We start from the raw sequence: 908,675 nt of genomic DNA on the forward strand, positions 1-908,675 counted from the left end.
ATTCTCATGGTGAACCTCTCCTACTTAGAAACCTTCAGTGGCTTCTGAATGCTCTACAATAAAATCCAACTTTCTTATCATGATCTACAATGTGTGTGATCTGTCTCCTGCCTTCCCCTCAGATCTTATAAAACAATTCCTAATTCAGAAAACTTTGAGTCTCAACTATCTGTCTTTTGGTTCCTCAAACTAGCTTAATGCTTTTTGGTCTTCCCTCAAACTCTATGTAGTCTGCTTTTTATTCTTTTGGCCTCTGGTCAAATGGTATCTTCTTGTAAAAGCTTTCAGTTCTCACTCTGTGTGAAGCACTTGTTCTACAAGATACTTTCTATAGCATCGCCCAGATAATTTATTTAATCCTCTTTAGTTATTGTTTGACTCAGTTACTATCTCTCTACCCTCTCCTGGATATAAACTCCTTGAGTTGAACTATCTTGACTATTTTATTCATCACTCTTTCTTTGGGCCTGGCACATATTAAGTATTCAATAAAAGTTAGCTTTTATCATTGCTATTTTAAGACAAATTATTTATTTATTGGCCAGAATGTTCTGGTTCCTTTAATTGTATTCTCTTTTCAATCTTCGTAACAAACTTATGAGATAGAAGTATTCTGATCCATATATCCATATGGTTATATGGATTCATGTGTCCATATCCATATATCACTATAGCTACATCCATATATAATTTTTTTGTTATGGGAGCTGAATTCTTTCCAGGCTTATATTAACTAATAAGTAAAGATGATATGAAGCCAGGATTAAAACCAAAAGAGTCTGTGGCCAAGGCTCATCAGTCTATTTTCAGTTGTCTCTTGAAAAATTCTATATTAGTTATTCCTATATCAATTCCTGGTAAGAAATTAAAACCAATACTGTACTGATAGAATTTTGGTAGCTAACTGTTAATACTAGGAAAAATTGTTATTATATATGTGTAATATGTGTATGTATATATATATATACACACATATATATACATATGTGTAAAATACTACTAAAAAATTCCAACCCTTTAAGTAATTCATAGTATTTATTATAGAAATAAAAGTTGAAATAAAGAGAAATAAAAAATGTTCAGCAATTTTCTCTTGTATGCATACCCTTTTATTAGATTTCTACTCAAGGGATTATTAGAGAGACATGAAATTTTTATTAAAATTGGAAACTTGTTCAATAATATTTTTTTGAGCGGGAAAATTTGCATCATGAGTGATTTATACAATTGTCAACAATTATCACATACATTAATGTCCTATAATAGGGATTATTAATATATTTAAAGAATTAGGTAATGATTATTGTTTTCATGGAGAATTTGGGACAATTAAATGTGAATAATAACAATTGATGTTTAGCTATGAAATGCTCTTGGATGTTCTTATAGTACTTTCATCAACTTGTCAGTATCTTGAATAATTGTCTATGAGTTTCCTCACAAATCTGTGAGAGTTACAAAAAATACAGTTTCAACAGAAATGTATCTGATGAATATGTATCAAACCCAAACTCATTTTCCAAAGTTCATGCTAGCTGTTTATTTCATAAACAAAAGGTCAAAAGAAAATTATGTTAGAATATGAGCAAGAAAAATCCCAAAGAATGTAACAAAATTTGAATGCCCATTAATTTAGCTACAGTCTAAACAAATATCTGTGTTCATTTGAATAAATAAAGAATATTTTAAGGGTCAAAGAACAAATACGTATGGCATGGCTTTTGAAATGTCTACCAGCATTCATCCTAATCTAAAGAAAATTATTACCAACAACCCTTGGGCTTCCCCACATATTCTATTTAGTAGGTATTACCCAACTTCTCTGAACCTCAGTGACACACACATATACTATTGGGTTAATCTCAGTCAAGATGAGTTGGACTTATAACTGAAATGAGGTAATGTTTCAAACAGGCTTTGTGAAATACAGCATTTCATGCAAATGTAAGGTGTTATAATCAACCTGATTTCACCAAACTTTATCCATTCCATTTATTGTGCAACTGGAATTACAAGCAAAATATATTAAATGATTGCTCTAGACTTTAATTTTGACTCTGTTACTTGGGAAATTATGCCTCATTTTGTCACCAGTGATTAGGGTGCTGAAGACTATATTTGAACCAAAGAGCCTTACATTGGGGTCAAATGAGTGAGTGTCTATGAAGTTCTAGGAGCAGCAACATTTCAAACAAAAAAATCTGGATGTAACTTCATTCTGGTTCTATTAACTTATCTAAGTTGAAATAAATCGTTAAAGAAAAAGTCAAGCCAAGGGAAAAAGAGGCGAATAGAGCTTGGTCTGCAGAAAAACCTACAAAAAACAGAGGTGATTAAGACCACACATGGTGTTCTTGCTGGCTGTTCTGGGAGGAAGTTCTGACGTGTAAACGTTGCCATTACCAACCCCTGTGGCTGGCAGACCCTTTAAAGGGAAATGACCAATCACGATACCTTAGTTTGATACAATTATCCATTAAAATATGAAAATAAAGCCCCAGTTTGAAGTCAATTTTCATCAGGTGAAAAGCAATGTAAAAATAATGTTATGTCCCATACAAAAGTTGTGATGCTTCACCCAGCAGTTATATTTCTTATTGTAATAAATAATACATCAAATAAACATACAGAGAGAGAGAGACACACATACACACCTCTGAATTTTGTAACTATGAGTCAACTTCTAAGCCTATCCACTTGGCAAATGTCTTTTGAAGTCTGTACAAACTGAAGACAAGCCCTGGACTTAGTGACAAACAAGGCTGCCCTGAGTGACATACTAAATTATATATGCAGAATGTAGACAGAATAACATAACACAGCTACACATAATAATATAGAGAAGAGTAGTGATCTTTACTCCAATTTTAGGTGAAGATCTTTCCAGGAACGTAACTATGTTTCAAACTTTGACCTTGAGCATTTTGATATGACTATGCTAAGTATAATAAGTTAATACAGTAAATGAATTACACACCTACATGGACTGGTACTGACCTGAATGCTAGAAATAAAATGGTAAATAAAACTTTGAAACAGTAACTGTACTCAACCCTGAAATTGGTATTCAATTATTGAATGCTACCCTGTGTAGACTACCAAACTTACTTCACAACCGATAGGAAGATGTCAGGGAGTTTTGAACAATTCTAAATGCATGTATAAGCTAAACGTTCAGCAACAACTTAAACAGTACAGTAATGAGAAGTAATGTGTTATTGTTGGGGAGAAGTAGGTTACAGAATTGTTAAATGCTTATTTACCATGAGGATGTTGAATTTGCTCAATTTAGTCCTTGCTTAGAGCTACCCACACATCACAAAGGCATTTCTTCCTCAACAACTCAAGGCTAATTAACTGCAGTAAGTACTTAGGATGCAATGATCCCCACTATTGCTTTTATTGGACCCATTTATATACCATTACTGCAGTGAATAATTGTTCTTTACTTCCTTTTAATTCAATTAAGAAATGTTTGCCCAGCTGTTCAAATATTTTATAAGTTGTAACTAGAATGTGGGCTCATAAATTACTTTCTTTTTCAAACTGAACTAGTGATTATTTTAATAGGCTAATTCAAATATTCTGATGTGCTTAAACTACTGCCATCTCACAGATGGGAGCAGATAAAATAATGCCTATGAAATGGCCTCTGAGCTTTGCCACAGCCTTAGAGTTCTCCACAACTTTATATTAAAGATGACCCTGAAAAAAAATGTGATGGGACTTCTGTCTTCTTGCAGAGATGGGCAAGATAATGATATGGGGCAGTTCTATACCTATATCTAGAGAATAATCTGGAATCACTGAGTGAGTGTGGCAGCGAATGCAGCATGCATTCTTGCGTAGATATTTAATTGCATATGAAAACTACAGATCTGAGATTCAACCAGTGTGTGAAATCACAGATAAATTTAATATTTACCTGGAAAGCCCTACAACTTTTGATTAAAGATAGTCAATGATATTTTACCAGGTTCCCCTCCCTACGCACTTGTGGAAGTCACTGAGAAAATTGAATATGTTCCAAAATGCATTCTGGTTGTCATTTGCCAGCTCAGCCAGCCTCCTGTCTGCAGTCACTTGATCTGCTCTGCTGCAGAATCTCTCAAATCTCCTGTCACCCAGGACCTGCTTTGTCAAGCTATAGCTGCCTCTCCTATATCACTTTTCCACAGTTCTCATGTAATATTACTGATTGATTACTGCCTGCAATCCTATTATGTATTTTTCTAGTTTTCCACTCTTGAATACATGACTTTCCACATCCTCTTTCTTTACCATTAACTGATAATCTTGTCTCACATTTCATTGATGGGAACACTCTCATTTCTCTCATGAATCTATAAACATCTTCATCTATACCCATCTTCTTCCTTCTTATTACAACAGAGTACATGTTATTCAAAGACCAATTGCTTCATATGTGTTCAGAATCTCATTTCTTTTTAACTGTAAATAACTTCCTTTTTTCTCTCAATCTGACTGCTACTTTTCTGAAAGTAGTCTCTCTCTTTTTTAGTACGACTGCTTTTAGGATTTTCTATTTGTCTTTTTCCCTACAGTTTAGTTGTGATGTGTCTAGGTATAGAATTTCTTATCAATCTGGATTAGCATCTTTGTTTTTGTTTTTTTCAGCTGCTTGAAGTAGTGAATTACAGCTTTTCATCATTTCTAGAAAACTCTCAGCAACTAACACTTTGAATATTGCCCCATTCAAATCTATCTTCTCTCCTTTCAGGATCCTGATTGAATTTATATTATACTTTTCCATTATATCCTCTATTTCACTTATCTGTTCCTCAGCATATGTACCGAATTTTTCAAAATAGTTCTAATTTATTTTTATCCTTGTACGTTTTTCAGCTCCTTCTTAATAATTCCATGTCAATTTATTTTACTGCTTCCAGCAGGTATCTTCAAGACTGTCTGTTGCTTCTTTAAACATAGTTAGCACAATCGTTTTATAGTTTGAATCTGATCATTCTAATTTCTTCAGCATGTGAAGAGCTGTTTCTGCTGCTGCTGCTATTGTGCTTGCTGAGATCTCAGACATTTCTCATCTCTGAGATCTACCTACACTTGGGGCCATTTTTCTGGTTTTGTACTTTAAAAAATTTTAAAGAAATCATTTGAAGACTACAATGTTGTAAATAAGATACTTCCCTCATTTGCTTCTGGCACGTATGTGAGGTCATGATCAGTTTATGACTACCTCCAACTAAGGCCACACATTTCCTCGGCCAGAGATTTTTTTTTTTAACCAGACTGTAATTTTGTGTCATATGTTTTATCCCTGGTTTGTTGTAATTTTTAAGGTACCATATTTATAAGAAGTTCTTCTCTTAAGTCTGCACAATCCATTATGGTTGTCCTGAGTCACTTGTGATTTATTTAGATATGACGTTAAGTAATCTACTTAATACTACAATACTTACTTTACATTATTAAGCCATATAAAACAGTTAATTTTAAAAAACTAAAGCTATAACTATTTTGTTTAATTCAAATAATATACAGTTCCATTAAAGAAGGGAATTCTATTGTAATACTTTAAAACTTGAACAATGAATATGCTAATACCCTAAATCCTACTGACAATGCACATCCTGGTAAATGTAGTTTATTTTTTAAAATCCATTTATAAAATCTAGATAGCCATCTGTCTGCATTTTTATTTTTTTGAAGAATAGAAGATGATAGGCATATCACAAAAGCACTGGAACTGCAAATATTGCCTACTGTTCTGAAGCAAATACCTCCTGGGAGTTGCTGTGATCCTACTTTCAATTTTAAGTTTAAAAATCAGAGAGAAAAGTTTAGTATTGATACTAAAAGGTATTGTTCACTTAAACAATTTATAACCTTGATACAATTTAACAAGCAGTGAAAAGTAACAAGGTGTTTTATCAAGCTTTGAACTTTAGATGATGTTTTCTAAAATAGGTTCCTAGAGAGTGGATAGACAGGAGAAAGGGAAAGATGCTGTGTTTAGAAAGATGGGAACTAATCAGTGAGTATGTCTGCTCCAAGAGGATGCACCAGGAATCATCATTAAATCTGTCTATTCCCATTTGAGTCCTAATACCAGTGTATTTCTTTAAATAAGGTGAAGATTTCAAAACAAGATTTGACCAGAACTAGGATACCTTTAAATTCATCCTTTTAACCATCTGGGCAGTAATACAAATACAGAAGAATGTCACAAGGTCTTGCTATTTATATTGTGGTTCATGGCTCATGGAACTTATTAGAAATGCATATTCTTGGGCTCTGCCCCAGATCTACTGATTCAGAATCTGACCTTTAACGAGAATTCCCAATTTAGTCATGTCCAAAATAAAGTTTTAGAAGCACTTGCCTAAGGGAATTCAATATTACCTAGTGAAGCTTGTAATATAGATATTATATTAATAAATATTATCTTAGCTTAAATAGCATAAAACATTTCCATTTGCTTAACCCTACTGGTCATTTCACTAACTGCTAAAAAAGTATGAATAGAGAAATAAGATGTACAAATGCTTACAAAATGTATATCAAGGAAATTTTTATTGGTGGGCCCCTTAACCTCATAAAATAAAAAGATGTTCACAAGGCAGGCATGTGTACAAAAGTAAAGAGATGGGAGAAATAATAAATAACTATAAATATAGTCCTGGCTTGGAAAGTGTATTGTACTTTTTAAAAGTTATATAAGAATCATTTGATCTGCTAATTATGCTTCCTACTTTTTTAAAGTTATGTAAGAATCATTTGATCTGCTAATTCTGCTTCCTAGAAATTTTTCATAAGAAAAATATCCAAAGTTAGACATTGTAGCATTTTTTATAATCTCAAACAATTAGAGACAAGTAATCGAAGTAAAGAAGCAATAAATTGTAAGATGTCAGTAATATGGAACACAGAATTAGAAATGTAGAAACAGAAAATGTTCATCATACAATATCAAGAAAAATAATCAGACTACAAATCTTGTTATTATCGTATTATATAAAATGCATTTATATGAATGAGGACTAGAAGGGCATTTAGAAAAAAATGCAATATCACTTGTTAGTGTCATGAAATGGTAGTATTATTTTCCCATTTGCAATGATAAAATTTGCAAGATAGAGGACTAACTCCTGGAAAAGCAAAGTAAAGACTTCTGAAAATTCACTCTTGAATAAAAGCAATGATAACACTGGCAAACACTGTCCAAATGAACATTTTCAGAATTCTGGAAATTAACTAAAGTCAGGCAACAATCTGAGGAGCATTTACTCTAGAAAAACAATTGAATCTTAGCATGAACCGTGAGCTTTATGGCATTTAATGTGTCTTTTACGTGCCCCTTTCCCCTGCTCTGCAGTAGCCTTGGAAACCAAAAGTCTTACAACTACAGCAGTTAAAACCAGCAGCCTAGCAAGCCCTAGGAGAGGCCAACTGGTCTGCAGTATCCCCAAGCCCCACCCTCAAAAACCTGTCATTCTTTGACCTATATGGCAGCTTGCCAAGAAGCTCCATCCTCAGGGGCTTCTTTTCATTTGACCTGAATCAGAGATCCCTTCTCATGAACAGCACTCTTTTCAGGACATTAGTACAAAACACTAAGTGATAATTATTTGGAAAAGCAGGAATTGAACGTCCGTAGAGGGCTATGAAAAGCTCAGACGTTCCTGGAAATTTAGAAGTCCACATGGACACTCAGTGCTGTGCCTATGACCAAGAAAGACAGAAGACAGCCCAAATCTCTTGCCTCTGATTGACCTTGAGGTTCTGTGCAAGTTGGAAGTGAAGACTGAGAAGGAGTTGTAAATTGCCTTCAGGAGCATTGAAAACATACTATTACTGGAAAGGGGTCCCCATCCAGGCCCCAAGAGAGGGTTCTTGGATCTTGCGCAAAAAAGAATTCAGGGAAAGTCCATAAAGTGAAAGCAAGATTATTAAGAAAGTAAAGGAATAAAAGAATGGCTACTCCATAGGTGGAGCAGCAGCCTAAGCTGCTGCTTATTTCTTGATTATATGCTAAACAAGGGGTAAATTATTCATGAGTTTCCCGATGGGCAATTCCCAGAACTGTGGGCTCCTCCCCACTTTAGACCATATAGGGTAACTTCCTAACATTGCCATGGCATCTGTAAACTATCATGGCGCTAGTGGGAGTGTCTTTTAGCATGCTAATGCGTTATAACTAGTGTAAAATGAGCAGTAAGGATGACCAGAGGTCTCTCTCATCACCATCTTGGTACTAGTGGCTTTTAGCCAGCTTCTTTACTGTAACCTGTTTTATCAGCAAGGTCTTTATGACCTGTATGTTGTACCAACCTCCTATTTCATCCTGTGACTAAGAATGCCTAACCTACTGGGAATGCAGCCCATCAGGTCTCAGCCTTATTTTACCCAGCTCCTATTCAAGATGGAGTTGCTCTGGTTAAAATACCTCTGACAATACCCCAACAAACACACACACACACACACACACACACACACACACACACACAGCCCTCTCAGCAAGAGCTGAGAGACTTACTTATTCAAAGCATTCCGGGGAATCTCTGTTCAACCATTACTGACCACAAAACTTAACAGAGCAGAGACTTCAGTGGCCACACATAATAAAGAATACAGACTTTAAAGAATTAGTTCCAGAAATCCACCACAATAAGAAACAGCAAAAATAATAAACCTGAAGAAATATCTAAATTATACAGTTGGCGCATTATATTATTTAACTTTCTAGTTTTTAACAAAATAATTAGGAGACATGCAAAGAATCAGGAAAGCATGGCCTCTACACCAGGAAAAAGCAGCCAATAGATACTGTCTCTGAGGAAGCCCTAGACATTAGACTTTCTAGATAACCTTAAACCATTTTTTGTAAATATGCTCACAGAATACAGGACAACTCATATAAATGCATTTTAATATTCTTTCAATTAGAGAAGAGCACAACTTATTAACAAAGCACTGACATTTTAGGAGATTTTTTAACTTAATAATATTTAATAGCTAGACATGTTAAATGAAGAAGAATATTAGAAAACAATATTCTTATTTCAGGTAATTACACGAAACTGGATCAGAGACTTGAGTCCAGGAGATTGAGGCTGCAGACCCCATTTTTTTAAGAAAACAAATATCTTCCTGGTGTTGCTATAAATACATCTCTGTAGCGGGTAGAGTTCACCTGTAAGTGCTACTTTGTATTTTGAAAAAGATACTAGGGAAAACCAGGTAAGTAACAATGCTAGAGAATGATTAATTTCTAGACTAAAAAATTCATGTAGGTAAGGACATTGCTATTCGCTACTGGATCCTGAATACTTTGCCAAGAAATTGTCTGGAATATGTGACAACATTTGTTATAAATGAGTACACATGCATTTAATGAATGAGTGATATATCACATTGTCATAATCAGGTATTCTATAAAAAACCTGAGATCAAATTGGATTTATTCAGCAACAACAAACTATGAACATTAAAACATGGATTGGGATGTCATGTAAAGCAGACCACTCATTACGGGTAGTGACCAAGCAGAATATGGATAGCCATTTGTCAAGTGTTGCTTTAGGAAGGATTCAGGTTGTGAGGAAGATTCATAACTTCTTTTCCAAGATGACGAAAGAACCTTGGGCTCACCAAGTCAAACCTCAAATAACAGAAGCTTATTTTCCCTAATTTACAAGGCCTCGCTCATTGTTATGCAAATAAGAAAGTACACTTTACCCAGATATTAATACGGGATATTTCCAAGAATATTCTACAAGAATGTTTGAAAAAAGTTAGAAATATAATGGGAGTATATAATTAATGGGAGTGTTATTAGGAGATTAGAAAATAAATTTGTGTAGTTTTTCTTTAAGTTATCTATGGATGGACCCCCAATAAGGGCTAAAATTTTAAAAAGAGTGACAATATTAAATGCTGATGAGGTTGTAGAACTACACAAACACTCACATATTGTTAGTGGGAGAGTTAAATGGCACAACTTCTTTGAAACATGATCTGGCTTTTTTGTATAAAATTAATTTATATATGCCTTATACTCCAGGAATGAAAACATATATTTATAAAAAGAGGTTTTTTTTCTTTTACATATGGGGTCTCAGTCTGTTGTCTAGGTTGGAGTGCCGTAGTGTGATCATACCTCACTGTAGCCTGGAACTCCTGACTTCAAGCGATCTTCCCATCCTAACCTCCCAAGTAGCTGGAATTTCTAGTGTCAGTCCTACAAAAAGCCTTGTACAGGAATGTTCATGACATTTTTATTCATCATAGAAAAAAACTGGACACAGCCAAAGCATCCATTGTTAGAATGAATAAACAAATTGTGCTGTATCTACAATGGAATGTTACACAGCAATAAATGATTAATATACAACAAGAATGAATCTCAAAAATATTATGCTCAGTTTTTTTTTTTAAAAAAACCTCACACAAAAGCCACAAACAATTCCATGTGTATAAAGAATGCATGAATGATTCCATTTATGTGAAGCTCTAGAACAGGTAAAACTAAGTTATAGCAGAAAAAAAATTACAATGTTCTTTAACTCACAAAGGATGGGGAGGAAATCGATTAGAAAGAGGCATCAGAGAACTTTCTAGGGTGACGTTACTCTTAAGATTGAATATTTCGTTGTACGTAAATTATGTTACAGAAGACATTGACTAGTCTACTTCTGCTGTACACCAGTATATCCTTGAAGCTGGGCATTCTGGGTGGTAACTTATAGTATGGAACTAGTAGTCATATGAAGGAAAGAATGAATAAATGAATTTAGAACAGTCAATACAAACTTTATATCTCAGTTTTGACACCCAGTAACTGATGGCTTTAGATAGCTATCTTCCTTTCTTGAAGTATATCAGTTTTATAAAACAATGTGTATACAGAAACATGGAGATAGAATCGATTTCACATAGCTTTTAGCTGATGAAGGCAAGATGGCATTTAATTAGATATTTCCTCTTGCGTATTTGAAGTTTTGTTAAAGTATATTTCATACAGTGAATAGTTACAAAAATGGAGATTTTAATTTTGGAAAGGTATAACATTTCAGTTTAATTTGTCTTTCTCCTCCATCATCCTGAAAAACGGAACAATCATCATCATCAGCTTTGTGATTGCAGCCTCACAATGTATGATGACTCAACACTTCTTCTCTTCACTTAGAATCTCATCTCACTTCCAGCCATCCTCCTTTTAAGAACGCAACCAATCCAAAGATGCATCCTGCTTCTGACATCTTGCCCTAGGAACTCCAGAGCCAATGCATAAGCAAAACAATTTGCTCTCACTTCCCCTAATAAGCTGCTGTTTAGAAATTGTCAGTGCAGTGTTCTTCTTTGAGGCATTCCTTGTGGCACACACTGTTATCAGAAAAGAGGTCCCGATCCGGACCATGAGAGAGGGTTCTTGGATTTCACACAAGAAAGAATTTGAGGCGAATCTGTCAGAAGTATTCAAACCAGAGCAACTCCGTCTTGAATAGGGGATGGGTAAGATAAGGCTGAGACCTACTGGGCTGCATTCCCAGAAGTTAGGCATTCTAAGTCACAGGATGAGTGAGATAGTAGGTCGGCACAAGGTACGGGTTACAAAGACCTTGCTGATAAAAGGATTGGTAAAGAAGTCCAAAACCCACCAAAACCAAGATGGTGACAAAAGTGACCTCATCCTCACTCCTCATTATATGCTCATTATAATGGATTAGCCTGCTAAAAGACACTCTCATCAGCACCGTGACAGTTTGCAAATGCCACGGCAACTTCAGGAAGTTATTCTATATGATCTAAAATGGGGAGGAACCCTCAGTTCCAGGATTGCCCACCCCTTTTCCTGGAAAACTCATGAATAATCCACCCCTTGTTTACCATGTAATTAAGAAATAACCATAAAAATAGCCAAAGAGCAGCCCATGTTGCTGCTCTGCCTATGAAGTAGCAATTCTTTTATTCCTTTACTTTCTTAATAATCTTGTTTTCACTTTACTGTATGGATTCGCCCCAAATTCTTTCTTGTAAGAAGTCCAAGAACCCTCTCTTTGGGTCTAGATTGGGACTCCTTTCCAGTAACAAAAGTGAAAGCAAGTTTATTAGGAAAGTAAAAGAATAAATAATAGCTACTCCATATGCAGAGCAGCAGCCTGAGCTGCTGGTTGATCATCTTTATGGTTATTTCTTGATTACATGAAACAAGGTGTGGATAATTCCTGAGTTTTCTAGGAAAGGGGTGGGCAATTCCTGGGGAACTGAAAGTTCCTCCCTTTTTTAGACCATATAAGGTAACTTCCATGAAGTTGCCATGGCATTTGTAAACTGTCATGGCACTGGTGGAAGTGTCTTTTAGCGTGCCAATGCATTATAATTAACGTATAATGAACAGTGAGGACAACCAGAAGTCAGTTTTGTCACTATCTTGGTGGGTTTTGGTTGGCTTCTTTATCGCAAACTGTTTATCAGCAAGGTCTTTGTGACCTGTACCTTGTGCCCACCTCCTACCTCATCTTGTGACTAAGAATGCCTTAACCTTCTGGGAATTCAGCCCGGTAAGTCTCAGCCTTACTTTACCCAACCGCTATTCAAGACGGAGTCAGTCTGGTTCAAATGCCTCTGACAACACTGTCATTAAAACTCAGTTTGTTTATATAGTAACATATTATTTTATTGTAAAGGGCTTTCCACACATTTTATTATGATGAAACTGGAAGAAGCTTTCCTTAAGTAAAGGAAACATTAGAAGAAACTCATCACGGGGCCAGGTGCGGTGGCTCACGCCTGTAATCCCAGCACTTTGGGAGGCCGAGGTGGGCGGATCACGAGGTCAGGAGATCGAGACCATCCTGGCTAACATGGTGAAACCTCCTCTCTACTAAAAATACAATTATCCGGGCGTGGTGGCGGGCACCTGTAGTCCCAGCTACTCGGGAGGCTGAGGCAGGAGAATGGCGTGAACCCGGGAGGCGGAGCTTGCAGTGAGCCGAGATGGCGCCACTGCACTCCAGCCTGGGCGACAGAGTGAGATTCTGTCTCAAAAATAAATAAATAAATAAATAAATAAATAAATAAATAAATAAATAAATAAGAAGAAACTCGTCACATAAGTAAATGATCCTTCCAAAACGTACATCATTTTGGAGTAGAGCCTAGTAGGGGATTCTCTTTTAGTAAAATAACATCTAAATTATGTTAGAAGTGAAATAGTAATCTCATAGTTCATGTAGGCCACCTGAGGCCTTCATCTGGAAAATAATTCTGTAAGTCCGAGATATTTCTACATTTTAAGTACTTGAACAAAAAAAGTAATGGTAACCTGAAGGTGTGTGAAACCCAGAGTCATTTGTCTGTCTTTCCGGGTACCTCAATATCATCCATCTTACTTCCCAGTGACAGAAACAGCTCACTGCAACTTAGAAGGAGAATTTTTTGAATCACAGAAGGGAATCTAGGACTCATTGATTTTAGTGGGAGGGTTAAACGGTACTTAGAAAATCCTTGTGGTTTGAAAGTGAAAGAGACTGTAAAGGTGAGACTCTCACCTGTGAGACCCTGCCAAGTTTAGAACAGTGCTTCTCAGTTTAACGTGCATATGATCTACCTGGAGATCTTGTTAAAGTGCAGATTGTCATCCCCAAGGTCTTGAGTGTCACCTGAGATTTTGTATTTCAAACAAGCTCCCAAATAATGCTCATAATTTTGGTCCTTCATCCACAATTCTCCTAGCAAAGGCCCCATGGAATATCTGCAATACCCTGAAGCCCATGATGTTCAGCAGCAACAAGGAAGTGCCACAAGAAAGCATAACCATTGATCATTGACTAAATGACTTGGCTCTCTCTGGATTTATGTAAGAAATCCTTTTGTAAGGATCTTTGCAAATTTTCCTTGGTAAGACCAAGATTTCTAGTACTAGCAAGTATCAAGGAGGCATATTTAAGGTTTTGTTTTCTCCATATGTATATGAAAATGTCAATTGTTTTTATCCTTTTGTGCTCAAAGTAGTTTTTATCTAAAAATATGATCCTAGTGAGAAATTTAAATTTGATGAAGAAAAGAAGTGTTCTTGTATATTAAGTCAAGACTTCTTGAATCTTTTCAATTTAGCTTTGTCAATCTTTTCCTGTGTGCTGCCCTAATCTCCATAGAGGCTTGAGGCTAAAGTTGTGACTAACAAAGTACTTAACAGAATGATTAAGCAGTGAAAGTCATCTGGTTCCCCTAAAGCATAATGTAAGTTCATCCCTAGTGGAAATCATGGCTTTCAATCTCAAAATACCTTGTGAATTCATAAATCAACATCTCTGGCATGTCAATATTTGAACCAATTTAGGGAGTATTTCTCATAATGACCAACCTATAACTAAGAAATAAGTTATTTTTCTTAATAACCAAGAAATATATTTAATTTTTAATGTTTAACATGGCATTTTTAATGTTTAAAACTTAAGTTTTTGTTTTCATGTTTCTGATATATTTTATAAAAAGCTCTTTAAAAATTAGTGCATCCATTTAACTATAATTTTCAATGGGGGTTCTTCAGAAAGCATGATTGAAATCAAACCTAATATAATAAGGAAAAATACACCCAATAGTTCAGTTCACCCTAGACCCAAAGCTAAAGCATATGTTACTCCTGAATAAAACAAGAGTTACCTTTTTAATTCAACTTCCATTTTCCTATGCTGGAGCAGAGGGTTCTCGTTATCATTGACTTTATCATCTTCTCTTGAGTCACAGATGACAAACTTTCCCCCAAAATTTGCATTTCACACCCAGCATCCCTGTAGAACTCTTACAATGGTTAGCATTTGCTTTACTTCAGGGAAAAATCTGCTAGAAACCATGTAAAAAATGAACTCATCCTTCGAAATAGTTTTTTTTTTTTCTTTTTTTTGAGACAGAGTCTCACTCTGTCACCCAGGCTAGAGTGCAGTGGTGTGATCAAGACTCATTGTAGCCTCAACCTCTAGGGCTCAAGCTATCCTCACACCTCAGCCTTTGGAGTAGCTGGGAACATAGGCATGTACCATCATACCTGGCTAGTTTTTAAATTTTTTACAGAGATGGGGGTCTCATTATATTGCCCAGGCTGGTCTCAACTCCTAGGCTCAGGCGGTCCTCCTGCCTTGGCCTCCCAAAGTGCTGGGATTACAAGCATGAAACACTGTACTCAGCCTAAGTAATTTTTTAAATTACTATGTGTTTTTCAGCTAACAGTTCTGGATGATGTACAGTGAGACTAAACATTTGATTTTAAATAATTCTCTCTATAGAGCTGGGTATCTCGAATCTTGCCATTTTACCATGACAAAGTGACTGTTTTTGTAACTACACTTTGAAAGCATATCTGATAATGTTTATATAATATGTCATTATATGGATGTTTTGTGTTTAGATTGGACAGTTATAATATTTTTTCTATTTTTTTGCTTGCTAGCAATAACTTGTTTCTTCTTGATCCTATGGTTTCTTCGAAGAGACATTTATATGTTTTGTTTTTCTTTACTCTTCTACTCTATTACTAGGTCAGTTCTTAACAACATTATTTTACTTGCTCAACCACTGAAATTTTCTGTTTTTAGCACTTTGTTTTAGAGTTATTAACTGTGTCTTTTAAAGCAATCTAAAGATTTCCTTCTTGTTCTATTCATGTATTTTAAAAGGTTAGTTAACTTTATTATCATGCCCTTTTTTGTTTCAAGGACAGACTATATCTGATGTATTTCAAAAGATATATGGAACTTTGCATTTTTATTCTAATTACCCTTTTTAACGATGCTTAATGTTGTCACACACAGTGAGACCATAAAACACTATACACTGAGGATGCTGCTGTTAATGACTGCTTCAAAAGAGCGTAGTTTAGGGAATGTGCAGTATTGCAGATAGGAATTATTTTTTCCTATCTCTAAAGGGATTTTCAATGCAGCAGTACTCAGTGGAACTGCATCTATGATTTTGCTGAGTTTACCTCAAAGACATTTTCTGTTTTATTCTTTTTTTATTTGCCAGGCAGCCTTCAAGCAACAAATTTACATAAGAAAACCATAGTGTGCTGACTTTTAATTAAAACTTCACACTCAAAATGCATTGGGATTTAATTTAAATATTTAATTGACACAATTTTTAAATGAAAAAAGAATATGAGACTAAGTTATGGCATGGCTAAAAGATACTCTGATTTAAACATGACAAGTACACTGATGGTTCGCTAATGGGTTTTCCTGACCTGCAGACCACTCAGTTTTTCTTGTTAATGAATAGAATTAATAGAATGAATACCCTCTTATGTATTTTGTAGTACCTAAGACTAAAGTCAACCAATATTGAAATCATTATCCCTTCATTCTCTTGTATTTTCCATTGTGATGAATGACAATGACATCCACCTATTTGCCCAAACTTGAAGTTTTGCTTTCTCCTACTCCCTCTCTCTCCTTGTCTAAGAATAATCTAGTATCTTTCATAAAGATGGCTTAGCATAAAGCTCTGCTTACACAGGTGCAACACTAATTTGCTGAGTTAATCAGAATTTCTTTTTCCACAGCTTAACCAAGGAATTTAGAAGAACAGAAAAAGTAGTGTAGTCAAATAAATTCCAGAACATGAGTAGTAGACATTGTAGAATCAGAAATAGTAGAGATTAATACCTTTCCTCTCCATCATGAGGGGTATGGCCAACACTCATAACAAAATGAGAGCAGCAGGAGGTAGACAAACGCCTAAGTAGACAGGGGAAGGTCCCCAGTGAAACCCCACCTTCAATCCAAAATCAGCCCAAGACTTGCAACCTGGACTGAGATCTTCTATTCCTGTTTGCCTGCTCTTTCCCAGTTGGTTCTTTCTGAATAATGCTTTTAAACTAACCAAATGTTACCTTTTCCAATGCTACATACATCCCACCCCTCCCCATCCTGTGCTTGTAAAAACCCTAGACTCATCCACACTGGGGGAGAAATCACCTGACTTCAGGTGGGGAAGCACTCCTGTGTCCCCTCTCCACTGAGAGCTGTTCTGTCACTCAATAAAATTTTTCTCCACCCTCCTCACCCTTCAATTGTCAGCATATCCTCATTCTTCTAGGACACAGGACAAGAACTCAGGAATCACCAAACCCATAGTATGAGCTATAACACAGATGGGCTGGGGCACACCTGGCCCAGCTGCGGGCTGAGCCAGTGTGCAAGCCAGGCACAGCCTGGGTGGGCTGAGTGGGTGGGCCATCTCCTGCAGCAAGTAGCATGGCCAAGCAAGGCCCAGGCGGGGGCGTCACTGGCCGGCGGTTCCCAGCTGGCAAAGTGACTGAGAAAAATCCTGCATCAAAAAGACACGTTAACAAGAAAAAAGCACGCCAGTTTATTCAAAATTCTCTGTGACACTAAAGCCTTCAGAAATGAAGACTCAAAGACTCAGGGAAAAGTGTCTATTTTTATGCTTAGGTTTGGTGAGGCATGAACAGCTGTGTAGCAATGTGATTGGACAAAAGAGGAAGACCTAAACATAATAGACTGAGTAGGGAAACTCAGCAAAGCCATCCAGATTCCTCTTGGGCTCTCTGTGGTATAATTTCTTCCTTCTTGATATGGGGCAGGACCCATCTGGATTGAGGGTCTTATGACCTAGTATTAAAGAGAGGTAGGTCAGAGAATTTCTTTATAGTCAGCTGCTAGAGAAAAAGGTGGAGGAAGGTTAGAGCAATATTTCTAGGTTTTATGACTTGCTATGGGGCAAAGGGATTCTAGTTTCTATGACCCACTTTGGGGAAGAGGAATTCTGGTTTTCATGATTCACTTCAGGAGAGAATGAGGGGTGTGAGATAGGAGGGCAGGAGAAGGTCAGTGAGACCTTGGTTCTGAGACTGCTACTTAAGCCTTCCAATGTTCTTTAAAGTACTCAGCATACAAAAGCACCATATTTTGAGATATCATTTTTCTGAACCCCAAGAAGATCAGTGAACATTTTCTGTAGAGGGGGAATAAGATCACATGAGAACAAGAGTTGCACTGAATTCAGAATGGTGTTGCAGTACCTTATAAAGTATGGTTTTAGCAATTCTCATCTGTTCACTGACAGTTGCGGGTGCGGCTTTTCTGGGACTCAATGAGACCTGGCTGCATAATATAATTCCTGTTTTCTTATGTAGTTTTCTTATGTAGTTCAGGAAACCTGAGCAAGTCTCTCCAGGTAACAATCAAAAGAGCCCATCCAATGCACAGATAATTCTAAACCATAAATATTAAAGCTATATTACGTAGGTAGCGGTATCAAAAGGACATTGAGTCCTGATTCTGACACTTACTGCTGTATGACCCTAGACAGATTACTTAATCTCTCTGCATTTCAGTTTTCTTATGTATAAAATGATGCTAATGAGGAAGAAAATCTAATAATCCAATTAAAAATTAGGCAAAGATTTGAATAGACATTTCTCAAAAGAAGACATACAAAATGGCAAACAGACATATGAAAAGGTGCTCAACATCATCGGTCATCAGAAAAATGCAAATCAAAAGTACAGTGAGATATCATCTCACCCCAGTGAAAGTGGCTTATATCCAAACGACAGGAAATAACAAATGCCAGTGAGGATGTATAGAAAAGGAAATCCTTGTACACTATTGGTGGGAATGTAATTTAGTACAACTGCTATGGAGAACAACTTAGAGGTTCTTCAAAAAACTGAAAATTGAGCTACCATATGATCCAGCAATCTCACTGCTGGGCATATACCCAAAAGAAATGAAATCAGCATATCGAAGAGATAATCTGCACTCCCATGTTCGTTGCAGCTTTTTTGGAAGCAATCTAAATATCCATCAACAGATGAGTGAATAAAGATGTGGTACATATGCAAAATGGAGTACTATTCAGCCATAAAAAAGAATGAGATTCAGTCATTTGCAACAACATGGATGGAACTGGAGGTAAAATTTCAACTAAATCTTTTGAGAAATCTGAATGGAATATTTATAAAGCTTTATATTGTAGGTTGTACTCAGCAATTTCAATTTCAGGAAAAGTAGATTTTCATCCAAGAAAAAAAAAAAGAATGATCTCTAAAAGGATATACACAGCAAAAAGAATTATTATGGCAAATACACAATTCAAAAAACATTTGCTGCTAATCCTCACAAACTGCCTTTGAGATAATGATTAGGTCGTCTTACTCTGATAGCAGTACTCGGGTGTTCACAGAAAAACTTAGACATATTTCCCTTTAGTTTATGTTTCATAGGGAACATTCTGATAAGTAAAAAATAAACATAATGGATTAAGATAAATGCAATTCATACAACTTTTTAGGATTCTCTTCATATCTACAGAATCCTCCAAATAGCTTTCCCAAATGTGAAGTAAGAAGCGGACTTGTTAATCCCTTTTAGAATTTCCATATGTGAGCTGGTAGTATTTAGGACAATAACATCAATTAAAAAGCAGAAATTCTCGTAAAAAGCTGGATAATAAGTTTTATCCACATAAGATAGAACATCCATCTGTGCAAATTATGGTTTTAAAGAGGTCCTATTAGCCTAGTTCACGTATATTCGTTTTAATAATCACTATGTATGATGCATTTTTCTAGGTGTTCTTGGAGTGGTAAGACATGACTACAGATAGCAACAACAAATGCTTATAATCAATTTCCAAACTGAAATGATGAGGAGCCAGTGAGTACATCTTAAGTGTTAACCCCAAGCAAGAACATTCGGCTTATACCAGACTCCAAAATGTTTAGGAGGTTGCTAGAGAAGAAAAGGCTGAAGTAATTAAAAAGAGTAATAATGTGATACATCGTACTGTATATTTTGGAGAGAGAAGAAAGTGGAGCCTAGAGTGTGAAGCTTCATTGACTTCATTGTTTTTGGTATTTGCATTCACTTGCTAATATTTTATTATATTTAACACTTGTTTTGGTATCCCACTAACTGTAGAATCCATTTTCTTATGTATTTTGTGATAAAACATGTTATTAATCTGGGATAAACCAGGCCTCTCAACTTCCTACACTTCACTGAGTCAAAACTACTTCCCATTTCTTGCAGCAAATACGCTCTTCAGAGAAAACAATATTTGGTGCTGTTTCCTTTTTTTTTTTTTTTTTTTTGAGATGGAGACTCGCTCTGTAGTCCAGGCTGGAGTGCAGTGGCGCGACCTCGGCTCACTGCAAGCTCCGCCTCCCGGGTTCACGCCATTCTCCTGCCTCAGCCTCCGGAATAGCTGGGACTACAGGCCCCCGCCACCACGCCCGGCTAATTTTTTTTTTTTCTTTTTGTATTTTTAGTAGAGACAGGGTTTCACCGTGTTAGCCAGGATGGTCTCGATCTCCTGACCTCGTGATCCGCCCACTTCGGCCTCCCAAAGTGCTGGGATTACAGGCGTGAGCCACTGTGCCGGGCTGCTGTTTCCTTTTTAACTTAATTCTTTCCTTTTCTCCACCTGAAAAAAAAAGCCTCTGCTTGTCCTACAGGACTTGCTCAGCCTAAATATCAGCTCTATGTCAAACTTTTTTTAACCCTTCCAGGTCCACGTGTATTTCTTAACATTTTGTAAAAAAAAAAAAAAAAAAAAAAAAAAAAAAAAAAAAAAAAAACCTCTATGAAAAAAATCACATTTTTGAATTTTTGGCATGTATGCATTTCTATATCCTCTACTAGTAATTGAGCACTTCCAGGATAGAAGCTCATCTTTCTCTCACTCTTGGCCTAATATTTAGTACTTAAAATATTCATTCAGTAGATAAAAAATTTGGAGAACCAAGAAATACTCTATCAGTCAATCAAGCTATACTTTTTAAGGGAGGCGCTTGATAATATATAATAAGAGCTAATATTTATTCAGTGCTTACAATGTGACATTCCGTGTCCCAAGCTCTTTACTTCTCATTCCATCTTCATAACAACCCTGTGATACAGGGAAACTGAGAGTTAAATCAAGTATTTAACTCAAGTATTCAGCTAACAAGCAGTGAAGCTGTCACTGGAAGCCAGGAAGTTGACTACACAGCTGAGTGAGTAACCTGATGTCGTTTTTTCATTTTGTTGGTAATAAATATAAAAGTTATTAATGGATATGTAGCAAACATCTACATAAAATCACAAGTATATACCTATGTATCTACAGCTTTGTGAATTACTTTCTCTTTTGTGTTATCTATTTATCCCTAGCATTATTTCCCTTAAGAACAGACTTATTTTGATGTACTAATAAAACGCTGCCTAGTCTAAGTGTAATGATTACATTTTACCAATTTACAGTGATTGATTGCTTGTGACATCAAATTTACTTTTCTGTTTAGACACTCATTTTATTCCAATGGCTTTGTAAGGTCCCTGACTTCAAGATACATGCTTTAAAAGAACAATGATGAGGCTTTACCTCACATTCACCTTCTTACCTCTATAGCATTCATTCACTCAATCATTTATTCATTCATTCAATATGACTGATTAAAATACTAGTTAGGTTTTTAAATGGTGGTCTAAACATTAAAAACTCAGAAATCATTGACCAAAGTCTATTTTTTTGTAAAAGTATACGTATGTAGTTAAGAATAAATGTTTATTCCTGAAGAACTGTAATATGAATGTATTACATGGAAGTCATATTGTGAAGAAGTGTTCTCCTCTTAATAGATCCTAACCTAGACTTGACACCTAATCTCGTGAACTGACATTGACTCAAAATTTTAGTTACGTTTGTTTGTAAATTTTTTGTATTTGGCAATATTTACAGTTCAGAATGATCCATGCAAACTCTTTATTTCTGTTTTCTCTTCTAAAAATCAGATCTGCCACACTGGGCTTATCTGTTTGCAAGGCACCAATTTGTTCCTCCTGAGTAGTACCAGCCCTTTAGACCATGAATATAATCTCCTTTCCCTCCATCCTCCCCAACTCATTTTGTCCTATTTAGCCCATTTCACTTGTTACATAGTCTGCCCCATTCCTACAGACATTTAATTTTGCACCCCATATTCCAAACTGACTTTATTTTATATAGGCACTACTAAATATCATTTATAATTTATCATTTACAATTATTAACCATAACTGTCATTATTTAAAACTCTTTCTTTGCTTTTCATTTCCTAAGCTTTAAAATAAGTGGCACAGAAGAGGCCAAAAGAGCTAAGCTGTTTTGACAAGCACTGTAATATCTTTGGATTTTCATACCCAGGTCATAGTGCTTAATGAAAGTGACTAGTCATCCTTGACATGCTAAGAACCGCAGAGGAATGCAAAGAAAAAATTACATGGCCTTCAGCTTGACAGCATCAATGTATCTTAAAGTTATAACTTTATAACTTCAATTTCTATTTTCAAGTGCAACAAAGAACATGAAATTATGCATGAAAACTTTTAGGACGACAATAACAAAAGTAGTTTTCTTCATTAAAGAAAATCTGAAAATGAGATACAACTATTAAAGAAAAATGTAGTCTTGGAAGATAATTTCTATTATTAAAAGATATTTTTAGCATACTGAGTTGAAGTCACATTTTCATTAATATTTTAAGTATAGTGTTAAATAGCTCATAGAGGAAAAGATAGTTATTATGAAGTTATCTTTGTATGGCACATACCACTTACTTGTGAATGCATTCCGTTTACAAATATTGAATATCTACTATGTGTACTACTGCAGGAATATCATGCTCAGGTAGTTAACAGTCAAGTAGAAGAAATGGACACATCAACCAAAAAAATGCGATGAAAAGTAACAAGTATTATTAGAAGGAAATTATACTGGTCGTTTATATTGGTAAAGATCCAGTTGCAGAGAATATGTTATAGTAAAATTAAATCTCTGTTTTATCTTTATAGGATAATTTGGAAAGCTGAAGATGCAGGCTTTAACTTGAACTTTTAGAAAGAATTCCCAAAGCTACAACACAAAACCAAGACACTAAGGGAGCAATTGTCTCCCCTGTTGAACAGGGATGCTGCCACCGTAGCAGCCAGCTCCAGCACCATGACACTACAGCCAGGATTGAGAGGGATGAAATAATATTTTAAAGAGCAATACTTGAAAGAACTGGGTAGGCATCTAAATGTAACAAGCAAGGAAAAGAGAGGAGAAGTAGATTTGGAGAAGAAATGTTTAATTTTAAGGAGATCTGGAGAGAGAATGTTCATTTCTGAAGCAGATTTGGAGAGTCGGATTTGTTCAGTTTTGATTGTGTGAAATTTCAGGAACCTGTGAGGCCTCTGTACTGGACTGAATATTTCTATCTCCCCAAAATTAATACGTTGAATATGTTAAAATCTCACTCCCCAGTGTCATGGTATTAGGAGATGGGACCTTTGGGAGGCCATTAGGATTAGATGAGGTTATAAGAATGAAGCCTTCATGAATGAGATTAGTGTCCTTATGAGTCCCAAGCTTCCTCTCTCTGCTCTCTGCCATGTGAGAATATAAGAAGTCAGCAGTCTGCAACCCAGAAGAGCCCTCACAAGAACTCGGCCATGCTGATATCTTGATCTCAGATTTTCAGCCTCCAAAACTGTAAGAAATAAATTTCTGTTGTCTATAAGCCACCAAGTCTATAGTATTTGGTTATAGTAGAGTACTAAGATAGCATCTAATAAGAATGAACTGACCAAGACAGGATCTAACATGAATGTCACTGAGGTAGTTGAATATATGAGCTCCAGAAATGAGAGAAGTTAGATTTCAAGATATAGATTGGAAAATTGTGAGGTTAAAGGTGGTAGCAGAGGTTGTGAAGCTAGTTAAGTATGCTTGAGGAGAAAGGAAAGAAAAGGAAAGGAGAAGAGAGCTCTAGCAAGGGCTACATTTATATAGTGGGTAGTAATGGAAAAGTCTAGTAAGAAATGAAACTCCAGGATGCAGCAGGAGACTTAGCAACACAGGAAAAATGAAAAAAAAAAAAATTAAGTTGGGAAATATGAGAAAGGGGCAAAATTTTTGCTACTACAGAAAAGTCAATAAAAATATGAAAGAAGATTGTCAGTTGTTTTTTAATATTGGCAAGTCATGAGTGCTTTGACTTGAGTGGTCTCTTGGGTATGAGATAAAGGCAGAAAATAGATTGCAGTGGACTGAAAAGAGAGTGGTAGGTAATAAGTCAGAGTCAGGAAGCAAAAATACACTCATTCAAAATGCTTACCCCGTAACATAAGGAGTAATGTACTCTGATAGCCAGAAGTAAAGAAGATCAATGCAAGAGAGTTTCCTTTTCTCTTTAAAACTTATTTTAAAAGAGGAGAAAATAAATATATGCAGAAAAGAGAAGGATCAAGAAGAAAGAGAAAAGTTGAAGAAGGAGGAGAATCATGGAATGCTTGATAAAACAACTTCTTCAATACTTACGAGTCGTGAGCCTTAGAAGGAGCCTTCCCCATAAAACCAGGAGAAAGAGTAAATAAGTGTCAGATCGAGGTATATTGCTATAGGGAAAAAAGGCTGAGGAAGCTCACATGTTAAAGCCTCAGATCTTTTAGAAGGAGGATACTGAGAATTACTGAATGGCTCTGGCTTGCAGTCATTAGGGGAAGCATAGCAAAGGCTGGACCAGCCTACAGAATCTCCATCTCACCACTCTCAAGGTGTATATCAGCAACTTGGAGCAGAGAGTGCTACTTACCACACTGCCCTGATCATGGGAGGTCAGTTTCACAAAAAAAACTTAACTGGTTCAAATCTCTCTTCATCTTGTAAGATCTTTCACAGTGTCTTTCATTTACCTCCTCACCCATCTTTGTAAGAACCAGCATTTAAAGATAAGAACTGTGGGCCAACGTCAGGAGAATCTAAATAAGTAAGCTATTTGTTTTTAATCTCAAGAACTCATCTGGTTGTGCTAATGTAATCTTTGAATTCTTTCTATGGTTAAATACCCACTAGAAAAAAAAAATCTAAATTGGCCTTCTGCAAAATTCTTACAATATAAACTCTCATTAAAAACCATAATTGTACTTCTTGAAATTTAATATCCATGGGTAAAAAATGAACCAACACTAACTTGTATAAAGCCTAATAGCAACTACTGTACATTAAAAAAAATCCTAACTTTATTCCTTTATAGAAAAAACGACAATAAAATTTACAGAGATAAATGAAATATAGGATGTTAGATGATATGGCGAAGCATATTTGAGACATTCAGTGTCAGATCCTGAGGTAAATCATCATATAGACTTCATCTAACCTCTCCCCATCCCACCCTAGCTTTAAATTCTCTTGATGGAAACTTGCTCATATTTCAAGAAAAAAAAAAAAAGGAAAGTGTTAATACAGGTTTTGAGAAGTAGAATGGCCATTTAGGAAAGCTGATGTGGGAAATAAGAATGGATAGGTGTAGTAGCCAAGGTGCAGCATTGAGGAAAGGGCTGAGGAAAGGTGCAACTCTCCTATAATTTCTCCACCATCTTACAATATCACTACAACCTGGACAATTAACCTTTTAAAATACTTGAAGGCAAGGTTGATTACATATATTAAGTGGAATTAGATTTACAATGTACTATGAAGAATTACGTTTTGAAACTCTATTTCCAAAATATCAATCAGGTTTTGAGTTAGCCAATAATCCATTGATTGTTTTGAAAATATTGATTATTGGGACCGTGCATGTTAACAGGTTATTATTACCTTTATAATTAGTGTATTGACCATGTATACATTCAAAAAGAGCACGTAGATCTAGTGATTCCTCAATAACATACATTTAGAGGTTCACAAATATTTTAAGAAATAGTGGATGAGAGCAGAAAAACTGACGGAAACCAAGAAACCAAGATATATTTATCCACAAGCTGTTAGAGGATCATTTCCTTCTTTTTAGCAATTTGTTCTCTCCATAGCTACCTTATGTTTAACACAATTTGGTACAAACCACATACTCTCACTTAAAACAATTCTTGGGAATGGTTTTACCTTTAAAAACATACTTGCATTGGTGTGTGTGTATTTATATTTAAAATATTGATTTATTTCTTTCTCAAAATAAAGAATAAAATATAAAATGGCCCCGAATCTTACCCATCTCTGTAAGAACCAGTCAAGTAGGTATACTCGACTGCTGTGACAAATACTAATAATAATGTAAATCATTATATAATGTTAAAAAACTATATAACCTAAAATATTGTAAAATACTTATCACCTGTTCCTTTCCATTCATATATTAACCACTACATTAAAGCACCCACTGTTAACAGTTTCTTGTGATTCCTTTCCATCACCAAAATGTACATTGAACCACAAATATGTAACCAGTTTTACATTTATTTTCTCAAAAGAGATCTTAACATATTACCCTAAATCTTTTTTTCAATTAAAATAGATTTTAGAGATCTCATCATATTAGCACATATATCTACATTTCATTATTATTGTGGTAGAATATACCATCATATTAATACAGGGTAATATATTAATCTATGCTCTCAGTGAACAACATTTGGGTTGTTTTCAGCATTTGTTCTTACAAAAATTTCTATAGTGAATACCCTTGTATATAAATGTTGACAAACTTTTTATAAGTACATTGATAAACTGAACTTTTATCAATGGGCAGAGGATAAAAGTATCTTAAATTTTGATAGATATTGCCAAATTGTCCTACAGAAAGGACGTAGCAATTTTTGCTCTCAACAACAACGTATGAGACAGCTCATTTACCCACATCCTGGACAACACTGGGAAAATCAAACTATTCTAATTTTTTGACAGTTTAATAGGAGAAAAATCCAATTTTTTTCTTTTATTTGCATTTCTTCAGTTGTTACTGAGATTGAACATAATTTCTTACAATATATTGTCATTCCTAGGTTTTGGAGAATGCCTTCTTGCTCTTTTAAAAAATTGGTTAGTTCATCTTTTCTTATTGATTTACATGAACTTTTTGTAAATTAAAAATTACCATTTTGTTATATGCATAAAGTTTTGTTTCAAATTGTTATTAATTTTTCAAATTTGTCTTTGGAATTTATTCACTGTCATCCAGAATTTTTGTTGTTAATTTTATAGGTCAAAATTTTCAAGCTTTTAAATTAATGGCTAATTTAAAAGTCTTTCCATGTTCTAATATTATGAGTATATTAATTCACACTTAACTTGGTTTTATTTATGGCCTCGTTTTTTAATATCTTATACCATTGAGATATTTGGAACTTTTTTAAATTGTTTCTTTCAATCAGTAGCAGTTTCCATACCACTTATTGAATAATACATTTATACCCCCAAATTTGATATGCCACAGTTATTATCAATCTAATTCCCCTAGGTCTACATAAAAATCTTTTTTTCTGGACCTGACAGGGTAGCTTGCACCTGTAATCCCAGCTACTTAGGAGGCTGAGGAGAGAGGGTAGCTTGATCCAGGAGTTTCAGACCGGCCTAGGTAATGTAGGAAGACCACATCTCTAAAAAAAAAGTTTAATTAGCTGGGCATGGTGGTTTTATTAGTCAAGGTTCTCCAGAGGGATGGAACTAGTAGGGTATATGCATATATGAAAGGAAGTTTATTAAGGAGAATTGACTCACACCATCACAAGGTGAAGTCCCACGATAGGCCGTCTGCAAGCTGAGGAGCAAGGAAGCCAGTAGTGGCTCAGTCCGAATCTCAGAGCCTCGAAAGTAGAGAAACCGACAGTGCAGCTTTCAGTCTGCAGAAGGCCCGAGATCCCCAGCAAAGCACTGGTGTAAGTTCAAGAGCCCAAAGCTGAGGAACCTGGAATCTGATGTTCAAGGGCAGGAAGCATCCAGCATAGGAGAAAGATGAAAGCCGAAAGATTCAGCAAGTCAGCTCATTCCACCTTCTTCCAACTGCATTGTGCGAGCCAGATCAGCAGCCAATTGGAGGGTGCCCACCCACATAGAGGGTGGGTCTTCCTCTCCCAGTCCACTGACTCTAGTGTTGATCTCCTCTGGCAACACCCTCACAGACACACCCAGAAACAATACTTTACCAGCTATCTAGGCATCCTTCAATCGAATCAAGTTAACACATAATATTAACCGAAACAGTGGTGCACGCCTGTAGTCTTAGCTACTCTGGAGGCTGAGGCAGGAGGATTGCTTGAGCCCAGGAGTTTGAGGCTTCTGTGAGCTATGACTGTGCCACTGTACTCCAGCCTGGATGACAGAGGGAAACTTCATCTCAAAAAAAAAAGAAAGAAAGAGAGAGAGAGGAAGGAAGGGAGGGAGGGAGGGAGGGAGGGAAAGAAAAAAATCTCTTTTCTTTTCTTTGTTTCTATATTTTATTGCCTTAAGTGTTCTCAATAAAAATAGAAACATTTTACTGGGTGACTTTGACTTGAAACACTCTTTTTACTTTTTCATTTATTTGGTTCATTTTATGATTATAACTCCTTAAAGGTGAGAAAAGTTGGGGAATACCTGACATTCACTGATGCCCCTGCATATGCAATCTCACCAAATTAATTTATTCCTAATTATAATACTTCTATGCAGGTGTTCATTCGCTAATATTGCATATAAAACAATAAACTTCAAAGAGGTCAAGTACTTTGTGCAAAGTCATGTAACTAACAAATGGCAGCACTGAGATTCAAACCATTATATGTCTGACCCTAAAGCATATGCTTTTCCCACAACCCTGCAGTTTCAACATCCTGTGTTAGATACAGGAAGCTACTTAACCTGGGTAAAAGACAAACCATGACAATGTCATTCTCTAGCATTAAGCAGCACACAACTGAGCTGAAATTTAAAGTAGAATGCTACATATTATAAGGGTGACAGGGATAACAGCCATGGAACTCCTAAATCTCATGTAGAGGACAGAGAATGGCTTATTTAGGTTAGTGTATGAGGTACATAAAGGAACGTAGGAGGAATAAAATGCTGAGAATGGGGTCTGAGTCAGATGGCAGGGAGTTTTTATAACCCACTAGAGTTTGTGGAGTACTTAGGTCTCATTAGAGGGAAGGTTTTTTCTTTCTGTGCAATTTTTTTTTTTTTTTTTTTATTATACTTTAGGGTTTTAGGGTACATGTGCACAATGTGCAGATTTGTTACATATGTATCCATGTGCCATGTTGATTTCCTGCACCCATTAACTCGTCATTTAGCATTAGGTGTATCTCCTAATGCTGTCCCTCCCCCCTCCCCCACCCCATGCTGCTATAAAGACACATGCACACGTATGTTTATTGCGGCACTATTCACAATAGCAAAGAGTTGGAACCAACCCAAATGTCCAACAACGATAGACTAGATTAAGAAAATGTGGCACATATACACCATGGAATACTATGCAGCCATAAAAAATGATGAGTTCGTGTCCTTTGTAGGGACATGGATGAAACTGGAAAACATCATTCTCAGTAAACTATCGCAAGGACAAAAAACCAAACACCGCATGTTCTCACTCATAGGTGGGAATTGAACAATGAGAACTCATGGACACAGGAAGGGGAACTTTCTGTGCAATTTTGATTGCTCTTTTGATTTAATCAGGGCAAGGGTCAGCCAAGTACATACTTCCTGCAGGGCAAGTTCGACTAGCCACTTTTTAGCATGTAAATAAATTTAATGGGAACACAGCCACCCCTATTTGTTCACATATGTCTGTGGCTGTTTTTGTGCTATCATAGAATTGAGTGGTTGCATATGATTCTCAAAACCTAAAAATATGTCCTTTACAGGAAAAGCTTGACAGCATTTGTACTATTTTCTCAAAACCTCACTATATTTAGCCTGCATAAACTGATCAATTTTGTTTATATAAACAAAGTGTCAGGCAAGGATTTCCAACACTGATTCAACATTGATTATTTGATTGTTCAAACTATGTCACCATCTAAAGCTGCTACAGCCAGGTTTATGTTAAAATTTGTACTTAATTTTGTTGTTATAAGATGATACCACTTAAATAACTTAATATGATTCAAAAAAGAAAATGAAAGATCGGAACATAAACTGATCAGTGAAGTTGGCCAAAATATGTCATAAATTTTCTCTTAAATCTTTCAGTGAAATGAGACATTTTAGAAATAATCAAAGGGATATATCAAGGAAAAAAAGTGTCTAACATAATAAAGAAATAATCCTGCCTATACTATGCAAATTAAGCTAGTTTTCTTCAACAAGAAGAGACAGAATGGCCATTAATGGTACCGATTATTTACTTGAATTTTCATTATTAAAACACTAGACTCATTAGCTAATTAATATAAAGTGCATTTGCAGAGATGTGGGAGAGCAAAATGTTGCTAGAGTGCATCAGAAAGTGATTTGGTTCCAAAAGCCAACCGAGCTCTCAGCAGCTTCCGCCTCTTCTGCTCCGTGACTGGCGACCACATCCTGGGGAGCTCAAAGCCTCTCCTCCAAATGTCACCTTCCTGCTGAATGACATCATCCTTCTAAATCTGAATGAAGCTTGCACTGTATCTAAATAAACAGTGGATAATTTTTAGAAATATAGAAACACATCAAAAGTTTGGGGGTGTTTTAAATTGATATGAAGTAAAAATTAACGAGGTAGAAATGTCTTTCAATCAGGGTAGAAAATGTCTTCCTATAATTACTTAAGAATAAAGTCTCATATTTAAAGGTGACCTAAATACTTTATCCCATTCCCTACCTCGGGGTTTTTCAACCGTGATGCTATTGACGTTTTGGTCTAGATAAGCCTTGGTTGTGGGGCTGTCCTGTAAATCCTAGGATGTTTTGCAGCATACCTGGCCTCTACCTGCTAGATGGCAGTAACAACCAACCTCCCACCACCACCCGCAAGTAGTGACAACAGAAATGTCTCTATACATTGCCAAATGTCTCTTGCAGGGCAAAATTGGCCCTGATTGAAAACAACAGCCTTACACAAAGATTTGTGACAGATTGTGAGAGCATGTGTACTTTATCATCTACCAAAACCATGGCTTCAAGAGGCAGCCTGCTGCTATTAGTTCTGCTCTTTTTCTTGGGAATTATATTTATTTAGTAAATCTTTTATGGCAAAGCAGTATGAAAACCCAAATATTTAATCTTCAAATTAAACTGTCTCTATCACTAAGCTCTGCCATTTACTAGCTGTATGACTTGATAAATTACTGCCCTTTAGCAGTCTCGAGTGCCTTGTAATGGCAATAATTCCTGTGAAGTACTTCCACTATGCCTGTTACATAATAAGTGATTAATGAGTTTTGGGTTATTATGGATAATTATATTAAGTTGTATTGTGATTTAGAATATCTGTTGTCCTTCCCTGTAGAAATATTTTGTATTTCTTTTTATCTTCTATGATTCACTTTGGCCAATAAATTGTAAGTGAAATTAGACACTTTCAAAAAGAAGCTTTAAGAACCTTTCTGTGGTTTGACGATGTCTCCCCTTGCTCTCTCTTGAGTCAAGCAGTGTCTCATACAGGGACTGTTTCCTCCGCCTGGAACTTGGAATGATAATGACATGGGGCAGAACCACATCTGACCTGTGATAGGCATGTACTTGAGCTAGAAATAAGCCTTGGTTGTTCAGAACCACTGAATGATAAGTTTTATTTTTGTTTCAACTGCAGCCTAACTTGGTCTAAACTAACTGTTGAAATAATTTATCAAACACTAATTGAGCATGTATCACATCAGACATTACATTATTGATAACAAGAACTGCAAAACCCTCCATGCTGATTTGGAACATAGATTCTAGTGACAGAGAAGGAAAAAACGTAACTGAACATAATACAATCCGATGGAGGCCATCACTAAGCGGGAAAAGGATGTGCCTCTTTGAGTTGTAACCTGAAGCATTATTACTAGTTTACTAGTACAAAAGGGCAGAAGAAGAATCAGCCTAAGGTATAGCAGGGAAGTTTGGGAGCAGGGGCCGTCTTCCTTGAATGGTGAAGAGTTAGGAGAGGGGAGGGCATACCGTGTGCGGGCACTGGAAAAGAAAATGCCACGAACAGTTTAGAGTTCATGGTAACATCTATTGTATCCATGTTCTGGGATGTAAGATTTATCTCTTTAGCCAAAGGAAAACCATCAGATATTTCTCTCTTTTTTTGACATTTGCGATTTATTTCTTTTCAATTGACACATAATAATTGTACATATTTATGTACATATTTATGGGGTACAATGTGATGTTTTGATATAGGTATCATTGTGTAATGATTATGTTAGAGTAAGTAGCAAATCTGTAACCTCAAACATTTATCATTTCTTTGTGGTGAAAATGTTCAGAATCCTTTCTTCTAGCTATTTTGAAATATATGGTACATTATTTTATGGTGCAATAGATTCTCATTGATTCTCATAAGAATAGATTATGAGAATAGATTCTCTTAAGATTCTCACCAGAACTTATTCCTCCTATCTAACTATAACTTCATACCAACTTTTCTTTATCTTCTCCTCCCCCTCAAGTGTATTGTGAGCTTTGTGAATCAGCTTTGGAATCCCTTGGCAGCCCTGACTGACAAGGTAAACATAACTTTATATATATACTATATAAATTTTATTTCTTCCATGCCAAACCACACATTTTTCACATTCTCGCATTTCTGAAATCAGATTATATGTGCAGCTCTTTTCCTTACCTTCCAAAAAATCTTTAATAAAGCAAAAGTCCTTCTTACAGTTGGGACTCTGCTTCTCTTGCAAGCTTCTGGATGATACTAATCCTGCTGGTCTTCAAATCCCACGTTGAGTACTAGAGGTCTGGAGGAAATGTAGTGTTTCTTGGGAAAGTCAGGAAATTATAAATTGAAGACCAACTATAATATATTTTTTTTAAAAAAGATAAGGCTCAAAAATAACATTGGGCCAGTGGCAGTGGCTCATGCCAGTAATCCCAGCACTTTGGGAGGCCAAGGAAGGTGGATTACCTGAGGTCAGGAGTTCGAGACCAGCCTATCCAATATGGTGAAAACCCAGCTCTACTAAAAATACAAAAATTAGCTGGGCATGGTGGCACACACCTGTAATCCCAGCTAGTTGGGAGGCTGAGGCATGAGAATCACTTGAACCTAGGAGGTGGAGGTTGCAGTGGGCCGAGATCATGCCTCTGCACTACAGCCTGGGTGACAGAGCAAGACTCCATCTCAAAATAAATAAATAAATAAAAATAACATTGGACCACTGTGATTTTAAAAACCTTTATAAAAGCATGGGAATTTTGATTTTGTAAGTACCTACTACATGGTCCATAGTAGGGTCTTATAAAATATTTAGTGAATAAATTAAAAAGAAAGAAAGCTATTTTGGGGAAAGATAAGTTCAAGGGGTGGGAGAAAGAGAGGCAGAAGGAGAGGAGAGGAAAAGGAAGAAATCAAACCAAAAAATAAAAAGGAAGGAATAAACCTGAAATGACTGCCACAACTGTAAGTTATGATCCAATAAAATTGTTAAATGTGAACTCTTTCTTAAGGAGAGGGAAAGTTTTGCACAATTTTGTAGTTTTCCTGTATCATTTAGGAATGTCTTCTATTACATAAACAAAAAAAATCAACTATCGTGGCTTCATTTCTCTAACTTAACAACAACAGAGATAGTCAATCCAAGGCTGGTACAGTAACTCAGCAATGTCATCCAGCCCTGGGGCTCTTTCCACTCCACCATTGTAGAATATCTATTGCCATCCGTATGTGTGTTGTCTCCTGGTCACAAGTCCTCCTGGCATCCTATCCACATGTGAGGTAACAAGAAGATGAACTGATTACAGCAAACTCCCTCTTAAATCTCTGTGTCAGGATGCCTCTTGTCAACTCAGGGGTATTCCCTGACCCCTTGTACATTCTCTTCTGCATCATAGTGGAGAAGCCCACAGCTGTATCTCTCTGAATCTCTCCAAAAGGATTCTGGCTTAGATTCTGCCACCGAGGGACAGTGCAAGCTGGCAATGTGAAGAGCCGAGGTGGAGTAGCACTTATTCTCTGATGGTAGCTGTAAGTAGCAGCTGAGATAATTGGAGATAATTTCCCTTGACTCTGGGAGTTCACTTGAGAATCATCCCACCACAGGGAGTCAGTGGGATCTTTAGCAAGCACTTCCTTGGCTTTTGCAATCTGAGATGTATCCAGCATGGTGTGCAGGCAGGAGGATACATAGGTGACAGCTTCCCTGCCATCCTTTATGGATTTCCTGAAAGCTGTTTCTTGCTCCAGAGCACACTCCTAACTGATAAATTATGACCCTCAACCCTTCTAACAAGACAAGTGTTTAGCCATTATATTATTCTTATTCTTTTACTCTTATTAAGTCTTACTATTCTATCTCACGTGGTTCTGCTTCTGCGACCACACTCTGACAGATAGTCTCATCAGTCATAACCGTGAAACACAAAACATGATCACTATTAATTGCAAAGGGATACTGAGAAAACGAGTTTTTAATTTTATGACCTCTATAGCCACTTTGTCCATTTTTGTAGCCATAAGCTACATGAGACTATTTATATGTAAATATAAATTAATTAAAATTAAAGCAAATTAAAATTTAGTTTCTTGGCTTCAATAGGCACATTTAAAGTGCTCAAAGCCACATGTGCCTAGGAGCTATCATATGGGACAGTGTAGCAGAAAAGGAACATTTCCATCATCACAGAACCTGCTGGAAAGTGCTGCTCTATAATAAAGACACACAGGAAGGAAGAGGTTCTTCCAAACTTCCATAATGCCTTCGCAGTGTCTAACATAGGGAAGAGCCTGAGTACTTTAAAAGAATGAATTCCATGTTTAAGAGTCCTTTTGAAAGGTTACTTATCTATTTTTTGGTAGCCCAAACACTTTAACTACTCATTGATTAACATATTGTTATATTTAGAATGGAAAAGATAAAAATGAATTAATTGAAAAATAGTGACATTACTTGAAATTTGTCTGAAATTCATTGAAACCACCTACAAATTTTGATTCTCTACTGCTACAACAAAATTCAAGTAAAAGCATGAATAAACAAGACAGCAGTCTTTCAGAGATTTAATGCCACTTTGTATGCCAGCCATTCTATAAAATATTAATGAGGACATTTGTGGTAATAAATGTTATTACATTCTTTTGATCATGTGAACACTGGCAAAGATTCTTTATCATGACATTCAGTAGTAGAAAGAGTTTATTAAAACTATATATTAATTTTCAAAAAGTTAAAAATAGTACCTAAGTTTATAACTGCAGTTTTTAATAGTTTTGGAAGGGGATAATATTTTGCAGTAGAAAGTGTTTTAAACCAGGAATGAAAATACTCATTCATAATGTAGCTGAATCTTGCAGCTTCTGTTCATGATAACATTGCTAGGGTCAGAAAAAGTAACAAGCATCTTATGGGCCTTCCAAACACAACTGGGAAACATACTGATTCATCCCATGTTACTGTATAGACATGATTTGAAATAAAGTGTCACTCAACACGTGGAATTCAGAGACAGTTCAAGAAAGTCTCTGATATACTAAATGTCAACTCTGGTTTGCATGTATACCAAAAAGAAATCCCCATTTGATAAATAATTGAATGGATATTCTCTTTTCCCTTCCCTTCATCTAGAAACTATTACCTATGTTACTTATGTGATACTTGTTAGACCACAAACAAATGAGCGTATGATTTTGAAATTTATTTTTAACCAATCTGTGAATCATATAACTGCTAACATGTGTATAACAGTTATTATTTTTTCCAAATATCAATTAAATTTGCAAGGTCAACAATTTTTATTTGATACTTCTATTTATGATAATATGAAGGTAAAATTATCTTTTTGGAAATTAGGCAGTAAAAGTAGAGAGAAATGCTACCTAGTAAACCAGAGTAACATTCAAAATTCCAAACAGGTGATTCCTGTGAAGTTGCAAAAGCATGACAAGCAGGTTATTGTTAAGGCCTCTGCTTTATATAGTGCAACTCATTTATTCAGCAAATGTTTATGGAACACCTTCCTCATGCAAATCTTTGTACTACATACAAAGTCAAGGAGTCAAAGAAAAGTTAAAAACAAAAGAATAATCCAAAGGTTGGCTTGTAGCTGATAAGGTTCAGAACAAGTTATCCCAAAGTATTTAAGCTGAAGGAATTTGAGAACACCACAAAAGCAGGCAGGTCAATCTCACCTCCCCCTTCTTCTCCCATGAAGCAGGTCATAAAACCTAGGAAGAATTTTCTGACCATCCCCTGAAGTAGCTCATAAGACCTTCATTCAACAGGTACACTCTCCATACACAGAGGAAGGGAAGATATGGGGACACAGAAAAGAACCTTAACAAACACATCTTATTAAGTTTTCTCTGTTTGTTACCATTTGATCATACTCTTGTCTAATTCTGCTTCTCCACAACTGCCCACGCTTCACCAAACCTAGCATTAAAATACACAAGTTTAGCCATTTCTTTGGGTCTTCATTTGTTCTTGAAAGATTCCATATCATGTAAAACATATATTAAATAAATTTGTACCCTTGTCTTTTGTTAATCTGCCTTCTGCTGTAGTAGCCACAGCCATGAACCTGTGAAAAGGCACAGGAAAGGTATTTTTCCTTCCCTTGAAGCGTGGTTTCATTCCGGTAGCATGTTGAAATCATCTGAAAGCTGTTAGGGACTTAATGTTTGTGTTTTCTCAAAATGAATATGTTGAAACCCTAACTCTCAGTGTGAAGACAGGGCCTTTGGGAGGTAATTAGGGTTGAATGAGGTCAGAAAAGCGGGATCCTCATGGTGGGATTATTGCCCTTGTAAGACAAGACACCAAAGAGCTAGCTTTGTCTCCCTGAACTCTCAAAGAAGAGATCATATGAGCACAGAGGGAGATGGCAGACACCTACAAGCCAAGGGACGAGACCTCACAATTAAACCTATCTTGCTGGCACTTCGACTTTGGACTTCCTAGCCTCTGGAACTGTGAGAAAATAAATTTGTGTTGTTTAAATTACTTAGTCTATGACACTTTGTTATGGCAGCCCAAGCTGACTAATGTAGAAGCTAAAGAATAAAAATAAATAAATAAAGCAAACAAAAACTCAAGCTCAATAACACTTCTAGATATTCTTATTTTTTGAAAACTCTTCAGATGATTCTACTCTGCAGCCTGGTTTGAAAACTCCGGTCCTAAAAGATAAATTCTCATTTTCCCCCCCACACATCCACTCCTAAAGGTTAAAATCCTCTTAACAGAGTTACTGCATGTGAGCAGATGTATGGGGTGCAGCTTGTGAAGCTTTAACAAGACTCTCTAAGCTAATGTGTCTTCTTCCTTCCTTCCCTACTCTCATTGAGAGTCACTATGTAAGACAAAGAGCTGTTAAGGCAGAAAATGAACATTTTCTTCATTAGAAGATTTTTTTCGAGACAAGAATTGCAGCTTTGGTGTCACATGATTTAAAAAAAAAAAATCCCAGTGTTTAATGAGAGGCCAACCTACATATTCTGGCTTCACTTCATCCCCTCTGCTAACTTCTAGCTGGAAGAGGGCTCTCTCTTTCCCACACTTTTGACAAACCACAGGCTCACTCAAAAGAGCCTGGCTCGAGTGATGTGCCTATCTTTGAGCCAGTCACTGTCGTCAGTAAATGAATGTGTATATTAGTTAGCCTAGATCTTATGACCATCTCTCCAACTGGAGAGGGGTCAGACCACCCTGTCTACATCCTCTTCTCTCAAGAGAAAGTGAAAAAAAAAATCACGACTCTACAACAAAAATATGAGAAGAGAATAACAACAACAAATATTTACTATAATTGCCTAAAGGTCACCCAGTATCCGTGGCAGAGTGAGACCTCACAGTGAAATCTGTTTGACTTGGAAAACCATGGTCTTAAGCACTCCAAAATACTACTTCTTGAAATTTCACTACATATCCAGCAATGTGCTAGGTTCTAGAAATGTAAAGCTGTATCAGATATAGTCCTACTCTGAGGAGCTCTATTTAGTGGTGATGACAGGTGTAAAGAGAAGATGACATGCAGTGATTAAGGTGCTTAGATAGAAGCAAGAGGGGCTCATTAATAGCGATTAGAAGTACTTTTTCTAGGATCACTAGTTCCCACTTTGTAAGTCCAAGATCTTCACCCTTCCCTTTGCCAAGAGAATATATTAACACGAAAGATTTACTGCCTAGGAGAAGAAGAAATTGTCCTTAGTTATTCTAATTTGGCTAGAGAAAAAAATCTATGTTGATGGTCAGTGTTAGAGAAGTTACTGCAGGGCTTGGTGTGGTGGCTCACGCCTATAAGCCCAGCACTTTGGGAAGCCAAGGTGCGAAGATCACATGAGGCCAGGAGTTTGAGACCAACTTGGGCAACATAGTGAGACCCTATCTCCACACACACACCCACATACAAAGAAAATAGAGAAATTACTGTAATACATGACAAAAATAAGGAAAAAAGCAAATAAAATATAAGGAAATTAAACATGCTACATGGATGTGTTGGAATAGATATTCTCCAAATATGGTTATCTTGATCTTGAAGCTACACATTTTTAAAAACTTTTTTTAATGCTTCAAAGAGAGCTTAAGTTCATTCACAAAGGATAAAAAAAGATCCATTTTTCTTTGGCACTGACGGGTGAAATTGTTCATTTAAAGTAAAAATGACACATTGGGCAAAACCAGCACCATCTGGATAAACTAGAGAGCTGACAGTGAAGCTACACTGAGCTCCAATCAGAGCTCCGCACTTGGCATTCAAATGCTCTGCTTGGCTTGCAAGGCACAATGACCGGACTATAGTAGACAAGACAGAATTTTCATTCATTTCAAGCAAATTTTGTGAATTTATAATGAAAAATAAACACAATATACATGGCACACAGCATTCCCTAGCTAAATTTATGAGATGAAGGGAAGAATGTAATTGTAATGCTACTAGTCTGCTTTGGAGTTAAATGAAGATTCTGGTACAAAGACAGAGACGAAAACTATTCTGGCATTTTGATGGAATTTTAGCTGTGAGAGGTATGTTATAAACTCTGAGGCTGTTAGAGTTGTTAAACTGTTCCTAGTGGACTGGTTTAGCTGCTATTCCAGTCTGGCAATTCTTTAGGGAGAGCAGCACTCCTCAGCTCAATAGCATCCACCTATCAATGGTCTCATTTTACAAAATCTGTCATGGACATCTGCTAAGGAAAACTTTTTACTAAAAAAAAAAAAAAAGCATTCAGAACTCAACTGATTATGCAAAGAAGAATGCAAGAAATAAAATGTGAAAAACCAATGCCATAAACTTGATCATAAACAGTACCAAGTGTACTTTTCATTTAGTATTGAGCTACAAACAGAGTAAGGCTTAGCATTTGACCAAATTGGCTGATATATCTAATTAAGTGACTGATGTGGCTGGTTGTGTCCCCACTCAAATCTCATCTTGAATTGTAGTTCCCATAATCCCCATGTGTCATGGGAGGGATCTGGTGGGACATGATTAGATCATGGGGTCAGTTTCCCCCATGCTATTCTCATGATAGTGAGTGAGGTCTCACAAGATCTGACGGTTTTATAAGCATCTGGCATTTCCCCTGCTGGCATTCATTCTCTTTCCTGCCACCCTGTGAAGAGGAGGCCTCCCCAGCCATGAGGAACTGTGAGTCAATTAAATCTCTCTCTCTCTTTTTTTTTTTATAAATTACCCAGTGTTGGATATTTCTTCATAGCAACATGAGAACAAACTAATACAGTGGCTGATTATTTTTGTGGAATAATTGGCTTCACTATACTAACACCTTGGATGTAGATAGATGTTATGGGCTAAATGTTTGCGTCTGCCTGCAGCCCCCTCCCTTCCTGACAATGCCCAGATTCATATGTTGAAAATCTAACTGCCAGTGTGGCTGTATTTGAAGTAAGGAATTAATTAAGGCTAAATGAAGCTATAAAGTTGCAGCCCTAATCCAACAGGATTAGTGTCCTTTTAAGAAAAAACACCAGAGAGCTTGCTTGATCTTGAACCTGCCAGCCTCCGGAAATGTAAGGAAATAAATCTCTGTTTAAACTGTCATCAGTGGTATTTTCTTATGACAACCCAAGTAGACTAATACAATAGATAAGGCCATTTTGTGTGTGTATATATATATAGTTCTTATACCTGCCTGTTTATATATTAATAAAGAGATATAGATCTTATTAAATATTTATTACCGAAATGATTTATCAACAGTGATCATTGTTTTCTCAAATTTCCATTTTGTTAGCCATCATAATAAAAATAAATGAGATTTACCTAGCTAAATTGTTCTCACTATTTCTACTTCAAGATTCTGCCATTTTCTACCCTGTCATAATATCTAGCAATGAACTACTTACAACTCCTAGCATGCATTGATTTTATATGTTCATATGGTTAAGCATAATATTCTCCATACTTAGAATACATCCTGCCTCTTGTAGAACTAGCAGACTTCTAATCTTTCAGTATTCAAAGTATGTGTTATATTCACATTCTTTGTGAAGTCTCACCTTAATAGGCAGAATAATCCTCTTTCCTCTGAGCACCAGTGTATCTTGTACATAGTTTAATTAATGCATTGAGACAATATACATAAGACATATAAAAGGACAGAGGGCTGGAAAAACAAGATATTGTTAGAGTTAACACTAATATGTAATATTTGTGAGATATAATTATAAAGATATATTTAAGGAAGAAAGTGTTTATAAAATACAGAATTTCTGGGTGATGCCCGTTCATACTGAAAATGAAATTGTATTTTAATGATTAATTGACAGACCTTCCTAGGCCAACTAGACTGTGAGCTTCTTAGGGAAAGGAACATGGTCTTTTAAAATCTTGATATCTTTTTGAATCTTGATGCCTTGTTCAGTATCTGTCATAGAGTAGATACTTAGTAAAATGTATAGAATAAATAAATATGCCAGCCTGTAAGTTATTACTCTAGAAATCATACATCTGCTTAAAAGGGGAGATGATCCAGTTGTGACTTCTTTTATTCTATTTATTTATTACTAGAATTCTTTTAGCCTATCCATCTGGCCAGGCAGATGTCCTCCTTTACCCCCAGTTACTTATTTCATATACATAATTTCCAGAACTTTAAATCAATAGAAAAGCTGATAAGGGCAGAATATTATGAATGTTTATATTAAAATTAAATATCATAATCATTCATTGGGAATTACCTATATATCACTTTCTATCAAAAATAATTATTTACAGTGCATTTTTCTTAGGAGACATTTAATAATTAGTTTTTAAATGAGCAGTAAAAAAGTATTTCAATATTCACAACTTTTGACTATAGTTCAGTACTTGAGCTATATTCAGTATTTGAGGTGTGATTAAATGAAATGACAAAAATAATTAATTCCATTAAAGCATAGGTAATAAAAATATTATATAACAAATGGGTAATTTATACCTAATATGTTAAATGGAGACCATCTTTCTTCAATCTATGATTCTATTAATTCATTTCATTTAATGAATTACCTATAAATAAGATAACTAAAATGCAAACTTCCATTGGGATTTACTCAGCCGTTTTTTGCTATGCTTAGTTTAATAAACTTCATAAACTAAAGGGGCATGCTTTCATTTTTTTTTTCTGCACAGATGAAGCTTTAAAATAAACTTTCCCACCTTCTGTTAAGCTTTCAGGAGGCATCTGTGCCTCTGTAACTAAGCAGCTAAGAGGCTAAGCCACATATTTTTCAGCTGCTAAGTCCAATATGGATTCCTCCACTGTCTCATTTCCTATGTGAGATTATGGCAGCCCTGGCAACTCTGCTCTGATGATGGAGGATGGTGAAAGAGAAGTTTGTAGACAAGTCTCAAGTCTAAGTTGGTCTTGGGCCAGACTATTGTTGGCTGTTCATGCATTTCCTGTAATGTATGATTTTGTGAGATGTTGGCCTACCAACAACAGGGAAAATCGTTTTTCTCAGGAGGAAGTAACTTAAGAGAGGTTAGAGAATGAACACTGACATGCAAAATCACAAATGAAGTGCTGAGGATATCTCTACGGAATAGCATAGAATTCTTATATTGTCATTATGCATTCCTAAGAATAAACATAATGTTATAGAGAAATCACTAAAAAATTCGATGAAATTGAATAGAAAAATGACCTATGGGATGATGTTGATTAATTCAAAAACTGCTTCTTGGCTCAAGTATATCTTAACACAGGCAACAAAGGTTCAATTTAAGCAATTATTTCAACTACCATTTTCAAACAATTAATATTAAATGCATCAATTGAATTTGCTCTTTAAGAAATAACTACGGGAATTGCTTGTGAAAAGTCAATTATTTTGTGAGGCATATATTTGGATCCTCACTTATCTGAATAGAAATGTAGATTTTCACATCAAGCACTAAGGCTACTTCAAGTGATATCTAGAGACTATTTTGGCCACTTGGTCCATTTAAACTGATATGAAGGCAAATATAGTATTTTTATGACATGACCACTTTCTTATCCATCTAGTCTTTTAGCTGCTAAGACTTGGAAAATAAATGAAGTGTATTTTATTCCCAGGGCAGACCTCTCAGCAATACCACTCCAGAACACTACATTATAGCAATAAACTGAAGACAAAATAGTCTAATCTGTGTCCATTTTGTAAGACATTTTTCTTCATAGCAACTTTTGATTAATGCAATGACTCTTTTGAGGAGCCATATATATTGAAGAAGGTAAGATCTGAAAGTAAAACAAGGCCCAAGTTTCAGCCCCAGAAATGTCTCAATTTTTAAATAAGTTATGACTGATACCATAGTGTATGCTTTTGCTTTTTAACTATTTCATAATAAATATATTCATATTTTAGATGTGGTACTTACTGAGGGACCACACTTGTGTTGCATCATATTAAGGTACTGGAATTATGGAACCATCTTCTTAAATTATTTCATGCACCTTTATTCATAAAGCTGAATTTGATTATTTTTATTTAACACATAGATATTCAGGAATGCAATTTTCAAATGGCAAAAAAACTTAATTAGCACAGCTACATGTTATTTATTAAAAGGTTTGAAGTCAGCTCAGTGACATCATAACTCAGTGAACCGTCATAACTGTTGAGTCGTTGGCATATACTGTGCTTATTGTACTGTAATTGTGACAGCATTAGGGGATTATCATTTTGAGCTTGTTCTTGCTAAATTGCTATGTATAAAGTAGGGCCTTAAAGTTGCAAACCTTTTATTCCCTATATGCTAGTTTCATGATCTTTACTGCAAGTATTATATCATCAAACATCTGAACTTGTATATAATTCATCAGGAAGATATTTTATTATTTTCATCAAATAGTACCCCAATTTTGTAATGAAAAGCATGGTGCTTACCTCACAAGCGTTCACTTTACAGGCAGCCAGATAAAGATGCCCATGGGTTTAGTTTTGGCCTCTGGAAAAATGAGGCGTATGACAACTACCTGATACAGGACAGACAAAAATTTAACTGTTTTAAGTCTGTATTACAAACTTTTGTGAATCCTCCAAATTTACAAATATACAACACAAATAACATAAAGACTTGAAAATGTTCTTAGCCAAGGCCTCATGCCCAGAAGAAAAGGAACAGGTAGTTTCGTTTCTTCACATACACTTTTTTCTTTATTTCCTTTTATGGGTTTTATAAACTTTATTCAAAGCATAAATCTGAGGAAATGTTAGGGCTGGCATTCTTCTCTGTAATTTGTGCAAAACTTTGATTTGCCCAGTTGTGGCTTCTTAGATTTATTGTTTTCTATTACTAGCAATGGCTTGCACACACACACACAATTTGTATCTCATTATAAGGCTTATTAGGTAAACTTGATAAATTAGAAACCAACACATCAAAATCAAAATTAGAAATGTGCACTTGACTAGCCTCAATGTAGTAAGTTAATTGATTCTAAATCAAATTTCAGCAAGATTATAAATTACTATATGCAATGAGTTTTCCAGATAACTCATATACTTGAAACTATAATTATTCAATGTTTGAATATCAAAGATCTATTGTCATTGAAAAATAGACTACAAGAGTGACTACTCTCAACCCGTATGCCCAAAAACATGAAAATCTATTTTACTTAAGGAAAAAAAATCCTCTGTGTTAGCTAATGTTGAATAGTTTTGCTAATTTAAAACTTTTTAACTTGCAAAACTAAACATTTCAAAGGTAAATTGTGATATGTAAGTGTCTTGCTCTGTGTAGGCTCCTAATTTCCCTGACCAAATGCAACTAAAGTTATCTCAGACAGTCTATGCCAATACCAACTGATATGTGAGTACAGGTATATTACATTATATACACACATACCTTCTATAGTTGTTCCTTTTTCCCTCATCTTAAGATCTTCTAATTTCTATAGTTTTAATACATACATCCTCTTCTGTACCTTATTTTTTTTAGATTTTTAAAAAATGTATCTTGGAAATAACTTTATATTCTTATTTTATTCTTTTCATCAGCCGCACTGTGTTTCATTGTATTGGCACATAGTTTTTTACACCAGTCCATATGTCATTAGGTATTGCTTTCTCTAGTCTTTCATTAATATAAAAATGCAGTAATGGGTATTTTTACTCATTTATTATAATGCACCTGACAGAGTAATTTCAATATAACTTCCTAAAAATTGAGTTGCTGTGGCAAAGAATGGGTACATTGTTATTATTGATGATTATTATCAAATTTCTTTCCAAAGAGTTTCCCACATCCCTCTTTGTTGAGCAAAGCAAGAATGTCAAAGTCACATACTCCTGCTACACTGGTTTCAAATATTATCCCTTTCAATCGTACGGGGGAAAATGTCCCCACATTATTATCATTTTGATTTACATTTCCTTAATTATAAGCGAGGTTGAGCATCTTTTCATAGGCTTGTGCAGTGAATTGACTGTTCGTATACTTTATTTTACATTGTTTGCCAGTAGTTTTATTGATTTTTCAAGAGCTTTTAATAGGTTACAAAACTCCATCATGCTTTTTGTTAAATATAATGCCTTTTGTAAAACATATGATAAACATGTCCTTTGCTTACAATATACATTACATGCAGACATTAAAAAACTTAAGTGGTCAAATTTATTAATAATTCTGCAATATTTTCAAGGTTTGGAATAACACTTAGAACTTTGTACTCACAATTATTTTTTAAAATTAATCTTTTAAAAACATGTTTAAAGTTTTATACTTTTTACAGTTAAATCTTTGATTCTTCTGGAATTTACAAATGATAACATATATCTTCCTGTAATTTTTTTATTCTTAAGATTTATTAAACTTCTTGGATCTATAGATTTTAAATTTCCTTCAAAATCTGAAAATTTTAGCAATTATTTTTCCATTCTTTTTTTCTGTGTGCTGTCCCCTCCCTCTTTTCCTAGTACTCCAATTTTGTGACATTAAACTGCCTGATGTTTTGTCACAGGTCATAGATGCTCTTCATTATTTTTTGATCTTTTTCGTCTCTGTGCTCTCAGAAGCTCAGCTGAGTTAAAGAAAGCAAGCTGAGCTACCAGGTGCTATAGTAGATAATTAAAGCAACAAGCCAAAAATAAATAAAAATAAGACTTTAATCACTTATGCAGTAGTATAGGCAAGGGCCCCAAACTGGAGAAAGCACTGCCCCCCTTCCCTGCCTCCCCGCTTCCCCCAGGAACATAGAGAGTCTGCTGGGTCAGCATGTAGGTGGGAGTCATCTCACCATTGAGAGAGCCACAGACAAAAGGCTGGGGCAGTTCTGTGGACTCTGGGTGGCTTACGGGAAGGTGGGGGACAGAGCCAGGAGTAGAAAGTAAAATTCTGGGTACTGATTTAGAGTGGAGGAAAAACACCTTCAAGATTTCTCCTTCCTTCTCTGCCTAGCCTCTTTTCCCAGAAAGAGGGAAATTCTAAATTCTACTTGAGCCTTTTGAATAATATCTTCCATTTCTCTCACCATATTTATGTTTTCTTCTACTTTCTTAAACACAGAAAACACAGAATAGCTACATAATGTGTAATAGCTGTTTAAATATCTGCCGGTCTATGTTTGACACTTCCATCATCTCTGTCCTTTCGTGGTTGGCTTCTCTCTCTCTCTCTTTTTTTTTTTTTTTGTCCCAGACAATCTTTTTATTGTTCACTGAAAAATGCAGGTCTGCAAAGAGTCAATTGCATTGTATATTGAATGCAAGGTCTGATATTGCAAGTATATGTGTCATAGTATAACATATAAAATATTACATATTTTACATAGTGACAGTACCCACCTCTTCTAAACACTAAAATGTAATAGATTAAAGTAAAAAGCCTCTTATTAAATGAGAAACAAACATTGCAATCATAAACAAAATACACTAAGCAAAGTACTTTAAAATTGTTTTGTGTGACGTCTATCTTGTCTACCTGCAGTTAGGAATGGTGGAGCCCAGAAAAAAACTTAGCTAACAAAAACAGCCAACGCCCTTAAGGAACTCTTCCCAGGAAGCAGGCTGCTGATGCCCGCCACAGGCTGCCACCCTGTCTGGTGGCCCAGTCAGGCTTCAGGACTGCCCAAGGGCCCACACTGAATGCTAATGCCTGTCTGGGGCTGCTTTGAGGTGAGTGGGAGGAGGACCAGGCAGGAAGAAGCTCCTGGCACAACTGTTTATTCTGCATCCACTCTATGGATATGAACACCTAGTGTTTTTCGTGCGAATCTGCCACTCTCCACAAACACTGAAATGTGATTGAGAAGACAATGTTAACACTGTGAACAAAAGCCATTTTCTATGCAGTCTGCAGATATCATCACTAATTCCTTTCAGCCATGTTTTCATTAAGATGCTCTAAAAGAGTCTGCTGCTATTATACTGCCAGTTAGGAAGGCCAGGATAAAGGTAACAAAACTTCTCCAGTTATAACTACTAATTAAAATGAATTAAAAATAAATATAGCTTATACTAGAGAGCAACACAGTCTCTACTATTCACATGGTAATATATTTAGAAATTGCAACAATATTCATAATTCTCCAAGGTCAACTTTAACTATATCCACATTTCCCACCAAACAGAAAATCCTGAATGGAAAAGAGTGTATAACCTCAATATCTCCTGTTCATCTCACATATTATCAGGGCTCAGAGAGCTCATTATAGATAACAAATGCAAAAAAAATAAAAAGAGCATTTCAATATATACTCAGCAACAGAGGAAGACTGGGCCCTCCCTCTGGGCTTCCTTGGCATAAGGCAAACCATGGCTATTTGCAACAACAGTGCCTAAGCTGACTCTGGAAAAGCTTATGTTTCAGGAGAAATCAGAATTACAAAGTTCCTTCATTAATAGGTAACAAAGGATTATTAAATAATTTCTTGAACTAAGACAACAGTTTCACCATCAATGAAAATTTTCTCTTCATCTGAGTTTTTATAAACGAGATTTTACGATATCCAGCTTTTTTAGTTAATATGAAACTATCAGCATACAGAGAACATCCTCAAAACTCAAGATGAGTAAAGCTAACATTCTCAGATTTTCCATATGCTACAGATCAACAAATATTTTATCAGAATATCCATTAAACAGAGTTTTAAGTCCATAATAACCAACTATGTAATTTTCTTATTCAAAAAACACCATGTTAAGAATAATCCCAGTTTGATGAGTATCTTATTCCCTTTGATGGTGCACAGTAAATGTCACTGTTCAGTCTTTATATCCTTGACTCTTCCAGTCAAAGGAAAATCTTGTATAAAGCTGGAAAACTGCAAATTCCAGTGGAAGCTCTGGTGTTAGAGATGAAGTAAACTTTAGGGGAATAACCACAATTGCCTATCAGACTATGTACAGCATTGCTGGAAGCCCTACTCTTTTTTTTTTTTATCTCTATTATCTCTACTTTATCTCTAAACATTCTAATATTTTAAACACAGGGGTTCACTGATATCAGTAAAGGTCTAGTTCATGAGTAAGGTTTTGGTCTCTGGAATGATGTGTGGGTAGCCCAAAACACTGGCCATGTTTGTTTTAAACATGTTAGTTTTTCTTCCCACCACAAAGTGTCAAACCCACCCATCTGTCCTGCCACTGTCACTCCCCTGGCCCCTCAGCATTGCTGTTCCTCTCTTTTGAATGTTCTGCTGCATGTATGGTATTCACTGAGACATCACTTTAATGTATAGGTCTGTTGCATTTCACGCTACCAGCTCCCCAAAAGACATCAACTGGGAACGATTTCTAATAGTAAAGGCACAACTTGCTGGCATTTTCCCTTGAAATCAAAGGAGTTGTCTGGAAGCTGAAAGAACACTTTGGGTATTCCTGTAAAGGGAATGCCGCATCTGCTACAAAAACCCAGAAACATTGACTAGATCTAAAGATCATATGGATTGTACAGTAGTGTGAGATTTGGCAGTTTAAGATCTATTTCCAATTTTACATTAAACCATTTTAAACCATGTTGCGGGAAGTCAGGGACCCCAAATGGAGGGACTGGCTGAAGCCATGGCAGAAGAAAGTGGATTGTGAAGATTTCATGGACATTTATTAGTTCCCCAAATTAATACTTTTATAATTTCTTATGCCTGTCTTTACTGCAATCTCTAAACATAAATTGTGAAGATTTCATGGACACTTATCACTTCTCCAATCAATACCCTTGTGATTTCCTAGGCCTGTCTTTACTTTAGTCTCTTAATCCTGTCATCTCGTAAGCTGAGGAGGATGTATGTCACCTCAGGACCATGTGATAATTGTGTTAACTGCACAAATTGTAGAGCACGTGTATTTGAACAATATGAAATCTGGGCACCTTGAAAAAAGAACAGGATAAGAGCAATTGTTCAGGGAGTAAGAGAGATAACCTTAAACTCTGACCGCCGGTGAGCCGGGTGGAACAGAGTCATATTTCTTTTCTTTCAAAAGCAAATGGGAGAAATATCACTGAATTCTTTTTCTCAGCAAGGAACATCCCTGGGAAAGAGAATACGCGCCTGGGGGTAGGTCTATAGACAACCCCCCGGGTGTGGCTGTCTTTTATGGTCTGTAGACTGTAGTGGTGAAATAGACCCCAGTCTCCCATAGCGCTCCCAGGCTTATTAGGAAGAAGAAATTCCCGCCTAATAAATTTTGGTCAGACCAGTTGCTCTCAAAACCCTGTCTCCTGATAAGATGTTATCAATGGAAATTGTGCCCGAAACTTCATTAGCAATTTTAATTTTGCCCCAGTCCTGTGGTCTTGTGATCTCACCCTGCCTCCATTTGCCTTGTGATATTCTATTACCTTGTGAAGTACTTGATGTCTGTGACCCACACCCTATTCGTACACTCCCTCCCCTTAATAAAAACTTGCTGGTTTTGCGGCTTGGGGGGCATCACGGAACCTACTGACATGTGACGTCTCCCCTGGACGCCCAGCTTTAAAATTTCTCTCTTTTGTACTCTGTCCCTTTATTTCTCAAACCAGACACCACTTAGGGAAAATAGAAAAGAACCTACATGACTATCGGGGCAGGTTCCCCGATACATTTAGGTGAAAGTGTTAATATCACAGGAGCAAATGAAAGTGTCAACAACACCCTTTTGGTTCATTTCCTCATGCTTCTGTTTATACTTCCACCAGCTCCAGTGAAGCCTGTCCCAGGACACATCACTCAGCTCCCCGCACAACTGCTCAGAGATAAAACAATGCGCTTCACCTCAACTAGCCCAGCAACTGGCACTCAGGTGGTGAATGCTGCAGCCAACGGCCTTGGGGCAGAGCCCATGGAAGGCTTTAAACAGGGGAAGGACTTATAGACATTGCATAAAAATTCTTGATTTTAGTATACCTTCCCCAGGAAGTTGGAAAACAATAATTTTTAGTTAATAAAATGTAATCTATACTCAAAAACAATGTAATGCTTCAGGAAGCAAAACCTGGAATGGAAGAACTTCAGAAAAATACAACTTAACCAGTATCTTACTTTAGCTAAATTATCATAGTTGGTCAGTGTAATTTATTATTGCATTTAGAAGCCCAGCCTACCGTGCTCTAAAATGGTACTAGTGAAGTACACGAAAACAGTTAACAGAGGCCATAGCCCTTTAGCCTTTAGTGACTTCAGAACTACAAAGATAAAAGTTAACCACGATTTGACATTCAGATACTTAACTTGCTCAGCACAAATTGGATTAGGAGACAGTTAAACACCAGATTGTCATTCACTTATTGTGTTCTCAGGGAACTCCTATTTGGATAACAAACCAGTGGTTCTCTGCCTGGCTGCATATCAGAATCACCTGGGAAGCTTTTAAAACTCACCACGTGCCCAGGCCAATCAACTCTGGAGGGTGGAGCCCAGAATCAGTAGGCTTTACATTGCCCCAGGTGATTCCCGTGCAGCCAGGACGCACACCACTGAGGCATCCCTTTCGGAGAGCGGTTGTGTGAAAGCCAAGTGAAAGTAACTCGTATCTGGATAGTTTTGTTTTTTTTTCTCAATTCCACCAGAAAAAAAGGGATTTTTTAGAAAGAGGCACAATTGTGCTTCCTCTAAACATGTAGTCTGCAGTTTGGGAAGTGCTGGTTCCCACAGGTTATCTGGAGCGCTGGTTGTAAAGAAGAAAGTCCTTGTCTTGGCAGATTAGGCAGAATTTGAGGCTTCAGCAGCTGCCTCCAGCAACAAATACCCAGATGCCCATGAGCACCAGGATTATAAATGCTGACACCAGATTTATTCCATAATGAGGACTTATGAAGATGTGGGCTGACACCAGCAGATGGGTCCGGAGAACTGTAAGAAGGATGTACCACTTTTTCTTCTCGCAGCCATCAAAAAATACAAAGTCCCAGAACACAACACGTGCAGCAAGATGATGACTAGCGTGCAACGGCTCAGTGGCGATGGTGAAGACACAGAGGGCGAGCGCAGGCCCGAAGGCAGTGAAGGCGCAGCCGAAGAACACAGCCACCATCATAGAGACTGCGGAAGGCGACCCAGGGGCCAGTAGGAGACGCCAGAAGCTCTGGTTGGTTTCCATTACTAACTTCTCTCCTAATTATGGAATATATTTTCTTACTTCTTTGTCTACCTGGTGATTTTTTATTGGATGCCAGATATTGTTATTTTTACATGGTTAATTGTTGGATTTTGTTGTATTTCTTAAGGTAGTTTTGGGTTTTGTTTTGGTAGGCATTTAATTAAAATAGGTAAAAACATTTCGAGGCTTGCTTTAAACCTTCAGAGGGCAGGTCCAGAGCAGCCATTATTCTAGGGGTTGATTTGGCCCCACTCCTAATGCGATGCCGGGCTGAAGATTCTACCCGATGCCCATGTATTAGAAGGTGTTTCTACCATGGAGCACAAACTATGCCTAGGTCTGTGTGGGCAGATTAATATTTAGCTAAATATTCAGAAAGACCGCTGCAAATATCCACAGCTCTGCTGCAATAATTTACCCTCGGTACTGTACCCCGTAAAATCCAGCTCTCTTAGCCTCCCTGAACTCTGATGTCTGTCTCCTTAATTCAGGGAGACTGCAGCCAACTGTTTAAATTTTTTCTTCCCTGTACTGCAGCCTAGATACTGACTCTAGGCAGAAAGCTGGTAAAATTACAATGCTCATTTTATTTCTCTTATTGTAGGAATCACATTCCTGTGTATCGCTTGTTGTCCAGGCAGTTAAACTATTTCATATATTTTGTCTGGTTTTCCAGTTATTTGAAGTGTGTATTAGTTTCTATTCTTGTGTAGTAAGTTATCACAAAGTTAGTAGCTTAAAACAACACATACATGTATTATCTCACAGTTTCCATGGGCCAAGAGTCCAGGTATGGCATAATAGGATTATGTGGTCAAGGTCTCACAAGCTTGAAGTCAAGGTGTTGGCAGAACTGAGTTCTCTTCTGGAACTGGGTATCTTCTTTGCAGCTCATGTGGTTGTTGACGGAATTCAATTCCTTGCAGCTGTAGGGCTGAGATCCCCATTTTCTTCCATCTCTCATCCAATGGCTGCTCTCAGCTCCTAGAAGTAACCTGCAGTTCCTTGCTATGAGTTCCTCTTGCAACACTACTTGTCGGGCAACTTTATAAAGTCAAGCCCAGCCATGACAATCTCCTTTTTGATTGACTCAGACTTAACTGATTTGGAACCTTAACTCAATCTGTAAAATCCCTTTATATTTCCCACGTTCTATTCACTTGAAGCAGGTCACAGGTCCAGTATGGACTCAAGGGGAGGAAAATTATATGATTTATTGGGAGTGAACCTAGGGTGTGTCCATCACAAGACAACAGAGTAAATCTGGTCTTTATTACTTCCTTTTAGTCAAAAGTAGAATCTTCCTTTCAAATTTTAATTGTTTCATCTTTTCAAATTGTACCTGCAAGTACAGCCATAAAAATATTAAATATTACACATTCTTCTCTTGTTGCCAATTGTAAGAAAAATGTTTCCAATATTTTAATCACTAAATATTTGCCATGATGTATTAAGAAATTATCTATAGATTTACATGTTATTAAGAATGCAAATCATTTGAATGTTAGGAAAGTCCTTGTATATTATGAATTTTCTCTATTGGTCCATTAGTAAATTGAATTGTTAACATTCAACCACATTTGCATCTCAACAATTAACCTTGCTTGATTATATTACATGTGATTTTTTTTTCTGGTATTTTAATTAGCATTGTTTTCATTAACAGACATAAATGAAATTACCCTAGTTTTTGTTTTATTCTATTTTTGTGATGTTTATATAATATATATATATATATATTTCATTAAAATAATCTGGAAGTTTTTCTTTTTTTATGTTTTGGGATGGTTTAAACAGCCTAGGATTTTTTTTTCCTTTAATATTTTATACAATTCATCATGCCTGGCATTTTGAGGGAGATTGCAATTATTTGATTTTCCTCAATTCCTTTTATAATAACTAGTTTCCTTTTATGATAATATTTAATAACATATATTTATAACATAATATGTTATAATAATTTATAACAATTCCTTTTATAATAATAGTTCTCAATTCCTTTTATAATAACTAGTTTGAAATAGTTCTCAATTACTTTTATAATAACTAGTTTGAAATAGTTCTCAATTACTTTTATAATAACTAGTTTGAAATAGTTCTCAATTCCTTTTATAATAACTAGTTTGATTAGAATTTCTAACTGTTCTGAAGTTAGTTTTAATATTTTGCTAGAAAATCATTCTACTTGTTTTCAAATAGATATATATATTTTTTTATTATACTTTAAGTTTTAGGGTCCATGTGTACAACACACAGGTTTGTTACATATGTTAACATGTGCCATGTTGGTGTGCTGCACCCATTAACTCATCATTTAGCATTAGGTATATCTCCTAATGCTATCCCTCCCCCTCCCCCCACCCCACAACAGGTATGTGATGTTCCCCTTCCTGTGTCCATGTGTTCTCATTGTTCAATTCCCACCTGTGAGTGAGAACATGCGGTGTTTGTTTTTTTGTCCTTGCGATAGTTTGCTGAGAATGATGGTTTCCAGCTTCATCCATGTCCCTACAAAGGACACGAACTCATCATTTTTTATGGCTGCATAGTATTCCATGGTGTATATATGCCACATTTCCTTAACCCAGTCTATCATTGTTGGACATTTGGCTTGGTTCCAAGCCTTTGCTATTGTGAATAGTGCCACAATAAACATACGTGTGCATGTGTCTTTAGAGCAGCATGATTTATAATCCTTTGGGTATATACCCAGTAATGGGATGGCTGGGTCAAATGGTATTTCTAGTTCTAGATCCCTGAGGAATCGCCACACTGACTTCCACAATGGTTGAACTAGTTTACAGTCCCACCAACAGTGTAAAAGTGTTCCTGTTTCTCCACATCCTCTCCAGCACCTGTTGTTTCCTGACTTTTTAATGATGGCCATTCTAACTGGTGTGAGATGGTATCTCATTGTGGTTTTGATTTGCATTTCTCTGATGACCAGTGATGATGAGCATTTTTTCATGTGTCTTTTGGCTGCATAAATGTCTTCTTTTGAGAAGTGTCTGTTCATGTCCTTCGACCACTTGTTGATGGGGTTGTTTGTTTTTTTCTTGTAAATTTGTTTGAATTCATTGTAGATTCTGGACATTAGCCCTTTGTCAAATGAGTAGGTTGTGAAAATTTTCTCCCATTTTGTAGGTTGCCTGTTCACTTTGATGGTAGTTTCTTTTGCTGTGCAGAAGCTCTTTAGTTTAATTAGATCCCATTTATCAATTTTGGCTTTTGTTGCCATTGCTTTTGGTGTTTTAGACATGAAGTCCTTGTCCATGCCTATGTCGTAAATGGTGTTGCCTGGGTTTTCTTCTAGGGTTTTTATGGTTTCAGGTCTAACATGTAAGTCTTTAATCCATCTTGAATTAATTTTTGTATAAGGTGTAAGGAAGGGATCCAGTTTCAGCTTTCTACATATGGCTAGCCAGTTTTCCCAGCACCATTTATTAAATAGGAAATCCTTTCCCCATTTCTTGTTTTTGTCAGGTTTGTCAAAGATCAGATAGTTGTAGATATGTGGTGTTATTTCTGAGGGCTCTGTTCTGTTCCATTGGTCTATATCTCCGTTTTGGTACCAGTACCATGCTGTTTTGGTTACTGTAGCCTTGTAGTATAGTTTGAAGTCAGGTAGCGTGATGCCTCCAGCTTTGTTCTTTTGACTTAGAATTGACTTGACGATGCGGGCTCTTTTTTGGTTCCATATGAACTTTAAAGTAGTTTTTTCCAATTCTGTGAAGAAAGTCATTGGTAGCTTGATGGGGATGGCATTGAATCTATAAATTACCTTGGGCAGTATGGCCATTTTCACGATATTGATTCTTCCTACCCATGAGCATGGAATGTTCTTCCATTTGTTTGTATGCTCTTTTATTTCATTGAGCAGTGGTTTGTAGTTCTCCTTGAAGAGGTCCTTCACGCCGCTTGTAAGTTGGATTCCTAGGTATTTTATTCTTTGAAGTAATTGTGAATGGGAATTCATTCATGATTTGGCTCTCTGTCTGTTATTTGTGTATAAGAATGCTTGTGACTTTTGCACATTGATTTTGTATCCTAAGACTTTGCTGAAGTTGCTTATCAGCTTAAGGAGATTTTGGGCTGAGACGATGTGGTTTTCTAGATATACAGTCATGTCATCTGCAAACAGGGACAATTTGACTTCCTCTTTTCCTAATTGAATACCCTTTATTTCCTTCTCCTGCCTGATTGCTCTGGCCAGAACTTCCAGCACTACGTTGAATAGGAGCGGTGAGAGAGGGCATCCCTGTCTTGTGCCAGTTTTCAAAGGGAATGCTTCCAGTTTTTGCCCATTCAGTATGATATTGGCTGTGGGTTTGTCATAGATAGCTCTTAGTATTTTGACATACGTCCCATCAATACCTAATTTATTGAGAGTTTTTAGCATGAAGTGTTGAATTTTGTCAAAGGCCTTTTCTGCATCTATTGAGATAATCATGAGGTTTTTTTCGTTGGTTCTGTTTATATGCTGGATTATGTTTACTGATTTGCATATGTTGAACCAGCCTTGCATCCCAGGGATGAAGCCCACTTGATCATGGTGGATAAGCTTTTTGATGTGCCGCTGGATTCGGTTTGCCAGTATTTTATTGAGGATTTTTGCATTGATGTTCATCAGGGATATTGGTCTAAAATTCTCTTTTTTGTGTGTGTCTCTGCCAGGCTTTGGTATCAGGATGATGCTGGCCTCATAAAATGAGTTAGGGAGGACTCCCTCTTTTTCTATTGATTGGAATAGTTTCAGAAGGAATGGTACCAGCTCCTCCTTGTACCTCTGGTAGAATTCAGCTGTGAATCCATCTGGTCCTGGACTTTTTTTGGTTGGTAAGCTATTAATTATTGCCTCAATTTCAGAGCCTGTTATTGGTCAATTCAGAGATTCAGTTTCTTCCTGGTTTAGTCTTGGGAGGGTGTATGTGTCAAGGAATTTATCCATTTCTTCTAGATTTTGTAGTTTATTTGCATAGAGGTGTTTATACTGTTCTCTGATGGTAGTTCATATTTCTGTGGGATCGGTGGTGAAATCCCCTTTATCATTTTTTGTTGCATCTATTTGATTCTTCTCTCTTTTCTTCTTTATTAGTCTTGCTAGCGGTCTATCAATTTTGTTACGTTTTCAGAAAACCAGCTCCTGGATTCACTGATTTTTTTTTTTGAAGGGTTTTTTGTGTCTCTATCTCCTTCAGTTCTGCTCTGATCTTAGCTATTTCTTGCCTTCTGCTAGCTTTTGAATGTGTTTGCTCTGGCTTCTCTAGTTCTTTTAATTGTGATTTTAGGGTGTCAATTTTAGATCTTTCCTGCTTTCTCTTGTGGGCATTTAGTGCTATAAATTTCCCTCTACACACTGCTTTGAATGTGTCCCAGAGATTCTGGTATGTTGTGTCTTTGTTCTCGTTGGTTTCAAAGAGCATCTTTATTTCTGCCTTCATTTTGTTATGTACCCAGTAGTCATTTGGGAGCAGGTTGTTCAGTTTCCATGCAGTTAAGCGCTTTTGAGTGAGTTTCTTAATCCTGAGTTCTAGTTTGATTACACTGTGGTCTGAGAGACAGTTTGTTATAATTTCTGTTCTTTTACATTTGCTGAGGAGTGCCTTACTTCCAACTATGTGGTCAATTTTGGAATAGGTGTGGTGTGGTGCTGAAAAGAATGTACATTCTGTTGATTTGAGGTGGAGAGTTCTGTAGATGTCTATTAAGTCTGCTTGGTGCAGAGCTGATTTCAATTCCTGGATATCCTTTTTAACTTTCTGTCTCATTGATCTGTCTAACGTTGACAGTGGGGTGTTAAAGTCTCCCATTATTATTGTGTGGGAGTCTAAGTCTCTTTGTAGGTCTCTAAGGACTTGCTTTATGAATCTTGGTGCTCTTTTATTGGGTGCATATATATTTAGGATAGTTAGCTCTTCTTGTTGAATTGATCCCTTTACCATTATGTAATGGCCTTCTTTGCCTCTTTTGATCTTTGTTGGTTTAAAGTTTGTTTTATCAGAGACTAGGATTGCAATCCCTGCCTTTTTTTGTTTTCCATTTGCTTGGTAGATCTTCCTCCATCCCTTTATTTTGAGCCTATGTGTGTCTCTGCACATAGATGGGTTTCCTGAATACAGCACACTGATGGGTCTTGACTGTTTATCCAATTTGCCAGTCTGTGTCTTTTAACTGGAGCATTTAGCCCATTTACATTTAAGGTTAATATTGTTATGTGTGAATCTGATCCTGTAATTATGATGTTAGCTGGTTATTTTGCTCGTTAGTTGATGCAGTTTCTTCCTAGCCTCGATGGTCTTTACAATTTGGCATGTTTTTGCAATGGCTGGTACTGGTTGTTCCTTTCCATGTTTAGTGCTTCCTTCAGGAGCTCTTTTAGGGCAGGCCTGGTGGTGACAAAATCTCTCAGCATTTGCTTGTCTGTAAAGGACTTTATTTCTCCTTCACTTATGAAGCTTAGTTTGGCTGGATATGAAATTCTGGGTTGAAAATTCTTTTCTTTAAGAATGTTGAATATTGGCCCCCACCCTCTTCTGGCTTGTAGGGTTTCTGCCGAGAGATCAGCTGTTAGTCTGAAGGGCTTCCCTTTGTGGGTAACCCGACCTTTCTCTCTGGCTGCCCTTAACATTTTTTCCTTCATTTCAACCTTGGTGAATCTGACAATTATGTGTCTTGGAGTTGCACTTCTCGAGGAGTATCTTTGTGGCATTCTCTGTATTTCCTGAATTTGAATGTTGGCCTGCCTTGCTAGATTGGGGAAGTTCTCCTGGATAATATCCTGCAGAGTGTTTTCCAACTTGGTTCCATTCTCCCTGTCACTTTCAGGTACACCAATAAAATGTAGATTTGGTCTTTTCACATAGTCCCATATTTCTTGGAGGCTTTGTTCATTTCTTTTTATTCTTTTTTCTCTAAACTTCTCTTCTCACTTCATTTCATTCATTTGATCTTCCATCGCTGATACACTTTCCTCCAGTTGATTGAATAGGCTACTGAGGCTTGTGCATTCATCACGTAGTTCTTGTGCCATGGTTTTGAACTCCATCAGGTCCTTTAAGGACTTCTGTGCTTTGGTTATTTTAGTTAGCCATTCATCTAATCTTTTTTCAAGGTTTTTAACTTCTTTGCCATGGGTTCAAACTTCCTCCTTTAGCTCAGAGTAGTTTGATCATCTGAAGCCTTCTTCTCTCAACTCATCAAAGTCATTCTCCATCCAGCTTTGTTCCATTGCTGGTGAGGAGCTGTGTTCCTTTGGAGGAGGAGAGGTGCTCTGATTTTTAGAGTTTCCAGTTTTTCTGCTCTGTTTTTTCCCCATCTTTGTGGTTTTATCTACCTTTGGTCTTTGATGATGGTGACATACAGTTGGGGTTTTGATGTGGATGTCCTTTCTGTTTGTTAGTTTTCCTTCTAACAGCCAGGACCCTCAGCTGCAGGTTTGTTGGAGTTTGTCGGAGGTCCACTCCAGACCCTGTTTGCCTGGGTATCAGCAGCGGTGGCTGCAGAACAACAGATATTTGTGAACAGCAAATGTTGCTGCCTGATCATTCCTCTGGAAGTTTTGTCTCAGAGGAGTACCCAGCCGTGTGAGATGTCAGTCTGCCCCTACTGGGGGGTGCCTCCCAGTTAGGCTACTCAGAGGTCAGGGAGCCACTTGAGGAGGCAGTCTGTCCTTTCTCAGATCTCCTGCTGCCTGCTGGGAGAACCACTACTCTCTTTAAAGTTATCAGGGACATTTAAGTCTGCAGAGGTTTCTGCTGCCTTTTGTTTGGCTATGCCCTGCCCCCAGAGGTGGAGTCTACAGAGGCAGGCAGGCCTCCTTGAGCTGCGGTGGGCTCCACCCAGTTCCAGCTTCCCGGCCGCTTTGTTTACCTACTCAAACCTCAGCAATGGCGGGTGCCCCTCCCCCAGCCTCACTGCTGCGTTGCAGTTTGATCTCAGACTGATGGGCTAGGAATGACTGAGGCTCTGTGGGTGTAGGACCCTCCAAGCCAGGCGCAGAATATAATCTCCTGGTGTGCTGTTTGCTAAGACTGTTGGAAAAGCGCCGTATTAGGGTGGGAGTGACTTGATTTTCCAAGTGCTGTCTGTCACCCCTTTCTTTGACTAGGAAAGGGAATTCCCTGACCCCTTGCGCTTCCCGGATGAGATGATACCTCGCCCTGCTTCGGCTCACGCTTGGGGCACTGCACCCACTGTCCTGCACCCACTGTCCGACAGTCCCCAGTGAAATGAACCTAGTACCTCAGTTGGAATTGCAGAAATCGCCCATCTTCTGCCTCACTCACACTGGGAGCTGTAGACTGGAGCTGTTCCTATTTGGCCATCTTGGCTCCACCCCCCCGTCAAATATATTTTTATAGATTTTAGAAACCAAGCTTTCATAGTTCAATTTCCACTGTACTGTTTATCTTCTATTTTGTATCTTATTTTGTGTATTTGTATCCTTTATTTTTACATAGGTTTTCAAATAATTTCTTTTACTATTCATTCATGAAAAGAAACTTCTTTTGGTTTGTTTAATAGTTGGTTTAATGATCTAATTTTTTATCTTTACTGATTCCATCCTTTTCTTACTTTAACCAATGTTCACTTTATTTTCTTTCTAGAGTTGAATATTTTCTTATCTAGTATTTTTTCATTAATTAAGTGACATTTAGCCTGTTTCATATATGCAGGGATTATTATTTTCTAAAAAATTTGTAATTTTAGGTGTTATTGCCTCTTTGACACAATATTATGGAGATAGTTATTAATATTAATATTTTCACATTAAAAGGGCAGAAATTTTCTGTTAGTTTTTATATTTTCTTTTTTAAATTCCTAGTTTCATATCAAATGTGATAAAAGATGTTATCTTTACAATTTGTAGGTCTTCTAATAATATATTGATGTTCATATTATGGCCAAATACAGGATCAGTGTATATATAAATGTGCTATCAGCTCTTGCAAACAGACACATTTTTATGCATGCAACGTTCTTTCACTCAGGCTTAGTTTTTGAAAACTACAAATATGTTCAATGTGATGCATAGAACTTTTTAAATATACATTTTGATATATGTAAGTTCAGGAATTATGGTCCACTGTTCTTTCTTTAGACCTTGACGTAGCCTATATTATACACTCAGAAACAGCACAAGTTCACATTCCCTTATCCACAACATTAATATTCAAAGGAGGTGTGAAAACTGAAACTGTTTTCTTTATTCATCCAACTGCAAACCTTGACCAGAAAAAAAGGGAGAAAGACTGTTAAGTTTTTATTTATAGTACTTATTTCAAGTCTTAACATTTCACTTAAGAAATGTTAACATGCTTGATTATGGAATGCTGCTCCAGGCCCCTTTTGAGGTGTTAGGTAATACTAGGTATCATCAATATTCTATCTTTTCAAAATCCGAACTATATTATATTCTAAAATACATCTGGCCCCCAGCATATTTGATAAGAGATTGTGGATTGTCTTCACTTTTGTGCAGACATTTCTTCCTAGAAAAAAATGCATATGATATTTTGGCTTCTTATCTTTAATAGAAGTAAGACTAAGTTATAATCTTATTTAGTCTATTAGTTTTTTTTTTATTATATTTTAAGTTCTGGGATACATGTGCAGAATGTGCAGATTTGTTACATAGGTATACCCATGCCATGGCGGTTTGCTGCACCCATCAACTCGTGATCTACATTAGGTATTTCCCCTAGTGCTATCCCTCCCCTAGCCCGCCACCCCCTGGTAGGCCCCAGTGTGTGATGTTCCCCTCCCTGTGTCCATGTATTCTCATTGTTCACCTCCCACTTATGAGTGAGAACATGCGATGTTTGGTTTTCTATTCTTGTGTTAGTTTGCTGAGAATGGTGGTTTCCAGCATCATCCATGTCCCTGCAAAGGACATGAACTCATCCTTTCTTATAGCTGCATAGTATTCCATGGTGTATATGTGCCAGATTTTCTTTATCCAGTCTATCATTGATGGGCATTTGGGTTGGTTCCAAGTCGTTGCTATTGTGAACAGTGCTGCAATAAACATACGTGTGCATGTGTCTTTATAGTAGAATGATCTATAATCCTTTGGGTATATATCCAGTAATGGGATGGCTGAGTCAAATGGTGTTTCTAGTTCTAGATCCTTGAGGAATCACCACACTGTCTTCCACAATGGGTGAACTAATTTACACTCCCATCAACAGTGTAAAAGCATTCTTATTTCTCCACACCCTATCCAGCATCTGTTGTTTCCTGCACATTTTAATGATTGCCATTCTAACTGGCATGAGATGGTATCTCATTGTTATTTTGATTTGCATTTCACTAATGACCAATGATGATGAGCTTTTTTCCATATATTTGTTGGCTGCATAAATGTCTTCTTTTGAGAAGTGTCTGTTCATATCATTCACCCACTTTTTGATGGGGTTGTTTTTTTTTCTTGTAAATTTAAGTTCCTTGTAGATTCTGGATATTAGCCCTTTGTCAGATGGATAGATTGCAAAAATTTTCTCCCATTCTGTAGGTTGCTGGTTCACTTTGATGATAGTTTCTTTTGCTGTGCAGAAGCTCTTTAGTTTAATTAGATACCGTTTGTCTATTTTGGCTTTTGTTGCCATTGCTTTTGGTGTTTTAGTCATGAAGTCTTTGCCCATGTCTATGTCCTGAATAGTATTGCCTAGGTTTTCTTCTAGGATTTTTATGGTTTTAGTTCTTACATTTAAGTCTTTAATCCATCTTGAGTTAATTTTTGTATAAAGTGTAAGGAAGGGATCCAGTTTCAGCTTTCTGCATATGACTAGCCAACACCATTTATTAAATAGGGAATCCTTGCCCCATTGCTTGTTTTTGTCAGATTTATCGAAGATTAGACGGTTGTAGATGTATGGCATTATTTCTGAGGCTTCTGTTCTGTTCCATTGGTTTATATATCTTTTTTGGTACTGGTACCATGCTGTATTTGTTACTGTAGCCTTGTAGTATAGTTTGAAGTCAGGTAGCATGATGCCTCCAGCTTTGTTCTTTCTGCTTAGGATTGTCTTGGCTATATGGGCTCTTTTTTGGTTCCATATGAAATTTAAAGTAGTTTTTTCTAATTCTGTGAAGAGAGTCAACAGTAGCTTGATTGTGATAGCATTGAATCTATAAATTACTCTGGGCACTATGTCAATTTTCATGATATTGATTCTTCCTATCCATGAGCATGGAATGTTTTACCATTTGTGTCCTCTCTTATTTCCTTGAGCCGTGGTTTGTAGTTCTCCTTGAAGAGGTTCTTCACATTCCTTGTAAGTTGTATTCCTAGGTATTTTATTCTCTTTACAGCAATTGTGAATGGGAGTTCATTCATAATTTGGCTCTGTTTGTCCATTATTGATGTATAGGAATGTTTGTGATTTTTGCACATTGATTTTGTATTCTGAGACTTTGCTGAAGTTGTTTATCAGCTTAAGGAGATTTGGGGCTGACATGATAAGGTTTTCTAAATATACAATCATGTCATCTGCAAACAGAGACAATTTGACTCCCTCTTTTTCTGTTTGAATACGCTTTACTGCTTTCTCTTGCCTCATTGCCCTGGCCCAAACTTCTAAAACTATGTTGAATAGGAGTGGTGAGAGAGGGCATCCTTGTCTTGTGCTGGTTTTCAAAGGGAATGCTTCCAGCTTTTGCCCATTCGGTATGATATTGGCTGTGGGTTTGTCATAAATAGCTCTTATTATTTTGAAATATGTTCCTTCAATACCTAGTTTATTGAGAGTTTTTAGCATGAAGGTCTGTTGAATTTTGTTGAAGGCCTTTTCTGCATCTATTGAGATAATCATGTGATTTTTGTCATTGATTCTGTTTATGTGATGGATTACGTTTGTTGATTTGCATATGTTGAACCAGTCTTGCATCCCTGGGATGAAGCAAACTTGATCACGTTGGATAAGCTTTTTGATGTGCTGCTGGATTCAGTTTGTCAGTATTCTATTTAGGATTTTTGCATCGATGTTCATCAGGGATATTGGCCTGAAATCTTTTTTTGTTTTGTCTGCAAGGTTTTGGTGTTCGGATGATGCTGGTCTCATAAAATGAGTTAGAGAGGATTCCCTCTTTTTCTATTGTTTGGAATACTTTCAGAAGGAATGGTGTGTCTGGAATTTGTTCCTTCCAGTGGGTTCTTGGTCTCGCTGACTTAAAGAATGAAGCCGCGGACCCTCGCGGTGAGTGTTGCAGTTCTTAAAGATGATGTGTCTGGAGTTTGTTCCTTCAGATGTTCAGATGTGTACAGAGTTTATTCCTTCTGGTGGGTTCGTGGTTTCACTTGACTTCAGGAATGAAGCCACAGACCTTCACAGTGAGTGTTACAGCTCTTAAAGGTGTTGCATCTGGAGTTGTTTTTTCCTTCTGGTGAGTTCGTGCTCTCACTGACTTCAGGAGTGAAGCTGCAGACCTTTGCAGTGAGTGTTCAGCTCATAAAGGTAGTGTGGACCCAAAGAGTGAGCAGCAGCAAGATTTATTGTGAAGAGCAAAAGAACAAAACTTCCACAGCATGGAAGGGGACCCGAGCGGGTTGCCACTGCTGGCTTGGGTGGCCAGCTTTTATTCCCTTATTTGGCCCCACTCACATTCTGCTGATTGGTCCATTTTAGAGAGCTCCAATTGCTCCATTTTACAGAGTGCTGATTGGTCCGTTTTTACAGAGTGCTGATTGGTGTGTTTACAAACTTTAGCTAGACACAGAGTGCTGATTGGTGCATTTTTACAGAGTGCTGATTGGTGTGTTTACAAACCTTTAGCTAGACAGAAAAATTCTCCAAGTCCCCACTCAACCCAGGAAGTCCAACTGGCTTCACCTCTCAGTCTCCCCTCTAAATAGGACACCCCAACTGCTGTTGGGAATTGGGCGATGACAGCTCTAGCTACTTCCTGCTGGATAGGGGCAAAGAAGGGGCCCTGCAGCTGTAGTGTCCTCCAGAGGGGAATTCTTCAGGCCAGTGAAAGGGCCAGAAGGTCAGTCCAGGGGTCCTTTGTAGAAGTTGTTAGTTGAGCTCATTTGGGGTTCCATTTGCAGTTTGTATTTGAGCTCATTTGGGGTTCCAAGTTGTAGTTGAGCTCATTTGGGGTTCCATCTGTAGCTTGATGGCCTCAATCCAGAGGAAACAAATTTGACAAGGAGGTTAAAAATACAGGGCTCAAAGGCGAGTAATAGCAAGATGGCTGTCACAGGACCTAGAAAGGGGAGAAGCCATGTTGCCCAACTCCAGAGGTTGGTATAGAGTTTGAAAGGCATTGTCTGACTTCAGAAGCCTTTTCCTGTAAACTCCGAGTGGCATCTCATACTATCCCTGACTGGTTAGTGTAAAAACACTCTTCCCCTAAGAAGGTGCAGAGTCCTCCTTTCTTAGCAGTGAGGAAGTCTAGGCCTCAGCGGTTTGGGAGAGTCACTGCTGCCAAAGAGTCTATTTGGGATTGTAGAGTAAGGATAGATTTCGTTATTTCTTGCAAACTGTCCGAGAAATCATTTGAGAGTGTGTGGTAGTAGGATAATGAAGTAGACAAACTGGCTATTCCAGTTCCTGTAGCTGTAGCCATTCCTAGCCCTATAAGTAAGGGTATTTGTTGTATGGCTCTGCACTGACGGACTTGAGCTTTGAGGGATACTGATATGGTCTGGTTTCCTGGGGCAATGTTACTGTTGGGACTTAGAAAGGCTAAGATTCAGGTGGCTGTCTAGTTAGTGGGGAGGCAGATATAGGTCGATGTTCCACATAAGAAGAATATACCTTGTCTGGGTGGACAGAACTGGTTGTGTATGTTAAAATGGTGTGTGAGTTTATTGTTTTCATTTTCCCATACTCCTAGAGTACTTGCCAAGGTAGCTCCGGTGAGTGGCTGGAAAGGGGTGTTGGGAGCAAACTGAGTGGCTCCCTGTGTTCTATTTTCCCATTGGAGAAAAAACTGTTTTGTATCTACTAGGAACCATTCGAGACAGTGATTGAAATAGGGGATGAGAAGGTATTCACTAGTGGTAGGGGCACTGCTGCAGGGGGTCCAGGGGTGAATGGTCATGCAGGGAGTATGTTTGCCATTACAAAACCTGGACTGTTTGTTAAGCAGGGAGGAGGTGATGATTTTTGGAGGCCCTGAGAAGCGGACAAGCCATCTGAGTGGAGCTGTTTGAATGACTTGGAAGTTACTATGATCAGTTGGGGCTTCAAGTTGCAGGGTGTAATTATACTGATGTGGTAGTACGTGCCCCAGGGGCAGGCCTGATAACAGGTTGCACTGGATGCGTTAAGGGGCTTCAAAAGTTAAGATAGTATTCGTAGTCACAGGGCCATGTATGGGCTTTTCATTGCTTGTGCAATAGGTGAGGTTGGAAATGTAAGAATGTAAAAGTTGGATTGCACATCCTGTTAGGGTACTCTTGGTCCTATCAGAGATGGGGAAGTTGGCTAATGATTGAATATTTAGAAGTCCAGAAAGGGTCTTTTACTTCTTAACAAGGGTGGTAGGTTAAGTTGGTAAAGACCCAGTTTTTTGTAGGAATGGGAGTGGCAACGTATGCAGAGGTTGATAGAGAGATACAAAGCCAATAGTCATTTGCCAGGGAAGGATTGGACTGGCTTAACAGGGAGTGGGTTGAGAGTCTTACAGAGGTAATTAGGAGGTAGTGGAAGGGGAGGGGCAATTGTATGAGGTATCCAAGGAAGTAGGAGGGATAGATAGGCAAAGAGTAAATAGGAAGGTAAAGAGGGTGCTCTGGAAGACAAAGATCATTTTATCCAGTCTGAGTTAAAGGTAGGAGTAAATTGCCATCAGAAGGAAGGAAGATAAAAAGAAATTTGATGTGATTAGGATTTTTGTCCCAGCAGTAGCTACAGTATATAGTCCTATCTCAAAGAGTATGGTTAGTATGCTGCTTAATAATATGATGAAATGTAAAAAGATTCCATTAAAGAGGCAAGGAGAGGTGTTAAAGATTATGTAGGTTTTCACTTATCTTTTTTAAGCAGGAAAGGGTTTTTCTTCAGGATCAGTGGTAGGAGCCTTTTAATCTGGGATGTTTCCTTCCAAAATAGGAGGTGCAAGTTCTCCAACGGTTTGCAGGTCTGGTCTGGCTGATCTTGGGACTCCTGAGCTGATGGTCCCACAGGTTCCTCAGGGGGTGTCCAAAATTTAACTTGGGTGTGGTGAATCCAAGATTCCACTCCTGCCACCTTAACTGCAGTGGGGATAGAGAGGATTACCGAGTATGGTCCTTCCCACAAAGAGTTCATAGATGGGGAGGTAGAGGGGAGAAATTTGACCAACACTAGATCCCCTGGTTGAAACAACTCTGTTCCCTTTTCTCTGTGACATCCCTCAGGTAGGCTTTTAAGGTTTTGTTGATATTTTGCCAAAGAAGTTATATCTTTGACCAAGTTGGCCATTTCCTGATCAAGTGGGAGGTCATTTGTAAGAAAAGGTCGTCCATACAGCATTTCATATGGACTAAGCCCCATTTTGTGAGGAGAATTTCGGATTCTCAACAGGGCCATGAGCAAAAAAAGTAGGCCATGGGAGATGAGTTTCTTGTGTTAGTTTCCTTAAATGCCTCTTGAGTGTTTCATTTGCCTTCTCGACCTTCCCTGAGAACTGTGGCCTCCAGGTGCAGTGATATTGTATTCCTGGTGCCTTGGAAATTCCCTGAGTTATCATGGCTTAAAAGCCGGACTGTTGTCGCTCTGTAAGCATTGGGGAAGCCCAAATCTAGGAATTATTTCATGAATTAGAACTTTAATCACTTCCTGAGCCTTCTCAGTCTTGCAGGGGAAAGCTTCTGTCCAATTTGTAAAGGTATCAACGGAGACCAACAAGTGTTGGAATCCCTTTGACTTAGGCATATGGGTGAAGTCTAACTGCCAGTCCCCTCCAGGATAATGACCTATTCTTTGTTCCCCCAAAGGGGCCTTACAATGGACCAAGGGATTATTCCTTTGGCACATCTCACAGGCTTTGACTACCTGTCGGATGGTCCAGAGGAAATTTGGCCCTGTACATAGGGATTTGGCCATTTGATGAGTGTTTTCAATACCCATATGAAAAGTTTGGTGGAGGATTTTAAGTATTTTCCACTGGCTGGCTTCAGGTATAAGTACCTTTCCTTCTTCTTTCATTAACCACCCTGAGGGGAGAAAACTATGCCCCCGTGAAAGTTCCCATTCTGTTTCAGTTGGGGAATACTGGGGCTTAATCTCTCGGAGGGGTTGCTCCATACCAAGGGTCCTTCTGCAGGTATTTCTAATGGGAGGTTCCGCCTGGCAGCAACTTTGGCTTCAACATCTGCTGGATGGTTTCCTTCTGCCTTTTCTCCTTCACCTTTCTGATGGCTTTAGCAGTGTAAGACTGCCACCTCCTTGGGTGTTTGCACTGCGTGCAATAACTCCATAATTTACTTGTAGTATTTAATGGGGGTTCCCCCAGAAGTTAGGAACTCCCTTTCTTTCCATATTGCAGCATGGGCATGTAGGATTAGATAAGCATACTTGCTATCTGTATACACATTTATTCATTTATTCCTTTTCCCTTTCCCAGTTCTAAGGCTCAGGTAAGTGCCACTAATTCTGCTAACTGGGCGCTTGTCCCTGGGGGAAAAGGCTTACTTTCAAGTATGGTTACATCACTAACTGTGGCATGACCTGCCCTTTGTATCCCATTCTCCACAAATGAACTTCCATCAGTATGCAGGTTAAGGTCAGGATTAGCTAAGGGGACTTCTAAGAGATCATCTTGGTGGCATAAGTCTGGACTATAATTTGTTGGAAGTCATGCTTGATTGGTTCCCCATCCTCTGAGAGAAAAGTGGCAGGGTTGAGGGTCGCACACATGCATATTTGAAGCACTGGTCCCTCAAGGAGTAGCACCTGGTATCTAAGCAGGCAGCTGTATGATAGCCATAAACTTCCTTTGGCCCCTAGTATGCCATTTACATCATGAGTAGTCCAGACGGTGAGATCCTTTCCTTGTATTATTTTGACAGCCTCTGATACTAAGACAGCCACTGCCACAACTACCCATAAACAGTGAGGCCAGCCTTTTGCTACTATATCAATTTCCTTACTTAGGTATGCCACTGGTTATGGGGTTGTCCCACGAGTCTGAGTAAGAACCCCAAGAGCTATTTCTGCTCTCTCTGTGATGTATACAGAAAAGCTTCATCCTCTGGGAAGGCTTAAGGCTGGAGCTTGAGTTTGTTCCTTCCAATGCCCGGACTTCAGGGTCGATTCCCTCCTCAAGCAGGGGACAACAAATGGGTAACTTGTTCATGTAGATAATAGCTCCAGGTTTGGCTAATATATCCCTCCCTAATAAGGGTATGGGACTTTCAGGCATAACAAGAAAGGCATGTGAAAAGAGCAAAGTCTCCCAATTACAACTGACAAGGTGGGAGAAATACCTGGTTACAGGCTGTCCCAGGATTCCTTAGATGGTAGCGGACCTTGAGGACAGTTGTCTGGGACAGGAGATTAACACTGAGAAGGCCACGCCAGTGTCCAGGAGGAAGTCAATTTCCTGGCCCTCAATGCTTAAACATACCCGGAGCTCAGTGAGGGTGATGACATGAGCTGGCGCTTACCCCGGGCACCCTCAGTCCCGTTGTTGGATCATCTGGTTGGGGGCTTCTGGACCAGAAAACCTTTGTCCTCTGGGGCAGTGCACCTTCCAGTGATTGCCTTGGCATAGTGGACATGGGCGAGGGGGCAGCTTGTTTCTCATTGGACAATCATTTTTAAAGTGTCCTTGTAAACCACACTGGTAACAAGCCCACCAGGTTACTGGCCTGCTCCATTTTCTGTCCTCTTTGAACCACCAAGGTTTGTTTGTCTAAGGGCCATGACTAAGGCTGCGCCCTTTCTCTGATCCTGCTTTTCCTTTTCAGCCTGTTCCTCTTGGTCCCTATTATAGAACACCAAGGTTGCCAGGTTTAATAATGCCTCCAGATTTTGTTCAGGGCCCAGGGCTCACTTTTGGAGCTTTCTCCTCATATCTGTGGCTGATTGGGTAATAAACTTATCTTTTAGGATCAATTGGCCCTCAAGTGAGTCTGGTGATGGGAGTATATTTTCTTAAGTCCTCCAATAGCTGCTTGAGGAAGGCAAAAGGATTTTCTTCCTCTCCCTGAGTTATGGTGGACATCATTGAATAATTCATGGGCTTTTTCCTAATTCTCCTTAGTCCTTCTAGAACATAGGTCAACAGATGTTTGTGACTGCAGTCCCCATGATCTGAGTCAAGGCCCCAGTGGGGATCCATACTGGGGATGGCTTGCTGACCAGTAGGGAATTTGTCTCTTTCTTTTGCTGTCATTCTATCATTTACTTGACTAAGACACCAAGTATCTCCAAACTCTAGGGCTGCAGCTAAAGCCACATTCTTTTCTTTAAAGGCAAGGATTAGATCTATCAATAGCATGACATCCCTCCAAGTGAGATCGAAGGTTTGCCCTAGACCCTGTAGGACATCTATGTACCTATCAGGACCATCTGAAAACTTCCCCAGGTCTGCCTTGATCTGCTTTAAATCAGAGAGGGAGAAGGGGACATGTACCCAGGTTGGGCCAAATTCCCCTCCCCCTACAGCTTGAAGGGGACATAACCAATAGCCCTGGGGTTTCTGTAGTCCTTTAGAGATTTCTTTGCTTGTTTCCTTCTGGATGAGGGAGATTAGAAGAGGCTTATCATTAATAGAAATGGGAGTTAGGATATGGAGGTAAGCTGAGAGATCCTCCCGTGGGCTGTAAATTGCAAGCTTTGCATAGTTATGTATTCTCCTTCAGTGAAAAGAAAGCTTGGACAGAAGGTATTTCACTCCATTTGCCTTCCCTCTTACAGAAAAGATCAAGCTGCAGGATAGTATTGTAATTTATACGTCCCTCAGGTGGCCATTTTTCCCCATCAGAGAGAGAATATTGGGGCCAAGCTATAGTGCACAAAAAATCAAGCCTCCTCTTTTTCAGGATTTGTGGGTCAAATTGGTCCCAATGGCTTAGGATGCATTTCAAGGGTGAGCCTGTTGATGCCTGAATGTTTCCCATCTGAAAGACAAAACCGACCATGGTTTTGGTTTGTTTCTCCGCCTGCCCAAGAACCTGCAACAGTCCCTGGACCCTGGTGATTGGAATAGTTGTGCTCACTGACACAACAGCAGAAACAACCCCTGCCCAAGAACCCTCAACAGTCCCTGGACCCTACTGATCAGAATAGTTGCGCTCACTGATGCAGCAGCAGAAACACTAGTTTTCCTCCTAGACCACAAGGAGGACTGAGGAATGTCAGATTTAGTGGCCCTTACCAACACATTCTCAAAAACCTGCACCCTTGCCTGTCCTCCTAGACCACAAAGAGGACCAAGAAAAATTGGATTTAGTGGCTCTTACTGACACATTCTCGAAAACCTGTTAGAGTCTTAAGCATTCTCCTGTTAGTATTGAGAACTTACCCCTGTCCTATAAAGATGTTATGCCCCAAAAATGAAGTGGAGGGCCATACCCTGAGGGAGGGAAGGGATCTCCAGGGCTGGAAGAGTGATGCCTTTTGTCCTCACTTACATGAATAGGAAAGATACCATTTCTGAAGCTCCCCATATCCTAGCTTCAGGAATAGCTTTTGTTAGGCCTGCTAGTCTGAGGAGGGATCCTAAAATTCCAGATAGTCCCCCGCTCCAATGGGGCTTTGGACAAAAATTACACCTTTCTGATTGGTGAGCCCAGGTGCCTAAAGAAGGTAACAGAGTCCTGAAGTTTATACTAGAAATCATTCTTACAGTAGAAACTAGAAAAGCACCAGAGACAGGGAGTGGTTTTTGGAAGCAGGACTAGCCTCGGAGAAGAGAGGCAGGAAGAAGTTTGTCTGACAGACGTTAGGACCCAGGAGGCAAGGGTCAGGATAAATAGGATAGATGGGCGAGTCTCGCTTGGGTGACGTGACTTTAAGAGTACTGCTCATGGCCACAGGGTCAACCAGCTTCTCGGGACTCCAGAGCTGAATGGCTTTCCTCTGTGTTGACCCTCGGCTCAGGCCAGAAGTACAGGAAAAGGAGAAGCTGGTTCCAGGCAAACCAACACTCCCAACTCCAAAGAGTCAGGGGTTGTTAGCCCTTTCCTAGAAAGCCTGACACCGGTGTCTTTAGTCCAGTGGCCGTGCTAGTCACTTTTAACTGGCCAACAGGTACCCAGTATTTAGCCCCCGAATTCTAAGGAAAAATATGACAGAATAGCAAGTGAAAGGGGTCTGATGGTACTCACAGCTTGGTGATAGTCCCTTCCTGGTCACCAAAATGTGTCCAGAATTTATTCCTTCCAGTGGGTTCTTGGTCTCACTGACTTCAAGAATGAAGCCACAGACCCTTGCAGTGAGTGTTACAGTCCTTAAAGATGGTGTGTCCAGAGTTTATTCCTTCAGATGTTCAGATGTGTCTAGAGTTTCTTCCTTCCGGTGGGTTCATGGTCTCGCTTGACTTCAGGAGTGAAGCCGCAGACCTTCTCAGTGAGTGTTACAGCTCTTAAAAGTGGTGCGTCCGGAGTTGTTTGTTCCTCCTGGTGGGTTCGTGGTCTCACTGACTTCAGGAGTGAAGCCGCAGACCTTCACAGTGAGTGTTAACAGCTCATAAAGGTAGTGCAGACCCAAAGAGTGAGCAGCAGCAAGATTTATTTGAAGAGTGAAAGAACAAAGCTTCCACAGCATGGAAGGGGACCCAAGCAAGTTGTCACTGCTGGCTCGGGTGGTCAGCTTTTATTGCCTTATTTGGCCCTGCCCACACCCTGCTGATTGGTCCATTTTACAGAGCACTGATTGCTCCATTTTACAGAGTGCTGATTTGTCCGTTTTTACAGAGTGTTGATTCGTGAGTTTACAAACCTTTAGCTAGACACAGAGCACTAATTGGTGTGTTTTTACAGAGTGCTGATTGGTGCATTTATAAACCTTTAGCTAGACACAGAGTGCTGATTCATGCATTTTTATAGAGTGCTGATTGGTGCGTTTACAAACCTTTAGGTAGACAGAAAAGTTCTCCAAGTCCCCACTCGACCCAGGAAGTCCAGCTGGCTTCACCTCTCAATGGTACCAGCTTATCTTTGTACCTGTGGTAGAATTCAGCTGTGAATCCATCTGGTCCTGGGCTTTTTTTGGTTGGTAGGCTATTAATTACTGCCTCAATTTCAGAACTTGTTATTGGTCTATTCAGGGATTTGACTTCTTCCTGGTTTAGTCTTTGGGGGGTGTATGTGTCCAGGAACTTATCCATTTCTTCTAGATTTTCTAGTTTATTTGCATAGAGGTGTTTATAGTATTCTCTGATGGTCATTTGTATTTCTGTGGGATCAGTGGTGATGTCCCCTTTATCACTTTTATTGCATCTATTTGATTCGTCTCTCTTTTCCTTTTTATTAGTCTGGCTAGTGGTCTATTTTGTTGATCTTTTCAAAAAACCAACTTCTGGATTTTTTTTTTGAAGGGTTTTCTCTGTCTTTATCTCTTTCCGTTCTGCTCTGATCTTCTTTCTTGCCTTTTGCTAGCTTTTGAATGTGTTTGCTCTTGCTTCTCTAGTTCTTTTAATTGTGATGTTAGGGTGCCAATTTTAGATCTTTCCTGCTTTCTTTTGTGGGCATTTAGTGCTATAAATTTCCCTCTACACACTGCTTTCAATGTGTCCCAGAGATTCTGGTACGTTGGTTCCTTGTTCTCATTGTCTTTGTGTCACATCTTTATTTCCGCCTTCATTTCATTATTACCCAGTAGTCTTCAGGAGCAGATTGTTCAGTTTGCATGTAGTTATGAGGTTTTGAGTCAGTTTCTTAATCCAGGGTTCTAATTTGATTGCACTGTGGTTGAGAGTCTGTTATTGTTTTTGTTCTTTTGCATTTGCTGAGGAGTGTTTTACTTCCAATTATGTGGTCAATTTTAGAATAAATGTGATGTGGTGTTGAGAAGAATGTATATTCTGTTGATTTGGGGTGGAGAGTTCTGTAGATGTCTATTAGGTTTGCTTGGTCCAGAGTTGAGTTCAATCCTGTATATCCGTGTTAATTTTCTGTCTTGTTGTTCTAATATTGACAGTGGAGTGTTAAAGTCTCCCATTATTATTGTGTGGGAGTCTAAGTCTTCTTGTAGTTCTCTAAGAACTTGCTTTATGAATCTGGGTGCTCCTGTATTGCATGCATATATATTTAGGATAGTTAGCTCTTCTTGTTGCATTGATCCCTTTGCCATTATGTAATGCCCTTCTTTGTCTCTTTTGATCTTTGTTGGTTTAAAGCTGTTTTATCAGGGGCTAGGATTGCAACCCCTGCTTTTTTTTTTGCTTTCCTTTTGCTTGGTAAATATTCCTCCATCCCTTTATTTTGAGCCTATATGAGTCTTTGCACATGAGATGGGTCTCCTGAATACAGCACACCGATGAGTCTTGACTCTTTATCCAATTTGCCAGTCTGTGTCTTTTAATTGGGGCATTTAGCCTGTTTACATTTAAGGTTAATATTGTTATGTGTGAATTTGATCCTGTCATTATGATGCTAGCTGGTTATTTTGCCCATTAGTTGATGCAGTTTCTTCATAGCTTCCATGGTCTTTACAATTTGGCATGTTTTTGCAGTGGCTGGTACCAGTTGTTCCTTTCCATGTTTAGTGCTTCCTTCAGAAGCTCTTGTAAGGCAAGCCTGGTGGTGACAAAATCTCTCAGCATTTGCTTGTCTGTAAAGGGTTTTATTTCTCCTTCATTTATGAAGCTTAACTCGGCTGGATATGAAATTCTAGGTTGAAAATTCTTTTCTTTAAGAATGTTAAATATTGGCCCCCACTGTCTTCTGGCTTGTAGAGTTTCTGCTGAGAGTCCACTGTTAGTCTGATGGGCATCCCTTTGTGAGTAAACTGACCTTTCTCTCTGGCTGCCCTTAATACTTTTTCCTTCATTTCAATCTTGGTGAATCTGATGATTATGTGTCTTGGGGTTGCTCTTCTCGAGGAGTATCTTCGTGGTGTTCTCTGTATTTCCTGAATCTGAATGTTGGCCTGCCTTGCTAGGTTGAGGAAGTTCTCCTGGATAATATCCTGAAGAGTGTTTTCCAACTTGGTTTCATTCTCCCTGTCACTTTCAGATACACCAATCAAACGTAGATTTGGTCTTTTCACATAGTCCCATATTTCTTGGAGGCTTTTTTCATTTCTTTTCATTCTTTTTTCTCTAATTTTGTCTTCTCGCTTTGTTTCACTAAGTTGATTTTCAATCTCTGTTACCCTTTCTTCTGCTTGACTGATTTTGCTATTGATACTTGTGTATGCTTCACGAAGTTCTCTTGCTGTGTTTTTCAGCTCCATCAGGTCATTTATGTTCTTCTCTAAACTGGTTATTCTAGTTAAGAATTTGTCTAACCTTTTTTCAAGGTTCTTAGCTTCCTTGCATTGGGTTAGAACATGCTCCTTTAGCTCAGAGGAGTTTGTTATTACCCACCTTCTGAAGCCTACTTCTGTCAATTCGTCAAAGACACTCTCCATCCAGTTTTGTTCCCTTGCTGGTGAGGAGATGTGATCCTTTGGAGGAGAAGAGACATTCAAGTTTTTTGGAATTTTCAGCCTGTTTGTGCTGGTTTCTCCCCATCTTTGTGGATTTATCTACCTTTGGTCTCTGAAGTTGGTGACCTTTGGCTGGGGTCTCTGAGTGGACATCCTTTTTAATGTTGATACTATTCCTTTCTATCTGCTAGTTTTCCTTCTAACAGTCAGGCCCCTCTGCTGCAGGTCTGCTGGATTTTGCTGGAGGTCCACTCCAGACCCTGTTTGCCTAGGTATCACTGGCGGAGCCTGCAGAACAGCAAAGATTGCTGCCTTTTCCTTCCTCTGGAAGCTTCATCTCAGAGGGGCACCTGCCAGATGCCAACTAGAGCTCTTCTGTATGAGGTGTCTGTCAGCCCCTACTGGGAGGTGTCTCCCAGTCAGGATACACAGGGGTCAGGGACCCACTTGAGGAGGCAGTCTGTCCCTTAGAAGAGCTCGAACGCTGTGCTGGTAGATCTGCTGCTGTCTTCATAGCTGCCAGGCAGGGATGTTTAAGTCTGCTGAAACTGTGCCCACAACCACCCCTTCCCCCAGGTGCTCTGTCCCAGGGAGGTGGAGGTTTTATCTATAAGTCCCTGACTGGGGCTGCTGCCTTTTTCTCAGAGATGGCCCTGGGAATCTAAGAGAGGCATTCTGGCAGCAGTGGCCTTGCTGAGCTGCAGTGGGCTCCACCCAGTTCAAACTTCCAAGTGGCTTTGTTTACACTGAGAGGGTAAAACCGCCTACTCAAGCCTCAGCAATGGTGGATGCCCCTCCTCTACCAAGCTCTAGCATCCCAGGTTGAGCTCAGACTGCTGTACTAGCAGCGAGAATTTCAAGCCTGTTGATCTTAGCCTGCTGGGCTCCATGGGGGTGGGACCCACAGACCCAGACCACTTGGCTCCCTGGCTTCAGCCCTCTTTCCAGGGGAGTGAATAGTTCTGTCTCGCTGGTGTTCCAGGTGCCACTGGGGTATGAATAAAAAACTTCTGGGGCTAGCTCAGTGTCTGCCCAAATGGCTGTCCAGTTTTGTGCTGGAAACCCAGGGCCCTGGTGGCGCTTGCACCAGCGGGAATCTCCTGGTCTGCAGGTTGCAAAGACTGTGGGAAATGCACAGTATCTGGGCCAGAGTGCACAGTACAGTCCCTAATGGTTTCCCTGGGCTGGGAGATGGAGTTTCCTGACCCCTTGCCCTTCCCAAGTGAGGCGATGCCTCACCCTGCTTCGGCTTGCCCTCCTTGGGCTGCACCCACTTTCCAACCAGTCCCAGTGAGATGAACTGGGTACCTCAGTTGAAAATGCAGAAATCACCCACCTTCTGTGTTGATCTCGCTGGGAGCTGCAGACCAGAGCTCTTTCTCTTCGTCCATCTTGCCAGCAATATCTAGTCTATTGGTCTTACTAGTGTAAAGTATGATGTATTTTCCAGAGGTTTACAAAGCATCTTATTCATCCAGCGTTGAAGTGAGCTGTTGTAAAATGTAACTACAGTAAAGATAATTATTTTTTATCAAAAATTAAAGAACCAAATTTTCTCTTACAGGGAATTAAAGTGTTTTATATTTTTATCTTTGTACATAGTTTTTAAATCATGGAAAATGGTGTCAAAATGCCCTGGAGCTCAGGTTGATACAATGGCATTTCCTTATAAAATGAAAAGGATTTTATAATAATAAGATCTTTAGTATTTTCCAACAAATAGACTTTTGTGAATGGGATCTGAAATAGGCTTATTATTGGCCCTCTGTAATTTTTTCTGTCCTGCCCAGGACTTGTACACTTAGCACTACAGATATTTCCAAAGAAACTGTCACTTCTATCCTAACATTCACTACTCAAAATGTGTGTAATTAGTTCGATTATTCACATCTGCTGTTAACAGTCCACAAATATTCCCCCAGGTGCTGAATTCCTGGCGAAAGGGAGAGAGGAACACAAAACATACTGCAATATCACCACTTGTAGATGGCATAATGGGAGTTAGAAAATGCTTTGAGAACACATGAATAAGAAATTAATTTGCCCAAAATATGAAGAAAGATGGAGACAAGAAAAATTTTGGAAAGATATAGATATGGAACTTGGAAATCGGTAGAAATGTTCTAGTCAATCACAGGAAAAATGTTAATTGAACAGGAAGTAGCAATGGTGAGGCACAGAGGTATTTAGGGAGAAAAAGCTGAAGATAGGCAGAAAGGAAGTTTACAAAAAGATTTTTGGAGATTGTGTGTCTCACTAGAGACTTTTGGCTCTCTTTCCATGACCATGTTTCTGAATGAGGACTGACTCATCTTCTCCCCCTCCCATGCCTTGCTGCAGATTCCAAGACATTTTTATACTGAATGTGTTTTGTAAATCATAAACAATAATACAAATGTTAAGTATTAGCGCCAATGCATTCCAAGATAGATCTATAGACTTAAATATGTTACATAATTATCCTAGCTTTTCAAATTGCAATGTCCTAAAAGTGATCATTGAATAAAATGAATAGAATGCTGATGGTAGTTATTTTAAATAGATGTGATAGTAGTGAAGCATTTTGGAAAGAAAGAAAATTGTGCAGAAAGAAATTATTTTAATCTAATGTCACAAAAGACTTGGCAGTTTTATAATAGAGAAGAGATTATTAATCATTTGCAGTTTTTAATTGTATATAGTCATTTTGCATTTCATGTTTTACTAAATGGTTCGTTTGACATTATCCTTTAAAATCTAATGCTTTATATCTCAGCACCTTTATGCTCATTTAATCATTTCAGCTCATCTTAACAGTATGTGCTTTATTTGCTTTGCAATAATGCCTAAAAAGAAAAAGTTCTTGGATTATATTTTGTCAGATAATGGGAACTACTTAGTAACAATTTATTTATAGCAGGAAAAAGATGAAGACCAGCAAATTGTTTTTTGCCTCCCTTTGCTTTCCTATACCCAACAGATTGCAAACTGTTTGAAAGTAATGACTTTCTTCTAAACTTTAAATTCTTAGTGTCAAGCAGTATCTGGCAAAGAATAAGAATCAATAAGTATTGTTGAATAAATCAATACATAAAAGAAGTTATAAAAGAGAAAATATTGGTGATTAATAAACAAATAGTTTAAACTCATAAATATAAAGGAAAAGCCAACTAACTCAATGAGTTAATGTATTCTTCCAGCACATTAACATAATAAAGATGAAACCAAAGGCACAGAGAAATTGGTATATTCAAACACTGCTTATGAAAATTAAATTGAACCAGACTTTGATAAAAACTTTCATCACTAAAAACTATTTTTATCTTTCTAAACTAACTTACTCTTCTAACTAACAGCACTCTGTTTTTACTCTACACTTGGAAGTTGACTGTATTAGCAGCTTAGCATGATGGAAGACACTAGAGTTAGAATCAAAAGACTAGTCGATGAGTCTCTGCTCTACTGCTTCTCAAAATGAGACCCTGGATAAATCTCTTCAATTCTCTGTTTCAATTCCTTATTTGTTTATCAATGATAATAAATATATATTTTAAGATATATATATAGAGAGATAAATTAGGAACTGAAACAGAATGTAAGATTTATGAATGATAATATATATTTTCAGAGATATATGTAGAGACAAATCTCTTAAATTCTATTTCAATTCCTTATTGATCAATGATAATAAATATACATTTTAAGATTTATATAGAAAAGGAGAGACAAATCTCTTAAACTCTGTTTCAATTCCTTATTAGTGATAATAAATATATATTTTAAGATATATAGAGAGACAAATATCTTACATTCTGTTTCAAATCCTTGTTTATCAATGATAATAAGTATATATTTTAAGATATATATATATATACACATAGAAGGAGAGACAGAGAGAAATCAACCTATCATCTGCAACCATTCTAGCCTTTCCAGATTATGCGTTCTGTCACTAATCAGGCTGCAGTGACGAAAGTAGTGAAATAATAGAGTTAAAGTCTTTCATCTGTGAAGGTAAAGGAAAAATTAGAAGGGGATTTCATAAACTTTTCCAAAAAATTAGAAAAAAGTAAGAGGAGAAAATTTAAAAATAGAGTAATTTACGTTTCCACTAAATTATGAAAATATGTAAATTCCAAATACTTTAACTTTGTTATGGTCTCCTGGTACATTATCCAGACTTGTAATACTACACCATCTTGGAATTTTTTTTAACCTCCACCTTTCTTTTCTCAGTCATTGCAAATGTCTTGGATTATCTCATATGCTTCTTTCATTTAAAAGTGGTGCAATGTTATTAAAATGAAGACCATAATGAATCATCAGCAGTGCCTAAGTGCCCTTTAATAAGCCATAAAGCAGATACTCTACACTCGGAAATTGACTGTATTAGCAACTTAGTATGATGTAAAACACTAGAATGAAAATCAAAAGATTAGTTAATGCGTCAGTCTCTTCTCTACTGTTTCTCAAAATAAGACCCCAGATGAATCTCTAAAATTCTGTTTTAATTCCTTACTTGTTTATCAATGTTAATAAATATTATCTTTACTTATCTACCCCTCTATGTCATTAGTTTATTGTAAAGATCAAATAAGAAATGTAAATGAAAACATTTCTACATTAAAGTGATGTAGATATATTAATCATCAGAAGTAGTACTACTGATAACATCAAGACACCATATCTCATTTATCACCAAAATGTCTTCACCTGAAATAAAAGGCCAAAGAATATTTCAGCATTCTTTCTACTAAATATCTTCTACCACCTCTAAAATTCTTAAACACTGTAGTTAAAGCAACTGTTGAAGAACTTCAACAGTTAAGAAGAATGACATATAAATTGGCTGTGCTGCAAACAAGTTTAACTCACATAAGGAAAAAATATTCACATGTCATTCACTTTTACAACTGTGATCCTGATTATGTGATAAATTTTATACTTTTATTTTGGCAAATTTTCTACTTTTATGTTGACAGTTTGTTATAAAAAGTGGAATAATTGGATGCTGATGGAGAAATTGTCTAAAAATTATTCTTAATTTTCAAAAGTATTCCAAATTTCATGAATGGTCTCTTGTGTCTTGAGAGCATCTTTACTATTTACAATTTTTTTCACTTAAAATTATTTTATTTTCTATTTAAAATAAATTAGTAATCATTGCTATTAAGTAGGGTTTCTAATTAAACAACTTTTAATTTTATTATATGAAAGAAAATTGAGCTTTCAAGAAAGACAACTTTTCTTTTTGTGTTGTCTACTAAAAGAGTATAACTCCTACATAGACTAAGAAAGCACTAAGTGGTACAGCAATAGTTAATGACATTTATCACTGCAGAAGGTCTGCATTTAGCGTGGTGAGGGATTTGGATTTATCAGTGAATCTCTATGGGTAAAAAGCAATTTCTGTATGGCACATCTAATATTTATAGCATATGAATTGGCATAAAAGTTCTATGCAATCATCTTGAAAAATCTATTGATTCATGCATCCCTGATATAAATTTTTCACTCCAGTAAACACATCATTCTTCCCCTTTATAACTTTTAGATGGGAAGAAGACTAGAAGTCCAGTCATGTGTTTGTGTATATGTGTGTTTTTACATACATATATATATATTCATGTAACTAATGTTGCTTCTACTTGATTACAGAAACGGTATTTCAGGAGAAATGAAAATATATGGAAACAACCAGATCCCACCATTCTTCTGTCCTGCTTTCTCACTATCCCTTCCCCAAGACAAACACACACACACACACACACACACACATTTACCTTAATTTCATTTACTTAAAGAAGTTACTGAATGATTCCCAGCCCTTACCTAGTGATGGAGTTCAGGATATGTTACCCAAAAATGGCATTTGAGAAAACAGCAGAGGCAGGAAGTTCGCTCTCACCTTCCCTTTGCCTTTCTCCCCTGAAGCATGACGTAAAACCTAAGAAGGATTTTTAAATTTTTCCCTGAAGCAAGTCAAAAGACCCTCATATGAGAGGTGCCACCCTATACCCAGAAGAAAGGGATGTCCTTGTGTCTGAAGACATAGGGATACAAAAAGAATCTGAACAAATGGGCCTTGCTGTGTTTCCCCCAGTTTATTAACATTAGATCATACCATACCATTTTGCCTTCTGATCATGTTTCTCTGTGACTGTTTATTCTTCATCAAACCTACTATGAAACATACACAGTTTAACTGCTTCTTCAGGTCTTCCTTTCCTTATAAAGGCTGCCATGTGAAGTACAACTTACATTAAATAAATGTGTGTGCTTTTCTCTTGTTAATCTGTCTTTTGTTGTTAGGCTTTCAGCCATGAGCCTAGGAGGGGAAAGGAAAATATTTTTTTTTCCCTTTACCCCAGTCATATATAACCAATTTGCATTAAATATTTGTCAGTTGCTTTAATTATTTTAGTCCTTAGAAATGATGAAAAATAGAACTCACAGAAGGGTTTGAAAAGAGTTTAGAACTAGTAAGTTTTAAAAATTTTTCCCACCTAATTTAAACAGGTTTTTAACTCATTCAAAAAGCTCTGTTTATACCTCATTAATGTACAATGTTTATTTTTAATATATAATAGATTATATATGAAAAATTAAAATTATATATAATTTATATTATAGATTTGGGGCACACAAGCCCAGTTTTGTTACGTGGAGATATATATATATATATATTTTTTTTTCTTTTTTCTTGAGACAGTATCTCACTCTGTCAGCCAGGCTGGAGTGGAGTGGCATGATCTTGGCTCACTGCAACCTCCGCCTCCCGAGTTCTAGCGATTCTCCTGCCTTAGCTTCCTGAGTAGCTGGGATTACAAGCATGTGTCACCACGCCCGGCTAATTTTTGTATTTTTAGTAGAGATGGGGTTTCACCATGTTGGCCAGGCTGGTCTCAAACTCCTGACCTCAGGTAATCCGCTCACCTTGGCCTCCCAAAGTGCTGGGATTACAGGCTTGAGCCACCGCGCCAGGCATGTGGATATATTATCAAATGGTGAAGTCTGTGTTTTAGTGTAAACATCACCCAAATAGTGTACATTATACCCGTTAGGTAATTTTTTCATCCCTCACTTCCCCCCATTCTCCCTTCATGATAACATTTTGATAATGGAATCCTTTTTGTAAGGTGGTATTATATAAATATTGTAAATATCAATAACCGTGAAATAACATCTGAATCAGTTGTTCAATAAGCACCCACTAACATTCACAAATGCTTCATGTGACCTTTAGAGAAAAAAGCAGAGGCAAGCTAATTGCAAAATGATGAACACTTTCAATATTCAACACACTTCGAATGCAGACCAAGTTTGGCATATTTGATTTATAGGCTTCATACAAAACTACCCATATTAATAAAATATTGCCCACTGTGCAATGCAGACAGTCCTTTTATCTGTGTACCTACAATAAAAAGGTAGCACTTCCAGGCAGCTAGCTGCGTTGTTTGTTTCCAGATTAATAGCCAATCTACTTGGAAGTTAATTCTTCATTTACACTGGGGTGCATGTATTGTCTATTTCTGGTGGAATGGGTTTTGCTCTGATCAATAAGTGTATCAGCCTAGTTGTTCATCTTGTTGGAGAGGTCAAAGCAATGACAGAGGTACATCTGTTTTTATGTCAAATAATGTCTGAGGTAATGAATCCTCTCCAAGGAACTAAACAACATTCTTGCAGTCGTCCTTCGGTCTCCAGCTATGGGGTTGATCATGATTAATCTGAAGCACTTGGGAAATTGAAAGTGTTGGCACTTCCTAAAACATTTTTAATCTAAAATTTATATTCATCTACGTGGTATTTTCAGCTCTTGAATAGTGACCCCATTGCATAATATACATCTAAGATGAGGCTTATATAAATGTATTTGCATATGTGGGAAAATGTAGCAGAAATATTGTTCTAAAACGCAGCCAATAAAAATTGCTTTCAGTTACCTACATAACAATAAATGTATTTGCAAGAGTAAATGTTACACTTATTGTGCTAATAATTAATAAAAATGCGTAATGAATACAAAATACATGTAAATGCATATTAACCTATATATTACATTAACACTTGGTGAATGAAATCCCAATATTTCCACTTAAATGACAAAATGAGGGCCACTACAAGCTTATAGAAAAGTAAAACATGAAGAGATGTTTAGGCACATACAAAAAGTTTCTACAAGAAAGTTATTTTGAAAGAAAAAATATGAAGGTGACATCTTGCTTGATGGATAGGGCAGGTTGTTTCTGGGTGGATTAAGTTATTGTATTTCGTCAAGCCTATTTCCTGTAACAGAATTGGATGTGATAGATAGACTCAGCCACTCTGATTTGTAGGCACTTGCTGAATTGCTACCATTCGTGCTAGCTCCCACTTTGGCATTGATTGACCATGTAGTCCTGTCACTTGAAGCAAATCACTTAAGTCTTATAGTCATCAGTGTTTAGATTGGTAAAATATGGAAAATAACTCCTCACCAAACAGCCATCCTTGGGGATGGTGCACTCTTCAGGCTATGGGACAAAGAGCAGTTTTACAAATGGACTTGGGACTCAATTAGCAGAATAATTAGCAACAAGTGGAACTGGACCGGCCATCAGTGTCTGTGAGGACTATAATGAGCTAACTGCAGTTATCCAGAACTGTCCTTCCCCCTTTTCATGACTTTGGGATTTTATGCTCTAGTAAAATCACAAAACTTTAGGCAAACATTATTTTCAACTTATTTTTCAACTAAAGACTTAAATACCAGCATTATTTCACAAAGTAAAGGGCATTTCAACCTCAAAAATGGGAAGGACATCACAACTAATATATACATATATATTATGCTTATATATAATAATATATACTAATATAATTATATATATTAATATAATAATATATACTAATCTAATAATATATAATATATGCAAATATATTAAATATTATATATTATATAAATATATAAAAATACATACTTATATATTATAATAATATGTATACTTATATATATAGCATTGGTGTATACATATATGTGTAACAATGATTTTTCACTATACTTTTCTGAATTGTCTTATTACAGAAAACTTGATCATTTACCGGACCCAGAGGATAGATAGCATTTGCAGGGCATCATTTCAGAACACTAGCAAGACGCTGCAGTAGAGATTCTGGCATTGGCCAGACTGTGGAGGTCCAGGAAAACAGGCCAGAATGCAGTGTCCAAGGTCCAAACTAGGCAGCAGTGCCTTGGTTTCAAGCCTGGGGCTCGTAGACAGCCTCTGATCTTGAGAGAAGCACCCTGGCCTTAGAGAAAATAGGAGCTGGCCAGATTACTGAGGTCAGCCTCAGATTTGAAGGACAATATATTGAAGCCAAATCTGTAGGTCAAAGGTAAAAAGTCTTAGTAATAATAATGTATCCCAGCTAATAGACTGGCATAAGAGGAGGAATAAAACAGAAGCTTAACCCTGAGTCACCTTGATTTCTCCTAAAGATTAGTAATACTCTTTAAATTACTGGGAATGGAAAGAGCCTTGATTTTCATCATGTGGCCAGAGCTGAAGCTTTATGTAGTAGTCATATTATTCCCAACTAAGCAGACAGGGAGTTTTGTGGTCAGGGCTCCTTGCAGCTCATTACATTGATGGGTGACATGGGTGATCCACATCATGGGAAGTCTTTCTATATTATTTTTCTTCTTTGTCTAGAGAAACATGATGAAATATTTACAAATAATTTTCTGTGTAATGGTTTTAGAACTGTTTATGAATCATGAAAAGGAGTCAGAGAATCAATAGCTCAACTCTTAATCTTGAGGGAAAACTAGGTAGCATTATTATCATAATTCATCTGCAGACAAGTCCTCTTTGATTTGCCGACAATCACTTCTGACTTACTGGAGAGGTAATCAAGCATGAAGTTTATAAGCAGTACAACAGATAGACCACAATTTTTCAGACATATCTACAGCTATAGGATTGGGTTTCATTACTGTTATATTTCATTAAGTCACATAACTAAAATTAAAATTTTTCAACATCCTCAACCATTTTTAAAATGTCCAAATTTTGCTGAAGCAGACTTTAACTCAGGCAGTGACAAACTATAGCCCACGGACCACATCTGGCTTACTGTCTCAGTTTGTATGACTCTCAAGCTAAGAATGTTTTTTATAAATGAACATTTGCAACCAGTTTAATGATAGGGAACACTAACTTTGAATATTATTTACGGAAAATATCATGCCTCCAAAAACGAATTTAAGTATTTTCATTAGTTGACCAATACTACAAAAAATCATACTCAAATATTGTATTTTTAATTTTGTCAATAAAAATTGTGAAAATGTTTTCTTTCATCATATGAAAAACTATGTAATATCCTCAAGTTTTTCTTTTGTCCACAAAGCCTGAAACCGTTGCCATCTGGATTTACAGAAAAACTTAACCCCTGTTCGAAATCATCAAAGAATGTTTATCTTCTGCTCATTATATATTTAGATACAGGATAATTTATTTTTAGTCTTTAAAATAATATTTGGTATATACGGCAAATTTGATTAATCAATATTTCTATACATAAGAACATCAATGATAAAGGCACTTCAATTTGATGGATTCTGCCCCACTAAAAAAGTAGAAGCACATCTACATTGATGAAAAAAATTTTATGTCACAATCTAAAATAAATTTACATAAGAAAACTCAGCAAAATAAAGTAAATTCTGGATACTGTGCTAAATATATTTGTAGGTATTTTAAATAATATAAAATGATTAAAAATGAGATAATGCATAAGGATTATAGAGTGAGAAGATGAAATATATCACATCAAAATGAAAATAAATTATATTTAAAAAGAAAAAATTTATAAATGCTCTCAAAAGAATAAAAATAAATAAAAGCAATAAGATCCATAGAAAGAAAAGCTTTTTGTCAAAATATGATGCATAACTTTTTTAATTTATCCACTAATAGCCACACTAATCCATTAATAGATATAAAGTAGATATAAAGTGATGTAAAATGTTACAGAATAGCCAATAGATCAAAATTATTAAAGGTACCTTGCCAAGAATTAAAGATGAAAAAAGTAATGCTTCTTGTCTTTTGTTATTAAGTACTATGTATCTATGCTGCATATGTCATTTCTAAAAAGAATTTAGTGACATGAAGAAAAATATTGAGTGATATGAAGATAATCATATTGAGAACCCAACGACTAAAACTAACTCTAATAATTAAAATATATATACAAACATATATATACAAACACTCTTCCCAAAGGCAAGACCAAATCAAGACCATGAATCTATCTTTAAGCTAGAATTACAAAATTATATATCAAATAAAAGGACTGCACCCTGTTATTTCTTTCTTTTAAATAAGGGCTATATGCTCATTGTACCTTATAAGTAAACTATTAAGATGGGAATATGTAAATAAAATTTGATGTCCTTATTAATTAAAATTTTAAAGATGCCAAGATAGACAAATGTCACCTACTTTATATTATTTTGCCTAGTTATATTGATGTTTCATTCCACTGCCTGGTCTAAGAAACTGCAGAGATAAGATGGTTAAGTGCATTAAGATGGTTAAAGCCAATGACAGGCTCACTGCCAGTAAGTGGCAAAGCCTAGATTCTAATTTAGCCTGCTTGAAATCGTAGGGCTAAAAGGTGAACTATTCATCACTGTTCCTTATTTTAAAGTTGAAGAACCTAATATATAAGAAGCAGTATTTTTTCCCAGATTGCCTATATTATAATTTGGTCATGCTCTGATAAATAATCCTAAAATGTAGAAATATACTTACGTTATACCTAGAAATTTTCATATTAAACTTTTATTCTAATATGTATCTTCACATAATTTTTTATGCCAGTATGATTAATTAGTGAGTCAATAACATTAATCTCATTTCAATAGAGAATAATATTTGAATGTCATAAGAAATTTATTTCAGTATTGCTACTGGACCATGACCTGATAAGAGCTGTCCAAAACCAGACATAGAATTCTCCTTCCTAAGCTTTTTCCTTCATATTTAACAATCCTTTTAAGCTTTTTAATCCATATCCAAAAATTCAACTATCGACTTTATAAAAGGTTGATAACTTTAATATTTCTCCCTCACTCATTCCTGTCAGTTCTCTACAGAGGTCAAACACGTATATATGCCTTTTTAATAAAAACGTCCTTTTGAATTGTTTAACGGTAAAACTCAACATGTCCTAAATGAAACCCATTTTTCAACCATTAATACCTGTACCCCAAACCTGTCTATCTGCTTGTAGCTACAACCACTGATTTAGGCTGTTTTCTGCTGCTATAGAAGACTACCTGAGACTGGAGTAATTTTTTAAGAGATTTATTTGGCACATGAGTCTGGAGGCTGAGAAGTCTAAAAGCATGTTACTGACATCTGTCAGTGACCTTCGTGCTGATTTACTCCGTGGCAGCAGGACAAGAAAGCTTGTGTGGAAGACAGCTTGCTTTTATAACAAACCACTCTGGCAATAGCTAACCCATTCTCACAAAACTTAATCCACTCCTGCCATAAGAGCATTAATCTGTTAATGAGGGCAGAGCCCTCATGATCTATCACCACTTAAAGGTCCCACTTGTTAATAGCATCACAATGGAAGTTAAAATTCAACAAGAGTTTTGGAGGGGATATGGAAACCAAAGCATTCCATCCCTGGCCCCCCAAAACTCATATCCTTCTCACACGCAAAATACATTCATTCTATCCCAATAGCCTCCAAAGTCTTAATTTATTCCAGCATCAACGCAATAGTTCAAAGTCCAGTGTCTCATCTGAATCAGACATGGGTGAGTCCCAAGGCACAATTCTTCGTGATGCAAACTCACTCCAACTGTGCGTATGAACTCAAAACAAGTTATCTACCTCCAAAATACAATGGTGAGACAGATATAGGATAGACATTCCTATTCCAAAAGGGAAAAATGGGTAACAATAAAGGGGTTACTTTTCCCAAGTAAGTCCAAAATTCAACAGGGAAAAAACAGTAAGTCTTAAAATGCTAGAATAACCTCCTTTGACTCCATGTCTCACATCCTGGGCACACTGGTGTAGGGATTGGACTCCCAAGGCCTCAGGCAGCCCCATCCCTATGGCTTTGCAGGGTGCAGGTCATGTGGTTGCTCTCATGGGTGGGAGGTGGGTGCCTGTAGCTTTCCAACGCTGGCACATCTACAGTTCTGGGGTATCGATCATGATCCCACTTCCCATGCAATACCTCAATCACAGTCCCAGTTCCCATGCACTACCCTAGTAGGGACTCACTGCAGTGCCTCCACCCCTGCAACAAGTCTCTGCCTGGGTCTCCAGGCTGTTGGATACATTCTTTGAAATCTAGGTGGAGATCACTATGCCTCCAGAGTGCGTGCGTTCTGTAAGCCTGCAGATGTGGATGCTGCCAAGCTTAAGCCTTGTACCTTCCGTAGCAGTATCCCAAGCTACTCCGGGCCTGCTTGAGCCACAGTCGGGGTGGCTGAGGAGCACTGCACCAGAATACAGGGAACAGAGTCCAGAGGCAGCTCTAGGCAGCAAGATTTTGGAAGGTGCTCCAGGTCCTTCCCCAGAGACCATTCTGCCCTCCTAGAGCTCTGGGCTTATGATGGGAGGGGCAGCCATGAGGATCTTAAATTTTAGATTTTCCCCCATTTTCCTGATAAAGAGCATTTAGTTCTCTTCTATTGGTACTAATCTCTCCTGAAGATGCCTTTTCACTCTTTACATGACCAGGATGCAATGTTTTTAAATCTTTTTGCTCTGCTTCCCTTTAGTTATAAATTTTATCTTTAAATAATTCCTTTCTCTTCTGATCTTACTGTAAGTAGCCAAAAATAGCCACATGACTCCCTCAATATTTTGTTCTGAAAATTCTTCTGCCAGATATCCTAGTTCATCACCCTTAAATTCCACCTTATATTAAGCCCCGAGCATGGACACAATGCAACCAAGTTCTTTGCCACAATTTAACAAGGATAATCTTTACTCCAGTTTTCAATTTCTTGTTCTTCAATTCTGTCTGAGACCTCATCAGAATAGACTTTACTGCCAGTATTTCTGTCAGCATTCTGAACGCTTCCTCTTAGATAATAACTACTCCTTACAGCTTTTTTCTTAGGAGCTTTCACTAGAATTGCCTTTAATGTTCTGTTTATTGCAAGCTGTCCTTTCTCTAGCCTGCTCCTCAAAGTTCTTGCAGCCTGCACCCCTTGTCTAGTTTTAAAGTCATTTTCATGTTTTCAGATAATTTTTTTTCTTTGAGGAGTCTTGCTCCCTCACCAGGCTGGAGTGCAGTGGCATTACCTTGGCTCACTGCAACCTCTGCCTCCCGGGTTGAAGCGATTCTTCTGCCTCAGCCTCCTGAGTAGCTGAGGTACAAGCCACCACACTCAGCTAATTTTTGTATTTTTAGTAGAGACGGAGTTTCACCATGTTGGCCAGGATGGTCTCAATCTCTGGACCTCATGATCTGTCCCCCTCGGCCTCCCAAAGTTCTGGGATTACAGGCATGAGCCACCACGCCCAGCCAGATAATTGTTATAGCCACCACCACACTTCTTGGTATCAATTTTCTTACTCGGTTTTCTGTTGCTGTAACAGAATACCTGAGATTAGATATTTTAATTTTTATTTTTTTAAAGGGGTTTATTTGGTTTGTGATTCTATGGGGGTGGGAAGCCCAAGAGCATAGCACCATTATCTGGCAAGGGCCTCCTTGCTGCATCATTCCATGGCAGAAGGGCAAGAGTGCTCACTTTCATAACAAGCCACTCAGGCAACAACTAATCCACTCCTGAGATAACAGCACTGGCAGAGGCTTCATAATCTAATCACCTTCTCAAACTCCCATCTCTTAATATTGTCACAATGGCAATTAAATTTCAACATGAGTTTTAGAGGGGCACATTCAAGCCATAGCAACCACCATCCCATTAGGTACCCAAATCTGAATCCAGTAGTCAGTTTAGATATGGACTTCGCCATCATATTTCATCTTCATTCAATCATTGTACTTCTAAACTATTTTTCTTTATCATCCCGAATCTTTATCCTCATGAAAATCATTTTATTTTACAGCTTCAACATTTTAAAAATCTGTTGCAATAGCCTCTTATCACCCTAATTTCGGACTCTTTACACTGGAATTTCTTCTCCATACCACTTTCAGAATACACACACACACACATACACATACACAATCTGACTTATGACACTTGATACTTGTCTATTTAAAACTCTTTAATATAGCTCAGTATCTGCAGAATAAAGTTTAGATTTCTAAGCATGGTAACAAGCTCTCCATGATCTGCCTTCCTTCCTCCTATAATCATCACCTTTTCCTTACCATATATTCTAATCTTTGGGTAGTTTGTTCTTTATACATGAATTTAGTTATGTTACCTTTTGCTACTGTCCCTTTTTAACTTAGAATTCCTTTATATCTCCTTCTCTCTTTACTTGTTCTTTACATCTAGATGTTCTCCATGAAGCATTTCTGGATCTGTCTGTCCTGTCTCCATATAAAGTTAATTAACTCTTCTTTTACACTTTCATAACACTTGATAGAATGTGCAGTGTTTTATTACAAATTTTATCTTTCTGAATCCCTGCTAGATTGTGCATAGCTAGATGTCAAAGGCTGAGTGATGCTCATCTTTTTATCCTCAATACCTAAGGCAAAGCTTATTACTTAGTAGTAGCTCAAATATATTACAAAACTAATACATAAGAATGAATAAGAATGGATGAAAACAATCTCACTTCTGTTTGCCAAAAAAAATCATGTCCTAACTTCTAATCATAGCATCAAATTCTTTCACCATATAACCTAAACCTACTCTAGAGAAGAATTGTGCCTCCTTTGACAAAATGCCCTACTAAATTCATGCTATGAACAAACCATGTAAACAATATATCTATATTGAGTGCAATATATGTCTCTAATTAACTTATGTTTAGAAACTTCAACAATGAATATGATATGTGTATTATGTAAGAAAGAATATTTTGCATTTGTAAACACTTCTACAATTATAGTACTCTTCAGTATAAATTAATTTGATATGTTGTAAAAGCTTTATATTTGGCAAAACATATATTATCTCTATCTTGTGAAAAATGAAACTGAGCTTCATTAAATTGCCAAAATAATTATTCAAGGTCACAAAGTAAGAGATGAACTGGGATATCACATATGAATTCTGTTTCCCAATGCAATCACATGCAGAAAAACAAAAAGGGGAAAACACATAACAACGTAATCTATACTTTGCCACCTCCATTTATAAATGTATATGAAGAAATATGAAAATAGATTCATTTCTAGTTGTGTGTTTAGCTACTGGAAAGTTCCGGCACTGAAAAGTTGAAGGAGATGACAAAGGTAATTACATTGCTTGTACACAGTCCTTTCATTTTAAATTCTTCTTGAACTTAGCGCTACTGAAATTTTTCCATTCAGCAACCTCTTGTGACTGTTTACCCCCTTAGCTGTCAAGATTATATCCTAATATAAGGGAGAAATTTTGTATCTTAAATTTTCTCTAAGAATAAGCGCAGTGAAATGGAGCCATCAAGTTCACTCTGTCCCTAGCAGTCCTTGGTGAATATGTATCTCCCTGACATCCTAGCAGAGCAAGGGTTGAGGTCTTTTCTGGCAAACTGACAGTTGCTCAACTGAGGACAGGAAGGGGGAAAGGAGTAGCTGAATCTCTGATTGATGTCTTTTAAGCAGACAGTGTTCTTCTACTAAGTTTAACCTCTTCAAGAGAAGATACTTCCTAAAGTAGCAGGGCCTTTCTTTCACAATATCTATGTGTTAAAGAAAATATCTAAAATGACAGGCATTTTTCTATTTTATTTAAAAGCTGTGGCATTTGAATTTGCAGATGATGGCTAGAACATTTGTACTTTTCAATAAAAACAGTCTTAAAATATTCTAGCCAGCATAGAGTTTAGGTAGAACAGATATACAATTTTTTACCTAAACCTCAGTAACCTAGAAATGACTCCTACTCAATGATGGAAGAATCAAACCCATTCTCTTAGAATTTATCAATATTAATTCAATCCATTTATTCTTGAAAGAAAATTATTTATCTTCTGTGTATCAATCATTATAATCGGCACAAATATCACATCCAGGCCAAAATGAGTAATGAGATGAGTATGTGAGGGAGAACTTTCTGAAAGATCCAGTGTTTTTGCACATCTCTAAAAGAGAAGATAAAAAATTGGTTCAAGCAGAAGAACTAGTATGTGATTAGAACTAAAGGCAGGAGAATAATTGGTACCTGTGTAAATAACTATAAAAAGTTTGGTAATACCAGAACTAAGTGACAATCAGCAGAGATGGAGAAAAGGAAGCTGATTGTAAAGAGGTAGAACCAATAGGATTCAGTGATTATGTGTTGGCAGTAAATCAGAGACATGTAATGTTTAGCTTTCTAACTTGGGTGACTGGCTGAATAATGGTGCTATTTCGTGCATGGAAAAACACAGTGGGTGGAGGTTCAGGAGAAGGAAGAAACATGCCTAGGGAATAAGGAACTAAGAACTATCTATGAAATACTGAATGGAGATACCAAAAAAAAGGCAGTAAGCATATATATTCAGAGAAATGTTGGGACACTGCCTAGTAGAGCAGTGAGAAGAGGGCCACCATCCTCCAGACCCCAGAATGGTAGATCCACTGACAGCTTGCACTGTGTGTCCGGAAAAGCCACAGGCACTCAACAACCAGCCTTTGAAAGCAGCTAAGGGGGCTTGACCCTGCGGCGCCACAGGGGCGGAGCTGCCCAAGGCCTTGGGAACCCACCCCTTGCAACAGTGTGGCCTGGATGTGAGACATGGAGTCAAAGGAGATTATTTAGGAGCTTTAAAATTTAATGAGTGCCCTGCTGGATTTCAGACTTGCATAGGGCATGAAGCCCCTTTATTTTGGCGGATTTGTCCCTTTTGGAATGGGAGTATTTGGGCAATGCTTATACCGCCATTGTATCTTGGTGTAACTAACTTGTTTTTGATTTTACAGGTTCATAGGTGGAAGGGACTTGCCTTAGCTAGTATGAGACTTTGGACTTGGAATTTTGAGCTAATGCTGCATTGAGTTAAGACTTTGGGGGACTGTTGGGAAAGCATAATTGTGTTTTGAAATGCTAGAAGGACATGAGATTTGGGAGGGGCCAGGGGCGAAATGATATGGTTTGGCTGTGTGTCCCCATCCAAATCTCATCTAGAGTTGTGACCCTCAGTGTTGGAGGAGGGGCCCAGTGGGAGGTGATTGACTCATGGGGATGGACTTCCCCCTCTCTTGATAGTGAGTGAGTTCTCATGAGATCTGGTGGTTTACAAGTGTGTGGCACTTCCCCTTTTGCTCTCTCTTCCTCCTGCTCCAGCAATGAAGGACCTGCTGGTTTCCACTTTGTCTTCTGCCATGATTGTCAGTTTCCTGAGGGTCCCCACACCAGCCATGCTTCCTGTACAGGCTGTGGAACTGTGAGCCAATTAAACCTCTTTTCTTTATGAATTACCCAGTCTCCAGTAATTTTCTTTGTAAATTTCCCAGTGTATTTATAGCAATGGAAGAACAGACTAATACAAAATTCTGCTTTTCAATATATTTTTTAATTTGCTATTTTTCAACCATTTGATATAAATATATGTTCTTAGCTTAAAAAGTCTAAATTTTTATGCCAAACAGTAGTGTCCTGTCTCACCTCTACCTGTTTTCTGGTTTCATTCTCAGAAACAAATTCCTCTAACTCTGAAGCTTCTTCTCTTAGTCATGTCCATATCCTTAAGAGCACACTATAACCATTTTTTTTTTTTTTTTTTTTTTGCTTTTCCCAGGTTTAGGTCTTATTATTTACTTCCTATTATGGAAGGTGAGATTGACCTCTTTCTCATTTTCCCAGACCTTCTTCTAAATAGAGTTACATCACAATTTTAATTGGAAAAATAACCAGGGTTTTTATTACTGTAACTATGTAAATATTATTTATAGATAAGCCATATCATAGCTATGCTTGTATTTCCTTTCTTGTACAACTCTTTGTTCTCTATGGAGTAAATTACTGCCAAATTCTTAATTTGCTAAGTTTCCTATATATCTCTAATTCCTCCTCAACTATCTGCCAGAAGAGTAAATATTTTCTTGATCTTTTCACAATTCAGATAAATCTGAAAGTTTTTGTTTTTCTTGTTGCTATCACTGTGGGAATCCTCCATCTTCCTGCTTCAACTCGGACTGCTGTTTCTCTGGCCTGCCTGCTGCAGCTGTCATCCTGGGAATTTCACTAAAGCTTCATTCCTGGGAATTATGCTTCTTTACTACCCCTTTTTCTTATACCCCTGTCATGGACTGGATTGTGCTCCCCCAAAATTGATATTTTGAAACCCTAATTGCTAGTACCTCAGAATGTGACCAAATTTAAAGAACTGGCCTTTAAAGAGGTAATTAAATTAAAATGAAGTCATTAATATATGCCCAAATCCAACCGGACTAGGGTCCTTCTAAGAAGAGGAGATTAAGACATGCAGAGAGACACCAGGGGCAGTATGCAAAGAAGGACAACCTCATGAAGAGATAGCAAATGCGCAGCCATCTGTAACCCAAAGAGCAAGGCCTCAGAGGAAACCAACTCTGCCCCAACCTTGACCTTGGACTTCTAGACTCTAGCATATAAAAAATATATTCCTTACAAGTCATTCTATTATAAAGATATATGCATGCATATGTTCATTGCAGCACAATTCACAATAGCAAAGATAAAGAATCAACCCAAATGCCCATCAATGTTAGGCTGGCTAAAGAAAATATGGCACACATACACCATGGAATACTATCCAGCCATGAAAAGGAATGAGATCACATCCTTTGCAGGGACGTGGATGGAGCTCAAAGCCATTATCTTCAGCAAACTAATGCAGGAACAGAAAACCAAACACCACATTATCTGACTTGTAAGTGGTAGCTGACTGATGAGAATACATGGACACAGGGAGGGGAACACATAGGCACACTGGGGCATGTAGTGGGGGTTTTTGGGGAGGGAGAGTGTCAGGATACATAGTTAATGTATCCATGACTTAATACCTAGGTGACGGGTTGATAGGTGCAGCCAACCACCATGGCACACGTTTACCTATGTAACAAACCTGCATGTCCTGCACAGGTATTCCAGAACTTTAAAAGTTTAAAACTTTTCTCTTAAAAAAATAAAGACAAATTTGTAAAATTTAACAAAAAGGAAAAGAAAATATATTCCTGTAGTTTAAGCCACCCAATCTGTTGTAGATTGTTAGGGCAGCCCTAGAAAATGAATATGACTCCACTTATTGTTCTTGCTTCCCTGCCTCCCCACTTCACTATTATTTTGGCAGAGCATATTCTCCAGATGTTTTCTGAAAAAGAGGAATTAGGAATATTTGGGCGGGGTTGAATATCTGAAAATACCTTTATGAAAAATTGTCCGGATATACAATTCTAGGGTGATTATTTCCTATCATCCTTCCTATCCTCTTTCCTACTACGTTTTACACCGTGTAGCCATTATTTCAGTGGTCACCCACAAACATAGCTTCCATTTGAGGATAATCACTACCATTTCCCTTTCCATATGGTACTTTAACCACACTCCTTTTAAACTTAGGTTATTGTCATCACATAATTTTATCCTCTTTTAATTCATTAGGACATTATTTTATTATTGTATACTGTCTATGTGTTCAAATCACCGGTATATTTCCTGTGCCTTCTTTTTCATTTCTTCTTCATTCCTAAACATTTTATGAAATGGGGCCATTTGTCTTCTGCCTATAGACAATGCTTGAAGCTTAAGATTCATCAACTCTGCAAATTTATATATTTTATGAAATGTTTTGGTTTAATTTGTAGCTTCTATTTCTCTGCTGAGAGGTATTCATTTTTTATTAGTGTATGTCTGTTCTTGAGCATAGGTATAATAGCTACATTAAAATCCTTTTCCTAACATCTAACATCTATGTCATATTATGGTTGGTTTCCATTGGTTGTGTTTTCTCTTGCGTATGGATCATATTTTCTGTTTTACCATTTCTTTATGTGGCTAGTAATTTTAAATCACATCCTCAACACTGTAAATAATATATGATTCTGCCATGTTTCTCAATAAAATATTGATCTGTTGTTTTAGCACGTAGTCAATTTGATCAGACGTAAACTCCAAACTACCTTCTATGAAGTTGATGGCAGTTGAATTCTTATTCTAGTTCTTCTATATCTAGGTAGATTTTTATAGTTTATGCCAGACATATGTTTTTCACAGGTCAGTGGAGTTTGGGTGCAGATTTTATGGACACAATTTTCTGATTTCAGAGCTATACAAAGACTGCAGCTTTGCATTCACGTTTCAGCTCAAGGATGGGCTAGGCAAAGAGTCATTAATAAATGGGAACTTACCCAGTGTCATTTTCTTTTGTTAATGTGTGCCTGTGTTTGGCCATTCTCTAGTTCTTTTAAGTAATTAACTTTTACATTTTGCCAGAATTCACAGGGCACTTTGGGTGTGGGTGGAGAAAGAGGGACAGGAGGTTTTTTGATAAGGTCTAATCTATCCTCATGGAAAGAGGAACCCCAAATTTTCTGTTTTCGTTAGCCTGAAAAAAAAAAAAAGAAAAAACTTCATTCTTGTACTCAAAAATGATTTCCAGTGGATTCTAGGCCTACAGTTATTTTCTTACATCATTTTGAAGAGGTAATACAACTATCCTCTAACTTCTATTTTTACAGTTAAGAAGATAGCTTTTACTTTAGCTGCCATCAGAGAAGTTGTCTTATATTTCCTGGCCACACACAGCTCCCCAATCCCCTCCACTCAGAGCCAACGCCTATTCTGGTTTCTATCAATTCAGCTTAGTTTTGTCTATTCTAGAACTTCATATTAATGGAATCATGCACTATGTGCTCTTTTTCTCTCCGGCTTCTTTGGCCCAAAAGTGTGTTTGAGATTTGTTTATATGTTGCATGTGTTAGCAGAGTATACTTTTCTTTTCATTGCTGAGCAGTATTCCATTCTATGACTATACCATAAATTGTTCATTCATTTAGTTGTTGATAGACATTTTGAAAGTTGGAACAATTATAAATCAAACTACTATGAAAATTCTTGTGTATTTTGTTTGTTTTTGTTTGTTTTACATGTGTTGTCATTTCTGTTGGATAAATAGCTAGAGTAGAATTGCTAACATTTCGGATCAATATATGCTGAAATTTGTAAGAAACTGCAGACATGATGGTTCACGTTTGTAATCCCAACACTTCGGGAGGCTTGAGGCCAGGAGTTTGAGACCAGCCTGGGCAAAAGAGCCAGACCTTATCTCTAAAAAAATACAAAAATTAGCCGGGTGTGGTGGCACTCTCCTGTACTCCCAGATACTTGGGAGGCTGAGGCAGGAACATTGCTTGAGCCTAGAAGCTTGAGGCTGTGGTGAGCTATTAAAGTGCCATCCAGGAGAATGGCGTGAACCCAGGAGGCAGAGCTTGCAGTGAGCCGAGATCGTGCTACTGCACTCCAGCCTGGGCAACAGAGCGAGACTCTGTCTCAAAAAAAAAAAAAAAAACTGTCATCATACTTCAGCCTGCGCGACAGAGTGAGATCCTATCTCTAAAAGAAAAAGAAAAAAAGAAAGTGACAATTTTCCAAACTGACTGTGCTATTTGACACTTCTACCAGCAATGTATGAGAGTTTCAATTATTATACATTCTTATCAAATCTTGGTCTTACCAATTTTTGTGATTTTAGCAATTCTCATAAAGTTTATTCCATTATTACTTCACTGGAGTGGTAGTTTTATAGGTGTACACATTCCTCAAAACATATTAAACAGTATACTCGAAATCTCTTTTATTGCATGTAAATTATATGTCAGTAAAAATAAATCTACAATATTAAAATTATTAGAAAATATTATCTCTTACAGAAACGGCCATATCTAGATTTCAGAGCTATAGAATGCCATTTTTATCTTGCACCTGTTTCAAAGAAAGCTGTGGTAATAAATAATCATAATACTGAACAGTATGTGGTATATGGCAAGCTTTTAGTGATTATTTGTGGAATGAATGAATTAAGTTAGTGTTTTGTTGTTGTTGTTTTTGTTTTTTGAGACAGAGTCCTGCTCTTGTTGCCCAGGCTGGAGTGCAATGGTGTGATCTTGGCTCACTGCAACCTCTGACTCCTGAATTCAAGCAACTCTCCTGCCTCAGCCCCTTGAGTGGCTGGGACTACAGGCATATGCACCACGCCTGGCTAATTTTTGTATTTTTAGTAGAGATGGGGTTTTGCCTTATTGGTCAGGCTGGTCTTGAACCCCTGAACTTAAGTGATCCACTCACCTCAGCCTCCCAAAGTGATGGGATTACAGGTGTGAGCCACTGCGCCTAGCTGAATGAATTATTGTCCAAAAGTAATAAAAAAGGATAAAATACAAAAGGAAAATAAGATAATTATGTATCTGCAAGTGTCGAAGCCAAAAGCAACTAAATAAAAACGTCTTCCAGTTAATATTTGTCCACAAGGAGAAAAAAAACATTGATTATACAATTGTATGACAGTGGTAATATTTCTGAATATTTATGCTCTTACTCTTAACATTGCAGATTCTCTTGATTCTAGATATATCAGATTTAATTCAGGGCAGTTCAAAGTTAAGACAGATTGCTTAAAAGTTAGTGGTATAATGGTTGATCATATTCATATTTGTTTAGCAAGGATTATTAGAATTTTATATTTCATAAGCTTTTTATGGACATAAAATGTATCCTTCTGTTTAAATGAATACTAGGGAAATAAAGAAATTTGTTCTTCAGGACATTCTGGGCAAAGTCAAACTGACATTTGTCATCTTTACCTTTTAGGCCATCTCAAAATTTAGTTCATCACATTCAAGAAAATATTTTAACAACCAACTACAACCTATTACTACTAATAGGAAAAACAACTCAGTTCGTAATACTGGTGGTGAATTATTAATCAAGTCATGATTATGAATACATGGATCATCTTTTTAAAAAAACTTTACAAAAGCTATAAATAATTCATATTAATGGAATATTTAAAAAATAGGTACATTTAAGAAGAGGAATATATCTGTTATGATAGGCTATGTTATGCTACAGTAAAGAACCACCTCAAATCTCTATGGCTTAAAACTGCAAAGGTAGCCAGGCACCGTGGCTCACACCTGTAATCCCACCACTTTGGGAGGCAGAGGCAGGAGGATCACAAGGTCGAGATCAAGACCATCCTGGCCAACATGGTGAAACCCCGTCTCTACTAATAAATACAGACAAAAAAAAAAATAGCTGGGCATGGTGGCCCATGCCTGTCATCCCAGCTACTTGGGAGGCTGAGGCAGGAAAATCGCTTGAACCCAGGAGGTGGAGGTTGCAGTGAGCCGAGATCATGCCACTGCACTCCAGCCTGGCAATAGAACGAGACTCTGTCTCAAAATCCTGCAAAGGTTTAAGTTCTCATTCATGCTGTATTTCAGCTACAGGTCATTTGGGGTCTCTACACTGCATTATTTTCTTCCTGGGACACAGAGTAGCCTCCATCTGGAATATTCTTGTCATCACGAAAGAGGGAGAGAAAGGCAAATAATTGGCTTCTAAATTTTACCCCCAGTGTAAAATGTATAGTTTCACTCGCCTTTCATTGGCTAAAACAAGCTGCATAGCTACCGTGTAATTCACAGGAGGACAGTACAATTCTACCATGTGCTCAGGAAGAGAACTGGAAATACTTGGTGAACAGCATTAATACAAACTATAAGGAACAATATGAAGAATGCAAGAAAAATCAGAATAACAAGAACTTAGCATTGAATTTGAGATAACTGATGAAACCATTTCCTCAGGTAAATAAGTTTCTAATAAACTGTTAACTGCAAAATATAGGAGGAATGACAAATTCTGCATTTTCTCCTCAATCTAGTTTTTTCATTACCATTCACAGTGAATCAAACTTTGATTTTTTTTTAAATAAGAAAAGCACAATAGAATATTCTCAACCTACAGCAGGACAGTGCCTATTTTGAATAAGAAACCAATTTAAAATGATGATGGCCTTACCTAGGGCAATCTAGGCCAGATTTGGACACCAAGTACAACCTATTTTATCATCGTTTACCCACATTGCACAACAGTAACCTGAAAATATGGCATCAAGCCCTAAATTGAATCTGTTGTGCTCTCTGAATAGGAGATAACTAACAATATGGAAACAGCATAAGGATTATTAAGACTATCACAAAGGAGGTAGTGATGTAGAGCTTATTCTTAACACATGTATTCTGGGGATTTCTATATTAGCATATTTTCTCACAGATCTTTGGAGGTTTATTCACATTCAAAGTACCAAAGACAAAGGTGAATATCAACGTAGCTGTAATAATCCATGTGTACGCTAAGGGGCGCCAGCACCTAATGTTTAACACCACATTTTTAGGAAGAAATTCTCAAACCTCAAGTACCCTTTATTATGACACTAAATGGGAGCCATTATTGTTTAGTAAATGTTTCCCCCAAACCAAGATTCATAGCAGTTCTTGAGGGCCCAGCTGAACCATACAAAAAAATTAATGTCTTTTATTAATATCATTAAAGTGCTTTACATAAATTAACTCACAGAGCAACATCTTATTAAACGTCAATAAATTTAGACAAGCAGCATCTTAGTAAACGTCAATAAATTTATTTTATTTTTTTGAGACAGAGTCTCGCTCTGTCGCCCAGGCTGGAGTGCAGTGACGCAATCTCGGCTCACTGCAAGCTCCGACTCCCGGGTTCACACCATTCTCCTGCCTCAGCCTCCCAAGTAGCTGGGACTACAGGCGCCCGCCACTACGCCCGGCTAATTTTTGTATTTTTAGTAGAGACGGGGTTTCACTGTGTTAGCCAGGATGGTCTCGACCTCCTGACCTCGTGATCCGCCCGCCTCAACCTCCCAAAGTGCTGGGATTACAGGCATGAGCCACCGCAGCCGGCCAAACGTCAATAAATTTAGACAAGAAATTATTAATCTAAATTTTGAAAAGATTAAATGAGATAATGAAAACATTTTATTATTCTTATATGTTCAAGGCTTTATCTTGAACATATAAGCCATATATATTAGCCCAAACAATCCCATGTGACTTTTCCACTCTGTTTAATATTTCCATAAATTAAAAGTCCGATTCAAAGTCACAAGAAGATGCCCAGCGTGGTGGCTCATGCATGAAATCCCAGCACTTTGGGAGGCCGAGGCGGGCGGATCACCCAAGGTCAGGAGTTCGAGACCAGCCTGGCCAACATGGCAAAACGCCGTCTCTACTAAAAATACAAAAATTAGCCACGCATGGTGGTGCATGCCTGTAATCCCAACTCCTTGGGAGGCTGAGGCAGGATAATCGCTTGAACCCTGAAGGCATAGTTTGCAGTGAGCCGAGATTGCACCATTGCACTCCAGCCCGGGCAACAAGAATGAAACTCTGTCTCAAAAAAACAAAACAAAACAAAATTCACATCAAGAGATTGTCTGTAAGAGAGAGAGTAGCTATCACCTGAGATCTATCTGGAGCTCTCATAACCCTCTTCCACTACTACCACTTGTAGTCCCTGTAATAAGCTTCCAAAAATGCCAGATCTTGGGGACTTTCACAGTTCACTACACTCGAGGGAAAAAATTTTACCTATAATGATACGTTACTCTAAGCAGGGAAGAAGGACTTTATAGAATCATATAATACATTCATAAATAATAAGTATTTAATAACTTCCATAGATGGCAAGTGCTAGCCTTGTTCACTGTCATTTTAAATGTTATTTCATGGAATCCTCGCAGTAAGTCTAAGAGGCAGATGTTGTTATTTCTGTTTTGAAAGTAAAGTTTACAAAGATGAGGTAAACTTGCCCTGAGTCATAGAGCCAGTAGGTGCTGGAGCCAGAATTTTAATTAAAATCTATTTGATCCCAGTTTTCTACTTCTGATATGTAATTCACACATTATTTGTTGCCAAACTGGTATACTAAGAAAGATTTTTCTACATTTACGTCTACATTTATAGTGGTAATAATCTTACCAAATCAGTTTTTCTTTAGAAATGGTACAAAAGCACATTGCTGCAGAGGAAACCTTTTAAAAGTTAGATTTACTCTGAATTTACGTGAGATCTCTTTAAACTGATAACAGCAATTAGATGCTATCATATAACGACATCGTCTCTTTAAAAAGAGCCTGTTGCCCAGGCTTAAATTCAGTGGGGTTATCATAGGTTACGGTAGCCTCGAACTCCTGGGCTCAAGCAATCCTTCTGTCTGAGCTTCCCAAGTAGCTGGGACTATAGGCAGATGCCACCATGCTCAGCTAATTTATTTTATTTTATTGTATTTTATTTTATTTTATTTTATTTTATTATTTTATTTTATTTTTATAGAGACAGGGTCTTGCCACATTGCCCCAAGCAGTTTCAAATTTGATCATTAGAGCAATCAAATAATACTAATGATAATGTTGATCATAATGAAGATGACAACTGGTACACATTGAGTCTACAAAAGGTATGGGCATATAATATTCAAAAGAGAAGTTATAAAGTTTGTGGAAACAGAATGGTCAAACAAAACTAAGGTAAATAGGATATGACTAGTTTTTACACTCATTATAATATGTAGTTTAGTGGACCATTCATTTTTATGGGTATAGTGCTTTTATATGTCAGTTTTAGAAATACACATATAAATATGTTTCAATCTGTTTAATGCAAGCCTAAATATAAAGAACAATGAGTAAATCAAATAGTGCAGGGGAAATAGTCACTACACCAAGAACAGGAAGAACTAATACTGGTGGTCACAAAAAATAACCAACTATAAGGAGAGTCAAGAAAGTGATGATGGGTAGAAAGGTATTGTGTATTAATAAATAATGATCATTACTAGTAATAAAGTTCTTACTAATACCATAATAGTAGCAAATTACTATGTTCTCATTCTTTATGCATGCTAATGCATTCAATCCTTCTAATAACTGTGTGAGTTAGATTTTGTTATTATCCTCATTTCACAGATGAAAACTGAGACACAGAGGTTGTATAATGTGCTCATGATCACACAATTAACAGGATGCACAGCTGGGATTTAACTCTAGGTAGTTTGGCTCTAGGGACAGTGCACTTAACCACTATACTACCAAACATTGTACAGCAGCGGTCCCCAACATTTTTGCACCAGGGACTGGTTTCTGGGAAGATAATTTTTTCATGGAGCGGGGTTGGGGTGGGGGATACTTTCAGGATGATTCAAGTGCATTACATTTATTGTGCACTTTATTTGTATTATTATTACATTATACTATACAATGAAATAATTATACAACTCACCATAATGTAGAATCAGTGGCAGCCCTGAGCTTGTTTTCCTGCAACTTGAGAGTTCCATCTGGGGGTGATGGGAGACAGTGACAGATAATCAGGCATTAGATTCTCATAAGGAGTGCACAACCTGGATCCGTTTCATGCACAATTCACAATAGGGTTTGTGCTGCTATAAGAATCTAATGCTGCTGCTGATCTGATGGGAGGTGGAGCTCAGGTGGTAATGCCAGTGATGAGAAGCAGCTGTAAATACCGATGAAGCTTCACTTGCTTGCTCCCTGCTCACCTTCTACTGTGCACCCCCATTCCTAACAGGCCCCAAATAGGTATGAGTTCGTGGCCTGGAGGTTGGGGACCCCTGTTCTACAGGTATCTTCCTTTGAGCCTCTCTACTCAGATTCCTTCCTGATTTCCCAGAAGGTCAAACCTTTGATGATCCTATGAATTGAAATCCTCTAAGGAATTATAACTACATGCCATACAGTGGCCAAATAAGACTTTCAAAAAATCATTTTGGTGGGAAAGATACCAGGCTCAAAATTATAAAACATATGAAAGGTGTAGACTTAAAAATCCATATTGACAGAACTAGCCAAAATTTGGCTAGTAAAAGGAAGTTACATGATAATTAGTGCCTAGATTTTGAATCCCCTTGGGAGACACAACCAAGAATTGATTGGCTATTTTTTTCATAGTTCTATTGAGATATAATTCACCAATTTAAAGTATACATTTCAATGGTTTTCCGTATGTTCACAAAATTGTGCAATCATCACCACAAACTCATTCTTGTCACTCCAAAAGAATCTATTGATCTTATACTAAGTCTCTACAACCTCAGAGGGTCTGAGAAAGTATTATTTGTGTGATGGGGCTCTGCATGCATCACTGAAATCATCAGAAGAAATCAAGATGATATCATTGAATCCCTAAGAGGTTTTCAAAATAAGAGCGGCAGTGATACCAGAAAAATACAAAAACAGTACTGGAAAAAGTAAGAAATGTAATAAGCCCATTGTGCTGATTTTTAAAGAAGGGGCATATACATACACTTAATAAGTTTTACAAATCATTTTTGTTTATCTGCTGTCTAAGGGGTTTGAAGACTTAATCATAGCAACTTATAATTGTTCAATGAATACAATCAAATTTAAAATAAATGTTTACATGCTCAAGAAAAAATTATTTTTTACAATTTTATTTCAGAGCAATAAATGTAGTATTAAAACTGTACAAATAACACTGTATACTCCTTTCTACAAACTCCCCCTAATACATTAAAATTTCTATGAACATTTGCAATCTCATGAGGAACATTGTCATGAAGGCATCATTTTATAAAGTGTATGTGGAGTGCCTATTTTCGGGTTCTCCTAATTCAGGCCCCTGTCTATAACATTATGTAAAAGAAGTTGCTCTTGAACGTTTAGTTATCCAAAAGGAATTTACTAAAAGTGACTGAAGGGCTCTATGAGATGAAAAACACTTAATCATTTAAGCAGTTAACATAAGCAGTGTGTGTGTTTATGTGTGTAAATACAGATGAAGCAAACCAGAAATATATCATAGAATGGTTACAGTATTAATTTATGAAAGGTTTGTACTGAGGGTTCAGTGAAAACACATAGCCCTTTATGATATTCCTACTCAGATTTCAACCTTCTTTCATCTTTTAGCTCTGCACCACCTACTGGCCTCTTCTAAGTCCCTGGAGGATCATCTTCTGCTCTGTCTGCATAAGAATACTTGCTTTTTATGCCATGGCATTTACTGTCAGTTGGAGAGACAATTGCTTGCAGTCTGGACTGCGTATACAGAACTTTTGTCTGTTTCGTCTCTAGCTATGCATAGGTCTCTGCACTGCCAGAATTTAAGTAAGCTTGCATTCCTTCAATAAGGACCATAAGCTTTCTATAGCTGTTTATTATCAAGGAAACTATATATTCTGTACGTAGGTTTTTTTTAGCCCCGCAAACACTTACTTCCGCTTTGTCCTCTATGGAATTAAAGAGTGTTTTATACAACACCGGGGTTTTAGTAGAAAAATGGCAGCTCCTGGGAATACGTTGATTTGTATTTATATAGTATGTAATGTGTTTCAGGCACTGTTCTAAGTGCATTGCAAACATTGATTGATTTTATCTTTCTAACAGCCCAATAAGGAAAGCATTATCATTATCTCCATTTTACAAGTTAGAGAGCTGGGGGATATAGAGAAATTAAAGAAAAGTCTGCCCTGGAGCTAGATTTTCACAGAAGTTATTAAGATTTAATTGGTGAGAAAAGTCTCCTGAGTAGAGATGCATAATCAGATCAATCCTAAGGAGTCACATTTACAAGGACATTATCCACTATGACAGCATCTCTAGTGTAACAATGGATCTTTTGTGACTTGCCCAAAGTCACATAGCCAATAAATGACAGAGATGGCATTTGAGCCCAGCAGTCTCTCTCCAAAGCCCATGCACTTAATATAACGTGGAAAGAGTGCCTCTTTTCCCAGGAATCTTTGAACTTTATGATCCTTATTACCTACAACAATTAGCCCCCTAGTCTCACTGCCCAGGTTCCCAAATGCCCCTTATACTTGTAGTCTATTCCATGCCCATGCCTGTGTATGCTTTATTATCCCCTCATTTGCAGTTACATAAGTTTAAACTCAATAAATACTTGATGATGGAGATAGGGATTAATATTGCACTAGAGGGGATAAACGTTATTGTAATTAAAATCTGCAGAAAATATGTGGTGAGTCTACTTTCTACATCAATACTCTGCCCAGTTACATAGTACTAGGGTTTGTGCAAATCTAGGAAACAAAACCAGTCAGTAAAAGACACCTGTTCTGGGCCAGGCGCGGTGGCTCATGCCTGTAATCCTAGCACTTTGGGAGGCCGAGGTGGGCGGATAGTGAGGTCAGGAGATTGAGACCATCCTGGCTAACATGGTGAAACCCCATCTCTACTAAAAATACAAAAACATTAGCCAGGCGTGGTGGCGGGTGCCTGTAGTCCCAGCTACTCGGGAGGCTGAGGCAGGAGAATGGTGTGAACCTGGGAGTCAGAGCTTGCAGTGAGCCGAGATTGCACCACTGCACTCCAGTCTAGGTGACAGAGCCAGAGTCTGTCTCAAAAAATAAATAAATAAAATAAATAAATAAATAAAGACACCTATTCCCTTTGTAGCAAGTTATACTTGCTGGGGTTTGGCAAAATATTTTGGATCAAAGTTTTTTAAAAAGCAATTGCTGTAATAAGCATTTCTCTCTAGAATACTTAATAGATGATGACTCATTTTAAACTATTGCATTCTGACTGAACTTTGGTGGCCCTGAAACAAGATTCTCACATAGGTTATTGGGATTTAAGTGGTGAAACAATTTCCTGAGTAGAAATGTCACAATCAGATCAAGCCTAAGGAGTCACATTTAAGAGGATATTATTCAGCAGGAACATTTCTCTAGTTTGTCAGGATTAATATTATGTAAAGAATAAATTGATGTATTTTTACTTCCTTCATTAAAAAAAGGTTCTATTTGTGGTCTCCCATCTCTAAAGCCAGGCTGAAGGACCGTCACTCAAGGGCAAAGGGGCTGGAGAAATGGGTAAAAATGTATCTTCTGGCCAGGGCACGGTAGCTCACGCCTGTAATCCTAGCACTTTGGGAGGCTGAGGCAGGTGGATCGCTTGAGGTCAGGAGTTCAAGACCAGCCTGGCCAAGATGACGAAACCTCGTCTGTACAAAATATACAAAAATTGGCAGGCACGGTGGCGGGCGCCTGTAATCCCAGCTACTTGAGAGACTGAGGCAGGAGAATCGCTTGAACCCGGGAGGCGGAGGTTGCAGTGAGCTGACATCGTGCCTCTGCATTCCAGCCTGGGTGACAGAGCGAGACTCTGTCTCAAAAAACAAACAAACAAACAAACAAACAAAAAACACTTTTTTTCCAAGATAGTAGTCTGCCTGGTTTTTGAATAAGGTGGTTTACTAAATAAATCGGAAGATCCAGCACCGAGGATTCCTCCACAGTCCTCTCCCAGTACCTCAGGCACACAGCTGACTTCTCCATGTTACAGGAGATTCTTTCAGGGAAGAGTAATAACGTCTGTCTCTTCCGCTTCTGGGCTTCTGGGGAATCGTGGGAGGAGGAAGGAAACAGCAGCGTAAAGGAGGAAGTTCAGGTATGTTTTCACCTCCCCTTACATAGATTCCAACTGCGAACAGGTGCACCAGATAAAGTGAGGGAAACTCAAAGTGCAATGGGAGTTCCTGCGTATAACCTCTATCCAAAAAGCCTGAACAGACCGCAAAGAGTCCACGCCGCGGAGGTGAAATGACCATCCTCTCAAAGATCAAGACTTTGCGGCTTACACATAAGCCGCAGCTCCCCATCAGGATCCCACGGATCACTGTCATTGCTTAAAAACTAACAAGTTGCATTAGTATAGCACGTGCAGGTCAGAGGGTTTTTCTGACCTCCCTATTTAAAAGCTCTCCTCATCCACTGCTCATTCCACTTCCAACAATGGTGGGCATGACATGGCAACTAACTCCACGAGTGGTAGCTGGGATGCCGTGCCACTGTGCAGAACTCTTGGCTGCCCCACAGGGCTGGGGAAGAAAAATTGGAGTTCAAGACTTGAGACTTTTTTTCCAGAACCTGAAAGCGCTCCTAGTCTTTCAGTAGCACTGGAATGAAAACAGACTAGCTGTCACTGGATTATAATCAGAGCCTCAAATTATTTAAACAACTCCTCATATGTAATCTGGCATTCAATCCAAAATAATCCTGCATTTAGGAAGGTAGAACTTGACAGAAAACATGAGGAAAAAAATGGACACTAGAAGCAACTCCCCCCGCCACATGCAAAAGCTCACTTTCTATCACCTTTATCTAGTTTATTTCTATTATCACCTTTCAATTCTATATTTATGTATTTGCTTTATGATCTGTCTCACTCGTTACAATGAAAGTTTCATTAAGAAATAAGAAATAGGTTTTCTTTTTCTTTTTCTTTCTTCTTTTTTTTGAGACAGAGTCTGACTCTGTCACCCAAGCTGGAGTGCAGTGGTGCGATCTCAGTTTGCTGCAACCTTCACCTCCTGGATTCGACCAATTCTCCTCCCTCAGCCTCCCAAGCAGCTGGGACAGCAGGTGTGCACCACCATGCCTGGCTGATGTTTGCATTTTTAGTAGAGATAGAGTTTCACCATGTTTACCAGGCTGGTCTTGAACTCCTGACCTCAAGTGATACACCTGTCTCGGCCTCCCAAAGTGCTGGGATTATAAGGCGTGAGCCACTGCACCTGGCTGAAGACATGGATATGTTTCTATTTATTCACTGTTGTATTTGCAGTATTTAGAAAAGTGTCTGACACATAATAGGGCTCAAGAAATCTTGTTTAATCAAAGAATGATCAAATTAACTTACCAAATAGTTGCTATGACAGTTTAGATATGGAGCTATTTCTTCAGGTTGATGACATAAAAACTTCATGGATGATATTGAGGAAAGGAAAGGCTATCTTAGATGAAAACATGAGAATAAAAAGAGCAGAAAGTCATGGAGAAGAAGGAGCATATATATATAGAATTTAGGACACAAGCACGGTAAATCCGTTTGTTTCAATGTTTATTAGTGTTGGAAAATGAAAAATACATGTTACACATTAGGAAAAATGGAAAAGAGAATAGGGAGTAGAGGGTTGTGAATTCCAAGTAAACATTACGACATTTTATCTAGTCGCATGACTGTCATCTATATTAATACATTTGAGAAATAAACAGAACAATATAAGAAAAACCAAACAATATAATGATAATAACACAGAAGAATTTTTATATATTTTGATGAGCTAACTGAATCCAAGTCAGTAATATTATACATACAGTTTTTCAATGACATGAAAGTGGAAAAGTTTGTGAGATAAGGATGAAATGAATTAGAGAACATTTCATATTCAAACTGATTGAACCCTTAATGAAATTGATTTCAGTTTCTTACCTAAGAAAGAATTTAAAACCTTAAATGTGTTGCAAAAGTCAAAATAAAAGAATTTGAAAAATGAGACTCAACAAAAAGACTTTTTAAAAAAGTTTCTTTGGGGAAGGAAACTTTTTAAAAATATATAGAATATGTTAGCTGTGACTACAATTATTCTTAATGTACAAATGATAAAAATTTATTAAGATTACTGAGGAAAGTTGTAGAATCATCCTTTGTATTTTAGAACAAGAATCATAAGTGGGTTTTGTATCTCCATTTTCTAATAATTTGATTTCACTATTTATACAATCATGTATTTATATGCTGTTTGTATTAGTCTGTTCTCACACTGCTATAAAGAAATATCCGAGACTGGGTAATTGGTAAAGGAAATAGGTTTAATTGACTCACAGCTCTGCGTGGCTGGGGAGGCCTCAGGAAACTCACAATCATGCTGAAGGGGAAGCAAGACAACTTCTTCACAAGGCAGCAGGAAAGACAGAGAGAAGAGTGAAGGAGGAACTTGCCAAACACTTATAAAACCATCAGATCTTGTGAGAACTCACTATCACAAGAATAGCATGGGGGAAACCGCCCCCATAATCCAATCACCTCCCATCAGGTTCCTCCCTCAACTCCTGGGGATTACAGTTCAAGATAAGATTTGGGTGGAGACACAAAGCCAAACTATGTCACTGTTTCCCAGTTTAAAAAAAAAAAAAATTCCTAGAATGTATCCATCAAATAAAAATTTTAAATTTTATAAAAGCAGACAATAGCTACATATTTTTACAATCTAATGTATCATAGGTGCTAAGTGGTTACTGAATCATAGTAAAATAATAAAATCCAAACTGTTCAAGCTACAATACAAGTTTCCTGAGGTACTGAAGTGATAAAAAAGAGGTTTGAACAAGGAAAGTGTATTAGGGATTATACTTAGATAACTAACTGAGTTTTTAATGACAAATCTCACATGAATATAGACAACCTAAAATTGCAAGGAAAATAGAATATGTAACAATTCGCATTTTACAAATCATAAGTTGTATTCTAGGAAGGTTTTGACAGTACTCAATGACCATAGAAAATTGACATGGACTCCAATTAATTATTCATCTGGAAAAAACCCCTGGGATAAATCAACAAGAATCAAACTGCAGACACATAGAAGAATACGGTCTAAGGCCAAAGATAATCTAGGCTTAGGCTGTCAGAACTGTCTGACTTCCTCTTAGGAGAAAAAATTAAATTTGATAGATGTGAGGCTTACAACCCACTACAATATCTTGGCTTTTTTTTTTTTTTTTTTTTGGTGGGGTTGGGGGTCATTGTTTTCTAAATTTGTCCTCTTTTTCTGCATACAAAACTACTCCAGAAGATTTATTCTATTTTTAAGTAAAATGCATAAAACTATAGTTAAAGTAAATATAGGAGGGGTTGTACATAATTGCCTCTATTTATTGGGCTTTCAGTGGCTGAATCTGAAATCTTCCCACAGTCCTACCCTTCAGTCTGTTTTGTTCCTCACCTGGAACCCTTGCTCTTAAGACCTAAAAATAACCTGACTGGTTTAGCAAGAAGAGTGATCCTGAAGGAATTGTTATAAGTGAAGTCCCCCAAGGCTGTCCTGATATTGAAAGCTTTGTGCAAGAGGGATCCAGTGGAGTTGATGAAACAAAAACCAGGCGGCTTTCTATACGTTCAGTTTCACAGAGAACAGAAAAGCACAGCAGGGATCTTCACACATTGTTGGTTCTCCTCTCTTGCTTCTGAGCAGGGATTTTTTTTCCTTTCACTCTGGTTTGAGCACTGTTGTTTCAGGCAGTCAATATATACCCTATAGCTCACTTCCTGAAGGAAAAAATACTCCATCAGCTTTTAAATGTGGGCTCTCTGTGCTAGCCATGTAGGAGCACTACAGAGATGGAAGGATTTTAATTAGTTCTCTTCCTCAAAATTCATTAGCGGCACCTCCATATTAGGCCTCACCTTCTATGTTTAATATCTAAAATTAAACTCTTAGCCATCCAGCTCAAATCTGGAGATATTGTGTCAGATTATATCTTCCTGTGTAGTTTTCTCTATTTACCCAGCCAGCTTCATTTTGTTAAGCATTCCTTAAAAAAACCCCTCTGTATGTTAAAAATAAACTACCACGAAAAAACTGGTTCAAATGTCCACAATGGCATGAGAGACTACTAGGGTTATTGTCTGTACATTTAAACACGCACAAATGTGTTTGTTTAAACAAACACACATACACACACACAGAGGCATATACACACAGGCTTGTAATTTGGAACATGGCCATTCTATTTTTTGGAAAACATATCTTTTAAATAAATGTATCACTTAATATCTGATTTATTCAGCACTAGTTTTCTCTCTTCTGGAGCTTACAAATTAGTGAAAAAAAAAAAAAAAAGTAAACCAAAAAGCTCTAATGATACAGTTTCCATCGTGTACGCACATACGTGAACCTAGGCATTAACCTGGGATTTCACTCCGGTCTACGAGTAGTCATTAGTCACTGCAACACCTGAAGGTTCCATATGCTCGTGACAATCTCTCAAGATAAATGTGGTCTATTATTTAAGATTTATGGTTCTGCCCATGAATCATCACTATATATAATTCAAAAACTGGCATTTGCCCTTGTGCTCTTACATTTTATTTTCCCATTCTATCAATGTCTACATCTTATTTTTAGAAGCTAAAATTAGTTTGTCTTAATAAAATAGATAATGATATATGTTAATGGGCCTAATGTTTTTGAATTACTTAGAATTTTAATTTGTTAATTAGGAGAAATATTGATTATCTCACAGAAATAAATTATTTTATAAATATTAAATATGTACTCTTACAATATAATTATTAAATAATTTAATTTTTTTAATTATTTGAGTAGATGTTTGGATAAATAGAAAAGATTTGGTTTCTAGAGGCTAAAAAATTTTGAACTTGGAAGTTAAACTGGAGAAGAAAGTTTATTGGTTTGAATGACTAAATGGCCTTTAGATTAACGAAAGTTCTGTTCCACATGAATAGTCTGCTTCTAAGAATCAAGACAAAAACTGTGGAACAAATTATTGGTATCTGAACTGAAGCAAGTTTGTGTTTAACACACAAAGTAGGTGGGTGGCTCTATAAAGTGATTAAAAACATGGAAGATGCATCCTTATCTTGTAAACAGATATAACAGGGCTAAGATTACCCGTCAGAGAGTCACTTCACAACTTTATTTTTTCCCCATTGCTCTCTAGTGCTTAAAGGATGGAATTTCTGTTTCATCCTGTCATAAATTATCTCTCAGAATCCATCTTGACCTTCTTCCCAAATTTGGTCTCTCTTCTCCCATACAGCAAATTTTTAATTGACTCCCAGGAAACATCTACGACTTTATAAAATTCTATTTTCTCAGAATTTTATTCCCATTTCTCTCAAGATAAAGCAAAATAAAACCGACAAAAAGTAATCTTAGATGTCGTTCAGGGCTGGAGAAAAATACACCGCTCCTCCTTAGGTTTCCTCTATTTTTCCAGGCAGAGCAATTGACTCCCTCCTCTGTTACCCGGGGACTTTCAGTATGTGTCTACTTGAGTTCTTATCGCAGCATACAATAAGTGTATGCTTACAGGTATTTATCGCCTCCTAGACTTTAGAAGAATTTAAAGTCTATGCAGACCCCACAAATCTGAATACATGCAAGAGGGCAGACAGGTAATGGAACTGGGCTTTTGGAAAACAACAACACAAGTTGTGACAACAAATGGCAGCTCACCCAGAGAGGTGATGGAGAGTAGGGAGTGGTGGATATTGTGAATAACTGCAAAATGCATGCTGCATCTAAGGGAGGTTAGCTGCTTCTCCTCTTTGGCCACCTGTGGTTCAGTTAGAATACCAGATCAATATGGTCATAGCTTCTGGTTTTCAAGAGAAGCTAGGAACATGGAATTTTATGTGGAATCTCCCATTACATAAATGCTACCAAGAGTTAATCAAGGGTAGCTCCTGAGCCTCCTTCTCATTGTATATTTTTTCCCCTGATCAATCTCATTTAACACATGAAGATTCATTTTCTTCTGTATGCACATAACTCAAATTTATATTTCTAATTCAAGACACATCTAACTGCCTACTTGCCATCTCCTCTTGGATTGCTGATAACACTTACGTACATTTAGACATTCAAAACCAAACTTATGACAATCGTATTCCCCCTTTTTAGTGTAACATATTTTAACATGCATAACTGTCCATCTAAGTAGCAGTTATCTTCGACCATTTTTTTTCCCTCACCACCCTTTCCAATTCACCAGCAAAGTCAATTTTTCCCTACTAATACTAACCTCTTAATTCCAGTCATTTCTTTGTTTCTCCACCGTAATAACCCTGGTCAAAAATACCATCATCTCTCCCATGAACTACTTCTCCCATAAACTCTTCAGTGTCTCTCCAGTATTCCCAAAAGTGCAGTTAAGTGATCTCCTCAAAATACAAGTCAAGCAATGTTTCTGCATTGCCTACTGCCTCAATGTTTTTCCATTATTATATGGGATCAAGAGGAAAACAGTTGGACAAAAACCTTGAAAAACAATGTAGCTAGTAAGGCCCTGTCTGGTTTGAAGTCTCCCAACCTTTTTATCCTCATTGTCTGCCACACTTCTTGCGCTGCTTCAGCCTTGCTGTTCTCATACCTCTAACCTTTTCACCACACAGCTTTTTACGTGCTTGTCTTATCTCTTTCCCTTACTAACTTCCATTCATCTCAGTTCTACTTCAGATTCCTCAACCAAACCACCAAACACCTCTGTACTATTAATCACAATATAACATGGGTTATGATTAAGTGATAATCACAACATCTGTCTCCCTATATAGATTCTAAGTTCCATGAAGACAGGGATTCTCTGTTTCTCCTTATTGTATCACCAGAAATAAGCATAGTATCAGGCAGGAGAAAATAAGAAATATTTGTTAAATAAATGAATTCATGAATAAATAATACTAAAAATATTATTAAATTAAAAATTTAAAGTGGATGGATGAATGGAGATGGGGAAGTCCTGAAAGTCCTGTTTTTCTAGTTTCACTATAAGAGAATGGATCCGGGAAAAAGGAGACAAAACTGTTTAAGATCTTTTTTTTTTATGTAACTACATAACAATGATAGGAAATTAATATTGGTACTATAATTTTTTTATCTTTCTTTATATCTTTATAAGCTTTTTTTTTTATTATTGTACTTTAAGTTTTAGGGTACATGTGCACAGTGTGCAGGTTTGTTACATATGTATCCATGTGCCATGTTGGTGTGCTGCACCCATTAACTCGTCATTTAGCATTAGGTGTATCTCCTAATGCTATCCCTCCCCTCTCCCCTCACCCCACAACAGTCCCCTGAGTGTGATGTTCCCCTTCCTGTGTCTATGTGTTCTCATTGTTCAATTCCCACCTATGAGTGAGAACATGCGGTGTTTGGTTTTTTGACCTTGCGATAGTTTACTGAGAATGATGGTTTCCAGTTTCATCCATGTCCCTACAAAGGACACGAACTCATCATTTTTTATGCCTGCATAGTATTCCATGGTGTATATATGCCACATTTCCTTAATCCAGTCTATCGTTGTTGGACATTTGGGTTGGTTCCAACTCTTTGCTATTGTGAATAGTGCCACAATAAACATACGTGTGCATGTGTCTTTATAGCAGCATGATTTATAGTCCTTTGGGTATATAGCCAGTAATGGGATGGCTGGGTCAAATGGTATTTCTAGTTCTAGATCCCTGAGGAATCGCCACACTGACTTCCACAATGGTTGAACTAGTTTACAGTCCCACCAACAATGTAAAAGTGTTCCTATTTCTCCACATCCTCTCCAGCACCGGTTGTTTCCTGATTTTTTAATAATGGCCATTCTAACTGGTGTGAGATGGTATCTCATTGTAGTTTTGATTTGCATTCCTCTGATGGCCAGTGATGATGAGCATTTTTGCATGTGTTTTTTGGCTGCATAAATGTCTTCTTTTGAGAAGTGTCTGTTCATGTCCTTTGCCCACTTGTTGATGGGGTTGTTTGTTTTTTTCTTGTAAATTTGTTTGAATTCATTGTAGATTCTGGATATTAGCCCTTTGTCAGATGAGTAGGTTGTGAAAATTTTCTCCCATTGTGTAGGTTGCCTGTTCACTCTGATGGTAGTTTCTTTTGCTGTGCAGAAGCTCTTTAGTTTAATTAGATCCCGTTCATCAATTTTGGCTTTTGTTGCCATTGCTTTTGGTGTTTTAGACATGAAGTCCTTGCCCATGCCTATGTCCTGAATGGTAATGCCTAGGTTTTCTTCTAGGGTTTTTATGGTTTTAGGTATAACATGTAAGTCTTTAATCCATCTTGAATTAATTTTTGTGTAAGGTGTAAGGAAGGGATCCAGTTTCACCTTTCTACATATGGCTAGCCAGTTTTCCCAGCACCATTTATTAAATAGGGAATCCTTTCCCCATTGCTTGTTTTTGTCAGGTTTGTCAAAGATCAGATAGTTGTAGATATGTGGCGTTATTTCTGCGGGCTTTGTTCTGTTCCATTGATCTATATCTCTGTTTTGGTACCAGTACCATGCTGTTTTGGTTACTGTAGGCTTGTAGTATAGTTTGAAGTCAGGTAGCATGATGCCTCCAGCTTTGTTCTTTTGGCTTAGGATTGACTTGGTGATGCGGGCTCCTTTTTGGTTCCATATGAACTTTAAAGTAGTTTTTTCCAATTCTGTGAAGAAAGTCATTGGTAGCTTGATGAGGATGGCATTGAATCTATAAATTACCTTGGGCAGTATGGCCATTTTCACGATATTGATTCTTCCAACCCATAAGCATAGAATGTTCTTCCATTTGTTTGTATCCTCTTTTATTTCATTGATCAGTGGTTTGTAGTTCTCCTTGAAGAGGTCCTTCACGTCCCTTGTAAGTTGGATTCCTAGGTATTTTGTTCTCTTTGAAGTAATTGTGAATGGGAATTCATTCATGATTTGGCTCTCTGTTTGTCTGTTATTTGTGTATAAGATGTTATTTGTGTATAAGAAAGCTTGTGATTTTTGTACATTGATTTTGTATCCTGAGACTTTGCTGAAGTTGCTTATCAGCTTAAGGAGATTTTGGGCTGAGACAATGGGGTTTTCTAGATATACAATCATGTCATCTGCAAACAGGGACAATTTGACTTCCTCTTTTCCTAATCGAATACCCTTTATTTCCTTCTCCTGCCTAATTGCCCTGGCCAGAACTTCCAACACTATGTTGAATAGGAGTGGTGAAAGAGGGCATCCCTGTCTTGTGCCAGTTTTCAAAGGGAATGCTTCCAGTTTTTGCCCATTCAGTATGATATTGGCTGTGGGTTTGTCATAGATAGCTCTTATTATTTTGAGATATGTCCCATCAATACCTAATTTATTGAGAGTTTTTAGCACAAAGGGTTGTTGAATTTTGTCAAAGGCCTTTTCTGCATCTATTGAGATAATCGTGTGGTTTTTGTCTTTGGTTCTGTTTATATGCTGGATTACATTTATTGATTTGCGTATGTTGAACCAGCCTTGCCTCCCAGGGATGAAGCCCACTTGATCATGGCGGATAAGCTTTTTGATGTGCTGCTGGATTCGGTTTGCCAGTATTTTATTGAGGATTTTTGCATCAATGTTCATCAAGGATATCGGTCTAAAATTCTCTTTTTTGGTTGTGTCTCTGCCCAGCTTTGGTATCAGGATGATGCTGGCCTCATAAAATGAGTTAGGGAGGATTCCCTCTTTTTCTATTGATTGGAATGGTTTCAGAAGGAATGGTAACAGTTCCTCCTTGTACCTCTGGTAGAATTCGGCTGTGAATCCATCAGGTCCTGGACTTTTTTTGGTTGGTAAGCTATTGATTATTGCCACAATTTCAGAGCCTATTATTGGTCTATTCAGAGATTCAACTTCTTCGTGGTTTAGTCTTGGGAGGGTGTATGTGTCGAGGAATTTATCCATTTCTTCTAGATTTTCTAGTTTATTTGTGTAAAGGTGTTTGTAGTATTCTCTGATGGTAGATTGTATTTCTGTGGGATCGGTGATGATATCCCCTTTTTCATTTTTTATTGCATCTATTTGATTCTTCTCTCTTTTCTTCTTTATTAGTCTTGCTAGTGGTCTATCAATTTTGTTGATCTTTTCAAAAAACCAGCTTCTGGATTCATTAATTTTTTGAAGGGTTTTCTGTGTCTCTATTTCCTTCAGTTCTGCTCAGATTTTAGTTATTTCTTGCCTTCTGCTAGCTTTTGAATGTGTTTGCTCTTGCTTTTCTAGTTCTTTTAATTGTGATGTTAGGGTGTCAATTTTGGATCTTTCCTTCTTTCTCTTGTGGGCATTTAGTGCTATAAATTTCCCTCTACACACTGCTTTGAATGTGTCCCAGAGATTCTGGTATGTTGTGTCTTTGTTCTCGTTGGTTTCAAAGAACATCTTTATTTCTGCCTTCATTTCGTTATGTACCCGGTAGTTATTCAGGAGCAGGTTGTTCAGTTTCCATGTAGTTCAGCAGTTTTAAGTTAGTTTCTTAATCCTGAGTTCTAGTTTGATTGCACTGTGGTCTGAGAGACAGTTTGTTATAATTTGTGTTCTTTTACATTTGCTGAGGAGAGCTTTACTTCCAACTATGTGGTCAATTTTGGAATAGGTATGGTGTGGTGCTGAAAAAAAACGTACATTCTGTTGATTTGGGGTGGAGAGTTCTGTAGATGTCTATTAGGTCAACTTGGTGCAGAGCTGAGTTCAATTCCTGGGTATCCTTGTTAACTTTCTGTCTGGTTGATCTGTCTAATGTTGACAGTGGGCTGTTAAAGTCTCCCATTATTATTGTTTGGGAGTCTAAGTCTCTTTGTAGGTCTCTAAGGACTTGCTTTATAAATCTTGGTGCTCCTGTATTGAATGCATATATGTTTAGGATAGTTAGCTCTTCTTGTTGAATTGATCCCTTTACCATTATGTAATGGCCTTCTTTGTCTCTTTTGATCTTTGTTGGTTTAAAGTCTGTTTTATCAGAGACTAGGATTGCAACCCCTGCCTTTTTTTGTTTTCCATTTGCTTGGTAGATCTTCTTCCATCTTTTTATTTTGAGCCTATGTGTGTGTCTGCACGTGAGATGGGTTTCCTGAATACAGCACACTGATGGGTCTTGACTCTTTATCCAATTTGCCAGTCTCTGTCTTTTAATTGGAGCATTTAGTCCATTTACATTTAAAGTTAATATTGTTATGTGTGAATTTGATCCTGTCATTATGATGTTAGCTGGTTATTTTGCTCGTTAGTTGATGCAGTTTCTTCCTAGCCTTGATGGTCTTTACAATTTGGCATGATTTTGCAGTGGCTGGTACTGGTTGTTCCTTTCCATGTTTAGTGCTTCCTTCAGGAGCTCTTTTAGGGCAGGCCTGGTGGTGACAAAATCTCTCAGCATTTGCTTGTCTGTAAAGTATTTTATTTCTCTTTCACTTATGAAGCTTAGTTTGGCTGGATATGAAATTCTGGATTGAAAGTTCTTTTCTTTAAGAATGTTGAAGGCCGGGTGCAGTGGCTCACGCTTGTAATCCCAGCACTTTGGGAGGCCAAAGCGGGCAGATCACGAGGTCAGGAGATCGAGACCATGGTGAAAACCTGTCTCTACTAAAAATACAAAAAAATTAGCCAGGCGTGGTGGCCGGCGCATATAGTCCCAGCTACTCGGAGAGGCTGAGGCAGGAGAATGGCATGAACCCGGGAGGTGGAGCTTGCAGTGAGTCGAGATTGCGCCACTGCACTCCAGCCTGGGCGACAGAGCGAGACTCCGTCTCAAAAAAAAAAAAAAAAAAAAAAAAAAAAAGAATGTTGAATATTGGCCCCCACTCTCTTCTGGCTTGTAGAGTTTCTGCCGAGAGATCTGCTGTTAGTCTGATGGGCTTCCCTTTGTGGGTAACCCAACCTTTCTCTCTGGCTGCTCTTAACATTTTTTCCTTCATTTCAACTTTGGTGAATCTGACAATTATGTGTCTTGGAGTTGCTCTTCTTGAGGAGTATCTTTGTGGTGTTCTCTGTATTTCCTGAATCTGAATGTTGGCCTGCCTTGCTAGATTGGGGAAGTTCTCTTGGATAATATCCTGTAGAGTGTTTTCCAACTTGGTTCCATTCTCCCTGTCACTTTCAGGTACACCAATCAGACATAGATTTGGTCTTTTCACATAGTCCCATATTTCTTGGAGGCTTTGTTCATTTCTTTTTATTCTTTTTTCTCTAGACTTCCCTTCTTGCTTTATTTCATCTTCATCGCTGATACCCCTTCTTCCAGTTGATCGCATCTGCTCCTGAGCCTTCTGCATTCTTCACATAGTTCTCGAGCTTTGGCTTTCAGCTCCATCAGCTCCTTTAAGCACTTCTCTGTATTGGTTATTCTAGTTATACATTCGTCTAATTCTTTTTCAAAGTTTTTAACTTCTTTGCCTTTGGCTTGAATTTCCTCCTATGGCTCAGAGTAGTTTGATCGTCTGAAGCCTTCTTCTCTCAACTCGTCAAAGTCATTCTCCTTCCAGCTTTGTTCCGTTGCTGGTGAGGAACTGCATTCCTTCAGAGGAGGAGAGGCACTCTACTTTTTAGAGTTTCCAGTTTTGCTGCTCTGTTTTTTCCCCATCTTTGTGGTTTTATCTACTTTTGTTCTTTGATTATGGTGATGTACAGATGGGTTTTTGGTGTGGATGTCCTTTCTGTTTGTTAGTTTTCCTTCTAACAGAAAGGACCCTCAGCTGCAGGTCTGTTAGAGTTTGCTAGAGGTCCACTCCAGACCCTGTTTGCCTGGGTGTCAGCAGTGGTGGCTGCAGAACAGTGGATTTTTTGTGAACCACAAATGCTGCTGCCTGATCATTCCTCTGGAAGTTTTGTCTCAGAGGAGTACCTGGCCGTGTGAGGTGTCAGTCTGCCCCTACTTGGGGGTGCCTCCCAGTTAGGCTGCTCGGGGGTCAGGGACCCACTTGAGGAGGCAGTCTGCCTGTTCTCAGATCTCCAGCTGTGTGCTGGGAGAACCACCACTCTCTTCAAAGCTGTCAGACAGGGACATTTTCTATTTAAGATCTTATTACACCATTAAATTATGCATTGAATCAATATTCCAATAGCAAGGAAGTATTAAAGTAACTTATCTGTATATTATATGTGCCTATGTTTACTAATGTAGATATACATAATTTGATTTGAAATACATAGCAAGTACTTTAAAAAAGTTCTTTTTCGACTTCATTAGTGATGGAGAATAGATAGCTTAGGGTGAAAACATAACCTTTAGCTCTCAGAGAGGCACCTCTGTTTCTACTGCCAGATATTTTTCTGCTAAGGTTTCACTACATCGTTCTATTATAGACTGATCTTTCCCCTTTTGTGCTTAACTCTGGAAAAAAAAAATGAGATTTCACCAAGTAAGATTTTAACCTGAAAATGCAAAAATCCATATATAAGAATAAACATTTCCACCACAATATAGGGAATAAAAATCAGTAATGACCAAGAAAATATTTGTAACTACTAAAATACAAGAAAGAGAATAAAAATACTTTGAAGATCTGATAGAAAATTACACAATAGTCCTCCTGGTGAGGTCACCGCCTGGGCTATGGCTGCCACTTCCTCATGTCAGCGCTGCTCCCTCTGCCCTCACCCCTTCCACCTCGGGGCAGTTCAAAATGAAGCTGTTGTCATTTCTGGAAGGAAACTGGCCCAGCAGATCAAGCAGGAAGTGTGGCAGGAGGTGGAGGAGTGGGTGGCCTCAGGTAACAAATGGCCACACCTGAGCATGATCCTGGTCAGCGAGAATCCTGCAAGTAACTCATGTCCTCAACAAAACCAGAGTAGCTGTAGATGTGGGAATCAACGGTGAGACGATTATGAAACCAGCTTCAATTTCAGAGGAAAATTGTTGAATTTAATCAACAAACTGAATAATAATGTAGATGGTCTTATTCAGCTGCCTCTTCCAGAGCATATTGATGATAGAAAGACCTGTAATGCCTTTCTCCAGACAAGGATGTCGATGACTTTCATGTAATTAATGTAGGGCGAATGTGTTTGAACCAGTATTCCACGTTACTGGCTACCCCATGGGGTGTGTGGGAAATAATTAAGCAAATTGGCATTCCCACCCTAGGGAAGAATATGGTTGTGGCTGGAAGGTCAAAAAATGTTGAAATGCCAATTGCAATGTTACTGCACACAGATGGGGAGCATGAAGGTCCCAGAGGTGATGCTACTGTTACAATATCTCATGGATACACTCCCAAAGAGCAGCTGAAGAAACATACCATTCTTGCAGATATTGTAATATCTGCTGCAGGCATTCCAAATCTCATCACAGCAGATATGATCAAGGAAGGAGCAGCCATCGTTAATGTGGGAATAAATAGAGTTCAAGATCCCGTAACTGCAAACCCAAGTTAGTTGGAGATGTGGATTTTGAAGGAGTCAGACAAAAAGCTGGTTATATCACTCCAGTTCCTGGAGGTGTTGGCCCCATAACAGTGGTGATGCTAATGAAGAACCATTATTACCGCAAAAAAAGTGCTGAGGCATGAAGAACGAGAAGTGTTGAAGTCTAAAGAGCTTGGAGTTGCCACTAATTAACTATTGTGTCTTCTATGTCACAAACAGCACTCCAAGCCAGCTCAAGAAGCAAAGCAGGCCAATAGAAATGCATTATTTTTAATTTATTCTACTGCAGTGGTTTAAAACAATGCTTTCTATTTATTGAATGCTTAAATGAGTAGGTGTTTGTGCACATAGCTCTGCAGTACCTCACCAGGGAGCATTACAGTATTATGCAGGGTCATGTAATCTAGCCAAGAGCAGCCATTAACCTAGTGATTAACATGGGAGACATTGTCATGTTGAGAATGGATGCTTAACTTTATGTCAAGCACCTCGGTTAAACATTTGCGTTTTCTAGAATGGCATTTCCCAGGTGCTATTCCAATAAGAGTTGATACTCATTTTAGGTACTAAACTGTTTGAGTTGAACTGGTCAAACCAAAGGAAAAGTGTTACTAGAGAAAATCAGGGAAAGGTGAAAAAGAAAAAAATGGTAGTAATTGAGTAGAAAAAAAATTAATTTATATATGTCTTGATTGGTAGCCAGATTTATCTAAGTAGAACTGAATTGGCTAGGAAAAAAGGAAAACTACATGTTAATCATTTTCTAAGCTGTCTTCTGAAGCTTAGTCAATCATTGGGAAAATGTTTAGAATTTTTCCTTGCTATTAGGTGTTATTTTATGTATGTTACACTTCAGTAAGTTCTTCCCATTTTAGTTTTCTAGGATTTAAAGGCTTATTTTAAACATTATTTATGTGTATTGTCATATTGTTAAATTTTTGTATTGTATAGTTTCTTTGATATATCTTAAAACCTATTTTTGAAAAACAAAAGTGGCTTGATAATCATTTGGGCAGCTTGGGTAAGTATGCAACTTACTTTTCCACCAAAGAATTGTCAGCAGCTGCCTGCTTTTCTGTGATGTACCCTTTTGACTGTTCCAGAAAATTTTTGAGTTTGAGTTAATATTGAATTTAATCAGACTTTCTGATTAAAGGATATTATTTTGTTTCTTTTTAAATAAAACACGTGTCTGGTATGGTTAAAAAAAAGAAAAAATTACAGAATAAAAGAGTCTCATTGCTTTCAACATTTAAGTTTGAAAAAATTTGTTCCTCAGCAAAATCTTTAAATGATACTAATTGAAATCCTTTTGGCAGGAATAAGTTTTGCTAAAAAACACATCTTAGATTGTGTTTATTTTGAAATATGTATGTTGATAACTATGTGAGGTAATGCATGTTAGCCAAATGTAGTAATGTATATATACTTCAAAACATCATATTGTATATGGTAAATATATATAATTTTATCTGTAGATGTAAAAAATAAAATAAATTCTCATGATATCAAAACCAGACAAGCACATAACAAAAATAGCAAACTACAGGACAATATCCCTGACGAACATCAACAAACTACTAACAAAGTGAATTCAACAGCACATCAAAAAGATCACCCATTAGGTTAAAGAGGAATTTATCCTAGGGATGCAAAGATGGCTCAACATACGCAAATCAATAAACATTGATTTGCATTACATTACATTAATAAAATGAAGTACAAAAATTATGTGATCATCTCCATAGACACAGGAAAAGCATTCAATAAAATTTAACATGACTTCATGGTAAAAATCCTTAACAAATTATATGTAGAAGGAATGTATCTCAACACAATAAAGGCCATGTATGACAAACTCAAAGTTAACATACTGAACAGGGAAAAGTTAAAAGCTTTTTCTTTAAAATTGGGAAGAAGACAAGGTTGCCTACTTTTACCACTTCTTTTTAATATAGTACTGGAGCTCGTAGACAGAGCAGTTAGGCAAGAGAAGAAAATAAAGGGTATCAAAATTGAAAAGGAGAAAGTAAAAGTGTTCCTGTTTGCAGATGACATTATCTTCTGTATAGAAAACCCTACAGACTCCACCAAGAGACTGTTAGAACTAATGAACAAATTCACTATGGTTGCAGAATACAAAATCGTACAAAAATCAGTAGTATTTCTATATACAACAGTAAAATATATGAAAAAGAAATCCCATTTACAATAGCTACAACAAAACAAAATAACCAGGAATAAATTTAACCAAAGAAATGAAGCATCTCTATAATGAAAACTATGAAACATTGATAAAGGAAATTGAAGAATATATTAATAAATGGAAAGATATCCTGTGCTCATGGATTAGAAGAATTAATATTGTTAAAATGTCTATACTACCTAAGCAATCTGCAGATACAGTACAATCCCTATCAAAATCCCAATGACATTCTTCACAGAAAAGCAATCCTAAACTTTTGGGGGAAAAAAAGACATTTTGAGTATTATATTATTCAGATTATTCAGAAATAGATATAACGCAAATATATTATCTCTGGTATATTGTCTAGGTTGGTCTATTTTTCTGAAATTTCATTAATGAGTATCATCTGTGAAGTTTGACATTAACATATCATGTATTAAAATTATTTTAAAATATATTCCTTATCTTGTGTGTATGTATATATTACTTTTACATTTTTGCTTTTGATTCTAAGACAAATTTATTTTTCCTCAGTCATATAAATTAGTAGATGACAAAATAATCTCAAAAACTAACAATATTATTATAAATGAACCTTTTAACATTACCGAAGAATAAGTACCAATTTTGTGCTATGAAGATTACTATCCATCAGATTATTCTGTTATCTCTGCTATGACTGAGACTTCAATAATTACACCTTCTGAAAATTAGATTTGCAGGGGAATGTAACAGGTTTCAGGATTTTTTATTTAACATTTAACCTTAAACTGAACATTTAACCTTAAGAAAAATTAGATCTCAGAACTTTATCTCACTTGAAATCACCTCAAATAAAAAGATATAAGAATAAAGAGACAAAGCAAAAATGAGCTGCTGATACAGGGAAAATTTTGCTGCCAGGAAATCAGTTCCACGGGATCAATCTGCCTGAGGCTCATCTTGACTTCATTCATAACAAAGGTGTGTAAATCAATGCTTATTTTAATGCTTTATTAGTCTATATTTTATACATTATGTTTTTTATTTAATAGAGAATTATGAATGCTTTTCTTATAATTATGAATGAATATAGTGTCTTAGATTTGTTTAGTGTTGATAAGTATGTTGCTATGTTGCATCAGCATTTCTTAACCTTTTGGGGGAACCATTCCAGAAACTTAGAGCAATGAACTCTTTCTTCCAGTAAAACACATGTACACAAATTAACACAAAGTTTGCATAGGGTTTTGAGGTGTTACTAACACCCTTATGCTCCTTTAGGGAAATCCTTTTTTAGAATTCAGTACAGGACCTGTTTAAAACCATGCTGCTTCTACATTTTTTGCATAATGACAAAGGAATCTGTAAGAGTGTGGCAAGATTATTTTTCTACAAGGCATATCTATAACAGAAATGCTGTTCATTATGCTGATGTTCTTGCCAGCAAAATGATGTTGGTGATATTTACTCATTCATTCTTGATGAATATATATATTTACATATAACTATATCTTTTTACTATAGTTCAGTTCATTCTTACCATTCCAAATTAATGAAGTTAGTAATTCGTAATTATCCAAAATAATACATTATCCACAAAGCACATATTCCTAATCATATTTTAATTATTTTTTATATTCCATAACATGCATTTATCAGCATCTATTACTCTGAAAAGATAAAAACCCAGAAATGTATTGAATGATGGAAAAAATGTCTCATACATAATAGAATGATGAGTGCAAATTTTTTGCTTTCTAGAATTAGTGATTAGAACTCAAAGCTGTGAACAAAGAGCTTCTAAGCACCCACTTTCTAAAGAGATACCCCAAAAATGGAGGTCACAAGCCTCCCTGCAAGATTTATTAAGCAGGGTCATAATCAGTCCTAGAAAGCAACAGAGTGGTTAATAGCACAAGTACTGTATTGAACCAGCCTGGTTCAAATGCTGTTCTGGCCACAGTAGCTATGTAACCATGAACAAGTCAATTCATCTCCCTGTCCCTCAGTAAAATGAGAATAATAACTATTAAAAGTGTTTATAACAGTTATATTTAATCCATGGTAAATGTTCAATGGTGCTTATATCAGGATTTTGTAAGTCTTGGTATTTTCTGTGCTTTTTTTTTTTTAAAAATATGCTCCATAGGGTGATTGTGCAGATTAAATGCCAACATAGATGTAAATAAATAGAAATGTGCCTGGGCCCTGGTATGTATTCAATAAATGTATTATATTTCGTTGTTATTTTGCTCATAGTTAATCCAATCATCCTCTCAAATCTGTGTGTATGTGTGTGTATAGAAAACTGGGGACTAGAAGAGACACGCTCAAAGGGATGGGTGTGGTGAGCCCCTATGGAAAGGAAAGTGTGTTTTTTGATGAGGGTAATTCCCTATTCCCAAGGTGCTTCCTCCATCTCCTAAGTAAAGTGAGGAGGAAATTCCATTAGAATGTGTCAGCTACTAATGCTCCCTGTAAGAAGGAGCAGGGGCTCCATTCCCTTACTAGTTGCCAGTTTGGCAACAGACATGCTGACACACCATGTCACCAGTATTCCTCCCCATCACATTTAATGTCAGTTCATCCTTTAGATATCATCTCAAGTGTCACTTCTATAGCTAACTTTCCTTAACCCCCAAAACAGAAAAATTCTCCTGTAAGAGCATAACACATGCTTCTCTTTATGAAACTGATCAGTTGAGATTTTTATAGTTATTTAGGGTTGATTTGTTTAATGATTACTTAAATCCTACTAAGATATAAGGTTCATTAAGACAAAGATTTTGTTTTTATACTTCACTCCAGTGCCTAGCACAATGATTGGCCCATGGTTCGGTACTCAATATATATTCTGAGTACTGGCATATCACTGGGTTCAGTACTCAATGATGCAAATTGTGGGAGAGAGTCATCAATGTTCAGTTGAAATTGAATAGTGTTGAAGAGGTTCGCATGATACTAAAGAAACAGAAATGCTAGATTAAGTGAGAAAGAGATCAATTCTTGTTGGAGAATCATAGGAGTTTTATCATATTAGAGGAGAATAAGAATGAGAATTTGAAGGAAGATAAATTTTAATAAACAAGTTAGGAGAGAAATGTAAGAAAACGTATGTGTGCTGCTAAATATACAGGATTAAGAGTAAATGAATTTGAGGAAAGCTGAATGAGTTTATGGAAAAATAAAGGATGCTTCTATAATTGTAAGGTATTTATTGTTATATAGATCCATTAATATCATGCTAATTATTTGGATACTTTCCACAAACAGTGGATAAGGATTGAAGATTTTAAGTAGAGAAGGACATGAGATACACATCAGACAAGGTTTAGTACAGAAAACTAAAACTACTTTAGGTATTTTGGCCAGAAAGTGATTTATAACATTAGGTAATTTAAAAAATGGTTGCAACAAGGAAGCTAAGAACCTTGATAAAAGTTTACAGGAACTGCTAACTAGAACAACCAGCTTAGAGAAGAACACAAGGACTATGTGAAAATACCAGAACTACAATTGATTGGTGTACCTGAAAGTGACAGGGAGAATGGAACCAAACTGGAAAACACACTTCAGGATATTATCTTGGAGAACTTACCCAACCTAGCAAGACAGGCCAACATTCAAATTTAGGAAATACAGAGAACACCACTAAGATGTTCCTCAAGAAGAGCAACCCCAAGACACATAATCATCAGATTCACCAAGGTAGAAACGAATGAAAAGAATGTTAAGGGCAGCCAGAGAGAAAGGTCAGGTTACCCACAAAGGGAAGCCCATCAGACTAACAATGGATCTCTCTGCAGAAACCCTACATTCCAGAAGAGTGGGGACCAATCTGCAATATTCTTAAGAATTGTCAACCCAGAATTTCATATCCAGCCAAACTATGCTTCTTAAGCAAAGGAGAAATAAAATCCTTTACAGGCAAGCAAATGCTGAGGGATTTTTGTCACCACGAGGCCTGCCTTAAAAGAGCTCCTGAAGGAAACACTAAATATGGAAAGGAAAAACTGGTACCAGCCACTGCAAAAACATACCAAAATATAAAGACCAATGACACTATGAAGAAACTGCATTCAACTAATGTGCAAAATAACCAGCTAGCATCATGATGACAGGATCAAATTCACACATAAGAATATTAACCTTAAATGTAAATAGGCTAAATGCCCCAATTAAAAGACACAGACTGGCAAATTGGATAAAGAGTCAAGACCCATCAGTGTGCTGTATTCAGGAGAACCATCTCACGTGCAAAGACACACATAGGCTCAAAATAAAGGGATGGAAGGATATTTACCAAGCAAATGGAAAGAAAAATTAAAAAACCAGGGGTTGCAATCCTAGTCTCTGATAAAACAGACTTTAAACCAACAAAGAACAAAAAAGACAAAGAAGGGCATTACATAATGGTAAAGGGATCAATGCAACAAGAAGAGCTAACTATCCTAAATGTATATGCACTCAATACAGGAGCATGCAGATTCATAAAGCAAGTTCTTAGAGACCTACAAAGAGACTTAGGTTCCCACACAATAATAGTGGGAGACTTCAGCACCCAATCGTCAATATTAGATCAACGAGACAGAAAATTAACAGGATATTCAGGACTTGAACTCAGTGCTGAACGAAGCATACCTAATAGACATCTACAGAACTCTCCACCCCAGATCAACAGAATATACATTCTTCTCAGTACTGCATAGCACTTATTCTAAAATTGACCACATAATTAGAAGTAAAACATTCCTCAGTAAATGTAAAAGAACAGAAATCATAAAAAGAGTTTCTCAGACCACAGTGCAATCAAATTAGAACTCAGGATTAAGAAACTCACTCAAAACCACACAACTACATGGAAACTGAACAACCTGCTCCTGAATGACTACTGGGTAAATAATAAAATTAAGGCATAAATAATTTCTTCAAAACTAATGAGAAAAAAGACAGAACATACTAGAATCTCTGGGACACATTTAAAGCAATTTGTAGAGGGAAATTTATAGCACTAAATGCCCACAGGAGAAAGCAGGAAAGATCTAAAATCGACTCCCTAACATCACAATTAAAAGAACTAGAGAAGCAAGAGCAAATAAATTCAAAAGCTAGCAGAAAACAAGAAATAAGATCAGAGCAGAACTGAAGGAGATAGGGACATGAAAAACCCTTCAAAAAAATCAATGAATCCAAGAGCTGGTTTTTTGAAAAGATTAACAAAATAGACTGCTAAGAGACTTGCCAGGGCAATCAGGCAAGAGAAAGAAATAAAAGGTATTCAAATGGGACGACACGAAGTCAAATCGTCTCTGGTTGCAGATGACATGATTGTATATTTAGAAAACCCTGTTGTCTCAATCCAAAAACTCCTTAAGCTGATAAGCAACTTCAGCAAAGTCTCAGGTTACAAAATCAATGTGCAAAAATCACAAGCATTCCTATACACCAATAATAGACAGAGATCCAAATCATGAGTGAACTCCCATTCACAATTGCTTCAAAGAGAATAAAATACCTAGGAATCCAGCTTACAAGGGATGTGAAGGACCTCTTCAAGGATAACGACAAACCACTGCTCAACAAAATAGAGGAGGACAAATAAATGGAAAAACATTCCATGCTCATGGATAGGAAAAATCAATATCCTGAAAATGGCCATACTGCCCAGAGTAATATATAGATTTAATGCTGTTCCCATCAAGCTACCATTGAGTTTCTTCACAGAATTGGAAAAAACTTCTTTAAATTTCATATGGAACCAAAAAAGAGCCCACATTGCCAAGACAATCCTAAGCCAAAAGAACAAAGCTGGAGGCATCATGCTACCTGACTTCAAAGTATACTACAAGGCTACGGTAACCAAAACCACATGCTACTGGTACCAAAACAGATATATAATAGACCAATGGAACAGAACAGAGGCCTCAGGAATAACACCAGACATCTACACCATCTGATCTTTGACAAACCTGAAAAAAACAAGCAATGGGGAAAGGATCCTTATTTAATAAATGGTGTTGGGAAAACTGGCTAGCCATATGCAGAAAACTGAAACTGGACACCTTCCTTACACCTTATACATAAATTAACTCAAGTTGGATTAAAGACTTAAATGTAAGACCTAAAACCATAAAAACCCTAGAAGAAATCCTAGGCAATACCATTCGGGACATAGGCACGGGCAAAAACTTCCTGACTAAAACACCAAAAGCAATGGCAACAAAAGCCAAAAGGGATCTGATTAAAGAGCTTCTGCACAGCAAAAGAAACTGTCATCAGAGTGAACAAGCAACCTACAGAATGGAAGAAAATTTTTGCAATCTATCCATCTGACAAAGGGCTAATATCCAGAATCTACAAAGAACTTAAACAAATTTACAAGAAAAAAACCCTATCAAAAAGTGGGCAAAGTATATGAGCAGACACTTCTCAAAAGAAGACATTTATGCAGCCAACAGACACATGCAAAAAAGCTCATCATCATTGGTTATTACAGAAATGCAGATCAAAACCACAATGAGATACCATCTCAGGCCAGTTAGAATGGCGATCATTAAAAAGTCAAGAAACAACAGATGCTGGAGAGGATGTGGAGAAATAGGAATACTTTTACACTGTTGGTGGGACTGAAACTAGTTCAACCATTGTGGAAGACAGTGTGGTGATTCCTCAAGGATCTAGAACCAGAAATACCATTTGACCCGGCAATCCCATTACTGGGTATCTACCCAAACTATTATAAATCACTCTATAAAGACACATGCACATGCATGCTTATTGCAGCACTATTCACAGTAGCAAAGACTTGGAACCAACCCAAATGTCCATCAAGGATAGGCTGGATGAAGAAAATGTGGCACATATGCACCATGGAATACTGTGTAGCCATAAAAAAAGATGAACTCGTGTCCTTTGCAGGAATATGGATGAAGCTGGAAACCATCATTCTCAGCAAACTGACACAGGAACAGAACACCAAACACCGCATATTCTCACTCATAAGTGGGAGTTGATCAGTGAGAACTCATGGACACAGGGAGGGTAACATCACACACTGGGGCCTGTTGGCAGGTAGGGGCAAGAGGAGGGATAGCATTAGGAGAAATACCTAATGTAGATGACAGGTTGATGGGTGAAGCAAAACACCATGGCACATGTATACCTATGTAACAAACCTGCAGGTTCTACACATGTATCCCAGAACTTAAGGTAAAATAAATAAATAACTAAATAATTAAATAGTTGCAACAGTTGGAGAAATGAGCTCCAGGCTGGGCCTGAGTTGTAGCTATAAAATGCTTCTCAAAACCCAAGAAGCTAGAAAATAGATACTAAAACTCTGCTGCGGATAAACTTCTCATCAATATGACTTTATCACAGACAACAAATTTATATCAAACATACAAAATGTCTCCATATTACTTGTGCCTTTCAAATATCGCTTTGTGCATTGCATATCATTGGAAAAACCTAATTTGTATCAAGAAATTCAGCAGCAAAGAAATCTAAGAAATGTAGTCTCAGTCTCTCTCTCTCTCTCTTTCTCTCGACTCTGTAGCACATAAATGCACCACACTATAGGGAGGAGGATGTGGAGTTTGATAGGCTCAATTCATTGCATTCTTCACAAGGAGTTTATTGTTGTTGTTGTTTTAATTAATTTGGTAACAATGTGCTAGTTGGCTTGGAGTTAGAGATTCACTGAATAAAGTTGGCAAGAGAGAAAAAATCACCACCAATTCCCTCTGGCTCACGTGTCTGAATGCATGTGGTGCGTTCCAATTTAGCAGTCCTAACAAATGACTTTTTATTTTCAGGGTTAGTATGTAATCATTTATTTCCTTTATGATATATATTTCAATGTTTAAAAAAATTCTTTAGCAGCCAAGCTTATACCATGGCAACATTTCAATTCTTCTTTGGTGGAGAGACCAAAAGCTCAGTATGCCTTTGAATTATTTTCCATCAAAAGAAAGGAAAGGAAGATAAAATGGGCAAAAAAAAAAAAAAAGCCACAAAATCACAATTTTTGAAAGCATACAATGATAGGACTTAGCTTTTCAAAGAAAACCAAAATATTTGACGTAATCACTAAAATTTCATAAATTTTTGCATATCATTAAGGAAATATTCCCTATGAGTATTACATTAACAAGAATAGCATACACATTTGGTTAATCATCAATAATCCATTCATCCAGTTTATGTATAGCCATCGCCAGTCTACTGCCCACATCCCAGCCTACATTTTGCTTTTTACAGTCCATCCATTTGGAAATGAAAGTCAGGATCCTTGCCAATAACAACCACCTCCAGTGTTTTCAATATTGCTACCATCACCCTGGCAACACAGAAGACAGGACATAAATAGTTGCTTTGCCAAACATATCTATTGCCTTGTTATTCTTGTGGGAGTTAGTGTTGTCAAGGGAAGTTTATACCAAAGTTAAAAGTAAATTTTGACTTATCAATGGCAAGATTTTCTAAAAATTGCATTCATGCTTTATTTATTTAGACAATTAAGTGGAAGTGTAAATAAAATATAAACTCCATGAGGGCTGAGAAAATACTTGTCTTATTCCTCAGCACCGAGCTCCAGTAGATGCTCAGTAAATATTTATTAAATGGGTGAATTTCTTCAATGCAAGTATGGGTTTCTCAAGTTAAAGCATTAAATTTGACATTGTTTATATCAGCACATTGGTAGCACTTAAAATATATTTTTAAGTCCAGAATAATTTTTAAATGGTAGAATTGTTAATGGGTGCAGAGATTACATAATCTAGTTTCAGTTGCTATCTGGTATACCTACCAGATTATATGTATAGCCAGATGTAAGAAGAAAAAAACAACTGTTTTTATTTTCCCTCCACTCTCACACAGCCACTCAATCAACACTTCTAATCCCAGATGTGGGTTTTTCCCCACAAACCAAGCAATTTTCCAGCAGACACCAGCTTAGTGTCCTCTAAGTCAATTCTGACATTATCTACCTGGACATAGCATCAGATTTCACAGATTAAGGGCTCAATCTCACAACACTGTGCCCACTTCACATGCAAATTGCAAGTCTCAGATTGTGACCTGAACTTCTGACTGGCTATAATTTGGGGTTCCCATGATCCCCTACTTGGTTTCAATTAGTTTGCTCAGGTGGCTCATACAACTCAGGGAAACACTTTACTAACATCTACCCATTTATCATAGAGGATATTACAAAGGATACACATGAACAGCCAGGTGGAAGAGATGCATAGGGTGAGGTATGACAGAAGAGATGCAGAGCTTCCAGGCCCTCTCGGAGGGCACCATCCTCAGGAACCTCCACACGTTCAGCTATCCTGAAGCTCCCCATACCTAGTCTTTTAGAGGTTTTATGGAAGCCTCATAATGTTGGCACGACTGATTAAATCATTGGCCATTGGTGATCAGTTTAATCTTCAGTCCTCCTCCCTACCTCAGAGGCCAGGGGACGGAACCTAAAGTTCCAAACTTCTAATCACATGGTTGGTTCCCCTGGCAGCCAACCCCATCCAGAGGCCATCCAGGAGCCTACTGAGAGTCACTTCATTAGAACAAAAGATGTTCTTGTCACCCAAAAATTCCAGGGGATTTAGGAACCGTGTCAGTTGTTCCTATCATTAAAGAAATTATAAAGGTCTTAGGAACTCTGTCAGCAGCTGGGGTCAAAACTCAAATATCAGAACAAAAGATTCTTCTAGAGCCCCTATCTATGAGAGTTTTGTGCAAGGAACCAGGGGGCAGACACCAAATACATTTCTTATACCACAGTATCACACCAGACATGTTATTAGATATTATCAACACTCTTGACATTGAATTTGGTGCTTTTTATACATTTATGGCATTTTAACCTCCCCCTTGCCACATGTAAATCAGAAAACCTAGACTCTAAGAGGTCAGCAAAGTTGAGCATGTTTACTCAGCTTGTCAGAGGAGAGGGAGCAGGGTGTGAACCCAGGTTCATCTGGCTTCAAAGCCAGTGCCCCTTCTGGTCACAAAACTGCCTCTTTTGGTGTCTCTCTTCATTCTCTAGAGCTCTTTGGGCTTTTCTGGAGTTAGAAAGCTAATCTGGAAGTCATATCACAGTGCCAACCCAGTCTCACTTCCTTCGAATCCCTGCCATCCCCTCTTTGTGGTGGTGATCTTGGCACCTTTTCCCTAATTTGGAAACTCCTCACTTTCGATGGAGAAGGACTGTGTTAAGTACAGCAGTAGCAATTTCCCACATGTTTATTGGAAGTCTCTTTTTGAAAGTAGAATTGGCTTTTTTTTTTTTTTGGAAATGGCTTAAGGTAAACCATGGGTAGACTGGGCATGGTTGCTCACTCCTGTAATCCGAGGACTTTGGGAGGCTGAAGCAGGAGGATTACTTGAGGTCAGGACTTGGAGACCAGCCTGGGCAACATAGTGAGACCCCATATCTACTGAAAATAAAAATAAATTAGCCAGGCATGGTGGCACAAGCCTGTATCCCAGCTACTGAAGAGGGAGACTGAGGCCAGAGGATCATTTGAGCCCAGGAGACTGGAGGCTGCAGTAAGCTATGATTGCACCCCTGCACTCCAGCCTGGGTGATAGAGGGAGACCCTGTCTCTAAAAAACAATAATAACAATAAAGATAAACCACATGTACAATACATTTTACATCATTTTATAAAGAGAACAGTCTGGCATTTAAAAAGTCATTAAATGATAGACTAATAGGGGGAAAAATAGATATATCCCTGATATCCCAAATAAGGAAACACTGTGGCATGGTAGGAAGACCATGAAATTTAGAATCAGAGATCTTAAGTTTTAATCTTAGCTCCACCACATACCAAATTTTCTCCCTTGTACAAATTACTTAAAGCTTATTTCTCTTATTTCTAAAATGATTAATTACAATCTTTGGCTTTCAAGGATATTGAGTTTAATTGCTAACATACAGAAGTCTTTGGTAAATAGTAAAATGCTACACAAATATAAGTTACTGGTGATAATGATATTGCCATTATTGTGTTAATTCTAGGACAGAACATAATCCAATATTCCAATTCTACAAATGAGAAAACTGAAGTATAGAAAGATGAGGTGAAATAAAGATTCCCAATAAAGGTGAAATAAAAAGAAATTTGAAAATTGACAAAAACCAGTGTCAGGATCAGTATATTTCAGTATATTAAATCTGACTATACTATGTGCTGTACAAAAATGTCAGTCCTTGCTTTCTATATTCGTGATATATCTAAAGTTTTCTTAAAAACTGGAAAAAAAGAAAAATAATGATTGCAAGTGCTGTTGTTCTGACTAGAAAGGTAAGTCCAATTCGTAAAATAATATTTGCGGAAGAGTTTGTAGTGTTTTTATAGAGTGAGGTCAAAAGAGGATGATTACAACCATCATTTTCATTAAAGGAATGGTGGAGGTAGGAAGAGCTTTTCCAAATACTGAAGACAGGAATTATTTGAAGAAGAAATTAAAAAGTTGGAGACATGAAGAACATATGATGTAGGCCAACACTTTAGAAATCTGAGAAAGCATAGAGTGGATATTAGTGAGCTACACCAATGCCATAGACTGGGTGGCTTGAACAGCAAACATTTGTTTCTCACAGTTCTGAAGGCTAGTGATATGGTTTGGCTGTGTCCCCACCCAAAATCTCATCTTGAATTGTAATCTCCATGTGTCAAGGGTGGGACCAGGTGGAGGTAATTGGATCATGGGAGCGGTTTCCCCCATGCTGTTCTCTTGATAGTGAGGGAGTCTCACGAGATCTGATGGTTTTATAAGCATCTGGCATTTCCCCTGGTTGCACTTATTCTCTCTGCCGACACCCTGTGAAGGATGCCTACCACCACGATTGTAAGTTTCCTGAGGCCTCCCCAGCCATGGGAAACTGTGAGTCAATTAAACCTCTTTTCTTTATAAATTACCCAGTCTTGGGCAGTTCTTTATGACAACATGAGAACAGGCTAATACAGTATATTAATACTGGGTAGTGGGGTGCTGCTGTAAAGATACCTGAAAATGTGGAAGCGACTTGGGAACTGGGTAACAGGCAGAGGTTGGAACAGTTTGGAGGGCTCAAAAAAAAGACAGTAAGATGTGGGAAAGTTTGAAACTTCCTAGAGACTTGTTGAATGGCTTTGACCAAAATGCTGATAGTAATATGGACAATGAGTCCAGGCTGAGGTGGTCTCAGACAGAGATGAGGAACTTGTGGGGAACTGAAATAAAGGTGACTCTTGCTATGTTTTAGCAAAGAGACTGGCAGCATTTTGCCCCTGCCCTAGAGAACTGTGGAACTTGGAACTTCAGCAAGATGATTTAGGGTATCTAGTGGAAGAAATTTCTAAGCAGTGAAGCATTCAAGATGTGACTTGGGTGCTATTAAAAGCATTCAGTTTTATGTATTCACAAAGATAAAACATGGAATTGAAACTTACATTTAAAAGGGAAGCAGAGCATAAAAGTTTGGAAAATGTGCAAAATCCATTTTGAATTTAGACTTGCATAGGGCCTGTAGCCCTTTCGTTTTGGCCAATTTCTCCCATTTGCAAAGGGTGTATTTACCCAATGCCTGTATCCCCATTGTGACTAGGAAGTAACCAATTTGCTTTTGATTTTACAGGCTCATAGGCGGAAGGACTTGCCTTGTCTCAGATGAGACTTTAGACTTGGACTTTTGGGTTAATGCTGGAATGAGCTAAGACTCTGAGGGACATTGGAAAGGCATTATTGTGTTTTGAAATGTGAGGACATGAGATTTGGGAGGGGTCAGGGGTGGGATGATACGGTTTGGCTGTGTCCACACCCAAAATCTCATCTTGAATTGAAGTCCCCATGTGTCAAGGGCAGGACTAGGTGGACGTAATTGGATCATGGGGGCAGTTTCCCCCATGCTGTTCTCATGATAATGAGTGAGTCTCATGAGATCTGATGGTTTTATAAGCATCTGGCATTTCCCCTGCTTGCATGCGTTCTCCCTCCTCCCATCTTGGGAAGAAGTTGCCTGTTTCTCCTTTGCCTTTTGCCATGATTGTAAGTTTCCTGAGGCCTTCCAAGCCATGCAGAACGGTGAGTCAATTAAACTTCTTACCTTTATAAATTACCCAGACTCAGGCAGTTCTTCATAGCAGTGTGAGAAAGGACTAATATAGGCAGGAAGCCCAAGAGCAGGGTGCCAGCCTCCACCCGGCTTCAAAGCATGCTCAGGTGCTGGTGAGGGCCCTCTTCTGGCCTCGTAGATGGCTGCCTTCTCACAGTGTCCTCACATTCAGTCCATAACTGAGAAATGCCATTATTGGTTATTCAAACAGAAGGAGTTGCATACATTCACCTATTAAAGAGGGAACAAATGGCTGGTGGGGCCATGGCTCACACCTGTAATCCCAGCACTTTGAAAGGCCAAGGCAGGTGGATTGCTTGAGGTCAGGAGTTCCAGACCAGCCTGACCAACATGGTGAAACCGTCTCTCCTAAAAATACAAAAATTAGCCTGGCATGGTGGTGTGCGCCTGTAATCCCAGCTACTCAGGAGGCTGAGGCAGGAGAATCGCTTAAACCCAGGAGTCGAAGGTTGCAGTAAGCCGAGATCGTGCCACTATACTCCAGCCTGGGCAACAGAGACTCCGTCTTAAATAAATAAATAAATAAATAAGGGAACAAACTCCCTAACAAGATGACTGCCTAAGCAAATATATTTACCTCTCTTCCTTCTCCAAATCTCTTTGAAAAGATCACAGAAATGTACAAATAAAACTAAATTCAATTTACCGGTAGAAACCTATAAAAAATACAAACTATATAAATAATAAAACAAAATCCAAACCACCACTCCACCAGCAGCCAAAAGCAGTGAAGAGATTCTGGAAGTTCTGAAGCAAACACTGCTGTGTATAATGAAGAAATACTAAGCTGAGGAACTTGCGACAATTACAGAAAAAAAAGAATGAACCATAAAAAGGGGCTGGGTACCCAGTAGAACCTTAAACAAAAGCCCCAGACAGAGACAATGGAAACTGGAAGACTGGTCAGCTAGGAAATTAATCAAGAGAAGAAAAAATCTATCTGCCTCTGCAAGAGTAGATAACTCCAGCATTGACCTCCAGCCTTAATTCAGGTTGAGTCAACCAATACTTTATGGATGGGCATACATTCAGTAAATGCTGTGATAACACCAATTTGGATATAATGTGAATGGGAATTGGCTGCTGCACTCCTCCCATCCTCCACCTGAAAAAGTGGGAGAAATAGTGGATCCCTTCATCTGCAATATTCTCCTGGGTCAGACTCTCCTGCTGGAGAGTCTGGGGAGATGAAACAATTGTAAACTAACTAGGAAGTTTCAAAATCGCTAACGCTATCCTGGAAGTCCTTGGCATCCAGACACAGGAACCAAAATCAACTGCTTGCTTTTTAAACCAGAGCCTAACTTCCACCAGATGGCGCCAAACCACAGCAGGGACTGAACGGAATGGGGTTAGATGCTGCAGTGAAACCGCCGGAAGATAGACTTTAATTAACATTGCAAGAAGCTCTGAACGTTCAACCTTCCCTCTACAGCTATTAGGAGTCTACTTCTTAGGGCTTTGTCTACATAAGGCAAACACTCCCCAAAGCAAATCACTGTTCTCTTCTGGCCTCATTTCAATAGAAAAAGCAGGGGCCATGAAAGTCCTAGTGGCCTGCTCTTGTTTAAGCAATATCTGTTGAAAATAATGGAAGATCTCACCTTAAAACTTAAATACCTCTGTGATGGTCTTCACTACCACCCTACTAACATGATAGAAATCCAAAATGTATTTCTAAAACCTCTTTATATTTTTAATATTTTATTGTAAAATTGATTCCTGAGACTCCAACTGGAATAAAATATTACTGGTGTATAATTATACATTTGAAGCAAACATTTATAAAATATTTTTTAAATGCTGCACTGGAAGTTTTCTTAGAAAAAAATAAATCAAAGGCACTAATTTTTTTTTTATTTTTTATTTTATTTATTTATTTTTTTCCTTGAGATGAGAGTTTTGCTCTGTTGCCCAGGCTGGAGTGCAGTGGTGCAATATCAGCTCACTGCAACCTCCACCTCCTGGGTCGAAGCAATTCTCCTGCCCCAGCCTCCCAAGTAGCAGGTGCCCGCCACCACACCCGGCTACTTTTTGTAGTTTTAGCAGAGATGGGGTTTCACCATGTTGACCAGGCTAGTCTGGAACTCCTGACCTCAAGTGATCTGCCTGCCTCAGCCTCCCAAACTATTGGGATTACAGGCATGAGCTGCAGCACCCAGCCAAAAACATTAATTTTAAAACTGAGAAATCTGTTATATAGAAAGAGATTGTTGAAAAATTATACCAAATTAGTGAAAGAGGAAGAATTAGAAGTTAATGTTTGTGCTTATCTCCTTATGCCTGTGTCTTATATCAACAATTTAACAGCTTAACAGGAGACCTTAGGGAGAGTGAGGAGTTACCTAGTGCTAGGTGGAAAAAATCCCTCTGATAAGTTTCATCATTGCCTGAATCTGGGTTTAAATTAATCTGATTCCCATTTTGTGGAGGCTCTTATCAGAGAGATGACCGTTTTGTTGGTAGAAAGTAAAGTGGCCAATATCACAGCCACTGAAATCAGACAAATCTCACTTTGAATTCAAGCTCCCTGATTTACTTGGGTAATCTTAGACAAATTATTTAATCTCTTATCTGCTTCTCAGTTTCCTTATCTTTAAAAGGGTGAAGCAATAGTATCTCTTTCATGAGACTAGTCTGCGTATTGTATGCATTTATGGTAGAGTCTGATGCATAGGAAATCTACAATAGTGTGTGTTACTGTCACTGTCATCATTGCTATACCAATCATCCCTGTGATGTTCATTCTAGTGTAAGTAATTCCAAATGCACTTATAACCATTTATTATATCAGTAGAAGGTCAATACAAAATCTTCAAATGCAATTGAAGATCTCAAGAATTAGGCTTCTAAACCCTCACTAAAGTATATCAAACGAAACTAATGGAGAAGAAAAGATGAGCACGATGAAGACATCACATATAACACTTACTATAGACTAATCATGTCAATGGGGAAGAGTGAATAGCAAGTTTATAAGTCATGGCACTATTTAACTCCATTTGAAGAAAGCATTTTTTGAAGCGTGGTAGAACTTTATTATTGTTACGTTCATTAGAACTAAGAAACTAAGAAACTATTTAGTATTAAAATAGAAACTTCAAAAAATCACCTTAAATTCCACTCTCTGAAGAGAGCCAAATTAAGTATATATGTGTGTGTATTCTATAAACTTTAAGGATAAAACATTGATATATAATCTTTCATACTCCTTTCTATACATCTATAAAGACTTGAAGAGAACAAGGGAATAGGCCATATGGCTAACACAGGAAATAGTGTTCAAGGCAGAGAAAATAGTAAGTACAAAAGTCCTAAACTGGGAACATGCCTAGTGTATTCTAGGAACATTGAGGTGGGGACTGTAGCTGAAGTAGATGGAGGAAAAGAAAGAGTAGACTAAAAAAGGGTAACTAGTTGGAAGTCTAAAGGTGAAGGTAGCTTAGTTCAGAATGGTAGCTGCAGTGGAATTGGGGGAATGTGATTTGATCTGGATATATTTTTAAATTATAGCCAAAAAGATACATTGGTGAACTGGAAATGCGGTTTGCTTAAAGGGAGTCATCAAGAGTGACTCCAAGTTCTGTGTATGGATAATCAGAAGATTGGAGTTGTCACGTACTAAATTTGGAAAGAACAAAGGAGGGTCAGATTTGTAGGGAGTGGGGAGTATCAGGGGTTCTATTTTGTACATATTAAGTTTGAGATGTATGGTACACTTCCAAGCGGAGACATGAAGTGGGCAGTTGTATATATTAATCTGGAATTCGTAGAGAAATCTGGACTGGAGGTATAAATTCGAGAGCCATCAGCACATACATGATTTTTGTTGTTGTTGTTGTTTATTGTTTTTTGTTGAGAAGGAGTCTCGCTCTGTCACCCACGCTGGAGTGCAGTGGCGTGATCTCGGCTCACTGCAAGCTCCGCCTCCCGGGTTCCCGCCATTCTCCTGCCTCAGCCTCCCAAGTATCTGGGACTACAGGCGCCCGCCACCATGCCCAGCTAATTTTTTGTATTTTTAGTAGAGACAGGGTTTCATAGTGTTAGCCAGGGTGGTCTCAATCTCCTGACCTCGTGATCCACCCGCCTCGGCCTCCCAAAGTGCTGGGATTACAGGTATGAGCCACCAAGCCTGGCCGCACATACATGATTTTTAAAGTCATAAAAATTGGTAGGATCATCTAGGGAGTGTAGGTTGAAAGAGTTTCAGATTTCCAGCTGGGGGGCACTTCAACTTACGGAGTTTGGGGAGATGCTACAAAACCAGCAAAAGAGGATGAGAAGGTCAAAAAATTGGAAAAAGAAAAAAAGTATGTGAAGAAAGTATTCTAAAAAGGAGAGTGTAAAGAACTATGTCAAATGCCATATCTGTCATTCGAATTTCCAGAGAAATGGCCAGTGGATTTAGCAATGTGGAAGTCATTCGCTGCTCTCCCACTCTTATTAGAAACTTCTTTTTCTTACTTTCATATTTCTTACTTTATATTTCTTTCTTTACTTTCGTATTTCATTCTTTCATATTTTCAATTTCAAGCACCTCCTTATTCTCAGTAATGACCTGCTACTTATTTCAATGTGAAAACAAAAACAATCAGAGGAGGAATTACATGATCCCACCTGTGTCTCTGCCCTTAGTGTAGCCTCTTTCCTACAAGGAGAAACTCTCTGTACTCTTAACCAAGGAAATTCCGTCCATCTGTGCAAGATCCCGTTTCCTCTTGACTTCTCATGAACATCACTTCAGCAGTACTTCCTTCCATTATAATTGTTTTCTCCTATTTTAGTATTCTCATCAGCATACAAATTTCTAGGAGAAGATTTATTGGACAGATGAGCATGCCCTCCTTAAGAAGTTTCACAGAATCATTTTTTACCTGAGTTATTCAATAACAATTATTGCTCTTCATTTCTTTCATAAAAATCTCTGGTCTCCAATCATTCTTTTAGTCAGTATCACAGCCCACCTATGTTGAGATTTAACTTTCTTTTAAATGTGGCAAAAGGTACTGTCTTAACTCTGAGTTAAGTAAAAGTTTACACCCAAGTATAAGTATAGGGCCTTGGTTTCTAAGTCTGCAACACTATCTGGTGATTAACAAAGATTCTGATTCCATATTCCTGGACTGGAAGTGCCATGGTTTTCTGTTTTGGGGAAGAGCTGCTTTATAACATTAGATCTAATTCCACGATCTCATGGGCCTGGAATGGCCCTGATGCTCTCTGTTATGTGTCTCCTTCAGGCAAAATATCTTGGATATGCTCTATCAGGAGTAGAGTTTATTTTCAGTTTTAGGCATTGGGCTGCGTAGTAGTTAAAACCGTGAATACTATCCAGTTTCTTTCCCCGATAATTTAAATTCTGGTCAAAATACCAACATGCAAACAACTCATTACAGTGCAGGATGATTTTTTTTTAGTAAGGTATTATGGGGACATATAGAAGGGACATGTAGCCCACCTAGAAGAATAAGGAAATTTGATCTAAAGAGCACTTACGTGGAAGGAGTGAGGAAGACAGAGAAAGAGACAGCAGAAAGGACTTGGGGGAAAACCAGAGGATTCTGATGTCATGGAAACAAAGGCACATTAATGTAATTCTGGGCAGCAGAGTGAAGAAACAGAAGCAGAAGTTAGAAATGGGAGGATTAAATCGACAGGTCAGATTTATAGAAAAAACACAAACCAAATTCCACAACAGAAATTGGCAAATTCACCACAGAGGTCACAGAGAAGCTAATTTTTAAAAAGCATCTTATTACTCTGCATGGAGCACTGATGTATAGCAGTTGCTCATTACACATTTGTTAAATAGGAGTAAATGAAATTGAAAGGGGGCAAGCCAAATAAAAACAGAAGCACACACAGCACCCTAAAAAAGCGTATCTAGAAAAGGAAGTAAAATCTTTCAGTCTTCTCGTGGTCCAGTTTCCAAGACAAAAGTGTCCAAGTCTTAAGGTCACAGTGCCATTTCTGGCAGTTGGTAGAGCTAAAACTGGCTTGTCTGCATGATGTCCCAGCAACATGTTTAAATGTGAAAGAAATTAGCCAATAACCACAATATTTAATCCTCATAATGTCAAATAATCAAGGCTTTCACTGAATTGAAGGACTGTTCTGGCACTCACAATCCATCCCATCTATAACCACCCAAATAATTGATTTTGAATCAAAGTACTGTAGGCAGATTATGACATTGGGAGTTACATTGAGTGCTCTGAGATGCCAGAATGTGACTTCTTGAGAAGCCAGTGTTTTAGAGCTCTGACTAGGGCCCAGCCTTGGCAGCTGTGATCAGTGGGCTGTGTGCCCAGTGCTTCACCTCTCTGTGCCCATTTACTTGTTCCTTGGCTTCTTTTACCTCTCGTCCCATCAAAACTTTTTTTTTTCGCCAGAGAGGATCTCATGTCAACCAATTATATCTTAATGACTCTAGAGAAGTATCTTCTTTTGTCCAGAGTAATTTGCATTTTAAGTCTTCACATAAATGTTATGTACACTCTTAAAAGAATTTCAGAAATAACAGGCAGGCAGCTTTTTGCAATGAGAGAAGATCCTTCCAGGGCCTCTGAATGTGCCATCTCACAGATTTCAAATCTAGTTGAACATAGGCTCCCACAAAAGGAGTCTCAAAGAGGCGTGGAATGGTTATCCTTTAACCATGGTGACATCTGTTGTTGTTAGCCTGCTCCACATCCGTTTTCCCTTTCCTGATAACAAGCTCCCTGCTTTTTCTTTCAGGGATTACTAATCCCCCACTCTATCTGCGTGGTTTGTGCAAGGTTAACTCCAACTTCTCAAAATGAGCATATGAGTTAGGTCTAATTAACTTGAGCATCAAATTTCTCTGCACTCAGTGATGACTTCTTTGGTAAGCAAACCGGAAGACTGTGATATCAGGGCAGCAAAGCCAATTAACACCATTCTGGACAGGGCAAGCCAGAGACAAGGAAATTCAATCTTGGGACTCTGCATGGATCTACAGAGGGAAGAATGGTCTCTCTTTCCTTGAATTACCAAACAGAATGCACATAAGATGGAACTAGTTGCTGTGAAAAGGAAGAGTATATCTGAGGTTGAAGCCTAGAAAGAAAAGCAGAGTTAAGAAAGAGGAGAAAGTGGCCAGACACAGTGGCTCATACCGGTAATCCCAGCATTTTGGGAGGCCAAGGCAGGTGGATCACTTGAGATCAGCAGTTCAAGACCAGCCTGGGCAACATGGCAAAAGCCTGTCTCTACTAAAAATACGAAAACTAGCCAAGTGTGGTGTTATGCACCTGTAATTCCAGCTACTTGGGAGGCTGAGGCACAGGAATTGCTTGAATCCAGGAGGCAGAGGTTGCAGTGAACTGAGATCCTGTCACTTCACTCCGGCCTGGGTGACAGAGTGAGACTCTGTCTCAAAAAAAAAAAAAAAAAAAAAAAAAAAAGGAGAAAATGTCTTCAAACCATGAGGCCTCATTTGAGCCACTGGTCTTTTCAGTTATGTGCATCAACAATTTTTAGTCAGTTTTGTTTCGGTCATTCACAACTACATAAATCATCAAATATTGCAACAATTTCTGTTTGATTGGACTTTTTGATCGAGCCCAAGCTAAACCATTAATAATGTTCTGACTGTTGTGAGAGCTCTCAGGACTTCAGACTACTAAACCTACTCCCTTACCACCCTAAAATGGGTTTCCCCTTTACTCCAAGGCCTGATTTGTTTTTTACATTTAACAGACATTTACACAGTTATTACTATTGTTGAATTATTCTACAAATATTAACTCATGTTATTAATTTAGCAATCCCCTGAGAGAGTTACAGTTTCATCCACGTTTTATAAAGGAGGAAAATTGGCCAAATCACACAGCTAGTATAAGGGAGAGAGAGAAAGGAAGGAGGAAGCTGAGTTTCTACCACTGAGAGGTTTAATCCTTATTGAAACATTTACATCAATGTTTCTCAACCCTGGCTTGAAATAAGCATCTGAGGAGTTGAAAATTACTGTATCTGGGGTCCCAGTCCTAGAGGAGATGTTTAATTGATCTGGATTGGAGTCTAGACATCAGTATATTTTCAAAAGTTTTATAGGTGATGCCAGTATGTAATTCATACTGAAGAAAATACCTGTTTATGTAAAAGGTCAACAATTATCTTCTCCTAGGTCTGGGCATCCCTGGAGCAACTCACTCCAAAAGTCTCATTGGCTTCTATATAATGTTCGCTAGAAAGCAATTAAGACTTTTAAAATATTTCTTAAGACAATCCATTTTGATATATGTTTAAGTTATAAATGATACTTGCTGAAACTAGAGTTCACACCATGGCGCACAAAACTGTGAATATTCATAATGTGAGAAAGGGAAGGCAGCATTGGCCAGACGCGGTGGCTCACGCCTGTAATCCCAGCACTTTGGGAGGCCGAGGCGGGCGGATCACGAGGTCAGGAGATCGAGACCATCCTGGCTAACACAGTGAAACCCCGTCTCTACTAAAAATACAAAAAATTGGCCGGGCGAGGTGGCGGGCGGCTGTAGTCCCAGCTGCTCCGGAGGCTGAGGTAGGAGAATGGCGTGAACCCCAGGGGGCGGAGCCTGCAGTGACCCGAGATCGCGCCACTGCACTCCAGCCTGGGCGACAGCGAGACTGTCTCAAAAAAAAAAAAAAAAAAAAAAGAAATGGAGGGCAGCATTAGCAAAGTTATTTAAATTTAAATAACTAAAAATGACTCCATTTTAGCTTCTTATTCTTGCGAAACAAAGAATAAAATTGGATCTTTTTCCATACATAACTTTTACCTGGCCCAGATAAACTTAATAGTAGTAGAATGCTATTCATTTACATATTGTTCGTCTCCAAGGAATATAAACTGTTTCAAGATTGGTTCTCTCCTTTGTGTCTAGACTCTAAAATGAAGAAAGAAATTATGTCTACCTTTTCATTCTGCTTCCTGCTCTCTTATCCTCACGTCTAATCCCTCAACTTTTGTCCAGTTCTTTGGGGTCCTAGATCTGTTATGGTTTTAGAGAAATATATGTGTAAAATGTAGGAGTTAAGTTGTGAAGACATCTTAAACAATATAAAGAAAATATTTTGTTTTTAAAAAATCTCCAGTTGCATTGTTTCTGATGAATTAAATCTCCTTTATATTTTGGATAGCTTATGTAGCATAATTAATACCCTCTAGTCCTCCTCCCATTCCCACTTCCGAATGTCTTTAAATGTTACTATTCCAGTTAAATATAAATTCAGAGATTTGCATGCTCAAGGTTGAGAGAATAAATACTTAAGCCTGCTTGATTTCTAATTTCTCTTTTCTTAGGGGAAATAAAAAGACATTTTCCTGAAATATCAAAATTTAAGTTTCGTTAAAAAATAAGAACTAATCTATGATCAGTAATTATGTTCATATTTTTGATAAATATAATCCTAATGCCTAAATGTTTCCATTTATTTTTTTTCTGTGGTTTTGTTACTGGGTTTTTTTCATTGAGTGTTTTTAAATAAGAGCTTTTTCCTAAATAAAATCGGCAAATACTTATGAAAGTTTCGCTAAGCTCACGTCAGCCTAATGACACCCTGCCATCACTACTCCTTCTTCAGGCCCTCCAAAAATTATTTTGTCTTTTACATAAATACATTGCAATCCTTAGCAGAACATTGATTTATTAATTAAAATGGAAGACATAGAAAATAAAATCTTTCCACATTCTCATTGTTTAAAGTTAGCAAGAATATTTGTTTTATTAATTATTATTTATTATTAATAATTATTTATTAATTATACTCTAATTTGAGAAATTGTCACTGATTTGATAATCAGTAAAGTGACATTCACTCCTTTAAACGAGCAATATGTAAATATAGAATTAATGCTTAAAGTTTATAACCTATCAAGGGGAATGAACCGAGTTGTCTCTACATAGTTGAAAGCAATTCAAAGCTTTTTTGGTATTTTTGACTTGTGAAAGACAGCAGGTATATATCAATATGTGGTTTTGATTGAGAGAAAAACTTAGAAAAACTATATTCTTACTTACTGAAAGATAATGCAGTGTAACAAATAGCATTGAGCAATCTTTCTGACATAGCACCAGATTCTGAATGAACTGTTTGATTGATTGTTGAGGCATTTGTTGTTTGTGTGTGATGAAAGAGAATTTGTGAACTAGTGGTATCCAATGATTTTCTGATTTACACCTCCAGGGGCATAGTCAACAATTAGATTGCCCTCTACAAAGTAGTTCTCAATTCAGTAATGACTCATTGTTTATGCTTTCTCTGAAGAAGTAAAGGTATTCAATTTTCTTTTCTTTTTTCAACCACAGAAATTCCTAACATTGCTATCGAATGTCTCAGCGGCCCATTCATTTCTTTCTGTGACCTGTTCTCCTGAGTTGACAATCTCTTCTGGCTCTGGGATTTGTATCATGTATCTGATTATAAATACCAAGGATGTTAATAGTTTCGAAAATACAGCAATAAGGTGGGAAATCTGCCCAAACTTTATCTACTGAGTGGACTGGCTAGTCCCACATTGAACTGATGAAATAGGCCATTTGTCCTCATATGAAGTTGACCTCTTCACCAGACTCCTATGTAGTTCAATAAACACGTATTGACTTTTTACTATATGCAAGGCACTGTGCTAAGTGGTTAAAGCTCAAAGATGGATGAGTCACTGTTATTACAGAGTCTGTTTTTCTGTAAGCGCAGATAGTTCTTCACTAAATAGGGTCTCTAAATTCAGTGACTATATTCCCCAGTTTTCTCTGAACAGTCCCCATTTACTTGTGTTGTACCAATATTTCTAAGTCCACATTTTACTCTCAAAGAATCTGATTTGATCTATATGTATATGTTTTCCTTTTGCCCTTTGTACTTAGTGACATCAGACACCATCACAGAAAAAAGATGTTGATGTTAATAAGAGCCTAAAATGTGACTCTTAGTAGTTATTTGTTTGTTTATTGTTGTTTAAGGGACAAGTATCACTCTGTTGCTCAAGCTGGAGTGCAGAAGCGTGATCATAGCTCACTGGCCTTGAACTGCTGGGCTCAAGCAATCTTTCTGCTTAACCTCCCAAGTAGCTGGGACTACAGGCATAAGCCACCATTTCCAGCTAACTTTGCTTTTATTTTTTGTAGACACAGTGTCTCAATATGTTGCCCAGGCAGGTCTCCAACTTCTGGCCTCAAGCAATCCTCCTGCCTTAGCCTCCCAAAGGGCTGGGATTACAGCTGTGAGCCACTGCACCTGGCTCTTAGTAGATATCAACTTACATTCAACAATGGCTTGATGCTGATAAATAAATTTTAATTTTTTAAGTTTTTATTTTGAAATTATTCAGACGTATAAAAAAATTACAAAAATAGTTCAAAAAAGTCCTATTTTCACCTGCAACCACACTCCCCAAATGTTAACATTTTATATAACCACAGTAAAGTGATAGAAACCAGAAGGTTAATATTGAGACAATAATTTTTAATCTGTAGATTATATTTAAATTTTTCCAGCTGTTTCACTGATGTCCTTTTCCTGGTCAAGGATCTAAAAAGGATTGCAGTGTCTTTACTTATAAATTCCTCAGTCTCCGTTAGTCCAGAAAAGCTCCTCAAACTTTGTTTTCTTTCAAGCTTTTGACACTTGAAGAGTACTGACAAGTTATTTTGTAGAATATTCCTCAATTTCAGATTGTCTGATATTTTTAATGATTTCATTGGATTGTGTATTTTTAGCAATAATATCATAAAAGAGATATAGTATACTCACTGCATCATATCAGGATATGTTAATAGAACTCCTTAAATTATACCACTAAGGCAAATTTTTACTTTTCTGTTTTCTAGTGATATATGTAAACATATTATTTTTTAAAGTTTATGTAATAAAACTATGACACTACTCTTATTTTTGTTAGTTTTATAAATCAAAGATTCATACTTCCCTTCTAGGAGGAGTTGACTTTGAGGACAGCTAATCCACTTACAAATTAAATATACCTGCATAAACTACAGTGGTGAGATCTGATGTTAGAAATCTCTTTGCAAGGACTGCTTTATCTAAAAATTTGCCTGAACAAATATCCAGAGAAGTACTTCCTGCACTTGCTCTCAATACATACATGACACTGATGAGTTAATGAAGTAAAGCAGTTTTGGAAAACTAGTCAAAAATTTATTTAGCATTTAAATCTGTGTTAAGGATAAATAAGACTGGAGGCTTTTTTTCCCAGAGTCCAATAATATGCCTAATGGATAAACATTGCCCTCTTAAAAAAAAAAAAAAAAAAAAAAAAAAAAAAAAGGTTTTTTCTTTCCTTAGGGATTTACTCTTGAAAGTCAACTTTTTGGAATATTCAATTCTTCATGTGCATAAATGACTCATTTATTAGACTCATTTACATCCTTAAAAAGATTATGAAAGAAACACTGTCTAGAATATCTGCAACTTTTTATTTGTTTACCCAATAAGAATAATTTAATATACCACTCAACATTAAATTAACTCAATGCTATATCACAAAATAAGTTATATATTCAATTGTTGGGATGGAAGTATTTTTATCTTCTTAAAGACCTGTAACACTTCATTCAAAAAAATGTGATAACTTATAAAATGTTATTTAGGTAACAAGTTTTTAAAGCTTTAAAGGGAAAATAAGTTATTTTTCATCTTAAGTTTCATAGAAAATATTATGACTACTGAACAACATCTGTGGAGATTTTATTTAAACATGGTTTTAAAAGAAAATATACTTTTTTACTAAAAAATAATCAAAATGATAAAACTCTACTTCATGTATTTTTATAGCAAGCTGCTTTATTATTACTGAGTTTCCATTTATTGTAAATTAAGGGAAAAGCTTGGCACACAGTTAGCAAAGCATGGGCATATGTGCAGTTGTGAGAGAGGAGATGGATTAATCTGTGTGATTATATAGTCTCCCTTTGTACTTCGGTTCTCATACCCCATGTGTGCATAGTATGATGAACTGGAGAAGAAAAATCTTGTATACACATTGCCTTAAAAAACTGTTAAAGCTTCTTGTAAAATACAAATATTATAAATTTTAAAATAAACATTAAAGCAATTTTTATTTTACCAAAACACAAATAGATAATTCTAATTACTTTATTCAACTTAATTTGTACCAAAAGAAACATTAAAATTGGGGCCATATGTTCATGGCATGGGATAATCAGTTAAGAATAAAGTAGTAGGAGGTTCTGATTTGTCACAACTTAATTATATGTTCTTGTGACTACAGAGATTCAGAATTTCCAGTCCTGCTTTTTTTGATATTTTTAAATTAACAACAACAGGCTAAATTACTCAAACTTTTGGTTATATTAAATTCAAGCATGATCCTATAGAAACAGCATAAGGAACATAGTTTTATACTGACATGGCTACCAGTTGCTAGTAGTAACAGTTATTACATTACACATATTCTTTCTTGTAATCTGTTAAACATTCCATCTTTGATTTCTACCTAAATTTGCATACTAAATAATAGTGAAAACTACATTTATAATTGTAAATAATTTAAATTCCCTGAAACTCAGTGTCTCATCTTCTAAAGTAGACATAGAAATATTTAGAAATTTATTTGAAAAATTAAATGAAATAATGTAAAAGCACCTCTCACTTTGTGTCATATATTATAGAAGTTTCTTTGCTTTTTTCTTTTTTTAGTTACAGTGTATCAGTAATATTTCATCTTCGTTGTCTTTTTCTGATAATTTCACTGGATCCAAATTCATATTCATTATAACAGTCTGGAATATCTTTGACCTTTATCATTCAGGCTATTTTATTTCTGTTTATTAGAGAGCTCTACAAACTATTATTCACAAATCATTATTTCTGACACTATTCTCTGAGGTGTGAGCATCTGCTAGCTGCTAACAGAGGGTGCAGCTGTTGTTCAGAGACTGTCTGTGTTGTGTTGCCAAGCAACTGCTGCAAACCAAATCCCGGGGCAGGTTGCTTGCCCGGGCGCACCTGCCTGCCGACCCAGCTATTTATTTAATTAAAAATCTGTTCCTGCACAACAGCTTGGCCAGAAAGGCAACAGCAGCAATCGATTACAACTATATTAAATGACCTACCCATATTGTTTCATTGACTATTCATTGCAAACCAAAGGTGTCTCTGACCACCCTGACTTATTCTTAATGACTTTGCAAAAAGTGTGTAAGAGCAAAGTATAGATGGATTCTATTTGCATGTCAGAGAAACTGAAAGCAATCTGTCAGGAGCATTGTTTCATGTAATAAAATGTGCCAAAAAAATGTTTCAGCAACAAACAAGCTTCTAACAAGAGGACACTGCATTTTTTATGTACAACAGAAAAAAGAGTTTAAAATATATATTTATTATTAATTGGGAATTTGAAATATCAGCATTTTATAGTATAAGTTGCTTTCTTTTCCTTCTTTTAATTAAGAAAAACAGATTACCACTTCGGGTGCATCAGAGTTCACTCATAATATTACACTGGTTTTCTATTCCCATTCTGTTCTGCCCATTTTAAAAACTGACAGAGGTTCTTTTATGTCAACCAGATGATATTAGAAATAAAACTGTCAAGAATTAATACCAGTCATTGAAATTTCTTTTGAAAGCCAGGGGGAGACTATACAATGCTTATATACATGTCAACAGTGCTCTGTCCTTTGAAGCTCATTTCAGCTTCTTTTCCCTCTTAGAAACAACCAGATCTAATAACAATTTCAAGGAAAAAAAAATAAAAATTCTCAGTCGTGATTACATGACAGTTTTATTTTTAATATCTTGAGGTAAAGACTTTAAAGTCGGACTCCAGTAACAGAAGTATTTCTATTTTTTATGACAACTATTAGATTCAATAAATGTTTGTTATATCACCAAGAACAGCATAAATTATTATTTAAAAGCCTAGAATTAATTTTGTTTGCATGATGTATCAAATTACCCATACAAAAGTATCTTGTTCGCAGCAATGGTACTAAATAAAATACAAACATGATACTAAGGGGAGCTCACATTTTAAAAATATAATAAAATGTTTTTTAACATTATGTATGCATGTCTGTGCGTATGATTTTAAACTGAGAATGTTTTAAAGTTAAAATTGGGATTAAAAAATTCTGCCAGAATATCAGTGTTCTTCCTGCTTTAATGCATTTTTTATTTCACTCACTTACACAACTCACAGGCTTCTGTTTTCAGAAAGAAAACATGCAGCCGGGTGCGGTGGCTCACGCCTGTAATCCCAGCACTTTGGGAGGCCGAGACGGGCAGATCGCGAGGTCAGGAGATCAAGACCATCCTGGCTAACATGGTGAAACCCCGTCTCTACTAAAAATACAAAAAAATTAGTCAGTCATGGTGGCAGGCGCCTGTAGTCCCAGCTACTGGGGAGGCTGAGCCAGGAGAATGGTGTGAACTCTGGAGGCGGAGCTTGCAGTGAGCCGAGATAGCGCCACTGCACTCCAGACTGGGAGAGAGCGAGACTCCGTTTCAAAAAAAAAAAAAATATGCTGCTTGCCCATGCCATATTCTATTAATATTTTCATTGTTGAGATAAATATTATATCTATTGATTATAGACAATGCTTAATCTTAATAGGTATCTCATCACGATAAGGCATTGAAATTTCACAATATCTACTTCAAATGAAAATTTCAAAGGAAGATTTGCTACAAACCTACATGGTTTAATCTTCATTTATTTTTACAAATTGTTGTACTAGTCAATGATCTATTTTTGTGGATGCTAACATCAACCAGTTATAGACAGTCCTCTATATTATGCCTAATTATAGTATTTCTTGCTTTTTTCTCTGCATTCCTTTTCCTTATAATGAAACAACATGTACTAGTCTCTGAGGATCTTTTTTATTTCTGTGGGATTATTGTAATGTCACCTTTGTTATTTCTGATTGTGCTTTTTGGATCTTTTCTCTTTTTCTTTTTTCCTATTTTTTTTAATCCATCTTGTTCATCCTTTCAAAAAACCAACTTTTGGTTTGATGATTCTTTGTATGGATTTTGGGGTCTCAGTTTCATTCGCTTCTGCTCGGATTTTGTTTATGTCTTTTCTTTTTTTTTTTTTTTTTTGAGATGGAGTCTCTCTCTGTAGCCCAGGCTGGAGTGCAGTGGCACGATCTCGGCTCACTGCAAGCTCCGCCTCCCAGGTTCATGCCATTCTCCTGCCTCAGCCTCCCGAGTAGCTGGAACCACAGGCGCCTGGCACCATGACCCACTAATTTTTTGTATTTTTAGTAGAGACGGGGTTTCACTGTGTTAGCCAGGATGGTCTCAATCTCCTGACCTCGTGATCCGCCCATCTCGGCCTCCCAAAGTGCTGGGATTACAGGCGTGAGCCACCGCACCGGCCTCATTTATGTCTTTTCTATTGCAAATGCTAGGGTTAGTTTGTTCTTGTTTTTCTGGTTCCTCTAGGTGTTACAGTAGATTGTTAATTTGAGAACTTTCTAACTTCTTGAGCTGGGTGTTCAGTGCTATAAAATTTCCTCTCAACATTACTTTTTTAGCCTCCCAGAGATTTTGATATGTTGTGTGTGTCTCTGTTTTCTTTTCTCTCCTTTTTTTAACATTTATTTTAGGTTCCAGGGTGCATGTGCAGGTTTGTTATATAGGTAAACTTGTGTCGTGGAGTTTTGTTGTACAGATAATCTCATCAGCTAAGTATTACGCCTAATACCCATTAGGCATTTTTCCAGATCCTCTCCCTTCTCTCACCTTCCAATAGTCCTTAGTGTCTGTTGTTCCCCTTTATGTGTCCATGTGTTCTCATCATTTAGCTCTCACTTATAAGTAAGAACATGCAATATTTGTTTTTTTGTTCCTGTATTAGTATGCTAAGGATAATGGGCTCCAGTTCCATACATGTTTTTGAAAAGGACATGATCTTGTTCTTTTTCATGGCTGCATAGTATTCCATAGTGTCTATGTACTACATTTTCTTTATCCAGTCTACCATTGATGGGCATTTAAGTTTATTCCATGTCTTTGCTATTGTGAATAGTGCTGCAATGAACATACATGTGCATGTGTCTTTATGATAGAACAATGTATATTCCTTTGAGCATATAGCCAGTAATGGGATTGCTGGGTTGAATGGTAGTTCTGTTTTTAGATTTTTGGGGAATCTCCACACTGTTTTCCACAATAATTGAGCTAATTTACTCTCTGGCCAACAGTGTATAAGCATTCCTTTTTCTCTGCAACACCTGTTTTTTGTTTTTTTTTTTCACAGACGGAGTCTCGCTCTGTCGCCCAGGCTGGAGTGCAGTGGCACAATCTCGGCTCACTGCAAGCTCCACCTCCCGGGTTTGTGCCATTCTCCTGCCTCAGCCTCCCTAGTAGCTAGGACTGCAGGCACCCGCCACCACGCCTGGCTAATTTTTGTATTTTTTTTTTTTTTTTAGTAGAGACGGGGTTTCACTGCGTTAGCCAGGATGGTCTTGATCTCCTGACCTCGTGATCTGCCCGCCTCGGCCTCCCAAAGTGCTGGGATTACAGACGTGAGCCACCGTGCCTGGCCTAACACCTGTTTTTTGTTGTGGTTGTTGTTTCTGTTTTCATTTATTTTAAAAAACTTTTTTATTTCTGCTTTTATTTCCTTGTTTACCCAAAAGTCATTCAGGAGCAAATTGTTTAATTTCCATGTAATTGTGGATTTTGAGAGATCTTTTTGGTATTAATTTCTACTTTTTTTTCATTGTGGTCTGAGACTATGGTTAGTAAGATTTCAATTTTTTTTTTTAGCTTATTTAAACTTGCTTTATGGCCAGGCCTTAGTTGATCTCAGAGTATGTTCCATGTGCAGATGAGAAGAAATTACATTCTGTGGTTGACAGGTGGAATATTGTATAGATGTCTACTAGATCCAATTGGTCAAGTGTCAAATTTAAGTCCAGAATTTTTGTTAGTTTTCTGCCTAGATGATCTAACACTATCAGTGGGGTGTTGAACTCTTCCCCTATTATTGTGTGGCTAAGTCTTTTTATAGGTCTAGAAGAACTTGGTTTATGAATCTGGGTGCTCCAATGTTGAATGCATACATATTTATGATAGTTAAGTCTTCTTGTTGAATTGAATCCTTTATTATTGTATAATATACTTCTTTGGCCTTTTTCACTGTTGTTGGTTTGAAGTCTATTTTATCTGATTTAAGAATAGTGACCCCTGCTCATTTTTTATTTCCATTTGTGTGACAGATCTTTCTCCAACCCTTTATTTTGAGTCTGTGGATGCTGTTACTTGTGAAATGGGTCTCTTGAAGACAGCAGAAGGATGGGTCTTGTTGTTTTATCAAACTTGCTACTCTGTGTCTTTTGTTTTTTGGTTTTCTTTTTTGTTTTTTGAAACAGGTTGTCAATGTCACCCAGGCTAAAGTGCAGTGGTACAATCATAGCTCACTGTAGTCTCAATCTCATGGGTGAAAGCAATCCTCCTGCCTCAGTCTTCCAAGTAGCTGTGATAACAGTTATGTGCCCCCATGCCTGGCTCTTTTTTAAACTTTTGGTAGAGATGATGAGGATTCATTATTTTGCTCAGGCTGGTCTTGAACTCCTGAGCTCAAGTGATCCTCCCACCTCGGCCTCCCAAAGTGTTGGGTTTGCAGGCATGAGCCACCACAGCTAGACTCTGTGTCTTTTGGAGTGGGGGTAGGGGCATTTATACCATTTATATTCAAGATGAATATTGATATGTGAGGTTTTGATCCTATTGTCAAGTTACTAAGGGTTGCTTTGCAGTTCCTATTGTGAGGTTGCTTTATGGAATCTGTGGGATATGTATTTATATGTGTTTTTGTGATAGCAGGTATCATTCTGTTATTTCCATGCTTAGAACTCCCTTAAGGATCTCTTATAAGGCTGGTCTAGTGGTAAAAAATTCCCTTAGCACTTGCTTGTCTGGAAAAGTTTGTATTTCTCCTTCACTCATGAAGCTTAAATTGGCAGAATGTAAAATTTGTGGTTGGACTTTCCTTTCTTTAATAATGCTGAAAACAGGTCCAATCTCTCCTGGCTTGTAAGGTTTCTACTGAGAAATCCACTGTTACGTGATAGAGTTCTCTTTGTACATGATCTAACCTTTTTCCTGTAGCTGCCTTTAAGATTTTTTTTTGTTATCATTGACCTTGGACAGTCTGGTGACTGTATGTCACGGTGATACTCATTTTGTATAGTATCTTGCAGGTGTTCTCTGATTTCTTGTATCTGGATGTCTACTCCTGCAGCAAAATTAGGGAAATTTTCTTGAATGATTCTCTCAAATGTTTTCCAGATTATTTACTTCTCTGCACAAAAACTAGAAAATCTAGAGGGAATGGAAAACTCCTGGAAACACACGATGTACAAAGATTAAAACAGGAAGAAATTGCAACCCAAAAGAGACCAATATCAAGTTCCCAACTTGAATCGGAAAAAAAAACAACCAAAAAACAGCCCTGGGGCAAATGGATTCACAGCCAAATTCTACTGGGCATACAAAGAAGAGCTAGAACCAATTATAATGAAGCTATTCCAAAAATTCTAGGAAGAAGGACTTCTCCTTAATTCATCCTATGAATCCAGCATCACCCTGATACCAAAACCTGGTAATGACACAAGGGAAAAAGAAAATGACATGCTAATATCCCTGATTAACATAAACACAAAAATCCCCAACAAAATACCAGCAAACCAAATTCAGCAGCACATCAGAGTTGATTCATTATCAACAAATAGGCTTTATTCTTAGGATATAAGGTTGTTTCAACATACGCAAATCAATAAATGTGATTCACCACGTAAACAGTTAAAAACAAAAACTATATGATCATCTCAATAGATACGGAAAAGTTTTTGAAAAAATATCATGTATCCTTTCATGATAGAAACCCTGAAGAAACTAGACATCAAAGGAACATACCTCAACAAAATAAGAGCTATCTGTGAAAAGCCCACAGCCAACATTATACTGAACAGGCAGAAGGTGAAAATATTCCATTTAAGAATAAGAACAAGGCCGGGCGCAGTGGCTCACGCCTGTAATCCCAGCACTTTGGGAGGCTGAGGCAGGTGGATCACAAGGTCAGGAGATCGAGACCATCCTGGCTAACACAGTGAAACCCCCCTCTCTACTAAAAATACAAAAAAAAAAAAAAAATTAGCTGGGCGTGGTGGTGTATGCCTGTAGTACCAGCTACTTGGGAGGCTGAGGCAGGATGGAATGAACCCAGGAGGCAGAGCTTACAGTGAGCCGAGATCGTGCCACTGCACTCCAGCCTGGGTGACAGAGTGAGACTCTGTCTCAAAAAAAAAAAAAAAGGAACAAGACAAGAATTCCCATTCTCACCACTCCTATTTATTCAACATAGTACTAAAAGTCTTAGCCAGAGAAATCAGGCAATAGAAAGAAATAAAAGACATCTAAATAGGAAAAGAAGAAGTCAAATCTCTCTTCGTGGACAATATGATTCTATACCTAGAAAACCCTAAAGATGCCACCAAACGGCTTGTAGAACTGATAGACAACTTCAGTAAAGTTTCAGGATACAAAATAAATGTACAAAACTCAGTAGCATTTCTATACACCAATAACGTTCAAGATGAGAGCCACATCAAGAACACAATCTCATTTACAATAGCCACAATAAAATAATAAAATAAAATAATATACCTAGGAAGACATCTAACTAAGGAGGTGAAAGATCTCTATGAGAATTATGAAATGCTACTGAAAGAAATCAGAGATGACACAAAAAAACTGGAAAAATATCCCATGCTATGGACTGGAAGAATCAGTATTGTTAAAATGGCCATACTGCCCAAAGGAATCTACAGATTCAGCACTATTCCTATCAAACTATCAATGTCATTTCTCACAGAATTACAAAGAGACTATTCTAAAGTTCCTATGGAACCAAAGAAGAGCCTAAATAGTCAAAGCAATCCTAAGAAAAAAGAACAACACTAGAGGCATCACTTTGCTTGACTTCAAATTATACTGTAAGGCTATGGTAACCAAAACAGCATAGTACAGCTACAAAAACAGACATATAGACCAATAAAACAGAATAGAGAACCCGGAAATAAAGCCACACACCTACGGTCATCTGATCTTTGACAAAGTTAACAAAAAAATCAATGGAGAAAGGACTCCCTATTCAATAAATGGGATCGCTGGCTAGCCATATAAAAGAGAATGAAACTGGATTCCAACCTTTCACCATATGCAAAAATTAACCAAGAGGAATTAAAGATTTAAATGTAAGACCTCAAAGTGTGAGAATCCTAGAAGAACACCTAGGAAACACCATACTGGACATCAGCTTTGGCAAAGAATTTTTGACTAGAAATTGACAAGTGAGGCCCAATTAAACTAAAGAGCTTCTGCAAAGCAAAAGAAACTATTAACAGAATAAACAGACAAACTATAGAATGGAAGAAAATGTTTGCAAACTATGCATCTGACAAAGGTTTAATACACAAAATCTACAAAGAATTTAAGCAACTCAACAAGCAAAAGCCAAATAACCCCATTTAAAAATTGGCGAAAGACATGAACAGATACTTCCCTAAAGAAGACATATAAGCAGCCAACAAACATGTGAAAAAAATTCTCAACATCACTAATTATCAGAGAAATGAAAATCAAAGCTACAATGAGATACCATCTCACATCAGTCAGACGGGCTATTATTAAAAAGTCAAAAAACAGCAGATGCTGGTGAGGCTGCAGAGAAAAGCGAATGCTTATACTCTGTTGATGAGAACATAAATGGGTGAAGTCCCTTTGGAGATTTCTTGAAGAGCTTACATCAGAACTACCCTTCAACCCAGCAATCCCTTATTGGTGACATAGCCAAAGGAAAATAAATTGTTCTACCAAAAAGACAAATGGACTCATATGTTTATTGTAGCACTATTCACAACAGTAAAGGCATGGAATCAATTTAGGTGTGCAGCAACTGTGATTGGACAAAGAAAATGAGGTATATATACACCATGGAATACTATGCAGTCATAAGAAAATAAAATCACATCCTTTGCAGCAACATCGATGCGGCTGGAGGCCATTATCCTAAGCGAGTTACTGCAGGAACAGAAAGCCAAATACTACATATTCTCACTTATAAGTGGGAGCTCAATACTGGGTACACATGGACATAAAGATGGCAACAATAGACACTGGGGACTACTAGAAAGAGGAAGAAGGGAGGGGGCCAAGGGTTTCAAAACTACCTATTGGGTACTATGCTCTGTATCTAGGTGACAGGATCAATTGTTCCCCAAACCTCAGCATCTTACAGTATACCCATGTAACAAACCGGCACATGTACCCCTAAATCTAAAATACAAGTTGGAATTATTTAAAAACAAACACACACAAACCATGAATCTTCTATCGAATGTAATTTGGGACCCAGAAGTAATTTTAAATCTATAGCAGTTACATTTTTCTTTAATCCAGATTGGTGATTCTTAGTAGTACACAGAAATAATATTTGATCAGATTTTTTTTTCCTTTTTAACATGAACAGACCAGTAATAGAACTGTAATATTCATGTAAAATTTTTGTTCTCATGTCAAGTTTCCAAGCTTTAATATTTTTTTTTTTATACTTTAGGGTTTTAGGGTACATGTGCACAATGTGCAGGTTTGTTACATATGTATCCATGTGCCATGTTGATTTCCTGCACCCATTAACTCGTCATTTAGCATTAGGTGTATCTCCTAATGCTGTCCCTCCCCCCTCCCCCCACCCCACAACAGTCCCCGGAGTGTGATGTTCCCCTTCCTGTGTCCATGAGTTCTCATTGTTCAATTCCCACCTATGAGTGAGAACATGCGGTGTTTGGTTTTTTGTCCTTGCGATAGTTTACTGAGAATGATGTTTTCCAGTTTCATCCATGTCCCTACAAAGGACACGAACTCATCATTTTTTATGGCTGCATAGTATTCCATGGTGTATATGTGCCACATTTTCTTAATCCAGTCTATTGTTGTTGGAACTTTGGGTTGGTTCCAACTCTTTGCTATTGTGAATAGTGCCACAATAAACATATGTGTGCATGTGTCTTTATAGCAGCATGATTTATAGTCCTTTGGGTATATACCCAGTAATGGGATGGCTGGGTCAAATGGTATTTCTAGTTCGAGATCCCTGAGGAATCGCCACACTGACTTCCACAATGGTTGAACTAGTTTACAGTCCCACCAACAGTGTAAAAGTGTTCCTGTTTCTCCATATCCTCTCCAGCACCTGTTGTTTCCTGATTTTTTAATGATGGCCATTCTAACTGGTGTGAGATGGTATCTCACTGTGGTTTTGATTTGCATTTCTCTGATGGCCAGTGATGATGAGCATTTCTTCATGTGTTTTTTTGGCTGCATAAATGTCTTCTTTTGAGAAGTGTCTGTTCATGTCCTTTGCCCACTTTTTGATGGGGTTGTTTGTTTTTTTCTTGTAAATTTGTTTGAGTTCATTGTAGATTCTGGATATTAGCCCTTTGTCAGATGAGTAGGTTGCAAAAATTTTCTCCCATTCTGTACGTTGCCTGTTCACTCTGATGGTAGTTTCTTTTGCTGTGCAGAAGCTCTTTAGTTTAATTAGATCCCATTTGTCAATTTTGGCTTTTGTTGCCATTGCTTTTGGTGTTTTAGACATGAAGTCCTTGCCCACGCCTATGTCCTGAATGGTATTGCCTAGGTTTTCTTGTAGGATTTTAATGGTTTTAGGTCTAACATTTAAGTCTTTAATCCATCTTGAATTAATTTTTGTATAAGGTGTAAGGAAGGGATCCAGTTTCAGCTTTCTACATATGGCTAGCCAGTTTTCCCAGCACCATTTATTAAATAGGGAATCTTTTCCCCATTTCTTGTTTTTGTCAGGTTTGTCAAAGATCAGATAGTTGTAGCTATGCGGCATCATTTCTGAGGGCTCTGTTCTGTTCCATTGATCTATGTCTCTGTTGTGGTACCAGTACCATGCTGTTTTGGTTCCTGTAGCCTTGTAGTATAGTTTAAAGTCAGGTAGCATGATGCCTCCAGCTTTGTTCTTTTGGCTTAGGATTGACTTGGCGATGTGGGCTCTTTTTTGGTTCCATATGAACTTAAAAGTAGTTTTTTCCAATTCTGTGAAGAAAGTCATTGGTAGCTTGATGGGGATGGTATTGAATCTATAAATTACCTTGGGCAGTATGGCCATTTTCACGATATTGATTCTTCCAACCCATGAGCATGGAATGTTCTTCCATTTGTTTGTATCCTCTTTTATTTCATTGAGCAGTGATTTGTAGTTCTCCTTGAAGAGGTCCTTCACATCCCTTGTAAGTTGGATTCCTAGGTATTTTATTGTCTTTGAAGCAATTGTGAATGGGAGTTCACTCATGATTTGGCTCTCTGTTTGTCTCCTATTGGTGTACAAGAATGCTTGTGATTTTTGTACATTAATTTTGTATCCTGAGACTTTGCTGAAGTTGCTAATCAGCTTAAGGAGATTTTGGGCTGAGACAATGGGGTTTTCTAGATATACAATCATGTCATCTGCAAACAGGGACAATTTGATTTCCTCTTTTCCTAATTGAATACCCTTTATTTCCTTCTCCTGCCTGATTGCTCTGGCCAGAACTTCCAGCACTATGTTGAATAGGAGCGGTGAGAGAGGGCATCCCTGTCTTGTGCCAGTTTTCAAAGGGAATGCTTCCAGTTTTTGCCCATTCAGTATGATATTGGCTGTGGGTTTGTCATAGATAGCTCTTATTATTTTGAGATACGTCCCATCAATACCTAATTTATTGAGAGTTTTTAGCATGAAGCGTTGTTGAATTTTGTCAAAGGCCTTTTCTGCATCTATTGAGATAATCATGTGGTTTTTGTCTTTGGTTCTGTTTATATGCTGGATTACATTTATTGATTTGCATATGTTGAACCAGCCTTGCATCCCAGGGGTGAAGCCCACTTGATTATGGTGGATAAGCTTTTTGATGTGCTGCTGGATTCAGTTTGCCAGTATTTTATTGAGGATTTTTGCATCAATGTTCATCAAGGATATTGGTCTGAAATTCTCTTTTTTGGTTATGTCTCTGCCAGGCTTTGGTATCAGGACGATGCTGGCTTCGTAAAATGTGTTAGGGAGGATTCCCTCTTTTTCTATCGATTGGAATAGTTTCAGAAGGAATGGTACGAGTTCCTCCTTGTACCTCTGGTAGAATTCAGCTGTGAATCCATCAGGTCCTGGACTCTTTTTGGTTGGTAAGCTATTGATTATTGCCACAATTTCAGAGCCTGTTATTGGCCTATTCAGAGATTCAACTTCTTCCTGGTTTAGTCTTGGGAGGGTGTATTTGTCGAGGAATTTATCCATTTCTTCTAGATTTTCTAGTTTATTTGCATAGAGGTGTTTGTAGTATTCTCTGATGGTAGATTGTATTTCTGTGGGATTGGTGGTGATATCCCCTTTTTCGTTTTTTATTGTATCTATTTGATTCTTCTCTCTTTTCTTCTTTATTAGTCTTGCTAGCGGTCTATCAGTTTTGTTGATCTTTTCAAAAAACCAGCTCCTGGATTCATTAATTTTTTGAAGGGTTTTTTGTGTCTCTATTTCCTTCAGTTCTGCTCTGATTTTAGTTATTTCTAGCCTTCTGCTAGCTTTTGAATGTGTTTGCTCTTGCTTTTCTAGTTCTTTTAATTGTCATGTTAGGGTGTCAATTTTGGATCTTTCCTGCTTTCTCTTGTGGGCACTTAGTGCTATAAATTTCCCTCTACACACTGCTTTGAACATGTCCCAGAGATTCTGGTACATTGTGTCTTTGTTCTCATTGGTTTGAAAGAACATCTTTATTTCTGCCTTCATTTCATTATGTACCCAGTAGTCATTCAGGAGCAGGTTGTTCAGTTTCCATGTAGTTGAGCGGTTTTGAGTGAGTTTCTTAATCCTGAGTTCTAGTTTGATTGCACTGTGGTCTGAGAGACAGTTTGTTATAATTTCTGTTCTTTTACATTTGCTGAGGAGAGCTTTACTTCCAACTATGTGGTCAATTTTGGAATAGGTGTGGTGTGGTGCTGAAAAAAATGTATATTCTGTTGACTTGGGGTGGAGAGTTCTGTAGATGTCTATTAGGTCCACTTTATGTAGAGCTGAGTTCAATTCCTGGATATCCTTGTTAACTTTCTGTCTCTTTGATCTGTCTAATGTTGACAGTGGGGTATTAAAATCTCCCATTATTATTGTGTGGGAGTTTAAGTCCCTTTGTATGTCACTCAGGACTTGCTTTATGAATCTGGGTGCTCCTGTGTTGGGTGCATATATATTTAGGATAGTTAGCTCTTCTTGTTGAATTGATCCCTTTACCATTATGTAATGGCCTTCTTTGTCTCTTTTGATCTTTGTTGGTTTAAAGTCTATTTTATCCGAGACTAGGATTGCAACCCCTGCCTTTTTTTGTTTTCCATTTGCTTGATAGATCTTCCTCCATCCCTTTATTTTGAGTCTATGTGTGTCTCTGCACGTGAGATGGGTTTCCTGAATACAGCACACTGATGGGTCCTGACTCCTTATCCAGTTTGCCAGTCTGTGTCTTTTGATTGGAGCATTTAGCCCATTTACATTTAATGTTAATATTGTTATGTGTGAATCTGATCCTGTCATTATGATGTTAGTTGGTTATTTTGCTCGTTAGTTGCTATAGTTTCTTCCTAGCCTCGATGGTCTTTACAATTTGGCGTGTTTTTGCAGTGGCTGTTACCAGTTGTTCCTTTCCATGTTTAGTGCTTCCTTCAGGAGCTCTTTTAGGGCAGGCCTGGTGGTGACAAAATCACTCAGCGTTTGCTTGTCTGTGAAGTATTTTATTTCTCCTTCACTTATGAAGCTTAGTTTGGCGGGATAGGAAATTCTGGGTTGAAAATTCTTTTCTTTAAGAATGTTGAATATCGGCCCCCACTCTCTTCTGCCTTGTAGAGTTTCTGCTGAGAGATCAGCTGTTAGTCTGATGGGCTTCCCTTTGTGGGTAACCCGACCTTTCTCTCTGGCTGCCCTTAACATTTTTTCCTTCATTTCAACTTTGGTGAATCTGACAATTATGTGTCTTGGAGTTGCTCTTCTCGAGGAGTATCTTTGTGGCGTTCTCTGTATTTCCTGAATCTGAATGCTGGCCTGCCTTGCTAGATTGGGGAAGTTCTCCTGGATAATATCTTGCAGAGTGTTTTCCAACTTGGTTCCATTCTCCCCATCATTTTCAGGTACACCAATCAGACGTAGGTTTGGTCTTTTCACATAGTCCCAAATTTCTTGGAGGCTTTGTTCATTTCTTTTTATTCTTTTTTCTCTAAACTTCCCTTCTCTCTTCATTTCATTCATTTCATCTTCCATCAGCGATACCCTTTCTTCCAGTTGATCGCATCTGCTACTGAGGCTTCTGCAATCTTCGCGTAGTTCTCGAAACTTGGCTTTCAGCTCCATCAGCTCCTTTAAGCCCTTCTTTCCATTGGTTATTCTAGTTATCCATTCTTCTAATTTTTTTTCAAAGTTTTTAACTTCTTTGCTATTGTTTTGAATTTCCTCTCGTAGCTCAGAGTAGTTTGATCGTCTGAAGCCTTCTTCTCTCAACTCATCAAAGTCATCCTCCATCCAGCTTTGTTCCGTTGCTGGTGAGGAACTGCGTTCCTTTGGAGGAGGAGAGGTGCTCTGTTTTTTAGAGTTTCCAGTTTTTTTGCTCTGTTTTTTCCCCACCTTTGTGGTTTTACCTACTTTTTATCTTTGATGATGGTGATGTACAGATGGGTTTTTGGTGTGGATGTCCTTTCTGTTTGTTAGTTTTCCTTCTACCAGACAGGACCCTCAGCTGCAGGTCTGTTGGAGTTTACTAGAGGTCCACTCCAGACCCTGTTTGGCTGGGTGTTAGCAGCGGTGGCTGCAGAACAGCGGATTTTCATGAGACCACAAATTCAGCTGTCTGATAGTTCCTCTGAAAGTTTTGTCTCAGAGGAGTACCCGGCTGAATGAGGTGTCAGTCTGTCCCTACTGGGGGGGTGCCTCCCAGTTAGGCTGCTCAGGGGTGAGGGACCCACTTTAGGAGGCAGTCTGTCCATTCTCAGATCTCCAGCTGCGTGCTGGGAGAACCACTACTCTCTTCAAAGCTGTCAGTCAGACAGGGACATTTAAGTCTGTGGAGGTTCTTGCTGAGTTTTTGTTTGTCTGTGCCCTGCCCCCAGAGGTGGAGCCTACAGAGGCAGGCAGGCCTCCTTGAGCTGTGGTGGGCTCCACCCAGTTTGAGCTTCCTGGCTGCTTTGTTTACCTAAGCAAGCCTGGGCAATGGCGGGCGCCCCTCCCCCAGCCTGGCTGCTGCCTTGCAGCTTGATCTCAGACTGCTGTGCTAGCAATCAGCGAGACTCCGTGGGCATAGGACCCTCCGAGCCAGGTGCGGGACACAATCTCCTAGTGTGCCGTTTTCCAGGCCCGTTGGAAAAGCGCAGTATTAGGATGGGACTGACCCGATATTCCAGGTGCCATCTGTTTCCCCTTTCTTTGACTAGGAAAGGGAACTCCCTGACCCCTTGCACTTCCCGAGTGAGGCAATGCCTCGCCCTGCTTCGGCTCGCGCACAGTGTGCTTCACCGACTGTCCTGCACCCACTGTTAGGCACTCCCTAGTGAGATGAAACCGGTACCTCAAGCAGAAATGCAGAAATCACCCGTCTTCTGTGTCGCTGGGGCTGGGAGCTGGAGACCGGAGCTGTTCCTATTCGGCCATCTTGGCTCCACCCTCCCAAGCTTTAATATTTTTTTCTGCTTCAGTATGCCCATTTCAGAACCAACTTATTGTTCAAAGCCCAACTAAATATTATCTCATTTATCAAATCATAACTTCTCTTGTATGTTGTGATTGTCCCCCTCCACCTAGTATTTAACGTTTATATTCATATATCTTGATTCCTTGAAAGTGTTGATTAATTACTGATTAAAAATTATACTACAGAGTCATACATTCAACCAGGATAACTATAAGCCAGGATTGTGTTGAAAATAAATGGTAGATTTCTTCGTAACATCAAAGATTTTAAAACTATAACAGGAATTATTTGTTAATTTGGGATAGGGAGAGAAAAAATAATAGTAGAAATTACAAAAAATAAGGAGGTTACATTTTGTGTCTGGAAGTATTACTGTGCTACTAACTATATTTCTAAAATCTGTATGTCTTCTGGACAAATTGTCCTAAGTGATTTAGAAGTCCTTCAAATTTAAAACAACAAAACTGAATGTGAAATCTGTCTCCAGACCTGCTCCTCTATGATCAGCCTCAAGTTTAGCACCCTACGCCTAGATACGTATTCCAGAATATCTGGAAATTATTTTTATCACTTTTGTCCTACAGGTTGTATTTATATATATAAAAAAGTTACTGCCCCTCATTAACACCTGCTGTCCATCTTTATTATCAAATAATTATAATTGCCTCCTAGCAGTCTCCCTGTTTACAGTCTTGACCATCTCCACTGACTGTACTGTTGCTAGACAGATGTCTCTAAAACACACATCTGGTCAAGTTACTTGCCTGCCTGCACTTCCAATGGAGTTTTACTCTTATTGCCCAGGCTGGAGTGCAATGGCAAGGATCTCAGCTCACCACAACCTCTGCCTCCCGGGTTCAAGCGATTCTCCTGCCTCGGCATCCCGAGTAGCTGGGATTACAGACATGCACCACCATGCCCAGCTAGTTTTGTATTTTTAGTAGAGACTGGGTTTCTCCATGTTGGTCAGACTGGTCTCGAACTCCTGACCTCAGATGATCCGCCCACCTCAACCTCCCAAAGTGCTGTGATTACAGGCGTGAGCCACCATGCCTGGGCTTCCAATGGCTTCTTATTCCCTACATATGAAGTGGAAAGGGCTTATCATGTAAAGGATTAATATTTTATAAGAATGTGGAAATTTACTTTATCTCCTACTTCCACCTCCCACATTCTGGAGCTTGACATACACAAACACTAATATAAAAGGCTTGACATACACAAACACTAATATAAAAGGCAGCCTTGTGTAAGACCTTGGCTAGCTATGGGCAACCTTTTCACATAATTTACAAAACATATATTAACAGGAGATTAATCTTCTCAGTGTGAATAGTATGATTTTATTTTTTTATATGTCATCTAGAGCCTTAACAACCACAGGGGTTTCTGTTCCTTCAGACCTCATCCTGAGGAACCGTAACCCCATGGGCACCATTCCCTTGTCATTCTTCCCAGGGAACTGAATCAAGTAGTGATTTATTGCCAACCCAGGCTGAAGGCAGAGTATTAGATTTATAGGGTGAGGAAGAGGCAAGAAAGAAAGCAGTTGGAATATGGAACTCTCTGCCTTTTGCAGGTTCTCTTTCCAGCAGGGATCAGTTTGATATCGTAGCAAAAGCTGCTCTCAAATCTCCAACATTTTGGATTCAATAAGGTTTGAATTACATTTTTTGCACCTAAAGTTAAAAAGGAAAATAAATTTTTTAAAAACCCTGATTTTTGCATTCTTCAGTATTTTTATTATGTGCTTATTGAGTTAACAATAAGATGTTTTCCTTATAAAGTGTGCCAGCTATTTCTTACACAGTAGGATTGTAGCGTCAGAGAGATATATAATGATGGAGGGTGCTTGTAAGTATATATCATAATCTCTTTTCTACAGCTAAGCTCTGTGATAGACTGCAGGGTCAAAGATTTATAACAACTGATCGCCACTCTTAAGGAATTCACAGCCTGAGAGATGTTATTTTAGAAAACAAACAATTACAATGCCCTGTGATAATTGTTATGGTGGAGACTGGAGGGACACAAAAGGCTGATGTTTGATCTGAGACTTCAGTGAAAGGATGTACAGGAGTTTTTCTGATGGATGAAAATGTTAAGGCTGTTTCTACCAATAGAAGTTGAGTTCAAGAAGACATGGAGGTGTTAAATAATGTGGTTTATGAGAAGCGAGTAGGAGGCATTATCTATGGCACTGAGTGTGAGAATATAGGCTTGAGATCATGTAGAGATTGGACTCCTTGCTTCTGCTACCTATGGTGACTCTGAAAACTTCACTTTTTCTTTCTAAGCTTCTGTTTTATCTGCAGGAAAACAAAGATTAAATAATAATATCTCTTTCATGGAGTTGTGTGAATTTTCTTATTATGTGTGTAAAGTTCTTAGCACAGTACCTAGCAGTGTTTATCAAAGTACCATTTACTAAATAATAATAGTAGTTCAGTATGATTGAATGACAGGAAATATAGAAATAAGTGATGGAATATGTCTGAATTTTTACATGGCTAGATCAAAAGTGGCTCTATGCTGTGCCTAAAAGTAACCACTGGGTTCTTAAATCATACTAAAATATTTTTGTACTTTTGTCTTACAATGGAATATCGTTGATTTTGAGAATTTCCCCTGATATCTAAAAGAAACAAATACCTGAAAGAAAATAAGCCTCAAAGAAAAACCTGAAAAAAGACATCTTTTATACAACATAGTAAAGCACATTTATACAAATGACTCAGAGAAATGTGTTTGTAAGGAAAGTCTGTACTATAAAGAGAGCTTAGGGGAAGTAAACAAGAAAACGATAATATAACAATCCCCCTTTCACCATGTGTTATTCTGTGCCTAACATAAAAATGAATAAGAAAGGAACACATGCAACTTTATAGCCTTCATGTGATATGCTATTGATGTTGATTTTAAAATTCAGAGCAACACATGAACGGAAAGTGTCACTTACTTATATATCATTACTACTATCCATCAGGACAGAAAGTACACCAGTCTCTGTCATTTCAATATGTGACCCTCTATTTCATGTGACATACAATTCACTTTCAAATTTCAAACATTGGACTTTTTGTTACATTTACGTGAGGATTTTTTTGTCCTTCCACTTCCTGTTGCTTTTCTTTGTATTTAATCTATTCCCCCTGGCCCCCACCTCAAGATGCATGAATATTATTAACAAACTTAAATAAATTTAGCAGATTACATCTTTTTCTTCAGAAATATATATGAGAATTGCTACTTGTTTGGAGATTCTTGAAGTGTATTACTATAGGAAATGAATGATTTTTATTTCCAGTTTGGCCATTAAATGACATTAAGCAACCATTTAGGCCATATTGGTTTGTTTCCACTTCAAGAAAATAGATCAGTTAAATAATCCATCCCAGGGCTAAGGGTTTTTGCATGTCATGATTTTATTCATAAGGAGGCAAATATGTTCTGGTAAAGCACAGGGTGTAACTTAACACCATTGAAAAACCAACAGAAGTATCAATATTCTTTGAAAGAGATACATCAGTTATATCTCTTTTATATCAGAATTATTTCATTAATTCTAAGTAAACTTAGAACTTCTGTATAATTCCTAAGCAATTTTAGAATTAATTGGATACACAACAAATTGTACAGAAACTTCTTTGAGGGATGCATCATGATATTATTTTGGTTACTCTGAATGACACTAAAAGGCAAGCTCTTGCTTAGCCAGAAGTTTGTAAATCCTAATATTTCAAGACAAGTGAAGAGCTCGAATGATTCAGAACAACTCTGGAATGAACATTTAAGGTTTTTCAGCCTCTCATTTTTAAGTTTTCCCATCTTTAGTAACCATATCCTAATTTTTCTCTGGGAAACACCCTGTTCTCTACACTCAGTCCAAATGTTTCTCAAAGAAGTAATCTCTAATCTTCTGTCAAAACACCACCATATTCCACTGGTCCTTGGGATCCGACCTACACAATCAAATCAGAGTAAATTCAGGACCTTTATTAAAACAATGGAAAAAAATGCCACTTCTTGTCCATAGGACAGGGGCAGGGGCATTGAATAACAAGGAGCAGAAGCTGCCAAAGACACCCACCCTGTGTCTGAGAATGGCATTCACTCAGAGGAAACAGAACCCAAGACAGATCGCAAATGTGAGCTCTTCAACCCCACATGAAGCTTTACTTATGAACATTGCAGTCATGTAAGCCAATTTTTCTTTTTTCCGTAAGTCAATTTGAACTGGGGCTTCTGTCACTTTCTTTTTTTTTTTTTTTTGAGATGGATTCTCACTCTGTCGCCCAGGCTGGAGTACAGTGGCGTGATGTCGGCTCACTGCAAGCTCCGCCTCCAGGGTTCACGCCATTCTCCTGCCTCAGCCTCCCCAGTAGCTGGGACTACAGGCACCCACCACCACGCCGAGCTAATTTTTTGTATTTTTAGTAGAGACAGGGTTTCACCGTGTTAGCTGGGATGGTCTAGATCTCTTGACCTCGTGATCCGCCTGCTTTGGCCTCCCAAAGTGCTGGGATTACAGGTGTGAACCACCGCGCCCGGCCTCTGTCACTTTCAAGCAAAAAATTCGTAATTATCACAAACTCAGAACATATGTCAACTACTTAGTGTTCAGTTTTAGGTGGAAGAGCTACCATTATGGTACATTTGGTAACTTCAGCCAATATAAGGTTTGCTAAGAGTGTGCTACTGATATTTGCATTCATTCGGATGAGTAGTTTAATAAGCTTTCTTACATATTCTGAAAGAATAAAGTACCACCAAAGGAAATAACTTAGGAATTTATTTTACCTCTTTACAAAGTGAGTATGTAATAAAAGAGTCCAGAATCACTAACTGATCTGTCAAAAAGTTCCTCAGTTCTATAAGAAAATTGAAAAACAAATATATGATAAATGTATTTTATTTATTTCCTTATTTATATATTTTATCCATTTTACATTTTTAAATATCCACAGAGTTTTATGTTGCAGTCAATTCAATACAAGATGCCATTATTTACACCAGCACTGTCCAGTACAGTAGCACATATGGCTATTGAAATTTAAATTGATTTCCTTCAATTTAAACAAAATCAATTTAAAAAATTAAAAATTTACTTCTTCAGTCTCACTAGCCACATTTCAAAGGCTCAATGGCCACATATGGCTAGTATTTACCATATGAACAGTACATATCAAAGAAATGTTCATTGTGTGCCACTAGCCTAAACAACAGAGTTCAATGAAAAGCTAAACAAAATTATTCTTTTTTCCCAAGAAAGGTATATGGAGTAGGCTATTCACTAATGGATTTGCAGTTATAATAGAGGATGATAAAATTATTGGAAGTAGGCAGCATGAGAACATAATCTGAATTGTCAAAAAATGGCTTTCCTAAGGAAAGGGTATGGTATCCAAGTCAAAAGATACAAAAGGACTATCTAGAAGAAGAATATTTTAATGTGTTAGATGTATTATTATATTTTAAGGAAGTCGAGAGTAAAATGGAGAGAAAAAATATCAAGAAAAATGTATGGGTTGATTGCTTTTCCATTTTTTTAACTTTTGTAATGGAATATTTGAAAGATAATAGAAATGTGACAAATGGACAACATAAAATATAAGAAGAAAACAAAACACTCGTGTAAAAACACAGACAAAATGTAATTTGAATATTATCAAGAATCAGTTTCAAGCTCCAGCTTTCCCACAAAAGATATCACTTTAAAAATTTTTTAAAGATTCCTTTGTTTTGCATTATAGATTTACTAAGAATGTAAATATTTCTTTAAAAATTTTTTTAATTTATAGTTTATCTTCTGCGATTTTTTATTCAAAATGTTCTAAAATTCATTAATATTGAGATATATAGTTATAGTTTATTCATTGTCACTGTTTTAGACTCCCAGTATAAACATACCCAATTTTATTAATCTATTTTTTTTCAGTAAACGTTTGTATTCTTTTCAGGTTTTTGTTGTTACAAACAATGCTTCTGTGAACAGTTTTATACCTGTGCCTGAGTTCCTCTATGGTGCATACTTCTGAGTGAAGTTCATAGGCTATAAACATGTTCAATTAATATGATAACACCAAATTATCTTGCAAAGTTGTTTCACCAGTTTACTCTTCCATCAGCAGTGTATGAGATGTCCTGTTGTTTTGAATTTTTGCCAGTCTAGCATGGTATAAATAATACATCATTGTCTAATTACTGAGATTGTCCATTAATCAACCTGTTTTTGGTAGTTCTTGTTTTCTCTTCTAGAAAATGTCTGTCCACTTCTTTTGCCCATTTTCTATTGAGTTATATTTTTCTTTATAGATTTGTAGGCATTTTATTCATTCTGAATATTAACTTTTATCAATTTGTGCATAGAAAATATATTCTATATTTTGGCTTATAATTTCATTCTCTTTACGTTGTTACATACTATATGCCAACTTTATTGCATAGTTTACATACAATAACTGGCACCCATTTTTAAGTGTTTTTGATTCCCTACACACTCCTGTTGTCAGTATCACAATCAAGATATGGGATATTACATCACCCCCAAAGTTTTCCTTGTCCAGTTTTGAAGTCAATCCTTTACACCTGGCCCCAACTAAGGTGATGTTTTCTGCTCTATAGGTTGGTTTTGTCTGTTCCAGAATTTCATATAATGGAATCATATGGTATATAATCTTCTGTGTCTGTCTTTTTTTCAATTATCACAATGGTATTCAGATGTATTTATGTTGTTGTGTGTAACAGTAGTTTATGCTTTTTTATCACCAAGTAGTATTTTATTGCTTGGATGTACCACAGTTTATCCATTCACATACTGAGGGATGTTTGCATTCTTTCCAGTTTGCGGCTTTTATGAATAAGGTGATATGAATAGTTCCATGAAAGTATTTGTGTGAACATATGTTTTCGTTTCTCTTGAATAAATATATACTAGTATAATTGCTGGATTGTATGTTAAAATTATGTTCATGTATACAAAAAATCCTAAATTGTTTTTCAAATTGGTCACCATTTTGCATTCCCAGCAACAGTGTTTGAAAGATGCATTCCAACCAACAATGTATGAGATTTCCAGTCTCTATATATTCTTGCCATCTCTTAGTATTTTCAGTCATTTTAACTTTAGCTGTTTTTGTAGGTGTGCACTGGTATGTCTTCATTGTTTTAATTTGTTTTCTCTGATTATTGATATTAAATATCTTTTCATGTGCCTATTTAGCGATTTTTGTGTCTTCTCTTTTGAAATGTCTTTATATCTCTTGTCTAATGTTTTTTTATTGTTTGCCTTCTTAATAATGAACTGTAAGAGTTCTTTGTATATTCTATATCTTCTAATTGCCAATCTTTCACCAGATACATATACTATAAATATTTCCTTCCACTCTGTGGCTCACATTTTACTATGCTTTTTTCTTTTTCTTTCAGAGATAAGTTCCCATTATGTTGTCCAGGCTGGAAAGCACTAGCTGTTCACAGGCATGATCTCATGCAGTACAGCCTTGAACTCCTGGACTCAAGTGATCCTCCTGCCTCAGCCTCAGAGAAATCACAAGGTATTTTTATTGAAAAGTTTTACTCAATATGAATTTTTAATTAATTAATGACTTTCTTTGGCTACAAAATGTTTTACAAATGAGCAATAAGAATCAGGCTGCGCTAATGTATATAATAGAATTATGAGAATGTAGCTAATTATTTTAATATAAAAGTGGCTTGTCCAACGGGAGCTATCTAGCCCTGGTATTCATTTTTCTAATTCATTCTTAATTCATTCCATGTTGCTCAAGTATTTAGAAAAAAATATTGCCTTATCAACTGCATAAACATTTCTTAGATATAGTGGTCAAAAATTCTGTTTCCATACTCTATTCACTGTCTTAATTAACTTGCTTTTAAGGACAGAAAATCTAAGATCTTGTCTGCCCAGAGTAAAATAATACAACATAGTTCTTTTAAATACAGTGAATCTCCTCCTAAGCAGTTAACTATCTGATTAAAACCCTCTGTATGAAGAAAGTGGACATTAAGAATTAGTCTGAGTATTTATAGCAAAAGTTGAAATTAAAAAGAGATAGAGGCAGAACAAGTCTTGAATCTATGACCATACTACATTCAAAAGAATTCATTTAGAGGTCCTCATACGGTAATTATGGCACTCCAATAGAAATGGCAAATGGTAAAATCATTCATTTTGGGATAGCTCCTATATAGCTGAGAGTGCTGGGGTTTTTTTGTTTTATTGTTTTTGGGTATGCCAAGATTATCTTATCTTCTAACAAAACAGAGAAACTTTACAAGAAAAGAAGAGTCCTAAGTCTGTCAAATACTTCCAGCCAATAAACCGACATAAGAACTGAAAAGTGCTCATTTGGTTTACTGATGTGGAAATTGCTGATTTCTTTGGCAACTGTAATTTCAATGGAATTGTTGGTGGGAAGAAGCCAGATTGCAATGGGTTGAGAAGTGAGTAGGAGGTAAAAAAGAATTCATGATGAGTGTAGAAAACTTCTTCAAACTGTTTTGCTATGAATCAGAATGAAAGAGATAGCTGGAGAAGGTTGAGGGACTAAAAGGGAGTTCTTTGATCATTTTTTAAATGAGAGCATGTTAAAATGCTAATGAGGTAAAAGCAGAAAAAAAAAATAGGTTGACCTAGAAGAGAGAAATCAATGAAATAATTCCCCTGAGAAGGAAGAGATGAGTCTTATATAGGAAAAACTATTCTACTTACAATTTTAACAAAAGCACAGGTGTTTATCGGGGCAGATTTATTAACTCACTGGTAGGATGTTGAGGAATTTTTGTCAATCGGTTTTCATTTGAAGTAGCACAACAGTTATCTGTTGAACATGAAAAAATAGATGAGGTAGCATGTTACTGTTAGGGCCTCAAACAATAAATTTTTAAAGTAGAAAACTGGGGGTAAAATGAAGATTTTTTTAATAGAGCTTTTGGGCAATGTTACTGACAAGCCAATATTGGCATTTCAGCCCAAAAGAAAGTCAAATATTAATCTAATTAAGTCACTAGATCTAACTAACTGTCAGCTCTCAGGAGATATGAGGGATAGAAAGACGTGTTAAATGACACAAAGAAGATGCAATAATCAGCCAAATTCCATGGGAGACATGATTCCGTTGCTTCAACAAATAAGTGGCATTTTAAAAGGGTAATGGAACTGTGTACTTTTCTTGTTTATATAAATGTAAGGGGTATGAGTGTATTTTTTATTTTTTTTGAGACAAATTCTTGCTATGTCACCCAGGCTGGAGTGCAGTGGCACGATCTCGGCTCACTGCAACCTCTGCCTCCTGGGTTCAAGCGATTCTTCTGCCTCAGCCTCCTGAGTAGCTGGGATTACAGGCACGCACCACCACACCCAGCTAATTTTTGTATTTTTAGTAGAGACAGGGTTTCACCATGTTGGTCAGGGTGGTCTGAAACTCCTGACCTCATGATCCGTCCACCTCAGCCTCCCAAAGTGCTGGGATAACAGGCGTGAGCCACCGCACCCAGCCAAGTGTTATTTTTTTACATGTATAGATTGTGCAGTGGTGAAGACAGGTCTCTTAGGGTCTCCATCACCCAAATAACGTACATCAGAACACTATATTTTTAAGACAATTAAGAAATATTGAATTAATTGCATATTAGCTCATTCAGGATTACTGTTATTTTGGTGTGGTAATAATATTGTAGTTATTTTTAAATGGCTTTACTGGGGGGACACATATGAAGTATTTATGAACAAACAGATATGATGTCTGATGTCTGTTTTGAAACCTCTCCGAAGAAAAAGTGAGTCAGAATTAAGAGAAGTAAAAACAGCAAAATGCTAATAATAAATGATGATAAATGATATGGAGTTAGGCACAGTGGCTCATGCCTGTAATTCTAGCACTTCGAAAGGCCCAGATGGACAGATAACTCGAGCCCAGGAGTTGGAGACCAGCCTGGGCAACATGGCAAAACCACATCTCTACAAAAAATACAGAAATTAGCTGGGCATTGTGATGTGTGCACCTGTAGTTCCAGCTACTCAGGAGGCTGACATGGGAGGATCATGTGAGCCCTGGAGAAGGAGGTTGCAGTGAGCCATGATGATGCCGCTGCACTGCAGCCTGGGCAATGTAGTGAGACCCTGTCTCAAAATAAATAAATGAATAAATAATTAATTAAATTACATTAAATAATTTTTTTAAAATGATGTGGAGACAGTAACCATAGGAAGACGTTTTGTTATGAAGAGGAGTAAAGGTGAGGCAATTGGAGAGGATGAGTCTCAGAGGGGTTTACTTGTTTTAAGTGATACTAAAACATGTTTGTATGCTGAGAGAAATAGCACAATAGATAGGAAGAAACTGATGATGGCAGGAAGAGAGTAATTATAGAAACAAAGTTGCTGAGGTGGTAAGAGGGGATGGGTTCCAGAACTAAAGCAGGGCAGTTAAAGTCAGTCTTTGATAAATGCGGGGAGACTTAATCCATAATAGTGGAAAAGGCAGGGTGGTTATGTACAGATGTAGATATGTTCTTATTTAGGAAGGAAGGAATTCAGAGTTCCTAAATGACTATTTCCCACTGGAAAAATCAAATATAATGCAAGATAATAAATAAGATTAAGGAAACAGTAAGGGCCTGAAAGAAGTTTGAAAAGAAAAGAGAAACAGGAAATAGTGCTTGGAACGTAGAAAATGCTTTACAGTGGGATCATCTAACAGGCTCAATTAAAGCATCTGTTGATATACAAGTGAAGCTGTCATGTGGTCATAGGACAATGATTACATGTTTCTTAGATTATTTTTCCTATGAAATCATTTTAATTCATTCTGACTTTTAACAGAATATGAGTATTGGACAATTCTCAGTAATAGACTAATAAAACCACTTGCAGGTAATGAAATGAAGACACAGTGTGCTTTTGCCTCTCAATTCAGTCTTCAAAACTGCATCGGCTGTTCAAACAGTGCAATTCCACCTGGGTTTATATAGAGAACAGTACTTTAGATTTAATGTCTTTCTTTACTTCCTTTGAAGATATATGCTTTTATAATCACTGCCAAAGAAGGAGAGGAATGCGATTAAAGGGAATACATGGATGGCACAATGAACTTCGTTAGCAGATCTGAAACTAGGCTGTGTTCGCTGAGTGCCACATAGCACATATCATGTGAAATAATAATAGACTAACACATCATCCTGGTGGAAGTGGGAGTTTGAAGGCCAATTAGACAGAACCATTTTTTTCCTAATGTGTCAAAATAATGAAAGTGGCTTTGCTAAATAAATTCATGCTGACATACTACTGTGCAAATTGAATGGTTAGTACTCTACAGTATTGCTTCTGCTTAGTTTAAAACACAGTAGACTAATGATTAAATATCCACAACAATATATTTCTGTATGGATGTTACAAATTCCTTTTTAATTACCTGCTTTCTTTTGTGTCATATATACCCCCAGATTATGCTTTTGTTCATTCTGCAATTTCACATCAAACCTCAGGCTGTAAATTTGAAATGAGGTAAGCTTTAAAATTATAACTTAACATACCTTTCCTGTGTGGAAATGGTTACTAATAAATTCAGCATTCCTGAACTACACATGAAAGTTTGGACCAAAATAATGTAGAGTCTTATATTTCTTTGTTTGTACTTGTAGTGCTTGCTCCATAATGACTCTGAAATAAACGGAATTCTAAGAAGAAAAAAAGAATGAAAAATACTGTATTCATGTCAAAAAGGATAGTGTTTTGTCATGGCTATTTATGGTTTGAAGTCACTGTAAAAAAAAAAAGGAATTGTTACTTGGGTTTTTCTGTTAATTTTACAGTGATTATAGTGATTTCTGTTAATTTTTTAGTGATTATATAGATAAATATGTATGCTGAAATTTTTTACAGTGAGTTTGTTAACATATTAACTTTTTTCTCTTTGAGGATTCAATGAAATTATGAAGGAAAAGAATAAATATTACCTCTTCAGTTACCTCACCAATTATCTGCCTCATCTAGACACGTTTAGTTTTCTTTGAGCAGATTTTCTCAATATGAAATATAAGTTGATTTTTTAAAATTGTGGCTGAAGTTTTATAAAATGTTCTATCTTACATCTTTTGAATTGAGTATGTGTACATAATTCAATGTTTTTATCATCCATTCATTACAAGAAAATAATGTGAAATAAGACTACAAACAAAACTAGACAGTCATCTTTGCTAATCTCCCTGCTATGGTTTGAATGTGTTTCCCCAAAAGCATGTAATAGAAATAATCTTCAGTGCAACACTGCTAGGGTGTGGCGCCTAATAAGAGGTGGTGATTAGGTCATGAGGGCTCCACCCTCATGAATTGATCAATGTCATTCTCTTGAGAGATAATACTTGTTATCTCAAGAGTGGATTCTTTTCTTTTTTATTCTTTTCTTTTGAGACAGAGTTTCGCTCTTGTTGCCCAGGCTGGAGTGCTATGGCGCAATCTCAGCTCACCGCAACCTCTGCCTCCTGGGTTCAAGTGATTCTCCTACCCCAGCCTCCCAAGTAGCTGGGATTACAGGCACGCAACACCATGCCTGACTAATTTTGTATTTTTAGTAGAGATGGGGTTTCTCCATGTTGGTGAGGCTGGTCTCGAACTCCCGACCTCAGGTGATCCACCCGCCTCAGCCTCCCAAAGTGCTGAGATTACAGGCATGAGCCACCGCGCCCAGCCATAAGAGTGGGTTCTTTATAAAAGGATAAGTTTGCTACCCTCTGCTTTATTTTTTCCTCTCTCTCTCTCTCTCTCTCTCCCCCACCCCCTTCCCCTCTGTCTTCTGCCATGGAATGACCCACAAAAAGGCCCTTCCCAGATGCCAGTGCCTTGATCATGGACTTCTCAGCCTCCAAAATCATGAGCCGATAAATTTCTATTAATTATAAATCAACCAGTCTCACGTATTCTGTTATAGCAGCACAAAACAGACTATGACACTCCTGTAGGTGGGCAATCTGCAGTGAACCAGCATATGGATTAACAGTCTCATTTTTAAATTATTATGTAAAACTAGAGTTTTAAAATGACAAATAAATATTATGCAAACTGAAGATAATGGCATTTTATTTAGCATTTTTAACAAAATGACATAATGAACTAGACATTGTAGTTACTAGAATTGTAAAGCCCCTGAAGCCAAGACAAGTTCACTCAGAACATTGCAAGATAAGAATACTGTCAATTGTATACTGACATAAGATATCCCTCATCCAAAATTCTGGGGACTAGAAGTGTTTCAGGTTTCACATTATTTTCAGATTTTGGATTATTTGCATTGTATTTACTGGATGAGCATCCTCAATCTGAAAATCCAAAATTCAAAATGCAAATTTCCTTTGAGCATCCTATCAGTGCTCAAGAAGTTTCATATTTTGGTGCATTTTGGATTTCAGATTTTCATATTTGGGATGCTAAACTTGTACCCTTCTTCCTTTCGTAATTTTAAATTGCAAAATCTTTATACTATACACCAAACAGGTATGCATAAAAATCCAAACATTTCAAGATCTCCTATGGCACATTCTTTTTATTTAGAAATTCTGCTATAGGCTGGATCCTTCAATAAGAGCAATCAATTTAGAGCTCCGTTCCTGTGAAAACACATAATCTACAGGGACAAATTTTGTAATTTGCCAAAATTTGCATATCAACAAGTTAACTACTTAATTTCTTCATATTTTTTAATTTTAAGTTTTCTTCCCTATAATTTGATTATATAATAGCATTTTAGAAGATGATGGCTATTATCACAGCCACAGCAAAAACAAACAAAAGGCATACAAAAGACAAGTGAATAACAATATGGTGAATGTGGGACAGACCCATGGAAGCAATCCATTTGACTCAGTAATTTAGTCCTTTTAACAATTAACACAAATCTATATATTTAATTAAGTAGTATTGATTAGTATTGAGCAAAAATTCAGAAAAAAATGCATGTTTATTTCTAGTGTCTTTTAGCTGCTATATTAGTCCTTTTCATACCGCTACAAAGAATACCTGGGGCTGGGTGTGGTGGCTCACACCTGTAATCCCAGTACTTTGGGAGGCCGAGGCGGGCAGATCAGGAAGTCAAGAGATTGAGACCATCCTAGCCAACATGGTGAAACCCCATCTCTACTAAAAACACAAAAATTAGCTGGGTGTGGTGGCTCATGCCTGTAGTCCCAGCTACTTGGAAGGCTGAGGCAGGAGAATCACTTGAATCCAGGAGGTGGAGGTTGCAGTGAGCCGAGATCATGCCACTGCACTCCATCCTAGCAATTGAGCAATACTCTGTCTCAAAACAAAACAAAACAAAAAAAACCTGAGACTGGGTAATTTATAAAGAAAAAAATGTAATTGACTCACAGTTCTGAATGGCTGGGGAGGCCTCAGAAAACTTACAATCATGGCTGAAGGCAAAAGGGAAGCAAAGCATGTTTTCTCATGGCAGCAGGAAAGAGTACGCATGCAGGGGAAGTGCCAGACACATCAAACAACCAGATCTCATGAGAACTCACTCACCTAAGACTGGGTAATTTATAAAGAAAAGAGGTTTAGGCCGGGCGCAGTGACTCACACCTGTAATCCCAGCACTTTGGGAGGCCGAGGCGGGTGGATCATGAGGTCAGGAGATCCAGACCATCCTGGCTAACACAGTGAAACCCCATCTCTACTAAAAATACAAAAAATTAGCCGGGTGTGGTGGCGGGCGCCTGTAGTCCCAGCTACTCGGGAGGCTGAGGCAGGAGAAGGGTATGAACCCGGGAGGCGGAGCTTGGGGTGAGCTGAGATCGTGCCACTGCACTCCAGCCTGGGCGACAGAGCGAGACTCCATCTCAAAAAAAAAAAGAAAAGAAGTTTAACTGACTCACAGTTCCCCATGGCTGGGGAGGCCTCATGAAACTTACAATCATGGCAGAAGGGAACGAGACATGTCTTACATGGTGGCAGGTGAGAGAGAGCAAACAAAAGAAGGGGGAAGAGCCCCTTGTAAAACTATCAGATCTTGTGAGAACTCACTTTCATAAGAACAGCATGGGGGAAACCAACCCTATGATCCAATCACCTCCCGCCAGATCTCTCCCTCTACATGTGGAGATTACAATTCGAGATGAGATTTGGATGGGGACACAGAGCCAAACCATATCAACTGCCATATATATTTAGTGTTAGCTTAATTGCTCTAGGTATATTTCAAGGAAGCTAAAAATAGGGCATTTTTCTGAGTAAAGACATTAGGAATTCTTATTCTTATTGCTATATATGATGAAACCATTTCTCAAATCAACTTGAAATGCATTCTAGCTTTATAGTTAGAATTTACAGTACTTTCCTAAATAGTATTCTGAAGATTTTAGTTTCTGAAAAAATTAAAAGTCTAAATATATAATTTTTTATATGATATACTCAAAATCAGGATAGTATTAAAGTAAGACTTTTGTGTTTACTAAAGTTTTTTGAAAATAGGAGAAAATTTTGTACCAGTAGTTGTAATAGTGGTAATGTAATGCATTCATGTTATATATTATTAGAAGCAGATTGATAATCCTACTGATCTTCCACGTAATTCTACTCTTAAGTCAAAACGGTCAAAAACATACAGATTTTTTCACAGAATGTTTATTAAGCTCTAGTTAATATGGCAAAGAAATATTTTGGCCTGGTAAATTGGCGATAGAACTACCAGATATTAGACATTTAAAGGAGATTATGAATTAACTATTTTCCCCTCTCCATCAGAGATTAGTCAATAATGTAGATTCAACCATTTAGAGATAGCATCAGGTCTAAGATGCTAACCATGTGACTCAGTGAAACTTATTACTTTTTTCTTTTTATCAATTATCTATCTCCAATTTTTATTAAAAATAATTTCGATGTAATTTTTTTTTTTGAGAATGAGTCTCGCTCTGTCACCCAGCCTGCAATGCAGTGGCGCGATCTCGGCTCACTGCAATCTCCGCCTCCCGAGTTCACGCCATTCTCCTGCCTCAGCCTCCCAAGTAGCTGGGACTACAGGTGCCCACCACCACGCCTGGCTAATTTTTTGTATTTTTAGTAGAGATGGGGTTTCACCGTGTTAGCCAGGATGGTCTCGATCTCCTGACCTCGTGATCCGCCCGCCTTGGCCTCCCAAAGTGCTGGGATTACAGGTGTGAGCCACCGTGCCAGGCTGGCTGTAAATTTTTATTATACAAAATGTGTGACATTCAAAAAAATATTAATAAGACTGTGAAAATCACCTGCAATCCCAGCCTTCTTAGGTAAATACTTACCGGTTTGTTATATTTTCTTCCAATCTTTTTACCATCTAAATATAAATATATATGCATATATATGTATTTAATGAGATTATACTAGATAAAAAGTTGCATAATCAGTTTCATTTACGTACTGTTTGTATTCTACTAAGTATATTAGTTCTCTATTGTTTAATAAGTTAACACAAAATTAGCAGCTTAAAATAACATACATTTCATTGATTCCACGGATCAAGAGACAAGGCATGACAAAACTGGATCCTCTGCTCAGTCTCATGAGGTTGCAATGAGTCAGCCAGGCTACGTTTTCATCTGGAGGCTTAACATGGAAAAAATATGATTGCCAGCTTATTCAGGCTTTTGGCAGAATTCATTTCCTTGTAGCTGTAAGACTGAAGGCCACAGCTTTTTCACCAGCTGTCTGTCTGTGCAGGATGCCCTCAGGTGCTATAGGCCACGTGCATTTCCTAGAAGTTACTTAGAGTTCCTAGAAGCTGCCCTGCAGTTCCCTGCCATGTGATCTTCTCCAGCATGGCCACTTCCTTCATCATGTCACCTCAGGGAGGGCCTTGTCCTTTTTTTTTTTTTTGAGACAGAGTCTTGCTCTTGCCCAGGCTGGAGTGCAATGGCATAATCTCAGCTCACTGCGACCTCTGCTTCCTGGGTTCAATCAATTCACCTGTCTCAGCCTCCCAAGTAGCTGGGATTACAGGTGCCCACCACCCTGCCCAGCTAATTTTTGTATTTTTAGTAGAAACGGGGTTTCACCATGTTGGCCAGGCTGCTCTTGAACTCCTGACCTCAGGTGATCTGCCCACCTCGGCCTCCCAAAGTGCTGGGATTACAGGCATGAGCCACCGCAGCAGCCAGGCCTTGTCCTTCTTTTAAAAGTCTTCACCTAATTAAGTCAGGCCCACTCAAATGATCTTCTTTTTGATTAATTGAAAACAAGTGATTTAGGACCTTAGCAACATCTACAGAATGTCTTCATGTTTGCCACATTCTATTGGTTAGTAGCAAGTTATAGCGGAGGGAATTATATAGGGTGAAGCACAAGCTACAAGAATCATGGGGCCACATTAAGGTCCATCCAGCCTATGCCAAATCATTTAATTTCTTAAAAAATGTAATTCTCAAGGCAAGTATTTGTACAATTTTGCATGCTTTTAGTTGCCATGTCAAGAAACTATTATCAGATTAGTTTATAATATGAACAAATAGGTTTGCAGGGGAAGAAAAGAAAACCAGCTACTAAAGATTGAAGGAATGATAGAGCTAAAAAAACCAGTTTTCCAACTGTATTACAATCATTGATACAAAAAGAATTCTCAATGAATTATTAAACCATTGAGCAAAAGGTTTTAGAAAATACATTATTTAGAACATTTCAAAGTGTAACTACAGAGATTCTTTTTTTTAATATTTTTTCTTTTTTGAGGCAGAGTCTTGCTCTGTCACCCAGGCTGGAGTGCAGTAGTGTGACCTCGACTCACTACAACCTCTATCTCCAGGGTTCAAGAAATTCTCGTGCCGGCCGGGCGCGGTGGCTCACGCTTGTAATCCCAGCACTTTGGGAGGCCGAGGCGGGCGGATCACGAGGTCAGGAGATCGAGACGACGGTGAAACCCCGTCTCTACTAAAAATACAAAAAATTAGCCAGGCGTGGTGGCGGACGCCTGTAGTCCTAGCTACTCGGAGAGGCTGAGGCAGGAGAATGGTGTGAACCTGGAAGGCGGAGCTTGCAGTAAGCCGAGATCGCGCCACTGCACTCCAGCCTGGGTGACAGAGCGAGACTCCGTCTCAAAAAAAAAAAAAAAAAAAAAAAGAAATTCTCGTGCCTCAGCCTCCCAAGTAGCTGGAACTACAGGCACGTGCCACCATGCCTGGCTGATTTTTTTTTTTTTTTTTTTGTATTTTTAGTTGAGACAGGGTTTCACCATGTTGGCCAGGCTGCTCTCAAATTCCTGACCTCAAGTGATCCACCCACTTTGGCCTCCCAAAGTGCTGGGATTACAGACGTGAGTCACCATGCCCAGCCAACTTCAGAGATTATTAATTACAAAGTAAGATAACAAATTTTCAATGGAAAACTCTAGTAGATATTAACACTAACCAATTATTGAATTTAATAAAACCACTAATAATGAAAGTGCTATTATATGGCTCTATACCTTGCTGGTATAGATAGGCTGTATCACCTATTTATTACGTTGAATCATAAGAATTTGTTTCTGTAGGTCAAAAGTGACCAAATGTCAGCAATTTATATAGTCTGGGGAAATTCGGAGAGGAAGGTGACATTCCGAAAAACAACTGGCCGGGACTCTTTCAAAATGATAATACTATGAAAGACAAAAAATAAAGGTGAGAAATTATCATTAATTAAAATAGACTAAAGTGACATAAATCTTTGAAATGTGAAATTCTTAATTGGGTTCCAGATTTTAAAAAACTCTAAATGGGAAAAGGGAAATTTGAAGATGTATCAAGTTAAATTTTTTGAATCAAGTAATTGTACTGCGATAATGAAAGAAAACAATCGAATTCTTAGATCACATTTGCCAAAGTACTGAAGGATGATTTTTTATGTAGTATCATTAGTATCTTGATGTCCAAAAATAAGTCTTACCATATATATATGTCTGTGTATGTGTATTTGTGTGTGTGTAAATATATATACATAATTGGGCATGTGTGTGTGTGGAGAGAGAGAGAGAGACTGTTGTATCAAAACACCAAACGTAGCATTGACTTTGAAACTGAGTGGTAGGCAGAAGTTGGAAGAACCTTGAGAAGACAGTTTGTAAAGGTTTGAAAATGTTAGTATAAGATGGAGAGATGGGGATCCTTGTGGCAGAATAAGAAAAGTTTGGTAGTACTGGTACCTGCAATAAAAAGAAAATAGAAAGGGTAACTAGTAAGCTTGCCAATCTAGCTGGGAAGATTTCCAGGAGGAATTTTAGACGCAGAAACTGTCTTCTTCTAGTTTGCCTGTTTTAGGTTGAATTGTGTCCCCTAAGAAAATAATGTTGAAGTCTTAGCCCTCAGGTACCTGTAAATTTAACAGTATTTGAAAAAAAAAAAAAGTATCTGTCCAAATGTAATAAAGTTAAGATGAGATCATTAAGGTGAGCCATAGTCCTATATGATTTGTGTCCTTATAAGGAAGAGAAGAGACATCAACACATGGAAAGACAGAGGAAGAATGCCATGTTACAATAGAGGCAAAGATTGCAGAGATGTGTCTAATAACCAAGGAACACACCAGGGATTTTTGGTAACACCGGAAGCTAAGAGAATAGAAGAGGTTCTCCCTTAGAATCTCCAGCGAGGGGACGACCCTATCAACACTTGATTTTGGACTTCCAGCCTCCAGAACTGTGAGAGAACAAATTTCCGTTGTTTTAAATCAATCAGTTTGTGGTAGCTTGTTATGGCAGCACTTGAAAACTAATACACTCTCTATGATAAAATACCATGAAGGAAAAAAACTGTTTCCAGCCTTTCCCATAAAAAAAAAAAAAAAAAAAAAAAAACACAAAACAAGACATGAATTTGGGGCAGAGATCAATCCTGGGTACTTCTGTAGAACCCTTTGTTTCTATAAGACAGAAAGATCTAATTGACTATTCCAGTTAAACAAAAAACTTTCTAAGGAACTGAAGAATGTTCTTTGTAGTCCCTCTGTATTAAACAGCAGGCTTCGAGGAACCCTTAGGGCACTGTGCCACAGAAGCTTCACACTGAGCTCAGGATAGAGGAGAGTCTGTCTAAAGAGATCTGTGGGTCTGGTGTCTAGATAATGGTGAGAACCCCAATATGATTCACAGAAAACTGTGGGGCAGAGGCAGCACAACATAAAAATAGGCCTGTGGTTCCCCAACCTTCTAAGGGCAGGGAGAAAGCTGAGAAATCTATTCGGTTGCACATATAGGAAATTTCTTATCCAAAAGGGAGGATGACTCAGGCAATAGAATTAAGAGTCTGGATGATAGAGTCAGGAACATCAAAGAATTATTCCCATTGAATAGGAATAGGCCCTAATTAACAGCAACAGGCTCTCAGCTGGATTTCAGAATTGCTAATAAGCCAGTGACTATTATATGACTCCATTTCTCATTCTCTCCTCCCCTTCCAAGGGAATATCTATCTTGATTATTCAATCTCAGCTTCACTATCGTATGTTGGGTCTGTGAACAGCAAATAACTTCTGTCTTTAGTGGCAAAGTATTTAGATGGAAAGCAGTTATACTCAACAAGCAACATCCAAGGATGTTCACTGCACCTAGACCCAAGGAATCATGTTCAAGTAACTTCATCTGCATCTGGACCTGAATTCAGTGACAAGCTCCTAGACTGATGCTTTAATAGTTATGAGATATTGGGATCTTAGAAATGAGAAAAGGTTGGGCCGGGCGTGGTGGCTCACGCTTGTAATCCCAGCACTTTGGGAGGCCGAGGCGGGCAGATCACGAGGTCAGGAGATCGAGACCACGGTGAAACCCCGTCTCTACTAAAAATACAAAAAATTAGCCGGGCGTGGTGGTGGGTGCCTGTAGTCCCAGCTACTCGGGCGGCTGAGGCAGGAGAATGGTGTGAACCCGGGAGGCGGAGCTTGCAGTGAGCCGAGATCCCGCCACTGCACTCCAGCCTGGGCGACACAGCGAGACTCTATCTCAAAAAAAAAAAAAAAAAAAAAAACAAAGGAGAAAAGGTTGAATAAATTTCACATATAGGAGCCATAGAAATAATTTGCGGACTTAAGATAAACTATAGCAGACTAAGGATGGCCACAAATTCTTTGACATTTATTCCAATAAAAGGTGGGGTCCATGTACCCCGCCCTTAAATGGCACAGGCTCTGTGACTGCTTTGACCAATAGAATGTGATAGAAGGGTGCTGTGCCAGTTTCTGGGCCCAAGCATTAAGAGATTGGAAGCTTCTACGTCCTATGGACATTCACCATACTGTGAGAAGGCTAAGCCACATAGAAAGTTGTTTTTAAATGTGGGTTTTATTATTATTTAGGTATAGTGAGGCTGACAAATCAAGAAATGACTACCATTCAAAGTAGTTTGTCACTCACAGATCCCAAGAGGAGAGGCATGCATGAAGGGAATCACCAGAGTCATTCAGGAGAGACAAGTGGGGAGGGGGAAACATGGACAGGAGACTTTCTTGTGGTTTTTATGTGAAAGGCAAGGCAGGATAAGCAGGCTGAGGATTGACTAGTTTGAATAACTTCAGCAGGCTCTGTGGTCTAGGGCTTATCACTGCTTGCCTGGTAACTGGCTTTAAGATGATTAGGAAATAGGAATATTGTCTACTGGGACGTAAGAGCCAGCTAGAGGTAGTTGTTCAGAGTATGGGCTCTGAATTGCTTAATTTGCATATTAAGGCACCCTGCTGGCCACGTTGTTTGCTGTCTCTAATAATTGGCTAGCCTACGAGGGGCATTATCTCCCCAGGCAGCAAAACACCAGATTCCAGAGCATCAAAAATAAAGAAAACATGAAAATACAGTTAATACAGGAGGCCACTCTGGTCAACAGATGATAGCAGTGTGAGTGGACCATCTTAGGTGTTCAGTTAACTGAAACAAATAGCCAACCTTAGTGACAGCCATTACTAAATATATATCACATGACAGACCCCAAGCAAAAACCACCTACCTAATCCCAATCAGCCCAGAAAAACATGAAAGGCAATAATAAATTGCATTTTAAGCCACTAGGTGTGAGGGTGTACAAATTCCAGCAGTAGATAACTAAAACAAAATTTGTGTCTATGTTTGTGTATGTATCCACACAGAGGAGAGTAGGAAGAGAGATAGAGCAAATGTGGCAAAATATTATTAACAATGGAATCAATCTAGGTCAAATATTTATGGGTGTTCTTTGCAATATTCTTTCAACATTCTGTAGATTTGAATTTTTAATTAGAAGTTTGAGAAGGGAAAAAAATACAGAAATACAGAAAAACAATCTTATGTGTAAAATGGACATGAATTCAAGCTGTATTCTGTAAGCCAGAAGACATAGCTAAGGCTTTTTGTTAGGTTGATGATTATATGGGGAGAAAACTATTCCCATTGTGGGTAAAGCCTGGATAATTAGAGGCCTTCTCCTCTAAACTATAAGAAGGGAGAAAAGAAACTCTGTAAATAAAAGAAATGTGAAAATATCGCCAAGACTAAAAATATTCTCACATTAGGCTCCTTCCAGAGATCTGGGAATTATTGTTATTTTCTCCCAGCAAAATTTTGAAAAAAAAAAAAAAAAAAAGGTATTCTTACATTTTTATATTTGCAAAATAAAAATTCCTCTAGCTTTCAGAAAAAAATGGCTCTTTATTGGCTCATATAACTGAGAAGTCCAGAGACAGGTGAGGCTTCATATAGCCAACCGTAGTTTCTCAATATAGCAACAAGGACCAATTTTCATTTTTTTTTTTTTTTTCACTGCCTTTCTCAATGCCAGATTTATCCTAAGCCTAATCCCAGTATGGCAGCAAATGGACCCTAAGGCTACCTTGTATTCTCATTCTTTCAGGAAAGAGCAAATGTCTTTAAAAAAACCTGAGATTTTCTGAGACCAAACTATGCTTGCAAGGCCCCAGGCCATAGCTATGTCCTGAAGATGGAATGTTATCATCAACTGTGCTTTGGTTATATGGTTTCCTCCACAAGTCAGGAGTGATATCAGCATCTCTGATATCACCAAAAGGAAATATAGATATGCTGGGAATTTTGAAAGATAAAACAGATACTGCATGGGCAACCAACCAAAAACCACTTCTGTGTACATTCTCCCTCCAGTTCTCATCTATTTCTTTTTGTACATTGCTTCTTTTTTCTCTTAAGCTGCAAAATGACCACTAGCCAATTCTGACTTTAAAACACTTTCAAGAAAATAGCAAGAATTATATTGGAAATTCCTTGTCCCAAGGCAAATTTATAGAAAAGAAAGACTGCTTGGCCTAGTCTGAGTCATGTGACCAAAAAATGTGATCATGATCTTCAGTCAGTTTCTATAAACAGCAGGTATCTGGTGCACCCATTTGGTTTGTGGTGAGTGGATGTCACTAAAATAGGGGGTTTTGTGGGGATAGTAATGTAGTTAACCAACAGTTGTCCATTCCAAGTTTCAGCATAGATGAGGCAGTGGCTATTGGTTTAAGATAGGGTGATAGCCAGGCTCCAAGACGACCCCCAGTGATCCACAATTCTTGTTATTCACCCCCTTGTATAATACCGTTCCACACTGAAACAGGTCTGCTCTATGCGAGTACTGTGGAAGTGATGGAATGACATCCTAGGCTAATGTAACAAAAGGCACTGTAGCCTCTGCCTTGCTCTCTTGGATTGCTCGTTCTATGGGAAGCCAGGTACCATGACATTCAAACAGCCCTTAACAAGCTCACATGGAAGGAAAACGCAGGACTTCCTCCCAACTGCTAGTTTCATCTTACTAATTGTGAGGTTTAGCAACATTGGAAATAGAACCTTGAGCCCCAGTTTAGCCTTTAGATGACTACAACTTCAACCAACACATAATTTGTTATGTAGCAATATATGACTTACACAGATTGATATTCTCTAATTTGTTAAAGATTAAATCACTTTAGTGCTAGTTATGTGTATATGTGTATGTGCATGAATTCTGAAACCATCCCTGTAAACTTTATAAAATAATCAGGGAAGAAGTGGGGCAGGGGGTGAGAAATGAAAATAAGCCAGGCTTGCAACACAGTCAGCATTAATCATTAGGTCAGCTTGCTCTCTGACCTGCCTCCTCATAGTTTGGTGCCTACTGCCCTGGAATCATGTAGACCCTGTTACAAGATTATAGTTTCCCTTAACTGCTCTATAGATAATGACTTGAACATAAAACATCAAGTTTTCCCTTTGAGATATTTCCTCAGATCCTGCATACCAGTGAAACTACCAGCATCAGCTGGTCTGAAGGACCCCACAAGAAGCTGACTCACCAAAGAATTCAGTTTCCATGTCGCAAGGATTTCATTCCCCTTACCCCAACCAATCAGCAACTCCAATTTTCCAGCCCCCCACTCTCCATAATTCCCTTAAAAAAACTCCAGCCCAGAACTCTTAGAGGAGATGAATTTGAGGGTATCCTTCCATTTCCTTGCTCAGCATCCTTTGACCATTAAATGCTTTCTCTGCTGCATTGTTGCTGTCTCGATGTATTGGTCTGTTACTGCACAGCAGCCATATAAACCTACTGGTCCTCTAACCATTCTGTCCTGGATTAGGTATTATAATTTATGAAGTTCTTTTCTAGAATCAAAGGAGGCTACTCTAATTTTTCTGATTAGGTAAATAGATAATTACTGATGAATCTTCTACTTTTAGTAATAATTAGCACCTATATATATGTATATTTCAATTATTTCCTCCACCTATATGAAGTAGGTTAATAAGAAAGAAACTGAAGTGTAATGAGAACAGAGAGCTTATCTAAGTTCACCCAGCTAGTGACAGCTCAAGGATTCAAGATCACATGTATTTTACCTCAGATCCCATGCTTTTAATCATTACATTTTAAATAGATTTATTGCTGGTCTTCACCCCAATTGCTCATGATTTACTAGGGAATTAAGAATGATGGTATTTTATTTAGGATACGTTATAGTCACAGAAGTGATTACTTTCTATAGCACATATACAAATTTTGGCATTTGGGAGTCACAATGATAATAACTTCCTATACCATGTTGAAATGGTATTCCTCTTTGTCTAGATTCTAAGCCATTTTATAAATATAATATTTTTCTTTTTTTTTTTTTCTGAGATGGGGTCTCGCTCTGTCGCCCAGGTTGGGGTGCAGTGGCACGATCTCATCTCACTGCAAGCTCCGCCTCCCAGGTTCATGACATTCTCCTGCCTCAGCCTCCCGAGTAGCTGGGATTACAGGTGCCCGCCACCATGCCCGGCTAATTTTTTGTATTTTTAGTGGAAACGGGGTTTCACCGTGTTAGCCGGGATTGTCTCGATCTCCTGACCTTGTGATTTGCCCGCCTTGGCCTCCCAAAGTTCTGGGATTACAGGCATGAGCCACCGCGCCGGGCCTAAAGATAATATTTTTCTATAAAATATGAGATAATTTATTTCAAAAATGTAAAATCAAATGACCTGGTTTCAGAATTATTTTGAGATATTTTGTCAATATAAATTTTGGGGATTTTTATTTTTTATCTTGAAATAACCAAAAATTTACAGAAAAGAAAGATCTTTTAAATGAATTATTTGAAAGCTAATTTGCCAAATAGATATCCCATTCCTTTCAAATACTAAAGCTTATTGTGTAGTTCCCATAAATAAGGACTTTCCTTCTATGTAACCACAGTATGACCATCAAAATTAGAAAAGTAGCATTGATACATTTTTTCCATCTTATTCTCAGAATCCATTCATGTATTGCTACTTGTTTTAAAAATGTCTTTTCTGCAGAATGATTTCATTTATAATAATATTAACCAACATCATCAGTTTATAATTACATCAAGCAACATCATGACTAAAATATAATTTATGTAGCAGTATGTGGCTCATGCAGATTTATATTTTCTATTTTGTTAAAGAAAAAAAGACTGGATGAGGTGGCTCATGCCTGTAATCTCAGCACTTTTAGAGGCTGACGTGGTATTCGAGACCAACTGGGCAACATGGTGAAAACATATCTCTACAAAAAGTACAAAAATTAGCTGGGTGTGGTGGCACACACCTGTAGTCCCAGCTCCTCGAGAGGCTAAGGTGGGAAAATCACCTGAGCCTGGGAGTTCGAGGCTACAGTGAACTGTGATGGCGCCACTGCACTCCAGCCTGGGTGACAGAGTGAGACTCTGTATCCAAAAAAAAAAAAGGAAAAGAAAAACTTTCATATATGTTTATTCTCCTTTAGTATGGACGAGTTCCTTGATCTTCCCTTGATTTTCATGAGCTTTGGATTACTGTAGTTGGTAATAATTTTGTAGAATGCCTCTTAGTTTGTGCATGTCTGATGTTTCCTCATGATTAGATTCAGATTATGTATCTTTGGTAGGAATATGACAGCAGTGGATGTATCCTCCTCTTTGCATCCTTTCAGGTGACACATGATTTCAGCTTTTTCCATCATTAATGATGGCTCACTTTGACCACTTGATTAAGATAATGTCTACTCAGATTGCCTACTGTAAAGTTACTTTTTTTTTTTTTTGGAAATTAGTAAATATTTTGTGTAAAGAGATTTCAAAGCCATGTAAATATCCTATTCCTTATTACAGTTTCAATTCATTAATTTATTTATTTTGGTATAGATTCATGGTTCCCATTTGATTCAATAAGCTATAATCCATTACTATCATTATTGTCTTGTTCATATTGTTTCTTAGTTGACTAATGGGACCCATTTTAAGCTGGCTTTTGTGTTCTTTTGATATATCCCCTTTATTCTTTAAGCATTTCTTTGTTTCTGGCACAAGATATTCTAGGTTCATCTCATAATTTTCTTGCTCCAGACATGATATTATCATTTCTACCAGGAGCCCTGATTACTTTTAGTGGAAATGGTTTTGAGAAGCCAAGTTTTGAACTCTAAGTTTGCTTGTATTATTGAGATGTTACTGATCCGATCCCAGATAGTTAACAGACCTAGGGAATGTGTGTGTGTACACATGCAACATAACACAATATACATCTGTATTTATTGCCTTATGTGTTGGTCTGTTAGAAACCTTTAGTTCACACTTACCCATCCAGCTCCCATTCAATGCCACAGGGTTCAGTTTAGTTTCCTTCCTTTCATATTTCTGTCTCCCTTCTATGATATTGAGGAATCTGGCTGTCATGATGATTAACATATTTACTTCTTTTGTCAATCTCCTTTGTTACCAATCTCCAATTTTCTCTATAGATGCATTTTCCTTTTCATGTAGATGCATTCCTCTTCCTTCTTGGATCTGACTCTTCACAATGGCTGAGGTAGGAGAATCGCTTCAACCCAGGAGGTAGATGTTGCAGTAAGCTGAGATCATGCCACTGCACTTCAGCCTGGGCGGCAGTGAGTAGGTCTCCGTCTCAAAAAAAAAAGAATTTCATGAGGGCAGCCATCTAGGGAAGCCCATAATCACTCAATGACTAACTGATAGAGAATATGAAAGTCCAACCCCCTCATCTCAAGGTAAAATAAATTACAGGTGCAATTAGCATCTCCTTCCCCATCATGTTATGTGGAACTGGCTCAGCCCCTTCCTCATCCCTATCCGAAGCGCTTACTCCCTACCTTCCTTAGGTTTCTTCCCTCTGAAAAGCACTCCCTCAATAAATGACAGGCATCCAAATTTCTGTCTCATGCTCTACTTCTAGAGATCCCAAACTAAGATAACGTTTTATAATGAGTTTATACATGCTTCATGGATGCTTTAACAAGAATGTATATGTAATTTGTACATATGTGCCTATGTATTTATACACACATATTACATTGATCATATTTTGAAATAGTAACACATGTTCCCTTTCCCCAGTATATGCTTGTTTTCATTTCTTAGCTCAGTTTAGACAGGAACAATAGCTTTCTATATTCTCTGCTACAGGGAAAAGACTAATACAGCTTAGAATTAGGAGTCAAATTATGGTTGTGCTTTTCCAAATGAGCTCCTGAAACTCACAGCAGAGGAAATAATCTTCAAAGCAAAGGTGTTCACTGCTAAGAACCACCCTATTTTTTCCTCATCTCAATAAATGCCAGCACCATTTACCCAGTTGTTAAAATGAAAATCTTGAAGTTATGCTTGATCGATCCTGCTCTTTCACATTGAACATCTGGTTCTCTAGCAAATTCTATCAGCTCTACATTCAAAATATAACCCAAATCAAATATTTTCTCAACACTTCCACTGCTATATCTATTCTGTCTCTCTCTCTCTCTCTCTCTCTTTTTTTTTTTTACAAACCACGCAAGACTATAATAAACAATCAGAAGATGCTGTGCTTGATGTCTGGAGGTTCCCTATATTAACATTTTTTATTTTTAATTTTCGTGGGTATGTAATAGGTGTATACATTTATGGAGTGCATGAGATGTTTTGATAGAGGCATGCAATATGTAATAATTACATCATACTATATCTAGTCTCACCTGGATGACTATCATTAACTCCTAATTTATCTTGTTTCCCCTCTTGAGTCCACCCTCACAATCTTCTTCCCACAACAGGCCAAACCTTTTCAAATGTAAATCAGATCCCCTTGTTCCTCTCCAGAAATCTCTATGAACCTCCCATCCCACTTAGAATAAAGTACAAAATCTGCATAATCTGGCATCCAACTCCTCTTCCAACTTCTCTTTTCACATTGTCTCTTACTCACTCTTACTTCCTTCATACTAATGCACAGTACTGCTTCAAGAAAATTTATGCTTTCTAGAACAACTTTTTAAATATGTATCTCATATCTCAGTAACTCCCTACTTAATTCATATCTCTGCTTAAAGGTCATTTCCTCAAGGAACACTTTCCAATCTCTTAATTTTTTTCTTTCTTTATTTTATTATTATTTATTATTATTATTATTATTTTGAGACAAGGTCTTGCTCTCTCATCCATGCTGGAGTGCTGGAGTACAGTGGTGCTGTCACAGCTCACTGCTGCCTCGACTTACCAGGCTCAGGTGAGCCTCCCTCCTCAACCTCCCAAGTAGCTCAGACTACAGAAGTGTACCACCATGCTTGGCTGATTTTTGTCTTTTTATTTTTGTTTTTTTTTTATATAATTTTTTTTTTTTTTTTTTTGAGACAGAGTCTCGCTCTGTCACCCAGGCTGGAGTGCAGTGGCATGATCTCAGCTCACTGCAACCTTCGCCTCCTGGGTTCAGAAGATTCTCCTGCCTCAGCCTCCTGAATAGCTGGGATTACAGGCATGTGCCACGACACCTGGCTAATTTTTGTATTTTTGGGGTTTCGCCATGTTGGCCAGGCCAGTCTTGAACTCCTGACCTCAAGTGATCCCCCCCACCTCTACCTCCCAAAGTGCCGGGATTACAGGTGTGCACCACCACACATGGTCTCAAGCATCATTTTTAAAAGTGTTCTTCACTACTCTCTGTTTTCTGACTGTATCTTGTTTACTGCAATGTACTTTTACCTGCACTATATTTATATCTCTTATTTGTTTATCATCCACTTTCTTCATGTAATGAAAGCTTATAAAAGACTTATCTATTTTGTCTACTATTATTTCTTCCACATATCCAATAGTGTCTGATACATAATAGCAGTTCATTGCTATACAAATGGATGAATTAAGAATGGTTACGTGAATGAACGACGCAAACTCATGCCAGGCGTTGGTTTTATCCAACTGAAACTATTTACTTCGTTAGATCATGCATATTTTATACAGTTTGGTAGTTAGTTTTTGCCTAAAGTTTATGACATCCCTTTTTTTCTCTCTGTCAAGTTTATGACAACCCTTTTGTGTAAAAGCTATGTTTGCTTACCTCACAGTATCTTCAGTATCTTTAATATGAATCATGCCATTTAGTCCTTAATTTTAATCTTAGTTTCATTCCTTAATTTTATTCTTCTTGAACCCCACAGACTTTTGGCTCTAATTTGGACTTATGTCTGTACAAACCACACATTCTTGCACAGATATTTCATTGACCCTTACATTTCTGAGGGCCTTTCTTATTCCCTTGGGTGGTTAAAATGAAAATCTTGGACTTATACTTGACCTTGCTCTTTTGTTCACATTAACCATCCAATCTTCTAGCAAATCTGATCAGTTTTAACTTCAAAATCTAACCCAAATCCAGTATTTTCTCAAGTCGTCCACTATCATGCTTATTTCTCAGCTGGATCACTGCCATCACCTTTTTCGTATCCTCAATTTATTCCAGCTTGGCAACCACACTGTCTTTGTTTTGAACTTTATTTCCCCCTAGAAATACCTTCCAGGAACCTTCCATCCTGCTCTGATTTGGACAGATTGTTCTCCAGGCCTGCTTTAGAACTGTCATGTTGGGACTTCTCTTTATTTCTATTTTGGTTTAAATTCACCTTTTACTGGATCCAATGTCTTAATCATTCTTAGTTAATCCATCATTTTGCCAAAGTATATCCTCAAATCAATCTGTCTCACTGACATGCTCTCACATGTGTGTACACCAATCTCAATTTCTAAAATCTTCTCTTTATCCTTAGATCTTTTTAAATTCCTCTGCATCAGCCCTCCATGGGAATTCTCAATCTGAACACTTGTTTGCCCCTCTTCTATTTTTTTTGTTGTTGTTGTTTTTTTGAGACTGAATCTTGCTCTGTCACCCAGGCTGGAGTGCAGTAGGCCAATCTCAGCTCACTGCAACCTCTGTCTCCTAGGTTCAAGCAATTCTCCTGCCTCAGCCTCCCTAGTAGCTGGGACTACAGGCACGTGCCACCATGCCTGGCTAATTTTTGCATTTTTAGTAGAGACAGGGTTTCACCACGTTGGCCAGGCTGGTCTCCTGACCTCAGGTGATCCACTCGCCTCGGCCTCCGAAGGTGCTGGGATTACAGGCGTGAACCACTGCGCCTGGACTATTTTTTCTTTGATAATTCCTCTTATATTCACCCATTTTCTGCAATTTAGTCTCTATTTGAACTCCACCGAGTCATATTAGGACCCTTAGGTTAATCATTTATATCTAAGATTTTTCCTTTATTTTTTTTACTCTATATTATTTTGTTCTATATCCCAGGATATTTTATTTACTCTTCCAAAGTTCATAGGCAATTTAGTTTGTTAATTATACATTTTCATTTTCAGTAGCTTTTTTTATTGCTACTTTTACATAGCATGTAATTATTTTTCATAGATGCAATATCTTAGTGAATGTCTATGAAGACAGTAAACAATTTCTTGAATGTTATCTTTGTTCTGCAAATTGCCTTGATTTCCTCTTGGTACTATCTTTTTATTTTTTATATTTGTCTTCTACTTTCAAACATTTTAATTATCCATAATGATAATATGAGCAATATCTTGGGTTATTGGTCTATAAATAATAGGAAAAAAAGTGCTCTTTTTACATTAACAGAGTATGTTGACTGATTCTTAAGGGTAATGTGTCAGACACCTGGCTTTTATTTCCGGTATGCCTTACATTCTAGAATTAAAGGAGATTTAAACTGGGGTGCCAACATCCAAATTCGCCTCTTTACTTCTTGCCAGAGGGCTCTATTGAGTCACTTAGAGAACCATACTCTGTTGGAGGTTTCACTGGGTGCATGCCGGCAGCAGGCTGTTCTGCATGTGGAGGTTTGAGGAGGGGGTGTCAAGTGCCTGGTGCTCAGTAATATATGACATTTCCATGTTCAAATTTGGACTCCCCCCTCTTCATTTCCTCTGTGGGGATTGTACAATGGATTCCCACAGCCTGCTCTATCTGTTGGCATTCTTCAATCCACTTTCTGTCTTCCAGACATTTGATAAAATCTCTTGCCTGCTGATACCACACCTTTTTGTTCTCTTTGTGGGTGTAGTAGTTTTAAAAAATTCTATCAACCTCACTGGGGAGAGAGAGAAGAGAAGCTAAGTTTCCAGTCTACCCTCCAGACTCACAACCATTAATGGACTATTGCTGCCTTTTAAAAAAAAAAAAAGCACGTAACCAAATATTTGATTGAAGTGTTCTTCTCCCTCTAATAAGAAACAAAAGTCCATCATAAGATCTGTCTTATTGTCATTTCTGACCCTCACAGGAGATCTTGGCCACTGAATATTTGTGGCCCTCAAACTACATATCAGTAAAATTGAGAGATTTCTAAATGGCTCTCACCTCTAAAATTACAGCTCTAAATCTATAGTAAAACATTTATTAATATGTTTACAAATATTTTTCTGGTTATCATAGAATGCTTATTGATGTATGTTCTAGAATGACAAAGCAAGAATTAGAAGGCTTAGAGTTATTGAACAAGAAAAAAATTATTCTCCAAAAAGAGAATTATTTTTCCATTAAGGTTATATTCTGATGAGGAAAACCCAGCTGTCATTAAAATAGTAATGTTTTATTTATAGGAAAAAAAAAGAATGACAGCTCAATTCACTTTAAAGACAAGTCACACCAAAATCTCATAAGAAAAGATTCTTTCCTTTGCAAATGTTTGTATTGCTTCCTGAATCTTTTTCCCATTATGAGAACCAGAGAGCATGTTGTATACAGTGATGTATTGGCTTTTATTCACAGCATGTTCACAACAATGCTATGGATTTTGGGTCAACGGGCTGCAAATGAGATCTTAGATTTCGACTTATAAAAGATTGTGGCTTGTGTGTGTGTGTGTGTGTGTGTGTGTGTGTGTGTGCTCATGAGATACAGGGACACAAAAAGGCAGCTGTAATTTTTTTTTTTTTTTTGAGACGGAGTCTCACTCTGTCGTCCAGGCTGGAGTGCAGTGGCACAATCTCTGCTCACTGCAAGCTCCGCCTCCCAGGTTCACGCCATTCTCCTGCCTCAGCCTCCCGAGTAGCTGGGACTACAGGCGCCCGCCAACACGCCCGGCTAATTTTTTTGTATTTTTAGTAGAGATGGGGTTTCACCATGTTAGCCATGATGGTCTTGATCTCCTGACCTCGTGATCCACCTGCCTCGGCCTCCCAAAGTTCTGGGATTACAGGCGTGAGCCACCGCGCCCGGCCTAATTTTTTTTAAAGAATAAAATTGTATCATCAACTGAAAATATTTACTTTTATTGGCTCTTACCTTGAAGAGTCTGGCTCAATCTGAGTCAGTAGCCTGCTCTCTAACATGTCTGTAAATTTAACATTATTTGAAAAGCTAATGAAGCACATTTTAGTTTCCACTTCTTTTTTGGGTGTACAGTTCTGTTGATGGATGAAGCAATATTTGGAATACATATTAGTAAATTCTGACACATACATGTGCAGAGTTTTATGTATGCATGTAGAAGAATTGCAAGGGTCATGAATGCATCACAAAACATAATTGGCTCTGTTATAATTGGACCCCGGAGGAAAACTGTCCTGCTGCAGCTCGAGGCTTTTCTTCTGGGAATTAAAAAAAAAAAAAAAATCGCTTTTTTCTTAGCAGTTTCATTTCTATACATCTTTAGCATCAATTTAAACTGCAGAAATAATAGTACTAAAATATTTATTAGAAAAAAAGTTAAACATCATGGAAAGAGTATCTTCATAAATCAGATTCTATTTCATGAAGTTGTATTTTTTTTGCCAAGTTGTTTTCATTTTATTGAGTCATTGAATTTATTTTTAAATTATTTTTAAATATTTATAAAGCAATTTTAGGCCTGTGGTAAGAGAAATAAGATGATTTTCAATTATAAAATATTAATCTGAGATTATTTACAAGAGAAGGTAAATTAAGATGGAATCACCAGATTCAAGGAATCTATATCTTTCAAAAAGAATTTGTTGCTTTTTTTGGGGGTGACAAGATGTCCTTAGTTTTACGTTATCCCTAACGGGAATGTTCATAAACTTGTTTTAAGTATCAATTCTCATATTCATTATATGAATAATAAACAAGCTTGTGTCAGAATTTTGTTTTAATAATCTTTGTTTATAACTTAGTCTCTTTTTAATTGCTCAGTCTTCTGTAGTCCCAAATCCCTTTGCTCCTCAGCTTCACATGGGCCTCATCACATTTGTCTTTTTTTCTGTTTTGTGCATGTGGCGTGTTTTTTTTTTTTTTTTTCACATCCTGTGAGATTCCTAATGATGGAGATCAAATTCTATTAGTTTTTGTTGCTCCACAGCTTAGGTTGGTATTTGCTAAGGGTTAGACAGAGTGTTGTTAAATTTATTATTGAACTATCTATGTTTTTAAAAATGCCATTTCTTTTTAGCCATTTTCTCTCTCCTCTAAATTCATAGAGTAGTGTAAAAATAATAAAAGAATATTACACTTTAACCAAGCTTCTGAAAAGTAGGAAATAGAATGAAATAATTAGTAACTTTTTACAAATAAGTTGAATCAACCTAGATTTTGACAAATCTAGGCAATAACGAAGACTTTTAATAATCATAGAAAGAAATTTTGTTTTTTTACGAGAGGGCTTATGAACAACAAATTACCATTGCAAAGCACTTTAAACACAAAGGTGTCTAAAGATTCTAGGTAAATGTACTAAAGCTTACAACCTGGATTATTAAGTGTTTCAATAATCTCCAAAAGCCTGAAGTACGGGGACCACCCTGTGTCCTAATGAACACACTCATCATTTCCTTAAATAATTCCCTTACTTTTATAACTTATAATTTCACTCCCACTTTCTTCAAATTTGTTGTGGGGCAGCTTCCTTAAAGGACACAGTCTCTGAGATGCAACCATTTGAAACTAATAATTATCAGGTCATGACTACAGAAAAGAAATTATTTAGTCAATGCATTATTTTAAAAACAGCTAAACATTGGTCTGCTCACACTTCCTCCTACCTTCCTCCACCTTCCTCTCTTTGTCCATAATCTGGTTTCTGTTAAAGAGTCTTTTCTTATACTGTTTGAACCTCGTCTTTCACCCACATACATCCTGCTGCTTTGCAGGTAACCATGACAATATTTCACAGTACTGAGGTTAGGTGCCATATAAAATGCAGCCATGCTTTCTTAAATTCATTAGCAAGCACACCTTTCCCAAAATACACACACACACACACACACACAAATATCATATTAAAACTGCATGACATTTGGGAACTCTTAAAAGACCGAGTGTGCAATCAAATGATTTAATGAGTGGGGGAAGATCATGATTCTTTTGCTGGGAACAAATAAAAGCATATGAATCCTTGCTAATACAAAAACAGTATCTTAATTTTTTCTACATTATTATCCCAAGTACTTTCACTTCTTCAATATCTGCCTCCTCAAGATTTACATTAATTAGAAACATTTGCTAACTAATAATCACAACAAGGTTGAAGGTAGATATATTTTCTGGCTTGTAGCTTAAAAGAAAAATATTGTTAATAATTATTAGTCATTTAGTATTTCTAATCAGACAGCTGTGGTATAACATGAACACACTGGTCAAGGAGTAAGAAGTTTGAGATTCAGATTGTGGGCAATGATAGCAATTGCTGGATCATCCAGAGTTTTTCCCTTATGGACTATATCCTAAAGTTTTGTTTACTCACATTTACTAATTCAGTTATCATCTCTTTACTGGCAATTCAAGTATCTCTGATTCTTGCCTCTCTACAGAGCTTTAGTTCATTATGGAGTTGAAATAAAAGCATAAAACCCATCCAAAATAAATCTTTTTTGAGCATTAGTGGAAACACTCTCCTAGACACTGAGGCTCAAAGAAAGATACTAGATGTTATCCCAGAACTTGGAGACATAAGTCACATCTTATTTAGCCTTTTCTCTAAATGGTTTCTTTCCTTGTTAAACTAGTATATATTTCATAATCAATACTGTCACACTCTCTCTTAGGTGGGCCCCAAAAATGAGTAATACAGGGGCCCAGCACTCAGGAAGTTCATACTCTATCCATCCCATTATTTCTTCTTCCACTATATTTCTTTTTTTTTTTGAGACGGAGTCTCACTCTGTCGCCCAGGCTGGAGTGCCCTGGCGCAATCTCGGCTCACTGTAAGCTCCGCCTCCCAGGTTCACGCCATTCTCCTGCCTCAGCCTCCCAAGTAGCTGGGACTATAGGCAGCCGCCACCACGCCCGGCTAATGTTTTGTATTTTTTAGTAGAGACGTGGTTTCACTGTGTTAGCCAGGATGGTCTCGACCTCCTGACCTCGTGATTCGCCCCCCTCGGCCTCCCAAAGTGCTGGGATTACAGGTGTGAGCCACCGCGCCTGAACTTCTTCCACTATATTTCTTTAATTCTTGCTTTTATCTCAGTGTTAGAGTCAGTGTCTTTTTCTTGAACTTTGCCCCCTGTCAATTACCCATCAGATTAAATTCTTGAAAACAAAGCTTCCAACATATCACTATCTCTAAAGATTTCCAACTGCATAAAGTTTGTCATTGAAGGATCTCCAAAACCCACTTCTCAGCAAACCTTGTGTTATTCCATTACCATATTTTTGCCAACATTTTTCCTTCCACCAGGCACTTCCCACTGTTTTTATTTATCAGTATTTCAAGACCAAGTTAGACTATAACTGCTCTTTGAAGCCTTCTCAGACATTCAAAATGATATCATTAATAATAAATAAAAACAGCAATAATAATAATACCTAATAGTTGGAGACTAGGTCTATGTTCCAGTTATGCACCACAGTAATCGCCTTACATGCATTATCTCAATCTCTGCATTAATTTTCTACTGCTGCTGTAACAAATTAATACAAACTTACTGGCTTAAAACATAAATTGGTTCTGAAGGTTAAAAGTCAAATAAATTCCATTGCCTAAAATCACAGTGCTGGCAGGGCTGTATTTCCTTCTAAAGGATAAAGGGAGAATCCATCTCCTTGCTTTTCCAGCTTCTAGAGGGCACTTGCATTCCTTGGCCTTGAACCCCTTCCTTTATCATCAAAGCCAGCAACATTGGACTGAGTTCTTATGTTTCTCTGCTTCTCTGACATCTGGCTCTTGAATCTGGCTCCCCACTTCCTTTTTTTAAGGATCCTTGTGATTACAGTGGGCCACCCGGATAATTCAGAATAATCACTTCATCTCAAGGTCTTTAACTTAATCACATCTGCAAATTCTTTTTTGTCATGTAAGATAACATATTTATTATCTCTCATAATAAACACTTATTTTTTCACAAGAAAATCTTTTTGGGTGAGACGAGAACTATATATCATATGGGCAATGTATGTATTTTCCTCCATGGGAAGTAACAAAGAACTGAGAGAGTGTGGAGCCACTGTATCACCTCAGCTGTCGACGAGTGGGGAGGGGGTAGGATATAGGAGACTAGTGGTTAAAAACATGATCTCTGTATCAGAAAGTCTGCATTGGAATAACCTGACACCTCTATTCACATTGTGTGACCTTGAGAAGTTGCCTTTAAAAACTTTGTGCTTTAGTTTCCTCTTCAAAACAAGGACAATAATGATCCCTATCTCATGGGGCCATTTTGAGGATTAAATGAGCTCATCTATGTAAGTACTTCCAAAAGCTATTGGGATGTAAAAGTGTTCAAGAAATGTCAGCACTTACTGTTATTATTATCATTATTAGACAAAGCTGTAGAGATACCTATGCTATCACTATCAGTCAGAAAGTGGGCAGCATGACTCTGGTGAATTAAAGAGCAGAGCAGAATATGGATGAGAGATTGCTATTAATAAGAAAAAGCAGGCCGGGCGCGGTGGCTCACGCTTGTAATCCCAGCACTTTGGGAGGCCGAGGCGGGCGGATCAGGAGGTCAGGAGATCGAGACCACGGTGAAACCCCGTCTCTACTAAAAATACAAAAAAAATTAGCCAGGCGTGGTAGCGGGCGCCTGTAGTCCCAGCTACTCAGAGAGGCTGAGGCAGGAGAATGGCGTGAACCCAGGAGGCAGAGCTTGCAGTGAGCCGAGATCGCGCCACCGCACTCCAGCCTGGGCGACAGAGCGAGACTCCATCTCAAAAAAAAAATAAAATAAAAATAAAATAAGAAAAAGCAAAAGACTTTTTTATTTTTTTTTTTTGAGACGGAATCTCGCTCTTTTGCCCAGGCTGGAGTGCGGTGGCGCTATCTCGGCTCACTGCAAGCTCCGCCTCCTGGGTTCATGCCATTTTTCTGCCTCAGCCTCCCGAGTAGCTGGGACTACAGGCGCCTGCCACCACGCTTGGCTAATTTTTTTTTGTATTTTTAGTAGAGACGGGGTTTCACTGTGTTAGCCAGGATGGTCCTGATCTCCTGACCTCGTGATCCACCTGCCTCAGCCTCCCAAAGTGCTGGGATTACAGGTGTGACCCACCGTGCCTGGCCACAAAAGACATTTTTAATACCTTGCAAGACTATGGATAATTGGAGATTAGAAATAATATCCATAAAATATGTTTTTAGAATGTTTCTATGTGGTGAATGATACAGAGCCTGTAATGATAATGATAATGACCAAATGATACATTTGGTCCAGAGCCTGTAAAAATAAACTTCTCTGATGATGTTTATTTGCCTTCAAAACTACTAGGATTTATTTCTATATTTCTTTTTGTCGTAGGTTGGGCTTCCTGGAAATTAATCCTGAGATTAGGATTCTTGTTTAAGTGATTTCTTACGGAAAGGGAAGCAGTAGGAGCAGAACAGATCAGAGAGGTGGTTTCAGAGGCTAGTTTCATCCTGAGACCACGGTGGGGTACTCTTGAGTGGAAATTAGACAAATAAGTTAGTTCCATGTTGGACAAAGGACCCAGCCAGTCAGCACAGGTCTGAGTGAGAAATAGCCTTCTAGGTGAGACAGCTTCAGTTTTGCAAGTCTTGGGAGAAGGGGGTGGTTGTGAGTTGATATCAGCTGATGCACATAGCGACTGATACATGGGTGCACTAGGCAGTAAAAGGGATCTGAGGATACCAATACCATCCACTGTATGTATTTGAGTTCTTCTCTTTGTATTAGGGTCTTCTTATTCAGATTGCCCTCTTTCTTTCTAGACTGTGCATATGAACCCAAAGAAGAAAAAGCCTTCTGCTGCTATACTAGGCTTCTTCTGCTATGTATTAAGGTCATACTTATACATAATACTATGTAATCTGATGTTCTCCCTGGTTCCACTAATCTGAAGGATACAAAAAGGAAACTGTGGCATTAACAACAAAAAAAAACCTCCCTTGCTCAACACCAGCAGAGTGTCTATAAAACTTGTTCCCAACCCCTCCTTCCTGGGTCTAGGATACCTCATGCTGAGGAAGCATAACTTCTCTCTTCTTCTACCTTGATGTGCCCAACATTTCTTCCTATACTATTTCTGTTTTCCTATTGGCAGCCTGACTCAGGTCATTTCTACCACTTCTTTCTGATCTTAGTGTGGCTGTTACTACACTTACCTGTTTCTCTTAACAGGCATTAACCAAACTGGGTGGAAATATCTCCTAGGCATACATTCTATAAAAGATTTTATTCATACAATTATGATGAAATGCTACCCTGTGTCATTGGTCTCCCTGAAAGACTGTATGGCTCTGAGCAGCTAACATTTATTGAGCTCTTACTAAGTGCAAGGCATGGAGTTACCACTTTTAAGGATAATCTCATTTATTTCACACAAGAACCCAATAAGATAAGCATTCTCATAACATTCATTGTCTAGCTGAGGAAATGAAAAGATCATAGAGAGACAGAGAGGGAGAGATAATTAATTAAGACAAAATAGCTTGGAAGTATAAAAGCTGAGATTCAAACTTGAGGATTGTCTCTCTCAGAATCCACCTTAAAAGAATCTAAAAAATATACACTGCCTCTTTTTTTTCTTTTTCTTTTCTTTTCTTTTTTTATTTTATTACAGGCTTTTCCTCCTCTGTGCTCATGCATAAATTGTAGAGGGTAGAAAGCAATCTGAATGGAATAATTGTACTTAAAACACAACATGCCAATCTAAAAGACTGTCATTGGACCAACTCCCCTTATGGTTCAAAGTCAATTTCTTCCCAATTTTAAGCTTCATCTAAAAGTTTTAAAGTTGACTCATTATTGGATTGTTAAAGAGTCTTAAACCTGCAAGCCAGTTGTCAGCCTGAAGAAATAAGAAGCTCTTTTATAAACAGGCCCCTGTTTGACCTTCCTTCCAATTCTTCAAATTTAATACTTCCCAACTCACTTGTCTTCTGTATCCCTGCTATATTTCATATCATTATTATTTTTTTTGAGACAGAGTCTTGCTCTGTTGGCCAGGCTGGAGTGCACTGGCATGATCTCAGCTCACTGCAACCTCCTTCTCCTGGGCTCAAGCAATTCTCCTGCCTCAGCCTCCTGAGTAACTGAGATTACAGGCATGTGCCACCACGCCCAGCTAATTTTTGTATTTTTAGTAGAGACGGGGTTTCACCATGTTGTCCAGGCTGGTCTCAAACTCCTGACCTCAGGTAATCCACTTGCCTCGGCCTCCCAACGTGCTGGGATTACAGGCGTGAGCCACTGTGCCCAGCCCATATTCATTTCTTAACATGTACTTTTAAGTCAGTAATTGTGTCAGTAATTATTTCAAAGATATGCTATAAGGATCTGCTCATAGAAAAATGATCCAACAAGGCAGCACAGAGATATAGCAGAAGTGAAAAACAATGAAAAGACGACATAATAAACATAAATCTGCATAAACATTGACTTTATAAAACAATATAAACAATGTTTTATGATGTTAAAAATACTTTTTGGGCTGGGCGCGGTGGCTCACGCCTATAATCCTAGCACTTTGGGAGGCCGAGATGGGCGGATCACGAGGTCAGGAGATCGAGACCATCTTGGCTAACACAGTGAAACCCCGTTTCTACTAAAAATACAAAAAATTAGCCGAGCGTGTTGGCGGGTGCCTGTAGTCCCAGCTACTCGGGATGCTGAGGCAGGAGAATGGCGTAAGCCGAGATCGCGCCACTGCACTCCAACCTGGGGGACACAGCGAGACTCCGTCTCAAAAAAAAAAAATACTTTTTAATAATAACACAAAAAGCAGGAATGGTATAAATCATGTTAATATGTTCCAATGTGTTTGCATTGTCTAAGAAATGCTGAGTATTAGTTTTTATTAGACTCTAATAAGTCAGCAATGTAACCATTAGAGTAACCACTAAAAGAATAATATATAATTATCAGTCTAACAAGGCAGAGAATATAAATAATAAGAAAATAATCTGAGAGAAGGCAAGAAAAGAAAAAAGGAGCACAGCAGAGATGGATAAATAGAATGCGGAGAGTAATGTGGCAGATTTGAACTCAAATATAATGGTACTTACAGTAAATGTAAATAGACCGAAAACTCTAACAAAGATTTTCAGACTGGATTTAAAAAAAAATTTGAAAACCTATGCTGCTTACAAAAGACATTTCTTAAGTTGAAATAAAAGACCAAAAGTAAAAGGATGAAAAAAATAGTATTCAAAAACTAAAAGAAAGCTCATGTAGTTATACTAATAGTGGCAAGAAGCATTACTACCAATAAAAAGGAATATTTCATAATTAAAGCTTTGATTCACTAGAATGACATGGCAATTCTAGACTTTTATGTACCTACTAACATTGTCTTTCTCTATGTAAAACAAAAACACATAAAACACAAATTCACAGCCATAATTGGAGATTTTAACACCTCTCTTTGTAACTAATAAAACAGATTAAAAATCAATAAAGATATAGAAGATTAGAACATTACTAACAAAGTTGATCTAACAGATTAATAAACTTACATCTAAATTGTAGAATTCACATTCTTTTCAAGTTCACATAGAACGTTTAACACAATTGATCATATGCTGGGCCAGGCAAGTCTTCACATTCTTCAAAGTACTAAAATAATATAACAGCAGAAAGAAAACCAGAAAATCCTCATAGATTTGGAAATTAAGTAATAATCTTCTTTAAAAAACTTATATCTCAAAGAAGAAATCACAGTAGCAATTTAGAAAATGTTTTAAAGTGAGTGTAATGAAATACTTTATTTCAAAACTTTGGGGATGTAGCCAATCCCACACTTACAAGAAAATTGATAGAGAAGAAAAAAGACTGAAAAATCAATAACCTAATTGCATCAATAACTCATTGTATCTCAAGAGCAATGAGTGCATATGGTAACCAGATCTTGGCTTCTAAATTCCATTCCTCATGAAAGGGACCAGAGCTCCCTCTTCTTATAAAAGTGCTTGATTGCAGGTTTGCGACAGGACAAGGTGAATCTGGGATATTCTATTATGTCTGAAAGCGAAGAAATTCTCTAAAACTAGTGGGATTCAAAAGACCAGAGTTGTTCTTGAAGAGGCTTATGGGTTATAAACAGTCATAAAAATGTCCTAAGTAATCTGATTGAGAGAGCGACAGAGAGAGAGAGAGAGAGAGAGAGAGAGAGAGAAGCAGTAACAGGAAAATAGAAAAGATACAGTTGGCCCTCCATATCTGTGGGTTCCACATTTGTAGATTCAACCAGCTACAGATCAAAAAAGGTTCCCAAAGTCCCAAAAGGCAAAACTTGATTTTACTATGAAGTAAATTCACAAATAAAGTGATGTGATGTATTGGGAATTCTAAGCAATCTAGCGATAATTTAAAGTGTATGGGATGATGTGCATAGGTTATATGCAAATACTATGTCATTTTACATAAGGGACTTGAGCATCCTCTGATTGGTTCCTAGAACCAATCCCCCATGTATACCATGGAGATGACTGTGTTTACAAAATATACTGCTTCATAAGTATAGAAAAAAATCACAGAATGAGAAAAATAACTTATCTTTCAATTGCAATGTAATAACAAATGCAGGCAAGAATCATCAATCAATGGTAAAGCCATTAGGTGAAAAGTTGTTGGAGAACAAGATATTTGAAACTCTCAAAATATTAGTCTACAGATGACATCAGTTACAAAGCCATAGCTTTTACAATAAAATAATCACAGTCATCTTCTAAAACAAGTGATCAAATTTAGACTCACCAGAAGTTGGACAACCTGATAAGGGCCTCAAGCTTTGAAGCAATAAAAAGTGCACATCATTGCCTATGACGTATCCTTGCCAAGAAATTATCTAAGTTGAATCTAATCATGTGAAAAGCACTCAGACAAATCCAAAATAAGGGACATTCTATAAGACAGCCAGCCTGAACTCTTAAATAGAACAGTCAATGTCAGGACAAACAAAGGGAAGGCTACTGTTCTAGATTAAGAGAGACTAAAGAGACCAAAAACCAAATGTAAGGTGTAAACTTCACTGGATCCTCGATTTGGGGGAAAAAATCTATAAAAGACTTTTTTAGAGACAATTAGAAGAGATTTTATCTGGATTGTATATTGATTATATAGAATTAACTGTTAATTTTCTTACAGATAAAAATAGTTGTATTTGTTTTCTATTGGTGCTATTACAGATCGCCCCAAACTTGGTTTAAAACAACACAAATTTATTTTATAGTTCTGTAGGTTGGAAATTTGACATAGGTCACACTGAGCTAATATCAAAGTATTGACAGGGCTGTCTTACTTTCTAAGAGCTCACAGAGAGAATTCATCTCCTTGCCTCTTTGAGCTTTCAAGTGCCACAACATTACGGCTTTGGGGCTCTGTTTATCCGTCTTCTTAGTTAGCAATGTTGCATCTCTCTAATCATTCTTCTGAAGTCACATCTCCCTCTGGCCACATCAGAGAGAGGTCTTCTACTTTAAAGAAACCATGTAATTAGATTGGGTCCACCTGGTTTCAGGATGTCAAGGGTTGCTTTTCTCTTGCCCAACTGATTTTTCCCCCCATCTCAGGGTACTTAATTTAGTTACATCTGCAAAGTTCCTTTTACCATATAGGGTAACTATTCAGACGCTCTGGGTATTAGATTGTAAAATCTTTGAGGGAGAAGACAAACTACAAAGGTATTGTGGTTATTTAGAAAATTGTTTTTATTTATAGAACATGCATGTTTAATGATTTAGGGGTAAATCTGCAACTTAAATATATATGTGTGTGCATATATATGTGTTATATATGTTAAACACACACATATACACATACAGACAACCCGATGTAGCAAAATCCTAACAACAGTTGAATCTAGAAAGAGGGTTTATGGTTGTTTTTGTTCTGTTCTTTCAACTTTTCTGTGGGTTTAAAATTTTTCTAAAGAGGAAAGGAGGTATGTTGTTGAACTTCTTTAGTTCCCAGACAATACAGGAAACATAGGCTTTCAAGTGTGTATTAATGGCAGCAGTGGCCCATCTAGAGCGGCCACTGCCAAGACACCGGCTGCAAAGGGGAGGCGCGGCCAGGGCACTCCATGGAGCCGGCAGAAGTCCGGCCACCCACCCCCAACTCCATGGAGCAGGCAGGAGCCCCTCCCTCCCTGGGTGCTGCTGGAGCCACTCTGCCACGGCTCTGGACCCTGGCGTCTCTGCGCTCTTGGGGGCCCAGGAAGGCCCCCTTGCCCCCTGCAGGCTCAGAAGTGCCTGCTCCCGCTGCCTGGCTTCTCGCCGTTGGCGCCCACAACGATCTCAGAGGTGAGGCTGGGACTGCACACTCCACGGAACCACCTGGAGCAGGGGACAAGCAGGAGCCCCGCCCCTTCCGAGCTGGTACGGCAAGACCTTCCCAGGTGCAGCTGCTCCCGCCCTCTTAGGCACAGGACTGGGGCATCTCTGTAGTCTGCACCTTTGGGGGCCCAGGAAGGACCCCTGTCCCCGCAGGCTCGGGGGTATCCGTTCCCTCTGCCTGACCTCTTCCTGCTTAGGACACCTGCTCCCATCTCAGAGTGGGGCGGAGCCTGGACACTGTCACAGTCCGGCCAGGTGTGCCCACGCTTAGGGCAATGCTGACACCCCACCCCCCTGTCACCTTCTCCCCCTCCAGACTTTGGGCACTCGAAAGTGTGAAAGGGGAAGCCTAGAGGAAGCTGAGGGTGGTTCTGGAGCTGGCCTGCAGGTGCCCGCAGCCTGGGTACCATGAATAGCCGCAGGAAGCAGTCTCCTGGGTGGAAGAGGGCGGGTCCCTGGTGATGCCCCACCTTCGGGCAAGGGAGGGCCTGAAGGCTGGGGCCATGCTGTCAGTCCTGCAGACAGGAATGGGAGCTTGTGGTACATTTTCCAGGCCCACCCATGGCACCCCATGAACCCATCAGCATACGCTTCCTCCCCCTCTGAGGCCCATAAAAGTTCCAATCTCAGCCAGAGCCAAGAAGAGGACACAGAGATGCTGGAATGACCAGGTACACACAGGAGCTACCCTCCCTACTGAAAGCTGCAGACGACCTGCCTGCCAAGTGGAGCCGCCCACTCTAGTGCCTCCTCTCTGCTGAGAGCTGCAGACAACAAGATGACCAACAACAGAGAGGAGCTGCCTTCTCTGCTGATAGCTGAACACTTGTGGGAACGACCTGCCTACAGAGAGGAGCTACCCTTTCTGGCAGGAGCTTAACACCCTGGCTGCGGAGAGGAGCTGCCCCCAGCAGGTCTTCTCTGAGCTATTCTATTGCTCAATAAATCTCCTGTTTGTCTTGCTCACCCTCCACTTTCTTCCTGGTCGCAGGACAGTAACTCAGGACCCACTGAATGGTGAGGCTAAAAGAGCTGCTGTGAAACAACAGGGCTGAAACATGTCCCTTGCTCACCGCGTTGTGGATGAAGAGAAGGAAAGAAGAGCTATGGCCCTCCGGTAAGCCCAGACCTGGGAGCTCCCTGAGACAGAGCTCTGACTCCTTTTGGTGCCCTGCAGTTCTTGGCCTCTCCAAATTTACAGGCGCCACCCCATTCCTGGTGCCAGCCAGGGAGGCTGCTTGCAGTGTACCTGGTTCAGCCACAGCCTCACGGAGAGCTGGCGCCCGTGCCGGCACCTGGAGCTGCCCACCCCATGGCAGTAGCCAGCATGTCTGCGCAATGCCCGGACCTCACACTCGCTCACACACCCCTCTCACTGCTCCACGCCTGACTCATCCCTTGGAGGCGTGGGATCCAGGCCAGTACCACGAGCTAAGCGCAGCCTGCCAGGCCGAGTGGGTGGAACGAGCCCAGCTGGCCCGAGCAAAACTCGGGCAAAGGCGCCACCAGCCACAGGTTTCCAGCCAGAAAGGTGACACCCCAAAGATCCCCATAACAGTACCTCAATAAATTTTAGAGAAATAGAGAAAGCAACTAAAATGAAAATAAAGCTGTAATTGATTTTTTAAAAAGCAGTCATTTGTATTTGCTTATATTTACTGGGAAATGGGGGTGTTTGGTAGTTTGTGGGTGACACAGTGACCTTTTTGTCTGTTTAGATAAAATTGTGAAGAGACCTTGTTTTGCCACACTTTATCATGGTCTCAGAGTAAAATTCTTTGATGTTGATAATCTGAGAATGTTTACATTCAACAGAACAGCAGCACAGCCTAGCTGTGAGCACCAGGTCAGCTTCTGACAAGAGTTCTTGTGGTGAGTGGCACACTGGTTTCACGACGTCAAGGGTTGCTTTTTGCTTTCCCAATTGTGTGTGTTTTTTTTTAATCAAGACTCAAAATATAGTAATCAGTGAGTTATTTCTAAATTCAATAGTAAATGTTAAAGCAGAATATAGTCCTGAAAAATGGTAGCTGAACCTGGGACAAATATTTTAAGGAAAATAAACATCATTCACACTCATGCATTCATTTGACAAATATATTGAATGTCTGGTAAATATAGAGTTCTATAAGTAGCCCTGAGGGAAATATAGAGATGAGTGAAGGATAGTGATTGTCTTTAAAAAACATACACTTTAGTCATATATATGATAGATATTTCCAACTTCCACCATTTATTATAAATAAAGAATGACTATCAGCATATTTATTAACTAATTATTTGTTTAAAGCTGAACTCTAGGGCTGAGCACAGTGGCTCATGCCTAATCTCAGCGCTTTGGGAGGCCGAGGCAGGCAGATCACTTGAGTCCAGGAGTTCAAGACCAGCCTGGGCAACATGGTGAAACCCCATCTCTACAAAAATTTAGCTAGGTATGGTGGTGTGTGCCTGTCGTCCCAGCTATTCGGGAGGCTGAGATGGGAGGATCACCTAACTCCAGGAGGTCAAGACTGCAGTGAGCTGTGAGCCCACCTCTGCACTCCAACCTGGGCAATGGAGTGAGACCCTGTCAAAAAAAAAAAAAAATGCTGAATTATAAATAACCACATGTGGTAACCTAACCTTGAGAATATTGTCAGAGAAGCTTTGAGGAATTTTTTAGCTTCATATATACATATTGTGAAACTCAAATACTTATTTCCCATAGACTCTTAAGGCTGCTATACAGAGTTGCCAGTAGAAATAAATATATGGCTGAATCTAACCGAAGAAGTCAGGGTTAAATAAAACATTACTAATCGCTACTCCCCATAAGTATTACCCAGCCATGTAGGTATTAGTAACGGTGTGCATTTACATTGATGGATGGATGGTATAAAACCAGAATTGTGCCATGCAATCTTGGAAATTCATGTATAAAATAAATATGTCTTGGTAAATTTTTCCCCATTAAGTCATATCAAGGTGTGATGGTTGGAACCACTGTTCTTTTTGCTATTGTCATCAGCCTTTTATATTCAATAAATACGATCCTCCTCTGAAAGGAAATCATTCCCAGGGAAAACACACCATTTAGATGTATTGTTAACAGAAGTAATTGTTATGCAGAAAAATAGCCATTTGCATCACAAGCACATTCTCCTTGTTAGTTGCTCCATGGAGGTACAATTCACTGAGTAAATTTTCTATAAGCTCGAAAAATTCCAATTAACCCGAATAAGTTAAAGAGTTCTTTCTGGTTTATGGTCATTCTGTTTCCAATAGTCAGGGCATTAAACTTCCTGAAGTTTACCTTAATTTAGCCTTCATGCCGTTTGTTCATTTTCAAATTGCTTTGTTTTGTTTTGTTGCATCTTCAGAGTTTCATATTATTCTAGGTACCTATACTAGTTTCAGTCATCATATTGTTGAGTACTTTCACAGTCCTGCCCTCTCTGTACACTCCTTCCTGGAGAGTGATGATAGGAATGTTAGCTCTTTTATTATTGCCCCACAGGTCCCTGCAGTCTTGTCAATTTTTAAAAAATCTATTTTCTCTCTGTTGTTTCCATTCTGCTGTTGAATCTACTCACTGAGTTTTTGTTGCAGTTATTGCATGCTTGAGTTCTGGAATTTCCCTTTGATTCTTTTTTTTCTTGTATTTTGTTGCCGTCATATTCTATTTCTTTTCTGAGACTTTCTATTTTCATTTGGTTCAAGCATATTTGTAATGCTTGTTAAAACATGTTTTAAATTTCTGCTTTAAAATATTGGTCAGATATTCCTAACATGTTTGTCATCTCAATGTTTGTATGTATTGATTTTTCCTTTTTATTCAAATTGTGGTTTTCCTTTTTCTAGGAATGATAACATAATATTTTTAATTAAAACCTGGATATTTCATGGGTCACGTTGTGAGACTCTGGATTTTATGTAAATCTCTTATAGCTGGCTTTCTCTGACACTGCTGCAGCAGAGGAAGAGAGGGGTGCCACCTTGTTACTGCCAGGTAGGGGTGGAAGTCCAAGTTCTCTCTCAGCCTTCATTGAGATTAAAGAAGACACATTTTTTTGCTCTGCCAGATACAGGTGGAATTCTGGCTCCCTTCTACTGATACCATGATGCATGATCCCTCTGCTGATACCACAGTGACTGGGAGGAGTAGGAGTGCTTTCTTACTGTTGGTCAGGGTAGGAGTTCTGCCCACCACTGACAGCAGAGCAGGAGTGGCCTCATTATCTCTGGTGTCAGGGAATGTCCTGATTCTTCATTCGTCCTCCTATGACCCCACCCTGGTGAAGAGGGGAAAGGCCACCTAGTCACTGCATGGGGTGGAAGACCATGCACCCCACTTGGTTTCCCCTGACACTGTGAGAATGGGCACCTCTTATTGCCCAGTGGGGAAGAACATCCCAGCTCCCTACTTGGCCTTCTCTGACACTGTCCAGGAAGGTGGGTAAGGAACAGCATAATTCTAGGCTTCCCACTTAGCCTTTGCTGTCAAGGAGGGCAGGATTGGGGCCACAGTTACTTCTCTTGTGTTTAGCCAGAGTAGAGCAGTTATTTATTGTGTAAAATGTTTCCTTCTTGCTAAACCTCCCATTTCCTGATCAATTGGCTACAGAGGATAGGCTTTCATTGGGTTTATTTTTGTCTGCCCCTATTTATATTTCCAGTTTGTCACTTTTCCAGCATTTTTTCTGGGATACATGAGGCCAAAAGAAAACTCGGAATTTACTATCATGTTTTTTCTCTGGTTTCAGCATCTCTAAGTTGTCTGCCTTCTTTTCTCTACCTTTCAGAGTCTTATTATGTTTATTTTATATATAATGTCTAGAATTTTTAGCTGTAATTAGTGGAAGAAATATATTTTAAAAATCTGCTCCATTTTACTAGAAGCAGAAGTCCAAACACAAATTTATTTTATGTGTTCTAATGTGTAACTTGTATTTACTATAAAATTGTATCCATGAGGACAGTGAGACTCTGATGAGAAGATGGAAGTCTCATTGAAACCAACTCAGTAATCCCATAGACAGTTTTTTTTTTTTTATAAATATAGAAATTGACCTTTCTGGTTTTAAAGCTTGAAACTTACATTTGTGTTATCTGAGTTTCTTCCTCAGGAAACGACCTTCGGAGTTCTCAAAATGTATCAAAGAACTGCAAGGCACCAGATTGCTGCATCTAGACAATGAGATGCCAGACCCCTCATTAGTCGTGGTTACTTTCTTACTCTTCCCTAATTTCTCCTTTCCTAACTGACCACCTGCTTTGTGTTAACCAACTCCTCTTCCTTACCCTTGCTAGCTCCAGTTTTCCCATACATAATTACATTTTTTCCCCTGCTATAGAAACCCCCAATTTTAATTGGTCAGGGAGATGGGTTTGAGGTGATCTCATTAAAGCCTTTTTCCCTGACAATACTTGTTGTGTTAGTTATTGGCTTTCTGTGCAGTGAGCAGCAGGACCTGGGTCGAACCCCTGGTGTTTTGGTAACAATATAACCTTTAGCATCCAGTTTGTTTTAGTAGTTTTTTCAGCATTGCATTGGGAAAATTCTGCTTGACATAAATAACAGTTTCCACCATATCCTTTTTTATTGGCCTATCACCCATAAGCCAGATCCTACCTGCTGCTTATTTTGGTAAACAAAGTTATAGTGAATTATAATCACACCTGTTTATTTACATGTTGCTTATGGCTACTTTTCCAGTGCAATGACATAGTTGAATAGTTGTGACAGAGAATTTATGGCTCATAAAGCTGAAAGTACTTACTGTCTACTCTTTTACAAAAAAAAAAAAAGTTTTGAATGTTTCACCTTATCATCTCATGACACTATTGTGATAATTCAATCCAGCAGTTGAAATAAGAAATATTTTATCTCAAAGATAAATTAGTTTTAATAATGTGTTATTTTAGTCAATAATTGGGTGCATGGCCATTTATAGGTTCATTAATTGGTGAAAAAAGATTTCAGACTCTTTCTTCTTTTTTTTTTTTTTTTTGAGACGGAGTCTTGCTCTTGCTCAGGCTGGAGTGCAGTGGCGCAATCTTGGCTCACTGCAAGCTCTGCCTCCCGGGTTCACGCCATTCTCCTGCCTCAGCCTCTCTGAGTAGCTGGGGCTACGGGCACCCGCCACCACGCCCGGCTAATTTTTGTATTTTTAGTAGAGACGAGGTTTCACCGTGGTCTCGATTGCCTGACCTCGTGATCTGCCCGCCTCGGCCTCCCAAAGTGCTGGGATTACAAGCATGAGCCACCGTGCCCAGCCCAGACTCTTTCTTCTTAATCTGACACATTTAATACTGTCAATTAAGGAAAACAATAGATGTCTAACTCCAATTTCAGGGATGACTCATGATTGCTGATTTAAACTATCTAGGGACCTACTATTAAACTTTTAGTGGAAGGAAGGGCTGAAGGTTGAATTCAATCATGTGGTCAACAATTCAATTATCCATGCCTATTCTGAAACCCCAGTAAAAACTCTGGACACCAAAACTCAGGTGAGTTTCCCTGGTTGACAATATTCTGTACATATTTTTACTCATTGATGTGCTAGGAAGGTGACATGTACTGACTCACAGGGATAAGACATAGGAAGCTTTAATCTGGGATCCTCCTAGATCTTACCCTATCTGTCTTTTCTTTTGGCTGGTCCAATTTATATTATTTTTGCCATCATAACACTGCAATTGGAAGTACAGTCCTTTCCTGAATATCTTCCAGTAAATTATGAAGCCTGAAACGGTAGTGTAGGAACCCTCAAATGTGTTGCTAGTTGGTCAGAAGTGAGGGTGAACCTAAGAACCTCTGAGCATGTGGCTAGTGTCTGAAATAACAAAAGTCTTGTGGAAAACTCGGCCCTGAGCCTGTAAAATTTGGCCTAACTGCAGGTAGTGTCAGGAGCCACTGCAGGTGGTAGCAGTAGAGATCATGTTAAGGAGCAGATTCCAGAAATATTTTTTAGCTAGAGATGAATAATTTACTGAGGAGTAGGCTTAGCAATGTGAAATAAATAGAGACATGAAGAATAATTCCAATGTTTTTAAACTACTTAATTTTGCTCAATAAAACATACAAAGGTTTTATTCTCTTTTTACAATGAAATATAAAAAGTGTATATATTTCTATAGTTATATGGCTTTCTCTATATATTTTATATGTATATATGTGTCCAGAATTGGTGGGTTCTTGGTCTCACTGACTTCAAGAATGAAACCACGGACCCTCGTGGTGAGTGTTACAGTTCTTAAAGGCGGCGTGCCCGGAGTTTGCTCCTTCTGATGTTCGGATGTGTTTGGAGTTTCTTCCTTCTGGTGGGTTCGTGTTCTCGCTGGCTCAGGAGTGAAGCTGCAGACCTTCTCGGTGAGTGTTACAGCTTTTAAGGTGGCATGTCTGGAGTTGTTCGTTCCTCCCAGTGGGTTCCTGGTCTCGCTGGCTTCAGGAGTGAAGCTGCAGACCTTCATGGTGAGGGTTGCAGCTCATAAAGGCAGTGTGGACCCAAAGAGTGAGCAGCAGTGAGATTTATTGCAAAGAGTGAAAAAACAAAGCTTCCACAGTGTAGAAGGTGATCTGCTGGCGCAGGCAGCCTGCTTTTATTCTCTTATGTGGCCCCACCCACATCCTGCTGATTCGTCCATTTTACAGAGAGCCGGTTGGTCTGTTTTACAGAGAGCTGATTGGTCTGTTTTGACAGGGTGCTGATTGGTGCATTTACAAACCCTGAGCTAGACACAGAGTGCTGATTGGTGCATTTACAAACCTTGAGCTACATACAGAGTGCCGATTGGTGCATTCACGATCCCTTAGCTAGACATAAAGATTCTCCAAGTCCCCACCAAATTAACTAGATACAGAGTGCTGATTGGTGCATTCACAAACCCTGAGCTAGACACAGAGTGCTGATTGGTGTGTTTACAAACCTTGAGCTAGATACAGAGTGCTGACTGGTGTATTTGCAATCCCTGAGCTAGACATAAAGGTTCTCCAAGTCCCCACTAGACTCAGAAGCCCAGCTGGTTTCACCCAGTGGGTCCCACACCAGGGCTGCAGGTGGAGTTGCCTGCCAGTCCTGCGCCGTGTGCCCACACTCCTCAGCCCTTGGGCGGTCAGTGGGACTGGGCGCCGTGGAGCAGGGTGCGGCACTCGTCAGGGAGGCTCGGGCTGTGCAGGAGCCCACGGCAGGTGGGGGGAGGCTCAGGCATGGCAGGCTGCAGGTCCGGAGCCCTGCCCTGCAGGGGGGCAGCTAAGGTCCAGCGAGAAATCAAGCACGGCAGCTTCTGGCCCAGGTGCTAAGCCCCTCACTGCCTGGGGCTTGTGGGCTGGCTGGCCACTCCGAGTGTGGGGCCCGCTGAGCCCATGCCCACCCGGAACTCGCGCTGGCCCGCAAGCGCCATGCATCACCCCGGTTCCCACCCGCGTCTCTCCCTCCACACCTCCCCACAAACTGAGGGAGCCGGCTCCGGCCTTGGCCATCCCAGAAAAGGGCTCCCACAATGCAGCGGCGGGCTGAAGGGCTCCTCAAGCAGGCCAGAGTGGGCGCCAAGGCTTAGGAGGCACCGAGAGCGAGTGAGGGCTGCCAGCACGCTGTCACCTCTCAATACATATATAATTATAACAATTATATAATTTACCGTATAACTTGTATAATATAAATTTGTATAACATCAATATAATTAAATATAAATTTATATCACATATACATATTAAAATATTTTTATAATTTGTGTATATTTTATGTATATAATTATATGTAATTTTTCTAACATAAAAGGAAAATGCCCATACCAAATTATAACCATTTTGATTTCTTCTTTTTGAATTACCTTACATAAATGCTTTTTTTCTGTTAATCACAAATCATAAATTTCATATATTGCTTTCAGTATGTTCAATAACTACTTGAAGGTTGAGATAACATAGTGTAATATGACTTATCTTGAGGTTAATATTTAACTATACACATTGTTATATTTTCTGCATTTTTCTTTCTTTCTTTTTTTTTTTTTTTTTTTTTTTGAGACGGACTCCCACTCTGTCTCCCAGGCTGCAGTACAGTGGTGCCATCTTGGCTCACTGCAACCTCCACCTCCTGGGTTCAAGCAATTCTGTCTCAGCCTCCTGAGTAGCTGGGACTACAGGAGCGTGCCACCACGCCCGGCTAATTTTTTGTATTTTTAGTAGAGACGGGGTTTTGCCATGTTGGCCAGACTGGTCTTGAACTCCTGGCCTCAGGTGATACACCCACCTTGGTTTCCTGAAGTGCTGGGATTACAGGCGTGAGCCACAGCGCCAAGCCTGCGTTTTTCTATTCTTAATATAGAGCGTGTATTTATAGGTAATTTTTTCAACATCACCAAAAAGCATGAATAGAAAAAAGAAAAAGAACTCTCTTTATAGCAAACAATAGGCAAGTTCTTTCTGCCTTATGAAAAATATGGCATAGTTTAAATAGGGGCAATTTCTATTTCCTATTTGAGGTAAAGAACCCCTTTGGGCATTAAAACCAAGATCCACCAAGAGTATGTTTGAGAAGGAATGAACAAAGTAAAGAGGGAACTACTTCTCTGCCAAGAAAGTAAGAGAAATTGTTTAATTATAACTCAAGGGACTGAGGGTGTCCAGCTGAGGATATTTGAAATAGAATCAGGGGAGTACAGCGATGAGGAGAAAACAGACAAAAGCCCCAGGCACACAGCAGAAGGCTGTGGGTAGACAGAGGTCCAAGACCTATAAGAAATTACATACAAAGAACTGATTAAGTATCCAAAAATAATGAAGTCTAGCATTGCATTTGAAGTTTTTGCTTTTTTGTGTTTGTGTTCCAACCAGGTTTCTGATTGCCAATCTATATCAGCAAGACTTTAGTAAAATTATTTACAAGACAATTTTTTTAAGCAGTGCTTTGGAGAAATAAAGAACTGAAGTAGTATTCAGCCTGGGGCAAAGTGGGTAGAGCAAGATAAGAGACCCAAAAAATGGTGGAGCAGGTGAAGTGAAGCCCAAAGTTAAGGTATAAAATAAAAGTAACCTAATTCCTATCCATTCTCCCCTGAAATACTGGAATGCTGGTCATAATACGAGAGATCAGACTCATTCTGCTGTTCTATAAGTATTAAAATTAATGCTGATCCCAGAAAGCAGAAGGATTTGGGATTTGTCCAATCAGAAGAAAATACGAGTATAGATGTCATATGAGATTCCCTCCAAATGACAGTTAACACTGAAAATAAACAAAGTATCAAATCATGAAGATATGCACTTATTAAATGCAGTCAAAATTGTCTGGAGTACTGTCATGAGAATAAGCCTTGGGCAAATGTACCCACAACTTGCCTGGCGTGGATGGTGCCTCCTTATGTGATTTTACATGAGTAAAAGTGCACCGTGTCTGAATTATTTTTTAAAAACCATGCAAAGGAGCTGGGCGTGGTCGCTCATACCTGTAATCCCAGCAACCCTAGGAGGCTGAGGCAAAAGGGTAGCTTGAGGGCAGGAGATCAAGACTAGCCCGGGCAACATACCGGGACACTGTCTCTACCAAAAAATAAAAAAATAGCCATGAGTGATGGCACCTGCCTGTAATCCTCACTGCTTGGGAGGCTGAGGCGGCAGCATCACTTGAGCCTAGCAGCACCCATTATATATATGATTGGCTTCCACTTTTGTTCCAATTGGACCTGTTTTTAGTTTTATTTTATAACTGTAATGCATTTGTGTGCAAGTTTAAATATATTCAAAGTGAAATATACATCAAGAATTTGTGAATAATAGAGCATTCCACAAAACAGTTTGGAAACCCCTATGCTAGGTGATGCCTCTCCTGGAGGACCCCTATGCTAAAGAGTAAAAGGATCTACTGGTAAAAAGTTGATGAAGCAAGTATGGATGGGTGATAAATTCCAATTATATGGGAAAACTTATTTTCTTTTACATGCCATAAACTTTGCATCATCTTCAGCCATGGTGTAGTGGAAATTTTCACACATGGGTGTGATGATTTCAAAATGACTTGCCTTTGCTTTCTTGCCCACTGTTCTTGCTTAGTGACACAGTGTGTTATGGACTGAATTGTTCCCCTCCTACCCCTACTCCCCCAAATTTTTATATGTTGAAGCCCTCATTCCTAGTACCTCAAAATAAGACTAGATTTGGAAATAATCCCTTTAAAGAGGTAAAGATTAAGTGAGTTCATTGAGGTGAGTCCTAATCTAACATCACTGAGGCCTCAGGTAAATCCACATCTGCCAACACCTTGATCTTGAACTTCCAGCCTCCAGAACTGTGAGAAAATAAATTTCTGGCTGGGTGTGGTGGCTCACGCCTGTAATCCCAGCACTTTGGGAGGCGGAGGCGGGTGGATCACGAGGTCAGGAGATCAAGACCATCCTGGCTAACACAGTGAAACCCCATACTAAAAAACATAAAAAATTAGCCAGGTATGGTGGCGAGCACCTGTAGTCCCAGCCACTCGGGAGGCTGAGGCAGGAGAATGGCATGAACCCCAGAGGTGGAGATTGCAGTGAGCCAAGATCGTGCCACCGCACTCTAGCCTGGGTGACAGAGCAAGACTCCATCTCAAAAAAAAAAAAACATTAAATAAATAAATTTCTTCGGTTTGAGCCACCCCGTCTGTGGCACTTTGTTATTACAGCCCTACCAACTAATACAATATGTAAACATCAAGTCCATTTGGAAGTGTGTTTGTTGGTTTGGAACTGAACAAGACTGTCTGGCACATGCTTATCAAATCCATGATTTACTGTTATTACTGTAATGCCATAACCAATTATACTGTCACAGAGATGTGTGCAGACAGGTATCATGAAAGGAGAGCAATGGCCACTTGGACAAACTTCGGGAGACTTAGCAAGGATACTGTCATATTTAGAGAGTGCTATAGTTTAAATATCCCCTTCAAAACTCATGTTGAAATGTAGTTCCCACTGTGACAATATTAAGAAGTGGGATCACTCAGAGGCAATTAGCCTCATGCATAGATCAATTTTGTTATACCAGGAGTGGGTCCCTGATAAAAATGAGTTCTGAGGCCTCTTCTCTTGGTCTCTCTTGTGCTCTCTCACCCTCTCTCCCTCCACCATAGGTTGATACAGCAAGAAGGCCCTCACCAGATGCTAGCACTTTAATAGTGGACTTCTCAGCCTTCAGAACTAAGAGAAATAAATGTATTTGCTTTGTAAATTATCTAGTCTGTAGTATTCTCTTATAGCAACACGAAATGAACCAAGACAGAGAGTTATATTTAATTTTGATATTATAATGCTTTTTTCCCTTAAAATAAGACATTATATTTGAGAGTTTGTTGATCATGAAAAAAAAATAAACACAGATCTTTATAACATGTTTGTGGATACAGAAACTTTCTACAATGTATTAATATTTACACTTAATAAATACTGGGGTAGTTACAGTATGATCCTGGCCACATTTGGCATTATGGTACGTTGGACTTTTAAAGCATATTTATTTGCTTTTATAGAAGACTAAATGAACACTATGCTTTCAATAACTACATTGTCACTTAAATTCAGAGAATTGGGTGCAGTCCTGACCTGACAATGCCACAGCTTGGAACAGTTTCATGTGTATATGTCAATTCACAAAGAGCTATGCTTATATGAAGTGATTGGTTAGACTAGATGTTCAAATAAGTGCAAACAGCTTCAAAAAATCTATAGATCTTAATTTAGACAGAAAAATTATAAACTTCAACTGAAAAATTCTTGAAGGGATGGGAATGGCATGTGTAAACAAACACTAGTCACTAGTGATAAAAACTTAAAGAATTTTTAATTTCATTTTAAAGTTACTACTGTAAAGATTTGGACTTACCAATTAAGAGCAAAAGACAAGTGGTGACCTATATATTTTTTTAAAGCCAGCTTAGTTAAATCCTTTAACAGTGTGTGTTTAATAGTTTTTCCGGCACAAAACAACTCCATTACAGGTGACAGAAATCAGTAAGTATAAAACTATAATACCATCTTTTAGCAAAAATCATAGAACATGAGGCTAACATGGCAGTAATTATATGAGTGAATTTGGGAGAGCAATAGATGTTTTTAGTAAAGGAATTGTATGTTGCTGTTGAATTTTTTTCAAACTCTTTCAAAGATTTATATAAAACCAGCCAAAAGCTTGATGATGTGTCAGCAAGTCTATATTGTACGAAAATCAGGACCAGAATACAGAGTTTAATATAAAGGAACTAAAGGAATGTGTTATTTCGTATTATGTTTAATGTAAACATTGAAATTAATTGAATGATACCAATGTATGAATTTTCAAGATTTGTAATTGTTTAAATTACCATCACTCTAGTTTTCAGGTCATAAAAGGACATTTAATTACATCAACTAGAGTCATGCAAGAAGAGTGCACTCATTTTGAATTTATAAATGGATATGAGCTAATTGGTCTAACTGGCTAAGATCCCAATGCTATTTAAAGGTGTGGAAACTTTCTTGAATAAACATATTACAGATAGTAAGAAAGTTATTTTTAACATTTTTTTTAAAGCAGAGGACATAGCAATTATTTGGGTTTATCTGTAGAAGTTGGCCATTGCTACTTAAAACTTAGACTCATATTCAATTAACAAATCTCAAGGCACACTGCTATGGATATAAAAAATTATGGTAAATAATTTCTGCTTCTTAAGAAGTGTATGATATTGTTGGAAGTATAAGACATATCCACATGAAATACAATTTATGCAAAACAGTGAAATTGCCAGGAAGAGTTACAACATAAGATAGATATTTCTGACCTATGAAAGCAAGATAAATTTGTTCACTGTAAGTATAAGATGCGCTGGCCCTTGAAGGATATGTCACAATTGAAGATGATAAGGAGAAGATGGTTTTGACAAAGGCAAACGATCAAGAAATCATTTTGGGGCCAGGCACGGTGGCTCATGCTTGTAATCCCAACACTTTGGGAAGCTGAGGTGGGTGGATCACGAAAACATTGTGGATGTTTGGAATTGATGAGTAGATATATTTCCCAGGATATCTGAGTAGGTGTGATAGAGCTGGAAAAATAGGATTGGGTTTAGTTGTGGAGAATATTAAATGCCAGATTGAGAAGTATGGATCTTAAACATTGTTTTAATATTGTCATGTGTTTCCTCAGTTACTACATCTACAAATCCAAACAGAAACAAGATGTGGAGGAGTTAAAAGTGGATGAACTTGGTTACCTGAAAAGAGCAGTTGTTCATTATATGCCTCTTTACTTTTACCTGAGGATTTTGTGAAAGTAAGTTGAGTAGAAATTTTAAACAATTGGTTAAAATGATAATATAAAATTTTTCCTATGTCTTAAGAATGAACTCAAGTCTCTAAAAGAGGATTTCTCAACTGTACTGCATCATGCATGTCAGTTGAAACCTCCCCTGAGATAAGTCCTCAATATTACCTGACAGTAGGTGGTGAACTTTTGTGGTTTTCCTGCCCAGCAACCTTTCCTTCTGCCTCAATTCTGTTTCACTTTTCCCATTGTATATCATTTGGCAGAATTGCCAATTAAAGTGCTTGACCTTCCCTATCATTAAGAGGAACACTTGGCCAGGTGTGGTGGCTCAAGCCTGTAATCCCAGCAGTTTAGGAGGCCGAGGTGGGCGGATCACTAGGTCAGGATTGTAGACCAGCCTGGCCAACATGGTGAAACCCTGTCTCTACTAAAAATAAAAAAATTAGCCAGGCATGATGGCAGGTGCCTGTAATCCCAGCTACTTGGGAGGCTGAGACAGGAGGATCATTTGAACCCAGGAGGTGGAGGTTGCAGTGAGCCGAGATCACACGCCACTGCACTCCAGCCTGGGTGACAGGGTGAGACTCCATCTAAAAAAAAAAAAAAAAAAAAAAGGACACTGGCAACATGGCTGAATAGGAACAGCTCCAGTCTCTGCAGCTCACAGCAAGATTGATGCAGAAGATGAGTGATTTCTGCATTTCCAACTGAGGTACCTGGTTCGTCTCATAGGGACTGGTTTGGACAGTGGGTGCAGACCATGGAGGACGAGTCACAGCAGGGTGGGGCATCGCCTTACCTGGGAAGCGCAAGTGGTCAGGGATTTCATTCCCCCAGCCAAGGGAAGCCGTGAGAAACTGCACCAGGAGAAAGGGTGAACTCCGGCCCAGATACTGTACTTTTCCCACAGTCTTCGCAACGGATAGACCAGGAGATTCCCTCCAGTGCCTACACCACCAGGGCCATGGGTTTCAAGTACAAAACTGGGTGGCCCTTTGGGCTGTTTTTCCATACCCCAGTGATACCTGGAACGCCAGCAAAACAGAACCCTTCACTACCCTGGAAAGGGGGCCAAAGCCAGGGAGCCAAGTGGTCAGGCTTGATGGGTCCCACCCCCACAGAACCCAGCAAACTAAGATCGACTGAGTTGAAATTCTCGCTGCCAGCACAGCAGCAGTCTGAGATCGACCTGGGACCCTCGACTTTGGTTGATGGAGGGGCGTCCACCATTGCTGAGGTTTGAGTAGGCGGTTTTATCCTCTCAGTGTAAACAAAGCCACCAGGAATTTCTAACTGGGCAGAGCCCACCGCAGCTCAGCATGGCCACTGTGGCCAGACTACCAGATTTCTCCTCTCTGGGCAGGCCATCTCTGAAAAACAGGCAGCAGCCCCAGTAAGGTACTTATAGATAAAACCCCCATCTCCCTGGGACTGAGCACTTAGGGGAAGGGGCAGCTGTGGTTGCAGCTTCAGCAGAATTAAACGTCCCTGTCTGACAGTTCTTAAAAGTGCAGTGGACCTCCCAGATCAGCGTTCGAGCTTCGCTAAGGGTCAGATTGCCTCCTCAAGTTGGTCCCTGACCCCTGTGTATCCTAACTGGGAGGCACCTCCCAGTAGGGGCTGACAGACACCTCATACAGGAGAGTTCTGGTTGGCATCTGGCAGGTGCCCCTCTGGGACGAAGCTTCCAGAGGAAGGAACAGGCAGGAATCTTTGCTGTTCTGCAGCCTCCGCTGGTGATACCCAGGCCAACAGGTTCTAGAGTGGACCTCCAGCAAACTCCAGCAGACCTGCAGCAGAGGGGCCTGACTGCCAGAAGGAAAACTAACAAACAGAAAGGAATAGCACATCCACTCAGAGACCCCATCCGAAGGTCACCAACATCAAAGACCAAAGGTAGATAAATCCACAAAGATGGGGAGAAACCAGTGCAAAAAGGCTGAAAATTTGGAAAACCACCATGCCTCTTCCCCTCCAAAGGATCATAACTCCTCGCCATCAAGGGAACAAAACTGGACGGAGAATGAGTTTGATGAATTGACAGAAGTAGGCTTCAGATGGTGGGTAATAACAAACTCCTCTGAGCAGAAGGAGCAAGTTCTAACCCAATGCAGGGAAGCTAACAACCTTGAAAAAAGTTTAGATGAATTGCTAACTAGAATAACCAGTTTAGAGAAGAACATAAATGATCTGATGGAGCTGAAAAACACAGCACAAGAACTTCGTGAAGCATACAGAAGTATCAATAGCTGAATTGCTTAAGTGGAAGAAAGGGTATCAGAGATTGAAAATCAACTTAATGAAATAAAGGGAGAAGACAAGATTAGAGAAAAAAAAAATACAAAGCAATGAAAAAGCCACCAAGAAATACGGGACTTTGTGAAAAGACCAAATATACTTTTGACTGGTATACCTGAAAGTGACAGGGAGAATGGAACCAAGTCAGAAAACACTCTTCAGGATATTATTCAGGAGAACTTCCCCAACCTAGCAAGACAGGCCAACATTCAAATTCAGGAAATACAAAGAACACCACAAAGATACTCTTCAAGAAGAGCAACCCCAAGATGCATAATCGTCAGATTCACCAAGGTTAAAATGAAAGAAAAAATGTTAAGGGCAGCCAGAGAGAGAGGTCAGGTTACCCACAAAGGGAAGCCCATCAGACTAACGGTGGATCTCTCAGCAGAAACCCTACAAGCCAGAAGAGAAAGGGGGCCAATATTCAACATTCTTAAAGAAAAGAATTTTCAGCCCAGAATTTCATATCCAGCCAAACTAAGCTTCATAAGTGAAGGAGAAATAAAATTCTTTACAGACAAGCAAATGCCATGAAATTTTGTCACGACCAGGCCTGCCTTACAAAAGCTCCTGAAGCAAACACTAAACACAGAAGGAACAACCGGTACCAGCCACTGCAAAAACATACGAAATTGTAAAGACCTTCAACACTATGAAGAAACTGCATCAAATAACAGGCAAAATAATCAGCTAGCATCATAATGAAAAGGTCAAATTCACACATAACAATATTAACGTTACATGTAAATGGGCTAAATACCCCATTTAAAAGACACAGACTGGCAAATTGGATAAAGAGTCAAGACCCATCAGTGTGCTGTATTCAGGAGACCCATCTCACATGCAAAGACACACGTAGGCTCAAAATAAAGGGATGGAGGAATATTTACCAAGCAAATGGAAAGCAAAAAAGAGCAGGAGTTGCAATCCTAATTTCTGATAAAGCAGACTTTAAACTAATAAAGATCAAAAGAGACAAAGAAGGGCATTACATAATGGTAAAGTGATAAGTGCATCAAGAAGAGCTAACTATCCTAAATATATAGGCACCCAATACAGGAGCACCCAGATTCATAAAGCAAGTTCTTAGAGAATTACAAAGAGACTTAGACTCCTACACAATAATAGTGAAGACTTTAACACCCCACTGTCAATATTAGACAGATCAATGAGACAAAAAGTTAACAAGGATATTCAGGACTTGAACTCAGCTCTGGACCAAGTAGACCTAAAAGACATCTACAGAACTCTTCACCCAAAATCAACAAAATATACACTCTTCAAGACACCTCATCTCACTTATTCTAAAATTGACCACATAATTGGAAGTAAAACACTCCTCAGCAAATGCAAAAGAACAGAAATCATAGCACTCTCTCAGACTACAGTGCAATCAAATCAGAACTCAAGATTAAGAAACTCACTCAAAACTGCACAACTACATGGAAACTGAACAACCTGCTCCTGAATGACTACTGGGTAAATAACAAAATGAAGGCAGAAATAAAGATGTTCTTTGAAACCAATGAGAACAAAGACACAATGTACCAGAATCTCTGGGACACATTCAAAGCAGTGTGTAGAGGGAAATTTATGGCACTAAATGCCCACAAGAGAAAGTAGGAAAGATCTAAAATTGACGCCCTAACATCAAAATTAAAAGAACTAGAGAAGCAAGAACAAACAAATTCAAAAGCTAGCACAAGGCAAGAAATAACTAAGATCAGAGCAGAACTGAAGGAGATAGAGATATGAAAAACCCTTCAAAAAATAAATGAATCCAGGAGTTGGTGTTTTGAAAAGATCAACAAAATAGGTAGACTGTTAGCCAGAATAAAAAAGAAGAAAAAAGAGAAGAATCAAATAGACGCAATGAAAAAATGATATAGGGGATATCACCACTGATCTCACAGAAATACAAACTACCATCAGAGAATACTATATACACCTCTACACAAATAAACTAGAAAATCTAGAAGAAATGGATAAATTCCTGGACACATACACCCTCCTAAGTCTAAAGCACAAAGAGGTCAAATCCCTGAATAGAGCAATAACAAGTTCTGAAATTGAGGCAGTAATTAATAGACTACCAGCCAAAAAAAAGTCCAGAACTAGATGGATTCACAGTTGAATTCTACCAGTGGTACAAAGAGGAGCTGGTACCATTCCTTCTGAAACTATTCCAAACAATAGAAAAAGAGGGAATCCTCCCTAACTCATTTAATGAGGCCAGCATCATCCTGATACCAAAACCTGGCAGAGACACAACAACAACAAAAAATTTTTAGACCAATATATCTGATGAACATCGATGCAAAAATCCTCAATAAAATACTGGCAAACCAAATCCAGCAACGCATCAGAATGCTTGTCCACCATGATCAAGTCAACGACATCCCTGAGATGCAAGGCTCATTCAACATATGCAAATAAATAAACATAATCCATCACATAAACAGAACCAATGACAAAAACCACATGATTATCTCAATAGATGCAGGAAAGCCCTTTGACAAAATTCAACAGCCCTTCGTGCTAAAAACTTTCAATAAACTAGGTATTGATGGAATGTATCTCAAAATAATAAGAACTATTTATGACAAACCCACAGCCAATATCATACTGAATGGGCAAAAACTGGAAGCATTCCCTTTGAAAACCAGCACAATAGCCGGGCATGGTGGCTCACGCCTGTAATCCCAGCACTTTGGGAGGCTGAGGCAGGTGGATCACAAGGTCAGGAGATCAAGACCATCCTGAAAAAAAAAAGAAAAGAAAAGAAATTGGCTAAGGGAGAGTTTCTTGATATGAGGGTTCTTTCCCATGGTAGCAAACTCTTGACAAGGACCTGTGAGATAGTGCTAACCTGCTGTCATGTTAGCCTGGGAAGCTTGAAAAGCGATGACCTACTTTTGTTGAAGTAGAAATGCAGAATGAACTTTTTGTTTAACTAGAATTGTCCTTTTCCAACCTAATTGACAAAGTCCAACTCATCCTTTAAGATCAAGATCCAAATGTGTTCCATTATTCATTATACCAAATAAAATCAACCACTCCATTACAATCTTACTCACTATTATGGGAATTACTTACATTCTTCTCTCTACCTGTATATGACAAAAAAATAAAAAGTATAAAAAATGGCTAAAAAAAAAAAGAAAACCCATCTCTATTAAAATAAAAAAATTAGCCGGGCATGGTGGCGGGTGCCTGTAGTCCCAGCTACTTGAGGAGGCAGGAGAATGGCATGAACCCAGGAGGCAGAGCTTGCAGTGAGCCAAGATCACACCACTGCACTCCAGCCTGGGCAACAGAGCGAGACTCTCAAAAAAAAAAAAAAAAAAAGTAAAGAAAAGAAAACTGGCAGAAGACAAGGATGCCCTCTCTCACCACTCCTATTCAACATGGTATTGGAGGTTTCTGGCCAGGGCAATCAGGCAAGAGAAAGAAATAAAGGGTATTCAACAACGAAAAGAGAAAGTCAAATTGTCTCTTTTTGCAGATGACATGATTGTATATTTAGAAAACCCCATCATCTCAGCCCAAAATCTCCTTAAGCTGATTAGCAACTTCAGCAGTCTCAGGATACAAAATCAATGTGCAAAATCACAAGCATTTCTATACACCAGTAACAGACAGAGAGCCAAGTTATGAGTGAACTCCCACTCACAACTGCTACAAAGAGAATAAAATACCTAGGAATACAACTTACAAGGAGTGTGAAGGACCTCTTCAAAGAGAACTACAAACCACTGCTCAAGGAAATAAGAGAGGACACAAACAAATGGAAAAACTTTCCATGCTCATGGATAGGAAGAATCAATATCTTGAAAATGGCCATACTGCCCAAAATAATATATAGATTTAATGCTATTCCCATCAAGCTACCATTGACTTTCTTCCCAGGATTGGAAAAAACTACTTTAAACTTCATATGGAACCAAGAAAGAGCCTGTATAGCCAAGACAATCCTAAGCAAAAAGGACAAAGCTGGAGGCATCATGCTACCAGACCTCAAACTATACTACAAAGCTACAGTAACCAAAACAGCATGGTCCTGGTACCAAAACAGATATATAGACCAATGGAACAGAACAGAGGCCTCAGAAATAACACCACACATCTACAACCATCTGATCTTTGACAAATATGACAAAAACAAGCAATAGGCAAGGGACTCTCTATTTAATAAATGGTGTTGGGAAAACTGGCTAGCCATAGGCAGAAACTGAAACTGGGCCCCTTCCTTACACTTTATACAAAAATTATCTCAAGATGTATTAAAGACTTAAACATAAGACCTAAAACCATAAAAAGCCTAGAAGAAAACCTAGGCAATACCATTCAGGACATAGACATGGGAAAAGACTTCATGTCTAAAAACACCAAAAGCAATGGTAACAAAAGACAAAATTGAAAAATGGGATCTAATTAAACTAAAGAGCTTCTGCACAGCAAAAGAAACTATCATCAGAGTGAACAGGCAACATACAGAATGGGAGAAAATTTTTGCAATCTACCCATCTGACTAAGGGGTAATATCCAGAATCTACAAAGAACTTAAACAAATTTACAAGAAAAAAACAACTCCATCAAAAAGTGGACAAAGGATATGAACAGACACTTCTCAAAAGAAGACATTTATGCAGCCAACAGATATATGAAAAAAAAGCTCATCATCACTGGTCATTAGAGAAATACAAATCAAAACCACAATGAGATACCATCTCACACCAGTTAGAATGATGATCATTAAAAAGTCAGGAAACAACAGATGCTGGAGAGGATGTGTGGAAATAGGAATGCTTTTACACTGTTGTTAGGAGTGTAAATTAGTTCAACCACTGTGGAAGATAGTGTGGCAATTCCTCAAGGATCTAGAGGTAGAAATACCAATTGACCCAGCAATTCCATTACTGTGTATATACCCAAAGGATTATAACTCATTCTACTATAAAGACACATGCACACATATATTTATTGTGGCACTATTCACAATAGCAAAGACTTGGAACCAACCCAAATGTCCATCAGTGATAGACTGGGTTAAGAAAATGTGGCACCTAAGCCGGGCACGGTGGCTCAAGCCTGTAATCCCAGCACTTTGGGAGGCCGAGGCGGGCGGATCACGAGGTCAAGAGATCGAGACCATCCTGGCTAACACAGTGAAACCCCATCTCTACTAAAAATACAAAAAATTAGCTGGGCGTGGTGGCGGGTGCCTGTGGTCCCAGCTACTCGGGAGGCTGAGGCAGGAGAATGGCGTGAACCCAGGAGGCGGAGCTTGCAGTGAGCCGAGATCGTGCCACTGCACTCCAGCCTGGGGGACAGAGCAAGACTCCGTCTCAAAAAAAAAAAAAAAAAAAAGAAAATGTGGCACATATATGCCATGGAATACTATGCAGCCATAAAAAAGGATGAGTTCATGTCCTTTTCAGGGAGATGGATGAAGCTGGAAACCATGATTCTCAGCCAACTAACACAAGAGCAGGAAACCAAACACCGCACGTTCTCACTCATAAGTGGGAGTTGAACAATGAGAACACATGGACACGGGGAGTGGAAGAGCATACTCCAAGGCCTGTTGGGGGTGGGGGGCTAGGGGAGGGATAGCATTAGGAGAAATACCTAATGCAGGTGATGGTTTGACGGGTGCAGCGAACCACCTTGGCATATGTATAACTGTGTAACAAAACTACACGTTCTGCATATGTACCCCAGAACTTATAGTAAAATAAATAAATAAATAAGAAAAAAAGGAACACGTGACCCAAGACCAATCAGATGCCCTGTCTTTAAATTTGATACCTTAGCAGAATGTCACAAACAAACTCTGAGGCAAAATGTCTCAATTCATGGCACCCTAAATAGGCCGTTCAACAGTTTCTCTTAGCTCATCTCCAGGAGCTGTTATAGTTTTGGTGCACAGGGACACTAGTTCTTCAGTTTTCTCTGCATACAGCAAGTTGTCCCATATGCCTCCAAGAAATTCATTTTTTGCTTATGTTTTCCTCAGAGATTTTCCAAGTCTTGCAACTAGGAATTCTGTCTGGTACTGGGCAACTTCTAGTAGTGGTTAGGTGGTTTCAGTATGACATGCTATTGTTGATGGATTATACTGAAGATATAATAGGCAAAATGACAATGTAATTTATTGTCTTAAACTGGAACACTTTTGAAAGTCAAAGTGAATATCATTAAAAATTAAGCTATGACAACAGGTGTAAAATAAGACCAGGACATAGGTTTTACTCTTACTCATAGTGTATCTTGTATAAAGGATCAGATAAACAAGCTCTTGTTTATATTTTGATTTCTTTATTTTTAAGAGGTGAGAAGGAATGGGCTGGTCACTGAGCAATCATCTGCTTCTAAAAAATTTTGAGGATGTCACTCCTAAGATTCCAGGATGGTGATTTGCCATCTTGGGAATTTACCTGGCATTATAGTTCAAGTCTTACAGGGAAGTGTTAAAAAATAATAGCTGAGGTTGTTACTTTAGCCAAATGTATTAGCCAGGGTTCTCTAGAGGGACAGAACTAATAGGATAGATGTATATATAAAGGGGAGTTTATTAAAGAGTACTATATCTCACACAATCACAAGTTCCCACAATAGGCTGTCTGCAAGCTAAGGAGCAAGGAAGCCAGTCCAAGTCCCAAAGCTGAAGAACTTGGAGCCCAGTGTTTGAGGGCAGGAAGCATCCAGCATGGGAGAAAGATGTAGGCTGGAAGGCTAAGCCGGTCTAGTCTTTTCACCTTCTTCTGCCTCCTTTTATTCTGGTCGCACCTGCAGCTGATTAGATGGTGCCCACCCATATTAAGGGTCTGTCTGCCTTTCCCAGCCCACTGACTCAAATGTTAATCTCCTTTGGCAACACCCTCACAGACACACCCAGGATCAATACTTTGCATCCTTCAATCCCGTCAAATTGACACTCAGTATTAACCATCACACCAGGTAATAAAGATATAGGCATTTCTTTACATTTTTACTGAATCATTAATGTCCTATACTTTAATAGTGAGCAGAGGGGAAAAAATAAACAAAAAAACCCAACAAAAAGAAAAATTCCAGATTAATGCTCTGGACAATCTAGAGCACAATCTAGGCTCAGAGGGCAACTCATCTCTCTAATCCCAGTCCTTTGGAGGACAAGGCAGGAACGTCACCACTCGAAGCGAAGCATTTGAGATCAGCCTAAGCAATGTAATGAGACTCCCATCTCTACCAAGAATCTAAAATGTACCTGGGAGTAGTGGAACATGCCCAGAGTCCTAGCTACTGGGAAGCCTGAGGTGGGAGTAGTGCTTGAGCCCAAGAGTACAAGGTTACAGTGAACTGTGATTGCGCCATTGCATTCGACCCTGGCTGACAGAGCGAGACCCTGTCAAAAAAAAAAAAAAAAAAAACTGCTATCTATAAGATGTTGCCTTGGCCAGCGTGGTGGTTCACACCTGTAATCCCAGCACTTTAGGAGGCCAAGGCAGGCAGATCCCTTGAGCCCAGAAGTTGGAGACCAGCCTGGGCAACATGGTGAAACCCCGTCTCTACAAAAAATACAGAAATTAGCCAGGCATGGTGTCACACACTTATAGTCCCAGCTACTTGAGAGGCTGAGGTGGGAAGATAGATTGAGCCTAGGAGTTCAAGGTGGCAGTAAGCCATGGTTTGGGCTACTGCACTTCAGCCTGGACAACAGAGCTGTCCTGTCTCAAAAACAGAAAAAAAAGAAAAGAGAGAGAGAGAGAGAAGCCTACTGCTGAGTTCCTTTTGAATGTTATTATATGCAAAATAGGTCAATACCACTCATTCTTTTTCTAAGGAATAAAAAAATTGTTGAAATCATTCTTAGAGTACTTAGCCATGCCTATTCCATATATATTTATATATACATAGATGTGTGCTGATCTTAATTTTCATTTACTGAGATACCCAATTCACACAGGTATTTATTATGAATAAATAATTTGATAATAACAAGTTTTTCCGTAGACCAAAAAATGCCCAAAGGAAAATAACCAGAATATAAGTATAGTTTTGTAGTATACAGAATTATAGTAAATGCCACTTGGTAATTCACTTTTTAGCTGTTTTCTACCTTAGAATTTTTAAGCATACAGTTCTGCTGCCTGGGAATCTTGTTCCCAACTTTCCATATGGCTAACTCTGAATTATCTTTCAGGTTTCAGCTTAAATATTATTTCCTCAGCAAAGTCTTTCCTACATGCCAAAATCTAAATCACATACTCCTGTTCTGATCTTCATTATATTCTTATTTTTTCTTCACTGAAGATATTTGTAGCCGTATATTTATGTGTATTATTATTTATTTTATATCTTTCTAGAAGACTAGAAAGAAGATTCCTGGGGGCAAAGGTCTTATCTGTTTTAACTCTTATTAAATATACATCCAGGCCGGGCGCAGTGGCTCACACCTGTAATCCCAGCACTTTGGGAGGCCGAGGCAGGCGGATCACGATGTCAAGAGATCGAGACCATTCTGGCCAACATAGTGAAACCCCGTCTCTACTAAAAGTACAAAAATTAGCTGGGTGTGGTCGTGCTCACCTGTAGTCCCAGCTACTTGGGAGGCTGAGGAGAATTGCTTGAACCCGGGAGGCAGAGATTGCAGTGAGCCGAGATCACACCACTGCACTCCAGCCTGGTGACAGAGCAAGACTCTGTCTCAAAAAAATAAAAATAAAAATAAATAAATAAATAAACATCCAAATGAATGAAAAATCCAATTAATTTCAAAAATTGTATATTTTTTTCTTGGCCATATGTTAATTCTGTGGCACATAAACAAACATGGAATAATACATATAGTCTTCTATGTGATTAAATTTGCTTCGAAAATACGTGTAGTTTCCACGTATTATCATTGTGCAGTAACTGTACAATCTGTAGGCAATATTTAATTTTCCTTCAATCAGAATAGCAAACACATCATGAGAAAACCAAGAAAACCTCAAACCTATCACTTATCATCTGATAACTGAAGACAGGGCAAACTTTAGTCTTACTGGGAAAATAACAAATATATGTATGCATGATAGAAGATAAAGTGACCCAAAAATGTAGTTATCAATGATGCTACCAAATAGTAAATGTGACCAGGTGCAGTGGCTCATGCCTGTAATCCCAGCACTTTGGGAGGCTGAGGCAGACGAATCACTTTAACCCAGGTGTTCAAGGCTACAGTGAGCTATGATGGTGCCACTGCACTCCAACCTGGGTGACAGAGCAAGACCCTGTCTCTAAAATGAATAAATAACAAATAGTAAATGCTTAAGTTCAGACTTCCCAAAATATTATTGGAGAAAAACGTGTTACTTGCAAAATAAAAAATTTTCTTACAGACTGATATTCTCCTTAAAGGGTCTTAGTGAAAAGTTACTTGTGTAGTTGTTTGCAAACCTTTACAAGTATTCATTGCTCTTGTCAGGGATCCATGTAATTCAGGTAAGACTATTTTATTGTTTGCTTACCTCACATTTTGGTGAAAAATATGCAGTATCATATCAACACATATAATTGAGCTTTAGAACAAAATTTTTAAAAAAACAAAAATAGCATGTTTTTCCTCTTTCACCATCTTATAGAAATCTGATATATATTTCAAGCTTCCAGATAGGATTAGTAAAATGTGTAAGTTTATCCTTCTTTTGTCAGGTCCATAATCTTTTACCACTTTATTATGATTTTTAAATTGGTTTACAGATGAGGGAAGAGTATAAATCAGTGAGATTCTGAAGACTGTCAATTACTTTTTCCCTCCATGAGGATTTTTAGAGCGTATTTTGGAGATATCGAACATTTAACCAAAGTACCTTAATAGAAAAGAGTAAGTAGATGACAGGACGTGTGACTTGAGTCTATTAACATCATGAAGACAATAAAATAAACCCATTATTCTCTATCGTTTTAAGAGCAGTATTTTAGCACAGACTCAACAACAGCAATGCATTAATATAGAGATGTGATTAAGTCATTTAGCACTCAGCTGTAAAACAAGTGTTAACCAAAGAAAGTAGAACCAACTATGAAATGACTAAAAAGGGAAAACGCAGTATTGTCATAAGACCACTAGAGGGTGAAATGAGAAACACAGCCACAATTTCATGTGAAAATATTTCTGCAAAAGACTTCATTTAATGAATATATGACAATTTATTACATTTAAAACCGTTATTTATCTTCACAGAATTTTGCTATAAGAAAAATAGCCATACTTATACTTGAGCAATTTATAAACAGAGATGAGTTGATGATTTGATTTCAGCCAACTAACCAGAAATCACAGCTCTTCTACATCTTTAATGTGGCAACCATTTTGCTACCTACTTTTAAAGCAAGTTATCTGAAAATAACCCAAAAGCCAAAACTATATTATGTTTCAGTTAATGTGATTATTATTACTTAGATAAATCTAATAGATTTAATTTTAAAAATACTTATTTTAAATGTATGATGTCTGTTAATTTAAGCATAACCAGGACCAGGTGTGGCGGCTCATGCCTGTAATCCCAGCATTTTGGAAGGCCGAGGAGGGTGGATCACCTTAGGTCAGGAGTTCGAGACCAGTCTGGCCAACATGGTGAAACCCCGTCTCTACAAAAAAATACAAAAATTAGCCAGGTGTGGTGGCATCCACCTGTAATCCCAGCTACTCGGGAGGCTGAGGCAGGGAGAATTGCTTGAACTCAGGAGGCGGAGGTTGCAGTGAGCCACGATTGCACCACTGCACTCTTCCTGGGTGACAGAGCAAACTCCGTCTCAAAAAAATTTTTAAGCAGAACCACACACTTGGTGACAGAATAGAAATTTTCTGGCAATTCACTTATGAAGAATGTTTAAGTTGATTATAATTCATAATAAATCCCAAGTTCACTGTTGTAAGTGTCACAAATGCTCATTGACTTCTTTGGTATCTCCATTTTAGCCTTATAGCTAATTTATATCAGATTTATTTAAACCGACTTAATTAAACTGATGCAGCTAGATATCCCTTGGTTCTTTTACTTTTAACCTGAAACTGCTGTCGGAAAATGTATACTATTCCATGAATAGGCTTCCTTTCCAAATTTTACAAGTATTTACTTCATAGAGTCTTTATTATTGTTTTCAGTGATGAACGTATTGATGATGATGATGGTGATGGCTAACATTATTGAACCAGGTACTGTTCAGAGTACATAACATAAATGAACTCCTTAAATGTGTCCAGAACTATTTTGAGTGTATAACATGAATAAAATCATCTAATCCTCAAAACAAGTCTATGAGGTAAGTTCTATTATTATCTTAATTCTATAGATAAGGAGACTGAGGAATAGAAAGGTTTAGTAACTTGCTCAAGATCTCATGCCAATAAGTGGTGCAGCCAGGATTTCAAGTCTTGCAGTATAGACACAATCATCCCTTGGTATCTGCAGGGGATTAGTTCCAGGACCCCCACAGAGTTCAAAATCCATGGATGCTCCAGTTTCTCATATAAAATTGCCTAGTAGACTCAGCCCTCCGTATCTACGGATATGGAAACTCCCGCTACAGAGGGTCTGCTATACTGGCAGAGTTTTTACTTCAGTTATTTAGAAGTAGTTTAATTCTGCTACCTGGAAACAACAGATAGTTTAATGTTATCAAGCTCTCATCTACTAAGATGCAATCTTGGGGCCGGGCAAGGTTGCTCAAGTCTGTAATCCCAGCGCTCTGGAGTTGGAGACCAGCCTGGGCGACATAGTGAGACTCCATCTCTATAAAAAATATATGTATATAAATTAGTGGGGTGTGGTGGCATGCGCCTGTAGTCTCAGCTTCTTGAGAGGCCGAGGCGGGAGAAATGTTTGAGCCCAGGAGGTAGAGGCTGCAGTGAACTGTGATTATTCCATTATGCTCTAGGCTGGGTGACAAAGCTAGACCCTGTCTCAAAAAAAAATGCAATCTTGCAATTTATACCCATTTTTGGTTACTATTATTCATTTCTAGATACTATCTCAGATTCATACAATCTTAAAATTCCCTAATGATATGACATGTATGAATATCCTTTTTCCTAAACTATTACAACATATCACAATATTTTCAATTTTTTATCATGTCTAAATGGTATATATAATATTGTCCCAGGTACCAAAAGAATTGACTTATATATTTTATCACAGTTTTCATATTTGCTTTTTCTATTTTGTAAAAGTTATTAATATAGTTATTATATAATTATTATTTAATGATTTAATAATATTTAGTATTTATGTAATAACTAGCATTATAGTTTTATTGTTTGCTTTTCTTTCCTTTTTATGTAATAACAATAATATTGATGTTGCTGAATGATAACATGATATTGAAGCAGCTTGGTAATATGAAAAAATCCAAAGCCACTGGAAACCAAACCCACTGGACTAAATATCAGAAGATGGAGATTCTATTTCTGACTTTGCCACTTATGTCATATCAAGTAAGTGACAACTTTCTTATCTCAGAATTCAAAATTTCGCAGTCAGTAATCAAAAAATATGTATCAAATTAAAAAGGACTGTGTGATACCTTATAAGTCCATAACATTGTCAAAAAATTTAAAAGTTACTACTAAATAAGATGAATTATAATTAAAATAGTTAAATGTATTTTTGTCTAAAAAAACAAAGAAATATCATACAATTTAATTCTGCTAAGTGTTACAATCCATGAACGCATATAGAGAGGGATAAGTTTTGCAAAGAAGGTTGTATCCAGAATGTGAAGTGTTCTAATAGCTGTTTATCCTTGGTCTAAAGGAAAATTGGGGCCCACTGAATGTTTTGCAAGAGAATAATGATATAAGACCTGCAATTTAAGAAAATTATTTTTACAGCTCTGTTGAGGACAGACTATTAAGTGAGAATTGAAGGGAAGAAGGCCATTTATAACAGGATAGGTAACAGAAATAGAATGTCTGCATGCAAATTATATATTGTAATGATAAATTGCTTTACATTTGAGAAGAAATTCATATTGGTGAGTAAATTCAAATAAAATAGGTAAATGTGATTTTTGTCTATAGTTTATTGCAAATAATTTAAACTATGTTTATAAAGCAAGTTGTTGAGGACAGTATATCTATTAAAAGGTCCTGCTAAATTATAAACAGGTTTACTAAGATAACTTCGCAACCCCCACTTTAGTGAATTCCTTTGATCATTTAATTTTGAAAAAGCACTTACATAAATTTCCATAAGTGAATAACGATGTTTTGATTAAGTGCTATATATTTATCTATTTATTAACATTTTAGTAATATGATTAGCCATAATTTAACAATCCAATACCCTTCTTGACTTCAATGTAACAACAGCAAGTAATATCAAGAAATATAAAAATAGAAATACAAATACACAATATCACTTAGTGATAACGCTGTCACAATTTTTTTAATGGTACTATAATGGTATAAAGCCAATATGAGTGAACCACAGCAGCTGAGAGGGGAGTAAGGATATAAAAACTGAAGCAGTGAGTCAAAAATTTCCCTAAATAGAATCAGAAGAACAATATTATGGCATTTTCACTTGTATTCAGTAACAAATAACAAACAAACAAGACTACATTGGAGAGAGGCACCAAAATACAATCATAAAAGCAGGAGACATTACAAGACCAATAATAGAATGAACAAGCCTTTGAATTAAGCTCACAGTGGTCACAAAACAGAACACTGTACTTTTTGTCACAGCTTTTAAGATATAAAGATAATGTATAGTAACCTTACAGAGATTCATTTTAATGGACTACCTCTTCATGAGAAGTCCATTTTGGCATGTTTGCCTCTTCATAAATACATGGGATTCAGTTTAGCTAAATATAGCTGTGCCATGAAACTGAATCCCACATATTAAATAATAACTGGCATCTATTGGCATATTTAGGAAAAAGCATGTTAATATACTCAGTTTCAGTTACAGGCAACGTGACAATTTTTTCTGCGTATTTTTAAAAGATAAACTGTTTATGCAAATGAGGATGAGTTTAAGTATATGTTGGTTTCAATAAAAAAGGTTTTTTTTGTTTGCCAATGATTTCTCAACTACACAAATTTAAGTCCATGTAAAAGTCTTATAACCCTCCAGAACACCAGAAGTGGCTTAACCAGCACTAGGACATAATGCTGAGGCTAATTTAAAGGAAAAAAATGTCTCTGTCTTAACAGCGATTAACTGCTGTGCTCAGACTCGCCACGCTGTTGCTTCTCATTTAACCATAAAAATGATTGATGTAGTAAAAATAATTCTCACCACTTAGATGGCAGTGAATAAACTTCCCAGTTACCAGCTAAATATCAAGAACTTGTTAGATATAAATCCTGTTGCTGATTAGACAGTGCAGCTTTATAGCCCTTAAGTAAGAGGAAAATCAGAAGCTCATTGGAGTTGATTTAAACAAAATTCTCAAGGTTGGCTGGAGATAGAGAATCAATCATTCTTAAAATCGAGTGGGCTCAACAAACATAGAGTTGTAAACAAGATTACACATAAAAGGAAAAAATGAAATGGAGGTTTGTTCACTTTTTAATAGGCTCAAAAGAAGAAATATAATCAATCTTAGACCATTAAATAAACAAATAAGATTGTTACTCTGTATAAGATATAAATTTTAAATTTGTACCTTCTCTGCAGGGAAAATTAAACATACACAAACTGGATGAAATCTAAAATTGATTTATAATCTGTTAAGTATTGCTGTATGTCTAGTTGCAGGATTCTTATTCTATGTATGTAATGCCTAAAAATATATTGCAAAGGAAAAAACTATATATATATATATAAATAATCAAACTCCTGAGCTTTTGTCCTACTTAATGAAAAATGACTCATGTGATTTATTCTTTCAGTTGACCTGCCTGGGGAATTTATTAAAGGAATAAATGGATGTTGAAATTGTGTCTGGCATTGCGAATTTGTTGATGGCTTGCTCATAACAATTTCTCTGAATTTCTACTCAATGGGATTTTTTTTAAGTGATCAGATTTAGAAATTCCAGTTTGGGTTGTTCATTTGTTTTTAGTAGAATTTGCTGGCAATAGCTGGCCATTGGTGACTGAGGAGCCTCAGCTATAAACTTGACCCTTTTTGTCTCATTTATCTGCCACATTATTTCTCTTGCCACTATACATTGTTTTTCAGAACATTCCTCCTTCTTCGCACTAAGGGATTAACAGAGGACAGAGGTCAGAGGGAATAAGTATACAAAACACCGTGACGGAAAAATTAGCTGACAATCAGAAGTCTAAATTCAATCCTGGTAATATAACTAACTAAGCAACTAATGCTTCAGTTTTCCTTTCTTCATATGTAAAAGTAGGCATTAGAAATCATGCTCTCTGAGATTCTTCTAGCTCTGTAATTTATTATTCTGAGTGTGTGAAGGAGAAAATAAACTATGATGTATTACAGAATCAATATTTGTTACAACACAATGGCAGTACTTATTTTTTTCTTTTTCACAGAAACTAGTGTATCAATTTCAAAGCATCATAATTCCATTTCTAGTTCTAGTTACAAAAAAGTAGAATATGAGCTGTAAAGTTTGATAGAAACTGTGGAGATCTTTAGATATATTATTCACTCTATGTCTGTTCAAGATACTTCTTTATACCAAATGTCCACAAGGAACAGCTCCTTTCCTAGTGGAAATAGCAGCCAAAGTCATATAGGTAAGGCTTGAAAGTGTACAATGTTTTAAGTTGTCATAGGGAAAAAAAAAACAAAAACTATATAATGGAATAATTCTGGAGACTAAATATTATAAACTGAAAATAAATAATTGTTTTCATTAGCTTAGATCACTGAGATACATTTATGTGTCAAGTACTGCCAAGGATGGGAAATTTTATTGTACTTGCAAGCTATCATGTTGGCTTGCCACAATTTTTGGTTGCTAACGGAAGACATGAGACCCCTAGGTCCAAAAAAAAGAATTTTATTACTCACTGTATTAGCTGATACCAGAGTATTATCATTTTAGACCTATACTGCAATTCCCACAGGCAGATTAGAAAAGGGACAGATGGGCTGGGTGCCAGTGGGTCATGCCTGTAATCCCAGCACTTTGGGAGGCCGAGGTGGGCGGATCACGAGCTCAAGAAATCGAGACCATCCTGGCCAACATTGTGAAACCCCGTCTCTATTAAAAATACAAAATTTAGCTGGGCATGGTGGTGCGCAGCTGTAATCCCAGCTACTCGAGAGGCTGAGGCAGGAGAATCGCTTGAACCCGGGAGGCGGAGGTTGCAGTGAGCCGAGATGGTGCCACTGCACTCCAGCCTCCGCAACAGTGTGAGACTGTCTCAAAAAAAAAAAAAAAAAAAAAAAAGATGAAGAAAAAAGAAAAAAGGAAAAGAAAAAAAAGAAAAGGGATAGATGCTATCTATACATGTAGTAGGTTACATTATTGGAGAGGAATTCTGAGTTTAGGAAACAAATCCTTTCTAATGGACAATAAGCATGACTGGCCTTTCCGCCATACATAGAATACATCATATGTATTTATACACAACAATAAACAAGCAAGTTTTTGCTCCAGAAGAAGACACCATCTTCATCTTTCAGGGTTGTTCCCTATACAAACATTTTTAGGAAGAGTTCAGAACAAAGGCTATAAGTTCCTCCACTAGCAAGATGTACAGAAATCTAAGAGACCTTTGGAGAATTATGCCCAACAATATGTTAAATCAATTCTTTTTAAGAATGGCTAATCATCAAGGCCACATTAAAGCAAAATATGTATTATGCTGTATTAAAAATGTTTATATTTTAGATATTTATCATAATTGGAATTTGGGACAGTGGTGAGATAAAAAAATAAGACAGACCAGAATAGCGTTTTAACTCAACAACTATTTACACAGAGTTCACTAAGTTAAAGGCTATTATCTAAGTCTTCAACAACTTCCATTTTCCAAAGCCTATGTCTTTCTCTCACTCTATCACTCGAGCAGCACTGACCTGTTGACTACCTCTCAATCGTATAACACTTCCTTCTCTTGATTTCCAAGATGCTCCAGTATCCTGGCTTTTCTCTTACTGTATTGGTAGTTCCTCCTTAGGATGCTTTGCTAATCTTGATTCATAGGACAAAACTGTAAATTTTAGTATGTCCTCAGATGAAATTCTTCTCCATCTCCCTTTTTCTAGATGATCTCATCTAGTCCCACAAATTAAAATCTAATCCATATTATAATTACCCAAATTGCCTCTGGCTGAAAACCCTGTCCAGATCGCTGGCCAATTCTGTATTCATATTTCTCCTAGGATGTAATCAGAATGTCAAACTCAACATGTCCAAAACAGAATTATTGATTTTCTTCAGCCCAACAAAATCAGTTTCTCCTCAAGAACTTTCCATTTCAGTTAATGGTGCAAATATCAACTCAATTGCTCAGGCTCTAAACCCAAAAGTTATGTTTTATTTCTGTCTCTTTTCATATCCTTGACAAACAAACCATTGGTAGATCATGTCAGCAATACCCCATAATATAACTGGCATCTCCTTGCCATCTTTAATACAGTGTTTTTGCACTAGCTATAATGATTTTTTGCCTGTTTTACTATATTGTTTCTTAAATGTTTTTACTTTTGCCTCACTGTGGCTCATTCCTACGTGGCAACCAAAGTGACTGTTTTTAAATGGCTTAACATTTTTTCAGGCTTGGATGGGCATGGTGGCTCATGCCTGTAATACCAGCCATTTGAGAGGCTGAAACAGGTGGATTGCTTGAGCCCGGGAGTTCAAGGCTGCAGTGAGCTATGATTTCATTACTGCACTTCAGTCTGGGTAACAGTGAGATTCTGTTTCAAAAAAAAAGATCTCCAGCTTAAAAATTTTCCAATGACTTCTAAGTTTCAACAGAATAAAACTCAGCATCCTACAGTGGCTCACAAGACTGTGTAGATTGAGCTAGCACTTGCTTCTGGGTCCTTTTTTTTTTTTTTTAATTCCACTTTCCCAAATATTCTCTGAACTTCATCCACACTGTCTTTTTTATTTCCTCAAGCACATCAAACTTTTCCCCATCTTGGATCCATTTCATTTGCTCTTCACTTTGCCTGGAATATTCTTCCCCCAGATTGCTGTATGGCTGTGTCTTTCTCATCAGTTAGATCTTGGTTCAATTTTATCTCAGAGAGATTTCTCAGATCTCCCACTCCTTCCAATTCAACCCCTCACTGTAGCAAAGACTTTTCGTTGCTTATTCTACAGCCACTCTTTTATGATAGGACCTTGATATTATTCACATCCCCTAGAAGAACAAGATCTTCAAGGGAGACTGGACCCTTTCTAACCCCAAACCAAGGCGCTTGATGTTTGTTGTTGTTGTTGTTGTTGGTTTAGACTGAGTCTTGCTCTGTCACCAAGTTGGAGTACAGTGGCGTGATTTCAGCTCACTGCAACCCCCTACTTCCCGGGTTCAAGCGATTCTCCTGCTTCTGCCTCCTGAGTAGCTGGGACTACAAACAAGTGCTACCATGACCGGCTAATTTTCCTATTTTTAGTAGAGATGGGGTTTCATCATGTTGGCCAGGCTGGTCTCCGACTCCCAACCTCAAGTGACTCACCTGCTTCGGCCACCCAAAGTGCTGGGACTACAGTCATGAGCCACCCATGCCCGGCCAAGATACTTGATTATTTTAAGGCATTCATCATTGTCTAAGACTATTAACAATAGATTGGTTTAGAAATAAACATGTTATATAATACAGAGGATGCTTTGAGTGGGGGCCAGGGTATTGCACTTCTGGAAAAATGTATCTCACTGCTTAAAAAGAATGCTGCCTATCCTATCACCAGGATATCATTGTCTGAAAATGACCCCTGAGACTCTGCTATTTTGGAGCCCTCAGGATATGCAGTCAAAAATGACTGGCCAACATGTTGGAAATGGCAAAGCAGAAAGAATTTCTGTAAATGATGAAGTAAATGAGTTCTTGAATTACTTATCCTGGAACTCTTCTAATCCCTAACTTTATGCTGTATGAGATAATCAATATCCTTATTGACTAAAATTTTTGTTATTTTTTTTCTATAACTTGAGAAAGGAAGCATCCTTACTGCTCTATTCAATATCCCATTATCTTATTTTTTCTTCTTAGCACTTTTTTCTTTGAGGCCAGGGACCTTATCTGTCTTGTCTATCACTATATATACAGCACTCAGAACATAGCACTTGGGCCTAGTAGGCACTCAGTAGATATTTTTATTTTTATTTATTTATTTATTTTTCTTTGGGATGGAGTTTCACTCTTGTCACCCAGGCTGGAGTACAGTGACATGATCTCAGTTCACTGAAACCTCTGCCTCCTGGGTTCAAGCAATTCTCCTGCCTCAGCCTCCTGAGTAGTTGGTATTATAGGTGCCCATGACCATGCCCAGCTAATTTTTTGTTTGTTTGTTTTTTGTTGCTTTTTTTTTGTATTTTTTGTAGAGATGGTCTCGAACTCCTGACCTCTGGCGATCCGCCAGCCTCAGCCTCCGGAAGTGCTGGGATCACATGCATGAGCCACCGCACCTGGCCTGTAGATATTTTTAAATCAATGAATAAATGAGACAAAAATCAATGTTCAAAGAAGCCTACAGTGTATTTAAAAGAATTTAATTTTTTCACACATCCTTGCACATGCAATAGGTAAAATAATCCTTTAAACTATATTAATATACTTTTCTCCTTCATTTTCTATGCTGTACAATCTTCTCTCAATCAACTATTTTCTTTGTAGGGGCTTAGGGTTGTTAAAGAAAGAGAAAGAAGTACCTGCTCAGAAGTGTCCTACAAAACAAAAGCAGGATATTTTTTAGTGTCTTGTGAGACAATTGTCTAAACTCCAGGTAATTTTGAAAAAGAAAAGACTTTTCTAAATTCTTTAAACTGTCATTAGCATACTAAGATCCCAGTGTTCCCACCTGGAGTGCTGCTCAGATGTGCAGGAAGGTAAAGAAAGGGTTTACCTTTAACAGGAGAACTTGAAAGTTGATCAGAGCCAAGCAATAGGTTGCAAACATGATGAGATGCTATCATAGGTGTCCAGCTCCCAGGGTACTGGATTCTACTGTCAAAAGGCAGGTTGCCATAGGAATTTAAAAAGCAAAATGACATTGAGAAAAAGCAAGAAGACAGTGAATAAAAACAACATGACAGTCCTAGAAGTACCAGGGTACCACGGCAAGAATATGATAATGACTCTCCAACCCAGAAAGAGGGCTCTGCTGCACCGACCTGATCACAGCATTGCTTTAGTCTTCAATAGGAGCTCGTCATCTATGACATAAAGTTCATATGATCCTGGCAAAGAAGACCCTTCGTGACTTGGCCCCAGTGTTGCTGTTTTGTTTCATTTCCTACTACTACCACAAATATTCTCATCTTCATCCTAAAGGAGCGATCTCAAATTTTCCGTTGCCTTGCTCATTTATAACTTTAAGCTTTACCTGGGAAACCCTCTCTCCTTCCCAATCCTATTAATCCTTCTCACAAACTCCCATTCATTCTTCAAGTCCTGGGTAAACTTTTTACCTGCTTTCCTAACCCCAGCATCCTTGATTCTCCATATTCCCATTGCATCTTGAACGTCAATCCATTATATATAATTAGTTGCTATATCTATTGCACATATCTTCCTATATTGGACTTATTTCAGCACCTTAAAGTGGCACATATTGTTTGCTTGGTCTGGAAAACTGCCTTTTTCTCTCTGGTGCTTCTTTATTGTGCAAATGTAACTCCTATTTCTCAATTAATCCTTGGCCTAAAATTCTTCTGAAAAACTTTTCTAGTCTCGTAAGATTAGCTAGTGTCCCTGTAAACAGCCCCTCAACACACTTTGATTGAGTACTTATTTGCATGCCATTTGCCTCGCTCTGAAAGAGTGAATGAATATCATTTATCTGCTGGACCTGTGCTGTCCAACGTAGCGGTCACTAACCACATGTGGGTAATGAGCACTTGCAAGGAACACATCCAAACTGAGATGTGCTATAACTGTAAAATATGAAAAGGATTTCTAAAACAGTGCCAGAAAGAAAGAACATAGAGCATCACAATAACAATTTTTATATTGGTTCCATGTTGAAATGATAGAATCTTGGATATATTGAGATAAATAAAGTACACTCAGTCTTCTATATTCATGGGTTCTGCATCCATGGATTTAATGAAATGTGGATCTAAAATATCTGTACTGAACACATCCAAACCTTTTTTCCTTAACATTATTATTTAAACAACACAGTATAGCAACTATTTACATAGCATTTACATTGTGTTAGGTATTATAAGTAACTAGAGATAATTTAAAGTGTATAGGAGGAGGCTGGGCATAATGGCTCAGGCTTGTAATCTCAGCACTTTGAGAGGTGAAGGTGGGCAGATCACTTGAGGCCAAGAGTTCAAGACCACCCTGGTGAATATGGTGAAATCCCGTCTCTATTAAAAATACAAAAATTAGCCAGATGTGGTGGTACATGCCTGTAATCCCAGCTACTTGGGTGGCTGAGGCAGGACAATCACTTGAGCCCAGGTGGTAGAGGCTGCAGTGAGCCGAAATCGCACCACTGCACTCTAGCCTGGATGACAGAGCAAGATTCTGTCAAACAAAACAAACAACCAAAAAAAAAATAAATAAAGTATATAGGAGGATATGCATAGGTTATATGCAAATACTTCGGGACTTGAGCATCTGTGGATTTTGGGGAAGTCCTGGAATTAAACTCCCGTGGATACTGAGGGACAACTAACTGTATATTAGTAAAATTAATTTTACTTTTTCCTGTTTACTCTTTTTAACCTGACATTAGAAAATTAAATGTTTCATATGTGCCACATATCATATTTTTATTAGACAGCACTGCACTAGGTCATGGTCTTCAGGAGTAGTGCGAACATATTGTATTGATTCTCTAACTAATACTTTATGGTCTCAAAAATGTGTACTAGATGAATAAATTAATAAATGGCAAGTAATCAGTAGAAAAATAGCTGCATCATTTAATTAGCAGCAAGTGAAGAAACTTACAGAGGTTGTATGTTACTAATTTATCAAAGTGATTTTAGATCTGTCATAAAAATATCCTCTATTTGTATGCTTATAATGTAGAAGAAATCAGGAAAAAATAAACCAGACTGAAAACCTTATAATTGTAAAGCTTTGACTCTAAAAACATATATATATATTCTGACTCTGCTTTAATAAATCTTTTGGATTTTCATTTGAATCTGTTTGGGGGGCAATTCTGAATGTGCCTGTCATAGGCAGATGCTTCTGTTCTCTAAGACTAGAGACATAGGATTCAGTAGGTGGTGGTGCAGATGGCAAAGAGAGGGTGGGGTGACATTTCAAACTGTGGGCGGGACTAATGCAAATTTGGCAGCCCAAATGGAATTTCTGTGGGCCTGACAATTTTTGCAAGACTTCTTGCTTCCCAAGCAATCTACATCTATCTACCCCCCCACATTTTTATATATATATTTATTTATATGTGTGTGTGTATATATGTATATATACACTTATATATGTATGTATATACGTATATATACTTACATATGTGTATATATATACTTATACTAGTATATATATATACTTATATATAAGTATTATAATACTTATATATATAACTATTATAATACTTATATATAAGTATTATATATATATTATATTATTTTATATATAAGTATTATAATACTTATATAATACTTATATATAATATATATATTATATATATAATACTTATATATAATATATATATTATATATATAAAATACTTATATATAATACTTATATATATAATACTTATATATAAGTATTATATATACTTATATATAAGTATTATAATATATATAAGTATTATAATACTTACATATATGTATTATATATATAAGTATTATAATACTTACATATATAAGTATTATAATATACTGTATACTATATATATACTTATATATAAGTATATATAATACTTATATACATACTTATATATAAGTATATATAATACTTATATACATACTTATATATAAGTATATATAATACTTATATACATACTTATATATACTTATATATAAGTATACATATACTTATATATAAGTATACATATAATACTTATATATATACAAGTATTATATATAAGTATATATATAAGTATTATATAAACTTGTATATATATAAGTATTATATAATACATATATGTATTATATGTAAGTATTATATAATATATATATACTTATATATAAGTATATATATATAAGTGTATTATATAATATATATATACTTATATATAAGTATATATATATAAGTGTATTATATATATATACTTATATATAAGTATTATATATATAAGTATTTTATATACTTATATATAAGTATATTATATACTTATATATAAGTATATATAATACTTATATATATACTTATATATATAAGTATTATATAATACTTATATATAATACATATACAAGTTTATATAATACTTATATATACACAAGTTTATATAATACTTATATATACTTATATATACACTTATATATAAGTATTATATTATATATATGTATATATATAAGTATTATAATACTTATATATATACGTATATATAAGTATTATATAATACTTATATAAGTATTATATAATACTTATATAAGTATATATAAAATACTTATATAAGTATATATAATACTTATATATATACTTATATAAGTATACATATACTAGTGTAGATATATAAGTATATATATACTAGCATATATATACTTGTGTGTACATATATAAATATATGTAATATATATATATAATATGTATATATAGAAAGATAGAAAGGAGAGAGAGAAAGACTTTAACCCTCTCCATTGGGAATTTTGTATATTGCAATTATCAAAGACCAAAAGAGTCTCTCTCAAAATTTTGCTTATGGAATCAAACTATATTTCTAACATAGAAAACTAAGGGAATTTCTGTCAAAAGTGATCTTAAATATAGTGAAATACATTTGTTTTTCATTGTGCATTTAATTTTTAGAAACATATAAGTATATACGTATAGTTTTTTAAAAAAGAAAGTGCAAATTATTTAATCTGATTTTTTTTAGCTTTTGCCATTGGAATTGCACAGCCATAGAACACGAACTGCCTGAGACAAGTCAGCCTCCACACCAAGCTCTGCCAGCATGACTCAATACTATTCCCAAGATATCAAGGTGGGGGAATTTAATCTCTGTATCCTTGGTCTCTAACATTCCCGAAGAGAATGTCTTTCAGCTTGTCAACATCTTCATGGAGTAATCAGGTCAACAGAGATGATATGTTTTCAATCATTTAGCTATAATAGCCCACTGTGTTATAACTTTTTTTTAAGGTGTTCAGCATGTAAGGGCCAATTATGTTGCTGGAACTTTTTTCAAATTATTACTTTCAATATTCTCATCTACTAAACTTGTAATAAGATTGGAAGCTTTAAAGAAGAAACTGTTCACTGAGTATGATAAAAAAAATAAAACAAACAAAACCCAAAAATCAATGTTTTCAGGACCAGCAAAATGTTATAGGCCCTTATGTCCTGAATTCCAAGTAGATTTCATTTTAAGTTTTTGCTAGGCAGAAAAAAAAAGAGAGTTACTATTTAGTGCAAATGAGTCTCTGGAGTAACCAAATTCATATACATTGCTAGTTGGGATGTAGAGCATGATAGTTACCACAGAAAATAGTCTAATGATATTAATATTTAGTAAAGTTGAGAATGTTCAACTATCCAACAATTCATTCATAGGATTGTATCCTAAGGAAAATCTCAAACATGCAAACCAACAAATAGGTATAAGAATGTTCACAGAAATACTGTTGATGACAGCATAGAATTAGGGACTACACAAAGACCTGTTAGCAATAAAATTGATAAAAAGAAATGTGGTGAATTTATATGTTGGAATCCTAGTAAGCAACAAAAATGAATGAGCTACAGCTAAAATTGGCATGGATCTACCTTGGAATCACAAGATAGAGGTGAAAGTGTGACATGGAAGACTATAAACAAGAAAAATTTTACGTACATAAAGTTTTAAGACATGCAACATTGAACAATCCATTGATTAAGAATACAGACATAGGAGATAAAAATGTTTATATATTTTAAAAATACTGATAATGAGCAAGTTCAAGATATAAGTGAATTTATGGGAAATGAAGGGAGACGACGGAACCAGGACAAGGCAAGCAGGGGCTTCCAAGTTGTGCTGGTGATGCTTTATTTCCTCATCTGTGTGGTAGATATGGGAGTGGTTGATTTATGACTATTTATTATACCTTATAATCTATTATAAGTATTATTTTATATGCATCAAATATTACACTTAAAATAATTAAAAACAGAGTTATAAAGAAGAGAAAGGAAGGAAGGGAAGGAGAAAGAAAGGAAAAACATGGAAAAATAAAAAGGGAAAATAATGACTAAGAAAGACAAAATGAAATAAGTAGTCTGAGCAAAATGGACATCTCAAAGACAAAGTTGCAGAAAACAGAGAAATGTTGATCATAAAGATACATTAACCATAACATTAAAATGATGATGATGATGATGGTGGTGGTGGTGGTGGTGGTGGTGATGTCACAGTGTCTAACAATTATGGAGTGGTTGTTATTTTCCAGATAATATTTTTAGTTTACATCTATTAACTCATTTAAGCATTACAATAACTTCATGGGATAGATTTCACCACTATTTTTATTTTTTATGTTACTAAACTGAAGCATATAAAATTCCAATAAACTTGAAAATGTTACACATTTGGTAGGTAGCAGGGCAGAAATATTAATTCCATTCCAGGCAGGCTGATTGCTTAACACCATGCTATCTAAAGTGTCCGAGAATCATGGTCCCCAGATAATGAGTGGTTGATTTTTCTGACCCTATCTCTCAAAGCCTCCATGAACCACCCTCAGTCTTTCCTAGAGTACAACTACATTGTTTATGGGGATTTTGCTGTTGTTTCAGGAGCTATATAATTAAAAATCTATCTGATTCTCTACTTTCTCTACTTTTACTTTTTAAGAAATTCTGCAGTTTTCTGCTTCTTCTCAAGAGTAGTCATCCTTTATGAGATACTGAGCTTGGAACCTGTAGCAGAGGTATTGGGTCACTTTTATTAAATGCGTTTTCATGCATTACTGTTCTTCAGTTCCTTCATATTCTTTCCAAAGAAACAATAAGTCTTATGTGATGCATAGGATTTTCCATGCATCATGTAATATTTCATTAAAGAATAAAATTGGGTAATACCGTGTTCCATATTTTTCAGCTCAGTCTTAACTGAAAACTGATGGGGGGCAGTGCCAAGGTTAGATATTTGTACACAGAGACAATTACATACTTACAAAGAAAAATTTTAAGAAACTATACGTTTCTCCAAAATGTCATTATATATTGCAACTATCTCTTTTTTCTCATATCATTCTGATGATCTTATTCTATGGAATTGTATATGCTTATTAATATTTTATGGTTCTAGTTAATAGAAGTCATCATAAAACAAAGTTATATATGACTCACCAAGTTGGGAAAAAAAAGATCAGAATAATCATTGAAACTGAGTTGCCTTCCTTTTATTACTCTGCCCCTTGATCCCACTTCCTGGGACAGTACTGGTTACTTCCTTCCCTGCTCAACTTTTTGTAGAACCGAAATCCTTACCTGAAAGTGTGAGTGATGATGTAAAAAGATCTAAAGGGTTTTGCAGAGCAAGGCTATAGTGGAAGCATCACAGACTTCAAAGTCAGTGAACACGGTTTATTTCCAGCTGCCATTTGGTAGCTGTGCCTTCCTAAACAAGTTTCTTAACTACTCTTTCACTCTCATCAAATTACTTAAATTTAGCTTCAATTTTCTCACTTGTATAAAGGGAATAAGACTGCTTTACAAGGTCATTGTGACAATTCAATGAGATGGAATATATAAAACATACAATACAGTGCCTGACACTAGTAAGTGCTTGGCAAATCTTAGTTTCCTTGTCTTTCATGACAGCAGTTAGAATTTTTATCCCTATTATGACTATATGCAGCATCAACATCTCTAAAATTATCTGGATGAAAACACAGCAAAGAACAAAATATTGTTTCAGTGTAGATGAGCAGTATCAAATTCCCAGATCCTCACCTTGGCAAACTTTAGGTATCCACAGATTTGATAACTGAAGGCTGGGTGTGGTGGCTCATACCTGTAATCTCAGCACTTTGGAAGGTTAAGGTGGGATAATCACTTGAGCCTATGAGTTCCAGACCAGCCTAGGCAATATAGCAAGACCTGATCTCTACAATCAAAAAAATTAGCCGGGAGAGGTGGTGCATGCCTACAGTCCCAGCTACTCAGGAGGCCGTGGCAGGAGGATCACTTGAGCCCAGGAGTTCAAGGCTGCACTGAGCTATAATTGTGCCAGTGCATTCCAGCCTGGGCAGTAGAGTGGAGACTCTAGATTTGACCACCGATCATTGGACCCCATCCAGTAATTTCAGTCTTGTCTATATTCCAACAATCATTGGTTGGAGGTATTATATTTTACAAGGTCTCACTCAACACGTAGAGACCAAGTATTAAATCAGCCTTGCTTGTGGTTGTTCTCTAAACTTGAGTCATAGTTATGCCAAATGTTCTTCTGTTTGTTTTATTACCTTTTACTCCTAGTTATGGTGACCAGATTCCTGGTCTCCCACTCTTTTTCTTCCCCCATCCCCATCCATTCTCCTCAGAACTGCAAAGGTAAGCTTTTAATTATACATATTTCATCATGTCATTCCCCTAGTAAGTCTTCCAAAGGTTTTTATTACCTGAGGATAAAATCTAAAATCCTACATATTGTCTCCAAGATTCTGAATAACTTTGCCTGTTTCTTCCTTTTGCAGCTTGGTTTTGAATCATTCCTCTTATTATTATAATTATCTTTTTTTTATTAACTAAAGTCTAAGAACACTGATTTTTAAATATGTTTTTCTGGAATTTGACAAATTCTTACTTGTCTGGCTCTTTTTTTTTTTCATGGGACTGTTTTCACAATTGCCTCATTGTCTCTGGTATTTAGCAGTTAATTATAATGGGCTTAATTTGATCATATCATTATGGTTTACTTTTTATTTATACTGAATTTTACTGTACTTCCCAAATTTCTGACCTGGCCTCTTTCATCAGTTTAGAAATTCTCAACCATTCTCTCCACTACTGCGCCATTCTCTCTCATCTCCTTTCAAGACACCAATTACACGTATGTTAGAGCTTTTCATTCTTTCCAACAGGTTTATCACACACTTTTCTGTAATTTTCTTTTTTTCTCTCATTAGTATAGTATAGTATGTTTCCCATTGACCTATATCCAAATTCCCTACTCTTTTGCAAGGAAAATCTGCTGTTAAATATAGCTATTTCTTTAGCCCTAAAAGTTCTATTAGATTTTTAAAAATAGTTTTCTACTGTCTGGCTAAATTTTCCACCTTTTTAATTTTTTTGTCCATATCTTTATCTCTTTTCTTGAACATCTTAATTATAATTATTTTGATGTCCTTATCTGCTGTTTCCACTAATTGCATTTCTGTAAGTCCATTTTTGATTTCTTATGTTTTCTAAATGTTTGATCATATAATTCTGTTTTTTGGCATGTTTAGAATATGTGACTAACTGCTAGATATTAGGCATAAAAATCAATAGAAGTTTCAAATTATATTATCCTCCCCTTTCTTTCTCAAGGAAGATATACTGAGGCTTGTGTCCTTAATATGATCAGTGACTTCTGGGTTAAGGTTTTGATAATATTTAGTCTACTTCTGGATTTCTTTTTTGCTGAGGGCATAACGAAGAATGAAATCTGGAAGCAGGGAACCTAAGGACGATTCATTCTGACTTCCTAGAACTAAATCAAAAGGAAAACCCCAACTTTCCACACCCAAGGAACAAAAGAGCAGAGGGTACTCCCTTTGCAGGCCTCTCCTTTCTGCAGGGCAGATGAGAAATGGAAAGCACCTCTCACTGGTCCCCTCCCACAACCAATCAGTCTGGTCAGGGGCCTAGTGTTTATTTGCATAGGGGTGTAACTTTGTAACTTCACTTCAGCCTCTGATTGGATGCCTTCCACAACCAATCAGACTGGTTGTGGGGCCACTCCTTCATTTACACAGGGTGTAAACCAAGTAACCAATGGGAAACCTCTAGAGCATATTTAAGCCCCAGAAAATTCTGTAACCAGTGCTCTTGAGCCTCTTGCTCAAGCCAACTCGTACTCTGTGGAGTGTTCTTTTGTTTAAATAAATCTGTGCTTTCATTGTTTTATTCTGTCATTGCTTTGTTTGTGCATTTTGTCCAATTCTTTGTTCAAAATGCCAAGAACCTAGACAACTCCTAGTAAGACCCCCACTCCACCCCCACTGGTAACGCTAGGGCCTTTTTTTGTTTGTTTGTTTTTTGAGACAGAGTCTCGCTCTGTCGCCCAGGCTGGACTGCAGTGGCGTGATCTTGGCTCATGGCAAGCTCCACTTCCTGGGTTCAGCCCATTCTCCTGCCTCACCCTCTGGAGTAGCTGGGATTGCAGGCGCCCGCCACCATGCCCGGCTAATTTTTTTTTGTATTTTTAGTAGAGACCCGGTTTCACCGTGTTAGCCAGGATGGTCTCGATTTCCTAACCTCGTGATCTGCCCACCTTGGCCTCCCAAAGTGCTGGGATTACAGGTGTGAGCCACTGCGCCAGGCCAACACTAGGGCTTTTAAAAGTATGTCTTAGCCCTTTTCATGAAAGGTCTAGAACTTTAATCTTTGTACACCCCAGCATGGTAGCAAAGGTAGCACTTTGAACTGAGTGCTACCAGAACAAAAACTTTGCTATGCTTTTCAGAAACTTTCTTCATAACCTGTTAAACTGACCATGTGTCCGGTACAATTCTCCAGGTCTTCTTCTCTCAGGATCTTTGTCCCACAGTTTCTTTATTTTGCTTTTTTCTTTAACTTCAGCCTTGCAAGACCACTGAAATCTCTCCAGATATCTCTTTCCTCCAGCAGTGATCTTTTTGCCCAGGCAAAGCCATATTCTCAGACTTTTGCTTAGGAATGTTATTGCACTTCTTTATAGTTCTTTCTCCAAACCTCTGGACCCTTTACCCTGATTGATTTAACAGAACTTTGATGCCTTTTAATATTTTATGTAACTTTTCTAGTTGTTCTCAAAATAAACTTTGGTCTGCTACAAGCTAACTCATTCGATCATAATAAAAAATCTGCTTCAGCTTCACATTTTTCTTTCTTTTTTCTTTTTCTTTTTTTTCTCTTTTTCTTTTTCTTTTTTTTTTTTTTTTTTTTTTGAGACGGAGTCTCACTCTGTCGCCCAGCCTGGAGTGCAGTGGCGTGATCTCGGCCACTGCAAGCTCTGCCTTCAGGTTTCACGCCATGCTCCTGCCTCAGCCTCCTGAGTAGCTGGGACTACAGGCACCTGCCACCACAGCTGGATAATTTTTTTTTTTTTTTTGTATTTTTAGTAGAGACAGGGTTTCACCATGTTAGCCAGGATAGTCTCGATCTCCTGACCTCGTGATCCACCCGCCTCAGCCTCCCAAAGTGCTGGGATTACAGGCATGAGCCACAGTGCCCAGCTGATTTTTCTTTTATTGCAATGTTTTTTACCGCACTCTTCACCTCGCTGTTATTCCTCTTCTGGATATCTTCATTCAAGAAACTATTTAGTAATTCTTTAATCAATATTAAGTTTTGCTGTTTAACTGTTTCCTAGTACCTTATACTTTTCATCTGTAGCACTTCTCAATTTCTATACTTAATTGGGTTATTTGCTTAATCCTTTTCCTCAACCAAATTTTAAAGTCCTTGAAGATAGGGAACGTTGTACTAGGTGTACATGTTCATGTGCATGTGTGTGCTTGTGTGTGTGTCTGTGTGTGTGTGCTACTTCCTAGGGTCTGTTGCAGATCTTGGTAAATGGTAGGTTTGTGATCCTGATCTTTATCTTGGTCACGTATTCAAGCACTCAGTTCTCTAATCAACATTTTGTGCTTGATACTCCACCTGCCAGGATGTAGCATCTTACCTCAAAAGCACTGGTTTCCTATCTTGGTTGAGGATATAGTTCTAGTGAGCAAATCCTTTATAAGTAAGAAAAATTTAAAAACATTCTTTCCCATATATGATAAGTATGTATTATCAGCAAAGACAGCTAACTGTTGAACAAGAGAAGTGTAGCTCTCTTCCCATAGTATAGAATTGACTTTGGCAAACCCATGCAAACAGAGAGCACCATGGGATTAGTTCCTCCATTGAAATGTGAGCAAAAATTCTGTGAGTTGCTTTTATACAAAGAAGGCATTTCTTCTCTTCTCTGCCCTCTTCTGCAGATCACTGAGATTCAGGGAGCTTAGGGCCACAGGATTGATGGAATCTTTTTTCCATGAGCAGTGACTTCTGGGTTAAGGTTTTGGTAATATTTTGTCTATTTCTGGATTTCCCCTTTGCTGAGGGCATACACTGTAGGGCTTTTATTTTATTTTATTTTTTGAGACAGTCTCATTATATTGTCCATGTTTCAGTGCAGTGGCATGATCTCGGCTCACTGCAATCTCTGCCTCCTGGGTTCATGTGATTCTTGTGCCTCAGTCTCCCAAGTAGCTGGGACTACAGGCGCATGCCACCAAGCCTGGCTAATCTTTGTATTTTTAGAAAAGACAGTGTTCAGCTATGTCGGCCAAACTGGTCTCAAACTCCTGGTGTCCAGTGATCCACCCTCCTCAGTCTCTCAAATTGCTGGGATTACAGGCGTGAGCCACTACGCTCGGACACTCCAGGGCTCTTAAAGGTATGTCTTTCATGAAAGTTCTAGAACTCTACTCCTTGTCCCTGCAGCATGGAGAAAGAATTGAAAATTTTGCTATGGTTTTAGCATAACAAACATCTGGATGAATCTCCACATCGTACTATTAATAGAGTGAGAAGTAAACGCCCATTTTGTTGAGCCATTGAAACACATTGGTTTATTTGTAACAACAGTTAACATTCTCAAACTAATACAGAAATTAATTCTTTGAACTGAGTGCTACCAGAACAAAAACCTAAGGTATGTGGTACTGGTTCAATGGTTAGTAGACTGTCTGCAAATAAGTTGATGTAACAGACTAGAAAGTTAGAGACGCATGTTATGGAGTGTCAAAACATTTGGTCAAATTGTCACCAGCAGAACCTAATAAGCCAACTACATCACTACCAAACCTATAACTCTGTCTAAAGAAAGAGATATTAAAAAAAATCTATAATGAAGATACTGTGAGTTGCTTCATTCTTGTTTGACTTAATGAAATGTTACAAGACAAGGGCTCATGTAAGAATGGGATGAAAAGTTCAGCCCTATGATAAACATTAGTTTAAGAGGGTTTCATTCCCAAATAAGCTTATACTTTCAGATGGTTCTAAAGCAGCTAATATTAAAGAGAGAGAGAGAGAGGATTGTAAGAAAAAAATCCTGAAGCCAAGTTGAATATTATGTCTAGGAAAGAACTTTTGAGTATAGTTATTGTAAGTTGGTACTGACAAAAGTAATTAGAAGCCTCTAAATCAAGCTTGTTCAACCTATGGCCCATGGGCTGCATGTGGCTCAGGATGGCTTTGAATGCAGCCTAACACAAATGAATAAACTTTTTAAAAACATTATGAGTTTTTTTGTGATTTTTTGTTTTGGCTCATCAGCTATTGTTACTGTTAGTGTATTTTATCTGTGGCCCAAGAAGACAATTCTTCTTCTTCCAATGTGGCCCAGGGAAGCCAAAAGATTGGACATCCCTGCTTTAAATTTTAAGATAATCCTATTGTTAAGAACTAAACAAAACATGAGCCTTCCCTTAAAAAAAAGACTACAACTATTATATATATATATACACACACACATACACACACAAACACACACACACATATATATGTCTCTATCCCCACAAATTTGCAATAATAGAGATTATAATCCAAAAATCTGTGTAGCTTCCAAGGAGGTTGCATTAGTTTCCTATTGCTGCTGCTATTATAAATCACCAAAAATATAGTGACTTAAAACAACTCAAATGTATTATCTTTTATTTCCAGAGGTCAGAAATCCAAAATAAGTCCCACTGAGCTAAAATCAAAATGTCAGCAGGGCTGCATACCTTCTGGAGGCTCTAGGAGAGAATCTGTTTCCTTGCTTTTCACAGCATCTAGACAACACTGCATTTCTTAGCTTGTGACCTTTTCGTCTTAGAAGCCAGAGATGGAGGTCCAGTCTTTTTCAAGCTGCATCATTCTACACTGACTTTCCTGCCTCTCTTTTCCACCTGCTGATTATATCAGCCTCCTACCCCAGCCAGATAATCCAGAATAATATTCCCATCTCAAGGTCAGATAGCAACCTTAATTCCATCTACAATCCTAATTTTCCCTTGCTATATAATGACACATTCACCGGTACTAAGGATTCGGATGTGAACTTTTATGAGGGAACTACCGTTCTGCCCACTAGAGTAGGAATATTCTTCACTGTCCACTTTAGAAGCAGTCACAGAGGATAATAGACAAAGACAAACCTCCCATAAATTGGAACCAGAGGCCATCAAAAATAATAGATAAGAAAGTTAATCTCAGAGAGATAAATCAAGGTTTTGTAGAACTTCTTCAAAGTTAAGTTTTCGTCATCACATCTGAACAGCAAAATTTTGTCATTGCTGAGAAACAGTAAATTTTGTATTTATATACCATTGGTTCTTTTGCAAATGAGAATTGTGGCAGCAATCCTTACACTGTCCAAATTTTATACTACAGGTGTGTAGTAAGGGGATGGGCAGGAAACTTGTTCTTTAGATATCACAGGATCATGCGGGGCCCTATGTGGATGAAGTAGAGAGAACTGTGCATTGTGTAGAGATCCTGGACACGGAGCTGGATAAAATGATGGTGATAGGGTTTGGCTCTATGTCCCCACTCAAACTGAATTATAAATCATGTCGAATTATAATTACCAGTTTTGGGGGAGGGGCTTGGTGGGAGGTGATTGGATCATGGGGGTAGATTTCCCCCTGGCTGTTCTTGAGATAGTGAATGAGTTCTCACAAGATCTGTTTTGTTTTTTTTTGAGACGGAGTCTCGCTCTGTCACCCAGGCTGGAGTGCAGTGGCCCGATCTTGGCTCACTGCAATCCCTGCCTCCCGGGTTCAAGCAATTCTTCTGCCTCAGCCTCTCGAGTAGCTGGGACTACAGGCGCCCAACACGATGTCCGGCTAATTTTTTGTATGTTAGTAGAGACAGAGTTTCACCGCGTTGCCCAGGCTGGTCTCAAACTCCTAAGCTCAGACAATCTTCCTGCCTCAGCCTCCCAAAGTGCTGGGATTGTATAGCACTTTGGTAAGACGTGCTTGCTTCCCCTTCACCTTCCACCATGATTATAAGTTTCATGAGCCTTCTCAGCCATGCTTCCTGTACACCCTGTGGAACTGCAAGTCAATTAGACCTTTCTTCTTTATAAATTACCCTGTCTCGGGTAGTTCTTTATAGCAATATGAGAATGGACTAACATAATACAGATGGGATAGGAACTTAGCTTAGAAGGGAGAATGTTCTATGTGTGGGAAGAAAGAAGCACCAACATTTGGTTGTCAGGGGATAGTCTGTGGCAGAGTCATCAAATTTATGGGAAGTTACTGCCTAGGCAGGGACTTCATTTGTCAACCTCTATTTGCATCTAGGTGAGGCTATATGACTGAGTAGTTTACCTCTAGAGAATGAGAGTAGAAGTGATAGGTTTCAAGCCATTAAGAAGTTAGGCATGGCATTGGGAGATGTACCTAGTGTGGATGACGAGTTGATGGGTGCAGCACACTGGTGTAGCATATGTACACATATGTAGGAAGCCTGTACGTTGTGCACATGTGCCCTAAAACTTAAAAGTATAATAATAATAAAAAAGTGGATATTCCTTTCCAGTCCCCCATTCTCCTTTTATCTGGATGCAAAGAACACTAAGGCCCTAGAGACAGAGGAGCCAGAAGGAGGAAAGAGCCTGGGTCCTCGAATTACCACTAGGAGAAATCTGCCTGCTGTCAAGCAAGCCTGCATTGGACTACGTTATAGTAAGCAAAACCTGTTTTTTTTTCTGTGTTAAACCATTCATGTTTAAGGGTTTATTTGTCAAATAAATGAATGCTAACCTAATAAAGAATTACTTATATAATCAGAAAAAAATCTCAATCTTAAAAAAAAAATTTAATCCTTTAGAATGTGTTCATTTTCCCCCTATTAAGATACCAAAATTATAAAAAACATAGCGTGAATGCATATAATTCATTCTGAGACTATATTAATCAGTGCTAAAATTTGTAGTTATTTAGGTACAGAAATATTATTTGCCTATTTTGTTCAGCAGTTTGTTGAATATTCCTTTAAAGGTAAGTACTAGGTAAAATCCATTGTTAGATATAATTTAGCATGATCCTCAAATCCATTTTTATTTTTAAAGGTCTTGGTTACATTAAGGCATGTGTGAATTTAATCTTGTCAAATTACCTCAAGAATGGAACTATTTTTGTATTAATGAGAAAAAATGTAAAAACATATGACTGTTTGCAACAGTTTTATATAAGAGTGGTATAATTAGAACCAAATTCTATGGGTGATAACACTTGAAAATATTGAGCATATGATGACAAGAATTAACCTATTTCATTTCATAATTACTAAAGTAGGTATGTCATTTCAGAGGCTTGATTTCCTTAACAGTATCAAGGTAGTTTAATAATGTTGATTATACTTTAATTTAAACCCAATAATTGGCTTGCCAGTTCACATAATCTGATTCTGAAAGTTAACAGAGAATTATCTAATATTTACAGTCATGATGCAATGTTCCTTGTAAAGTAAAATATTGCATATATGTGGCTTTGGAAATGGTTTTCAAAAGTCATTACATTTACAAAATTCTAATTGGAAATCACAAATGTTACAGTAACCCAATTCATGTATTTACCAGTGGCAGTCTTTGCACTAGTGCTCCTATCCATTTGTGCATATTAGTTGACATAACAGAAATAAAGAATTAAAGCATCTGTCTCCAGACGATACAGATTTCCTTGGGAAATTTAGAGAGTTAAAAGAAGAAGAAGGGCTAAGTGCAGTGGCTCATGCCTGTAATCCCAGCACTCTGGGAGGCTGAGGCTGGTGGATCTCTTGCGCTAAGGAGTTTGAGACTAGCCTGAACAAAATGGCGAAACGCTGTCTCTACTAAAAAAAAATACCCCAAAATTAGCCAGGCATGGTGCTGCGCACTTGTAGTCTCAGCTGCTTGAGGGGCTGAGGCCGGAGGATCCCTTGAGCACAGGAGGTTGAGGCTGCAATGAACTGTGTTGGTGACACTGCACTCCAATCTGGGCAACACAGGGAGACCCTATGGCAAAAAAAAAAAAAAAAAAAAAAAAGTAAAAAATAAAAAGAAGAGGAAGACTGAATTACAATTCTACACTTTCTGTATTGAATTATTTTTCTTTCCATACCACATTTTCTTTGGAGTATGTAGATTACTTTTCTGCCCAAAAAGCCCTAAAACCATTTCCTATTTTTAACTAAAATAGTTTTGCTTATTTTTTGCTTTTGTTCCCGGAAAGGATTCTGCAACCCATATGAAGCTCAGTCTTACTGGAAATCATCAGAATGGATGAAATTGTCTTTTAACGTCACATAAAGTAGACTTGGAAATATCTAAGACTGTTTTTAAAGTACTCATAATATTTTCTTGCTGATTATTTTTCTTGCTAAATGATTTGCATGGTAAGTTAAATAAAATATCTTGATCATTCCATTTTAAAGTGAAATATTTGCATTAAATCAAATCTATACTGATTTTCTTACCCAAACCAAAATAACTTTTGGCTTAATAGAGCCTGGAAATCTCCTTCCCAGGTGATAAACTGATACTTGATAATGGCAAATGGATATTTATATTTATGGGAGAGATGCTTCTGCCCAGATGGTTTGTGCATTTGAATACACCCAATAAAATAAAGTTGATAATAGAGTAACATAATATTCAACATAATAAGATTACGAACCCAACATGATAACATTGATAATAGAGTTTTAAACCAAGTGGGGAAGAAGATGGCCTTGACGGTACATGTCTTGGGAAGAATGTGGTCTTTGACACCCTGATTCTAACACTGTAAGAGTGGACTTCCAACTTGGCTTCCCATGTTGCTGGAGCTATTTTTGGCAAATGTCAGCATCAGTGGCCTTTATACATGAAAGTGAGCAGCAGACCTGACGGGATTTAACTCAGAAAGTGGTGTTAACGGGAACACCTGATGCTAAAGCTCACTTCACTGAATCCCCATTCTCACCATGTGCCAAGATGATCCGCACTGTTAGAAGCTTTGCTCTGAGTTTGTTTATTGAATTACAAATTTGTTTTCAGTGTATTATTTCCTTTTATATATTTTTCTCCTTTTTTCTAGCTCACCTCCCATCATATCCCATTCGTAAACATTTATTTTATTAATAACATACATGTATGCAAGTGGTTCTTAAAGTGTAGTCCGTTTACCAGCAGAATCGGTATCACTTTCAAATATATCAGACATGTAAATTCTTGGGCCCCACCCAGACCTACTGAAGCAGGGATTCAGGGTTCAGGCACTAGTCACCTGTGTTTTCACAGGTCTTCCAGGTGTTTATGGTGCATGTTCAAGCTGGAGAACCACGAATATGTATGAGTGGGACTGCAGCTTCAAAGTTACAACTAAAGCCTTTTCCTGTCATGTTCTACCAGCAGCACTCAGTCCAGCCTCTGTCTCATTTTCCTGGTGCTGAATATGTCCTTTGAAACTGCGTAGAAGAAGACAAGCCCCCATCTCTACAAATCTACCCCTCCCGGGAATCAATCTTGGCTCTTAGGAGGATAATTAGAATTCATTTGAGTTATATTGAGTTTACTTTAAACAGATCCAATAGCAAATTTTGGTTAATTTTTCTCGTGTGTAACGCTTCTGGCTTGTTTACTTACCTTTTTTCTTTCATTATATATTTATTGTGTGCCTACTATGGCCCAGATACTTGAATAAAGGCAACATTGTCTAGATTTGCAGTCTAGTAATTGCACTATGCATTTAAAGTGTATGATTCAATGGCTTTTAGCATATTTACAAAGTTGTGCAACCATCACCACTATCAATCTTAGAACATATTATTACTCCCAAAAGAAACCCCATATCTATTAGCACTTACTCCCCATTTCCCCTAACACTTTCCTCCCATCCTAGGCAAACATTCATTGACTTTCTTCTCCATGGATTTGCCTAATTTGGATATTTCATATAAATAGAATTATACAATATGTGATCTTTCATGAGTGGCTTCTTTCACTTGACGTGTTTCAAAGGTTTATTCATGTTGTAGCATGCATCAGTAACTTATTCATTTTTATTGACAAATAATATTCCATTGAATGAATACACCAATTTTATTTATCTCCTCATCAGTTGATGAACATTTGGCCTGTTTCTACTATTATGAATATTGCCACTATTAACATTTCATGTACATGTTTTTGTGTAAACCCGTGTTTTTCTCTTTCCTGGGTCAATATTGGGGAGGTGAGTTGCTGAGTCAAATGATAACTCTACATTTAAGCTATTCCAAAGCAGCTATCCCATTTTACATTCTCCCAAGCAATGTAACTTACAAGAGTTCTTAACTTGGAATTCTGGACACAAGTTTCAAGTTTAAAACATTTTTTTTTAAATAGCAAAGGGCATCACATCCTAAGACTGGAAAATAAGTTGTCTCATATAAACATTTATATATAACATACAAACACACACATGTAACCCAATTTGTGGGTAGCAAGTACAAATATATATATAACTTTATGAAGCACATGATTCCTATCATAATGTTTGGCTCTCAGTAAGTTAGCAACAAATGACTATATAATTAATCCAAAGTGAATAGGTGGCTGACTGAAAGAGTAAATGTATAAATGAATGAATAAAGATACACAACGAAGGCCCAGCATGGTGGCTTACGCCTATAGTCCCAGCAATTTGGGATACCAAGATGGGTGGATCACTTGAGGCCAGGAGTTCAAGACCAGCCTGGCCAACATGGCAGAACCCTGTTTCTACTAAAAATGCAAAAATTAGCTGAGTGTGGTGGCAGGTAACTGTAAAACCAGCTACTTGGGAGGCTGAGGTGGGAGAACTGCTTGAACCCGCGGGAGGCAGAGGTTGCAGTGAGCCAAAATCATGCCATGGCACTCCAACCTGGGCAATAGAGCAAGATTCTGTCTCAAAAAAAAAAAAAAGAAGACGATACACGACTAAATTTCTAGTTTGCATCAGGCAATATGATGAGTTCTTTAGGTTTCCACTATGCATTTACAAATGTGCTACATGTGTGAAACAGAGACTTTGGCTTTTTTTTCTTAGTGAAATACGGTAAATCACCCTTATGCTATTAATGAAAATAAATGACCGTCAGACCACATCAATCAAGTGATATTTCCAAGGTTATTAATTTACATATTATTTGAAGTCCACTAGACACCATGACTACAGGTGGTGATTCTAGAACCAGTGACTGAAACTAAGTAGAAATTTAAATGCATGCTCAGGTTCCTAATTAAAATCTACATGAGAAAATACATCCTATGTCTCAAAACACAGATATAAAAATAGTCATTTGAAACAGATCTTATAAGTTGTCGATTGCCTGTGGATTACTGTTACTATTGTAGTTTTTAAAATTTATTTTACTTAAATTTTAAAGAATTCTCTTAAGAGAAAGCACAAAAATCAGGTAGTTGTTTTAATATCTCATTGAGAAATAAAATGACACATTCTTCACATATCTGTACATGTGAGGATCTAATAGAAAATGCCACAATGAAATGTATTTAGTTATAGATTTTATTGATTTGATTTTCCTGGTATTTCCATATTTAGATTTTTAAAGCTTATTTACTTGATCAAGGTAACAATATTTTATTTCTATAAAATGTTTCTGTTTTTCTGATCTACACTAAAAGGGAAAAACAGTCAGTAGATGAAGGTGTCCTACTGAGGTACTGCTGTTTATGGAAGAACAGTACACGAAGCAATAAATAGCTCTAGCCAGTGATTAAATGTAGAAACACAGTCGATGTATCTTATGAATGCAAATGCCATTTACAGCTTCACATTCTTCAATGTCATAAATACTATTTTCATTGCACAAGTAAAAAGATGACAACATAAACTGCATATGTAGACATAAATGATACAAATGGCACAAATAAAAACATAGGTACATGTGCCAATCTAAATTATAATTTTATGTTTTATGAATCTATCATGTGAGATCTGATGATTAGTATTTTTTTATGTAAGTTTAAATACAAGTTTTTTAATAGTGATTACATGCTCAAGATGAACAATGTGGAGAAGAGAGACTAAGGTTTTATATATGGAAAAACCCTGTCATTAGGAATTAGTAAGACTTAAGGGTCAAAGTCGTTAAAGTTTGTCTAACATTAATGTTAAATTGAATTTCTATTTGGCACATGTCTACACAGCCAATATATGTAGGTCTCATCAAATCCAATTCCAGTTCAAATATTTAATGGTTGATCTTTTTAAATAGGAGTGAAAATCTTTCTATAATATTAAAAGGCATTAGAATGTACACTTTAAGTGGGTGAATTGATATATAATATATTAATTATATATAAAAAACAATAAAGCTGTTAAAAAGAACAAACTAAGAAAACTGTATCACAGCATTGTTCCCATTTTAAAAAAATTAAAAACTGAGGCTCAGGAAGACTGAGTAACTCTGCCTAAATGTCTGAACTACTAAATATTCAGAGCAGAAAGACCATATGGCACAGAGGTTAACAGGCCAGCCAAGGAAGTGTGCCTGGGCTCACATCCTAGGTCTGCTCTTTGATAAATACCATAGCTAAGAGATATGCCTGAGTCTAACACACCACTGTATGTTAACACAGTTATCCTTAGTTACGGAGGAGTTGTGTAATGATTAATTTTAAGAGCCAAGAGAAAATCTGGGATCAGTAATTTGAGTATTTGACACAAGCCTAATATATGAATAAGTTCAAGTTTTCTTATTAAGAACAAACTGATAGAAGACGTGGGAAGGAGCCCAAGACAGATGACACAGTCCGGGGATCCTGAACATTTTTTAAATGTGAACAGTTTTTCAGGTGAGAACAAAATCACTGAAGTAGCTAAGTCACTGTTGTCCTTTCCTGTAATCCCATTTACACTTTCTTATTGTTTGTGAATTTTTCTGAAAAAGGTATAGGGAGAAAAAAGTGATTCTGAAAGTTGAAAATTTTAAAAATGTAGGTTAAAGTTCACGAGCAATTTACTAAAAAAAATTGTTATATACAAATCAGCACTTGATATGTAATAGAGTATGATGTTTTTCCTAGTTCATATAAATATTCTACATGTCAAGTGATTAGATTTACAACTATTTGCAACTAACATTGAATGCATAGGGAATTTGCAAACTTATGTTACAGTAGTTGGATCTATGTAATGCTTTAAATATCATTTACTTTTTTACTTAAAAAAGTGCTTAAAGGCCAGGCATGGTGGCTCACACCTGTAATCCTAGCACTTTGGGAGACCAAGGCAGGTGGATCACCTGAAGCCTGGAGTTTGAGACCAGCCTGGCCAGCATGGCAAAACCCAGTCTCTACAAAACAAACTAAAACTTAGCTGGGCATAGTGGTGTGTGCCTGTAGTCTCAGCTACTCGAGAGGTTGAGGTGAGGGGATCGCCTGAGCACAGGAGGTGAAGGCTGCAGTGTGCCTAGATCATGCCACACACACACACACACACACACACACAAAGGGGGTGTGTTAAATTTCAACATCATGTAACCTGTTTTACTTTTAAATTAGAACAAAAAGCTTGAATGATTATTTGTATTTCTTGTAAAATCATGAGATTTGAAGATTATGTATTTGCTTAGCAACAAAAATTTCAGTTGATTGAATATTGAAGTAAATTGAGTTGCCCTACTCTTTTGTCTCATTTATGCTTCCAGTTTCTTTCAAGCAGTTTTGGCCTTGACATTTCCATCTCTGGTTTCTTTCTTCTTTGCATTGTGTTTGTCTGTGTTATATGAACAAAGTCATCCTTTGTTTCATATTGTTCCCTCCTTCATGTTTCCATTTTTCTCTCCTCTAGATAATTTCTCTTTGCTTTCCCTACTTTTCTACTTCCTTTTCTCTTTACTATTTAAAAAAAAAAAAAAAGAAGCAGTCTCTTCTATGGTAATATGTTAAAGACAATCAACTATTGCCTGTAGAAGAAGAAAACGATCAAAAGAAGGGGTGGAGAAGGGGCGGAGTGAGTTGGCTGGTTAACTGGGAAGAAAAGGAGAAACAGCAGAACTGGGTTCTGTTCCTGAACATTGATGTCAAGGCTTGAATTGAGGTGTGGATATGGTGTTGTAACTAGGTTTACTGTGACAGCTCATTTTTGATAAGTGTTATTGTTGCTGAAAGGGGAAAGTTTTATATATTTTGAGAAATATGAAATTTAAAGGAAATGTATATTTAATCCAAACATATGAAATCTGAAAGTACTCAACTCATTTGGAAAGCATTAGGTCTTGAATATGAGGAATTTTCTGATACTAACAGAGAAAAACACAAAAGGTGACTGAATATACACACAGTCTTCCCAACCAAAAGATGCTTGCCCTTGTTACAAATAATGACTGCTAATCACATGTGAAATGATACAATTAAAGTTAAGATCATTATTAATGACAGCTAAATGATTAAATGTTATTCAATATTATAAATATCCTCTCCTTGGAGTTAGGTGATATTTTAAAGTTATGCATTTGGTTGTTTGGTTTAAACTAACTGAATATTAATCTGCCAGTATCTTGATAGTATAAAATATATCCACAAAAATGAACATCTTGGCAAAAGATAGATTAATCTCTGTGTAACAGAAAGGCTTGTAGCAACACCCACGTAATAAAAACACTCCACTTGAAACTCAAGACCCAGTTTACTGTTTTTGTTTGGACCATCTTTACCCAGGTTGGCAAATTTATTAAATCAATTCTTTTTTTCTAGATAGCTATGGACATTCTCAGAGAACCATATTATTAAAGAATGGGTCACCCTAGAGTAAAATTTCAAGAACTGTGGATAAGAAAAAGAAAATCAATATATATGAATTCCAACTATACAACACAAGCTATCCTTAGAACAAAATGGTTTAAAATCCCTGTCCTTAGTTTTAAAGGCATGAAATGTTGAAATACTATTGATTATAAAAACGTGATAAAGCATTAGATAGATAACAATATTCTTCAGCTGATTAGGTATCACAGTATTTTTTTTTTCCCCTAAATTACTAGGAATCCTTAGGAATTATACTCCACTACCTTCTACATCTGGAAGAAAATACTATGACTGGATAATATTTGCTCTATGTTGATTGTCAAATATTCCCAAATGCAAAACTTAAAAAGTTTATATGTCCCATGTGTGACAGACAACGTGATCTCTATTTTATTCATCTGCTAAAAGAATATAGTATTTTAATTGTAAGTTCACTAGTATGTCCATCCAGATAGTCACGTATTCTTTGTGATAATGGTAGGCATTTAAATTCTATCAATCTGAAATACGTGGCTACTAAAATGCTGTCTTTTCTTTTTTTTGAGACGGAGTCTGGCTCTGTCGCCCAGGCTGGAGTGCAGTGGCGTGATCTCAGCTCACTGCAAGCTCCGCCTTCCGGGTTCATGCCATTCTCCTGCCTCAGCCTCCCGAGTACTGGGACTACAGGCACCCGCCACCACGCCCAGCTAATTTTTTGTATTTTTAGTAGAGACAGGGTTTCACCATGGTCTGGATCTCCTCACCTCGTGATCCATCCGCCTCGGTCTCCCAAAGTGCTGGGCTTGCAGGGATGAGCCACTGCGCCCGGCCGACTGCTGTCTTATTTTCTCTCCCATGCTCATTACTTCGGAGGGAGAAACCCCTAGCAACATCATATTGTGGTGCTTCTATGGACACCCATCTAATATACTATGTTATCTGTAGCCTACTATAATGAGTTATATTATTCAGGAAGTCAGTTTGATCCAAAACATATCCAAATTTTATAGAAAAGTGCTAGCTTACAAAGGTGTTTTACTGTGTTTAAAGAATATAAAAAACCTAGTATTGGCTGGGTGTGGTGGCTTACGCCTGTAATCCCAGCACTTTAGGAGGCTGAGGTGGGAGGATCACTTGAGGTCAGGAGTTCGAGACCAGCCTGACCAACATGGTGAAACCCCGTCTCTACTAAAAATACCAAAAAAAATTAATAATAATAATTAGCTGAGTGTTATGGCAGGCACCTGTAATCCCAGCTACTTGGGAGGCTGAGGCATGAGAATCACTTGAACCCGGAAGGCAGAGGTTGCAGTGAGCAGAGATCATGCCATTGCACTCTAGCCTGGGTGACAGAGTGAGACCCTGTCTAAAAAAACAAAACAAACGAAACAAAATAAAAACCCTAGTATCAGAAGAATAATATAAATAGATCTTTCTCTTCCCCTCTCATGGCAGGCTGCATCCATAAAATTGAAAAAACTGTAAAGGGTTATTAGTTTTTCCTATTTCAGTTTTTACCATCTACTGCTTATTAATTACTTCCCATTGCATTTTCATTGTTAGTGAATATTTGGATAAATAACTGAATTCTCTACTTCCCTTAGTCTATGTAGGCCTACATAAATGGATTCCATATACTTTTGTGCTGTCACAGTCAAAAACCAACAACAAAAACACACGACTCCAACTCTATGGAGTGAAGAAAGATCTTGCTATGAAATTCAGATTTTAGAGATGAATACAGTTTTGTTTAAATAGGAAGTCATGTTGTAGGCCCTGATTTTTTCTGAATGTGTTTGTTTAATGGAGGAAATGGGAGAGAAAGAGTAAAATAAAACAAGAAAAAGAAATTGAATGAAAAATTCTATGATTAGAGATTCAAAATAAAATAATATTGAAGTTATTGCTTGAAGACATGATGGTATTTTAAAATATAACAGCTACTTTTTTCAAAATACTTAAACTAGCATAAGTTTGCCAATATGGGGACTCTGATGGACAAACAATAAACCTCCAATAAATACTTGTTTAATGTTACTTTGAGTCTCTAGAAAAGGTATTTCTTTCATCAGAAATTCAATGCCCTATCATTTCAATAGCTGTATTACTTGGGTCAAGGAAAATTTTTTTCTAAATAGTTGTCTTGTTTGTAGAAAATATTTGACCTTGTTTCTTAGTTTAGGATAGTTCCTTTTCTATGCTTTATTTTTTATTTTTTATGAAGGCTTCAATGTGCCACTTTACTTTAAAAATGCCGAATATAAACTCTTGTCTTAAAAATCACTACACACTCTTTTAACCATTCTCCTGGGCATTGATACTTCTGAATTGCTTTCTTTCTTATTCCTGTCTCTTGAAAGTATTCCCCAAAGAGGTAAGATTGTTGAAGCTTTCTGTCCATGTCTTTAATATTCGCTTTCTCTGGCACACATCTTTGTGTGCATGGAAGCATAGTACCATCTCAAATCACAAGTTTTTCTGATTATGACTCTTAACAGTATGTCTATCTCAGAGATGAGTCATATACACCTATATGTATACAAGCAAATAAGGCCCTTTGTCAAGGTTTTCACCTTAGTTTTCTCAAGATGTGGAAAATAATATGAAAGTTAATTATTTCCTTTAAAATGTTTTTGGCTAAGGATAATTATTTTCCTTTTCAGTGTTTGGGTTTGCCTGTTTGTACATGAGAACAAAAAAGAGAGAGAAAGATTAAATAATTTCAATTAGGTTACCCTGTCTCGATTTTTTGGGCAAAATGTTGAAGAAATTAGATTTGATTTACTGAAAAAAAATCACAGAAAAATGTTTCTATATACATACACTCATATAAAAACTACAATAAAAACATCATTTTATGCTGCCAATATTCATAGTATCACCTAAAAAAGGAAGAATAAACATTTCATGGTAATCAAGTTTTTATTGTTCTTTATTTTTAGTTACTAAAAAATGAAATGTATATGAACAAATTAAACATATGAATTAACAACTGAGATTTAGCCAAAAGGTGCCAATCGCAAGTTTGTTGTAGGTAAAGGTCAGTGATTTGCATGAATTAAATCTCTTTAAACTTTGTTCTAGAAATGATTAAATGCAAAAATCTCCTGCGATACTTCACTAACTTACTTTCTAATTAAAATATTTGTTCTTAAATGAATAGTAGATACTGATTTGCGACTTCTTGCTCATTTATAACCTGTAATATATTTACTGTATTCACTGCACATTTACATCATTTACTATAACAGCTTAACTACAATCCTTACGATTTGTCAACATGTTATGTCGAATAGCAAATTTATCGTGATTAAGCAAAATTTTATTAAGATTAACGGGATATAATCTGATTTTAAGGGGATTTTCCAAAATAACAGAACTGAGCTGAAAAAAATGCATTGTTATGGGTATAGTTAATCCAACAGAAACGTAATGCTATGTTATGGAAATGGTCTCCTTTTAGCTGTCATACATTTAAAAAAAAACACATTTTGAATATCCTCAATAAGAGGGTTTAGATTGGTAAAAAGCAATTAATAGCAAACCTCGCAACAGAGTATTAAACAATGATTTAGGCTCACAGTTGATAACCAACCCTTTCAGTAAGAATTGTAGAAGCAGTATCTTTCCTCAACAGCTTCACATATTGGAGAACACAGTGCTTCATCAGAGTGATCCAAAGAAATTGAGATTTGGCTCAAAGGCCAACAAAGTTAATAATAAAGGCTGACTTACCTTATCTACAAGCTTATTACATTCTTTAATTCTTTAAGCCCTTTCTCCTAAGGATACAAAATTGGAAACAGTGTACCTTAGTGGGAAGTCTGGAGTTGATGTTGAAATAATTGACAGAATACATAATAATGGTATTTTTAGGTAGTGAGGCTATTATGATACCAACATATCACATAGACAATAATGGGCATCTAATTCTGCTCTTCTTAATCCTCATGCTGGGGAAGAAAGTCTGCTTTTGAATTATTAAAAATGGAAGAAATGATGGATTTGACTATTTACTTATCTAATTTTGGAGTGGAATGCTATCTTCAGTTATATAAAATATCCCTCCTGAGCTGTGGTTCTCAGTCCCATTACATCCCACTTCATCCCTCATTTGCGCAGCTCCTGCTGCCACAGTATCCATGCCTAGCATAAAAGAAACTAAGTTAAGTCACGGTGGGGTGCCTTTTGTGAGGCCACTCAGAGTAGAAAGAAAGAAACAAAGAGCAAGACAGAGATGCAGAGAACATAAAGAAAACAAAACAAAAAAAAAGCATAAAAAAGGAGAGATAAGTGGGAAGGAAAAAAAATTCACCAGGCTAAGCATCATAAAATCACACACGCTCTTAAAATTTGGCCAGTAATTAATAGTATTATTATTATTATTAGTCTTTGTTTTGGGAGATTGCCTTCAGAGAGCTGGAAAATCCATTTCGAATTAATAAGGGTCTTTTTCTTTCAGAAGCTTCTCCTAAAAATAAGAACGGGCTAATTAAAAATCTGACAGCCACCCCGATACTTACAGAATTTTTGCTTATGCAGGATAGTCACCACAAATTGTATTCTCTGCACGTCATGTCAAAAGTATTCTCATACACTACTAGAGGGAGCTTAAGAATTTAAGGTGTGCAAGGATATATTTCTATCTTTGGCCCACCAGGGCCCTCTTGATAGGAGGCCTGTGTTGGGCGGGAGAGGCCTAGTCGCAGACCCTGTTTTTTCAAGGAGAAAGCCCGCCACTGCTTCTTCTGAGTCTGGAGGTAAAACCAGTCCGGCATTGCTACTCCCTAGCTCTCTCCCCCTCCCTTAATTCCTCCTCTACATTTCAGGCGCATTTCGCAGAGTGCCACCTGTTCCTGCTGCTTACCCTCTTCATGTCTTCGCATTGACAAAAGTGAGCTCACCCTGCGGTAACCTTGTCAGGCAGGGCAGGCCAGTGGCCAGAGCAGGGCGTTAGGACTCTTTTGGAGGCAGTCCCAACTGGGATGCTGCAAAGCGCTTCTCTTACTACTGTCCTCCCTAGATGCAGAATTCGTCCCTCCACCCCTCTGTCCAATGGAACCACAGGGCTGGGAAGATTTTACAGCGTCAGTACTTCTCTGTCCGTCCACAGCCCGGTCCCCGAGGCTCTGTCCTCGCCAGGTGAGCCGAGCAGTACCTGGGCGTGGGACCGCTGGCACAAAGGGCACCCAGCCCCGCCAGAGGCTCTAACCTATGGCACACGCGGGCATATAGTGCCACCTGGTACAGAGTCAACAGTGGTGCTTTAAAATGCAATACAAACCCCTCCTACATTTGTTGTCAAATCACTTCACGATTCCTAGGCAGGCAGTGGATTCTGCGCCTGGGAGTAAGGCTGGGGGGGAACGCTGCCTGCATGTGCAAAAATAACCCCCGAAGACGCGAGCCAAGTCCTGGGCTGGAGCCTCTGCAGCCTGTGGATGCCCGCTGGGCGGCTGGCCGTCCCCCGGGAGCCCCGCGGGGCTGGTCCGCTCCCCCTGCGCACGCCGGGCGGCGGGAGCGAGCCGGCGCCGACTTTGGGAGTTCCTGGCTGCCTTGTATGGAGGGTTGCTCCCGGCCCGTCTCCGCCCGACTGCTCTGACGCCCAGCCCTCCCGCTGCCCACCCCCAGCCGCCTCCCTCTGACTTGCCTAAGAAGCCAGACGGAGCCTCTCGTTTCCACAAGTCTCTCTGCCTGCCATTCCCCATTCCTGCAGCTACCCCCACCCTCCAGCGCCGTCACCCCTCCTCCGCCCCCGCCCCCGCCTCCGCCTTCGCCTCGGCAATCGGGGGAATAAATCAGGGAGGAAACCGAGAGGGAGAGCGAGAGCGCGCGAGCGCCGGCGGGCTCGCCGAGGTCTGTTTCCAAAGTCGCCCTTGATGGCGGCGGAGGCAAGCCGGCCGCGGCGCGGAGCAGCCGACGCACGCTAGTGGGTCCGCCCGCCACCGCCCCTTCCCCGGCGCCCGCTCCCGCCCTCGCCGTCCCCCGCGCGGCTCCGCGCCTCGGGCCCCGGGCGCAGCCGGCCCTCCAGACGCCCGCGGTCCCGGCGGCGTGTGCTGCTCTTCCTCCGCCCGCGGTTTCCAGCGCCGCTCCTTCCCCCGCTTGGGCAGGGAGGGGGCATTGATCTTCGATCGCGAAGATGGCTGCTGGCTGCCTGCTGGCCTTGACTCTGACACTTTTCCAATCTTTGCTCATCCGCCCCTCGTCGGAGGAGCCGTTCCCTTCGGCCGTCACGTAAGTCGGCGGGCCGGGCAGGGAGTGCTGGCCGAGGGGCGCCGCGGGAGTTGGGGGTGGGGGTCGGTTCCCGAGTCGCGGGGCTTTACCGCCCGTGGGGGTGGGGAGCGAGCGGCCGGGGAGCCAGGCTCGGATGCGGAGACGCCGGCCAGGCGGTGCCCGCCGCTCGCCGCTGGAATGCGCCCCGAACCGGCGTCTCGGGCGCCTCCGCGGGGCCGGGCACGGGGGCCCGGCTGTCCCGGGAAGCGCCCGCCGACGACTCGCGGCGTCTCAGCCCGTCTCTGACGGGATTCTCTAGACTTCAGAGTGCAGCCGTACTGGGGAAAAAAGTTTCCAGCCAGCTCACCCGCTCTGATTCAACCCAGTTCAATAAAAAGTTATGTTTTGATTGGGTAATTTACAAATAGGTAATTTCAGGCTTGCCGAGGTAGCGTGGACTTCTCCCGCACTTGGCCTCCGAGATGCTCTTTAATTGCTGTAGTGCCCAAACTCGTTTTATCCCACATTACTGGATGCACTTGACAGCCTTCCGATTAGACGCGTGCTGGCTCCCCGCGGCCAAGCGTGCTGTCCACGCAGGGGCCTCGCAGGTACTGGGACCACGCGATCCAACCTCCCCAACCCGTTATTTGAAACATCTAAGTGTCGGCAGACACGCGGTCCCTGTTCTTCAAATGAATAGAGCCTATTCTTTGAAGGAGGGACTATTTTCAGTCTCCTACAATTTTCTTTTATTTTTACCATTTCTAAAATAACTTTTAAAAACCTCGCTGCTGTTCTGGAAATAGAGGGCTTATAGGTAGCTATAGTCACACCACAGGAAGGGAATGAAAAATAATAATTCTCTCCTCTCTTAGCAAAATAGAATCAAACTCAATGGCACATATAAATATATACATATTTTTTAATGCACCGAATTGCCTATCCGGCATTCTGGGAAAGCATTTATTTTGGTTCTTGAAGCTTCTTTAAAGCTTCTAAGGGTAGGTAATCTTAAGTGGATGAGTCACTTTAATGCATTTTACATAACAAAAACAAAGCCCAAGGTAGCTTTCCCGGTATTTATGCTGCTGGGAATTATTTGCTGTCCTTTGTTGGCTGAGTGCTGAATACAGGAGTTTTTGGTGGAAAGTAACAGTGAATCTTTAGCGGTTGAAACCTTGCGGCTATTATTTAAGATTCAGTTTTAAGTATTTATTACGTTAGGTGTCAGTGCAAGAATCTGGAGAATGCACATTCTATCCTGGAGAAGGGGAGTGTCTAATTTTTGTTGTCATCGATTTACAGTGATGTTCCTCTTTAGATAATCTTCCATAAAACTGATTGCAGATCCTTTTTGTTATGAAGCAAAAGGGTAAATGCCATCTGGAGATCTTCGGTTAATTGGCAGGATGTTCCAGTCAGATATTTTTAAACATAAAAAGAGTAAGAATCACCCTAAGGATGCTTCAGAATTATTTACTCTTATTAAGGCATCACACTTCCATTTAATTTTTTAAGTCTTTTTGTTGCTTGGCCTGTAAAGTGAGAACTCAAGTGAGTCGCTTGCATTCTGTGTCAAATAAATAAGTGGCTCTTTAAAAAACAATCACTTTCTAAATGTGTTCCGATTAGTCATTTTTACAGTGTTGTTTTTAACTGACAATTTATCAATATTTTTATCATGGGAGGGGATACATCATCATACCATTGGGGAAAACTACAACAAAATACAACCTTTTATTCCTCAACATACTATGGTAAAATATTAATGTAAAAATCCTTATTGTAAGAAGAACATCTGCAATAATGCTTTCCTAAAATTATAAGTAAATCAATTTTCATGGTCAGAAATTTACTAGACACAAGAAAGAGTATAAATAGTGGGTTAAAATGGGAAGTGGGACACCACAATTTCTTTTCTTTGAAAGGATCTGAAATTTTTTTTAACAATGAAAATTCAAGATATTTTCAAATTATATAAGACATTGATTATTTCATGAATGAAATACTTAATAAAAGGTTTTGTGGAGCGAAGTCAATCTCCTGTAGGTAATCTTAACAATATTTTTGGAAGCCTTCTGCATCTTCAGTTTTTCATTTGAAAAGTTAGTAACACTGTCTTCTGAGGAAAGAACTGATGGTTAACATTTGTACTTCATGTTAGATTTCTGAATAAACTTTATGAAATTAAAAAAATGCAATATTTTTCATAAAGATATGGTGCCATTTGCTTTTCTTTCGAGAAAAGAATTCATATGCACTGTTTAATCAGGACAAATCTCAAATCTTTGGGGAAAATTTCAAATTTATAAAAACTGAGTACAAAGATTGTAGTGTCACTAAAGGTAAATTATTATGCTTCTGTATATAAATTTCTCTGGGAATCAGTAAATATTTTTTTTTTTTTTTTGCCAATTTCATTTCTCAGAGAAAAAGTAATATATGAAGTTTTTATTATCTGAAGAGGAAGAGCATGCCATCACACACTATACAATTAATTATGCACTAATTGGAGTTGGACTTCAGTTAGAATTCTTAATTCAAAGTTGTTTTTTATTAAATATAGAGTGTTTACATTTGTATGAAGGGCTTAAATTCTATTATGGTAAAACAAATGATGTGTGAGTTAAGTATCTTCTTTCATTTTTTGCTCTCCGGTTTAACATACATTCTAATATAAATTTTTTTTCAGATTAAAGTAGTAGTTAACCTGTTCTAAGAGTTAACACTAAAATAGTTGTTTTTCAGACAAGGAAATTTTGATACAATTATTTCTTTGGGTTAGGTGTTTCTTTTGGAAATGTTTGTCTCCCTAAGGTGTGAAACATAAATACGTGATATGGTAGCAGCCACATAATGTGTATTGGTTGATATATAAATGGAAAATATATCATTTTTATGCTATAGTATGCACATGTTGTATTGGTATTTTTAAAATGTAGCTTTCAAAAAGGGTAGTTGTCCCTTTTTCTAGAAATAATTTCTTGCCACATGTTAAAAGACTTCTATTTTAAAATTTAGAATTACATGTGTGATAGCCAGTATTATAATGTTAATTTAAATTTGTCCTTAATTTTAGAATCTATTTACAAATGCAATTAAAAAATATATAGTTATAACTATTAATATCAAACTTTTATCTCAGTCACATCAAAATGCCAGTCAGTCTACAATAATTGGCTGAGAGCCTATTGGTATACGGGGATTTTAATATAAAGTGTACAATGGTATAAATATAAAACTAAGAATTATGGATATCCACAGGAAATAAACATAAACTCTCATAGAAGTATAGTACTTTTGGCTTTAATTACTTAGGATATAATTTTTTTTCCTGTTATTAGACAAATTTGTATTTAAGGCTATAAAGGAGAAATTTTGTATGTCAGGATATTGTAATGGATATCTGTTCCATGCATTAGAAGTGACATAATTATTCTCACTTGAGGTCAGCAGTTTCTGTTTACATTTTACATACACAAGGAAATGTGCCATATGATCAATTATGAGATAAAATATTAAATGTAAAATAAAACCTGAAACAGTGAACATTAATAAATTTTTCTCAGGTCTTTAATTTTGTTCTCATCAGCTTAACCATATAACATTTATTATTCCACAGATATACATTTTAAAATATGCAACAATAGATATATTTTCCACAGAAGTAGTAATATTATATTAAATTTATTAATGTTACACACAGCTACACAGATATGTATAGCTATTTGGATTGGCATTTGAATGAAAATTAAGCAGACTGAAATGGATATAATTTTTGAAAAAATGGAAGAAAATACAAGAATCTAAGCATATTATGGTTTATTAAAGGGATATAAAATGTGCCTTTATTATCTTCCCCCCATGGCTTTCATTAATTTAATTTAATAAATATACATACAATTTGAATATAAAGTAGGTGGTTTATTTTGACAATAGATAAGAGCTTTACAGTTGTTTTCTTCACAGCAACCTGACTGTGTAGATATCTTTCTGTTATTTCTCCAACATTGATAAAACTAACAATAAAATACTCTTCTTTCTAGGGTTTCCACATAGTAAATTTTTACAAAAACATAACATGGAAATTATTATTGTGTTAAAATTTAGTATATATATTTAGGAGTATATATTCATAATAATGCATTGAGAAATTTTACAAATAATTTTTACAATAGTGCTCATAACAAACTATATAATTTACATATTCTCTGGAGTATCATTATATAAAGCACCTCTTAAGGTTTCTCTCGATTTCCCTATTTTTCAATATAGATGCAAGTTTCCAAGAATTTCCTAGCACATGTCTTCAGGCTATTTATAACTTTAAATTGGAGATTTAAATGGTAAAATGAAACATATCTTAGACAAATCATGCAATTTGTTGATCTCATTTAGTGTCTTATATGTATGGACATAAGCATTTCTAACATAAGTATACATAGCATTTTGGGAAAAAAATCAGAATTTCATTATTTCAAAAAAGTAACGTTTTATTGTTATTAAAATGACAATGTTCCATTATTTCTATTAAAACAGCTGTCTGTGGTAGTGTTTCAAAGAGCAGGTCAGCTGCTTTCCATGGGGAACAAACTTTGTTCTATTATATCGCCTCCACTTTTACTTAAGGCTTACGGTGTGCATCAAGCACTGTGTCACTAAGTGTGCCAACCAGTCTTTTTCATGAACTATCTGTGAGCAGTACCATACCACGACTGTTCTCAAGGCTTTCATACACTTGCTTTCTGGTAAACTGGGAATGGGCTGTGATGGCCAACCATGTAGCTTACACATGATTCATTTTTTTGTGTGTGCACTGAAACATGTAAATGATTGCATCGTGTTGTTTACAGAGAAAAAGGCAATTGACCTCAATGTCGATTAAGTAAAAGTGGCAGCACTTTGTGAAAAAATACTATGTTACTACCTTTTCCTTGAGAGTCCAAAATATTAACATCGTATAATTAGATAACTTTCCTAGTTTGTGTACATAGTATTCGATTTAATAGATAGTATTTTATGTGTATGCAAATACACATATATACCTGTGTATGTCCACACATATTTTTAAAACTTTAAGTGGATTGACAGAGTAGAAAAACCTCAGTAAGGTAAGTTTATTAACAAGTGTGCATACCTTAGGTCTTCTGTCAGTCCTCAACTGTTTTCAGGGATTAAATCTAACTTAATAATACCAGCATTTAAGAATAATTTGCCAAGACAATTAAATGAGATATTGCATACACAAGCAGCCTGAAAATGCTCAAGTCCTATAGAGACGGGTTACTAACATAATTGACAAGTAATTAAAAAAGTGATTCTAGAGACAGTTTTGCTGTCTTTTAAACAAGTGTGAGAAAGAAACTATACCATTTGAAATGTTGGCACCTATTAAAAGTTCTTTACATACTAAGCAGCTTTATTTCTTTAATTTAGATAAGATATGCTTTGAAATTTAGAATTAAACATATTTGGTGGTGTGATATTTTAGGAATGAAGGCAAATGTGCACAGGTTTACAATTTTTATTTGTAAAATATAAGCTCTTAAATATCCCTTCTTTGTAGGCTTTACATCTTTTGTAGTAATTCAGTACATAGAATCAGCTACTCTTAGCAGTTTTTAAAAATCAGTAAAGAAAGCGGTCATTGCTCCTTTATATTTTGCCACTTGTTTGTACAGGTTATGAACGAGGAAAAAATTGACTTTGTGGCCTCAACAAACCGGCACACTTTTTATAGTTAATTTCAATAATTCAGAATTAGGCTGTTATATATAAAGCAATATTTGAAGTTCTCTTTGAATATGAATGTGGGATATTTCTGGCTAAATGTTATTTTAACATTTGCTTCTGCTGATTTTTTTTTAACCATATGCTCTGTGGATTTAAAAAATTAGGATACATTTAAAATTCTATATCATAAATGGAAGAACAACTTAAACTAGAACTGGTGGCAGTAGAAAATAATGGTGTTGGCCATTTTAAATGCTTCAGATTTGGGGATAATCTTACTGTCTATTCGAAGCTCTTTTTTTCTGAGGAATTAAAAATACGCTATGGTGGTCTCCTGGCAAATGATGAAAAGTAATTCCAATGTTATTTTATTCAAATAATAAATTCTGGTTTCTCTCTCTTTCATACACACACATGCATACAATTACTATTAACCATAACATTATTATTTGTATATAACATCAAATCAAATGAAAAATTTTAAAATGGGTTTCTCTTAAGTTACCTGTGATCAGACCTCAATTTCAGGTCATTTTCACTTAAATCTGCGCTCACTGTTTCAGATTACCTGTTATCACCAGACATTTCTCTCTAAGAGAAATTGTTGAGGGATTTTGATATACAGATAAACCTGTAATACATAATCAACACATACCAAAATTGTCAAACAAGTCTAGAGAATTGTTTCTTTTGATATTCACCCAATACCTTAGGGATAATTAGGGAAAAGAGGGGAAAGAGCTAATAAAATTTTTCTAAGGTGCATACTGTCAAACTATGTGAAGGGATGGTTAAATATTAATAATGCCATATTTTGAGAGTTACAAGAGGGATGGTGCAGTGAAATAAATGGGCTCAGGCAGACTGCAAAAATCTCTTGTTTTTAAAAAGTGATCAACAGGCATTGTGGTGAAAATACTCTGAGGAATGATGGATGTGTAAGTGGGGCAGAGAGAAGAGCCCTCAGATTTATGAGGTGCAAAATTACATTAAAGATACTAAAGGTAGCAGTTGGGTATTTTTCTTAATTCTTCTGTTTTCTTCATTTCCCATATGAACTTGGTTATATTGGAAATGCTGCTTTCTAAACATAATAATCATTTTTAGAGACTTAAACATTCACGTTTGGAAATTCACCTTAGAGACCAAAGACAATAAAATTATCTAGATCTCAAAACATAAGTACTTAAAAATTCTTAGTTTTTATGAAATTCTGGGAAACGATTTATTGGATAAGAAACACTAGTATAACATTTAATTAAGAGCTTAAGTGCTAATCGACAAGAAAGAAATTCCGTTAGAAATTTTTTTTTCATTAGATTACAAGAAAGAAAGAACTTGCAGGTAAGCAGCCTTCTAGGTAGTATACTTAAAACTAGGCTTCTAAATAAATAGTACATTTTATTTTTGAAGTTGTTTTAATTTATACTGCCTTTTAAAATATTTCTTGTTTCAAATATTTTTTAACACCAAATATAATTTAATTCAACAATTAATGCGATTATTATTATTCAGTGCAAATTACGTACTGCGCTGAGCTACATGTTGAGAATACAAACTGAGGGAAGAGAGTCCCTAAGGAAGACATTAGCAACTCCAAGCTGACTACGGAACACTGGGATACATCAGAGCATGACCAAGGGAAAAGTACATTGCATACTGAAGGGGCATGGTCTAAAGAAACGTGGTCTGTTCTTTGTTAGGCATTGGACTTGTCTATGGGAAGTGATGTTGGTAGCTATTGGCTTAAGTCTGGTTATAAATTTCTTGAATCCTGACCCAAGGAGGGGATGAGCAGTGCTCACATCAACATTTGCAATAGCCCTGTTTTATTTACCATCACAAATTTGGTCTTTGATCCTGTGTTGCTGTTGAGATTTTTAAATTAAAAAAAAAAAGTCATAGGTTTGAATCATAATATGTAGAAGATGGATTAAGGAGGGCCAGTATAGGAGGCAGAGGCAATGAGACTAGTTAGTATACCATTGCAGCATTCACTGAACCAGAGATGATGCCCGAGGTTTCAAAAAGATTAGTGGCAGTGAGAAGGTGAAGCAGGTATGAAGTAGAAGTACAATTTCAGGACTTGGTGGTTGTGAGATTTGGGGAATCAGGAAGGGAAGAATAATTGGAGATGACTTTTAGATCTCTAACATGTAGATCGTGTGTCATTAAATTTTGTAGGCTAGAGAACACAGGAGGAATGCAGGTTGATGTTGTGAGAGTGGGAGTAGGTTGATTGTTGGACATTTGGAGTTTTCAGTGTCTTATAGATGTCTGTTAGGCCCTCAGAAATATGTATCTGGGGCCGGGCGCGGTGGCTCATGCTTGTAATCCCAGCACTTTGGGAGGCCGAGGCGGGCAGATCACGAGGTCAGGAGATCGAGACCACGGTGAAACCCCGTCTCTACCAAAAATACAAAAAAAATTAGCCAGGCGTGGTGGCGGGTGCCTGTAGTCCCAGCTACTCGGAGAGGCTGAGGCAGGAGAATGGCGTGAACCCGGAGGCGGAGCTTGCAGTGAGCCGAGATCGCGCCACTGCACTCCAGCCTGGGCGACAGAGCGAGACTCCGTCTCAAAAAAAAAAAAAAAAAAAAAGAAAGAAATATGTATCTGGGCCGGGCACGGTGGCTCACACCTGTAATCCCAGCACTTTGGGAGGCCGAGGTGGCCGGATCATGAGGTCAGGAGAGATCCAGACAATCCTGGCTAACATGGTAAAAACCCATCTCTACTAAAAATACAAAAAATTAGCCGGGTGTGATGGCATGCGCCTGTAGTCCCAGCTACTGAGGAGGCTGAGGCAGGGGAATCGATTGAACCTGGGAGGCAGATGTTGCAGTGAGCCAAGATTGTGCCACTGCACTCCAGCCTGGGTGACAGAGTGAGACTCCGTCTCAAAAAAAAACAAAAAACAAAAAAAGTATCTGAAGAGAGTTTGGAGGCAAATTCAGAGAGCAATATCTTTGAAGGCAGAAGAAGGATTTTTTTTCATTTATTTAACTCATATTTATCTATAATCTACTAAGATAGACACTGAGTTTCAAAAGAAGGGCCTTGATTTACAGTTTCATTTTGCGGAGAGGTCAAACTAGATGACCCCTTTAAGGAAGTCATCAGGCCGCTGATGAAAGAGAGAAGTCTCAGTAGTGCGTCAGGGACAGAAGCATGGTTTCAGTGGCTTGAGGAGTTGGTCAAGTTGAGAATATGGAGACAAGTGCAGATTGTTCCTTCCAGAAATTCGGTGACGTGAGAAAAGTGAGAGATAATAGAGTAAATTCAGAGGAAGACATTATCCTTAGCAAACTAACACAGGAACAGGAAACCAAATACTGCATGTTCTCACTTATAAAGGGGAGCAACATAATGAGAACACATGGACACACAGAGGGGATCAACACACACTGAGACCTTTCAGAGGGTGGAGAGTGGGAGGAGGGAGAGGATCAGAAAAAATAACTAATGAGTACTAGGCTTAATGCCTGGCCGATGAAATCATCTGTACAGCAAACCCCTATGACACAAGTTTACCTATGTTACATACCTCCACTTGTACCCCTCAACTTAAAAATAAAAGTTAAGAAAAAATAATAAATAGTAAGTTAATATTAGGACATTTGGGATTGTAAACTGTACAAAACCATGGGACTATCTTAAACCAACAAGAGAAATATTTTTAAATGGTAGTGGAACTGGATTATCCATCATGGGAGTTCAGGTCAAGGATGTTCCAACAACTGCATAAAAAGGTGAGACTGCTATCATGATAATCTCTCAAGTCATTTTCTGCCTTTCTTTGTGTCACTTCTTTTTTCTCTTTATAAATTGGGATTATCTGCCTCCAGTGCTTATGGTGTTGAATGGTTGCGAGGGATTCTGTTTTCTCCTTTGAAGCCTTGAACCAGCTTGAGTGTAGAGTTCTAGTCCTAAAGATAACCTCTCAAAGAAGATGTGTTGACAGTCTGAATATGGGCCAGATGGCCACTTACAGCCCATTTAATTGTGATCAGGAGATGGGATTTGGAAAAGAGACTCTGGTTGCCTGAGCTTGAGTTAGTTCACCATATCTGATCCAATCTTATTAGGAGGTATTACATTGTAAAAGGCCAGTTGCTGTTACCATGGATAGGGGAAGAGCCGATTCTCAGAAAAAGGCTCTGGTGGGAAGGGTGGGGAAGGTGGGGAAGGCTGCACAGACAACTAAATAGTGTTACCAGAAGGGAGATTCCAGTGTCTGAGAGGGAGAAGACCAAATGTCAGAGAGATGAAAGCAATGAGATGCCATGATTGAGGGATGAATGTTCTGATAGAGGCAGGTGAGGAAGGGATCAAGACTAAACACAATGTCTTACAAAGTAACTTTTGAAATATGAAACAGCCTTGAGAATTAAAGCAGATGGTTGGAATACAGGATAGATATAATTTTAATTTACTGGTGATGTTTTTAGAGGAATGATTTAAATTACATACTCCATTCTCGAGAAGGAATGATGTAATTCAGAAATGTAATACATACACATTAGTAATACTCAAATTTGAGAGGAATGGACTGGAGTTTTTCTTTCAGTGGTAGTAACAAGACTCCAGTTTGCCCCACTATATTACCTTTGGACACAGCAACATTTGGTTCTCACTTGTCTTTATTTTTCGTTTACTTCTTTCCTAAGAGAGCTTATTATCTTAAAGATTCATGTAGTTTTATAACATGTCATTAGAATTTTTTTTTTTTTTTTTTTGAGATGGAGTCTCACTGTGTCACTCAGGCTGGAGTGTAGTGGTGTGATCTCAGCTCACTGCAATCTCTGCTTCCCGGCTTCGAGCGATTCTCCTGTCTCAGCCTCCTGAGTAGCTGGGACTACAGGCGCACACCACCACGCCCGGCTAATTTTTGTATTTTTAGTAGAGATGGGGTTTCACCATATTGGTCAGGCTGGTCTCGAACTCCTGACCTCAAGCGATCCACCTGCCTTGGCCTCCCAAAGTGCTGAGATTACAGGCGTGAGCCACGACACCCAGCCGATGTCATTAGATTTTAAAAGTGTGTGGTGCTTGTGGTAGAAAGATCTTCCAATAATATCATTGAAAAAGAAACAGATAAAAGAACAAATAGTTCTTTCCTTTGGCAATTGAGCATTACTTATTTATCAATTTTGAGCAGATAGTAGTGGTTTCCTGCCCCACTCTATTGGTGTTTCCTGTCCCCAGTAGAAGGGAGAAGTTTTGGTTCAAAGAGATCCTTGTCAAGAAAACAAAATAGTAAACTCTAGAAAATAAAAAAAAAACACTGAAAGTTGGGCGAGGGCTCGCTTGTAGGCTCAGCTATTGGAGAGGCTGAGGCAGGAAGATTGCTAGAGCCTAGGAGTTCAAATCTTGCCTGGGCAACATAGGGAGGCGTGTCTCTAAACAAATAAACAAACAAAAAACTGACAGAATATCCCTGCAAAGCATATCCTTGGTTAACCCTCACTGTGGCATCTCAGGTCTCCTGAAGGTCTGGAAATTACTGGCAGTTGCCATCACAGCAGTTCCCTGAGTTTCCAAGATGAATGAATGAATGGTTAGGATTGCAAATGCCAGTGGATCTGAGAATCAATCTTCATCTGATTGGTGCCATTGCAGTGTGGAAAAACCACTCTTGTGGTTTGTGGCAAGAGATGAGAAGAGTTAGGGTGGGCTATTTATTTCCCTTTTGTGACTTTGCTCTTTTTTCTCTCCCATAGATATTCACAGTTTGAACTAATTTTGGTATCTCTACCTGCAGTATCTGAACAGTAATAATTACTAACAATCATCCTTCAATTACAATAATGCTGTTTTCTGACATTTTTGAGCACCTTCTGTATCCCAGGCACCATTAATTAGTACTCTCCAATTTTTTTTTTTTTTTTTTTTTTTTTTGACAGAGTCTTGCTCTGTCGCCCAGGCTGGAGTGGAGTGGCATGATCTTGGCTCACTGCAACCTCCGCCTCCCGGGTTCAAGTGATTCTCCTGCCTCAGCCTCCCTAGTAGCTGGAATTACAGGTGCGTGCCACCACACCCGGCTGATTTTTGTATTTTTAGTAGATACAGGGTTTCACCATGTTGGCCAGGCTGGTCTCCAACACCTGACCTCAGTAATCCACCCACCTCAGCCTCCCAAAGTGCTGGGATTACACGCGTGAGCCACCGTGCCTGGCCTCATGTTTTTTTTTTTTAATGTATTTTTTGTTTTATTTTTTGAGACAGATCTTGCTGTATCACCCAAGCCTAGAGTGCAGTGGTGCAAACACGGCTCACTGCAGACTCAGTCTCCTGCCTCAGCCTCCCATCTAGCTGAGACCACAGGCACATGCTCCATGCCCCCAAAGGACTATAAATCATGCTGCTATAAAGACACACGCACACGTATGTTTATTGCGGCACTATTCACAATAGCAAAGAGTTGGAACCAACCCAAATGTCCAACAACGATAGACTGGATTAAGAAAATGTGGCCTCATGTTTTTTAATCCATCTAACCTTCAAGCCAATCCTCCGAGATAAGTATTATTATTATCTCTGTTTTGTAAATGCGGGAACAAGTTTAGGGTATGAAGAACTTTTCTGAATTTCCTTAGAAGTTCAAATTTGATCTCAAGCAGCTCAATTCTAGATTCCTACACTTACCTGCTGAACTTTGCTGCCCTTTGCAGGAGCTTTGAGGTCTTAGCATCTATTATCTCGCCTGGCTGCATATTCCAGCAATAAGTTTGAGGGAGAGGAGTCATGTAAAGTAGAACAGAACTAACTCTAAGCCTTGATTTCTCCATCTGTAGAACAAAGATAGTATTTTTGCTTTCTGCATCCAGTGTTATCATGAGGATTAAATGAAAGAATGCGTGGGGAACTTTGAAGGACTGTTTATTTAATAGCCAGGCTACATTGTGTGTGCCTTGTGTGGTTTTTCTGCCTTTAAGAGATCATGAATTGATGACTATGGATTAGTGAGCTAGATTATTGTGCTAATATATAACCATTTGGGCCATGAGAAAAGCTTAAAATGAATGGAAAAAGGGATGCTTAGCAGGTCTTAAAAATGTCTCTTCCTAAAACCTGTGCAGCCTTTCATCATAAAAGGGAAAGGGAAAGAGATGCAGTGGAGTGTAAGTGGAATAGGGTGGGTGAACTGTTCCATCCCTAGGTTAAGGACAAAACCAGTGTCCTAAAAGAGACCATGAAGAAAGCAGAACCACAAAGCATTTGATGTGCTTTGTTGTGACATTTCAGCCAGCACCTGTTGTAGGAGAACTGTGCCACAGAGAGTGAATCTATTTTTAAAAGTCATAGCTTTACCACCAATCTTCTCTCATTGTTAAAGATGTGAGTTTTTAGCCTCAAAACAGAATATCTGAAAGTTAATAATGCAATCTATCCAGGATGTTTATAGAAATGATTCCAGACTACTCCACAAATTGAGTGAGTGCAGGATAGTAAAATCAAGACCAGTTGGGTTTTTCGCAACCAATACAGAAGTTGGCAAATATCTGCCAAGAGCGTACTGAAAAAGGCCAGCTTTTACTTGACTCATCCAACTGATGGTTAGTTACACTCATCTAACTCCAGCCCTTCACTTTGCAATATAAATGGAGTTGAGCCTCTCATAAACACTGTTCTCTTGTTGGTGGAAATCAAACAGTGAAATAAAATTTCTGGTGCAAATTTGGAATTGATTTATGGATAAAATAGATGTTTTAGATTAACCAATACATTAGTACCATGACTAATGATTAATGATTACAACTTGATGATAACCATTGAAGCAGCAAGTTTTTGATGCCAGGAATCTGGTTGTTTTTTTTTTTGAGACGGAGTTTCTCTCTATCACCCAGGTTGGAGTGCAACTGCCTGATCTCAGCTCACTGCAACCTCTGCCTCCTGGGTTCAAGCAATTCTCCTGCCTCAGCCTCCTGAGTAGCTGGGATTACAGGTGCCAACCACCATGGCTGGCTAATTTTTTTATATTCTGAGTAGAGACGGGGTTCACCATATTGGCCAGGCTGGTCTTGGACTCCTGACCTCAGGTGATCTGCCTGCCTCAGCTTCCCAAAGTGTTAGGATTACAGGTGTGAGCCACCATGCCCAGGCAACATGGCCTTTTTATAGCAGTCATTTTGACATTTGCCACAGAAAAGAATGTGTAAAATTTTTATGAAGTTTGTCACTTTAAAAATACCACCCTGTCTTTGTCATGACATTTTATTAGAATTGACTTAAATTTACATCTGCAAAAATGTTGGGGGACTTAAACAAATGGGCCATATGAAGCCTCAGGAAGATGGGCACAATGGAGGCTGTGCAGACTGCTCTAAATTAAACGTATTAGCTGCTTGGCTGTCAGTCCAAACACGTGATTTTCCTGTCGATATAAGTGTAGAAAGTGGCATTAATTTTTATGAGGCAAAATTTTATTGTGCATGGGTAGCCTAGTTCCCAGAGGATTGATACATGGGTGTCAAGGTCTACTGGTGAGTAATTGTTTAAAATTTATATTTTTCCTCGATGGTAATGAATAAACATAGGGGAATGGTAACTCATCACAGACCAAACCATGCATGATAATTATATGAGGTCATTCATCTCCTTAAATTATCAGATGTGACACAACCTGTCTGTGTGGCATCTAAAGGCCAGCTGAGTCCCGGCTGTACATGACTGTGACAGAGGAGCCATTTGAAAGTTGCAAGTCTTGGATTTGGTCCTACCCCTTTTGGGTTTTTGCACATGTGAAGTAAATTGGCTCCTGGATTCTATTCTTGTAATATGCACAGGGAGCCAAAACCTGGGGTCAGCAGGCTACTCAGAATCGATTTTTTTTCCTTCTTCCTTCTGTTGCCTCTATGTATCTACCCTAATTGCAGAGAAACACATACATCAGTCACATACACAGATATGTACATATTTATATGATGTGTGTGTACATATAATAAATATTACACAATATATAAACATCAAATATATATTATAATGATTTATATCAAGTGAAAGTTATAAGATATGAAGAAAATATACATGCAAATTCAGATATGCTACATGTATGTAGAATATATACATTTACAAAACATTATAAAACCTGAAAATGCTTTGTAGTATCCAGAAATGCCATCATCCATGGGAAAGATTGTAAATTTATTAGGAGTAACTGAAACATCAAAGTGGATGTGATATATAACTGCTGATTATTGTTTTACTTTTTTGTCCAGTCTGAATCCTGTGATCCTACTCTTTCACATCTTCAAACCCACAGTGCTTCTGTATTGGTCTACTAACTCCCGAAAGTTGCTAAGTTGATAGATACTTAAGTAAAGCCAGAACCATATGAGTCTATGCTATGGTAGTTCAGAGGACTCAAGGTGGGCAATCTGGTATGGTGGGAATATTCAGGATTTTGGGTCAGAGAATCCCAAGGTTGAACCCTGCTTCTGGTATAGCCTGTGTGATCTTGGAAAGTTAACTTTCTTTCAATTTCATTTCATATTCTGTAAAAGAGTATCACATACCATACCTTTTGGGGGAAATTGTAAGGCTTAAATGAGAGGCCATCAAGTACTTGGCTATGTATATTCCACTGAATTTATTGAGCAAAGAGTGAAAAGTGTTAGTCCTTTTATCTTTTCTTATTCTAATGTGGAGCCATTAGAACTAGACATTTTTCTTGATTTTCTAATCTACTCCTGGAGGCATCTGTGGAGATTAGTAAAGATTACTATTTTCTCTTATGCTTTTCACATTTATCTGATTAGAATACCAGGGGAATATCTCTGGAATGGGAGTGGGAAAGGGAGGTCCAAATCAAAAAATAAATAAAAAAAAGCAACAGATCGTTCCTCGCTTATTGTCCTGAGGTTATGTTTAAGATTTTTTTATGCTGGCCGGGCGCGGTGGCTCAAGCCTGTAATCCCAGCACTTTGGGAGGCCGAGGCGGGCGGATCACGAGGTCAGGAGATGGAGACCATCCTGGCTAACATGGTGAAACCCCGTCTCTACTAAAAAATACAAAAAATTAGCCGGGCGTGTTGGCGGGTGCCTGTGGTCCCAGCTACTCGGGAGGGAGGCTGAGGCAGGAGAATGGCATGAACTCAGGAGGTGGAGGTTGCGGTGAGCCGAGATCGCGCCACTGCACTCCAGCCTGGGGGACAGAGAAAGACTCCGTCTCAAAAAAAAAAAAAAAAGATTTTTTATGCTATGTGTTATGGCTTTTGTCTGAAGCTGAAGATGGCAGTTTGCTCCATATCCTTTCTGTTTATTAAATCAGTACAGATTCCTGCCAAGTTACACAGGTCTCCGATAATTTAAATGGATTTAGATGTTGGATCTATGCTGAGTATCATTAAAGCTTCATTCTTGTATGTGACTTTCAAGTAATTACAGCTCTAAAAAGTGATCATATATGGTGTGGTTGCTGCCTTTCTGTTTTTTGTTTGTTTGTTTGGTTGTGTTTTTTTTTTTTTTTTTTTTTTTTTTTTTTTTTTTTAGACAAGTTCTTGCTCTGTTGTCCATGCCTAGCTAGTTTTAAAAAAATATTTTGGAGAGATGGAGTCTTGCTATTTCACTATGTTGCCCAGGCTCGTCTCAAACTCCTGACCTCAGGTGATCCTCGTGATTCAGCCTCCCAAAGTGCTGGGATTACAGGCATGAGCCATTGCATCTGGCCTTGGGTTGCCGCCTTTCTAATCAGGTTTCCTCATCTGAAACAGAGGACAGATATTCATTTGAGTGACTTTTTAATTCTCCTCAAAATGATTCATAACTAGTACCATATTAATGGCATAGAAGAGAAGTCATTGCATTAAAAATTGATGCTTTTGAACATTAGAGTTTAATTATTTCATGGAACTTGCATGGTTGGTTAAAAGTGCAGATTCAAAGCTCAGCTCTACAATTAGCTGGGTAACTTGAACAAGTCAACCTTCCCATTGATAAAACTTCATAGGGTTCTTGTAAGGATTAAAAGTATTCATGTAAAACGCTGCATGTAGAAAGCACTGAACAAATATACTCTGATTAGAAGCAGGATAACAGTCTAATCAGGTGACATGGGTTCCTGTTTGCTTCCACCATTAACTAGATGTAAGACCTACCTTGGTAACATCTTGTAAGGAAGAATTTCTGGCTTTAGCACTATCCAACACATAATTGCTCACCTCCTATTTCTTAAAAACTTGGTTTTAGTTGTTACATAATTGTCATTCATGTATCTATTGACCATAAATTAGATCTTTCTTGGTACTTGAGCACTCCCATGCCTGAGGTTATGCTCCTGAAAAGTTTATTTTCCTACTGTTTTAAGTTTCTTCTTTCTGAAAGCAAAAATGGTGAAGTTTGATGTTTTCCTCTCTTTTAAACATTTTGCTACCACCCAAATTGTGCTAAAGCATAGTATGGTACCAAGCTTCTTTTTGTATCTGATTGAAGGACTTATCAAGTACAGATAAGTTCCCCCTTACCCACTAGGGACACATTTCCAGACCCCCAGTGGATGCCTGAAACTGCATATATTACTGATTAAAAATATATACTATGTTTTTGCCTATGTATACGTTACCTATGATAAAGTTTATAAATTAGGCACAGAAAGGAGATTAAAACAACTAATAAAATGGAACAGTTATAACAATACACTGTAATAAAAGTTGTGTGGAGGTGGTCTCTCTCCCTCTCTGTCTAATTCGGTAACACTTTTGGACTTTGGTTGACTGCGGGTAACTGAAACCCCAGAAAGAGAGAGAGCAAAACCTTGAATAAGGGTGGGAGGGGGGTATATTGTAGTATATAATGAGGTCATTGACCTTGCAGAAAAATTGACCTCGTGTGCAGAAAAATAATTTTAGTGGCCCATTGTCCCTGATGATTTTAGTTCTGTGAAAGAGGCCCTAGGTGTTCTCCCTTGACAATATTAGTTCTAGTAATCTTTGCAAACGGAAAATTGTAACGTTAAAGATACATAAGCAATAATTACCATACTACCTGTAATATAGAATGGCGCTTTTTTTTTCTGCTAAGATGAACAACACACATATCATCATGGTTTACCTTGAGTAATAAATGTATATTATGAAATATTTTCAGAAAAGAGTAAAAATCAATTACATTATGCTGTTTAAAGTATCAATTCTAATTTTTCAAGAAGTTGTATCCGAGCTCATAAGGCATTTTAATGTATAGAAGAGGGGTGTGTGCAGTCTTTTATGTGCGGCCCTTTATTGTGCCAGTTGATGAGTTTTCCTCCTAGTGTAGAGGCATGAATAAATGAGAAGAGTTAGAAATACATGTTAGATCCTCAACATGTATACAAAAAAGATGTGAATCAGATTATACAGAGGAAATCAAAGACTGATGACTAATTTAAGGTTCAGTGAATCTAAACAAGCCAAATAGAATTAATTAATTAATTAATTAATTTGTTTGTTTATGAGGCAGAGTCTCGCTTTGTCACCCAGGCTGGAGTGCAGTGGTGCAATCTTGGCTCATTGCAACCTCCGCCTTCCGGGTTGAATGGATTCTCGTGCCTCAGCCTCCCTAGTAGCTGGGATTACAGGCATGTGCCACCATGCTCGGCTAATTTTTGTATTTTTAGTAAGAGACGGGGTTTCGCCATCTTGGCTAGGCTGGTTTTGAACTCCCGACCTCAGGTGATTCACCTGCCTTGGCCTCCCAAGTTGCAGGGATTACAGGAGTGAGCCACCACGCCCAGCCCCAAATAGAATCTTCATAAAGGCATTTTATGCAAAGATAAAATGAATCCTGGGCTGGGCGTGGTGGCTTACACTTGTAATCCCAGCAATTTGAGAGGCTGAGGCGGGAGGATCAGTTGAGCCCAGGAGTTTGAGACCAGCCTGGGCAACACAGCAAGACCTCACTTTGTTGAAAATTAAATAATTGTCTGGGTGTGGTGGCATGCACCTATTAGTCCCAGCTATGCGGGTGAGAGGATCACTTGAGCCTGAATGTCGGGGCTGCAGTAAGCTATGATCCAGCAGCCGCACTCCAGCCTCGGCAACAGAGCAAGACTCTGTCTCTTAAAAAAAAAAAAAAAAAAATTGAATCTCATGTTTAAAATTTGGTAATGTAAATGTATTTATTTATTTATTTTGGTTTGGTATTTTCTGTTCTGTGTAGCATACTACCACAAACTGAATGGTTTAAAACAATATACGTTTATTATCTAACAGTTTCAGTGCTGAGGAGTTGTGGTGGCCCTTTGTTCAGTCTCACAAGGCTGCAGTAAAGGTGTTGCCTGGACTGCATTCCCGTATGGGGCTACTTCCTGCTCCTCTTTCAAAATCGTGTGGTTGTTGAGGCCCTATTAAAGGTCCTCTCACAACATGGCAGTTTATTTCTTGTAGACTAGAGGGAAACTCTCTTCATTCAGAAAGGGGGCTCAGTCCCCCTTTGAAGGGCGTTCAGCTGATTAAGTTAGATAATCCATTACACTCCCTTTTTTGATTCATTCAAAATCAAGTGATGTGAGATCTGAATTCCATCTGCAGAATCGTGTCACCTTTACCACATAACGTCACATAATTAAGGGAGTGACATCCCTTCATATCACGGGCCCCACTCACACGCAAGGAAAATGGGTTCTGTAGGAGTGGGAATTATGAGAATCATCTCAGAATCCTGCCTACCATAAGTGTGTTATATTAGACAGCAATCACAAATACATCAAAAACTAAAAGATGTGAATGCTCATTTCTTTCCTACTTTATGTGCTCACAGATTTGGGAAATGCCGTGAAGCATCAGATGACCTATCACTCTTTTGCCTTCAGGCAAACTGTGTTGGGTCACATTAGTTCTGATCCATCCTGTAAGGAAAGTAAACTCCAGTAGCTCATTAACTAGTCATTAAGGGTGCTGTCATCATTAGTTAGCTGAACTTTTCACTTTCTGCAAAGAAGAATTCTCTTTGCTATGGTTTAAGCCAGTTTATACCATTATTGTCAATATGTAGAAAAATTATAAAACAATTCTTTTGAAATGTAAAGGATTATGATCCTTCCAAATTAAGGTTTATACTTGGGTCTCTCCTGAAAAATATCCATTTATTTGCCTGCATAAACTAGCCAATACTCTACAATCCTAAACAGCATCTGATTTTTCATTTGTATCAGTATGTAATGGTAATGTCCTCTAACGCCCCAGTTATAAAGTATTAATGATTTCTTCATTTCAGTGAGTAGATTTAGGTGAATAGCTATGAGTTCTGTTTTTCAAAGAAAAAAACAATGATGACATGCTTTTTAATACTGCTTATGTACTGGGTGCTCAGTAAATTTCCTTTAAAAAGTAGGTCCTTCATATACTCCATACAGGTGCTTCCCTGCTCAGCCTGTGCACGTCCTAAGTCATTTTATTTTCAGAGTGCTGCTGGTTGTCTGATTTGTTCAGGATTTTTCTTGTTATAACTCTAGCAATAATTAATTTGCTAGCACGAGGGAATGCTGGTCAGAGTAATTGTCTAATTCAGTGCTTTTCCCACTAACCGTACTAAAGGGGTAGGGCTGATTTATTTATTTTGTAAATTTTATATCCATTGCAAAGGTATATTTTTGTGAAATGGAATGAAAATCAATTAATAGAAAAGTGAAATTTAAAAAGATATACATATTATAAACCTTCTTTTACTTAACTAAATTCCACAGCCATAAAATTACTCTTTCCAACCTGTTTTAAAAGTGTGTAGACACTCCCAATTTGTGCACTTTTCTTGTGGACTGGTAGACACAGTTCCCAGATTGGCAGCCTCTGAGTAACATAATCTGAATAGCTCCAGTTTACTTTATTTGAGTATTTGGACATAACTAAATTAACGTTTTCAGTTTGAAAATGGCATTACAAAAACTATAATAGAAGATTTTCACATTAAATGATTTTACATGAAAGTGATAGGCTCTACTTTAACACTTACTTTCTATTTTAGCTATGGATCGCAATGGCCTTTTCCTCAAAGTAATCGTTAATGCTTTGGTTTGAAGGAAGCCTGATATTTGACAAGGAACTACAAGCTGTAGTTCCTTGCCAGAATTTTGTTGCTCATAAGCAAATTTGGCTTTTAATGTGTTCTCTTTAGAACATTTACTATTTGCCATGAATTCAAACACTTGCTGTCAGCAAACCAACTATTTTGATACTGCAGTGAAAAGGAGGACTGCATACTCTTTGTTCATAGTTTCAGTAAATCAGCTAATCTGAAGGTAGCTATTCCCTTTTGATGGCTTCTGCGATTATTTGTGTATAGTCAAGAAGCAGATGTATGCAAAATTGTTAATCCACAAAGATTTTATTTCCAAGAATGAAGATAAAAGCATTAATGCATGCCTGGGGCGGGTTGAGTTCTCTCTACATTAAAAAAAGTGTATATATATGTATATATATATATATATATATATATCTGTTTAAAATATATTTGGCCTGTGGGGATGAGGCTATATAAAAGTCTCTCCATTGATAACTCAGATCTCAGAGTGTCTGCGAAAGTGTAAAAGTATAAATAATTCTCCCTGTATTGAAACACATCCAGAATTAAACAATATATTCTTGCAAAAGGCAATTAAAAGTTTTCAAGGAATGGAATGTGTCATTTGAGTTTGGTTCAGATGTTCAGTTAGCAAGTAGTGAGAATTGCAGAGCTTTTTCATCTTGTGGACTTCAGTTTCTTTCCAGGCATCTGTGCACACTGGAATTAAAATGCACGGAAATTTTTTTTTTTTTTTTTGACAAAGCATCTTTTGCTTATTTTCTGTTCTACTGGAGATTTTTCTGACAGCCTGTTGCCAATGATGTTCTATGTTGCACGTAGGATTTTACCTAATGAAACCAAGGCATAAATTATATCAAAAGACTAGTACAAGGTTATCTATTTTTTTTAAATGCCTTTCCATGCAGTCCTTACTACATTATATCTGTCACTATACACTTCTTCCTGAACAGCTGTCTCAAGAACTTTTATGGAGTTTTTCCAGACTGTTGAGATAAACTAGTTTCCTAGAAAATCAGAGTTATGTGTTTTTAAGACTCTCTTGAGGAGTCCTTATTCTGTTTTCCAGTAGGTCACTTAAAACGAATTGAATTAAACTAGATCTTTTTACAAAGATGCTGCATCTCCCAGATAATAGTTACAATGTCAGGTCAAGAAGAATACCAGTATAAATAGTGCTAGACATACTCTCACTAAACTTCCTAGAGTAGCTTTTCCCTTTTAAGTGATTTTCTGGATAAAGCTCACAACAAATAGTTATTGATAAATTTCCTCATAAATAACATCATGGAGGTTATTCATCAAGGATGAAAATCTTCAAGAAAGAGAATTCAGAGGCCATGACTCTAAGAGATATCTGCTGAAATCTTACCAATAGAAATTGTCCAACACCTCGGTGACCATTATAGTTAATTATTGCAGTAAAATATTAATTATTATTACATTTTATGTGCACATCATTTAAAGTATCTTGGCAAGATGACCCTTAAACACGAATATTTTAATTACTTTATTTGCAATTTGGCTAAAAATATGGATGGGCATTTAAAGCCAGATGTTGCCTCATAAACCTCACATCTAAAAATTAAGTATTCTCTTCTTTGTGAACAGCTTCACTTAGGGGATGGTTAGGCCTTTTCTCAAGGATCCATGGAATAAAAGACAAAGTATGTTTAAGGAATATAAATGGATGAAGCCACCAAAACATTTACTGCATCATGGGAAGTTTTTGGAGACCAGAATTGTTGATTCCAAATTATCTGTAAAATCATTCTGTAGACTTCAGATAGTCCTGAAATAAGATTTTTTGTATTTTTCTTTATCTTCCCTGACCATCCTCATGTGCAATGAGATGGTGAATTAAGGCACATATATGCATCTGTGGTCTGATGAGTTCTGAGCAAGCCCTGTGTGGAGGTAAGCACCTTGAAAGGGATATAGGCATTCTTAGTAGTGCAGGAGGCAATCATCAACTGTGATGAAATTTGGCTTTGTGTTCATCTGCCTCTCTTTCCCTGGCCTTCTCCCATGATATTTGTCCTTTTTTGGAGTATCAGTGCCCAAATGCTCTTCCTTGATTGATCAAATTCAAATTCTTGTTTTTATGTTTCACCCATGATTTGAGGCCTCTCCCCTCTAAAATTCAAAGGAACCCTTGTGTCTCAAACCGTTGGATAAGCAGAATCTTCCTAGTGATGTCATTTTTAAAGAGAGTTTATTAGCACAGATAAATCTCTGCTGTGTAGACCATTTAAATGCAGACTGTATTTTTTAAGAGGTAATTATTTTGTAGTTCTGTTCTGACTTGTGATTGCTACTGCCAAATACTGTTTCAGAAGAGGAGCTTCTGGGATATCTCTTCTGAAAGTTTGCTTACCAATGTCTTGGCATAAAGTCATGGAGTAGGTTTTGAAAGAATGCTTCCTGAAGTTTTCCCCTTTTTCACATCAGATACTGTCTCCTTAGAACATTAGATTCTGTTCTAAAACAAAATCATCATTTTAAATAGAGATCAGTGGTGCATAATAAAGTAGTTCTGATAAGCTGAGCATGGCCAGGAAAAAACTGCCCTGTATGTTGTATTTTGTAATAATAAAGCACAAGGGCTTTTTAATAAAAGTATAGATACCTGAATACCCGTGTGGTAGATTGAGGGACGGAACATCAGGATAAGAAGAATAAAGATGTTTTGAAGGATATGGACTTGAAGAAGTGTAAAAGATAGTTGCATGTTATCCATAAAGGACTAAATAACAACCAACGTTAGAGAAAAGTGTGGCCTTATTTTTTCTTTCCTGCTCGCTATGATTTTTCTATTTTTTGTCATTCTGAATTGAAGGTCAAAAATTTGATCCACATAAAACATAATACAAATTTATCACAGGCAAGTACTCTGCAAAGTTGTTGTTTATAAATAATGAGGCAAGGACTTCAAAATATTTAAAGCAATTATTCCTTTTAAAGTATATCACAGAGAAGATTTCTAGCATTTTTTAAGAGACAGAACTGGATTTCCATCTTATGTCTAGTTAAGTACATTTGTGAATACTTTTCTCGTGCTTTTATCTGACAGTGAGAGTGGTTCTGTTTCTGACCTTGGTAATGTGGTAGGTTAAAAGCAGTGCAAGTTTCATATTTAAGGGGGGAAAAGAAAACAATCATGAGTTGGTAATGGATGAAAACTGGAAATTAAGAGATCTTTGGAATCCTCAATTAACATTACATGTAATTTAGTTTTGCATTTTGTAGATGCCAGGAAAATATCAGGAATGCTGGCCATTTATATTTCTGACCAGTCCTTCATCTCTCCTAAATTCAGACACAGCATGATGAATGTTAGACTATTTTATTTTAATTTTATAGAACTTGTTTGTACTTCATTGTGTAGTATTTGGTGACAATTCATAATTTTGACAAGGTAGGAGAATCGTATCAGAGAAACTTGACTGAAAATAACTATTAATGTCTATTAAAATGCATCTGTGGAACATAGTATTAACACACAGAATTAATGCAAAACCACGAATTTTTCTCACATAACCTAAGGCAGAATTTCTCAACCTCAGGACTATTGACATTTTGGATCAGACAGTTCTTTGAAGTGGGAAGGCGGGGGGCACTGTCCTTTGCAATGTAGGATTTTAGCAGCATCCTTGGCCTCTACATAGTAAATGCCAGTAAGCAATCCCTCCTCAAGTCATGACAATAAAAAATGTCTCCAGATATCATCAGATGTCTCCTGAGGCGCAAAATCACCCCGGGTTGAAAACCACTGATCTAAGCTTTTACTTTAATGCAGATATCTAGTTGAATCTGCATAGTAAATTGACCCATGATACATGTTTCTGTGGCCAGTGGTGTCCAATTCTGGCTGACTCTCATAATCCTGATGTGGTGTTTGCGTTTTGCTAAAGTTTTATCACATCAGTGAGTTTTATTCATTAATTCCTGATAACGAGTATGCTATTAAAACAGGTAAATTGGGTAGTTCAAATGATTTTCTAAATTAAGCTGTTAAATTTAGTGCTTGGTAAAGCAGAGCAGGATGTGTGATTATGTAATGTACAGTCAAATGTCCAGGGGTAAATTTCCCTTTTTCCTGGAGATGTGTGAATTTCCTGAAGGAAAATTTTGCAGTGAAACATGTCTTTAGCAGAAAGGTACTAGTGTCTGTTCTTTCCTGCTGGGTCTGGAGCGGAAATTAGGCAATCTATCCTGCCCATGTGCATACTGCATAAAATGCTTTGTAGATATCAGGAAGGCTGGACAGTTGCCAGGGTGGCCTGTGGGCAAGCTGTAATTACCATGGACACACATTCTTGCTAAGGGTATTTGTTTCGCCTGGGAAAGCTGCATAGTAAACTAATGAAGATTTTTTTTCTTGGCTGAAAGTGCTTGGCTTTTTTCAGAGAGGTACAATTACAGAGTCCCCGAAACAATAAAAGCACTTTGGGGACAGGCTCATGACAGTGTGATGCTTTACTTGTAGGCATATAATGTTTAGTCTTGTATATGGCTCTGAAATTTTATAGGGCTGGCCTGAACTCTGATACACCAAAAATGTGTTGGTGAGTATGAAAAGAATACCAGGTGTTTCTGCTCGTCTACTTTTTCTTTTTCTTTTTTTTTTTTTTTTGAGACGGAGTCTCGCTCTGTCGCCCAGGCTGGAGTGCAGTGGCGCGATCTCGGCTCACTGCAAGCTCCGCCTCCCGGGTTCACGCCATTCTCCTGCCTCAGCCTCTCCGAGTAGCTGGGACTACAGGCGCCCGCCACCACGCCCGGCTAATTTTTTTATATTTTTAGTAGAGACGGGGTTTCACCGTGGTCTGGATCTCCTGACCTCGTGATCCGCCTGCCTCGGCCTCCCAAAGTGCTGGGATTACAAGCGTGAGCCACGGCGCCCGTCCTGCTCGTCTACTTTTTCTGTAAATGGATAATGCTTGTTGTCTTATAGGACAGTGCACTTACAAGAATGACACCACAAAGTGGTGTATTATAGAAACAGAGAAATCCCAGTGATCACTGTCTACATTGGTTAGGAGTGAATGCTATTACATGAGGGAAAATGGAAGCCCAGAATCTCTGTTACTTTTTTTTTTTTTTTCTGCTTTATTCTATCTAAAAGTAATATCTTTTGCTTTATTCTAGCAAAAAGTAATATCTCTGCTTCTTTTTCTTCTTTCTACAAAGAAGAAATAATACAATATTTCACTTCTTTAGTTGATTGGCATTAATGGGGCTCCTAAACATTTCAGATACATTCTACTCTTATTGTCTGATATGGTTTGGCTGTGTCCCCACCCAAACCTCATCTTGAATTGTAGTTCCCATAATCCCCATGTGTCATGGTAGGGGGGACCAGGTGGAGACAATTGAATCAGGGGGCCGGTTTCTCGCACATGGTAGGGGGGACCAGGTGGAGACAATTGAATCAGGGGGCCGGTTTCTCGTATCCTATTCTCATGATACTGAGTTCGTTCTCACAAGATCTGATGGTTTTTTAAGGGCCTTCCTCCTTTGCTGGGCACTCATTTCTCTCTCCTGCTGCCATGTGAAGAAGGATGTGTTTGATTCCATTTCCACCATGATTGTAAGTTTTCTGAGGCCTCCTAGCCCTGTGGAACTGTGAGTTAATTAAACCTCTTTCCTTTATAAATTACCCAGTCCCAGGCAGTTCTTTATAGCAGCTTGAGAACAGTCTTAATACATTGTCTTAGGAAAGACGAGAAAGACCCATGTTGATGTGGTTAGTGTCTCCTTTTAATATTGTCTTTTCCATAACACTTTTTTGTATGTCATTTTATTTACAAAACATAGATATGTTACATTCTCATTATATGCAAAATCTAATGCATTTTTCACACACTGATCTCCCCCCTTTTTTAGGTACTCAATATTTATAAATGAGCAGAAGGATCACTGTCTTTCCCTTTCCTACTACAGACAAATTTGGTAAAAGTCTATTCTATACCTACTATCATTTTATTTGAATTCGGCTCTTCCCCTTTGTTTACTGTCATGTTGGATATGACTAGGACCCTCTGGTTTTTGCCTGTAGTCTAGCCTAATTGTTAATAGTGCCCTTTCACTCTCAAAAGTGTTCAGGTCAGACAACAGATTTTATGGTGGCCCTATGCTGAGGCTATCTCACTAATACATCTGCCATATGGTGTGATCTTTAGGAAATTTGGATTATATATTACTAATGTGTATATGTAACATGTAGTGAAACTATATATTTATCAACTTCTATACATATATGTAGATTGTAGATACATTAACTTGAATAAACCACAATGACTGAGAAACACTTCTTGCCTCTTCATATGCTGGATCACTCTTTCCTTTACATGCCTTAAGAAATGGGATAATTACTATGTATTATATTCCACAATAGCAGTTTAAGGGCTTTAAACCGCTGCAAGTAGCCAAGTTATGCAAACCGTTAATATCAAGAACAATCCTAATTTAGGCATTACATATGAGACTGCTGTCAAGTACCTACATGGGTTGACTTGTGTTCCCCCAAAATTCCTGTGTTGAATTTCTAACCCCCAATACTTCAGAATGCGACCTTATTTTGAAATTGGGTCTTTGCAGATGTAACTACTTAGGATCAGATCATATTAGAGTAGGGTGGCCCCTTAATTCAATATGATGCATGTCCTTATAAAAAGGAAGAATTTGGACACAGACGTGTACACACGATCAGTGCTATAAATGGAGAGTGCATGTGAAGGCTGGAGTTATGCTGCCACACACCAAAGAACTACTAGTAGCAAGGGGAGAGAACTTGAAAAGATCTTCCCTGAGAGCTCTCAGAGGGAGCATGACCCTGCTGACACCTTAATTTCAGACTTTTAGTGTCCTGAACCCTGAGACAATACATTTATGTTGTTTTAAGCCACCCAGTTGACAATATTTTGTTATGATATCCTGAACAAACTCATCCAGACATCGTTACCTTCTTTTTGATGCTCTGTTGGGATGCTCATGACATCACTATTCAGTCATTTAAGGACTGGTGGATCATACTGTCATATACCACAATTATTACAATGATTACATTTTAAATGAGATTTTTAAATTCTGTATTAATTTTTTTTTTTTTTTTTTGAGACAGAGTCTCACGCTGTTGCCCAGGTTGGAGTGCAGTGGCATGATCTCAGCTAACTGCAACCTCTGCCTCCCAGGTTGAAGTGATTCTCCTACCTCACCCTCCTGAGTAGCTGGGATTACAGGTGCCCGCCATCACGCTCAGCTAATTTTTGTATTTTTAGTAGAGACGAGGTTTCACCATGTTGGTCAGGCTGGTCTTGAATTCCTGACCTCAAGCAATCCACCCGTCTTGGCCTCTCAAAGAACTGGGATTACAGGTGTGAGCCACCTCACACCTGTAATTCTAAAGGAATTCTAAAATAATCCTTTTGAGTATTTAGTATTCAATCTTTCCTGTGTTTGGATTCCAAAATATGATCTTTTGCTGGCTATGTGTACACATACTGATCTACACACACTGATTCATCCATCTTGCTTTTCTTCTGGGCATTTTTTTCTGTTATAAGAAAATATACATTAATTAAATTAAGATTAATCTAAATCTAAAGCAGTAAGCCTGATTAAAGAAAAAAAAAGATGCAGTGCATTAAGCTAAAGACAAAATTCAGTCTTATGTAGCACACAGCCTATGACTGGGTAAGAGTAATACATAATCTACCTGACCAGAATGAGAATACATGCAGTGTTGCCTGTTTATTAGGTCCTACAGACCAAAATTTCAGGTTTTTTGTTTGTTTGTTTTGAGATGGAGTTTCACTCTTGTCGCCCAGGCTAGAGTGCAATGGCGTGATCTCAGCTCATTGCAATGCCTCCTGGGTTCAAGTGATTCTCCTGCCCCAGTCTCCTGAGTAGCGGGGCCACAGGTGCCCACCACCATGCCCAGCTGATTTTTGTATTTTTAGTAGAGACGGGGGTTTCATCATGTTGGCCAGGCTGGTCTCGAACTCCTGACCTCAGGTGATCCGCCCGTCTCGGCCTCCCAAAGTGCTGGGATTACAGATGTGAGCCACCGCACCAGGCCAATTTCAGGTATTTTTATGCAACTTGCAGACTTCATGCCTAGGGATTTTTTCTAGGATTCTTGGACAAAGAGATTTGTATCTGATGTGTCTTCCTGTACTCTTCTGTGGTGCAATCACAGGGGATCTGCTCCAGGTTTGGAAAATATGTGATGGATGAATGGGATGATTCTTTCCAGACAGATTTCCCAAGAAATAAAGAGAAACGTTAGGCTTTTAAAGACTTGTTTAATAAAAAAGGGAGCTAATTTAGTAAGTTGTTTTTCTTCTTCCTCTAAATAAGGTAATGTAAGAATAGTACCTTCTATTTTGGGGCATTTTAAGATAATATGAATTTGTTAATATATGCATTGTCAGAATGATAATGATGTGATTATAAATATGAATGAGTAGCTATAACCAGTGCACTAAACAGTCAGTTTTACAGAGGTGTCCACTTCTAGGGTGTATGGACATGTAGAATCAAAGTCCAGGCTCACTTTGAGCTGTTAATGCTGGCTGTTGAGTGTTAAGTTCAACTTCTTGAGGAAGATATTTTTACAATAAACATTCTGGACACATACACCTCCTTCGAATGGATCAGAATCACTTGTAGCCTGAATCAATATGGTGTGTCTTCTCTTTCAGGACTTGACACTCTATTCACCCTGGCCTCCCTGGATGGAATGCTTTTATACATGCTTTTAATACTCATTGCTGCTCTTGCTTCCCACAAATTAGTATGCAATAGATTATTGTCCATAGTTACGTTTAGTAGGTCTTCCCACTATTTATTTCTTTTGCCATGTTTGTTTCATATTTCCTTAACCAGTTCTGTAATACGTGTGTGGGGTCAGATGTGATTGTGGCATTTCATACTAGCCAGGGGTCCTTGGGTACAGCAATAAACATTTCTGAGTCTCCATTCCTCATCAGTAAAATGCATTCAAATTCACTCTCTTCTCTAGCACCATGTGTTGTTGTGACTTTCAAATGAGGCGGTGTATATGTGAATACTTTGAAGACTGTAAAGCACAATGTTTACATGTGATATCAGGCTCTTCATCTTTTTCAGTAAGCCATCATGTTGGATTTGTGTACCATTAATCTTGCCTTTAGGTTGGTGAATGGGCTGCTTGAGGACTGCTTTTTCTGAGCTCATCTTGTAGTTGAAATGAAGTTTGGATATCATTAGAAGTGATGAAGTGCAGACACCAGTAATTGCATGCTATGATTTTGCTCCATAAATAGCCTCCAGATTTATTTGTTGACCAACTAAATAAAATTTTGACTGTATTATTATTACCTCTCAGATTATTATTCTAGTACTTCATTAGTTAAACTTTTATTCAGGATAGTATATCATTAATAAAATAATTCAAGGTATATTTTCATTATATATATATTATATTCTGTATTAGTGAGTATATATATGTATGTGTGTATATATAGTAATCAAATAATTTAATAAGCATTTCCCATCATAGTTCAAGCAGTGTTTAGTCTCTGAAGAAACAAAGCCAATAGAACAAGATTGTTTCTTAGATCACTTATAGGCTCATTTTAACAACAATTAACACATTAAGTATTTACATCTACCACCTTAAAAGCTTTATATTTTTCCTAAATTATTTTGTCTTTACAAAGGATTTGACTGCAATTAAGACTCATTGTTTACAATGGAGCCGTTTGGGAAAGAATGGTAATATCTCAACAAATGTTTTTCTGCCAAGTATGAATAATAGAACAAGTCCATTTATTTTCCTAAGGAATGATGGGGCTTGAGAGCCAAACCCAATGTCAGCCATTGTCCTGGGGCTCCCCAGGGAGATGTGGGTCATGAGGGTGAAGCTCTGCAGCCAAGCAGAGGTGGGAAGACTCTGAAGAGGCACTTCACAGCCCTGGCCTGAAAATGCAGACACAACAATTCTTTGGCAGAGAAACCAGGGCATGAGTAGAAATAAACTTGCTGATGACCCATTTTCCTTGGGTAAATGTTAAATATTAGAGATGAAAAATTAATAAATTAATATGAAGTTTCTTTTGCACAGATATAAAAATTGTTCCTCAGACAAAATATAAAAGATTAAAAGCGATTGACTAAGAAATGTTCAATTACGAACTACTTGGAAATGTTATGTAAGAAATACTGAGGTAGTCTATCAAAATCTGTTCGACATGAAAACATAGAAATAATATATAGATATGGGACTAATTCAAATAATAGTACTTCTCTAATTTTTAAGATTAAATTATTACAGTTAAGAGAATTTAGCAAACTAAATATTTCACTTTTAACAAACCGTTAATGCTTATTTGAGTGGCTTATAAACACTTTAGAGCTTTCTCCTTTTGTCATTTGAGAAAAATGACGAGAAATCTTTCTGTTATTAATTCTGAATTAATTCTGAATTTAACACAATGTTTTGATAATTTCAAGGGAGATGTATAATGTTCACTCTAAATAGACTTTTTGAATATCAAGTACTTTTTAACATAGATTTCTGCATAATTTTACCCACTTACACCAATAATTGTTGATTTTCTGATCAGATCGTGATATTTTCTGATTAGAAAATAATCAATTCTTGGTATATCTTTCAGAAATAAACCGAGTAGTTACCAAGAGACTAACAAATGATTTCCACGTTCTTTGAGAACCAAATCAGAGAAAATGGTTTAAATAGTTACAAGCACTAGGCCGGGCACAGTGGCTCACGCCCGTGGTCCCAGAACTTTGGGAGGCTGAGGCGGGCAGATTACTTGAGGTCAGGAGTTGGAGACCAGACTGGCCAACATGGTGAAACCACATCTCTACTAAAGATACAAAAAATTGGATGGGCTAGTGGCCTGTGCTTGTAATCTCAGCTACTCGGGAGGCTGAAGGAGGAGAATTGCTTGAACCCTGGAGGCGAAGGTTGCAGTGAGCTGAGGTTGTGTCTTTGCACTCCAGCCTTGGTGACAAAGCAAGGCTCTGTCTCAAAATAAATAAATAAATAAATAAATAAATAAAAGTTACAAGCACTGATAGCTTTGAACACAGTTAAAAATTTGTAAGTGAAGCCCTGAACAGTTTCTGGAAGACTGATCAAGTGTCTAGATACAAATACCTGTGAGATATGGCCTGTTTTGTTTTTGTGTTTTTAATGCGCAGATAACATTGTATATATTTATTATGTACATGATGTTTTGAAGTATATATACAGGCCTGGTGTCTTCATCAAAGTTTGTATTTAAAAATGACTTGTCATGTGTTTGGTGACACCTCATGTGGATGAGCTGTCATGTGGATGGCAGCTCAGCAGTACCATTTGAGATTTAGGTAAAGTGGTAATGATTAACTATGAAAGAGGGTTTTTTGGGGATTTGCAAATCCAGATAATGGGGAGTGTGTGTGTGTGTGTGTGTGTGTGTGTGTGTGTGTGTGTGATTTAGTTTTCGTTTGGCTTGAGGTAAGGAGTTTAACATCTTGAGGTACTCTCAATTGCTGTGAAATTTTTTCTCAGCAAATTTAGACATGTCCTGTGCATGCCTGTTGTGAGAAATGCATTAAAATGCAGAAGTGTCTCCAGTGAAGACTACTACTTAGGAAAAATTCCCCAAGATATTTTTCTACTTCTAGCTCTTCTGCTCCATATACCAGAAAGAATGGGAAGAGGCAAGGTGTCCACATACCTGTATGGAGAATAGGCTTTGAGGTTTTAGATTCTTGGATGTACATATAGGTGCTTATTTTAAAATGTCAGCAACATATTTTAAATAATATTACTTCTTTATCTTTTGAATCATCAGCTGTTTATTTGGTTACAAATTTGTTGTTAGCAATAATAATAATTGGTGGCATCTATTGAGTACTAGATACCAAGCAGTATGGTAGTGTTTTGCTTATATTATTTAATTCTGGTCTCAATTCTATAAAACAGGGAAAGACATTATTTTCTTTTTTATAAATGAAGACACTGAAGTATTGAGCAGTTAAATCACCTGTTCTGGACTATATAGACAGTAATAGTGGGGCAGGGCTGTAACTCAGGTCTATCTGATTTCAAACTTTCTCTCAACCACTACATTGCATTCCCCTCTCACGCAGAGCTGCTCAGGCACCAGATTATTTAAAATAACATTTATAATAAATATGGCCTTACTTGGAGGGCCATTAAAAGATGTTGCTAACAAGTTCATACTTTCACTTTCTCTAGACTAGTGATTGTTACCTGGAAGACACTCTCTAGATAAAGGAATGGCTTTTTAAAACTCTTGCTTCTCTCAAAGAATATATAAAGTATTAAAGGAATAAACATTTTGTTTTCCAGAATAATACATGTGAAAAAAAATCTTCAAAGTGAAATAGGCAAATGAATATCAAAGAAGCTTATTTTAGAATGTAATCCTATGAGGGAGAGGGCAGTCTCAAAAGATTAAAAAAGATTCTTTTTATGATTATGAATTTGAAACAGCTGGAATGAATGCAGTCATGAGGATCATTTCTGAAAGTGAGGGATACAGAAAGTTAAAAGACTCATCGCTTGGTACTGAGATCACCTGCTTCGTAACAGACAGAAATAGAAGAGTACAAGTGTTAAGAATTCATTCTGCCTTCCCCGTGCTTTTGTCGCTTTATTTTTAGAGCTCTGCTAGCAGCAGTTGGGAGCAGGGTTTGCCCTTACGCGCCTGCTCAGTCAGACTCGCCTTCTCTCTTGCAGTCTGCCTCCCTTGACAGGTGTGAGGGACTTCCTAAGTGTCGCAAGCCAGCCACCTGGCATCAGCCACCCCTGATGTAGCGTGCACCTTCAGACCACTGAGCTCATGAAAGAGGTAATTTTTCTACTGCCTGTTAACATGCGTTAGTTTTTTTCTTAAGGCTAAGCCAATCAGAATGAAAGATGTTGGATAGATAGCAGTACAGAAGTGATAAACAATATTTAATAAAAATGGATTAGGTAAACCGCTATGATGGATTGATTCATAAGGAAAGGATGAAAAGGTATATTTTAGGGCCTCCCTTACACAACCTAAGCAGATATCATAAAAGTCTCAAATCACACAGACACACCTTTTCTTGTAATAAAGTAGAGCATCTTTTTTTCTACTAAAATTGTGCATGTGTGTTTATGTTTCTGAAGAAACTAGAGGAACTATTACTTAGAAATTTATCTAAAGCATGCTACTCAGGAGAAAAGTAAGTGTAATAGTTTAAGAGGTAAAGAATCACAGTTTCAAATACATGCACGAAAATAATGACATTTTGTTCAATGATGGGCCACATATATGGCAGTGGTCCCATGAGATTATAATACTATATTTTTCTGTAGCTTTCTATGTTGACATATGTTTAAATATACAGACACTTACCATTGTGTTACAGTTGCCTACACTATTCAGTACCGTAGCATGTTGTTTGTAGCCTAGGAGCAATAGGCTATACCATATAACTTAGATGTGTAGTAGGCTATACTATCTAAGTTTGTATAAGTACACTCTATGACATTTGCACAATGACAAAATCGCCTAACAATGCATATCTCAGAATGTATCCCTATCATTCAGTGTTGCATGACTGTGTTTAAAACCCAGAAAACGATAGTGGGCGGAAGAGACCTTAGGCAATGATTTTCTCAGGAACGCTTAGCAATCACATTGTACATTGGAATTACGAGAGGTACAGTGGCTTTATACCAGAGATACACATTTGAATCACCTGGGGAATTTAAAAAAGTTACCAGCGCCTTGGCCCTACCCTAGAGATTAGGATAATTGGCCTGGCATTGGTATTTTTAAGAATTTACCCAGATGATTTTAATGTGTAGCCAAAGTTGAGAACCACTGAATAGGAGAACCTAACAGCAACTAGTTTCTGCTTTTGCCAGTACTTGCATCATGTTGGGTACCACACTTTATTTCTTCATATTTCAGTTTCCTGTATTAAGAGGCTACCAGAAGAAATAGACCTTTAAAAAATTGGGGAACTCTGTAAGGTGCATTCAGAATTATTTACATCCACTTATATTTGGCTTGCATGACTTGCAGAAAACAACATTTTAAAATGTACTAACATAATTGAAAAAAAGTCACAAGACTTTCAGTATCTGATAATCTACAAGTAATAGTCACTCAAACGTTTGTTGAATACCTACTATGTAGAAGGCACTGATGGAGAGACTATGGATTTGGCCTTTTATTTGTTCTCAGGTAATTACAAGCTGGGGAACTAATAGATATAGCCAAAGAAATAATATTTCAAAGCTGTGTGTGCCTCACAGCTATGTACAATAGTTCAATAATGAATGCAAAAAAAGAGTAACAACTCTGGGCTCATGAAGTCACAGAGCCTTCACAGAAGCTATGACATTTATGAAGTTAACCATGTTGTTGGTTTGCCATCCTCCCCATCACGTCTTTACTCTTAAAGCTGTAGTATCTTTGAAGCTTTGTTGGTAGCTTAAAAGTGCCTTAAATTGTCTTCTCTGTGTACATAAAATTTCTTGGGACCATCTGTAATTAGTTGACTACGCTGTGTTTACAACTGCCTGGTACTTGAATATGGCTCTTATCTAAAATGGTAGCTTTTGATTTGACTTACAGAATGGAATAGGATTTAGGTCCAAGTACAATAGGGTGGATTTTCCAGTCCGAGGTTAGAAGGAAGAAAACACTAAACAAAAGTAGAAAGTGTACAACTTGATTGAAAAAAGAGAGAAAGTTATCTCAACAGTATCAGAGTACAAGCCCAGGATCTGTTCTGTGCCATATGTGCTAAGTGCATCTTTATTATTATGTTTAAACTTCCCCCAGGTATTAATTACCTTTATGTAATAAAAAGAGAAGTTCAAAGAGTTTCATATATTCAAATGTCATACAAAGTATCATATATTAGTAAATCAGGTTTCGTGTGCTGTCTCAGCAGCCATTCTGAGCTCAAAAGCATTGTTCTTCTCACTCTGCTGTGCTGCCTTGTGTAAAGGGATATGAGAAGAGATAAAAGAAAGTCAAAGGAAAGGCCAGGCACTGAGGCACACGCCTGTAATCCCAGCAGTTTGGGAGGCTGAGATGGCAGACCACTTGAGGTCAGGAGTTCGAGACTAACCTGGCCAACATGGTGAAACCCCGCCTCTACTAAAAATAAAAAAAATTAGCTGGGCATGGTGGCGGGCACCTGTAATCCCAACTACTCAGAAGGCTGAGGCACAAGAATCGCTTGAACCTGGGAGGCAGAGGTTGCAGTGAGCCGAGATCGTGCTACTGCACTCCAGCCTGGGCAACAAAGTGAGACTCAGTCTCAAAAAAAAAAAAAAAAAAAAAAAAGTACAAGTTGGGTTGTGGAGTCCTTTTAATGCAAAGAATGTATTTTATTCTGGTGGAAGTTGGGAGCCACTGAAGATTATTGGAGGAGGAATATCTTCTAGGTGTTTTAGAAGGCTAATCTATCAGGGATAGATGGGCTATATCAGTTCAATAGAAATGATTATTTGTTCAAAAATGATTTATTGAACAAATACTGTGTTCTACAGTGTCTAGTCCCCAGGAATAGAGTTGCATTAATTACCACTTATCTAGAGAACTCTTGTTTAATACACTATAATATGTAAAGTGCAGATGCTGTGTCTTATTTATCTTCTTACCACCTAAATTGTCTTCTAATAATTTTTGCAATTTTCTAACTGTATGTCAATGCTGTTGTTACTAATAAATTGTATTTGGAAATCTTCATGAATTTATAATAGCATAAATCAGTATCATCGTTAAAAGGAATCTTCATTCAAAAATTTTAGCAAGCATTGCTCTTACTAGACATTTTTGTGACCAATGTGCAGACCATCAAGAAAAAAATTAATAAATAACAATAGTAGTCTTTCAATATTTGAGAGATAGAGGATTACATTTTATAGAAGTAAAGAAATATTATGAGTCATTTGGTGTACTTATATCTTACTTTGCTTATTTAGTGATACGAGAAGTTCTAACCCAAGGAAAGGTGCTCAAATATCGTTGTCAAATTCATTTTCCGCTTCCTCTTTGGATTTCAAAGCATTTTCATAGTCTAGCAGAGTGAGCTCACACACCTTATATGTGTGCTCTCTGGTAAGCAGATGTCACAGAATTCACTTGAGCAGAGTTGAAGACACCTGTCAGGCAGTTGTTAATTTCAGCTGTGCTGCAATTCTTTGTCTATTATCAATCACATTCTTTGGTGGGACAGAAAACTTCTATCATTAACAGATCTGCCAGTAAGGCCTCTTTATCGTATTTGTAGAGGGGTAGTAAGTAGGGTAATTAATTGTTATGATAGTGTTTATATATGTGGACCTATCATTTGAAATTACTAAAACATACATTGATTTATTATAGTTATTGAATATTTTTTGGGAGGAATTACCTGGATAAAGTTGAAAAGAAAGTGGAAAGCATAAAATTAACAAATTAATGAGACAAAAAAAACTTCTAAGATTGAAACAGGTAAAGACTTGCCCCCAAAACTAATATCCAGAATGTACAAAGAACTTAAACAAATTTACAAGAAAAAATCAATCCCACCAAAAAGTGGGAGAAGGATGTGAACAGACACTTCTTAAAAAAAGACATTTATGCAGCCAACAGACACATGAAAAAATGCTCATCATCACTGGCCATCAGAGAAATGCAAATCAAAACCACAATGAGATACTATCTCACACCTGTTAGAATGGCGATCATTAAAAAGTCAGGAAACAACAGGTACTGGAGAGGATGTGGAGAAATAGGAACACTTTTGTTGGTGGGACTGTAACTAGTTCAACCATTGTGGAAGACAGTGTAGCGATTCCTCAAGGATCTGGAACTAGAAATACCATTTGACCCAGCCATCCCATTACTGGGTATATACCCAAAGGATTATAAATCATGCTGCTATAAAGACACATGCACACGTATGTTTATTGTGGCACTATTCACAATAGCAAAGACTTGGAACCAACCCAAATGTCCAACAACGATAGACTGGATTAAGAAAATGTGGCACATATACACCATGGAATACTATGCAGCCATAAAAAAGGATGAGTTCATGTCCTTTGTAGGGACATGGATGAAGCTGGAAACCATCATTCTGAGCAAACTGTCGCAAGGACAGAAAACCAAACACTGCATGTTCTCACTCATAGGTGGGAGTTGAACAATGAGAACACTTGGACACAGGGTTGGGAACACCACACACCGGGGCCTGTCATGGGGTGGGGGGAGGTGGGAGGGATAGCATTAGGAGATATACCTAATGTAAAATGATGAGTTAATGGGTGCAGCACACCAACATGGCACATGTATACATATGTAACAAAGCTGCACATTGTGTACATGTACCCTAAAACTTAAAGTATAAAAAAAGACTTGCCCCTCAAAAGCAGTAAAATGAACACCAAAGCTATGATTTCTGAGCCAGGGCTTCTCAAAAATACATTCTTCTCTTTTTATATATAGCACAGGCATCCAAACTATAAACCCAAAGGTGGAAAGAATGAGGATGTGACACACTTTGATGATGGGTTGGAGAATGTATTCCACCAGACACCACTCAAACTATAATCCCCACACTTGAAAAGTAGTTCCAATTGTACAGTCATGATAATTTGCATTTTGTAATATGTAAGTACATATATTACGTATACTTGTCATTCCTCGGAATCTCCTTCTAATTTTCACAGATGTATTTCTGTTAATCATTCAGCCACAGTATGATTTCCTAGACTTTGTCATTCATTTTCCTACTCAGTAGCCTCCTGTAACATCAATGTTAATTTTTCCCAGGGATATTGCAATGTCTTTACTTAGAAGTAAAGTAATTTCTCCCAGATTTGTAAATGTGATCCCATTTGTATAAATTTAGCTCATTTGAATGCCTTAATTTAGTTAGGTATCTACATTTTAAAACCTTAATTTTATGTCCTTTTATTAGTAAAAGACCATTCTAAGGCTATTAATAGATTTGATACATACATTTAAAAAGAAAGTGTGTTAACCGTCTATTTTTATGTTACTACTATTGTCTAATTAGGCATACGTCTTCACTTGTAAATTGGGAGCATTTGTTGTCCTTCACCACTGACCATGTTTTATGTCCAGAAATCCCAAGAACAATGACTTCCAAATGACTAATTAGATAATTTAAAAAATGATAAATAGAATATCAGTATTACTTGCTAACTCATTTTACCTCAACAAAAGTTATCATAGTACCAAAAAAAAGTTGTATTTAACCATTTTTGAAACATTCTAGCTCAATGAGAGTAACTCTCAAAATCAGCTAAATCAGGAAAGTGTCTTACATGCTTTAGATTCTGCTATTCAAACTCTACGCACTGCCCCAACTAAATATAAATTTAGTACTTGAATGACAGCAACAAATGCTGAAACCTAACCCTAAATTCTTAGTACTCTAATATCTGGCAAATCACTTCTCTCTCTGGACTCACTGATCCAGCAAATATCTTTTTTGTTGACTACAGAATGACACTGCATGAGACACGGTGCGGTTTTATGATTTTCTTTTCTGCAGTTGTAAAATTAGTAGTATTGACTGGGGTCTGAAATAATGAGTTAGTTTTAAAAAGTTACCAAATGGTGCCAAGTGTGGAATTAGAGTTTTGCTTTAAACAAAATTCTGTAATGCATTACAAAAGCAAGTGTGCAAGAAATATAACTAAATTTATTCCCCCACAATTGAGCTTCATTTCCACCTTGACCCCTTCTTAACCATCTTAGAAGAAAACTTAAGCTAGTTAACAATTCACCTAAACTCATTTAAGGATTCTTCCCTAACTCATTTGAACCAGGGGTGTCAATTAAGATCTGGGGAAGGCCTAAGCAGTTCTAGGCTTCGGAAAGGAAGAGTTCATCTAGCATCCTTTGAAATGAAGCTAATCTGTTCTGACCTTTGTCCCTACTACAGATCCTTCGCTCTCCATGTTCCTGCCGTGCCCTCTTGGATGCCCATATCACTCTGTGTCCTCATTGCAACCACGAATTTCCTTCAGGTGACAGGCCTTTATCAGCTCTTTCCCTGTCTCTTTGGGCCAGAGTTTCCAGAACTTATTTAGAACTCCCATCCAAGATTTCGACTCTTCAGTCTGTGTTCCTTGGTGTTGTCCTTTTGCTACTGAGTTGCTGTAGGGATTGGGGTGAAAGGCAGATAGAGGAAGAGGAAAGTGAATTCTTAGTTAACACTGCTAGATTTTCTTCGTTCACATTTATGAAAACTATTCAGTATTTACATTTTAAATATAGTTTCTCATATAGCCTGAATATTTACTTTGTCATTACCTCTGATAAGGAAGTGTAGTTGGATTTGGATGATATTGGAAGCTCAATCCTAAAAAGTTGGTCCATCTTAGAAAAATACTTTTTTCTTTCAGATGTGACTTCATAAAAACTTCGTACTGCTAGGTAGTGGAACAATTAGCCACTGTCAGCCTTGGAAGGAGATTGAGAAGGACACTGGGATTGCTTCCCCCATGATGTAGTATCCATATAGTTTGGGGTAGGGGTACTGATTCTATATTAATCAGTGAAATCTCTTCAACCTTGACAGTGGTGGGTGTGACACCCAAGTTCTTCTAGAAAGATGCCTAGCACTATTGTTCAGTAAGTAGCAAAGAGAATATTTCTTTTCTGGATTTTGTGGGATGCAGATATAAAATTGGGGATTGCTACAGGATTTTGCTACCCTAAGTGAAACCATGATGATATGATACAAGGAAGAAAAGTTGAAAAAAATTGGAGACAAAGAACTGGAGTCCTAACTAAACTAAACTTGAAAGTCCACCTTACTTTAAGAGACTTTACAACCAGCCTAAAAGAATTTACATTACTTGTATAAGCAATTTGAGTTTTTTGTCTTTTGCCACCAAAAAAATTCTAACTAATACAAAGATATACTTGCTAACAATTCTCAAATGTATTAACTCCAAAATCTTTCTCTAATCAGTCTGGTCATCATTTCAGGCCCACTGGGTATCTTGACTTCAGTATCACCAAGATGTATTTAAGAAGTTCAAACTTAGACCCCTTTTTATCTCCGTCCTCTCTTCTCCCAATCTTTTCCCCTTGCCTTTTTTTTCTTTGCTAATAGTGTCACCTTCTAGATGTTCTAAGTTAGAACATTTAGAATTTGCTGAATACTCCCCTCTTTATGCCCTTCCATTCCCCTTCCATCCCCAAATTTAGTTGGCTACCAGGTTTTTCTTATCCTACTTTTAATTTTTCCACTGTTATTGGCTAAGATCAAGCCTTTGCCACATTTTAACTAAATTATAGCCTTTCATTATTATAAATAATAATCTATTATCATTCTGCCTCCCAACCCCAATGATCTGTTCTCCACACTGCAGTCTACAATTTAAAAATCCTGTAACTTCTGATCATGTCACTTCTTTATTTTAAAACATTCAGTTGACTTGTTTAAAGGATAATATTCAAACTGTTTAACCTCAACCTATTTTTCTTTTTTTTTTTTTTTTTTTGAGACAGAGTCTCGCTCTGTTGCCCTGGCTGAAGTGCAGTGATCTGGGCTCACTGCAACCTCTGCCTCCTGAGTTCAAGTGATTCTCCTGCCTCAGCCTCCCAAGTAGCTGGGACTATAGCCCGCCATCACGTCTGGCTAATTTTTGTATTTTTAGTAGAGATGGGGTTTCACCATGTTAGCCAGGATGGTCTTGGTCTCCTGATCTTGTGATCCACCCACCTCGGCCTCCCAAAGTGCTGGGATTACAGGCGTGGGCCACTGCACCTGGCCCACCTCAACCTATTTTTTAAGTCTCTCCTTCTATCTTCATTCTGGTCTTGCTATTATTTTAAAAATAGGAATACTATTAATAAGCCCACAGATTTACTGTGAGGGTTAATAAAGATGATGTGTGAAAGTATCTGGAACATGGTACATTCTGAATTCAATGGTAATTGCTACTATCTGCTGATAAATAGCAATTATTCACCAAATGCCGCCTCTCTGACTTTGCACATTCTGTTCCTTTGCCTATTCTTTCCCAGCCTCCTTGTGAATGTCATCTTCTGTTTCAGAATTCAGATGATTTCTTCCCTCTGTGATTTCTCCAACAATCAGTAGCTCTTTCTGTTATGTAATCTTCGCATTTTGTCAATCACTTAGTAGCATTTATCACATTGTATTGCCATAGTTTTTAGGAAAAGTTTGCCTTTCTTTACTGAGTTCTGTGAAAAAAGAAACTAAACCCTGTCTACCTCTCTAAAATTACAACTCTGCTTTTGCAGAGTTGCTTTCATTTTTCTCTTATGCATGTAAATACTTAACACTCTATGGTTTACCTATTTTTCACATTTTCTGTCTTCGCCATTAAATTGTGTGTTTTACTAGGATGGAAACTTTTGCCTTTTTATTCGCTGATGTGGTTCCAGTCTCTAGAAGTCAGCATTTTGAGGGAATAAATGAATGTCTTATTTATCTTTTTATTTCTAATGCCTAATGAAGTAGCTTGCTTATGGTAGGTGCTAAACAAATTTGGCTGAATAAATGAATGAGTGATGCTACAAACCTGGAAATCTGGAAGAATTTAAATTAGCGACTGAAGTGTAGAAGATTTCCTATTAAGGCGCCTTTAATGTAGTGAAGGTAGGGGTCAGTTGCAGTGATATCTCCCAAGTGCCCCATTTTGAACTGTTTAGTTTTTTTTTCTGGAATGGAAGGTATAAAATTGAAAGAATGAAGGTGTGTGTGTGGGGGGGGGGGAGCGGGGAGTGGGAGGGAGATGGAATCTTCTGATTAGTTTTTATCTGTTTATAAAAAGGAAATGATTTAAAACTGTAAATAAAAGATTCACCAGTCTCCCTGTCTGCCTGTTTATAAATGGGAAATGTAAACAATGTTTTATCATTGTTTTATCGTTAAGAACTTTTTTCATAAATTATTTTACTATCTTGTGAAAATAGTTGAATTTCTACATAGCTATTTAAAACAGAGTTGTTTTTTTTTTTTTTTTTTTGAGATGGAGTCTTGCTCTGTTGCCCAGGCTGGAGTGCAGTGGAGCAGTCTTGGCTCACTGCAGCCTCTGCCTCCCGGGTTCAAGTGATTCTCCTGCCTGAGCCTCTCGAGTAGCTGGGATTACAGTCACCCCCCGCCATGCCCAGCTAATATTTGTATTTTTTGTAGAGACAGGGTTTTGCCATATGGGCCAGGCTAGTCTTGAACTCCTGACCTCAGGTGACGCGCCCACCTTGGCCTCCCAATAAAACAGAGTTTTTGTTAAGTTACAATACAGAAATAGATTGAGTGGAAACAAGAGTTCCTTTCAGGCCGGGCGCGGTGGCTCACACTTGTAATCCCAGCACTTTGGGAGGCCGAGGCGGGTGGATCACGAGGTCAGGAGATCGAGACCACGGTGAAACCCCGTCTCTACTAAAAATACAAAAAAATTAGCCGGGCGTGGTGGCAGGCGCCTGTAGTCCCAGCTACTCAGAGAGGCTGAGGCAGGAGAATGGCGTGAACTCGGGAAGCGGAGCTTGCAGTGAGCCGAGATTGTGCCACTGCACTCCAGCCTAGGCGACAGAGCGAGACTCCGTCTCAAAAAAAAAAAAAAAAAAAAGAGTTCCTTTCAGTGCTGATTCTGATTTTTATGAGACTTTAAACTTCATTTCATACTAATCACAAACCAGCCAGATTTTGGTGCCTGTGTTGATCTGCTTTGAATTGGTGATTCAAATGTAGAAGGTTCTCTGTTCCATTATAAAAATACCTCAGCTTATAATTAAAAGAAAGAATGAAAGAGTAAAAGGAATATCAAAAGGAAAGAAGGATGGAAGGAAGGAAAAAAGGGTAGAAGGAAGGAAAAAAAAAAAGGGAGAATGGGGCTGGGTGTGGTGGCTCATGCCTGTAATCCTAGCAGTTTAGGAGGGTGAGGCAGGAGAATCTCTTGAGGTCGGGAATTTGACACCAGCCTAGGCAACATGTTGAGACCCCCATCTCTACAAAAAATTTAAAAAATTAGCCAGCGTGGTGGTGCACGCCTGTAGTCCCAGCTACTCAGGAGGCTGAAGTGGGAGGGCCCCTTGAGAAAAGGGGTTTGAGGCTGCAATGAGCTATGATTATGCCATTGCACTTCAGCCTGGGCAACTGAGCAAGACCCTATCTGAGAAAAAAAAGGAGAAAGAAAAGAAACTGAAGTGGTAGTGTAGTGAGACCTCACTCAGAAATGAACAAAGCATCTGTAAAGTGATACTTATTTTTAGTTGTGTCTAACAACAGCATTTCAATTCTGTGGAAATGTTGAGTATACACATACACACATATATATTTACTCACCACATAATTAAGAATTTCAAAGATAAAACTCATTATTTTTTCTGACTTGAGAATTCTGTTGCTACACATTCCTGAATGGAATGATGTTTGTCTTCACTGTGGCAAAGACTGTTAAATTATAGGGAGTAGTAAATTTGTTGATTTGCTGCAATAAAAATCATGAAGAAATAAAGATCTTTCTCTTCCAGCTGTGTTCTTTCTTCCTTACTTTTTTAGTCTCTCCCCTAAATGTTAGGACTGGGGCTCTAAGGCTATTAAGCCCTTCCTTCTTTAATAGTTGTAGTTTAATCTTAGCATCATACAGTCTAAATGTTTAAGGAATGACTTCATCTTTAGATATTCAGGTGAATGAGTAGTTGGACACAGCCTGCCTATGAAGCCTCATTCTTAGCCACTCTCTTCATCTGTCTAATCCTGTCCCACTGGTATCTCTCACCAGGTTCTTAATATACTCATGACTGTTGGCTGTTGGCCATTCTGTTCCAGCACCTGGTTTGCCCTTTTCCCCTTTTATCATCTAATAAAAGCCATTCAGTCTTTCAGAGTTTTATCTAATAATTCTTATCTAACAAGCAGTGTGAATGTTGACTCTGCTACGGTGTTAGCTCTGTTTTTTGGCCTCTCTGTGTCTCATCATTATAACAGTGCCTATCACAGAGCATGGTAATAATGATTAAATGGGTCATATGTGCTTAGCACATTCGTTAATATGGCAATATATGCTCAATACGTTTGGCTGTTAGAAGGAATCAGTTGCTACCTTCTATACTAATATTGCTCCTTGTGCAGATACCTCATGAAAATCCTTATTGCATTACATTTTAATCACTGATTTGCCTTTGTATTTCTTCATTCTTTTGTGTGCTCTGTCAGCATAGACTTCTGTATTTTTAAATGCTCAATTCTAGGCAAAATGAATATTGTTAAGAATAATCACTTGCAATATAAAAATACTTTCATAAACACAAATATATGTTAGATAAGTATATTCAAAGAAAAAAAATTTTTATTTATTTATTTATTCAAAAGAATGTCAAAAGAATAAAGAGCTAAGGGAAGACTGAAATATACGAAGTATAGGTATATTAAAATAAAAATATATTTTTAGATTCATATAAGAATATTCAATTTTTTTATTTTAAGTACAAATGCAATGATACAGATTATACATGTGAGGGCAGGGAGCTTGTTAGTTGGAGAGATACCAAGTGCTGATGATAAACGAGAGCCAAAATCCTTTTGGGGAAAGTGAGTTATTGATTAAAGCCTCCTCTATCTGAATTTTGGTTCCAAGACCAAATGATTTTGGTTGGTACTCAGTGTGGAATGGAGGCGGGGTGGAGAGGACCATGCAACTTTTATGAAAAACCTAGAAACAGGTGAAAGACATGAAGAAATCCATGCATAAGTTCAAAAAGAAACGCATTTCAATTCACATGTCAGAAATTGGTTGGAAAAATGTGACTGGACTTTAATCTCTAGTTTGGAATTCTGTTAGGCTTTTGTTTTCAGTTAAGGAATATGAATGGAAAAGAACCTTAGTTCTTTTCAGTGAGGAGGTAGCAAACTTTTGTTGTCTACATATACTTGATTTCTTCCATGCTTATTATGTTGCCAATGTGGGTCCAGACACTTTAATATTTTGAGTAGTAATTTAGGCCTTGGTTTCATTATAGTTAGATTTCCTTCATTATTTGGATATAGGAGGTAGCAGGACTACTGCCAGGAAAGCCAAGCTTCAAGATAATAATGAGCTTCATGTAAAAGGGTACAGACAGTGAATAGAAGTGAGGGGCAGTATTACAAATTGAGCAATAGCTATTTAGACGTAAAGAAGTAGCTAGTACAAGGAGTCCCCAGGGCAGACATATATTGTGTAGCCACAGAGTGGTGAATTAACCTTGACAAATACTAATATTAAGAAACCTTAGGTGATTTAAGACTATCCAAATATTCTCATTCATTTTTAAAGAGCCAGATTATGGAACTATATAATTATACCTGGAATTCCAGATTGCTTGAAATTACACAAAACCTGGATTTGGAAAGAGAAATTTTATTTATGTATTTTTTAATTTTTTATTTCTTATAGAGATGGGGTCTCGCTGTGTTGCCCAGGCTAGTCTCAAACTCCTGGGCTCAGGCGATCCTCCTGCCTCAGCCTCCCAAAGTGCTGGGATTACAGGTGTGAAATACTGCACCCAGCCTGGAAAGAGAAAGCTTAGAGAATAAAAGGCCTCTATGAAAACTGAAAAGGTAATTTCAACTCAGAAAAAGTGGCTACTAAACCTTGAGGTTGGTTTAAGGAGTTAAGGGCAAATTATTTTTATCTTGAGTTATACATAGGAACATTTTAACTGGTAATTACTAAAAGTAATAAAATATATTAGAAAGTCCAAACAATTCTGTAATTCTGAAAAGAGAAAATTATAAAGGACGCTGCATTCTGTAGTCTGCATAGGATTTTCACATATATCATCTCCCTTAAGCCTATCAAACAAATGTTGGGAATGTGTCTTATGCCCATTTTATTTTTTTTATACCAATGATTGGGACTCAAAGTAGTTAAATGAGTTGTCTACTTGATTCCAATTATTGTGTTCTTTGTGCTAGAAAATATTTCTAGCATATAGGCTGAGAAAATACATACTTACTATAATACTAAACATTGACCATGGTCTGAAGTGTTGTATTATAAATGCAGATAGGCATGCCTGTTAGTCCAACTTCCTTCAGACTATTAATTGTACCCAAATAGACTATTAATTGTGCTCAGCTATTGTTCATATCCATGAACAGCATAATATTCAATTCAGTTTCTCAGTCACTTTTAGAATACACATTTTATCAATGAATTTAAATGAAATAATTATAGTAATTGAAGTGCCTTACATGCTTATATGAGACATGCGCTTAGAAGGTTTTTAAATATGTAACTACATTACATTGAATTACTACTAATATAATATGAAGTGTTGAAATTAAAATCTGAAAAGCAGAATGCCATGGATAACCCCTGGCAAGTATGCATTAGCTTCCATAGCAGCAAAGCACATGGTGTAAGGGAAGCTGTCCTGGAATCAGACTGCTTGACACTGACCTTGTCACTTACTTGGTGTGCAATACCAGGAAAATATCTTTTACTTCTCTCTAGCTCAGTTTACTCCATCATATCATACATTCCATCAGAGTTGGAGTTTTTTTGTGTTTTTTTATTTGATGTTGTGTTTTTAATGTCTAGAATAGTACTCAACATATAACAGGTGTTCAATACATTTTTTTGAACAGATCTGCAAAGTAGAATGACTATATTATCTACCCATAGGATGCTTCAAAAGTACACTGCTTACCAGAATTCTTAGCAAATATAGGAGATAGTAGCAACTAACAAATATGGGAAATGCTAATTTTTACTATTGAAATTGTCATTAGGTTTTATTATTATGGCTGAAGGTGAAAGAAGTATTAAAAAAAAATGAAGCTGGTGTTTTAGAGAAAGTCCCTCCATCTGGGGCAGCACATTTGTATCTAAGAGTTGGTTCACTTCAGTCAAATCCAGAGGGGAGAGCTATGGCTTTATGTACATTCTCACTAATAAAAGTTTGAAGTTGCCTTGAACCTGTTTCTTCTTCTGTTCTCCTTCACTTCCCTTTGTCTCACAGAAAATCAGTTGATTCTTTTACTTCTAATGGTGGAATTCATCCTAAATTTGATAAATCTTTATGAAACAAGATTCTGGGAAAACACACAAGCAAACAAACAAAACCAAAAAAGCCCCTAAAAACTCACCCGAAATAAACCACCTGCTTATTGCTGCTTCAGGAACGATTCATTTTTCTGTGTCTCTCAAATACAAGGTACAACTCTCAAAATGTCTTTGAAGCAAACTGATAATGCTCTTGGCTGTTGATAACATGGCTATATCTATCCATCTCCATCTGTCTGTCTGTCTAGCTAGCTATCATCTATAATGATAGATTTCATTTAATACAGAGAAAATTTGGTTTTACTTTTCCTTCCTTTCTCCCTTGTTTCTTTTCTTCCTATTTTTCCTTTGTTTCCTCTTTTCTTTCTCCCATTTTCCCTTCTTCCCTCCCTTCATCTAGATCTCTCTCTTCTTCTTCTTTTTCCTTTTTGTCATTTTTCTTCTGAGCTCTATAAGATTTATAAAGAAGAATGAGGAATAAGATAAAAATCACTGGATTGTGATTTAAAATGCAGGTAGACATATCAAGAAATGTGTCTTTTGGAGCCCTCCTTGACCCCTCCCCCTCCATTTTCAACCTAGAGTTAATAAAACCCTCCTTTGAGTCCCATTCTACCTTTTACTTGCCTCTATTGGTGAACTTAATATGCTTTATTTATTTGCATTGCATATTCTCAGCACAGTCTCAATAAAGTTTTGTTTATTTCTCAACTTGACCTTTGGCAAATTTTTTTTTGCCTCTTCTCACTCCACCTTTCTGTTGCTCCCTAATTCTCATTTCAACGAAGTGTTGTTGCTGCTAGTTTCTCACTGATGCTACACTAGAAGTCTATGAGGTGTCTATTTATCTGTAAATAAAACAATGTATGCAAATTATACATATCAGTAACTCAAATGTTATTATTTTACACATTTATTTGATGATTTTAAATTTTAGAATGTTAGGAATGATTTTTTTTTACAGTGTTTTAAAAGTTTTTATCCTGTCTTCTTTATATCATAAAGATGCAAATGAAAGCTTTAGTATAAATACAGTGCAGCATTTAGTAGCCACACCCGAGAGCTTAGTCACTGGTAGGGACAGATATTTGTATAGGTGGATTTTAGTTGTTGGAAGCATATTTTCAATTCTCAGTGTTTGTTATATTAAAATATAAGAATGCAGAGAAACTGCATATTTTATATCTGCTATTACGTTGAAATAAAACAGCCAAGGGCTTAAATTTTATTTTTAATCCCATTTTCTAATTTCAATATATATCTTATTAGCTCTTATTTTTGTTTATATTTTTGTTAACATGGATACAGTAGTGGTATTTGAGCTGTTGCATAACTTGCACAGACCTCTGTAGCTTCTAGCATGGATCATATATTCATTACGTTCAAGAGCATGCTTACTGCTATTCTTTGTATAAGAGGTCAGCGTTTCCCTATTGCAAGATGAAATTCATTTCTGTTACTTCATTAAACTCCTGCATGTTTGTATATAGCTACAATTTTTATATGCAAGTGCTGTTTCAAGGCAATTAAAGTGTTATTGCCCGTCCCTCCCTGCCTCCCTCCCTTCCTGCCTCCCTCCCTTCCTGCCTCCTTCCCTGCCTGCCTGCCTGCCTGCCTGCCTGCCTCCCTCCCTCCCTTCCTCCCTTCCTCCCTTCCTCCCTCCCTCCCTCCCTCCCTCCCTCCCTCCCTTCCTTCCTTCCTTCCTTCCTTCCTTCCTTCCTTCCTCTCTCTGTCTCTTTATTATTGTATTTGAATTTTTTAGGACTGAGTTAGAAGACTGATTACCTATAACCTCTGTGCAAAATTAAATTTGGAATATTAGGTAGGAAAGGGATAACTGTATCTTTCAAGGTTAGGGCTAATACATTTATTTCTTGTCTCTCTTTTTTCCCAATGCCTTATAGAGGCACTCAAACATTTAAATCCAAAGCAACATATTTCTAATTGGAATTGTTGTATTGATATGGGAAAAGACCCAATGATTTTCTTTTCCCCAAGGTACCTAGTGTTCATATACTATCTATTCTCCAATGATGTTAATACATTCATTCATTCTAAACTGTTAATGATTGAACATGTTGATGCAGGATTTTTCGTGGCCACTTTGCCAGTCAGGGACTTCTGTGGCCAGCAATGCCCCCGCCTAGGCCTTGCTTGGCCCCAGGCCTGCCATAGGAGGTGTTACACTCACTCAGCCCACTGGGCCATGCCTGGCTTGCATACCAGCTCAGCCCATGGCTGGGCTGAGTGTGTCCCATCCCCCCTGCATTATGGCTTGTATCCATGTTCGATGATTCTCGAGTTCTTGTCCCACGTCCGAGAAAAATGAGGTTACGCTGACAACTGAAGGCTGAGTGTGTCAGAGAAGAATTTTACTGAGCAACAGAACAGCTATCAGCAGAGAGGGGACATGAGGGTGGCCCCCCACCTGAAGTTGGGTGGTCGTGAGGGTGGCCCCCCACCTGAAGTTGGGTGGTCTGTCTTTCTCAGTGTGGCTGGGTCTGGGCCTTTTATGAGCTCAGAATGGGGGAGCACATGCTGATTGGTTTGTGAGTATGCAAGAGGCTAAAACAAAGACATCATTCAAAGGTTGGCAGGACAGCATGAAAAACCAATTAGGGAAGGGTAGGTTTATGTAAAATAGGTGAAGGGTGAGGATCAATCAGAGGAAAGTGTGCCACATGGGAAGAGAGGGTTTCAATCCAGTCCATGGATTTAACCTGTAGCTTGGCTTTTAAGCTTTAAAGTGTCTTTGGCTTGAAGGTCTGGTTTCACCAGGGACCTGCCCATGTCTGCCTAGGGATTCGTCTGCTTCCTGCCACTATCGGTGTCACTCTTCACAGGAATATTTTCAAATGAAGGAATATTTAATGAAATAGGAACGTTTATGTCAAACTCAGAAAGACTAGTTAAAGTTGGGAAGGATCTCTGGAACTATACACATCCACAGTAATGTTCAATAAATCACTTTTCTAGAAGAAGCATTTTGCATTCTTGCTACTAATTTTGCACTAGCTTCCTTGCTAATTGACTTTTCTGGTTGATGTTTTAGTTCTTAAGATCTCCCTTAAGGAATCCCCTTTCCAGTCCCCTTTAAATTCCATCACATGGGACTATCAATTGTACCTCTGCAAACAACTCCTGCTTTCTGCTTCCTTTGAATCTGTGCAAAGAAACAAAACATAAAAGACAAAAAAAAAAATATATTGTTGGAAAACATTTAAGGTATTTATTAATAAAACCAGTGTAACATTTTTGGGCTATATGCTGTCTAAGTGTGCCACAACATCGGTATCCTTTTATAACATGAATAATTAAAATTCACTGATTTGAATTTAAGCAGCTTAATCTGGTAATCTGAGCTTCTGATTTAGATGAGTGGGCAAAAAGGTGAATCAGAGGGAGAAGTGGAGACTGCACTGCATGGTTTGCCAGTCATAATCAATCTACTGTTAGAAATTATGAGGAATTTCCTTTGACACATAAAGCATGCAAAGTACATAACTTGTTTCCATCTAATTATATACTTGTGTGGTGAATGTGTTGTCAGATTCTAAAACCATCTTTGAATTTGCTTTTTTTTCCCACCTTGGTACTCTGTGCTTTCTGAGATTTTATATGGTCACATGAACTGTGAGTGATGCTCAATATTGACAAGTACAGTGCAAACAGCAGATGGTAAGATATTGATGGAGACATTTGTTAATGGGCCAGTTGTCTTGCCTAGATGTACAGCTTTTTGGCAGAGTTTTGGCCTTTTTTTCTGCCTTTCCACACTGTCTACCTTAGAAGGAGGAAAAAACCCAAATCTCTTTTATGTTTTTCATGGGAAAAAAAAGGAGGTGAATGTCAAGATAGTATGAGCCTTAAATAAAACTACCCTTAGTAAATGGAGCTACTATATCATGAAAAAAAAAATTTCCCTAAAAATAATGTAATTTCTTTGAAAATATTAAAAAAACCTTTTTTCATTTTTATAACCCTGTTAGTCTCTTCAGTAATTCATGTTTTCTCTATTGGATACACAGCTTTGTACATTTTTATGTGTGTGAGGGTGGTGCTGTTCCATAACCAATGGTAAACACCGCAAGGAAAAAATACATCACATGAGTCGTTTGAATAGGTGGTATGGGGGCTGGGCTTCCTAGGATCTCTGGAACCATACATATCCACAGTAATGGCTCCATAAACCACTTTTCTAGAAGTAGCATTTTGCATTCTTGCTACTCATTTTGCATTAGCTTCTTCGATAATTGACTTTTCTTGTTGATGTTTTAGTTCTTAGTATCTGCTTTAAGGAATCCCTAAAGAGTTTCTCAAGCTTCAACCCTATTTCAACTCCAGGTTTGCTCAATTACCTGAGAGCAGGGAGAATACCAACTTTCCCAAGAGACTTTTCTCTCTTTTTAAAAAAATTTTTAAATAGACATATAATAATTATACATATTGCTTGGGTACATATGATATTTTGATACATGTACACAGTGTATAATGATCACGTCAGAGGTTTTTCATTTTACTCCAAATAAATACAAAGGTTTGAACACAGATACATGTTACTGACTCCACTTCCTGCTAGAGGAAGGTTAAGACCTTAGAAAGGAATTGCTGTCTCCAAATTTATTCCTACAGCTAGTTTCACTGACTTTGAGTAGAGTGTCCTACTGATTATCATTCAAATGAGCCACACCTAACATTGCCCTTTCTGTAAACCTTTGCAGATTTCTGGAATATGAGCTCATCTTTATTTTGCTTCCTCTGTCCTATTCCCTGAAGACCTTAGAGAAACTTCCACAGACTCAAAGTGTCTTCTCCTCTGAGCTCCTGTTGCATGTGCAATTTTAAAAACTTAAGTAACAACACAAAGAACACGTGAGATGTATTTAACTTATCAATAAATTATAACATATGGAGACTTTAAACAAACACATCAGAATTTTAACTTCAAAACAATTACATCTATTTATGTGAATGTATTGTGTATAAGGCACTCTGCTCAGTTATTTTAAGTTTATTAAGGATATATACCTTAGTTCATATTATTCTCCCCATAACCCAGGAAATTAAATACAGTTAACTGTGTTTTAAAGATGGGGAAACAGAGACTGGGGGTTTCTAATAGAGACTGGGAATTTCTATGGTCATACATCAAGTAAGAATGAGGCATCAAATCTGTATATCAGCTAAGTGGGCCAGCTTCCTGATTAGAAAGGTCAGGGGGGCAGGGAGACTAGGAGTTCAGTTCAGTAGAGATAACACCTCATACTATTTAGCATTCTGTACTTCTAAATGCTGTGTTATTAACAGAATGTGTATTTAAGAATGGAAGTGAAGAACTCAGGACATCTTTATGAAAATCAGAGCATGCGTAATATATAAATGAATATTGGGATCAAAGTGTTTGTTAAATACTACCAACATGAGCATTCAAAGTTTGTTAATCTTGAGCATGCATTAAGAGGTTTGCAGGGTGGCAGAGATAACCGTCAAAATAATAACTTTTTATAAAAGAAAATTGTCTATTTAGAAACTTCTAAGAAACAAAAGGGACTAAAAAAAACCTCCCATCCTTGTTTTCTTGTTTACCTTTACATACATACATATACCTTTACATATATACACATATGTGTGTGTGTGTGTATATATATATATAAATTATTATTGTTATTTTGAGATGGAGTCTCTTGCTGTTGCCCAGGCTGGAGTGCAGTGGTGGGGTCTCAGCTCACTGCAACCTCCACCTCCCAGGTTAAAGTGATTCTCCTGCCTCAGCCTCACGAGTAGCTGGGATTACAGGTGTGTGCCACCATGCCCAGCTAATTTTTGTGTTTTTAGTAGAGACAGGGTTTTGCCATGTTGGCTAGGCTGGTCCCAACCTCTCTGCCTCCAGTCATCCGCCAGCCTCGGCCTCCCAAAGTGCTGGGATTACAGGCGTGAGCCACCATGCCTGGCCTACCTTAATATATGTGTTTTAATTGCAGGGTTTCTTTTCATTTTGTTCTGGAAATAAAAGTTTAGAGGATAAAATCTTAAGGAGAGATCTTAAACATACTGCTGTTACAGTAAACTTAAGCATTCTCTTCTCGTCTACAGAAGGTGCACACTGTACAGGACCTCATATTAACTTGAAGCAAAGTTTTTCCCCTCACATGAAATCAAAATCCCACTCTGGGGAAGCAAGTGGAGCCGCGAGTTTGGTGATCCTTGTTGCACCTGGGTTGCCCTTTGCCCCCTTGATTATATTCTCCTGCCACTCTCATGTACCCTAAAGCTGCTAACAGCAGAGATACTATGACCTTCCTGGATCTTATCTGAAATGGAAAATAATATGAAAAACGAAAAATCAACCTGAATTTATTTTCACACTTTTGTGAGTTTTGCTCTCAGAAAAGAGCGGTGGTCAAAACATCTGGATTTTATTTTCTTATCCGTCTGTTCTGTAGTTTGTCACACGTCCATTTAGCTGCTAGTAAAATAACCAGACCAAACAAAAATAAACCATGACCTCCTTTGATTGTGAAATATAATAAAATTTCTAGAATATTTACTAATTTGTAGCATTCAAGTGAATTTGTAAATAGCAAGTCAGTACTTCTTTTCTGTTTTTCTATAAGAAGAAGCCAACCCTGCCAGTAGGAAGATCTGGAAATGGAGAGATTAGGTCAGATATAATTTGTTGTTGTTTTTTTTTTTTTTTTTTTTTTTTTTTTGGAGACAGTGTCTCACTTTGTCACCTAGGCTGGAGTGCAATAGCTCGAACCTCATGGGCTTAAGCGATCTTCCCTTCTCAGCTCCCCCAAGTAGCTGGGACCACAGGCCCATGCCACCATGACTAGCTAAATTTTTAATTAGAATATGCAGTACTATAGTACCGAATGCACTTACTGCAGTGGCTATTGTCATTTCAACCGGCAAAATTGCTGCTTACTTAATGGTAGCTGGTGGTCTCCAGGGCACTTTGCAGATTCTAAGAATGCATAGTCATTCCAAGAACCAAAAATATTTTGAAATTACCTGAAAAAAATTCTAGTTCAGTCATTTCTAATGTGTTTACAACTCTAAACCTAAATATTAATGCTAGAATGTAGCTCATATTATATAATAAAAATAGGCTGTAATCCTATCAATTTGGGAGGCCGAGGCAGGTGGATCACTTGAGGTCAGGAGTTGGAGACCAGGGTGGCCAACATGGTGAAACCCCGTCTCTACTAAAAATACAAAAATTAGTTGGGCATGGTGGCAGGTTCTTGTAATCCCAGTTATTTGGGAGGCTGAGGCAGGAGAATTGTTTGAACCTGGGAGATGGATGTCGCAGTGAGCCGAGATTGCACCACTATACTCTAGCCTGGGCGACAGAGAGAGATTGTCTCAAAAACCAAGAAACAACAGAACAAAACAAAACAAAACAACCAAAAAACCCCTTAAATATGATGTCTGAAAGTGTACTTGTGTAAGTGGTATCTGGCTGTAGTGTTCCAAAAATATATTTGCAAAAATGCTTGGGAAAACAGACAATATGTTAGCGTTAAAACAACAGGTTCCCACACCAGTTTGTAGAGCTAATTTAACCCATATTGTACTACATAGGGTTACAATGGACTATTTCAACTATATTTTATCACCAGACTTTTGTGTTCATTTGTCATCATGAGCATCAGTGGAAGACATTTGTAAGCATCAGGGAAAGAGGATGGAGGTGGAGATGTGGGGGAAAAGGTATGTATGAGAAAGTTTTTTTCTCTAAATAACTAATAATTCCTTCTGTAGTAAGTTATGATCCATTTCAATTTGAGATTCTGAACTTTCTTATTCCAGCAGTGGGAGTGAAGATTCCAGCCTCTTTGGATGGCCAGTAGCAGGGACAGAAAGGGACAGACGAGCAAAGCATAAGCTGAGCAACATACAATCCTGCTCCTCCAGGAGCTTGCAATCCAGTGGGAAGGCTGGAGTTTAGGTTCATTGTCTTGTGCAATGGTGAAGTTTCATAAAAGATGTTGGAACAAGGAAGGGGAGGGAGTCATTAATGCCTACAGAGGAGAAAGCTTTTATATTGGGCCTGTGTTTTAGTAGGGGCTAAAGTGTACAAGAGCATTGCAATACATTCATGTGATTTATGCTCCATTTATGTGCATTAATTGATTCTTACATCATGCCCCAAAGTTTTCCCTTGTGTCTTGCATCAACATTCAGTAAAAAAGAACTCCATCTCTGCCGTTTTTGGCAGTGAGATATATTTTTTGTTGATTTCTGTCCTAACGTCTACTGATCTCAAATTATATGAAAAGTGCCATTTTTGTCATTTATATACAAGACAAACAAGCTTTACATTTCTTTTATCCTTAGCATTTAAAAAAAGTTTATTTCACATTGTAAAACAAATTCTTTCCAGACAAAAGTTTTTTCTTTTTTTCCTCCCTCTTCTTCACTTCACTTTTCCTCCCTCTTCTTCTTCACTTCTCCTTCGCCAGTGATTTTTTTTTTCATTTCAAAATATTTTACAACTCTGCTCAGGCTGCTATAACAAAAACCATAGACTGCATGGCTTAAATGAAAGACATTTATTTTTCACAGTTCTGGGGGCTGGAAGTCCAAGAACAAGGTGCCGACTCATTCGAGTTTTGGTGAGAGCTCTCTTTCTGGCTTGCAGATAACTGCCTCCATGCTGTGTCCTCACATGCTGGAGAAGGAACAATCTTTCTTTCCCTCTTCTTATACAGCTGCTAAATGCATTATGAGGGCCTCATACTCGTGATCTCATCTAACCCTAATTGCCTGGCAAAGGCCCCTTCTCCAAATATGGACACACTGGGGTTTAGGGCTTCAACATACACATTTTTGGGGGGACACAATTCAGTCTACAGCATTCAAACCAAAACCAAAATACCCCTGGTGACCTCTTCAGCTGCCACCTTAATTCTCTTGGTTTTAGTCAAACTTTCATTTAAGTATATACTATAACTGAAAAGGAGGTAGTTTTTCTGTATCTCTCACAATTTCTTATTTTCAACAGCCTCTTTACTATACATGGTGGAAATGTACCTCATATAGACTCGCATATTTTTGCAGCAGCTGCTTTGGCTTGTTTATTTTAAATAATTATTTGGTTTTTTCAAATATGTAAAATTTTGATAATCTACATGTTTTAGTGTGAAGAGGTACTTTATAAATGTTCGCTACTGTCAATATTGGAAATCTTAATTTATGTGGAAAGAACTTTGAACAAAATAGTTACCTAGCATGTGTATGTTAGTAAATAAGCATTGGTATCAAATATACTTAATTCCTAATAGGAGAATATAGGTAAAGTGATAAAAGTTCCTATGGAGGTTAGTGCCTGGCAGAGCTCAGGTGATAAACCAAAAGTATTAAAAATACTGTGCTCGTTCCTACTCTGAGAGGATCAGGTAATTCAGCATTTCGCTGAACTGTGTACCTTTTTGAGCGTATTTGCCACTGTTTCATTTTGTATGTATGAAGACCAAGGATACTGTCCATTTTTATTGGAATTCCTGAGTCTGTTCTATCACCTATTTTAAATAACATCATTCTTCTGTGATTCCCTTTTCCCATGTAACTATTTCAAATCTTCTTCCTACTTTCTATGTCTACATTTTTGCTGCTCTATTTCTCTTTAGTGCTTTCTCTCCCCTAGAAGGGCTGAATATGAATAATTGAATGGCAAGTAGTTTTTAGTTCAGAGTGGCAGTGGTACCGCTGGCAGTCTTGCCTACAAGCATCCTTGGGAGGGAAAAGTTGAGCCTCAGGGCCAGTTTTTTTCTCTTTTGGAACAGATTAGTGGCCCAAAAATCTCAATAAAAGAAACTGAAGAACAATTTTTGTAAGCTTGTCTAGTGGAGACAAATACCCAACATGAATTATGATCTGTTTTTCTTGTTCAAGGCTGTGTTCTAAATGGCAAATGTGTAAATATACCTAGTAGGTTTATTTTAAAATTTCTGCTGACTTTTAGGTTACTAGATAAAATATAAGTGTGAGTCCTTCTTTTACAACTGTGGAGCTGAAGATTTAGAAGAAATCACAATACCATTTCAACAGAAGTATTGAATGGCTGAATCTCAAACCTTAGTGAGAAACTTAGTAAGTGTTCTGTAAATCCCTTGTTACCATGATATATTTCATGCAGAAATGTCTCCAAATACATTTACATTCTTGTTTTTGGAACAAACAGTAAATGTTTTTGAACACCAGTTTTATAATAGATTTTATGCCCTGTCTAGATATCTAAACGTGTCACTTAATTAGTTTTAAATACCAATAATTCGTCTAATCTTTTCAGAAACACCATTTTAGGCCATGTAACATTTACCGTATCACAAAGCGCATTATGGAGGAGGTGGTCCCCTTACACTTACTTAGACAACTAATAACAAATAAAAGGTCATTCTCTGATTTAAGGGGTCACTTTCCTTTTTTCTCTGGAGGACTGCCATCCCGCCCACTCCCCTCCCCTAGCTGTTCTCTGAATAGTCTCTGTGAATGGGCCAGCACGCCTCTGTTTAGGCCTCAGCTACTCTTGGTGCAGTACTTGAAAAGAGCAGGTGCAGGTCAGAAGTGAATGGGACAGCCCAAGATCACTGCTGGGAAACATGCTCAAGCAAGTCACAAACTAATCTGGGAATGACTTCAGACAAAGAAAACAAAAGAATGCTTTACAGTCAAAATCACCCACTTGACAGAGAACTCCAGGATGAGAAGTCTTGGGAAGGACTAGTTGCTTCTGTCTCGCTTTCATTTTAGTTCTAGTAAATTTCAGAGGTAAAGGACAAAACTCTGGCCGTCAGAAAATCAGGAAATGTCCTTAAATTGAAAAGAATTCCTATATGCAGTTATTTATCATAATCCTTTCTTACTGGAACTCTGTACAGTCTATAACCCTGCTTCAATTTGAACTTTATTTCTCTTACTTTGGGGTTCACAGTATCTTTGTTGAGGATGCTTCCTTCAAGTCACGAAGATTCACGTCCTCCCTGATATGTTTTTTTCTTAATAGTCTCATATGTCGGTGGGTAAAATAGGTCTATAAGGAAATATGGAGTATCTATAAATATTTTTGTATTTATTTATACACTTCTATGAATATAAAACTATAGAAAATAAAATCTGTACAAAAGTAAAGACTGGAAAAAGGTAAATGCAAATAAGAGGCCGGGGTTGTTTGAATGCAAATATGTAGACCATGGATGTTACATAGCTATTAAAAATTGACCTGAGATTTTTATTCTTGAGTTTTCTACCAGCCAAAGTAAGAAGGGAATAAATCTGATGTACAATTTATATATGGAAATAGTGTACTAATTGCGTAAGGGAGCTCAAGTATTTTTTCCTGGTGCTTAAGATGAGAAAGAAAGCCTTGCCATAAATTTTCAATACATGAGTTATTGAAGATTAATAACTGCAGGGTTGAATTTTGTAAACTTCTTCCCATAAGAGCTAAGGGTAAAATAATAAAGCCAAACTTAGTAAAAGTAATTTTGCAGGGTTTTGAGACATTGTGGTCCAAGAACATGGCTTTATCTGTATATAATGTATAGACAAGAGGAATGTCTTTTAAACTGTCTTTCATAAATATCATTTCTCTTCACCAAGCTAATGATAAAGATAGTCACAAATAATTTGAGAATATATTCTTTATAGGACCATGGAATCTAGATAGCTTTGTTGCTGTCAAGGACTTTTTTTTTTTTTTTTTTTGAGACAGAGTCTTGCTCTGTCGCCCAGGCTGGAGTGCAGTGGTGCAATCTCGGCTCACTGCAAGCTCCACCTCCTGGGTTCATGCCATTCTCCTGCCTCAGCCTCCTGAGTAGCTGGGACTACAGGCGCCTGCCACCACGCCCGGCTAATTTTTTTTTGCATTTTTAGTAGAGACGGGGTTTCACCGTGTCAGCCAGGATGGTCTCAATCTCCTGACCTCGTGATCTGCCCGCCTAGGCCTCCCAAAGTGCTGGGATTACAGGCGTGAGCCACTGTGCCTGGCCGTCAAGGACATATTTATACACATTAATAATAAATGTGGCCGGGCGTGGTGGCTCATGCCTGTAATCCCAGCACTTTGAGAGGCTGAGGCAGGCAGATCACTTGAGACCAAAAGTTCAAGATCAGCCTGGCCAACATGGTGTAACCTCGTCTTGACTAAAAATACAAAAATTAGCCGGGTGTGGTGGCATGCACCTGTGGTCCCAGCTTCTCGGTAGGCTGAGGCATGAAAATCGCTTGAACCTGGCAGGCAGAGGTTACAGTGAGCCGAGATTATGCCACCGCACACCAGTGTGGGCGACAGAGCAAGACTCTGTCTCAAAACAAACACACACACATACACACACACACGCACATACACAATAAATGAGTAGTTGGGAGGTTATAAAGTTTTGTGAAAATTGAATTACTTAATCAAAATGCTTATCGAATGGAGGCCCTTCCCTCTCACTTGCCACCTGTCTCTATAAAAATATGTTCTAGCAGAATGTCTAGAGTTAGAGCAGACTTTTTATTATGTAATAGTTTGGAATCACTCACATGAAAAATTGAATGATCAATTCTCCAAACGTATAAAACATGATCATAGGATATTTTTACCTATCAATCATAGGATTTTTTCCTCTATGTCTAGACTCTGGTATAAAGGAAGTATTGACATAAAGTTGATATTATGAATTACATGAAAGCACAGGCTTCTGTTGTTGTACGTGTTTTGGATGTTTTCTACCTTTCCAGTCGGTCACAAAACTAATTTTCCTACTTTAATTTTATCATCTTCTTTGGAGGTGAGAAAATTTGAGATTTGAAATGAACCATGCTTTAATGCCAAAACTTTCTGCTTCATGGATACTGTGATAGGAGACAATTATAGGTAGAGAATAGAATGTAAATGTAATAAACTTGACAATTTAAAAGTAATGCTATAGTGGAGAGAAGCTGGGTTATGGGATGATGAAGGGATGTGGCAGGGCACTAATTTATTTTACTTTTCATACTTAGGGAGTAAAAAATATTGCCTAAAGCCTATGGATAGTCCAATAAGTAACATCTTATTACTTATTTTTAATGGATAAAGTATAAAAATTAAAAATAAATTATAACAAAGTTTGGAGGAAGGGTAAGAGAAAGAAAGATGGATATATGTAGAAAGAGAGGACAGTAGTACAGGAGATAATTTCCATAGATTTCATAGAAGGAATGAGTTGGCACTCTTAACAGTGAAAGAGTCAAGAAACAGAGGTGAAAACAAATTATTTCCAGTTCTTACCATAGTTAAAACAAAAAATGTCAACAGAACTTTGTATTTTTAAAAAGTTAGTGAGTGGTTCAAGATATATATTAATTTTGAAATTTTAGACAGTTGTCTGAGTAGTCAATAATCTTTGAATGCATCCCAGGACAAGTATAGACACACAGACCACGTTTTCTTAAATGTCCTTTTCAGAGAAGTTCAGATAAGTTTGTTAGATAAACATAATCATTTTTTCTAAAAAAAAAGTGCATAAATTGTTACAAGTGATAATGAAGAAATATGTTTGTATTTGTTAAAGTACTTCTCAAATTTTAAATGGTAAAAAATAATTAGATGCTTCTATGATTTATCAAGATTGTCTTTGAAACATTTTTCTAGGGAGAAGTGTTTAAAAACTTTATGTGAAAAAAGATTATAAATTATGTTTCCATGGATTCTTGTGATCTGTGCTTTGAAATTCGTCAGTCAGTAGACATGGAGTTGCATCAGACAATCTGTAATTTTTAAAGCTTACAAATGAACTATAATGCTAATGGTTGGGGAAACATTTGAGAAACTGAATTAAAAAACTACTACAGGCCACACACTAAAAGGCACCACTTCTTTTCCCAGTCCCCTCCCCAACCCCTGTTTAAAAAACAATTTAACAGAGACAGATATAATTTTAGATTAAATTTAAAATCTATAATACAGAGTTGAGGAGAACTGGCTTAGATGCAGCTCCCGAGTGTAACACACACACACACACAGATGCAGCTCCTGAGTGTAACGCACGTGCGTGTGCGCGCGCACACACACACACGCACACACACAGAGTCAACCCCTGCACACATACGTTAGCAACAGCAGCAGCAGCAAGAACAATATAACTTAAAACCTAGGAAGTGAAATCGAATATGAATATGAAATTGCCATCCTGACAGATACAGAACTTCATTCTGGCCAGAGGACATCTTCAACGGTGGCTTCAGGTCTCAGAGTCAAATTCTATTTAACGAGTTTATTGGCAAATTAGGTTATTTTTAAGGAGATGACTAGGATGCTACTGTATTAAGAAATCACAGTCTAGGAAGAGTAATTAGTAATTTGGTGTTTTTAACAAGTCTGGAGAATTCATGACAAAATTAAGCATGTAATGAAAGCATCAGAAATGTAGAGATAGCTGTAATGCACAAAAATTATAAGGAGACAGAGTATGGTTCGAAAGAAATTCTATCATTAAAAAACAATAACAAAATATAATTTTTAAGAAACTGAGCTGGTAATCACTCATAATGTTTAATATAGTTGTAATTGCTCTTGAGCACTTCTGTAGTAAATATTTTTAAATTTTATTTATTTATTTTTTTGCAGAGATAGGGTCTTGCTCTGCCACCCAGGCTGGAGTGCAGTGGCACTAACACGGTTCACTGCAATCTGGACTTCCTGGGCTCCAATGATCCTCCTGCCTCAGCCTTCTTAGTAGCTAGGACTACAGGCCTGTGCCACCATGCCCAGCTAATTAAAAAATTTTTTTGTAGAGACAGGTCCTCACAGTGTTGCCCAGGATGGTCTTGAACTCCTGGGCTCAAGCAATCCTCTTGCCTTGTCCTCCCAAAGTGCTGGGATTACAAGCATGCGCCACCACACCCAGCCTTAATATTCTTAAACCCATTTAATCCATTATTTTATTTACTTCTCACAGCATTCCTAAGAGAAAGGTAATGCTAAGTAGCTATATTTTACAGGAAAGAAAATACAAATTTAAGGAGACAAAGCGTCCTGCCCAGGATCATACAGGCCATACATGATAGAAATCTCAATTCTGACTCTGAAGACCTGAACTCCCAAGTGAGAAGATAAAGCCAAAATGTAACATATTTAGACTACATCCTTTGGATGAAGGTTTGAGTTAGATGACCTTCAATTTGTTTTGTTTTTAACATCAACCATAGAAAGAAAAAGCTAGGTTCATAAGGGGACTTGGGCTTTCCTCTCTATGCAAATTCTTTGGACCAGGAAGAGAAAGAGATTGGGAATGTTTCAGTCCAGGCCTTATGATCACGTGGCAAGGGGCAGAAAGTGCAAGAAAAAGATCTCTCTTTTAAAGTGTTCCTAACCTCTAACCACGATGACTTGATGATTAGTATTCATGGGCCAATCAATATTTCAGGTGTCAAGGAGTAAGATATCAAATCCTTCCATTATGTAGGGGAAGGTGAGGGAGCATACCTTGACCCAGAAAGAAGGAGGCAAATATTTCAATTTAGGGAGAAAAAGCCAAAATAATTCCTCTCATAATTTTTGTTGGATTTTTCTGCCTGCATTCTTGATAGAATTACTAAGAGTTATAGTGGCTATACTAGCTCTGAAAATAAAATAGGGTACAAGACATGCCAGCATAGAGAGTTGAATCCTACAGATGGTTACAATTGCATTGATCCAATATAACAATTCTGATCTAAATAGAAAAGAAAATCTAATACCTTCCAAAGCAACTCTGAAGCTTTAATCAATAACTGGAATGTTAGTTTTTTTGGCAAAAAAAGAGATGTTAGATTTTAAAAGCTGACTGTATGACCCCAATAAAAATGAATCAATTTTTATTAGGAATGGAACCTGGCAGTTTTACACAATTCATCCAGATTTTCTTGACAAAATTTGAATAATGGATTAGCTCTAGTGGAAATTAGGTAATTTTTTGTGCCTTTAACATGATGCACAAGAAGCTTCCATCAATAATCCTTGCATTAGAGAACAGTTTTGAAGTAGGCAAACAGCATGTATTATACAGTGTCATGTGTATATAATTATCTCAGCATGCTGAAGGGTGGAAAACAATCTTCAAGTGGCAGAGAATTAATAACCCTCCATTTCATTGTTCAGCATTTTATTCTAAAGTAGTGTTGGTTTTGTTTCTGTTTTCCTCCATCGCCTAAAAGATTTTCTTAAAAGCATAAAGCCGACATTGCTCAGTACAGCTCACTTTCATCAACGGTGAGCTGAAATGCTGTTCACAGCCAAATATTTTATTTGCTAGTCTCTGAGAAAGCTAGTAGCAGGGGAAAATTTAATCAAGCTTGGTACTATATGGAAATTCTATACATACACAGATCCAGGCTTCTAACCCACATGAATTTTTATAAGTTATATACAGAGATGTATATTCGGAAAAGAAGTGTGAAACTGTTCTTTTCAGATGAGAAGAGTTTAACCATTGCTGACCCTACTGAATTAATAAGATGCCTGCTGTTTTGGAATATCTATTGTTTACTTACTGTGAGAAAAATACACAGTTTATATTCAAAGGTTGTATTTTATCTCATGGTTGTTTCCCTTTAAAGAGAATATTAGCCTCCTATTTGGGAAGTAAAGCAAGGACAATATCTAAAATCATGAGTGTTAGGTTGTCATTGTCAGGTTCCCAGCCGTTTTGTAATTTTAACAATAGAGTGAAATGTATGATTGGTGCTGTGTGCATTAAAGCTTGTTTCATTTCTAGTGTGTGAGTGACAGATATTTGTTGATCTGCTTAGTCATATAACAAGATGGATAAATACCCATTAAAAGCTCCTAGTAATTTAAAAATTTGTTTTTAAAGGATTTAGCCATGTTTGGGATCTAACTACATTTCTTAACCATCTCCCAGGCTGATGAATTGGACAACAGGCAGATTTTTTTTTGGTATGTTTTTGAGAAAAGAAGCACAGATTTCTCATATTTCACAAGAGGTAGGGGGCTTAAGGCCCTGAAGATGCCCTTTGTGACACCTATTTTCTATCCCCCAGCTTTAGCTGACACAGAAACACAGTGACACGTGGTCTTGTTTTACTGATGGACAGCCAGTGTGTTTTCAGTCATTAAGCTTCCTCCTGGAGTCAGGAGAGCCCAAGGCGATCACCAGTAACTGATTTTCACCCCAGAGACCTCGAAGACATGCTGTTTGGGGCTGTCGGCAATTAAGACAGTCTACAATGAAATCAATAATATTTGGGGGGCATTGAATATATTTACTAAGCACTGTGCTAAATACAAAGAAATACAGGTCATGCCTTACCCTTAAAAATATACTTCTTTATGGAGGAGAAAATACACACAGAAAGCTCGTTAACTTTGTAATTAAAAAAAATACAGAATTGTAAGAAGTGTTGAAAGCAGTGCCTGATTAAGTGGTCCAGTGAGTGGTGTAGATAATATGTACTCCAAGAAAAGAGGAGAAAAGAGGCGCCATGGGGCTGGGGCAACCAACTGGGAACATTTTGTATGAGAAGAGGTTAGAACTGGACACACACTCCCCATTTCTACACCCCCATACTCTTGTGATCAGGGTGGCTGGAAATTTGATCTTGGCACCTGCAGTTCTAACAGGAGGGATTTGATGATGTGGCTGGGAAATCTGTGGCACTGAAAAAGCCCAGGAGTAAGCCATGACAATGTCATCTCTAGAACCTGAAATGCAAGCAGCCACCAGTGACTACATTCTCCACTGGCCTGAGGGTGATGGGGTTAGACAGATAGAAAAGTGATAGACCTCAGTGTTTCAGTGTGTGTGCATGTGTGTGTATGTTGGTGGGGGCATGTGAGAGTGGGACATTCAGTTTGAAAGTTGTGTTTCTGTATTGTTTCTGCTCATCATTTTTTCTTCTATCTCTCTGACTCCAGGAGGGAATGCCAATTTTTCGTTTGAAATTCAGATCCAATATGATATTTTTGGGAGTAAATCTCTTATATTCCTTCGCATTAGTGCCCTTAGCTTGTTGGGGATTAGAAAACTGGAATCTGTTTTCTGAATTCTAAATACAGCTACGTACTTAATCCTTTAGAGAGATCCCTTATTTTCTACTTTCAAAATGATTTTGTTGAGATAGGTTTTAATAAGGGAAAACTGAGCCGCGTAGTCAGCAGATACAATCTACATGTCCAAGAGGGGTGTTGCCACGGGAAAGAATTCTTTTGTAGTCTTTTTTTTTTTTTTTTTTTTTTTTGGCACTTTTGTTTGTTTAGTGTGCTCTTTTTTTAAATTTTCAAAGCAGGTACGTGCTTTGTTTTTACTAACAAAATTTAAGCAACGACATTGTGCAAAGCACTGCTGTATAAAAAGCTTTTATTATTAAGGTGTTGCTAAATCTGAATGCTGGTACCTTTCATTCAGCTTTATTTATTTTTCCATTTATTTAATTGATATTCTAGTACTGATTGTAGCCACCATAAATTCTCATTTGCAAAGATGGATGTAACAGTGACAAAAGCATGGATCAAAGCTTAGGGGGAGCGCATGTGTTTGTCTGTGGGGTGTGTGTGTGTGGATGTGTGAGATGTCTTGATCCATTTGTACATTTCTCTGGGGAATTCTCAGGCAATTAAGTCAACCTATTACAAATAGAGCCCTGTCTGTACACTATGATTTGATAGGAGAATGGGTGATTCCTGTTAATGACTAGTACATCTGTTCAATTATATTATTTTGTATTAATGCTTAATTAGGTGTCAAGTTGGTGGAGGGGGAGATGGTGAAAGCATGATTCCCTTTTAAATGTCAGAGACTCTTCCTAAACTACCTGTCTTTTTAACATACATGAAACACTTTGACAGGCATTGTGTTCTTCTGACCTTAAAACATTTACACTGTCTTGGAAAGGAAGTGTAATGTTCCCTGGCAAGTAAGCTATATTGGAACTGGTTTGCCTTGAATGTTGCTCATGTCTAGTTTCGTGCGGACTGACCCTTGTCACCCTTTAGCTGGCAACAGAAGAAAGCATTCCCATGGGTGATACAACTTTTGTTAAATAGCCTTCCATTCTCAGGATGGTTTTCTTTAGAAAATACTGCCCTGATTGTATTGTTCGAAACTATAATTTACTTTTTTCGTACATGTGTCTAGATAGAAGCAAGTGAAACACCAATTGCATATTTTGTTTTAAAATGTATGATCACACTGAACTTATTTGGAGATACACTAATGCATAGATTTATTCTGTGAATAACTATTTATACATTCAACCCTTGAAAACACAATAGGAAAATATTTGTAACAGAATGGAGAGTGCCTAAGGAGCTCAGTGTTCTGTACATTAGCTAGGGAGTTACTGGTGCCACAGTCTAAAAGCCCTTTTAGCCAGAGTGTAGGCATAATTTTTATTTTTTATTGAAGTCAGTGGGTGGGTGGAGGTCAAAGATTATTACATTTTACTTGACAACTTATGCTATGTCACAAGGCAGTACGATGTGTTTTAATATAATTATGCATTTTGTATGAGATCCTGTAACAATTAAAAAGGGGGAATTGACAGCACAGAAAATTAAGTTCTTAAAAATGAATTATAAAGGTTGAGGCTTGCTTGAGGAACAGACGGGAGCTAGTTTAATCAACTAGCCTATAAGTGTGTGGAGTGTTTTTGTGGACCGTGTGGTTTTTCTTAAAGGATGAGAAACATATTACTGTTATTAAAAAAAGAATAAAGAATTGTTGATTTTAGTAACCACAATTAGAAGCTTCTTTCCAACACTAAATGAGTTAAATGGATAAAGGCAGTCTAGGTAGAAACTGATAATTCTAAAATGTGTTCAATACTCAATTTTTTTTTTTTTTTTTTTGAGACAGTGTCTCACTCTGTCACCCTGGCTGGAGTGCAGTGGCATGATCTTGGTTCACTGCAACCTTTGCCTCCTGGGTTCAAGCGATTCTCGTGCCTCAGCCTCCTGAGTAGCTGGGACTACAGGCATGTGCCACCATGCCCAGGTAATTTTGTATTTTTAGTAGAGATGGGGTTTCACCATGTTGGCCAGGCCGGTCTCCAACTCCTGACGTCCAGTGATCCACCTGCCTTGGCTTCCCAAAGTGCTGGGATTACAGGCATGAGCCACCACACCTGGCCTGATATTGTGTTTATTCGTATTATTAATCATTTTAACCTTAAGATAGTAAAATATAAGAATATTTAGAGGAAACTGTAAGCCATTCTCTTGATTCTATACATAGTAATACTTAATCATCCATTGTTGTAGATCCTTTGTGAGTCCTTCAAAAAACAGGATGATATCATATATTTTGAAAATTGAAGATTTTATAAGCAATTATCAAGATTTTTCTCTGCCAACCCTATTCTAAATTTGAATAAAATTATTCTCTTTTATGTCTTAGGTAAGATTAGAAAATAAAAATCTGCTTCATAACAATATATTGCAAAATTTTATACAATATTAGATTTTGCCTCGTTGAATTTATTTCTGCTTTCTTTGTCTACTCAATTTTGTAAGTGACTTATTAGAGAACTAATTCATTCCTATCTTAAATGCAATGAGGAATCTCATACTGATTTCCAGAGGATTGAACAGATTTTTGGAGGAATATTTATGTTAAAAATACCTGGTAATTTTGGAAATGCTATAGTAAAACCGCACAATATTTTAAAATTTATAGCTTATTTTTGAGCTAATATTTTTGTTTGCTATATTTTTAATTTTGGGGATGTTGCCTTGGAACAGAATTTATATGTAAGTTAATTAAGCATGTAGTTGAGCGTGCTTTCTGTATTATACAAAAATACATATCAAAGATAATATCCAAATCCAATAATCTACAGTTTTTAAGCTTCAAATTGTATTAGTTTGTTCAGCATACGAAATTGAAGTTTAGTTAATTTCATTTTCCTTTTCTAATAACAGAATGTTTATTAAATATAGAAAAAATACTGAAGGGAATTAAAAGCATGAAAATGACAAACAGTTGTACAACATACCAGGCCTATAGTCTTTTAAAGAAATTGCACGTTAAACATTTCATAGAATTTCATTAAAGTGAAAAGTTTTTTTAAAGTCTCATCTAGAATAAATGATTTTTTGGTAGAGTTTTATATCAAGAGCACAGCTGTTCTAATGGAAATAATTATTGGTTCTTAAAAAAATTAAGGCTGGCTTGGCACAGTGGCTCACACCTATAATCCCAGCACTTTGCAGGCAGATCACCTGAGGTCAGGTGTTCGAGACCAGCCTCGTCAACATGGTGAAACCCTATCTCTACTAAAAATACAAAAAATAGCCGGGGGTGGTGGTGTGCGCCTATAGTCCCAGCTACTCGGGAGTCTGAGGCAGGGGAATCGCTTGAGCCTGGGAGGTTACAGTGAGCCGAGATTGTGCCATTGCACTCTGGCCTGGGCAACGAGAGAAGCTCTGTTGCAAAAAAAAAAAAAAAAAAAAAAAAAAAAGATTTAGGGCTGTAGATTAGCAATACTTTTATTTGTCAGCCTTAAGCTTGAACTCTTAGCATTTTAGACTTTGTAGTGCAACCACAGAAACTTAGTAAATATTTATTATGTACCATACATTGCTTTAAACATTTTCTATATAAGATCTTTTTTAATCCTTAAAAAACGTTGTGAATTACGTGCCATTACTAGCCTAATTTTTTAAATGATGATGTAACTGTCTCACATCATCTCATAAACAGCCACATCGGAATTAAAACCCAAGTCTAGCCCAGAGCACATGAACTTTACCCATCACTTTGCTATAACCTTACTAAATGAGAAATACTCTAAATCGTGTTAATTAGTACACTCTTTCTTTCTGTGACTAGGTGTGAATTACCCTTTAACATTTCTATTTTCATTACATTACTATGCATTATTTTGCAAAACATGCAAGCAGCTAATAAGTTATATACAAAATAAACTAGAGAGGACACCCCTTATAACCCATCCCCTGCTTACACTACCCATTTTATTATTAACAGTTTGGATGTGTCTTTTCCGTAGTGTTCACTGCTTACAGTGCTCCTTGTGTGACTGCATATAAAATCAAATATTTATTTTTTTACATATACATTTGGGTAAGTCTATTATTATGACTTGCTTTTTCACTAAAGTTCTTGAGATCTTTTCATTAATTATTTTTAAATCCTTTATTTTTAATTCAATGTTTGAACTACTGCATATTTCATGCAATTGATGTACCATAAACTGTTTAAGGAGTTCCCTTAGATGGTAATATTTGGGTTTCTTCCGTTTGTTTTCTATTACAAGTAATGTTTCAGTGAACACTCTTGAGCATTTTCTTGTGATAGAAACCTAGAGATAAATTGAGATAGGTATTTTTCACTTTGAAAATATTTGAACAATATTTCCTGATTTGCTTTCAAAGAGTATGTATATCTACTTATATCTATTTCTGTATCTATATCTGTATATCTCTATTTCTATCCATCCATCCACCCATCCATCCATTCATCCATCCATCCATTTACCTATCTCTTCCAGTTTCATCAATATTTTAAAATTTTTGTTTATCTGATTTGTAATAAAATATTTTTGTGTATTTTAATTGTTTAATTGGTTATTAATGAGGCTGAGTTTCTTATCACTAATTTTAATCATTTTTTTCCTGATAATTTCTAGTTCTCTGTATACTGCTTCACTTATTTCTTTACGGTTCTCATATTGATTTTCCAAAATTTCATAATTAACCATGGGTTAATTTAGTAATTCATCAGTTTTATTTAGATTATGTAGACAGTCATATTGCTACATAATAAAAGTTTTTGTTCTTTTCTTTCCCAAAGCTTATACCTTGTATTTCTTTTCTTGTCCTAGTACATTAACTATAAGTTCTGTAACAGCATTAATGGACTAATGAGAGTGAACATTCTTCCTTTTGTCTTTAAGTGGAATATTTTAAAGATTTTAACATTAAGTATTTTTTTCACATATCTCTATGGTAGATGATGTGTAAGTTAAAGAACTTTCTAACACCCTAATTTTTTAGCAAGAATAAAAATGGAATATTAATAAAAAGATTTTGGAGGACACTTATTGAAATGATTAGGCCATTTTTGCCATCATCTGTTAATTTACAGGATTACATTACAAGTTGAAAATAATAAAATATTAATCATAGTTGTTTATTTAGTATCTTCCAGGCATTGCTCTGAATGGTTTTCTTTTTGTTTTAATTGATTTGAGTTTCTCAAACCTATAAAAGCAGACTCAGAGAAGTTATTTAAATTGTTGATGATCACACTTAATTTATGGAGGAACTGGGCTATTCTAAGGTGAAATATCTATATCTTCCTAAAACAACTATTCCTTGGTCATGATATACTATTTTTGAAAATGTCTGTCTGATTTGACTTATCAGTATTTTATATAGGATTTTGCTTATGGTCATAGGTGAAATCAGCTTATTTTCTGTCTTTTTTCTTGGCCTATTTTAGTAGTAGAATAACTTTTTACTATTTCTTGTGATGTAATGAATATACACATTAATTTTACATTCAGAAAAGTAATGTTGATGCTACTGCAAACTATCATCCATTAATATTTACTCTGAAAAAAGAGCTGTTGAAGTACTGGAGGCAGAGGAAGCCAGAATCAGACTGACCAGTTAGCTGGAAACTGCAGTAGTCCATATACTAGATGAAAAAGTCCCTACAAGCAGTGGCAGCGTAAAATGAAAGGAGAAAGAGGTGGCAAAGATAGTTATTAATGTAATAGAATTAACATTAATTCATTAAACACTTAATGAATTCCTACTATGTATTAAGCATTAGTCACCGTCACTGTCTGCATGAAGCTTAAAGTTTAATGGAGAGTTTGACAAATAAATAATCACTATGAAATGCAAAACTCTTTTTGATAATTGTATGTAAATTTTATAGCATCCTAAAGGGATTTACAGAGAAGAAACTATTAAATTTAACCTTAAAAGATGACTGGAAATTTTCTAGAAAGGAGATTTCAAGGAAGAGACATTCCCAGCAGAAAAAAATAGAAAATGAAGTGTCTGCAAATTGGGAAAATGGAAAGTATGTGATTAGTAACATTGTCTACTTAAAATATTTCAAACTTTTTCATTTTATACAGAATGATCTAAGATGAACTTAGGTTATTCTGGAATGAGAATGATACAAGAGTCATTGTTATGTATAGCAAAAGAAAAAATACTGATAGAAGAAAACATTGGAAGTATAGGAGGATTAGTTTATGGAGGCTTCTTATGGAATAATTGAAATGTAAATAACTATGACTGTGATGTATCTGGAAATTTCTGAAAAAGGAGGAATATGATAGGCTGTAGCTATTACAAATAACAAGTTCCTATGGCTTTAATTTATTTTAATTTTTACTTTTATTTTTTGTTCAATAATAGAATTCTAGTCTCTTAGCAACTCTGGGAAATTGAGGTTAGATTAAAACATGCATAAAAGATATGAAATAATACATTTCTTGGAACCAATAGTCTCAAAAATCTAAAGTAAAATAAAATAGTACATGGATTTGTTTAAAGTCTAAAAATGCAGATACTCTATTTTCCTTTCCATTTAGGAATCTACTTATGATTTTGAATGAGAGATCAGCTATGGTGTCATTACTTTCCTGCTTCACAGAACTTAATGAGCTTTTAAAAGTAATTTTAGCAATTGGCAAAGCCATATAATGTTAAATAGTACCCTCTGTATATTTCCACACAATTTGTTTGGCTGCTTTTCTCTGAAGAATCTAAACATTTATTCTAGTGCCAATACTTGAATTTCATACGGAAATACTTCTACAATCCTTTGGGTTGAAGTTTCTGCTTGCTACCAGGAGCATTCCCATAACCAAAGCAGATGCTGGCAGTTGAAGATGTAGGTAGCTGAGCAAACTGGCAGTGGTGGCAGTGCCTCTTTTAAGAATGTTGCTGGATCAAAGCTGGTGTCGGGGGACAGAGCCCAGAAATCATTACTCTTGATTACATTGAGGTTGCTAATGCGATGGCTTCACCCTTCTTGAATTTTGAAATTTTATAAGGAAACAGTGATCCTTTTATTTTTTTTTCTCACTCCATATGAAACAGTTTTGTGGACATTTTATATACAAATTCAGATATTGCAAATAGACATTTTTTTTGCACATAATTTTAAAAGAAACTTTATGGTCTCTGTGTCAGCTAAGATTATTTTTACCCATATCCTCTCCATTCTACTAGTTAAGAAAAAAAGAGAAATTATTGTATTAAAAAGTCCAAGCTTTTCCAATAGAAACCTTGTTCATCACACCTTGCTAATATACCAGTTTGACTACTCTGCTTGCTTCCCTCAAAGAGTCATCTATTTTTTTATTCATTTAATATTTATCTGGGCAACTATTTTATCTCAGTGCAAAGATAAGTGCTTTTGACTTCTGGTGAAAAACATCTTCTCTTGGGCTGTTTACATTCTGGAGAAAAGAGGCTGAAAAGTAAATAGACAAATATAATAATTGCATGGTTGTGAGTGTCTAGAGAAACAATGGGAACCTGATGTGAAGGACAGAAAGCAGGGAAAAGTGATGAATTTATGTAGTATGGTCAAGAATCCCTCTGTGAGGTGGTGACATTTGACCTGGTGCTTTAAGGAATGAGAAAAGATACAAAGGCATGGAGAGAAAGCATGGTAGGGAGAGAAAAGAGCAGACACTGTTAGGAACAGCTCTTCTAGCCACCATGCATACAAAAAAAAAAAGCTCCACATCACTAATCATCAGAGAAATGCAAATCAAAACCACAATGAGATACCATCTCACAGCAGTCAGAATGGATATTTAAAAAGTCAAAAATCAGCCAGACATGGTGGCTTATGCCTGTAATCCTACCCCTTTGGGAGGCTGAGGTGGAAAGACTGCTTGAGCCCAGGAGTTTGAGACCAGCCTGGGCAACATGGTGAGGCCCTGTCACCACAAAAAATTAAAAAACAAATAGCCTGGCATGGTGGTGCATATCTGTAGTCCCAGCTACTTGGGAGGCTGAGGCAGGAGAATTGTTTGAGCCCAGAAGGTCGAGGCTGCAGTAAGCCCTTTTCATGCCACTGCACTCCAGCCTCGGTGACAGAGCAAGACCCCGTCAAACAAACAAACAAACAAACAAAAAAGTTCAAAACCAGTGGATGCTGGCAGGGCTGTGGAGGAAAGGGGCCGCTTATACATTATTGGTGGGAATGGTAATTAGTTCCATAATTGCCCCTGTGGAAAGCAGTTTGGAGATTTCTCAAAGAACTTAAAACAGAACTACCATTCAACCCAGCCATCCCATTACTGGATATACATACCCAAAGGAAACTAAATCATTCTGCCAAAGAGACAAATACACTCATATGTTCATTGCAGTGCTATTCACAATAGCAAAGACATAGAATCAACCTAGGTGCCCATCAACAGTGGATTGGATAGAGAAATGTGATACACACCTGCCATGAAATACTTCACAGCCATATAAAAGAACACATAATTATCTTTTGCAGCAACATGGATGCAACTGGAGGTCAGTATCCTAAGAGAATTAATGCAGGAACAGAAGTGCAAATACCACATCCTCTCATTGATATAAGTGGGAGGTGAACATTGGGTGCACATGGTTATAAAGATTGAAATAATAGACAAAGATTACTAGAGTTGGGATAGAGAGGGGGTCAAGGACTGCAAAACCACCTATTGGGTATTATGTTCACTACTTGGGTGATGGAATCATTTGTACCCTAGACTTCAGCATTACACTATATACCCATATAACAAACCTGCATATACACTCCCCAAATCTAGAACAAAAGTTGACATTATATTAGAATAAAAGGAGCTGCTTTTCAATGACGGTGTCAAATACTACAGAGACACAAGTTCAAGATCAAAATTTCATTCTGTTCCCCAAAGTGAAAGTGAGTATATGGGCCTATATATCTGTGCTGTAGCAACGAGTGGTCTAGGAGGAGAGTTGGCTTTGGTATTATTTGCCATTTGGTTCCTTTTCCCTTTTGAGGCTCTCAGTGCTAACGTTTCCCCATTCACTGGCTAAGAGAGTAGGGAGTAAAGAAGCCCCCTGTCAGAATGATAGAGAACAACGAAGACCTCCTCCCAGTAGTAGCTTGAGTACCCAATATTCTTGTCTGTCATCTGTGTTCAGGAGAAAATAACTAGGAGGGTCATGCAAATTGTGCAATATAAGTTCAGGCTGTCTTCAGACCTCTCCAATTAGCCACCTGTAACACTTCAGGACAATGTGAAAGATGACTACCTAATATTTAGAAGTAACATATAGCTCTTCAGTATTTAGAGAAGTGAAATAATTAATATTGTGTCTTTCATGGAAAAGCTCAAATAAAAGTGTAGCTAAAAATGTAGAGATGCACAATTATGAACCTCATTTCTCTGTATGTAGCTAACCCAATGACTGCTATAAACAAAACACTATTTATTCATTGATCTGTCATTGGTCTACACCACAGAAATCAGTGTTATTTGAATCCCTTGCTCACAATGAAAGGATGTATTCTTGAGCAATGAAAATCAGTGAACATTATTTTTCTGAGAATAAATTGAATGTAAACAAAAATACTTTCTTCTGAATAAAAATAGTCTTATAGGAGAGTTGTCTTCACAATTCCATGCAAAATAAACCAAAGTAATCATGTGTTTCATCATGTATGTGTTAAAGGTTATGTCATTTTAGTGTAGAGGACTGAAAATTGTATACCTTAAAAGTTGCAATGAATATTTGAACAGTAGTGCATTAGATAGTGCATTGTTTACAGTTTTTGGTGGAAGACCAATTTTTTTTAATGTACAAAAGTAAATTTTCTTTTTTTAAGGGAAACCCCACATCCTTTTTCTAAAATGTGCGTTCCTTTCTAGTCTCCTTTTTCTACTGTCTTCCCCACTTCTCCCAACTTCCAGATGTCCTTGTCCCTTATGCCTTCTCTCAATCTATTTTCCTTTGGGTTATCTGAATCTCTTTCAATTCCTTGTTTTATTTTCTCTTTTTTAGTCTTATCTAGTGCCAGGTGGCTGTGTTATAAATTGAGGGAGAATTGGTCAATCAGGAATGTGTTATTTCCCCTGGGTTTCCTCGCTTGATGCCCTCCCTGAATGTCTCTACTGAAGAGGAAAGACATTGTAATGAACACAACAGAGTCTCTTGCATTAATCCTATTGTCTGCCCATTCATTCCATAAACTTTCCCTTCTGTCCCATCAGAAAACTGAACACAGGGAACAAGACCAGCTTGGATGGCAATTAGAAACCTTTTCCCACAGTCCTGACAGAGATGTTTTCTTTAGATGGAAAGTATATACACTGTGCTTGAATTTATCCAAGGTGATTTCCATGTGCTTTTTGAAAAATCTAGCAGGAAGAATCTGATTGGGAGTGTCAAGAATATGATTCTAATTCGAGCCCTGGCATTAACATAAAAGAAGTATATTATGCACCTCTTAGATAGCAGTTTTATTACAGAAATAAGAAAAACCAAATTAATTTCTCATTTTAGCGGCATTTAGCATGGTGCAGTTTGGTACCCCAGAGCAAGACACTATATACAGAGTGGAGATCTTTAAACAAAACTTTTTGACCATTTCTCTTAACCAGTCAGGGCTTTTACCTTTATATCCACAGGTGGACAACAATGCAGGGACTCTATAAATAGGTCCTTAATCATGTTATGAACTTCTTGAGCTAGATCCACACTTCTGAATTGATTTGCTCTATCTTTGACATTTGCTATGTTCTTGTCTCCAGTTGCAGTGCCCTAGCCAGAGCCCTGCAATCTTTCTGCCAAACTTTTTTTTCTTTTTGACACAGGTCTCTATCAGCCAGGCTGGAGTGCAATGACGTGATCTCTGCTCACTGCAGCCTTTGCCACCTGGGTTCAAGCGATCTTGTGTTCCAGCCTCCTGAGTAGCTGGCATGAGCCACCATGCCCAGCTATTTTCTTTTTTTCTACGTATAGGCAGGGTTTTGTCATGTTGGCCAGGCTGGTCTTGAACTCCTGGCCTCAAGCAATCTGTCCACCTCGGCCTCCCAGAGTGCTGGGATTACAGGCGTGAGCCCCTGGGCCCTGCCTTCACCCAACCTTTTTGAATCATTATTCCTTTGGGCTACTTGTTTGGTTCTTGGCTTCAGCTTTGTCCTTAGACACTGGCTATTGATCCTCCTTAAATCTATAGTCTGAAGAACCTGGCTGGAGAATCAGACCCAGTCCATCCATTAACTCCAAGCCTAGGTCCTAGAATTTAGTATGTCTAGGGCTGCCTGACCACCACCTGGTCAGAAAGTATTTATCCAAAACATAGGTAGGATGTTTATTAATCATTACTACTTAGTTTGCCCTTAGTTGCTGATTTGCTTTTCTTTTAACAGGGTCAAGATAAAAAGTCTCACCTTGCACTTTACATACATGTACTTTTGTCCACTCCTTTCATTCTGGTTAAATCTAAGGATAAAGACAAACAGGTGGGGCGTGGTGGCTCACGCCTGTAATCCCAGCACTTTGGGAGGCCGAGGCGGGTGGATCACGAGGTCAGGAGATCGAAACCATCCTGGTTAACACAGTGAAACCCCATTTCTACTAAAAACTACAAAAAATTAGCCAGAAGTGGTGGCAGGTGCCTGTAGTCCCAGCTACTGGGGAGGCTGAGGCAGGAGAATAGCATGAACCCGAGAGGCGGAGCTTGCAGTGAGCAGAGATGGCACCACTGCACTCCAGCTGGGCAACAGAGTGAGACTCCGTCTCAAAAAAAAAAAACAAAAAACAAACAAACAAATAAAACTATGGTAGTCAGATGTCCACATATAACTAAGTCAGCTGCATAAATTATAAAGGAGACTATTTTATGTGTTCTTTTGGTAGGCATTAGAAATTGGATGCCTGAGGACACTTAATTTCTTTTCTGAAACTTTTATAACTTAGACATTTCAAAGTGATAATAATCATTGAAAAATTAAGCAATATAGAAGTATATGTAAAGAGTAGGTCTTATTTTAGGGGGTTGCCTGACAATTCATATGACAATTATACCATAATTTCTTTTGCAGCTAGCAGAACTTTCTGACAGTTTTGCGCCTAAATAAAAAGGTTTTTAGTAGGGTAATGAATGCCCATTGCAGGAAGTATTCGAGAGAATTACCATGATAATTTTTCATGTGTAATGTATAAAGGAGGCTTCCATTTATTAAGAACTGGACTAAGAGACCATGATGTTTTCTTCTGCAGTTTCTGGAGGTATTTGAAAATATTATTTATTACTTGCATTAATTGGAGAAATAATCTCAGTTCAAGGTTCACTTACAAGATGTCCAAAGGTAATATAAATGCCTATGAGGCCACTATTTCCCTGATATGATCAAGAGACATGAGAGGATAAACCAGAGCTTTGGGAAAATACATATAGGGTAGTTGAAAAGACAGTTCTGCAGACAGCAGGAGATGCACTGAAGGGCCTTTTTTCCTCCATTACTGCAGGTGACCTAAAACAGGTAGTGTGAATTCTAATGGATTGCATGTGCTCAAGTCCTTTTGTATTTCCTGAATAGTGATAAAGGAGTCCATTCAGCCTCTCTTCTACAGAAGGAACATTTTGAGAGAGAATATAAGAGTTGTCAGGCCTGTGGGAGGCTGCTGAATCACATATGATTCACAGATCTAGCCTCAGAAATCTTTAGACTTTAGCATTACAATACAGGGTGGTCCATTTTAAAACTGCTTGTTGAAATCCACATTGGGATGTGCTCTAAATGGAGCACTAGGAACAGTGACAGAATGACTAATAATGAAAAAAAAATTAGGAGACTGCAACAATTCATTTGGAATGTTGATGTTTAATTCATGTTACTGGCTGCTTCATGATTCTTTCGTATTTCATAAAGATGATGAGTTACATGGGCATGCCATCTTACAGCAGGGACCTCAAGCTAAGATACCGTTCTTTTTTCACCGGGGCTTGTTAAATGCTTCTTACCTGTATCTAAGATGATTGCATATGATTCAGTTTTCAAGTCTTTGCTTCTAATTATGGAATAATTATTTGAAATATGAAAGATAAAAACATCAACACAAATGAGGCTTTTTATGAGATCAACTATTGTGTTTTAAAGTGTTTATTTCACATTTTATGTTAATAATTTAAATTCCAGTAACCGTCTTGACATTTGCTACCCCATAAGAGAAAATATAGCTAACACTGTGATTTTTTTCTTTTGTTAGTATTAGCAAATTATATAATATTAAATATTTAACTAGAAAATGTTTAAAAAAGCCTTCTCCAATAACTGTAGATACATTAATCATGTCTTAAAGCATGTTTTTAATCTACCAAGAGTATGATATGAAAGCTTCTATTGGATTTAGTTTTACAAAGTGCTTTTTCTCCCTAATATTTTAATATTTTTAAAAATTTAATTGCCTAGATTTTGACCTGCTTTTCAACATATAATACATAAAAGATCATAATTATATAATATTATTTTTTAAACATTAGCAAATGTTTCATAATTTGAAACATTGAACAGTTCAAATTAAAAAATAGTTGAAAGCATGACCAAGAAATTAAAAATGATTTCTTTTTCTGTATTACTTGGACATTTATATAAACTTTGCACTAATGGTTCACAGTTTTTGAAAGGGGTTATTGGATAGCGCTAAAAATTGTAACTTTTTTGCCATTTGATAAACATTATTTTTAAACACAATTCTCATTGTTATTTTTACTACATTAATGGGGAAAAACAGTTTGATAAAAAACATAGTTTAGGTTTTCATTTATATTGAGCAGGTTAGGAAAGGGAGCTGGCTCTAATTCCTATCTAAGAAACAATCTTCTGTGTAGAATGTTCACTGTGCTCAGACCAACAGAGGGGAACGTAAGGGCAATATATATGCTGCTCAGGCAAAGAGGTCAAAGAGAACCATGTTCTATGAGGACAAAAAGGTTGAAAGCAATTAAATTGCAATATATTTTCTGAGCTAGAAAGATGTTTACCATCTCATATTTGAAGGCTTCATTCCTGTTTCTCTAGAATCATTTACTTAATGTTAAAAAAACAAAAAAGTTGAAGACGGACTAACCTGGCAATATTCTTTTCTGATGGTTCTCAGAAAGAGAGTTATTGTCTTTCTAATTTGCAAGTTAATATATTTGCTTTGACAGCTTTTTGATTGTTAAATAAACTCCTGTCTTAGAAGAGCTGTCAGCAAATTACACTATGGGCTGTATTTAAAAGAAGTGCCACATGAGTCAATTTGGGTCCTGGTTTTATATTCATATTTGTTTGTATATCTGAACCTGCATCATAAAAAACAATGAAGGCCAGCTGAAATAGTCATATTTTCTATGCATATTGAAGGACTTAATGTTGCTTTTAGAATACTTTATGTTTATAAACATATCAGGGCTGTCTCTACACTTAACCTGCTGTTGTATGTCAAGTCTTTTTGCATGTTATAAATAATATCAGAATCAATTGCTGTGGACCTAATGCGTAATACTGAGGATGCCTTGTTATGTTAATGAAGTAGTACAACTTCTAGTTGTAAGTAAAATAAATAGTACTTGTTTAATTTGAAAATACTGATGAAAACTTAAAAATTTAATGTGAGGAAAAATTATAGCGGTTAAGTAATTATTAATATGCATGCATTTCCACTGAGATGTCTTAAGGAAGAACCTACTTAGGTATTATTGTTTTTAAATCTTTATTTTCTAACTGTAACAGCCTTTTTTCTTGCCATGTAAAGAAAGACTTCTGCAAATGTTATTTTCTTTCTATCAATGAAACAGACTTTGAACCTAGGGCTATGACAGTCTATAAACTAGAAAACAAGAGGTATCTCCAAGTTCTGATGAGAGGAGAGTTGAGGGCTACTATCTGGTGGTTTAACAATGAAAACCAAACCATGAATCAGATCATGGCACCAGTTAGCATTTATTAATGGAGTTATACGTTATTGGCTTCTCAGGGCAAACTGCTCTGCCACTTACTAATTTTATGTCCTTCAGTAAGTAACTTAACCACTCTATGCCTCAGTTTCCTCATCTGTAAAGTAGGACTAATAACGGTATCTACCTCAATAGATTTTTGTGAGAATTAAAGAGTATGTTCACATAACATGTTTAGAACAGTTCCTGACATATAGGTGCTCAATAGATATTACCTGTTGTTTCTTAAGTAGCCACTGTATGCTCAGAACTGTGCTAGATAGTTTCAGAACACGATAAGCTATGGCCCATCCATTCAAGGAAATTAAATATTATTGGAGAAATAACACTGATATAAAACAGTATGTCTGTATGTGTAACATTTTGTAGGACAGGCTGTACATATTTTAGATACTTAAAAGAAAAAATTATGAGACTTTGAGGACTTGAATTGGCCAGAAGAGGGACCTGAAGCCCAGACTTGGGTGATTTTCAGGAGCTGAAGATGATTAGAGAGGTGATTGCAGTTTAGTAGAAAGAAAACATATTTAAAGAGCATGACAAAACTGACATTTGTAGAACAGTTCAACGGGCTGGACTGGAGATACTGATCTATATGGGGAAGTGGATTCGCCATTTAGGTTAGAATCCAAATGTAATAAGCATTTAAGGATTTTATAGTATTGGAAATATTATGAATGATCAGCTAATAATTCATAGAAATAAAGAAAATAAGGAAATTTTTACCATGACATTCAATAATGTCATGGTGATTAAATAATAATTAAATACATGCTTGAATTAGGCTAAAGTAAATTTTGTGAACAATTTTCAGTGACTGAGAAAAATCACAGATAAACAATAAAGGGAAAGATCTTCAATAAAATGAATGAAGATTTTGTAATGAGCAATTAGAATTTTAGCTCATTTGGTTCATAGAAACACCAGCAGCAGATTGTGTGGCCATGTGGGACACCTCGACTGGCATCAGGCTACCCGGCACTATGCTAGAAGTTGTAACTTATTGTGATGTGGAAGGATAAAAAACAAAGCCCTCAAGGCTTCAGGGAACAAATCTCATGTATGAGAACCCTCCCCCCAGCTAATCCATGGAACTATGTTACTATCAACCCCAAAGTATAATTTTTATTTGTTGTCTTGGAAGCTGGAAGCAAACTGCTGCAGCTGAGAAAGAAAATAAAGAAAAGATGGGAAAAAAATACTTGGATAAAACAAAAATCAATCCAAGATAGTGGAAAAGAAGATCTCATGAAAGTAAATTTAGATCTCATGAGAAGAAGATCTTATGAACAAAAGTAGATCTCATGGCCTTTGAGATCTATGAATATGAAATTTGTAATGTGGATTAACTACACACTCACACAGATGCACGCACACAAACACGAGCAGAAAAAAAAAAAACAGAAAATGAAGGCAGAGAAACATGAACAGCTTAGGAATCAGAGTTTAGTGATAGTCTTTTTTCCTACTCTCAAGTACTTTACCTTTCCACTGATTAGCATGAGCACATCCTTTTCTGCATTTCTTACAGGATTACTCTAGTCAAAAATGGAATACTAAAGCATTTCACAAGTTGAAACAGCTTTCTAAAAACAGAGCAGCAGTGTTATTGAAAATGGTTTAAATTGAGAATAATTTCAGGAACTAACTAACATTCCTGGCATGACACCCATCTCACAAACAATCCTACGATTTAATGTAGATAACAAGCACTCCCTTTATACCAAAAAAATTAATTGTATACTTATCCATGTTATAAGAAATGCATATTTAGCGAAATTTCATGTCTAGGTTATCTAAATCTTTGGCTTACTTATGTTATTTTTACCCAACTACAGGAACACTGTGGGTGGTTTATTATATAACAAAAATAGGAACAGTTTGGCATTGGTAGAGTATTTATAGCAAGTGGAACACTAGACTTTTGAAATATATGAACTTATTACTTCAGATTTATGATAAGCTATTTATGCATCAACACAATTGAAGTGGTCAGTTTGTTAGATCTTTTGATATTTAAATTTTTCCCCAGCTCCACAGGGCATAACTATGTCTCTTATTTGCTTAGGTTAAAAATAAACGATTTTTTAAAAATAGTGGCAAAAAGCAGAGAACTGCCTTAGAATAGGGCTCTGAGTGGTACAGACATCTCACTTTCCCACTACCCCTCCTATGAATCCCTTACTGTAACAAGCCCTCTTTTTTTATTTATTTATTTTTTATTATTATACTTTAAGTTTTAGGGTACATGTGCACAACGTGCAGGTTTGTTACATATATATACATGTGCCATGTTGGTATGCTGCACCCATTAACTGGTCATTTAGCATTAGGTGTATCTCCTAATGCTATCCCTTCCCCCTCCCCCCACCCCACAACAAGCCCTCTTCCTTTCCATTTTCTCTGTGGTGTAGTTCCCATTCCCTCTTTGTCTCTGTGACAATTGCTAGTGGAATAAATTGGGAAGGGCATGAAAAAAAAGGTCTGTTTGGATATTCTTTCCTTACAAATCTGGTTACACACATTATTCTTTTTTCCAGAGGACTTATCCACATCAAATATAGGAAGGAAAGACAGTTTAATCTTGGATAGGACCTATTATAACAATTCTTAGCTATCATTTTGGCTGCATTGTTCTAACCAGGCAAATTCTCTCTTTAGCTTAGGATTTAAAACAATTAAATAGATAACTATGCACACTTGACACTTTGTACTCAACTTTATACTTTTACAGTAGATTACACAAAGTGTAATTTGTGTTTTTCTGAACTTGTTGTTTTGCACATGTACACAAAATGAAACGGATTACCATATTTTTTTCGTTTTGAAAATAAAGAGTTTACCGAACTATGCACTGCACTACTCTTTTGGAAGCCACATTACAGACAAATCCAACCTCAAAAGGAACGATATTAATTGAATGGCAAGTTTTTTCTCTCATTCTTAATGAAAATCTGCGTATTCTATATGTTTGCTTTTAGAATTTGGGCTGTTTCTGTACAATAAAGTGAAGTAGAGGATATAAAAGATTTTTTTCAATTATTCAATAAAACATTTGCCTCAATTTTAAGAGATATTTTAGTGACTGCTTCAAATTTTATTGAATTTGTAGACACCAAACATTTAGAAACCTTGTACTGCTAGTCAACTCTGTAATGAGTTATTGTAGGGACAGAGAAGGATTATAAGACTTTTTTTTCTATGACAATTAATACACAAAAAATATTTGGAATTTTAAGGCATGCACTCTAGAGGTTTAGTCATTTCTTTAAAGTATTAAGTCTAAATTGTGATAATCTGCTACTTGTTGAAAAGTGGATGCTATTTACGGATGCATGGGTCCAGCAGTTCATTTTTTTTTTTTTTCTGATGTGGATTATAGAGAGAAGATATGCATTAAAGCATTAAATAAAGATACCTATTTAAAAAAAAAAATGGTAGTGCAATTGCATTTCATTTCAATTTACTTTTCTATTCAACAAATACTTATGTGTCTGCTATATTCAAAGCACTGTCATAAAAACTTTGGAAATGCATTGATAAATGAGAATAAATGTATATTCATCTAATTATGAAAGTATAAGGAAATAAGCGCACAGCACAATTAAAGGACTTTTGAAGTTTAGTGGAGAGACGAGAATATTTTTAGTTTGGGAAGTTGTGAAAGGTGATACTAGAATATTAGTGTGATTTATCCATTCACGATGGAAGTGGGTGATTAATTCCAGGTAGAGGTTATATACAGAGCAAAGGCAGAATGTGGAAAAGGACAGTCAACATGCATGGAAATGTGTGAGATTGGTTGGATTAAAAGGTCTTTGAAAGGAAAAAGCTAGCGGGGCTGTGTTGCTTACCTTTTCTAAATTTTCTTCATCTCTTAGTTTTTCTTATCAGTGAAAGATGAACACTAGTTTTTATGATGACTAATTGAGAGAATGCATATTAAATACTTTAGCATAGAGATGGTATAAAATAAGGTCTCAATGCATTTGGCTATTAGCTCTGTGTTGGAAAAATGCTGAGATACTATTATTAAACAAAGGACTGGAGGAGGGATAAGATGAAGAAATTGATGGTATGGACCCTGATGACTGGGGAGATGATTTTCCAACAACAAGGAGGGACATAGAGGGTTTATAGTATAGTATGGGGAAGATACTGAGTTCAATTTTATGCATATTTGAAAGGAATGGTAGGACATCTAGATGAAATGATCAAATGGTAGTTAAGGTAGAACTGGAGCTCAGATTTAGAGATTATATATGGAGATTTTGAGGGAGTAGAAAAAAGAGAAGGAAGGAAGGAGAATGGCAGGTAAAATCAAAGACAGATGCTGAGAAATGACTATATTTGGCTTTGGGAAAATGAAAAGGAGTCAGATGATAATAATATAAAAGAAGAGAGACCAGGGAATACAGTCATAGGAGCCATAGGAACACGGGTTTCAAGAGGGCAGTGGAGCAGTGGTGAACACTGGGTAGGAAAAGGATAAGAAATAGTCCTGTTGCATATGTACCTTGACTGCATATGGAAACTCTGGAGCTTCTCATCGTTTTCTTTCACAAGTACCATCCATTGTTCTTACTCTTCTGACTAGCTATCGTGTTCAAGTCCTGTCTTTATAACACTGAAACTTCTGTTACTATCGGAGACTTGAAGCCAGGGAATATACATTTCTAACAAGCAGTGTTAAGTGTGTTCTTGCCACTGCATATTTGAAAAATTCCAGGTATTTTCTCATGGAAACAGTGTACGTATTAGTCAAGGTCTATTATACCTGTACAACCAGATATACATGAGTTGCCATGCACTTTCTTGAGCTGGCCAAAGATTGTATATATTTATTTCTAAGAGAAAGATTTTCAAACTATTAAACTTTCTTAGAGCAATTTGATTTCACAATGATTTTAGGATTTTGTTCTTTTAAAAATGCACATGTCAGGTGATTTAAAGTGTGATGTGTATACTCAGCCCACCTCATTTAGTCTCTGCAGCATATTCATAAGTTATCAGGCAAAAAATGCAAAAAATAAAAATTTGAAATCTGGTAATAGGGTATTTTCAGTTTCTTATAAATATTATGATAAAATTCTTGGTTCCATAGAAAAAGGGTTAAAGAGATAAGCCTTGTTTATGAATACAGTATAATAACATTTTAGCAAATATTTTAGTAGTCCTTGTTAATTTAGAATGTGTGGAGATCTTGAAATTGTCAGGACCTTCAACTTGCCTTTCCTTGTTTTTCTTTCTCACCTGCTGGCATCTGCCCCACATTCATCTGAATGTCTTTTTCCTCTGAACTTGCTCTCTTCAGACTAGTACTAGTAAGAATTTCACACAGCCATACTGACTAGTACCAATGGAAACTGATGACCTCTGGTATAGTGCCAAGTCCTTAAATACTCTCCAGCTATCCTTTTTAAGCCTCCAATTTTTCTTTTCAACTATCTGCCTTAATACCTGCTTCTTGTCCCTTAACAGATAACTGGTCCTCCTTCATTACAAAAGAAATAGAGAGCAGTAAGTAAAACTGTCTCAACTTTTGTTCTAGTTATTCCAGTTATTTCCATTTACCTCAAATCTGCATTCTCTTTCCATTCTCCGGAGAAGAAGTATCCTCTCTTCTAGCCATGGATTAGATTTCTCTTTGATTCTACTTATCTCTCAATTCATCCCCCACTTTAACATTCTCATGTTGGAATAGAGGGGTAAACTAGAAAACATATCTGGAGCCTTTTAAAGGACAGTTGTAGGGGAGAAAAGATTTCTTACCTATTGCAAGATTCACAGCTGAGATCTCCTATAAAATAAAAGACAGCAAGAGAAAAGCATATGAATTAAGTTGTATGTGACACAAGAGCCTTCAGAAAATGACCCAAAGACCTATGGAAAACTATATGTTTTTATGGACAGTATTGCAGAAGTATGACTAGAAGATGAAAGGGTATGATCTACTAATAAACTAGGGGAACTTAGCAAGACTTGTTTATTCAGTACTTCTTGGAGTCTCTGTGTGATGTTCCTTCCCTTTGGTATAGGGCAGGACACTCGCCACATGAGAGTCTTCAGTGGAGAAGGGAGAAAGAAGGTCAGACAGCGACCTTCCTAGGCTTTACTGTCTGCTTGGTGGGAGAAGGTCAGAAAGACCTTCCTGCTTTTGCTGTTTTCTTAAATGCTCAGGTGCCCTGTTTGGGGGTGGCATTTCCTGTACCCCATCATTGTCAATAAATTACATGTTCTCTCCTGAATCTTTGATATTTCCTTCTCTACTTGCCTTTCTCTTTTTGCATAGCAATAGGCTCACTTCTATTAAAAACCAAAAGGAGCACTGATTCCTCATTCTCCATGTTTCATTCTCTTCAAAGATAAAGTGGATAAATTTCTCACCTTATTTGATGACTGTGTACTTCTTTATTCTCTTTGGAAACTTCTCCCTTCTTTGGCTTTTGCGATACCATTGTTCTTGGATTCCTTTTTCTAGTTACTACTTGGGTTCCTCTATTTGTTCTTTAAATGTACCTTTCCAGAGTTGTAACTACTGTTTATTTCCTTCCTTTTGCTGTACACTCTCCTTTGGGAGTTATACATTGATCTTTAATTGCTATGGAGATTTCTCTTTCAAGAGCTTTAAACCCATGCCATTCAATTGCCTAGTGTATATTTATACTTGAGCCTCCCCCAAACACCTCTAATTGAACCAATAAAAATGAACCCGTCAATGTCCCTTTAAACTGTTATTTCTCCTATGCTTACTTTCTATGCCACAATTTCCCATCATCCTCTACCTGAGAAACTCCCTATCATCCCATATTCTTCCTCTCATTCACTTTCTATATCCAGCAGTGCATGAAGTCTTACTGTCCATCCTTCAGAATTTCTGTTGAGCTAGTTGCTTCTACTTGGCCTCCGCTTCTTTTCCCTTTATCCCTTTTACCACCACTGAATTAGTCTGAGTCCATCTCATTTCTTAACTCTTAACTAGGCTTTCTCTTTGTGATTTCTGTTCTCCCTCTAAGCTACCATCCACTCAGTGTCAGGGAAATTATTTAATCGTGTTTATATACATTTACATGATCTTTTTATTGTCTGACTTCTCATTTTCTATTATCTCTCCATTATTTTGAGAATATAACCTAAATGTTTCAGAATTGTATTTAAGACCCTTGGCCTGGCCCATCACTCTTCCCTATCACTCCTGCCCTCATTCCATACCTTTTGCTGAACCAAGCTTGGACTCAGTCATTTGAATCTCTTAAAGTTCCTGAACATGTCATGTTTTACATTCTCTTTGCCTTGATTGTTACTTCCCTCTCTGCTCAATTTTGTCAAGTTCCACTTGTCTTTCAAATATGACTTCAAGTAGCTACTACTCCAGAAAGCCTCTTCTATCAACCTATACCACTACTTACTAAGCACTATACCACTACTTACTAAGCATTGGCTCTCTTCTGCTTCCTCAAACATTTCCCATCAATATTCTTGTTGTTGTTTTCTCTCTTCCTCCCAGACCCAGGTTTAAACCCAGCCTGCATCTCCATCTTTTAATATCTTTTCCAGCAGTTACTAGTACTTGTTGAATGGATTAACAAAGAACAACAATGAATTCTTCCTAATGGAGTGCTATGTTAGTTTCTTATTACGTGAAAAAGCTGTATCCTCTGTAATTTCCCCCAAATTTTATAGTGTCTTCTGGATAAATTTAATAAAACAGTGCTTAGCGATTACATATTTGTGCTTGACAATTTACCAAGAAAGAGAAAGATTGATAAAAAATTTTTGCTCATATGAGTGTTTTCCCGTGAGTAATTTTTTACTTTCGTGATGAATGTGACCTTTCCTTATTTTCTATTTTTTATGACCTTTTAATTCCAGGTTGAAAGGCAGAGTACCTAAGTATTTCAGAAAACCAGGTTAACACCTCATATTTATAAAAAATAATCCTTGCTCCTATAAAGTGTTCCTAACAGCTTGTCAGTGGGGTAGGGAAGACTGGATGGATTCTGAATTGCTTTCCAGCCAAAACAGATTCACCTAAATGAACATTGGAAGTGACAGTGCACTTGTGTCAAGTTAGAATACAGGTTTTGGGTCAGTTTAGTATAAATCAGAATTCAGGGATGAGTTAAGTTCACTTCTTTACATATGTATCAGTTTCGAGCTAAAGGGATGTATAACCTGTCTTATTATTTGTCAGTGTTGGAAATTATATTTGAGGAGAGATGACTCATTTTCTCTGGGTTCTAGGACTTATTCAGCACCTGCTTAGAGAAATGAGATAGTCTCATCTAAATTAGGAAATTACTGTATCAATGGTTTTTGCTCCTACCTGTACCCTACTGTAATTTTTTGTATTTAATTAAAAAATTTAATATAAAAAATTTTGTAAATAATATAAAAATATAGCACAACTATATTTACTAAGAATGTTTACTTATATTTTTCAAATATAGGCACCAGCTAATAAGTAGCACTAGTTAAAATATTATTATAATAATTTTTCTCTATTTTATACCTTATTCTCTTTTGTTTTTTGTTTCTTGATATTCATTTACCTTTTTCTATCCTGTTCATACAGCATGGTTCAATAAGTATTCTTCCTTATTTTCATATGTGCTAAAGTATTCCTAGTTTTAATGTATTTCATTTAGTAACTGGTTTGTTTCATATGTAAGTCAAGCCTCTGTGTTTTCCTCTAAGGCATTTCATCCTTTTTTGTAACTGGCTTTCCATTTTTTTCTTTCTTTTATCAGCTCATCATTCTTTTAAATGCTCTCTTACATGTCATTTAGATCTCTTTTCCATGTTATATTTTTATTCCATATTTATTTTGTTATATTTAAATTTATCTGAAAAAATATATATTTATACTACTTACATTTATATTTAAAAAATTTATATTTATACTACTGGAATTCTTCCCTAAGGAAGAGAGGACATACACAGTTAAATCTCCATTATTGAAATTATATATAGATATGTAGAGAAAACTTCAAATTCAAATATAAATCATCTAGCATTCTTACTAGCTTACTAATGTTTCTTTATATTTTCTTTGGCAAAAAGGAATACATAGTTTAGGTCTACAACCTGAGGAAGAATAAGTGAAATACATGGAGGAATACAAGTTAAATGATTTTAATATGAATGGGGAAGTTTGTGTGGTTCTATTTGGTAATATCTCTCATACCAGGAAAAAGTGAGATAGAACATAGATTTAGGGTCTTCTAAAATATCCTGACATCCATAGCTCATATTTTAAGATGTCCACTGCATACCTGAAAAAGATTTGAACTTCAATCCTTCAATCATAATTGTAATGATCAAAACTATTGCTTTAAAATTTGGATCCAGTAATTCCAGTAATTATTTGGATCTAGTAATTCCAAATCTAATTGGATCTAGTAATTCCAAATCTAAGAGTCTAGCTAAGGAAATAATTTTTTTGTGGTTGTTTGGTTTTTTGTTTTTTTGAGACAGAGTCTCGCTCTGTCACCCAAGCTGGAGTGCAGTGGCACGATCTCAGCTCACTGCAAGCTCCGCCTCTTGGGTTCACGCCATTCTCCTGCCTCAGCCTCCAGAGTAGCTGGGACTACAGGCGACCGCCACCACGCCTGGCTAATTTTTTGTATTTTTAGTAGAGATGGGGTTTCACCGTGTTAGCCAGGATGGTCTCAATCTCCTGACCTCGTGATCCGCCTGCCTCAGCCTCCCAAAGTGCTGGGATTACAGGCGTGAGCCACCGCGTCTGGCCCGGAAATAAAATATTCTTAAGCTTCATGCTCTAAGATATTTGTGGTGGTGTAGTATGTAGTGGTTAAAAGCTGATGATATCTTAAATTTCTCTTTAAAAAGGAGGATGGTCAAGTATATTATGGAATATAGAGATAATGGAATATTAAGTGGCCATTAAAAATAAAATGTTTACAAAATGTAATGTCATGGGAAAGTACGTATAATATGATATAAAGCTGAAAGATATATACATTTTATGTAACATACTTTCAACTATGTGAAAGAATTTTAAAAGACTAGAAGGGAATGCATCAAATTGTTGAATGTTCCACCTGGCTGGTGGAATTATTCTTGCATTTTACAAATGGTCTGCATTTAGTATAATCTTGCTATTATATTCGGAAGACTTGTAAGCTAAAAGATAAAGTTTGTAGTTTAGAATGTTTAATAGCTATTTAATGTAATTTTAATTCAAAATAAGCAAATTGTTTACTCTCGTTGGACAAGACATCAATGTCATTTTTCTCTTTTGATTTGGAGGCATTTCAGCATCCTGAAAGCCTGCACACTAAGGATTCAGTGCTTTTGCAATTTAAAACTGGAGTGGAAGGGTGGACACAGTCGGTGCTAGGAGGGAGAGGAATAATTTAAGGGCATTTTAGTGAATTATCTGTAGCATGGATATAAAATATCAGCATGTGACTTTTATTTGCCAGAGATCTGATAGAACATAATCTTTTCTGATTTCTGCAGTATCAAATCATGGGTGGATAAGATGCAAGAAGACCTTGTCACACTGGCAAAAACAGCAAGTGGAGTCAATCAGCTTGTTGATGTGAGTAAAATCCACCAAAGAGATTTCTTAATCTTTTCATTAATTCAAATGCAGTTCTATCTTCTAGGAAACTGTGTCTCTATATTACAAATGGGATATGATTTCTTATGTGGATCTGGTGGTGAAATTCTGAGAGAAACCATTGGTACTCCTAGTTACTGTGAACAAGAAATGCCATCCTTAAAAATTAAGGAAACTTTCTCAGCACACTTTGCAGTTGATACGTAGGTCTCACTTAAGTGAGTCTGCGTGTTATGTATACTCTCCGTAAATTTAAATAGGGAAGTCATGTACTTACTATTACAATGTTTCCATTCTTCAGAATATATTTAATAATCCCTCATACAGTGGTGACTTGAACTCCTGCGATGGATTCTTTTGAATATCCTCAGTGAAAACATATATTCATTCTTTGAGGGTAAAAATTATTTGAAAAGTGTTTACAGGCATGTCTAGAGATCAGAGATAGTCATTGAGATGAGTAATAACGGTTCTGGTGCAAGATAAGGAGACTCTATAAAAGACGATTTTTCTTGTGACTTATGAATTAGCTATGAAAGTCACTCTAAAATGATTTTTGAGTGACAGCAATATAAATATTTGTATGGCATCTTAACTAGATTATTTTCCATGGGTAAGAGCATTTACATGTACAGGTTCTGTAAGATTTATTAAAAATTAAATGTCACTTTTTAAGGGCCCCACTACTTTCGTTTCAATGTAAATAATACATTTGAAAATATTCTCATTTTGTGTTGTTAGTGATGCAGTGAGGCCTTTTATTTTCCAAGAATGTGATAAGTCAATGAGATAAAGTGGTATAAAAGCAGCTTCATGTATAGTATGACTTTTTATCATGCAAATATATATGAGAAACTGTAATGTGTGGTTACTTTATGTATTAATAGAAATTCTTAAGGAAACCAAATACATACATACTTCAAAAAATTATACCAGAATCTCTTTATAAAACAACTGTAGAGTGTGTTGAACAAACCTCAGTGTCTGTGAGACAAGGAATACATTTGGAAATGAAAGGTGTTCCCTGCGAATAACAATGATCAGATTTAATTCTAGTCAGTGTATTATGTTGAGCACGTAATATGTCCCAGACACTGTGCAGGCTGCCAAGGATAAACAAAGAAACAGTATTCCTCTCCTCAGAGAACTGACACTCTGTTGATAAAAAAAATTCTCGACTACTGATAGTGCAAAGAAACTTGAAAGTTATCGTGTGCTGATGCTCGGGATCTGCAATGATTCACTGTGGGAAACTATATTAGAATATGAAAGTGTGTAGGTAGTAAGTGAGCCTCTATGAAAGTCATGGAGTTTATGGAAGTACCACCAAATCTTCTTTGTTAATTTTCATTTAGACACTATTTAAATTGAGAGCAAATGTTTTATTTAATCATAATGAGAAAAGAAAGTGCAGGTTCTGGTGAGAAGTTATATGACTGTCTTTATCGACAGATGGAGATTAAAAGTACGCTGCTCTTGGGAGCATCTCCCTTACTCTGTGAGTGCTTCCCCAGCCTTAAAAAACAACTTGCTTGGCTGGCCTCATTGTTCCTTTTGGTGTTAATATGTGAAACTTTTCTTTCTGAATCTGCTTTTTTGCAATGAATCATTAACCAAAAAGAAGGCTCACCTGGTTTCTATTATGCTTTATGAAGGATAGATTACTAAGAAGAGTATAGATATTGATGAATTAATCAATGACTCTGTCTGAATTAACGTAACAAAATAGAATGGAAAAGATGAAAGAAAATCTCTCTAATTTTCTGTTTATGGAATACATACCTCATTATGGTGACAGAAAAATTCCAAATTAATGAATAATGTGTTAGGTAACCGGGGTGGTGGGAGGAGTATTAGAGCATAATTCATTATTGGAAAAAGAATTTAAGTACTAGGGCACACAAAGAGTGTCATCTTACACAGACAAATGATTGTGTATTGCCTCATTCCTTTTGCTGAAGGATGTCAGAGTTTAGAGTGAACTTTGAGCTGAGATTGGGGGTAGTGGACACGTGGTGAGGACCAGAAGTTGAATAAATACAGGAGCTTAGCAGGGCTCCAGTTTGAAATTTATTTTTGTAGAAATGAAAGTTCTTCAAATTACAAATTACATTCATTTTTATTGGATTCACAGGGTACAATTAGCTTTTTACATGAAGGCCAAGAACCAACACAGGCACCACAGCTAAAGTAATATATTTTTGGTGATCATGCCACTGCACTGCAGCCGGGGCTTCAGAGTGAGACCCTGTCTCAAAAATAAAATAAAATAAAATAGTAATATATTTTTGCAATTTTGTGAAAATTGCTTTATTGTATCCTAAAATAGTAGTCCATGGAAAGTTGCTAATATTATTGAATACATTCAGTGCTTCAACTTTACAAATGTGAGATTTTTCCCAGGTTACCTGCCTGTCTTCTCTTAAAGATCAAGAGTGAGTAGGTTTGCTTAGGACTACTGTCCCTGATGCATTAGACTTTTAAGATGTCTCTTATTGGATTATTCCATTACTGAACCATTTGGAGAATACATATGTCCATCACTTGTATATGCTCATCCACAAGGTGGGTAAAATAATTGAGAGAAGGTTACTCAACTCTTGTTCTAGGTTACACAACTCTTAAATTGGATGCAACTCTGAAATTTGAAACACCTTCTTGTATGCTTTAGAACATATGTTAATAGCATTTTTTTATCCTTATTTCTACCTTGAAAACATAAGCAAATCCCCACATAAACAAGATGAGTATATCAGATTACACTAATGCTCTTTTTATAAAAGATATAAATTAGAAGAAGCTAAAGCTCTGCCACCGACAATGATCTACTCGTGAATATTTCCATTTGATTTTTTTTTTCAAAAAGAAAAGAGTGGAAGGAAATTTCAGCATGTAATATACATGCACAATTTAAAACCTCCCATTTCTGTTGATAGCACAGAAATGGTTTGTTTGTATTTCCATTGAAATAATTGCTAACAATGGTACAGAAAGTAAATTGTCACTTTTTTTCTTCATGGTCTGCTAACTGAAGAAAACCCATAATACTTTAAATGGAGTATTGTAGCATATCCCTCTGAAAAATCCCTAAGGCTATTATACCTTGGTTCTGCCAATGGCCACCTTTAGGATCTGGCCAAGTTATTTAATCTCATAGAGTTGTTGGGATTAACGATACAATCCATATAAAATATTTATTGACATATAGTGAGAGCTCAGCAAATGTCATTCATTTGTCATATTACTTGGTGACATTGTATAAGTTGGGGTACAGGCTGGGCCAGTATGACAAAGATACAAGCTAAACATGTATTTTTCTGCCACATAGCAGTTGAGAGGTAAGCCATCTAGGGCTGGCACAGTGACTCTGCCATCCTTAGCGTGTGGCTTCCATGCCTGGGTGCAAAATGATTCTTCCAGTTGCTTTTCTTTCCCAGCTGTCATGTAAAGGGAAAGAGATTTGGAGAGAAGATATCCAGTCATTTAAGAGTAAGACATTTTGCTCACATTCCAGTGATTAGAACTTAGTCACATCTAACTCAGAAGATGTCGAAGAAGTGGAGGCTTTTTCTGAGCAGCCATGTGCCCCACTAAAATTCTGTCACAATGGAAGGGGACCGACCAATAGTGGAGGACAAGAGCAGTTTTCACTTGTATGTATTATTATCCAAATATATAAAAATGTATTAAAGCTATATTAACATAGATGGAAGCTGTATTTACACATTTAAAACATTATGGACAGAAAAATAGGAAAACAATCCCCAAATTTAGAAAAATATATATGTATCTTTAATAATCTGAATTATAGAATATTTTGAAATATATTTTATTATTTCTAAACACACACACACACACACACACACACACACCTTTAGCTACTGCCCCAGCAAATGGCAAGGCTGATCATCACATATTTATGAATAGATAACATTTTTAAAAATTAAATAGTCTTAATATTCCTGAAAACAATGTTTTAAAGTTAATGAAATGTTTACCATTGCCATTTGAAATGATGCATGTCACGTTGTTATGAAGCTTTCTTCTTAAAGGTAAACTGTCTGAATTTCTAAAATTTTAGGGTAGCATCTGCAAATATATTTAGAATAATGTGTGGATTAAATTTTTCCTGGAAGCTTATTTTTGAAGGTAGGCCCATTCTATAGTGACATTGCCATAGAACTTCCTGGCTTTTGATTCATTGTTAATGATTTATTAAGTGAAAGTTTCAAAACCAATACCTTTACATTTTAGTATGCTACTCAAAGATGTAAATATGAAATGTGTATAAATATTGAGCATTCAACACTCTCAATTAAGGTAGGATTTACATAAGCGTTCTGAGTGAAGAATTTCTTTTCATTAGTAATTCAGACTAATGCTTACTCTTTGACATTGTGGTCATGTCATCTCATGTAAATAGAATATTCTTTTTCTAGGTGGCGGAGAGTTTAATATATTTACAAAGGGAGATACTCAAAAACAGAGCACAATTAATCATTGGTGATCCTGACTAGGGAATCAGCAAGACGTGCAGGCAACAAGAAAAATTGGAAATCTTCAAGTCCGGGAGTGCTGAAAGAAGCCATATTAGAATATCAGATATTAGAATTCCCTTTACACAATTGTTTTGAGGGTAAAAGGCAATATAAAATTTTTAAAAAGTTATGTGCTTTCTTACTTTAAACAAATACAGCTATTTATTATTAATTCCATATGTTTTGCTTTTATTCAGAATTGCCTTACTTCCCTCAACAATTAAGTGCTGTAACTAAATCAGCACCATAATGATGTAGGCAGTTTAAAATTATCTTATACTCCTGGATTTGCTCTTTTTGTCCTAAGTAGAAAGAAATCTATTTTGACTGCAGAATATAGCACTATAAAGAATGCAGAGAGTATGAATTCCCTTCACCGTCATCCTCCCCTCGCCTTCCTGCTGCACTGGAGATTTTTAAGTAAGAAGCTATTTTTGTTTAAACAGTGGTTAATTACATTCATTTTCAAAGACACAGAATAAACTCAGGGGATTTCTAATTTTAGGGTGACTTTCAATATTTTCTCAACAGATATTAAAATGTTTTTTCTTTTACCTTACCATTCTCTTCCAGCCATTAATTAACATTTTCTGAAGTTATGCTAGTACTTGAGGGATATGTTATTATTGATTGTTTCTCTAAATGTATATTTAGTGTAATGGTTCTCAGCCAGGGACTGTTTTGTGCCCTGGCATACATTTGGCAATCTTTGGAAATACTTGTGATTATCATAACTCAGGGCATGGGTTGGTATGGAAATACTTGTGATTATCATAACTGGGGGAATGGTGTGGTTGCTACCTGCATACTCTTGGCATAGAGGCCAATGGGGCTTTTTTTTTTTTTTTTTTTTCGAGAGGGAGTCTTGCTCTGTCGCCCAGGCTAGAGTGCAGTGGCGCAGTCTCAGCTCACTGCAAGCTCCGCCTCCCAGGTTCACGCCATTCTCCTGCCTCAGCCTTTCCGAGTAGCTGGGACTACAGGTGCCCGCCACCACGCCCGGCTAATTTTTTGTATTTTTAATAGAGACGGGGTTTCACTGTGGTCTCGATCTCCTGACCTCGTGATCCGCCCGCCTTGGCCTCCCAAAGTGCTGGGATTACAAGCGTGAGCCACCGCGCCCGGCCTAGGGCTTTTAAACATCCTACAATGCATGAGACATCCCTTCACAACAGAGAATTATCTGTAAAATGTCAATTGTACTAAGGTTGAAAAACTGCTCAAGAAGAACCGAAGAATCTCAGTGTATGAAATTCTTTAAATGAATATAAATTTGTAAAATTGTATATCAGCATTGGTAGGTATCAGTTTTGCTTTAGAAAAGCCATTTGTTAATAAGATATGACAGTTATGGGCAAATTAAACTGCGCTGCTTTTAAAAATTGTTTTATTGGCAGTGAAATATATTTAGGTCGTTTGGGGTTAGAGACATTAAACAGGCAGCTCACTCAGCCTATGGTTAATTATTTTTAAATTTAGTTTTAATGAATTTAGTATGATCTTTTTCACTTTTAATTGCATATGAATGTTCTGGCCAAAATATATATTCAAATTTATATCTAGCTTCAGATATGGAAAAAGAGAGGCTAGGTTAATAAATTATCTCCGGAATTAAACAACAACAATAACAAAGAAACAGAGTTTCTGTTATTTATGTATGTTAATATTTTCCTTGTTTTGAATCTAAGTATTCTTAAACATGAACTTAAAATTTACTTTTTGTGTCAAATACCTTTATCTTGAAAACTGAAAAATTCTTTAGTCTTTGTTATAGTTTAGTTTTTCTGTTCTAGGAACAACGTGCATTTCTGGTTAAATATAATCACCGGTTCCTATGTATAATATGGAGAAAATTAAGTGGCCTGTTTGCGATTGTCACTTGTTCTTTCTTCCGTCTTTAATATATTGCTCGGAAGCATCACCATCATGTTCTTGTTAATAGGAGCTAGGGCAAGTAGCGGTGTGTGCTGCAGAATGCTCACCAATTGTGACTTCATTCTTCCTAAATATCCTTCTAAAGACGATGCTCCGTTTGAAATGTTATAGTCCTAGCTAAGAAGCTATATCACAGCAAATAGAAAGAATAGAGTAACTAGGGAGACTCGTGAGTTTGGTATTAGAATGCCAGTTTGATAAGTTATCATTGGAAAAGTATGCACTATAAATTTGAGGATATGACCAAATTATGTATTTATATGTGTGTGTATATGTATGTGGTATGTATATAATTGCATGTGTGTGTGTATATATATGTTTGGATTGTGTTTGTAGTAAACAAATTTATAATTCAGATTCTTCCTATGCGCTAATTGCTGTGATAGCCACTAGAAGTTCTGAGCTAGGTAGTTTACTAGTCTAAAATAGGTTGGGTAGACTAGAGAATAAGATATAAACCAATATCCTTTTACCATCCTTCATAATTATGTCTCAATTTGCCTTTCACTGTTTATTTTCCCATAACTCCTTGTATTACGCACATTCTGATCTCTTTCATCCCTTGCTGAATCACGTTTCCTCCAAAATGTGGCTGTAGTTTCATTTATGTGACTATTGCAGCCTATGTGATCTTAATTTCCTCTGAATTCTGACAGCACACATTTCTGTATCTCTTCATTGGAACAGCCATATTCTTCCTCACACTGATCATTACCTTATTTTGTGTATTTATTCTGTTGTTGGAATTTAATTATTATATCGGTGTTGTATTTGTAGTCTATTATATAACTGCATAGCATCTTACTTAGTCATGTTTTTTTAGGTTTAAAATAAATATTGATTTTAAAATACAGGGAAGAAGTTGTTATAAATCATTATTCACATTCCCAGCAAAGCCTGACACAGAATCAGTATCCATTGACTAATTCTTGCAATTGGTATTGATTGTGCCAGGCACTGTGCTATGTATGCGCTGGTTATGGACCAGTGAACAAAACAGACAAAAACCTTTGTCTTCTTGAAATTTACCTTCTGGCGAAGGGGAATAGAAAATACACAATAAACATCGCACATATATAAATTATATATGTGTGATGTTTGCATATGCTTAAAAGTAGCAAAATAGAAATATCAAGTCATAAAAAATTTCGAAGATAGTGTCCCAATTCAAAAAGCTAGGTTATAGGAAAAAGAAAAAAAAGGCCATAATTTACTTAGAGTGAAGATGCAGAGAATCAGTGATTTTTTTTTTTTTTTTTTTTTTTTGAGATGGAGTCTCGTTCTGTTGCCCAGGCTGGAGTGCAGTGGCGCCATCTCGGCTCACTGCAAGCTCCGCCTTCCAGGTTCACGCCATTCTCCTGCCTCAGACTCTCAAGTAGCTGGGACTACAGGCACCCGCCACCACGCCTGGCTAATTTTTTTTGTATTTTTAGTAGAGACGGGGTTTCATCGTGTTAGCCAGAATGGTCTACCTCGTGATCCACCCGCCTCGGCCTCCCAAAGTGCTAGGATTACAGGCGTGAGCCAACCGCGCTCAAATGTACTTTTTAAAAATGACATTAATACAGTGTCATGCATCTTGTAAAATGATTACCTCTGGTTTCATAAATGCACACACTAAGTTGAATTAATGTATTTTAGCAGTTGGTGTTTGCATTAGTTCTTTACCCAGCAGCCTTAAACACAATTGACAGTATGCTAAAGGGTAAGACATTTTAAAAGCTTGACTTTTATTTAGTAGATTACATCATTTATTTTTTTAATCAAAGGGAAGGAAGAGGTTGAAGAGATCAGGACTAATTAGAAATGATTACATAATTTTTATGGCAAAATTCATTTTGTTAAAACTCAGCTAATTTTCATAGGAGAAAAGGAGGTTTTGTTTGTATTGTCTTTGTTGTTGTTAAAGTACCTTCTAACATCAATTCAGATCTACAGTCACTAGTTACTCTTTAGCTTAGGTGAAGGAATCTTCACATTTCTCAACATTTCTATGTGATGACCAGCTTAGATGATGAGGAGACTTATGATAAATAAAGGAAGAAGAGACTTAGATATATAAAAATACTACATTAGTATTTGTTTAGTTAAGGGAACTTTGATCCTCGAAAGTGACCAAGAAAGTACATTATATCATTCTTTTGTGTTAATACACCTTTTAGAAAGAAGGCATTCTTAGTTGCTAGGGAACAAGTAGTTCAAAAGCCCAAGGAATGCTTAATAAGGGAAAAGAAAAAAAGTATAACCCACAGACAAACCATCCCACGTTGAAAAATTCGACTAAAATTAAGTGAAATTGATTTTGTGGGTATCTGAAGCAGCAGAGGTAACAATGAATCTCTTTTCTTGCCTTCATTAGTATTGAAGATATTGAGTTTACTCCTGTTATCCAATAGAGAGTGGAATTAGAATGATGGTGGGAAATATAATGTAACACTTTCTTTTAATCCCACTTCTCATTATTTTGAGGTAGGATGATATTTATTTATCCAGTTTGTCTAGTTTTACACAATGTATGTATGTATGTATGTATGTTCATTTCGATATTTTTAGCTTTGCTGTCATCTTTCTTCTTAGAACCTCGCACAATTGTGAAGGTAATAATTGGTATCCTTGAACTAATTTCATTATTTCCTGATGCCTAATGGAAATTGTATGTTGCTCACAATGGAGCTCATCTTTCATATTCATCAGAATTTAATGATAAGTGAAATGAAAATGCAAACTTACAATAAATAAGTAATGTTAATCACAACTTCAGACATGGGGTTCTGTTAGAATTTTTCATTATTAGGAACAGTGAATCACTCAGGAAGTTTATTATTGACCTACTTATTAAAAAAAAATAGACTGGGTGCCATGGCTCACGCCTGTAATCCCAGCACTTTGGGAGGCTGAGGAAGGAGGATTGCTTGAGCCCGAGAGTTCAAGACCAGCCTGAACAACATAGTGAGATCCTATTAAAAAAAAAACCTAGCAAAATTAAGCAAACTCAGGAGGATCCTGGCTTTCAGCAAGAATTCAAGTTATTTAGAAAATAGTTTGGTCAGAGGAAGGGCAGTTCAGAGGCAAGGCAACCTCAGAAGCTATTATTGTTGACTCTGCTTGGAGCTCTTCACAGCTAACTCATTATGTTAGTCTTCTATTGCTATGGTGACAGATGACTAAAAACTTACTGGTTTAAAATAATGCAGATTTATTATCTTACAATTCTGGAGATGAGAAGTCCTTTCTGTTGCTCATTTCTCCTTCCCTTGGTCTTCAAAGCCAGCAGTGTTGGCCTGATTTCTTCTCATGCTGCCATTTCTCAGGTTTACTCTTCCTTAGTCACATCTTCCTCTTCCATTTTTAAGGACCTTTGTGATTCCATTGGCTAACTCTGACTATCTAGGGTAATCTTTTAAGTCCAGCTGATTAGTAAATTTAATTCCATCTGCAAACTTAATTCCCTTTTGCTATGTAACAACATATTAACAGGTTCTGGGGATTAGGATATGGATGTTTGGGAAGCCATTATTCTGTCTATCATAACCACCACTTCTGCTGCTCAGTATATCTGAATACTGTTTTCCTCCCACTAGTCTCTTCAGTTCCACTTCTACTTAAACCTTTGATCCATGCTATTTCATCCAACTGTCATCTTGTGGTGAGAGCATCTGATTGGCTCAGTGCGTTATCTTTATTTATACAGGTCTTTTATATCTAGCTTGTTACATGCCATTGACTCAGAAGTTAACTTCTTGCAGGTCTAATATAAGTCCTGATACAATTGGATAGAAGTCAAAGACAAGGCCATACATGAGAATATTTCTAGCTATGTGTAAGGGAGCTCCTGTTTCATCAGGGACTGTCAAAGGGAAAACGTCCCTCAGAAAGATGGCTGTGGATATGGCAGAAATCTTGATTGCTTGTCCAAGACAATTTCCATGGAAGGAAAGTACAGGTGCAAGTATTGGGAGATGGGGTTGTCGAAATTTACATACCTAAGATTTAATATGCAGAAATTTGACTGTTTCTCTTTAGGGAACTTAACTTGCTTATGAGTTGCCATTCTCTTTCCTAGGAGAGTGAAAAATTAATCTCATCACTTGAAGGTTAGCCTCTTTCAGATCAAAATAGCCTTTTGTGGTCAACTAAGGATTTAGTAAGTTCTAACTTTTTCGATATTCTCTAATCTTCTTTACTTTATTTCTCCATGCCTGGGCGCAGGGAGAAACTTATATGACAAGATATCTGGTGTATTTGCTTGCTTTTGTTCTCTTGATATAGATAGTGAACTTGACTGCTACTTAGAACTTGGCCAATCTTCTCAACCTGCTTAGGGCCCCTCAGCTGTAGGTGGTTCTTTACCATTTTCCTTCAGCTAGGTGTCTGCTTCCCGCTTTCCATCTCTCAGCCTCTGCATTAGAACTTCTTTGATCCTGCATGGAGCCTGTCTCCTAGCAGACATACTTGTTCCTTTCTTGCTCATTTCAAAGGGCTTTCTTAAATTTCCTTGTCCTTCTGAAGCCAAGGAAGATTTAGGGCACAGAATGGCGTTGAAGATTCACTTTGCCTAAATATGCCACATTACCATTCACCTTTGGCTGCTCTAGACATTGGTTTGCTCTTTTATGATGAAGTGTGATTCAGACTCTCTCCAGATATTCTAAAGCCTGAATCCCATTGTTCTCACTAATACAATGGTTAATTAAATGTATATTATAGATTTCTTAAAGTGAATAAATAATATAATGTATGTGAAACACCCAAAAGTGATATAGAGTAGCTGCCTAAATTGATTGCTAATAATGATCTAGCTGGGTGCAGTGGCATGCACCTGTAGTTCCAACTACTTGGAAGGCTGACATGGGAGGATCACCTGAGGCCAGGAGTGTCAGGATTGCCTCTGTGAATAACCATTGCACCCCAGCCTGGGCAATATAGTGAGACCTGTGTCTAAAAAACTTTTTTTTTAAATAAAAAATTTAAAAAATTTTTAGGTCATCTAAAAGCTTGGAAGCATATTTAGTTTTGAGTAAATATTTCTGGGGCATCTGTATTATGATTTCCAAGAGGTTTCTTTAGGAATTTTGTTAAGCAATTATATCATTGAGTAATATTATTTTTTAGATATTACATTTGAAGTTATTTTAAAATGTATAATTGTGATGATTATCTTGGAACTGTGGACTTAATTAGAGCAAAGTGACTTAGAACATATATTATGTTAACATAGCTGATTAGCATAATTAACATATGTTATGTTAATTAGAACAAAGATACTTAGAACATAGATTAAGGTTTTTCTGGCTATCTCACAAACCATAATCTATGTTGTCATCACAGAGAAACTTGGTCTTTGAATATTACAATGAAAGTACATTAGAGCCAGCTGGTTAAGATTGTAGGAAAGAAAGATATGTACAGGTGACAAGTATTCTTTTTGTTAAGACTTATGTCAGGGTGTAAGCAGGAGAACTTCAACTGTAGGGAAACTAAAGCATATGAGTGTATCAGGAGGAAAAGCATCCTGTTTTGAAGTCTGTCTATATGCTACATTCTTTCTAGTAGAGAAAAAACGAAGGCCAGTATTGCACAGCATGTGAAGAGTTGACACGATTGAAATGTAACTCTGTCTGGTGCCAAAAACTCGTATTATTTTCACCATGCTGTTTTTCCTTCGAGAAAGAAATTGGATAAAATGGCAAAGCAGATAATTATTTACAAAACAGTGAACTGAAGAAGAGGAAAAGATACCTCAAGATGTGTTTGAAATATTAATATATGAAGTATTGTAGAAATATGTCTTAGTGATGGAAAGAGCTAGAAATATACACGTATTATGAAAATATATTGCGTGATCATAAAAATCCATATGAAACCTTCTATTCTGAAAATTATTTACTAAACATATATCAGGAGAGCTTTGCAATAGCTGTCATGACAACAAAGATGATTCTAGTCCTTGGAACCAGAAGCAAGAGCTAGTTTTTTTTGGCGAACAGTTATATAATTTTAATTTATTTTTATTACCAAAGAAAGCAATTCAATTGTTGTTTTATATATAAAATAATACAGCCAGATATTTACACTAGGGGTTCTAGACTTAAACTTCTTGACTTATTTCACATTTATTTATGAGTTACATCTTGTTTTTGTTAAGTATTTAAAAATTATCCTAAAAGGAAAATTTGAGAGAATATAAATTTATATATTTGAGAAGATACTTATATACTTGAAATAAATAGTTTCTGCTGATTTATAATCTATTTATTCCTTAAAGCACTAAGTAATTAATATGTCTGGTACATGCATGTAGAGACTTAATAAATGATATTACCTGTAGTATAGATTGCACATCTGAACTAATCTCCACCAACTATGAAGCATATTGTATTCCCTATACCACAGGAAGGAGGTTAGACTGCATAGAGAAATGAACAAGGTATTAATGGTACAATGCACACTACATTTCACACCAATTAGCTCTATTGGTTTTACTGCAAAGAACTACATATCCTGGATCAATTAAAGTGATGTTGAGGTTTATCTGTTTGTACTCAAATCAATTAATCAATGTTCCTAAATCTTATCTTAGTCTGAAATGAAAGAGAAAGCTTTGCATTGGATGAAGTTGTTCATGGATGATATGGGTCTTTAAAAAACAGAATTCAATAATCTGCCTGTTAGCAGAAAGCATAAGCAATCCAGTAAAATGCAGGACTCCTGGATGAATCCGAATATGGAGATTTTATCACTAAATTAACGTGCCTTGAGTACTTTGAGTGAAAACCTACAAGTTCAAAGTTCACATGAGTATGGAAAAACCTCATAGTGTGAATAAGTCACTTTTAGGAGTAAAAATTGATTTAAATCTTTACAAAATATTAATTTTAATTTCAAATAAATTTTAATTTCAAATAAAAAATTATAAGTCCATGTAAAACTAATATGCTCTGTGGTCAATAAATGTTAGTATGTATCTGTGTCCATTTGAAGCCAGTATTCACCAATGTTATCAGTGCGCAGCTGGGATCATACTGTAGAACCTGTTGGTAGTAAAGCAGAATGCTGGAGTTGTGCCAGAAAAAAGCAGGGTTGAACTGATTCCTGTATGTGCCTGGATTCACTTCTCATAAGACAGTAAAAACCTGCCAGGTCCTGGCTTTCAAAGATGGTTTAGTCATGCATGTGCACCCCATCTGTTGGATGCATGAGGGATTTCCTTCTCATCTCAGCCCTCCAGCCACAAACACTGTGACTGCTTCCCCTCCAACCCCCCTTTCTTTAATTCTTCTTCTCCTGCTGAGAGTGTACAGGCTGTGTAAGACAGGTGCAGCTTATGCCACTCTGGGGAAATCCTTCCATAGACACTAAGGTGAGCGAGAAAGGTAGTCAGATTTTTCTTTTGGCACCTAGCTTAAATTCAGTATACTTTAATTCAGTGATTAAAAACTAACAGCAACATTTACTTTCATAATAAAAAAAAATAAATACACCATTACAGTTCTAACCAAAACCTTAATGACCTTCATCTCTTCTATATGTGAACTGTCTCTAAAGCTCCTCTTGTTATCTAGACGAATATTAGCAGGGGCTTTATATGTGTTCTCTCTCTCTCCATTCTGTAGCACATAACCCTTTCTCCTACCTTTGTTTTCCACACTCCTCCAGGTTTGACCTCCCATGCTCCACTTTGCCTTCTGTTGTCTAGGATGGCTACCCTTTCTCTTACGATGCTGATGACAGATAATACCCAGTTTCGAGACTGGAGAGTGCAGCATCAAGCCTCAAAATTGCATGTACAAACCATTGTGGTACAAGATGTTTTACAACCTGTTAACATAACCTATATTTTGGCAAGCTGGTGATCCTAGAGCAAATTTATATTTACATATTTTTTCCTGACACACTGCAACTCCAAAAAGATCAAGATAAAGAAAGAACAGCGTGGTGTTTCTAATCAGTTGTTTATAGTTTTAAATACATTCTAATGGGAACTTGTAAGCCAAATAAGTAACTATTGTTCTTATTAGTTTTTTTTTTTCTTTCACACAGATTTATGAGAAATATCAAGATTTGTATACTGTAGAACCAAATAATGCACGCCAGCTGGTAGAAATTGCAGCCAGGGATATTGAGAAACTTCTAAGCAACAGATCTAAAGCCCTGGTGGTGAGTTTAAATAGGATCTGCTCATTTTATTATTTTCCTTACTTATCTATTATTTAATTTTCATGCTCTATTGAGGGGTTTTGTTTGGTATGCGTTCTTCTTAGTAACTGTGTTCATCTGATATGTTCATAAAAATGAGATATCATGGTTTAAATGCAAACCCCAAAATATTTCTAATTATGTTTATTTTATATTACTATATTTTAATAATGTATGTTTAATTGATTATATGTATATGTATCCATATGTACATCATGATACATAATAATAAATTGAACGTGTTTAAATCCAGATGTACATCATGATACATAATAATAATTGAACATGTTTACACAACATGAAACCCAGAATATTATCATCCTCTTTAGTTGTGTAGTCTCTTATTCCATCACCCTTCCTCTCTGCTAGAGGTGGCCAAAACGCTAGATATTCAAGTTACCATTTTTTTCTTTTTAAAAATAGTTTTCCCCCACAAAAATGCTTTGCTAAACAAGTTATTCTTTAGTTTGCTTACTTTTTAGCATTATGAAATTCATATTGCACTGTATGTAATCTTCAGCTACTTGGTTTCTCCATCAACATTATGTTTGTATGATTTATATGTATGTTTGCACTTAGATTTAGTTCATTTTATTCAGTTAAATATTATTTTATGAGGATGTATCTCAATTTCTTCATTTAGTCTCTGTAGGTGAGTAAATTATTATTTGGGTTATTCCAGATGGATACTATTATGAATAGTGCTGCTGAATTTTCTTGAACAAGTCTCCTAGTATTTATGTGCAAGAATATCTGTAGGGTCAATACAGGAGAGTAGAATTGCTAGATTGTAGGGTATTTGCAGAGTCAGCTTTATAAAATATGACAATTGTTTTCCAGTATAATCCTATCATTTCAGACCTTCACTAGTTATATATGAGCCCACATTGATACATATTCTGGTCGACGTGTGGAAGTGTTACATTCTTAATTATAGGCAATCAAATGGGTGTAAATGGTACCTCTGCTTGTCACTAATGAGGGAGACATCTTGCTGTATATTCATTTACCTTTCTTGTTTCCTCTTCAGTGAAATATTTTTGTACATTTAAAAAATTGATCTGTAGGTTATGTATTGCTGATGCTAATTCATTTTAGTCATATATGATGCAAACATCTTAATTTTAATGCAAAGTCAACTTTTCTTTTAATTATTAGTATTGTAGAGTGTTTTCTTTAAGAAATCCTTGCCTACCCTGAGGTTATACACATAATTTAATATATTTCATTCTACATGATTCTAAGCTTTGTCTTTTGCATTTATGTGTTTAGTCCACGTGCAAGTTATATGAGTATATAATTTTAGTCTGCATTTCAAATTATTTTTTCCAAGGAATTTTTCCAGGGCATTTATAGAATAGTTTGCCTTCCCCTAGTGAACTCCAGTTGTCCAGCTCAATATCTAGTAGGCTGCTGTGGTTTGGCTGTGTCCGCACCCGAATCTCATCTTGAATTGTAGCTCCCATAATTCCCATGTGTTGTGGGAGGGATGTGGTGGGAGGTAATTGAATCATGGGGGCAGGTCTTTCCCGTGCTGTTCCCGTGATAGTAAGTCTCATGAGATCTGATGGTTTTATAAAGAGGAATTCCCTTACACATGTTCTCTTGCCTGTCGCCATGTAAAATGTGACTTTGCTCCTCCTTTGCCTTCTGCCATGATTGTGAGGCCTTCCCAGCCATGTGGAAGTGTGAGTCAATTAAACCTCTTTCCTTTTTTTTTTGTTTTTTTTTTGTTTTTTTTTTGTTTTTTTTTTGTTTTTTTTTGAGACGGAGTCTTGCTCTGTCGCCCAGGCTGGAGTGCAGTGGCACAATCTCGGCTCACTGCAACCTCTGCCTCCTGGGTTCATGCCATTCTCCTGCCTCAGCCTTCCGAGTAGCTGGGACTACAGGCGCCCGCCACCACGCCCGGCTAATTTTTTTTTTGTATTTTTAGTAGAGACGGGGTTTCACCGTGGTCTCGATCTCCTGACCTCGTGATCCGCCCTCCTCGGCCTCCCAAAGTGCTGGGATTACAAGCGTGAGCCACCGCGCCCGGCCACCTCTTTCCTTTTTAAATTACCCAGTCTGGTTTATGTCTTCATTAGCCATGTAAGAACAGACTAAATACATAGGCTAAGTCCCTCAGTATATTCTTCTTCAGAATAATCTTGAGTATTCTTAAACTTTTACCTTTTATCTAAATTTTAGATTCGGCATATAGTTATCCAGGAAAATGTCTACTGGGATTTTGATTTGTATTATATTGACTCAGACCAAATTGAGAAGAATTGATATCTTTATTATATTTCGTCTTTCTATTTATAAATAGTAGCTCTTAGTTAGCAGTATTTTATGCCATTTGATAAACTTTAAAAATTTTTTTCATAAACGTCTTATACATCTTTTGTTAGATACAATGCTGGAGCTTCAGTTTAGCTCCTCCTATTCTTTGTTTGTTTGTTTTTGAGACAGCGTCTCACTTCATTGCCTAGCCTGGAGTGCAGTGGCACAATCACTGCTTGCTGCAGCCTCGGCCTGCTGGGCTCAAGCATCCCTCCCACCTCAGCATTCCAAGTAGCTGGGACTGCAGGCATGTATCACCACACCTGGCTATTTTTTAATTTTTTGTAGAGATGAGGTCTCCCTATGTTGCCCAGGCAAGCCTTTAACTACTGGGCTCAAGTGATCCTACTGCCTTGGCCTCCCAAACTGCTGGGATTACAGGCATGAGCCACTGCACCCCACCTGGTTCCTCTTATAATGTAGATTTCAGTACATTTATTGATATTTATCTCAATACAACTCTGAATTTCCTGTTTGCTTAATACTCATAGTTCAGATTTTTTTGTTTACTATGTTTTATAAATATCTTGACCCTCGAAAATTTTCTGTTCTTTCTTTCTTTATATTTCTTTATATATTTCTGTGCTTTCTTTCTTTCTTTATATTATGCTTCTTCAAATATCCAAGATATTGTTGTAGTGTAGCAGGTATGTTGGTTGGAATTTTTGTTATGCCATGTTGCTAGAGGTTGAAACATGTAATTAAAAATAATAACTGAGGTCAGATGCAGTGGCTCATGCCAGTAATCTCAGCACTTTGGGAGGCCAAGGTGGGAGCTGAGGTCAAGAGTTCAAGATCAGCCTGGCCAACGTGGTGAAACCCCATCTCTACTAAAAATACAAAAATTAGCTGGGTGTGGTGGCAGGTGCCTGTAATCCCAGCCACTCCAGAGGCTGAGGCAGGGAAAATTGCTTGAACTTGGGAGGCAGAGGTTGCAGTGAGCCGAGATTGTGCCACTGCACTCCAGCCTGAGCGAAAGAGCAAGACTCCGTCTCAAAAAAATAAAAATAAGTAAATAAATAAATAAAAATAATAATTGAGTAATTCATAGGAAGATAAACTTTCATTATTGGAAAATTCAAAGCATTATTATCTTCAATTTTGGAGCGAGAATATCCTTTATTTATGTAAATGTTTGTAATAAAAACTTATCTAATAAAAATAAGGTGCTATCTACTGAAGTGATTAATATTCAGGTGACAGTGGAAAATGATTCGATTTATATTGATTTTATCAATCTACATTTTTCCTCTGGATGTAGGAAGCAGGTAATTTGGACATCATAGTCCCTTAAAAAAGGTTGTGGAATGAAATAGTGTGTGTCTTGCCTTAATTGGATTAAAATAGAATCCTATTGAGACTTTCTTTCTTATTTCTCATTTGGAATGGAAGCTCAAGACACCTGGTGCATTATTTGAGTCTTGTGAGGGATCAGTAGAATATCTGAAGCACATGATGACAGAATACTGAAGACACAATGGCTAATTAAGTGTAGAATAGTTCAATTTTATTTCAGGGAGACAGATTCATGTTTGTTTTCAAACTAAATTCTTTGCTTAACTTCCTTGATTCCACAAAAATATAAAACATTATTTCAAAGAGAAATATTTTGAGGCTAATGAAAAAACATATGCTACATTGTATTGTAAATGAATGCAAGATGGCATTGTTAATTTGCTTCTATTTTAGTTGTAGGCTTATACTCAGGGAGACATCTGGATTAAAGGAGCTTTATTTCTTCTGGGTGGGACACTAATGTAATTTTATAGGTAAATATAGTGGAAAACATCATGAATATACAAATCTAAGGTAGATGATAAAATTTAATACCAGTTAGGCTTTATTGAGTGGTTACTAAGTAGCATCATCTAATTATTTCCCATAATAATACTATGGTAGAGACACCATTATTAGTCTCATTTTTCAGTGAAGAAACTGGGACTTTGAGAGTTCCTGAAACTTGCCCAAGGAAATATATCTAATAAGTAATGTTTGCCAGTGCTTCTTAAACTTTAATATGCATGCAGATCACCCGTGGCTCTTGTTAAAATGCAAATTTTTATTCAGTAGATCGGGACACAGATAGTACATTTCTTATAAGCCACCAAGCATAAGGTAATGCTTATGCTCCTGGTACAAAGACTGTACTTTGAGCAGCAAGAATGTGAAATTTGAATGTGAATTTGAATGTGAAATTCAAATTCAGGTGTGTCTGGCTTCAAGATCTTCCTACTTATTACACAAATACATCCTTTGACCTAAAGAAGTGTATAATCATAACAATGAAGAAATGAGGCTAAGTAGTATTTTGTAAACTTCTATTCAGCCATGCTGAATAAGCATTCGATGATCTAGATAATAGAATATTCTGGAAGGCTATTAATTTTTCAGTGAATCCTGTATCGATTAACCATTTTCAAAAGAGTGATTTAGTGAAAGAAAATATATGGTATCTAAACAATTTTCATTTTTATTTGAGTTTGAAAAATTTTAAAACCTTTATTATTCTTCAGTAAACAGAAGATATCTTTGAAAATACAAATGTAAAGATTGTGAGAGAAAAATAAATGTAACTGGTTGTTTTCTTATATGCCTACTGCAGAAATTACTTAACAGTCTTTGATAATTCAGGTTTTTGAAAGAGGAAGTTAAAAACTGGAGGGTTTTTTGGTGAAATATTGCTTTTTAGTATCTGCAATAATTGTTATTGTGCATACACGAACACAGATTTTATGTATTTGAAGATTAAATTGTTAATCCTATCTTTTATAATCTTTTTGATTAAAAAGTCAATTTAACTTATTGCCTTATATGCTAGCTTGTTTTTGTTTATATGTTTGACTCTAAACTACTTATTGCAACTTTATTTTACACTCGTTTATGCTTTTGTCTTTTGATCAGCTCCATCTACCAGCCTTAGGAAGAGCTGAAAGATAAAATGATATCAAAACATTTTAGTTGCTATCTCTATGATGGCAATTTTGCTTTTTTTTGTGGGGGGTGGGGGCTTGTTACTATATAAATCATGTTATGATTCTGATGATTCATATGTATTAGGCCTTTACAGAAACTCTGTGAAGTAGACACATTAAACATTTATACATTCTTATTTTATAAATGAGGAAATTCAGAAGACCAATGTTCTCATCCAAGACTGTGTAGATAGCATGAGGTAGTGGTAGAATTCAACTTTATGACTTCTGTCTAAAATCCAGTTTTTTTTCCCCTCTAAACCACATTCATTCACAATTTCAACCATTTTATTTCCAAGGTGTGTCTGCTAAATGACTTTTTTTCTGACATTTGCTACGTCTATATCTCAGGAACTGGCTCCCTGCAATGATTATATGACTAATATCATTGGATTATTCTTAAGCAATCTCAAATCAAACAATGTTTTGAAGCAAAAAAGATATAATCATTTAACATTATTATGAACATACATTTCAGCTTGAACTAGGCTGAAATATCTGCAAGTGTTAATGAACAATTTACAGGAGAAAGCTTTTCAACAAAGCGATCCAACCTCCAGTGTGGCTTTCTGAGAGATGGAGGTAAATGAAATCAGTGCTCTGATTGTTCACCAACCAGCCCAGCCAAGGGGATCTGCTCAGTAAATGAAGGTCTCTAGGCATTTTGCTCAAAGAAAATAGGATCAAGGTTATAATAAATAAATTTTTCTGGTGACACTTTCCAATTATGGCATATTCTGTCTCCCTCTGGTTGTCCTGGTAACTTTAATTAAAGCTGCTCCAATCTATTTTGAAGCTTTAAATACTGTAATATACTCCAACTCTTAATTCAACCTTGATATTGAGCTTATGATTAGGTAACAAAAAAGGAACATGACAAATGTTTTCAAGTGATTTTTAAAGTAGGTTTTGCTTTTGTTTTCCTGGAAGTACTAGATTATTGTTATTTAACCAAATAGTTTTTTTGTTTGTTTGTTTTTCTTTAACTCTTAGGCCAGTCATTCTATATCATTTCTATTTGTCAGCAGTGCCAGTAACATTTTATAAAAAGGCAGCTTTCTGGTCATTATCTCTAGGGATTTTAACTAAAAAATATGGAAAGAAACTCAAGAAAAATTAGATCCAAAGAAGTGAGAAGGGGATCCAGGAAGGAATTCTGAAATTCTTTAGAGACTCAAAGAAGAATACAAAATTCATTGTGTTTGGCTATTAGGGGTTATTGGTTTACTTTTGTGAGAATAGATTCAATAGAATATACTGGAACAGAATAAAGACTGTAGTGTTAAGGAGTGATTGGAAAGTGAGACATTGGCAAGAAATTTGTCTGGATTTTCATGAAGTTTGGTAGGACAGTGAAGGAAAATGTGGAGTACTACTAAAGAATGTAATTCTTTCTTGTCTGTTTTTGAGACTAGAGGACATATAAGCATGCTTATAGCTAGAAAAGCAGAAATATATGAAATTTGAAAATAAGAAAAAATAGTCTGAATGTTGAAGGATGATTCCAGAAAAAGCAGACAGAGAGAGAAAATCGAGGTCATGCAATTTTCTTTGAAAAGATAGTGGAATCTTTCACTTGGGACAGAAGGAATATTATTAGATGTAAATAAAGACAGTTTTGCAGGTAGAGAAAATTTAAAAGTCACAATAGATGACCACTTTTCTCTTGGCCAAGTAGAAGGGGATATTATATGTAAAGATTGAAGGAGCTGTGAGAGTCTTGGGGACTTGTTGAAGATTTGGGAGAGCAAAGTAAGAAAAGGTGAAAGGAGTCTATTATGGGTAAGTAAAATGACTGAGGAATAAAATCTGGGGCCTTCCTAACACTGAGAAGAATCAGAAAATATAAAACACCCTCATGTTCTAAAAATGAGGTCTAAGCTACATATGAATTTCAAAGAGCTTTCTGAAAACTCTGTGTGTTTACGTGGTTGTGCATATTTTGACCATTAATCCAGAATCTATCTGGAGGGTATAAATTATCCAGGTTAAAGAGAACAGGAGAAAAATCCCTTTGAAAGAGGTATGAAATATTGTGCCATTTGCTTTCTCCCAGGAGAAAAGTGTGCTTACCCTTCTCTGTAATCTTAGTGTAAATGTCTTTGAGAAGATTTCTTAGAGGGCTAATACATTTCCCTTTGAGTCTGAGTGGTGAAGGGATTAGGTAATCCACTAATTGTTTTGCAAAATTGAGATTACTTTTATTTATTTGGATTTGATACATGCCTGTGGATGTTACAAGGGAAGTGCTGAGGCTCGACATGTTTACCCAGTGACAAGGCAATGAGACACGGCATCAAAGGGCACAAACTTACATACAAAACCAGGCAGTGAGGTGGAGCTGGTCTCAGATAGGACCCAACGGGGCTTCCTGACAGGAACAAAACTAGTTTAGCAGAAAGAGGGTAGAAATATACTGTCAAATGGGAGCTGAGGGGCTGGGCTTTAAATGACCCTCAGAAGCATGACATTGCAATTGAATGTCCTGGGTACCTCCAAACAACTAGGAAAGTATTTCAACAAGGGAACAAGTCAGTGTTGAACATCCATCAGCCCCAGAGAGTAACAACACGTAATTATAGTCAAGAAAAGCCATCCATTGCCAACTTTCTCATAGTGCCATTGCTGAAATCACCGTGTCTGAGCTGCTAAGAAGTATCAAGATTAAATCAGGAGGAAAAACTCAGAGTGGACATAGACCTCTACCACATTCTCCATCTGAAGTTTCTTGGTCTGAAGCAGTACTAACCTGGTAATGGGATTTTAAATGAATTTTACATTAAGCTTAGACATTTGATTTTTATTCCAGACTAGATATTTTAATTGATTAACTGAGACTACTTTTAGCGATAACATTTTTATATACAATGGTGAATGGAAAAATTAGGGAACCTGAAGGGCATAATGTTGTGTTTAAATATGATTAATAGACAAACCAACAAAAGAGTGATTTAAACAAAGTGTGGATTTATTTTCCCTCCTGTAATAAGATATACGTAGGTAGGTAACTCAACAGATTTGCAGAAATCCCACTCTGTTACTCCTCTGTCTATCTCACTGGGCAACCTTTGGCTGCAAGGGGGATAAGAAATGTAGTTTTAGCTAGGCCATTGCTTCTCTGAACAAAATTGGGCGAACTCTCAATTACAATGTATATCCCACCAGTTGATGTCTATGTTAAGACTTTTTCAGGATTTAATGTGAGTTTTATGGAAGATGGTCTGGAGAAAATTCATTTTAAAGAAGCAGAGGAGAGGAAAGGAAACATTGTTTTCTGTTGGCATTTTTTATATGGAGCCATACCTTTCAATGTAACAGTTATATTCATAATCAAATCAGCTTTCTCTAACACGGCTTGGCGTAATACGAAGAGTAGAAAACTTCAATTACTTTTGCACCAACTTAATAGAATGAAAAGACTGTTGAATCCATCTAGGATTGAGGATCGGCAAAGCAAACTTTGTAAACATCAAGGATATTTGAGAATAGTCAACAGTAGTAGTTGAAGTATTTGAAACCAGGAATCATGTTAGATAGGATCTGATAATGGTCAAGAAATAAGAGTTCAAGTGAGTAGACATTTTTATGTGGATAAAGTGTAAGTTTATAAGGAACAGTGGAGAAACAAGAAGTTGTGGTAAAGGACAGAAATTTAAGAAGTTAAGTGTTCTGGGTAAAAACAAGGTAGAGGCATGAGTCAATGAGCTGGTTACTTAGATGGAGAAGAGTGAAAGTTTTTGGAGTTTTACTAGTAAGGGGCAAATTAATCACTAGCATTTATTCACTGTCTGCTATGGTCCAGATACTTTGCTAGGCACTTTCCATCTATTTCTAACACTATTTCTGTTCTGCAAAGTACATATAGTTGTTTTCACTAGACACATGGGAGAATGAAAGCCTGGAGAAGTTCAATAATTTGCCCAAGCTTACACAGCTAGCAAAGAATTCAAACCCAGTTGTGTATACAGTAAGTTCTCACTTAACATCATTGATGGGTTTTTGGAAACTGCGACTTTAAATGACACGCTATATAACAAACCCAATTTTCCCACTGACTGATTGATAGAAGCAAATGTGAAGTGTCTATGGCATATTCCTGGTCACAAAAATATCACTAAACTTTTACATAAACACCAAAAACTTCTGTTATTAAACACTGAAATAAATGTGAGCTATACATACATTTAAGAAAGATTAATATGAACAAGTAAGATAATTATTTACCTAATTATCCCAGTTCAGAGTGTTGGGTGGCCGGAACCTCTCCCAGAAGCTCAGGGTACAAGATGGGAACCTACTCTGGACAGGACATGGTCACATCCCTGAGTGCACTCATGCCTACACCCACACCTACTTGTCATGGGGCAATTGAGACATGCCAGTTTACCTAATGTACGTATCTTTGGGATGCTGGAGGAAACTGGAGTGCCCCGAGGAAACCTATCCAGACATGGGGAGAACATGCAAACTCCACACAGATAGTGCTCTGTGCGGGAATTGATTTTCATTTTTTCTCATCAGTGTTACTACAAAATGATATCGAACAAAATGACGTTATTTGAGGACCTGCTGTATCTACAAAAATACGTGGTGTTCCCTTGTGTGTCTTGTCATTTGTTTAAAAGCTTACAACATTAACTCATCTAATCTTTACAGTGCATAGCTGAAACTAAGAAAGATTAAATGACTTCACCAAATCTTACATACAGTGAGAGATTTGGGCTGGAGTTCTTGTGTTTATGTTATCTAACCTTTAGGTGGCTGCATCATGTTTCTCAGCTCCATGGCATCTCAGTAATCTTAGCCAAAATTTATTTGTCTGTCATTTGTCCAGTTAAATCAAAGCAGTCTGTCCAGTTGACATGTACTTATTATAACTAAAAAAGCCATATTAATACTCTACTGGGCTCTCATAGTACCATTATATTTAAGTCTTTTAAAGTCAGCAACGTCATTTATTTTGCTTGCCCTACAGCTTGTAACACCTACCTAGAGTGTAGTTGAGCTACCAAATAAAATTCAGACATAACCTGCAGAATATCTGTCCAGTGAATGGTTGCCCGGTGGAATACCTCTTGATTTTTGAAATCCAATCTGCACAGACTAGACTGAGCTCTCACTAAGATGTTTTTGTTTCTTGTTTTGCTTTTTGCTGATGCTTATAGGGCACCTACTTTCATTTACATCTTCCAATCTCAATGTTTTTAACAAAATAACATGTGATTTACATTACAGTTAGTAGAACATCAGAATCATGTGGAGATGCCTTGAAATGTAGTCCAGGTGCCAACTAAGGAGATGTACATGTTTTCTGCTGACAGCGAAAGGCCAAGTAGGGCCTACGACACCGTCTGTTAACATCTTATTCATTGTATGAGCAGGAAGTGATGCTTGTAGCCCTTTACACCTTAATATATGGTTTATAACATTTGTCCATGCACCTTGGCATTTGGTGAGTGTCTATTTTACTGTTTTCTTTAGGTGGTTAAAAGCTGGTTGTGAGGGGTTTGGGTTGATATAAAAATGTTCTATTTTTTTCCACTTAATAAATAATAGGCTATCAGAATTTTCACTTAGAACATCAGGTTTTTCTGAAGCACATTACTACTTAAGTGGGAGATAACCTGTCCTGCTTGATATCATTTGTTAGTGTGGTAAATGGAAAGCCCCAGATACACCATCACATTTCCTCTCTTACGTTACACACTGGAGCAGCATCTTTATAGATTTTTAAGTCTAAAGTAATTATAATGGTAGGAATTTGGGACCAAACAGAAGAGATGGTGAAACACTAAGTGCTGTGTTTACAACCTCTTGAATTACACTAAGGAGACAGATCCATATACTTGTAACTGTGCTGATACTCTCTACCGTACTCAGCATTTTAATTTTTATAACATTTTGTTCTGATTAATGTATTATTTAAAGGTTAGCAGTGAAGTTTTTTTTTTTTTTAAAACAACTCCTTCCTTCCTTCCTTTTTTTTTCTTTTCTTTCTTTTTTTTTTTTTTTGGAGTTTTGCTCTTGTTGCCCAGGCTGGAGTGTAATGGTGCGATCTTGGCTTACTGTAAACTCCATCTCCCGGGTTCAAAGGATTCCCCTGCCTCGGCCTCCCAAGTAGCTGGGATTACAGGCACCCACCACAACACCCAGCTAATTTTTGTATTTTTAGTAGAGATGCAGGTTTCACCATGTTAGCCAGGCTGGTCTCAAACTCCTGACCTTGTGTGATCCGCCCACCTCAGCCTCCCAAAGTGCTGGGATTACAGGCATGAGCCACCATGCCCAGCCAACCACACTTTCTGTTTTAAATCTCTCAGTGCTAGAGAGTGCGTTTTCCTCCCACATTCCATGGAGTAGTGTCAGCACTAAATGGGTATTTGAACAAAGGCACTTTTGAAAAAAATGTAGTAGTCAAATATACCTTTAAGATAGAAAGCACAATTAATGGTATAGGGCACCTAATTACTTAATGGAAGGTTCAGACAAGGAAAGGGTTGGGGCAACAGTGATAGGCTCTGTCTTCTAAATGAAATCTCTTGGAAATGAGATTCTTAGAGTTGGCTTTAGGATCAGAGAGCACTGTCTAATGTAAAATTTGTGTTCTGGTGATGCAGCATGGGGGAAAAGGGAGTGTTGGGTTTGTAATTACTTTGAGCAAAATGAGAATTAGCTTAAGTGGATTGCAAAACTCACACAGGCAAAAACTACACAATTTTTAGAGCCTAGTACAAAATGTAAATGTGAGGCTCTTGTTAAGAAATTATTAGCATTTCAAAATGGCAGCATCAGAGAATGAAACCAAACGTGGGGTCCTTCTGAGTGTGGAGTCCTCACCGAGTCAGTCAGCCTCGTCTGACTGCACAGGTCTCACACCCACCAAAGCTGACTGGTCCTGCGCATAGGTCGTTAGTGGTAGAGCTGGAACCAGAACTTAGGATTCTCAGCTACTTGTACAGTGTTCTTTCTATGATGATAGTCATCAAACTTTACTTGGGGACTTGAGAGTCTGTGAAATCCTTGATGATTGTTGAAAGATAATCCCAAAGTGAGGCAAAAAAAGAAAAAAATCCATATGTCATTTCACCTCTCTCTCTCTCTCTCTCTCTTTTTTTTTTTTTTATAAAATAGCAAGCTCGCCTCAGCAGAAATGCTCTGATCTGAATGTGCTAGTTAATAGTGTTTTGGGTGAAAGTAAATATAGAGAAACAGTGCTGATCCAAGGCCAACCTCTTTAATTCACATAATGGAGTCTTTAAAGAGAACTTCATGGTATCCCATAAATTCAGACAGTCTGATCAAGTAATGTTTGCTAACATTAAACAACATTTAGCCATTTATAGAGTTGGACTAAAAGTGGTGTTCTGATTCCGAAATGTTAACTTTATTTTTTAATCTGTTGATATTTAGTTTAGCCTTTTCCTTGTTAACCCCTTATTATCTCCCCACAGAATGAAATAAACTCTAAACCTCCCTCTGTAAATTCATTTGCTAACTTTTACTGAATAACATGAAGGTAGAAGCTCGTTGGGAGATGCCCAAACGCATCCTGGCTTTTTTATATACACAGGTGTACTTTGGATCTGTTCTTCATAATTGTTTAAAGCTTCTAAAGTCAAAAACTGCATTTGCAAGATTAGATTTCTATGATTCTTTTAAAAATCTCCTGATATAATTTATCATTAGAATGATGAAATTCTCTATCACTTTAATTAAAGTATCATGGATCATAAATCTTTTTAAAATTTATTTTTATTATTTTTTTGAGACAGGGTCTCACTCTGTCACCTAGGCTGGAGTGCAGTGGCACTATTGTGACTCACTGCAACCTGACCTCCCGGGCTCAAGCAGTCTTCCCGCCTTGGCCTCTTGAGTAGCAAGGACTACAGACATATGCTACCATGTCTGGCTAATTTTAATTTTTTTTTTTTTTTTTTGTAAAGCCAGGATCTTCCAGTTTTGCCTAGGCCGGTCTCAAACTCTTGACTTCAGGGGATCCTCCCACTTCAGTCTGCCAAAGTACTGGGCTTATAGGCGTGAGCCACCATGCCTGGCCCAAAGTCATAAATCTTGATGGAATTTTGGAATTTCAGTTTTCTGGTCTTTTCATCTCGCACAGTTGAATGTCTAAGCCACCAAGGCAAGGGAGTTGGCGATTCTTTTCTCAAATATTTTTAGTGATTAAGCTTCCACAATTGTAAAACCCCATTATTGTTGCTTAGCTTGTTTTTTAAGAAATGATTCCTAACATCTGTGTCCTTGCCTGATTGAAACCTGTTTTCTTTTCTCTGTCCTGTGTACACTAAAATTTGATTGGCATTCTTTTTAGAAGAATATCTCATTTTGTATGTATGTGCATAGGGGGTTTTGGGGATGGTAGGAGCTATCATCAATTCCTCACAACTTAGTGTTTTTGGCGCATAATGATAGCTTTCAGTTGCTGAGCCATCATTATTGCCAGACATTGTGGGAAGTGCTTTATACACAATATCAAATTTCATCTTCAGAATAACCCTATGAGGAAGATATGTTATTGTGTTTGAAGATAAGATACAGTCCTCTTAACAGTCTGTAATCTGTTATATTTTGAGGCGAAAGCCATCTCACTTTTTTTTGAGGGGGGGCGGTAAGACTCTATTTTATTTTATTATTTTATTTCTTTTTCGAGACAGAATCTTGCTCTGTCACCCAGGCTGGAGTGAAATGGTGCCATCTCGGCTCACTGCAACCTCCACCTCCCAGGTTCAAGCTATGCTCCTGCCTTAGCCTCCCGAGTACCTGGGGTTACAAGCACGCACCACCACGCTGGGCTAATTTTTGTATTTTTAGTAGAGACGGGGTTTCACCATGTTGGCCAGGCTGGTCTTGAACTCCTGACCTCAACTGATTTGCCTGCCTCGACCTCCCAAAGTGCTGGGATTATAGGCGTGAGCCATCGCGCCCAGCACCCATCTCACTCTCAAGTATCAGGTAAAGGAGGTTTTATACCCAGGTATGTCTGACCTATGTCTGTGCTTTTCAACAATATGCTTTTAGCTCTATAACTTAATGAGCCTTGCTTTTTTTTAACATTCCTATATAGACACATTTTTATTCCTTTTTCATTTGTACTGTGTTCTGGAAATTATGAAATATTTATTCTCTAATTTTCTCAAAGCATAAAGACCAGAATTGAAAGTTGTGCTTTTATAAGGGATTACCATGATAAAGCAGTATATAACTACAAATTCATAATTTTTCATTTGCATATGATCCAGTTGCAGTGAAAACTGATTTATTCTCTGTAGGCTCTATGTTAGATTATACTAAATATGTTAGATGATTTTGATATATGTTTATAAATATACAAGTATATATTTTTTGTAAATAAACAAATCAAAAAATGTTGTATGAGGTGAGAAGAAAAATTCTTTTAAGTGTTCACTATCCAGAGAAAAACTACCTTTTAAAGTTTGGTGACTACCCTTTAGAACAATTGTATGTGTGTGTGTGTGTGTGTGTGTGTGTGTGTGTGTGTGTATGTGACTTACCAGTATTTCATGCAGATTTTTATGTGAATGCCATTAACTTATATAAAATCTGTTTACTAATTTTATAGTATTCAATTTTGTGAATGTATTATTTAGCTATCTCCTACTGATAGTTTATTTTTTATATGGGTGATATGAATACTGTTTATAGCACATCTTTACACATATATGAGAAAACTTTTGATTGCTTTATTATACTTCAGTCATGTAAGTGAAATTGTTGTGACTAACAGCATATGGGAGTCAGGTGGTGGCTCACTCTTGTAATCTCAACATTTTGGGAGGCTGAGGCAGGAGGATTGCTTGAGGCCAGGAATTTAAGACCAGCTTGTGCAATATAGCAAGACCCTGTCTCAAAAAAAAAAAAAGCCAAGTGTGGTGGCATGTACCTGTAGTCTCAGCTCCTCAGGAGACTAGGATGGGAAGATCACTTGAGCCCAGAAGGTCAAGGCTGTGGTGAGCTATGATGGTGCCACTGCACTCCAGCCTGGGTGACAAAGTGAGACCCTGTCTCTCTCAAAACCACAGATGGGGCATTATTTATTATTTGTTTTCCTTTTAACAAAATAGAAATCTTTAATTCTTCCATTAATTCCTCTCTCTTTTTTGTTTATTTTTAAATAACAGAATTTCTAATAGACTTAAATAACAGCGACCAAGTTACATTTGACTCAGTATAATAAGTTAAATATGGTTCTGTAAGTAGGACTTAATTTTAAATGATAGATATATTTTTAATTATTATAATAATGTCAAAAACTCATACTTTTCTCTGCAGATTAGTGCCTTTGTTGTTGGCAACATAATCAGTTCAGAATTAACAGGCTGGTTGGGGCAAACATCTGTCTTCCAGTTTTATTTAAAAAAAAAAAAAATCAGCCTCAGAGTTGCAGTTACTGATTCCAGATACCAGCTCATATGCTGTATCTTGCATGTATTATCCAGCCGCAGGCAGCATGCCAACAGGCTGCAGTGTGGATGAGTGCTCCTGCTGTTGGCAGTCCTTGTATTCTAGGGGAGCTGATGCTGTCAAGACCCAGTTAAGAGCAAAAACCAAGTTGTGTCTTGACAGCCGAGACATTAGTTACAAAAGACTGTCTACTCCTTCTCTGGTTAATTTATTCATTTAGTCTCAGGACTCATTACTCCCCAATTACAGCTGCTCCTATAAATGTTGGTCTATTGTGAACCAGTCACCCCTGATTGTTTACACTGTCTTTTTTGAGAAATTCTAGGTCCATCAACTTAAAGGTCTAATAATAAATAATAATGACTCATTTTCTACAAGAGGGTTTAGAGAGAATTTATTGCCCTGTATCTTACTGCTTGTGCCATTTTTTTTCTAGCACAACAATATAATGTGGTTCTTAAACAAAAAAATAACTAAATACATTATCAAGTGTTATATTTATGTGCTCAGAACGTTTCTTTAAAATGTGGATTTTCAAATAGCCATTTTTGCTTGTCATTGATGGTAACAAGTTTGACTCTTGCAGAAATGTTCATTTTCATTAAATGACTGCACATATCAACTTCTACCTCTCAAATGGGTATTTTTTAGTTTAGATAAGAACAGATGAATGTAATGTATAATTTTTGATGTCTTTGTTAACAACTATGTTTTGATTCAAAAATTGTATCCATTGAAATGAAATTAATCCTCATGATTTCTCAGTAGAGAGTAATTATGTTTTTAGTTTAAATATTAAAATGTTCTAAAAATATCAAATATCTTATATGAGACCTTAAAATAGAAGGTCTTAATAACAATTTTTTATGTGCTTCTGATATACTAGACACAGTACTAAGGACTTTTTTGTATTTACTAATTTAATCCTTTCAACATACTTCTATACTTGGTGTTGATTGTCTCAATTTTATAGAGATATTTTGCCCATGTATTTGTATCCAGATCCATTTAATTCCCAAGCTTTCGGGCAGCATGTCTCCTCACTCTGCCTTGCACTTATCATATGTCAGGCACTCTGCCTAGTGTTCTACACAGATTTTTCCGTTTAATTCTCTTTTCTCTGACTTCTCCTCTTCCTACTCTTTCTCTTCTTCCTGTCCCTCTTCCTCTGTCCCTTCCTCTTCTTCTTTCTATTGCTTTTCCTGTTTGCCTTCTCATTATTATTACATGATATGATAAGGCAAAGAAGTATAGAATGAAAAAGTTTTAAGTATATTATCTGAGGTCATGTAGTTCTAGGTTGGCATTTTTGTTTCAAAATGAAATTATGTATTACTGTTTTATTTAACATCAGATGTGGTATAGAAAAGTGATAATGGTTGCTTATTTTAATTGTTATAATTTATGTAAAAAGAGAGAAGGATTGAAAGAGAAGAAAGAAGGCATGGAGAGAACAAAGGAGAAGGGATCTAGCCTTTTTATTCTCTAGACTTACTTGCATTAAGTATTTACATGAAATGTGTGGTGAATTTGGTAATGGAGATGGAGATTGTAACATCCATGAGTTTTTATTAATCTCACTGTAATTACTTAGTTTTTTACATGTGAAAAACAAGAATTTTAGAGTATCTACAAGCCACATAGTGTGCTGGGGCTTTTATACTCATAAGTGAGTATATTTTAGGAGTGTTTTGGGGGAACTCTTGTTCAGATATTACAGCATATATAGTTGCATAAAGATCAAAATTAATTAGAATAATTTTTATTTCTGAACTTGAGCTTAGATACCATGCAGACATTCACTTTTTTAATTAGCAATGAGACTAGCAACCTTTCAATAAAATTATGCTGGTCTGTTGGTATTTCAAGAAGTGATTTTTGCTAGCTTCTAAAGCATAGGTTGTAGGCAATTGAAAAGTGAAGTATATCATTTGAAGTTCTAAGCATAAGGCATGCTTAATTAACCAACTTTTAATTACAACTAGTGAGAAATGGAGGGTATGTATGTAGTTAAAAGACAAGACCTCTCACATAATTAAAGGAGAAAGGAGAGAGGCATCATGTGAGCAGGCAAAGGAAACCGTGGAGGTCAGCTGAGTTGATCTGGTGTAGTACAAAGAGCTTGGGAAAACTCTTTTCGGATTTTCATTCTTCACTAAATTTATAGATGTTTAATGTATTCACCGTCATTCTTTTTCCCCAAATAACTGTTTATTGGAGCTTTATAATTTTGCAAATGAAGCTATCTTTTGGAGATTGCTCTTTCTTTAATTTAAATGACGCCAAATGTCTGCTAGTCATCTGGCGAGGAAAATCAGGGCTGCTTGGTGTTGCTATGCTGCCATGATCAAATTTCTCTTCTAAATAGTAGTCTCCAGTCCTTAGCTGACATTTCACACCAATTGCCCTGTCACTGTTGGAGGCTAAATCAGCATATTAAGAAGCAGCAAGTGGTACCTAATGCCTGTCCTGAGAAAAGTTACTAGCTTTTAGTTACCGCAAAGATTCTCAGCTGCTCCTCCTTAAGTATTTTAGACGTGCTCACTGATTTGAAACAACATTTTTCAGCTGCATAGAAGGCATACTGAATAAATACTGGAAGGAGGACAGTTTAAAGACTTAAAAGCAGTCTCTGTCAAGGCAGGCCATACTTTTCCTCTCAGCCGTACACACACAGGGGAATTATCCCTATGATCTGCCTGTGTTTTAAATTGCTGCATAAGTAGGCATCCGTTACAGAGGAAGCTAGCAGTGTACATTTTTGTTGTGTTTGTGTGACAGTAGTAATTTCCTACTTCTCAATTTAGTGACAGCATTTTAAAAAGGAAATGATGTATGCATTTTAAGAAGCAGTGAACCCCAAAAGACTTCTAGGTACTCTTGGTAGCTTATCTATAAATGCAGAGTCACATGTATGGTACAGTTAATGTTTACTTCTTTGGTAATATTCAACTAACATTAACCAGTGAAAGACTGGGGTCTGCCTAACATGGCTTTGATGACGTTTGTACATCCTTTTCTGATTTACTTTGTAGTGTTAAGAGTGTATTGCTGAATCAGATTGATATGGTTTGGCTGTGTCCCTGCCCAAATCTCACCTTGAATTGTTATAATCTCCATGTGTCAAGGGTGAGGCCAGGTGGAAATAATTGAATCATGGGGGCAGTTTCCCCCAAACTGTTCTTGTGGTAGTGACTAAGTCTCACCAGATCTGATGGTTTTATAAATGAGAGCTCTCCTGCACAATCTCTCTTGCCTGTCACCATGTAAGGCATGCCTTCGCTTCTCCTGTGCCTTCCATCATGATTGTGAGGCATCCCCAGTCAGGTGGAACTGTGAGTCCATTAAACCTCTTTTCTTTATAAATTACCCAGTCTTGGGTATGTCTTTATTAGGAGCATGAGAACAGACTAATACACAGATATTTTCATTTATATGTTAGCTACTGATTGAATAGCTTTCGTTTTCTTTTCTTTCAGATAGAACATCATTCTATTGTATTTGGTTTTCATCAGAGTGGGAAAAATCTTATAAGCATGTCTCATTTTAAGGAACCGGATTGTGCTCTTTGTGAGGATTTGGGAGTGGTGAGAGGAAGGAGAATTAGAGTTAGAACTGGCAAGGGTAAAAATATTTGATTTTTTAAAATTTCAGTCAGAGAAGAAATAATTTTATTAATGTTTATAAAGGCAATAAGTAATGAAAGGAAATAATCGAGTTATCAAGGACATACACCCAAGTACAAACAAGCAATGGTATTCAGTGAGAGACTTTAGGAACACTTCTGTCCTGTCAGTTATTAGAACAGTGTTGAATATTGTTAAAACAGTTATTTTAAATTCTTAAGTAGTTACTATATAAGATAATTAAAACTACCTTATTTATTATCTGTGTCTTTTAGGAATTCCTAGTGATTGTATTTAAAATTTATAATTATAGGTTTTAAAACATAAGCAAACATCATTTGTCAAGTAAAATAGATATTAGATTTTTGATTTTTGAGGGTTTTTTTGTTGAATTTTTTGGTAACTAGAATTCCCATACTTTAAAGCAAATAATATAAAAAAAAAAAAACCACCTGGTGACATTGATCTAAGGAATTAATTTTAATTTCTACCCAGACCCCGATTTGCAAAATGTAAGCAGTGATTAACTAAAACTTCTTAAGAAAAAAGTATCAAGTTAAATTTTGATTAATTCTACTGTTAGTGGGCATTAGTTGATTTACACTGTGTGTAGAATGAGTTGTGTGGTGAAATACAATACTGTGTGTTTTGTCTATTATTCAGGATTTATTTGTCTAGAATTCTAATTTCCTCCCCTTCTTCATGTTATCAGTGGAGGATGACATTTTTAATTTGCATGTAGCAGGTTAATTTTTAAAAACCACCTTGTCTTTTAGTGTTATCTTACCTGATTTTTTTTCTGGCATACCTTTCTTTTTATTTGCAACATTTTCAACTTTCCTTTAGTGGTGTTCCTTTCAAGCAGTATATAGCTTTTAATTTTTGATGCAATTGGTAATTTCTGTCTCTTAATGAGAAAATTCAGTCCATTGATGCTTAGTTTAATGACTGAAAAACTTGTTTTTACTTCTTCCAACTTACTGTTTATTGTTTTACAAAATTGCTGCTGTTGCTTTTTTTTTCTGATTGTGTTCTTTCCATCTTTGTACATGATCATTTGAAAGTTGAACTTTTTGAATTCATCATGGTTTCTATTCTTTCCCTAGTCTTTCAGTAACCCTACTGTTTAAATATGGTACCAGCTATTTTGCAAATTAAGGTGCACTGTATCTCTACACTGATGCTCCTTTCTCCCTACTTCTCTTGCCCTCCTCAATCCAATTGATACAACTTTAAGAGACACAACACTTTATTTCCTTTTTTTTTTTTTTTTGGTTGAGACTCTGTCACCCAAGCTGGAGTGCAGTGGCACAATCTCAGCTCACTGCAACTCCTGCTTCCCAGGTTTCAAGCAATTCTCCTGCCTCAGCCTCCTGAGTAGCTGGGAGACAGAGTGAGACTCTGTCTCAAAAAAAAAAAAAAAAAAAAAAAAAAAAAAAAGATAATATGCTTAACATTTAGAGCAGGAGAGACAAAGTTATTTGTCCTTGTTTCTTTAACATTGGAATATGATATGATATGGGGTGGTGAAACACAGGTTGCTGAAGCCACTGTTAACAGCAGTCATATCTGCTTTGAATTATCACATTTTCATTGGCATAATGATGGATAAGTTTATCTCAGGCATTTCTGTATCATATTAAAATATCATTATTACTGCTGCTGCAGTGACGGGGTCTTTTTTTAGTCTGGAGAGAAGGGCTGCTGTTGAAAATCACAAATTAAAATTGGTAAATATTTTTTATCCAAATATAAACAATGTAAATTAAATAAGATTTTATTTTATTATTTTTTAAACAGAAAAGGTGGCATGCAAACGTTTGAGTGAAATAATTCTCTCAGGAGCTATAAGATTACTAATAGCACACCTCACTAATGTTATACTTTCTTGCAATTCTTCCCACATATTGTTGATATTTACCACATTTGTTTGCTGTACTGACTATAGGAACAAATAAGAATATTGTTTTTGCCAGGAGTTTCATTATCCTGGTGTTTGGAAGAATGGAATGAAAACAATATTCTCTAGCTCTCTCACGTTCGTTAATGACCAACACATACAGCTGACTGGAAGAATAAATGCTTTCAGCATTGTGAACACAAGTAGAGTTCCTTTAGTGTCTACAAAAAATTAATGAAGACAAATATAACTTTATTTTTTCCTTCAATTTTCAACTGAGCTAAGATGGCCAGTATAGCAAATATAGAAAAAAATTAAATCAAGCAAACCAAAGTATTTACCTGTCTACCCTAGCAACCTTTGATCCTTTGAGATTCAGATATAAAGGAAACCCAAACATTATTGCGATTGAAAAAGTAAATGGCTTAAGCATTATTTATTCATGTGATTCTTTTAGAAAGGTGTATATTCTCCCATAGAAGCACTGGGTATATGTAAAAATGTACAAAAAGAATGTATACTACAGTAGTTTGCATTAAAAAAAGATTGATCTAAATCATTGACATGATCTGCGATGTAATTTTATTTTTTAGTACTGATATTGGAGTAATATATTTTAAATTACAAAATATACATGTTCAATGTAGGAAACATGAGAATGAGAAATACTTGAAATCCTATTACCCATAAATAACCATGATTTGTATTTTTGGTGTGTATTGAAAGAGCTCAGGGAAAGTTTCCACTTTGCCCTCTAAAGGTATGCTGAAAATTAACCGACAAAAGGTACATTGAAAGGAGAAAAGGCATACACATTTTATTAACATGCACACATGTGCAGAGAAGTCATACAGAATATGAAAACTCAAAGGGCCAGTTGGTTGGTGCTTTTATACCATGTTGAGGTTATGGAAGGAGTAGGAGCTTGGAGCATGGCAAGACTGGTTCTAGGAGAGAATGGAAGGCATGGGACAAAGGTGGTCTCCTCAGGCAGATGAAACTTCACCGATAATATCTCTGAGACAGAATGGATAGCATAGCTTGTGGTTGAATTAATTTCTGCAGATAAGTAGGGCCTCTGAGGAAGCCTGGTTGTTTACTTCACCAGTATACATTTTAATTAACAGGTGCAAATCTTAACGAAAGGCAGCTTTTTAGGGCTATCGTTGTCTGCAGGCCCTCTGAATAGCCATCTCAAAATAGGTCAAAGAAATATATTTGAGGGCGAAATCTTTTTGGTTTCCTTTAGTCTCCCATTTGAAACTTTATCTTCACAAAGTTTCACATATCAATAAAAGATTTGTAGCTATGGGGAAATTTGGGTTGGAGATTGTTAGATAGATTGACAAAGAAGAAGAAAAAATAGGTAGATTGGAAAACCTAGCTCATATCCTCTTGAATCAGTCTTGTTAGTCCTGAGGATAGGTCAGTTCAATTAAACAGTTATTTCTTATTCTAGGACGTTGCATTGCAGATGGACTCTCCAACCAGGACCGTACATATGATGCACTGTTAATAACAGGCATTTCTATGGAAACAAGAAAAACAAAGGCTAATGTCTGGACTCATCTGTAAATTAGTATTTTTAGAATTTGAAGCATCTTCGGTTTAAATGGGCACAGTGGGAATCCACAGTCTTGGATTGTATTTCAAATCAAGAGTTTCAAGGCCAGGCACAGTGGCCCATGCCTGTAATCCTAGTACTTTGGGAGGCCGAAGCTGATGGATCACTTGAGTTAAGGAGTTCGAGACCAGCCTGGCCAACATGGTGAAACACTGTCTGTACTAAAAATACAAAGAATACAAAAAAAGAAAATTAGCTGGGCATGGTAGTGCACACCTGTAATCTTAGCTACTCGAGAGGCTGAAGTAGGAGGATTGCTTGAACCTGGGAGGCAGAGGTTGCAGTTAGCTGAGATCATGCCACTGCACACTCCAGCCTGGGTGACAGAGTAAGACTCTGCCTCAAAAAAAAAAAAAAAAGTTTCAGTTAACTTTCTGAGTCTACTTCAATAGTCATGAAGACTGCTTATATGTAAGTGGCTATAGTGGTTTCTCCCAAAGTTTATGACAGATTGTCCAGCTTCAGTTTGTAGGGCTTTAAGAAAAGCACAATTTTGGCTGGGCGCGGTGGCTCACGCTTGTAATCCCAGCACTTTGGGAGGCCGAGGCGGGCGGATCACGAGGTCAGGAGATCGAGACCACGGTGAAACCCCGTCTCTACTAAAAATACAAAAAATTAGCCGGGCGTGGTGGCGGGCGCCTGTAGTCCCAGGTACTCGGAGAGGCTGAGGCGGGAGAATGGCGTGAACCTGGGAGGCGGAGCTTGCAGTGAGCCGAGATTGCGCCACTGCACTCCAGCCTGGGCGACAGAGCGAGACTCTGTCTCAAAAAAAAAAAAAAAAAAAAAAAGCACAATTTTAATTTCTATTGATTTTTAAGTCAGAATGGTGGATGAAAAATTGGAAACAGTAGATTGGAGAATCACAGGGGACTAAAAATTTAAGATTCAGTCCAGATTGCAGGTAATAATAAAATCTCAAAAACAAACAAGAAAAACTTCAGTGAGCTGGAAACTAGTAACCGGTATACTATAATAAGACCAATTTATTTATAAAATACGTTTTAGTCTTATTAACCTTGGCCTGATTGTTTGTGTAAAGTGCAACAAGGATAGTGATTAGTCATATAGGCCATAAGTTGACTTTGCTATGACTTTTTCATATGAAATTTCATATTAGACTTTTAAAAATCTCTTAAGGTTTAGAGCCAAGCCAAAGGCTGTGTCTGTAATACCAGTCTGAATTGAGTAAATTTCTTTCTTCTCAAGGTCCCTAAAATATGTTGAGGTTCTTGGGGGCCTGTCAGAAAGTGACATAATTTACTTATCACAACAACGTCAGGAATCTTTTAAGGGAACTGTGTAGGCAAGCTACCTGGGCCAGTCTTTTTCCAAGTCTATTGGTGTTATAAAGTCAATCCCAGTGCTTCAAAGCAGACTGGTCACATTTTAAAATATGTCTTTCTAGTCAAAGCCTGGGTAAAGTAACCAGTGTCTTCAGTTGTGTCCTGTTACAAAATAAAACAGATTGTTATTGAACTTACACAAATAACTATATTGCTATGAAATAAGAATACTCATAAATAGCTTCCAAATTCTGGAGAGAGCAGTAGAGAGAAAGGTAAATATTTAAATTGTGCTCACAAAAGTTTACTCTACCCAATTATTATAAGGTGTAAGTAACTTGAAAGAAAAAAGATTTTTTTTTTGATTCTGGAAAAGAACTGTAAAAAGTAAACAGCATCAACAATGTTTCAGTCAAAAACAGTGATAAAAAATTAGTTTAGTCCTCCATCAGTTCAGCTAAATGTAGTTCTTGTTCTGCTTGATACTAGGTTAGCAATTTTATGAGTCTAGTTTTTTTTTTTTTTGTATTGGAGTTTTAGAAATTCTTTTTTTTATTATTATTATTATACTTTAAGTTTTAGGGTACATGTGCACAATGTGCAGGTTTGTTACATATAGAAATTCTTACCTAGTGCATTTGTATGATCTAAAAAGTTGTCAGAAACGTGTGTTTAAGAATACTTGTAGTCTTTTCCATGAACCTCCTTGAAGACATACCATTTTAGGATTTGCAAAAAGCTTTTATGGACAAAAAGCATCAGAATCAGCAATTTATTATGACAACAAGACTTAAAATGACCATGGTTAAAGATGGAACTAACAAGGACTTTTGTTATTTTCTGTGGCATACAGAAATTTAACACATCAGATATTTAGGAATCTCATCAAATTTTGGACACATATTAATTTATACACATATAACTCAAAGAAGATTAAACATCATTTCTTATTTGACAATGTGGTCTATACAATTTAATAAATCAAATAAGCCGTATTGTCTCTCTTTTGGATGCTTTAGTGGTCCTCTGTAACATCGCAAAGCTAATTTGTGGTCAGAACACTTAATTTACAGCTTAAAATTTTATTCTGTGAAGCCTATTAAACATGTCAAAGGTTTAAAACACTTTATCAAAAATAGGATCACAGGTCATTGTGAAATAATAGTCACTGATTTAGCCAAAGTGATAATTAAAAGATTTCAAAAAGCAAAAACCTTTACTGTTTGATAGAGAGGAGACTCAAGCTTTCCAAATATTTAAAAGACCTAGTAAAGACAGCAGGAGTCACACAGAATCTGTTTCTCTCTCCCTTCCCCTTTCTTTGAAGTTTTCCTAAAAGGTAAACCAAAGTCTTTTCTTATTTCTTATTAATACTATATGAAAACCTTATTCAAAAGAAAAACAAATTATAGCTTTGCATTAATATGTGTTTTTGATATGAAGTCTCAATTTAAAAACCATATTAATAAATTTATTTAACTTTATCCATTTAACTGCACAAAATTTTAAATGCTCCTTTTCCCTCAACCTTCTGTGCCCATTTAGTTTTGTCTGCATCATTTTTCCCTTCATTTTGAAGCAACTTTTAAATAACCTCTAAACTAGACAAAACTATTTTCTCAACAAATACACATACATCCTCATACCTTTTATAACTTTTCTTACAAAAAAAAGTATCTGCTTTTCTTGTACACATTGCATATAGAATTATTTATTTAATAGATTTAATTATATTAATTTAAATATTAACTCTTAGTAACCTTTCTAGTGAAAACCTAGGAAGTAATTTTGAACTGTTTCCTATCAGTATTTGTAGATGAAAACCATTTCGTAATTTGTAAGAAAGATGTTTTCTTAGTTTTTAATTAACAGATCTAAATATATTTAGCTTTTCTATACCATATAAAAATAAGATGTTAAAGCATATATATTTAGTTATATTTAATAATTAATGTTATAATATTTTTAACTTAGAAATGATACAGTCATTTTTATGACTATTACTTAATTTTATATAACAAGACTTAAAGACTTTACTGAAAAGTATTTTGAAAGTATGACACAGGTATCCTTGCGAATGTCTTCCCCAGTTGTCCTGGGTTCTGAGTACTCACATGGCATTCAGGACAGGTATGAAGAACAGGGACTATCTGGGTCCTGGATCCATATACCAGGTTTACAACCCAGGACAGAGGACAGGGGTGTGAACATGGCAGTTGGTGGGCCACATGCCATGACACACATATGTTTCCAGGTCTTACTATGGCCGCCTCTCCAGACTCCAGCATCCAGAGGCTCAAAACCAAAGATAGAAGCTCACATAAAGATATTTACAGGGATTTGGAAGAATCAAGCAGCCAGTGTTTACAGCTTTAGATTACAGACAAATTAAACAAGCATAAAAAATATTACAGAAGCAGCAGTTTCATGACTTTAAAAATTGTAGCACAGACACCATAAACCTGTCTAACCAGTAGACCCAGGCAAAAATGTCTGAATTATATTTAGTGTAGTTCTAAAGACTTTCCATTTTATCAACAATTTTTTTTTTTTGAGACATAGTTTCACTCTTGTCACCTAGGCTGGAGTGCAATGGCATGATCTTGGCTCACTGCAACCCCCACCTCCCAGGTTCAAGCAATTCTCCTGCCTCAACCTCCTGAGTAGCTGGGATTACAGGCACCCACCACTATGCCCACCTAATTTTTATATTTTTAGTAGAGACAGGGTTTCATCATGTTGGCCAGGCTGATCTCGAACTCCTGACCTCAGGTGATCCACCCTCCTCGGTCTCCCAAAGTGCTGGTATTACAGGCATGAGCCACCGCACCTGGCCTTTATCAACAATTTTAAAACTAGCTTTGTTTACCAAAGATTATGTTGGTTCACTTAGAAATATCACATATACGTAACAGATATAGACATAGAACCAAATCTTATAGCTTTCATTGAAATTCTCATTTGCCAACTTCCAAATAGCCCTTCCCCACTCCATTTAGACCATCAATCTTCAAATCACCTGTTTCATTGCCCTATGCAACTGTTAGCTAGGCAACCTTAAACTTGCACTTCTAAAGGGATGGCCCTAGGTGAATTAAGAGAGAAAATTTCTGTCTCAAAGACAGAACTTGGATGTAAACTTCATTATTTACGAAGACAAAGAAGGGCATAGGTAAAGGCCCATTTAAGACACATAGCCAGGAAAAATACCTTAAACAAAAGTTTGTTATGGAAACTTTTAAGGGAATGCCTTTCCCATTGTATAGGTTTCCAGTGGTTTTGGTGTAGAGAGGGAGATTCCCTTACAAATGGAGAGTTTTCTTATAGATGCAAATTTTTCTTACAAGAAGTTTAAAAATGGGCAGCAAAATATTGGAAAGTTGTATTTGGAAGATCCATTTAGTTGAACAGGTGGCTTTTTAAGTTTCTGTTTCTTAAATTAACTAGATTACTGAATTCAGGGTGGAGCCCATGAATGAATTAGGGCTGAAACTACTTGTGACTGTTGGGGCTTTATGAGGAAGATAGGTTACCCAAAAAGGGGACAGTGGCACCTTCGCTGTGTTTTGAAGGCCTATCAGCGTTCTTAGAAGTCCCTTTTCGATCCCTTTATGTGACAACTGTAACTCTCATGCTTCCTTTCAGCACATTTTTATCCATTGATCGACCAAATGGAAGAAATATGGGTTTGAAGGGGGAACAATCAATGATTAAAGGGAACTGGGTAGAAGACTGAAGATGGCAAAAGGAGGGGAAGAATCAAATGGAGCATTGAGTCCAAGAGGAGCCAGTGTGGATACATCTTAAGCTTCACAAAAGGCCAATGAAGTTTTAGTTTTTTCTTTAAGCAAAAATCTTGCCAATAAGAAAGGAAGTCAACAGAGGGACTGAACATACAATTAAGATGGCGTTTCAGTTCACTGAAAAAGATTCCTGTGGGAGAAACAGGATCCAAAAGAGAACAGAGAAGTTTAAAAAATACGTAGTTTGAATGTCAGCTTTTAATTAAGCTGATGACCATAGAGCTCTTGTAAAATCTTTTCAAATCTCTCATCATCAGGTTTTTGCTGGGACAAACCACCAGTATTCCAGCTTTTGAATATTTTTTATCCCTCTTTGCATTTAAACAGAAGGTATCTACCAAGTGACTCAGAATCAAAACCAGTAAGTCTTTTATGACTAAGCAAGGATGCAAGAGGTATCTCAAAAGAGATGCAAAGAAGCAGTCCTAACAGGATCCAGAGCCACCCCTAAAGACAGCAAGAAGAAGAAAGAGACATAGATATGAACAGGAGAGCAATAGCCCTCCACGGAGGGGAAAATGATCTTTAACGAATGGGTACCCGAAAATGTCAAAAGTTACAAAAATTCAAACCAATTCTTATATAATTCTTTATAAGAATTATAAATTTATAAATTATATAATTATTTTAAGAATTATAAATTTATAAATTATATAATTATTTATAAGAATTATATAATTCTTGTCAGGTGTGGTGGCTCACTCCTGTAATCCCACCACTTTGGGAGGCGGAGGCAGGAGGATCACTTGAGGTCAGGAGTTCAAGACCAGCCTGGCCAACATGGCGAAACTCTGTCTCTACTAAAAATACGAAAGAATTAGCCCGGTGTGGTGGTGCATACCTGTAAATTCCAGCTACTTGGGAGGCCAAGGCAGGAGAAGTGCTTGAACTCAGGAGGCAGTGGTTGTAATGAGCGAGATGGTGCCATTGCACTCCGGGCTGGGCAACAGAGCAAGACTCCATTCCCCCACCTAAAAAAAGAATTATATAATTCTTATAAATGTTTATTTTTGCTCTTAAGTTAAGGAATTTACATCCACATCTCTGTGAGTGTCTAATGAGATTCAAACCATGGCTGCATCTGTGGGAGCATAGAACCCTAGCCACTAGGCCACAGGCTGGAGTGCTTTTTTTGCAGATCCTGTGGAGAAACCAAAGCAGGCTGTTGAGAACACAAAGGATTTTAGTTTTATTTTAAATCAGATGTCTGCCTTTTTGTTGTTTTTGCCAAGAGAGGTTTTAAGCCTTTTTTTTTTTTTTTTGTATTTTTTCGTAGATACCAGTAAGAGAGCTGGTGAAGAGAAACACTCACTAAAAGGTTTTCTTTTAAATGTAGCCAATTTCATTTATTCTATTAATGACTCAAGCTAACAAGCCTTTTACTTGGAAAGTCCCAGAGATAACTTTCCAGGTTTAGCACACCATGGATATATGTGGCATTTTAAAAACGAAGATGCAGACCCCATGATCCCCCAGAAAATTCACTCCCAGAAATAGATTAGGATAGCAGAAGTCTCTTTCTGCCACAGGTTAAGGATGGTATTTCTGCATACGACATCTCCAGTCTCTCAGAAATTTGTGGGAAGCTGCCAGTCACTAACCCATTAATCTGTGACAATGGATAGGCCCATGTGCGATTGGACTTTCCCAGATCTAACCATGTAGTAAAAGTTGAGACAGCGAAATCTCCTTCTTCTTCTTTAGAGGATGGAACTTCTTAAGACACAATTTCTTCTTGAGACAGCAAAATCTCCTTCTTCTTCTTAAGGGGATGGAACTTCTTCTTAAGACATATTCACCTGAGAGGTTGGCAAATTCAGAACAAAGAGTGTGCTGCTTAAAATCTTACTTGTCTTAGGGTTCTCACTTCTTTCACACTGGCTACCAGACATGACCCCAAAATCATGCCATCTGGATGGCTGAGACCAAAAAATAGTGATTCCATTTGAAGACAAGGTAGGCACTCAGGGTCATAAAACAAGACCAAAGGGACTTTATGACAACACAAAAAACAAAGACAAAGGAAAACACATGACTATTTCTGGGAGGAAAAGGATCAGACAATATGAATATTCTAAAATATATACCAGAGTCGCAGAACCTAAGACTAGTGTGTATAAATGCTTTTCTCTTATTAGTCTTACATTTGGGAAAGGAAAAACAGTGACTTTCACTATCTGCTCAATTGGATTCCACGGATAGACACCTGGGTATCTGACTAGTAAGAAATTTTTACCCTTCTGCCAGCCTGACAGATTCTGAGTTCCCTCGACTGCAGCTTCAAAAGAGCTTCAAAAGAGCTTTTGGTTACGTTGCTCATAGCGCCAAAAGTGTAGGGAAACCTTCCCTTTGCCCTCTATAGATTTGATGAAAATCAACTGACGAAAAGCAAATTAATAGGAGAAAATCATAGAAATTTATTATTTGTGCACACATGTGCATGAGCATCATAGAAAATATGAAAACTCAAGGAATAGGCCAGATGGTTGTTGTTTTTATACCATCTTGTGTTATAAAAAGTACAGGGACTTGGGGCATGGCAAGACAGGTTATAGGAGAGAAAGGGGCCAAGGTAGTCTTGTCATGTAGATGAAACCTCACAGGTAGCAGCTCTGAGAAAGAATGGATGGTAGGCTGTGGTTGAGTTAATTTCCTAGATCTGCAGGTAAGGTGTAGGGCCCCAGAACAGTCCTTATTGTTTATTTCACTAATCAGATTCTTTTTAAACAGATGCAAATCTCCTTGACAAAAGACAGCTTTCAGGACTATTGTTAATTTGTAGACCCTCCGAATAGCCGTATCAAAATATGTCAAAGAAGTATATTTTGGAGCGAAATATTTTTGGTTCCCTTGATTATCATTGTATTATTTCCATATATTTACTTTAAAAATCATAGTTATGCCAAAATACTTTGTATGCATGTAAATGTGTGCATGAGACTCTTACAAAATACAGTGTCTTAATTCAAATGAATTTCATAAGTTATTCTTCACAATTATCATTTTAGAGAGAAGTTATCTGAAATTGAGATAAATAAATTACCCAAGATTGCAACATTAATTAGTGGTAGAGTTAGGGCTATTTGAGACTAATAGCAATTCTTTTTTAAAAAATTAACATTAAAATTTTTTGAATCATTACATAATATGTGTACATACTTATGGTGTACACATGATATTTTGTTATATGCATAGAATGTGTAATGATCAAGTCAGGGTATTTAGGGTGTCTGTCGCCTTGATATTTTCCATTTCTGTGTTGGGAACTGATCAAGTCCTCTCTTCTAGCTATTTTGAGATATACAATACATTGTTGTTAACTATTGTCCCCTACTGTGTTATCAATCATTAGAACTCATTCCTTCTCTTTCATTGTGTGTTTATGCCCATTAACCAACCTGTCTTTATGCCCCTCTCTATACACCCCTCCCCTAAAATATTCCCAGCCTCTGGTTATCTATCATTGTACTTTTTACCTCCATAAAATAAACTTTTTTAGCGTCCACATATGAATGAGAACATGTGATATTTGTCTTTCTGCTTCTGGCTTATTTCACTTAATGTAATGATCTCCGGTGCCATTCATATTGCTGCTAATGACAGAATTTCATTCTTTTTTTGTGGCCCAATAGTATTCCATTAAGTCTATATGCTACCACATTTTCTTTATCTATTCATCTGCTGATGGACACTTAAGACTGATAACATATCTTTGCTATTGTGGTATAGTGCTGCAACATACTTGGGAGTGCAGGTATCCTTTTGATATGCTGATTTTCTTTTTTTTTTTTGGATTAGTATCCACTAGCGGGATTGTTGGATAATATGGTAGTTCAATTTTTAGTTTTTTGAGAAAACTCAAAAGTTTTCTGTAGTGGCTGTAGTAATTTACATTACTACCAAAAGTGTATAAGAGTTCCCTTTTCTCTACATTCTCACCAGCATCTATTACATTTTGTCCTTTTATTAATAGTCCTTCTAACTGGAATAAGATGATAACACATTGTGGTTTTGATTTGCATTTCCCTGATGATTAGTGATGTTGAAACTTTTTTAATATACCTATTGGCCATTTGTATGTCTTCTTTTGAGGAATGTCTATTCATGTCCTCTTCCCATTTTTTAACTGTTGAATTGTTTGAGTTCCTTATATATCCTTGATATTAGTCCCTTGTCAGATTAATAGTTTGCACATATTTTCTCCTCTTCAATAGGTTGTCTTTTTACTCTGTTGTTTTCTTTGCTGTGCAGAAGCTTTTGTTTAATATAGTCCCATTTTTCTAACTTTGTTTTTGTTGCCTGTGTTTTTAAGGTCCTGGCCTTAAAATTTTTGCCTAGACCAATGTACTGAAGTGTCTCTCCTATCTTCTCTTGTAGTAATTTTATAGTTTCGGGTCTTACATTTACGTCTTTAATCCCTCTTTAGTTGATTTTTGTATATGGTGAAAGATAGGGACCCAGTTTCAACTTAGCGCTTTTGTAAAAAATCAGTTGGCTGTAAATAGGTGGATTTATTCCTGAGTTCTCTGTTCTGTTCCGTTGGTCTATGTGTCTATTTTTATATCAATGCCATACTATTTTGGTTACTATTACCTTGTTATATATTTTGAAGTCAGGTACTGATGCCTCCAGCTTTGTTCTTTTAGCTCAGGATTGCTTTGGCTACTTGAGTTTTTTTTTTTTTTTTTTTTTTTTTTTTTTTTTTAGTTCCATACACAGTTTAGAATTTTTTTTTCTATTTCTGTGAAAAATAACATTGGAATTTTGATAGATATTGCAATGGATCTGTACATTGCTTTGAGTAATATAGTCGTCTTGATAATAATTATTTTGGTCTTAAAGACCAAATGTTGTCCGGGCGCGGTGGCTCAAGCCTGTAATCCTAGCACTTTGTATTTTTAGTAGAGGCCAAGGTGGGCAGATCACAAGGTCAGGAGATAGAGACCATTCTGGCTAACATAGTGAAACCCCGTCTCTATTAAAAATACAAAAACAAAATTAGCTGGGCATGGTGGCGGGCGCCTGTAGTCCCAGCTACTCAGGAGGCTGAGGCAGGAGAATGGCGTGAACCCAGGAGGTGGAGCTTGCAGTGAGCCGAGATTGCACCACTGCACTCCAGCCTGGGCGACAGAGGGAGATTCTGTCTCAAAAAACAAAAACAAAAACAAAACAAACAAACAAAAAAAACAAACCAAATGTTGTATCATTTCTCCAACATATCATCATGCCTCCTATGTTAACTCTTCTTTTGTGACATGGTTTTTAATGGTTGTATAAAGTATTTTTTAGACATTCTAGGATTTACTTAACTATTCCCCTTTAGTAGACAATTATATTTAGCTTATATTTGTCTACACATATAATTATTGTTGGGATGCATGACTTGTACATAGTCATTTCTGAAATTCAGGATTATTGCTTGAATAAATTTTAAGAATTAGAAATTGTGTGGGCTGGGCACAGTGGCTCAGGCCTGTAATTCCAGCACTTAGGGAAGCTGAGGCAGATGGTTCACATGAGGTCGGTCGGGAGTTCGAGACCAGCCTGACCAACATGGAGAAACCCTATCTCTACTAAAAATACAAAATTAGCCGGGTGTGGTGGTGCATGCCTGTTTCCCAGCTACTCAGGAGGCTGAGGCAGGAGAATCCCTTGAACCCGGGAGGCAGAGGTCGCCGTGAACCGAGATCACACCATTGCACTCCAGCCTGGGCAACAAGAGTGAAACTCCATCTCAAAAAAAAAAAAAAAAAGAAAAGAAAAAAAGAATTAGAAATCATGGAGATGAGGATTTGTGTATTTCAAGGCGTTTTATTACACATAATCAAATTGGGCCGTGAAAGTATGGTCTAATGTTTGGATGTACTTGTTCTCTCACACTTTGCCTACATTAGGGGTTACCATTTAGAAATTTATGTGTCAATTACATAAATGGAAATTTTATTAATACATAAAACATTCTTTATATGAAAAATCACCAAAAACCCCCAAAATCTAGAGCTCTAATAAGGGGTACAGTTATATGCAGATTTTGTTATTTCAATAGAGTTTATAGGTTCGTGGAACATTATTTAGGAAAGAAAATTTAAATATATTCTGTCTATAAAATATAAAAGCGTAGGCCAGGCAGTGGCTCATGCCTATAATTCCAGCACTTTGGGAGGCTGAGGTGGGTGGATTACCTGAGGTCAGGAGTTCGAGACCAGCCTGGCCAACATGGTGAAACCCCATCTCTACTAAAAAATACAAAAAATTAGCCAGGCATGGTGGCAGGCGCCTGTAATTCCAGCTACTCGGGAGGCTGAGGCAGGCGAATTGCTTGAACCTAGAAGGCAGAGGTTGCACTCAGCTGAGATTGCACAACTGCACTCCAGCCTGGGTTACAGAGCGAGACTCTGTCTCTCTCTTTCTCTGTCTCTCTATGTGTGTGTGTGTGTGTGTATTATCTACCAAAATTAGTACACAATTTAATGGAAACATCCCTTATTTATGTAAGAAAATTTATTTAAAAAAGAATTCATATTTGAAATACTTGAAAATTAGATATCACATTTTCTATCATCTATGTTGGTGGGAATAAAAAGGATCATTATCAATCTACTCTTAACAACTCTTTTTTCGTTATGTATGGTTAGGGCAACATGTACATTTTGTACTATGTATATATTTATATTTTGATTCATCAAATTTATAAGAGAAAAATGATCACCTAAGACATTGGGTTACTCTCTTAAGATAGCAAACCTAGTTGGGCACAGTGGCTCACGCCTATAATCCCATCACTTTGGGAGGCTGAGGCGGGCGGATCACCTGAGGTTGGAGTTCAAGACCAGCGTGACCAACATGGAGAAACCCCGTCTCTACTAAAAATACAAAATTAACCAGGTGTGGTGGCACATGCCTGTAATCCCAGCTACTTGGGAGGCTGAGGTAGGAGAATTGCTTGAACCCAGGAGGCATATAGGTTTTTTTCCCTTTATAAGCTCTCTAACATTTTCTGATTTTCTATAATCCTATTAATTTAGGGCTGTAGAAATCAATTATGTTTATCTGATTGCTACTCATATAATAAAACTGAAGTTTGAAAGACATGATAGTGAAGTGAAGACACTTTGAAATTATGCATTCATACTCTCATCTAACGTTTTTGTTTTTGTTTTTGTTTTTGAGATAGAGTCTTGCTCTGTTGCCCAGGCTGGAGTGCAGTGACATGATCTCAGCTCACTGTAACCTCCGCCTCCCAGGTTCAAGTGATTCTTGTGCCTCAGCCTTCCCAGTAGCTGGGACTACAGGTGCCTACCACCACGCCTGGCTAATGTTTGTATTTTTAGTAGAGATGGGGTTTCACCATGTTGGCCAGGCTAGTCTCCAACTCCTGACCTCAAGTGATCGGCCCACTCCTGCCTCCCAAAGTGCTGGGATTACAGGCGTGAGCCACCGCGCCCAGCCATTCTCATCTAACTTTTTAAGTAAAACTATCTTCACTGTTCTTTCTGAGAAAATGCTGATTGCAAAATACCCAAAACAGTAACGAGAAAGTAAAAGTTTCCACTTTAACCTACTTTCTCCCTAAAGCCCCCCAAAACAAACAAAAAAACCTACTAAGAATAATTTGGTATATGATCAGCTTTCATTTTATACATAGTGTGTCTTTAATGTTAACAACATGTTTGTATGATAAGTAGAGAAAATTTTTTTTTCCAATTAACCAGGGGAGTAAAAAATGACTTGGTATTTACTATTATTTTTACTTTTTTTTTTTTTGACAGTCTCGCTCTTTTCACCCAGGCTGGGTGCAGTGGCATGATCTCGGCTCACTGCAGCCTCCGCCTCCCGGGTTCAAAGGATTCTCCTGCTTCAGCCTCCTGAGTAGCCGGGCTTACAGGCACCCGCTACCATGCCCGGCCAATTTGTGTACTTTTAGTAGAGACGGGGTTTCGCCATGTTGGCCAGGCTGGTCTTGAACTCCTGACCTCAGGTGATCCGCCCACCTCGGCCTCCCAAAGTGTTGGGATTACAGGTGTGAGCCACTGTGCCCGGCGTATTTTTACTTATTAATTGAATTATATGTACTTAAACTTGCCTCATTAGACATTTGGAGCTGGGTATGGTAGCATGTGCCTGTAGCCCCAGCTACTCAGAACACTCAAGCCTAGGAGTAAGAGGCTGAAGTGTGCCAGTGCAAAGCCATTGCTTTCCAGCATGGGCAACATAGTGAGACCCTTGTCCCTTAAAAAAAAAAAAAGACATTTGGACTCTTTTTAAAAATAAATTTCATAGTATGATTGAACTATAAATATGAAATTTAAAGTAAAGAAAGGAAACTTATTCATAAGTTCTGGTTACCAATTTTAAGTAAAGAGAGTAAATACTGTCATTCAGATGTTAACAATATTATAGAAAGAATGGAAAACATAGATTATGTTTCTGAAATATATAAGCTTAGAAGAAGAAAGAAGACAGTGGAATCTCAGATGACTTCATAATGCCACTCTGTAATGTTATCTTTTAGTGGCAATTACAGTTATAGTCCTTTTATATATATTAGTACACTTAGAAATCAAAGAACTGGGAATGTCTGCAGTGCCCTGGGATTCCCTATTGGTGGAAAACATTTACATGATACTAGTTTTTAGAGTCATTATTTGCTACTGGAGCATTTTAAAAATTCATACTAAACATTACTCAATAATTACCAGTTGGTATGTATAATTCTACAATAGCTGCAAACATTTTTGTATTGAAGAGTTTTTGAATAACATTTTCTAGTTAGTGATGTATTTCATAATTTTGTTTTTTTTTCTTTGAGACGGAGTCTCGCTCTGTCACCCAGGCTGGAGTGCAGTGGCGCGATCTCGGCTCACTGCAAGCTCCGCCTCCTGGGTTCACGCCAATCTCCTGCCTCAGCATCTCCGAGTAGCTGGGACTACAGGCGCCCGCCACCACACCCGGCTAATTTTTTTGTATTTTTAGTAGAGATGGGGTTTCACCTTGGTCTCGATCTCCTGACCTCGTGATCCGCCCGCCTCGGCCTCCCAAAGTGCTGGGATTACAAGCGTGAGCCACTGCGCCCGGCCCATAATTTTGTTTTAATATATTTAATGAGGAAAGGTTTTTAAAAAATTATTAAAATTTCAATTTTACTCTACTTGATTCTAATTAAAACTACCCCTTGGCAATAAATTCTGCTTCTTATATATCCATATTACAAGAGAATAATTGAGGAAAATTAACATTTTTTTGTTTATGAAGGTGGATGAATACATAATTATTTATTAAGATTGCTTATTAGTCATTTTGTTTTATAGTAAAATATTTATTACCAGCCTCCAGCATCTGAAATACAATACATTCCCAAGAAAATGTGCTATATAGAATAAGCTGGCCAATGTTACAAGGCACAGATGCTGGTAAAGACTACAACTACATTAAATAGGTTAAAGGTGATCTCAGGAATAAAAACGTAGCCATTGTATCCTAGAATTCTGTTTGTTCATTTGTTTAATAGAAACCCTTTTTATTGTATAATTACAATGACTGTTTTACAAAATTATTTTTTTTTTGAAAAGGAATGTTGACTCTGCTAGTCTACAAATTGTATACATTCTTTCTATTGTGCAACAGCATTGGTAATATTAGAAGAAACACACTTCTTTTTTTTTTTTTTTTTTTTTTTTGAGACGGAGTCTTGCTCTGTCACCCAGCCTGGAGTGCAATGGCTCGATCTCGGCTCACTGCAAGCTCCGCCTTGCCGGTTCCCGCCATTCTTCTGCCTCAGCCTCCCGAGTAGCTGGGACTACAGGCGTCCACCACCACGCCCGGCTAATTTTTTTTTGTATTTTTAGTAGAGATGGGGTTTCACCATGTTAGCCAGAATGGTCTCGATCTCCTGACCTCGTGATCCACCCGCCTCGGCCTCCCAAAGTGCTGGGATTACAGGCGTGAACCACTGCGCCCGGCTACACTTCTAATTATGTGAAGTTACCAACTGAAAAGAAGTGATAGCTTGTCATTCAACATCACCCCCCACAAAGGAAATATTAACAGGTGTGGTATCTTAGTATTAGCTGCCAGGAGACATTTATGTTACAGATCAATGATCAAGATTGTTGTTATACTATTAAATAGGGTAATTCATTTTAATGTGAGTTTTTTCTATTTGTTTATTTATTTATTTTTTGAGACAGGGTCTCTCTTTGTTGCTTAGGCTGGAGTGCAGTGGCACAACCTTTCTCACTGCAGCCTTAGCCTCCTGGGCTCAAGGGATTCACCTGCCTCAGCCACCTGATTAGCTGGAACTATAGATGTGTGCCACCACACCTGGCTAATTTTTTTTTTTTTTTTTTTTTGGTAGAGACAGAGCCTCACTATGTTTCCCTGGCTGGTCTCGAACTCCTGGACTTAAGCGATCTTCCCACCTCCGCCTCCCATAATGCTGAGATTACAGGCATAAGCCACCACCCCCTGCCAATATGAGTTTTTACTAAGGAGAAATAATAGTATCCTAAACCCTGACATTTGAAATGATTTTTGCAGATACATAGGCAGTCACCAACTACATGCATAAATCCTTTTAATTTTAAATCTCATAGATTCTTATTTATTGAATACCAACTATTTGCTAGGCTCTTGCAGGTTGGAGTGGCAAAAATTCATATTCACCTACATATACAATTAATCAGAATGCTATATAACAAATGAAATCATAAAGAATGTCCAGATACAGTGGTAATACATAGGAGAGAATGATTAACTCTATTTTGTTGTGGGATGGCATGGGGTCAGGGAATGCTATAGCTGTGTTTTAAATCAGTCCATATTGAAGTGAATAGGAGCTTAACAGATAGCTTTAAAAGGAGACATACAACTTGTTTAAATAAAATGTGCAATTAAGCATCTTGGGTCTAAATTTCTCTAAAATCCTCCCTGCTATTCTAAGAGGTTTCTAGTTAGGTGTCTTTCTGCTAATTAATTGCAGTAGCATAAAGCTTCACTTACTTGTAACAGCTATAGTGCCCAAGGCTGCAAAATTTTAGCTTGACACATTGAGCTGATTCGGATGTCAGAAATGCTTTGAGATGTTAACCCCATTTTAAAGGGGTCACTTACAGAAATAGTTTTTCCTCTTCAGAATCTACATGTTAACCCAGTATCCTCACACTTTTTTTTTTGTCACAAACTGGCCCTGTGTTATAGCAAAAGTGACTCATTTATGTTTATGTGCTATAAATCACTAAGCTGTCTGTCCTGCTGAAATTGGAAACTATCTCCCCAAGAACAATGTCTAAGTCAGAGCAGTTGAGAAATAATTTGTTTTTTTTTTCTGGATACGTTTGGGAATAGGTGGCTCAGGTATTCTTTTTAGTTTTTGTTTTTTCCACTTATAATGTTATTTTTTAGATTTTTAAGTTGACAAAAATGTGTATATTTATGGTGTGCGTGATGTTTTGAAATACGTGTATGTTGTAGAATGGCTAAACTAAGCTGTTATGTATTTCTTCATATACTTACATGTGTTTATGGTGAGAATACTTAAAATCTACTTTTGGCCAGGAGTGGTGGCTCATACCTGTAATCTCAACACTTTGGGAGGCTGAGATGGGAGGATCGCTTGAGTTCAGGAGTTCGAGACTAGCCTAGGCAACATGGTGAAACCCCATCTCTTAAAAAAAAAAAAAAAAAAGAACAAGAAAGGAATTAGCGAGGTATAGTGTATAGTGGTGTACAGCTGTAATCCCAGCTACTGGGGAGGCTGAGAAAGGAGAATCGCTGGAGCCTGGGGGGTCAAGGCTGCAGTGAGCAGTGATTGTGCCACTGTACTCCAGCTTGGGTGACAGAGTGAGACCCTGTCTCAAAATATATATATATAACCTACTTTCTTGGACATTTACAAGTATACAATAAATTGTTATTATACTCACCTTGTGTCTCTTGAACTTATTCCACCTAACTGAAATTTTATACCTTTTGATCAATATCTCCCCAAATATTTTTGCCTTTTTGTATTTGTTATTTTACTGTAACAAGAAACCTTTTACATTAACATTTATGTTTAAGGCTCTTTTTCCTCTATAGAATATTAGAGGAAATGGGCAAAATGAAGTATTGGAAATATAGGTGTTCTCCAAAAATGATGTCTCGAGTTTCACTTCCTTTCCTGAAAGATGTGTAACCAATAATTAGATGGCAAGTCTTTTGTCTTTTTCCTTTTTAACTTAGCAAGTAAAATATTAACAAATTATAACTACGAGCCCTGTATTAGTTATCTGCAGTTGATGTGTCTTGGACTCATTTAACTTTCTTTCTTTGTCATTTATAAATTGGATGTATCATGTAAAAGTATCATGTAAAAGTAAAATATTTTAACAACATAAAATGTAGCTAGAAAAGATAAATTAAAAAATTATCTCAAATTTATTAGTGTAATGCCTTTACAAAATTTCAGAATGGTAAGATTGATACTTACTTTGTAGGCTGTTGGTTTAAATTTTCTTCTACATGGTTGGGCTTCAGATATATAACTGCTTTAAGTCTGGTTTATCGTCTGTTTTGTTGCAGGGATTCCTCTGTAATTATTTTAGCATACTAGATTTCATGACTCATGACGTATTTTTAACATTAGGAGATACTTAATGACATGACTTATCATTAACCATTAGTCAATCTGCTTTTTATTGTGAAATTTATTTTTCCTTCCAGAATAAAATAGCTCATCTCAGAGTACAAAAAGTCGTATTTCTGTTGCAGCAGAAAACTTAATTATAGTAAAAATAAATGATGAGTCATGTCACCATATAGAAATTGCAAGTGTGAATAACTGAATTCCTAGATTCAAGAGAAGACCTGTGATAAAGGAGCCTAATATCAAGTTAAAATTTTCATCCTGCTTCTGTGTTACAGCTGACTTCTACATCAAACCAAAAATACTTGAATTTTATGTAATAAAGGCCAAGTTATTTTTACTGTCAATTTTAAGTACTTTCTAGTAGTAAGAAATAAGAATATCTTGACTAGATATTTAGCCATATTAAAATATAGCTCATACAATTTATGCTACGTTAAAATAGTTACGTTTACTAGAGTTTTGATTAAGCATGGTGGCTTGAACAAGCATATCTATCTTTATTTTCTTTCAAATCCCCCATTGAAATAAAATAAAGGAAAAATAAAGACTTAAATCTGTGAGGATAAAGATGATAAAAAGAGAAGATAGTGTCAGATAAGAAATGCTAACAAAATTGTAGAGCCAGAAGAGAGATCATTATCTTCTAAGAGCAGAAAGAGCAAAAAGCTAAGGGCCTCTACTGGGACAATATATAATAAATATTTCTATTGGGAAATAATCACATTTGCACTTCATATCTCTGGAAGATTTTAGAAATGGGAGCCACAAGCTGCCTTTAAAAAGCTGGGTGCAAAATACGGCTGAAAACATAAAGATTGATTGAAAGTGTTTAAAAGAAATTATATTCCCAGATCCTTCCCATACTGAACTCAGCCCTGGGTTGAACCCAAGAAGCTTTGGACTCAGAGATAGCTGGAGGTAAGAGGTGTATGAGGCCTCATTCTAAAACAGGAAACTATTTTAGAACTAAATGAAGCCTCTTCTTTGAGCTGTGAGATACCCAGGCTCCTCCCTTCTTGAATCCTAGAATTAGAAAGGAGTTTGTAAACGTAATTTCTGGAGCTATTGGCCCAAGAGAGGAGATCTTCAGAGACTGACATTTTGGGATTTGCAAACAAAATGGCCAGGTCACCAACTGAACACCCTACTTACCTGTTGGCAAAGCTGCCCATGCAGAATGGGCTTTCAACTAGCTTTTCAATGTCTTACTCTTAAATATGAATAAACAAAGATTATGTATGATTGAAGAAAGCTTTGAACTTAATGAGAAAGTCAAAATGACAAACAGGATAAAAAGAAAAAAAAAGACAAAAGCAAAAAACAGAGGCAACTGAGACAATGCAGGAAACTGAGGAAAGCTTCAAAAAATGATATTGAACATCCTTAGATAAGAGATCTTTCATGTGTAAAACAAGATTAGAGTGCTATATAAAAGGACCATTGAGATAATTTATGAAAATTCACAACTGCAACATTAAGTAGAAGTGAAGAAAGCTAAAGTTAAGGAGACTCTCCTAGAAAAAAGGCAAAGAAATAAAAAATAGGAGACAAAGTCATAGGAAATTAGATCAGTCTAAATGAAGTATAAAATAAGGTTTCTGAAAAGAAAGAAGAAAATCAAGGGGAAGAAATTATTTTTTAATGTGTATTTGTGTGTGTGTGTGTGTGTATGTGTGTATATACACACATATACATATATGCATACATATGTATTTGTGATTCTCATATATTTGTATATAGTAAGAATGCTTATATATTCATATAAAATTTGTTTATTTAAATTATATATACCTATGTATAATTTCCCATAACTAATGGACTTGGAAGGCACATTGAAAGACATCATAAGTAGGAAGTGAAATAATGAACAGGAAGTTGACAAGAGGTTTGGGAACATTGAAGAAATTATATTACAGCTCCAGAGAGAAAGATAAATGACAGTACATTGGAATAATAGTCAAAAAGGCAGTAGAATTTTAATAACACTGGAAGCTAAAAACAATGTGAAATACCTTAAAAATTCTGAGAAATGATAATTTCCAAACTAGAATTGTATATCCAAATTATCAATCAAGTGTAAGATAGAGCACGTAAATTCTCAAAAAATTGTTTTCCCGATGCACCTTTTCTCAGGAAGTGACTGGAGGAAGTACTCCAACAAAACAAGGAAACAAACAGTAAAAGGATACATGGATTGTTTTAAAGAAACAGGAAATTGGAAATGAAGAAGCAAGGCAATTACTGGATGTCAGCAGAGCAGCAAGCAAGGAGTTTAATCCCATCAAATAGGTGCAGGGTGATGGAGGTGTCCAGGACTTATGTCTCCAAGGAAAACATGAAGCAGATGGATTGCTGAATGTATTTGATCCTGTTGAAGTGACTGAGTTTTCCTTTAGAAAACCCGAGAATGTATAAATCCAGGGAAATCAACAAGTTGTAAAATAAAGGAAATGTCACAGCACACTACATTGCTTAGCTATGAGTAATATTTTCATTATCATAATTATGTCAGCACTGAATATAGAACTACCTAGAAGTTCTAACACAGTGAAACCCCGTCTCTACTAAAAATACAAAAAGTTAGCCGGGCGTGGTGGCGGGCGCCTGCAGTCCCAGCTACTCCGGAGGCTGAGGCAGGAGAATGGCGTGAACCTGGGAGGCGGAGCTTGCAGTGAGCCGAGATTGCGCCACTGCACTCCAGCCTGGGCAACAGAGCGAGACTCCATCTCAAAAAAAAAAAAAAAAAGAACTACCTAAAAGTTGCTACTAGCTAAATTGGAAAAACTGAGGAAGAAAAAAGTGTGTGTGTGTGTGTGTGTCTGTGTTTGTGTGTAGTGGGGAAGGGAAAGTATTAAAAGTAATGGCAAAAACCGCAATTACTTTTGCACCAACCTAATAGGAACAACTTCTGAAATGATATTTCGACTTCTAGCCTCTCTCTAATTTGTTCTAAACAGCCTTCAGCTTGAACTTCAGAAATCACAACAGTAATGTAGGTTCTACTTTAAGTGAACAACAGCAACAAAAAAGTTAAGGGTAAGATGAGGCAGTCTTTTCAGTGGAAAATACTTGTCTTGGGGACAGTATGTCATGTCCCTATACCTGGTGCCATTGATAAGGTTATTCATTCAACAATATTTACTGATCACTGACATATGCCAGGCACTCTGCTAACTACTAGGGATATAAACATTAGAAAAACAAGTTCCTCCCTTTTAAGTCACGTTTAAAAAGGCCGTAAATATTAGAGTTTTCCCAAAGATGAGTGAGGTTTCAGAGCCAAGTATTTGTTGATAGAGATTCAAGATAAATGAACTGTGTTTGAGCTCTGTTAGGTTAAATGGTGTTTTTTCCCTCTATGCCTTAAGTCAGTGAGAGTCATATTTAGTTTTTTAATCAAAGACCTTTATCATACCTTGAAGTTAGAAATTAATTATGTAGTTGGTTAAATTATTTGGAATGGTTAGCGCCTTTTTACTGTGTTCAGTTCTAGTCCCATTTTTACCTACCTTTTTATTCTAGGCCTCTGCAAACTTATGTCCACAAACAATTCCAATTTTCAAATGAATAATTCATCTTGTTCGTCGTATTGTGAATTGGCATATCTGAGAGCAGATACAATAGTATGTGTTTGTACAAGAAGCCTTTTGTTCTTTTGCAAAAGAAAAAATGTGAGGTGTCAAAAGATGTTTGTACTAAATTATGTGTATGTTGGACACTTGATTCTTAAAGTCATGCTGGGGGGTATATTTAAATGTGGAGGTATATGACTAGGTTTTATTGTACTTTTTTGCATTTGATAAATTCAAATAATATTTTGACTTTCAATTCACCATAAACAAATAGCATTCATTTTCTGTTTTATAAAGGACAAATAGATAACTACTTTATTTGGATCACATCGAGATATATAACTGTGTGGAACTAAATATTTGCACTGTGTGGTCATGGTGACTTTCTGATAGGTAGTGGCTGTTGCAGACTAGATACATGACTGTGATTTATTATTTAACTATGGGCTGTGTTCATTACAGCAGGGAGCCTCGCTTCCTGTAGCTCCTTTGAGATCTATGACTGTCATAACACTTTGCACAGTGGCATGGATATCATTCTCAGTTGCAGGTTTCCTCTGAACTCCTCCAAGAGGCTTGATTTTCACAACCTCAATGGAACACACAGAGAATTCATGCCTAAACTTATTGACTCTGATATCCAGCATGCTCATAGGAGCATAAAACCATAGGCAGCTGTTCTTTTGGGTCCCAGTTGTCAGGTGGGAAATTACGAAGAGCTTCATGCTGTTCTAAATAATTAAAATTAATACTAGAAGAAACCTTGCTCAATTAGCATCAGATTCCTTACAGATATGGAATATTAAATCAGTGTCTTCAGAGACAAGTATGCATTGTGAGATACAAATATTTTAGCAGGAATAATTTTTAGTCTGCCTAGATGACTCAACAGAATATATCAATTCAATAACTCTTTGTTAAAAGAAGCTAAGCATTCAAATGTGTGTGTGTGTGTGTGTGTGTGTGTATAGAAGCAAAATAATACATCTTTTAATGTGAGTGCTCCTTCTATAGTCCCTTCAGTTACCTTAACTGCCCCAATCTTCTCTTCCCGTAATTTTATTAAAATTATTCATAATATAACTTTTAGAGGACAAGGGTAGGATAAAAGGGAGTCACAAATAATAACATCTTTTAAGAAATATTGAAAAACAAAACAAGTTTTAATACTGGAATGGATGCTAAGAAGAGAATTGCAGGAAAGTTTACTCTATGGCACTTGAAGGCCTTTATATAAAAAACTTGGGGCCGGGCGCAGTGGCTCACGCCTGTAATCCCAGCACTTTGGGAGGCTGAGGCGGGCAGATCACGAGGTCAGGAGATCGAGACCATCCTGGCTAATACGGTGAAACCCCATCTCTACTAAAAATACAAAAAAATAAAATAAAATAAAATTAGCCGGGCGTGGTGGTGGGCTCCTGTAGTGCCAGCTACTCGGGAGGCTGAGGCAGGAGAATGGCGTGAACCCGGGAGGTGGAGCTCGCAGTGAGCCAAGATCGTGCCACTGCACTCCAGCCTAGGCAACAGAGCGAGACTCCGTCTCAAAAAAAAAAAAAAAAAAGTAAGGAGATAAACAAGCTCTGTTCTTAGCCCTTGTAACTCTCAGAGCTTTATACTTTTATGTTTGTTGTTAGATGGTTGATAATTTGTTCTCTCATTATTTTAATTGTCTGCATCATTTTTAAAAGGGTTGTCAGAGAGAACTTGCTAAAATACATGACATTTAAATCATTAAGGAATCATACTATGATATCCCAGATCTGAAAGTAGAAAGTGCATCATAATGCTATCATTTGAGAATTTGGGTCACCTCTCCTGGGAGCTCTGAATTTGATATTCATTTCCTTTCTCAGCTGCATTTTCTTCACTAAAAAACAGTGCAGTGAAGCATATAGGACAGATGTTGTGTATGAGAAAGAAAATGGAAAACAAACACAACTGTGCATTGGGGTGCATGTGGGAGGAGATATAATAGAATTCAATTATATTCAATTCAATTCTCCAGAATATCCCAGCCAAGGATAACATCCATCCTTGAGGCCAGTGACCTTATTGCTAAAACTGCCTGCCTAAATATAATTTGAGTTACTAAGAAATTTGTTTTTGGAAATAAACAAGGGACTCTAGTGTATTAAAAAAAAAAAAAAAGCAAGAAAGAAAAGAAGAAGCCAAAAGTCTAGGCTAGATTTACCACATGCTAATAGATTTGTATGTCAGGGACTGTGCAATTAGACTTGAAGTTACTTTCTGGAATTCTACAGAAAAAGAAAAAAAATACATTGGCGCTAATTGTTATTACACTTGGTTGGAGACATATATGATTAGAAAGAATGTGAGGACAGTGATAATAAATAATAAATGAACTATAAATTAGATCAGCTGATGATTGAGAAGAGAAGAAATTACTCTTTAAATCTGTGTGTGCTTGTTAAATGGTGCAGGATGCAAAGAGCACCTGCCTGCCTTTTTCATGCCCTGGACCTGCTGTGCTTTTGAAACCTATAGATAAGTTAAATGTGTTCCAAGCAGCCCATGGAGTCTATTTCATCTTTGTAAATGGGGGGAAAAATCTCCACACACTTAAATAGGCACGGGGACAAAGTAACTTGACTAAAGAAGCAAAAACCAATTGGTGATTAAAAAAAATAAAATAAAACATTTTTCTTTTTGCTTTCTTTCTTTTTTTGTGTGAGAATAAACTAAAGCTTTTTAAGACCAGATGAGGTATCGAGACATGATCTAATCTGCCTTCTCCCACCAGGCTTTGCTACGTCAATAATCAGTGTCTGGCTCAGAATATGAAAGTAGAGAAACTTAGGACAATGAACAAAGCTAGAAACAAGACTTCAGAAAATCACTTTGGAAAGATTGTACAACTTTGTATTTTGCTTAGATTATAAAAAGCTATAAGATACTTGTGTATCTGTTTTTGCCTGGACAAAACCTTGTGTGCATTTCAATGAGTTTTAAAATTCTTTGAGTAGGTAGTTTTGGTGTGTGTGTGTGTGTGTGTGTGTGTGTTTTAGTAAATATGTGAGAATCAAAGTTTCCTGCAAGTGATTATAAATCTGTTCTTCTTCAGTAAGAAAAAGAGCGAGTATGAGGATAAGAGAGCAGAGGACCAGCACGAACAGCGGCAGTGATAAGACGGGAAAAACAGAGACTTCCCAGAGAAGGGGTGTTTCTCAATCGCTTGGGACCCTTTCTTCCAAAACAACTGTATGTTGCTGTCTAGGTGATTAAAGCCCCTAGATAGCAAGTAATATCTATAAAAGCTGCTGGCAGACACATAAATGCTAAATAAGTAGATATGGGAGAGAAGGAATAAAAGGAGAAAAAGTACGAAACAGTGGTGTATACAAGGGGGCATGGCAGAGCAGAGACAGAGGGGAAGAAAGACAAGGGAAAAGGAGAACAGCAAATATTGCCATTGGATAGCCCAAGAAACTGCTTTCAGTTCCTCAGGAATAATTCACTGGAATCCGCCTGTGGCTTTTTAATCATTGATCTACAAATAATAGAATGATTCATTCACGTGCATACCCCCAACTGTATTTTATCAGCTGTGCCAGTGTTGCGTACTTTAACGTAAGACATCACCAAGTAGGAAAGAGTCTTCATAACCTGTATTTTTTATAGAGGATCCCATGGCCTCCAGTATCAAGTTTTTAAATATGTCATTGTCAAAATAATTAGGGTAACCATATGTTCCAGTTTACCAGGAAAAGTCCTGTCCCATGCGTTCATATATGCTGCTCACGTTTACTCTTCAAAGGGTTTAATTTTAAAATGTTACATATAGTCCACTAATCATAGTGGATCCAGCCAATGTGCTGTAACCCAAAGCTACCATAATATATGGTTAGTACTGCCCTGACACCTTCTTATCACCGCCTGCTCAGTATTTAATTTTTTTATAACAGTTATGTACTTCATTTAAGAGCTGAAGAATTTCAGAGTTACTTATATGTTATAAGTAAATAAGGGAATAACTATTTCAAGAGGACCTACTGCATATCATGGCACTTTCAGTCTGTGAAAGGTACCTTGGTTAGGACTGCAGGATTGCACAGGGTTGGGCTGTGTAGGGGGTTCAAAGGATTTGGGGCCTGATTGAGGAAAAAGATATGACCATCAGAGGCATTACCACAAAACAGGTTTTATTGGGTAGCCCTTGAACAGGAATGCAAGAGCCAGGAAGTCTCTCTCTGCATGAAGCCATCCGGAAGCTTATGGCCATGACCACCACCGAGAAGAGGAGGAGGGCAAGGGGAGCTCCTGGGAAGAGGGGAATCAGAGAGGAGGCTTACATGTCTATGTGCAGTCATTAAGCAGCACTGGGTGAGAGGTGGTTGTGGATCAAAGAGCTCTGCTTGGCAGCAGGGCGTATTTGATCTATTGCTAGTAGATGTGGGTGGAGTTTTAAGGAATACACAAAGGAGGCAGTCTCCTGCGTGGCTAAAAATCTGTTTGTTGGGGCTATTAAAAAAAAACGGATGCGTAAAAATTTGAGTTTTGTTAACTTCTAAAGGGCTGGACCTCTCAGGGTCTTATGTATGTTACAAAGACAACCGAAGCCACGTATATACTGTTCCTATGGCCTGAATGTTGATGTTTCTCCACAATTCCTATGTTGGAACTTAACCCTCAAGGTGATGGTATTATGAGGTGAGGCCTCTCACAGGTAATAAGGTCATGAGGGCTCTGGTCTCCTGGATGCCATTAGTGCTGTATAGAAGAGCTTGAAGGAGAGAGTTTACCCTCCTTGCTCTTCTGCTCCTCCTGCCATGTGAGGACTCAGTAACTAGGTGCCATCTTTGAAGCAGAGAGCCCTCATCAGACACTGAATGTACTGGTGCCTTGGTCTGGAACTTGCCAGCCTTCAGAACTGAGAAATAAATTTCTTTGTTTATAAATGACCCAGTCTAGGGTATTTTGTTACAGCAGGCTGAATGGACTAAGACAACTGTATTAACCCTCACAACAAGAGGGAAAATAGTGAATACCTGGGCAAACTCCAGTGGCTTTTTAATGTATCAGTTAAACCTCTAAGCCAGTTTCTACATTAGCCTGCATGGTCTCGCCCTTGGAGATACAAGATACGCGATGCTCATATTTATTTCAGTTTGCTTTTGTCTTTTATTTTTAAATTTGTGTAGATTTATCTTTTTCTTTACAGTTTTTTTTTCTTTTTCTTTTTTTTCTTTTTTTTGGAGAGGGCTCTTATGTTGCCCAGGCTGGCGTACAGTGGTGATCATAGCACAGTAGAGCCTCCACCTCCTGCCTCAAGTGATCTTCCTGCCTCAGCCTCTCTAGTGTCTGGGGCTACAGGTGCATGCCACCACACCCAGTTCTTTGTAGTTTCTATATTTGAAGTTTTGCTTAAACAGACCGTCTCTAACTCGAACTGTTTCCTTTTCTTTTAATTTATGCTTTCATTGTTTTCTAATTTATTTCCCCTCATGTTTAACCTCTTAACCTATATGAATGGGCTTACATGCTGCAAGGTGGGCATCTTTTTATTTTCCTTTCCAAATAGTTAAGTCATCATTCTAGAATCATATTCTCATTTATTTAAAAAATTGTGTATCTGCTAATTTGTTTCTAGATGTTCAGTTCTGTTTCATTAGTTTTTGCATTATTGTACTAGTTACATTCATTAATGCTATTTTTCCCTTGTTATGCAATTTAATGTCCCAAAGTCCATGTGTGACCTTATGTTATTAAAAAAATAGAGAATCTTTATGGTGATTGTTAACATATAAGAATCTTCCTCCTATCATCTTCTTCCAAGACCATATCATTTTTACTCCTAATTCCTTAGAAGCTTGCTCTCCATTTTCACAGATACCGTTCACTTAAAAGTCTCCATTAATGTTTTAATCTCCATATGAAATTGCTTGTTAGGAACTCTATCAACATTTATGCTATTTGATTGTATATTTTAATACTTGAATAAACATCTATCCTTTTTTGTAAGTTTTAAAGTTCTATAAAATCATAAGCTATTTAGATGCTGGATCCTTCCTGGTTTATCTTTTCATTGTTCACCTGCCCAGCCTTGCATATAGTAAGCATTGAGTTGTCTTCTTCTAATACTAGAAGGAAACTTTGTGGAAGACAGCTTTGTAAATGTCTCATAAAACAACAATTTGAGAAAGCTCAGGTTGAATTCTGGAACACAGAATGGAAAAGATAGGTACACTATTTTCTGAAATGAAATTTTTTTAACTTCAATTTTTTTTTTTAATAGCCACAGTTAGATTGGTATTCTTCAGGGAAGGTCTAATATGGTCAAAATACAATTGTAGTAGCAGGTTTCTTATAATACATTGTAAGGAGTGTGGGAAACAAAATCTCTCGATTCAGATGTTTAAATGAAGGTTCTATTATAAAGTTAAAAATATCTGAAAAATTCTGAATGCATAGTCACCATTGCCATGGCATTACCAGTTTTATTTGATTTGATTCTTATATTAGGGGAATTGCAGCGTTTAAATTTGTAATGTATTGTAGGAATGTGCATGGTGTACCTGAGATGCCCCTTCCTACACCCTCCCTGCCACATGCACATAAAATAAATTTGAACTAAAGGAAAAAAAATCAGAAATATCCTCAAAGATGTCTTCTTTCTTAGAAATCAATTTTATTGTTTTGTATATTTTTATAGATAACCCTCTGTGATTCCCCCCCCATTTAAAATTTTATTTACACAACACTTTGTTTAATAAAATGGAATTATGAAAACATCATTTTATTTGTTGGCAGTATATGAACTAGTTATAAAGATAAGAAAATAGGATAATTACTTAGGTTAAGTATACTGGGAAATCAGACACGCCCTCCTTCTGCTAAGAGTTTTTCTCACAAATCCTGCTAACCTTCCTGCCCACAACTCTTACCTGTCTCACAGGGGTCAACCCATGGATCAGGATGCATCAGTTACAACTGTCACACAGATTTTTCTCCCTGGAACTTGTTGGGAGCACACTGGGTATTTTCAATTCAGATATTCCCCAACTTCCCTAGATCACTCGGTGGATCCGAACATAACTGCAACAACAGATTAGATTTATTTTTATTTTATTTTATATTTTGGAGACAGAGTCTGGCTCTGTCCCCCAGGCTGGAGTGCAGTGGTGCAATCTCTGCTTACTGCAACCTCTGCCTCCTGGGTTCAAGCGATTCTCCTACCTCAGCCTCCGAAGTAGCTGGGACTACAGGCGGGGGTCACCACACTCAGCTAACTTTTTGTATTTTTAGTAGAGAAGGGGTTTCACTATGTTGACAAGGCTGGTCTTGAACTTCTGACCTCAAGTGTTCCACCCACCTCGGCATCCCAAAGTGCTGGGATGAGCCACTGTGCCTGGCCAACAGATTAGATTTAGCTTTGGCACATGGAGTTTTTTCATTCTTTTGTTTTTTCTTTGTTTTCTTGATATTTACAATATTATGAAAGATTTTCGAAATTGCTATCATGAAGAACATCCTAAGTTATTGCAGGATGTATGACATTACATTTATAAGGGGAATTGCCAATTTTAGAATGGAATCAGAGAGTTTTAAATAAACATAATATTTTAAATTTATAAATTATTTTAGCTATTAAATGAAAATTCATAATGACATGTACATTTGATATTTATATTCATACTTACATTTAACATTGATAAAAATTCTATAAAAATGGCATCTTTATCATATCAGACTATATACTTATAGTGTTTTGAACTTTTTTTTAATAGAAATATTTGTGCAGATAAAATGAAAGGCAAGGCACAACTCTGAATTTTATAAATATTATAGAGGACAGAAATTTTTTTGATATAATGTTGCTTTTTAAATGTGAAACTCCATATAATTGAGAATATTCAGTTTCTAAGGACTGGCAGTTAGTTGGTAAGAATTTAGGTGAAAAAATTATATCCCCACATTGTCTTGTGTAGTGGACATTGTGGCTCTCTCTTGAACAGTGAGTCCACCCCTCTCCTTTGTGTAGCATCCATCTGGTTTGGATGACACTGACCAGTTACTGACATGGGACTGTATCTCTCGACACAATGACTGGTTCTTATAAAAACCCAAGATTCAGTTGGTTAACACATGGTCTTCTGTTGTCTAGAAAAACTGGTTCAAGGGCAGTCTTATCAGTGCAAAGCTCAAGTCTCTTCAGTAGTGGTGCGAGGAAGAAAAATCTCTCTTTTCCACTGGCTCCAAACCAGAGTCTCCTGAGAACAAGAGGAGCCTTTAAATTATAGAGGGCTTGATTAGTTGATGCTGATGTGGAGGTGGTCAGTCAACTAACACTGAATCACACTTTACATCTGGACTTACTTGTTCTCCAGTTTAGTAAATTCCTTAATAATCAGACCAATTTGAGTTGGATTTTCAGTTACTTGCAGCTAAAGGAAACCCAAATGTTATACCTGCTGCTGTGGAAATACACTAAAATGGATTCCAAATCAGGAGCCTAAATTTGTGTCTTGGCTCTTTATTTACTTGCAGTTTGACCTCAGTCAAATAAATAATTTCCAGGCGGGCATTGGTGCACATGCCTGTAGTCCCAGCTACACAGGAGGCTGAGGTGGGAGGATCACTGGAGCCCAAGAGTTCAAGGCTGCAGTGAGCTGTGATCATACCACTGCATTCCAGCCTGGGCAACAAAGCAAAACTCTGTCTCTAAAAAATAAAATTAAATTAAAATAATTAATAAGTAAGGTTTCTATGTAAAAGGGGTAGATGAGATTACATAGAAAGCTTCTAACGCTAAAATTCTAGAATCTGTGATCCTAAATTGGTTTCTAAATTTAAAAAATGTAAATTTCATGTAATGGTGAAGATCATTAGCTTCTTCCAGAGCTGGACTAGAGCTTGGGAGTAGGAAGACAGGCCTGTGTGCTCTTCAGGATATATTAAGATGGCACACATCAAAGTTTCATTTGGGAAGATATTAGCATAAACAAAAAATGCCACAGAACTCTTTTATTAATTACTTGAGCCTCGTGTTGTGTCATGAGCTCTTTTGTCCTGGAATTCTGAAAATTATAATTTGTCAGTACTTTTGTCACTCAGATGTTCCTCTCTGTCATATGTAATATATATGTACATGTACATGAGCATGCACACATACAATTTTTATACGTTAAATGTCTTGAAATGGAAACTAGACAAATCTAACAATAAAAAATATCATACAAGTAACATGTATTTTCACTTATGATTCAAAATAAAATACATTGTTCATTTGAAAATTAATATATTTTTAGTGCTTCTTTTTGATTCACAAAATTTACTTTAAATAAATCAATACCAGGTTTTTAAAAAGTATTGTTTGTGTAATCACTATGCCTTTTTTTCATGTCACTTAAAAGAGAAGACATAGAAAATTGCATGCAATTTTATCATTTTTGTATTATTACAGATATTTAGGTCCAATTACTTTTGATCACTGAAGCTGTGAACAGAGAGACCAGATTGTGTGAAAATTACCTGGACCAAGTTTAGTCTTGTCATAAGACACAATCTAATTACATTTTAGGTTAAAAAAATAACTCTAAAGCTACAGAGTACAAATAATAAGCGGTATATATACTTATTATGATTTTATTCAGGGAGACCTAATTTTTTCAAATCTTAACAACAGATCAGTTATTAAAAGGAACTATTAAAGGAGCAGTAGGTTATGGGAACCCTGCAGTCTAAGGAGAGAGCAATTATGAAAAGTTAGGTTAGAAGAGGAGACTGGATACTATTTAAGGAATCTGTTTAGTTTTAGTCCTATACAGATTTATCTGCATTGAGGTGAATATAAACTTGGGGAAGAGGTCTTTGTCACTGAGATTTAGAAGTATTAATAGTCGATGATAAAGAAATACCCTAGAGAAAATATTATTAGCCAGTCATTTTGGATTTTAACAACTACAGACTGGTTGATAATCAGATTCTGTAGATGGCCTCTTAATTTGCAAAATATGTCTTTCCCTAAAATTTGAATTGCCAACTTTTCAGAAGTGGGCTATACCACTTGTAATAACTTCAGATAAATAAATAAATACATAAATAAATAAATTCCAGTTATTAACGGAAATGGATGCATTGCCCCCTGAAATAGAGGAGGGGCAGAAAGAACCCTCTATCCACATACTTATGCAGAGCATATTCATTTCAGTTTATTGCCCCTCTGAACCTATTAGTCATAATGGAATTACCTTAACAAGAAAATTCTATTCTTTCTCCAAATACTGACCATGTAGTTGGCCTGCAAAATACAGTGAAATTTTTATGGAAGAGAAAACCTTGGCACTGACTTTTCTGCATAGCTTCCCTGGATGAAATGCTGGGATGGGTGGCTGAGGGAAGGTTGGAAGCTTTAAGGGAGCCAGAAGCTGAAAGAGAAGTCACACGGTTTTGCTTAGGTTCCTAGAAGTCTTTGAAACTACTGAGAACCAATTCATGTGTTCTGTTGACACTTCAACACGAGTGTCTGTGCTGAACGACTAGACCCTTAGATATGCTTGCATTTTAAGTCTTACCCCTCTGTATCTGCTTTGATGCCGTTAAGATTTAATTTAAATTTTGGATCCTCTATTCGAATAAAACTAATAGAACTAAAAATGTGAGGATTCAATTACAATCTTGCAGGTTATTATTAATTTCTGCTTGAATTGTTGTATTTCTTACTCCAAAGAAATAAAAGTGTTCATGAGTTTTATAACAAACTTGGTAACCATTTTTGGAACTTATCATCTCCACTCAAGATTGGAAGTTTCTTTTTGTCAGGAAGATGTGTAATTTTTTTTTTTTTTTTTTTTTTAAGACAGAGTCTCACTCTCTCTCAGGCTGGAGTGCAGTGGCATGATCTTGGCTGACTGCAACCTCTGCCTCCTGGGCTCAAGCGATTCTCCTGCCTCAGCCTCCTGAGTAGCTGAGATCCAGCAATTTTTGTATTTTTATTAGTTATGGGGTTTTGCCATGTTGGCCAGACTGGTCTCCAACTCCTGACCTCAGGTGATCTGCCTGCCTTGGCCTCCCAAAGTGCTGGGATTATAGGCATGAGCCACTGCACCCGGCCAGGAAGATGTGTAATTTTGTTTGTTGATATAAGTATATTAGGTAATCAGTGATGTTTCAAATAAATAAATTGCCTTCCATCTTTTGAATAAATTGTATTAACATAAGAAGTTGATAGATATAGACAATCTCTTATTTTTGTATGGGAGTCATACAAAAAGTTGAATAAATGAAGGTTAACATACATGTTAAAGGAGAGAGGAGCCTTGCTGTCAGAGAGCTAAAAATTATTATTTTTTTTTTTTTTTTTTTTTTTTTTTTTTTTTGGAGACGGAGTCTCGCTCTGTCACCCAGGCTGGAGTGCAGTGGCGCAGTCTCGGCTCACTGCAAGCTCCGCCTCCCGGGTTCACGCCATTCTCCTGTCTCAGCCTCTCCGAGTAGCTGGGACTACAGGCGCCCGCCACCACGCCCGGCTAATTTTTTTGTATTTTTAGTAGAGACGGGGTTTCACCGTGGTCTCGATCTCCTGACCTTGTGATCCGCCCGCCTCGGCCTCCCAAAGTGCTGGGATTACAAGCGTGAGCCACCGCGCCCGGCCTAAAAATTATTTTTTAAAAATTCAGTTATAGGCTGGGTGTGGTGACTCACACCTGTACTCCTAGCACTTTGGGAGGCTAAGGTGGGCGGGTCACTTGAGGTCAGGAGTTCGAGGACCAACCTGGCCAACATGGTGAAACCCTGTCTGTACTAAAAATACAAAAATTAGCCTGGTGTGGTGGCGTGTGCCTGTGGTCCCAGCTACTTGGGAGGCTAAGGCAGGAGAATTGCTTGAACCCGGGAGGTGGAGGTTGCTGTGAGCCGAGATCGCACCACTGCACTCCAGCCTGAGCGACAGGGCGAGACTCCATCTCAAAAAAATAAAAATAAAAGTAAAAAATAAAAAAATCAAATATGCATTTTTTATGACAATCTTCAATTATATGTTCTCAACATATTTTTGTGTATGTGTGTGTGTATCCTCACACAACCAGTTGAGGTTGAAGATAGACTGGTTTTTTTTAGGTCAAATTTCTATCATTGTCACAACTCTACTAAGGCAATCACATTTATGGTTTTATCCCAAGTACCAGCAATTTTACTTTCCAATCTATAGCCATTGTTGCATAAGCGGGGCTGGGCACAGTGGCTCATGCCTGTAACCCCAATATTTTGGGAGGCTGAGGTGGGCAGATCACAAGGTCAGGAGTTCGAGACCAGTCTGCTCAATATGGTGAAACCCCATCTCTACTGAAAATTCAAAAATTATCTGGGCGTGGTGGTGGGCACCTGTAGTCCCAGCTACTCAGGGGCTGAGGCAGGAGAATCACTTGAATTTGGGAGGCAGAGGTTGTAATGAGCTGAGATTGTGCCACTGCACTACAGCCTGGGTGACACAGCGAAACTCCATCCCCCCCCCCAAAAAAAAAAAGGCAAAATGCAATTAAATATTCAAATACAGAGTTAGACTGACACTACTACACAGATAAATGTGAAAAGTCTGTCCAACAAAACCATTGTGTTTTAGCTGCTAGCATTTTGAACGATCTCTAAATGGCCAAACATAAACTGATGTTAAAAAAGGATAAATGGAGGCTGGGCAGGGTGGCTCTCACCTGTAATCCCAGCACTTTGGGAGGCTGAGGCAGTCGGATCATGAGGTCAAGAGATCGAGACCATTCTGGCCAACATGGTGAATCCTGTCTCTACTAAAAATACAAAAATTAGCTGGTTGTGGTGGTGGTTGCCTGTAGTCCCAGCTACTTGGGAAGCTGAGGCAGGAGAATCGCTTGAACCCAGGAGGCAGAGGTTGCAGTGAGCCGAGATTGCACCACTGCACTAAAGCCTGGCAAAAGAATGAGACTCTGTCTCAAAAAAAAAAAAAAAAAAAAAAAAAAAAAAAAGGGAGAGATGGATGTCAATGTATCCATCAAAGTACCCACTACTGGAAAGCTGTCCCAGTGTTTATGGTTTCAAATAATAGAGTGACAAGCTGACTTAAACATCAGATGTATTTATTGAAAGAATATATTGGCTAATTCACAGAATTAAGGACTAAACTTAAAATCACATAAAGAGCCAGGCTGGGGAGGACACTCTTGCCACCATCCCTGAACGGAAAACATCATAGTTTACATTGCTACCTGGAGCTACTATTTCTGCCCCTAAAACAAACTGGCTATTACTGCCCTGATGTTGCTGCCACGGCCAGGGTGGGTCTGTCACTATCCTTGCTTCTCTACATCATTAGTTTAGGATTAAAAATACAAGGCAGGTCCATCTGATTGGCCAAATGAAACTGGCCAGGTCCCAGGTGCGAAGGAGGCAGGGAAAACAAGCTTTTGATTTCTCTACTTGGATGTGAACATTGACTTTCATCATAGTTTGTATCTTGGGAAATTCCCCAAACATAGAAAGATGTTTTAATGTACAACAACAAATAAATAAAACTGTGACAAATGTCCACTATAAAGTTTGTCTAACTGCAATTAAGCACTTCTTGATGCTGTCTCCAAACACTCCTCTGCAGAAACCTGATTGCTCTAATCAGCCAAAGTAAGTAGATTCAACTCAATTAAAGAATATGATAAAGGAAAAGTACCTGTCTATCGGTTTGCCTGTCAAGAAATGATAATAGTTAAGTAATTAACTTATTTGGTGTACATGTAAATTAGATGGTGAGAGTGAAGACCCTGGAATGATATGTTATGGTGGAATATTTTAAATAAACGGCAGTTCAGAAGTCCATTTTGATCTGCCCTATTCACTCTTTAAGAGACTATTATGTTTCATGAGAAAATCATTAACTATATTGTCTGTCAAAGAGCAAATGTAATATCTAAAAACAATTATTTAGTGCTTACTGTGTGCATGCCGTTGCAGTGTTGCTTATAAGATAAGCGTTTTGATATCTGAGCACTGCTACTCTTTGCCTTCCTGTGCGTATTGCCTTTAATCAGCTTGGCAGGATGAAGTGTTGCTTGTGGAAAGTAATTATAGGTTTTCAGTGGAAATGACAGTGTAAAGCCAGATAGATGGTGTTTGTCATGCTGGAGAGTATACTAAAAGCATACACAAACTCTGGGCTCTCTGCAGAAAGACCCCTTCCAGAGATAATGATAGATCTGCTTTTGGGACTGATAGAATCAGAGAGCAATCTGATAGGGGGTTTCACATTCACCTTGGGCGAACAGCTGTAGTATCTATTCAAGAAGATCAGAGAAGTTAAAAAGAAAGTGTTAAATAATGGGCAAACACTGCTGGGCACATGCTCTGAGATGGATCTGAATTTTAAAAAGGAATTATAAAAGGGGGAGTGGTATTGAAATTCTGATTACTTGGGACAACAGTTCAAATGTGGTATTGTTTCCAGTTCTTTTTTAGAGAACTACATGACAGGCAAGGATCTTGCTGTAGGTTCTAAGTAAATTTTGATCTTTAATTGTAAGTGATAAGTTTATGCTGTGATTTAATTGGCGTCACCGGATAGCTGGCTGCTTGATGGAAAAAGCTGTGCATTGTAAAGCAGTCTATATATTTCATATCAAATTTACTTAGTGCTTGCATATGAGATTGGTTCATGAGCAAATGATTTTCACTTGGTATACTTTTGTTGCTACATGCTTTAGGTCATATTGTGTGACTTGCAGATATTAAAATTTGCCTTGTTTTATTTTATTCCTTTAAGTTATGTCATTTTTGTGAATGCATGGAACAAAATATATTGACCATTATTCATTCATTCATTCATAAATACCTGTATTGAACACATATTTATCTATTGGGTGCTTAATGTATGTCAGGCACTGATTTAGGAGCTAGAACCAACAAAAAAGAATTGCCTCCCCTCATAGAGTTTGTAATCTAGTGTTCTTTTGAGTGTGGAAGTGTATTGTATTCATATGAGCCCCTGTACACTATTCAATACAGATATGGTGCTCCCCACATTGCTTTCCCCTTTTTGCACTTAAATAAGGATAACCTAACAGTGACTGACTCAGTGAATGAGAAAGCAGTACTGATTAGAAATGTAGGAAGAAAAAGTAGAGTGTGCGGTGTCTATAACCCAAGAGTGAAGACAGTGTAAAGAATATGTGATGGTCAACAACTTAAATGAAGCATTCACTCCAGGACTCTCTTATTAAGAAAACGTTTCATGAATTTTTGCTATTTCTAGGAACTAGGGATACAGTAGTAACCAAGACAGGCAAGTTTCCAGATGGTAATTTTATGTTTACAAATTAAAGTAAATATGCAATAAAGAAAATAATAGACTTTTTATAGTATAAAAGTACTGTGAAGATTGGAAATCTGGGGAACATAGTTTTTAATGTATTGCCAAGGCAGGCTGCTTTGAATTTGGTGGTCAAAAGATACTCTCAGTGACTAGAGAGGAAGATACAGTGGTGAGAGGAGCCATGAGCAGATGTGAAAATGCCATTCTAGGAAGAAGGAGGGGTTAGTGTGCAGGCTGTGTGACAGAGGGAGCTGTTTGAGTTCCAAGATCAGGAGGGCCACTGTGGTTGGAGCTTAATGAGCAAGTGCAAGAGTATATAAGGAGAGTTCAGAGGGGTAGCCAGGGGTCAGATGACATATGGTCTTCTAGAAGAGCAGTCACAATGGATTACAATGACTGGGATTATTTTCTTCAGTAGAAAAATTACATTCTCATTGTTAAGAAACTGATAATATGGGTAAATACAAAGTAGAAAATAAAGCATATTCTTAATTCTACACCCAGGTATAAATATTATTAACATTGAGAAGCTTTTATTTTCATTCCTCTTTCTATTCTTACATAATCATGCGCACCTGTATGCAGGCGCAAACACATCTGCACACTTGTGCATGCATACGCACAAAACTTTTATTAAATTGGAATTATACCCGTCATTTGCAATTAATATATTCAGAATGTTTTCCTATTTTATCAAATATAAAAACGAAATAAAATAACCCAGGCATGGTAGGGCGCTCCTGTGGTCAAAGCTACTTGGGTGGCTGAAGCAGGAGGATCACTTGAGGCCAGGAGTTCAAGGCCTCAGCATGCTATGGTCACATCTGTGAATAGCTACAGCCCAGGCAACATAGCAAGATCCTGTTTCTAAAAATAATAATAAGATAGAAAATATTATATTATAGATAAGATATACAATAATGCATAATAAGTAATATATAAAATAGAATCATAACGGCAACATCATATGTATATGCCAGTACTTGTGACTAATTTAGAAGAACTCCAGTTTTTAATACCACAAATATCAATCCTGTAAACATTTTTATATAGAAATAGATGTACAAATTTCTTATTTCCTTAGCATAAATTCTCAAAGTTGAACTATATCAAAAGGTGTGTTATTATTATTTAAAAACTATGAATAGAGCTTTCCAGATTATCCATCTGGAATTGTTCAAGAGTTTATGATAGTGTGTTTCTATCTCCTCTTCAACATTGGATATTATCTTTTTAGGCAACGAAGTTGGTAGATAACAAGTGGCATCTCACTTTTATTTTATTTATTTAACTTTATTTTGTGATTTTATTTAGAACATAATATCAAACTTGTTTATTAGATAGTTCTTTATTGGTACATTTCCTTATTGCTACATGTAATGAATTACCTCAAAACAAAATGGCTTACATTTCTCATCTCATAGTTTCCATGGGTCAGGAAGTTAGGAGTGGCTTGCCTGGGTGAGTCTTTCTCAGGCTTTCTTAGGTGGTGCTTCTCTGATGGCTTGCCTGGTGCTGCAAGATCTACTTTTTAAATTTTCACGGTGCACATTTTTTTTTTTTGAAATGAAGAAAACAATGTTATTTATAATAGCAACAAACAGAAACATTCAGAAATAAGTTTACCAAAAGAAGTACTAGGATATCACGCTGATTTTTTTTTTCTTGGTAGCAGCTTTATTGTTTTGTTTTCAGAAGATCCACTTCTAAAGTGATTTATGTACATGGCTATTGGCAGGAGACCTCAGTTCCTTGCCACTTGGGCTTCTTTCCACATGGCCTGACCATGGTAGCTAACTTCCCCAACAGTGAGCAATTCAAGAAGGCACAAGGAGGGATTCACATTACCTTTTACAACCTGGTTTCTTACGTTGCATGCTATCCTTTCTACTTTATGCTATTTGTGAGAAGTGAGTTGCTATATCCAGCCAACCACTTGAAGGAAGATGTATCAAATTTGTAGACGTATTTTTAAGCCACTACAGTAATTTTTTCCAACTTCTCACTGGCATATTAGAGGGTGTTGAGCACATTACTACAACTATTATCACTATTGGATGACTGATGCCACCACTGGACTACCTATAGAACAAAAGTTCCTCAATAAGGGCTATTTTACATTTTTGTCATATATTCCAGTACTCTTGCTGTCAAAATTCTTCCTTTCTAAAAGCTGGAATGCTACAATTTAGATTCTATGTATGTTTTACAGAATATCTGTCTTTTAGAGATTATATTGAGAGAAAAAATCTGTCAGAAGTTTTCTCTCATAAATTACTCATTTTGGGTTTCTGCTTAATTGAGCTTTGACTTCTGTAAATTTATTTTTCCTTTTTTTTAGTACTGTTTGGATTGCTAGTCCATTATCTACTGTCTAGGATTATAAATATTGTTTATTTTGAAAAAGTTGAAATAGATTTAGGAAAGAAGAAAGTGATTATTAGAGTTTTCCACTGTAATTAGCTGCTTTCCTGGTCTAGCCATTTATCCATCATCTACTGTCTATGATTATAAATATTATTTATTTTGAAAAAGTTGAAATCGATTCAGGAAAGAGGAAAATGATTATTAGGGTTTCCCATTGTAATTAGCTACTTTCCTGGTCTAGCCATTTACCTTACTCTTGATGCCTGTTTATCTCCTTGGCTCGAATTAATAACTGTGCATCTGAAGCTTATTTTTTCTCAACTTCCAAATAGAAATAATAAAATAACGTACTATTTGTCACACATAAAAGGGAGAATCTATTTATTCAAAAATATGGCATGATGGTTATTGCTTTGTTAATGGTGGTGGTATTGATGATAGTCTGAGAACCACAATCAATAAATAGAAATTAGCAAGCGTGTGTGAAATTTGACCAGTGATAGTGGGTTCATTTGTGGATGGTAGAAAATGAATACAATTATAATTAAAAATGTTCTATTTTAATGAAATAACTATATATTTAGATGATAAAGGAAATAAAATTTGATAAAGAATCAAGAGAATTCATTTACTGCATGTAGGGAAGAAATAAGAGTAAAAATGAATGACTCAGGTCTTCAGATTGGATGACGGTATACATCATGGTATTTGGACTAGAGGGGATCTAGTTTCTAGAGCAAGTGGTACTTTTCTTTTCTACATGATGAATTTGAGGTGATGGTAGACTCTATTGCTGTAGCTGTCGAACAGCAAATGGAATTAGAAGATTGACACTTCTGAGAGAGAGGATGGTAGTGGATATGTACTTTCATTTAGGTGACAGTTGACATGAAAAAAGCAAGAGCAGAGGCCTCAATCTGGGGTTAAAACACTGTATTTATAGAGGGGAAGAATGAAATAGAGCCAGAGTCTCACGGGACTTATGACATTCATTTGTCATCTGATGCAGCACAGGAATGAGTTTGGATAAAGAAGTAGTTTGTAGTTAAATAAGGAATACAGTTCAAGGAAGATGATTGTGGAGAAAATACAGTTAGTTTGAAATGGGACATAAGAGTAGTTAGACAAAGGCCATAATGAAATAAGTTAAACAGTGAGTGAAACCCAAAGAAGTGGTTCGTAGGAGTTCAGTAATGACGACTTTGAAAGAGTCTGTAGAAATTCACTAGAATGACCACTACTTAAAAAACAAGATTTAAAATTTGGATAGAAGAGAGGAGCTAGCATATGGAGAAACTGGAACTTAAATACATTAGATGTGTGGATATCCATTTCACAGAAACCACTTTGGAAAATTCTTTGGCAGTACCTACCCTACAATCCAGCAATTTCTAGGGTATTTCCAACAGAAATGAGTACATGTCTCCCAACAGATACACATTTTTATTCACAATAGTCCTTAACTGGAAACAACCCAAATGTCCTTTAACGAAAGATTGGATAAATAAACTGAGGTATATACATACACAGAAAACTGCACAGCAATAAAAAGAACAAAATACTTCTGTACGTAGCAACAATTATATATCTCACAACTATAGTGATGAGCCAAAGAGCCCAGATGGAGAAGACTATGTGTTATATGATTCAATATATATGAAGTAAAGGAGTAAGTAAATTAGCCAAAACTAATTTATAGTAATAGAAGTCACAACAGTAGCTACCTTTTGAGTTTGGGGAATAGCCAGTGACTCAAGAGCATGAAGATGTGTGGATAAATACTGAAAAAGCAAAAACAAAAACAAAGATTAACAGTGCATGTCAGAGATAGCTGAGGAGATAACAGCTGAAGAATTTAGTTAGATAGAAAGCCAAGTTATGGACCTATAAAGCTGGAATTCAAGATGAGGAAACCAGAAGGGCAGAACAATGATGCAGAGCTGTATAACAAAATAAGGCATTGGAGTCTTTCTTGTTTTCTCTTTGTATCTTAGATGCCTCAGCCTCCAATGCTGCTTGCTGTTACAACATAGAAAAACACTTGAGTGATTGATTTTAGAGATGATTTTTTTTGTGAATATGTCAGTAAAGTTTGTGTTGACTGTTGGTAACATTGTTCATCTACTGAAGCACTCTAATAATAAGAAAAGTGAATTGGAGCTTGAAAAAATTGCTGTGACATTGGAAGAGGAGAGACTGTAAATGAAGGGATTAATTCTTGTCTGCCACTTTCTTCCTGGTGTTGCTGATGCCTCAATCATTTTCTCAGAAAATGTTTACTAAATACCTCTTACGTTTTGGACATTAAGCTAGGTACAAAGGATATAGAGTTGAAAGACAGTGTCTGCCTCAAGGACCTCACAGTCCAGTGGGGAAAATTGTCACATAAACAAGTAATTCTTGTAGATGCAGAAGTACCATGGAAGCATATAGATGAGTTCTCTGACTCCTTAGGTAAAGAGACTATTCTAGAGAATTTTGGATGGTACACAATGCAAAGTTATGAAGCATGAAGAAAATGGTGAGACATGAGGCTGGAAAAGTAGGTAGAGGTCAGTAATGAAGAGTCTTGTATAGCATCTGCCCTTGGAGTCCTTCACACTTAAGAGTGGACACATCTGGATTTGAATTCTATGGCTTGTCTGTAAAATGTATGAAAAAAGGAGAATAAGATTGGTATTCTTGTCAATTTACATTGGCAGCTGTAAGGGGTGTATGAGTCAGAGGGCTTCAAAATCAGATGCAGGAAGCTACCAAAGAGACGATTAAAGAAAGTTAGGATGGTGAAGACAGCTTAAAGGGAAACAGTTCTGCAAATAGAGCGATGGGAGATATAGGAAAGAGGGACTATGTGTAGGTCTTGTTGCATCGCTGAAGGTAAGCATCGATAGAAAAGAAGACATCGAGGTTTCAGGTTTGCATAATCAAGAAAGAGTATACAAGAGAGGCATCGACTTTCTTTTTAAAACTGTTTGCAATTCCTATCAATTTTTCTATGCCGTTTCATCATCTGCTCCTGCTCTGGCCAGAACCACTGTCTTTTCAATTTCCTGTTGCCAGCCTCTCTTGTACATTGGGAGCTCTGGATTCAAGGTTCCCAGCCACCCTTTGCTTCCTTATCTTTTTCCTGTCTTATGCTATTTAGCAGGCTTTTTGGATTTACTGTCTTGGAAAGGCTTCTTGTCATTGTATTCTATTCAACATTCTTAATTGTGTCTTTTTTTTTTTTTTTTTGGTCTCAGGTGTCTCTCAAATTCTTTCCATTCCCACTTTCTCTAGAGCCCAATACAGCTTTTCATGCAAGACAGCTTGCTCCACATACCCCAGATAATTTCTCCACATTTTTCCCAACCATGGTCCACACATCCCCAATCATTAACTCTTCTGTTTGGATATTTCTGGTTTGGGTTGAATAAGAAGAAGCAAAGAGAAGAAAGAAAAAGGACTGTGTGTAGTTGGAGCGAGAGTGAATGACTTGGTTGCCCCCAATAAATTTTTGTAATTAAATAAACATTAAACAGTATGTTTCAGGTTCTCTCCGTAATACCTTTGCTGGCTGTTTTATTTATTTTTGTAAAAGAACCTTTAAAGGTTAATATCGGCCGGGCGCGGTGGCTCACGCTTGTAATCCCAGCACTTTGGGAGGCCGAGGTGGGTGGATCACGAGGTAAGATCGAGACCACGGCGAAACCCCGTCTCTACTAAAAATACAAAAAAAAATTAGCCGGGCGCGGTGGCGGGCGCCTGTAGTCCCAGCTACTCGGAGAGGCTGAGGCAGGAGAATGGCGTGAACCCGGGAGGCGGAGCTTGCAGTGAGCCGAGATTGCGCCACTGCACTCCAGCCTGGGTGACAGAGCGAGACTCCATCTCAAAAAAAAAAAAAACAGAAAAAAAAAGGTTAATATCATATCTGTGATATATTATGCTCAGTTAAGTATTTGCTGAGTATTTAATATTGAAACCTTATCTTAGACATTTACCGTGGAACTTCCTTTAAAAAAGACGAATTTTAACTTTGATGCAATTATTGCACTGTGTTTTTTGAACAATTTTAATCTTTCTAAACTCCACTTATATTTCACAAATACTTTTGTGTAAAAGGATAAAAACAACTTTATGCCAAACATAGATTTTTCTTCTGCCTATGTAAAATATTTAAGTAACTTAATTTTCCAAAAGTAGCAAAATAATTGTTAATTCTTTATTTTTGTTGCCTGAATAGGCAGCTTGTAGAGTCTGTAGGTTTTTTTGTTTTGTTTTGTTTTGTTTTTGAGATGGAGTCTCACTCTGTCACCTGGGCTGGAGTGCAGTGGCGTGATCTTGGCTCACTGCAAGCTGTGCCTCCTGGGTTCACACCATTCTCCTACCTCAGCCTCCTGAGTAGCTGAGACTACAGGCACCCGCCACCACGCCCGGCTAATTTTCTTTGTATTTTTAGTAGAGACAGGGTTTCACTGGGTTAGCCAGGATGGTATCGATCTCCTGACCTCGTGATCTGCCCGCCTTGGCCTCCCAAAGTGCTGGGATTACAGGCGTGAGCCACCACACCCAGCCGAGTCTGTAGGTTTAAGGGCTTTCAAAAGCTTTCGTTTCTTCAATTCAGTAAGATAATCATGTTTGCTGTTGTAAATGAGGAAAAGTATGAGGTGATAGTTATAAAAAGAAGGATTCTACTTAGAACCCTATTAGAACTTCCAGGCTAATGGGAGAAATAGACAAGTACTCAATAATGCTGTACAGTAATACCATATTATACAATTAGGTACTATAATTGAAGGTCTTCAGATGAATTGTTAGCAAACAAATTATTCTGAGCTGTTTTCCTGATTTGAATTTCTTTTCATTTGGTTCTGGGGCATAAATAATTGTGACACTTATGAACTGTAAGGTTGTATTTATATCAGAAAGTCAGACCTACAGATCAATAAGCAAAAGATTAGCAATCTGAAGAAAAATGGGCAAAGTGTAAGTAAAGGGATTTTATACACGCACACTCACACAAATGCACATATAAAAAGTGCTTATCCTTTAAATCTAAACATTAGCATAGCCTTTTTCGCAAATGTATTTTTCACTGAAAAATAAATGCTATTTTTATAGAGTCATTTTAGGATTGTGATATTTGTCTTGAATCTATTTGAATCTAAATTGATTTGCCAGTTTTAAGAAGGCTATATTCTGTACACATTCGTTGAAAACTTCTAGGCAAGTGTTTGAAGAATGATATAATTTTAAGATAGATTAATCTTTGAGACTTTTGCATAGAGTCCAATAGATTTTTTGATGGATAAAAATTTTTCAGAAGTAGTTTGTCCTGTGATTGAAATGGATATGACAAGCAAATCAAATACTTTTTAGATTCGGCTTTCTTTAAGATAATACAATTCTTCTTACAATTTAGCTGGGCATAGGAAAAGGTCAAACACATTTTTGTTAAGAATTAGTTGAGGCTGGGCGTGGTGGCTCACCCCCGTAATCCCAGCACTTTGGGAGGCAGAAGCGGGCGGATCATCTGAGGTCAGGAGTTCAAGACCAGCCTGGCCAAAATTGTGAAACCTCATCTCTACTAAAAATAGAAAAACTAGCCAAGCGTGGTGATAGGTGCCTGTAATCCCGCCTACTCGGGAGGCTGAGGCAGGAGAATAGCTTGAAATCAGGAGGCGGAGGTTGCAGTGAGCCGAGATCACACGATTGCACTCCAGCCTGAGCGACAAGAGCAAAAATCCATCTCAAAAAAAAAAAAAAAAGAGTTGAAAACCTTTCTTGCCAGTAGACTTCTGATAGGAAGCACTGACCTACTGCATTTAGGGTTGCTGCACCCATTAACTCATCATTTAGCGTTAGATATATCTCCTAATGCTATCCCTCCCCCCTCCCCACACCCCACAACAGTTCCTGGTGTGTGATGTTCCCCTTCCTGTGTTCATGTGTTCTCATTGTTCAATTCTCACCTGTGAGTGAGAACATGCGGTGTTTGATTTTTTGTCTTTGCGATAGTTTGCTGAGAATGATGGTTTCCAGTTTCATCCATGTCCCTACAAAGGACATGAACTCACCATTTTTTATGGCTGCATAGTATTCCATGGTGTATATGTGCCACATTTTCTTAATCCAGTCTATCGTTGTTGGACATTTAGGTTGGTTCTAAGTCTTTGCTATTGTGAATAGTGCCGCAATAAACATACATGTGCATGTGTCTTTATAGCACCATGATTTATAATCCTTTGGATATATACCCAGTAATGGGATGGCTGGGTCAAATGGTATTTCTAGTTCTAGATCCCTGAGGAATCACCACACTGACTTCCACAATGGTTGAACTAGTTTACAGTCCCACCATACACTGTTATATTTCTACATGTAAATTTACAACCATTTTCATGAAATTTTCTGCTAAACTAACTCACTAGTACTTAGAGAAGCATATTCTTATCTAAATTGGTTGAAACATAAGTATATTAGAACAGCAGTGACCTACAAAGTAGCCTGTCCACTGATAACAAATAGCACCCTGCACTTGTCAATCTTAAATCAAAACCTAGATTTCTCATAGACAAAGAAGATACACCTAATTATTATCTAAAAGCCAGACAGTTTCTCTTTCATCTTCCAGATTGGTTTATTGAATAAAAATGCTTTTGTGGCTTTTTTTCAAGGTAATTCAATGGCTCCTGTAAGACTGTCTCGATACAATTTTATAAGAAATGGTGCATTATAAAGATGCATATACACAAATAAATTTACCATCTTGTAGATCAAATAGACAGTTTAATGAGCTAGAATGTATTTCCATCTAACTGTTTTATCATCATATAGACAGAGTTGGAGCAATAAGTTGCCAAAAATATAGGTTCTTTATTGAGATTAGACCAATAAAATAAGTTACCAAAAATATAGATTCTAAGAGATTTTTTATTGCCTCTCAGTTCTCCAAATTAAATCCTGGATAAGGGGGAAGGAAAATAGAGAGGGAAATGACTGAAAATTCAGAATTTTAGGGTATAAGCAAACAGAAAATGGGCTGCAAATAATGGCAAGTGGTTGAAGAATGATATAATTTTAAGATAAATTCATCTTTGAGACAGCTAAGTAATACTTTTGTATAAAGTTCAATAGATTTTCCAAATCTTTCACAAGGGCTTGCTGTAAAAGATAGTTATTTAGAAATAAAAAGGAACTCAGAGCAGATTAAATCAACTTCTGGATAAATATCTGTGAGTCCTCCAAATAAACCAAAAGGACCTATTGTAAATGGGATGTGGGGATTTCTTGAATGAAATCCAGATGTGTTCTTTGTTAAATAAATAGAAGGACAAAAATTATACTGACACCAAAAAAAGAAAGGAAAAATTGTTAATATGCATAGATTAGATTTGGCCCCAGAGATCTTACATCAAATATGACTGGGTTTGCTTGCTTTAGGAAAATTGTAAGGTAATATTTAAAAGAAAATTATACAGTGAGATTCAGCATTTCAATTTGAGAAATAGTGCTTTGGTTCTAATGAGCAGATGCTCAACTGTGGATTGAGAGACCTGATGCAATTAAAAGATGTTTTTAGGTGGGAAGAGATCATTCAGCCATGTATCGCCTGTCAGATCTACCTTGGCCAGCTTTCTGTGTGACAGATGCAGTTAGATTTTCCTAAATCTATTCAGCCAGCCATTCATTTGGCAGCAGTTCCTCCAACAATAACTTATAAGACCTGGGTTTGGACTAAGACTTATGTGTTCTTTTTTAATATAACAGAAACCTGATGTGTCATTGCAGTGATATGAACATGCCTGATATTTTGATGAACCCTAGTGACTTTTTAGGAGACAGAACAGAGCCTGAAATGAGAAACAATGGGGAGATATCGGATTAGAGGACTCTATTATAATCTAGGTATATATTTTCATCTATAAGTGTATATTTGTAAATATGATAGATATAGAGAAAGTAAATAATCATAAATGGTGTATCCTAGATGACACTAATATTATTTTTAAAAATCACAAATGAGGAAGCAGGTGCATCTTCAGTAGGAAAGTGCAGCTGTGAGACACAAAGTCATTTACTGTAGGCACAATTTGATTCAACTGATATGCTTTCCCTGGCCCATTCTTTTCCTTTTCTTTCTTCATTTCTCTTCAGGTCAGAGGCTGGCAGCCTAATTAAAATTTGAATTATTTATGAAGAGCCATTAAAGTGGGTGGCTTGCAGATTAGTCGGAGACAGCAGAGCTGACACTAAGCTGCATTTCTTTTACTGTCTCACAATAAACGATACCTTGACTATATGCCTTGAAAATAAGCATATGAAGTTTAAGCTTTTAAAAGAAAAATATATAAAACATTGTGACCATTTACATTTACAAGCAAACATAAGTATCTATAGTCATCATAATGTTCAAAAACAGATCTTTTGTGTGTAGATATATACATAAAAAGTGACTTTCTGTCAATAATTCATTAATATTGAATAGGACTATAATTACCAAGGGGAACAATCTTTTGTAGATATATAAAGATAAGACTAGAAATATAAATATACACACATGGGTATCATTAAGTGTGCATTTTCTATTTAGACAGGGACATTGAAACAGTTCAGAAACATCTGTCACCAGCATGATGTGTTGAGAAGCAAAGGAAATGGAAATGGGTGTCTGTTTTCTCAAAAGCATTAGGATCTGTAAACATAAACATCCTTTTTAAAGATCTGCCAATTAGAATGAGTTTATGGGCTTAATGTAATTTTTAAAAATGGTGACAGCCTACATAATCATGTTAAACTAGAATATTTTCCAAATTTTCAGAGGAAAAAAAACCCATATTATATGTTTATTTATAGACTTATCTCAGTCTTGGAGGAAAAAACATATTGTAGCATGTTTCATTTTGCAGAGATTGGGGTAATCTTCTCTCTAATTTGTTTGCCATACCCATGTAGATTTTATTCATATCATTTAGAGGAAAATCAAGCATACCTTTGCTTTTGCTGCCTTTTTCTTCCTCACCATGAAAAATGGCCAATAATGATGGATAATAATTCAGATGGTACCAAAACAAAACAAAAGTATATCTATACTTTTATTTTCATTTCAATGTCTCTTTTAAGTTATCTCTAAGTGGAATATGTTACTAGTCTGTTGGAATAATCACTTTTATTTCATTTTTTAAAAGTCATTCATTTATAATTTCACAGTTAGTTCTGTGGATAGGGTTATAGGGGCAGAGGGATGTGATACCTTTCCTCACTCATCACCAGGGTTATAGCCCACACTTCTATAACAAGACAGGTTAATAAGAGAAAAGCATAACAAATTTATTCAATAAAGGTTTTAGCCGGGTGCGGTGGCTCATGCCTGTAATCCCAGCTTTTCGGGACGCTGAGGCAGGCAGATCACTTGAGGTCAGGAGTTCGAGACCAGCCGGGCCAATATGGTGGAACCCCATCTCTACTAAAAATACAAAAAAAAAAAAAAAAAAAAAAAATCAGCCAGGTGTGGTGGTGTGCACCTGTAATCCCAGCTACTTGGGAGGCTGAGGCTGGAGAACTGCTTGAACCTGGGAGGCAGAGGTTGCAGTGAGCTGAGATTGCACCACTGTACCCCATCCAGCCTGGGTGACAGAGCCAGACTCTGTCTCAAAAAAAGAAAAAAAAAAGTGGTTTTAGGTGACATAGGAGCCTTCATAAATGAAGCCTCAAAGACCCAGGATTTTTTTATGTCTATTTTTATGCTTAGTTTCAATGAAGAGTGGACAGCCATGAAGAAATACGATTGGACAAAAAGGCATGATCTAATGGTGAGAGACCAAGGGGGGAACCCAGCAAGGCCTGTTTGCTCAGATTCTTCTTGGCCTGTTTGTGTAGCATTCCTTCCTCCTGGGTATGGAGCAGGACCCCTTTTGAATGAAGGTGTTCAAAGGGAGAAGGGAGGAAGGAGAGAGAGTGACTCTCATAGGTTTCATGATTGCTTTGGGAAAGAAAAATTTTAGTTTCAATAACTGCCTTGGGGAAGAGGAATTCTGGTTTTTATGGCTTGTTTCATGAGAGAAATATGAGTAGGAGACAGGAAGATGGGTGAAGGTCAGAAAAACATGGTATTGAGACCTTCCCAATTTCCATTCGTTCAAAATACTCAGCATGCCAAGGCATCATACTTTGGGGTATCATTTTCTGAGTCCTGACAGGGTCAATCTCATGTATTTTTTTAAAAGGAAAAATACAAAAGTGAATTTTTTTTAGTTGGCAGCAATGCTCTAGAAATAACACCATTCACGTTTAATTTTTCAAATGTAGGCTAAAGTTTTCTCTATTTATCTGGAGCCAGTGACCAAAGCACTTTTCTCAGCATGGTGCTATATATATGTAAAAGGATAACATATCTCTTTTTCTTTTTGTGTTTGATTGATGGATGGATTGATTGGTTGATTTTTGAGACGGAGTCTTGCTCTGTCACCCAGGCTGGAGTGCAGTGGCACCATCTCGGCTCACTGCAAGCTCCACCTCCTGGGTTCGCGCCATTCTCCTGCCTCAGCCTCCCAAGTAGCTGGGACTACAGGTGCCTGCCACCACGCCTGGCTAACTTTTTGTATTTTTAGTGGAGACGGGGTTTCACCGTGTTAGCCAGGATGGTCTCGATCTCCTGACCTCGTGATCTGCCTGCTTTGGCCTCCCAAAGTGCTGGGATTACAGGCGTGAGCCACCACACCTGGCCTTGTGTTTTATTTTTTTATATGAAACTTCCAGAGGGTTTACATATAAGTCAGTGAGTCTTACATGATAAAATAATAATAAAAAATAATAGCAACAACAACAATAATTAACATTCACTAATTCCTGGTATTTGTCAGGATGGAAACATCACATGCTTTGTAGTCTTCAGAAGAAAGGACAGGCTTGTCAGCTTCCACATTAACATTTGAAATTGGTGTTACATCCAAAGAAGTCATTCAGGAAAGAAAGAGGAACCCATTTTAACACTTGGAATGCCAAAGTCATTGAAAGTAAAGTAGCAGTAGGATACCAGGCTTTACAAACACTGAAAAAAAAAAATTCCAAATTTTTTCACTTAGAATGAAAATTTTTTTATCCATTTCAGGTTTCCATTTCACCCTATATGTTGGTTATAATCTTTGTGATATGATTGCTTATCCTAGATTAGAAATGCATAAGTAGAATACTATCATATCTAGGTGAAGTGACTGCCTTTATGATGTGGTATTAGGAACCCTTAAAAAGACAATGCACCTTCTCATTAATATTTATCTCTGAATAGTACCTGAAAGCAGACTTTACTAAGGAAAGCTTGTTAAAATGGAAATACCATGGCAAAGGGCTACATGTTAGATTCGCCTCAGTCACACCTGGCTCTGAGAAAAAAAGAGAGTAGGATGGGAAGTTTGGAGATAAGATCTTACAGTCATGTGAACGTGCTACTTAGGAGAGGAAAGGCTATAACACAATGCAGGGTTTGCCAAAGTGTCTTCTATAGCATCCAGGTTCTGGGAGACACTATAAAAAGTGGTCCAGGCCGGGTGCGGTGGCTCACGCCCATAGTCCCAGCACTGTGGGAGGCTGAGGCGGGCAGATCACTTGAGGTCAGGAGTTCGAGACCAACCTGGCCAACATGGTAAAACCCTGTTTCTACTAAAAATACAAAATTTAGCTGGTGTGCTGGTGGGGACCTGTAATCCCAGCTACTTGGGAGGCTGAGGCACGAGAATCACTTGAACCCGGGAGGCGGAGGTTGCAGTAAGCTGAGATTGCTCTACTGCACTCCACCCTGGGCAATATAGAGTGAGACTCAGTCTCAAGAAGAAAAAAAAAGGTGGTCCAATGTATTTTGGACATATTTTATATATCTGTCTCCTCATAGAGTCATTAAACCGTTGGATATATAAAAGATATGGCAAAATCCTACATTTAGAAACCCATTTAAGTTTGTTGAGTCTAGTTCATTATAATACCTTTTGGAACTAATATTCCCCTTGAGATATTTTCATGTCATTGTTAAAAACAGGCTTTGCTATTGAAGCCCTTAAGACAAAATCTGTTTCTATTAAACTGAGCAACCTTGGGCGAGTTATGTAACCTTTCTAAGGCCATTTCTTTAGCTGTAAACTAGTGGAAATAACTTCTATTCACATGATTTGTATAAAGGAGGGGATGCCATATGTAAAACTCTTACTAAAATTTTACCATATAGTCATTTGATACTAGAGAGGCTGATGTCTTTAAAGTCATATTTCAAAAGTTTGCTTAGGGTTAACCATGTGTAATTGAGCCTTGCTTGAATTACATACTCATTATGACCTGGTTATAGCATTACTCCTCAAGGAAATCTTTAGTTCTCTATAGTAAACAACTTGGTTTTTGCCTTCTTGGTATTTCTTTTCACTTCTTATGGAAAAAGTACTTGTATTCCATATGATCCTGGTGAGATTATCAATAAGATGTTGATGATCATATTGTTAATAATAACTATACACGACACTTGCTAAGTGCCAGGCATTGTTCTAAGTGTTTTATTTATTTATTTATTTATTTGAGATGGAGTTTCACTCTTGTTACCCAGGCTGGAGTGCAGTGGCATGATCTTGGCTCACTGAAACCTCCGCCTCCTGGGTTCAAATGATTCTCCTGCCTCAGCATCCCAAGAAGCTGGGATTACAGGCGCCCACCACCGTGCAAAGCTAATTTTTGTATTTTTAGTAGAGATGGCTTCACTATGTTGGCCAGGCTGGTCTCGAACTCCTTACCTCAGGTGGTCCACTCGCCTTGGTCTCCCAAAGTGTTGGGATTATAGGCGTGAGCCACCGTGTCCAGCCCTAAGTGTTTTAATTCACATAATTCTTATATCAACCCTACAACATACCTACTATAATTATATCAATTTTAGAGACAAAGATCCTCAAAAACAAAACAGAGAGGTTAAGTAACTTGTTCAAGGTTATAAAATAACTAATAAGTGTTTGTCAGTAGTCAAACCAAACCAAACTAATAGGGCTCTAGTCTGAGCTCTTAACCACTGCAGTTTATGCAGTGAAGGGCCCCTGTTCCTGTCTCCCCACCTATGTCAGCATGGGCATGTGACCAAAGCTAAGCCTAATTTTTCAGAGCTTTATCATTCCAATATTTGTGTTCCTGGATGTTTATAATTATGTCTTTCTGCTTTCTTTTATCACTCTGTAGTATTTAGGACTGAAAGTAGTATATAGTTAATATCACATTCAAATTCAGGCTTATAGCCCTAATAACTCAAATGTGTTACCATAGAAATATTTCAGAGAGATTCACATGAAAGTGTTAGACTGTTCATTAGTATTCCAAATAACAAATGTGACATGAATGTTGTATACTTATATACAGAAGGACACTAAAATATTTATAATTTAAAATAAAATTTAAAAACTAAATTTTACATTTTAACCCTATTACAAGCTAAACAATTTGGGTTGAGACCGTACATAATGGTTCTTTCTTGGATACAAGCTGACAATCCATAAAAGGCCTGCCTATATTTCTGTCTGTCCGTCTGTCTGTCTATTTATCTCTCATCTGTCTATTATCATCTATCTATCTATCTCATTGTTTATTCAGAAATCAGATGTAGGACTTTCTTTTTTAAGAAATTACAACTTTCTGTCCGGGTGTGGTGGCTCACACCTGTAATTCCAGCACTTTGGGAGGCCAAGGTGGGTGGATCACTTGAAGTCAGGATTTCAAGACCAGCCTGGCCAACACTGCGAAACTTTATCTTTACTAAAACTACAAAAATTAGTCAGGCATATTGGCGTGCACCTGTAACCCCAGCTACTGTGGAGGCTGAGGCAGGAGAATCACTTGAACCTGGGAGGCGGATGTTGCAGTGAGCTGAGACTGGGCCATTGTGCCACTTCACTCCAGCCTGTGCAACAGAGCGAAACTGTCTCAAAAAAAAAAAAAAAAAAAGAAAGAAAGAAAAAGAAAGAAATTTTAACATTCTTCTAATAAGCAGAAAACACATTTTCAAAAGTATTGGCTTATGTATTCTTTTGGTGGGTCAGATAAGTGATTATTGACCAAAAAGGGAGAACGTCATCTTTTGAAGACAGAGGCATGATTAATATTTAAATACTTTGAAAAGAGCTTTCTTGGTGATGTATTTCATCTTGCCATGGACAACTGTTTAGAGTGATGCTCTAGGTTTTAAACTAGGAAATTCTTGGTTTGTCAGAGTAGTAGTGGTTATGAACTGGGAGCTTTAGTTCTATATACCGTCTGACTCAATAAAGTTTATGTAAGGCTGGAGGGCTCAGATGATGGACCTGCCAGGAATACTCAAAAATTGAAGCTCTCTTTAAGGACAACAATGTGTATAGTTCTTTTCCATTGAACTGGACAGCCTTACATGTTTTCAGACTGGCCAAGGAACTATTTATTTGGCTGAGGTCACTAAAGCCCTTTTTTTTTTTTTCTGCCTTCTGTCTGAAGAGAAAGGAGTAAGTGAAAAAGAGAACTGTACTCTATAAAGGAAATGGGACAGAATAAAAGGCATTGTGAGCACATACTGTTTAGAATGGATAGTATTTGATTTACTTTAGGCATAAGAATGGAGTGCTGGATTCCTTCCTCTTTGAACTCCTGTATCTTCAAATTTTATCTGTATCCACCTGTAGCTCTTTCCCTCCAGTCCCAGAAAAAGTGTCCTTTCTTCTGTAGAAGCAAATGGCTTTACCTGCTTTCAGAAGCATTTGCCTTCCGTATCTTCCAACATTGGGGTCTCCCTCCACCAGCAATCACTTCTTCTATTTTATTTCTATTCTCTTCCACGTTACTGGCTCCTGCCTCAAAGTTTATGCATTTATTAATTCTCTAATCTCTCCCATCTTTATAAGATATCTACAAACAAAATAAATATGATTAAAGCCTGTAGTCTTTTTTAGCTAGTATGTTTCTTCTCTCTTTCACTTTACAGCCAAGCTTTTATCAGAGCTCCTAGATTTTCAGATTTCATACACCAGTATTTTTTTAAATGTGAGAACCAGTCCAGATTCCTAACAATTGTTACATCTCACCAACTTAATGTCATGAAAGAGAGGATATTATAACACCACAAAAGGAGGAGAGACGTTTATGATTATTCCATTTTGACAATGTTTTATGGTTTTATGGAGTATAGAATTCTTACTCTCATTAACTCCTGTATTTCTTTATTGTGATCTCATTGTTGGAACCCAGTGCCTGTAATTCACACTTTAGGCATTACCACACTGGCTTTGAATCAAAACGAGTACAATTTGATTCAGTGGATTGAATTGCCAGTTGTAAATGGAAATTATCCCAAGATGCGTATGCATTTTTCCCTGAAAATAGATGATTGGCACAGAATGTGTGTTTTCAGTGTCAAGACAGGGGTAATGTATATGATTAGTGGTAAAAATATAGACTGCTGTGGGCTTGGGGCCAAAATCCTGTCTTGTATTCTGTGCCAGTCCCTTCGAGGAGAAGAGCTGACTAGAGCTGGTTTGCTCAGCTGAAGTGCCTTATGTAAGCTGCCACACTGAGTCTCATAAAAGAAGAGGAAAATGAACTATTTTCTTGACTGAAACTCAGAGAAACTTTATTTTTCTTTACGATGAAAAGTGTTAAAACTTGACACAAATACAAAAAATGAAGCCAGTGTAGTAAAACCTGGGTAGTACTGGGAGCAAAACAAACCACTTCCAAATTGTAATAATTCAGGTTAGTTTTGTTCCTGCCATCCTCACCATTGATACCATCTCTAATGAAATCTCAGCACATAGTTTAGGTGAAGTAGTCACATTTTTGAAACTCACAATAGTATATATTATTTCCAATGACAATAGTATATTCACAGAAACTACCAAGTATTAATAAGTCAAACATTCTTTTGTGAAATGTATCTTACCTAAAATTTTTTTGCTTCATAGTTTAAATGCCTTAGAGATTCATATTATTTTAGTTATTCATGCTTTCCTTTTGTCAGAATATGATAGCATCTTCTAATGGATGGTTCCATTAAGCGTCTTCGTCCTTAAACTTTAATTTGTAAGTCAAATATTTTCTAAGTAAGATAATAAAGTCATTAGTAAAGATTCAAATATACTTTAAAAACAATTCTCATAATTCTATATTACCATTCTTTATTCTCTCTTTGCTGTGTACACTATACATGTAAAATATCAGTGTGTGCCTGTATTTTCCTACACCCATGTAGGCATGCAATAATTACATGCTCTTCATAACCAGTATTTCTCTATGGCCAAACTCAATGTGATTTTTAGAAAAAAATATTAGATAATACTCACAATGAATTGTACAATGTAAGAATAAATTTAGACATTTATATATTCTTAGTAACTGGCAGCTTGAATTGAATCATTCCACAAGAACTTGGAGAGAAGATCAAACTCTGATAGTCAAACTTTTTTTATTTGATTTTTTTGAGATGGAGTCTTACTCTGTCACCCAGGCTGGAGTACAGTAGTACAATCTCGGCTCACTGCAACCTCTGCCTCCAAGGTTCAAGCAAATCTCCCACCTCAGCCTCCCGCCATGCCCCACCGCCATGCCCAGCTATTATATAGGCACCCACCACCACGCCCGGCTATTTTTTTTTTTTTTTTTTTTAAGAGATAGGGTTTCACCATGTTGGCCAGGCTAGTCTCGAACTCCTGACCTCAAGTGATCTGTCTGCCTTGGCCTCTTAAAGTGCTGGGATTACAGGTGTGAGCCACTGCACCTGGCCTGATAGTCAAACTTTAGTTCATGGCTTCCGTCACCCAGTGTGTGTACTTGCACAGGCACAGGCACATACAGACACTGAAAGGTGGAAGCATGATCCTAATTAACCCAGAATGACTATTTCAGTAAGTTGACTGAATGTATTAACTTACTTAGGGCATGAAAGTACTAAGCTGTAGGGCAGTTGGTCAGTAATTCAAACAAGGAAAGAAGGGACATCATAGAAGATTGCCAGTGAGCAATCAAGCATTACCTCTAGAGAAAGTATTTAGTTATCAGTCTTTGACTTTTAGGTTCCTGGATGTATCAGTATATTCTGATTGTTCCCATTAATTCTTATATCAATCTAAGGCCTCTTGTTCTAATTCCAGGCTCAAAAACAATTTTCTTTTTATCATTGGGCTTTTAAAGAAGTTCTACCTGCAGGCAGATAATGTATAGAGTATGCCATCTATGAAAATTAAGGGAATGAATTTTCTTGTAGATAATTGACAGTTTCTGTTATACCAAAATCTTGTGAACTGGGTTAATTCTTTCTCACATGAAATGTTTATAAAGTGCTCACCTTTGGAGCTAGCTTTATTATGTACTCTGGGGATACATATGTCAAAGAACAGACAGACAAGTTGCTTCTCCTCAAAAAGCCTGTATTCTAGAGTAGTGAGACAGACAAGATGCACTCACGTTGGGAAAAACACAGTGGAGGAAATGAACATAGTGATAAGACGCAGAGAACTAGTGAAAGAGGGAAGGAGCAGTTTAGTGTGGGTGGTCGGGAGGTGACATTTGAGCTAGATATGAAAGGCTTGGAACTTTTGTTTAGCAAGTGAGGGGAAAACAGTTTTTCAAGCAGAGAAATCCAAATGGTCAGAACAGGTTAGGATTTGAGTACGTAAAGGACACCAGCATAAGATGAAGCCGAATAGCTAGGGAAAGATCAGACTGACTAGAACCTAGCAGATCTGTGAGTTTGGATTTTTTTCTAAAGGCAATAAATGAATACATTTTATATCTACATCTGGGAGATGTCCACTCCAAGAGTACTGATGAAACCAGAATCTAAGTTTGTAAAGGTGAAAGACTGACTCTGGAATGTGGGTAATTAAACAAGATCATGAACTGTACCCTGTGAGGTCTTTTGAAGCCAGTTTCTCTCACAACCTGTGCCTTTAGACTTTCCCTACCTATGTTAGAGCAAAAAGATGAATAATAGCAGAAGATTATATGTGTCAACAATGCTGCATAAAATGTCATACTTTTGATGATTATCGCTTCAAAACATGTAACTGATACCATATTGCTAACTCCGAAAATGATATGCTTATTTAGGCAAAGAAAGACCACACAACTTAAAGGGATGTAAATGCTTTTATTCCTTCCTCCTACCACTAGGAGTTTCCACCAAAACGACGCTTAAGAATTAGGAACAGAAAAAATAGAGTGACCCTTAAAAGCTGCTAATAGTAACCATAGGTGATGATGGATGTATTAATTCAAGTGTCATAATCATTACATAATATGTATGTATATTAAATCATAATATACACCTTGAATATGTACAGTTTTTACTTATCAATTATACATCAGTAAAGCTGGAAGAAAAAATAATAGAGCAAAACAAAGAAAGGTTTAAAGCAAAGTGAACCAATAAAAGGTATATGAAAAGGTATATGAAAGGTTTAAAGCAAAAAATAAAAGGTATATGAAAAGGTTTAAAGCAAAGTGTATATATAAATAAAGTGTATATATATATATATATGCAAACGAAGTGTATATATACAAATAAAGTGTATATATATACAAAGTGTATATATAAATAAAGTGTATATATATACAAAGTGTATATATAAATAAAAGGTATATAAAAAGGTTTGAAGCAAAAAATAAAAGGTACATGAAAAGGTTTAAAGCTAAGTGAACCAATAAAAGGTATAAGAAACTTTTATAGTTCCTTCTCCCCACAATTACAAATGTATGGTACTATATTTTTTTTTCCTGCTAAGCACATTCGGGAAAACACAGGATTTACCCTGAATGTTAAGTTGTTTTTTTGTTTGTTTTGTATTTATTTTTGAAAGGACAGAAAAAGAATTAACCAAATTGCAGAGATGGAATGGGGTAAGAGAAGATGTGATCTTTTAAAACTTTTAATGATGTATAATTCAATGGCACCCTATTTAGTATGTAGTGAAGCAAAAATATGTTTACTATTTATTTTCGGTAAATTAGGATAGAGATTAGATGAATAACCTATTGGTAGCATCAACTTTTAATGCTTTGTTTTTAAGTTGGAATAGAAACACTCCTCAAGCACAGAATCTAGGGGAGGGTAAAGCTGTTCATCAAATAGTGTTGTCAAGAAAACAAAAGAGTTTATTTCTTTCCAAAAAAAACCTCCACCTAAAAAATATTTTGACCTCATGTTTCTTAGCCATGTGGGAACATACTAAATTCTAGGTTCAGTAGCTTCAGGGAATCTGCTCTGAAACCTTGCAAGTTTCTGGAGAATAAAGACCATATATACATTATTTCTAGTGTAAAAATCATGTAATATCATAAAAACACATTATATAGGACCATGACATTTATTAAACAAAAAGTTATATAAGAATTTAACATGAAAGATCATTAACATTAATGTTCATTTATTTTGTATGCCAATATCTTAAGACTTCTCAGATTCTTTTAGTTTGTCTTACTTTTGTATAGTAAGACATTTATTGATAACTTTTACATTTCCTTGTAGCTTGAAACCATCTTCCAGAGCCAGTTTTTCTCATCATGCCCTTGATAAAAGTTCTTGAACATTATGTGATACATGCAGTATGACAATACCTTAATTACAAAGTTCCTTTCTCTCTTCATGGATCTCCTTTTCAGTAAAATGTAGAAGTCTGGCCATGGCCCTATTCCTGCCTCACATGATGCGCTTATTATTTCTGGTCTGTGTTTCTGTCTTCTTGCTTTAGATTCTCACAGCTCTGTGATTTGATTCCTTTTCCATACTACTGCCAATCATCTTTTTCAGATTCAAAACTTATCATTTTTTCTATCCCAAATTCTGTAATGGTTTCTCATTCTCTTTGTTATGAAATCCAAATTATTTTGAAAGTCAAATCTAGTATAAGCCCTTCTTCTCCAGCCATTCCTCTCTATAATCCACTCACACTTCCATTTCCCTGAATGTTCACTTTGTGCCCTGACCTTTGAACACCCTTAATTTTATTCCTCAGCTGGTTAACTTCTTGTTCTTTAAAACTGGGCTTTCTCCACAGAACCTTCATATGTTTTAGCCTCTCTTATCTCTCCCTCAATCCACCCTGCCAGCTACCACAATTTGTGTCTGGGTTAAGTGTTTTTTTTTTTTTTTCTTTTTTCTGACGAATTCTCACTCTGTCATCCAGGCTGGAGTGCAGTGGCATGATCTTGGCTCACTGCAACCTCCGCCTCCCGGGTTCAAGCAATTCTCCTGCCTCAGCCTCCTGACTAGCTGGGACTACAGGCATGCACCACCACGCCCAGCTAATTTTTGTATTTTTAGTGGAGACAGGGTTTCACCATGTTGGCCCAGATGGTCTCGATCTCTTGACCTCATGATCTCACCAATCATTTTCCTATTTTCCCCCTTCTCAAAACTCTCATATTGTAACTATCATAAAATGTAGATAGGATTATGTAGGATTGATCCTAGGCCCAGCTTCAGGGATAGGTTCTGATTGGTTCAGGATTGAGATAAAATCTGTCTTAAGCCAGCCAATCAGCACAACATGTGTGCATGATTATAGAGATCACATCAAGGGTATTTTAATAGGTGGATTCAGTATTATTGTTTGATGGTTGTGAGAATATGACCCTTATTCTCCCACTGGATGGATGAAAAGGATGATTTCAGGTCTATTTCCAACCATTTTGTAACTACGAGGTTAGCAATGCTGAACATGATGTGTTAAAGATAATGCTAACATATGAAGAAGTTAAGAACCAAGGAAATGTCTTTCTTTAGCCAGTCAAAATGATGTTTCATGATCTGGTTCTTGCACACCTTTTCAGCCTCATTTTGTTTGTTCCCTACATTTGCTTTTTAACCAAGCCAAATGATCCTGCAAAGAATTCCATTCCCAGATGATTGTATGCTTTTTATTTTATCCTAATTCTTTTTTTCTACAAGTCCATGTACCCAGAATCCTTTGACTAATTATATTCCTTGAATGCCTAGCCAACATTTATTCTTTAAGACTCAACTCTAGAGTAACCGTCTCTTTGAAGTATTTCCTAGTGTCTTTTACCCCGGTTACATCTATTGAGTATGGTGCTCCTCCTTTGTGCTCCCAGGACACCTTGGGAAAACATCTATGTTGAATTTTAAGAGGGCATTTTTTATTTTTTTTTATTTTTTATTTTTGAGACGGAGTCTCGCTCTGTCACCCAGGCTGGAGTGCAGTGGCGTGATCTTGGCTCACTACGAGCTCCGCTCTCCGGGTTCACGCCATTCTCCTGCCTCAGCCTCCCGAGTAGCTGGGACTACAGGTGTCCGCCACCACGCCCGGCTAATTTTTTGTATTTTTAGTAGAGACAGGGTTTCACCATATTAGCCAGGATGGTCTCAATCTCCTGACCTCATGATCCACCTGCCTCAGCCTCCCCAAGTGCTGGGATTATAGGTGTGAACCACTGCACCCAGCCACAAGAGGGCATTTTTTTTTTTTTTTTTTTTTTTTTGGCTTTTCTCTCATTAGAGCATGTTTAGGATAGGTGTTTGTTCATCACTGTGTCCAGAGAATCGTCTGTTCTTCCCCAATGGTACTATAGCAGGATTTTGATCTACCCGCCTCGGCCTCCCAAAGTGCTGGGATTACAGGCGTGAGCCACCACGCCCGGCCAAGTGTTTCTTCCTTTTGCTTAAATAGCATAGTTCTTATCAAATGGCAGTGACATTTTCTAGTGGTGTGACACCTACTATTTTTGTAACTCCTTGAGGTTAGGAACTCTAAGTCTCCATTGATGAGTGCAGTGGACATTCAATAAATGTATGCTTAATAAATGAGCCAATGCATGTTTAATTAAGAGAGATTATAGATGGTATAGTTGTAATAAGGCCAGGCAGGCCTGCCAGTTTTCAAATATTGGCTCCACTACTCATTAGCTGTTACTCAAAGGCAAGTAACTTCACCTCTCTTTACTTTGGAAAAATGAGTGTTATAAGCATAACTACCTCAGAGCATAGTTGTAAGGATTACATCAAGCAGTTTGCAAAATGCTTGGCCTATCATCAACACTCAGATAAATGTTTATTATTATTATTGTTGCAAAGGGAAGAAGCTTACTGAAATTTAGTTTCTATTTTGCCCCTTGCAAAGCATACTCGCATTCCCATTTTAAAACAAGAGGAATAGGGTAGGATGTTTTTGGAAAACAGTCATTGTTATATTGTCTAATAAATAAAATATAGTAAATGACATAAAAAATTGAAATCTCTTGCATTTTGAAAGACACAGATTTGGGTATTGCAAAGTACATATATCATAGATAAATAAAGTGATATTCACTGGGCTTTTTATCTTGCATGTCCCTTGTAGTTCTGCAACTGATAACTGTTTATGGACAAAAAATGTTAAAGGTTGCCCATGGGAAGCTAAGGATGTGTCATCAGATAGATCCAGATTTGCATCCTATCTCCTGCTCCTTCTAAGCTATGTAACCACTAATGGACTACTTGATATTTTCTAATTGGGAATTATTCTAATGAATCTAATGTATGGCATACACAAAGCTGGAAAAAGATTTTCAAGGTATGGCTCTGAAAATAAAAAGAACAGAGGGCATAATAACCAAAAGGACCCCTAAATTCCATCTCACTCATACCCATGGCCTATATCATCAGCCAAATGTGGTTTTTTATTTTCATAAAGTTTAAAATGATCTGAATATTCCTGCTTTTAAGTATAAAATACTTTTACAGAACAACTAGCTATTGGATGAACTTGTATAGGTGTCTCAACCATTTGTGAGCCGATCAAAGAAGAAAGTTTCTTGTCTTAGCCCCCTACCCTTCAACATTCTCCCCACTCTGCAAACAAACACATACACCTACACTCATACACTCACAGAACGGACAGAGCTTAAAGAAGAAGCTTTGTCCCATTTATACCCATAAAGTATTTATTAAAATTAAATGCTTCTCATGCACTTCCAAAAATGTTCTATGATGTTTCTTAGATGTTCAGTTCTCAAATAATAGCAGATTGGCTAATGAAATATGATCTATGTTTATGGTGCCAGATATTTATTGAGAAGAACTACATTCACTTTCTGCTATCATATGAGCAAGAACAGGTGCACAAGTATATTTTTAATGTGATATGTATAAATTAAATGTATATATTAATATCTCTACATATGCATAAATATATAAAGATATATATACATATATAGATATATACATATCTATATATGCAAAGACAGTACTTAAGATATTAACTGAGTGGGTGTATTTACTTATTTTGCTGATCAGTATTTTCTAGTTTTTTTCTACAATAAACATAAGGCATTTATAAAATAAATGAATATTCTTTGGTGTCTTTTAAAAAACCTAGCAATTTATTAGGATACTTGGACACAAAGGTTTAGGTCTGTGAAGGGATTATTATGACAGAATACAAACGATCCCATATACATAGACAATAGAATGTCAGACCGTTAATGAGGTGAGGTCACTGATAACTACGAAGTCATATAGAAAAAATTTAAGTTAAATGCTTACAATGAACTACAAACTATCATCAAAAGAATGTTTAAATATAAATCAATAGTTTATGTTATGCCAGAAGGTGAAGATACCAGGACTTTTATAAGAAACCATAACATACATGTATCTTATACTTTAATGTTACCAGTTTCTCCTAGATCAAAATAGAGACTTGACAATCTTCCCTTTAAAGTGAATTTTACAAAACTAACCAGTTTTCTAAATTCTGTGTGTGTGTGTGTGTGTGAGAGAGAGAGAGAGAGACATTTTGTGTGTGTCTGGACAATCAATTTGCAACATTTTAAATTACTGAATATTTATGAAAGTCTTCTAGGAAAATTTGGGGTTGTATTTTTTTATTCATAAAACAGATAATCTCACCAATTTTATCATATACTGTGTTTAGTTACTCCATTATTAGAATTTTCTTGCATCTTTGGAAACACCAAACCGAGGGGTTCTGTCCTCTTGGAAACCATTAAAGGCGAATTTCAATTGTGTAGGGGAGACTTCTGCAAGAATAAAGGATTATCCAGGGATGTATTAAAGACCAAAGCAAATTATGCATCAGTGCAGGGCAGAGTAAGCTGTAAGCCCAAAGGGATTCAGAGACTTTTGCCTCACCTGTGATGACAGTGATGTGAGGAAGACAGTAGACATCGACATTATGAAACCTTAATATTCCATGGCTGGCATAGTGTTTGCCACAGAATTGCGGTGCAGGCAAGACGTTGTATTTCTTGTTTGGTGTCAGTGCTGCTCCATATATGGTGGAGGAAGCTTTATGCTTTGTTAGAAAATCGGCTCTGAGCTGTTGCTACATCTATTTTATTCCACTTTTCCCAAGTGTGAGAGGCAGTAATGATCAAAGATTTTTTCCTATGTATAATTCATGTGATTTTGATGGAAAGCACATTGCAATTGTCTGCAGCAGTGGAATATGGTTAAAATTATGCATTTTAAAATAATACTAGTAGTTGTGTTTATATAAGTATGTTAAAATTGGAAAGTTGGGACTGTTAGGGAAAGATTGTGGAAACAGATTTTTAAATGGCCTTAGTGACATCACATGAAGGATGTGATAATACTTAAAAAAAAAATTAAGCATTACTGTCCATGGAGAAAATTTTAAAGAGGACACTGTATCAAGGATTCCTAAGTAATGAGGCTTATTCTTATTGAGAATAATTTTCCTTCATGTGGCCTGTTTTTGTGTGGTGATTATTTTTGTAATCATAACCATTCTGTGCATTTTTTGTTTCTTTGCTTGCTTTTTTTTCCCCTTGCTTAATTTTATTTTCCTTTTATTTTAGCTGATGTTAAGACATCAGGTCGTGATATTATTTCAGTTCCACTTGTTTTCCAGCATACCTCTTAGACGTTATTACTCGATTCAGTTTAACACAGGTTAGCACTGTTTGGTCTACTGTAGAAAACCAAAACTAAGCCAAAACATCCAATTTACACCTAAAAAAGAGACCGCAAAGAACATTTTAAAATGCAATATGATTAATATTTTAGATTTCTTGCTTCTTCATGCTCACTTTCTTCCTTTTGTCTTAGGGGATTATAGAAACGCCCTTGATAAATAAAATGATTTCTGGGTAGGTTTGGATAACTCATCCTTTAGTGTCATAAAGGATTTGAACTTAAAAGCTGATTAAAATCCTAATAAATGAATCTACATATGAAGTATTATTTATCCATCAAGATTAAAATGAAAATTTTAATAACAAGAATGCATGTTGTTTCCATGAAATGTTTTCCCTTGAGAAGTTTAATGTCTTTGAAGAAATAATAAAACCCACAAATTGTCTCATTAATGTGCACATTAACTAATGAATGAAAACTCCCCTCTCACTTAAAGATACAAATCAAGGTGAAGTTTGAAAGAGTTTCTACATCTAAATTAATCTGTTAAAGAAAGAGTGAGCTCAGCCCAGAAAATCTTTAAGTCTTTGGTCCCCGTTTTCTTTCCGAAGGCAGTATGAGATTTCTGGTCACCTTGGAAAATGGAAATTTTGACCTTTAAGTAAAAGAACCACTAACCATTTTTAAAAATTCAAAATTAGAGCTAAATGTAAATAGTTCTGTAATTTCACTATTTTAGGATATATAGAATAAAGAAGAGTTTGGGATTCGCTACATGTGGCAAGAAAACTACATGTGTTTTCTTTTGTCTGCACCCATGTAGCATGGTGGGAGTGTAGGTAAGCCACATGGCCTCCCTGTACTTCAGCCTGTTCACCTCTGAAGGAGGATCGCAGCAACGCCTTGTTCATGGGTTTGTTGTGGGGAATAAAAGAGATAATATGTGTAAAAACCAAAGCGAAAACACGTTTGCTTGTCAAATAACAAGTATTTAGTCATTGTTGGTTACTTTTATAACAAATTGATAATATTAACTACTCACAATAGCAAGTAAATATTTGGATAGTTACTCGGGTATAATTGAGAATTTTGTTTCTCTATTGTAGAAAAATATGAGAGCCAATCATATGTCAACCATCTTTAAAAAATATTTATAAGGCATAAACTCTGCTGCAGAATTGAATTTTAAAGGATCTATAGCTAAAATCAGCCAGGATTCTTTTCTTGTTTAGAAATTTGTATGTAAATAAAAATTGTTTCTTAATGGTGCCTCTGAAGGGTGGGATAGTGGAGCATGTGGTAGCAGGATGGGGAGAACTTGAAACAAAAAAGAGGTAAAAGTTAAAGAAGAGATTAGCTTTATACACCATCTTTAAAGGCTTGGTTTCATTATAAAACAAAATATCAGAACAGTTCAGTTTAAAATGTTTTTATACAAAATTTAAACAGATATTTAGAATGCAAATATCTGTTTAACATATACTAAAATGTTTTGATATCATAAACTGTCCGGAGTTGAAAGTACAATTTTTGAATACTTTAAAAAGTTTCTGGACAGCCTAATTTATGGTTTTAAAACAAGATAAACTTTCATGGTACAATGATTATTTCCTAACCATTAGAGTAAATATGATTTTAAGACATACCCTTAATTTTAATAAAATGTAAACAAAATACATTTTTGTTGCTCTTACAAAGTATTTAATTTTTCTGCAATAAATTCAGTCTGACTCATAAAATTGATTTGGAATGTGTGGATGTGTGTAATAGCAAACAAATCAAGAAAAAAATCAATGCAGTGACTCTATTTGGAGAAGGAAAATTTTCTATATCATATAATGAAAATTTCTTCTGTGTTATTCGATTTTCTGAATAAAATCTCTTGGATTTGACAGAAGTATGTTCTTTCAGTGATCACTGCTATAAAAGACTGAATGCCGGTTAGCATATGAGCAAGAAAAAGTTGGCTGTATTTGAAAATGTGCAGCCAGAAAATCCTACTGGTAGAAATGAGTATAGATTACTTAAAAATTCACAAATGAAATTCTTTGTTTGACTGAAAGGTAAAATAGTTGTAGTGAAGTTGAATATGAGATTTTAGCATGTTTATTCTCACATTTTGAGAATTGCTGTGGCTGCTCCATATAGGTAGTTTTGTGTTAATTTCTTTTTCAATTTTATATCTTAGATTACTGTCTTTTGAATATGTCTCAGGTAGGCTAGAGAATTGATTAAAATATATTGTATTAAAAATTATTTTAGTATAATGTATTATATGCCCCCTTATACTGTTCTTACTCTTGGCAATAAAATTCATTTACTGTTACTTTAATGATATTCAGATTTACATAATGTCAACTAATCCCTAACCTAAGTTATGTACACCATTAGGCATTTTCACTTTTTTCCCCCTCTTATCAAGCATCATAGCATTCTTTTGAGGATAGATTTTATCCTTCTTATGTGAGTGAAACAATTTAGGAAGTTTGTTGGAGAATGATTTTAGAAGCTTAATATTTAAATGGTTAAATAGACTTCAAGAGGTGCCATCATCAGTCGGCTCTTATAGCCCAGAAAGTAATATTTTCTCTGTGTTAAGGTTTTCAATAGGACCATACTGTGAAAAATGACACAAATTTACCCCATAGGAATTAAAAATAGTAGCATATATTTCTGCCCTTATATTGCCATTATATTAAATTAATACTGCTGATACAGTCGTATTTGCACTAAACATAGAAATTAATTACACATATGTGACTGGGCCCAGAATTAACCCTTCTGACCTAATTCCCCACTCCCTCCCTTCCATGCATCCTTAAACATATACATACTGTCTTTCTCTTCCTCCCCCCTCTGCCTCTTTCTCCATCAGGCACTCTAGAATAATTAGGAGATCTGAAATGTGAGATGGTGATGGTATAAGTAGATCTCTTGGGACTCCTTTTGCCATGAATCCCCAAATTGATCCCACAGATTTGAAGTGAGTATTCCCAGGATGTTTGAGATTTCATTGTGGGGTATTGGCTTTTCCTCAGCTGTCTGACCTTAAGCAGGTCTGAAAAAGCAATTCAGTGTGGCTCCAAAAGTCCCTGAATTGATGCAAAATATAGTCCAGATTAGCACTATTCTCTCTGCAGCTACCTCGTGGTGTAGAGAATAAAATATAGAAAAGTAAAAAGTATTCAAATCAAATATTGAAATATGAAGACATGGCTTTATTTTTAATAAGTGATAATCTGTTAATGTAAACTATTAGTAAATCTTACAAAGGTGTCTGATTCGTAATCAGGGTCATAACTACAGAGGAAATCTTAAAAATTATTGTTAACATACATGAGTTATATCAGTCCTACATAAAACTGGTAGAATTTTAACACTGAGAATTCGATCCAACTTCAAAGATGATTTAAGGACTGAGTTAGATCCCTAGGTTTGTATACTCTCCATTCAGTTAAAATCATAAAATATTTCCATAACTATACTTTATGACACCTTTAAAGTAAGGCCTTAAATTTGCTTTCTTTTTTTTTTTTGAGATGGAGTCTCACTCTGTCGCCCGGGCTGGAGTGCAGTGGCACGATCTTGGCTTACTGCAACCTCCACCTCCTGGGTTCAAGTGATTCTCCTGCCTCAGCCTCATGAGTAGCTGGAGCTACAGGCGCGCACTACCGCACCCAGCTAATTTTTGTATTTTTAGTAGAGACGGGGTTTCACCATGTTGGCCAGGATGGTCTCCATCTCTTGACCTCGTGATCCGCCCTCCTTGGCCTCCCAAAGTGCTGAGATTGGGATTACAGGCATGAGCCACCGCGCCTGGCCTAAAGTTACCTTTTAAGTAAAACATAAGTGGTGTGTTTTAAGAATTTAGTAAAATAAATTAATTGATGAATTATTGGTACATAAAGCAACATAAAATATGTGGTTTGTGAGAATTCTTTGATGTATTTATACTGCCAAGTCAGTAATACACTTGTATTTGCCTCTAAACTTTGAGATTTTAAAACTCAATATATGACTCATATCCTTATGAAAGGAGGCTAATAGTTTTTTAAACTCACATAATAGATTTAGATCCAAAATATAAAATGAGATTATTAGATCAGGGTTGAAATTCAATTCCTCCTGGAGCTTGTCTATAATGGCAGAATGGAGAAGACGAAGGGATATAACATAGATTGAGAGCCTTTTCTTTTGTTTGAGAGATATTATTTTACTTAATAACCAAAATAAACTTACGAGGTCAGTGGTGTTATTTTTACTGAGGAGGAAACCAAGGCTCATAGACATTAATTTGGCCCAGTGATGCAACTGCTATGCCTGAGTGCCAGGGATGGGGTTTAAACGTGGGTGTGTATGACGCCAAAGTCAAGGATCCTTTTGTTATTCCATAGAGGCCCTGAAGTGAGTTTAAAATTGTAGTTCATAACTGTTCTTTTGCACAATAGTCTTAGTGCTATATTCATTTCTAATATGTCAATTCTTAGCTAAGCAAATAACATCTACATTATTTATTGCTTCTTTATACTTAATGTCCTAATCTTTTTACCACAGACCATGGAAAGAGCACTCTTATAAGCTGAGATCTCATAAATGTGTAGAAAACCTGAAAACGAGTCCCATTGTTGGGGTGGTAATATGTGTGTATACACATCAGAAGCACAGACTCAAATTCCAGTAGACCCTGCAGATAGGCTAATGACCTCCAGTGGGTCCTTCCAGCCTTTTACAAAGTAATTTACTAGTCAGGAAAATTCAGTTGACTCCTAATCTAATGAAAAAAAAGAGACATTTAGGCTACATGACAATTTAGGCTTCAGTATTATTTCTGTGGAAAACTCTTCCACTACCTTTAATGATATGGGCTTTGATACTTTTATGATGGTTATTGATAATATTATTCCTTGTCTCTTTCTAGTGAAAAGCTTTGAAGCGCAAAGTGCTTCTTAAAGAGAACAATAAATTTTCTGCAATAAGTGCATTTAAATAGCACAATTATTTTTACCTACTATTGTTATCATTACTAATGAGAAACTTTAAGGAAATGTGGGAGCATTACTATAGCGGTGGGATTTTTTCAAGGACGTGGGGTCTACTGAGTATTTAAAAAGTATTGTCAAATCATGATTGTGTAGAGCTAAAATTCTGATTTCCTTATGGTGCCTTCATAGAGGCTCGATTTTTTTTTTTAGAACAGTACACCACCAAATTTATCGTATTGGTTCCATATATAGCTTTATTTGAATAAGTTTTTGGCATTTGGGGGCAATAAGATCTAGCCATTTACCAATGAGCATACTGATTCATATTCTTATTTTCTTGGCATAATAGTATTTCTAAAATAATATTCTGTTTTTCTTAAAGATATTAGAGAAAAAGGGAGAAATGAATTTAACTAAAATTCATTGTAAAGATAAGCACAGTCATTACTAGAGTTTCTATTGGTTGCTATTTTCTTTTCATCAGTTGAATATATTACTTACCTCAAAATGTCCATATCCTAATATACCATTCATCTACTCAGTGATTTTATTTTCGTTCAATAAAGATTGTTACATATCTATCTTGGGTCAGATATTGTGACTAGTTTTGAGAATAATAAAATGAAGGAATCCAATTGCTCTGTTTATTCCCAAGCAACATCTAGTCTATCTGCAAGGACAGATACATCAGAGGCAACTCTAGGTGTAGCGTTATGTGATGACAGTTTTCATTTCAATAAACATTTAAGAGTGACTTCTGTGTAACAGATATACAGATAACACTGAAGATATAAAAGTGTCTAAGTCAAGATCCAAGATTCCTCTTCTCAAAAAAACTCATAGATTCTTCTTGCAAATAGATCAGTTACTGCTGAATGTGGCTGAACCAATTTACACTTCCACCAATAGTGCGTAAGCGTTTCCTTTTTTTCCGCAACCTTGCCAGCATCTGTTATTGTTGGACTTTTAATAATAGCCATTCTGATGGTATCTCATTGTAGTTTTGGTTTGCATTTCCCTAATGATTAGTGATTTTGGGCTTTTTTTCATATGATTGTTGGCCGTATATATGTCTTCTTTTGAAAAGTGTCTGTTCATGTCCTTTGTTCACTTTTTAATAGGACCATTTTTAATGTGACTTATCAGTAGCTTCATTATGTGTTTGCGAATGTCTACTTGTGTGATATAATTTTGCCTCTCCCCTATGTTGTAGATGATTGGTTCACAAATTGAGGCATCAAAAATAAGAACACATTCAAAAGGTTAGCATAAATCCCCTTGCTAGTGATAGCATGAGAAAGTATGGGTATGTTACATGTGAGGTAGTGGTGGGACACTACTAGAAGACAGACAACTTAAATCTTATTCCCCTCTTATATGAATTTATTCTGTGATTTTCTGTGTGGCAAAGTTTCAGGACCTCTATCTTTTCATTTCCTCATTCACAATAGAAGATAGTATCTATTTTACTTAACATGTAAGATGTTGAGGGGATGAAATTGGATTGTAATATGTATGAGATAGTGTGTGGAAAAAATATTGTATAACTATAAGCAACTATGAGTAACAGTAATGAGTAGTAATGTTTATATCATTTAACTGTATTTTTTAATTGACATCTTTAGATTTTAGGTACGATACTAAGTGCACACATATAACTTGTGCTGATGTGTTTTATGGTTTGATGCCTTTGTATCTGATTCTTTTTAATGTATAACAAAGCAACTAACATGGTGACCAACACATAGTGAAGTACTGAATATATATTTGAATACACTGTGTAAGTTACTTATAGGTTATAGCATATTGAAATTAAGCACTTTCAAGACTCTCTGTCCTGCTTTTGCAAATGCTTATACTTAATGTGTGTTTTAGCTTGCAATCTGTACTTTGCTTTCAGAAAATAATCCAATTAGATCAAAATGTTAATGTGAGATTATAAATTGCCCATAATTTGATTATAAAATAAGAAGTACTTAAATGAATAAGGTTTGAGACAAACTAGTCACACCTGATGTATAGCCCAATAGAATAAAATCACAGAAGATTGGAGGTAGGAAAAAAACCAATCTAGAATACATGATATAAGTATATATCTGTGTGTATGTCTGTATGTTTTGCCCATAACACATCACTCTGATGCCTTATGTTCAGTAAAAATTTGCTGATCTAGCTTTAGAAGTTTTAGTTATTGGATTGTCTTTTTTATTTCCTGACTTTATTCAAATGGAAAATGTCAGGGGGAAAATGATTATCATTAGTTTAGTATTTTGAAATGTATTAAGAGTGGGAGACTTGTAAAATTTGCTTTTAGGATTTAGAACATATTTTTTTCTGGTCTTTACTTTTTACATAATTTATATAAGGGTTGGGTAAATACCCAGCTATTTAGAAAAGACACTTTAAATAAGTACCAGGCTATAGAATTACTGTGGTAATTTTTAATTTTACAAGTGCTGGTTTATGATTTAAGTGGATCCATTAAAGGACATTTTTATTTATAATTGGGTTAAAATATTGAGTTAGAAATGTAAATGGATTTAACCATGGTTGAGGAAGGAGAGTCTCTTTAGTAAGTTCTTAGTAATTGGATTATTTATTATTTTATTTCGCTTTTCATACAATTTTAAAATTTAGAGTTAACATCACCTACAGTAGGTGGTAAATTAGTTTTATGGCATGAAAATCTGCCGTGAGGAAATATTAAGAACATGGTGAAGTAGAGCTTAAAAATACTGTTTTTTCTTCTGCTTTTGTTGTATCAAGTTACAGCTTTTTATAAAAAGCTCAGTGTAAGAAACACTACTAGTAAGAAAGGGACAAAAGCTTTTAATAGCTTTGGTTGAATTCCCCATTCTAATATTAATCAGTGAAGAAAATGCTTACTCTAAGTCAATTTTTCTGATATACAATTGGTTAGTTGAAGAGATTAAATTATGAATGTCACATTTAATTTAAAACTAAAGAGAGAAATAGCACTATCACAGGGAATGTGCTCTTTTGTGAATGTCAAGTGCAACTTGTTGAAGGTCTTTTGAAAAACGTGTAGGAAAGATGTTGTTGTGCATTAGTTATGCGTGTCTAGAGTACCTATCAGTTTGGAATACAGATGCCATATTATACTATTGACTACCACTGTTTTTAATATAGATTGGGCCCTGGAATCACCCTCTGTTTTCCATTGGAATGGACTGAGCCTATGCCACCCTAAAACAGAGTGGATCCAAAGGCTCTTAAAATTTGTGCAGAAAATAACATTTGGCCCAGGATGTTGGGTTTCACATTCTATAATTCACTATTTATTGGTAACTTGTTAGGAATTTCTAGAGAGGATTTTTCTCTTCTCTGTGGTTGCTTTTTCTTTTCAAATATTGGTTTCCCTCAACAAAGAAGTGCTGTATAACTGAGAATTTTGCGAAATGTTAGCCTACTCATTTCTGTTCACTCCTTGGCTTTTCACATAAGAATATGGGGAGGGTTAATAGGCTTAATTTATGTATACGTCTTCCACAGTTCATGGGCACATAGTCATCCGCATATAGAGCAGGTGATGAGTACATTTCCATTAGATGGATGAGGGGAATGAGTCATGGAAATATCCATTTCCTTAGTACAGAGACATTATTGGGGCTCATACACTGTAACATTTTAGGACTACATCCAGGTCATTCTTGCCCTCTTCTATATTGTCCAGTTGGCTTGTCATAATGTTATCTCAAAGCCTAAATATCCTCCAACCACCAGAGTAGTTAGACAGTGGTGCTTGGCATTTGAGGAAAAATCTTAAAAAAAAAGAAGGAAATCCAGATATTATGAAAACGTGAGAATGAATATGAAAGATGTGGCATGAAATTTTAAAATTGGAAGAGTCTAAGAACTTGTATCAATATTGTTAAAAGGATGAATATTTCTGTTATTCCAGCATTTATTATTACTGTTATCAACATTTTGCTTCCTTGGTATAACAAAATTTAAAGTGATAATGTGAGGATGGCATGAATGACTGGAAATTTAAAAGGATCATTGGATATAGTGTGAATTCACAATGTGGCCAGTGCTTCAGAAGCAGCCTGCCCCTCCCATCAGGGAAAGTTCATTTGCCTTTGGTGAGGGTTCTGGATAACATCTTTGAAGGCACTAAAGTATTAACATAGGACCACAGGTGGAACAGCTGGTTTAGTTCTACTTTATCCTAGCACTTGTGTGGAATATTTCTTTCAGAAGACAAATGTTATATTTTTATCTGCAGAGAGGAGTTTATTTTGCTGAATGTACTAGAGAGAATATTTGAACAAAACGTTTATTGCTTTGTGTAGTTTACCATTCCATCTGTTTGGTAATTTTAATTTTTTTAAAAAAGAACATAATTTAAGCATACCATTGTTAGATGTTATTTTCCTTTTTTAGTGTGCTCACTTAGCCAGGGGAGCCTATTTTGGTAATTTTACTCATTCTCAAATTTCACCTCAGGTCATCAGGTTAGCACAGACTGGAGGTGCATTTATTATTTCCCAAGTGATAAATCGCAGCACTTGAACAATAGTGGCTTTATTAATAATTCTCACAAGCGATCATACTTAATACTAATTCTGTTTAAGGTAAAAGTCTGTTGTGAGTTCAGAAGGTACAGAGATATGCCTATTTTGGAGACAGAAGTAGGGAAAAGTATCTTGCTTCAAATGTGTAACATGTATGGGAAAAATCCGTGTGTTTCATATTCATTTTACTTTCAAAAATCAGGTTTTTATGTTCCTAATTGTTTTCTTATGTTTACTTAATTTTTGAGAATGGATTGATTTTATTTTCAATGTTATCTGCTTCCTGGCATGCTTAAACAATTCAAAGAAGATAGCTACGGCCCCCTTGTGGTTAAATGATACAAAGTTGTCAAGATGGAAGAATAGCTATTTTTTTTCTAAAGTGCTATTCTTGAAAATTCTAAGGCTATGGCTTAAAAATCATAAAATGGTCACAGGGGCAATAAAGTCATCAGTTGATTATTTAATCAACATAAAGTCAAACATCCAATTTTTTATGTAAATAGGTAACTGTTCAGGCTTATTTGAATAACATCTAAATAATTACTTTCCTTACCCTACCCTCTGTGACATTTTAGTTTAGCTGTATGGGTAAGGTAGTAAAAAATTTATTTTTTATGTTGTTGAATCTTAATTATAAATAATCTAATACTTAAAACCTATTAATATAAGAAGATGTGACACAGCATGTACTATGTATGTGCTTTTGATAGTTAAATGCTAACACTTTCATTACAACAATTATCTAGTTCCACACATAATTCATTTTATTCTCCATTAGGGGAAGCATCTTGAACCATTTCAGAGAAATGTAAATTTCAGAGAAAAGTGAATTACTGAAGATTTTTCTCCTTTGTTTAGTGTTTTATGTTCTACATAAGGATTAAAGAAGTTTCTATCAGGAAGTATATATTTGAATGCATACTTCAATTAATAATTTATCATAAATGGGCTAAGTAATTGCTCTTTTCACAGTTGTGATAAGACTTTAAATTATTTATATCAAAAAATGTTGAGTTTGAAGGTTTGTTTCCTACCTATGGAAACAACTTTATATATTTAGAAAAAAATAATCAGGATTTGGGCCAATTGCCTTCTAAAATAGCATGTGAAAAGCTATATAAGATTGTTTAATGTATAAATCTTTTGATTTAAAATATGAAAACAGATGGTAGTGAACTAAGCAGGAATAAATCCTGTTATGCAAATATAACTACTCTCTGTGAGTTGTTTTAGTGAAACATAATCTTTTTAGTTTTGATGTGGTTGTAAGAGTGGGGAAAAAAAAAGGTCCTGTATAGTATGTGCCAACTGATAGGTATTCAAAGGTTGTCCCTACTAGTGCCAATTTGATATTACTATTTTCATCTGGTCCACTTTACTTGATCTCATGGGATAAACTTCTATCTTCAGGGAAGAAATGGAAGAGGTAGCAGAAATTAAATGAATACTTCAATAAAGGTCACAGAATTTATCAGAGCTTTGCTAGATGAAAAAAAAATCTGTGAAGGCAAAACTAATCTCTGATGTTAGAAGCATGATTTCTGGGATAATGGTAATTTCTGTTTTTTGATGTGAATGCATCATATGAATATGTTTACCTTGTTAAAATTTATACACTTTTCTGTATGTATACTGTTTTTCAGCAATAAACTGACAAAAAAGAGGAAAATAATATTTGTGAACACTGGTGGAACATTGTAGAAATGTTCATGTTGTAAAAATAGTAGTATGTCAAGAGTAAAATAATGTTTGAAATATAGTTTTATGTAGCCATCACTATATAATGCTTTATAATTAATTCTTTCACCTGAAATAAGTTTTATGAAGTGATTCTTCTTTATAATTAACCAAAAGTCAGAAAAAGTACAGTATCTCCCAAATAATCAGTTAATTACCTCCCCGTTATAAGAAATTTGCTAGCTGATTTTCAACGTTTGGACACCTCTGCTTGAAAGCAATCCTGAAGTATCTGTGTAATTAGTTTATTAATTTTTTATGTATTTAGAATGTTGTAGTAGAAACAACCTGATCTGTGCTTTACCCTGAATCTATGTGACCTTAAGCAAGTCTTTTCTTTTTTTTTGGAGACATCTCGCTCTGTTGCCCAGGCTGAAGTGCAATGGCGCGATCTTGGCTCATTGCAACCTCTGCCGCCTGATTCAAGCGATTCTCCTGCCTCAGCCTCCCGAGTAGCTGGGACTACAGGCACCTGCCGCCATGCCTAGCTAATTTTTGTATTTTTAGTAGAGACGGGGTTTCATAGTGTTAGCCAGGATGGTCTCCATCTCCTGACCACGTGATCCGCCCGCCTCAGCCTCCCAAAGTGCTTGGATTACAGGCGTGAGTCACCCCACCCGGCCAACCAAGTCTTAATATTAGAATCTCAATTTGTAAAAACGGGGGCAATTATTGTTTACTTTGCAGCATCAAATTAGATGACACTGAGAAAGCCCATAGTACAAACTATGGCATATGATCTATTTTCAACTAAGATTAACTTTTTACTCTTTCTCTATGGAAATCTTACCTCAATCTACTGTTGAAAATGGATGATTTTTCTGACTTGCCAGCAGTACATAAAGGTGAACATTTGTTACTTTAAAATATGCATCATTTAATGAAAGCATTATCCAGACAAATCTTTATAGATGGTGGTTAGCAATGTGATGGGTATAAGCCAAATTAGAATAGTTTCCTAATTTGGGGTGCTATTTTTTCACATTTTAGTATTCTGACTATTTAAATTTATAAAACTGACAAAAATTATGTTGGAAAGTAAATTTATTTTAAAAACAATAAATATACACATACTCTTTGGCTCGTATTCCTATTGCTATTTATTCTCAGAAAATAATTTTAAAAGTAGGAAAAATACTAAAAAGCCACGAAGATGGAATAGCAAAAAACTTTCTGTGGTCAAAATGTCACACAGTAATAAAATAGAATGACAGTTCATTGTGGGTAGGGTATTGCATAATTTAAAAACTAATATTATGAAGACTTGGTTACAATATGGTCAGTGTTCCTTGGGGAAGAGTAAAATGTAAAATGTCTATGACATAACATGACTTCAAACCAATGGTAATATCATGATTACCATTATTTTTCTAATTGTGCATCTGAACAAAGACTTTACAAGAATTAAGAAAAAATGTAAACATTTCTTGGGCTACAGTGGTGGAATTTGGGGTGATACTATTTCTTTAACGTTTTTGTGATTTTGTTCTTTCCATATGGGATTGGTGAGGTGAAGAGGGAAAATGCATAAAAAATGTAAGGGCAGTTTTTAAAAAAATCTGATCTAGTACATTTTTCCTCTGAGGCTGATTTCTATTTACTATACAATGTGATTTTTTTAATGGCAATTTATGAAAAATCTGCAAAATTGAGATAGCTTACCATGGTGCTATGTGTTTGGTCCCCTCAAAACATACCTTTGAAATTCGATCTAAATAGCTCTTTGAAAATATGAATGGTGAATGTCAGCTACTAAACAAGCACACTTCATGCAGCTGCAAATGTGAATGTTCTGAGGCCTCTGGAAGCTGCCAGATTCGGGGGCTCAACTGTGTTTCCTACTGCTTCTTCTTATGCCTTATTGTAGCAACATTCATAATACAACAGGATCTCTCTCCATCCCACCTTGGGGTTGGAGGGCACTTATTTGAATGCTGAGGTGAGCAGTCTGTGTTCCCAGAGCAGGTAAAATGTAAACATTTGCTTTCTTTTCTCTTTTGGTTCAAGCCCTTTCCAGCCTCCCTTGGAAGGGGAGGACTTGAGGGCAGGTTCCCAGTGCTGAGCTCTGAAGCACAAACAACAAAAGGAAGGGCTGGAAGGCTGATTTAATGAATTTTATCAAGTGTCGTACCAGCTCATTAAAAGAACATTTCAAGAGGAAAATTTGCTGACATAGCTTTTTGAGGATTCATTTATTTCACAAACATTGAGCCAAATCCTTCATGTATCAGAGGTACAGATGTGAGACTATAAAGATGAATCTGACTTGGCCCCTGCCTCAAGTAGCTTATATAAGGGAGAAGTTTGTCCTGCTTAGTTCAAGCCTTCCTAAAATCCAAGCTTCTTTCTCTTTTTATATTACACAAAAAGAAAGCCAAGGATGCTTTTCTTATACTCGTATTCTCAGATATATATATATATATTTCCAGTAGATGTAAATTACCTTTTACATAAGATAGTCTGTGTATTTCTAGAAGAAATGAAAATGGCATAATATCTGCAATGTTGGTTTTTTGTAGGATAAACATTTTTAATGCAATCTTTTAAAATAGCATTACCATGAAAGAAAATACAGGATTCAGGTTGCACCCATTTGGCTACCAAATTCCTTCTTCAGTTTTAGTTGAGGACCAGTACATGATTCTTGTGCTTTTTTTTAAAATTAAAGAATAATTTTCATATCTATCAAAGTGAAACATATGCAGTCTTAGATACATTTCCAGCAGAAATGTGCAGATTGGCAAAAGACATGTACTAGAATGTTCACTGCATCACAATTTTTCATAGCTCCAAACTAGAAACAACCCAATATAAATTGTGAAGCATTCATTACACTGGAGTGTCACATTGCAAGGAAAACATGCAGAAGTAAGGACAAAACTGAAACATAACATTGAATGAAAGAAACTAGACATTAAACGTGGATACTATTCTCTGATTCCATTTCAATAAAATATAAAGCAGGCCAATCTAATCTGTGATGTTAGAAGTCAGCATAGTGGTCACCTGTTTTGGGGAGGCTGTGGTGCCTGGAAGGGAGCACAAAGGAGGGCCTCTAGTTACAATCAGTTCCTTCACCTGGTGCTAATTACACAGGTGTTTCAGTTTGTGAACATTCACCAAGTTTTATACTTAATGTGCACTTTTCTGGATATTATACTCCAACACAAAGTTTAAACATTCACAGTTAAATTACATGAGTAGATAAAAATGTGTAACAGGAATTGGAGTTGTGCTTATAAGAACATGCTCCTCCTTCACCTACATTTTTGTGGGAATTATAAATAAAACCACACAAATTAGAGCAGTTTATTCAAAGCTTTCCATAGTAGCCATCATCACATGCATTTGGTAGAGACTCAAAGTAAAGCAGGAGGCTGGGCATGGTGGCTCATGCCTGTAATCCCAGCACTTTGGGAGGGCAAGAAGGGAGGAATACTTGAGCCCAGGAATTTGAAAGCAGACTGGGCAACAAAGTGAGACCCTGTCAGTGTTAAAATAAAATAAAATAAAATAAAATAAAATAAAATAAAATAAAAATGAAAAAGTAAAACAGAAGTGTGGGAAAGGCAGAGAAAGAAGGCTCTAGGTGTACTCTGATTGGGATTGTTGGCATGAGAACATGAACTAGTTCACCTAGGAGGTGAACTAGGTATGTGATTAGTTTGAGCGGCATATTAGATTTTCTGGTCGGTTCTGAGTTGGAAGCAGAGACCAAAAAATAAGAAATAATAAAATTGGAAGTTGGCAGTCTCTGATCAAGCTCTGACTATTCTGTGTAAATTGTCTTTCTAGGTTGGTTGCTTCATAGATTGTGGGTCAGAGTTCTACTGCTATTTATAGTTTGACCAGTGTGCATTCTATATTCAGTCTCATTATAGTAGAAATCAAGTAGAGTCATTGGAAAGTGATGTGCTCTGAAAGGGCCTTGCGTTTGGTGCATTTGGGATACAAGGTTTGGTGTCTTTTGTTTTGGGAGCCAGGCCTGTGATTTGTCAGTTCTCCAAAAGGAGTTACACTATAAGAAGCTACCTAGTAAACCCATATCTACTAAACTAGTCTAATAGGGATATATAATGGAAAAAATTCATTATGTAAAGTGGAGGGCAAAGCTTGTTTAAAAATTGAATATTCCCTTTCTTGATGGCGAGTTATTCAGAAATACCCATTAAACGCTACCAAATATTTTAAAAAGCCAAGATTTTCTGTGACATATTTGGAATAGTCATTCTCAAGCTAACATTAGAGTCATCTTAGAGTCTTAGAGAACATTAGAGTCATCTTAGGAGCTTCTAAAACTGCAGTGGTACTGGTCTTGCAACCAGAGATCCCAGTATAATTGATATAGAGTGGGGCCCAGGCACTGCTATTTCTTAAAGCTGTCCTGGTGATTTTAACATGTAGCTATAGTGTTGAGATCGCTGGTTTAGAGCAAAGGGTAGAAAATAATAATAATAATAATAATAATAATAATAATAATAATAATAAAACGTTTGCAGTGGGTTGGTGGTTTCATATTTTATATCAAGTATCTTATATACACTATTTTATTAAGTTCTCACCACCACCCTATGAGGTAGGTGTTGTTACTGCCTCTCTTTCAAAGATAAGAAAACTAAAGCTCATAGCAATTAAATACTTTATCAAGTCATACAACCACAGGCATACAATTCCTTATTCACAATTTCAAAATTCAGAAATCTCTAAGAACTAAAATGTTTTTGTAACTAATTGTTAACAAAAGGTGATCTAACCTTGGATTGGATTTCCATGCATTTCCCTGATGTATAACTAAGTACCACAAGCTTGTCAGCTTAAAGCAATGCCCATTTATTATGTCACAGTTTGCATAGGTCAGGAATTGGGTATGACCTGATCTGCTCAAGGTCTCACCAGACAGCCTCTTATCACCTTATTTGAGATTTGGGATTGTCTTCCAAGTTTATGGGTTGTTGGCAAAATTTACTTTTTGGCAGCTGTAAAACTCATGGTGGCTTGCTTCTGTAAAGTCAGTAGGAGAAAGCCTATTTTCCTTATAGTCTCTGACTCCTAGATCCTCATTTAAAGCATTCATAAGATTAAGACAGGTCCACCCGAGATAATCTGCTTTTTTATTAACTCAATATCAACTGATTAGGGACCTTAATTACATCTGCAAAAATCCCTTTGCCTTTGCCATATAATGTAACATGAATGATATCCATCATATTCACTGGCCCTATGCACACTCTAGGGTAGGGGATTGTTATAAAGGACATGCCCAGCCGGGGGTACATGTACACTTGGGGTTCATTTTAGAATTCTACCCTCCATAGACTTGAGCTATTTTAGAGGCAAACAATCTGACCTAAATTGAGGTGAGGATATATAAAGCCTTTATTTATTATACTTAGTATGAATAGTCACTGTAGAAATAATGTGTTTAAGTATTGGATACTGGGAATGTTAATAAAATATACAGACTATTCACCGTAGTTTCTTTCTAAAGGTAAAAAACATCCAAATTGCAAAATCTCTGGCTTTAAGGTTTCAAACGATGGTTTGTGAACCTGGAATAAGTAGCAGAGCAGAAGTCAATTTAATCAAGTCTAGAGTAACTCTCTTAACTACTTGGCTGTACTGCTATCAAGCAATTATTAAGCTATGTTAGTCTAAGGAATTTCCCTTCTACATTCTAGGGACATGTTTATCCAGAGAATCCAAACTAGTCACTATTATTGATAAGTCCACATTTTCAGAGTTGTAAGAAATTTTAATAGCTCGCTAAACTAATCACTAATCTGATACATGACTCTGTTTTATCTTCTCAGGGCCCAAAGTGTAGAGCCTTGTCCAAAATCGTTACTAAGTTGTCAACTTTGTCATTTATACAATGTATTTTCTATTTCTTAAAGATCAGTTGCACTTGTGTATCTCGGCTCTTAAATCCTCTTTCCTGCTCTCTGTGAATCATTTGAGACCATAGTAATAGTTTCAGCGGATTTGTTTTCAAGTCTTCCCAGCCTGTGTCATGTTCTTTCAGGCTGAAATTCCTGAACTCATTGAGAATGGATAAATTTGATCTCACTCACATAGTGGGGAATGGATACTGTTTTATTGTTTGTTTGTTTGTTTGTTTTCAACTTTGTATATTCTAGGCTCTATGTTGATCTCTGTAATAACACCTTTCAATTGTACTAATCTGTATCCAAGATTTTAAAACATATTTTAAATTACTAACATGACTTTGGATAAGTAATAAGTGCCAAGGTAATATAAAATTGTTGTTTGTCCTTGTGCAAATAAGAATTCTAATATTTGTCTGTATTTTATATAAGGCAAAGGGAAGGCCTTCTACCCCAGCTTTTATAGTACAAGTTAAACTGGGCACAGTGCCTGATTCACCTAATTCTTCTTTTACAAGGAAATGTTGAAAATATCTAGTAGATAATAAAGTATACAAATATAAAATATAGCCTTTAATTGAAGGATGCAAGAAAAACAGTCGCTAAGGTACTTTCTAGGTCTAATATTATAGGATCAAGCTCTTCTGATCTCATAATATTTATTTCTTCTTCCTATAGGATATTAATTGCTTTTTCATCTATGGATCGGTTCTAATTTCTAATATAATGCATGATTGAATGAGCTTCCTCCTCTTCTGTACTCAGGAGGCCTACACCAATGGTTCTGTGGCTCAATTGCTTTTTAATCGATCCCTCTGAAGAGCCAATATGTTAGCAGAATGACAAAATATCTCAGAGGCTGCACACCTGTCTAAAAATTAAATCAGTTCTCCCCTTTCTCTAGAAGGGATGGGTAATAGGAAAAGTGTTCCTCCTAGGAAGGAAGTCTAGGTCATAATTGCTTACCTCATCTAAAATGCAGCTCCAGTTCAATATTTTTCTTGAAGGGTTGCTGTGAGGACAAATGAGAAAACAGATGTGAAATGCCCAGCAGAGTTGAGTCAGCCCTCAATAAATGGTGGCTGTAGAGCAGCAGAAGTGGCCATGGTGATGTTGGGGGTACATTTTAAGCTGTTAGTACTTTTATGAATCAATGAAAGTCATTGAGTCTTTGGTTTACAACAGTTACTTTGCCATAAATAAGATGGTTATTCACCTGTGCTTTGCAAAAGAGGTCCACGAAGGGCTGACAACTTAATAAACAAACTTGACAACTACCTCTAGGACATTTGTTTTAAATGATTTCCTATTTGATACATTTTAAAAAAATAATTAAAGTACAATTATGTTAGGTTTCCTAACATGGACTTTACATTTTGGAATTGGTTTTATTTTGAGTAATGAATAGATGACTATTATCCTTTTAGCTTTTAGTTTCTCTACAGGCCTTAGTCCTAATAAAGTTTTTCATTTGCATTGAAAAACATGATTAATATGCATTGATATTCAATTAAATGGGTTATTGACATCCATTTTAGAAATTCTGTTATTTTAAAAGAGAATAGGTATCAGAAGCAATACCTCTTTTCCTTCAAAAAATTACTGAAACCAGCAACCTAAGACTGCCATCTAATAGAGGATGGAAAGACATTCCTCTAGGTAGTAGGATGGCTTCGTCCCAAAAAGAAAAGTCTTGGTCTTATGTCTTACAAAACTTGTCTTCCATATAAACTGGTATGTGTAAAATATATAAATATCAATGATTCATGCCAATTATATTGAATAGGCTTTTTCTAAATTTGTATTGGGTCATAGATTGCCTTGAAAAATTCATGTAAGATGTGCAACTTTTCCCAGTAAAATGAATGTTAAATATCTGCACAAAATTTTGCATATTTTTTTTCTAGAGATTGTTGGAATTCTTGAATCCTATTCTGGTAGGTAGTAGGTAGAATTTCAGATTTAACACCACAATTCAATGAACTTGAGTTGGAAGGATAATCTACGTGGTGAGATTAATTTTATAATAAGTCTTTTGAAGTACAGAAAATTAAAGTTATTCAGCTACCTTTGTCAGGGCAATCAACCTAGTTCTTAATTTCTACTCTATCAATTTCTCTATTTCCTTGCTGCATCCAGAGTGATTTAATTTCATAATTGGCAAAGCCTGTACCATGTTTCCTTTGTTAAACACTTCTGTTCATAATTCTTATTGTTTCTTAATTTTCCTAATATTCCTGTCATTTTAGTTTATTTTCTACATTTGACCCTTTTTCTCAACAAAGTAGTAAGATCACTTGGACAAAAATTAATGTGTAAATGGGAAAACCCTTAGAAAAAGTTGAGAAAGAGAATGATTGTTTATGTAATTCCAAGTGTTACCTTTATGTCATGATCATTAAATAGTTGATGTATTTTTTTTTGGTCAATTGGATAAACTAGACATAAAATTTATGCTTCATTAAGGCTTTAAGTTTGTTTTCTAACAGTGGGGCATTCCAACTTAGGTTTGAATTTCATATCTAAATAAAAGCAGAAATTTCATCTGTCATCGCACATTTTAGTTTTGCTGAGGGGAAGACCCAGATGCTATGTGAAGAGACATGTGGCCTGGGGACGAGTAAACAGCCACTACATGATTGATGAACAGGAGCAGTTCACACAGTTTCTGTTAAGACAGGGAGCTACATCTCCTCAGATCATTATGAGCTATCAAGTGTGGGCTGACTGAGAAATAAGTTCTGTCTTATTTCTTTTTTTCTTTTTTTTTTTTTTTGAGTTGGAGTCTCGCTTTGTTGCCAGGCTGGTGTGCAGTGGTGCGATCTTGGCTCACTGCAACCCCTGCCTCCTGGGTTCAAGCAATTCTCCTGCCTTAGCCTCCTGAGTAGCTGGGATTACAGGCTTGTGCCACCATGCCCAGCTAATTTTTGTATTTTTAGTAGGGATGGGGTTTCACCATGTTGGCCAGGATGGTCTCGATCCCTTGACCTCGTGATCCGCCTGCCTTGGCCTCCCAAAGTGCTGGGATTACAGGCGTGAGCCACCACACCCTGCCAGTTCTGTATTATTTCTTTTTTTTTTTTGAGACGGAGTCTTGCTCTTTCACCCAGGCTGGAGTGCAGTGGCGCGATCTCGGCTCACTGCAGGCTCCGCCCCCCGGGGTTCCGCCATTCTCCTGCCTCAGCCTCCCGCGTAGCTGGGACTACAGGCGCCTGCCACCTCGCCCGGCTAATTTTTTGTATTTTTAGTAGAGACGGGGTTTCACCGTGTTAGCCAGGATGGTCTCGATCTCCTGACCTCGTGATCCGCCCGCCTCGGCCTCCCAAAGTGCTGGGATTACAGGCGTGAGCCACCGTGCCCGGCCAGTTCTGTATTATTTCTTACCGTTCCCAACATGACAGGAAAAAATGCTCTTTGAGTCGTAACAAATCATTTGACATATTGTAACAGTAGATCAAAATGATTTTATGAACCCTACAAGAAAATGAATATTGTGAGAAGACTAGAGTATTTTAGTTGTGAAGTTACTTTTAGAAATTATCGTATTGATTCAGATAGAATCTGGAGCCAGAAGGTCTGAGTTCAATACCAGACTCTATCATTTCCTAACTGTATTGCGGTTAATTACCTAACTTCGCTGAATCTCAGCTTTTCTAAACTGCCAGATGGGCACAATGATTATAATGTAAGTTTTGTATGAGGTCCAAATTAGTTACTTCCTGTCTGTACAGCAAGTAAGCATTCAATAAATACTAGCTATTCTTATTTTTAAGTTTGTGATAAAGAAAAATGTTTTCCCATGATTTTACAGTTCTCCTGCATGCTAACTAGGATTTTAAGGAATTATTATCAATAATATATTTATTTATTCAGCAAATATTTTTGAAGGCTCACAGTGTATCAGGCACTGCTGTCGATCTTGGGCAAATAGTAGTGAATGAAACATAGTGACTGGAATGAGGCTGAGAGGATAAAGAAGTATGTGAGCAGAGGCCTAAACTAATGGAAGTGAAGGGAAGCACATTCCAGGCAAGGGATCTTTAGATGTAGCAAGGGCCCAAGCTGGATCGTGCCTGGCATGTTTAAGGCACCACAAGGAGGCTGGTGATGTAGTAGCAGGAATGTCACATCAGGAGATGAAATTGGAGTGGGGTGGAGTCTTCATGTGAGCCCTAACAGTCAGGACCAAGGGAAGCCATTGGATGGGGTTAAGCAGGAGCGTGGCATATCTGATTTACGTTTTCAGAAGCATCATTATGGCTACTGTGTGGAGACTGGGGTGACAAGTGTGAAATCAGGAAGGCCAATTAGAAGCTATTGCAGCGGTTTAAGTGAGACATGATGCTGTCTTGGACTAGCCAGGAAATGTAAAAAACAACACAAAAGGCCTGATACTATTCTGAACGTGAGCCAGATGCCTGACATGAATTTACTGTAATACATACAACAGCCTGAAACAGGATGTATTATTACCATTTTGAGGTACGATTTACCGAATGTCATTGCATCTAAAGTGCAAGGATGCCCTGATGCTCTCTGTCTTTCCTGCTTTCTACAGCCAAAAGTAAAAGAGAAAAGAAAATTACCTGCGTGTCAATCGCTTTGCCAGGATAAGTAAACTTATGACTTTTTTTTTTTTTTTTTTTTTTTTTTGTTGAGACAGAGTCTCGCTCTGTCGCCCGGGCTGGAATGCAGTGGCGCAATCTCGGCTCACTGCAAGTTCCGCCTCCCGGGTTCACGCCATTCTCCTGCCTCAGCCTCCGAGTAGCTGGGACTACAGGCGCCCGCCACCGCGCCCGGCTAATTTTTTGTATTTTTTAGTAGAGACGGGGTTTCACCGTGGTCTCGATCTCCTGACCTCGTGATCCGCCCGCCTCGGCCTCCCAAAGTGCTGGGATTACAAGCGTGAGCCACCGCGCCCGGCCTATGACTTTTAAAATAATATATGGTATGATTAATTTCAACCCTAGTGGATACCTCGGGGAAACAAATTTTAAGACTGGCAGATTGAGAAGAATGGAAAATTGTATAGCACGTTTTGGAGGTTTTATGTTTTGGAATCCAATGCATTGAAAGTACAAAACTTCTTTTAGAACAAGATTAAAGTAATTTAGCATTTTAAGATAAAACATTAGAAGCACAGTACTGGCTGAGTGGGGTGGCTCATGCCTGTAATCCCAGCACTTTGGGAGGCTAAGGTGGGTGAATCACTTGAGGTCAGGAGTTCGAGACCAGCCTGGCCAACATGTTGAAACCCTGTCTCTACTAAAAATACAAAAAAATTAGCTGGGTGTGGTGATATGTGCCTGTAATCCCAGTTACTTGAGAGGCTGAGGGAGGAGAATCCCTTGAACCCAGGAGGCAGAGGTTGCAGTGAGCCAAGATCATGCCACTGCACTCCAGCCTGGGCAACAGAGTGAAACTACATCTCAAACAAACAAACAAACAAACAAACAAAAAAAAGAAAAGGAAAAAAGAAAACTAACAACATAATATTCTGAAAAAAAAAAACCTAATTTTGATTTTATTTGGATATTCATTCAAGAAACAACTATCATAATTATTTAGTACCTAGTATGTGGTAGGTACTATATTAGATGCTTGGGATAAAAAAATGAATAAGAAAAGAAAAGATTCCTGCCCTTAAGAGCTCAGCTTTATAATACATGATAATAGCCTATGTTAAAGGAAAAAAAAAAGTGTTGTATTAGAAAGTCGAAAGCAGTAGGCAGTTATGTGTCTTGAGGACGGCAGGGAAGTCTTCGGAGAGGAGAAAGCATTCGTGATAGGTCACCTCTTCTGTTACAATTAGTAAGTTCATTTGTTCCATGGGGTAAAACAACCTTCATTCATTTGCTCCCAATATTCTTGGTCTTAAGAAGACTTTCCTATGGCTCAAGCTAGAAACAGGACAAGCTAGTTTTGTCCTGAGTCTCCTTGTATTCTAATAGCCTAGAGTATAGAAAACCATATAACTACAGTTACAGGTAAGTATGTAATATAGCTATAGTCCTGTATAGTTCTCTTTGGCTGCCCTGGTCTCAACTGACTGTGGATCAGCTCAGCTTCTGGGCATTTTATCCTAGAAATTCCTTCTCAGAAGTTTAATTTCTGGCTGAACATCATCTAAATCCCTGCCATACAGTAGTAACTCTCCTTGGGCCTTCCACTTTCTACTGTCTTCACTTTGAACAGCATGTTTGGGCTGTTTATTTGGATTCTGTGAGCAACAAATGTATTCTCTTTGCCTCCTACAGAAACCCCATTTTGCTAATTTTTTTCTTTTAACAATATTCTGCTGTCACCTAAAAGAATGTGACCTACTTTTAATTAGGGCTAGTGTTTCTTACAAACTGGTAAAAACCTTTGGTATTATATAGATTAAAAGGAAGCTCTTTTTTTTTCATTTTTATTTAAGCGGATAGACTAGTCACCAAAGCTGCTCAGTTTTCATACTGAGTTTTTTTCTTCATGTCAAAATCATCATTATTTACCCAAAAAGAAATATTATAGAAAATATTTTATTACTTATCTTGAAATCATTTTAATATGCTATCTGAATTTGTAGTGATTTTTTTTTGTAACAGTGAACTGATTTAACAACAGGTTAACAACAGGGTGAAGTTGCTTCCACCCTGAGGGTGGAAATTTTTTGTTTTTCTTCTTTGAGATGGAGTCTCACTCTGTTGCACAGGCTGGAGTGCAGTAGCGGGATCTTGGCTCACTGCAACCTCTATCTCCCTGGTTCAAGTGATTGTCCTGCCTCAGCCTCCGAGTAGCTGGGATTATAGGCACCTGCTACCACGCCAGCTATTTTTTGTATTTTTAATAGAGATGGGATTTCACCATGTTGGCCAAGCTGGTCTCAAATTCCTGACCTCAAGTGATCTGCCCACCTCAGTCTCCCCAAGTGCCAGAATTACAGGCCTGAGCCACTGCCCCTGGCTGAGGTTGGAACTCTAAAGCCAGGTCATAGCTTAATAGGAATTGGAGAATCTACTGTAGAAAATGTCTTTGGAGTGAGTCTTATGTATAATATTCAGTCCTGAGTCATCATATTTATTTGATATGTGTATAATGCAAGAGTGTTTAAAAATTTTTCTCTATTAAAACACTGTAACACAGTTCTCAAAAGTGTGGTCCAAGGACATTGAGGAGTCCCCAAAACGCTTTCAGTGGATCGGCAGAGTACAAATCATGCATGAGTGTAGAATATACACTCCATGTGTAAGATAGACCACTGTGCTTTAATGTAACAAAGAATGAAAAAGTTTATTGATCGGATTTAAGATTCCACATTGCACGAAACCTTAAAAACTTTAAGAAACTTTTCTGAGCTGGGCGCAGTGCCTCACGCCTGTGATCTCAGCATTTTGGGAACCCAAGGTGGGCAGATCATGCGAGGTCAGGAGTTTGAGATCAGTCTGGCCAACATGGTGAAACCCTGTCTCTACTAAAAATACAAATATTAGCCGGGCATGGTGGCACGTGGCTATAGTCTCAGCTACTTGGGAGGCCGAGGCATGAGAATCGCTTTAACCTGTGAGGTGGAGGTTGCAGTGAGCCGAGATCTTGCCACTGCACTGCAGCCTGGGTGACAGAGTGAGGTTCCATCTCAAAAAAAAAAAAAAAGAAAGAAAAAGAAAGAAAGAAACTTTTCTCTTTCTCGATTTTATTGTAGTATCACAAAAGATTTTCCAGCATTATCTACAATGGCTATTAAAATATTTGTTTTCAAACTATAGCTCTCTGCCACTCATCTCATTTTAAAACTCTAGTTATTTTTCATTAAAATATATTATTACTCATATGAGGGGGTTATTTTTATTAAATGAATTATGAATAGTAAATTCAAAATTTCTCAGTTTAATTTCTAATACAGTAAATAATACTAGCTATAAGTCAAATACACAAAAGCTTTTTGGGTCCTCAGTAATTTTTGAGAATGTAAAAGAGTCATGAGACCAAAACATTCGAGAAATGCTGGTGGAACAAAATTGTCATCTGTAACATCAAGATGTGCTTTGACTTCAACCAAACACAATAAAGATCCACCTAAACCCAAGCAGCGACTTTCTTAAAGTAGATTTACATTGATGTTTGAATATAACCCCTGCATCTTGTGGATTTTAAAAAAATAATTACCATCAATCTGTTGATTTCTATCAGACCTACATAATTAAGTTCTCAGAAGTATGTTATTTTCAAATTCTTTTTTGTACTGAACATTTTCCTAGATGTTAACAGATATTGACATGTTTAAAGATTTGCTGTGTGCCCTCTGTTTTGAAGTGGAAACCAAGTATCACTACTCCTAATTTTATGCAGGTTTTTATTAATGCCTGTGACTTCTGCTGTTGTCAAAAGCTGTACTTTCCCTTTTTAATGAAAAAAACAGCGAATCTACAATAACCTTCATATCATGAAAAAGGGAAATAATAATTTTATAATGATTCTAAGTATAAAATCCATTGAAAACCTATAGGTGTTTTTCTAACTCTCAAATATTTTTCATGAATATGCTGTTCTTTGGTAGGTACCTGTAACTATTGATATTTAAATGTTGTTCTCATCAGAATATGATAAAACTAAATCATAAGGCATAGATGAGAAATGTGCTTAGATATTTCACAATTAAATGTAATTGAAATTTAAGAGTCAAGCTTGTAATTTTTGTTTAAGCATGTATAAATTTAAAGTTACTTTAACTATTATGACAGTTTTCTCGTTTATTAAATTTTTCAGAAAGCTGAGACTAGGTCTTTGCTATTCAAAGAAAATGACATTCCTTTGAAAAATCTTTCTAAAATGGTTAAAACACAACTTAATGTCAGCTAGAATTAGACTACAATTCTTTGTTTGTAAATAAATACAATAGATAATGGATAGCCTTTTAATTCTTATATATTAAATGTCACACATAAACAGCAAAAATTCTTAAGTTTGTGATTGTTTGTTAATATTGGAAACAGAAATGTATATGTGGAATGGATCATGATGTCTTCATTTAAGTGATACAGAAATTGAAAAAAAATTATATGTAGAACCAATTATGCTTATTTCCAAGTTTAGAAAATATGTAAAATAATTTTATGAAGTACGCTATATTGTTATGTGATTGTCAGTCATACAAACTATCAAATTATTTCCTACTAAATAACAGAGATTTGACCTATGCCACTTTTTTCTGCATGAATTCAGACTGTATAGGTCTCAAGGCATTGCAATCCCAAAGACTTTTAATGCATTTTAGACAAATATTTATTAGGTAGCTACCTCAGACCATTGTAAATTCCTTAGGCTATACCATTGTACAAGTGAATTAATTTTAATAACATCTTTTTGATAAATTTTTATAATTTACAATTAATACTTGCATCACAGAATAGAGAAAAGGAGCTGCCTTTTAAATGGAGGATCCCATGAAGATCATTTAGGCAAAACTTAGCCACATCTGCTCATTTCTCTTAAATATAGCCTAATATTTTTATTTTGATAATATAGAAATATTTTAAAATTAATCCAAATACATAAATATTTGAGATTTTAATTAATCCATGAGTAGAGAGATCAGTGTGTTTTAATGTAATAAAGGAATAAAGTTTATTGATAGAGTTTAAGATTCCACATTGCACTAAACTTTAAAAGCTTTAAGAAACTTCTATTTCTTGAGTTTTAGTATAGTATCACAACACACAACGTATGTTGTGGCCATTCCTCAGCTGCTACAGAGAAAAGAAATTTTTAGTCAATATTAGAAGTTAGATCACTCATCTTGGTTCTGTACTTCCTTCCTGGTAATTAATCAATTTATAACTTAAAAAAATCTATAAATATGTGGTGTAGACAAGTTCTATGCTCCTATTTTATAGTAAGGTGTCATTATTTTTACCAGGACATATTATCAAATAGAAAACAATCTGGAATAAAGTCTGCAAATTACTTTGCTGTTTCCTAAGAGAAGCAGTGTTTTCAGGCTTAGTACTTCTTGGTCTGGAGGGAAACTGTCTTCATTGATTCTAGGCTCACTGTTTACCAGTTGTCTGAACTTGAATAAGAGAGCAAGCCTCCCTATGGACCTGTTTTCCTACATCTTAAGTGAGAATAAAAATAGTGTCTGCCTGAAAGGGTTCTCCTGAGAGTTAAATAACAAATAATGTAGTCACCTGGACACGGTGGCTCACACTTGTAATCCCAGCACTTTGGGAGGCCGAGGCGGGCAGATCATGAGGTCAGGAGATCGAGACCATCTTGGCTAACAGGGTGAAAGCCCTGTCTACTAAAAATACAAAATAGTAGCTGGGCGTGGTGGCGGGTGCCTGTAGTCCCAGCTACTCAGGAGGCTGAGGCAGGAGAATTTCGTGAACCCAGGAGGCGGAGCTTGCAGTGAACGGAGATCGCACCCCTGCACTCCAGCCTGGGCGACAGGGCGAGACTCCATCTCAAAAAAATAAAAATAAATAAATAAATAATGTAGACTTGGTGAAGCCCTACATAGTGCCTCCCACATTAAAAAAAAAAAATTTCAGTACATGTAGGTAGGTCAGTGATGATGATGATGACAAATAAAATGATGAAAAACTAGCTGAAAAGTAGTTTTCAAAATGGAGTATTAGTGATATATTTTACCCCTGAAACTATTCTGAATTTTAATAACTTTAAATTTATTTTTGTTTTTATTTTAAGTTAGACCTATACCAATTATGATGATGAAGATTTTGTGTGTGTGTGTGTGTGTGTGTGTATGAAACTGTACCATGAATGTTGATAGATCTTCAGTTTTTGGCAACAGTATAACGACTGCTGTATAACTGCTGAAATTATAGTTCTACTTGACATTTTCTATCTCTGTTTCATTAAAAAAAAAACTTTTTAGTTGACTTTGGAAATGGATTGAATTTATTTGAACATAGCCAGGAAATTTCTTTATATCCTAAAGACATACTCAGTCGTTTTCCTGATATATGTGTGTGTGTGTATAATTTTTTTTTAAGAAAGGCAGGATGTAACAGACATCAGTGTAACATGGAGTAAAACATCTTATTTTCTGTTTATGTTTATTAGTCGATTGTCCTGTTTTAACTCTAACAGCTTCAGGATACTGTCACCTTGTGTGTATGACTTGCAATTAATTCAAAGTATATTATTTTAAGGGTCCAGGAAAAAGGTGCTTGAGAGAAACAAATTAAAAATTTACTCACAAGCTTGGTCAGTCAGAAAGATGATACTAATAAAAAGATCCTGAGCTTCTGTCATTAATGGAGTTGGTCAAAGACATTATGAAAATAAAGGAAATAGCACCTTATAAATTTGGCAACTATACATTAATTCTCCACTGGTTTGACATAAAAAGAATGTCATATAACGTAATTAAAAACATCTTCAACACTGTATCTGTAGAAAATATAATTATTGGAGGATTACCCAGCTTTCTTTTTCTTTCTTTCTTTTTTTTTTTTTTTTTTTTTTTTGGATTTCAGCTTACAGCAATTTGAAGATCAAGAAGTTTAGAATGTATAGCTATTTTTTTGACAGATATATTTACTTTTTTAAAAAAATTATTTATGGATGTTTGTTTGCTATCTAGGACATTCTGTCCTTTTGGTCTTTCCTCTTGGATTCATTGTGCTTTAGCTACTTGATTTTGCTAGGAGTCTGGTCTTTGGATAGCTGAAATACTTGACAAAATGGAACCCTTCTTAGGAGCAAACTGTCTCATTATGGTGATGCTTTAAGCTTCAGAATGCTTCAGAAAACAGAATAAATCAGCAGTTTGATTTTTGAAAAAAGGAAAGTTTGGAGTAGTTACAATAAAATATCTCATGAATATGTAGCAAACCAAATTGATTTTGATAAACTGCTTCAAATTCTATTGTTATTACTCTGTCCAGAAAGATTTGCTTTGTGTGGTGAGAAAGTTAAACAATATAATGAATATTTGAAAACAAAAAGAGGAGTGAATGTCAGGTGAATAAAAAAAATTTCCAGAACAGAATTTTAATGCAACAGTGTTTTGCAAAGTCATGCCTTTGTTCTATACAAGAAAATAGTTTGCTAATCTTTGTTTGGTGGGCTCTAATTTCTAGTTTCTTATGACCTCTCCATTGGATTGTTTCAGGCTTGGTAACTTCTCAAATTGATCCTGAACTGACATACCACTTGTGAAAAATTATTTCTACCACAGTCTTCATTTAAGATGCATTTTTTTCCATTGATTTGACTATTTACAAGTCTCTGTATAAAGAAACAAGAGCCCTGGTTTTGTAATTAGACAATATGGCCAAGAAATCTGTGATAAAGTGACAAAGTAAACTGAGCAGAAAGATCTCAGTTAGCGGCAAAATGGTTTTTGACTAGTTAAGATTATTTTCTGAGGCACAATTAAGATTTATTTTGTGTCTTTTTTTCATGTCAAATTGAATTGGATTCTGGGAAATATTTTTCTTACATAGAATTTTCTATGGCATATCAGAATAAATGCATCTCAGTATAAAAACAAGATGCAAAAATACTGGTAGAACTAATTTGAAAAACATTCTTTTGGGTAAAGCAAATTCTGAATTTTAGTGATTTAAGAAAATAATTCCTGTCAAGGAGATTTTGGCATAAAAGAAGAAATCATGGTCAATAAGAAATATGAAACAATTAAAAGACTATGGCATTGAATTTTAAAGAAGTATTCATTAAAATTATTTTAAATGCTTAATATATTAGAACATGATAAAGTGTAGCAAGAAAAATTTAAAAATTAGTTATAAAAGAACTCATACATGAATTACATTAGAGCTTAATTATATTATATATTAGGTTTTATTGCTAAATCATATTTCAAGTTTCTAAGAAATCATATTTATTTTCATGGAATGTGAAATGCAAATGTAGAGACTCCAATTCTTGATTTATTTGGAGTGAAATTACAAGATTTCTTGCTTGCTGTTATGGTTCTGATACTGTTACTGAAACACCCTGGGGTTCGGTCTACGTCCTGCTGTTCACTGCACAGAAAGCCAATGACTGAGACAACAAGTATTGCCAAGGAAGAAGGCTTTAATCTGATGCTGCAGCCTAGGAGATGGGAGCTCAGCTTCAAATCCATCTCCCTGACTAATAAAACTAGGGTTTTGTATAGCAGGGAAGAAATGAACCAATATGTAAGAAAACAGGAATAATGGAGGGCCAAGGAAGAAATTGTGATGAATGAATGGTCTGGCTTGTCTGGGTGTGGTATCTGGTGAGTTTCATTTCTTTCATCCTTTTTTTGGAGAGGCCTGAAGTTCCTTTCCTGAGGAAGAAACTCATGTAAGACAAATGTAAATTTCAAGCTTTAAGACCAGGAGGGTCAATTTCTGTGTTTAGCCAAAAACTCTCTATAGGACTATTGGGTTGATTTCAACATATGGCTAAATGCTTTCATCAAACTTTATTTGAATTAATTGTTCTTTGAGATGCTGACTTAAATGATATTTCTTTTTGTTAATGTCTCACCAAAAGGAAGAGAGTATTGATAAAGCTGAAATGATAAATTATATTATTTAGATTACTTCATAATAGTTTAACTTTTTGGAGGTTTGTAAATTATTTTTGGTCACAAGACTGTTATCAGGAAATGAAGAGTTAATTGATTTTGTTGATATTTAACTTGCTACAAGTAATAATTTTGATATATTGTGAATAGAATCCATTGTTTGTATGGATTGGCTGTAGTCATTTACAATTCTTTTTATTTTAAATGGATTTGTTAACTATGCCTATTATTATAAGTTATAGAGTATTTTTTTCTGATTTCTGATGATATAGTTTTATTCCAGACTTCCATAACTTCCAAGTTGGATATTGTGTGCTATGTTGCTCACTCAGAACCTTCTTTGAGGATTGAGGTCCTTACTTTCCCAGCTGCTGGGATTTTTGACAGTTGATGGTCTTAAGCCAAAAAGAAAAAAAAAAAAAGCCACCTTGTGCAAAGTCTTGCTCTTTCCCCGAAGGAAACTTGCACCAAATGACTGGTTAATGAGAGGGTACAATACAGCATGAAATAGGCCTCTTAACTATTGAATTGTATCATACATAGAAGAGCACTATCTCACCAATTTAGGAAGGGTTGTAATAGATTAAGAAAGGCTGGCCGGGCATGGTGGCTCACGCTTGTAATCCGAGCACTTTGGGAGGCCGAGGCGGGCAGATCATGAGGTCAGGAGATCGAGACCACGGTGAAACCCCGTCTCTACTAAAAATGCAAAAAATTAGCCGGGCGTGGTGGCGGGCACCTGTAGTTCCAGCTACTCAGAGAGGCTGAGGCAGGAGAATGGCGTGAACCCGGGAGGCGGAGCTTGCAGTGAGCTGAGATTGCGCCACTGCACTCCAGCCTGGGTGACAGAGCGAGACTCCGTCTCAAAAAAAAAAGAAAGGCTTTCTCAGAAGAGGTAGGTAAGTTTACTTTTCAAATGTGAGTAGGAATTTTTCCAGTGTTGCAATGGACTGAATTCTTACGCCCCTAAAAAACTGACATGTTGAAATCCTAATCCCCAAGGTGATGGTATTAAAGGGTGGGGCCTTTGGGAGTAGATTAGGTCGTGAGGGTAGAGTCCTGGCTACTGAGATTAGTAACCTTATAAAAGAAACCCCAGAAAGCTGGCTAGTCCCTTCAACCATGTGGGTACACAGCAGGAAGTCACCATCTATGAACCAGAAAGCATGCCCTCTCCAGACACTGAATCTCCTGGTGCATTGATCTTGGACTTCCCAGCCTCCAGAACTGTGAGAAATAAATTTCTGTTGCTTAAAAGCTACCCAGTTTGTGGTATTTTGTTATAGTAGCCTGAGTAGATGAAGACAGGTGGAAAAGGGGTAAGCAGGGAATTCCAGGTACACAGAACAGTGTAGGATATTTTGAGGCTAAAAAAAAGCCTGAGTCTATACGCAGCTGCTAGAATTTCAGCATGACAAGTCAGCCAAGTGCCAGCAGAGATTGACAAAAGATGAGGACAGAAGAGTAAACAATGGTCAGAAAATTAAAATTCTTACATTTGACATAGAGAAAGTGTACTTTGCCTGTAAGCAGGAGAGTGGCATGATTAAATTTGTATTTTAGGTTTGTATTATTCTATTATTTAACTGAAAGCAGGTTTTGTTTTAGTTTTTGGTTTTTGGTGAGCTTGCATTTCAAATCTAGTGGGTGTTTTGTAGCAAGAAAAAGTACAGCCTTATAGAAATACAAACAGATGAGGAAGGAGAGCTAAGTTTCTTCTGTTTTACTTGCAAGTGTTATGACCTTGTCTGACCTTAGATATATCAGCCTTAAGAATATACGCAAGGGATCCTGTACTCTGCCAGCCTCAACAGACTAGCTCCTCAAGAGGATGTCTCTCTTTCTGTTCGTGTGTGTAAATATTTATTAAAGACCTACTTGCAGTTTATCATGTTATATAGTTGTCTTTTTGAAAAACAGTCTAGGATATTACTTAAGAACTAGGATATTGGGCCAGGTCAGTGGCTCATGCCGGTAATCCCAGCACTTTAGGAGGCCAAGGTGGGTGGATCACCTGAGATCAGGAATTCGAGACCAGCCTGGTCAACATGGTGAAACCCTGTCTCTACTAAAAATACAAAAAATTAGCAGGGCGTGGTGGTAGGCACCAGTAATCCCAGCTACCCAGGAGGCTGAGACAGGAGAATTGCGTGAACCCGGGAGGCAGAGATTGCAGTGAGCTGAGATCGCACCATTGCACTCCAGCCTGGGTGACAGAGTGAGACTCCATCTCAGGAAAAAAAAAAAAAAAAGAACTAGGATATTGTACCTAGACTTCTTGTCTTCCCAAATCCACCACATACTTGCTCTGAAACCTTAAATCTATCAAAGCAATACTTGTTTCATCATTTATGAGGATAGTAATGGCATATTATACCAGCATATTTCAGTCCCATGTGACATAAATAAAAATTATGTTTCAATAAAAAACATATTGTAACATAAACTTTGAATTGTGCCAGTTCAGACAAAGTCTAAAGGGCAAATGGCTTCAGCCATGACTGCATCCATATCTGCTCAAATGACATAAAATGCATCCATATCTGCTCACACGAACCTTGATTCTGCTATTCTCTGTGGAAGTTTTATTCCCAGGCTGAATTTCCCCATGTTGAATAAAAGATAGCACGTAGTAACTTTAGGCTTATGTTCTACAAATTTATCTACTGCAAGGAAAAAATGAAATACTTCTTGTCAATGGTTGAGTATAAGTCTTGGATTGAGTCTTAACATTGCCCCTTGTAGGATTGCCAGATAAAATTCAATGCATCAATTATATTTGAATTTCAGGTAAACAATGAGTCAGTTTTTTAAAAAGTTTGACCTAAACATTGCATGGAATACATTTAACCTAAAAAATGATTCATGGTATGTCTGAAATTCAAATTGAATTAGGTATTCCATATTTTTAATTGCTAGATCTGGCAACCTTTATTGGGCCCCTTGATTATTCTTATATCCATCATTTGGATCAAGATGATGGAGTGTTGATTAGTCCTGGTTATATGCCTTCTGGCTAAATTCTCCTGCCCTGATCTAATATTCAGAATCTGTAAGGGACTTAGAAAGCAAAAAGCAAATAAGCCTATTAAAAAATGGGCAAAGGGCATGAACAGACACTTCCCAAAAGAAGATATACACGTGGTCAACAAGCATATAACAATGCTCAACATCACTAATAATCAGAAATGCAAACCAAAACCACAATGAGGTACCCTCTCATACCAGTCAGAATGGATACTATTAAAAATTAAAACAAAACAAAACAAAAACAGCTGTTTGGTGAGGTTGCAGAGAAAGGGAACATTTATGTACTGTCAGTGGGAATGTAAATTAGTTCAGCCATTGTGGAAAGTAGTTTGGAGATTTCTCAAGGAAATTAAAACAAAACTACCATTCGACCAAGCAGTCTCATTACTGGGTATATAACCAAAGGAAAATAAATCATTTTGGCCAAAAAACACATGCCCTTGTATGTTTATTGTGGTGCTATTCACAACTTCAAAGACGTGGAATCAACCTAGGTGCCCATCAACAGTAGATTAGATAGAGAAAATGTGGTAAATATACACCATGAAATACTCCACAGCCATAAAAAAGAACAACATCATGTCCCTGGCAGCAACACGGATGCAGCTGGCAGCCATTATCCTAAGTGAATTAATGCAAGAACAGAAAACCAAATGCTGCATGTTCTCATTTATAAGTGGGAGCTGAACATTGTGTACACATGGACACAAAGTGGGGATAATAGACACAGGGGCCTACTTAAGAGTGAAGGGTGGGGGAAAGGTGAGGGTCAAAAAGCTACCTATTGGGTAGTGTGCTCACTACCTGGTAGACAAAATCATTTGTACACCAAACCCCCGCAACATGTAACTTACCCATGTAACAAACCTGCATGTGTGCCCCCGGACCTGAAATAATATTTGAAAAAGAAAAAAAGAACTTTTATTAAAAAAATCCCCCTGTCCCAAGGCAAATGGATTGAGAGTGTTCCAGAAGGAGCCTCACCATAAAAATTGAGGTGCTATTATCAAAGAAGAGATACTATGCAGATAGAAAATGAAAACATATAAACAATAATGTTTTATATAAATAGAGTCTACCTTATAGCATGTCTGTGAAGATTACATCATATGGGAAAATCCTTTTAAAGCTCTTAACACTGTCTAGCACATAGAAAACCTCAGGTATTTTTTTCTGCTGCATATATTATTACTGTTCTAATCCTAACATATTAAGCATTTAACCCATTCATTAAACAAACATGAGTTGAGCATTTCTATATTATTTCACAAGTTTCTTGTTTTCAAATTTAATAGAAAAAAAGGAAACAACAAGAGAATGGTGAGGTAATTCTTTTGTTGAACATCTTTGTGCATTAGACATTTCCCCTTACCTAACTGGAGTTGTTCCTAGGAACAGAGAGAAATTACTAGCTCAGAAGGCATGAATGTATTGAAATCCCTTGATACATGCTGAACTAACAGACACTTCTGCAAAAATCTGTGTTCCAAATGAAGGAGTCTGGTTGTCTCCCTTTTACTCTAGACACAGTACAATTTCCAGTAACCTGAAGAGCCTGCACACACCCATCCGATAATCTAAAACTATATCTCTAAGTCCCAGCTCATATGACCACTTACTGCTGAAGTCACAGATCAAGGTTGACAATTACTGGTTATAGTTCTCTGGCATGGGAGACAGTCTCAACTCCCACCCCCTATCTGAGATCCAATCCAAGAGACCTGAAAAGTCAATATTGTTACCATTTTTCCAGAGATGTTTATTTCTTCTAAAGTGACATTTTCCAATACATTCATAACATATCAGACCAATAAATAGAGTAAACGAGGCATACTTCAAATAGGATTAGAATTAAAGTTTCAAACTATTACAAATTCAGCATAATTTCAAAAAGAACTATTTTGAACTAATCTTAATAAATGAAACAATGAACCTATTATTAATTACCCTCTTAATTCATTTATTCAACAAATACTTCTACAGTGCAAGCCATTTGCCAAGCACTAATGTTGGGGACCATAATTTTATCAATAATAGCCTCTGTGAAAAATATTGCTTTTATATTTAAGTTGAGAAAATTTGACTAACTTGACTACTGACCTCCACAAAGAATTCTGGTACATAGTGACATTTGCTTTATTGTTAGCAGTTCTTTTTAATTTTTTAAATCTAAGTTTAACATGATGATTTAAGTTTCACACTTAGATTGGGGATGGTTTTAGGTTGTGTTATAAATGTGGGTCTGAAAATACCAAAAATATACTTCAGTTTGTTAATTTTTAGAAACAAAGAGGCAAGATTTATTTGATTCACACAGTGCAAAAATGTGGCACTGGCTATGTAGGGGAACAATCTGGCAAAAATAAAATATTTCACAACCTCCATTATTTCAGAAATAATGCGTGTTTTTGTTTCTTTGGTTATAAGAAAAAATTAGAGATAGAACTTTCCTGGCATATATACAAAAACAAGCTCATTAGTGTTGGAATCTATCTTCTTATAACTGTTGGGAACAAGGAAAGAAAAACCAATCTGTTTGTTTCCTATTTTATATTCATGGGGCTGCTTATGAGGCAGTTTGATTGACAACGTTGGTATATGTTGTCTGCTTTCTTTAGATCAAGCTGGGGGGCTTCGGTTCACCTATCACTCACTTCCACTTTGCTACCAAGGTCTATTGTGGCTCTCTTTTCACTCTCTAAATTGTGTTGTGATGAATTGCACACTTGGGAATTTTTAGGACATCTTAATCCCAGTCTGACAGAAATCCCTTCAATAAATAATCTAACAACCCCTATGCCAAATACAAGTGGATCAGTGGACATAGATTTATGACAGCTTTCACAGAATGAATAAGTAGAAGCGAAGAGTTTGCTACTGCACTGAGACTCCACGAATGGTCTCCATTTCCCAGTTTAATTTCCCCCAGACATATTTGGTTGAAATGTACTCTGCAGGTTTTCTTTTAAAAAGCTCTGGGTGTGTGTGTTTGTGTGAGATGCTGTGAGTGTACATGTGTATGAATTGGAATGTGTATGAATCTGAAGTTGCTTCATTGATGTAAAATATGGGAAATTATATTTGTAAGGCAATCACTGGAAATCATTTTTATATATAAGCTAAGCTTTTCTTTTAAAGATCAATTAACTTCAATTGTATATATAAAAATTGTATATATCTGTTATGTACCTATTACTTAGAAATATGTAAACATTGTAGAATGACTAAATCAAGCTAGTTAACATATGTATTACCTTACATATCATTCATTTATGGTAACAACACAAAATCTACTCTCTCAGCAGTTTTCAAAAATACAGTAATTGTTATTAACTGTAGTCACCATGTTGTACAATGCAACTCTTGAACTTATTCCTCCATACTAAAACGTTGTGTACTGGGGCTTTTCTTGGATAAATATAAACTGATAAAATTTGATATTGATAATGAATGGTTATAAATCTGATAAAGTAAAGATATTTTTAACACCATTTTCAGTACTTTTTAACAATAAGAGTTACAGAAGCAAATTTAAGGGGCATTATATGAATAGTAGATTTAGAAGATGAATAATGTCACTCATCTTAAGTGATTTTTTTTTGTTTAAAAATACATTGGGAAGTTACCTATGTAGTTGTTAATCTAATTATAAATTTATATTTGATTTCAGGCTTTTGAATATAGCCTCTGTGATGCAGAAATAGCAAAAAACAAATTTGGTAAATTGAACAATCAGCCTGAATATTTTTAATGTAAATTCTATAGCTTTCTGATAAACTATTAATGATATCAAGTCGTTAATGCTATGAAATTAGAGTTCCTGCCAAAAATAGAACCTAAGTACTACCATTTATGTATCTTATTTCCATACATATATTTATACATATCTTATATAATGCGTATTTGTTAAACATTTAAAAGGTAAAAATCAATTTTAAGGATCAAATCTAAATTCGAGTCATTTTCAGTAATTCTTGCAATATCATGCATTACACTGTGAATTCTGTCACTGTATTATAGAAGCACCATTCTTTGTATAAAGTGACAGCCACCTTTTCTCACCCTTAAGGTATATGGCACCAGTTCACAGCAAGTCAGAATGTGGTATGTTGCTATTTGCCGTTAAAAGTTAGACAGCTTTATAAGCCTCTTAGGAGAGCAAGCAATGATCTTTCAACTTCAGTAATGAAGAAATGGGAGGGTTTTGTATACCCTCTATAGCAATATACTGTGCATGTTTTTGAATATATATGTGTTTAGAAATATTGAAAACAAATCTATGGAATGGGAAAATCTGTGATTTCCTAAATCCATAGAATTAAATTAAAATGGGCATATTGTTGTTGCTTCCACTTAAATAAGACTGAATTTTTTGGAACAAAACCTAAAAAGGTTATTAAATTCTTACTAAGTACCAGCTTCTTTTTCTTCACCTCTGGAGCTACCAGCAGGTGACTGTGTGGCCTCATTAAGCTGTAGCACAGGGTCAAAGATTAAAATTGCCTCTGGCCTGATAACTGAAAAAACTGCAGCCTCCAAATTAGCATACTTGTGTCCAAATTAAACAGTAATGCATACTTTTTGTTTTTTAACCTCAAATCTTCTCTAATCAAACATGAAAAGTCCAGCATAGGATAATTGTTAAATGAAACAAAATGTTATAATTTTGGATGGCATTTGATACTTTACAAAGCTTTTTTATTGTCAGTGTCTCATTTGTCCCATACAGTGATTCTAGGAGGTTTGCAAACAATTGCTAAGAAAAAGACATATTACAGAAGCATGAACTGAGGCACAGAGGGAATTTTTCTAAGAGCACAGAGCTACTATGGTAGGACCATGTTTATTGAATTCAGCCTGCTCCATTCTGAGACCTTTGATCGATCATGTGCTCAGCCAGGGCTGATATAATACCCTCTCATACCTCCCAGCTCCCCACCCCAAGTTTTTGAAAATGTGTGAGGGGGTTTTGATTGTCACAGTAAAACCTGTTGGCATTTAGTGGGTGGGGCCAGGGATACTCCCATAGAAGAGGATTTGTTCTACCTAAAAATCTTGTAATGCTCCTGTTGAGAACATTTCCAATCACCCGGCCTACCAGGAAAGGGAGTTTTTACAATTTTATAAGTATGTTTAAATTCCATTCAATCAATGTATTCCTTGTTTTTGTTTGTCTTTATAAATGAGTCTAATGTTATATGGTTAAAAAAAGATGTTTATTCTCTAAAGAATATTATATATAGGATGGTTAAAATAATACATAATTTTTCATTATCGTTTTGTTTTTTAGTTGTAACACATACACATATAAACATATCTGTATCTGTCACTGTATATCCTGTTAGTTGTTATTCTTCCAAGTTAGTAATGTCACTACTGGAAAAATAGTTTTTATCCTGTTTTAAATTTGGGATCCTGCTATTATATTTTACTACCAAAAGCACTGGTTACCTCCTGCCATTTTGAGACCTAGAAAAAAGATAATAAGCCTCAGGCATTGCCTGAAGAAATGGAACAGAAACTATTCTTGCAATGAAATTTGCATCTTTTATGGCATATTTTTAATATTTTATTTGAGTGCAGCTAATTATTTTATTTCCTAAGTATCTAATTTGGTTTACTGAATGTTTTAGCAGTGATAGTATTGTTACCATTTGATGAATTAGGGAGTAAAATATACATGGTTGTTACTTGTTAAGAGTTATTACAATTAGTGTATAATAAATGTTTGATTTTATGGTTGTTATATACTTAGCTCTTTTACCTCTCTCATTCATGAAAGATAATTTTAAAAACTGGTAAATTTTTAAACAGTCATTCTATGCAAAAATATAGCCTTTAAACAACAATGACAAATGTATATATATTTATCTGCCAACAACTAAGAAGTATGATCTAAGTGCAGTTGATTCACACTGAGCTTGTAAATTTGATTTCAGAAATAATAGTTCAGGATTTAATTCAAGAAATTGAAAAAAGAAACTCAAAAAATTTACATTCAAGTCATACTTTGTTAAGTACATATTTTAAAGTCATGATTAATAGAAGTATCATATACTTCAGAAACAAATTGTCCTTTAGACATTAATGGGACACCTCCAGATTAAAGTACATTCTTGTGTTTTTTTCTTTAACTTTTAATTAACTAGTTAACAAAACATTTTTAACAAAAAATTTTTTAAGTTGTATGTCTATCAAAATGAAAAGGATTGGAAAAGGTGTATATAATAAAAATTATTGGAGCAAATCAGTTTAACTTAGTTCAGTCTTTTTAATGGGAATTATTTCAGAGTGTATCATTGCTCTGTGGGTAAGCTTTTTAATACTTCAAACAGTCAGCAATTATGCATTACATGAGTTGAATTTCTATTTGTGTAATCTTGGAAAATGTAAATAGCAAAATCTACTCTTCAAAATGACTTATACTGTAGAAATAATTGGGGCTACAGTATCTGCATTCTTCTAGGATATTCTAATAACTTAGACTATTTGGATTGTAACCATTTTTGATGGGAAAATATAGCAAATATGTGTGTGTGTGTGTATTCTAATTTTTTTTAAAAAGGTGATTTCTTTATTTTATCTGTGTCCTCTGTCAACAATAGAAAGACAACATACGTTGTCCTACTTGTTGAAACTTAAAAGACAGGGAAAGAGTTATCAGTTGGGAATAATACTTAGCTGGAAGGGAGTAAGATTCAGTAGGTACTGCCCGCATCACTACTCTAATAGGAGCAGACTTATGAGCAAAAGGTTCCCCCAAGCCTTCAAAATATTCATTACATATGCATATATAAAAAAACACATTGCAAATATATAATTTTAAATAATTATATGTCACATATATGAATCTATATTCTTTAAATCATTATATAAATTTTGGGGCATGTCACACCAAATATCAGGTTCCAGCCCAAGCTAATGACCAAGGCGAGTGGGTGGACAAGTGGCAGGTAGCTGAAAGAACACTCAGGGAATCATAGGGAGTTTTGACATGGCTTTACTCTTTCTCTGGATGCAAGTGAGCCTGGGCATGAACTTGGGTGCAAGCCGACCTGGGCATAAGCTGCATGTACAGTGTCAGCAAGGTAGTTATGCCTTTTACAGACAACAGTGACTCCGATCCAAGCATGAGCTCACTTGGGTGATCACCTAATGCACCTCACGTGGCGTGGTTACATAATGAGCGGAGTTGTGCACCGGAGCTCCAAACTTGCTGAGTCATGCTGGACTGGATGTCTGCCTTGGCCTATTCTTGACCACAGCATATCTATTTTCCTTACACTCCACCTCCTAGGCCAAGGCAGACATAGGCCTTGGACACACAGGTCTGACACAGAGGCCTTATACATAGGCTCTGGGCACACAGGCCCTGGACACACAGGTCCAACACATAAGCCTTATACATGGGCTCTGGGCACACAGGCCCTGGACACACAGGTCCAACACATAAGCCTTATACATAGGCTCTGGGCACATAGGTCCCAGAAACACAGGTTTAACACATAGCCCTTACATTCCACTCCCTAGGCTGAGGGAGTTTTTCTAGTGAGGAGATGTGCCCACAGGGTGGAACCCTGGACCCAGAGGTCACAGCAGTAATACAGGGAACAACAACTCCAGGTTATGGCAGGCAACCACCCCATGGTGACGTTACCCTAATGTTGCTTTATACATTAAGCCAGGTTTTTATTTCCCTACCTTTAAGGGTGTTGGGGCAGGCAACAACAGGTTACCGTTCGTCCCCATACCTGGTTGGAGAAGGTCATCATTCCTCCCCTAGATCTTGCCACATGGCCTGGCCGCATATGGGCCGGTGACCAACTAGTCACTTTTGTAACTTCTAGGTAGTTAACCACAAGGCTAAGACTCGATAAGCTCCCCAGCTGTCGGTGCAGATTATCATAGTTGTCACCTCCTTGGTGATCACCATTCACATTGCTCTAGGTCCAGCCCATTGACTACTTTGTCCACACCTGGTATCAAACCATATGGTGTCAATACTAGGTTGGAGTGCAACAGCAGTCCAGGCAGCAGTAGCACGTTGGCTAGACCCATCTGTGTACTATGCCCCATAGGGAATGGAGGATGCCCTTCCTTAAACGGTGAAGGCTTGGGGTCTAGGGGTGCCTCAGACCCCATGGCCTTATCTTGCATTAGGACTACAGGTCCCAAGATCTCTTGCAACTCTGCTGCTAAGGGACTTGTACTCAGCATACTTGGCTGCTCCAAGTAGGTGCCCCACTTTGCTAAAGTGAATGTCTGTGTGTCCCAGTTTGGGGGGTCATTATCCATCCGCTATTAGGTAAATTGTCCGCACGATGACTGTAGCCCATCCTGCCACACTCTCATGAGCCTGAAGGGCAGCATATGCAGTTACTAACTGGTTCTCTGTCAATGAATAGTGGAGCTCAGCTCCTTTCCATAGCTGAGACCAAAAGCCTATTGGTGTTCTCAAGCACTCCATGCGCTGCTGTAGACTCCAGCCAAAACCATCTGTGGTCACATGCACATGCAGCTCAAATGGGTGCCCTGGATCAACTACCCATAGGGCTTGTGCCTGCTGAATAGCCTGTTTGGCTGCCTGGAAGGCGGTCTCAGCCACACCATCATAATTCTAGGCAAGGGGAGCCTTGCCACTTCTAAATATGCAAGAGAATCAGAGGTTAGCATAGTATCATTAACAAGACCATGACATATGGTGGGGCTATGCTATAGCCCTGCAGCAACACTGTGAAAGTTCATTGTCGCCCTCCCATGAAGGCAAGCTGTTCCTGGCTCTCTGGAAGAGAAGGCATTGGCCAAGTCCACTACACAGTGGTACTGTCCACGTACTGTCAAGCGGTCCATCAAGTCCACAATAGATGGTACAGCTACCAAGCTGTGTAAAATATTTACTTCCAGAATGTATCTGTGCTGATGTCTACCAGCACCAGCACTCACTGTACGTTGGTGGGGTGCAAGTGGATTGTCAGCTCCACATGCGGCCTCTGGTTGTCAGGTATCCCTGCAAGCCGGGCACTTCAGCCAGGTCCCTCATCAAACAGCAAAGGCTTTATACCCCCTGCATGGCTGCAGCACGTAGTCTTTGAGTTGAAGCACATGGGCGGGACCTGGTTGCACAGCAATGTCCTTCTCTCTCTTGGGCATTTTCTGGAATTGCTGCTCTGGGGACAACTGTCTCCACAAAGTTAAGAGTACTTCATTGGGCTGCTTATTTATTTTCTCTCTGTCAACCTGGCCAAAATCAAATCTATCCACATCTGTCAGCGTGTCACTCATTGGGGTCCCTTTTCTTCTGTGGGGGGACCCCCGAGGGTGGCACATTTTCCCCTTCTTTACAGCGCAGACCCCTTGGTTCTGCCGACAGCCTCCTCTACATCAGACCTAATGGGGTCTCCGGCTGAGACAACGGACCCAGGCCTGCATTCACAGCAACCTCTAATACCTTTTCCAAGTTCTGTAGCCAGGCCTCCAGGTGCCCCACCAGCACCTGGAGTGCCCTTACCTCTGCTGCATCCCTCAGGGGCTGAGTGTGTACTTCTTGTAACGTGGTCAAAAATGCACATCCAACTCTGCCAGCAAAGGCTCATTCCTTCTCGGTGCTCTGTACTTCAGCTGTTTCAGCGCCTTCTCCATCCTCACAGGGGACCCATCTACTGCCACCCAGGTTTCCACTGGATCCCATCCGAGCAGTAAGCTGCCACTGGGCACCACAACCAATGTTTCAGCTGCGTGGCTGACCTGGAATCAGCGGGGACCAAAGGCTTACTCTCCTCAGTATTCTGCTGGCTATAGCAAGTGTCAGGTTCCAACCCAAGCTGAGGACCGAGAGGAGTGGGTGGACGAGTGGTGGGCAACTGAAAGAACACTTGAGGAATCATAGGGAATTTCAACATGGCTTTACTCTCTCTGGGCACAAGCAAGTCGTGGACACACGCCTGGGTGCAAGCCATATGTACAGTGTCAGCAGGGTAGTTATACCTTGTACATACAATAGTGGCTCCAAGCCAAGCATGAACTCACATGGGTGATCACCTAATGCACCTCACGTGGCTTGGTTATATAATGAGTGGAATTGTGTGCCTGCACTCCAAACTTGCTGTGTCTTGCTGGATCAGATGTCTGCCTCAGCCTGTTCTTGACCATGGCACATCCCTTTTCCTTACAGGACAGTATCATTGTCCTAGTCCAGACCTCCTAGAAGCAGAGCCTGAAATTGAATTTCTTGTTTGTTCAGAGGATACTGAGGAAGAACAGATAAGGGAATGTGGGAAGCTGGAGAAAGAGCTAAGCAAGGACAAGCTTTCAGCCAGAACACTCCTTTCAGCCTGATCCCATGAGGAATGCTTAGCATGAACTGCACTATAAAATCAGTCTCACATCAGTGATGGTTAGGGGTTAGCCTTTTGTATTCCTGCTTGAATCCGTCATTGACTGTAGGCCCCAGGGAGAAGAGGTGGGGACTAGCGAAGGGTGGCAAAACCTCTGAGGAGCCTCTGTTCAGCTGAGGGTCATTCTTTAGAGAAGGGGCAGCTGTAAACTGTTTGCAGCTAACACTGCACCTGGGGGAAGAGTGCACCTGGGCACATAAAGGGGACCTGAATAATCATCAACATTGTGCAGTCACCAACATTGTCCAACACTCAGTGTCGTTTTTGATAATCCAGTATATTTGCTAAGTGGTCTTTGTGAGCCCATGATGCTGGCCAAATTATCCAGACACCTAATTTATTGTTTGAAGTATTTTTGTAAGTGATACTAGGTAAACGATCTGAAGTGATTAAAACAAATGTGACTAGATCCGTGAGAACCAAAAGCAGATTATATATGATATATCCTTACTCGAAGTCTGAGATTTCAGCGTCACTAGTGAGCACTTCTCTTTCCTCAAATCATTAACCTTCGTTTTCTAACACCCTCAACTTCTCCTTGGCTGTGCTTAGCACACAGGCTTGCTTGCTATGTCTCTTCCTCAGTGCAAATAAGATCTGTCAAGCTACTGCTGTCACAATCACCTCTTCCGATACCCTACCTGGTATCTAGTGGTCTCACATCTATTATTTGTTGAGTGAATGAACAAGAGGTACTAGAAATGAATAGAGTCACCTAGTAGTAGATATACTTGAATAATCAATAAACATATACACTTTGAGATTCTTTTAAAACTCTGTTTTATTAAGAACTTTTTATAAAGTGCACAGTTCTGTTACCCATGCATAACATGCATGCACGTGCATGCCTTATCATTCTCCAATCATAAGATTGCTTGTCTCAAAAGCTGCATATCTCATTGCCTTTCTTGTGTAATTGGCTTCAGTTAGATATGTTAAACAGCTTCACATTTCTAAATCACTCTATGGTTTCACACGTATCATTTCTCCTGGAATGTGCTTTTTGCATATTTGGTGTTTAGAATCTTTTTTAGGCCTGAGTTCTGTCCAGAATCATGGAAGAGCTTATAAATAGGGTGTGTTCGCAAAATAGCAACTTGACAAAAAGAGTAAAATATTGAAGGATCAAAGTAAAGGATTATAAAAAATTTCAAGAAATAAACAAAACAAAAAAAAATAGAGTACCATGGTATAAATTCAAAAACATACAACTAATTTACAGAATTCATGTTCCTTCTTCATTAGAGAGAAGAAAGTAATTAATAAGGCTAAATTCAATTGCTGTATTTATTATTTTCAAGATAGAAATATCCTTTTTAAGTAAAAATATATGCTTATTACTGAAAAGACAATAGAGAACGCTTTAAAACCCAAAATAAAAAGATCTCATTATTTTATTCACAGTTATATTTTAATTAATATTATGCATGAGTATAAATTTTATAAATATGTATGTGAATGTTATATATTTATGTATGTGATATATTTATTTACACTAAAAATTCTGTTGGATAACCTTGCTTCTTTGCTAAACAATATATTCTACTTGAGTCGCTAGGAGTATTAAACAGATATCAATAATTTCTAACCATATTTTGCTGCAGGCTTTGTTATACATATGTATATGTGTGTTTGCACACATATTTAGAGATTTTTGTGTATCAAGGGAAAAATTACAGTTTATCTCCAACCCAGGAAAATGCTATTCCAATTTCTGTCCTATAGGTGTGTTTTTCCTATTCTTGTACTTCATAAAATGGAACCATGCAGTATATATTCCTTTTGTATCTGTCTTCTTTCACAAAGCATCATACTTTTGAGGTTCATTTGTGTGTTTTGTGTGTGGCAATAATTTCTTCTTTTTTATTGATGAGTAGTCCATTATATGAATATACTACAATTTGTTTATCCATTCTCATAATGATGTACATTCATGTTTCTCATTTTTTTGGTATTATAAATAGCAGTGAAACTTCTCCTGTATGTCTCTTTTTATGGACATATGCTTTTACTTTGCTGGAATGAGGGGGTTATATATCTATGAGTAGAATTGCTGGATTATAAAGTGAGAATATGTATAACTTCATAAGAAAATGCCAAAGAAGAAAACTCAATTTGAAGATATTTTTTGGCTGAAAAAAGTTAATCAGTTTCTAATTTCTCTCTGCTAATGTAAATAGGGTTAAAGATGAGGTATTCAGAAGCAATTAGAATCTTTGTTTCTGTATACTGAAATAACTCATATAAAATTTTCCCACAAAGCCAGCATAGTTTATTACAGAATAAAAGCTTTTGAGATGAATTACTTCAAAACATTTTTTAAATGTTTTTAAATGTTTTGGAGCCCCCAAATCTGTGTTCATTTGTGATGAAACAAATCCAATTACTATAATAGTTAACATTAGTTGTAATAAAATTACCAAGGCATTTTCTTTTCATTAATAGTCCTAAAATATATCTTTTTCTGCTCTTATTGTGAGCCTTTGTAACACAACAAATATTAAGATTACGCTCACAAACTGAACACACATAGAATAATCAATATGTAATTAACCCAGTAATGCAAATAAATTAATATGTAAATACAGGCCAGTGAAAGCAAAATAAATACGTGAAAATAAAAGTATGTAAATAAAACTTTACTCTTTGAACAAGTTGATATTATAAGAGACACAATGCCTGTGATTATTACAGCTATAAACTAGAATCATAAGTTTCTGGGAGGAAAGGTGTCCGCATCTTGGCTATTCTATAAAGACAGAGGCAGGGGATATCCAAATTCTTCCTTGTAAATGTGAGAAAATGAGAATACACAATTATAACCCCAATATGGGGCATTAAGTGAAACTCTTCACAAAGCCAAAATGTCTTAACGATGGGGTGTATATACTTATGGGTAATTCAAACCTGCAAAAACTGTCGCATTAGTTTTTAATAAAAAGGAAGGTCACAAACACTCGCTTTAACTGGAGCAGCATAGTATTAATGGAGTAGAGGATTAAGGTTTTATTAGGTTTCCTCTCCATAAGCCCTTTGCTTTCTTTGATGTGGATTCCAGAAAGCAAGGGTATCCACTTAAAAAAAAAAAAAATAAGTCCCAGATATCTCTTTGTGTTTGAATGTAAAATAGAAGGGGCCCACTTGTTTTCCTATTGTTAAACCAAGTTAGATAGCAACCTAGGTCCATTGAAAGTGCTGCATAAAAACTGATGCCTGACTTCTACCCTCAGACATTCTGATTTAAGTGATGTGGGATCCCAGCATGGTATCACGATGTTAATATTTGGAAGCTCTCTTAGTCTTTCTAACGTGCAGCAAAGAAATCACTGCCTTTGAGCCCTGTAGCTCACAAGGCTCCATGAGTCCATTTTGCAGGTGGTAAATAATGAGACTCAGAGAGAGGGGAAAGAATTTGCCCAGACTCAACACAGATTAATTCTAGCCAAGCCAAAATAGAAGCATAGTGGTTTGTGCTCCAGTAACTTATTCCTCCCATCCTACTGCTTCTCTAGGTTTTTAACTTCTCTGTGCCTTACAAATGAGGAAACAAATGAGTTTCCTCATTTGTAAAATGTGGGCCTTAATAGTACCTGCTGATAGGATTGTTGTGCTGATCAAATATTATGTCTGTAGAGTGCTTAGCACAGTGCCTGGTTTACAGCAAATAACATCTATTTATCCTTGTTTTTGTTTTATACTGGGGGTATAGAAATGAATGGCATTCCCATGGGACCATGAGCTCATTCAAGTCAGGGACTGGGATTCCTCTCTCTGTACCTGGAATTCAGGAAATATCATGACATTTAATACAAGTATTTTTCAATGTGGAAAATGTGTTGCATATATTTTGCCTTTATTCCAGGTAGACATATGTGTGTGTGTGTATAATGTCATATATATGCAAATTTCCCATAAATATAACTGATGGGATAGCAAGATAAGATATAATTAAAACACATGGTAGTGTGTGTGTGTGTATATGTGTGTATATATATATATATATATATGTATAGTTTAAAAAAGATATTAGAAGGAGAAAATATATGCTTAATTTTCTTCTTGGAAATGTTATTTTCATGCATATTATGTTAAAAGTAATTGTAGCTGAATGTTTAATTCTTCCAAAAACTGGTAACTTGTCTGTGTCATCCCTGAGGCACAGGCCACATAGCAACAGAATTTATGAAGAATGACCAGGATTATCAAAGCCTTGATATTTCTTTAGTGCTTGTGACATATCACACTGCATTAAAAGTGATTTCTACCATACAACAAAAAGACCATTTGTAATTCATTTCTCAGACGCATATACTAGAAAATTATATGCCTGTCAATTCTAGTCTTTGTGGTATAATGCCTTACATTTATGTTGTGGTTTATAGCTACACAGTTGTAGCATATACATGATTTTAAACATTTCTAATAATCTTGAATTAGAAAAATCAGTTTATTTTGGAAATGTATTCTGGAGTGCTTAAAACATCAGATATATTATTCAGAGAACCACTGATAGGGTGAAATTTAAAATTTCCTGTTCCTATTCGTCTCATAAATTTTCCTTAAACCTTAGGTTTTGTTTTTGAATACTCTCATATAGTATATTGTCACAATAACAATGTTCCTAATTAAGTAATCTTTAGTAAAGATTAATTTTTCTATAAATTTTCATATCCAATGATGTAACCTTGGAGACAGATTTTCTTCTCTGTGTCAAAATAATTAAGGCATTTATTTGGTAGCAACATGCTTAAACTAGCCATAATTTTTCACTGATTCTTATTATTCAGTATTTTGACTTTAAAAAAATTACATGAAAAAGGGATACTTTTACTCAGAAAATTGAAGAGTGTAAAATCTATTTATTTATTCTTAGATAATTCCCTCACTCAATTCCCCAAAGAAGTGTATTATTTCAAATTGATATTACTTTTCTCCCACTCTACCATATCCTCTTTCATTTTAAGGCAACCATTCTTTATTCACATATTAAAAAAAAAAAAATGTACCAGGTGAGAACTATCTCAGTTTCTTTGCCCAAACTCTTCTCATCCTGAATTTTCTTTATCTCTCTTATTTCTGACAAATGTAAATCGGAGTCTATTTTGTTCAAGTCTAATGATCTTCTCTTGTTATTTCAATCTTTTTCCTAACTCTTTAATGACTTTGCTCCCCTCCATCAACTGTTCCTGTTTTCTCTTGTGCTTCCTCTAAGGCAAACAAATCTACAGACAGACCAACTAATGAACCATAAAACAACAAGCTCCAAGCCTAAATCATCTCAATTCTCCTTCCTTAGTATTTCTTGAATCTTTTCCCACAGTACCTTTCTTAATGGCACTAGTTAGATCTGTGATCCTGTCGTTTTCTCCCTACTGTAGCAATGCAGTCGCTATCCAACAGGAATCCCCACCTCAGGTGTTTCCAGCTAGTCTGCTTTTTCAAGCATCCCCCATAGAATTTATCTAGCATTGTCTTTATGATAAAATCCAAACCTCATAGTGTAGTAAACTGGTTGTTAACATGGCACTCTTCCTGTCTGGAAATTTTGGCTAGGCCCCAAAGCTAGTGGTTATGAATGCCAAACATCCTTACTTTAAAGAGAATTATTAGACCATGTATATAGACTTGCAAAATGGTTCCAAAATCTAGTTCTAGCCTTAGCTAATCTTCTACTTTGAAGCTATGTAATAAAAAGCAAAGAGGATAGTTGGTTGGCTGTGGGTAGGGGGATCAAGATGTCTCCAACCAAAAGAGGCTGGTTGTAAATTAGCAGAATCCAGATTTTATGGACAGGCTAACTGAGTAGCTGGGGAAAGAATCACAATTGCTCAGTGACTATATTTAGATAACCCCAAAGTGGGAATTTCTGCAGAACTGCAAAAGCTTTCCGGGAGACAGAGTCAGCACTAGAATTTCTCTACACCCACCCACTGCAAAGTGTAACTCTCTGCAGCTGAGTTAAGACCCTTTCTGCCGTTATCTATCCTCCCTCCTCTGATCCAGTCATTAAGAGTTGCAAAAGTGTGGGATGGTAGTCACAGAGCTATGACTGCTGCAAATTATTCTGTGAACTTCTCAGGGTAAGCCAGGCCAAGCTGTGAAAGGGTTGAAAGGTTTCAATTTGGTAGAGATTTTGTTAGGCCAGAGGGTTTTTTTTAATACATGAAATTGATTAGGAAATTGTAGACTCTGGGAGAGATAACATGTTGGGTTAGAGACAGGAGATTTCACCTGGCAAAGAAGAAAGGCAATTTATTTGTCCCTACAATATTCTACAGACCTAAAAACAAAAATCCAGTTCTAATAGTAAGCACAATCTTTAAATAGAATATTTGTTTCCTATTTAACTACCCTCATATTTCACCACTGTCCCTCCAATCTCCAGTCTGTGCTGTATCAACATACTCTGGACCTCTTTCCTTCATCACCAAAGGTGATTCCTGAATCTTTATTTGGAATCACCTTTTCAATGGAACCTTTCCTAATACCATATCCCACCCCATTTTACATGAAGTGTTACCTTTGTGGTCTACGGCACACCACTCACTTCCATCCCATCACTCATCAACCCAGATATTGATGGTCTCATCTATTTCCCTTATGAGACTGTTCTATAATCTAGGGACTGTCTTTTAAATCTGTATCCCTGATACGAATTGCAGTGTCTTTAACAGAGTATAGGTTAAATAATTTTGTAAACAACAAAAATTAATTGGTAATGGAATCATTGGATTGAGATAAAATATAAATCCGAAAAGATGCTTTAAGTATATGTCACTAAAAATAGAAACACAATTGCACATGACACGTTTTCTGTAAAAGATAAAAGTGCAATTTAAAGTACTGTCTTTACGTACTATTACGATTATCTTCATATGACTACTTGGAATCTCAATCTCTATCTCCCCCGTCCCCCATTCTTGTGCTGGGTAGATGTGAAAGTACAATACTGCTTACCTTTCATTATCAAGTATTTTCACAGACTCTTACTTCATTCTAGAATACACTTGAGAGTTATTTCTTATCGTAAGTTTTCCATTTCTTCCTCACAGATAATTTTACTGTTATCTGTTCTCCCTGATCTGACCTTTGCTAGATGTTGTTGTTATTGCTGCCCTTTCCCCAAATCTGAAGATGTTTTCAGAATTAATTTTTCATTAAAATATATCATAATATATATAAATATCAAATGAAAACATGATAGAATATTGTTTGCCCTCTCTTCTCATTAAGACTTAGAATGTTTCAGCTTGGACTTTAGCTTAAGAGCTATTATGCATTAAAAACAGTGAAGATATAAAGAAAAGTGGATGTGAGATCCGCTGTGTAACTACTTCAACTCTTGCTTGGTATTTACATATGCATACTCCAGCATACACACAAATCATTAAGAGAAGAAATTTTTTTGTTTTGTTTTTTGCCATTCCAGCATAAGAAATAACGACCTATTTTGCTATCCCTGCATGAACATGCAGGAGTTTGTCATTTTTGGCACAAAGCAAAATGAGGTTTGTTATCATCAAGGGTGGGGTTGAGACAATCACCGGAGCTCTTGAGCCATAGCTTGACTACCAACTGGAGGTTGCTTATGATAATTGATAACCCAGCACTATGGAGCAGCTGATGGAAGAATGATTCACACTCTGTCACTGGCTCATGCCAACTCATGTAGAAAAACACACAGCTTTTAGCAGCTACTTTGAAATCTTACTCTAATAAAGTCAGTTAGCTTTAGAAATTTAATTCAACACAAACTACTTCCTTTAAGGAGATTCATTACCAGAACAACAATGTAGCCTTATAATTTTGATGCCAAAATTATTATAGTGGGATTCCAGTGCACCATGAAAGCAATTATACAGATATGATGCTTTTAAAAATATGACATAAAGTTGATAAAATATGCATAATAAAGGGAATATTTTGAAAGCCATTATTTGTAAGTAAATATGTTCTTTGATTTTATTCAGCACCACAAAATGAATTTTCAGGTTGTAAAGCAGCTAATCAAGATAAAGACAAAACATATCAAGTATATAACTGGCTAGTATGTTAAACAAATTTGTTCTCAATAATGCCTACTCTTCAAATATTGAATTTCGCTTGTTGGGGGGAAGATAAATTTCAACAAACCTGCGAAACATTGTAAACGTGATTCAGAAAAATCTAACCATGAAATGCAATGCATTAACTTTTTTGTACTCACTTCAATATAGTATGCATTTCCATAGATTATGGTGTGCTCAAGTGTAATAAATGTTTCATTTAATTATTTTTAAATCTACTTAAAAAATGAGACATTTCATTTTGGTTCACGCTAAATCTTTTTAGACTTAAATATATTTCCACAAACCCACGCATCTCAAAAGATTTGGCAAACTACAATGATAGCAATTATTGTTAACTCCAAAAACTGCTAAAATATCCCAGATATTTGTCAGTTTGCCCGGGACTATTTTGGACACACATGATAGAAGCTATTAATTTTTTATTGTGATGTCGCCATTAGTAATTTTAAAAAGTAGATAATGTGTAAATGTGCATTGTTCAAAGTAACTTCAGAAAAATTTCAAACCGTGTCTAACATTAATAGTATTTAATTATTTATTGTACCTGTTTGGCCTTATTTACTTTAATTATGAGGGGTTGAAGCCCGGATAAAGTGCAATTCTCATTCCAAAGCTAACTATAAAGCTTCGGCTAAATCCTTGTACGACCCCTTGAGAACAGCACATCACTTACCAATGTATTTTAGCAGAAGAAGCATCAGACAAAGGGGACTGGGAATTACAACAAATGGGATCTAGTTCCAGTTTAACTGTTGCTTTCAAGATGACCTTCATAAAATAACTGTTTTTGTTTTAAAGAAATTATGACTAAAATATCATTAACCATCTAATATTTTCTGTACAAGTCAAGGTAGATGCTACTATGCAAGAGAATAATATATTCTGGAGCAATCTCAAAGTACGGAGGTCAAATGTATAGTGTTTGTGTGTGTGTGTGTGTGTGTGTGTGTGTGTGTGTGTAGTTAGAGTTACAGAAAAAAAGCTAGATGTTTTGGAAAAAAAAAAAAAAGGAACAGCTGCTCAAGTTAATAGCATTTGAAAATCTACATAGAATCAACAGAGAGTATTGTATAGAAGACATAGGATTATCTGCCAGGCAGTTGGCTCAGTCAAAGAGAGTTCATTTAATACTTACACATCTTGAATTCTTAATTTCTGTTTTCTTCACTGATTCTGTTGATCTTTCTAGTTTACACACAGATATTTCTCAGGGATTAACCCTTGATTCTTTTTACCTGTCTCTATCTTCACACACACACACACACACACAAACACACATACACACACACAGAGACATATATATATAGAGAGATATAGATAGATAGATATAGATATAGATTAGATATAGATATAGATATAGATATAGATATAGATATTTCCCCTGTTTTTTGTTAACTAGATAACTTGGGGCCTGTTCTGAATGAGTTTCTAAGCATTTAGTATGGTGATAGTAATACCTATTAATAGAGTTATTGTGAAATTACCTAATACAATGCTTGGCACTCAGCACTAAGTGATTTTATGTCATATCCACCTTGTTTTCTTGTTTGGAATCTTACTGAATATGAAATGACTTTTGGACACAAAGTCATTCTATTTAGTTTTTTTTTTTTTCGTTTTCTGTTTCTTTACATTAAATTTGAAAGTTCTTGAGGGCAGGAACTGTATCTTCGTGCCTAAAGTTATGTATCTGATAGTACAGAGTAAAGAGGGATAGAGAAGAGTCAAACATTTTTTTAGATGCATGAATTTGTGAAAATACAACTTTAAGAAGTTTTCCACAGTATGTGGTGAGATTTCTTTGGATGATAGAGTGCTTACACTCACAATAGATAATAATCATTCTTTGTATTTCTAAGATGAATATGAATCCTCATTGAGAGAAAAGCATATCTCATTAAGCTTGTATGTTGCAGCATATTTCTTTGAAATATATTCATTAATAAAATAATTCAGTTTTTCTCTTTTTTGATTTACTTTATTCATGTTTTTTGATTTGCGGCTTTCAAATGTCTGTTTGTACTTGCAGTTGATTATATGAACACATATACACATATGCCTCTAACAAGAGTGGAAGGAAATTATTTATTCATGTTATGACTGATTTTTTTCTTTAACTTTTCCTTTGATTTAAAAATATATAAAACATTTGTAAACTCAAAGTTCTTCCTGATAGAAGGTAGGAATGAGTAGAAGGAAAAACCAAAGGTTTTACACAGGATAATTGTCAAAGCAACTTGCCTGTGTTCTTTGAGTTATGAGGTGGTGATTAGGTTTTCAGGTTTAGAGAAGTGTGAGACAAGCTAATTAAACACCTTTTTGCTGAAAAGCAGCTCCATAAATTCAGATTGCTTTGGGAAGTTCTCAAAGCTTTTATCAGAAAGCTAATACTACAAAAATCTTTTAAACTAATCGCTTTTGAAAAATTATTTCCCAGACTGGAAATAAATTATATTTAAATAAATATGCATGCTAGAATTATTATATTGAATAGACGCAAAGATGTAACTAAAGTTTAAAAAAGTACAATCAATAAATATATAGTAAGCACATGTTTTCTAATAATGATTAAGGCAAATTACTAATTTTGTGATCCCTTACCTCAGATTTCTCTTTATAAATCCTTTATAAATACTTATGTAATAAGGGGATTGTGAGTTTGGGATGAGAGGAAAGCGTGTCTTTACAGATTATAGATGTTCTTGAGTTGTACATAAGACCTTTATCGTCTTTATCAGCATAGTGTTTATTATTGCCCCCATTAACAGTATACCTATTAAATGTTAATTGTTTACCTGTACATATGCAATGGAACATATTTTGTGATTTTATAGTGTCATTCAATGGCATTCTCTCCCTTTTAAGAAAAATGTTTTTTGATGGCTCTTGTTGACTTTTCAAGGCTCAAAGAGAAAGTTTCTTTAAGTAATCTAGTTTGTCATTCTGTAAAATGATAGGGATAGATCCAATAACTCCTAATATCCCTTTCAGTCTCTAACAATATATGATTCTATGAATTTAGTTTTCTCATAATACCAAGAGGAAATGGTGATGGATTTAAGGATATTGGGAAGATTTCATTATTTTATTGAAAATGGCCCAAAGCTCTATCAAAAAAAAATTGGTATGAAAGTATTACAGTTTGAAAAGGACATGGAATTGCAGTTGGATGATGGGTAAGGGTGGTATACACAAATCCACACACTACTGGGTTGATTAAATTTATCTTTCTGGGAATTGAATATATGGTAATGTTTCATATTACAAATGAGATTTGAGGAAAGTTAGTGAAGCTGAATCCTCATTAGGTAGCCATGCTATTCTGCATCTTTGATTGATAGCAAAGAATTGCTATTGTCTTTTAGTAATTAATCTCCTTTGTGCCACGGAGCAGATTTTTTTCTTAAAACAATTTATTCATAGTTAATACAATTATGGATATGAAGCAATTAAACATTGCTGAACTAAAGTATTCACGCATAGAACAAGAGTAATGCAGTCTTGCTGTTGAGATGATTCTTTCTGTGGAGGTGAATAACAATATCATTTTAGTGACTAAGATTGTTTACTTTCAATTATAAAACTTTGCTTCTCTGACTCTTAACAACCCTTCACTAAAGAGGCCAAAAATGACAGTTTCTCATCATTGAATACTTCACAATTCTGTTGCAAACTTCATCACAGAATTGTTTCAAGGCAACGTAGGGTTACCTAATTATTTGAAATTAAAAACTAATTCTAAATGACTTATCTTTGAATATATGCATAATAAAGTTTGTGGCTCCTATCATTTCATTTATCTAATGTAAACCTTTTATTAATAACTTTTAAAATTAATTTTTTTCCTAAAGCAAAATCATGAGTAATCTTAATGCAGCTACTGTGCACTTTTTATCTATTTCCAGCACTAGCCTTGTAAAAACGCCAGTAACAATGAATGAAAGTGAAAATTTTCTTACACAAATTTTTTTTGTCCATATTCTTCTCCCTTATGTATTCTTTTCTGTGTCAAGCTCTTTTATACTCTTCCATTATTCCACAGTATTCACCCCTCTGAGTCTTTACACAGACTTGCCATATTCAATTGGTATCTCTTATTTTAAAATAATTCTTCTATTCTCCTTTGCTTTTAACCTTTGCCAAAATTTTTCATTTTCTAGTATCTTGTTTATCTTCAATCTATGAAAGATATAATTAATTCATGGTAAATTTAGTGCCAAGAAAATTTCTCATCGTGATTATTTCCATAGATACTTGTATTTAAGAGCAATTTTGGAATAGGTAATGCATATTTGGGCCAAATGAGTGAATCTTAGATAGAGAAACTTAGAGCACTATCAGCTAAACAGGGAAAAATTTAGGCACAACTGCAGCCTGCTGAGTCTTTCTATATTCCCACACATGAGTCTCTATTACTGCTTACCCAAGTAATCTCATTTATACTGTGCTTATGCATTGAAGAAGAATGGAGTACTACAGCCCAAATACCATTTTCATCATAGTGTTGACATTGGTTGCTTCTTTAAAGCCTAATTATTTTTAACTTTTGTTTTAGGTTCAAGGGTACATGTGCAGGTTTGTTATATACATAAATTGCATATCATGGGAGTTTGGTGTACAGATTATTTTGCCATCCAAGTAATAAGCCTAGCACCCAATAGGTACTTTTTCTATCCTCATCTTCCTCCCGCCCTCTACTCTCAAGTAGGTCCTGGTGTTTACTGTTTTCTTCTTCGTGTCCATGTGTACTCAGTGTTTAGCTCTCACTTGTAAGTGAGAAGATGTGGTATTTGGTTTTCTGTTCTTGTGTTAATTCACTTAGGATAATGGCCTCCAGCTCCATCCAAGTCACTGCAAAGGACATGATCTCATTCTTTTTTGTAGCTGCGTAGTATTCCATGATATATATATATACCACATTTTCTTTATTCAGTCTCCTGTTGATGGACATCTAAGTTGATTCCATGTCTTTGCTATTATGAATAGTGCTGTGAAGAACAGATGCATGCATGTGTCTATGGTAGGATGATTTCTATTCCTTTGGGTATATACCCAAAAATCAAATTACTAGGTGTAATGGTAGTTCTTTATTCTGTTTTAAGTTCTTTGTGAAAACTGCAAACTGCTTTCCATAGTGGCTGATATAATTTACATTCCCATCAGCAGTGTATAAGCATAAAACTTAACTTTCTTCACTGGTTATTTAGTAGATAGACATTGTACCAAGTTCCCATGATGATACTTTTTAATATTATATTACCGATTTATTTAGACAGATTCTTGCTACATCAATTTAGTCAACAATCAGCCAAAAAAGTAAAATATGCCTTAAATATGACTACTGTATTATTTTGCTTAAATTGTCTCACCTACCAGATATTACTTTCTCCCTGACTGCTAAATTCCTTTTTTGCTTCCTACCTTCTTTACAAATCTTTGGTATACTTTGGTCTATTTTATATTTCTCTTTGTGATATTTTTCTCTGATTAAATCATGCTAGAGGTTGAATGTTTATGTCCCCCAGAATTCCTATGATGAAACCTAATCCCCAAGGCAATGATACTAGAGAGTGGAAGGTGATTAGTTTATGAGGGCAGAGCCTTCACAAATGTGATTAGTGCTCTTATAAAGAGACCCCAGAGAGCTCCCTCACCAATTCTGTCATCTGAGGATTCTATTTTATAGAAGGAGAAAATATGGTGTAGAGATTAGATATAGTAAGTGGAAGAGCTACAATTAGAATTCAGATCTGTCTCTAAGTCCACAACATCTCTTTCTTGGATATATCTTACTATCATATATATGTATGCCTATGAAACAGAAAGCAGACCCTCACCAGACACTGCATCTGCCAATGCCTTGATCTTGGACTTCCCAGACTCCAGAACTGTGAGAAATAAATGCTTGTTGTTCAAGTTACCCAGTCTATGGTATTTCTGTTACAGTAGCCCAAATTTAGCTCTCAATTATCAAAGTAATCTACACAGCTCCTAAAATCAAGCTCTACATATAGAAAGTAGGTGATCATTAAATCTGCATTGACTGATTTAATTGATTAAACCAAATTGACTGATTTAATTAATTAAATCCATTCTAATTCATTGATGGCTATCACCTGTTTCCTCAGAAATCTTGACTATTAATATCTTTTTTTGGCAATGTTTATCCATGTATGTGATTATTTTTTGACCTTCTGTGATCTTGAAAATGCTAACAAATCTTATCTACAGATGTTGCTAGAGTAATAAATACTATTATACATTGTCCTTATTTCTGTTGTTAACTTTTTGGTGAATTTAAATCAGCCTACATTTTTTCCATGCCTACTCTATAGGTTAGATTGTTTTTAGGCTTGTGATTCTGTGTTGCTTGAAAGGAATCCAATTTAAAAATTTTCTGTACGGTTTTAAATTGCAAATGAGTAATAAATGTGTTTATTATATGGATTATTTTGGTACTTACCTTCAACCTTTGCAATTGACTGAAGGTAGAGGCACAGATTTCATAAATATTCAGTTGAAAATAGCATTTGTTTGTTTCTTTTAGTATTTGCCAATTCAAATGCCAGATTTTATATGACTGATATTTGTTAAAAAGCCAGATATTTGTGAGGTTTAGATACATGGATCTTAAAAAATCATTTATTATCATTTGCAGCCTTAAAAATGGATCAAGTGTTATGAAAAGAAAAAAGAAGTTTAGAGATCTAGAGTCACTGAATACTAATGAGTCTTATGGTTCATCAGATGGTTTATGTTTGTTGTGACATTAAAGCTTCACCGTAAACTTGTGACAATATTTTACATTGTTATCATTATCTTTTAGAAAAAGGTATGGCTTAGAGATTATATGTAATGAGTGGAAAGCCACATTCAGAATTCAAATCTGTGTGTAAATCTGCAGTGCCTCTTTCTTGGACATATCATACTATCACATATTATAGATCTATACATGTTTGCTATTATAATTGCTACTAGATTGCCTTTCCAGAAATCCTCCATTCTATTTCTTTTGTCCTAACATGTTTCATCTATGTTACCTAGCTAGGTGATAAAATAGTGTATAATAAACTTTTAAAAGCTGTTTACCTAAAAATATTTCTTTGAGACTATCTCTATACATGGTAATGCCCTCATACCTCAGTCAGGTCTGGGGTGTTTCTCAGCCTTCTATGGATGGTTTGTGCCCCCATAATGCCAATGGCAGGAAGTAAATACCCTACAACCTTCACTTTGCTCTGTAACATACATCAAAGTATCATTTCCTTGTGATTTTAGTCCTTTACAAAGATTTTGGTGAAATAACTTCTACTGTTTTCTTTCAAGAGTCCTTGAGGTCTGGGATAAAGACATTCAGGGGGCATATTTAAGAGGTTTCACTCAGAATTAACCTTGTCCACCTTCCCCAAATCTGGCCCACCTTTCTCTTTCTCTCTTTTCTTCTTTTCTTTTCTCTTTTCTTTTCTTTTCTTTTTTTTCCTCTTCTCTTCTCTTCTGTTTTCTCTTCTCTTCTCTTTTCCCTTCCTTCCTTCCTTCCTTTCTTCTTTCCTTCCCTCTCTCTCTTTCTTTCCCTCCTTCCCTCCCTCCCTCCCTTCCTTCCTTGTTTCTCTCTCTCTCTTTTTTTTTTTTTTTGATGGAGTTTCGCTCTTGTCACCTAGGCTGGAGTGCAATGGCGCAAACTCGGTCCACTGCAAACTCCACCTCCCGGGTTCAAGCAGTTCTCCTGCCTCAGCCTCCCAAGTAGCTGGGCTTGCAGGTGTGTACCACCATGCCCAGCTAATTTTTGTATTATTAGTAGAGATGGCGTTTCACCATGTTGGTCAGGCTGGTCTTGAACTCCTGACCTCAGGTGATCCACCTGCCTCGGCCTCCCAAAGTGCTGGGACTACAGGTGTGAGCCACCATGCCTGCTGTGGCCCATTTCTTTAAATCAAATGTGTTTGCCTGTATTTTCCCTTTCTTTAGTATAAATTAGTTTCTTGAATGCATGGAGATACCCTGGATAAATATTAATAAATCTCTTAAAAGAACATCTCATCTGCTCTTCCAAACTTTCCCATAGTGAATACAGTCTATATGTTCAAAGTAAGCACTGTCCTTGCCCTTCACTTGCCTTTTAAATAATAGATATCATGAAATTCTCCAGAAGAACTAACAGTTGAGTTTCTGAGGAGAAATTCCTACCCTTACACTGCACTTTTGGTCTCTTCTTCTGCTGCTTCTTCTTCTTCTTCTTCTTCTTCTTCTTCTTCTTCTTCTTCTTCTATCTGACCCTTCGTTCCATTGTTGATATTTATTATTCTTATTGATAGTAACACTGCTCCTTTTGAGTTATCGGGGTGGGTAATATTTATATAGCTTTCTGCTACACAGCCGTACCTCCATTTGGCCTAATGTTCCAACCTGTGAATTCTGCAGCCAAGTGGTGGAATGCAGTGGGATAGGGAGGAAAAAAATATCAGATGTAAAAGGATGCTACTAATTTAGAAAATGAATACAAAATTAAATAAAGGCTGAGGGAGACTTTTTTTTCAAATGCTTAACTGGTTATTTGACACATATCCATAGGTATGCTCTACTGTATGTAGAATGAGAAGAAATTACCCCTATTCATAGTTTGTCTCCTATTTACGTGATGTTGAGAGCAAGTTGTATAACTTCTTTCATCAGGTAGGGTAGAGACAAGGAGTCTGGAATAGGTAGCCTCTATTTAAATTCCAGCTGGTCCACCATTTAGCTGGTGACTTAAGGGAGCTCAAGCTCCATAACATCTGTTTACTCCTCTGTAAAATGGAACTAATGGGAGTATGTACTAAGTTTGTAGGAAATATAGATAATTTCTTTAAAGTGCTTGGTAAAGAGTAAGTAGTGAAAAGATATCAGCCCTTTGTTATTTCTCATTATGATGTTCAACTGAGATACCATATGTAAAAGAAATTTCATAAACTGTAAAACATACACATTTTAACCATTATTATTCTTAATAACATGATGTATACTGTATAATGAATATAATTTTAATTTTTCTTAAAAAGGAAAAGAAGAAGCCTTCTTGAACTTTGTACTTGAGACCTGAGAGCTTAAAATTTGTCACTGCTTAGAAGTTTTATATCTAAGAAATGTGAGCGGAAAATTACAGAATAATAGTATGAGAATTATTAAAAGAATCTTTGATAATGTCAGTTACTGGAACTTTTACCGAAATCATTAAAACTCACTTAAGAACAAGAGAAATAATAATAGTATTACTCAAATTAAAATAAAAACTAAAGAGCTACTGAATATTTTACAGCATTAAAAATATCATGTTCTCTAGAAAAAGGGGAAAACAGAGGTGGCATATTTTTTTCAGATTATTAGTGGATGATGTTTCTGCCATTTAAGAAACCTAGCAAATTTATATTTTACGAATTTGATTGATTGATTTACACATCATAGTAATTTTCAAACTCCTAGGAGGAAAGATTATAACGTGAGAGGGGCATATAGTACACACTTTGCCACAGAATGTGATACATCCACCCCCCACTCCGTGTATTAACAAAAAAAAAAAAAAAAAAGAGGAAAGCGATGTTTCCATAGCAACGTTAGCAAAACAGAAAATTTGCCTACCGTCTAAGATCACACTTCTAATTTTTTTTTTTTAAAAAACCATCCTACTTACTGAATTGGCAGCCTGTGCAAGCTAATTAAACTCAAAAGTAAATTATTTAAAGGTAAAATATTTAAAGGTAAAAGAAAATTAATATAGCAAGTCAGGAATGATAAATAGTTTACCACCAGTCAAAGAATAGCCTGAGATAACCGGAAATGAATCCCCTTTGATATAAGAAGAGTCAGAGTGTGGGTGGTGGGAGGAGCAGAGCTGGAGATGACGAATCATTATTGTAAAATTAAAAGGACTGGCGGTGGTTCAGCAGATAGACTCTGACACAATCTTGGGAGCGTAACGTACGTTGACCACTGTCATACATACCTATTTGATTAGACCTTCCATAAAATAAAAGAACCCTGTCCTCCTTTTCCTCCTTCTTCATTCATAATGGCTAATGTTGAATAAGATGTCACTACTCTGTTTTGCAAAAATCTTTTTTTGCAATGTTTTTCTCAATTTTTTATAAAAATTCCTAAAAAATTCTGTGAAATGGGTATTTGTCTCCATTTTATAGAAGAAGAAACAGAAGTTCAAAGAAATTTTAAAAACTCTCCTCTGCCCATATTTTCAGTCAGTATGTGTTTTATGGTTTCTTGTATTCTTAATTGCACAAAATTTTAACTAAAAATAAAAACCAACTTGAGAATTATATTCAGAATAACTGAAGTGAACACTTGATGATACTTTTAGTTACCATGTATTATTGGGACATTACTGCATTTTCTACTTCTTTAAATTTATGTGTAGTATCTGCCCATCTTAAATACCTATTTAAGACCAGTTTGGGGGCAGTGTAGGATAATGGATGTCCGTCTGCCAGCTGATTTGGAAAGTTAATCATTCAGGCTGTTTTAAAACCTTTGGATTATGACAAGGTCAATATAATGATAAACACTTTAGGGATTATAAAATGTTGAAAAATACATGAGAAAAGTGATGGTCCTTACGGTTAAAATAAACCTTTTAAGTTAGTTTTCACTATGCAGATCAAAACAAGTTTTGTTGATTTTATCTACCCTTCCTGTGCATCACTTTTTTTTTTTTTTGTAAGATGGAGTCTCACACTGCCGCCTGGGCTGGAGTGCAATGGTACAATCTTGGCTCACTGCATCCTCCGCCTCCCAGGTTCACGTGATTCTCCTGCCTCAGCCTTCTGAGTAGCTGGGATTACGGGAGCACACCACCACACCCTGCTAATTTTTTGTATTTTTAGTAGAGACAGGGTTTCACTTGGCCAGACGGGTCTTGAACTCCTGACTTCGTGATCCACCCTCCTCATCCTCCCAAAGTGCTGGGATTACAGGTGGGACCCACGGTGCCTGGGCAATCAATTTTTATTCATCTCATTTCATATATGCATATGCAAGCTTATGCATGTATATGTGAATGAAAAGATTTGTAATTAAAGTATGTTCTTTTGTCAGATGTATATTAAATTTTTGTATTCTTATCTCCAATTAAATTCTTTGAAGAGAGTTGTTTTTTAGATTTACCTTTTGTTCCTTCTTAAAATTAAAAAAAAAAATGCAGAAAAAAGTACCAAAAATAATTTTCAAAGGTACTTCTTACCCTATTATACTACATTTTACACTTTTTTGTTCATTATGTCAATTTAGATCATGTCCAGTTACATTTTGTTTTTGTTATTTTGGTAGAATAATGAGACCCACATGAACTGTGATATATTTCTAGACTTTTGTAAAGACAGAAGCTTATATGCAACAATCTAATAGTGAGATGGGGCCTTTCCATATCTTTTTCCTTTTTAAAGTGGTTGTGTAGTTTAATTATTTTACCTAATTCCTACAGAGATTTGATAATTTTCATATGAGTATAGCAGTTTTCTTCCTTCTAGCTTTTATAAACTTTAATGCATTTGGTAACCAGAATACTAAAATGAAATGAAATCCTGAAGCCTACACAAATTCCTGCAAAGTGTGAGTAGTGGGCTCACAAGGACAAGCAAGTTTGAGCATCCTACATCCAAGAAAGAAAGGAAAGAAGGAAGGGAAAGGAGAATTATAAAGACTATACATATGAAGCAGTGTGTTACAACAGTACATTTCAAAGAAAAAAATTAGAAAAGATAATTTGAGACAATTACAAAATGAAATTTTGTTATGCAAATTAATAAATTTTAGGACATTTTATTGAGGATTTAATAACATTTCCAATATACGTTTGATTGTAATAATATGTTATGCTGTCACTTTACGTATTTTGTCTAAAAAGCAAATATCATTTTTCCTTTTTATTTTACTGTTTTCACATTAAAGTTAATTGATTCAAAGTTCATCAAATTACAATAATCACTAAGAGTAAGAATAAATTACGATTAAATTTCTGAATTGGTATCATTCCAGTGACTTCTGTTTCATTTACAAGGTTTATTTTTGCAAAAGAGCTTTAGAACACGTAAGTTGTAGTTGCTGTTTTATTTCCCTCAGATATGAGAGCTTGCTTTTTTAAGATCATCTAAAACTTATCCTTTGAACAATGCTGTGAAGTTTTCTTTTAGAGCAGTGCTTCTCAAACTTCAGTGCACATTAGAGTAACCTGGATGTTTGTTAAACTATAGATGCACAGGACCCACTCCAGTAGTTTCTCATTCAGTAGACCTAGGGAGAGATTTGAGAATTTACATGTCTAACAAGTTTCAGGTGATGCTGCCCCAGCGGGTCAGGGCACACTTTGAGAAGTACTGTTCTAAAGGCATCGTGACTCTTTTTTTTTTTTTTACTTTTTTTTTTTTTTTTATTATACTTTAGGGTTTTAGGGTACATGTGCACAATGTGCAGGTTTGTTACATATGTATCCATGTGCCATGTTGATTTCCTGCACCCATTAACTTGTCATTTAGCATTAGGTGTATCTCCTAATGCTGTCCCTCCCCCCTCCCCCCACCCCACAACAGTCCCCAGAGCGTGATGTTCCCCTTCCTGTGTCCATGAGTTCTCATTGTTCAATTCCCACCTATGAGTGAGAACATGCGGTGTTTGGTTTTTTGTCCTTGCGATAGTTTACTGAGAATGATGTTTTCCAGTTTCATCCATGTCCCTACAAAGGACACGAACTCATCATTTTTTATGGCTGCATAAGGTCCAAAATGCAGAGTCACTAAAGAACTGCTGAAGACAAAATAAAGATGACACTAGTTAGATGATAGTGAGAGTCTGAAGCCAGAGAGATGGATCAGTGAACATTTTGACATGCTGACTCAGCCAGACATGGTGTGTCATAAATTTGTTTAATATAGTTACTGCCTTGGCATCCATTTTTTAGGCCTGACATTAGTTGTTTCAAACCCAGTAATATCCCATCACTTTCGGCCTAGTTAAAACTTCTCCTGCCCTCGTAGTTGTTTTTGATATGACCCTCTTGTTTCTCATCTCACTGATGCAAGAAAAAAAAAAAAAAAAAAAAAAAAAAAAAAAAAAATCCTACATGCCCCACAGCTGCTGACCATGATAAACCTAATGGTCAACACCAGAGTTACATAAATAAGTTCCCCCTTGTGGCGTGTTTTCTTCAAACTAGCCAATCCGCAACACCTGCGAGAAAGCCTGAGCACCTTAAGAAAGGCATAGTCCCAGAGCTCCTCCTCACTGTCTCTGCCTGTCTCTGTCTGTATTTCTCTCTGTCCCTCTTCCCCCCACCTGCCACCTGCTGGCTGAGCTCCCTGTCACCTCTAGACTTCCCATTGGCCTCCTGTTGACACCCCCAAGCTCTCTGGGATCTGTAAGTAATGCATTTCTTCTGTTTTATGCATTTTAGTTTCACCTCCACATTGTGTCTTACCCGTCCCATAGGCCTAATTTCTCCTCGCAACCCACCCTCTCATCAGGGCTCTCCTAGAGAGTGGCTTTCTTGCTCTCTGGCCACTCTCAATAGAGTTCTCAAGACCAAATTAGAAAGAAACTGTAACAACAAAAATCACAATATAGGTGTCAAGAAATGTAAAGGGTCTGAGATTTTGCCCTAATTGCAAGCTAACAAGCTAACCGACCACAATTTCATAGATGCAGGAGACTCCCTGATTCAGACACAGTGGACCTTATGCCTCATGGCAAGGTAGGCAGCATGAGCTTTGTGTTCGCATCAGTATCTCTGGACTCTCAAACCCAGTGAGCTTGCTGCTGAGTGGCCCAAGAGCATATGGTGTATGCAATGGTATGTGTTACAGCTGATGAACCCTGAGCTTGGGAAACCCCAGTCGTTTAAACGAGTCTTCCAGGACACTGCACTTGCCCTAGAGGATCATTTTTATTTTTCTGGGCGACAAACATCTGCCCCCTTGCTCTCGAGGGAGACACTATCTCTAATATTCCAAGGCTGTTTGCTATGGATTCTTGAAAAACTAGTCTCTCTTTGCCTCTGTTCATGTGACATGCAGAAATGTGAGGCACCCAAGGAGAAATTTCTCTCAACATGGTGATTGAAATTGGGACTAATTCAGAGGACTAATATAGTCAAAACAATTCCGAAGTTTCTAGTCTCAGCGAAGGTATGCCCTTTGCAATAACTTTATTATGGAAAGAATTTAAGATGGCTTTTTTTCTCTCAGGTGTATGTAATGTTTTTGGTGATAATTTTAAGAATTCAGTTTATTGACTTTATGATGAGTCTAACTTCTCTACCTTAGTTTTTAATATAGAATAGATTCTACTTATTGAATACTAAGCACATATTTACCCCTTATAATACAAAATGATATATGCACTACTAAAATTCTCATTTTATAGTTGAGAAATTGTGGTAAAAGTTATTAATATGCTGCTGGTCATAAGTGGCAGAGCTGTTTTTACTGTATTATGCTTCCTTAGTTATTCATGGTAGTAAAAAATAATTGCTAGATATGTAAAGGAGCGGTCACATGGGACATAAAACAACCAATTTAGGGCTACTTAGGTTGGTGTTTATTTGTAGGCAATTTGGTTGTTATGCAAAGTGATTGAAGGCCTTTGGAATTTGTGTGACATACCAGAATGCAGTTCTCAAGCTGAAGAGATATTTGCATTCTCTGAGTGGATGATCTCCTAATATAAATAGTTTGATGTTGTGACTTAATTTTGTGGGATTTTAGACTAGATTATCAGCAGGACTATAGTATTAGGAATGGTCCTCTTTTTTGTTTGTTTTTTTTTCCTCTCCACAGTCCATTTTCTCTCCCTTCTCCACACTGATTCCTTCCTGGGTTTTTGCATCTGCAGCAGTCAACATGTAGAGAATAAGGTAACTGACAGTATCTAAAATTCTAAGACCCCAGAGTGGAATTACATGGATTAGTGTGTATCCTTGCCAATTCCCTAGCAATATTCTACTACTTTTTAAGTGACAGGTAGTGTTGAGTTAATCTAGCAATTTTTAAGAATTAGGTGGTGATGTATGCTTGTCATGTAGGAGGACAGCTTTTGTGGCCAGAAAGTCACAGAATGTCTAAGTATTATAATACTGAATGACGAAGACTTGGTGAACCTAGTTATAAATGTTGATACAACCTTGAAAAGGCTTGGAAATGATTGTTTCCACATTTCCATACACACTTACTGAGTGCCTACACTCTGCTGCACATTGTATAAGATACTGGAGGTGCACAGATGTGAAAGAACTGCTTCCTGCACTGAGTGAACTCACATTTAGTGATTTAGAGGGAGAGCGAATTGAGTATTGCCTGATAGACCATGATAGCATAAAGTTATGGAACTAGTGAAGGGCATGGACTATTTTGTTGTCTTAGGATAATTATATTGCTATTTAGAACAGTTCTTCTTAAAAAGTAACTCAATCCATATGTCTAATAGCTCTAAAATATTACCCTCTCGAAGAGTGTTTTCAAGGTTTATCTACGGAAAAGGTGTAACATATTAAACATGTAGATTTTCAGGAATGACACCAGCTATAGAATCAGAATCTTTGGATGATGGTGGGATTGGAGGGGTTTTCATGAGGTCCAGGTTTGTTGAACAAGTTCAACACGTAATTCATTGCAGGTGGCAAAACGTAGAGCTGCAAATTATATTCACTTGGACAACCTTTTATTTTATTTTGCGCTGTAGATCCAAAAGAAGGTATGATAATAGTTGTGTATTATTTATTTTCATCCTGCTAAAAGGAGTTTTGTTCTCACCAGATGATATCTCCCGTACCCTGCCTTCTGTATTTCAAGGGTCTGCCAACTTATTTGGAACTAATTACATCTCTGAAGATTAGAGTTGAAGCTTTGTGGTTAATTTTAAAGTATTTCATGAATATGGCAGATGAGGTTGAAAGCTATAGGACACACTCCAGAAGCTATGAGGCGAAAGTTTTATTTTTCACTTGGCCACAGATAGAAAAATAAATGATGACTGGCTTGATTTCAGCAAGTTTTATTTGTATGTTTTGCATATATTACACTCCCTTAAAGCTTAGGCTAGAAAGAGAAATCGTATTTGTATTATGAGATTTTTGTTTCCCATAATCTGACATGAAATCAGTTGTAAGAAAATGACAGCTATCAAAAAGAGTTTATCTGTATCGTTACATTATACCTTGTGCATTATAAGATTTATCTGTAATGTGGCTGCAAAAATTTTTTAGGCAAGCATAAGTAAAACATAAAAACAGTGTTTAGTCATCTTTATAAGGATGGGCTTGCTAACCTATAGCACAATAGTGAGAGGGGATCAACATGTCTTTGGTTAAGTTGCCTTGCTTAAGTGATGATGATTTAGAATCTTTCAAACTGCATCATGAGTGCCTGTGAAGAAAGACTGATGGTCTCTTGATGGAGTGAAGGAATAGGTAGGTTTGTATTAAGAAATAATTCCTGTTCTATATTCTGTTAGTAAATATGCAATTGATGTATAAAATTTTGATGCTGGAAAAAATCTTAGAAATGGCTCCAGTTTAGTTTCCCTGAGGGGTTTTGTCCTCCTCCAGATATTATCTTAACTTTCCAAAAGCTTCAGCAAATAATTTCACATACACCATTGATTGCAATTTGTTTGTTCAATCCAGACCTTGAAAGGGTGATGGGTTTCTTCTTAGATAAATCATTCCTCATGAAACTTGTGGAATTTCTCTTTGCATGTAGCCTATTAGCAAGGAGAATCAACAATATCAATATCAGATGATATTTACATATTTTTTAAAAATACACTTCCAACCAATGCCTAAGGTTATAGATCAATTTATTATGGTGATTGCTCTGTGTAGGGAAATTGGTCAGAAGAGGTGAATAAGGTGAACTTCAAGGTGATTTGTAATACTTTTTTTTCTTACATAAACAGTTATAAAGCAAATATAAAGATCAAGGTGAATTCTGGGGTGGTTGACTGTTTCTGTGCTTTTCAGTATTTTTAGCTTCCCCAATACCTTCTGCCCCCTCCCCCGCCCGCACCCTCCCCCGCCAGAAAAACAAAAAAAAAATGTAGAGACCTGTAGCTAAATCTTGTCATTGGCTAATGACACTATTTTTAGGATCATTCCTGTTCTTTGAGATATTCGCATCATGATAGAAGCAGTATTTTAAAAATGTATTCTCCATGTGGGAGAGGCCACTGAAATAAAGTAAAACGAGTGAAGCATGTATAGTTTAACTATTGAGAAAGCATCTGTAAAACACTGACCACATGATATTATGTGTGAGTGTATATGATGTGTATGGTATATGAATATAAAGTCCCTTTAGAAGCATAGTTGATAAAACTATGTTTTATATTTTTTATTCTGTAAACTTGCATATAATGAACCTTAGTAAATGTTTATTGAATAGAAGCAAACACACTAGGCTTCTTGTCCTACAAATAACTTTTCCCCCAGTCAGGGTATTTATCTAGTTGCTGCAATTATCAAATGTTGAAATGTACCAAAGTTAACTCATCCTGGTTAATCTGTTTACATTTTATAACTTTTAATCCTCAAATCCCAGTTTCCAGCCTCGCTTCTTTAGCTAACAGAACCTTTTCAGAGTACTAATAATATTTCTTTATAGAAAGATTTTTAACAATCTGTAAGTACAGCACATATGATTTAAACATACAGAGCAATTTCTCTGCACATTAAGATTTTCCTAGTAAAATCCTTGTTCACTAGGATATAACAAATTGTTAGAAGCCTTTGGTAGAATTCTGCTGAACATACATGTTTATATGAATTTAAACTGCATTTTTCCCATTATCTGGTTAAGGTTATTGGAAAAAGAACATTTTACCTTTGAGTAAATATTCATGGAAGTATTATGCTGTTACGTCTGTTGAGGTCTTCAAGACTTCCTATCAGCATAAGAAATGCTGAAGAAATGTCACACCTTGCCTATACCCTTCCCTGCCCTTCAGAAAAAATAAGATGTCACAGCCAGAACACAATGATCTCTGCTTTCTTATTCTATTTGTGGTAAAAATAAAATAAAATTGAACTTATTTTACTGAACTGAACTGTTGTATTCCCTGAATTGCATATGCTTTTGGTTACCCTATGGTTTTATAGACCAGGGCTTTTCTGCAGGGTTAAAAATACAGTGAAAACTTAAGGACTACTAAGATTTTTTTCATTTATTTCACTCATATTTACGTGTTGAAGAGGCCATCGGTGATTATAGTTCTGACATAGCCTATTCTATGGGTTCATGTTTGTCAGGTTCATACGGAAGCAAAACTTTACTGAGTTTGTATTATGCTAGATATGTAGAATGCCAAGTAGAAAATGTAAGGCTAAGAAAATCCTAGATGCAAAATTGTTAGCTTTATTACCTAAAATTTTGTTGTTAATGAAAAGCAGCACCAGAATTGGAAACCAGATCTGTCTGATTTACAAGTGCATGTTCATTATACCATAGATCCAAAGTAATTGATTGTATCTATAGGCTTTTCTTTCGAACACTGAAGTCTGTTCATTCACCTAAGTCTGCTATTTTCGGTAGGTATTGTGAGAAGATTCAAATGATTATCCTGATCCTTTTGATATGCTAAGAACCTTTTGATGAAGATAGTAGGTGAAGCTCCTAGAGTGATAATTGAATTGTCAACATAGGTATAATACAATAATTTGCTAATCTTTATTGGGTGTTAACTGTTTGAAGATTAATAACATAACACATGCATATTTTATTTGGATTAGCTGTTGTAGATCTCTATTACCTTTTATTAAAAAGGAAAATCTTGACTTACATTAGCTGAAGAAATTGTTTTGAAATTTCGTGATAATTTGTTTAAATGGTGTCTGTAAGTCAAATCTTTGTATATAAACAAGAGTACCAACATTATGGGAGTGTAACTGAACTGTTATATGATCCCTGATGGTTTCTTTTTAAAACTATCAAAAGAAAATTTCTCATAATTTCAGAAAGCAAATTTTATCTTTAACTTACAATAAATTTGCAATCTAGGAAACAAGTTACTTACATGTTTGGAAAATAGTCTATTTTTTTGGAAAAATATATGTGGATATTGATTAGGGTAGTAGAATTATATCTTTATATACTGTAAAATACTGCTTTTATAGAAGTTTATATCACCTGACAGAATTCAACGCTAATGGAAAAGGTGAAGATATGACAAAAAGTAAAGGTCGAGAATGAATAGACCTTCAAGGGAGCTGATCTTTCTCTGATCTGATAAAACCTCTTCATTCGCTATCCTTCTCCCTGCAGACCACTGCATAGCAAAAGTGTTTTTACTGATTAGCAATAATCTCCCAGGATTTGAGGACAAGACCTGTAAAGATGGTTCCCAACTAAAATACGATTTTTGTTGTTGCTGCTGGCTTTGTTTTTCATTTTTTAGTAATTTCTAAAACTTTACGCGGGTTTTTTTATTAACCTGAAATTGAATTCTACTAGTGTTTTGGTTTTGATATTAGTCTGTCTTCATATGTACTGTGATGAGTTTTATGGGAATCTAAAGAATGGTCTTGTGGAAGGAGCATAAGCTTTGGAGTCAGAAAGTCTGGGGTCAAGTCTATTTTGTTATAGTTGTAAGTCCTTAAAACCTTTACAGTGATTTTCTATTTTAAATGTTCAAACCAATAGGTAGGTAGGGATGTATACATTCTTAACACATCTATTACTTTGTATAAATACTTATTTGATATCCAAAGGATTTTCATATATACATGTGGTATGTCATTTACAATAAAGCCATTTAATAAACCTTGCTGAATATCTTAATATTAGAATTCAGCTTCAAATTTTTCTCATAGGTATTCATTGTAATCCAGGTTTTTTATTTCTGTGTGGTGCTCAGTTTGGTTTTAAGGTCTGATTCTATATTATGCTGTGCCATAAATCAGAAAAATGTTTTTTTTTTCCCTGAAGTAAGTTATTGTTACAGGATATACTTATGTAGCCAACTATGGAAACAGGGATGTTCTATTGAGCAGATACTCACATTTTATTGGAAATTTTATGTCTCTTTTTAATTTTTTTTTTTTTTTTTTTGAGACAGAGTCTTGCACTATAGCTCAGGCTGCAGTGCAGTGGTACCATCATAGATCACTGTAACTTTGAACTCCTGGATCCAAGTGACCCTCCTGCCTCAGCCCCCTGAGTAGCTGGGATGATAGGCATGTGCCACCATGCCTGGCTAATTGTGTTATTTTTTTAGAGACAGGATCTCACTATGCTGCCCAGGCTGGTCTTGAACTCCTGGCCTCAACAGATTTTCCCGCCCCCCCCTTCCCAAAGTATTGGGATTACAGGCATGAGCCATGAGCCTGGCCTTTGACAGCCTTAACACAATTCACCGGTGCCATTTAATGGTAGCTCATTAGCTTTAAAAATAAAATGTCACTTGACCAAAACAGAAGTGAATTAAAGGCTTAAAGTGTCTAGAAGACATGTCTGTTTTCTATAAGTAATGACCGGCTGGTTTTTTGCTGCAAGAAATAGCACCACCCAGTGACTGTTGACTCTAGTCCCAAGATAGACTGAGTATCTAAAGTTTAGTATTATATGCTTTGTCATGAAATTTGCTAGGTAAAAATATTTATTAATTTCTTCATGAACAAAGAAATTAACAGGAGTAGAGTTTTCATGATTACATATTTCTAAAATTCCAACCTGGGGATATGAAATTTAGCAACTTTCAAGCTTCAGACCAACCTTTTAAAATATATAACTTCTTTGGTATACATAACTTCATGCCTTTCTTTATTTTTCTAAAAACTTTTTCAGAGTCTCACAATACAGGGCATTTACTTTATAAAATTAGTGTTCAAAATACATATAAATGAAGCTGATTTGGACTCTCTTCCTCCTAGGGAATTGTGTTATAGTTTGTTGCCACTGTTACTCTGTTTCTCTGGAAATAGTTAACTGTGATGATTACTATCACTATAACTTAGTAAACATGGATTATATTCAAGTCATAAGCCACGTGATTCTGGGTCAGATCAGTTGAATTGCACTTTCTCATGCACTCCCAAGGAGGAAAGATCTGGTAGAGTTACAGCTGGTACCTTGGAAACTGCATAGCCTTGTGGGTGAATGCTCACTAGTGTGTTTTGTTTGGTGAAACAGCGTCCTCCTGTGTATTCTGAAGAAAAATCTTAATATTCTTCTCCAAGACACAAAGACATTTTAGAGTTCTGATGTTTCTTAATCTGAAAAGGTTTAGTATTTTATGCAGAATTTTAAGTTCCAAAATTTTTTTTTTTTTTTTTGCCCATACATGTAAAAGTTTAGTTACTATTATTATACTGCTTTTTTAAAAAAAAAAAAAATGGGTGAAGATTTACATTGCGAATTTTGTCAAGGGCATGTCTTTGGCCGGGCAGGATGGCTCATGCCTGCAATACCAGCACTTTGGGAGGCTGAGATAGGAGGATAATTTGAGGCTAGGAGTTTGAGACCCCATCTTTCCAAAAAAAAAAAAAAAAAAAGCCGGGTTTCTTGATGCACACCTGTAGTCCCAGCTACTTAGGAGGCTGAAGTGGGAGGATCACTTAATCCAAGGAGGTCAAGGCTGCAGGGTTGCAGTGAGCTATGATTGCACCACTGTACTCCAGGCTGGGAGACAAAGTGAGACCCTATATCAAAAAAAAGGAAAAGCCTTCATGCTTATTTTCTCATTCTGTCTTCGCTTTCCTTATCTTCCCATACTGAAGTGTTTCTATAAAAGAGTTGCTTCCATTTCCATTCCTTTTGCCATTTTATTCATTTTTTGCTTCATTTTTCATTTGAAGTTGAGTTTCTAAAAGTATTATGATGCAGTGTTCCTGAAACGTATATGCTTGTCTTTTGGCTTTGCTGTTTAGTTTTTTGTTTTTGTAGGGAGAGGGAGCCGCCTTTTGGTTACTCTATGTGGTACAATTTCTAGCTTCTTATATACTCCATTTCTGCCTACTAGTGAAAAACAAAACCGTTGTCCTTTTGGCACACTATGGTAGATTTTCACTTAAATTTAGCTTTCGGACTCTTACATTGAGATCTCCCGCTAGGCAATATTATAGAGTCACTGATAAAACCTATGTAACAGCTTAGAAGAATGGATAGATTATAATAAATCACAGGGATAGAAGCCAATACATTAATATAAAAACTGATCTGGAAGGATGTTTATCCAGTGTAGACTGGACCTCCACAGGAAGAACTTATACTGAGGAATAGTTCATAGATCACAAACAGCATGAATCAATAAATGACTCAGATTTGTAATTTTTTAAACCTAACCTGATAATTTCTATACCTTAATAAGTGAGTTTAGTATATTTATTATATTTACTTTTCTGTTTCCTCAGTTTTATCACTATCTTCTAGCTGCATAAGGCAAACCACAAATAAACTCAATGCGCACTATTTTCTCAAGGGGATCCAGGGAGAAAACAGAACCATTACTCTTTGAAGTTGATAGCTGACGTATGTATTGTTTACTCTGTGCCAGCCACTGTTCTAAGCACTTCGTAACTCATTTAGTCCTTCCAATAAGCCATGAGGCAGGCTTTCACATTATTCACATGAGAGAATGGGAGGAGAGTCTTAACTTTTCCCAAGGTTGCACAGCTAGTAGTTTGCAAGGCTGGTATTCAAATCTAGGCAGTCGGGTCCCCAACTCTGTGTTCCTAACCATTAAATGTCACTGTCTTGGCCGGGCGCGGTGGCTCACGCTTGTAATCCCAGCGCTTTGGGAGGCCGAGGCGGGCGGATCATGAGGTCAGGAGATCGAGACCATGGTGAAACCCCGTCTCTACTAAAAAAAAAAATACAAAAAATTAGCCGGGCGTGGTGGCGGGCGCCTGTAGTCCCAGCTACTCGGAGAGGCTGAGGCAGGAGAATGGCGTGAACCCGGGAGGCGGAGCTTGCAGTGAGCCGAGATCGCGCCACTGCACTCCAGCCTGGGCGACAGAGCCAGACTCCGTCTCAAAAAAAAAAAAAAAAAAAAAAAAAAAAAAAAAGTCACTGTCTTATGAAAGCCTATCACATGGAGAACATCATAGTGAAGTTGAAAAATACAAAGAGAAAAGTCTAAAAGCTACTGGAGTAGAGGAAAAAAGTTTGTAAAAAGTGATTGGCAGGCTGACACTAGCAATGTCATCTCCCACTGAACTTAGTGGAATAGCATTTCGAAAGTGCTATAGGAAAATAAATTGGCTTATAATTCTTAACTACTTTCGCATACACGATTGAAAGTGAAATAAAGCAATTTTCAGATGCACAAATCCTCTATCAAAGATTATCGCTGAAAGAACTACTAAAGGTGTACTTCATCAAAGGGGAAGTTATTTCAGCTTTTGTGGCTTTTGGTAAAAACTCAATATGTATTTAAGAAGGTGCCTAGTATATTGTTTAGTGCATATTAATCTCTCAATGTCATTTTTTAAGAGAAATGTATGCTCCAAAGGTATTTACTAAATAGATTCTATGAAAATAAATGTACTCGAGTTTTTTTCTAAAAACTGAAGTATTAGTCATTGAAAGAAAGCACTCATAGAGGACAATATAGCTGATGATGGCAGAGGTAACAAACTTAATGGTATTCAAGAATAGTATATTATTTATATTGCTGAGGAGTAAATATACATACATCAACTTTAGTAGGTTAGATTACTAAATGATTTAGAGTTTATGAATCATAAGGATCATCTTCTGCTTTTTATGTCCTCAAAATTGATTAGAAAGCCCAAGCATTTTATATAACAATTCCATATTATGTGGTCATTTGAATTCTAAGATTTATTGTTTGTTTTTCAGCGCCTGGCATTGGAAGCGGAGAAAGTTCAAGCAGCTCACCAGTGGAGGGAAGATTTTGCAGTAAGAACCCCTTTTAACTACTTGATTTAAGTAGCTTGACATATTGCATATGGATAATTATGTTCATATAAAAATATATTTTAATGATGGAATCTTATGATGTTGTGGGATTAAAAATAACCATACTTGTTGCTTTTTAAAGAAATTGCTTTTGGGTAATCAGGGCCAATTAAGTTAGCCAAAATGTACTTTCTTATGTTCCATATTACCAAAAAAAAAAAACCTTTAAAACCCTTGAAATGTTCTCCCATAATTAAAGGTACATTATTTATAAAATACATTAAAAATAGCATTAAATTTTAATATCTGAATAATTTTTGTCGATATGAATATACAAGTTGAAAAAAGTTGCTTTTAACTACTTTGAGTTTGTAAGAAGCAGTATACATATTATAATCACCTTGATGGTGGGCAATATGATGGAAGTGAGAATGAATATATTCAACTTCTTAAAATTTAATTTGCTTCACTTTAGCTAGAAGTAATCTCTCTTCTACTCTGGCCTACTTTGAGAAATGCCAGCTGACATTAGCGTTGCATGTTTTTTTTTTTCTTAATAAACTTGTTTTATGAACTAAGAGTTACTAGTTTATAGAAATAGCAGAAATTCTCCTTGTGATAAGGTCTGCATATCTGTCATTTATCCTCTTATAGCCAAGGGGCACAGTAAAAAAAAAAAATATTTCCTTAATAATCAGAAAGTACTTCTGTTACATATTTGAGTGATTACAGTTGTAGTGAAAGAAAATCTGTATAATTTCTGATCACAGAAAACTTCCAGACAACTCATTTTGGGGATATAACCAACTGCCCTCTACCTTCCCACATTTAAAATAGGTTTAGAATGTGAGCGACAGCTTAATTGTACTCTTTGCAAAGCAAAAGTCTCAAATTTGAAGGTATGTACTTGTGCTTCAGTAGACATAAACTGAGGTTTAGGAATTAGCACTTCTTTGTGTTTGTATGATTATGTTGAATATCAAAGGAAAATGCACTAAATGATATTTAATTCACTTATATAATAGTCTTCTGTTCTTGATACTTGTGATATTATTTATTTTTACTGTTTATCACTAATTTATATATTTTAAACAGTCTACTAATGAGAGAGACTATTTGACAACTGCCAGTTTGTTTGATTCTCTACTAGCCTGATCATATCACTTAACTTGATTGGTATTAATATTATGTAGGCATTGGCTTTGTCTACAACCTTTGTCATATACAAGTTAATAAAGATCAATTTGCTATCCATGATATATTAAGGAGAAAAATCAATGATCAAGCTAAAAACATAAGCTCCTAGAGCATCGAGCAAACTGTAAGCTCATCTAGTGAATGAAGGGGCTTACAATATACTTAGTTGCTTTTAGATAAAACTATTTTTTTTTGTTTTTGCAAATAGGCAAAAAACAGCAAAACAAATCTAGCTAAATATATGTTTCATTAACAACATTAAATATAAATTACTCTTCCCTTATCTCCCACAACATAAAGCGTGCATGGTAAAAGCAGTGTAAAGTCATAATAGATGTATGGCTAGATCATGTATTCTGCCTAGCATAGATACAATACCCTTGGTGCTGTTTTAGATTGAATCTTCAGTAATTCGGAGAACTCAAAATGGACACACAAAATCAGCCTCTGAAATATATAGATTACACATTCCCTGTTCAAAACACCCTTTTTCTTTGCATTAAAGTCATTTGGTAGTATTTTAAGTAGTCGTTTGTTAGTTGTATGTTGTTTTCACTTTTCTAAGGAACAATAATGTGGAAAAAAAAACTTGGCAAGTAGGGTTGTAGTAATGCCTATATCATTGTTGTTGTTTGATTTAACTATTTATTAATTTCTAGACATAAGGTTTCATTTCCTAGATACATTGTGAACTCCTTAATACTGGGCTCATTAACACTAAAATTTGGCAATGATTTTGTTTTCTATATTGAGGTAATGGGTGACCACAACACAAACACAACACAAAAACTCTCAATTCAAGTTTGCTATTACCATATTTTATTGAATGTAAATCATCAATTGTAAGGCACTTAGTCATTCTATTTATTTTACTTATTTCTAAGAAAAAGCCACTTGGCCAGGCATGGTGGCTCACACCTGTAATCCCAGCACTTTGGGAGGCCAAGGTGGGTGGATTACTTGAGGCCAGAAGTTCGAAACCAGCCTTGTCAACATGGAGAAACCCTATCTTCACTAAAAATACAAAACTTAGCTGTGCGTGGTGGTGCATGCCTGTAATCCCAGCTACTTGGTAGGCTGAGGCAGGAGAATCACTTGAACCTGGGAGGTGGAGGGTGCAGTGAGCCAAGATCATGCCACTGCACCACTCCAGCCTGGGCAACAGAGAGAGACTCCATCTCCCCCCAGCCCCCACCAAAAAAGCCACTTAAATTATGATGCATCAGCAATTGTATGCTGTATTCTTAGAGATGTCAAAAAGTGAAAAAAATGATCTTGAAATGTAACCCCTATTTTCTACTTTTTCGTGCCTATATCCAAGTAGCAGTACTGCTAAAGACCATTGTGCAAGAGGACAAATCAGTCCCACAATAATAAAAAAGCCATTACTAAATCTTCTATGGTGAAATAGAAAATGAATTGTTTGCCCAGTAAGTATTAGGAATTCTTAGCAAATAGTGGTCACCATGTGGGAGAATTCTTGAACAAATTATGTTCCTAATTTCCCCCTTAGTTACCTCACAATTTATTTAGGGCCTATCAACATACTGATTGACATCAAAAGAGACTGTTGAAGGGAAAACAAGTTAGACCACTTAGAGTCCTGTCAACTCATTTCCGGAGCATCCTTCCTGAAGGACCATGAATGATGTTGACAGGACACACGTCTGTCACAGTTTGCACATTGAGAATTGCTATTTCCCATATATTACTTTGGCAGCCATACATAGCCTTTATGATAGCCCTTCCCTTTGAAATGACATAGAGTGATAGAAGGTTTAGATAGTGGTCGTTTTTGTGCTTGGAGAATAGAACTTCAATGAAGACTATCTAATCTTAAGAGTCAAATCAGTAAAAAGTACAAAAATAATACATTCCTCTCAGCTTTTTTTTTGTTCCTAATAAACTAGATGGTGCTTTAGTGCACAGATACAGCAAGGTTAAATAAATCCTTCAAGACCAGAGCAGAATACAGTTCAAATTCATGGTTGGAACTTAGAAATCATTAACGTTAAATCTCTTGTTTTGTGAAAGCACACAAAGCAATTGTGAATTTTCTCAATATTTTAACCAAACATTTAAAAATGGTTAATTTGAAGATAAATTTCATCGTATTTCAAAAGGTCCTTTTTTTAAACTTTATAATTCTTTTATCTTTTAGGGTATTTAACAATGTGCATCGGCGCACTATTTCTTTAATGCCATCCTTTAATAATTTAACACTAAGATGATTTAGAAGGCAGACATAATTTCCTAAAAGGTACATTAACATTTCAAAGAGCAATGTAATATTCTGATTCTTCCCTCAAGTGTAAGTAGGCAAGTTTCATTAATATTACTTAGGCAAAATGTTGATTAACATTCCCTACTGTGTAATGTAGAGAAATCTCATGAACAACAAGAACAAAAGGCAAAGCACTAATATGCTGGCAACAACAAAGGGCTCATGCAATTCACACTCTCTCTCAGCTCCATTCAATTCCCAACTGAATATACAATTGAGGGAACAAAGGGCGTACACTCTAAATGGATTAAGATTTATGTGGTCATGCATTTACAAGTTCAAACTAATATTTGTAAATATACTGTGTATACCAGCTGCCTTCTAGGTCTCCATACAACTTATGGGTGTTAAAGGTGACATTTCATGTCACTTATGATGGACAAATTATTCTATTAAGAGCAGGTGGGAGAAGCAGAAAAGAGCTTGGAAAGCTAATTGTTCCGCATGAAATAATTGCTATTTCTACCAAACAGATCTTTTCCAATTGCATTTCAAATCTCATTTGATTGCATTGCAATGGTTGGTTAACTAAAGCAATTTTGTTTCCAACGAAGCTTGCGATATTAATTGTACTTACACATGTATAAACATAAGGGGTGTCTAATTTGTATTTTAATAAGTAGGATCTTTATGTATGGCTTATTAGCACCAGCTTGTTACTGTGCAGGCAAAGTACAGACATCTAGAAATTGGCCGGTAAAGAAAACATTTGAAGAGTCCCTTTTAGCTTCAGCTTCACAAAGTAAATTAGAAGGTGAAAATGTTTCTAGTGAAGTTGTATGTTATTGAGTGTCAGTCAGGCTAATTTGGTTCTCCAGTTATAGCTTTAATTTTATAATATTAAAATTACTTTGCCAAATCATATTTTGAAATGTGGATATTTTAAATTTTGTGTTTATGTGAGTTAAACTAATAGGCACCGGCATTATGTATTTAATCATTTCATCTATCCTTATTCATTTCATGAAATTGCATTGTTTTTATTGATTGTAGCAGAAACACTTTTGAATATGTGGAATGGGAGAACACACTGTATTTGTTTTACTTAGAATCGAAGACACACAGTCACTTGGTATGAGGTCTTGGATATTGAAAGAACTGACTTTTGGGGATAAAAAGTGAGGGCGTAGCATTGTCTTAATGAATAAATAAGTGAATTTTAATCACCAAAATGATTTTAGGCTCTGGCTTTATTTAGTCTTTCTTAGTTTCCACCTTTGGTTGAAACACTCTTCAATTCAAGAGCTTGCATATTTTAATGTTTTTACAACATTTCTGCTATGTAGGGAAACAATTTTTTTATTACAGCTTTTTAAGAGTCTTGAGACTTTATCTTCATCATAAAAATAGATTAAAAGCCATAATGCAAAGCTCATTTACCCCAAAATTCTGGAAAACCAATGTAATGTAAAGGAGTCAGGCGTATTTGTGTGCCTTATTGTTTCTGTTCATGCATACACGTAAATGCTGTGGTAAGAGTATTACAACACCAGTGTAAAAAATATTAACCATGGGCTCCAAATTGTTAGTTATACTGGGTGATAACCTATCTCTTTTGTTTTTTGTATTGAAAAGAAGCAAAATATTTAATCATTAATTACCTAGGCAAAAACACTGGTTTCATAGTTAACAATTTTTAATATTTTCTAATGATTTTACTGACCTCACTTTCCATTTCTATTAAAGCCAAAATGACAATAGTACGTGATAGTACAGTGGAAGCCCCCGCAGTCAGACATCATGATGATATGTCCTGTGATAATGCACATGTAGATATAAATGAGGCTGGGGAAATTTCCTTCTTTCTCTTCTTTCCCTCTCCTCTCAGGAAAGGAGGGAAAAGTTAAAAGAGGACAAACACCCTTGGCTTAGGAAATGGGGAGGTAGAAGGTGCTTCTCTGTATTTTCAGGACCAATCCGCTGCTTCAATATCCTGGGATTGAGATGATGAAAATAGTGCTAAATTATTGGGAGATTCCTGGGATTGCTGCCAATGTTCTAAAAATTTCAGCCATGCAGAGCTGAATCATCCTCATTGATGTTTAGTCTGGAGTAGATTACTGCCACCAGCTGGTACCAAATTGCAGCTGTCAAAAGAGGGTTTTTGAACTCTGATTTCATTAGCCTCTCTGTAACTTGAGCTACATTTTATTAAAATTGTTGTATACTGCGTATTTGCATTAAAATGGGAGCGTACTGTATTTCTGAACTGCAAAATAAAAAAAAGAAAAAAAAATAAGCATTACAAATTACTGCAGTTTTCATTTAATGCATGATCTAAGATGATTTACTCCGTATACGTATTTCCATCCATTTCATATCCTTGTTTAAAAATATTCAGTGACTCTCCATTTATTAATAGCATATATTTAGGGTATACTAAGCCATTTATGACCTGGCCCCATCTAGCCTTTCCTAAATTTTGTATTGCATAATCTCTCTAGCTATTACTGCTGTCCTGAAATTCTAAGCTCAAAGCAGAGTAAGTTACTGGACGTTTCCCTAGAACAATATTCTTTTCACTTTCAGACCTTTTGATAATCTCTGCCTAGAAATCTCTTCTCTCTTTCTCCAATTTCTTCGTATTTTTGATCAACCAATGTTAGATTTCTTGTCTAACAATGCTCTTTCTGTTTTATATGCTCCCCAATGCCCAGTATATGTTTAATTCAAGTATAGCTCACTGTATAGTTTTCCTTCACTTTTTTTAACTGCTAAAATATAAACTTCTTGGGGATAAAACTGTGGCTAATGCATTACTAAGAAAACCGTAGTCTAGTCCAATATATGCCAGAGTAGTCTATATACAATTTTTTAGTTAAAAAATAATTACTTGTAGTATTAGGATATCTGTTTTTGCTTGTAAGCATTATTGTCAATATTACTGTGGAGATAATGAAAATTTGAACTGCACTTTTACATGTCTGAATGTATTTGTACACAGCTTTGGTATAGTCATGGTGCCTCAGTCTTGGAGTTGTACAAATCTACTTCAGATTTTAGCTCTGCCAACAACTTGCTGTGCACTTTTAGCAAAATAATAACCTATGTGAATATTTTTTTAATCTAAAAACTCTTGGCTCTGTGATCTCCAGCAGCATAATTATTACTGCAAGATGCTTGATAATTCTTTCTCTGCTTCTATGAGTACTATCTGTCTTCCAAGGAGGATATTTCTAGAAACCCCAGGGTTTGTCTCAGGTGTTCACAAGCAAGTTGCCACAATCTCTTGATGGATATTTGCCTAGTCCAGTGAGCATCTGCCAGCTCCTGTTACTGTTGTGCTATGTTTGCCATTGCAGCATCCCAAACTGTGAAGTCTTTGAGCTGGATTCAATGTGCTCTGTGCAAAAATGGGGCGAATGCCCCTATTTCCAACCCAAAAGGTTTTTAATAAGAGACCTGAAGCCCTTTCTCATACTACCTGTATCACAAAGTTCTGAAGAAAACAGCTCATTCATCATTTATTTAATCATTCTCTCTCTAAAGGCAGAAACACCTTTCTTTGTGTCTCTTTATTTCTTACTTTACCCACATCTTCTCAATGTCCCTATGCGTTCTTGTCCATGTATTTCTCCTTCTTTAGGAAACAATAATCAGTTGACCTCCAGGGACTGAATGCATGGAAAGAGATTCCTGATAACTTGCCATCTCCAAACATATATTGTTAACATTGAGGTTTAGCCTAGAGGGGACCTATTGCTGTATACTTTCATGTCTCCAAAAAGTTGTTTTTAAACTAAATGAGATAATTTATATAAATATGCCTAAAATTTTGGAAAGTCTTTAAAAATTATAATTTTAATATAGAGGCACTACCTCCTTTAAGATGTATTTCTTCAAAGAAGCTGGAAAATGTGGAGACTAATATATATTTCCATTTATTGTCAATCCTTCAGAGCAGAACCCTAGGGAAATCACTGTATTCCCAGAGATAATTTTTGAATGAAGAATAACATCAGATGCTGGAATAATTTCAATGTAGTGGAGTTATAGATTTTTTTTTTTTTTTGAGACGGAGTCTCGCTCTGTCACCCAGGCTGGAGTGCAGTGGCGCAATCTCGGCTCACTGCAAGCTCCGCCTCCCGGGTTCACGCCATTCTCCTGCCTCAGCCTCTCTGAGTAGCTGGGACTACAGGCGCCCGCCACCACGCCCGGCTAATTTTTTGTATTTTTAGTAGAGATGGGGTCTCACCGTGGTCTCGATCTCCTGACCTCGTGATCCGCCCGCCTCAGCCTCCCAAAGTGCTGGGATTACAAGCGTGAGCCACCGCGCCCGGCCGAGTTATAGATTTATTAATGGCTTTGTTAATATTACTGTGGGAAAGAAAATTTTCCAGGACTTGAAGGCCTGGCCTGAGAGTTTTCTGCCTAAAGGGCTGACACTACAGTGAAAATGGAAGCTTTAAAATAAGGAAGCAAAGTATAAGGCACAGATGATTAATATAGGCATGGGGTGCAGTCACTAGTGGAATACATTTTGACATTGGGAGCTACCCAGGAAAGCTGACCCCAGGGAATGAGGGCTTAGTAGACTGGTTTCAATGGAGAGATAATATTTGTCCAGAGTACTGAAAAGGGTCTGGATTGGGGTTGAGAGAGTGGATATTGCAGCCAGAAGCTTAGTCAGAAAAGATGTCTCTAAGTAGAAAGAAGATGCTTTTGAGAGGTCTGTTATTTAAACTTAAAGTCTCTTAAAAAAAGAAGAAATCCTAAAGAATATTCATCTACATTTTTCTTCAAGTTCTTAAGAAGTTTGTAGCTGGATATTAGTACTGGATTTGTTTAATATTAAAGAAATGCTATAGGAATTGAAAGGAATGACCATCTCTCCCCTGCTGTGCAAAATGACCTCCTCCTTTAAAGCCTATGCCTTCTGTGGATAGTATCGTCAACTTCCAACCTTCCAAACCAGCCTAGCCGTGGATTTCTTTCTTATGCTATCTTCTCTTTCATTAATCAAAAAGTTTTTTCACTTCATCTTTTCATCCACATACATACTAGCTCCAGTATCTTCCAACATTAAAAAAAAATCTATTACCCCTTCTAGCTCTGCTACATTTCTTTGCTGTTTTATACCGCAAACCTCCAAAAGTTATGTGGACCTCTGCAGTTTTCACATTTTCACCTTTACTCACTGGCCAGCCCACTCCAATCTGACTTTAAATTTCATCTATGGTGAAACTCTTCTTTGTACTTAACAACTACCTCTATGTCATCAAATTGAATGCGCATGTTCTGTTTATCTTCACACTTCATGTCTTTTCATCATTTTAGTGCACCACTTACTACATTTCCTTTCTTCAAACACTTCTCTTAGTTATCAGGAAACCTCACTTTCCCTGATTTCCTACTTTTCACTACCCATTCCTTTTCAGTCTTTATTGGTACCTTTTCCTTTACAGTACCTCTGTGTCTTTAATATTGTCTAAATTTAGGGCACGATCTTTTTCTCTCTCATCTTTAATGCCCACATTCCTCCAAGGACACTTGATCCATATTGTTGGATTTACATACAATTACACCCAAACCTCTTTTCTGGGCTCTAGGCTCATTTATCCAATGACATGCTTGCTGTTTTCATTTACCTGTCTCACTGGCATGTCAAGACTAACATTCGCAAGTGAACTCTTATTTCTATTACTTTTCTCCATCAGTATCCTGATCTTCTGTTAAGTTTTGCATCTCAAAGGATCACTTTCTCCTCCAGTTAATATAGCTCAAATTCAGGAGTAATCTTAATTACTCTGTCTGTCATAACTCCACATGTAGTTCATCTGCAAATTTTGTCAATTCCAACTCTAAAATTTATCAAGCAAGCATTCGTTTCTCTTCATCTCCACTAACACCATTTTTTCCCCAAAAACATTCATATCCTGCAGGCAGAATAATCTTGAGATTATTAATCAAACTATGAATCGGAATCCACTCCACTATTCTTTGGTATCCACAAAATTGTTTTATAGAATTCTAATAATGAGGTTCAGTACATGCTACTCCAAAATATTTTAAGCTGAAGGAATCAAAGGAAACCATGGGGGCAGAGAGGTCTCTTTGACCTTCCCTCATGTCTTTCTTTCCTGAAGCAGGTCATAAAACCCTCAGAGAAATGAAGGAAAGGAACATCCTCATCTCTGAAGATACAGGGATACAAAGAAAAATTTCAACAAACAGGTCTTGCTGAGTTTCCCCCAGCTTATCTCCATTAGATCACGCTTTTTTAATCCAATCAGACTTTTCCACACCTATCCACTTGCGCATCAAACGTAGCATAAAAAATACACAAGGTGCCTTGTTTGTTTGGGTCTTCATTTCCTTATGAAGGCTCTCATGTCACATAAAACCTGTATTAAGTAAATGTATAGCTTTTCTATTGTTAAACTCTCATTATAGGAGTCTCAGCTATGGAACCTAAAATGGGATGAAAAGATATTTTTTCCCTACAATAGTGACCCAGCATACACATAGGCAAATAAGATTTTTAGCCAGTTAAATAGAAGAGAATGATGAGATTTTTTTCTTGGAATTAGAAACAATTTTATAAAATAGTAGAAAAGGCCAGGTGTGGTGGCTCCTGCCCATAATCCCAGCACTTGGGAGGCCAAGGCATGAGGATCACTTGAGCCCAGGATTTCGAGATTAGCCTGGGCCATGTAAGGAGACCTTGTCTCTACAAGGTCTATAATTAAAAAATTATCTGGCCATGGTGGCACACACTTGTAGTCCCAGCTACTTGGGAGGCGTGAGCAGTGATTGTGCTACAGCACTCCAGCCTGGGTAATGGAGTATTTCTTCTCACCTTCCACATATCTCCCAAATCTTATTAAATTATTACTTTTACATTAAGGTTTGTCTTATGTTCTATAATAAAAATTCTGACAGTATTTAATACTGATTTTATATATTGATGGATTAAATTTTATCAGCAATACTTTTATGATAGCTCCTCCATTTATTTCTTTGTTAATTTTTTTCTTTTTAATTTCATAATTTGATTGGATTTTGTTAAGTATGTTGACCAAGGAGAGTGGTAGAATGCTCTAATCGAGTTGTTGTATGATTGAGAATATCTGGCCTTTTCATTTTGGACTTGAAGGTTGCCCTGGCTAATTATGTATTATTTTCCTCAAAATTTTGGGACATTGCTTCACTGTCTTTTGTCATTCATAGTGGCTAGTAGGAAGTCTGAAATCAGTCTGTTTCCAGTTCGTCGACTCCTCCTAAATTAAACTGATTTTTTTCCCTCTGGTTTCCGAATGATACATTCTTCATTCTTGAGATTGAAGTAGGAATAATACATCTTATACATCTTATTTTTGATAGTTTGGTGTCTTTATATTAAAGTTTTAATTTTATTTCAGAGATATAATGTTTCTGCATATTTTTGAGTGTGTGTGTGTGTTCTCTCTTCATCAGGAACATCACATTAATTGAGCTACATTTTCTGTTTTCCATAACTGGTATTTTCTCTTTATTACAGTCTTTTTTTTAACATTTCATTTTGCATGATTTCCTAAAGCCTGTCACTAATAATGTCCTTTTCATATGCATCTGTGCTTTGGCTGTGTACATGTCTTTCTTCTCCATTCTTATTTTCACCTGATTTTTTTCTCTGTATTCTGGCAACTTCCTTGTCAACTTATATCAGTTATTAACATCAGATTCTGAACCCCTTTATTTTTTATTTTCTTTCACTTTTTGGGGCCATCTCTCATCACCATTTTGAAGAACAGATCTGTAATTTATCTGAGACTGAAGAATAATGGATATTATTACTTTTATCTTAGGATCTCATGTGTTTGGTTAGTTTTTCTTCTTTCACCTTTTGAAAAATATGGATATGGATGGATTCCTGAATAATAAGCTAGTGATTTGATGGAATATAGGGAAGATTAAAAGGAGAAGATGCTGAGGTAGCTTGGAAACTTGGTGAATAGTCTCAAATATCTTACAAAGCATGCTTCCTTTCAAACATTCCAGTCAGTTTTTTAGCATTCAAGCAGTTGATAAGACTTAGGGTAAAAAGGATTAAGTCATGGTTTTCCTTGTAATTTGATGATTACCATTTTTGCTTTCTTACTGGGATTTATTTTGTTTTACATTTTTCAGGTAGAATTTATTAGGAAAAAGTAGCTGCAGGTAGTACAATTAGCTTGTACTTCGAAGCCAAAATAGGCAATGTCAATATAAGTGTTCCTGAAAATATATGCGGCATCTAATTATTCCCTAGATACCTGCTAGCTATTCTAAATTCTGGTCTTAAATTATTAGAAAATATGAAGAAGAGAAAATATGATGTAAACCAGTACAGCAATACAGAGAGCAGAAAATACTCTGATATTTAAACAGATACCCTAAAGTTACCATTTGCACATGAGATATATTGATTATACAACATAGAATTTACTGTGCATCTGACTCTATTAAATAGGATATTTGCTGTTTAACATAAAGTCTATCTTATTTTTTGAGCCGTGAAGTGAGTATCAAAACGATTATGTTTAGAAGTAACATATTCTAATAAGTAGGACCTCCAGCCAAGATGACAGAAATTTAGTCATTTTTCCATTGTGTAGCTTTGAACCAATTATTTAACCTCTAAGCCACAGTTTCCTCATCAATAAAATAGGACTAATATTGTTACCAATAGCGCAAGTTATTTTGATACTTAATTGAAATTATTCAACTAAGACTTCACAGAGGCTTTTGAGTAGACTCAGGCTTAAATAAAGGAAAATGAATAATATCACATTGTTTACAAGCTGATATTCCCATGTGGGCTAAACAAACATAACTGAACTTTTTTTTTCTTTAATTTTATTATTATATTTTAGGTTTTAGGGTACATGTGCACAATGTGCAGGTTTGTTACATATGTATCCATGTGCCATGTTGGTTTGCTGCACCCATTAACTCGTCATTTGGCATTAGGTATATCTCCTAATGCTGTCCCTCCCCCCTCCCTTCACCCCACAACAGTCCCCGGAGTGTGATGTTCCCCTTCCTGTGTCCATGAGTTCTCATTGTTCAATTCCCACCTATGAGTGAGAACATGCGGTTTGTCAGATGAGTAGGTTGCAAAAATTTTCTCCCATTCTGTAGGTTGCCTGTTCACTCTGATGGTAGTTTCTTTTGCTGTGCAGAAGCTCTTTAGTTTAATTAGATCCCATTTGTCAATTTTGACTTTTGTTGCCATTGCTTTTGGTGTTTCAGACATGAAGTCCTTGCCCATGCCTTTGTCCTGAATGGTATTGCCTAGAAATCTTCCAGGGTTTTTATGGTTTTAGGTCGAACATGTAAGTCTTTAATCCATCTTGAATTAATTTTTGTATAAGGTGTAAGGAAGGGATCCAGTTTCAGCTTTCTACTTATGGCTAGCCAGTTTTTCCAGCACTATTTATTAAATAGGGAATCCTTTTCCCATTGCTTGTTTTTGTCAGGTTTGTCAAAGATCAGATAGTTGTAGATATGCGGCATTATTTCTGAGGGCTCTGTTCTGTTCCATTGATCTATGTCTCTGTTGTGGTACCAGTACCATGCTGTTTTGGTTACTGTAGCCTTGTAGTATAGTTTGAAGTCAGGTAGCATGATGCCTCCAGCTTTGTTCTTTTGGCTTAGGATTGACTTGGCGATGCGGGCTCTTTTTTGGTTCCATATGAACTTTAAAGTAGTTTTTTCCAATTCTGTGAAGAAAGTCATTGGTAGCTTGATGGGGATGGCATTGAATCTATAAATTACCTTGGGCAGTATGGCCATTTTCACGATATTGATTCTTCCAACCCATGAGCATGGAATGTTCTTCCATTTGTTTGTATCCTCTTTTATTTCATTGAGCAGTGGTTTGTAGTTCTCCTTGAGGAGGTCCTTCACATCCCTTGTAAGTTGGATTCCTAGGTATTTTATTCTCTTTGAAGCAATTGCAAATGGGAGTTCACTCATGATTTGGCTCTCTGTTTGTCTGTGATTGGTGTACAAGAATGCTTGTGATTTTTGCACATTGATTTTGTATCCTGAGACTTTGCTGAAGTTGCTTATCAGCTTAAGGGGATTTTGGGCTGAGACGATGGGGTTTTCTAGATATACAATCATGTCATCTGCAAACAGGGACAATTTGACTTCCTCTTTTCCTAACTAAATACCCTTTATTTCCTTCTCCTGCCTGATTGCCCTGGCCAGAACTTCCAGACTATGTTGAATAGGAGTGGTGAGAGAGGGCATCCCTGTCTTGTGCCAGTTTTCAGAGGGAATGCTTCCAGTTTTTGCCCATTCAGTATGATATTGGCTGTGGGTTTGTCATAGATAGCTCTTATTATTTTGAGATACGTCCCATGAATACCTAATTTATTGAGAGTTTTTAGCATGAGAGGTTGTTGAATTTTGTCAAAGGCCTTTTCTGCATCTATTGAGATAATCATGTGGGTTTTTTTTATTGGCAATCAAATTTACTTTTTTTTTTTTAACTTGGTTTCCATTTCTCCTGTTTGCTTTGTAGTGGAATCTGCAAGGTATATAGCAACCTGTCATTATCAAACACATTTCACATACACATTACCAATATATTTCATTGAGACTGATTATGTTAGCAAAAGTGCTAATTCCCTATTGGAACATATTTTTAAAGCTTTGCAAAGTGAATACATGTGAACTATTAAGTAAGGAGGGCAGTACAGAATGAAAATATCCATTTTGATAAATTGTATTCTTGCTTTATACAAATATATGGAAACATATATATTATAAACATTATATATATAGTTCACATGTTTTTACAAAGCAAGAATATAATTTCTCAAATGAATATCCAATTTATTTATTTTGATAAATATCCAGTTTATCAAAATGGATATGTTTACATATATATTCAGCATGCTGAAAACATGTCTTCATATGTAAACATTTGTATGTGTGTATATATATTCAGCTATGCTGAATATATGTATGTAAACATATATGTTCATTCAGCATGACTTTTAAGCTCTAGAAATGTCCTGAAATCATTACTGCAATCTTAGTGTTTCTGTAAATGTTGGAGTTTGTTACCTTAGAACTCAACAATTGGTGAAATCTAATAAATTTTATATTTTCATACTTTTATTTGAAAATCTGAGGTATTTATGTTCTGAGCATTTTGTGTTTTGAAACAAAGAGCATTAGTTACACTCAGGAGAGGGTAGATTACAGAATGAAAGTTGTAATAAATTTAAACTATCTGTTTGGCCCTATTGCTAAATTCTTTTTTCAAAATCCTATGCTGAAAATGACTAGATCATATATTCAAGATAACTTAAGCCTACTTCTTTGGCTAGGAGAGAAATGAAATGACCTGACAAAGGGTATCAGTGTTTCTGTTATTTTAATATCATAGATGTTGATCCTGAGGCTTCCCAGAATTGTCTCTTTTTTCACAAGGTTTTCTCTGAAGTTCTGATTCATAAATTTGATAACCTGGATTTTAATCCCCGAAGTTTATTCATCTCACAAGTCTTTGTTTGTGGTGGCAATGGGAAATGGTGGAATACATGGATATGGTGGAAAAAGACATGAATAATTTTGATCCACAAATCAATAAAATCACATTATAAGCCATTTTCATCAAACTGCCCACAGAATAAGCATGAAGAGAATGTTGTAGAAATTTAGATCATGGGATTCTCTGGTGTAGGGGCTTTATATGGCCTTCTTGATTTTGTTTCTTTTCACAGTATTCTGAGAATGTCAAGGATATTTCATTGATGATTATAAATTGTCTTGAGCCATGCTCTGTGACTCATAGTAAAAACAGCAATGACAAGAAAAGCCAAGGTCTAGCTACAAAAGCATTGCTTGGCCGTGTTGCAAGCTTTGTGAATTTAGAAAGATAGCTATGAATTATGGTACAATTGCCTATGGCTGGGAGAGCCATGGACCCGTATCCTCCAACAGCTTTATGTTCCTTTAGAAGATGTAAGATTCAAGGCTACTTGTTGAGCAGATTAAATTCATCAAAATATTTTTATTTCAAAGAATATAAAACATCTATTGTGTGGTTTGATAGGAAATTTACTTAATTATGTTGATGCTAGTGAGTTTGTTAATGTGGAAACTATAACATTTAAGCAAGTTTCATGACAGATTAATAATGCATTTATAAACAAGGGCCTTTGAGAAAAAGTTCAACCACATTTAACTCAAGAAAAAGATAAATCTACTCAGCTTTTCATTTCAATTTTCCTGTTCACAAAGAAAAAGATTTAAAAAAATGTGTTTAACAGCTTGATTATACTTGATATTATGCACATTGATCTCTCCTTTATTAAAAGAAAATAAATTTATTTACTATTTTACTAAAATTATAGTTCTTATTTATATACTTTAAAAGATATACAGTCAAATAAAATGGGGAAGATATATAATTTCCTTTTTTAAAAATAAGTGGACTAACAATATATTGCTTGCCAATGTAGAGCAAAAGTTGATTACACAGAGAGAACTATTTGAGTTGCTTCAAGATTGATTTATCACATTCTCCCTTGGAAAAGACTGATCTATAGCAGTAGTTTAACTTTAACTGCTTTCAGGCTCCCTTGGAGCCGTATTTGTGGCCCACAGTTGGGTTATAAAGGGCTTCCTGCTGGGATAACTGATATAAAAAGTAAATAGAAACCTAGAGTAAAGAGAAGTCAACAAAACAAGTAACTAAATAGCCATGATGACACTGATTGTAACTAAATTTAAAAGCAAGATTTTCTGAATTGAAGCATGGAAAATTAAGTTAATCACACGGTATACCAACAGATTTCACTTAAAATTATTTTTTAAAAGTATGCCATTAAGTATTATGTAATTATATTTCATGTACAAATATTTTAGACCTTATATGCTAACACCAAATCTTATGATGATATAAAAATTCTTTTGTAATTCTAAACCCACTTTTTAATTTTTAGTAAATTGAGTGTTACAAGAATTAGATGAGAGGGTAAGTAAAAATACTAATGTATGACTATTAAAAGTATCAAAGTGAATACATTGACTAGTATGCAGGATATATTTCTTAGTATTATTTTACTGATTACTTGACTGTGTTTTTCCTCAAGTTGTAGTTGTCTGTTTCAGCTGCTCTTTGCGAAATACACAGTAATTAAGACTAATTTTTATACTCTTTCTTCATGCTGATGACATCATATTATATTCTGCACCTTTTCACTCTTTGTCATTTTTTAAAATGTCGTCAGCATTATGCTTTGGTTGGCTAGTAGTAGGGAGATTTGTGGAAGCAGAGACCACTTTAGAGTCAAATCTAGCTTTGATGAACCAATTTTCTGTTTGCTAATAGCAAAAAATACCATCTGGGAAGCTCCAGGAGGGAACCTTTTTATACAGAAGTTGAGAGACTTAGGATTTATTATTCTTATAGTTAGATATGCTTGTTTATAAATATATTTATTTACACAAAACATGTATAGTATGTTTGTAGTGTTATATTAGTAAATGAAAACATAAATTTGCTCTAGAAGAAGTAACTTGAGCATTTGTGGTTGATAGACCTGGATTCAGATTTCTTTTTTGGTACATGCTTATTTTGAGACATTGGCTTACCTCCTTTAACATTAGTTTCCTCATCTGCAAATTGTAATAATGTATATCTTTTTAATATTTGTGGTGAGTACTGTATGAAATGGTGTTTTAGTTGGTTCTTGCATTGCTATAAAGACATACCTGATACTGGATGATTTAAAAAGAAAACAGGTTTAACTGGCTTATGGTTCCATAGGCTGTACAGGAAGCATAATGCTGACATCTGCTTGGTTTCTAGGGAGGCCTCAGGAAGCTTACTATCATGGCAGAAGGCAAGGGGGAGGGAGCAAGGCATCACCTGTGGTGGGAGCAGGAGCAAGACAGAAAGGGGAGGAGGGAGGTGCCACACACTTTACACAACCAGTTCTCCTGAGAACTCACTATCATGAGTACAGCACCAAGGAGATGGTGCTGAACCATTCATAAGAAACTGCCCCATGATCCAGTCACCTCTCACCAGGCCCCACCTCCAACACTGAGGATTACAATTTGACATGAGACTTGAGTGGGGACATAGATCCCAACCATATCAGATAGTTTTCATACTAAATCAATAAATGGATAGATACCACATTATCGTTATTGCTTATACCTTGTTTTACTAGAAATGACTCCACAAAGACCAACTAGTATTCATTTTTTATAAAAGGCAAAGATTTATACAATCTGAAAACAGAATATGGTATTCAGTTTCCGAATCAAATTTTATACCTCTTTAATTTCAGCACAATACTCTTTTTCAATATTTATGTGAGCATGTATTTATTTTTTATGTGCATATTATATCTTTTTAATTTAAGCTCAGGGATACATGTATAGAATGCATAGGTTTTTTACATAGGTATACGTGTGTCTAGTAGTTTGCTGCACCTATTGACCAGTCCTGTAAGTTCCCTCCCCTTGTCCCCCACCACACAACAGGCCCTGGTGTGTGTTGTTCCCCTCCCTGTGTCCATGTGTTCAACTCCCACTTAGGAGTGAGAACAGTGCATACCATACCTTTCTACTAATGGAAGGAAAATTGAGTGCCAGTTATCTCAGGTTCTTTGTTCTCTGTACATATACAAAACTCACATGCTTCTTGAAGCATTTGAGTGTTCTGCTGACAAATATTTAAAGAAAGTGATATTAGACTATTGTCTGCTTTTTATACAAAAATATATAATCATTACATATGCAGATATATGGGGCAGAGTGAGACACACAGACGTTATGTGAAGAATCTTTTTCTGTTTGTTGAGAACTACACCCATTATGTTTTTCACGGTCCTACAGGCTTTAGTTATAAGAAGAAGCTTATTGCTCATGGCAAAAATCTCATCTGTCCTTTTCATCACATACAGAGAATCATGCTAGTGATCATGATTTCCTTTTCTCCCAGTCTGTCAAGAAGCTTAACACAAGATTTAATGCTTGATTACAGGATTACAAGCTCTGCAACAGTTATCTTCTTTCTTCCTAAGTGTTTTTCTTTAAAACGATTATCATTGAAATATTTATTTTTAACTGTGCTGTTCAATGGGTGTTTTTTTTTTATAGTTTGCTCTAAGAGTAGAATTGTATATCTTAGGACAATGATGCTTGGTAAGGTTTGGCTGATGGAGGGAGGAATTTGGCAACTTTTCATCAGAGCTTTTCAAAACAATTTTCTTTATCCCTATACATAATCCAGTTGTAAATCAATGACTGGTCAATTAAACATCAAGAAGTAGTCATACGAAGCTATAGTTAAAAGCTTTAAGGCATTGGAATTTGTAGTCATGATGATTGTCACAAATAAATTTATATTATATAGTTAGAGATTCTATTACGTAATTTGTCAATTTTACATGCCACTTTAGATCCAAGAGTCTTTTAAATGAAGACTGGAGAAAAATGGTTCCATGAGCAACTTTAGATTGTGCAATTGAGCATTTGCCTTCTACTTAATGGAAATTTGAGTTTGAGTTTGTAATGATTAAACTTATTAGAAATAAGATCTAAAAAATATTTTATTAATCATATATAATCTGCCACCTAGCTCTTTCAAGTTTCCTGTTTTGTTTATATATAACTAGTTTGCTTTTAGTGTCCAGATTTTTTATCTCAGTTTTAATTCTTCATTAATTCCTGAGAGAGCTAGGTGGCAAGAAAACTTCAAAAAGGAAAACAATTATTTAAGAATCACTTAAAATGCTGAGTTTGCAGGTTTTGCCAAGGTCTCAGCCTTTCATATACCTTTGGCATTAAAAATAGTGCCTGTCTGAAAGTAATTTCATTTGATCTAGTGTGCAAGTTTAGAAGGATTGCACAGTCTACTTTGAGTGTAACTGCCTGGCTGATCAGGTCACAGAAATCGGCCTAGGTGATCACTGGGATGGCAGATATTACAGCCATGTTTCCCTCTTATGAATGTTCTGGAAAGTTAATAAATTACTAAATTACCAATGCAATCATTTTGATATTGCCTTAGTATGTTTCAAAATGAGAAATTAAATGAACAATGACCGATAATTCTTCTATATGTAAAATTGGAAGTACCATCGAAGCATATAATGCATTTAACTAAAGAGTTATTCCAGTTTTGAAAAACAGAAATACACCTTGGCCTTTCTGGGTAATTGTTTTCTAAGGACTGGGGCTGTTTGCAGTTTTGATGTCATTCCTTTGAGATCATGTTCCTGACTTAATTGCAAAGCTAGTGTTTAGTGATATAGCGTTCTCCCCCTCCCCAATTTCTGTAACAATATTGAATTTTAAAATTTATCAGAAATAATGTAAAATCCATATAAATGATATAATACTATCTCATAAATGAAAGTTGCCAGATTTAGTACAGAAAAACACAGGATTCCCAGTTACATTTGTATTTCAAGTAACTATACCTTTTGTAGAAGTTTGGAACATACTTTTACTAGAAAGAATTCATCATCTAATCAAATTTAATTGGATGTCCTGTATTTTTCCTGATAAACCTATTTATCAGGAAACCTATTAGTATTAATATTTTCTCAAGGTTTTACCTTTTCTCAAGTATTAACCTTTTCTCAAGGTTTTAAGAAAATTCTTAGCCTGAGCTCGACTTTGTATATTAAGATCTAATTTTTTTTGGGGGGGGGGGCGCGGAGGGCAATCTCTAAACAATTTCTAGATAATAGGCAAATTATATTAATATAAATGTGATTTTCGTATCATTTACATGATGGTAAATGGAAAGCATATTATTATATTAATACTTATAGGCATTGATTAATCATTTTTAGGTTTAGCTTGTCCTCTGTAAATATATAGCTTGATACATTTAACTTTGGAATATAAAGCTTAGATGTAATCTCACTTGATCTGCTTTCAGTTCACTTGTTCTTATGTGTTTCTAGATCTGCTATGTTTTTACTAAACAGTCCATGAAAGTGGACAAAAATATACAACATGTTGGAGGAAAAAATACCTCCTTCTAGTTTTGTAGAGAGGGAATTGTGTCTGTAAAGGTTAATTAGGTGCTAATACATTCTCTTCATTCTTCTCACCTGGATATTAACTTTGAAATTGCTTGATTCTTTAAATGTAAAATATTTTTCATACTGAGCTTCTTATGTGCTGGAAAGAAGTTAATATGATCAAAGATGAGGATGTTGATGTGTTCCTTTGTTCAATAACACATCTGGAATCACAGTTTAAAATGTAGACAACTCTATAATTGGCTCAGCTTCTCTGCAGTATTTTTGCTCTCCACCGAAGTGACACCAGCCTCTTATGACTGAAGTAATTTTATTTAGTTCTTTAGCTATTCAGTTTATCTTTTTACCTCAATTTCTTATTTAAAAACCATCCAAATCTCTTCATTTATACTGCTCTGAATTTGGAATTCTTTGCCTAATTGATAAATGAGAAGCCAAAACAACTTAGGATAGATTGATCTGTTAGCAACCACGGACTAAGAATTGCACCAAGGAAAAGAATGTAGATTTTTAAATTTGTCATTCAGTGCATCTGTATTGCCATGATTCAGCCTTTCCTTGGTACAACTTTGTCTGTAATTTTTTGGAAAAGTATGCAGATCTTCATTTACTACTCTAAAGAAAAGAAAAGATTGCATTTGCTAAACAATTATGCATTTTGAAATTAAAATAACTCCTGTGAAAATATGCCTGAGGAATGAAGCATGGTCCACAGAATTCCCTTTCCTTGCCTCTCCTTTACTTTTTCCTTTTAAATTTGGACAAGAGATGAAATAAAGAATACAATTTAACTAGGTCTATGTTGAGAGTCTTCTGAATTTGTTGAGAATCTTTTGGATTGTTGCTTTCAGAAATTAACATTTTAACAATTATGCATGTTTTAACTAAAGACAGGTTATCTCTAAATCAGTAAGCAGTTTGAATTTAAAAAGCTATTTGAAATATAACTTAAATACGGTTACTAAAACTAGGGTAATGAAACATAAGCTATTAGAAATTTTTGTTTCCATGCAATTATATATTATTCAAATGTGCTTCTTTAATGTCTGAAGCCATTTCATTTTTTTCCTTCTGCAACAGCCTTCCTCTCTTTGTACTGTTAACAAAATTTGTTTTACAAAGAAGCAGTACAGATTTAAACTGTGATCTGTGCCCTATAAAAACACTGATTTCTACTTTAGTTAAATACAAATGAATGTCATTTAATTATATTAATGAAAGAGAGCAGCAATTGATCTATAGCAGGTAATTTATATCATAATGGGGAAATTGCCAACTTGTATTTGGTAGGTGCAAAGGGGTTGATTTAGGTTAGTTTGTGGATGTTTCCATTGCTAACATCTATCCTTGGAACATAGTCATTACCTTTCAGGAATAAATGAATATACCTTAACTTGACCTTTCAAGATAGAAAAAAAAATCATGCAAAGGTTTTTCTTTTTTACAGTTTTACATGCTTCTACAAAACTATGTACTGGTGGTTTCAATTTTTTTTTTTTTTTTTTTAAGGAAAAGCTTTGCTTTGTTTTCAGAATAAGAGAGGTGCCTCTTTAAGTTCTGTTGGGTGCTCACATGAGAAGCAAAATAATCAGTGGCTTACTGGGGGAAAAAAAAGGAGATGAACCCTGCTACTAGGTTGTTTTGTTTTGTTTTATTTTGTTTTTTTAATGTGATCTAAAGGAAAGCAGTTAGTGGAAACACCAAACCTTAAAGGTGGAAGGATTCTAGAGACCGTATTTATCAACTGAATCTTTATGTCACAGGGGAGGAACCAAAGCCTCGGGAAGCCACATTACTAACTAGTCAATGCTTAAAGTCGTTTAAGCATTTAGCCATGTGCTCAGTAAGCATTTTAAAACACTTACTGTGTGTGCCTATCGTAGATGCTGTTGGTTCCGTGCCCACATCTCCTCAGCGCATGCACACACACATGCACACACACACACGCACATGAACACACACAGAGACATGCACATACTCTTGCTCTGTAGCCCAGGCTGGAGTGCAGTGGCACAATCTCAGCTGACTGCAGGCTTCGCCTCCCAGGTTCACGCCATTCTCCTGCCTCAGCCTCCCGAGTAGCTGGGACTACAGGCGCCCACCACGACACCCAGCTAATTTTTTATTTTTGTATTTTTAGAGACGGGGTTTCACCATGTTAGCCAGGGTGGTCTCGATCTCCTGACCTTGTGATCTGCCCACCTTGGCCTCCCAAAGTTCTGGGATTACAGGCGTGAGCACCTGGCCACGCACATACTCTTATAGCTTCCTACTCTAAGCATCTTGGCCTTGAGGGCTTTCTCAAGTGGCCAGAATGTGCAGGAGTGAACACTCTCAGTGACAGTTGGTGTGGGTGGATACTACCTGAGCCTCCTCATTCTTTGGATGTGACTGTTTTGAGTGAAATTCTATATAGCCTCCCCAAGGTTCCTAGGGAAACAGCCCCAGTTGTCCACCTGCTCTTGACCACAGCTTGTGTGCCTTGGTGTCTCACTTCTCTACTCTCCTATTGGTGTCTCCTGGGATCACCTCCCAAAGAAATTATGCTCAAATCCTAGTCTCAATATCTATTTCTAGGGAACCAAACCTAGGACAGTGTTAAAAACCAGTCAGTGAACATCTTGTCTGTGGAATATTAAGATAATTCATCAGATGATTCAACAACCTTATGAGGGAGGCAGGCTTGTTGAGTAGTTAATGGCATCTAAGCTGTCGTGGGCCAGGCATTGAGCTCAAAGAGGGCTGAGGTGTGGTTTCTCACAGGGCTCAGGCCGGTGATCACACTACGTTGCGCTGAGTACACAGACTGAGGCAGGGAATGCAGCCGATCCTTGACGCAGATACTTGCCCATTTCGTCAATACAACAAACCAGTGATGTGTAGTGACTCTTCTCTCTGATGTATAGAGTGGGGAAATACAAGAGGGTTCTATGAGAGGCATTAAGAAGGGTATCCAGCCGGGCATAGTGGCTGACACCTGTAATCCCAACATTTTGGGAGGCTGAGGTGAGTGGATGCCCTGAGGTCGGGAGTTTGAGACCAGCCTGGCCAACATGGTGAAACCCTGTCTCTATTAAAAATAAAAAATTCGCTGGGCATGGTGGCGGGTGCCTGCAATCCCAGCTACTTGGGAGGCTGAGGCAGGAGAATCACTTGAACCTGGGAGGCGGTGGTTGCAGTGAGCCGAGATTGTGCCACTGCACTCCAGCTGGATGACAATAGAAAAACTCCATCTCCAAAAACACAAAAAACAAGGTTGTCCAATTTTGACATGAAGCAGGGAAGCTGGGGAGTTTTCTCCAGCAAAGGAAGCTTCCTGGATGCACCTTTATTTTACTTAATAATGAAAAGTCTTTATTCCAGACTCCCAGTAGAAAATGTGGCAAATTTCTCCCAAACACACATCCTTCGCTCTCCCACTGTTTCCTACCTATAACTGGACCCAGTCCATATACATGTCACTTTTAGCTCTCTCCTTCAGCTTTTCTTTTGCTCTTTCAACTCAGGAAATTCTCAATATTCCTTTTTCTAGTAGGGAGGAACATCCGTTGACTTTTTTTTCTAAGTATGCCTCATCATTTAGACTTCTTAGTTTTGTCTTATATGTAAAATCATCTATTTTTGAAACTTATAAATCTCCTTTCTACTTTAACAAGCCTTGCTTTTAAGACTATTGCCTTATAGGAACATAATGCACTATCCAAGCTGAACAGTGATGTATTTGTTTTAGCTGTTACCACTTTCACAGAATAGTGATGCCAGCATAAAGTTAATTATTTGATTATTGTTGTTAATCTCTTACTGTGCCTAATATATAAATTAAACCTTATAAGTTTGTATACATAGGAATATTATCTATATCTGCAGTGTCAGGCCTTTACTGGGGCGTCTTAGAAGTTTCTCCTGGAGATGAGCAAGGAGTACTGTATATATGTGAATGTTTATTTCATAATAGACACATAACAAATGTCCCTGTACTACCTTTCTTTCCTATCATACATATCCCTATAAGCCTGATGAAAGATGAATGAAATTGATGTAGTGATTACCAACCTAATGTTCTTTGAGGCTTTAATTTTGAACAAATTATTTTAAACTAAGTTATTCACTGACCATAATGTTAATTCTCATATTTTTTTAGTAGGATAATAATCTGGAGTTGATAATGATTAATCTGCAAAGGAAGGGCTAATATTACCATTGGACAAATTAACAACTCTCTTGCTAAGACATCATATATTATGATCAAGTGCTGTTGACCTTAATCATGAGTCAAGAAGATCTGTGGGGTGTCTGAGTCAATAGGAAGAAACATAATAAATGAAATATTTTAGAGGATTAAATTTTAATGCTTTAGATGATTATATCTAAAGCTTCATTGAAGTTACAGATTAAAGGAGATTAAAGCAAGTTCCACAGCATTAGGAATGTGTTTGTTTAGTTCTGGAATGAGGTTTCTGGGAGATGTGGTGCCTGAGGAAAATAATATATTTACCTTCTCACATTCTACCTTTGCTCTTCTCATAGAGTTTAAATCATATATTTATTGATATCATTTGGAACACCAAAATAGCTTACGGGCAGATTCCTATTAAAGTTTATCAGATGAAGAAATAAATTGATATAGCTCTTAATGTTTAATAGGAATTGATCTCCTTTGAAGTTCAAGAGACAAGGAACTCTGAAATCCGTCTACTTGGAATTTCTCCTTGATTTCCTATGAGAGTGAAAGTAGCCTACCTTTTAACTTATTTGAGCTTTTGTAAATCTCTCTACTTTTTTTTAATGTGATGCATTATGTGTATGTGTGCAGGTGTGTGTGTGTATTTGTTATTTTATTAGAATTTCTAATAGGTTTTTGAGATGGGAGTCTTGTTGTCACCCAGGCTGGAGGGCAGTGGCGCTGTTTCAGGTCACTGCAACCTCTGCCCCTGGGATCAAGTGATTCTCCTGCCTCAGCCTCTCAAGTAGGTGGGATTACAGGTGTGTGCCATAACGCCCAACTAATTTTTGTATTTTTAGTAGAGGCAGGGTTGCACCATGATGGCCAGGCTGGTCTCGAACTCCTGACCTCAGGTGATCTGCCCCCCGTCAGCCTCCCAGAGTGCTGGAATTACAGGCCTGAGTCACGGCGCCTGGCTGAATTTCTAATAGTTGCTCATAGGCCTATCGTATTCATTTAATCATTTATCAGCCCTTTCAATAGCACTTCATACAGCATTCCAGACACTGCTAGCATTGAGTATATGCACAATAGAACATTCTCTCTACTCAGATTGTAGTAGCTCAATCTTCTTACCTTTAAAAAAAAATATATATATATATATATATACACACACACTTATGTAGAAGAAATGAGCAGTTCCTTTTAGCGAACGTCATGAATGTTTCTTTCCTCTAGGGAGATATTTCCATTTGTGTCACCAGCATGATAGTACAGCTCTGGGCTGTAGTATATGAGTATCTTTGCAGTTAGGTTATTAAACATAGTAAAGACACATGGATCTATTATCTTTCGCTGTGACCACTCTTAGATGGCTTTGGCTTGTAGATTGGTTAATGTGCTGGACAACTTATGAAGTGATACTTTAATTTACAGGCACCATAATGACAACTTAAAAAATAAGCAGACTAAAATATTACAATTATGCAATGGAAAATACCTGATGAAGAAATATAAAGTGATATGTGGCAAAAGTAACAGAAGCAAGCTTACAAAAGGCCAAAATTATTTTCTCGTTTTGTTGTTCTTCCAGTAAGCTAAATAAATTAATAATTTTAAATTTATATTTTAATGTAGATTATAAGACAAAGTTAAAAGAAAGGATAAAGTGAATGAATTTGTCTCAAAGATTAACTATTTTATTAGGTTAACTGTTTAGAGAGTGTACATATAGGTATATATGTGTATGTATATATATAAAATTGTGTATGTATTATATATACAGAATGTGTTTGTGTGTGTATATATGTCTGTATATGTAAAATTTATATATGTAAAATTTATATATTATATATACAATTTATATATATATATAAAATTCACTGTCTGTAAGATGTAGGTCATGCCTGCATTCATAATAGCAGTACACAGGAGGTATAAGTATTTGATTGGGGATAAGAAGACTCAGTTTAACTGTTGCTAGTCTTAGCTTTTCAATACATAAAATTGACATTGAGAATATTTAACTCACTGGGTCACCTTTAGTAATCAGGGTCTCAAAAAACACATGTGTTTAGGTTTCTAACCTAAATCAGGCTCAGCATGTGTACAAAGCTCAATGCTTATTTATTCTTATGAAAGAATGCTGAGAATTCAAAGAAGGAACAGATTATATGTTTTCATTATAATCCATACATTATTGAATCACACTAGCAAAATCATTTTACTTTAATCTTTTTAAATAAAACTCTGATACTCAAGCATACAATCAAAATGTAGTTACTTAATTTTTTATTATGCAACTAATTTTAAAGGCTAGTGAAGAGTTGATGTAAAAAAAATTGATCCATCATTTAAAAAAATGGTAATGATTACTGATATACCACTTATAAAATATCAAGTTGGCAGTAGGTGATTTTTGACCTTTAGTTCATTAGAGAAATGTTGGAAAAATATTAAAATGGTTTGTCTTTATATAGGAGCTAAGGAAACATTGAACTTGGCTTCTTTGGTATATTTTTTTAACCTTCTGCTAGAATTTTAAATTTTAGGTGAAAAAATATTTCATGGCAGAACACATCTGAGTTTTTATTCCACAAAATCTCTTAGTTGCATTTTGTAAATTACCTGAATGTGATTAAATAAAAGATAGATACATAGGGGAGAAAAAGGGGATGATGAAGAAATGGAATTCTTAATGAATCAGCAGGAGCTAGCATCCAGGCCACAGATTTAGGAATTAGTTCTAGAACACTGAAATTCTCATAAAGCTACAAATAAAAATTAAACTTCAAGCAAATAATACTATTAGTAATAGAAATCAGATTCGAAGAAAACATTGTAGAAAGTATGGTATTAGTATCAGTACTATCGATGTGTTAGAAACCAAATTCTTACTACCTTAAAAAAAAAAATGATTTGTCCTATCACCAAGAAGCCAACAGATGAAGGAAGCCTCAAGGATTCAGGCTGTAACCAGCTCAGCTTTTATGACCATAACTATGTCTAGACCTATTATACCCGAAGAAATAAAGAGATGGAATACAGTTATTGAATATATTTAGGTACTTGTTAATTTCTGTCATCAGATAAGTGGGGTGATGTGATTTACTAGCCAGACAGAATCACATGATTAGATTGGGTGAATAAACAGTTTCTGAAAAGCTATAGGACTTCTGAATAGAAAAACATTTTACCAAACAACCCTACGTGTTTGTTACAGTTTTTAAAACATAAAAACTCCTGATTTACTGGTATGTAATTTTCTCAAGCAAGATTGGGCAGTTTGGATGTTGGCATGGACATGCAAACTTTTAGGTTAATACAAGGTGAAAGTTTTTGTAGGCAGTAATGAATGATGATTGGTATGTGGAGGTATACATGTACAGACGGGAGAGTATGGAATCACACAGGTCAGGAGCAAGCAACACATTTGGTGGACAGGATGCATATAAGCCCCTTCCCCTCCAATTAATTACCATTTGCATTAGGCTTTCTTATAAATCATCTCATTTGGTTTATCAGATTAAAAAGCATAACAACAACTAGTAATTTTATTTCTTCTCCACTGTGCTATGTGGAATCTTTGAAGATAGTACTTTAAATAGACACATTGCATTCTAACTGATCTAAAAAAATAAAATTATAACTTACATTACTTCATGTATAATTAGCTTTTAACTAAAGTTAATAGATAAATTCTATGGATGTATATTCCTGATATTTTTCATATATAAAAAGTAGTTAACAATTACGGGGCATATATTGTGTGCCATGCACTGTACTTAACACTTTATATCAATTATCTTATTGTTTCTTGTCACATAATATGAATGCAGGTTTATCACGTCTTCAGTTCAGTTATATGGTAACACTTATCTCTAGATGGACCTGTGCCCGTCTTTATTTTTTCTTTTCACCTTCTAAATTACATACTTTCTCAATATGTTCATGTTTTCCAAACTTCAAACAAATATAATGACAGGAAAAAAATACTTTTTTTCTTGGACCACTGTCTTGAAAATGATTCACTCACATTCATATCCCCCCTCACCACTGGCATGCACACACAGCCACACACACACATACATGTTCCTAAGTTCTTTTATTCACACAGTGTTACAGTGCTTTGGTTGAACTCATCCCAGGTACAACAGTTGATATGGACAAAATAGCAGTGGTTGCTAAGTCAAATTGCTACAAATATATTTCCAGAAAATTTGAGTTATAAATGATTTTAGCTAAACAGTGTAGGTGTTGGCTGGCATGAATCATTAACATAACTTATTTTTAATGACGAGTTTCCACAATGTTTAACCAATTGACTTCATATTTGGAACTCAGGAGTGATAAAAATGACAATAAGATTGCAATATTTTGTAAAAGTGACTAGAGCAGACAGTACAGTTGCCCAAAATTTGTCAGGCTGTGAATCATGTGCAGAGCCGAGTATAGCCAAGAAAAGAGAATTAGTAGATTGGACAGGACGTTAGTCTCTATTTGAATTTTGAATGTGTCATATATTTTAATTGTTGATTATAAAATCTTAATTTTCGGTTGCAATATTTAAGCCTTATTCCTGGCAACATCTTAGTTCTGTGGGGAAGCTTTGCATGTCTGCCTCAGATTTTTAGCATAAACTATTCATCAGAGGCCCACATTTGCGGGCAAGTGGCATGCAAGGGGCTGTCACTCACAATATACATTTTTAAGATGGAAAGGTGTATTTTGCTCAGATTTAATTTTTGACTCCCAAGAGACAATGTGGGACTAAAGTAATTTATCTCTCAACTTGCTAGGGGATGTTTGAAATTTCAGTAAGCAGCAGTATTATATTAGCATGGACCATTTGGGCAAATTTGTTTGAAGGAGATAATAAATAACTAAACTGTATGGTTAAAAATCAGAAAAAATACAATTTGTTCTTGTCATCTGGTGGTGCTTAAATTATGAAAAATAGCTCTCCAAAGGTTTAATCCCTGAAACTAGTTTGAGGCCATTGCTGACTTTATTCTATCATACTGCACATAATGCCTTGAAATCCACTGAAAACCTGTGTGTTTGAGTGTGAAACCTTCCAAGATGATGATGTTTAATAATTTGCATAAAGACATTTAGGCTGAAGGATAATAGAGAAACAAGATTATTCTATCATTTGTTCCTATGGTAATTAGTTTATATGCCACAGTTTTAATTAAAGTATTGAATGATACTGATATAACTGTACTTTCTGGAGAAGGGACTGAGGGAATTTTTAGTGATAAGACAGGGAAATGATTAAGAAAGAAACACACACATGCTCAAACTGATCAACAGAGGGGAAATATCTTGACTATCTTAAATTCTTAATTCTCAACTATTTTGAAAACTGAGAAAGCTTTAGTTTATGTGGTCATATCATCCAACCATAATGAGATATTTTTCATATATAGGAGGTCAGCTCCTTGCCACAGACGAGTTGGAGGGTGAACACTTGCTCCCTGTGGTCAGGGTGTAGATATTATTCATCTTCGTTTCTCCAATACTTAGCACGGAGAAGGTTGCCAAAATAATTGTTGAATGAGTGGGATGTGGCTCCCCCGATTGTTGTTGAAACCCCAAAATGTCCCTGTACAAAGTCTAAGTGGGTTGGGAACAGGAGACTGGGTTAAGGGAGAAAGAATTCAGCTGAGACTTTTTTCCCTCTTCTCTTTTAATTTTACCCACTTAAGGCATTTAAATTCATTTTTTTTTAATTTCCTCCCCTAATTTTCTATTAGCACAGAATTCATTTTAAGTAAAACTCATATCTATAAAAGCATCAGAACAGAATTTAGTTGATTCGGTGTGAATCTTCTTTTATTCCTAAGAATTGTCCTTTATCCCAATCCTGTTAAGATTGGTTCTTGATATATTGTGGTGACTCAGTGATTTGATAACTCCTAGTGAAAGACTGATGTAGTTAACATAGCTGCACATATCTTAATATATATTTCTAAATAGCAAAAAGATAGCCATAAATGAATTGATATGAAAGAGAATGACTGCTTCTCCAAAATAGGATTTTTCTCAAAATTATAGTTGAAATTGTTTCTGAGCCAAATAATTCTGAAACCATCCAAACAAAAATCACAAACGAATAATTGCAATTTTTTTTTTTTTTTTTTTTTTTTTTTGAGACGAGTCTCGCTCTGTCACCTAGGCTGGAGTGCAGTGGCGTGATCTCAGCTCACTGCAAGCTCCACCTCTCAGGTTCACGCCATTCTCCTGTCTCAGCCTCCCAAGTAGCTGGGACCACAGGTGCCCGCCACCATGCCCTGTCAATTTTTTGTATTTTTAGTAGAGACGGGATTTCACCGTGTTAGCCAGGATGGTCTCGATCTCCAGACCTTGTGATCCGCCCGCCTTGGCCTCCCAAAGTGCTGGGACTACAGGCGTGAGCCACTGCGCCCAGCCAATTGCAATTTTTTTTATAAGAAAATATGATGAACTGAGACTTGGAAAAAATTTTTTATGTGGCGATATACATTAAATGCTCTTTGAATATTTTCCATTTATTTTAAGGTCATATTCCATAGAGGTGGATTTGGTTGACAGAGCAGATGCAGAGTTAGTTTCTCCAACTCCTGATGCCCTATATAAATTTATTCTTATTAAAATTGATCAAGTGAGCTTTTCTGTTTCATGAAATAAGGGAATAATGAAATGTATATGCTATGAATGAAAATTTGGGGTTTGAGAAAGAAAAGCATATTTATCATATGAGGTTTGTAAAAATGCTCCTAAGCCAAAAGCAATATCCTATTTATTGGTGAAGAAGAAATTTAGTTTTACGGTATGGGACATAATTGGTTGCAAATTCCACTAAGGTCTATGTTCTCTTCTTAAAATGTGACAACCTGTCTAAGCACGCATATTTGAGTAAGTGCTTTCTCATTTTGTTGTTTTCTATAAAAAGTCAGTTTTGTTTTTTTCATTGATATTTTGACCATATAAATGAATGACGCATTGAGAAAGAACTCTTTTTAGAATGAAAATGTCAAGGCCAGGCACGGTGGCTCACGCCTGTAATCCCAACACTTTGGGATGCTGAGGCAGGCAGATCACTTGAGGTCAGGAGTTCGAAACCAGCCTGACCAACATGATGAAACACCGTCAATAATAATAATGATAATAGCCAGGTGTGTTGGCAAATGCCTGTGAGTCCAGCTATTTGGAAGGCTGAGGCAGGAGAATTGCTTAAGCCCGGGAGGCAGAATTTGCAGTGAGCCGAGATCATGCCATTGCACTCCAGCCTGGGCGATAGAGCAAGACTCCGTCTCAATAAAGGAAAAAAAAAAAAAAAAAAAAACAAAGGAAAGGTCAAATACTTAGTTACAAGAAAGGAGTATGGATGAGTATGGATGTTTGACCTGCAATATAATTTTATAACTAATATGTATTTGTTTCTTCAGTTTACTTAAAAACTCAGCGTTTGGAATTATATGCAATCCAGAGTCCAGAAAGCCTTGTACAAATTCATAATACTTAAGTAAATTTTGAAATGCACCTTTTCAATAACAGTTTTAAAAGCAACATAGAGTTTCAGAGTTTAGAGTGCTCATCATTGTACCATGGACCCTCAATCTGAAAGAAGAGATAAGTAACAAGTTTTGTAGAATGTAGTACATGAAAAAGGGAAAAAAAAACATTGGGAAATTCTCAGATTAACTTAGATCTTTTTAATTCTTAATTTTACTTAATTTTATTTTCACGCATAGCTCTTAACAGGATCAAAACACTTAGTTTTTATCAATACTGGCACTTAAAAAATCATACTTGTAACCCTTCTGACACTAGGCAAAATACTCTTAATCTTAGCCTTAATAAATAATGATTATTTATTTATATTTTATTACTAGGAAATACATTGACTAATCATTAATTCTAGTACCATGGACCAAGTGTAATCCTACATATATATGTTGTTTTATGCAACTGATTTGTATCCATTATTTTACCAAAAGAGTAGGAGTTGATAGGTTTGACTTATTTTTTGCCTTTCTTGGCACAACAGTGTGTGCATATAGATATTAGTGAGTATCTGTTGAAAATGACGATGTTGAACTGCTTGAAATTCAATGCAGCCTCACCTTGTTTTCTACGTGTTCCCATTCTGTTAATGTAAGCAAGCAGATGGCAGAAAATAAAGTCTAAAATGAAGATGAACTTATTCAGTGCTTTAACTTTTCGTAGAATCCACATTTTAAATTGAAAATTGTCTCCTAAGTATAAACTGCAGAGGTACAAGCAGGATCAATAAACTAGTAATTAGGTTTGGGTCTCAGGTGGATTCAGAAGATTGTCTTGCTTTGCACATGTGGTGAGCTCTGCTTTTTTATTTTAACTGTTATAAAACTAATGCTATAAGGCCAGGAACGGTGGCTCACACCTGTCATCCCAGCACTTTGGGAGGCCGAGGCGGGCGGATCACGAGGTCAGGAGATCGAGACCATCCTGGCTAACACAGTGAAACCCCGTCTGTACTAAAAATACAAAAAATTAGCGGGGCGTGGTGGTGGGCGACTGTAATCCCAGCTACTTGGGAGGCTGAGGCAGGAGAATGGCGTGAACCTGGGAGGTGGAGCTTGCAGTCAGCTGAGATCGCGCCACTGCACTCCAGCCTGGGCAACAGAGCAAGACTCCATCTCCAAAAAAAAAAAACTAATGCTGTAAGAAATGTTTCAGGAATTAGAATTTTTATGCATGTTAAAATTTTTAGCTACTGAATAATTCTTTTGAAAATCAATTGAATAATGTAAAACTTTTAGTGATTCTAAATGAAATTCAAATACATGGGTTTCAGTCTCTATTATGAATCATATGTTGTGATATTTATATCATTTTTGGTTTGTTTGGTCTTCATGGAAACCTATATCTTATAGAGTTTTAGTCTCATGGTATGTTTCTCAAACAAAAACAGGCAGATTTCTGTGGTAAATAAACTGAGAAAACACAATGTATTTTCCTCTTGGAGATTTATAATGTACAGTCATACATTGTCTCTGTGAAGTGCTGCCGAAAAGAGACAATTTTAACTTTATTATTTTCTAAAGTCATATGATCATAGAATGCTTTTGCCCACATGACATCCATTAATATCTTGAAGAAGTAGTGATTTTTGGGGGGAGGGGGAAAGGGAATACACTTTGAGAGGCACTAATTTAGTGAACTTTTCTCAAGTAATTTCCGTTTTAAAAATTGTGTATTATATGTTTGCTTTTAATAATTTTTTTTTTTTTTTGAGGCGGAGTCTCTGTCATGCGATCTTGGCTCACTGCAAGCTCTGCATCCCGGGTTCACGCCATTCTCCTGCCTCAGCCTCTGGAGTACCTGGGACTACAGGCACCCGCCACCATGCCCAGCTAATTTTTTTTTTTTTTTTTTTTTTTTTTTTTTTAGTAGAAACGGGGTTTCACTGTGTTAGCCAGGATGGTCTTGATCTGACCTCGTGATCCACCCACCTCGGCCTCCCAAAGTGCTGGGATTACAGGTGTGAGGCACCACGTCCGGCCTAAAATTTTACAGCATCTATGTTTTTGGATGTTTAAGAGGCAGAGAAAAATACGTGTTCACATCATAGTGAGTTTACTACTTGAAGACTTATGGAAGATGAACTATATCTTCAATCAGTTTGGAATAAGACAGAGAAATCAGTCTAGCGGATTATTTTTACACTACATAGAACTAGCCTCAGAGACACAAAGAATAGGAGTTTTAAATTCCTGACAGTCGTTTTATTAATCCATTTCCATTTTTCGTCTGTAACATAGTTTATAGCCCTAATTTATATTTATGGTATTTTTCAGGAACACTGATGGCTAGTAGAGTCATCCGTATATATTTACTCTTGCTAGAAAACCAATGCTAATTCACCACTTTGCTAGAATATGAGAGTATTAGTGTGAGATGATCTGATATTTTTTACTATCTGAATTCCCTGGTGCTCATCATTTCTTTTCTGACTCCATGAGTAAATTTCTGCCAGTGTTGTATAGATGCACATTTCCTCCAGAATCATTTCAACACTCTATGTGTGTACATGTATACAAAAATCATGGCTTCAACAAAGTATTAAGACATGTATCTTACATGCTTCTTGAATTATCCTGTTCATTGTGTGTTAATATATCAGTGTATATATGTGTTTGTGTATAATTTATTTTACTCAGAATTTTTCACTTATTTTTTCTTGACAAATGGGTCTCAGACTTACACTGGGATCTTTTTCCCAATGCAAGATGTAATATGACTGATAAACTGTTTTAATATGTTCCTGGGAAAATAGTGGCTAATCTTTGTGGATCATTGTGGAATATATTGTGAAAGAAAGATTACGAGGAGTTTATTTTAAATATGCATAAAATGTATTCAGTATTTGATACAGTATTGTTTTTATTAAAATCAATAAAGCATTCTTTTTTTTTTGTAGAGCAATGAAGTTGTCTACTACAATGCAAAGGATGATCTCGATGTGAGTATTAAATGCTTTACATTAAATTCAAAGAAAATTATAGTAAAATGATTGGCCTTATATAGAATAAATTGAGCTAGTAGTTTTAGTTTTTAAGACAATGTTAGATTGCATGAGCAAAATACTAGTTGGATACAAGATGATGAAGAATTTTGTGATTTTTAACAACTTATTCTTGGCATCTTCTAAGTAAAAATTCCATGTGTTTCTCTGGATCTGAACCCTCACTGCACTTTTTCCAGACCACAGTCCACTGTACTAACTGTGATACTCTGGACTCCATTAGCAATATTGAAAATAGCTATCAAATCCCATCTGCCTCTGTATCCTGGCTCCTGTCACCAGGGTCACCACACCTATCTGCTTTGACTTGAACTTTGCACACCAGGGAGAACCATTTACTTCAACTACAATATGAATGACACCCCAGAAGCTGTGCAACAACCTGCCCTGCTTATACAGTCTTTGAAACAAAGTAGTTGCTCCATATGACTTTTTAAATAAATGACTCTAATGTGCATATTTAAATGACTTGAAAACATGGATTATTTTAGTGCTAATCAATTACTTCTAATATTGCTACATTTGGATAGACATTGAGGACGCATTTTATTACTTAGTTATGGTGAAAACATTTGCAAAGTTATCTAATAAATGTTACACTTAATTTTGTAAAATTCTTGTATTTGACTCTTAGATCAAAAAATGCCTACGTATACTTATTTCTTAAGACAAAAGTATTTGTTAAGATCATCCTATATTTTAGTTATTTTAAGAGCTTGGGGTATTTCAGTAAACACAGCAAACAAATAAAAGTATTACATGTGTTTCACACATTTCTCATCTGAATCAAAATAATTGTATTTATATACTATTATATGGAATTTTCTTCCAGCTATTTAAAAGAAGAAAATGAAAAAAAATACATAAAACAAATCTATCTGGTCTTCAAAAAATGAGAAAACACATAATGCCTTCATAATGTCACAGTTTCCCAAATTATAACAAATTATACCACCACCATCTCAAACCATACTACTAACCACTTTACACAACTTATTTTACTTGGATCCTACAACAGTACTGTGAATGAAGAAGGTTTTATTTCTCCAATTTATAGCTGAAGAGCTAAGGGTGTTTTGAAAAGTATTTTTTTTCCTCTAGACATAGGTGGTGTTCCAGTGACATCTTTCCTCTTATCATGATTGTATATATTATTTTAATGATGTAGGAGGCTTATTAAGTACAAACTGTCAACTAAAAATGTTTTAATGGTTTATTGATATCAAAATAAGTACCATTTTTGAAGAGATGTTTAGTTTCACCATTATAATTAGCACTTGATATTTTTAAACTTATTTAAATGTATATACAAAATCTTCATCAACCTTCCTGGTACGTAAATTGCAACATTCATTTAATATTTAACTTGTAAAGTGATGACAAAGACTTATAATAAAGTGAATGGCACTGACATGCAATCCTCCAATTAAAGATTGCATAAAGATAATGAAACCAATACTGCAAATAAGTATTTTTTCTCTAAACTAATTAAAGAAGTTACATTTATATGTCAAACAGTTTTATTTAGGTTTGCTCATTATTTAGAAAGTAATTTTTATTTTACATTGAAATTGGTCATTGTCCTTTGTTCAAGATTTTAACAATTATATGTAAAATGTCAATAGGACTTTTTAGTCACTATCACCCCAGTTTCAATCAATGCTTCAAAGTTGCCCATTTGAGCATATATGTCCACTACAAGTGGAAAAGTGCACGTGTTACTATTTGTAATACTTGAGTTGTTCTAATATTGTTACATAGTTTGCCTTCGCTGATGTTCATTCAAATGTTTAAATCAAACTCTCTTGGGAGAGGAAAAAAACGTGTAAGTGAACTTATTAAACTTACCCTGTTTTTCCCATTTTCTCACCTTAAAAAATAGTAGCTAATACTACTGTGGGTTATATATTTATGCTTCTGAAAAGGATTCCTTCTCTGTTTTCTGCCATGAGGTGAAATTTAGCAAATTAAATCCAAGCCTTATAAATAGTAAAATGTCCACATTTAAATTTAAAATAATGATGGTCAGCATTTGGAGAAAACTCAATTTCTTTATATACAAACAATAACATTATCAGAATAATTCGCAAAGAGTGTTGTTTTCGTGCAAAGTGAACTAGAATAGGAATCAGAATAATTCATGCCCTAATCCAGCCCTAAAATTATAGTCATCCTAGGGCTTTAACACCTATTAAAATTTGAACTGTTACTCTCTAATCTAAGACATGATACAAATGAATAGGTGATCCATAAAGTTCATTTCAGTTCTGGATATTCTTAGATTCTAATGAAAATATATACTCATACATAAAGAATATACTTAAATGGATAACGAATATGACCACATTATAGAATTTAATAGTCAAAAGGAGGGAAGAAAATGGCATTCATTACTCTTACCCTACTATAAGCATGTTGGTTTTTTGTTACATTTTTAAAACTTTCTCATGCACATGTGTTTACTTATTTGCGTGATTCTTCTTTTTTTTTTTCGAGACAGTCTCGCTGTGTCGCTCAGGCTGGAGTGCAGTGGTGCAATCTCGGCTCACTGCAAGCTCCACCTCCTGGGTTCATGCCATTCTCCTGCCTCAGCCTCCTGAGTAGCTGGGACTACAGGTGCTGCCACCACACCCAGCTAATTTTTTGTATTTTTTAGTAGAAACGGGGTTTCACCGTGTTAGCCAGGATGGTCTCAATCTCCTGACCTCGTGATCCACCCGCCTCGGCCTCTCAAAGTGCTGGGATTACAGGTGTGAGCCACCGTGCCTGGCCCTGCATGATTCATTAAGTACACAAGGTATTAAGTGGCATAATCATTTTTTATCTTGTGAAATAGTTGTTGGATCATTCTTTTGAGTTGATGTACACGATTCAATTAACTCCACTTCTACCTTGGAGTTTAATTTTCCTTTGTGAATATTCACATAAATATCAATACATCTTTACACATAAACATTTTTCTTCAAAGTTTTAAACTTATTTTTAGGATTCCCAAAAGTGGGAATTTTTGACATTTTAATAAATTTTGATATGTAGTGTAATATCACTTGCAAAAAGGACCAGACCAGGTTCTACCATCATTAATGTACAGAGACATTATTTCCTCATAGGCTGCTCAGCATTATATTAAAAGATAATCTAACACATTCAAATAGTTTTTCACTGTTTCGATTACTTGTCTTCCAGTATTCAGATTTTGCCCTCGACATGGGAAGCCCATGTTTTCTCAGGCTCATTGACTTGTCAAATTTTCTGAGCCAAAGTGAGGTTGTTTACATATCTGTGAAATCTGTATATTAATATGCATTTCTTAATACTGGGTAAAATATTATTTTACATACACAAATCTGAATATTGCTGATATATGTAAGCACTATGTAAATAATTATTGCATTTGGCCATATTGAAGACTGTCATTGCTCAAGTAAAGCAAGAATGTAATTTGTTAAGAGAAAAAATGGGAGGAATTACATGAGGAAATATAATTCTACTTGTAGAATGCTGTATAAAATAAAAAACCAATAAATTATCATGTCAAATCAACCTGAGTGTGAAATACAAAGTTAATCCTTGTGACATCATTCAGTTTTCTGTATTTGGAATATTTCATGTGTATTTTTCTGAGAATTTATAAAGAACTATATGATAATTTATTGTATACTAAAAATTTTTCATTGGACAAGCTCAGAGTGCTTTAGAATATAATGCTAATGCTCTTATAAGATCTTAAACCTTGAATGAAAACAAATTATGTTGCATTTATTAGTATATCAGTTTGTCTGTTAGAGAGATACCTAAAGTACAAGTGGCCCAAATTAGACAGAAGTTGATTCCTCTCTAGGAACATTCTGGATACACTGGCTAATACGGCAACTCCCTGTCTTCCCAGGCCTACAAGGTTCTTCTCCCCATTCTCTGCTTTCCTCAATGTAGCTCTTCCATGTTGTGCTCCAAGATCGGTGTTCCAATATCCATGATTCTTTCTGCGTTCTAGATTAGAGGAGAGAGGCAAGTGACAATGGGAGACATGCCCTTTGCCTTTAGGGGCATGTCTCAGAGTTTGCATACATCACCTCTGTCTGTGCCCATTGTCCACAACTTAGTGAACAGCCTTGCCTTGTTGCAAGAGGGTGTGGAGTATTCCCCCTAACCCTTGACCCATGTGTACATACCCAACTAACATGTAAAGTTATATTACTAAAGAGAGAAGAGAGAGGATAGTAATTGAGAGATCATTAATCAGCAGTTTTTGCACGTATTTTCAATTTGTTCTTCTGACATATTAAAGTTAGTGCAAACACTCCACTCGTTCATCTGAGTGACTGTTATCTTTTAAATATAATCAAACCCTTTGGGGGAGATAATTTTTCTATAGTAAAATGAATATAAAATTAGGTGCTGCACTGAGTTTTTTCTAATATCTCCTAATGCATTTTGATAACTAATGATCAAATTGTTTTCTGCAATAGAAATATTTACTATCTTACAGTGAAAGTTAAGAACTGTAAATACACGTACTTTGATATTCTAGTTAACAATTTTCAGTATTTACATTTTTTTTTAAAAGATTGTTACTTATTTCATGAAGTTAGACTCCTATGGATGATGAAATTTACTCACCCTCACCAAAAGTTTTGCAATAGGGGGTAGATTTAATTGGATCTTTTCTTTACAACTTTATATATGCATTGGCTGGTATTTTATATACCAGGTGTTCACAAATCATAATATCATCACATTGTTTTTGTTTGAATTTGGCTACAATCACTGTTCTTTGCTCTCACTTTTCTACATGCTAGTTTAGCTATGTATTTTTATTGTTCAAATTCTACAATGTCATATTCCTCATTAAAAATTTGTCATTTGAGATTATAAAATGTAACTTTACAATCTCATACATCTATATCAACTATCTAACAAAACAGTGGGGCTAATTGGCATACTAACTGCTGAGATAACATTATTAATTAATTTAGTCCTCAGTATGTTTCAATGGGGATTAATATCCGTGGGCTGTTGAAAGAAATTGTGGATAAATTAAATTTACCCGAGTTTATTTGTATAACGAATGATTCATGAATCAGGCAGTACTCAAAACTAGGACAGAGCCCCACCCAGCAACATGGCCAGGCAGTATTTGTAGACAGACAAAGGAAGTGATATATAGAAACAGCTTGATTGGTTATAGCTGGACATTTACCTTACTTGGGCATGGTGATAGCTGGGCATTTACCTTACTTGGGCATGATGTAGCATTTGCCTTCTGTGGACATAGCCTGTGATTGGCTGAAACTCAGCTGCTATGATTAGCTGAGACTCAGTTATTAGTTACAAGAATATACTTTTAAAGTAGGTTGCAGTTTGTTAACATACTAAGTTAGGTTGCAGTTTACTGTAAAGAAATTCAAAATGCAAAGGTAACCTTAGGACAAATTTAACTTAAAAGAGCTGGCCGGGCACGGTGGCTCATACCTGTAATCCCAGCACTCTGGGAGGCTGAGGCAGGCAGATCACAAGGTCAAGAGATCGAGACCATCCTGGCTAACACGGTGAAACCCTGTCTCTACTAAAAAAATTTTTTTTTTAAATTTAGCTAGGCATGGTGGCGGGCACCTGTAGTCCCACCTACTTGGGAGGCTGAGGCAGGAGAATAGCGTGAACCCGGGAGGCGGAGCTTGCAGTGAGCCGAGATCGCGCCACTGCACTCAAGCCTGGGCAACAGAGCGAGACTCCGTCTCAAAAACAAAAACAAAAAACAAGCACTAAATAAAGTTTCTATTTTAGATATTATACCTCCTGGGTATAACTAAAAGATTAGAAATCCTGAGGCTCTGGTTATTTTAACTTTTTCACCAGTTCTGCTGGAGATGATTTGTTTTCCAACTCCTAAGACTAGTAGATTAGTGATCATTTCCAGGATTTCCTAGTACTCATATCAATCATTTCCTTTCACTGCTCTAATACAATCATCTAAGTTTAGACATTGGTCTCAAATATGTTCTTAAGAGCTATCGAAATTATCTCATTTTATGATTATAAATTTTAAATACATTTAATTATGATACATTATTACATACATTTATAAACATTCATATATCTTTTTCCATTGTCAAGATCTTTGTCACTTATTACTGACTCTTTTTTTGGTGTTTAATACCCTGCAGAAACTTTACCAGTAACTTTCCTAAGCGGAACATATAATGTTTGGCAGTGAAATGAAAGTTTCTCCTCCTTGAAGGCACAGCCAATCTTTGTGAATTATTGTCTTAGAGTCCCTCCTTAAGAGTATAAGTTCCCAGAGAGCAGCTCTTATGCACTTATAGCAGCTGACATAACTCTTAAAATATCGAGTACACATTGTAATCACTCAAACTTTCTTTCCCAATAAATCTAAGTTCATATTAAAGCTTCATTTCACACAACTGTAAAAGGAATGTTCTGAAGTATAGCTTAAGAACACGTCATAATTATATTCCAGACTTACTTCCCCATTTTTGTTCCCCATACTTTCATTTTTAGAAAGACCCTGTCCCTACTATCCCACCCTTAGTCCAGACTTGTGTAGGTCTCTATAATCTAGAGGATTTGCAATGAAATACATACCGTGAAGAAAACTCTTGCCCTATTGTTGACCAGTGGCAGGACCAAATGTTTTATATCATTATCACTTCTGTAGTTATAAATATGACAGCGCCAAAGACAAATCTTTGGGGAAAAAAATCTGTACCATCAGACTACTTCCCACTCTTGAGACTGGATGGGTCTTTCTTCATTTAAGACTAATAAAGTAAAATCTAGTCAATGGAGAAATCCATGAGATATTCAGTAACAGTAAAGTAAGTATTAAAGACCCAGAGGAAAATTTTTCTCTAAGATAGTTATGTCAGATACGTCAGGCAGAAAAACAATGTTGAATATATGCTTACTGTCCCCAAAGAAAGAGCCAGTCAATGATCTATAAAAAGTAGACTAAAACCATCAAAACGAAAACCAGTGAAACAAAATTCTCATTGGAGAATTTGACTATGTGAATTGTTTATCAATAATCCTAACAAATTTGACAATTGAATTGTTTATCAATCCTCAGAAAAAGTTTGAGAAGTACTCTTCAAATGCCAGAAAAGTAAAAAATGTGGGAACAAAGTTAATAAATATGAAGGTCAGAATTCATAGGTGTATTCATAAGTCCTGTCTTCCCAGAGATCAAGTCAAAGCACATGTATCAGATATAATCATCAAGGATTTAATGGAAGAAAACATTCAGGTCTGCCAAGAAATCTGTATATAATTGTAGATTTGGAAGGCCTGCAGTGTTTCAGACAAAGATTTTTAAAAGTCAAGAACATTTATACCAAAAACTTGCTCAAGGATATTCAAGAGGAGATTCGTAGTAGGCAGCTAAGTATTTAGTTTGGTTGCTTAGGAGAGTGGCCTAGAATAGAGTTTTATGTTTAGCTTATGAGGGGAATTTGAAAACAAGTGGCTGAAATTTCCCAAGCAAGTGTGAAGTTACATATATAGCAAGGCCAGATTCATCTACAGATAAATTTTGGCATGCTTATACAAAGCTAAAAACAAAATGAATTTGAATACCTTTGGATATAACATATTCTCCAGCCTGCTGTAATACCACTACTCCTTATTGTCTACTTTCAGCCTGCTTCACACATCTACACAACATTAAAAAAAAAAAATACCTTAAGACAGTACAAGATAGACTCCTCAGAACACCAGCATTTAGGGGAACATGGGGGCAGGGGAGGGGAGTATGGGACATGAGTAGAGATGAAGTAGTAGCAGCCTTCATAATAGAAGTAAATCATACAAAGAAGGTCATGAGATTAGTACATGTTGGCATCAGGATGAAATTTGGAATTTCCTGATTTCTACTGTTCTTCCGTGTTTATTAGGCTGGTGTAGCACCAGGTTCATGTTTGTATAGAAAGGATACATTCGAGTGTAATCTATTGATTTTGTTCATTATAATGATGATGCATGGCCTCAAAGGTAAAACAAGTATTTAAAGTTGATCAATGCTTCCTTTAGAGTGAAAGCTTTCTATTAGCTGCATCCGAATTAGTCAGTTTGTGGGGAAGTTTATGCTCTTCAAGGACTTTGGTATAAGACAGTTCCTCAAGGGAATTTTATAGTTATCTACGTTCCTCTACTTAGATCAATGCTATTCATATTCACCTTGTGGCTATAAAATAAATACAGCCAGATTTAGTTAAAGCAGTGGCTGAAGTTAAGTATAGAATTAATGTCTCCTTACGATTGTACAATATAAAAATTATGGCTTTGGTTATTTAAACAGGTTTTCCTCTTGAAACTTAAAAACACAGGTAGAGGCGTGGTGGTGCACACCTATAATCCCAGCACTTCAGAAGGCTGAGGCAGGCAGAACACTTGAGCCCAGGAGTTTAAGACCAGCCTGGGCAATATGGTGAAACCTTGTCTCCACAAAACAATACTAAAATTAGCCAGGCATGGTGGGGTACACGTGTAGTCCCAGCTACCTGGGAGGCTGAGGTGGGAGGATTGCTTGAGCCCAGGAGGTCGGGGCTGCAGTGAGCTGATATTGTGCCACTGCACTCCAGCCAGGGTGACAGTGAGACCATGTCTCAAAAACAATCAAAAAACCTCAGAAAACAAAACAAACTACTCAGGTATAACTGGGATAAATTATTGGATGAGCCATGATTCTCATGGAAGGATATAAGGCACATATGGTCTTACTGGATATTTAAGAAAATCTTTCCTGTGTCCAGTTAACTTATGCTAGATAATGTTAACATGACTAATCATGCTAATTACCTGATCATGATAGCATACAATTCTTCCAATCAAATGCTTTACTTAAAAACCCAATTTAAATAATAACTCTTTTAAGCCTTCCTTGTTTTTTTTTGTAGGTAGCAAATGGTAGTCCTTCCTATGAGTGTTCTAAGCAACTTGTAATGCATTTTTGGCTTTAATGGTACAATACCTTATATGATAGAATATGTGTACAAGGTTTGATCTTCTCCACTAAATTTTTAGCAATTTGAGGTAGAAATAATATTTAGCTTATTTTGTAGTATACAGTAATCGCTGAGATCATGCTTGTTAAATTTGTGTACCCATATTTTCATAGTGTTTGTGAAGATGTGTTCACCTTTTAAAGTGGTGCTGTATTGTAAGCATGGTGGAAATGAAAATGTTAATTTTGCTTCAAGGTTAGTGGAAGCAAAATGAAGACAGGAAATAATAAAGCTAGCTTTTACTATGGATGATACTTGAATTAATGTTTAAGATAGACATTTGCTTCCTTAGTTTCATCTAATGGGACTGGATGCAGATGAGAATGGCAGTGGACAGTGTTGCCTCATCTTCTCTCTTTTGTCACTGGGGACAGCCATCAGGACTAAGAGGAGAGTTAGACAGTGTAGTTTCTCTAGGTCCAAAATTAATTGAAGCTGGAGAATAAGTAGTGGAGTTAGAATATTTGTCTGTAATTACTACAAGTGATGTAAGTATCAAGATTTTTGGTTCCAACTATGAATATTTGTGAAACATGAACTCAGGCTTATTATATTCTTCCATCAGAACTAAGTTCTGTTGACAAAACAACAGGGGTTCAGTCTATGTCTCGTTGCTTGATGCACAGAAAGCCAGTCACTGAGACAAAGAATATTGCCAGGGAAGAAAGCTTTATTTGGGTGTTGCAGCTGAGGAGATGGGAGATAAGTCTCAAATCTGTCTACTCAACTGACTAAAATTGGAGGTTTATATAGCATGAAAGAAATGAAACTATATGCAGGAAAAACAGGAATTAGGAGGGGATCTGGTGTCTCATTGTCTGGATGTGGTGATTTGGTGAGTTTCAATTCCTGGGGAGGCCTGATGATTGGTTTCCAGAGAAAGGAATTCAGAGAAGGTAAATATAAGTTTCAAGCTTTAAGACCAGCTGGGTCAATTTCTGTGTTTATTCAAAAACAGTGCAGACATTAATTCTTTGAGGAAATTGGGTGGATTTCACTTTCTTATTCTACATATAGTATTAATAAAAAAAAGTTGAGTTTTATTTCCAAAGAGCCTACATCATTCAAATGAGCATAATGTTTCAATGTAAGATTATTTTTATTAGGAAAAAGATTTTAAATATACAGAAGAAAGAAATAATATAATGAATTATATCATCTATTATTTGCTTAAGTCTTTTAAGATAGAGACAACATTTTATTTCCAAATACTTCTACATGAAACTCTATTTTTGTTTCTTCTAAATAACAAGGCATACATGTACAATTGCTGTATACCTTGTTATACAGTAGAGGCAATAGAGTGTGATAATTGAGATTATCTACTGGAGTGCTAGCTAGATTCAAATCTTAGCTCTGCCATTTCCTATCTGGGTGATATTGGCAAGATCACATACTCTCTCTGCTTTTTACTTATTTGGTCTATAAAATGGAGGTGATAGTAATACCAACCTCAGAGTTATTATAAAGATTAAATTAACACATATAAAACATACAGACCATTTCCTGGATCATAGAGGGCAGCCTAGAAATGTTAATGAATGTAATTCTGAAAAACATTAATAATATCATTACAATTTAAGATTAAGTAGAAGTGATCTTAGCATCAAATGGAGCGTGTTTGTGTATCCGAATGTGTTAATAATGAAAGGGCATTATTTTGAGATATTTTTCATTTTATTGTCATGAGTTTAATCTTTGCATTTGTATGAAAACCTTAAGATAATGCATGCACAAAAAACAAATCAAAGTTAAATGCTCAAAACACATTTTAAAAATGCAAACACAAACGGGGAAGATTGTTTTGATATCATTGTAGGTTTTATATGTTCAATTTTATTTTTTAATTTTACAGACAGGGTCTCTATATTGTTGTTCAGACTGCCCTCAAACTCCTGCCTCAAGGTTTCCTCCCACCTCGGCCTCCTGAGTAGCTGGCACTACGGGCACTTGCCATCATTTCTGGCTCTGTTTATTCAGATTTTAAGAAAAATTAGATGTTAAAATAAACTGAGGGAAAAAAAAGCTAGCAATGTAACAATTATCTATGAAAACCCAAATTCAAGTTCTCATTAGTTTTGAAATTTATTTGGATTCCTAGTTTAGGTTTCAAAAGACATCTGACCCAATAAGTCATTAAATTCCCTGAAGATTAGTGAAGCAAATTCCTCGGAAGACTTGAGTTGTGCCAGCAAACTGTGCTATTTTCTTAATTCCCAGAGTAAGCAAAAAGAAAGCAGATCATTACAAAGCCTTGTTAACCTAATTCCAAGATCTATCTGAAATTCAAATGAAGTAAGTTCAACCTAGAATTCCCATGTCATTAAATTGAGTTGATTTATTTGCTACTTTTTATTTTATTGATCATGTTCAAAATTTCTCCTGTCTGGGACATTTGGCTAGTCTGCTGAATTCCCTTGCATATTTATGTTGCTATTTATTTTCCTCTTAGCAGAGTCTTGTCTATATTAAAATTAATTCCAACATAATCTCCTATCTAAATGTCTTTTTTCAATGCCCAATCTTTAATGATTATATTTTACTTTATAGCAATAAATAAACCTGGTTCTGGAATAAGCTAGTAGGGATATGCATCAAACAGCAATGAAATCTAATTATTAAAGAAAAAGGAAAAATCTGGGTTTATTTTCTAGCATTTTTTAAAAAAAGCTGTCTTATAGTATGTAACCTTTATTTTACACTTTTAGGTATCAAACGGTGATGAAATCTAATTATTGAAGAAAGAATCAGAGTCTAGGTGTTACCAGTGGAGGGTGTCCAGGTCCTTGGCATTTTGAAGAAAGAATTGGATAAAATGCAGAAAGCAATGAAAGAAAAACACAGATTTATTGAAACAAAAGTACACTCCACAGAGTAGGAGTGGGCTTGAGCAAGTGGATCAAGAGCTCCAGTTATAGAATTTTCTGGAGTTTAAATACACTCTAGAGGTTTCCTGTTGCTTATTTGGTTTACACTCTGTGTAAATGAAGTAGTGGCCCACAACCATTCTGATTGGTTGCAGAAAGTGACCAATCAGAGGCTGAAGGTGAAGTTACACAAGAAGATTTGGCCTGCAGTCAGTCTGATTGGCTGCTGGAGGGGACCCATTAGATGCTGAAGTGAAGTTACAAAGTTACACCCCTATGCAAATAAAGACTGTGACCAGTCTGATTGGTTGTGGGCGGGGACCAAATCAGAGCTACTTTCCATTTTGCCTCTGCCGTGGGAAGAGGGTGGAGGGTTTTGCAAAGGAAGTAGTCTCTGATCCTTTTGTTACTTGGGCGTGGAAAGTTGAGTTTTCCTTTTGATTTAGTTCTAGAAAGTCAGTATGAATTGGCCTTAGGTTCCCTGCCTCTAAACCCTATTCTCCTGCCTCATAGGTTTCTTTTCTAACATTTAAAAAATTATTTTATAGTTTACAATCTTTTATTTCAATTTTTGATGTTGGCCAATATTGAATCCTTGAATAGGATGGCATACAGGTAGAATATTAATTGCATTGTATCCGTAATTGCTTTGGTTCTTTTTGCTTCTAAAATAAATGGTTTAAATATTTTTGATGTGATACGTTTGGATTGGGTAGTAATAGCTAGCATATATTATATATACATATATATACTGATTGTATGATATATGCCTATATACATATGCTTATTCTATACTAAGTGGTAGCTTTTAAAGCATACTACCTAGTATATTTACTACCTAGTATAGAATAAGTATGTATAATATATACTAGCTATTACTATAACTTTATGTATCATTTACAATTCACGAGAACCCTTTGTGGCACATATATTATTTTATTTTTCAGGTAAAACGAGTAAAATTTAATGAGCTTAAGCTACTTGTCCAGTGCCACACATTTTGTATTTGTCAGAGTAGGGAAGTGAATGCAGTGCAGTCTGTATGATCCAGAGCTGGAACACTGTGTCACCGTGCTGTGCTGCCTGGGCAGTGGACACCTGTGAGGAAGAAGAGGGCCTGTGAAGGAGCTGCTGTAAATTGAGACTTAAGGGTAAAATTTTGGAGACAGTTTTGATTTAAAATTTGAATTTATTACATCTATCTGTTATTCTGTCCGTATTTAATTTTGATGCATTTGGCTTATATTTTATCCAACTAGTTTTATCATTGACAGTTGTGAGGTTACAGTGTTGTTGCAGTAGGCAAAATAAAATGTGTGTGATGTATCAGCTTGTTAAACTTTGAGTCCTAAGTTTCTCCTGATCTGATCCACTATTCCCAGTGATGTTTACCCTGAATGTCTTAAAATTAATGTGTGCATCTCCGTATGGAATGTAGCCATCTCAGGAATCACTGGGGGGAGAAACTATAAAACCAATAAAAAGGTAGACTAGACTCAGTGTCTTCTAAGAATTCTGCCTTATGTTTTTGGGGCTGCTTTCCAAAATTTTTCAAGCCTGTCCTGATTTATTTTTAATGCTTTACACACTTGGGCACATGCTCCTTTTGCAAAGATGGTTTAAACATGGGTTCCCAGTCGTCCTGGATTAGTAGCATTTATGGTGGGATCCTGGAGTTCTACCGTCTGATCTCTTAAATTAGATCTTAGTTGTATGACTTTAGCCAGTCTTTGCCTCAGATATCGAGAGAATATCATTGATCTTTGTACCTTTCAAGGTGGTGGGGGTTGTTTTAAACCTCATTTGCCCTGGCAATATTTTGAAAAGTATATTCGTGTATCATAATATAAAAAGATTCTTTTAATTTTTTAGAAGTAGAATGGCTTCATTTAAAACATTTCCTTTTATAATATAATGCATGGTACTACATGGTTTCCATGGGGAGTGCTATGTTGAACTTTCAGACTCTGTAAAAATCACATAGTGCCTTTTACAATCCTTGAGCAGAAGATAAATATCACTCTCTTCCCAAAATATAGGTTACATATTTAGATATAATGTGTAGATATGGGTATACTTTTGTAGCACTGTATTACATCCCTTTCTGATGCTGGATATTTGAAAACTTCATACTACATATGGAATTTAAATCAGCCCCCAACTCTTTTCCATCATACTCAACTGTATTGTATTGCTAATGGCTCTCCTTACTCCCTGCTAGGTCCTGTGATAGGCAATTCATGGGCATTCATGCAAACTAAATTTATTCATCATGCAAACTAAAATTACATCAGTTTTATTTCAAGGATGTCCTCAGGTTCTGTATTTCAGATCTTTTGAATGCATCATTATAATCCTCATCAGCAACTTTAATACATCTTATTTGAAGAATGTCAATTTTGTCTTTTAAATTTAATAAACAAGTTATTGCAGGGATCAGTATTGCCTTTTAACTTAATTTAGTTCCAATTTATCTTTCTCTGCCATTTGGAAAATTTATATATTCTTTGTTTTAATATTCCCTACAGTGTTTTTTAACTTTCTTTTTGTTACTGCTCAATTTCAGCTGCTTCATGGTTTCACTTTTCCCCAAAATCTACATATCTCAGACTGTTTCTTTCTTCTCTTTTATACATCATAATTATTAGTAGAATAATACATGAAGACTTTACACTGAATCTAATCTTTAAAAACTAGAATTGTTTCTTCAACTTTCTTTTCGCCACTGATGTTATAAATTTACTTTTCATGTTAATTTTAAAACTTTCTTTTCTTAATATGTTAAACAAATTGCTTCTGAAGAATCAATGCTATAGTTTTTCCAGAGTAAATCTAAGGAGTTATAATATTTTTATTACCTGAAGGACTGGCATAATCTTCTGAATTCATAAAATAATTTGTTCTTCATCAAATATATTAGCTAAGCTCATACGTTTTATGCAAGAACAATATTTCTATTCATTAAATACATAATTTCAAAATTTTATTTTTGTTATGATTCAGTAAAACAAAAGTACAAATGTTATATGTAAGTCCTTAAGTGCATATTCAGTGTCATCCAACTCATACTCTTTCTAAATCTATTCATCTACCAAATACTTCTCTAAGTCATAGGAGAAAATAGCAGCTTAAATCAATGAAATCAGAAGGCTCAGTTATGTTCTTATTGCCATTGTACTAGATTCATCATTTAATATTCAACCTGGCCTTCCAACTTGACTTAGAACAACTCTGACTGGATGAAAGTTCCACACCTCTTTCTATTCATTCTTTATTTGGGCATCATCACCTGCAATTCCATTGAGTCTTCATTCTCATTGATCCAAGAGATTTACCAAAAATGAAGCTTTTCAAGCTGGGTGTGGTGGCTCACACCTGTAATCTCAGCAACTCAGGAGGCTGAGGCAGGAGGATTATTTGAGGCCAGGAGTTTGAGACCAGCCTGGACAGCATAGCAAGACACTGGCTCTAAACAATAGAAATTAAAAAACCTAGCTGAGTATGATGGAATGCACCTGTAGTCCCAGCAGCTCTGGAGGCTGAGGTAGGAGGTTGGCAACTCAAGGGTGTGGTGAGCCATGATTGTGCCACTGTACTCCAGGCTGGGGAAGAGAGCAAGATCCTGATTCAAAACAAAAGAAAACAAACCAACAAAAAAATCCAAGGCTTTTCCTCTGTGTGAGTCAGACCTGGTAACAATCTTTAATTAGCAGAGCAGCACAGGATGCTTATGTTCCAATGATGAACTAGCCATAACAGAGTAATCTAATACTGTATATTAAAAAGTAATGTTTAAAGTAATGTTTAAACATTCTTTTTTTCTTTTGAGATAGAGTCTCGCTCTGTCACCCAGACTGGAGTGCAGTGGTGCAATCTTGGTTCACTGCAACCTCTGTCTCCCAGGTTCAAGTGATTCTCCTGCCTCCGCCGCCTGAGTAGCTGGGACTACAGGCACGTGCCACCACACCCGGCTAACTTTTGTATTATTAGTAGAGACAGGGTTTCACCATGTTGGCCAGGCTGGTCTCAAACTCCTGACCTCGTGATCCACCTGCCTTGGCCTCCCAAGGTGCCAGAATTGCAGGTGTGAGCCACCATGCCTGGCCTAAACTTTACTTTTTAATCCATAGTATTGGTCCAGTATCTCAGTATACCAGAATATTCAGACTTGATGCCTGTATTTAAGTCCACTTTAAATATAATGCATCCTATCTTTGATAATGCTTTATATTGGAATATGATGCCATGCCTTAAGGAGTATTACATATCCAAAATTGATATTGAGGATAATAATTGAGACTTTAAAAAATTCTAAAATCAGTAATATCTATGTTATAAAAGTTGCAGGCCCTAATGTAAATAACAACTGTAAAAAAACTACAAAAAACCAGGATATATTTAGAGATTGAAATTTGAAAATATACATACATACATACATACATACATACATACATACATATTGGAGAATTGCATGCAAGGCTTGTTTCATCACACAGGAACCTACACAGACACACGTGCGTGCGCGCACGGTCTCATCCTGTCACCCAGGCTAGAGTGGAGTTGCGTAATCATAGCTCATTGCAGCCTCAAACTCCTGGGCTCAAGGCCCTCATGCCTCAGCCTCCTGAATAGCTGGAAATACAGGAGCATACCACCATGCCAGGCTCATTTTTAAATTTTTTGTAGAGATGAGGGCCTCACTATGTTGTCCAGGATGTTCTTGAACTCCTGGTCTCAAGTGATTGTCCAGCCTAGGCCTCCCAAAGTGCTGGGATTACAGGCATGGGCCACTGGGCCTAGCCAAGACTGTTGATCTAACTCCTTTACTAGTGAGATAGAAATAAAAATTATGATACTTCCATAGAGAGTTTTAGTGAGCCATTTTATTCTATATCAACTAATTATTTGACAACTTTGTGGCACACAAAAATAATACAGAACTGGGGACATAAATATAGCCATAGTATGATTGCAAGCAAAGTTTATCAGTTTGCAAATCTGAATTGTGCAAAATAGTTAGGTAAATTTCCATTGCAATTTAGGTAAAATATATAGACTTTAATTTTTGAATATTGTGCTATAAGTAGGAATATTTTTTAAGTTAATAACATGAAAAAGAACAAAATATTAAAAATCAATGCTTTTTATAAATATCAGTTCTAAGGGTGAGATAAATATGTTAAATTTGCAAGAGCTTTTTGTACCTGTCAAAGAATTATCATTGTGACTTTCCAAATTAAATTTGCTAATATGCACTGGTTGTAAAATTGAATGACCTCCTCATCCAACATTAGCTTGTATCTCTGTCTCTGAGTGATCTAATCTATTATTTAATAGCTGAAATTATATTGAGAAGAATAGTCTGAGAATTATGCATTTCATGTGTCAGTATGTTTTACCAAATGCATTCGAATATATTTCAGAATCCACTAGCTCGTTTTCTCTGCACACAATTGTATATGGTGGTCGGTAGACTTCAGAAGATATATTTTGAAAAAAACACTGGAAGGAGACATAGATGTTCTTTCTTGTATGTGATCTGAAGAACTGGAATTCTTTGTTTCAGAGGGAGAATTTATTTGAAATAGTTAATTGCTACATGAGACATTCTGTGTTAAGTAGCTTTTTTCATAAAAGTCAGCTCCTTTGTGTGTAATATTTACTGTATTTCAATTAAATATATACTGCCATAATATATAAATATAAGTAAAGACATGGAGTATGATGGTATAAGGAACAGTAGTTTCCAGTAGCTTAAAGATAATAAATGAGTTCAATTTAGAAATTCTCATCTTTTTATGCAGTTATTTTAATTTATATAAACTACAAAAGGAGAACCATGGAAATAGCACAATTATTCTTTTTTAAAATATGTTTAGCAATTGTACCTTAAGGAATCTTGATACATGATTTTACAACTTGAGAAGTACATTATTATTTTAAAGTTATTTCTAAAAGCTATTTATATGGTTATTTAAAAGAGCAAGAGCCTCCATAAGATGTATTTAAAACCGCTAATTGTTAAGTGTGAGAGGATTCATAGGAAACAGAAGTAATTTTTATGTAAGACAAGCTTTATAATATTAATAGAAAAGACTTAAACCTTAATAGTTTTATTTTTATCACAAATATAATACATTCTCATTGTATTATTGGAAAAATCAGAAAGCACAAGTTATTTCTTAAAATTGCAAAGCCAGGAATAATACTGGTAACACTTGCTACGTATACATCCATTCATTTCTCCCTCTACCTGTTTCCACCCAAAACAAATAGGTTTTTTTCTCTTTTCACTTTTGCTTAACTCATAATTTTTAAACTTCATACCATTTAAAAACAAATACAGTTAGGGTAGAGTTAAAACCTATTTTGGTTGAACAAAAAAAGTTTAACACAACTATCAAAAAATGTTATAGATACATTTTGGATAAATGAATGAAATTCTTAGTGTGTTAACAGGGGAAGGCAACAAGGTAATTCAGTATCAAAAGTATAGTTCCAATAGATAGAAAATTAATCTTTGACTTGAGACTCCTGAGGGGTTTTCTTGAATCATTATTAATTGGATCTTCGTTTCTACCTCAAGAGTCAAATTGGTTGAAATTAGGATTTAATTGTATTTAGAGTTAGAATAGATCACTTCTTTCCTAGTATACTTTCTTTTTTAAAACCAAAATTGATATACCTGAAAAACATGCAAAAAGCAAGTAGATGAGATTTAAAATAATCCTTCATTGCCGTATTATTTCTGTCACGTGTACCATTATTTGTCAAAGAATCATCTTCAAGTGCCAAATATAAATTTAGTTACATAAATTGTGAAATTTATTTCAAGCGGATAATACTAGTTAGGTTGTATTTAAAGGCACCTCTCCAGTTTCTTATTATTTTATTTGTTTGTCTGCTTGTTTGTTTATTTATTTGAGACAAGGTCTCACTTTGTTGCCCAGGCTGGAGTGTGGTGATGTGATCTTGGCTCACTGCAGCCTTAACCTCCCGTGCACAAGCGATCTTTCCACCTAAAGCCTCCTGTGACTACAGGCCTGTACTGCCATGTCCAGCTAATTTTCTGTTATTTTTCATAGAGACAAGGGTTTGCCATGTTGCCTGGGCTGGTCTAGAACTCCTGGGCTCAAGCGATCTGCCCAACTCTTCCTCCCAAAGTGCTGGGATTACAGGTGTGAGCCACTGGGCCTGGCCTATCCAATTCTTTAAGTTTACATCTTAGTAAGTATTATATGTGTGGAAGTCTGGTCTCCCTCGTCCCCCAAAGATGATCCTAAATGACTCCAACATTGAGGAAATCAGGAGAGCGGTTAGTTATAATGTGAATAATACAATAAAGATATACTGTGAATGCTAATACCTGAATGGAAATTTGTGTATCCAATGCTATCAAACTACTATATTTTAAACAATTCTTATAGATTTATTTTTTGAAAAATATGTATCTGGCAAGTAAAAAAGTGCATGGGAAAATATTTATGTTAGCAAAAATTGTAATATTCTGTTTATTCCCTTTTTCTATATAGCCTGAGAAGAATGACAGTGAGCCAGGCAGCCAGAGGATAAAACCTGTTTTCATTGAAGATGCTAATTTTGGACGACAAATATCTTATCAGCATGCAGCAGTCCATATTCCTACTGACATCTATGAGGGCTGTAAGTAAAAGAATGTTAACATCTGTTGGAATACCATGCTCTCGCCTGTCTTATGTTTCCCATGTTTGAGGGGGAAAAAAGCAAATGTGACATTGTTTTGTTTGTCATATAAGAGTCTGTGGTAAATTCTGATTTATGTGAAAGAATCAATCTGATTTTCGTGAACAGTTTATGTCAATATAGCCTCACTAAATGAATATTTGTAGGACAGCCTGCATCCATGGAGTGGTCCTTCTAACTTAATGTTTGGTAAATAATTCTGCTTCCCAGTTGCCACCCATAACTTACAAAGTGTGTAGATATATTTGTCAAAAGCCAAAACTGTGCAGCTATATTGTACACACATGCAAAAATATTCTTGCATAAACGGGTAAAGGGAGAAAATTGTATGTTTTAGATTCTTTCCAGTTCTTATGACTTCTCATGTCTGTCAGTCTCTCTCTCTCTTTCCCTCCCTCTCTGTGTATGTTTCTCTGCCTTACCCTAGGATATAGGTAAAGAGTACCTTCCTCTCAATGTATTGTGGGCTTCCAGCCAAAAGAAGTGCTTGGGTAAAAGGAAGAGACCTTAAAAACTAGAAAAGCAGTGACTGGAAATATTAGTTGGAGAAGGCTTCCCTATGAAAAAGGGGTGGGGGAAAAAAATGTTTAGGAAAATAGTGGCGGAAGCTTGAGCAGGTGTTGTTTTTTAGAGACACGCTTTGCATTAATCAGAGCAGAGCCTGAGAATTCAATTTTCCAGAGGACAGCTCTATCATGTCTGAGAATGAACTGTGACCAGAAACAGGGTATTTGTTCAGTCATATCCCTGGTCTTGCATATTATTTATTCTTTAACCCATCCCTCCACCCCATCCTGCACCTCGTTCCCTGCCTTCTCACATAGTAAAGGGTAAGGGGAAAGAACTGCTTGCAATTGTAAAGAACATGTTTCTTGTATTCCTCTTAATTGAGAGGGGGTAGAGTGTATTTGGAATCCAGATTATCCAGATGACCTGGGTTCTGGAACCAGACTACCTGTATCCAAATTTAAATTTTAGCAGTATTATTTCCTCTGGCAAATCCTCCAAATTTCTGAGTAGGCATTTTCTCATCCGTAAAATGGAAATAAGATTAGTATCCTGAAATGTCCTTTGAGGATAAAGCAAGTTTAATGTGTTTAAATTATCATAATAATGCCAGGCTCATAGTAAGTGCTATATAAGTGTTTGTCGTTGTTGTTATTTACAGTTCAAGTGTATTTAGACTCACAAGTTAAGTAAAGAGACTCACATTGTAAATGAGCTTTTATTTTTTATTCACTTTGAGATTATTGATTTTAAAAACAATTTTTAACTCGTATGATTCTTTTTATTACAAATTTTATCTTTGATCTAATTATTTTGTTTCTCCTTTTAAGTGTTTTAAAAGTACCACTGTTTTCATCCTATCAATTCTTTGATGATTTTAAACCTATAATTACGTATAATAGAAACGTTGTATGTGTATATATATGTGTATGTTGTATATATATATAGTTTCTTTTTACATGAGCCTTAAATATAATTTAACTTCTTTACAACTGAGACTATTAATTCCAAGCCCTTTTTAAAATCACTTGGGATTTGGATTCATATATTAATATTTTTTCTTTGACCATTGTATTATTTTTCTATAGTTACTTTTGATATTTGTAATTGTTTTTGTCATTATTCTAACTGTTCAGACAATGCTAAGCTATATGGTTATGTTTCTCAGTTTTTGAATAATATATTTTCCACTTTAGTTTCAGATCTATCACCTGTTGTTTGTTGGATATGTCAACAAAATAATAATCTCCTTCTGTATCTTTCTATTGAATTCCAATTGGAAGAAAAACTGGCCGGGTATAGAAGCTTTGAGTCAAAATATTTTTTGTCAGTACTCTGTACATTATGGCACTGCTTTTCAACCTGTGTTACTGTGTTGAAGAAAACTGAAGCCAACTTGAATGTTGTTCATTTATTAGAAATCTTTTATGGTTGGGTTTTATATTGCTGATATCTGGGAGGCTTTGTTATTTCTAAATTTAGTAATTTATAAATGTCCACAAGATATTTTAAGTCAGTGATTTTCTAATAGCTTTACTCTATGAACATTTTGGTTACAATATATATTTACGTAGAAGACTGATGTGTAAAAGAAGTTAAAGCCAAAACCACTGTGCCTGAAATAAATGTGGTGTGGCCAGAACACTAGCTGCTTTCTCTTTACTTCCTTTCTTTTTGTTTCCTTTTTTTTTTCTGGGACGGAGTCTCACTCCCTCGCCCAGGCTGGAGTGCAGTGGTATGATCTCAGCTCACTGCAACCTCTGCCTCCTGGGTTCAAGCAATTATCCCGCTTCAGCCTGCTGAGTAGCTAGGATTACAGGCATGCACTGCTATGCCCGGCTAATTTTGTTTTTTTTTTGTATTTAGTAGAGACGGGGTTTCACCATGTTTGCCAGGCTGATCTCAAACTCCTGACCTCGTGATCCACCCGCCTCGGCCTCCCAAAGTGCTGGGATTAAAAGCATGAGCCCCCACGCCGGCCCTCTTTACTTTAATGTCCTCTGTCTAGTATTGGTAGTCAAGACAGATTGGACAAGTTTATAGGTTATTGTTTGATTTTTGAGCCAGAATTGTCCACAGGAGGCAGTAAGATACTTACTTTGCATTAGAATCTGCATTCTCTTACTCTTTTGCTTCCTTTACTTAGTCGAAATCACTTTATAACTTAAGCATCCATCTGTTGTATGCTAGAACAAATATGAAATCTGACTCACAAATTTGAACGTAAATTTTTTTAAGAATTTTTTTTTTTTTTTTTTTTTTTTTTTTTGAGATGGAGTCTTGCTCTGTCGCCCAGGCTGGAGTGCAGTGGCGCAATCTCGGCTCACTACAAGCTCCGCCTCCCGGGTTCACGCCATTCTCCCGCCTCAGCCTCTCAGAGTCGCTGGGACTACAGGCGCCCGCCACCACGCCCGGCTAATTTTTTTTTGTATTTTTAGTAGAGATGGGGTTTCACCTTGGTCTCAATCTCCTGACCTCGTGATCCGCCCGCCTCGGCCTCCCAAAGTGCTGGGATTACAAGCGTGAGCCACCAGGCCCGGCCCAAGAATTTTTAAAAAATGTTTACAGAGGCATACATATATCTTAGTATGCTACAATTTACATATACAAATTAATTTGTATAAACAATATTTTTCTTTCCAATTTAAAATGAACTATTTGTAAATAGCTACAGATAATTTTAATAGTCTCAGAGAATACAACTTAACATTTTGAGAATCAATAAAATATTTAGTATGTTTTCAGAAGTCATAGGCATTCTTTGGGATATGTCATAATTAAAAGAAAAAGAAGCTCTGTCTTTGGATTATTTATTTAGTCCCATTCATCTTAATATTGGCATCTTCCTTTTTGCTGAAATCTCATCAGTAAGACTCTAACCTTTCCTGGCCTGTACTCCTTTAAAATTCATATTCAATGTTACAAGCTGCATGAATAAATGACAGGAATAAAATCAGAAATGTCCACAAGATCTGGAAAATTTAATAATTACCAGTATTCTTCATGTGGTGTGTGGGAACATACCCGATTTAGAGGATTGTTCTAGGCTTCTGAGTTTAATGAATATGAAAGTGCACTTTAATTGAAGGCTTAACTGAAGGAAACGGCCTTTTTCATTTTAAGACAGTTGTGTAGCTACACTCTCATAAGAAACCTCGTGTTCTAATTTCACAAAGATGATTACTTTTTAAAGTCCCTTGAATTGAAATGTGATTATTTCTGCTCAATGATATATTTAAAGTTTTAGAATACTGTATTTAATTAGAGCCCCATCTCAAAATCTCCATTTTTGAGAATTTCACTGGTTGCTTCTTTTCTTTTAGAGGACACCCAAACCATACTTAATTTTCAGATCTAATTTATCTGCTTAAGAATATGGAAGACAAGCATATAACAGTAAAAACAAGGGCTGAATATTCTGACTTAATTTGTTTTTAATCACAGAACTTTATTAATTTTTGAATCACTTTAGACTCAATGTAGGGCTGTCTTCATAGAATATTCTATAATTATTTTAAATGGAAATTTGTATTGATAGTTCTTTATATAATTATATTTCTATAAGAATAACATTAATAAGGGAAAATAATAGGAAGGAACCCCAACTTGCATAAAGCTTTCAGGGGCCAGATACTTTTGTCCTTATACTTACCCTATAATTTAAGTAAGGCAATTATTATTTACATTTTAGAAGTAAAAAATACCTAACATACTTTTATCATGAAGATATCTTCATTTTGATAAAAGAAGACAATTTTCATGAGTTGTATTCTCTTTTGATGTCTCGTATGCTTTACTAAAAGTACTTGATTTTTGTAATTTAAGCTAATAATCACTGACATTATCCTTGTAACTTTTCTTGGTACTCAATTGTGTTCTCTTAAAAGATATAACTGCTGTATCTTAGATGATGTCAGCATCAAAATTGCAGAGGAAAAAGGTACTTGCAGTCTTTGCCGACAATTGCATAATCTCCTGTAAATTTTAGTAACTAATCTATTCCAACATAGGTCCACCACTTGCTAATAGTTTACATTTAGCTGTTGTAAACAGCCCATTTTGTTGTTACTCTAACAAGTACCAGTGTGGATAGTGTACCTTTAACAGAGTATAAAAGTTAGTATTCAAGTTGCCTGGCATGCTCTACATAAATCAGGCTAAATCTGTAGATCTGATAGTTGTATAAAAGGCAGAAGAAAACAATGCTTCCTTAAGATGTTTGGTGTTGTTGGGCAAAAAGCTTGATTCAGATGGAGTAGTTGTGCTCTGAAGTCTGTATCTGCATATTTTTGAGAAAATTATAGTCTCAGTGAAAATATTTCAGTGGAGTGATACTAGCTTATCATACTGCTTCATCAAATATATTTTGTAAGAGGGGAAACTTGTTCATGGTTTTGGTAGACTATTCAGTTCTAGTGTATAATGTTATTCTTTGTAATTAGCTTTGAAATAATGGAAGATGTGAGAGCAACTTTAAAATACCGAAATTAAAGAGTGAAATTATTCTTTGGATAACAGATGATTTAAAGGAAATGCAATCCACGAGAGATACATGATTATTTGATGTTACTTACAATGATTAATATGTGTAGGGTAGGTTACTTAGGATGTAATTTGTTTATAACCAAAGTGGATTTTTTAAAAGTTAATTAAAAATGACATTAGGCAGAAACTATAGAGTTAATATTTATTTTTTTTTATAATGTTTTTGTTTCTGAAATACTATCTTCTTTCAAACTATATTGATTATAGTAGTTGATATATATTAGTTAACTTGGAAGTGTACAATGTTTTGACCTGTATTTGGCATATTTTATTTAACAAATATTTTGATTTCTTGATGGATTAGTTTAAAAAACAATATGTTAGAAAGTAAATCACATTTGTTCTGTGATTTCAATAACAAAATAATATGGATTATATTTATATGTGTTAAGAAAAATATCTATTTTGTAATTATAGCTCAATAAAAAATGTTACTATCTTTTATTGGAATAGAAAGCTCCTCCTGGTGTGGTGGCTCATGCCTGTAATCCCAGCACTTTGGGAGACCAAAGTGGGCGGATTGATTGAGCTCAGGAGCTAGGGACCGGCCTGGACAACATAGTGAAACTCTGTCTCTCTAAACAAATTGTAAAAATAGCCTTGGGTGGTGGCATGAGCCTATAGTCCCAGCTCCTTGGAAGGCAGAGATTGGAGGTTCACTTGAGCCCAGGAGGCAGAGGTTTCAGTGAGTTACGATCGTGCTACTGCACTCCAGTCTGGGTGACAGAGTGAGACCCTGTCTCAAAAAAAAAAAAAAAAAATCTATATCTATATCTATATCTAGATATAGATATCAAGGCAAAGTTCATCATAACTAGGAAAATAGCTTTTTTAGACATGATATTATCATTTAATTACCTCAGAAGCAGTCAATCATCAAGTGAAATTTTATTAATTAAAACTAACTTCAAATATCTATGTATGTTAAAATATATATCATGGGAATGAAAAATATTAAATGTTCTCTTTATTTTGCCTTTAACACATTTCTTCATTTAGCAAATACTTATTAAGGACCTAGCATGTCATGTACTTTTCCAGATAATGGGAATATAGCACTGACTAAATGGTCAAAAATCTCTGTACTCATGGAGTCTGCATTCTATTGGAAGGGAGTGGAGTGTAAAACAAATAATTAAAATAATAGTGTATATCATAGTGTAATGAGTGCTCTCGACAAAAATAGAGAAGAAGTTAAAGATAGTGCCTGGGTTAAGAGAGAAGAGTGAAATTTTATAATGGGTAGATAGAGAAGGCCTTGTGGCTAAGGCAATATTGTAATTGAAATTTGTAGTTCGTGAGCACGTGAGCCATAAAAATTACCTGTATAAGAAGGCTGTGGCCATGGAAACAGAAAACTCAAAGATCTTCAGGCAGGAGCGTGGTGGGCTCATAATCAGCAGGGAGAACAGTGGCCAGAGCAGAGTCAGCAAGGGAACGGGGAGCAGGGGGAGCAGGGGGAGCAGCAGACGCCACGTTAGCCACAGCCCTATGGACGATTGCAGACTCTGATATTTACTTTGAGATTGTCTTAATTATCTCAGACGGATAGGCTAAAATAACAGACATGTATTTCTTACAGTTTTGGAGGCTAGGAAGTCCAAGATCGAGGTGCAGGTTGGTGCCCATTAAGAATTTTCTTCCTGGGTCTTCTCAGTGTGTCCTCACATGACCTCTTCTGCACTAGCAGAGAGAGAGAGCAAGCTCTGTTTTCTCATGAGGCCACTAATCCTATTGTAGGTGCTCCACCCTCATGACCTCATGGAAATTACCTCCCAAAGGCCCCATCTCCTGATAATATCACATTGGTGGTTAGGGCTTCAACATACGAATTTTGGGAGTATACAAATATCCAATCCATAACATAAACGGAAAGCTGTGGGATGTTTTCTGGAGGAAGAATTATGTAATCTTTTCCATCTTCATGAAAAAGTTGTGGACATTGGATACTATGTTGATGAGAATAGGCATAAAACGTGTAAGAACAGGAGGTATGATGGACAGGTAGGCTGAAATAACACATTTATACTAAAAAATCTGAGCCTCCAAATGCTAGAATTTTAAACATGTACAATCCTGGGGTAAAAAACGACATCACTCACTTCATCAAGGTTCAGCTATGGATCGTGGACAAGAATATAGAACCTAACAGAAGTGGATGCAAGTCCCGGCTTTATTGCTGAATTACATATTCAACTTCTTTACAATCAAAGGAGGTGAATATACCTTATTAGGGTGCAGTGAGGATTGCATGCAGTAACTAATGTAAGGAATCTATCTAATAGGAAATGCTTCTGTCTTCCTATTTTTAAATCCCCAAATAGCAAAGTTAAGATGAATAAAACGGAACAATTTTTCTCACTAATTCAAAATATTACCATGTTCCTTAAATCTAAACCATACCAAACTTGTTTCATGAACAACAATCAAATAATTCCAAAAAATATTTTTATTTGATAGTTTCATTATTACCATGGTAGAAATCAAAATAAGCTTTCAAACAATTGTTCTAAGTTTTACAGGATGGTGACTCATTCTTGTTAAAATTGCTGATTAGTCTAACAGGACATGACTTACATGAGCTGCCGTATATGAATATCTCACCGTGACAAATTTCCTAACATATCTAGTGCTCTGATGAAGAGCTGAAAAATCCACTACACTTCCAACCCACTGGTATTTTTCAGGGTAATTGTTTTCTATGCTTGGTATTTGTCACAAGTGTGAATCTGGATCACAATAGAATCATAAAAGAGTTTTCATCAGTAGGGCATTCTTAAGTTTTGTGTTTATTGATTTTTTAAAACCAGATAATTTACAAAAAAAAAGGGTTCTTTAATTCTGGAAAGTACATCATTATGTAATATATAGAGTTGTATGTTAAATGGCTAAAAAAGTGAATGTTTTTAAAGAACTTTCAGTAAAATGTTGTCAGGGTTCTGATATTAACAGAGTAGCTTTTCCTTTTTTCATTTTAAGTACTATTTAAATTATGAAGTCTTGATTCTGACTCATGCAACCAGAAATCTGATTAAGTGCTAAGAAAGGGCACTTTTTAAAAAGTACAGTTGATTCTGTAACAAAGTGATTGTCTATTGTAATAAAGTGATTAGCTTACATAATTAACATTGTTTCTCATTAGGAACGAGCAGGGAAATGGTAAGAACATCATAAGACATTGAGGACAAGCCTGAGTTAGAGAATATAAATTTTAAGCTAGGGTAATTTGACCGTAATTAATAAGTTTGGCACAAAGAAAAACAATTCTACTTCTGAGGTAAAGTTGGCCTTTACTTTCACTATCTTTTTAAAATAACATTTATGTAATACATGCATATTCATAGAGAACAATATACTTTTGACTTTCTGATAAGAGAATATTGACTACTTATCAACCCAAATGCCAAAGGTACAGTATTCTTACGATCATATAGATGGTGGTTTTTTAATTCATTTCAGATTACAGAACAACAGGCCAATTCGTAATAGCTTTATAGATATTGTAAATTGCTTTAGACTGAATTGTGTTCCCTCCATCCCCAATTTATATGTTGAAGCTCTAACCTCCAATGTGATGTGATACTTGGAGGTAGGGACTTTAAGAAGTAATTAGGATTAAATGAGGTCACAAAAGCAGGCCTCAATCTGAAATGGTTGGTGGCCTTCTACGACGAAGAGGAATCCTTCTCTTTCATTGAGTACATGCAGATATGAGGATATCTGTAAGTAGCTATACTTTATAGCTACTTCTTTGGAGGTTCATAGTACACATTAACCCTTAAAAGGTCAAAGAAATTCTGCTAGGAATAAACAAAATTTGTTTTACCCAATATTTTTCATATATGTATGTGACTATCATTTATCTCTCACAAGTATGTTTCAGTTAATTCACATATTCACTTTTTCAGATAGCTATATATTAAGAAATAGGCATATTCTAAATTTGGTACCATTTATAACCCACTTTGCTTTCTGTATGAATCACTTTGTACAAATGTGACGTGGTTTGTTGTGAAAATCCAACTTTATTTTGATAGCCTATTAAACCTTTTCAGTGAGTGACCCTGGATAAGGATGACTTTCCTGGAGATTCAAAATAACAAAATGATCTGGATTACCTTTAGACATATAAACAATCTCAATAAAAATATCTCAATTAAGAAATTCCGGCTGGCTGTGGATGCTAATGCCTATAATCCCAGCACTTTGGGAGGCAGAGGTGGGCGGATCATCTGAGGTCAGGAGTTCGAGACCAGCCTGGCCAACATGGTGAAACCCTGCCTCTACTAAAGATACAAAACTTAGCCAGGTATGGTGGTGTGTGCCTGTAATCCCAGCTACTCAGGAGGCTGAGGCAGGAGAATGGCTTGAACCCGGGCGGTGGAGGTTGCAGTGAGCTGAGATCGCACCACTGCATTCCAGCCTGGGTGACAGAACGAGACTCTGTCTCAAAAAAAAAAAAAAAAAATTTAAAAGTTTATTTTCATTGTAATAGTGAAATTTCCAAACTTGAGTTAATGTTAACTCCTCTTCTCTACCTTAGTGAAGAGCTAATGGAAGCCTTCAGTGGAGGCTGGGCTTTAATAGCTGCTGTTTGAATTTTACCCAGACTAGGGAGAAGCAGAGAGAGGAAGGGAAGAACAAGGATGGTTGGTTGTTACCTGTCTGGATAACTTAGGGCAGGCCTGGGTAGATGGCTGGCCTTGTAGCTAGTTTCTGCTGACTCTTTGTTTTGGTTTTCTGTTTTTCTCTGGTTCCTTTGACCCAGGCAACACACATCTCTGTTGTATGTGAATACTTCCTGCCCATTCCTTCCATGGCCCTGGGAGCATTTTGGATTTGCTCCCCAGAACTACCTAGGGTACTACAGGAGAATGGTTGAATCTTACATGCTTCATGCCAGCCTTAGCAGACACTACTAAGTCCGCCAAAATCAGGGCATAAAATGTTGGATAGTTTTTAATGTTTTACTCTGTATCTCTTGTACTATATTTCGTTACAAATTTATCTCATGTTATATCTTTGGCCAAATATATAAGAAACAGCCAAAGGAAATTCTGCTGTTCTTAGGAAAGCCTCATGGAGGACATTCAGTGAGTTGAGTACTTGAAGTTTTTAAGAATCTGTGTCAGCATATATGATTAATCTTGGTATTGAACCCATGTTTTCTATCTAATTAGGAGAACAATGCCCACATGTAGATCACATAAATCCTAGCACACTGTCTAGTGTGTGCACATAAGTCAGAAAGGAATATCATATCATATATTTTTCCACAGGTACTTCTCAGAGCTGATACTTCTCAGTGCCTTTTCTTAAGAAGGAGCTCAAGTATTCTACAACAATACTAGATTTTCTTCATTTCCATTTGGTTTTCACACTTACCTAGACACAATGTGTAAAGAAAATATTGTGGTTTTTTTTAGTCTATTATGGAATAAGAACATTCAGAGATTTGTAAAAAATCCAGTTATTGTTTTATTTTTTCTTACTGTTTTGTAGGGAATACAAATAAAAATTTACTGTTTAAAAAAATTAAAAGGAAACCCAGAAGGAAGACATGAAAAAGAATGTGTGCAAAATTCAGTGCCTCTATAAATTGACAGCTGGAAATCAGAAGTGCACTTGGCCAGCTTTTATGATGGGTATAACAAATGACAGGCCATTCAAAGGTTGAAGAAGAGAGATAATCTTAAATTAAAATAGCTTCCAAAACAGGCTGACAGTACTGTTCACAGCAAATTAAAAAGGGATTGACAACTGGGAAAAAAAAAATGGGGATCTGGAATTTGAGATGAGAATTTGTTAATCATTTGGCATTTGAGTTCGTGGATAAAATCTTACTCAATTTCTCCCTAGAGGTAGAAAGGCATTTAAAAGATATTTCTAAAATTTTATTAAAACAACAGAGATTTTAAATGGACTATAAAGATTTCATGTTTATTTTGTCTCAAAATTCAAAGATCAGACTTTAAAAATACTGGGTTATGAGATACACAAACATTCAGGTTGGATTTAGTCAACATTTGCCATTAGATCAAATGAAGTTATATGTAAATTTTAGTTTAATGAATAATGTTATTTTAAAAAAATACTACCTGAGTTATAGAGTATCATAAAATAGTACTGAAGGCCTTGCTAATATTGTTTCAGTCTTCCAAAAAGGTGGTTCTGTTTTTGCTTGCTCCTTTCAAATGACGGTCACTGGAACATGTGTGGATGTTCATGTAGGCGTCATGGACACTGGGGCCAGTTATTATCTTGTATTCACCTAGACTGCCATGTGATTGAAGAAGTGTGCCATTACTACACTTCCAAGTCTGTGAAGATCAGTTGTTGTTTCTATATTTTCTTAGTAATCACCATCCCTCATATGGAAATACATTGGCAGTGACTAAGCCACTTTGTGTGTAGAGCAGAAGTCCCCAGATGAGTCATACAGGCAGTTGGTGGAAGGCTTCATATTTGAAAGAAACAAATTTTGTATGGAGATAGTATTATTTATACTCAAAATGGCTCCTCTATTTAATCTACACCTTTTATAAGTCAGAGGAAATTTTTGACCTGGAAGAGAACATCTTAATTCCAGAATAATTTAATTTGTGACCATCATGAATTTTCAGCTCCACCTCAAAGCTAAAAAAAAAAAAAAAAAAAAAAAAAAAAAAAAAGACAAGAACTGGTTTGATTAATTTTCTAGGATATATAACCAACATTTTCTCATTTGTAATAGAAGGGTAAATGGATAAAATTGATAATCCTCTGTATTTGTCTTTCGTTATTAACAGTTTGTGTATTCTCAAATTAACCAAGTTTTAAATTATATAAAATCATTTAGTATTTTAAATGAGAATAAGATTGACACAATAATTTTTCATATATGCTATTTCTGGTATTTTAACCTTACAATTCTCTTTTGAAATTACCTTCAGTATCAGTTTTTTAGTCTAGGGAAAATTATAATTACCATATTTTAAAAAGAATAAGACAGTGTTTTTCATCAGACTTAATTCTAGAGGAGTTACAGCTGTTTGAAAAATAAGATAATTCCTGAAGGGTCCAAAATATTTGTTATCAATTTCAAGTATAATTCAAAATAAGGATTTCCAAGAATATTTTGAGAAATAGAATCTTCCTTCTAATGTCCAGATGGTATAATTGAAAGGCAGTCATCTATAATTTTAAAAGACCATGCAAGTGTTATATATACTCATTTCAATGAAGAATACTATTGATATCTTGTAGTCTGTCAAATCAATATTCATATCACTTCAATTAAAACATGTATTCTTAAATCATATCGTACTGTTTAAAATTTTCACATAGGAGTTCACATTTACTCTACTAGTTGATTGTCTCATACTTATTTTTTAAAGGATGTTGTGGGTTGCTTTTGAAGATTCTTCAAACGCTTTTAAAAGTGGAAAAGTTCATGTCCTTTGCCCACTTTTTGATGGGATTGTTTGTTTTTTTCTTGTAAATTTGTTTGAGTTCATTGTAGATTCTGGATATTAGACCTTTGTCAGATGAGTAGGTTGCAAAAATTTTCTCCCATTCTGTAGGTTGCCTGTTCACTCTGATGGTAGTTTCTTTTGCTGTGCAGAAGCTCTTTAGTTTAATGAGATCCCATTTGTCAATTTTGGCTTTTGTTGCCATTGCTTTTGGTGTTTTAGACATGAAGTCCTTGCCCATGCCTATGACCTGAATGGTATTGCCTAGGTTTTCTTGTAGGATTTTAATGGTTTTAGGTCTAACATTTAAGTCTTTAATCCATCTTGAATTAATTTTTGTATAACATGTAAGGAAGGGATCCAGTTTCAGCTTTCTACATATGGCTAGCCAGTTTTCCCAGCACCATTTATTAAATAGGGAATCCTTTCCCCATTTCTTGTTTTTGTCAGGTTTGTCAAAAATCAGATAGTTGTAGATATGCGGCATCATTTCTGAGGGCTCCGTTCTGTTCCATTGATCTATGTCTCTGTTGTGGTACCAGTACCATGCTGTTTTGGTTACTGTAGCCTTGTAGTATAGTTTGAAGTCAGGTAGCGTGATACCTCCAGCTTTGTTCTTTTGGCTTAGGATTGACTTGGTGATGCGGGCTCTTTTTTGGTTCCATATGAACTTTAAAGTAGTTTTTTCCAATTCTGTGAAGAAAGTCATTGGTAGCTTGATGGGGATGGCATTGAATCTATAAATTACCTTGGGCAGTATGGCCATTTTCACAATATTGATTCTTCCAACCCATGAGCATGGAATGTTCTTCCATTTGTTTGTATCCTCTTTTATTTCGTTGAGCAGTGGTTTGTAGTTCTCCTTGAAGAGGTCCTTCACATCCCTTGTAACTTGGATTCCTAGGTATTTTATTCTCTTTGAAGCAATTGTGAATGGGAGTTCACTCATGATTTGGCTCTCTGTTTGTCTGTTATTGGTGTACAAGAATGCTTGTGATTTTTGTACATTGATTTTGTATCCTGAGACTTTGCTGAAGTTGCTAATCAGCTTAAGGAGATTTTGGGCTGACACAATGGGGTTTTCTAGATATACAATTATGTCATCTGCAAACAGGGACAGTTTGACTTCCTCTTTTCCTAATTGAATACCCTTTATTTCCTTCTCCTGCCTGATTGCTCTGGCCAGAACTTCCAGCACTATGTTGAATAGGAGTGGTGAGAGAGGGCATCCCTGTCTTGTGCCAGTTTTCAGAGGGAATGCTTCCAGTTTTTGCCCATTCAGTATGATATTGGCTGTGGGTTTGTCATAGATAGCTCTTATTATTTTGAGATACGTCCCATCAACACTTCTCAAAAGAAGACATTTATGCAGCCAAAAAACACATGAAGAAATGCTCATCATCACTGGCCATCAGAGAAATGCAAATCAAAACCACAGTGAGATATCATCTCACACCAGTTAGAATGGCCATCATTAAAAAAGCAGGAAACAACAGGTGCTGGAGAGGATGTGGAGAAATAGGAACACTTTTACACTGTCGGTGGGACTGTAAACTAGTTCAACCATTGTGGAAGTCAGTGTGGCAATTCCTCAGGGATCTAGAGCTAGAAATACCATTTGACCCAGCCATCCCATTACTGGGTATATACCCAAAGGACTATAAATCATGCTGCTATAAAGACACATGCACACGTATGTTTATTGCAGCACTATTCACAATAGCAAAGAGTTGGAACCAACCCAAATGTCCCACAACGATAGACTGGATTAAGAAAATGTGGCACATATACACCATGGAATACTATGCAGCCATAAAAAATGATGAGTTCGTGTCCTTTGTAGGGACATGGATGAAACTGGAAAACATCATTCTCAGTAAACTATCACAAGGACAAAAAACCAAACACCGCATGTTCTCACTCATAGGTGGGAATTGAACAATGAGAACTCATGGACACAGGAAGGGGAACATCACACTCCAGTGACTGTTGTGGGGTGGGGGGAGGGGGGAGGGACAGCATTAGGAGATATACCTAATGCTAAATGACAAGTTAATGGGTACAGGAAATCAACATGGCACATGGATACATATGTAACAAACCTGCACATTGTGCACATGTACCCTAAAACCTAAATTATAATAATAAAAAAAAAAGTGGAAAAGTTAGGGAAGAAGTAATATAGTGCGAATTGGATAGACTTTTTAAACATAAGTGGAATGGTTCCAAAAATAAGGGGTAAGAAATAAAATTTTTAAACTATAAAAGGAAAACGGTGATATTCAGTGAACATTCGAATAAACAGTCCTTAAGCAAAAATAGTATGACAAAGTTGTCTTTCATAAGAATATAATATTTATAATAATACCTCAAAGGACTGTAATGAGGATTAAAAGAAAACATGTATGAGGTGACTAGATCACTCTTAGATGATGGTTAAACCAAAATCAATCTAATTTTATCAGTATGCTTCATTTTCATAAGAAAACTTAAGTATAAATTATTTTGTTTAGTCTGTCTAATGAGAATGTTGTAATCTACTATTAATACAAGTTCTTGAACGTGGAATTGTGTACATGTAAACATCCTCTTTTCATTCATTTATTCATTAAATTAAAAAATGAGTATTTAACTGAAAACGTGATGAATTATACAATTAATTAAATTTGATCAAATGCAAATTAATTTAATTATATTAATTAGATTCTTTTCATGGTTCTTTTAGCACAAATATTACAGTATTCTAAATAGCTTGTGAATATAAATTTTAGTAGCTGATTTTGAGATGGTTTATATTTTAATGAATAGACTAAATCTGAAAATTTGAATATGAAATTATTCACTTTGATGGCCTTCAAGTTATTAATATGCAGCCTCCCTCTGTGTGTAATAAAGTATATTTTTTGAGTTTATAATATTTTAATTATTTAAAGTTCAGTGAAGTTTATGAAAATACAGTAATAAAAACTATCATTTTGCCACAATAAAGCCAGTTCTTATGGATCAGTAGAATTAACTACACATATTCGGGTTGGAGAGTTAAATATATTTTATTCATAGGGCATTAAATATACTGTTTTTAGCTTTCTCAGAAAGGATGTGCTAAGATTAAAATTGACTTCTCTTTTTATGCATTCTATCAAAATCTGAATATATATATATATATACACACACACAGACACACAGATGTTTACTTGGCAAGCATCTAATTTTATAACTGGCATTAACTTGTACAAATAATAAAAAGTTAACATAAAATGTAAATTTGAGTAACTGGTACTCGTGTCTTATCGAGTATTATAGTACTTCGGTAAAACTCGACATTAAGAATTATGTACAAAAGTAGCCATTAGGACTTTATGTAAGAAAATGCCATAACCACAGTGTTACAATATTCCTTTCTCTGCCTTTCAAGACTTTCAACACATAATCTTTTCTCCTCTCTTAATTAAAATAGACCTTTTGCTTCATTTAGAATAACATGGGTAATTCTAAACACATTCCAGACTTTGTTTTTTGTTAGATTATTCCTTACTTTTTGAAATGGAGTGTGGTTCTGTCACCCAGGCTGGAGTGCAGTAGCTCACTACAACCTCCACTTCCTGGTTCATGCAATTCTCTTCCCTCAGCCTCCTCAGTAGCTGGGATTACAGGCGCCTGCCACCACGCCCAGCTAATTTTTGTATTTTTAGTAGAGATGCGGTTTTACCATGTTGGCCAGGCTGGTCTCGAACTCGTGCCCTCAAGTGATCCGCCCACCTCAGCCTCCCAAAGTGCTGGGATTACAAGCATGAGCCCAAGTGCCTGGCCAAGTTGTTCCTTTTTTGTTCATCCACATAAATAATTATTAAAAGTCACGGATTTTCTAGTATATAGGTTATGTCTGTAATGAAGTTAAAAATAATCATTTCATGAATACATCTTAGTGCTTTGTGCTGTGACAAGGCTTAGTAGGTACTTCATTGCTCAAAGGAATCTGAATCTCTCCTTTAAACACATAGGATTATGCACCCTTTCTAACCTGCAACAAGGTGGTAATATGTGGTTGGCGTTTTTCCATTGGTTATAGGTGGAAGTGACATGTATGACTTTCAAGCTGGTGGATTTAATTGCCAGCACAGGGCCCTCTGGAACTCTCTTTCTGCTCCACAACCATGTAGATGGAACATCCATCAGTCTAAATTCCTTCATTGAATGAAAACATACTGCAGAGACTGCCCCATTTTCCACACCTGAATTCCACCAGCAACAAGCAGTGGGTTGTGGGATGAGTGAAAAACAACAAACCAACTACTTTGATGTTTTTACCTACTTAAATTATATATGTGTGTGTGTGTGTGTGTGTGTGTGTGTGTGTGTATATATGTATATATGCATATGTATATATATATCTCAAATACACACAACAAATATATTATGGTATTTCCACTTAAATCTTCCTGAAGTATTACTCATTTACTTATCTTTGTGTCATCCTTCTATTTATAAAATTACTAATGAATTGATTTAAATCTGGCTTCCTCTGCTTCTCAGAATTTTTTTCCCCAAGATGTTTAAAAATCAAAATTTTTATCTAAAAGTTTTATCTCTAAAATAAATTTTAAAGCTTAATTTTTTCAAGTCTTAAAACCTTTCTCAATCAGATTTTCAGGAGCTGCACAATGTAACTGTTACTTCCCTTCTCTTATTTTCAATCTTCTATCCTTTTTCTCTTTAATCCGGATTTTAAAACAGTGACAGGTTAGGGAAAACAAAAACCCACAGCTTACTCTCTTAGGAGGATGGAGGAGAAATTGATTTTAGGCTCTTGATAGTTTAAGTCTACATTTTTGTTCCTTTCCATGTCCACAGATCAACATATTACATGAATACATATATCTTATATGCTGAAATAATATCTCCAATTTATTATATAAAACTCAAAATCTATGACCCACAGTATGTGATGTTAACCTTTCCTACTGATACAATTACGCCACTTAATTTATGACAAAAATAATTGAACTAACATGTACTATATAATCATAGGTTAGAGGCCAAAATCAAATTAAGAGATTGAATTTAACCTGAATTGGTGGTTGTGGTAAAAAAAAAAAAAAAAAAGGAAAGAAGCATATTTAAACTATCAATAAAATAAGACATTTTTGCATTATGGGAAACTACGTATCATATTCTAATGCCATTACTGCAACTATAGCATTGCTATACTCACCTTAATTGAAATATTTTTCATTAAGATCACAAAAGATAAAACCTAAATGGAAATTGAAAATAAATTAGAGGTTATCAATGGACTACGTATGACTATTATGTGCCTTGCTGATTTTCAATTTATCAATAAAGTATACTTTAAAATATATTGGAAATTTTACTTTGGAACTTTTAGATTTTCATTTGTCTTATTACTTCCATCTGTCATGTAACATTTTACTGACGTTCACTTGTTGAATTTCTAGGTAAATAATGTAGAAGGCATTTGTCACCCATCATCACCTGTGTGCTCCCCTAAGACTTTGGCCATGCCAAATGTAGACCTTCTGCTATATTGTAATATTAATGATAATATTGGAGACTTTGGTACAGGAATGTTGAGAAGGCTGTTCTAACCAATACCTACTTGGTTCCAAACTTCAAATTCTGTTGGTAATATACAGTTGGTACACGTGCAGAGTTGTTTTCTTCTTTAGACTTTCATTTTATGTTAGTGTATGGTGACTGCAAATTTAATCTACTTATATAATATTTATATAAGAATCCTCCAGGATAAAAGTCTATAAAGGAATATGACATTTACACATTTGGCAGATCTATATCTATATTTGTGTTTGGTATAAATAGTAAGTTCTAGATTTCAGCATGAAATATTGCCGAATATTCTAATTCCATTATATTTCAAAGAGGTTATCCACAAAATTATGGTCTTACTATGATTTGTACATTTCAAAAATTTGTACAATTAAACATTTCTAAGCTCTACTTAGAAAATAACATTAAAGCATTTGCCGGAAAAAAAAAGTTTAAAAGTTCAGGAAATCAATCTTGGTCTAAAATAAAATATACCTTTGTGGGTAACATTCTCAAAATTGAAATATTTAGAATACCATTTCAAATCCTCTACTAAATCTCTATTTTACTTGGCATAAATGCACATATGTATACACTTCATATATGTATATCTTTCATGCATAGAAATCTTTCCAGCAAGCTGTGCATTGATTCAAATTCCAGATAAAAGTTTCTTAAGCTAGAAAATAAGTACACTTTGATAGTCTATATTTTGATGTTGATAGCATTTATTTCAACTTATTCTGAACAAATTGAAAGAAGGAAGTTGTTTAGAAATGGACATAACATAACATCCAGGGGTTTCAGGAAAGTTTTCATTTTAATGAACACATCTTTATGCTCTAAAAATACTAATAATACCTGTGAATGATTTATTATATTTTAATAAAAGATGTGAATTCTAGATAAAAAATTTGATTTTTGATTTAAAATAAAAAACTTCATATGAAATAATAAGACGTTTCAAGAAGTAGACAAGATCACGGGGCATACCCTTGGAATCAAGAAAATAAATTTGCATTAAGGAAAAGCCCCTTTGAGACTAACACAAACCGTAAATTCAATCTCATTGTGTTTGGAATCTCTAAAAGCCTGAAAAACTCACTTTTTCTGTCCTCACAAAAAAAAGTTATATAAGGTTTTTGCAGTGTGTAGATGTATCAGAACTAAATTTTTTTTCCTTTGAAATATGTTTTTCTTATTTTTAAGTTCCAGGGTACATGTGCAGGATGTGCAGGTTTGTTGCATAGGTAAACATGCAATCCATCACCTTGGTATTAAGCCCACCATGCATTACCTATTATTCCTAATGCTCTCCCTCCCCCTACCCCTACCCCCTGACAGGCCTCAGTGTGTGTTGTTCCCCTCCCTGTGTCCATGTAGAACTACTTTTTAAATGACGTAAATGTCATTAATTATACATGTAGTAAGTACACATCAGTTTACATAGAGAACAGCATAATGTGATCTGGTTCCTACAGTGATTCACACACACTCCTACCTTCCTGTTTAAGAAGGTGTTGCTACCTGTTTTAGAGTATGTAATTTTAAAAATAGAAAAATATACAAAAGAATATATTAAATAGTAATAAAATGTACAGCCTTTTGATTTTAACTACAAATTGTTAGAAGTGTCACATCTAGGAATAATGAATGGAAGGGAAAAATTGAAGACTGATGCCTCAGTAGAATGAATATAAAATATTTTCAACTGGATCAGACAAATGAAAAAGCTTTGCTACAGATATATTTGGAAAGGGCAGTGAAACTGACAAATAATGTGAAAGATCTTGGCTTCCATCGGTTTAATACAGAATGCAAACTGACAAGAAAGTAAAGGATTCTTTTAAAAACATGAGTAAGATTAATATGAAGGCAAATGCGTTTTGGGAAGAATGGTAAAATTCATTTCAGTATAAAATCAATGTTTACATCAGAATAACTACTAGTTTAAAATTGAGTTTATTCTTAACATGTCTAATTTTGTGTTTTGAGAAATATGCCTTTTGGTATTACATCTTACTGAAAAGTCATTTGTAGTTTTATTGTTGAGGATTAAAAATCTGATGTTTCTAAGTAATTAAATCTTGTCAGACCTGCCTTCTGATGATGATGGTTGGCATGCATGCATTGAGTTCTGATGCAGTTTTAAATCATTTCAGAAAGCCAGAGGTGCAAGTGAATTGCAGAAGAGTCACGCATTGATGCTGAGGAGACTATGTTCAGCAGTTTGAAGTGTATTTATAATACATATACGACTCCTGTGGTAGAACTTTATGGCCTTATAAGACCATGTAATCATCAAGCCTCAGTCTCTTGAGGCTTGCTGTAAGTGTAAAGGCACAGTAGATTACCTCATCATTCTAACGGAGGCAGCAGGGAAATTGCTTATTCTCCAAGTGCACAGCAAGCATTAGTCAAAGTGCTGTACATATAAGATATGCAGGCATTCTATCCCTGGGTACATGATTTACATCAATAACGATATTGAAAAAGGCAAATAAAAAATGCATTAGAAAATAATGGGTTTTTATTGGTTTCAACATCCTTCATATTATCTCTTCTTGATAATTGTGAGTTTTATATAGATATATGGAATTTATAATCAGTACATTTATTTTAATGCAAGAGGCACATTTTGCCATTTTAGTTAAATGAAAACAATGTTAAAGTGTACCAGTCACTGATCACTTTTTAATGGGAAATTATGTTTTTGTTTGTGAGAGTTGGGTCTACATTGCTTCCTCTTAGCAACTTCTATCTGATTCCTATTTCTTGCTTCTTTATTTTTTTATTTTTTTATTTTTTAGACGAAGTCTTGCTCTGTCACCCAGGCTGGAGAGCAGTTGCACAATCTCGGCTCATTGCAACCTCGGCTCACTGCAACCACTGCCTCGTGGGTTCAAGTCATTCTCCTGCCTCAGACTCCCAAGTAGCTGGGACTATAGGTGCATGCCACCATGCCTGAGTAATTTTTGTATTTTTAGTAGAGACAGGGTTTCACCATGTTGGCCAGGCTGGTCTTGAACTCCTGACCTCAAGTGATCTGCCTGCCTCGGACTCCCAAAGTGTTGGGATTATAGGCGTGAGCCACTGGACCCGGCCTTGCTTGCCTCTTTAACCTGAGGATTCGTAGACATTATTGGTGTCATTTTCGTGATAATTTTAGTCAAGCAATATTTTGAATTGTCACTGAAACACGATTCCCAAATCTGATTCTTCCATATACACTTCATGGCTAAGATGCAGATTGATACTCTAATTGCCTTTTTTAAACAACGTGGTTTAATGGATATCTCAGAAGCACCTCACGTTATGTTCAAAATTGAATGTATCACTGTTGTCCCCAAGTGTACCTCTCTTCCATTGTTCATATCTTTGTTAATAACACTAAGAACCCAAGCCAGAAAACCATGCTTCCTGTTTTCTCCTTTCCCACGTTTGTTACTGTGGCCTGTAGATTTTTTCTCAACATCTTTTTAATCTCTTTCCACTCTCTATATCCACCACCGCTGTTTTAGTTCAGAATGGTATTAATCCTCACCAGTATGACTGTACCTACTTTCTCTCTTCTCTATGCACATCTGGCTGGCTTTTGCAGCTACGATTATTTCATACTTCAGCTTACTATGGCCCTCTGTAATTCTCAGAATAATTATTTTAACTTTAGTATTCCTAGATTATTATAATCATGTCTCTCTAATAACATCCCTGCAATTGCCCCACATTCCTCATCCGTTCAGCCATTTTGAACAATGTTCAACTCCCAGAATGCCCTGTGTCTATTTCTGCCTGTGTGCCTGTACAGCGAGTTCACTGGATCAGGCATGTGGTTCTTCTACTACCTCACTGCCCTTTCTTTAAAACTGCTTATCACCTCTTTCAGAAAATTGTGACCACTGCTTCTACCCTGCCCCTCAAAACCTTTGCTTAGTTTCTGATAGGCAGGTGTTACTCATAGGGTCTGTTATGCAAAGCAAAATTTGATTTAGATGCTTTATCTATGTGTCTTCTCAATTAGACTCAAAGTATCTTCAAAAATAGTGATCACAACTTATTTGAAATTGAATTTTAAGAGCCTCGTGAAGAATTATTAAATAGTGATTTTTAAAAAACGATTAAATATGTTGCTGGAGTTAGACCTTTTTCTTTCTAGGATATATCAATTACAGTAAAAAATTGAAACTGTAATCTGTCACAATACTCTTTTGTGCCATCTGTATCTGGATGTTTTGTTATTGCAGGATATTTTGATATTGAGAGTTTGTCCTTGCAATATCATACTAGATCATAATACCATCATGTTGATATCTAGGTATTTCCTATTGGTCAATATCATTGTGTCTACTGGCTTATTAAAATGCTTTATATTAATATTTCCATGGCTAGTTGTCTTTAAAATGCCAGTTTAAAATACAGTTCTTCAGAGAGGATATTCCTGACAACTTGATCTATGGTAGCCATCTAGTCAATCTCTATGGCATCTCCAGATTTAATTCTTTAAAGAGCACTCATGATGTTCTTACTTATGTGTTTATTGTATTTCTCTTCCCGTAGAGTGTTAGAAGTCCTGTCTGTCTTGATAGGCCCTGGAGCTCAGGTATAGGAGTCTGCAAACTATGGCCCACTGTCTGTTTTTATAAATACAGTTTTACGGGAACACAGCCACACCCATTTGTTTATGTGTTGTCAAAGTTTTTGTGCTACTGCTGTAAAGGGAGTTGTGACAGAGACCATGTGGACCATAGACCTAAAATATTTACCACCTGGTTCTTTAAGAAAAAGTGTGCCTATTCTCGTGCTCAAGAGCTTAGAAAGGTGCCAGACACATAATAGGTGTTTAGTAAATATTTGTTGGATGAATGTATGATAGAAATGAGATGATTAGAAAATGAAGCACATACATTGGGAAATACTTAACAAGAAGCTTCATAGTCATATTCACTGACTTAAAGGCCTTATCTAAAACTTGGGCCAGTATTTACACCAGGCTCTTCAGAACATCTCCATTAAAAGGGGTGATTTTATCACAGAACTTGAAGTGAAACTAAAAACAGGATTAAATGGACATTTGAGTGGATGAAATCTCTCTGATTCAGATGATACCCATCCACCACCTGTCATTGTTGGTTGAAGGAAAGAAAAGGAAATGTTCTACGATTTGTACTTGGTCAGATATGATGAAAATTATTTCCAACTTAAAAATATCCAACAGAGAGGTACAGTTCATATATTCACATGCTCTTTCATTCATTAACAAATAGATATTGTTAGTATGTACCAAAACATACTAGTTATTACTGTTTATGGTATGCCTGTTATACATTAAGTATAGCATATTTTAATTTTCACAACCCTCGCTATTGTACCTAATGTTTTCTCCACCTCATTCCTGAAAAACTAGAAGTCTGTACAATTGTATAATTTACTCAACATTGTACAACTGTGCATTAGACACAGGTTTGTCACATCTCATTGCCTCTTTCACTATATTCTAGGTATCGGGAAAAATAACGTGGTGCCTACCCTACCCAGTATAATAGAAGGCACACACACAAAGATAGTGAAACGTAGGAAATATTTTAATAGAAGAATATAGAGAAAAATAAGGAGTGGGGAGGGAGTTGATCTCTGCTGGGTGAGGGGAGATGGTGTGGGGAAAATCAAGGAACACCCTGTGGAGAAGGTGATGCTGAACTGTAATAAAGAAGGGAGAAGTTTAACAAGTAGTCATAGGAAAAAACTCAGTCCAGTCAGAGAAGACAGCATACAGAATGACATTTGAGGCAGGAGTAAACTTTGCAGCCTCTGAGAATGGCAAAAGTCTTGTTATGGCTTGGGCTTGTGTTTAAAAGAGCAGTAGGAGAGGATGCCAGAAGGATGGATGGAAGCCAGTCATAAAAGACCAGCTTTTATGGAGAACTAACAAATACTTTTAATTAGGGAAGACATTTGCCAAGTAGAATATTGTGGCAGCAGTAGGAGGAATGGATGGAAGTGAGCTGGAATTAGAGGCAGGGAGGGTATTTAAAGGTCACACAAAAGACCCAAGAGTATGGTCAGGAGCAGAAACGAGGACAGCTACACTGGCATTAGAACTGACATGACTTGGCTGTTCACCATCCTCTATTATCTTTTGTCAGATTGGAAAACTTTTAAGTCATTTAAAAAAGTCTTATGGGTACATGTTTTGATCAGGTGTTGAATTATTTTTAATGTTTAAAATCATGTCAGAATAATTTGAGCTTTTTAAATCTGAAAAATCTAAGCTTTTGTGGGATATTAAGCTATGAATGAAAATTAAAAATACATGATTTATTAGAAGAGAAAAAGATTCATGTCTGTATTAAGATCTGCTGAGTAATACACAAGCAAGGACTTGTAAATTTAATGTGTCAACTCTAATGAGCACATTAAAATCTAAACAAGTCAGGCTCACTATGTTGTAGGCATCCTGAATACTGACGATATTGATTTTTGTGTATACAGACGTCCATCTCTCTGTGTACATAAAATATGTAATGTTCTGCAGGTATGTATGCATACGTGCATATGTGGACAATCTCTATACATGTGCAACTAGAGATACAAGGATATTAACCTCATGTTGTCTTAGAAATCGTGCCTGAGTTCATTCATACCTTTATATATTATGATTCGGTAAGTATTAATCTGTAGTTCAATTTCTGAGATGTGTATAATTTTTTTTTTTTCTTTTCACTCTGAAGCAGTACATGTTTAAACTAACGGGTCACTGTTCTTGATTATAGCCGACTTCTATGTACTGTGCTTCAATGGATCTGATCTTTCCATCTTAAAATCATCAGGCAACTCTTTGTTCTAAAACTGGTTGACACAAACCCTTGAGTACCAAGCTGTGTGTGCCTCATTGACAATATCACCCTTGTCCCCAGGAGCCTTGTTATCCTTCTTCAACCGTATCTCATTAGTCAGTTCTAATATTTTTGATCCTTCTTTGTGAATTCAGCAGTCCAGATTTATATGGAGACACTAAATTTCTTATGCAGTTGGGCAGTCTCACAGCAAAGCCAAGAGATTTCCCTTATCTAATTTGGTCTGTATTTCTCAGCCAGAGTTTCTTCTCAGCGTTAACAGGAGCTTGTATGTGCATCATTTTGTGTGTGTGTGTGCGCCTGTGTATGTGTGGATGGTGTCTGTTATGCCTATTAGACCTTATATAATTTCATTTCTTTTACTAGAATTTTAGTGTGACTATTCTGTATTCAGTGCACCATTCATCAATGTGGTCTGCTTTCTGGAACACTTGGAATATGCCATTGTAAAAATTATTTTCTCACCAAATTATATAATATATTAAAAATCTTTTTTCAGTTTGCCATTGTCTTATAGCAATTGAAATGGAAAGGTTAATAGACTTTTCTTCCTGAGATTCATAGCAAGAAAATTAAGTAGTATTGTTGGACATTACTGGGGTTGGGATAAGAAGGACAAAAGTTCCTTGAGGAAAAAGAAAATACTAGGTTTTAGTCACTCATACTTGCATTTTAGGAGTCAGATCAGAATTTATCAAGATAAATTAAAAATATATTTTAAATGCTGAGTATTAAGAGACAGAGAAAATAATGATGATTAATGATGAGAGCAGATAACATTTATTGTGCAGTTACCAAATGACAAGTAGTATTCTAAGTATGTATAATCTTCAAAAATAGCCCTGTGATGCAGATGCTATTATTATCCCCACTGTGCGGGTGAGGAAACTGAAGTTTAGAGAGGGTAAAATACTTTTCCAAGGTCAAGTGGTTACTTCTGACAGAAGGACGTGCAGCCTGTGAGAGGGTGGATAATGGGTGAGAATAGTCTGCACATATTACATACATTCACATGCTCATTTTAAAAATACCACTTAGAAAAAGGCCTCACCAGCAAGAAAATCTATAGTATGCATGAAAAACACACACACACACACACACACACACTTTAATTTGGAATCCTTTAAATTTGGTCTTAATTGCATATTCATTCTTCTATGGCTTCCAGCTTCATTTCTCTGCTCTCAAGAGTTTCTGATGTTTTTTTAAACGCACATATTTTATTTCCCTTTTTAAGGTCTAAATGAAAGATCTTTAGGGTATTTCTTGTTGTTTTCATTTACCCAGAATTTAGCAGGCTATGTATTTACTGAAATATTACTCTAAAATATAGAATAGAAATTTAACAATTTATTTACGCATTTAATTACAAATACTAAAATTTCTCATAAAAATGACTGTGAAGTGGCCGGGCGCGATGGCTCACGCCTGTCATCCCAGCACTTTGGGAGGCCGAGGCGGGTGGATCATGAGGTGAGGAGATAGAGACCATCCCAGCTAACATGGTGAAAACCCTGTCTCTACTAAAAATACAAAAAAAAAAAAAACAAAAAAAAATTAACTGGGCGTGGTGGTGGGTGCCCGTAGTCCCAATTACTCAGGAGGCTGAGGCAGGAGAATGGCATGAACCGGGGAGGCGGAGCTTGCAGTGAGCCTAGATCATGCCATGGCACTCCAGCCTGGGCAACAGAGTGAGACTCTGTCTCAAGAAAAAAAAAATGACTGTGAAGTGCTATCAATAGAAGATATTGTATTTTCTTCAGATAATTATGCTAAAGTTTCTAGCTTATTTTACAAATTACATAATGTTCCTAAATTTGAAATGAAAATTTTCAACTAGCTGATTCTAATGAAGAATATCTTATGATGTGAGAGCGTTTAGATAAATTAGGAGATTAAGCAGAAGGAATATTGCTTTACACAACATAAACAGATTTACATTCTAATTGCTCCATGTAAAAGAAATGTGTTTTTGTTCAAGGAAGAGGAAATTACTGACCGGACTAAAACAATATGCTGACATGTCAGAAGTTGTTGTCTATGTAAGACACTTGAGATGTGCACCTTACGGTATTTTAATCTAGCTGAAGAAAGAACTGGAATAAAAATATGCTTGCTAATTCAGTTCTCATTCATAAATTTCTTGACCTTCACACCAACCCTTTAGGCTGTCTAGGATCCTTAGTATAGCTATATTCATTTTTTTTAGACGAACAGAACAGAAGCACAAGTAGTTAAATGATTTGTTTTAAGTAGCATGTTGTGCCAGTGATTGTGATTCTAGGCTATCAAAGTCATTAATAATTTATTTGGTTCTGATAATACTAAGAAGACAAAAACTTAGAATGCTTAAAGGATAAAACAATATTTTGACCTTGGGGCTCCTGTATTTCTGAGGTTTCTTATACAAAATGCAGCCCTTCTCCCTCCTCAAATCTTACAATTATCATTTTATTTCAAGTGACATTAAATCCTTCAATTAGTAGACATGATATTAGATCCTAGTGTCTTCGATTCCCCTTGCATTACCCTTATTTTCTTTAATAATAAAGTGGATTTCTTCTGAGCTCCTCCTCTGTGCTCCAGTATGCAGATTTCATTAAAGCAGAACAGCTGTGTTCCGGGCATTGGCCAGGTGCTCAGTCTGCAGGAAACTAAAGCGATAGGGGGCAAGGCCAGAAATCTCAGTAATACAGGGGCTAGACAACTGACAAGGACAAGGGCCTTTTCATATTTGTACCAAATTAACTGTAGGAATAAGGCTTAATCTCCTCATCAAGGTCCTTGTGTGCCTTGGAGCCTTCTGCTCTCCCATCCTCAGTGGGAGGTGGATTCTGGTGCCTGAGACATGATTAGAGAGATTAGATTTGGTCTTCCCATCTCCCTGTACCTTATTAATCTTTCATTTACACTGGGATTAGATGAGATTCCATTAGCCAAATCCACTGAAAAGATTCATTTATTTTAATATTTATGCACACTGTCTACTCAAAGTGGATTCTTTTTTCCCTGTGCACTTAATTAGATCAGTAGGTTTCTTCTTCTTAACATCTTTCTTTTCAGAGATTAGGGTTGGTGAATAAAATTAGTGACATCTGGCTCAGCTTATCTGATAATGCAGCTCTTTTCATGACTACCTTATTTATATGTTGTGAAATGAACGTTTGTCACAAAAGATATCTTTTGTTTAGAATCATACTTACAATAAGTGTTGAATCTAAAACTAAACAAAGTTTCTAATATTCTATGATTGTCCAAAAATGAAAGGTGTGGAGGAGGTAACATTTAAGGGCATTAAAAACTAGATTTGAAGCCCTTGCTTGCTTGTTTAAGGAATAGTAAGTTTCCAAGACTAAAATGAAAATTTGCCCAACCTAAAGAGTGCCAAAATGTAGAATGAAATAGAGACAAAATTTACTATCACAGAAATATTTTAAAATATATAAACTTTTATTTTGCAGAAGTTTACTGTGTTTTTTTATTGACACTATTCATTGGTTACACTGCTTTTTTTTCCCCCAAAGTTGATCAATTGTATTTGTAGTTATAATTGAACAGGGTTTCTCAACTTAGGCACTACTGACTTTTTAGGATTGGTATTTCTGTGGGGTTTATCTTGTGCATTGTAAGATGTTTAAAGCATCTCTGGCCTCTACTCACTAGATGCCAATAGCATCCAACTAGTCATGACCATGAAAAATGTCCTAGACATCACCAAGTGTTTTCTGGGGTGAAATATAGGTCTTAATTAGGAACTGTTGTGCTACAAAGGTATAGGCAATCTTGTTTTGTTGGATTTAAAATTCTAGATAATCAGAATTACACAAAAAGTTTTGAAAGCCTAGAAATAAATAGCTCATAGGGAGGAATTTTGGAATCTAGTATACTTGTTTGAATGCCATCTCTACAGCTTGCACTGTGTGATTTTTGTATAACTTTTTGAGATTTCATTTTTGTTATCTAAAAGGGAAGATAATACTAATATTCCACTGAAAGTGTCATTTTAAGAGTTAAATGAAATGATGCGCAGGAAATCACTAATACTTGGCATGAAGTAAGTGCTTAATAAATATTACTAGTTAATATTAGTAAGAATAGTTTCAATAACATGCTAATTTTTATCTCAATGCAAGGCTGTAATAGAATAGTATTATAAGTTACATGAAATGGTAACCATTTTTGCCTGTTTACTTATTTAACTGTATGATATTTGGTATTGTTAAACAAAAATAATTTTTAGTATCTAGTCCCTTGCATATCTTTAATAGCTACATCTCTTAAAGACTTATTAAAGTTATTTTATATTTTCAGTAAGTCCTAACGAATGTTTTTCTCTCTTTTTTTTTTTTTGCATAAATCTGCTTTATTGGAAAGCTGTAGGTAAAGGTACAAAGATTCAGTTTTAAAAGATGAGTAATTTCTGGAGATCTAATATACAGCAAGGTGAGGATAGTTAACAATATTATATTGTAATTTTCTACGAGGATAGATCTTAAATTAATTCTCCCAATTTCCACCCTAATGGTAGTTACGTAAAGGTGATGGATAAGTTAATTAACTTGATTTTGATGATTACAACATACAGGTGTATCAAAATATCACATTTCATACTTTATACTATTTTATATGTCAATGACATCTCAAAGATGTTACAAAAGCTGTAGTTGACATTATAAATAACAGTAAGATTTTTCAAATAGTCATATGGTGCCATCAATGTATGGTGAGGCCTTGGACCCTCAATAAATCAAGAAAATATATTCAAACTTGATACAAACTTAAACTTAAGAAGGAGCAATAGTGCAACATTTTATTGGTTGAAGTTTGCAGAAGAATGTTGGATTCAGAGCTCGTCAAATATTCTGTATTCCTTGTCATAAACAAGATATAGATAGAAGAGTCGTGTCTTTTAGAAGAATTAGCAGCAAATGTAAGGGGTTTCTTTTGTGCCGTTACAAATTAGATTTTTCTTTCTTCCCTTGAGAATCCAGACTGAACAATAGAATACTCTGAAAGGGAGAATTGCTGACACCAAGGCCGTGTTTTTGAAAACTAAGTAAACAAAGAATAGAGATGTATGCTTGGCATTCTGAATCGATTATCAGTGAAATCCTATTATGCCACTCAGAATAAAGGCCTCAAAATCAAGGTTTGATTTCCAAGCATTCACTGCTTTTAGTAGGCTTGGCCTTGGACATCTATAAAAGACTTAATTTTTACAAAATCGAATTTTCTAACAGGGATAAAGATCTTCATTTCTTAAAAGTTGACAGAAAATGAGAACTAATTTTACTCCTAATCTAAGACAATTAGCTAAATTTGTCAGCAACTGGTAGTAGGTTCAAGGCTAGATTGTCATTGAGCAGTGTTCTCTAGTGAAAAAATATTGACCACTCATGTACTTCTAATCTCATCTGAAGCAAGAAACTGGAAGTGTATGTGAATGTAAAACATTACTATTTGTCAGGGGTAGGGAAGAAAAAGAGGGCAACTGTCAAAATAATATATAATAAATAATATGATATCATATAGAACAAAGGTCCCCAACCCCTGGGCCATGGACCGGTCTGGGTCCCTGACCTGTTAGGAACCGGGCCACGCAGCAGGAGAGCATTACTTCCTGAGCTCTGCCTTCTGTCAGGTGAGCAGCAGCATTAGATTCTCACAGGAGCATGAACCCTGTTGTGAACGGCACATGTGCGTGATCTAGGTTCCACGCTCCTTATGAGATATCTAATAATGCCTGATGATCTGAGGTGGAACAGTCATCCCGAAACCATGTCCCACCTCCATTTGTGGAAAAATCGTCTTTAACGAAACCAGTCCCTGTGCCAAAAAGATCATAGAATATATAATTGAGAATATAAAATACAATATAATTTTAAATAATACCAATTTATAGAATACCATTCACCTGTTATACATATTATTAAATATATCTTGCCAAGATAGATATATTTATGGTCAAAAATATTTTAAGATTTTTCATAAAGAATTTATTCTGGAATTTTTACATTAAACATTATTTGGCTACTAATTTACATTGATATTTCCACAATTAAATAAGATCTTTGAATTGTTTGCTCTGGACATTCAAATAAAGATTATGACATAGAATAATAATTGCATTTTAAAGTCTTTGTGATATACAATGACAAATGAAACTTTTTGTTGAATTTTGTTGAAATTTATTGAACTTTAGTGAATCAGAGTTCCACAATTATTTTTTGAGATTAAGTTTTTTTATGAGTGAAAAATACAGTTTCGTAATCTAGAGTAATATTTGCTGAAAATAATTTTCCAAGGAATTTGGCCTTGTTTTATTTTTCCTGTTACGAAAAAATCACGTTTTATACCTTTTATTTTTTAAGAACTACAGTGTCAGGAAAACAGGAGAGACTAAAAATACTTTCTAAGAATAGAGAAAGGCACCAGCATAACCACATAAACTTTTTATAATATAAAACAAAATATCTCCTGAAAAACAACTTTTAACTTTAGAAAGCACTTGACTTACCCGGTTGTAACCAGAATAGTTAAAAAAAAAAAAAACAAAAAACAAAAAAACACCTAAATAAACTCTACCTGCATATTTAGAGAGACAGACAGAAACAGAGATGGGGGTTAAGGGGTGTCCTGGGGAGAGAGAGAGGCAAGGGAAGAGAAAGAGAGATAATGTGTGTATAAATACAATGGAAATGACAGAGCACAATTCATATCCAGGAAATGACATAAACTTGTTTTAGCATGGCTGGTATTGTGCATTTAGTGTTATATTATCCATCATCTACAGATTACCCTCTTATTTCAGCATTATTTATCCTGAGTGTGCTAATAGCACAAAGATGGAGAAATGTTGGGCACTTTAGTAATCCTGGATGAGCTATTTAATTTTATAAGGTTAAGAAGAAAAAAAGTCTGGTCTTTTCAAGGTACCAGAGTAATATAGGTTTATTAGTCAAATATAATTCGTAATGTGGATCAGAAAAATATAGGCAGATATCCCAAGGTCTAAAATAGTATTCATTCTTCCTTGTTTGCTTTGATGCTTTATATATTTTCTTTTCCATTTTTTTTTAGCTGCTTTCAATATTATTTGAGAAAAAACTTTCCTAGTGAAGCAATTTAATGCCACTTTCTAGTTTTGGTATTTTAAGGAATTTGAATGGTGCAATTGAATGAATGATTCTTGCTCTGTAATACTCTGATGAAGAACTGGAGACACGTATTCTCTGCGTAGTATAAATCTCTTGAAGAACATTGCTCAGTGAACACCGCGTGCGTGTTGTTAGGTAGATCCAGTCAAACTGCTCTCTACAAAGGCTGTAGTAATTTTGTATTCCTATGGCAGATCCTCTTTGAATTCTGATTTCTAGACATCCATAAAAAGACTGTGACTGATAGGATAATGATTACATTAAAAAGTCCCTACAACTATACACTAACACATGGAAGTGTCTGTATTCTCACGTCTTACTACACATTGAGTATTATCAAGTTTATAAACCATACTGATGTGATAGGTGTGCAATACCAATACTTTAATTCTGAGTCAAATTTAAAAGCAGTTCTAGTGCCTAGTCTGGGAATTCTTTATATGATTTGCTCATTTGTAGATGAACACATTTTGAGAAAAATATTTTGAAATGTACCTTAGTAATGGCTTGTCTGAAAAAGAAAAATTTCAAAGCATCAACTGGAAATTTTAAAACATATCGCCAGGATAATAGGAGTATTTTAGAGCTTGACTTTTTCCCTCAGTATATGAAAGTATAATTCACAATCAGTGTGTCAGTACCAATACTTAGTAGCTGTTGAGTTATCAAACAAAACTAAGAAAAAGTTAGCAGCCTTGAAAACAAATAAAACTTTATTAAAAATAACTAGATGTTATTGCCTAATATGAATGAAAGAATCAAGGAAATTAAAGAGATAGAATAGATTGGGGATTAATGAAGTCTGTCTGGATCATAAATAAACATTTGTTTAGTAGAATGTTACTATAAAAGTCATAAATGTTTAAGAGAAAACACAGTGTTCCTCTTTCTATGCTATTTTGTATATTGATATAAATATTCATGAATAGTGGGTATCAGTTCAGGTTATCTCTGTGAATATAAATTCTCATATAACTGGCCGCTTAGTGTTCATTGGATCATGCTTTTGAATATGAATTCTCTAGTATCTCAGATGCACGATGGATCTGACACAGCTCATGAATATTCACACACACACACAACTGATCTTTTTGAAAGTAATCGCATCCATAAAGATGAAAATCTTGTTAGTTTTCAATAATGAGGACTGCTTTAGCATGCTGGCCCCAGAAGAGTTTCACAATCACCTTGTTTTTGTTGATTTCTTTTTTGGTAAATGATACAACTTTAAAATATGAACACATAGGCTGTGCATCTTGTTTCGTGGGCGCTGTTTTTAATTTTACCTTTAAAAAGGCTTGTGCATGATTTAACCATGATAGCATTCATTTCTTTTATTTGCTGTCATCACAGAAAAAAATAGAAGAAAGTTAAGCTGTATCTCTAGTCTTTATCCTAAGCACATTTCCACTGTTCAGGCTTGGTCAGAGATTGTCAAATGCAATGTGGCCCCATCTGCTAATCTCTGGGGGCGTGGTGTATATTTTACATAGAAAATTATCTATGCCATTTTTTTGTGTAAAGGGAAAATTATATCAGGCCAATTAAATTTTTAGTATGCTAGACTTGAGAAGTTATGATCATGAAGGCTCTTAATTATAAATTATGCACTATTTTAACCCATATTATATCCTACATTATGATTGCTTCTCTTTGATTGTAATGAATGGTATATGTTTGTAATACCTATCCAAGATCAGTTTCTAGTTATAAATACGTATCAAAATCAATCACCTGGCCCTTATTGGCACCATGCTCTAATTGTTAATAGAAATAACCAGGAGAAAAAAAAACTATTGTTTATGTTTATGAAGGTAGTGATAAAGTGTCAGCTAGTTTGTTTCTAACACTGATATCGTCAAGCCTCTGAGTAAATTTTCCCATTACTAAAATATGTACATTTTTGTTTTATAAACATAGTTAATAAGCTATGCTCAGACATTTTTTTTTTTTTTTTTTTTAGGTAGCAGGCTAATTTATGTTGCTCTGCCACAGAGAGTCATCAATAGTTGATTACTGTGGTCTTAAAACTCTGTCCTAAGGTGCCCCATAGGTTTCATCAGAACTACCTCTGAGGATAAAAAGGAATACCACTCATCTCTCCTCATATTTTATGTGTCACAGTAGTTCTCAAGCAGGAGTGATTTTGCCCGCAGGGGCCATCTGACAGTCTGGAGACATTTTCGCTTGTCACAACTTGGGGGTGGGGAGGTACTAGTATCTAGTGGGTAGAGGCCAGAGATGCTGCTAAACATTTTCACAGGATTAGACCTCACAACAAAGAATAACCCAGGCCAAAATGTCAGTAGGGACACTGTCATATAAAGTTTTGTTTTCAGAAATTCTCTCCAGAGTATAAACCTCTTAAAAAACATCTTTCAATGAATACTATGTACATGTTTGTAGTAGATCCAGTCAAACTGTCCTCTAAAATGTCGAAAACTTGTTGATAACCACTGGATTAGAGTTATTTTATAGGTAGAACAATTAACATATTTAATATTTGTAAATAAATGAAGACATTCAGTTTTTAATTACAAATTTGAATTAATTAATTGTTTCTCTCTCTTACATTAGCAACAATTGTGTTAAATGAACTCAACTGGACAAGTGCCTTAGATGAAGTTTTCAAAAAAAATCGCGAGGAAGACCCTTCATTGCTGTGGCAGGTTTTTGGCAGTGCCACTGGCCTGGCTCGATATTATCCAGGTAGGTGCTTAGTGATTCAATCATTGTCAAGTTCCAGCCTCAATATTTCTAGAGAATACTCTGTTATCTTCCCTGATATTGTAAGAAAAAGATGACTATATCACACTACTTTTATAAGGAAAGAATATTCCTCTTTACGTGGCTTTAGATTGACCACAGTCACTTTAAACTGAAATACCTAAGGAGCAGTTGGAGCTATTGGTACCTGGAATCAGGCCATGCTGCTGTGAGACCATGAGCAGGTATCCTTAGGTATATACCTGGAACAGGAAATTACCGTCGATCTTAAAACAGCTCTGAGATAAAGGCCCAGCTGCTCAGCATGCACCAAGCTGTGAGTCACATTAGAGAACTGAATTGAACTTTTGTAAATTAATTGAAATATTTACTTCAGATTTTAGGTCTGTGATTGAAATTTGTAACAAAAGTTTAATGTGCTTCTTTAATCAGTAAATGTGGATCTGTTAAAATGAGTAGGGCAAGAAATAAAATGAAATCACAAAGAAAATAGTTTTTCTTATGTGTCAGGTTATATTACTTCTGAGTGCATCTCAGTGATCATACGTACTCAATGAAGATGAATATATTTATGTTAAAGTGAAAAAATCTTTTTATAGATGTGTATTATAAAAAAGACTAAGGAGAAATAGTAATTTCTATAACAAAATGAAAAATTAATTCCTGGGACATCCTGAAAACCTATTGAAAACACTTTAAGTGAGATGTCTATTGGTGTTTTTACCTTCTCCATTTTTTAGAGCAACTGAAAAACAAAATGCATTTTCTTTCTCAAACATGATCTGAGTTATGGGATACATGCTAGGTAATTTGGCTTTAAATGGCTACAGTATGACCTTAAACAGCATGATTCTTCTTGAGACTTGGGTGTCCTAAACATGCTTAACAAATTGAGTTATTCATATAAAAAGTCACAGCAGAAAATAAGGGTGAAATAAAAATTAGAAAATATGTAAGTTTGGATTGTAATATTATAGCAATGAATGAAAGTATCTGGATATCAGTGGAACGAATGGTACTCAAATTAGGTAAAAACCATGTAACTTCTGCAGGGTTGCAGATGCCAGATGGTAAAATCAGTAATAACTTTTTTTCCACGTAAGTCCAACACACTAGGAAAAGCCAAGTTTGATTTAAATATTGAAAAAATGAGTTATAATTAAATATTTGTATTGTTATCTGATGGGAATATATTACATAGTTTATAATAGTGGAATTTCCCCTTTATGGAATATTGTTCACTTTAGTAGAACCCTTCTAAACGTAATCTTGTTAATTTATTAACATGTTAAATACTATTATCAGAAGACTTAAAATTTGAGTATTATGTTATATAACACTCATATAAGACAACATAAAGGAAAAAGACAACACCACTCATGCGCATAATAAACCTGATGTAATAAACCTTAAAATTATATCAGGTCTCATAAAACATTTATAAATTGTAAGACCTGATATAATTTAAAATATACGAAATAGACATCTGATGTCCTATCCTATAATATACAAATATAAGAATGTATTTGTCAGTAACTTACAGCATTATGTAGCTTTTAAGTCTTTTCATATATCCTTTATCATAACAATATTCCATATATAAGTAAGGGAAAGAAGGAAATGATAATTAAAAGAAAATAGAATGATAGCAACCAAGAGCCCAGTAGCAGAGATAAAATGATGATGCAGAGGAAGAGAGAAAAGGGTTACAAGAGGAAAAACAAGAAGAGGAGAGGAAGGAAAGAATGCATGCAAAATGGGAGAGAAGACATGGGGATCAAGAGGTGGATGGAAAGATAAGTTGTATTATGAATCCTTTTCAAAAATGGCTCTTTTAACAAATAGCAGTTAACTTTAAAAATTACTAATAAAACATATTCTGTAATTCTTTAATTTCAAATGCTAATGGAGGGATGATGGCTTTAATTTTTTAATGCTAATCATATATTTTCAAATGTGTTGACATTTGTTCGCTTCATCTTGGAAAACATATTTAGATAGTTAGCAGAATTCATGTGGTCTTGATAGAGGTAGGAGACAGACAAAAATCTACGAAGATGGGACGGGTTTCCAGTGAAACACTGCCCTCAAGCTGAAGACAGTTTAAAGCCTAGCTACAAGTCCCGGGTAAATCCTCGGACTAGTTTGAGAACCTCCCTTCTTGTTTGATGTGCTTTCGTCTGATTGATCCCCACCGTTCACCTATTTTACATGTATGTACCCTTTCCTAATTGGTTTTTTACACTGTCATGCCCACCTTTGAAAGGTGCCTTCGTTTTAGCCTTTTTGCATACTTACAAACCAATCAACATGAACTCCCCGTTCAGAGTCCATAAAAGCCCCAGAGTCAAACACACTGAGCAAGAGACCACCTGACATCACGTCGGGGGATGACCCATACATTCCTTCTCCTCTAAGAGCTTTCTCATTGCTCAGTAAGATTCTTCTCTGCCCTCCCCACCCTTCAGTTGTCCACGTAACCTCATTCTTCTTGGACGTGTGTCAAGAACCCATGAAATCGGGTACAAAGAAAGTTGTAACACTATGGCCCTCTGCCCTCCGCTGATGGAGGACAGCTGCCTGACACATCAGGAAGCAGTGGCAGGGCTGAGCCAGCCCCGGAGCCGTGGACCAGAGTGGAGCAAGGGACTGACAGCGTTGTTAACCTGCCACCGTCCATCAGGCTGCAGATGGCGGGACTTAAATAATTAGCATGCTGTAACACATGCTTTGGGGTCAGGGGCACCCCTGCCTGGGTGCCACCACGTTTCCCCATTCGAGGTGCCAGAGTCCACGATGAGAGTCACTTATGACATGCCTGATCTAGCCACAAGCCCCCAATAGAGCCCGCTTCTGTGCCAGCACTTGGAATGGCGGACCAGAGCCTGCACTCACTTGCTGACACACCCCCTCCCACCAGAGGCTGGGTGCACAGTCACAGCAGCTGTGGGATCCACGCTGGAGTGCAGGCCAGGTGCTGACCAGCAGGCAGAGTAGATAGGGTGTCTCCTGCGGTGAACCCGGACCCAAGCAAGGCCTGGGCAGGGGCGTCACTGGCCGGAGGTCTCTGGCTGGCAAAGTGACCGAGAAAAGTCCTGCATTAGTCTTTCTAAAACATTAGCTGTGGAAGCAACCATGTGCCCACTCACAATACCTAGGTTTTAAGTAAGAGTTTGGCAAGCAAAATGACTCACCAAATAACAGGCTGAATTTATTTACCTGTTACAGGAAGGTCTTTAAAATAGCCCACTTGACTGCTAGGGAATACACTTGAAAGGATTTTAGTTTAGTGAATCTGTTACCGAGTTGCTCTTTATGACAATAATGATATAATAGAACCAAGTATTTAGTAAAGACATTGAGACAATGTCATAATTTTAAAAGTGGGTGATTGTGTTTCTGTTTTTGCAAGACTGTGTTTTTAACACAAAAACACAGCTTTGTTGAAATGACATGATTAAAAAAAATTTGGGGAGACTATATGTACTTATCATATTATTTTGATAGAAGCAAAATAATATAGAAGGACTCACCCCTGTTTACTGTATGTTAAACCAGAGGTCAAAAATAGTCTTTCAGTATTTTAATTATCTTAACAATAAATGGCAACAGCACATATGTTACTTCTACTTAGTTTTACATGGAAGACTTGACCCTCAGGCTAGGCTGTCCCTGCTAGCTGTGAGAACCTAGGTAGGTCTCCTAAACTTTCTGAGACCTAATCATTAAATTTGAAAAAGTGGAACCTTAATAACTCCTCATTTTATCCCCTAGGGGTTATTGTGATCCATGAGATAATATGATGAAAAGTACTTTGAAAATCGGAAACAGTAGGCATTTCTACAATAGTGCATGTCAACTAGAATAATTTTGCCTAAATGCAGCTTTCTCTTTATCTCGGACATTAAAGAACATAATTGAAGCTTACAGTGAGTTGACAAGGAAACTGAAATAGAACTCTGGAAGGAATCTAAACATGTCTGAGCTATAAAGTCAGGCAATAGCACCACATAGTGAAACTGGTCAGAAGAGATGGATTTTAGCTGGTGGCCTTAGGTCACTTTTCTATAGGGTTGCCAGATATGATAAAGGATGTCCAATTAAATGTAAATTTCAAATAAGCAATGAATAACTTTTTAGTGTAAGTATGCTTCATGCAATATTTGTGATACACTTTTACTAAGAAGGTATTTATTTTTTATTGAAATTCAAACAACTGATTGTCTTGTATTTCTTTTTGCTAAATTCATCAACCTTCTCTTTCAGGCTTTCAGTTTCTATATTTGTAATATGGGAAAGTCAACTTCCCCATTACTTCACAGTATTGTAAAGATCAAGCAAAGCCTATTCATCCAGATATATAGAATTTTATAATTTTCATTTTTAACTTCTCTAAGCTACCTATTTTTATTTTTTGTAAGCGAATACTTGCCACAGAGCTACTGAAAATAAAATGTTTTGCGGGAACTAGAACTTTCTGATTCACAATAGAAGCTAAAAAATATTCTTGTTGATTATTAATATGCTACTTAAAGCCAGAGTCACATACCATGAGGCAGGTGAGGAATTTATTTGTGTGTGTGTGTGTGTGTGTGTGTATATATATATATTATATATGTATATATGTGTGTGTATATATGTATATGTGTGTGTATATATGTATATGTGTGTGTATATATGTGTATATATGTGTGTGTATATATGTATATATGTGTGTATATACACACATATATATTTATGTATATATTTATATATATAAATATAATATATAAATATAAATATACACACATATATATTTATATATACATATAAATATATATACACACATATATATATTTTAACCCCATCAATATTATGTACCCATAATAATTAAAAATAAAATTAAAAATTTAATTGAAAGATAATATCATGTATAAATTTTGACACACACACACACACACACACACACACACACACTGTACAATGGTTAAATCTAGCTAATTAACAAAGCCTCACCTAACGTAGTTATTATTATGGTCTATATATCATAATTAACTGAAGTCACCATTTATATAATAGATGTCTTGAATTTATTCCTCCTCTCTAACTGTAATTAGGCGTCCTTTGACCAACATCTCCCCATCTCTTCCTCCCTTGTAACCACCCCAATCTTTGGTAACCACCATTATAGACTCTGTATTCTATGACATCAACTTTTTTTTTTTTTTTTTTTTTTTTTTTGAGACAGAGTCTCACTCTGTCACCTAGGCTGGAGTGCAGTGGCGTAATCTCAGCTCACTGCAACCTCTGCCCCCGGGTTCAAGCGATTCTCCTGCGTCAGCCTCCCGAGTAACAGGGATTACAGATGCACGCCACCATGCCTGGCTAATTTTTGTATTATTAGTAGAGATGGGGTTTCGCCATGTTGGCCAGGCTGGTCTCAAACTCCTGACCTCAAGTGATCCACCTACCTCAGCCTCCCAAAGTGCTGGGATTAAAGGTGTGAGCCACCACACCCAGCCAAGATCTACTCTTTTAGATTCCACAGTAATTATATTTTTAAACCAGATAGCCAGAATATAAACCCCACCTCCACCAGTATACGTTGTATTATGATGACCTTTGGGAAACCCTCATTGACTTCAGCTGTGAAACAAGGAGGATAACAATGCTTAGATGGTAGAATTGTTAAGACCATAAGAAGCATTAAATCTGTTTGGAGCATATTGCCCAGATGTAGGGGAAAGTTAGAGTACTCTCATGATTTTCATTTATCAGATTATTTAAATTACATAGAAACACTGACTTCCAGTGAGATCTCTAGAGCTGGCATAATATAAAGGTACCTATGCAGTGCTGACTCAAAACAGTAGTTTCGTAATTAATGGAGATTTAAATTCTTAATATCTGTCCTTGGACTGAACATGAACCTGCTTTATAATTTCATTGATGTATATGGAAATAAGCTATGAAAATCGTTAGTGTCTGTCCTTTTTCTTCTCACTTCTTTTTTCTTTTTTTCTTCTTTCTCTACCCTCTTTCTTATTCCTCTTTCTCCCCTCCTTCTTGGAAGGTAGGTAGACTAGGTTCACATAAAAGCTGTCATCAGCGTCACTTTATACTTTAAGTCATATTTCTGTACCTATTTCTTCATCAGTAACTTGGGATGATTGAACAAGATGATTTCCATAGCAAGCACTAATTTTATCTGCTTGTAGCCTGCTGTTGCATTTGCTACATCCACAGTCTTTGTTTTGCAAGATAAGTAGAGTGACTAGCCCTAGTCATACAGCTAGCTCATGACATAGATGTGATTAGGAACTCATATTTAATGATGTCTTCCTTGAATATGTGCTCACTGGAAAATCAGTTTATCTTGTAAGTTCTTTCCTTTAGAAGCTCTTATTTATACAAATTAACTTTAAAGCTATTAAAAACTGCTTTCAATAGTTATCAACTTTGTGTATTCTTATGCATCATAAAAACAATAGGTACAAACTGGTCATTTCACCTGTTAATATCTCCTGAAATTTTACCAATTGTTGCAGTAATTGGGATTGTTATTAGGAATCAGTGGCTCATTGAAATGCCAGTGTAGCCAGCACTTACTCTTTTTTTAGACAATTAGTTGTATTTATTAAAAAAGAAAACTAAAAATCTACTTCATCTCCGTATGATGTTTACTTAATGTCTTATTATTTGTTCTTTCTCTGCCCTACCTCATTTTTTAATTTCAAAACTATGAGATTATAATAAAGGAACCTAATGTGTATTAAGTTAATGTAAAATAGAACTCTGAGAGACATCTTCTTGTTGCTATTTCTGCTAGGATTTTGCTGGAATAAAATACAAAAGAATCTCTTACAAAGTATATGGAGTGACTTTTTTTTCCATACAGGTAGCCAATAGCTCTTAAATTGTGTACCACTTTTTGAACAATAATTTAGGAATATTTTAAGCATCAAATAGCAGATGACAAGGTAGTCCAAAGAGTACTTTTTAAAGTTTAGCCATAAATGAAGCATTCGATCTATTTTTAGCCAACTAGAAGAAAACGGGATAGCAGTGGAGCCTCAACATTTATAGTATTTATAGAAGCACTCTTTTGGTTTTCTCTAAAAATGCCTGATTTTTTTTTTTTACTTTAACATTTGTTTATGGACACATAGTTCAACTATAAATGTACATATTTGTTGATCATTATATAAACAAAGTGTTTATTACATTTTATGCTAATAATTATTAAAGTCCAGTGTATTAGTTAGGACTCTTACTATCTACCAATTGAAGAAAATCCAAAATAATAGTGATTTTTAACACTATGGAAGTTTGGTTTTTATTCATGTCAGAGTTATCACAGACTGGGGCAGGTAGGGAAACTACACAAATAAGGGGTCTGCACCCAGATCTCATTACTCTGTCATTCTCTGAGCATGGGCTCTGCCTCAGAGTCTATCGTTGTTACTGGTGCTCTTTATTAGGAGCAAAGAATGGTATTCTTCTGTGCCCCCTTTTTAAGGGAACTTCCTGGAAATCACATAAAGCATTTTCTTTCATTTGTTTCTGGCCAGAATTTAGTGATCTCTTGGTCATATTTACCTTCAAAATGGCCATATATCCGGCTAAATGGCAGGGGGCTGTACTGAGAAAAGGAAAACAGATATTGGGGAACAAAAAGCATCTCTGCTATGGTTACTATGTGGACATTTGTGTTTTAAAATAACAAGTTGTTTCTGCCTTTTAGAAAATTTAAATCTAATTAGGTAGTCAAAACTTACACATCTAAATTAAATACATCTTAAATTTAGATTGCAATACAAATTATTAAATGATTATCACTTAATAGACTAGCAATAGATTTGCTAAGAAATTTTGAAAAAGAAGAGGTAATTATGGATTAGAGTCATATAAGAGGTTTATGAACTTTGGATTGAAAACCAAGTCAATGAAGAAGAAAAGGCAAAATGTTTCTGGAGGGAAGAATGGCATAAAATAAAAATATAAGGAGATGAACAACCACTGTTGGAGACTAGTGAGGTCGGTTAATCCAATAGTTTGTTACAGAAAAAGTAATATTGAATCAAAAGGTTTATCAATGGTAGACTCTGTGGCCTTGAATGTCAGAATGGTTTGGGATTTAATGTGTAGGCAAAGTACCACAAACATTTGTGCACTGTAATGCAATGATTAAAGCACTTAATATTATGATTAGAAGGAGAAAGACTTGGGGAAGCTTGACCAGAAGATATGCTATTTTAATGGCCAGATGTGGAATTTTAAAGATCTGAACAAGGGATCAAATAGGAATTAAGAATTCTTAAATAGAAATGATGATATCAGACTTTATTCTTTAAAAACATGAATTTAATGACTGATGTAGAGTGTGAGTTGAGTATCATTTTTTAAGTTGAATGGATGAGAATATCAAAGCTGTTTACTAAAATTAAAAATCAAAAGTTTTTATTTTGGGAGCAAAGTGATGAGTTTAACTTAGAACAGTAAAGTGTGAGGTGTTGACAAGAGGGTACAAATAGCTCTGTTTACGCTCAAGCACTGGTTTCGTATTACGTGGTTTTCTTTGCTATATACTATCCACCAATTGTGTTGTGTGGGATTGCATCTTACGCATACACAAAAGGATGACATACTGTTTTAAAATTCTGATTTCACCCTGATTATGAAGGCAATTCTGTAGCATTTTTGTTGCATTTTGTATAACCTTATCTCTTACCTGAATTTGTCTTATTTTTCACAGGTAAGGGTTGTAATAATTGTTCACCTTATGGTCAACCAAGGATTCAGTCATACCTAAACTGACTAAATGATTGATTTTATTGCTCACAGATTAGAGTAGGTAAATAGGATGGTAATATGAAAATGAGAGCCATTTGTAATTTGAATGGGGATAACACTATATGCAAAATATGTAAATAAGTATTGCTAAAAAACTTCAGCTGTTTTCAACTTCTAAGATATATCTCTCAATCTGTTTCTTTTTCTTTGTGTTACCAAATTTCTGTACTTATGCCATTCATTTTTAGATGCATAGAACATCTTTGCTGTGTAATTCATTTATGTTCAGTATACTTGATTATGAAAAGTTAAAAAGATTTTTTGTCAAAAAATCAGATGTTTCAAGCACTTTCTCAGATGTGCTAAATATAAACTTTTAAAGATATCTATCAATCACCATCATCTAAGATTTTCACTTACAGAACTAGGAAACTTGTTCCCGAAGAATCATAGTTTGTTTTATGTTTTTAGCGATGTCATTATTGTCATCTAATTGAATTTATTTGCTTACAAAAATAAGAAACATGTTTCTCTGTCAGGCTTTATGTTTTTGTCTATGTAGCACATATCTAACATTATTTCTCAGTAAATCCTCCCCAACACTTGCCTCATAGAACTTACTGTGCTCACGCTTATTTCCAAGTCACTCAATGACTGCATTATGGGACATCTAAAGGATTAAATGTTTGTGTACCATTTACTTTATTGAGCGTTTCATTTAACTACCCAACTTGTCCTTGTTGACTGCTACTCCTGCTGACAGACAGATATCCCTTTAAGTAAAAATGTTTTAAGTGTGTTATCTGGCATCTTCAGTATTACCAGTAATCCACTTTGTAATAAGGGCTTTTTTTTTTTAATTATGGTGATTTATTCTCGGCTGTAATACCATGTATCTGTGTATGGGTTTCTGCCCATTGTTTATAAGAAGTTTGAGAAAACTTCTGGAAATAGAGAAAACCAAACACCGCATGTTCTCATAAGTGGGAGTTGAACAATGAGAACACATGGACACAGGGAGGGGAGCATCACACACTGGGGTCTGTTGGGATGGAGGACTAGGGGAGGGATAGCATGAGGAAAAATACCTAATGTAGATGACGGGTTGATGGGTGTGGCAAACTGACATGGCACATGTGTACCTATGTAACAAACCTGCACATTGTGCACAAGTACCCCAGAACTTAAAGTATAATTTAAAAAAAAATTCTGGAAATATTACAGTGGAAATATCAAAGTCACTCTCCAACCGATATAGTGATATCATCTGAATATCCTAGATACCGAGACGCACTGCCCAGAAACAAAATTAAAATTCAAAATTATTTGATTAAATCAGTGTAATTAAGTCTGGCCAAAGGAGGAAAGACTGATAAGAACAAGGCAGAACTCCTGTTTCTGAAGAAACAGATATCCTGAGGATTCTAATACCAGTAAGAGAAGATTTTTCTCTGGAGGAGTTCACAATTGGATGAAAAGGAAAACTTTTAAACACATTAAAATATAATGCAAACAAAGAGCTAGTAAAATTATTCAAAGTGATGTGGAGGGTCAGGCACAGTGGCTCATGCCTGTAATCCCAGCAGTTTGGGAGGCCAAGGAGGGAGGATCATCTGAGGTCAGGAGTTCAAGACCAGCCTGGCCAACATAGTGAAACCTCATCTCTACTAAAAATACAAAAATTAGCCAGGCGTGATGGCGGGCACCTGTAATCCCAGCTACTCAGGAGGCTGAGGCAAGAGAATTGCTTGAACCTGGGAAGAAAAGGTTGCAGTGAGCCTACATCACACCACTGCACTCAAGCCTGGGCAACAGACTGAGACTCCATCTCAAAAAATAAGAAAGTAATAAAAGTGATGTGGGGTAGAGTTAGATTATCAGCTGTCTGGTGAATTATGCTAGCTGGCATTGTCTAGTTAATGGCATCTGGCTCTCTTACCATGACATTCAGACCATCCAAAGATTCTAACTCAATCTATGTCTCCAGTTTTATCTCTTAATGTACAGTTCAAACTTCATTGTTTACACCTGTATTACATTTTCTCTGCTTTTAATTTTTTTGTTTTGTTTTCTATTCTACAAATCTGCCTTTTTGTTTTCGTGTCTCTATGTGCATAGTTCCTTGAGCCCATCTCTGGTTGTATGCATCTTATCATTCATTCAAAATAAAATGCAGGCTGAGAGTGAGGGCTCACGCCTGTAATCAAAGCATTTTGGGAGGCCGAGGCAGGCGGATCACCTGAAGTCAGGAGTTCGAGACCAGCCTGGTCAACATGATGAAACCCCATATCTACTAAAAATACAAAAATTAGCCAGTTGTGGTTGTGGGCGCCTGTAATCCCAGCTACTCGGTAGGCTGAGGCAGGAGAATCACTTGAACCCAGGAGGCAGAGGTTCAAGTGATCCAAGATCGCACCGTTGCACTCTCGCCTGGGCAACAACAGTGAAGCTCCATCTCAAAAAAATTAAATAAAATACCAACATATGAAGACTTGCCCCAAAGCAATCTTTCTTTATTTCATTCTCTCAGATAATTTTGTTTTTGTGTATATTACAATAGATAGTGAATTTTACCTTCTTCCAGAATTTATTTTGCATATGCCATTTTAAAAACCATTGCAATCTATGCAGTGAGAGTTAATTACATATTTGTATGCCTCATATCGCCTAACACAGTTCCGTGCATATAGTGTATAATAGGTATTTTTTAAGCTGGATAAACAAGTCAAGATCATAAGTACTAGAACTGAAAGAGAGTTTTAGAGTAGAATTTTAGAGGATCAGTTTCTAAATAAAAATGAAAGAAGGAGAACAAGCAGTTGGAGAATGTTAAGGAACATAGAGTTACTGTTTTCTAGGTCCCTGTCTGCACATCTTGCCCATCCTGTCCTCTCATCTATGTCAGTATTCTCCATGAGGTTAATATCATGAAGTCAGTTTTTAGATTCCTAGAAAGTTTCATTGACTGTGTAACACCAGCCTGCATCAAGGAGATGGAATGGGATGGGGAAATAGTATCATGTTCAAGCCCCAGTCACAGGAACATGTTTTTAAGTGGTTAACATCTAAGCATATCTTATAAAAACTATTTTTAAATGTAATCTATAAGTAGTTCCAGTGATTCAGTGATACTGTTTCAGGTATCTGTAAATGGAGTGCTTATTTTGTGCCAACTATGGTTCTAAGTGTTTATGTGTAAAATTCATTAAGTCTTAGCTGTAATCCTAGTAAGTGGCGTTATTAGTCCCATTTTACTGAAAAAAGGTTAATTTATCCAAATTCATGCACCCAGTGAAAAATCCAGGTAGGCTGGTTCCCAAATTCATGGTTTTAATTTCTACACTAGGCTAGGTCCAACCAGGGAAGACAATTTCAAAATGACAAGAGAATGGACTCTTCATATTAACATTTACTCACCTGGAATGCTTGCTTTCCTGTCTTATCTTCTGCTCGTGAACTCCTTGATGATTCTAAGCCATAATGCTTTAGACATTCAGCATTTGAAAATTTCATCTGGGAATGATTGTTATTTTTCAAAAGTAACTGATTACTTGGGACCGTTTATTTGGGACTCACTAGAAATCTTATATAGCAATAAGCAGTTTCCTGGGGACAAAATAATACTCTCCTAAAAATACGTGGGAATGACAGCAATACAGTGAAGCAGAATTTTTTAAAGTTTTTTATTTTTAATTTTTATGGGCACATAGCAGGTATATAATTTTGATACAAGCATATAATGTGTAATAATACATCAGGGTTAGTGGAGTATTCACCTCAGGTGTTCATCATCTCTTTGTGTTACGAACATTCCAATTGTACTCTATCAGTTATTCAAAACACCACATGAAGATTTTGCCTCCTGTGCATTCTCATAGTTTTAATACTTGACCCATGTTGGCATGATTGAGAAAAGTCCTGACATGTATCAAGGTACTGATTCACTTACTTAATAATCAATATATAACAAAAGAAACATTTAAAAAATACTCTCAGGAAAAATTCCTACCGAATAGGTAAATCAGTGCTTAGGGTAACCCTGGTCCATGATGTTGTCCAGCAACTGAGGTTTCAGCTATCTGCCATTCCTTAGGTTGTTGTCCTCATCTGTCTGATTAAAATGGGCTCAATACCACCGTAAAACTTTTTTTTTTTTTTTTTTTTTTTTGAGACGGGGTCTCGCTCTTTTGCCCAGCCTGGAGTGCAGTGGCGCAATCTCGGCTCACTGCAAGCTCCGCCTCCTGGGTTCACGCCATTCTCCTGCCTCAGCCCCCCGAGTAGCTGGGACTACAGGCCCCAGCCACTGCGCCCGGCTAATTTTTTGTATTTTTAGTAGAGACGGGGTTTCACCGTGTTAACCAGGATGGTCTCGATCTCCTGACCTCGTGATCCGCCTGCCTCAGCTTCCCAAAGTGCTGGGATTACAGGCGTGAGCCACCGCGCCCGACCCATAAAACTTGTGAGGCCAAAAGAACATGGGAAAATTAGTAGAAGGCAACAAGAGTGATTGAAGAGTCATGCATGTATCACTTTTGCTCACATCCTGTCTACTAGAATTTGATCACATGGCTACATCATGACAAGAGAAACTGAAAAGTATAGTTTCTGGCAGGGCAGTCCTGAGGACTCTTACTAGAAGGAAGGAGGAGGAAATGCATATTGAAGCCCTGTTACAGTCCATTCTTCTGGCATTTCAAGTATCTGTGCATACCATTTTTTCCCACGTGTAGAACATATTCAGCTCCTCCCCATAGATGATGTAAAGTCTCAACAAATGAATAAAATCTAGGATCTCTGGGTCACATGCAGTTCTCTCCATCAGGTAGGATGTTTCCTCATTTGACTACCTATAATACAGCATTATGCCCGTTATTTTCTCTACCCTATTCTCATTGCTGCCCAAATATATAATATTCATTGGTCTTGTCTGCTGGGTAACTACGATAAAAACTCCCAACTGTAAAATGAGAGTGAGAAATACAGAACAATCACTGGCCCATTCACCCTATCTCATTCTATCAGGCAAGAAATACAAAGATATCCTACTTTTGCATAAAGCTACGTTTCTTGGTTAGCTCATCTCACTGTTTCTGGTAGTGTTCTCTAGGAGTAACTATCTTGTCTAAAACACTTTCTGACGCATCTGAAGGGGTGTGCTTGAGGCTAAACAGCTTTTATCGCTTGCTGTTACTGGTGCAGGTTTAGAGCCCAAAAGGTGCTTTAGGGTTCAACTACAACATTTCTGCAGATCAGGTTTGTGATTTCGTTAGTAACACAACATCAACAACAATGCCCAGATGACTTCTAGTTGTTGTTCTTTTCACCAGTAAATTTCTTGCGTAAGCCACCTCAGTCCTAAAATTTAGTCTAGAAATAATTCTTAATACTGGTATGTTTTATTTGTTAGATTCTAAATTTAGCTTGTCCTCATCTCCATCATCTCTGTGGTGGATTACTTGAAGACATTGCTGAGTACAGAAAATTTGATATTCTAATAGGTACTGGATATTACTCATTTGTAAATTGTCCGTTTGTACCTGTGGCCAAGGTTGCTAGCTGTCCGCCAAAGTTCTGTCTTCCCATTCCATTGGGAAATTTTCTTTTAAATAAGACTCCCTAGCCAGGGACTACATTTCTCCCACCTTTTTGTTTCTGTAGGACCATATGACAAGTTCATACCAATAGAAAGTGAGTGAAAGTAATATGTGTCACTTCTAGCCTGAGATTGTTAGGACTTCACTGTGCCTTCTCCACACTTCCTCCCTCCATCTAGCAGCTGCAAGCCCAATGTCCTGGATGCCCTTGGAATCCAAGTGCTGAAGGAGGCAAAAGCTCTGCCAGCTTTAAGACTGCATAACTGCCTGGAGCAGAATCTATCCATGCACTATCACTCTCCACACCCTGCACAACTTAGCCTGTTATTTGAGTTAGAGGTATTTTACTATACTAAGATACAAAAGTTATCAGATTTTTCATTAAGGCATTTGTGCCGCCATGGCTAACATAGAATCTTCTTCCTATATGTCAAGTATTTCCCAGGTTAAAAGTCTTTTTTTTTGTTTTGTTTTGTTTTTTTTTTTGAGACGGAGTCTCGCTCTGTTGCCCAGGCTGGAGTGCAGTGGCGCGATCTCGGCTCACTGCAAGCTCCGCCTCCCGGGTTCACGCCATTCTCCTGCCTCAGCCTCTCCGAGTAGCTGGGACTACAGGCGCCCGCCACCACGCCCAGCTAACTTTTTTGTATTTTTTTTTTTTTTAGTAGAGACAGGGTTTCACCGTGGTCTCGATCTCCTGACCTCGTGATCCGCCCGCCTCGGCCTCCCAAAGTGCTGGGATTACAAGCGTGAGCCACCGCGCCCGGCCTCCCAAGTTAAAAGTTTTATTCGGGAGCAGATAACTCAAAATCTGAAAAGGCCAGCTATTTGCTTTCCTAGATTTTTTGGCACCTTGGTGTGGGTATAAGCCACATTCTTCTAATGACTGTCGTCTACCCTGAACTTGGTTATTGGAGCCATGGTGCAAATTAGGGACTGTGGAGGATCCATTCTGGGATGACAGTAATTGAGCAACACTGAAATTTATGGAAATTTTGTGAGCTATGCAGTACACATTTAGTGAAATAATTTGGGCTTGAAAATAGTCCCAATTTATTATCTTGGCTTGCATGCAGTTCAGAGCCATGACTAATACTCTATAGGAGATGATTGAGACAAACCGAAAATAATCGTCCACCAACTAGATCTAGGCAAAGGACCAGGAGAGACTTTTAAAGGCATTGTTGAGTATATGAAATTTACTTTTTAAAATTATCATGAGACTAAGACTGTGAAGTTTTTAGAATTAGAAAAAATACATTTGAACTTTTTAATTGGGAAATGCAATTAGCTGTCATTTGATGTTTCTACCAAGAGAATCAGTCCTCAATGCATCATTATTGGCTTTATTCTTTCCTAGCAGCTGAAATAAAAAAAAAAAAAAAAGGGTACTTTGCTATTATTTTTAGACCATATTAACTAGAAAATGGCACTAAAATCTGCGTACTTTCTCAAGAATATTTTCCTATTACATATATCAGTATTCTGAGTTAATGTACAGGTAAATACCTGCTTAAATCAATAATTTGATAACACCTGTAACACATCCTATGTCTCAGGTGAAGTCAATGGTAGACCAGTAGATTTAGTAGAGGACACACTAACAGTTCATTTTTGGTCAGGGGAAAACATTCCTATAAATCATTGTTATCACCTTTAATGATATTCAAAAAGGAGACATCTACATCGTGAACTGTAATTTTCAGTTCTGTCTTCTGCCCATCCCCAAATCTTCCTGGAACACTAAAAAGTCATCTAAACTGAGCAACATTTCACTTTTTACGGGAATTTTGGAAGTTCTCTTTCCCTCTGTAAACATGCAGCTTTCACTGTGCATGGTTATGAAACTGATTATTTCGGGGAATTAACTTGTTATTAGCCTTTTTACTCTTTGATCTTTCATAATTCTGAGCCTATATAAGGAATGAACTATTTAAATGACACGATGGGATTTTACAACAAGGGAATTAGTAATATCACAGAAGAAATTATGTTGTTCAATTTTACCATAACATTAATATCTTAATTTGGTTTAATCAAGGGATACTACCTAAGAGTAAATACCTCAGAAAACCTCTAAGAGAAGATTATTAATATTTTAAAATATAAACCACCTAAGGTTATAAACAATATTAAAATGTAATAGTCTGGCTCATACTGTAAATTATAGCCTTTTAACTTTTTTCTTTCCTTAAAGAAAGATATACATTTTATTGAACATAGTAATATATATCACAGTTAATTTCAATTAGCAGTGGTAGTGACAACAGAAATCCTAGATGAATGTGATTGGTAAACAATTCAAAAATCTAATTGAAACATAACTTTCAAATTCCAATTTCTTTAAGTTGTTTATCAGATTCGTTGCAGACCACTTTTAACTCAGGATTGCTGCTGTCATATTGGCAGTGGTAACTAATCACTTCTCTCATCTACCCTATACATTTGTGTCAGTCTGGGTTCAACCAGAAGGCAGAAAAAATGCAGCATTTTGAACAGGGAAAGTTTATTTTTTAATAAAAAATCATCTACAATAGGGATTGGAGTAATGAGGGATTGGCTAGAAGTAGAACTCTAAAGGATTTATGAATATCAGATATGATATTATGTAATCTAATATGTAATAACAACTGCCTCTAGGGTTGAGATATAGTGCCCAAGGCAGAGCTCCTAATCCTGCAGTTCCCCTGGGCTGAGGTTCACATCTTGTAGAGGCCATGGTCATGGCCCACCAAGGTGGAGAAGTCACTGTGATGCCACACTGATAGGATTTGCTGGAAATTTACCCCCTGAGGTTCCAGGTCTTTCCTTGTAAGCTCTCCTCTACAAAAATACCTGGGGCAGGGGGCAGGGCTGGAGGGGTACAGGTGACAGAATTAGAGCCTGAGCCTGGTGAAGCTGGCCATGTTGCTGGAGTGGGCAATCTGGGGAAACTGCAACACAGTAGGAGCTGAGCTCGGGAGAATATACAGACAGTGCAGGAGACAGACACCAGACAGCAGCACATGCTGCAAGAGCCTGTGAGCAAACAAACCAGAACAAGGAAGCAAAATCCTTTTTCTCATTCAGTGTCTGTCTTGTATCATTTGCAGGCAAGTCTTGAAATTGTGCCATCTGATAAAGGAAAAGTATTGAAAGGGCCTAGATCCATTTTCATAGGGCAAGGTAGAAGGTGCATTTGGAGTTGAGGGGCAGGAAATGTATTGTCAGCATAGCATGGTACTGAAAGTAGGATACAATTTCTATAAAATTTTAGGTATTACTACGACCCAATCTTGGAGAGTCAGATATCATAGAGGGATAATGAAAGTGAACTGATGTGTGTATCAGCATGCTTGTTACTTAATTCTAGTGCTACCACACACGTACACACAAAAAGGATTATTTTACATCGCAGACTCTCACTTTCTGCAAGTGCAAATTGAACAAATTGCAGTAAACTCACCATTTCAGTTACACTGATTGTGTCAATAATGGTGGTTGGAAGAGTGCTATATTTAAACTTACTATTCATTGTAAATATGATTAGTCATTTAGAACAAATAAATCATTTTTTAATATAGCTACTAATAAGAAAAAAATTTCACAGTCAAGGAAGAGTTTCGTTGTATATAGTTTTTGACGTATCCTAATTGGCCAAATTATCTTAGTTGGCTAATAAACCTGACTTTCAGTAAAGTTCTTCATAATTTCCACAGTTTCTCAGAAAAGCGAAATTGATTGGGGGACATAAGTCATATGAATTAGGCATTTACCCAGGAGTCATATGTTTAAACATGTTTAAGTACGGGGACTTCTTCAGCATGAAATTATCGTCCAATTCATCAGCATTTATTTTTTTCATTATGTCTAAGGTGTGCATGTATGTAAAGCTTTGTAAAGCATTTTAATTAAAGTATCAATTTAATTAGAATAGATTTAAATTAATTGCATTTAAAAATCAATACAATTAGATGAAGAAGTTATTTATGATTATTGCAAAATGATAAAGGCTGTGAAAGTCATACAAGATTGTTGAATCTGCGCTTGAATTACTTCATATCATTACAATAAATTTAAAACAGCTTTCTATGGAGTTGTTTTAATTATAGCTGACCTTTTAATTATGTTAACATGGACTGAGTAAAATTATGCTATTACATAAAAACCCAAGAAAAACAGCTGTCTTATATAGACCAAGAAAATATGGCATTGAACGAAAATATAAGGAGGAAATAGTTGAAAGCACAATTTTCATTAGTGGCACATAAATTTTCTGTTAGAGAGGAAAGAAATTATAACCTCTGGACACCTACTAAAACATATCAAGTTAGCACCCAGAAAAACTATGTGTAAATTTATTTCTGAAATAACACGTAAAAAGAGAATTGACTCTCATTGATTTCCTTTTTGTACTGCTGTGTTGTTTTCCATGTTAAAGCAATATATTATGAGGGCTTAAAAATGGTATCTCCCATTTGAACACTGAAGTACATAAATGAAAGTATCTATTGCATTTTGTGATTTTTTAAAAGTCTCATTATTTTTAGAGCATATCTAATATTTTGATTTAATATCTTTCTTTTTTTTTTTTTTAGCTTCACCTTGGGTTGATAATAGTAGAACTCCAAACAAGATTGACCTTTATGATGTACGCAGAAGACCATGGTAAGAATTTTTAGCTAGCCATGAAAAGATAAAATAGGCAAGAAGATATATTTGCTAAAAAGTCGGAATTTTTTATTATTAGGATGAGTATTAACTACTTATTGAAAGTGATCTGATTTTTAAAAATAAGTAAATATAGGTAAAGGCAAATGAAAATGATGAGTTCAAGTGGGTAATGCTAATTAATATAGGTGAACTCATTTATCACATTCATTTCAGATGGACTACTTTAAGTTTTATATTTAATCTCAGTACTACACCTCTTAGCTGGTATGGATTTCTATGGCAGGGATCGCAGTTTGCTTGGAGTAGAGCTCCAACAGAGAGATGAGATAGAGTAGGAGATAATTTGCCTCTGGCGGTGAACTAATGAGAACTGGCCCCAAGGTAAAAGCTGCTCCTAGTTATATTCATATAGCTTAGGTTTTGTTTTTTTTCCAAAATGAAGATTTATTTGTTCCTCACTACTGAAGCAACTTGTTCTCCTAACATAAAACTGGAAAAATGCCACTAATTTTTCCAATTTGTAATTGGACTTACTGGAAAACAACTATTTTTGGGTTTTTTAAAACTATTAATTATATTTATTTGCTTTTTGAAAATGTAATGTGTGAATTTTAAGAAATGAATTCACATATACAGTATAAGTGCTTTGTATCCCACACTTTTCATATCAATAACTTTTGATTACATATTCATGAGAAAAGACACATACCATCATTTGAATGAAGACTATATGGTAACTTATTTACGAAATCCCCTATTACTGGACGTTTAGGTTATTTCTAACTTTTTTCTAGGGTTCAGACAAATTGCAAGAGGATAATGTTTGATTCCAAAGACTTGTATTTAGAAGCTTTTAGATGCCCTTTTAAATATCCCAGTAGCAATTTATGTCAACACCAACCATGTTTAATAGTGACAGTTATTACTAATTTACATATTCTTCCTGTGGAGCCATGGGGCCATTGAGTGGAGCTAAAAACTAATACATCAGCTTGTTTTAATTCAGGAATTGGTTGTTTTGGAGGAGACTTAGAAGCTAGGTGCCAATCAGTAGAGGCAGACATATCCTGTCTTCTCTTACCTTCCCACTGAGTGGCATACCTGGACCAACATTAAGATACTACGCATCAGCCAGGTTTGCTGTCCATGCAAATGCACCTGCAACTCTGCCACTTTACCTTCTTATCAAGCAAGGGTGCAGGTTACAAACTCCAACTGCTTCCTCAACACGTAGAACTAATTGTGCTGTATGTTGTCTGAAAACTAATTGGAAAGTTAACTGGCAGCCTCCCGAGAAGTTACATTTATGGTGATGGCTTCAGAGATAAGTAAAAAATTGAGGTCAGGTGCAGCCCTTCCTATCGGAGAAGTCAGGCCCCATTCCAGTCGGTGGCCAGGCAACATGAGTGAGCTTTTGGGTCAGTCATACACAATCAAGATGATCTCTCTCCACAACCACTGAACCATCTGCGTAAATCTCTTCTAGAGTCTCTTTAAAATGCAGAGATTCTGATTCCACAGGGTTGAATTTGGAAATTAATATTCTGAACTGATTCCCCAGGTGATTCTTAAACACTGTTAAATTTGAGAGCCATTGAAATTCTTGGTAATAACATCACATATTGCCTAATTTTAATCTCTTTATTGGCCAGTTATATTTCTTTTTTGTTGATATTGCTTTTTGATGTTCCTAAGCAACTTATCTATTTTTTGTGCTTATTTTTTACATTTAAAAATATGACAATTTATTATTCATTAAAGTGACTTTTAAACCTGTGGTCAACAATTGGAGTTTAGATAATAGTTTTTCCAGGAAAAATGTTGTTCTCAAAGTTAAAATATATTTCTTCATCTTCTGTTATAAATATCAAAAATGTTAAATATTATGCTTTAGCATCTCTGTTGTTATATTGGATATTGCTTTTATAAAACTGACATTGAAGAATATGAATAGAAAACCATTTCTACTTAGATAGAAGTGGGTCTTTGCTTGGGGAAAAAAAACCTTGTCTCAGAGATCAGTAAATATCAATTCAACAAATATCAGTGTTTGATATTTTGGAAGAGAAAAGCATTTATTACAATATTTGTTTCAGGTACATCCAAGGAGCTGCATCTCCTAAAGACATGCTTATTCTGGTGGATGTGTGAGTAGTTAAATACTACATATTTATATATTGAGAATATGGGAGGATTTGTAGATAACAGTAGTATGCTGGGACTAACAAAGTTTTGATAGGTTAAAAAAGAAACAAAGAAAAATTATGATGACTTTTATATTCAGGCAATGAAGCCATATCAAGACAATAACTAGACAAATTATTTAATTAAAAATGAAGATAATCTATATGGGTATTCATATATTAATATTACATAGCATATAATGTTAAATATGAAATATATTAAATAAGTTAATGTTGGAACTTGTTCCAGCATGGTAGCTTCACACCTGTAGTTCCAGCTACTTGGGAGGCTAAGGTGGGAGGATTGCTTGAGCCCAGGAGATCAAGGTTGCAGTGAACCATGTTCCTGCCACTGTATTCCAGCCTGGGTGAAGAGACAATGTCTCAGAAAAGAAAAAAAAAAAAAAAAATCTGGGACTTTTAAAAGTGAAATGGTGATATACAAAAAATAATTCCTTGAGTTTTTATATTGGTCTGTTTATTATAGTGCTTCAATTCAAGATATATGTGTATGTTTGCATGTGTACACGTTTTCTAATAAGGTTGAAGATGTAGAAATTGAAAAGATTATATCCTGCTATGGAGATTTACTTTTTTAAAGAGCAATAATCAAGGAATTAAAATAAACATGAAGTGTAAAATGCTTAGGTTACTCATGTTTTTCCCCAAGAGAAGAAATGCTCATGTTTTTCCCTGAGGAAAAAAAAAAATCTTTGTCTCATTGGAAGAAACAAAATCTAGTAATTTGGGGACAGCTAAATCCCACAGGCAAGTATTAACATTTGAATTTTCCCCATTTTAAGCTCAAGTAAACTAATTTAATTTAGTTGTCCAAACCCTTATAACCCAGTCTGAGAAAGAGAAGATAAATGAATTCAACAAATGTAATTTAAATGTTAATTCTTATTTTATTTCTTAAGATGCATTTAAGCCTCATGTTACTTTAATTAAATTATGGATCTTATATGCTAATCCTTGATCTTCTTCTTAAATATAAATCAATGTATTAATGCAATATATTATAATCCTGTTGGATGTATAATAATATCCAGAAATAATGTCATTTCAAAATCTATAGAAGCCAAATTTATATCCCAAACTTGAAAATGTATATGAAATTGAAATACTATTTTCAAAAATTCTTTCAACAGAAATGTATTGAGGTCTTCCTACACACAGTGTAATAACATAGAAACAAAGATGATTAAAACATAGTTCCTGAGACCAGATGTGGTTACTCACGCCTGTGATCCCATCACTTGGGAGGCTAAGGCATGTGGATGGCTTAAGCCCAGGAGTTTGAGACCAGCCTGAGCAACAAAGCAATATCTCATTTCTACAACAAATAGAAAGGAAAAACCAGCTGGGCATGGTGGCACACACCTGTAATTCCAGCTACATTTTGGAGGCTGAGGTGGGAGGATGCCTGAGGCCAGGAGATGGGGGTTACAGTGAGTCGTGTTCATACCCTGCACTCCAGCCTGGGCAACAGAGCAAGAGCTTGTCTCAAAAAATAAAAATAAAAAAAATAGGAGATATACCTAATGTAAATGACAAGTTACTGGGTGCAACACACCAACATGGCACATGTATACATATGTAACAAACCTGCACGTTGTGCACATGTACCCTAAAACTTATATATAAAAAAAGACATAGTAGCTGATCTCAAAGATAATTCAAATGTATTAGGTAAACTAGACCTTAACAAATAACAAAAGTAATTGTAGAAATTGATATAAAGTATGACATAGCACCAAAGGAATCCATAAGAGATAGCAACTTGATTTAATGTATCAGGAAAGCATTATAGAGATAAAATTGGGATTGAATCCTCGTGGCTCATATTTTCAAAGGCAAGCATGGGAGGGGAGAGGAAAGAGAGTGGAATTTCAGGTGGAAGAATTGCCAGAAGTGAAGCTGCACAGGTAAGTCTGGGGACATTTACAGAGGAGGTAGAGGATTGAAAATGCCTTTGCAAAATTATGACTGAGACAAATCTGACATGGTTGACTCTATCTTGTTTCTAGCTTCACAGGCTGATTGGCTGCTCATTCCTGGGTGTGGGCCAAGATAACTTTGGGAGAAATTTAGTTTATAGTTTAGATGATAATAGCCCTTCCCTAAAACAAAACTGCCCTTATAAAACTAATGAAAGGCTACCAAATTAGAAGGATAAGAGAAACTTGAATTCTACAAAGATGTAGATGTAGTTAAATAATTACTAGCCATTATTCTGGAGGTCACAAGATTTGCAACTTCCCCTATTATTCCTGTAAATAATATCACTATTCTAGAACCTCAGATGGGTCTTTTGAGATATCTTTTCAGGCTTTTGCATTTCTAGCAGATGGTCCCACGGGGACCTGTGCCTCAACCAATCCTGTGCCCCCCACCCAAAAGTGGGCTCAGCACAAGAGGGCCATTTTCCACACCCCTGTGATTTCATCTTCAACCAATTAGCAGCACTCATTTCCTAGCCCCCCTGCCCACCAAACTGTCTTTGAAAAATCCCTAATCTCCCTCCGAGCCTTTGATGAGATTGATTTGAGTAATAACACCATCTCCTGTCTGGCATGGCTTTCCCCGCATCAAGTAAACTCTTTCTTTACTGCAATGCCGTGGTCTTTGTTAGTGCCACAGGCAGGAAGAACCTGTTGGGTGGTTACAGGAAGGAGAGAGAGAAAATGCCAAAATGAAAGGATTGGAATACAGAGCTATTGAGATTTCTGGCTATTTAGTCAGTATCTATGAGTTGTTAAAAATATTAGGTCAGAATGTGTTTCTAGAACTTTCACCTGTTAGCATGTGAAGGAGACTAATTGCTGGGTTGACTGGCTATTACTGTAGCTCAGCATCTTCGTATAATGAAGACTGAGCCAGAGAGAAGTGAGGATGGAAAGGAGACCATAGCCTTGGAACACTGTTAAGTGGAATGAATAAGGGAGTTTGCCTGAAGGCACAGGAAGGTTGAGAGGGAAGAACAAATTGGATGACTGAGACATAGACTCTTTGGTACCAAGAACATAAATAGGAATGAAAAATATGTTTGGAAGGAATTTGTCATTTTGGACATTCAGTTGTAGTGGTTCAGCAGGCAGCTTGAAGGATAAAACCAGGAAGGCGCTGGGAGCTAGAGATGTAGAAGTGGGGGTTAGTCACCTAGAGTTGAGCCAGCCCTGCACATAGGTGCAGTCACCAAGTATTGTAGAATATGTAGAGGAAAGAAAAATGAAGAATAACTTCTAGAGGATATTTACTTTAGGATGCAGAACAAGGCATTTTCTTGCAAATCTGTTATCATAATTGTTATGTGGATATATAATTATTGTTTTAATCAAGTCAAACAATGGGCTCCCTGGAGCAATGACTATGTCTATTAATCTGTCTACTCCTCTCTTCTAACTTGGCTAACAGAACTGAATGAGTGACTATACCATCAGTATCCATATTTTTTTAAATTTTTTAATTGTCACTTAACATGTAATTTTGATAATTTCAGTTAAAAATGTACACATACTGATATTGGGAGGAAAGAAAGGCAGGATTTCTTATAATTTCCACTTCTGTCAAAAAATGTGACTTTTTAAACTGATTTTTCAAGGGCAAAATTATTATTTAAATAATATATAAAAGATCTAGGGTCAGTGCATACATTATCTTTCCCTTATGATGTTCTTGATTAAATAAATGATGAGTAACATGTATGGACCCATTTGTCTATTTCTAGGAGTGGAAGTGTTAGTGGATTGACACTTAAACTGATCCGAACATCTGTCTCCGAAATGTTAGAAACCCTCTCAGATGATGATTTCGTGAATGTAGCTTCAGTAAGTATAAGATGACTACATTTTCCTGAATTAAATTTGCGATTTCTATCTTCTCCTGACTTTAGGTACTTTATACTTTTATCTTATAGAGGCTGAGACATTTTTGATATATTGCAAGACTATCTTACTGACCTGTCCTATCTTAGTGACTGATCTTCTTGTAATTCTTTTTTTTAAGGTTTTATATATATATATATATATATATATATATATATATTTTTTATTATACTTTAAGTTTTAGGGTACATGTGCACAATGTGTAGTTTGTTACATATGTATACATGTGCCATGTTGGTATGCTGCACCCATTAACTCCTCATTTACATTAGGTATATCTCCTAATACTATCCCTCCCCCTTTCCCCTACCCCACAACAGGCCCCAGTGTGTGATGTTCCCCTTCCTGTGTCCAAGTGTTCTCATTTTTCAATTCCCACCTATGAGTGAGAACATGCGGTGTTTGGTTTTTTGTCCTTGCGATAGCTTGCTGAGAATGATGGTTTCCAGCTTCATCCATGTCCCTACAAAGGACATGAACTCATCATTTTTTATGGCTGCATAGTATTCCATGGTGTATATGTGCCACATTTTCTTAATCCAGTCTATCATTGTTGGACATTTGGGTTGGTTCCAAGTCTTTGCTATTGTGAATAGTGCCACGTGGATCTTCTTATAATTCTATGCCAGGATCCTTTTTGAGTTTCTAAGAATTTACCCCTGGTTAAAGTAATTGAAGTAATGACTATAAATAAAAAGCATTCCACATATCCTCCTTCACTCAGAGGAGTTTAAATAGGTAATATGAGCCCCTTTACTCATGCATACCATTGAAACTCCTAGAAAATAGCAACTTGGCAGTATGATTATGTGGCAGTTTTCTATTCATTATCATCCTCATTTCATCTTGGACACGTATCTATAATGTATTATGTTTTTATAGTATGTTTTTCTTGTTAACATAAAAACCAATAGATATTTGAATGTGCTCTTATTAAAGTCTTCTCAGAACCATCATAGACCCTCCTACTCATAGCTAGAAAGTACTGAACTATGAAGCAAATGAAATAAGACAAACAAATGTTACCATGTCTCATTTTAATTCATAGAATTTAGGCAAAATGTTTCATGGCCATTTTCTGGAAGGTACATTTACACTTGCGGTAAATATATTCATAGAGATGTGAAGAGGAAGAATTTGTGGTAAGGTTATTTTGTATTGAAAAATGGATCTGTCTCTGAAATGACTTGGGAGGAATAAGTTAAAGCAGCTGGTCTGAAATTGATTTACTTCTTAGAAAGAAGAAGGCAGGAGACTTTGTTTAATCCCTTCTCACCTGAAGCTCCAGGTAACTAGATTATTGATATTTACTAGGAGGAAGAGAATTTATCCCTGAAATGTTTTTAGTGGTATATCGCGGCCTAAGAGTAGGTGTAGTACAACACGATACCTATAAGGCAAGGTTCCTGGCAAAACTCTCTCACAGGTGATGATATAATTCTCTGGGGAATAAACTGGAAGTATTTTATAGTTTACAAGGAGCTCTGTGAAACTTTTTGTGATTTCCCTTCATATGGGCAAGAAGAATGTGTTCAGCACAGGAAGGAGGAGCTGGGAAGCCCTCCTCTGTGTGAGGCCTCTATCTACTTCATCTGAACCTTCAGAAATCCTTTAGCTTGTCTGTATTCTCAACATTATTTATTCAAACTTGATACTACATAAGATCTCTGATTCATTTAAGTCTGATTTTACAATCTATCTGACCCTGTATGTCAGCTCACTATGTATTTCAGCAAAATGCAAACAACTAGAATGTAATACTTGATCTCTCAAATAAGATCATCAGGAAAGATACTTATTTGGCTTTATTTGTATATAAACATATAGTTCATAACAAACCATTAGGATAGTTCTTAAAAAATACCATCTGTGGCATAGCAAAAGAGAAAGTCTTAAATCCAGTGCAGATTTGACATATCTAGGTGAAATTTATATAAAACTAGCAGATATTCAGTGTGGTGAATGTCTTATTCTGACTTCTTCGAGAAGCTGAACCTCACTTGTAGATTCAAATATAAATAGTGTATTTGGGAGGTGATCACAGGAAACACTACTACTTAAATAAGTCAGGCAGTGGATGGAAGGAAACAATGACAGAATCTTGCTTTAATTTAAAGGAACTTAATTCTCTGAGGAATTCTGGAAGCCATACGTAATATTCACTTCAGAGTTAACTTGCCCCAAATCCAAAGGAGCTGAGGTTTTAGGTAGCAGCCTTCCCTATGTGTGGGAAAAACAGACCGGCCACAAGAGGGAGTACTGAAACAAAAAGTTGTAGGTGCTGGTAGGTAGAAGCCTGGCCCAGGATCCAGTCTATCCAGTCAATGCTTCTTAAAGATGGAGACTGGTCTCCATCTTTAAACAAAGAAACATGGAACATCAGGATGGTGGGCTTCTAGAGTTAGAACCAAGGACATAATTCATACTCATCTTTTCTTTCCTCTGATACCTTTCCTAATTTCCCTGCAGCCTTGGCCAACTCCTGTGCTGGTGGCTTGCCTAATAGGACGAACCAGACCCTTAGCCCTGGGGCCTATGAATCCGTGGTTTCTGTGCCCATTCAAACGGTGGTTTCTGCAGTTGTCCATTCACAGTTAATCTCCAACCACAGACATGCTTGAACGAATCTCAAGTTCCCTCTTACTATTATGTAGCAGCAACACCCATGATATTCCTCTTGTCAACTGGAACCCTGCTAGTAGCATCACTTATTTTTTTTTTTCTTGTAGGTCTACTGGCATGAGAATTGAAGCATATTCAGATAGTAGCTATAGATTTAGGTTTAGTTAAATTCTTTCTGGGACCCTGATAGAAGCACTGCATTACCCACCCCTTTCCCCCAACATATACACACTTGGAAAGCAGAACATTTATTTCAGTGGAGCCTGAAGTCTCAATGACAAGAAGTACACCTTTCCCAAGTGGATCACTTTTAATTATAGTAAGAGGGGACTTTCCTACTTTACCCACTTGGTTTTCATATTCATACATTCTGCCTTTTAGGGGCAAAGCCAGGGGGTGGAGGAGAAAATTGATATGTAGCATTTGCCAATTTTCATGATGCAAATATTCCCACTATGACCAATTTTAAGCTACCAATGTGAGGTTAACTGGCTTTTAAGTTTCGTGAAAATTTCAACCATTTTTAAGAAATTATTATTAGCAGTTACAAGCTGGCTTCAGCACATAAGCACCATGGTTGAAAATACATATCGCATCTTGAAGACAACATCCCAAATCAGATTGTCATCTGTAAGCTGGAACCTTAGTTGTACCCTTAGAGGAGACTGTCCCAATGTTATCAGGCTGGCAGCCTCTAGTGATGCAACATATGGTAGACCCTGTGAGTCCTGTGGTCATGTGCTTATTATTGGACTCCCTTTACTATAACGTGTTGCTTAGTTTGAGATGTTATTCAGTATCCCACGATAAATCAGGCAGTATTTGTGAACCTGAGGATTAGTGATACTTGATGACACTTCATCTGTGAACAAGAAAGGGGAACCCATAACTGGAATTTGTATCCATAATAGGAAAAACAAATTTGACCCCTTCTCCAAGGGGGTAAAATGCAATATAATAATTTTTTACATCGAGTTGCTGGTTGCTTTCTTTGAGAAGTGGTACTGTAATGAGGACTCAGCATCACACTATTCCCATGGGTTGGTTATTTACCACTGGCAGTAGTTGCATCAAACTGGATGAGCTTTTAGGCCCATGTATATCCTCTCTGTCTACTATCCAGCTCCTCCATTCATGGGCCTATTTTGCAAGCAGTACAGTTGTCACATATAGAGCTGGATGATCTCCAGTGGACAGATCATCTTATCTACCTAATTGTTTAGTGCCTTTTCTGTGACGAATGTTCTCTAGCAAACATTGATGCAAAACACAGACATCTATATGCTTCATGCCTACTTCCGTAGGTCCATCCTCATGTTGCTTCTCCAAAACTATGTATGAGGAACATCTAATTTTGATCCTTTTAGGACTTTGGACAACCAGCCATGCCATTTATAACTGTATAGGAGTCCATGAGTTTTCTAATTGTAGGTTACTTATTTTCCACAACATATTGATGGCCAGTTATATTTTTGCCTCAATATCCCTAAACATCCATTCCCTGGCATATTATCTCAGTATCTTCTGGTTCATATTAGGCAGATCCTGCAACTCTTTTGTTAAATATCCTCTTATTTTTGTTTTCCTGGAGTAGAGACTGTACTTTTCAAGGTGGGCCGTGTTGATACTTGGCCTTTTTTTTTTTTTTTTAACTTTTGAGTAGGTTTATTGTCATGTAACCTTTTGGGATTCTTTCCCTTTTTTTATTATATATATATTTTTATTATACTTTAAGTTCTAGGGTACATGGGCACAACGTGCAGGTTTGTTACATATGTATACATGTGCCATGTTGGTGTGCTACACCCATTAACTTGTCATTTACATTAGGTATATCTCCTAATGCTATCCCTCCCCCCTCCCCTCACCCCACAACAGGCCCCGGTGTGTGATGTTCCCCTTCCTGTGTCCAAGTGTTCTCATTGTTCAATTCCCACCTATGAGTGAGAACATGCAGTGTTTGGTTTTTTGTCCTTGCGATAGTTTGCTGAGAATGATGGTTTCCAGCTTCATGTCCCTACAAAGGACATGAACTCATCATTTTTTATGGCTACATAGTATTCCATGGTGTATATGTGCCACATTTTCTTAATCCAGTCTATCATTGTTGGACTTTTCAGTTGGTTCCAAGTCTTTGCTATTGTAAGTAGTGCCGCGGTAAACATACATGTGCATGTGTCTTTATAGCAGCATGATTTATATTCCTTTGGGTATATACCCAGTAATGGGATGGCTGGGTCAAATGGTACTTGGCCTTTTTGTTGTCTAAAGCCATTAGGTGAGATAGGATCAGATCATGAGGAAAGTATGCATCATCTTTTATGGTGTCTAGGAACACAGAAGCTACTGCCCTCTAACTAAGGGTCACAGGTTACTTTTGCCTGTCCAGAGGGTGTAGGGGAATCCAGAATTTTATATTCTGAAGTCCATTAGATGTCCTCGTCCTAGTACAAAGGGTGCCTCTCCTTGCCTATTGATGTTCTGACTTTTGCATAGAAAGCTGCCAAGGTTGTGAATGCAGCGTACTTTATAATTCTGAGATTCTCAAAAGAAAATTCTGAGCCAAATTTCTAGCACATGCCGACCTTCCCAAAATGGGAAATGAGAATCTTTTAATTAGTTGCCACACAGGTTTTCTGGCTTTCTTACTTTGCCCTTAGTTGATAGTTGGCTGACATAAGGCTATCATTTTCTTCAGTGAAATTCAACAACCAGCCAACTCATAGTTTTATGATTACTGTTGTCCCCATATCTCTCAAACGCTAGGTGCATCCCCGTTAATCAGTATTTTATTCTGATCACTGCAGATGAAAATCTTAGCAATTGTGTTGCCACAGCATCTGAGGAGTTTTTTGACTCCAGTGATGACTATACACCCAGGTACCAATAGGGTCTTTGTTGCCATATGTTTAGGAAATTATTCAATTCTGGAATCCCATTCTGAAGGTCTGCTTACTAAGAACACTGGTGGTATCTGCTTATATTGAGTTTCCCCAGAATAGTCACTGAGACAAGGATTCAAGCTTAAATGGTTTATTTGGAAAGTAACTCTAGGAAAGACTGTTAGAGAAATGTGGAAATTAAAACAAGGCAGAGAATTAATAAATGATTCATCTTCAAACGAGTTTCCACTGTGAGTGAGTGGAGCTTATTTCTCTGGGAATAAGTATAGATTTCATGAATTAGAGTTATCCTTTCCAAGGGGAAAAATGTGCTGGAGTATATAAAGTTGATGACTATTCCCAAGTAATGTTAATTCTCTGGCATTCCCAGACTACCATGTGCAAAAGCAGAGGGTTCCCTGCAATCTCAGGCAGTTAAAAGTTGGGTTGACATGAATGGAAAAATGGATGGGGCATCAATATCATCTAGCTCAATTAGAAACTGAATAATGCTATCAATAAAATGCTTTAAAATAATTTCTGATTAAGCAAGCTTTGAATGAATCTTACACTGTCAACGTTTAGTCAGCAACTAACATTTATTGCCTAAAGAACTTATAATGGGCATTGGGATTCTTAATGCCTGCCAATTTTAAAGGCCATTGATTTTCTTAAAGAATTATGTTGTTAAATGTGTATTTATTTGAAGAAAATTGTTAACTAATTTCTTAAGAAACACAATTGCAGGATATCTCCTTGTGGTTTCTGTGAACCAGGTTAATACAGACTTTACTAATGCACTGACAGCTTTTTGTAAATCCTAAGCTGGGTGTACTCATTTGGTGTGGCTTGAATGTGTGAGCTAAAAGCATATGGGAAAACAGAATATATTACTCATAGGAAAAACTGGGAATACATTTCACCTGGAAGTATGCGCCTCAGTACTTCAAGTTAAAAGTTATTAAAATACCTCCATTAATATGTCAGAAATAGGGCAGAAAAGTAATATTGAAACATGCACAATTCATGGAACTTAAAAGATAAATAATCAGGAAGGCATTTGAAAGATGAGGTCATAGTAACTTTCCACTCTGCTTCTGGAGATACGTATTACTGGTTTCGGCTCCTGGTATTACTGGTCCCAGCTCCTAGTTCCTCCTTAGGCTTAATTAGTTTTGGTTACTTATTTACTTGTTTATGGCTGTTATTTACCATAAAAATATCATTTTTTTGTCAACTACACTCTGAAGTTTTGTTAACTGTACACTTTTAATTTTATTTCAAAATAATCATTAATATATTTTTATGATTGAAAACTCACTAAATAATTTTAAGTGATTATATTGAGACATAGATTTGCTCCTCAGAAAAACAGTACAAATAAGATCCAAAGTAAACATGTGTTCATTATTTTTCTTATTTATGCATTAACCTTCTATTTAATCATAATTGATAGGTAATTATTTAATTTTTTTTTTTTTTTTTTGAGACAGAGTCTCGCTGTGTCGCCCAGGCTGGAGTGCAGTGGCACCATCTCGGCTCACTGCAAGCTCCGCCTGCCAGGTTCACGCCATTCTCCTGTCTCAGCCTCCTGAGTAGCTGGGACTACAGGCGCCTGCCACCACGCCCGGCTAATTTTTTGTATTTTTAGTAGAGACGGGGTTTCACCATGTTAGCCAGGATGGTCTCAATCTCCTGACCTTGTGATCCGCCCACCTCTGCCTCCCAAAGTGCTGGGATTACAGGCCATTTAATTTTTTTAAAGCAATGTTCATGTGGCAGAAACTGTTCTAAGTGTTTTTCATGGTAATTTGTTTAGTCTTTACAGCAACCCTGTGAGGTTGATAATACTACTATTCTTAATATTACGGATAAGAAAACAGGTAGAAAAAGTCTTAGCAATTTTTCCAAGAAAAGAGAAAGGACTGGAGCATAGCCATCTTCATTCATGATTCTAGATTTAACCAAAAAGTTATGAAGCTAAATCTTCAGGAATATTTATTTACTTTCTTTACCGTTATCTTTTGCTGTTATCAAACTTCATATATTCTTGTTTGCATTTATAATCTTTAGTTCAACCACATTATATATAATCTTCAGTGTCAATCACATTAAATTCATAATTTTAAAGAAAGTTTTCAGTCTTATGAGTTACTCTGCTTTGAGTATATACTGCCTGAAATTGATACATGTAAAGAGAATTGATTCTTACGCAACATTCTGATAAGAAAAAAGTAAAATTACATTTTTGTCTTTAACATATAGGCCCTTCTCATTAAATACAGATTTAACAATTTAATGATATGGAAATTCTCAGGAAAAAACCTTCAAAATATATTTATAATGTCAAATTGTATGTGTGCATGCACGTGTGCATGTGTATTTTATTTTCTCTCTAAAGCTGTTTGAAAGTCCAGGAAAGCAACAATATATTTTTATCTTTTGTAACTTCAGGAATCCATAGTAATAAGGCACTGAGGAAGGAGGGAGTGGTTCTATAGTTAACTTTGACAGTAATTTTTCCTTAGAGACCTCATGCATTTCTCTTTATCTTCATACCCAAAAGAATGTGGGTCATCCAAAGACTTAGAATGCAATCTATATTAACACTTTCCCAAAGTTGCCCAGAAGCCACCAGACAGAAAAATCAAGTAGCCTCTCATTTTTAGGGTTATTTGTCTAAGTTTCTTTCATTCTTTTAAAAAATAACAGTAATTTTTCATGCTTAAATCATGTATAAGATGTCAGAACTAAAGCTGCATCATTTCTGAGTGTTTCTACTATCTCCAGGGTTGTTCTTTGTTGCAGAAAGGAAGCCTGCTGTTAGCAAAGCTGAAATGCAAGCATAATGTAGCTGTTTTCCCACTAATCCAGTTATATGCTTTGATAGGAGTCAGTGGTAGATGATAGGAGCAGCAATTCAATCACAGCGTGTTCTGATTTGCAGGCAAAATTTCAAATGTTGACACAGGGATTTGAATTTGTTTATGAATGTGAGGGAGTTTGACATTTTAGGAGTAAGATGCTGCAAGCCAGTGGAGGATGATGGGAAAATGTATATGGATTGCAGACAATATGCTAAAAGTTAACAACCAAAGAAGATCTTCATGCCTTTTAATAAAACCGCACATTTCTTACTAAAGAATTAGATGGACATGTTATGATTATGTTAAGGGTCTTTGAGTCAGTTTTCTTCGTGGAAGCTTTTCCATTTCACAGTCATTATAAAATACTGTCTTTGACTTTTTACCAGAAAAAAAAATAATCAAAATATAATTCCTTATATCTTTGCTCTTGCTTGTAGGAGATAACTTTTTAAAAAATTAGTTGTTCCTTTTGTCCAGATTGTAGTCGCTAAGCAACAGTCCTAGAAGTGACTGTTTATAAATGTAAGTACAAAGTCAAAAGTGAAGAACCATAGCTAAATAGGAGGCTGGAAAGGAAGGTGAGCCCTATTCCAGCTGGAAGCTTTTCCCTAAATGCAACTGCTAAAAAAGCCTGCAGATTTCCTGGGTCCAGACCTCTGGGTGAGACAGGTCTGTGCTTATTATTTGTCTATATAAACAAACAATAATTCTGAATATGGTATTCTAAAGATTGTAAAAGTCTTTGCTTTCCACAGTATGTGGTTCAAGGAGCCAGTGTATGTTGGTTTATATCAAGTAAAGAGCAACACGATGGAGTGATCCTGCCAACACGTTATACCTGCATGGACAGTGTTAGTAAGGTCACATCTGGTTTGACTCCTTCTTCACAGGCAACCCTGTCTCTTACATGGACTGGTAGAATTGCATAGGGATAATGTGCAGCTTTGGAAACTACTAGTTTTATGACCTTACACAAAGGTCATAACCTAGGGCTTCTGTCAGTTTCCTTATCTTAAAAATGGACAGGATAATTTAACTTGCTAAAATGTTGTTGAGTACCAAGTGAAATGACACATGTAAAGTGCTTAAATATTGTAATCATGTATTATGATGATGATTATTGTTATTTAGTGTCATCTTCCAACATTTTTCCACCAACTGTTGGGAGACATTTCTTTATGAATCTTTCACATTTAAGTCTAAGCATTAACAGCCAATTTACTCAGATTTATTTGCATTACAGGATAGTAAAGAGATTTCTCCTTCTCCCAAAGAGATTTTCATTGCAGAGTAATTAAACTATTGTGTCTCTCTGGAGGGGAGGATGAGTGTGGGCTGTCAGAAGCCCCAGTATAAGATCAGGGACTTCCTCATCTTGGGACTCCTGGCTGGAAACCCATCTCACTACCTATGCAGGTGACCCCTGGCTGTCCTCTTATCATCCTGTGGGAATTGAGGTTTGGGCAGCTTGTGCAAACAAAGATGTTACTCTGCTCCTCTGTTGCTATGAGTAATAAACTCTTTGTCTCTGACTCATAGGGCTTGTATTTTTTCTGCCTTTTATCTATGACACCGTAGGAGGCTAACTTGTTAGCTTACAACTGCTGTAAAATCTCAGACATTTCAGTTCCTGACTTGATTGTTTAACACCAAACTAATATCAGAGCAGGGGGTTGTTTAAATATGGAGTTGCACTGTGTAGGCAAGTAAGAGATGATTTCAATTGTTCCATTTCCTATGTGCTTTAAATTTCAGATTTCCTTCTAAAATATGCCTAATGTATTCCTAGACAAGGACATGTTTTGTTGGTTTTTTAGATAAGGAACTTCGCTACTCAGCGTATGAAAATGAGTACAATTGTAAATTGCTGCACAATTTGAACTTAAAAGCTATTTCTATCCCCCAATGCTAAAAGTTTCTTACAAAACAGACCCTCTTTTTGCCAGAGCTCAAATAAAAGATATTTGCCATGCCAATACAGTTTTGTGACAAATCTAAGAGAGTAATTTCTTGTCTTATCAAAAGCGATCCATCTAGAGTTCAGGAAAACTTTGTTGATCTATTGCTCATTTATGTCAACAAGAAGACTGCAGTTTATTCTCTTGCCATCGAAATGGGGCCTGTAGCCAAGCAGCCTGAGCCTTGCCTGGGAGCTCTGTTAAGCAATGGGTAGAAATGCAGCATCTCAAGCTGCACTCCGGAGCTAAGGAGAACATCTGCATTTGGAAAGTCCCCCGAGTGATTCCTGTGCAGGGGTTTTTATCACGTTACTGTTAACTGTGTGTACAACTGGCAGGCTTCGCGTCATTATAGAAGAGGAAATCAGTATACTAAAGAGGTACATTTAGCAAATTCAGCAGATGATTAACTGGGGCTTGTTGTAAATAATCGTGTAATTTTCACTGACTCAGATTTTAAGAGCTTGATAATTTATAGAATTCTTAATACTATGGATGTTGGAATATTTTTATTTTGTAGACATTTGTTTCTTTGGGGATGGGGGGAGGTCTTAAAACAGGAAGAAATGGAATTAAGAGAATGTGTTAAAAGAAGAAGAATTCTATCTTCTTATGCACTTTTTTTTAGGTAAAGATGGGACCTTTATAAAAGTATTTTCATTTAAAAGATATAAAGAAATTATGGACAGTAAGAAAAGATCAAACAAAAAGACAAATTTAGTTGTTATAATAGCAGGGCAAAGCCATCAAGGTTATTTAGGATTTTTCTTTTTTTTATGAGATGCCAGAAGATAACTTAATTGCTTTGGAAATATAAAGAGAGTTTATAAGAAGGTGTTGACAAGTATGATAAGTATTTTTTTCCCATTAATTACATGGTACACTAAGTTTTTGGCACTTAGAAATTCATCGTATATGTAAAAAGGAAATAGCGAAGTAATATTCAGGGTGAGGCAAAGGGAATACTTTTATTCTAAACTGAACTATTGTTTTTAAAATTATAAAAGTTACTGACTTATTTGATGGGGCTTGAAGGACTAGGAAAAGATGTCATGTGTGTCAGTACTTATTAGGTGAAATTTTTTAAATTATAGTTTCATTTAATTTTGAGTATAGGTAAAGAGAGTGACTTGGGCTGGCCTGAGCAATAGATGTAGGAGAATTGTTCAGAGTTCTTTAAATTAAACTATCATATTTGTTCTTAATTATTTAGTAGGCTTAAAATACAAAAGAAATTCAAATGTAAATTGACGTTATGAGAACTTATTAGTAAAATGCATACACTGCAATCTTAATTGCTGAATAAAAATCTACTTCATCAAATTCCTAGAGGAATAAAAACATTTTGAGAATTTTGATATGTATATTATAGCTTGAAAACTAATGTGCTAAGACATGAAAATATCTTTACCTTATGTTAATGTATAAGAGATTTTTCATAAAGTGACAATTTGTATAAGTTATCTTACAAACTTCGAATAAAAATATTGGCAATTACTTTTTTCTACAACTAATTCACCTTTGTAATGTTTTGTTCAGTAATCCATGTTTATTGCACACTTTAAAATATATTTTAAAATATGAAATCTCCCCTGCTATGTAGTTTCATAGGTATCTTCTTTACCTTTTTGTCATTAATTTATATCATAATCATGCTCTAAGTTTTCCAGATGTATATAATTTGTCTCAATGGAACTGAGTTAAATTGAATATAATTCCTTCAACCCTAGTTGATAACTGTCATCAGCTGTTTCTGCATCTCAGCTACAATTTAATGTTTAAAAGAATTCATTGGTGATGTGAATAAACTTTCTTAAAAGGCAGATGTATCCTTTCTGTCTAGTGAATGTCTTATAGATATGTACAGATGAGAAATTACTTCTGCTTACCATTACATGAATCTGGATGCTTCCAGGTCTAGATAGCTGCCTGATCATCCCCCAGATCTTCCCCCAGCTCAGGTCTTTGCTCAAATACTGCCTGATAGAGAGGCCTTCCCTGACTACTGTCTCTCAGACAGCATTCCAATTTTGTTATTCAACCACTTTGTTTATTTAATATTTCCTGTCACTTCATTTTTTCTATCATTTCTCTTCACCTGATATTTTACATATGTTTGTTATTTTCTGTATCTCTGTATTCCCTCCTCTCCAAGAATGTATGCTTCTTTGAGTACAGAGTCTTTTTCGTACTAATGTTACTGTACATAGAATAGTTCAAGGCACATAGTGGTGGTTCTTGAAGTGACTCTACCTTTTTGTCAATCAGAACAGTGCTGAACAAAAAATGTACTAGATGGATGTCAGAATTTTATAAACAGTTTCAGTCAGTGATAAGTTAACTTTGTGTTCTTCTTATGTGGCCAGTCATCCTCACTCATATGATCAGTATTGTGGTATCTCTGCTCTACAAACACATTAGTTACGTATGCCATTCTTTTTGTGTTCTTCAAGCAAACTGAGCCATCCGTTTTATTTTATTTTATTTTTCAACTAGGGAATTTTCCAAGTACTCAGCTTCAGGTATCATGAAAATATTGTGCATATTGGTCATGTGTGCATCACAGTGTTGGTTAAGGGGACCAGATCAGAGAGTATGTGATTGTTTCATCATTTCATTAAGGTTTTGTCTTCAGGAGCTGGCATTCAAATTTCTAGAGGGCTATGCAAAAAACATTTGTAATGGAAATAATACTGATAAGATTATTGTACCTGGAGAATGATGGAGTGGGAAAGAAAGCTGCCCATTTTTCCAGTTGGAAAAGTGCTGTGGACTCAGGAGTGCACAGCGGTTGTTTAAAAGATGGTTGAGAAGACAGAAATGTCAGGTGGAGATGCAGGGGGATGCTAAATTCAGTTTACATTTCAAGTAAAAGAACGGCATACTTTCAGTTACTTCAAATGTTTTTAAATGGTTATGATTAGAGAATTATAAAATTTTCTCTATCAAAATATAAACAGAATATATTAAAAATGATAATTGGGACTTATTCAGAAATCCATCCAAGATTTCAACAAGGTAAACAGACTAAATGTAGGTTACATCATGATTCGAGTTGTTTGAAATATTTGTTTAAAAATGAAAATATTTATTGAAATGTTTGATGAATGATGATTTACATTTATAGGCAAACACAATTCATGTCTTTATAATTATAATAGGGAATTGTATTCCATTTTCTCTACTGGTGCCATTTTTTAGACATATACAGAATTTATTCCATATTTATATTTTTGTCCTGATTGTTAAACTATCTGATGTAAATTATATAATTTTAGAATTTGAAGGGCTTTCCACCTAATCCAGAAAAACCCTTTATTTCAGAAAGGAGCAATCTGCAGCTCAGGGGAGATAATTGAATCAGTTTTGGCTGTAATGCTTATTAGAGGCAAGGCCTGGACTAGACTTGGTTTTCCTAAATTGATTAAAGAAGAGATAATTCATTCTCAGTATGTTTCTTTTTTTATACAATGGACCAAGGAAACCGCAAACCAGCAGCCACTGTTGGGAACAGCACCGTTAACTTGAAGAGTGGAGTTGCCAACTCCACGAGTGTCATTAGTGAAGATATTTATGTCTCTGACTGTGAGAGGGTGACCACGCCTTCTAGTTTTCCCTGGACAGGGATTAACGACAGAAATTAAAATCACATTCACAACATTAGCAAAAGTCATGAATTAACTAGCAGTACTTTTAGTAATATATTTAGGACCTATATTAAAGATAGAGAAAAGAATGTGAGAGATATATTTAAAAGATTTGATATTTGGAATTAATGAATAATTTTCCTGGAATGAAAAGGATACCCATGTGAAGATGGCAGTTTTTCTAATTTACTCGTAAAAGCAATTTTAATTTGACAAAAATTTCTAAAGCTACTGCAGTAGGAAGACAGTTGTGAAGAATATCACATGACGGGATATGGTAGCTTTCTCCTCTGTTATTAAACTGTAATTGAAAACGATTAAAGACCTTAGAGAAAAGTGCGTCAGGAAGTTTGCGCTTGTGGTTGAGCTCTGAATCTTGGTTGCTGTTTGACTCTGAACACTTTGTTTAACGTTATACACTTCATTTCCTCAACTATATAATGGGAAGCCTATTAAAACTAAAACTGTAGCTTGTTGAAAGTTAAACAACTTAATGGATATCAAGTGTTTAGCCTGGCACGCAGGTGATTCTCAATACATGTTAGCTAATGCTTTTTTAAATTATTCATATTAAAAAAGCTCATGAAATAACGGAGGGACAAAGGACTAAAAAATTACAGAAATGTATTCAAAATCTTAATTTGTTATAAGGAATGTATCATGAATGAATATATCATAAATGGGAAATTTCGCTATTTGTTAAAACAAATTGCCTAATTTTGTTATCACCTCATAGTGTTGGGGAAACTAAATTCCACTATGACTATATACCAAAACCCATGAAACATTAGTAAGGTTACAGATGAATAATTTCCTGACTGATAGACGGTTGATTTTCTAAGTACAAAACTCTTTTAAGAAATAGTAAAGGAATAGGCTCATAGGTTCAGATTAATAGTAAGCAACGATCTGGAAAAACAGAACTACACAAAAATTAATATATGAGAAAAAGGGTCATTTTGCTAGCAATCAAATTCAAATAGTTAAAATACTGAAATATTTTTATTTACAATTTAGCAAATAAAAAATGGGAAGTGTTTATGAGGCTGCAGTGAAACTAGCACACATATACTTTAAATTGGCACAAAGTTTTTGGAAAGTAATTTGGTAACAGATAAACTAGAAAGCATTTTTTTTCTATTCATCTGGACTTTTCATTTATTGACTTCTGAAATTCAAAGACATACTAAACATACAAAAATGCAGCTAAGTCGCAGTAGCAAATGAACCAAAGTCCTGACTGCAGTTATAACATTTCACCCAGACATTGAATTCTAAACAGCCACTTTATAAATCTTATTTCTCATCAGTTTTCCAGAAATAACTCTTAACTGGGAATGTATCCACATCTGTAAGGATAAATGTTATCAGCTATTTTATCCGGATTTTAGAATAATCATTTTCATATAATCTCTTATAGTCAAATCTACTATGAAAAATATGAAAATGAAAATAAATTTTGAAAGTTTTTAAAAAATGGGAATAAATACATAAAACAAACATAGCCAAAATTTTGGAGCGCACAGCCTCTGGTCGTTTTCCTTTTATTTTCCTGCATTGCCATCTGGTGGCCAAAATGTGGATAGTGTCTGATACCATAATTTGGGTTTGTACTTACTAATATGCAAAATTTTATTGTTTCTAATTTAGATTATTTAATATATCTTATAAAGTATAAATTTGTTATATATGTTATCCATCATAGTTAACTTGTGTAAATAAGTTTACTAATATTATTTTAATTTAAAAAATCCTTTTCCAAAGCAGTCAGGTCTGGATTGGAATTATTATTTTTGCTGATCGTTACATGGCTTAAGCCAGCAATTTTGCGTCATTATTTATTTTACATGCCAGAAATAGAGGAAATAAAACATTAAGACATGTTAAGTAATAAATATTGAACAATTTTTTCAAAAACTATAGTTATGTCCTATTTTTGCTTATTAAAAATGCTTTAGGACTAAACAACGTACAAAGTACCCTAAAGAAAGCCTGCCTTTAAACATTTAGAATCCATGCATAGGGGAACGGTCTTTCTGAGGGGAAGGGATGCAAATTAAAAGACATGTTGAGAGCTGGGTACAGTGGTTCATGCCTATAATTCCAGCTGCTTGGGAGGCCAAGTTGGGAGGATCACTTGAGGCCAGGAATTTGAAACCAGCCTGGGCAAAATAGTAAGACCCTGTCTCATTTTTTAAAACTAAAAATAATTTTTGAAAGACAGGTCGAGTGGGCAAAGAATAAATGAACTACTTCTCTTTCACTGCAGTTTCAAGTAGAAGATATGACCTTAAGAATATCTTTTGTCGTTAATTCTTAATATTTCCAGTGCAGAACTACTTGACTGTACTAAACCATTCAAAGGAAGACTTGGTACTCCAAGAAGATGTGTTCCAGTTGCCATTTCCAGACAAAGGGCACTTCCCGTAACTTTCTGCTTCTTTGACTTGTAGTGTGTATTAAGGCAACAGGAATATTTGGTTGTTTGTATCCTGACATAATGTGATGACGAGCAGAGTCCCTCTTCTCAGAAATATTTCATGGAATGATTTCATATTCAGCAGAGGAAATTAGAGCAAAAATAGAGACTACCTTTACAAAACCAAAAGCTTGGCTTATTTCATTTGAGATACTGATACTTTGTTTTGACTGGAAAGCATCTTTCAATTTGCGTACTTGACTGTGATATTTAATAAGAAGTTTCTTTGGAAGTATTGAAATGCATTGATCATAGTTTTAACAGAAACTGTTTCAAACACTAAACTAATGTTTGTGGGACACTTGTATCATCCTGTTAGTCAACTTTATTTCAAGCTCAATACAGCTGAGGCAGTTTATCTGAATCTTATGAATTAGGAATCTGTTCTAATTTTAGTACTGAGTATCCTAATGCTTTTTACTAAAATAATTTTTAAAACAATAGAGTTGCCATTTAACATCTACTGTATGTCAGACTCTATGTTAGATGTTCTGTACATCTTTATTTGACTATTTTAATGTCTATTTGGACAGAGTATTTGTACTTTTGAATGTACAAGTTTAACAACATTGCAGAGCTAAGATGCAATTCATCTACTTATAAATCTATAGCTTATTGATTAACATTTTACACTGACTTCTAATTTACATGGCTTGATTATTGATGAACATTTTACACTGGCTTCTAATTTTCTTAAAGTCCACATCCAAGGAGTTCAAACATGTATCCATTATCCATTTATTCAGTAAATATTTATAGCATGTCTATTACATGCTAAGTACAGAAAATGCAGTGGTGGTGTGGACATATTCTCTGGCCATGTGGGCTAATAATCCAATAGAGGGGTCTATTTATTAAGCTAGGATACAGAGAAATATGATAGTATAACTGGTGCTCTGTAAAAAAGAGATAGATTTAAGAGAGCTTAGTACTGGGTGATTTAATGTAGTCAGGGAAGGTCATGAAAACTTTCATGAGGACTGAGTGAAGAAGGGAGAAAAAGTATAGTAAGTAGAGGAACAGTATATATAGTGGGAAAAAGTGTTTTTGGCAGAAGGAACAAGAGATGTGGGAGGGCAAAGAAAGAATACCCCAATGCTAGAGTAGAAATACAAACCCTCCAGGATTTTTACCCCAGATGCCCATGTTAACACACGTGCCTTCTATCTAAATTGGCTAACAGAAATTGTTCTCAGCACTTCCAATGAGTGACTTACTTAGTTGAATTTTCTGGGATTGGAAAAGGAATCAATATGATGTTAGTTTGGATTTCTGACTCTGTCATGTTAAATACACACTTTTACAAGAAGTATTTTCTTAATAGATGACAAAATGAGAGCTCCTTCAATCTCTTTTCACTCGCCATATACCATTTCAAAGTTTTGTAATATATTTACTATCACACTTTTGCTCTAAGGTTTTTAATATATGGTTTTAAATTAGTATGTAGGCACATGTTATCAAAGACTGCCACTTCAGCCCATGAAAATTAACCTACTTTTAAAATATACATAATACGATATAAGCTGATGAGTCTAAGATATCTGTGAAATATAGTCTTATCTGATTGTAAACTTTCAAATTTCTCATCACTTTCCTAGGAGAGTAAGATTTGCTATAGGGAGTTACACTTTGTAAGTTATTCCTATCTGTACATTATTTATGAGTTTTATTATGAGTGCAATTGTAGTAATTCTGTTATACACTACTGAATATGTATTTAATGAATTGAATTTACATTTAATCAGTTTGTGTTAAAGTGACTTAATGAGATGCTTCACTTTTCTGTGTTAAAAGCAGGTCAAGGCCAACTGAAAGACTCTGAGCAATACATTATTCAGTGCTCAATTTCTGCATAACTTGTACCTTTATGGTGATTCATGGTTTAAATAAGTCAGTTAATAGCATTTCCTATAACCATTTCTAATAATTCTCTAAGGTCACTTTACTATTAATATGTTGGCAAACTGTATTTTTACTTACCAATACAGGGGAATTCTAACATTTATTTGTTTTGAAAATGGAACATGTAGAATAAGCTTGCATCCAATAACCAAAGAATAGAAGAGTGATAAAAGAGGCAGTGGGACTGGTCATTTGGACCTGAAGATACTTAGTTTTCAATATTTGAATTTATAGAAAACAGTAAATAAATATACTGGAACTTTATTCTCACACTGGTGATATTCATGAAAGTCGTGTTCAAAATAAACATGAAAAAGGACTCACTGTCTGTGCAGGACATTTTACTTCTTGTTTTCTCTTCTCTCTAAGCCTGCCTTCTCCTCTCATTGTCCTGATCATCTTGCCTCCTTGTTAAAGGAGACAAATGCCACAGACAGTAACTATCGTCATCCAAATCCACATACCACCTGGCTCGGTCAGCTTCCACTCTTCTTTCCTAGAATAATGAAGTCGATGTGCATTTTCCTAAAGGGCCATTCCTCTGTGTGTCACGCGGATCCATCTGTCCCTACCTTTCCATGAACTTTATTTTTTACCTCTCTTCTATTTCCTGCATCTTTTTCTTCCTTCTCTCTTTAATATCAGTCTTCTTAGCTCGAGTGACCCCTAGCTTTAAACTAGACTTTTCTTGACCCCCAGTCTACCCTACAGATGCCACCTGGTTTTCCTGCTCTGCATCCAGCCAAGGCACTTTGAAGATTTGCCTGCATTCAGATGCTCCTGCTGTCCATTGGTTCTGCCCTCCCCACCCCCCAACCCAAGGCTGCCTACATAATGTGGATGAGTTCACTGGGCATTTTTTGTTTGTTTTGTTTTGTTTTGTTTTTCTGAGACAGAGTTTCGCTCTTGTTGCCCAGGCTGGAGTGCAATGGCATGGTCTTGGCTCACCACAACCTCCGCCTCCCGGGTTCGAGTGATTCTCCTGCCTCAGCCTCACGAGTAGCTGGGATTACAGGCATGCACCACCACACCCGGCTAATTTTGTATTTTTTAGTAGAGATACGGTTTCTCCATGTTGGTCAGGCTGGTCTCAAACTCCCGACCTCAGGTGATCCACCCGCCTTGTCCTCCCAAAATGCTGGGATTACTGGTGTGAGCCACTGTGCCTGGCCCTACTGGGCAGTTTTAAGTCCCCATCTTCTCTGTCTCCACACAGTATCTTCCTTTTGACACATTTTTCTCTCATCCAAAACAGTCCAATCTCCTGATTTCTCTCCTGTCTCCATGGAAACTTGCTCTGACTTAGTTTTCTCAGGTACTCCTATTCTCTACTTTTTGTTTTGTTTTGTTTTCGTATGGCTTTAAACCAATTTTTTTTTTTCCTGAAGCCTTCTGGTTTTTTTTAAATAAATTATTTAGCCAAGACTTCTTTTGAGCTCATGCTTTAAATGTTATCATTTCTTAACATGTACACTTGCATATCTTACATCTATTGAAACCTCACCCTGAATTGAACTCTGTGCTTCTCTTCTCTATTCCTCAATTATCCCTGAACCAGTCATCCCTCCAGTCCTCTATCCTTCCAGATGCCCGTGTCGGAAACCTGGCAGTTATTCAAGATACCGCTCTGTTATGCATCCTCCTGCTAAATCCACCACCAAGTCCTATTTGATTCTTTCTCAGAAATACCTCCTGAATTCTTCCCTTTCTAACCATCTCCACAAATAACAAAACCACTATGTATTTTCAGCTAGGTTACTGCAAAGCCTTCTAATTACTCTCCCTCCTTTATATTGTGCTCATCTCAAGTCCATTTTCCACACAGCAGCTAGGATGCACTCTTAAAATTCTAGATTCAATTATTTTACGTTTGGCTTAAGATCTTCCAGTGACTTTCCATTTCACAGAAAATAAAATCATCTTCAGCATTTCCATTAGACTCCACATGATCTAGCCCTTGCCTCCCTCTCTGAACTCATTTTATGTCTTTTGTCCTCCTATGAGACCGAGCTAAACTCACTCTCTTTATGTTTTCTTAAAAAGGCTTCTTTTGTTTCCATGTGAGGGCCTTTGCACATGTTGTTCTGTTTGCTTGGAATGTTCTTCCTTTGTGCTCTTCACTGGAACATTTCTCTGGAATCACAGGAAATGCTGTTTCTTAGGAGAATTTTCTTTCAAATGTTTGCAGTCCAAATTAGAAATGCCTCTCCTGATATTGTCTTCTAGAGCATAATATTATATTGCTTTATAGAGTGAATCATAATTTATTATACTATATTGAGAGGCAATGCAGGATGAGTTTTTTTCATAGATAAAATGGGGATAATAATGTTTATCTTGCAGAGCATTTGCAAAGATGAAATGATTTACATTTGTAGAATAGTAAATGCAGGACATAGTAGACCCTATATAACTTTATATATTTATGGTATTTTTGTGTGTGCAAATAATTATGTCTGAAAGCATAAAACTACTACCTGTCATGATTCTTGGCATATAATAGGCTGCTAGTAAATATTTGCTTAATAAACTGATGAATTGTGCAATGTACCTTATAATTACGTTCAGTGATCTTCAGAGAAAAAAATGATGAATTATATTTGCAAGAATATGTAATAACTTGTGACCCACTCATTAAAATAAGTATATGTTTTTGATCTGAAAATGTCTTTAACATTTTATCTGGCCAGTCCCTTTTTTCTGGCAAATATGCTTTTTCTTATTATTCCCATTTTGCAGATGTGACAGTCTAGGTGCCAAGAGCCTGAAGAACTTTCACAAATTACAGAGTTAATAAATGATTGGATGACTCCACTCATCCTATTATCCTGGATTTTGTTGCAGCATTCCTATTGTTCTTTCTTTTTGGAAATATCCAGAGAACGATGTGAATATTTTTTATGGGGTTGACAAAGTTACTTTGATGATCGTTCTTAAATTTTCCATTTTGGGCAGTTATCATTGGAGTTGATGTTTTCTCTCCCACAGCCTCTCTGCTGTTCAGGGCTCCATCGCCTTGCCTCCACGGTTCCCCTGGCACTCTTTAGTAACCTCTAAAGTGATATTTCTAAAAGGCTACCAGTTGTTCCTGATTCAGATTGCTTTGCTCTGTTAGCCTCCATAGAAAGACAGTACCACACTGACTTCCACAATGGTTGAACTAGTTTACAGTCCCACCAACAGTGTAAAAGTGTTCCTATTTCTCCACATCCTCTCCAGCACCTGTTGTTTCCTGATTTTTTAATGATGGCCATTCTAACTGGTGTGAGATGGTATCTCACTGTGGTTTTGATTTGCATTTCTCTGATGGCCAGTGATGATGAGCATTTCTTCATGTGTTTTTTGGCTGCATAAATGTCTTCTTTTGAGAAGTGTCTGTTCATGTCCTCTGCCCACTTTTTGATGGGGTTGTTTGTTTTTTTCTTGTGGCACATGGATACATATGTAACAAACCTGCACATTGTGCACATGTACCCTAAAACCCTAAAGTATAATAAAAAAAAAAAAAAAAAAAAAAAAAAGAAAGACAGTACCATCAAATTTCAAAATGACTAAACATTGATTCATGTTATTCAGTGTATTACTTTTCCAACCAGTCTTTCCTAATAAGAGGCAATGAAAATATTTAACATGTCCCCACAACTGGGGCAGTCATCCCATATCATTTCTGGATCTGCATATATTTCATTGCTTTGGATTATTTTTTCTACATGCTCATTAAATTTGAGAACTAGAAGGGATGTCATATAATTTAATTCTCAAATTTATAAGCAGGGAAACCAGGCTTCGGGAATATAAGCAGCAGACTCAGTGTTCCAGTATGCGTTGGTAGCTCAGATGAAAATTGCCATTTTTTTCTTATTGCACCTTTGTTACCAGTCTACTCACTTTTCCATTTGAGAGAGTACGCAATGCAATACCGTTTAGGAGATCAAACACAAATTCTATGAAGACTATATGGTTGATTTTAATGTTCATTTATATATTTACTTTTTAATCTTTTGCAGTTTAACAGCAATGCTCAGGATGTCAGCTGTTTTCAGCACCTTGTCCAAGCAAATGTAAGAAATAAGAAAGTGTTGAAAGATGCGGTGAATAATATCACCGCCAAAGGAATTACAGATTATAAGAAGGGCTTTAGTTTTGCTTTTGAACAGCTGCTTAATGTAAGTATCATGCTATGTCTTTCTTTGTTGTTGTTCAATTGTATTATCTGAATTTCAATGTTCTGATAGTTACTACTCTCTGGGGTTAGATAGTGCTGTTTTTCATTTATTTAAAATACAGATGTGTACAGGCAGAAGAAACCTTTGAACTAGTTTTATCTTTGAATTTAAAATTCAAAAGGTATCTAAAATGTAGATTTTTAAGTTTTTGATCTTTTATTTTTTTCAATCTATGTTTTAAAAAAATTTATAAGGAAATAGTTTAATTTAATTTTGAATAAGCACTTGAAACTTAATTGGCCTATATAGAATATCATTACTTTTTCTTATCTCAATCACTACGTATTTATCTGTAACCTTGCACGTTCAATCATCAAATGGTTACTGAGAACATTTTAGTTTTAAACATCTAGTTTGGGTCTTTAAGTTGTTCCTAAAATGTACAGAAAGTTCCAAACGGTAGACATTAAGATGAACAGAAATGCAACTCCCGGAGCAGGAATTCTTTCTGAGTGAGGATTCCCCACAGTCACTCATCAGTGTCTAGACTGTGAGATACTGGCATGCTTATTGCCCCATGTTATAGCATGTGTCTTTTTTTTTTTTGAAATGGAGTTTCACTCTTGTCACCCAGGCTGGAGTGCAGTGGCACGATCTCGGCTCGCTGCAACCTCCGCCTCCTGGGTGCAAGCGATTTTCCTGCCTCAGCCTCCCAAGTAGCTGGGATTACAGGCATCCGCCACCATGCCCAGCTAATTTTTATATTTTTAGTAGAGACGGGGTTTCACCATGTTGGCCAAGCTGGTGTTGAACTTCTGACTCCAGGTGATCCACCTGCCTTGGCCTCCCAAAGTGCTGGGATTACAGGCATGAGCTACCGCTTCCGGCCTTATAGTGTGTGTCTTATACTGTGGACTAGTGTTTTTAAATTGCCTTGCCCTCTATTTCACTTTGAGTTACTTAAAAGCAGGGACCATTGTTCAATTATTTTATTTATTACTAGGCAATATTATTATCATATTTGAGAGTAGGAACCTTACTTCTCTGCACCTTGGTTTCCACTCGTATGCAATAGAGGTCACTATAACCTGTACCTCAGAGAATTGTGCATAAGATTGTCCACGGAACCTGGCATGTAGCAAACCACACGCAGGTGTAGGTTGCTGGGTGGTATTGGAGTCATGGTCATTATTGCTGTAATTACTAGCCCACGTCTGGTAAAAAGATCATAATGTCTGTTAATATTTGCTGAATCACTGAATGAACTCTTACATTTGGTCTTTATGCAAATATGAGTTTGTTGTTCCTGAGTGAATATTCTAAATAGTTTTTCAGATATCCAAGTGGGTGGTTCATTTATTCATTCAGCCAATATTTATTGAATGCATCACCATTTCCTGTCATAGTGCTGGTGCTGGAATTATAGAAGTCAACAGGACCAGCTGCTCTCAGAAGGCCTGGCATAATGTGCTAAATCATCATCCACAGAACAGTGTGCAAGTGCCATTACAGGGTATTTAGCGTGTTCCCTGGGACAGCACAGAGGATGGGCCCAGCTCCTCAAAGGAGGTCAGGAAAGTGTGGCATTTCCGTGAAAATGAGATTTTGAAGAATGATTAGAACTTAGGTAGGTAGAGGAAGGGAAAATTGTTTCAGAAAAAGGAGCACATTGTAGACAAATCACAGAAGTGTGACACAATATAGCACAGTAAAAAATTGCAGATGGCTGGCATAGTTAGGACATGAGCAATATAGGAACTTGATGGAAATGGAAAGGCCATGAGGTATCAGTTAAGGCAGTGTTTAGGGGCAAAGGAGAACTTTATAGTATGGCCTTGGAGTGTTCCAAGTTAAGGAAGGTATTGTAGAGATTCTGGTGTGGGAATAGAAGTGAAGAGCTATCAAGGAGCATGGCATGGGAACTGATTAAGTGGTGTGGGCTGGGTTTGGGGCTTAGGTGACTCTACATTCTTTGAACTGAACTAATAAGTAGATGATTGCACAGGCACACACACAGAGGAAGTGTGAGGGTAGAAATAGCTCAGTTTCAGATATGTTGAATTTGAGGTCATGTTATTTAATAGACACCATTAGATTAAGAAGACAGAGATGTGCAGCCCTGCTATTTTCTAGGGAAATAATGTGTGGTGAAATGCATATGTCTGTTAAATGTTGTATGTTCATTAATAAAAATTAAAAGCTCAAAACTACGAAATTGTAATTAACCATTAGATTAAGATGTATTCTTCCTCTGGTAAAGGAATATGGTTGTTTTTGATAAAAATTATTTTTTGCTTAAGTCAATAATTGAGTTTCCTTGATCTTGGCATTTTAATTATTCTTCTTAGTATTTTTTTCCCTCACTTCATTGCCTCCTGTTTAGGTTTCAGTTGTGAAATGATCAGGAGTTTCAAGTGTAAAGTACAATTTCAGAGGCAGCCTCACTAGAGAGGCCACATTAACTTCCAGATTTATTACTAGTTGCTGATAAAATATGATTTAACTCCTATTGGCCTCTCCTGCTGCCTTTATAACTGCTACAATTGTAATGATTTTTAAAATATTGTCCCAGTTGTTCCCTAAGTAAGTCTAATATGTTTTGCTTTCCATACATCCCATATATATATTGAAATTCTTTATGTTAAAATAATTTGAAGCATATTTTGTTTTCTTTCAAACACTTCCAGTCATCTTATTGCTCAAATGCCATTCTGGTTTTTTTTTTTTTTTTTTTGTCCTTGCAGCATTTACCTTTAAAATCACTGAAGCAAGTATTAAATAGAATTAGACATATCAGTCCCAAAGTGAAACTTAACATTTAGATTTGAATTAATCTTCAGGTACCATTTCATAAAATATTACCATATATATGCACTTTTCAAAAAAAATTTGTATAGAGTGTATATATGATAGATGCTGTGCTATATACTGGCACACAGAAATACAGCAAAGTACCATATTGAAGTAAGTTACCAACTCTACTAATTGTAATTTTATTGAAATAATCTTTTTTTGGCTTAATTTGTTCAAAGCCACTTAATTGTTGTCGCTGTGTGATTCTTTAGATAATTGCAAATGCATGGAAGATTTGCTATTATGTACTTAGCTCCACCACAAGTCCTGAGAGGCTACTCCTAGGAAAAATCATGTTGAAGGCAAAACAATTTCTTTATTTTCCCCATATTCCTTCTTTTGTGTATGCCCTAACATCTGTCTCTCTTGGGAAATGTTATAATTTTATTTACATAAATATACAAATGATCAGCAAGACCTAATGTGTTGATTTACACTGATATTTGCATCCAATAATAGTACTTTCAGTACTTCAAAAACAAAACCATGTCCTATGGTTTTGTTTAACATTTTTACAGGATAGTTTTTTAGGTACATATTATTTTGACTATTTTACACATGCAGATAAAAAAAGACAAATCACCAGAGAAACTAATTTTAGTTAAGGGATTTGAGGCACGTTTCACAAAAGTATTTTGATAATAAAATATGCAACTTTTTGTGTAGTCAGATTTTCAGATAGGTTACCTTCAAAGATAAGAGCCATGCTTGAAAGTGACAAATTATATTAGTTAATACTTGTGCTTTCACAATGCTTGATTAAAAGCTTTTACTGCCATTGTTCTAATGGCTGAGTCAATGGAATGAGATGACCTGAAACAGGATCTTTTCATTAATAAAGAAAAATGTTGAATTTATTTTTTCACATCAGAAAATGGGTTTTATCTTCTTTGAAAAAATAAGGTACAGCATGGACCTTCAATAACTTAGAACACTAAAGAAAAATTAATTTTTAAAAAATATTAGTCATAGGCCGGGCGTGGTGGCTCACGCCTGTAATCCCAGCACTTTGGGAGGCCGAGGTGGGCGGATCACGAGGTCAGGAGATTGAGACCATCCTGGCTAACGCGGTGAAACCCCGTCTCTACTAAAAATACAAAAAATTACCCTGCGTAGTGGCGGGCCTCTGTAGTCCCAGCTACTTGGGAGGCTGAGGCAGGAGAATGGTGTGAATCCGGGAGGCAGAGCTTGCAGTGAGCCGAGATCGTGCCACTGCACTCCAGCCTGGGTGACAAAGCGAGACTCCGTCCCAAAAAATAAAAAAAATAAAAAAAATTAGCCATTTAAAAGCCAGGGCTGTGCCATGCTGTACAATATGGTAACAATAATCACAGGTGGCTAGTGGGCACTTGAAAGGTGGCTGATCTGAAATGATATGTTGTGTAAGTATAAAATGCATACTGAAGTTTGAAGACTTATGGAAGAAAAAGCTGTATAACATCTCAATATTGATTGATATCCAATATTCATACCGATTAATATTTTGACTAGGTTAAAGAAAATATATTATTAGGATTAATGTCAGATATTTCTTATTACTCCCCTTAAAGTAGTTATTAGAAAATTTAAAGTTCCATATTAGGCTCATGTTATATTTCTTTTGGACAGCACTGAACCTAGGGTTGACATTTTCAAAGAAGCTGAGCATTCATAAATTAGTGTGATCTTTTATTCTCAGCATTTAAAGCAAACACATTTCACAACAGTAGAAAAGTTAAGATAATAATTTCAGACCTCGGAGAAGTCCAGCTTTCTAAATTAATTGTTCATTTTAATGGCCCTTTGGTGCTAATCCATCTTCTCCCATATCTAACTCTTTTGGAGACCTTAAAGTGTAAGAAGATTTACCATGGACTTGAGTCTTTCAGAATTAGAATATGTATGGTTGGTTGAGAGAGGATAAGAGGACATCCTGGGAATAGGTATCAGCATTTACAAAGGAACAAAAGAGCATTGCATTTTAGGTGATCAGTGTTAGGATTTGTGATTTCAAACATGTAAATGAATAAAGTAGAATGAATAAAGAGGGAAGAAAACACTTATTTGGAAGTGGATTGAAGATACACATTTTAAATTAATGTTATTTTTTGTTTATACTATAAAATCATATGTGCATAAAATTGACATAAGCATTTATTAAAAGCTCACTTTTTAATAAACTACTGAGATTTTATTATGTGCTAGGCAGTCTTCTAGGGAGAGACAAAGAAGTCTTTGAGCAAAAAAGACAAAATTTCCTTCCTTCATGTAGCTTACATTCTGTTGGGGGATACCAACAATAAACAAACAAGAAAATAAAATATGTATATACAAGAAAGTAAAATGCTATGAAGAAACATACTATCTGGGAGGCAGACTGCAATTTAAAACATAGTTGTGAGTAATCACCTCATGGTAAAGTGGCGTATGATCAAAGACTGAAGGAAGTGAGATAGACCTATGGTTATCTGGGTGGTAAGGGGAAGGCCTGGTGAAGGGGGTGGGCCTGGGTTCTAGGAACCAGTTCTTAGAATATATTTTGTGAGCAGATATTTCATTAATTACTTGCAACCTGCTCATGCTCTTTCCATATAGCTTTATTTTCTCTTTTATTGTGAATGATATGCATATTGTTTTGTTTGGTTTTGTTTTTAACAGTATAATGTTTCCAGAGCAAACTGCAATAAGATTATTATGCTATTCACGGATGGAGGAGAAGAGAGAGCCCAGGAGATATTTACCAAATACAATAAAGATAAAAAAGTGAGTGTAATTTTATAATATTTAAATTTTAATAATGATCTAGGTGGTTTTTAAAGAGATAGTGGGTAGTGGTTGTGAGGGGAGAATTTTTGGTTTAAAACCTGAGTGTGCCAATTATAAAGCCATATGAATCATAGATTATAAACTAATAGGTGAATTAGAGAGCTGTTAAATATAATATTTATATCATGTTCACAAGCAACTCATTCCTAATGTTAATAAAATATATGTATGCATCCTATTCTTATGCATAGATTGTAAATAAAATGTTATTAAGATAGAGAAATCAAAGGAATGGTAAAATAGGAAAAATTTTAAACTTTAAGGTTTATTGGATAAAATTTATTATATTATTTAATTATTAAAGATTGCAGTAATACTCAGATTTCCTAAATACTCAAAAAATGTCTAAGTATTGTTTTGTAAATTTACAAAAAGGCACTTTACAACAGCAAAAACTACATCCTCATTTGAAAACTGATTCCTTTCAAGAAAAGATGAAGACAAATCCTTTTATAGGTATAATGTATTAAAAGAAAGCATTTCATAAGCAAATGAAGACTGTGAAGATTAGTGTTTGTAGTTGGAATATATTTGAATGTATGTTTTACTAAGGGAAGAGTATTACAGAGAGGGACCTCATTGAACCTGATACTGTGGAGGAATATCAGCTTCAATCAAAACTCTAGCTGCCTTCTCTAGCAGTCCTATTATCAGCTTATTTCAATTTTCTGACCAACACTCCACATTTTGTAAGAGTACTGTGATTCTCAACCTGGTTTCCTAAAATGCTAATGATTCATTTAAAAAATAATGAGAAATTATAAACTCTTTCTGGAGCTTCAAAAATTTCTACAAAAATTATATATAAGAAGACTCCGCAGGGTAAAATGCCCATTCACTTTGCTTCTGATTGGAATTTTCACCATTGTGAAAGGTCTGGTTATTACTAGCTCTAATGGATTGTTTTATATGTGCTTGAGGAACACACATGGATTGGGTGTTGAAAAGTGAGACAAAAATGAATATGTTCAGATGGTTTGGTGACAAAATATTGTGAATAATAGGGAACAGTTTGATGAAAATTTTTGGAACACTTTAAGATACTCTAGGTGCTAAAATTTTTGGCCCATGAGTATTTGAAAATGATCAAAAGACTGAAATAATACACATATAATTTCAAATTAATTAAACTCTTTGCTTACTGCATGTACTACAGTGTCACACAGTTTAATGTAAGGTTTAAGGGTACATCTTTTGGTTTTTGTTTAGCATCTGGTGATTTTAATAGTATAGAGGAACCACTTTTGAAAAGTTGATAAATGAACTGAGCTGTTAATAGATTCTGAATATTTTCAAGTGATAACTAGGTTCTACGAATATTTCTTTCAAAGAAATCATCAGAAATGAAATGAATGGGAATATGCAGATGCATTAACTAATATATTATTTGCATATCTTTATTTAATAACTCTTACCCCTTTATCAAAATTCAGGGTAATCCTCACCACCTAGAAGATGTCCCTGAACCTCCTTGCCACTGTAGGCTCCTTCAGGTGCTTGGCCTCTGATCACATAGCACACTGTGCAAAGCCATCCATATACATATCCCTCACTCTATGCTCTACCCATGGCATCTCTTCTCTGTTCCTCTCTGGATTAAAAAAAAAAAATTCTACAATATTGGGGCTGTGTCCTGTTTAACTGTGAACTCTAGGCATGCAGCCCAGAGCACAGATCCAGTGATGGTTCCTAATACATCACAACAAATAAATTGAGAATACGTAACAGAGGTTGGAAGCATGAGTGCTGTTACAGGACAGATTTACAATTATAAAATATAACTGGGGGCAAGGAATATGCTGCTTTCACATATTTTAAATAATGTAGCATTTCCTTATTTTGAAGAACTCAAATATAACAAAAGTTTAACACAAAATTCAACTCTGCTAATATAAAATGTACTATCTCAAAAATTTACAAATTAATCTTACTCTGATAATTGGAAGAGACTTTTTAGCATCTGATAATTTGTCATAATTTTAAGTATATTATTTTGTGATAGAAGTATGTAAGTGCAAGCCACTGCTTGTATCATTTTAATAGGTATTAAGTGTAAATGAATCCTTTTTTTTTTTCATTATGAAATCATCCAAAGCAACCACTAGGAATCTTGTTCACCTCTACATACTTTATTTCAAAAAGGAAAAGTTTTTGACTCAAAGATGGCAATGAATTTTACATTATGTATTCAAATTTGTGCATAAGATATATCTGATTTTAAAAGAGTATAAAGGTTTTTTCAGGTAGATTTAAGTAAAAGAATATAAATAAAAACAAGTTGCTTTCATATAAATTCAGAAATGTGGTATTTTTTTTTTCCTGTTTCAGAATTCTCTATACATCCAGGATTAACACATAGTGTCTTGGAGGCATATCATTAATTTGATCTTTTTCTTTTTTTAAAACACACAGGGTTTTATGTTATAAGGAAAGCAAATGTATTCCATCCACTATTTTCACAAATTGTTCAGTTGGTTGAATTAGTGAAGAATTTACGGGTTTAAAGCTTCTTTTCTATGTATCGATCCTAAAAATGTCCAATCTAAATATCATTATCTTGAAATACAGCTTCTCATTCCAGTCACCTTTTACAGGTGCTCAACTTTTTAAACAAAGGTTGCGTTTCATGACAGGATAAACCACATGATAAAAGATTCATATCACATGTACTTTTATAAAACTAATAAATCAAGTTCTATTCAACTTCAACAGTCCTGCTCTTTGTCTGCTAACATATTGATGCTCTGTTTTAAGGACACACACATTTTTCCTGAAAACATATAACCTTTATTAATGCCAAGGCAATTTTGAAAATTAAGTAGTTAACATTCAGTTGTGGTGATGTTTCTTTTAATTTTGTCTCTATCTAACATAAAAATTAAAATGTTCTTGGAACTGCATATTATATTGTTTGTTTTTCTAACTTCAGAGGCTATAACAAAGTTCTGTGATACACAGTAATACATATATAAAAGCCTGCATACATACATATATATATATATATATCTCCACACATATTTATATCTGTTTCAAATGGATATCCCCTCCAGGAACAAGGAACCATGTATATAACTTTGGCATGACCTCTCTTACATAAAGTGATATGAGTAAAAGCCAACAGATGGTTGAGAAGTAAATGAGGAATGAGGAAGTAGGAATATAAATATAAGCTGTTTTTCTTTTTGAAATCATGGCAAATTTGCTAAGAAATAAAAGAGAAGAATAAAACAGTTAACTCAGGGTCAAGTTGTGTGCACACACACAGACACACACACAGGCATACCTCAAAGTTGCTGACGGTTTGGTTCCAGATCACCACAACCACAACAGAGTGAATATTGCAATTAAGTGAGTCACACAAATTTGTTTTCCCATTGTGTATAAAAGTTATGTTTACTATATACTGTAGTCTCTTAATTGTGTGATAGCACTTTGTCTAAAAAAAGTACATACCTTAATTAAAGAATACTCTGTTCTGTAATTCACAAAATGTATAACAAACACTAACGATCATCTAAGCTTTCAGCAAGTCTTTGTATTTTTGCTGGTGGAGGGTCTTGTCTTAATGTTGATGGCTGCTGACTGATCAAAGTGGTGGTTGCTGAGGGTTGGATGGCTGTGGCAATTTCTTAAAATAGGACAACAATGAAGTTGGCTGCATTGACTGACTCTTCCTTTCACAAAAGATTTCTCTGTAGTATGCAGTGCTGTTTGATAGCATTTTACCCACACAGAACTTTTAAAACTTGGAGTCAGTTCTCTCAAACCCTGGCACTGCTTTATCAAATAAGTTCATCTAATATTCTATATCCTTTGGGTCACTTGAACAATGTTCACGGCATCTTCACCAGGAGTAGATTCCATCTCAAGAGACCACTTTCTTTGCTCATCCATAAGAAGTAACTCCTCATTTGTTCAAGTTTTATCATGAGATTGTAGCAATTCAGTCCCATCTTCAGTGTCCACTTCTAGTTCTCTTGCTGTTTCCACCACATCCACATCTGCTGTTACATCCTCCACTGAATGCTAGAACCCCTCAAAGCCATCCACAAGGGTTGAAATCAACTTCTTCCAAATTCCTGATAATGTTGATATTTTTGTCTTTTCCCATGAATCACGAATGTTTGTAATGGTATATAGAATTGTGGATCTTTCTAGAAGGTTTTCAGTTTGATTTTCCCAGATCAGTAAGAGGAATCACAATTTATAGCAGCTGTAGTCTTACCAAATGTGTTTCTTAAATAATTAATAAGACTTGAAAGTCCCAATTAGTTCTTGATCCATGTGCTACAAAATGCAAGTTGTGTTAGCAGGCATGAAAACACATTAATCTCCTTGTAAATCTCCATCAGAGCTCTTGGGTGACTACATACATTGTCAGTGAACAATGATATTTTTTTCTAACATATGTTTCAATAGTGGGCTCAAAATATTCAGTAAACCGTGCTGTAAACAGACATGCTGTCATCCAGGCTTTGTTGGTTCATTTACAGAATAAGCAGAGTAGATTTAGCATAATTCTTATGGAGCCTGAGATTTTTGGAATGGTAAAAGAGCACTGGCTTCCACTTAAAGTCACCAAGTGCATTAGCTACTAACAAGAAAGTCAGCCTGTCCTTTGAAGCTTTGAAGCAGGCAATAACTTCTCCTCTTTAGCTATGAAAGTCCTAGATAACATTGTCTTCAAATGCAAGGCTGTTTTCTCTACATTGAAAATCTGTCGTTTATTTTAGTTGCCTTCACCAGTGATCTTAGCTACATCTTCTGGATAACTTGCTGCAGCTTCTACATCAGCACTTGCTACTTCACCTTGCACTTTTATGTTATAGAGATGCCTTTTTTCCTTACACCTCATGAGCCAACCTCTGCCAGCTCCAGGGACCACTGATTATAACAGTATAATATCACTATATTCACTGTATCAGATATAATGATCAGTATAACAGATGTAATAATAATGAAAAAGATTAAACTATTCTAAGAATTACTAAACTGTGACAGAGACATGAAGTTAGCATGTGCTGTTGGAAAAATGGCACCAGTGGACTTACTTGATACAGGGTTGCCACAAACCTCGAATCTGTAAAAAAAAAAATGCAACAAAGAACCATGATAAAATGAGGTATACCTGTACACACATATGATTATATGCGTATTATTTTACAATAGAAGACCTTATACATTATTATAGGCTAAAGATGAATGAAAGGATACTCAGACGAGGAAAGCTTACAGATACAAAACTGAGAAAGGCTATTTGATAGAGATCTTGAAAAGAGGAGGGATTGAGAGAGAGAGACGGAACACGTTTCTGAATTTGACAAGTAGGTATTAATTTCTGGAAACATTGCTGTCCCACATTTCATATGCACTCTGAAGTTAAATGACATCCCACGTTTTCTAATGTGAGAAGACCATGTTAAATGAATAAAACGTTCATCTTGGAATTTGAGATATTTGGGTACAGGCATGCAATCACATTACATCATGGAAAATTGAGTATCCATCCCCTTAAGCATTTATCCTTTGCATTACAAAGAACCCAATTATACATTTTCATTATTTTTAAATGTACCATTATTATTTACTATATTCCTCTTGTGCTATCAAGAACTAGGTCTTTTTCATTCTATTTTTTTATACCCATCAATCATCTCCACCTCCCTACAAACCCCCAGCATACCCTTCTCAGCCTCTGATAACCACTATTCTCTTCTCTATCTCCTGAAGTTCAATTATTTTGATCTTTAGATACCACAAATAAATGAGAACAAGTATTTGCATGTTCTGTATCCACTAATAATGAGTGTAAATGATAGCAGACAACCACCTTTAATTCAGTTATACTTTTGGGTATATGTATTTTATTAAAACAACAGCATTTGTGTTGTAATTGTTTATGCCAAGGACATATGTGTATGTGTAGTGTGCTTATATACATAAAATAGTGTACATATGTACATTATATATTTTTCACCATCTTCAAATATGGCTTCAAATATGTGTGGATGAATTGAGGAACACGTTCTAACTTTATTGCCTGCTGTACACACACCCACCCTGTGTGAGTGATCTGCAGCCCCCAGATATTAATAACAAAGATAATTGTTTATTGTTATCTAAAGTTGTGCATGCAGTACTAATTCCAGAGCCACAAAATTAATGTTACATAATAAGTTTATCAACTCAGCATTTCACTTTCCACAAAAATACTATCTTTCAAATGGCCAATGTGTGAAAATGAAATTCGATAGATTTAGTAAAATATAAATGCTCAGTACTCTTAAAAATTCTATGTTTGAATGCAGCTTTTTAAAAAAACTTTTTTTAAATAAGTTCATGTGTAACTTTAAAATATCAAAATGACAAACATGAAGAAAGAAAATACAAAAGAAAAATAAGACTAACAGAAAATAACAAAATGACAATCATAAGTTTTGTCTTATCAATAATAATTTTAAATGTAAATGAATTAAACTCCCCAATCAAAAGACACAGAGTGGCTGAATGGATAAAAAACAAAACCCCACTATATGCTGCCTATCAGAAATTCACTTTAGATTTAAGGACACACATAGGCTGAAAATGAAGGGATGAAGAAAGTTATTCCATGCAAATGATAACCAAAAGAGAGTATGGATAGCTGCACTTAGACAAAACAGGCTTTAAGTAAAAAAAAACTGACACAAGAGACAAAGAAGGATGTTATATAATAAAAGCATCAACCCAGCAAGAATATATAACAAAGATGTATGCACCCAACATCAGAACATCTAAATATATAAAGCAAACATGGACAGCAAGGGGCAAATAGGCAGCAATGCAATAATACTAGAAAGCTTGAATACCTCACTTTCAGTGATGGATAGAACATCCAGACAGATGATCAATCTGGAAACAGAGGACTTGAACAACACTATAACCAAATAGACTTAAACAGATAGAGAACATTTGACCCAACAGAAATAATACACATTTTTCTCAAGTGCACATGGAACGTTCTTCAGGATAGATCATATGTTAGGTCACAACAAATTCTTAACAAATTAAGATTGAAATCATACCCAGTCTCCTTACTGACCACAGTGGAGTGAAACTAGAAATTAGTAGCAGAAATAAATAGTCTCCTTTTGCAGATGACATGATCTAAATATGGAAGACACTAAAGAACTTCTAAAAGCTCATTAGAACAAATAAAAATTGAATAACATTGCAGGATACAACATCAACATTTGAAAAATCAGTTGTGTTTCTACACACTAACAACTAACTACCTGAAAGGAAAATGAGGAAAACAATCTCATTTACAATAGACCCAAAAAGAATACTATAGTTAGGAATCAACAAAGGAGGCAAACTTAACAAAGGAGTTTTATATACTGAAAACTGTAACACTGTGATGAAAGAAATTAAAGAAGACACCAATGGAAAGACATCTCATGTTAAAGGATTGGAAGACTTGATATTGTTAAAATTTCCATAGTACCCAAAGTGATCTACAGTTTCACTGCAACCTCCATCAAAATCCCATTGGCATTTTTAATAAAAATAGAAAATAATTCTAAAATACATATAAAACTACAAAAGACCACGAAGTAGCCAAAGAAATCTTGAACAAAACGACTAAAGCTGGAGGCATCACACCTCCTAATATCAAAATGTATTACAAAGCTTCCGGTAATGAAAACAGTAGGACACTAGCATAAAGACAGACATTTAGACCTTTGGAACAGAATAGAGATCCCAGAAATAACTCCATGGATATATGGCCAACTGATCCTCTATAAGGGTGCAAACAATACACAATGGTTTCCCCATTGCAACAAATGGTGTTGGAAAACTGAATATTGACATGCAAATAAAGATGAAATTGGATCCTTATCTGACACCATACACAAAGAACAACTCAAAATGGATTAAAATCTAAAATTTAAGACCTAAAATGTTAAAACTCCTGAAAGAGAACAGGGAGAAAGCTTCATGGCATTCATTTATTTTGGTAATGATTTCATGGATACAACACTAAAAAATAAGTAATCCAAAACTAAGTGAGACTACATCATGCTAAAACTCTTGTCCACAGAAAAGGAAACAATCAACAGAGTTATAAAGACAACTTTTGGAATTGGGAAAATATTTACAAGCCATATATTTGATAAGGGGTTAGTATACAAAATATGAAAATAACTCCTACAACTCAATAGCAAAACACCCCTAATAACCCAATTGAAAAATGAGCTAAGTACTTGATGTTTTTGGAGAAAAAACGTAGAGGTAGCCAATAGCTACATGAAAAAAATGTACATTACTGGTCAGCAGGGAAATGCAAATCAAAACCAAAATGAGATATCATCTCTTACCTGTCAGGATTGCTGTTATCAAAGAAACAAAAGACAAGTGTTGGGGAGGATGTGGAGAAGGTGGAATCCTTGCACAACGTTGATGGGAAGGCAAAATTGTGCAGCACCCACGGAAAATAATATGGAGGTCCCTCAAAGAATTAAAAATATAACTACTATAGCATCCAGAAATCCTACTTCTGGATATTTATCAAAAAAAAAAACAAAACTGAAGTTAGGATCTTGAAGAGCAGTTCTATATTCATTACAGCAGTATTCAGAATAGAATAGCCCAGACGTGGAAACAACCTTAATGTTCCTTGACAGATGAATGGATAAAGAAAATGTGGTATACACATACAATGCAATACCACTCAGCATAAAAAAGAAGGAAATTCTCAATATGTGCAAACCTGGATGAACCTTGAAGACATTGTACCAAGTGAAATAAACCAGTCAAAAAATATTGCATGATTCCACTTACATGAGATATCAAAAATGGTCAATTTCATAGATTCGAAGAGTGAAATAGTGGTTGCCGGAAGTGGGGAGAAGGGAGAAATGGGGAGTTACTAATCAGTGGACATGATGTTTCAGTTAAGCAAGATGAATAAGCTCCAGAGATCTGCTGTAAACATTGTACTTAGAGTCAGCCGTAATACATTGTACATTTAAATGTGTGTTAGGATGGTAGATCTCATGTTGTGTTCTTACCATAATGTAATAAAATTTAGAAATACAGAAAAATTACAACATTTTGAAAGAAAGTTTGGTGAGCTTAAAAAAAACCTAACTCTTTGTTTTCCGCCAAGCCTCTTGTTTAATACTAATGTGGCTGCAGAATGCTTCATTTACATTCATATTTCATCTAGATGAATCAGAAATCTTTCAGAGCAATCCAGGTAGGCCTGAAGAGGTACAACTGGAGAGCTGATGAATGAGGCTGCAGGAGATACACAGCATAATTTAATGAGGCCAAAAGGTTTGAGAATTAGAACAAAATGTTTGAGTTCTTTTGTGAAATGTACTACTCTTGGGAATTAATCTACCTGATTATAGATAGGTATAGCTTTAAAACGGAATCCATGTTAATCTCCTCACACAGCTGTTCCAAATTAAAATACATTTGCTTTATAATCTTTACCTGCAGCATTGCCATTCCTTAGGGCTCACCCATGTACATGAGACCTCCTTAAAAATAGTGCCAAAACTGAAATGAACTCTATCACATAGTCCAAACAAATGAATAAAGGAAAGTAAAACCAGACACAGAGTTGAAAGATAATTTCCAGGGCTAGCAAAATTAAAAATATTTTATTTTCCATAGAATAGCCAAGGGACTGCTTAGCAATACGTACTTAAGATTGCCTAGCCAGGTAGGAAATAGTTCTCTGATTCTTACCTTAATTCTCCGAATTAATTTAAAAAATGAAAAAACATTCAAATTAATAAAAATTTCAAAATAACTAGTAAATTGAGAACAAATGAGAAAAAAGCATATGATAGATTTGAAATACTTTCAAAATAAAGAATGCACATCTAAAGTTATAATCACTTGACAATAAATCTATTTTTGACAATGCATTATTCTTAACGCACTTATTTTAAAGAATTTACTTTAAAAAATTATTGAGAAAGTCTTTTCTATTTTGCTCTCAGATCCAAACTAGAAATAGTCAATAGTTTATAAAATCTAAACCAAGTTACAAATAGCTGAATATGCAGATGTGTTTTATGTAGTTAGAGTGAACATTGTCAGTTTTTCAACAGACAGTAAGGAAAATAATCCATGGGAAATAATTTATTGCACATCTAATGTCTCTGCTTGGCTTCTTCACACAAAAATAAAGCCTTTGGAGGAAATGTTCAAATATATGATAATGAAGGACATTTAACTTGTAGCATTTAATTCTATTTAACACATGGATTGCGTCTAAAAACTTTTATTTCAGATATTTTGATGCTTTCAACAGCTTCTTAAATTCTTAGCTTTAGAATAGGGCTCTACCTTTGTTCATAAAAACCAAGTATTTATTCTGGAGTTACTGTGAAGCTGAAGACAACAACTACAATGTAATATGGCCAGCCCAGTAGAGCGATCATCAATTTAAAAGATATGTTTTATGCACATGTGTATGCATGTGTGTGTGTGTGTGTGTTCTTGTCTCTGATAACATTTACTTACACTTGTTTCTCTTAGAGACCTAAAATTAATGTTGTCAATCCCTCAAACTAAGGAACATTTTACCAGGCACATCTTCAGCTTTGAATAATACGACTTTAATGCATTTTACAAAGTCCTTTTAATATCTAAAACAAAATGAAAAATGAGGTTAAGTATTACGTTATGCACGGAGTATATGATATGATGTAAACTTTATAGCACAGAAATGGCACTTGAAATTCCAAGTAAAATTTACTACATAGAATTGAGATTGCCCATTGTTTGTGTTAAAATGTTATGCCAGAAAGGCACTTTTTGCTGGTTTTTCTGCTGCTCCCTTCTCTGATTAAGAACTCTGCTCACAGTGTATCTTCTCAGAGGGATTTTCCCCCACTCAACCTTTCTACAGTGGTCCCTTTCCCCAGCCATCCCCTTTGTCATTCTCTATTTCAGCACCCTCTTTCTTCCTGGTCTTCTTTCCCTCAGATAACCATTTTTTAATTATTTTAATGCTTTCTTTGCTTTTTATCTGGAGACTTCCTCTCTAATATAAACTCCACGAAGTAGTTGTATACATTTGTAAACATACCAATGAATTCTTAAAGGATGGCACAGTACTTGATGCATGGTAGGTGCTCATTACTAGCAGATATGTTGGTCATATCAGTACATATGCAATAAATATGCTCCTAATATATACAAAATTCATAAAGGTTACAAAAATTAAATAGCTTTGTTCTTTTAGAGGGAAATCATTAAAAACAACATTTTTTCCTAAATATTGGAATGCGGAATAAAATTGATATAGATGTTCTTATATATGTCATCTTATAAGTAGGGAACACTTCAGCTTATATAACAAATGATTGTAGTGATGGCACCTTTCCCTTCACTCTAATCAGTCTAACACATAGTTTTTCATGAGCATTCTCATTATCAGTGCGAGTGAAGTATTTGACATTTCCCAAGAGAAACATCTGAAATAAATCACCATACAGCTTATATTCTGACCTCTCAGCTGATAATACTCTTTGCAGAACTGCAAGTTGCTTGGAAATTCAGTGGGCCCATAGCTTATTCTTCCTTTATCTAGTACTAAATACATATAGAGAAAAAGGAAACCTCAGATTACTTCCTTAATCTGATGTTATGAGGATGATTCATTATAGTTGCTAGTGAATTAAAAATATAGTATGCAAATACGTCATACACCCACAGGTAAGACACATAAGAGAATTACTAGCTTGGTTCTTTGTGAATGTGTGTGCAAAACTTACATGACTACTGCACTTTGTTGCCCTTTATAAAACAGTTTTTCTGTTTTATTTACTTGAGCAAATTCAACAGACATTGATTAAATTCTTGTCTCCGTCAGACCCTCTAGCAGATATGTTGGCCATATTTGTAAATTTGCAATAAATATGGGAAATTTCATATAGATATATCTTATATGGACATAATGGCATTTAGAAAATACTGACCCCTTTTCATTAGAGTTTGTTGCTAAGTATGATAAAGCTTACCAAATTTGTTCATCTAGGAAGGTGTTATTTTGAGTTATTTTAGGTTCCTCTTGAGGCATAAAAGGCTAAAGACCCACTAATGGAAAATATTACATCATTTAATACTAATAGCTTGACTATAAAAGACATTGTTGTCATCATCATCATCTTCATTACCATAGCTAATACTTACAGAGCTTATAATTTCCATATATTAATGCCTTATATTTATTGTTTCATTTACAACTGAAATAATCGTGATGTAATAATAATATCATCATCACCATCACCCCCGTTTTGGAAATAAGAAAACCAAAATCAGAAAAGTAAAGTAACTTGCTGAAAGTCATACGGCTACTAAGTGGCAGAGTCAAGATGGTAATCTACAGTCTGAATTCCGTAACCTCATGCAGAATGCGCCTGATTGGCCATTTGTCTTGTGTCTTTCTCTGAGCAGCTCTGTGGCTATGCTAATCATAATTTGCCCACCCAGGAGCCTGCCTTCAAGTCAGACAGCAAGACTTCCCCACAGGGATCTGCTCCCCACAGCTTTCACAGGCTAAGATGGATCGCCAAAACTTTGCAGGCTGCAAGTAATTTTCAGATCCTTGGGCTTTATAAAATAAAGTGTGAAAGGTGTATTTGGACACTTTTGTTTATTACATAATGCTATAAAACTGGAGATATAGGCTAGTCAAATGCTCTGGATTCTGATGTATTTGCAAATTATGGAAACCACATTAGAATTTTACCCTAAAATATTCCATCCAATCTAGTATTTTCATAGGCTTAATGCCAAAAATTTTAGTACACAGAGTAGATTAATAAAACCTATTTCTGACTTCATTTTTCTAACATGATTTGAAGGCTGAAGTTTTTATTTTAGTTTTATTGGCTTTCTTCATAGACTAATTTCCATTATTCTTTGGAGATTTGCCTATTGTAAATTAAAGTTGAACTCTGGGTAACTGATAATTGTTGAGGTGACAGTTTCCAGTAACTGGGTTCTGCTGGGAAACAAATTCCTATGGCTTTTTAAAATAGGTTGACCCCGTGGCTTTGGAAAACTCTTAATTGAAGACAAGTATTTTAGTTTTCAAACAAAACAAAACAAAAACAGATTAGCAAAAGTCAGAACTGTAGGATAAAGTTACAAATCAGTGGGATATAAGGAGCAAATCAGTAATACATTGTAAATAACCAAAACTGCTCTTACTTAAAAGTCTTCTCAAATTAAGTAGGCCAGAGCTGTAATACCAAATTTGAATTATTGGAATTATAATGTTCCTTTCAGAGGAAAAATAGTTTTTGAAACAACTAAAAGTAAAATTATGTAAGTTTATAACTATGAAAAAGCCATAGGAATTTAATTTTTTTGTTGTTTGTTTTTTGTTTTTTTGTTTTGAGACAGAGTCTCACTCCATCGCCAGGCTGAAGTGCAGTGGTGTGATCTCAATTCACTGCAATCTCCGCCTCCCGGGTTCAAGTAATTCTCCTGCCTCAGCTTCCCAAGTAGCTGGGATTACAGGTGTGTGCCACCATGCCCAGCTAATTTTTGTATTTTTAGTACAGACGGGGTTTCACCATGTTGGCCAGGATGGTCTTGATCTCCTGACCTCGTGATCCACCTGCCTCAGCCTCCCAAAGTGCTGGGATTACAGACATGAGCCACTGCACCTGTCCAGGAATTTAATTTTTAAGTTAATTTCCACCCCCCACCCCACCAAGACAGAATCTCTCTCACTCTGTTGCCCAGAAAGAGTGCAGTGGTGTGATCTAGGCTCACTGCAACCTCCACCTCCTGGGTTCAAGTGATTCTCCTGCCTCAGCACCCTAGGGTAGCTGGGATTACAGGCATGAGCCACCATGCTCAGCTAATTTTTGTATTTTTAGTAGAGATGGGGGTCTCACTGTGTTGCCCAGGCTGGTCTTGAACTCCTGAGCTCAAGTGATCCACCCACCTCAGCCTCTCAAAGTGCTGGAATTACAAGCATGAGCCACCACACCTGGACTTAAGTTTAATTTTATTAAGTCTGCTCCCCAAATTACTATTGCTTTTACAATTATATAACTATGTGTGAATCCAGAATTATAAGAATTTTTTTTATTTTCTAGGAATAATATAGTACATAAATAAGTGTACTAAGTATATTTTGCCTAAAAAGTTGTTTACCTCCAGTAAGGATATCTGCTTATTTAATATTAAATAAAAAGATTAAGAATGTGTGATGATGTAAGTATAGTGAAACAGCCCAAATTGCAAAATGCAAGACAACTAATAGCCCAGTTTTTGTCCTGCTCTTACCACATACTGTAATGAACTTATTGATATGTTGGATAACACCAAAGTCTGTCTTAGATTCCTCTGGTAAGAAGTAGAAACCACTCAAGTATCTATTCACTTGTTTTTAACAGACGTTTGTTTTCATTTATGAGTAAGGCACTACAATAGATGCTAAACTGTATAATCTTGGAACTTTTAAAGCCCAATCCCATGTTTATTCAATACTAGCTTCCCACAGTATTTCTGTTGAAGACCTGTACTCCAGCATTATGAAAAATATTTGTCAAAGCCATCTGTTACTGTATATGTCTTGTGTGACTCTATGATGAAAATTTCATAGAGGCAAACATTTTGAAAGATGAGCCCACATAAAATCATACATGTTGAGAAACATTTAGCTAATTTTCTAGGAACATTTTACTCAGAACAGAAAAATTTCACGTGCATTTGTTATATGAACCTAGTGTTGTGATTATAAATATACTACTAGGCATGAGTAAAGCAATTTTTTCTCCACGAAAGTTGCCTTAGCCTGGATGTAGACCTGCTCTAATGTAAGTGATTTGCTTAAGTGAGAGTTAAGATGAAATATTTAGCTTGTGTGACTACCAGTTAAGCATTTTGAGTTATTTTTGTATGTCATTTTGTTTTTATGTAAGATCACGCAAATGTGCTTAAAAGAACTGTTCAAATACACATCTTTGAGAAGGTAATTTACCTTAAGTTTTAAATTGTACATATTTCAAGCAATCACTTTATTTTTCTATAACTCCAAAATTAAGGCTAAACAAGAACTGTAAGTTTAAAGAAGTAAAAAAAAAAAAAAAAACATCTGAAGAAGCGGGGTATCAATCATCTCTATGGACTTTAGCATCTGGAATTTAGTTCATTGACTATTCCACATGGTGGCAGTAGTATAGTATAGAATAGGAGGAATGAAACCATTTACAATTCCAAGTGGAAAGTTGTGTACACAAAAGTTCTTTTAAATTTAACCAATACATTATGTATATGCACTATACAATATGTAATGCGAATGTTTATGAAATCAGTGAAGTTAAAATTCTTATGTAATTAGCTAAAATGTACAAAGAAAAAACAAGTTCAACAATGGTATGGCACTAGGGAATGAAATTTTTTTATATTGTTTTTTTACTGTCATACAAAGAATGTGTGTAAGGCACTACAATAGATCCTAAGTTTTGAATGACTTATATTAAACTTTTTTTCAACTGAATATATATAAGATCATTATAGAAAGCTCTAAGATAATCTATATAATCCATAAAATCATTAACTACCTATGTGCATATGTGTTTGTGTGTGTGTGTGTATATATATATACATACATATACAGAAACCCAAGATAAAATAATCTTGGGTATATTAGATTGTGTAAATATTGTAATGGTAAAGCAGTTGTATAAATTACAAAGAAGGTTGCATTTGCAATTAGGATTTTGGTAAACACTTGGAATAAAATTTCAGGAAAATAATGTCTTTAAAAATCTCTACAACAAGGCAAATGAAAATTGAGAAAAGGGGTACAAATTATACATTGATGATATGGGAATGATTCAGTTAGTTAATGCAGCTTACATTTAAGTAGCCAAGAACCTATGCAAGAAAAAGAACAAAGAGGTTTAAAACAGAGTTTGGCGTGTTTCAAAAATTATAATTAAAGCTGACAGAATGTACACTACCCCAGCCCTGATCCCAAATACCTTAATTTTGACAACCTCTGAGGGGTCCATGTAAGCAAACACATAGAAGTTAAGTGAAACTTTTATAGCAAAATAAAGCAACAAGCTTTTTTGGGGGGGCGGTGGGGCTCGTGTTTATTTGGACTATTTGAATGATAACATCAGTCAAATAATCATCTGTGTGGATCTGAGTGTAGCCTCGATGTTATTAGAAGTGCTTGCCTTTCTGAGACATAGATGTAAGATTCATGTAGTCTTACTTGTTTATTTTTTTACTGAAAAGTATTTTATGAAAAAATGTTTTACTAGATGATTGTTGTGGTAACAGGAACTTCTAGGCAAAGCCATGCTTCCGTTGAAAATTTGAGGTATGAGTTCAAATGTTAATTATGAGGGAGATCCCCCAGTGCTTTCTGGAGCATCTGGACTTTTTCCCTGACTTGAATTCATTTGATGATTGTTTAGGGTATGGCATTTAAATTGAATTATCAGTTAGGGTGGTCAACCTGCTTATAAAAATATTTCCATTTAGAAGTAAGCTCAAACTTTGTAAGCAGTAACCCTACACTGAAATTTATAGGCAGACCCAAAAATGACCTAACTGATGATTTAAAGAAAATGAAACCATTGCATTTTGATTGGGAATTCCTGGAGACAGATAAATTGAGAGAGAGAAAAAAACCAACTTCTGTCATTCACTTAGAAACAGTCATTTATTCTTACAATTTGAAGTATTTAAAACTCGGATTATGTTCACCATGTGGCCTCTTACACAACCAGCTAAGGCAAACCTGGATGATGTAAGAGTGGCTCACCTAAAACCTTACAGATGAAATAGCAACATCCCTGATGTGCGTTTTGGGGACAGGGATTGTTATAATATTATCTGTGTGGCCAAGACCAGTGAAAGAACAGAGAACAGATGTGAAATCTCTTTTGAGATTTGTGCTCTGAAATCATGTGCAACAGTTAAAAGATATAAAACAATTAGAAAATGTCCATTCAAATAGTCAATCAACATGAATTAGGGAAAAGCTCTTAACATAGTTCAAACTGGAATTTGAACTCATGGAAGAGTGATTTTCTGCATGTCTATTTTTAGAAATAGCTAAAATGTTGAGCTGAGAGTATTGGTTTACTTAGATTACTAAATTAGTAAAAATCAATATATATGTAAAAATAATTTTATTAAGTATAGGTTGACCTCATGGAATTTACCTTTTATACTTTCACACTATTATTTAAATTCAATGTCTTTCAATAAATACTTAAATTATAAAAACTCTCAATTGATTTTAAAATATTTGCATACTTTATAGCATGTTAGGAACAGTCAATATTTTGATTATATTTAAAAATCCTAGGAGCTTAGAATATCTATATGTGTCAGCCAACTTTTATAGAAAATAATATACTAACAACATAATCATATGTGTGCATCCTAAATATTTCCATGGTAAAAACCATCACAAAGTTTAATTGTGTTAAGCAACTTTGAAGTACAGTGACCTTTCTGAATACTTTTTCATTACTACATACCTATGAAATAGGGAAATAAACTTTTTTTGCAGTGACTAGCTATGTAGATAACATATATAACCAGGTGAGACAGGTGAAGTGAGGCTGGACCTCAAAGATGTATTTTCTTTTTTCTTTCTTTCTTTCTTTTTTTTTGAAACGGAGTTTCGCTCTTGTTGCCCAAGCTGGAGTGCAATGGCACAATTTCAGCTCACTGTAACCTCTGCCTCCCCAGTTCAAGCAGTTCTGCCTCAGCCTCCCGAGTAGCTGAGATTACAGGCGCGCACCAAAAGGCCTGGCTGATTTTTTGTATTTTTAGTACAAACGGGGTTTCACCACGTTAGCCAGGATGGTCTCGAACTCCTGACCTCAGGTGATCTGCCCGCCTCTGCCTCCCGAAGTGCTGGGATCACAAGCGTGAGCCACTGCGCCTGGCCATGAAAGATGTACTTTCTATGAATGAAACATTAGTCATGCTCCTGCCTGAGGATTGGAATATGCAACAGGACACTCAGGTACAAATTTAAATGTAGCAACTGCAGTCTATGTTTACAGTAGGTTATGTGATTTTTCTCTGGTCCCTTTCTGAAGGCTTTACTGGCTTCAGTTTTTCTTGTCATGTGATTCAACTGGAAAGCACTCTTTTCAATAGAAATTTTAGCTGTTTTATTTTGCCATTCAATTAAATTTTATTCAGCCTCATGAATACCTATTTTTCAATTCATCCAGGTACGTGTATTCACGTTTTCAGTTGGTCAACACAATTATGACAGAGGACCTATTCAGTGGATGGCCTGTGAAAACAAAGGTAACAAAGCTGTTTTCTTCTAATAAATTAGAAGAAAAAATATTTTGGTAGTTGTTATTAGGTGTGCTTATTTAAAATAAGCTAAAATTGTAGCTAACCTTTATAAGAATCAGACAAAAGTAAGATTCTGAACATGTTTTTATAGAGAAAACACATACAAATTTTGACATTAGCATTACATTATATGAAAATTCTGACATCTGATTATATTTCCACTTCATAAAATAATGTATTACACTGAATTATACTGAATGATATATATCAGATATAATCTTACATGAAAAATTAGGAATGAAACAATATCTGAATTTCATAAAGCTTAAATATGAGAGTATGATATATATATTTTTTTCTCTGAGTGGTTTAATTACTGTTTTTGAAAAATATTATCTTATATATTCCAGGATAATTCAAATGTTGTGCAGTGAGCTCATATTTTCACTCAGAAAGAATGATGTTACTGAGAAAAAAATATGTTAATTTGAAAAATGAACTGTGATACCATGGCAACAAAAAGAACCTAAATTTTTTCTGAAAGTTATATTTAGGCGAAGATTTTATATAAATATAATAATTATCCATCATGCATCTTTAATAATTTATCCAATGAAAAAATATTTTTAATGATACTATGTTTCCTATTCCTTCATAGAAGAAGACCTATTTTATAGTAACTAAGAAATGTAGTGAAATTTTTCACAAAGCCTGTGTGTTTGTTGTGAAGATTCATTAACCATTCTTAATTTTGATATTTCAGTATTAGCTCAATTTTGAAGTGAAATATATTATTTTCAAAATACTCTTTATAAAATATTTATAAAATAAAATAATTTTGTGGCCCTTTATTATAAAGTAACATGTATAAAAATATATATGTATATTTCAGGTTATTATTATGAAATTCCTTCCATTGGTGCAATAAGAATCAATACTCAGGTATGATTATTTAAAACTTGTTTTAAATTATTTTTTTCAAGTAAAAGATATTTTTCTGGTTTAAATATGCTCAATATGGAGAAAATCAGCAAGAATGAAAAGATCTATAATATTACACCTATATTAAAATACTGAGTATCTTGGTGATATATTGGTTTTATTTCATTAACATTCCAAGTGTTTTCAAATTCCCAAAACTCAGGTTAATAAAATGAGTATATTGTTATTTTCAGATGTTACAAACATCATAGAAAATAAATAAAATCAAATTTTCTAAAAATACATTTCATGTAATTTGAACTTGGGTCTACTGCAAATAATTTTTAAAAGTTTCTTCAAATTGTAGGTACTATGTATAAAATTAAACACTAATTATGCTGGACAAATTGTACAGGGACCTAGTTGGAACTTAAATACCTCCCAAATAACCCCTGTGGATCTATTTATCTATCTAAAATAAAGTTACAACAAGGAGGTGATTTTTCTAACATCATTCAGTTGAAAACATGCCTGTTAAATAACTTTTTGTAGAATGTAGTAATTAAGTTAATTTAAATATTTATTCTTTTTAAATAATCATAAATTACTATGAAAAATTGCTACTCCTTTTTAAACATAGCTGAAGATCTACAAAATAAAGTCAAAATTTAGCAGAAATAACATGGCATTTGTGGACGTGAATACTGAATACATTGAATGTTGAAATGAAACAGCGGCTGCATTTGAGTCTGATGTCTAGATCTGGCACAGTATTTCCTTTATTTTTTGATGTGTTTAAATGTAGTTTTGAATTTCAGCCAAACAATCTGTGATATGAAAGAAAGTATGTGGCTGCTTTATGATTTTAAATTTGTGCAATTCCACGCAGTAAATCACAGAGCCTTAAATAGTTGAGATTAACATGATACAATTCACAAGGAACGTATTTCACTTACTGGCTGTAACACAGAAAAACAATGCTCTGATTGTTACTAGAAAAAAACTGGGGTAGATATATTGTATAAATAATATAAGTCAAATATTGTTGATTCAAAATAACGTAGCCATACCACTTATGGAGTACCCAAAATAGAAATTAACTGATTATATATTCAGTCTCAATAATTTTGATTCTGTATTCATTTTTAACTCTAGAATATTTTTTCTCTGTAATTTTTATTTCAACACAGCATTCCTAGTTTTAACCACAACTTTTTTTTTTTTTTTTTTATAAACAGGAATATTTGGATGTTTTGGGAAGACCAATGGTTTTAGCAGGAGACAAAGCTAAGCAAGTCCAATGGACAAATGTGTACCTGGATGCATTGGTAAGAGGTTGAGCTGTTCAAAGACTGTCATAACAAAAGCACATGGATGATTTCTACTTCTTTCTAGATGATGTCTCTGTTTTCCTTTTCATTAAACCCTCCCCAAAATTTCTTCTATCACAGACTTCTTTCCTAGAATTTATATAATTTACATAAAAACATAGACTTGTATGTAGTAGAGAACTACAAATGCAAAGTGTTAGCTTCTTGTCTACTTGATCCCTTCATTGAGAATGTAGAATTTCCAACCTGGAATGTTGAATACCTGGGCATTTCAATAAGTTTTTAAATTGTTAATGTAAAAAAAAAAAGATGAAAGTCTTTGTGAATTAGAATCTATTTTTGCAGATTTTGAACAATAATTTTGACGAAAGTATTTTTAAAGTAGAGGAGCTAGTAGAAGCATGGCTAGCATCCATAACTATAGCTGGATCTGCTAAAACTCAGGAGTACATGCGATTAGGTAGGCAAAAACTTTACCCTATACTGAAATCATCACAAACTTCTTCATGTATTAATACAATCTTTTGTGCTAGATTCAACCTCAGACTTTTTATGGAAATACATCATTGAGGTGATCAAATCTGGTGTGAAATAACAAACACATGTTAAATTGTCCATTGCACAATTGACATTTTAGTAAAGATATGTCATTATATTTAAAAGCAGTGGTTCTCAACAGGGGGGTCTTTTTGCCCCTCACAGTTCATTTGGAAAAAATCTGTAGACATTTTTTATTGTCATGGCTTGAGGGGAGGGGTTGCTACTGGCATCTAGAGCAAGCTTGTCCAACCGGTGGCCCAGGACAGCTTTGAATGCAGCCCAACACAAACTTGTACACTTTCTTAAAACATTATGAAATTTTTTTGCTTTTTAAAAAATCTCATCAACTATTGTTAGTATTAGTGTATTTTAGGTGTGGCCCAAGACAATTCATCTTCTCTCAATGTGGCCCAGGGAAGCCAAAAGATTGGACACCCCTGAGTGGACAGAGGCCAGGCACGCTGTTAAACATCCTATAATGCAGAGGAAAACGCCAGCCACACACAACAAAGTATTTTCCCTCCAAAAATGTCAATAGGGCCAAAGTTGAAAATCTTTTAAATGTAATTTCTACTTTCCTGACATGAAAGTTATAAATAATAATCATCGCACTTAAGCTTTATTCTTATGTTCAGTCTTAATGAGAAGAATTTATTAATGATTTACTAAAATAATATATTTGGAGAGAATCAAAATAATAAGACCTGAAAAAGAAATGCTGATTCAGTAACCCTTTTTCCTACTTGGAGTTCAGTGATATGTTGTTACTACTTTTCCAAATGTAATGATGAACCCATAGGGCAAAATGCAGTCCATTTAGAATTACTTATCATTTGGTTTTTAGAAAATAAACATATACAGGAAGTTAGAAGAAAAATAGGCACTATTAACAGCAGCCTTGCACGCTAAGAAAGATAAAATGAAGCTTGCTTACCTCAAGCCCTAGCTTAAAATTACTGTCCAGTGTTCCTTTTAGACATCACATATTTACTTAAGGTCACATAGTGATCCAAAGCTGTGGTCAAAATGTTGCACTTTTCAAATCCATCACAGGACAGTGTATGATAGGAGGAGTCAATAATTATGCCCTGTTGTGTTTCCTTTGACTGGAAGTTCATTAGCCAGCATGTCTGCATTGCTGGTAAGGTTCTTACTGATAGCACAAATGACATTAGGAGGAAATGTTGCTTCTAAATGTGCTGTGCTATAAGCTGAAACTGAATGTAAAAAAAAAAAAAAAAAAAACGGAGCACGTGAATTTGCTATTCATTGGACACATACAGCATTACTTTTACTGGTTTGAAGATGATAAAGTGATCCTCATATATTGCTAGTTATTTATTTATAATCTCTCCACACAGCAGATTAAAAATATATGTTGGTCAAAAATAGTTATATTAAAAAGGAAAAGGTAAATATATTTCAAAACCAAATATAATGGATATAATGAGAAAAAGAATTCTGACTTCAAAATAAAGAAGCCAATATTGGGGCCAAAGTGGGTTGTGGTTAAGAAAAGGGAGACATTTTAGCTGATCATATTAGCTTAAGATTTTTGCAATTGGTGGTGAGAAGTGAAACCATAGAAATGGGGTATAGCATAAAAGTTGGGGAAGCACTGAGTATATCAAAAAAATGATACCTTGGTCATTTTTGGTGATAAGGGGAGATTAGGACAATATTGTGGAGAGTTAATTTTAATTAGGAGACAAAGCGAAGCTCTTTATAAAAAGAGGTATGACAAGAGTTGGGCTCTAGAAAATATTTTTAAAATTCCAGGGTAGAGAAATCGTGTTTTATTTCTTATTTTCTAGAGACATGTGCAGTGCTCAGGAGTAGAGTACAAGTTTTTGGTCTGCTTAATAAATGAGAAAAAATTCAAGCTGGGCCCCAATGAGTTCATTGATAATTATCTTAAATCTAATACGTTAGTAATCTAGTAACTCACTTTAGGCTATATTTTACCATTTTTAGAAGCAAATTATGGTATGCAGTAAAATGCAAAAGTAATGCAAAGGAAATGATTACATCCATATCTACCTTGTCTTAAACCATGCTAGCATTTTTAAAACTATGCATATAGATTATAGCTGTAATAGACACTTCACCAAATCTTTACTAAATTATCTTTTGGATCCAGTTTTATGAATTAATCTATAGCCTGACTTTATTGAGGTGGGAGGTTTTCATTGGAAGCATTAATTTATATAATTAAGGATGTTTTGTTGTCTAGTGTTCTTGGTTAGGACTTTGTAAGCACCAACATGTATCTATCACTATATTAGTCTGTTCTCACACTGCTGTGAAGAAATCCCTGAGACTGAGTAATTTATAAAGAAAAAAGGTTTAATTGACTCATAGTTCCATGTGGCTGGGGAGGCCTCAGGAAACTTAAAATCATGGCGGAAAGCATCTCTTCACGGGGCAGCAGGAGAGAGAATAAGTGCTGAGTGAAGGGGGAAGCCATTTATAAAACCATCAGATCTCGTGAGAAATTACTCACTATCACGAGAATAACATGGGGGAAACCGTCCCATGGTTCAATTACCTCTGGATCCCTCCCACAACACGTGGGGGATTATGGGAACTACAATTGAAGATGAGATTTGTGTGGCAACACAGCCAAACCATATCAATCATCATGCACCCAAATATGTATGGTTGTTTCCTTAGTTTTATTTGTTGCAAATAATTTGGTATCTTGGTCTGCTGGAAGCTTCTCTGTTATTGCCTCTCCTCCCTAATTCATTCATATTCCCATTGAATTTGGGCCTTGTATGTGCACAATTATGAACCACAACCTGATACCACAACATTTGCTCCCTGATATTAATAAATATTTTTAATGTTCTAATGAATAATGATTCCAAATCCAACTTTATGAACTCGGTTCTGATTCCAGAACTCTGTTCTGAGTTCTTGAGATTTGGATTTGGAATCACTATTCGTGAGAAGATTAATAGTATTTTCTCATTTTAGCAAATTCAAAATTTCAAACAATAATTTAAAAATTATTTTAAAGAGTGATTTTGTTAAACGTAGTTTTGACATGAAATACTGGTTAAAAATTATAATGGATATAGATGTCAGTAACAAAAGCAAACTCTGACTTGAAAATCAGTTTATTTTGACTAATCTGTATGGATTCATTTAATATATTAAATTATGTGCTGATTAATAGGATGGCATTAGTTCTACTATATTAAACTCCTCAGGCTAGACTTTTATATTTGATGCTTGCAGTTGTCTTTTCTTCCTAATTTTACTTTGTCAAAAAGTACTACTTATTTTGGGGTCTACTTAGAAGTAGTATTGCTTCTTCTGAAGAGCATAACATTTACTTAGAATATCCCAGATATGCAGTATCAGTAGAATGTTTCTTTTATTTATCGTGTTATTCAACTGCACATTTGTCATTTAGCATGAAGTCTTTGGCTTAGGGCATAAAAAATTAAGAATAAAGCTACAAAAAGGGAAGCTAAATAAATCACTTAAAATAATATTTTATTATCACTCTGCTTATGGAGGCCCTGATATTAGGTGAACTATCACTATGAAAAAGGGGGAGGACACAGGGTTACTGAAATGCATACAGGCTGTTGACCATTTGTGTAAGTTGATTATTTTTAAAGTATATTAGAGTATTATTTTAAATGTTGCATGCTTCAGTAGCTGCCTAGTAGGTCCTAATTATTTCCAAGATATTTTCATTGATATTTTAAAAATAAATTTTAATAGATATTCAAAATGAGTTACTAGTTTTTGTGGCTCTTTATAAAGTAACTATAAAATGCAGTCTCAGATATCAAAGGTTAATGCACTCTGACAAAGCTTAAATTGTAATTTTAATTTGCCCTTTCTCTCTGAATCTATTTTTAGGAACTGGGACTTGTCATTACTGGAACTCTTCCGGTCTTCAACATAACCGGCCAATTTGAAAATAAGACAAACTTAAAGGTTAAAAGTTAATTGATAAAATTAATAATAATAAATGACAAACTGTGACATTGAAGCTCGACATGGATAAGATATTTCCATAAGAAAATACATGCAGTGTAATTGTCTTGTGAGGCCAGAGGTCAAAGGCAACAGCTGCCTATGCGATAACCACCTGGGAAAAAGGAAATGCAGGTCAAACTCTCTGTTGCCCTAGAGCCAAGATTCAACTTAACTCCACTTAACTATGACCTGATGAGAACACAGAGTCAGACTCTGGGAGTAATTATATGATAAATGGACAGTAATATTGTGTGCACATTTTAAGAATCCATGTGAGATATTAATGGAGTTTAGAAAGAAAAATCCAAAGACCAAAAGCATGGTGATGTTTGTATCAGGTGTACATTGGTATGTTAAATCATTCCTCCCCAACTCCCAAACGATAGCTTTTTAAAAATTATCTTGTAACTTAAGGATCTGATTTAAATTAATATTTCTTTCTTTTCTATTTTTAGGATACAGGAAGAATAATTTCATAGAATGCTTAGTTTTTATAGCACTTGTTTTTTGTCAATGCAGTAAAATGCCTCTTTAAAAGTTCTAAAAAATATGTATCTTGTACTTAACTGTTTATTTATTAAATGCTTTTGATTTTAAATAGGACTGCATTCCAGTTTTTTAGCTGGATTCAGAAGGAATTTGAGATTTTGAAGTTAAGACTTTTTTAATACTAGAAACTGATTTTATAATGTAGGTGGTATACTTGATTTGAGTGGATATTTATTTCCAGTTTATGGTTTCATGAAGTCTGTTGCACTTAAGCATTGTTTGATCAGTTATTGTATATCTCAATTGAACTCCTTATTTTAATAAGGTGGCCATAGAAAACAGTTATTTCTCTTTGGGGGCCCATTACCATTCTTAACTATCTGCAGGTTCTAAATATTGTAACTCATAAAAGAGTAACTCTCACTTTCTCATACATGTTCACAAATCTCACTGTGCACTAAGAGATTGCTTCAGTTGGGAAGTTTTTGCTCAGACTAGGATTGGTTCATGGAAAAGAGCATAGTTGTTGACATAACTTTTCTTACTCTGTACCTACACAAAGTTTAAACGTTTTTGTAATTACTAGATTTTATAATTTTTTGCTTTTTATAATTTATGAGTCCATTTGAAACAACAGTTTTGGACTCAAAATTTTAACACAATTTCTATCTTTATGTCCCATAGAAGATTATGATAGCAGTTTGCCACAAGCCTCCTCTACTTGCACCTAAAACTATGATGCCTGTTGCTTGGTATATAGAAGTTATTAGCAGCGACTAGAAATAGTGTTTTGAGGATTTTATCACCAATATGGTCACATACTTTCAGGATAGTTACATACACAGGAACTATCTGCAGCAAAAATCCAATGTGTTTTTATTCTATATTGTATAATCTTTAAGCTGGACATTCTTGTGGTTTCTTAATTATAGTAAACCATAAAGTCAATCTAAACTCACTTACATAGACAACACAGCTATAAGGGCTGACTGTACAATAGCAGTGAAAATACATATTAGAAGAAAAGGGTACAAGAAGTGTCAGACACTTTTATTTATCTTTTATATATTTTAGCCTCAATTATCTAGATTTTCTTTACTAAGTTAAATGATAATGATGATAAAGTTGTGAGAAACAAAGCTGAGAATCCTTGTAAATTGACACCAAGAGTGCTTCACCCTATATATACATTTAAACTAATATGGAATATAACCATAATGCAAGCAAAAGATGAGCATATAATTGTGTAAAAATATGTAAATTTTTGACATAAAATGCCATTTTTGCTCTCTTATTATAGAACCAGCTGATTCTTGGTGTGATGGGAGTAGATGTGTCTTTGGAAGATATTAAAAGACTGACACCACGTTTTACAGTAAGATGAAATTTGCTCTTTTGATACCCTTTCTAGTTTAGAACTCTACTAATTTAGCTTGTCACTTAGGTAATTCTCAAAAATTATGGGCAGTTATCTTAGCAAAGGAACTAAATGGTTAAAAGCATCGCTAAAATAATATGATTCCATGTTATCTTTCAACATGCTATAAAATGTGTATTTAATACATTATGTATTTAAAAGAATACAGATTTCTGGGCCGGGCCCGGTGGCTCACGCTTGTAATCCCAGCACTTTGGGAGGCCGAGGCGGGCGGATCATGAGGTCAGGAGATCGAGACCACAGTGAAACCCCGTCTCTACTAAAAATACAAAAAAATTAGCCGGGCGTGGTGGCGGGCGCCTGTAGTCCCAGCTACTCAGAGAGGCTGAGGCAGGAGAATGGCGTGAACCAGGGAGGCAGAGCTTGCAGTGAGCCGAGATTGCGCCACTGCACTCCAGCCTGGGCGACAGGCGAGACTCCGTCTCAAAAAAAAATAAATAAATAAAAAATAAATAAAAAATAAAAAAAATAAAAGAATACAGATTTCTAATTGTGACTCAGGCATATCTAAGCTTATTTTTTTTTCTTTTCCAGCTGTGCCCCAATGGGTATTACTTTGCAATCGATCCTAATGGTTATGTTTTATTACATCCAAATCTTCAGCCAAAGGTTGGTATATAATTTGTTTATAGTGATTAGTGTTTTGTAGAATTAATGATTAATGTTCTTAATAGGATTGTTGTTTTAAAATTTACCGTGTAACACTAAATATCAAAATACAGTCTCTAATGTGGCTCTCTTCTTAGATGACAAGGACCACACATTATACTATATGAAAGTGTGAAAGCAGTTTTCATTTTCTGTTACCAATTTAGCTGCACTAATATTTTTATCTCAAAGACAGCCATTATCACCCACTGAGCCTCAATTTCATGCATCCCACTTCTGACTTTGAATTTAAAGCTGTAGGATAATAAAGGATATTGCTCCAGACATGAGTGTGAACCTGATAAATATTAGTAATGTTTATCTATGTCCTGGCCACATTTTCTAGTGCCCTTCTCTTCTAGTAATTAACTCTGCTTTCCATCTCCCAGAATGGTTTTCCTTTTACTTTAGGATAGGCCTGTAAAGAGATATAAGAGATTGAAAAAGTAAAATTCATGTGATGGGCTTCAGAAATGGGAAGTATTTATTAATCAGCAAGTTAATCTGAAAGAGATAAAATGCCATCAATGAACCATATTATCCTAATTTTTATGCCTCTTTTCTCAAGATACAAGATATTTTCATAAATTATCTTGTACAACTCATTTCACTCTTCATGAACTGCTTCACAGGGCATTAATAGCAAAATTTATTTAGATGTAAAATTAATCAAAGTCTTATAATTGTAACTTTAGAATCATCTGTTTAGTTATTGTTAAACTTTGAAGATAATATTGAAGATCCTTTAAACCATGCAGACTTACGCATACTACTTTTTTCTCCCAAGTCATGGATATTTAATGTTAGTCATATATTAGAATATACGACAAGTGTGTGAACATACACAAAAAGTTGTGTCATTTAAATATTGTTCAAATCCATAAGAGAACTATTGATATTGAATGCAAAAATACATTAAATGTAATACATTAATTATATATTTTAATACATTAAATAATATTACATTTTATAACTAAAGTCTATTTTAGTTTATCTGACTTTGGAACTTATTTCCATATCAAATTCATCACATAATTACTTGTAGCACATGTAGCTGTTGATCACCCTAGTTATGCTTAAATGTGTTGTTTTAATATAAATGTTGCATAAGTACTTTTTCGTATTATTATTAAACTACCACAGCTCTTTAAAAGCATATCCTGTTAAATTCCTCTTAAAAGAGTAATTTATGTTTGGCGAATCATCCTATGATTTTGCTATAGCTTGAAAACTTATCTTTTTCTTTCTTTATTTATTTTTTATTTTTATTTTTTTTGAGACGGAGTCTCGCTCTGTCACCCAGGCTGGAGTGCAGTGGCGCAATCTCGGCTCACTGCAAGCTCCGCCTCCCGGGTTCACACCATTCTCCTGCCTCAGCCTCTCCGAGTAGATGGGCCTACAGGCGCCCGCCACCATGCCCGGCTAATTTTTTGTATTTTTAGTAGAGACGGGGTTTCACCGTGGTCTCGATCTCCTGACCTCGTGATCCGCCCACCTCGGCCTCCCAAAGTGCTGGGATTACAAGCGTGAGCCACCGCACCTGGCCGAAAACTTACCTTTTTATATCTTAAAATTTTTTATAATTTTGAAGTATTATTGTTTGGGTTTTGTATATACAGTATATTTTCAATTAAATCCCCCTAACTAAAGTAATTCAAAAGCAATAAAAGTGTAATGTGGGCTGGGTGTGGCGGCTCGTGCCTGTAATCCCAGCACTTTGGGAGGCCCAGGCGGGCAGATCACCTGAGGGCAGGAGTTGGAGACCAGCCTGGCCAACATGGTGAAACCCTGTCTCTACTAAAAATACAAAATTAGCTGGGCGTGGTGGCACATGCCTGTAATCCCAGCTACTTGGGAGGCTGAGTCAGGAGAATCTCTTGAACCTGGGAGGCGGAGGTTGCAGTGAGCCAAGACCACGCCATTGCACTCCAGCCTGGGCAACAAGAGCGAAACTCTGTCTCAAAAAAAAAAAAAAAATGTAATGTGATGAAGGGTGTGAGGGATCTCTACTTTTATGATTATAAACCTTAACCGTCACCCAAAGGAACTAACATATATCATAGACAGAAGAATAAGTACAATAATGCATATATGATGGAGATATATGTATATATATAAATCTACCATTTAATGGCCGTAACAATTTAGGTGGTTTTCATAGTGAAAGAGAAGTAATAACTTGAAGTTTTTTTCCTTTTCTACATTCTTCTACTAATAACCAATATTTATGTAGAAAATACTACTATTTGAATGACATTAACCTATATTTGGCTCATATTTGAAATAATTCACTAAAATTTATAATATTACAGAGAAAACAAATTCTTTAGCAACTTCATTAAAGCCCAATTGATATTTTTCTTCTATATTATAAAATAGCTTTGCATATCTTTATATTTGGATTTTATTAAAGCAAATATTAATATGTAACAGACATTTCCAAAAATACTACTTCAGAACACCATGAAAAAGAAATTATTCTGAACATCAATTTATTCTTTATTTCTGAAATTCATGCTTGTGAATTCTCATCATTAACTCGGTAAATATTATGATTTCCATTTTGTGGCTAAAGGAGCATGCTATACAGATTGATACAAGACCTCATAAAAGGATGATATGGTATAAGATAATTGCTTTAGAAATCGACAAATACAAAGGAACATATGGTAACAGTATACTAACAAAATCTTAATTATTTTATCAGAAATTAATTAATACAAGTGAAGAAAAATAATGCTATTTTATAGCAGCCGTTATTATTTAAGAAGGTGAAAGTCTAATGTTATGCAAGTATTCCTTGATCAATGCCTTGTGTTTTCTTCCTGATATTGTAACCCTAATTAAAAATATTTCGGTGAAGGTCTTTTTGTAGAAGATGAGTGTTCTTTAAAAGCCCCCAGAATATCATAAAATAGCTATGGACTTTTCACATATTCAATTTTTTAAGGATTCATAACATATTTTCTCAATGTGTACTTTTACCAGCATGACCACATTTTGACATATGTTGAATTATGTATTCTGCTTTATTCCAAAATGGATTTTAACTTTCTTCCATTTCGTGTCATTGAAGTAGCCAGGTTAGGTCTACTTAATTAGATATCTCATTTTGTTCAATTCTAAGAAATACGTATTGTATAGGAAATTGTGCATAATCTGTTTGAGAAGTTAATATTTAAAATAAATCTCCACTGTTATGGTTACATTCTCTATTAGTTCCATAGATATAACATTTGGTATCACTTCAGAAAACAAAGGCACAAATATGAAACGTTAAAACTTTTTAATATCGTATAATTTTCTTAGTTCATTCAGGCTGCTATAACGAAATACCATAGACTGGGTGGCTTATAAACAGAATTTAGTAACTCACAGTTCTGAAGACTGGGAAGTGCAAGATGAAGGCTTGGACAGATTGGTGTTCTGTGAGGGCTTGCCTCCCTCTAGACAGCCATCTTCTCACTCTAACCTCACATGGAGGAGAAGGGGTGAGACGTGTCTCTCTCTAGGGCCTCTTCTATAAGGGCACCAATCCCATTCATGAGGGACCCACCAAGCAGGACCTAATCACCTCCCAAAAGCCTTTGGATACCATCATCTCTGGAGATGAGGATTTCAACATATGAATTGAGGGATGGACATTAAAAATATTTATATTTGGGTCAATTTTCTGAGAAAATTGTTATTTCTCTCTCTATTTTTTTTTTTTTTTTTTTGGTCAAATCGATGGAAAAGTAATCTGTGACAAACAATCATTTTTCCCACTTCCCAAATACGTACTTTTCTAGAAAAAGAAAAATAATAGTCATTTTTCTTAAAAATGTAACAGTTTTTATTCATTGAAGATATTTTTACATTCTTATTTTATTGACTCATGAACTCCATACCTACCAAATATTTTGAATTCTATCATTTAGACCTTTTTCCAATCAAGGAACTATCTGATGAAAATTGATTATAGGATAGAACCGGTACCTATGTTGATATGTAGTATGATGAATTACCATTTTTCTGTTGCTTCAGCCTATTGGTGTAGGTATACCAACAATTAATTTAAGAAAAAGGAGACCTAATATCCAGGTAACTGTGAATGAAGGTAGCCTTAACAGTGCTTTCAAATTTGCTAAATCCGAGTTGAGATTAAGCTTCTGTTCTTAAAGCTTATAATTAAAGCTGCCTTTCCTGACATCAAGCTTCCAGAGCATGAAATGAGATGAACATCATTTCTTAATAAGCTGGAGCAAAAATGTTATTAATGATGGTAGAGGGTGTGTATAGGCTAACTAAAGATTGCAAAGTCAATTATGGAATCAGGTTAATAATCAGAGAAATCATAATGAGATGGCTTCTACAAATCAATTTGTTATTAAAATTGTAAAATTAATGTCAAATTCATGTGATCCTAACAATTGCTTGTAAATTGACTTCTAAGTGGAAGTAAAATGCAATTCCTATGTGACAGTTTCCATAAGCCACAGATTTTAAGCCAAAATTTCTAAAAAGTATAATTTTGGGTTAGAAGTTAATTTCCCTTAGCTAATTAAAAATGTACCAAAATGCAAATAAGTAGTGAATTTTTATTACCTGGTAAACTCATTGCAAAAGCTTTTCCTTTTGGCAACAAAACCTCAGTTATCATATGCATGCAATATTTCTATATGCGCAGTAAAACTATTAATAGTCAACATAAAAGGATACTTCCTATAGCTTAGCAAGAGAATTTCAGAATTTCAAAGGATGTTCAACATTATTTGAGATCGTATAGGTAGGCCTACCATTTCTTTGAAAAAGTTGGTGACATTAAGGCTGGCCGCAGTGGCTCAGGCCTGTAATCCCAACACTTTGGGAAGCCGAGGAGGGCTGATCACAAGGTCAGGAGTTTGAGACCAGCCAGGCCAACATAGTGAAACCCTGCCTCTACTTAAAAAAAAAAAAAAAAAAAAAGAAAAATTAGCTAGGCATGGTGGCACATGCCTGTAGTCCCAGCCACTTGAGAAGCTAAGGCAGGAGAATCACTTGGACCCAGAAGTTGGTGACATTAAAATGAAGAGGTAATATGTTATTAAGAGATGGATAAGCTGTGAATTAGTAGAACTGAGTGCTAGTTTGGTTCTAAAAGCCAACACTGTGTTCTTGAGCACTCCACTAAATCCTGTAGTGTTTCATTTTCTTCATCTGAAAAGCAGGAAAATTGAACTAGTCACTAGTTTCCATCCTACACAGTATATTCACCTAGGAAATTAAATATATATATGTCAGTCCCCTGCCTCATCCTCTGAAAATTCTGATTTAATTTGGCAGCGATGGGACCAGGCCTCTAAATAGTTTTTGTTTTGTTCTGTTTATTTATTTTTTTTCTGAGATGGGTCTCACTCTGTCACTAGGCTGGAGTGCAGTGGTGCGATCTCGGCTTACTGCAACCTCTGTCTCCCCGGGTTCATTCGATTCTCCTGCCTCAGCCTCCCGAGTAGCTGGGATTACAGGTGCTGCCACCATGCCCATCTAATTTTTGTATTTTTAGTAGAGACGGGGTTTCATTATGTTGGCCAGGATGGTCTTGATCTCTTGACCTCGTGATCCACCTGCCTTGGCCTCCAAAAGTGCTGGGATTACAGGTGTGAGCCACCGTGCCCGGCCTCTAAATAGTTTTTGAAGCTCCCCGTGGAGTTCTAAAGTGCAGAGCCACTGCACTAGTTGAGAAACTTTAGCTCCCTTCCAGTGCTAGAATTTTAGAACAAACTGAATTTCATATTGTTGCATATGAAAGTCTTCGTATCTTTTATAATTCCTATAAAGTTTAAAATTATGTTTATGCCTTTCTCAATATAGTAAATTGTTTTGTTACTGTCCTTGCATGTTTCTTTTTATGTATTATGTTATACTTTTGCAGTCATGTGCATTTTAGTGAATTTTTGTTTTTGCAGCAACCTCAAATATTGCATGTAACTCTTAACAATATAATTAAAAAATAAACAACCTGAAAATGGTTTGTTTTATTTTTATTTTCATTCTAAGAAAACTCTAAATGGCAAACTAGCAACCACATAAGACTCCTCAATTTGAAGGATATTTTTGAACTAAGTAGCATTTGTAATACTATCTAGTAATTATTTCAATTAAAAACTTGTTAACATTGCATTCTTTCATTTCCACAAATGATATAGTAGTTATTTCCATTGATAACCAAATTTTGCAAATGAGAAATACTAGGTACTTTAAATATCAGACAAAAACGATGGGTGTGCAGAGACTATATTCCAGTTCTTCAGCCTCTCTTGGTGCTTTCTTATTGAAAGATTGTGCTTTTGAATTTTGTAGTCACCATGCCCGTGGTGGATCTTTTAAAAAATGGTCAGCTAGATTGCTATTTTAAAAGTACAAGTTATGCTTTGAGATTTTTCTTTTATGATTTCATTTTCTTCTCTATGTCTTTGTATGCTGGATTGGGACATGATCTTCATATTGCCAATTCTTCCTGATAATGCCTCCTCCATGCATGCTGTTTGGGTCTGGTCATGCTATGCATTATCCATTGCATGTAAGATAAATATTCTTATTTCTGTTTACTTTTTATTATTTTCGTTATTTTGACTTTGTTTTGCAGTGAGTTTGTTAAAATTTTAATGCTGATATGGTGGTGTTTGTGTGAAGACAATTTATTTCATGGGACATTAAATAAGCAATTCTGAATAATATTGTAAACTTTAGAGTATCCTTTTGTTAGGGATTTTCTAGGTTTCATTTTTTAAACAAAGAAATTAGAAGGATTTTCAACATTGGCTTTTATTCTTTTAAAATATGCTACATTTCAAATGAGTATTTCCTTTTCAGGCAGTAAGATGTCATCAGTATCTTACAAATACTGGTCAGCATTTTCACCTTTGAAAAATTTAATACTTATTTTCAGTATTCTAGAATCTTCTGATTATAGTGATAGAGTACTTAAGCAGTGAATATTTTTTTTCAATTAAAGTGCCAGACATGGCTGTTTTTTAAAATTTGCCTTTAAGAATGTTCATTTATCAAAAACCATAGGAATCAAAAATATTCATCTTTAGGTGGAATTACTCTTTGAGGAAAGGCATTTTTGTCAGTAAATATACGCCATGTATACTATGTCATTCAGCATCTTGATAAGTTATGCTTAACTTTAGTACGTTTTGACTTATTGCAACTGCCTTGGGAAGTTTCTTCCTAAAACAGCACTTAAAATGGTGATGATCCAAACGTCTTTTCAAAGAGCCTGTGAGGTTTATATTATTAAAGTTTGAGTGACCTTTGCACTAATCCAGCATAGTTTGCATTTGTTACTGGTATTTAGTTATCAGATTTAGGTAATATTTTAATAAACATTAAAAATTCAATTTCTAAAATTTTGCAATTATGAAATTACATATACCTATTATGATTTTATTGGTCTAGTAAGCTTTGAAATTTTTGTATGATATGTTACATTACTTAGGAAGTTATAGAGGAATTGACTGTATTTTGTTTATCAAATAGTTCAATGAATCTTCATTTTGCAACTGAGAAATTAAAATAATATCATATGAGGTAAATTTGCCAGACTAAGAGTATCATTTTATATAATGATATGAATAAATAAGAATCTATCTTATTCCCCAGTGTTTTTTATTTATTATTATACGCCAGCAAGAAGAAGCAATAGGAAATAGTATTCAGTGAACCCAGGGGTTACTATCCTAGTAAGACTTTAATTATAATAGCTAATCTTAAAATCTTTATGACAACCACAAATTTTATCTTATACATTCTGATGTCATTTGAATTATTAAAATATAAAATGTCTTAGATTGAAATCTGTGAAGCAAACTTGCACCTTTATATACTTTCAGAAGGAAGAACATTTCCGATAGAATGTTTTACTTCACAAGTGTAGACATAATTTTAAAACATTTTCTCATACACATTTTTACAAATTTTAAAAGTATGCTTACATGTTGCCATTGTTTCATTACCAAATAAGTTATCCAAATGGCTATATTTTGCCCCTTTCCCATGCTAATTAATGAAAAGAAAGTTGTGAATGGTTCTTCAAAAATAATGTGCCCAAAGAGCTTCTGATTATAAATGCAGTATCAAATACAGCACTCAAAATGACACTGTCTTCACTTGGTTATTAATTAAGATTTCCTGCACTTAAAGCTCAATCTCTAGCTTTTATATATAAGCTATATATATATATAATATATATATGAAAGAGGATACCTTTATACAATTATTGTATCCTAGGTAAGTAATTTTTGCACAATTTCGTAAATACCCATAAAATTGTTTTATACACAGCATCATTGTATAATGTAACATGTACCTAATTATTATTGCTTTCTGTGTAGAACCCCAAATCTCAGGAGCCAGTAACATTGGATTTCCTTGATGCAGAGTTAGAGAATGATATTAAAGTGGAGGTGAGTGGAATCAGTAAGACTAAACAATTCCTCAGGTCAGATGCTGGTATGCACTCATTCTACAAGTATCTGTTGAACAGCTACAATGTGTTAGCTTGTCTGTTACATACTGTATACACAAAGATGAATGTTCTTTGTCATTAAAATTTTCTAGATCCTGGGTTTTCCTATCCAAAGATCATATGAAAAGGGATAAATGTTTAAGTTGGGTTTGACCTTAGTCTTCTTTCTCTTCCTAAAGGTAGACACATTTTCACTATTCTAATACAAATATATCTTGTAAACTTCAGTAAAAATCATAGAGATGGAGGATGTTGTTATAGTGTTGAAAAAAAAGTTGGAAGGAATCCAACTACCCAAACATATAAGGAATAGCATGAGAGAAGCTGCCATGTTTGCCTTAATACATTTTACTTGGCAATCTATTTTATTTCAAAAGCAAAATTGCATATTTCCTCCTCTGAGAGAGTCTTCCATAATGAGAGTATTATATTAATAAAAATATTAGAAACATATAATAACTAACATTAAGTATATGATATATGTTAGTCATGGATTCTCAAGAGGCTTGGAAATAGGTATTTTTATTTCAAATTATAATATCTGTTGTACTGATGATAACATTTGAGGTACAGAGAGGTCAAATAGTTTCTCTACAGTTCTTCAGCTAATAAGTAGCAGAACTTGGCTCTTGCATTCTAGATTACAGATTTTTAGGATTTTTCCAGTTGGATTAACTCCTTTGCAAATGCCGTCACATTTCTTTTATAACTTGTCACAGTGCCTTTTAATTGTAGAACAATAGAATTTAATGATTTATTATAATTACCCTAGACAGTGGCCTTGTGTTAGGGTGTTTAGGTGATTAATAATGTTTGTTGTAAAGTACTTGACATAATAAAGTAGGGTAAAGTAATGGGGACAAGCTTGGTGTCTGGACTCTTACTCCACTGAGTGACCAAGATGATCTTAGATTCTTCAAGCCTCAGTTTCTTCTAAATCAATCAGTAATAGTGATTGAATGAAATAATGTATAGAAAGGACTTAGCAAAAGGCCTGGTTCATGGTAAAGTCTTTATTATTTTTGAGCTCCTCATAAGTGCACACTCAACTTACATTAGAAGCTCTTATCTACTCCTTCCTTTAAGACCGAAATATTCGAACTAAATTAGATACATCAAACATTCGTATTCTTCAAATTCAACTTATTCCTTTAATCACACCAAGTTTGTTTACTTATCATTTGCAGCTTCCCGAAGCCAAATGTAAATCACTGGTGGAGTTATACAAAATAAGTTGAGGAAACTTCTGAGAATTGCCAGTCAACTGGAATATTTAGTGGATAATGTAACCTTGCACTTTTTTTTGTTTTTTTTTTGTTTTTTTTTTTTTGAGATGGAGTCTCGCTCTGTCGCCCAGGATGGAGTGCAGTGGCACAACCTCAGCCCACTGCAACCTCCACCTCCTGGGTTCACGCCATTCTTCTTCTGCCTCAGCTTCCCGAGTAGCTGGGATTATAGGCGCCTGCCACCATGCCTGGCTAATTTTGGCATTTTTAGTAGAAATGGGGTTTCATCATGCTGGCCGGGCTGGTCTTGAACTCTCAACCTCAGGCGATTTGCCTGCCTTGGCTTTCCAAAGTGCTGGGATTACAGGCATGAGCCACTGCACCTGGCCGACCTTGCACATTTTTAAGGATTTGGAGTATTCTACTGAAGGAGACTCAACTCTATTATCCTAAATCCAAATAGGTGTTTATAGTTTTCTCTATCTTTTATTTAGATTTTTTTTGTACCCAGATATAAGAGTTACAAACTAAAAAGTGTTGAGTCCTCTTAAAAAATCTTTTCTCACATGAAACTCATTGTGTAAGGCAGAAATTTGAAGCATTCCGTGTTATATGTAATTCTGTACATATACATTTCTATGTTTCAATGACTACTTTCCACTCCAGTGTAGCCAGCCATAACATAATTGACCATTTTATTATGTTTCAAAAACTACCAATGGGTTGAAAATATTTCATTAAGGGTGTTTTATTATTTTAAAATAATGTAAAATGACTATAATATGGTAACTTAAAAAAATTCCCAGAGAACAACTGCAGATACTGGTAAAACTAACTCCCCATTTTTATTTTATTCTTTCTAAATAAGGTAAAGAACTTGAAAAACTACCATGTTAATAGTCATATTTTGGCAGGTCAGCTTTGTTTCTGGAATAAAGTAGTTGTTTTATTTACTCTTAGATTCGAAATAAGATGATTGATGGGGAAAGTGGAGAAAAAACATTCAGAACTCTGGTTAAATCTCAGGATGAGGTAAGAATTGATTCTAGCTTATTCTTAAATAAAAATTATATCAAGATTAATTGATATTGCTAATTTGTCCTTTTTTTCTATTAATCCACTATTTACTGATAAAATAGGGATATCTCTAGAAAACAATTTTTCTTTTTTAAAGCACTTCTTAGCTGGAGGGATATTTTCACTAAGATATATTTTTAACTCTCTTTTTCTTTTTATAAAATACTATTGCTTTAGGTTTCTTGATGTTTTCTTATACATTAACAGTATATTCTTGAAATTATATTTTACATATGTATTTTATGAGAAATAGAATACGCAATGTAATTTTGCCATGTTGTTTTACACCATGCCAGTGTTGCAAAATTGAAGTTAATATTTAATAGCTATATGTTTTATATGGTCTTTTTGTTCTAATTATCAAGTTCCATATATTAATTATTTTTATTTTTAGCTTTTTGTTTACTTGTTTCTGGCTTGATTTATCTTCTTTTACTAGTTACACACTTTAAAATTTCCCAGCACTTACATCTGAAATTAAATCCTGTGACAACACAACTACCCCCCACAAATAATTGGTTTATGTCTATTACCATATTGGAGTATATCTATCATCAGTCAGAGGAGTATGTCTATTAGATGTGGAGTGCATACAGACATTTATACATTTAAGTATTTGAAAAATATATGTCTCAGAAGCTTTTGAGCCTGGAAATTTAATTTAAGCTTTTATGTATAACCTATATCCTTTTCCTCACGGTCTCATCCTTTTTAGTTGGATACATTTCTCCGAAATTCCTCATCGGATCCTTCCCTAGGTGGAAGGTGAGCTAGGATCTGGATATGATCCTTCATTAGCACGTGGCCTTTCTCATTTTAATATCATTATGAGTCCCTATTACAGAACACAAAGGGAGGTATATTTACATTTTCAGTCTTTGTTGAAACTTCAACTCTATTTACTTAGACTTTTGCACATTCTTTTCTCAGATTACAAAGTAATTTTCTGTTAACTCCCATTGATACTTCCCCCTTCAATTTATTGCAAATTACTTTATTTGACAAATATTCACCTAAAGACTATGTTTTCCTGTCTTAGAATTTTAAAATGTCTCTGATGAACACACTATTATAAATAGATGTAACTGCTGATTTTCAATTACTACGTTGCCTTGTACTCCAGATTTCTGTGTATATTGGTATTTCAAGAAAAGTTATTATTTATTCTATGAATGACTATACTTTTTCTCACTATTCACTGTTTTACAGACAATTACAACACTGTGCATACATATTTTTCTAATTTTAAGGTGATATCTTTCAAAAGCTCTATCTATATGGTCTATGTAAGGGGTTTGGCAGAGATATTTAGGATGTTATAGTAACCTTCACATTATAGTGTTATTCGGTTTAGCCAAAGTAGCTGAATTCCACAGGCTTACGTTAGCTATTAACTTTGAAGTTCATTTTTGTGGTTGTTGTAGGAATTATATAACCTTTCTTGTACCATTTTCTGTATTGATGAGCTAGGAATCTCCAGTGTTGGCACATTTCACAATGTTTGGCATAATGAGTTGCAAGTAATTTGAAATTCCTCACCTAGGAATTTCTTTACACCTCTCTTTACATCTGATTTATTGAATATTTTTCACTACAGTCTGCCTGAAATTAATTTGTAAACATTTTTTTCATGGTCATGTCTTTCATGAGTCTTACTATTCTATAAAAATTGTAAGTGTATAGAATAAATGAGAAATTATATGAATCAAATGTTTAATGCACGTGTGCTAACCCTTATGATACTGTATTTTTATGGATTTTAGTATTACTACTGAAATAAGTTTAAAATAGAAGTTTTCAACTTTACTTATGCCCAAGTGAATCTGGTTGGAATCTGAAAATAGTTTGTATTTATTATGCATACTCCATCAACAGTCCTTTGTTTATAACTATATGCTTGGGCTAAAACTAGAATTCATTTGTACTATTTCATGCAGAAAATTTACTGAAAGATGGTAGAATTTAGTAAGGATAAACTTACTGAATAACGACTTTTTTAAGAAGCTAATCTGAGAATATTTCCAAACTTCAAAAGCAGTTGAAAAATAGATTTCTTGACTAAAAAATTAGATAGTAATAATGTTTAAAATTGTCCATTTGATTGTTTTATTACAAATTGAAGGCTGAACAAGATTATAATTTCTGCTGATATTGAAAAAACTTACATTTTTATTTCTCTGCTCTGATACTGTTTTCTGATACTGTATTTTATTTATAACTTGCAGACCAACACTTGCTTGCCCTGTTTTTTTTATGAGTATATGAGTAGTAACAAATATATAAGCATTGTTTCTTCTAATTCTTTTAAGAATATTGCTAGTCCAAAGCCCTCTTCACAACCCTGTTTCCCCCTCCATCTGCCACACATACACCCCACACATGGCTCACACACAAACACGCACACATACATTGTGTAGTCGTCACAAACATGAATTTGGCATTATATATTTTGCCAACTTAAGCACCTTACCTCCTCTTTAACACATTTCTTCATCAATAAATTGCAGGATATAAAAGTATATACTCCAGGGGTTGGACTAAGTGACAGAATGACAGGTGCTTAGCATAGTGCCTGATCCCAAGAAATACTTCAATACATGTTACTGTTTTGGTGAGAACAATGAAACTCAAAAATAAGCAAATTAAAAATTATACATGTGAAAGTGGCTGGGCGCGGTGGCTCACTCCTGTAATCCTAGCACTTTGGGAGGCCGAGGAGGGTGGATCACGAGGTCAGGAGATCGAGACCATTCTGGCTAACACAGTGAAACCCCATCTCTACTAAAAATACAAAAAAAAAAAAAAAAATTAGCCGAGCGTGGTGGCAGGCGCCTGTAGTCCCAGCTACTGGGGAGGCTGAAGCAGGAGAATAGCATGAACCCGGGAGGCGGAGCTTGCAGTGAACTGAGATCACACTGCTGCACTCCAGCCTGGGTGACAGAGCGAGACTCCATCTAAAAACAACAAAAAAAATTATACATGTGCCATCGCAATACCTAATGGAAGACAGAATGTATAAAAAATATAGCCATGCATGAACTTCCTTAGCTCTGTATTTTCTTTCCCTCATGGATTTAGGTGTTGTCCTAACCTTCAGTGATACTGAGTAGCCTCTTATGATACCATAATAATGCTATAATAGTGGCTTCATAAAAACAGTCATATGCTAATCATACATTTGGATCTAGACACACTGCATTAATGTCCTGATGTTGCCTATTACTCTTAACATACTTTAGTATGGACATATCCGAGCCTTGTCTAAATAATTCATAGTCCTGTTTCATTATTAAAATTTGTTTTTCAGGAAATACTGTTTCCAATGTTTTGAAGATAATAATTTGGCATAAACTATAAAGATTTTGCACTTACATTTATTTCTGACAAAAATTTTGCTAGACACAGAAAATAAATAAATGTAGAATAAAATAGATCATACCTTTGTAAAGATGAGTATTAAATGACTACAAAATTTATAAGTAAATTCTACGGCTTTACTTTTCGTATATATTCATACAAAATGTAAAGTGATAATAACCATGTCAAACTTCTTTCTAGAGATATATTGACAAAGGAAACAGGACATACACATGGACACCTGTCAATGGCACAGATTACAGGTAATGAACTATATTTTATGTGTATTGTGTATTCCAATGGATTAATATTAAGTCTGCATTTTCACAAGTGAATTTTCATGTGATTTTCATTAGAAAAGTTCCCAACATGAAAACATACTAAACTTATAGACTAATTTTTAAAATGGAAAAGATGGAAAAAATCTAGTAATATAAAATTTAGAAATGAAAATGTATGTGATATAAATGTATATATTTTGTATTTTTACATGAGAAATGTTGACAAATACCCATAATAATATGTAGGGTTCACGTTCACTGATTTCCTCTTTTAGTTGTTGTTTAGTTTACATTACGTACATTTGAGTTGAAAACTAACTAAAATATAAAGCTTATCTCATCATTGTAGATCTGATATAAAATGTTTAGTTGATATAATTTACCTCCATGAGTATCAGTTCTATAATATTCTGATTCCTCCCATCGGCTGGGCTTCGGAAAGTTGGACAGCCTAAAACCTAGTAATCTCTTGGTAATTCTCCATTCTTCAACACTTGCTCAACACTTCCTTCACTTTCTTGCTCTAACTCTCCTCTGAGCTCACTGCATCCTCTGAGGTCTTCAGAATACTGACGGTGATGTGAGTGTGTCCTCATTACTCATTCTGTTTTTTTTTTTTTTCTTTCTAAAATTCCAAACTTTGAATCTCATGCCACCAAACCACACCACGTGCTATTCCTCCTTCTTAACAGTCATGTCCCTCTCATTCCTATAAAGATTTCAGCTCCTGGCTCATTGTCACTCTCTCCTACATTCACATAGTTCACTGTTTTTCAAATGATGCCATACCCACACTGGTGTAAAGAAAAATAAAAATTATTTAATAAAATAAACTTTAAAAGAAAAAAAACATAAGCTCAAACTTTTTACTATTATATTTCACAGACATAAAATTAGTCTGTTACATTGCTATAAAATTTTCTAAATACTTCCTCCCAATTTCTGTATTTTGCTATCATGGGCTGGTAATAGACAGTTTGCAAATTGGCTAGGTCCATGGAAAACACTTTAAGTAGCATTGACATGATGTTTCTAATACCTGGGCTGTCTTACTTTTGGCCTCCTCTCCTCTAATGATCTTGTCACCCCCCTACCTTAGCCACTGACTCTAAAATCATATTCTGCAGCTCTTACAGTGTCAAGTCTGCAATGCCTTCATAGTCTTTACGTGAGAATTTTTCATCCAACTCTCAGGTTACCACATTTTAGCTTTCCATCCTCTCCTGCTAGTAGCCCAACTGCAGTAATCCTTGACTCAAGACATGAAATCCATCAATCCCTTCTCCCTTTTTGCTGTCTTGCCCTCTTTGTGTCCTTGTGCCCTTCTTTATCTAGCAGAAATTCCTTGGGTCCTTTACTGTCTTGTGCTCACCACCAACTCCTTTCATCATAGTTCAGTTTGGCATATAGCAATTTGGCAAAATACCAGTCCTGGTTAAATTCAAATTATTAGCCACACCACACTGCACCCATACAGCTAAAAATGGCTGAAGTAAAATACTCACTAGCTGATATATCACCTAAAATTGATGACCTCTAACCTCAAGTGGGCCTTAGTGGTGGCTGGCAGTCTCCATAATCCTGTAATTTTAGGACGCTCGTAGATGACTCTTGATCACTTCACTCTCCAAACCTGTAATACTGTCGCATCATTTTCGCTCAGGTGATGAATTTGCTTTCCATTTCACAGAGAAAAATCGAAGTGGTCAGAAAGAACTCCCGCTATTAGAGTACATAATGACTTGCATCTGTATCTCCATCTTCTATCGTTATTTCTGTTCTCAACACAATCACAAGAAGGATCTTAACTCTTGAGTAGACTGTTTCATTTCTCTACTCAACTCCCACCAGTAAATTTGCTATCTCATTTAGTCTGACACCCAAAGTCTGGCATGGCCATCAGTGGCGTAAACCATTTGAACTCACTCACCATCAGCTCTGTGAATTTATCTTCCAGATTCTCCACTGAAAAGTCCCTGGTTAAGCCACGCTGTCCTTTTTGCTACACAACATAAACACTGGCACCCATCTGCCTCAGAACTTTTGTATATGAAATTACTTCTGCCTGGAATTACTTTTCCCAAACAGTCACGTGCTCATTCTCTCATCTTCCCATCTTTACTTACTTTTAATTCTTCAGAAAGGCCTTCTCCAACGATCCTATTTAAAATGTATAATGCTTCACCACACTCTATCTCCCTCTTCCACTTCATATTCTCCATAACCTTTATTGATATTTAACATCATGCACGCACACACATGAAGCATACATAGAGAAACTTATTTCTACTGATTATCATCTGTTCTCTCACTGGTAAGTTCCAAGAGGGCAGGGATTGTTCCCTGCTTTATTTACTTCTGAATCATCAGCTTGTATGACAGTGGCACATAGTTGGCACTCTACAAATATTTACAGAACTGAAGAATTTCAATTTGGAGAAATGGAAGAATTTTCCAACTGAAGAAATTTTCGGCCGGGCGCGGTGGCTCAAGCCTGTAATCCTAGCACTTTGGGAGGCCGAGGTGGGCGGATCACGAGGTCAGGAGTTCGAGACCATCCTGGCCAACATAGTGAAACCCTGTCTCTACTAAAAATACAAAAAAATTAGCAGGGCGTCGTGGCGGGCGCCTGTAGTCCCAGCTATTCGGGAGGCTGAGGCAGGAGAATGGCGTGAACCCGGGAGGCGGAGCTTGCAGTGAGCCGAGATGGTGCCACTGCACTCCAGCCTGGGGGACAGAGCCAGACTGACTCAAAAAAAAAAAAAAAAAAAAAAAAAAAAAAAAAAAAAAAAGAAATTTTCAATCTGTCTCATCCTTTCAAATTCATATAGTGGTGTACAGAACTTCCATTGCAATATTTAAGTACGGAAGTCTCTTTAAATACTTATTAATATACAATTAATATGTAGGCTGTGGTGGACTCAACTATTTCTCTCCTAATAAAAATCAAACCAACTCCCCGGAACATACACATAAACTTTTATAGGGAGCCTATGTTATTATCATAGGAACCTGTCTCCTTTAGTATTCCTGGGATTGCATGTGGAATAGACAGAATAGGAGAGCATATTGCAAAACACCAGAATGGCTGTTTTAATTATTTTACTTTTTTCTGTCAACTGATTCTTATCTCTAATTTCTAGGCATTTCTTTATACATGCACAGTCTTTATGTGTATACACAAGTTACTCTTTTTCCTCCCTCTTCCTTATTGCCACCTTTCAATTTTTGGATTAACTTGTCAAAAGGTGCAAAAAGAGAGGAAGTCTTGAAGGTCTGTCTCTTGAGAGATGATTTTATGATAAAACAAAGTATCAGGGCATCGTATGAGAATGCATTCTGTGCCTTTGTTGCTTAGATGAACAAATTCTGAGAAAAACTGGGTTCTTTTGACCCTTACAATGTGATAGTTGGCTCTCCTACAGTTATAAGGACACTTCTGGGGTGTTTTATGTGTCTCACGAATGGCCTGTATGCTTAACCTCTTTTCCTCATGCACCCAGTGATAATACACAGTGTGGGCAGGTGAATGTTCTTTTCTCAAGTTCATGTCACTCTTTGTTGACAAAACTTTCATCTCCTTCCATTTTCATCATCAAGTTTAATTTGAACTTCCAAGTCTAATAGTCCCTTCACACATTTCTAGCCCAAAGTATCTGTCCTGTCATTTCTGCCACTTCCATCACCATACATATCACTGTTCTCTGACAAGGCCCCAACTTTCCCACCTTTGCATGTTTCCTCACACATTCGCTTTCCAAGTCTCCAACTCTGGGCCAGATTAAATCTATTTCCATTGGAAATACTTTTCTGAATCACTGTACAAATTCACAAACAGCAATTTAGAACAAAATATTACATCTAAGTTGAAGAAAAAAAAACATGATATGTTTTGATTTCATGAATGAGATACAAAATTTTCATCTGGTGATTTCTCTCTCCTTAAGTCTTGATCCAAGTACCATATTTTGAAATGTAATAAATTATTTTAATAGGATGCTTTCTCTTTTTTTAGAGAATAATTTACTTTTATGGAGATAAATGAGTTGAAAAGTGTGTTATAGTCCACTTAACTCAGTTAACCATGTTTCTGTCCGCCACAAAACACTGCCTGGGCTATACTATTCATCTGGTGGCCACTTGCTTTATTAAACTTTAATTTCTAGAAGGAAATAAAGCAACCTTGGTCTATCGGTTTTATATGGACAGAGACAGCAAACATTGTATATGACAGCACCTTTGACTAGGAATGTTGATAAAGATCTTATCTGACTATATGTTGAAAAATTAACTTGGCTTGAGATGGACATAATTAAATTAAGTATAGCTATGTTTTTCTATAGAACAGATTGTAGCTATTAATAACAACCAAAGACTTACAGGCCAACGAAACTGTTTTCTTCCTCATGGGTTTCCACACTATATTTACGGTATATTAGATGTAACCCAAGCTTATAGAGTGACACTTTAGCAGTTGTATGATATAACGTTATCAGTTTTAATTAGAAGTTTCTCTCAGCAATAAATGCTGATGGGGCAATAAAAATGTCCTAATTTCCCTTGAGAAGAATTTGTAGGAGACAGTCTTCAGTGCTCAGTAATTCTGCTGTACATTTTATAAATGGCAAGTGAATCGTGAAAGGTCATCTTGCTGTCAGAGTGATTGCACTGCTTATTTTAATTTTAATCTCTGCCTCCACTTAAAGGAAGTTACCTATAAAATGAATATAGAAATTTTCATTAAATCTACATAACATTTTATTTCCCTGAACTTTTCCCATAAGGAAAGTCTATGAATTACTTAATGATAGAGAAAGATTTGGGAATTGGAGGTAACAAGCATCCATTCATTTTGCTATCTTTATTGTATAATTAAATTTTAGCAAATAAACTCTTTTTTCTTTTCATAGAAATTTTAATATTTATAGTCATAAGAATGACATTTTGAAATTTTATGTTTTTCCCTATTCTATATTGTCCATAAAAATATATAATGACGTTGGGATATCCATTCCCAAAACTGGGGCTACATGAGGCTTAAGTGATTCAAAAGATCTACAAATCCCTAAATCTCAAAGTTGAAATTATTAAAAATTAATTAAAGGATCTACACATGCCTGGAAATACTCAAAAGCCTAGATATGCACACCTTTTCCTGTGCATTACTAAAATTTGAGCTAGCTATTAAAAATGGAGGATGAAGGTGACCAAGTGGGTTACATTAAACAAGTATTGCTTTTGGAAAGTAGTTAGATTGGGCATTTTAGAGGTATCGTAAACCCACTGTTCACAAGTTTTCTTCTATATTCAAAGCATAGCAAAGATCATGTGGCTCCATAGCACATGCGGATATGGAATAGTTATGTCCTACATTTGAGTGTTAGTGTGAGAGTAGAATTACACATATGCAGTTGTGTTATTGGAAAGTGCATAAAATTCTGAAATCCTTTAACAATTCTAATAGTGTTTTATTATTTTATTTTATTAACTGGCAATTTCAAAATAAGTAAGATTACCTGCCTAACAGCTTTTTATTTTGGGCAGTCATTAAGGCAAGTTTTGATGGCCGGCTTGTCTGACATTCTCTGTGTCTAAAACATTCTGAATTTGGCCTAAGATTTTCACTGGAACTCTCCTCTGCTTTGGACATCTACCCTAAGACTAGAGTAGCGCCATGGCTCTTGTTAACTACAAAACTCAAGATACATTTCCTGTTGCACCTAATAACAATCTTCCAAATAATGTGGAATAGTCACAGTAAATAAACTTGAAATAAATACTATGACTTAGTTTTAGTATTGGGTATAAACTAATGAGCTGAGCAGACAATTTCTATTAGTGCAGTAAAGGAATCTGAATTTGCCTATGAGTAGACACTAGAGAACTTGCCCAAGGATTAGAGTTTTAAAATAGTGGGTATTTAATCCCTCAAAAGAATATATTTTAGATGACTTTATGCATTGTTCAATAGTAATGATAATGGCCAGGCGTGGTGGCTCATGCCTGTAACCCCAGCACTTTGGGAGTCTGAGGCAGGCAGATTGCCTGGGCAACATAGTGTAAACCCCGTCTCTACTAAGATACAAACATCAGCTGGGCATGGTGGCATGTGCCTATGGTCCCAGCTATTTTGGGGGCTGAGGTGGGAGGATCGATTGAGCCCAGGGGATTGAGGCTGCGAAGAGCCATGATCAAAACCACTGCATTCCAGCCTCAGGGTAGAATGAGACCTTGTCTCAAAAAAAAAAAAAAAAAAATAGTAATGATAATAGTAACTCTTCCATTTGTATTTTAATAGTGTCCATTTTATAGAAAGCACTTTAACATTATATATAATACATTAAGGAAGTGTGTCCAAATGGTATTTTATATTTACTTTGTTTAAACATACCCCTAATGTTCTTCCATTTTTTGTTAAAATTCAAAGTACTTTAATATAATTTTCTGGAAATACAGTAGGGGGCCATGACATTCCTTCCTTAGCTAATTTATGGGTTCATTCAGGAGCTTATTTTCCACTTGACTCTTCTGATTCCCTACAATGTAGAGAGCTAGATGACTCCGGATGGCAAGACTGAAATTAAGTACTGTATTTGCTGAATGCATTTTCTTGTCAAAGTAATATGTCTTTTCCTTCCCATGAGGAAGATCTTTCGATTTTCCCATGAACTTGATGTGTCTTTTTTTTAAGTTATGTTTCATTTTTGTTTGTTTGTGTTTATGCTTCTCTTGTTTCTATTGCAGTTTGGCCTTGGTATTACCAACCTACAGTTTTTACTATATAAAAGCCAAACTAGAAGAGACAATAACTCAGGCCAGATGTAAGTACTGTGAAAGTGACTTCAGGGTCCATTTGTTATCTCCTAGTATCAGATGTTTAAATACGTCTAGATTTTGGAATACCCAAGGCTTATGAAATATTTTAGTAGGTGTTATTACCAAATCTACAGCAATGATTCTAACCCATTCCAAACATGCAAGGAACAAGAAATATTCTACATGGATAGAATATGAGCAGGTACTCCAGTCTCACTGGCAGTCCCCACCGCCCTTCCCTGCCTTGCTATGTGCTCATAGAATCATTGCAGTGCTGTGTCCTGTTGCTGTCGTTTTAAGGGTCTGCTAGCTGGAGCAAAATGTTTCACATGCTACTTACCAACATAGTCTCTACTCTCATGGCACTGTGCTAGTAAAGCTTTTCCTTTTCTTTGCTTTTATTTCTTTCTGGTTATTTATTTATTTATTTTGCATTTGGCCAGAATAATACTGTGCTTCACATCTTCTTCTACTTTGAATAAATTAAATTGCACTGGTCTTTGGCTTTGGTTTGGCAATTAACTTTCTTTTCGTAATCCAAATTAATGTCTCAGTAATGCAAATAGATTAATTTTTTCTAGCCTCATTTGGAATGTAGAGTAATTAATACTAGTGCATACTTCAAGTTATTGTTTATTTTGTTTGAGTGACTAGATTTTATAAAGTAAAATGACCATCATATCCTTTGCACATTGCCGATTATTGCTAACAACCTTAAATTTTTCTGTGAGGATGAAGTAAAAAACAGAACAATACCAAAAATATACATATATATTTTACATCTGATCTTAAAGTAAGCTATGGTTTCTTTCATTTCTCTGTCAGTTCTTTTTTGCCCTCAGCAGGCCTGGTGTTCATAGTGCATTATACATAGTACGTTTATATTTCCACTTTCACTTAATAGATAGATATGATGGTCTTTTCACAACCAGCAATTCTGCATGAGCTAGTTCTTCAATTGATAAATGAGGGGATAACTCGTGAGTCTTTGATTAGTAAATGCTTATGTTTATAGCCTGATGTCATTGGTATTACACCTGCATTAATCACTTCGCAAAACAGACCCTTGAAATAACCACAGTACAGAGAGGGTAATCTAGTAATAATTGACAGGACATACTATCCAATCTTCAAAATATGTCTTTTTTTTCCCCAGACTACAGCTGTACATAAATGAACCTTTGATCTATGCACAATATTTTTATTCAAGAAAGTCATTGAATAAAATATTGTTTGTGACCCCCTTTGCTTTACCCTCTTTTTTTTTTTGTTTCCCTGCTTTCTCTTTCTGATGGATTTTCACAGCAAAAAAGGGCAAAATGAAGGGCAAGTATTTTCTTGTTGCTCGATTTCTTTCTATTTAGTACACTTGACATTTCCACTGATATTTTCCTTCCTATTGGATATTATCCTCTGTGCTTCTCATTTGCTAAATTTTCCTTCATGATCACTCAAAACAGCAGCAAAAAAATGGTAGAAAGAATTTGCTGTGTTTTCATATGCAACCTGGTTCACATTCAAGTTTTTTTCTTGGACTTAAGTTTTGTTTTGTATCCTTCCACTTACTAATTCATACCTAATATGAGGAATGTTATTAATTCACTAAAGGCATTAATGAGTTTTTTAACATTGTTTTTTGTATCATAATATTGGTAAACTGTTGATATAAATAATTGGTCTTTAAAATACCTCTGGTATAATATATCAATCACTTTTTAAAAGATATTTGGTTATAGTAGGGTTAGATCAGAAAATTATAGACATAGCATTTTCTTTGAAATAACTGTGGGGATCCATGTTATGAAGTTAATCCATGTTACAATTTTATTATATTGGGAAGCATTGAGGACATTTATATTCATTGATATGTTTCCATTTTAGGATGTAAGTACTCTATGTTCAATTTTTCTTACTAGGTAATGTTTCTCATGCCTTCTTATTGTTATAGAATCTCTGGATATATACTCTGAATTACCTATCTAATCCTGTAACATTATCTTTGCAGATTCGGAAACCCTGAAGCCAGATAATTTTGAAGAATCTGGCTATACATTCATAGCACCAAGGTTGGTTTTGTTGTATTTTTTATATATCTTCTATCAGTAGCTAGGCCTTCAACAATAGTTCAGAATTGAGTCAAGACTGCTCTGGGTTAGTTCCATATCACATTATGGAAACAAAGGAAATAATTACTTTAAAACTGAAACAAAATCTTATTTATTCATTTCTTTACTCATTCAAATACGAGAGGCCAAGGCTGGTGGATCACAAGGTCAAAAGATCAAGACCATCTGGCCAACATGGTGAAACCCCGTCTCCATTGAAAATACAAAAATTAGCTGGGCATGGTGGCACACACCTGTAGTCCTAGCTACTTGGGAGGCTGAGGCAGAAGAATCACTTGAACCCAGGAGGCAGAGGTTGCAGTGAGCCAAGATCGTGCCACTGCACTCTTGCCTCGTGACAGAGTGAGACTCCATCTCAAAACAAAACAAAATAAAACAAAAAAAGCAATTACTATGTGCTAAGCAATGTAGACTCTGGGACACAATGGGAATAAGATGGACATAGGCTTTGCTCTTGTAGAACAAACAGTGCATCCAACAATAATAGAAAATTGTGTATTTGTACCTGTGAATACATATACATATATATATACACACATATGTACACATAAATACACATATATGTACCAATATTTATGTGTATCTGTACACGTAGGGGTAGAATGAACATAATAATGGATTTTTTTAATGGTCTAATTCAACTTTCCGGAAGAACATGTTTACAGTGGCATTGCTTTACATAGTTTTTTAGATGCACCTCATTTCCTCCTACCCAATTTTATTTATCTCTCATATAATCTCCCTTCTTTATCACACATGTACATCTTTTTCCCCGTCTCAGTTTTCTTGTAATTATTTGGAACTATTCAATAATCCAAGGGTGTTCTTTTTTTTTTTTTTGAGATGGAGTCTCGCTCTGTCGCCCAGGCTGGAGTGCAGTGGCGCGATCTCGGCTCACTGCAAGCTCCGCCTCCCGGGTTCACGCCATTCTCCTGCCTCAGCCTCTCCGAGTAGCTGGGAATACAGGCGCCCGCCACCACGCCCGGCTAATTTTTTTTGTATTTTTAGTAGAGACGGGGTTTCACCGTGGTCTCGATCTCCTGACCTCGTGATCCGCCCGCCTCAGCCTCCCAAAGTGCTGGGATTACAAGCGTGAGCCACTGCGCCCCGCCCCAAGGGTGTTCTTTATTCTTCTTTCTTTCCTCAGTTTTTGACTCCCACTCCATGACAGACACATATAAAATTCAAATATAATTCCTATTAATCTGGGCCAAATTATTGGGAACAATTTACATAGAAGCTTGGATTGTTAATTTTTCACTTCTCTTAAATTATTCCAAAAACCCAAAGATGCATATAAATTGTTCTGAGTTACCCTTTAATTCCTGCAAAAGGATATTTCTGAATTGTTTCTACTTTAACATAGGGAATATGGGTTTTTTGAGAAATCTCTGTTGAGAAAGCATATTCTTGGCTTTCTGAGTGCCCATATTCTTGAGAAGCTTCTGTTGCTTGAATTTCCTTTAGTGTGTGACACTGTTGATCACGCTGTCCTTTGACAGTGTGCTTTCTCTTGCTTGATGACACACTATTCTGATTTTCTTACTCCCCCTCTGGCTGCATATTCACTGTCTCTTTCATGAGTTTCATTTCTTCTGCTGATCACTCATATGAGAAGGCTACAAAGGATGCTAGCCTAGGCTGCCTTTTTATCTGAGACTGCATTCAGACCACAAGCCACCCATGTGTTCCCTGCCTACAGGTTAGGTTCATAACTCCCAAATCTATATGATGGCCATAAATATCTAGAGACAAAGACATATGTGTTTCATTGATATTACATTATATTATTTAATCCTATATTGTATCTATTTCCAGACTTTACATATTTCAATATGAGACACATCTTATGGAAACCAGACAAGAATATCTCTTCAATGTGCTTCAGATTTAGCATCTTATAAATAATTGTTTCCTTTGGAAAGTTCTACCTATGTTGCCTCAGAGGAGAAAATGCCATCCTCCCAAACGAGCAATCTTGAAACCTGTTAGTTGTCCTTCCCTGCTTCCTTTCTCTTGTATCTCACTTCTAATCAATCACCAGTCTTGCCAATTCTGTCTTATGAGTATCAAGCGTATCTGTCAATCTCAGCCGCCTCTGCCCTAATTCAGGCCACTGCCTTCTTTCACCTAAACTACTACATTTGCCTCTTACTTGATCTCCCTACTTTCATATTTACCCAGTATTTCTTAATGCTATGTCTGTTCTGTAACCAGAGAGAGTTTCTAAAATGTGAAAAAAAAAATCATATTTCTCATCTGCTAAATACAAGCCAGTGATTCTATATTGTCTTTATGATTATCTGTGCTTTATATTATAGCTTTCAAATGCTCTTCCACCAAGTCCTGGTGTACCAGTGTGGTCCCCCACACTCTAAACTAGGGACCATCAAACCACATCCTGTAGATCAGCTATCAATTTTAAACATAAATTTTTGTTGGAGCACAGCGATGTTTATTTGTTTCTGGAATGTCTTTGGCTGCTTTGTCTACAAAGACAGGGTTGAGTAGTTGTGTCAGACTTTATGGGCCACAGAAGCCTAAATCACTTGCTACGTGGCCCTGTCAGGGAAAGTTTCCCTACCCCTACTCTAAATTTCAGCCATACTAACTTCTTCCAGTTCCTAAATGCACTGTTTCTTTTTTTTTTCTTTTTTTCTTTTTTCTTTTTTTATTTTTTGCTTGATTTTGGTTTTACCTTCTTTGTTCCATTAATTCTCTTTTCCCTTTTGGACTACATACACATACATATGCATCCCGCTCCCTCCAAAATCCCGACTTAAAAGTTCCTCGATGTGGGGATTTCTTTCCTTTCTTCACTGGTATATGCATCCTTCCTGACTGCTTCATAGAATTCTCTATTTCTCTTGGGGAGCACTGGCCACATTTTATTTACTTTCCTCAACAGACCATGACTGTGTCTATTTGACTTAACATTCAATACCCAACATCGAATCCATTGCTGGCACATAGGTGCTGAATAAATACTTGGTGACTGGAGAATCTGTAAATATCTAAAGAATATTCTTAAAAATTGTATCACTAATAATACCTGCAATCTTATTAGTAGATCTTGGACACAAGTCACTTTGATTAATTTCAAGTTACTTTAAATTACTGGGAGCAACTTTAACTCACTTTAACTAGGAAGAATTTTCTCAGTATTAAGGAGAACTGAAGGGGGTGGGTTGCCCCTCCACGCCTGTGTGTGTTTCTCGTTAGGTGGAACGAGAGACTTGGAAAAGAAAGAGACACAGAGACAAAGTATAGAGAAAGAAAAAGGGGCCCAGGGGACCAGCATTCAGCATATGGAGGATCCACACCAGCACCGGCCTCTGAGTTCCCTTAGTATTTATTGATCTTTATCTGGTGTGGCAGGATAATAGGATAATAGTGGAGAGAAGGTCAGAAGGTAAACACGTGAACAAATGTCTCTGCATCATAAACAAGGTAAAGAAAAAAGTCCTGTGCTTTTGATGTGCATATACGTAAACATCTCAATGCCTTAAGGAGCAGTATTGCTGCCAGCATGTCCCACCTCCAGTTTTCCCCTATCTCAGTAGATGGAATTCAATCGGCTTTACACCAAGACATTCCATTGCCCAGGGAGGAGCAGGAGACAGAAGCCTTCCTCTTATCTCAACTGCAAAGAGGCCTTCCTTCCTCTTTTACTAATCCTCCTCAGCATAGACCCTTTACGGGTGTCCGGCTGGGGGACGATCAGGTCTTTCCCTTCCCACGAGGCCGTATTTCAGACTATCACATGGGGAGAAACCTTGGACAATACCTGGCTTTCCTAGGCAGAGGTCCCTGCGGCCTTCTGCAGTGTTTTGTGTCTCTGGGTACTTGAGATTAGGGAGTGGTTTGAGATTAGGGAGTGGTGATAACTCTTAACAAGCATGCTGCCTTCAAGCATTTGTTTAACAAAGCACACCCTGCACAGCCCTTAATCCATTTAACCCTGAGATGACACAGCACATCTTAGGGATCACAGGGTTGAGGGTAGGGTTACAGATTAACAGCATCTCAAGGCAGTAGAATTTTTCTTAGTACAGAATAAAATGGAGTCTCTTATGTCTACTTCTTTCTACACAGACACAGTAACAATCTGATCTCTCTTTCTTTTCCCCACAGAGAACATTAGCTAGGAAAAAAAAAAAAAAAAAACCAGGGTCCTGCAGAATATTAACATAGCAAAAAAATTAGGAAGAGACTGAAATTAGGCCTGCTATGTTGGCAAGACTCTCCATCTCAGGTCTGTGTTGTTCTCTACAGGTTCTTCCCTTGTCTCTCCCAGTTATTAAGTAGCAGATTATGCATGTTGGCTTTGTCAGCTTCACTATAAGACAAGGTGGAAACTAGGGTAGAATCCAGATACATAGAGAAAGGATAGATATATCTCTCAATTCTAATTCCTGATTCATAGGCAATGGATTTTGTTTAATCCAGCAGGTACTAGTGTATGAACCATTTCTGTAGTCAGTGTCACATTTCACATTTTTTTATAATTCAAAGTTTTAAAATATATTTACATATATGTACAACTATCACTAGAGTTGATTTTACAACATTTTCATCATCATAAAGAGAAACTCTGTAACCTTAACTGTTACCTACCCATCCTTCCCCCAACCCTCCCCAGACCCAAACAACCACTAATCTATTTTCTGTCTCTCATGGTTATGTGCTTGTTCTAGACACGTCGTATAAATGGAACAATACAATACATGACCATTTGCATCTGCCTTATCTCACGTAGCATGATGTTTTCAGGGTTCATCCATGTTGTAGCACGTGTCAGTACTTTTTTATTTATTTATTTTTATTTATTTATTTATTTTTTTTTGAGACAGAGTCTCGCTCTGTCGCCCAGGCTGGAGTGCAGTGGCGCAATCTCGGCTCACTGCAAGCTCCGCCTCCCGGGTTCACGCCATTCTCCTGCCTCAGCCTCTCCGAGTAGCTGGGACTACAGGCGCCCGCCACCACGCCCGGCTAATTTTTTGTATTTTTAGTAGAGACGGGGTTTCACCGTGGTCTCGATCTCCTGACCTCATGATCCACCCGCCTCGGCCTCCCAAAGTGCTGGGATTACAAGCGTGAGCCACTGCGCCCGGCCGTGTCAGTACTTTTTTATAGCTGAATGATATCAATACAGCTGACTAGAAGACTGGAATTTACTTACGTGTTTAGGGGAGGAGAAAGTACTTGAGAAGGAGAGTATTTGGCTTGTGGGACAGGCCAATGAATGTCCACTTCAATTAACGTATGTTAAGCCTTTTATGTGCTTGATTATAAATATGTATATGTGTATATATATGTATATATGTGCTGTTTTGAACAGTGTGTGTATATATATATATATATATATATACACTTTTTTAAAAATTTTACTTTAAGTTCTGGGATACATGTGCACAACGTGCAGGTTTGTTACATAGGTATACATGTACCATAGTGGTTTCTGCACCTGTCAACAGATCATCTAGGTTTTAAGCCCCACATACATTAGAAATTTGTCCTGATGCTCTCCCTCCCCTTGCTCCCGAACAGGCCCCAGTGTGTGATGTTCCCCTCCCTGGTGTCCATGTGTTCTCATTGTTTGACTCCCACTTATGAGTGAGAACATACAGTGTTTGTTTTTCTGTTCCTGTGTTAGTTTGCTGAGAATGATGGCTTCCAGCTTCATCCATGTCCCTGCAAAGGACATGAACTTATTATGGCTGCATAGTATTCCATGGTGCATTTGTGTCATATTTTCTTTATCCAGTCTATATCATTGATCGACATTTGGGTTGGTTCCAAGTCTTTGCTATTCTGAACCATGATGCAATAAACATACATGTGCATGTGTCTTTATAGAATGATTTAGAATCCTTTGGGTATATACCTAGTAATGGGATTGCTGGGCCAAATGGTATTTCTGGTTCTAGATCCTTGAGGAATTGCCACACTGTCTTCCACAATGGTTGAACAAATTTACACTCCCACCAACAGTGTAAAAGCATTCCTGTTCCACCACATCCTCTCCAGCATCTGTTGTTTCCTGACTTTTCAATGATTGCCATTCTAACTGGCATGAGATGGTATCTCATTGTGGTTTTGATTTGCATTTCTCTAATGACCAGTGATGATGAGCTTTTTTTCATATGTTTATGGGCCGCATAAATGTCTTATTCTGAGAACTGTCTGTTCATATCCTTCACCCACTTTTTGATGGGGTTGTTTTTTTCTTGGATGTTTGAGTTCTTTGTAGATTCTGGATATTAGCCTTTTGTCAGATGGATAGATTGCAAAAATTTTCTCCCATTCTGTAGGTTGCCTGTTCGCTCTGATGATGGTTTTTTTTGCTGTGTGGAAACTCTTTAGTTTAATTAGATCCCATTTGTCAATTCTGGCTTTTGTTGCCATTGCTTTTGGTGTTTCAGTTATGAAGTCTTTGCCCATGCCTATGCCCTGAATGGTATTGCCTGGGTTTTCTTCTAGGGTTTTTATGGTTTTAGGTCTTAACATTTAAGTCTTTAATCCACTTGAGTTAATTTTTGTATAAGGTGTAGGGAAGGGGTCCAGCTTCTGTTTTCTGCATGTGGCTAGCCAGTTTTCCCAATACCATTTATTAAATAGGGAATCTTTTCCCTATTGCTTGTTTTTGTCAGGTTTGTCAAAGATCAGATGGTTGTAGATGTGTGGTGTTATTTCTGAGACCTCTGTTCTGTTCCAGTGGTTTATATGTTTTTGTACCAGTGCCATGCTGTTTTGGTTACTGTAGCCTTGTAATCCATCAGACAAACAGAACCAATGACAAAAACCACATGATTACCTCAATTGATGCAGAAAAGGCCTTCAAAGAAATTCAACACCCCTTCATGCTAAAAACTCATAATAAACTAGGTATTGATGGAACATATCTCAAAATAATAAGAGCTATTTGTGACAAACCCACAGCCAATATCATACTGACTGGGCAAAAGCTGGAAGCATTCCCTTTGAAAAAGGCACAAGACAAGGATGTACTCTGTCACCACTCCGATTCAACATAGTATTGGAAGTTCTGGCCAGGGCAATCAGTTAAGAGAAAGAAAGAAAGGGTATTCAAATAGGAAGAGAGGAAGTCAAATTATCTCTGTTTGCAGATGACATGATTGTATATTTAGAAAACCCCATTGTCTCTTCCCCAAATCTCCTTAAGCCGATAAGCAACTTCAGCAAAGTCTCAGGATACAAAATCAATCTGCAAAAATCACAAGCATTCCTTTTTTTTTTTTGAGATGGAGTCTCACTTTTGTTTCTCAGGCTGGAGTGCAATGGCATGATCTCGGCTCACTGCAACCTCCACCTTTGGAGTTCAAGTGATTCACCTGCCTTAGCCTCCCGAGTAGCTGGGATTACAGGTGCCCACCACCATGCCTGGCTAATTTTTTGTATTTTTAGTAGAGACAAGATTTCACTATCTTGGCCAGGCTGGCCTCGAACTCTTGACCTCGTGATCTGCCTGCCTCTGCCTCTCAAAGTGCTGGGATTATAGGCGCAAGCCACTGCGCCCAGCCACAAGCATTCCCATACACCAATAATCGACAAACAGAGAGTGAACTCCCTCAAATCATGAGTGAACTCCCATTCACAATTGCTACAAAGAGAATAAAATACCCAGGAATACAACTTAAAAGGGATGTGTGTGAAGGACGTCTTCAGGGGGAACTACAAACCACTGCTCAAAGAAATAAGAGAAGACAAAAACAAATGGAAAAACATTCCATGCTCACGGATAGGAAGATCAATATCGTGAAAATGGCCATACTGCCCAAAGTAATTTATAGATTCAATGCCATCCCCATCAAGCTACCTTTGACTTTCTTCACAGAATTAGAAAAAACTAGATTTCATATGGAACCAAAACAGAGCCCATATAGCCAAGACAATCCTAAGCAAAAAGAACAAAGCTAGAGGCATCACACCACCTGATTTCAGAATTATAAATTTTATTGAAGTTTTCCCCTGAGTGCATGTCTTTGAGTATTATATGTGATAAAACTAGAAGTGCTACTGCATCCCAGAGTAACTTGGATGTCTAAAAAAAATAAAGGACTTGTATGATTGTGTTAGGAAGTGAACAAGGTGCTTTCTGCATTTTTTTAATGTAACATTACTTGAAAGAACAAATTACAGAACTATGGTTATTCAGACTTGGATGCTCATCAGATATTTTCTCAAAAATAAATCAGATGAGCTTTTGACTTTGAAGAAAACAACTAAGAGTATTTGCTGCCAATGACAGAAACTGGGCTTTCTAACAAAAATTAGAATTTTGGGAAAGTTGTATACACTACTGTGTACATGATTCCTTCCCAATACTTATATACTTAGTTGAAGATAATAATGAGTGTAAATTTTCAGTATAGTGTAATGTGTCATTATTTGGAAATTGTGCACAACTCATTTTCTAAATAACCAGTTTATCATTTTACAAAATCATGGATGCTTAAAAGATTCATTTAAAGTGTAAGAAAGAATATGGAATTTTAATGTAACAGAAGACAAAGAAACTATTAATATTGTTTCAGGTTCCATGTTACAACTACCCATCAATAAATTACAAATAAAACAAATAAAAAAAACAGAACAGCTTCAATATCTGAAGAAAAGCCTCTCATCTCTGTGAGGACAAATTTTCTCTATAGACCAAAACAAAATCTTGCAATTGATCGCAGAGACATACTTGTCTTCTCTTGTCAGGAATTAAAGATAATTTGCAAATATGTAAAACATTGCCACTTTTTAAAATCTTTTTTTAAATAATGGTAATATTTTAATAAAATATGTTAACATGTAATGAACTTTAAGATTTCTGGGTTTTTTTATTGTCTAAATTTTTATTTTCAGACAATCATAGATTCACATGCAGTTGCAAGAAATAATACAGAGAGAACCTATATACCTTTTACTCAGTTTCCTCCAATGGCAACATCTTGCATAAGTTTAACACAGGATCACAACCAGGAAAGTGACATAAACACAGTCCATTGATATTATTCAAATTTCACTAGCTTTATATCCACTCAATTGTGTTTGTGTATGTATGTAACTCCAGGCAATTTTTTTTTTTTAAGTTCGGGGATACATGTGCAGAACGTGCAGGTTTGTTACATTGTTATACATGTACCATGGTGGTTTGCTGCACCTATCAACTTGTCATCTAGGTTTTAAGTCCTGCATGCATTAGATTTTTGTCCTAATGCTCTCCCTCCCCTTGCCCCCCATGCCCCAAGATTTCTGTTTTAATTGCTATATGAGACTCCTAAATCTAGGATATACAATGATAATAGTATAACTACACCAAAACCTAATACTTATAGAACATCTACTGTCCAAAGGCCAAATGTTTAATTCATATTGCCTATAATCACCACTTACTGGCAAAGTATTTGGTCCATTACAGAAGTGAGGAAATGGAAGTAACAAGAAGCTCAACAGTTTGCAAAGTCTTATGGCTAACAAAAAAAAAAAAATAGTGTTTTTACTACCTTTAATTACCCTGTAAGGTTTTGATTTCAATACCTAATATCTCAAAATGTTTTTTTTTTTCAGAGATTACTGCAATGACCTGAAAATATCGGATAATAACACTGAATTTCTTTTAAATTTCAATGAGTTTATTGATAGAAAAACTCCAAACAACCCATCATGTAAGTATGCATTAATTCAAAATGATTGCTTGAGTGTGGTTCTGTTGGTTTATAGTATATCATAGGATATGATAATCATATTACTTTATGTTGTTCTGGTTGTTTATTTACTTTATAACTTTTTAATAGTAAAATGTAACAATTTGATCCTTAATTTTGCAAACTAAAGAAATGTTATTTCATTATTTAGTTAAATCAAATTTTCAAAACAAGGTAATATATTCTTTCAAATGGTTAAACGTCAATATGGCACGCTCATGTTAGCTCCTCTCAAATTTAGGAAATTTAATTTTGAATGATCTTTTGAAGATTTTTTATAGCATTTTGCCTGGTAGAGGAAAACATACATTTTTATAAATTTATTTATATGCTTCAAATAATATAATGAGTTTTAATATGGGTAGAATAAAAACCAAAGTATAAAGATATATCACTTAATGATTTTCTTCCTTCCTGACATTCTATTTTGATCACGAGTTAACTTTATGTCTTAAAAGATTATGCTTCTGTAATTTTTCATTTATGAGGTAAATTAAAATAGACAACAGAAAATTAGTAATTAGTTTTTAACCATTATATTTGTCTTTCAGGTAAATCTGCATCATTCATACTCCAAGCTTAATAGAAAATTATGGATTCTTGGCTTTTAAATCATTAAAAAATCTAAATCTTTTTTTCTTCTAAAAATATTTATTATAAAAGCACTGCCAGAACAAATACCTACAAATGGGAAATAAGAGGAAAACCAAATTCTTGGCAAAATTTATCTTCATAAATAAAATTTGAAAAAAGAATAAGTACAGATAATTGACATTTTTTGGTTCTCTCTCAAAGAGGAGTCTCTTTGTTATCTCTCCCTCCCTCCCTGCTTTTCCTTCTCCTCCTCCCTTCTTTTCCTTCTCCTCCTCCTTTCTTTTTGTTTTCCAATTATTTATCTTTCTATCGGGAAGGGTCAAAGCACTTTATCAGTTATCAAAAAGGCAAAGCCTTTCTTAAAGCTGCCTCTTAACTTCGATTTGTTGCATATGAGAAGAAATAACTTCCTAGCTCCTTCACTTTAGCACAAATTAGTTAGTGGCTTCAGTGAGCCACTTTGGAAAACTGTCATGGGAGCCAGAGTCTATATTGATCATGTCTTAACATGATGATTCCAAACCTTTCTACTCAGTGCGAGCTCACTGAGACTGAGCCAGTGCCTTTGAAATGTTATTTTATGTCATTGTTTATTTCCTATTAATGAGTACTAGGCATTTCCAAGAGAGAACTGTAATAAGATTGTTGAATGTTCCTTTAATTGGATACCAAAATTATGAAACACTGTCATATTCCTTGCAAAAAATGAGTTTATCAGAAATGTTTTTCCTAACATGTAAGTTTTCAGAACACCATGAAAATTGGAATCATTCTTTTTTATATCTGTATCCATTTATTTTGTTTTACCTAAAGGGATTGGAGGCAATTAGAACATTTACTTTCTGAATGAACTGTTTTTTAAGTGATTCAGTTTCTAAAATAATATAGTAAAAAAGAGTGTCTAGAATGAATTAAAATGTACTCCAAAATAGGGATTAAATTGATCCTTTAATCCCAGGTGTAAGATATATTAACTTAAAATAATTAAAAGCAATAAAAATGTTTCCAGCCTATCTCACCACCACCTTGTATAGTAATAGGATGTTAAGAACATATATTCTTTATCTGAAAAAGTCAAATTTTATTGTAAATGTGCAATTTCAGAGGGTACCTGTTAGGGTATTTCAGAGCTTAATGGGTTTAGAGGAACAAGGAGAATGGGAAGAAGGCAGAGGTTTTTGTTTAAGAATATGTAATAATTGACCTTTGATCCTTATCATCTGTTTCCTCAATTATCTTTAAACTTGGGCTAATATGCACCTCAGTTATTCTAGAAATGACAACCTATTATCTACTTTGGTATTGGTTCTTTGACCAATACCAGTAGATTTCAAAAACATTCTTGGGATCGTATTGCTCTGTGATACTCTTTCCATTCCTTGCTCCTCGATATGCGGCACTGAATTTTTCATAGTCTTATTTAATCCAAGATTATCCTATGTTTTGATATTTGTGATAGAAAAGAATGAAAATAGCTTTTCTTATAACAAATGAAAGTGAAAGTAGACAGTAACTTTTTGTTGAATGTTTTTAGTTGATAATTTCAGAGGTAGTTCTGTTTCTATATATATACATTTTATATACATATATAAAATTTTATGTGTGTGTATACATTAAATTGTCATAAAATCATGATGGTTGGGAATCACCATGCTACCATACAGAAATAAACAAAAACACAAAAGACTATTTCCTGTTTCTTAACGTAGCTTATTTCATATTTTGATAAAATTTACAAAATAATTTGGTTCATTTAGAATTGATTTTTCTACTACTAAATCCATTGATTTCCTGAAAAATGTGAGGCAAGGTGAACAATATAAAAATTGCAAAGAAAATGAATGTGGAATATATTTTAAAATTCATAGAAATATCTACTCTAAATTGCTTTTGGAAATAGAAAATATATTTTTCATTATGATCATAATTTTAGAAATGTGAGTGTAACTGATGATGTCCTTTTTTTGTGTTAGGTAACGCAGATTTGATTAATAGAGTCTTGCTTGACGCAGGCTTTACAAATGAACTTGTCCAAAATTACTGGAGTAAGCAGAAAAATATGTAAGTATTTGTTCTTATTAATAAAAATATGTATTCTGCATTTCAATTTGTTTCTCCTGTGGAAATTGGGTATGAATCTCATAAATTTACATTTCATTAATAATGTTTAATATTTCTCAAGAAAATCACTGTACAGTTGTTGACAACTTGCATTTTCAGTTGTGGATGTTTTTCAGTACTAATGTCTGCCATTACTCAACTTTTCATGCATATACACTTTAGGGTGAATAAACCAAATTAAATGGGCGTGATTATGTGTTTCTGTTTGTGCTAAAGTAGGATTTCTAGTCAGTGTTTATTTGGATTTCTAATAGCACTACCATACATCCAGTCGAGAAAATCTGAGTATGATTCTTATTTATAATCTCTTATCCACCCCATTTTCAATCACTAAATGCTAAATATTCCTCCTAGCAATGTTTTCTTCTCTACCTCATAATCAAGGCCCTAAGATCCCATTTCTAAGAAATCACAGCAACTGATTTTTCTGCCTTTAGTGTTCTCCATTCCTCCACATGCAGCTTCTAGTCAATTCTCCATACAATTCATATTGGCCAGAATCTAACTCCTAAAATGCAGTTCTAAGTTCAAGATACAGGTGAAGCTCTCTAACATGGAATTCAAAATCATTCATTAGCTGACCATTGAGAAACTTGCACTTGAAACTTTACTTCTTACTTTTTCTCTCCTTTTGTCTTACGTTTTTTTCCTATAGCAAACACCAGCCATCTCTGGTAGCTTTCCCTTATGTATACATTCCTCTCTACAAGTGATACCTTCCTGCTTCCTGTGTCATTGCTGTCAATTCATACTCCATGTTCAAAATGCACCTCAGTCATTATTTCCTATGAGATGTCTTCCTTAAACATCCTTCAAGTACAAATTTCATAGATATTTAAATTATTAAAACACAGTTGTGCATCTATTGATATATTTCCTTTACTTCCTGAACTACTTCTCTTTGTATCACCAACACCTAACTTTGTCTTTTAGAATATGTTCAATAGAACATTTCCTTCTTTTGTCTTCTGTTTCAGCAAGGGAGTGAAAGCACGATTTGTTGTGACTGATGGTGGGATTACCAGAGTTTATCCCAAAGAGTAAGTTCAAATAACATCTGTAAAAACAAGTACATTACAAAAGACTGCGCCAAGGATTTATACATTACTGCGTAAGGAAGCCATTCTTCAAATAAACTGATTGCCGTTAGATTACATTGGAGCCACTGTTTACAGTATTTACATTATTAAAAGATTTTATTTCTCTGAAAAATGACATTATAAAATTCTTCAATGATGTTATTGCTTGCCAAATATATTTATTACAAAATTTAAGAGACGTTTAAAGAGATTTTTCTCTTTGTAGATACAAGCTAAACCAGTGAAATGAACACAATGATTATAACCAATCATCAATATTTATGTAGCACTTTATTATCTTTCACTCTTCTTTGATGCATCTTATCTCTATTATCTTCATAACAGTCCATGAAGTAGGCTGAGTAGGCACCAATGCTTACTAACATTAATTGACCTATTAACTTACTTGTCCTATTACCTGACTAGTAAACAACAGAGTAAAACTAGGAGTTAGCTTTTTCTGATTCTTAATTTAGTGCTATGCTGATGCATTGCTCAGTAATGAGTATCAGTTATGCTATCAATTACCACTAACTTCTTTAGACATACCTGAGATGTAGGCGTATCTGTAAAGCTCAGCAAGTCCACATAGGATAAAGTAGGTTATCAGGTAGATTAAAGAATACAAATGATGAGCCATTTCCTCCTTAGGGCTGGAGAAAATTGGCAAGAAAACCCAGAGACATATGAGGACAGCTTCTATAAAAGGAGCCTAGATAATGATAACTATGTTTTCACTGCTCCCTACTTTAACAGTAAGTATTGCTTTGGAATTCAGCTTTTCTCAATTTTTTAAATAATAAATTACTGCTACTATCTGCTTTCCCCCCAAATCACTACATTTTATGTTAACTACTCAGAATAGTCATCATTAAAAATAGAGTATTTGCAAGGCATTAGGAAAACAGAAAAGAAGCATCATTTAGTTGAAGAGGCAAAATGCATACACAGCAAACGGTCTTCCAGTAATTTAGAGATAGCATATCTATTAGGCATGCATAAGAAATAGAAACACATGTAGATAATCCCTCATATTACAACTGAAAATGCATTGAAAAACATTTAAGGAATTAAATAGAGTAATTCCATTGACTAATTACATTTTATCAGTATTATAATTATACAATTAATAATAGCTTATCTTTTAAAATATTTTATTGAGTTATTTCCCAAAAACCTTGTAATTTAATCCCTGAACATCTTTGCACATAGGTAGGATTTATCTTCATTTTCATAAATGGGGAAACAAGTTCAGAGAATTTCAAAGTTTTGCCTAGTGACATATATCTTATAAAAGACAAAGTCAGTTTTATGCATCCAGGATCAATCCTTCCACTTCACTTCAGCAGAACTCCCTAATATTTTAACAAATGTTGTGAAGTAGAGATTTGGCATGTATTCATTATTTTGTGAAAGCAGATACAACCAAGCTAATTAATGTCCCTGAATCAATTAATACAAACCAATTCATGGATATACCAGTTAGCCTAGTGTATATAAAGGAAGAAGAGAGGAAGGAGAGCACAAACATTTTTATAGTTTATAGATGCTAGAATTTTTAAGCAAAATACTATCCATCTGTATCTAATGACAGAAAATCAATATTATTATTCAATATATCTTGATAGGTGTTTTATTTATTTTTTTTAGAAAGTGGACCTGGTGCCTATGAATCGGGCATTATGGTAAGCAAAGCTGTAGAAATATATATTCAAGGGAAACTTCTTAAACCTGCAGGTAAGGATAAATATTAAATACAAAAACACAACCAAAATTAAATGTTACTTGGCATTTATATTATAAACTGGCAATGTTTATCAAGAAGGTCATCAGAAGGTCTCAAACAAAGGCATGCACACTTAAAAAAATTAAATAAAATATAACTAGTTACCTCTGAAGTTGGGATAAAATCAAATTGATACTACATAGATTTGAGGAATTTTCAAAACAGTGTGTATGTTTATACTCTGACACAAATTTATGGAATCAATTTAGTATAATAATCAAAAATTTTAACGTTGGATTAGCAACTCCACTCCAGAAGTCTCTCTTAATACTTTAAAATACGTACAAAGTTATATGGCCAAGGAGTTACATATTTGTACAAAAAAGTTAAGTTTCCAGCCCCGAGGGAAAAGATAAATATGGCATATTTATACTATATTCTACTAGGTGTCTGTTAAAGTGAATTAGGTAGGGCTCAGTTAAAAACTTGCTATAAAATATATAGAAAAATGACTTTTTGGAAAAATAGGCAAGTAAACCTAGTAAAAGTGAGCATCAATGAGGATTGGAAGTGGGCTAGAGTGAGTGAATACAATAAAGTAAAAGCTATTAATTTTTCTGATTGTATGATTCAGTGTTTGAAGTTTTAAAGGAGAGTATTTTGAGCCTTCCTGCTCCTGAGGGCAGCTTTACCCTATCAGCGGATCTATTACATGAATTCACTCCATCACTTACTCACTAACTCATTCACCTATTCCTTCATTCACTCAATTGCTCATTTACTTACTAAATCAGTTATTCTTTCAGCCATTCATTTATTCACCTACTCTCCTACTAACCCACCTACTCATCCATTCATCTGTTCACTCTTTCAGCAAAGATTTGTTAAGCACCTACTGCAAGCACTGGTGGGGTTAGGGAAACCTCTTAAAATATACAATTTGAATGACCTCAAGTTTATGAGGCTCTCCTGACACTACTGTTTTTTATTTAGCTTATTGTATTAGTTAATTGGTCAGGTAGTGGCTAATGAATACACTGTTTTGTGAATATAAGTTCCAATTTATGTGATAGTGTAAGAGCTATTAGCATTATTTCTTAATGAAGAACACAAAACTAAAACTTCTGTAATAAACTATAGTCTGATACTTGCCATCAAAATAATTAACTGTCATATTGTAAAAGTTGTATTACATCTAATTATACCTTTGAATTAATTCAAATTAATTTTTCAGTTGTTGGAATTAAAATTGATGTAAATTCCTGGATAGAGAATTTCACCAAAACCTCAATCAGAGATCCGGTGAGATACTTTTTAAAAATTCTTATGCTATGTTTAATGTTTTCAAAATTCAATAGAAAAAAATATAAGGTCCTTATACAGTGGCAAATACATTCTCAGTACTACTACACTGAAGTAGAATTGTGAATTCCTATTTTTTCAAAGCTTTTTTTTGTTTAAATTAGTCAATATTTAATAAAAGTATTTCAAGGTTATAACATGCAATGCTAGTTTATATATTGATTGACATTTTCTAATAAGATAAAACTTTTGTTTCTTATAGACTAGACTGTTTAATCTTATTTTTCTACTGGATAAATTATTCCAGAATTTCTAATTATAACATGGTAATAATATAATTAAAATCCAACTTTTAAAAGTGAGGTGATAATCGCATTTTTGTCTTTCAGTGTGCTGGTCCAGTTTGTGACTGCAAAAGAAACAGTGATGTAAGGAAACGATTTAAAATCACTCTTGAGTACAGTATTTCCTTGTGTTACTCTTGCTAAGACTATAATGATGAAAAAATATGCAGGAATTTTTAATCAAAGGCTAAAAAATTATATGGAAATGTAAAATAATATATTCATTTGAATTTATATGCTTTTGATTTTGAACGTGAAATGCTTGAATTTTTAAAAATATGTATATATCCTAGGAAGGTAAAAAAATAGTCATGTCAATATGATGGTTCTCTTCGGTCTCAACTGTGTTACATTCTTTTGTACGTATTTATCTTTAGCTCTATTTCTGGATAGGAAGTTTCTAACCAAAGCAACCCTATTGGTTATCGATGTAGTTTTCTCTCACCTATCACACTTTCTCTAAATTTGTTCACACTGTATTATATAGTTACAGGAAAAATGTAACTAAACCCAGAAGTATTAGTTTATTATAAAGTTCTAGTTACATGGATTGAGTTTTAAGGTGTCTTGTATTACTTTCACTTCTGTTTGAGAAATTGAAAAAGGAAATGTGAACTTTGTTCAAAAGTTGAAGATGCTCTAAGAATGATACTAGATAAATAATTCTAAAAATTGAATAACAATGATGAAACAATATTTTCTTTCAGTCCTCTTTTGTGTGTCTGTATATCTCCAAGGGAAGCAGGGCGTTTATATCGTCTTTATCACTCCTACTCCTGTGAAATTGAGCCAATAATTTTAATGATTTTTGTAACATCTATTTCACATAGACTATGCAGTAGCTGTTTTAAGAGCAAATATTTTAGTAATAAACTGCTTCCACATTAGGAAAATGCAATGCATTACATCCTCAACTTTGAAAACAATGTTTTTATTTGTGATTTTTATTCAATACAAATTATTATATTGATTTTCATACATTAAAACATGATTTAAACTAGGTGGGAATTTATCCTGTGTTTCAGGGTGAAGTAAGTATTTTCTTAACCATGGACATTTTTTGTTTTGCATTTTGCTTTTAAATCTCCAATTATCCAGCTACATATTTTTAATCTAAAAATATGAAATAATTATAAATAGTCTTATAGTACTGATGTGTTTTAAGTCTGTGAAGCAGGATAACTAAAATGATATTTTTTAAAATATCTTTTTGTCAAAATCCTAAGTATGTGTTTAAATCAGTTATTCATTATTAAATAATTGTCTCTATCCAGTTTTCTGGATCATTTAGATGACCCGGAAATGGTAAAAAGATTATTTTTAATTTGCTCTTATGATTTGTGCAGACTGAATTGACAGTCTTAAGTGGATGGTTGGTGTTGGATTATCAAGCCTGGTGGTTTGATATAAATCTATGCATGCCTTTATTTCACCAGAATTTAATGAACATATACATTCAAGAGAAGATAGGCATTTAAAATTTTCTATTTTTATTGCTCTAATCATGTACATGTAATGGGGTAAAGACAATGCAGCCTCCTAACCTTTCTAAAAATGTGTTAACTATTCACTTTATTTTGATAGGTAATGGATTGTGTGATTCTGGATGACGGTGGGTTTCTTCTGATGGCAAATCATGATGATTATACTAATCAGGTATGTACCTGAAATAAGAGGGAATTAGGCTTTCCAAAGTGTGTTTCCCGGATCAACAATACAAAACCTCTTTCAGTGTTTTAGAAATCGGTGAGTTGATTTATTTCTGTCATGAAATAATTTGTAAAAAGCTTAATATTATGTAAACCATTAAGAAATGCATGCTAAGTCTAGTTTTTATGTTATTTGATTTTACATTTTAGTACTGGTATCATTAAAACATACAGTTAAGGATTTTAGCATGATATGAACTTTTTAATCTTTCAGATATTTAGAAAACTTTCGCTTCAGAATTTGTCAGTTGATGATATCTAATTTAATATATAGCTGGTTAAAACTGATGTGATTTCTAGTCTCAAATCTGCAAATTAGCAGCACACAGGCTATTTTTAACAAATTTGAATTAGATGCCAACTAATTTCACTTCTGAATCTGCATTCCTGGCTTCTCTTTTTTAAAAAAACAAAGCAAAAGATATCTCAACCCTGGGCTTTTTTTTTTTCTGGATGACAGTATTTATGGGGTGGAGCTGATTAACTCATGATTGCCCCTTTAGATGGGACTTGTTCCAGTTCATCACAGTCCCTACAAGTTCTTTTTCTAGGCCAGCCTGCTCTCTCATTTATGCTACTTTTCCATTCCCCAGGGGGGCATTTGGTCTTTTTTTTATTGTATATTTTTAAGGTGTACAACAAAATGTTTTGATTTGCATAGTTAAGTGATTACTACTACGTCAAGCCAATTAACATATCCATCATCTCAGGTTGTTAACCTTTTTTGCGGTACGGTAAGAAGACTTAAAATCTACTCTCATCAAATTTCTGGTAGACAATACAATATTATTAACTACAGTCCTCTGTTGTATGTTGAATCTCTAGGCTTATGCATTCTACATAACTGCTTCTTTGTACCCTTTGACTTACACCTCTCCATTCCCCACCCTTGTTTTATTTATCTGGGAAGCATTTGATTGTGATTTAATGCTTAGTAATGTGTGTCCGTTCTTTCCACAAATAAAATATGACACAGCCCCACTGAGTAATGAGAACACTTACTCTCATTTTAGTTTGTTCACAGTGTCATATACACGTTTCTCATTTGCTTTTGTTTTTAAGCTCCTCACTTGTAGTTCAGTTTCTCTGTATTATTTCTTTTCACTATAGTGGTGATTCCCGTGTTCATTTTTGGCTTACATTTTTAAGTACGCATTGCTTTATGATTTTTTCTTCACCAGATTGGAAGATTTTTTGGAGAGATTGATCCCAGCTTGATGAGACACCTGGTTAATATATCAGTTTATGCTTTTAACAAATCTTATGATTATCAGTCAGTATGTGAGCCCGGTGCTGCACCAAAACAAGGAGCAGGACATCGCTCAGCATATGTGGTCAGTAATATCCACAGTCTAATCAATTCTTCTCAAGGGGATACTCAAGTGTCCTCAGTATCAAGTAGACTACTGAAATGACCTTATTATTTTATTTTATAGCCATCAATAGCAGACATATTACAAATTGGCTGGTGGGCTACTGCTGCTGCCTGGTAAGTCAAAATTTTAGTTTTATTGGTAATGAGAGAAAGTAGTTGTAAAATAGAAAAGCATCTGATGAAAATATGGATTTAGGGGACATTCAAATTTGTATTAAGGGAGTTAAGTTTTTTTCATTCTCTACATCACCTATTGGTAATATTTATAGTTTTTCCTAAGTGAACACTATAAAGTTACCATTATTCAGTTTCTCATATGAAAACAATGTTATGCGGATGTAAACTTCCGCCTCTTTAGAATCTTCTTTCCTCATCTATTAAAACTCTTTTCATTTGTATTATTTATAAAAACATTACACTAATTTCTTTTAGGTGTATTCATCTGTAAGAAGTTACAATTTGTCTTTAATATCCCAGTTGGATGTCTACATGCGTCAAATTCATGGCATGATGGCAACCTTCTACCTCTTTACTATTGATACAAGGACTAGTATTGTTTTAGGGGCATCAGGTTGCTGAAACGGATCTAATTATTTCTTTTCACTGATGCTACCTTCCAAACCTCCCCCAACCCTCACCTGTAGACTCTACAACCTATGAAAATAAGACATTCAAATGGTCAATTGTGGCACTGTGGAAAGTCTGGAAGATCACATTTCTCATTGTTTAGTTGTAACTAAACCTCCTGTTACGTCTGGGATCCAAGATCTCCCTCTTCCCTCTCTCCCTTTAATCTTTTTTTTTTTTTGTATCATCACACTGTATTGTTAGCCCTATTCCATGTAGGTTAATGTACAATATTCATTTGATGTTGAGGTTTGCCCAGCTAAAATTAAGTGATTATATCATTAAAGCAGCAAAGAAGATTTTAAGATTTTAAAATTTTGAGTTTTTAAAAGATTTAGAAAATTCTGTTTTATTCTGAAAAATGGTATTTTCTGATGTGATTTTATATATTAATTTCAGTAAGCTTTTAAAATTTCATCATGACCTTGAAATACTTGTCTTTATCCTATATCCCCTCCCACCCCCACTTTTTTTAAACTAAATTCAGTTCTAGAAATTTGGCTCAGTTGTCAGTTACTGTAAAACTGAAATGTGCTGTATCTCTCTATATAATATGTATATTTTGTTTCATGAAAGTTACATTACATATTTACAAATATATTCTATATTACAAAGTAAATAGTTAACAAATTCAAACCCATGGTATAAACAGCGTCGTTTCTTTGTTTGGGGGCGGGGGGAACCCAAAAAACAAATGGTTTTAAAAGCTAAAGTAAGGAGGCATAATGAATGTGAAAACCTACGCGCTGAAACAGACATTCCCCCTCTTAGAGTGAACACTTCTGTTTGATAACATTGCCTGTTAGGTTTCTTCACACATTGTGTCCCACTTGATCCTGAACAAGATCTGAACACTTCTGATTTCATGACTTCTTTTACACATTACAAAAAGGTTACAATGTGTTACATAATTTTAAAAATACTTAAATAAAAAACTCCAAGACTTTCCTTCCCGAAAAGATAAACAGTATTTATGTGTATGTGTACATGTAAAAACACATTTTTTCCCTAGATTTTTATTTTTTTTTATTTGAAAAATTCAGGTCTATTCTACAGCAGTTTCTCTTGAGTTTGACCTTTCCACGACTCCTTGAGGCAGGTATGTAAATGCTCAGACCTTGTCATTGCCATAACAATAAAAATTTTCTTTTGGGATGTGCTTGAAGTTCAACAAATTCAGAGAATATTTGTGTGAGAAAGAGAAAACAGATCACCCATCTCATAATGGCTTGATCTCATAGCCATCTTGTATTTGAATTCATTTATTCTATTGATATCAGGCATCTATTACGGGCTGCCACGATATTACACAGCAGTAAAGAAGCCAGTCGAGGTGTCCTGGTCTTACACGTTTATTTTGCTCTGTGAGAAGAAGACTCCAGGGAAGTGACTACAGAGGCCCCTCCTAATGGTGTTCTTTGTTTTCACCCCGCCCCCCACCCCACCCCACCCCAGTTGAGATGGAAGATGATGACTTCACGGCCTCCCTGTCCAAGCAGAGCTGCATCACTGAACAAACCCAGTATTTCTTCGATAACGATAGTAAATCATTCAGCGGTGTATTAGACTGTGGAAACTGTTCCAGGTAATTTATTTCTGGAGTAGTCCTATTTCATTAAGAAGTTGTATATATACTGTTATAATCATTACAGAAAAAAACTGAAAATTGTGTTGGAGTCAGAGATGTAACTTTTTTAAGTTGAAAATGTCAGAGATCTTTAGTTTCTCTGTAAGCTTTTAAAATTTATAATTTTTAAAATTCTAGCTTTGATAAGCTGTTATTTCTTCAACTATAATAATAATTACATGATCAAGATAATTCCTTTCTCTTTAGGCAGAACATAGAGAAATTTGATTATATTTTAACTGTTTTTCCTAAAATAACCCATATTAAAAATTTCTAATATAAAGTTATTAAATATATTAGTAATTCTAAATAATTCTAAGCCAAATATTTATTTTTCTATATGGTAACTGAACAGATTTACAAAAAAAAAAGTGTTGTTTTGTTTTTACTTCTAGTCTTCTCTGACTTGAAGAACTGAATGTGGTCTTTATTTGAATTTGAAGGAACTGGGGAAAAAAATACAGTTTTTTTAGGTCATGGTTAATGTCAGTCAGTATCCATAAAATATCTTTTAAAAAGAGATGGAGAATTTAATTTTGTTGTAATGAGGACAGAGGAGAAAGGCGAGATGGGGATTTTGAGGGGAAAGTAATAATTAATGTGACAGGTTTCCTGAGAAGAGAGCAGCAAGTCACAGCTTACAAAGCACAGAGTAGAGACACTTTGTTTTTAGAGGTGGAGGGCAGATTATTCTAGAAGAAATGTTACCATAGCGGAAGAAGAAATAGGAGGAGTTGAGGTAATCTGAGATTATGAAAGTGCCAGAATAGTTAAAAAAAAAAAAATTTTGCAAGAGGGGCTAAGCAACCTATCATGAATTTTTAGTAGACGTGGTGAGTATGTTTTCTTTCTTTCTTTAGCAATCCTCTATGTCCAAGGAGGAGGTAGAGTATATAAAAAGGAGAGGAAAGGGAAGGAGGAGTCAAGCATGAACTCACAAAAAAGCAGATTATCTTGTTTAGAGGAGATTAGCATATCAGGCTATGGACTTCAGGAAATGGGACTGTGGCATGTTTATTGGATACATCAGAGTTTCACAGTCATTGGCCTTTTATTAATTGACATCCAGCAAGAGCAATGTGTGCTTAAAGAAGTAAGTTAAATTGTAAAGTGAAGGTCAATATAACCAGGACATTAAATTGAATCATACTTTCCTTTTGATTTGCTTTATGGAAATCAAAGCTTAACAGGGTTTTCTGCAAAATGTATAATGATAAAGAAATTACTTTTTTAGTGATATATTTACATTTTTTATGTTGGTTACTAAAGTAAGAGCAGCTTAAGGTGTGGACAAAACAGGGGATGGAATTCAAAACCCTTGATTCTGTCCATGTCTGTGTTGTCCAATGCAGTAGTTACCACCCATAGGTGGCTATTGAAATTTCAATTACAGCTAAATTAATTAGAATTAAAATTTTGTGCCTGTCACACTTGTCACATTTTAAGTGCCCAATACCCTTGAATGGCTAGTATTTACCATATTGGACAGTGCAAACAACTTTTCCATCTTCACAGAAAGTTTGCTTAATAGCACTGTTCCAGAATTTTCTCCGCCCTTAGGTTGGGCAAGATGCCTAGACATTTTTGTATTCCCTGTTGTGTTATCTGTAAAATAAGGCAACTTTGGCATAAGTATCACAATTCTTTGTATGTGTAAAGAAAAACTTTTTTCTATGTGCATCAACAACTAAATAGTGCTTATTTTGCAATGAGGACTAGTACTTTAAAATGGTCACACATAAAACATAAATTGCAATTTTTATATTCATTTGACGTAGGTAATACGTTCACACTAATAAATGAAACATTTTTTTCTTCTAAAATCATACTGCTATTGTGCTGGGAATGGTTTATGTTTCAAATGTCATATTTTCTCTTTAATATGTAAGATTCTGAAAGATTTCTATTTATTTTGGAAAAGATACTCATTTTCTGTGATACCATATTTATTTTGCAGAATCTTTCATGGAGAAAAGCTTATGAACACCAACTTAATATTCATAATGGTTGAGAGCAAAGGGACATGTCCATGTGACACACGACTGCTCATACAGGCGGAGCAGACTTGTATCCTTTGACATCAGAAAGGAAAACCATCTTAATGCATTTTGAATCTTGTCACATTGTTTATGCTCACAAAGAGAAAACTATTAGACTACTCTGATCACCTCGCAAAGGCAGAATTGATTCCTCACTCAAAATTTGGTTGGAATGTCAAGAATAATTATGCTACACATGCCCCAGAAAAGGATAATTCACAATTTAGTTCTTTAAATTCCTATGTACTTGAATTGTGTCGGATGAGAGTAATGATATATAAGTTATCTCTTACATGTTTGGAGAAATACATTGCATTGTATTTATGTTTAATCATGTGAAAAAAAACAACATTAGACTCCTTAACAAGTCTCTTTTTAGCTGATGGTCCAAATCCTTGTGACATGGTTAAGCAACCCAGATACCGAAAAGGGCCTGATGTCTGCTTTGATAACAATGTCTTGGTAAGATCACACTTCTACTGGATTAAAATACTATAAATTAATGGTCACTGTCCATAAGAATTCAAGGAGACAGATTGCAATTTTAACTCAAACATAATGTCTTAACCATAGTTTTTCTCGTTAACATGACATACTTGCTGGTAGATTTTTTTCATTTCAGTCGTTTTCATGGTTAGCATAAACTTAACAGTTGCTTCTTTTATATGTCCTTCCCACAGAAATTGTGCTTTCAAACACAATTGCAATCAATTTAACTCACAGTAAATGTTAAATTTGTTGCCTCCATTTATATTCCAATCCTGAAGATATAAAAGTTAATTTTATTATATTTTTGTTAGTTATATTTGTCTTCAGTGAATTGAAAAACCTGTTATACAGCCATTGTCTTATTATTATAGAGTTCTAGTTTCTTTTGGATGGTTTCTGATTCTATCGCATATTAGACTTGTATTATTTCCTTTAATTGTACTAATTTCTTTTTCTAGTGTTTGAAATTAGACCAGGTCAATTACATAGGGCTTGATAAAATATTACAAATCATATTTAATATATGTCACCTAAAGATGGCTTACTACTTTTCCTATAGTTCAGCTATCTTTCCCCAATAAATACTATTCTGACTTACTGTGTATTGATTATATACAAGGTAGGGAATACGTCATCAGTATGTACTACATTAGCTTTATGCTTTTAAAATTCTTAAGAAATATTAATCTATTCTCAAAGATGAAGTCTACATAAAAATCTCTGTCTACCTCTTTTTAACTAATTTTAAATACAATACTTCCCAATTCTGATTCTTCAATGTGTGCCACTGCATGAAGTGGCTTGCACACATCAATGAGCATCCAAACTTGTAAAGCATTATCTCATAAATTGTTCGAGTTATTTAGGTTTACCTACTCAAATACATAGCTGCATTTGTCCCAGAAAGGACAAAACATTTTCACAGATAATATTATGCAATTAGATAATATAAATTAAAAATAGAGCAAAGAAGTAATAAAATCAGTGATGGGGACTAAAAATGCAAGATGTATTAGCCAGTCAATCCCAGTTATCTCTCTCTGTGAGGGATTATTGATCCTTGCTAGGGAGAGTAATTCAACATTGCAACTAAGAGTTTTCTTTTTTAAAATATATAAAGTCCAGATAGGCGGACTCCTGTTATTCTGTCTACTACACCTTCAGCAGGTTGCCCATGTAAAATTTCCCAAAGAATGTTTTATGAAGGGCCAAGGATCATGTCACTCATTAGAGAAACTTCGCTCATCAACTATTCGTCACCAGTTTTTTGACAGTAGGAATATTAAATTCAGATGAACTTGAAAAATGACATAAAAACCCTATTGCCCAAAATATTATTCTAGGAGGCTATATCTTATGATCAAGGCATTAAAAAGATTTGATTAAGACAAAAATGTTCAGCAATTGAAGCTCCCATAAATGGGTTGTGTGTGAAAGTACAACTGTTGCTCAGTAGCTTGGTGTGCTAATAATATCTTGTGTTTATTTAGCAGTGGAGTTATTTTGGTAATGCTTATTTGCAATGGTCACTGTGAATCTGCTCTGGATGGAGACTCACGTTAACTGCCAGCAAATTGCATGAAATCTCATCTTGTATGTCTTCTTTTCTGTGTTTTCTTTCCTTTTCCTATACTTGCTACTTTGCCCGTTATTAATAGGATCAACTTAAATGCACAACGAGTCGTGCCTGTACCATGATGTCAGCTCCTATCTTCATTTTACTGCAAGTTTTCATGTGGTGTGGATGGTCAGTCACTTTCTCTAATTTTCCTTTGTTTTTGGCTTGAAATTGTAGAAAATCACCCATATTCCTAAATCTGCAATATTAATGTTCCTGAAACCAGGTTATTAAAATCTCAGGACCAATGTTGTTGTTTTGTAAATAGCTGATTTCAAATGGCATGTAAATTTCTAATCCTAAATGAAACATATTCGATATTTATGTAAAAAATCATTGTCATTGCAGAGACAGATATACATGCTTCATGGTATTTTATGAGAACTACCTAATGACAATTTTTAGAGGTGGTTATCTCTATTTATTTACAAAAGATGCTAACACAAATTTAATGCACTCTTTCAATTCCTTTCAGATTTTTCTACTTTTTAAAATAAATCTAACTTAAATAACTTTAGATTTTTACTCTCAAAATATTCTTATTGAAATATTTTAGAATAAGTGCTTCCAGTTTCTAAGTTCATTTTATTTTATTATATTATCTAGCCCAAATTATTAATTAACCTTTTAAGAAATTTCTGAGTTCTATATTCAATACTACTAAACAGATGTTTTGGGGCTTGGATTTGCATTTAGTTCTTTATTTACTGTTTTGCAATTTCTTTTCTAATGCTCTGGAATCATCATGATTGTGTTACTAGAGCATACACTTTTGTTGTTTGTCATTGGTTTCCAGGTAGTCATTGATTAGGAAGCCACTAGATGGAGATGTGGCCGTTACTATGATTGGAGTGAGTTCACAGGCAGGGGTGATAGAGGGTGGGGAGTAGAATAGCAGAGGGAGTCTCAGAAAATAACCACAAATCTTCTGGGATAATAAAAGAATGGTTTTCATGGCAAAAGACTCCAAAGTAAGGAAACGTTGCTTTAATATCTTCATATACATATTTTAAAAATTGATATATAGGCAACTATTTGAAATATTATTGATTCCTTAAAGTTCATAGGTAGTCAGCCATTACACAAGAAAAGTGTAATCAAATTATGTTTCTATAATTGTGCTTATTTTCCCTTTTGATTCAAAAGCTTACTTCTGTCAATCATAGAATTTTTAGATAAGAATTTTTAGATAAGATTTATAGGTTATCAATTACACTAAAAAATATCTAAGTATTGCTCTTGAGTAGGCCAGCTCTCTTTTTACCTTTCTCTTAAAAACCTATAGCAACGGCTGGGCGCAGTGGTTCAAGCCTATAATCCCAGCACTTTGGGAAACCGAGGTGGGTGCATCACCTGAGGTCAGGAGTTCGAGACCAGCCTGGGCAACCTGGTGAAACCCCATCTCTACTAAAATACAAAAATTAGCCGGGCATGGTGGTCCCAGCTATGCCAGAGGCTGGAGAATTGCTTGAGCCTAGGAGGTGGAAGTTGCAGTGAGCTGAGATCATGCCACTGCACTCCAGCCTAGATCACAGAGCTAGACTCCATTTCCAAAATATATGTGTGTGTGTGTGTGTATATATATAGCAACAGTGAATTAAAAATTTTTTTAACCTAAGGATCCCCCCCCACCAAAATAACATTTTCCTATTATGATACTTCCTTTGAACCATAATTATAAACCTATCATGGCAATAATTATATATCACCATGGACTCAACTAGGATATTTATGTATCAGATAATATGCGTTATAAATTGTGTTTGCATGAAATTATTTCTCAATGGACAATTATTGACTTGCTTTACTTCTTTGATTAATAAATGTTAGCTTTTTCATTTGCTAATCTTTTGTACTTGTGTGTGACTTAAGTCTTCATAAAGCTTGTATCAAAAACTCTTGAACACTTGAGTTTTGATGAAGTCCTCATGGTATGGAGCTTCATAATTGTGGAAGTATAATCTATATCCTTCAAAAGAAAACATTTGAGATTCCTTTATATAATACACAATATCGATGATGTATATTTTACATTAACAAGATATGCTTTCAGTATTTAAAAACACAGTTATCAGTATAGAACAGTGAATCCACTTAGTGCTATTTGAATGTTGATATAATGATATCAAAGGAAGTATTATTTTCTCTGAAACAATTAAGTTGAAAAAAATCCTTACAAAAAATACTGAAATGTTAGTTGGCAGTTGTTTCCCACATTAAGGACCATAAAGGTTATGGTCTATGCTCCAATATAGTCTGGCTAAAACTAGCAATTTCTGTTGGATTAGGTTCTGCTCACAAGCAAGGTAGAATGGTAGTGTAATCTCCAAAGCCTACCAAGGAGCCCTTATACCCTGTAAAGTCCAGAAGGATATAGATTATACATAAACAGTTGTGAAGCTCCATACCATGAGGACTTCATCAGAACTCAAGTGTTCAAACAGGACTTTTTGATAACAAGCTTTATGAAGACTCAAGTACAAAAGCAAATGAAAAAGCTAACATTTATTAATCAAAGAAGTAAAGCAAGCCAATTCTGTCCATTGAGAAATTTATTATTTTATGCAAACCCAATTTATAAAGCATATTATTGGGTACATAATCTGTCTACGTTTAAAGAGTTGAATAAATATACTGCCTATCTCACGAGTTAATGTGTAAGAGTGTTAAGGTGACATGTAGGAGAACAAATTATTTGCTAGGGGCATTATTCCTATTATTATGCAATATCTACATGCCTAAAAATTTTTAAATATAGATTTTCTTCAAAGTTGCTGGTGGTAACTTTAGTACAGACTTACCTGAATTCAAAAGTTAGTCCATGATTTGATGGCTGTCTTCACCAGCGATGGGCATTTTGAAGGAAATTAAATGATGGCTATAATTCAGAAAAAAAGATTAAAAACCTTTTAGCCAAATGACCAGAACATTTTCTTTTGAAAAATGTATTTATTTCTAAATTTAATAAATTAAAAATTATTAAGCTTGTACTGTATGCAATTAATTGTCTCAGGTTCTGAATGGGGAAAGAAAGGCAGAGTAAGAGTTTAGCAACAGTAACTTCCAAAGATTCTAGCCACTGGTAACGCATGCTGTATAAAGAAAACTTTGGGGCAAAAACCATATGAATTTTACTATGGTTTAGATTTTTTAAAGAGTAATGAGAAAGAAAGGAATAAATAATTCTCAGTTGATATCTTTAATAACACAATCTTTTTTTTTTTTTTTTTCTTTTTTTTTTGAGACGGAGTCTCACTGTCGCCCAGGCTGGAGTGCAGTGGCGCAATCTCGGCTCACTGCAAGCTCCACCTCCCGGGTTCACGCCATTCTCCTGCCTCAGCCTCTCCGAGTAGCTGGGACTACAGGCGCCCGCCACCACGCCCGGCTAATTTTTTGTATTTTTAGTAGAGACAGGGTTTCACCATGGTCTCGATCTCCTGACCTCATGATCCGCCCGCCTTGGCCTCCCAAAGTGCTGGGATTACAAGCGTGAGCCACCGCGCCCGGCCAATAACACAATCTTTTAAGAGAGGTTCCCCTATAAGTCTAATAAAATTAGTTTTATCATATTTTAAAATAAATTTATGTATAATATTGGCACCTCATTCTTTTTCCATTTTAATGTTCTAAACTGAAAGTACCAATCTGTTATTTTCTACTTAAATAATCGTTTAAAAATCAGACCGATTTACTATATCTGGTCATGGTGTCAGTGGGATTTTAGTCTCTGTAGGACAGAGATAATGCTGAGTCGCTCCTACATCAGTGCATTTGTGATTTAGAATGTATCCCATAATAAGACTTGAAATGATTCTATGAAATACATTACATGGAGTTGCACCATGCAAAATGCATGGGAAGACATGATCAGGAAACTTAAAAGGCACATTTTTCAGGGTGAATTGACATGCAGACCACAGGGAGCCCAAATAACTTATCTAAACTACCACCTCCCAAATAGAAACAGACATATCTCATCATCACACAGAGGAAATGAAACAAAAATATATATATAAAAATAAAAACACTGAAATAAGGGCCAAAGAGAATATTTTTCTTTCCATAACACATTTGTAGAGTATAAAGATGACAAAATATATTCTTAATACACAAATGGGTCTTGTTTTGTGGCAATTTTTATTCAAATTAACAATTAATCATAACTGGGGAGTACTCCTGGTTAAGTGACAATGACTTCTTTAAGTTAATACCTCATAGCGTTTCTAACCAGTCAATGTGTGCTGCTTTATTGAGTACCTACTATTCATTTATCAAATCGTTGCTATGTATCTAGCCACTCTTCTGTGTATGAAATACATTTATATAAAGTATTTGTTTTATTTTAAATCTGATATTCAGTTATTACTGGCACCCTGTTTTTTATCTGTTTACCCTACCTGGAGAGAAAAGCATCTGAACAAAAAGAACAAATGCAAAGGCAGTAAACAGCTTGGCCTGTTGCAGAGAAAGCCAGTGTTATTGAAGCAGAGTGAGTAGGTGGGAGAGGAGAAGGTGGAAAGATGAGACAGCCAGGCTCCAGACCTCATAAGGCTTTGTAGACCTTAGTAAAGAATGTAGATTTTGCTCTCAGAATGATGAGAAATGTCGAGCAGGGAGTGAAAGAATGTGTGGTGTTAAGAAGACTGCTTTTTGGAGAAGCGTTTGTAAAAGGGCAGAGTAGAAGCCATGGGACAAGTGAGGCAGCTTTTGCAAAAGTGGAAGCAAGAAGTAATGGTGACTTGGACCTGCAGTAGTGACAAGCAGTAAGTTTGGGGATGTATTTTGAAGCTAGAGTTAGAGGATGGATTCCCAGCTGAAACCCCCACTCTGCAAAAAATATAAAAAATTAGACAGGTGTGGTGGTGCACACTTATACTTCCAGCTACTCAGGAGGCTGAGGTGGGAGGAGGTCAAGATCATGCCATTGCACTCCAGCCTGAGTAACAGAGTGAGACTTGTAGTCTTTGGCCTTATCTACTACTCTAAAAGTGCTATTTACTGATACCAGAAGAATTATATTAGGGGCAAGTCAAGTTTGAAATCCCTATGAGACATACAAGAGGAGAAAGTAGAGATCAATGAATGCAGAGACCAGAGGAGAATACAGGATTGAACATATAAAAGAGTGAGTTATTAGGAAATGGATGAAATTAAAGCCATAGAACTGGGGATTAGATCATCTAGGAACAAAGTGTAAAGGAAGAAGAAAGGAGAGAGAAGTAACACCTGGAAAAGTCTAACATTTTAGAGAGCAAGAAAGAAAGGAGGTCAAGCCAAGGAGAGATACACAAACAAGTTTCAAGAAAAACCAGAAGAGTGCATTAGCCAAAGACACATAACGTATTTCAAGGAGATGATGTCATATATTTGTCAAATGCTTCTGAAAGGTCAAATAGGATAAAGACTAAGAATTGATTATTTTATGATTCTATTTAGATTTGGGATGTAAATTGATTGAAACCAAATGTTTTTTCATAGATTCTTTTCTCTCAGCTTTCTCTTATTTTTTTTTTTTTTTTTTTTTTGAGACGGAGTCTCGCTCTGTTGCCCAGGCTGGAGTGCAGTGGCGCAATCTCAGCTCATTGCAAGCTCCGCCTCCCGGGTTCACGCCATTCTCCTGCTTCAGCCTCTCCGAGTAGCTGGGACTACAGGCGCCTGCCACCACGCCTCACTAATTTTTTGTATTTTTAGTAGAGACGGGGTTTCACCGTGGTCTCGATCTCCTGACCTCGTGATCCGCCCGCCTCGGCCTCCCAAAGTGCTGGGATTACAAGCGTGAGCCACCGCGCCCGGCCTCTTTCTTCTTAACAAAATAGTTCTGCTGCCTTAAAATACAATAAGGAAATAATTTTATTTACTATGTGGCAGCACTGTATTAAATCCTGGTGAACAAAAAGAGCCAACGTTCTCATTCTTTGGGAGCTTAGAATCTTTGTAAAATTATCCTGAAAGAAAGTTATTCAACCTATTATTTCGATTCTTAGAACATCTACCTTGGATTAGCAGATTCTTTAAAGATGTTTAAATATATGGTCTTTCAAATAATCCCATCAGAAAGTGGGCAAAAAACATGAATAGACAATTCTCAAAAAATGATATACAAATGGCCAAAGCATATGAAAAATTGCTCAACATCACTAATTATCAGGGAAATGCATGTTAAAACCACAATGTGATACCACCTTACTCCTGCACGAATGGCCATAATAAAAAAATAATGGATGTGGTAAAAAAAAAAAAAACAAAAAAAAAAACCCACTTTGTATACTGCTGGTGGGAATGTAAGCTAATAAATACAACCAGCATGGAAGACAGTATGGTGATTCCTTAAAGAACGAAAAGTAGAACTACCATTTGATCCAGCAGTCCCACTGCTGTGTATCTGCCCTGAGGAAAACAAGTCATTTTATGAAAAAGACACTTGCACATGCATGTTTATAGCAGCACAATTCAAAATTGCAAAAATGTGGAACCAACCTAAATGTCCATCAACCAATGAGTAAAGGAAATGTGGTATATATACAACATGGAATGCACCTCACCCATAAAAAGGAATGAAATAATGGCATTTGCAGCAATCTAGATGGAGTTGGAGACCATTTTTCTAAGTGAAGTAACTCATGAGTGGAAAACCAAATAGTGTATGTATGTTCACACTTCTAAGTGGGAGCTAAGCTATGAGGATGCAGAGGCGTAAGAATGATATAATGGACTTTGAGGACTCGGGAGGAATGGGGGTAAGGGATAAAATACTACGTACATTGTACACTGCTTGGGTGACAGGTGCACCAAAATCTCAGAAATCACCACTAAAGAGTTATCCATGTAACCAAAACCACCTGTTCCCCAAAATCTATTGAAATAAAATTTAAAAATAATAATATGAGGTTTTTAAAAATGAAATTCACTAAGTTAAAAGGAATTAAAGGATGTGGAAAATATTATCAAATATAGAACCTAGGAATAAAAGATACTTTTGCATTAAGGGAACTAAATGAGCTACCACTGGACTGTGGGGAGTTAATGTGAGTATATTCATTCTCATATTTCTTGGTTGTCTCAAGGCAAATCTCTTACTAGCTTAGCTCTTTATCTTGGATATATATTTTCAAAGCAAAATCCTATATGTGTCCAAATAATGTATTTGAATCGATGGTTCAAATACATTATTCTTCATTTTACTTTAATTCTTGATGAAGGTCCAGATGCTATGATTGCACTCTATGTTGAACCTTATAAATTGTATAAGAAATATGAGAAATGGAAATGTATTTATTTTACCAGTCCCCAACTTTTCTATATGGAGCATAGTTGCTAAAATCATAATTCTTGGGAATTATAAAACCTACTGTTAAATTTTACATTTATTTCTTGTATTTATAAATATATAGGATTTTTGATACTATGAAAGCTTTTTCTTTAAAATTAGTATATTATTCAAACAGCATTTATTATTTTCTTTCATAATCATCAAAATCTACAACTAAAAATTTAAAGCATTTCTCAAATGATGCTAGGGAAATTGCTTTATCCAAAATTCCTCAATGATAAAATCTAGGAGAAAGTAATTTATTTGGATTTCAATTAAAGCAGTTTTATAAGGTAAGTTCAGAAAGTGAACTAAATATGGATTACTCTAAAAGATGTGTTTCTAAATATTTTTCAAGATTTTTAGAGTTTTCTTTTTCTTTTTTTTTTTTTTTTTTTTAACAACAGGAGGATTATACTGACTGTGGTGGTGTTTCTGGATTAAATCCCTCCCTGTGGTATATCATTGGAATCCAGTTTCTACTACTTTGGCTGGTATCTGGCAGCACACACCGCCTGTTATGACCTTCTAAAAACCAAATCTGCATAATTAAACTCCAGACCCTGCCAAAACATGAGCCCTGCCCTCAATTACATTAACGTAGGGTCAGCTATAAAATCAGACAAACATTAGCTGGGCCTGTACCATGGCATAACACTAAGGCGCAGACTCCTAAGGCACCCACTGGCTGCATGTCAGGGTGTCAGATCCTTAAACGTGTGTGAATGCTGCATCATCTATGTGTAACATCAAAGCAAAATCCTATACGTGTCCTCTATTGGAAAACTTGGGAGTTTGTTGTTGCATTGTTGGTGATTACATGTGAAAGGGTTCCCCATTACAATTGTTTATGAATCATAAGAAATGTCTTGATATTGACCTGGAATTTTGACTTGCTGCAATTTTACTAAGAAAATCTCTAAGGGGAAAGAAATTATTTTTGCCTTCACTTATTCTTCTGTTGAAAATTAATTCCTGCTTTGAGTAGCAATTATTGAAATATATAGAGAAAGAGAGAGAGAGAATTAACATTGGTCTAAATTGTTGAAATATAAATAATGGCTAATTTTCTATGAAAAATTTGCCATGAATAAAATGCCTTATGAAGAATGGCTTCTTTGCCAAAAATAAAACACAATTGATGACCAATTAAATTTTGATGGGGTAATGAATTGATGGTTTGAAAATAGTAACTAAGAAATTATTAAACTAAAGGTGCTTGAGGGAGAAATTAGAATACGTGACATATTTCCTCATAAATGTAAGCAAGCCCTTAATAAATGCTTTGATGTAATGTTCCTTTTGTTCACAGTACAGTTATGTAGTGCTAGCCAGATACTTAAAAATGCTCTAAGAAAAGCTTGTCGGGGGGAGGGGGAAATGTTTTTCTTGTGAAAAATGAACTTTGGTTTACCAAGGGTATTTTGCATGATGCTGCTGCTATTTTAACTTTTCAGTTCTTTTTTCTCTTACTGTAGAGTGTAGTCATTGAAAAGTTAACTGAGTGATATTATTGTTATGTAAGAATCTGAACCTTGCAGTGTAAATGCACTTAAGTCATCTTTTAAAATGTTGTTAAACTACTCTGAATATACTGTGCAATGTAAATGCTGAATGATTGGGGTTAGATAAATGGTGAAATGAGAATTAATGAATTTTATACAGATTCGTGCTTTCGCCTGATAACCTATGTACAGATATTTTAAGTACATAAATCAGATTTGACACATTTATTTTTTGAAAAGTACATATATGTTCTCAATGAAGATTCATCCTAGGTTTCCTCTTTGTTCGTTTCAATAGTAGCACATACAATCCAAAAGTTCCTGCTACTGCTGCTTTTGCCCTTCCATTTTAAATGGTATGATCGTTTGACCAAAATTTCCATGCAAGTTGATAAGGGTTTTACAATAATCTGAACAAATAGGAAACCTTGAATCTCTATGTATGCACATGAATACTTGATTGTGAATAATAAAAGTTGTTTTTTATACAGCCTCATTGGTGAAAATGGTTAGTGTAGTGAATCAGATATTTCATTATAGACTAAAATGGTAGCAGATTATTTATGCTTTTAAAAATTATTTTCTGGAGCAAACAGTATTTGAAGAAAGGGTAAAAACTATGAATGTGTAATTCTAAGAATAGTTAATAATTTTACTGAAGGCTGAACGTATGTAGATATTTTTTATGATAAAATGCAGTTTTTCTTTTTTTGGAACATGCCAATTACTGGTATGTGTATATGCTGGAAATTTTCTTACATATCCTTTTTAAGTCAAAGTTATTAACATTATCCAGCATGCTTTAATATGCTCCACATATCAAAGATATAACCAATAATTTAACATAGCTTAAAAGATAATATTTGTTTTGTTTTTAGCTTTGCATACATTTGTAATTCCCTCCCACCACCAATATACCTTAGGTACCATTTGTGTACATTTCTTTATTTAAGATTTTTTTTTTCAATAAAAAGGGGAGGGGGAATGGAATCACTTTGCCAACTATTGTTCTAAGAGTTGACATCAGTTACCATTTCTAATGCATTGTTGTGATTTTGTAGTGTCATTCATTACTGGTATTGACATTTTAGAAAACACCAAAGTGATTTAAAATATATGTGGGGAAAAAAACTTCTCACTCTAGTAACAATGTTTAAATCATGTTGTTTGTTAAATATTTAAAAGTTATTGTTCAATTTTTGCTAGACTATCTTAAATCATGATAGTGTTGGGAAGGGGGTATCAAAATATAAAATCGTTAGTTTGTGTATATAAACAATGCACATTAAAACAATTGAATTGCTTCCAGCATACAACAAACTACCTTAAAATTATGTTCAAAATCTATTAAATATATTTTCATGGCTAATGTCGATTACATGTTTTCATCAATTACATTGTTATTGTATTAATCACGGTTAAATATTGTATTAATCACGGTTAAACTTGGCATCTCTTGGCAGGATCCTATTTAATTTCTATTGCCATCAAAATATATTTACATGCATGAGTTTTGCTATAAACCTTTATTTTCTGCTATAAAGTGATATGACAACCACAAATACAATTACAAATTGGGTAAGAACAAGCTGAATAAAAGTTGTTCCCATGACTAATAAAATTAGTCTTCATGCTTTTAGCATATTTTTAAGACAGTAACACTCATCCCATCAAATTATTATATTACATTTAGTATTTTTCTGAGTTATGTTGACAAGAACTTAAATTATAGCCTGTTATTAATATTGATTTCCAACGACTGAACAGTACAACAGATCAATAAAAATGTTTATACACTGCTTTAACTAATTTTTGTTATATTCATGTGGCTTAATGTAGTCACTAAAACAGAGTTCAAGTAAGCTTGGCAATGGTGTTGAGTAACAAGAAAGAATTTTGCATTAATGATTTCTTTATATTTTCCTCATTTAAACAACCAGCATTACTGCCAAACACCAACCGTGGTCCATATTTGTAACAGGTTTTTAACATGACATAGTTAGCAAGTTTGATTGAAGAGATTTTTAGGTCCTGGGCCTATAAGATTTTAGTATGATCTTTTTTCATGTTTCTAATGCTTGAGGTGTTACTGCTTAACTTGGGGAAAAAAAAAACAGTATTGCTGCCATTTGTAAGTTTTCCTATAAAATTCCTTTTATTAACTTTAAAACTGGCCTTATGGGGTTCAAATAGGCAGTATCCCTTTTAAGTGACCTTTGCAACCCAAGTGTTACTTGCTTATTTGATGCTGTCTTGTATTTTAAATCTCATTTAAATCTTTGTCTGTGACCAACAAAGCTTAAATTTTGTCTTAATTTAAAACTCTGAATCTATTCCATTGATCATGTTAGACGTTAAAATGTTTAATGGTATAGTCTGACCTAGTGAAACAAAATGGATGTTGTTACTTTTTTTAAAGGATAGAATGGAATGACTATTTCACTTGCCCAAAATTTTAAATATTTTTTCATCTAAACTTGTATTGTTTCTCATAGCAGAATGTTAATATTCACAGTACATTTCTGTAAAGAGCAAACCAATATAATGTTTCGAGTGTTGAAAAAATTCCAGATTTTTGAAGAATTAGACAATTCTTACCAATCTTTCATCTACCTTATTTCTAGTTCACACAGTTATCTCAAATTCCACTGAAACTAATGGGATACTGTCTTGTGTAGATGCCAATTGAGTTTATAATGTGATCCAGTAAAGCTGTCTTTTTTGTTGTGTTGTATGAGTGTCAGATCATGCTTTTAGGAATACTTTTATTAAAACGGTGTGCATTCATGCAAAAGGCCAACTGGCTTTTGTGAACAATAGATCTTTTCTCCCTTTTATTTTGTTCTCTTGACACTTTTGTGAAAATTATCTAGCCTGATAAAAACATTTTGTAAAAATTTGTATAATACTGTTATAAAATATTTATAATCCCAGAAAATGTTGTGTTAAATCTTGTGCAAAAACAGTATATTCAGAATAAAAGTTTATCATTTAAAGTCACCACACAGTTTGGGTTTTCTGCTTTTTAAAAGAAAGATCCAGTTGGAAGAGACAGATGGCTCTGTCATAAATACATTTTAAGAGAGAATTCTGGATTGTGGAAATAAAAGTTGGGATTAAATAGTGCTCTTACAATTAAAAACCTCAACTCACACAAATACAGTCAATCCTTGAACAACATATGTTTGAACTGCATGGATACACTTATATCTCGATTTTTTTTTTCAACCATTGCAGATTGAAAATACAGTATTTGCAAGATAGATGGAAAACCCACATGTACCAGGGGCCTACTTTCTCTATACTCAGATTCTGCGGGGCCAGTTTCCAGACTTGACTTGAGTATGCATTGATTTTGATACACGTGGGCATCCTGAAACTAATCCCCCCCACACACACAGGGATGACTGTCAATTCATTCGCAGTGCCTTTACTTAAGTCTAACCTTCTAACGTGCCTTCTCCATCAAGGCATTTAGGAATGTACTTAATCAGACTTTAGACTTCTTTTATAAAAAAAAAAAAAAAGTTCCCTAGGCAAAAGTAATGTTTCCATGTTTCTTTAAAGACCTCACTAAAGTAGGTTAAAAGAAACAGAGTATCTGAAATGTGCTTATCTTCTATGCATCTAACATTTGAACAGCAGCTGAGGCAATGAAGTATAAAGAATTTTCCCTAAAAGCCCTATTAGTTTCCTTTTACACTTAAACCAGCTTACAACCTGCCTTCCTATGCTCACGTGATAAACTGATGAGCCTGACGTTGTATGGAATCTAGTATAACGTAGGCCTACTCATCTTTTTTCTCTCTGGAGAATTTGAAAAATACCTACGTATGGGTGGAATGTAGTATGTGGGTACCCGTGATGGTGATTACTGGAAAATCTGACCCCCATGTCTGATAAAGACATTTTAACAGGAAAAAAAACCTACACAAAAGTGTAACCTAGATTACATTTGTTTTTTGAACATCTGGATTCATTCTATACCAATTTATCTCTTCAATTTTCTCTTTCCCCAGAGACCTTCATTTCCTCTATCAATCATTTTGATCCCACTCCTGCCTCTTCTCTTGGGACGCTGCTTCATCAGTTCTTCTTTCTCAAGCATATTCCGTCCCACTTCTCAGCAGGCTTCTTTCCCTCTGGTCTAAAGTCATTTGGAACACCTCTATCTAAAACAAACTGAACAATCAAACATCCACCCCTGCCCATTAACCCTATTATTTCCTAGATTTATGTACTAGAATTATTCATTTGTACATCCACAGACATATTGGTAGTCTTTTCTCTTTGTGTTATATTCAAGTAGGCCTTAGAATTTTAGATCTGTAAGACACATTACCTCTGACCACCAGATTTCACTACTGCTGGAAATTTTTAATTATTGCTACGAGGTCCTAATAAATTCAAGTTCTTGGATATTTCTCAATTCTTAAATGTTTTTGTATCTCAAAGTGGAGTTATCCACCAGAGCACCTATATACTTTCCTATAAATTGCTATACAACTCAACAATGCTGTTTTATATTTAGTAAGTGGACTGTTTAAAAATGTATTTGAGAAGAAAATTTAATATCACTACCATAATTGGAAAATGCATACAACTTGCTCAATTTGTTAAGTATGTCACATTAAAGTAAGTTTATAGCTATTGCGATAAGAAGAAATGAACAAACTCAGCATATGCCAGTTGTCAGATGTGCCACATTTAATAAAATGCTTCATCAATGCATTTGTTATGAAAGTTTAGGAAGTTTTTGCATAAAATATAAACCTGGACCCAAATATCAGACTGCATACTTTAGTTATTAATATGTTAAAAATGTATACTCATGAAATTTTGTCAAAGTTTGGCTTTTCTTAGATGTGTAGAATTTTCCCCCAAATGATTTATTATGTAATAGTTTTGGGTCATTTGAAACATTTTCTTTTTTTTTATCTAAAAAATAAGTTCATCATGAACTTTATATGGTAAGGGTGAATGATTTAAAACATTTCTTATACTGTAGTATGAAGTTTCCATGAAAAAAAAAAAAAGCTCAAGATTTAAAAAGAATAGCTAATGGATTATAAGACAGAGAGCTTATGCAGTTCTAAGTGCTTTCTTTTCACGTGAAGCAGCCCAGAGGAGTTAAATCCTGTCCAAGGCCACCAGCTCCTTTTGTCAAAACTGGACTAGGAACTCGAGTTGGCTGACGGTTAGTAACTTCCCTAGGGACAGTGATTCCAGCTCTCCAACATATTGATATAAGGACAATGTATGTATAGGTTGGAGTAAAATGCAAGCAAGCTTGCCAATTTTCTGTATTAGGAGGAATTCCCTTTTCTAGATATTCTTGTTTCCGCTGTTTAAGGAAAAATGACATTTTGTGAAAGTATGGCATCACTGATTATAATTATTGTAAACAGCAAATTAAAGAGTTAGCAAACTTATGTTACTTGTCATTACTTCTGTTACCCTCCCTTCTTTTTTATTTTATAATTATAGTGACCTGTAAAATTTCTCAATCCAGGAACTATAGTACTACCCTAGTCCACATTGTGAATGCAGTGTAGCCACGTAGTCACTGGAATTCCTTCCTTCAATTTAAAACCTGACTTCACCACTTACTAACTATGGAATCACGGACAAGTTACATAATATCTGAAAGCCTCAGTTTCCTCATCTCTAAAATAAAGATAACAGTAACTACATTGAAGGATTGCCATGATGATTAAGTGATAAAATTAAATTAATGTAAGTAATCTAGCATAGAGCCCAGCATTGTGTTAACCCTCATCAATGCAATTTATTATTATGAATTGTTATCATGACAGTCATCTTCCTAGTACAGTCTTCATTTTGGGCTGAAGTGCTAAAGATCCTAATTATCTACATGTATCCGTCTGTTTTGTGTTGTATAAAGGAATACCTGAGTCTGGGTCATTTATAAAGAAAAGATGTTTATTTTGGCTCATAGTTCTGCATACTGTACAACAAGCATAGCACCAGCATCTGCATCTGCTCAATCATGGCAGAGGGCAAAGGGGGAGCAGGCATGTCACATGGCAAGAGAAAGAGCAAGAAAGAGAGATGCTAGGCTCTTAAACAACCAGCACTCGCATAAACTAATAGAGCAAAAATTCACTTATTACCGTGAGGAGGGTACCAAACCATTCAGGAAGGATCAGCCCCCATGACCCAAACAACTCCCAGCAGGCCTGACCTCCAACACCGGGGACTACAAATCAACATGACATTTGGAGGGGACAAATCTCCAAACTATATCACTGTACCATTAGTGTGTAATTTAATTTTTTTTTTATTTTTAAACTTTTAGGTTCGGGGGTATATGCGCAGGTTTGTTATATAGGTAAGTTGCATGTCCCAGGTGTTTGTTTTACAAGTTATTTCATTACCCAGGTAATAAGCATAGTACCCGATAGGTAGTTTTTCAATCCTTTTCCTTCTCTTACCCTCTACCATCAAGTAGAGCCCATTGTCTGTTGTTCTTTTCTTTGTATCCATGTGTATTCCATGAAACATGCATTTATTCTTTATTCAACTGAAGTGTTAGATGTGGACCCTTTATGCAAGATAAAAATAGTTCCTTTCCTTGAGGGACTACTGGCTGAGAATATTGAAAATATAATAAATATTTACAATAGTGAGATGAGTGCTATTCTGTAGGAAAGAAATATTATAGGAGTTTACAGAAAAGTAAGCTAGCAAGACTAGGCTAGCCAGAGAAGGCTGTCATGGGTCTTGAGCTGAAGGAAGGAGGAGGCAATACCGTAAGAAATAGAGAAGAGCTGTGTGAAAAGAGATGCACCCAGGGAACTAGAAGTAGCTGAATGTGACAGTTCAGTCTGGCTGAAGGGATGGGCGACTGAAGATGAAGTGGAAGATGCCGCTGGAGAGATGAAGAACCATGGCCTGAAACTCTCTCTGAATCACGTCGGGTATTTAGGTAACTGAAGGCCACGGAAGAGTTTTAGGCAGAAAACAGTATGATCATATTTGCATTTTAGGACAACCATTCTGGGTGAAATATGTGTTATTGATAGAAGAACACCACAGATAAGGAGGCCACTTAGGAGCCTACCATCCAGGTGTGAAACTTTTGTTAACTGGTAGGAAGGTAGATAGAGAAAAGTGGACTGATCTTTGAAATATTTAGAAGGAAAAAAAGAAGACTCTATGATTCACCAGTTATATTGAAAAAAAAAAAAAGGGGGGAAACGGAATTACTCTCAGGATTCTGAAGTTTAACATCTTGACTAGCAGTGCAGTCCCCCAAGTTTGGGGGGAGAAAGGAGGGTGCCCAAGGCATTGGTGAGGTAGATGGGACAAATCCAGAGGAGAAAATTAAAAATTGCACTTCAGAAATATTGTGAATGAGCCTTTGTACAGTGTTGAGGATGTGAAGACGAGAAGATACAAAGATGGGTGGGTCGCTGCTGCCCAAGAATATATACACTCAGTGTGATTCTTAACACTGACTGCATGTTAGAAATGCTTATTGGAAGTTTTGTTGGTTTGTTTTGTTTTATATATTGATACTTAGGTTCTCATTCTAATTAATTCAGAATCTCGAGTGTTTCCTGCAGCCAGGGTTACACTAGCCAGGGGGATGTTAAGTGACAAGAGTGACGATTCAGATGCAGGATGGTTCTGAATTATACTTTATAAGTATCTACATACAATTTTTTGTTTCAATATAAATGAACACGAGTATATTTTAAAACACATTCTATAATCCCATTTTGATTGCATTATTTTTGAAGGCTTTTCTATTCATTTTTCTCTTTGGATCTGGATTCTATAGTTGGACATACCTGATAATCAATAAAGTTCTCATTGATTGTGGTTGATATTTAAGACCATTATTAGGATAATTCTTTTTACTAGACATTCTATTCCTATTTAAGTCACATTAATAATATCAAATGTCGGCCGGGCGCGGTGGCTCACGCTTGTAATCCCAGCACTTTGGGAGGCCGAGGCGGGCGGATCACGAGGTCAGGAGATCGAGACCACAGTGAAACCCCGTCTCTACTAAAAATACAAAAAACTAGCCGGGCGTGGTGGCAGGCGCCTGTAGTCCCAGCTACTCGGAGAGGCTGAGGCAGGAGAATGGCGTGAACCCGGGAGGCGGAGCTTGCAGTGAGCCGAGATCGCGCCACTGCACTCCAGCCTGGGCAACAGAGCGAGACTCCGTCTCAAAAAAAAAAAAAAAAAAAAATAATAATATCAAATGTCTTATATAGTTGTACCACAGATTTCTATAAATATTATCAAACAAAAAGAACTTTGTCAATCAGGTTCTTTCTTATGGTAAATGAAATACAGACATTTATGTATCCAAACAACAGAATAAAATTAGAAAATTACATGACTTGACACTTTTTTTTTTACATATCACTTTTAATTAAATAATGGCTATTTCTTGACACAATAAAAAGCTAATCAAAAACTTTAAAAATCCCACTTAAAAGATGACTATTTCAGATTGATTGCAGGCTGCCTGCTCATCTTAATTTACAGGCCCTCAAAAAAATCTGACTGAGGCAGAAGAGACTGTGGTGCATGATAGAAGTTCCTGTCTCTACAGATTGCCTGGGGACACATCCCAGCTCCCCACCTTGAGCATGTTGTATGACACCTCGAAGTTCTGTTCCTTGTCTGATTTATTTTATTCACTCAACAAATATATGTGTATGATAACAAGGATTATAGTCACTACCTAATAGTCACTCAGGCCTCTTTCTTACCTCAGAAACTTAATCATTCTGATGCTGATGATTTTAGGAATGCCTACAGAAACACGACATCAAGAAGATTTCTAAGGTATAACGAATATTACCAAGATCTTAAAATTTTCTCTCTGCTGGGCACTGGAAATATAATGAAGAGAAACACACACGTGAGTTGCAGGAGACCATTGGGAGAATATTCGTCCAAAAATTGCACGAAGAGGCATATATTACTAACTCTAAAAAAGCACTATGCAATAAAAAGATCTTGGTAACAAGGAGTTGATGGCAGATGGAAGGAAAGAACCTGATGGGAACTGACTTGGGTTTAGTGACTGAGCTGGGAAGAAGGTGGATGGAAGATTCCCACTGCCCTGGGTGTCTTCATCCAAATCTCAGCAACAATTAGACATCTGGAGCACAGTAGATACAGACTAAGTAATGGAGAAGCAGATGGCAACATTAGCTCTGGGAGAATGTTTGACTTCAGCTAACAGCTTAGGGTATGCATGAAGAAATTTCTTCTCACTTATGGGCCAATACTTAAGTTTCCCTCAACAAAAATGCATTACCTCAACCATTTTATTTCCTTTCATTAAAAACCTTTAATTTTCTCTGCTAAATTTCTACTTGTCCTCCTTTTCATTAGTCCTCAGTCTCCTGAAATTTCATCTCAACCTCTCCAAAACTGCTTTGGATGATTTCTTAATTGCTCATTGCAACTCAATATATTCTGTCAGTTTCCCTCTGAAAACTCAGACTTCTCTGAGTCCCAGGGCTTCACTGCCTTCTCACTCACTCTCTTCTCAAGATAGTCCGACTCATCTGCCCCTTAAATATTGGTGTCTAGAAATTCTTTACCTATATGATTTTATTAAATGTTACGGTTTCCTATCTTCATTCTGGTCCAAATTCCCAATCGTCATTGGATACTCATACCTAGGAGTCTTAAATATACGACTAATCTAACATACCTAGAAAATAACTAACATCTTTCTCAATATCTCTTCCTCCTTTTGCCCTGTGTATCTCAGGACCTAGTCAAAGAGGCAAAGTCAGCTAAGCTAGAAACTTTAGTGTCATTAAATGACCAAATTCTGACAAGCCTACACCTTAAATACCTTTTGATTTCCCACTACTTTCTACACCCACTGCTACTTTCTTTCTTCAGACTTTTGTCAACTCCTGCCCAACCATTTAAATGATTCCCAACTGGTTTCCCTACTTCGGGTTTCTTTCCATTTCAACCCACCCCCATGGTACTTACTTTCTAAAATTTACCTCTGATCACATCTTCCCCCTTTAAAAAATATTCAGTGACTCCCCACTGCCTATAAAATAAAATATAAGTGCCTTAGGAGGACATATGACACCAATTAGAAGCAGGCCTCTCGCTACTTGTGACTTCATATTCCCCTCATTCATATCCCAACACCAAAAAAAAAAAGCCATTTTAACTTAAACCTTACCAAATTACCTAAAGTTTTTCAAATATAACACACTAATTCATTTTTCCGCGGCTGAACACAACTCCCACAATGCCTTCTCCTAACTTCCTTTCTACCGTTACCTATATTTTAATACCCACTGTATATGCTACCACTCCTCTAGAGCATTCTCTGGTGTTCTGAAGTGGTTGGGCCATTTTCTCCTCTGTTTTTCAACATAGATTTGAGTTTGAATGTTTGCCAGAATTATCCTAAATAACATTTATATTAAATTACTTCCTTTTAGGAAACAAACAGGGAGAGCTTGGAAATAAAGAAAACCCAAGTGCTTACTAGACACTCCGCTCTGGGCCGAGTGAGATATTTGGAACATATCTCTGTTACAATCTATGAAAATGTGGCATACTTAAAAAAAAGGTGTGGACTTTAGAATGTTAAAAACGTAGTCTCAACTGTAGCTTTAATTTTTACTAGTGTGAGCTTAGGGGATCAGAATCTGCAATTGTAAATTGTCACAGCATTTTCTTTGCAATATGGTGGGAACAATTATTAATGATATAGGACAGGCATAAAATAGGAGCGTAATAAATAATACCAACTTGTAAAATAAGAACCTAATCTCCTGATAACCATACTGTCTCTGGAATTGCCAGAATAACAAGAATGCTTCAAGTAGTCAAACATTTGGTTAATTTTTCAATCAAATTTCCATCTCAGTTTAAATAATGGTTAAGCTGTGACATCTTCCGGAGGGCTTCTTCTACTTTTCCTTCTAATATAACATCATTCCACTTAGTACAACCCTGTGTCAGGTTAGGAAAACCCAATAAGACATGTCAACCTGCATCTCAGACTGTCTTATCTGTAACTCAAGAATCTATCCCTAAATTGTTTTTTTGAATCAGAATTCTGGGATTAGTAAAAGTGGGACAGGACAAAGAGAAAATGGCAGATTAGGTAGATCATTTTTAAATAAAAAAGGTATAATGATTTAAAAAATAAACCTAGGATGCAAAATGAGAATTCAAGAGAAAGTTTGATTTAATACTGAGCCGTTAAGTTTACTGATGGACTTCCTACATTCTCCTAAATTCTAGAGTCAGCAGAGCCTCAAGAAAGACATTAAGTGGCTCACAACTGATGGTAAGCAAGTAAATTTAGTCACTAGATAAAGAGAGGAAAGTAAGTGGAAAGGATCAACACATTTTGATTTTTTAAATAATTAGGATGAGCAATACAGACAGGGCAAGAAAGTCTCAAGTCCAGTTGTTTCTATTTTTTTTTTTGGAGATGGAGTCTCACTCTGTCGCCTGGGCCGGAGTGCAGTGGCGCCATCTTGGCTCACTGCAAGCTCCGCCTCCCAGGTTCGCGCCATTCTCCTGCCTCAGCTCCCCGAGTAGCTGGGACTACGGGCGCCCGCCACCATGCCCGGCTAATTATTTTTGTATTTTTAGTAGAGACGGGGTTTCACCGTGTTAGCCAGGATGGTCTCGATCTCCTGACCTCGTGATTCGCCCGCCTCGGCCTCCCAAAGTGCTGGGATCACAGGCGTGAGCCACCACTCCTGGCCCAGTTGTTTGTATTTCAACTGTGACTAATACAACATGGACTGTAACTAGACAAAATTATGGTGGAAAATGTTTCTTTAAAGCTTGAATCCTTTACTGCCTTGATACCTCAACCTTTTTTTTCTGTGGTGAAAAATCATTGCACCCAAATGGCATTAAATTGAAGAAAAGAGCAAAACTGTAAAGCAATCTCAGCCAATTTATATTATAAATTACATATTAGATACCATATGTAAGGAAGTATAACACCAAAAGACCTAAACCATAGCCCTAAATTATTTACTATATAATTCAGTAAAAGATTTCTGCATACACTATTATTCTGTTTCATAAATAGAAGTAAGAAATGCTGTGAAACGAGAATGGAGAATCAAGAAATTCATGAATAAAAAAGCCTGAGAGAATGGTTAAGCTAAATCTGAAAACATAGCTTCAAGCTGATCCCAAAAACCCTAAAATTGTGCTTTCAAACCATGTGTGTGTTCCTGAACACCCAAGTACATGTCTTATTAATCCCTATATAATAGTGACGTCGCAGGGCCACTCCATCCCAAGGGATACCATTTAGGGTGTGACGTGGCCTCCTAAGCTAGATTGCTGCTGATTTGAGCCAGTCTGAGTCACTCCGTCTAATCCAAAGGAAAGACTATAATCCTAACATGTCTCAAACCCTTCTGTATTTGTCTCTTGGGATAGTGAGACCTTGAAGTCTTACTGAACCACTCATTATGAATCAGGAGCATTTTGATCAATGCTACTGTTTTGCTGATAATAAGATAGCAGATGCCTGAGTTTTGTAACACTTAAGTATTATATCACTGTGCTTACACAATCAGGGGCAACCTCCTCCTTAATCTCTCCTTGTATTGTTACTGATTGCAAAGGAGGAGTAGGGTGTGCCTGGAGAAAATTCCACCAACCTTCTGAACCCTATTCTATTCTCACCCACCAGGGGTTATTCCTAGGGTTTCAAAGTCCTCAGTGACTCAAGTTGTCGTTTATTTTGGTATTTCTCTTTCAGGCTATTCCTAAATATGCATCGTGAAAGTTTAGTAGTGTGCCCTTCATGTAGTAGGATTCATATGTATATAAAAATAAAATATTAAGTAGTCTTCGCTAATGCTTTGAGCTTCCTATTTTCCTAATTAAAGAGAAATACAAAATATTACTGAGGTTAACTTAAGTATCTCACAAATAACAACATAATTTCTTCCAGTGATTTCCTCAGTAGTATACAAATCTTTGTTATTATCCTTATAGGGAATTAGCTTCTCAATATCATTTTATCCCTTAGGCATAGGAAGTTTGTTACATATGATCATGGTTGCCTAGGGTTGCCATAAATCACCACCAAGTGGTAGTTTACAAACAACAGAAGTATGTTATCTCACAATTTTGGAGGTCAGAAATTCAAAATCAAGGTGTTAGCAGCATCACACTCCCTCTGAGCCTCTAAGAGAGAATTTATTTTTTTTCTTGTCTATTCCAGTGTCTGTTACTCCAGGCATTCCTCAGTTTGTAGCAGTGAATTCTAATTTTGGCCTCTGCCTTCACGTGGCCTTTTCGGTTTGTCTGTTTTTTCCTCCTGTGTCTTTTATAAGGGCATATATCATTGGTTTTAGGTTCTAACCTAAATCTAGGCTAATCGCATCTCTAGATCCTTAACTTAATTACATTTGAAAAGTCCCTTTATCCAAATAAGGTCACATTCACAAGTTTCAAGTATTAGGACTTGGACATTTCTTTTTTGGGGACACAATTCAACCCACCATACATATTCCCTTGGCATTATGGTATATGAGTGGAAAATGCTTCTTATGAGTTCCGTAATTTATATCTCCAACCTTGGTTTTTCCCTTACGTCCAGATTCTTACATCCAAGTTGATATAGTAGATGGCCAATTTGATTTCTCCACCCGAGTGTGCCTCAAAACCGAGGTATTCATTCTCCCATCTTCCAGGGGAGTTGACTAGTTGTGGCTCATAGCTAAGATTCTCCCCAGAAATTACTCTGGGGTGGAGGAAGCTGCTTTTCTCCAAGTAATACCCACTTCAAAGGGACAGAAGGACAGGTTTGGTAACATGTCTCATTCAGCCCATCTCTGGAGGGCCATCCCAGCTCCAGTTTCCCATGAGATTGACTGACACCTCTGTTTCAACTGTACATCACCAATTTCTTTTTCAATCCTGTTTTCTTCCTTCACAGGTATTGCTCCTGAGAGTTCTTTGCAAAAAACCACCTATATGCAAGTGTCCATTTCAGTTTTTTCCCCCTAGAATGCAGCCTAGAAAAAAAAGGCATCCCTAATTTAACATGTCCCTACATAACTCTTATTGCAATGTATCCTCCACCACTTCACATTCTGTCCCTTCCATTAAAAGAGTTCCTTCCCCCATTCCCCAGCTTTGTAAATGACATCAACATCCACAGAATTTTCAAGCCAAAAGCATAGGAATTATTGTACTTCTTACCCTTTTCTTTTACCAAGATCCTGTTTTGAGCCAAGTAATTTCACTTCTAAATTATATTGGATATCTGTCTAGTTTTCTACATTTCCATTAACACTCCCCTAGTGTGATCATCATCTCCTCGCATACTACTCTCACTTATTAGAACTGTGATCCTGGGCAAATTTACTTGCTCTTTCCAAGCCTCCATGAAGTCGAAAGAATAATAGTACTAATATACTCAGCATTACAGAATTGCTTTGATTAAGTGGTTAATAAACGTAGAAGGGCTAAAATAATACTTGGCATATAGTAAGTGCTATCGTGTCAGTTATTATAAATATTCCGAAACTTAATTAGGTCACCTCTTGTAGTGGGAAAGGGAGAGGAATACAACTGGGTGAGGAGAATTATCTGTGGACTTCTCCAGAGGTTGGCTTTGTACCTAGTGTTAAATCATGTACATCTCATGGCATGTAATTGCACCATATTATTCCATATGGTGGAATCTCAGAACCCAAGTTAGTTTAAAGTAAATATTCAATGTGCACATATAACAATGAATTAAATGTTATACAAAATATTTTCTAAATACTACAGTATTTAAATTTTATCTAAATGGCTCTAATTCAAGAACAAGCAGTTCAGATGCTCCCAGAAGTACAGGCTATCAGTGCATTCCAGGAGCACATTGTGGGTTGATTGTTTCCAGTACAACTTCATCCTACTGCCATGAATTTGCTTGCTGGTTAATGTCTATAAAAATTCCCACAGATGTGTAAAAATATGTATTTGACTCTATTTCTTCTTATCCATCCCTTCCCACACTTTGTGATAACTAAATAGGAAAATCATTTCTTGAGTATCTCTGATACCATAGTTGAAATGTAGTGATCCAAAGATATAAGCTTATATATGTGATCCAGTGCCAAACATGTACCTAGATAAAACAGGTATTCAAAGCATGAATTAGGTTACTGTATAACATTTTACTTGACAGTGAAGTTTAACAAGGATCATAAGATATGAATACATAAGTTTTAAATCCATTATCATGGATAAGGAGATCATTTTATTAAGTCAGTCTATTAGTTGTAACAACAATAGTATAATGATACATGAGAATTTAAGATTATAGTTTTTTTTAAATATAGCCATTGGAAAGCACATGTTGAAGTTTAATAAAACTGAGCCATGGCTGATTTATTAAAAACTTAAATTGTTCCTATTTTTTTCTTTTAATGTTTTACTTTCTTTCTTTCTTTATTTTTTGAGATGGGGATTTGGAATCCCCATCTGTTGCCCAGGCTGGAATGCAGTGATGTAATCACAGCCTTGACTTCCTGGGGCTCAAGTGATCCCCCTGCCTCAGCCTCCCGATTAGCTGGGACCACAGACATTCACCACTACACTCAGTTAATTTTTTTTTCTTATAGAGACAGGGTCTCACTATGTTGCCCAAACTAGTCCCAAACTCCCGGGCTCAAGCTGTCCTCTTCCTCTGCTTCCCAGAATCCTGGGACTCCAGGTGTGAGACACTACTCCTGGCTGAAATTCTTTCTATTTTTTACTCTTATTGTTTATTATTGTTTATATATCCACTTAGCAAGCTTTTAATATTTACATTATACACACACACACACACACACACACACACACACATAAATAGAAATTTTTGAGTGCTAAAAAAAATAATAAAATTTGGTCCCCTCTCTAAATCTAGTTGAAAGAACTAGATCAATGTTGGAACATTTATTTGTCTGAGCAAGAAGGCGGCTCCCAATTCCTCTCATGCCCCTTTTTGCCATTGGGTTGCAAAAAAGTATAAACACCATGGAAATAACAATGTTCACAAAATATTTCACAAAAATGCACAGAACTTCCACATCAGGAAGTTTCTATTAGTATTTAGCTCTCGTATAAGCTATGGTAGAACCTTTAATGTTTAAAAAAACAAAAGTACCCTCTGAAAGTAAAAACACAAAATGCTTGAATAGCCTCTTTGGATACTGGAGACTAAAGTTTTAGACATGCTGTTCCAAAATATTTATATTAGTAACTGTCAGATTTGAATGGTATCCTCAACATGACAAAGTTCCATGTAGTCCAGGATACAATTGAAACTGTGTTTGCAAAATTATGACAGTTAAGAGAAATTTGACTCCACCTTGCCTCTAACCACCAAGCTGTCTTTGGTCATTCCTGGGCATAGGCCAAGCTAACTTTGGGAGAAATTTAGTTTATAGTTTAACCTTAAAGCAAGATGGTAATAGCCCTTCCCTAAACTCAACTGCCTTTATAAAACTCGTGAAAGCCACAAGGTTAGGGTTATGAGAGGAGCCTGAAGTCTGCTAAGATGTAGGCATAGTTTCTATAATCCCTTACTGCTCAGGAGTCAAATGGCCAGAGATCACAGGATTTGTGATTTCCCTAATTGCTCCTATACATAACATCACTATCGTAGAACCTAAGATTGGTCTTTTGAGATATTTTTTTTTTTTTTTTTTTTTTTTTCAGATTTTTGCATTTCTGACAACCAGCTGACTTCACTCAGACCTATGACCCAACCAGGCCTGTGGGCCCTGCCTAGTGGCTGACTCAGTGCACGAGGACCATTTTCTATACCCTATGATTTCATTTCCAACCAATCAACATTCTCCATTCCCTAGCCCCCTGCCCATCAAACTACCCTTGAAAAACCCTAACCTCTGATCTTTCAGAGAGACTGATTTGGGTAATAACGTCGTCTCTTGTGTGGTCAGCCTTGCATCAATTAAAGCCTTTCTTCACTGAAATACCATTGTCTCAGTGAGCTAATTTTGCCTGTGCAGTGGGCAGAAAGAACCTCTTGGGCAATTACAAAATCAGTGCAAGTACTTCCGCTACTCAACCTTACAAACCTACGTATTCATTGGAGCTCAAAATATTTGCATCTAATCTAGACTCTTTATAGAGATTATTTTCCCAAGTAGGAGAATAAGAGGGTATTTAAGTGAGGCACTTAACTTTCATTTAAAAAATTATTTCTTATTGAAGGGGGTTGGGAGACAACTAAGAAACAAACAGACAACATAGATTTCAAAACAAAGTCTATGGAAGAAATGAAATGTATAATCTTGCAAGTCAAATGTGTGGGACACGAATTGATTATGTGTCCAAAATTATCCATCTGTCATAGCTTACTAAGGGGTCAACTGTGCCTGATAGCATTCCACAGATAAGGTAGAATTGTGGTATGTGGACTAGACCTGAGAACACCTTGAAGGCACAAATCAGTTGCATGAGCTGGGTACTCTGACTTTAGCATTCCTACTCATGGCCCTCTCTAGTTATCCTAATTAGGGCTTCATGGATTGCTTTTATGACCAGTTCAAAGAGGACAAATAACAACAACCACTATAGATAGCTCTGTGTAATTCATTAGCATTACTTACAGAAGATTTCTACAGTATTAAGTCCCACTGAAGATTGGCTGTGAAATAAAATGAATAAAATAAATACCCTTTGTAAGTGGGACAATAAGCACTATGCTTTGTCTTCCTTGTTACCTGGAAGTCATGACCTGAGATCAGGTTGTACATTGGCTAGTAGTTACTGGTTTGTTTGGCCAGGTGATCAGGGCCTAAGGCTAATACTGAAAGACTGATAACATGAAGAATTGGGAAACACTCATGTGGTTGGAGCTCTCAGAATGTGGCTAAAGTCTCTAACATTTGTTCCTTAGGAGAGACCACCAGAAATCCCCTCCAGAAAACAGCTCTTAATAACTGTAGTGTAAGGCTTAAAATTAATTCCAAATATTATATGCCACTTTGACATCTGAAACTGGGACAGCCATGCATGGCCTGAACACAGGTTCTTCTTTCTACTCTGCTCTTGGAATCCGGTCACCTCCATATTAAGTGAACCAGGCACCATTCCTGCTTATCTCAGAGTAATGGGTTTCAATTCCTTGCCAGCCCAGTAGAATTGTTCAAGAAAGCCAAATACATCCTCCCTCCAAAACTAGAAGGAACTGCACGCTCTTGATACTGCACTACAAAGCTTCCCACAAACCCTATTTGTTCACTTTGTCATTGAATGCAACCCCATGCGGCCCTGAATGATGTCCAGAGTCCTTCTTCCCCAAGCTGTGAGTATAATTTGCTGTCAATCTCATCTCTCCACTGTTAGGTATTGTATGTTCAGCAATTTCCATATTCCTAGGGCAGAAATCCTAGGAATGAATAGGAGTCATCCCTCACCAATGGGATGAGTGGAGACAATTGAAAGTATAACCTATTAGGTAGCATAATGAATTATTCAGATTTTAGTCAGACTTGCCATTCCTTGAAGCCAAAGAATCCTAATTGAAACAACGTGATCTAGAAATTAACCATGATTCCAGATATGTGATGGAGCCATTGCTGAGTAGGGGAAGTTAAGAGAGGGACTACATTCAGGAGGAGAAATAATGAGTTTATTTGGTAAGATTGGGTTTTAGAAGTCTATAAGTGTAAAAAGGTATAGAGCAGCTGTAGAATATAAAAGTCTATATCTCAGCAAGAAAATTCAGAGGAAACAATATAGATTTTGGAATCAATATATAAACAACACTTGAAGTCATAGCCTTAGATGTAGTAGGTCAGGAAAGTAAAAAGTAGGCAACAAATGTATTTTTAGTCTAATGAATCTTTGGACCCTTCAACCTTCTTTTATGCCAATCTTATTCAAATTTCATATAAATATAGCTTTTTAAAGGACATATGTCTTTTAAAAAGGTATTAATTTGCATGTGTATGCATAAATAATTGCTTGCTTCTTAGGTAAGTTCTATAACTAAACTGTGTCTAAGGTCTTAGATCACTGACTTAGTTCAGGCTGCAATAATAAATTATCAGACTGGGTGGCTTATAAACAGCAGAAATGTATTTGTTGTAGTTCTGAAAGTTGGAAAACTGAGATGAAGTTACCAACAGAGTTGGCTTCTGGTGAGGAGCCTCTTCTGGGATGAAGACTACTACTGACTTGTATCTCCACGTGGTGGAGGGCAGAAGGAGGAAGCAGGCTCTCTCTAGTCACTGATGTGGGCACTAATCTCATTCATGATGGCTCCACTATTGTAAGCTCATCTAAGCCTAATTACTTCCCAAAGGCCCTACCTCCTAATACCATCACACTGTAGGGGGTTGGTGGAGGCTGGGGTTTTAACATATGAATTTTGGGGGGACACAAACATTCAGCCTATAAGAGCCATGCTTAAAATGAATCCTAAGCACTAAGTAGGAATTTTCTCAAATTTCTTATGAAAGAATTAAATGTATCATACATTTAGTTTAGATGGATGAATTGGCAGAGCAAGAAAAGTGGAATATGGAAGGGGTAGTGAGGTGGGTAAGGAACAGAGGGAATATTCATTTTAAATATTCTCCTATATGAACTTTTTGCATTTATGAGGTGAAAAGAAGTTCTCCATCTTTTGTAATACCATGCTACTTATATACTCTGTTTTTAAATTAGTACTATATATTTATATTTGTGTATCTTATCTCTCTGATAAATCCTGAACTTCCTCAAGACAAGAACTAGTTATTGTTTAAATCCCACTGTAATATCAAATCAAAGCTTAAAATTTTGATATTATACTTGTTCCTTAAATCTAGTAAGAACAGATTTATACTTTTGATTCATGAGGAAAGATTCTCTCAAACATCTAAAGTATTTTTCCTCATATATTTAGATGTGTCTCAATATATGAATAAACTATAAGACTGAAAAACCAGTTTTCTCACCTGGCTTCATATTAATGATGGCAGATAATACATATAGTTTGCCCTACTATTTGTAAGATTCCTCTAGAATTACAATTAAGAATGAAAGATGTAAGATAAGGAGAACAGAAAGTAAAAAGTGACTGTTATGACCAGGTAGAAAGATCAACACTTTGGTTGAACACAGAAGGTAATTGAGAATGAATCATTGGATGAAATCAGCAGAAAAGCTACAAGCTAGCATATGCTAGAAGATACATGCTATAAGGAAGAAACTAGGAACTAATGCACGAAAGAAGACCTCAGAGAAGCTCTAATCTCAGAATCAGTATGATAAAACATAGAAATGGAAAACCATTTCTGAAATTCAGTGACTGTGTATGTATTGAGTAACTGTTGTTAGATAACAATAACAACTTGCTAACATTGGTACTGGATGTGCAAATCATAAGCAATACATATTTATTCCCAAACTAATTCACTGATATAATTGTGTAGGACCATGTGACTAGTTATGGCCAATGAATTGCTAGAGAAAGTGATGTGAAGTCCTTTCCAGGCAAGATCATGTAATTGATGCCCTTCAGGAACCTTCCTTCCATCAACCACAGACAGAAACATTAAGATAGTGGTTGCTTTATCAACCTGCATTCCAAAGTGAAGAGATATGGAAGAAAGAAGTTTCTACAGTTTTGAAAGTCACTAAGTTTTGTAATTTGTTCAAGGATTCATCTAGTCAATTCTCACTTCGACAATTCTCTTGCTCAAAAATTTAGGGGAAAAAATGGGATAACGAAGCCTTCTAGTGTAGACATTTGCACCCCAGAATTAAGCTCCCATTATTTCGCTACTTGAGGGTTTCCATAAAAGAAAGAAAAAAGACAAATTAATGTGAGAAAACAGATTGATATGAGAAACAAATTTCAATATAAAAGAGCCCACAACAGTCCTATCACTTTGAATTTTAAAAGAGTCATAATTAGACATATATGCATTTAACTTCAGAACAGTAGAGATAAGAAGATATTCAAAGTTTCTAAAGACATTTTTTAAGTTATACAAAAAGCAACAAGAAGATGACTGCCCTGGGAAGCTGTGTAATGCAGTATTAACTCTAGACTCAGATGCTGCAATTTACTAAACATGTGATTCAGGAAATTTATTTAACTTATACTTCAATGACTTCTACCACAAAATAAGGATAATAATAGTTTCTATCTTTTATGGTTCAGACCTTTAAGTGCTGGCAATACCTTAGCCCTAATAAGCTGTTAATACATGTTGACTATAATTTTCAGACTTATCAAGGGTGACCTTGAATGTGAGAAGGCAGTAGGGCAATGCACTCAGAATTTATAATATGCTTTAAATAGTTGTGGTTACAAAATGGACCCAATTTCAGTGTGCTCCTTTGCAATTATATTTCTACCTAATTGAAGTTTAACTCACAAATCCCAATTTGTGTCTTGTAGTACAAATGAGTATCTGGCTAATACAAGGTAACTCAGGTTCTTAAGGGTTTGAAGCTTGAGCTCTTAGGACTCTTCTCTTGCTTCTCTTATTGATTAAAAAAAAGTGGGTGGTAATGGGAGGTATCTAGCAGTATAATGCCTGCTCCACGTACTGACATCTGCTTTCATAGTTTCCCATGTCTGGCCCAAGACACTGGGCCATTGCCTCCAGTGCAGTAAGTATGCTCCCTGATGGAATAATTTATGCTATTTACTTTAACCATAGGAAATGTACAGTGTTTTTTCTCAAGTGGAGCTTGCTGATTCTCCCTCTGTCAATTTGGATCCCACTTTAACACTTTTGTACTTGTTGAAGGAATCTGATACCATGAAACTTAGCTTTCTCCCAGTACAGCCTGTCTATCTGTAGTCTCAGCTACAGAGTCCCTTTGCCCCATTCCTCCAGGACCTCTCAGCAGGCATGCTGGTGCCGTAATCTCAACCACATTTTGCATTCCATTCAGAAATTTTCTGATCCTCTCCATGTTGGTAATAGCCAATATTCTCTGTTTGGACTAATTTGCAACTATGCTGTCACCTATATGACACATATTAAGAGTGTATAAATAAATGGTATAACTGTAGTGTGAAGATACTAAATAAATTTATAGGTAAAAGAAATTTGGGTATGCTATCACACAGTGACTGGAGTAAATGGGAGAAAAAGAGTAAAATTTATAAAAGAAAAGAATACTAAATTAAAATTAGAGTAACCTATACTTAAAATATTCTCTCGAGAAGAAACTTCTATTTTAGGCTCACTCTTTCCTAATGATCTGTATCCCATTTCTCAATTATATGTGGTGGGTAAAATTTTACTCTCCACTATTTAAACTGCCATATATAAATAAGAGTGGAGTCCTTACTAAATAGTTTAATGTAATACTATGCATGGAAACTGTGATCTGAGGCTCTATTTGCAGCTTGAATGTCTAAGAATGTCTTAACCAGGGATGGTGGTGTGAGACGGTAATCCCAGCTATTCGAGAGACAGGGGCCTGAGAATCCCTTGAACCCTGGAGGCAGAGGCTCCAGTGAGCTGAGAAAGCATCACTGCACTCCAGCCGGGGTGACAAAGTGAGACTCAAAAAATAAAATAAAATAAAATAAAATAAAATAAAATAAAATAAAATAAAATAAAATAAGTCTAAGAATGTCTCTGAAATTCATATATAATGCAATTAGAATGTGATTTCGTAAGATTAAAACATAGGTTAATATGTTATGATTTTTTTCATTTTAGTCCAACTGTATTTGATAATACAATATTGAATGATAGCACATTTGCTATTATTTGTTGTAGGCCAAATACATGACACCACTTTAAGTTTTTTAGTGAGCAAAGTGTCAAACTGTAAAATTTCATGTGCATATTTAGTATGATGCTTAATTTAGAGTAACATGATTTTTAGGAATGATTTTTTTGCCCATGTAATTAAATTGATTCATTTTTCTTCCTAGCTAAGTATAAGAGATAATTCCTAAAATAGAAATACTGATTATCAGCCACAATATATATGTAATCAATGGCCTCTTGCTTGTTCCTTAATGGTTTAAAGAGAAAGAAAAAAAATAAGGGAACTATGATTCTTATGAGAAACATCAGTAGGCAACACTGTCACACTTTTGCTTTTATTTCAATATCCTTTCAGTCTTGGAGTATGAAAAATAATTTGCATATTGTAATTCATTTTAAAGCACAATTTTGGGGACCTAGATGAAAGCAAAACAGTTATTTCTTTGAAAAAATTAGAGACATCATAATTTTTCATCATCTGGTCATGCCTTCTTATAGCACCTAAGTCCAAAGACATGAGGAATGAAATGTGATAGTCTATATACATTACATATTACATTACCAATGTCTAGCTTCAATAAAAAACTTCATCCAGCTTCTGTACCATGTGGCATATGAGTTAGACTCATTTTAATTGACTCCAGATGTTAGTTACTATGTAAAATAATGAATCATGATCTTTTTAGCATTGTCTAAAATGAGATATGAGTACAAAGGAAAAACTATGTAAAAAAAAAAAAATCAGTAATCTATATTTAGTTAGTATACTAGGCCCAAATGTGGGGAAAGAGGAAGACTCCAGAACACAGTAAAGTAAATAATGAAATAAGTGAAAAGCATTCAGACAAAATGCAAAGAACAGATGTCTAGAAGTTAGTGCACCTGGTTTCTGGGATGGCTTTGTTACTAAGTACCTGTGTAAGTGACTTAAGTGTGAATTATGCTTACTCCTTATAGCTCAGTAAACAATTTACCAGACTTGGATAGACTATTAGGTGGGCCAGGGTAACAGTGGAGCATCTACCAAGTAGGTAATACAAAGAACAATGGCCAAAGGGAATTGATAGACCCAGGCTTTTCTGGACCATAAGTACCCAGGAGTGTCTATGGAGTGGTAGAATGCCAGCCAGAAAAGTAAAGAAGAAAGATGATATTTTACAGCCAAGTAGTATCAGTGATTTTCAGACTGACTACACAGTTGCGGAACCTACTAATGAAATCAGTAATTTATAGTTGAAACCTAAAACCTAGACATGCGTTTGTTTGTTTGTTTTCTTTTGAGTCAGAGTCTCGCTCTGTCGCCCAGGCTGGAGTGCAGTGACACAACCACACAGCCTTGACCTGCTGGGCTCAAGAGATTCTCCCACCTCAGCCTTCCAAGTAGCTTGGACTATAGGCAAGCCTCACCACACTCACCTTTTTTTTTTTTTTTTTTAAATAGAGACAGGGTCTCACTATGTTGCTCAGGCTGGCCTCTGACTCTTAAACTCAAGTGATCCTCCCTGCTTGACCTCCCAAAATGCTGAAATTATAAGTGTGAGCCTCTATGCCTGGCCATGTGTAATTTTTTTAATATCTTCCCAGAGAATTTTAATATGTAGCGAAGGTTTAGAACTCGTAGGTTATGTGGACATTAGAAAGTTTTGCCTTTGAGGTGGCTGCTCATAAGATATTGGACTGGGATTCAGTCCCACCAGAAAAGCTGAACTCTAGCATGGGGACTGAGGCACATAGCAGTTTCCCAATACAGCAGTCTTTCTATAGCCTCCGCTACAGGATCTCTTTACTTCATTCCGCTGTGAACCCTCAGGAGGCATGCTGGTGCTATAATCTCAACCACATTTTGCATCCCATTCAGAAATTTTCTGATCTCCGTGTTGGCAACAGCCAAGGCTCTCAGTTTGCACTAAGTTGTAACTGTGCTGTCTCATACGTGACACGTATCAAAGGGGAAGTCAATAATGTACCTGCTGTGCCAAGAGACTAACTAGATTTAGAGGTTAGTATCACTTCAGGATTAACATGAGTGATCACTAGAACCAAGTGGGCAGTGGACCCCCAAGTCTAACTGATAACATATTTGAGAAGATGAGCACACTTAGCCCTTAGTACTAAAGGAAGACCATCGAAAAGGGAAACTTGATGCCAGAGCAGCTTAAGTACCTCAAGCAGCATCAGAAACTGGTCAAGAGAAAGACAGCAAACCAAACAATGTTAGATAAGACAAAGGAAAGAACAAAAGGCTGATGCTGCTTCTGCCTTGATTACTTCATCAGTAAAATGAGGTTAACACATCATTTCTTGGAATACTCAGGGCCACATAAGTCAACTGCTCTGTTTCAGAACCCTCTCACAGGCATTCCCCTCCTAGGCATGCTTTCATTCATCCTGTTCATTAGTACTTCAAAGCATTCTAAAGTATACTGCTTTCACAAAAAAATTCCAAAATGACCTAATGAATTTATCAAGACACCTTAGCTCAAGAGTGACTTCGAGTATTGCTATTTAAATAGCAACTTCAATGAGAAAAGAAAGAAGTGAATTACAGAAACTGGAAAGAAGGTAAGTTTATTACTTGTTTTTGATACTATATCAGGTAAATGAAGACAATATTATAAACACTAAGTTATACAGTAAAGTCGTGGGTAGAAAATTAATATGCAATGTTAGGAGTCTTTTAATATCCAACAAAAAGTCACAAAGAATAAAAAGATTAAACAGCTAACAAACAGCTAAAGAAAATGTGAAAAAATAATTCTAAAAATGCTACTAAAAAAACAAAGTAAACGAATGCATTAAAAAGTATTTGTTTGGATTGGTAAATCTATGATAAAAATGTCAGTTATTACTAATTTTAAAAGTTAACACAAAAGAAATACAATAGAAACTTATTTTTGAAACTAAACATGATAATTACTCATGTAACAATATCACTTATTCCATAGGGCAAGAAATGAAAATAACTTCAACAATAGTATTTTGGCTGTATAGAACACTAAAGAGAAAGAAGAGACTATTAAATAATATGAGATTTTTGTCCAGAAAGGAACTATTTTTTGGTAGATGTTATTGACTCATAGCAATCCAGTTATAGATCAATCACAAACAGAAGTTTGGGCTATGTTGTTTGGTTCTTGGCTGGTTTACCTCCTTTTATAAGAATCCACATTCAAAAACTAGGCTTGTAAATTTAATTTGAATTGGGAGCACTCATGTTGTTCACCAACTTTGTTCCCCCTAGTCACCCTGATATAGCATTACACTTTCTTAGAATACAACATAACACTTGCATTGTTCTTCTGATCTGGCCCACACTTTCCTTTTTCAACTCTTTTCAGAGGCCTCCCTTTCACTGCCCAAAGCCTTGACCTCATTCTTCTATTCATCAGTTTTTCAAATAATGCATTTCCTTTCTGTAGATTCCAAGGCAAATAATGCCATTAGAATCCATTCCACTTAACTGCAACTGAAACTGCCAAGCATTTTTGTATTTGCTGCTATAAAGATATAATCACTGTCTCCTGGTCTTACATACTAATTCTCAATAAATCTTGATGACTATTTTTTACTAGATCTTAATTTTCCTATCACAATTATAAAATAATCAAGTTTTATAGGAAAACAATCCAGTTTCATAGTTTCAAAAACTATTAGCCTATGAAGAGTTAATTGTGTGCTATATAGTATATGGATTTATTCCATGCTTTGAGATTATTAATTTATTCAAACACTGAATAGTTTACAGTTTCATAATTCACTGGTATTATTTTAGATATATGGCATATTCATGAGTTTTGAGGGAAAAATATTTAGAACAGCAATATTTTAAGCCAGAAAACAAAAACACACTTTTGTCTTTTGCTGAAATAATATATCTAGTTGACATTATTTTTCTGATGTTCAACCATATGGCTGAGACATAAGTAAGGCTTTTAAAACCGATGTGACATGGTATTATGTTTTAGTTTAAATTTTTGTTTTTCTGTGAGTACAAACTGCATTTTTCTTAACGGGGGTGAAGCAAAGCTTATTCTCAACAAAGGGTTCTTTTTATATTTTAGTTTATCTATATCATTATTGATAGTTATAGCAAAGAAAATACATTAAACATTTCTTTCCTCTAAGTGAGCTGCCAGTCCATAGTGTTCATTTGGAAAGGATAGATTTTTGTTCACCTGAAGCATAAAATTTGGCTCCAGGCCACTGAAACAGTTTGAAAAATTACCTTTAAAATGTTTAAATTAACAAAGCAACTCTATTGTATGTATTCATTTTTGTTTTAGAAGAAGCCATTCATTTTATATCCTTTAAGCAACATAGTTAATTTATCACTAAAGTTCATCTTATATTTTAGGAGAGACATATTGTTTCCACTAAAATACAGAAATGGCATTTGAGCCATATGAAAAGTTTGTTTTGTTTTTTTACACACTTTGGGATTTTTTTTTTTTTTTTTGCCATAGTGTATAAATTGCTTAAAGACTGGATAATTATTATTGTAACTTTTCATTGCAAATTCATTTCATGCCCAGCAGCAGCAATGTACAAGAAAAGAAAGATATCTCACTCAAGGGTGGTGGGGTGGGGGAAAGAGGAGGAGGAGAAGAGAAGGAAGAGGAATCATAAGAGAGAGGGAGAGGAGAGGGAGAGGAGAGGGAGAGGAGAGGGAGAGGAGAGGGAGAGGAGAGGGAGAGGAGAGGGAGAGGAGAGGGAGAGGAGAGGGAGAGGAGAGGGAGAGGAGAGGGAGAGGAGAACGGAGGAGTGGGAGAAAAAGAAGAAAAATCAAACAATGACCTATTAGGTGAATGGTGTTGATGAGATTAAGCAAAGTAGATACAAAACAGCAAACAACTGACCTTGATTAATGACGATTACAATTACGTGTTAGAGACAGAAGCCACCTCGATGAATTAACCAAGAATTGAGACGAGACATTAAAAACAAGTTATGTTGCTAGTTAAGCCAATGTGTTTTGCGATGAATAGTAGAAAGATAAAGTTATAGAGAAAAATAAGTTCAATTTATTTTTATGAAGCAAATATGTGTTTTTATACCCTCAGCAAATTTGCATAAGAAATGGAACTGACAAATTTGCAGGATTAAAATGGCTGCAAAGAAGTATAAGGAAAATTTAATGAGGCAATCATTGTAATTTATATAATTAAATGGACATGAATCCCTTAATATTCTATTTTGTGGAGTGTTACCTTTTTACTAAATTTTAACACTTATAGTGATAATAGTAAATATCTGAATTATTTGTTAAAACCATACCTTATTCAATTACCTCTGCTTCAAACAGATTTTTTTTGTAGAGATATAGACTATCATAGGCACTTTTGTAACATTTCAAAATAAGCTGGTAACTCACTGAAAAACACTGCAGTTAATTAGAATGAAAATTCATTCTGAAGTGTATGAAACATGAAATTAATCTATTATTAGCAACTGTGTTCAGGTATACAAAGGTCTGGCAAGCTTGAGAGAGATATTTTCTTCAGCAGCATCTTCCATGCAATAAAAAGTCTTAACATATGGGAAATGGCTTATCTGATTACAGGTGTTATAGAAGAGTTTGATGGCATTAAAATTTTTCATTCTCCAGTGTATGAAATTAAATGTACTTAGAGAAATATTTTGACCTCAAGTTAGTAATGGTTCTTCATTAATTATTAATGTTATTAAAAAGGAAAAAAATTGTAAATTGCCAATTCTCCCAGTCTAATAAGAATATGAAAACATTAGATAAGCTGTGGAATATAGAATGTTTAAGTACTTCTCCCCAATATTTCCATAATAATCTCAGAGCATCATAAAAATTAGATAACAAACCAGAAACATTCTCTGATATATGTGCATATTGATAGAAATTTCTATAAAAAGTATACAGAAAACATATATTTGTGTTACAAACCAAAGGAACTGCACTAATTTTCTACTTAAAAAAACTATAAGTAGAAACAAAAATATTGATTTATGCTATTCGTTATTGATGGCAGCAGCGGCCTGTATGGAGCAGCCATTGTGAAGATGCCCGCTGCAGCACAGGAGGCATGGCTGAGGTTCCACGCTCCACAGGCTGGCAGGATCCAGGAACAGGTGGGACCCCTACCCCCTATTGAGTTGGTGTGGCAGAAGCCCTGCACTCCTGGGTGCAGCTGCAGCTGCCCAGCCTCAGCTCCAGACCCAGGTATCCCCGTGCTCTCAGGGGCCCAGGAAGACCCCCCCGTGTCCCCACAGGCTTGGAAATGCCTGCTCCCACTCCTCCCCAGCTCCCAGTAACCCCTCTGATTTTGGAGCAAAGTTGTGGTCAAACCTGGGTGCTGTCATGACCCAGCTAGGAGTTTGCACACTCAGGGTGGTGCTGAAACACCAGCCTTCTGCTGCCTTGGCCCCCTCCAGACTTTAGGCACCAATAAGAACAGGAAGGATGCTGAGGGCAGCTTAGTGTGGGCCTGCAGGCACCCCCAGCATGAACAGCCAGGCACCACGGACAAAATGTTGATGGCAGCAGGAGGCAGACAGGTTCCTAGACAGAAAGGGGTGGGTACCTGGTGAAGCACCACCTTCAAGCCAGAGATGGCCTAAAGCCTGGGGGCAGGGCTGCTAGTTCTGGGTGGAATCCATGGCCCAGAGAGAAAACTTATGGTGCTTTTTTCAGGCCTGCCCATGGCTGCCCATGGCTGCCCATGGCTGCCCATGGACCAGTCAGCACACACCATCTCCCTTCTGAGCCTATAAAAACCCTGGACCCAGCCAGACTAACACAGACATCAGGACGACCAGCTGCGGGAAGGATCTATCCACTGTGGGTCTCCTCAACTTGTTGAGCCGACCTGCCTGTGGAAAGGAGCTACCTACTATGGGTCTCCTGCCTGCTGAGAGCTGGACACTTACCAGGGCAACCTGCCTATGGAAAGGAGCTACCCACTTTGGGCCCCCTGAGAGCTATTCTGTAGCTCAATGAAGCTCCTCTCCACCTTGCTCACCCTCCAGTTGTCCACATACCTCATTCTCCATGGACACAGGACAAGAACTCAGGACATACTGAATGGCAGGACAGAAAGAGCTGTAACACAAACAGGGCTGAAATATATCCTCCACTCCCCACGTTGTGGGTGATGACAAGGAGAGAAGAGCTTCAGCCCTTTTGGGAGCCCAGACATCAGGGCTCCCCAAGCCAGGGTTGCGACAGCTGTAACATCCTTTTTGGGGCTCTGCAGGTCCTGGCATCTCTAAGCCTTTGGGTGCCATTACTTTCCCCTTGCCCAGACACTGGTGCCCACAGCAGAAGCCACTTGTGGTACCTCTGGTCCAGCTGCAGCCTTGCAGGAGCTGGCACCTGTGCCAGTGCCTGGAGCTGCTTGCCCCACCACAGCTGTGCTTGGCTATGCACAGTGGCCAGACCCCACACTTGCTCACCCACACATCCCCTACTGCTCCACACCTGGCTTGTCTTTGGCAGGTGTGGGACCCGGGCCAGGAGCACAAGCCAAGCACAGCCTGCTGGGCCAAGTGGGCAGAATGAGACCAGGAGGCACAAACAAAACTCAAGCAGAGGCACTGCCAGCCACAGAGATTTCTGGTTTGTCAAGCAACACCCCAAGGATCCCATGACATTATTAACACATAGCAATTTTTACATGGTTCCATGCAGTGGAGTCATCTTTTAAAATTTATGATGTTTCAAAGAGAAATTAATATATCTTAGAAGGATTGATTATATCTGATTTTGCCTTGTTTTACATAGCAGAAGGTTCCAGTTTCTTTTGCAAATTGCTTAACATCTAATAAGATCACAATTACTAGGATTTACCACTGTTATGATATTTGTCATTAATTAATGTTTAGTTTTTATGCAATGCAGTAAGAGAATGTTATGTGTAGTAGTATTACTAGCTTGGATTTTTACGAAGTTATCACAATGAAGCGATATAGGGTAAATTTTTGTGTCTATTTCAGGAACCCCCAAAAAGAAGATAATTAATTTATTTATTTAGAGTGCAGAATTTTATGTATATCGGTTTTGTCTACCTTCTTAAAGATATTATGTTGGTCCTCTATGTTTGTCTTTAGTCGTCCTGTTGCTTAATGGGTAAAGGAAAAAACATAAATCAAAATTTCCTATTCTTAACACGCACTTTCTATTTCTCATTGTACCTCTCATAGATTGCATTGCTTTATTAGCTGAAGTTTACACTGTAGCTAAGCTAAGTAAGACAAAAGAGAGGAGACGTAATTTACCAGTATCAAGTGGAGATATCAGTACTGATATTTTAAATAGATAGTAAGAAAATACTACTAAAAATCTATGCTTATAAATTCCATAACTTAGATGAAATGGCCCGATTCCACAAATTACAAACTCCCAAGCTTATCAAAAAAGGAGTAAACTAAATAGTTGTATGTCTTTTGAATTGTAGTAAAAACTTTATAAATCAAGCTCTAGGACCAAATGATTTCAGTAAGTTCTATCAGACATTAAAAAATAAACACCACCAGTACTATATAAATACTCCCAGGAAACAGTATAAGAGGGAATACTTTGCAGCCTTTTATGATCCCAACATATTACCAAAATCAGGCTAATATCTTTCATGAAAATCGACACAAAAATTTCTAACAAATTATTAGCAAATTTAGTCTAATAATATATAAATAGGATAACACATCATGACCTAGTACTTTATCTACAGAATGCAAGACTGGTTCAATATTGAAAGTCAATAAGTAATTTGATCATAGTAATAGACTAAATAAGAGAAGCCATATTATCATCTAAACAGATGCAAAAAAAAGCAATATCCATTTATGATGGAAACTCTCAGCAAACTGTGGTATAAAGTAAGCTCTTTAACCTGGTAGAGAGTATCTGTGAAAAGTGTACAGCAAACTTTATACTTAATAATGAGAGATTGATTGCTTCCTCCTTAAGATCTGGAACAAGAAGAGGGTGTGCTCTCTCACCACTCCTACTCAATAGCATATTGAAAGTCCTAGCTAGTGCAATAAAGCAAGAAAAATAAATAAAAGTCATACAGATTAGAAGGAAAGAAATAAAAGTCGTCTTTTTTTTATCTGATACCATGATTTTCTATGTAGAAATTCCCAATGAATCTACTGTTTTCTTTTTTCTGGGAGTAGTCCACGAGCCTCATTAAAGTTGCCAGGTACAAGTTCAATTTACAAAAGTCAACTGTATTCTGACGTACCAGAAATTCACATTTGAAATATAAAATGTTTAAATCCACAATAACCGTCCTCAAGTGAACCACTTTTACATGAATCTAATAAATTATGTTTTTATGTGAAAAGCTATAAAACATGGATGAGAATAATTAAAGAAATTACATATATTGAGAGAGATGTCAAGTTTATGGATTAGAAACCACAATACTGTTAAGATCTTAATTCTAATATGGTATATATAATCAACACAATCCCAATAAAAAAAAACCATTAAGTTTTTAGTAGATACTAACTAGATTATTAGCTAAACATTTCTGTAAAAAGAAGGAAATTGGAGAACTCACCCTAATCTTCAGCAATCAACACAATGTGGGACTAGAGAAAGGATAGACACATACATAAAAATCAATAGAAAGCCCAGAAATTGATCCACACAAATATACTCGTTTTTACAAAGTTGCAAAGGTAATTCCATGAAGAAAGGGTAGTCTTCTCAACAAATTGTGTTGGAAAAAAAGTGAATAGCCATGTGCAAACAGACAAAAATAGAAATAAGCCCCAGCACATAACTCACAAATCATACAAAACTTGAATCATAGACCAAAATGTAAAACATAAAACTATAAAATATGTAAGAATTAATAGGAGAAAATCTTCATGACTTTTGCAATCAGTTTTTAGAGACAGCACCAACAGCAACATCCATGAAAGAAAATAAAGTAGGTAACAATAGAAATTTAAAAATCAATCTACAAAAGATATTGCTAAGAGAATTAAAAAACAAACCACATATATATACACCATTGAATACTGTGCAGCCACAAAAATAAATGAGATCATGTCCATTGCAGAGACATGGATGAAGCTGGAAGCCATCATGTTCTCGCTCATAAGTGGGAGTTGAACAATGAAAACACATGGACACAGAGAGGGGAACAACACACACTGGGGCCTGTTGGTGTGGGGGTGAGGGGAGGGAGAGCATCAGGACAAATAGCTTATGCCTGCGGGGCTTAAAACCTGGGTGATGGGTTGATAGGTGCAGCAAACCACCACAGCACACGTATACTTATGTAACAAACCTGCATGTTCTGCACATGTATCCCAGAACTTAAATAAAAAAATAAAGACAAACCACAGACTGGGAGAAAATATTTTCAAATCATGTATCTGATAAAGAACTTGATCTAGAATATGTAAAAATTCTTAAAATTCAATCAGAAGAAAACAACCCAATAAAACATTGACAAAAGATCTAAACAGAACTTCAAAAACATAGATGGAAAATACATGGAGTGATATTCAATGCCATTTGTAATTGGGGAAATGCAAATTAAAATAATAATTGGAGGCCAGGCGCAGTGGCTCACGCCTGTAATCCTAGCTCTTCAGGAGGCCAAGGCAAGAGGATCACCTGAGGTCAGGACTTTGAGACCAGCCTGGCCAACATGATGAAACCCTGTCTCTGCTAAAAATACAAAAATTAGCATGGCGTGGTGGTGTATGCCTGTAATCCCAGCTACTTGGGAGGCTGAGACAGGGGAATTGCTTGAAGCCGGGAGGTAGAGGTTGCAGTAAGCAGAGATTGCACCACTGCCCTCCAGCCTGGGCAACAGAGGGAGACTCTGTCTCAAAAACAAAAACACAAACACAATAATGAGATGCCACTAAACATCCATTAAAATAACTAAAATCTAAATAACAGTCAATACCAAATGCAGGCAAGGATATAGAACATTTATCGCTTATAGGAATTCAAAGTGATTCATGCACTTTGAGGTGGCAGTTTGGCCATTTTTGTGTTTTTATTTTGTTGTTGTTAAATATGGACTTGCCATATGGCCCAGCAATTATACTTGTAAGTATTCCTCCAGGTGATTTGAAAACTTATGTTCACATATAAAATCTTTTATAGCAGTTTTATTCATAATCACTAAAACTAGAAGTGACCAAGATGTCCTCTGACAAAAGAATGGAGAAACAAATAATGCAATAATACTCAACAATAAGAAGTAATGAGCTATTGTTTCATACAACATGGATAAATGTTAAATGCATTTTGCTGAGTAAAAGAAGCTAGACAGAAAAAAGCTACCTACTATATGATTACATTAACATGATCTTCTGAAACAGGCAATGCAATCAAGATAGAAAACAAATCAGTAGTTGCTAGTGGTTGGTTGAATGGGGTAGGGGGATCGAATATGAAAAAGACACACAGGTGAACTGTTCTATATTCCACTGAGTTGTGGATTCAGGGCCCTGCGGATTTGTCAAAACCCATAGAACTTGCCAGGCATAATGGTGTATGCCTGTACTCCAAGTTACTCAGTAGGCTGAGGCAGGTGTTATTGCTTGAACTCAGGAATTCAAGTCCAGCTTGGGCAACATAGCAAGAAAGACCCTGTCTCTGAAAAGTTAATATAAATAAAAATTTAAAAAATTTAAATGGCATAGAATTATACCCTCAAATGTTTAAATTTAATGTATGTAAACGTAGAAAAATAAATTTTAAAAAATTTAATCAAAATATTGAGATACTCCAGAACCGAATGTAGATAATTCTATCACAAGTAATTATGTACTTGTGATAGAATTATTAACATAGCCACACTAAACAGGAAGTGGGGAGAGACTGACTTAATTACCCTTGGAAAATTATGTTTGACTCTAAACTGTAACATTAAAGACAAAAATGAACTTTTAAAGAAATACATAAGAAAAGTGGTGGGTGGTTTCCTACTGATGAAGAGGGAAGTTACAGATAATCAAGAATAAAAAGCTATAATGAATCCTTTGGCACTTGATTGAAGTCAGAGATATTAATACAAATTCATGTTTACCAGGATTATAACACACACATACGTGTAAAAACTACAGAGAATACTATAGACCAATACATTTATGAACACAGACATGAATTCCTTAACAAAAATCTGGCACAACAAACCTTGCAGTATAAAAAAGGGATAATACCTCATGATTAAGGAGAGTTTATTACAGGAATTCAAGGGTGGCTTCATATTTGGGAATCAACCAATGTAAATAACTATATTAACAAATTAGAAAAGGGTGATATCAACCAGATGACAGAATAAGAGGTCCCCTGTTTATATATCTCCACAGCACCAATAATCCACAGCCATGAGAAGGGATACCCACTCCCTCCCAAGTGGCAGGCTCACCAACCATAGTTTCAGAGACCCAGTCACACCTACTGTGATTCCCACCTAAAGGCCCTGTAACTCAGGCCCAACTGAAATGGCCCTAAAACTCAGCTATATCCCCTCTTAGCTGTGGTCTGAGAGCAGTCCTGCCCACTTAAAGGCCCAGAAGGAGACATGCCCATCTGTGCCCCAAGAGACAGGCCTGCAGACCTGGGTGACAGTCTAGTCCACCAAGGAACTACACGGGACCCATATCTACTTCAACCCCTGGTGACAAGCACCAACCACAGACCCCACTGCAGACCCAGCAGCAGCCACTTGGCCTGGATCCCACCCTCACTCAACTGTGATCCCAGAGGCAATCCTATCAGCCTGGGGAGCCACCAGGAGAAGGCTTTTACCTGCCAAAATCAGTCATAAATACCAGAAAGAAATGTTTTACTCCACGTAAACATACACAAATGCAAGACTGCATGAGTAGCAAAGAATCAGGCAAACAAGTCACCACAAAAGGAATTAATAAAGTTTTAGCATCAGAACTCCAAATAAAGGGAGATTCATAAATTGCTTGAAAAAGAATTAAAAATGTTCATCCTTAGGGAAGCTCAATGAGATTTAAGAATACACAGACAACTAAATTACATTAGTAAAGGAATGTATAAACAAAATGAGAAGCTTAAGAAATATAAACCATAAACCATAAAAAAGAACCAAACAGAAATTCTAGAGCTAAAGAATGCAATGAAAAATCTAAATATTCAATAGAGAGCTTTAATAGAAGATTTGATCATGAAGAAGAAAAAAATAGCAAACTTAAAGACAGGCCACCATTTGAAATTAGCCAGTTAGAGAAATAAAAAGAAATTAAAAAGAGAGAAGAAAGCATAAGAAACCTATGGAATACCATCATGACTTCATATATATGAATTATGAAAGTACCAGAGGAGGAAAAGAAAAAGAAGTGGCAGAAAGTTTAAAGAAATACTGACTGAAAAGTTCTCAAGTCTTGAGAAGGAATAAACATGCAGATTCATGAATAAAACGTAGTAACTGTAAGATGTTTTGTATAAGCCCTATGGTAACACAAAGAAAAAAACCTCTGGCAGATCTACAAAAAATAAAGAAAAAGAAATTAAAGCATACCACTATAAAAATCAACAAATCACAAAGGAAGATGAGAGGAAGGACCAAAGATATTACAAAACAATCAAAAAGCAATGAAAAAATTGCAATAGTTAAGTCCTTAACTATTAATTATTTCACATGTAAATGGGTTAAATTCTCCAATTAAAAGAGAGAGTGGATGAATAAATTGAAAAAGAAGTCCAAAAATATGTTTCCTACAAGAGACTGACTTTAGCCCTAGGGTCACATAGGCTGAAAGGCAAGGGATGAAAAATATATTCCATAAAAACAGTAAACAAAACAAGGGTTGGCTATACTTTTATTAGAAAAAATAGACTTTTGGCCAGGCACGGTGGCTCATGCTTGTAATCCCAGCACTTTGGGAGGCCGAGGCAGGCGGATCACGAGGTCAGGAGATCGAGACCACAGTGAAACCCTGTCTCTACTAAAAATACAAAAAATTAGCCAGGCGTGGTGGCAGGCCCCTGTAGTCCCAGCTACTCGGAGAGGCTGAGGCAGGAGAATGGCGTGAACCTGGGAGGCGGAGCTTGCAGTGAGCCGAGATCGCACCACTGCACTCCAGCCTGGGCGATAGAGCAAGACTCCGTCTCAGAAAAAAAAAAAGAAAAAATAGACTTTCAGACAAAATCTATCACAAGAGACAACTAAGGTCACCATATAATAAAGGATCAATTCATCAAGATAACATAAAAGTATATAAATATATATATATATACATATCTCCATTTGGCCTTGGTCCTGCTACCAGAACCATCTACCAAGGGACCCAGGAGTCACAACTACTGTGATTCCCACCTAAAGTCCCTCTAACTCAGGGCCTAAATACTTTAAATATGTATTTCATTCAACAGTGAAATACTTAATGTTTTAAGGCAAATGTTAACAGAAATGAAGGGACAAATAGGCAGCAATGTAATAATAGCAGGAAACTTCAATATCCTCTTTTCAATAGTGGATAGTTTGCCCAAACTGAAAATCAATTAGAAGACAGCAACTTGAATAACACTGTAGACCAAACAGATCTAACTGACGTATGTAAAACATTTCACTCAACATCAGTAGAATACACATTCTTCTCAAGCACATATGGAACATTATCCAGGATAGATTATATGTTGGGCCATAAAAAAAGTCTTAACAAATTTTAAAAGATTCAAATCATATCAAGTGACTTTTCTGAGCACCATGGCATAAAATTAGAAATAATAATACAAGGAATCTTGAAAAATTCACAAATATGTAGAAATTGAATAAAATTTCTGAATAATCAATAGGTCAATCAAAAGGCAAATCAAAAAGTATCTTTAGACAAAATTGGAAAGACAACATACCAAAACTTATGATATGTGGCAAAGCAGTTCTAAGAAGGAAGTTTATAGTGATAAGACCTACATTAAGAAAAAATGGTCTAAAATTCTCTTTTTTTGTTGTGTCTCTGCCAGGCTTTGGTATCAGGATGATGCTGGCCTCATAAAATGAGTTAGGGAGGATTCCCTCTTTTTCTATTGATTGGAATAGTTTCAGAAGGAATGGTACCAGCTCTTCCTTGTACCTCTGGTAGAATTCGGCTGTGATTCCATCTGGTCCTGGACTTTTTTTGGTGGGTAGGCTATTAATTATGGCCTCAATTTCAGATTCTGTTATTGGTCTATTCAGAGATTCAACTTCTTCCTGGTTTAGTCTTGAGAGGGTGTATGTGTCCAGGAATTTATCCATTTCTTCTAGATTTTCTACTTTATTTGCGTAGAGGTGTTTATAGTATTCTCTGATGGTAGTTTGTATTTCTGTGGGATCAGTGGTGATATCCCCTTTTTCATTTTTATTGCGTCTATTTGATTCTTCTCTTTTCTTCTTTATTAGTCTTGCTAGCAGTCTATCAATTTTGTTGATCGTTTCAAAAAACCAGCTCCTAGATTCATTGATTTTTTGAAGGGTTTTTTGTGTCTCTATCTCCTTCAGTTCTGCTCTGATCTTAGTTATTTCTTGCCTTCTGCTAGCTTTTGAATGTGTTTGCTCTTGCTTCTCTAGTTCTTTTAATTGTGATGTTAGGGTGTCAATTTTAGATCTTTCCTGCTTTCTCTTGTGGGCATTTAGTGCTATAAATTTCCCTCCACACACTGCTCTAAATGTGTCCCAGAGATTCTGGTATGTTTTGTCTTTGTTCTCACTGGTTTCAAAGAACATCTTTATTTCTGTCTTCATTTTGTTATGTACCCAGTAGTTATTCAGGAGCAGGTTGTTCAGTTTCCACGTGGTTGAGTGGTTTTGAGTGAGTTTCTTTATCCTGAGTTCTAGTTTGATTGCACTGTGGTCTGCGAGACAGTTTGTTACAATTTCTGTTCTTTTGCATTTGCTGAGGAGTGCTTTACTTCCAAGTATGTGGTCAATTTGGGAATAAGTGCGATGTGGTGCTGAGAAGAATGTATATTCTGTTGATTTGGGGTGGAGAGTTCTGTAGATGTCTATCAGGTCTGCTTGGTGCAGAGCTGAATTCAATTCCTGGATATCCTTGTTAACTTTCTGTCTCGTTCATCTGTCTAATGTTGACAATGGGGTGTTAAAGTCTCCTATGGCCTTTTGTGGTGTGGGGAGAGGGGGAAGGGATAGCATTAGCAGATATACCTAATGTAAATGTAGAGTTAATGGGTGCAGCACACCAACATAGCACATGTATACATATGTAACAAACCTGCACATTGTGCACATGTACCCTAGAACTTAAAGTATAATAATCAAAAAAAAGAAAAAATGAATAAAAGGTATGGTACTAACTTAAGTGCCCTTCAACAGATCAATAAAGAAAATATGGCATAGAAATACAATGGAATTTTTTTAAGCCATAAAGTAAACTCCTGTCCTTTGTGACAACATGGATAAAACTTGGGAATATTATTCTAAGTGAAATAAGCCAGACACAGAATAACAAATACTGTATGATCTCACTTACATGTGGAATTTTAAAAAGTAGAAGAAGCCCTAGAAGCAGAGGGCAGAACACCGCTTGCCGTGAATTGGGGTTTGGGGGAAGGAAATATATTTCTCAAGTGGTACAAACTGTCAGTTATAAGATGACGAAGTTCTAGAAATCTAGTATACATTCTGGTGACTATAGTTAATAATACTGTATTTCTAAGAGAGTAGATCTTAAGTGTTCTTAACACACACACACACACACACACACAGACATGTAAATATTTGATATGATGGATGAGTTAACATGATATAATTATTTCACAATGTATACATATATCAAATCATATTGCACTCATATAGAATCTTATACAGTTTTTACTTGTCAATCAAATATTTTTAAAATTTAAAATGTTAAAAACAAATTAAAGTAATAAATGAAAAACCTCAAATTATTATCTTAATACAGTATATGTTGACAAATTATTTGACAATATACAATGACTATTCATAATAGCAACTCTCAGAAAACTAGAAACACAAGGAAACTTCCTCAGTATGATAAAAGGCATCTTTGAAAAACCTACAGCTGTCATACTTAATGGTGAAAGTCTAAATTCTTTCCAAGTTTAGAAACAAGACAAAAATATCTTCTCTTATGACTTTTATTCAATATTATGTTGCAGGTTATACTTAGTGCAATATGGGAATTAAGAGAAGGAAAAGTATTTATATTGATAAAGTAGCTATGAAGCAATCATTATTCACTGACGACATTTTAAAATAATTTCAACAAAATTAAAATTTTAGTAGCAGAATAAAAACATATATTCTATACTGTAAATAGCAGAATAGACACTTTTAGAAATCAAATCAATCAAGTAGAAAACAAATCTAAGAAATTATTTTAGTGTAGTGGTGTAATGACACGTAAATGGACAAGTAGATAATAATTAAGAAAACAAAGAAGACAACATGTGGAGGACGGTCTTAGCTTCTCAAGACCTGTGCCACCCTGGCTTTGTGGGAGGCCATGGGCCTGCTCAAACTCCTAGTATACTGCTACCACTATTGGCATTTGAAAAAGTCAGCACACTAACACTATCTATAACCAAGGAATTCATACATAGACTTTGCCACTGAAAACACCCAGAAGCAAAGTCAAATGGCCCTACTAAATATACATTACAGTCATATCAACAAGAGAAAAATGTCCTTTCAAACAAAAATAAATTCAAAGTAAAAAGAAGTGACAGTTTCTGCAGGTGTGAAGGAACAAGCATAATAATTCTGGAAGTATAAAAAAGCAGGGGGTTATGACATTACTAAAGGATTATATTAGCTCCCCAGCAATAGATCCTACCACAGTGAAATATTTAATATACCAGAGAAAGAATTATGCTTGTTGGCCAGGTGCAGTGGCTCACACCTGTAATCCTAGAACTTTGGGAGGTGTAGGTGGGCAGATTGCCTGGGTTCAGGAGTTCGAGACCAGCCTGGGCAACATGGGGAAACCCTGTCTCTACTAAAATACAAAAAATTAGCCGGACATGGTGGAATGCATCTGTAGTCCCAGCTACTTGGGAGGCTGAGGCAGGAGAATTATTTGAACCTGGGAGGCAGAGGTTGCAGTGAGCCAAGATCATGCCACTGCACTCCAGCCTGGGAAAGAGAACAAGACTCCATCTAAAAAAAAAAAAAAAAAGAATTATGCTTTTCTATTAGTGTCATTGCACATGACATGGGTCTCTTGAATACAGCATCCTGTTGAGTCTTGCTTCTTTATCCAACTTGCCACTCTGTGCCTTTTAATGGGGACATTTAGTTTGTTTATATTCAAGGTTAATATTGATATGTGCAAATTTGATCCTGTCATTATATTGTTAGCTGGTTATTATGCAGACTTGTTTGTGTGGTTGTTTTATAATGTCAATGGTCTATGTACTTATGTGTGTTTTGTAGTGGTCAGTAATTCTTTCTTTTCCATATTTAGCACTCCCTTATAAGGCATGTCTGGTAGGCATCAAATTCCCTCAGCATTTGCTTGTCTGAAAAGATTATTATTTCTCCTTTGCTTATGAAGCTTAGTTTGGCTGGATATGAAATTCTTGGTTGGAATTTCTTTTCTTCAAGCATGCTGAACACAGGCCCCCAATCTCTTCTGGCTTGTAAGGTTTCTGCCAAAAAAAAGTCTGCTGTTAACATGAAGGGTTTCCTTTTGTAGAGGACTTGTCATTCTCTCTAGCTGTCTTTAACATTTTTTCTTTTATTGAGACCATGGAGAATCTGATGACTATGTGTCTTGGGATTTGTGTGTGTGTGTGTGTGTGTGTGTGTGTGTGTGTGTACTATCTCACAAGGTTTCTCTACATTTCCTAAATGTGAATGTTTACCTTTCTAGCAAGATTGGAAAAATTTTCATCTACAATATCCTAAGATATGTTTTGCAAATTGCTTACTTTCTCTTTCAGGGATGCCAATGAGTCATAGATTTGATCTCTTTACATAATCCCATATTTCTCAGAGGTGTTGTTTATTCTTCTTCAATATTTGTTCTTTGCTTTTGTCTGACTATTTCAGAGAATTGATCTTTGAACTTGGAGAGTCTTTCCTCAGCTTGGTCAATTTTGCTATTAATACTTGAGATTGCATTCTTAAAGTGACTTTTTCAGTTTTTCACCTCTTTCAGATCAGCTTGGTTCTTTCTTAAAATGATATTGGGCTTATGGGTGCACAGAAGTCAAGAATTGAGGTTTGGGAACTTCCACCTAAATTTTAGAGGATGTACGGAAATGCCTAGATGGCCAGGAATAAATTTGCTGCAAGGGCGGAGCCCTCATGGAGAACCTCTGCTAGGGAAGTGCAGAAGGGAAATGTGGGGTCAGAGCCTCACACAGAGTCCCCATGGGGGCACCGCCTAGTGGAGCTGCAAAACCCCAGAATGGTGGATCTGCTAACAGCTTGTACCCAGCTTGCACTGTACACCTAGAAAAGCTGCAGACTCAATGCCAGCCCATGAAAGCAGCCAGGAGAGGGGGCTATACCCTGTAGAGCCACAGGGGTGGAGCTGCTCAAGGCTGTGGGAGCCCACCTCTTGCATCAGTGTGACCAGGATGTGAGACATAGAATCAAAGCAGATTATTTCGGAGCTTTAACATTTGATTGCCCCACTGGATTTAGGACTTGCATGGGGCCTGTAGCCCCTTCATTTTGGCCAATATCTCCCATTTGGAATGGCTGTATTTACCCAATGCCTGTACCCTCATTGTATCCAGGAAGTAACTAACTTGCTTTTGATTTTACAGGCTCATATGCAGAAGGGAGTTGGCTTGTCTCAGATGAGACTTTGGACTTGGACGCTGAAATGAATTAAGACTTTGGGGGACTGTTGGGAAGGCATGACTGCTTTTTAAATGTGAAAAAGACATGAGATTTTGGAGGGGTCAGGGGCAGAATGATATGGTTAGGCTTTGTGTCCCCACCCAAATCTCATCTTGAATTCTAATTCTCATAATTCCCACATGTCAAGGGAGAGACAGGGTGGAGGTCACTGAATCATGGAGGCAGTTTCTCCCATGCTGTTCTTATGATAGTGAGTTCTCACAAAATTTGATGGTTTTCTAAGGGGCTCTTTCCCCTTCACTTGGCACTTCTCTTTCTTGCTGCCTTGAGAAGAGAGCACCTTGCTTCCCCTTCTCCTTCTGCCATGATTATAAGTTTCCTGAGGCCTCCCCATCCCTGAACTGTGAGTCCATTAAACCTTTTATCTTTAGAAATTATCCACTTTCAGGCAATTATTTTTAGTATTATGAAATGGACTAATGCATCCCTAACACCTCTCTAAGCAGCTGTCCCTGTCAACTCAAGTGTCCATGGGGGTTGTGAGATGTCCTACTGCTAGGATTCCAGAGATCCATTGTGTATTAGTCTGTTTTCACACTGCTGATAGAGACGTACCTGAGACTAGGTATTTTATAAGCAGGAAGAGGTTAAGTGGACTCACAGTTCCACGTGGTTGGGGAGGCCTTACAATCATGGTGGAAAAAGAAAGGCACATCTTACATGGTGGCAGACAAGAGAGAAAAGAGAGCCAAAAGAAAGGGGGTTCCCTTTATAAAACCATCATTTCTCATGAGACTTATTCACTACCATGAGAACAATATGGGGGAAACTGCCCCCACAATTAAATTATCTCCCATGGGGTCCCTCCCACAACACGTAGGAATTATGGTAGCTACAATTTAAGATGAGATTTGGGTGGGGACACAGCCAAACCATATCACAGAGATAGAGTGAGTTGCACCTCATGTGCTCAACTCACCCCTCCTCAGGAATCATTAGGGGCCAGGAACTAATCCCAGTGCATGGTAGCCCTGTGCAGTGTCCCCAGCTTCCTTCCCTTTCAGCTCAGCACCTGTGTCCTCTCTCCATTTACTTTCAATGTCTTCCCTCCAAAGATCTCCTCAGAGTGTGCCAGTCTTTCCAGTGTCCTGGTCCCTATGTGGTACATATTCCTCCTGGCTGCATCTAGATGGCCATCTTTCTGCAAACTCCAGAGATTTAAAAGAAGAGAAAAACATAAAAAGATAAACTTAAAATCTTATGATTCCCAATTGTTTTATTTTGGTTTTATATAAAAATGTAAAGAAATAAAATATTAGGTTAGAACTATACTACAGTGTGTATATAATACCATTTAAGTCTGTGATGGTGTAATGGATCACAGGGCTATTTAACTGTGCTGCTTAGTAGTGCAATCTGCTGGTGAGATAAAAATTAGGTATCAAAATTTATCATCTATAACTAATGATCATCAAAGGAAAGGGTCAACATAATTATTTTTCTGAGATCCCTGGTATAAACAAATCAGTGCCAAGGAAACTGAGACACAGGGCAGACATGATCATCTGTAAGTTGTAACTTACATGCCAGGTAAGTTGTGGTTTTGAGTGACTGGAATATATAGGTGAGAATCTGTGATAATGAGTAAGAAATAGTAGTGATAGGAAAATAAACGTGTGTGTGTGTGTGCGCGTGTGTGTGTGTGTGCGTGTGTGTGTGTATAGTAAAAATATCCTTCAAACATGAAGGAGAAATAAAAATTTTCCCATACAAACAAAAGCTAAGGGATTTCATCATTACCAGACTGTCTTATAAGAAATACTAAAGGGAGTTTCTTCAATGTTAAAGAAGTGGACATTCACAAGCAGTAAGAAATCATCCAAAGGTACAAAACTCACTGGTAATAATAAGTACACAAACACAGAATATTATAACACTGAATTGTGGTGTGTAAGCTACTTATGTCTTGAGTAGAAATACTAAATGATGAACCTATCAAAAATAACTACAACAACTTTTCAAGACATAGACAGTATAATGAGATACAAATAGAAACAACAGAAGTTAAAAGTTGGAGGAAGAGATGAAGTTAGAGCATAGAGCTTTCATTAGTTTTCTTTTACTTTTATGTTATTTACTTTCTCTTTACAATTGGTGTTATGTCATAATCAGTTTTAAATAATGGGTTATAGGATGTTATTTGTAAACCTCATGATACCATCAAATCAAAAATTCTACAACAGATAGGCAAAAAACGTAAAGCAAGAAATTAAAACATACCACCAGAGAAAACCACCTTCACATAAAGGGAGAAAGGTAGGAAGAAAGGAAGGTAGGTAGCAAAAAAGGAAGGAAGGAGGGAGGGAGGGAAGGAGGGAAGAAAGGAAGGAAGGAAAGAAGGAAGGAAGGAAAGAAAGAAGGGAGGAAGGAAAGAAAGAAGGGAGGGAGGGAGGGAAGGGTCAGGCAGGCAGGAAGGAAGAATACAAAACAATCAGAAAACAAATAAATCAAAGGCAGGAGCAAGTCCTTACTTATCAACAATAGCATTGAATGTAAATGGACTAACCTCTTTAATCTAAAGACATAGTGTGGCTGAATGAACCAAAACAAAACAAACAGACAAAATGGCCAATCTGTTGCCTACAAGAAACACATTTCACCTTTTGAAGCACAAAGCCTACAAATAAAGAGATGAAAAACAACATTCCATGCAAATGGAAACCAAAAAAGAGCAGAAGTAGCTATACTGATATCAGACAAAATAGAAGTCAAGATTATAAGAAGCAACCAAGAACATCACTATATAATGATAAAGGGTTCAATTCAGCAAGAAGATATAATGATTTTCAATATATGTTGATGTGGTTTGGCTGTGCCTCCACCCAAATCTCATCCCCATGTGTTATGGGAGGGACCTGGTGGGAGATAATTGAATCATGAGGGCGATTTCCCCCATACTGTTCTCATGGTAGTAAGTTTCATGAGATATGATGGTTTCATAAGGGGAAACTCCTTTCATTTGGCTGACTTTTATCTCTTGTCTGATGCCATGTAGCATGTGCCTTTCTTTTTCTGCCATGATTGTGAGGCCTCCCCAGCCACGTGGAACTCTGAGTCCGTTTAACCTCTTTCTGTTTATAAATTACCCACTCTTGCATGTCTTTATCAACAACATGAAAATGGACTAATACATATGTACACCAAAGTTTTGCTCCAAGAACCACCACAGGAACATACCAGGAAAACAGAACAAATTCACAGACTCTCTGAAAGAAGCAGCTTGCTGCTGCAAACTCTGTGAGACAGCTGAAAAACTGAGTTTCCAAAGTGTGATAGGGAGAAAAGTTGGCCTCCAAACACACATCCCCACTGGGGAACCTGAAAATATAGATCACAGGAGAAGGATTTGTGAAAAAAAAATCTTGGGACCCCAAAATCACTAAGCTAAAGGGAAAAGTCAAGTTGGGAACTGCTTGGGGCAAATGTGCCTCCAATTCTGTTCAAAGTCATCCCTCTGCTCACTGAGATAAATGCTACCTGATTGCCTCCTTGGGAAGACTAAACAGAACTCAAAAGAATGCAATCATTTGTCTTATCTACCTATGACCTGGAAGCCCCCTCCTTTCTTCAAGTTGTTCCACCTTTGCTTTGAGCTGCCCTGCCTTTCCAGACTGAACCAATGTTCATCTTATATATCTTGATTGATATCTCATGTCTCTTTAAAATGTATAAAGCTAAGCTGTGCCCCTACCACACAGGACACATTTCATCAGGACCCCCTGAGTCTGTGCCATAGGCACATACCCTTAACCTTGGCAAAATAAACTTTCAAAGTTGACTGGGACCTGTCTCAGATATTTGTGGTTCACAGATTTAAGCTTACCTAGAGTTGAAACAGATTTAGGGAGTCAAGAAAAACATAAAAGTAGAAGCCACAGCAGGAAAAGCCCTATAGAAACTCCTAGTCCCCAGATCAAACTCAGGGAAGTCATTCCTGGCCTTTTCTCACAGAGGTCCTTGGGGAAAGGAAGGTAGACCGTGGAACTTGGGAGGAGCTGGAGGGTGAAGGAATCTCATTGCTGAACTTTATAATTATTTCAATTGAGCACAAATTTTCCTGAACAGAATCCTGTGGGGATGAATGGGAAGTGCAGATACAATCACGGAAGCCACAGCCAACAGTGAAGGCAGGCAGGAAGGGGTGAGATCTGAGAGCCCTTTTTGCTTTCTCACTGGGGAGGCTTGTAGACTGTGTGGCAAGATCTCAACATCGCTGGCCAGCTGCCTGGGTGTACACTGAGTGTGGTTAGCAGGGCACGGTGGAAGGGAGACTTGCCTTGCTAGCTGCATGGGAGCTGGGTGAGGCCTGTCATAGCTGGCTTTCCCCAACTTCCCGGGTGACCTGTATGATGCAGCAAATGCAGCCATAATCCCCAAAGGGAACATAACTCCACTGGCGTAAGAACCACCCTCTTATTCCCTCAGTGGCTACAGGAAGCCCTGCTCAAGGACAGTCTGAGCTTAGACTCATCTAACCCTGTTTCCACTTCATGGTTTTTCTCTACCTACCCTGGTAGCTGAAGACAAAAGACAAACTCTTGGGAGCTCTATGGTCTTGCCCATCATGTGAGGACCCCAAGTACTCATCCTGGCCAAAGTAGGGCAAGATTATATCCCCATTCTACTAACACAGCTGGTGCTGTCTTGAAATTACCACCTCCCGGCTGGAGGCCAACCAACCCAAGCCATTACAGCAACTCAGAACAACCTTGCCCCACAGAAGGAGAAAACAATAGCTAATTCCACAGCTTGCAGCACCCTGAATAACCAAAGGTTCTGAGTCTGTCTGACAACTTCACTGCTAGCATAATTAGCATTCAAGAAAACCAGCGCACTAAACGAAACTATAACCAAGAACTCCCACAGAGGCCACTCCACTCCCCTCCCACTTCCACCAGAGCAGGTGCTGATATCCACAGCTGGGAGACCTGAAGATGGATCACATCACAGGACTCTTTGCAGACATTCCCCAGCACTAGCCTGGAGCACAGTAGCTCACTGGATGGCTAGACCCAAAAGGGCAATAACAATCACTGCAGTCTGGCCCTCAGGAAGCTCCATTCCTAGGGGAAGAGGGAGAGCACCACATCAAGGGATCACCATGTGGGACACATAATATGAACAGCAGCCCTTGAATTCCAGATCTTTCCACTGAAACAGTCTACCCAAATGAGAAGGAACCAGAAAAGTAATTCTGGTAATATGACAAAACAAGGTTCTACAACACCCCAAAAAATCATAGTAGCTCTCCATCAATGGATCTAAAACAAGAAGAACTCTCTGAATTGCCAGATAAATCATCCAGAAGGTTGATTAGTAAGCTACTCAAAGGGACACCAGAGAAAGGTGAAAACTAACTTAGAGAAATTTTAAAAAATACAGAATATTGTTGAAAAAGTGTCCAAGAAATAGATATCATAGAGAAAAGACAATCACAAATTCTGGAAATAAAAGGCACACCTAGAAAAATGCAAATTATGCTGTAAAGTTTCAACAATAGAATTAAAGTAGAAGAAAGAACTTGAGAGCTCGAAGACAAGGCTTTCCAATTAACACAATCTGACAAACACAAAGAGAAAAGAATTTAAAGAAATGAACAAAGCCTCCAAGAAGTCTGAGATTATGTTAAACTGCCAAACCAAAGAGTAATTGTTGTTGCTGAGGAAGAAGAGTATCTAAAAATTCAGAAAAATAACTTGAGGGAATAAATGAAAATTTCCCTGGCCTTGCTAGAGATCTAGACATCCAAACATAAGAAGCTCAAAGAACACCTGGGAAATTTATCACAAAAAGATCATCACCTAGGCACATAGTCATCAGGTTATCTAAAGTAAAGACAAAGGAAAGAATCTTAAGAACTGTGAGGCAAAAGCATCAGGTAACCTTGTAGCAGGACAAGCCACTGACAAAACCCCTCAGACACTGAGTTAAAGAAGGAAGGGCTTTATTCAGCCGGGAGCTTCGGCAAGACTCACGTCTCCAAAAACCGAGCTCCCCGAGTGAGCAATTCCTGTCCCTTTTCAGGGCTTACAACTCTAAGGGGGTCTGCGTGAGAGGGTCATGATCAATTGAGGAAGCAGGGGGTACATGACTAGGGGCTGCATGCACCAGTAATCAGAATGGAACAGAACAGGACAGGGATTTTCGCAACTCTTTTCCATACAATGTCTGGAATCTCTAGGTAACATAACCAGTTAGGTTAGGGGTTGATCTTTTAACCAGGCTTAGGACACAGCACCGAGCTGTCTGCCTGTGGATTTCATTTCTGCCTTTTAGTTTTTACTTCTTTCTTTGGAGGCAGAAATTGGGCATAAGACAATATGAAGGGTGGTCTCCTCCCTTAAACTTAAAGGACAACCTATCATATTAATGGCAGATTTCTCAGCAGAAACTCTACAATCCAGCAGGAATTGGGGTCTTTAAACTCCTCAAACAAAATTATCAGTCAAGAATTTTGTGTCCAGCCAAACTGATATTCATAAATGAAGGAGGGGTAAAGTCTTTTTTAGACAAACAATTGCTGAGAGAATTCACCATTACCAAGCTAGCACTGCAGGAAATGTTAAAAGGAGTTTGAAATCTTGAAACAAAACCTTAAAATACACCAAAATAGAACCTCCCTAAAGCATGTTTTACAGGGCCTGTAAAACAATAAAACAATGAAAAAAAATTATTCGTGCAACAACTAGCATGAAGAATAGATTACTACCTCATATCTCAATGCTAATGCTGAGTGTAAATGGCCTAAATTCTCCACTTAAAAGAATGGCAGAATGAAGAAAAATTCACCAACAAGTATTTGCTGTCTTTAAGAGATTCATCTAATACCTAAGGACTCACATAAGGTGAAGGGGTGGAAAAAGATACTCCATTCCAATGGCAAACAAAAGTGAGCAAGAGTATCTATACTTTCATCAGATAAAACAGACTTTAAAGCAACAACAATTAAAAAGGACAAATAGGGACATTATATAATGAATAAAGAAACGATTGACTTAAACTATACCCTGGAACAAATGGACTTAACAGATACAGAACATCCTACCCAACCAACTGCAGAAAATACATTCTTTTCATCAGCACATAAAACACTCTCAGAGATAGACTGCATGATAGGCCACAAAACAAATCTCAATAAATTTAAGAAAATCAAAATTATATCAAGTACTCTCATAGACCACAAGGGAATAAAATTGGAAATTAACTCCAAAAGGAGCCTACTAAACTATACAAATACATGGAAATTAAATAAGCTGCTCTTACATAATCTTTGGATCAATAATGAAATCAAGATGGAAATTAAAAAATTATTTGTACTGAACAATAATAATGACACAACCTATCAAAATCTCTGGGATACAGTAAAAGCAGTGCGAAGAGTAAAGTTCATAGCATTAAATGCCTACATCAAAAAGTGAAAAAGCACAAGTTGACAATCAAAGCTCACACCTCAAGGATCTAGAGAAACAAGAACAAACCAAACCCCAACCCAGCAGAAGAAAAGAAATTACAAAAATCAGAGCAGAACTAAATGAAATTGAAACAAAAAGATACAAAAGATGAACAAAAATCTGTTGTTTTGGGAAGAAAAAATGATAGACTGTTAGTGAGATCAACCAAGAAAAGAAGAGAAAAGATCCAAATAAGATTCAATTAGAAATGAAACAGGAGGTATTACAACTGATACCACAGAATACAAAGGATTATTCAAGGCTACTGTGAACACTTTTACAAGCGAGCATAAAGTGTAAAACCTAGAGATGGATGAATTCCTGGAAATATACCACCCTTCTAGCTGAAAGCAGGAAGATACAGAATCTCTGAACAGACCAGTAACAGTGAGATTGAAATGGCAATAAAAAAATTGCCAACAAAAATAGTCCGGGACCAGATGGACTCACAGCTGAATTCTATCAGACATTCAAAGAAGAATTGGTACCAATCCTGTTGACACTATTCCAAATGATAGAGAAATAGGAAATCCTCCCTAAATAATTCTGTGAAGCCAGTATCCCCTAATACCAAAACCAGGGAAGGACATAACAAAAAAGAAAACTACAGACCAATATCCCTGATGGACATAGATGCAAAAATCCTCAAAAAAATACCAGCAAACTGAATCCAACAGCATATTAAAAAGATAATTCACCATGATCAAGTGGGTCTTATACCAAGGATGCAGGGATGGTTTAACATTATGTGTATAATACACCACACAATCAGAATTTAAAACAAAAATCACATGATCATCTCAATAGACACGGAAAAAGCATATGACAAAATCCATCATCCCTTTATGATGAAAACCCTCAGCAAAATCAGCGTAGAAAGGATATACCTTAAGGTAATAAAAGCCATCTATATGAAACCCACAGCCAACATTATACTGAATGGGGAAATGTTGAAAGTATTCCCCCTGAGAACTGGAAGAAGACAAGGATGCCCACTTTTACCACTTCTATTCAACATCGTGCTGGAAATCCCAGCCAGAGCAATTAGACTAAAGAAATAAATTGGTAAAGAGGTAGTCAAACTGTTGCTGTTTGCTGATGATATGTGTATACTTAGAAAACCCTAAAGACTCATCCAAAAGGCTCCTAAAACTGGTAAATGAATACAGCAATATTTCAGGATACAAAATTAATGTACACAAATCAGTGGCTCTGCTATACACCAACAGCAACCAAGCTGAGAATCAAATCAAGAACTCAACCCCTTTCACAATAGCTGAAAGAAAAAAACTTAGAGAAATATACTTAACCAAGGAGGTGAAAAACCTCTACAGGGAAAACTACAAAACCCTGCTGAAAGAAATAATAGGCAACACAAACAAATGGAAACACATCCTGTGCTCATGGTGGGTAGAATCAATATTGTGAAAATGACCATACTGCCCAAAGCAATATACAGATTCAATGCATTTCTCATTAAAATACCATCATCATTCTTCACAGAACAAGAAAAACAACCCTAAAAGTCATATGAAACCAAAAAAGAGCCCACATAGCCAAAGCAATACTAAGCAAAAAGAATAAATTTGGAGGCATCACATTTACTTCAAATTATACTACAAAAGTACAGTTAACAAAACAGCATGGTACTGGTATAAAAATAGGCACAGAGACCAATGGAACAGAATACAGAACCCAGAAATAAAGCCAAATACTTACAGCCAATGGATCTTTGACAAAGCATGCAAAAACAAAGCAGGGAAAATGGTGTTGGGAAAACTGGCAAGCCACATGTAGAAGAATGAAACTGGATCTTCATGTCTCACCTTATACAAAAACCAACTCAAGATGGATCAACAACTTAAATCTAAGTTATGTAATCATAAAAATTCTAGAAGATGACATTGGAAAAACTCTTCTACACATTGGTTTAGGCAAAAAATTCATGATTAAGGACCCAAAAGCGGCTGGGCACGGTGGCTCAAGCCTGTAATGCCAGCACTTTGGGAGTCTGAGGTGGGCGGATCACAAGGTCAGGAGATGGAGACCATCCTGGCTAACACGGTGAAACCCCATCTCTACTAAAAATACAAAAAATTAGCCGGGTGTGGTGGCGAGTGCCTGTAGTCCCGGCTACTTGGGAGGCTGAGGCAGGAGAATGGCATGAACCCCAGAGGCGGAGCTTGCGCCACTGCACTCCAGCCTGGGCGACAGAGTAAGACTCTGTCTCAAAGAAAAAAAACCCAAAAGCAATAGATGGAACCTAATTAAAACTAAAAAGCTTCTGCACAGCAAAGAAAATAGCAGAGTAAACAGCCCACAGAGTGGGAGAAAATATTTATATACTATGCATCTGACAAAGGACTAACATCCAGAATCTACAAGGCCCTCAAATAAATCAGCAAGAAAAAAATATCCCATTAAAAAGTGGGCAAAAGACATGAATAGACAACTCTCAAAAAAAAAGATATACAAACAGCTAACATAGATGAAAAAAATTCTCAACATCACTAATTATCAGGGAAATGCAAATTAAAACCACAGTGACATACCTCCTTCCTCCTGCAAGAATGGCCATAATTAAAAAATAAAATACTAACAGATGCTGGTGTGGATGTGGTGTAAAAGGAACACCTTTACACTGCTGGTGGGAAATGTAAACTACTAAAATCTGTATGGAAAAGAGTACTGAGATTCCTTAAAGAATTAAAAGTAGAACTACTATTCAATCCAGCAATCCCACTACTGAGTTTCTACCCAAAGTAAAATAAATCATTATATGAAAAAGACACATGCACTTGCGTATTTATAGCAGCACAATTTGCGGTTTGCAAAAATATGGAACCAACCTAAAGGCCCATCAACCAATGAGTGGATAAGGAAATTGTGGTATATATACACCATTGAATGTTGATTTTGTATCCTGAGACTTTAGTGAAGTTATTTATCAAATCTAAGAGTCTTTTTGAGACTACTACTCAGTTAAAAAAAAAAAATACAAAGGTCAACAAAGTAATGGCCTTTGCAGCAACTTGAATGGACCTGCAGGCCATCATTCTAAGTGAAGTAACTCAGGAATGGAAAACCAAACACTGTATGTTTTCATTTTTAAGTGGGAGCTAAACTATGAGGATGCAAAGGCATGAGAATAATATAATGGACTTTGTGGACTTGGGGGAAGGGTGGGAGGGGATGAAAAATAAAAGACTACAAATCAGATACAGTGTATACTGCTCAGGTGATGGGCACACCAAGACCTCAGAAATCACCACTAAAGCACTTAAAAACTACCCCCAAAACTGTTGAAATTTTTAAGGAAGCCCTCAACAAACTAGGTATATAAGAAACATTCCTGAAATAATAAAAGTTATATACAACAAGCCCACATCCAAATTTATACTGATTGTGGAAAAACTGAAAGCATTCCCCCTAATACCTGTAATAAGACAAGGATAGCCTCTTTCACCACTCATATTCAACATAGTACTAGCCTAGTGAGAGAAATCAGGCAAGGGAAAGAAATAAATAGGCATCCAAATTGGAAAAGAGGACTTCAAATTATCTCTGGTGATGATATGATCTTATACCTAGGACGCCATAATGACTTCTCAAAAAGACTCTTAGATTTGATAAATAACTTCACTAAAGTCTCAGGATACAAAATCAACATTCAAAAATCAGTAGCATTTCTATATCCCAATAACAATCAAGCTAAGAACCAAATCAAGAAGTCAATCTTCTTTTTAATAGCTAAAAAAAAGAAAATACATATGAATATATTTAACCAAGGAGGTAAAAAATAAGATCTCTAGAAGGAAACTATAAAACACTGATAAAATATATTAATAGATGACACAAATGAGAAAACATCCCATGTTCATGGATTTGAAGAATCAATATTGTTAAAATGATTATACTTCCCAAGGCAATCTACATGTTTAATACAATTCCTACAGATATACCAACATCATTTTTCACAAAATTAGTAAAACACTCCAAATATTCATATGGAATCTAAAAGAAACCCCAATAGCCATAACAATCCTAAGCAAAAAGAACAAAGCCAGAAGTATCCCTACGTTAACTTTGAATTACAGTATAAGGCTATGATAACTAAAATAACATAGTACTGGTATAAAAATAGACATACAGATCAAAGGAATAGATTGGAGAACCCAGAAATAAAGCCACACACCTACACTCAACTTACGTTTGACAAAGTCAACAAAAACATGCACTGGGTAAATGATACCCTAATTCAATAAATGATGCTGGGAAATTTGGATTGCTATATGCAAAAGATTGAAACTGGATTCCTGTTTCTCACCATATACAAATATTAACTCAAAATGAATTAAAGGTTTAAATGTAAGACCTAAAACTATAAAAATTCTATAAGTAAAGTGAGGAAAAACCCTTTGGATGTTGGCCTAGGCAAATAATTTATGACGAAAATCTCAGAAGACAACAATAACAAAAATAGACAAGCAGAAGTTAATTAAACTGAAAGGCTTCTACACAGGAAATAGGATGATCCACAGAGTGAACAGAAAACCTTCAGAATGGGAGAAAATATTTGCAAGCTATGTATACAACAAAGGAATAATATCCAGAGTCTACAAGGAATTTAACAAGAACAACATAACCCCATTAAAAAATTGACAAATGACATGAACATAAATTTTTCAAGAGAAAACATACAAATGTCCAACAAGCATATGAAAAAATGCTCAACGTCACTTATCAGAGAAATGCAAATTAAAGCCACATCAAGATGCCATCAGTCAGAAGTGCTATTATTAAAACATCAAAAAATAACATGTTGGTGAGTACGTGGAGAAAAGGAAATGCTTACATATGGTTAGTGGGAATGTAAATTAGTATAACCTCTAAGGAAAACAGTATGAAAATTTATCAAAAAACTAAAAGTAGATCTAGCATTTGATCCAGCAATCCCACCATTGGGTATATACCCAAAGGAAAATAAGTCATTGTATCAAAAAGATACCTGCACCCATATGTTTATAGCAGCACTATTCACAATAGCAAAGATATGGAATCAACTTAAGTGTCCATCAACAGATTACTGAATAATGAAAGTGAAGATATATGTATATATATACACACACACACTCACACACACACCATGGAATACTACTCAGCCATAAAAAAACAATAATAAAAGAAGAATGAAATCATGTCTTTTACAGCAACATGGATAGAACTGGAGGCCATTGTCTTAACTGAAATAACTCAGAAAGTTAAATACCCTATGTTCTCACTTGTAAGTGGGAACTACATAATGTGTACCTATAGACATAGAAAATGGAATAATAGACATTGGAGACTTGGAACGATTGGAGGGTGGGAGAGGGGTGAGGAATGAGAAATTACTTAGATGGTACAATGTACACTAAGTAATTTCGATGGTTATGCAAAAAAGCACAGAATTCACCGCTACACAATATATCCATGTAACAAAGTGGCATTTTTACCCCATAAAGCTATAAAAAGTGTTTGTAAATAGTAGTTATTGATAAAGTATTAAAATTACACAAAAGTCATAAAGAATGCTCTAACAAGACCAAACACAAAAAACTCCAGCCTATTAGCAAAACATACCCAACTATGCAAAAAAAATGAATTTTGACTATGAAATATTAGTAAAAATTGTCATATGTTTCTGCATTAAATAAAACAATATAAATGTTATTTATATTATTCTACATGTAAGTTTTTAAAAGGGCAAAAATTTGAAATTAAACACAAATCGGACTGAAACTGAAGACAGTGATAGAAATGAAATAGACATGAAATCATAGAATTCACTGCATTTTAAGGGTAAAATGCTATAAAATAAGAATTTCATTTGCAGCCAGAATGTCATTTATGTTTGAGAACTACTGTAAGGTCTTCTCAGATACAAAAATGACTAAAATATTTGACATATTCTCAGCGTATAAAAATAAAAATATTTAAGAACAGGATAATTAAAAGAAATAGCAGATGAATCTTGAGACATTTTAACAATTTTAATAAACATGGTGAATAAGTGGGAGCTAAATACAAAAGTAATTCTTCAAAGACAACATAGATTTTTTAAATGTACTTATCCATAAATGAAAAGCAAAGAATATATTCAATTAACAGGAAATAGGTCAGACTCTAATCTTAAAGGGACATAAAAATGTCAAAGTCTTCTTTTTAAATGATTTAATTCAGAAGACTTGATCATCAAAAAAATTAAATAACTTATAATACCTGCGTGTAGCATGTATATATTGCTAGTTATTGAAAAATATAAACAAAACAAATGTGAACCATATAAAAGTGACTCAAACTTTTAGAGCCGTAGACTTAAGACTAAAGAAATCTATCAACCTCTTCTATCGCTGCTTCATTCAATACATATCAATACTTACATTTAAGTTTACCTGAAATCATCTTATTGCATTAGAAATTTCTTTCACAAAATGAAAACCCTAAAATTATACTTCAAAAATGGTCTCTAATTAGTTTACTGCAAACATATCTATTTCATTTTAAAACAGAGCTATATTTAACTTTTATATAATTAACTCATATAAATTAAAATTTAATTTTGTTCCTAGCATCTTTTATTATGAAGACTACTGTAGTGAACTGGTGAGTGATCTTTCACATGGCAATACACTTGAAATTATTGACAATTAAATTTGACCATTTTTCTCTTTGACAGCAGGCTGCAGAAAATCCAGACTCAACAAAAGTATGCATTAACAAACACAAACAGTGAATTTTCATGGCCACTTCTCAAGATAAGCATGGCTTGTGTCGAGGAAACCCAGAATTCTCTAAGACATTTCTTTGAAATCATGTCAAATCTTTGTCTTCAAGGCTGACATCATCTTTGGCAAGGTATATCTTTATTGACGTTGTCTGTGTTAGACAAGAAATGAATATAAAATCCACATTTCAGTTTTGAGGTTATCTGAGCTAAAGTAATCTTCTCAAGAGGGCTTCAGAGTTCCCAGAGGTCCTCTGATTCCTGCCTGTAGTGAATCTGATGTATAAACTCCTGATACACTCTGCAGACTATTTCCAGCTTTGGGAAGTTCACATGTTGTCTATTTCCCATCTCCCCTTCTAGAGTGTCAGTTTACATAAACAAACTTCTAAATGTTTCAGGAGACTCTGTACTATTGGCCTTACAGTCAATGGAAAAAGCAAAATATTCTCCAAAAAGCTGTGTCAAGTGAACTCTAAAGTTTATCTTTTCAACAAATGTACTTTCCTTATAATTGCATGACACGTAATTCCTTAATAGAAAAAGAAACTGACTTCAAATAATTTAACTGGGGATAAAAGCTCTGCCTCATTTTTCCGGGAAGTATACAGAGACAGCTGACTGAATGGATGGAGAATTAAGAAAACCAGTGATTCAGAATCTCATTATGCTAGGAGACTCTATAAGAAACAATGTGCCTATGTTTACCAATCCTAGTGTATTCTGCCAATGTTAATTCAATAATATATCAGGCATTGATGGTAATTCCTGTGATAAAAACCTTACTCCTAGATTAATGTTATAGTCTCAACTTTTACTTCACCTACTCAAATATAAGGCAGATCTAATATGCCCACTACCCCCAGGTTGCATTTAGGAAATTTCATTTTATGTTGGCACTTGGGAGAGAATCTTACTGATCTGGGGTAAATGGGCTACAGCCTGAGTTATTTTGGATGTGCTTAAATGTTCAGGCTTTCCTCATTTCTCTTTTCTTTACAGTGCAAACCAATTTTATCTCAAGTCTTGGGCCTCTGCCCATGCAAACATTATTTATTTGACAAAAATTGTATATATTGTGTGCAACATGTTTTAAAATATGCACACATTGTGCAATAGCGAAATTGAGCTAATTAACATACACATTATTCACATACTTATTATTTTGTGGTAAAAATTCTTAAAATCTACTTTCTTAGCAATTTTTAAGAATATAGTACATTACACTAACTATAGCCATCCTGTCACACAATAGATCTCATGGACTTACTCTTCCTAACTGAAATTTTCTATCTTTTGACCAACATCTCTCCATCTCTCCCCCACCAGCCCCTGGTAACCACGATTCTACTCTCTACTTCTATGAACTTAAATTTTGTAGATTTCACATGTAAGTGAAATCATGCCATATTTATCTTTCCATACCTGACTTTTCACTTAACATAACATCCTGCAGTTTCCTTCATGTTATCAACAATGACAGGATATCTTTTTTTTTTTTTTTTTTTTTTTAACAACTCACAGTATTCCACTGTGGACATATATCACATTTTCTTTATCCATTAATCCATTCATGGACACTTATGTGGATTTGATAGCTTGTCTGTTGGGAATAATCCTACAATGAATATGGTAGTGCAGAAATCTTTCACATACTGATTTCATTTCCTTTGGATATATACCCAGTATTGGGATTACTGAAAGATATCGTAGTTCTGTTTTTACTTTTTTGAGGCAGCTCAGTACTGTTTAACATGGCTGTACTAATTTACAGTCCCATCAACAGTGTATAAGTTCCTTTTATTCCACTCTCTTGCCAACACTTACCTTCCATCTTCTTTCTAATAGCCTAACATGTGTTAGGTGATATCTCATTGTGGATTTAATTTGCATTTCTCTAATGATTAGTGATATTGAACAGCTTTTCATATACCTATTGGCCATTTGTATGCCTTCTTTTGAGAAATGTCTGTTTAGATCCTTTGCCCATTTTTTAATTCTGTTGTTTTCTTAATATTATTTGATTTTCTCATATTTTAAATATTAACCCCTTATGAGACATAACAGTTTGCAAATATAATTTCCCATTCTATAAGTTGTCTCTTCACTGTGTTGATTGTTTCCTTGGCTGTACAGAACTACTTAGTGTAATGTAATACCATTTATCTGGTTTCGCTTTTATTCTTTGCTTTTGGTGTTATATCTAAAAAAAAAAAAAAAAAATCTCTGAGACCAATGCAATGGATATTTTGTCTTGAGACATTTTACAGTTACAGGTCTTTATGTCTTTCATCCATTTGGGGTTGACGTTTGTATAAGAAGTGAGAGGAGGTGCCAATTTCATTCTTCTGCATGTGGATATTCTGTTGTCCCAACACCATTTATTGAAGAGACTGTCATTTCCTTGCTGTGTATTCTTGGCATTTGCGTTGAAAATCAATTGACTGTAAATGTGTAGATTTATTTCTGGGCTCTTCTTTCTGTTTCTTTGGTCTGTTTTTATGCCAGATCATGTTGTTTTGGCTACTAGGGCTTAGTATTATACTTCGAAGTCAGATAGTGTGATGCCTCCAGCTTTGTTCTTGCTTTGACTATTCAGTGTCTTTGGGGTTCCATAGGAATTTTAGGATTGCTTTTTCTAATTCTGTGAAAATGTCATTTGAATTTTTATAAAGACTACATTGAATATGTAGATCGCTTTGGGTAGTAGGAACATTTTTATATTAGGTCTTCCAATCCATGAACATAAGATTTTTCTACATTTATTTGTGTCTTCCCTGATTTCCTTCATCAATGCTTACAGATCTTTTACCTACTTAAACTTCTACTTTATTTTTTTGCAGCTATTGTAAATGGGACTGTTTTCTTAATTTCTTTTTCCAGACAGTTTTTTATTGTATAGAAATGCTACTGGGTAAGTTGATTTTGTATCCTGCAACTTTACTGAATTGATTTATTGTTTTTTTTTTTTTTTTTCAGAGGGCAAAAATATCTATTTTTTGGCTATGGGATAATCGCTGCTATTTCACATTCCTTCTAACCTTATTGTCATAGAATTTTTACAATTAATATTGATTTTATGCCACATAATTCATTACATATGCAATGGAGTATTACTTGTTCATTAGTAAATCACAAAGAGTTTGACTGTATGTATATTTAAAAAGGCAAAAGGGAGAGATAAATTTACATAATTCAGGTTTTTCCACTTAGCATTTTATCACTAAACATATGTGATTGAGTGCAGATGAATGAGAGATTTGGTTCTGCATTTACTTCGGATGGCCTCATACCCTATGTGCTTATCACTAAATATGATTCTATTGTAAACCATTTGTATTTATTTATTTTTTTCTTTTTTATTATTATTATACTTTAAGTTTTAGGGTACATGTGCACAATGTGCAGGTTTGTTACATATGTATCCATGTGCCATGTTGGTGTGCTGCACCCATTAACTCGTCATTTAGCATTAGGTATATCTCCTAATGCTATCCCTCCCCCATCCCCCCACCCCACAACAGTCCCCAGAGTGTGATGTTCCCCTTCCTGTGTCCATGTGTTCTCACTGTTCAATTCCCACCTATGAGTGAGAACATGTGGTGTTTGGTTTTTTGTCCTTGCGATAGTTTACTGAGAATGATGGTTTCCAGTTTCATCCATGTCCCTACAAAGGACATAAACTCACCATTTTTTATGGCTGCATAGTATTCCATGGTGTCTATGTGCCACATTTTCTTAATCCAGTCTATCATTGTTGGACATTTGGGGATTTATTGGTTCTAAGAGGTTTTTGACAGAGTCTTTAGAGCTTTCTATGTATAAGACTATGTCATCTATAAACAAAAAATTTAACTTCATTCTTTCCAAATTGGATACTTTGTATTTTTTTTCTCTTGCCTAATTGCTCTGGCTAGAACACCCAGTACTATGTTGAATAGAAGTGGTAAGAGTGAACATCCTTGTATTATTCCTGATCTTAAAGGAAAAGCTCTCAACTCTTTCTCATTGAGAATGATTTTAGCTGTTGGTTTGTCATACACGACCTTTATTCAGCATAGGGCAGATAATTGACCTATTAAAGTTTCACAGGACATGGTATTTTTGGATTCAGTAATTTTAGAACCTTGTCTGTGAGAGGACATTTATTTTTCTTTTTTTTTTTTAATGATGTTCTCTCTCTCCTTCCATATGACTGATGTCCATTCCTTTCTTACCTCACTTAAGGTCTTACTAAAATATTCCACTATATTTTACATAGCCCCCACCCCAGTTCCCTGCCATGGTAGATTTCATTCTGGATTTGAAATCACAACATGAAGTGTTTTAGCCAATTTCTTCAGTAATATATAATTAGGATTTTAACTTGCCAGCTTTGCTTAAATTACTGAGAAAATGTTTTGCCTTTTTTTTAATCTCAAAAGTGATCAGATTATTTTAAAAAGTAAGCAGATTCTTAAAACTTAAGAACCATCTACTTAGTAAAGTAAAAATCAGTATGGAGATTCCCATACCCAAGGACTTCAAAAGAGTTTCTACCTCCTGTGAACTCAGATTGAGAAATGGTAGAGAAAAAGAGAAAAGATTAGGGGTGTGGCTATGGGGCAAATTTCTAATCAGATCTTTGTTATCCAATTTTTGACTTCCTTACCTAGAAAGTGAATTAACCCATACCATTATATTCCTAAAAACATCTTTCTAAAACCTCTTGGACTAGATATTATAAGTTAGCTATGTCTGTGTCTTTGTTTATCCAGTGATTGGTGAATGCTTATAGCAGAAGAATGTTACTAAATCTCTAGCCAGGGAAGATGTCCCAAGTTTTTCAAAAGTCAATGGCTTGAGAAAAATGCGTCAAAATGTGTTCGATAATCTAAGAAGTTTTATCTCATCTCAATTGCCTTATGAATTGTATTGTTTCCCTTTCTTTTTTCTTTCCTTCCTTTTCTAAAATTAAAATTGTATGTGTAAGGGGGTTATTTTCCTCCAGTTTCCTTTTGTATCTCCACATTGGAGTAATGAGGTATGGGATAGATCAAGAATTCATTTCAATTATGAGAAATTTCTATGTAGGAATTGATTAGTTTTTGATATAAGGAAAACTATAAGTTTTGATATAAGGAAAGCTCTTGTTCTCCTAAGCTTTCTGTGGTCTAAATTATAGTTCTCTTGGTAGTGACATGACCCTCAAAGTGTAATGTGTTTGTTAAAACTATAGGATACATTTAGAGCTGGAAGAATTCCCTGTATCTCAAGAGGCATCTCCATTGAGAGAGACTGAGATCTCTAGAAAATTTGACATATGGCTGCATATTTATATAAGTATAACTTATGCCCAGAGAACTCATGTCTGGCAGTTGTTATTGACACAATGCAACTGCTACCCTCCAACTCTCTTTTCACTGTGCACCAACCTCATTATTAGAGCATTAATTGTCCAAAAACTTCTGTAGGTCTGAAAGATGGAGGTGGGGGCATATCTGCCAGCATTTCTAATTTTACCTACATAATCATATGTTAGTCTTGTCTTTTGCCTTATTGTCTGCTTGGTCAACCTATATTTAATCAGTCAGTTCTATTCCTGTATAAAAAAGCAAAGGCAAGTTGATAGACCGAAACGCATTTATAGGTAAACTGCCAAATTTTCATCTATGTTAAAAATTTTCACTTTCATAACATGCTGTTATGTTGTCGTCTGTCAAATTGACTTTTTAACTGAGGAGGATGTAAAACATGACATGTAGCAGATTATAATTTAAGAGGCAAGTTATAGTATAGTAATTTAAAGCCAGTGCTACATTGTATTTACTGCGGATATAAAATAATTTTGTCTGGTGCACAGGTAGAAAATTTTCAGGGGTAGGGTGAAAAGAGCTCTCTCAAACAGCCATGTAGTTCTACAAGAGTGACTAAATGGTATAATACTTGTGGAATATTTCTTATAATAGGCATTCTGCAATTTGCTATTTTTAAGTCAATAGTTGTTTCTTAACTCCTTCAAGTTGGGGGTGGGGAGGAGTCTATTTATTCATCCCCTTATTTTAGAAATGAGTACAATCACAAGCAGAGGGAGGTAAACGAATTTCCCAACCTCATTTTTACCATGGTTAACCTAGGCATATTGTCAATTATGAAACTATGGTAATGTTACAAAAAAAGTCACTCCCAAAGCATAAATTGTTAGCATATCTGAAGCATCTGTATTGGTGATAGCTATCAAACTTACAAAATTCAAAGCCAGAATTTGAATGGGATATTAAATATGAGGTTTCTATTTTGAAGCACTGTAAAGAGCAAAAAACTGAAAGCCCTAAGGCAAATATACTGTGCTGACATTTGAAACACTTACAATAGATTTTACGTTTTATGCTTTTTAAAAACAAAGAACTAGAAATACACATTCCATTTTGCAAGGTGAGATATATTCTCTCTATGACAATAAAAATGTAAAAATAAGGTATTTCATGTATTGAAATCCCAATGAATTTGAAATTTGCAAATGATCTCTTTCAGAGGACCTCAGGACAATAATTTTAAAACCTCTTGTGACTATATAATGATTCATATCCAGAAAGTGCTTGAAAATTGTTAAGCACTGACGGTTTGTAATACAAGTTGAAATAGTCCATATTGAAATGACCTCTGGTGAATTGGAGTGGGGCTGAAAAAGCTGCTTTGCCAGGGATCATGTTAAGTGAGTGCTAGCAAGCAGGGAGACAGGTGTTTCCTGTTTCTAACCACATGGCATAACCATATAGATTAGCTGCAGGGAATCTAGCCAGAAGAATTTTTTTTTTTTAAACCTAATTCAATTTACCACTGCTCATATGGAAATTGCTTTAGGTTTAAATTATATTCTAAATAATGTAAAACCCATAATTAAGATTTATATTCTTCTTTTTCATTTTTAATATACCAATACTACCCAATATCTCAGAAATATAAAAGCTTATAATAAGATAGACTCTCAAGATGTCTCATTCAAATTCTATGGTAATATAGGTATTCTCTCTACTACTGCCCTGCAAGATGGGCCACTATCCTCTGCTAGAACACTTCCATATTGGATAGGGAGGGGGTAGAACTCAAAGATTACTGAGACAAATCCATTTTTAGATCCTTTGAGGCTACTGTTTCCTGATGATTATTCAGATATTTTAAATGGCATTAAAATGTTAAGTGCCACATTTGAAAAATAGGAAAACATCATATTTGTACATCCTGCCTCTTTAGTTGGTCATGTATGAATGCTAGTTTGGATCACCAAACGATGTTGCCTTTTTATTCCTCAGCATATTTTTGTTATGTCTAACAGAATCCTGACTAGGAGAGAATGTTTTCTGGGAACAATAACGCTAATAAAGACATGTGGTTTTCAAGTGGCATCTGTATGTCTGTGGTTCTCAGCCCCCTGGAACAGTCATCCAACACACTCTGGAAAGTCAGGCACTACAGGGTGCATAAGAAAGAGAAGGTCCAGATTCTTTGTCCCTGCTGTGGCACATAATCATCTGATTATGTGCAAGAGAGTAATAGAATGCAAGAGGCAAACTCAGTGATGTGTCACCCAACTTGATTATAAAGGGGAGAGTCTTGAGTTATCACAGAGCAGAGAATGATATAGGAGATTACTAAAATATCCTTTGCTTAGGACTAAAGACTGTATGGAAATGATGTACACTCAGAAGAGTAGGCTTTTCCTCCATACTTTCTACCTATAAAGAACTGAAAAATAAAACAAACAAACAAAACAAAAAAAGAACTGAAAAATAATTACAGCACCTTAATCTCTGTGGGGCTGTGAGGATTTTGAATGTATGCATAAGTCTATATTTGCAATCGGGAGAGCACACTCCAGGGGCTGAGTTTGTGAGCCAGAGGGAGAGACCCGTGAGCCAGATCCCAGCACCTCTACCTCATCCCTGTAACCCTGGACAATGTATTTAACTTTTTTCTGCCTAAATTTCTTAATCTAAGAAGTGGAGATAAAAATCTGTACCAAATAGGGTTGAGGTAATGATTAAATGAGTAAGTAGGCACAGAGCTTTCACTTAGCATATTATTTTCATTCTTGTGGAGAAATAGGAACGCTCTTACACTGTTGGTGGGAGCATAAATTAGTTCAACCATTGTGGAAGACAGAGTGGCGATTCTTCAGGGATCTAGAACTAGAAATACCATTTGACCCAGTGACCCCATTACTGGGTATATATCCAAAGGATTATAAATCATTCTACTATAAAGACACATGCACACCTACGTTTATTGCAGCATTGTTCGTAATACCAAAGTCTTGGAACCAACCCAAACGCCCATCAATGATAGACTGGGTAAAGAAAATATGGCACATATACACCATGGAATACTATGCATCCATATAAAAGGATGAGTTCATGTCCATTGCTGGGACATATATTAAGCTGGAAACCATCATTCTCAGCAAAGTAACACAGGAACAGAAAACCAAAAACCGTATGTTCTCACTCATAAGTGGAAGTTGAACAATGAGATCACACGGACACAGGGAAGGGAACATCACACACCAGGACCTGTCAGGGGGTGGGGAACAAGGGGAAGGATAGCATTAGGAGAAATACCTAATATAGGTGACGGGTTGTTTGGTGCAGCAAACAACCATGGCACATGTATACCTATGTAACAAACCTGCACGTTCTGCACATGTATCTCAGAACTTAAAGTATAATAAAAAAAAGTCTTAAGTGTCATTAAGGATACTCTATGGTGTTTTGTTTTTCTCATTTGCAAGAGAATACATCTTGCAAACTCTACACTTTTTTGTTTGTAACCTGGGCTATGAAACCTCAAAGAGAGAGGGTTTCTTGGTAGAAGAAACAGTATTTTTAGTTTTTTTTCTTTTCTTTTTTTTCTGGCTGAATCCTCAGTTTTGTGGAACTTAGCAGTTATGCACTGAGGATCTGCCCACACAGGTAGTAATTTCCTGGGCCGCAGGCTGGAAGCAAAAAGACTGCATGTGGTGGCTGGGACTTCCTCAGCTCTGGACAGATGTGAGCACATTTTGGCCAAAAAACAAGGGAGTGGGAAAGGGAGAGATTTCTCAGAGCAGAGCTTTGCTATTGTCTTTTGAAAGGGAAAAAAGATTATACCTCTAGGTTAAAAAGCAAAACTAAACCACAGTTATGTAATTTTGAAAGATTCCTAAATCAGTATTGGCATTATTTGTAAAACATCAGACTTCAAAGAAATAACCTAAGAATTTCATCTGACCTCATACTTCATATACTCCATTAAAAATGCAATTTGTAAAACATATATCAAATGGTTAGTCTCAGGAGAATATGCCTCAGTAAAGACCAGACGCATGGTCTATTTCAACTGTGTGTGGCTCTTCATTTTTTTCCCCGTTTCTTCACATGTGGGACAGGACTTCTAGATGAATAAAGATATGGTGTGTTTTCCAGGACATAATTATCTTTGGGCTGTGATCAAGCATGAGAAATTTCTATCCTGAGGAATAATATTTGAAGGTTATAAGATGAATGCAAGTTCACTGGTAATTCTACTTTCATATCGTAAACATACTGTAATTCAAATATATTTTCTATGGAAAATACTTCGGAATTTCTAAATTATGTATTTTCTGGTAATATACAGATTTGGGATCTTCACAAAATTGTAGTGTGGCAGAAATGTTAGAGATTTTCTAGTCCAATACTCCCATTTTGCAAACAGGTAAATAAAGACCTAAATCATTTCAGCGAGGGAATGCATTCTAATGTTGTGATTAAAAACCAGCTTTCTGTTTTGGTGCTAACTCTAGCCAATTGCTAGTGTCTCTGTACTTATTTCTTCTGAGAAAGATTGAGAGGTTAAGTTCAGATTCAGCTGGAAAGGGTGCTACAATCAATTAGCATCTACCAGAGACATAGGATCAGATATGAGAAAGCAAAACAGTCTTGAAGTAGTTGATGGGAGTTGTTAACTAGAAAAAGCTTACGAAGTCAGCAAGACCTGGCAGTAGGTCATGGTGCTACACCTTCTTTTTAATAAGTTTAGACTCATTTCTTAACATTTCTATACCTTGGCCAGGCGCAGTGGCTCACGCCTGTAATCACATCACTTTGGGAGGCCAGGGCGGGAGGATCACAAGGTCAGGAGTTTGAGACCAGCCTGGCCAATATGGTGAAACCTTGTCTCTACTAAAAATACAGAAATTAGCCAGGCATGGTGGTGGGCGCCTGTGGTCCTAGCTATTTGAGAGGCTGAGGCAGGAGAATTGCTTGAACCTGGGAGGCGGAGGGTGCAGTGAGCTGAGATTGCACCACTGCACTCCAGCCTGTCTCAAAAACAAACAAAAAACAACATAAAAAGCATTTCTATACCTCAATTTTCTCATTGGTGAAGCAGGAATAAATTATTTGTTGGGAAAATATTTGCTAATTTGACTAGAGCTTTCTTTACAGCACTATATTTACTTTTCAGAAGCAATGATGCTATGTTTCGTATCGGCTCACCTACTCTCCAGACTGGCTTTGGTAGCCCATGTTATGACAGTGAAAAGACACTCAAAAGAATCTGTGGAAAATTTAGTATAAACTACCACATAAAGAAAAAAAATTTTGAAAAAAGTCGCACGAAAGGAAAACCTGAGAAATATCACAATATAGGATGCTAAATACTACATGGGCAAGCATATTTAAACTCTGCTATGAACTACTCATGAACAAGAACAAGTTCATAACCAGGTGTGGTGGCTCAGGCCTGTAATCCCAGCACTTTGGGAGGCCGATGGGGGTGGATCATCTGAGCTCAGGAGTTCGAGACTAGCCTGGCTGACATAGTGAAACCCCATCTCTACTGAAAAAAACATACAAAAAAGTTAGTTGGGTGTGGTGGTGGGCACCTGTAATCTCAGCTACTCAGGAGTCTGAGGCAGGAGAATTGTTTGGACCTGTGAGGCAGAGGTTGCAGTGAGCTGAGAACATGCCGTTGCACTCCATCCAGCCTGGGCAACAAGAGCGAAACTCCATCTCAAAAAAAAAAAAAAAAGAAAAGAAAAAGTTTATTTAAAAAATCAAAAATTATACAAGAAATCTAAAGGGCCATATCATAAGAAGCCAACTCTCTAGAGATTTTCCTGAGAGCAGAAAAAGAAAGCATGGTCAAGTCAACCTTCTCAGAGACAGAAGTGACTATATTTTGTGCTGGAAAAACTATTTCTGCAAGACTAGCAAGTTGGTGTTCTGAGTGAACAAAACTGTAGGTAAACTAGTACCAGGACAATGAACATTACAATGGGAACTTTCATGTTGACAACTCTGACCACATGAAATTGAATAGTGGCAACAAAATGGGAATTCCTCCCTTTATAAAGCTATAGAAAAAATAGGAAAATACAAACTAGTTTTCTGCTTCTGTTGACCATGCATATGAGAAAATCTGCAGAACTAAAGAAAAAAAATCTTTCCAAATGCTTAGACTAAAATTAGTACCATCTTTGTGGCCATCTTCAGTAACATTGATGTCTTTCTTTCATTTTAATAAATTTAGGGTTGTCAATAATGTAAATTGTTTTAGTGATAAATTTGTACTTGACTTTTTTTGTTTGTTTTTAGGCTGTGGTGTTAGACTTAGATTGTTAAAAACAGCTGTTGTGAGAGTTGTGAAAATAGAGAATTCCTAAAATGACCAAAGGCCAGGAAATATCTGTGGCTAAGATAAAGGAGTAATAATTTCCTCTCAACCCAGGGTGAAAGTAAAATGAGGACAGGACATCGTAATATTCTATAACTGTTCAAGGCCTAATAATTTCACAAGAAAGAATTTTTTAGAGTTGAAGAGAACATTTAAAACATAACTGCATATTTTATACACACTTGAAAACATATTTGTTCATCTTTGACTTGGCCGGTGAAATTGATATCATCATGTGTAAAGTGAGACTTTCTAACTTATATAACTTAGAATAATATTTATTGTGTACTATATACCAGGCACTGATAATTCAACTGTATCTTGAGACTCTGCTGAAGTTTCTTATCAGTTCAAGAAGTTTTTAGGCTGAGATGATGGGGTTTTCTACACAGAAGATCATGTCATCTGCAGACAGAGACAACTTGACTTCCTCTCTTCCTATTTGAATACCTTTATTTCTTTCTCTTGCCTGATTGCCCTGGCCTGAACTTCCAATACTATGTTTAATAGGAGTGGTGAGAGAGGGCATCCCTGTCTTGTGCCAGTTTTCAAAGGGAATGCTGTCAGCTCTTGCCCATTCAGTATGATATTGGCTATGGGTTTGTCATAGTTATTATTTGGAGATATGCTCCATCAATACCTAGTTTATTAAGTTTTTAACGTGAAGCACTGTTGAATTTTATCAAAGGCCTTTTCTGCATCTATTGAGATAATCATGTGGTTTTTGTCATTTGTTCTGTTTATGTGATGGATTATGTTTATTGATCTGTGTATGTTGAACCAGCCTTGCATCCCAGGGATGAAGCCAACTTGATCATGGTGGGTAAGCTTTTTGATGTGCTGCTGGATTTGTTTTTCCAGTATTTTATTGAGGATTTTCACATCGATATTCATCAGTGATATTGGCCTTAAGTTTTATTTTTTTGTTGTGTCCCTGCCAGGTTTTGGTATCAGAATGATGCTGGCCTCATAAAACGAGTTAGGGAAGAGTCCCTCCTTTTCAATTGTTTGGAATAGTTTCAGAGTGAATGGTAACAGCTCCGCTTTGTACCTCTGGTAGAATTTGGTTGAGAATCTATTTGGTCCTGAGCTTTTTTTGGTTGGTAGGCTATTAATTACTGCCTCAATTTCAGAACTTGTTATTGGTCAATTCAGGGATTCGACTTCTTCCTGGTTTAGTCTTAGGAGGGTACATGTGTCCAGGCATTTATCCATTTCTTTTAGATTTTCTAGTTTATTTGCATAGAGGTGTTTATTGTACTTTCTGATGGTAGTTATATTTCTGTGGGATCAGTCGTGATATCCCCTTTATCATTTTTTATTGTGTCTATTTGATTTTTCTCTCTTTTCTATTAGTCTAGCTAGCAGTCTATTTTGTTAATCTTTTCACAGCTCCTGCATTCACTGATTTTTTTGAAGGGTTTTTCGTGTCTATCTCCTTTAGTTTTGCTCTGATCTTAGTTATTTCTTGTCTTCTGCTCGCTTTTGGATTTGTTTGGTCTTGCTTCTCTATTTCTTTTAATTGTGATGTTAGGGTATTGATTTTAGATCTTTCCAGCTTTCTGATGTGGGCATCTAGTGCTATAAATTTCCCTACTAACACCATTTTAACTGTGTCCCAGAGATTCTGGTATGTTGTCTCTTGGTTTTCATTGGTTTCAAAGAACTTCTTGATTTCTGCCTTAATTTTGTTATTTACCCCGGAGTCACTCAGGAGCAGGTTATTCCATTTTCATATAGTTGTGTGGTTTTGAGTGAGCTTCTTAATTCTGAGTTCTAATTTGATTGCACTGTTGTCTGACAGACTGTTACGATTTCTGTTTTTTGCATTTGCTGAGGAGTGCTTTACTTCCAATTATGTGGTTGATTTTAGAATAAGTGCCATGTGGCACTGAGAAGAATGTATATTCTGTTGATTTGGGGTGGAGAGTTCTGTAGATGTCTATTAGGTCTGCTTGATCCAGAGCTGAGTTCAAGTCCTGAATAGCCTTGTTATTTTTCTGTCTCATTGATCTAATATTGACAGTGGGGTGTTAAAGTCTCCCACTACTATTATTGTGTGGGAGTATAAGTCTCTTTGTAGGTCTCTAAGAGCTTGTTTTATGAATCTGGGTGCTCCTGTATTGGGTGCATATATATTTAGGATAGTTAGCTCTTCTTGTTGAATTGATCCCTTTACCATTATGTCATTATATCCTTCTTTGTCTTTTTTGATCTTTGTTGGTTTAAAGTCTGTTTTATCAGAGGATAGGATTGCAATTTTTTTTTATGCTTTCCATTTGCTTGGTAAGTTTTCCTCTATCTCTTTATTTTAAGCCTGTGTGTGTCTTTGCACGTGAGATGGGTCTCCTAAATACAGCACACTGATGGGTCTTGACTCTTTATCCAATTTGCCAGGCTATGTCTTTTAATTGGGGCATTTAGCACCAAATTAAGATTCCAAAAGGCATTCTGGCTGTTGAAATTTTCAGCATTTTTGTGCTGTTTTTTCCTCATCTTTGTGGGTTTATCTACCTTTGATCTTTGAGGCTGATTACCTTTGGATGGGTTTTTGTAGAGGGTCTTTTTTATTGATGACGTTGTTGCTTTCTGTTTGTTAGTTGTTTGGAAATTTTATAGATAAAAGATAATATAAACTAAAAGAAAAAGACATAAAATATAGTCTTCCTCACACATATGGAAGTTAAAGAGTCATATTCTTCCATTGTGTATGCCATGTATTTATTATTTAGTTCAATGTTTATTTTGATTTAAATTATAAATTAACATGTGACCTTTTAAAAATTGAAAAATATAGAAAAATATATAGAAGAGAAAATCATAATTTCACCACCCCAAAATATTCATTAACATTCTATTTTTTGTTATTTTTTATTAACACAAATGCACTGGGTATCATATTTTTATATTCTATCATTAGCATTTTCATCTCCCGAAAGTTCTTTAAAAACATGTAATTCATTTTGTGTCTGTGACAAATGAAACTTAGATGTTTCTCTATTGTTGGAATTAAGTTCTAGGTTTTGTTTTCAATTTTTGCTAATATGAATTCATTTACAAACATCTTTGTACATAAAATTATATATATATATATATATATGGCTAATAACTCATTTAGAATAAAATCCTAGAAGTAAAATTTCAAGATCATTCCTAAGCCTCTTGAAACATATCGTTTTTGTGTGGTCAACTGCTATCATCTGAATTTGCTTTAACTGTACTTCTTTCCAGTTTTTCATAATTTTTAAGACAATTTTTTATACTTAAATTCTAAACAAATCTGGATTTTATTGTTATTGTTTTGTTATTATTGCTATTTTTGTACGAGATTTTGTAAGATATGAGACCTTATATTTTTCCAAATTAACAGTATGATTCATTTTAAAATACATTTTAAGATATTAATACATTTTAACGTTAAAATATTGGAATTTTTAATAATCATTCTGTTCTATGTCTATTTTTCCTGATGCAGTATTCAAAAAACCTCTTTTACAAATTTTTCTTAATTTAAGTAAAAGGGGAAAAATTATTTTGGGAAATCTGTCCTGCAATGCCAAGACACAGAGCACAATGGAATAAATATTTGAAGTTTAATTAATAGAAATATTGAATCCTATGTAAAATTTCTGGATCTAAAGGTCTCCTAGGATGTATTACAGATCACAACTTTCTCACTAAAGCTTATTTCAAAAACTAGGGGACAACATATACTGAAATATTCGAATTTAAAGGATCAAATATTGAGTGTGATCTTGATCCAATAGAGGATAGAACCCCTTCTTGCCCCTTTTATTTGCCCATTGTTGGCCTGTCATCTGTTTTCCCATCTTCTAGTAGCAACTGTCACTCATAGAGCTGATACTACACCTTCACTTGGACCTTCAAGAAAAATCATACTTGAGGTATTGCTGTTTATACAAATGTAGAAGCTGTTGAAAAATCACATACCCCATGTAATTAGGATTACATTAAGGCAAATATATGAGGAATTCTGGGTATAATTTCCCTTGTCTCCGAGAAACCTTTGTTTGTTGTCTTACTATTCGTCCAATTAACCTTATTTTTAAAACTGTATTATCAAAACAACACTTAAGTCCCATAAAATCTTGAAGGTTAATTACAGCTGTAGGGAAAATTATGCACTGGAAGAAAACTTTAAATAAATTCTTATAGACAACATAAACAGTTCATTTTACAGTTATTCCAAAAAGCACGAATATTGTTAACTTTGAAGTTCCAGGTAATTTCTCTATAGAAATCATCTCTGAAAATTTATAATTTATGTTAATTTTTACTGTAATCAAAATGAATTAATCATATGGCTACAGGGCACTTTAATAGTCTGAGTAAACAATATTCTTAAAACATGTAATAACAATGATGATACTTTTCTCTACTTGGTGAAAGCTAAATTAATTACTTATAGAAAAAATACTAAATTTAACAAAAGCTCTGAATGTTCCATGTTAGTAGCCCATTTCTCATATTAGGAAAACAAGTATAAGACAAATAGTTACCCCTAAATCCCAAAGCTTATATTTAGCAGAATCAGCATTTAAAACCCAGATTTGAATGACTCAAGTCCTGCCCTTTTCCACTGACATATCATATTTACTTGGCAAAAAAGGATCCAGGCAATGTGGAATCAGAAGTTGGTTCAAGTAATACCTACATGCCATCAGTGCTTGATATGAGGAGTAGCATATATTTTCTATGTGAAGTTAATTCATTGCCAACAGCCAGAAAGTCACATCCTAGTTCTATGAGACTCTAAACCCAAAGTACTGACCAATCCTTGCATATGTATCAGTTGTTATGAATCCACAGAGCGGTTGAACCACAAAGCTAGTAACCTCACTCTCTGCATATCAAAATATAGTTTAAAGGATATTGGACCGAAATTTGTCTCTATACAAAATAAGCCATGTGTAACCCTAGCTCTGTGTTTCTTTCAACTGTTTATTGGAAGACTTTTATTTCCTTTCCTTTGACAACATATATCCTATTTTACATTGTTAAATTCCTACAGTCAAGTAATATGTAAAACTACTTGACTAAAGAATGTGATTTGCTCTTAGAAGCATATCTTACCCCTCTGAGATTGCCTTATTATGAGTGGAGGCTTGTAGCATTCTAAAAAGGGTCAAAGTGAGATTGCCATTATAGTAAGAGTTTAAAGACAATATTTTACCTAATAGATATACATACATGGTTTGCCTATCTAGATACAGCCTTATTATTCTCTGTCTAAGCTAAATTGCTTTAAATTAGTAAACAGATTCTTTGTTGTCTACTTTATTTTGTTACTTTTAAATAGCTGTATTTTTCTTTAATTAAAAATGGATAATAAATGCTTATTGTAAACAAAAAATAGAATATATAAACTTTCCCTCTTCCCCCAATTCTGCCAGCCCTAATGGTATCTCATGATCTACACCATTTTTTAATTTGTTCACTTAATGTAGCAAGGTAAATTTTATGCACTATTTCCATTTCCTTTAACAGCATCATAAAATTTCATAGGGTTCAAGTACACTATATTTTCAAAAGACATTTTGTCACAAATATTCTTGGTCAGAACTCTTAGTTGTAAAGACAGAAATTCAATTTGTAATAGCTTAATCAATAACATGCTATATATTAGATATACATCGTGGTAGTATAGAAAACTGAAGGAAGGGCTAAACATCCAAGCTGCAGAAAGGGTAGCTCCAAAGTCAGAGCACTTCAAACCACACAACGAATGCCTGTAGGATTTGGTCTATCACAAATTTCTATTTCTCTCCATGAGTCATATTTATTATCTTTGACCACAGATGGGCTTCTCCACATAATGAGTGAAATAGCCACCTGCAGCTTTGTACTCAAAACCTCCTACCTCTGAAGCTACAGAGAACTGAGACCACCTCTCCTGTTTAAAAATTCTTCCAAAATATTCTGCCTGGGCCAGATTGGGATACTTGCCAACACTTGAACCACCAAGGTTGGGGGAATGAAATATCATTATTGACCCAGCTGGGGTCCCTACTCTGTCACCAGTGTCTGCAATGGTCAACTCTCAAATATTTATGAAGTAAATACTCCAGAGACAACTGTGTTAAAATATAAACATTGGGAAAAAAATGTCCAAGGACTTAATAAACATCCTTTGTCTATAATACACAAGTATTATAACTATAATTTTAAGACATAATATAAATAACTGTATTCACAATATATTGTAATACTAACAAGATTATTTATAATCACCAAATCCACTATTTAACCTGTTATTTGAGACTATTTAAAGGACTGATGACTGCATGCCCGATTTTATGATTAAGTCAGTTATTCAATTGGTTTAAAGCATCAAATAAACTTTTAAAAAGTATTAACGGTTTAAAATCTTTCATTGTTTATTTTTTCCTTCCTTCCAGAAATATTTATTGAACATCTATTAAGTGTGAAGTCCTGGTCTAGGTGCTAGAAATACAGCTGTTTATATGACAAGTTCAAATCATGCCACCAATGAGCTAATTAGGGAAGTCAATAAGTACATAAATATGTAAAGTAATATCAGGTATTGAAAAGTACTATTAGGAAAACACAGACATCAGAGGTAAGAGAGTGATGGTATGTATAAAGACTTGATATTTTAGATAAGATGTCTAGGGTAGCTGGCTCTCTTTGAGTGTTATTTGAGAAAGAATTATGCAAATAATTGAGGTCCAAGAAAATTACATCTAGAAGGTCCTTAAGGTAGGATCCAACAATCGTAAAACTGCAAAATATCTAGGGAGGTTTGAGTAGGGATGAGAGAGGTAGGAGATGGGGTGGGAGAAGGTTATGGGGGTTGGATTATGCAAGAAGAATCTGATTTTGTTTTAAATAATTTCCATGGCTTCTGTTATGGGACTATTGTGCTGCAAGAGCAGGTCTGCAGAGTGAAGCAGAAGAACTTCTACCATTGTAATTTTAATAATAAGTTTTGTCCATCCTCTATTGTGCTAGCAACTTTTTTTGGTAACTACAAATAAACACTTTATAAGAAACTTAATTTCGTTGCATTGAATCAATTTTACTTTTTCATGGAAAAAACACTAAGAATTGGGAATAAAATTATGAGGATGACACTTAAGAAACTTAAAGTTAGTCAGGGGAAATCAACAAATAAAAAAAGTGATTACTCCATTGGAAGGACATCGTCTGACAGAAGGAACACCTAAAGTGGTTTTCAAAAAGATAGGAGGATGGTGAAAAATGTGCAAAGACTGGAAGCAAAGGAGTGTGAGTTAAGTGCAAGATGTTCAAGGAAGTTGGTATGACTGAGGCAAAAAATAGAGGGGTTTGTTTTGTTTTTTGGTTGGGGTTTAGAGTCTAGGAGTTAGAAAGCTTGGGACAGATGAGGAGCAAAGATAAACAGAGGCCAGAAGATAAAGGGCCTTAAAGCTCTACTAAGGATATTGGATATTATCTTTGGAATAATAGGAATCCCCAAGGGGTTAAACAAATTAATGCATCAGATTTGTATTTCAGAGACATCTTTGCAGTATGGAGAAGCACTTAGAGCAATTCAAGACTGGATGTAAAAAGACTAACGTGTGTTGTAATATATATGATAAATATGAAAATAAATCTATAGATTGAAGAGAGATATAAAGTTATTATGAATAAGACTGGACGGTTAGGAGTAGAATGAGGACACTTGAGAACAAGTTTCTGGTATTAATTTAGATTCCATCAATTTAGACTGAAAATTTGATAACCAGATTTAAATAACTTCTGATAAGCTTAAAAATAAAACTCAATGCAAATTAATAGTGCCAACAAAATGAGGCAGAAAAGTTTGAAAAACAGAATGTTACCTATATGTAAATAATAATTGTAAATACATATTTTAATAATATACCTGATTATAGAACCCATGAATGTAGTTTTAAAAATGCTGCTTATTGAGACCAACTGTATTAAAATGGTAATTTAAATTGTTTATTCATTCACATCTGCTTTCTCAATCTTCCTAGGTTAGCAAGATTTCATTGTATGTTAAATTCTGTTATTATTCATAAAGTGTATGTGCAGATACCATTATAAGAAGTATTGATGACTGTATTTTTAAATAAGTATTGGTTAATAAGCAACAAGAAGTTACCATTTGATACTCAGTTCTTAGGTGAGATAGCATAGTTCAGAGGATCTATCCAAAGCTGGTCTATCAGCTTTATATCTAGAGAGATATGAATATATAGTAAAAATGAAGATACTTGTTTTAATAGATTATATTATATTTAATAGATCATAATCTGAGTCATGATGTTCCATACACATGTATTAATTAGATAGGCCCATATAGGATCATTGTAAGAATTACATAAATTAATACATTTCCAACAAAAATGCGTTACATTCTAAAGCCCTAATAAAACATTATGTTTTTGTGATGGTTGGAATGGTGATTTTTACTCTGGCACTCAGATTTACTCTGGCACTTATTTCTGGCACTTAGATGTCCTCTTCCTGTGTCACTCTTACATTTGAAATTTTAAAGACATATAAAAAAGTTAGTCTTTCAGTTGCCTGTCATTAAGTATTTCTCTAAAACAAAACTATACAGATGGAAATAGCCAAAACAAAGCATGCATTAAGAGGTATTAAAGGCAACATTCATGTTTTACTTTGATGAATCCATGTGTGGAGAATGAGAGTGTTTGTTTATCATGTTTAACTTACATTAATTACCTTTACATAAATATTTAATAAAGTTATGTTTTTAAGTTCAATTAACTTTTTAAAAAGAAAATAGAGAACCTTAAACTCATCAATTCACTGATATTTTATGCAAACTGTAGGGCCATTTATAGCAATAGTTTCAGATTCTTTAAAATAGACATCAGATTCTGATTACTGTAAACTGAAACACTGAGAAAACAATGCATTTCAATTATGAAATATTTGAAAACTTACATCTGTTCTTGTGAGACACATCATTGCTTTGACGTCAGTGACCTAACCACACGAACTAAATTTTTTTAAAAAGTACTCTTGATGGTATGTTTTATGATCTTCAGGGCCCCAGCCATTCCTCGGAAATGCATTTTTTTGTTGTTTTTTTTTTTTGATGAATGAATTTAAAGGCTGAGTGGCTATCATCAAACAATTCTTTTTGGTTTACATTGTATTATGAAAACAATATAAAAATCCTGTGTGCTTTTCTTGTTTTTCATTTCTATAGTTTTTGGGGAACAGGTGGGTTTTTTTACCTGGATAAATTCTTTAATGGTAATTTCTGAGATTTTGGTGCACCCATCATCCCCCTGTGTACTTTTAAAATGAGTAAGTTGTGAAAATGTCAACTAGTTTGCTATTTAGAGGGTCCTCATAAAGTAACAAAATGATATATAACACATTTGCACAGCAAGTCCTCACGTAGAGTTGTAGATAGGTTCTTGAGAACTGCGACTTCAAGTGAAACAACATATAACAAAACTAATTTTACCATAGGCTGGTTGACACAAACAAGAGCTTAGTTCCTACCACACATTACTGGTCATAAAAACATGATCAAATCTCTAACTAAAGACCAAAAGACTTCTAATAATAAACATCGAGATAAATGTGAGCTATACCTACCTTTAAGAAAGGTTAATGAAAACAAGTAAGGTAATTTACTCAATTATTCTAGTTCAGGACTGTGTGTGCCCAGAGCCTGTCCTGGCAGCTCAGGGTGCAAAGTGGGAACCAGCCTTAGACAGGACACCATCCCTCAAGGGAGCACTCATGCCCACACCCACACTCACCATACTGGGATAATTGAGACACCCCAATTAACCTAACATGTACTTCTTGGGGATACGAGAGGAAACTGGAGTACCTGAAGAAAACCCACACCGACACGAGGTGACTGCCAACCACGCAAGACAGTGGCTCCCACCTGAAACTGATTTTAATTTTCTCATCAATGCTACAACAAAACAACATTGAATGAAATGACATTATTGGAGGAGCTGCTGGATATTCTGCAAGAGATTAATGATAAATACCATGTTTCTCGAGAAGAATTAAGTTGTGTATGGATTGCAAAAAGAGTATTCTATATTCCTTTGAAATAATTCAAAGGTCATCTCAATTAATGGTGAATCCATTCTTTCCACTGATCAAAGCAAAACAGCTGTAGTCATTCTTGACTCTTATTTCACTCACACTGTCTATCCAATTCACAAGCGACTGTTGTTGGCTTTACTTTCAAAACATATTGAGACTTTGACTACTTTCTATCACCTCCACAGCTATGACTTTGATCCTAGCTACCATCATCTCTAGCCTATTTACTGAAAGATTCTTGCAGCTATATCTTCCACACTTGTCTCTAGGGTCTGTTCAGCTCTGGCAGCTGGAGTGATCCTGCTAAATAATTTCACTTTTGCATTTAAACCTCCCAATGACTTCCTATTGTTCAGAGAAAATTCCAAAATTTCTACAACATCCTTTAATTTACTACATCATCTCATCGAACCTATACTCTTTGCGACCTTATTTCTCACAACTCTTGTACTTGTTTGTTTCACTTCAGCCAAATTTGCCTCTTTACTGCTTCTTAAGCAAGCTGGTTGATTAAACTCTTGCCTTAGGCTTTAGCATTTGCTCTTGCCTCTGTGTAGAACACTCTTTCCCAATATATTCATATGGTTTGCTTCATTTTCTCATTAAAAGTATTTTTGCCAATCTTACCTGCTCATATCTCCGTGAGACCTTCTCTATTTGCTGGCCTTCTGATAGAAAATGGCAGCCTCAAACAGGTAACTTAAGAAATGATTAGGCATTATTTAAAAAGTGTGGGAAGAATTAAGGAAGTACAAAAACATGGTGAAGCACGCAGAGATTAGCAACAGCTGGAACCTATTATTATCTCTAGAGTGAAAGCACAAGGGGAAAACAGCTGTTACTGAATGTACAGGGAGATGTAGTTTTGAGAGAGAAGTTACCAGATAGGAGCTTATGGCTGTAGAGAAACAGAGTCAGTAACTAACTATAATTCATCAGGGGAGAGAGTGAGGGGAATAGATATCTTGATATCTCTCTCCTTTCGTCATGTGATTGCCTTCTGGGCCTCACGTTGGCTGGACTCAAACAAAGGCTAAGAGTGAAGGAGTTCCACATACACCATCGAGGAAAGCCTCTAAGAGTGAGAAAGAGAAAGTCAAAGAGAGAAAGAAAATCTCTCTTTACCATCCAGATGCTGGATGGAAAAATGGAGAATATTCTGATTGTCCATCCCTTTTCTACTTCAGAATCTATTATTTAAAAAAAAATAGCTGTACTGGGATATAATTTACATGCTATAAAATTGACCATTTTAAAGCTCAATTCCCATCAACAAAGATAAGAAAAAATGATCAATCTGTACATGGAAAAGTCAGCAGCATATGTTTGCTGCCTTACCTTAGGGCCATGTCAACTCTTCTCTCTGTGATATTATAGTCCAGGACAACCATGATTATCTTGCTGGTCCATTACAAGGACACCATGCCATGTTATTACAATGCATCCCACAAGTTTGCTTATTTCCATATGTCACATCCAGCAAGCAAAACTCTTCTACCCTTTCCAGGTACAGGTCAACTACTTCTACTTATCTTTGTTGATGAGAATTGAAAAGAAAGTAATTTCTTGTTCAAAAGCTGTATATCAGGTACCAAGGACTGATTTGCTCCAATCATATCAAGAAGAGCAACTGAATTTAGCTTCAGCTTCTGATCATCTTTAAGAAAATCCACAGTTATTATTCATGATCCATCTCATTTTGCAATGCCTAAAGAGACCAGTTAAATAGGAAAAAGAGAGGAATTGCAAATCCTGTATTTTTCAACATGTTAATGATAATGCTAATCTCTGATTCTCCAAGGGTGTAGTGTTGCCTTGAATGTACTATTTTGGATAGAGAGCCACATTTATATGGCCTTCCGTTAGAAATTTTCTATCATAGTATCTCTTCATCCATGGTGAGGTGATTACTGTGGCCAGTTTTGCCAGTTACTAAGTGTTACAATTTTTACTGTGAATGCTTGTGCTAAGTAAATAACCACAGGCTGGATCACTGGTTCCACTGTGAGACAGACTCGGGCCACGACACCATCTATCATCTTACTTTAATAAGCATCTGCTCTAATTAATGGATATTAGTGGTGTTTTGGATTTCTAAGAATTAAACTCAGTGAAAAGCCAGTATCTATTTAATCGTACAAACATCTGTCCATTCTCTCCAGTCTAGAGTTCTAACACTGGGGCATGTTGAAATATATCTTTCTACAGGCCTAGAGGCAAGGAGAATTGGCGTAAAAGACAATTAAGAGAATCTGTAACTCCTTGTTATTGGTTATTCACAGGTTTTTTATACAAGGAGAGGCTTGTTTTCTCGGGGGATAAGGTGGGGGAAGAGGCAGTTTTCTCTTCTAGGGACTATTGAGAATGATTTGAGTTTTCTGTGGCTTTTATCTTGTCTTTCTGTGTCTGCCCAAATGTCCCCATACCATATTTTAGGGTGCTATTCCTAGTAAGCCTGTGTCCGCTCTTGGCAGAAGAGACTGAAGATGTTACATGTTTGACTGGCATTGCAAATTTTTAACCCTAGTCATTAGGCCTTGGGCTGGGTATTCAGTTGTATCTTCTCTGTGGCTAAATAAGTTAATATTTTCTAGAACTCCCTGAAAATCAGTTGACTCTCCACTCATGATTTGAGTTTTGAATTCAAGGCTTTCAGTGTGTTTCTCGTTTTTCATGTTTTTAGACTAATCAGAAAAAGCCAGCTCATCATGTGGTTTTTATAATCATCATCACCATACTGATGAAAGACTTCATTACCACAAGTTTTGCAAATGCCTTACCCTCCACCCATGCCACCACTAGTGATAATTTGAGTAAGCCTAATACCAATGCAAGCCACAAATTCACAATGTCTCATTTAATTTCAACAAAGAGAATCTTTGCATCCATTGAATAGAAGAACAATAGTTCCAAATCCAATTTAGAAGGTCTGTTTCTTGAAGGCAAATTTGGTAAAAATTAAGGTGTCAGAAGTTTTCCAGGTAGGAGATAGTTCACTAAAAGGAGCATTTAAACAGTTTAAAGTAAGTATGTACATAGGAATAAGCAGAGTAAAGGGAAGAAGTAGGTTAAAGAAAACAAGGTGCCTCCAGCTTTGTTCTTTTGGCTTAGGATTGACTTGGCGATGTGGGCTCTTTTTTGGTTCCATATGAACTTTAAAGTAGTTTTTTCCAAACCTGTGAAGAAAGTCATTGGTAGCTTGATGGGGATGGCATTGAATCTATAAATTACCTTGGGCAGTATGGCCATTTTCACGATATTGATTCTTCCAACCCATGAGCATGGAATGTTCTTCCATTTGTTTGTATCCTCTTTTATTTCATTGAGCAGTGGTTTGTAGTTCTCCTTGAAGAGGTCCTTCACATCCCTTGTAAGTTGGATTCCTAGGTATTTTATTCTCTTTGAAGCAATTGTGAATAGGAGTTCACAGCTGGAGGCATCACACTACCTGACTTCAAACTATACTACAAGGCTACAGTAACCAAAACAGCATGGTACTGGTACCACAACAGAGACATAGATCAATGGAACAGAACAGAGCCCTCAGAAATGATGCCACATATCTACAACTATCTGATCTTTGACAAACCTGACAAAAACAAGAAATGGGGAAAGGATTCCCTATTTAATAAATGGTGCTGGGAAAACTGGCTAGCCATATGTAGAAAGCTACAACTGGATCCCTTCCTTATACCTTATACAAAAATTAATTCAAGATGGATTAAAGACTTAAATGTTAGACCTAAAACCATTAAAATCCTACAAGAAAACCTAGGCAATACCATTCAGGACATAGGCATGGGCAAGGACTTCATGTCTAAAACACCAAAAGCAATGGCAACAAAAGCCAAAATGGACAAATGGGATCTAATTAAACTAAAGAGCTTCTGCACAGCAAAAGAAACTACCATCAGAGTGAACAGGCAACCTACAGAATGGGAGAAAATTTTTGACCAAGGGGTAATATCCAGAATCTACAATGAACTCAAACAAATTTACAAGAAAAAAACAAACAACCCCATCAAAAAGTGGGCAAAGGACATGAACAGACACTTCTCAAAAGAAGACATTTATGCAGCCAAAAAACACATGAAAAAATGCTCATCATCACTGGCCATCAGAGAAATGCAAATCAAAACCATGAGATACCGTCTCACACCAGTTAGAATGGCCATCATTAAAAAATCAGGAAACAACAGGTACTGGAGAGGATGTGGAGAAATAGGAACACTTTTACACTGTTCGTGGGACTGTAAACTAGTTCAACCATTGTGGAAGTCAGTGTGGCGATTCCTCAGGGATATAGAACTAGAAATACCATTTGACCCAGCCATCCCATTACTGGGTATGTACCCAAAGGATTATAAATCATGCTGCTATAAAGACACAGGCACACGTATGTTTATTGTGGCACTATTCACAATAGCAAAGAGTTGGAACCAACCCAAATGTCCAACAACGATAGACTGGATTAAGAAAATGTGGCATATATACACCATGGAATACTATGCAGCCATAAAAAATGATGAGTTCATGTCTTTTGTAGGGACATGGATGAAACTGGAAAACATCATTCTCAGTAAACTATCGCAAGGACAAAAAACCAAACACCACATGTTTTCACTCATAGGTGGGAATTGAACAATGAGAACACATGGACACAGGAAGAGGAACATCACACACCGGGGACTGTTGTGGGGTGGGGGGAGGGGGGAGGGGGGAGGGAGAGCATTAGGGGATATACCTAATGCTAAATGACAAGTTAATGGGTGCAGCAAAACAACATGGCACATGGATACATATGTAACAAACCTGCACATTGTGCACATGTACCCTAAAACCTAAAGTATAATAATAAAAAATAAAAAATAAAAAAGAAAACCAGGTGAGGAGAATCCTTGATGGGAAGCCCTTAAACCTCCTAGGATTGATAGGCAAGAATGGGGAACAATTAAGAGATTACATTCAAGAGGTGTGTTGATAGTATCAAAGTTGCACAACAGTATCTGTGTCTTGGACAGTGGACCATTGCCACTGCCAAACAATGACCCATCGTGGGTGGTTAGGAGAAATAAATAACCAGACCTCTCTCCCTTCTGATCTCCTGCTGGTAACTTGCATTGTCCGATTTCAACTAGGATCCACAGGACAGGAGAACCTGGTTGATAACATATATAAAGAGATGACTTTCCTGGGAACAAGATAAAACATGTCCCACATTGTTCTAAATGTCAGGGCGTTGGTTTTGATGAGATTATAAATTCATAAGTTGCAGGCCAATAGAGTGGATTTCCTAGATATCAATAGTGCTCAACATACATTGGATATTAAATATTTAAAATTTTAACAACATGTATTCATATAATAAGTGCTACAGAGAGTCTATTTGTTAGGCTGTAACTTTTATTGAAAAAGGGATAACAAAACATTTTAAAGATTGCATTAAAATAATACAGTAATGCTGGGTGTATTTTAGCTGTTCAGAAACTTGGTTTCTGATTTGTGGCTTATGTTCCTCCTTGCTCCGTATACTTTTTGCTTTGGCTGCATTGCTACCATTTCTGGGTGGTTCTTTGAAATATCTGTGAAAGAGCATAACTTCTCAGCATGTTTTATGGAGTGTGTTGTGTTTTTGTAGCATTGCAATTTTTTTAAGTAGCTGTTTTGCAGAATCTTTTTCTATGTACTTCAGCAGATCTGTAATCACACACAATACATTATTATTTCAGTAGGACATGAAAAACAATAACAATGTTGATCAAAAGAGCCAGAGGAAAGACACGATTACAATTCAGGAAAGCAAAAGACAAAAAAGCAGATGAACAGATAGTGTTTATTATAACTGAAGGCTAAGAAATCATTGCAGCTGGAATGACCACTAGAACAGGTGGGTTTTTGAACAACACTGTTTTATTTATTTTTTTCCTGATTTATAAAAGTAACACATGTGTACGTCCATTGGAAAAACTTTGAAAAATACACATATAAGAAAAAATAAAAACAATGTCACCTGGAAAAACCTCTTTAAACATACAACCATCATACTTCAAAAAAACTATGGTATATTATTTTTTACTTTAAAGTATTTCATTAGCATTTTACTATGTATTAAAATTACTTGATCTATAATTTAAAGGCTTTAATACTATATAAATAACATGTATTTAAAGATTTTGTTTTATTATACATGATGCTCTATTCTATAGATTTGTTATTAATTTTTACTTATTTCTAATTATTTCTCGAGGATATAGTTTTTAAAATGAAGTCATGCCAAAGAATATAAAATTTTGCATCTCTTCATAATCATTGCTAGTTTTCCTCCAGAAAAGTTGAGAAATCTTTAACAGAAAATTAGGAGAATGTCTATTTTTTGAATCATCATAAGCATTTACATCTCTGTTGTGGGTGGAATTGTGTCCCCCAAACAGATATGTTGAGGTCCCAACCCCAGGTATTTGTGAATGTGACCTTGTTTGGAAATAACGGTCTTTGCAGATATAATCGAGTTACTGTGAGGTCATACTGGATTAGGGCAGCCCTTCAATCCAATGCTGGACTCTTTAGAAGCCGAGGGAGCTTTGGAGACATACAGAGACACAGAGGAGACTTAGGGAATAAGGCCCTGTGAAGATGAAGGCAGAGACTGGAGTTATGCTGCTATAAATCAAGGAATGCTAATGATTGTTGGAAACCAACAGAAGCCAAAAGAGGCGAGGAAGGATTCTTCTGTAGGAGAATGATTCTACCAACATCTTAATTTTGGGCTAGACTCTAGAACTGTGAGAGAGTAAATTTCTGCTGTTTGAAGCCACCCCGTTTATGATAATTTGTTACAATGGGCTTGAGAAACTAATACAATATCCTTCTTTAAAAATCATCATTATTTAGGGATTTTAAGATGAAAGTCTTTCAATACCAGTGAAGAGAAGCCTTTTTTCTTATGCTTGTGGCAGAAAGGAAATTATCATGCATGTCTGTTCTGACAGATTGCCTTGAAGGGTCTAATAAGGCCATTTAGACAGACCCTTGTTTACTGGTTTTTTCATTATGACAAATGTTTTTCTTATTGTGGTTTTCTAAGTTTCATTTGTGAGGCTGCCTAAGCCTCATCTCCCAGCCCCCTGCCACCCTCCTCACTTATCTAAACAGTGCCATGTGCATGGAGTCGTATAGAGGCTTGGAGGACTTACTTCTCATGTAAGACCTTCTTTGGTGGTGAGTTGTTTTTTTTTTTTTTTCTGTCAAAGCCCTGGTATAGGGAAGAGTTCCCTATCATTCCACTGGGACACAGCTATTTTTTTTTTTTTTAGACTCTCTTCTTTATTCCTCTTGAATGGACAAAACTTGCAAGTCCCAGCTTTATTTAGAAGTCTCATTTCCAACTCTATACCAAATTAAGACCCAATGCCATGTTTTCTCTTGCCATTGGCCATTAAAACTCTAGTCTCCTAGATGTAGGGTCTATATTTGGGTTCATTCCTCCTCTCAAAGCATGAAATAGTGAATTTTCCATTTTATCATTACATTCCCTCTTCATTCTGGAATGAATGAAGTTTTAAGTTTCTTTCTGGAAGATTCAAGTCTCATTTTCTTTTTTTTACACTTCAGCTATGATGAAATATATATATATATGTGCTCACTAATAGTATATATGTATAGTATATATATTGTATAACAAATAGTAGTATATATTATATATATAATGTTCACTATTAGTGTATATATCATTTGTTCACTAGTAGTGTGTGTGTGTGTATAGCTAGTGTTTGTAGCTCAGGAAAAGATACAGTTGTTCTGTATTTTTCCAAGTGTTACTAAGTTAGATGGTGACATATTTTTCTGATTTTTTGGCTGTGGTACACCATTACATTTTTTAAACTCACTGCCTCCTCATAGAATTCACTTTCATTATTAATGGACTAATTTCTGTAGTAGTATTTTGGGAGTGTTTTGGTTGTAAACTGAGTTCCTGTATATTAGAAAAATGTCTTCATCCGATATATGAGTGGGTTTAGCTGAGTACAGAATTCTGCAGTCAAAGATATCTTCCACGGTTTGATGGCCAAACTTACTCTGAGTTGCTCCAACTCTCTTAATGTTTCTGGCCTCTACTTTCTTTAGATCTGGAGAAACTTAATGTGCTGCCACTGTGTACCATGCTCTCTCAGGCTCTTACTTACATTCTAGGTTATCAAGTCATTGTTTAATTTTATCATCTCTCTTCAGTTTCTTAGTAATCCTAATAATTTCTGGCATTTAAGACTTTCTTTTCTTGTTTTTGAGCATAGTGTTTAAATGATTACTCACATACATAAGTACCTGCATGTACAGATGCATGTACTGTACACATATATATGGTTACAATTTATGCTATTATGACTAAGAGTTATCGGGGAGGGAGGGTACTATTGAGTGTGCTCATTTCCAATGTGAAACAAAGTTCTTTTTTTGTAATATGATATAAAACAAGTTTTTTCCTCTAAAATCTTTAAAAGAATATTAGCAACTACAGTAGAAGTTTTATTTTTATTTTTGCCTTATAAAAATTTGTACCTAGAAGAAATTCAATGAATTATGTGGCACAAAGTTGATGACTTTGGTAATGCCTAACTTATTTTTATCAACTCAGGATATGACTTCTATAGTAGTGTTAAAGGAATATAATAATTTTTTTAAATTTGCTTGTTAATTTCATACTTTCTCTACCTAGCTTAGGACTATAGCATGTAAACTATTATTTGACTAATAGAATCTCAAAAACTCAGCATTAATACTTTTAATATAACTGTTTTAAAATCTAGTGTATCTAAATATTCATTCACTAGTCATGTTTTGTGCATCTGCATTTTCCCATATATGCATTGTCTTGCAAAGTGCTTGTCCTTAAGGAATTTATGAAAGACAAAGAGGAAAAGACGAATAAGGTGCTGAAATAAAAATCATAATAGATATATAAACATGTTGTTACTATAGCAAAGTGGAAAACATTTAACTCAGGCTGGAAGTATGAGTCCAATGAACTAATGCAAGTATTTATAATGTATAATCACCCAAATTCAATGACATAACACAATGAAAATTTATTTCTTGTTCACATCAATACGCTGACATGAGTTGGGCAAGTAAGGACCCAGGGGCGGAGGCTCTTCCATCCTGCTATGCTGCCATCTTGAACATAAGATCTCCAGGATCACAGTTGAAATGGAACACAGTGAGGAAAAACACACATTGTGAAAGTCAGTGTGGCGATTCCTCAGGGATATAGAACTAGAAATACCATTTGACCCAGCCATCCCATTACTGGGTATATACCCAAAGGATTATAAATCATGCTGCTATAAAGACACAGGCACACGTATGTTTATTGCGGCACCATTCACAATAGCAAAGACATGGAACCAACCCAAATGTCCACCAACGATAGACTGGATTAAGAAAATGTGGCACATATACACCATGGAATACTATGAAGCCATAAAAAAGGATGAGTTCATGCCCTTTGTAGGGACATGGATGAAGCTGGAAACTATCATTCTCAGCAAACTATCACAAGGATAAAAAACCAAACACCGCATGTTCTCACTCATAGGTGGGAACTGAGCAATGAGAACACATGGACACAGGAAGGGGAACATCACACACCAGGGTCTGTTGTGGGGTAGGGGGAGGGGGGAGGGATAGCATTAGGAGATATACCTAATGTAAATGACGAGTTAATGGGTGCAGCACACCAACATGGCACATGTATACACAGGTAACAAACCTGCACGTTGTGCACTTGTACCCTAAAACTTGAAGTATAATAAAAAAAAAAAAAAAAGAAAAGGCCAGCATTAGTTTCCGCCGCATTTCAACAGTCAGAAGCCAGTCATATGATTCCAACATAATTTTAAGAGAGGCTGCAAATGTAGTGTTCTTGGATTTCTAGGACGAGAAGTATATACCAGTGATGAGGCTGTTCTACACAGATGCAGTTAGGAAGCCCCCCAGGAGATGCTAGTAATAAAATGACTTTATCATTGTGTTTACAATTTCGTTATGGTTGGGATAGTAAAATCTAATAAAGTTCCTTAAGTCCACACACTGAGAAGAAAGTAAGATATTATGATGTCACAAAAGGTGTATATTTAGGAAAATAAAAACATCAAATATATCACATTTTGAATCCTGCCTTGATGGAAGAAATTATGGAAGAAACAATATTTTCTGTCAGTAATAAGGTCTATAAAACAATGAATACTGAGTATAATTTTATATCGACATTTCTTAAGGGAGCTAACAGTTACATTGCTGGAAACTATTGATGCTGTTTGTTATTCTAAAGTTTTATCATTTAGTTCTCATCCTTTATAGTTTATTTCAAGTTTATTCACATCTACTTTTAATCTGAAAGCAAAGCCACTTGTCTTGCTTCATATCAAGATGTTTACATATACTTGATGTCGAAACTTTTGTGTACAGAGGTTTCTGGGGTTGAATTCTTAACACCAGAAATCCCACTAAGCCAGTGTTTTCTCCTATCTTCCTAGTAATTATTTAATAACTTATACTAGTTCCTAATAGGCACTGCAATTCTCTTGTTGATTTAAAACTACACTCAGAACCTACATCTGAATTGACAATCTAACTCCTTGGCTTGTAGGGGTGAACCCTGTGCTTTGTACTCTGTACTTTCACAGGCTGACTGGGGTACTATTTTTAAATGAACAGATAGCCTGATCAATACCATTGTTCCTCAGCCAATGTAATGTAATTCCATGATGATTCTAGTTGCTGAATTTGCCTCCACCAAATTGGGCTACCTTTAATAGAGAAACTAGTCAAAATCAAACTTATGATGGTCCTATCTTTCTGGATCATAGACTGGTCTGTGGGCCGTCAATCTTGATCAATGAGCTACTCTAGGCCAATCCTCCAAACTGGTTTAATATACACTTCTGTGAAAACTGGTAATGTTTTTCTTAATCACTCTAGCTAAGATTTTTCTGCCTTAAGTTCACTTGTAAAGTTTATTAGCTGATATAAAACTTCATTTCTGAAACTGAGTGTCTATAAAGCTAGCAGTAATAGTGAGTACTGTAAATATAAACGTGAATAAGAGTGATCCCCATCTTGAAATGATCATAATCTAATCAGCATGAGTATATAAATATACATGTAATACATTATAATTGCTACAGTGACTATTTGAACAAAGTACTAATAATCTACCAAGCAATAAAGGCAACAAAATAGTAAGTAATTTGTCAAATTAATGACTATTTGAATATCTTCCTTCATTACAAGGACTTTTGAAAGTATTTCTTTATTGGTGGCCATTATTTATTTATTTTTCTACATTTCAATGTTGCGTTTAATCTCCAGCCATACTCTGAGGGCCTAAATGATCTCGCTAAAGTTTTCTACAATCTCCTAATATCTAACGCAACTCCTACTGGTAACAGAGACATCTAAATGCCCACTTTCACGGATCAAAGTTAACAGATCTCCAGAGTTAATATTCAATTAACATTGCTCAAAAGAGGGCACAGGCATGGAATTATAAATTCTGCAGTTACCAGTATGAACCATATTGGGATAATTAAACCTGGGGTCACCATGAAGATAAGTTATAGAGCAAGACTGAAATAGAATAAAAGATGAACTACTTTAAAAATGTAAAATGTGAAGTGGTTTCTAAAGAAAGTTCAGAGAAAAGGTAACTGTAAAAGAGCATTGTCCCACAAAAGTCAGTGACAGAGAGATTTTGAGATATAGGGAGTGATAAACAATGTTAGATTCCAAGAGTTAAATAAAAGTAGCTAATATTTCTTGACCACTTGCTTTTGCTTGCTCTGTTCTGATTTGAAAGCTATACTTTTTTATAACATTATTATGTGATTGAAATAAATAGGGATATATATTATTGACTAATTAGCCTCTAAGAATTTTAATGTATTTTACTCCAATATACTAAAATTTCTAGGAGAATACTATTCCAAATATTTACTATTTTCCTAGACTTCTAATAAATCCTAAACTAGAATTCAATGCATATCATTAGCAAATTAAAATAATTAACAAGGATAAAGATACTATTTATTTTCCATTAGTATCTTGGAAGCAAGCTAATTCACTCTATGAAGTCAAAATAGATATTCAAGTATAGTATTCATTCACTTAAAAAGAACCTTCAATCTCCTGGCAGTGCTTCTCATTGCTGAACTCAATGGGCAGCCATGTTGCAAAGCAGACTGGGAAATAATCATTGCGAGGATCAGTCCCCTCTGATACAGAGTCAAACAAGGGAAGATGGAGAAAAGATCTGACAGCAAACAGTCAAACTCCCAGCACTATGTGAAATCATGTTTGGGATTATTTTGGGGTAGCTACAAGTGCTAACAACCCTGCCACAGAAGTGTGTAATAGTAAAAGAGAATCATACTCCTGTAGTTGGCTTTTAAAGATAAGGATAATCTTGTGTTCAGAAACTCAGGCATTCCTTAATATTCTCCAAGTTACATTCACTGTTCTCCTTTGTCTTTAGTTCAATTAAGTTAATTTTAGTAATGCTTCTATCTTTGATGCTGAGTATGCCAGAAGAAAAAAGATTAATATAAGATGGTGGTAAATGTGTTCACTACACCACTTTTTCAAAATTCTGTTTGATAAATTTTTGCTTTATTTTTATTGATATATAGTATTTTACATATATAGAGTACATGTGATATTTTGTTGCATGCATAGACTGTACAATGATTAATTCAGGGTATTTGGGGGTGTTCATCACCTTGAGTATTTATCATTTCTCTGTGTTGAAAACATTTCAAGTTCTCTCTTCCAGCTGCTTTAAAATATGTAATACATTGTTGCTAACTATAGTCACCCTACTCTGCTATCAAATACTAGAACTGGTACCTTCTATTTAACTGTATGGTTATACCCATGCACCAACCTCTCTTCATACCCCTCTCCCAACCACAAACCTTCCCAGCCTCTGGTATCTATCATTCTACTCTCTGCCTCCATGAGTGAATGTTTTCAGCTCTCACCGATGAACCTGCGAAATTTTCTTTCTGTGTCTGGCTTATTTCACTTAACATAGTGACCTTCAGGCCCATCCATGTTTGCTGCATATGACAAGATTTTTTTCTTTTTTATGGCCAAATAGCATTCCACTGTGTACACATACCACATTTGCTTCATCTCTTCATCCATTGATGGACACTTAGGTTGATTCCATATCTTTGCTATCGTGAATAGTGCAGCAATAAACAGGTGCGTGCAGGCTGGCGCAGTGGCTCACCCCCCTAATCCCAGCACTTCGGGAGGCAGAGGCAGGTGGATCACGAGGTCAGGAGATCAAGACCATCCTGGCTAACACGATGAAACCCTGTCTATACTAAAAATACAAAAAATTAGCCGGGCGTGGTGGCAGGCGACGGTAGTCCCAGCTACTCGGGAGGCTGAGGCAGGAGAATGGCGTGAACCTGGGAGGCAGAGCTTGCAGTGAGCCAAGATTGTGCCACTGCACTCCAGCCTGGGAGACAGAGCAAGACTCCGTCTCAAAAATAAATAAATAAATAAATAAACAAACAAACAAACATGTGCATGCAGGCATCCCTTGGATATACTGATTTCTTTTCTTTTGGATAAATACCCAGTTGTGGGATTGCTAGATCACATGGTTTTTAGTTTTTTGAGAAATCTCCATACTGTTTTCCATAGTGGCTGTACTAATTTCCAGTCCCACCAACAGTGCATAAACATTCCCTATTCTCCACATCCTCCCCAAAAATAATCTGTTATTTGTCGTCTTTTTAATAATAGCCATTCTAACTGGGGTAAGATGATATCTCATTGTGATTTTGATTTGCATTTTCTTGATGATTAATGATGTTTTCAGAGGAAGATTACATCATACTTTTATACTATATTTTTTATAAATTATATAAAATATATATGTTATAAACTGATATGTAAATTCTCCTTCAATGAAAAATAAAATAAAATCAGTCGGACATGGTAGCTCATGCCTGTAATCCCAGCACTTTGGGAGGCTGAGGCAGGTGGGTCACATGAGATCGGGAGTTCCAAACCAGCCTGGCCAACATAGTGAAACCCCATCTCTACTAAAAATACAAAAATTAGCCAGGCATGATGGCAGGCGCCAGTAGTTCCAGCTTCTCAGGAGGCTGAGGCAAGAGAATTGCTTGAACCTGGGATGCAGAGGTTGCAGTGAGCCGAGATTGCACCACTGCCCTCTAGCCTGGGCAACAGAGTGAGACTCTGTCTCATAAACAACAACAACAACAACAACACACACACACACACACACACACAAAAGTTAAAATCAGTAACAGACTTCAAAGGAGTTCTACAGTTTTTATAGGCATCTGCAGATTTTTGCATATCAGAAAATAGCTAATGCTGTACCTCTTACAAGTCCAGCTAGCTAACGTATTTTGGCATCAAGATGTTCTTCCTGGTGCCTCTGTCTTATCACCTTTATTATGAAGATTAGTCTCACATTATTCAAGTTTTAGCAGCATATATAATGTTTTAGACTGCCGTTATTCACAGGCCAAAAATATCTTCCAATTAAGTTACTCCAATTAAATTATTCTGAACAAAAATAATACTTATTGTTATTCTGCCAATGAAAGTAACTTTATTACCTGCGGTTTCATCAAAGACTTGAAAATTTATCATCTGAAAAGCTAGCGAATGTCTGTAATCAGATTAGACCATTCCTTGCAAGATCCTGCCCACTGTTTAGCAGAGTTAATAAAATGCTGTGCTCCTGCAGGAAGCAATAAATTGCCTTTCACATAATATGTGCTTTCCACTCTGCTTTCTCTTCTCCACGGTCAACTTACCATGGCAAGTTTACCATGTTCATTATTTGTTCCTCTGCTTGGGAAGGTAAATTTAATTTCAGAAGAAGGAAGAGTATGATGCAGTTTGTTCTGGCAATCAAGCTTTTTTTCCTAATCTAGCCGTACTGGAGAGAATGAAAATCTAGAGTCCCATCTGGTCCTTGTGTCTGCTTCTCAGCTGGTTCAGAATACCCTGGGCATGCTGGCCAGAAACCTGGAGAAATAGACTCAGGAACTAGCTTTTGGTGCAAATTATGTAGGGAAATGGAATTGTTAGATATGAGTTCTATATTTCTCTTCAAAGAATCAATATGTCAGTATGTTCAATTCTTTGCCTTCTACTTTTAAACTTAATTTCCTCATAAAGCAACTTTTTTTGATTACCTGCTCCACCCTGACTCATTCGGATTACCTGCTCCACCCTAACTCATTCCAATTACCTGTTCTGCCCTGACTCATTTTCCACCCTGACTCATTCCACCCTGACTCATTCCGATTACCTGCTCTGTCATAACCATTTTTCCCACCAAACCATTCACCCTGTCACGCTCTTTAAATTAGCCAATTGGAATTAGTTTAGCCTGTGCTGTCTAACCCTAGCCAATACGGGAACGACACAACAGCAGGGGCCACGTGTCAGGGATAAGAACTCCTTCCCCTCCCTGGTCCAAGTGTGCGCTCACCATTAATCCATCTGTAAGGCCGCACCCTTCTATAGAAGTACATTGCCTTGCTGAGAATTAAAAAGAAAATTTTATATTCTAGTGCTATTGCTTTTGCGGCACTGAAACTTTGTTTTTAGCAGAATCTTTTGATTAATACAGTGGCATGTTAAATAAGCACAGCCTCCATGATCCTTTCATTTTGTCATGAGGTAGAGCACTCACAAACTCCGAGATAAATAATCAAATGTTATTTTAAACAGTTAGAGTTTATGGTTTTTTTTCTGGCAGCAATAAAAAACTAATACAGGTGGGTGGGTGGAAGAGGAAGGGTCAGGAAACTGAGGAAGAAGCACTTAAGTAAAATCACCTTATTTCTAATGTTCTAATTCTTAAGGAAATGGGGGAATAAGGCTCACGTTTGCTCTTTTTCTGTGCTTCATAACATATATACAATATTTTATATTTTTTGGTATCTATGTCACCTTATGGGAAAACAGTTAAAAGCCCTTGCACTATTTCACTCACGGATTTGTGGCAAAAGCAAGTTATAGTAGACTGTCAATCTTTTCAAATGAAAGTTTTTCCTTTCATGAAAATGGCATATATTGCACATTGTATTTTCACAATGGACAGGTGTAAAGTTCTCTTTCAGGTTTGTTGATTCCAAGAAACTTACATTAGAAACCCTGAAAACGTGCTTCCTCATCATATTTAAGAAAAAAATTTTTAAAAGCTACAAAACGTAAAATATTTGCTTTACTTTCTGTCCTTTACATTTTTTCACTTTACATGAATTATGATATTAACAGAAAATAGATGCCTTTTAGCAACATGTTTATTAATCACCTAGTATGTGCCCAGCTTTCTGCATTTGGTGATGACCAAAACATGAAAGACTCCTGTTTGTGCCTATGTAATAGCCTGTAATTACACTGTACTGGTGAATGTACCTTATGCAATTAATTACTGTATTAGTTTTCTAGGGCTGCCATGATAAATTACCACTGAGTGGGAGGCTTGCATAACAGAATTTATTTCCTTAAAATTTTAGAGGCAAGAAGTTCAAAATTAAGGTGCCAGCCAGGCCGAAATCCCTCTAAAGGCTCTAGGGTCAATCTTTCCTTGCCTCTGGCTTCTGGAGGCCCTAGGCATTCCTTAGCTTGTGACTGCGTAACTTTAATCTCTGACTCAGATTTGGCCTCTCCTGTATCTCCCCACATACTCTCCTCTGTGTGTCTCTTACAGGGATAATTGTCACTGGACTCCAGACCCACCCACCTTAATAATACAGGATGTTCTCATCTTGAGATCTTTAGCTTAGTTACACTGGCAAAGATCGTATTTCAAATAAGATTGTATTCACTGCTTTCAGGGTTAGAATGCAGACATATCTATTAGGGGCCACCACAGATACTAATCCAGAATCAACAACGTAGAAATGAATTATATTATCAATAGAATTACATGATGCCTTATACTACTTTGGTGTTAAAAACGCCTAAGTATTTAACAAGTGTGGATTTTTCTCCCAATATAATTTTAAATTTTTAAAGGAAATAAATGGTTCTTTGCTTTATTTTCAATTTAGTTCATAGATGTTTATGTTCTTTTGAACACTAATAAAAAATTAATCATCTATAGTCGTTCTCCACCAGGGGTTGAACTATAAAACATATTCCCTGGGGAAGGGACTTACCAAATACCCATTTTGTAGATCGGGGAGGAATTCTTAATTTTATGAAAAAGACTGTTTGATATACCTATTGCCTTTATAACTCATGTGGATATCAAAAGTAAAAAATTATACATACCTTGGAGAAATAATGAGAATTACAGTGTTAAAACTATTTTTAAAGTAACAAATCTCTAATCAATAATAATATAAAAGCCCATTTATAATTTTGTATTGGAATATCTGTTGAATATTCTCCTCCGTCACAGAGGTTTATTTATTTATTTATCTATTTATTTATTTTTGAGACCGAGTCTTTCTCTGTCACCCAGGCTGGAGTGAAGTTGCATAATCTTGGCTCACTGCAACCTCTGCCCTTTGGGTTCAAGCAATTCTCCTGCCTCAGCCTCCCCAGTAGCTGGGACTACAGGTGTGCACCACCATGCCCAGCTAATTTCTCACTGGTTTACAAGTCAAAACTAAATACTTACGCTAATTGTTATATGAAACTGTGCAGCAATCCTTTGGGCTACAGTGGATACCATTTGGTTAACTCAACACACAATTTAAAACCTTTTTGTCTGCTCATATAGGCTAGGGATCATTGGCTTATGCAGTCCTTGTGATGCTTCTGTTCAATTTATTTACAAAATTTCCTTAAAGTATTATTCTAAAATCTGAGTTTAAAAACATTAAGAATATATTCCATTTGTCTTACCCCTGTATCGAGAGCTGCATAAAATTAAAAAACTTACTTCACCTATTCTGAAAGTAAAACAGAGTAATAACATTTTGTCTCACATCAGTGATAAAAATGTTTTCTTTGAGATCCATACAAACTTAAATGTGTTTGTGGCATAAAAAAAATTGGAAAAGCCAACATCCTAGGAACGTCTGTCAGTGTGTGTGTGTGTGTGTGTGTGTGTGTGTGTGTATGTGTGTGTAAGATTTGAGGGACACACAGAACTATGGATGAGAAAATGTGTTCTGCATATTAAATCTTTCTTTTTTGCATTCATAAATAGAATGCATGGTTTTTAGATTGGTAGACATATGCTAACATTGTCTTCTTCCAAATGGGAAGCCAACATTTCTTGGACTAGTCCTCCAAACTTTGATACTTTATATCTAATGAAGACATTTGGATTCCAATTTCTTTAAAATTCACATATGACAAATAAAGGTTACATGTATTTGTCAATTCCTCCTTCTGTCATAAGGTTATGCTTTGATTTTACGGGCTACCCCAAAGGGGCAATACTTATCAGGAGACTTGAGCACAAACAACAAAATTGAAAGACTATAATGGGTTTTAATAAATATGAAATTTTGAACTGTATGTTGAAACATCTGATGGACTTACTGTATATTTAGGATTGCTTAAATTAGCTTGTCAGCTAAATGGAAAGAGTTGTTCTGTAATTCAGAGTGCAAATCAAGAAGCAACCATGCGGAGGAGAATGACTGAGTTCAGAAGTGTGGGTCCTATACTGCATCCTTCACATCATGTCATCATGATGAATGGAATGTAACTTCACACTTATACTGCCTATATCTAGCTGAAAAGAATATGTGATCATGTCACAACCTAAGTCTACTTCTTTTTTTCAGCCCACCATTTGAGAGTACGACAAAAGTCAAAGGTTATCGTTAATGGTGAATAACATCCTATAATGATTACATGCAGGTTGAGAAGGGACTTTTGTATGTTTGAAAAAAGAAAATGCATCCCCAAATTATAAAACTCCAAGCACTATTTTTTCTTGCGATCTAATATGGACATATTTTATTTTCTTTTATAAATCATTAGCATTCACTTAACACTGGAAGAAAATACTTATGAATGTTAAACTCTACCATAAGCTAAGAATATCAAGTTAAAAAGAATAGTCGCCCTCTGTGACTTCTTGGTCCATTCTTTTCAATAAATTAAGCTGCATGCAAATAATCCTCTAAGTAGAAAAATATCATGAATTATGTCCATGAGTGTCAATACATTTAGCCTAAAAAACATGCTGTATAATATATTTATAAGAAAAACAATTGTCCATTTAAACTTTTTAACAATGGAGATGACTGCTTTTCTATAGTCTGATCCTTAGGATTAAATGATAGGTCAGGATGTTTCTCTGAGGTAAAATAGGATACGTTTTTTAAAAAATGTTCAGCTTTCATAAATTAGAAGCTTATCTCTATTGCTTTTGTTAATCACTAGGTTGAACAGCCATCATACTAGTAACACTAATAATAAGATATCTCAGGTCCAGTGAAGGTGGTCTTGTTTTCTTCATTTTGGGAAAGCTTAACATGCTCCAGGTTTTCTGAAATACATACACAGTACATTATGCTAGTTTAAAAATGATTCTGATTTATGACTTCTCATGTTTATACTGGATCTATATTTAATTACCAGTGTCTGGTCATCAGAAAGTCATATATTTGTAAAAGATAAAGCCAAAAATTTTAGAATAGTTTAGGACACTTGCAAGAGTAGGTCTAATTACATATCACTTACCAAAGTCACTTAAAAAGTGACGTTGAAGTACAATACCCCTTTATCATAAAAATTCTTTGGGAGTTCAACATGCCCCACCACAACAATTACTTAGCAATGAATTTCATGGAAAGTTTGCCTACATAAAGAATAATCTTATTCTGATAAAATAATGGAAACATAATAAGGGAAATTGAAAAAATTAGGCTAAAATGTGATATATTTATATGTAAATGTATCTCGTAAATGTATCTCATAAATGTATTTCAAGATCATATATATGGTACATTTATTTATGAGATGCATTTACTTATTCTGGGATGATTTTTAAACTTCCTTATATCAATTATGTGAGATTTGGTTAAGTTAAATAAAGTTCAATGTTATTCATGTTTCTCCTTTGATTCCCCAAAATCCCATCTGTTACTAAGAAAGCTTTTCCACAAGGGTAGATTTGCAAAAGTTTGGAATTGTATTTGCTTTTGTAATATTCATGGTAAATTCATCATATGGTCACCGCTAGCATATTTTTATTACTCTAATATAACTTTATACTGAAATTGCTTTATTCCTTGCTATCTTATCAATATATCAATGTGCTTCACCCAACTATACAGAGCATCCTAAATCTACTAGGCTGTCATATCTTTTAGCTACAAAAAAAGTATTGTCGTCACTCATATTTCCAAAAAAATTACTTCATTCATATAAAACATACTCTTTTTCCATAAAAATCCCCTTTAATTGTGTGTGGGGGGGGGTGGGTGGGAGGTAATCACCTATTTGCTACTAGGTGGTAGCTACAGAAGCAACCATTTATTTTCCTTCCTGTGAACTTTGTGTATTTTGGCAGTCAGTGAAGCCGTGGGCATACAGGTTAGGTTGCTGAGAATCAGATTTTCAAAGACTAGCAAAAATAATTAAGGCATAGAAAAAATGTATTTTATTCATTTACACTTATTAGTTATTTTAATTATTAATTTGATATAGTTTGGCTCTGTGTCCCCACCCAAATCTCATCTTGAATTGTAATCTCCATGTGTCAAGGGAGGGACCTGGTGGGAGGTGATTTGATCATGGGGGTGGTCTTCTCCCTTGCTGCTCTTGTATAGAGTTCTCAGGAGATCTGGTTGTTTGATAAGTGTGGAGTTCTTCTCCCTTTGTGTGTGCTCTCCTCTCTCTTTCTCTTTCTCCCTCTCCCTGTCTCTCTCCTGCCACCATGACATAAGAGATGCCTTGCTTCTCCTTCACCTTCCACCATGACTGTAGTTTCCTGAGGCCTCTACAGCCATCTGGAGGTGTGAGTCAATTCAACCTCCTTTCTTTTACAAATTACCCAGTCTTGGGTAGTATTTTTATAGCAGTGTGAAACGAACTAATACAGAATTTTTTTCAAATATATGTAAAAGTAGAGAGAATAGTAAAATAAAACATGTATATATACTCTAATTTCAACAGTATGTCTAATTTTGTTCATCTGTTGCTTCCCCTCCAGATTATATTTGTGGAAATCCAAGACATTAAATTATTTCATATGTACATACTTTGATCTATCTCTAAAAGACAAGTACTCTTTAAGCAAAAACATAACTACAATATGATTATGACAACTAAAATGAGTGCAGTAATTTCTTCATATGATTAATTTTCAAATAATTAAATTTTTACTTCTTAGAACGTTCTTACCTAAGTTTAGATGAATGGGCTGCTATAGCTGTTGAAGAAAAGTTGCATTAACAATAATAATAACAGTTAATAATAAACTAATACATGTTGAGACAGGAACTCTGACTCAGGTCCTGTGCTAACTGCTGTACTTGGGTCAATATTTTAGTCTTCTGAAAAACACTTCGTAATAGGCATCATTATTATCTCTGTATTTTTTAGATTGAGACCTACGTGAAACAAATTTCTGAAGTCATGGATCTAATGGCAAAACTAAGTCAATTACAAGCATCTCATTCTATTATCTGCACTCCTTCTTACCAGCCTCTGTATAATTTAGTGTATTTTAGGGTAGAAGAATATACAGAGTGGAATACTACCCAGATAAATATACCACCTTTTCTGTAATTTCATATGTATCTGAATATAGAAAATTATTTTTTCTTTTTTTTGACAGTAAATGTACATAGTTTTACCTATGAATGTAGGAACGCCTATTCACTTACTAAATTTAGTAGAAGATTCTATTTCATTCTCTGCGAAATAGTCTATGCACACTGTAACACATAAATGTGAAGATAAATGTATTTTTTCTATCTAGCTAAAATATTTTAAAGAGCGAGAAATAGTAGAGAATAAATTTCAAAAATACATTTCAATATATAATTCTACATATTAAATATGAAAATGGTTCCATATTTGAGGTTGACTTCTAAATGAATACAAAATAAAAAGCTTATCAGTTTTAAGACAACAAAACTATAGGAACTACAAACAAAGCGGGGGATGCACTAAAATTAGTGGCTGGCATACATGGAACATGTGTTGGCCGAAACAAAGGAAGCTCATTTAAGAATGTATCAGATTGAACTAAGCTGTGATAGAAACTTGTTTGAAGGTTTGTATGTGGCTGTGAGTATTCCAGGTGTGTTAACTTCATCTGTTTTTTAATATTTTCATTGGGTGCCTCCCATTGTTCTGAGGCATCAGAGTAAATATTAACTTAATCACCTTTCTGAAATTATTCCTACGTAAGGATTTCTTATTTCAGTTATTATAGTTATTGACTATGTGAAAGACATTCTGCCAGTTTTTGCAGAGGATATAAGGATGAGTGAAGCTCTGTATCCTCAAATGGGGAGCTTGAAAAAAATACTATTAGGGAGAATATGTGCGATATGTGATATACTTCTAAAGTTCTGAGTGTGTGAAAAAGATGGGAAACCATAGCAACAAGTTGAGGACAAAGCAGGATAGATTTGTGGACAGGATTTTTTTTTATTAAATTTTTTGAAGCCCTAAACCTTGAAGGCACTTTAAGTTTCCTTCTGTATGTTATCCTTCATTTAAAATGTCATCGCTACACGTTCTACGTTGGGACCATTTCTTTCTTTATTCACAGTCAGCATAATAAATTAGAACCACAACTCATTTCTAAATTTTCAATTTATCTTTGTTAAATCTAACAAAGCTGCCAGATTGCTCTTCCTAAAGACCAGTTTTATGGTGTTACTAGGATTAGCATCTATGGGAAGCACAGCTGACAGGATGATAATTCTTTAAAAAGCATCAAGTGACTTAAGATATCACTATTGTTTATGCCTGTGGTTCTTTAACTTTAGTATTTATCAGAATCACTGGGAGGGCTTGCTAAAAGATACGCTGCTGGGTAGTACCCCCAGATTTTTTAAATTCAGGAAGTCTGAGGAGGAGCCTGTGAATTTGCATTTCTAAGAATTTTGCAAATGCTGCTGAGACTGCTGGTCTCAGGACTTTGAGAACCACTGGTCTATATTACTTTTACTAGCATGGTGATTAGATAGAGCACAGGACTCGTGAAAGATCTAGATCCTTTTCCAGATGTTTCCTTTGCTAGAACTATGAGCTTATGGAAGTTGGGTGGTCTCCCAAGATTTAATTTTATTATCTGTTATATATTAGATCCACTCGTGGGCTAAAGCTGGCTTGAAATGTCTTTTGAAAACCAGGTCTGCAAATCTATTCTAAACACTGGGTTCAGTGATATCACTGAAGCTGATATTGGTCATGGTGGGAGTATTTAGCCCCACGAAAATGGAAAATCATTAAAAATCAGTTTTTATTTATCTTTTTCCCCCAGAATAATTTTATTCTTCAATATCCCCCATTATCTATAATTACATTCCCTTCATCAGATATATTGTCTCATATATGCACTTTAAACTGTACTTATGACTGCCAGTTAATAATAAACTTACATATGTACAAAACAAATAAATAGGCATTTTGTTTGCACATCAATGAAATCATGTTTTATTTCTGTTTCTGAACCAAAGGTGATTTTGTCCCCAGGGAACATTTGGTGATATATAGAGACATTTTTGGTTGTAACCAAAAATGGGGATGGTAGATAGTTTTACTGGCATTTAGTGGGTAGAGGTTAGGGATGATTCTAATCACCCTGCAAGGCACAGGACAACCCCCACAACAAAGACGTAACCTGCCCTAAATGTCAAGAGAGCCAATGTTGAGAAACTGCTCTACATAGTATTCTGTAACTATTTTTCTTTTTACAATTTATGTCTATACACACAGATAGATCTATTTCATTTTTAAGCAACTTCATAGTATTTGCTTTTACTATACGAATTTTGCATTATGTATTTTTATTTTATATTATGAACTTTTTTATCTGATGAATGACTGTAAATCTGATGTTGATTCATTGGTTTCTTTTTAAAATTTATTTATATTTTAAGAAAATGAAGTCAATATTTCAAAGAGACATCTACACTCCCATGTTTATTGCAACACAATTCACAACAGGCAAGTTATGGAATCAGTGTGTGTCCGTCAGTGGATAAATGGGAAAAGAAAATATGGTACACATACACAATGGAATACTATTCATCCATAACAAAGAATGAAATTCTATCATTTGGGGGAACATGGATAAACCTGAGGGACAGTATGTTAAGTGAAATAAACCAGGCACAAAAAGACAAATATGGCATGATTTACACATATGTGGCATCTAAAAAAGTTGATCTTATAGAAGCAGAGAGTACAATAATGGTTGCCAGAGTTGGGGGAGGTTAGGGGTGCAGGCAAGATAGGGAGATATTAGTCAATGAGTACAAAGTTATAGTTAGATAGGAGGAATAAGTTCTGGTGTTCTATTGCACAGCGGGTGACTAGGATTAATAATACTGTACATTGCATTACATACTTCAAAAGAGCTAGAAGAGAGGATTTTGAAAGTTCTCAGCACAAAAAAAAGATAAATATATGAGGTGATGGATATGCTAAACATCCTGATTTGATTTTTACACAATGTATGCATGTATCAAAACATCGCATTCTACCCCATAAATATGTACAATTATGGATCAAAAACAACATTTAAAATTATTTATTTTTAAATTAACAAAATATTTTTATGGTGTGCAAAATGATGAGATATTCATATATTTGTAAAATGACTACATTGAGCTAATTAATTGATATAGATAGGCTTTGTGTCCCCACCCAAATCTCATTTTGAATTATAATCCCCATAATTCCCAATCTCCACATGTTAAGGGAGAGACCAGGTGGAAGTATTTAGATCATGGAGGTGGTTCCCCCATGCTGTTCTTGTGATAGTGAATGAGTTCTCACAAAATCTGATAGTTTTTTAAGGGGCTCTTCCCCCTTAAGTTGGCACCTCTTCCTGCTGCCTTGTGAAGAAGGTACCTTGCTTCTCCTTCATCTTCTGCCATGATTGTAGGTTTTCTGAGGCCACACCAGCCATGTTTAACTGTGAGTCAATTAAACTTTTTTCCTTTATAAATTGCCCAGTCTTGGGCAGTTCTTGATAGCCTTATGAAACAGACTAATACATTAACATAAGTGTTACTTCACATACTTATTTCTTTTGTGGTGAGAATACCTAAAATCTACTTGCAGTGATTTTCAAAAAATATAGTATTTTGTCATTAACTATAGTCAGTTCTCTTGAATACATTCCATTTTCCTTTTATTACATTTTGGAGAACCAATTATTACATAATTAGCAGAACACTATTGACTTCATCCATATTAATTTTCACATAATCTTGGACACCATCACAATTTGAAACCTCTCACACCCTTTTGAATAATCTATTTTTCTCAGTAGCAGATTGGTCTTTCTTAGTTTATCTTTATTGTAGAAACTCATACAAATATAGATTTTGAGAAGTCAGTTGATTGTGAGCAGAGACATTATTGACAAAATTTTGGTTCCAACTGATTCCAACTGCATGGAAACTTCTATAACATAATGCACAAATGTGAGGAAATAAAAGGGGAGAGTATGAAGTAAAGGTAGACCATGCTTTCCTGGTTTTTTTCTGGTCAAAATGATGGGTATTTTTTAAAGATCAGGACCTAGGCTCTCTTCTCTTCAAACTCTGTACTTTCTTGAAAGAAAATTTCATCCAATGGCATTCATTAACCTGCTTTATTTGAAAATGACTCTGAAAATTGTATTTCCTAATTAAAAATTCTGTATTGAGCCCCAAGCCCATAAAACCTACAATTTGCTTGATGTTTCCATTTGGATAATAGAAAGTAACTCTAACTTACTATGTACAAAAATATTTCTCATCTTCTCCTTAAATGTGTTCCTCTTCTTTAACAGTTTTGCATCTCCATTACATTGCATATTTAAAACACCATTTAAAATTCTTCCACCTCTCTCTATTTGATCTGCTAGCTCCCTAAGCCAAGCTTCTATCTTCTCTTACTTGGATAGTTTACAAATTAACCTCCCTTATCCATTCTTGTCTCCTCCCAATACAATCTCCTCAATAGATTGTTACTATAAATTCAAGTTTGATAATACCTCACCTCTTCTTAAAATCTGTTATTGACTTCTTCTGATTTTAGGATAATAATATATCCTTCGGCTTTTAGGATAATAATTTAGCCTTAATGTGTTCCACCAACTAACATCACATGGCCAACAAGCACGAAATGTCTCTTATCTATGTATTCAGGCATGTATCAAACTAACCCTCCCCTTGAGCTCTACATGACAACCTTACTGACTTTCTTACAATGAATAGTCCCTGAAGGCTCAGGGCCCTTGTACATGCAGTGTCCTCTGTCTTACAGCACTTTACTCTCTCATCTTTGCTAGTAATTAGATTCTTAGTTCAAATATCGCTTCACGGGGAAACCCATGCCTCTCAAGGAATATAGAAAAACTCCTTTCCTATGATGTATTATTGTTTAATGGCTTTGTCAGAATTACAATTTTATAGGCATTTCTCTTTTATTTAATTAATGTCTATTTCTTCTCAATAGACTATAAGATCCACAATATCTGCTTACGTTCAATATTTATAGCATCAATGCTTAGAGTGTGTGACACTCAATAAGAACTCAATACAATTACTAATTATTGAATAAATGTGTTAAAATGTGGAATCATTGGAATATATGTATTTCTTCTCTCTCTCTCTCTCTCTCTCTCATAGTTTCCTCCCTCAAATAGATCAGCAACAGATTTTCATTTCCCGTAATGCACAAGTCATTCTAAGAATCTACCTATGGGATGGTACCATAATGATGCTTAATGCTGGCTGCATGTTAGAATTATTTGGGGAGCTTTTAATAAACACCCAAAGCTAGGCCCACCACAGAACAGTTAAATCAGCATTTCTCAAGGTGAGGCTCAGGCAACATTTTTTTAAAAGCTCCCTAGGTGATGCTAATGTGCAGCTAGAGTTGTGAAACGTGCTCTCTAATGGATGAAATCTGAATACCTGTCTGTTCATGAACCATACAAACCATTACTCTTGGCCTAGGAAATTTCCAATTCTAATTAAATAATTCTTAATTCGTTCATTCATATATTCATTGAAAACATATAATAGTTTTAAATTATATATTATTACATCTTATATTTGTTACATAAATATTACATATTATGTATTGTTACTAGAAGCAAAAGTTTGTACTAGGAATTGTGAAGGATATAAAATGTAGCCAGATACTTCCAAGATTCTACTATGAACTTTCTTCCTCACTTAGCTGATATCATGGATTTAATAAGAATTTAATCCCTAGCAGATCTCTTTCAATCTCTTTGCAGATCCTCTCACTGTACCTACTACTTGAACATGCAGTAGTCTTTCCCTCTGATTGTACAAATGTAATAATGCAGGCATGGCTTATGCAAGAAAATTCATGAACCTCTTCTATAAAATGAGTACATCTACTCAAATATTTTCCCCTTACTCTTAAAACTGAAGGGAAGGCTTTCTGATTGCTATAACATCTAGAGGACAGTGGTTAGAGATACTGTTGCAAAAAGAGAAGCTGCAGAACTGTTGGGGTGGGCAGGAAGAGTGGAAGTATTTTAAAAGAGACATGGTGAAATCAGGAAGCTTTTTCCTCAAAGGGCAGTTGCTGCAGGAGCAACTGAGTCATCCTCCCAGTATTGTCTGTCCTAGATGCAGTGAACAGGAAGTGAAAGTTCAGTGTTGCTTACTGTCAATTACCATCCACATAAACAGACACAGGAAGATCAAGTCATGTTACTTTAGCCTTAGTGCCCTTGAATGTTTTGATAAATATGTTAGCTATTTACTCAATATAAATATTCAACTTACATACCCCATGGCCAAAATTTATAATTTTCCTTTTGAATTCTTTTTAAAAAGCATTCTGTGTTCCCACACATTTATTTGTTATTTATCTTTTTGTATTCACCAACATCCAAGCCCCTCGCCTCGCTTCACTTTCTGCTGATGGGAGGGGAAAGTCTCATCATCCAGACCCCTCATAAAGGTATACTTGGTGCCAGGGAGTAATCCCCTTGGGTCACTAATGGATATTCACACATCTGAGAATGCTGTTAAGAAGCTTCTGAAGTGGAATGCGATTCCAGCTGTAGCAATTACATACTGCTCATATTTCCTAGTTTAGACTCTGGGGAGTTCAACAACTACCTATTAGCAAGCTGACGATGGAAAGAAGCGCTGTAAATCTCACAAGCAATGATAAAGCCGATGCTCCTGGAAGAAGGAGGAAAGACTGAATTGCAATTAAAAAACAGAACCATGAACCTTGGCCTTTTAAAAGAACAACACCCACAGTACGTTAATGAAGGACATGAGAGGATAAACCAAACTGTAAACATTTTTTATATCTCTCTTCGGTTATCATCTCTTGGTTGCAAGTGGAGTGAAAGAGGAAGCGAAACATCATGAATCCAAATTAGTCTGTGAGATACATCTAAGTCTCCAATACCATATCATTTTGAACTTTTTCAAAGTTTTGTTTTACATATAATTTGGTCACTTAAGACAGAAAGTTTATAACTCTTATCATATAGGTATCATTAAAGAAGATAATTTAGGACTTAAACAAATAGCTGTCCAAAGAGGAGTTGAGTTTAATTGTTATAGAAAAAAACACACTAAATATCTCACATAGAAAGTTTACTAAACATCTCACAGAGACAGCAGTATATTGAGCCTCATAACAGTTTAAGAGCTTTTCTTGCTGTGTCCATTTGACAGATAAGGAAACTGATGTTTAAGAAAGGTTAAGTAGTTAATAGTAATCCGATGAACACAAAATGGCAAAAAAAGAATTGGAACTCCATTCTTTCTGATTCCAAAAGGTGTTTTTATATTACCTTATATTTCTTACTGTGAATTGAACTGGTTCTATTTGGGGAATGAGACATAAATTTAAAGATCTACCCCCCAAAAAACTATCAAATCACAAATAGTTTAACGTAATTTGATATGTTATGTTTTATGATGAGAATATTACATTGTAAATTGGTAGCATATCTTCGCCCATTGTTTAAACATAAGATAATTAAAATTTTGATTGCAAAAATTTGCTTCCATTCTATAAGTTGCCTGTTCACTCTGCTAATAGTTTCTTTTGCTCTACAGAAGATCTTTAGTTTAATTAGATCCAATTTGTCAATTTTGGCTTTTGTCACCATTGCTTTTGATGTTTTAGTCATGAAGTCTTTGCCCATGCCTATGTCCTGAATGGTATTGCCTAGGTTTTCTTCCAGGGTTTTTATCATTTTAGGTCTTACAATTTAAATCTTTAATCCATCTGAGTTAATTTTTGTATAAGGTGTAAGGAAGGGGTCCAGTTTCAGTTTTCTGCTTATGGCTAGCCAGTTTTCCCAACACCATTTATTAAATAGGGAATCCTTTCCCCATTGCTTGCTTTTATCAGGTTTGTCAAAGATCAGATGGTTGTAGATGTGTGGCATTATTCTGAGGCCTCTGTTCTGTTCCATTGGTCTATATATCTGTTTTGGTACCAGTACCATGCTGTTTTGGTTACTGTAGCCTTGTAGCATAGTTTGAAGTCAGGTACCGTAAGGCCTCCAGCTTTGTTTTGTTTATTTGTTTGTTTATTTTTGCTTAGAATTGTCTTGGCTATATGGGCTCATTTTTGTATCATATGAAATTTAAAGTAGTTTTTCCTAATTCTGTGAAGAAAGTCAGTGGTAGCTTGATGGCGATAGCATTGAATCTATACATTACTTTGGACAGTATGGCCATTTTCACGATATTGATTCCTCCTATCCATCTGACAAAAGGCTAATATTCAGAATCTACAAAGAACTTAAACAAATTTATAAGAAAAAAAAAAACAACCCCATCAAAAAGTGGGCAAAGGATATGAACAGACACTTCTCAAAAGAAGACATGCATGCATCCAAGAAACAAACGAAAAACTCATCATTACTGGTCATTGGAGAAATGCAAATCAAAATCACAATGAGATACCTTCTCACGCCAGTTAGAATGGCAATCATTAAAAAGTCAGGAAACAACAGATGCTGGAGAGGATGTGGCAAAATAGGAAAGCTTTTACACTGTTGGTAGGAGTGTAAATTAGTTCAATCATTGTGGAAGACAGTGTGGTGATACCTCCAGGATCTAGAACCAGAAATACCATTTGACACAGCAATCCCATTACTGAGTATATACCTAAAGAATTATAAATCATTCTACTATAAAGACACACGCACATGTATGTTTACTGCAGCACTTTTCACAATAGCAAAGACTTGGAACCAACCCAAATGCCCATCAATGATAGACTGGAAAAAGAAAATGTGGCACATATATACCATGGAATACTATGCAGCCACAAAAAAGGATGAGCACACCATGGAATACTATGCAGTCATAAAAAAGGATGAGTTCATGTCTTCGCAGGGACATGGATGAAGCTAGAAAGCGTCATTCTCAGCAAACTAACACAGTGACAGAAAACCAAACACTTCATGTTGTCACTCATAAGTGGGAATTGAACAATGAGAACACATGGACAGAGGGAGGGGAACACCACTCACTGGGGCCTGTTGGGGGGTGAAGGGCTGGGGAGGATAGCATTAGGGGAAATACCTAACATAGATGACGAGTTGACGGGTGCAGAAAACCACCATGGCATGTGTATACCTATGTAACAAACCTGCAGGTTTTGTACATGTATCACAGAACTTAAAGTACAATTTTTAAAAAATGTGAATACAATGGAAGTTCCCTCGCCATATCCCAAGTAGACTGACTGAATGGCTACACTGATTAATGACTGATGGAAAATATACCTTATGTGGGATGAAGGGAAGGAAGCTTGATATTTAGGCAGAAGAAAAGGCATAAGGATATGTAATACAATTTAAAAAAAAGAATTAAGCCATAAGAAAGATAAAGAAGAATATCTTGCTTATATTATACTTTCCATAGTTCTCCTTATGTATATTATCTTCTCTTATACTTAGAGTATTCCTGAGCAGTGAGTCCCTCTTTATAGAAGGCATAGAGCTCTTCAAATAAGAAAAAACAAACAAACCGTCAATTGCCATACATAACAATCAAACATTATTTTCTTTTTGATTGACCTAAAAGAGGTATTAAAATATGAGTATTTTTCAGATTGCTAATGTCTCATACTACCGATGCTGTTTGTTGAAAAGATTATTATATTCTTTATTGTTAAATGTACCAAAACAATACAATAATGTCAGATTAGATAAAAACTATTCTAGCTATAGCTACACAATAGCCTCAAACCATTTTAAAATGGGAAAAAGATCTTATGAATTTATGACTAAGTTTGTAGAACATTATCTCTAAGCTGTATGATTTAATCGTTTTTACAGCTTTTACAGTTTATAGCTTAATAGCTTGACTTTGTACTGCATTGACAGTAGGCAAAAAGCTTAATTAGTAAAGTTCCCAAATTACCAATAGCGTAGGAAGTACAAGTGAAAAACACATTTTCAAGCTGTGGAAGAACCTACCTGCTAAAACAATCATTTTGTCTCTCTGAAAATACTTTTGGTGCTGCATTGCAAGCAACTTTACAACATGTTTCTTTTGACCAAACTCTTTCAGTTGGTTGGCTTTAAGTAGAATTAGTGACTGCTGCCCTCTATATAATGGAAATTCCTGTTCCACTGCCAGGAATCCATTAAGATGGTTCAGGAAAAACAAGGACCAATCGTGTTTTACAATTCCTAGTTTTAATTACTTGGTCTGTCTCAAATTAAAAAAAAAAAACAATGGAGACAGATGAAATACCCAAATAGTCTAAAATCTGTGTAAGTTAGATATGTGAAATTTTGCTTCTCAATTTTAAAGGGCACTTTGGAATCAGATTAAAAAAATGCTATCTAATAGTTTTTCACAGAAAATTATTAATTAGACCTTAAACTACAGTTTCAATAGATCACAATGGATTCTGAGATAAACTCTTGTGAGTGCTTCATGAAAGCCTAGAGAAATTATAAATAGTACAGTTTTAACACTATGTGTGATATATATGCATATATGCAAGAGTTTTTTTTAAGATGGCATATTCAATGTAATATATTACACAATGGTAACTGAAATATGGTTTAATAACAATAATAAAGGGCTATATTACACGACACCCTTGGTAAATGATGCAGATTTGGGAGCAAGAAGGCCCCAGACTGCCTGGGTTTATGTCTAGATTTCCTAACTCTATGATTCCTAACTCTGTGACTCATTTTGTTTTGTTTTGTATTTTCTATCTGTAAATTACAGTCGACCAACAGTACCTACTTCACAAGGTTGTTACGATTATTAAAGGAGTTAATGGATGTAAAGTGCCTACAACAGTGCCTGGTACCTAATAAAGTATTGTACCTGTTAACTGTGTTGCTGTTGTTGCTTTAAGTTTTTTTTTTCTTTTGCTGTGCTCCTTTCTTCTTTCTATAAATATATTTATCTTGTCTGGTTAATTTTTTTGTCTAAGAGATTAATCTTGTTTAGGTGTTGTATTAGTCCATTTTCATAGGCTAGAAAGAATGGCCTGAGACTGGGTAATTTATAAACGAAAAGAGTTTAATTGACTCACAGTTCAGCGTGGCTGGGAGGCCTCAAGAAACTTACAACCATAGCAGAAGGCAAAGAGAAAGCAAGGCACGTTCTTCACAAGGCAGTAGGAGGAAGTGCCAAGCTAAGGGGGAAGAGCCCCTTATGAAACCACCATCAGATCTCCTGAGAACTCACTTATCGTGAGAACAGCATGGGGGAAACCACTCCCTATGATTCCATTACCTCCATCTGATCTCTCCCTTGTCATGTGGGGATTATCAGGATTATGGGGATTGCAATTCAAGATGAGATTTGGGTGGGAACATACAGCCTAACCATATTAGGTGTACGTGTGGAAATATTATAAGAAATTTATTAGAAAATAGTGTAAATCCATGTGCCTGTTTTGTACAAGTACCATGCCTCTGGCTTTGTTCTTTTTGCTTAGGATTGCTTTGACTATTCAGACTCTTGATTTCATATGAATTTTAGAATAGTTTTTTCTAATTCAGTGTACATTGATAGTTTGATAGGAATAGCATTGAATCTGTAAATTACTTTGGGCAGTATGGCCCTTTCAGTAATACTTGTTCTTCCTATCCATGAGCATGGAATGTTTTTTCTTTTGTTTTTTGTTGTCTCTGGTTTCTTTCAGCAGTGGAACAGGATAGAGGACCCAGAAGAAAAGCCACACGCCTGCAAACATTTGATCTTCAACAAAGTCAACAATAACAACCAAAGGAAAAAGGACTCCCTATTCAATAAGTGGTGCTGGGATAACTGGCTAGCCATATGCAGAAGATTGAAACTGGACCCCTTCCTTTCACCATATAAAAAATCAACTTAAAATGGATTAAAGACTTCAATGTAAGCCCTAAAAGTATAAAACCCTAGGATAAAACCTAGGAAATACCATTTCAGACATTGGCATTGGCAAAGAATTTACAACTAAGTCCTCACAAGCAATTGCAACAAAAACAAAAATTGACAAGTGGAATTTAATTAACTAAAATGAGCTTCTGCACAGCAAAAGAGACTCTCACCAGAGTAAACAGAGATCTACAGCATAGGAGAAAATATTCACAAACTATGCAACTAACAAAGGTCTGATATCCAGAATCTATAAGGAACTTAAACAACTCAACAAGCAAAAACCATACAAGTTCATTAAAAAATAGGTAAAGAGCATGAATAGACATACTTCTCAATAGAAGACATACATGTGGCCAACGAATATATTTAAAAATGCTCATGATCACTAATCATTAGAAAAATCAAATCAAAACCACTATAAGATGCCATCTCACACCAGTAAGAATGGCTGCTATTAAAAAGTAAAAAAAAAATAAATAAATAACAGATGTTGGTGAAGTTTTGAAAAAAAGGGAACACTTACACACTACTGGTGGAAATGTAAATTAGTTCAGCCACAGTAGAAAGCAGTGTGGAGATTTCTCAAAGAACTTAAGACAGAACTACCATTTGACTCACCAGTTTCGTTACTGGGTATATACCCAAACAAAAATCTTCCTACCAAAAATATACATGCACTCGTATGTTCATTGCAGCATTATTCACAAAAGCAAATACATTGTATCAACCTAGTTGCCCATCAGCAATGGATTAGATAAAGAAAATGTGGTTCATATACACTGTATTAGTCCATTTTCGCATTGCTGAAACATACCCGATAAACATACCTGAGACTGGGTAATTTAAGAAGAAAAAAAGGTTTAATAGACTCACAGTTCCACATGACTGCAGAGACCTCACAATCATGGCAGAAGGTGAAAAGCATATCTTATGTGGTGGCTGGCAAGAGAAAATGAGAACCAAGTGAAAGGGGTTTCCCCCTAGAAAACCATCAGATCTGTGAGACTTATTTACCACCATGAGAACAGTATGGGGGAAACCGCCCCCTTGATTCAATTATGTCCCACTGGGTTCTTCCCACAGCACGTGGGAATTATGGGAGCTACAACTCAAAATGAGATTGGGGTGGAGACACAGCCAAACTGTATCATACGCCATGGAATACTACACAGCCATACAAAATAATGACATCACGTCCTTTGCAGCAACATGAATGCAGCTGGAGGCTGTTATTCTCAGAGAATTAATGCAGGAACAGAAAACCAAATACTACATGTTCTCACTTATAAGTGAGAGCTAAATATTGAATACCCATAGACACAAGATGGGGACAATAGACACTGGGGACCACTTTAGGTGGGACAGCTGTAGCGCGGCATGGAGTGAAAAGCTACTTGTCAGGTACTACGCTCACTCCCCGGGTGAGGGAATTATTTGTATACCAAACCTCAGCAACATACAATTTACGCATTTAACAAACTTGCACCTGTGCCCACTGAACCAAAAATAAAAGTTGAAAAACAAAAAAAAGAAAAAAGTGTGTAAGTAAATTTATAGTAGCTGTCCTCACATTACATAGAATCTAGTGAGTGAAATGAGAAAAAAATAGAACCTATGAACATGTAATTAAGTTTGTAAGGATTGGAAGCCAATAACATACAAGTCAATGCATAATCACTAACTGTGAGATGTGATATGAAATGGCAATATAGAATCAATGGTAAACTGGCCGGGCGCGGTGGCTCACGCTTGTAATCCCAGCACTTTGGGAGGCCGAGGCGGGCGGATCACGAGGTCAGGAGATCGAGACCACGGTGAAACCCCATCTCTACTAAAAATACAAAAAAATTAGCCAGGCGTGGTGGCGGGTGCCTGTAGTCCCAGCTACTCGGAGAGGCTGAGGCAGGAGAATGGCGGGAACCCGGGAGGCGGAGCTTGCAGTGAGACGAGATTGCACCACTGCACTCCAGCCTGGGCGACAGAGCGAGACTCCTTCTCAAAAAAAAAAAAAAAAGAAAGAATCAATGGTAAACTGATTGTCTTCAGAGTTCACTGATCAGCCAAAGAGGCTTAATGAAAAGAAACAAAGCATGTCTCGTTCTAAAAATTTTTTCATGAAATAAAGTAAGTGATATTATGAAGAGTTTAACTATGAAACACATATACACAGTAACAAAAATCCTATGCAACTTTAATATGCCTGTTTAAATCTACCATGTATATGCAAATATTTCCAATGTTTATAAACATATACTTTGTATCCTGCTTTTGTACTGATTATTTGTCAAATATGTTGGGTCAGGTTTCTGCAAATCTTCCTAATTGTATTTTAATGGCTTCATAATATTTTATGAAATGGCATAATCTCTTACTGTTGGACATATAAGCTGGTTTTAATATTTTACAATTATAAATTATGATCCAATAAGATAGTTCTGTAGACTTTTCTTATTTTGAATTCTTTTCTTTGGATCAACTATTAAAAGTGAAATTATTAGGCCCAAATGTATGATTTATTTTTTTCTGACCCAATTATTTTTCAAAATTGAACTGATATTAAAGTATGTTACAATGATGAAGACAATGTTTGATCTGTCTGAAAAATTCAAGCAGTATAAAAATGTATGAAATAAAACTAAATTAAATATTCTAATTTCTTATCCCTCAGTGATTAATCATTTGATGTATATTCTTCCAGACTTTGTTTTAATAATTAGAAATTATACTCCATAACGTAGACTATACACTTGATATAACAACATGCTTTATTTTACTTACTGTCTTATAAACATCTGTTCATTAACTGTAGTCTTAATTTAAACTTTTTAATGACTGTATAATATTTTCCTGTAATGGTTGTGTTACACTTTGTTCATGAAAAATCCATCACTGATGGTCATTCAGGTTGTTTCCAAATTATTGCTATCATGTTTCAAGAAACAAGCATATATGTGTTTTTTCAGACTTGTCAAATTATTTCCTTTTAAAAAATTCCTAGAAATAAATTCACTAAATAGAAATTGCTGTGCACTCAGAATTTAAAATCCTTTTACCAAATTGTGCTTCAGAAATGTTCTAATTTAGATCAACAGTATTTGGAATGTCTTTATCACTAGGCCTCTGCAATCGTCCTCAGTTTGATTGGTTGGTTAAAACTGTAATTCTTGGATTATTAATGAGGTAAAACATAGTAGCATTTGTCAAGTATGTTTTTTAACCTTCTTAGTGGTGACTTTTGTCATACAGTGTAGGATTTTTATTTCTATATTTTTATGTTAACAGATCTATCAGTCCTTCCCTTTCTAATGTCTGACCTAGATTTCTTTTTACAAATACAGACTCTCCCTACATTAAGTAGGGATGTCGCCATAGGAAGGAGAGGAAGAGAGAGTGGGTAATCAAAAGCAAAAGATAACCTCTATTTCAAGCTTATTATCACAAGCTTAAAATAGATAAAAATAGTCTCCTGAATTTTCTTAAGATTTTATGGTTTCATACGTAAATCTAAACCTTTAATCAAACTGGAATACATTTGTGTATGTGTGTGCGTGTGTGTGTGTGTGTATGTATGTATGTGTGTGTGCAATATGGGAGGGGGTTAACTTCATTTGTTTGAATGTTTTTTACAGGTTTTCAATTATAATTTTATTATATGTGAAGTTGTTGCTAGAATTTCTTTTTATGTCTGTTCATCTCTGTGTTTATTTTGGCTTCTTCCTGCAATAAAAAGGGCTTATTTGATTGGTTTTAGTATCTGATAGGAAGATCCTTTGCATTATACCTCTAAAAATTGCGCTATTTTCTGGAATTTATTTAAAAAATAAAATACCATATTAAATAGTTAAGGGTCACATCCTAATAGTGGAATTGTGATAACATGGAATTGTAATCATTATTTGCAAAAAAACTTACACCTTTACTGATTAGGTCTCTCCATCCAGGCACAATATAAACCCAATAGTTCACGTTTGAATTTGTTTTTGTCATTGAACTTTTCTCTCCTTTGGTCCTTCATATCTCACTTGTTTAGTTCTTTGGTTATAATCACTAAAATTACCGTAACAAACAAGGGGGTTTCAAATCAATTGAACCTTTATAGGGTATCTCTATAAACAAAGAAAAATAATGAATTTAGAAAAAATAGATGGCCAGAATAACTCTGAAGATCTAGATAGCAACACATGAGGGGCATCTTTAGTTCTGCACTATAAAATTGGGATGTTGCCATAGGAAGAGGAGGAAGAGAGAGTGGGTAATCAAAAGCAAAAGACAGCCTCTATTTTAAGCTTATTATCATGATTATTAATGTGAATCAAATGAGGCATTTTAACTTGTGATAAGTTGTTTATTTCTTGTATAAAGTAAATTTATAATTTTTAAAATATTGCTTTAATAATTTTTTTGTATTCTTTCAATCATTGGAATATATACCTATCTTCTTGAATTTTCTAGCCATTCAATAATATCTGTAGGTACTGCTTATTTGTCTCTTTCATATAAAATTCACGTTAATACATATTTTCTTGTCTTATTACATTATAGAATATAACCTAATATACTGGTAATTGTCACAGTTTTAAATTTCTAATTTTAACAGAAATGCCTCTAGCAGTTCATTATTCAACATGATTTTGTGCATGTTTTTATATCAAGTATATAGACTTTACATTATGGAGTATGATCCCTAATTATAAACACACACACACACACACACACACCCAAATGCTTTTTACCATATTAATAAATATTATTTCAATCACTAGGCTAGGATTGCTTGTTTGTTTATTTATTTATTTATTGAGACAGAGTCTTGCTGTGTCGCCAGTCTGGAGGGCAGTGGCGCGATCTCGGCTCACTGCAACCTCCACTTCCCGGGTTCAAGCGATTCTCCTGCCTCAGCCTCCTGAGTAGCTGGGACTACAGGCGTGTGCCACCAGGCCCAGCTAATTTTGTATTTTTAGTAGAGACAGCGTTTCACCATGTTGGCCAGGATGGTCTCAATCTCTTGACCTTGTGATCCACCCACCTCAGCCGCCCAAAGTGCTGGGATTATAGGCATGAGAATTGTATTTTTAAATTAGAATTGTATATTAATTTTTTTGAAATGCTGTTTGGGATGTATCGAGATCTAGTTGTTTTTATTGTTTAATAAAATGAGATATTATCATCAGATTGCTTTTGTTGAATTATCCATCTGCTCATGAAATAAAACCTCTGTCATGATTATTATTTCAGTAAGAGCATTGGAATTGTTCATATTTTATTGTTGCATTTGCATAGACAACTGTAAGTAAGCTTTATACATAATTTTATTATAGCCATTTTGGTAGTTTTTAGTTTTGGAATTTCATTTCTCTTTGAATATAAACTAAGAATGTACTTTCTATTCATTATTTTTTTCTATGCCAGGGTTTCTCAAAGTTGGCACTTTTGATTATGGGGTTGATAATTTTTTGCTGTAGGGGCTGTCCTATGTGTGACAAAATGTTGAGCAGCATATCTAGCCTGTACCTACTACAAGCCATTAGGAACACCTAACCCCACTTCCTGCCACCTTGCCCAGTTGTAACAATCAAAAATGTTTTTCAGATGTTGACAAATGTCCTTTGACAAACAATCACCTCCGGTTGAAATCCACTGGTGTATGTTTTGGAAAGGTTTAATGTTTTTCAAAATTTATCTAGGGGACTATTTGAACTTGGTACCTTCTATGGAGTGGCATGGAGTTGTTAGCAAGTTCTATGAATTCTGTAACACAAATATTTAGTTAGACCACTTATACCAGATTCTTATCATTACTGCCTGAACTATTTGATTTTATTGATTAATAAACTCTAACTAATAGTTTTAAAATGCTACAATTCAAATTTACCTTTGAATATTAAAATATTAACCCAGAGAATTATTTATAAAGGAGAGCCACAAGTTACTCTCCAAATTTGCTTTACTTTGTAGATAATCAGGGGATAATTATCTATATTTCCGAAGCTTTAAAACTAGAATTCATAAGTAAAATGCTGAGTGACTAAATCAAGGTCGAAAGGGGTTTATAAAGTGAAAGGAAGAATGTCGGTAAATGTGGTAGGAACATTTGTAAAGTTCTTGGTTTAAAAATTCCGAGCATCAGCTGTAGTTTAGTGCTAAAGTGAGCAGCATGGAGGTTGATGGTAATTGAAAGGAAAGAACATTTGGAAAACGTGAACCGTGTAAAGGTCTTTTGTGAAAATTTTGGGAATGTAACACTATGCTAATATAAAACTAGTTATATGGTATACTTATATTATTGAGTATACCACTGATACATATTATTATTGATAATTAAAACAAATTTTAACTGTTACAGTACAAAGAATCACTTAACTATTTGCATAAAAAAGTAAGTGTGATATATTTAACAGAAGCACCATGCAGATAAGTAGTAATGCGTAGGAACTTCATCTGGTCCCGTCTGCTAGACACAGGGTTGACTTTGGGGGATCAGAGTCCTTTGCAGGGGCTGGCACATCCACTCAAGAGATAGAACAGAAACAATGGTAAAAGGCAATGTCAGACTAATAGGCAAATCTAGCCATAAGATTCATTTTGAAATAGACACAAGCTGGCTGTCTAAAGCCAGTAACATTATCAGTTACTCTGCTAGGGTTTAGGGACCAGGCACGTGTACTGATATGGCAAAATATAAAGCAGGAGCTTCTGCATAGGTATTAATAAATAGGCAAAGATCAAATCATCAGAATAAAGATTCAAGTGAGAATAAGGTAAAAGCTGTTATTAGAACATAGCTATGGGTCATTGCATGGGTGACTTATGTTTAGTCTCACAGTTAGCTAGAGCTCCAAGTATCCCACTAGGATGTAGGGAAATGTTGAGTCTGCAGGTGGTTTTCAAGGAATTCCAGCTGTGTGGCATGCAGGGCTTCAGCCTTGAGAATTTTACTTGACGGTGAATTCACTGTAAGCTTACTTGGGATGTCAAAAAATGTAACGCAATTTTTATTTTTATATAGCAATATAACATCAGAATCAAAGAGGGTGGTCTAAAAGTGGTGTATTGTGCTTAGTTCTGGGTATGAAATTTTATGAGACATAGTGACATACAGTTTCAGGACAAATTTAATAGCCTGAGGCACCAGGTTTGTAATGTAAAGGAGTGAAATGGACCCAGAATTAAAAAGAGAAAAAGACAGAGAAAGAAAAACAAAGAAAGAACCGCAAGATACTAAATGACAACTGCTGCTTGGCCTTCCTTAGTGTGGAAAAGTCGGTAAGAACTGGTGAAGTGTGTGGTGGACTGGGTACTGCCCTAGTTATGGGGCAACTACTCCAATAAACATGGGGACTTCGTTCTTGGGACCCTTAAATACTTAGCAAAATGTGGTAAACATATATTCTTGTTTAGTATCTTGTGACTTTTATTCTTGCCAAGTGATTTTTTCTTAAACTCTTGTGGGCCAACAGAAATATTTTGCAAGCATGGACCACCAATCTGGAACTATTTCTCAGAGTAGCAGGTAGAAAACGCAAGTCATGACTTTCCCCTCAAGAAGAAATACCACAGGAATGTTTAGCTCAGAGACAGAATGAATGAAGACATGCCTCTCTAGGACATTGAATTCAGTTTTCCAAACTTTAAAGTTCTATAGCTTTAAGTTGATTGGTAACAGTACTATTCCTGGAATGTAAATAATTAGACTATTTTGGATATGTACTCCTCATCACTATCTTTTATTTAATTCCAATGTACAAAGGACATTTGCTACTTCCAAACATATTTCTTATATTGGTATCATTTTAAAAAAATATGTATTATCATTTTTGCTTTGATTTTCTTTGACCATTTAATCATGAGTTTGCAATTTGGTTCATATTTCAATGACAGCTCACAAATGGGAAGCATCATGAGCCTGTGGTAGAAATTACAGGATTTGAAAGCTGATAGAGAGAGGTTAAAATTATGAGTCCTCCACTTAGTACTTGAGTAAATTGAAAATTTGTATGTCCCTTAGTTTTCTTGTCTAGAAAAAATATTTTCCGAAATGTTTCTTCTGAATCTATGCTTAATTTCTCATCTATAATACAATGCACATGTCTACTATGAAGGGTTAAAATATGCAAGTTAATTGATGTAAAATGGCTAGCCCATTTTTGCCTTAGAGTTTACAGTATATATTTACCAGTAATCCAAATTCAGCTTCAAATATTGCTTCATGGGTAATGCAAGTACCTTATAACAGGATCTTCCCAATTCTTTCATTCCCATCCCTTATAATCTTGCTTTCATTAATTTTACTTATCCATAAGCTATAATGGTCAAGTACATTGTTATTATTTTGGATAATATGTCATCTGTTAAATCAATTAAGAATGAGAAAAATAAAAGATTTTGTACTACCTTCACTTACTCCTTCTCTAATGCTCTTCCTTTATATAGCTTTGAGTTTCTCTAATACTTCCTTTATACAGCTTATAAAGCTTTCTCTAATGCTTCCTTTATACAGCTTTGAGTTTCTTGAATGCTCTTCTTTTATATAGCTTTCTGTTTCTATATAATTTCTTTCTCTCTGAAGTAGTTCTTTTCACATTTCTTGCAAAGCAGATCTACCACTGATAAATGCCATCCATTTTTGTTTGTCTGAGAGATCCTTTATTTCTCTTTTACTTTTGAAGGGTAATTTTTCTGGATAAAATATTTTATGGTGATGGTGTTTTTAAAAAATACTTTCAATATTTCTCTCCATGTTCTTTTTCTTTGAATGCTTTCTGAGGTTTCTGAATATAATTGTAATTCTAATCCCTATTCCAAAGTAGGTAAGATAGTATTTTTCCCCTCTGGCTTCTTTAAGATTTTCTCTTTGTCTTTGATTTTCTATAGTTGGAATATGATGTACCTAGGTATAGAATTTTTGATATTTGTTCTACTTGGTGTTTTCTTAGCTTTCTAGATCTATGGCTTGGTGTCATTAATTTTGGAAAATTCTCAGCCATGATTACATGAAAATTTTTTTTACTCTTTTCTCTGGCATTTCCATTATACATATGTTATACCTTTTGTATTTATCTCAGTAACTGGAAATTCTATTCTATCTTTTTCATTTTTTTTTCTCTTTGCATTTCAGTTTTAGAGGTTTCTATTGACATATATTCAAGGTTACTGATTTGCTCTACAACTGTGTCCAGTCTATTGATGAACCAATCAAAGGGACTGTTCATTTCTAGCATTTTCTTTTGATCCTTTCTTAGAATTGTTATCTCTTTGTTTATGGTACCCATTATTTTGTATATTGCTTACTTTTCCATTAGAGTGATTAGCATATTAATCATAGGTATTTTAAATTCCCAGTGTGATCATTCTAAAACTTTGCTATATCTGGTTGTCATTCTAATGCTTGCTTTGCCTAATCAAAGTGTAATTTTTGCCTTTTAGCATGCCTTGTAATTTTTCATTGGAAGCATGACATGATTACATGCCAAAAGGAACTGATATAGAAAGGTCTTCAGTGTGAAGTTTTATGTTTTTCTGTCTGAGGGTTAGGCCGTGTTCAGCTTTGCTACAGCTTTAGTGTCAGAAACTAACATTTTCTTTAATATCCATGATTTTGCCTCCCCTGTGATTCTTAGGTTTTCCTAGAGACTACTTAAATAGGATCTGGAGCTTGTAGTTCTTTTAGCTACATTCCTGTTATATAGTCGTGTTATTTATGTGTTGGTAAGGTAGGTAGGGAGGTGTTCTACAAGCCTGTGATAAGGTCTCAGTCTTTTAGTGAGCCTGAGTTGGGCATTTCCCTTCTCTCTGGTTGATTAGGGTCTGGCAAAGCCCTAGTTATTCTCTGATAAAATGGTTTCCTTGTGGCCAGGCCTTTTTAAAAATTGACACATAATAGCTATAATAGTTGTATATATTTATGAGGTGCATGTGATATTTTGATACATGCATACAATGTGCAACTATCAAATAAGAGTAACTGGGATATCCATAATCTCAAATGTTTATCATTTCTTTGTGTTGGGAACATTCTAAATCTTCTCTTCTAGCTATTTTGACATATACAATACATTATTGTTAACTATAGTTGTCCTACTATGCTATCGAAGATTAGAATGTATTTCTTCTAGCTAATTGTATTTTTGTACCCATTAACCTTCATACTCCTTTACCCCCTACACTAGTGTCTGATAACCACCATTCTACTCTTTCATGAGATCAATTTTTTTAGTTCCTACATATGAATGAGAAAACATGATATTTATCTTTCTGTGCCTGGCTTATTTCACTTAACATAATGTCCTCCAGTTCAATCCATGTGGCAGGAAATGACATGATTTTATTTTTATAGCTTTTTGATGAGAACAGAGACCTTGGAGTATGTTCCAAAATAGTTGCTTTTCCCTTCACCCTGCTGGAAACAAGAGGTAATTTTTCTTAAATCTCTAAAGTTAGAACCTGATTGGGGATCTGGAGGTAAAACTCATAAAAATGTAAAGGTCTTTCTAAGACTTTGACGCCTCAGAGTTTTTAACTTTCAAGTTAGTTTACATTGTACCTCCAGCAATTCATCATTTCTAGTTTAAAATGTTACTCCTGATATTGATGCCAGTTTCAGGGTTCTGTTCCTGGGCTTCCACTTCAGGTAAGCTGTTATTCTCTGAATCTACTTCTCCGTCTTTCCAGTTTTCAAGGCATAGTTTGACTTGTGACCTCAACTGTCTGATTGAGATAAGAATTGTTGATTTTCAGTTTGTTCAGCCTCTTTAATATCTGGATGATAATGATGACTTCCAAGTTCTTTGTATGTTGGACTAGAAATCAGAAGTCAAATGACCCGTATTAACAATAGTATTGTGTCTTTCTATACATATACATATACATATACATATACATATACATATACATGTATAAGATTATTATTGCTATTTGTTATTTTAGCCTATTGTTACTTTAAAGAAAATTCTTGGGATCCATTCCAAGATGGCTGAATAGGAACAGCTCCAGTCTGTAGCTCCCAGCATGATCAACGCAGAAGATGGGTGATTTCTGCATTTCCAACTGAGGTAAATGGTTCATCTCATTGGGACTGTGGGACAGTGGGTGCAGCCCACAGAAGGCAAGCTGAAACAGGGCAGGGTGTCCCCTCATCCAAGAAGTGCAAGGGGTCAGGGGATTTCCCTTTCCTAGCCATGGGAATCTGTCACAGACTGTACCTGGGAAAACAGGACACTTCTGCCCAAATACTGCACTTTTCCCAAGGTATTAGCAACCAGCAGACAAGGAGATCCTCTCCCATGCCTGCCTCGGCAGGTCCCATGCCCACAGAGCCTTGCTCACTGCTAGTGTAGCAGTCTGAGATCAAACTGCAAGGTGGCAGTTTGGCTGGGGGAGGGGCAACCACCATTGCTGAGGCTTAAGTAGGTAAATGAAGCAGCCAGGAAGCTCGAACTGGTCAGAGCCCACCACAGCTCAGCAAGGCCTACTACTTCTATAGACTCCACCTCTGTGGGCAGGGCATAGCTGAACAAAAGGCAGCAGACAACTTCTTCAGACATAAACATCCCTGTCTGACAGTTCTGAAGAGAGGAGTGGTTCTCCAAGCATGGCATATGAGCTCTGAGAATCAACAGACCACCTCTTCAAGTGGGTCCCTGACCCCCATGTAGCCTAACTGGCAGACACCTCCCAGTAGGGGCCTACAGACACCTCATATAGGCAAGTGCCCCTCTGGGACAAAGCTTCAAGAGGAAGGATCAGGCAGCAATATTTGCTCTTCTGCAGCCTCTGCTGGTGATACTCAGGCAAACAGGGTCTGGAGTGAACCTCCAGCAAACTCCAACAGACCTGCAGCTGAGGGACGTGACTGTTAGAAGGAAAACTAACAAACAGAAAGGATTAACTTCAACATTAACATCAACAAAAAGGACATCTATACCAAAACCCCATCTATAGGTCACCAACATCAAAGACAAAAGGCAGATAAAACCACAAAGATGGAGAGAAACCAGAGCAAAAAGGCTGAAAATTCTAAAAACCAGAGTGCCTCTTCTCCTACAAAGGATCACAGCTCCTCGCCAGCAATGGAACAAAGCTGCACAGAGAATGACGAGTTGACCAAAGTAGCCTTCAGAAGGTTGGTAATAACAAACTTCTCTGAGCTAAAGGAGCATGTTCTAACCCATCACAAGGAAGATAAAAACCTTGAAAAAATGTTAAGACGAATGGCTAACTAGAATAAACAGTACAGAGAAGACCTTAAATGACTTGATGGAGCTGAAAACCATGGCACAAGAACTTTGTGACTCATGCACAAGCTTCAATAGCCAATTCAATCAAGTGGAAGAAAGGGTATCAGTGATTGAAGATCAAGTTAATGAAATAAGGCGAGAAGACAAGTTTAGAGTAAAAAGAGTAAAAAGAAACGAAAAAAGCCTCCAAGAAATATGAACCTATGTGAAAAGACCAAATCTACGTCTGATTGGGGTACCTGAAAGTGATGGGGAGAATGGAACCAAGTTGGAAAACACTCTTCAGGATATTATCCAGGAGAACTTCCCCAACCTAGCAAGGCAGGCCAACATTCAAATTCAGGAAAGATAGAGAACACCAAAAAGATACTCCTCAAGTAGAGCAACCCAAAGACACATAATTATCAGATTCACCAAAGTTGAAATGAAGGAAAAAATGTTATGGGCAGCCAGAGAGAAAGGTCGGGTTACCCACAAAAGGAAGCCCATCAGACTAACAGCAGATCTCTCGGCAGAAATGCTACAAGCCAAAGAGAGTGGGGGCCAATATTCAACATTCTTAAAGAAAAGAATTTTCAACCCAGAATTTCATATCCAGCCAAACTAAGCTTCATAAGTGAAGGAGAAGGAGAAATAAAATCCTTTACAGACAAGCAAATGCTAAGAGATTTTGTCACCACCAGGCCTACCTTACAAGAGCTCCTGAAAGAAGCACTAAACATGGAAAGGAACAACCAGTACCAGACACTGCAAAAACATGCCAAATTGTAAAGACCATCAATGGTAAGAAAAAAACCGCATCAATTAATGGGCAAAATAACCAGCTAGCATCATAATGACAGGATTAAATTCACACATAACAATATTAACCTTAAATGTAAATGGGCTAAATGCCCCAATTAAAAGACACAGACTGGCATATCGGATGAAGAGTCAAGACCCATCAGTGTGCTGTATTCAGAAGACCCATCTCATGTGTAGAGACACACATAGGCTCAAAATAAAGGGATGGAGGAAGATCTACCAAGCAAATGGAAAACAGACAAACAAATGAAAAACCAGGGGTTGCAATCCTAGTCTCTGATAAAACAGACTTTAAACCAACAAAAATCAAAAGAGACAAAGAAGGCCATTACACAATGGTAAAGGGATCAATTCAACAAGAAGAGCTAACTATCCTAAATATATATGCACCCAATACAGGAGCACCCATGTTCATAAAGCAAGTCATTAGACACCTAAAAAGAGACTTAGACTCCCACACAATAATACTTGGAGATTTTTGCACCCCACTGTCAATATTAGACAGATCAATGAGACAGAAATTTAACAAGGATATCCAGGACTTCAACTCACCTCTGCACCAAGCAGACCTAATAGACATCTACAGAACTCTCCACCCCAAATCAACAGAATATACATTCTTTTCAGTATCACATCATACTTATTCTAAAGTTGACCACACAATTGGAAGTAAAGCACTCCTCAGCAAATGTAAAAGAACAGAAATCACAACACTCTCTCAGATCACAGTGCAATCAAATTAGAACTCAGGACTAAGAAACTCACTCAAAACTTCACAACTACATGGAAATTGAAAAACCTGCTCCTGAATGACTACTGGGTAAATAACAAAATGAAGGCAGAAATAAAGATGTTCCTTGAAATCAGTGAGAACAAAGACCCAATGTACCAGAATCTCTGGGACACATTTAAAGCAGTGTGTAGAGGGAAATTTATAGCACTAAATGCCCACAAGAGAAAGCAGGAAATATCCAAAATTGACACCCTAACATCACAATTAAAAGAGCCAGAGAAGCAAGAGCAAACAAACTCAAAAGCTAGCAGAAGGCAAGAAATAACTAAGATCAGAGCAGAAGTGAAGGAGATAGAGACACAAAAAAACTCTTCAAAAAATCAATGAATCCAGGAGCTGATCAACAAAATTGATAGACTGCTAGCAAGACCAATAAAGAAGAAAAGAGAGAAGAATCAAATAGACACAATAGAAAATGATAAAGGGGATATCACCACCAATCCCACAGAAATACAAACTACCATCAGAGAATACTATAAACATCTCTATGCAAAGAAACTAGAAAATACAGAAGAAATGGATAAATTCCTGGACACATACACCCTCCCAAGACTAAACCAGGAAGAAGTTGAATCTGTGAATAGACCAATAACAAGCCCTGAAATTGAGGCAATAATTAATAGCCTACCAACCAAAAAGAGTCCAGGACCAGATGTATTCACAGCCAAATTCTACCATAGGTACAAAGAGAAGCTGGTACCATTCCTTCTGAAACTATTCCAATCAATAGCAAAAGAGGGAATCCTCTGTAACTCATTTTATGAGGCCAGCATCATCCTGATACCAGAGCCTGGCAGAGACACAACAAAAAAAGAGAATTTTAGACCAGTATCCCTGATGAACACTGATGCGAAAATCCTCAATAAAATACTGGCAAACTGAATCCAGCAGCACATCAAAAAGCTTATCCACCACGATCAAGTCGGCTTCATCCCTGGGATGCAAGGCTGGTTCAACATATGCAAATCAATAAACGTAAGCCATCACATATACAGAACCAATGACAAAAACCACCTGATTATCTCAATAGATGCAGAAAAGGCCTTCAACAAAATTCAACAGCCCTTCATGCTAAAAACTCTCAATAAACTAGGTATTGATGGAACATATCTCAAAATAATAAAAGCTATTTATGACAAACCCACAGCCTATATCATACTGAATGGGCAAAAACTGGAAGCATTCCCTTTGAAAACCAGCACAGGACAAGGATGCCCTCTCTCACCACTTCTATTCAACATAGCGTTGGAAACTGTGGCCAGGGCAATCAGGCAAGAGAAAGAAATAAAGGGTATTCAATTAGGAAAAGAGGAAGTCTAATTGTCCCTGTTTGCAGATGACATGATTGTATATTTAGAAAACCCTGTCATCTCAGCCCAATCGATATCTCCTTAAGCTGATAAGCAACTTCAGCAAAGTCTCAGGATACAAAATCAATGTGCAAAAGTCACAAGCATTCCTGTGTATTAATAACAGACAAACAGAGAGCCAAACGATGAGTGAACTCCCATTCACAATTGCTACAAAGAGAATAAAATACCTAGGAATCCAACTTACAGGGGATGTGAAGGACCTTTTCAAGGAGAACTACAAACCACTGCTCAATGAAACAAAAGAGGACACAAACAAATGGAAGAACATTCCACGCTCATGGATAGTAAGAATCAATATCGTGAAAATGCCATCCCCATCAAGCTACCAATGACTTTCTTCACAGAACTGGGAAAAACTACTTTAAAGTTCATATGGAACCAAAAAAGAACCTGCATTGTCAAGACAATCCTAAGCAAAAAGAAGAAAGCTGGAGGCATCATGCTACCTGACTACAAACTATACTACAAGGCTACAGTAACCAAAACAGCATGGTACTGGTACCAAAACAGAGATATAGACCAATGGAACAGAACAGAGGCCTCAGAAATAACACCACACATCTACAACCATCTGATCTTTGACAAACCTGACAAAAACAAGAAATAGGGAAAGGATACCCTATTTAATAAATGGTGCTGAGAAAACTGGCTAGCCATAGGTAGAAAGCTGAATCTGGATCCCTTCCTTAAACCTTATACAAAAATTAATTCAAGATAAATTAAAGACTTAAATGTTAGACCTAAAACTATAAAAACCCTAGAAAAAAACCTAGGCAATACTATTCAGGACATAGGCATGGGCAAGGACATCATGACTGAAACACCAAAAGCAATGGCAACAAAAGCCAAAATTGACAAATGAGATCTAATTAAACTAAAGAGCTTCTGCATGGCAAAAGAAACTACCATCAGAGTGAAGAATGAACAGGCAACCTACAGAATGGGAGAAAATTTTTGCAATCTACCCATCTGACAAAGGGCTAATATCCAGTATCCACAAAGAACTTAAACAAATTTAAGAAAAAAAAAACCATCAAAAAGTGGGCAAAGGATATGAACAGACACTTCTCAAAAGAAGACATATATGCAGCCAACAGACACATGAAAAAATGCTCACTATCACTGGTCACTAGAGAAAAGCAAATCAAAACCACAATGAGATACCATCTCATGCCAGTTAGAATGGTGATCATTAAAAAGTCAGGAAACAACAGATGCTGGAGAGAATGTGGAGAAATAGGAACACTTTTACACTGTTGGTGGGAGTGTAAATTAGTTCAACCATGGTAGAAGACAGTGTGGCGATTCCTCAAGGATCTAGAACCAGAAATACCATTTGACCCAGTGATCCCATTACTGGGTATATACCAAAAGGATTATAAATCATGCTACTGTAAAGACACATACACACGTATGTTTATTGTGGCACTATTCACAATAGCAAAGACTTGGAACCAACCCAAATGTCCATCAATGATAGACTGAATTAAGAAAATGTGGCACATATACACCATGGAATACTATGCAGCCATAAAAAAGGATGAGTTCATGTCCTTTGTAGGGACATGGATGAAGCTGGAAACCATCATTCTGAGAAAACTATCATAAGGACAAAAAATCAAACACCGCATGTTCTCACTCATAGGTGGGAATTGAATGATGAGAACACTTGGACATAGGGAGGGGAACATCACACACTGGGGCCTGTCATGGGGTGGGGGGCTGGGGGAGGGATAGCATTAGGAGAAATACCTAATGTAAATGACAAGTTAATGGGTGCAGCAAACCAACATGGCACATGTATACATATGTAACAAATCTGCACGTTGTGCATATGTACCCTAGAACTTAAAGTATAATAATAATAAAAAAATTCTTGAATTTGGTTTAGCTTTGTAAACGGAAATTTTAGATACGCTTTACAAGTCAAAATTAGATACATATTTTTTTGCCTTCCAGGTATTAAAGTGTACATTTTGCTATTAAAATAACGAAATGAAAATGCCTGTGCAGGTTGCATGGGATTTCTTGATTTTCATTCTGTAGGAAAATATCTCATTGTTTGAATAATATCATTAGCTCAACTAGTGCATGCATAAACAATGTATAGTCAGAGGTAGAAATACAGACTAGAAAAGCTACAGTCTTATGATGAAAAACTCCTTTGCCAAATATGAAGATTTTTGTAGTCCAAACACAAGTTTATATTCAGACACATGTCCCCTCTGATACAATTAGAGAAGTACAATAAAATAATTTATATTTTGCTTACATTTTCCATTTATTTTTCATGAGTTAATCTTAGCTCTCTGTAACTTGTGACATATTTCTACCTGTCATCTTAGAATTGTGTCTTCCAATTCTTAGGTATAATCCAGTCTACACACTCAGTTCAGAGTAAAAGAAAAAATAAATCCTTAAATCTCCCTTGGTGAAAAGTAGCAGGTGCAGCATTCCTCACTAAATCCATTCTTCTGCTAAGGAATTGAAGATTCTGTCTCAGATCTTATGATACTTCACTGCCGCTTAATCAATAAACATTGATATATGTGTTCTGGCAAAACCAGATCACAGTGTGTTCATTCAATATTGCTATCATATGCCAAAGAATTATGCCTGGATTGATAGCTCTACTAAGCTGATACACTAATTTCCTTCTCCATTAAAACACTCTTCTGATTTTGTAAGCATCTATTACATTTGATAGAAGCCTGACATATTTATGCATTTCATTTGACCTCCTTTCATTCATTGGAATCGTATGAAATTGTTCTCTAGATAATCTATTTGGGTATCCTTCATACTGGTAAGGAGAAACTATGTCCTCTCTTTAAATTCCACACACATCCTAACAAAAATTGTTCTTATTTTGAGGCTGTCAGTTCTGCTTAAAGAATATGGTAGAGAAACAGGCTGTGCTAATCCAATGTACCTTTCTGGTGGAAAGTCTCCTGAGGCATCTGTTCTAAGACCGAGGAAACATTTGAAGGCCTTAAATCTGATCTCTCAGACAGCTGTACTAATAATTTAAGTAACAGGGTTACAGAAAGAGATGGAGGAAATAAAAATCTATAAAGTGTTCAGTTGACATTTGAAAATAAATTTTATATATTCCATATATAGCCTCATAGCAGCATAATACATAAATTGTGACAATGTTCCCAGACTCAACAGGAATAGATACAAGCATCGGAAAGATAATTTCCAAATTTATAAGGGAGCATAAATTATAAATGAAGATTAATTTGTATATTGATGTACATGTATGTATATAGTGGTGTGGAAAATAGGTAATTACCCATGTGTATGTTATACACACATACTAAATGTAAACTATTTTATGTATCTGGATTAATAAACGGCCTTGAAAAATAAATATTATAAATTCAAAACAAAACAAAACAAAAAAACAGGCCAGGTATGGTGGCTCACACCCATAATCCCACCACTTTGGGAGGTTAAGGTGGGGGAATCAATTGAAGCCAGGAGTTCAAGACCTGGGAAAATAGTCTGGGAAACATAGCAAGACCCTGTCTGTAAAAAAAAAAAAAAAAAAAAAAAAAAAATAGCCGGGTGTTGTGGCATATGCCTGTAGTCTCAGCTACTTGGGAGGTTGAGATGGGAGGATGCATGAGCCCAGGAAGTTGAGGCTGCAGTGAGCTCTGATTGCACCGTTGCACTACAGCCTGGGCGATAGAGCAAGACCTTGTTTCTACAAAAACAAGCAAACAAACAAAAAAATCATTCAGTACAGTGCATAAATCAGACTGAAAGCTGACTGAGTTTGCAAAATGCAAAAACATCTTAATAGAAAATAAATAATGCAGTTAATTATATAGAAGCCTATACAAATTTGCCTTTTTAGGATCATATAACTGATAGAGCAATCAATTACTTCTTTATTCTCTATCCATATAAATGCATTGTGCCATCACAAGAGACCATATGGAATGAGACAGTTATTATTTTTGGAGCAAAGAAAATAATAAATTACAGAAAGGATATAGGAACTAGTAGTAGATAGAGAAGAAAACAAAAAAAAAAACCATACAATTCATGATGAGAGGAAGGATTCTGAGGTTCCTTCGGAATTTAGTCAATGGACCTCGTGACTTTTTGCTGAAATGGATGATCCATTATTTTTCTACTGGTTTCTTTCAGTTGAGTAATTATTTACACCCGATCATTGCCAGTTAGCTCCTGTGACATGTCAAGAAAGGACTTAAAGACCTGGAAGAGACAATATGTGATTTTCACATGGCCAAGCTTAGGGTTCTGGAGCGTTTGCATAGAGCAGAAGGAATTGGTACTCAGGAGGCCACAACTGACACGGATTGTATTATTATCAAAATTAAACCCTGAATGGTGGCTTCCAGGGCTCGGGCATGGGGAAAGCGGTGGATGTTGATTAAAGAGTATACAACTTTCAATTACGAGAAGAATAACTTATGGGCATCTAATGTACAACATGGTGACTCTAGTTAACAAGACCGTATTATTTACTTGAAATTTGCTGAGAGTAGATGTTAAGTGTACTTACTACACACACATACACACAAAGAAAGTAATTGTGTGGTGATAAACGTGTTGAGTAATTTGATTGTGGTGATCATTATACAATATCAAATCATCATATTGAACACCTTGAATATACACCATTTTTATCTGTAAATTATAGATCAGTAAAGCTAAAATAAAAAAGATGTTTCTAAGAATGCTTATATATAAACAATTAGCATTGTGAACTACATCAACTAGCCAAAGATATATATTTTCCTTTTTTTCAATTTGGAATTCTTATTTTAAGATAAAGCTATAATTCCAGTGAGTTATTAATAATTCAGGATGAGGCCTGTTTCAACAGAAAAAAAGTTCTCCAAGTACCTGAATCAAGATGATATTTAATTTAATAAAAAAACGAGTTTCCACATAAGAGTTACATTTAAAATAGCAGATATTATAGATATTCCATAATGCCAAAATACCAGCAAAAGGATCCTTTGCAGCTTGTAGCCAACAATCTTATCCACTTTTTGAAGTAGATATTTTATTTGCAAACATATCTGTCAGAATATTGTCAAACATCAATGCAAATAAGAAAAATAAAATTAGTATTAATTGAATGCCTACATTATCTCGTTAATCCAAATAACAACTCTACATGGTTAGTATTATTACTATTTCATTTACTGCAGTGGTACCTACAGAAGTGACAGAAATGGCGTCTATTGTAGCTAGATTCTAAAGCCTGCACCATATGGTTGCAAGTTTTATTTTCGTTGCCACAGTTGAGAAATACTACACAAGAGATAGAAGATTTTAGGACACGTACTTTTTTTTCTATATAAATACCAAAAAATAACAATTAAAAGAAGAGGAAACACACAAAGAAGGTTTTAAAATAATCTTTTTATTGTTTTAGGGAGTGCAGATCAACCCAATATGTCCAATAAGTTCTTTTAAATAGGCTGTTCTATAGCCACAGACATAGGTCACTTTATCAGACAATTACCTGACTGTCCAACAAAACCACCTTCTTAAACATTCCAATATGTTGTTAAGAAAAAGATATGAAGTGTGATGTAAAGTATTAAAATACTTAAAAGCATGCCTGCACTTCTTTGGTGAATGGATGTGCCATTAATGAAGGTATATAAACTTCAGAAAATAAGAGCAGAGTGTGTGAGGAGAGAGATTTACTTCAAGTGAAATTCTCTGCCCTCAAAGGGTTAAATGTTAACAAAGTTAAAAAGCAGAAATCAGGCTCCTATTAGTCTTGAACACTAATCTTGTTGACGGCTGAAGTGTTTCCTTATTTTATCCATATTTATTATATTGAAGGTGGGTTATATGGTGGTGACTAATGACCAAACATCTGGACCTAGTGACCCTTAAAATCCTCCAGCCATTGCTGTTCACAATTAAGTACCACATGAACCAAAATGATATTTTGGCTTGACCAGGACAAATTAGTGTGGCAAAAGCTAAAGAAAGAGCCTTGTCTTTAGTTTTACAGAAATCATAGCCTCTAAACATTTTAAAATAAAAAGCTATTTATTTTTATGACTGGAAGGTATCATTGTCATCATGGAGCTAAGAAAAGTAAAATGGATATTTTCAGAAGAAAATGAGTATTCTGGTGGATTGATCACTGAGGATACTGAGAACATTTGTTACAGAAGTTTTACCTCCCAGAATTTTGATTGAGTTGTGGAAAATGAGATTATTTCAGGTTAAATAATTGGCAAACCTCATTTCCAGAGTAATTAATTCTATCTGCAGACAGATAACTAAAGGAAAGAGAAGGCAAATGTCATCATCACCATGAGAATTATTCGTTAAAGATGAATGAGTTTGTCTTCTTGAAGGTAGAAAGGCAGCAGAGGCAACATAAAATAATAATAATGGTCAACAAAAATAAATATAGAATTTTCCATCAGAATCACAAAAGAGAAAATAAATTACACAAGAATCTCTGCAGCTGTACAAGTACCTAAGGGAAAGCCCGCAAAGAAAGCTATATTTGAGCTCTACATAATTTGTCTATTTTTCTCTCCTTTGGCTAAGAGAGCAGGTGGAATGATGCTGGAAAGATTGGCAATGTTGTGGAACTCAGCTTCTCTGAATGAATCCATGGGAAATGAAACCTTAATGATTTAACTTTGATATTAAATTCAAATGTTATCTCCTATTGGATTATGAAAGACTTCTAATTTGATGGAATAAAGCCTTTAATTTTAAAAGATCAGAGATCAATCCACCAATCGCGTTAATATGCAGCATCTACTGATGAACCCATGGCTCTGATCTAACATGAGATTACAAAGTTACACATAGAACACAAGCCAGCAATAATCACCCTTAAACTTCATAATGTTCTGATGTGAATACAAGCAGGTCTCAGATAAGGAAGTAAGATAATTATAGGAAACTTATATAAACTATATCCGGGGGATAATATCCAGATATAACTGCCCACATTAATTATCAGAAAGATGAAAATAATAACCCCCTGAGCCCCATCAAAAATGCTACTCCAATTTTAAGAACATATAATATAGTATTGGAAAAGAAGTCTTATAGGATTTATACAAAATATTTTTTTAATTATATAAAAAAATACTTGCACATCTCAAGGAAGTACAAAAAACATGAAACCATGAAGTCAATGAAACAAACAAAAAGTAAGACAGGTAAACAAACAAAAAATAAGTCTAATTTATACTTTTTTTTGTTTCATTATCTCATGAAACAAAAGAGTGATATAAATTAGAGACTGTGGAAAAAAATAAACAAATGAGCACCAAAACTATATCATTATAGAATAAACAAATAAGTGGCTGGCTATTAGGAAAAAAATAAAATATCTTAAAAACTAAAAACTACAGAAAAGACAATTTCTTTAAAGTAGTCATGGAAAAAATGGTATATATTAGGTATAGAACTCAACATGGAAACACTCAACTTAAGGAAAACTAATGTTCTTGGATTAGAGAAATGAATTAATTATTATGCAGCAAATAATAAAGTATATTAAACAAGAATTGCAGATTCTCATGAATGTAACTATAAAAAAATCTGTAGAAGCAGGAGGCTAACTTAAGAAATCTTATATCTCGAGAAAAAGCAAGTAGATAAAAGGATGTAGATGTATATAGTTATTAGTAAGGTTAATCCAAATATATAAAATGAATAAATACATCACTATAGTAACACTTCCTCTCAAGGTATTTTGAACATGTTTTAAAAATAGTATTTTTAGATAACATAGTCCAAAATGTAGTATAGAACAAATAACACCAATGAAATAAAAAAATTATCCAGTTACTATA

General features: G+C 36.2%; 1 protein-coding gene, 1 long non-coding RNA gene and 1 pseudogene across 12 annotated transcripts; 2 read left to right on the forward strand and 1 right to left on the reverse strand.

The window, feature by feature from the left end:
* Positions 1–120,426: 120,426 nt before the first annotated feature.
* LOC129485400 (bifunctional methylenetetrahydrofolate dehydrogenase/cyclohydrolase, mitochondrial-like) lies at positions 120,427–121,617 on the forward strand (annotated as a pseudogene).
* A 153,523-nt stretch (positions 121,618–275,140) lies between these two features.
* CACNA2D1 (calcium voltage-gated channel auxiliary subunit alpha2delta 1) lies at positions 275,141–794,113 on the forward strand. 11 transcript variants are annotated; one of them, XM_055283393.2, is made up of 40 exons: positions 275,318–275,731; positions 366,926–367,007; positions 381,539–381,655; positions 544,350–544,409; positions 579,497–579,538; positions 599,021–599,150; positions 633,867–633,998; positions 652,957–653,026; positions 655,129–655,179; positions 658,946–659,045; positions 681,470–681,628; positions 687,119–687,223; positions 705,526–705,604; positions 706,491–706,540; positions 707,758–707,847; positions 712,270–712,347; positions 714,179–714,253; positions 714,851–714,925; positions 718,991–719,047; positions 723,325–723,396; positions 725,645–725,716; positions 729,320–729,381; positions 736,144–736,220; positions 737,521–737,541; positions 738,221–738,281; positions 747,924–748,021; positions 750,628–750,715; positions 751,753–751,815; positions 752,506–752,609; positions 753,505–753,591; positions 754,815–754,882; positions 755,272–755,310; positions 756,811–756,882; positions 758,117–758,269; positions 758,372–758,424; positions 759,981–760,036; positions 760,393–760,522; positions 762,522–762,631; positions 762,983–763,065; positions 772,427–776,524. In XM_055283393.2, the coding sequence occupies exons 1-40, from the start codon at positions 275,637–275,639 to the stop codon at positions 772,541–772,543; spliced, it is 3,333 nt and encodes a 1,110-aa protein (XP_055139368.1). In that variant the 5' UTR covers positions 275,318–275,636; the 3' UTR covers positions 772,544–776,524. The 11 variants fall into 11 exon arrangements, with proteins under 11 accessions (XP_055139369.1, XP_055139368.1, XP_055139370.1 ...); XM_055283394.1 differs by lacking the exon at positions 737,521–737,541 and having other exon boundaries at positions 275,141–275,731; XM_055283395.1 differs by lacking the exon at positions 718,991–719,047 and having other exon boundaries at positions 275,319–275,731.
* On the reverse strand, positions 689,397–718,388 carry LOC134737029 (uncharacterized). The gene is made up of 2 exons (XR_010121565.1): positions 718,341–718,388; positions 689,397–692,366 (listed from the first exon to the last, which is right to left on the reverse strand). It is a non-coding gene; the product is annotated as an uncharacterized lncRNA (long non-coding RNA).
* Positions 794,114–908,675: the final 114,562 nt, after the last annotated feature.

Source organism: Symphalangus syndactylus, chromosome 6, assembly GCF_028878055.3.
Source record: "Symphalangus syndactylus isolate Jambi chromosome 6, NHGRI_mSymSyn1-v2.1_pri, whole genome shotgun sequence".
Lineage (NCBI taxonomy): Eukaryota > Metazoa > Chordata > Mammalia > Primates > Hylobatidae > Symphalangus > Symphalangus syndactylus.

Bases quoted from the DNA above. Each gene is read 5' to 3' on its own strand.
- CACNA2D1 (XM_055283393.2), top strand. From the start codon at position 275,637: ATGGCTGCTGGCTGCCTGCTGGCCTTGACTCTGACACTTTTCCAATCT. The intron at 367,008-381,538 runs GTGAGTAAAATC...TCTTTCACACAG, and splicing joins GAGTCAATCAGCTTGTTGAT to ATTTATGAGAAATATCAAGA. The intron at 544,410-579,496 runs GTAAGAACCCCT...TTTTTTTTGTAG, and splicing joins AGTGGAGGGAAGATTTTGCA to AGCAATGAAGTTGTCTACTA.